The sequence below is a fragment of the Penicillium verrucosum genome (genome assembly GCF_028828655.1).
Source record: "Penicillium verrucosum strain IBT 35672 chromosome Unknown utg000001l_segment0_segment0, whole genome shotgun sequence".
Classification (NCBI taxonomy): domain Eukaryota; kingdom Fungi; phylum Ascomycota; class Eurotiomycetes; order Eurotiales; family Aspergillaceae; genus Penicillium; species Penicillium verrucosum.
This window is the reverse complement of record NW_026643210.1, coordinates 12,609,236-13,609,236: the sequence shown is the minus strand read 5'-3', so window position 1 is coordinate 13,609,236 and position 1,000,001 is coordinate 12,609,236. Positions and strand designations below refer to the sequence as shown.

Sequence of the window (1,000,001 nt, the reverse complement as noted above, 5' to 3'; positions counted from 1 at the left end):
AATAGTCCTGGATGTATGAAAATAGTAATATAAGTCTAGAGTTAAAACAGAATTTTCAATGCAATGCTACACTATGTTGTATAGAACCATAACTATATATAAGTAAAGGGCTATATATCCGACCAGTGTGACCGCACCGAAATTGCCTAGACCTTCTAGAATTCTAGAAACACCCCGTCGAAGCACTCTAGTTCTGCCTATCCACCTGATCGCCACATCCGCAAATTCTGAAAGGAAAAAAAAAAAAAAGAAAAACCGTATAAGACATTAATATATGTAGTGAATGATCTGACCCCCCTAGACGGACTCAAGTTCCACACCCAGTCACCCGTGGAATCAGAGTCTTTTTTTTTTTTTTTTTTTTTTTTTTGGTAGATCCAGATATCGCCACTATCATGATTCATGTTCTGTTTGTCCCGAGTTTACCCATATTGTAGAACGCATACGCATATCTATGCATGCCAAGCTACACTATCCCTCACGGTTGACATGGAGATCGTGATTTACGTATTTTCCTTCTACAATATAAGATGGAGTACAATGTTTGGCCGAAATAATGGGCTCATACCTTGCGAGATAAACCCACATCAAACACATAAAAGTGGATGATACTGCCGATTGAAACCGAGGGCCAAGACTTAGGAGCTGGAGAGAGATCTGTCCGGAGGGCTTCAAGGACCTCCGGTAGTATAGATCCACTTCTTCTCTTCTCACCGTAGATAAGAATAAGAATATTCGAGTATTCTAATCTATTATCACATACAAAGTGTACAAAGTATGCAAAGTATATAAATATCCGTATACATATAGATTGTGTCATAGGCCTTTTCTTCACGAACGCTCTGGACCGGGATAAGGTTATTGTGAACATGGCTCAATGAAGCTTGGGTTGCCTATCACCTCACAATTTGGATTTGACAGGTCAAACGATATAAACGTCAATGCCATGTGCATGTCTGGATTGCATGACAAGAGGCTAGAACATGGAAGATGGAAGATGGGTGATTACTGAGATAACTAGTTTGGTTATGGGGAGGCAAATACCATCTCAAGGTTCAGACTAACAGAATAACCAACTACACGGTCAGATAGCAAAACAATCAGGTTTTTTGCGTTATGCAACTAATAAAATTCAATCGAGGCACAGACCGTTGGAGGAACTGCCAAATGCCATACGATATACAACATAACTATGTAGAGTAGAATATACGTTGTACGATAGAACAAGAGAACACCTACAGCGTGCAGATAGATAGGTAAACCGACCAGCGGTATTCACATACGTTGTAATGCAATGCAGCAAAAAGCAAAATCACGCACGTCAACCCCAATACAACATACGGAGTAACTAGTAAAAACACCTCAGCGCGATAACGCAGCACGCAATTACCGCAGTCATCCCACACCCTAACCACAGATCACGAATCGCAACACACGCGCCTAACAAAGACCAAGTTAGACCCCATGGAGCCTATCCACACCCACACGTATGTCCGTAGCGAAGCGAAAAAAACCCGCAAGCCCGTATTGAACAGGGATAGGGATACAAGCGTTGCATAAGATATCCACCCACCCAAGGCCACCCCCAAGGCCCCCCAAACCCCCCAATTTTCGATCGTCCCCAGGCTAAGACTAAAACAAAATAGTTCCAAGTCCAAAAGGGAAAAGGGAAAAGAAAAAGATCCACAATTTTTCCCCGTCCGATGTGCACGGCAAGGCATCGAGGACAACAACCCCCCCACATCGGTGCGCACGGGATCAAGGTATGTCCTTACCGTGGCCGAGCTGGCCTTCAGTCTCCCCTTTTTCTTCTTCTTGGCGTGATGGACTTGAATGTGTCTAGAACAATTGGGTTTCGAGGAAGTGGATATGTGACTCTTTTTTCTTTTTTCTTTTTCCTTTTTTTTCTTTTTTTTTTATGGATCGTGTCTTGCTACAATATATATGTGTTTATGGGGTACATTTCCATTAGGGCGCTACTGTAGGCCCTAATGCTGGCGGGGAATTATTTTGCTAGTGGGAAGGGGGGTGAGGCTTTTGTTTTCCTTCGCGTGCTTCTCCCTTGCTTTTTTTCTCTTTTTTCTCTCTATTTTTTTTTTTTTTTTTTTTTGGTATGGGGTATTCGGCGCACTCCGGTTCCTTGGGGTTGCGGCCTTGGGGTTGTGGAGGACAGATTGTGGCACATCTGCAGATGGCTTCAAGGATTATCACTAGGATGTTTGCTGTAGCACCGGGGTAGACATGCCGTTTTTCACTGACTAGAATGAGGGGGTTGGACAGGGGGTGTGTGGTATAGTTAGTCGTTATTGACTCGTGCATCTACGCCCACATTACTAGTACCTGCACGATCCTTGACGATAATGCCATCCATATCGATCACCCTTAGTGTCTTGCTTGGTTTGCTATACACAGCTATACACACAAAGTCCTGTCTATCTTTCAGTCTTTCCGGCCGATATCATCTGTATGATTACAATTACACCACGTATTCGATGCAATGTTGGTAGCTACGCTGTACATGTACATAGTAAAAGCAAAGTAATGGCCAAGCTATAGCTAAACACGAGCGAAGCAAGGAGAAAATATAATCAACCAAGCAATATGCCCCCCGGATCTACCCCTGAGCCCTTCTTTAGCCTGTAATATTGTCTCTACGACATATGATGTGCAGCCGACTAGAATTGAGTTACTCAATCATGGCAGGGATCGGGGTAATAATGGCAGGGATTGAAATTACCACCGAGAACTATCGTAAATGGTTCAGCCAGTGGCAAAGCAAGAAAGTATCATGCAAGAAGATTGCAGATCCACACGGGATGATCATATTGATTTGGAAGAGAAGCAATATATAAACAATATATATAACGCTGTTCCAGACCAGTAAGACACCTCCACAGCCCTTTCTAGCTAGAATTAGCACGGGAACCTTGGGAGATAAACAGAACTAAAATACTAAAAACTAAAATATACCAAAACAGCACAGCGCAGTCGATCAGACGGCAGATGCCGTGAATTACCTCACTTTTCTCCACTATTTCAACTGCAATCTTGATTTTACAGTGTCAGAGCAAAAAAAACACACAAGAACATGCGATAGTTAATATGGAAATATGGAATTAGCAACAAGAGAACGATCGAGATCGACTCTAGACTCGTTTCAGATCTCAACTCGAGTCATTTGGGGGCTGTTGTGATGATTCTGGACCTCTCTGGGAGTACTCGGTTCCCGGCGCTACGTGAAACACTCACTCAGCCTTGGATATTGCGAATTTGAGTACGGAGTAATTTATTCATCGTCAACTATGGAAAAGGATGTGCTTTTCTCTTTGTGGGGAAGTATATTTGACTAGCTTGTTCTAGGTTTCGTCTTATCATCTAAAGCGCTAAAGGTCATTTCTCTTTCGGGTTTTTATTGAACTCTCAACCACAGAGAGCTATGACCTTCGTGTAAATTTGGGCATAGGATAAGCGACTTTATAACTACGGAGTATACAATTCACAATTCACGTAACCAGGTGCTATTCCGTTGCCATATACGACATATGCACTCGGGTCTCGGAGTGTCGGAGTACGGACCTCGGGAGTATACGCTGTGCTTAGAGAATGGCTGTTTCATGTTACGCGCCTGGATTGACCTACAATATACAACATACCATATTGTGTTAGTCAATTGAAACATCTATAGTTAGAATGGGTTGATCATCGTTTTTGTGAATGTGCACATACAACATAGTTAGTTATATATATAGTGTGTGATGGGCAGGTCGATCCCGTACTCCATACTTCGGATAGCATCGGCTTCCACGTACATCACTTCTATAAAGATATTTAGTATCACATGCAGGATTTCAATAGCTCACACCATCCTTGTATGGATAGTATCAAAGGTTATGCATGGGAAATCTCTTGCACAAGGTATGCTTTTTTTTTACCGTCTTCGTGTACACCTAAAAAGACACTAACAAGATCATCCAAAAAGAACATGACAAGGCAGCATAAGAGACTAATTATTCTTGTAATAACAAGGTGCAATTAACCCTAGTTGTACTTGTACCAAAGTACCAACTTCCTCTCCTTATCCCATATATGTTGTATGTTGTATACGAGTATACGGAGTACTCAAGTCCACACTATACTACACCTGTGTAAACCCTGTCAATAACCCAAACTCAAGCCCCAGCTTCAAACCAATAACAACACCTCCCACCAGCCCAGCACCAAATCTCAAACACGCAAGCCAATCCGAACACAGGAGAACCAGTCCATCCCCACAGAAAGCCCTCAGCCCATCCACGCGCAACTCATGCACTCATGCACCCCCAAAAAAAGCAAAGAAAAAAAAAAGCAAACAGAGAAAAAGAAAAGAAACAAAAACAAAAATTGCTCTGCCTAGCTTCAGCCACGCCAAGACTAAATCGCCAAGCGGGGAAGGAGATAAATGCGGGGGAATATGCATTAGCACATTCGCACTCTCATACACCACAACACATTATACATTCCAAAGGCATAGACCTATAAGCCCACTGCTACTCTACTCTAACTGGCTGCCCTGTCCGGGATCTGAGCGACTCTGCAAGGTGGACCGAAAGTAAATTCCCCTCCCCAATGAAGCGGGGTTTGGTGATTATCTGATTATCCTCTGGATGACGTTGGGTTATGTACTCCGTATTGGGGATTCTAGATGCGGATGCTCTTGGGTCTTGGCTGGGTGGGTTGGTGGCTGGTGCATATCCGTATTCACTGTTGACTGTTATTCACTGGTGCATGTTAGTGCGTTCTGTGGGTGTGTCATTGGTGGACTAGGACTGCGCCATAATCTCACGACTTCCCAAGGTTCAGGTTCTTTTGGGGGGGTGGTCTTGGATTCCAAGGTTGTTATTGGTTATAGCTAAAGTACGGGGGTGAGCGGGATGGCACATGGATATCCGTGGACTAACTATGTGGGAAAGGGGCTTGCTTATTGGGTCATGGGGTTCAGAGCTGTGGTGTCTATGCTTTCGGGCAAGGGATATAAGTTTCGGTTATACTTTTGGACGTGATGGTTTAGAGGTTGCGTCTGTTTCTGCAGAGTCCAGAGTCTGGGGATGATGATCAATGATCGACGGCGTTTTACACAATAACTGGGGTTGACAGCCTGTGTTGATAGTTTTAGCAATTGACATCATATGATGGTTATTGACACATTCTTGCTAGGCTCAAGATGGAGATGCCGGACAGTGAGGTTGCTTTGCTTTACATTTCCCATGCACATATTCTGCACTACTGAATTGGGCAAGGGTTGTCGTTGAGACATACTACTGTGGGCATATCATAGAGGGATGTCATAAGTCTCTGGACTACTCCACCCTGTTTCAAGAAGGTTACTCTGTTGGGCGACCTACTGCTATAACATGCCACGGACTGGTGATCCTTGCATTAGCGTATCAAGTAGAACTGCAGAATGATCACATAGTGTGTGGCGGTACACAAATCTTGTCAAATGGATATTGGCCGAAAGCTTGGGAGGCATATCCTCCGCCAGACTAACAAGTACAACATCCAAAGCAAACAATACCACATAACAAATTTCTCGGCTAGACCAAGAAGAGAGGATATAAAAATGCAACAGCTCTTATTACAGGAATTATTTATATACGCCGTACGAATAACTGCAGAAGACGTGTAAGAACAAACCAAATGAAAAAAAAGAAGAATGCTATCTCATGCCTACCAGTAACAAAAAAAAAAAAAAACTCGCTTCTGAAACAGAGCAAGAAAAGACAAAGCAACAAAAGACGATTATAGACATTGGACGATAGATCTTTGGAACAATCAAAGGACAGAGCACGCGGTTGATAGGAAAGGGGAACGGGAAAAGGGACGGGGATATATGCAACATGCTCTTCCTCCAGTTTCTGCATGCAATAATGAAGACCACGCAGTGGAAAGGATTTCTTTTCCCTCTAGATGCAAACAGGATGGGAGGAAATAACAAGAATGACAATGACAGGACCATGGTAGATGGGCCGGAGGAAACAAAACACCCAAATAGAAACGAGGGTTGTCTGGTGTGCTTGTCTAGGTTGACGAACGGGACGAAATGAGACCGAGATATGTATACTAGAGATATGGACAAGCATGGCCCAAGATCAGTCGATTCTGATTGTCATCTCTCGTAACTCGGTTCATCCCCAGGGCGGATTTGTGTCATTGAGCCTTGTCAATTCTTGTGCGGGGGTTGAAGCCATTGATCCAAGTTGTTTGTCTCCTGAGCCAGCGCAAGAAACAAGGTCCCAGGGCGGGCGTGCCGCAAAATCAATGGCATCGAAGAATCAACCGATGAGTACCCGCCCATTTGAAAGACCAAGGGTTGATATTAAACGGTGCACGCCGGATATAGTGACGAGACGAGGAGGCGAAATCGAAAACACAAGACAAAACTCTCCCAAGTTCGCCGTTCCGAGTCGTAGCACCATGAAAGAGTGATGAGATGTAACATCAATGAGAGAAAGGTTGTTCCTACCCACAGTCAAATGTATAAGGCTGAAGGATCGAATGGGACAAAAAAAAAAAAAAAAAAAAAAAAGAGTATGGCCAGAAGGTGATATAGGCCGAGAAGCGCGATTCTTGCTCGGCGAAGCGGCGCTAACCACTTGAACACAAGGCAAGAAACGAGCGAGAGGTGAAAGTAAACAAGAACGAAACAAAGAAATCCCATGCAGACCTCCTTAGGCCATTTTCTGACATGAAGGGCAGGAAGCAGAGGTGAAAGCGTGGCGCGGTAGGTCTAAATGCGCCATCGCTTCATTTGACTGGAATTCAACCTGGATCCTGAGATGAGCTGGGCGCTCAAGTGACGCAGCACAGCTGAATCACCTACCGCAGCACAGAGCCTTCATCAACTTCTGCGCGAAAGTGGGGGGCGATTCAGGGGTACCTGGAGCACCAAGGGGTTGTTGGCTACTCAGCCCCGGGTTCCCTGGACTTCCGTTGCGACCGGGGAGGTGGGCATTGGAGTTTTGGAACTGCGCCTGGGTTGACGCGGCCGGAGTCGATGCTTCCACCCCCGCGCTCTGGCGTTTGGGAGGCATGCCGCCGGCGCTTGGGCGCTCGCGCGTCTTTCCAGCTCCAACTTTGGCTGGAGAAGGAGGCGGGGGCTGCGCGGCGTTTAAACGGTCGGCTGTCACTCCCGGGCGCTGGCTGTTGCGAAGCTCTCTTGTATGCAGGTCGCGACCGGCCGAGCCCTGGTGCTGATTGTGGAGATGCGCCTGAGATGAATAGGACTTGTAGTCCCAGCCCCGTCCGTTGTTGAGCTTCATCCAGTCATACTCGCCATCCTCGACCTCGCCGGCGTTCTTGAGAGCTTGTGTCAAGATATCACGGAGATAATCGTAGTCAGGAGTGTCCTCGAAACCAAGGTTGCGGACGTAGCTCAGGTATTTGTTGAATTCTTCTGGCGGAGTGATTAGTAGATGGATATGGATATGGAGACGGAGAGAAGTGAGTTAACATACCTGGATAACTATCGCAGAGGTCCTTGATTGCCGTCGTCTGCTTCTTCTCACCAATCTTCTCGTACTTCTGCTTGTTGGTAGCAGCCTTCAGGCCCTGCCAGGGAAGGCCACCCCGCAAGAAGTACATGAAGACATGACCGAGAGCTTCCAGGTCGTCACGTCGAGATTGCTCACGGCCCAGATGCGTGTTGATACTCATGTAGCGAGCAGTGCCAGACAAGGATTTGCGCTCGCGGTAAGGGATGTGTTGCTTGGTCTTGGGATCGCGGTATTGCTTGGCCATACCGAAATCAACCACGTGGATAACGTTGGCAGCCTTGGTTGATGGCCGGCCAATAAGGAAGTTGTCTGGCTTGATATCACGGTAGATGAGGTTCTTCTCATGAATCGTTTGGACGCGCGAAAGCTGGCCAGTCACAGTTAGCTAAGGTTCATCTTGTAATTCCAAGCAGGAAAAACACACCATCTGCTTGGCTACCATCACAACAGTCTTTGTAGAGAAGCGGCGGTTGCAGTGATCGAAGAGATCCTCCAGCGAAGGACCCAGAAGATCGATAACGAGGATGTTGTGCAGACCCTCCTGTCCGAAATAGTAGACATTGGGAATGCCAGCTGCCTTGAAGTTAGAAGAGCGCACAACATAATATCTTCCCTAGACGGAACACTTACGACATCCAACCAGAATCTTGTATGTCCGGTACTCATCGCGGAGTTGGGGTGCATCGCTTTTCCGGGGTTCCTGACTTCAGGTTAGCCAGGGGGGGCTTCACCGCGACGAAGGGGAAGGGTAACATACGAATTTGATGGCTACCTGCTGGTTGTTCAGGAGGTTGGTGCCTTCAAAGATAACACCAAAGGAGCCTTCACCGATCTTTTTGCCCACACGATAGTGGACACCCACTACGTTCGATGACGAGGAAGCCATGGATTCGGGAGTGAGGATTGTAACCCGCGGAGGAATATGGCTTCAGGGACGTAGACACGTGATTGATGCTATCACTGGGCGCAGTCAGCACACACGAAGCTGGGCAACAATGAGAGCGATATCAAAGAGTCTGGTCACATACATCACAATGACTTCTATTTTTTGCGACCGAGGCAGCTCTAACAGGCTCAATGGAATCTATTCGCCCGATAGCCGATGTACTGGTGACGGCGATGAAAGGAGACAGGGCGGCAGACGGAATGCACAATCGGGACAAGATCGAAGGGACGTAGGGACGTATAAAGCCGAAGCAACCAAACACAAGCGGAATTGGCAGCGCCGAGCAATAATTGAGGCGGCCGTGGGTCCTTTTTGACGGTCGGAAGACGAGCTGGGGTTGAAGCCGAAGGGGAGGTTGTAGAGAAGCCAAATGAAAGGGTAAAAAAAGGAGAAATCAAAACAGAGAGTACACTTCGACCTACTGCGAGTACGAGCCGCACTGAGCAGTGGTTCAAAGATAGACCAGAGGACCTGAGAAGGGGGAAGATGGAGGAGAAGAGAAAGAGAAGGTGCAACACTCTAGGAGAGACAGAGAGACAGGGAGCGGAGGGTATTGGGTGCGTATTGGTAAAAGACGTCCTAGAGGGGGGGTGCAGGAACTGGCGGTCACGGCTGTACAGTGACTGTATGGTAACTTTGAGATTGGGGGGAAAATCTTCTCTGAGACCTGGAGGCCAATAGTCTACATTGTTCTCTCCATACTCTCTAGTTACATAGTTAGTACTATTATTAAAAGGTCTGCCCTTTAACAATGAAAATTCAAGATTACTAGGGAAAGCCACCAAATTGGTTCTTAAATATTCCTAGTTATATGTACTCCGTACCCGTGGACCTACGGAGTACTTAGCTCAGACCTCGGCGGCTCAACCTTCAGGGCTGCATTAACCAGGCACCAGAAATATCAGGGAATACCTTCAACATACATGTAGCTATTTATTGGTTACTTCTATGGGTAGAGGCACCGCTTTCTTTATTTTGGGAGAAAGAAATCAGAGTCAGGATCTGAGCCCGAAGAACATACATAGAAGAAAGGTCGATTCATTTTTTTTTCTTTTCCATTTCAGGGGAGAATCGGTCTGGAATGCGGTTAATCAGGTAATATTACCGTCTTGGCAGGAACTCCGGTCTTAAATTGACTCTATAAAGTACATACATATGTAGTTTTATATTGTACGCGAATGTACAACCTTTCTTATGTTGTAATATAACTAACTAATAACTAGTTAGCTTCAAATATGACATGTCCACCAGATAGACTGTTTGAAAAAAAAAAAGGTTGGAATCTAAGAATCTAATCCTAGTATCGTTACATTAGATATCGTAACAAACGGCTCCGTATTGATTGCATCCTAATGGTCTTCGGGGATGTCCTCAGCTTCGCTTCCAAGTTCATTCTCAATCATGTCTTCATCACTGTCCTGGCCGGCATCCTCATCCTCCTCGTCATCTTCATCACTGCTGGACCCGCTGCCTTCACTATCGTCACTGTCAGGGTTGTAGTCTTCCTCCTCTTCATCTTCTTGGTCTTCAAGCTCCCGCTGGGCTTTCTGGAGTTCGCTTTCATCTTCACCGGCTCCCTCAGCGGTGGGTGCCGCTGCATCCTCTCCACCGGCCTTATTGACATTGTAGACCTTGGCGCGCCGCGCCTCTGCGAGACTAGCATCTTGAAGCCCGTGTCGTTTGATGTAAGTATCAATCCCTGAGAAATTATCCTGATCAATCATCGAAAATTCGAATTCCTGGATATCTTCTTCGGAGCCATTCGCCGGCCGAGCCATGACATTGAGATTGAATGTCCGTTGAAGGACAGAAGTATACGACACAGAGTCAACGGTAGCAAATGAAAAGAACACAAGCGGTTTCTTGAATGCAAATAAGATACCCGTCGAAAGAAGGAAGAGGTAGCCTGGTGCAAGCCAAAGCATGTTAGAATGATCGAGACTAAGCCTAAAACCATAATGGCTTCCAGCTAAATGGAGATATGGATATAACATACCTTCTTTACTACCGCGGAATGCCTTGACATGGTATGCTTTCTCGCCCTTTCGATGCGCCTCAGGCATGGCACTGACAAATTGCTTATCATCAGGGCGCACAACATTGGTGTGAGGCATGTTCTCATTCAGAATTTTGCGAATAAATGCCTCGGCCGATTCACCAGGACCGTGGCCAAGCTGTTCCCCATTTCCTGAGAATGCAGCCTTGGCTGGTCCATCGGCTATCGTAAAAACCATAGCTTCGGAGGCTGCTGTTCCCTCGGGCGGGGGTGTGATGCCATCGGCGTACTCGGGAATGATGCAAAAATTGAACTGTTTTTGGGTCTTCTCCGGCACGGGAAGACAGAGGGCATGTCCTAATTTAACAAGTTGTGTTAGTAACTGTAAACTATTTGTCTTGGAAAAAGAAAAGGTTATTTTTCTGGGTCAAACTCACGAATCTTCTCCATAGAAACACCAAATTCAATCTCTTTCGTAGCTTGGTTCCTTGCCCGAAGATATTTATGCCCAGCGGTGATCTCAAGCGTAAGCTTCTTCCTCTGTGGCGTAGAGAACGAAACATCTTGAACATAAAATAGCACTGGCGCATTGCCATCTTTCAGGTTGACTGACGCCTGCGCAGTCTCCCCAGAGTCTCCATTCTGAAGCTTGCGCTTTTTAGCGGCAGGTCCATCAGCGGCTGGGGGCCGCGAAGGGAGGGTAGTGTTGGCAGTCCTGGCCAGCAGGCTGGAGGTATATTTCGCAAGATCTTCGAGCAGAGGTTTATGCTGCGGTGTTGTACCTAAACCATGAAACCCATTGGCGACAGTCAGTAGGTGTTCGACGGGATCATCGAATGGGGACGTGGGTGCGCTGTTGGCTACGCACCGATCGCATCGTAGACTCGCTTCTTCAGCAATGGTTCCGTCGCAAATGCCTCCTCGATGGCGGCGATGGGCGCGCCCTTAGAATTAATTGAGGCAAATGCCATTTTTTTTTCTTTTTTGCGACTGCTTTGGTTCAAGAGAACAGCAGTGCAGGGAGATGCAGGTTAGTCGGAGAATTGGGGGATGAACGTATGGGTGGGCCCGAAGTATCCGCATTGACTGGAGCCCTACTTTGTATGGACATCTACGTACTCTATATGAATTCAAACGATGAAATTCGAAATAACTTAATCAAGAAATAGATATATGAGTGAATGCAAAGCTTCATACTAGAATACAGTGGTGTGTGTACACAATGCTACAGGAAAAAAAAACCCCTCTTCCGACTTCCATCTTCTTCGCCCAATTAAGCTGTCTGCTTGGACTTTGACTTGGACTTCTTTGGCTTCTTGAGACGCGATTCGTTTTGGATGTGGTTGTTAATGAAGTTGATGGCATCCGGTGTTAATATCCCATTTCCGTTGGCATCCAGGTTCGCCTTTCTCGCCTCCGCAAGTTGGGCAATCTTGAAGTTTTTGGCATCTGTCTTCGGTGTCATCATGGAGACAGAGTTTCTGTATTCCTTGCGATAGTCTTCCTTCATCTTCTCTTTGAGGTATTCCGGATCGTGTCGAGTGCGGAATCTGGAGTATTTGTTGCGCAGCTCATCAATGACGGTTGAGGGCATAGGTGGCTGCTCCAGTGTGGGTGTGAATGTGCTGGTCTCAACCGCCATTCGTGTTGTGTCCATTTCGCCATCGGTAATGACAGGCTCTTCCTCCAATGGCCAAGGGATTTCGACGTCCAAGCCGGAGACATAGCGAGTGAATCTTGGGAGCTTGCTGTGCTCACTTCGCTCGGTGTACGGCCCAGCCGCATAAGCGTGCTGGACAATGACGTTTTGCATCTTTCCAGTCTTCGTGTCTTCCAACGGAATGACGTGTCGGATGTCGTCGAAGGATACGGGGAAGGACTGTGGCTGGGTATCACCGGCGTGTCCCATCCTGTCTTTGGCCCATTCGGGAATGACCACGTCGGCCTAATTAAGACACAGTAGTGAGCGTTTTGTTTTAGTGACCAAGAGGTCATTGACCTGGATGGATGGTTCGCTGAAGACATACCATGTTTATACCCTTGATGAGGACAGTCTCACTGTCCCGGTTGACCTGTTGAATCACATTGATCTTTCCTTGATCCCGTCCTCGCACAACGCAGACCCGGTCACCTTCGGCGAAGAGGACATGCCTCCGTTGTTCGTGTTTAGGGAGGCGCGGCGGGTGCAAGACGGAAGCATCCTGACCACCATATGTAGTGCGCTGCAGACCAGAGTCTCGCATGGGAGCGAGAGGCCCCTTTTCCCAATCCTCCCAGCGGTTCTTTCGTGCTGCTTGGAATTGACTAGACAGCGCGCCGCCGAAGTCCTTCCGCGCCCGCCGAATCCCAACACGCTCCAACAATTCCTGTCGTTCATGAGCTTTGTTGGTTCTTTTAAGAGCTTGCTTCCGCGCTGAAGCTGTCCGTTGGATAACTCTCTGCATATTGAATGTTGTGGTCCAGCAATGGCCGAACGTTGTCTCTGCCTCAGAATCCCCGATTCGCGGATCGAAAATTGAGGGTGTCCGACATACCACGTGATCAAGGTCAATACGCATTATGTCAGCACAAGCGCCGCCTGTACACATTCAGGACCAGCCCTCATTTTGCATTGCTACATGCTAGTTGGCGATTCAAACGACGCCTTTTTACTAATTTCTTTGAAATCTAGTTGCACACAACCCTCTATATTTGCGAGGAACAAAACACTCATGGAAAAGTGACAATGAAGGCCAGGAACGATCGACAGGTCTCAACAACGCCAACAAAAGCTGATGTCGACAAAACCCAGAGTTTATGGATATGTCCCTGTATAGGCAGCCCTCCATCACAGATCATGTTCACATTGGAAGTTTCATCTTGCCATCATGATATCAAAAAGATATTCGGGCAACACCATGATTAAAGGTCTATATCCGAGGATTTGGAGATCACTGATGGCCATTAAGCAGTGCAGTAGTACCCGACAATCCACATAGCTATATATGTGTTTGGGACCTTCTGATTCACTGCACAGGTCGTTTCCTAGTAGAGCTTATTTAGATTTTGAATGTCGATCAGAGTAACACTTGTCTGCAACCATGTTCGTAGAATCAAGAAGCAGAAGCACGGATTGTGAGATGCACATTCACGCCTATGACACGTAATTTGAGTTCCTTCTTAGGCGCTGGATAATTATGACCACAGGAGAGAGTGTGTACCGGCACGGCATCATAGCTTTAGGGATGACATAACGCAAGCCTTCAAGGACGACCATAAGAGACCGATAGAATGCCGAAGATGAGTGTGAAGAACAAAGATATTCACTTTCCAATTCTTGTTGGACACAAGATAAGTCGGGCCAAAAGTAGACACCGAGTATTTCTCGTGGAGACTGATATGTTGCGTGGTCCAGCGGTATCAAGACGTGGAACTGGATCGAAAAGCCCTTTCTGTAAGCCGCATTTGCTCATCCTTGTGTTCTTATCTTGGTTAGCTTGTCCCCGAAGTCTGGGTATGCTTTGATCCTGTCTGTAGCCAAAACCGAGTTTGAGATGAGGAAAGAAATCTGTCATGGGGTTGTATTTGTATGGTTAGGTCGATCGTCAAGTCCACCAGACCACGGCCATCGAAACTGTGAATTAATCCATATTGTTGAGCGGCAAATGAACCGACACTAATAAATAATTCAAGTGTGTATAGATTCTGTTGGCGCTGGACGAAACGCTAAAGTGCTGGAAAGGATTATATCCTCCTATTTTTTATTCCCAAGAAAACATCCTAACGGCTTGTGGCTTGTGGGCGCAAGCTCCAGGATTTGGCCCCTGTTTACTATTTATAGCCGGCACGGCGCAATCATTGGAGGTGGTAATATAGCAGCTCCACTTTCCAAACAGCAGCTTCAAGAATGTTGTCAGGTCATGTAAGCCCAGAAGAAAGCAAAGGGGGTAAAGGTTTGATGATTCGGATGTGTAAAGATCAAAATTCCATGGTTTAATTCTCCCAGTGGTTTGACAACGCATTCAAGTTAGTTGGGACCCCCCTAGATGCAGTAGCAAATGAGACGGGGGTTGCCAGCAGAAAGACCAGCAGAGAGTATGAGATCATTAAAAACACCCACCTATAACGTAGTCAGTACATGTCCAGAGCTATGGAGCAGATCAACGCCAGAAACAACTGAGATGCAGGGAACCATCGGAGCGATCTTCACTGGACAAGTCAAGCGGGTTGGTTAAAGGTTGCCAGTGTGCTCCCGTAGCTCTGGCGGTAGCCGCGTATGTTGTAGGAGACACTGTCTGTGCAGGCTTGCACATCCCAGTAGGGTGGTACATCATACATGAAATTGAGGACGTGGAGTTAAGAAGATATTGTAGTAGCCCTTCATTTTTCTATGCGGTGAATGTTGCTGGATATGCGGTTTTTGCTCAAGCTCTCAAAGAGAATCACATGAGTCCCTGAATCAGTGAAAACCAAATGATATTAGTGAAATCCAGAGAAGATAGCATCATCAGAGGACGAAACTGATATCACATTTTGCTCATATCAGATACCATTAATTTCATAGCCACGGGTGGCTGTGCTGGCTGTGTGGACAAAAGTGACAAAGTGGACCGGGTGATGTGGATGGAGCGGGTTTTTTTTGGACCTCAGCCACACATATTTAGGGCTGTGCACCCGTTAAGTTCTCATTTTCTCTCTTCTAACCTTGGAAAAGGGGAGAGGTGTAAGCCACATGTAAGGAAAAAAAAAAAAGGGCAGCCTGAAATCCAGGGGGTACACATGGGGTATATGTGTGTGTGTGTGTGTGTGTGTGTGTGATACATATGCTCATTGTAGATTGGTTATAGACACGATAGTATGCAGTAACTAAAGGTAACGTACTTCAAATGTTATGTACACATGCATACCGATACCAAATGCTGTGACACTGTATTGAGTCAGTACTTTTAAGACAACATTTGAACCACACAAGTCGATACATCTGGGGGGTTGAAAAAAAGCCACAATACCCGATACACTAACGGGCAACAACAAATACCAGTATACTGCCACCGCCCTCCGTTGTCTGGCCTGGTCTTCTATCTTTCTCTCCTCCACCTCCAAATCATCATTCCATCGTCTTTTTTTCATCGCTTCCCATCGGAAATACCTATTCCATCTTCTTCATTTCTCTAGAGCTATTGCTACTAGCACTAGCTGATTTACTACATTTAAAACTACTACACCGTTGCGCCTTTGAACACTGTATGGGATCACCCTTTTCCTTTTCCCCCCTCCTCGGGAGCCTGGCTTCGCCCTTTCTTCTTGATCGTCTTGTTTCTGTCACCCCCTCATGCCTGTAGACATCCTTCATTCTTGAAAAATTCTAGGACTTGCGGGGTTCCCAGGTCCTTTGTTGATTATTTGCCCCCTATACTGACTTGTTCCTTATCAAGATGGCCGAGATCCGTCGCAAGCTCGTCATCGTCGGCGATGGTGCCTGCGGTAAGACCTGTCTGCTCATGTGAGTACTGAAAGTGGCTCTCTTATCGAGGGCGCTTCCCCCAACCTCCGCGTTCACTTTTTTTTTGGTTCGGCCGTCTGACTTGAAGTTCACAGTGTTTTCTCCAAGGGTACCTTCCCCGAGGTAAGCTTCCATTCATACTCGAAACTTCGATTCCCGAAATCACGACACAGGAATATACGACGGAGAAGCATAATTCAAGAAGGATAATCTGACTTTGTTTCCGTCAGGTCTACGTCCCCACAGTCTTCGAGAACTACGTCGCCGATGTCGAGGTTGATAACAAGCACGTCGAGCTCGCTCTTTGGGATACTGCTGGCCAGGAAGATTACGACCGTCTCCGTCCTCTCTCATACCCCGACTCACATGTGATCCTGATCTGTTTCGCTGTGGACTCACCCGATTCGCTCGACAACGTCCAGGAGAAGGTGGGTGTCTTATCTCTCGATTGCATATCCCGAAGCAAAGAAATGTTTGGGTGTGAAGTGGACCGAATGTGCTGACGTACCACAATAGTGGATTTCTGAGGTTCTGCACTTCTGCCAGGGTCTCCCTATTATCCTCGTCGGCTGCAAGAAGGATCTTCGCGACGACCGCAAGACTATTGATGAGCTTGCCAAGACATCCCAGCGCCCCGTCTCGCAAGACCAGGTACACCTTTCCGGCCCCTATAGTGATCCAATATAAACTAATATATAACTACAGGGTGAGGAAGTCCGCAAGAAGATCGGTGCCTACAAGTACCTTGAGTGCTCCGCTCGCACCAACGAGGGTGTCCGTGAGGTCTTCGAGGCTGCCACTCGTGCTGCTCTTCTGAAGGCCGTTAAGGGCAAGGGAGGCCGCAAGCCTGGCAAGGGCTGCCTGATTCTCTAAACGAACCAATTGTTGAGGTGGTCTGGCTCGAGCAAAGATCATGTATGAGAGCCTCCACGAAAAGCAATTGGTGACGTTTTTCTCGGAAAGGAGGAAGGCTTCATGGCCTGCATGCGAAATTGTGGATAATATCGAATCCGGGCACCCGAGTCGTGGAGGTTTCCCCCCACAATTCAGTTGGTCGACCTTGTGTTTTTCTTTTGCCTTTATTTGCAGAATTTGTCTAGGGAGGCGTTGTCTTCATCATAACACTGTGGGCTTTTCTTTTTCTTTTCCTCTCCTCGTTCCGACGCCGTGAATTTTCAAATGCCAAACCGCCACGTTGAGGTGACAATTATAAACCAACCGAAAAGCATCGAAAAAAAGAACTCAGAATTGGAACTACCAGGAGATGAAGAGGGGAAGCCATTCAGTGTAGCACCGGTTGTGCAATTTGGTCAACGCCGTGACTCGCCTTCCCTGGTCGAGTTCCCCCTGTGTCATAGATTCTTGTCCCTGCGGTTATCTCCCCATACGCGAAGAGCTTGATTCGGCTTTTACTGTTTTTCTCTCCCTCCTTTACTACATCTGTTTTTATGTTACAGCTTATGCATGGTACTGTCTATTTCCATCTGATGTCTGTACTTTCTCATGCGTAATCCTGTAGTCTGCGTAGCCAAGCATCCATTAAGATATAAAATATGAGTCCTTCCAACTATTAATGTATTTAAACAATTTCAATATCCATGTTCAAATGATGTAGTTTCAGTGGCACATCTATGTACCTATTTCTGAGGAAACACATACAAGAAACCCCACAACTCCACACTCCACTCCACCAAGCCACATTCCAACTACCGATTCAAACTCAACAGACCCTCAATATAGCGCCTAGCGTCCATGCCAAGCCCCTCAACCAGCTTCGACGGCGCCATATCCGCACGGGAAGACCCCGTCAGCCCAACCGGAGAAGAGGCACCGCCTAGATCACGGAAGAAGCGAGTGCCACTGCTGACACGGCTTGCCGGGGAGACGTAGTCACTCGCTCTGCGGACGAGGAAGGCTTCCTGAGGCGGAGGAGCAGAGTGCACTTGGAACTGATTTGCGGGAAAGGCACCATCATTGTTGGTTATGGATGAGAGGGCGACGGATGAAGAAGTGGTGGATAGCGCGGTTGGAGTTTGGGTTGGGCTCTGTGGGATGCGGACCCAGACGACCCACCATCCGCGGTGGGTTTTGCTTGTGCGTTCAACCTCCTGCGGACGGGACCGCGTGTCTGTATGTGTTGATAGGAGGCGGTGGTGAATCGCTAGGCTTTCAACACGGGACCAGGGTGGTTGGGTTGATGATTGGGAGGGGGAGGGGGTGCGGGATGGTGAGCTGGTTGGTTGGGCGGAGGAGGTGACGCTCATGCTGGGGATGTTGGGGATGGAGGAGCGGATGGTTAGGTTAGATGGGTCGTAAACTAGATCGTAAACTGGCTGTGTTCGAGTGGAGAAGCGCTTGTTGGGGTCCGGGGAGGTCTCGGACATGGCGATTCGAGAGGCTGCCATTATTGGGGATGTTGATGATAGAAGGGGTTTCTGAAGAGGACCGAGCTGGTGGTGCATGCTTGAGTATAGCAATGGCGAAGATAATGCTGGTGTTTGAGGATCAAAGAGGAATGTGAACATGAATGGTTGATTCTGGGGTGGTGTATTAGTGAGCTGATTTGGGTAATATAGTAAGAAAAACACATACCACGTATATCACGACCTGGAGTTTTGTCGGAGTGGTATCTGACCCATCTGCCAGGTGGACATGTAGTGTTCTATGCACTATTCGAGTCCTGGACTTGCCGTTCTCGGATTCGGGCTCTGGGCTTCCTTCTTCTAAATCATCCAATTTTTCTAGATCATCACGAGGTCCAAGAACAAAACCACCCGAAGGACTGTTCTTCATGCTGCTTGGATATTTTATGCCGGCCGGAGGCGATTGTACAGCGCCAATGGGCTGATCCCGCGGGGTTGACATGTTTGAAGTGGATTCATCTCGCATTGGAGTAGAACTTTCAGGCGGCGTAGATGTCGACTTCGGAGAGAAACTCCAAGAGGAGCCATATCCAAGAGTAAGGTATTTCATGACCGCCTCAGTTGGGAACCCTAGGTTCTCGCTGCTTTGCCCGGTGCGAAGTGGCGATGCCTCATTTCTTGTCCCTGCTTGATTTTCCTCAATGACTTCCGGGGGTGACGGCTGGGGTGCCGCTATTATGAGTGGACGAGGTATCCCTGGCTTAAAATTGTGATCCGGCGTGGAGGGCTGAGGGGTATCTTCCGAAATTTGTCTTCCACGCTGCTTTCGTGGTTTACGGCGACGCAGCGAGGTTGGGTCCCGCCCAACTCCATACGCAGCATCCCCAAACCGATAAATGCATTCCATCCAATGTGATAAATGCGCCAACGAGTGCCGAGAAAGAGCACCAACACCAGTAAACACTACACCATCGGACGGTCGAGGATCATTATCTGTCCCAAGCCACCGATTTTGGTTATTTGAGCCTGCCAAAGCCCGAGACCCTTCGAGCTGTGAAGATGAATCGCCAAACCTGGAGACAACCAAGTCCACCAACCCGTCGGTCCTTGTCACAAAGTCTTCAAGTACTTCTCTTTCCCCGCTGCCCCACTCTTCTTCCCCGACGCCGATCCCCAACTCTCCTCCCGCAGAAAGTTTGATGCCATTATAGATTTCGACAATTGGGTTTCCGGTCAACAGAAGTTCCCAATTCCACGCAAATTTCTCCCAGAAACGCTCAAGGAACAGACAAAATGTGGACCTGCCGGCTTGATGGAGGATGTCATCCAATTTGAAGCCATGGTGTAGAAGGAATTCCGAATGGGCGCGACGTAGTTGCTGGACCAGTAGAGGCGGCGGTCCCATCTCTCGTGACGAATAATGAAATGCCGGAGAGTCGGATCCTCCAGAGGATCTCTGGGCAGTATCGGCGGGAATTCGGGTCAGGTCGATTGACTGGCTTAACATAAGCTTTTTGTGATCTGTGCCGTTATCTCAACCACTTACGGCAACAATCCACCAGTCCTTCTCCAACTCAAGTAGAACGACCCGCGATTTGTCTGTTTCGACATATTCTAGGGTCTTGCCAGCTGAGAAATTACTGTATATCAAGCACGATTAGATTGGTTCATTTGCGGGGTTTGCGGAGATGCCGACCTCGCAAAGTTGACCATGCCCTGCGCCAGACCTATCTGGCGCAACCTCTCATTCCCTTCATCTTCAAGACATTTGTTTGCTTCGCCTTCTGCAGTGGGGTTATCGATGCGCCGTGCATAGCTCGATTTCGAAGTATAGAACACGATCTGGTCCGCGATCGTCTCGTCGGTAGGTCCGAGGGTCGGGTTATAGATGGCAAGGTAGGAAAGTTGCGCTGGAATCACCGAATCATGATCACTTTCAGTCATCGCATCGTTGGATGACGTCTGGAGGTCGCACCAGACAGGCAACAACGATAATGGTTGAAAGACAGATGCATCTGAAGTGGGATCTGGGGTGGATGTTGACATCACGTGGTTTATCGATAAGCTACTACAAGGGAAGCTTCAACTTTCTCTCGTGGTGGCTTTTCAACTTCTGGCAATTATCCACCAGAACTATGTGGATTATTCCAGGCCCAGGGAGTCTAAGTTTCTGTAGGAGACCGGTGGGCCTTCAACGGCTTGCCTTCAGGTTCTATGCTACCAAGACTTCCGATCCACTCCGCATTCTCTTTTGCGGCTCTGATCAATTCAGTATCGCCCACTTGAAAGCTCTCCATGCTTATCATTTGAAACAGCCGGAGCGTATTTCCTCCATTGATGTCATCTGTAGACCTGGAAAGAGAGTTGGAAGAGGACTGAAACAAATTCGGGAAGGTTAGCTTCAATTTACGCTTCCTTGAATGCCCGCGTTTGCTGATTCAATTTCCCTCAGTACCGCTCAAAGCGGCCGCATCTGCTCTCTCCCTTCCGATCCATGAGATTGATACCTTCACTGGATGGACAGTACATAATACCGAAACTCAACCAAATTGACCTCTTCGCTGACTGTGCTAGCCCCCGTCCTCCCCGAACGGTAACATAAACTTGGTGATTGCTGTATCATTCGGACTTTTTATTCCGCCGCGCATATTGAATGATGCCAAGTATGGAGGCTTGAATGTGCACCCCTCGTTATTACCAAAGTATGTGATTTTTATATGCAGAATTAAAGAAGACGATTAAGCTGATTGATTAGCTTCCGTGGTCCTGCGCCGCTTCATCATGCTCTTCTCGCCGGCGAGACCACTACTGGTGTGACAGTTCAGACCTTGCATTCGAAATACTTTGATCACGGAGTGATAATATCACAAACGCCGGCCCCGGGGTTCGACATCCCCAATCCAGAGTCATGTACCGTCCCCCAGTTGGTGGATTTTGTTGCACCTAAAGGAGCAGAAATGCTTGTGGAAAGCATTGAAAAGGGTCTATTTATCCCTCCCATTGCAAATACTGGTGCTGAACAAACCGGCAAGTTGAAGGTTGCACCTAAAATCACACCAGAGGACCGGCACATCAACTGGACAAACTGGACCTTGGCAGAAATCAACAGACGTAACCGAGTGATTGGACCTCTCTGGAGTAAGGCCCTCTGTGCAAGCAATCCTGCAGATGGGCCTCTATCATTCCAACAGAAACGAGTCATTCTCACAGATACCGAGGAGGTTGACCCGCCTGAGGGATGCGGTTCGTTCTCAATCCTCCCAGGTCTGCCGTTTACAAATGCTTCCCACCCCGTAGAGCCAAAGAAGTCACGGAAGCTATACGTTTTTACTGCTGATGGCAAGGTTCTGCGCATCAACCGGATGAAAGTGGAAGGTGAACAAGATGCAGAGGGTCTGCGAGCCGCTATCAAAGCTCGCATGTTCGGTGATCGAGCTTTCCAATATGAAGGTCGGGAACTGACTCCCTTCCGCAACTCTCTTGTATAAATATGATAATGTTCAGTGTACTATCACCTATGTTTTAACAATACGATTCCAGTTCCTCATTTCTATCAGATCCCGAAGCCAGAATCTAAAAGGATTGTCAGTTTCAACCCAACACGCTGGACCTGAGACTCATACCAATTTGAACAGTTTGACCGGTTATAGAAGCATTCTTGGCCAAGGTAATAAACATATCCGCGCAGTCTTCCACCTCGGGCTACCGCGAGATTTATTAGCACACAAGGTCCTTTTCTAAGGTTGAGGGAGACCAGAATTGCTTACTGCTCGCTTGAGGGCTGTCGCATTTGTCCAGCTCTCGATTTTATCGGACGGGAAGCGTTGACCCTGGGATATTCTCAGTATTCGTCAATGCTAGCGTTGAACATGTGCTACTTACCCATTCAGTGAGCAACAGACCAGGAAGAATCGCATTGACGCGAACTTTGGCGCCTTGGCTCTTAGCAAGACACTTCATGAGATGGATAGCTGGGTGATACAGAGTCAGTAACCAAACAGCATGATTTATAATAACGATAGCATACATGCGGCTTTCGAGACAGCATAAGGCAAGCTGCTTCCACTTGGCATGACGCCCTGGAAAAGACCCCGCAATTAGCATTTCAACGTTGCTATAGTAGTGGACAGTTCAAGGCCATTTAGCCTATTTTCGGGCAGCTTACCGCAATCGAGGCTGTGATGAGGAAAACGCCACCTTCCGGGTTCGCATTGAACGTGGGCAAAGCTGCCTTGAACAGGTAAAAGCTGCTCTTGACATTAACCGACCAGCACTGGTTCAATAGTCAGCCAAACAAGAACTTCGATTACCGTGGGTGCATTCGGTACCTTATCCCAGTCATCGTCGTCCATGGCATCAAGATCACCGAAGTTGGTCATTTTTGTCCATCCCTTCTCATGTATCAGCATTTCCCATACCTCTTGGGATTGACTGTATAACTCACGGCATTTGAGATAATGATATCCAAGCCACCCAGCTTCTCAATTGTGGTTTTGACGGCATTGATGCAGTCATCTTTGACTCCAGCATCCTATTTCCAGATGTAAGACAATGTCAGCGCATCAATTCTAGGCAAAATAACCCTGGTCATTGGATTTAGTGCCTTACGCCTTGAATAACCACAGCCTTTACACCATATTTGCTTGCAATGTTCGAGGCAAGCTTATCCGCAACCTCCTTGTTGGACATATAATTGATAGCAACGTTGCTTCCCTCTGAGGCGAATTTCTCAGCTGAAAGAGCACCTAGCCCTCTGTTAAACGTGGTTAGCTTATTAACCAGAGTATAGTTTCACGCTCAAATTGAAGATTCCTACCGTGAGCCACCAGTGATCAAGACATTGCGACCTGACAAGGAGTAAGGCATGGTGAGTAGAATTCTCAATTGCTTTGGTTCAAAGAGGAGAGACAGAGAGACAGATATATAAGATTGAAATACACAGAAGAGGTTAAGGGAGTTGCCGAGGAACGTCCGATGCGGGGTAAGTATGGGTTGATTAAAGCACAAGTCACAACAATTAATATGAAATTGAAATTAACAGGAGCTTTGAAGAGTTATTAGACGACTGGAAGAGAAGAAGTCAACCACTCACCTCGTTTTGTCTGAGCTTTTCTCAGTGGTTAAGGAACGATTTCGGCTTTTATATAACACACTAACTATGCCCATGTGTAATGTAACTAACTATATACCTAGTTAGACACAGTCCAGGTACACGGACATTCTGCATACGCTTGCTCTGGTCTTGAGTTATCTACGTGGGGAATAAAAAGGGGCATATAGTCGAGTAGTGTCTACAATGACTGTGTGTGGAGAGGAAACTAGCACGAATCAATCGATTCATTTGATTCATTTCTTACCTAGATACCTAGCTGGCGAGAACATCATATCTTGTGATATCTGCAACTATCAGATCGAAGACACTGTTGAAATAGACTAAGCCGATGTAGATATACGGCACTTAGATCACAAGCCATCCTGCATACTGCGTTCTCTTCATCCCCCACCAGGCCCGTCGTCCGGCCTGGGTAGGCCATTGAACAAGAAAACGGTCGGCCAGAGGCAACAGCAAGACGCCAGAGGTACTGAGCGAGCTCACCCGGGCCCATGATTCGATGTAAATAGTGCGCAGTTTTGGTGTCGATTTAAACGAGGAGAATGTTCGCAGACCCAGACACAAGGCAGTGAATTTGGCCAAACACAGAAAGAAGCGGATGAGTTTTGCGCCTGCGACAACGCACACTGCCGTAGCAGGACCGTTCGTGAGGATTAGATCAGGGTAAGGCGAGATGTACTCCTTTGGGAGCTTTTGGTCTGGGTGTAGTCCGCGAAGAGCATTGAGACAAGCCCAGAAACATTGAAGCGTTGAGAATGGCGCGGTGAGATAGGATTGATGGACTCGTCGGGCACGTGGTACTGTGACAATGGTATAGTTGTTGTTATGGGCATGGCCCTGAGAATTTTGTACATGTTGAGCCTCAAAATCCTTAGCTTTGTCTGCACTGAAGTTATCTCCGGAGCTCACGAGGTATGTCCGATACGTGTAGATTTTGGGGTCGAGTTTCATGCGCTCAAGAATGTAAAGCATCTCAGCTGTATGACCACCACTTCCAAGGACTACCAACAGGTGCGTAGGAGATCCCCTTGCGCGACATTTGGGGGAATGATATTCTGGGAGATCGTGAGGGAGATGAGTAGAACCTAGGAGAGATAAACCAGTCAGATTGATTCAATTGTATAAATAAATGGTACTCACAAGGAGAATGCTGGCTCCAAGTGTAATTGCCAGGACAAAACACCACAGGAGCAGGTCCCAGAAGGATAAAGAAGCAAGAGAGAAGGTCATCTTTGTCCACGGTCTCAAGAGTTCAGTGAGACAACCCGAGGATTTTAGTACATCATTATCATAATAATAGAGGTGAAGAATAACATGAAATGAATAGAATAGAATAGAATGAATAGAATGAATGAATGATTGAATGAATGAATGGCAGGCAACAACAATGTCAATAAGGTAGTCAAGCGGATAATAAAATTGGAGTCGCGGTACTCCATACACGTCCCCCGCACGTGCAAAGCTCCGACTGGTTTTATTTTCTTCCTCTTTGGCATCCGGAACCCGTCTCCCTTGTTTACACCAACACTTCCACTTGTGGTTCTTTCCATGTTACTATGTCATGGCTTCTCTATTTTCTAAGCGTTTGACCTGCTTTTATTGTGGGCAGCGGTCCGCTCTCTCTCATCGTGGGCCTGTTCGCAATTTCCGCTGTGAACATTGTGAGGCTGATAACTTCTTTGACGAGGTATGTTTATTGATTCTTCCCTCGAATCTACTTATATTTTACTAATGACTGTTCTCGAAACAGAAAGGAGAAATTACTGACCCACCAGCTGTGGTCACCAACGCTGAAGCCTACGCGCCTGGCGCATCAGAACCGCCCTTCGAATCAACTGATTTCAGTGGATCCCAGTCATTTTGCGCCAAATGTGCTCGGAATCAGCATCTATTCACGAGCTCACTGGCCTCCTACTTTCCCCCTTCGGACGATCCCACCGATAGCGAATACGAACGCGGGTATGAGCAGTTCCGCAGAAGCCTAGAGGACCGATACCCCCAGGTTTGCGAGTCTTGCGAACCCATTGTGAAATCTCGCATCAGAAAAGCTGGCTATGAAGCGAAATCGGATCACCTCAGGCGCATGATGGATCAAAGCCGAGCAAACCGAGAATCACGACAGGCGAGGAACCGGAGCTGGAGAAGCTTGCTTCTTCTTGTGGGTGCACTTTCATATTGGGCTAGTATTGCAGGTCAGCTATCCTGGAACTTGATCAGTGCAGCCACCCTCTCCGAGGTCTCGCCAAGTTTCGATTATTTACCCGACACCGAACAACCTCCAACCGCACCCATCTCTATAATCTCGTGCGTCAGCCAGTCTATCCGTTTACAACGCATTCCAGGAGAATGTTCGCCTGACCTAGCACCAACTGCTGGTCTGGCATTGATCGCAGGTGCACTTTCGCTGTGGTGGAATCCAAAGCTGCGCATGAAGATAGACGGAATGCCAGGTAAATTCAGCGGTCTTGCAGAGTACTACCAAACTCAACTCATCGTCATGGTGGTACGATGTGTTTTCTGGGCAGTGGTCAAGGATCCGTCTGCCAGTGGGTTAGAACCCAAATTGATTCCGGCCTTGCATGCTTTAATGATGGGTTTCACTATTCTGGTGAGTATGCCTTGACCCTTGAGCTTGCTTTCCATATGCTAACTTGTGACAGTCGGTTTGGTTCTCTCGATATGTTGTCGGCTACTCTAGTCGTCCACTCGTCAATTGGTCTGATAACAGCTGGGAAACCCAATTCGAAGTCCCCAAGGCATCTTCCTCCGCATTGCCTGAGTCACCTGTGTCGACTCGCATCACACGATCTGGCGGAACACCGAAGGCGAACAATGGTGGATTACAGCAGCGCTTTCCAATTAACAAATTGGCCCAGCCTCAACCTACGTCACCCGTCGAGCAGCCGCCTATGGTTGCCTCTAACCATACGGATAATGATGGCATGGACTGGTCCCCTTCTGTTACCCATAACCTCCGACCGACTGTGACACGACGAGATCAGCCATCTGTGCTCGATGGTCCTCATCCATTCCAGGGGCAGATCCCAGCTGCCCCGACGCCTCCTGCGTGGAAGCTTCGCACCCAGACTTCAACGAAACCGATCGAGCAAGTAATTCAGCCTAATCCGTTCCATCGCAGTCCTATCCAACCACAAGGCCAATGGCAGCAAAGTTGTGTCGATGCTGAACCAGTGTTCAAGGAACCAAAATTCTTTCCTCCTGATGATCATGACACATCAACTGGACTGGAAACGCTGTTTGACCGTGCTTTCAATTTCCAGCCCGATGCCGCCCAAGAACCTAGCTGGTCTGAGCAATTGCGGAACAAGGGCTCGTCTCTCGACGAGACGCAAAGTTATCTCTTCTATGGGTGTCTTCGACTAGGCCTGCTAGTCAGCTTCATCAGCGCATGGAGTATCTCTCAAAATCACGAGATCTTGATTCCAGGAAATTACGTGGAGATCGCTGCCCTAGGCGCGGCAAGCCTTGTTGCAGGGTTCGCTTTGATCACCATGGTAAAAAGGCCTCTTGTGCAATGGAATGGAATGGAAATTTTGATCTCTATCACCGAACTTGGCGTCGCTGTTCACATGGGGGCACATTTACCCACAGTTTCGCTTAATCGAGACTACTTCGATCGCTATGGCAAACTCCTCCTGATTTTCATGGCCGCACAGGAAACTATGAATGTGCTATCATTCTACAATAAGGTCAGGTTAGAAAGTCAACAAAACTCAGGATCTGGATCACCACAGCCACAGCCACAATCACAACCACCGCATTCGAGTCAATCGGGTGCCCTTGACTGGGCCGGAAGTCAATCTTCATCCAAGTCCACACCTGAGCCTCGAGCCAGCAGCCCGCCTGTGCACCGATCATTTGGGTCACAACCATCCGCTCCTCCACTTTCATTTGGCGATACCGATGCAGCTTCCAGTTTCTCTTCAGCATTACCTTCCGTGCCACAGTATGGGCTTACCTCGTCTCGAACTGTCCATTCGTTCCCCGCTGCCAATCAGAACGCCTTCAACCAAAACGGAAACCCACATAGTTTCACCATGGAATCTCTAAAGCAAATCGACCCCGCGTCTGATTATGAGCGAGACTCGGACACCGAGACTATAGCCACAGCTACCACCGCCGCCACAAATTTCACTAACCGCAACATTCGGTATGGGAATAACCCCGGTCTGGGTTCCAACCCCTTTTATTCACCCCGGCGGAATGGTCTCGGATCAGGCATGGGCGGTTTGAGCTTGGATGATGATCCTACTCCCCGCCGCATGACACGCAGCCAGACCCAGCATGGGCTACTTGGTCGGCGTCCGACCAACTACGCCGGATGATTTTTCGTGTTTCATTTCACCTTGATCTTTCCGTTCTTTTTACAATTTCTCGCTTTGTTTGTTCGGTACACCGCTGGTCATTCTCTGCCCCCTATCATTATTTGCAGACTGGATGATGCCATCGCCACGGGGTTGATAGATTGAGCCAGTCGTTTTCTTTCCTTTTTTTCCACTTTCGGTCTCCCAGTTTGATTCAAGCGAATGTGGTGGGTTCATAGCGCAGGCGAATGTCTTTTTTTCTTTCTAGCTTTTTTTTATTAATGGGTTTAGCGGTTCTCCGAGGTGTTAGGACCGCTGTACATATCCTTCGAGAGGGTCGGCCTACCCAGGTCCTTTGATTGATGATATCTATGAAATTACGATGACAGATGTGAATACTCTTCGAAACCCAGATATTGATTTCTTGAATTTGATCGCTTTCAATATTCATTCATTGACATTCAACCTAGACCTAAACTAGTAACCCCCTACTGATGCACCCTCTCAACATGCACCTGGGACGCCTTATCCCCATCGCCAATAGAGGCTCGCTCCGCGTCAGCATTCTTATCTTCAAGCAGCTGCGTAACCCCAAAGAGCTCATCCATCTTCTCGAGGGACAAACCTATAGACACACCATAGTTAGCAAAAGGCGCCATCATGTACTATCAAGGGACTCGACTCACCCTTCGTCTCCGGGATAAAGAACCACACAAAGACACACATCGAGAAACAGAAGCTCGAGAAGATAAGATACGTTCTACACACCCCAAAGTCAGCAAACCCACACTGTGATCCAAAGCTCCAGCCCACCAGCCAAACTCACCCATAACCGTTGTCACCAACAGTAGCCAACATATTCGGCACAGCCCTGGCAACAACAAAGTTAAACAGCCACTGCGTAGCAGCTCCAAAAGAAACATTCAGTGAGCGCAGCCTGGCAGTCGGGATCTCGGAGACGTAGATCCAGCAGACGGGTCCCCAACCGAATTGGAAGAATGCCGCGAACAGGAAAATACACACCAGCGCAACATACCCGGCCGGGATGACAGGTGCACCTTCAACTGGCGGCGCAATGCGCACGTACAGTCCGATGTACATCATTGCCAGGCCCTGCGCGATCGAGGTCCATAGAAGGGAGCGGCGTCGGCCTAGCGAGTCCGCTACAAAGATTAGGAACACACCACAGCTGACCATCTTTACGATGCCGTAGACACCGGTTGCGAAGAGGTTGGTTGCGTTGCCGGTTACGCCGAGCTGGAGATGGGGTATGGTTAGCATCTGATTGTGTTTTCACTTTGGGGGCTTAAAGATAGAAGTGTGCGCTCACGTTTTCGACTGTGACTTGTTAGCTGGAGGGTCCCTCAGTGGTATGTGATATATTGGGGGAGAGGGGGAAGTGACATACAGATTTGGGGCGCATAGTAGTTAATTGCATTAGTTCCAGTCATCTGCTGGCAAATCATCAAGACGATAGAGATGATCGCGCGCTTGCGGTTACCCGGAATGATCCACATCTCTTTCATCAGGTCCCAGAAGCCGGACCCAGCGACAAGTGCGCGCTCCTGTTCTAACTGGGTGGCAATGGCCGCGAACTCCTCTTCCACGTATGGGTGGTCAGAGGGCAGATTGCGCACGTTGGAGAGAGTCGCGCGGGCTTCTTCCCACCGGTCTTGTTTGGCCAACCAGCGGGGGGACTCATTGCACATCAACATACCGAAGAACAGGAGCACTGCGGGGAGACCTTGCATTGCTAGTGGAACAAGGTACATTGCGGGACCCTCAATGTTGAGCAGGGAGCCGTAGTTGATCCAGAATGCGAGCATGATGCCCATTGTAATGAAGAGCTGGTATAGACCTGTTAGACCGCCGCGGATTGCGCGTGGTGCGTTCTCGGCGACGTAGAGTGGGTTGATCATGGATGCCGCGCCAACTCCGAAGCCAGTGATTAGTCTAGAGGTATGAATGTTAGCTTCCAATGATGGGTGGAGGACTAGAGGCGGGAATATCTGTCTTACCGTCCGATGTACATGACTTCGATGTGGCCGCTGGCTGCAGTCTGCAAGACAATTCCTAGTACAGCTACCACTGCTGTACCGATTAGGGAAAGTCGTCTACCCCATTTCTCTGCTGCCGGGGAGGCAACCAGAGCCCCAAAGAAGCATCCTGCTTGGAGTGTGGAGACGATATTGGCCGATAGATTTGCTTCCGCGACCTTGGAAATATCCTCTAGGCCGTATGTCCTACATCAATGACACTGGTCAGAATAGCTAGACGCCAGGGAGCAGAGAGAAATCTCACTTCTTGAATCCTGGCATGGTTAGAACTCCACCGATAATACCGGAGTCCATGCCAAAGAGCATTCCACCAAAACAAGCCTAGGAAGCATTAGCCCTGTAATTCTAGCATTATTGTGATTGCCATAGCTGGAAGACTAACTGAGCAGGCAAGCGTAAAGACCCTCCATCCGTAGATCTCCTTCGGATCATTCTTCATCGCCTCATTGTGAACGAGCTTCTTTAGAAGCCACGACATCTTGTATAGTAATAAAAAGGGTTGATCGAGATGATCGCAGTGACTCCAGTCGAGGAGGGGAGTAGCCAATTTAAAGGGAATTCTTTGAGAATAGCCCACGACGAAGCTGAACTCAAGATGACGACGGCAATTGATATACGTATAAAATATGGAAAGAGACTACGAGCCCAAGCCTATGAGAGGTGTAACTCTAAGCCCAGTTGTCTTGGCTGGCCACCGAGCGACCTATTGGAAAAAAAGCAGGGACACGAAACAAGGCGAGGGGGAATGGATGAAAACATCCACGAATCCGAAGCAAGTCTGACACGGGTTGCAGAACGCTACTACTGCTCACATGGCTAGGGTATTTGGGGACTGAGCCAAAGATCCCAAGTGTCCAAGATGTTCACGGCTGATTCACGTGCAGCTTTTAGATGGGCGGGGAACGTGTGGGGGTAAAGTTCTAGGCTAGTATGTAGTACTTCGTATATGCTAGTTTTCCCGGGGATTTGAGCGTGGCAAAAAAAAAAAAAGAGACGAGGACAATGGAAGGTTAAAAGTAGGGGTAACAGGTGGGTATCTTACCCCGGATTGCGGAGAAGCTTAAAAACTTTAGGCTAATCCCAATACAGTAACCCTTTCCTGAATGAGATGTACCTAGGGTAAATCCCATATTTCATTCCAGACTGACTGTTCCCGGCTATTACACAATATCAAATTGGAATATCTACCAGAAATCAACTCTGACCCGTACTCTCCATCCTCTTCAATAGCCACTCTGGAATAACTGGCTTCTTCTCCCAAGCTGCCTTCCAATCCCGTTGGTGGTCAGGCACACCATAAACGGCCGAGACCAACCAGCAATCCTGGCCAGCTGCCAGGTCCACTGAAAGTGACGGTAGCAACGTGCGTCCATGAATGATATTAGAGTTCGGATCAGCCAGGACGATACGACCAACCCGCTCAATAGCCGAATGGAGCTCGACAATGCCAACAGCCCCAGCCGATGAAACGACAAGTCCACTTCGGCTGTCATGCATCGTCCCCTCAGAATCATCCCCAGTCATAGGCCCTAATGTACGGCCATTATCGCTGCGACATCCGTAAATAGCAAAGGCACCTTCAGAGGTTTGCAGAGCACGTCCGGTGCGCACATGGTGAGCACGCAGATGCCAGTTCTCCCTTTCCTCCGTTGGCGGAATGAGAATGGTCTCGATGTCCACATCTGGCCACGGTTTCCAACCAGACACAAGAATAGGCTGGCCATTGAGCTCTGGTTCCTCGAAGCGTGCATCGAGTGCCAGTCGTCTAGTCTGCCAGATATCGCCGCCGTCGTCTGATAATGCAAGCATGCTGTCTGGAGCATGCTGCTCCAGCTGGTATCCACCCGTCGGAACCGAGTATCCAAAGGCAGAACTGTATGCAAACTTGCCATACTTGGCTTGTGTTGCTTTGAGGGGGTAGTGGCATGCTTGCCCAGATGACAGCAGGAAAGAGTGTCCACCTCGACGGATGGCAATATGTTTGGGGTATTTGAGGGCTACCACTTCAGGCAAAGAGGAATTTGGGTAAGGCTCCTCTTGCGCGGACCAGAAGGGATGTGTCTCCGGTAGTGCTAGTGGGGTGAACGAGAGACAGCACCAGTACGGTGACCCGGGGGAATTGTAATTCTCCGTCAGGTACATATTAGCGTATGAGTATCCGAGACTCAACGTGCCATCGTTGTTGAACATGTCACATTGCGTAGACCACCACCGGAAATGGCGAAGGACAATCCCCCTCACCACACCCCATGTCAGTGGTTCCGGTAATTCGACATCTGCGAAGCCTAATGCACCCCAGAATCCAACCATGGCAAATCGATAGGTCATAGAGCGTCCGAATGGGATGGCGCTGCCTATTTGATAGTGGTTAAGTCACATACTAAAAGAAGAGAGAGAATCATATCAGAAAGACCAGCCCGGGACATACCGTTAGGATCGAAGTAGTGCACAAAATCTGCAGCAAACTCTCGTGCCCGCTGACGATAGCGCTCAGCACGCTCAGGATCAAAGTCGCCCGCCAGCTTCGAATAAAGAAGCTGCAAGAACTGAATGGCGAATGAGCCCGAGTAGTAATCCATCTGATGATGACGCTTAGGTCCATCATTGCTCCATCCTCCGCCAACATGGAAGGTGTCAAGATGGTCCATATCAGCCTCGATACGAGACAAAGAGTACTCAGCGCCATTCTTTCTGAGGCCCAAGTTTGCAAATACACGGAACCACAACCTACAATCACCCCAATCATAATTAGCCAACTCATTCAATCCACGTCAACAAGAGACCATCCTAAGCTGGATCAAGCCATAACATACCAATTCGTATTTGGCATCTCGCGCGCATTAATACTCGCCAGCCAACCACCAACATTCGCCCTCTCCTTCTCCGTTAATGGATCCCAAAAGACATGAGGCGCAACAGCAAGCGCAAACCCAATCGGACACATCTCCACCATGCGCTGATCCATATCCTCGATATGACCCCAGAACTCCGGATGTTCGGGATCGGTCCCGTTGATGATCCCCTGACGCCAGCGCTCGGCCTCGGGGTATTCATATTCGCCGCCTAGCAGCGAGGCCAGGCCCCATAGCGGACGGGCGTATCCCTCAATCTGGGCACCGCCTTCGTCGAATCGGGTCGTCGACGTGCCTACTTTAACACGCGTGCCGCCTGGTGTAAAGAGGGGCACCAGCGGGTCGAGAATAGCGCGACATGCTTCTTGTAGGTCGGATCTGGTCCGGAACAGGGATTCGCTGAAGGCATGTGAGGGGGTTCGGCCGTTAGCGTGGATAGACATGGTACGTCTGTAGGCTTGGAGGTTATAAGGAGTTTGAGCTGTTATGGTAGCTTTGTTTGTTTGATAGGGTGGTTGTAGGTTTTATAAATATTGGCTTCGGGTTAATCGCTGATTGTTAGTTGCTTAATAGGCACTTGATACCGGCGTTCGCGTGACTATGCCGATGTATAGTCATCACAGAGGTCATCTTGGTGCGAATCGGAACTCGCTGAGAATGCCGATTCAGCCAGTTGGAACTGTGCGTCGTTCTGGGGGAATCCTGGGGCTGGCGTGGGGGTTGCATTTAGCCGGTCGACGTAACGTGGAGAGATCATCAGTGACAAGAGGCTAGTCTGTCCGAAATGAGCTGTTGAATCTGATAAGTGGGGAAATTATCGTCCACCAATGAAGGAGACAGGCAACGCAACCAATAATGTGGCTCTTGTCATATATGATATCATGGTATTATATTGTACATAGGGTCCAAGAGCATTCAATAACTATACACGCCACGGATTGCACGGCATCAATGCAATTGGACAATTAACCCCCCAAAAGGCCACCCAAGAATTGGGCCAGCCCTTTCACAAGAGCATCATCGACTCCTTCGGTCTCACCAAGACCCTGCTTTAGGATCTCAGTCCACCGGGCCAAGGTAATCTCGTGCAGCTTCTGTCCATTCAGTGTCGAATGGACGCGACTGGCTTGGTCAGATGCGGTGGACTCGTCGGGTGAGACAGAGATGTGGCTTTCGACGATAGCACCATGCTGCAGGCGGAGGAATGCACGAGTACTCGAGGGGAGCGAGGAGGGCAATGGCGGCCGTTCACGGGGATCTTCCTCGATGGGGTACGTTGAGAAAGTGAAGCGCGGTGTTTGTGTGTACTTCCACTCCAACGAGCGTAACTCGGCAATTCCTTTCCCAATGGCAGGCACCTGCTCGCCCTGTACTTCTCCAACTGTACCAGCAACCCAAGAGTCCCCAGCAAAGACTTCAGGCTCATTTGCATGAGCACGTTGGGCCCTGAGAACAGCATCGGGATGTACCTCGTAGAGCCGAGCGAACTGCTCGATCACACTCTGAACCACGCTCTGCATGGAAAAGAACGAGTCTTCTAGCGCAGCCGAGACATTCCCGACTGGAGAACGAACGCTCTCAACGCCCTTGGCCAGGATATACGGGCGGGCGGAGGATCGCAGGTACCGGCCAAGATCATGAATATTCGGGGAATCGAGCAAGCAAGTGCCGTGGTGGAGGGCTCGGTGTCGAGTGAGCTTAAACGCAGAGCCAGACACCTTGCGTGTCAGAGGCTCGCTGGGATCATTTTGCATTCCCTCTGCTCGGGCCATGACAATATCATGCCGCTCATTGACACTGGTGTTGTTAGCCCCGACCTGGTGAAGTGCGCGCACCACCATCTCGGCATGCTTGTCACGCGTAAACGAGGTACGTGGGCATATAACGCTGTAATTTAGGTTACCTTCATCGTGGAAGACAGCCCCGCCGCCTGATCGCCGACGCACGAATACTGCAGCTTCATCTCCCCCGTCGTGCCGTTCCTGCGGTCATTATGAAGTGTGCGGAGATCTGTCTCAAGCCATGGGTTCTGGTTGCGACCAATGACTACACATGGCCGATTTGCATAAAGGAACAAGATGCTAGACTCTGCCGGGGCATTTTCTAATAGGAAGTGTTCGATCGAAAGGTTCACGTAGGGATCTGTTGATAACGATTGGTAGATCTGGTGTAAAGAGCAGGGACGGCTGGCGAGCTCGGCGAATTGATGAGCGGGATATGATGAATTATGGCGAATCCAGCCATTTTTTAATGGGTTAGTCCAAAGTGCCCAAGACGAGGAATATCCTCGAAGGGCGAGCATTGGAGCAAGGGTGAAACGAAGTTATTGATCGCATCACGAAAGTTTATGGGCCGATAGTCGGCTGCGCTAGTCCCAGATGAGAATTCCAGCGATGAGTCGATTTCCAATTTCCTTTTTTTCTACTTGCGGTCACTTCACCACCTTTGTATTCTCTTCCAATTCTACTGTTTGTGTTGATAACAGGGTCTTTGAACTTATACTTTTACTTCATTACCTTGCGACCATCTTTCAACGCCCATCATGTCGACGTGGGGTCAATATTTCCGTGTCACCACGTAAGTTGCCCACCCCCCCACCACACACATCACTACTAACACCCACGATTCAGTTATGGCGAGTCTCACTGTCGCTCAGTCGGCTGTATCGTCGACGGATGTCCTCCAGGCCTAGAAATCACCGAGGCCGACATCCAGCCTCAAATGACCCGGCGCCGTCCCGGCCAAAGCGCCCTTACTACCCCGCGAGACGAGAAGGACCGAGTTGAGATCCAGTCAGGCACAGAGTTCGGCATCACTCTGGGCACACCAATTGCCATGGTCGTCCGCAATGAGGACCAGCGTCCTAAAGACTACGGCAACAGCACAATGGACCTGTACCCCCGCCCTAGCCATGCCGACTTCACCTACCTTGAGAAGTACGGTGTCAAGGCCAGCAGCGGCGGTGGTCGCAGCAGCGCCCGTGAGACCATTGGTACGTTATGTGTAACCATCAACATCGGAAACGAGAGTACTCTGGCTAACCCAACCCCCACAGGCCGTGTCGCCGCCGGCGCTATTGCTGAGAAGTTCCTCGGCCTGGCGCATAACATCGAAATCGTCGCCTTCGTCTCCTCCGTTGGCAATGAGCACCTCTTCCCCCCGACCCCCGAACACCCCTCCCCCTCCACGAACCCGGAGTTCCTTAAGCTGATCGAGACGATTGACCGCCAAACCGTCGACTCCTTCGCACCCATCCGATGCCCGCAAACCGCCGCCGCTGAGCGCATGACCAAAGTCATCGAGAAGTTCCGCGACAACCACGACAGCATCGGTGGAACCGTAACATGTGTGATCCGCAACGTACCAGTTGGACTTGGCGAGCCCTGCTTCGATAAGCTTGAAGCTAAGCTCGGCCACGCCATGCTCAGTATCCCCGCGACCAAGGGCTTCGAGGTTGGCTCCGGTTTCGGCGGCTGCGAGGTCCCTGGCTCAACTCACAACGACCCCTTCATCGTCGATCAGACCGCAGACAGCCCCCGTCTCACTACCAAGACTAACAACTCTGGCGGTATCCAGGGTGGTATCTCCAACGGCGCGTCCATCTACTTCCGCGTCGCCTTCAAGCCCGCTGCTACTATCGGCCAGGCACAGACCACTACTACTTACGACGGTGAGGAGGGTGTCTTGGAGGCTAAGGGTCGTCATGATCCTTGTGTTACCCCCCGTGCTGTCCCTATCGTTGAGGCTATGTCGTCGCTCGTTGTCATGGACGCTCTCATGGCTCAGTATGCTCGTGAGGGTGCTAAGAACTTGCTTCCCCGGAAGCCCCAGACTATTCCCACTCACCCTGCAACTGGTGCTCCTTCGTCGTAGATGGGTGGAAACCTGACAAGTTATATTAAAAATGTTATATGCAAGCGTTATTAAGAAGGGTCATGTCTGAGTCTATATATGTCTTCGATACATCATGGAGCTACAAAAGCGTTATATAGATGTCATATTCACGCATTTACCAATCTTGGGATACCCTATATCCTCATCTTCTAGAAATGTCTACCTAGGTAGCTTATGAAGCTGTCTATGTAAGAACTGCAGTTACTCCTAAAAGCTCAATAAATCATAAAGCAAGACATCAATTTTGGACTCGCTACCTAATCCAACAAACGCTATTCTCTAGCGAAGAGGCATAAAAAAAAGGAGAAACATCGATTCATCAGGACCATCTCATCTCGGAACGGCATCAAACATCGCTGTGGATATCAAAACGACAGAAAACAGCAGCCACCCACAAAAGAACGGCAAGACAAAAAGGTTAAGACGCCAATGAAGCGAACAAAAGCTCACACGCCCAAGTTGTGTACAAACAACGCAATGCAATGTAACACAATACATCCCCGGTGTCTCTCATAGATACAGACACCAAACCTCACCCAAAAAAAGGAACATGCAAAAGTACAAGTGAGAAAGTAAAAAGAGAGAGAGAGAGAGAGAGAGAACAGGACAATCAGGAGAAAAGAACAAAATCCCAGATCTCAGATCTCAGATCTAGCTAGGTACTAACCCTCCGGTTCCCAGTGGCCCAACTAACAGAGCGCTCAGACATACTATCAATATCGCCAGCGGTAGCATTAACGACACGGAGTTTCTCTCGAGGAACGGTAAAGGTGGTCTGGACCCGTCTGCCTTCAGCAGCACCCTCCAAGTCCCAATCATAGACATCTTCCTCGTCATCCCCGAAGCCAGCTTCGTTACCTAGATATCCCGGTGCACCGATGAAAAGATCATCGCGTGTAGACCGGGCAGTGTTGAACACATCGTCAGAAACACGCTTGCTCGCGTTCCAATCTTTGGCACCCTGCTTGCGGCGGAATAACTCTGCCGAAGCGCTGACTGCTCGGCGCGGCGTGCTAGGATTCGAGGCTGTGGATTGTTGGCTTAGCGTGCTGCGGCGGTCAATTCCGGAGGCATGGTGCACTGTGCTATTTGTATTGGTATCGGAGCATAGCACGCTGTCGGGGCTACGGCGGGTCATTGTTAGGGCTCGACGCATGGTGTTCATTACCCAGTCTGAGGCTTTGGGTTTGGATTCTCGGGGCAGTTTTGAGGGGGATGAGGGTGCGGTTTGGTCGAGGGTGTCGAATAGGAGGGACTCGTTCTCTGACTGGTGGTGGGACATGTTTGTCTGGGCTGTAGAGTAGGAATCCGCTGATACTGATTTCACCGAGGGGGGCTACGCCGTCTGGGTCGCTGTGTGTTGAGGCTGCGGCGATATATTCCAGTGACTGACGCCCGCTGCCCCAGCTCAAAGGTCGATCAACAACGATGCCTCGTGCTTGGTTGACCTTGCCTACAGGCTGGATGGACGGGAAGGAGAAAGCTGAGATGTCTGACAAGTTGGTGGCTGTTCGGTCGCTTTTTGTCGGGGACTCGACATCCACAGACCCAATATCCTTTCGCCGGCTGTAGAAAGGACCTAGGCCAACGCCAAATATGGTGCTCCGAGGAGTTGCGTAGGGGGTATCTGAGAAGGGGTCTTCGGGCTCCATCGTATTAACCGTGGGTCGTGTTTCAGCTGGGATGGTTGCCATGAGATGTTCTCGGAAGATCGCTTCATCTTCCTCGCGTTCATCAATAGGGTGGATATCACCGGTAACATCACCGCGCCTGTATTCGCTGTTTCGATATGAGAATGGTCTATTGTTCACTGGAGGTACCACAGGGGGTCGGTTATTCTTGAATGGACTAGTAGGGTCCATCAGCAGGCCAGTCTTCTCTGCCGTGCCTTCGCCCTGTTCCTTCCAGTTTGGTCGTGTCGTCTGGCTATGATTTGCCGACCAAGGATACATGGAGGCATCTCTTTTTTGGCTCATTCCAGAACTCCGAATGCTACTTGCTTGGGTTGGACAATCTCGGGCCCAGAAGTGAGCTCGTTCTGCTCCCAAAGCAAGTTCCCGTAGCTGCGAGTCTCGCTTGCCCTTTACGCGGCGCTTTCGGTAGTAGTTCCATCCGCACAAAATGATGGCCGCAGCAGCGGGGCATCCAATACCCAATCCAACCCCTAAGCCGGCCTTTTGGGATGATGAAAGCTTGCCAGAATTGGAGGACGCATTCGATGAACTGGCTGCAGGATTGCGGTAAGAGGTGACCCAGCTGCTCGAAGTCACATTGTAGAGATAGACTCGCGAGTTGGACTGCACAGTCGCTGAGGCCCGTTTCGAGGATGGTTTCGGGATATTGTAGCCCCCAGAAATCATCATGACGCCCCCAGGGAGCATTGCCGCTCCATGTCCAAAGATTCCAGCTCCCTTCGCGATCCCCAATCCTTCAAAAGAGGGTGCTGTCCAAATCCATTCTGTGGCCCCGCCAAACCCTTCTGCAAGCTCCAGAACTGCAAATTGCGGCTCGGCAGGGATACTCATATCGCCCACCCAACCTCCAAATACAAACACTCTATTGCCATCTTCCGAGAGAACCGCGGTGTGGCCGGAACGGGGCTCAATGGAAACCATATCCCGAGCAGTCAGCTCAGTCTTTGGTGTCGAATTCGAGGTTGCAGAAACAAAGCTCCAGCTTTGCTGCGGCAGCGAGAAAATGGCAAGTTGTGACATATTAAGGAACGCCTGCTTGGTATGACCACCAAGAAACAAAAAGTCCTGCTGTTTCCCCGTAGACCCGGCAGCATAGGTAGGCTGGAGCGGCACGACGGCCATTCCAGCTTCAGCGACGGGCGGTGCGCGCTTTCCGGTAGTGGCAGCGGTGAACTTGGTGTTATAGTAGGGGCTCGGCCCTAACACGACCGTTGACTGGGAATAGTTGGCTGCCGAGACCCATGTTTCGTCCGTGCTGTTGGCGAATGGACACATCCCACCAAAAGCGTACATGGAGCTCTCATCTTCGTGGTGGGATGTCGAATACGTGAAGGCTGCCGTCAGGTAGTTCGGTGCGGTCTTTGCGTCGCTGGTAATGACTGGCAGTCTGTCCCAAGTTCCATTGCCAATTGAGCTTTTGCTGTTTGGGTGGAACTGCCATAGTACCGGGTTATCGGATGCGCTGTGACAGTTGCCCGAGTAGACTGTGATAAGGCCTTGTTCATTGATGGCAGCAACAAAGCTTGAATTCTGATCAGAACTGTTGAACGGCGTGCTCTTCAGCAGGGTTTGGTAAGATAGATTCTCGGCATCGATACTGGTGGATAGGTTGAGGGAGACAAACTCGGTTTGCCCAGTGGAGCTAGGTCGGAGGATGTACGCGAGGGAGTCATTGTGTTGTGGGGAAAGGAAGATGGAAGATGGAGTGTATGGGATTGCAGTCGAGGGATCAACTAGCGCAAGGAGCGCAAGCAGAAATGCCTTTGGTTTTCGGTGCTTCATGTTGCGATCTGAGACAATCAGGAGCAGGGATACATGCCAGGATCGACGAGCATGGCATGTGCCACGCGAATATCTATTTTCGGACAGTGCAATGTAGTTAAATTTTGACAGTTAACATCAAACGCGTCAATATCAATAAGGAAACATTGAAAGGTAGAGAAGCAAGGAGGTATTGAAGGGGTAACATTGTAGAAGTGTTAGCAAACTTGTTTACGATCCGAGCTGGGCCTCTCTCTCTCTCTATATTACCAGACCAATCATTACCAGTACCAAGAATCACTTTTAATGTTTTTTATTCACCCGACCTTATTTGGTCGCTCTAAACAAAGAAAGAGGGAACAGAGAAACTTAATGGACCGAGACGTAGATCGACGCGGGAACTTCGTTGCTCGGCAACGGTGGGTGATTGCGTGTTTTTTTCATGTGAGGATACACTAACTAACTAGTTATGTTGTAAATTATTCCCCAGGCGGTAGCATTAAAACTTGCTTTGATTAACAGGATTAATTTAATTAATTTAATTAATTTAATTACCTCTAACATACTTGAGTAACTTGATCACCTTCAATCTCAGAATTTGACGTTATCAAGATTTCCCCTGTGGGCCTTCAACGAGAGTGGGTATCAGATGTGTCTCAGAGCACCTTAACACATGCATAAATTCAATCTTGACAACGGCCCCTAAGTGTGTTTTTCCCCGCAAAGTAATAGAATCAAACAGCTTCTACGTAAGGTCTATCTCTTTTATATGGGGATCAGGCAAATGTAAAAGACTTAGGCGAGAAGCCCTAATTTTACCATTGAAGCGGAGATCGTAAACGAATGTATATCACTTCAGGCAACAGACAAAGTTCATTTGATTCTTTTCACCATACAGCTAAAGGGTACATAGTAGCTGAGGCTAACAACTTGCCAGCTGCGACGATGATAAAAAAACATGATCAACCTTATTCTTCCGGCTGCTGGTGGACAGATCGACCTCCCTTCCGACCTGCCTCCTTGGCTCTAGGGCTTCCTGGCTCGAATTTTCCACGTGAAGCGTGGCCGCCCTTCGAGGCAATGTCTCTCTTTTTTTTAAAGTGTAAGTTGCTATATCAAAATAGATAAGAAGCTGCTTTTACTAACCTGCTTATTGGTATCCATAGAGGCAAATCCACTGTGATGGCTAGACTGTCCACCCTTTCGAGCAATTTGCTCGACCTCTTCGTGAGGTCGGTTGTGGAAGTTACCAGGGTTGGGGTTATCGACCATTGTGATAGTATGTACGAAGTAGTAATATGTGGTTGCAGATAGCTTTGAAGTATGTATTGAATTGTATGATTTCTATGGTAAATTCACTGCGTATTTATATATCTGACTATATCCAACGCCACGAGGTGGCTTGATGGGATGGAGTCACCTTGACGTCTATTCAACCCCAGCTTGCCATATTTCAATGTTGCCTCCACTGAACACTTTCCCATGGCTTCACCACGATCCATCTGGGGAAGTTTCAAGGAATATTATGTACAATGACAAGAGAATAGTGGGGCCAAGTTCTACTGCTCTCATATGTGTAAGTAGGCTTAAGAACAGGAGCTTCGTGTGGAAGGAATCTGTGTCACTATGATGTAAATGTATATTTAGTTGTCAAAGAATAGATCAAAGTGCCTCTGCATTATATGTCATTTTTGGTTGAATACAACGGCAAAGTCAAATGTTCAACATGTTCAAACCCAGCATGGTAGATGAGCATGGAACATATGATCATGGACAGTATGTACTTAGGATTAGGTATGTACATCTAGGTGTTTAAGGACACGTATCAAAGTCACGAAATGAATGAGCAACATTGGCTTGAATGATGAATATCAGTGATACACGACAGAATCACTAGAGAAATGTGATCTAGGCGATTCATCGCTTGCACGAGTCCACCGGTGTGTCTTTCTAGACCTGACCTGACCTGACCTGATCTCTGGGTCGTCTCGGGGGTACAGAAGTTAATCGAATGAAGGCAAGAGGTACTGGTATTGCACTAGACTGGTCTGGTGTCAATGAACCAGACCAGAGTCTATGTCGATTCTCATCACGTCACCGTAATTGTGGATTGTATAACTTAACCCAAATTTATGGACCATCGCCTCAATCAGAAGTAAATAATAAGCTAACCAATAAATCAACATTGATTGATATATAGTCAATCAACAGCATCCTAAGTACACAATGTTCGGGAAAGAATTTCAACAATATGTATGCAGCCTGCAAGACTCATACCAGCACTTTTATTTCGAAGAGGGATTAGGCATCCCTGATGTATCAGGCCACTTACGGAAGAGGTCGGCGAGATGATCGATCGGAGCCGTGAGAAGCCCCACGGCTGTCTCGTAAGGAGGCTTGTCTGGTGCACTAGGGTGAGAACGTGACGGGATGAACATCTTAGTTCGGCCAAAGCTCTTAGAGCAGCTCTCACTATCCTCTTGAGATAGGGCTTGCTCCAGTCTAGGCAAATCGTCACTCTCCTCCTCTTTGATATGCTCGGCAAGGTTCTCCATCAGCTCCCTGATAGTGGGAACAAACTGCGTATCTGAAGGTGTCATGTTTTGGAACGCCTTCAGTTGCACTTTGACCTATATCCATTACGCCATGTTAGAACCATGATAGGTAGCAGAGAGACTTGACTTACTTTCAGGTGCTGCTCACGGTCCTTATCGGCCATTGCCACACCATTGGGGATCAGTTTTTCAAAGAGAGGATAAATAAGAAGTTCTTCTCCAATGGAGTGTCGAGCTAGTTCCCAGGTAAACAGATTCTGGAAGCGGGTCTGTTCATCCTCGTCCTTGGAGGTAATTATCTTGCCATAATATGATTCAATCTCCCGGTGATCCTTTTTGATCGTGTCGATGATACGGGGTGTCATTGTGGTAGCTGTTGCAATTCCACGTCTCTGAGCAATGCGTAACACGAATTGATTGAGATAAGGAGTTCTTGATGAACAAAGAGCAAAAGTCATTATGGCCTTGGTAGAAGATTCGCGCCAGCAATCACAGCAGGCGGAAACTTGGCCTCCTTATACCAAACGTAATTGAAATAAGGAGTTAAATGCAATTCAAGTCCGTACTTGTCTATCCGCGCGCTAGGTCACACTTACGTGAGTGAATTAAATATACATGTAGTATATTAATTCCTACTCAAGCCTAGACAACCCCTAAAGCGGTAGATCTTACGTCTAATGGATGTAATGAGAGTCGTGTCACATTTCTAGAATACTAGGACTCACATGATCTTGACTGTTCATGATATCATATATAACTCGAGTATCCTAGGGTCACAAATCGGAAGATCAAGAAAGCTATACAATGACTGATTTACCCGTCATGTCTGAATCATCAATGCACCCTATGTGCAGAATACCAACTACGGAGAAGCGCCTGGCAGCCTTTTTGTCATCTGTACCATAAACTATCTAAGATGAATTATTTAATCCAGGCAGACAAATGGGTAGGTAAACCGGTCTCATCTCCATGGTTGTTCTGAGTACTCACTAGGCATGCCCTGAGCGTTCTGACTGCTTATTAACCTTAGTAACGTACCTAGGTACCTACCACTTGTGGATGAAATAATAGCTGGGTAAACTAAAATTATATGGGACGAGTATTAACACACAGTAGATATATGTCTGGCTATTAACGGGAGGTCCATGTCTAAGCGCAGACTATGCCCTATCCCGATGGAGCTGACTATCCCGCTGGTTCAAGGCACACAAAACGGGACCCGTGCATGGAAAAATGCTCGAACAGACTACGTGGGCTCAGCGGCTACCATCGTCAGTCACCGGCTTTTAAGGCTGCCGAGTCTTAAGAGTACGAGAGGGAAGAAAAAAGCAAACCTAAGTAGAAAAGTTAGTTGACTTCAGCCAGTCGCGAGTAAATGAGATCGGTGGACAGGTGGTTTAGCTTTGTTCGGCAATGATAGGCAAATATCTAGTAGTTTGTGATCGTGCACTTTGCCTTAATATGGACTATAAATGATTTTCCAAGACAAGAGAGCCGCCATTTGTGGACTTGTATACAATCATACGTGGAAATCAGGGATTTAGAGATATTAACAGGGCTATTCCAGTTTATTATTAATTACTACCAAGCACCTTTGGTGTTTACATATGTACTCAAACATCAAGACCACTACGGAGTAGATATTAGATATCAACTGAGCACAATGATCTAAATCAAACTACATCGCACTGTGCCTGTGCACAAACAACATGTACACTAGCGCCTCGTCCGCGGGTGTCTAATGTCCGGTATTCAGCACAGCCAAATTGCAAATTCAGCTCGACGTTAACACAGAGTAATAAGGGACTAGCGCGTGGCACATTCCCGGTCAACCGGGACTTAATCAAAGGCAGAAGAGCGAGAAACATTCTTACCCCTTTCGTCATACAGCAGGATTAACACGAGCAATCCCCCTCAATGAGTATTAGCGCAGATCCCGAATTGGAGGAGGGATGTGGGATTGGGAATAGAATTGCGGGTGGTGAGCAGAGGCAATGCTCGTCTTCGTGTGCTTTGGTCGCTTTTTTGCGGTGCAGGTGGCGCTCGGGGACTGTAGGTACTGTAGGTACATGCGTCTTGGAGAAAATCAACTAATTTGAATCTGGATATGGAATAAAATGAAATAGAAAAAAAAACAGAATATCATGCGAAATATCATGCGGAATAAGATTATTATTTTATTGAAACGGTCAAGGTGTAGCCAACCCTGACAATTGCCCATGATACTTCTACCTCTTGGTCTTTTATAGGATTAGGTCGGTTTGGAATCGCATGCATCGGCGCCGGAAATGGCTGCAGAGCGTCCACGGGTGTTTTGTCGGATGTTTAGGCCGAACTTCCACTGCGCGGGGCAAACTGTACAACAATTGTAATAGCGATTGGCATGTTTGGACTCTCTACCCCTGTAGTATAAGATGGCTATCATTGCTGAGAATGCGGCATATAACCATTGACCAGCCGTCTCCCACATGCGACGACAAGGGTGTTTGGTCCAAATCACTCGGATACATCCTCGCGTGAGGATGAGTACACCGATGTACCTCCTACGAATAGGGTAGTATAACTAGTTCGCGCAGCGTCTAGGGTAGGTAGACTACGAAGTAAGTATGCCCATTAAACCCCCGCGATCACCCTTGTCTAGTTTAGCCCCTTTTTTTCCTTTTTCGCCAGTCGATCGAGTGATCCCCCGCACCACCTAAGTTGCGGGGATTGTTTGAGGGGAGAATATCGTCTGGGCATCTGTGATTACTCGTGCTCATAAGAGTTATCATGGAATATCCATGGATCATACCTGATGGAGACAATATAAGTCAGCAAATTACCTACCTAGGTATCATACTTAGGATTTATACGCCACAAGAGAACAATGTGTGCCAATCACAGTGTTAGTTAATGTATTAATCTGGGATATAATAAAATGCCAAGATGGGTATCCCTATTATGAATGTGGTTTTGAAACTTGCTAACTTACTATTTCGTATACAACATACTAAAACAGAAGGCTAATTGGGGCCAGACCCCTATATGACGTCGAGTATAGCGCACTGATACTCTGACGCACAGACGGCGGATTTTAGTATTTCCTGCCTTAAAAGAGCTTCATGCAGGACGCCTCCCGAAGACTGGGGGTATTCTGTATTATAGTATTATATAGTCTTACAGTATAATTCGTTATATACTTCTCTATACATACCTATATATATATATATATATATATATATTTATGTACAAAGATGTTGGAGTGTATGGAGTATCTAAGCCGAAATAGCGGAAGCTCGATCCATGGACACGTTTTGCCTTTTTTTCCCTTACCTCAACTAGTTGGAATGAACTACAAGAGAGAGAGGAAAACAGGGAAAAACAGGAAAAAGGCATACCGAAAAAAAAAACCCTACCCCCTATAATACAGTTTCCGGTATTAGCCCAGTAGTTCGGACAGAAGTTTGAAGGTGCCGAGTTGGACTTCATACGATTGGAGGCAAAATAGGATCATATATATATATCTAACTAGGGCCGGAGTAACCTGGTCTCAAGAGACTAGAAACTCCTCTCTGTCGGAGCCGAGGGAATTGGGTTCCAAGAAATCAGAAAGGAAAAAAAAAAAATAAGAATCATCATACGTTGGGCAACCATGGTCGGCCATTTTCTTGGGAATTTTCACGATGACTTCTTAGTCTAGGCTTATTGCCCATGTACTTAACTGCAATCTGTCAATTCCTCATCTTGTCCACGGGAGAAGTCCTCGACGTAAAGACCCTAAACCCAGTGGCAAATCCGCCACTGGGAAAGAACATCAACTACATAGAACTACATATTTAATCTAGTTATATATAAAAAGAAAATATTAAAAAAAATACTACCTAGGTAGCTTATAAGAACCTTCGCATATAAAAGATGTTAGATTAATCTGCAAACAGCCCGGAATTTCAGAGCTGACAGTCCCCACTAGGTATATGGATAAAATCTGATATCAATATATCAATATATCAATATATCAATACGGAGTAATGGTTAACTAGTTACCTAGGTATAAGTTAGAACTCTTAATCTGCTTGGCTCCAAATTATGTACTCGGATTGATTTTGGTTCTTGGCGTCCCGATCATCGCTCTACCCTATTACCCACCCAACCTCCCCCTTCGACTCTTCAACTCTCCCCTCTTGTCTCGCTTTCTCTACACATCTTTTTTTTTTTTCTCTTTCTCTTTCTTTTTTAATTCTTACAGCTTCTTGGCTGTCTTGCCTTTCCTTTGGACATTACTTTCGGATCTCTTATTCTTGATTGATCCCGATCTCGTTGTCCCCCCCCACCTCCAATCCCCGAGAATTGGCCATCCGAATGAGCCTAACCCCAAATTATTTATAGCATCTGTTACAACGGCACTCCTTTTTTTTGACTTGATCCCCACGTGTGGATGTGGGATCGTCCAAACCCTCGTGCAGTAGCAGGTCTACCTCGTGTCCTCCCCCCTAAGGCGACAACCCGCTGTCCGGTACACGGTTTCCGTTGCTCAGTTGTCGCCATCCCTATTGATCTCGTGAAAGTAATGCCGACCTGTTCTTGCGTGGCAACAGAGCTTTTTGTCAGCTCACCTTGAATCAATTATTACGAGGGAAACCCCACCCCCCCCCGAAAATAAAAGTGTCGAATTGGAGGATGTTCAACTAGGATGCTCAACTGCACTCTCGGCACAGCTGCCTCGGCCCCCTCCCTTTGAAATGATATCACAAAAGAAGGAAGAAGGGAATATGACGGAAATTCGGTCCTCGCAAGCTGGTCTGGAGGATCCGGATCAGCTGGCTCGGAATGGTCGTGTCTCAAAAAATCACAAGCGGAATCTCAGCCGATCCGACGAGTCCTCGCAACTACCGTCTGCTTCAAACGAACCCGAGTCTCGCACCCCATCCAAATCATCCGCCGAACAACCTCCCATTATCACCGATGTGTCGGAAGCCGCTGCGACCTTCCGCCAGGCCTTCCCTGGCTTTTACGGTGCCCGGACTCCCTCGAATCGCTCGTCATCGAGTTCCCTACAAGCGCTCAACGAAGGTATTGTGGTCGATGTCCGATCGGAAAGTGGAAGCATTGGAAGGGGCACTCGACGAGCCTCGAGACACTCGGATCATCAATTACCAGTTTACCCCGATCAATCCTATGCCTCTCTCCAGTCTCAGGTGCATCCCACCTGGCAACCACCCCACCTCGTAGAACCAGATCCGGTGCCCAGACACTCCTATGCCCGCGGTACTCGCACCGCGGGTAACACTCCGCTATCGAGCCCGGGGCTCTTCTCCATGAGACACTCTCGCATGGGAACACCAACCGCGTCGGACGATGACATCTCGACGGGAAGTTCACTTCTCCATCCATCACATCTTCAGCCTCCGAAAGAAACACACACTGCCGAAGTTGATCGCGACATAGTGACGGGAAACAAGACCATCAATCAGTATGAGATCCTCGAAGAGCTGGGCCGCGGTGAACATGGCAAAGTGAAACTAGGCCAGCATGTTGCGACTAAGCAGAAAGTTGCCATCAAGATTGTCCAGCGGTACTCCACTCGCCGTCGGTTAGGAAAGTTGGGTAATCCAGAAGACAAAGTGAAGAAGGAGGTGGCTATTCTGAAGAAAGCGCGGCATCCAAATGTGGTCAGCCTGCTCGAAGTTATCGACGATCCGAATCGACAAAAGGTATACATTGTGCTTGAGTATGTTGAAAATGGCGAGATTGTCTGGCGCAAGAAGGGTCTACGAGAAATCGTCCACGTCGACAAGCTACGTCTTGAGCGGGAAAAGAATGGAATCCCAGACACTCCCGCGTTTTTGGAAGAGAGCCACCAATTCATTCGAACTGCTCAGCATCTGCGGCAGCAACGGGAAAGGGCTCGCGAGCGGATTGAAGCACAGGCTGCTGATGCCCAGCAAGGGCCAATCCCTGCTTGGAGTTTGGAGCACGGCGCCGAATCTTCAGACGAAGAGGATGACGAGTGTGGTCTTCCCATCAGGAGATCATCGAGCCGTTCTGTTGCAGTAACAGATGACTCAAGCCCATCTTTCACCCAGGACCAGTCTCTAAATGCCGTCGAGGGCAGCATGTACGGCGCCTATTCAGATTACCCGTTCGAACGACGTTCCAGCACAGCTTCCAGTAGCTTTGGCTACGCCCCCTCTGAACCCGAGTGGTCTGCAGAGGGCGACGATATGGCATTCGTTCCTTGTTTGACTATTGCTGAAACTCGCAGCGCATTCCGGGACTCGGTACTTGGTTTAGAATACCTCCACTACCAGGGTATCATCCACCGGGATATCAAGCCGGCCAATCTACTCGTCACCAGCACTCATCGGGTGAAGATCTCTGATTTCGGTGTTTCCTACCTGGGACGCCCAATGCGAGACGAGGAAGAAGAGCAGGTGGGCGAGACCGATGCGACGGAGTTAGACGATGCTCGTGAATTGTCTAAGACTGTCGGCACTCCAGCTTTCTATGCCCCCGAATTATGTTATACCGGCGATGACTTTGTGGAAACCATTGGGTCGATCCCCAAAATCACTGGTGCGGTCGACGTTTGGTCGCTTGGTGTCACATTGTACGGAATGATCTTTGGTCGCCTACCATTCGTCTCAGATGATGGGTACAGCATGTTCCAGACCATTGTTAAGAAGGAAGTCTTCATTCCACGGAAGCGCCTTGTGCCCGTTATGGATGAGGCGTCTGACTCGAATCAGTGGAACCTGAGAAATGATGATGAGCTCGTCTACGAGGATATCGACGATGAGCTATACGATCTGCTCAGACGCCTGTTGACCAAAGACCCGGTCAAAAGGATCACACTGAAAGAGATTAAACACCACCCTTGGACACTCCATGGCCTTCCAAACCCTCGAATCTGGATAGAGGAGACCGACCCTGGCTACCAAAGCAAGGGTAAACGAATTGAGGTTTCGAATGAAGAAGTTACAAGCGCTGTCAGCAAAGTTCCATTCATTCAACGGGTTCGGTCTAATGTCGCCAAATGGTTCGGCAGCGGTCGATCGAAGGACAAGGAACCTCGCAAGCGCACGTCGAGCACAACAACTTCTACCGAGACCCTGTCTTCTGCCTCAAGTAACAGTGCACTCGGGAAACCCTCCCGCGACAGTCGTCCGTCCAGTCTGCGAGGGGAGGAGGAATTATTCCGGCCGCTCAAATTTGGCAATCAAGGACACCCGCTCGCCCAGAGCGTTACTGCAAGTCCAGTGGATGAAGGCGATTGGGCGTCTTATTTTGATGCCGCGCAACCAGCTGCTGCAAAGCTTGCCACTCCACCTCCTAGTGTGACACCCCGACCTGGTCCTCCTCGTCGCGCAAAGTCCTCGATGTCTACAGCAGAATCTGCAAAGACAGTCAAGTCATCCAATTTCGATACCCCATTGACTGTTCGGCCATTTTCCATCATCGAAGCCCTAGGACCGACGAACTTGGGTAATCTTTTCAGTGGAGCTACTCGACGGGCATCACGCGGCAGTCGCAGTCGGCGCACTTCCCCGTGTGGAGAGTCAGGATCTCTGCATGGGGATGGAGAACGTTGCTCTGCTGAGCCTAGCATCGCTGTCAGCAATGCATCTGCCCATGGTCAGGTGCACACCCCCGGCCTGTGGCATGAGGAGGAACACCCTTCTGCCGAGCAGGTGGCCCCCAGTCATACAAACCGGCGCAAGCGATCTTCGCAACTCGAGGATACACCTGCAGAATCTCTCAATCTCACAAGGGATGCACTCCAGCGACGCAGACAGAGCGACATCGAGGCAAATGAAGGCGGTACCTTGAGAGTTGACTATGCGATGTATTCTACTGAATCGCTCCTCCTGCCGCCCATCAATCCACCTACCAACCAAGGATGTCCCGCCGCCGACAGCACCAACAATGGGCTGGCCACTTCCACCTCGGCCACTATTTCTTCCTCTTCTGCTGATGACTTCACCAGCGGTATGTCTCAGAGTGCCTCCCACCCCAGTATTCCGTCGGTCGTCTCAAACGCATCGTCTCTTTCTGGTGATGGTTACTCAGTCAAGCGCGATGACTTGGACGAAGTACCCTCCATGCTCCGAACCGGAGAGACACTTAAACCTCGTCCGAGCTCGCCCCGGTCGTCTGAAGAGGATGAGTCGAGGTACTACTGCGATGACGAGGACGAGGATGAATCGGAAGATGAAGGCCTTGTGATTGGAAAACGCAAGCCCCCTCCCAAGGCTGCTACATCAGATATTCCGTCATAGCTATCGAATGAAAATATGGCCGGTCCCGATCAGTCCAGTTCAGTCCACCTCTTTTAACATTTGATTCCGGCCCATCACACCGCCTTAACAACACTCACACTATTCTACCACCTATTACTACTTCCTCTATCCGTCGACGCTTCCTAACTATACCTAGTGAAGTTGTTGTATACAACTGGATTTCGTTTTGATTCTCTTTCCATCACAGTTTCCGGCAGGCTGTTATCTGGAAATTGTTCCTAGAGATTGTTCCATACATTCTACATGGTCTGTACATATACATGAACTCGCATGAGCATCCATCAGTGCCTTGCGAAGAATCCCCCCGGTGCCATCCGACCGGCCCCGTCTGCATATCTGTTTCTGTTCTGTTGAGTTCAGTGTCTGTGACTATGAATATGGAGGGCAGAGAATCCTGTAGCGCATTTCAGGGGTTTCCTTTCCTTCCCTGTTTCTCCTTTTTGTTCTTCTTTCTTGGTCTTATGCATGGATGAGGGGCCAGATCGATTTTCTTTTTATTTTTTTTTTTTTAACTGTATGTAATGTTGACTTGGTCAAAACCGGGAGGTTGGGCTTTGGGACCCATATTTTGGATTCCTTGAAAGGGACTGCAGAGTGTCTCTTGGGGAATTTGAGCAATTGCGACATGACTGATATATGATGAAGAAATGAAATATGGGTTTTGGGACTGCTGATCTTATCCCTCTCCCCTGAGATCAACTTGTTTCCCATACATTGTAGAAGACTCCGTGCTGTGCCTAAAATGGATCCCATACTTCGTCATAGGGAGAATAACTAACCATATAACTAGTTTGTTAATATACCTACTTGTATTATTTCCTCCAGTAGCGTGAGATTTTATGCCCCTTGGCTCATTTTGGAATACCAACAATGTACGGATTATTTCCACCAATGATGATATCTGAGGGTTGCAAATTTATGATAGCATTTGAGTCTCTAGGTGCAAGCAAGCACTTATGCATAAAAACCACCCCTGATTTACTCCGTAACCTAGTCTTTCCGTGTCTCACCTCATGTTTCACAAGTGGGAACTAAGCCGAAAAAAAAGAGCTTCTAGGGTCAGTCCGGGGCATGTTTCTCCTTCTAGTACTCCGTAATCCTGCACAAGACGTGATCCGGGAGAATTGTCGGAGAAATCAGAAACTATAGCTATACACTAGGAATATGTACGGAGTACATAGGAAAGTAGATCGACGAAGATCGACTCAGTTTCTACAACCGTTTCCCTCTGCTTCATAAAGCCATCGATCTGAGTTGACTCCATTCGACTCTAACAAGTGGTTGCCCATCATGCTTCCCTACCTCCTTCTATCTGCCGCACAGCTCTTCACCTCAACATCTGCCGCATTGACCTACAATGGCGCGGATATATCTTCCCTCATCGTCGAGGAAGGCAAAGGCGTCTCTTACAAGAACCTTGCGGGTACGCCGGAAAATCTGGAAACCATCATCTCGGCTAGTGGCGTCAACTCTGTTCGCCAGCGTGTCTGGGTTAATCCCAGTGATGGATCATACGATCTAGATTACAACGTTAAGCTCGCAAAGAGAGTACAGGCGAAGGGCATGGGCACGTATCTTGACTTGCATTACAGTGATACGTGGGCGGATCCGAAGGCACAGGTAAGAAGATAATCCCCCCAACACGGACTGTTTGATGTAATGACTGACCCTACTTCTTTAGAGCGCTCCCTCGGGTTGGTCCACAACAGACATTGACATCCTGGCAGGGCAAGTGTACGACTACACCCTGTTGGTATGCAACACGTTTGCGGAGAACAAGCTGGGCGTAGAGATTGTCTCCATCGGCAACGAAATCCGTAACGGCCTGGTATGGCCCCTGGGAGGAACAAGCAGCTACAGCAACATTGCGAGGATCCTGCACTCCGCTGCTTGGGGTGTGAAAGACTCCAAGCTGACCACCACTCCCAAGATCATGATCCACCTCGACAACGGCTGGGACTGGGGCTCTCAGTCGTGGTTCTACAAACAAGTTCTGGCATCTGGGTCTGCACTCCTCTCCACGGACTTCGACTACATCGGCGTCTCGTACTACCCCTTCTACAGCGCGGATGCCACGCTCGCTTCACTGAAAAGTAGTCTTGCGAACCTGCACTCGACGTACAAGAAGGAGACGCTGGTTGTCGAGACCAACTGGCCATTTGCTTGTTCCAAGCCCGAGTTTGGATTCCCGTCGGATCTCAAGGATATTCCATTTTCGGTTGCTGGGCAGCAGACTTTCCTGAAGAGACTTGCTGATACTGTGGAGTCTGTTGGTGGATTGGGCATTTACTACTGGGAACCTGCTTGGGTTGATAATGCGGGACTTGGAAGCAGTTGTGAGGATAACTTGTTCTTTTCTTGGTCGAATGATCAGGCTAGGGCTAGTCTGGATACCTTTGGTGGTCTGTGAGAATCTCACCCAAGTGATGAAGTATATACAGGGTTTAGCCCTGTCACCTGATTTGAGCCATCAAATCACATACCGGCTATGCAAGGAAGTTAGGCAGCAAGCACTTAATATCAAGGAACATCAAATATAGACAGAAGTACAATGTGTACAGAGTATAAAATGTAAAGACAAGGCAGATTTGTTGAAATGTGCCTTGCCCAATGCTTATATCCCTTATACCTAAATAGGACTAGTTCTCATGGGCCTCAGCTGGGTGGCTGTGCAAAAGCTAAGGCCCAGTTCTCTTTAGCGTTTGACCCCCTCCACTTTGGGAGATCAACTGCTTCATGGCCTAACACATTTGTATATTCAACAGGCAACGCTTTTAATTTGCAATTGAATCTCTTTAGAAATGTGTTCATGTAGAATATAAAAATAGAGTCTGTGTTCGTTTATCTGTTATCAGGGTGGACACCGATAATGCCAATGTGGGGGAGAAGACCCCATTTGGGGTTTCTCTTGAAGGAACTTTGTACGGAGTAAAAGAAGGTGGGAACTTTCTCTCCCTCTGTTGTTCCTTTGCGCTTAGGGCACCCACAGGGGAATATTATGGGAATATTATGGGACTATCGTATATTAAAATAATAATCCTTATAACCCCCATCTACTCCTCATGGACAACACATAGCTTGATATACAACAGACGTGTTTGACCTAGACCGCCTTGCGCACGTGAAAACGCCTAACCTTCAACTTCTCCCTCATTTACCTTCCCATTGCGGACCTCTTGTGAAACTCAAGTTATCATTGCTCTTAGAGATGACGAGGCAGTCTGGCGACCGTTGACAACTAGCTCAGAGCCTCATTCGTGTACCGGATCCGACCCTGGACCCTTGCGAATGACATCCCACCATATTGTCAGACAACATTCTCCCTACATCACTAGGCGTCCACGACCCTGACAAGATTTACTCGTCTAATCTGCCCCTGTCGCCAAATCTCTGCGCTATATCCGATCCCTACCCCGTCCCTTGTCCCTGATCACAGCTCCAGCTTGGCGCTCGTGAAATAACCCTCACCCGCGCGCATTCGCAAATATGGCCTCGCATGGTCAGAACCACGGCACGGCCTATTCCCCCGGGGATATCAAGCATCGGAGCGTAAGCCCTTCGCCACACGGCCAACAATATCACGATCCCAACACCGGTGGATTAGGAGTTGACCCCTCTATGGCCGCTTATTCGACAAACCCCTCCTTTCACAATCCCGACGGCAGCATCGGTGGTGCTGAAACATATGGATACCCAAGCTATCTTGCTGGGGCCCCCTCGACACAGACATTATCGCCGACGGACCAAAGCTATGCCCCAACTATCAATACCAACATTCCGATATCGCAATCGTTCGAGACAAGCCTAGTCAATCAGCTTGAGCACTCTTCGACGGGACTCAGACAGATGCAGGGTGACGAAAACTTCTCCAATATGCTCAACTCCAACCACCCAGAATTGGACTTTTCTCTCTATCAGAATCACAGCCCCAACAGCACTTCCACCCCCGAGTACGATTCTTCATTGTTGCTAGACCCGCAAATGCACCAGCGCCAGTCAATCAACCAAGCGATCAACCCCGCTGATCTGGTCAGCCCCATCTCCAATCCTTCAATATCTTCGCATCCATCATCGCAAGATCAGCAGCATTCCTCACCTGGCCCCATGTCCCCTCCGGGATCCACACAGGGTGCATACTATACCCCTCGGCATTCACGACACACTTCCCTTGACCCGGCTACTGCAGCGTATTTGACTGCCCAACCGGGTCCAGACTGGCAGTCGGTTATGAATAATGTTTCCTTCCAGGGCCATCGACGTGCACCGTCTGAGGTCTCCGAGGTATCATCGGCCAACCACTCCCCCTACTTGTCCCAGCACGAATTCGATGGCATTGAGAACAATGCGTCGCCATCTTTGGCTCCCCAAAGTGATCCAAGCCTTTACGACAATGGCTTAGGCATGGAATCCTTCACGTTGTCAGAGCAGCATCAGCAAGGGATCAGTCCCCTTCACAGCCCGTATATCTCTCCGCGGTTGATGCCACAGCAGGGGGGTGAGATGGTGCCGAATAATTCGTATCTCTCTCAGTTCCCCTCGGCGCCGACAGACATGTATGGAATGCCCCAAGAGGACATGATGAACATGGGCCAATTGAACAATAGTCCGGGCGATATCGGTCAAGCTTCGCAGATGGCTCCTCCATCAATCAATGTTGAGTTTGCCCCGCCATTGCGGAATCCAAACTTCGATCCATCCAAATCAACGGCAGATTTCGATTCATTGAGCCCTCCCGCTATGCGTAAGTGCTGATTTACAACACCTTTGGTTGATACGATACTAACCAGATCTTAGGATCCCGTCTTCGTAGTAAATCTGACCCTTATCACCCTGCTTCCCGCCCACGCTCTCCTGCAACTTCAGCAACAAGTCTGGAGCCCCGCGCACCTGCCACACCACGATCCTTGTCGCCCGTTGGATCGGTTGGCTCTCACTCGCGCAGTAGCCCCAGTTCGCGGGATCCCTCGCCTGCACGATCAAACCGACGCCTCTCCACCTCATCAATCGAGAACCGGAACTACATCCTGGATCTCGCCGATCCGCAAAGGCCCGGGGCAGCACCCGGGGAGCCGAAACGAATCCAGAAACACCCAGCTACCTTCCAATGCAACCTATGTCCGAAACGGTTTACGCGCGCATACAATCTGCGATCCCATCTCCGCACCCACACCGACGAACGACCATTCGTGTGCACAGTGTGCGGCAAAGCATTTGCACGGCAGCATGACCGCAAACGCCACGAAGGCCTCCATTCCGGCGAAAAAAAAATTCGTCTGCCGCGGCGAGCTCTCGCGAAGCGGACAATGGGGCTGTGGCCGCCGCTTCGCCCGTGCAGATGCTTTAGGCCGCCATTTCCGCTCCGAGGCGGGCCGGGTATGTATCAAGCCTCTTCTGGACGAGGAGTCGCAAGAGCGTGACCGCGTCTTGCTAGAGCACCAGCAGCAGCAACAACAATCACCAACCGGCCATCTCCAGCCAATCCCTCAGCCGCTTGTCATGCCCAATATGCCCGGCATGGATGGGCAATCGACGGGCAACTTCGTTCTTCCTGCTGCTCTTCTGGCACAATACCCGGCTCTGCAGACATTGCAGTGGGACCAGATTTCGGCTGTTGGTGATGATCCGGGTGAGATTGGTGGGCGGAGTAGCTTTGATGCTAGCTCTGGTGGGGAGTTTGGCTTTGACGAAGATGATCCGGGGATGGGTGGTGGTTATGGTAATAACCAGGGGAATATGTACGGTGTCAATAACTCCGGTCAGATGTTGGGGGTCAATCCTGGGGACGCTGGGTATTCTGATCAGAAGTGGACTGGATGACACTGGTATGTTTTGTTTCGTCGTTTGTTCCCTTCCTCTTTCTTTCTCCTTCTTCATCTTCCTCTTCATCTCCTTCATCTTCTTCATCTTCTTTCCCCTGTTTCAGGTTTCAAAAAGGATATTGCATGATGCATTCCATCTGCATAAAGCCGGTTCTTTTGTTTTCAATTCTGCCTGTATAGAAAGGCTTGTTGGCGTTCAGATATAGGATGCTCTCGGGGATGTCGGAGGATTCCCGAAGCTCGGCAATCAGGACATATGATTGTCTTGGTGTTTTGTTTTTCTTTTTTTTTTTTGGTCTTTCTAGACATCGGTGTTCATTATGCCGTCGTTTGATTCTCATTCCCAACTTCCCCTTCAAGGTGGTTACTTCTTCTTCTGCCCATCTTATTACTTATGAAAGAACCAGGCATCGTGATGCTTTTTTTTTATGATATTCCCATGTTTATTTCATGCCCATCTACCTTTTTTCTTTTCTTTCTCTTCTATTATGAATTCTGTCTCATTTTGAGCTCACAGTTTCAAACCTATCTATATACCATGACATACAATGAAATGGATTGCACTTAATCAAATGACTTGGCCCTCTCAATCTAGTACTTCTTTACTACTATGCCAACTTCACCTTGCACTATTATTATTCACTCTCCAGTAAATCAAGGAACAGTAGAATACAGATCACATTGGATATCATCTAGTCGGCAAAACAAATCTAAAACCACCGAAATTCACCATATACAAGGTGAGGGACCACTATAATGCAATCCAATCAAATCATCAACTCCAGATCGAACCCAACAACCTATTTTTATGGTGTCAAACCAGTCTGAAATCCACCTCCGCCCTATCTTCAAGAGGAAGCCTTCTTGGCCAACAAGTTCAAAGCACTACCAGCAAGGATGAATGCACACTGGTCCTTACTGAAAGTGTGCTGAACAGGAACCTCGAACACCTCTCCAGTCTTCTGCTTGGTAACACGCAGCTTGACGTCACCCAGTCCACCAGCCTGCAAGACATCATAAAGACCAACCGTATCAACCTTATCACAAGCATCAATACGGTCATAGTCCTCACGGTTCACAAATGTCAGAGGCACAACACCCTGCTTCTTAAGGTTCGTCTCGTGGATGCGCGCAAAGCTCTTAGAAACAATAACCCGGCCTCCAAGGTAGCGCGGCTGCAGCGCAGCGTGCTCGCGCGCAGAACCCTCGCCGTAGTTATCCTCCGCAACAACGAGCCAGGAAATCCCGCGCTCCTTCCATGTCTCTGCGAGTTCTGGGATTCCGTACTGCTTGCCGGCTTCGTCGTAGGCGACGTTCGTCTCGCCGGTTGCGGCGTTGACGGCGCCGATCAGAGTGTTGGCGGAGATGTTGGGCAGGTGGCCCTTGTACTTGAGCCATGGGCCTGCGGCAGAGATCGTGTCGGTTGTGCACTGGCCCTTGACCTTGTATAGGACCTGGAGGCCTGAGAGATCACCCTTGGGGAAGGGGGCGAAGGGCTCGAGGAGGGCGAGGCGGTCGGAGGTCGGTGAGACGATGACTTCGCTGCTTGCGTCGGGGACGGCGGCTGTGGGCAGGAAGTTGGGGTTACCTTCCTCGAAACCGGCGCTGGGGAGATCGAAGCCGCTGGGGGGCTGGAACTTGAAGGTTGAGCCATCTGGTGCGGTTAAGGAGTCGGTCATGGGGTTGAAGGTTGTGCTGCCGGAGTAGGCGAGCGCGGTGACGAGTTCCGGTGAGGCGAGGAAGTTCATTGTTTGACGGTTGCCGTCGTTGCGGCCGGGGAAGTTGCGGTTGTAGGAGGTGAAGATGGCGTTGTCTTCGCCCTTGGGGACGCCGTCGGTGCGCTTCCATTGGCCGATGCAGGGACCGCAGGCGTTGGCGAGGACGATGCCGCCGGCTTCAGAGAAGGTGTTTAGCGTTTGATCGCGGTCGAGAGTGGCGCGGATCTGTTCACTGCCGGGAGTGATGAAGAAATCCGACTTGGGCTTGAGGCCTGCTGCGGTGGCCTGCTTGACGAGATCCTCGGCGCGGGTCATGTCCTCGTACGAGGAGTTGGTGCAGCTACCGATGAGACCGGCACCGAAGGTCTCGGGCCACTTCTTCTCGCGGACGGTGTCGGCGAACTTGGACAGCGGCACTGAGAAGTCGGGAGTGAAGGGTCCGTTGATGTGCGGCTCGAGCTCGGACAGGTTGATGGTGACCAGCTGGTCATACTCGGCCTTGGTATCGGCACGCAGCAGGCTCGAGGGGCCGGCGGCGGCAATCTCAGAAGCGGCCTCTGCGACGTGGCCGCGGTGGGTCGACTGCAGGTAGGGGACCATGCTAGGCGAGAAGGGGAAGACCGAGGTGGTAGCACCGACCTCAGCACCCATGTTACAGCAGGTAGCCATACCCGTGCAGCTCAGGGTCTCGACACCAGGGCCGTGATACTCGATAATGTAGCCAGTGCCACCGCGGACAGTCAGCTTACCAGCCAGGGAGAGGATGATATCCTTAGGCGAGGCCCATCCGCTGAGCTTGCCCTCGAGGCGAACACCGAGAACCTTAGGAGCCTTCAGCTCCCAGGGGGCGTCGACGAGCGCATCGACAGCATCGGCACCACCGACACCGATGGCAATAGCACCAAGGCCACCTCCGTTGGGAGTGTGGCTGTCTGTACCGAGCATCATCAATCCAGGGGCGGCGTAGTTCTCCAGCACGCTCTGGTGGATGATACCGGCACCCGGAGGCCAGAACTCAATACCGTAACGCTTGGCAGCACTCTCCAGGAAGTCGAACACCTCACTGTTACCCTTGATTGAAGCTGGCAGATCGGTATCGGCACCGCGCTCACCGACGATCATGTGGTCGCAGTGGATACTGGCTGGGACAGCGGTGGAGGGAAGACCGCAGGACATGAATTGGAGTAGAGCCATCTGGGCCGAAGCATCCTGCATGGCGACACGGTCGGGCTTCAGCTTCAGGTTGGCCTTGCCTCGAACGTCGCGGCCGTTGTTGGTTCCGGTGAGCAATGACTCTTCGGCATTGTCCAGATGCGCATAAAGGATCTTCTCGGCGAGGGTGAGGGCGCGGTCAGAGCCAAGGACCCGGCGGACCTGTTCGAGGTTGCGGACGAGCTTAGGATATGGGGGCATGCGGGAGGAGGATGCCTCGGTGGCTAGGCCACGGGCGAAAAGCCGTTGCGAGGAGAGCCGTGTGGCCATCTGTAAGGCGTTAGTTTGTCCAATTGCGGTGTCTTCAATATATACTTACGCCACGAGAGGCAGAAACCCGCTGCCAAACAAGCTGGCTCACCATCTTCACTAATGTCCAATTTTGGGGAGAAACTGGGGGAGGAGAAGATGTTCCCTTTTTTCTCCCGTCCGGTTATACGTTATTTGTATTGGCTCTGATTGGTTGGTGGTTGCGCCGATTTCGGAATCCAGGCCTCTATTATGTGGGGAAATAGGCTTGGTATTTCTACATACAACAACACCATTCCTCAGGGGATTGAAACTGCCTCCAGATGTCAGGAAGATAGTATCCTCGTATGTGCTAATGAACCCATATTCACAGTTCAGCTTCTGCATATCCCGTAGAGGTTGCGGGATCGTGCCCCGAAGCTCATCTTGTTTAGCAGTGGCCGCTCGAATATCATGTCCATCAGCCCAGGGGTGTCTTCAACTCCCCAACCAGCTTAATTTCGGTTGTGCCATTTGCGTCTTGTAGCCCTGCAACGTTGGGGATGCTTTTGTAAGTACTTCCTAAGCACTTATAATCCCCAAAGTAGATGGCGATTGAGCGGGTCTCCAGGGCCGTTCCAAGTGCATGGCCTATGGCCCGTTGGAAACGGCCCTGGAGACTGTGCTACGGGCGACTAAGTATGCCACCGGCACATAACTCTGTCATTGGTTCATATTGCCAGTAGTCATTTAGATTCAATAATGTTGTAGTTGTTAATTGAAGCCTACCGATGCTTAACGATGTCTGAATACCTAGATTATAAGGTTAATAAAATCAATGCCTAAATCAATGCCTTCTAAAATGGGCATAGGGACTTTTAAAGTAAATTAAATTTGAATTGTATCTGAATTAGATTTGAAGAAGATTGGCAGATCTCTTGGCCGCTAGTTTAGGGGTGGGTGAATCTTTATAGAGTAGACTGTTGTATGTGCTGGCCTACTTAGTTCCCCCTACCGTGCTCATCGCCAATATAAACTTTGTCAACCTCCACCCTTTGGCCAGAATTGTTGATCGTGGAACAGACCGGTATTGCATTGAATCGATACATCCCATAGTGTGTAGGCCGTTGTTGTAAGGCGACGTTCTTGACTGTCTTGGCCAATGCTGGGTGGTGTGGGCGTTCCCAACACTCCGTAAGAAGTTGGACCACGGAACAAGTGTCCCCACAAATTTCAGACGCTGAATGGCAGTTGAATCGGTGTGATGCGGCCCTATTTGGAGGGATGGAAGCGGAGATTCTACAATCTGCCTTGCCCGGATTGTATCTGCCATTGTAGGTCTTTTTGGTCTAAATGAGCTTTCCGTTAGCTCTATATTCCTCTATGATAGAGTACGTACGCTTACAGCTAGAGATGTGTTACTGTGGAGGTCTGAGTTGATACTTGCCATCGAGGAAAAGATACAACCCATGCCTCCATCTTCCCCCAGACATGTATTCTGCACTACCTTGACCAATAGTCATTTCCCCCAAAGACCCATGAGCCAAAGAGACAGAACATACGATTAGCTGTTACGGTTTTGCTCATATGCGTTGCTGCTTCATGGGTATTGTGTAAGGTGATAACCTATCATCGAGGACAAACGTCGCACTGGGTGAGGGGGAAGGTTGTTCGAGCCAGACCTCGGTACCGCACAGATCATCGAAATCTCCTAGTCGAGACATTGTGGTGAGCATAGAGAGAAGAAGTACGAGAGAAGAAGTACGAGAGAAGAGAAGTGCAAGAGAATAGAAGTGCGGAAAGGTGACGAGCACATTCTGTGGATGGATTATATAAGTATAGATTCGTGATTAATGCCTTTAGGTGCCAACTCTCTGTATTGACCGTATTGTAAAATGCAGTCCAATCAATCGTGTTCAACGTGTCTGTAGCAATTTTGCCTTCGAAGGTTACCTTGTGTTCAGATTATTATAACCCTTTTCAGATACGAAGTTGTTACAAAATGATGTCCTACGTAACTGACCGTCAATGTTCTTCTGTTTGTTCTGTTACATTCTACTCAGCTTCATCTCTACTACAGGTCACTATGGGCAACAGCAACAGCAACCCCAATATGAAGCTATTCAAATCTGCAAAGTCTGATAATGACAGGACCATCGAGCCCTCGTCAAGCAAAATGCAATCCCAACAAACACCACCAACATACGAAGAGAGTACACAGGATGTGATGAAGAAATACGCAAAGCAAGTGAAACACGCCAAGACCCCCGAGGACCTGTTGGAACCACTCTTGTCAGACATGAATATCGATGAAAAACGAAAGCTCATTCAAGATGCTCCAGATATAGTCTTTGCTAGTGATGGGGGCACAACAAAAACTCTGAACCTTGAGACTCAGCTTGAAAATGCAAACTACGACGAGCTTGCTCAAAGGGTAGTCTACCGCTACCATTTTCTCAACGCATCATCCAACCGAGACTGGTGTAAAAAACTGATTAAGCTGGATATCACCCTGCGATGGATTGTCCAGCGCAGAATATGGCTTGAACAAAAGGTCAAAGCCCTACAGACACGTCAAAGACAGTATATGTCAGACTTGGATTTACATAAGCTTGAGACCTATGAAGAGCAAATCAAATCCCTCAACTCAAAATACTGGGATGGTCATAGGGAACAATGGGCCGTGTCAGACGGAATATGGAGCTTATCGGCGAACCGAGCAATAAAAAGGCAGAGAAAACACGCGGATTGGTATCTCTCGAGTGATCTTCGTGAAGACTGTGCAAATCGAGGGGGTGTTGTGGACGCGGATGTGGATGTTGCGAGAGGCCACAAATGACTGTCAATATAGATGGGGTCCGTGATCGAGGCCACTGTACCACAGCATGTAGTTGCTGCCTCGAGGCTCACAATATTGACGGTGAAAAACTAGGGATGAAAGACGTGGATAAAGTCCACTTTATACCTCGTACTCTTGATCGCCATGGTCAGCGACTACTCCGGGGATATATCTTCTATTGGAATGGGATGGAATGAATATCACACCAGACCAGGGGTTTTTCTTGTGCTAGAAATATTGCTTGGTCAACTTGAATCATGCCTATGGGTGCTTAATGGAGTGATGTTGCTAATCGGCTGTTCAACAAACGGAGGATTCGATGCTTGGTATTTGATGTTCCCTGGGCAGTCATTGCTTTGTCTTCGCTTCGCAAATATTGAAGGTATAGCTCGAATAACCAACTGCCCAAGATTAGCTCTTAGTTGAATATCATTTGAAACAGGAGACAAGAAACAAAGATCTTCTCAAATCATTCGTTAACAGGGAAATTTCATTAAACTCGGAGTAAAACCACCAGAGGACACCAAAGTGCCCTCGTCTCCAAGACAAATGCCAATGCCATACCGTAACGCCTATCGTCACATAAAGAAAAAGAAGAGAAAACAAGGTGAGGCTCTGATCATACAATCACAGACCACTGTATGCCAAAGACATTCCATGGCCAATTCTTCATCAACATCGGCGCAAATTCACAAACATCGGTGGAAATAAAACACATGAGTAAAGAAAAAAAAACAAAGGCATTGGTCTAAAAAACCTGCTGTCTTAAGACTCATCTGCCTCGTCCACCACTGCGGCACGGAGCTCCCAAACCAAATCGTAGCATTCAGCTAGCAAGTTATTGACACTGCCCTGGCCCTCTGGGATATCTGGACCCACATAAAATTTCCCATCAACTCGCATGTTATCAATCGAGTTGAGCTGTTTCCGTCAGTTTTGATACACAAGCAGTGTGGACAGTTACATACCTTCATGCTGTATGGGTAAAGTTCGCGCGAATTTGCGACACCTCCAGACTCTTTAACTTCAATCAAGCACCGGCGGAGAGTTTGAAGTTGGTTATAGACTGGGAGTAGAGCTTCAGATACAGGTTCTGATGAAATCAAAAGCGCATAGATGTATGCATAACTGCGACGAATAAGGTAGAGGAGCGTCTGATAATATGTTAGCCAAATCCATCAAGGAATGCCCCGAAAAAAAAGATGCTTACTCGCTGTGCGTGCAGATCCGCCGGTTGGCCTTCGGCATCAACGAAATTTCCATTAACCCGTGCCTCATCAATTCGGTCAAGCTTTCGCTGGTATACGAAAAGGTCGGTTTCGCGCAGCGACCAAGCTTGTGTTACAGACAAACGATCCAGTTGGTTGCGGATTTCCAACAATCGTTCGTATTGTTCTCGGAACCGTTCATCAATTTTGCCCTCTCTGTGTTTGAATCAGTCAATGTCCGATCATCCAATTGGCAGGCTAGAACATACCGCTCGAGCACAATTTCAGTCCACCGCCAACACCTGTGAATCAAAGACTTGAGATCGTCCTGCCCTGCAAGAACATTTCCCTCCTCATCCACAAAGTTGCCGTCTTTTGATGTATTTTCAATTTTCTTCAATTGTTCTCGAAGAGCGTTTACTTCCGAAGCCGAGAACTAACAAATCAACCATCAGTTAGTACTGATCAGATGTATTATACAATTATTCGATGTCATACCTTTGACCGAGTATTCACAGCTGATGTCGACCGCAAAATTGAAACCAGTGTCTCGTGTGTCTGCGCCAAAGGAGGGGCCAATACGGCAAGACCCTTCTGCAACTTCGCCAGTGACTGTTCACATTGTTCCAGACGGCTTTCCAAGAGTGTGAGAAGAGCTGGTGAGTACGTGTTTCGGCCACGCTCAAGAGTTTCCCGGGTAGACTCTAGTGTCTTGGTGATCGAGTTCAAATCCTTCGAGCTGTAGAATCCAGCCTCTTCAAGGTGGTCAAGTAAGCGCTGCAAAGTCGTTAGTGTCTAGAGCGCAAAGCTAACAAGAAAAGCTGCAAGAGATCCTAGGAGTAAATACCTGGATAGTAGTAGCCAAGGAGTATCTAGCAAAATGTCAGTCACAGTCATAAGATGGCGGGGTAAAGATATTGTCACTCACACTGCGGGAGCTTCGTTGTTCTTCCCAACTGTCAAAAACAGCAGGGAAATCAACTGGAAACAATCATCCAAGATATAATCCACTATCATAGAGCGTCAGTCACCCCCAAGTCGAGCGCACGATCTACTGAACTCACAGCGATTGTGTGCCAAACGGCGATCTTGCTCTTTACGAACTGAATTGAGCTTCTCCACTTCTGCGATCACTTCCTCATAAAGTGGTAGGACATCGCGGGACTTTACGTATGAGGACTTGTCCCGTTTGATCAGGAGCAGCGCGTCACGGGTTCGGAGCAGGTTTTCAAGGATGGGCTGCTCCCGCGGATCCAGCGGGACCGGCATGGCGGGGGACTCCATGGTTAGAGAATGCGATAAGTAAGCAGCAGGTTGGAGAAAGTAGGTTGAGAACAGGTTGAATAAAAGAAATACGTTGCTTTGAAGGTAAAGACAAGTGCAGCTGATCGTACGTTTGAACCCCACCGGGATGTGATGTCAATTAATGAATGGATCGATTGATAGGGAGATCCTGCAGATACGACCAAATCGCACGGACCCGCAGCAGTTTACTGGGGGATTATGTCATCTCTATTATTATGTCATCTGGATCTAGCTCCGTTTGTGGATTAGCGGCAAGTCACGAGGAGGGGAAGAGGCTAAACCTGATTAGTCCAAGCCCTAAGCGAGGGCTTTTTCCCACACACGGCGCGTTTGCCCTGTTCGGGTGTCTATCATTGGCGTTCTCCTCTCTTCTTCTTTCCCATCCCCAACACTCTTCAAGACACCCAGTCCGGTCAACACCACCCGTCGACATGTCTACCGCCGAGCTCGCCTGCTCTTACGCCGCCCTCATCCTGGCCGATGACGGTATTGAGGTCTCCGTACGTATCCAAAATTCCTTGATTTTGGTGGGATAGTGGAGGCTTGAAGATCGCACTTGAAGCTTTATTTACTGTGTGAAATTGAGCCTTCAGAGAAAGATAACAAGCTATTGCAAAACCACTGGGATCAAACAACGATTATGCGAAAACGGTGACTGACCTTTAATCTTCATCCAGGCCGACAAGATCCAGACCATCATCTCTGCCGCCAATGTCCAGGAAGTTGAGCCCATCTGGGCCTCCATCTTCGCCCGGGTAAATACCTGATCCCATTCTACAACCCGCGCCAATATCGAAACAACCCGAACATGGCCGCGCGCGACAATTTAAGATTCGATAACTAATTCGATTTTCAACATAGGCCCTCGAGGGTAAGGACATCAAGGAGCTCCTGACCAACGTCGGTTCCGCTGGCCCCGCTGCCGCTGCCCCCGCTGGTGGTGCCGGCGCTGAGGCCCCCGCTGAGGCCAAGGCTGAGGAGAAGGTGGAGGGTAAGTTTTGATATACACCCCTCTGGTTTGTGAGTCACGGTACTAATCCCCACTACAGAGAAGGAGGAGTCCGATGAGGACATGGGCTTCGGTCTCTTCGACTAAGCGTCTTATCTCCATATCGAATTTGAAAACTCGTTTCCTTTTTTCTCTATCCCACAACCTCTTTTCCCTTTGCCGCATAGCGGCTCCCTCGACGATTCTCTATTGTACTCGATACACCACGACCCCCGCTACGACCTAGAACCCGGGGAAGAAAAAAAGAAAATTAGCAAAAGAATTCAAACGGACACGGACATTCAATGGAGACTGGGTGCTCGGTATGCCTCCGCGTCATAATGTGGCCGAGGTAGACTCGATCGGATACCGCTGCGATTCCGAAACTATTGTTGCTTCCTGGATTTTAGGGGAATTGAAGAAAGACGTTTGGCACACTTCTTGGGTTTGTCCATGATCAAAGTTCTGCTTTGGTCTGGCGAGTAGATGTATGATTCGTTTTCTCGCCCTCCACATGGATCCAGCTAGTTTAGTTTGCTCGGTCCCTGTGTTCGGCCTGTCATGCGACCATGAACCAACAACGAATGCCGTCTGATTCTTATGTGGGTACTTATTCGTAGGCCGAGTGCCGTAGTGTCGTAGGGCTGATCATCGGCGTTGGAGCTCTCGCGCATTGATATTCTCGATCTCAATGTGATATTTAGTCGAGCGCACTAGGTCTTCGTGGTTATCGCTCAGCAGGCTTGGAGTCCTCGGCGGTACAAAGTACAACATGGGTATGTAGACTGAAACAATACCACACTAAAACCATGATTGCATCCATAATATCGGTGAGGTGCACTGCTAGTCATTCTAAGGCTATGCTATCTCGAGCAACACACCCACCCTACTATGTATAATTAATCGACAGTAACGACCAGTTCACTATCAAAACAAACGCTATGCTATTCCAAAAATTTCCGATGTCCAGCATCAAACGCATGCAAATTATCTTCCTTAGACTCTCGAGCTTGACAGCAAAGTTCATATATTCGACGGTATATAGGCAGAGTTCATTGCTCTAGATCAAAGAGCAACCCAATAATATTTAAGAGATCGCAGAGAGACGAGGTTCCTGAACAGCGTAGATCCGGAATTGGAAGAAGATGGCCGCATCCTCAACCATAGTTCCCAGTGATCCAATCAACCATGGGAGATTGGTCAGGAAATATTCCTTCTCTGTAGAATGACAGAGAATCTATATCAACGCTGTTAGCTTGCGTCCAGTTTATAATACAACCAACTTGGAGTATCACTCACCCCTGCACCGTAAGTCAAGTTTCCTAGAAGAGAGAGAATAAAGAACAAGAGCGACAATCCTAGACAAATGTCAACACCGGCCTCATATGCGCATCGAAATACAGTAAGAAAATACCTTCACACGACTTCTGGCAGTAGTTTTTGTAGATCTGAGGCAATCTCGCTCTGCAACCAATGTCAATACCAATTCATCAGCCCTAATGGAATAGGAAACTCACCCTAGGTAGCACACAGCACTGAAATACCCCAGCACCAGCCCCCCAATAGCCTTGTCAGAATCATTGTTATTCTCCAACGGCGCTGGCTCCCACATGCCCGTCTGCCAAGCCATGGTCCAACCAGCCATGCCAATGAAGAAAATTCCAACAACACTAGCAAAGTTTTTGACCCACGCCTTACGGCCATAATCATTCTCCTCGACGATCTTGGCCAGTGTATCCTCGACCTCGCTCTCGCGCCGACCACTAGCGTGGTAACGGCGCAGTGAGCCCGACGAGCGGCGCCGCGACTCGGAAGACGCGAGGGAGTCGCTGAATCGCCGCCCCAGCAATGGGGTGGTTGGGTCTGGGGTCTCTGTGGACGAGCGTCGGCGATGGAAAGGCTCGGGACGCGAGTTGCGCACTTTATAGTACACACACTGTGCGATCAGCACTCCGTCTGCGATGCAGAAGTATACTGCGATCGCAACGATCACGGGCACAAGCCCGGATAGTAGGCCGCCGGCGAGGTTTGCGACATCGCCAATGAACCAGACAAAGATAAAGAGGAGAGATATGGCTTCTGAGTTGCCGTTGCGGTAGTTTTCAATGAGTTGAGGTACCTATATACCAGTATCGTTAGATATGAATCGTGCCCACTTTGGCTTTCGAGATGCGAATCTGATTTATCGCGCTTGTCAAAGCTTGTCAAACGTACCAAAAGGAAAAACCAGCAGGTCATAGAAACTGAGCCCAAGAGACCAGATGCAGCCTCCCGGGCTGTTAGAGATATGGGGCCTTGTTCCATGCTCATCTTCCTGCGACAAATTTATGTTGGAGTGAAAGAAAATTGCGCGGGAGATAAGAGGCTATGACACAATCTACTCCCGCTATGGCCAAGCTTTCAAGGGTCCAAGCACATACAACGTAGTATCTTTAAATATGATAATATGTTACCTATATATATATATGCCACTATGTGTATACTAGAATGTACAGATGATTTCTTTTAAACCAGAAACATCCATGTCAATTGACTACATATGTAGTTATATATGTAGGCCTATCAGCGCGGGATGATGCGCAGCAGCCAAGCATTGGAGAATTCTACAGCCAATGATACACTCTATTATAGTTATATATATATGTATATATGTACTCTATAACTACTCTATAACTAACTAGTTAGTTAACTACCTACCATGATCAATGTATATACGCAGTCTGCATCAATTATTACTCCTATAGGATATAAATTCTCAGTTGAAATGTCCCAAAGGAGTGTGGAAAACATATACTTTAATTCTATATATATCTTTCAACGATCTATATCGCCCAGAAAAGTTGGAAACCCCCAAAGACAATTGAATAATTCTCTTTTTTAGCTATGACATACATATGTTGACTTTGTCAAAGATACCCATATTTTCTCTCTGTGTGTGGCTTTTTAGTTGACCGCAATTGCCTAAATAACCCAGAGCACGCTATAAATGCTGTACATAGAATCTCAATTAATCTCTATTGTACTCGGACTAATACAGAAGTCATGTTCATCATGAATTTGCTTTATTCTCCTCGCATAATCGCGAGTTCGTCCTCGAGCATGCTGACCGCAAAATCTCCAAGAGAGTCCGTGATCGTGCCGTCTAACAACCGTTGGCGGGCAGTTTCCGAGATTGCCGCCATGGCTTCCAAATAATTGGTCAAAGGCGCATAGTCCACAACTACTTCGCTCCAGTTGCCTCTATCGACTCCGTACTGAGAAAGGAAAATACGAAGAGTCTGCAACCCCTCGCGCGTGAGCCACCCTTCAAGGGCTGCCGGGTCCCTGAGTGGTGGACGTGAGTGTGGGATATCGAAATGCTCTGTATCCTCGTCCTCATCCTCAAATTCAATTGGCTCTTCGTCGTCTGATGGTACATTGGGAGGGCGGGCGTCGTGGTTGATCTGGCCGAGGAGATCTTGCAGCCAATTTTCACCACCTCCAGCAGGAACTGCATATATAGGTGTGGGTTCGGATTGCTGCTTGTAGGCCTCGGATTCGTAGGGGGGAAGAGGGTCGGAGGAGGACAGTCGACCAGCCACAAAGTGGTTGGGAAGATGGGTTGTCACTTTAGCTATATCGGACAAGACCACATGACGAGCGATGTCCAAAGTGATCTCTGGCGGATTATTAGGCTCTTCGCCAGAGATAGAATCCGCGACTTCCATAATGAGAGAAATAGCCTCGGGCGTATTCCAAAGATCCTTTGCACGGGCGATGTAGAGTTCAGTAAGCAGCTCATGAGCGCCTGTAGGAGGCATTTTGCCCCATATTTGCTTAGGAACGTGCTGAACATCAAGTTCCTGTGCTAGCCTGCTGAACACCCACGGGTAGTGAGCCATGGCGAGTCGCAGCTGCCGGCGACATTCTTGGGGCTTGTTCAACCGGAGGTATGCTATTACCAGCGAGCACTGAATATTGGGGAGGTCGGCCCAGTCGCGACTAAAGCGTGTCTGCGTGCAGAGCTGCACGAATTGTGCGTATTCTCTACCTCGGAGCGCGAGATGGTCGATGAGCAGTCTCATGCAGTAAGGATCGCTGCTATCCAGACTGAGCAAGAGCTTGGCCCATTCGTAAGCGGTTCTCCATGTACCCTTCATTGTTAGGTTGGAGATGTACCTCCACCCAACAAGCCAGAGCTCTCGGTTCTCCGCATGTATGAAATCAAGTCTGGCCTCGCCTTCCTTGAGACGATTGGCAAACGAAGAGTGTACTGAGCGTCCGATATTGAACAGAGCTCTTTCCATCAGATCGGCAGACACAGCATGGTCGCCTTGGTGCTTGGCAATCTCCGACACCTGGAGAAGCGTAGAGATATGGTACGGGTTGTATTGGAGGTGTCCAATCAGTCTCTGTGGATCCATCGATTCCACACAGAGGTCGAACTGTCGTTGTACATCTTGGTAGGCAGTATTGTGTACTAGACGGTAGAGAGTCTCCCCGGAAGGAAGCTTCTCTACAGTTTCCATGCCTAACCCTCCACTTGGAGCACGAGGCCACTCGTCTTTACCCTGCATAAGAACATTGCGTCGTAATGTAACTCCAGCTAGACTTTGACCTCGGCTAGCTGGACTGTATCTTCCCGTCAACGCCTGAGCAAGGTCGACCATTTGTCGATTGCGATCCCGACGACGGCCCGTTCCATTATCCGCCGGCTGATCAAAGTTTTCTAGAACAACATTTCCAAACAGTCTCCGCATCTCATTCGTTGCATTGAGAAATTTGGGTTCGATGCCGAGCAATTCACTCGTAGTCTTTGGGAAAGAGGCCTCGGGAGTGTGTTTGGTAGATATACCTGTGCCAACTGACGAGTGCCCACCTGTTGACAACTCTTTCAACGCTCGATCGATTTCATCCAGGTCTGCTTCATTTGATTTTGAAGGCGGGGTATTGGCGGGCTCGGAGGGTTTGGCTGCCTTTTTCTTTTTTTTTCTTGTTGCTCTTTTTGGGCTTTGTTGGGGTTGGCTCAGGCTCTGGTGTCTGTGTTCGGGGTTCCTCCTCAATTTCCTCCTTAATTTCCTCCTCTTCCTCCTCGTCCTCATTTCCAGCATTCAACAAATCAAAGGCATTGAATTTCGGTTTCGCGGGGCGCGGGGCTTCGTCTTCGCTTGACTCATCGTGTTGGTCAGGTTCTCGCTGCTGTTCTTGTTCACGCAGCTTCTGCAATTTTCGGATTGTTCGAGAAGACATCCTACACGCTGAGGCAAAAGCCCTTGAACATGTAGAGTAAAAGCTGCCTGCGAAAGTGAGAACAAAAGAAGAATGCTTCGAAACAAAACCGCGGGGAATGACGACAGAGACCAATATGGATTAGCGCTCTTTTGGATAACTTTTACACGTGACTTTCATCTCGAGGAGACCGAGCTCCTTGACAAGCTTGAAACCTCATCTACATACAATCTCGGAACTATTATCTGCCTTGCATAAGGCACAGAAGTTTATAAGCTATCATATTTACTGCTGGATCAATGCGTTGGGCGACTGTTCAGGCCTGCCGTACTGCGCGGCGTACACCAGTATGGAACATTGCCGCTAAACGGCCGTGCCCTTTGACCTTCAACCAGCTGCGAGGTATTCGGCCATATTCTGGTGGCAGACGCTCATCCCACACTCCAGTAGCTCCTCAATCATCTATGCATCGCCGAAACCTCTCCCTCGCTGTTATCTCGACCGTCGTTGCCTCCGGGGCATGGTATACCTATCAGGGTGATACCGTTAAATCGGCAGCAACCCAGATCCGGGGTTTCGCATCGAGTGCCCTGAACTCCGCCTACGCAGAAGGACCCGCAGAGTCCACACGACGTGCATTGTTGGTCAGCGGCGATCAATTCTACACCGCGACACTCTCCGGCGACCAGCCTCTTGCCAAGCATACAGACGATTCAGATCGCCAAGTCCTCGAGATGTTGACTTCCGAGCAGGCGACCCAAAAGCTTCGGAAGAACGAGGAGTCATATTTGGTCAATCGGGGCAAGGGTGTTGTTCGTTACGACGTTGTTCAGGTTCCCAGCAACTCCCCCATTGAGGACGACCATGCGGAGAAGATAGTGGAGATTCCAGCGTCCGTGGCTGCTGTCAGCAATGGCGAGCCGAGCAGTGACTGGATGTTCTGGGGAGTTTTTGACGGTCACTCGTACGTTGTATCAAGGTTGGATATTTATAATGCAAGTACTAACTATACACCAGGGGCTGGACCACATCTGCGAAATTGCGCAATGTTTTGATCTCATATGTGGCCCGTGAATTGAACACAACCTATAAGGCTGCTTCTGCCGATCCATCTCTCCTCGTGCCAACATCCGAGGCTATCGATGCCGCCATCAAGAAGGGGTTTGTCCGCCTCGACAATGACATCGTACATGAGAGCTTCAAGGAAGTCCTGAAGTCTAAATCACGACGGGTTGCCGCTGAGCTTCTTGCTCCTGCTCTATCGGGATCATGTGCTCTTCTCAGCTTCTATGACTCTCAGTCCAAAGACCTCAAGGTTGCTGTTACCGGAGACTCTCGCGCAGTTCTGGGCCGTCGCGGCCCTAGCGGGAAATGGACTGCCACTGCTCTTTCCGAGGACCAGACTGGTGGCACCCCATCTGAAATGAAACGTTTGCGCGAGGAGCACCCCGGCGAGCCAAATGTGACCAAGAATGGCAGAATTCTCGGCCAGCTTGAACCCAGTCGCGCTTTCGGTGATGCTTTCTACAAGTGGAGCCGGGATGTCCAAGATACGATAAAAGCGAAGTTCTTTGGACGCACTCCTCATCCTATGTTGAAAACACCTCCCTATGTCACCGCCGAGCCTATCATTACTACCACCAAGATCGATCCCTCCAAGGGCGACTTTGTCGTCATGGCTACCGATGGTCTTTGGGAGATGCTAAGCAATGAGGAAGTTGTTGGCCTGGTTGGCCACTGGGTTGAGCAACAACAATCTGCTGCTGCAGACACGGGTAGCAAGGCTTGGTTACAGAGCTGGTTCGGGTTTGATAGTCAGAAGAAACTTCCCGTGGAAACTGCAACCGACGGATCAACCGAAGGCCAACGGCGTCCTATTCGCCAGCAACAATATGATATATCTGGCGCGGCTAGTCGATTTGTTGTCGAGGACAAGAACGCAGCAACGCATCTGGTGCGGAACGCAATGGGCGGAAAGGACAAGGATATGGTGTGCGCACTGTTGACGCTACCTAGTCCTTACTCTCGCCGATACCGGTATGAATATCCTTTTCATGACATTTAGTTTCTAGCGGTTTAGCTAATCTTTCTTAGTGACGATGTTACTGTTGAGGTCATCTTCTTTGGCCAGGGCCCTGATTCACGCACTGTGGAAGTCAATCAGGAAGCAAGTGCCTCGGAGCAGCCTCCTAAGTCAAAGCTTTAGGCGTTCGTTTTGTTTCATATTTTATTCCGTGACATTTTCGAAGCATTTTGAAGGGCGGCGGGCTTTTTTTGATACGTTTTGCAATCTACTTTCTCCAGTGGGTCGTCGCTACTGGATATATGGCAAGGTCAAGACAAGATACTAGGGAGTATGTAGGATATATAATCCTATGAATTATCCACAATGTCCCTAATTATACATAGAAAAATGGTCTGTATGTTTTGAGCCTTTGGCCTCCTTCGTACTCCGTATATTGCACACAGTAGAGTGATAAGCGGAGCATGTTTACTCTGTACTATCATTCCCATTCCTAGCTGCACTTCTGTAGCTACTAATTGTGGTTTTACATATAACACATATAACACCCCTAATATCCTGCTGAGCCACCTGGGCACATAAGTCAGATTAACCAAGTCGCACATCGTCAAGGATAGAGGCGGCCGACTATCGTTGTGAGTGGGAAGTAGGAAAAAAAAAGAATTGTGCATGAATGCGGATCGGCAAAGACAGTGATGCTACCCAATGAACTTCGAAACCATTCGACGAACTATATGTGCATCTTGGATTGCCATTTCGCAGGGAGGGTTGGACCAAATTAACGTTGACGCGCAACCCAAGAGTTTAACCTGTACTGACCCTATCCGAGCCGGCTCATAAGGTCTGTACCATTCACCCAGAGGGTATAGATTGAATCAGATCTGACATGAGCTTGCTGTCAAAATTCGGGGTGAATGTGGCCTCCATCATGATGAACATCTGAAATTCATTTAGAGCCAGCGCGTGGATAGATCGCAACTCTATAATAGAGTGTGGCTGGGCAAACCACCTTCGATTTGTGGCATAGGGAAGAACCCATCTCACTCCAGATGAAACGTTTCCCGCCGATGGAATCAGCGCAAGTTTTTCAATTGGAAAGGGTCATTATCACCCGGCTTCTCGAAAGCGATGAATCTCTCATTGAAGCGGTTGAACGTTACCGGCGAAAACACCTTCTTGTCCAGTATCCAAGTCTGCAGCGTAGCAAGATTGGTACTAGTAATCCAGTATAGCATAATCGCAGTTGGCATCTCCTGAACAAAGCTTGCGAAGCCAATATAGCATGTTAAAACTATGACAAAGGCCCGCAAACCGGTAAAAGAGATCTGCTTGTACATCTCGGTCTTTGAAAGGAGTGGGAGCTCGTTCCAAGGTCGGACTTTCCATCCCATCAGAACGTTCCCCAGGATTGAGGCAGTCAGAAAAACTGGCAGCACGCCTGTTGGGTCGCCGGCCAGCAAATCCGGGAACCAGAGAGCGCCCTCGTTCGCAAGAGTGGGCTCAATGGTTAAATGCAGAGATTTGGCTGCGGAGGCAGGGTCTTGCGACGACTCGATGAACGATGACAGCCAGGCAATGATGCCCTTATTGTTGCCGGTCATCCCGCGTAGACTCTCCATGAGCGCAATGAAGACAGGTATTTGCAGGAAGCTAATTGCTTTGTGCTTGCCGGACACTCCCCAACGCTTATGAAGCTCAGCTGTTCGTTTTCGTATATCAACCATGGCTTTTTTCTTTGCTTCGGCACGTGTTACAGTCTTGAGACCCGTAGTATCTCTGATTTGACTTGAATGTATCTCTGCATATCTCTTTACCCAAGCGCTTAGAATCGGCGATAATTTTCTTTCGCGATGGCGATGCAGTCGAGAGTATAACAGGATGGGCAACCCAACAAATGTACGAACAAGTACGGCCGTTAAAGGAATTGAGGCAACCCATGGTAAACATGAAACAGTGTGGACGCCGTGAATAAATGCAGTAGAGCCGTCTAGTCCAAGGTCGAGGATGGTAGATGAGGTTGGTCTTGTTGGGTGGAAGTGTCGAACTTGCGAACGAGGCAATTGTACGACTTGCCGCGTTAATCGCAGAGCCTGCGCCGAGCGGAGGGCATACATAACTGCTGGCGAGGTGAGGGATGTGATAAATAATAAAAGATAGCTAGAAAACCTGAAGCTATAAAAGCCGCGGAACGGATATTTGGAGATATATCATGTGACACGTATGAAGTTACTTCATTGGCCCGACTGATCAACTTGTTGACAGCAAGAGAGGGGGACCATTTTCTGACTTATTCTCTCGTTTGACTTCAAATTATCTTACTATGTGTGTTTTCTGATGAGGTCTCTTTAAATACTGCCTTTTCACCATGGCCCTCTTACCAAACGCCATTCTGGCCATTCTGGTCCTCACCGCCACGGTTATCCTGCTTCCGAAGCTAACAGGCGTTCTTCTCGGTCTAGTATTTCGGGGAGTGGGCTGGCTGATATGGCGACGAACACGGTCTCGCCGTGAATATGTGATCGCGCGGGCGCGATCTGAAGAGGAGGAGTTACGCGCCTCACGGCCGAAGGGTTCAACAACATCATTACCACGGAACGGTGCCGAAGATGAGGACTGGGAGAAGGTGGATAGCTCAGGCGCAGGTGGGGTACAGACTGCAACTAGCAGTGAAAACAGTGACAGTACTGGCGGCGAAAATAACCAGAGTCCGGAGGACTGGGATGGGATTATTGGGTTCTTCCACCCATTCTGGTATGAACATTCTCTATACATATCAAAAACACACAACGCTGACTGGTTGCTACAGCAATGCCGGCGGAGGCGGCGAACGAGTCTTGTGGGAAGCCATACGTGCAACACAGAAACGCTGGCCGAAGGCAATCTGCGCTATCTACACCGGGGACCATGAAGTCAATAAAGCCACGATGCTGGAGAAAGTGGAGAACCGGTTCAATATTCACCTACATGCGCCAACAGTGGTGCTTCTATACTTGACAACTCGCAAGTATGTTGTTAGTAGCTCATACCCTTACATGACGCTCCTGGGGCAGTCGCTGGGGTCACTGGTTGTTGCCTACGATGCTTTCACGCTGCTTGTACCAGATGTTTTTGTTGACACCATGGGCTATGCCTTCACACTTGCTCTGTGCAAATGGTTTTTCCCGACAGTGCCTGTTGGCGCCTATGTTCATTACCCGACCATATCAACCGACATGTTGGCCTCTCTTGACGATAAAAGTGGGGTGCAAGGAATCAATTCCGGCGCAGGGAAGGGGTGGAAAGGGAAAGCTAAGCGTCGATACTGGGAGATCTTCGCCAAGCTGTATGGCTGGGTCGGTCGCCAGATCGATGTAGTTATGTGCAACTCGTCCTGGACAGCAGCGCACATTCGCACCCTCTGGGGCACCGGCAGGAAAGGCAGCAACAGCAGCGGTGACGGAACTGCATCATCTCCAGCGGTTGTGTTCCCTCCAACCGCAGTCACAGAACTACAAACAAGTATTGCTGTTGACGCGGAGAGCGAGAAGACTCGCCAGCCTGTTCTACTTTACATCGCCCAATTCCGGCCAGAAAAGAACCACCCGCTAGTATTGCGCTCATTTGCGCGATTCCTACAAGAACGAATAAACAACCCAGCCTATGAAGGTCAACCCACTCCACGTCTTGTGCTCATTGGATCGGTGCGCCATTCCAGCCCTGATGAAACCCACATCTACAACCTGCGCCTCCTGGCGCATGAACTCCGCATCCGCGACCATACCACCTTCTTGTGTGATGCCAGCTGGCCTGTCATGTTATCCCATCTCCGCACCGCCTCGGTTGGCGTTAATGGCATGTGGAACGAGCACTTCGGTATTTGCGTCGTGGAGTACCAAGCCGCTGGTCTCATCTGCGTGACACACGACTCGGGCGGTCCACGTGAAGACATAGTCGTTGATTTGGGCGATGGTGCAACTGGATTCCGTGCTGAAACAGAAGAGCAGTTTGCTGCTTCTTTCGAGGCAGCCCTCGCTCTTCCAGAGGCAGAGAAATTTGCCATGCGGCAGCGGGCTCGTCGCTCAGCTCAACGGTTTACCGAAGAGGAGTTCTCCCGCAAGTGGCTGGATCAAGTACAAAAGCTTGTCAAGGCGTCAAAGGTTTAAGTTTGTGATATCCCCCCTGGAAATAGATCTAGTTTTGTGGTTCACTGAAATAAGAAGTCAATTCTATGAAGAACCCTTAAAGATTGTACTTAATTCGTAATAATCGTAAAATAGAAATAATAGAAGGTGTGGCTAGGCCTAAGACTCGTGCATAAAAACAGACATCTCAACTAGGGCGACCCAAGCCTTCTAACCAGAAAGTAAGACCTCGGGAGTCTGCAATACAATGTATGACAATGCGAACACCCTGAACTCCCCCGCTTTAATCGCTATCACTGGCCTCTCCACCATCCGAGTCAGCTCCATTGCTGGTATTTTGAATACCTTCAGCCAAGATATACTCGGTTTGCTGAAGGGTCTTCTTAATCTCATTATTGTTGAAGACCAGCTCAGCAGGTTTCTGGCCATGCATATTCCGCACTCGAGGATCACAACCAGCCTCACACATCATCTTGATCATGGCCTCACCCAGCTCTGCGTCTTTATCGTTGGCGTACCGCACTGCGATATGCAAAGGCGTGTCCTTGTCCAGCCGGGTCAACGGGTCGCACTCAAAGAATTGGATATCAAACAGGGCATCCATAGTATCATCTAACCAAAATAAACGAGTTAGCTTCCATAAAACATTGGCATTAAAGAAGTGGCACAGTAAACACGTACAGCTGCCGTATTGGGCACAGACGTGCAACGCGTGGTTTCCCATGGAGTCTGTCAACTCATTGAAGAAGTGTGCCACTTGCTCGTTTGTCTTCTCTTCCATTTCGTTCAATACTTGTTCAATTAGGTGGGGTTGGTCCCGGCGGCAGGCCTCCACGACCAGCTCGCGGGGTGATGCGCCCTAAATCATAGCGGCATTAGCATTGATACTTAACAAGGGGCCTGTAAGAAGTACTCACCTCGTCAGCCATCTCTGTATATGGGTTAACAGAGTCCGGGTTACCCGAGAGTGAAGTCGGTAGTACAGGGGATTGGTGCTCAGCGGTAATGGAACGCGTAGAGCTAGTTGTAACAAGAGTCGGGTGTTTTGTATGGGTATTTTGCTGAGCAGAATAAATTTCCACAGGGAAACAAAGTGTAATATGTATGTACAAGCTGGACCGCAGGTTAAACAGGCATCCAAGTTCCTGGCAAATACTACAGGTTATCGGAGTTGTTCCCCAGGGACATCCCATACGCGGGTCGCCCGGATATACAATCCTCCGGATCCCATTTGGATTTAGCCGCGCGCCTAGATCTCTTATCATCGACGGTGATATTCTGCAGCTGGACGGCGACTACATTGTTACAGCTGCTGGGAACTTAACTTTCTCCTGGTTTAGCTGTCTATCGATTTCTTTGCCTTCCAACTGCGTCCTCGAGCCAGATTATCAATATGCTCGTCTGTATGTGTTATTTCCGGGTTGATGGTGTCTAGCGGCAGTCCAGAACAGAAACTGACTCCTCTCTCTCTAGTCTGTCCCAATTGCAGTAATGCGCTCACCATTTCCAAAGCGGAATCGAGCACAAGATTCCCCGCGGGTGTGAACCGTTTTGAATGCCGCGTCTGCCCCTACGAAGCTCCGCTGGAAAGGAACTATTTCGAGAAGAAAGATATGAAGCAAAAGGAAGTGGACGATGTCTTTGGTGGCAAGGAGGAGTTTGCCAATGCTGATAGTGTCGGCAGTAAGTTCTTCTCGCCATCTTCTCTCAGGAGTGACATGCCCGTCGAGATATACAGAGCTAACACACACTTTTCTTCTCTCCCTTACAGCTCAATGCCCCGCCGAAAGCTGCAATGGGGAACGTGCGTACTTCTTCCAGCTGCAGATTCGCAGTGCAGATGAACCGATGACTACATTCTTGAAGGTATGTCTCCCTCCTTACGTTTAATGTGAGGTACCCGTGTCTGACAGCTCCAGTGTACCTCGTGCGGTGCTCGGTGGAGAGAAAATTAGAATTGGGCGACAAGGCTGGAAACAAGTCACTCGCATTGCTTTTTTGCTCTTATTTTCTTTTAGTTTTATTACAGCGAGGTGCAAATGGCGCATTTACCAAGTGTTTTAAAGGGGGCGTATATTTGTATGTAACTCCAAACTATCAAGTTGATACAACGATACCCAAATTAAAAATTGATCGACGTCACAGTCCACCGCACAGATTATTTTATGATCAGTGGAAAGTTTTTAGCTGGATCTAGCTTTTTTTTTATGCAATTTTATTTTCTATCTTTTTTTTTTTTTTTGTGGCTTCAAATTTTGCGCTTTTTAACTATAAATACAATTGGTCTAGTACAGATATAGAGCCCGACATTGATTTCTGCCTGGGATTTACCAAATAAGAATTTGATCAAAACCAAAAAAGATTTTCCATGCATAACATTGTTGGTGGGATGAGTTGGCGGTGAGAGTGTTGCCCCTCATCCGCGGGGTTCTAAAAGACAAAAAAAGAAGAAAAAAAAAGGGAAAAATTGGATCGAGATATCCAACATCGCCACGGTAATCCATACAGGGTCAACAGAATGCGGAAAATCCGCAAAGTACATCATAAACAATGCAAACTACAGGATTTTTTTACCCAACCACTCTGCGTTGCTGCCCAGTTTGAATGTTTAGAGCCACAGAGTGGGCTGGGACGGAGCCGATGAAAAAAAAAAATTCGCACGAGGTGGAGTGCCATGGCAGGACAAAACCAGGGAAACGGAGGGGTGTTCAAAGCATAGAAGTAAATAGTACTTTGTAAAGTATGAATAACCACATATTGTAGTAAGTACATATACATCAGCCCACCAACCCACTTTGCAAAATCTGCGTACACGGGTAAGGGTTAGAGCCAATCAGAAGCCCTAACCGAAGAGGGCTTGGCCCCACCTGCTGACTCGCCTCTCTCGCTTGCCCCTCCATATAAGGATTTCCCCTCCTCCCCTCTCCCACAGACTTTTCTTTCTTCTTCTCGTCTGCTACAGTGAGTATTTCCAACCCTCCCTACTGCTTTTCAGCTCTTCCTCTTCCAACTACTCTTACTGATTACTTTTGCTCAGTACCTCTACGCGTTCTGCCGTAGTCTCTGAGCAATTTTTCCACAGATTTTTTCTAGTATCTTACAAAGAACTACAAAAAGTTCCAACCGTCATCATGGGGTACGTGACCATCGCTCACTTTGCAGAAAGATTTGACACTGACTTTGACCCAACAGTAAAGAAGAGCGTAGCCACCTCAACATCGTCGTTATCGGCCACGTCGATTCCGGCAAGTCTACCACCACTGGTCACATGATCTACAAGTGTGGTGGTATTGACCAGCGTACCATCGAGAAGTTCGAGAAGGAGGCTGCTGAGCTCGGAAAGGGTTCTTTCAAGTACGCCTGGGTTCTTGACAAACTCAAGGCTGAGCGTGAGCGTGGTATCACCATCGATATCGCCCTCTGGAAGTTCCAGACCGCCAAGTATGAGGTCACCGTCATCGGTAAGAGACTTTCCCAGTCGTTCTCTCAGTTGCACACACGCTAATATATCTCTATTACAGATGCCCCCGGTCACCGTGATTTCATCAAGAACATGATCACTGGTACCTCCCAGGCCGATTGCGCTATTCTCATCATCGCCTCCGGCACTGGTGAGTTCGAGGCTGGTATCTCCAAGGATGGCCAGACCCGTGAGCACGCTCTGCTCGCTTTCACCCTCGGTGTTAAGCAGCTCATCGTTGCCCTCAACAAGATGGACACCTGCAAGTGGTCCGAGGAGCGTTACAACGAGATTGTCAAGGAGACCTCCAACTTCATCAAGAAGGTCGGCTACAACCCCAAGTCCGTTCCCTTCGTCCCCATCTCCGGCTTCAACGGCGACAACATGCTTGAGGCTTCCACCAACTGCCCCTGGTACAAGGGTTGGGAGAAGGAGACCAAGGCTGGCAAGTCCACCGGAAAGACCCTCCTCGAGGCCATTGACGCCATCGAGGCTCCCGTCCGTCCCTCCAACAAGCCCCTCCGTCTTCCCCTCCAGGATGTGTACAAGATCTCCGGTATCGGTACGGTTCCCGTCGGTCGTGTCGAGACTGGTATCATCAGCCCCGGCATGATCGTCACATTCGCCCCCGCCAACGTCACCACTGAAGTCAAGTCCGTTGAGATGCACCACCAGCAGCTCAAGGCCGGTAACCCCGGTGACAACGTCGGCTTCAACGTCAAGAACGTTTCCGTCAAGGAGGTTCGCCGTGGTAACGTCGCTTCCGACTCCAAGAACGACCCCGCCGCCGCCTGTGACTCCTTCAACGCTCAGGTCATTGTCCTGAACCACCCCGGTCAGGTCGGCGCTGGATACGCTCCCGTCCTCGATTGCCACACCGCCCACATTGCTTGCAAGTTCGCCGAGCTCCTCGAGAAGATCGATCGCCGTACCGGTAAGGCCACCGAGACCTCCCCCAAGTTCATCAAGTCCGGTGATGCCGCTATCGTCAAGATGGTTCCCTCCAAGCCCATGTGTGTTGAGTCCTTCACCGACTACCCCCCTCTCGGTCGTTTCGCCGTCCGTGACATGCGCCAGACCGTTGCCGTCGGTGTCATCAAGACCGTTGAGAAGAACGCTGGTGGCGCTGGTAAGGTTACCAAGGCCGCTGCCAAGGCTGGTAAGAAATAAATGATTCTCGGGTGATTCTCATTATGCCGTGATGATTTTTTACTTTTCAAAAACAGTTACTGGTTTTCTTAAGGTAGATTTGCTGAGTAGTTGCTCAATATGACTACCCACATTTTTATGACTCAATTCCTCTCTTCGTGTAAACTTGTATCAACTGTAGAGACGCATCTGTAGACGAATCTGTAAATCAGTTGATCACCATTGACGGTGCGATTGTCCCACACTCGGTCATTTTCGAGGAGTTCTGCTGTGTGTCTCTTAGAGGCCACCAACGCCCAAGTCCTATGATAGACACCCATGTATCATCTACCTCCAGGCCTCCTGTCAAGACTGTATGCAATATTCGTTTCAGGTTCTCTTTCTTTCTGCTATACCGATATAACTTATTACCTGACTTCAGCGCCTTACTCCAATCTTTGTAGCCCCATTATAGGTTTTGAATTGGCTTCATATCAAACGATGTCAAGCAAGGACTAGCATCATTCGATCTAGAACCCAGCTGCATATCAGTTCAATCCTGATTATTGGATATAGAAGAATATTCCAGACTAGTTGTACAGAAACAAGCCCAATTGCTCATCCCAATATATCTGATCAGTCAGAAACATATATTTTGTCATGTGTGTATGTATATGTTGTGGTTCTTCACTTACGAGTTCAGTGTATAAGATTCTAGATGCTAAACACTTTAGTAATCATAGCTCAAATCAGTCTTTATTCATTGGGGCTTCTTTTTTGTTGGACTATATACTTGTATACTACATACGCGGATACAGAATAGAAGGGGTTTTCCGTGGACAAGTTCTTCGTTCCAAAGGGTATATATGATGCTTTCCAGTATCAATATGCTCAAAGCAAGGAAGGATTTGCGATTAGCCAGCAGCCCTGCTCGTGACAGTCTATCGAGTTGATCAAATCAAAGTTCAAGTAAAGTCGCTGATCCACAACATGGCAAGCTTGAAACATCTATACAAGTCAGTTGCAATTTACCTATTGATCTATTACACAAATAGGAAAGAATTTGTCGTTTTCTCTCGAAATATCAATGGCTATAGGCTGATAGACAAAATGAATCAAGCAGGAACAAACTAGTTTCTAGTTACTACATAGCTATCAGAGTTTACTATAGTTAGATCGAAGATGAACAACGTAAATATTGGTCAAACGTATGTAAATGACCTATCGTATCTTGGGTATCAACTTGTAGATACTTACATATAGTAGGTATCTAGTATGTACGTTATCACGGCGTGCCGACCAAAGATGTGTATTAATCACTCTTCCTCGTACTCCTCAGAACCAGAGTCTTCCTCCTCCTCCTCTTCCTCTTCTTCCTGGGTAGGACCACGCCTCGAAGACCGTCGAGGCGCCGAGCTCGGCGATGCCTCACGTCCCTCTTCGTTCCCATCTACATCGGGAGCAGCATCTATCCCACCAGCTTGTACGGGCACCGGGTCAACCCCAAGACTCCTTCCAAGCTTCCCCTCGAAGTCCTCGAGGTCTTCCCTCTGCAGCTGAGTCAAGCCCGCATGGTCACCCCCGTCTTTCCCGTAGACAGTTCGCACCAGACCCGCCACACCACTCGTTCCAACCTCAATTTTGCCTCGCGGTCCAAGGACATACTCAACCACCTCCTCACCCCCATCCATTTCCCGCGTCTTTATAATGTATCCTTCCTTACATAACCGCTGTAGCAGCTTGTCGGTACGATCCACCGGCGTAGCAACCTCCGCGTTTGTGCGCGACAGATACCGGTCAAGTTTCTGTTCAGCCAGGGAGCCACCATTCAGTACAATCACCGCGATGATGAAGCTGTACAGGCCGGTGTATGTGCTTTCAGTGTAGAGGGAGGGTGCTTTAGTAGGAATGAGGATATCGGAGGAACGGTATGGACGCGGCAAGGTGCTAGTAACGATCCAGGACTTATTAGCCGAAGAAGGTTTGTCGGTTTTTTGTGCAGCTGTTGTACGGGATGTCAGTAGTGGTTCCTTAAGATGTAGCGTGGGTCTAAGCAACAAAGAAAAGCAAGACAGGAATCCAACTCACCTCGTCGTTGGGTAATGGTGACTTTTTCTCGCGCCGGTAACTCAGTCATCTCCATACCGAAGCGCTGTCTCAGTTCCCGCTGCGCTTGATCAAAGACTAGCTTGAACTGTCGTGAGCCCTGCTCGCCCAGTACTTTGGCGCTGATGTCGTTGCGTCGGATCGGGAGTCGCGAGTACTCGCTTGCTATAGCGAGTCGCACCATTTTTTTCACCATTGCATCGGTGCTGGTTGGTGCGCTTGGTCCATCATCGTCGCTGTCTGGTGCGGGTGATGAGTCGGGTTCTTCGCTTTGTCTTCTGCGCCGACGAGCGTTTGGGGTTGACTCGGTATCGGATGCTGCGTTGCTCTGGGGATGGAGGTTAGTCGATGAATAAACCGAGTGGATGTGAGGTTGCATACCCGTCTTTTACGATTTGGTGGCATTTTGATTAGGTATGGTGGTGAGTTAGTTGCAGATGGATTTGGGACGCGACGCGATAGAACGATTTTACCCCATCAGGGTTGGTCCGTGCAAGACCCTTATCAATGGTTCTTTGTTTCAGCAAAGGAGTTTTGAGCTCACTTTTTCTTATTTGACGAGTTCGAAGGCTGTCTTTGGTGATTTATTAAAGAAATAATATGCTCTACAGGATCTACATAGATACGGAGGAGAGTATTATGTGCTTTATGTTGAGGTACTTTGTAGAACATACATTGATAGACTTGGGAAAGCGAACTAAATACAACAAGGGTAAAGCAACACACCCACAACCGTGGTAAGGTATTATTTTCTCTAAAAGGAAAAAAAAAGAGAAAAAAAAAAAAGAACGAAAAAAGAACGCTCCAAACGGTCAAAGAGATCTAAAATCAGTGGCTGTTCTTCTCATTGACAACCTCCTTCGCTTCTTCCTTCTTGCTCTGGAGGAAAGCGCTAATCCAAGCCAGCGATTCCTGCGACAGAACCAAGCTGGTAGTGACAACAGCCTTGCCCGAAGCGAATACACCATCTCCGCCGCACTTTTTGTACTCAGAGCCATAGATATCGGTGACATGGTGCTTGACATCGCCGGCGACGCGGACAGGTAGCGAGGCACTGTTGTAGATGGTGCCGCGCAGCTTCTGGGTGTCCTCCTTGAAGATAGGGAAGCGGGTGTCGATCTGGGTCAGACCCTTATCACCGAGGGAGTCGGCGTGGGCCAGGTAGGGAGCGACATATCTGTAGGGAGTGGAGAAGTAGGGTAGAACGGGTTTAGCGAGACGAGTGTAGCTCTGGTCGGCGTATTCGAGGGACTTGGCTCCGTAGGGGTTACCCTTGTAGTAGGAGATAGAGTCGGAGACGATGGGATAAGAAGTCAAATGCTAGATTTGGGAATGTCTAATCAGTATGGGTTGATCTTGGCTCTAGTTCTGCGTTTTGGTGTTGGAGTGGCGGGGGGGTATATTTACGTCAAGGAACTGAGAATAGTGCTTCTCGCCGTTGACAACCGGTTCACCCATTTTTGCTTCTGCGTGGGGCATAAAGATAGTAAACTGAGTGGAATGTATTATATAGTGAAATAAGAACCCAGAAAAGAAAAAAAAAAAAGAAGAGAAAAAAAAGAGGAATAAAATAGGTTGTATAGAAAAAAAGGATTGTCACATGTGATTGCGCTGTCATTATGCAATGGGTCCTACCGCAATCGCATCATTTAATACATTCGTATTCTCTGGTTACTTGGGTTATTTTAGTTGGCTATTTTAGTTGAATATTATATTTCTGTTGGCATATTTCTTCCCTTTTTCTTCTCTGGCTTCTTCTTATAAGGAAAATAAAAGCAGGTTCAATAGCCTTAGATTCTAAGTGAAGCCCCCACGCCAATGCGCCATTGACTTTGGTATGCAAACTGTCAGCAATTAAGTCTATATGGCTAATTATAGCTAATAGGTATTATAGTTATATATTCTTTTCCCATACCAAATATACTTGTTTTAATTGCCAAAAAACTTGAAATAAATACAACAACATGTGCTTAGAACTGAATTTTTGATAAGAGAGCTACTTTGGCATGTGATTGCGGGTCTGATACAAAAAAAAACCGTGTGGTTCCACTTGGGATGATCTCTATCAATAATCTATTCTCTCTTATACAACTTGTCTGATTACATTTCAGGGTTCTTCCAAGGGTTGGATATTTCCCCCAAGAATATCGATTTGACCCCCAAATGAGGTGACTTCACAAGACAAACCTTGTTTTCACCGGTTCTACCGGGGGACGAAACCGCTTATCTGCACCCTATAACAAACCCGCCCAGACGGTGACCGCATATGGCCGATCGGGGCCAACCTGCCAGAATATATGATGGATTCGGCTTCTATTCCGTAGGTTATATGAGCCTAGCCCATCTGCACCTTATGCTAGTCATGTAGTACCCACCCATTATTGGTCTGAGCGTCAAGTCCCCCCAACTGCCCCCTATACGGAGTACTCTCGGAAATACGTAATGACTTCCGGTCTAAATGTAGGAGGGGCAAGATTGTGCAAGGTCCTGGCCAGATTTGAGATCGTTCTTTTGCTCCGGGTAGATGGCAAAGTGATTTGTCGCGGATTCATCCGAATCTCGGTGCTTGATGTGACCCTATGAAACGGTTGCGTTCGATAGGACCATAGTACTATGGTCATAATATATTTATGAGTCTAGGTGATTTATGCAAAACATAGAAGGAACCTTGGTACTTCGTACATATTTAGACCTTCATGTGTTCCTATTGCCAAAGGAATGCAGACATGATATGTATTCTATGTATTCGGTACGACTAACAGGGTAAGCCGCGAGGTGCCCAGGTTTCCCAAAACCGAAGATATTGACTAGACCAAATATGCCATGAGAATTAAGATTCGAAGCCCGAGGGGCGAGTTCTTTTTGTTCTCACTCCTCCTGCTGTTTTCTTTTTCCCATTTACTGTGAGATGAATGGATTCCGGCGATCGACTGGTAACCCACTCGATTAAGCTACTATGCAGATCCCTGTACATCGTGGGTCTTGACTACGGTTGTCTCAACATCTACAAAGTACAAACTTTCAAGGTTTGCTTTGCCTCTTCTATCCCTGTAACCTTTATAATACCTGGCCCCAAAACTATACTGCATTCGACCTATCACTGCTTTTGAAGCCGTTGGGATATTGTGTAATGGAAGATCAATCCCTCCTCGATTCAGACAAAAAGCGCGCCACTTCCTTTTTTTACTTTTGATGTACAATCATCTTTAGAAATCCAATTATCACAATATTACATCTGCGGGTGGCGGTTAGGATGAAGGTAGAATCTCGGTTATAGCCCTTCTGAACATTTAGCGTTACGGAGGTCCGTGACTCGCTGTTAGCTGAGCGCGAAGAGACCATTTCACATGCGAAACTGAGGTGTCATTTATCGCTGGCTCAATATCAGGGATTCAATTGTGTTGCCTTGAGATCAATTGGTTAACTCAGGGACATAGTCACATGAAATCAGATGAATACAAGACGTTGGTGTTTACCTGTGATCAATTGTGCCGGAAACTAATATTTTCGAAGCGCTTTGCCCTTGGCTTGGCAGTTGTTAGCCACCTCGACAACAGGCGTGCCAAGGGAATCAACTGTCGGAGATGAAGCCACGCATTAGTGGATATATTTTATGGTCGTTTTGTTGTCCAGACCACGCCACATAGAAGGAACTCGGAGTTTCACATATTCTTCATACTATCATATGATTTATGCTGAACCCGGCCATTACACAGCTATGCACACTGTGCATAATATAGTATGGCAAGATTCATTGTTCTCGGCATGCAGGCTCTTATTCTATATAGTTAATCCCACCTTCCACATGATAGTGGTAAGATGGTTATATCAGTTTCCATTCTGGCATCTGTTATGGATTCTACCTAATCCCTGTGATTCTAGATATCGGTATCACACTTTTTTATATGGATTATTGTTTGGTCAAGTTCGACTTCTTATATATCGAATTCTTGAGAAAGATTAAAATGTTAACGTAACAGACTGTATTTAACGTGGTTCTATACTTTTTCTGGGAAATAAAAACATATATATCAGGCTGACAAACAAGAGAGCAGAACAACCTTGGAAAACCTACCTGGTGCTCATGATGATATCCCCCATCCTCGCAATTAGAGACCTGACCAGTACGTGACAAATCTAGATAGTATCACATGCGTTATGGGAGGTGCATAATAGCTGAGGTAGACCGTGATCGGCCGCAGCTAGTTGGAGGGAAACTATCTTGCTGTGTTCCTTTAGGGAGGCACGTGAAATTCAATGGAGCGGAATCATTGCGTGCGCGGTCCTAGCGAATATAGGAAACATCCTTAAAACTGACAGACAAAAGGAGGGTGATTCCAAGGATCGATCGGATCCTCCCCGGCAGGAGTATGCGAGGGTCCTCTGAGAATAACATCAAAGGGACCGACTGTGGGCGATTTTTGCTTGAGAATCAACTTCCAAAGATGCCAAAAGCTTGTGTCAATCATGTGTTGGCCTGTGTTCGCCCGGAGCCGCCAATAACACGGGGTTTCATTAGCGCTGATTCTAACCTCTGCAACCTCAAAGGGCGGGACGGGAACCTCATGCAAGAATCTCTCGGGGAGATCGGCTATGCTCTCAAACTCGTTCTGGATCTGTACCCACGTTTCCTTGTATTGTGTTTCGAAGAACTCCTTCCACTGTGGGTTTACTCCGCTGTCAGCTAGCTTCGCGGACATCTCCCAGATGAAATATTCGGTGTTAACCCACTTGTCGATACAGGCCGATGTCTTGAGAAGTGAAGTAGTGTCGCGGTACACATTGCAGTGCATCAGGATATGAGGCTCGGCTCGCACAACTACCATGGGCATGTTGTAGTGTCGATGGACTTCGTTGTCCAACCATTCCTCCCTGGGGTCCTCGTGGATGGTTTTTAGAGGCTTGGGCATGGTTACGGATATATGATGGCTGGCAGTTTAGTATGTATTGTGTTGAGTGTTTGAAAGTTAGTTGAAATAATAACTCAGTCGGGGCCAGATTATATAGGGTGAAGCTGATGGAGGGAGACGAAGGTAGTTCATATAAATATCATGTGTGGATGGAAATGAAAGGCCATGATCTGAGGCCACGGAGACCAAGATAGAAAGAAAACAACGAAGACAAAGAATGTGTTTCTCTAATATCGAAGACTATATCGAGAATACTATTCAAAGACCATTGTCCCCTTGTTTAGTGGGATCAAAGAGGTTCATTGTTTGGATTGCCTACCTTGTAGTAGATGAGAATACTCTAAAGCTGTCAAAGCTGTCAAAGCTGTAATGTCATTGGGATAGCAACCCAACCACTGATGCTACATATGCTAGAAATAAATTCAAGATTTGATTTTGTTGATGTGAAGGAAGTAATTTGCAAGCGCTGATGCCCAGATGGCTGAGGTATGTTACATCTTGGCGCGGGTGGGGTTCACATTTGGTATATGGACTGGACTGTGGAGGAAGAGGATCTATAATTGCATCATTCAACATCGACGTGAGGACCTAGACCTTTGGGGCAGGGCTTGATATATCTTCCTCGAAGTTCGAGAATGCAGTCTTGCTTTACATAATGTGTCCTAAGCTACTCCGTAGGCTCCATATGAGAGACGACCTTTAGCACTGCCAGCTAGGACATAAGTATCTGCTTTGGGGAACTACAATTGTGTTACAGATGGGCATGGATACATCAATCGTAGTAATGACACCATGGAATTGAAACACCTGGGACAAACCATATAGCTACAAGGCCATCCACCGGAGTGAGATTGATCTGTGTTGAGATAACAGACCAAAACTGTTCCCGGCCTATGGGAAAGAGGAAGATGTCGACCAGTTCTCAGGTAATAGACAACATTGATTTTGAAATAATTGTTCATTTTCCATTTCATTCAGACGGACACCAGGTATGGAAGTGGCGTCCCCGTTAAAAACTGGAGTTCATCGATACATTCACGAATCTGTTTCCAGCCATGGTGTATGTTTTCCCATCCCATGTTCGCAGGGACCGAATGTGCTCGATGGTTTTTCGACCTCGCCTTCACCTAGACCCGTGCGCTCAAAACGACAAAACGCCCAAGTAAACCGTTTAGAAACCTGTTCCGAAGTATTAGTGTCGAGTTTCAAAGTGAAATATCAATGTATATCCCGGGGAAAAAAAACGTACGCAGGGCAGTGAAGAACCAACGGTTCTTTCCGCTGGTGTAACGGTCCTCAAGGGCCTTCTTGATGGTCTTCTTGGCGTCCTCGCGCTGGGAGACCTCCTTGAAGGTGTCGTTGGTGACGGTACCCTTAAGACCCTCGAGCTCGAGAGTGTAACGGGTGGGCATCAAGTGGTTGTAGTTGACGACCTTGATGAAAGGCTTGATGCGGCTGCGGCGGTCGACGAGCTTCTTGCCCATACCACGGGTAACCTTGAGGGGGTAACGCTCGATACCGGCAACGATGGCGTAGGAGAAGGGGTGCGACTTGGAGCCAGCATCAACGGGCTGGACAATGACGACCTGTAAATTCGAACAAAAATGCCTGATTAGCACTCCGAATTTTTTTTTCAAATTGTCGCGTAGTTCCTCCATATTGCATTGTGCTCTTTCGAAATCGAGTCTTTCGCTTGCAGGTCGTTCCGTCTCTTTCCAATTCTCGTGCTCAATTTCGGGGAGGATCAGGATGTTGTCGTACCTTCTTACCGGCGTAGCGGCCACGGGTGATGATGGCCACACGGCCCACTTTCATGACTGTAATATATCCATCAGCATATAAATCGCAAGGGGAATCGAATGGTGAAGACGTACACTTCATTTTGAAGGTCCCGGGGGCGGCGAGGATGGGTGGTTGTCGAGATACGGAACGGTCAAGATCGAAGTATTCGTTTTTGCGGATGTGAGGTAGAGGGTTTCAGGGCACAGTAGCGATTTGTGTGCTGTGGATTGATTGGTTGACTTACCGACAGATGACCACTAGCCTATTTGGGGATAGTTTCCCCATTGGGCCCGGATTAAATGAGAATGATGACATAATGTATATCAGGTGCCCACCTGGGTGCCCAAGCGCTGCTCACCGCCTTATTTCCGCTGACTCAGGTTTTGTTTACATGACGATCGTAGTTGCCCCGGTTGCTATGGCCGTGAGTGATGTGTACAAGGTTGCGTAGCTCTTCTCTCTCTCCAGACAACTCTCATCTCCACTTGCTTTCTTTTTTATCAGGCTGATCTCCCGGTGACTTTCTCTCCTCCACCGAGTTCTGAGATTGTTAGCTTTTGCTTTGTTCTTCCAGCGTTTCCTCCCTTGTGTTGATATGCCTTGATGACCTTGCTTCTGTTTTTACTTTGAACGCATTTTACACATACCCTACATACATTCCATCTATATTGTCAATAACTCTCTGAGACATCTTGACAATCCATTCACGAAGACATCATGCCGTCCCCAGACAAGGACGCCCCCCCGTGACCGGGAATTGGTCCGGCATTCAATGACATATTCCGAGCCTAAAGTTCCAATGTAGGTTCCGCAACGAACGCCTCCTGATTCTTGTTTTGACGGATCAATGGGTGACTTCAAACAAATGCTAAAACGCGGTCTACGCAGGTGGGACAGTTCGGATCCCGAGCGTGCGCCTCCGCCGCTACCGATGAATCCTCGTTCGATGAGCCCAATGAGCCCTACAACGAGGTCCAATGTTTCTCCCAACATTCAAGCAGTGGCTGCGAGATTCACAGAGAGACCCAGCGAACATGCACCTAGCTCTTACACAACAAATCCCATGCCACTCAAGTCTTCCTCTCCAGAAAGGTCGCTGGTCAAAGGTCAGCACCACAAGCGCATGCAGTCACTACAGCCTGAAGATACCCGACAAGATGCGCGCAGCGACTTTATGAATTACCTTGACAACAGATCCCCGGAGCGCCCTCTTCGTGCGACGATTATCGAGGCGGCCAAGCCGCGCGACCCTACCAAGTCTACCAGTTCGCCAGCGCTCCGTCAAGACACGGAACGGGAGATGAACTACTCCGTATCGAGTCGCTACTTATCCAAGCCAATATTGGGAGAAAGTACTCCACCGTCGGCTACAATGTTAGCCTTGCAAAATATGCAGCTACCTTCAGAATCTGACCCTCCATCACCTTCCAAACCGCCAAAATTGATTGCCGCACCCTTGGAGCCGCAACCCCATCCCCCGAATAATACGAGCATGGACTCCCTCTCAAATCAAATCCTCAGTCTCACGGACATTGCGAGCAGCTTGCAGCGTGAGATGATGAATTTGAGCCGACGCAGCAAAGACAATGCCACCGACCTGGTTAGCCTCAAGGCGGCAACCAACGCACGCGATGAAGATATTCGCAAGAGTCTTAAGGATCTGTCTTCGCATCTTACAACCAAGTACCTGGATGCTGATGCTGCAAGGTTCGATTTCAGTAATCTTTTCAAGGGTGGTGATGGGCCTAACCCTAAGGATCCGGATAGTCCCGTTTCGAAGAGGAGCTACTCCGTGCCTCGCATGCCCAGCCCCAATCCATTTGCGTTTGATCGTGACTCTTGCGTCTCCCCTGCCCCGATATCCGACGGCTCCGCAGCCCTCGCTTTGCTCGAAAAGGTATTGCGTGAGATGGCAACTAAGGAAGGCGAGGAAAGGCTCTTGGAGCTTGTTGAAGAAATTAAATCTCGACCCGCAGGTGCCGCTTCGGACAAAGACGCCGACAACAAGGTCACTGTCATGCTGGAAGAGATCCTCAACCTCGTCAAAGAGGATCCTGCGAGCAAAGCCCTCGTTCGATCTTATGGCATGGACGCTAATCTTGGTAATATTGAATCTGGGAATGCCTTCCCTGAGCCGACACGATCTGGGCCAATGGGATCCATGGATCCTGAAACTGTACGTGCACTAGACCTTTCCAACTCTGACAAGGGAGATGGTTCTTCACCCAATTCCGACGAAGTTTTGGCAATTCTTAGAAGTGTTAAGAATAGTGTCGTCGAGGGAGGTGGAATGACCAACGGTGTAAAGTCCTTGGTGCGCGAACTACGAGGTGAGGTGCTGGGCATGGGTCGAGAACTAGGCCGGCGATTAGACGAGATCGAGACCTCCCGTGCCAATGAGGAGCCAGAGGAGCAGCCCAGAGCTGCCGGCCCAGAAGAAATCTCCAACATCGTCAACCGCAGCCTGGATGACCTCAAAGAGCAGCTGGCTGCTACTATCAACGAGAGTCGACAGCAGTCGTCCGACTTGTCCGAGTTCCGGTCAACCATGAACAGCGCCGCAATCTACTCTGTTGTGAAAAAAGCCCTCGATGAGCTTGAACTTCCTCAACCTCAAGCCGAGTCACGAGGTGCCGAAATGGACAGAGAAGATATCCTCGAGACTGTTCGTGAAGCTTGGGAGACGTACAAGCCCGAAATAGAGTTTAACAATTTTGGGTTGGAACGAGACGAGATCCTCACATGCCTTGAAGAAGGGCTCAAGTCTTACCAGCCCCAGCACGAACAGGCAGTCACCTACGATCAGGTTCTTGCAGCCGTCGAGGACGGCATGCAGAAGTTCATTCCTCCCCAAATCGAACATCCACCAAGCATATCTCGAGACGAGATCATCTTGACCATCCGCGAATGCCTGGAGAAGCAGCCAGAGCCTGCCTCTAGATCCCTTGACGATGAACACGTCGGCCACCTTCACTCAATGCGCGACGAGATTCTCGACGCTGTTTCAAAGGCCATGGCTAGTCATAACGAAGGTTCAAGGTCTCTGGGCGAGGAAGAAGTCAATCACCTCTATTCGATCCGTGATGAAATTCTCGATGCGGTCACTGGGACGATGGCAGCCAACAATACACAACCCAAGGGTTTGGACGAGGAACACATCAACCACCTCTACTCTGTTCGTGATGAGATCATTGAAGCCGTCACTGGGGCGGTGACAAGCCATGCCGCAGGTTCCAAATCTGCGGACGAAGACCACGCCAGTCATCTGACTTCACTCCGTGACGAAATCCTTCAAGCGGTTGCTGGAGCGATGGAGAAGAACAGCACAGGCTCAAAGGAGGTGGACGAGGATCATGTCCAGCACATGTACTCCATTCGTGACGAGATTCTGGAAGCGATTACTGGAACGATGGCAGTCACCAGCACAGGGCCTAAGAGTTTAGATGAGGACCACGTCAATCACCTTTACTCTATCCGCGACGAAATCATTCAGGCTGTCACTGGAACAATGGCAAACCATAGCACTTCCAGGTCTTTGGATGAAGACAACGCCGGCCAACTAAATTCTATCCGGGACGAGATTCTCGGCGCATTGGCCGGCTCCATGGCACAGAGCACACTGAGCAAGGATTCATATGATTCTGGTCTTGGCCGTGATGAGATTGTCAATGCCGTTTCCGATGGTCTCGAAGCCCATTTCACTGCAGCCAAAGAGATGGACGAGCCACGCATCTCTCGCCATGATGTTATGAATGCTGTCAACGAGGCCTTTGATGCTCAACAATCAGCTCTTGCTATTGCTCACACGAACATCTCTCGTGATGAAATCTTGCATGCGATTGCCGAGGGCATTGAAAGTTCAATGAATGCGCAGCAGTCAGCCCTCAGTACCAACGTTCAGCAGACCGTCTCTCGTGAAGAGATTTTCAGCGCCATAGTAGACGCCATCGAGCACTCGCAGTCTTCCCTGAGCAATAATGGGGAACCTAGTATTTCTCGAGACGAGATCCTCGGTACCATTTTGGAGGGCATGCAGGACTCATCAAACCGCCAAGAACCCAATATCTCTAGAGACGAGATCTTGAACGCCATCGCTGACGGAATTGAGAACTCAAATAACTCTTCCTCACGTGCTCTCACATCGCCTGCGCAAGAGGATCAGGATCAGCACTCCACTGTCTCCCGGGAGGAAATTTTCAATGCAATTGTCGAGGGCATCGAACACTCCCATGCTTCGCTCGGCATAAATGGCCAGCCTAGTATTTCCAAGGAGGATATCATGAATGCTATTGCTGAGGCTATTGAAGCCTCGACGACCAGCCAACAGTCAGCGCTCATCACCAACGTCCAAGAGCCGTCCATTTCACGCGAGGAAATTCTGACTGCCATTGCAGAAGGCATTCAAAATGGCAACTCGATAACCCGGGAGATTGAGCTGAATCAGGACGATCTAATGGAGGCAATCACCTCCGGTCTCAATGAGGCCATCAGTACCGCGAATACGAATGTTGGCGGGGAGATGACGGAACGCCTCCAGACTTTATTCGAAGGGATGAAAGAGGAATTCAAGCAGTACTCTGCCGCCGGTGGAAGAGACACTGAGCAAGTCCTCGACGCAATCAAGGATGGCCTCGGTATCGTTCGCAAGGAGATTGAAACTTATGTGGTTGCCGCTGCCGATCTTTCCGGCAAGGACGAAGTAATTGACACCGTCAAAGAAGGTTTCCGACTCCTTCAAGCCGATATGGAGAAGACTATTACGGATACATCTCTTTTGAATGCGCCACGAGGCATTCCTGATACACCTGAGCTCCTGGATGCTATGGAAAAAGAATTCGAGCACTTACGGGGAACAATCACCACTCTTCTTCTCCGTAATAATGCCACTGAAGACAAAGATGAGATCTTGGATGCTATTCGAGAGGCTGCCGATCGCCACAATAGTGACTCCGGAGAAGAGGTTGTGAACACCATCAAGAATGAATTCGAGAGTCTTCGCGAGCGCATGGAGATGAGTGTGGTTCGTGCTGACCCTGGTTCTGAGAAAGACGACATAATCTCGGCACTCCGTGAGCATTTTGACAACTTACGTGAAGAAACTTCGCTCAAAGACGGCCACGAAAACGATGTTGTCAATACAATCAAGAATGAATTCGAGAGTCTTCGCGAGCGCATGGAGATGAGTGTGGTTCGTGCCGAGCCTGGTTCTGAGAAAGACGAAATCATTTCCGCACTCCGTGAACATTTCGACATCCTGCGTGAAGAGACCTCGCGCAGAGATGGCAATGAAAGCACGTTGTCCGCGACAAGTGAGCTCCTCGATGCATTCACAGATGGTGTTGACTCGATCCGCGAGGACCTGAAGAAACTACTGGAGAAGCCAACTGAGTTCGACAGCTCCGAGATTATCGACACCATAAAAGATGGTCTTGCCGACCTGAAGCTTGAAATGGATTCCCTCCGTGAATCTAACAAAGAACTGGATGATGTCACTACAGCCCGTGGTGGTGAACTCATGCTGGCAAACGAGCCTAGCGCAAACGAGCCTAGCATCGGACCTGACATCGACGGTCTGAAAGTGCTCATCACTCAACTTCATGACAAGGTCGAGGCCATTGAAAATACCCCTCGTGCCGCTGAGGCTGATGAGGATTCCCTCAAGCGCTCACACCTTGATGAAGTCCTTCTTGCACTTCACGAAGTTCAGCTCGCCATGGGTGAGATGAGTGCTCAACAAAGTGCCGAGAATGACAGTCCCGCTCGAAAGCAAGACACTGAGATTCTCGAGCAGCTACTCTTGAGTACTAAGACACAGATCGATGAACTTGTCTTCCCTTCCCTGGACCAGGTTGCCACTCCTGAGCATATTGGAGCCCTAGAGACCATGATCCGAGAGGCCAAGGATTCGATTGCCGAGTTTTCTAGTCGCGTTGAAGCCGAGGCTCCCACAAAGTCTGAGATTGGTACTTTGGAGGGTCTCATCAAAGATGTCTGGGTTGTTCTAGATGAGATGAAGAGCAAAACCAAGGACGGCGAGGAAGGAGAAGATTCCGAGAAAATACTCAAATCCGACCTGCAAACGGTAGAAGCCATGATATTCGAGGTCAAGACTCAAGTCGACGAGCTTAAACTTCCTGATGTGGACACTCTCCCCACCAAGACGGAGATCCAGGAGCTATCGACACTTGTCTGCGATTTCCGAGAGCAGATGGAGAGCAATAACGAATTGACCGCCCAAGGGTTTGATGCCCGCAAGGTCGAGCACGGCGGACTTGCTGAGAAAATCGACGAAGCCAAGTTTGTCGTCGGCGAGCTTGGGGATGAACTCAAGAGCAAGCTTGACGGCAGCACCGAAGGCCTGGCCGAGCTTAAGCAGCTTCTCGAAGGGTTAGCAATCACCGCAGAGAGCTTCACCACCGTCGACAATATCAAGGAGCTCACCGACCTTATCAACCGAGAGTTTGAACGTTCTCGCGGCGAGGAAGATGCAGTCAAGGTCGAAAAGGAGGAGCGTGATGCCGCCACAATGGTCAAACACGATGAGACGCGGGCCGCCATTATCGTTGAGCTTGGGACAAAGATTGACGAAAAGATTTCAGAAGTCCTGGCTAAGTATGAAGATGCGCACACGTCCCTCCACTCGAAATTCTCAGAAACCGAAGAGAGAGATCTGGCACACACCGAATCTTTGACAAGTACAAGAGGCCTTGCTGAGGACATCAAGCTTGTCATCGGTGCTATGGGTGACAGTGTTAATGAGACCTGTGAGCGGTTAAGTGTGGACACGAAGGCTCTCATGGAGCAAGTCGATCAGTCCCGACAGCAAATGGAGAACATGCACAACGATGTGAGGTCGCACCAGGAGCAATCTCAAGCCGAAAACGAAAGGGCCGCGGCTGCCACTGATAGAGTGGAGAGCAAGCTCCTTGAATTCCACCCTCGTATTCTGGAATCTGTACAGGAAATATTGACAATCGTCAGCGAGCACTACGATCACTCCCAGAAGTCAGCGGAGGACTTCAAGTCAGAACTGTCGGCATTGCCTTCAAATATCCCAGCAATGTTACCTGCGCTACCTCCACCTGAAGCTGAAGCAGACCGTACACTCGCCATAGAGGATACCCCGCTACACAGCAAGCTCGACGATCTTTTGGAACATGCCAAGAATAACAAGGTCCACGAGGTTTTGAGCACTCTGCTCGATCACTCAAAGAATGATCAACTCCACGAGAAGCTTGATCGTGCTCTAGATCAAGGTTCAGGCTCGAACGATCAAATATATGAGAAGCTCAACGAACTTTTAGATCGCGCCACCAATGGGAGTGGTCCTGTTCACGAGAAACTGGACGCATTGCTCAGCCGTCCTCTAAATCCGCCGGAGTCCGATCACTCTGTTACCCAGATGACAAAGCTGGATGAGATGCACAGGGATATCATGGAAAACTCGCGGAAAATGAATGAGATGTTCGCTGCTCAGTCAGTGCTCGTCGCTGAGGACACGGAGCGAAAGCGGCGCGAAGCTGAGGAGGCTGCGGTCGCCCTTGAGCGAAGAGTTTCACAGCGCGAGCAAGTGGAAGCGGAGCTTGTTGGTTTGCACGAAGAAAAGGATTCTATGCTGAACATGATTCATCGTCTACGAGCAGAAAAGGAAGACATGATCAAGCAAAACAACAAGCTCAGCAAGGATCTATCCGGCCTTGAAACGGCCCTAGAGATACGCCACGAAGAGATGCGACAGATGGAGGACCGTGCTGATGGCCTCGAGAAACGAATTCTGGAGGGTGTGCTCGACCATGCTCGTACCGTCCTCCTCGGGCGATCCAATAGCTCGCAGGCCATGAACTTGAAGAGGAACCGCAGCACTCGGAGCACTCGTTCCTCACGCACAGGCGCCCGCAGTCCTAGTGTAGCCAGCACTACCAGCACTGCCAAAGAACCCAAGGACAGTCGCAGTCTGCTTGGAAACGGTGTCGGGATGGCTTTGAAAAGAATGCCAACCTCACTTCATGCTGGCACAGTCGCTGTGCTGCCCAACATCGGAAAGGAACGTCGGATTCTTAGCTTAAGTCACGTCACAGGCAACCGGGGTGTCGACCGACAGGCGAGCACTAAATCTGGCATTACGAACTTGAAGCGCAGCCACTCCGTCAAATCCAACTCTCTTCGCAAGACTTCTTGGGCTGGCCCAACTTCTGTTGCCGACAAAGAGAACGAGCCATTCCATGAAGAGGACGAGCTTGCAAGCGGAGCGGAAGATCCTGGTCAGCAGCGCAAGACTAGTTATGCGGAGAGTAACACACCCACCGACCGTCGAACGAGCTATGCAGCAAGTAATGCAGGCACGGAGCGCAAGACAAGCTACTCTGGCAGCATCGTCGACAGTGTGGTTACAGATGCCACCAATCGGCGCCGTGTTAGCGGAGTGAGCACCGCAAACTCATACACTGCGGCGGAGAGCTCAATCGCTGAGCACGATCACGAGGACCATCATGATGATATCTCCATCGATGGCTCTGAGTCAGAAGACGATGCGCAGACAGCACGCGATGATGGAGAGCATTCTGGACATGAGCACCAGGACGAGGATGAGGGTCATGAAATGTCCCGCCAGATTAGGGAGGCCAATGAAGCTGCAGAAGCCGAAGTCCTCAAGCTCTTGGCTCCCTCTAGCGACAGTGGCCTTGGCACTGATGTTGCGGTTTGATTGAAATGTTTTGTTTTGTTTTGGATGGAGTTGGGTGCTTGCACCATTGATGTTTCCTTTCTTTTTCATATACCACTCTTGTTTTGCTTCTGTGATTGGATGACTTGGATGACTTTCGTTTTTGACCATAAATGTGGATGTATTCCTTAATGATGATTCTCTTTTTTACTCTTCCAAGGCACTCTCATGTGATGTAGTTAGATTGTACAGGTCCATGTGCCCCTAGTCACCAGGTTGTTTATGGGGTTACCTTTTTTGAATCACAAGTCATATTCTTATATTTTTAGCTGCTTGCAGGGCTTTCTTTTTGTAATGACTAGTTAACTAGTTAGTCATAGTACTACATATGTACCTGTTTCAGCCTTAGGAACTCCACAAGCCTGACCTGACGAATAAGGCAGGAGATCAGGTGACTCCCAACAAATCATTTCTGCCTGAGGCTACGCCGAGACCAGCTTCATCTGGCCATCTTCTACCCCATTTTCGGATGGAGCTACATATTTCTCCCATATTCCTTATTCTTGGGCTTTCCTTTGTTTCCTTTTCCTTTTCCTTTTTCCTTTCTCTATTATAGACAGGATAGGGTGCCCTCTCAACTGCATATAGATCTACACTCCGACCTCCGAACTTCAAAGAGCGTTCCCCCACATCGGGTGATCATAGTTACCTAGGTAGCTGAGGGGAACTCCCACGATGTTGGACCCCTTTCCACCACCTCCGGAATGGCTGCGGAGCTTCACGGAGCCCTATGCCATCCTGCTCAGCAGCCCGACGCTTGCCGACCATATCCACGAGGTTATCGCAGCGTTCGCCTTCTACCTGTTCATCCATGCAGTTCTCTCGCCTTGGCTCTCGCCAATTCTCTTTGCTCGGTCGTACAACAAGCTCACTCCCCGGACGAAGCTGAACTGGGATATCCATGTGGTCTCTTTTGTTCAGAGCATTGTCATTAATGCTGCCGCTCTGTGGGTTATGTATTCCGACGAGGAGCGCAGCTCCATGTCATCGAGTGAGCGAGTCTTCGGATATACAGGTGCCTGTGGTCTCATTCAAGCTTTGGCCGTGGGATACTTTGTATATGATCTGATTGTCAGCATTGTGCACGTGCGCATGTTTGGCATCGGCATGCTTTTCCATGCTATCAGCGCCTTGTGGGTGTTTAGTCTAGGCTTTGTAAGTTGTCTCCGATCTACCTGATATAGATACATTTAGTATCAAGACCAACCCCATCTATGCTTTTTCCTTTCCTTTTTTTTTCTCGAAAATTCGAGACACATCTAACATAGTTTCCGCAGAGACCCTTCCTAAACTACTTCGCCCCGACCTTCATCCTCTATGAGCTATCCAGCCCATTCCTCAATATCCACTGGTTCCTCGATAAAGTCAACATGACCGGCAGCCGCGCCCAATGGTATAACGGCATGGCCTTGCTCTTCAGCTTCTTCGCCTGCCGCCTCGTCTGGGGCACCTGGCAAACAGTCGTCGTTTACGGGGACATGTGGAATGCGCTCCAGCAAACCTGGTCCGCAGCCGCAGCCCCGCTCTCCGAGGCCATGAGCGTCAATGCAAATGTCTTCCACCCAGCCCGCGACGGTAGCTTGTGTGTCAACGAAGCCTGTGTGCATGCCAATGTCGAGATCACCAAGTTCAAGGAGTACACCGCGGGAGGTGTACCGACGTGGCTGGTCTTGACCTACGTCGGATCGAACTTGATCTTGAACTTCTTGAACTTTTTCTGGTTCTCCAAAATGGTCGAGACTGTTCTCAAGCGTTTCCGCACTCCGGCTGAGTCTGCTGCGGCTGCTGAGAAGAAGGGGAAGAAAGACCCTATTAGTGCAGAGAAGGCTGCGCAGCTCAAGGAGGATATCGTCCATGATGTCGTCCTCGAGGCGGCTTCCAGGCTAGAGCAGGAGGAGACCGCCATCTTGCAGGGTGATCTTTCCTCGTTGCAGGAACATATCTCCTCCGCTGTGGACTCGGGTCTTGGTGAAGATTTGCGGAAACGGACTACAGAGCTTGCCTCTAGGATTCCTTTGCCTGGTGCTTGAAGTTTGAGAGTTAGATTATTATTATAATCTTTGTATCCTTGAGGGGCTGTTGGGTTTCTTCTCCCTTTTCTCCCTTTTCTCCATTTTTTCTACTTTATGATTGATTGGGATGTTTCTGAATCCTCTCTATGTTGCTTTCCCTTGAACATTTGTGGGGATTAGCTTCCATGCACATTGTTTTGGTTGACCTCTTGGACCTACCACTTTTATACTAGGCAGAGATACAACGTCTGGTGCGATAGCCCCGTTATTCACATAGTAATTAAAACAAATCCGGAATCATATTGCATCGTATCAGATTCTTAAAAACACGGATTTCAAAACAATTCAATCCTGCCTGTCATGCCGCGGCTACACCAGTCCGAACACCACACAAGCGCCCTATGTCAGATAGAAAAATAAAAAAAAAGAATACATCAACACATCTCCCTTACATAATGGTTCGCAGTGTAGAGATGCGAGTTAAAAACAAAATAGACCTGTAAAAGCTACCGAGCAGCTGCAGCTTCGGGTTTAGCCAGCATATACCGCACAGCTTCCTTGGCAACTTCAGAGTCCCAGGGGCCATCAACGCCACCATAACGGAACTCAGGTCCACTGCCATCCTCGCCGCCTCCACGGGTAGCTTCGCCCATAATAGTCTCGAGGTCACGGCGCTGAGAGCTGATCCAGCGACGAACAAAGTTGGCTGGGTCCTTGCTCAAAGCAGTGTAGAATGAGTGGCGGGCACGGGAGTGCGTAAGGGCCTGGACAATCAAAGCAACCTGGTCATCAAGCGAGGAGATTTGGCGTAGGCCACTTGTGTACGCTGGATTCTGAGTGAGAGCCATCATCTTGGTGCGCAGCGGGTCTTCGACTGCGACCTGGATATCGTAAATGGTCGGCGTTGGGTCGCCGTGGAACTCTTCGTCAACACGGATTGTGTAGGGGAGCTTGATCGGTTCCATCGGGCTGGTGTGAGGACCGACACTTTCAGGGATCTGGGGGAAGAACATTTGCTCCCGGCCAAAGATCTACAGAATTTGTTAGCGGCGTTTTTTAAGACCAAATATTGAAAGCACATACCGAGCGTAGACGGTGATCACATCGCACTTGTCGCTTCTCCTCGTCTTCCTGCAATTCCATAGCGCGAATGTAGTCCCAGATTCCGAGAACAATTCCACTCCGGGTCTCCTCTTCGACATCCAGAACCTCGGCCAGTTCCTTGCTCAACTTGTATCGCTCTGGGATTTCGTCCCGGACAAGGCTGATGGTGACATTCAGATTGTCCTGCGAGGCTCGGGAGAACTGTAGACTATCAAATTCGGCAGTTGGGGGCGCTGGTGTGTTGGACTGTGTGTTTGGCTTAGACCAGTTAACCGGCTTGACCTCGTCAGGGACTGCCGAGACGGGCTTGTCAAAATCAATGGTGATAGCCTTGAAGAAATGCGAGAAGCGCTGGGACTGGGTCTTGGATTCGGATTTCTTCGCCTTATCCTCCTTAGCTCCATCGTGGTCCATCGCATCTTCATCTTTTTCGTCCTCATCAGGGACCGTAGGGTCGGTCTCATCGTCTAGCAGCCGTCCTTCGATGCGCACTTTGTAGCGGCCGGAGCCTGGGTTGTTGCCCGGGCCTTGCCATGGCTGGTTTTCAACAGTATTAGAGATCCAGATGCGCATAGTCCGATACTTCTTGACGGTCTTGTTGATGGAGTCTTGGATATCCAGTCTCTTCCGCACAACAGCGGCATCCAATCGCTTTTCCAAGTCGCGGAGATTTTTATATTGCTGAACACCCTCGCCGATGATCACGTCTTCAATGCCGTCGGGGAGGTTCCTGTCGGTCGGCTTGCGGCTGCGCCGAAGGGCAGCATCATTAGGGTGGGGCATAGGGCGTGAGGCCATGTACTGTTGGGCAACAGCGTGCTGTGGCATCGGAACAGGCATTGCGCCACCTATATAGAGATATAAGATTAGAGCCGAGACGAGTGGGTGGAGACCGATGAAAGGAGACATACCTGGACCTGGGGCCCGACGAGGTGCGGCTGGAGATCGCTGTGCATTTGGGGGCATGGGCCGAGCATAATGTTGCTGCATTGGAGCTTGCATTGTAGAGAAATTAAGCACCAAAACGGTGGTGGGAGAATGACAGATGGGAAAGATGCGAGAGATGTTGGAGATGGAAGGTCGCGATTCTTTTGCCCGTCGCGCTTTACCCTTTTCGGACGACCGCGATCAACACCATCAAGAGGACCAAATTCCCTATTCTACTTGGATCTTTTTGTTGCAATTCTCATGAATAGCTAAAAGTTAAATATTAAGATGGAATCTACATGTTTAATACTGATTGGGTATTAAGTGTGATCGTGCATTGTCTCGATTATTTCCTATCAAGTCATTGTCTCAACCGCATTGGACATATCCATCTTTTCTATTCCAGAAGAGATGCCTGGTTAGTATACAGACCTTCCACCACATTGCCAAGCTTTTCGATTGTCTCCAGCGCGGCATCGTAAGCCTGGTCCCGTTCTGTCTCATCGTACACAATCAGACATCCCGAGCCCTGGTCCAATACACCGATGATCACCTTGTCCAAGATCATTTGAGACAACTTCCTTTCCACCTGCTGTGTGTCCAAACCCACCATCTTCGCAATGTGATCCAGCTCGACCCGGCTGAAGGGCTCAATGACCTTGATCAAGTTCTGTTCCAGCATGGCATCATAAAGACGACGGAGGTGGTTTCGGATGAACACATCGCTGCCCAGTTCGTATCTGTAGTCTGACAGGGCCTTCTCGTACTCCTCCAGAGACCGGTTGGCGTGGGCCCGTGCCACGGCCTTCATTGCCTCTAGGCGTGGACTGGCATACTTTTGCGCTAGTTTTGAGCCTTGCAACTGTGTGACATCATCCACCAGGTTCAGCATGATCTTGCACAGAAGCATGTACTGCAATGTTGCAGTGGCCAGATCGCTCTCATCAAGCGAGCTGTACCCCTCAAGTGCCTCAATGAAATAGGAGTATGCAGTTGTGAAGTCCTTGTCTTCGGCGTGTAGCATGCCGCTCTGCATATCAAGACCGGCCTGCAGGTGAGGCGGCGTGTAAACGGAGGCGGCTGAAGTCCGTGCTGCCGTCAGAGCAGCGCGTGCCTTAGCCTGGTTGCCAAGAGCGTGGTAAACACGCGACTCAAGTAGCTGTACTTCCACCAGCATAAGCTTATCATCCAGGCGCTTCAGCTCACGGAGAAGAGAGTTGATAAGAGTGAGAGCATCGTAATAGGATTGCTTCTGCATATAGATGGCAACGAGTCGGGCTTGGAGGGCCTGTCGAAGGAACGATCGGCGCTCGGCAATAGCCCATTCTATGCATGATTGGATGACGTTGCCTTGGAGTTCGAGTGTGTTGGGGATTTCGCTAATCAAGTCTAGAAGTTGACGGACTAAACAATCAAAGTTAGCCAGTTTCTATAAACGTCATTTAGTGCGCAACTTACCCAGCTTGGCTGTTTTCGCTTTGGCAAATGACGAGAAGGTGTCGCGGCTGGTCTTGATGAGGTCCGCAATCTCCTGTGGCTTCTTCGCATCCCGGTGCAACTCGCTCAGGCCAATCAAGGCATGTTCATAGTCTCGTGAAGAGGCCTCTGTAGATCCGGGGCCCTCTGAGAGGATCTTCTGGTAACTGGTCGCTGCTTTCGAGGGATCCTCCTTCACCAGATCTCGGACTTCTTGGATCCGCGGCGAGACCTTGGATGACATGATAAATGGCGATAAATGGCGAGCGAGTGAGATGAGGAATTAAAGGAAAGGAGAACAATAGAAGATGGTGGTTTGAAGAGAGGTTGATGATTAGGTCGGATGGGGAGCTCGAAGCTGGCGGCAGCTCACCGTCCTCTCACCGCCCGCTTGGCAAATCAAACAAGAAAAAAAGTTCCATCTTGGCATTTTTCTTTTCATTTTTACGTCGTTTCCACAACAGCACAATGGTGAGTGTTTTTTCTTGAAATCTTGTTTTTTTGGATAGCCATGCTAATTACCTATAGAAAATCAAAGCACTTTCCCGCTCCACGGCATCGCAGCAGGCCCCCGGGTCCGCTGTCGTTCGCCAGTCGCGGAATCTCGACCCAACTCAGCATCCTTTTGAGCGGGCTCGTGAATACACTCGAGCTCTGAATGCGATCAAGATGGAACGCATGTTCGCTGCTCCCTTCCTAGCGCAGATGGGTAATGGACACGTTGACGGTGTTTACTCTATGGCAAAGGATCCCGGCTCGCTTGAACGTTTTGCAAGTGGCAGTGGTGATGGTGTGGTGAAGGTGTGGGATCTGACGACGCAGGGCGAAGTTTGGAATACCCAAGGACATGAGAATATGGTCAAGGGTCTGTGCTGGACGCCGGAGCGAAAGCTTCTGTCATGCGCGAGTGACAAGACCATTAAATTGTGGGATCCTTACAATTCATCATCGGAGGCCCCACCGATGGCAACCTATCTCGGAAATAGTGCCTTCACCAGTGTTACGCATCACCGAACCCTCCCATCCTTTGCTGCCGCTTCTGGTGTCATTTCTATCTATGACCTTTCCCGGCCTTCCTCCACACCATCGCAAACTCTGCACTGGCCGACCAGCGTTGACACCATCACATCTGTTGCGTTCAACCAGACTGAGACTTCTATCCTGGCTTCGACCGCCATGGACCGCTCAGTCATCATGTACGACCTGCGTACTTCCCAGCCGGTCCACAAGACGACATTGAGACTAGCATCTAACGCCATTACGTGGAACCCTATGGAAGCGTTCAACTTTGCCGTGGCAAACGAGGATCACAACGCGTATATCTTCGATATGAGAAAGATGGACCGTGCTCTCAATGTCCTGAAGGACCATGTGGCTGCTGTTATGGATGTTGATTTCAGCCCCACGGGTGAAGAGCTTGTCACTGCCTCATACGATCGGACAATTCGCCTATGGAACCGATCAACTGGACACTCGCGTGATATCTACCACACAAAGCGGATGCAGCGTGTTTTCTCAGCGACATTCACGCCTGACAACAAGTATGTCTTGACAGGATCGGACGATGGCAATGTTCGTCTCTGGCGTGCCAAGGCATCGGACCGCAGTGGAGTCAAGACTGCCCGCCAACGTTCCAAGCTGGAGTACGATCAAGCTTTGATCAAGCGGTACTCACACATGCCCCAAATTCGTCGCATCAAACGCCAGCGTCATGTGCCCAAGCCTATCAAGAAGGCTGGGGAAATCAAGCGCGAGGAACTCAATGCTATTAAGAGGCGTGAGGAGAATGTGCGCAAGCATACTAAGAAGAGCAACCTGGCACCGAGAACTCATGAGCGCGAGAAGATGATTCTGGCCAGCGAGCAATAAATCAGTCGGTCTGGTTTACCACTTTTCATTGGCAGGACTTGCAATCGAAAGTATGGTCGAATGGGAATATGTTCAATGAAGCAAATCGCTCTGCTTTATAATACATCTTGGTTGGACTCATACAAGTGTCCTTTTTCATGATTCATGCCAATACACACCGCTCAGCTCTATTCGAGCCACCTATCAATCTGTCTTCCCAGATGTCTGCCGGCTTTGCGTCACGGCAGCATCTATTCCACTCAGATATCTCGCAACCAGCTGCACCGTAGCGGGTAGCACGGCATACCAATTCACGAGCTTTGCATAAATAGGCAGTCTGATCACACCACCTCGACCGCTATCAATTGCTGCTACCATATCCCGGGCAACTTCGACCGGTTCCAAGACTGGCGCAAAGAAATGGTTCGGCGCACGCACCCAGTCGAACAATGGCGTCGACATCTGCCCAACTTCTACCAGCAATGTCTTGATCAACGGGTTCCCTCGAATTTCCGCTTCTATTGTCCGATGCAGCGCGCTAAGTCCAGCCTTGCTTGCTGCATAGTCTGATAGTCCCGCAGCACTCAGCTGGCCTAGCACGGAGCTGACTGTGACAAGCGTTCCTCCACTCTCCGCTGCGATGATCCCAGGCAAGAAGACTTGGTACAGATGGAAAGCCGCCAGCAGGTTAGTGCGAATGGTCTTTTCGAATGCGTCCGCTGAAAGATCAAGCAGGGATAGGCCGTTGATCCTGGCCGCGGCACAGTTGATAACGATCGTCGGTGTTCCTAGCTGCAAAATAGTTAGCGAATCAGACCCCAATTGAAGCAAGCCATAGCGCGCTATAAAAAAAAACACACGAATTGTCCAACATTTAAATCACCCGAACCGTAGTAATAGTAGAATGATATGGGATCTAAAGTTATGCAACGAAACCAAAAGCGGAAAAAGCAAAACCTACCACTTGCAGAATCCTCTTCCTCGCAAGCTCCAAGGCGCGTCTGTCCGCGACGTCACACGTAATATACAACACGCCCTCTCCAAAGACCTCATCCCGGCTATTTTCCGGAACAACCTTGATATCCAGCACAGCGATACTCGCCCCGCGCATGCTATACATCTGCGCAATCAACAGACCCAGGCCACTCGCCCCACCGGTGATGACCACGACCTCATGCTCGAAATCGACTGTGCGCGGGGCGCCGTGGGCGGCGCGCTGGTTGATGAACCGCGCGATGAAGAGGACTGTCAGGGCCGTTGCATAGCCCACGGAGATAATCCAGGCTGGGTCTGTTGATGGTGTTACCTGTGCGCGCAGACAGAGAACGAAAATCCAGGCTATGAAGGGGTTGAGGAGGGATTTGGAGAGGATGCTTATCAGTGTGTCGATTGTCAGGAGGTTGGTGTGTGGATTAGCTGGACTAGGGGTTGAGTGAGGTGTTTTGGCTGTTGTTTTTAGGAACTGGGGCGCTGAGGATGACATTGGAATGTCTGCTTTGGGTTTGATTCTGACACCTGGAGATTGGAGGTCAAAGATGGTGCAAGTGAGAACGGGAGATTCAAGACGCGTTTGGTTTTGCGGGGCTGATAAGGCGATCTATAAAATGGTAGCAACAATACCTCAACTAGTTACAACTACATACAACTACATATGTAGCAGTATCTACTGGATTTTAGGATGCTTAGATTTCGAATTGGGATGATTTATTTCGTGCTCACTGAATACGTTTAATCACATCGGTGATAATCGATGGTGCTACTCCCCTCCCCCGCTAAAATTATGGGATAAGAGAGGATCGTCAGCGACCCAAACGATGTAAGCAAAGATGGAAAATTGACTTGATATCGAACGCAGCTCTGGCCTAAATCATAGCCCCCTTAAGTTGTTTAGGGAATTACCGCTCTAACAGTATATATATCAAGTTAGAGTGTTGTATTCTAGTTGAATGGCTGGATGGAGGACTTCAGTTACCCCGTACCATTGCTAAATACATGATTGTGCGTTCCAACTTGAAGGTTGAAGGTTCTGATCCCTGAATAGCGCTCTAGATAAATGCTTGTGGATCCCGACTTTCTTTTTATAGCTCTCTGTGGGTCAGCTGTGAGTTGCGGCCTGATAGTTGCTTGCTACCAGGGATCTCGTCTAAGAAAACCGTCATTGATGACCGGATGACCGAGGTAGATACACGCCGTCATATCAATATCTCCATTTAAGAGCGAAAAGCTCGGTGTATTCGTATTCGTCTATGTGAGGCATCTGAGTGATTGGACAGTCATATTGCGAACAGCACCCTAAGCACTCACCAGCGATCTTAAGATATTGATCAGCTACTGATCTGGTTTATATATTTCCAGGCTAAGGTCACACATGAGAGAAAATAGCGGTCAGCAATGTCTGTTCCTTGGTGTGGGTCTTGCTGCACCTTCGTACAGTTGTAGGACGTTTTTACTATAAAATCTTGGTCAAGTCGTGGCAGCTAGAGTGGTGCCCCTAGACCATTCTTCATTGCTAGCTTGTAGGTATGGTGTATATACAGAAGCATATATTACCTAGGAACAATTTGATCTTAAAGTCTTTCAACAGTCTCTGATGTCAGTAATACTATATTGTGTTTGCACCGTGTCACGGGAAGGGTGCTAATAAGTACCAATCATTCTTATTCCATTTTAGATCGGTAGAGAGTTTGAATTAACTTGCTGCAGTTACTACTGCCGAGTGACTTATTGGCCCAGTGAAGCCAGATAATCCGCCACCCTTTCAACAGCTCCCTGAGCACCGCGCGCCTGTTGCGCCCCATGATATTGGGCTATAACGATCGACTGTTTCGATTTCATACAAACAATCTCATCTCTGTCCTGATTATGGATATGTCATTATTGGAGTTATAAAAGGGACCTAGAGATATAGCATTCTTACCTTGTCCTCAGCCTGAAAGTACCGCTCATCACCCCTCAGGTAGAAATACTTCTTGCCTCCTGCAACAATACTTTTGGCAGAGGCATCGCTGGGGTATTTTAAAATATCTGATAGGCCCTTCACTTCCTCATCCTTGAGCTTTGAAATGTAAGTCACACGGCCTCGAGTTCGGGATCACCAGTCATAGGTAAACATACAAAACCTTCTGTAGTAGCAAAAACACCACCACTTATACCTATAATTGCAGCCTTTGCGACCCCATCTGAGCCTGCCACACTACAAGGAAAGAGTTAGTAAAGCCTCGGCTACCAAATCATAAGTATGTATTCAGATTCAATTCAGATTCAGTTCAGATTCAGTTAGTAAGATAGTAAGAAGTCAAGAGTCAAGACTTAAGACTTAGGAGTGAGTATAAAGAGCCCGGTGTTAAAAAATTAATATCGTATTTGTTAAACAATCTCCTATATATATATATATATATATATGTTTGCCCTATTTGTTCGTTATTTACTATTTGTTAGCTTTGTTTACTATAATCGAGCAGAGTTTAGATGGTTTTAGCAGGGTATATAACCCCCTACATTTCTAGTTTAATCAATTAATATTTCTTCCTCTGCTTTCTCCCCATATACGTCGGAGACCTTGGCCTATGGGCCAATTTCAAGTCCGACGTATCACAAACGTTCAACACCACACAATGGAGCCAATTACCGATACTACCACTTCTATCGAACAATCCACTTATGAACGAGCATAGCCACTACGGCGACGAGCACAGTATACAGGCTCGAATTTACTCCAGGGTTAGGAACAGTTTAAGCTTAGTTGCTCAATATCAAGGCTTAGATTTCTCGTTTAGGGACTTCAAATGCGTACTAATAGCCTATATAAAGATACTAGACTTTATCTTCTAGAGACCCTTAATCTATTGCTCTAGTCATAGGAGAGGTCAAAGCCCCCTAGATTATTAGGCGGTATAATCTAGCTAGAGACGTGATAGACGCCTTATCTATCTTAAGTAATACTCTTCGTGATTACCTCGGTAAGTAATCAATTAAATATCCGTAGCTAGGCTTATAAGCTTAGTTATAGACACTCTAGGCTAGATTGCTGAGTATATATACGACCTTGGGCTTAAGTACGGCGTCCTTACCACGCACAATCAGACGATCTTTCTCCACCAAGTTATATATAACATAAGATAGAAGTTAGAATTTTCGCCGGTGATCCATAACACTAATATGTTTCAACCCCCTTCATCGGTTACCTTACAAATATGCTATTTCCATATGAGCCAGTACAAGAACCGATTTTTCCTTTCTCCTTTAACCTTCATCATGACTCAAACCTAACTTGATTCATATGTGACCGATGCACTCGCTGTAGCATTAGGTCATTCCAGGGAAGGTCTTATGTTTCAATATATGAAAAACGGTGATGTCAAGACATATCTTCAGGCCCACGACTCGATATCAACGAGCCTCAAATTGAAGTGGGCATACCAAGTTGCAGAGGCTGTCGACCTCTTGCACAGGAACGGGATTATCCATTGCGATATCAAACCACGAAATTTGCTGTTAGATACGACTTTCGACATCAAAATTATTGACTTCTCTGGCTCTTCACTAGATGGTTCAAAACCGGCCTCTGGTGAAGGAACACGGTTTTTTCTTCCACGGCATTAGAGAGATCAACCGACGGTTGCCACAGATCTTTTTGCACTAGGGTCGACTCTATACGAGATTTTTCAAGGCACCAGCCCATATGAGGAGATTCCTAGTGATCAGGTTGAAAAACTTTTTACTCAGGAGTTCCCTGGTGTATCTAATATATACTATGTGGACAAATCATCAAGCAATGTTGGCTATCTCAAGTTGATTCAGCGGCGGATGTGCAAACTGCCGTCCAGGCTATTATCTCTCGTAAAGTCAACATAGATTGTGTCCGTCATCTCGATGGGTTGGACTCAGGATATGTTGATTGACCCATTTCTTTATCCTTACGATTGGGGCAGTCCACGCCGCTCTGTCTTGCCTCGATATATCTGTGCAGACTTCTCGAAGGTTTGTCGCCTATTGACGGGCAGCCACGATAATGTGTTGTGGATACAAGGATTTCGCACATACTAAAGAACTTGGGCCGTCAGTCGTCGGAAATGTTCTCAATACACAAGATAATTAATACCTTTGGGTGCTCTTGCAGGTCACTGGACAAAAAGGCGAAGGCGGCGATGGACAATTTATGCAAACACAAAATGAGGCGAGAGATGTAGAGCCAGAAAGGATCTGAACCACTGGGTATTGTTTCTAGCACAGAATCACAACCTATCAAATTTGGGATATATAGAGCAGCTGATATTGTCTAGTCTTTTGCTACATCTCATCTTGCCTACTCACAGTTCCAACCCCTATCGGTCATATCCAAAATAGTAGCCCCTAGATACACTCTCACAGTTACATATGGCGGAACTCTGTGAGCTGCTGTTATCGGGTATCATTTAGTTGAACCATGTGTCTGAAAATCATTAGAAAATTGTCGGATAGCTACTCTGTCTGGATTCACTTACTGTGATTGTCGTACGGCCACATTTGAATACTAGTTGAACCCAGTAAATGCATAGGGGTTAATTGGCTGATCCATTGATGAAACGAAATTCCAGCAGTTTCAGCATCAAAAACAGCCTTGCTGCTAGGTCCAATCGAGTCATCTGTGCTTTGAATGGAGATCTCATGGCTGCGGTCGGCGATCTTTGCCATGGAGAATCTCTGTAGCGCTAGATTTTCTCCAAAGAAATTCCAAACCGACTTCCAAAGAACATTCTCATGATCCACGGAGGGTAGGTAGGGGGTTGAAGGGATGTAAGTTTGTCCGGGTGGTAGTTGTCCGGCTGGTTGAGTATGATACGGAGTTGAGGTTGGAGTGTAGGCTGAGGTTGGAGTGTAGGCTGTTGAAATTGTAGGGTAGGCTGCTGAGGTTGGATTGTAGTATCCTGAGGTCGGGATGTAGGCTGTTGGAGTTGGAGTATAGGCTGTTGGAATCGGAGTATGGGTTGTTAAGATTGGATCATAGATATCTGTGATTGTAGAAATAGGGACTGGAGGTGAACGCAGCCAGGATGGAGTTATAGAATACCAAATTGATGAATAACCCGGCAACAATGATGGTGAGGTATCCTCTATGATCACCTCGAAAATCGTGAAAATAACGAGGGTTTCCTTGGCTTTGAGGAGCAATGATTTCAAATGCTTAGAGTTGATGCAAGTCTTATGGAGATGGAGCTCTTTGAGCCGATTGAATTCGATTTCGCTAGAAAGCTCTCTAAGGGAATAGTCTTGCGAGAGAGCAAGTCTTTCTAGGCGGGGAGCAACATGGATAAGCAGAGTGATCCAGGTCGTTGCACTCGTGATATAAGCTGGCTTTGTGGTTCTGAAAGCTAGGCAAACGTGGAGGTCCTCTAAATCAGCTAGAACGGATTGGACAGAGCTGTATTGCTCTTCTGTGAGGAGAATTTCGGGGGCAATGTCACCACAGCAATCAGGATTACATGTCTGTAACTTCCTGATTTTCAAATTGGTTCCACTGAGCGCCTGTAGAAGCCTTGACGCGGCTAAAGAGTTAACCTTGTCCATTACGCTTCTGCTACCACGAAGCGGCTCGAGGTTCTTACTCCCGAATCGGAACTCGATTTGATCAATGAGGCGGCGCCAGCCAAGGGATCGGACTTTTTCTTGTCGTGGGTCGAGCAAAAAGCTCGTCGTGTAATGTGCAAGTCCAACTGTGTTAAGGTTGTCGAACCTTTCCAAGCATTTGCGTAGTCGAGTGCTAAAGGCGTCCGATTCTAGAAGACTAGAACTGTCTTTAACCAAGGCTTTATATGTTGAAAAACGAGCCTTTAGTTCGTCATTAGATACCGGGCGACAACTCCTCGATGACACGGCAAATTCGGAAATAGAACTTTCACTTTCTGCATGGGAGCCATCAAACACAGATGGAATCATCCACAACTCTTGAACTCGTTCCCGAATACCATCTGTTTCGGCGAGTGCTTCTAGTTCTCTAAGGCTATCGCTTGTCGCAATGAAGCAAATTCTCTTGAGATATTGAATGACAAATCCTTCGAGGGATATTCTGTAAAGTGCGCGACATGACAATCTAAGCGCTCGCCATTCAGAGAGCTGTAGAAAGCTACAGACCGTCGACATAACTTCAACTGGCAGGGATGTGATCGACATTTTAACAGGAATCCTTGCCTGGGTACAAGAATGTAGGAGCGGTGAAGTGACGAATCAGAAATTGATGATTGTGATGATTGTGATGATGTACAAGAATTCATATAAAAGGAGAGAAAGTTGGAAGAGAAAAAGAGGTAAATATGCCCATTCGTACGGGACTGGACTAACACTAGTGCTGTTTCATATTACCCAAATAGGAAATTTAATTAGGTCCGAGGTCCGGTACTAAGGCCTTATTTAGTAGACAATTCATGTATCTCACTTTACCCAATAATGCTTCCTAACTGGGACGGGAGAAAGAATAAGAAGAAGAAGAAGAAGAAGAAGAAGAGAGAGAGAGAAATGGGGGAGGGGAGTGTTTATACTTTCCCAGTGGCTGAAGGCAAACGGGGAAACTGCGGTGGGCGACGAGTTTTGACCCAAAAGGGAAGGCACCTAATTGGGATGGCACCTGGGGTACCATTTCTCTCAACTGGTTATTTACTGATTCTCTAGACCAGTCCACCCAAGTCAAGACAAGGTAAGACAACCCCTAATATGAAAGAGGCGAGAGAAGATCAGAATAGAAAAAAAATGGTGGAGAAAGACTGATCGATTAAGTTATCGTCAAGTGTCTATATCATTTGCATGCGAAAATATGAAGAAACAAAACCACACCATAAGGACAAATAAAATCAGAAATCCATGAAACCCATTGAATCATCTCAATCACTCTTTCCCCCTTAGCTTGCGAAGAAGTGAACAAAAAACCAGCGTAAATCCACACGAAAAACTCCCCATGATTGTCTCAGACAGTGCATCCCCCCATATTTAAACAAGAACAAGATTGCAAATCAATTACCACTGCTTGCGCTAACCCAGCGGCGAATAGGGCTTCTTATTCCGAGCCTCCTAACCTGACCCTCGGATAGAATGACTGAAGGTAAGACAATTCTTATCCTCGGCCATGATGTTGAGATCACTTGGGGTCGACCGCACGTGGAAACCCTGACCAGCTTCGGGGTAAGAGCGGTAATCTTCAGGGTCATAATCCGATTCATGCTGGGACCCAACGTGTGAAGACTGAGCCACAGATGGAGTGGGAGATTGCAGTCGTGATTGGGAGTAGGATGATTCGTCGTCGGTGATCAGGTCAGAGTTCGAGGAGTCGAAAGAGGCCTTGCGAGCATGTGTAGCTGCAGGCGCAGCTTGAAATGTACTTCTGCGCGTGGGTCTAGAAGGATTCTGCGGAGTTGTCGTGGTGGGAGGCTGGGGTGCAGTTGTGGAAGTATGCGCATGAGAAATGTTGGTGAAAACATGGTCCGCAGTGATGCCACCAAGAGCCGCTGGAGGAGCAGGGTTCGGGGCAGCATCGGAGACCGCTTCAACAAAGAGTTTATCAGTATCCAGGGCAGTAGCTTCAAGGGCTGTGGTATCGGGGCCCTTTGAATCCATGGCGTTAGGGTTCTCAGGCGAGGGGTTCAAATTTTCCCAATCGACTATTGCAGAACGAGGGGTTTTGTTTGGTGTAGGATTGTAAGCCCGATGGTTGTGCGGAGTTGCAAATGGCGAGGGAGTGAAATCAGACACGGGTTGCATGTTGGTGGGAAACATAGGAACCGACGGCCACTCGTTTGAGACTTTCACTACAAGCTGAACTAGGGAATCATGCGAGAGAGATGACAGATACGCCCGTCGTTCTTCTTCTGAATAAAGATTTCCACCCATTTGAGATTCAGACACAGGCTGCTTCTTCGGGCGTCCAACTTTTTTCACTTTCGTTACAGCCTTCTTTTGAGCCATCTGACGTTGCTCAGGTTTACACTTGATGCAAAACCAATTCATCTCCGAGATTTCGATAACCTCATTTCCGATATTTGGCTTGTGACATATCTGATGCCACGGAGCATCACATGTGTCACATAGAACAATCAAATTGTTCGAGGGGCTGTGTCCTCGGTAACAGCCAGTGCAAACTATATTCACCTGGCGGTTCAGACGCTTCCGCTTCTTTGCTGCCGTTTTGACAGGCGGCTCTTTCGTTGCCACAAGCTCAACTTCTCGAGTGGCCGGCTGAGTGATACGGCGGCCAGATCGAGTTCGATTTGAAGCCAGGGCAGTGCTGGCATTTTGATGGCCCGTTTCCGTAGCCCGGGCTGTTTCCCAAACTGCCTCTTCCTGAGGCAGTGCTGGTGATTCCCAGCTTCCCCAAGGTATATTGTCATCCACAAGCTCCAGGTGGGATTCCAAAGGTGGAATCCCCTCGGAGCCACCCTCATGGTCAAATATATTGCCCTCATGGACATTCCGGGGGCGCCCCGGGTTGATATCGGGGGCGGGGAGGTCTATAAATGCCGCTGAGACCCTCATGCTGAATTTGCTTGTGAATAAGTGCTTCAAAGGGAGGCTTGGGCAAGATTCTTCTGGAGAACTAGTTGGGCTTTGGTGTCAAAGAAGAGAACAAAGCAACGGATGATAGCGAGGGAAAAATGCTCTAATTGTGTTCTTCTAGGGCAGTGCGAGTCTTCCAACCTGGTACAGATCACAATAGACACTAGGCTTTTTGCTGAGTGGCCAGTCAAACATAGTTGGCTCCTCTTGATTCGTTAACTGAAAGTAGGGTTGAAGTGAAGTCGTCGAATGAAAGACCTTTGTATATATGGGTCACGTGATGTCCCGATGCAACCTTATATGGCTTTCTTCAGTCGTTGACTGACGTATTTAGCCTATTTGGAGGTTCTTTTAAAAATGAATTGTAAATTTGATGGTTTTATCCATTATCAAATCTGTTTTGTTTTACTTCCTATGCGGATCTGGTACACAATTGTCTTGTGCTCAATCAAGTCACCTCATAGTACCGCCTCGGCATTAGACCTACGTGTAAGTGAGATATAACATATTCTATGAAAACTATAGTACTCTAATTGTCTATCTCTAGAGAAATGTGTGAACTAATTCCAAGCATTTTAGGAACATATGTCACTGAAATTTCTAAGGTTTGAACTATTCTAATGTGTATGGATCCAGTGGCAGTGTATATTAGATCTGAATACATATCTAAATTGGCTCGAGCTATTATATACAAGACGATTGATGTAGAGGGAAAATAAGAATTCTTGTATGAAGTAGCATTCACCATACCACCACTTTTATATACGTTGTGGGCCGAAAGTTTCCTTCCGGGCAGAGAGCTGATGGTATGTAAGAAAGATGCCTGAAAAGCATCAAAAGATGACAGAAGAACCGAGAAACCACTATAAATGGCTGTGGGTTATAGTTTACTTATATACAGACCTCGGAAGGTGTCTTTCGTGTTTCTCATAAATGATTCAAGTTCAGGACACGACTCCCTCATCCTTCAAGCGAGCGATATCCACTTCCCCATAATCGAGGACACTACCCAAGATCTCGTCCGTGTGCTGGCCCAAAGTAGGAGGAGGCGTGCGCACACCCGGTGTCGCTTCGGAGTACTTGATAGGCGTGTTGACCATCTTGATTGGACCACATGCAGGGTGATCAACTTCCGTCACCATGTCTCGTGCCAGGACTGTTGTTAGGGTCAGCACCGCTCTTTTATCACATGTAAACAAAATAGGTAGACCTACCATGCTTGTGATTCAGGGTTCCCTGAATGTCGTTGACAGCCGCATAGGGCATACCGCTGCCCTCGAAAACATCCAACCACTCTTGCGTGGTCTTTTGCATAGTGGTGCTTTCAATCATACCGTCGATCTCTGCCCGGTGCTGCACTCGGTCACTGTTAGTGACGAAGCGAGCGTCCGTCTTCCACTCAGAGAAGCCCAGTCGATCACACAACACGCCAAAAAGCTTATCATTGCCACCGCCAAAGAGAATATCTCCGTCGCTGGTTTTGTAGCTCCGGTAGGGTACAATAGATGCTGGGAGGTGTCAGTACGGTTATTACTCGACAAATGAGACTGTTCGCTGCTTACGGTGTGCTGTGCCCCAACGACCGGAATCCTTTTGTCCACTGATAAGCGCAGAGCTAGCCAGGTTCGATAACGTAGCGACCTGGCAATCACTCAAGCAAGCATCGATATGCTGACCTCTACCAGTTCGACCACGAGCAATCAAAGCCGCCATGATGGCATTTGATGTGTATAGTCCGGTGGTTAGATCGGTAACGGCAACACCAACCTTTACTGGTGCACCGCCCCGAGCACCTGTGATGTGCATTAATCCCATCTCAGCTTCCACCATGACATCGTAGCCTGCACGGTTGCTATATGGTCCTGTCTGGCCATACCCAGTAATACTGGCATAGATCAACTTGGGGTTGATTTCCCGCAGGGTTTCATAGTCCATGCCGTACTTTTTGAGTCCCCCGGGGAGATAGTTCTCGACTAGGACATCGCATTCCTTTGCAAGCTTGTGTAAAATCTCGACGCCTGACTTGTGTTGGAAGGATAGACCAAGGGATTTCTTATTTCGGTTGACCTATATCCATATTAGTGCCATGATCATTTGTTTCATAACTTCAAAAGAAAGTTCGCACAGCTAGGTAGTAGGCGCTTTCGCCAGGGCCCTTTCTGGAAGCGTCTTCGTACTTCGCATATGGTGGACCCCAAGCGCGAGTATCGTCGCCGCGCACAGGGTGTTCGACCTTGATAACGTCTGCTCTATTTCATTTTGTTAACATCACAGATATCAGCTGCTGAAGCTGTTTCATAGCCCCGAAGTTCAATACATACCCTAAATCACCAAGAATTTGAGTACAATAAGGCTAGAGCAAGTCAGCTTGGATCGTAAACATACAGTAGCACCGCGAGAGAAGTACTAACACCAGCCAAAACGCGTGTCATATCAAGCACTCGGATACCAGCCAAAGGTAATGACCCATCGACTGAAGCTGCGCTGGAGTAGCCTCGTCCTGGTATCGTGCGCCGCAAGGCATTGCTACCCCAGGACAAGCCCGATCGACGGGCAACAACCTGGAACCTGAGCGCGACCATGATTTATATATATGGAGAGCGCAGCAAAAAAACAAAACAATGAAGCTCAAATCAAATGCCCAAATAGTAAGAATATCCCCCATTAAATGGGATCTGGGGAAACCGGCGAATCTCCGCCAAAACGCCGACGCCGACACCGCTCGGAGGGGCCAATGCCGAGGCCACACCGCGGGGGTATTTTCCTTGTAGATCATCAACCGCAGCTATGTTTACAGGTCTTGTTGAGACGATTGGGAGTGAGTATATCGTTACTTTTGTGAATTATATCAATAGCTAATGTGGTTATACTAGCTGTCACGGCCTTGGAGCCCATCGATACCTCATCGAGTGGGGGGGGGCGGGGAACGTCGCTCACCATCTCCGACTGTGAGGAGATCCTCACCGACGCACACCTGGGCGATAGTATCGCAGTGAATGGTATTTTGCTCTTTATTTGTCTATAATACGAGGGATATTGTCTAAAAGTGGGCTCAAGGAACATGTCTTACGGTCACTGCATTCGATAAGACCTGGTTCAAGGTTGGCTGTGCGCCGGAGACGCTGCGACGCACCAACCTGGGTTCCTTGCAGGCGAATTCACACGTGAACCTCGAGCGTGCCGTTTCAGCCGATACTCGGATGGGAGGACACTTCGTGCAAGGCCATGTCGATACCGTTGCGGAGATTTTGTCTGTCACGCCGGATGGGAACTCGTTGGTGTTCCGGCTGCAGCCGCGGGATAGAGATATTCTGCGGTATGTTGTGGAAAAGGGCTACGTGACCCTTGATGGTGCTAGCTTGACTGTCACCAAAGTTGTCGATGGGCAGGACGGATACTGGGAGGTTATGCTTATTGCCTACACACAGGAGAAGGTGGTTACTGCGGCCAAAAAGCCGGGTGATCTCGTCAACGTTGAGATCGATATCGTGGGCAAGTACGTTGAGAAGAGCGTGCAGGGATACTTTGCTGGTACCTCCGGCGGAGATTTCGCCATCTTGGAGAAGATGGTGAACAGGATCGTCGATGAAAGGCTCAAGAAATAGATCAGAGTTATGAATAACGAATCTGCGCCACACCAGGTCATTGTAATATTGAGGCAAGCCAAATGTATCATCTCGTCAAGCTATGAAAAATCCTTCTGTTGTTGTAGTCTGCGTCCCCATAATCCAGACTGGATATTATCATCCTTCCCACATAGCTCCTCTCCACAACATACACATGTAGTTTACATAGGGATGATCGCACGTGTAGTGAAACCTAAGTCTAATATAAGATGAAGGATGAATTTGATTTGCAAGACTGCATTATATGAAGACAAAACCTGAAAAACGCCTAGATGCCTATCGGGTATGTGACAGTGACAGAAATTTTGGTCCATATGACATGGATATAAGACATGAAGACTGGGGTCATTTTTGATACAGTCCACCAGTGTGATGGACAAGTCGGCACGAGTTGAATTCTCGAGTTTGTTCGATCGTAAGAGCCGGCTCGTTCATCAAGCGATCAAGTAGAAGGTTTCAGAAAGGTGTGGTGTAGTGACTTCGGACAGTCACTTACTCCTCCATAGACTCGTCCGAATCGGCATCAGAATCATCATCTGCCGCTTCACCCTCACCCTCAGCGTCCTTGTCAAAGTCATCATCGCTGAGCCAATCTTCATCATCCATGTCAACATCCTCATCCTCATCATCCTCGGCCACTTCTTTGCCACCTCTAGCCTTGACCTTCTCTTGCTTCTTCCGCTCAATGTTCTCCTTCTGCAGCTTCTTTCTCTGCTCCTTCTCCTTCCTCCGAACGTCCCAGCTCTGGTCCATTTTCCGCATCTCCTTCTCAGATTTCTTAATGAAGTCGTGCCACATGATCTTGCCATCGCAGACTCCATCCTCAACCTTCATCAAGCGAAGCCGCAGGCGAGGACCAAGCTCTACGAGCTTTACGGCTCGCTTCTCAACACCAGGGGTATGGGTTGGCTTATCCTGGCCCTTTTCTGCGGCCTTTTGGCGCTGCATTTCCCGCTTGTTCAGGACTCGGCGGGTTGTGCTCTCTGCAACTTCCACTTCGGCATCGGTGTCTAGCTCGGTCTCACTGGCTGATGTGTAGCCTGCAGCAGAGGGGTCGAGTAGGTAATCGGCGGCATCTTCTAGCTTTCCAAGGTTGGGAACAGCAGTCTTCTTCTTGTCCCGGTTCCGAATCTCTTTGGGATCCAGGCGACGGATTCGTTTCGATACACCGGTCTTCTTTGTGGCAATGGCATAGTGACGGAGAGTCAAGATATATGAGTCGCTGTCCTTTTCGACAGGCTCCCGGTTGAGAAGCATGACACGACGGATGGAAGATAGAGGCTGGCTTTGAGGGTTGATGGGAGGGAAGAGGGATTGGAAGATCGTAGTTGTGAGAGTCTCGAGACGCTTGGGCACTTTGGAATCTTCGGTTGCGCCTGGTGTGGTGAAGTTGTTCATGACCAAGAGGGGCGGTGTCTTGTGGTCCTGTCCGCCACTTTTTGGGCGCTTCATGGACCTCTCAACATCCTTGCACAGCGAATAGTTCTCGACTTTGAAGTGAAGGGTGGGTCCACGGGGAGTAACGGCGAGTCGCATATTTGTGTTGCCAGTTGCGGACTTGGAAAACAACATAAGATGAGTGACACCTAGGGGACCGGTCATAACAGTATAATCTCGCAGCCTGTTGGATTTGCGTTCCTATATTACTTATTAGAGAGGGAGAGAGAGGGAGCAGAATATTCAAGTGTGAATCATACCTTCAATCGCACAGCAGTATCAGGCTCCATCATGCGACGGACATCCTTAACCAACTGGGTCACACTGCTACCGACTTGAGAAGCGCCTACTCGAATGACCATAGACTTCGGGGTCTTGGACATTGAGGCAGCGCTGCCCTTCACAACGGAAGCATTTTGGGGCTTCTGGTGAGTGCGCTTCTTGACACGTTGCTTGACCATTTTGATATGAGAGATGAAAGAAATAAAATTGGAGGGGGAAAAGCAATGAATACTAAATCGAACAGCTCGAGGTTTTTTTTTTTCTCCAAAAATTAACAGAAACAGTGCCGGATCAATAATCATGCGGCCCCACATTAAATTATTTCTTTTGAGGTAGTTGAACATCGACAACTCGGGTTTTTGTTTAAAACAACACACCAAACAATGCCGATTACCAAAAAGCGCAAGGTTGAACACGCGGCTCCTGCTGCTCCTGTTGCTCCTGTTGAAGACAGCGACGTTGCATCAAATGCAAGCTCTTCCAATCCTCAAGCCACTGCTGAGGACTCCGATGTCGAAGATAGCGCGAGCGATTCAAACCCCCAACCTACCGCCGATGACCCCAATGACGAAGATGCTTCCTCCGAGACTGAGCCCAGCGCTCCCAGCGTTCCCAAAACATTCAAAGAATTGGGCCTGATTGACTCACTCTGCGAGGCCTGTGACAAGATGGGATACAAGGCCCCGACACCAATCCAGTCCGAATCAATCCCACTCGCAATTCAGGGTCGTGATATTATCGGATTGGCGGAAACAGGATCTGGAAAGACCGCCGCCTTCGTTTTACCAATTCTTCAAGGTTTGTGCATATGACGACTTATACCATCATATACGATACTAACGAGCCTTCTAGCACTCATGGAAAAGCCCCAGCCGTTCTTTGGGCTTGTAATGGCCCCAACCCGTGAACTAGCATACCAGATTTCATTGGCATGCGAATCCCTTGGTGCAACAATCAATGTCAGATCAACCACGTTGGTCGGCGGTATGGACATGGTTCCTCAGTCAATCGCTTTGGGAAAGAAACCTCACATCATCGTTGCCACGCCCGGCAGACTTCTCGACCACCTCGAGAACACAAAGGGCTTTTCCCTCCGCAACTTGAAATTCCTCGTCATGGATGAAGCAGACAGACTCCTCGATATGGATTTCGGCCCCATCCTCGACAAGATCCTGAAGGTCCTACCACGCGAGCGCAGAACCTTCTTATTCTCCGCCACTCTGAGCTCAAAAGTTGAGTCTCTCCAGCGAGCCTCACTGTCAAATCCGGCCCGCGTATCGATCTCTTCCAGCAAGTACGCCACCGTGGAAACCCTCCAGCAAACCTATATCCTTCGTCCCTATAAACACAAGGACATCTACCTTGTCTACCTCCTCCACGAGTTCATTGGCCAGTCCGTTATTATCTTCATGCGCACCGTTCATGAAACGCAGCGTGTTGCTTTCTTGCTGCGCGGTCTAGGCTTCGGCGCAATTCCCCTCCATGGGCAGATGTCTCAGTCTGCTCGTCTGGGAGCACTAGGAAAATTCCGATCCAAAAGTCGCGAGATCCTAGTTGCCACCGATGTTGCAGCTCGTGGTTTGGATATCCCCTCGGTGGACTGCGTTTTGAACTTTGACTTGCCAACCGACAGTAAGACCTATATCCATCGAGTAGGCCGTACAGCACGTGCCGGAAAGTCTGGAACTGCCATCTCCTTTGTCACGCAATATGATGTGGAAATCTGGCAGCGTATAGAAGCTGCGATGGGCAAAGAGTTGGCCGAGTACCCCGCTCCAAAGGATGAGGCTATGGTATTTGCCGAGCAAGTGAGTGCTTCGCAGCGTGATGCCATCCAGGCGATGAAGCACTACGACGAAAAGAAGGGGGCCAAAGGCAAAGGAAAGTTCTCGTTCAAGGGCAAGCGAAGTCGTGATGCCATGGACCAGGAAGAGGGCTAGAATCTCATGCTGGTTCATTATCTTATTTTTTTTGTACATGAATAGATGGTCTAGCTTACGAATTTGGGGCGTTTAAGTATGTAATATGAAAAGAACCCATAGCTTTCATTACTGCGTCAAAATGATATCGAATATTTCCTGGTCCATATTTCCGGGGTCCATAAGAGTTGAAAAAAATACCCCCTGCCTAAAGCCACCAAGGCCAGTGTGATAATTGCAATACAGCCTAGAAAACAGTGGTCCCTGGGGGCATTTGCCAAGGCTGAAGATCCAATTTGGACTAGAGAATCTATTAGGCGCTGCCTGCCTCACTAACAGCGTTGGCGACGCGAGTGGCGAGGTCGTCCGCCTCGGAGCGGCTGGCAGCCTCAGCATACACGCGGACGGCATCCTCAGTACCACTGGCACGCGCGAAACTGCGGCCCTTGTTGTACCGAGACTGGAGAGACTCGATAGTGCCCTGCAGGTCGGGAGGAGACTCGAGCTTACGCTCGGCGTCGTATGCCTTGAAAATGGAACGGTCGTTGACCTCGACACGCACGAGGCGCGAAGGAAGGTCGGTGTAGGTTCCAAGCCACTCCTTGGGTGACCAGCCCTTGTGGGCAAGGATGGCCTCCACAAGAAGTGAATCGGACAGGGCATCACCGACAGCCTGGTTGATCAGGTCGGTGAGAGCTTGGAGGCTCTCCAGGGCGTGCTGCTGCGCCGGCGATTGAGGCTCGGTGTTCTTGATGATCTTCAAGGCGTTCTCGGAGAAGGTGACGGTACCGTGTCCGTTGGCCTCGAAGTAGACGCCAACATCGAACCGCAGTGCAGCATGGTGGAGGTGCTTCACGCCGGTGTTGGTGCAGATAATGGGGAGCTTGAGGACCTTCTCAATGTAATCTGTGCTTGCACCGTTAGCATAGGCAGTCTGGACAACACCAATCTTCAGCTTCGAAGAAATTCCAGCATTGCGGGCAAGATCGCCAATGAAAGACGCCGCAAGAGTGGCAATGCGGTCACCGTCCAGAAGACGGAATACGTTGCTCTCGTCCTGGAAGTAGTAAACAAGACGATCGGCGTCACCGTCAAGCGAAGCGCACCGATCAAGTACGGCAGCTTTAGAAGAAGGAGGAGCACGTTGCTTGGTCTTAACATAGTCGGCACCGCACTGCATGAAATGTTAGGTTAATTGAAGGTTGTGTGTTGGGCGGGTGAAAGCATACATCAAAGTTTAGGGAGTCAGGGTTGATCACATCATCGTTGACAATCTTAATATCGATTCCAGTGAGGTACTTCATCAGCTCCCTCAATTTAGGCCCACCAACACCGTTGGCGCAGTCCACAGTCAAAGAACCCTGGACCTTGACTCCCCGCATGACCTTCTTGAAGGAGTTTGCAAGCTTCTCATAGTATCCTTGCTCAGTCGGTTCGCCATACTCGTATTGTGTTCCAAGGGTGTTCTTGCAGCGAACGACGTAATGGAGCTGAGGGGTGGTCATGTATTTAAAGTCCACAAACTCGACCTCCGTCGCAGTGAGCGCGGCATTCAGAACGCCCACCAGGCGGGATCCAGAAGCACGGGTGTCACGAGCGAAGACCACACGAGCGGGGTTGGTCATCTTCACGTCGATTTCCTTGATAAGCTCGTCGTAGACATCTGCGAACTTATCCAATGGGGCATTTGCCAGTTTTGTCGCGTATGCTTCCCACTCGGCCTAGTTATGGCAGTGAGCACGTTATTCTAAATTCGGTCATTCAACGCAGGTTAATCTTACTTCAAGCATCTCGCCCTAGAGAAAACGTAAGGTTAGGCCTGTCCTAATGGGGTGGGTACTATAACAAGGATCAATGGCTTAAACTCACCATGGGGTCAACCAACTTGACACCATTGTCCTCCGCGGGGTTGTGGCTAGCAGTAACCATAACACCAATCCATTGTCCGCTAAGTTTCTTCGACCGCAGACTTGCAAGCAAGCCCACTGCGAAAACAACGGTGTTGAGGAGGTCGCTGCGCAGCCAGATTGGTCAGAACAAGCCGGCGTCAACAAAAGGGCGATCGCGGGGTTCGAGGGATGTGGAGGCGGGGTGGATCAGCCATATTTGAAGAAACTTACGCTTTCATGCGAAACTGTAATAGAAAGAATGGAAGTTAGCTGACCTAATGTCCAAGGTAGAGGGTTCATTTAGCAAATGCGACATACCCCTGCTGTGCCATACTCAAATACCTTGCCCTCAGGCTTTGTGTACTGCAACGCCGCCTCGGTAATCGCTTTCTTGACAGCCGGAGAGGCCATGGCGCAAATGTGTGATAAGTTATAAAGCACCGTAACAGGTTTGAAAACGAGAGGTGCTCCGAAGCTTCAGGTAAAGTCGAGGTCGAAGAGGAGGGGAGTACTTGAACAAAAAAAAAAAGCGGCTGAGGGGTTTGGGGGTGAGACACGGTTTATTGCGACGGCCTTAGCGGTGAGCAAATGGCGGGGAACACAGACCAAAGACGCGGTAGGGGACGTGGCAATAACATATTTACCCGCATTAGCCGCCGTGGAAATTAGCTGTGTAAACAATCTGGTGGGGGAGCACCCCCAATCTTCATTACTGCTGCTACCTCCATGTCTAAGCTACGGTCAAGCATAACACATTGACGTGTCTATGCTATCCTGGGCATGTATATATACATATATAGATCGCCAAATTTTGATCCTTTTCTTTACGCCTTTAACCTATGCGCTGCAATATCGTCCTGTGTGTCCCTGATCAGGAACCTGTCGGGAGCATCCGATGCATTAGTCATGGGAATATGTTACGTCGCATGAAGAGGGGGACTTACGAATACCACCAAACAGCGGGGACTACTGTACCCAGATGCCAGAGGCTGTGCGCGTCAATCAACCCATTCCAAGGGGGAAAATCGAGCAATTCCAAACTCATGGCCATGATTATCCATGCCACAATCATACCAGGCCAGGCGGTCCAAGACTTCAAATGTCTTTGGTATCGGAAGATACTAAACCCGGTCCACATGAGGTTCTGAACAATGCCGACCACCACGTTCGCCATCATATTGTACGTGTAATCCCAAGACCAGAAGGTAAGATAAGAGACATGCAATGTGTATAGCAGAACGCAGACAGCAGTCCAAAGCCGGCGTAGAGTTGGCCGGTATGGGGTATTTTCGAGGTCCAGGCGGAAGATTCGAATGACGGCAAGGTAAAGACCATACAGCACGCTAGCGCCAGCTCCCCAGTAGTCCAGCTTCTCGGTCAGGGGGAAATCCCGCGTATGGAATATCATGCTGAAGCTCCAGCTTGCAAGTCCAATGTATCCAAACATCATGTAGTATGGGCGGAGCGAGTGCCAGGCGGGAATCGACTCTTGGACACGGGACATGCCGTGCCAGTGGGCGGCGAAGTTGAAGAAGGAGAAGAGCACAGAGAAGGGCTCCTGCATCCCTAGGAGCCTGCGGAATGGCCATTTCCCGTGGAATTGTACAACCGGGCTGATCATTGGGGGATCACGCGAAACTCGGCGGTCGGTAACGACATGTTGACAAGTGTAGTCACATTCAGCAGGGCAGGTCCATAGTAGCAAGCGATGATGCAGAGCTAAAGAGGTCAGAATAGGGAAACGCGAGGAAGGGTTGGAAAAATGATTTGACATACGTAGCACTGAATTGCCGTCCTGACAATTTTCCGTTTTACAGACCTATGGTTGTTAGTTGTTTCCGGGGGTCTGTTGTTCGCGGAGTCGTACCTGGACACATTCTTTGAAGTCGGGGAGATGGTCTCCTAATGACGCGTTAGACCTGCCGATGAGGGAGGCTAGGAAAACGAAAGCGAAAAGAGCGTAGAGATTCACTCTTCCTACGCCTATATTCATTGTGAGCCAAAAGGTTAGCTCCGAGGTCTTAGGCGTTCACCGCGTAAGCTTGGGGAAGAATGACAAGTTGGGCGGAGCTCCCGGCGGCATCGGAGAGCCTCCCTCGGTGGCCTTGGCAATATCAAAACAGCTCTTTTGTTTACCCCAGCGCCATTGATCTTACTTCAAAAATTCAATTGAAGTTGAATTGACCTTATTTATCATTTTTGTCATGTAGCGTTACTGCTTGGAGAACTTTATAGTTCACTCGAAAGAAAGGCGTGGGTAACGACGCAATTGACCTATTGTAAATATAAAGTACCGTCAATTGGTGCTTGCTATCCTTGGATAAGTGTTGCTCCCCACACGGATACCATCCAAATGGGATGCAAGTACACATTAATACGCCTAGAACTTCCCAGCGGTACACCTAGTTAACTATGTTGTACCTACAATAGTACGCAGATAGCCCTATATAAATGAGGGCAAGTCACATCACGTGTATATACACGTGATCACTTAATGAGGCTAGTGCGGGCGGGGATTGGAGTTAAGCTTGGCGGGCGGGCAAATAATCCAGAAAAAAAAGTTAAGGATCGATCTCTGGTGGACTTTTATCTTTAACATCCTTCCTAGTAATTTTTTTTACTCTTCTCTATCCTCCTTTTCGACTCGTTCTTCTTTTCCGCACAGTCAAGATGGACACCGAATCCGATACCCCTCAGGGGATCACCAGCAGTGCTGATCGCATGGTTGGCATGGAGCACTCTGAAGTCCGCTACTTCACTAGGTACGTTATTCTTCATCGATTGGGTCTTTTGGATGTTGATACTAATAACTTTATAGCTATGACCACCACGGTAAATTATCTTGATCAACGATGGCGAATTGTTGTGTGGTTTGACTAACGATCCTTTTTTTTGGGCTATCACAGGTATCCACGAGGAGATGCTTGTAAGTACAAATCTACTGGCTAATTGGCTTATTTATGGTGTCTAACATTCATCCCCTACCTTCTAGAAAGATGATGTGCGCACACGCTCCTACCGCGACTCCATCTACCAAAACCGTCACATCTTCAAGGACAAGGTCGTCCTCGATGTTGGCTGTGGAACTGGTATTCTGAGCATGTATGCATCCGGATAATAATCCCGTGGTCTGGGAGCCCTTGTTAATTGTTTTGTTCAATAGGTTTGCTGCTCGTGCTGGCGCAAAGCACGTAATTGGTGTCGATATGTCCTCCATCATCGAGAAGGCCCGTCAGATTGTTCACGTTAACGGACTGTCCGATAAGATCACTCTTCTCCAGGGCAAGATGGAGGAAGTTAACCTTCCTTTCCCCAAGGTTGATATCATTATCTCCGAGTGGATGGGTTACTTCCTTCTCTACGAGTCCATGCTGGATACCGTTCTCTACGCCCGTGACACCTACCTCAACCCCGGTGGTCTGATCTTCCCCGATAAGGCCACCATGTACGTTGCTGGTATTGAGGATGGTGATTACAAGGATGACAAGATTGGATGTAAGCAAAAATTCCTTGAACTTCTTTTTTTTCTTTCTTTTGCTCCGTACTGACCAAGTTTAGTCTGGGACAACGTCTACGGATTTGATTACAGCCCCATGAAGGAGATTGCTCTTAACGAGCCCCTCGTCGATACCGTCGAGATGAAGGCTCTTGTGACTGATCCCTGTCCTATCATCACCTTTGATCTGAACACTGTCACCACGGCCGACCTTGCCTTCAAGGTGCCCTATGCCCTCACCGCCAAGCGTCCCGACTTCATCCACGCCTTGATCGCCTGGTTCGATATCGAGTTCAGCGCCTGCCACAAGCCCATCCACTTCTCCACTGGCCCCCACGCCAAATACACCCACTGGAAGCAGACCGTTTTCTACCTCCGTGATGTCCTCACCGTCGAGGAGGAGGAGAAGGTTACTGGCTGGGTTGAGAACAGCCCTAACGATAAGAACAAGCGTGATTTGGATATCGGCATCTCGTACAAGTTCGAGACCCCCGATGCCACCCGCGCTGCTGAGGGTGGCTGCTTCTACCGCATGTAAGTTGCTTCCGGCATTTAGCTTTGGTTCGTTTTCAAGATCATTATACTAATGCATCATAGGTGTTAATTTTATTCCACTTTTTCTAATTTGATGTCATTGGGATGTACAAGCACGATATAAGTGAATATTTTCGTCACGCAATGCATCCTGGCATGGGCATGTATGGAATTGCCCAAGGCGAATTGGACATCCGGTTTCGCCTATGTTTATTTCGGCGTTTAGTTATTGGGAGGCAGGAAAAAAAGCATTTTGTGGCGCGAACGGAGGGATATCATTCTGAAGCTCCTCGAATTTCCAGGTAGATACCCGAGTCGATGCTTAGTCTAGCAAACTCCAACGCTCTTCTTCTGGATATGTTTTCCACGCTAGGTTGTAGATGATATCAATGGCGCAATAGGCAAAGAAATGTAAGATCTGCAATGGGAAAGAAATTAAGCCGAGATCGGCTTGTCGGTAAGACAACGGCAACAAATCGAAAAGATTATCAGATCCTCGGCATCTTGATGGCCCCCGCAATTACTGGAGCTACTTTAGCCTGCCCATTACTCCTTTATTTTCCTCAATTTCTTTTCTTCTGACCGTTTTGGTTTTTTTGAGTCTGACCTTATTTATATTCCTTCAGTCTCTTCTTACTACCATCTCAATGTCGGCCCCCGGAGCTGGTCACGAATTCCCTGTCCAAGAGGTTTCTTGGCAGAAGCGTGATGTGCTATTATTCGCCAACAGCATTGGCATCAGGGCCGATGAGCTGCACTTCCTCTATGTATGCTATAAGCCACGTATACCAGTCTAAAGTCAACAAATCTAACTAGCACCCAGGAACTCCACCCAAACTTCTCGGTCTTCCCCACCTATTCTCTCATCCTCCGTATGTTAAGCGCCCTGGGGACTTTTGGGCAATTGCACTAACTCTAAATCCACTAGCATTCAAGCTCACCGACCAAGAGGTGACTGATTTTTACGCCCGCCAGAAGGCAGTTCGTATTCCAGGCGTCCCCGACCTGGACCACCGTCATGGCGTCGATGGCCAGCGCAAGCTCACGGTCCTGAAGCCGCTCCCTACCACTAGTGCAGGGCGCAAGTTTGAGCTGCGCAATAAGGTAGTTGGTGTTTATGATAAAGGCAAGCCTGGTACTGTGATCGAGACCGAGCAGTCTATTGTGGATAAGGAGAGCGGTGAAGTGTATACCAAGGTCGTGAGTAGCGGTTTCCTGGTCGGACAGGGTGGCTGGGGTGGCCCAAAGGGTAAGACTATGATTTTATTATCCAGCGTGGAGTATTAACTGACGTATTCGAACAGGACCTAGCACCGTCAACTATCCCCCGCCCGAGGGCAAAGCCCCTGACGCTACCCATGTTGTTCAGAGCAACTCAGAGACAGCCCACCTATACCGGTAAGTACTCAGTGCATATAGAGTCCAGCTCTATATTATATCCTTGAATAAAGGTGTATATTCGAAACATCTGATGCTAACTCTTTGACCAGTCTCAATGGTGACTACAACCCTCTCCACGCCACACCAGAGCCTGGCCAGAAGATGGGCTTTGGTGGTGTTATTATCCACGGACTTTTCAGCTGGAATTCTGCTGCGCACGGGATTCTGCGCGAATTGGGTGGTAGCAATCCTACCAACATGAAGGAGTTCCAGGCTCGTTTTGCCTCGCCCGTCCGGCCAGGTGATAAGCTTACCACCGAGATTTGGAGAATGGGCAATGTTCAAGATGGCTATGAGGAGATCCGATTTGTTACTAAGAACGACAAGGGTCGTGTTGTGTTGAGCAATGGCCGTTGTCTGTTGAAGGTGACAGGCGTGAAGAGCAAGTTGTGAATACAATTATTTACTTCAAAGCTCAATTCGATTGCATTTAATTTGGTTTCCAAAATAAATACATATTCAACAAATACCTGGGCTCGGGATCACGACTTCTCGTGGCCACGATCCCTGCTTCAATAGGAACTATTAGATATTATTAGTAACGCTAAAGTCCTGTTAAAGATTAATCTTATAGCTATAGGTACTAGTAAATCCGAAAAGGGGAGGGTACTATTAGAAAAACTATATTTAATATAATATAGAGTAAGCAAATTCAAGAAGACCAGAAGAGCTCGAGCTCGATATCTCTGGCCTTGGTCATCTCCTTAATGTCATCGAGCGAAAAGTCCGCTCGAGTAAAGCTGGTGATACCTTCCTTCTCAAAGCCCGCAATAACCATCCCAATAATAACACTCTCATTGCCCGTTGATGTTCTTCTTTTGTGGCTAACCATTGCTCCGGAATCCCCTCGCGCAGAGAAATTCTCTCCTTCAAGACCAGTAACGGAATAATCAAGGGTGATAGCCGTGGTAACAACGCCCTCCTTCATTTTGGCTTCAATGTTGGCAACGCGAAGTCCATTGTAAAGCCCAATCCTCTCCCGAGAGCGATATCTGTGCATGAAAACTTCATCTCCATGTACCTCTAGGCTTTGTATAATCGAACGCGGGGCGAAATTCTCGGGGATAATACGGGGTACTTGGTGGAAGAACTGGAAGGATAAAACAATAGTTAGCGGATAGAAGTCGAAGAATGAAGGTGAAAGAGTAAAAGAGAGGGTAAGAATAATCTAATTACTGTTACATACCATGTTGGATGGCTGGCGAGCAGGAATTAAGCTAACAAGGGCCCAGTCAAGATTAGTAGGATAGTTTTTACCATCTTTCGTAAGGCCAGGGTCCTTGTGCTTGAAACCAGAGGCAGCAAAAATAGACTGCCTGCCGAAGAAAGAAAACATGACACCGATACCGCGTTGGTTGAGATGGTACTTGTCGATGATGTTGAGGATTTTCTGCCCAAGTTCCCATCCATCCGTTTCGAGACATGTCAACCGGAATTTAACATGATTTTTGGGGACGACTACGCTCGCTGTAGGAATGGAACACAAATATGGCCCCCGACGCGAAGATCCTCATTGTGTAGGTTGTCATGGGTCAGTGGGCCTTCATCGTCGCTACTTCCCCAAGAGCGACGCTTGCGTCCATCATCCCCAAGTTTACCGTCCTCATCATTGAAATCTTCACTTCGGCATCCCATCGGTACCACTGGTCGGTCTCTTTGCCTCCATAATAACAACGTTAAAGTTAAGGTCTTCCTCCTCTCCATACCAGATACCGTAGTCGGGACGCCCCGATAGCATCCGCGTCTCCCCCTTCCATTTCATAGGGCTATACACCCATGTACGTTCCAACTGAATGTTCAAGGGTCTCGCGGATCTGTCTACAGACGACGATACTAGATCGTGCGCGCAGACAAGGAGGAGATTACTTACTGTTATTGTTATGCCTCTCGAGAGATTCTCTGTCCGGTAGATCTCCACGCATTCAGATGACCAGAGGAGATGCATATGAGAGCTCATGCTTAGAGCCACGTGAAGCAGATCGTGCGAGTGCAGGTATTGTCGCCATGATTTGATGGAAAATGTTGGTATTTGAAATAGGCGGTTTGGGGGAGGAAGGTATGGGAAGGTGAAGGGGTGAAATGTGAGAAGTTAAAAAGTGAGAGAGGGGTGAAATAAGAGTGAGGATTATGGGTGTCACAGGTAATCTGAAATGAATCTGAAATGAGGGCCGTTCCAGAATGGGATGCGGATGCGTTCCATACATAAGCCGTTCTAATAGCCCTGAAGGCTTAGCATTCACCAATCCAATATGCCACCGACAAATAACTCTCTCATTGGTTCATATTACCAGCAGTAATTTAGATCTACTCTCACTTTACAAAAACTAATGTTGTAGTTATTAACTGAAGCCTGGGCATATGAATCTAAATTGAATCTGAATTGAATTTAAAGAGAATTAGTAGATCTCTTGACCGCTGGTTTAAGGGTAGGTGAATCTTTATAGAGTAGACTGTTGTAGGTAATAACCAATGACAGAGTTATGTGTCGGTAGCATAGGGCGACATGTAATCCCCCGGGCTTATAATTATTATTTTAACCATAGCACTTGCTATGAATTTCATGGTAACGATCTTCGAAGTCATAAGCATTCAAAAGATACTCTAAAAAAAACTCAATAAACCACGCGTTGAGTGGATATGCATCCACAAAGGAGCTTCTGGTAATGGTCGAAAGGATGCCACATTCATAGATCTTTCTCTCAACAAACTTGCGTGTCCGGAGCAACACGTCAACTCGAAATCCAGTATTACTACCATCAGAAAATGCACCCCTTATGCGATCCCATCCTGTGGTCATGGCATCGTAGACTAAATCCTCACTATTCACAGGTCATGGAAATACAATACAGATGGTAGATCAATGGAGAAAAGCAATGTATGTATTGAAGTGGACAAAGAGGAGAAAGAGGGAGAGGGAGAGAGAGAGAGAGAGAGCAGGCAAGCGATCTGGGTTCTAATTATCCAACATATGATGCCTCAGACACCCAGGCATCCAACAACAGGTCCAAGGTTGACCTTGGTGAAGGCGTTTTGTGCACGGTGATCGGGGAATGTGAGACCCCGCCATGTTTTGAGCTGTGGAATAAGTCTTGTACTTGTCAAGAAGGGCTATCAGTAGACTACGCCAAAACCCGAGAATGGGTAAGAGAAGTCAACCCGCAAAAACCCGCGGCTACATAATTTTCCCAATTGAGCTATGTCAAGGTGTATAAAGATGCTGGTTCATACTAATAAAATATAGTAATCTACGGTGGTTTTGGTTTCAACCATTGATATGTGGCATTTTAGCTACGATCCTTCTGAGATATTTTGAAAGGACTTTGTATATTACTTTTATAGTATAGGTAACACTTTATCCTTATACATTAAATGCACCCTTCGACCACTACTATTTCAAACCGCGGTCAGAAATTACTTGTACGTTTAAAGCTCTATTTCATCACGTTTTCTGATCGAGGTTAGAAACTTGGTGACCCTGTAGTTATTTATATATATGAAACCAAATGTACTTCGCACTTTATATCCCCCACACGTGACCGTAACCTCGGTTGTTGAAATTACTACCCCGGATTTGTCTAAACACTGCTGCATATCTCCTTGTTCTCGGCCTCTGATCCCTTCATTCTCCATATTAACCATGAATTTCAGCTGGCGTGCAGCACTCAGGTCGAGTGGGCTGTGGAGTCGCGGGTAAGACCTGCTATTTCCATCTGCTATTGAACACTCAACGCTAAAATCCTCTCGAATTAGACCCAAGAGCCTGAGACCCCGCTATTCCCCCGCTGGTGGTTTGGTATGGATTTGATGCATGATATACACTCGAGTTGATCATAAAAAAACTAACTCGGTCTCTTTGCCCTGTTATTCATAGACTGGCCACCGACATGTCACACCTGGCTTCTCAAGATTGCTGAACACCCAGATGGGCTGGAGTGGTCCTCAGATTGCTTGGTCCAGGCCCGATATAGTGACCTTTCCAGGTAAAGACAGAAATGATCGCGAAATCACGTTTAATTTGTAAGTTCATTCTAACTCCAAAGAAGGTGAGTAGCAACTAACTTGCATTTTGTAGTGGTCGTTTTTTTCTCAGGTTAGTGACCAAAACATAAAACTAGAAGATTGACCTCTGATTAACAACTTGATGTCTACGACTAGAGAAAACTGCCAGTGTCCCAAATGTATTCATCCGGATACGATGCAGAGGACAAGTGACACTTTCTCGGTAGGAAGGCTCACAGCTCTCTGTGGCTACATTTTCTCTGACATCACACCCCTACAGATTCCGCAGAACGTTAAGATAGAGTCAATTGAACACAGTGACAATATGGTCGAGGTCAAATGTGAGAGATGACATGCATTACTTTGACCCCTTTTATTATTATCAGAACTAACACCGCCATAGGGTCTGATAAGCACACGGGGCTTTATTCGTATGCTTGGCTTCATGCACACTCGCAGGAAATGTCTAGCATTGAAGGAACCAAGTCGGTGCCATATCCCAAATCATCAATGCAACCTCCTCGGTAAGTTACTCAAAGTTAAAGCATCCGCGTCACAAAATGATATTGACGCCATAGAAGGCAGTTCACTCCAGTTGTGGATCCAAATCAGACTCCCAGGGTTAAATATGACGAAGTTATGTCAGACGATAAATCTCTTCATATTTGGTTAACTCATATTGTAAGCCCCTCTGTTTTGTCATCTGGATCAAACTTGCTAATGTTTATGAAGTGGGATCAGGGTTTCTGTTTTGTAGACGATGTTCCTATTAACCCAGAGGCTACTCAATCTCTCATCGAGCGGATTGCGTTCATCAGGAATACCCATTATGGTATGCACAGCAGATTCATGATTCACTAATACCTCACATAGCTAACATAGCTTCAGGTGGCTTTTGGGACTTCACAGCCGATTTGACCTTCAAAGACACGGCATATACCAACGAATTCCTGGGTGCTCATACAGACAACACTTATTTCACAGATCCTGCAAGACTTCAGCTCTTCCATCTGCTATCCCACACCGAAGGATCTGGGGGGGAGAATCTCCTAATTGATGGGTTTGCAGCCGCAGCTCAACTACGCCTCGAGAAACCTGAGTGTTACGCCCAATTGGTAAACCATAGACACCCGTGGCACTCAAGCGGTAACGAAGACACCTGCATCCAACCATCCGCTATGGCACCGGTATTTTCGATGCACCCGGACCTGAATAAAATGTACCAGATACGCTGGAACAACTATGATCGTGCACCAAAGACCAATTGGTCGGCAGCGGAACAGACCATCTGGTACAATGCTGCCCGCCATTATAATGAGATCTTGCAGAGCAGAGAAATGTGGACAAAGCTAAAACCAGGATCGGCACTCAGTAAGTCTTTCGTGCCATTCTAATGGCCACTTCGGCTTACATGTTTGTCTTAGTGTTCGATAACTGGAGAATGTTACATGGCCGCTCTCAGTTTACTGGAAAGAGACGAATGTGTGGTGGCTACGGTATTTATTATCTGATAACCTTTCTTTCAAGTTTTTCTACTAACTAAATGCCAGTCAACAACGATGACTATATTTCTCGACTTCGTCTGCTCAAGTTTGGCCGGAAAGAGGTGCTAGACAACCTTGGCAACGTCGGAAATAACCCCCAGAATCCTTATTGGTTCATCTAGATTCTGTGTGGTTACTTGATACAAGATAAAATCATCAGAAAATACTTGAATTGCACAGAAAACAAAACAAAAAAAGGGATTCAAAGTAGATAGAATGGAATCGCACTTGATTATAAACGTAGATCACATCACGTGACGCTCTATGGCTGACGTTGTTGGAGCTCGGCCACCGACAGCTCTTCCTCCCAGCAACCTTCTCATCCTCCCCATCCTTTTCCAACTATCCGCCTGTTGTCTCCTCATTTCCGAGCTTTCTATTTTTCTGGTTCTATAATTCCCAATTTTTCGATTCCACCATGTCGACTCTTGAGGACCTCGACGACCTTGAGCAGGAGCAGAGAGACAAGAAGCAAGACCAGAACGATGGCGATGGCAAGAAGCCCCAAGGAGACGGCGATGCCAATATGGAAGACGCCGACAAAAATGACGAAGAAGAAGAGATGCTGGACGAGGATATCTTGAACTCAAGCACGGCAGACATCGTTACGCGACGGCGGATGCTGGAGAACGAGATGCGAATCATGAAAAGCGAGTTCCAGCGTTTGACACATGAACAAAGCACAATGAGGGAGAAGGTGAAGGATAATCAAGAGAAGATTGAGAACAACAGGTGCGAATTCCCTGGTCCCCGTATTCGTCGTTCTGCAAGCCCGCGGAGCTTGGTGGCCGGCTTGCGGATCGGCGAAAAGACACTTTGTTTTCAACAGCCTACTGACATTTTTTTATCTGCGACTACCTAGACAACTACCCTACCTTGTTGGAAACGTTGTCGAGCTATTGGATCTTGATGTGGAGGCGGAGGCAGCAGAGGAAGGGGCTAATATCGATCTGGATGCCACCCGCGTAGGCAAATCCGCTGTCATCAAGACCTCCACCCGCCAGACTATCTTCCTTCCCCTTATTGGCCTTGTCGACCACGAAAAGCTGAGCCCCGGTGACTTGATTGGTCTCAACAAGGACTCATATCTCATTCTGGATACACTCCCGGCCGAGTATGACAACCGCGTCAAGGCAATGGAGGTCGACGAGAAGCCTACGGAGAAGTACACAGATATTGGTGGTCTCGATAAGCAGATCGAAGAGATCGTGGAAGCCATCGTATGGCCTATGAAGGAGGCAGAGCGCTTTAAGAAAATCGGCATCAAGGCCCCTAAGGGTGAGTTATTTTTCCCTTTCTCCTACACTCCAAATCTAACTTCATTTCCCTTCTGCAGGTGCTTTGATGTACGGACCCCCAGGTACCGGTAAGACGCTTCTCGCCCGTGCCTGTGCCGCCGAGACGAACGCCACATTCCTCAAGCTCGCCGGACCCCAACTGGTGCAGATGTTCATTGGAGACGGCGCCAAGCTTGTGCGCGACTGCTTTGCCCTCGCCAAGGAGAAGGCGCCCTCTATCATCTTCATCGACGAGCTGGACGCTGTGGGTACCAAGCGTTTCGACTCAGAGAAATCCGGAGATCGCGAAGTGCAGCGAACTATGTTGGAACTCCTGAACCAACTGGATGGCTTTGCCTCAGATGACCGCATTAAGGTTCTTGCAGCAACCAACCGTGTCGATGTGCTGGACCCTGCCCTCCTGCGTTCCGGTCGTTTGGATCGAAAAATCGAGTTCCCTCTGCCGAACGAGGAAGCCCGCGCCAACATCCTCCAGATCCACTCGCGCAAGATGTCTGTCGAGGACAGCGTCAACTGGGCCGAGTTGGCTCGCAGCACGGATGAGTTCGGCGGTGCCCAGCTCAAGGCCGTTTGTGTTGAGGCTGGTATGATTGCACTCCGGAAGGGTCTGAGCAAGATCGGTCATGAGAATTACGTCGATGCTATTGCCGAGGTCCAAGCTAAGAAGAGGGATACCAACATGGGCATCTATGTTTAGAGTAGACCGTCCTTGCTTTTTATTCCCTGATCCATACACGTTCTTCTCTGCTTTGTTTGCCTCTGTTATGTCTCGAGTCATCTCGTGTATGTATGCTCCCTCGGCTTGAATGGAAGCCGGTAATTCGTTATGCATGAATGGCGTGGACCTCTTATTACGATTTTCTTTATACATATTCCAAGTAAGTTGTGTTTGATCATTTGCCATGGGATGATACTGTCAGTAGTAGTAGTCGTAGACAGATACTCCGATTCAAGCATTGTAAGCATATATCAATAAAACTGCGACTATGATCATTTATGCATAGCGAATACCACAACAGCCTAGAGAATAGAGAATCCCCAAGGGCAAAAAACGATAAAAAAGACACGCAAAGATGCAATGGTCATAAATCCATACCAACAACCGTGGTTCATCACACACACCAACACACCTTCCACCATGAGTTTTGTATAAAAAAAAAAAAGCGAACAGGAAAGGAGAAAGAAAAACAGAGCAAGCAAAGAGTCAATGAAAAGAAGAAAAAGATAATCTTATCAGAAAGCCCCCGGTTCTAGGTCTTAATTCTTACCCTGGGTATCCTTAAGAGTAACAATGCGATTAAGCACCAAATTCTCATCCGTAGACTCGCGATCAACAGCAAAGTACGCAACACGCATACCCTGGAATCGAATAGAGTGCTTATTCTCGCCAGGCTCCGTAACACCCTCCTCCTTAGGCCACGGCGCCGAGCGGGAGATATCCCGGAATCCAGTCTCGACCATAGCATCCTTGAAGATCTCCTCGGAGTCCGGGTTGATGTCGGCGAGGAAACCAGCCGGGTGGGCAGACGGATCCTCCGACTTGAAGAGCGAGTTGAAAGCACGGACCTCAGCACGGATGGGGCTGTTGTGCGCGGCCGACTCGCCGATCCAGTGGATGAAGGACTTAGGTTTCATCGAGGCTTGGCCTTCGGCGGGCTTCTCGTATTTGGCGTGCACACAGGTGACCTCGCCGGTGGCAGGGTCTGTTTCGAAGGAGGTCGCCGTGATGGGGTAGGGGGCTTTGAGGAGGCCGACTGTTTTGCCTGGTGCGAGGCGGAAGTAGTCTGGTGAGTCGACGGCGCGGAAGTCGGAGCGCTCGATGTAGACTGTCTTCGTGAAGGGGATGTTGTGGGTGCCGAAGGCTGGGTCCTTGGAGAAGGGACAGTCAAGAAGCTCGAGGTGGTCTTCCGGGAGGTCGTCGATGATGACCTTTAGCGGCTCCAGGACGACCATCAGGCGTGGGACTGTGGTTTCAAGGTACTGGCGGACGGTCTGCTCGAACTTGGTGACCTGGACGTTGGTAGTGTTCTTTGTTACGCCGAGGTCGTTGACGAAGGCGAGGATCGCGCCGGGGGGCACGCCGCGACGGCGCAGCGCGATGAGCGTGTATAGGCGTGGGTCATCCCAGTCGCGCACATGTCCTTCCTTGACAAGCTGAATGATCTTGCGCTTGGACAGAACTGTGCCGGTGATGTTGAGACGGCCGTACTCGCGCTGGTTGGGGCGGTAGACCTCCAGCTTATCGCAGAGCCACTCATACGAAACACGCGAAAGCTCAAACTCAGTTGTGCACAGCGAGTGCGAGATTTCCTCAATGCTATCACACAAACAGTGCGCGAAGTCGTAGGTCGGGTAAATCTTCCACTTGCCACCGGTGAGATGGTGCTGTCTGTCCTCAGTACCCATAATGCGCCAGGCGAACAGATCCCACATCTGCGGGTTCGGGTCTGTGATATCCTGCTTCATGCGAAGGGCTGCCTCGCCAGCCTTGTATTTTCCGTCGCGCATGGCACGGAACTCGGCCATGGACTCCTCGATAGGTCGTGTGCGGTGGCTGCATGAAAAGCGTTCTCCGCCGCGCTGGCCGCCCTCGAGCTCACCACGCTGGGCCTTGATCTCGGATTTATTGCAATGGCAGACATATGCGCCATCACGCTTGATGAGGTCCTCTGCGAGCTCGTAGAGGCGGTCGAAGTTATCACTGGCGTTGGTCTCACGCACAGGTGTGAAGCCAAGCCATGTCACAATCTCCCTGATGGCATTGTAGTACCGCTCCTCCTCGCCTTCTGGGTTGGTATCGTCAAAGCGCAGGATGCACTCTCCACCGTGGCGCTTCGCAAACCCAAAGTTGATTGCGATAGCCTTGCTGTGGCCGATGTGGAGATATCCGTTAGGCTCGGGCGGGAATCGCGTGCGGATCTTGGGGACGGTCTCGGAGAGGGGCTTTTCCTGGTAAACGTCGTGCAGGAAGCCGACCTTGAACATAGCCTCGGGATCTCGAGGCGCAGGAGCTTCCTTAGCCTTGGGTGCCTTTGTCTCTCCCGTTGGCTTGGGCTGGTCCTGTCTTGCTAGCTTGGCCGCCGCTTTCTTGGCCGCTGCGGCCTCTTTCTTCTCCTGGCTCTTGGACTTCTTGGGTGGATCCGTAGGCTCGGTGGCCTCTTTGGGCCTCTCAGGCAGGTCGACAGGCTTTGCGGGGTCCATTGCGACGGATGACGATTGAGAAAGCGAAGGTGGGGGATATTTTTTTTCTCAATGAGGGGCTCTTTGTATTCAATGCTTATCAGTTAACATTCGCTTATCGGTCCGATTTAGCCCGGGATGAGTCATCTTCTATACCGCCCAGGCCCAATCGACCGCATCCAAGTGACTATGAGTATGGGGTTATTTTTACATATAAAGGGTACTGAGTCATTTTCTATGTTGATCAATTATTACTATGTGGCCAATGCACAAATATGATACAGGGAGTATGCAGACTCAAATGGGACAGAAAGAACAGGGCACATTAACTTTCCACCGCACGCAATGATACAACAATGAAAGATAGTTCAAATGACCAAGAGCCAAAGCACATTTAATCATTATACAATGCCATCTCTATCCATCTGACACAGCAGTGCATGTATCATGGACCCTGTACAATGAGATAAGAACCAGCGAACTGGATGATCGAAACGAGTAAGCAAAAGAGAATAACAAGTGGGGGGTATATGGCGTAGAGTATATAAAGACAAGAAATAGAAGGAGAGAAAAAGAGAAGGTCGAGGAGTAGGAAGGATGGGTTAGAAAAGTTGTTTAACGTCAACGAGCTCTGAGTTGCCCGGACGATCACGCTCCATATGGAACCACCAGTCCCGGCCCGTTTTGTGGTTCCATGTTCCAGTACAGGTATCCTTGTCCCAAGGCAAGGCCGAGCCCATTGCACTACTGATAGGCGTGATTGGTGTTATGGGTGTCGTTGGAGACGTACCCATCACAGACCGCCCACTCAAGCTTCCCCAGCCAAATCTGGAAACGGTGGACGCAGGCGACATGGGCTCCTCGGGAAGTGCGGTAGAGGGACTTCCGCTGCCGAAGCAGTTGACGCCTACTCCGGCAGCATATGACAGTGACTGGTTCGAGGCTAGCAGTTGCCTCCATCCTATCAAGCCACCGTCTGATTCCTGGCCGGCGATATCAGGACGGAGGATGAAGTGAGGAATTGATGCGCCAGTTGCAGGATCCCGGAAACCACTACGGCCCATCAAGGTTGGCATACGGAACTCATAAACCGTTTTGGGGCCGCTGTGGTCATTATCCTCGTGTTTAAACCGCTCGCAGGCAGCCCAGATCCCGTAGTCGTCCATTTCCTGGTCGGGCTCTTCCTCGAATTGGGAGTGATTCGCGTTGTCTGGCACATATGCATCCGAGTAATCTTGGATCAGAACCGGCATGCCGGCCTCAGTGTCCTTGGCGGCCATATCAATGAACGTCTGGGCACGGATTCGAGCTGAGGTCAGATTGTTCCCCGCCGGCAGAGCGAGCGGTCGAGTATTCACGGAACCGTGGGAGCTGCGAGGCAAGCTGTACCGGTCCGGGCGGAGTAGGGCTTGGCCTTTTAATATAGGCCGGCAGGCAGCCTGGAGTGCACCTGGGGGCTCCACGTCGGAAGGTGCACGGAGAGCTTCCAATTGAGGAAAGCCAGCAGAGATGATGCTTTGGGCAAGATGATAGTTGGGGGTATTGGAGGGTTTAGAGGGTTTCTGGAAGGGGAGGGTATCAAGCTGGGTGAGGGCTGTGCCTGGGTCTGGGCATGCTAAATCCCAGTGGAGATATTTTAGAGTTGAAGAGGCCAGGATAGGCTGAAAGATCATATGTTCATCTGGCAGAGTTGGACACTTTTCGGTTTGGACTATCTTGAATCGTTCAAGTTGTCTTAGTGACGCAAGGATTTTAGAAACGACTAGCAGTGACTCGACGTTCTGTTCGATCAAGACGAGTGTCTTGAGGGAGCGTGATTCGGGTCGTGACGTGTATTGCGAGAGACCAGCGTCTGTAATCCCGGAAAGGTTCTCCAACCTTAGTGACTCCAATGGTGGCAAACACATCAATGTGTTATTATCAAAGGAGTCTTTGTTGAAGGAGGTGATGCAAAGGTTTCGCAATGAGGGAAGAAGATTGAACATGCGTAGGGAGATACTAGGCTCCAACGAGCCATTTCCGTTCAACCCATAAAGCATCAGTGTCTCCAGATTTGCCCATGAGGTGTGATAATCCAGAAACTCGAACATTTGGGAGGGACCCAGGCTCCCAGGGCAGGAGTCGTCGCGTGGGGACAGCTCTGATGCTTCTGCGGGCTCTCCCAAGACCCATGTGTGCTCTTTGAGCTTTTTTCGGGTAGACAAAGCATGGGTCAGGCGATCGAATTCATGGTGATATGGGACAGACAAGCCTAACAGGCGCTCCAAGTTTGGACACACCATAACCACGGATGCTACCATGTCTCGATACTCCTGCCACAGTGTACCTTGTTTCATGGTAAAGAGCAGGTCTAACTGAGGCACCCGCAGCTCGTATACAAGGTTGGCCAGCAACTTCCGCTCGCGGAGAGTTCGTCTCAGGAGCTTTAGACGACTCCCTCTCTTCAGGCGATATTTCTTGAGTTGGGCCGGGGAGTCATTTCCGACAATGTGTATACTATTGTATCTAGCATGGCATGTTCAATCAGCAAACAGTCCTTGTTTATACATATATAACATATATATATCGATAACCTTGAATTAATCAAGGGGAGACACGACTCAAACTCACAGAGGTCCTCTAACGGCCTTTTCCCAAGAGCGACAGGTCAAGGCTAATGCGTGTAAATCACGCTGAAAACACGTGGTACATCCTGTCTGGTGCTGCCCTTTGTGTAGCTCCTCTAAATGGTGGATTATCACTTCGTAGACCTCGTGGGGCAATCGACGTTGGATTGGATCGGTTAACTTGGGAAGAGAATTGACCGAGTCGCATTGACGGTAAGATGAGGAGGGCGAGGATGGGGAATATGTGGTTGGCACGGTTGAGGCGCTATAGTTGGTTCTGTAGGAAGATATCGAGGAGGTTCGAGAAGCACTTGAATGAACGGAATAGTCGACGTGGTTCTCAGGTATAGAATTATAAGGTACCACAGGGGTTTGTGTTCTAGTGGCGACAACACTCATTGTGAATTTGCTTTGGCATCGGAGCAAACGATAGGAAAAAGCAAATTCAATTCCCAATAGGGAGGTGGAGGGGTTCCAGAATGTAGGGGGGAAGTTTGAAAACACGTAATATATGGAGATCGGCAGGTTGTAACCGTTTTTATATATAGTCAGAACAACACGCGTCTTGAACAATCTGATCAAAAAAGGTGAAGAGAAAGAAGAGGAAGAATAGTCAGGATATCTGTGAAAGTAAGAGGATTAGGATGTACAAAGTAGCACGCCACATTAGAAAATCAGGAAAGGAAAAAGAGGAAAAGAAAAAGAAAAGACAATGTTGGTCGATCTCCCCCACAACAGGAATGAGTTGAAGGTAACCCGTGGACCTCCATCATTACACTGTAAGCCGTGCAGAGCGTGCCCAGTGGAGACGGGAAGTCGCGGTTCAGGGGTTGACATACAATGTATTTTTTTTTTATACGGAGTATTCGATACGGGAATTGTACTCCGTAGTTTTTATTTATATTATATTATATAGGAAGTTGTAAATTATATTGGTATATTATTCTCTAATATTTAATATCCTAATATCCTAATAATAATCAATATGAACTACAGTAAGTACATAAGTTGTAAGTAAGATGAATATCAAAAACATCGGAGTGTCAAAGGGTTCGTGGCCTTGATCACGCTATGGCCTATTTGGGTTTAACCCAGTGGGTCATGGCTGTATTAGTCATCTATTCTACCCCTTTTCCTGTTCCTTCTTCTGTTTGTTTTATATTAACTGGGTACCTAGGTATATTATTAGTATCTCTTTGCTTTTAGGGTGATTGAGATTGATATACATTACAGTGAGTGGTTTCACATTATAGTAGTTCAGATATCCCCTTTCTATGTTGTACAATATTATGTTGTATGTATGTTGTATGTTTGTATATCCAAACGGCCCATGCGCATATCATCCTGCAGGGCAATGAAATAGGCAACCAGGTACTCCGTACTCCGTACTCCATACCTTTCTTTTGACTTTGGATTGATTATTCCCTAATTATGGAGTACTGCATGGCATAAAGGGATCGACATATGTATCACTACCGACCATATCAACCTTCTCCATCCCGAGTATAACCAGCCTATCGTATCACATAGTCTAACCTTTGAAAGGTGTCTATTATTATTAAATCTAAAAAACTTGACCCAAGTCAACTAAACTCCCTAATTTGTACTCCGTACCATCTCCCCGATCAATAGAACAAGATCGACGTCGGACGGATGGGCCACTCGCTCCTCGTTCCTTGCAAAAAGACTCAACGCATACAACATAGTACGGAGTAGTCCATTCACATCATTCCTACCCTTCACATTTTACTATATATATACATCTACGTACGGCCAACTAAAAGGAGAACGTTCAGGTATATATATATATATATATCTCTCTCAATCCACTCCGATCTAGTGGAGATGCACCGAGGGTCCAACTCCAGTACCATGGCCAATTGCGCTATTTGATGTCATTGTGTTGATGACTACTCCGTACTCCGTAGGGCTTCCAAGGTTGAGAGTTGTCACTTTCGGGATGCACCTGGGATTTGGGAACTTCCATGTGGAAGGTCCACTTACCCGCGTACCTGCATTATAATCGGCACAGGAACCAAAACCAAATATTTAGACTTGATCACATCGAAGAGGGTTCTAATGCCGGTATGCTCAAGATATATATACACGTGTTCAGCCCTCTATATTTACAATTTGAGGAAGAAAACTTTACTTTGGACGCTCGCTGTATTAGTATGTTGTAGTTTAATTATTTGTCACTTTATACTACCCGTGGACCGATAACGCCAGCGCATCATCACGGTAGCGAAGAGGAAGGGGGGTTATACCTTGTTGTTGGTAGGTTGCACCTTCCTAGGTATCTCCAGCTGTTCTCGAAAGGAACTTTAGAAGGAAGTGGCAGATTAGGAAGGAGCAGGTCGGGAAAACATTGGCTTTAAAAGAGAAAGTAGGTCCCGACACATCTTGAACAGAACAGTTTGGTGTCATTATGGGTTGACAGCATGAAGACATAGGCCTCTACCAATATGCTTATCATATGTTCCTATTTTCCTAGTTGACGCAGAAAAACCCAAAGAAAGCAGCCAATGACATTCTACGGGGAAACAGCATTTCCAAGATAAAAGAGAGCTTCAAAAGAGTAGCAAATAATTCCATGGCAATAATGGAAGGATTATATGGAAGAACCAGACATTTAATTAGAACAGCATATCCGTCCTTCCCCGTGCAAATGTGTAGCCCCATGAGATGGCGACACCAGTCGCCAGTCTTAACGCCATGAAAATGGAACTGGAATAAAACCTTCTGCTATCACTCGATTGTCCCGAATCTGAGTAGCTATGAGCAAACCTGGACATGCAAAAATAAAAGGAAAAGTTGTGAGGAAAGATCCCTCAAATTACCACCGTACTGTGTTGGAACAGGAAACTTCACGAAGAGAGGAAGCAAAGATAGAAGCAAGAGAAGACCGAGGAAAAGACACTCCATAGAAAAGAGCAGGTATCAAAATTTAGGACATGAATCCCAGATAGAGAATAAAATTATCGACAACTGCGCCGGAGACGGGATAGAAGACAAAGACAACCCTGGAAAGAGAGCTCGTTTTGACTAATTGCTCCAGAACATGATGACTGACAATAAAGATGCACAATGGAGATTACCCAAACCCAACTCCACCAAACACGCAAGAATCCCCCGGGGTTCCTCTGAAACGAATCGTGAAGAGAAACTGACCGAAGCCCCGGGGGAAGGGGGTATGTGACTGGGAACTGGTTGACGAAACGAACGAGAGGGTGGTGACCATAAAGAGTTCAAGATTAGTACCAGGAGTGGTCCATGATCGCAGAATGGTCACCGTCTCAACCCGGCGTTCGGCAGAACAGGAAACAGACTGAAAGGATAAAGGAACGGAAACGGGAGCAAGATGCGCAGAAACACCGGAATGAGGAATCAGGAATCAGCAACAAGGCAAAGCCAAGTGAGAATGGAAACGGAAACCCATATTTGCGGGTTGGAAGTGATGCAATCCCGGGGCATATACAAGACACAAGACAAGAAATCAGAATGTATGCCAGATCAAGACTCCATGATCATGCAGTAGGAGAGAAAAAGAAAAAGAAAACGTAATCACATGTCAAAGGTATCATCAACGTTGAAAATCCCGGGTTCCGTGCCATCCTGAGTCTTGTGGACGCCTGTCATACGCTGGTCGACCGAGTTGCCCGACCGGTGGCCTCGTTGCCAGTGATCGTCGCGCATGGCGTCCTCTTCCATATGATCGCTGTCGTCCATAAGATGGTGATCGATAGAGCTCTCATTCACGAAGGTGAAGCCCTTGAAATTGGCTTGCATCCCAGGGGACAAGGGAGTGGAGGCTGGCATAAGGCCGTTGGCGACGTTTGCGGCGCGGAGATTGAGCGAGTTGTTCAGCTCCATAGCATTTGTGAATTCGGGATCGAAGTTCGACGTGTCGGTTTCAGACTGCAGCTGCGGCTTGAACGGAGGAATCACTTGCTTGCGGCACAAGGTATCCCAGTTGATGTCGTGGAAGAATGGGTGTGCCATTAGCTCCTTAGCATCGCCATTGGCGCCCAGTCGATGCTTTGGATTCCGGTTCAGCAAACCTTTGACAAAGTTTCTTCCCTCAGTGCTAAGCGCATCGCGAGGGAATCGGACTTTGCCGAATGCGATATTCTTGTACATCTGCTGAGTATCCTCAGCGTAGAACGGACTCCAGCCACAGCACATCTCAAAGACCAAGACACCCAGGGACCAGAAGTCGACCATCTTTGTATATCCTTGCTCATCGAGCAATACTTCCGGGGCCAGATACTCAGTGGTGCCACAGAATGTATTGGTGGTGTCATTTTGGGACAGGTTTGCCTTGGATAGACCGAAATCACAGAGCGCAATGTGACCGTTGGCATCCAACAGAATGTTCTCCGGTTTGAGATCCCGATATACGATGTCGTGGTCGTGCAGATGTTGCAAAGCCAGAATCAACTCGGCAATGTAGAACTTCGCTCGTGCCTCCTGGAACCGACCCTCGCGCTGTAAGTGCCAGAACAATTCGCCGCCTGACATGTAATCCGTAACTAGATAGAGATCTGTCGGAGTTTGAAAGGAGAACTTCAACCCAACAATAAACGGAGAGGCCGTCATCGCAGTGCGTACTAAGATGTTGCGCTCTCCGAGTGTATGTACCACCTCCTTCTTCTGAATAATGACCTTCTTGGAGAGAACCTTCATCGCATAGATACGCTGCGTGTCCTTCTTCTTGACCTGATATACCTGCCCGAAAGTTCCTTTGCCGATAAGTTTGAGAACGAGGAAGTCATTCGGTCCGACCTGCTTTCGATCTGTCTTTTCGAACTTCATATCGAGGTGAATTTCTCCAGACACTTGGTTGTCACCGGCACCGCGCGCGACCAAGGGGAACCAGCCCTCTAATCGACTGTGATCTTCTTTAAGGTTGATGCAGAGACGTACGTGACCCAAGAAAGCTTCTTGGTTGTTGCGGTCATAGACTGTGACATCAAGTTCTGACTGATCTCCCATAACATCACTTAATAGAACGTGTCAGTTAGTGATCCGAGTTAAGGAGCTGGGCTGGGGTAACATACAAGGTGGCCTCGTGATCCCAGTGCGGGTCTGTCACGGGAGTCCGCCCCTTGTGATCACCTTCGACAACACTGTTGTGAGAGCTAGATCGGCTCTTCAACGGAATGGCCATGGGCCGACCAGCAGCCTCCTCGGCATCTGACTCCAGCTGGCGCCGTTTTTTTTCCTCCTCGCCGTCACGAGCACCTTTGGAGATATACTCATTCCATTCGAATACACACACCACATACGGATCGAAACTTGGCCGCAGTCCTCGACCATCGGTGATCTTCACAAACAATTTACCATTGATCGGACCCGTCGGCGCGCCGTCGGCTGATGTTGCAGACGCAGGCTCAGTCTCAGTCTCAGACTTGGGCTGAGATGGGAATGCTTCATCGAGTTTCATAGTGATCTCATCTGTGGAGCTTTCCATGTCTTCCGGCTTTGTCTCGGACTGTTGAGTCTCCTGCGAGCTCTCTTGTGGGGCGGAAGTGGGGGTCTTTGCCTGGACGGTTGGGACCTCGTTGGACATGGCCCGGGGAGTAAGAGGTGGGGTATTCTTAAGACACGACCCATCGGGCGCGTTTTCAGTTAGCTTGGCTAGGTTCTCAGAAGATATTGAGACATGCGGTTTCTCATGGTCGAGGAGGGGAGCTTCAGTCAGGGAAAAGGCATCTGGAACAGGAGGGAGGGATGGATTGGAAAAATGGGTGGCAAGAACGGGGTCATCAGATATGCTGGATACTGGGAGGGAGGTTTGACGGCGGGAAGGAGGGTCTTCTGGAGGAGTTTGTGTGGGTGAAATGAGGTAACTCTTCAGCGTTGTAAAGATAGAGGACACTCCTGGACTCGTCCCGAGTTCCATCTCCTCCGACTCATGCTGTAATAAGGAGTGTGGAGGGGTGTGTAGATTGGGGTGTTCCTCCTCCATCTTATCAGACCCATCTTCCTGCTCCATCATGACAAAAGACTCGGAGGAATCGGAGGAGTGTTGGGTATGCGCATTTGATTCAAGTTCCTCAGATGGTTTCGGCAGACATGACCATAACCGCGGCAGACTCGCTTTATCACCGGAGAAAGAACCAACCTGGAAGTAGTTGTGCATAATGGAAGGCAGACGCTTATCGGCCGGATCAGGCTCAGGCGTTGCGATTCCAGTCGGCGTAGGGGTAGAACCATTTGACCCGATCTGATCTTGAGTATCGTCTTCCAGTCCAGAGCTATTGAGATGGAAGGTTAGCCCACGAAATGGTAGCTCTCCGGTAGATCTTCAATTCAAAGCTTGTAGGCAAATTCCGACAAGGCCCGAGACGAAAGGGAAGACACCGAGGGATTGAGAAAAAGCCTTGAAACGCAATGTTTCATGCAGGTCACCCTTAACAAGAACAGACTGTAATGCAATGCGGTGTGAGGGGATCGTGGACCCTCTTTTTCCCTCTTCAACCCCGCCTTTTCAAGAGGAATGCCCAAGCCAAAAAAGAACGAAAAGATAAGAAGTTGACTCACTTCATTGTCTTCATGTCGTCGCCGTGCAACACGGGTCCACTCTGCGCAGCCATTGTGTTTCCATTCAAGAAAGTCGAAAAATGAGGGAGCGAGAAGTGGGGAAGAGGGGGAGGGGGTAAAGTTGGTGAAGTTGGAAAAAAAAAGAAATGAGGATTTTTTGATGAGCTAAGGGAGTTTGCGGGATGGATTTGAACCCGTTCGGATTTCCCCCAACCAGAAAAAATGAACGTTTTCTTAGGGTATTCGGTTTTTGTTCTTTTGGGGGTTTGGAAACCAAAAAAAAAAAAAAAAAATAGGATATTCGATAGTTTTCTTTTGAATTTAGTTCTGGAGAAGTGGGATTATCTTCAGTAATATGGACCCCCACTGGAAAGATATTAAAGAAAAAAGGGTTTCACTGATAATCTATGTTTCTGGGCTGTGTATAATTAAGAAATATAAGCCCATACATAAGATATAAGGTATAATCTTATGAGATATAATCCAGCTGAAGCTGATGTTGACCATAAAATGAAAGGTTCTAAAAAGAACCGGAACTAAAAATAAAAGGACATTGATGGATTCTTGTATTTGCTCCCGAGTCATCTACGCCTTATTTCCTAATTCGTATACTATGTTGTATGTCTGAAGAGGGGAAATGAGAATGAGAAATGAGAAATGAGAAATATTAGAAATCAGAAATTACAAAATAAAGAAAAAATATTAAAAAAGAATCCAACGTCATGTGGAGAGCCAAGATGAGTGACAATGTTCAATAGCCCTACCTAGGTATGTTGTAGATATCAAGAGAATGGTCCGGAAGGGGTCTATTTCCTCTTCCTTTGGTCTTTATTTCCCTTATTTCCCTCATTTCCCCTCTGATTTCGCTTTCTAGAATGTAAAGAAAACAAGATTATTGCATTTGCAGGTCACGGTCATTAGTCCGAATGACATCAGGCTCCCCCAAAACATGTGGCTATACAATATACCTTTTCAATCGAGGCTGAGAGGAATTCGCTGAGAGGAATTTGCCTCTCAGCATGCGCCTTTTTCTTCTTTGGTTACTATTCTTTCTCTTATCGCCGAATCTCTAACTATCTCCACTCTCACAGCGGGGTATCTCATTATTGCATCTGATGACAACACCGGAGTATCCGATGTTCTAAGTAGTAACTATATACAATAATATATAGTTAACTATATGACTCGATGTAGTACTTTGTATACATTCTAGTTCCTGTACACTATTAATCACTGTGAAACCCATAGATCGAATTCCGACCCACTCATCGCGAGATCGGGACAACCTTCCAGCTTTCAATATGGCCTGGGTCTAGCTCTCAGCTCCCCTTGCACCTGCATACCAGGTGAAATGTGAGATATGTTGTGGTCACAGTGGGATGCTCCCAAGACCACCACATGCGTCATCGGGGTGCGCCGTGAGGTCCCAGCCTCTGCGATAACATGTGGTTCGGCGGATTTAAGACCCGGGTCGTGCGTGAATGATGTACGTGCCACAGAAGTGAGCTTGCTGCGACTGTACACTGTAGAATGATTCTTGTAGAAAGGAAAAGAGACACCGAGAGCTATCGCCGATCTTCGTTTTGGCCCCTCAGCTTATAGTGTCGATGCACTCGAATAGGTGGAGGGGATAAAGAGGTGATCGACGCTTACCTTCCGCAACCTCCCTTGAGTTTATGTAGTGTGACGAATGGTATGCTATGGAAATAAAGATCCAAGATGTTGGTTCAAAGATGATATCTGATTTCTTCACACCCTGGACAAGTCTTGCATGAGACAAGTGCGTATTAATTTGCCTTTACTATGGGCTCGTGCGGTTCATACTCGAGTATTGGACATCTCCAACTTTCGTGGTATACAACCTTGTTGTACATCAATGTACAGCCGAGAGCTGCATGATTTCAATGCGCATTTTCCGTTATGCACAAGACCGAGTCCGAGTTTGGATTGAATTTGTAGGTCATCTGCACTGGGGAATGATCTGCGGGCTTGTACTCCATCTGTTGTACAACAAAGTAAGCACCTTTGAAAGCCACTCAGGTTGACTTTTCTCAACCTTCCAGCTGCCTGCAGAAATTATACTGATCAGATTAAATATATTTCCGGGGGACGTTGTCGTATTAACTATTCGGGTTTCCTCGTCTGCTGACTTTAATATGCTACTATGCTAATCGAATTTGTTGTTAGTAGGGCCAATTCAGATATCCATAAGCAACCTGGTCCAAGCGGTGACTCGCTACTGCGAATTGAAACATGTTCCTTCGCCCCAGACAACTTTGCTACTGACTCGGGATATGGTTTGCTCGAGCCTCCTAGGGAGTTCGACTTAGGAGCTATCTCTCACATGTGATATTGGAGCTTGACTGCGCATAGAGGCACAGAATGAGATCAGTGGTGACACAAGCAATTAACCTATGCGTTTCGATGCAGTCGTCTCTTTGTTGGATATATGCAATTGACACCCACTAGTGGCAATGTCACTCGGGAGAGAACGGTGCATTAAACAACCGGTGAGTATTTACGGGGTTCTGTCAACATGTAGATCCATAGATGAACTCATCTGAGCATTGAATCCCCGCACTCCCATAACTAGGGGGTAACACAAAGCCCAAGATGCTGTCCTATGCGGGCAACCTATGGTATCAATTCAAGATGGGGTCGTTTGATACGGCAATGGCGGTTAAGAGTCTAGAATTAGAAAAGAACGGATATCCAAGCACAATCAGAAAGCAGGATGTTTTGCCGATCAACGGCCGGGCAGACGTGCAGCCCGAAATGCTCCGTTGGAGTAAGAACTAGAGCGTATGACATCATATGGGATAATAAGGGTTTGCCTTGTTTGTATCATTTCATGTTTGCCATGTTTGCAGTTTGTAGGGCCTCCGGAAAAACTTCGGCCCTTCGCAAAACAGCTATTCCTCCCCATTTGCGCTTCCCCAGCATATCGACCAACCATCGACAAAATGCCACGAAAACTAAGGGCGGCCGCCCAGGCGGCTGCAAAGTCGATAAGTGAGTTGATCCCAACCATGTTGGCCCGCATCTGCCACAAACACCCATCCCTTCTACTATGCATTGAATTTCACGCTCCCCTTAAGACGCGTTTGCGACTAACAAGCTTCAGAAAATACACCTTCAATTCCAGATGGCTCTGATGAGGAAATGGTCGATGTTCCTTCCTCGCACCTCTCCTCGCCCGTAGCCGAACCAGAAGACTCCGAGAAGGATCCCGATGTCGAACTGGAGGCTGAACCGGAATCTAAACCTGAACTTGAACCCGAGGCCGAGAGCGCCGAAGTTCAGGCTCCCGAAACACCTGCCACACCCAAGCCAGAGGAAGAATTGAGTGTTGCGACCCCCGCAGAAGACTCGATTTTTGCCGACACAGACAATACACCTTCCTACGGGCCTGGTCGCCCATCACTTGCCCCTCGCGGCAAGCGTCGCATTGGTCGTCCACCTAAGAACCCTCGGCCTGAATGGGATCCGGCTGACGGCGAGCCACCGCTTCGAGTTACTACTCCAGTCAAAAGACGCCGCGGTCGCCCTGCTGCTAGCGGTGGACGCTGGGCACGCAACCGCGGCCCCTCCCATCTTACCCAAGTGCCTGTCGACAAGGAAGGAAACATGATGGATGTGATCAACGACGAAGTATCGATTCCGCCTGACCCAATCGGCGCCACTAAGGTCGATGAGAATGGCCATCTACAAGGCGGACGTGAGTATCGGGTCCGTACCTTCAAGATCCTTGGTCGCGGAGACCGCCTCTACATGTTGTCGACTGAACCGGCTCGCTGCATTGGCTTCCGTGACTCGTACTTGTTCTTCCAGAAGCACAAGATGTTGTACAAAATTATCATTGATGATGATGCCAAGCGTGATTTGATTGAACGCGATCTCATCCCCCACTCGTATAAGGGACGAGCCATTGGTGTTGTCACCGCACGATCAGTGTTCCGTGAGTTCGGCGCAAAGATTATCGTCGGCGGCAAGAAGATCACCGATGACTATGACGAAGCTGCTGCTCGCGAGCGCGGCGATGTGGAGGGCGAGTTGGTCGTTCCGGAAGACAGATTGCCTGGGCCTGGAGAAACTTACAACAGAAATCAGTACGTTGCCTGGCACGGCGCAAGCAGTGTTTATCACACAAATGCGCCTGCGGCTCCGCTTGTTGGCGGAAAGCCAGTCGATACCAAGAAACGCCGTGTGCCAGTCACGGATGACAACTGGATGCTCGAGCATGCCCGTGCTGCAAGGTGAGTCTATATTTGATAGCGAGCAACACATTGGGACCTGTCCTAATACGTAACATAGCAACTTTAACTCAAAGCTCGCCAATATGCGCCGTGCGAATCTGGGTGGTGTGTACGATGTCCACACCAATATTATGCAGCACCCGAAGATCATGCAGCCAACCCATGCCCGCTGGGATCGCGTTTCCCCTCCGGCGTCCGCACCGACCGAGTTGGCGACGAACATGAACTCATTGAACCTCTCCAACGGAGGCTCTCCTTCCAGTCATGAAAATCACACCTCCCACGAAACCCAAGAATTGCACGAGCCCACCACTGGCGAAACATCCACCGAGGGACCTGCCACAACCTTCACCCCTGTTCCCGCCCATCTCCACGACCACTACGTGATCCAGGACATCGTCTATGAATCCCCGCCATATTCTAATATGGGCGTCCCGGGCCCTGACGGTGATGTGCACGATATTGGACCCAACGGCCTGGTTACCGTCGCCAACCCCGAGCATCCCGAGTTCATGACTCCAGAGATCCTCGAGTTGCTTCCGCCAGAGTGCAAAGAGGCTCTCGTTGACGCTGCGGCACAGGAGGTTGAATGGAAATCCAAGTGGACCACCGAGACCGCGGACGGCAAGCGTACTCAGCCAACCAAGAGTTACGCCTGGTACCCGTAAATCCTGTAGTTGATACTGATTTGATATTTTTTCCTCTTGGGATTCCTGTGCGTCGGCGAAATTTATGGGTTAGCATGGGCTGGGTGGCTGGACATGGTAGGCGAAAGCCGCTGGAGTTTTTTTTTCTTTCTTTCTGCTTCTGAGTCTGCTTTCGCTTTCTCACATGTGCCTGGAACATATCTTTGCCTATCTCTATGATGTATTGACTGGTCTTTTTTCTTTTTCGGTCTTCGAACGCTGAGTCTTATGTCTGGACTCAGCTTCGAGTGGCGAATTTCTAGATAATAATGAACCAACTTTTTTCCACGACAACATTATGCTAGCATGTTAGCTTTTGCAGGACCCTTTGTTATAAATATCTTCTCTCTTCAAGGAGCCCTAAAGAAATACCCTCATCCATATCTTCTAGCCGACCTACAACTCAAATTATGATATCCCAAGGAAAACCTTAAAATTAATAACTTAGCTTACACAAATAAATAAAAGAAAGAAAAAACCGAAGTCATCTAAAACTCCATTTAAAAAAAAAAGTAAAGAATAAACATGAACCCAGGAGATCGAGGGAGCTAGCTTGAGAAAGGGTGTTGAGTGGAACAGACAGATAGGGCAAAAGTGACAGTAGAGAAGACAAGACAGATCCTCGTGAGACTTGGGAGATACCTAGGTAGTGTCGGATTGGATCATAGGGAGGGCAGAGATGGAGGTAATAAAGAAGGGTAACCGATGCTGACGCACTGGGAACCAAAAGGAGGAAAGGGCTTGCTTGATAAAACGGCCGGGTCATGCATGCGAGGGTAAGACAAAGAAAGAACAAGAAAGAGAAAAAGGGTAAGACTTCAACGGAAATGAGGCTGCATTGGTCGCGTGGCAAGAAGTAAGAGGCTGTCACATGGCCATTTCCGCACGCAACTTTGCCAGCTCGGCTTCCTCGTCGTCTTCTTCTTGTGCCTTGGCGGGGTGTTTGACTATAGGTAACTCAGTTAGTAAATGATATACATATGATATCTGTGTATAGGGTCCTGTTCCCGCTTACGATCTGTATTTCCAACAGCTGGTAACCGGTCCAGTTGACTGCCAACTGGTACGGTCCCGGTGTGGAGCATCTTCGCATCCATAGCTTCCTGCTCCAGACCCTCCAATTCTGCATCGAGCTCTTCCTCGTCCGGCTGTTCGCCGATAGGGAAACTGGTAATGACGCTTCCGATCTCGGCGCTGAGCGCATGCTGGTCTTGGAGCTCCTCCCTGCGAGATATTAGTATAGCTGTAACATGATATAACAAGAGTCACGACATGGCAATAGGATAGATAAGGGATAAGGGATTCCGTGAGCCGGTAACAACGTACATCGTCTTGTCGACATCCTCGAGCTTCATTCCACCATGAATCTGCTTCATAGCGGCGCCAGCCTGCTTCATGGCAGCTAAAGTCTCGTGGTTGATGTTCGCGGCTTCGATGGAGTATATCTGCTGCTCGAGTTGCATAATCTGGGCTGTTGTCTGCTCGAGGTTCTTATCGTGGACCTTTTTCCGTCGAAGGGCATTTTTGGCGGCTGTTCAACGCAATAGTAGAAGAACCAATAGTTAGCCACCGTCCGCAACTCTCAAATAGACGTGTAGCAACAATCTGCAAGATCCGCAACCATACCATTCTTATCTGTATTAACGTTCTTCCGTGCCATAGCCTCCTGTTCTGAGATCTGGGTCTCGAGATGCCTCTCGCGCTTCTGCAGCATATCCAGCTGCTCGCGCAGCTGTAGGATAGCGTTCTTGGGCGCATCCTTCCGCTTCTGAGCGGCGGCCCCGCCAAACCAAGACCACATGGTAATGTCGGTGTTTGTGTAACTGGAAACCGAAGGAAGTAAATAAGTAGGATTAGGCCTGGTGGTCAGGTAATATGTCCAAATGAAACCAGCGGCGGGAAATACGGAGTGAGGAGAGGAGAGTAGGTTGGTTGTTTTCTTTGCTGCGAGTCAGATGGAGTGATAGGCTCCAGGGAAAGTCAGTGAGCTGATAGGCGAAGTAAGAGAAGGGCGGAAAATAAGCCCCGGGTGACCAGTATGTTTGGAGCACACGACTCGCCGAGAGCGCTTCCAAGGATAATTTCTGGATGAATGCAAAGTGGAGGGGAGGCCGACTTTCCCCTCGCTGAGCCTATGACATACACGGTAAGGCCAGTCACGTGCGCCATCTAGACTGTTGTATTTGTGACCTTTTGGTCTGCGTCTTATTATTTTCTTTCAATCTTCACGCTTTTTACAATGTTAAACATCTTCTTCAACTAGCGCAGAGATGAATGGGCCGCGCCCCTCGACTCGCGTGTTCCTCTCCGATCTCTCATCTCTACGGGCGGACTCGAAGATCCGCTTTCTTGGCTGGTGCGTCAGGCCCAGAGCAGAGAAAAATAGTATAGAGTCGAGGATTTCTGATACTAACGGCAATCTATGTTCTTGCGTACATTTAGTGTGACACATTATACTATCGCCACGGGCCATTTGATACTGGAACACAACTATCCACGCAGCAAGATAGCTCCAAGCTCTGTATCTGTGGACATCAATGCCATCCTTGAGGACCTGACCGCCGAAGAACTGCGCGTGGGAGCATGGCTGAATGTCGTGGGCTATGTCAGAGAGTCGGAGCCGGTACCACCACCATCTTCACTCTCCTCAGCTCCCGATGACGCGAGTCAGTCGAGCCAGAGGCCTTCTAGGGTGCCCCCTCGTGCGGTGTATGTCGAGGCAATCATGGTCTTTCCGGCGGGAGCTATTGGGATTGGGGAATATGAGCGAATCCTTTGCAATTCTCAGCATGTTGAGCGCATGATCCAGTCCACGCACTAAGAAAACATTTGTAGTGGCTCCAATGATTGCATTGAACTTACAACCAATCAGGCATTAATGGAGCGTCTCTGTATTAGGTAATTTGCTATATAATTATTTTTCGAGCACCTCAGGTACAAGGCGAGGGGTATCAAGACGTTGATCAAAACACCAGGCGAAAATCCCTAGCCTAAATCCCTTCCGCCTTCTCCTCGTCCGGTCGATTCGCCTGCTGAAGCTGAAGCTGTCTCTTAGCCCGCTTCCCCTCCAGATTCCTCTTCTCCTCCTGCATGCGCACAATGAGGGGACTCTTTATGCGAATCTTATGTCCATACTTATAGAACACAAACGGAATCGGCACAATCACAACCTCCAACACCCCCAGCAGAGTGCCCGCCCAATTCGGCCCCAGACTGGCATACATAGAAGCGCCAGCAAGTGGCAGAACCCCGCCGAGAATACTTCGAATAACTGAGTTACCTGCCAAAGCAGAAGCAGCATACATACCGTAGCTTTGAGTCAGGTAGTTAGACGCATAGATGAAGACACCGGTGTTTCCTGCGCCGAACGGGATTCCCGCGAGCAAGGGCACAATCCAGTGGATCGAGGCTGGGGAGCAGGTCCATGCGAACCAGAGCTCGCCGACTGGGATCGTCGCTGCACAGATGCAGACGAACGAGACCATTGCTTCTGGGTATGGTTTTCCGGTCTCGGGGTCCTTGGCGTGGCTGTTGATTAGCCGCCGGATCAAGGGTTCACAGGCAATTGTGAGGACAACGCCAATCCCGATGCCTAGGAAGGCGAGCCCAGACATGCCCAGTTGCCATCCGCGGATGTCGCGGAAGACAATTGGGTAGGCTACGAAGCAGAGGTATAGGATGCCGTAGATGATTGCGATGTAGATATTCCAGAAGATGCTGAGGGGGTTAGTGGGTTGGTTCAATGTTTTGTGGGTTGCCGTGGGATGTATAAGTGTAAGAGACTTACCAGATTGGCTCGGTGACTGCCATTACAAATGGGCGACTGAGGTTCAGCTTGAGGATCTCGGGAAGGCTCGCCTTTTGGTCGTATCGACTCCACCAGCGGGACTCGCCGGTCTCCTTGCGGAGTCTAGCAGCTTTATTTTGGAGAATGGTTGGTGCGTAGGTTTCCTTGAGGATGATAGCAAAGACCAAGGCAACAGCGGAGAGAATGAGCGCGATCCAGCACATCCAACGCCAGCCAAGATATTGAGTGACGAAGCCTCCGATAACAGGACCGATGACTGTATCCTGTTAGAAATGGACTCCTTGTAGCGGAAAAGATAACAAATGAAGAACAAACCTGGTCCATTGAGTGGCCCAATACTCCAAACCGAGATCGCCAGAGCACGGTGTTCATCATCCACCAAGTCGGCCACCATACCTGGTGCGGTAGAGATCATGACACTGCCGAAGAAAGCAGCGATAAAGCGAACAATGATCAGTGCGGTGACGGACTTTGCGAGAGCGCAGGGGATGATCAGGACTGTGAACACAGTTAGACAAACTACACAGACAGGTTTCCGTCCATAGACCTCGCTCAACGGGGCCATGAACATGGACCCAATGGCAAGACCAAACAGGTAGAAGGTCAAGCCAAGGGTGACGATAGTCTGGGATTGGCCGAATTCCTCGCCCATTAATGCGATGCCTGATGTATAAGAGGTTGAATATAACACGCTTCCGAGTTTGTTAGCCAGAGAAACTACTGGAACACTTTTAAGATAGATACCTACACGATGAGAGTGTTCCATGATAGAAATAAGATGCCCATGGACTTATACTTGAAATTCCAGTTCTTGGGGTTCTCAGGGTCATCTTCGCCATCCCAGTCGACCTCATAATCGGGGTCAGCAGTGGCATTGGTTGTAATTGTCGTGACACGCTCTGACATTGACATATGCGAGGCACGAGCTGTCAATGTCTTTCCTGTCTTTCCTGTCGCACCGCAGTCGGTCTGTATGTCTACCGTAGAAGTGGAGTCGATAGAGTCTGCCTTTGGGGACATCCTCTCCGTGTTTTCGGGTTCTTCATCTTGGCCCAACACATTGGAGTATTGAGCTGCCATACCCGGGAAGCTTGGGAAGATGGCCTTTTGAAGCAGTGAACCAATGTTTATAGAAGATTATTTGAGTGTGTACGGAGTACCAGAGATCAAATGAGCGAGTTGCTCCAATATCAGGGGCTGTAGTGAAGAAAATAGGGGAAATAGAAGCTCTGTTTTCCAGTTTCGGCCCTGAAATAAGGCCGTAGTTGAGTGTGTCGTTCTCTACTTCTTCAAAGAGATACGGTAGAAATGCAGCAAATGAGACTGAAATCCCGAAGCCGAGGGGTTGAGTTTCAACCTCAAGCTCTCCAGAACACAGATTCTAACAGAAGATAGAAATCAGAGACATTTATCATTTTAAAACACTTGAAACTCGGAATTTTTCTCAAATGTGGGGCCGAGAGACAGTGATAAGCATATTCGACGAGAACGAGTTGGGCTTGCACGGCTTGCAGGACTTGCGCTATGCCGAGAATATGATATATAACTCGGAAGGATAGTTTACTTTTCCTAGGGACCAGATTTCCTTGATATCTCCTCTCTATACCCTACTAATCCTTGGCATGGGATTTCCCCATGGGCAAAAAGGTCTATGTTGTATTCATGGCGTGATATCTCCATACAACAAGACAGAAATTGGGTGTTTCAACCTAAATTGTCTCCACACGGGCTGTTAGGCGGTGCAAATGTGGATTTTAGTCTGGGCTGTACGTACGTAGCCTGGGCTCTAGTGTGCCGGTTTGCCGAATACTTTGCCGTGAGAATGGGAATATTATAACTAACTACTGTTGTTGTATGTTGTAGTTATAAAGTGTACTACTAAGTAGATATCAGACGTCCATATCAAAGACTCAAAGGCTCTGGAACAGGGAAAAAGCCTGGACAAAAAATAAAAAAAATAAGAAAAATAAGAAAAATAAGAAAAATAAGAAACTTGATCCGAACTAGTTAATCTATCTACTCCGTACTTTGTACTTTGTACTTCTATTTAACATTGCGGAAGGGTTCCAATGCCGAGTTGTAAAGTACAGGATGATTGTAGATATATGAGAAAACCTACCTACAACATAACTAGGTACTTTTAATTGCAGATGGTTTACTATTTCCAAAGATTAGCGACAAACAAACGGAACCCCTGGGTTTGACAATTCACCGCACTTTGCTCCAAATGAGGCCCTCTCACTGGCTTGTAACATACTCAATCTAAGCGACCTGCCGAAATGGATTGGATTAGATCGCAATGTTTCTGTATCCCATCTAAGACAGGTTGCTTTCAATTTACACCTTCAAACAGCCCTTATGGCAAATGGCAAACTTTTTGTACTCCCTTGTAACCCTTCTTTAAAACCCGCAGTGAGACTGCAACCTTGCGGGGAAAAAAAAAAAAAAAGTCTTCTTTCTGTAACTACCCAACTATCATGACGTCGATTATAGCAACCGGTCTAGCTGGACTGGGTGCTTTCTATATGTGGCGTGTTAATTCTGCTATGAAAGCAGTTCCCAAAGAAGCGCAGAAACTATCACCTCATCGTTGGACAGTCGAGGAAATCAAAGCAGCTTATAAAAAGAGCCTGGAAACTCCCATCGATGTGACCAAGAGCCTGCCACCAAAACAATCCCGGCGATATGTGATCGTAGGCGGAACTGGTACGTATAGATACGACTCGCTTCGCATATCAATCCACTGACTCTACAGGTCTAGTTGGCGCTTGGATAGTCTCGCACCTCCTCGCACGGGGCGAAGACCCCAAGGCCATTCGCATTCTAGACTTAATCTCCCCGGAAGAGGACATCCTCAACAAAGGCGTGGGCTGGATCAAAACCGACATCACCGACGAGCTCGCAGTGACAACAGCATTCGAAGAGCCATGGGCTGCCAAAGTCACCAATGTCGCCCTAACAGTCTACCACACCGCAGCCATAATCCGACCCCAGGACCGACTCAAGAGCTTCCTACCACTCAGCAGCAAAGTCAACGTCGACGGCACACGGAATGTCCTGAACGCCGCCAAAGCCGCCGGCGCGACAGCCTTCATCTGGACATCATCGGGCTCCATGGCCCTACACCAGCCAACTTTCTGGATCGCGCCATGGGCAACCCAGCCGAAGCGCGTAGTCCAAGTAATCAGCGACAGCACCAAACTGCCCGAATCACACTACGAATTCTTCGGGAACTACGCCGTGACCAAATTCGAAGCAGAGCAGCTCGTCCGTGCAGCAGATGACCCAGCAACTAACTTCCGCACCGGCTGCATCCGCCCGACAAACGGCGTATACGGTACAGGCGGTCAAGCCAACAATGTCATCACGGGTTTTTACCTCCGCAACGGAGGCAGTCCGACCTGGGCTCGTCCGATCCTGCAGAGTTTCGTGCATGCTGAAAACGTCTCGATCGCACACCTCTTGTACGAACAGCGTTTGATCCAGCAGAGTGAGCCTGGTTCGAAACTCCCTAACACAGGTGGACAGGCGTTCGTAGTTAGCGACCCCAACCCGGCGATTGCATTTGACGATTTGTACACACTGCTCATGACATTGTCCAAAACGCCGCTTTCGTTTCCGGATGTGCAACCTTTGCCGTTGTTGGTGATGGCTTATTTTGTTGAGATCTACGCTTTATTGCAGTACAAATATCTCTCTTGGTTTCTGCCGAGGTTGTCGGGGGATATTGGGAAGCTTCAGCCGTCACTGTTTTCCATTATCAATATTCATGTGTTTGCTGATGATTCGCGCGCGAAGCTGGCGCCTGAGATGGGTGGGTTAGGCTATAACCCCCCTCTGACCACTCTGGACGGTCTGTGTCGGCGGCTCGTGGATTGGAATACGAAGGCTGAGAGCGAGGGAGTTGAAGTCATGGGGAAGAAGATGCGGTTGGGACCTGTGGAGGTTTCGGAAGACGGCGTTGATGTGGTTCCGCCGAGGGTGTTGTAAGGATTCTTCGAGTTTGATCGATCTACTCGACCTGTGTAGAAGAGCAGTCCCCGGCTATTTTTTTATGAGCATTATCTGGAGTGCAATTCAATCTATACTTGATCTTAAGAGTTTAGTTCTAAATTGGAACACGGTGTGGCATGAAATAGAATCATATTTGGAGAGAAGGGCTCTGATAGGATCTTCTGTAACTTCCAAAGTTGAAATAGCCGGAGCCGACCAGCAGTACCGGCCATATCACGGTCTCCTTCCTCAATCTTCATTTGGACGCAAAGACTTTTTTTTGTTGGAGCTTGGTATGAGGATTGATAAACCCCCATAGGAAGGCGTAACTCGAGGCCGATAATTGTGGGCACTGGCACTCTGCCAAAACACACCAAGAGCCCAGTGTTGATAAACTGGGTGGGCGAGCATAAGTCCTCGGTGAAAAAGCAAGAGCGACACACAGGTCACTTCCCAAAGTGTTTATGGACGAAGGAACAAAGGCATGGTAACTCCCAAGTCGCACACATGACACTCCACTAGGCAAGTGTTCCACCAAGCAGACTGTGCGACCAAGAACGTGAATCCCTCGGCCAGCAGAAGGTCACTAGAATGACAAGCTTTCATTTTCAGAAAGATAGTACACAAACAAGACGAAATTTATCCCTTAGCGAGCCTGCTGCTGGGCTGCTTGACGCATATGGTCAAGACGCTGTATGCGCAAATTCTCGGATGCCACCTCAACATCGAGAATCGCGCCAAGACGATTCTTCCAGGTCTCCTCCAGATTGACTAGCTCACCCTGGCTCGCCTCCTGTGCAATTTTCCTCTGCTTGTTCACCTCCTCAGAAGCCTCTTTCGTCTCTGCCAACTCCTTCTCAAGAGAACCGAGTATCTCCTCAAGCTGTGAATTGCCAATCAACCAAGCGTTCTTGCCGTGCTCTTCCAGCAGAGCCAGGTTCTCGTGGCGCTTTGATAGGTGCGAGCTTGACGAGTATGCCCTCTGCAAAGTCTGGCGCCATGCGTCTAGGTCGGGCGTTTCGGTGTCTGATGCGCGAGTCGGGGCCTCTGGTGCTTCGTAGCGGGATAGATCGATTCCGCCTGTGAGAGGTGCTCCTTGGGCTTTGCGCGCAAGTTCTTGTTGCATAAATTGAGAAAATCTGGGTTCGGGCGCTTCCGGGATCCAGGGGTGCATTGTGGAGGCGTGCTCAGGGGATAGCTCTGCGTTAATGAGCTGCTGCGCTCGCGCTTGCGCTGATGCAGTGGGCGCCGAGTCGATATCTTTGAAGGTTAGCGATTGGGTTCTAAATGCACGTATCTTGTCCACCTTATGTACATACATGGCAGCGAGTCATGAGATTCGTTGATTAACGGCATTTTGGAGTGATGTTCTTGTATGGATGTCAAGGTGAAGACCAGTAGATTAATCTGAGAACCATTGCTTTGTGAAGGCGGTGAGTGAAGCGGCGAGATCAGCGCAGGCCATCATTTAGCACGTGACCTCTACTTTTATATGCACCGAGGCGGAAACATACGAGATGAATAGTGTAGCTAACAATTTTAATGGTAATTAATTTATCTAATATAAATGTCCTCACAGCCAAATTAAAGTCATGCGATGTGTTTTGTATGTTGTATGTTTCTGCAGCAAAAAACCAGCATTTGGGAGTCCGGGGAAATGCTTGGGCGAATGGCATTGCTCTCTAGCATGCTTTCCTGACTGCAGCGATGATCCTATCCAGTTTGGATTGTTTTTACGCGATATGCCTGAGGCCTAACGCAAGTTCCTAACTCGCCGACTGGCTAAAAATTGAGGCATTCCAGTCTTCACATGTGCAGTGGGCATACGGGCACATCTCATCCCCCATGCGGGGAGTGCAGCGAAAGTCTATTCCCTTTCGGTGTGCGGACTTCAATGGATGACGGTCCTAATCCCTACATCGCTTGGATGAATGTCACCTACCGAGCACTTCATGTACAATAATGTTCGGCTGCTTTCCCAAGCTTGGGTAATGATCTTCTGCACTTACAAACAGCTCGTTGGTCTTCCCAGTGTATCACTAGTACACTTGTATAAGAATCCATACCTCCCTTGGGATTTCAACTTTCCAAGGGTTACCGTTACTCAGCGCGTCTCTTCTGCAGATGCCATAAATATATATTACTTGGGATATATCGGCAAATCCTCCCAATAATGGCTAACTTTCGCATAGGCGTTACCTTTGCTGGGGTGACTCTTGCAGTCCTGGTGTTTTTGCAGCTGATTGCGGTATTCAAGTTCGATAGCCAGTCACCTTTGCCTAGCTTTCGTTCAAACTTCAACCAGTGGAAAAGCAGAGCAAGCGTGGCGGCAGCTGACGATATCTTTTTGGTTGGAGCGGGCAAGGCAGACGTAACTGGGTACGTTTATGCTTTAATTTCGACATATAAATGTACTAAATTGGCTAATATGATCATCAGGCCCGTTGTGGAGCTTACTCTCGCTGGTTATGCCAGATTGGACCAACTAGGCACAGGTCTAAGGCAGAGACTGTATTCTCGCGCCTTCATCTTCGCAGACCCAGACAAGCCCGATGACACTTTTATGTACCTAGTTCTCGACACGCTTACCGGTGACACGGCCGTGCGACATGGTATCTTAGAGGGTCTCACTGCGCTCGGTGGGAAGTATGCACGGTACGGCGAACACAACGTCGCAATGACGGGAACACATTCGCACTCCGGGCCTGGAGCGTGGATGAACTACTTGCTGCCTCAGATCCCGGCATTGGGATTCAACAAACAAAGCTATCAAGCTATTGTCGACGGCGCTATTTTATCAATTGTCCGTGCCCATGAGAACTTGGCGCCAGGTCGGCTCTCTTTTGGATCCATCGACTTACACGACACCAATATCAATCGAAGTCCTTTTTCATATGAGCACAATCCCGAGGAAGAACGGGCACGGTATTCTACAAATGTTGAAAAATCACTCTCGCTCATTCGATTTGATCGCGAATCCGACAACAAAACAGCGGCTATCCTAACATGGTTCCCTGTTCATGGCACATCTATGTATAACAACAACACCTTGGTCAGTGGCGATAACAAAGGTGTCGCAGCTTACCTCTTCGAGCGCAGTGTCGACGGCGATGCAAGGTTCACTGACGATGTCGTAATTGGATTCTCCCAAGCGAGTGTCGGGGACACATCCCCTAACATCCTGGGGGCTTGGTGCGAAGACGGCTCTGGGGAGATGTGTCGATATGAAGATAGCACTTGCGGTGGCAGAAACGAGGACTGCCATGGTCGAGGGCCTTTCTTCCGTGAGAACGACAACGGAGCGAAGAGCTGCTTCGAAATTGGGCGCCGCCAGTACTCAGCAGCAAAGAAGCTATACGAAGAGATGGATAAAACCCCTATCAAAATTACTGGAAGTTCTGCGGTGAAGTCTTTCCACGTATATCAAGACATGGATGGCTACACTTTCCCCTCCCCGTTCAACTCCAGTACGTTGACGACTTGTCCTGCGGCTCTGGGGTACTCCTTTGCCGCCGGAACTACAGACGGACCCGGTGCCTTTGACTTCACCCAAAATGCCACTGGTCCAGCTGAACGCAACCCCCTGTGGCAAGTTGCGCGTGCAGTTATCCACCAGCCCAGCCAAACGCAGAAACAGTGCCAAAGCCCCAAGGAAGTGCTATTGGATATTGGCACTCTCACTGAACCTTATCCATGGGCCGCGGATATTGTTGACATCCAGGTCTTGCGAGTGGGTCAGCTGTTCCTTGTTATCTCCACCAGCGAAGCTACTACGATGTCTGGGCGACGCTGGAAGGAAGCTATTGCGAAAGGAGCAAAGGACTACCTTTCTGTTTCCGACCCTATAGTGGTACTAGGAGCCCCATCAAACAGTTACGCCCACTACGTGGCAACAGAAGAAGAGTACGGCCCTCAGCGCTACGAGGGCGCGTCCACACTCTACGGCGCCAACACACTAGCAGCCTATGTCAATCTGACCCTCACTTACCTGCCGTATTTGGGAAACTCTTCGCAAATTGCCAAACTTCCAGTCATCCAATCTGGCCCCACTCCACCAATCAACACCAACCATTCATTGAGTTTCATTACGGGTGTTATGTATGACGGAGCGCCCATTGGCAAGGACTTTGGAAATGTGACTTCAAACCCGGAGGGTGGGCCCTATGGCCCCGGAGATATTGTCAAGACGACCTTTGTGGGCGCCAATCCCCGCAATAATCTGCACCTCGAATCGACCTACGCTGCGGTTGAAAGAAAAAGCGATTATGGTGCATGGGAGGTCGTGCGCAATGACCGCGACTGGAATTTGGTCTTCATGTGGGAACGGACCAATGAGATTCTTGGCCACAGTGAGGTGACAATTCAATGGGAAATTGAGGATGAGTATTATAGTGTCGACACATCATCCCCCTGCAGGCTGGGACCTATCGGATGCATTATTATGGAGACTCAAAGAATTTCTCTGGTCAAGTCTCGCCATTCGAGGGCATTAGCGGGACTTTCGAGGTGAAGACTTCATAGTCTGACTCATTTATAATATAGTAGTGTGTCGAGTGATGACTAGTTGAATGAAAGGTGTCATACAATCCCATGATCCCTAGTAGTTTCCAAATAGGCTTAGTGCTAACCCCGTAGCTAACTACCTAACTACCCGCTGCGTATAGTTACCTACCCCACTCACTTTCAACTCTGATTCCTCTGTTTGTTCGCCGTCTTGCTTGTTGATTTTTTTCTTTTGCTGTTTGACCTACTCTTCTATCTGGCAATTCAATTTCATCTCAATTTCATCTCAATTTCATCTCAATTTCATCTCAGTTTCATCTCAGTTTGACCTCTCTTCACTTTGAGATACATATTTCGATATCCTGATTACACAGTCAAAGACCGTGTATCTCTGGCGTATCTGGGATACTGGGACTCATTTGTGGAAGAGATAATGACCTTGTTCCGGTCGACGCCTCTAGATCATGACGTCCCTATCCACAATGAATCAGAAGTCTACGTCGTGGGCAGTGAACTCGGTCTTACCGGAAGAATCATCCAAAATCTCTGCAACCCTGTCATGCAGGCATTGATACCACTACCGCAAATGTCCTCGGTACGCTTCGGCGATATTCAATCCGTCATCACCGCCAGCCGTGTTATCCCAGACGTTATCTTCGGTCTCATGAGTCCCGATGCTCCTTCTTCTGACAGCATTTACATGGTTGGCGAATACAAGACGTTCTGGACTGTGACCCCTCAAGAAATGACAATCAATTGCCCTGAACCCGATCATCAGTTAGAAGCGCTCATTGGTATTTATACCTACAATAACTCATGCTGTGTCATGTCATGCACTATATATATCGGAGCCTGGTCTATCTGAGCGTAATGCTCAGATATAGTGGTCTTTTGGCCTAGTTTGTAACTCGCCAGTCCAGGGGCAGGTTGTAATATACTGTCGTTTAAACTCCGCTGACGTTATTCTCCCTTCTAGGACAACTTTCAATACAGATGCGATTGTCCCACGTTGGATACGCCTTTTTTACCACATACACCTCCACTCTTTTCGTGAAGCGAGTGAACGACTTTTCTTTTCGCCTTTCCAGGCCTTTCCCCCACAATTCTCAGAACCCATCAGTTCGTGAACTATTCTTTAGATTCTCTCTCATGGCCTTATCTGATCCGAACTACATATGATGAGACTCACCCTAACATTGCAGCAATGGTAAGTGCATACTTAAGTGGCCTTGGGACGTAGTTATAGACAGTTGTTGACATCTACAAAAGTTGAGAGGTGCTCCCTCTGCCCGAACATCGGAAAGGATACAAGCCTATTACGCCCAAGAATTACCATCTGCAGACACACAACAGACCATCACATCCAGGAGTGTGGCTATTGAATGCGGCACCCAAACTGTCATAGTTGCCAACTGCACCGAACAGATGTCAAACCCCAGTATCCAAGAAAAGGCAGTCTGGTTGGCACAAACCAATGGCGTTCCAAGAGTTTTGAAATGCTGGACACCCCACTTGGAAAGAATGTGAGTTATGCTATATTCTATTGTCAAGTTTCTTGTACTGATTATGTCGATATAGGTTCGACACTGAAGCTGCTGTGTATGATCGCCTCCACAAGAACCATCCGGCCGGCCATCATCTTTTTCCCAAGTGCATCGCAAGGGGGAATATCTTGTGCTCAAGTTTGTTTCCAGCAGGTTATGCGATTATCCTGGAACGTCGTGAGGGAGAACTACTTTCTGATATATGGCATAGCCTGAACGCAGACGAGCGGGTTTATGTTGAAGGTGAATGCTTGAAGGCAATCCACGCACTTCGGTCAATCTCCATTCGTCTGGATGACGCAGGGATGCACAATGTTCTGTATGCAAGAGAAAGTCGGACTGTGACGCTTCTTGATTTTGAGGTCGCTGTGGAGCTTCTGCCCAATTCATACATTTCCACGAATTACGAGATGAAGCGAATCTTCAGATCAGCCTCGACCCTGGAAGGAGAACAAGGCGGTTAAGTCCGACTTTGGCATGTTCTCGTTCTTTTTTTTTTTTTTTTACTGTATTATTAAAATTTGTGAGTGACCTGACTCCTGTATCTATTAGCATATGTCTTCCCGCCCTTCACTCGATGGCAAAAGACATTTGAGTCACCTAATAGCGATGAATATATATTGATACCCAACATGCTTTCTATATCCTGCACATTTACTGTCAATATACCTAGTTCACTCGTAATACATATCGGACAAGAACCATAAAAAAATACAGTCAACACGAAACTCTCATAATAACAAAAGTGGTCCTGCGCCTGCAGCCAGCCAATCACCACGCGCCATCGACCAGGGCAGGGCGCCTACTGCAACGTCTACTGCAATGTCTCTTTGTCGCGCGATCTATTTCTAGCATAAATTCCGTCCCACAAAGAACCCCTTGCAATGGCGGTTTTCCCTGGGACTAATAGTACTAGATTATTTTGGATTTATTCATGGAAAAGCCAAGGTTGGAACAATGGGCGGCTGACAGGAAGCCCTAAGCCCAACCCGGCCCCTGATGAAACCCCAAAATGCAGATATACCAGCCAGCATCCTCGATGGCGACAGACTTGAAAGAAAAATCTCCTTCCTGTTAAAGTCTCAGGTTGCTTCATCTTACTCCATTCTTTTGTTTCCCTTCGTTTCCGTGGTCCCTAGTGATCCAGCCATTCTTTCATTTGCAAGCCATCAAGACGCCTCCTAGGCCTTGTATGCGTTCCCATTAATTTCCTATTATTCTCTTTTGCCATGCTTTCTTACACAGGTGATTGGGTCTATCTTATTCAGGTGGTCTAGTATATCTTTGACTGAGCACCCAATTTTCTTTACTGTCCCACTTTATCGAAGTCGTGTCCCGGTCATTTCCAATCCTCTCGTTTCTAAATCAGGATGCTTCGCTTTCAGTTCTTTTTGTTTCTTCTTCTGCCATGGATAGCCTCGGCTGGTCCGATCTCTCGCTGGCTATCCCGGTCATTGGAGGCACCTGATCCGACTTCTTTCCCCCTGTTGCCTGATCTCGAACGACGTGAAGCTGGGGGTATCACGGAAATCACGCCTTTGGCGGCACCTACCCACCAACCGTTCACGGACGAAGAGCCAATAGTACCTTACCCTTATCTAAACAAATTAAACCAACCTCTAAGCTAACCATCACTCAAAAGCCAACCACAACTCATGAGATCACCAGTCAGGAGTCAACTACAAGCCATGTACCGACTACAAGCCATGTGCCGGCTACCACTCAACAGCCAACTACAAGTCAAGTGCCAACCATTACCTCTCATACGTCCACTATGACTCGGCAATTCATATCCTCGTCCACAACCCCAGGAATACTGCGTTCAACGTCCATAACTAGTTCATTATCTACCTATATTCCAGGCTCAACGTCTTCCCTTGATTCCTTGGTGATACCGAGCTTAGCTCAATCTTCATCGGCTGAACTTCTGGGTGGAGTAAGCAGCCTCAAGGCTACTACAACCACACCACCAATCTCGACTTCTACGACCATACAGCCAGCGACTGTTCCTACAGTGCCCACAAGTAGCAGCCTGGCTATTGGAGCTATTGTACCTCAAGGAGCAAGCAGCATCAATCCTTCCACGTCCACACCAGTGATCCTAACATCCAATGCCATCCAGTCAGCAAAAGGTACACAGACAAAATCTACATCACTACAGCCTCCCACGTCGGGATCCAAGCCAGTGTTGACCGTAACCGAGCCTGTGATCGTATATGTGACCAAAGGAGCACCAAGTCCTTTCTCAACAAGCGTCATCCATCACACACCCAGTGTCAACAACTCACCGGTGTCGTCAGCAAAACCAACGGTACAACCGCCTGCTGAACCGACAACTACATCTTTGAATTTTGTGACTATACATTCCACCGCAACGTCGGTCGTTCGTGTGACTATTTACCCAACATTGCCATCACCTGTTTCTTCATCTTCGGTCTTGCCGTCCTCAACTGGGAGCGCCCCGAGTGTGAATGCAGCGCCTATGGAGATTGGTTATGCCAGTGCAACGTCAGTTGTTCCTATGGCCGTCAACTCGACAACACCATCGCTTCCTTCTTCGTCTTTGTTGTCATCCTCAAGTGCGATTGCTTCTATGGTGACAGTCCGTGTCACTTCCACAAGTGTTGTTCCAGTAACCGTTTATTCGACAACATCGTCATATGCTCCGTTGTTGCCATCCTCAAGTGAGACTGCTCCACTTGAGACTGCCCCTGTTGTGACAGCCCGCGTCACTTCCACAAGTGTTTTCCCAGTGACTGTTTACTCGAGTATATCCGCTCCATTGATGCCATCCTTGAGTGAGACTGCTTCACTTGAGACTGCTCCTATTGTGACAGCCCACGTTACATCCACAAGTGTTGTTCCTGTAACCGTTTATTCGACCACATCGGAACCTTCTATTGTGTCTTCGTCATTGCCTTCCTTAACTGAGACTGCTCCTGTTGTGATAGCCCACGTCACTTCCACTTCCACATCTGCTACCTCAACCTCCAAACCAAACCAAGGGATACTTACTGTGAACCCGGTTACGCCGTCTGGCTTTATCACGATCACTGAGACCCAGATTAAGACAAAAACGGTGACAGATCGCATTACTGAGACTGTTACTGCCACTGTTACTCGGGATTAATTTTGAATTTGGGAGGAAGTTAGGTGTTTTATATTTTTAATTTTGGAGGCTTTGTTTCGTGTGGTTTTTTTTTCTTTCATATTTCACAGACTATTTCCTCTGTTTTTCTAACTATCTATGTCGAACTATTCTTTACTTGTAACTACAAGTTAATACGAAGCTATATTCAGACTGAGCCACAAAATAGTAACATGTTTGGGCCCTCGCTGGTCCCTTCGTGATGTACATCCATGTGTGCGTACCTACATACCTTCAAGCTGACCCAAATAGACCATAGGCAGTGTGGTATTGTTTTCATGATGTATCCCCTCGAGTCTCAGATAAACCCTTGCAATCAAATACTATAACCATAAATAGACCTCAACTACCTCTACCTTGCCTTCCACCTAACTCTCCCAACCCACATAGCCCAATCCCGCACATCCTCCCTCTCACAAATTCTCTCAACAGTAAACCACTCCCTAGCGAGCTCCTCATTACTCGCCATGCGATGCACAAAACTGTGACAAGCACGACAAAGCCACGCCACGCTATTTAACATCCACTCATCATGCCAGCCCTTTTTAACAACTTTCGCATGCACCCCACGCGGAATCAAATGATGATACGAGAGCGGGATCCAGTCGCGCTCGCAGATCTCACACGCGTCCGCGCGCGTGCTTGCCCACGCCGGCGGGCCGGTCGTCACGCTCGATGTGTACTCTGAAAGCACAGGCGCGAGGAAGTCCAGCAGGTCTGATGCGTCGGGAATTATGCCGTAGACTAGTAGCGATTCGGTTACGCTAACTGGGATTGGGGAGAATAAGGTTTCGAGGGTGGCGCGTGAGAGGGGAGTGTCGGTGTCTGGGGGGATGTAGAGGGTTGATAGGGTTGGGTCATGTTGGATGGCCGCATAGCTTAGGGTTTTGAGGGGGTCTGGGAATATAGTAAAGGTTTCTGAGGCTAGGAACTGGGGTTGTTAGCTTTTGGGTCTTGTTAGTTGTCAGCTGTGTGAGGACTGGGTTGCTTTGCTTTGTGTTGGGTTTGACTGGCTGGGTGTATGTACATCAACAAATTCGGCGAGCTCTTCTGGGTCTGCTCTCCTGGTTGGGACTGTTGTCGCGGTTGTTACGTCTTTGCGCTCGGTGCGCTTGCCCTTTGGCTTCCGTCGTGTTGGTTTTGGTTTTTCCTCAGAGCGGGCCACAATGGCATTAGACAGACATTCGCGGAATACAGCATAGTTCTCGCTGGAAGTCATTGAGACTTAATTAGGAGAAAAGCCTTGACCTTACAGCTCTGGAGAGCGCGTTGGGCAAGTTTGTTTTGCCCCACGGAAGATTGACATCATTTTCCAGCCAGATTCTTCGACATTCTTCAAAGGTTTCAAAATTGGTTGTTTTTGGCATTGAGACTTATGAAACATCATGACAGCCAAAACAGTTGTCGCCTTTGATCTATATGATACTTTACTCTCAACTGAATCGATCGCCGAACACCTAGAGAAACATTATGACAATGCCAAGGCGCAGTCGATCTCCGCGCTCTGGAGGCGGTATCAGCTAGAGTACACATGGAGATTGAACAGCATGGGCAAGCAACGCTTCCAAACTTGACAGTCAAATTATTGACGATTAAAAAGGCCGCAATGAAGCTTATTGCACGCACTAGCCGACAACAATGAGCAGATGAGCGACGACAACATCCAACACTTGATGCAAGCTTACGACAGTCTTTCTACGTTTTCTGAAGCTTTGGCCCATATAGCTGCTGACCTAGCCATCCAAGCCGTGATATTCTCCAGCGGAGCGACAACTATGGTATCAAAGTCGGTGTTGCGGCCCAAGGACCTTTCGCCGCACGCGAGCTTCTTCCCAGGTATCGTCACCGTCGTGGACCGTCACCATAGACCAAGCCCAGCAATATAAAACATCGAGGGCAAGCTACGAGCACCTAGCGAAGCAGACAAGCCAAGACCCATCGCAGATGAGCAAACTTCTGCTGATTAGCGGCAACCCCTTCAACATTGTCGGGGCGTGTGCTACAGGCATGCAAGCTATATGGGTTGATCGCGTTGGTGCGGGATGGAAGGATGCCGTGGCACCAGATCTACAGCCAACGGGCATTGTACAGTCACAGTCTGGAGCAAAACGAAATTCACTTCCATTGGCTTTAAGCCAAGGTTTCCAACATTGAATTTTGAGTAAAGGTTCCAAGCACCACAAAAAAGAGGCTTGAAAAGGAGGAATAGGAATGTACAGCCGAATATATTTCCAAACGCTCCACACTTTAGTAGAAGAGTTTGGGGTAAGCCAGCAGATTTGGTCTTTCCTCCCATTTCCCCTCCAGAACAGTGATTGTAACAAAAGTTCAGAGTGAATAGGGAGGAATTCAGTTTATGTGAAGAAGAAAAGGAAAAGGGCGCTCGGCGAAAAATTTCTCGGTGAAATAGTACTGGCTTAGTCATCCCGGATGATATCCATGGATCACGTGTGAGCTTATCGATAATGTGCTGCCTGCTTTCGAACTCGTTCATTGCCGTTGGCATGGATTCTTTGAAACTGTGAACCAACAAGTCATGTCGCAACTCCTGGATCCCAGTCGGGCTGCTTGGTTGTATCCTATTCGAGTATGTTATTTTGAGAGTTTCCAAAGCTTCATGGCTAACCTAAACAGGGAATCTACTATTTTGCGTCGAATCGGTTCCTATGGCCTCTCTTCAAGGCTCGCCTTCTCCCCATCGTCCTCCTCTCATCCTTCATATACTTCATTCTCTTCTTCTTTACCTACCTGCCCCAGGTTGCCTTCCTTGCCATCTTCCAGGGCAACTCAGCATGGGTCAGTGGCGCATTCCTGGTGCTTGGTGAAGGAGCTGCGATTGTTGCCGCGCTCTTCGAGGCATTCTTTGTCGATGAGACTCTAGTGGATATCTTCGATGCAGTGTTAGTGAATGAGGGCCAGGAGGAGCTTGTTACCACTTCGCGGGTTATTTATCCCGAGCCCGGCAACCCGGCTAAGCGTCTAGGCACGCCGACCACCAGTGCCGTGTATTCTCCGTTTTCGTTGCGGCAGATCGCCGAGTTTATCATTCTTCTTCCACTTATCTTTATTCCGGTGGCCGGTACTCCTATGTTCCTACTGTTGACTGGCTATCGTGCCGGTCCCTTCCATCACTGGCGTTACTTTCACCTGCTGGATATGTCCAAGCAGCAGAGAAAGGAAAGTATTAGCCGTCGTCAGCTGCAGTACACTACGTAAGTCACGTTCCTTTTTTTCTGTCTATATGAAATCTCACACACTCTAGGTTTGGGACGGTGGCTCTGATCCTTCAACTTATTCCTCCTTTCTCTATGCTATTTTTGATGACCACGGCTGCTGGGTCGGCACTTTGGGTGACGGATCTCGAACGCAAGCGACGAGCTGTCAACCAGCAATCCAGTCGACTAGGTGAGCAATATCGTGATGATATTATGCCATAACCTGTGAACAATATCGGGCGACTTGGAGGTTATTGCAAAATGCATATAATTTTCCATTTCTGATTCCTGGTTCACCCTTGTTCTGTGTCACTAGAAAGGAGCTGAGCACAGTCCAATGATTCTTGATCAATCCCATTGTAATTCTCTCTACCTGATTAATTTCGTAAAAAAGACCTCGGGAGGATTGAAGTGGCACGTGACCGTAGCACGGTCCGAGACGTGTTTTCTTTTTATTGTGAATGTGAGCACAATATAACCCTCATAAGTCATCCCTCGAGGGTAGATCATCGGAGATATCGTTTAAATAATTGCCTCAGCAGAGTTCAAGTACCCCAGATTTTCCAGGCGCTGCAGGTTTGACCCGCTTAGCAATCCGGAAGTGTGAGCCCCGGACCTTGAAACCTGAGATCCCGGATCTCTTCCCCGAGATTTCCAGAGCTTCAGCTTTTAAAGTTCCTGGGTTATTTCCGACTTTCGGGACTCGGATTTCGGCATTCTTCCGGTTCATAGTTAAGCCTGGAGTCTGAATGTACTGACTGTCTTGGGCCGAGTAAATATGACCTGACGTTTCGAGGTGAGGTCATCCCGGCAATTTGCTCATCGATGGACCTGAAAACAAGACTGCGCAAGGCCTGCGATGCCTGTAGTATTCGGAAAGTGAAGGTATGGTCTATTTGTCATAAATCTTCCGGAAAATACTGATTTCTATGTAAGTGTGACACTGGTGGGCCGCCTTGTCGGTCGTGCGCTAGCTTGGATATTCCCTGCACCTATGAAAGACCAAGCAGACGCCGCGGGCCTCCTAACCGCCATGCGGAGTCATTTAAGAAACAAAAGCGGGAACCGGAAGATGCAGCGTCGCTGAGCCCGGCAGACTATCCGTCGGCGACGACGACTCCCCTAGCAACGCCATTTATCAGCCCTCAATCTACATCGTTACCTCTTTCGGCGGAGTCAATATGCTCTTTGCACACGATGCAGATGTTGCTCGATGACTTTTTTACTTATATCCATCCTTTGGTCCCAATTCCACATGAACCTTCTTTTCGAGCAGCCTTTGAGCGCCGGGAAGATGTAACCAACCACACTTTTTTGGCGCTTCTAGCGTCAATGATTGGACTGCTAGTGGCTTCCTTTCCTCGACGACCTAAACTCCGACTGAACACTGAAGCCGAACGCACAGCTTTCCCCAATTCTATAGCTCTAGTAAAGCGATGCCTTGACGTTGCCATCCAAGCTCGCGGGGCCGGATATCTTGATCGCAACGCCACAGTCTACGATGCAGCGATCAGCTATTTTCTCGCTATATGTGCCGGCTATATTTACAACATGCGCCGGTGCCGTGTGTATCTGTCGGAATGCCGAGCCATGCTTCAAGTGTATGATTTATGCCGGTCTCCGACTACCACCGACCGCCCGTCCTCGACATTAGGACCACACAGCCCGCTGTCACCAACCTCAGCAATGGCGCAAGAACAACCAGCACATAATTTTACGGAAAGCCAAGGTGTCGACCTCATCACTCAAGAGCTCGGCCGGCGTCTGTTCTATGTCACCTTTGTCGGATACCAGACATTATACCAGATGGGCTCTTCGGATATCAAGGTTCTTGCTCCTCCAGGGATGTCAACGGACCGCTATCCACCCCTCCCGCTGGAGATCGACGATGAATTTCTATTCTCAACACACGTTGAGCCCCAGCCATCCGACCGAGTTTCACAGCTAGTCGGATTCAATGCAAATGTCCGCATCTTCAGTTCATATACCACCCTGCTAGCTTGGGAAATAGCGTTCGGCAGCGGTCAAATCTTTGATTGGGAGCACCAGCGCAACTGCATTTGGGACTGTCTCAAGAAAGCAAAGTCTGCACTAATCGAAGTTCCCGCTGAGTTGTCCCTCCACCATGCGAAACACATATCCCCGACGGGTTTGTCAGGTCTTGGCGGAGATGATACAATCTTCAGCTACTCAAATGATCGTATCCATCAAGAACGACGTGCTATACAATATGAGATACAGAAAGCCAATATATACGCTAGTCAGCTATGCACCAGGTCCTGCCTGGTTGAGAAGTACTGGAGCCTTTTCGAGACTTTTTCAAAGTACGGAAAATCACCAAGATTCACGACCCCGGGCAGCACCACACCACATATCAATATCGAAGGAAGACCCAATCCGGTACCGAGTGCGAGTGCGACTCCCACTGGTACAGCTCCGTCAGAAACCGACACCCAAGCTCAACCCCATGCACAAACAGACTATATTGGCCGCATGATGGCCGAAGAGCGCAAACTGGTCATCAAAGATCTCTTCGTGCTACTACGAACAGTGAATGAAGTGAACATGGAGCCGAATGGCGCAAGCATTGTACGTCCCCTTTACTCAAAATATCACTATCTACCATGTATCAAACTAACAAAACGACATTTTTTACAGACCAATAAAATCCGACAAGTAGCCTCCACCCTCCTCAGCCTCTCCCGCCGGCCAAATGAATCCAATACCGAAATCCCAGACCTCACAACCGCTGCCGCACCATTACCATCACCAACAACCGCGCCGCCAGGCCTTCACATTCTCACCGCTTCAGAGGCGGAGTCCTACTTGCACGCATTCATCGAAGTGCTTGTGCGACTGGAATGCCATTCTCCCATGGGTGATGCAGCCAGTCCTGCAGACGGCGTCAGTCCGCAGATGAACGGCCGCGCTATGAGCTATCTATGTGATTATGAGCGCGATCAAGAAGAATTGAGCCAATGGGCGAGCTTGAAGGAGTATCAGCAGAAGTTTGCGGAAGCTGGTGGTGTGTTGTATCAGTTGTAGCGATTTCAGCATCTTCTTGATGTTGTTCTTTTCTCAACATTCGTGTGTATTTCTTTCGCGTACATTTATTTTGGGATGGGAAGGCCAGGGGTTCTCGCACGTTGGGCCACGAATGAGCGGCTATTCTTTAAAGAAAGAAATGAATGATAATGTGGCCATTTGGCCATGATATTTTAACATATACACACACCTGCGCTGAAACAGCAGCACCTTTCCTGATTACATTGATTGTATGCTTTTCTTCCGGCCCCTGGTAAATAGGGATGCACCAACGCCGAGACCCTGAATGCAAGTCAACCATGTCGAGAGAAAACGGAAAATATAATACAAAATTTGAATGAAGATCATGAGGGGAATGGAGAGTGTTAGATGACCCAAACAAATATTACAAGCGGTCATCACGACCGCACAGATCTTGAGATCAAGGAGTTGTCTGAGATATCACAGATAACGCTTCTCAGAGATCTCTTCGTAGCACTGGATATGGTCACCAGGTGCGAAATCTGTCCAGTTTTCGAAGGCGATACCACATTCTGTGTCTTTGCGCATTTCGATGACATCTTTCTTCACGTTCTTGAGGGAAGCCATCGTGCCTGTTGTGGAAAGTTAGTTTGGTCCAACCTTACAAGTTACTTGTGTTGAGCTGCTTGTGATATACTTACCATCATAGATTATCTCCTCACCGCGAAGCACTCTGACCTTGCGAGTTTTGTGGATCAGGCCGTTACGAACACGACTTCCAGCAATAGCCGTCTTTTCACGTCCCTTGATAGTGATCTCGAACACCTGCTGGATCTCAGCTTCTCCGGTCACACGCATAGTGACCGATGGAGGCAGTTTTTCACTGAGAATGGCTTTGATGTCATCAATGAGTTTGTAAATGATGTTGTGGTCCAGAATTTCGACGCCCTCGGTCTCTGCAATACGCATGATATTAGGATCGATAACCTGGTTGAACGAGATGATCTTGCCCTTGGCACTGCCAGCATGTTCGATATCGAATTCACTGACAGGACCAACTCCCGAACGGATGATATTGGCAAAGACTTCGTTGTTACCGACTGCTGCAACGGAGTTTAAGACCGCCTCCACGGAACCGTCCACATCGCCCTTCAGGACGAAATTGACCGACTTGGGACCCGTTGGTTCGACTTCCTTCGTTATTTCTTCCTCTTCCTTATCGCGCCTACGCTTCTCGAGAACTTCACGACGAGCCTCATTGATGGCAACGATATCGACACCCATCTTCTGGGTATCAGACTTCTCCAAGCGGTAATCCACGACGTCCTTGGCTTTCTGCTCAGTCGGTGCCTGTAGGAGCTCGGTGCCAGCACCCGGCTGCTCTCTCCAACCATCGATTTCGACGGGCATTCCAGGCGTGGCTTCGCCGATGGTTACACCGGCTTCATTACGGAGGGTGCGGACACGAGCCCATGCAGTACCGGCAACTATGATATCGCCCGGCCGCAGGGTTCCACGTCGAATTAGAACGGATGCTACACGGCCATAAGACTTTGTAGAGGCCTCAATGACCCAGCCTTCAACGTTGCAGGTGGTAGCTGCGCGGTGGTCAAGCAATTCCGAGAGCGCGATAACGGCTTCTTCCAGTTCAACCATTCCTTGTCCGGTCTTGCCGCTGACACCGATAGCCTGAACTTCACCTCCATAGTCTTCCACGTGGATACCATGGACAGAAAGGTCACCCTTAACTCGGTCAGGGTTGCTCCCCTCCTTGTCAATTTTGCTGATGGCGACAATGACAGGGACATTGGCTTGGGTGGCGTGCTTAATTGCCTCGATAGTTTGCGGCTTGACACTGTCATCCGCGGCAACCACAAGCACCACAATGTCGGTCACGTCGGCACCTCGGCGGCGCATTTCCAAGAATGCAGAATGACCAGGGGTATCAAGGAAGGTAATGGCTTTCCCGGAAGGCATCATTACGGAGAATGCACCAATATGCTGGGTGATACCACCATGTTCAGAAGCTGCCACAGATGACTTGCGCAGCCAATCCAAGATTGTGGTCTTGCCGTGATCAACGTGACCCATAATGGTGACCACGGGTGGCCGAGATGGCAGATCAGATGTGTCCTCTGGTTCAGGGGCAGCGTATAGATCTTCCTTGCCGCTGTCGAAGATGGCCTCGTAGTTGAACTCGGCTGCCACCAATCCGGCAGTTTCTGCATCGAGAATATCCCTGTACGTGATTTCCTCGAATCCCATCTCCTCCATTCGCTGCACAAACTGGGCCGGCCGCACGCCAACGACATCGGCTAGGTTGCTAACACTGATGAATTCGGGAAGGTAAAGAGGAGCTGGTGCTGCCGGCGCGGCGGCCTTCTTTGCAGCCCTTTGGGCGTCCCTTTCTTTCTGCTGGCGTCTCCGCTCTGTGCGGAGACGCTCGCGATCTTCCGAGTCAAAGTCGGCCTCATCAGACTCACTCTGACGTCCCTTACGTCCATCACGGCGCTTCATAGGCTTCGGCGGCGGCTGTTCTTGTGTTTCTAGGTCTTCTAGCTGCTCCAGTGCAGACATATCCCAAGACCATTGGTTCTTCTTGAAATCTTCTGCCTCCTGCTTTGTTTGGGGTCGGTCAGATTCCTTTGGATGGCGCCCAGTGGTTTCCGTTGTACTCGGCTGGACGTCTTGTTCCAGCTCAGACAAAACCGAATCCCCTAACCGCTGGAACTTTCTATCGTACTCAGAAGGGGATCGGGACTGTCTGGACTGGGAAGGTCTGGGAGAATCGCTATACTCTCTGGTTATTCGGAACTTTGGCTGGGCGTCGTCGGGTCGAGAGGTTTTGCAGAACGGACACACTTGCTTTGTAGCAAAAACATGTTTCATACACTGAGGGCAATTCCAGTCGTCGCGGGCCATCGGATGGTCCCTAGTTTGGCCCTGGTATCTGTTTTGTGTCTTTTCAGGGGCGAACGGGTTTTCTTCTTCAAATGTCGGTTTTGTTCCTCGGATAGACGGATTCCTTTGTTGATTCCGTGAGGTTCCTTTGGGCCACCTCATGTGGCTATCTGCATTCTCTTTTTTAAACGGATTCTGCTCTTGGGTGGACGGGGTCCTCTCCTGATTCCGTGACGTTCCTCTAGGCCATTTCATGTAGACATCTTGATTATCCCGAGGGGGCACGCGCCGCACGTACGGTTTATTCTGCTGGTTTGATTGCCCTGAGTTGAATTGTTGATTTGACTGTTCCCGCCTCCGTTGTGGTGGTGCAGGTGCTAGCGGCGGCGGCGGCGGTTGACTATTGGCGACAAGGGTTTGGCGCATCGCTTGTTCTGCGAAACTTAAGCCCGCCGATGGCGTATGTTGTTTAGGGCCCCATCGGCTGCCGAATTTGGGCTTCACCGGCGCTGTATTTGAAGCAGTGCCATCATCATTCCCACTCGATGGATCCGACGAGTTCCAACGCGTCGCGGATAACTGTAAGGTCCGTCGAAGCGTGAGAGCTGTTAGAGTGGGTGTTCGGTAGGCTGAATTCGACCACTCAGCCCGACGCGATAGCTGTAGTTTTAGTTAGATACTGTCGCAACACTTCAAAACTGCGGACTTACCCTGCAGACTGGCCGAGGATGCATCATTCATTAGTCTATCCACATCTGGGATCCGTCAACTTTTTTCCCTTTCCAGAAGTTCGAGAGGAAGAGCTTATGTCACCGCTTAGGTCAGCTGCGGGTATCAAAATGTTTATGTAAAATGTCCGCCGGTAAAGTCATGTGATTCGGCATTCTCGTCGAATCAGAGCGCAGATGGCGCCTTAGCGATAAGCGGGTTGGATATAAAGTCTGGAGTCTCCGGATTTTGTCCCTGTCTATACTTTTGGTCATTGCAATTAAATTCTTTGAAACATGGAGACCGAGGTAATTGACAGTTTGGATAAGGGTGGTGGTGCCCTCCGCACCATCAAGGATTTGGCCGCGGGCGCAGCAGGTGGAATGGCCCAGGTTCTCCTCGGTATGTGTGCACACCCTACTTTGTTTGAATTCCGGGGGAAAGCCATGGACACCATGAGATGAGAATATTGCCATGAGTGGTGCTTTCTTGGGGAAATATTCAAACATGAAAAATCAAAGCAATTGCTAACAAGAAACTAGGTCAACCCTTTGGTATGTGGTCTGCTTAAAGCACATCTCAGGAGGCATTGGTTAACAACTCGGCAGACATTGTCAAGGTGCGCCTGCAAACTACCACTCAGTACAAGAGTGCGCTAGAGTGCGCAACCCAGATCTTCAAGAACGAAGGTCCCTCGGCCTTCTATAAGGGCACACTAACCCCGCTTATCGGTATCGGTGCATGCGTGAGTTACCCCCGCGGCCAAGGTCCACTATAGACAACTCCTCTAACCAACCAATCCAGGTGTCTGTCCAATTTGGTGCCTACCATGAAGCGCGTCGCCGCTTGGAAGATATGAACAAGAAGAAGTACGCCGACTCAGCCCTTTCTTACACCCAATACTACTTGGCCGGTTCATTCGCCGGTATCACCAACTCAGTACTGTCAGGCCCAATTGAGCATGTGCGTATTCGCTTGCAGGCACAGCCCCACGGCGCCGGCCGTCTATACTCGGGCCCTATCGACTGCGTAAGCAAGCTGGCCTCACAGGGCGGTACCCTCCGCGGTATTTACCGCGGTCAGGCAGTTACTCTCATCCGTGAGGCTCAGGCTTACGGTGCTTGGTTCATGGCCTTTGAATTCATGATGAACCAGGATGCCAAGCGTAACAATGTCAAGCGCGAAGATCTCTCTAAGGCAAAGATTGCCATTTACGGTGGTCTGGCTGGTGAGGTCCTTTGGCTCTCCAGCTACCCGTTCGATGTTATCAAGAGTAAGATGCAGACCGATGGATTCGGCGCGCAGCAAAAGTACAGCACCATGCGCGACTGCTTCAAGAAGACCTATGCCATTGAGGGTCTTGGTGGTTTCTGGAAGGGCATTGGCCCTACTCTGCTGAGAGCCATGCCTGTTTCTGCCGGAACATTCCTGACGTATGTTTGCCCTTTATTTTGCTCCCACATGATGCTTGTGTTTCTAGGATTGCAGCTAACCCCTCTCCCTAGTGTCGAGTTGGCCATGCAGGCTCTCGGTTAAAGGTCCCATAGGGGAATTTTTTTATGATGAAAGTTGACGCATTTGGTTTTTGTTCGGTTTCACTTGAATTCTTTGATATCCAGGGCTCGTTAAATACCCCACAGTTGGATAGAGGTCCACTACAAAAGTGAAGGGCATTCAAAGCTTATATAGATCTATATCCATGTCTGACATTGAGCAATTGTGAGATTCGACATACGTATACAGTGTTTCCAATATACAGAGTTAAGGTTCTTACATTGCCACCTACCAAGCAGCAGGAAAACGACCCAGATTCAAAGCAGCAAAGTCCTACTTCGAGGTAAACTGCTCCAACGCAAAGCACCGAAGATCTGCTTGTGCGTTGAACAACTCCCAAGCAGGACATTTAGCCCAGACGAGGTCCTTTGCGTATCGCAGCTTAACGAGATAAATCTAAGTCGATGACAATAAATCGAAGTTCCGGAAAGCGTTGTCTTTACCTGTGAACAGCATACGCATGTACTTTTCTCGGTGATGGATATGGCACTTTTTTGACCTTCCTATCAATTCGTTGTGGCGTGAATGCTCTATTATTACTTACGTGCTCAACATCTACGAGTCCCAATGTTTTGCAATTGACCATCATTCCTGCGCGGTATTTCCGCACTCTGCACTCGGTAGGGCTACTAGCAGTGATAGTGCAATATTCATTTTTTTTTTTTTTTTTTTTTTTTTAATGTTGATCTACGTAGTTATAGTCTTTGTTGAAGTCAACAGATATATATCGGCAAGTGGTGTAGTTTGGATTGAAAACAAGTAAGCAGTTGGATATACATCATTAGTCGCATATACATCATTACATGTTTATGTCCTTCTTATGAGGTTTTATTATATATGTTGTAAATATCCGGTGATTCAAATTGAAGAGAAGAACCTTGGAAGTTGATATTCGTTTGACGCCTGAGGCATTCATGCAGCAGCCTCGGCAGGCAAACCCTGATGTCATCTGTCCAGGTCATCGCCAACCTATCCTGCTTCAACCTTCCCAATTGCAACAACTATGCTCTGTGGTCATATTGGAATGTGTTGGTGAATCCTCATTTCGTATCTCATAATATACCAGTTTATTTCCCTTTACTCGAATCTCGCCCTATGCTTACGACCATGGCCACAGCCACCGCGCGACCTGTCACCCTCCTCTCGACTGTTCTTCTCATATACCCTGCGACATTATTACTCGGGTCTTTGTACTCAGCAATCTCCCCAACAGCACAACATTCCAGACATTTGTCCGGCTCTTCTCCACAGCCCGCAAGCCCTCTAGCCCCATCCCTGGCTACAGACCTGCACCTATCCGAAAGCCCCGTCAACTACTTCGCCCGAAAAAATAATATCTTCAATGTCTACTTCGTAAAGATCGGATGGCTATGGACCACAGTCGCCTTTGTTTCGCTCCTCATATTCCAACCCCTCTACTCTTCATCTCGCCGGGAATCCTCCTCACAGCAAGAAGCACGTTTCCGTCGCATTCTACAAGCTATTTTACGCTACGCACTCGCGACAACAGTATGGTATCTTGCAACACAATGGTTCTTCGGGCCGGCAATCATTGATCGTGGTTTCGTGGCCACGGGCGGCAAATGCGAACGGGCTATTGAGGAAGCCGGGAAGATGGCCGCTGGACAGAGTAGCCCAACCTCCCTAGAAACACTATTCACAGCAGCCACGTGCAAAACCGCTGGCGGTGCATGGAGGGGTGGACACGATATCAGTGGACACGTGTTGATGCTGGTTCTGGCTACAGGACTCCTCGCCTTTGAGGCTGTCGGGGCTAGCGCACGCGCACCCGCATGTTTGTCACATTCTGATCCCACTGGGGACGCGGGACGTGAACGCAAAGCCAGTGATGCCGATAGTACTACGGTAATCGATTCAACCGGGACTGGCGGGTTCGCGAGAACGTGGTCACTCCGTCTTGTTTGGGGTGTTGTTGGCCTTGGCTGGTGGATGCTCTTCATGACCGCGATTTGGTTTCACACTTGGTTGGAAAAGGTGAGTGCATTCTTCGGCAAAACCCTACCACGATAAACGTTTCTATTGGCTAACCATTCATTTAGTGGTCTGGTCTGTCCATTGCTTTGAGTGCTGTGTATGTCATCTATATTCTTCCAAGACGGATAGCACCATTGAGGGACGTGGTTGGACTTCCAGGAGTATAGACCTCCGTTTTATCTGCGAGATCTTATTCTCAGCAGCTGTGAATATACCGAACGATAATGATAGATTGCATTGTTTTTGGGCATGGTGAAGTGCTCGAGTCGTCTTTATCCAGACGTTGAAATTCCTGGTTATACATGAAAAAGTCGCCTGTACATTTCATGCTTTGGCTGCCTTCAGGCATTCTACTGTCAAACATGTTCATGGATATTGTATACATCGTAGAGTTATCAGATAGGAAGCTGTTCATCCCTTTCTTGACATTATATCCCATGTGATTTTGTTCATTGCTAAGATGTTGGTGTTGGTTCCTGTCCCAGGAATCCAGCTTGAAATGCTGAGGTTGATGTGTCAAAATATTGAACTCATCATAGGGGACTCTTTTAACTTACCCCCCTGGAATCAACGCCGACGCATACATTACCCGCGTGATAGGTCTCAAGTCCTCTGGTGTCAGATCATCGGATATGGCTAGCTGCATGTATGGATCCCAAGCGGCAATGATGGCATCGGAGTAGCATTTCAAATCAACTGTGCGTTCTTTTTCCGCGTTCACCTCCGACTGGCATTGGATGCCCATGCAGGTCCCAAATTCGCGAAAGGCCAACCGAAATCGGATGTTGCGCTCCAAGTATTGATTGATCTCGAACAAATTGTCTAGAATCATCAGTCAGCTTGATTCTTACTGTCCTATGCTGTTGTCACGGGGATTGACACAATGGCGACTGACATATTTGCTCGAAGCATTTCCCTGCCAGGTCAGCAGCCCAGCGCTCTTGCGCAGAAAACCAATGTGCCGTCCATAAAGTCATGCCCAAATCCAGAGGATCACTTGAAACAAAGTGTTCCCCTTTGCGCTCCATCGTGCGTCTATAGTCGTCGATCTCCTCGACCAAGAAAGCACCATCACCTGCTTCCATGGCTGTATCTTGCAGGAGTCGGAAAACAACAAAGCCATCAATCGGATCAAGGTTACCCTCTGACTTGACCATTGGCTCTGATAGATCCATGTTCATTTTCCATATCATTCTCGGTCGAGCTGCCGCGCGATCAACAAAAAACTTTGGGTGTATCGCTTTTGCCAGCTCTATGGCTTGCCTGTTGTACTTCAAATCCCCCGATGCTTTGGCCATCCTGTTCAATGCAAACATCCAAACCGTTAGATAATGATGATATTGTCCATCACCATCTGGACCGCGAGCATCTGTCTTGCCGATCCTCAATCCCCCGCTTAACGGATTGGCGTCTGTTGCTCCTCGCAGTCTTGAGCGGCCGTCTCGATTTCTACCCAGAACATCATGGACAGTCTCAATCAGACGAGCAGCCAGCACCAGATAACGATCGTCGCCAGCGGTGTCATTACCAGCTCGCTTATACTCGCCGTGCATTGTGAGAAAGTTGACAACCCCGAAGGCATCTGTCCATAGGTATCGCCCGCGGTGACCGCCTGATCTTGGTGGTGGAGTCCAGGTCTTTGGGTCTTCAATGTTGCTGAAACTCCCGTAAAGAGATTCCATGGCTTGTCCAAAGCGGTCTAGGCGCGGTGATGGACTGCTGATTGGGAGAGCCATTCTCGAGGTATGTACCTTGGAAACAGGATGAATGATTGCTTTTCTAGCAGTGTTCTGCTTGAACCATAGCAACCTACACGACCGCATTTGTTATAGATTTTCATTCTCGGGTGTTATTTATTCCACTATCGTCAGAACCGAAGCATTTGTGGTTTGCCTTCGATGGTGAAGTCATAGTGACTGTTTAGCTACCGGGATGTCAATAATTCGCTGGGAAAACTCCCACCAACCAAAGCGCATATGTTGTATTGATGAAAGCAGGGAATAGAAATGCCGTGTGTAATCTCCGGAATTTCTGCACTCGACATGTTTTATCTACTTGAGATATTCTGCGTGAAGATATCCGATATCCCAACCATAGCTTGACCGTCCATGCGCTTGGCGTCTATTTTTCGAACCACAAAAAAGATGCCTCAACTACAGGAGCTTTTCAATTCAGCAGTGCAGCCTCTGCCTGCAATCGAGGACAAGAGCTTCGCATCCCACTTCGATACTTTTGCGGGAAGCCAAGTGATTCTTCTAGGAGATGGCAGTCATGGAACATCTGAGTTCTATTCTGCGCGCGCCGAGATCACAAAGCGACTCATTGAGCGACACGGCTACACCATGGTCGCAGTTGAAGCGGACTGGCCGGATGCAGAGGCGATCGACCGATACGTACGCTTGCGCCCAGGCCCCAAGGCGCAAATCGGAGGAACTGCGAAAGGATACGAACCATTCAATCGATTTCCCACCTGGATGTGGAGGAATTCCGAGATGCAACAGTTAGCTGAATGGATGCGTGATCGAAACCAGTCCCTCCCACCCGAGCAAAGAGCCGGGTTCTACGGGCTGGACCTGTATAGCATGGGTGCCTCGATCGGTGCTGTGATCGATTATTTGGACCGAGTAGACCCACAGGCAAGCAAGCAAGCTCGCCAGCGGTATGGATGTCTAGAGCCTTGGGTCGATGATCCCACTTCGTATGGTCTGGCCTCCCTTCGAGGCATGGAAGACTGTGAACGCCCGGTGATGAAGATGCTTGGAGAACTTTTGGAGCGACGGCTTGAATACATCAGCTCGCGGGATGGCGATGAATACCACAGCGGCGAACAGAATGCTCACTTGGTTCGTGACGCGGAGAAGTATTACAAATCAATGTACTACAGTTCAGCAAGCTCATGGAACCTGCGCGACACGCACATGTTTGAAACTTTGGAACGTCTGTTACAGCACAATCAAGGAGAGAAAGCCATTGTGTGGGCACATAATTCCCACGTCGGAGATGCACGCTATACAAGCATGGGCTTCCGTCGCCAGGAGCTCAACATCGGACAACTATGTCGTGAGCGACTGGGACGTGAGAATGTGACCATTCTTGGATGCGGAACGCACACCGGCACCGTTGCAGCGGCCCATGAGTGGGACGATGATATGGAGGTCATGTCCGTCCGTCCATCCCGGGAAGACAGTTGGGAGATTGTGGCCCATGATACTGGGGTACCACGTTTCGTGCTCGACCTGCGTCAGGATCGCATAGATCCCTCTCTGCGCTCCGCGATCGCTGCTGAGCAACGCCTGCAGCGTTTCATTGGTGTCATCTACCGCCCTGATACCGAGCGCGTCTCCCATTACTCGCAAACCCTCCTTCACAAACAGTTTGATGGTTATGTCTGGTTTGATAGGACCCAGGCCGTTAAACCTTTGGAAGTCATCCAGCCCGACACGCCGCTTGGAAAGGGCGAAACGTATCCATTTGGTCTCTAGTGATGTACTTCTTTGGTTGGTCAACGGCTAATGCTTTTTTCTTCGGTATCTTCGTCTTCTAATGCTGTGCTTATTCAGTGTACCTACTTACTATACACAAGTTGAGAATTCCAGTTGACTCTTCTTAACCATCATCGAATCCGTTCTCCCTACATACAAGCTTAGCGTTTCCGGTGGAACTTTGAATTTTCCATGCGGTTTCTTGCTTTTGAAATATGAACCATCTGTCTTACGGAGCCAACAAGACCGGTTCCTAATATTTAAAGGGTCCAATGTGTAGGGAAGAGCTTCTTCGTGAGGCGGAGAGGGTCTTACAGGCAACGGCACATGTTGCACGAAATGTAGAGATGTAATAAAACCAAGTTCAATTCCAGGGAAAGGGACTTGCAAGCAGGGTATAAGCCAAGTTCGATTCGAAATTAAAGATAGGTTTCGGTTTCCTCAAGCAAAGTAGCAAGAGAAAATGGACTAAAATACAGCTGATGGAATAATAGGAGGAATGGCCATCTGTGGACCAGCTAGCAAAGAGGAAGGTGGCTTGACCAGCGATATGGGCAGACATCGTAAACCACGGAAGTTTAGGGGGAAGCCATACGAACGTTATAAATTTTCACAATAGGGGGTAATTTTGGCAAGATAAAACATACCAACAGATAAATAAAGAAGGACCCGAAAAGCGGCTATAGTCAAAGTGATGAAGGAAGTGGTTGTCCTAGGCCGTGGTTATAGAAGAACGCGCTGCGGCTTCGAAAACGATAAAGTATATCTTCCCTCGAATTTGTTCTGCTAACCGATTGATCGTATCGCCTTGAATAAATACCTACTGAGAGGCCTTTTTCCCAGATAGCAACCGTATGACGTGGTCCTCACTAATACGACTTTGGACGTTTTCTTTACGGATGCGGACTATCTGTGTGCTGATAGTAGCATATATAGGGCCCCTGATAATATCAGCTTGCCTAGGTTACTAGAGATAGTCGAATTTCGGGTGAGGCATTTCCTCTCTCCTGTATGTCTAGATATACTCTTTCCTTGATGTGTCATGGTGATCGTTGCTATTATAGATTGCTGCTGGGATAGGCCTTGTTTAGGTTGGCTAGGCTTATGTCTAGGCCGCTTGTGTTTTTTTAGATAAGCCATACGCTGGTTTGCATGACTTCGAAGTAGTTGCTACTAACTAAGAAGAGCGGTATAATTGGTTTCAACAGTATCTTTGGCCTAGTAAGCGAGAGTCTAGGTACCGAAGATGTGTGAGAATCTTGGGTCCGTGATTGCTTCTTAAATCTAACGAGTAAGACTAATATGAGCGAGTGCTTCTTAGTGGCCCATGTTATCGTATTGTCGCAGGTTAGGAGAGGCGAGATGCCCGGAGATATACGCCATTAGGTCGTCGGGATTTTGGGTTAGACTTAAGCGGTTGCAATATCGGTTATAGACCAGTCTAGCAACATCTGGTATAAACCCAATATACTTAAGCACCTCGACACTTTCCTCTGCTATTATGATATAGAATAGATGGATAATATCGGGCTGGAAACCACGGGTAGTAACGGACGCAGAAGACGACGACGAGGTCTACGGGCGACTAAACCTTCTAGAAGCATTTACTATTTCTATATTATATACTTTATAGATTCAATTCAATTTAGATTTAGTTTAGATTCAGTTTAGATTCAGTTTAGATTCAGTTTAGATTCAGTTTAGATTCAGTTTAGATTCAGTTTAGATTCAGTTTAGATTCAGTTTAGATTCAGTTCAGATTCAGTTCAGATTCAGTTCAGATTCAGTTAGTAAAATAGTAAGATAGTAAGAAATCAAGAGTCAAGACTTAAGACTTAGGAGTATAAAGAGCCCGGTGTTAAAAAATTAATATCGTAATAAATACTATTTGTTAAACAATCTCCTATACATATATATATGTTTACTACAGACTAAGCCCTATTTGTTAGCTTGTTTACTATAAGTGTTTTACTACTATAATCGAGTAGAGTTTAGATGGTTTTAGCAGGGTATATAACCCCCTACATTTCTAGTTTAATCAATTAATAATTCTTCCTCTGCTTTCTCCCCGCATAGTAACAGGTTGCTCAACAGTATTCATTTATAAAAATACTATATAAAGTAACTATAGATTCAACAATGGTACTTGTGAAGTGAGAGTGGATCGAAATTATTGCCTGGAATAGTATATCAGAAAGTTAGCTTACTCTCTGTTAAAACCTTGGGAAAGATCGACCCGGACTCGGGTATGGGCGACTAAGTATGCCATCATTTACTATTTCTATACTATACACTATAGATTCAATTCAGATTCAGTTTAGATTCAGTTCGGAAGGCATAACGGAGAGCCGTGGAATGCCTGACCTTTGAGAGTTGATGCCTTAACTGAGTCAGATTTTAGGGCAGACCCGGGGGAATTAAAAGACATTGAAAAAGACACAATTATGTGGTCATTATGAACTCCTTAAAAAGGTAAAAAAAGATGAAGCTATTTCCACTATACAAATCTCCACATTCATCCAATTCTAGGCGTTTAAGCCAGTTCCCGCCGTATAAATCCCTATAATTTCCATATCCTCCCAATCAGCGTGGAAAAGTAGTGTAATGATCAATCTATAAATGACCCTGGCCTCTCTGCACCTACCTCGTCGATGGATATACGGGGGTGGTTTGTACTAAGCCTAAATAGGAATTACCTTATTTTGAGTCGGACCTTCTATACACTTCAATCCATCATATTCTAACGTTGTTTTACATATATCTTCTACTCTGTGCTCTTTGCTTGTTTATTCCCAACCAATCTCGAAGCCTCTCTCGAAATTCCTCATAGTGCAGTAGAATCTGGTCCCTCAATTTCACATCCCATCCACAATCGTTGGATCGCTTTGAAGAAACCCAACCTTTCACATCGACTTTTGGGCACAGTCTTCCAGAACCTTCTCTTGCGGAACAATACCCGACCAAATACTTCCGCTTGTCACCATGCAGGTCATTCGGTCTATTCGCGATGCTATCTCTTACTGCATCGGCAAAAAACAACAATTCTCCTTGGATGGTCTCCCTGTGGAGATTTTGTCATCAATATCAGATCTGCTGTCCCGCGAAGATATCTACTGTCTTTCGTTAACCAATTCACGACTTTTCTCAACACTCAAATGTCGAAGGGAGCGGCTCCGAACGCCCAGAGGAAGGGGCAAGCTACCCCTCCTTCATAGAATTGGGCGTGATTTACCTAACCACCTCGTTTGCTATTGTTGTCTTGTCCTGCACAAATATGATAGGTCTGAACAATCCTCCGTGACTCTCCAACCGCCATTTAGATGGTTTTACTACCTCCCTTGTGTGGAGGATGGGAAACAAGTTTCATCTCGGCTCGCTTTGCAGCTACTTCAGTTTGAATTCTATGGCCGCTACCGTTTCTACTTTGTGCATCTTCAACTCGCTATGCAAAGGTTCTACCACGGTCCAAGATTTGGTATCACTACCGAGTCGTTATCGTATACCGAGGTGAAAGAATACGATGAGTCACGTACGTTGTTCTCAACTGAAGCACAAATATGTCCGGGTAAAGGAAGGCTTCCGATGGCATCCACACACTCAGAGCCATCGGCATTTCCAAAGACACCAATACACTCAGGGGAAACACCGTATTCTAGAAGAACGACAGAGCTGCGACAGCCAGGATACCCGGGAGGGCCGACTCAGTTCGAAGTTCATAACTTATGCCTACGAATGCAAGGTATTAAGTTAGTTGCTCGCAAGCAGCTTCATCTATTTTGCTCTGATACATTACGTGGCTCCTCTCAGATCTTCTACGTCTGCGGACATATCTCGCACTCAACATTATTGACATCGATAGTCAAGTCCTATATTGCCGGAAAGGAACCAACAGACTGTCATATTGCCGCGACTTGCAAAAACTGCAACACGGATTACGAGCTTCAACTTGTTGAATGCGGTCAAGGTGATCTCGCTATAGTTATCACGAGGTGGATCAACTTGGGCCCAGGTCTTAGCCCAGATGATCCACAATGGAAAGTCCACGTATTCCGGCCTCGAGAGCGGAAACGACTCTCGTTGGATACAAGAATCTCATATACAAGTGCTCGGCACTCGTTTGAAACCACCGTCGCAAAGAAATGGTCGGCCGAAGCTCTTTCTTCTTACAATCTTTCATTTCTACGAGCTCGGAAATACAAAGCTGTGATGGAGAATACCACATTTCCTGGAGATCCATGGACCCTATACTATCCTCGGGGACCCATGGAGAGTCTGGCATACCCAATAAGCCAGACAGGGCCGCTGGTGCCGCCGCCGCGCCATAAGGGCAAACTGGAATAAACTCTGGTTTGTGTTCACATCTCCTTATCCCTCTTTCTAGCTCGGACCGACAGAATAGCCCATATTTGTATCCATTAGCCCACATTCAAATCGAGAGCTTTCTCCTTCTTTCCTTGCCCTCCTTTACTTGCAACTCAATCCCATGTGAGTGGCTGTCCGAGTCAATCAAACATATAACCCGAACCTCTAGAGAATAATGGGGCTCACAGCCTAAAGTTTACATAGAACGGGTTGATTTCAAACTAGGATAACCCACTGCCAAGTCTGTTGCGGAGGTGTGAATCTATAATGAGCTACTCGTAGAAGTGATTATTGCAAGTCCACTGCTGGACATCTGGTTCTCCATTCCGATAATTATACTGCAATTTACGCTGCCCTCCCCACCGCCGATCTCATCCATTGACCACTCCTTGCCAGGCTGTCGGCGCTGGCGCAAAATCCCCTCCCCAACCTCCACCTTGACTTTATGCTCAAGGGTCTCTTTCAGGGTGGTGACCCTCTTATGGAGGGCCCTTTTGTCCTCCTTCAGTCCGGAATGCGAGGTCTCCAGCCTCTTAATCCGAGAACGATCGCTCTGAATATCGTTCTCTACGTTTTTCAAGTCCAAGGACCTCGTTTCCTTCAACGTACGGAAGTCATCCTCGAGCCTTTTGATCCTCCCCTCGAGAGGCTCCTTGTCTGGTACGTTCCAGAACCAGTTGAGCCCTCCACCGAGACAGATGTCCCGTCCAAGGTCGATACCCTGGTGTGGGGGGTTGTCTGGGGGAGTCAAGGTATTCGACCTCACTGGAGAGGAGACAGGTGCCTCATCCCTCATTCAGACCAGTGGACTGTCGGGGAGGACAGGGTATTTGGCCTCATCAGAGACAGGTGTCTCCTCTGGTCTCGAGCGCCCTCACTCAGGATATGGCATGTTCGTCGGGCACTAATAGGTCGCAGTCAATTTCACTTACCAGCAGAAGGAAAAGGGTCAAGAAAAGCTTGAAGTTAAACTTCAGCATGGTTTGCAACGGTTTGAAGTTGGGAAGAGAAATAGGAACCACAATGTGAGTGGATGGAAGGTGGAATAAGAACAGTAAAGAAAAATGAGAGAGCTGTAGCGAAGAGTGAGGAACGTAAAGAGAAAGAAAGCTGCCATGAGGAGGACGAGACATGGGTGGAGCTGACAGTCGGTCTTAGTTTCATCTCATGTTGCCTTCACATTACTTTCACAATTCCTTCACATTACTGTCACAATTCCTTCACATATAACATGCCTCACTTCTAATCACGGATCTGATCTTGGCTGTACTCGTCATGAATAGACCCAAGAACGTCCAATATTCATACACAGTCCATATTACATCAAGGTTCCTTAGGCCCTCTTATGCTCTCTTAAATTCTCGTCTCAGTGTACCGGTCTAACCGATTAAGATAGTTATATAGGATACAGGTACTAGACTGGTTTATATCAACTTCTCCTCCTCGCTAGGACAGCGGAGCCGGGGTACTTGTTCAAAGGCACTGGATGATATATCAGCCTCCTTGAACCCAAAATAACAGTAGCCATCTACTCTCGCTCCTAAGCACCTAAGCATGAGCCATATATAAACCAGACGGGATATACTGTTATTACTGTATAATGCCGCCTAGAAACTACGGCCGAATTCAGGATGATACCTTTATCTACTCTGTTAGAAATAAGAGAGTTGTGAAGCTATATACATATGTCGATATCAGTTCTTCGAAACGTTCAGTGCTTCAAAATGTTCGAAAATAATAACGGGGCTCCACGAATAGGTAGGCTTTCAGTTTTACTACCTAGAATTTATTGTCAGGAGTCTATAAGAAGTGGCTCATTAGCTAGTGACCCTAAGGGTATAGATATAGTAATAATATAGCTGCCTACTATAGGTTATATACTAGCACTACCGCAAGATTCCCTGTCTCCAACCTGTGTTTGGCATGGATGTGGCATTCTCTGAACATTTGAATTACAGCACAAGCAGGTTTATATAAGAACTACCGGGGCCAGTCAAGTGGGGTTACCAGTGTTATTAGTTCCCCATTTTAACGTCGGAGATTCAATTTGTATTTCATTGACCAAATTCGCCAGGTGGATCAGTCTCCACCATTTCAGAATATATTGGGGAAGTTGGAACGCTCCCAGATCACAATTCAGCCCTAAGCCCTAACTTCCCAAAATGGATGAGGCTGCAACGCGGCAGCGAAGACGGTTACGTGACAGGGTATTAGGGAGCTAAACCTAAAAAGGCAAAACTAACCCTATACAGTAATTCACAGGTCCGCCGTTTACAACGTAGATAGGTAGGTCTGTGATAGTTCTATGCATGTGGTGGTCAAAGTTGTCCTACCAAGTGAAGACCTAGGCGACTGCCCAACAACATTGTCTGAAGTGCCCCATAACTATCAATGATTATGGCGCAGTGGCTGACCCTCTTGGGCTAGTCGCTGGTATTTGACTGCCTTTCGTAGCACCATGCCATTGCTTAGCTGGTCAGTTTCCTGGCGGAAGATCTCCTGCCAGGGAGTACCACTCGGGACAGCGGAATATCCTTCGGTACCCAATGCTTTCCTTCTTTGTTTGATCTCATCATCGGTAATGAGCATATCAACCCGCCGTTTGCGCAAGTCAATGCGAAGTCTATCCCCGTCTTTCAAAATAGCAAGATTGCCTCCAGCTGCGGCCTCGGGGCTAGCATTCAAAATAGAAGGTGATGCAGATGTTCCTGATTGTCTGCCATCGCCGATGCAGAATAGTCCATCAATACCCTCTTTCAAGAGTCGGCCTGGTGGATGCATGTTGACGACCTCTGCTGCTCCAGGATACCCGATTGGGCCAACGCCGCGCATAACAAGGATGGTCTTCTCATCGATGTATGGAGTGTTCTCCAGACGATGTTCGTAGTCTTCAGGGCCGTCAAATACCACAACAGATCCTTCAAATGCCTCTGGATCATCGGGGTTGGAGAGATATCGCTTCCGGAATGCGGGTGAAATAACACAAGTCTTCATGATTGCAGAGTCGAAGAGATTACCCTTCAGATGGGCGAATCCGGCATCTTTCATCAATGGATCGTCGTATGGCTTGATGACACGCCGATCCCATGTATGCTTCCCAGAGACATTCTCGGCAATAGTTTTGCCATTGCAAGTGAGCACATCGCCATTCAGCTTGCCCTGGTCTAATAGCTCAGCCATAATAGCCGGCAGTCCTCCAGCACGGTAATATTCTTCGCCGAGATATTCCCCCGAAGGCTGCATATTTAGCAGTAATGGGATGGTAGATCCGAGGGTATCCCAATCATCCATGGACACCTCTACGCCTGCGTGCTGCGCGATAGCGTTGATATGGATAGGAGCATTCGTGCTTCCGCCGATTGCGGCGTTGGATACAATAGCGTTCTCGAAGGCCTCACGCGTCATGAGATCGCACGGCTTCAGGTCTTCCTCTACCATTTCCACGATCCGTTTTCCTGTTTCATAGGCACATTGGGCTCTGTGGCGGTAGGCAGCCGGGATGGCGGCTGACCCGGGGAGCGCCATTCCTAAGGACTCTGCGAGGGCATTCATCGTAGAGGCAGTTCCCATTGTATTGCAGTGGCCGACTGATGGAGTTCTAGGGTTTGGATTAGGTTCTGGGGTCATTTACAGGGGCTTCAGAAATCTCTTACCCTCGGGCGATGTAGTCCATAAACTCATGTTCGTCAATGTCACCCGTGGCGAAAAGTTCTCGCCCATGCCACAATACAGTGCCTGCTCCAGTCAAAGTTTCCTTGGAGTAACCGTTGAGCATAGGCCCCACGTTCATACAGATAGCAGGGATATTCTAAAAGAAAATCAGCATAGATCTAGAAGTCTCCCAGATCTGGTACCCACCATAGTAGCGGCAGCCATCAAACAAGCCGGGGTTGTCTTATCACACCCGGTAAGCAATACAACACCATCAAGGAAATATCCCGTCAAGATCTCCACCAAGCCAAGATACGCCAGATTACGGTCAAGTGTCGCAGTAGGCCGTCTTGAGGTCTCTTGAATAGGATGTGTGGGGAACTCAAATGGAATACCTCCAGCAGTCCGGATACCCTCACGAACACGTTTGGAGAGCTCAATGTGATGGCGATTGCACGGCGCGATATCCGAGCCCGTCTGAGCAATTCCAATCATCGGCTTACCAGACATGAGCTCTTCTTTGGTGATACCGTAGTTGAAATACCGCTCCATGTAGATAGCTGTCATACCGGGATTGCTGCGGCAGTCGAACCATGAGGACGAACGAAGTGTTCGTCCCGGTTGTTTGACGGGGACTTTGGCATTATCTGCATCGCTTGTGACTTTCATGCGCGTTTCTAGCTCCTGATTTCGTCGACGCAGGGCCTGCAGCTCACTTATACAGTCCTCGATGTTGATAGATTGGGGTTGGGTGTCATTGCTGCATGAACAGCCCTCACAGGAGGACTTCTTATCGGAACACGCCATGGTGTTATATATGTTATAGATGCACGATATATTGGGGTAGTGCGGGATAAACGTTCCATGGATTTGAGGGGTGATGATGGATTATATATGGAGGGCTTCCCATTTGTGCCCTGAAAAATGCGGAGTGCATTCGGGAGACACTTCCCGAGTCATTTGGTGTCGAATCACGTTGAAATGCCCCGCGTGATCAACGGAGATAAGCCGAGATTTTGCCCCTCGGGATGTGACGATCCGGATATTATCTCTTGAAGATAATGACGTCGGGTCCGGTATAGGTGAACTTCATCTATTTTGATCCAATTTCCAAACAACTCACCTATACCAAATCAACAATGCAAGGTCTAAACCGCGTAAAGGCAGTACTCGACAAGGGCGACCTCGCTTTGGGAGTGTGGCAGCTATTGCCCGGCAGCAACATGTCCCGCACTCTAGCACGAGCTGGATACGATTGGGTTTTGGTGGACTGTGAACATGGAAATATCGATGGTCGGCGTTTTTGCCCTTGTTCAGAATTCCATACTAACATTCCTCGCAGACGCCGCAATGCACGAAGCTGTCCCCGCTATAACGTCATATGGGGTGAGCCCAATTGTTCGTGTGCCCGATTTCCAATCTTGGATGATTAAACGTATGTCAAGCAGACTGGATATCACTAGCCCACTTAACAATTTCTCAAATTTTTCATAGGTGCCCTAGACGCAGGCGCACATGGAGTCCTCGCTCCTCTCGTGCGAACAGTGGAAGACACAAAGGCCTTCGTTGAGGCTTGCCGATTCCCACCACAAGGGAAGCGAGGTTTCGGATCGCCTTTCCCCATGGACAGGTTTGGCAGGGATGTATCAGCCACTCAGTACTTGACTGAGGCCAATGCCAATCTTCTGCTCTCAGTTCAGATTGAGACGAGAGAGGCTTTTGAGAATGTCAATTCCATCGCCGCCGTCGAAGGACTCGATTTGTTATTTGTCGGACCTTTTGACCTGGGCAATGGTATCGGCCACCCAGTTTTGGGTAGTACTTTTGCCCCTGAATTAGAACAAGCCATTGAGAAGGTTCTGGATTCAGCGCACAAGGCAGGCAAGAAGGCTGGAATCTACTGTGGAAATGGAAAGCAGGCAAAGAAATATGCCGATTTGGGGTACGACTTGGTCAATGTTGTGACTGATGTTGGTGCCCTGACTAGCTCTCTCGCGAGTGAAATGGAGATTGTCACCCAGAAATCAGGCAGGGCTGCCTCTGGGCCCTACGGTAGTTAGCATCCTATATGCCATTGAAGTAAATCTCGTTGCAGATGCAGATTTTTGTTTGTCTCGCTATTGTTCATCGTGTAAAACATAAGGGGCCATGGATGCACATCGTGAGGGTATGGTCATTCAAACCAAAGAATTCCAGAACGAATGTGACTCTACATCAACCTGAAAGCCTTGAGCAATTGCCTCAAGGTCCAGATCCGATAGTTCCAAAGTCATCAGGGAAGATCCAAATTCAAATCCGCGATCCGCGACGCCAGGTTCCCGGCTGACGTTCATAGACTCATCCACGAGCATGTGTTCGCTGGGGAAGTTGTTCCCAGAGCTCCCGGGGCTTCCAGTGTGTACATTGTCATCTGTAGCACTGATCCCTAGGTGAGAAATCAATTTCTCCAAATTTTCCCTAGCCTTCTCTGCTGCAGAATAGAGGCCTGTGTGTTCAGCAAGAATATTTCGACAAAGAATTAGTGATTGGAACACAGTTGAGTTACTTCCTTTCTGTGCAACAATCCGTGCGTGGATCGTTGCACTGATATAGGTAGCGTAAGAAAGCATGTACGGTGCACTGTTCAAAGAGAAGTGCTGCGAGTAGTCATGTAGAATCTGAACAATTTGGTTCGCAGCAGCTGTACATGCGTTCACTGACTCATGGGCAGTTGTTGAATTGATGACCCCGTCGTGACCAATTATTAGAGGTCGGTGAACCAAGATGATAAGCACGTTGAACAGGGCTCTTGTTGATGGTTAGCAGCTATCAAATAGCCTTGGTTGATGCAAGGTACATACAAAAGGCAGGCAGACTGAGGCAGGAGAACCGCCTGGCCTGGGAATGACAAATAGTCAAGCTGAACTGGCAAATTTTGGCGCCAGCTTCTCAACTGTGACTTGATTTCCTCCGAGATATTTGCCAGATTTGACTCTCGAGATTCCGAATAAATCTCACGAAGAACACGTTCCACAATTGTTGTCAATTCGCATAAATTGGTGAGCAAAGAAACATTTAATGACGGGATCCCTCCTCGAGGCTTAGTAGTCATATATGTGATACCATGAAAAGGTTCAAGCTCGTCATAGTCATCCAGAAAGTCCAGTGACGCTCTCAAGTTGACACGATTGAGAAGCGGAGGCCTTCCTTGGAAAAGACACTGGATCTTATCAATCACTATCAAAGAAGTCAGAGGTTATCCGGGGGACAATACCCATTACACGGGGTGATAGCTCACAGTATGCTCCCCAGAGCACTCGCTTTCGAATTTCAAGTTCCTCGGCGGAGATGCTATCCACAGCAGGAAGGACATGCAGACCAAGATCAATGAACATATTGAATGCATTTCCGGCGTATAGCCATGACAGACTCCGTTCATCGCATCTGGAAAAAAGCGCATTGGACATGATCAACAATGCCTGAAGGGTGGTGATTTCGCTTTTATCGAAGCAATCTCGCAAAAGCTGCGTGAAGCGTTGCCGGAACTTCCATCCTGCAGTCGTAATGTCATTTGGGTCGGAACGAAGCTCTGGTCGGTCACAGTGCTTTGACACTACAAAAAATATCGCATTCAACAGCAATTTGGAAAAGTATGGTCCCTCGCAGGCCATATCTCGCATGAAAGCCGGCCGATAAATTATCTGTGCTGTGTAAAGCTGGCGACTCCAGTATATAGAGAGTAGATGCATGCCGATCTCAGGATCGATGCCGTCAAAGTCGAGTTTTCCGGCGGCAAGATTGAGTGGCTCTAGCTGTCCTATTATTTCCCAATTAGTACCGTAAGCCATATTTGGTGCTACATGAGATCCGACTTGCTCTGCCTCGCTGTCTGTGAAAAGAGAAAATGCCGCGTTCCCTCTTCGTTCCATTGACCTGCTCTACTATGCTCATTGTGGTCCGTACTTGTATCATCATACACTGTACTTGTTGGGCCATGGTACAATGACGTGTTTCGGCGGTCGTTCTCCGGTACTTCTGGGTGTGATACACCTCTAGTTGAAGTGGAGGAAGAGTCATTCCGCGAGAGACCAATACCCGTTACTCTCGAGAATGGCAATGGAGTACGTGGAGTGCTTTCCGATACAATAGAATGTTCCGGTTCAGATTGAACCCTTCCAGCAGAAGTGGTGTTGTTGTTTCGGAGCTGGGCACATTTCTGTCGAAGGATCTCATTTTCCTGCTCTAATTCCGTAATGCGGTGGTTGGTCGGCCCAAAAGCAAAGCGTCAGCAACTTGAAATTTGATTGTAGTGCTCTCATTTGTACCTTGGCTTATTCTGGACCACGCCTAGCCGACAATCGATCCTCTTGGCTAGACAGTTCCCACACTGGGGCCTCTGGGCATCACATTTCAACTACTTATTTAATCCGATGAGCTCCGAGTCCACATAGAACCCCAAAATACGCACCTTTTTCTCGCGACAATGCACACATGCTGCCGCTGATCTGCTTCTTCGAGTTGGCATTGTGCTCCATGAGGTCCGGAAACTCTTGTTCCGAGGTTTGTCTGCGGGCATGTCCTTCGATGACGTCAGCCACAGCATTAGTTTATGGCCTTGTTTATCAGGCAGTAACAAACATCGATGCTACCGCGCTCGAGTGGTGGAATTAATTATAGAGCATATATGAAAATTGAATAGATAGCATACGTAAGTCACGCTTTTCAAAGTTAGCGCTTAAATTATTAACGATCAAAAAGCCGCTATAAAGACTTCTTAGCCATGCTAACTGAAAGAGGAGGAAAAAAAGATTTGCAAGCGCCGCGCTCAATGCGAATCATAAGAACTCCAATAAATGCACCAGATCCATGAATAAACGAACGTCTGACGGCAAGGTCCGAACATCAAGATCGGCGTTGACCTCAGGCCACGGCGCCGAACCCCTGCCGAACCCCTGCCAACGAAAGGCAATTCTGTTGCCAATCAGGAATATCAGACCTTCACCCTCTAACCCCACCAAAGGACCTTCAATTCCCACCCCTAGAGGTAGCCGCATCCCCAGTAACACCGTCAGGCCCATTAACCGCCCCACCAGTCGCAGCAACCACGCGATCAACCTCGCCGCGACACTCGGGCATAGCGCTGCGCATCTCGCGGGCTAGCACGTCACGGAAACTCGCAAAGGCCTCACGCTTCCCGCGCAGGTCCTGATTCCCGCGCTGCACAAGCTCGACGAACTCTCGCGTGTAGATGTCCGGGTTGCGCGCCGAGTCGACATAGTCAATTATCTCTGGTGGAAGCTGGATGCTGGCGAGGGAGGGATTGGAGGGATCGGTGTTTGTGTCCGGTTGGTTTTCTTGTGTTGGTGGAAGTTGGGTATGTGTTGACAGAGTCGAGAGGGCAAGGGTTAAGTTTTTGCTAGAGTGAATTAGTTTTGAGTAATGTATAGATAGGGTTGGGGTTCAGTTGCGTTGCTTGTCGGTGAGTCTTTTGCTCTGACGGGGCGCATTTATGGGCATAGGGGAATGGAGGGATCATAGGCTTCCATTGCAGCTGACGTACATCTTTCGCACAAGCTCCTGCTGTGTCTCTGGGCCTAGATAACCGTGGACGGCAGACTGGATCTCGAATAAGTGCTGGATCACATCTTTGAGGTCGTCTGCGTTACGAATTAGCATGTGTACTCTCAGAGCTTGCTGCTCGTAACTCACCATCGACCGTTTTCAAAGTCACTGGTGCCATGATCATATATTGAAAGAGGTGTCAGTCAGTCTACCAGTTAAAATTGAGGTTTCTCTTGCTCTTGCGGGGAGAAACAAAGGCGGTGTGGGGTACAAGTTGAAGTATACAACCTTTCTTAATTGAGATCAAGCACGTTCTTAGCTACGATTACAGAAAATAACGTTGGGTGGTTTTGGAGTTATTATTTTCAAGAAGAACTTATGTAATGTCCAATATTTCACTGTTTATATATGCATAGCTCGTGGGAACCAATGTCATTCCCCGAGTTGCGCCCGCGCGGCGAACATAGCGCTGAAACCGCATCTATGAAACAAACAAGACTTGTACCCATACTCTACACTTCCCGCGTCCTCAAGCTAGAAATTTTTGGGACCTTAATCTCTGTCTCCATTTCAAGTCCGGACAAGCTTGGGAAACGCTGGCTGAATTTGACCTCCCAGTCCTCTCCAGGGCTTGCCGGAGTCTCTTCGGAGGGACCATGGCCATGACCAGTACCTGGTCGCGAGGTGGATGGGCCAACGCGCAAATTCTTGGGCTTGGGTGGTGCAGCTGGTCGATTTGTGGGACGTTGCGTGGATGGGTAACTGGTAGGGGCGATAGATTGCGGGACAGCCGCAGAGATCTTGGGGCCGTCTAGGCGATCCGGGACTGTCATTGAACCCTCACGAGTGTAGGTCGGGCCAGATGTGTTGGACGCGGACAGCTGGTTGGAGGTGGTGGGCCTGGCCTCACTCTGCTTTGCCTGCAAAGAAGAGGAAGTCTCTGTGAACCGTCCATACCCAGTGGCAGTCTTTGGAACGGTCGGTTTTTCAGACTCTCCAAACAACGATTGTACCTTATTCTGAATGGTGCGCGAGCGTGCACCCTCGCTTATCACTCTTCCACCCCCGTCGCCCGTTTCGGCAACCCGGCGCCGATACTCAGCTGCGGCATTGGCAACTCGTTTCTCCTCTTGGGAGAGTCGGCGGCGTTCCAGCTCCCGACGCATTTCCGGTGATATGTCGTCCCGGTCGACGTCTTCCAAGGCAATATCGTCATTTGGCGAAAGACTTCCGTCGGCTGAATCCGGTGCCCCAGGCAGACCCTGTCGGGGCACATCCTCTGCCGATGGCGACGATGATTTTTCTTGATTGCCTGCCTCGAATCGGCGGAATGCATCGCCGAATCGACCGGCAAATATGTTCTTACCTCCTGAAAGCGATAAAGTAGACAGACTACCGCGCTTGTTGTGTTTGTGGGAACCACTAGAGCGTTTTTCGCGCTTCCGATTGCTCTCTTCTTCTTCCATCGCGCGTAGGTAATCGACATCAGAGGAGATAGTCCGATCAGACTGACGATCCACTTCGGTACGCACTGAGCGTAGTGGTGCGCCGCCCTCGTATTGTAGGCGGGGCATATCCAGCGAAGACCGCGGACTCTCAGAGTCACGCGGCAGGTCATATCTCGCTCCCGCCTGGACTGATAGTGGTCGAGCCTTTCCAAGAGCGGATTTAGAGCGTCCCACGGGTTCACCTACCTCTAATGCTGAAGGCCGTCTCAGGGCTTCCATCGAGGGGCGCGCAGAATTAGACTGGCTGGAAATACGGTCAGATGGCAGCCGTGAGCTTCGTTCCACATTCAAACTCGACATCGGGGGGATGGCGCTTTTTGCGGCCGTATCACTCTTTGTTCCTCCTCGGTTGTAAGTGGCTCGCTGGAAGATCTGTGTTCATTATCGGACGAAGGGAATCGATAGATTGGCCGAATAGGCAGCTTTGGCTCCGGCAAACGAGGTGTTTGGATGGGTGAGGTCATGGTACCCGTCGACACCATTGCGGGCCGCTGAGGAGTTGGCTGGTGCAAGGGAACAGCCTGCGGGGCGGGAATTTCACGCATATTAGGTGCTCGGACAGGAGAAGTTTGAGATGTTCGCTTATAGACTGGCTTCGGCGCACGTTCGGGCGAGACACGTCTGGCAAAAGCATCATCGGCTAGGGCGTTGGTGAGTCTTCGAGATAGATCCTCGTCCTCTGGCTTAGATTCAACTGTTGGCTCGAATTCAAACTTGTCCCCTTTTTTCATGCAAAATGTCAAACTGGTCCAGGGAGGGGAACCGTTTTGACATTTCCTCTGCCGTCTTCTTTCGGGCTGCGCTCCCATCCAGGGCTGCAAACGGATCGGCTTCGGCAGCGGCTCGATATGGCGAAGGACTCGGTCCCTCGGAGCTAGGCTGGGACGGGGATTTCCCAGGTCGACCACGCCGCATAGGCGCAATCTCTGGGATTATCTCAGTCTCCTGCATCGGAGGCGAAAATACTGCGCCTACCGCAGGAGCCTCCGTGGGTGTAGGCGGTAGCTCTTGATACTTGCGCGCTTCCGAAACAGAGCGGTTGGAATAGATCTAAGCGACAGTGAGTGTCAAGTTTTCACTAAAAGAAGCATGGGCAACATACGTCTTTGATAGGAACTTCCTTTCCTTGCATTTTACACACCTCGCGCACGACCTCGTATATGTTGGGACGGTTGCGGGGATCTTCCTTCAACATTGAGCCTGTTCGGAGTTGTCAGCCATCGGTGATCGATTATAGGCCAAAGAAAGCTTCCAAACTTACCAATGAACAGCTTCAGCCGGCTCGAAAATGAAGGGTAGGAAGGGTATTTGAAGGTCGCGTTGAGAATAGCCATCTGACCGACCTCTTCGAAGGGGGTTGTATAGTAACATAATTTGTACAAAAACACACCAAGTGCCCAGATATCACTCTTTTCGTCAATCGGTTGCTTCCGATAGACATCAATCATCTCCGGGCTTCGGTACTGCAACGTCGTATGCCGCTGCACATCATCTTCAATCAAGCGGCCCTCGGCGGCAGAAGTAGCAGCAGGACGAGGGGGTGCCGATGATCCAAAATCACACAGTTTGTATGTGGCAGAACTCCCCTTGCCCGAGATCAAAACGTTCTCAACTTTCAGATCACGATGGAGGAGGGGCGGTTTAAGATAATGCATACACGCAACACCTTCAGCAACATCGGAGAAGATTTTAACAATCTCCGGCTCTGTCAACCGGTGTTGAAGCCGGGTGTTCATGAAGTCGATAAGACCTCCACCCGCGCAGTACTCCATGACCAGGAACACCTCATATCCACCTCCGCGCAGCTGCGAGGCATGCGAATCAATATACTTCACAATGTGCCGGTGACCCTTGAGCTTCTTCATGGTTTCCACCTCAGTGCGCATGTTGGCAAGGGCCGCCTTGTCAGGGACGGCCACCCGCTTCAGCACTGCGGTTTCGGACCCATTGACTGGCTGGGGCAATCGCACTACGTAGACGTGGGCAAAACCACCTTCAGAGAGGTATTTCTCCACTACCACGCGATGGCCGCCGACTTGGATCTTGGTGCCCGGAAGCAAGGTCCCCGCAGGTGCCGTAACTGCGGCGACGGGATTGTAGACGGGGAATTGACGTGACGTCGCGGAATGACCGTGATGGGATTGTGAAGACATGGTGCCGGGATGCCCTTCAAGGGCAGGTCGTAAATCGGCTCTCGGTGGCTAGCGACGCGGCATAGAGAGTGAGACGGGGATTGGGGGGGCGGTGTTCAAGGTTGGCGGAGATAGGTGCCTGGAAGGGGAACTAAAAGGACAGGTTGGCGGGGAGGCGGAGACACGGGGTAGTACCTGACTACCAGGCTATTTATTACAAGGGGGAAACAAGAAGATTCGAAGCTGAGGTGAGATAGGAAGAAAACGATCAACACTCCGATGGATAGAGAGGGTATTGGAATCTCAAGTGGAAAGTCACCCAATCCACCCAATCACCGGCTGCAGATCACGTTCTGCCGAGTCTTATTCCTCACCATCGGTCACTTCTCCTAAACTACTTTCACTCTCGTGTCCCACTACCAGGCTAATATCCAGTGTTCAGCATGGCCTAAGTGGGCCAGGATGAATACAAGTGCCTCGCATGAGGCCCTATGTCCTCTTATCCCTAGTCATGGTCCCGCACCTTATGCCGCGATCATGGGACATCTATATCGTACGGCGCGCTCGCCACACCTATGGATGGTGACCATGAGATATAGCTGCCTACCTCTTTTCTTTTCTTTCTCTGAGTCATGAGCCCCTTCCTTAACCTCGGACTCGAATTTTAGCACACCCTCCACACTATCCTGTGAACAAGCCTCGGTGGCTACATCCTCCAATTCGAATATCTTGGACCCACTACGTCCAAACTATCTCCCCCAACCGCTTGACCGCAAGATTAACAAGTGTTTTCTAGCGCTCCGGCCCCAGCGTCATATGCTCCGGGTCAAACCACTTGAGGGACATGCTAGGACCGAATGTTCTTTACGCTGGTCGGCAGCTCGAGGGACATAAGGGTACAAAATTTCGCATCAACAGCAATCCCTTGTGTGAACTATATTAAAGCCGCATGTTTGGACTCTTCGCAAAACAATGCGAACATCCGCAGCACCCCGGGCTCCTTATAATGTGCGGGCTGGGTAGAGGCTCAAGTGGTCCGAATGCGAATGCGAGTCCCTCTTAGTCATAGAGTATGGAAATAGCCGCAAAATTGACGTAGAATTTCTTAATATGCATAGCAGCTTGCGAGATATTATTATATATATTTTTGACAACTTGTATGTCTTAAACTAGTATTTACGGGTTCGATTTCCTACTCCATCTCTCAACATTGTAACCAAAATGGTCGGAAGAACAATATTCCAAGCTGACATAAGCACATCCTTTCCCAAAAGAGTAAAATCAAAACAAAACAGCCGTACTTTTGCCATGTCGACAGGACTCTGAGCATTGATGCCTTTCCAGATTGAAAGACTATGACTAGTTAGTTATTAAAAGACCTAACTAGTTAACTATGTTTGAGAACAATCACTTGTATATAGTCATAGCTTTAAACAATTCCATTACTTTAGAAAAGTGCACTGTAATTAATTGTTCTTATAACTAATTCCATCCCTTGAGGCTGTTTCTGAACTATGTTGTAGGTCAAGCCCTACGTAGAATCGCGTGGCCTCCGAGGAATTCAACATAATTCGGATAATATATGGGGAGCCGCATCAAGAACTATAGACAATTATCTCGTTCGTTTGCTCATTCGCATTGCTGAATTTTGGTTTTTGTTTTTGATGTGATGGCCACGTCGAGTGATGCAGAAAGCGTTGGCGCCGATCCTTCGCTCCCACACTTCTCTTCCAAACAAACCCCCCAAAGTCAGACTCAGGTTCTCCCGCGCTTTCAACCTTTTTTTTCTCTGCCTTGCGATTTGGATTTTGTTTGGATTTTTTTATATTTGTTGTGTCCTTTTTTCTTGGATTTGGCATCTGAGTACCCTCTATAGCACTGAGTGCCTGAGGCCTCAGTGCAACACTTGTCAGACTAATATGACCTGGCAGTTGACTCTCAACCGCGAGAACCTGTCCATCTAGGATTGATCCGGCAGATCAACCCAGGTTGTAGCTAGTCGTTCGACCGACGCTACGCTTCGCTGCACTGCGGCGCATATATATATATATTAACCCTATTGTCGGTCCGGACTGATCCAACATGGACGGTCCACCGCCGCCGCCGCCGCCTCATGGCGAAAACCCCCATACGACTGAAGGCGAATATCGCAAATCCTCGGACCTGCCAGATGGCAACTACGACATCTTTATCGTCCCACCTCACTCCGCTGGCTCGGGCTTCCTCTACCTTCCGTCGCTGCAGTGCAACCGAAACAGTTTCCTAGCGGGTGTCGCGAGCACACTGCTCGCATGTTTCGTGTGGTCATACATCTCCCCGATTGTGAAGGCATGGTATCTAGCCACGGTCGCTAGCGGCAGTGGTACAGGTATGGCAGTACTTGCGATCGGGGTGGGTGTCGCTGGATGGCTTTTTGGTTCCATGCAGTCTACCAGCTCTGGAGACAATAAAAGCAATGGCGGTGCTCGAGGTGGGCGATTCGGATTTGGTGGCTTTGGGGGTAGTTCTGGGGGCCCGGGTGGCCCCAGGAACGCCGGTCGAAACGCCAACCAACAGTCATCGGGGGCCAATTACGGCGGCAACGGGGCGGGTCAGCAAGGGCAACAGGGAGGAAACTTTGGTGGAGGACAAACCCACGGCAACCAATATTCCGGTAATCAATATGGCTCTGGTCCTCCTCCAAGTTCTGATAATAACAAACGTGAAAAGGAGGAGGCTGAAAAGCGAGCCAAGGAAGAACGAGCGAAAGAGGAACGAGCGAGGGAGGAGCGAGCAAGGGAGGAGCGAGCGAAGGAACAGCGTGCTCGGGAGGAACGTGCTAGAGAGGAGCGCATTAGAGAAGAACGAGCGAAGGAGCAGCGCGCTAAGGAACAGCGTGCTAGGGAGGAACGTGCTCGGGAGGAACGTGCTAGAGAGGAGCGCATTAGAGAAGAACGAGTTAAGCAAGAGCGAGCTAGAGAGGAACGTGCTAAGGAAGAACGTGCTAAGGAAGAGCGTGCCAGAGAAGAACGCATCAAGGAGGAGCGTGTCAGAGAGGAGCGGGCTAAGGAACGAGCCAGGGAAGAAGCTGAACGGGAGCGAGCAAGGGAAGAAACGAAGCGCAAAGAGGAGCTACGCCGAAAGATGGAAGAGTTCAAACGCAAGCGTGATGCAGAGGCCAAAGAAAAAGAGAAGAAGCGCGAGCGCGAAGCAATGGAGAAAGAATTACAGGAACGGCGCGAGCAGCTCGAAAGGGAGATGGCTGCTGCAAGGGCCGCTGCAGAGAAGGAGGCACGCGATCGACTGGAGAAGGAAGCCGCAGAGGCCCGCGAGAGACAGGCAAAGGTCGAAGCTGAGGCGAAGGCCAAACTCGCAAAGTTGGAAGCAGAAGCCAAGGAGAAGGCTGCCAAAGAAGCCGCTGAGAAAGAAGCCGCCGCAAAGGCCGCCGCCCAGAAAGAAGCCATAGCCAGATTCGCGGCGCTCAAGGAAGCAGCAAGCAAGAAATACGCCGAGAAGAAGGCGCAAGATGCAAAGAAAGAGGCTGCTGCCAAATCACCGCCGCCGAAGCCAGCTAGTACTAGCAATCTGCCTCGCACACCTTCTCCCAAAAAGCCAGCCCACCCGGCCGCAAAAACTGCCAACGATGACGATGCGTACTCATTTCGCCCCTACGACCGACCACGGCGGCCATATGCGGCCGGCACATCAGTATACTCCGAGTCTTCATATGCACCTTCTCACTCAACTGCGCGCACAACACCTCCCCCTCACATCGCAGTACATATTCCACAAAGGATCCAGATAAGATCGTGATCCAAGGCGTATACGCATTCAACAATGCCTTTATGAAGACACCAGTGGCGCAACTTGTCTCAGGCCAAGGCATGATCACCGATGGGCTGGTACTACGTATCACAACCGAAGGTCTCTTTATCGACGATGACCTCCGCGGCATCGGCCAGCGTGAGTGGGACGTCAAGGCATGGACCCTCAAGCTAGCGGAGGTGTGGTGTCCACAAGTGAACACCACTGCATCCGCCAAAACCGCGTCCAGCAACCCTTTCTCTTTCCGTCGTGGGAACAACGTCCCCACCAACGAAGAATCGGAGGCCTTTCTTGGAAACTTGCTTAAAGTATGCAAGAATACTTGCCGGCTGGCTTCGCCAAGTGCGTGCTTCGCGCGCAGCGCTACTGCCAGTCATGGTGGTGGCCCTGTTCACGCGCCCCAGGCGGAATTTCGTGGTTTGCACATTCTCCGCGCCAGTGTCCGTGACCAAGAAGGCAAAAAGTATGTCTTTGTATTGCAGGATACTGAGGCCTGGAAGGTCGCCGTCGGTCTCCAGCGGCTCCGGGCTGGTGCTCTGGTCCGCGCGCTTGGTGTCTCCGCCCTGCCGGTCCCTGAATGCAAAACTATGCTCAGTGCTCTCGGTTATGTTTGATTGAAGACTTGTTATGCCAGCGTTCTATTACTTTTCTTGCATCTTCTTTATTCGCCATTTATCTCCATATGCCCCTTCTTGTGTCCGATTCGACTTGAACGTCATCACTCATTAGCGGTGGAGTTTGCTTTATGCTCTTCTGTCCGGTATATTCATTCGCTATTCTTGTCTTCTTTGCACCATATTTTTTGAGATTCCCCTGGTTTATTTGTTTTATATTAATTAGTACATTTGTTCAGCATGTTGAGAAGTACATATCATAGAACGTTACGATTGCTTATATTGTTTATCATGAATACATAGCATGACCAACCCTTATATATGACAGATGCGCAGCTATGTTCCTCCGCCTTATAGGGGCGGACGAATGAAGCAGAGATGTATATTTGGATATCACCGCAATACATCCTTCAAACTCAAGCTCTTCCTAGATACCCTCTCTTTACTTGAATTTGACTTGAATTTGACTCTCAAGCTACTTACTATGTACTTCGCCAGACCCATTCCACTTATCAGAACTTATATGCGAGTCCAGAACCAATGAAGACTCATGACATTTCAATGGAGCAGAATTGACATCTTGCAATGAAACCTACTGCCAATTACCACTCAGGTTGGCTAAAGATAACAACCCTAAACGCTCGCCTGCCTGTCTACGGTCGAGTACCGTCTCGTGGACTGCTATGTTTCTGATGAGGAACCGACAATTTTGTATGATTAGCTTAATTATTCTTCAAACTAGATACTGCAGACTACATGTAGTTAATAATTGTAACACTTTCGTAATACATCACTGTTGCAATGCGTAAAGGGAAGCATGGACAGATTAGTTATACATGTAGGCATTAGAAGGAATTGCCACCATGTAGTTATGGAGTATACGAGAATGAATCATATTCCGAGAGAAAGATCTTTGTTTTATGAGCGTCATTCTAGTGTATATGCCGTATATGCTTTTGCTTGACTATATGGAAACGAGAATGACGACCTCACAAAGTGCCTAGAACATGCAAAGCGAATCCCTCTATGACAAAAGTCAAGATCAAAGTCAAGGTCAAAGTCAAGAGCGAGACTCAAAGAATAAGACGATAAACAGACGCCGAAAATGGTTGATCGGATGTAGAGCTTGTAGTTCTTCTGTACACATGGATTGTAAAACCATCGTCCACACTGTTCTCATAGATCCACTCCAGAGTGCAGCAGGCGTATACGAAATTCTCCGAAAAAAAGCCACAAGGGTGAAAGAAAAAAAAAGGGAAAGAAAAGACTAGACTGAAGAAAAAGAATTCAGATCTATAATATCGGGAATCATATGGCGTCTCCGCAGAAACACAGTGGAAAAAAAGGCGACATGGCAGTGGGCAAAAAAAGCGAAACCCCAATATCCAACAAATCAGTTATGCAAGATATCGAGGTGCAACTCCAACTCCGGTTGAAAGACATGCGAATTCCTGTTTGGGGTTCGTCATCTTGGGACAAAAGAGGAAATGATCAGTCGTGGTATCGAGTGAATAGAATGAGTTAGATGGCTTCATCTAAAAGTGAAAGCCGCCATGAGAATGACCGAAGGGGTCACCGCCGCCGCCGCCGTTCATCATGTTGCGAAGCATTTCGGGATCGATAGTATGGACGCCGGCACCGCCGCCGCCGAATCCACCACCGCCAAACCCACCGCCGAACCCACCAGCAGGGAATCCACCGCCGCCGAAGCCGCCGCCGGGGAAACCACCACCACCACCGGGGAAACCGCCGCCGCCATACATGCCCTCCCTCAGTTCATCGTAGTTATCATAAGCAGCACGTTTCCTGAAAATCAAATTAGCTCTGTGTCGAATGAACGGTGTTGAAAGTTGTGGCGGACTTACTGAGAATCAATCAAGGTCTCATAGGCTTCACCAATTTCCTTGAACTTCTCATCGCCGGCTGCACCGTCGCGGTTCTTATCTGGGTGGTATACAATAGCCAGCTTGCGGTAGGCCTTCTTGATTTCCTGCTCGCTGGCATCCTTGCTGACTCCAAGAATCTTATAGTAGTCCTTGCGTTGAGACTTCTTCAACTCGAATTCGGCATTTTGTATGTCCTCTGCAATGCCGGTCTCGCTGGGGTTGTTTTCAGCAACGCTCTTATAGTCACGAATAGCCTCCTCCCAGTTACCAGCCTTGCCATTGGCCTTGGCACGGCACTTCATAGCCTTGATATAACCGGGGTCGAGACGAAGAGCTTCAGTACAGTCCTGAATGGCAGAGTCATACTCCTTCAAGTTGATATAAGCCTGAGCACGGTTACCCAGGATCTTGGCATTCATATCTTTGTTAGAGGGGTCAACCTCGAGAGCCTGGGCCCAAAGATCGATAGCACGACCATAATCCTTGGCCTTGAAAGCGGTGTTACCTTCTTCCTTTGTGCGAGCCAACTTCTGCACAATGCGCAGCAGTTTGATGGCCTGCTTCATGTCTGGGTCCAGCCCGAGGCACATCTTCAGAAGCTTCTGCGCCTGCTCGGACTCACCGAGGGCATAGAAGGCACGGGCACGGATCATCATCGCATCCGGATCTTGGCTGTTCTCGCGCAGCAAGCTGATCGCAATGTCCTGTGCCTTGCCGAGCGAGTTGACGTTGTTCAGCTTGAGGTGGGCCTCGGCGGCCAAAAGCGTCCACTTGCGGGGCTCCCTGACACCTTGTCCGAGTCCTTGCCGTGCCTGGTCTAGACAGTAGATCACCATCGACAGACCGCGGTCTTGTGCTATTGTCTCTTCGGCTTGCTTAACGAAACGCAGCATCTTCTCTGCGGCTGCCCGATCAGTGGCGGTCGCTGGTGGCTGGATGCGTGACAGCACCTCCAGGGCCTCTGCGGGTCGACCCAAACTCGTCAGAATCTTAGCCCATCGGTGCATAATCTTTGAGTTGTTGGGGTCGAGCTCGTTGGAGCGCTGAACATCTTCAAGCGCATTGGAAAATTGCTTAGCGGACATGTAGGCCGCTGCACGGTTAGAGAGATAGGCCGATGAGTTGGGGTTAATCTCGATGGCTGCAGTAATAAATAAAAAAATCATCAGCGACCCCGCTCATTCAAGGCTAAATCATGAGACACGGAGTCCCTGTGAGATAGGATAACACATACCCTTGTTGTATTCCTCGATAGCTCGTCGGTAGTTGCCATCCTTGAAGAACTTGTTTCCGGCCAACTTGAAAGAGTCGGCCTCGTCGGCAGAGGCTGAATTCGGCTGGTGTGGTGGCGGGGTCGGACTCCGCTCCTCAGTTCCATTCATTCCATTGTTCTGAGGTTCCTGAGGATCAATATCCATGGAGCTCCGCTGCTCTTCGTTTGCTGCCATGGCGGACAATCGACGACGTAGCTCGTCAGGTGGGAGATTGAGTGGGTGTGTGTCCTGGTCACGCGAAGACCGAGCAAACTTGAAATTGGAGGTCGGTCCGGAATTGGAAGATGACCGACTGTGAGGAAAATAGGATTTGGAGGATTTGGAGGATTTGGAGGGTTTGGAGGGTTTGGTGGGGGACGAGGATTTGGAAGGAGATTTAGATGACTTAGTTGGGGATTTGGAGGGCGAATTCGGAGATGGAGATGTGCGCGAAGCGGAAAATGAATTTCGGGATGAAGGTATATCAGGTTTGTTCTTCTCGCTCTTCTCCTTATCCTTGTCCTTTTTGAAGAAGTGGGCGAGTTGGACCATTGGGGGTGGGGAGGGAGGTTTTTTTTTTTTCTTCTATCGAAGGCGGTAGAATCGGGGAGATTTTCCCTGGTGTGTGAACCACAGATGGGAGGGACTTGGGGAATATCAACTTCCGGACTTTTGGCAACTTCACAACTTTGACAACTTGGTGAATCTTTTTTGATTCAAGTTTGACCCATGTCTTGTCTCATTCTTTGATTTCTGTCATATCAATAATAATAATAAAAATGATGTTGATTGCCGACTGGGTTTGGTAGCCTTGATGTCTGATGTCCGAGTGAAAACTATGTTTGTAGGCCGAAGAAATTCGTCGGGCACGTCCTCTTATAATATATAATTTTTTTTTCTACTCTATCATATGTCCCATCTTTGCTACTGGCTAGCAAATAATCCAGAGGCTGGAGAGCTGCTGGTCTGTGTTAGCGCACAAAAGAATTGGAGCAATAGAGTCACTCATTCCTTGACCGGGATTCATACCCAGCCGCGAGGGGGAGGGGGAAAACAAGTCGAAGTGATTCGAGAATCTTCCATCTTCTTATTCTCGTCTTTTAATCCCCATCACCCCCTCAACGGAAACTGCAGGGGTGGCTAGCGAGGCTGTTTACTCGCGGTGGAGCAGTGGATCCAATATGCAGTTTGCTAGTTTTCTACAATTTATGCTGACGGGTGATAGACATACAGCAGCGATGTGACTGGCGTCTCGGAGAGGGGAACCCTGCATCAGGCTCTTCGTTTGGATATTACTCACACTAATCTTGTCTGGACCAATCCAGCTACATCTCGGCTCTCCATGCCCAGGTGCTGGAGGTGCCGGGGTATACTTATACAACGTATCGAGTACAAATGTCTTGGCCCGATTAGGACTCGTCTGATATCCATAGTACAAATGTCTCTTGTAGGCGAAACATATGTGAAACACCGGTCTTACAACGTCATCACATAAGTCTGATTTATGAAAAAAAGGTGCTGAAAAGTAAGTAACTATGAGAAGCTCTACAACATATTGCACGGAAAGGCTTAGAAAGAGTTATGAAGCATATCAAAGGGACGGGTAGGGAGAGAATCATAATATCAGAATGACAAATTCATTTGATAACTCCAGGGCCATTTCACTAAGGTATCCATTCCCTCTCTTGAAGCTACCATGTTGTCATTGACATGACCCCCAGCTCCTCATGGAATTCCCACGGTTAATCATTTCGGATTTGACTACTCCAACTAACATTATAGAAGATCGTTTACATTATGGCATTAATAGAGAAATACTGAGGGTAATCTCCCTCAGATCCAAATGAATTTGACACTCAAATTGATAGTGGAGAAGGGTCCATGGGTCCATTGATGACCCCTGTTCCGTTCCCGGTAGCGTATTTCCGCCAACATCGAAAAGCCAATATTAAGAAGAACCAATAACAGTCGACCTTGTTAACGGCTGACGGGGATCCGCCATCAAAAGTTCCCCAATACACGCTGGATATATGAATTACAGCTTCATAATTTGAATTCATAATAACCTCTGAGCCATTGAGAGAAGTCAACCAACACAAAAGTCTGAGAGTCTAAGATCAAACTGAACAAATGTTACGGCCCCTTTCTCTATAAGCGGTGGTCAATGTTATCTACGAAAAACTGTTTCAAAAGAAAGGGGAAAGGCAAAATTGCATCAGTCAATGTCTATTCATAGATGCCCGAGCCAGGCCGCGAATCAATATATTCCCATGACATATCATAAAGCTTATAACGCTAAACAAACACCAAACACCAAACAAAGAGGTACTTCGCTCAAGAACACTCAATCACGCCCATTTCCGCCGATTCTCATGCATCCTTCGAGCAGTTCCAACCCAGTTGGAAACCCGGTCATCTCTTAAACTACGTCCGTCATGGGGCGGGGACTGTCTCAGAAGATTCTCCCGACAAAGGCGATTATTGTAGTCGATGTGCTGGTCAAGACATTGAAACACATCCTGCCATGGTGTAATTGTTGAAATGGGCGAAATTGGCGAGACTGGTGATTGACAAGACGCTGTATCATCTCGGGGCCGAGAATCATATGTGCGGGGCCTATATCTCTCTCCAACAATCCATTTCTTTTCATCTTCGAGCCAAGTGAGGGGCACACAGCTCCGTGGTCGCACGGGAGGATGTGGGATGTGTTGTATACGTGGGAACATCTCGTATTCATATTGCGGATCGCAGTTGGGGGATAGTTCGTCTGGCGGATTGCTCGTATGTCTACGGGCAGAAGCCCGCCTTATATTGCCATCGATTGTAGAGTAGTTAGGTGACCATTCCTGCAGTCTGTTGTAATGCTGTGTTGGCAAGATAGGATCCGTTGAAGCAGGTCTCGGTGGCAGAGGCTTTGGGAGTAAATGTTGAATTGGAGCACGCGACTGTGTATGAATACGAGGAGGAATCGTATCTGGCAGAACAATGAAGTTTGGATTAACCATGGGTGTGCCTTCGAGGGATGAGAGATCCATGAGAGGATAGTCAAGGTCGGAGCGTGGTTTGGGATGTTCGGAAGCTCGTCGCTGGGATAGACAGGAAAGCATTGTTCGATGGGATAGGGATTTTGACAAGTAGATCATTTATCATATGGCTTGATATACTATCTTTAGACACGAGCTTTGTGCAGAGTTCAATAGTGGACCGTCACGAGGGCCCGTATCCAAAGCCAGAATAGAACAGAGAACTTGGAATAAAAGGGTCCCTTCTAGAGCGGATATCCACTCCTCCCCGGAGAACATATTGTGTAGGTTATACACAAAGAAGGAGCAAATCCAAGGCAGATTTATCGACAGTGGAAAGGATGCTATTAGGGCTAAAAAAACACTGATTTTCATCCATTGTTCTTATCCATCGGGCATCCCGAAGTCATCACTGAAAATCAATTGCCCGATTGCGAAATTGTACTGCTCCTTTTCAGGACAATGGTCATGGATGTCCCACCAGGTAAAACAAAGGATATCAAAAGAAAACCCACCACAATCCCAAAATTGATTAGTTGCTTGAAATCTAATTTGGGGTCTAAATACATCCATCCACTCAAGGGGCTATACATTTTTTTCTTTCTCACTGCAATGATCTCAACTTACTAGATATGTTTGGGCTTTCCAATGTGTGTCTTTGGAATTTAGCAGAAATGGGGCCTGTCCGAAGGCCAAGCCTGCCAAGGCACTTCGCATATTGCAATAATTAGAAGGGGTCGTGGTTCCAAACCCCCGTATTTAGGGCTCGGATCCGATATGTGTTGGGGTCTGAGAATAATCGAGGGTATCAAACACTGCTTTGATTCCTTTCTTCTTCCCTTTGCTTGACTGGAAGTGTCCGAGTAGCACTAAAAGACACCTGATTCGAGGGTGGGAGCCCAACTCGATCCTCAATGAACAAGCAGACTTCCGATTCAGCCACCCAACGCACGAATGGTGGGGCTCTCTCTATTTTTGTCTGCGAATTGTTTATTATGTACAGCGTTTATACTCATGTGTGCCTGTAATAGTACTACTAGAATAGGCCGCTTATGCAGCCTTGTTATGTCTATTTCCGTACGCCAGTCTTCTCAGATGTCTGAGATATTTTCCAATATGAATGTTATTGGTGCTGTGGCTAGAATGAGACACTATAGCAGTCATTGGCAGAGGCAATACTCGAGGTTGAATAATAAGCACTTTATCTAGACTGGCCAATGATAATATGGAGTGAGATGAACTTGTCTGGGAGCCTTCAAAATGACGAAAGTACTAAAACAAGTTATGGAATTATAAAGGTGGATATAAAGGTGCAAAAGTAAGGATACATTCCAAATGGGCTACGGGCGCTGGAGAGAGGGAGAATGTGAAAAGCTGTCATGGTTTACATTAAGGTCGTGCTCAAGCCACCAAGCGAGCTTCGCACAACTCCGAAGCTATCCAGGAGAGCCCGAGAAGAAATAAAAAAATATATGTATATCAAAAAAGCAAAAAAGGGATAGTCATATCCAGTCAGAAAGCAACAATTGTTAATAGTAAATCACCAGAAACCCTAAGTAACACAATCCTCTTCTCACGTCACCTCTAATCAACCACTCCAGTTCAACACAATAGCCACGCCAGGGTTAGACCCATAGGATCCAACTAGGTGCAGTGCATCAAAACCCGGAAGAAGTCATTTACAGGAAGAAGGCAGCGACGGCGGCGACACCGGCGAAGCCGACGGAGCCGCTGAGAGCACCGGCACCGTTGAAGGCAGGGGAAGAGGTAGCGGGGGAGACAGCAGCGGTGCCGGAGGCAACACCCTTGCTGCTGGAGGGAACGTGGGGGACACCACCGGTGGGGCCGTGGGGGACGTTGCTACCAGCGGGGGTGCTGGCGGTAACGGGCACGGTAGAGTAGATGACGGTGGGCACACAGGTGGTGACGGCAATCACGCTGTTGGAGACCACGGGGGCGGGGGCGCTGGGAGCGCTGGGAGCGGGAGCGCTGGGGGCAGGGCCGCTGGGGGCACTGGAGGGGGCGCTAGGGGCGGGAACACTGGGGGCCCAGGTGGGGACGGAGGACCAGGCAGGGGTCTCGGAAGACCAGGCAGGGGTCTCAGTGGAGACGGGGGCGGTCTCGGTCTCGGGGGCCTCACCAGCGGGGCTGGTGACAGCAGCGGGAACGCTGGAGGGGGTGGTGCTGCCAGTGGGCTCAACGCCGGCACCAGAGTTGCCGGGGCAGTCGGTGACGGTAGGAGCGCAAGAGGTGATGGTCACCTCATCGGTCTCGTAGACGGTCTGGTCGGCACCGGGGGCGGCAATGGCAAGGCCAGCGAAGAAGGCGATAGTGGCAGTAGTGAAACGCATTTTGAATGTTTATGTACGAAAACCGTAAAAAGGGATGTTCAAAAAGGTATATATAAAAAGCTTAGCTTTCGAAAGAGAGTGAGTTGGTTTTTTAAAGAGTGGAAGACCGAAGTCGAGAGAGAATGACTGGATGCTTTGCAACGAAGAATGTACTTGGAGAGAAGAAAGAAACAGAAACAGCACGGGGGAGGTAGGGGGCCTTTGTATGAACGGGGAGATTAGTGTCACAGATCAGCAGCCACTTGCTTTCTGGTTGTTTTGATCCATTTGGATCCATTTTGGCCCTAAAAAAAGGGGAAAAAAGAACAAAGACCGAAGTTGGTACTAGGTACTTAATCCACCACTAACCCACACCGCAACCTGCCATGTACTTAGAACTTGATCCTCGCACAGCCTTCATGTATTTAATTATTTCAATTCTATGATTGGATCGATGTTAGGGTCTTCATTGGGTGAATTTGGTAATTTTGACCCGCTATGATTTCTAGCGTTAACTGATGATGATCACATACAACCCTGACGGAGTATCAAATTTCTATATTAAACCATCGGATGTTGGTAGATGTACATAACTACATACTCTATACTCCCATAACAAGAGTTACAAACTGCAATATTACTCTACAATACCATCTCCTTCTCTCAGATACAGATGTGTTTTTTGTTTTCTTTTCCTAATCTTGATGTTTCAGACCGCATCGCCGATCCACTACCCGTTCCTGGCATCCCAGTTGTGAGCATTTCCCCGTGGGTCTATTCTCATCTCCACTTACCCCTGAACAGCCCGCCATTTATTTCGCCAAGAGAACGTATTGTGTAAGGGCGAGTCCACGATGATGTGAACTTTACTTGTGAAGTGGGATTGGTTCTTTCTCAAGACATTCACCTTAACATGGGGGCTAACATGGGACCCAAAACAACTTTCTATTTCTTTGTCGGCATAAATCCCGAGACATCCTCGGTATTATTTCTCCATGCTATGTATTGCCGTTACACATTAGTACCTTTTGACTATTATTATACCTGATTTCTGTGGATCCTAATTTGTGGCGCTGTACTGTGCCCTCCGGAACACCGAGTATATCACCGTCCGAGACCTTTTTTTTGTACTGTTGTATGTTATACTCCGTAACTATGTTGTATGTTGACCATGTTTCCTGGCATAAAAGAGTTGCCGTTTCTTACTCTCCCTATTGCGCAATCGCTGTAATATTATAAACCCGGCCAATTTTAGTAAAACTACGTAGGTAAGCCGATAAAGCCGAAAAACAACGCCACGACTCGAGTTACTTTGAATTGCCCCCGCAACGGGAAGGTCTCGCTTCACGCCGTAACGGCTAGACCACATTGTTTTAGTTCTAGCCATAGTGCTTGACCATGCTTGCATCTCGTGCCCCTGGGCTAGGCAATATGGAAGTCAATGCCCAAGCGTAATTTGAGAAACTAATAATATCAGGGCCTGGCTGTGTGATTGGGTGACCCTGACATGGCGCATATGCTGTAATTTCGAGTCTGTTACACCGGCCACTCGAGCTGCACAGTCGATTTTACTTTTTGCCGTTTTGTGACTATGTTGTACTTGTAAGAAATGTGTACACTGAAATAATCCGTAACTAGTTAACTATACATACATAACATACTTGTATGTTGTAGTTCACTGTGATTGGAACCTGCAGCATCAAAGCGTGTCGATCTTCATCCTGTTCCTAAGTCGAGAGCTTGGGTCAGACTTTCGAAGCGGTTCGACCGCCAGGGCGAGTCAGGGTATTGTTGTACCTAGGCAGTGTTGCATAGCCAATGATCGTTTAACCCGGTTAACGCCTTTGACTTTAGACCAATTTTTGTTGTCCGGACTCCATGATAGGGGTTGTTCGCATTGTCCATGGGCCTCGTGGTGCCCCCGAAACTCCACATGCCGCTATTGAATTATTGCGCTTCATGGCCCCTTTTTCAATAGATCGGGCCTTTATTCTATTCCAACATACTACTTTATACGGTAAAACTGTACCCTTATCAACCCCATACTCAACTTTGATACTATGTTTAGCTACAATTAGCTTTGTGGGATATAAATTATTGGTGGAGCGTATTTTATATATATAGCACAACGTTGAGCCCTACCATCAAGGATAGGTGTGTTCGTGGGATAAGGATTTGAGTGGACCTGGAACTTTTCTGAAGTTCAGCCTCGCCTATCGCGTGGGATAGATATCCTTGGCCTATTTGATCTCAGTTGTCTCTGAGTCTCTGATGTCCAGGGTAAGGGGCTTTTGTCTCAACTCACCGCTAATACCGCATTCTGGGAGTCTCCCTTCACATCCTTTGACATTTCATAACCATTGCGCGGCGCCATGAGCAAGACGGATATCACATCGGCCAAGCCGAGAAATTTGTGATTGACGTCCAAGTCAACTTTCTACTGCTCAATTACTTGGACTTGATATGACAGATTCTATATGGCTTGTTCCCCCTCACATAATACCAACAGATCTACGTTGTAGGATGATGTCCTTTGCGCCCACCCAAGTCATCAATTCTGCTTTGATGCAGGACTTTCATCATCTGCTACTCCATCACATCGCCTAGTCCACCCTGCAGAATCCGATTTCATGTTTTCATTTGATCGCCATCAATGATCACCTATCCGTCACCCAACCCGACCGATCAGCATCGACGCGTCACTATTTTAGCGCCGATGACACAAGCGAGCGGCACTGAGAAGAATAGTAGACTCGTTGAGTTTATATCTATTGAAAAACTCCGTACAGAGTATGTACGGAATCCAGATACACACATACAACATAAGGACAATTTTTTTCGTACCACAATGGGCTTGATGGTATCATGTAATACAACATTGAAGACAACACCCGTGGAAGCTCATGGTTATAATATGAAACATAGACTATTTTCAAAGGATCGGAAAAGCTAGCTACTCTGCACGCTGCCTTTCAAATGTGGCGTTGCAATTCTCTCAATGGTCATGGATCGCGAATTACTATGGTCTTTATTTAATTAGTTCTATGATCAGTATGGTCATGTTTAGAAAGTCTGTAGCACCGAGGCTGGGCCTCCCATTTCATCCAACAGCGAGAATCTCGATCGTGGCTCATTTTGCTTTTGGTCACTGTGGTTATCAGGATGATTAGTATAAACAACCTTTTTGAAGACAAGCACCCGATTTTGTCAAGAATTTTCTAGTATTATTTCTCTATTAGCTAGGTCAGACATCCTTTAGGATCAACTATTCCACTGCGGGTAGAGAGTCTAGGTTGCACTAGAGTACGTAGTATATCTAACAGCTAATGTTGTATCTGCTCATTGGGGCCAAAATTAGATCGAGGTTTAGTTACCGAACGCTTGTCTCAAATGAACTAACTCAATTGTGATATCCACACTGGAATTATCTACGATGTTGTACGACTGAGCTTGACCTTATGGAACTAGGCACCGGCAAGAATTAGGTCTACATATAATCTAAATCACGGCCTTTGGAACTAAACGCTTCGATAGTAGCCGATCTTGTTAACGCCCAGATTTCGGGACAAACCCAGTGACACTGAAATGCTACTGGTGCGGATCAAGTAGGGCTTCCGGGCCCGCCCATGTCATCATCGGGTCTCATTGCGTGGCCACAGGGGGGGGGCTAAGCCACACCTTTCATAACCCCTCAATGACATATCTACACGTAGTTAATTTGGTTTGATTTTTGATATATTGGCCTCGCAATGGTATAACTGGATATAACTGGAGATTGCATCATATAACACATTGGATAGATTGCAAAAAAAACAAAACAAAACAAAAAGTCGGTACTTCTGTAAGGCTGGACAGCCGGGTAAGATCTCTACAGCCTGTGATAGGTTGTCTTTAGGTGGGGGAGACCTTGATAGGCTTGAATGTGCTGGCAATGATGCCTCGACGCCACAGTTTACCTGTAAGTGTGCCCAGTAATTGCGGCTCCAAGGCAACAACGTAAGGTTACAACGTTTGACAATTTGACAATTTGACAGTTATACTAGTAGGAGAGTAGAGATCTAGTAATTTGTTTTAGTTTTAGTTGACATTGTAGCACGTGTATGTACATTAGTAGTTACATTATTTTATATGTATGTATGTTGTACATAGATATAGACCCGATATAAAAATCAAAAAAAAGGGGAGAGAAATATGAACCATGGTACTCAAGAGAATTCTCTGTTTCCCCGATAATTCATAAGAAGTAGAAGATGCATGTAGATATCAACATAGTAATTCACACAAAAATCAAGACATCTATATTGTATGTTGTAATAATTGTACTCTGTACATCCTACAAAGTACATCATAGACATGTGTTTCAGCTCAGGCGCTTTCTGAAACATCGAGGCCCCACCACAGCCCGACACCTCTCTTGTCGGCTGTGTCGCTCTATTAATATTCTCTTATGACGAGAGAGTTTTCTAGTCCTACAAACGTTTGAAGTAGACGATTATTTGACTTATATTCTATAAAAAGTACGAAGGGATCCTCTATTTCTTATATGGTGGAGTAACAGGTCACCTGCCGCATCTCTCGGTAACTTCCAAACTCCACTCGTTTGTTCTCCAGGGCTCTACCTTATCTCTTCTACTTCTACTTCTACTTCTGCTTCTGCCTCTTCTTTTGTCTTTGTTTCTATTTCTGATTCTGCTCTGCCATTCACTTTACTTTTCGTTCACTCCAATCCGTCTTTCCCCCTCAGACTTACCAAGGTGGACTGATCCAAGGTCGACACTGTGGCTACTCTTGCAGATCCGAACGAGTTGTTCTTGCCTGGTGAAAGGCAAAACAATCTCGCCATGTCATCACCCGTTCCTCTCCTTCGTCCACCGGTTCCTGGCGCTCGCAACAATAATGGCAGCCCACGAGCCCCGAAGCTCACGTTAGGCATCCCCCCTCACCTAGCGCTAAACCCGTCAATGGCAATCCCGCACCCGCCCAAGTACCTCAAATCCAAACCCAGCCCCAACCTCAGCCTCGTCCGTCGGGTCGACCAGCACCACCACGACTGCATCTCGCAACTCCTATGGGCGCTCAGCAGAATGTATCCCAGCCAACCCTCATGCCGAACGGTCGACCAGCCCCGCCCCCACTGAGTACAAATGGCCTAGGAGGTGGAGGAGGTGCACCCAGTCTAAAAATTCAGACCAACGGACCAGCCTCTTCAAACCCTTCATACTCGACGATTAATTTCGCCATGGGCCTCCGACAACCGGATGGCTCGTCAGATCCGTCTTCGGCCATTAGTTCGGTGTACTCAGATCGCGAGAACGGAGACCGTGAAAACAATGTAAACGGTCTCCTCCCCGATCTGGACAAATTGTGTCTAGAGAAGGGCCGACCCCTCGATGTGGATGATCTCGATGATGAAGGCTGGCACGCGGCCAGTGAACAGAATATGATTGTTGAACTTGGAAGTCTGGGAGAGGGTGCCGGCGGAGCTGTCACCCGATGCCGACTCAAGGAAGGAAAGACCGTTTTTGCATTGAAGGTGCGTCGCTTTGGCTGGTCAACCTTCTGCATACCTGCTCTCGGCCATAGAAGCTAACATCCCATCCTAGATCATTACTACAGACCCCAACCCGGATGTCAAGAAACAAATTGTTCGAGAGCTTAACTTCAACAAAGACTGCGCTTCGCACCACATCTGTCGTTACTATGGTGCTTACATGGACAAGTCCACTGGCACCATCTCTATCGCCATGGAGTTCTGTGAAGGTGGAAGTCTGGACAGCATCTACAAAGAGGTCAAAAAGCTTGGAGGTCGCACTGGAGAGAAAGTCCTTGGCAAGGTCGCAGAAGGTGTCTTGAATGGATTGACCTATCTCCACAGCCGAAAGATCATTCATCGAGGTGCGAACCATTCTCTCGCGATATATATTGACCATAAGCGGCTAATCTTTTCTAGACATCAAACCATCGAACATTCTCTTGTGCCGTGATGGCAAGGTCAAACTCTGTGACTTTGGTGTCAGCGGTGAATTCGGTACCAAGGGCGACGCCAACACTTTCATTGGCACTTCCTACTATATGGCCCCGGAGCGCATTACTGGTCAATCATACACCATTACATCCGACGTTTGGTCTCTCGGTGTGACTTTGCTGGAAGTCGCCCAGCACCGATTCCCCTTCCCTGCTGATGGGACTGAGATGCAACCCCGTGCAGGGCTAATAGATCTCCTAACTTATATCGTCCGCCAGCCAATCCCGAAATTGAAGGATGAGCCACAAAATGGCATTCGCTGGTCGGACAACTTCAAATATTTCATCGAATGCTGGTATGTACATTGTCTTTGTAACTTTCATTTTCTATACTAACTCGATCACCAGCTTGGAAAAAGAACCCCCTCGACGTGCGACACCCTGGCGGATGCTGGAACATCCATGGGTGCAGGATATGAGAAACAAGAAGGTCAACATGACGAACTTTATAAGGCAGGTGTGGGATTGGAAAGAGTAAACAAATCCCCAAGGGCCCTTTCTTTTTAGGGTGCTTTACTGCTTTCCTGCTTTGCTGCATTTATTTTGAGTATGAGTGGCTGGACCCCAAGGATTGACCTGGCTGTCAACAACTCAACCCCGTTTATCACGACTCTACTTCGTATCCATCTGCGTTTTGTGCTTTCCGCTGGCTCCCCCGGGCCGGAACTCGCGGGGCTCGACATTACTCTCATACCCCCCTTATCATCAGCAAATGCTTTTTCCTTTTTTTTTTCCTTCGACACGAATCTCATCGGCTACACTTCACCTACGATCCTTGATGGCCCGACATTCTCCATGCGTCGCATACCCTTCGATCCTTTTCGCCTTCTGGTTTTCACCGTTTCCCTCATCTCCTTCCGATGGACTGGTCTCTCTTATTTTGCTTTGGTCATTTTCTGTCACATTTCGAGCCTGGACATATCCTCCATCCCCGTATTTCGTTTTTTATTTTTGTATAGCTCGCTTTCTTAGTCTGCTTTAAGGTTATACTTTGGGTCTACTTCTCGCTTTGCACTGGATGCGGGAGTGTTGCAATGCTTTGGAGACTTCATTTAGGACATACTTAGGCACTTAATATCATTTGCATCTTGTCTTCGATTTTGGTTATATGTATATGAATACAAGAATATAAGTATGGACTCGCCCATTTAAGACCGTCCACATTCTAGTAGAATAAAATATGTCTCATTGTTATCATAAAAGCTACATACAGCACTGGTTTCGATACGCGTCCTTTTCAACCACAGAAGCAACTGCAAGGTGTTCCAACCTCCAGTTACTCGCAACCTCATATTACCCCCCGCCTTTCCTACTTCTTGCTCACCGGATCAGCGCCAAGAACCCAACCGATCCCACTAACCAAACCCCCAGTCATCATATTGCTAACCATATCCCTCTTCCTAACACGACCCTCACTATCCGGCGACAGGGGCCGATCATTATCCTGAGTAACAACCGGCGCCGAACCATCAGCCGCGCCCCTCAACGGGAAAGCATTCTTATGCAGCGCCAAAGCCGCACCACGAGCAACCTCAAATAGACCCATGGGCGCCTCGTGACGGTGAGAGTTCGGCATTGCAGCGCGCGCACGACGCGCAGCACGCTGCTGCTCCGTGTCAAAGGCGTCACGCTCCGAATCCGAGGGCCCGAATCCGCCCGGGACGGAGGTCATTGTGTCGCCTTTTCTATCCCAGAGGTCTTCTTCTTGCTGTTCACGCGCGCGCAACGAGGTTAGTTCTTCGTCGCAGCGACGCCAGGCGCCGAGGATTTCCGGGAGTGGGTATGGAGAGGGCACGAGGGCGAGTGCAAGGGAGAGGAGTTCCATTCGCTGGGTGAGGTGCGAGATTTGGGATTGGAGGGTTGGCGGTGGGTGGGTTGGTGTTGTGGCGCGGTAGCGGCCTGCGTTGTAGACGGCGCGCCAGGTGATGTCGTCGGGGACGGAGGTGGTGTTTAAGAGAGGGGAGGAGGTTGAGAGGAGGGAAGGGGGTGTTAGTCGGGTTAGGATGTAGGAGTAGGCTGTGCCGAAGTCGTTGGAGGATAGAGCGGAGGCAATTGCTAGGGAGGTGATACGGCGTTCTGCTGTGAGGAGGGCGTGCTCCTTTGAGGGTTTGTGGTGAGTTGGCTCATCTTCGGCTTCGTGTGATGTCGCCTGCGTAGGAACGCCTGCGGCTACTAGGTTTCGCCCAATGGAAAGAAGATCGTCTAGTTTGGTGTAGCTCTTTGGATTTTGCTCGAGTACTTTCTCAATCAAGAGGATGGGATCGTGATGGACACGAATGCTAACAGGCTGGAATGGAACACCGTGTTGTAGGGTCAGCGAATAGTATGAGAGTGCGTGTGTTGCGGCGATGAGGGCATGGATCTGCTTGAATAGAACAGACTCTGGGAAGTATAAGGCAAACGATTGTAGACTAAATTACTGTCAGTAACGAGTCCATGTATCCTCTTTTAGTAGCACCACTTACATGTCGTAAGCTCTCTTCATTCCACCCCGGGTTCGATTTCCGTTGCTTGCGTTATCGTACGCTGTGAATATGGCCTCTTGCACCGCAGCTTCCACTTGGACATGATCAAGTGGCGCTGTTTTAGAGTTGGTGTATATATCAATAGCCAATTGATACTCTAGAAATAACGTCAGTATTGACAACAAAGAATGAATTTGGGTCACATTACCTTTAGCTGCCAGCAGGGCCTTCAAAATCTCCGTTTCAACTGTATCACGCGAGATCCGCCAGAAAATTCCATGGTATGGTGAAGGTTCATCCCAGGCGTTGTCGGACTGTTCCTCCTGCCAATCTCGAAGCCAAAGCAATCGTTGTCGAACCATAGACCAGTCTTGGTTTACATTCGGTTGCTTCACAGTAGAATTCACCACGCTTTTGAGTTCGGCCAATTGCATTTCCTCGGTGCTGTGAAGGCACATGTTTGCCGCAACCCGACAGGGAACCAGATGACCAAGTTCGGTCAGTATACGAAGGGACAGAAGTAAAGCGCTAAGAAACGAGATCGACGGGGGCGATGGTTTTGTAAGAGGATTCGTCGGCCTCAAAAGGGCGTTCTGCAATAGAGATGCGCGGGATGTCGAGGAGACTGGCTCGGTATCATAATGCACAGATGGCAGTTCTAACTCAGAAGTGAGGTACAAGCTGTCTTCAAGATCGAGGAGCTTCGCGACCCTCGTCAAAACCTGGAACGAGCCCTCCAGTACAGCCATCGAGGAATCTGCATGGGCATACACCACAGCAAGACCGGACTGGCCGTATCGAACCTGTAAATCTCTCGCCTGCTGTTCGGATAATTTCGTGCCAGCATTGTCGTATCCCCCCAAGTCCACATCTGATGGTCCATCCCAGTGGGTATAGGCGCTCACAACGCTGTCGCGGTCGACAAGACTCCTAGACAGTAGCCATTCGTTCACGTGTTCCCATCCAGCCAATTCGGTTGCTTGGGGTTTCTCGGAGCCTTCAATGAGAGAAACCGAACTCTGCTGAGCTGCTTCATTAAGCCTTCGTCGCTTTGACCGATTACCACCATAGAGCCAAGGCCCGATCAGACCCTTCAAGTTGTTGACCAAGTCCATGTTGCTTTCTTCGGAGCTCACCAAAGACAGGAGAATGTTGACCGCGGTTTGATCGTCCACAGACTCCAGGATCTCAAGAGATATAGTTTCGTCGTGATGGGCGTAGAATTCGTAGTTCAGTCGAAGCAATGGTAATAGGCTCGATATCAGCCATGTTCGAATGATTGGCGAGTTCTCGTAGAACGGGATGATAAGCTCGAGGATAAGAGGCTGAAGTGCTGTTTCCGAGTCGATCAGATGTGCTCGGTGAATAAGGAATTTGGTCAAAGGATCTGCTGAAGCTATCTCGTCTTCCTCGTCAGGGCGTTCCAGTGGCCGTAAATGAAGCTTCCGCACGCGCTTTCTGGCAAGTGATTCGGACAAGTCCTGCACGGCAGAGGTATTGATCGGTCGGTCAGATGGCGAATTGGAGCTATTTGCTAGCTCTTGTAGCACCGGGGTGTACTGAGAGGGCTCCGTGCTTTCTGGGAGAAAGGTCAAGATGATGCGCAGGAGGCGTTCCAACGGGAAACAATGGGGAAACCGGGCCTGTAGGATAGGCAAATCCGCCACACTGCCACCTGCGCAGAGTTGTGTAGCTAGTATAATAGCATGCGCATCGGACAGCTCTTCGAGAGCCATGGTCAAGCTAAAGAGACGAGGCAGTCCAGTGAGGTGGCCTCATAGTTGGCGATGACCATGTTGCATACGGCGGGGCGCACAGACCAAGTCGGAAACGAAAGGGAAGAGTCGCATCCACCGGCACTTCATCACTACCTTTTTCGCGGTCTCTGTGCCTACCACTTACGCAATTACCTTCTTCTACACATCACAATGGCTTCCGGTTACGGTAACAACGGCGGTATGTGCTCACTTTCCCCTTCCCCGGAGAACCTGCTCGGGTCCGCGCCGACATGCCCTCGGATCACAACTTGCGCACGCAGTTCCCTCCTCCACGAATAAAACCGGCTAACGTACTATGGCTTTTTCTAGGTCCCGGCCGCTGCTATCCCTTCTGGCAAGAGGTTCTTGGTTGCTACGTGGTGAACTCGGGCGATGGTGCGAGCGGCAAGAAGAAGTGTGTGCCCGCCCTGGACGATTACTATGAGTGCCTTCACCACCGGAAAGAGGTAAGGGCAATCCCCGCTCGATCGAGATACCCGCACACTTGAATGATGGACCTGAGTCTAATAATGGGAAATTGGAACAACAGGCTCTCCGCACTATGAAGATGCAAGCTGCCTATCGCAAGGCCGAGGCCGCACACCCGCGAGAGAACGCCCCTAAGGCTGAGCAAATCCGGAGCTTGGGTCTACTTGGGAAGGAAGAGGAGGCAGCCAATGTGCTGAGCCAACGGTGAATGGGAAGGATTTGCTTATTCTTTTTCAATGCGTGTGATTCCGTGTTTCCGCCTCGGGACTTTTGCCCGGAGCCTGTGACTGTATAGAAACGCTTAACTGGTTGACTTTCAGGCCTGTCAGTGCGAAATGATACTCCAATTCAACGACAAACAGTTCTTTATCTTTGATTTCGATGTGCTTGATCCATAATGGATTCCCGAAACGGCAGATGTCGGCATGTAGGACGATATATACCCGATCTCAGAAGTCTAATTGACGAGATAAGCATGGGCTGTGATTGAGCACGGGAAACAGGTCGAATTACCAGTCCCACGCGTCTAGCCGCTTATCCCGGGGTTCTTTGTATAGCTAGTTTTCTCTTTATATACTTCAAGGAATTATACTTTGAAGAATTGTATGACGCCATAAGCCCTTGACTGTATTTATAACAAAGATCTAGGGTCGCAGGCATAATTTATATGCTCGGGTCGAGGGGGAAAGTAAGAAAGCATGAAAGAAAAAGGATTGACAAGGATGATAATCTATATAACGGATATATATAGTTCGGAGTGTGCATTTGGATAGCGACAAAATTGGGTTGACATCTTATCTATATATACGTATAGAAAGGCATCACTTTTGAACCCGCGATTTGATCAAATATCGTTCAAATATTATACCTAGGTAAAACTATTAGCTATAACTACATCAACATACATACACACTGCTGATCTTCATGATTCCTTGAACTTAGAAGAGGCCATCTGGCATGTCTTGGCATTACTCCCTCCTTCAAAGCTTGAACGAATTTTCAGATAACCCTTGACTTGTATTATTCACGGAAGGTCAGTTCAACATAATATCTTCCAATACATTAAACCGGGTATTTTTGATCAATCTAAATGCTCTATGTCATCCAACGCGTTTGATTGACTCACGTGATCTTTCCAGCAGCAGGAAAAAAAATCGACGCCCTGTGAGTGGAAGCCCACCGCCCGCGCTAAGCCATAAACGGCCTAGGCGGAGTGACCCAAACATGGACCAGCGCGCCGGGCAGAAGCACCCCCAATGATATAAACCCGGCTGCGTGACCTCGACCCTCGCTCTTGTGTACTAAATCTAAATCCCCCCGCTGACTCAGCATCGCGGCTTGAGGTGTTGGGCGTTTGGTCTTTGTTTTTCATATCGAGGTCCTTCCACCCTAATTGCGCGCTTTGTCGCGTGCAATAGCTCTTTTCTTTGCGGTATTCTCTTTTTTTCCCCTTCTCATATTCAAATTGTGCCGCATAGTCGGGAGAAAAGTGAAGACCCGCGATGGCTTCCCGGTAAGTCCTTTCAACCAATCACTACGCGCCTGTCACGTGAAGCTAACCCAGTTTAGACTCGACCGCCTCGTCACGTGAGTATTCGACCAAATGCGTGAAATCACGTGAAAACAACTGACCACTGACCAATGACAATACAGGCTACTTGAGACGGGCAGCACTCAATTGATTCGGAATACGGCTGCTCAGCAGCTTGCAGATGTACAAAAACAGCATCCAGATGAGTTGTTTAATCTACTCGGGCGCATCCTGCCTTACCTCAGATCCAAGTCCTGGGATACAAGGACGGCTTCTGCCAAAGCTATTGGATTGATTGTCTCCAACGCAGAGGTTTATGATCCAAACGAGGATGATGGACTGCAGATCAAGTCTGCAGCAGACGAAGATGATGTGGAGATTAAGTCCGAGGTCAAATCTGAAGAACCAATCCTGGCTGATGGTTTCCTCAAACTTGACACCTTGGACATCCCCTCCGTATTAAAATACGGTAAGCGGCTGCTTGGCAGTGCGGGCAAGGAGTATGAGTACTCCCTTGCGTCCATGGAACCAGCTTCACGCCTGCAGCACCAGAAGAAGACTTTGACCTCGCGGTTGGGTCTCGAAGGCGAATGCCTCGAAGAAGACCTGATCGAGGATATTGAATTAGCTCCTAAAGTGGTAACTCCTGCCCCAAAGCATGAGCCGACTATTCCGCCAATCTCTCACAAGAGTCTGCATGAAGCTCCCTCCCACCGACCCTCCTCGCCCAGCGAAAGTGCGACGAAGGAGGATGGGGGGCTGAGCAAGCGACAGCTCAATCAGCTCAAACGGAAAAACAAACAGAATGCCAAGATGGGGGCTAATAAGGTCCGTGTCGTGGATCTGTCTTCCCGTCGACAGTCCGATATTGTCACAACCCCGGTGGCCACAACTCCCCATCCTGTTAAAGCAGAGAACGGAGATGACCAGAACGGCGACACAAAACCTGATTATTTCTCATTTGATCGCACGGAAGAAGATGACGATTCTAAGCTTGTTACTGAATTCAAAGGAGCTGCCGCCCCAGAGCGGCCCCATATCCAGCCAGAGATTGTGGAGCAGGGTGCAGGATGGCCTCTTGAACACATGTGCGAATTCTTAACTATGGACATTTTTGATTCTAACTGGGAAGTTCGACATGGTGCCGCAATGGCCCTGCGTGAAGTGATCAGGGTCCAGGGCGTGGCAGCTGGCCGCTTGGATGGTAAAAATCGCTCAGAAAATGACGCACTCAACCGCCGGTGGCTGGATGACCTGTCATGCCGACTGCTCTGCGTTCTGATGCTTGACCGATTTGGTGATTACATTTCAGACAATGTGGTTGCGCCAATTCGCGAAACCGTGGGCCAGACTCTCGGTGCTCTTCTATCACACCTACACCCGAACTCAGTCCGAGCGGTCTACCGATGCCTATACCGGATCATAATGCAGACTGACCTAGGACTGGACCGCCCCGTATGGGAGGTCTGCCATGGTGGTATGATCGGGTTGCGGTACCTCGTCGCAGTCCGAAAGGACTTGCTTGTCAATGATTCCAACATGATGGATGGCGTCCTGGAAGCTGTCATGAAAGGCCTCGCTGATTATGATGATGATGTTCGGGCTGTTAGCGCCGCCACACTTGTTCCTATTGCAGAGGAGTTTGTGTCCTCCCGGACTGACACTCTTGGCCCTCTGATGAATATCGTCTGGGACTGTCTCTCCAATCTACAGGACGATCTTAGTGCTAGTACAGGCTCTGTGATGGACCTTTTGGCCAAGCTGTGCACATTCTCTCAAGTTCTGGATGCTATGAAGGCCAACGCTGCAGATGATCCGGAAGCGTCATTTGGAAAACTTGTCCCCCGTCTCTACCCATTCCTCCGCCATACGATCACCAGCGTTCGCTCGGCTGTCCTTCGGGCTCTCATGACATTCTTGAAGCTGGAGGGCGAGCGCACCACAGACTGGGTAGATGGCAAGGCATTGCGCTTGATTTTCCAAAATCTTCTCGTGGAGCGGAACGAGGGTGTTTTGAAACTGTCTGGCCAAGTGTGGTCTGAACTCCTTAACGCGGTTGAGCTGCGCGGCTCATTCAAATCCGACGAGGAATTATCTGACTCCATTCAGCCGCTTGTCACTCTCACTCTGGGCGCTTTCGGCGTTCCCCGGTACCCCATCCCGATGAACACCTCGCTCTTTATCAAACCGTCTGGTCTGCCATTCTCCGCCGCTCTCCCGGCTCCTACCCCTTCCAAAGGCTCTCCCCCTGCTTCTATTCCAGGCGGGGCTGAGATCAAGGCGGGACGGAGGCGCAAATCGGAGAAGAAAGAAAAAGAACAACCCCCGCCCTCAGCTCACAACGTGGACGGACACATGCTTTCCGGTGACATTGACCTCGTTGGTGCAGATACCATGCTGAGATCCAAGATATACGCCGCGAAGGCGTTGGGCGAGCTGATATCGTTCTGGGACAAGAATGAGTTACCAAGCCTTTGGCCGGCAATTCTGGATGGTCTTAATGTTTCTGCTTCCACAACGCAGCTTGCTTCGGCCATGGTCATGGAAGAGTATGCTCGCCAATCCGGACCAGAGAGCAAATATCGCTCGTCTTTGTGTGACCGTCTTCGACCAATTCTCGAAGGCGAGCGCCCATCCTGGTATGCGGACATTGCGTGCTACCTTCATGTCGCGCGCTCCCAGTGCCATTCATTGTTGAACACTTTCAGGGACCATGCGCATGTGGCACCTTCTCGGCTGCCAACCTTGGCTGTGGTCGTTCAGGGCGACTCAGAAGCCGGGCCTAATGCATTTTCCTTGGCGGACGCTGAGAAAATTGTTGGTCCTGACTTTGATCGACTGAAGAAAAACCTCACACCGGCCCAACGAATCACTGCTACGCAAGTCTTGAATGATACTCGTACCACTGCACAATCCGCCGTCGAGGAGGCACGGCTGATGAGGGAACAGCGGGACATGCGTGTTCTAGCTGCCACTGCTGGTGCCTTGGTCGCGTTGCGTGATATCCCCAAGAAGCCTGGTCACATCATCAAGGGTATGATGGACAGTGTCAAGAAAGAGGAGAATTTAGAACTCCAGCAGCGCTCTGCGACAGCAGTGGCAGGCCTCATCGAACACTACACAGCTGCCACGAAGCGTGGACCAGTGGACAAAATCATTGGAAACTTGGTAAAATACTGCTGTGTTGACACTTCTGAGACACCTGAGTTCCCGCACAATGTGCAATTGGAAAAATCAATCTTGTCGCTACGCAAAGAAGAAGACCGACGCGACCATCCCGATGCGGCCAAATTTGAAAGAGAGGCAAGAGAGGCACGGATTATGCGTCGTGGCGCTAAGGATGCGCTGGAGCAGCTGGCAGTCAAGTTCGGTGCTGAGCTTTTGGAAAAGGTTCCGAATCTCGCAAAATTGGTTGAACGGCCATTGCGAGATGCTTTGGCAGAAGATGAACTTCCCGAGAACATCATTAACCCAGAGAACGAACTTGGCCAAGAAATCGTGGATGGTCTGTCTACACTGCGGGCTCTGCTGCCCAAGTTCCATCCGGGCCTCCACGAATGGGTTATCGACCTTATGCCGATTATCGCCAAGGGTTTGCAGTGCCGACTTTCTGTCATTCGCTACGCAGCAGCCAAATGTTTCGCTACAATTTGTAGTGTCATCACCGTCAAGGGCATGACAATGCTGGTTGAAAAGGTCTTACCAATCATTAATAATGGTTTGGATGTCAATCACCGCCAAGGTGCGATTGAGTGCATCTATCATTTGATCCATGTTATGGAAGATGGAATTCTCCCCTATGTCATCTTCCTCGTGGTTCCTGTCCTTGGCCGAATGAGCGACTCCGACAATGATGTGCGCCTTCTAGCAACAACATCGTTCGCCACCCTTGTCAAACTGGTTCCCCTTGAGGCCGGTATTCCCGACCCCCCCTGGCTTCTCGGAAGAGCTGCTCAAGGGCCGTGACCGAGAGAGGAAGTTCATGTCCCAGATGCTGGACGTGCGTAAGGTTGAGCCATTCGAAATTCCAGTCGCTATCAAGGCTGAGCTTCGACCTTACCAGCAGGATGGTGTCAACTGGCTTGCTTTCCTCAATCGCTACAATCTCCATGGCATTCTTTGCGACGACATGGGTCTTGGTAAGACCCTGCAGACTATTTGTATCGTGGCAAGTGACCACCATATGCGAGCGGAGGAGTTCACCAAGAGTCAATCGACAGACTCTCGAAAACTGCCTTCTTTGATTGTCTGTCCGCCTTCTCTGTCTGGACATTGGCAGCAGGAAGTCAAGCAGTATGCTCCATTCCTAAGTTGCATTGCATATGTTGGCCCCCCCGCGGAACGGTCGAGGCTTCAACCCCTGCTGGCCACCACAGATGTCATTGTAACTTCCTATGATGTTTGCCGCAATGACAACGATATCCTCTCCCCTATCAACTTCAATTACTGCGTGCTCGACGAAGGCCATCTTATTAAGAACCCCAAGGCCAAGATCACAACTTCAGTTAAAAAGCTGGCGAGCAACCACCGTCTGATCTTGTCTGGTACTCCAATCCAGAATAACGTCCTCGAACTGTGGTCGTTGTTTGACTTCTTGATGCCCGGTTTCTTGGGAACAGAGAAGGTCTTCTTGGATCGGTTTGCCAAGCCTATTGCAGCGAGCCGTTTCAGTAAATCCTCTTCCAAGGAACAAGAGGCAGGCGCTTTGGCAATCGAGGCACTCCACAAACAGGTCCTGCCATTCCTACTCCGTCGTCTGAAAGAGGAAGTCTTGAACGACCTCCCTCCCAAGATTATCCAGAACTACTATTGCGATCCAAGTGAGCTGCAGAAGAAATTGTTCGAGGACTTCTCCAAGAAGGAGCAGAAGGAGTTGGCAGACAAGGTGGGCAGCGCAGACCGAGGCGACAAAGAGCATATCTTCCAGGCGCTTCAATACATGCGACGTCTATGTAACTCTCCTGCCTTGGTTGTCAAGGAAGGCCACAAGCAGTACAACGAGGTGCAAACCTTCCTAACTTCCAAACGTTCGAACATCAGAGATCTTTCTCACGCACCCAAGCTAAACGCCCTGAAAGATTTGCTGGTGGATTGCGGCATTGGCCTTGACCACACGGCAGAGGGTGAACTGGATACAGGCGCAAGCTATGTCAGCCCCCACCGAGCCCTTGTGTTCTGTCAGATGAAGGAGATGCTGGACATTGTGCAGAACGATGTGCTTAAGAAACTCCTTCCATCTGTTCAATACCTTCGCCTGGACGGAGGCGTGGAAGCAACCAAGCGCCAGGATATCGTTAACCGATTCAACACCGACCCTAGTTACGACGTCTTACTCCTGACCACCAGTGTTGGTGGACTGGGTCTCAACCTTACTGGTGCAGACACCGTCATTTTCGTGGAGCACGACTGGAACCCGCAGAAAGATATCCAGGCTATGGACCGTGCCCATCGTATCGGCCAAAAGAAGGTTGTCAACGTGTACCGCCTGATCACGCGTGGTACCCTGGAGGAGAAGATCCTGAAGTAAGTTATTATCATTCAAGAAGAACCCCGCACATGCATAGAAACTAACATGAACCCCGCCGCAGCTTGCAACGATTCAAGATCGACGTCGCCTCCACCGTGGTCAATCAACAGAACGCCGGGCTCGGAACAATGGACACAGATCAACTGCTTGACCTGTTTAATCTTGGTGAAACGGCAGACACAGCCGAGAAGCCAAGCGACACAGCCGGCAATGAAGTCGACATGGTCGATATTGACGGCGAGGTCAAGGAGAAGGGCAAGAAGGGCTGGCTAGACGACCTGGGCGAGCTCTGGGATGACCGCCAGTACCAGGAAGAATACAACCTGGATTCTTTCCTGGAAACCATGAAAAACTGATACATACTGCGCCGCCCATCCCTGACCCGAACCTTTCTACTGTCCAGGCTCGATATCTATCTCGCTTTGTTTGCATTTCGTATGCATGTCTGCGTCTGGTTCACATTTTCACACCCCTTCGACTCAACCCTCCCCGGAAAAAATTACCCCATATCCTCACAACCCCCCAAATGATTGTCATGCTTAATGTCACTGTACCATTCTCCGTCCTATACCATGGAGGCTCTTGTCTGCAACGCAGACCGGAGCATAATCGCTTGTTTAGTATTTGTTCCACCGCTGGGAAGGCCCTTTGATTTCTGCTCGTTCTTCTTTCTACTCTTCTTCGAACCCTTCATGTATTGCTAGCTTTTTGATGTCCACAATGGATGGAGATTCTAATTTCTGTATGTTGTACATAGCAAATCAAATCCTTTGATCCATCCACAACCTTCATACCTATGTATCTTTTCCTTCGTAAATCATAGGTGATGTAAACTAGCGGATTGTTTACCTCTACGTTGTTGGGGAGATCGATAGCTAGCATATAATGCACATAATTGACCATACTTTTACTGTCTCCACGATTTTATCACAGAATTCATTTGATTTCAAAATGTCCATTGACAATAGATACACAGAAACAAAACCCCCACAGAACATTCCCAATAGTAATAGCTCGAAAGCATAGCAAACGCCGTATTCCCCACAAAAGGTTTACCCGATGAACGGGCAAAGAAAGAAAGAAAGGAAGAAAAACAACACCAGGCACGAAACGAAGATATCCCGTAAGGTGGGGAGGGTCCGAAGACCCTCAAAAATGTTAGTGTAGATACAAATCAAGAATGGAAATGTTGGTTCGTTGACACCGCAGAAGGGCATTACTGCAGCGTGGGCTGGACTGCAAGGGCCCAGAAAGGTAAAAAATGTAGTAACAAAAAAGCGGTACTAGGTTGATCATAAGGCTGAAAAAAAAAGAAGAAAAAAAAACAATTCATCAGAGACGCGGCCTAACGCGCCAGGTGTGTGCTCATCAGGTCATTGTATGTTTAGGCTTGTCTCTTCGGTTTCGAAAGCATGTCGAGGCGGCTCATGCTGAGAACTCCACGACTCTTCTGCTTGCTAGCGGGAGTGCCAATCTGGCCAGAGGGACGCACAGGAGTCTTGGTAAGACGTTTCTTAACCGGGCTTGGAGTAGGCGGGTTGGACTTGAACCTCTTGCTGCTGCGTTCACCAGACTTCACATCGGTAGGTGGTACATTCTCAGTATTTGCAGCCCTGGGAGCATCCTCGTCGTTAACTTCGCTGCGGTGCCTTTTTTTATTGATAATGCCATGAGAAATGCCATGAGTCACCACGGGAAGCTCCTGGTATGGAGCTGGCTGTTCGCCGGAATCCGATTTGCGAACATGACGAATGGACTTGAATTCAGAAGTAGGAGTAGTGGAAGTTGAGACAGCCGAGTTCTTCTCGGGAGTGAGAGCCGGGAGAGTGGGATAGACTACATCTCCAGCCATGGAACGACGCTGAGCGGAAGGCCCCTTGGAAGGAGAGGGTGAAGCAACAGCAAGTTCATGACGAGACTTGACACTCGGAGTGAATTCAACGTGCTTCTTTGGCGAAGGGGTTGGAGCGGAGTCGCTCATATCACCAGCTCCTCCAAAGAGCGATTTGGGATTGAAATCGGGCGCCGCAACGTGGGTACCAGATGCAATTTTGGCGGGGTCGCGGGAGAAAAGTGGTTGGCGCCGACGAAGAATAGATCTAAGGTTACCAAGGGTGGGCAATTTGCTTTTGAGGCGTGGGTTGAAATCAGTGCGAGGAGTTCGAGGTGAGGCCATTGTCTTGGCAGCCGGAGATAATTTTAAGGATGGAATCATGGAGGTCCTTGGTGCTTTGATGCTAGTAGAGGTAGTACGAGCAAGCGAAGCATGTGTGGGAGTCATAAGGGAACTGCGAACGTTTGTGCGAGGGCGAGGGCGAGGACCTGCAGGTCGACGAGGGGTTTCGACCTTCTGCGTTTGCTCCTTTGATTTATGACGAGTGGATGTATCTTCGCTTTGGTTGTGTTTGACACGCTTAGCTGTTGTAGCGGCCGTGGGAGTGGACAGGTTTGAGATCTTAGAGGCAGAGCGAGAAGGGGACGAGTTCTGGCTCTCTGGTTCGTCAAGCTGCGCCTTGGACTTGGACCGCTTCAGGGACTTGGTAACAGGCTGGAAGCGACCGTTAATAGCACGGAAAGATGAAGCGTGGCCAGCAATGGAGTCCATCTTTCTGAATTCGGCCATGTGGATGTCGCTGAAGCGGTTGGTCTTGCCCTTTGGCATGGCGATCTTTCGGTCTCCATGAATTTGTTCGACCTCGTGATCTCCACGTTCTTGCTCTGAGTTGTCCTGGACCTTTTGGGCCCTAATTCGAGCAGTATCAGCACGAACGCTTTCCATCAGCAGTTTGGCTTCGTCGCTGAGTTCGATCTCTTGGGAGTGAAGGTTGTATTCGAACCCTGGAGTCCCAAACTGGTCAGTTGCCGGAGACGCTTTGGATTTGGTCGGGGTGTCGTCGCTGATTCCGAGCTTGACTACATTGCCATTGGCATCTTTCTTAACGGGGTTAAATCCGAGAAGCAGGCCCGAGTCTGCGTGTTTGGTTGTGCTCTGTTGTGCCTTGCTGGGATGCATTTCTTCGCGGGACGGACGGGCTGCAGTCACGCTAGTGGGGGTCCTCATGCCAGCGCGCTTTTGTTGAACAGACGCACGAGGAGTTTTCTGAGAGGGAGTTTTTGCAAGGGGGGTTTGGACGAGTGGGAGTTCGGAGCTGTCAGTCTCTTCGCCTTCGGCAACAGAGTGAAGTCTGGAAGCTGCGACTGGCTGAGGGGTCTCTTCAACCTGAATAGAATAATGAAAGTTAGTTTACCGCGATTTCAATGGTTGTGAGGACCTCAATCTGTTCCACAACAAGGGTTGTTGCTGTGTTACTCACCTCCGGGGTGCTCTGGGCACGACGAATGCGCGCGGAACGGCGAATCGCCATGATTGAAGGCGCAAATGCAAGGAATCAAAATATCAAAAGACTGCAATAGCCCAAATAAGCAGTGCAGGGGGGATTAATAGGTCGAGTTGGGGGGGAAGCATCAAAAGTCGAAGCGAAGCCCAAAAAGTAAACAACGCGCCCGGGCTTGACGTCAGATGACTCAGCAATACAAACGTCCAGTGGACACTTTCATACTTCCAATGTTCTTATATTCATCTTACCTTTTTATATTTCCCTTCAATTCTAGAACAATAATACTAATAATCAATCCATCATGGCTAAATAAAGTCATATATTCGTCTAATTCTTATTGCATTGGGAAGTAAATAGGATATAACTAAACAGTTAACTATGTTGTAACTAGCGAGCACCTCTGTAGGCCTGATCCCTAAGGCTAACATTGGAAGACCTCGGCTCACTCCCTTCTGTTTTCTACAATTCAACAACTCCTGACTACTAGCGCTTGGGATCCTATAATGAAAACCATGAGCACCAATGAAAGAAAGAGAAACAATGTGGCACTCGACTCTCGCCTTAGAGCAAGACGGGGAAGAAAAACAACTTCCTGTTCCCAATGTCACGCCAGGAAGCAGAAATGTAACAGAGAACTGCCTTGTTCTCGTTGTGTCCAGCGTGGAGTTCCTCAACTATGTCAATGGCCGGAAAAAGAAAAGGATCATGTGATGCCACCAGAAAGAGTGAACACAGCAGGTACCGGATATCTCCACTGTCAAAAACGTAGATCACAGCTAATAGTGAAGTCCCATAGCAGATACCCAGGGCACAGAGTTGGGGCAGTTGTATATTGCCCGGGGAGCACCTAGCTTCTTCGGTAATTCATACTTTGGCCACCAGGTGGCAGCCCGCATGATTCAGGAGTCAGCTCCCGATCTGCCCCCTATGAGCTTGCTATCTAGCAAGGATTCTTTGCAATCGTTTCGGAATGACTCTGGACCTTTTTCGCAGGTTTGGGATTTACTTGGCCTCTTACCACGGAATAAAGTGACCGTTGATAGACTAATCGAGAAATTCCTAACCGAGATTAACTGGGCTATCGACACAGTTCACCCTGAAACCTTCAGATCTCAATTTGCAGAATTCTGGGGCCGAAAATTTGGATTCGACGAAATTGCTGGAGTAGATCTTCGCTGGCTTGCTCTTTTGTTCATCATTCTCGCTTTTAGTGTGCTCTTGGACAGTCCTACGACCTCTTCGCCCGAAAAACGGAAAGAAAGTGAAGAAGCGTCCCTTCGTTTCTACTGGGCCGCCAGGAGAGCAATCGTTATATCACCATCGTTCCACGGCGAGAGTTTAGATCTTGTCAGAGCAGGCTTGATGGTTACGCGATATCTGTTATACACCAGACAAGTCGCAGAGAGCTGGCTCACCATCAGCTTTGCCATGCGCATGGCCCAAGCACAAGGCATGCATATAGATGGAGAAAAATGGGGGCTATCGAGAAAAGCTACTGAAACTAGAAGGCGCCTCTGGAGCAATCTGTACTTGCTTGACAAGACTATTGCCCTTGCTCTCGGCAGACCGTATGCGATCTCGGATCATATGTGTCTTATCAAAGCACCCGAAAATGTATGGCTGGATGGATTGACCGATGAAGAGTCCTCTATTGCTACAGCTCATGGATTGAGCTATCCCACAATGAGCACAGCCACACTCCTCGGCAGTGATCTAGGTAAAATTGCAGGTGAAATCCAAGACCGGTGCTTCGGTTTATATCCCGCATCGTACGATATGGTGATCGAGATGGACAACAAGCTTGTTGCATGGAAGGATAAACTCCCACCATACTTTGCCGTGGAAGACCCCGAGCTCTCACTGGATGAGTCGCATACATTTTTACCTTGGCATCGCCTCTACCTGCACTCTACTTTCCACTTTGCCAGAATCACTCTGCACCGACCTTATCTTCTGCGTGAGTCCATAACCAATCGCTTCAGCCTTAGTCACGAGGCATGCATCTCCTCGGCATCTTCCGATCTGAAAATCAGACTGCAATCCTTGAATTATGGAACATCAGAAAATATGAGATGGGCACTAGGAACCCACAATATGTTCAACAGTGCCTTCATCCTGGGTATTATTGCCGTGCGACGACCAATTGCCCCCCAAACTGCGGCAATCTTGAACGATCTTGAGGAATATTGCGAAAGGTTACGGAAGGATGTTTGGCTAAACGAGTTTGGTCTTGCGGAGGTTAAAGTAGTAGAGCTGTGTATAATCCGTACTACTGGATTCGCCCAAGCCACCGACCAGCCAGGCGATCAGGCCCCAATGAGTCCACCTGAAGTATTGCCGGACTTTATGGCACAGGAGCGCGAAAGGAATCCGATGATGTCGACAGTTACGAATATTGAGTCTATTGCAGCGGGCGCCTCGTCCATTCATCCACCTGATTCTTCGCCCGATATGATGTGGCCTGCAGTGTGGGAAGATCAGAATTTTGCATTTCCACAAGCTGCTGACCTTGAAACTTGGGAGCAAATGATATCCGAAATTGCATATCACACTTAAAATATGGAATTCTTGGGGTCATCCTCGTTGGTTGTATAAGTATCTATATTCTTGGCCCTTATGATGGATGTAACCTCTCATAAATCATATAATTTGATCTTGATATTCCGTATAAAATATATCTACAGGATGTATCGGAAGTCTGGATGGAAATCTCCGCCTCTCTTTTCGTATGATCCTGAGCTGACAATGAGCTCTCTCTCCTCCGGTGATAGTTGGTCTCGCTTCGTATTGTGATATCGGAGCAAAACCCACATGCCAGCATTACCAACGAATGCAAGACAGATAGCAGCCAGTGAAACAGAATGACCGACCACATATCGTCCATTTATAGATGACTTGTAGATTTGACCGGCCTTGGGTTATGTTAGTTTGAGGTCAATGCCATAAAAAGAGGATGCTAATATGATATCCCACTTACAATCAGACCGGCGCAATTTCCGATAGTCTGTTGGAGGCCCACTCCCATAGCACGCTTGTAATAGCCAGAATGGCTGTTGGCGTTCCAACTGACCCCAAGTCCAACCACAGCATAGATTCTAGAAGAAAGGTTAGAAAATTGCTCAATAAATATCCCAAGCAACGGAAAATACATACCCAGTGACACACACGTATGTCGCAAAATATAATGGACCTCGCGCCTGAACATCCACTCCCAGCAGCATGGCATAGCCAACAGCTGTCACTAGACACAAGGGGACCATGAAGACCGCTCGCATGCGCACTCGATCGGATAAATTGGCGACGACCAGGTAAAACCCGGAAGCCCAGATATACACGGGAACAGTGAGCAGTTGGGTCTTGACCGAATCATATCCAAAGCCTCGGATAATAGTTGGTAGGAAGGTACTAAACCCGAAAGAACAAATGTTGACACAAATTTGGTTGAAGGACGTGAGCCAGCTCTTGGGGTCTCTCAGTGTTTTCCATACTTCCTTGATATCAAACTCTTCCGTATCAGCGTACCGTGCCGACTGTTGCATGCGCAGGCGCATCAGCTCTTTATCTTCCTCGTTCAAGAAGTAGGCAGTCTCGTAGTCATTTGGAAGGAGGAAAAATGTGGCAATACCAACGACCGCGCTCATGATGCCCTCCACAATGAAAAGCCACCTCCAACCTTCAAGGCCGGCCGCACCATCCAGGCGAATCAGTCCGAAGGCGAGTCTAAGGTTCGTGTATTAGCCACCATTTAGATTTGTTTAAAATAATAGGGAGAGTTGCGCATACAATCCACCGAAGCCTCCACTTAGAGCAGCGGACACAAACAGATATGAAATTCTCTGTGCTTGTTCCTCGCGTTTGTAAAATGTGGTCAAGAGGACAGTCAAGCACCTGCGCGATAATTAGTGTCTATTCAATAATTTTCTTTTATCCAGACAGCCGATAATCTTACGGAAATAGGCCACTTTCAAAGACACCGAGAAATAGCCTGGTGGTATAAAGTCCGGCAACATTCTTGATAAATCCAGCAGCCAATATGGATACACTGAAGCCAAGGATCAATGCAGAAATGAGTCTGTTAGGGCGTAATTTCTTGAGGACCATAGAGAACGGGATTTCAAAGAAGACGTAGGTTGCGTAAAACAAAGACACGGCATCTGGTTGGGTATTGTTAGCCATAGGTTCGAATATTGGACGAGGATAATCTCACTTCCTAGTTCATTTCCAACTAGACCAATATCTTCCTGTAAGAGCTAAGTCAGCAACCCACTGTTTCACAAAATGTGAGCTTGAATTTACCGGCATTCCGGCAACAGCTGCATTTCTAGCCAGGAGTTAGCTATAAGAATCCTTGCAGTGTGGATGGAATTCTTACCCTAAGTTGCTTCGATCAAGATATGCGACCAAGAAAATGAGCATCACCAAAGGGCAAATGCAGAGATCAAGCTTCCATAGTAGCTTTTTCTCTCGCACAGGGTCAACCACGAAGTTGCCCATCTGTACGTCGTGATCCGAGAATAAGTCGGCTTGTTTGATATCTGTTTCCTTCTTCATTTTGAATGAGTATGTGGAGTTATTATAGCAAGTGGAATCCATCTCTCATCGGTTCTTATATATCCACAGAAGTGATTACAGGCCTTATCTTTCTTTATGATCGGAAAATCCATCGGTTTATTTGAGGGCTTGGCAAAACTGGAACGATGAATTTCCCGAACAAATTAAATTCGGTGTCATCGGAAGAGATAAGCTCTAGGCTGGGAGTGACCCAAGGATTCTCGTGCATTAGTTCGTCCATAAGTGGACTTTATTTTTAGGCTTAAACCCCCTACCATAATCACGTGTATATTTCATCCCTGTCAATTCATCACTATTTTATGTGCCTCTGACATTTCAATCTATTTTCACCTTGCCTACGGAGTACAATCCTGTATATTAGCTGATCAGCTTGTTATCTTTTACCCGACGTGATTTCCCCGCATTTTCTAGTCTTGGCATCGGCAAATATGACCCGATGAACCCTAACTCATCTTATCTATCCACCAATTTCCCGATGAATTTCCCGACATGGGTTATTCGGTATGGGGAACAACCCATTGATAAGGAGCCAACGAACTCTCACACTTTTTATCATTGAAAATCATTCATGTCACCATTATCTCTCAAAATGGGAATCTCAAATGTGAATAGAACTGAGTTCGAAGACACCCCTGCAGCAAAACATCCAGTAAGCACTTCGCTAAGACCATGTCTGAGTAACCTAACGTACTACAGGTTTGGAAGCGATGGGTTCGCTTCAGAGCAGAAGATGGTAAAATATATGGCGGTGAGCCCGTGAATCCGGATATTGATGGTACGGCATACTCAAGTTCACGAAAAGTCAAACCATGTTGACAGACTCATAGTGGGCCAGGCCATAGAAAAGAATGTCGAAGTCTCAGTGAAAGTCGTGGCTGGCAACTCGGCATTGGATTATGCTGCTTCATTTACGGGTGAAATCAAAACCATTGGTGAACTGCTATCCCCAGTATCGCAAATTGAAGCTGGCACTGTTCGGTGCGTCGGCTTAAATTACAAGGAGCACGCAGCGGAGATGAAGTTGACTCTTCCAAACACGCCAACGTTAGTATATCTGCCTTGGCTTCTTACAATTGCTGATACCGTGCCAGTGTATTCCTAAAGGCCAGCACTTGCATTGCATCCGCATCCGACCCCATTGTACTTCCCTCCAATGTGGATCATGATGAAGCAGACTATGAAGTTGAGTTGGCAATAGTTGTTGGCCGACGATGCAAGAATGTTTCGGTGGCCGAAGCAGCCGACTATGTTCTGGGCTATGCAGTCGCCAATGATGTGACAGCACGAAAGCATCAAGAGAAGACATCACAGTGGTCTTATGCAAAGGGAATGGTATGCCGATAGTCAATTCCCAAAATAGGCTCCACGACTAACCTCCATTAGGATGGGTTTTGTCCACTCGGTCCATGTATTGTGTCTACAGAACAAATCCCCGATGCTGCAGCATTGAATCTAAAGACTCGTCTCAATGGAAGGATCATGCAGAATGGATCCGCCGACGACATGATCTTCAGCATACCAGAAATTGTGTCCTATCTTTCTCAGGTACGAAATAACCCTAGCTCTTTCAAATAAATGGAGCTAATGCTAAGTATTAGGGCCACACATTACTGCCCGGGACCGTCATCATTACCGGAACGCCTTGTGGTATTGGTATCTCACAGAGCCCACCGCAGTTCCTCCAGCCTGGAGATGAGCTGCGGATAAGTATAAGCCATGGGTTAGGCACTCAAATATGCTCAATCGCGAGAGATTGAGCCGTGCACAATCATGTGCATTTGATCCATTGATGGTTGAATAATAAAAACCGTCATGCTACTTATTATGAACTAGATATGGTTTCTTGTGTCTTGTAAAATGGCGATCGTAGCGTTGCATTATAGTACGCTTTGGCACACACGGGGTACCACTGCTTCGTTTATCTTTGGCATATATGCACTGGCGGCCTGCTCTCATACAAGTGATAGAATTCGTATTCCACCCAACACTTTCGATCGTGATATTACCCTTAACAACGGGACAAAACCGTGCAATATGGGAAATGAGCTAGGCCTTATCGGTAGGGACAGGATAATCATATACGAAGTTAGAGCAATTCCTGAAGATTTCATCACTTCATTTAATGGATTTAATTTGAAGGGGCTGATGAACATATAGAGATACTGGCTGATCCTAGATACAATGCTGAGCCTATCCCATAATAGTTTCCAAATTCAAATCCAACATAACATCCAGCCAGAACTCTGCCAAACCAGAGTCTGCACGATCCCAAGTTTCATGCACAACGTTATAAATGCGTTGCATTGGCAGCTTCGGTAGGATTAAGATGAGTTCAGACATCCGCATTTTAACCTTTCGTCTGGCCTGGGCAATTTCAACATCCAGCGTATTCAGACTGGGAATCGCATTTTCTGTGGCGCCTAGCACAGACCCAGACGAGAAAACAAGATCGCTAGAGATGCAAGCCAAAACTATAGGCTGCATAACCTTCGTTCCAGATGTTGAAGGAAGCTGTTCCAAGAGGGATACAATGTGTAGTGCCAGGGTGTGACGTGCGTCTTCTACCGAGCACGATGACCATTCAACTGCTATTGGGAACAACAACAAAAGAGGGCCGGGATGGAATCTTCACCATCCGCTGTTTGATTATTTTGCAGTCGTTCTTCAAGGATGTCCGGGAAGACATGGTAAATTTGCAACAGTGCCGTACAGCGATACGCCTCGGCCAACGTAAGAAAATGCGACGGTGGCGTGTTTGTATCACCGATATCGACAGGCCCACAATAGAACGAGAAGCCAGTAAAGAGAATTCTGTCCTCGAGTTGTTCGGCTTTCTGTCTGAGATCGAGTTCTTCGGCCATGGAACTCAAGTCAATCAAGGTGGGATCCAAATCCGCTGGCCTTCGGCGGTGGGAGGTTCTTGCGGCTCGAACTACTCTTGCAGTTCGATAGAAGAGACCCAATGCGTATCTGAGAGATCCTGTCCACGGATGCGGTAGGACCTGTCCATCGACAAGATAGACTGAAAGATCTGTGTCACTGTTTTCAATAGAATTTTCCACATCCAGAATAGGCGACTCCTCTGTCACAAAGGCAGCCAGTAAGTTCCACCAAAGGAGACACTGCTTGAAAAGTGGATGCTGTTTTGCAAGGGTAGAGTTTTCATTCTTGCACTGGCGTTCTTGTCTCAGAAGATGATCTTGGGCCGCTCTCAGATATGGAAGCCCTAAATCGGAAGCATCGTGCCACCCAGTGGTGGATCCAATCATAAGAAGTGCAAGAAAGTACTCATCATCCTTGGTTTGAGTAAAACCCCTCTGGAAACTGTTATTTAGACACGCGATTGCTTGCTGTTGTGTCTGTATTCCGATGGCTCGCATGGTTGGAAAATCATTGGCCAAAGAGGCGGCTGACATGCTCTGGATAGCAAAGTAAATTGCCGCATTTCGACTCCAGAGCCGGCTAATAATGGTTCGGAAAGGATTGAGAGGACAGTCGAACGATGACCATTGGTTACAAACCGTATGGAAGTAATACTGCACCAACATCACTGGTAGTTGGATGAGAAAGGAGGGAACGGATGTATTGGCCAGTCGTTGACGCAGAATCGACAACCCATCCAGTTCGGCATCAGGTTTCGCTAAAGCCGCTCCATTAGAATCTGGCTCAGTATAGAACCAGGCATCTGTTGGCTCATCAAAATCTGGCAGCTGGTCAAAGAGGTTTGGGTAGGCCGTATCCCAAATATTCTGGATTTCATCCTGAGGATTGTCTTTTTCCTCCTGCATTGGATCATTCACCCGGGGAAATTCGGTTTCACCCGTGTCGGGAGACTCGACCGGTGGTGCGGGATCTTCGCTGCCTTTGAAAACATATCGCCACTGCAAGCTCTGCTTTTGGTAACCGGGACATGTGTGTCCTCGCTTAGTGCATTCCTGACAACTTGGCTTTGCTTCATCACATCTGCGCTGAATAAGTATTAGCTATGTGGACTTTAAGAAGGGCCTTCGTAAATGAAGGAGAAACTGTGCATCTTTCACCTCGACTTACTCGCCGCTGCTTGCACCTCTGGCAGCCCCCTCTTGATTTTGGCCGGCACCGGTTGGGATTCTGCCTTTTCTTCTGCAGAGAAGGTAAATTCTCTGTGCTTGCCATTCTAATTAAAATAAAGATATTGAAAATATTGGTTTTCTGGGGGAGACAAAAACATCACAGTCTGAGATGGCGGGGGGATCGGGCGAGAACCCGATCAAAGCATTCTGAGGCCGGTGCATGAACCGGGATCCGATCACCTGCCGATAAGCGACGTCTAGTCTCTGTTGAGATGTCCGATTGGGTTGAAGCGAAATTGCTGAGGTTGTCCAGGTGGTTGCTGCCCAGGTGGCTCCCGAGTTCTATCTCCCCGCACCTTCCCTTCGCGCTAATCCAAAAAAGGATCAACAATACGCTTTGAGGCGGGTTTGTTTTCCTAATGTGGTCTAGTCCCTTTTCTATATAGCATAAGTATGATCAGCACGGGTGTCAGGCATTTGCAGCAAGAAATTCTTATTTGGAAAACCTTGACCTTAGGCCATCAGCATGTTCATAGTTGGCCCTGTGAGATGTATGTCCCAGGTACCATAGCACTAACCTAGGCAGCAACATGATTTGAGTATACATATGGGGATGTGTATGTACGTAAGTTGGACTTAATATTGTAGGATTTCAAAAAACCGGGAAGATTCCGACACAATCCTTGGGAAGGAGCACTTCGCCATTCGTCATTTGTGGTAAAAAGTAATTTTCCAAGTCTCAGTCAATGACATTTGTTTCTGCATTGATTTCTCTCCGCATCTTATGACATCACATATGCGGAGAAGTTCAGGTTTTGTAAATTTGAACGGATATATCCAGCCGGTAAAGCTTGTTGATGTTACAATCAGTCTACCGGAAGTTGTCAACTGCCGAGCTGCGTCAATTGCTTACTATTATCTATACAGGTATCTAAACTAATCAATGTCACACTAATCTACACTAGTCTATAGCCATGTATTTCTTACAACGTGAATTCTAGGCGGACGGCTCGAGAGGAACCTCCGGACCGCCAGGACCCACATGGATGCCATATATGGTATAGTGTAGCCGCCGTGCATTAGCGTTAGCAATCTAACCCATTTCGTACTAGATTGGATAGGTAAACAACCAACCTTGGAAACTTTCAACCTTTGGAATGCGGGGATGATCATCTATGTTTCAGCTCAGGCACTGCCTGTCCAATCTCTCTGCTTGTCTTATCTTCACCTCAGATGTGGTTGCCTAGGTCAGTGAGATGTCCTATCAAACGTTATCTCGGCATAACTCCATTTCTCCACTTTGTCTCCACCTTTTTTGAGAACTTCCGGGTACTTTGGAGAGATATGGGATAACGGTTTGAGTGAATTTCGTCCTTACCCGTTACTATGTTCAAGGTTTGATGAGTAGCTGTGCACGGGACTCCCCTCACCAGAATAAGAGATAAACACCACGAATTCCTAATGTATATTGCATCCGAAAATTCTTCTGTAGGCGTGGTTATTCGACTATACCCAAGATTTGACTACCTGAAGTTCAGTCTTTTAACCCAGTTTCGATCGGAATCCTTCTATTCCAGAGATTTCTTCAATCTTTTGTTACTCGTATCGATTTTCTTAGACCTCTATCATGGCAGACGAAGTCACCGCCCACCAGCGTCGCTCTCCGAAGACCAAATCTTCCGAGCCCTATTCACCGGAGGGGTTTCCCAGCATTGAAGAAGGGAAACAGACTTCGGCAAATGGGGTACTGGAAGCCCTAGGCTATGAGCCCGAACTCGTTCGAAACCGCTCTACGCTTCAGGTGGCTTTTATGTCCTTCGTGCTCGCAGCAATTCCATACGGACTAGCTACAACTTTCACCTACCCTCTAGTTGGGGGAGGTCCCGTCAACATAATCTGGGGATGGCTTGCCGTCTCTTTGATTACTCTATGTGTGGCTGCCTCGCTTGGCGAAATAACCTCGATATATCCAACTGCCGGAGGGGTCTACTACCAGACCTTTATGCTATCCCCACCATCATATCGAAGAATCGCCTCGTGGATTTGCGGATGGTCATATGTTGTTGGAAATATTACCATTACACTTGCAGTTAATCTTGGGAGTACCCTTTTCCTCGTTTCGTGTATCAACGTTTTCGAATCTGCTCCAGGGGTGGGAATCTTCCAAGCGGAAACGTACCAAATTTTTCTTATATTTATCGCTGTCACATTTCTTGCTAACGCAATATCGGCCTTTGGGAACACATGGCTGCCTTATCTTGACGTGTGTATAACAACATTTATGACACCACACCATCACCCTGCTAATACAGAAGCTAGACATTCGCGATATTCTGGACACTTGCAGGGACGTTGGCTATTGTAATATGTGTTCTCGTAATTGCAAAAGAGGGTAGACATGACGCCGAATACGTTTTTACTAGCTTTGAGCCACAATCTGGTTGGCCAGCAGGCTGGTCTTTCTGTATCGGACTTTTGCAGGCAGCTTATTGCACTTCCTCCACTGGCATGGTGATTTGGTAGGTAACTTATTTTGTTTCCACACCAGAGGAACATCTCCTATCTCACTCTCCACTGTGAAGCCTCCATAACTGACGTGTCAAAGTATGTGTGAAGAAGTCCAGCAACCATCCACACAAGTCCCAAAAGCAATAGTTGGAACTGTCATTCTAAACACCGTGGCCGGATTTCTCTTCCTTATTCCATTGGTTTTTGTGCTCCCCGACACGAAAGTTTTAGCCGCTCTCGAATCTGGGCAACCAGTTCCGAGTATTATCAAGTCCGCCGTTGGAAATCCAGTTGGATCATTCCTGCTTCTCCTACCATTGATAGTTCTCTCTCAGTTCTGTGTTATAGGTTGTACCACGGCTGTCTCCCGAAGCATATGGGCATTTGCTCGCGATGGGGGTATACCAGGTTCCATATGGTGGAAGCAGGTAAACAAAAACGGAGTACCTTTTAACGCAATGATGCTTGGCATGGCGGTCCAAATATTGCTAGGATTTATTTACTTCGGGTCAACTACTGCATTCAATGCTTTCACGGGCGTCGGTGTTATTACCTTGACTGTCAGCTATGTCTGTCCAATCGCTGTGTCTCTTGCTGGAGGCCGACGACACATAAAGAATGGCCAATTTGACCTTGGCACACTCGGGCTAGTTTGCAATATTGTGGCACTGGGTAAGCCTGAACCATCTACCACGATCTAACATCGCTAATTGCATATTCCTTTTTAGCATGGAGTATTCTTGTCATTCCATTATTTTGCATGCCCTCTTCAATCCCTGTCGCTGCAGATACGGTCAACTACGCACCGGTGGTGTTTGTTGCATTTATCCTAGTCGCCTCTGGGTGGTACTGGGTTTGGGGGTACGAGAAGTATGTTGGGCCGCCAACAATGGAGGATGAAGTTCGCTCATCAGACTGGTAAAGTGAGTAATTTGGGGCGAAAGCTCCAATGTAAATAAATCTCAACTGGAATTGAATCTACTTCGTTGCACATTTGAGGCTGTGGGGGCACGGTCCCTCTGCGCAACTCTCATTTCCCCCACTCCAGTGAGATTTGCTCTCCTATGTGATTTCTCTTAGACAACCTCTAAATCTCCTAGCTTCAATTATATCTAGTGGAACTAAAATGCAGGAGCAGAAGTCCCGACCCTGTGCTGACCTGCTAATATTGCAGCGGAACAAAGTGGACGAAGGCGATTGGCGACAAACGCGGCGGGCGAACTTCCACCTTGAAGATCCAAACGACCTTTCTGATACCATCCCTGCTTGGTCTAAGATTTGTATTATGTATGTGAAGTTGCCCAAGTTTAGAGAAAAATCCTAATGTTACTAGTGTCGCCGATTCTACTGAGATTGAGAGATGCTCGCAATGTCGACAAGCCTTTGTCGATGCTTTTTGTATGCCTCATTTTTGGTGGTCATATTATTTCTTCAAGGGAAATGGTGGCTTTGGATGTGAAAAAACGCGACATTCTGGAGTCACCACTGGTTTTAGTAAGTACGCTAAAGATAAATAGTTACACCTCACTGATTCCTATAGATACCTGGTCCAAATTCGCCGTGAAAAAGGTAGACCATGATACCAGATTCAAGTGGTATCATACAAATATCTTCACACGATGGTTGCCATCAACTAATCAAACTGTGGTCCTCGCCTTCGATCTCGACCCGCCCATCAAAGAACGTTTCCTGAGAGCAGTGATGAAACCTGATGAAAGCTGGCTCAACGATCCATTCTGGGTCTACCCACATTTAGTCGAGCAGATTGCGCTTATTCAGGAGCCCTCTGTATGGGGTATCCGAGATCATGTCCGGTTGACAGAGACAGAAGGGAAACCAGAAGGGAGACCACAACCTGACTACAGACGACTCCACGATATCGCCCGACATGCAATTCATGTGAACGAAACACTCGACGTTGCTTTGCAAAACCTAGAGCACATCTTGACGCAACATGAGAGCTATACAAATTCGAACCCAGATAATGCCACTCCTGCTTCCGAAGACATCCATCTTCGTCTGCGATCCTGGCAGTCTTTCATTGCCAACTTACGATCTCGGTCCATTTCAAATGAAAAGAGACTGCAGAATGAAATCCAGCTGGCCTTTAATACAGTGGCTCAGCATGATGCGAGTGTTACTCTTGAAATTGGTCGAGCAACCCAATTGGACAGTGCCACCATGAAAACGATCGCCTTTGTTACACTTACGTTCCTTCCTCCTACCTTCATCTGCGCTATCTTCAGCATGTCATTTTTTGATTTCGGCGGGGATTCCGGCTGGACTATGTCGAACAAGTTCTGGATTTACTGGGTCTTCGCTATACCAACCACTGTCTTTACAACTCTAGTATGGACTTATTGGCCGAATATCCGTCGCATGTTGTTTTCCAAAATTGAATGAATTTGGGGATCCTCCGCAAATTGTAGGGATTTAAATACTCTACTTATCCTCTCTTAATTTATTATAAAAATTGAGAACTCCTAGTAATCCAGCAAAGAGGGAACTGAGTATTGATTGGTAGCTTTGTCAAGCCCCATGCGTTCAAGAGCCTTAATCCTTGCTACACGGAAGAAACGCTGTGTAAACAATTCCATAACACCAGCTCGCGAACGAGCTGTCTGATCTGGGCCGCATGCAGAAATAAGTTGGCATACCCTATCGGTCTTCTCGCGAGTTGCTCCTGCATAGCAGCAATCTAGGATGCCGAGGGTATCGACATTGGTCGTGCAGTAGTTGGGGGTGAAGAAAGAATTATGGAGATAAGATCATTGGATGTTTTGCCGGCCGGGGCCAGCAACAAGTTTCAAGAGGCCGGTTCCGGTATCAAGCATTCCGTGCCCCATGTACGCAAGAATGAGCAGCGACGGTAGTGGGTTACTAGATGCTTTCATTTTCTCGATAATGGTGTCGACAGTCATCGTTAGAGTGAATCCAGGTTGTTTACCAGTTGCTTCCAGCTTGACCACGGTTGGCTGAATGTCGAAGACATCTTTGAGGCACCAGGTAAGCGAGTTCACATCTTCCACTGCGTCGGTGTCGTCACTTTCAAAATGAAAATATGACCGCCTTGATGGAGTGGTATGCAGTTCCGCGGGCATTGGCAGCTGCTTGAAATGCAGCTTTCACCTCGGGCAGGCGAGGACGGTCACTTGTGGAAGCCATTATGAGGGAAGTTGATCTAGACTCGATAACCAGTGTCATCATTCATGGACGGATCGGATCGTTGAGACACAGGTCAGGAGTTCAGGAATTAACAACTGCCTTTCAACAGCTCAATTGAACTCGTAACAGAGAGATCCTACGGAGTTGTGATTCAGAGATGAAGAAACAACACGGTAGGATTCGTCTCAGAGCAGAAGGACGGAGAGGAGAGAGAGAGAGAAGCTAAAAGATAATGAATCAAATGTTATTAAAGAGCATGAAAATTTGATATATACATCATTCAGACTGCGCGTTTCGTTCTTCCAACATCGAACTTAGGTACAAAAAAAGAGATTGTAAATCGACAATTAAAAGGAGCGTATGGGATAAAAAAAAAAAAAAAAAAGGGTTGTCGGCTTAAGCCAGTCATATCAGTCATCCTTCAACATGTTTCTTGGATTGTTCGCTCAATCAGAGAGCGGCGGGAGTGTAGCCCTGGTCAGGCTTGACGACTTTTCCGTCCGCAAGCTGCTCGTCGTTGTAAGCAGGCCAGATGATCTGACCGGCCTCATTGTTGGCAACGGACAAGGTAGTGAAACCGTTGGTAGGATCAAACTGGCCGCTCCAGCCGGAGCTGACGGTGTATGCGCCACATGCACTAGGGCCTCCGTTAGCGCGAGAGGCATCGGTGGCCTCCACGATGTAGGTACAACCGGTAGTGTCTGAACCAGAGTCAATGCCGAAGGACCAGGTGCATGAGGTGTTTTCGTCGTTGCAGACACGCTGCATGTCTCGAATGGTCCAATCAGAACTGGTAATTGGGGCAGCAACGATGGAGGAGGCGAAGAGGCCAGTTGCGAGAAGAAACTGAGAGATCTGCATGTTTGCAATTTGGTGGTTTTTCAGGTTGTTGGAGAAGAGGAGGTGTTTGGATTAAAAGTGTTGGATCTTTGAATCTTGAAAGGCGGGTTGGGTTGGAGGAGAGTTGCGTGGATGAGAATAGAAAGGAAAGCATCAACGGAAGGAATGAAGGTATTTAAGTCTTTTCTCAACATTCAACCGTTGACCGTCCATTCACTAAAGCATATGGTATGCGGTAAGGCATCCTACACTTCGAGGTTTCTCCGGTCACTCTGCGATAATCTCTCGAAATAGAATTCATAGATGCCAATACTATGTCGGTCGATGTAACAGTACAAATCTAGAATACACCCCCACTATTTGCTGGCAAGGCTGAGCCTCATGTCTTACTCTTGGCAAAGTAAGAAAGACATGGCATCTATCCATGGTGCATAGCTTCAATGGTAAGCATTTAGCGTATTGCAAGCCAACTTAGCCAATCTTGTATTGGGAGCCTCAGGTTAGGCCACCTATGTACCCACCAAGATGGTTATTTCTAGATACATCCCTCTTGTCCAAGAGAGAAGCTGAGATTAAGTTCTGACGATCCCAAGGCCACCTCTCCCGGTGGTTTTGGTTACGAAGCCATATCAAGGCCCCCCAACTGCCAGGCTGCCCAACCCTACGCGGATATAATTTCATGTTTATTCACATGCACAGCCTAGTACTGAGGAATTTCTAAAAATCAGAGACAGAAACATGTTTGCATTCCAACGCATTCCGCTGATGAAATAAACCAGATTTTCCAAAGGTTGTCCAGGTCCCTACCTACATACTTGATTTCCTCTGCCACTTCTTGGCTATCCCTTTCCGTTTTAGTGCTCAGGCTTTGCCGCTTTTTGCTCACTGAGTAGAACTGAGCATCACCTGATCATTATATGAGCTATATGACTCGCTCACTGAGCTTGACCTGAGCGCTCTGACTAGCTCACTGAGCACCACGGGAATTGATACATGCACACCAGCTTACATAATCTTGCACACTTATTTAGTTAGTTAGTGGTACAGATTGATGGGATGAGTAGAGATGATCAATTAACTATGTGGTCAAGCTAGCTAATGAGGGGGCTCTACCACGTGACAAGTCACGTGATGGTAACAGTTAGTTATCAATTCCCGTGTTTTTTTATCTACTAAGCCTAATTAGGAATTTTCTGCAACTTTATTTCTATATTTAAAGGATAACATTGAACCTTGCATCCTATTCTTCTTCTTCATTCATTCCAAGTTTCAGTCTCACTACTTTGTTCTTCTTCATTCATTCCAAGTTTCAGTCTCACTACTTTGTTCTTCTTAATTCATTCCAAGTTTCAGTCTCACTTCTTTGAATCTCATTATATTCGATTTATCTTCTTCAAACTTACCCACCATGTCCCTCCAAGCCATTCCCCAACATCATCCAGATCTCCCATCCGGTCCTGGTGTTTTCACACTAGAACAGATACGATGCCTTGAAGAGGCTGCAATCCTCCTTCCCGAGCCTCAGCCGAATGCATCCACAAACGCCAGTGGTAAAAGAAAAGTTTCCGCTGCATTCAGTGCACCAAGATCTGTGTCAAGCTCATCCACCTCGTCGTCGTCTTCTGCGTCTGTTGCCACCCATGGTTTCCAGCCCAATGTCATCCGAACCTTCGACATCCCGATGGCAGAAGAAAGTGTCGAGGTGCTTGAGTATATTGGGTTCGTACCGGATGTTGCCAGACTGATCTATGACCGATATTGCGGCCGCCCAAGTCCAAGCCAAAATCCTGATGACCTAATGGCATATGTCACTACACATCTCGCCTCTCTTAGCCGACGACAATACGATAACATGAGCCATCAGGAGGCGCTCGCTGATGTTGGTCTTACTCGCCAAATTCAAGAAGCAATCACGGACCCGAGATTCTCACACATCTTCGGTACCCAGACCCTCACTTACTGGGCACAAGATACCGTTGAAACCAACTATGCCGCTCTTCTTCGTCAACAGCAACTGCTACAAAGTCATGCAAACAAGCGCATAGCTCATAAAAAAAAACATAAGCGGCCCAGGCATGAGCCGAGCCGAGAAGATCAAGACCCATCTGAGCAGCAACCCGTGACTGCAACGATCAACATGACACCCCAAGATTTCCAGTTCCCAGACACATATGTGATGGTTCAGCCTGATGCCAATATCCTCGCCGATCACATTTCTTTATACAAGGGCAAGGCATATGATGAATTACGGCCAGCGGGTGATATCGTTGAGAGTGATGGAATAGTCAACCTAAGACCACTCAGCACATACCCCGGCGGAGACTTCAATTTCGATTTTAATGCGCAATACTGGACCCCCGAAATTGAAACGGCTGAAGAGTACCGCAAATTTGCAGAAAGGAGAAGCCCTGCAGCCGATACCTGCATTATTCACATTCAGGTTCCGCGACCATTCATCAACAGCCTCCGAATGGAGAATCTATGGTATTCTCCCAACTGGAAAGAGTACATCTGGACCTGCAGGAGACAGGCTACCCCTCACCCGAAATTCGACCACCTCTGGCGACCTGGGCAAGCTGATATTGTTAGGGGCCCCATCTGTTCTACCCTCAGCACACAGCTAGTCCGCATCCGCAGAGAAAACATCCAAAGTCATATCACTGAGGACAACGTGATGCGATTGCTGTCTGGGAGAAAGGCCACTCAGTGGGTATTCGTTCAACGCGATGTGATTGATCGGTTAGCAGAACACATTCGAGGGAAGATGCATTTCATCATTTTCGAAGCCGCAGTTCGTTTCTCATGACAACGGTCTAGGGCCCACTTTCCGCTTTGATTGCAGCCGTTTTTCGGGTCGTTCTTTATTTATCTGTTGACATGTTTCTATCTCGCAAAATATCACCCTCTATGGTGAAAATTTGCAACTTTTGCATGGCTACCCCCTAAATTTCCGTTGTTTGCGATGTCTGTCTGCCCATCTCACTAGTCAAGCCACCTTGCTCCTTACTAGCTGCTCTACAGACGGATATTCCCCCTATCATTCCATCAGCTGTGTTCTAGTTTATTTTTTATTTGCAACTTTGCTTGGGAAAATCTAAACCCATCATTATTCAAGATATATAAGTTAATATAGGTTATAGACAATAGGAAGTGCCGAAGGTGTCAAACTATATTGGGGCCACCTCAGGCTGTAGAGTACATTATATAAGAATGCTCAGTAACTAACCCGGTAAACCTTTAATTGACTAGTTAGATGTTTAAGACAAGTGCTAGTTTGACATATGACTTTCCACGTTTAAACTATTCCCATTCCGCTTTGCAGGTATGCTCTTTTATCGCTTATCCTAAGCTGGCAGATTTTGTCTCGTACTTTGGATAGTGTCTCGCTGGGATAAGAAGGCTAGAAAATCCCCAGCGATAATAGTGAAAGTCTTATTAACCCTTAAGGGCCAGTTCTCATTAAAGCACTAACCTAAATTAGGCTTATTATGCTTCCTTAAAGTATCTTTATATAGCTAAATTACATTCTAGAACTCTAGCTCTGAGCGCCCTCGTAAAAGCGGCGGCAGCTAAGATAGGAAAGCCCCACCCGGCAGAGGAAAAATGGTACGTATAGCTACCTAGGTACCATGTAGGTAGACACCCGGGCCTGGGTCACGGGACGGCCCCTGCGCCGAGGGACCAGATGGCCCCCGGACCCGTGGACCTCAGCTAGGCTGAGTAATTTCGGCCTAACATTTTAGGCATCAACTTTAATGTGAACCGTGGTTTCCGCCAAAGCTCCTCTCTCCAACTTTTAGCCAAGCTACACTGCCACCCCTACTCTTCTGCATCTCTACAATACATCTGACTATGGACTCTCCAAAGAAACTCAAAATCGCAAGTCTAGGTAGCTCCTTTGCTGCTGGTCCTGACATTCCCCCGCAAATCGAACCACGTGCCGCATTGCGATCAGGGCAGAATTACCCCCATCTTTTGGCGCAGCACTTGAACGCCGATCTCACTGATCTGACCGTTTCTGGCGCAACGTTGCTCAACATAACAGTCGAACCACAGTCTACCCCATTCAATACGACCTTCCCACCGCAAATCTCCAACCTCCCCGAAGATGCCAACATCATCACCTTGACCGCTGGAGGAAATGACATAAACTATATCGGCGGCATGATCGCCGATGCTTGCGACGCCGAGCTCCAATCGTCCGTGTCCCTATCACCAGCAGAATTGGCAGAACGGCTAGGAGGAGTGGTCGATCAGATACACAAACGGGCCCCTGGAGCTCGAATCTTCCTTGTTGAATATCTTGCTGTTCTGGGACCTGCAACTCAACCGAGTCGGAATATCCCGCTGACACAGGAGAGAATTCAACATTACCGCGGTGTTGCATCTGTTCTACAACATGCATATTCTGTCGCTGTGGAAGGTCGAGCCGATTGGTGTGAGACAGTCCCAATTCACCAACTCAGCCAGGGACATGCACTTGGCAGCGAGGAACCTTGGGTTGGAGGATTTGAATTGGGGCCGCTTCTCCATCCGAATCTTGATGGGATGAAGGCCGTAGCGAGTATTCTAGCTGAGACGATCGGCAAGAGCACATTACCTAAAGCATTGTTGTGAATATATTCATCATTTTACACTCTGCATGGTATTACTTGGTGATTACGATTGTCAAGCAGGCTAGAGCAGATGTGAGATATCATCAGAGTGACTAGTATTTATTGACTAGGGTTGTCTGGGCAGAGGTGGGTCGGTTTCTCTTAACTATCAAAACGAGCGAGTTATTATTCGCTATACCCTGCCATGTCCGCAGATAGAATGTCGGGCTATGATCTTGACTGAGCTGAGGTATCTAGCTTTTACCTCCACAATCATGACTCACTGGATGTATTGGGGCTGCTGCGCATTGTGGGATAATTGCAGGTGGACCAATCAGAAGCCTACAGTCTGTACAAATGGTCGCGTGTGTGATCTGGGGTAAAACCCCGCATACAATATATTATAGGGTGAGACGGGAATACCGGTGGCTTCTTTCTCAGCCCTCTGCTAATGCAAGCCTTCCTACATATTGGCCTTTGGTTCTCATCTTACACCTCATAAAGATGTTTAGAAAAGAGTATGAAAGCTTGCACCCCAGATTCACTTGTAGCTTTGAATTTTTACTAGCAATCAGAGTACAAACGCACATACAACATTAGGTACATATTTTTCGCCAGCGAGGGCTATGCACACTTGGCATTTGTATCACAAACAAAAATATATATGTAACCAATAGAACGAGGTTTGCCTTGGACGCCGGGTGATGCAGGCAAGCAACTAGTATTGCCCGTACTTTGCCCGCACTATTTTGGGTTGTGTCAAATGCAAACTGGATAGTTTTTAATATCATTTTATTATTATTATTAAAAGTATACGCCCTATGATACGGGTTATGTGGGTTGATCTTTTGGGCTAGAAGAAAGACAGACACCATACATAGTAGTATTAAAAAAGCCGCATGAGCCAGAGTAGTCTTGTAAATTAGCAATGGGTCTCATTCTACTCATCCGGAAGCTCTCGTTCCATCTTTGTCGGGCCGAACACTTCGGGATGTTATCTTCCGGCTCCACGCTTCGCGTACAACAAGAGCGAAGACTTGGCCCTTTGAAATACATTCGAGTTGTTTTCTTCTTTTTTTTCCCCCAAATTATAGTATCTTGACTAGCCACTCACCAACTCACCATCTACGGTGTTTACACCAATCTATGGTGTAGAGCTATCTTTTTCATCTATACCCCCACATTATCTATACCCCGCATTATCCAACTTCCCTCCCTACAGACAAGACCACAACATGGGAAAACGCATTGTGGTCACTGGAGGCTCCGGCAAAGCCGGACAGCACATTATCCGATATCTCCTCCAACAAGGCCATGATATCCTGAACCTCGACCTCGTTCCTCTTCCCGCCGAGCTGGAGGAGCGTGTCCACACCTTGCGTGTCGACCTGACAAACACGGGACAGGTATACAGCGCACTGGGCTCTCATTTCCACTTGTCGGAGCCATTCCAGGAGCCACTGGGGCTAGTCCCCGATGCAGTGATTCACATGGCCGGGTATTCTCGCAACATGATCGTGCCAGACGACGAAACCTTCCGCGGTAACACCTCAGCGATGTATAACATAATCGAAGGCGCCTCGCGCCTCGGCATAAAAAAGATCATCATCGCCAGTTCTGTCACCGTCTACGGCGTGAGTTATGCAGAGGGAAATGTAGATTATCCCTCCTTCCCAGTCGAAGAAACCGTCGACGCAAACCCGATGGACACATACGCGATCTCGAAGGTGTGCGGTGAGAGCATTGCTCGTGGCTTCGCGCGTCGGTACGGAAGCGATATCTATATCCTGCGCATTGGACGCGTTGTCGCCCCGGAGGAATACAAACAGTCCATGTTCCGATCATATGTTGAGAATCCCGAGAAATGGGCGCCGCATGGCTGGGCGTACATTGATGTTCGTGATCTCGGACAGATGTGTGATCTCGCGGTCCAGAAGGATGGTCTTGGGTTTCAGATCTTTAATGCGGTCAATGATGAAATTACGAATTACGAAAACACTGCTGAGTTTCTGGGGCGGGTTTGTCCCCATGTCCCGGTTACACGCGAGTTGGGGGCCAGAGAAGCTCCCATCAGTAATCGGAAAATTAAGGAGCTGCTTGGGTTTCGGGAGGAGCATCATTGGATGAAGTATTATGAATGAGTCTAGGGAGTAGGGAACCTCCAAATCTGATTCGTGCACCCTTCCGGTTTCCCCTTTCATCGGTGTTAGTAAGCAGGTCACGCGCCATGTTCCCATGTTCCCGACCTCGGCCGGGGTCCGGATGACATCAGCAGATCTTTGTGGACATCAGGAGGTCTTCCACTACTCCGTACCCAAATCAGGGAGGTGATCTTCTCTCCACGTTGCAGTAGGATTTTCTGAGCTCTTTGTCTTCAAATACCAAGTCCAGACTTGTCATTGGAACAAAGCCAAGGACGCAAGGATGCAGGGACGCAAGGACATCTAATTCACCGAATTCTCGATGGACAAAAGCACCTATATGCTAATAAACGAGAGTTTCGAGGGGTTTTTTTCTTCGAGGTTTGCGAGATTTTCTCCGTGGCGCAATGAATGCGGGCTATAATCCTGGTCGTGAGGCTGGAAATTCCCGGTACGGAAAAGCCCTAGCAAACGGGATGCAATTTTAATTATCCCCCCCCAATTTAAGCGTGGCTTTTTACCGAGATATTATCAGTGTCTTTTTGCCCCTGAACTTGTCCTTTTGAGGGTGAGATTTTCGGGTGAGACGTTGAGCTAAGTTCACAATCACATTGTAGAACATGGAGATCCTCGAAGTGATAGGTAACACCAGAGGGAGAAGTTAAGATGCAGAGAAAAAGAGAGGTCCAATCATAAAGTTGGGGGATGTTGACTGCATTTTATGTTTTTGTGTATTCATTTTTTATTATTATTATATGTTCTTACTATTACTATTACTATTATTACTATTATATTAACTACCTAGGTATTAACTATTAGTTATATAATATTATATACGGGGTGGTTATCCAAGGTTCAAGTCTGGGGTACCCGATCGGCCCCCGCATGCAATATACGAGATGCGCCCCAGCTTTTGCCTCTTTGTCCTTTTTTTTTCCTTTTTGGCCCTTTTCTTTTTTCTTTTTTCTCTTTTCTTTTGTCTCGTTTGTCTCTTTTCCATTACTGGATCTCTCTTGGGTTCCAGTTTGTCCTATATTCCCCACCTTACCTGAATCCCACACTTATCTACGCAATGCTACGATTCCCCTGATACTGACTCAACGCCATGGGCGATTCCACTGCCGCCGGGGATGGCATCAGCGGTCACTACGAGGGAACTTCTCTGGGCATGCAGATCACCATCGCCACTCTTGCTGGTGTTACCTGGTATAATGCGTTCGAGTTAATGATCCTACTCTTCGTCACTTTCGCTGAATACCGAGGACTCTACTTCTGGAGTTTATTTATTTCTTCCTCCGCCGGTCTACTTCCCTACTCGCTGGGCTTCTTACTCAAATTTTTCAAAATTACCGACGACCTTCCATGGCTCCCTGTTACCTTGCTCACAATTGGATGGTGGTCCATGGTCACCGGCCAGTCTATTGTCCTATACTCGCGCCTACACTTAGTCCTATCAAACCAACGAGTCCTGCGTCGCGTGTTGGCGATGATCGTGATTAATGCAATAATCCTCCATTTGCCCACTACTGTTCTCACGTACGGTGCCAACATGGCCCCCGACACCTCCCTGGGCTTATGGACGAAAGGCTACAACATCATGGAAAAGATCCAAATGACAGGTTTTTGTCTGCAAGAATTCATCATCTCAGGGCTATACATCTGGGAAACAGTCCGCATGCTACGCTTAGACCCAGACCGTATCAAGCGCAAGATTCAGTACCAACTACTGACCATCAACTTCATCATCATCATTCTGGACGTCGGCCTGCTCGTCGCCGAGTACCTGGACTTCTATATCATGGAAACCATGCTCAAAGGCGTCGTATACAGCATCAAACTGAAACTTGAATTCGCCGTCCTCGGTAAACTCATCCACTTGGTCCACAATCACGTCTGGAAACCCGAGTCCTTTTCCGCCCCACGCGATCTCCCCGATTTCGTCGATGCAACCCGCGTCACCTCCGACGTGACCCATGCCTCCCCTAGTGTCATCCATCGCAGACCTTCCCGCATGGATGTCGATGACATTTCCATCGCCATGTTCGAGCATCTACCCTCCGACCGCATACGAACCAATTCCGATCTCTCCCACTCATGGAGCAATGAAGCCCGCGCCTATCATGTGGATCACCTCCCAGTCGACTTCACAAATCCTTTCCGCCATTATCCACATCACCAAAGTCGGGAAATCCCCGAGAAACCGGGATGAGAATTGATCCCGTCATGGCAATACCCTCTCCATCCTTCTTTCTTCTTTATGAATCACGGCTTATGAGATATGATGATCGTTGAGACTCCCGATATCCCACTTTATGATCTGTGAACATCACACATCACCCAGTCTCTGAACTGGTGTCTCCCCCGGCAACCCTGAGGAAACTCATCTTCCCATGGGCAATACCCAGGCCTCGCGCTCGGCTTCTGGATTCACACGGAGTTATTGAGCCGCTGAGCCAGGACCTTTCCTAATGGGGAATCCACAAATGTGCAACCCGCCAGGGTTCATTTACGATAATTCAATGTAGATGCACGTTCATCCTTATCTGTATATAGAACGATTCCTAGTAGTTATCTCTATTGGGACGTGGTTGCTATTGAATATATCCAATTATCTTGATGATACACTCCTGTCTCCGTCGTATTGTTCACTCTCCCACCCCCTAAAGTTCTGGAATTAAGGGCCTTATTCATAAATTATGAAGTCCGAGGCCGCATAAGCAGCCCACTATGTTTGTAACTACATACCAGGGAGGCAACAACTAATTCTACTCCAGGGCTCCAGTAAAGGATTATAGCACACAGCCAAACACATACACTTAGAAGATGTATCAGGGGTATGTTATGTGTCGACTAAAACATAAATCAACAAATGCCCATCGATAGAATGATACACAGCAAAGCACAGCGCAATCGAAGAGATACATAGAAAGCGAAGCAGCTCATAAATCGTACATAGAAAAGGGAGCAAGAGACTAGGTTCCATCCAACCACCAAGCCTCAAGATCCCTAAGCCCCGAGGCTCGAACGCTTAATCTCGAAGGCCCGAGATCCCTCAATCAAGCCATCGGAGAACTTGGTCACAGCCACCCACGCCGGACTGAACTGTCTCACCTCGTCGAGGGCAGGGATGAGGCCGATTCGGTTATTGTCGCTCCATAGGCAGGTGATGCGACCTGTGATAGAGTCGTCGACCTCATCGGTCTTGGACGAGTCATGTTTTGAGAAATCGACATCAACAGTCCACTTGTTGTCCCATGTACGACTCCACAGTTGGATCCGGTTCAGACCATCTGGGGATGGGTTTAGGAAGCGCTGATCCGGAGCGGAAGAGCCAATCACACTGAAGTTTGTAATGTAGTTGCCGTCCATGTTGATACGGCAATTACGTGTGTTTTGGCCTGATACTTCGAATCGGACAGAGGAACTGTCCGGTTGAGGGTGGGAAATGCTGAAAGAAATCCAGTCCGGCGACAGCTCGGAAGCCTCAACCAGAGAGTCAGTATCCTCGTTTGAGATGGATAGAGAATCGTCACTGATAACAACACGTGGAACTGGTGCACTCCAGGAGCATCGCTGGACTTTGTTTTTGCCTCGGAAAATCCATTTACAGGTGTCATCTTGGCCTGCTGCGCTGGGGAGCCCGTAGGTAACATCCTTGACAAACGGAGGCATGCCAGTTAGTGAAGCAGTAGAGATCTCGTTGTCGAGATCAACCTCTTGCAGGAAGAACAGCTTCAGGCGGTTGGAGTCTGCGAACGGGAAGGCGACAAGGTTGTAGATCATGGTTCCGATGAAAACAAAGAGTAGGAAGATAGGCAGATGGTATGTGTAGCGGTGGATAAATGGCAGGCTAGGTGCAAAGAGGAGTGCAGTAAGAATGGAAATAAAGAGATAGACAATCAGCTGGGGACTACCATCCTGACCGGTCTGGCTGAGAGCGCTGGTAATCAGAAGGGCCAGCGGTACAATCAGCATGAGGATTACGGGAGCTGTGATAAGTAGCTGCAACAGCCACGTCCATCGTGGCAACGCACCACTCCACCCCTGCTCGTGTTCATACACGTTTGGGTTTTTCTCTTCTTCCTCTTCGTCTAGTTCATCAGATGCACGGTCCGCACCAACGCGAACGTAGTTGGCAAATGTGGGGCGGTGTGGGCCATGCAAGAGTGATGTTGACTCGGTCGGGTCCTCTTCAGCATCATCGTCCTGGTGCTCATCGCCCGATGCAGCAAGCCGGCTTCCCTGAGTACTAGGCCGTCGTGACTCAGCTAATCCACCGACATACTCTGTCTTCGTTGGCAAAGAGAACAATTCCAGATAGGAAATCCATGTGGCCAAGAAGGTACCGGCAAAGTAAAAGAACATGAAATAGCCGCCGGCAAGCCCCTCCTCGTTCTCATAAACGGTACAAACTACCATGAGGGACCAGGTAAGAACGAACATCCAAGTCCAGGTATAGACTCGATGAAAGGCTGATGGACGTGCAAAGTCTGCGACGCGAGATACAAACCAAGCCAAGAAGACCCAAGCCGAGATCATCATACTCCATACGGCGTATGAACTGCTATGGGCAATAAAAGGGTTGACTTTCGTCACCATATACGCCAATCCAATAGTCACTGCTGTAGGGATTGAGATCAAGAAAGGGAACCTGAAGAAACCACGCAAACCACGCAACGGAATGTTGTCGTCGTTGATGTCGGAATACGCCGATGAGCGGAAGAGGTACATCTTGTCAGCCCTTGAAAGAATGATACTGGTGACAACCAATGTCAACGGCGCCACAATCATCAGAGTGACAGACAACGCAAAGAGCGTGTGCAGACGGAACACGGCAAAAGCACTCCCAAACAGATCGAACCAAACAGCCCGAGTACCTGAGCCGCTAGGCACAGTTCCATCGTCGCGGGGAAGTCCGTCGAACCGATCAGTGGTGTCAGAGACAAGCTCCTCTGTCGTAGCAACAGCAGTAGAGAGCATATGCCAAAGCGAGTCGACACTGGTGTGTCGGGCATCATCCTGATCGGTATGATAACGAGCTCTAGGTTCAAAGAAAGCGACATCCAGACCGCGCAGGCCCAAGATACCGTCCAGAACAACATAATCTGTCTGGCTGCTAATAAGGCCCTTTTCAAACCCGTTGGCACTCAACACCGAGCCGAATGGGTGCTGTGATTTCGCATACGCCTGGGTGACCTCCGTATCGGAGCTACGGAACAATGTGGCGCGACCGCCAGCACCTGCACCCTCCAGGTTCAGGAATGTGTGCGCAAAGCGCGCCATCGGGTGCTGGCTGTATGCGCGTGCACCGTTCAGATAGTCCTCCTCGCCATTATTGAAGAGAACAACCAACCCGCGGCGCGGCGCATGACCCGGTGTCAAGAAGTATTTTACCAGCTGGAGACACGTCACCACACCAACTCCATCGTCTGTCGCTCCGTACCCGGTCGAAACACTGTCGTAGTGCGCATTGACAAGTACGCCTCCCTTGCCAATGGGCATTCGGCCGGGAGTCTCCCACCAACTCTCTTTACTATCTTCCGAGCCGCGAATGTAGACGAGAATGTTGGTACCTTCAAAGTAAACGCCGACACTTTTATCGATGAAAGTCAGGTTGGATACCAGGTCGTCGAAAACAAAAACATCGGGCTTCTCCTCCTTCGCGTCGCGGTATTCCTCGGTGGATGGGGCGGATTGCTTGATCGCGTCGATGCGCTCGAGCAACCACGAGCGGACCTCGTCATTCTGGTGCGAATTGTAGGGGTGGTAGCCTTTTGTCAGGCTTTGGAGATCTTGCCATGCCTCTGTGAGGTTAAGGCCATTGGGGCTCGTCTGAGGCGCGGATGGGACGTTGAGGTGGATCACTAGCAAAGGGATAATCAAGGCGAGGTAAACGGCCGTGGTGATGATTGTTACCGGCCACGGCGTAAATGCCAGAGGGTTTCTGGCCTTGTAGGTAGCCATACCCGGTGCTATTTCAAGCTGAAAGGGATGGGTGGCGTGGAGGTTGAAGTTGGAGTCGAATTAAAGGCAAATGCGGGGGAAACTTATCGTACTGTCATTACGGTACATAATTTTACATACGTACATTTATGCACAACATTGAAGTCCTGCTACACCAATACAACAACTGCAGTTATTAAGCTGGAGAATTGAGTGACAGAAATGAGAATTGCTTAAATTCTATGCGATTACACATTGACAAAAAAATAATAATCCAAGTCCGTAACCGCTAGCGTACTAATGCATTCCCACAATAACACAGAATGAAGGATAAGGTGATCTTTGCTCATATGAGTAGAAATATGTCTGCCTGTTTGATCCTGCTGGGATCGCAGATAAAAAGAAAACAGGGAATTGAATAAAGGGAAGAAATTCGAGGGCCTGGGTTTATTTTCGACTGCAAAGAAAGGGGGTATCGTATCAAGTATTCAAAGGCCCAACGTCGATATAATCATCGTCTCCGTCGTTGATGACAGTTGCGTTCATCAGCCCAGTCATCTGGCCTTCATCTTCGTCCAGTTCTTCGTCGTCATCGTACATCGTAGCTTCGGCCCCTTCTTGGAATTGTGGTTCACTTCGGTTCAAGTGGTCCCGGAGTCGATTGACACCATCACCGCTGAACACACAGAAGACATCCCGTTGTTGTTGCGTGAACTCTGGGGGGGGCTTCTCGGCAGAATGCAGTGAGGTTGTCTCGCAGGAAATCTTGGACGCCGGTCAAACTCAAATGAGTCAGGCGTGGGCAGCTATTCAGCAAAGCATGAATGCCCTAAGCCGTAATATCAGTATTGCATATCGCGTGCACCAGGACTGTTGAATGAAACTCACCTTCATTGTCAACTGAATACAATAACTCAGGTGCACACGCTCTAGACTGCTGACGGAAGTCATGTGGCCGATCCTGGGCCGTGCCAACGCTAGTATACTCTGATCGGTGATAGCCTGGCATTTAACTAGCCCGATTCTTCGAAGCTTAGGCAAGGTTGCCAATTGTTGTACACTACGGTCCGTTAGGAGGTTGCAGCAGGCCAGGTCGATGTATCGAATGCGGTTGCAGGACTTGACCAGGTTCATCACGGCCGAGTCCGAAATGTTCGAACAGTGTCCCAGATGCACATAGTGGAGATTCTTTCCTAGCCTGCAAATGGCCATCACGGATCGATCTGTGATAAATCGGCATTTTGCCAGTACCAGATTCCGCAAGCGAGGAGCTGCACGCACGATTCGCTCCACTGCGTCGTCTCTGACGTTCTCACATGCGGTGAGATCGAGGATGCGAAGACTGTCAAAGGTTATTTGAGGAGGTAACGACATGAACGCATTGTCGTCAATTTCAGTGCAGTGTGCGAGCCTCAGTTCTCGGAGATGCCGCAGTGTCGTGAGCAACGGAGTCACTGATATGCTAGTGACATGTTTGCAGTCATGCAAGTCGATTTCCAGTATAGATGGACAGTTCTCGGCAAAAGACTGAATGGCGCGGTCTGAGACATTGGAAACCCCGTTGAGTTTCAACTATTATACAATTAGCGGTTGGGTTCCACACAGAACCCCGCATATAATCCACATACCCTTTTGATTTGACGACACTTTTGTGATACAACGAGCAAAGCGTCGTCGGTGACTTTTGAACATCCCGTGATGTTCAGGCCTTGCAGCCGGGGACAGTCCCTAGACACCGTGGCGAGCGTGTGGTCTGTAAGATGTCGCAATTCTGAAACATCCAGCGCTTGCAGATGCCGGTTCCCCTCCACCAGGTCCGACACGCCCTTATCCGTCAAGTTCTTGCAGCTTGTTAACGTCAACCGCTCAATCCGCTTGCACTGGTTGAAAGAGAGGATAGTCCCATCGCTGACATCATCTGACAGAGCAGATAGGTTCAGTCTCTTGATAAGGTCTGCGTAGTTGAAAAGACTATCCGGCTTCCCCAACGATGTAGTCACGCTTCTCACGTTGGCCCAGGTGTTGCAAGTCGGTCGATGCCACAGTATCCCTACTGAGTTCGCAGCCCATCCTCGACACACCAGCATGGAATTGAGCATATCTGAGGGCGCAACCAATTTCGAGAAAATCGCGATCAGAATCTCGGGAGGGAGACGGCCGATCGGCGGCAGTGGCTCAGATGGTTCACTTGCCAGGCGAGAATCGCGGAAGTTGGCCACGCCGATGGAGGATTGCGAGTCGTTGGCCTGGGCCATGAAGAAATCGGTATCATCATCGGCGGCACGTTCGGGTGACGTCGATCCAGAGGTTTCGGAAGGGGCTGCACTTGGGCATCGACCGGCTTCTCGTAGCCGATGCATCCTTGTCGGAGTATGTTCGCTTTTCGAAGTTCGCTTCAATATATTTTTCGGGTGTCGGTATGGTTGAAATCTCATAACTTCAAGGAACTTTGCATGGGCGGTGCATGTGAGACTAGAACAGGCAAGTCCGGTCCACAGATGCCAGTCTTCTTTAATCAGTCAACAGGGCTAAAACCTTTTTTTTTTTTGGTCTGAAGACTGGTAGATGAATGTAATTTTCCGAAAATATCTGCAGCAAGGTGGGTGCACGAGGGGTGTAAGCGGTGGTTTCGCGGCGCGTATTTGGATAGCAAGGGAGAGGTGGACAAGGGCAGATCGTTCAGAATGAAGTTGAACCAATCTAGATCATGACCCCAAGCACCCCTTGGATCAGATGCAAATGCGTAACCAAGAAAATCAATGCAAGTAAATGTGAAGGGATAAAAGCGGCAATGGAGGGGGAGATGAGGCAATGGGGCCGGGTTTCACAGTGCTGCGGAGTCAGTGCCAAGCACTCCTTATCGTTTTGATAAGATGGGAGATGGATCTCTAGATTGTATAGTGTTTTTGGTTATGAAGTTATGAAATTTGAATGTGAACCATTTCTATAAGAGAAAATGAGAACTAGAGTGGCTTATTGAACTATATGAAGAAAAGGAGTAAGTCGTTCGATGTGACCTCGTGCTCGATCTCCAAGGTCCACTCCATGTGGGAACAAGTGGACATCTGACCTCATTGGAATGTAGAGAAGCCCTGCTTTCTTCCAGAATTTCTCCCAAATGTATTCAGAATAATCTAAGAGATATATCTATTTCGGTCGTTGTCTGTGTCTAAGCTTTTCTCAAACCCTTCACCCAGTCACGCAAGACATTCTTCCGGATTTTGCCAGTGCTGGTCTTAGGCAGTTCAGTAACCACTTCCACTTCTCGAGGAACCATAAACTTGCTGATTCCGCTTGCATTTCGAGCCCAGTCAATCACATCTGAGCCTTGTAAGCACTTACCCTCCTTCACTGTAACAAAGGCTTTGGGTCGTTCGCCCCAATGAGAGTCGGGAACAGAAACAACACCAGCCTCCAAAATGTCAGGATGCATGACTAGCATAGACTCAAGTGCAACAGAGGAGATATTTTCACCACCTAATCATTGTTAGCAATCTAGTCTCTTGGAAATTGAGCCGCTCACCACACATACCACTGATGATAATATCCTTTGCGCGATCAAGAATCTGAATCGCTCCATCGGGATGCCAGACAGCCAAGTCTCCGGAGTGTAAAACACCTCCCACAAATAGTTTCCGAGTTGCCTCGGGGTCCTTGTAGTATCCTTGGGCACAGATGTTTCCAACAAAAACAATCTCGCCAATCTCCTGGCCATCCTTGCCAACATCAGTGATGGTCCCTTCAGGCACTTCGGTCTTGATGACCCGAGCTGGAAGACTTGTAATAAATCCGTGGCCTTGGCGGGCCATCCTTTGGTATTTTTCCTTGAGAGGAAGGGTGTCCCATTCTGGCAAATAGTAGCCCTTGGTGATTGGGCCATATGTCTCTGTCATTCCATAGACATGTACAGGGTGCAAGTTTAAGTCAGTCATTTGCTCGAAGAGAAGGGGCGTGGGTGGGCTCGCTGCCACCGTGACGCGGACAGGCTGAGGCAGTTTCTCTGCTTCTTTCGCGTTGCAGAGCAAGGTGTTTACAGTCGGTGCAGCATTGAAATGGGTGATATGCTCCTCTTTCAGCAGTCTCCAGATCTCGGGGTAGTCTATCTTGCGTAGGCAATAATGGGTTCCGCGGACGGCTGTGACCGCCCATGGAAATGTCCAGCCTATAATAAATACGTATGTTAGTCATGCTGATCGATTTCAGATCACTTAGGTGAAGAAGATGCACGAACCCATAGCGTGGAACATGGGTAGCGTCCATAGATAACGAGCACGTCCGCGATGGTAGTTTAGACCAGATTCAATGACGTTCCCCAATGTTGCCAAATAGCAACCCCGATGAGTGAACTCAACGCCCTTGGGACGGGCTGTAGTCCCGCTGGTATATGACAACGCAAGTGTGGACTCTTCATTGGCAGCCTGGCTCTCGAGTCCTTCCCAGCCCTGAGAACCTGTATCCATGTCGTGCCTAAGGCCTTCCAAAACAGCCTCATCAAAGGGACCCGTTAGTTCACCCTCAGTTGCATCAGTGTCAGTATCTACGATAATAGGGATGTGGGGGTATTGAGATCGATGTTTCTCCAAAAGTGGAACATATTCCTCGTCGACGATGATCACTTCTGCATCACCATGATCAAATATATAAGCAATGTCCTCTTGTTTCAGACGATAATTGACAGCTGCAAATATATTAGTCTAATTGATATCTCTCCCGAGAAGACAGTTGAGTTACCGATGTTGACAGCGCCAGCTGCGGCGATTCCAAAAATCGACTCAAGGAACGCTGGGGTATTCGGGCAGAGTATTCCCACTCTGCTGAACCCATGTTTCTTGAGGTAGTAAGCCAAACCCCTCGCTCGATCTGCAGTCTCGCCGTAGCTCCTGCGAAGAATCTTGTTGTTGGCGGTCACATGGTAGATTGCCTCAGCCTGGGTGGTTCTTAATTAGACGATTGAAGTACTACTACTTAGGCGCCACTTGCAATGAGCTTACATTGGGTTCAACGGCGGCAGCACGCTGAAGAAAGAAAGTCGGGGATAGTGTATGGGTATTAACACGGTGTTCAACCGGCGGTGTTGAACCTGTGAAGTGACCAAGCAGGCCAGACAACCGAGACTTTGAACCAGACATATTACACCGGGGGGGTGTAGATTGCACAAATAAGTGTGTATTATCAGCAGAGGAATGCCAATTTTGAGGGATGAAGGAGTAATGGTTGGATTATGCAGAAGAATTGCAGAAATATAGTGAATTACTCCAAGTTGGAGAAAATGCGGGGATACTGGTACTAAGGCGGTTAACCTAGGTTATGCCAATCATAAGCGGGGGGTTCGGGTACGAGTTCTGGGGTATCCGGGCTAAGGGATTTAAATATGGTTTCAATTTCGGGGAATGCCTTGAAATGTTGATTTACATGGTACTCTCACTTCAATTGATTATGATTATCATACATAGATTGGTTTGTGACTGTGTGGAGACAAAAATGGTGGGTACTGAGTCACCCCAGAATCCCAATTTGGACGGAATTTAAGTGGATGGCATCAATTCATATTATAACTGGGTACAATATATAATGGATATAGGGAAGCATGGGGATACATATAGGCAAGATACATTATGTATGTGTGTGTAAATGTACTACATATGGTATGAAAGACCATACGATAGTTATAGGTTACCAAGTAGAAAAGATAATAGGTCAAAGTATTTTTTGATCATAAGAATCATGTTGAACTCTTGAAAATTGTTTCTTTGGATTAAACCGCCACGGCGCGAGTCAACGGCCAGCTATTTTGAACCTTTAATCCCTATCGACTCCGTTTTTTTCGACTTTTGAAAATTCCGAAGACCCCAGTCCCCGAGCCGTCATGTGCGTCACAGACAGTGGTATTCATGAGTTGGGGAACCGGGCCGCAGAAAAAGGTCGGTCGGCTTGCCGTTCAAATTCGCTGAAAGAAAACCGTCCGCGATTCCATCCCAGAACCATCGCTCGACACAACAACCAGCCGCGCTAAAGGTATCTAGTAGCCATACTGAGCAAGCTGGGTCTTGGTCTTGCTGTCCACGTTCGCTCCCTGCTCGGCCTTGGCAAGGACACGGCGAGCGGCCTTCTTGCGCTCGTAGTAAGCCTTGCTCTTGACCTTTCTGCGCTCCTCGAGTCTATAAAAATTGTTAGGATTTGTCGATTGACCGAGTAGATCACTCTCAGGTGATAACTCAAGAGATTGTACATACCGAGAAACAACATCCTGGTACTTCCAGCCAACCTCGTGGCTGAGACGGCCAACGGTGCAGTACTTGCGGCCGGGGCGGAGACGCAGGACACGGAGAGCCTGGGGAACAACGACGCGCTTCTTCTTGTCGTAGGGAGGGGGAACACCCTCGAAGACCTTAAGGCGCTCCAGAGCGGCGGCACCACGGGCGGTCTTGTGGGGCATCATACCGCGGATGGCCTTGTAGAGGATGCGGGAAGGAGCGCGGAAGTGGAAGGGACCACCACGGGTGGGGTTGAAACGAGTCATCTTGCGAAGGTAGGCGTGGTACTTGACTGTACGGCGGAATTTCGAGTCAGCTTTCTGATACCCAAATTGCAGTGCATTTCCTCCATAAAGTTGGCCAAATGCCATATAAGACAACTGCCAGTGGTTTCGATTTGGGTGTTGTAGGTCACTTCTTTTCTCCTCACTGATCCACAGTCCCCAGTATCACACAGAACGCAAAGGAAATATATTCGAGAAGGGGTTGAACGTACGCTTCGCGCGGAAGAACTCGCCGGAGATGTTGAGGGCCTCACATCTCACAACGACGATCTTCTGACCGCTGAGCAGCTGCTTGGCGACAGTGCTGGCCAGACGACCGAGGAGGTGTCCCTTGCCGTCGATGACGACCTATTTCCAAATGATTCAAGTCAGCGAAAGATTCGATATGCACACTTTGGGGGCTAGAGTGGCGGCACTCAAGTCGTTGGGTATAAACGCACCACTGATTCGAAGGAGGACATCCTGGTGATCTAATGTCCCGTGGGATGGATGTTGTCGGCGGTTGTTGTCGTGGGTGTCAAGTCGACGCACACAACGAAGTCGGATGGCTCGATGAGAATGGGCTAAGCGAGGGTCCGCTCACTTTGTGTTAATGGCAAGGGTCGCAGCCCTAAGCCTGACCAATCACGGGTCATGTATGTCACGTGCTTTGTCTCTCCCAGATCCGCTCAGTATCGTATTACGTAATACTTTAATTTCTCATTGTGCGCGATGGTGGTTCTCTTTTCTTTGTGCCGTTAGGGCATCGGCTTAGGGCTGATTTACTCTGTTCTAGAAGGTTATTGTGAGATCGACTGATTATCTTGAACTTGGAAGGGACGGGGTCGAAGCCTTTTGTATAGTTCCAATGTTCTGTACCAACTCTTTACATTATACTGACGAATACAACTACAAATCCCCTTTTACGTCCATATAAACATGTGTCTTGCTGTAAAGAAGTCTATCTTATCGTCTTCTTTGATACCAGATCTATGATCTAGCCAACTTCAGGTGGAAACATTGGGTCCGATGACTAATATATCCAAGAACCCGCCGTCCATCTCGGGAGGTCATTGTTTTTTTCCCCCATAACAAAGGCCAACGAGCCTTCCCACTGGGTTTCATATCCCACCCATCCTATTCGATTGCAATCCTATCGCATACCATTATTCCAACTTGATTCTCCATTTAGATATTGAGGCCAGGGTTCTCTCTATTCTTGAGTCATGCGACAAAAGACGCGTTTTGTCTGCGTGTCTGATACACACGGATATACGCCCTCCGAAGCGGGCTTCAAACTACCAACAGGGGATGTTCTGATTCACGCCGGCGACTTGACAAATAATGGAAGCCTAAAAGAGCTCCGCAAGACAATGGATTGGATCTGCAAGGCCGACTTTGAAATCAAAATCATAGTTGGTGGTCAGTCTTTCGACGCGCCCAATTCGCACTTGGCTTAATCCCAGGCATTAACGAAAGTTATATATTCGCTGCTCAACAAAATGCACCGTTTCATTAGCATGACAAGGTCAACACAGAGCCCCTAACCTTTTGAACAGGGAACCACGATGTCACCTTGGACCCGGCCTTCTACGAAGAGCATGGACAAAGCTTCCATGGCCAGCATCTCGAAGATTCACAACACTGTCTAAATCTCGTCATGGGCTCGCCGTCGGTCGTTCTACTTCGCCACGAGCCTGCCCTGATTCGCTTGACGCGAGCGGATGGACCGAAGACAGTATTTAAAATATTTGGGTCCCCGTACTCACAATCCCAGAGGAACTGGGCATTCGGATATGAATCAAGTGATGCTGCTGCACTGTGGGGTCAAATACCAATCGACACGGACATCGTCGTCACGCATACGCCACCACGATCTCACTGCGACCAGAAACCGAACGGAATGTCTGCTGGGTGTGTTGCGCTCCGTAGTGCATTGAGCCTCATTAGGCCGCACTTAGCCGTTTGTGGACATGTGCATGAAGGACGAGGGTACGAACGAGTTCTCTGGCGAGGCAAGCTTACCAACACAGAGACAGAAACAGAAACACAGCCTGATCCTGATTCAGTTGATTATGTAACTCGAGGCATGCTGCCACCCATGGGCAGCAAGAAACAGAGCCTAGTCGATCTGACCGGCAAACGGGATAAACCACTAGACAACGAGGGGTTTTCGCGCCCTGGGAAAAGACAGTATGATCTGGCAAAGACTCAACCGATATCATCAGCCTCACCGGGGTCAGAGTCACCTGCTGGCGTCCCTAAATCACCTGCTGGCGGCCCTAAAAAGGCAAGTCCACAAAACTCGCCCAGCGCTCACCCATCCCTGGGTGCGGGTAGCCCTGGCTCCAGTAGCCGTGATTTTGATTACGCCTTGGAAACACTAAGAAAGGAGACCTGCATTGTCAACGCCGCTATCGTGTCTACCAGCTGGCCGCACCAGGGGGGCAAACGGTTTAATTCGCCGATTGTGGTCGATCTTGAGCTTCCCGTGTGGCAGGACAACCACGCGGTTGCGAACGGGTGAATGTGTTTCCCCATGGAATTAAGCAACTTTTTGGAAATTGCACTTTATTCTTCCTCGTCGATCGTAACGGCAATCTTTCCTTTGCTTTGGCCTTGCATGATGGCTTGATGCCAGATTTACCATCTCCCTGGGACATATAGTGACCTTGTGGGCTTTGGCCCTGCTGACGCCAGTGGTTGGACGCCTTGATGCTTCATGGCTTTTAACATTGGTCGGCTAGTGACTTGATGCACGATCCTAGTGCTGTCAGACTGTCTACGCCTACATCATTTCTTCAACCGTGCGCCGCATTGGCCTCTATTTTGATAGGTAAACCTGTCAGACTGTCAATGTAACTCGAGCATAAGCTCGATACGCCGTCCTGTAGGGATACTTGTAACAGATTTGAATATTCACCAGATTAATGAAAAGAAGATAATAAGAAATTCCGACGATTCGCTCTCCTTCTCTCAAACCGCACAAACACCGGACTACCCCTCTTGTCTCATGTATAACTACCCCGCATGCAATGTACAAACCCATCTGACCGATCGCAATCACATCAAGCCACACGCGCCTGTGATATCACAACTCGAGTTCATGATTATCATCACCGTAAGTTCCCAAGCGGTACGAAGTACACAAGTCATCTGCAATGGGGATCTTCCCCAAAACTCAAACCTTCCAGAAACCGCAGCGCTTCCCAGCGACCTTTTACTGGCCAGCCTTTTGAGCCCGCAAGGAGCACCAAAACTTGAGCCAACCAATGCATGGCTTATCCCACCCTCTCTGTTTGGTACCCGATGTGACCATGCGTGGCCGATTATGTATTAGTCATGGGAGGTTGGGAGTTTTCCAAGGTTGTGTTTGTGTTCGGTTCTTCAGCAGGGATTTGGGACTGGAATACACTCACACACACACACACCACCCTCGTGGGAAACACATGCTTCTCGCAAGGGTTGTTGCTTATTCTAGCACACTCCTTTCTAGAAGGCGTTTAGTGGCTGGGCGGAGAGATCTGGTCGCATTATTATGTACGGAGTACTCTGTACAACATAAGTACTATGTAATAATAGTAGAGATTACTAGTTATTGCCAGAGGATACAACTAATACTAGACATCATTATTGCAGGCAACCTGCATTGCATCTGCATTCCTATTTCCCGGGTAGCAAACCTAGGTACCACCGTTTCGAGCCATGGTATCTGCAATGCATTCTCCGTATGTACTAGTTAGTTAACTAGTTAGTAGTTTATGTACAGATATTGCCATTTGTAACTTGGTTACCTAGTTAGCTGACCAGCTCCGACCTTTCGGTGTTACTATTATTTCTAACTATACTTCCAAACATACACTTTCCCATCTGGCTCTCAACGTCCAATCCTGAATTCACCGACCCCCGATCCTAGTGGGGTTGCGTGACTGTTAGGGAAGAGGGGTATCTGTAGATCACGGTTTAAGCGCATAAGGTTACAACCCTGTGTTTCGGAGGGGGGCTTTGTGTGACCTCGCGAGCACTGCTGATGGGATCGGAGGATTATGGATTCGGCTGGTGCAGTCTAGTTGGAAAGAGCGAGAGTGGTCTAGTTCTATCATTTGCCTGGGGATAAATCGACCACTCCCAGACCGAGACAGGGTATATAGCACGATCGCTATCACTATCACACAGAAAAACTATCAAGTGACGAAGGTTAGGGAGAACGGAAAGAGTAAGGGCTATAGAGTTAGAATATTTGAGGCAGAAATTTGAATAGGCCATTCTCGCCTTGAGATAGAGAGACCTTAATAATACTCCGTAGTTACTAGATTACTATGTTGTAGATTGAAAGATACATGAGATTATTAGTAAAATGGAGACTAATTAGGCAATAGCGATAGTAATACAGAGTAGTAAGATAATATAATGTGGTGATGCTGACACGGCGTTAACTCGCTCGGCATTTGCACCTTTTCCAATAATCTTGTCATGATCGGGGCTGGCACACGCATCAGCTCCGTTCAACATCGGTCTGGATAATTCCTGCGCCGCGTGGACCGCAGTACTGGGTCCAGATGACTTGGAACCAATGGATAGGCCGAACTGTCCGAGACAGAAAGGGTACAGAGTACAGAGTACAACGTAGTTTCATCAAGGTAGTCTACTGTGATTGTCTCATAGTCTACTCCGTAGAAAGGACAGATTAATGGTTGGAAGATAGAATAGTCTCGGGTGGGGGTGTTCAGCAAAGACACGTTGTATAATGGGGCCGGTGTGGGACAAGTGCCAGCTGTACCAGCTGTACCAGCTGTTTTGGTTTGGGAAATTATTGGGTGCGAATCAATGCCTGAACTGGGCAAGGTACTTGGTGTTAACTACCTAGGTAGGATCTAGATATTTTAGGTAATAATAGTATTAGAGAGGTGCATACCTATTAAATTAAGGATGAGAATCAATTATTGGATATTGAAACATGATACTACATAATGTACTAACTATATATAGAAACATTGAATATAGAGATATGCTCCAAGGTTCTTCAGAGAAGGACATTTAAGGCTTACGGAACCTTTCGGGAAGACGGGGGTGGTATTACCATGGGACAAGTCAGGCACTGATTTTTCTTTACATCGTATAACGTATTCTGTACCTGGGTAGAATAACTATAGTTACAACATACAAGGTAAACCAATTAAACGTTTCAGGTCAAACAAGGAAGTTGAATATAACTGGTTGAGGGGTATGCCTTGGACAAGGCGAAACAAAGTCTACAGCAAAATAATAAAACGAAAACAAAGCGAAAGCAGTGAGGCGAATGAACCTAAAATGGCATAAAACCCGCAGGCCACTAGTATTAGGAAAGTTGGGGATATATGCAGGAGACTGAATTGAGAAGAAGGAAAGATTAGCGTCATGACGATTTCCAAGAGAGAGAGAGAGGGGGGACTCGATCCCTTTCTATTCCGTATGAGGGAAATCATGGCCCTCGTGTTGATCGCCCCACCATTAACCAGATATATTCGAGATTTTGATTGGAAGGATTTCGAACAAATCGGATGAAGTGCTTAGACCAAATAACCGGTGAAAGTCAGAGAGAGTCTCTTGGGGGAAGAGAAATGATTTTAATTACTTAGAGGGGGGATAGGATGGATAGAATATTAGATTGGGCATCTGGCTTTTTGTCTTTGTCTTTGATAAGATCTTGTATCTTTTTTATTTTCTATTTCTATGTCTACTCCGTATGTCTGGATTACTACAAATTATCAAAGTAAAATTCCAGACCTTCGATTTGTGGCGCAGTCATTCGCCCCCTGGCATATTAGTCGGTTGGCTCGGAGTCTGAAAGTCTGAGTCTGAGAGTAGACCGGTAACTCTGACAGCTGATTCATTGTCCCATCTGAAGTTCCTTTTTTTTTTCAATTTCTCATGGCAAATCGGTCATATTGTTGATTCCTTTTACTTCTTCCTGCATTGCAAATCATCTCCAGTTTATTCTGGATCGGTGTGGAATCTTTGCTACGTCAACATTGGAACCGTCAGGTTGTTGACATTCCATATCTCTCCACCGCCTCTTCTTCCCCCTCTCCCCTCTCTCACTTTTATCTTCTTCCATCCCATTCAATTCAGGGCATTGAAAGCAAATATTGTCTACAATGTCCTCACCACCAGATATAGACCCATATGCAGTGCTTGGGGTTGCCAAGGAGGCCACCATCCCTGAAATCAGGGCCGCCTACCGAAAGCGGGTTCTCAAGTGCCATCCAGACAAGATTCAAGATGAGTCGCAGCGAATTGCTGCCCAAGATGAATTCCAGAAAGTCCAACAGGCCTATGAATTGCTTTCAGACGATGTCCGACGGACTAAACATGACCAAAAAGTCAAGATAGCCGAGTTGAAGCGGGAACTGCTGGAACGCAGACGAACGGATGCTATGTACAACGCCTCACGGGGAAGTGGATCCGGCAATCGCGAATTCCGCAATGGCCATATCGTGGAGGAGAGGGTCCCAATGGAAGTCTTCTTTGAGGAGGCAATGCGATTCACGGACGAACCTCGCTCCATGTCATCTCGCAAATACGAAGAGTTTGGTACACGCTCAAAGACGAAACCGACAGAAGAGAAGAAGAAGACTCGAGCACCGACGAGCATGTATCATCAAGCGAAGGAAATGCGGGATACGGCCAAAGCAACACATTCCGACCGTGCGAAGACGCGCGATCAGGAGCGACGACGACAGACCGAGGCAAAGTCCGAGGTAAAGTACAGTATCTTTGAATCCTATGCCGAATCCGACGAGGAGGCATCTGATTCCAGTGCTCCCCGTTATGTTCACAAGCGAACTTCAACAACGCCCCGCCGAGAGCGTGATTCGCGATCCCGACCATCGGAATCCTCTCGTCGTCGTGAACGCCGCTATGACGAGGATGGCGATCTGTCCGATCACTGGCAATCGAAGATCGATAGTCAGTACTTGAATGCAGAGGATTATATCGCATCCAAAGCGCAAAGTTCCAAGTCCCCACGACGGTACCATGGTCACGACTCAGCGGAACCAGAGTCTTCCAGTTCGCGATCCGCGGGACGGTCCACCCGCACCCGCCGTCGTTCTTCGTCGCGCGACAATTCCTACGAGCATCTTGAGTCGCCCCGAGCCTACGAGGCCAAGCCACCCAAGATGCAACCCTCTGCAACCTCCCCGGGTATCAAGGCGTCTCTCCGCCCATCATTCCTCAACACCCGCTCCGCAACCAACGCTGGCTTCACCCGCCCAAAGCGGGAGAGTCGCGACTCCACATTATACGAAATGGCCCACGAGCCACTACCATCGCGAACTTCCAAGATGCGCGATCGCAACGACTCGGGCTACTCCAGTCCCGGTACTCCTGAAATGCTCCCGAGGGGCACTTCTCCCAAGACGTCAACCCGCTACAAGATCGTCAAGGACCCAGACCACGTCGTTGTAGAACCGAAGTCATCAAAGTACCGCTCAGCGAGATCCCCTGAGCGGGATCGCGTACCCCCTATACGACAGACACCCAAGCGAAGCAGTACATTCCAAAGCTACACCGCAGAAGCCTCGCCTCGGGTTGAGACTCGGTCTGCGCGCCCTTCTTCTCGCCCTCATCCGGACGTATACATCGCCCGTCCGAAAGAGAATGAGGTCAAGTACGCCCGGACATACAAGCACGATGATATCAATTTCTCGCCGAGACGCGCCTATTACCCCGAAGAGGAGTATCGTCTTCCTGCTGTGAGCAGACGCCAGTCTGCCTATTAATTCAATCAACCATGAAACCCATGAAACATGATCACATACGACAAATCACGCCTACAATATGCTTCATATTTTATATTTTAAACATTGTCTATTTTTTTTTTCCAATCTTTTCAAGGAGTCTGGGCGTTTCCAATCCTCCGCTTTTCGCATATGCGTCGGCTGTTCCACCGCGCATTGGGGCTTTTTTTTTTTGGGACCGAGATCTCTATTCGTGTCACCTGGTTCTGCTTATCCCCGCGCAGCTGAGATGAGTGGCCAGGACTGGGCTGTATCTTTGTCACTACTGTTGGCGCATTAGGGCGGGTATGGGTGTGGACGTTGTGTTGCATCTGTCTTGCCTCAAATCCTGCACTTGTGGCGTATGCGTATGAAAGCGTCCTGTCGGGTTCTGCTTCTGACTACACTCTTCTTTCTCCCACTCTTCTACATTTTTTTTTCGCTCTCTTCTCTTCTCACTTCTTTTTTTATATACGTTGTTGCTCTCGGGCTATTTCCAGATACCCTGTGGACTACCTACCTTGTTGGAGAAATCCAATTAACGAATTACGCTTTTTCACATGATAAGTTATGCCATAACCTTGGTCCTTTGTTGGTTTCTTTGTTTCTTTTTTTTTTCCCCTTTCGTGTTGTAAGACGGATATGGTTGGGTTGGGTTGGGTTGGGCCACAGAAAGTGGCGGGGAAAGCCTCATAAGTTTGTGTACGGTGAAGGGATTTTCTAAGAATAGACTGTTGATGTATTTAGGGACACTTAATCGACCAGTGCAACGTTGGAAAATGTTTAGAAGACTGCAATTACTGACTTGTTATATTATTGGGGACTATTCAGCCTTGTTGGACCATCAAGGGCCGAGGCTTAATACGAATTTGATTGTCACTTCCCCCATAGGAACAAACTCAATACAATAAGCTTCCATTCTACTCATCCCTCTCTGTTTAACAAGTCGCTGATAAATGTTCATAGGAGATCTTTTGTTTTTAGCATGACCTGGTTCTAAGGTTAGCCTGGATGGAGGATAGATGGCACCTACACGGTGTACAGAGGCACCCTGCTATTCAAAGTAGGGGCGTAGTATCAATGACAATAACCAATATCAGACGAGCGGTTGAGATCTACTGTCCCTATCAAGAGATAATAGCGAGGTGTAATCACGACAAGGCTTTTAACTAGACATCTCATCACCAAGGTACATGGTTCGCACGATTTCTACTCTCAACTATTTGTACTAGGCTTACTTTATCTCTCAACTAAGTGGAAATTAATACTGAACTTAAGGCGTATCGATGCATTTTATTCCTGTTAGACCGTCCTCGCCACGGTATAAATCGACTTGCAGTGACAAGTTTTGCGGGTTAGGAGATTAGCCTGCCCCCAAAGGCCACCAGTCCACTGCAAGTGGTTGAGCTGTTTGTGTTGTAGATTTGCAAACTTCATATATTCACGTACTCGAACTCGGTAGCAGAGATAGAGGCATCGGACTAATCACACTGTCTACGACGAACGAAGATGGATACCCTAGCCGAAGTGTTCAGAGAACGAACATACTATAACCAGAAGCTTATTTCAACCTGTTGATAGAATGCAATATATCTCAAAAATCTGTTTCAATCTATAGAGATTAATGGTGTCGCCATCTTCGCGAAACTCCCGCCAGGCAGGTGTTCATCGACAACATTAGTAGACGACTTTGCTCACATCATTAGAATTTGGCACATCTACTAGATCTATAGGTAGCTGCTCAGGATACTGAATGATTGACGGAGTATTTCATGAATTGATAACAGATCATACAATTAAGGTCTGATGATATGTTACCACGTCGTCTTATGGGTTCACGAGCTCCATCATAGCCCCAACCGTTATACCACTACTTTTATACTTGAGTGTATAGTTATATAGCGACATATATCGATTTCTGGTGGTCCCTTTGGTTGTGCACGGACATACGCTACGATATATTGGTTTTGCGTCACTGTGGGTTCGACGGGTATCTGTAGATCCCCCGCGATCTCGTCTGAGAGATAAAAAAGGGAAATTGGGGTTATTCTAAGGTTTATACTTACTGAGGAAGGCACACCATTTGAGGTAGGCACGATCTGGGGACCTATTCGGGAAGGTACAACCTTGGAGACCTTATAGACTTTGCGGGAACTCTTAGTTGCCAAAGCCTTAGTTAGGGCCAAGTTGTTTTATTTTGTATTGTGACATGTCTTTTCGCTATAAGCTATAAAAGAAGAGCAAATTCCCCCAATCTGACTCTGATTATCCTCTAGAGCTTCTGATTGTTATTCGTGGACAGCAGCACAAGCCAATTCGTCAGACTTTCCGAAACAGAAAGGTAAGGTTACCAGGCATCGAGCGAAGCGAAATGCAGCATGTCAAAATATTTATACGCCCAACCGAGTGTCCATATGTGGAATTCCAGGGTCAATTGATCGGCGTATTTTTCTAGATGTGGCTAGGCAAGGTTATACTAATGACCAGCTTCCAAAACAATATCCAACATTACATCTGTAGAGCCAAATAGATGTTCAGATTATCCAAGTCCTACTTCGCAATGTCAACTTTCTTTTTTACGGCAGTACAAACAAGTGGCATACTTAATTATATTAATGTCAATATCAAATCACATTGTTGAGGGAAAGATCACCGAAGCTATGTACGCGAGTGGGAGACACCTAGTAATGGTATCATATATTAATAACAAGCCGCCAGGGTTCTATGCCTACCTTGGCCTAATTTACTTCTTGCTAGCACGCTGTGTCTAGGCGCCTGTGCGCCAATTTTCTATTTTAAACAAGAACGTATAATGCACACATCTAAAGAGCAAATCAGTATTAGAACCAAAGATACTGGGATGTTGCATCTCAGAGTGAAGATGTAGAGCTTACCATAGACAGGCCCAGGATCATTGAGAACCAGAAGAAGGCATTCTAGGAAGGAAGTCAGTAAGAACCGCCAAATATCAAACAGAAAAAAACAACAGCTTACATTGAGAATTGTGCGGCCACGGAAAAAGCGAGATTTTTGAATGGCAACAATAGGCAGCTGAAGCATCATAGCCAGGAAACCGTATCCCCGAAGCTTCTTGGTGATGCAGCTCATAACTAGCTCGTGAAATATAGAGCTGACTAGGAATGTGATGACCATAGCCATAGGCTGGGAAAAGTTACACCGGGCGGGCCAGTAGACGTGGCGGAAAAGGAAGTGGTGGACAGGGACGTTCCACTCGCGGGAAAATTCCAACCTAGATAAGAATTGGTTAATCAAATTGCCTGAACGTATAAAACCGTAATCCCAACGTACCAGTCACAGGAATTCCACCAGTCTGCATAAAAGTGACGATCAGCGAACCGAGTCAGCTCTGCAAACGCACCCAGCACATATTCGAAGATGACGAGAAACACCAGCAGGAAGATAATCATGAAGGGAAAGAGGAGCATGCTGATGGTTTCAGCAAGGACGAGAGCCTTGTCTGTGACGCTGTAGACGACACGGAGTTGGGCACTGGCCTCTGCCAATACGGGGACGATGAATTCCTCGCTTGTCAGGGTAAGCAGGAAGATGCAACCAAACACAGCAGCGGCCTTCCAGCCAATTTCTGACCAGCGCCGCTCCTTTCGGCGGGGATACTCTAGCTCATAGCAAAGGGTCGGACAAAAGAGGAAGTCCACATAGTTTCCAATGTGCAGGTTCTGCGGGTACGAGATGTTGCCCAACGGGGAGGTCAACTCCGTGGCCAGATCTTCGCGCAGTCTCTCCAATGGTTCTGCGGACTGGTCTTCGTCAAGCTGCTTCATTGACGGCCGACGTCGGTGCACCTCCGGGTAATGAATGGCAGCCGGGGGCTCGGGTGCCTTTGGCCCTGGCTTATCGAGGAAGGCAAGTTGGCGCTCTGTCTCGCTGAGATGCCCGTTATAGAAAGCGTACGAATGCAGCTTCATTAGAATGGTCAGGGTGTGCAGCGTGAAGAACACCTGCGCAGTCCAGGTCCATTGCATCATGAAGGGCCAGCTGTTTGTTCCTGTCAGTCCTTTTTCCGGGTTCCAGTGCCCAAACAAGCCATAAACTCACTTTATCCATAGAACCAGCCAAAATGCCTCACCCAAGCTCTGTAAGATCATACCCCCGCGTGCCCATCGCAGCCACTGCGGACCACCCCGCCACAGCCGGTGCATAGGCAAAACGAGTCCCGAGCTTATCACCATGGCCGCATCGCTGAGCCCCATCCCCCACACATTGGCCGTCAAGAGACTCCAAACACGCACCTGTAAGGGGTATCCGGTATCCTTGATATTGCGCAAGATGCTGGTCCCGACCATGATGGCCAAGCCAATCCAAAAGAGTGTAAAGAACCCTCGGAAGTTATGATAGTCACTATCGGGATCGAAATGTGACACCCGAGGCACATAGTCTATAGTATAGAACAGGCGGTTCCGGGCGCGGACTTGCTTCCTCGCGGTTGAGATCGAATGCGCTGAAGGGGGAGCATCTTCGGAAACAGGGGTTGAGTGGCCACTACGGATGCGAGAAACACATTAGTTATTGCCTTAAATCCAGTCCGGTCGTGTAAATCGAGGGCATTTCACCTTGTATCATGGACTAGCTTACCCACTGGAAGGGGGAGAGCCACGTCGGACTTTCCATCATGCTGTATCGGCATGGCGCGCGGCCGCATATTCGCGGATTCATTCCGGGAGACGGCGGTAGACATCCTATATGGACACAATTGCAGAATCAGGGGGTTGCACATTGAAGACACTGAGATGTAAACTTAGAAACACCTAAGACAATGTGGGGTCAGCTCTGTTTGGGTTTGTTTGGACTCGAAACTCGAAACCAAAAATCACGGGTCACTACGTCAGACTGCCTCGATAGTTAGTATGTTGTATGTTATCGGTTTACATGCAAGCTAGGCAGATACATATGTATATTTAGAGGCTCAAACTGTTGAATTTGTTGACATGTTTACATATCAGAGTATCTTTATTATCCATGAAGATTTGGATATTGTATTTTAGTGCAATTTAACCGCACCCTTTTCTCTTTCGATAAGTATATATTTTGTACTATAGATCCTTTATAGATGAGGTGTATTTTTTTATCTCCGAACTTCCATTGTAATTTCCAAAACTGCCACTTATGTCAGACTGCCTCAGGTATATATACAAAGGCGGTGTAGATAAATGGTATCAAAGAGTCAGGTGATCCAGGGTAGCCAAGCTAGTCCTCTTCCATACTAGTGCCCCATGCCAAGATGCCAGGTCGACTGCCATGAGGAATAATAATACAACAAGTCCAGACCTCCAGACCAACAGCCTTGACACTTCTTTTGTTTCATTGGTTTTATGAGCGCAGTGCTAGGTTCATCTACTTGCACCTGACTTTTTCCCTTCCTCTCCATTGAATACCTCCCCTCCTCGCCCCGCCGGGGGTCCCTCTGGCCGCCATGTCTTCCCGTAAGTGCTGCCCGCCGCCCCTCCTCTCCCCTGAGATGCATTCTAACCACGCAATCCAATCTGTCTACAGTCAAGCAATTCATCCGTAACGTCCGATCAGCAAAGACCATCGCCGATGAACGTGCAGTTATCCAAAAAGAAAGCGCCGCTATTCGCGCCTCGTTTCGAGAAGAGAGCCATGACTCCGGCATCCGGTTCGCTTCAGCATCCACCTCAATCGATTACTTGATCGATCTCTAACAATCGATAGGAGAAATAATGTCGCCAAGCTCTTGTATCTGTTTACTCTCGGAGAACGGACTCACTTCGGCCAAATCGAATGTCTGAAGCTACTCGCCTCCCACCGATTCGCCGACAAGCGGTTGGGGTATCTGGGGACCATGCTGTTACTAGATGAGAACCAAGAAGTGCTAACACTTGTGACCAACTCTTTGAAAAAGTAAGCTGCACTGTGGTTGACTTGGCGTTGGTGACTTGGCTGACCCTGGACTAACTGAAATGCAGTGACCTCAACCACTCCAACCAATATATCGTCGGCCTCGCTCTTTGTACCCTCGGAAACATTGCGTCCGTTGAAATGTCCCGTGATCTTTTCCCCGAAGTCGAAAACCTTATGTCGACCGCGAACCCCTATATTCGACGGAAAGCAGCGATCTGTGCCATGCGCATATGTCGCAAGGTTCCAGACCTGTACGAGCACTTCCTCGAGAAGGCTAAGAACCTGTTGTCAGACCGGAACCATGGCGTTCTTCTCTGTGGGCTGACATTGGCGATTGATCTATGTGAGGCGGAAGAAGAGGATGAGGAGGAAGGAGGACCAGCGGGCGTGATTGAAATGTTCCGGCCGTTGGCTGGAGGGTTGGTTCGTGCTTTGAAGGGGCTAACAACCTCCGGATATGCCCCCGAGCATGATGTGTCCGGTATCACAGATCCTTTCCTCCAAGTCAAGATCCTTCGGTTCTTGCGTGTATTGGGTCGGGGAGATGTGGCCACCAGCGAATTGATCAACGACATCCTGGCCCAGGTGGCCACCAATACGGATTCCTCAAAGAACGTCGGCAACTCTATCCTATATGAGGCCGTTCTTACGATTCTGGATATTGAAGCCGACTCTGGTCTAAGGGTGCTGGGCGTCAATATTCTCGGCAAATTCCTGGCTAACAAGGACAATAATATCCGTTATGTTGCGTTGAACACCCTGAATAAGGTTGTTGCAATTGAACCAAATGCGGTGCAGAGGCATCGCAACACGATCTTGGAATGCCTGCGGGATCCTGATATTAGCATTCGCCGGCGAGCGCTCGATCTCAGCTTCATGTTGATCAACGAAGATAATGTGCGGGTGCTGGTGCGGGAACTGCTGGCCTTCCTGGAGGTGGCCGACAACGAATTCAAGTCCGTGATGACAACACAGATAGGTATCGCGGCCGATCGGTTCGCACCTAACAAGCGCTGGCACATGGACACGATTCTGCGGGTTCTCAAGCTGGCTGGGAACTACGTTAAAGAACAGATCCTGTCCTCATTTGTCCGTCTCATTGCGACCACCCCTGATCTGCAGACCTACGCGGTACAAAAGCTCTTCTCGTCATTGAAGGAGGACATCTCACAGGAGGGTCTCACGCTGGCTGCGACATGGACCATTGGTGAATATGCTGATAGCCTCCTTCAGGGTGGTCAGTACGAGGAAGAGGAACTGGTCAAGGATGTGCGGGAGAGTGATCTTGTTGACCTCTTTACCAACATTCTCAACAGCACCTACGCCTCCCAGATTGCTGTCGAATACATCATCACTGCATCCATGAAGCTTACTGTGCGCATGTCGGATCCCGCTCAAATTGAACGTCTGCGCCGTTTGCTTTCCAGCCGAACCGCAGACCTGAGTGTAGAAATTCAACAGCGTGCCGTTGAATACACCAATCTGTTTGGCTACGATCAAATCCGCCGTGGTGTGCTCGAGCGGATGCCCGCACCTGAGATCCGTGAGGAACAACGGGTACTAGGTGCTGCTCCTGCTGCTAAGAAACGTCAGAGTAAGCTTCTCCGTGGGAAGTCGACAACAAAGGCCGCCAAACCTGCAGAGCATGACCTGCTCCTTGACCTGGTTGGTGGATCCGACGCCCCTGTCACGAGCCCTACCTCGAACGGATCGAACACCGCCGATCTGCTGGCAGACATTCTTGGCGGAGACTCGGGCATGTCTTCTCCCTCGCCGGGGCCTGGTGGCCAGAAGAACCCGAACAGCGCCATCATGGACCTGTTTGGCTCCAACGGTCCTTCGCCATCCCCTCAGCCCACACAACCTGCATCCGCCTCGATGGATCTGCTAGGTGCAGGAGGAATGGGTGCCTCCGCGCCTTCGCCCTCCACATCTCCCGCACCTGTCACTGCTGCGACCCCCGCACACACCGCGCTGAACAAGGACGGTCTCGTACTTACCTTGCAAGTTCAACGAAGCGGGACCAACGCCCAGATACTGGCCCGCTTCCGCAACGACTCCAACTTCGACCGATTCACTAGTGTCGGCTTGCAAGCTGCCGTGCCAAAGAGCCAGCGGTTGCAGCTGAGCGCAATCAGCAAGGCCGATCTGGAGTCTGGCGACGAGGGCACACAATCAATGCGTGTGACCGCTCTGAATGGGGTATGTCAAGTTCCCCCTTCCTATCTTACACTTTTGCCTTCTTTTGGATCTCAAACTAACCTATTACCTCCAGGCTCTTCCTACCAAACTTCGTCTCCGTCTTCGTGTTACTTCAGCCCGCGATGGTGGAAACCCTGTCACCGACCAAGTGGACTGGTCTGAGCCGTAGATCAAATCGGTGGCAGTGATGCTAAAAGCTCATCCAAACGAATGTTTAATTTTCCCATGAACAGTCAAATCCAGTTTTATACACCCCCGTTCTCTGCACCTTCCTCGCTTCTATCTATCTAGACTTTTGTTCTGCCATTGATTTCCTTTTCCTTTTCTCTTGTACTTCGTTTCACTACCTGGAGGGAGGGATTTTTCTTATTGTACATGCTTCAGATGAAAGTTTTAGTGTACGGCAAAGTGCAAGGAGTCCATGTAGTTAATGGCCTATATGAGAGTAGTGTGCTCCTTCCTATATGTTTGTACTTATTAGACACTAGTAGAAGTTGAAGTGCGTTCAAAATAGTGATACCTATGACGCAAACTAGATCCAAATACATAAACCGAAAATGCAATACGCGACAGAAAGCAAGGCTCTATAACTTGAAAAGACAATTCAGATCAACTGCATTCTCCGCAAGGGAAAAAAAAAAAAAAAGAGAAAAGAAAAGTCCGTATATAATTCCGAAAGCAAAGAGACAAGTGACTCCATGGCAAAAAAAACAAAAGAATGCAAGGTCGTATGATTTGTCCAAAGTCCAAGGCGTGAGCCCAATCTATAAGGCAGAACCGGAATATACCAAGACGCCAGAATGGTACATAATATGGAGAGCAAGTCCAAAATGTATAGCCAAGCCAATCAGATGTGCTCAATGGGGCCCTCGGGGAGCAGCACCTCTCCCTCTCTCCGGTCACGGGGCAAGCAAGCCTTGAGCGGGGGGGCGGACGATGTCATTGAACATAAAAGTTCCATAGACAAGAAGCGCGAAGCCGGCAACTTGGAGCCATTTGAAGCTCTCCCAGCCAAGTCCAAGCGAAACAAGCCAGATGAAGAGCGTGCGGCAGGTGTCGATTGTGCTACGAGAAGTAGCAGAGACAGTACGGGTGACAGAGAGACCGAAGAAGTTGAAGCCACTAGAACAAACGTTAGAAGGGAGTATAGCGACAGGGACTTGAGCAGCAAGATAAACACATACCCGATACTGATCATGATGAACACGCTCGATATGGCAACAGCACGGTTATTGAAAACCTCATGCAATCCCTGTTTGATATCAAAGTAGCCATATCGGCCGGCATCGGTCCGTCCAACAATAAGATACATGATGAACATGCCAACGATAGTAACCAAAAATCCGAAGACACCTTCCCAACCCACGACATGGATCGGTTCCATGGCGTAATTCTCCAAAATCCACTCCTCCAGTACAAACTGGGTGGCTGTGAAGATCTGCGCTGCGGCAATAAGCAGCACACCAATGATAGCCTGGACAGCCTCAGGGGTCCGAGCGACATCACGCGCCTGGATAAGAGCACGCGAGGCCGCATCAGTAGCACTCCCATCATGGGTGATATCGTGGTCTGACTCCCCACTGAATAGAGCTCCAGAAAGACCCACAATAGCCACACCGAGAACGACAATGAAGAGTGCACTCCACTGGTATAAGTGGAGTCTGCGGCGAAGGAAGAGAACACTGAACAGGCCTACGAAGAGGACGAGGGCACCCCGGGTCATCTGGTAGATACTGGCTGCCACAAATAGAAGACCCACGTTCATAAGGGTTGTGCCGGCGATATCGCAGCTCGACGGCGCTGCAAGAAGTAGGGTCTTCCATCCGCGGAGTGGGATGCGGCTGTCATCTTCGGGTAGGGGCTTGGGGTGTCTGCTATCACTATCGAGTTCATCGACTGTGTGATCGTCGTCATGATCGAGGCCTTCGTCGTCGCCGTTTATCGGGTGATATCCGCCAGTTAGAAGAGGCGAGGGGTCACTGGATAGCCGCGGTGCGATGTATTGACGGTAGAGGAAGGTTAAACCGATAACTAGCCAACAGCCCATTTCACCCATAAACATTACGGCTCTGTTTTACCATATGGTGTTAGCATTCATCGCTAGTGTTGCAAAGCTTTATCATCAACACGAGGTCAAACCTACGTTTGAATGACAGGCTGTTCGAACAGCTTCCGCTGGCTGGGATCTGGGGAATCGCAGTTCCGGACACATTGCATATCCTGTTCGACATGCAGCGATTAGTTTGTGTTTCTTATTTCTTTGTAGCTCTGGATGGAGGACGAACCTGATACTTGTTAAGAATGGTGTTGCACACCCCGGTCACAAGCATCATTGTGACCAGGATGGGAATGAGGGCCTTGTTTGCCATCTTGTCCCACTGTGTTTGTAAAAGTTAGTACAAGTGGTTAAGAGGATAAGAAGATGAAGCGAGGAGACCCTTGGAGAAGCCAAGTGAGGAGACAAAGCGGAGAGCTTATCGCAGCTGATAACATATGTCACGGTATCAGGACTCCCCACAAGGTACCCGTAGACATCACATTGGGCTTCTACATACAACGTTGTACATTAGTCTATTCTATATATTCCAAACTCTCTAGGACTCAAATGATATCTAAATATGCATATACTGGATCTACTCACTTCTTATGTTTCCCTTTTTTGAGTGCTCAGTCCTTGCTTTTCGCTGAGTATAATTAAGCACGGCCTTAACCCCAATTTTCTGAGTATTACATAATCACACCGACTATCCATGGATCCTCCATGCCAAGCATCAGTAGCAACGATCCATACTTGAACTACAAGTTATCTACGGAGTAACTAGGGACAAGATAGATTTGATTCTTATGCAGATTGTCGATTTGGGGACTAGATATGGCTCTTTTATGTATTTGCCAACTCTTGAACCGATTTCTAGCTCAGTTGCTCCAAGCCGTATATGGCTGAGTAGCATCAATAACCTGGTACTTGGTTGGTAAGAAAGGTGAATAGAGTATGGTGCTAACAAAGATAATCATTCCAATTATCTGGTCTTACATATTTACAAGGAAGAGACTCGGTGTCCAATATTTCCCTCTGAAAGTGAATATCTTTTTCTGCTCTTATTGGAGGAGGGTTAGACAAAGCCTTCTGAAACAACCTGGGAAGGTCATGCAGTGAGCAGCGAGAAGACAAGGAAAACATCTAGTATATCAACCTTCGAATAAAGTACCTTTCTAAAATTACTTTCAATGCTACGCTAAGTATCCTAGAGTAGTATCAAAGTTCTTTCACAGGGCACTCGCCCATCCACGGCGATGCCACATTCAATTATACATATATCCTTGGCATTCTAGCCCATTTCCACCTCTTTGAGCAGATAAATATAGACCCTGCTTCCTCGAAAAAAAAAAAGAAGAAGAAGAGGAAGAAGAAGAAAAGCCAACTACGCTCTCAAGCAGTCCTAGAGAAAATGGGGTTCTTCTACCTTGGCAACTTCATTGCTCTCATCGGCATCCTTTTGGTCAGTCCGACAGCAACTTCAGGCGCAGCTGTTGCTGCTGCACCTCAAGCAGATAGCAACGGCATTTGTTACAAATATGTTGTTCAGGCTGGTGAAACTTGTTCTGCAATTGCTCAAGCACACTCCATCACCACGGCTAATATCGAAACCTACAACGCTCGAAGCTGGGCATGGCCTGGATGCGGACAGATATCGCAGGGCTCTTTTATCTGCCTCAGTCCTGGAGAGCCTCCAATGCCAGTTGCGCTTCCAAATGCTGTTTGTGGCCCCCAAGTGCCTGGAACAGCACGCCCCAACAGCTGGTCTGACCTTGGGTCTTTGAATCCATGTGCAGCCAATGAATGTGTGAGTCGAGAGTTTGAAACCCTTTCTCTGGGTTTGACATCTAATATTGTTAACAGTGCTCTTCGTGGGGTCTTTGTGGAACCACTTCGGACTTTTGCACTTCTGGGGCCCATGCCACTACTGCATTATATTCAGCCACATCGAAAAAGACTACCACTTCTATTAGCACAACTAAACCTATTCATCAACATGTTGCTAGCATTGAGACTTCATCCACTAGCAAGGCCACATCGACCAAGACAACCAAGTATGTCCCCACATCTACGTCAACTACTTCAACCCGCAAAACCACGACGTCAACCAAATCATCCCAAACAAAAACAAAAACAAAAACCAGTACTAGCACTAAAACAGCCAAAAAGCCACCTGTTAAATCATGGGTACTCAAAATGTACACCAAGAAGAACTGCGCGGGTGACTACTACATACTGAAAGGACACAATGTGGGCTACGATAATGTCTGCTTGGACCTACATGGAGGTCTAAGCAGCAAGGACACAGACACAGATGTTTCTTGCAAATGGTTTACAAACAACGGAAAATCCACCTCTGCTTGTGATACCAGCACCCTCGAGAGACCTCAATCCTGGACAGTTGAGACTGGTATCTGCACTATATACGAGACAAAAAAGTGTAAATCTAGCCTGTATGCTAATGCTTATACGCCTGGGTTGAATTCTCCTTGTCAGAATCGGGATAAATTTGATACGCCGAAGTTTCTTTCTATGAATTGTTATACTGAGGGTTGAGGTTGAGGGCTTTGGATGTGATGTATTACTTTTTGGTCTAACCTTTGGGGTTTGATTCATGTTATAGGACTCATGCTTATACTATAAGGACATCTCTGTGGTTTTCTGAGATTCATTGACGATCTATTGTTTACTTATGTAGATTTATATTGGAATAATGTTGACGGTAACATTGCCTTGGGTTACGATCAGCTCCAAAAAGTCTTGCATTCTACAAAATATCCTTCAAATCTCTCATTAGTTCTTTTCGTATTCTGTCCAGCATTTATCACATGATGACTCTGGGGCTGCTCACTGAGTCTGAGTCAGGACTGGAATTTACTTGGCCTCACTCAGAGTGAGGCCCTCTTAAGAACATCAGAGGAATGACCCAGCAGAGGAAATATGGTGATTATTTAGAACTACATACATAGATACATATATATATGTACGTATGTGTAAAATTCAAGTTTCCAAAAATCCAAATAAATGACCCGGTTAATAACCTAATCCCCGGTTTTCCCTCCCCCCCAAACGCCATCGCTGAGGCCAATGGACAACACAAATGTCCAAATATAATTAGAAACCCAAAAGGTAGTTAGATCCCCAAAGATCACAAGAAATTAACCAGGAGTCCCGCATAGGGTACAAACGCATCGCTCCTGGGCTATATGTACGCTGGAAACGAACCGCCGAAATAGAATGTTTCATAAACTCAATCCATCTTCATGTAGCAGTGGTGATGTGTACATGCTCTCAATACGAAACAGGAACCCACTTTTGACTGATGCGAATGCCTTCTTTCTCGTAGCGCGCAACAGCATCCCAGTCAACCTCAAGCTGTCCCAAGGGACCGATGCCCTTGACCTGGATCTCAGGCGGAATGCGCATCCAGTCCGCAGACCTGGCAATGGATTCTTCGTCCCAAGGTTCATAAAACTTCTCCAAGAAAGCAGCCTCCTCGGCCTCGTCTGGAGGAGTTAGACTAGCAAAGGCAGCCCAGTCATCATCGACCGGAGTAGCTTCATTGATATCGAAGTCCTCGAGCGAATCATAGCCCAGGTGAGGCAGATCCTTGCTTGCGAGGTTTGAAAATGTATCATGGATCGTGTCAAGCGAGGTGGGACACTCCGCCCAGGGATCCTTTGTGTCGCTATCCTCTAGTTTGGTAATAGCATCCTTCTTTCCGTCCTTGTCAGCAGGCTTCGTTGCCTTAACAGAGGACAACTGCGGAGTGAGCAGCTGAGTTGGTGCTGCAGCAGGAGACGCGGTCTTGGCTCCGAATTGGCTAGTGACCCTGGCCATGGGCGTGTTGTTGGCAAGGAGAGGGGTGGCAATACTTTGTTTTGCGGGAGAAGCTGCTGCACTAAGCTTGGTGGATGGTGGCACCGGTCCGAGTGTGGTCACCTGCTGGGTTTCCGGACTATCATTGGGGTTCAACCCAAGACCCATCGAGATGCTTTCATGGTAATATTTGAGATAATCCCCAATCGCCTCTTCCTCCTCGGGTTGATGGCTTTCTTCGACGTGCTTGTCCAAAACAGCTTGCGTGGCGAATCCTTGGTAATGGTGTTGACACTCGACCACACTGCATTTGAAAGCACCTGCCATAGCTGCAGCATTGGATGTGGCATCCGCCACCGCTTTGTTATATTTGGCCGTTGCGCCAGGAGCTGCAGTTGCTTGAACCGGGGATGACGCCACGCCATGAGACTGCTTTCGCTTTTTGGGAGGAGGCAGTTTAAGATTCTCGGGGGCAAGTCCGCCCGGCGCATACTGAGGGACGCCCCTGGGAGACGGAGCCGCGAAAGGTGCAGCTGGGGCATTTGCAACAGACTGGCTAGAGGCGCGCCGAGCTCGTTGTAGGGCTTCTTCCTGTGCCTGCAACTGCTCCAAGTTGGTCGCGTTCAGTGCCGGCATGTTGCCTTGGATTGCCTGGGTGTTGGAGCTAGGAGGTTGGGAGGCGTTAGGACGTCCTTGTTGCATGCGAGAAATCATCACTGCGAACAACTTCCGTATAAAAAGTATTGCACCAGTGAGGTAATCGGAAGTAACCGTGAAATGTTCGTTTACAACCCAATCCTGCGAGGACTTGAACTGCCTCATCAATTGGATACGCTAAGTGAGATCAGATTAGTAAACAAACGCCTATCCATGGATATTACCAAAGGAGAGCTTACCATGGCGAGAAGATTCTTCACATTCTTCTCCTGGCCTTGCATCTTCGCGAACCATTGTACAAGGACATCCAGCCGGCCGAGAACATCCAACGCTTCGCGCAGTTGCTTCGTCATGGCGGCCTTCTGCTCTGGCGAGGCAGGTATAGGCTTTGTGGGTGGAGCGTTCTTGGCGATGTCATTATAAACCTCCATAACTTGCTGTGGTAGGTTCCTGTTCCATGCCTCTTCGGCGGCAACTCTGCTGAGTACCTGACCCCGACCTTGAGACTGTTGCCTCCGCATGTGGGCCTCAACCTGAAGTCGCTGCTGGGGAGTCATTTGTGCAAGCTGTTCCGGTGTGAAAGGAAGACCTGGCCGTTGGGGGGTCGTCCCTGGGGCGCCTGGAACTGCCACAGGCTGGCTCATCTGGGGTGTAGCTGCAGCTCGGGCTTCAGTTGTATCATCTGTGCTAGGTCGCTTCTTTGAGGCCTGTTTCCCGGAAGCACCCTTAGCACCTTTGGTCGCAGCTCCAGCTTGGGGCTTTACGTTTGCCGCTTGGGGGGTCGATTGCGGGGCTTGGGGATGCTGTTGCTTAATTTGCGGGACAGGCTGTGCTGCAGGAACCGGAGGTTGCGCTGCTGGTTGGTTTGGCTGGCCAGGCTGCGTGTTTCCTTCAAGTTGCATTGCTCGGTTCTGTGCAGCCTGCATCATCTGCTTTTGGCGGTTTCGGTACAGAATCTCCCGAATCTGCTCATCGGTGAAATTTGACGCCTGGTGTCCGAGCTTTTGGCGAGCCATTTGGATGTCTTGGGCGGAAATTGGCCGCATGGCTGCCATGTTCATAGCAGTGGGTTGTTGGCCGGGGGGGAAGCCTGCTGCATTCGTAAACGGAGCCTGGGTACTTTGGAGTGGAGTTGCCGCCGGACCCTGGCCATTCTGGTTGGCTTGGTTTGCGGAAGCTGAGAGCAGCTGACCAAGATGAAGCTTCTGAAGCATCATGAGGCGCGGGAGGTCATTGGGACTTGCAACTTGAGGGTTCGAATTCGCCCATTGCTTGAGCTGGCCCCATGATTTGATGTTGCTGGGAACTTGCATCGAGGCGCCATTCATATTCAGAATAGACGGTGGGAAAGTCACGCGGTCCATTTGCTTGCCCTGCTCAGGAGTCATCTCCACACCATTGTTTTGCTGCCGCAGCATTTGGAGCTTATAAAGCTCATTCTGGCGTTGTTGACGTTGCTGCTGAGTCATTTGCTGGCCTTGGGGCATTCCTCCTGAGCTCAAATCCTGCGGGCCACTCATCGAGCCTCTCATCATAGCGTTGCCCATCTGGTTATTCATCATTGGTTGGGCTTGGCCTGGTTGAGGTTGCGGCTGCTGGCCGGGGTTGGCTCGGGCCATGTTGTTGAGAGCCGCACGGCGTTGCTGCATGATAAAAGCCCGAGCTTGTTCAGGAGGCATGCGAGCGAGTTGTTCCTGGATGTGAGGCGGGATATTGGAAGGAATTTGGGGTTGACCTTGCATCGCAGCCTGTCCTGCAACGCCAGCCGGATGCGGGCCCATGTTCGCAGGTCGGGACGGTGGTCGGGCTTGAGCGGGCACCTGGACCGGGGACATCTGACCCGCGGCCATGGGTTGATTCAGCATTGGCATGACGGGGCTCTGTCCGTTCAGTTGCGGCTGTGGTTGGGGGGTCACTTGGCCACCGTGGCCCGACATCGCCATCTGAGCCTTCTGGGCCGCTTGAGCACGTGCCTGGGCTTGGGCTTGAGCCTGAGACTGTTGTGCCTGAAACTGCATTCGGTCCTGAGGAGTATTGGACCCACCCTGCAGATGCTGCTGGGCAAGGAACTGGGCCTGGGCGTTTGTATTATTGGCGTTCAGATTCGCCTGGCCATTCTGGCCCATTTGCTGTGGAAACATGTTGTTGTTATTATTATTCGGAAATGGGGCCTGGTTCATTTGGGAAGAGCTAGCGGGAACGACTAGCTGACCAGCCTCCTGGGAGCGCAGGCCATCTGCTTGCTGTCCTTGGATGTTTTCCACATTGCCAATGAAGTTTGGGGGTTCCATTGTCTGGCCAGGATTTCCGGGAAATGCAGAATTGCGTTGAAGATTTAACATGTTTTGAAGCATCTGTCGCTGGTGTTGAGAATTCATCATCGGGTCGCCCATCATGTTACCATTGGTATCGACCCCAGCACTTGGCGCGCGTCCTCCCATTTCCAGACGAGCGCGGCGATGGCGTCTGATCTGGTTGAGGGCCTGGGAGCGGAAAAAATAGGTCATTGGCTCAAGGTTTTTCCGTGCCAGGTATTGCCGCTGCTCGGGCGTCATGTTTGACAGGTTCAATTTGATCTTCTCCATATCTTCCGGGTTGGTTTTATTCAACATCTCGTTTGCCAGTCGAGAAACATGGTCAAGATCTTGGGCTGAAAGCGTGCTGAGGTCGTCGACCATCGGAATCCCATTTCCAGGGCGCTGTTGGGTTCGCTGTTGTTGTTGTTGCTGCTGCTGCTGCTGCTGCTGCTGCTGTTGTTGCTGTTGCTGTTGTTGTTGCTGCTGCTGTTGGAGCATCGCTTGCGACTGCTGTTGCTGTCGCTGCTGCATTGCTGCCTGTTGGTTCTGCCCATTCATTCCCATTGCCATCTGCTGCTGGCCAGAAACCGGGGACGTTTGCATGCTCTGATTGATGTGCTGCGGGAAAGCGCCCGGGATTTGATTTTGACCAGCGCCCGTCTGGGGCATCATTCCACTTTGGTAAGCGACCGCGGCCTGTCTCTCTCGGGTGTTTCTGATGTGGAGAAGCTTCTCGGTACATTCCTTTTCGTATTCGATCTTCTCGTTGGCTTTGGTGAATGCTTTTAATTCGAAACTCATGGCCGCCTGGGCCGCTTGGTGGAGATCGATGCGAGGTTGGATCAAACGGAGGGAGGTAATCCTAATTCACGTAGAGGTTAGACCAGATAAAAATCAAAGCGCAAAGCCAGTTTTCGCAGGCAGAAAATTATGCAACTTACATTTGATAAACATTTGTTGCCCGAGTCTTGATTAGAACTTCTGCCTTCCAACCTCCAAATGGTCCTTGGTTTTGCAACATCTGCGCAACATAGGTCATCATAGCTTGCACACTATCATTCTTTGGGACCTGCATGTTTGCGTTCATCCTCATCGCAGTATTTGGGGCTGGCCGGCCAGGCCCCGCGCCTGGGTTGGGGAACTCTCCGGGATTCATAGCGGACACCCCATCAATGGGGGATCAATGGGCAATCCGCGGAAAAGGTTTCTTGAAGGTTGGCATTCGCTGGAGTACCATGCGCAACTGTGAAGATGGTCGCAAGATTAGTGATGAAGACGTAAGGAAGGAAGTTCAACACAAGTTGATCAGCGGGAGGGAAAAAAAGGTAAGCAGGTGCTGGTGTGGAACCGTGAGTCGAGTCGATCAGAAAGGGTGGGGATGGAGGGTGGGAAATAGACGAAACGGAGGACAGAAGGGCGAGGGAACCAACACCAACACAAGACCAACACAACGGGGGAAAGCCAGGCGTTCGGGCACCAGCGTCAGATGAATTCAATTCGCTGACCAGCACCTGATTGTGGCTTGGAGCGAATAAGAGCAATTGTAGGGTGGATTGGATCCGTGACAGGGATCGTGCAGCTTTCAAAGTTGCACCGGACTTCAGTTGCTGTCCTCTCTGCACAATGGCAAGAAGATTTTGGGGGGAGAGAAAAAGAACAAGAGGTACTTACGGAGTACTGAAAATCAGAATAAACAGATAAACACTTGAGACAAAGAGACGGGGTGCACAGATCTTGTTGAACTGGAGGGAACCTGGGAAGAAGGCAAAGAATGAAGTGGCGGTCGAGTAAAAGAATATTATTATGTATGGATCTTTTTAAAGATATTATTAAATGAATGAGAAGTGACAAAAATGAAATCAAAGGACTATGTTTAATTAAACCATCATCCCATTGAAGGTTTTTTGATTTTAAGATGAAGAATAATGAATTGGTATCTGGGAATGAATGAATGAATGGGGGGCGCGTATCAATAGGCTGGTATCTATTCGTATTGTGATGTTACTAGTACTATTTGGGAAGGGGGGGATCACCTGGGCACCAGGATAGCTCAGTGGTACTTCTATTGTACTTCTATGTTTGCCTGGGTTTCCGTTACTTGGCTAAGTACCCCTAGGGTAGTTACTCTGTACTGTATCTTGTTTATTACATGTACTACAAATACATTACTGTAAATCCTGACGATCCCTCCGGCCGTTATTTAATTATCGGTACCTGAAAGCTCAAAACACGTCGTCATCATGGTGTGGATCTTAAATAATACCCGATATTCATGTGTTAAAGAGGATGGTATATAAGAGTATGTAACTATATCTTTTGTACATAATAATATCCATATGTATGACAATTGGAAGAAATAGTTTTTTATTATCCTATAAATATTTTACCCAGAAGCAAAAAAAAAAAAAAAAAAAAAAAGAAATTAATGAGGGAAAATCGGTTCTCTCAAAGATCGACAAGGCGTTCTGGCCCTGACCTGATCCGGAGAAACCAATTGGTCAAAAATCCAGAAACAACTGCCAGGAGGCTGCAGCTGGGTACCAGGTACTCCACTATACACTTGCGCACACGACAATAGCCAAGTCCGTACGTACTACCCATTCACGGGTACAAAGTCCTCCAGTTGACACAGTTAGTCAGAGCTTAAGTCAGCCACTCTCCTGGCCCCGAAACGTCAACCCCCATGGCCTGTTCTATATATACACTACTACCTTTCCAACAACTTTCAACATCCGGTCGCTTCTTTAATTTGCGCCCTGGATATCTAGCCATGAACAACGACTGAAAGTTCCTTTTTTTTTCCCCCTCTTGGTTTTCGCTGTTTCTCCAGCATGTTCTCCGTATCTGTGTCGCCCATCTCGGTGGGCTCAAACGTCTTTTTCGCATTTGCCTTGTTCATCATCTCCGCACTTGTGTTACTTCTCCTGCGACGGTTTCTCACTCTCCGCGCCACCCCTGCGTATTTAAGTGTCCCTATATTTCTGGCTCTGGCTCTGCCCGCCAGTGTTGTGCTCCTTGTCCCTATTGACTTGGCGTCAAGTTCGCGAGATGGATCTGGCCCCAAAGCAATCTGGCTGCCGGAGCGAATAGTTCTGGTATGCTGGCGCATTGCCTACTGGCTAATCTTCGTTCTCACCTGGTAAGTGCCCCGCGTTCATCGAATTAACCAAGGACTGTCACTGATTCTTGTCTCTCTTGCAGGGTTATCCTCCCATTACTCGGTGAATATGTCGACTCCGGCTACCGTGAGCCAAAAGGCCGACTTATGTACTCTCTTCGATCGAATGCCCAATACCAGTTAATTGTCCTGGGATGTGCTCTGGTGGGGTTGATATACGTTTCGATCTCAAATGGGTTCGAATTCACTTCCATCAAAGGTCTCCTCATGGCATTGGCATATGTGTGGGGTCTCGTCCTTGCCATTTATCTCATGGGTCACGGTCTGGTTTCGATCCCCCGCAATCTGCTCCGAAACTCCAATGTCAGCGGTCGGCTTCGCAGACTCCAGGCACATGCGCCCAAGGTGCACGATCGCTTGATGGACTCGGTCAATGAGTTAGCGAATCTCAATGGGCAGGTTTCACAGCTACAGCGCCGTAAGACCGGCACTGCTCGTGACTTCCAGGAATGGATTGAAGAGCTTCGGGAAGGCCACGGTCAACCCGACGTGCGGGCCCCGATCCTCGAGTCACCCGATACATCCGCCACGATACCTTCTGTCATCACGGAACGCTATCTAGCCGACCTTACACGGCGGCTTCAGCGGGCTCGGCATATGAAGGCCCGATTTGTGGATGAGTGGGATCGTTTAGTCCAGTTATCAGCCGATCTCCAAGCCATCATCAATTCTGCAGCTTCAAGGAAGCTCGAATTCCCACCGGCCCCACGTCGATCATCCTGCATCCCTCGTGTGAGACTGCTCACCCCGTACATGCGATATCAGCTGTATGCCAACGTCATTCCCTCGGTCAGGCTGGTATTTGGCGCGTTCTTTGCAGTGGTATCGGTCTGCATTGTTTGGTCGGAAATGATCAAGTCTTTGGCACCCCATCTCTCCACGGTGAGTTTGACTGTGGTCCCCAATTGGAAAAACCATCCAGTTGGCTTCGGTGGTCAGCTCACAGCATCTGCCTGGCTATTATATATGTGTTCAGCGGCTCTCGTTGGTGTCAGTGATGTTAAGGTATGGGGAAACCGCGCGCTTGTTCGTCGTAATACATATGGCGAAAGTGCCTGCTGGTACGCTGGTCTCGTGGCTCGGCTGACCGTACCAATTGCGTACAACTTTTTGACCTTCTTGCCAAAAGAGTTCCGGCGAACTACCACTTTCTACGAATTCCTTGGTAAACTCATCAACCTGACGCCGCTCGGGAAATGGTTTGACTTCATCTTCCCTATCTTTATTCTCCTGCCCATCTGCGCAACACTATTCAACCTATATGGGCGTATCAAAAATATCTTTGGATGCGGCCTTGCAGAGGATGATGATATCCACGACGTTGAAAACAACCCTGCCGGGTATGGCATGGGTGGCTGGCGTGAGGGTCGTGACCTCATTGAACGGGAATTAAATGGCTTCGGCTCTCTGGCAGTGTCCTCCCGTGGTAGCCGTTCAACGTGGGCGTCAGATCGTGACGATGAAGGTTCCCCCGGGTCATCCAGACTACGGGTCCCAGTTGCAGAGAGCTCTCAACCTGCCCAGAGGACAGTGGTTGCGCCTACTATTGTAGAAGGCGAGGATGAGGAAGATGAGAACTTCTTCCAGTCCTTTGCGCATCGCGTCAGGAACACATTTGATACTACCAGCACTCCTCGGTGGTTCCAGGGTGAGCCATTCCGACTTCCACGCTGGATGTCGGGAGATGACAATACCACAGAAGAAGGTTCGGCGCTATTTGGAGGTCGGGCTGTGCCTGGTCGTCTGCGCCTAGGTTGAACACTTGCGATGTTTAAATCTCTTCGACTGCTGGACAGTGTAATATACCGTTTTGCTTGTACATATCAATTGGTTTTTTTTTCTCGATTGCTTGGTTACACTAGTTCGAATTGAATTTTTTATAGAAGATAAAAAGCCACCCGACAAATTGGCTCTCCGTCTAATATCAGAAACAAAAGATCAAAAATTCAAAAAGAAGTGCCCTCGTCCAGGATCGAACTGGAGACCTTCGGATATCAATCTTGTTACCAAGAATGTCATATTTAAAGGATATGAGACCGACGTCATGACCAAACTAGACCACGAAGGCAACCACTGAGCCAGTTGGCTTGTGATGACATAACATTGTCCTTATAACTATTTTATATGAATATGCCTAGTTCTGCGGACCCGGGGAAGAGGCACGTAATATAAAGTTACCTAGGTAATAACGAGTTGGTTAGTTATACAAAAGTTGCTAGTTGGTTATTTAGATGAACAAGTATATTATATTTAGGAGTCATGGTATCTTGATCCCTATTCTCTTTAGGGTTAGGGCCTCTATGATGAATACTACTTGAATAATAGTAGTAGTAGTAGTAAGGCTTATCCTCTCACGTATCTTTAAAGACTCCTGATAAAATACCAACATTTCGATTCAGCTGGACTTCGATTCAGCAGGACCTTACGGTCGAGAACGAGGGCCTACCGATGTATCTTTTGTATGCTTTTCTCATACGAAAGATACATAGTTACATAGAGACCCCCAAATTTATACCTAACCTGTTAATTGGTCGTGTTCGACCCACTCCACTATATGAGAGAGGCAAAAAGAGATGCCCTCGTCCAGGATCGAACTGGAGACCTTCGGATGTCAATCTTGTTACCAAGAATGTCATATGAAAGGATATGAGACCGACGTCATGACCAAACTAGACCACGAAGGCTACCACTAAGCCACTTGGGCTAGTGATGGGGGTATTTCAGAATAAATGACACTACAAACCAAAACAGTCTGTGCATTAGCTAAACCGCAAATAGACGATCAATATTATTTTCAAATTTAAACCATTTTTATAAGATATTTACTGGTTACATTAGTTATCTCAAGCATACTATCCCCGAGATCTGTGGTGATCAACCGAGTTACTGATTATTTATGTGGTGTATCATGGCATCCATCAGAATATCCACAAGTATATATTGTACGGTGTTGGGGAAAATTATACACTTTTTTAAAAAGATATATGTAAGATTTACTCCTGCTCTTTGCAACAAGCAGTGTATAATATAGGTGAGCTGAACAAGAAAGTGTGCACGCTCCTGATAATCTAGTTATCAAGGCTCTTACTCCCACGGTGTATTTATACCGCCATAAGCATTACTCCAACCCAACACACCTAAATATGTTTTAGACTATAGAGCCCGATGTATGATAATGAATATAGTCAGTCTAGCGAATGAGCTCTCGCAACCATCTATCCCTAGCTGCGAACACAACTGGTTGCCATACGATATCCTCGTGTATCCGGTCCTAATTCAAATCGAAATAACAAGGCCATTAGTTCGATCAAAAGAGCCAGCTTGCAACAGGTCATAGTAGTTAGGTTTGTAGCGAGCCTAGAAAGCCATATTGTTCAAAGTTTGATCTCATTCTTCCCGCTCTTGTATTGCTTGCTCGTAGTCACCTACCTCTATAACAGGGCTTCATTTAAAATGCACAAGCTATAACCATATAGTAAAAATACCTTCATACTTAGCTAGTTGGCATCATAGACCTAGACAGAAACAAACTGGCGTACTAGATGTTCGATACCCATACCCACCTATATAGGACTAATGATTTGTGGCCACGATATATATATAACTGATAATTCTATACTAATTCAAGGTCCCCTTAGCTATCAAATGATATGATACACGCAAACATAATCTAGTGCGTCCCTACAGATAGGGAGACTAGGATCTTTGGTGATACTAACATATTAACATATACAGTGGGCATGTTTCCTTTCCGCTTTATGCGCTCATTTATTGCACCTAGAGCTGAAAGGAGCCATGCTCCATCCTCTATCCCTAGCAACTGTCTCTCAGCGAGATATGTAAATCGGACAACCTTTTTAGATCTTGTCGGTCGTCCACTGTTATATCGCTATCTTCCCACTCCCCTCAACAGCATTACATATAGCCGTCTAGAAAGGCTTCTTTGTCACCGTAGTAGGGTTTTTTTGGAGGGTTTCTTTTTTGCGTAGAACCCAGAAGAAGAGCAAATACTGCAGTGAACCGACTTCGCTCAACACTGGCACGCCGAGAGAGAGAGGGATATATATATATATGTATATATATTCACACCCATCGAAGTACTTACATGGACATGGCCTACAGAATACACAGTGAATGAGCAATACCATAGCAAGGAAATGGCATGGAGTGACACCAAAAATTAACTCCATATCTTCTGCATGATACGAAGATCAATTAATCATTCAAGTGAAGTCTGATATTAGGGCAAAGTTGACTAGGTAACATTGAGATAAATTTAAATAAGGTTAGTTTCATCTGTGGATGCAACCTTCCAAGGTTGGATACATACAGGCAGTTAAACATAAACAATGTATAGTACACCGAAAAGGCTAGGTACACATATGTATCCTATAAGATGTTTTGTATAGCGGTTGTTATATATGAAGCTGCCATCAACCATATCTCTCGAGTGAATAAGGTCGACGCTTGGGTCAATTAACCTACCTATATAGGTAGGTACATTCAACCTCGGAAAAGCCACACTCCGCTCCATAGTGTTACGTGTCTACTCAACAACCCGAGAGCTCTTACCATCAATACTCGAGATATAGTAGTAATAAATACAAAGTTGACATGTGGGTATTTCCATACAACCCAGTTCCTCGGTATATGCCACTCGCCCCCTCCTGGGTTCAATCGCCGTTCTTTCTACGACATTCTTCATCCAACTTAGGACTCTCAATAGCCCAAAAATGGGCGCATTCCCACCCCGGCCTACAGCCCATTAATAGGCGCCCATCAAAGCCCATCAAATGACAATTTATATGCACAAATACAGTCTTAGCACGTATAGAGTAGATGATTAATGGCTATATCTTCCGTATATACCAACCTACCTAGGTATATATTTAGTATCATCATATTATCATAGTAAGAAATAGGTAGGAATTCAGTAGATATTATGCTGATTTAAATATTATAATGCCAGATTTTATACAAAATCACCTCAAAAATATCCAACTTGACCACGAATCCGTAGCCAGGAGGATCACTAAGTATTAGCTCAAAGATATATATATCGGGTCTATACCTAGGTATAAATTATAGTAGCACTAATAGTACCTCCTTACTATGTAATTCCCTGCCCAAAATAAATACCGCTTGTAAAAAGTAAAAAAAGTAAAGCTTTATGAAAATCAACTCTATATCTTCCAACCGACCTTTCTCTTAATCTCTGCTTCTTCTCTCCTTTATGCTTCGAAGGGTCATACAACTTCATAAATCACTCAGATGGTAGTTTGAATACCTAAAAAAAACGAGAGAAAATTGCATTAATTATATAGCTACGATAAATTGGCATGTTTGTATTGGCTACGGCCCATTATAAGCCCAGAATGAAGGCCCATGGGGCTCATTCGGGCCCACGGCCCACCAATGGGCCCGAAGATAGGGCCCCAAACCCAGCCCATTTGGTGGGTTGGGTTGGGTTGGACTATGGGCTTTTGGGCTATTGAGAGGTCAAATCCAACTAGTCTCGACCATTATGGGGCTCCATATATATTACCAGAGCTCAATAATAGCTGTACCAAGGCCAACCACAACACCGTAAAGTTTACCACAATAGCAAGCACACCTTTACCTAGGCAACCTTACGCTTTCGAGAGGATCCACACCTGGGATGCGAATCCAAGACGTCTCAGACCCCCGCCGGCAAGCACAACATGTCAACCCGGTGTCTCTTCGTGTATATGGTCAGAATCACCCGGGATCTGTATTATTACATGACGTGTACCTCGACACGGTCTAGGAAAAATAGGTAACTAGTGTATGTGGCGGAACTAGGCAACTATAAGATGGTCATTCGATGTGTCAACCTACTTAATATAGTTGAGTATGTTTAGTCACTAGTACTGTAGGTAGACCTTCCAAAGGAACGGTCGATGACAAATCACGAGGTATTTAGGCAATAGGCAAATGGCATTCGCAGTGTTTATCATCGTATGATAAAAAAGGACATCCAGTTGTTTGTAGGTGGATATGTTGTCTGGTATGTAAAAAAAACATAAAAAGAAATGCCCTCGTCCAGGATCGAACTGGAGACCTTCGGATGTCAATCTTGTTACCAAGAATGTCATATTTAAAGGATATGAGACCGACGTCATGACCAAACTAGACCACGAAGGCTACCACTGAGCCACTTGAGCCTGTGATAATAATATTTGGCATATATGACTACATAGTCTTTAACTAGACCATAGACGCGCTTTAATACGATTGTTAGGAGTTAACCTTGGAAGGTTACTCTTTACATTTTTTCTTCATATTAAGATAGTTTACTATACACTATGTTAATATATTACAGGATATCTTAACACATACATATGTATCAAAATAGGTGGGGAGGTGTATGACCCCGCGTTTTTGCATACGTACGCCGATCGAGGTCATATTGGGTTACTAAACACCGCAAAAGAGCCTCCATCCTACAACGAATGAGGAGCTACCTTGATGATTTACCAGAGAAGGGTACTTGAGAATCCTGAACCATGCCATGGGTGGGAAATATACCACCATATTTAGGATAGTAGTATGACAAGTAGATGTAGCAAGTCTGCCTCAGGCCTCAAGTATCGCCACACTTCCAGGCAGACTCGAGGTACACAAGGCATCCATCGGCTATCCCAACCATTTCAAATGTCGCCGTAACTCCAACAACAAAAGAATCGACTTGAAATCAGACACCCTACTAGGCAGACACACCCTTGATGGGAGTACACCAATTGCTCAATGCGATGGCAAAAAAAGTACTCTCCGCCTTATCTGTCTACTCCGGGCCACTTGGGGGCATGACTTCACCATCCACCTGTTCTCTTTTTCCCCTCCACAGAGATCCATGACTTTACTGCCCCCAACCCTCGCTCAGTCCACCTTGGGCGAGAAGTGCGCAGTATACATAGACCAGGTCGCCGACATCCTCCCCGTCCACCTACACTCCCTCCGCCATCAACTGGACCCAATTCTCACCTACCTGTCCAACACGCCCCTCGGTCCTCTCGCGCAAAAGCTACCATTCGCACCAGATAATCAGCCTATCGCTCTTTTTGCAGCTGTTACCGTCTGCCTGTTCACCGTCGTGATGAGTTGGCGCAACCCCTTAAAAATGCTACGTCGCTCGCCGAGTTATGCTCCCGCATCCAACCCACATGTTAGCGATGAGGACTTCAGTTATATCACACCTTCAGACATCGCGGACCCGCAGGTAGATGATGGAGAGCCGGATATTATTGCCCTCCGCCACCGTGGCACCATCTACCCATTGCGCTTCCGCGCATACGCGATCGACGACGGTGTTTTGACCATCGGAGACCTACGAGAGGCTGCCGCTGAGAGCACCGGAGCCGGCCACCCGGACTGTGTGAGACTGCTGTACAAGGGAAAGCTACTCAAGAACAACGCGGGTACATGCAAAGCCGAGGGACTCAAGCAGCACTCTGAGGTGCTATGCGTGGTCTCCGAAGCGGGAGCAGGCTCCCCGAGCGATGCCTCCGACGACGGACAAACCATTCCTGTAACTGCATCGGCGCCAGCACCGCCGCCGCTGCCCCGCCCCACTAGTGCAGGAGATGCATCGTCTCCTCCCACACCCCCGAGTGGAAAGAGCAAGAACTCGAGAAGGAAGAAACGCAATGGCAAGAAGCCGCCCGTCAGCGCAGAAGCCTCTGGTCCATCTCGGCCGCCACGGCCTACGTCGTCGTCAGGCCACTCAGGCGTCCCTGCCCTGCCCCCTAACCTCAAGTTGCTGCAAACGCCACTGGAGCAGGTCACTGCTTTGGCCGGATGGTTCGAGCAAGAGATGAAGCCGCTTTGCGAGGAATACATTGCGAACCCACCTAGTGACCCGAAGAAGCGGGACTATGAACATAAGAAACTGAGCGAGACGATCCTCGCACAAATCCAGTTGAAGGCGGATGGAATCGAGCCAAATGGTGATGAGGTGGCCCGCAATGCACGCCGCGCCCTCATCAAGGATACGCAGGTGGTGCTCGGTGAGCTGGATAGAATTGCATAGCTATAACATAGCTCACTAGTTGCCTATTCGGCTCCCCATTCTGTGCATATTGGGGGATTTGAAATCGGGTTACAGGCATACGTAGACATACACAACATGTATCAATCTCATACTAGTCAAGTTTCCATTTTGCCGGGACCTGTCCTCCAGCTCGGGGTGTTTCTTTGCATGGAAGGCATTGGCATATTTATGATACATCAACCTTGGGATTTACCCCAAAGACTATTTGCCGACATGTACAACTTATACACAACCTTTCTTTTTTTTTTTCTTCTTTCTTTTCTCCCTCTCTCTATCTCCCTCTCCCATTGTTTCATGTAGGTATACACTAAGTGGGGGAAGTTCAAAGGAATACTCCGTATTTTCGCCGTTACCGTCTAGATCATTTTAGCGGCATCTCGAGGTGATCAACATGGTTCAGGGGCAAAGCACGGCCCAGGACTAAGTTGCGAGAATCCTCAGAAATTTTCTTTAATTTTCTTTAATTTTCTGGTCTATTGAAGATTTCGAACAGATTATTGATTAATATGTAAGATAGACAGACATATGATGCATGTTTGGGAATATTAACAAATACCAGGGAGTACTTTGTATAACTATGTTATTAACTAGTAGATCCATGTACTCCGTACTCCGTACATAGTCCCATTCTCCATACAACTAAGAGTAATCGGACTTGGTTTAGGCTATTTCTAATGCTATTCCTAGTCTGGCGACGACTCATCTCCTTAGACCTCTCTCCCTCTTTTTTTTTTTTTCTCTATCTTGACATTCTCTTTTTCTATTGTCTATTGTCTACTTTCTATTTCCTACTTTTCTCTTCTCTATTCTTGAATCTCTCACTCATTTCACCCCCTTACCAATATCAGTACACTCTCCTTGTCTCAACCTTTCTCTCCCCCCGCGAGCGAGGAAAGCCTTCCACGGACCCAGTGCCCCTCCGCCAGCTCTTATTTGTCGAACCAAACTTGACACCTGGGAAAAACACCCCCTGCAGTTGGTTCAACCCTAAGGGTCTCTTGTTGACAATTTGCTGCTTTCGGTGTCAACCCCCTTACACTCTCCACTTTTCGATTCTACCTGGAATGTCTTGATCTCCGAAACCACTTTCTACACATCTATCTATTGAACCGGGTTACAGCTGGACTGGCCTTTTTCATTCAACAATAACTGGAATGGCGGGCGTCGCTACGGCATATTCTGCAGATGCCTTAGCATCGCCCGTGGATGGCTCGCAATGGGATTTTGCGGTACCACTTGGCCCCGAGGTAAGATTATTCCGTGTGGCATTCCAATCTTTAACCTAGTAGCTCAAGAACGTGGAAAAGAAAGAAAAAAAAAAGCGCTGATCCCCTTTTCCCCCGCAGGAAAACCACTCGTCGAAACAACGCAACTCACATGACTCCAATTCCGTGCGCGCAAAATTTTCTCGACAGCGTACCTCAAATGGGTCACGCAGCTCCTCCGTCTCGCGCAATGTCCATGCACATGAATCGCCCTATCTAGCCTCAAACCGAGGGCGGAGGGATCACAGTCTCAACCGACATGGGAGTGAAGTAGGCAGTATGCGAGATGCTTTTGGTAACGAGGCAGCCGGTCGTAAAGAGCCTGAGGAGGACAATGACGGCCTTAAATTGTACCCGGATGGAAAGACGAACCAGGAAAAATGGATCCACCGAGACAAACTGGCAAAGATCGAGAGTGAGGAGCTCCATCAGGCAGCCATTCTCTTCCAGCGACGGATGAGAGGAGAAAGCAAATCGAGTGCAGGACGCGGGAGGAGCCATGATTCACAGCAGAACACTGCTAACGGAACTGGTACCGCAAACTCACCCGCCACAGAATATTCCGAACCCTGGCCGAAAGTGCGGGAAGAACTCGGCAAGCGGGATGTGAATGGCAATGTAGATGACAATGACCGGGAACACTGGGATCTTCGCCGACCAGAGGAGATTGCCGCGGACGATGCAGCCGCCAGCATCTACAGCCACCCAAGCCTTGGAAAGAGCGCCTCCCGAATACCCGTCTCTACAATTAGTCCAGTTCCCATTCCCGGCGCCATGGGCCGTGATTCTCGCAGTTCACGGAGCCGTGCCGCAACAGACGAAGAAGACCGGTCTTCACGGGGCCGCAGAGCCAGCGAGCCTATCAACGTTGAGCAAGATGGTTCAACTCCTTCCCCAGAAAGCCGACCGGGCAGCCGCGGATTCAACAGTACACAGAATACCCCGGGCAAGAAGACAGTCAAGAGCATCGGCTCTACCAACCGAAAGACATCTGCTCCACCCACGAACAGGAAGGCGAGCGCTCCTCGATCTCGCGCTGTCTCCGGTAACAACACACAGCGCCCTACCACCCGGTCAGGTGAAAGTCGTCCTCCAACAGCCGCTAACCGGCCCGAAGGAGACCCGCCGTGGTTGGCAACCATGTACAAGCCCGATCCTCGCCTTCCACCAGACCAACAGATGATTCCGACCGTCGCCAAAAAGATGATGCAGGAACAGTGGGAGAAGGAAGGCCGGACCCCGAACACATACGACCGCAACTTCGCGCCCCTCGCAGTGCACCCATCCGACGCACCATCTGTAACCACCAAGGTCGAACCAGAGCCAGAACAGCAACCAGTTGAGTCTCTACAGCTCGAAGAGCTACCGCCCCGGCCGTCAAAGAGCCCAGAACCACCCCGCCCGAACACGAGTACCGGCTACAGCACCATGCCTAAGGTGCAGGACACACCCCCAATGGGACTGACACCTAACCCTAACCCCAACTGGAGCCCTCCGGTTGTCACCGCGCAGCAGCCACCGAAGAAAGAGAAGGGCTGTGGATGCTGCATTGTGATGTGATGGACTCCCACTCCACTATCTGTCCAATCTCTCGCCTATTTCCACAACATACCTTTGATATTTGCACGTCTGCTTGATTCCCTTCTTTGTTATTATTTTATTTCCAGCGTCTCCGGCGGGATGGTGTTCTGTCGGTTCTGTTCTGTGACTTTATATCCCGCGATCTAGGGCGTTTCTTCGCCTTGAGTTCAATTTTCTTCAGACTGCTTTTTTCCCCGGCTTTCTTCTTCAACACCAGAGCATGGCTATTATTGTTTTTTTTTTTTTTTTCTCCCGTGCATTCATTCCTTGATATTTCCCTTCTTTCTTCTTATCATTGCAATTCCCATCGAGATGGTAGGAGGGAACTCCAAAAAAGCTCGCCCTAGATAGATTGCCATGGATGGGATGGGAGCGAGGGACTCGCACCTCGAAATATAACTTGTGGTGTGCACCTTGTCCTTCTCATCCTAGTATATCTACCCGTGGCTTTCTTGACTATGATTTTATTTCTCTTCTCCAATCTCTGAATTTCCCCCTGAAACATCTTTAAAGCCTGTTTTTCCATATTCCCAAGCTCTTGCGAGCGATTTTCTCTTCTTTCTTCGGTCTGATCGGCCTGTTGGCGAGAGCAGTCAGGTACCTGGATATGCCCGCATGTTGGAATGCCAGATAATTGCTTACGGAGCTAATCAGATATCAGGTTGAATGGACGAATACATCATATCTGCACAGAATTGTTACTTGTACTTGTAATAGCGTAGATACCGCGTCAACCAACTGCCTATTTCAGGGTATATCAGAATTGTACTTGGTAGACATCTACGAACTATATAAATAGCCATCTGGACATTGCCGAAACAAGAGAAGAGTCTCGGCCCGGTGGGAGCTCCCCGGCTGACAAATATCACCTGACATCATCGCTGCATCGAATCCCGCAATCTTGACAGAATAGACCAACCAATCCTCTCATCTTTTTACCTGTACCCCGCCCCAAATATCCTATAAAAAAGAGACATCGCCTCTTTTCCCCTTTTCGTCATAAACCGCCCACCATTTCGTCCATCTTCACCCGTCTTTTCGGCTCCTTCGCCGGCCCAAATCCCGCCGCCATGTCCGCCGCAAAGACCCGTGCTCAGTCCCTCATTAACGACAACGCCGTCGTCGTTTTCTCCAAGTCATACTGCCCTTACTGTGACTCTTCCAAGAAGCTGCTTGACGGCTTGAACGCGAAGTACACTGCTCTGGAGCTGGATCAGGATGGTGAGTCTTTTCTATTTTGATTTTTTTGCGTTGCTTCTTGTATTCTTCCCACAAGAAGAGTGGGGTTAGCAATGATTGGTTTATATTTCTGATACATGTTTATGCCTCTTTTTTTTTGAAAATCAACCGCTAATATAACTTTACTACAGAGGAGGGAGCTGCTATTCAGAGCGCTCTTGCCGAACTCTCAGGCCAGCGCACCGTCCCCAACATCTTCATCAACAAGAAGCACATCGGCGGTAACTCCGACCTCCAGGGTAAGAAGGACCTGAAGGATCTGCTCAAGTCTGCTGGTGCGATCTAAGTGGTTATGTCACATAAGCAAGAATCCCCCGAGGCGTAAGTCTCGCATAGAATAAACTATATACGGAGGTACTTTTTATTGCACAGCTTTTACTTCCTTATCTACCTTCTAGACGTCTCTTAGACTTCGTTTCCTAGGTTTAGTATATAAATATAATGTGGGCAAATATCTCCATGACTTGGAATTGGAGCGATCAGGACAACCCTGCCATCTTCCAGCATTAGATGCGTATTGAGTGGAGCATTTCTATAGTTACAGCCCTGCAATGTTTTGTAGAGCCAACAGAGGGGCAAAAAAAAGTGAACGGCGACTAACTAACGTACAGGTATGTTAATACAAACAAATAAACCAAATCAGATAACCTTCTGCACAATGGTTCCAAGGGGCCTCTCAACAATCGACATCAAGCCCTCGACAATACTCATCCGGGCCCCCTCACTCGAAACGGTCTTGCCAGCCAGATAATTCAACCAAACAAGCCGACTAATCCGCTCATCAGCAACGCGCCCCATCCACTTAACCGGCTTATCAGCCCCAGGTTGGAAAAGCGCATCCAAAGCGCCATGCGCATCACGCATCAAAACAAGCGTCTGTCCCTTGGGCACCGACTTCCCCTTACCAGCACCGAAAACAGCCTTGAAATCATTCATCGAGCTTCCAAAGCTCTCATCCTGGAACTCGCCAGGCTCCGCAGCCTTCTTCGCCTGCGCGCGCGCAGTAATACCACGCACCCATCCGTCGCGCAGATGCATAAAGTCCGTGTTACGGGTAGGCACGATGCGGAATGCCGTGCGGATGCCGTTATCCTTGATGATGGCCGACCAGGCGGCGTCGCCGCGCTCCGCATCAAGGAGAAGCTCCTTGAGCTGCTGGCGCTCCGGCGAGACGAGGGAGGTAGCGGCGCTTGCGCCGGAGCCGGAAATGGCAGCGTCCGCATCGGCGCCGGAGGTGGGCGGGTGGATTGCTGTGCGCAGGAGGCGTCGTTGTAGCTCGGTGATGTCGGATTTCGCGACGTATAGACCGACTACGTAGACTTGGATTGAGAGGAAGGAGACGGTGCGGATGCCAAGACCGAGGAGTTGGTATTCTTCGCCCGTGGACGGGGCTAGATCGTCGCCGGTTTGCTTGCCTTCAGTTGCTTCGGATGTTGGGAGTCGGATTGTGCTTGGGAAGTTGGGGATTGTGCTTGTTCCTGTTGGCACTTGCTCGAGTTTGTCTTGGCCTTGGATTGTTATTAAGGATGGCCCGCCGCTGGGGAACCCGACTGGTCCGTCCATGCGCATTGCGCCGTTCTTCGGGGGTGCGGCTGTGGTCTTGTCATCTTTGTTGGTGTCTACTTCGTCAAGGCCGAATAGGTCTAGCTTGATGACGCCGTAGAGACCGGCTGCGCAGGTGATTATACCAGCTGCGGAGAGGATCATCTTCCGCTGAGCTTGGGAGGCGTGCTGGAGATCCGCTGCTGCAGATGCTCGGGAGCGGAGGGGATTATTGGTTGCATTGGAGCGGAGGGGTGTGGTGGAGAGATGCCGGGAGGAGAGGCGTGATGTTCGGAGTTGTTGCCGGGTGAGGCTTTGGTAGGCCCGCCATGGATTCTGACGGAGTGTGGAGGCCATTTTGAGCTTGGTTCGTTCGATGAGGAATCTCGAGGGCAGGATTGGCGGGTGACGGAGATGGAGTGTGGGGATGCACGTGATATGGCATGATCTACATGGGATACCCTCATGTACCAACTGTACCAACATGATTTTGATGGAATACGACCCTCTAATCTTTTTTTTTTGGATTACTTGTAATGTCAATGTTTTATTTATCTCGTGAAAAATTTGGTACAGCTTGATAGTGGTCAGCTAAATGGTCAATTTCTCTATACAGAAAGGATGTGTATGTAGTATGAGATCCAGATTATTTGACTGTGTGAACGGTTAATATTTATCTGACAACAACCTTGTGAGAGCCACCGGTGACTTTGACAGTTGCAGTACCATCAGAATAAGCCACTCCCCTCGTCAACTGGTCACCATCAATGGTAATCGAAGGCTTCTTCGATGCAGTGACATAGGGCAAAGTAACATCCCCAACAGTCCCCTTTGGTACCGAGAAAGTCAACACATATCCACTCGAATTCAAGACCCAAGATGTTTTAAACTTCCCAAGAGAGGTAACAAAACCAGCCTCGGCAAATTCCAGATCTCCAAATTGTGGCGCGATTTTCCACTCCAATCCTAGTGGCGAGACCACAGAGAGACCGACAACATACTCTGTCAATGCAGAGGTCGGACCGGAGGACCAGCCATGCGCATGTGAGACATATGATGGATCGTAGCCATACCCGCGGTCCATCCGATACCCGAAAGTCCCATTCTGTAGATAGCCTTCAATCACAGTGCTCTCTGTACCATTCGGGTTGTTGATATACCAACCCCAGCTGCGACGAATGAGTTCCAGTGCGCGTGCAGGCTCATGGGCAATGAAGTGACTTTGGATCTCAAAAGAGGATATGAACGAGGCAATGTTATCTGGCAACTCAGGAGCTACTGCCCCTATGGGGGTCCAGTTCTTGAGAAGCTTTTCTGAAATACTGGCTATGCGCTCTTCGTTTACAACACCGAACATAATTGCCATGCTATTAGCATCTTGTGGATGTAGAGAGGTCTCAGTTGCATTGTCTTTGAATGCACCGTATGACTCGTCCCAACAGTATGTGTTAATTGCTTTCTTGAGATTGGCGGCCTGGGAGCTCCACGTGTTTGAGAGGTTGGTTGAGTCTCCAACCCACACAGAGAGAGATGCCCCTGTCTGTAGGGTATGATAGAGGCTAGAATGTGTTAGCTAGAGAGCCTTCTGTATAATGGAACCACAGCATACATCATCTGCGCTTCTGAGTTGTTATATCCTTGTTGCCACCTCGCCCAGTCTCGCGTCCCTGTTACATTCAAAAGCCCGCTGGGATAGGTCACTTTTCCATATATATATTCCATGGCGTGCTTATAACTGGCCCAATTATCCGACAAGAAGTCTGTGTCATTGGTATAAAGCACATATTTATAGGTGCCAATCATAGACCACATATGATATGTGTCCGAGTCCTTCTGACTCAATGGCGGGCCAGACTCATCAAATGCACCTGTTGTCTTGTTCTATATTTCCCAGAACCGTCAGATATATATCTAAAGGGAACAACAGCAGAGCTTACCTGGGTGTTATACATAATCTGCAAAGCGTTCTTTACACTTTTCAAGTCTCCCAGGCTCACAAAAGCCGAAGGAACAGCAATGCCCATATCACCAGGCCAGACCGCACGATCTCGTTTTGCACCATCAACAATAATCGTGTCTCCTGGTCCGAGAGTCCCATTGTTTACCCATCCAGATGTAACGCCCTTTGTAACCCGGCCAGTGTTCACAGGGACCTCATTCGTCTGCAGAGTATATGCGCCGCTATACCAGATGCGATTCAAAAGCTCGTCACTGCAGTGAAAGTACCCCTGGTAAGCTCGGAGATTGGACCAAGTGGGCTTAAACGCAAGCTCTAAGCTCAAATCTTCAATATGAACACTGGCCGAATCATTTGTGACCAAGAAGACCGTCAAGTACCGGAATCCACCTCGTAGGTATTTGTCCGACATGACATATGTGCCCTTTCCAGTTGAAGAAATGTCTGCATACAACGCGCCGTCATGATATAGAGCACTTGAGGAGTCTGACCATTCTCCAATCCAATTTTTGGCTTCTGTAAATGCCAGCCCTAGAGCTCCGCTGCCGGTGGAGGTGTAGTCTAGATGGACAATTCCACCCACTTCAATGCCAAAGTCAAATACGATAAGTGAACCGTTGCCGTGTAATCCTGCTTTGTATGCATGCGAAGGGTATGTGACAGCGTTGGTTTTCAACTCTGATAAGGCCGAGGCTGGTCGTACTGTTCGCGATGCCGGTGCGTATATGTTCTTTTCCCATGGCCCACTGAATGCAGCGTCTGTAGGTCCAGAGCAAGTGGTATCACGCCAGCAAGTGTTTGCAACAGATGGCGAGAAGAGAGACCAAAGAATCAATATTACACCGTGCCAGTATGGTTGCGCCATTGGTGGCTTATTGGAGAGATAAATATCTGTATATCGTAGCAAGATAGTAAAAAGAAAGTGTAAAATACGGAGCCTAGCACGTATATAAATGGTTAAGTTGTGCAATAGTGAAATTTGGGAAGTTTCCCAGTTGGATATTCGCGATTGGTGGAAGAATCATAGCAAATGATGCTGATATTCGCAGAATTTGGGCAAGGATCGGCGTAACAAGCACTTAGAAGCCTTTGAAGTCGACATTTTGGCTGCATATTCCATGCAACCTATTCTTTTCCCCGCAGTCAATTTTCTCCGCAATGTCATGTCGTGATGTCCGATCGGTGTAAAGATAACCGAGTGTAACATCGGAAATCCAAGCAAGTGCAGAGTGCTATAGCCAGGTAAATAAATATAAGACATTATTCTTTATTAGAAAGCCGAACAGCCAAGTCTAATTATCGAGATCACCATGCGATTCTTCGGCATTCCTTCCCTGGCCCTACCCTTAGGGTTGGCGTTGTCAACTGTTGTATATGCAAACCAAAAGCGCAGCTCAAATGTCTGCACCGTTAAAGCCAAAGGGAACCAGAAAGATGATGTTCCTAATATCATAGAAGCCTTCCACCGTTGTGGTAATGGCGGTACGATCGTCTTTCCAGAGGACCAAGCCTACTGGATCGGTACTCGGTTGAATCCCGTCTTAAACGACATAACCATTGAATGGCGCGGAAAATGGACAGTAAGTGGGCTTTCAGTATAGCCAATGATAATGGAACTAATACGAGCTAGTTCTCTGACGATTTGGATCACTGGCGCAATAACTCATACCGGATTTCCTTCCAAAATCACGCCGCCGGGTTCGTTATCACCGGTCAAAACATCAGGATTGATGGGTACGGCACTGGTGGCATCGACGGCAATGGGAATGCATGGTACACAGCCGAGAAAGGCGACACGCAACCCGGCAGACCGATGCCGTTTGTATTTTGGAACGTATCCGATGTCAGTGTCGAAAATTTCTACATCAAAGATCCCCAGTTGTGGAGCATAAATATCATGAACGGAACCAATATGCGCTTTAATAACATCTACTGCAATGCGACTGCGGTAGATGCGCCATACGGCGAAAACTGGGTCCAGAATACAGACGGATTTGGTATGTCGGTCACTCCATTTTTCCCTCGCAGCCTGACTAACACTGTGGATAGACACCATGGATGCGCAGAATATCCAACTCAGCAATTTCATATACCAAGGTGGTGATGATTGCGTGGCAATCAAACCACGATCATACAATATCGATATTCACAATGTCACCTGTCGTGGCGGAAATGGGATTGCTATAGGCAGTCTGGGCCAATACCAGGAGGACTCGAGCGTGGCTGATATCCGCATAGATAAGGTCAAGGTAACCCGATACAACGAGGATATGCACAATAGCGCGTATATCAAAGCGTGGGTCGGCGCACTTGTACCACAGAGCTCCTATGAGAGTGCCGGACTCGCTCGCGGCGGTGGCTGGGGCAGTATTCGGAATGTGTTGCTCTCAAACTTCGAAGTCCATGGAGCCAATAGCGGACCTGCTATCACACAAGACAGTGGAAATAATGGCTCGTATTCGGGGACGAGTTTGATGGATATTTCCAATGTCGCATTTGTAAATTTCACGGGCTATATCAAGAGCACTTCGAGGAAGGTGGCATCTGTTTCATGCTCGAATGTGCATCCGTGCTACAATATTGATTTTGATAATGTGGTGCTATATCCCCAGGAGAATGCGACTACGCCGGGGGTTGGGTCGTGCAAGTATACAACGGAAGGCGGGGTACACGGGCTCGATGGATGCTGAACGTCCTTCACATTACCACATTCACACTAGGTATAAGGAATAAAAACTTCAGAGAATACTATCCCTTATATATATATATATATATATACACACATTTAAACTAAATGGATCTTAATTCCGAGGTTCTACGTCAAAAACAAAAAAAAACAATTGAATTTATGCTTAAGCTAAGCCCCACAGCTCCACATGGGGCACTTTCCTGTATGACGTTGTTTGCTTAATCTTCTTTTGACCTTTTCACCTTATTTCTACCCCTGAACCCCACGCATTAGTCTATGACCAAGCCAAAAATGCCAGAAGAAACAGTTCGACCTGCTTTTGAAGGCCGTGAGCGCCCACTTCTTTCCTATGGCATCGACTTTCCCACAGCAACAGCACAGCATCTCAACAGCACATTCCAGGCTTCGCGTGTATATGTGATCTGCTCGGGGTCATTGGCGCGAAATATCAATGTAATGGACCAGCTTGAGACTGTGCTGGGGCCGGATAAGCTGGTCGGTCATTGGATTGGTATGCGGAGCCACACTTTATGGTCAGAGGTGCTGCAGATTGCTGAAGAGGTTAGAACTGCGCATGCTGATATACTCTTGACGGTTGGAGCTGGCAGCTTGACGGATGGCGCCAAGATCACTGCATTGGTTGGTACCCCTTTTTCTTTCATACTTTTATTCGTGCTTTGTTTCTGTTTTATATATATTCTTCTTGCCTCTTCTTATTCCCCCCTGGAAGCTCATATATATATTCAATTACTCTTAGCCTAATAATATTCCTCTCAGGTCCTCGCAAACGAAGTCAGCACACCAGAAGAGCTTGAAACCCTTGCAGAAGGCCCCAGAAGGCGACTAGAAATCAAAGCACCAACTATTCCGATCATTTCCGTACCAACATCTCTCTCCGCCGGCGAATACTCCAACTTTGCAGGCGGCACGGAAGACCACTCAAAGCGCAAATACAGCTTCCAGTCACCGATTCGGGGACCAGAGCTGATTATTCTCGATCCGAAGCTGGCGGAAACGACTCCCGATTCAATTTGGCTTAGTACAGGTGTACGCGCAATCGATCATTGTGTCGAAAATCTGTGTTCCACATCAGGTACGACCACGACGTCAGACAAACTGGCCCAGGGTGCGCTGAAATTGTTGGTCCCTGGTCTCTTGCGCTGTAAAATGGACCGATCAGACCGTGATGCGCACCTACAATGCCAGCTTGGATCAGTGGATGCTATGGCAGCCTGTACGAGTGGTTCAATTGAATTGGGTGCTAGTCATGGGATTGGACATCAGGTATGCGATTGATCTTCTTTCTTTGCCTTCTAAGGCACCCACAGGTGCCTCAATGGGTCCGACTGACAGTTCTCTAGCTTGGTCCACTGGGTGTCGGCCACGGTGAAACCAGTTGTATCTTGCTCCCCGCCGTGTGTAAGTTCAATGCTAAGTACAATGCCAACCGCGAAAAACAAGCTAGCGTGCGCCAATTTCTGATTCAAGATCCGGTTGTATTGGAGGTGCTACGTGCCCGCTCGGTCACGGTGGAAGAATCCGACTTGGGCGATATTTTGGATGTCATCATACGCGAATTGGGAATGCCTCGGTCCTTGAGCGAGGTCAAAGTTGGGCGGGACCAATTGGATGGACTGGCAGAGAATAGTCTGCATGACCGTTGGTGCAAGACAAACCCAGTGCCACTGGAGGAGAAGTCTCAGGTATTGGAGATCCTAGAGATGGTAGCTTAAACATTCAGGAAAGTCCCTTCGGTACTCTATATAAAAAAAAGTCCAAACAAAGCAGCTTCATAGTTAACTAGCACCATACATTGTATAAGGAGTATTCAAGCATATATAAACTAACATAAATCCTAAGGGCCTGATCAGGTAGTTCAGATATCCTTATTCAAGTTTCTTGTGTAGGAAGGAGTAGGTTAGGTAGGGCTAGTATCTTCCTATGCTTCACGATGACGTCGTGGAGCAGTGTCTGGGGATACTTGACAATATGTGAGTAAATCCTTCGATGTTGATTCAATTTTTGTTCAGGTCTCTAGTTTTCACTAGTTTTGGCAGTTGTAACAATCTACTATATAACTATCTGCACCAGAGACATGTAGATATTTTGACCACCTGGGCCCTTCCACTCCCAAATGCAATGTACAACATGTCCTTCATTCCAACAATTTTAATTAAAATGGCGATTGAATAATAACTTTGCAAGCCTCTCCAAATCGATTGATAAGCACGACCCCCACACCCCACATTTCACGTTATACATTAATCTTGCGCCATCTCTAGGGCTGCGCTGTGGACAACTCCTTTAGTTCTCATAGCAAAGCTATACAACCATGTCTCTCGCCAAGAACATCCTCCTATTTGGAGCAACGGGCAACATCGGCTCATTCATTCTGGACGCCATCCTGCCCGAGCGCTCCCAATTCGGCCGTATCGCCATCTTCACTTCCCCGCACACAGCTGAGACCAAAGCCCCACAGCTGAACAAGCTGAAAGAGCAAGGCATAGAGGTAATTGTGGGTAATGTTGAAGACGAGAATGCCGTAAAAGCAGCATACGAAGGTAAGAAAGCTTTCTTTCCTGACATCCATGCATAATGACCTCAACCATCAAAACCGCCCATACCACCAAACCAAAGGCTAATCACTAAACCAAACAGGAATCGATACTGTGATTTCAGCCCTAGGTCGCAATACCTTAGCCCAACAGATCCCCCTCATTAGACTGGCAGCCGCCAGCCCCACTGTGAAATGGTTCCTGCCCTCCGAGTACGGCACGGATATCAAGTACGGGCCGGCTTCGGCGAACGAGAAGCCACACCAGCTGAAGCTGAAGGTGCGCGCGTATCTCGAGAATGAGGTCTCGCGTGACGACCTCGCTTATTCATATGTAGTCACTGGCCCGTTTGCGGAGATGTATCTTCATCTCGTGCCTGGGTTGGAGGAGGCTGGTGGGTGGGATGTTAAAGGGCGGAGGGCTATTTTGTTGGGTGAAAAGGGGAAGGGAGAGGTTAGTTTGACGACGATGAAAGAGTAAGAACCCTTTTCCTTTTTCCTTTCTGGTGTTTGTTTCATTGGCTTGGATTGGACTATTGGCTGATTGTTCTGCCAGTGTTGGAACACTGGTCCTCAACACTCTGCTTCATGCTGCGGCTGAGACGCGCAACGCTGCCTTATGTGTTAATTCGTTTACCACGAGCCCAGACCAGATTCAGGCAGAGTTTGAGCGCCAGCTTGATGGTAAACCGTGGGATGTGTCTCACACATCGCTGGAGAAGTTGCGTGAGGCGGAGGCTGTGGCGTGGGAGGCTGGGAATCCGGCGGCTACTGTGTTGACTTTGCGTCGGATCTGGGGTGAAGGCGGGACGCTGTATGCGAAGCGGGCTAATGGGTTGATTGGGGAGCCGAAGGTGATGGGGCTGGAGGATGTGGTTGCGAATGAGATCCAGAGGGTATCAAAATTGTAGATAGCTTATCTCCATTTGTTTTTACATAGTAGTTAGCCCATATCCAAGGGCGAAATGTGATCTACATGGACTTCGCACACACTGTGGAATCCAACGTCTAAAGCTCATGGCATTCGTACGTAGGGGCTAAGAATTAAGGCAACATGTCGGGGATTCGGGTAACATCAGATTTCACATGACCGAGGGGAATGATTCGGGAAATAATAAAAAAGGGGAAACAGCTCTGCCGGATATAAAACAAAGGTCTGAGCTTTATTGGAAGAACTTGCGCACTCTTTCCTGGCTGGCTGGGTCGACGGAAGCCAGAATCTGGTCTGCATTTGCGCCGGTCACTGCCACTAGCTGCTTGGCGGATGTGGCCACCCGGGTAGCGGTCTGGCCCTGCAGGGTAGCCGCCTCAAGTGCCTGGACAATGAAACCGAAGACACGGTCAGCCTTGGCAAATACAGCCGGGTTTTGCCTGGTAGTAAAATATTAGCATGAGTATGAGAAAGGGTGGATCAAGAAAACGTACTGGTCAATCAACTGTGCAATAAATGAATAGGCATAGGGGGCAGCCTCTTCATCGTAGGTAATGGGCAAAGTCTCGATCCAGTTGGCCACGACATCCTGGGGAGCCTGAACCTTAGATGGGTTATAGTGCAGGATCTTGGCAATACTGGCAGATGCATTCTCGGTCGCAAACACATTCTCCTCTGTGCGAGATTGCGCGTGCTGTGTAACCTGGAACAAGCTGGGGAGGCTGGCTGCCACAAAGTCGCTCCAGGCGGCACCACCCTTCTGCGCAGCCACACCCACTCCGTACGCTGCCGCCTGACGGTTGGCGGCATTCTCATCTCGCAGACCGGAAGCCAAAGGCTGCATAATGTGGTCCTTGAATGCCCATGACTCTTCGCCACAGAATTCAAGCACATCATCCATGATGCAAAGAGCCCACTGCCGTTGTGTCGGGTCTTGGCTTGTGATGAAAGCGTCGTAGAATGGAATCAATTGCTGCCAGGTTGGCAGGAATGAGTTGCCCTGGTTCTTAAAGATGGTGTGGAATGCCTTGTTCATATCGCTCAATAGGTTTTGATCGTCCTCGACGGCGTATTCGAAGTCTAGGTTCTCCTCGTCACCATCCTCGAGCTCGGCCTGCTCCTCCAGACGTTGCTTCACGCGCATCTGGTAGTCCTCGAGGGTCGACTTTGCCGATTCAATGAAGGCCTGCAAGTGCTGGGGGGTAAGGGAGTTTCTGCCAACCACCTCCACTGACTCGTAGAAGCACTGGTACATCTCAGCCAGCGTGTCAACTGTCGGCTCAGCGCTCAGAACCTCGATGATCTTCTCTGCAACCTTGTTCCACATTTCGGCGAAGCCGGGTGACTGACCACCGTGCTTCTTCTTGTAGGAGTTGAGCAGCTGGGGGATCAGCTTGGCAGCTGACACTCGGACGGGATCGTGGAAGAAAAAGGCAAGACCGGGGACCGCGATCTTCTCCATGGTTTGCAGGACGTAACCCTCGAAGTTCTCCTCGAGAATTTGGGCGTAAATTGTGATCAATTCGATAGCAGTATTCTTGTCCTCGAGAGCACTGGTCTTGATACCGATAATCTTGCCCTTGAGCGGCACCAGCTCCCAGCCATCATCCTGCTCAACCTGTTCGATCTGATCCTCGTCATCCAGCAGCTGAATATCAGCCTTGGCAGCGGCCACGTTTAGAAGAGGCGGCATAACACCGGGGAGATAAGGCACGAAGTCTTGGCCCAGAACGCGGCACATGCGGCCCCAGCAGTGAAGGAGGTATTGTGACTGTGGGTCGTCGGCGTCGACGATGTTTTGCTGAATGTGGCCGAGAATCTGCACGAGGTTCAGAGCATCTTGACCCATCTTCTCCTTGCCGACGGCGAGTGCGATGAGAGTAGCACACTCCATGGCCTTGGCACGAAGAAGGCGGTACTCCTTGCCCTGTTCCTCCTTGAGAACATTGAGCAAAAGAGGCATCAGAGTAGTATAATACTGATCGAAAGCGGCCTCGGCGGAATCCGCAATGGTGGCAATGGTGGATAGCGCCTGCTCCTGCAGATAACGCTTGGGGCTGCGCAATAGATCCAAGAGATGACTGAGAAGGTTTCCGAGGTATGGCTCCAAGGTGCTACGCTCAGCCTCCTCGCAGAAGTTGACGAGAGCGGCGGCAGCGTGGGACTGCACACGCGGCTCGGTAGAGGCGAGAACGGGAATGATGTTAGTGAGGACAATCTCGTGGTACTTCTCCTGCATGGTACCGGCAAAGTCGGTACTCATTTGACCAAGAGCGTTGCAGCCTGCATAGCGGACTCGGGGGTGGGCGTCTTGGAGGGCAGGAACAACAAGGGCTAGGACTTGGTCCAGCTCACCAACCATGAGATCGCGACAACCTTCAGAGATGGCGGAGATGGCCATCAAAGCAGCATGGCGGTCGCGCCAGTTGGTAGATGACATCATGCGAGGAATCCAAGAGAATGCGGGTTGGAGGATAGCCTGTCCACCTAATTTGTTGGCGAGACGATCCATGCACTGCTCACCGGCGATGTGGTTGAGGTCATTCTCTTCAGGCTCGAGCTGTTACTAGTCAGTGGCATGTTAATTATAACGACAGAAATACAAGCACTTACATCTTCAGACGCGTTCCATTCCTCCGCGTCGTCATCATCCGCACCGACATCAGTCATCAGGCTCAGACATTGTGTGACCATTTCCTGTGCGAACTCAGGCTCCTTCTTGCACATATTTGGGGCGTAATCGGCAAAGGTAGCCATCAATTCGAGTGCGTTCTGGCGCACCTGGTCACTGAGCTCCTTGTCGCCAATAACACTAATGCTGAACTTAACCAAGTTGTTGAACATGACCTTGAACATTTTCGGGCTGATTTCAGCCAATTCGATCAAGGCGAGCAGTGCCGAGGACAGCTCCTCGCTCTCAGAGGCCTCCTTGAGAGGAGGAAGGATGTTCAGAAGGTCTGGCATGAGGCCGAAGAACTTAGGCTGGGACTTTTTGGAGATCGACCGGAACAAAGAAGCGAAGGCTTCCATAGCGGAAATTCGCACCTGATGAAATGGTCAAAATTGGATTCGAAGGGCATAGCCAGATGTCGACATACGGAAATATTATCGTCCTTGAAACCCTTGGCGAAAACCTCCACGACAGCGTCTTCGTGCTGCTTCTCAATGATACCGGGGGTGGTCGTGAACACACGGTATGCGGTTTCCCGCAGGCCCGAGTCAGGGCTCTGGCTTGACTGGAAAAGAACACCGAGGAGTTCAGTCCACTGTTCGTCTACACATCACAGGTGAAATCGTCAGAACCAACAGTCCTCATTTCGTCAAAGGGTAGTTCGAATCGCATACCATTATCGGTGTATTGTCGAGCAACCTCGGCCAGTGTGTCTCCAATCTTCTTGCGTACATCGGTGACGGTCTCACTGGTCAGGGAGACCACCAACTTCTCACGAATGGCAATTCGCTGCTCGTTGGGGAGACTCGAGAAAATCTCCTTGTTGTCACCTGTGGCGGGATCCTTTCGGGTTTTTGTTGCGATTCTTCGGAAAAGCACAGCGGAGAAAGCACGCGTCTGTCAAAAGGAGTTTCCCATTAGCTTTTGTCCCAAATCAAAGTGAAGATTCGGCTGTTGGTTCGGTCGTCGGTCGTTTGCAACACCCCTCCTTGGAAGCAACCGCGCCCCTAGAGTCCAGTGCAACTTACTATTGTGTCCTCTGCACCTGCAAGCTGTTCCGCCAATCCCATCAATAGGACGTCTGGTCGGTTCTGAACCCAGTCATTGTTAAGCTGGTCTTCCGCCTGGGATCTGACGACATTGTCGGGTGTGCTCAAGGCGCGGAGCAGCTGAGAAAGCGCGGTGTGGATTTCGGGAGGTAGGAGGGACATGTTGGGCGTGTCTGTTCCCAATTTCCAGACGATCCAAGCAACCCAGTTCTTTCAACCCTCGTAGAAGTGATTTGGTGGGGATAGAGGGGTGGGAACGAAGGGGAGGAGTTTTGTTTTTGGTGGGGCGGGGAGAGAGGGAAAAAGAAGAATTTCTGATTAGGAGAGCGATAGATGGATAGGCCCTTGGGGGGTGAAGAAGAATGAAAGTGCCACTCCAATCACACAACAAGAGGAAAGAAGATTCAATAGAGGATGTCGAGGTCTTCAGATCTGATTCTTTCTCGATAAAATATGTAAAAATTAACCGTACGAATAAATTCTAGGACAATCTACAGAGAAGTCACATAGTGATGATAATCACATCTGGACGCTAAACTAGATGCGGTAATTCCAGGCCACAAGGCCGACAAAGGTCGAACAGACAGAACTAGTTAGTTACCTAGGTAGTTAGTTAACTATCAAGAGCTCAAACATTGTTGTTCCAGTCAAAGATTTATAGGTTATCACAGCAATGGATATATGTGACCGCCAGATCAGAGTCTATCTCGAATAATTATTTGCATTGAAGGCTAAACTAAGGCCGTAACTGTTCACACGAACAGCGGTATCTGAACGCGACATGGAATATCGATATTAGAACAAAACGGGTATGCAACACTTAGGTCGGGAAAAGAATCTACTACGCTTTCTCAGGGTGCTTGATATCCAAGTTGAATGAGTCAAAGGGAAGTATTTGGAGAGAAAAAGAGGGTTTCGGGAATAGACCAAAGGCCAAGTATTTTTTTTTTACCGGCCACTGGGGCGGCTGAGAATGAACACACCCGCAATAACAGCAGCCAATGTGACAATAGCACCAGGAAGCAGCAAGTCGTTGGGGACACCGGCAATAAATTGCTCCTCTGGTACGTGAGAGGGAACGGCTTGCTGCTGGGGCAGGGCCTTGCTCACGGGGGGTTCTTGTGAGGCAGGTTCCTCAACAACGCTTTGCTCTTCGATGGGAGTCACAATCTTAACATGATGGGGTTCAACCGCAGCGGGGATGGGTGGCTGGGCGGGGTCATGGACAAACAGATTGACCTTGTCGCGGTGAGTACGGCGAGCCAGATCGATGGCATCCGTCATGTCCTGATCCGTGGTGATGGAGACGGTATCACCTTCGTTATCCATGTAGCTCAGCGCATATCCAGTGTTGCTCAGGCAACCCTCCTCAACGGTAGCCTCGCCACCAACAGCCTCGACTTCCTTGCCAAGTTTCGCTGTGACTTGCGCCACAAGGTCGGTGACGCCGTTGGTGGTAAGGACGTTCACACGGTGCACTCGGCCACCAGGTGCCTTGAACTTGAAGGGGAATGGAGTAGGAGCTGCTGGTTCTGCTGGGTGGTGCTGAGAAACAACTTCGGAATGCTCATCACCGTGGTGCGATGCTGAGTCGTTAGGAAGAAGACTGTTGTCGTAGCCTGAGCGAGTGAGGTCGGGGCTCATAACTGAGCGGTGCGGGGTATTCGGTTGCTGGCTGTGGCCGCCAGAGACCATAGAGTCTGACTCGTGATCCATCGATAACCAGAACTTGTTCCATGCGGGGCCCTCGTCATCTTGGGTTGACATAGTGTTGATCTGAACATATCAGCCAAAATGTTTGCATCAGACCTGTTACTAGTAAACATACCTGTTCAAGTGTGGCATAAGTGAGCTTCAACACATCCACCATGCCGACGATTTCACCGCCCTCGTTCATCACGGGGAGGTTGAGATAGTGGCCATCTGTTGCAGGGTTAGAATGCTGTGATTTGAATTGTTTGATTGAAATGACTGACCATGCATCTTGCGAAGCGCGGCTTGGATGCTCATATCCGACGGGGCGAAATCGGGGTGAGGAGTCATGACACGGACAACACTGCAAGTGGAAGGGTCGAGGCCAGGAGCAATAACACGAAGAACAATATCCTTGCTAGTGAAGATACCAGTGATGGAGCCTTGGTCCTGGACTAGCAGAGCAGTAGTGTGGTTTTCCTTCATTAGAGCCGCAGCGTCCTTGACGGTAGTGCGGACCGAAACAGTGACGGGCGGCAAGCCATCCAAGACGGTCTCAAGGGTCGGACCAGACATTTTCGATCGCAATGCCTCAACATATTGGATGACTTGCTGCGGCTGACTAGAACCAAGCTCTGTCTGCACACCTTCCAGCGCATCGTATAGCTTGCGAGACGAACTGTATGCGCGTTCCAACTTTTCCATAGCGTCATAGAAGCACTTGGTAATATCCAAAACACCAGAGATATCCTGGTTCTCATCCATGACCGGCAAGTGTCTGAATCCCTTCCGTACCATAAGATCGAGCGCGTCGGTAGCGCTGGTGTCTGTTCTCGCGCACAGCGGGTTCTTGGTCATGATCTCAGAGACAGAGACCTCTCGCGCCTTCAGGCCCATTCCGACAACTCGGAACGCCAGATCCTTGGCAGTGAAAATACCCGCGATGCGCTCATTGTCGTCGGTGACTAACACACAGTCCTCTCTCTTGGCTGCCATAAGCTGAGCGGCCTCTGCGATGCTCATGGCAGGCTTGATCTGGAGGGCCTGGCTAGGCTTCAGGGCGAGCACGGTGCCGGGAGGGGCTTTGCGGGAGTTCCTCGATTTTGCCGGAGCGTTCCTCTTTTTGCTGAGGTCGGCCTCCATTTTGCGGCGGATAGCCTTGTGTCGAGGTTAGCTAAAAACCAAAGCTCAAAATTGAGCATCAGGAGATCACCCCCGCGGGCTGCCATGACGTACCTCATCACGTTTCGACTGGGTTTGTCGCTGTCTGCTACTTGCGGCGCTCATTGTGCCACTTCCGACGTCGCTGGAGGGTGTATTATTTGTGGCTGATGATTCTGGCCTGGGTCGTGGGATGTGGGAAGCGCTGGGATCGTTTCCGAAGTCGGGCAGCCTTCCTCTCCCGATGGTCTGATTGGGCTTTCCCCGAAAGGTGCCTGTGGCCGACATAATAATGCCGAAAAGGGGAAGTCTCAATGAAAAATGGAGAGAAGGAAGGGAGATGACACAAACAAACAAGGATGTCAAGTTGTGAGACTGGTATGGGAGAAAAAGCAAGGAGAATTCCTGGAAAGGAGAAGAAAAATGGGCAGTTCAATAGTCGATCCCAAACAGGGGTGTTTCTCTCGTTAGTCGGGGATGAGGAGCCGTAAACACTGAGTGACACGGTACGATCCGGGCGCTAGTCCCAATTAGGTGGACATCCTGCTCGTGACCCTTTGCACGTGATTCACGTAATTCCCGAGATCTCATAGCCTGATATTTAAGGCATTAACCCCGTGACCCATCTCGCTTAAGGGCTTAGGGCTACCCGCACAACGGAATCCAATCCATCCCGAAAGAGACTTTGTGTGAGCGAGCTTCGACAACCCACTCCCGACAAGTCAACCGTACGCTATCTCCCCCTTTCACCCACAGACCGATACCTAACCATCCACAGAACAAACCGTCAAAATGGTCAAGAAGAGGGCGAACAAGTAAGACCAACAAATTCCCCCATCTCGGCGAAAGCAGTATCCCATTCGACATCTCCGCAATGACGCCGACGGAAGCGCACACGACATACATCTCCAAATACATCGAAAATCGCGACCTACGCACATTGCCGGACAAGAATGGGAAAACTGGATTTCGATCGATTCGCAACTTCAAAGGGGCACGGTAACTAATTGATTTGATAGCGGCCGCAACAAGAATGGCCGCGGCCACGTCAAGCCTGTGCGTTGCTCCAACTGCGCTCGCTGCACCCCCAAGGACAAGGCCATCAAGCGCTTCACCATCCGCAACATGGTCGAGTCCGCTGCCATCCGTACGTGACAACTCTCCCGATACCTCGAATCTACGACAAGATCCCCAGATCTATGACTACGACTCATTCGAGGAATTCAAAGAAGAACCAGTGTAACTAACGATTCTTGCTCTACAGGTGATATCTCCGAGGCTTCCGTCTTCGCTGAGTACTCTGTCCCCAAGATGTACCTGAAGCTCCAGTACTGTGTGTCCTGCGCCATTCACGGCAAGATTGTCCGGTACGTTTCCACCGATTCTCCTCGATACTCAATCGCCTTCCATGTACTAATCTCTCGCCAACAGTGTTCGCTCCCGCGAAGGCCGCCGCAACCGTGCTCCCCCTCCCCGTATTCGCTTCAACAAGGACGGCAAGAAGCTCCAGCCCCCTACTGCCGCCAAGGCTTTGTAAGGAGATGAATGTCGCATGACAAACAAAATAAAATGGAACTAGTTTGAAATGAATTCTTTTATTTTGTCTTCACTCTTCGCATTGGTGTTCTTCTCGACCGGATCGCAGGGGTGACGCTCGGTCCCGAAACTGCCGGCCTGCTCCTACACTGAGGATGAAAAAGATGGCACCAATTGTGCGATGAAGGCAGGTTGGATGCCTCTTTAGCATTTTGATGGTTATGAGCCCGTTGACGACGGCTTGTTATGACTGGGAGGATGGATGGTTCAAGTCCAAATGAGGACTTAGAAAATATCAAAAATTCCTACAAAAACATTATCGCATGACGTAGAAGTCTTGAAAGTCGTATTGCTGGGTATCTTGCTAAGTACAAAATTCATGGGTACAAGTACCCCTTCTCGAAATAGTTTCCATACATATCTACCGTTCCAGTCCGCACCTTTGGCATCGGGTTCCGCACGACCTTCACCTCTCCCTTCCAATGACCTTCGACATAATGTGATATAGAAATATGGGGTGATGATGGCATCAGGAGGCCGGAAGCACCCGTGCCAAGCGTGCTTCGCCGTCCTCTTTCACGACGAACCACTTGTTCATACTCGGCCTTCTTGCCACGACGAAATGCCGCAAGCTCTGCCACAAGGTCAATCATCGGGACCTGGGATTGCTGTTTTCTGTCTATTGTAAGCCCTGGTGGACCGGAGTTCGTGGCACTTTGGGGAAGGTGACGCCCGAGTCGAGGAGAATTGGGTGAATGCAACGAGTCATCATCCGAGGGTGTAAGCGAGACCTTTTCGTTAAGGACAGCCATTGGAAAGTATTTTCCCGGATCATTTTCAGGGACTCCACACTCTTCTTCACCGAAGAAGCTGAAATCATTGGTGGCTGCTGACCAGAGATTCTCTGAGTCGCGGTCACCAGTGCTTGAATGGCCTGTGGCATTGTATTGGTTTCCGGGTTTCCATGATGTCAATTTGGATGTATTGACAGGCGTGATTTCGAGGACTAGACGTCGCAAGCCGAATAGAGATCGTGACCGCTGCTGTTCGGCTTGAATCCGCGCTTGCCCTGGTGGGAGGGAGTAGTCTGATCCTGCCTGTAGAGTTGCTAGCAACGCTTCGTTTGAGCAGGCAGTAATGAACCGAGTGAGAGCAGAGATGATTGATGAGTTGGGCGTCACATGTGAGGGTACATCTGTCAGTACCAAAGATTCCATGTGAGGAATATGTGATGGGTGTAGGTAAGAGAACCGGCTTTCTTTCCCTCCTTGGAGTGGCATTGATTTATTACGTGGTCGCTTTGCTAGTAATTCCTGTACTATCTGTGCGGGAGCATCGTTCAGCGAGATTGGGGAGCTGCATTGTATGGTAGCCTGGAGAGAGAGATCTGTCGCAAGCGTGTCGCAGCCTGAAGACATTGGAATGGATGATAAGGTGCTTCCCTTAGTCTGCTCTGTATCCCATGTGTCTGCCCCGGAAGCACCAAAGTCCGTACTTCCATTACCGCTACCGTGTATAGGGATGGGCTGGACAACCTCCGGAGCAAAAGCTGGCCCACGCCTGACTGACGGTGCAGGCTCATCCGCGTAGGCTGTCAATGGACGGGAAGTCTTTACCCCTTTTTCCGTTGAAGATGAGCCGATTGAGCCAATTCTTGATGTATCCGCAAGTTCAAAAACAGCTCTTGTATCTTCGGGCAACTCATAAACCTGCTGGGAGGAATCCAGCTCAAATTGCTCGACTTCGCGAGGGCTCTCTTGCGCCGAAACCTCTGGAAGAAACTCATCATTGGGTGCAGCGTCTTTAGTTGGTGGCTGGCCAGTGAGAACAGCATGATGCCCTCGTAAATAGACCAAATTGTCCCCTGCAATCTTATCAAGTATTGGGACTAACTTCTCAGCTCCGGGATACTTCGTGTTCCCATAACCATGCGTCTGATATGCCTTGTCTGGAGTTCGTATGCTACCAAAATCCAGAGCGTGTAGCCGGGACGAGACCAGAAGACTCGCCACAGCTTCGACAGATATTTGATTGCCAGTGATATAAAGATGGGTGATTCCTATGTGCGGCAAGTCTTCAACCCATGGATGGATTAAAACAGGCTGAGCGAGAAGCTTCGCAAACTGCTCATCCAAATCTGGCCGCTTGAAGAAGTCCGAGCTAGACTCATTGATTGCAAAGTGGGAGAAAGGACCTGGCGAAGCTGTGGCCTGCCTTGGACTTTGTTGCCTTTCGCTCCCGTCTAGCGGGAGAAAGGATTCCTGCAGCAGGGGGCGAATTGCCATGTCAGTGAGCATGTTGTCTCTCAAATCCAGCCAACGGACTCGTCGTCGAATCGCATTGGCTAAAAGCTCAGCATCATTGTCCTTCAGCCCGATTCCACGCAGTTTAAGTACCCGGAGAAACGGCATCTGAGCTAGCGTAGACAGTACATTGCGGTCTCGTGCTGGAGTGGTGTACGAAAGATCCAAGTAGGTTAATACCGGAAACAAGAGGAGAGTTTGTGCGAGGCTTGCAGAAGTGGTATTCGGCTCACGTTCAGCCAACAAAAGCCGTACATTATACTGGCTGGACCTCTCGTGGGTTTTCAATGCTGTCATTGCATGGTGGTCAAAGAAAGGCAACCTCGAGACCATCAGACACTGGAGACATGGTAGGTATTCGAGTGTGTCCCTCAGCCAGCCAGGTCGTGGACCACCATATATTTCCGAGAGAGCGGGTGGGAGATGAAGGGTATGGGTCAACGCCCGCACCTCTTGCCGGGCATATTTGAGTGTTCTTCGGAATCGAGTGAGAGCCGCTGTGTCATCCGGTCAGGTATTGCTTTTTGAGCAATCGCCGTTGTTCCTGATTTCACTTACTGTAGACAGCGTCGTTATCTGTACCAAAGTGAGATGCAGGATCCCCCCAGAGGAAAGGCATAAATAGACCATGCCATCTGTGACAGACTAAGGATGCGGCGCATAGGTCGCTGGAAGGGATGTAGCGAGCAATAATTGTCCAAGCATCTCTGTCCGTTGCAGATTGGTAAGACGGAGGAATGAGATCCATGTTTACTATGTTATTGAATTCTTGATTAAAGACATTGTAGCTTTCAAAGAAGGTGGAAATCCCAGGGGTAGTTTGGCCCCATGAGTTAGTTGCCCGACTCAGCCACACAGTTTTACCAAAGCCTTTTGACATACATGTACCTAGACCAACTACGGAGTAACTAGTAACTAACTAGTTATTGATCTCAGCATTTTGACTCTTCTTGCTTTATATTGTTTCTGTCATTTTCGCATTTCTGTCTGTCAAAGTGGCGATTTGGTATTGAGAGATATGACGTCACTTCATAATCTATGAACAGGTGGGGGATCTATTAAGCCCGAAACGATATTAGGGACGGTGTATATAAGAATACTTTGACTTGTTTCTAGATGGATATAACATTTGATAACTAAGAGTTGCAATTCTAACATTCCCGTTTGAATCGGCAACCCATTTCGTCGCGTCCGCACGAAGTCGAGTCAGGCTTTCGGATACTCCTGTCTCAATCACTACTGTGGGCCATCCTATCGCACGGACCGGCGCTGGGCAGCGAGAGGGTGGGACAAATGCATTATCAGGCCGTTTGCCTTTGGAGGTGGTGGGCTTGTAGGTCGTCGTTCCAACCTATTCTGAATCGAGCCAGTCCAGACCCATTGTAGTAAGCGCATCATTCACAGACAGCACGAGCCTTTGGGTGAGTGGACCACGGGACATTTTTGTAGCGTTAGATCCTTTAGGACGTCTAGCTCTCGATGTTTTCGTGGAGGAGCGGCCTGTCGTTGTCGAACCTCAGGGCGTTGAACCTCGGTTCCTTCAATAGGAATCTGCAAATAGATTCGCATGATCGCCTTCTTATTGCTATCTGCCGCACTGTGGCAGAGATATTTGAGCACGGCAAAGGGAGGCCCCGCGCTACCATCACGTGGCCACTCTGTCATTTGTTGAACATCCTCGGTGAGCTTCTCCTCGAGAACCCACGTTTGGGGTGATGGTGTGTTGAAGGTAACTTCAGTACCAATGTAAAGTTCAGAGCATGCGAGACTAGACATTCTAAGTTTCATGATGCTGTCGGGATGACTTTTATCAGACCATTCGTGCCATCCCATTGAAACCGGTAGTTGATACCGCTAAGGGAATCATGATGTTCATCGAGGCGCTTAATGGTTGTTTGGGAGAGGCCAAGAACAAGAAGCCATTGATTTGTGCTTTCTTGTTTGTCAAGAGAAAGAATAACCTTGTTTTCAGCGGCACGAAGACGCTTCGTGGAGCTAAACACCCGAACAATGTGGTTATCAGGTAGAGCAGACTGAAGAGATAGATCGGCAGGTGGATCCACGTCACGTTGATCACCTCCTTTTTGAAAAATTATTGTGGAATCTACGAGATTATGATTATGGAGAAACCATGCATGTAGATTCGTAGTGTAAGAAGTGGACAGGAGGTTGAAGAGAGAAGGAAGAGGAAGAGAAACTATCTACTACAGATGTGGATCTGTCCACATGTGGGCCCTGGGCCTCAGGCACCCAACAAAAATATACCTGAAATTAAGCCCTGCAGTACCTTTTGTGTTAGTAAGCCATACAAAAGATACTTAATTTCTAGATTTATATAACATGCTTTTTCTTAGCCCTCAAACTAGCTAAAGTAATAGAAAGTATAAATATATAGTACGAGTCTAGATTAATTGATTTAATATTTGTATTAATTATTAGCATTTAATATGGAGGAAGAATAATTGTTTAGAAATAGCACACTATATAGAGTGTATAATGGTTAGATACCTAGATAATTTCTTTATTTTAGTATACTTAATATTACTTAGTTAGTTATCGAAGTTTAAGTAACTAATACAGACTTACTTTATACTATCTATATCTCCCTATATTTGCCCTAACTGGTTCGATGGCTGAGAAAAAGTGTGTTATACTAACGGGGTACCTAAGTACCTTTCGTATTGGTAAGTCATATAAAAGATACTTATTTTCTAGATTTTGCGTTAGGTGGGAATTTTTGACCTGGTGTTGGGCGCTTGGCACGGCTATTGAATATATAACAATATGATCTTGAATTCTTCCCTCTTCGATTTTAGAAGGCATTAATTTTATTAACCTTATAATCTAGGCATTCAGACATCTTTAAGCATCGGCGGATTATAATATTTGGATTGTCTTTTTATTATAATCTTATAAAATAGTACTACTAAGAAAGGGAGATTATCAACAATGCATCAAAGCCCAAACGATTCTTGCTTGAATCCCCCATCGCAATACACGCATATACATTGACATTCACTGCTGTACTCCTAGTGTGACCCATACCATAATGAAGATCATAAATGGTCTCCAGCTGCCTGCCCCATGATTGCACATATATTGGCTGTCACGTTCTCTCTCCCACTTCGTTGGCTGAGGTCAAACCAGGGCGTAGAGCTCACGTATAAGAAATGTGTGGGTGCAACACTCTCAAAATCACCAATGTAGTCATCACTGATGTCAATTTGGAGGAAACACATGTAATGCTGTGTAGCATTGATAACGATGACGCTGCCTTTGTTGTCAGTTTTTATCGAAGTATGTATATGTAAGCACGATCTAGTAGCGCTGGAATAGCCCACCTTTGGGGTTCGTTTCCACTTTTATCGGACAATTTGACCGCTAGTGCTTCACAAATCATCTGTGCAAAACACTTATCCGAGATAATAGGTTGGCCGTTTTGTAGACACTGAAATCGTGTCTTGGCCTCCAAAATTGCTATGTGATTTTTGACAACAATAAAGCCTCTACCTGGCTCTTGCTGTCGCAAACAGAGGCCACCATCATCAATAGCAACTATCTGCCGCCTTTTCTCAGTAGTAGCCGTGAGTCGCGTTTTGGCGTCTCGAAACTCTACCACAGTTGGGCTCCAGGCAGCATTTTGAGGCGGAGCAAAATATAGTATATGTCGAATAACGCATGATGCGAGTCGCAAAGTATCGTCTTCCAATATAATACCTAAGTAGTGTGTATCGCGGTCAACATAGCCTAAAGAAGACCCCTGGGAGCCATCATAGGAGCCATCTTATGGTGGACTACTGGACCCAATTTGGATCCTACTAGAGTCGACAAAATCCGTTTGAATTGTATCTCGTCTAGGTCGCTTTGGTATCCTTGGATTAGTGTTGTCGTCGCTGTCAAGTTGGTCTTCGTCGATTTCGCTTCCTTCCTGGAAATCAGTCAGGCCTTTAGCGCGTCGGTCCCGACTTCCTTTGAACATAGCCATTGCCGCCCAGGTTTGAGCTAGAGAGATGCCACAGTTAGACCCCCGCACCAAATAGTGCTCGCTTTGAGCCATAAATGTCAAATTGGGACCTTGCAAGAATGCTCTGATTTCGTCAGATGATGACTGTATATCAGATGCCATGCTCCATTGTGAAAGAATCGGTAGCACGTTGCGCTGTGGTTCCCGTCGTACTACACGACATGCAAGCAGATGAGACCGTCCCCAGCCACTGGCAGCCACATTTTGGAGGTCGGAAAAGGGTTTTCCATTTTCGGCTTGGCAACGAGCCTTGAATGCTGATTCCGAGGTGACACTGGTGAAATATGGAGCAGGAGCCATACTAAAAGAAAAGCAAACGGGGGTAATGGAGGGAGGAGATGTTTAACCAAGAGATTACTATTTATAAGCTATGTAGTTACCTAATCAACGCTAGTTAACTAGTTAGCGCCCTAGTTATGTGGTAACGTTGTGCCAAACCACTCTGGATCCGATAAGCCTTCCGGAGTAGTCTGTATAGAGAACCGGATACTAGGGGTACTTCGTACTGTGTACACCGTATAGCGGGGTGGAAGAGGCACCGCTGCTTAGTCGGACGGAAAATCACCCGCTATTTACCCGCTAGACCAAAAAGGTGCATACCTTCTTAGTAAGGGTATTTTTGGTAAGGGCGGTTAGGCTAGGCGGTGCAAATACTGTCGGTATTATTATGTATTGTCTCCGAGTTCCCAGATTTCCATTCTTATCACCTCTTTTGTCTACTTCATAATGGCAGCCGATGTTCGATCAAACGCGCTTCATGATCTCATGCGCCATCATGGCTTCCTTGTCAACCCACTCCAATGGACTTCCCGTCATCTGGATATGGTGGGGTGTCGATTCGAACACGTTGACTCTGCCCCTGTTTGCGCCAACTCTTCTCTAGACGACGGTAGGACCGATCATGATAGAAAAACTTGCCCAAAGCCACCCAGCAATGCAGAAGTGTTCGCAAGAAAACCATTTTATATCGTAAAGTGTCATGGTCTGGACTGTATCTTGGTTGGCGAGCAACGCGCATTCGAGTGCCATCGGTAAGAGATACCTCTAACGAAGGGGTTGATGGTATACGGGGTACAATGACTGATGGCCTTACTGAGCAGCAAAGGACCTTACTTTTATTTTCATGGTCGGCCTATTCATCGAACAGACTATGTCACCTTTCGTCGCTATGGGCAACCCAATGATCACATCCAGAACGGTTCATCCCCACTAGTAGGCTATGTGCACTACCCAAATATCAGCGGTGACCGGAGAAATCAGTTTGAACCTTGTCCAGGCCCAAGGGGGGGCAACTAATCATGTTGGCGCGAGCCTTAGTCGGAAGCGACTCGCTCAGATAGTCCCACAGGAATGGACTGAGGATCCCTATTTCGTGTGTCTCTTGCTAGCTCTTGCACAGCTTCAAGAGCGCAAGGCGAAGCCATCAAAACCAGCCGCCTATATAGTAAGCATGTTTTGTTCTCAGTCTGCCTGGCCTCCGCTGATCTACTTCCAGTCACGTCTTCTTGTAACCAACAGAATGCATGATGAATACATTTACCTTTACGAGGCTGAAATCACCGCCGAGCTTCTAAATGCGCTCAAGAACCCGAATAATGCGACAAATTCCATAGCTTGGCCCACGATTTGGCAGAGAAAACTCCCATTCGAGCCGTTTGATACCTTTGGCAACCGACTTGTGGCTGAGCTAGTGACCTCCAGCCCATTTCGCTGCCACCATCCCTCAGGTCCATCAGATGATGTGAATGGTGACATTATGGGCCATGGTACGAAACGGCAGCATGAACAAACAGGCAGCATGGCATACAAGAAACAGCGAATATAATAGAGACAATAGAGCACTGTAATGATAATAATGGCAACTCGAACTTCAACGGACAAGCACCCTGTCCAGAAATTAGTTCTTCTCTCTCTCTCTCCCTCCTCCCTGTGCAATTGATGACTTTCCAGTTCAACCACTAACTAGTTACTAGTCTCTAAGACATATGTATGAGACTAGACTTCCAAACTAATCTGCTGGCAACTTCCTCGTAACGGCGTTAGCCGGTTTAAGAAGCATCCCTCCAGCGGTATCAGTCTTAGCTACACGCGCTTTTCCCCATTCATGCACAGATTGGTAGTCCCGACAAAACTGATTGGTGCTGAAGTCAGGCCATGGATAATCCCATCCATCCACCCAATCATACGTAATCAGGTGCATGTCTGCCGAACACATGAGAATCTGGCGGATCATTTCGATACAATGATCTATTTCCATGTGATTAGTCCATATACATCAACGGTCTTGCAAGATAAACCGCACCAACATGTTTTCGTGCACTTGGCTCTGTGAAGAAATCTGGTTCATGAACAGTATAGTAGTCCAGATAGGTGGCTTTCCGGATAACGTTGAGACAGTGCATTTGGTGGAAACCCCCTATGCTTGCCATGTAGCCACCGTCAGGTAGAACGACGGAGCTGTTACGGAGCTTCTTGATTTTCTCGATTTCATGACGAGATACCGACATGGCCGAATCTGAAGGGTTAGTAGGGCTGGAAATATGACGTGAATAAGCTATACATACTAAGCTCCAAGCTTTCCCATGCGGCATCCACGTCGGCATTTCCACCCCCACGCCAGGCGGATCGTGCTCCAAACTCACCCGAGAGCTCAAGGGGGGGCTTTCAAACCGCAGGTTTGCACAGCAGTCTCTGGTCAATGAATTAGTACTGAAAGTTCCGAGGTTATATCTGTATATTCATTTGCATACCATATTCGCGAGTGAATAGTGGCCCAATTGTCTGCTTCCTTATTTGGATAGCTCCCAGTAGAAGCGTGGCTGATATGCATACAAGAATGAGGTGAACCAGCCATGGGATGGCTTTTCTTAGATTACTTGGTCGGGGAGAGGTCTCTCGAGTCGACTTGATGTTATTTTCGCTTTCTGGGTCTGAAGTGCCAAGCTGAAAATACTTGGTCTTTGACCAACGCTTCGGTAGCTCTAATTTCATTGTTATAATAAGAGAAAAGGGTTGGCCGAAGAGACTGGGCAGCAGTGAAGTACCTGAGGACCCGCTGAGAGAAGCGACATAAGTACTAGAACTGGCACGATGAAACCCTATGGAATGACGGAATATAGCCCCCGAATGGCGCTAAATCTAGCTTGAGCAATGCTGGCAGTGCTGTGGGGCCGAGGCCAGTTACGGCGCGGAGGGCTATCTTCGTCTCCACGCCAGTGCATGATCAACCAACTCCATGCCTCGAATTTATGGCTTTTTAGGTATAGCATGGAATGTAACCCTTAGGAAAGTAATTTCGATTGGATCTTTGCACATACGTGCCGTTTCAACTACGTTAAAAGCTTGAGGACCCTGAACACCTATGAGATAATTATGCGTTGCAGTCACATACGCATTGGGTGGGCATTACTGAGATTAATAATAAAACATAGTTATTCTAATATGATGTAACCGCGAGAGCTTAGATTTGACTATATCTGAATCTTCCACTTCATACGTAATGTTAAGACCCATACACTGGTCGCCATCAACCCCGTCTTGATCTTGAGCTTTGGGGCGCATCTGATACGAAGAGTGCACTCATTGAAACGCTGAAACGAGAAATATGACGGCCGTCATATCGAATATGCTTAAGCTGTGTCCTTGTATTTCCCGTAGGCAGAGTTGACAATGGAGGAGACATCCTCGTTGGGTGCGTCACGCTCCTCCTTGTATTTGCCGTAGGCGGAGTTGATGATAGAAGAGACATCCTCGTTGGGTGCGTCACGCTCCTCCTTGTATTTGCCGTAGGCGGAGTTCACGATGGAGGAGACATCCTCATCAGATGTAGCCCGCTCCTCCTTGTATTTGCCGTAGGCGGAGTTGACGATGGAGGAGACATCCTCGTTAGGTGCGTCACGCTCCTCCTTGTATTTGCCGTAGGCGGAGTTCACGATGGAGGAGACATCCTCATCAGATGTAGCCCGCTCCTCCTTGTATTTGCCGTAGGCGGAGTTGACGATGGAGGAGACATCCTCGTTAGGTGCGTCACGCTCCTCCTTGTATTTGCCGTAGGCGGAGTTCACGATGGAGGAGACATCCTCATCAGATGTAGCCCGCTCCTCCTTGTATTTGCCGTAGGCGGAGTTGACGATGGAGGAGACATCCTCATCAGATGTAGCCCGCTCCTCCTTGTATTTGCCGTAGGCGGAGTTCACGATGGAGGAGACATCCTCATCAGATGTAGCCCGCTCCTCCTTGTATTTGCCGTAGGCAGAGTTGACAATTGAAGAGACGTCTTCCTTGTCAGAGGCAACACTAGTGCCTGTTTAGTTTAATGATTAGAACTTCATTGTTGACAAAAGTACTATAGACGGAAAGACTTACTCTGCAGAGGAGCGGCAAGACCGAGGCTTGTGAGGCTTAAAGCCAACGCAATGTTCCGGAAGTGCATAATGATTGATTGAGATACGGAGTACGTAGTAGGTATGTAGATTGAGGTATTGATCAAATGACAAGCCAAAAAGAATAGAGCAGTTGTAGATAAAAACACGGTCTATAGTTGCTTTATATTGCTTTTAATCCTGATGTATCAAAGTTTCAAAGACTCTACTCTCCCGGCCCCCATTCAGCGCTTGGTCTATCTCGTTAGTGCCAAACCTGAAAGGAAAAGTTCCATCACGACACCGTGTCAGAATCCAATAGTATTGCAGAAATGAACTATCATAATATGCAGAAATATTGCGTCATGACCAGGATCCTTGCTGGCGGGTCATAATCTGTTTCACCGAGTACAACGAAGCATCCTTCAAATGAAAACATTGAGGGGTTATAAGACATGACCTATGGGATCATAATGGGTCCCGCTGAGCGAAGTGGGAAGCTGTTCTATAAGCGAGGACATCTGGTAGTCATCAAGTGGCTTATAGGTCCTGAAACCACGAGGGGGCGGCTTTAGGAAACAACTGGCTACAGGGACCATATTGCAGCATCTTCGTTTAGGAAATTCTACACGCAAGCGAGCCTTTCTTGAAGATCCGGTGACTCAGTACGACTCACATAACTCCGGCCAGCTTTTGGAAAGAGTTACTTCAAGTGGCGCATTTTACATGCGAGTGATCAAATTCTCTTGTCAATTCATTCAAAAAAGACCACACAAGCATGCATGAACAAGAGAATAACTCCCGGGACTACGTATCTTCTGAACATGAAGATGGGGACCGGAGCATCCTGAAAGTATCCGAAGAAGATGGCTTTTTATTGGACGGTATTTTAGAGCAGCCATCTTCAAATTCCTTTTGTCGAAAATGGCTGGGGCACCTGATTTTCACGGCCATATGGATAATTTCGTTGCTCATTGCAGTCATTCTGTTGAGGCATGATGGTAATCAAGCAGAGGTTGGTCTTGCTAATGTTTTTGATACTGAATTGCGTGAGTTCGAAAGTCCATCCCGATTTGGCTATTTCTTTGGAGTGTTACTGAGCCCCAACCAGGCCCTATGCAGTCAGCATTGGAAGTCCAGAAAATCCGCTTTTCTGGTAACTTGATATTTGATGACAATGGGACTCTAATTGAGCAATTCTGGGACCATGACAGTCCCAAATACACGGGCGAACCAAGCGATGAGCTAGATGCTCGTTGGAAAGATCTTTTTAGAGGTGAGCTAGGACTGTCTACTTCCTTAAATACTTCCGCGTGCACATATTAACACTGAAAAGTTGATGGTGTTGATCTCCATGGCACTGAGGCCGATACAATCCGCGGCCAGACCTTCGAAAAGCCTGGCGGGTGGTCAATTGTGGGCGTTGATGTATTTCATCAACTACATTGCCTGGTGGGTTAGAATTGAGATTTCTCGTTCATATTTGGATCAGTTACTCAACGATACTATAGAACATGCTTCGTCAAGGATTGCGTCGGGATTACTATACCGAGCACGATGAAGAGCCAGCTTACACAATCCACATGAGTAAGTAACTGTGGCGGATTTAAAATTATTTGCTCTAACCACAATGTACAGATCATTGCCTCGATTATCTTAGGCAAGCTGTCATGTGCAACGTGGATATGACCCCTCTCCCTGTTCACTGGGACGAGAAGGAGGATCGGCCTTTGCCGGACTTTGAGGTGGAACACACCTGTAGAAACTTTTGGAAAGTAAGAGACTGGACTATAGAGCGAAGTGCACATAAGCACAAGTACAAGGATGATGACGCCGCTTGAGACTAGGGCATCTTGGATAGAATGGGGCTGTTAGCTGTCAAACCATCTAGTTTCATCATTATCAATGGATTAATCAAATTTTACAACAAGATAATTGAGGTATAGCATCCTGTTGCAAAGTTGAAGTAGACCGACCCGTCGGAGATTACGGAGTCCGACCTTCAGAAGGCAGGCCTATACAGTCCCTCAAACTGAGTGGGCTGTAAGACCAATCTTGCGTGATATATGCATGATGCATCTCTGCCGTCCATTAATTAGCAGATCAACCGTTACATTAATATCCATCGTGGGGTCGATTTCCGTCTCTGCTCCGCTCCTCGGGGAAGCCGAATGGCATGGCGTTGGATCTGCAAGCGCCGCCCCGGGGGGCCGCTACAACATCCACCACCTCCACATCGAGCAGAGTATACGGAGTATGTCTGCATATATATCTATTATTGGTTGTTTTGTCCCGTCCGGGATTTACTCTATGCCAATTCCAGCCTGGCCCAACATATGGCTGAATATGGGACAATAAGCGTCAGCTATCGCGAATGCTGTCAGAGTAGAGCCGAAAGCTAAGAACTTTTGCCATAGTTGGCTCACAGAGTTTCTCTCCTCTGTCGGTTCCCTCTTGGCGGCTGGGGGAACTTGTCTATGCAGTTCAGCTCAAGTCAAACATCTCATAGCATATCCAATGTCGGAGATTCTAAATTACCCATCAGAGTGGTGGAGGAGTGCCACCAAAGGCTCGTGGTGGATTATACCACCCACGGACGAGGACGAAGCGGAAGAGAATTTCTTAAAAACTCGCCCAAAACGAAGATACCGCCATCATCCACAGTACATATGGCCGTGGATATTATCTACTCTATTTTTTGCGAGTACGACATTGGTTTTATTCATCAGGAATTGGCAGATGAACACATCTCAGACCTCGATAAATGGACCTAGTCGACCAACAGATCTCGGTATGGCCCCATTTTATCAAGTTTTAAGCACGTTGAAGTGATATTTCGAGACGCGACTTCTGACATAAATCTGGCAATGAAAAGAGCCAGCTCGAGAATGGGCGGCAGAACACGAAATTCAGTTTGGAGGTGGACTTGTCTATAACAAACAGGGAAAGCTACTTCGCGAGCCCAATCTCAACGGAGAAGAGTGGGTTGGATCTCCATCACCAGAAATGGACGCATTATGGGATCATATCGAGGCAGGTAAGACTACAGATGTACACCGAATGGCTCAAAATATCTATGACAGTTGCTCACGATAAATGTACAAATAGGCTCAATAATCTTGCTTGCGGATTCCGAAGCCGATATGGTGCGAGATAAAACGACGCTTCTTGATGGTTATTGGGTCACTGGGCTAGATGTAATACATCAGGTTCATTGCTTGGTGAGTGTTCGAATAAGTCGAGTACTTACTGTGCCCCAAGCTTACTCGTATTGGTGGGTAGAATAAAGTGCGCAAGGCATTGTATCCCGAGTACTACCACCCTTTACAGTCGAATGAAACTGAGAAGCTACATGTCGGTAAGTGGATTTCCCATTTGTTTCTGGCTCGATGTTTCATTTGCAGTTGTTGTAACTAACTTTATCTCTTTCAGAACATTGTCTAGATTATGTCCGACAAGCTGTAATGTGCAATGCGGACATATCTCCCGTGACGCATACTTGGTATGAAAGTGCGCAAACGTTCGGTCCTGACTTTCGAACTAAACATACATGTCGGAACTTTGAAGCTCTACTGCAGTGGTCCTTGGACAGGTCTACTGAAGTTACAAAGGCCAAAGGCACTGGGCCTGAAAATGCTCAAAACCCCGACGTTGTGATGCCTGGGACATTGAAGGGCCAAAATCACAAAGAACATGGAGAACATGTTGGACATTGAATGAACCTAATGTGAGGCACAAGACCTGAACAAGTAAACATCTGAAAAATATGAAAACAAATTGATCTCAAAATACCATGACAATATTGTCTTCGGTGTAATCAGAGGCATTCTAATCCGCATCAGACCCCGCTGAGGGCTGGGTTTCATCTATATGCATGAGCTCCTGATCCCGGACAGGTTCCAAAATGAACAATCCAAGTAGACAGAGCCCACACCATGCTGCTAAGCCAAAGTATGAGAGCCCAAACCAAACCCCATTAAACTTCATACCAAGTGCAAAAAGCCACGCTAATGCCGGCCCTGCGAACAGAGAGCCGAGAGTTTCAGAGATCCCGATCATCGTATTCATCTTCGACTTGTCGTGTGATGGCATATAGCTCATAGCTATGGATCGGCATATGGCGCTCAAGCCAGCCCCTGATGTCTGAAGTATCAAGCCAAATATTACAAGGCCTATATGCGAGGCTCCCGTAAAAAGGGCCCCGAGTATCACCAAACAAGCCGAGACGCGTCCAAGCATTAAGTCTTTGACAGCTGGCCGAAGGTGTTTTGAAAGCAGCTTTGATATCACAGGAAACAAGACAAGTAAGACGAGCATCTGAGCGATTCCACGAGCTGTAAGGAGATAGCCAACGTCTGCGAAAGTCCAGTCAAATCGCTTGCTCACATATTGCATGAGCAGTTGTCCATAGGCTAGACCCTCGGGGTTGACCCTGAGATAAGTGATCAGAATCAAGACAATTGGCAATGAGTGAAGCCTCTGGATGGATGTTTTGAGACCAGTCCAGGACTGTGAAAAACGTGACTTGAACGTGGTAGGCGAAAGCTCTCCCCGTTCTGAGACATATCTCTCGGAGGAGTCATCCCTGAGTGTGATCACCTCAGGAAGGAAGACCAGCAAGCCCATACTGGCGGGAACCATCAAGGTACCAATGAGAATAGGGAGCCATGGTGAATATTTTTCCATCAGTTTAGAAGAGATCGCCGGACCAGCTGAAGATCCGGACAAACTTCCAAATGCCATCACAAAATACGAAATTGTTCTGGATTTATGACTGTCAGTGGGTTCAAGACCGCTTGGTATCAGAAAGTAGCATACATATCTGTGTCAGGCACCAGATCTGAAGCCAGAGAATATAGGCCGGCATTGATAACAGTGCTTCCACCACCGATGAAAGTGAATAGAGGGCCCAAGAGGATGTATTCGATCGCCAAAAGATTAGAGAACTTCAGGACAGCCAGAACATAAGCAAGGTACAACACGGTTCCCGTGTTGGATAGATAGATGATCGGTTTGCGACCGAGCCTAGAATGATATTCAACCATTTACATTGTTGTCCCCTCTAGCAGATAGTTTGCTGGACTCACTTATCAGCCAAGACACCGTAAGGGAATGCAGCAATGAGACCTATTATGACAGATGAGTTCGCCGAGACCTTCCGTCAAGGTACCAGTCACTGTGGTTGACATACTGGTCATGGACTCTATCACTCCAAATGAAGCGTTGAGATACGCAAGCTCAGATTGAATCCTGTCGGCCTTGCATATTGCTCTATCGATTGAGTCTTGTCGCCCAATTTCACCTAAATACCGGTCGCACAAGTTGTCTTCCATCAGCTGGGTCAAGGGAACTTGAACGATCGCAGTAGCTCCGGACAAGGAAAATATACATAGGGATAAGAGAAAAGTCGCGAGGTGAGGGTTTTGCGGGCGTAGTGATGATCTGGGCCTACGCGGTCCCAATAGCAGAGCGGTCTCGTTTTCATGATGCATCGAGGAAGGGAAGAGCAAATAAACACTAGGCTGCCAAAATTCAACAGAAAGTAATCACTGGAGAGGAGATTTACAAAAGAAAGGTTCCAACATGGGGTTGCAAGCTGTCCCGATCCACAGATGCCAAATAAATGGCCTGCGACAGGGATGCAATCACGGCATCCTAAGGACTTTTGCGCGATCACTGCTGCAGGTGTTATCTTACAGCTGAATCTACAATGGCCCTCAAATGCTGACACCTCAAATGCTGACAGATTGCGGCAGTCCAATTTGAGGCCTATATTTTCAATAAGCCTATATTTTCAATAATACACCAGCGACCTGATTTTTTCAACTTCAACTTGGTTGTTCGTAACAGTGCCCCAAAAGCACAGGGCTGACTCAGCTTGTCTCACATCTGTTTTTCTAACTGATAGGGGACTATTTAGAAAATACCCATTGCGCCATTTCCACCCAGAGATGGAAAGCCCAGTTGCCTACAGGAAGCATCGCGGAATACTGGGTCTTGCGACAAACCAGATATCGCGCTTACACCCTGCTCACCAAGTTCCATCTTACGCAGCCTGGCTTGAAGCACCGCACACGTATCAGCCCAGGCACAGATATTACCCGCAAGACCTTCAAACAAACTGTAGGGCTCATCAGGCAAACGATAATCTTTGTCGGAAGACGTGGGCGAGGTGTTATATGGCTTAGTTTGACGTGCATGCAACATGAACGCGAGAGCCCTCGAGAGGAAGAAGTCACTAGTGAGTTCCTGGCTCACTTCGGCAGTTGGAAGTGCTAATAGTTGATTGTCCTGGAGGTAAAGTACCCGGGCCTCGTTCACAGTCTCTGAGTGGTATTCAAAACAATCATGGAGGAGGAGCCACGCCCATGCATTGCCAGCCACGCCGTGACACAAACTGCCTCCCTTAGAAAGTAGACCTTCTTCCCACACACGCTCAGTGCCCAGGTAGATGGCTTGGTCCCAACTTGGATCCCAGTGGGAACGGGTTAAGGACTTATTTTTCAAGGCAGCACCTAGGAGAATCAACAGTCCTGGGCTCCCGTGACACAGCTGGACTAGTTCCGAGGAGCTCTGCTTGGGACCATATGGAGGTAGTGTCCTCGGGAGGTGGCCATTGGTAGTTCCGGATAGCTTGCAGAGCGCAGTGATAGTACCACCAATCACAGGAAGATAGTCTGTAAGCTCTTCGGGCTTGCATGAGAGTAGGATGGTTAGGATACCGGCTAAAACACATATTAGCATTAGCATTAGCTTAAATAATCGCCTACCAACTTACTTATCCCATGAACCCTATACATTGTCTATTAGCGATCTCATACGACACAAGATGAATGGAGGTGCACTTACGCCCCAAAGCAGTAATGGCCCTCCATCCATGCATACATCAATGGATGTGCGTCTTGGGCTCCATTCTTCTCAGTGTATTCCTTGGATCCTTGTCGCCCGGCATCGACAATCACTCGGATCAACTCGGGGATTGCCCCCAGCACAGGTGAGAGAAAGCCCTGGGTCTCTTGATCAAAATTATGAGCGCGAACATTTAAAAGGGTCCACAATAGTCCTGCTCGGCCAAACAGCACCTCATCTCCACCCATTTTTGCGCCATCATGCGTAACAAGAGGCTCATTACTTAGTGCGCACTGCATGGCCTCATCAAGGCAAGTGATATCCTCCCTTGTGATGCTGACATTAACACCACCTTGCCAATCATTCTTTGAAAAGGTAGCTAAAATGCGCAAAGTGACAGCAGTTATAGGCGAAGATGAGCCAAGTGGAGACAGTCGGGAGGCTAACAGGGGGGTGTCCGGGAGGCTTGATGGAATCCGTTGCAGTGCGTAACAACGATAATCAAGAGAAGTAGCCTTGTGATCCTTTAACACCGAGGACTGATAATCCAGGCGGAGGAATGCTAGAGCAATGCCTTTATTGGGTGATTAGATGACCATGGTTTGGAGAGGTGGAAGTGGAGCTTGAAATACCGGGGAAAGCTCTAAAAATTCCATTTGGACCCCATGTCTCAGGTAAGGAAGTGTTCTCTTCTATTAACTCGGCACCATTGCGAACCGCCACACGAAGCTGTTGGAGACTCTCGGAAAGAGTGGTCGCATTGATCGATAGTGGGGTTAAAGTGTTCTCGAAGTATTGCGGACGCTCTGCCATGGTGAAGGATTTGTTTAGTTATAGGCTGTCCAAGTGTTTGCAAAAAGATATGGCGTGATATGCAAGAATGAAGCTCAATTATGCCGATCGGAAAACTTTTGCCGTGACAATTCTGATCGGGGCTAATGGATCGCTTCCTACACCGTAGAATTATGTATGTCCTCGTCTAGCATACTTAGTCGCTTGTAACCGCACAAGGTACGGGCTCAGCTGGCCCCCCAAAACAAAATCCAGCAACGTCCCCACCAGCAAAGATACAAAACCGGTGCCATCCAGTAGAATTGTAGAATCCAAATAGCACCAATAATCGTGGCACGGCCCAACACCAACCACCTAGCAGGGGTTGGTGTTGGGCCGTGCCACGATTAGGGGTATTCTGTTTAACCACCCACTCGGCAGTCTCTATGACGATCACAGGTCCAACCCACAAAAGAGACATCTTCCATCTTGCCCTAGACCGTCTCAATGTGGCAAACATTGCCCAAGTTGCACAGCCAGTCAGAGACAGAAAAATCACATCCAACACTGGGAGCCTCAGGGAAAAGACGAGAGAGATAAAGTGGGAACATGTCGAAAATATGTATCCGACAGCCCGGACAAACAATTAACTAGCTAGAAAGAAGAAACGTGAGAGCCAGAAAAAGAATAAAAATAGTTATATGATTTTTATATCTTGGTCTGTCGTTTAGCTCGTTTTGCGATCTCAATCAAAGTCCGAACCTTTTCTTTTTTCTTTCAGTTATACCAATTCTTCACAATAGACTCATGGGTATATCTGTGTATCTGTATAGTTTCTTCAACACTGTGGGATAGCTTGAGTACTAAGGTTGATCCTGGGAACTAACTATATGTTGTACTAAGTTATATATTTCAATGTTAACTACATACTTAGTTCTCACCTTTTGGTTTCTGTCACGCAGTTAGAATCACACTCCTTGATATACCTGAGGTATAACCTATGTAATTTTGTCCATCATCCATGCTCTTAATCACCTCCTACATAGTACTATGTAGTAGCCTTATCGGGATAGTTAACTGGGGTATGTTAAAGCCTTATAAATTAGGCATAAATACCAAGAAATTGGCTTATCTAATTAGAAATGATGAGTCAGCAAGTGACCACGACTTCTGGACTTTGCGTTGCGGCCATTCCGGACTCGAGAATACTCACGCGGTCCTCGAAGTGCGATTGAGGGCTCCCTTCTAGAAGCAGTCCAGAATGTCAGTGAACAGACCCCCTGTTGAATCCCGTTCCTCGTAGTCATTGTTTTCTTGTTATTTTTGTATTCACCTATGAGGTTTTGTGATGCAAAGATACTCTGGAATAGAATGTATCCCACTAACATGTCAAATAGTCGTGTGATTGGCAACCTCCAGAGGGCTACCTTACCATTATGTCTGAAGTTCATGGAGATTCAGAGCTCGTTCCACCGGGCCCTGATCTAGATTATCCGCTTGCTCTGGCTCCGCGACAAGTAACTTTGCGAGATCGGGTTACGGTTGCGACCCTGGTCCCGTTTGCTTCAGCAGAGGAAGTACCCCGGGCTCTGCTGAAGTATCTCTCTGACCAATTCAACAAGGAGATCGAAAAGGGAGATACATATGCTATGACAGAGCCCATTCCACTGGCTCAGTTCGGACGATATTGGTTTTCGAACTTTGGTGTGGTTATGCTTACTGGCGACATCGAAAGTGCAGAGCAGACACATACGATGGACCGTGCTGGAGCCAATTGGACCAAGATCTGTCTAGGTGGCTTTCACATTCGGCCCAATTACCCTGGCCGTAGTAGTCATGTCTGCAATGGCACTTTTATTGTGACTGATGCTGCTCGAAACAAGGGCGTGGGTAGATTGATGGGCGAATCCTATCTGGAGTGGGCACCTCGACTAGTGAGTCCTTCACGCAATCGCTTCAAACGGACTATGAATTAATGTTTGCTAGGGATATACATATGCAGTCTTCAATTTGGTATATGAGTCCAACGTTGCATCATGTCGCTTGTGGGATTCCCTTGGCTTCAAACGGATTGGCCGAGTCCCCGGTGGAGGCAGTATCAAATCCCAACCTGGAGAGTTTGTCGATGCAATCATCTACGGCAGAGGTCTCAGTTTGGATGGCGAGGACTCTGTATCCCAGGATCGCTTTGAAAAAATCCGTTATTATTTGAAGCACGGAAAGTACCCTCGTGGTGCTGATCGGGCCGAAAAGAGTCGGCTTCGCAGTGCGGCGACTCATTATAAACTTCTTGGCGGGGAGGATGGAGAGCCCGAGAGGCTGATGCTGAAGGATAAAGAGGTGGTGTCAGACCCGCAGCAGCAGTACGATATCGCCCAAGAAGTTCATCTGAAGCAGCATGCCGGAATCAACAAAACCACGGCAGCTATTGCGATCAAATACCATTGGGTACGAATCAAAGAGACTGTCAATCGCGTGATCCGAGACTGTCCACAATGCAAAGAAACTCTCAAGGCGCCCCCCATACCAGGGAGCAAAGATGATGATAAATCGCCCTCGGAAACAATGTCTGGCATGGATATGGATAGCACAACGGAACAACCCCCGAAGGAACCGGACAATGTCCCGCAGGCGATGGATGAAGCACCCGATGAGCCTCCCAGTTACAACCCTCTGATGCACCAACCCGTTCCTGCAGCCATGCCCGGCACAGTCCACCCCATGGCTGGATTCGCACCCCTGCCTCTCGATCCTCAGATTATGCAACTACATCAACAGCTACGACGCTACCAACAGCAGAACCCTATGGCGGGCCAGTTCGCCCCCGGGTCGCACAGTATCGGCATGTCAAGCTTTGACGACGCAATGCGCTACCACACAGCCAGCAATGCCTATCAAATGATGGTAGATGACGGCTCGGATCCCTTTCGACAAGACGTGCTTGGACTTGTGAACCCACCCTCACACGAATTACAGCATGATGCTGAATTACTTGCTAAGTTTGAGTATGGAAGTCCCTCGGATGGGAATTATGACTTTACGTGAATATGCCTCAACTTTTCATCTCTCGGTTTCTCGTTTCGAGGGCGTTACTTCATTTCGGGATTATTTTGTCTTATCCCTACTTTTCTTTTCTTTTCTTTCTATTGTTATATTGTTCTATTGGCGTCGAGGCATCGGGCTGAGATACCGCTGATACTCTACCACTATTATGCCGTGGACAGTGAAACGACGGCTTATGCTACAAACACTACGCTTTTTTTTATAGGTATATTATTCGAATGAGACATCTCAGTATATACCATAGAAACTATATATTCGATGTAAATAAAATGTTGTAACTACATCTCTTTAAATGCGTAGGGTTGAAGAGCACTCACTGATTGGTCACCGCCTTGCGCGACTGGGGGTTTTTGGGGAACAGGAGCTCTGGGAAATTTTGGCAGATCAACCCCTCCGACCTTTCAACTCAACATACCCCTTTTCTTATTTCTTTTACTTTTTTATTGAACGGTTTCGTGTCCGAATACCGATCTAATCATGGCCTTCAACGGCCAAACCCCCACGATTGTCGTGTTGAAAGAGGGTATGTGTTGTCTCCAGTGCGGGCAGTTTTGTTGGTGGGATTCTGTGATATATGCTAACTAATGCTGCTTTGCAATCTACAGGCACCGATGCTTCTCAGGGAAAGGGACAGATTATCTCCAACATCAACGCCTGTGTCGCAGTGCAAGGAACAGTCAAGAGCACTCTCGGTCCTTACGGTGGTGATCTCCTGCTTGTGGATGCCAATGGCAGACAGACCATTACAAACGATGGAGCCACAGTGATGAAGGTGCGTCTTGTTTTTGATGCAAATACATGGCTGAAGGGAGATGGTGATTCTGACTTTCGTTTATTTGGTAGCTTTTGGATATTGTGCACCCCGCCGCCCGCATTCTCACGGATATCGCTCGGTCCCAAGATGCCGAAGTCGGTGACGGAACAACCTCCGTGGTTGTCCTGGCCGGTGAGATTCTAAAGGAGGTGCGAGACCTCGTTGAGCAGGGTGTCAGCTCTCAGACCATCATTAAGGGTCTGCGGAGGGCGAGCGCCATGGCAGTCAACAAGGTTAAGGAGATTGCAGTGGACATGATGGATGCTTCAGACAGCCAGGAGAAGAAGGTCGAGACACTAAGACGGTTAGCCGCAACAGCCATGAACAGCAAGCTTATCAAGCGCAATTCGGACTTCTTCACAAAGAGTGAGGACCCCCTACTTAGTGGTTCCAAATTTTGCCCCAAGGCTGACGATATGGTATCCCAGTGGTTGTGGATGCGGTACTTTCGCTGGACCAGGATGACCTTAACGAGAGGTTGATTGGTGTCAAGAAGGTTACCGGTGGTGGTCTCCAGGATTCGCTTTTCGTCGACGGTGTCGCCTTCAAGAAGACTTTCTCCTACGCCGGTTTCGAGCAGCAGCCCAAACACTTCGAGAACCCTGGTATCGTTTGCTTGAACGTTGAGCTAGAACTTAAGAGCGAGAAGGACAATGCGGAAGTCCGTGTCGAGCAGGTCTCGGAATACCAGGCCATCGTCGATGCTGAGTGGCAGATCATTTTCAACAAGCTTGAGGCTATCTACAAGACAGGAGCGAAGGTCGTGCTTAGCAAGCTGCCTATTGGCGATCTTGCCACACAGTACGTGCTTGCTCTTTGCTATGGGATATGTGTCTAGACACTAATGGTTTGATTTGCAGGTACTTCGCAGACCGAGACATCTTCTGTGCTGGCCGTGTGGCCTCCGACGACATGGACCGTGTTTGCCAGGCTACCGGAGCCGCAACCCAATCGACTTGCACTGATATTCAGGAGCGCCACCTGGGTACCTGTGGTGCGTTCGAGGAGCGCCAGATTGGTGGAGAGCGTTTCAATATGTTCTCCGACTGCCCTCGCGCTAAGACTTGCACTCTTGTGCTGCGTGGTGGCGCTGAGCAATTCATTGCGGAGGTGGAGCGTAGTCTGCACGATGCTATCATGATTGTTAAGCGTGCTCTGCGCAACACAACCATCGTTGCTGGCGGTGGTGCTACTGAAATGGAGTTGTCTAGCTACATGCACGGATTTGCCGACCGTAACGTCCCGCACAAGCAGCAGGCCGTCGTCAAGGCATTCGCCAAGGCTCTGGAGGTCATCCCCCGCCAGTTGTGTGACAACGCTGGTTTCGACGCTACGGATATTCTGAACCGCCTGCGCGTGGAGCACCGCAAGGGTAACACCTGGGCTGGTGTCGACTTCGACAACGAGGGCGTCCGTGACAACATGGTGGCCTTTGTTTGGGAGCCCAGTCTGGTTAAGGTCAATGCTATCCAGGCCGCAGTGGAAGCCTCTTGCTTGATCTTGAGTGTGGACGAAACGATAAGTAAGTGACTTATTACTATTTGTTTTTTTTTTTTTTCTACTTTCCATCCTCCACATCATGACTAACCCATATTTTCTTATTAACAGAGAATGAGGAGTCTGCCCAACCTGGTCAACAGCGCGGTATGCCTCCAGGTGCTGCCCAGCGCGCCCTCCGGGGCCGCGGCCGTGGTATGCCCCGACGAGGATAAACGAGTTTGACCAGAACTGGATAATGCTCGATGATATTCCCCCAAAAAAAAAGAACACCTGCATCACTGAAGGCCATGAAGTGGTTGAAGCGAACTCTGGTCTGGCCTTGGTGGCTTCAACGGCGATGTTTGTGAGATGAATATTGAATATGAAGTACAGGGAGAATAGAAGACGAGTTGCTAGAGATAACCGACTTAACAACGCGGTCTTTTCAAGTACATACAATATAAAACACATTCCTCATCAAAGTATTCCTTGAAGTCGATTGCATGGATTGCGTGTGATATATCAGATTTCCCAAGGCCGAGCTGGTCCGAGCATATTCTACTACGTACTTTGTACGATGGAGACACGGAGTACTCCGTAGCATGTTGTATTTGCTTTTTGTCCTTGTTTTATTTGGAATCCATGTTCATGTCCTATTTAAGTAACTAAGTACATCGCTATAGTCCTGACCTTTAACCCATTTTACATCTCATTGGCTCATTTTCGACGCCAAGACAGTGCTATTGAATCTCCTGAAGGTGTATGACATGCAGAACGGCAATCTACTTTGTATAACTAGTTAGTTAGTTATCGTGTGAACTATGTTGTATGTTCTTTATTTATGCTTGTCCAATTATCATATGAAATTGAGTCGTAATCTTTACGAATAAATGTTAGTGAAGCCCAATGATGCAGAGGGGGTTTTGGGCTTCTAGAGGGTTGATCGGGGCTGCCGATGGATCCATGTCAGATATATAAAAGTCAGTCTAGATCACGTTGTTTTCACTTGTTTTTTTTTTTCTTCTTCTTTTCAATTTCCCCTCTTCCTTTTTATTTATATTGTTGTCGTTGTCAAGTGTTGTCAATCCAAAACAACCTTACAACATATAAGGAAATAAGTGGACGCGAACCCTCTTATAGTGTAAGTGGCAAGGGTTCCAGTCTGACGATCTCCTCCAAAAGATAATCTTTTCTTTTAAAATTCCCCAAATCACCCGAACTCTTTGATTTGATCTTATTCTTTGGACATTTTGGAAAATTACCTTGCACTCTTCAAAGGCTTGGCGCCCGTACTTCCGATCTGTTTTGCCTTGCATCTTCCCTTCTCCACATTCAACATCACGTTCTGTCCTCTTCTTGCAGTTTGCTTAATTCTCTGGGTGGATTTGGAGAATTTCTCTGATGTCTTACTATCCACCCTACTCGGGCGCTCCGGGATACCCCCCGCAGCAGCCGTCATACCCCCCCGCAACACCAGTACCCGTATGCTTGCTTATCCCTTTGCTCTATTGAAAATATGCCTGGAGAGTCTGACAACCATTTGATTGCAGACAAATGAATCACCAGCAGCAGCCATCCTATGGCGGCTATCCCGGCCAGTCCTACCACCAGCAGCCGCACCAGCAGCCGCCGCCGCAATCCAACCCGTACGGTTACAGCCATTCATCCCAGCCATCTCACCAGTCCTACGGCGGGCATGCTCCCCAGCAAAGTTACAATGTATGTCATGATGAGCCTTGTGTCGAATATACACGAGATTGACGTATATCAATCCTTTCCAGGCTCCGCCGTCTGGGTACAATCAGCGTCCGCCCTCTGGGCAACAAATGCAAGGAAGACCAGGTCTGCCTACCATTTTTCCAGCGAACCGCATCTTCAGAAGTGAAAGCTAATAATGCGCAAATCTAGCCTACGGTCAAGGCGGCGGTCCGGCTCCCCCTCCCACCAACCCTGTCTCCTTCGGTCACGGCGCTCCCCAGGGGTATAACTTCCAATACTCCCGTTGCACGGGTAAGAGAAAGGCCTTGTTGATTGGTATCAATTACTTCGGTCAGAAAGGTCAGCTGCGCGGATGTATCAACGATGTGAAGAACATGTCAACCTACTTGAACCAGAACTTTGGCTATGCTCGTGAGGACATGGTCCTCTTGACTGATGATCAGCAAAATCCGATGAGCCAGCCGACCAAGGCAAACATTCTTCGGGCTATGCACTGGCTGATCAAGGATGCGCGTCCCAATGACTCGTTGTTCTTCCACTACTCTGGTTAGTAATCAGACCTCGGTCGCTTCTATGACAGTGAACTAATAAGGACCCAGGCCACGGCGGTCAGACACCTGACTTGGATGGCGATGAAGATGATGGGTATGATGAAGTTATCTACCCGGTGGACTTCCGGGTTGCAGGACACATCGTTGATGATGAAATGCACCGTATCATGGTGCAGACTCTACAACCGGGAGTCCGGCTTACAGCGATCTTCGACTCCTGCCACTCTGGCTCTGCTCTGGATCTCCCCTACGTCTACTCCACCTCCGGTGTGCTCAAGGAGCCCAACCTGGCCAAGGAGGCGGGACAAGGCCTGCTTGGTGTGGTGTCAGCGTACGCGCGTGGCGACATGGGCAGTATGATGTCTACCGCAATGGGTTTCATAAAGAAGGCCACCAAGGGCGATGAAGTGTATGAACGCAACAAGCAGACTAAGACTAGTCCCGCGGATGTCATCATGTGGTCCGGCAGTAAGGATGACCAAACCAGTCAGGATGCCCAGATTGCCGGCCAGGCCACTGGTGCTATGTCCTGGGCTTTCATTGCTGCGCTTCGGAAGAACCCTCAGCAGAGTTATGTCCAGCTTTTGAACAGCATTCGTGAGGAGCTTTCGACCAAATATTCCCAGAAGCCACAGCTGAGCTGCAGCCACCCCTTAGGTAAGGATACTGGGATTATTTTGTCACGATCGAATTCTGACAACCCCTACAGATACCGACATCCTTTATGTGATGTAATTACACTTGGAAATGAAGACAAGGAACGATGCTTGTCTGGCTTTCAATGAAAGCATGCTGTGTTTAACGAATTACCCTGTATGTAATTCCACCCTCGGTGTTCCAGTGAATATTCGGGTGGTTGGTGCACTATATGTGATTCAATTCTTATGAATCTGTGATCTATCAAGGTTTTATCTTTTGAAAATGGAGTGCAAATTAGCCCAATGACGATACACATCGGTCTTCCTGACATCATCGTAGACAACTGCTCCAGGGCTGTACTTCTGGTTTAGCAATGTTTCATGGGAAAATTCCAGGTAGCTTCGTTATTGATCAAATATCAAGATCAGCAAGCTAGCTACAGGTTCTCCATGAACTAGTCATGTCACAACTGTCAACTGTTCGACTCGACATGATGGAATCTGTCATTAGCGGGAGAGTTGACCGAGTGATATAGGTGTGGCGCTGTACGGATTTCATATCCTCGAGGGGACTGTCATGTGTCATTTTTGCCTCCAACGAGCCTCCAAGGAGCCTCCGAGGAGATAGGAGCTCTTCAACTGTTCTGAATACTCGAGTAACAAGCGCGGATACGAACCCGAAACGCATATTCCCGAATCAAGCACAATGCAGTCAATCATCCAGCACCGCAGGATCCGCAGAAAGATCGAGCAACAATTTGTTACAAAACATGAGAAGCCCGGGGATGTCTGGACCCACGAGGGCCGCTACGATTACCATGAAGGAGAGATCCACACGTATCCTCGCGAGCCAGCGGATGACTGGGCTGCCGGACAAAGGAGGGAACACGGCCATCGCACTTTGATATCTGGGCCGGCCCTTCAACCTCGCCATACCGCTCGATCACATTTGGGGCGGGAAGGAGATATCGAGGGCGCGGAGATGGACCCGTCAATCTCAACGGATCCGCATACCATCAATGCAGAAGAGACGCTGGGAAACACGGCTGATATTATGGTGACTGGCGTTGAAAGATCTTGGCCATCTGACCATGCGACTGATAGTGAGACTGATGTTGAGTCAGAGAAAAGGAACAAAGTCATCATCGTCACATTTGAAGGTGACTATGACACGATGGATCCTCACAACTGGACATTCAGTCGTCGGGCGTTTACGACTATTCTCACTTCACTTACTGCTTTTGTGATCTTCTGGGCATCCACAATCGATGCCACTGCTTACGAAACCACCAAAAAAGTGTATGGTACCGGCTCTGTGGTTCAGACTTTACCGACTGGTACGTGGTGAACACTTTGAATTTATTCGACCAGACTAACCAAGATCATCAAGCTATGTATTTGATTGGTACTGGACTAGGCGCAGTAGTTACAGGACCTATATCAGAAGTCGTCGGACGCAACCCCGTGTACATCCCCACCATGATTGGGTTCATGTTGTTCGACATGGGCGCAGGGCTTTCCCAAACAGCGGCACAGCGAATTGTTTGCCGTGGTTTAGCTGGTTTCTTCGGGTCTGCCCCGGCGATTTTATCAGCAGCATCCCTCGTGGACGTCTGGTCACGCATCGAACGAGTCTACGCCTTCCCTATCTTTGCAATAATCATCTTCACGGGTCCATTGGTGGGACCAGTACCAGGAGCATTCGCCGTCAATTCACATTCGGTAAGCTGGCGCTGGGTCGACTGGATGACCATAATCCTGGCAGGACTCGTCCTGATCCCGGTTGTGTTCTTCCTGCCCGAGACATACAGCCCGGTCCTGCTGTACTGGAAAGCGAAAGAGCTCCGCCGCCTGACAGGCGATGACCGGTACCGGTCTCCACTAGAGTTCAGAAGAGCCACATTCGCCTACCGCTTGCGTGCCTCACTATACCGACCATTTCAGCTTTTTATGACAGAACCAATCATCATGATCCATGCGGTCTCCCTCTCCCTCCTCTTCATAGTCCTCTACACATTCATCGGGGGTTTCGTCTTCATCTATGAGGTAGCAAGCCACTTCAGCCCAACTTCTATCGCCCTCGCATTCCTGGCCATTGAGGTCGGAGTTCTTCTTTCTGCACTGGCAATCCCGGTTTCAATGTGGCTCCTCCGTAGAGAAATCTACCGCAGCCGTGAGAGAGGCCAGCACCGCCCGGACCCGGAGATCAGTTTGTACATGTCTATGTTCGGTGCGCCTTTCGTCCCCATCTCGCTATTCTGGATGGGCTGGACGGCCAAACTCGAAATCTCGTATTGGAGTCCAGTCGTTGCTTCGGTCTTTTTTGGCTTCGGGACGATCTGTCTTTTCATCTCGGGGTACCAGTACGTTGCCGATGCGTTCGAGGCATATACTGCAAGCGCCCTCTCCTCTCTTCAGTTGCTGCGGCTTATTTCTGCCGGTGGTATGAGGATTGCTGCGGAACCGATGTATATGAGGCTTGGAACTGGATGGACGTTGACTGTCATGGGTGGCATTTCGTTTTTGTTTTTGCCTGTCCCTTATTTGCTCTACTGGAAGGGGTATAAAATACGTGCGTATAGTCGGTATGCACGTAGGAATGAGGGCTGAGGTATGTGTGCATGGAGGCATGGAGGCCATGGCCCATGGGGATAGTCTGGGCTTTAAGTATGGCGATGAATATCTCACTATCCTAGCTAGTGCTCCTCTGTTGATCTTGATATGTTGTTCACAGGGTTCTCAAAGCCGAACCCCATTGTACAAAAAATTGCAAGCTAATTATCCTGTGAAAAATCCATTTGTTCTGTTAGGTCGAGATCCTCCATGCTATAGACCCAAACCACTTGCCAGAGAATGGGGTCTTTGTCAGGGGTCTTGACCTCGATCTTGTCCACTAGTTAAATCACTAGAGTCATTCCCTGAGCTACCAATCAACTGAAATTTTCTTTCTCTACAGCAGTTCCTCATGCCATGAATATAAACGAACAAAGAACACTTGGGGGTATAAAAAGGTGAAATCCAAAGCAGACTAACCCTATGAGTGCTGAATATGGTAAAACTGTGGATAACATGTTGTTAACACACTAATAATATGTTATTAACATATTAAGTCTCTACATATTTGGGTATTTCCCTAATCATAGCCTGTTTTACATATAAAAAAAGACCCAAATCGCTTCCAACAGCATAATAATGGTCTGTATAAGATAGGGTCACGTGCAGGTATCAAATCAGTCGCGCTTCGACTCCAAACACACGTCCAACTTCAAACATTTGATGTCTGATTTTGGGAAGACACCAGCCTTCCCTATAATCTCATCCATGGGTATTGCTAAAACACCAAACTGCAACAATCACTGAATCCCCGCTGATTCTGGCCATGATTCCGTTCCGTGATGTCCATCATCCTTGAAGACAACCAGCCCCCCGGGCTCGTACGTCTCGGTCTGACATGGTATCATGAACTTCCATTTTTACCCTATGGATGGGAGGCAACCAATGATCGAGGATCTGGATCGCTCAAACATGCAGCCATGAGAGCACTCCTGCAGGACCAGTCGGCGCTGAAGCCCGAGCTGTTTGAATACGTCTCCTGGTATTTGGCAAAATACCTTTGGGATGCCCTCAAAAGGTGGTAAGTAATAATTAGAGGACTCTCTGTTTGTTCATATCTGACCGCCTGCACAGCAACAAGCAGACAATGCACATGTGGAAAATAATGACCAGTGTTTATCCGGCACAATTCCACGAGGTTAGTCCTTACTACTGCCTCAATGCTGGCTGTCCTAAAATGCCATTAAGAGACTACATGGGTATTCTTAATAGCGATGACTTTCGCTGGCGTGCAATCTTGACGATTGCAACTACCTACTGCACTGCTACAGACCTGGCTACTATACCAAACATAAAGAATTTGGTTGCTCTGGACGTTTACAGTGAGCCATATCCGTCGAATCTCACCCTAGTGGAACCAGCGCGTGTCAGCAACAACGGCATGCCCTTGCAAGATGGGTTTGTGCGTGGTTGGATTGAATCAAAAGCACTACAACACCTCCGCATTCTTAGATTTTACCACCAACACGAAATGACAATTGCGACACTGGAAGCTCTACGTGAGCTGCCAGAGCTACAGCTAGTTGTGGCGTACGAGTGTAAGATGATCACCGAAACGATTCAAGGGTACGATAGGCCCGCAAATAACATCATTCCCATAAAGGGATGGTCGGCCTGCAGACTCGATTGGTTTTGGGAGGCCCATGGAACTACAAAGACAATCGATGATAACCTCTTGGCCTTGCTCCATGTGTACCAGTCTAGTCTCCAAACATCCGAAGTCGAGGGCTCGAGAAGACCATCATCCCTACCCACGAATCTCTCGATTTTGGAGTTCAAACTACCAACTGCCGACCACAGCAGAAGAGACAGGGTAGTTGTCCGCTCTCGTTATAATGCAAAATCAATTGTATTGTTTACCCGAGATCCTGTGAAGCAAAAGCTTGATATCGAGAAGCAGCAACGTGCAAGGGAGAAGAAGCGGAGCGAGCCACCTGAAAGAGGAGATCGCCCTGCCAAACGAGCAGTCATGAAAGATAGGGGACCAATGAACATCTCGGAGACTTTGAACCAGTTCTTTTGATGTGTTGCCTAAATAGCAGGGACGATACCATGAGAAATACACAACAAACCCTGATTTTCTACACCTCATGGACCAATGGCTGATTTTTTCATTCATCTACAGTCTGACAAATTTTGGATTGGATTTCTCGAGAAAGTCTCAATAGAGGCATGCTGTTCATCTGATTATTGAATGCTTTGATTATGCCATATGTTCTAATAAATCTTTGTATTCTTTGATGGCCCGTTGAATGGCCCTTCTATTCTGCATCAGAGTCAAAGTCTGGCTCAATAAGAGGGAATGTCAAAAGCGCAGCGATGCCACCCAGCCCCTCCAGACGCTTTCCACTTTCATGATCTGAGCTGAGAATTCGCACATCACCACCCTCAACATCACGGACACGATCCACAAGCGACACCCAGCGTTTACGCTCAGCGATATCCTGTGATCGAAACAAACGGTTCGAAACAATGAGCACTCCACCACCTCGGCCGACAGCACCTTGTTCAACTGCATGCTCAACCTCGCGGGGACCATAGGTTGCTTTGTTGGTCTCCTTGCGCAGTTGTTCTAGGAAGTCGTCCATCAATTTGGTCTCCCGGGCATACTTAGTATCAGCCAGGATGGTCTTAACTGCAGGTGACTGCAGGACCTCTGATAGTGAATTCGTGTAACCGGATGCGGAGTGCACAACCACGAGACTGGGAAGAAGTCGCTTGAGCCCAGGAGTCGTTGTTGATGCCTCGGATTGGATGTATTTTTGGAAGCCAGAGGCGACAAAACCGGGCGAGGCGAGAAGCACAGGCCGGACAGCTTCGTTGTTGGCGCCTGAAGTAAGACTGGTATTGAACTCCATTTGTCGAAGAAGGGTCTCGAGTGTAACTTTGAAAAACTTGTTCATTCCCTGGAAATATGTGGTGTAAGTTTTGACCTTGTCGAAAGACACACTGAGACAACAATAGAAACCCACTTTATCATGATCCCCTCCTCCTTGCCGTTTCCGCGGGACAGACATCTCGATCTTTTGCTTCAATATTGTCTGGAATTGACCAATAAAGCAGATATGAGCAAGTCCTTCCTGCATCACTACTGCGACAGCCTCCGCACGGCGCTTCCCGCCCTCGTCCACAGCATCCTTGAGTGACTCAATTGCAATACTGTCCCACCCGACACCTTCTCCATCTGACCCAACCTCTTTCTCTAATGTGAAATTGCGATTCAACTCTAGATCGAGTGTATGGAATTGTCCGATTTTTGTGTGTTGTGTTTCGTTCATAATTTGTCCTGATACATGGAGCTGGGAGCTCTGCGGATCAAAGTCGAGATTCTTCACGCGAATTATGAGGTTCAGATGAACGCGCGCCGAGCTCGTGGACCCGGTATCCTGAACTGTGGTAACTCGACGAATTGCGCTGGCTCGGAGGATATCGCCTGGTCGGATCAGGTTATATGCGTGCCACTATATTTATCGGATTGTATATTAGATGACTGCGGGGTGCTGAGATGGAAAGAAAGTGAGGACTTCGATACCATATCTTCTGGCTCGTCCGGGCACAATGTAACCGCCCCAGAGCCATTGTGCTCAATTTTGTTCTTGATACAACGCATTCCTGCGGTGATATTGCACGGTTATAGGCTGAGGGTTTGAGAAGGTAAAAGGCGATGAGGGCGGGTTAGATGTTGTTATTGCAATGTTGTCATATGTTGCCTAGAAAATGCGCGATTTGGAGGAATAAAAGGGCTGTATGGAAACAGATCAAACATTTAAGAGCTTTGGAATGCTCCTGTAAAAGGGAAATATTCGAGCAAATCAACCTAACCTGAGGGCATTGAAGATGTTGAACTTGCCAAACACAACCCCACTATATGATATTGCCGTTTATTACCGCCCGGCCGTTCTGCAAGAATATCACTTGCTCTTGGGATACACTCATTCTAAGAGATCAATTTTGGTTGTTGATGGGTTGTCAGGGAATAAGGGATTGCTGATATTCTAAGCCTCTAAAAAATATATGATATGAAGTAGTAGTATGAAAACATTACCCTGCGGCATATTCACCAGTCATTCCTTATCGATAAGACTGAACCCTAATCAGATCAGATTGGGGTAAAGTTGAGTCTTGACATCAAAACTTCCAACGTTGAAAGTCTTCAGGGTAAGTCCGTCCTATCAGGGCAAACTAAATAGACAATTCTTATTTCCTTCTAAGTCCCTTATGTCCGTCAAGTTACTCATATGAGCCCCACGTCGTATTGATCAGCCATTGATATAACCACATCTAGCCCCCGATGTAGTATATCCCCACTTAGATGGCGTCAAGCTCCAAGAAACCGGCGGAAATTACTGGACCGAGGTGGTCCGTGGATATCCAAACCTTTATCTATTAAAGGCCCCCTCATTTACCTTCTTGTTCCTTTCAACTCATCAAAATATTCGTACATCATGGCCCCTCTTTCGCTGCAGTCTACCTATAAGTTGGTCTCGGGCTACGAGATCCCCGTTGTTGGGTTCGGAGTGAGTATATTGACCCTTGGAGGTCTGATATATATGACTAACACTTATGCTGGGAATTAGGTTTACCAAACGTATGGTTATCGTTGTATCAAAGCCCTGCGGCAGATTATATTGACTGATTCTTGACCAGTCCCTCCGATGTCACCGAGAAAGTGACCCGCAAGGCCATTGAGCTCGGATACCGCCATGTAAGCAGCTGCAGAACCGCTAGCAGCAAGTGTTCCGGATTTTAACCATCCTATTCCAGGTCGACAGCGCCAAAGTCTACGGAAATGAACTGGAAAGTGCCGCCGCCATCCGCGCGTCTGGACTTGATCGCTCGCAGATCTTCTATACCAGCAAGGTGCCCTCGAAATCCATGGGGTACGAAAAGGCAAAGAAGGCCATCGAGGAAAGCATTGCCGCGGCAAACCTTGGCTACATTGACCTGTAAGGACCTCCTTTCTCTCCGGAAAACAAAGCCGGTTACCGAACTAACACTGTGACTATCAGTCTGTTGATTCACGCACCCTATGGTGGCAAGGAGGACCGCCTCGGCACATGGCGCGCACTCGTGGAGGCTCAAAAGGCAGGCCACGTCCGCTCGTTGGGCGTGTCCAACTTTGCTATCCAGCACCTTGAGGAGTTGGAAGAGTACATCAAGAGCGAAGCGGGCGGACAAATCACTGTCGGTCAGTACGAGATCCACCCGTGGTGCCCACGTGAGGATATCGCGGAGTGGCTGCAGAAACGCAACATCATTGTCGAGGCATACTCTCCCCTCGTGCAAGCGACCCGCATGAAGGAGCCGGTTCTGCAGAACCTAGCTAAGAAGCACGGTAAGAGCGAGGCTCAGATTTTGGTCCGCTGGAGTTTGCAGAAGGGATATGTGCCCCTGCCTAAGTCGGTGACCGAGTCTCGCATTCTGGAGAACTCGCAGGTCTTTGACTTCACGCTGTCGGATGAGGACATGGCCAGCCTGGAGCTCAACACGTACGAGCCTGTCTGCTGGGATCCCGTCCGTGACTGCAAGATCTAAATGACATCCGCGAATTAGCAAAGCCTAGCGTGTAAATAGAATTAGGGAATCAAATTCCAAGCACCCAAAAAACACGCTGAATATAAATCAATAATAGAACATCTGGAAGAGTGTACCCAATTTGGTAAATTGTTGACTTCCGCGGTCGGCACAACGTATCACCGCCAAACAAAAACAACATCGCGACTTCCAACTCTTTCTGGTACAACACACCACAGCCCTCCATCCCCATGATCGTACAAGCAGCAGGCAGTCGCTGCCACGGTTGCCTCCACTATGCCGGATGAGCCGCCTCGCATCATCTTGGAGAAATCCAAGACTGTCAAACGCCGGTACCAGCGCAGCAACCAACGATTCCAGTTCACCGCATCCCAGATCGCGCGGCTAGATCGCGAAGAGGAGCGGGAAAAGAAAGCAAAGAAGCTACGCGACCAGGAAAAGAAACGAATCGCCAACAAGAAACGGAAAGCCGAGCAGGAGGCGCAGGCTCGTGAAGAGCGGAAGCGTCGCGGTATCCCGGATCCCAATGCAGCACGCGTCCCATCGAGTCAGCCGCTGCTTTCAATGTTCCTAGGGGCCGGAAAGCGACAGTCACCTGCGGTACCGGAGCCTGCGCCTACAACTACGGAGATCGAATCACATGATGACAATCTGGGGAGCGAGGGTGGGGATACGGAAGCTGAATCAGATGCCTTTGACGATTTGGATGAGGAATTGGAAAATGACCTATCTGAGCTTCAGGAGGTAGGCGTTCTGGAAAAGGGTGAAGGTCAGGATATCGGCACCGCGACCCGTGCTTCATTCAAGGATGATGATGAGTTCTCGGACTGCTCAGCGTTCGACGACGACGAAGTTATGAAGAAAGCCGAGACGGCTGCTACCACGCTAGCGACTGACGAAGAAACGAAGAAACTCTCTATACCCAATGAATCATCATACCTACAACCTCCCCCGGCTGTGCTCAAGCTAGAATCGTCTTTTGGGGAATCTTTCCAGTACGATCCCGCCGATTTCCTTGAAGCTGAAGCAGCTATTATTTCACAAACGAATAGTCCTGGAACGAAAAATCCCTCTCCACCCAAGGAAATATCGCCTTTACAGACTCCTTTGTCTGATCGACCGTGCATTAGACCCACATTGGCGTCCTCTTTTGGAGATTCCTTTAGAGACGAGACTGCGGATTGGATCGAAGAAGCATTTGCACACGGAAGCGGTGACCCTTTTGACGAACTCGATAAAAACAACTCTCAATGATTTCATTTGAACTTGGTAAATCGCTTCAGCAACATTTTGTCGCCAAGTCTTCCAGCTTTGGAGTCCTCTTATTCGTACATTGTCCAGGGAAGTCTTGGCGCTATGGGGATCGGATCCGGACCGACCATCGGGTGATTATCCGCCCATTTTCGGATACACAACGAAGCCCTTTCAGTTCGGGAGTTCTCATATATTTTGGAGTACAACATAAGAGCTGAGAGCTGAATTGTTCCGACGGAATGACCACAAAACGGCTAGGAGGATTCAGAACACTGTGTACACTTGTATATCTTATTATTGTAGCCAGAATCCCATCGGGAATGACGTTACACTTATCATTTGTATACAACATAGGTCTCTAGGCGCCTGCCCGCTTTTTTATTTCTTCATTCCTCCATTCCTTCATACATTGTCGTTTTGAAAGCCCATTCCTATCAAACTCCCAATCCACAATGCCGTTCGTCCAAGGAAATGACCACCGTCTCTATTATGCCGACTCCCACCCCGCCGGCCCTCCAACCCCAACCGGCCTAACCTTCATCTTCATCCACGGCCTAGGCTCCTCACAAAACTACTACTACCCAGTAATCCCACACCTTACAAAACTCCACCGCTGTATCACAATCGACACCTACGGCGCCGCCCGCTCCCCGTACACGAATGACACAGTCACGATCCCCGGCATCGCAGAGGATGTCATCGGCGTGCTAGACTCGCTGCAAGTCCCCAAGGCCGTGGTAGTCGGCCATTCAATGGGCGGGATCGTAGTGACAGAGCTAGGCGCACGGTATCCCGACCGTCTACAGGGCGTTGTGGCCATTGGGCCGACGCACCCGTCAGATATGCTGGTGACGGTCATGAATAAGAGATCGGACACTGTCCTTGAATGTAAGTTCTTCCTTATTCTAGTCTATCTGATTATGCATCTATGTTTCATGCGTGTTCTTCTCCAATATCCATATATCCATACAAATGTGCTAAATCCTCCGCAGCTGGAATCGAGCCAATGGCAAATACCATCCCCTTTGGAGCTGTCGGTTCGCGTAGCACCCCGCTTCAAAAGGCTTTCATTCGGGAGTTGATCTTGGGACAGGATCCGAAGGGTTATGCTGCGCTATGTCGTGCTATTGCGGCCGCTAAACCGGCGGACTATGCTGCTGTCAAGGCGCCTTTCCTGCTTATTGCCGGCGACGAGGATAAGTCTGCTTCTATGGAGGGGTGTCAGCATATCTTTTATCATGTCTCCAGTAAGCAGAAGTCCCTGGAGGTATTGAAGGGGGTTGGACATTGGCATTGTATTGAGGCTGCTGATGAGGTGGGTGAGTTAATTGCGAAGTTCGCGAACGTTGTGAATGCTTGAAAGAGCCTCTATTTAGAAAGGAATAATGAATATGCTACCTAGGTAGTAAATTTGTTTGGTTATCTTCGTTATATTTAATCTCGCTATCGTCAAGTACATCACAAATCACAAATTGCTACTTTAATCCAGCTGCTGGCTCATGCGCCATTGGTACTAGTTCTCAAATTTCACCAGTTTAACATCGTAATTGAGTTCAAGGGCAGCTTGAGGATCATCCTTGCGCGGCACGAAGTCCACGACAAGCGAGTCCTTGACAGCAAACACGGAGTCATTGTCAAGGTACTTATCCTTCCGGTCGAAGATCTGTGTTGTCAAAGGACGGTAGGTATCATAGGTAGCCTGTATAGGATATTAGCTTCCAACTCAATAATCCGATATCAAGAATAAAACTTACAATAAGGTGAATGTGAGCAGGACGGAAAGGGTGACGATCCATCAGTTCAATAAGCTTTCCAGCAGGACCATCGTTCGGAACAGGATACGGCGTCGGACGTAGACAGTAAAACGAGTACTTCCCATCCTCATCTGTCTTGAACTTGCCGCGCAGATTGAACTCAACCTGCTCGGGGTCCTGCTGCTCATACAACCCGTTCGTGGAAGCCTGCCACACCTCAACCGTCGCACCGACAAGAGGCTGCTTGGTCTGGAAGTCCAAGACGCGACCGTGCATGAAGGTCATCTCCGCATCAGCCGGTTTCGTCTTGACGATGTCCTCGCCGTTTTCGCGGTACGGTGTATCGGCGCGGAAGAACGGGCCCAGGATGGCCGTGGCTGTGGGTGCATCTTGTGCTTCCTCGGCGAGAGTGAAGGTGATTTCGTCGACAAGGCTATTATTGTAAAACAAACACTCATTAGCTGCTGACTTTTCCCCGCAAACAACACTTCGGCTTACGATTCCAGTCCTAGTACATCGCAGACTAGCTGTCCCTCATTCCGCTTGTCGTCGCTCATCCGTCCTGCCCAATTGAGCATCTGCACGCCGGCCATCCACTCGTCGACGGTGAGCTCCTCCTCGCGCGCATAGTCGTGCATGTGTCTGATTAGGCCGGCCATGAGCTTTCGCATGCGCGGGGTGGTTTTGGGACCCATCGCGTTGATGACATTGTCGGTGAAGGTGGGATCGAAGCGGTGCGTCGCCATCGTTGCGTGTAAATCAGTCTGTTGCAATACGAGATATCCAAGTGCGACTCAAAAATACAGAAAGAAGGAGGATGATTTCAGTAAAAGAGGAGTATGTGATTTATTGAAAATCCACGAGACTGTTATATACTCGATCAGTCTATCATCCAACCAGATGTGACCAAAAGACATGACGCTTATTCAAGGATGACCCCGCAAAAACCGTGCCAATGGCATGATTGGGGTTCGAAGTATCGGATGTGTACAACGCAGAGAGTGTCGAGTTGACAAGTCGGTTGGCGGCGATTCGGAAGAGGTTGCGCTTCCGATTTCCCCGCAGTCGGGTAGAACCCCTGTGGTGAATCAATTTTATCGCAGTCAATACGATGGATAAGTTACTTTTTATACAAATTTGGCCAGGATAGTGCGATAGTAATATAACATGCTAAGTATACTCCAGGCCCCTTCAGCTTAACAAGACCCTATCACCTCAGGGGCTAGGTCTAAGTCCGAAGTGGGGTGTAAAGGACTCCATACTTGAATGTGTAGACCATTGGAAGGAGAATCATTTGTATTTCCCGTGTTGGTCTGTGTCGAGCTGAGCAACAGAAAGCCCGGCTGGATATGATAATCCCCACAGAAAGTGTCATAGTCATATCACCACTCATCGCCGGCCCTTGGGATTCCCTTTCTTCGTGAGGGTCTCTGGAAGTTCCTGTAGAACTTCCCCATGCTCCCAGAGCTTACCCAGCCCAGCCTTGCGTTCCACGACCACATCGAAAAAGTCCAGCGAGACGAACTTCTGCGCCTCGCCCTTTTCAGGCTCCCCGGTCTTTGTGACAGGTATGCCCTCACTAAGAATGACCCCGTTCTCACTGCGCCAGAACGGTACACCAACTTTCAACGCTTTGCGTACATCGATATAAATCAAAACCTGCGCATCGCGCCGCATACCCGAGATAACGCGGGAGTCGTCGGGGGTCGATTTAACCCGCGCGGTATCCTCATTGTGGACAGTAAGCACCGACTCTAATGACGGGCCAGTGGCGAAGTGAATGTGGTTCCGGCCCATACAGCGTAATCCACCGGATTGTAGGATCGCAGGCCAGGTCGTGTGGAACGTGCCGTGGACGACGGTATCGGGTAGTTTCGATTCGTCGGACAGAGAAAGCGGCTCGAGGAAAGAGGCAGCATCGACGGTCTTGATGCTGTGGCCTTGAGTGGCGCGAATTAAAAAGTTCGATGGGTCAGTATCTTTCACGGATAATGCTTGATCGGTAGCTGTTTGTTGGGCTTCGCTCGTGGCAGGTGCGGACTCCAAGACGGATGTCACGGGCTGGTCTTCGCCCACAATAGTGGCAGCTTCTTGCTCTGCATCTGGGTCTGCCACTGGTGTTGTTTTTGCTTGGGTTGTGGATTTGGTGGGTTGTGCGGATGGAATGTGGAGGAGGGCGAAGCGCTTTTTATCGGAGGATTCGACGGCGTGAAGAATCTCGGGGAAGGTGACTTTTAGTGATTTAAGTTTCCTCCAATTTAGCTAGACCATGGACATAGTTAGTATATTATATTATAGGTTATTAGAATAACAAGGACAACAAAGCTACATACCACGTCTGGCACATTCGCATAACCCTGTGCGTTCATCTTCAGGCCTTCCTTTTCAGCGGCATGTCGCAGAAGCAAGCTTAATGCTTTGGAGACTTGGACATCACGACTTTGGCCTTGGCCTTGGCCACGTCCCCGCTTATCTTTGTTGTTTTTTGGGTGATCCATTTGAGGAATTTGAGGGATTTGAGAAATTTGAGGGGAGAGTTGGGGAATGATATTTTGGTGGGGCATTTGGTTATAAGCTCCGAGGTCATGGATGCGGCTCTACAAACCCGTACCTTATCTAACTCGCCTTAGGTCTTCGCGTTTTGCTATCATACAAGCTTCCTTCGAGGGCAAGACAACATCTAAAAAGAGCATCTAAAAAAAGACACAAGGCCGCATAAGCAGCCGACTATTCTTGTTCTCATATAAATCGACTTAATTGGGTATAGAATGTCGCAGAAAGACAGGCCATCTAGTCCATGGCTCAGAAGGGGCAATGCAAATTAGCAAGACCATCACCGATCACAGATGCAGTTACACTCTGCTACAGGACAGATCTTATGCCGCTTAAACCAGTCGCTGGCATGATTTGCATGGAATCCATGGTTGCAATGGATACAGAATACCACAAACCGCCGCATCACCTCAGTCTCAGTAGGCTTACGAGAACCAGCCTCAGCATCCGCAGCAATACTAGCCCGTGACATTGGGTCTGGCGAGCCCAGCCACAAGGTGCAGACGCCGCAGCGTGGCATATGTCGACCACACCGTGGACACACAGTCCCAGACATGACTGTGGGTGCCAGTGGGTTCCCGGCAGTGGGATGAACATTTTCGACACTCTTAGTAGATGGGGAGTTCTGGGAGGAAGCGTCGTGCTGAGTGAGCGGACTCGTGCAGTAGTTACAGGTGAGGCTGACTTGCTGGGGCGGTGGCGGCATGAGTTTGCGACCATCCGCAGTTACAGCGAAACGACGAGAGCCGACGTCGAATCGGGCTCGCTCGAGTTGGAGTTTCCAGGAGTTCATTTGTCGCCGATAGGTCTCGCGCCAGGCCTCAAACCGGACAACGTGTTTTTGGTTGCTAACAAGCCGCGGCACGGTATGGCTCATTGCTAGCACGGGAGTTTGAACATCATTGAATTTCTCAATATACGATTGGAATAGACCCATGGCCAGATGACCCAACCCCGTGAGCACGACTCCTTCGATATCGCCTAGGTCAATTGCTTGGCTTGTGGCTTCCTTCAGATACTCAGTTAGTTCGTCATCTGGAAGCCAGCGTAGCGCGACCTCCACGCGATATTTCAGAGGTAGTGTGGTTTCCTTGATAACTGCATTCCAGTCGCCTTTGCTCACGAGGGCTAGGATCGCCCGGGCGTATGGGTCAGTGAGTTCCTTCGCGATTTCCGCACATGTTTCCTCCCAGTCCGTGTCATTGTCTCCCTTGGAGGCACCGGCGATCGCCATGGCCAGCAATTTATGAGCTTGGGTGGGGTTGTTGCTTCGAAGTCCTAGGTAAGCCAGCTTAGGCTCATCTTGGAATACAGCCAATGCAGCAGCTTTAGTATGCTGGTCTTCGCCAGATAACGTTTTCACTGACTCCTCCAGCTCACGGTATGATTGCGTAGCACCACAAAGGCGAAGGCAGAGTCGGCGATGATCGGGAAAATCTGTGTCACAACCTGTTGTCTCGGGGAGGTTCAACTGGATTGCCAAAGTTGCCACTGCATCCGCAACTGTTTTAGCATCATCTTTCTTGGCGCTGATACAACGTTGTTCCAAGCCATGGCCTGTTCTAACATTAGCTTTGAGAAAGACTTCATGACAAAGTAAAGAAACAAACCTATTTCATTATTCCAAACATTGCTCACACCTAGATAATTCAGGTCTAAGCCATTGACAACCATTGAGGTCCCAGAAGACTCGGTTCGAGCACCTAGAAAATGTATTAAGTATGTGGTTGTGACCCCAAGGAAGAAAAAACTCACGTTCAATCCAGCCCCAGAAGTCTTGCAGGGCTTGATCATCAGAGGCCACATTTCGGTTTCGAGCCTCATCGAACAGATAACCCTCTTTGCACCGGGACTGATTAATTGTGGATAGAGTGAGCGCTTCCTTCGCAGTAAGAGGGACACCTGTCACCCCGAGAGCCATGGCGCGTTCCCGGTTCTCATGGCTTGGGACAGGCTCGAAATCAAGACTCTTTGATACGAACAGCTGACCATTTGAATTTGCCCCATGCTCTTGCGAGGTCAAACAGACGCGCGACCTAATGTTCCCGATCAGGTCTGAGATGGGTGAAATATGCTCAGACAGTGGGTGAATCGATCGCACATCCGAGTCACCCGAGGAGATGCCATAAGCTAATACACTCCGTGAAGATAAATCAATTGGTGCGCAGGGGGGTCGCACGGTGATGATCTGGGGTTGTCCATTGCCGTCGAGTGCGATAGCACTCGGTTGAAGAGACAAGCTAAGATTCAGGGAATCAAATGAAACAACCCGGTCCTTTTCTTCGTAGCCACGAGCCGGGGTATCAAAGGGTACGCAAATGTCCCGGACGTGCTTAGTGTATACCGATTCTGGGTAATTTCTGTAAGATCCCTGACCAAGAGTCTCGTCTATTGAAGAGCGATACTCCTCCGGTAAGTAGTCTTTAGCAATATCGTAATTTTTGAAATGACCGCTGCTGGACAGCGCAGAAAGATTGCCTCGATTCGTCCTTGAGAAGCGCAAGCTCCAGATGGAGGACTTCGGATGGAAAACATTCTTGAGTTCCAAAGCAGGCGTCGAGTTACCTGAGTCCGGGACACTGGCAGAAGCGCCCATTGATGGAGATGTCAGTCGAGATCCAACGCGACGGTCCCACACGGAGATAGTGCTTTCATTTGATGGAATGCAAGACGCAATATAGTTCTCATCAAGCCAGTCAATAGCCAGATTATGAACACACCGAGTGGGAAATTGTAATGATGGATTTCCAGGTCCCTCTATTACAAAATCAGTTATGCTTTTGTAGATATAAAGCCAGGAAAGACAGACCTCTCAGATCATAGATTCGAACAAACTGGCCTTTGACACCAGTTACGACCGTGTCAGGCTGGTTTCTGAAAAACTTGATGCTGGTGATAGGCTCTGAGCTGGCGAGCTTCCGCAAGGGCTCAGTGAATCCTTTGCTTCCACCAGCGGGACTGAGTCGTTGGTTGACATCCCAAATGTTCAAGCAAAAGTCGTTCCGAACGCGATCGAGGCCCGACGCCACAAGACCGTGTGTACTAAATGCAACTGCATTACAGTACCGTTGGTTGCGGACTGGGAATGAAAGAGACTCCTTGGCATCCCCATCGAGGCGTAGGATGGTGGCCTCTCCAGATGACTGACCCACGGCGATCAGGTTCTCATTTGAAGTAGACCAGTCAAATGCGCGAAAACCAGGCACGTTAGTCAAGGTGGATAGCACTTCATGGCGTAAATTTTTGCCGTCAAACCCAGTCACCCTACACAGACGAAATGATTTCCCTGTGACGTCGACTGACAGGAAGCGTTGTTCAGCGGCCGACGAGGTCGGGGACCAGCGAATGGCGGATTCCATGCTGGCCCTTTTACTAAGCGTGGTTCAGTAATTGACTGGATGACATGGATAAATCCGAACTGCCAGATAGACAAATTCAAGCGGGCAATTGGAGTAAATCAAATCAATGCGACGAGAGAGGGCCGCGGTGATGATGATCAACGGAGATGCTCATTGGTTGGGCGCCAATCTGGGGGGGACGGGCCGATAAATCCGCCGATATCTTTTTTTCTTATCGTTTTTGCTGTAGCTTCGACTTCTTTTTTTTCCTTTTCCTTTTCTGTTAGACCAACAAGCATGTCTACAGATACCAGAAACCACCGCGATCGGGCAGCTCCCTCAAAGAGGAAGACCAGGGATGGGTCAGAGGATGTTCCCCCGGCCCGCAAAAAGGTGCATCGCAAGGCAGACAAAGCAGATGATCAAGTCCAATTCGAGGACTACGGCAGCAAAGGCGATACATCGAAGCCCAAAGTGACCCGGAAATACAAGGACAAATTTGCTCCCAAACCCGAAAAGGAATACCCGTCGATCAACGACCTCAAAAAGCGAATTCGCGATGCGAAGCGACTACTCAACAAAATGGATTTGTCTGCCGATGCTCGCATTTTGCAGGAACGCGCCCTTGCCGGGTATGAGCAAGATCTTGCGGACGAAACTACACGCAGAGAAAGGTCATCATTGATCAAGAAATATCACTTTGTCCGATTCCTTGGTATGTGGCCGATAAGTCTACAAGTTCTTGAGTCCTCGCTAACGTACCTTGTTGTTATTGAATAGACCGCAAAACTGCCACCAAAGAACTCAACCGACTTACTCGCCGGGAGAAGGACGAAGACCTTGATCCGAAACAAAAGGCTCGTCTTGCGGCGAAAATCCACACATGCCAGGTGAACCTGAACTACACGATCTACTATCCTCTCACCGAGAAATACATTTCAATCTACCCCAGTGGAAAACCCGATGCAACAGACCCAAAGTCAGAATTGCAAACACAGGAAACCAAATCCAACGACGCCAAGCCCCCGATGTGGTCTGTCGTTGAGAAGTGCATGGAAGAAAAGACACTGGACCTTCTTCGTGAAGGAAAGCTGCACATCAATGCTAATGGAGAGAAGATCCAAGCTTCGTCTTCTGGCACAACTACAGTTACAGATACCCACACGGAGAAGAGCAAGAAGGGAGAGCAACAGAAAGAGAAGCATGTTTCCAAAGGTGACAAGAAGAGCAGCAAGAAGGAGAAAGCTGCACGCAGCGAGCGGGCTCCCAAGAAACACGAGGCATCAGAACCAGCCAATGCGGAGGACCAGGATGATAGCGATGGTGGTTTCTTTGAATAACCAATTCATACGTTCGATGCAGAATTCGTTCATGTCTTATTTGTCTTGATATCCACTCTAGCATTTTATATATTCTATTGCAATACAGCCAAATGACACTGTCTGTCCAAAGCTCCACCGAATAATAAACGGGTTCTCCACCTGCATACCTACGATGCTGATGATGTTGTTCATCTAGGTTGTTAGGCGGAACACAGAAACTCGTTTTTGCTGTATAGCACTATTTGTTACCTATAAGTTAGTCCGGCGTACTTATGCAGGGCATATAAAACCTGATTTGATAGATTGAATAAACAACGAGTCTTCTGCTTTTCCCCCTTCATAGCAGTAGTCCTCCAACGGTATATGGTATAAATCGAGTACATCGTTCTCTAATTTGACTACATACTTCATTCACTTCGTCAACTCTCTTGTCAACTCTCTTTTCTACACTTACTCCTACCCTCTAACCTTTACCTTGCTTTTACATCTGCTATTCTCGACTATCCGAACCTTCATCACATTGATCTATGCTACTTTGAAGCATTGACTCCAAAGCTAGGGCTAACCACACCAACCTTTCACATTTACTATCTGATTTCAACTGCGAACATCAGATCAACACCTAAATTCTTTGCTGCCCAGATCTAACTTTCACTTCTATCTCTACCTACCATCACATGTGCTTCTTTGCACATCCGGCTTCTCTGCGTTAATCCATACCCTCTATCATCTACACATCTACTTTGCTTTGCTCGTCTTTTTTTTCACAACTTTCACAACTTTCATCCCCTTTACCATTCCGTTGTGATCTCACTTCTCACTGCAGGTAAGGTATCGATGAATGATCCCTTTGCTACTTCAATCTCCATTCTTATATTGTGCTCATGTTCACCTTACGATCTATCTTGTCACAAACTGCAACTTCATATTCGCTGACTCCTATATCTATAGCCCAGACTTCTGCATACTTTGAACTTCTGCAACAATTCGAGCTTTGATACCGTTCAACTATCTATCAATGCAACTTTGATCCACCAGATATACGTCTAGTCATCTGAGCTCTTGACAAACCAAGCACGGATTCTTCAATCAACTACACAATCCATCCAATCAAGCCAAGATGTCTACATCCGCACCCCAAGAAGCCAAAATGGCATGCCACCCTTCAGATGAAGCCGAGTTCATTGAGCAGCAAAAGGTCTTTCGAGACCGCTGCTCCAAAGCCCTCGCCAACCATCTAAAGTCCAATCCCGACGTAGTGTGGACCCCCAAAGACGGCTACGGAAGGAACCCAACCACAAAGGAAGAAGGGGCACAACTGAAACTGGTCCTGGATGTGCAATTCAACGAGGAAAGCGGCCAATGGGACTTCCCTCCACCCAACAACCGACTGTCAGATGAATTAGTTTATCTGGCAACCAAGTTCATGAACGCGCGCCACCGAGCACGACTATACCCATACGATTTCGACCCCATGGGCCACATCAACCCTCAACGCGTATCATCGGGGCCGGCTCCCATTATCTGGGCTCACGGCTTGCCTTTCTTCCCAGTCTACAAAGGCTATTACATCCTCTGTGGACGCGACAACGCGAACAGCATCGGCTGGCTGCTCCACGAGAAAACAAGGGATGTCATGCAATCCAGCCCGATCTGGTCTATTGGGGCAGTCATCGCACCTGATTCTGCCGTGAAGGCTCCTCACGCTATCACCCGCCAGATGACAACACACAAGCCTAGTGGTATCGAGAGTGAATTGCAGTACAGGAGCAAGACCTGGACGCGCGATTTTGTGGCTGCTGACCACCATCTCTGTGCGGTTCTTCCGAATCCAGAAGTTGACGGGATTGAGATCTGCCCTCTGTGGAAAGTCTGGGGTTACAACGTTCGTTGTGGACCTATGAGGCGTGGAGTGAAGCCGACTACCATGCCGAGGGGATTCTTCACCAGTCATGGTATCAAAGATTTTGACTATGACGCTCTCTCTAGGCCATACAGCAACCAGCTGATGAACGAGGATGGCGAGCTAGATGAGCAAACGGACTCAGATGACGATACTGAGGTGGAAGAACCCACTGGAAAGAGTAATGGAATTGCTTGCAGTGGCAATCAATCCATGATTGCTCAGTCAGCGTCCCAAGTTGACGTGGATGTGGATATTGTCAGCCCAGTTGAGGTTCCAGCGCATGGTCCAGGGCAGGTCACAGAGAAGATCCCGGACGATGTCAAGGAAGAGGCCAAGGGAGAGGCCAAGGAAGAGGCCCCGAAAGACACCGAAACCGCCCCTTCAGAACACGAGGAAAAACAACCTGTGCTTTCCGATAACACTGTGGACACTGAGCTCGGGTTGGGTATGGATATCGAACACCCAATGAAAGAATCCATCCAGACGCCCATCCCCGAACAGACCAGCACGACTATTATCCCTCTTCCAGAGACCACGATCCAAACCGTTGAGACAGCTGAACCTAGTGACGTGCAACCGATGACTGAAAACCACGAAACTGAGCAAGCAGTGACTGATGCATCTTCTGCAAACCTTCATACCACTGACCCGTCCAAGGTGGAGCAACTCGCACCCGAACAACCCGGCATTGAGAAGTTGAGTCACACGACAGTTTGTGTCAGGTCTGAGGAGGCAGTGCTTACTGAAGGTGGTGTGGATGAAACCGAAGTCCACAAGAGTCAAGCACCAGCGGGGGCTCATGTGCAGGAAGGGGGGATGCACCTTGAAACCGGAAGCCCAAAAAGAAATGCGAAATAGGGTGAGAAATGAGATCGACTTCATTTTTCATTTCTATGGGATGTCAGAAGGGAGATGATGGATCCCAAGGGTTACCTTTCTTTTCTTTTTATTGAAATTCCGGGTTTATGGCACCAGTTTGGGGGGTTGTACCTTTCTTTTATCTTCATATTTCCCTCTTGCGATATGTTTCTTTGCATATTATTGCCAGTGACATGCAGTTGATCACCGTGCTTTGCAGTTATTCTTACGATATTAATGGTCTTTTCTGCTGCTCTCGAAGAGGATTCTCCTCATCTGGCTACTGGGTTTCTTTGAAACCCTCACCATGCAGGTTTCTATAAGATACAAGAGAATCGGGTTCACGGGATGTAAACAGGTTATTGAAGAACAAATACTATCTTGCAAAATAAGTCAAGAGGTCCTTGGTTCATGCTAATGATTCATTAAATAAGCAATTCTAGCCATACAGACATTGTATACTAAACAAGGTGCTTTTTAGCCATTCTATATTTCGTGACAGGTTGTCCTAAAGTGCATCCAAAAACACAGTGGAGTATTCTTACCTATAACAGCGCTAATATCGTCCTAGGCCGACTGTCCACCTAGAGGACATGCCTTGGAATTGACGTGAGAGTGTAGAGTGTCATAAGAGAAGCCCGACATGCGGCATGAATTCAAATTGAGAAGCCCAGGAAGACAAACTGATAGGGAAAATCCCCCCAAAACGCCAATCATCTCGCCAATAACCCCTCTAGATACATATACTAGAGCTAACATCTCGATTTGGTGAAAGATGTGAACATATAAAAATCTCATAGAACATGCAGGAAAGAAAGCCCATTCTTGGAATTTGGCGCCATAGCTAAAAACGAGGAGAGAGGCGAAGACAAGTAGATGTGACGATAGGTGGTAGATAGAGAGATAGAGGGCCCAAAAAAGCAAACGCGAAAGAAAGTGTTGTATTGGGCAAGCCAGAAAAGAAAATCATAACGTGCGTAATTCATATCAAGTTGAAAATGACCATTGGATAATCTTCAATATCAAATGGTTGGCATCCAGCATAGCATCCATTTGAGATACTAGCGATCCTGCGCTAGCAGACTCGAGCAACGTCTTGCGTCTAGTTCGAATTTCAGGTGTGCCCAGAACACACCGAATGGAAAGAAAAAGCCGCAGGCATTTACTTTACATGACAGTGCAGCCACCACCGCTCTGGGCTCGTCTGCGTCTCCCGCCAAGAGCAGAGATAGCGCCCACGCCGTAAGCATCGTTCTCGTCTTCGTCTTCATTGTACAGACGCTCAGCTTCACGGGCACGACGTCGACGTCGGCGAGCACCAGCACCAGCAGCACCAGCCTCTTCAGTGGCGACCATGTATTCGGCCCATTTCCGGTCCAGCCGGGATGCAGCAGCGAGATCGCCGCGCAGGACACGTTTCGTGTGTTCATCGACGGTCATCTGCCAGCCGTAGAAACATTTGAGCTGGATGATTTCGTTGGGGTAGGTTGGTGCTGGTGACGGCGAAGGGGAGGAGGCTGGAGTGACGAAGGTGCTTGTCGCCGGGGAGGAGCCGGCATCTGATGTTTGTGTCACCGTCACCACAGTTGAAACGGGTTTGCGGGAGGCGCGCGGGATGTATGCGTTGCTGGAGAGGACTTCCCGGACCCCTGCCCAGGTGACGTTGGCGCAGTCGAATATCATGAGTCGTAGTCCGACTTTGGGGACCTCGTCGTTGTATCCGCGGCGGCGGACACGGAAGCTGGCTTCCATCAGCGTCAGATCTGACACTCTGGTGTTGTCCATTTCGACGGATCGGAGGTTTGGACAGTTCTTCATTACTCGGAGCATTCCTGTGTCGCTGAGACTCTCGCAGTAGCTGATGTTCAAGTGTTCCAAATTTTGGGCACATGGGGATTCAGCCAGCTGCACCAGGGTGCGGTTCGTCAAGTTCTCCAAATCCTCCAGTTCCAAATGCGACAGGTTTGGTGTCGTGCGAACGACGTCCATGACAGATTCATCGGTCAGCTCGGAGCACTGGGAAACTTGCAGGCCTTCCAAATCTGGGACGTTATAGGCCAGGCTTTTCAATCCATCGTCGCTCACTTCAGGGCAATGGTGAAGGTCCAAATGACGGAATTTTCGAGGTGGGACGATAGGCCGATCGGTCAGGATATCAATATTGGGGCTTTTTCCGTGAATCAGTATTTTCAGGCTCTGATCGGTCAGATCGGTACGACTCATAATCAAGCGATCCAAAGTATTGCGCTCGAACAAAGCCAGAGTGAATTTCTCATCTTTAAACCCACGGATTTCACTGGCCCTAAGATCCTTCAATCGCTCACAGGACTGGACAATCCGAAGAAGACCAGTGGTATCGACATTATTGCACCAAGAAACATTCAATGTCTCGAGTTGCGGACAAGATCGTGCAATGACCTTCATAGCCGAGTTTGTGACACTGGACAGACCCGAGAGATTGATGGATTCCAAACGGGGATTACGCAGGAGGAAAGAGTAGATGGATGCCTTGCCAATACGACAACCCTCAAGCGAAAAGTTGACCACATTCCGACATAGATCTGAAATGCGCTCTCCATCCGATGACCATTTCTCGCGCATTTGAACGCAGCCTCTGAGATTGAGGTCTCGGACAAACGGACCGCCACAAGTGATAAGCTTGACCAAAACATCACTCGGGATCTTAGAGTAGTACTCGGTGGTATCAACCTTAGACCACAATTGTCCGTTGTAGCACATCTCATTCCACGTCTTGGACACAGCGGAGCAGCGGACAATTTCTTGCGGAGCGAGGTATTGGAAGATCTCCATCTTAAGCTCTTGTGGCATATCGCCCCAAAAATCAAGAGTCTTGGCCGGTTGGGATTCTGGAAGGGTGACCTCCTCGAACTTCACTCCCATCGGCATCGCGGTATGTGGTGATCCAAGCGAAGCTGGCCTCACATCGAAGGGCAAAGGCACGGTGCGAGGCGTAGTGAAACCAGGGCCATCGGTGTCCATCAATCGAATGCGAGCGTTTGTGCCCTGGGGCTCGCCGGGAGAGTTCGAACATCCGGGAGTAGCAGGCCGAGGATTGAGGCCGCCATAGAGCTGGGAGGAACTTCCATTGCCTAGACAGGGCGAGTAGGAAGGTGAAGATAGCGAAACACAAGAATAAGAAGCTTTATGGTCACGGCGGTAACTAGTGGTCGATGAGGAGCGGCCGCGTCGGGTCAATGTCGGGCTAGATGACATGCGTTGGAGACTCTGCAATAACTTCTGACGACCCTTGAGTTTTGGCGGTTGCTCTAATGGGATCTGGCCTGCCGAATTGATCGGGCTGTTCGGAGAGATACTACCCGGAGAGGGTAGGATCTCATCGGATACTTGGGAGGTCATTTTGGCGACTTGGTTTAGCCTGTATCACTTATTCTCTGGCCCACTGCTATCTTGTCACGCCTTCCGACGGGTGTCGGCACGGTACGGAGGTATCACACGAGCAATAAGAACGACGAAGGATAGTGGAAATGGATAGAGCGACGGGCGCGCAGTCACCGGAAGCTCTTAGATGAGCATAGTGCTAGATTTCAGCGATGACCGGTCTTTTGGATATTGATCAGCGCTTTGAGGGATAGAGGAAATAGAGAGATGGAGTGATCAGAATGTCAGGTGGGGAAATCACGTTGTCCGTTATTGTTCTCTCGGGGTCCACGGCCAAAGAACCGTGGAACAGGTTTCGGCAAAGATGCCGTACAGAAAACCGAGAGAACCGAAAAGGCCGAGTAGAAGAATAGAGGATATTGGGGGGGGAAGTTGAAAAAGGGAGAGAGAGAGAGAGAGAGAGATATGCAAAGAGAAACAAGAAATGGCGGAATGCAGAGAAGGGAATGCGATACATCTATTAAACCTGGTATTGACCCAACCATCACATATGAGACGTTGTACTACGCAAGTACTTCCCCCTCTGCGTTATCTGCTTATCGGTCCCCACCTATTACCTAGGCACCGGTATATAACTACATACATGTACTTTTCAAATGTACTTTTCAAATACCATGTTCTTATTATTTTCTATCTTCTTCTTGGGTAACTCTGCAGTACATTGTGTATAGTGTACTGATCTCTACGTACGATACCAGTGGCATGGCACAGACCCATCTGATGTGAGACCAAAGCCCACACTCGACGGACGCCTCGGACAAAAAGAACAGACCGACAAATTTGACCTCAGAACCAGAACCCACTTAAAGGCCACGATCCAGGGACACACCGAGGCGATTTGTTCCTGAGAGGCAAACCGTCCGATTTCATTTTCGCCTTTTCTATTTTCGCTGGTGGGGCCATATGCGGGGGACACACTAACCCACGGTACGAGGATTAAAAAAGAAAATACCTAACTATAAAAAAAACACGCCATATGGAATGGAACATGCTCATACCATATGACGATAGCTATTTTCTCCACTGTTTACAGTATTTTGGTTTACTCTCAAGAACACTGAATTTCAGTACAACACTCCTACAGATGTTACAAATGTATTTGTATCAAATTGGAGATGTCCAACTTCCAAGGTTCTTGGCTTGGCATATGAAGTGGAGATTGCCCCCATAATAGATTGCCCTGGGTTTTTGCCAAGTACAAAAAAAAAACACTGGAACCGTACGCTAAATGTTACCCCGCAATTCGCTCAAAGCCGCAATCTATATGATGTCTGCCCTCTTGGGGTTCTCTAGGTCACATAAAAAGATATGCAAATGTGTCGCAAAATCAAAATGCCATGAAAAAGGGATGTGAAAAAAAAAAAAAAAAACTTGATAAAATAAGCCCAGGTAAAAAAAAATAAGACAAATCATACGTTGATGTTCATAATCATCATCCATCAACGTGATCCTAGGTTAGAAGAAAACAGACACTCGCTCCACACCGGCCCCGAAATGATACCCAGTTCCCTGGAAAATTTTGCATCCATCATCAAAACATAATCAACTTTGTGGGGTATCGCGTTATTTTTTGTTTTGTTTTTTTTTTTTAATAAAAGGCGGAGGGAGAAGGAAGAGTGGTATGAGAAGGGATTCAAATGTTTTGGTTCAAGCCCCCACCATCCAAGGATGTTCAAGGACTTCAGTAATGGTGAGTCGGTTGTCAACGTCGCGATCGAGCATCGTGCGGATGAGGTCAATGCAATCTTCCGAGAACGGAAGGAAGGGAATGCGGAGCGGGTGGTCAAGGATCTCATCAACGTTGTAGAACGGGTTCTCTTTGTAGACAATGGTGTAAAGGAGAATGCCGAGAGCCCAGATGTCCTGTTCCTTGCCTCGATACGACCTGCCCTGTAAGACCTCGGGGGCGGCATAATCTAATACATATAGTCAGCATGTTACCTTCCATGAAAGAGACAAAAGAAACTCACCAATTGTTCCCACAAAGACGTCAAAGGGTCCGTTTTTGATATAGGCCGCACTCCCAAAGTCGATCAACTTGATCCGTCCTTCTCCATCAAGAACCACATTCTCATCCTTGATGTCTCGATGAACAACCAGTGCTTTGGTGTGTAAATGATTAATGGCGCCCGCAACCTGTTTGAAGATGTTTCGGCACTCCGACTCGTCCATGTTGGCCTTGAGCTCGATGTAATCGAACAGGTCCATCCCCGGCAGCCCGTGAGGGGTCATTTCAATGTAATAATTGATATCGTCTTCGAAGAAACCTTCCATCTCCACAATGTTTGGGTGCTTGAGCCCATCCCGCCGCAGGAAGTCCAGAACGTGGATCTCTAGTGGCACAGTACCCAGTCGCCGATCACGAGTCCACGTATCCACCAGGATCCGCTTCTTCGTAACAAACTTCAGCACCATCTTCTTAGTAGGATGCTTCTTTGAACGTGCTAGTTTGACTTGGCCGTAGGCTCCTTGTCCCATCTCCTCGAGAATCACATAGTCGTTGATCGTTCGTTTCGCCGGAGGGTCGTTCTTCACATTAGCAGCCAAAACCGGAGGGACGGGCTGCGCGGCACGGGCGGCAAGAGGCTCAGACGCAGCCTCACTGAGTTGTTGACTGAGTGTTGATGTCGGGGTTTTGATCTCTACAGAAGCCTTGCGGTTTTCCGCAGTCCGGGTATCAGCACCTGCGTCCGACGGGCGATCTGAATCAGGGTCATGTGTGGGCGAGGTAGGTTTAGAACTTGGTACAGATGATGGCGAGATGCCAGCAGCAGGCCCAGCAGCATGGAGCTGTCTCGAGTAGGTTATCCACAATGCGTAGACCAACTCTGTGACTGCAATGGTATCATCGCTGTCATCAGAGTCGCTGCTGCGATCGCTGCTTTTCTCTGTCTTATCCTTCGAGAAGAAGGTGCCGCTCTTAACCACACGCAGTTGAATGTCCACGACAATGGTTGAGCCATCCCGATGCTTGGCAAGCAAGCCACTTGGCTCTGTAAACACAGAGGCGGCATTTGCTTTTCCATCGCGGAGAATAGAAAGTGTCCGTGCCCGTCGGAAGCTGTGCTCGGGTACGACAATACCATCAACCAGTGGCACATTGTCCTCCTCGGTCAAAACATCTAGAATTTCATCGAAATCGGGCACAAGCTCAGTGATGTGGAGTCCCTCTGGTGTTTCTTGACCGAATAGGACTGAAGAGAACACGGAGTTGGAGCTGATCACGTTCAATGAGGAGGACGAGAGCACCATCATGCCTGCGACATGAGGAAAGCTGGAGACTTGAAGAGTGCGATCTCCTTCTCCCTTTCCAACAGCGACAGGAATACAAACGCCAGCAGCGGTGCGGGCGGCAAAGTGCTTTAGGTCCACGATTTTAGCCAATCCCTTCTCGAGGGATGTCTCAAGAGATTCCGATGGCAAACAGGGTAAAAGGTCGGTGATCGACTGGCCCTTTTGAACGACCGATGGGCCCCATATTTTTTCAACTTCACCTTTGGCACCCACGACGTTCCATGAATCGTCACACTGTATGGACGCAACATTCTCTGTGATCTCTTCCATGACCCAGATCAGACCACCACGCTTTTCCATAACCCAGACGCTAGCGGACCCCCGTGACCCGTTGCGCTTTTGAATCGGAACCACATCACCGCATAGCAAGACTCCGCGTGATTTATTGGCCGGGTGGTTGTTGTTTCGGGGGTTTCTCGTGCTGGAGCCATATCCGTCATCGGTCTGCGCTCTCCGGGACTTTTCTCGTGAAGATGGTTTGCTGAGAAGTTGTGCTGTCACTCCATTCCCAAGACCTCGAAATTTGGGGTTGACGGCGGAGATGTTAGCTCTTTCGGGTTGAAGTGGCATGCGGGCAGCGGCATCAGTGCTCGGATCTCCAAGTTTGTCCTTGAGCCATTCCCGGTGCTCCTTCTGTACAACCTCCAGGATGCTGAGATGGCGAACTTCGGATTGAAGAACACCAAAGATGAGACATGACAGATCATTAGCGGCCAGAATGGTCCATGGTTCCTTGGCCTCGGTCCTGAACACGGCCTGGGAAGCCGGGGTCCATTTGCTGCTATGCGCGTGGAGGGCGGGGATCTGGAATCCCAATCCAGCAGTCGAGGCGGTAAGCGGGGCGAAAGAATCCGCAGAAGAGGTGTATGGTTGTGCTAGAGTTTCCATCAGCTTGCTCCTAATAGAGACAGAGCATAGGTCCGTGTATGTACGTTTTAAGCTTACGCGCCTGGATGTAGGTGCAGAGACCAGGTCCCTCCGTTGGTTGGAGATACGATCGCTAGGCACCGGGCTCAACATTTGGGAGCTTTCGGAGGGATGTGACCCCGATGTGGTGGAATCCTGGGCGCCGTCTCGGGTGCTGGCCGGGGATGAATCGCCATCTGAGAAGGCCCTCTCAAAGACGTTGTCGCTATTAATCTCTGCGGGTCCTGTGATGGGTCCACGGCCTTGGATGTGGGTTTCCTGGGTTTCGAGCATATTTGCTCGGGCCAAAAGCTCCATCATACCTTGCATCTCCGTATCCCCACTGGCGTTTGCTTGTGCGTTGGCGATCGCGGCATTGGTTGCGGCCCATCCCATCCGGTCGCGCATGAAATCAATAGATCTTTTGAGAATGTTCTGACGACTGTGGAGAAATTCCTCGGACTGTTGGGCGAAGGAAAAGGAGTGTAGCGACTCGAGCGGAAACCGGTGTAGATCTTCTAAATCCGTAAAACTTCGGCTCGACAAGTGACTGGGATGCGCTCGGGAAGATGAGCGAGAGCGGGGAGAGGGAGCGGGCCGCTGGCTAGGAATGGGAGCTAGCGATAGCGACGAGGTAGACATATTTGGAAGGGTCAGTACTCGCGAAGGTTGGTTTTGGCGTATGCGGTCTAGCCCGGATGGACCAATTCCATGGTCGTTCTCGAACAATGGAGATCTGTTGAGATGCAAAAATTGTTAAGGATGTGTTAGAAATTAGAATGAATATTGTCGCTGACCTGGAAAGAGGGTCATATCCCGAAGAAACACTACCCGCCGAGCTCCTGAGGTGATCTGTCCGTAAAGAAAGGTTGTGCAGTCCGGACTCGGATTCGGGCGACTCAGAGAGGGATCCTAACGGCGACGAAAGAGGGCTCGGCTCGCCTAAGTTTGATCAGCATGATTCACCTAGCTTATTATCAACTTAATCGGCACGTCTCGAAGTTTCCATTCCACGGGCCTTTCAAGGAAATGTGATGCTTCCGAATGATCAGACGGTTGGTCTCCGCGATCAGATGCATCTCGGAGCATGTGCTAGCGGATGACCGTGATCACTTGGGAAAGAACCAATTCGCGCCCTGGTTGCTCCAAACCCTTCCAATGTTTCTTTTCGGGTGCTCAATGAGCCATAAGCTCACTCTGAACAGCACCATAGCCTGTCCTCACCTCCACTAGTTCCTCAAGGCCCATGGAATGTGAAACAAAGACTGAACGTCAACATGAAAAGAAAGAAGAAAAAAAAAACATATGCGCATGACTGACCATCATGGTTGTAAGCCGACCCCATCCCCGAGGTCTCTCTTCTCTCTCTATTGTCTCTCTTTTTTGGGTTTCGGTTGTTATGCTCAACTTCGAATTCAAATGATCAGATGGAAAACAAAGAAAAGTACGAGGCTCAATCGAGGCGAGCACTCGTGAATGTAGCTGGGGTATGCGACATGTATGGGCCGGTCATTCGCAACTTGGACGGGGGTTGGGCGGGCAGCTGCCTCGTAGGGTCTCAGGCGGCATATGTGGCGTCGCGGCTGGGCACGCAAAAGGTGAAGGACAAGCAGATGAGGTCGAGGTAAAAGGATTCAAGGGGGGAGAAGAAAAAAGAGAAACAGCAGCGGGGAAGAGAGTGGGGAGAAGGAAAATGCGAGAAAAAGGAAACTGGCCCCCCCCTTCCGTGATGTAATAACGTTTTGGGTATTTTTATATCTTTTTGTATATGGTTATATTGTTTATATCTAACGGCCATTTTCTCCTTGCAAAGAAAAAAATGAAAATAAAAATACAAAACATTCTCCCTTGAACAGATGATTTGCTTTATTTAGCTCAGGTGATCAACATATTGCTATCCCATGTGACGGAGAAATCTACTGTTAAAAAGACTGGTAGAATCAGATCTATACAAGATAGAAATGATATACAATACTATATCTTCAAATAGAACCACCAAGCTACCACATGAATACTTGAAGAGTATTACCCCGCTCGGTCAATGCAGCAAGTCAGTTATAGCCAAGATATTTCCGTAAAATCTCGAGATGATGCAAAGTGGCTTTCTCAAATAGATCCGAGCGCTTTATGTAGGATTAGGACACCAGTGGCTACTTACTTTCTATAAAGTTGGAAGACTGTTTCACATCGTGTAAATGGAGGCAGAAAACCGTTATGTTGTATAGAAAATTAGATCATATCAAACAGATGCCTCGTTTGTGGCATGAGTATCTGCAGCCAATTTCCATACGGGACAATGATAATAATGCAGCCTAATAGGAGATAAGAAGTGGGACTAGCTTGGACCCAGAGGATGTATCCCCCAGTGTATACGCAAGCAGTGACACTGGCAAAGTCGGCAAAGTATCATGGTGGGCCGGTCCCTGACAGAGGGTCCCGAGAGCCCCGAAGGCTGTGCAGCGCCAATTCACTATGCTCAGAATCGGTCCCTGGATTGTCATCTCCGCTCAATCCGAACAAGGCATTGGGTTTGGGCTTCCCTCGGGTTTGGTCGAGATGTCGAGTCTGCTCCGGCGGCGGCGATGTCGAGCTAACGAAGCCCGACAGGTTCCGACCACCGCCAAGCATCCATGAGAATCCCGAATCCGTCATAGAAGGTCGCACAGTTGATCGCGAAGGTATTGCCCGTGCACTCTCCTTCTTCCTGTCACTGTTCGTCCGACTTGCCGTGTCTAGGATAGAATTGGTTCCACTCGCGGCTTTCGGCCCGGTCGTATTCGCTTTGGCGGGATTTATTGTTCGGGATTGACTCTCGTTCGCCACAATATTGCCTTCTTTGCCCACTGTTGGCGTGACTGTCTCTTGTAACTCGTCCGGTTCGTTTAATTCGACATCTACACGGGGGTCAAGAGGGGGATCTACTGGTATGGAGGAGTCTCCGAGGCAGACCTGGACACTCTCAGCTTTGACCAGAGCCTGTTTCACTGCGATGTTTGTATCAGAATCGAGATCCTTGATATTTGCCAGCTTCGAGTCAAGATCGTTCAATGCCTCGCGTAAAATCGTCGCCAAAGCCTGGTTCCTTTGCTCAAGTAGATTGATCTTTGTTTCCAGTCTGGCGGAGGCCGCAGTCGATTGTATGTCCGAGGCTGATGCTGCAGAAACAGGCCTCGAAGAGCCAGGGCGCATATTTGGTTCAAAATGCATTGTCTGCATATTTTTCCTGGCTTCTGTCACGGCGCCTCGAACAGCCTTGGCTACGCCCCATATCTCCGTTCGACGTTGAATTCCCTGGGATACGTCTTGGAAAAGAGATTCGAGACTTTTAGGGCTGTTTCGGGCTGATGATCCAGCAGGGGAGTTGCTTTCACTGCGTTTCTTGAAGTCTTCCCAAAGGAAGGCTTTCCTCGTAGGCCGTGTACCAGGAGGGTTGTGAAATTTCGAATCGGGCGGTCTACCTGAATATTTCGATATGATGAAACTGCCTCGATCGGCGGTAGGGTTCTGTTCCAGATATAGTGCATCGTGCACAAAAGTCTGAGGTGTGTGTGGCTGGGGCGAAGGGTAGCGAAGTAATAATGTTAAGGCGGTTGTATAGTCGGCCGTAAGCACTAAATGATGCATGTCAGGAAAATAAGATACGATGAAGAATTAAGCAGGTCGACCAACATTGCCAACGAATTCTAAGCAGCATTGCAATGCACGTGAAATCAACCAGATCAGATCGTAGTCCATGGGCAAAGAGTAAATCCCACATCGTCAGCACATCGTCAAATGGAAATTCTCGCCCAACTAGAAGGCGCATCCAGCGGCTTTTCAGTGAGTTAGTACAGCAGAAGATGGATGGGTGTCCGAACGCAACTTACGTTAAGAAAATTTGCGGTAATACGTCCACAGCTTCCAGGTGCTCAGCGAGCTCATGATCGATAACCGCCAAAGCTTCCTTATGAAGATAATGACACCGATCAACTATCGGAATGACGTCCATCTGGCCATTTGCCGACCGCGTCTCGCCGTGTTCATAGTATATGCGGGCCGTCTGCATGACAGAGAGAAACAGCGTAAATGAATCATGTTCCACGAATTGTGCATCAAGAAGATCTAGCATCAACCCCTCACTTTTGTCCTTGTTCGCATCATGTCCTCCGGGGTGTGGCTTCACCGAGTCTCGATCTACTGCCCAGAGAATAGGCGCAAGTAGTTCGTGCATTCCTTGTCTATAGCCGACGTCTGGATTGAGCTTCGAGTAGATGAACAGGATATCAGTCAGCTTGGATTTCGTGTCGGGCTCTTGGAAAAAGTAGTTTTCCTGCAAGCATCGATCGACATCTTGGAGGATCTCGGTACGGAGCGTCTCATCGTGTCGGAGTGTTTGCCAAGGGGACTTATTCCAACAAGAATTAGTTAGACATGAGTATTCTTCAAGCTGGGCGAAGCACATTGAGATGTTGATTTAAGTACCTGCTCATCATCCGCCAGCGGATCAACAGTCGACTCTAAATCGTCCGGGTGTTCGATATATTTCAAGAAATGATCTCGCAGCGCGCGATAGGCATCCCGGGATTCTTCGAGCTTAGGCGCCCATTCGTTTTTATCCAACCCGTCGAAAAGTAGAAAAGCCTGCAAGAAGAATCAGCATATATCCCCATCTCGCGTTATGAGGTCAACAGTACCTTCCAACAAACCGACCTCAGTCCGTCATTGCACAGGTTTCCTCCTTGCTCGGATTGCAAAGCTGCTCGAAGGTCGGAAGGTGTATCGTTGTCGGAGAATAGGACGTCCCATCTCTTTCTGCGAGGGTCAGTACAAGTGATAAATTGCGGATAAATTGGGGGAAGTACCTAGTCTCCTCAATGGTTCTCATTGCTAGGGGATGACGGGGAGAACCTTAGAAGATGAGGGGATGCGGGCGATAGTAGACCGCCCGTGCCTTATCTCGCGCTACTCCGCCGCCATTGCGACATTCCACTGTGATATACAACATACAACATACTCAACCGGAGTACGGTTGAGTTCGGATTGTGAAGTTTGCACATTTAAAACAATACAGATTGTGGTTGGCATCGGCATATTCGATCTAGTGTTGCCGCCCCTGCAGACACTAAGTGCATTGCTGTACCGTTGCACTTTATGTCTCCTTTCACAGTTTCATGACAAACCGTGGACATTCAAAATGTCCGCAGACCTGTTAGCAGAGTTTGGTCAGACGCCTGCCCCAGACAATAATTCCAGACAGCAGCCATCGCAATGCCAAAAAAACTCATTCTTCGATGACGACGAGAATATCGATTTCTTCGGGTCATCGGGAAGTGTGCAGCACAACAAACGTCCCAATCCGACCTCGGAAACAGTCAGTCAATTTGCAGCTCCAGCAGCTCCATGGCATGGCCCTGGTCAGGAATTTAACCTTCCCTTGAATCCACATAGCGATGTATTATTTGATGCAGCATTCGACACACCAGCAAGTGATGCAGACGACTGGGGTGAATTCGAGGGCCCCGATTTAAACACTCAACATGCACAATCGACAACTCTTCAACAATCAACGACAGCCACATTGTCAAATCAAGAGCCTCGGCAGGATGCTCCACAGGTTTCCAAAACGATTGACTTGCTAGATTCACTCTCAATGCAAGACTCGACACCAGTTGTGAAACATGCGTCAAAAATTGCCCAAAGGAACCAAAACCTCGGACCTAGTAATGACCAACATCAGGCGGCATGGGAAGATGATTCGTTTGGTGACTGGGGCGATTACGCCGATGCACCTGCTAGCCAACCTCCCCCAAAGTCCCCAAAAAGGGAACAAAAGCACCTGCAAAACCGCCTGTCAAACCCAATAAGCCGCCTGCATCAACCTGGGATGACGATGCCTTCGACGACTGGGGTGACTTTTCAGATGGGCCTAGTGTGGAGGCTGTGTCCAAATCCAAATCCATCTCACCACCGACAGTCCCTAGCCCAGCTCCTAGTAGCTCTGTTTCTGGGGCCACACCCCCCGCAGCCATCGTCCGTCCAACAAACATCCCGCCGCCATCAGTCCTTCTCGAGTTATTCTTAGACGTGTTTGAGAATCTTCAGAAAGAGGCGGTACTCGCAAAATCCCAGCTGCGATCCTCGGCTCCACCGTCATCATCTTCAAGCACCATTTCAACGACAGCCTTAAGTATTCACAATGTACTTCAATCGGCCGCCCGTGTAATTGCAGGGCGAAGTCTCCGGTGGAAACGTGATACGATCCTTAGTCAGAGCATGCGAATCGGCCCTGCCCGTTCCGGAAAAGCCGGTGGTATGAAACTTAACAGCGTGAACAAGCAAGAGAACATCAAAGAAGAACAAGATGCCGTTGATGTGCTTACTATTTGGCGTGAACGGGCGGTGATTTTCAATGCTGTTCTACAAGCGGCAGGCCAGCGGCCGATCCCTACGGTCCCAGATCCTAGTGGGCTCAAGGTTATTACGGCGCGGGCGGACCAGGGGGCACTGAAAGCCTCCCATCCGTGTGCACTTTGTTCGCTTAAGAGAGACGAGCGGGTGTTAAGAGTCGACGAATCAAGTGTTCAAGATAGCTTCGGGGAGTGGTGGACTGAACATTGGGGTCACACGGCATGCAGGCAATTTTGGGAGAGGAATCGAAATTTGCTTGGGCAGCGTTGAAAGCTATGTTACATAATAATGTTGTATATAGAAAAAGAAAAATGAAGTACGCAAGTATGAATGTATGAATGTATAGAAAGATAGTTAACTAGAGGGAACTGTCAAATGACATAAGTTGACTGATGTGAATCATCGGGAGGGAACCCGACGACACACCTATCCCTCCCCTCTCCTCTATCGTCTATCCTCTTGAAGAGATAAGATTTTGTATCCACATCTTCACCAAACTATCTGATTCGTCTTCCTTTTTTGATAACAAGAGATCCCCCTCACGGCCCTCACGGGCCTCACGGGGAACTTTTCCCCCGCATTTCGGCCTGGCAGATTCCTTAACATATCTCAACACAGATGGCGGGCAATGGAAGAGTCACAAAACGATCGTCAAATGCGTGAGTGAGGTCTTGAATTAGTGGGAATTCACGCTGACAGTTTAGATGTGTGCGATGCCGGAGACAAAAGATCAAATGTTCCGGTTCACAGCCATGCGACGGGTGCAGCAAGCGAAAGCTTAGCTGTATATTCAACGATCGTGATCAGAAGATCCTGGTAACAAGAGGGTAAGTCAATTGGAGTCTTGAGAAGAATCGATAGCTCACATTTTTTTGCAGCTACATTCTGGAGCTACAGCAGAAGATCGGGCGTATAGAGCAGAGCGAGAAGGGCCAAGTGAGCCCTTTCAGCTCAAATTTCGATACTCAAATTGGTGTGTCTTGCTTTCTGCTTAGACGATTACCTGCTAACCTATTGCAGATCCAAAAGATCGCGAAGATGTACCTCCTTTGGAGAGAACTAGTACTCCAGAGGAGCATGATGAGGACCAGAACCTGGAGGATTTGGACTCCGAGCTAGCCAACCCGTTATCATCCGGTCCTCCTGCTTTTATGTCTGCACCAAATGGCCGCACATGTAGGCTACCCTAGTTTCTTGGAATGTGCAACTCTTAACATCTACTACAGTCTATCTTGGAACATCATCCAACTGGTCGTTCACTCGGCGAGTTCTCAGTTTGGCACATCAGCACCTCTATCAGGATACACTACCTACAGAAACTTTGATATTTGATGAAACGACCTATGAACTGGGATGGGACGGGTTACGAACAAGCCCGGGCCCAGATGTTCCGGTTGTCCCGACTCGCGATCATACCATGTATCTGATCAACGCCGTGCAATTCCGGTGCGGACAATTATATCATCTTTTTGAAGAAGATGAGTTTATGGGCTCTTTGCAGCAGTTTTACTCGGGAGATGGGAAATCCATGACAAACAGTTTGTGGTACATCCATTTCCTCCTGGTCTTGGCTTTTGGGAAAGGATTCGTTCAGCCCAAGGCTCAAGGTAAAAAGCCACCGGGGGTGTGTTATTTCGTCAAAGCTTTGCAACTTCTGCCTGACCCGACTGCTCTTTACCGGGATCCTATGTTGGGAACGGAAATCCTATGTTGCATCGCCTTATACTACCAGTGTGTTGACTATCGAACCTCGGCACATAACTACGTAAGTTTTCCAAAGGAATGTTTCATTTGAAAAAAAAGCCTGACTGACCAATTCTCTAGATCGGGCAAGCCATGCGGATAGCTATGGCACAAGGAATGCACACCAGCATGCCAGTCGAAGATTTAGGACACGACATGGTCCAAAGATGCGGCAAAATTTGGTGGACCATTTATATCCTGGACCGAGAAATGACATCGTTGATGGGTCTGCCTCAGTCGATCAGTGACCGATATGTGCAAACCCAGCTCCCTACCTTTGCAGATCTATCGGAGACAATGTCATTAGGCATGCACATCAAGTTGTCCCAGATCATTGCCGAGGTGAACAGCAGTAAGATTTCCCGAGCCTCCCTCGTTAATCATCATCCCTAACAAAATAAACAGCAATATATGTTGTCAATGGACGCATCAACCGGACTTTTCTGCTGAGCACCAAATCAGCATTGGCGAGCATCGCAGGGCTTGCCGATGAGCTTCGCGAGTCATTCCCGCTACACTTGGATCCAGGCAGCGGCGTTTCTCGAATATCAGCATATTTACATCTTCAATATCACCAGGTACGTGCCGTTCCCTTTGTGGGAAGAGACGCATCCGCTGACCACTCACCCGCAGTGTATCATCCTCGCCACGCGGCCTCTCCTATTCTGCTTTCTTAAAATCCGCTTTGAGTCCCCAGAAAACTGCCTGGAATCCCTCGATGCATCCCGAAATGTCCGAAACCTGATGCAAATGTGTCTTGAATCTGCTCAGCACATCATCAGTATTCTCTCCAGTTTACAGAGCCAAGGCCTGCTAGGTAATACAACCCTTCGCTACTGATAGGCCCTTTCGACTAACAACCAAATTCCAGAAACCTTCCTCCCCTTTGATCTAGAATCAGTTTTCGTATCCACAATCATCCTCCTGATGGGCCCGGCAATCGACCCGCGAGTACTAGAAAGCCACCCCAACTGGCTAGAGAAAGCCTATGCGATCTTCGAGGAAATGATCAGAGACGGAAACCAAGTTGCTAAATTCCGGCGATCCGAACTCCAGCAGCTACACCAGACATTAATAGGATGTCTCTCTGGTGATCAGCCCCGACACTTACCAGTCGCTGAATTCTTCCAACAACCCAATATTCTTCCAGATCCAGCTTTCCCTTCTGCAACACCGATTCCTGGTGTTATACCTCAGTCTGTTCGGTATGACGATGCGCTTCTAAGGCCGGATCCTGATTTTGATGTGGGGTGTGATTTTAGTACGATGCTGACTTCGGCTGAGATTATGGCTGTCGCGGACTCGATTGAGAGTTATGATACTGAGTGGGTGTCGAATGCGATGATTGAACATAGTATATGGTAAATTGAATGTGTGATGAGTTGACGAATTCCAATTGGATTCCACTGGTATCCTCGATGCATAGTATGCGTTCTAAAATAAATATAGGCTAGTCTATGACTTGTGCAGTTAATGATACTTTTATCTTGAGCCTGAAAACACCGTAAAGAGGAGCGCATAGTTATACTCTTCTAATATTCAAATAGATTAAAGCTTAGACAAAACAGGAGGCCGGATCTCAGAGAGCTCCTTCGACTCCCCAAGACGCCAGCTCACATCACCACCCCAATTCCCCTTACCCTCATTGGGATCGGTATGCTTCCATTTCCACCGTCCTTCACGCTGCTGCCCAGCCTGTAAGAAATTCGCAACCCACGATCCAAAGATAGGGAACATCTTGAACCCATGTCCCGAATCACCAGACAATAAAACAACCGACGACGAGGTCTCAGGAACAAAATCAATAATAAAGTCCGAGTCATCGGTGTCCGCAAACCAGCAAAGTGACTTCTTAACGAGTGGACGATTCGCCAGCGCCGGAAGAGTCTGCGCCAGCAACTTCCTCATCTGCCTTTCATCATGCTCCGGCACAAAGGCACTTTCCTCCAAAGTTCCCGGCGCATGAGAAACCCCAGTCCGAGGATCCGTATTGATATATCCACCTCCCATAGGACAAATCTTCAGCAGGTTAGTCTGAGGATCAGGCTCGAAGAGGAATCCCAGATCACGAGCATAGGTGACAGGAATACCACGCAGCGCAGAAGTCTCCTCATCGGTAAGATGAACATGCGCAACAGACCACGACTTAGCCACGACCTTCTTCCCGATCTCCGGGACAAGACGGCCGACTGCACCACCCGCTGCGACAATCACCAGCGAAGAAGCGTGGAACTTCCCATCCTTCGTTCGGATTCCGGAACTCTTCTTGCCGTGTAGTGTGCTGACATAGACGATTTCATCGACTGCGCCGTGTTCACCAAGGTAGAAGCGCACACCGGCTGCCTGCGCGGCGCGGTATACTCCCGCCAGTGCGTTGCCGGAGTGTGCATACCCGTCGAAGCGGTTGAGGTATCCATTCCATCCGGTTAACGGGCCATCGAGTTGCCAGCAGGCTTGACGAATATCGTCCTTGCTGTCGATAGGTACGACATGTGGTTTGATTTGATCGCTCGCATTTGCCGAAGCCCGGAATCTATTGAGGGTGTCGATAGCTTTCTTGGGTGCTTCGCCAGACACGCAGTGGAGGAATCCAGTCTGGTGGAAATAAGGTGCGAAAAGAGGGGTTTTCCATGCGGCGATGGCTTTCTAATTAAAATATGAACAAGACATCGGTCAGTAATCCACATGGTCACTATACCTTTTATCGAAAAGATGGTTGACTTACGATTGTCAAATCGGTGTAGAATGGATCCTCGTATTCCGCGCGTACAATCTTGTTCAGATCATTGGCAGCTGAATAGCGCGGAGGAATATGTTCATCTCTCTCGAAGACGGATATATTCGTGAAGCCCGAGCGAGTCAGATGAAGAGCACTTGAGAGCCCAAAGGCTCCGCCGCCAACAATGATGATCGGATCGGACTTGGAAATAGTCATTGTGAAATGCGATGGAGAACTTCTACCAAATGATCTAATTGTTCTATATCTATAGTTACACAGCTCACTATCCATGAGTCAACGGCGTCAATTCCGACACCAGGGCCTAGTGCGGGGGATGCGGAGAAGTGGACTATCGGGAGGGTTCCCGATGGCCCAAATGGACTTTTTGATATTTTGGATAATTTGGATATTCTCGGATATTCTTGATAAGTGAATGGAGCCACGTAAGAGGTCGTAACTGGACGAGATAACTGAAATATTCTATGATATGGTGAGGGGTAGTTAAAGAATCGAGTCGTTGAGAATAGTTGCATTTGGCCACTTTATTAAAGACATAAGATTCTGGTTTGCACAATAGTCTAACCAATGTAAACTATGTTTGCTATATATATGAGTCCTGTGATACATAAACTAACACAAATAATTGGTCAAAAGTAGTGGACATCCCTGGCTATAAGTGAAAGAGACCTCTATATATTGTCGTGGAGTGATAAGCCCAGCGCCTAAAAGGACATCCAAAAAAGACATCAAAGTATAGCGTCAAATATCGCGCCAGATACATAATCTTATTCAAGTACTACCTCTCAATTCCATAGGTTACTGCCCTTGTGTCTTCTTATCTTAGAAGCGGATCGATAGAAATGAACAACAGAATGCTTAAATTGTGAAAGTACATGTGTTGGCGAACAGATCTATAAACTATGCATTTTATATCTCAACATTAGTGGTTGCTGGGGTAAGTGAACCCATTCTCCTGACCGAAGAATTCTTCCTTAATCAACCGGGGACTAACGAAACGACGAAGAGGATCAGAGCTACCAGCCTTGTCGTTAGTTCCGCTAGCACGAGCACCACCGAAAGACTGCTGGCCGATAAGGGCGGCGGTTGTCTTGCAATCTGTGAAAGTAAACAGTTAGGTATATAAGAACAATCCACATAGAGACTGTGAGACTTACTAATATAGAAGTTTCCGGCAGAGTAGCGGAGCGCATCTTCAGCCTGGCGGATAGCAACGCGGTCCTTGGCAAAGACAGCACCAGTCAAGGCAAATCCACCTCCATTCTGATCAACAGACTTCAAAGTAGAAGCCCATTCGGCATCCTTGTAGATGTGCACGGCAAGCACGGGGCCGAAAATCTCTTCGTTGAAGAGACGGTGGTCTGGTGATTCGGCTTGGTACACGGTAGGGTGCACGTAGTATCCAACAGATTCATCATAAGTACCACCGGCAATCAGCTTGAGCGAGGGGTCCTTGTTGCTAGCATCAATGATGGACTTGATCTTCTCGAATGATCCACGGTGGATAACGGGGCCCATGAAAGCCTCCAAATCCTTGTCCGGGTTCCCAATGGTAATTTCCTTGATCCCAGCCTTCAGCTGGGTAAGGAACTGCTCGGCACGAGACTCGGGCAAGTAGAGACGAGATGTGGCGGAGCATTTCTGACCCTGGTACTCGAATGAACCGCGAATGGTGTGGTTGACTGCGCTGGTGATATCGGCGGAGGGGTGAACGAGGTGGAAGTTCTTTCCGCTGGTCTCGGCAACGAAGCGAGGGAACTCGCGATATGTCTTTGCGGCAACACCCTGGCCAATCTTGCCATACAGAGAGCGGAAGACATCGGAAGAACCGATGAAGTTCAAGCCGGCAAAGTCGCGGTGTGAGAGCACAGTCTCGGTAATAGCTTCGGGGTCACCAGTCACGAATTGGATCACGTTGGGAGGGAGACCAGCTTCCAGAAGAATTTTGTAGAGCAGAGAGCTGGCGTAGACGTTAGATGCAGAAGGCTTCCAGAGTACCACGTTGCCCATCAGCGCAGGTCCGCAGATCAGGTTGCCGCCAAGGGCTGTGAAGTTGAATGGGGAGACAGCGTAAACGAAGCCCTCCAGAGGACGGTAGTCGATGCGACTGCGAGTAGTTAGCAAATGACCCACTAACCATAGCTCAAGACTTCAAATATAAACTAACCTCCACATGCCATCACTGCCACGAGTGGGCTGCTTCTCCAAGATTTCAGCCGCCCAGTTACAGTTCAGACGGAAGAAATCTGCCAACTCAGCCGCGGCATCAATCTCTCCCTGCCAGATGTTCTTTCCTTGCCCGAGCATTGTAGCCGCAATAATCTCGTATCGGTACTTGGTACACAGCAGCTCGGCAGCCTTGAGGAAGATCGAAGCTCGATCAACGAATGGGGTATCTTGCCAGCTTTGCTTTGCCTCCAGAGCTAGTCCAATAGCTGATCGGGTCTGCTCATCGGTGGCAAGCGGGTAGTTTGTGAAGGTAGTGGCATGTTCGGCGGGCAATGGTTGATCCCAGGACTTGGAGCTCGCCTGGAATTTTCCGTCAAAGAAGAGCTCGCTCCGCACAGGCAGCTGAGAGCGGAGCTTGGTCAATGCTTCTTCAAGCTTGGCACGCTCCGGGGAGCCTTTCTTGTATAGAGGCTGTAGTATAATTAGCATTAAGCTAGGCTAAATAGTCCCGTCCAACTCACGTTTGGTTCGTTTCGAGCATCAGGGAGGCGGAATGGCAAGGTGGTCTTAGTACGAGTTTGAATAGAAAGTCCTGCAGGAATGGGGCGCAGGCGAGAGCCAGTAGGCCGTGCCGAGCGAAGTCTCATGAGTGTAGTAGACATTATGAATAACTAGCAAGTCTGAGTCGAGTTAATGGCAAATGTAAACTTGAGAATCAGTTTGAGACGACGAACAGACTGATTTAAACGTCAACGACCAACGACCCCTCCTAGAGATATCGGAGGCTTCCCCGTTTACCCCACATGACGATTGCAGCGAGCTTGAGCTCTGACGGCCAAGATTAAGCTAAATCCATAGCTGCTGTTCGAGTATCTGCAGCATCGGGAGGCCACCCGGTGCTCGTATCAGGCTGGATTGGGTAGTGTATTCCTATCCCCGGAGCCATATTTTCGAAGTAGATAAGCATGAGACTTAGAACTATGTACTTCATATTATCATTATGCAACAAGAAGCTCAATCAAATGAAGCTCGTTGGGGCAGTCCTGAACTAGGACAACTGGCCGGCGATCTTGCCGCAGCAGCAGCCTCGGCGTCTCTAGTGACACCCGCGGTAGCCATTATCGACAGGTTCGTCCGAACACTTCCAAGCGCGATGATTCCGCGCTAATAGGCTATTAGATCGCTTGTCGAGCAAGCTGCCTTCAAACAACCAATTCTCCGCGGACTTCGTCGGCATGCGCTCTGGGCCCTCCGACAGCCGGGTCTGTTTGTCTTCCAACGACCCTTTGGTATTGTCTGGGCCCTTTACGCGGCAACCTATTCCGTCGCAAATGTGACCGACACAATCAGTCGCAAGCTTGGGATAACCGTCGCAGGGACGATCACATTTGCCACGACTATGATGGCTAACGTGCCGCTAGCGCTGTGGAAGGACATCCGATTTGCGCAGGAATACGGCACCGGCAGGGGTCCCGATGCCAAGACATCAAACACTCCAATCTCCGTACCCCTCCAAAACAAGTCATTGGCACGAACTGCAGCTGCTATCTTCCTCGTACGAGACGGTGTCACTATCTTTGGATCATTTACGTTGGCCCCGTGGTTGTCGGATGCAATCCCCGATCGCTTGGCAACTCATCCCCACACAAAGCCGATCATCACTCAGTTGACCGTGCCCGTCCTGACTCAGCTGGTTGCTACTCCACTGCATTTGTTGGCGTTGGATATGTATACACGGCAATATACTATGCCCTTCCTGGAAAGGGTGAAGCATTCGCAGCAATATCTTCCCTCATCGACCTTTTTGCGTTGTGTTCGTATTATTCCTGCGTTTGGAATTGGGTGCTTGACGAATATAGAGTTGCGATCTGCTTTTCATGCCAAAGTCTCAGATTGAACAAATCAATTTATTGTCTAACTATATATTTCATACCCTGTAAAAATCGCGCGGGGATCAATAGACCCAACGGAATTACACTAGAGGCGTAAATCTATGATATATCGCAAGCTTCCATCTAAACACTGATAAACATCACATCATCACAATCTTCTTCATATCGTTTTCAAGGATTCTCCGCCTGGGTCGCCTCCATACCCTTCTCGGTATCGTCGACGTGTGCCAGAATCTCCGTCCGGTAGGGCATCTCCTGTGCGATTCGAAGCCACCGACACCGAGACCTTTTCAGTTACGAAGTAATAGTTAGCTTATTGTAACTTGTTGAATGATAGGTTGGGAGTTTACCAGTAATGACTCTGCCTGCGATAAGTTGGCCGAGCGAGAAGGGACTTGCTTGAATGGCTATACCAATTAGGACAATGCAACCGGCAAGGAAAATTGTCTTGCGACGGCCAAGTCTGTCACCTAGAAAGGCGCAGGAACCTGCACCTATTGCGCATCCAACTTCATAGATAGCGACCGATGTGCCTTGTAATGATCAGCATTGCTTTCGTTAACTTCTAACCCATTCATTTGAGTAGATACCTTGAATTGTAGAGTTGTGAGATTTTTCACTACCGCTGGTATTCACGGCCTGACCACAGGTGACGGGTTTATTACGTTTAAGCGGTGACATCCATGGATGTGAAAAAGGGGCTACTAAACTATTTTGAGTATGAGGTTTCCTGGAAGATTTGAAGGCCCGGGCCGCAGCCATTTCAAGTAGTTTTGACTCATAGCTGGACTATATATACTTGATGTTTCTTAAGAGTGATAACCTATAACCTAGCTTCCTACAAACCATCTGAATTTCAATATCTGCTCCTTCAAAGCTTTTCATCAAACTTCATCGGAATATCACTCCTATTACAACCTTGCAACCACTCGGAACACGAAGGTCAGTAATTATTGGCTTAGATACGGGGGTGTGGTAGCTAAGAAATTTCCCAGCTTTTCATCTTCACATCTCTAATTTACACCAACAAAACGCCATGGACCGTGCCGAGGACAAATCTGCGCCTCAACATCCCGGCGTTGCTCAACTGGGAACGTTCGCAAAGCTCCCACTTGAACTTCGTTGGATGATATGGGAATCTGTCTTCGATGAAATACATCCCACCCCTTTTGCTTTAGCTATCTTGCTTTGCAGTCGATACCTCTACCAAGAGATATCAGACCATCTTTTTAAGGACTTCGAGCACGAGTTTCAAGTTGCGGGCGGGCTGAGATTCAATTTTACTACCAGGCGGACACATAACCACGGATGGGAATTGAAGACTATTGAAGCTGTTCGCAACCATCTCCATACCTTTCCATGGAGAAGAATCGGGGGTAAAATGTTAGTTAACATCTCATCTCCCCCTCAAGAAGATCCCGGTCAAATCGTGCAAATTTGGCAGAAGGTCAACCAACTCATCAATACACTAAATACAACGCCTTCAGCTCCTTCAGTATGGGTGAGCCTACTAGAAGATTGGTCGAGGGATAAGAAACCACAAGAGAGTATCACATATACCAACGGATATCGCCCCGATCATGATATTGCAATCATCCCTTTCACACGCCTTTCAAATTGGTACTATCGAATACCACCGGCCTATTCTGCTACGCTAGCGACCGAACGGGAGTTACGAGAGGAGTCTCAGTCTCTTCTATACAAAAATGAGAATGATTGTACATCTAACGGCTGGAGTTTCATCACTACGGCACCTAGAGATTGGCTCATCGATACCCGAATATTTCTAGACACGAAGCTCGATGATATTCCTGGGAAAACGGCTGCAGTTCTTCGGCTGGAACGATTCCAAATCTGGAAGTCGGAATACGAAAAACAATTCGTTACGGATCTTCGGACACGCCGACATATTGTTCTGAAGCATGACCCCATGTTACGTGCGGCTATAATAAGATACAACTTATTCATGTGTTTTAATCCTCTTCCCTCGCACGATGACCTAGAGAAACTGAAGGCTGCTTGGATCCGGCCATGGAGAGATACCAGGTATGCCGAATCTCTTTGGTCAGGTTATTTTGGAGATAGTACGCCTAGCCTCACCTCCTGGTTCGTGGATGACAGTAGGTTCCCTGGCACAGTGTTCGGGAGGTTTCTGGCTAAGGAGGCTAGAGCAATTCCAAACAGGGTACCTTCCTATTTGCCTGATCCTGATGAGAGCGATTGAAACGAGATCGAAGAAATTCTCTGCCATGTTGTGAATCTTACATTGTTCCCTTCGACCATTCAATTAATTTCACTCACACTTTCAACTAAGCATTTTGACCTGGTCCTTCAGGGGGTTTGCGTCTCTTGTCAAGTCATTCATAAGTCATTTATTTGTACCAGGTGGGAATACCTACCTAATCTCTTCCTGTGGGCCAGAATGGAAACTGCGATCTTGCTGTCTTTCCTTCCTCTTGCACAGTAGTCCGTCTTCCGCTTACTAGGAACACCGTGAAATGGGTCGGACCTCGTCGACTGCGTGCGATGAGGTGAGTCTTGTCTGCAGGGCCCTCCTTCTCGGCTCAGTTGATCCAGCTCGCCCTGGAATGAGCCTTCCTCCAAGGCTCGTGTGAACTCCTCCTTCTCCTCGGCGGTACGGGGCGGTGCGGCGAGTAGACGAGATGAATCCGGGGTTGGCGTCGTCTCCGGAGCCGACTTTCGCACATCCTCCACGTATCTCCCGCACTTCTTCCACAACTTGACAATTCGCACCCAGAGATGGCGATTCGCTCTCTGATCGTCGGGTAGAAACTTTCCCAGGTCTTTGGCATTGCTCGCGATTGCATCGCGAGTCTCCTTGTCGCCAAGTCGACTGGGACCTCCATGGCAGATCTTGTTGCGTTTCGCATATCCCAAAATTGCCGTCTTGGCCACATCGCTGCTGATCTTGATCCCGAGCCCCTCGAGATGCTGCAACACCCCCGCCAGCTTCTCCGAGGCTTCCCCCCCCCCGAGCTCCTCCTCCCGCTCGAGATCTATGCCAACAGCGACGACTCCAGCAGGCCAATGACCTTGGTGGACACAACGGGAAGCATGTTCGAGGCGCTTCCATACTCGCCCCATATAGTCGCCGTAGCGAAGGTAGAATTCCTGCGACCGGACGGTCCTCTCCAAATCCTCTGTCGCATCGACGAGTCGGTCGCTCTGACCGATTGGGGCCATCAAGTCCTCGTTATTGTCGTTCGGCTCTTGATTGACGATCAAACGGCTTCGCCCGAGAGTCTCGTTCATTGTCCGGACCAGCGGAGACAGGTCCTCGATGATGTGAACCGACGCTTCCGTCGGGGAGGAAGAACTGGACCCCTCGGCATAGGCAGATCCACCTGTAACAATGTCAGCATGAGGACCAACGGGAGGGGACATACCTTGCGCCCTATTGAGGGTCTGCTCGCCAGCCCTGGAAATTCAGTCAGTAATGCATGAATTCATTGAATACGATTACCCAACTTACTGCGAGGTATCCATGTGTGTGCAACAACTACGGAAGGCCCTTGATAAAGAAAAAAAAGAAGTGTCGTCGTGTTATATACTGTAACTGAGCAGTACTTTTGAAATATTGAGAGAAGGAAAAAGAAGAGAAGTAAGATAGCAAGATCAACAAAGTAGTTATACTACAGATGAGGCAGGCACTAATGTATCTACGGTAGCGATGGGTTACCTAGGCACCCGAGGTAGTGGGCATGGAAGGTGCCCCTGGTAGGTAAGAGCTAACGTGTAGGGAAGCAAGAAGCGAGAAAGAAGTGAGCAGGAAGTAAGAGTATAGAGAGCGTAAACATAGCTTTAGATCAGAATGAACAAAGAATGGGACATATGTTGAGTCAACTTGAGTGCAAGGCAATTTGTTAGGGGAGGTCTACGTGGTGGAAGTCGAAGTGCATTGTGCAATGTGAGATTGATTGAGCAGAGAGTTGTAAAGGTTAAGTTACAGAGTAAGAAATCCAACACAATTAAGTCTTAATATCGACGACCAGGATGGGGTATGAGCTCAAGGATGTATAAAGCACGAAACAGTCCTACTGCTATTTTACCTAGACTTACTATGTGAAGCAGATGAATGACAAAGCTGTCAAAGTTGCCGGACGAGATATCCACCTTGCAGCTTTACTGCTTCCCTTTGTCCACCTTTACTACCTCTTTTGGATCCATGTCAGATCACCAAGTGGCTGAATATGGAAATTTGGTTCTTTCTCCGATGTATTCGGTCGCCGTTTGGTTTTCATCGGAACATTTGGTGTATACAATATTTCGAACAATGCTTTGGCTGTCTCTACTAACTATGCTAAGAGGCCCGTTTTAATCTTCGAATTCCACCACCACTGTATTTAGGTAGACTTGAGATGACTGTTAATGTCGTACTAGATTTTAGATCCGACAGATTCAACATCATTATCCTCGTCTACTATAGCCTTATCAAAGGTGTTTGGAGTGTCTTTGACAGCAAACACTGCTATATCAAGAAATTCAACTAATTGATTATGGCTTATATAGACAATGGCATTAGGGATAGAAAGCTTATCGGTGAATCGTTTTTTGGCTTCACTACACATGCTGCTGAATTCATAAGTGACGATATATATTCGGTTGGTTATTACTATCGCTTATGATGTGGTGAAATGAAGACAACCCATATACAGTGACGGGTCATAAATTTTAACACCGGCCTAGGGTTAGGGTTATCCACCTACCCCGACAGAGATAAGCTTACCAAGCTTCGGAGGTTCACCGAATGGGCCAATCAGCTCCCCGGATTTAATGCTGAGTGGAGCTTAGAATTCCTATAAGTCTGGTACACTGCGGGGCTAGGCGTACCTACCCAGCTCATCGTAACCTTCCAAGGTTGGAATATGTATGGTACCTACTCCCGAGGACGGGTACTCAGCAAACCTCCACGATTACTTTCCGATTCATTTATTAATCCGAGTCACCATACATGTTGATTTGGCCATATGACCATCCTCCGTTAATACCTCATATCCACTCCCCCCCTTAGCTCTTACGCGGGGGTACGTTCGTGTGGACCGTGAATTTGAGGCAACGACCTTAAATGTATAGCGGTGTCCGGGATAGGTAACATATCCCCCTTCTAACTCGTGGAATATCTCTTGTCTCATGTATGACTTTCCCGGTCTATATGACGCAAGTTGGCGCACTGGTTCGGTACTAACGGTCTTGCCTGTGAAACATACGGAAAAACATTCTTGACCACCCTAGCTTCAACACGTCATCATTGCGGTGAGATCTAGGGCGATGTGTTACCTGCAATGAGAAAGAAGATCAATGATCACCAGACCAAATTTCCTAAATTCTCACTGCTTCCTCTATTCCAGGCAGTCGGCCCGCTTTTAAATTTAATTTCAATGCTTATGATGATAGCATTCTCCCCGAGATCACCCACAAGATGCAGGTCTTTGCCTAAACTGAGATGCATCAACGTTGTCATAACTCTGGAAGATGTGGACAACCAAATAATGCATGATCAATCCTTCAATCCTTCTGGCCCGTTAGCTCATAGCTTTTCTCCGGTGACAGTGAAGATCAGTCGACTCATATATAACTTTATTTCTCTACGCTATACAGGTCTAATTTATTCCTACATCCATGGTACATGAAAATAAGCCAGTGCAATATATTGATCATAAAGTCATATTATTTCATTGGGTGTGCTATGAAGATGATGAAGGAGAAAACACCGACTTCACTCTGCGGAAAACCTCCGTCTTCAACGCCCGATACTCATTATCTGTGCGCAGAACAGCATCACGATTCTCAATTGCCCGACGAAGCAGATAGGCCAGACATTCACCCATACCTCCCCAAGTGGAACATTTATAAACCTCCGGCGTTCCATCGCCATCATTCATCTGAAGCAGCGAAAAGCTAACCTCATCGGACATACCATGGAGTTGGGCAAAGCGCACAGGAACGGTGGGCAAGCCGGACATAGCACGATGCTTATGGAGCTCGTGGGCAGCAACCACGCTTTCCTTGTTATGACTTGCCAGAAATAGATTCACCGAGGGGAATTCGCGGGTACCCTTATCTCCGAATTCTCCGATATTCTTCGTCAGAGCCCCCTGGGCTATCATATTATATGCGTTGTCGGTGTCTTCCTTCGTGTCGTGGATCAGGGACCGTTCATCCGTCGCCATGTATGCGCCCCTCACGAGCTTGAGACCGAGAGTAAATCCATCTTCCTTTGCCGCAGCGAGATGGTTGGCTAGTGTCGCTGGTGTGCTTTTGAGGTAGGCCTGGTATGTATTGTAGATGGTGGAATAACCATCGCGATTGTAAGTGCGCATAAGTTCCACAGCAACCCGTGAAATGCCCTTTTGGAAATGCTGAGATTCGGCATCGACGAGGATGCGAACCTTTCTATCTTTGGCCTTAGTACAGACCTCATGCAGGGCATCCATCATTTGCTGCGGAGGTAACTCTCCAGCGGCGAAAGCCTCGGTGACGCTAACGCCAGCGCCTGTCAATCTTATAAATGGTCAGCTGTTATTCCATGGAATAGTGGGTTCCGAGTAGCTTACTTGACTGCGAGGTAATCCTCTGCCTCTGTCATATAGATGGTCTCAACTGTCCCTTCCCGCCAAGCTTCGATGCTGGGACAATGGTAGGCCGCAGCATCGACAGACACATCCTCTTGCTCGCTTTTCGAAGCAGCAATTCCCTTTCCATGCTGAGCTTGCGTACTATGATCAAACACAGTCTCGGCAGCATATGTCAAAATCATGCCGCGAAAGCCCATGTCTTTCATTTCGCGGATGGTAGATCTGCATTCTGCGCCATTCTCTCCAGCACAGAATTGATTATAGAATGTTTTCTTTAATATTCCATGCAGAAGCGGATTCCGATCCACGTCAAATAGCCAGATTCTGTTAGGTTTGGAGAGGAAGGACATCAACGAAAGCGCCGGGGTGAGGAGGAATCTCTTCGACGATATCGTAGAGACGAGCAGAGATCTGAGCAAGACACGCGCCGGTAAAGCAGAGAGGGGTGGCAGTGTGGGGCTTGGAGCAGTCTTCACTTGTGTTTGTGCGTGTGCTTGTAGTGTCGAGGTAAAGCGCAGTGAAATTGATGTATTCACATTGCTCGTTGGCCGAGTGCATCGCGCAAGAGCCGTTAGAGGCTTCCCAGGAAGTACGGTACTCATTTCTTTCGAATGCTATTATGAATTCTGACTTCTGATTATATGAAATTAGGCGAAGGGACCAGCTTCTTTATCCTTCATTGTTGTTCCCCTCGTATAGAACCAGATAACGTCTCGGACAGGCGCCCGGTGCCCTCTGATATTCGATGGAACCCCATGCGGGGTGATTATCGCTCGTGCTGGTCAGTCTCTCTATAAACAGTAATACAATCCGGAAAGCCTATTCGAAGGACTGGTCTTATTGGTGATCCAAATAATTTTGGTCGTGGAATGTCTGCACGGGAGACTCGCCGGTGGCGGGGTTCATGTTATCAACGGTATGCCTACCGACAGCGCCTATTTTGGTTTTTATCAAGTGACACAAATATAGACTGAAGTGTGCGTTGTCGCTGTTAAGAGATAATTTCATGTTACTATTTGGGTCAGTTATTGATATCTTTCAAACATGACAGAAAGGTTTATGTGTATATAACGAACATGGGCAGTGTTCAATTATTGCACTTATCAGGAGGAATATACCATGTATTCCCAACATATATAAGTATACAACTCTTAGTTCGTTCTTCACTATCCCTCTTGAACTTCAGCTTAATGTTAATTTGGTAAACAGATGGCAGCCTCCTAACGCACGACGCACTAGACAAAACTCAAGATCACTAGTCCACAACCCCCTTTTTATACATATTCATTACTATTTACTATAAAAACAACTCGTCGATATGTAACTTTTAATGAGTCATGAAAAAGCAATCTAGAACTTCTTCACCCGAGGTGTTCTCTTATGTCGGATGAAATCGGGAGATTAGGGTTCACCAAGGCGCGATCTTCTCCTTGCATAGCCATATTTAATCTGATCTCGCCGAGTTGAACGAGGTTATTACCCATCATACACTGTAGATTGTAGAACACAAGTTTCTCAACAACCTTGGAATTGTTGTCGGTTGAGTCATAGTCTGCGTTCTGCATTGTAGGAAACAGAACATCTATAGCATAAAAGATGGACAGTTCTGTTGGGACTTTGACTACTCAATGTTAGAATCAAAACATTTCAGTTTAGTTGTATCTATTTATCATTCTTCTGCCTTTTTCTTTGTTGATCATGAAGCTCCAAACAAGTATACCTCGTTTTTCCCTTGTGAACACTCGTCTTCAGCACAGCGCATTGTCAAGGACAGGCACTATATCATATTCTCAACCGAGCAGGTATACCAGGCTCTCAACCTTGATACCGACCAAGAGGAATCATACAACAAGCACCCAAGTTGGTCAAAAGTCATCATGGACCCATCCAGTGTATGTTGGATTAAAGTGCCCCCATTGGAGGAAACCTTCCCTTCACCATCCCTTATAATAAAAAGATTCGTATCTGACATATATCACATTCCTACTAGATACACAAAAGAACAGATCCTCGCCGTCCGAACCGCCCACCGCAAAGCACACACCTGGCAAGATAGAGCAGCTCTCGGAACCGTGCGCCTCCTACGCTGGGGTATGGATCTCGTCTCCGGGTATCACACACGACCAACAAACACAAACACCATCTCCAAGTCCCACCTCATGACCGAGGAGAAATGGATCACGAGATTCGTCTTTCTGGAAAGCGTAGCCGGCGTTCCAGGAATGGTAGCAGGCATGCTCCGACATCTCAAAAGCATCCGGCGAATGAGGCGAGACAACGGATGGTGAGTGACACCATCCATCTCCTCCTATTAGACAGAAGGTGGTCTAATATCGCACACACCATACAGGATAGAAACCCTCCTCGAAGAAGCGTACAACGAACGAATGCATCTCCTAACCTTCCTCAAGCTCGCCGAGCCAGGCCCAACAATGCGATTCATGGTCCTGGGCGCGCAGTGGGTATTCTTCAGCGGATTCTCCCTTGCATATCTGATCTCGCCTCAGATTTGTCATCGTTTTGTGGGATATCTAGAAGAAGAAGCTGTGATCACATACTCGAAGGCAATTCTTGACCTCGAGAATGGGTATCTGCCTGGATGGGAGGGCTTGCAGGCTCCCGAGATGGCAATTAAGTACTGGCAGATGCCAGAGGGGCAACGATGTATGCATTCACTGCTGCTGTATGTTCGTGCTGATGAGGCGAAACATCGTGATGTCAATCATGCTTTGGGGAATTTGGATCAGAATACGGATCCGAATCCTTTTGCGGCGGGGGTTAGGGTTCAAGTTCAATCTGTTGCGAGTCCGACTGGTAGATTACGCCAGCTGGAGGGTAATAGTCGGAAGGAAACTTGATTGAGGTACCTATCTCGGTTGTTGTTTGTTTGGCCTTCAGTCACTGACTGGTCTATCCCAAAACGGGGTTGTGCATAGAAAAAGCAATTACTAGAGCCCTACTATATTATTGGATGTCAAGCATGTCGATACACTTGCGTGAGTTACTATATATCATTAGTAAATATTTCCTTATCTCCAAGTTTGAATCAAGTCCAATGTTTGCGAATGGCACTGCATATGCATAAGGTGTTCGATAGAAGGCGGGTGAGCTGCCGGGGGCTTGTCGGGAGGTGGTCCCGACTGAGGCCTAGACATACAACTGGTCAGCGTTGGTTGTACAGAGTTATTTCTGGGAATCAACAAATCATTCCGGTCCGTTTGACTGGCTTTGGGTCAAATTACGAGGGCATTTAGTATGTAGCGGTGTGGGTTCGATTCACCCACAGAAGAGTCTAGCCAAATACGCAGCTTCGCTAGACAATGTAAGAAACACTGCAACGATCTGAGAAATACCCCAGAGAAACTAAAGATGCTACACGTTTTAAATATAGCAGGACGGTTCATGGTCCTAGAAATATAGAAACAAGGAAGAATGCAAAATGATGCCCAAGTAATACCATTTGTTTGGGATAAAAGAGTAGAGATATCGTAAGTACATGCAGGAGAATGCCACGCCAGAAACAAGAGAGACCTAGTAACCCACGCCATGTAGAGATACATAGCTGTGATTCTTCGGGCCGAAGAAAAAATGCCGTGAGTCTGGACGCGTCTGCATTATGAGCTGGAACCGAGATAGGCGACAATAAAGTCCCCTATCGAGATTCCACGTGCCTTTTTCAAGCATGTCTTTCCATTGAGTCTGCAAATGGGATCTGCGGGTCTACGCAAGATTCGGTGCCTTAACAGGCCTCGATGCGCGGACCGGTCAGAGGAATCCGGTTCAGTTCTGCGCCAAGCCGTATTTTTGGGCATCCATACCGGGGGGATTGGGTCCGGAAGTTGGTGCGAGCTGTGGTGCCAGAGTGTTTTAGGTGATCAGCCATTATCAAACAAGGGATAGGCGACCACGCTGCTAGTTTGGTGGAAGTTGTGTTCATTGCCGGTCAATGACTGTGAAAGTAATCGAGCCCATGACAGCAATGACGGATCGCAGGAGAGGATATCAAATTCAAATGTAGAACGATCGGTGAGGCCTAATAACTTTGTGCCGATACCGCCGCAGGCTGGAATTGGTTAGCGATTTGTTCAAGAAGATACGGGATACACTAAGTGCATAATTTGCAAGCAGAAAGATCGGCAGTGTTGCACGATGCAGCAACGATCAGATGGGGTGGAATCCAAGGGGGGTTCCTTACAGGGCTGTTTAACATGCTGTTGCGCTTGTTTCGGCCCTTCTTAATGTGGTTCTTCAGGGCGGTCGAGTCCAAGGGTTTAAGAAGCTCGAAGCTGCACAGAAGCTCACCAGAGACTGACATGATAGCGCCCCAGTTATCGAACTCGCCACAATACTATAGAAAGATCAGTATGACTCGATGTGAAACATACAAGAAGGTAACTTACGTTGGGTGCAGAAAACACAGTCACCAGAATACGATCCTGGTAGAACTCATACCCATCCTCCACAACCATGTGAGCACGGCAAACCAAGTCGAAGTCATGACGCTGCAAAAAGTCCATGATCACTTTCTTTCCGAAGCAGTAGCTAACACCACGCTCGTTAGGTTCCCAATCTTCCTCCATGTCCGCCGGGTCACTCCACAGGAGATCGTTTAATAGACCATAGTCCGGTACGTCAGTGGGGCGGGCGATGCCGCGAATGTCGTCCATATGCGAAAGACTAGGAGAGAGGCCACCGTGGACACAGAAGATTTTGCCGGCCACAGTCGCAGCAATGGGGAGACAATTGAAGGTATCGATGAAGGTCTTCCAGACCTTGATGTTACAACGACGCTTGCACTCGTCATAGAACCCATAAACACGGGTAACGTTGGCACACTCATGGTTTCCTCGAAGTAGGAAGAAGTTCTCGGGGTATTTCAGCTTATAGCACATCAGCAGAAGGATCGTCTCCAGACTCTGCTTGCCTCGGTCGACGTAGTCGCCCAGGAAAAGGTAGTTGGAGGCGGGAGGGAATCCACACATCTCGAAGAGTCGAATAAGGTCAGTATATTGGCCGTGAACGTCGCCAACAATCTTGACGGGAGCTGAGAGCTCAAGCAGAGCAGGCTGCGACAGGAAGAGCTCGCGAGCGGCGGTACAGATGGCGGTAATCTCTGCGTTCTTCAGGCAGACTGTTTTGGTAACCTTGCTAGAATAACCAGCGTCTAGGAGTCGTGAAATCATGTCGTCCAAATCAATCGATTTCAAAGCACCCATACCCATCCCAGGGGATCCCGAAGTCTCAAGTGGAGCGTTCAAGATGAAGTCCAAAATGGGGTTCAGTTGGTTCTCTCGCTTCATCAGAATTGATTCACCGGCGACCGCGGTGGCCCCAGACGGAGGGCCACCAGAGGGAGGGCCATCTGACACATGGTCGACTTCGCCGCTCTGCTTCATCGCGTTCACATCCTTGTGGCCTCGTTGCAGGGTGGTGGAAAGCGAGGGGGACGGCGGAGGTTGGGGGGAACTGGGTCGCGAAGCGCTCTCGGAGCCAGGCGACTGGGGGAGGCCGGCATTGGAGCCAGGGCGACTTCCGACCGACTTGAGGGATCCAGCATCGGATTTATCGGTCTGGCTCTCAGTGCGGGAGAGAGCAGTGGTGGAACCCCGAGGGCTATCGGAGCTGCGAGCGCCAGGGATTTTCGATCGGATCGAGCCGCGGAAGGAGCGGAGAGACTCTTTGGTGTCGGACTTGGAAAACGAAGGGTAGGATTGAAGAGGGTCGCCCGAGGCGTTGCTCTTGGAATGCGACTGACCCATCACTAGAAGGTTCGGGTAACTGCCAAGCTTGAGTTGATAAGATCGCACGAACGATGGAAGTTGGAACTATTATGCCGAGAAACCCCTGTTGTGTTGCTGGAATGTCTTGGCCCGAGCTTCTGCAATATCACAAAAAGCTTGGGAGAAATTCTGCAAGGAATGCGCAGTGATTTGTGCGAGGACTGATTATCACTAATCCACCTGGTTTGGACCTTAAACACACGGGCGGAGCCAAGTGCAAGATGTTGAGCGTAGTTACGAGACAAACGGGTGAGGGTGACGAGGTCAAATTGAGGATCTAGGTAGCGGGAGAGATGGTTTGCGATTGATGTAGATGTAGGTGGAGGGGGTATCGAGTTGGTGAGAAGCTAAAGATGAAAGGCGGAAGCTCCGATGTGAGAAACTTAGCAAGAAGCTCTACAGAAAGTTAGCCACTTGCACGAGACAATGCAGGTGCGGGATTGCAGGGCTGACTCTGCAGAAACCCAGGTGGCATGTGGAGGTATAGGTGAGAAAGGGAAGAAAGAAAAAAAGAAGGATGCAAGGGAGGTCCTTGAATGGAGAGGAACTGGGAATGGTGGGTTTGCGGGTAGAGGAATGCGTCATTATGTACGGGGGGGTTTGAGCGGGTGATATTCCACAATATTAGGCCGCAGGCAGACACAACGGGGGGGGGTACTCATTTACCTCAATAAGAATCGTAGGGGTATATCACAAGAGGGTGAAAATGTTCCCTGCAAGGATGAAAGCCTGAAAAAAGAGAGGGGGGAAGAAAGTTGAAGAGAGAGAGAGTCAAGGCCAGAAAGGTCAGATGTAGGCAAAAGTACTCCGCCACCGCTAGTACAGCAAAATGGTACTTCGTGGGTACAAAGTGGCTGTTTTTGTGGTTTTGGTTTCTTGGGCCCGGTCTCGATCGGAATGGGGTGGATTAGGTCAGCCGGATTATCTCTCGGTCCGAGCTATACAAAGAACCTTGTCTGAACTTTGGAGTCGCGTCTAAGTTACGCTGAGGGAAGATATAGAGTCTAGACTCTTATATTTATATTGAAGATCGATTCATTATCCATCAGCTTTGATCAAAAGGTTATTTTCTTTTTCCTTTTACATTTTATTTGAGTTCTTTTTCTTTTTTTAAAACAAAACTAGTACACATAGATCCGAAAGTTTCTGTATGTTGTAACTATATGTTTCTCATAGCTTCACACCGCAACAAATTTTGGAAATACGTTCTTTGTTTGTTTGTTTGTTTTTTTTCCCTTGTAGAACCCTGACTTTCTCCTTAATATCCGAAAGGTATCTTTCTCATTTCCCCATATTCTATATAAAATCCTTTGGCCTTTCTTAGCTGTTTGTCTTTTTAAGCATCCTTTTTGAACCCCCCCCCCCCCCCCACTATTAGCGCTCGATAAGCGATGCTCTTCGCCCTACAATGTACATGCATTTACATTTAAATTTGAATCTGGGCCACCTGAAGAGGCCATCACAAATGTATTTGCAGAGCCAGTCGGACACTGAGAATCTTTTTCCGACCCCTATTTGTCTATCCCGGAGCTTGGACCCCGCCACCGGCGCCATATCTCCTATCAAAAGTGATAGAGATAAAAATGCAGCACCCACTGACCCAAGGACTCGACACCACGTTCGGAAGCAAAATGATACATCACAAAATTTATATGTTGCTGCGTGGTAGAGCATAAGCCTCCTGCAAACACTTCCAACAGTGGAAGGCGGCTAGAGGATAGTAGCGTCCGTTCAGAAACAACACACACCCCATGATCAGATCGCAGCGGAAGCGGACACGAGCCACAGATAGTCTTGGTTCTGCACGAAAGCAACCAAGCTGCATGCCAAGGGATATCTGTGGCGGAGACACCGCCTTTTTGCCCCTCCATTCACCCTTTGTTGACCAAAAACGCCTGCCACGAACAATCTTCCTATTCGATAACTTGACTGCAGACCGGCAGGCCAAGCCACCTTAGATGCTGCGACACTGCGATGCAGCTGCTGTGATCCCGGTGCCACGTTGATGGAGCAGCGACCGCCGCTGCAAGCAAGCCTCCTCTTGGCAGCCCCACGCCCAACTCTCGTCCTGGCGGAAAAGCAGGACCAGGGTAATGGTGGGCGCAGGGCAGAAACCGGGCTTCTCCTGCGGCATATCGCGTGGGTGGGTGCAATAGGTGCCATGCTGCTTGGTATTGTGGGGCAGTAGAGCCAGGTTTATCATTCGAGAATAGAATAAAGAACGATCCCCCAGGTGGGAAAAATGAAGGGCTCGCGGAAACGAACCCAAGTTGGAACCAGATTATGGCTTACTCCAGCTCTATTTTCGTAATGTGACGTCCTGGGATGACAATGAGGCCTATCAACCGATGTGTCATATTCACTTTGACAGTTGCGCTCTTTGCTTCCGACCCTTCTCCCAACGACTGTTTCTCCTCTGCAGCGGCTTGTACGGCAGATGTGGTGGGCATACGATATTCAAAGGAGTTGGCGAGGATAATATTTCGGTCCTATCAAGGAGTTTTTAATTAGTACCATTCGCTATATGCTTTTTGGAATCCCATAGCACGTAGTTCACAGGTGACTGCTTACCGCATCGGTACACTTGAAAAGCCCAACAAACATCCGAGTATCCGTGGTATAGATCCGCAGTGTACGACCCAACAGGCCTTCCAAGTACCTAACAGACTGGTCGTCATTCATTGTGGTTGGTGCGTCGTTCGTGTCAGCAGCCAAAAGCCCTCCAATGTGCGGGGGAGTTGAAGTCTGAGGGTAGCTGAGCTGAAAAGGATTCCCACGCAGGAGGACGGACAGAGTCGGATTATTCGGGGGTTGGCAAAGTTAAGTAAGTTCGTAGGTTCTCTTGCGGTTTGGGATTCCCCTGGCCTTGTGGTTCAATTGAAGGAGGGACGAACGTCGAACGTCGGGTGGACAAAACAACTTTATTGGTGCCTGAGGCTGTATTAGGCCAATGACATAACAGCCATCACAGCCATAACAGCCATCACACTAGTTAAACAAAAATCTACAACTTAGAAAGAGCTAGTGTCTAAATAACGAGGAGTGAATATATTTTAAATTTAGTATCAGCTATTGGTCTTACAATAGACGTATATTTATGCATACACAAGTGCTTATATCGAACTAGTTACCATTCCAGGCAAGCGATCACGATACCTCCACTATAGCTATCCAGAGCTGGATCAAATAATCACACCCTTACCCCAAGGTTCAATTGAAGTCAGAAGTCACTGGAATATCGAGTTAAGCCAGATATCTCGCCATGTATGTTCATTAAAAGCTAAAGTCTCTAGTCTTTCAAGTATTCCCAGGCTACCATAGACGCCAAAGACCGAAAAATCTCTTAGTTCCTTTCGAGAAAGGAAGAAAAGCAAAGCAATATAATTAGCCAGTAACACCTTGCCCAAATAACCCAATAGGTATCACGAAAGAGATGGAGAGGTAATGGTACCCTTTCCTGGTATAAACACCAGCGCATGGTGGTGAAGAAGGACCCGTACAACCAAGTTACATCCAGGTCACTCCTCCCACCCAGTTCTTGGTGCCTGGTCAAACCCATCACCACCGTTTCCGCCATCCATATCCATATCCATGTCCATGTCCACATCAGCACTCATCTGATTGGATCCGGGGCTGTTGCTTTCGCACGAGCTGTCTCCAGAGCTCATTTGATTAAACGCCTGGCGACGCAGGAGGTCCTCCTGAGCGAGCGCAGTTTCATTGGCACGAGGTGCAAGTGCTGAGCGGGATGGTCGGAAAGATGATGTTTGCTGGGGTTTTTGTTGGAAGAATCGGTGTAATGTTTGTTGTCGAGGGTCAACGTCTTCTGGTGTTTCGGCAGTTGGCTCTGAGTCCATTGTATCCATATCGGTGGCTTGTGTAGACTCCTGCTGCTTTTGGGCGGAGAAGATCCATCGTAGTGTGTTTTCTGCCAGGTGTCAGGAAGGTTGAACGTTGACACAATCAAGGGAGAGTGCCACAAAAGCGAGGCGAGGCGAAGCTCTTACGGTAAATCATTTGGTCACTAGGACGATCGTCTCTGAAGCGCTTTCGTGTCCGGCTGTGGAGATGTGGGCTCCCATCGATCACCATTCCCCATTCACTGGGGGCCGGAGCTGACGGACTATTCGGGATAGCTGTGAACGAAGCTTTCCGCTTGAGTGACATTCTAAGAGCTTGGTGTGTATAGCAAGGTAGATTGGTAGGAGGGTGTGTAGATATAGTCGCGTATAAAAGGTCTCACGGGGGTAATTATAGGAGACAATGTGACAATTGAAACGAGGACTGGGTGATGCGGACACAATTGGCTCAGCGCGTCATTTCCGAGATTCGCGTTGCATTCCATCAGGCTAAGCCCAAACAGGTAATATAGGTACAAACTCCGATGCTCAGATAACAACTTTCCACATCATGGACTCTGGAGTCTCCAGATTTCTAAAGGAAACAGGATGTTACTACGCTCGGTAAATATGCCTGACCTAGAGATATCAATACTGTTGCTTCAACCACACCATCATACTTAGTCGATCATTCTTTCGGTATCCAGGACTAAATTACTTCAAACAACATATACAGGGATGTACAAACGGACACTTGATAACTGTCTATTTTGGTCGTTTTATCTTTTTACAAACAGACACTCGGAACTATGCAGCTATTCGATCCTTTCACTTTGTTTGTCAGTGCTGTATCTTGGTATAGGTATAGGTACATATAGGTACTTTCAGGGTTCCAAATGATATTCAGATAAGGAAATTCACAATGTGATATTGACTAGAAACTCATAGATGGAATATATTTACTACAAAGCTTTATCTGTATTTTCCAAGTACATAAATCCAGTCCAATCAATCTTGGGATACACAAATCTTCCAATATCTTCCCTATCGGCGCGCTGGCTAGAGCATTCGGGATCCCCCCGCTCCCCCACTTCTCCTCAATTAGAGAGCTTCACCCTTGTAGGGCAAAACCACTTCTCACATTCGACCCTGACATTAATCAATTACTTCAAATCCTATCATGCCATCTCGACAGGCCTCCCACTCTGGATCATGGTACTCAGATAGTGCCCGTACACTGGCCCGTCAGCTGGATGGTTGGCTCGCGCAGGTGCCAGATACGATGGAGAAGGTCGGCTCGCTGCCAACTCCAGGAGCCAGAGTGATCATCGCACCGTATGTCTGAGACCCTCATCATACATACGATGTTATCCAAAACCAAGCGTACTAATCAACCAGGCATGCGGGTTATTCATACTCGGGGCCCTGCGCAGCCTACGCATACAAGGCGCTGGATCTCTCCAAAGCGTAAGCTTATCTCCCACCTCTTTGACGATACTGTTCTAACTTCATAAACAGGAAGCGGATCTTTATTCTGGGACCATCACACCATGTCTCGCTCGCAACACTGGCTCTTCCAACGCTAACTTCCTACCGTACCCCTCTATCCGATGAACCCCTCCCACTAGACACCGAGCTGATTACCCAGCTTCTCGAAACCCAGGCAACTAAACCAAATGGGGCAAAGATTAGCTTCACAACCATGTCGCGTTCGGTTGATGAAGACGAGCACAGCATCGAGATGCACCTTCCCTACATCCATCGCTTGCTCCAACTCCAATATCCAGATTCTGCAGCCTCTGAATACCCACCTCTAGTCCCAATCATGGTCGGAAATACCTCGGCCTCGACAGAGCAGGCATTTGGGGCCCTCCTGGCCCCTTATCTAGCGGACCCGGAAAACGCCTTTGTGATAAGTTCGGATTTCTGCCACTGGGGCCTCCGATTCCGCTACACATATTATGTTCCACAGACCCCCAGGCCAGGGCCACGACTGCCATTGTCTGGTGATCTACTTCCACAACCCGGAATGGATGCAAGCAGTGTTGGTCAGGCTCTTGAAATGGTCTCAGCTGGTCACTCCTTGCGGCAACGCGATCGCATCTCAAGCCGTGAACCTGCCATTCACGAGAGTATCTCAGCATTTGACATGGCTACCATGGCTGCCATCACGACGGGATCTGCAGAGTCTTTCCTCGATATTATTGACCGCACGGGTAACACAGTATGCGGGCGCCATCCTATCGGGGTGATCATGACAGCCCTGGAAATTGTCACGGCAAGTCAAGCAGCCGACCAGGAAGGACGCTTTTACTTCCTGCGGTACGAGCGTAGCTCGGATGTAAAGGAGATTGAGGACAGCTCGGTGAGCTATGTCTCCGCATTTGCTGTACTTTGAGATAGTCCATGGCTAAAGTCAGGCTGGAACCAACGAGTCATGAGTGTCTGGAATTAACTAGATATGACTTATTTAATATAACGTTTAAGATTGCATTTCCACTGGGGCCATGAATGTGATAGACTATAGCGCTCATTTAAATCACCAGTCTAGATACAAAGAAGAAGACCTTGGATTGAATAAATGCCCGAGTCAGATTCTTCTCCGAGTTCTAGGTCTGGTGTTGCAACATATTAACGTTGAAGCACCTCATGGTTGATGGTTGCACTTGGGGGATACACCTGGTACATCCAAGGTTTAAATGACCCCCTGATCTCTTAGATTGTATAAGATGTTTCAGATGAGATCTATTAGAATATCTCCGAACGCTAAATTAAGAGATTCCTTGTTATCACGAAATATCAAACGTGGAACACCTCCTGAAATTAGCCGCTGGGCTGATGGAGGCGTTCTTCGGCCAATCCGGCAGCCCTACGGCATGTTAGATCCCTCTCTCCCTGTCAGCCTCTACCCCTAGACTCAATATATTTCAACTAACCAGATCACACAGAGATATCTTTCGGCTTTCTAGTCCCGTCAGAATCTTTGGAAGCGCCGAGGATCCTTGTTTGACAGGCACTATGGTAGTCGGGGTATTAACAAGATTACAATGTACTTTTTTTTCCTTGAAAGGCAGCAGCCCAATTTAGGGCTTCCTTGTCTGATTGCTCTATTGTCTCCTCCATACAAAGAGTGGACCTGGGATGTAGACAATGTGGAAATTGTCAAACAAAGCGCTCAATGCATCTAATACTTCTTTTAACTCAAGTCCGATGTCCTACCTTTATATCGTCTTTCATTTCTTACCCCTCCAGTCACTCATTAAGCTGGATCTTTCATTCCTTATATCTTCATATTTCAGCTTTGCGTAGTGGAGATATTCCTTGGCTGGTTCTTGGATTTCTTCACCGCTTAAAAAGCCATGTTCTTCTTCTTCATGGCCCTGGTTGGCCTATTTTCTTTCACATTCGCTTTCCCGACTCCAGTCGACTACGTTACCAGGATGGCTTCTACCGATGAAAACGTCGGAAACAAATTAGTTTTCTGTCATTTTATGGTAACTACACATCTCTATATTACATTTTATTAAACCCTTCAACATAAAAAAAAAAACCACTGACATTATCTAGATGGGCATCGTCAGCAACCGCGAAAACGCCTCTGACTATGACGATGATATGAAACGCGCCAAAGAAGCGGGTATCGATGCCTTCGCATTAAATATTGGCACCGACTCTTACGGCGACACCCAACTGTACTATGCCTATGAATCTGCCGCCAATAATGACATGAAAGTGTTCATCTCCTTCGACTTCAACTGGTGGCAAGCCAGCCAGGCCAGTGAAGTCGGCGCCAAGATCGCGCAGTATGCGAATCATCCCGGGCAACTCATGGTCGACGGGAAGGTCTTTGTGTCGTCATTTTCGGGCGACGGTGTCGATGTGGATGCGATCAGATCCGCTGCTGGCAGCGAGATCTTCTTTGCGCCGAATTTCCAACCCGGCCAGAGCGATTTTGATAAGATCGATGGTGCTCTGAATTGGATGGGTTGGGATAATGATGGAAATAACAAGGCTCCGACTGCTGAGCAGACGGTGACTGTTTCAGATAGCGATAAAAATTATGAGGATGCTCTTCAAGGAAAAGCATACATTGCACGTGAGTAGCTGGAGTATGTTGGGTTCTTCTGTGTATATTTGCTAATTCATAAATAGCCATCTCGCCTTGGTTCTCAACTCATTACGGTCCCGAGGTCTCTTACAGCAAGAACTGGGTGTTCCCTTCCGACCTCCTCTGGTATGAACGATGGAGGGAGATCCTACGGCTCAGCCCTCGCTTTGTGGAGATCATCACCTGGAATGACTATGGCGAGTCGCACTATATCGGCCCGCTATCGTCACCACATACAGACGACGGTGCCTCGAAGTGGGCGATGGACATGTGAGTAGAGATAGCCCACCCTAACAAATTATCAGAAACACCAACTAACAAGGAAACAGGCCCCACAACGGCTGGCTCGACATGGCAAAGCCCTTCATCGCCGCCTACAAAGCAGAGTCGAGACTTCCCATCAGATTCATAGAGGAAGAAAAACTAGTTTACTGGTACCGACCAACTATGAAGAGCGTCGACTGCGATGAAACCGACAACACAATGCAAGGCAGCGACAACAACGACACCGGCAACTTCTTCCGCGGCCGTCCGGACGGCGCCCACACAATGAAAGACGAGGTGTTTGTCGTCACCATGCTGAAGATGCCGGCGATGGTGAAGGTGCAGTCTGGTGATAAGACTGAGACCTGGATCGCGCCTCCGGGGATCTGGTCACATTCAGTGCCGATGGGCGTGGGCGCGCAGAGTTTCAAGGTCACTCGCGGCTTCCGGACGGTTCAGGCTTTGTCCGGGACGAGCTTGAAGGATGTTGTCGACACGTGCGTCTGCGGTGTCTACAACTTCAATGCTTATGTGGGCACTCTGCCGGCGGAGGACACTGTTGATCAGTTGCAGCCGGCTGGTTTGAGTATGCTGACGGAAGGGTTGCTAGTGACCCCCCAGATTAACATTCTGGGTCAATAGTCTTGGGTGGACATAGTATGTGTGCTAGCACGGCAGCCCCCCTGGCTCTCAAGGTTAAATTACTTATTGCTTGAGATCCGGGACCTATGTACAGATTACACTGAGTGAAGTGCGCTCCTTGGTTGGCTCACTTGATCCAAGTGTGAGGTTACCTATAGAACATCAATCAATAAGATACAACACGCTAGCAAAAGTAATGTACCGTCCTTCCTATTTAGATGATGTATTATTAGTATGTTGAATGGAATTGAGTTTAGAGAGTATAGATCCAGATTCGGCTAAAGAGCCCGAGTTATTATCTTCCGCAATTCCTTATCTTTTTTGAACTCAGGTGTTAACTAGATAACTAAATATGTAAAGAAACATGTAGCCACATAAATACCTCAACTTATACTCCGTACCCCTTTATCTTTTACCCTCACCGACTCTTTACGCCAGTCCTTAGACCACTTGGGCCCGTTCGGACTGACGGGAACGTGTCGTGCCCGATAGTTAGGGGTCATCAGGTGCAGTTGCAGATCCTGTGACACTATATATGAACCGATCTCGCTGTCAATGTCAATGTCAATGTCAATGTCTCTTTATTTTCAATTTTAGCGGGGACGAACAGAGTCACTATCAACAATGGCCCGTACGAAACAGGGAGTTTTCTCATGGGAGGATGTGCTTCTTCAACGGTACCAAAGTAAATAACTTCTTTTTCTTACTTATTTCCTACTTCTTTTACTTCTTTTACTATTCTTATTCTAACCAGACTTAAAAACAAAACAATAGGCAACAAACCCCCTCCACTCCCCCGCCATCAAACAATAGCAATCCCCTCACCCCAACTCCAAAGCCGACTCCTCACCCGGCTATCACCGGAACTTCGGTTAATGATCTGGGAATTTGTCCTGGCCGACCAAAGAATCCACATAATCCAATGCACCAAGCAGCGACTCGGACACGTGGTGTGTGCATGTGCGCTCGAGCCCAGGTCTTCACCATTGCCAAGACACCACAAACACCAGAACAGCAAATGTGAGATCTGCCATGGCACGGGCATCTCCCAGCCGGCCAAAGAAGCCGATCTTCTCCGCTGGAATAAGGTTAAGCTACTGGGTCTGGCGTTGACTTGTCGACAGATGTATGGTTGAATGATTTTATCCTTTCTTACCCTCTCTACCCCTAACTACAACATACCTATACTTCTATTGTACGATATACATCCACAACCTCTACCTCCTCTCCTCATCCCCAGAAAAAAAAGAACTACACTACACTACACACTCAAGACTAATCCAAAATAAACCCCCAGATACCACGAATCAATCCCCTTCCTCTACACCCTCCCAACCCTAGAATTCAGTAACCCCTGGACCCTCCCCTACCTCCTCCCAACAATCCCACCTAGCCACCGCGACCGCATTCGCAAAATCGAGCTCCGCTGGTCCTTCCCAGGCCACTGGCTCCCGAGCAAAGACTCCGTGCGCGCGGTGTACGTCTCCGCCGGACGGACACAATGGACAGAGACGTGTCGGGCCGTCTCGCAGCTACGGTCGTTGCGGTCATTCGTGCTCGTGCTTGAGAGTAATTGGTTCAGCGAGCCTGTTGAGAAATTGGTTGGGTTTTTGGAGCCTTTGAGTGGGGTTGTTGTGAGGTCTGGGTCTGGGTCTGGGTTGAGACGGGATTGGGATCGGGAGCGGGATTGTGGTGGTAAGAAGGATTATGTGGGTGTGGGTGTGGGTGTGGGTGTGGGTGTGGGTGTAGATGTGGAGATCGGGTTTCAGGATGGGTTCAGTTCGGATGAGGACTCTTGTAGGAGTTTGGGATCGGATTCTGGGTCGTTTTCTTCTGTTGGGGGTTATGCTACGACTACGACTACAACTACAACTATGGCTAGGGCTTCTGGGTCTCGGGGGAGTTGGGAGTTGAGACTTCAGGGTCAATGTTATTATTCACATGAATTGGATCGTATAGGGGTGGATCTTCGACGGAAGGGCATCGACTGTTGGATATCAGCGGTGTGAGAAGGAGTGGTACCGGAGTATGCTCATTGCAATGGCGTGATTAAATATTTTTATGTATGTTGTATGCTGTAGTTATGTTGCAATGATCGTCTGGTTGATAGACGATGTATGTTGTACAACATACAGCATAGGTCGTCACTTTCTCCTTGTTTTTTTTTTTTTTTTTTGGTTGCAATATTTCGGTATCATTTCGGAGTATGTTGAAGGACACCGTTACAGATCTACATATTAGGATCGGAGTGTCGGCATATCGGGGTATCGGGGTATCGACACATACTCGGGCATCTACTTGTTTCTGTACGTTCCATGTATATCCTGTATTCCTGTATTCTGATATGATAATATACATTAATGCTACTAAGTTGCTATATATAACTAACTAACATAAAAGTACATGTATAATTGAATTTCTCGGCTTTTTCTTATCTCCTATACTCCGTACTTCGTACTCTCCTGGACATTCAAGTGAGACCCTGGACCCACCGACAGGAGCGTATAAATACTAGTACATCCTATAAATATAACACGTGTTTCGCCTTGCGCGAAGTAGGAATGGTGTAGAATCAAGATGATATCAGGTCTGATTTCTCCATTCCAGGTACATAGTACATAACTAGTTATGTACATAGCACAATGTACAATGACATCCCCTAACTACATAGTTAGTTATGTATGGAGTAGAGTTAACAGGAGTATTGTATATGTGATGATGGGTGATGTCGCCAGGGGCAAAAACTCTGTCCGGGTCCACCAGAGGCGCTAGGGAGAGCGCGGGGAAGATTGCATATCCCAATCAAACTAGTATGGTAATTGTTTTATAGAATACCAACCTTGGAAGTACATTGGGAGAATATTGAATAATAAAATATTGGTATTGAACGGTGTAAGCTCACTCATAGAAAAAAGGAAATCGACCCTTGAAAAAAGGTGGTCAGGTATATAAGAAGGAAAAAGATCGAACTGGCGATCCTGCCAGGACATGCAAAAGTAAATCGAAAAGAAAAAAAGAAAGGAAAATGGCTGCATCCATGACTCCCATGACTCGTACATGTGTCGTTGGGCAGTTCAACATATTACAAATAAAAACTGAGAAAGAGATATGGAGAAAGGAGAAGGATAGAAGATATCGTTGTCACCATGGGTGCCGTGGTAAACCCCGGTTGTAACCCATATTAAGTGCAAGATGGTTGGGGAAAAATCAGGCTCCGGATGTAGTATCTCAAGAGAAGAGAGTAAGGGAATGGAAAATATCGTCGTGATTCGGGCGTAGGAGAGAAATGGTATGATCCATGATCGGGGGGACAATTGGTCAATATAGCCATTGTGAACGAGCAGGCCCAGGAGCCTGCCCGTCTAAGCCTGCGGTCGCACATGCTGGAATCTTTGTCAAGATAGAATGCTCGTCCTTCTGATGCTGACCCCCAAAAGGGATGTCAGCGGCACGGAGTTGCCCAGCGCGATCGCAGTGGCTTTGGTCAATAGCCAAGACCAAATGTGGCCTAGGGGTTTCTCGAACGTCGCTGCGCCCGGCCAGTCCTCCGATGCGAGAAAGGGGGCTGTGGAATATTGAATATCCAGGTCGCACAATCGTTCGATAAGTGGTGTGGCTGATATGAAATTTCAGAAGCCGAAGGGGTTGATGTGATGCCAGGTTACCAGCAGGAAATTTACCGTCCTTCACGGGAACGGTCGGGTCCGGAGTTTCCATGGCCTCGTGCGGCAAGCCACTCGGTCGAGGCCTCCTGGCGAGCACCTGGGTGTTTTTGGTCCTCGGGGCGACCGGTAAGGCCTTGCGGGAGCATGTTGTTAATTTCTGCTGCCAGAGCAGATGCCATGTAGCACCGGAGTTCCTTCTCTTCGCGCTCATCTTCCTTGATCAGGCGGCGTTGGTCGGTCTTCGACATGTTTTCGCGACGCTTGCGTCGGATCTCGTGGATCGACCACAGAACAACTTCTTCGGGGGCGCGATTGCGAGGGTTTCCGTGTCGGGAGAAGTTGCGAACGTAGCGGCGGGTAACATCGGTCGCACCATCGATGGAGAAGGCCACACAGTAAGAGAGCTTCCGTTGCCAGCCTTCGGTGTACAGGCGAGGCTGGTCCCAGGCGCCCTCACAGGAATCAACGTGGACCCATCGGCGCTGGTGTTCCGAGTACACTTCAGTCCAGACATGATCCTCGGAATTCCAGACCCAACGGACTCGGGCCCCGACTGCGCGGCACAACATGCTAAAGCAGTTGGCCCATTCGCCAGCTCTGCCTCGTCGAGTTTGCAACAATTGCCACACATCGGAATACCGCGGGAATCGCTCATGGGCGGTACAACTAGTATCGGAACAACGGTACAACTCGACTCGGGTGGCGCCCCGGGCGGTCTCATCGGGGGTGGGAGGGGTCATGCCTTGGGCGATCGTGGGCATGTGACATCTCGAGCATGGAGGGTTATTAACAAATTGGAAAAATGACCCCTTGAACCATCTGCATGAAAGATAGACACGTTAGCAAGGGCGCGATGGGTCTAGACCATCTAGGGATTCCAACATACCTTAGCAATGCTCGGATCACACAATCTTGGTAGCCCCATTCCGGCTTCCCTCCCACGCTGGCAGCCTGGGCTTGCATAATTTGAGATTCCTCCTCAGCCTCGGAATACAGGCGATCGAGCGGAATGACGGACAAGGCCTCATCCAATAGACCCGGGTTTTCGTACTTAGTTGGTGTAACGGATAATCCTTTCAATAGATTGTAAAATTTAAGTGAGGCTGGATCCTGGGGAGGCGATGGCATGATAGGAAGACCGCGTAGTGCTGTTGGGGTCGTGGATGACTTTGGGGAGGGAGCGGCGGCAGGGGTGCCCAACGAGGGAGGTGGTGGCGGAGCTCGGGTCGGTGGTGGAGGGAATGCTGAACTGGACATCGGAGATGGTGATGGTGAATTGCTATGCGAACGAGAAGGTTCATGAAGTCGGTTGAGTCGTTTGGTGCGCATCAGTTGCTCGAATTCGTTGGTTAAAGAGGAGGCGTCGTAGCCATTTGGGGCAGGCTGGTTAGCCCGATGTCTGCCGTCCGCCATAGTCGATGAGGAAGTCACGGCAGACTTCCAAGACGATGAAGGTTGAGATCCAGAATGACTATGACTCGAAATGGGTGAACAATCGAGTTTCGTCGAAAGAGGTCGCAATTTGACCCAAGTTTGGGGGAGGGGAGGGAGAGAGGAGTAAGAAATGGGATGTCAGAGACGAGTAGTAAAGAAAGGACTACCTCGCTCGAGTTGACGTAGCACTTGAAGATCACTCTCTTATTGCAGAGTCAAAATGGAAAGAGAGAAAGACAAGCCCTTGGATTAGAGGGAGAGAGAGGGAGAGAGAGAGAGGACAAGAGTACGGAGTACGGAGTAGCGTACGCAGTATTACGAGCGTCGTCAGCATCTGGCCCCAATCACGGGCCCCGCAGCCAAGCCGCGTGTGCGAAAGCGAAAAAAAGGGCCAAGAAAAAGACCCTTTTTCCCCGTAATTTCCGTAATTTGTGTATTTTTGGCTCCCGTGAACACGTAACGTCCACATCCAGATTTTCAATGGATCGTTGTTGGTTTCTTGGCATTGTTGTATACTTTCATGGCTTGAAGGCTTCTATAGCTATCTTTTTTTTATTTTATTCTTGACATATAACATATACTCATGACCTTAATATTATTATTACTTGGGTATATATCCAAGTTACATTATTATGTATGTAGGTGAGTATCCTATATCCTAACCTGGCTTCATCATGCAATACGTAAAGCCCTTCCAAAGTTGTTGTCAATACAATAGTGGTTGGGTACAACAGTGAAGATCAATACGCTTGAGGGTTCATACGGCGATGATCAAAGCTTATGGCTGGGTTAGTATATATGTACTTGGTAAGAGTACAGAGTACCAAATCAACATTAAGCTGAAGTTCAAGAGAGGGAAAGAAAAAAAATTATCAATATTAAGGAGAATAAGTTGTAGGGCCAACGCGCGGCCAAGGTACGAAAGCTCAACTCTTCCGTCCGCTTTTCCACTCAAAGACTGGAGACGCGCAAGCGTCCGTCTTGGCATTTCACACGATCGGGGGTCGACAGCCTCCTAAGCCGCTTTGAGGCGGTGCTTATAGCCTAATGAGGTTTAGCGTTAGTCCCTATGAAGGGGTCCTTCCAAGGCATCTTTGTCTTCTTTGGTATGAATGCCCTATGCAACGTGAGATCGTAATTCTTGGGATACTCAATCGTCCATGTTCGATAGGAATGTGAATGTGAGATCCATACTCCGATCCATATTTTTTTTTAAAAAAAATAGTCCGTACATTTTATGATAGTGCGGATCGTTAGGGCTAAGTCCGTACAACGCTACAACCCGCAGGAACTCGTACTCCATCTCCATCGCCAATCAAAATAACCCGATTGAACCACCCACAAGACCCTGAAAATAGTGATTCTTCGACTTACTGAACCATCTTTTTCCATTTTGGGCTAGGAAAAGGATTGGGTCGTGTCGATCTGTTATACATATTATACGTATAGCTATACACATCCTAGAACCCGCGCTATGTATACCCTGGTTGGGAAAGGTTCTACACCTACAACATAAGTAGGCTCTTCAAATATATGTTTAACCGGCTCAATTGGATTAATAATCATGTTCTGGGCAGGTCCAGAGTGAAATATTAGAATATAGTTAGGGCTACGTTGACCGTGGCATGCCAATGATACAATACTCCGTACGGAGTACAATCTTGTTGTTCTTTTAGATTCACAAGCTTCCGAGATTCAGCCCTGAATTCTATTACCCATCCCATGACTCGGGAAATTACTGACCAGGTATTATTCTGTCTGGGGAAACCGATCCACCGCCGTCGTTTCATCTCCTGAGCCGCGTCTGAGCCTAGTAATATTCCAAGGCTATGCTGGGCTGTGCGATCGAATGGGTTATTATTGTTAGAATCCCATAAGTAGTTGAACAATCCATCATAAGTATCAAAAAGTATTGACCCTTTGTTTACTAACATGACAGTTCCCTATAGTTCCGATGCCGAGAAAAGGTGCCTGGATGCTTAGCTCGGATGGCGCGAGCAATTTCACAAAAAAAACTGGGTCGTTTACAAACAATACCAATTGGTATTTTAGCCGCTGATTTTGTTTATCAGTTTTATATGTTATTTTCTCTTCTCGTCAGCGGTATTGACCGTGATGATTAACAACAGTTAGGTGGTACGATTCGTACCGCAACACGCAAGGCACTCATAACCCATGGGATTGGATATGCCGCCACAAACGAAGGGAGAAACGCAGAACTTCAAAAAGCTAAAGCAATTCGGGCTCGACAAGCCGACCGAGCCAATTATCCCTGGACGCCAAGTGCCAAGACCTCATGTATCTCCTGAGTCTCTTGACTTTATTGCTTGAATGATATATTAAACCAAGACGCAGCAGCTTATCCTGCGAGACTGCTCTCGTATCCTATGAGCTTGGCTCTCTTTTTCTAAGGTGCCAAGGCTATATGCATCGTCGATGCTTCATTCCCGTGGATGCATACGCGCATTGCAGCTGGTTTCCACGCGTCGACATCCATTCAATACCTGCGCGTCCCTCCGCATCTCTCGAATTTCTGTCAATCCTGTGACACTACGATGATAACAGGATCCCCAACCTGACGTGGTGGGCCTTCCGTCCCCCGCCAGGAAGAGAGGACACGCACGCAGCATAGGTGGCTCGCCGTGCAGCTGACTTCTTGAGCTTGGCCTTACGTTGACATGGTTCGACGTTTTACTCCATGTGGCCTTTTGTTTAACTCAAAAGTGAAACCGACGAATATATGTGATCATAGCGTTAGCTAGGGTGGGCCAAAACGTTATGCGCTAATCCACTCTAGCTCTATCGTTGTCGCAATCTCTTGGGTCTTGAAGAATTTTTCCGCATCTTATCAGCTGGCCTGTTCGGATCTAAATTGTCGGACCGTGCTCAAAGAGTGGCGATATACCGTTGACCTAATGAGGAATAGTATAAGGCTAGAGAAACTGCTAGCAAGAAGGCATTCTCTATCTACAGGGGAACTAAAACGAATCACGTGTTCTAGACAACTAACATTAATACTCCTCGATGTGTTCATCGTTTTTCTGTTTTGGCATACTCCTCAGACTCATTCTAGAGAATCGAATAAATACCAAAATCTGAACTTACTTACAGTCACTAAAAGACCGTCTTCGCTAGTCAAGTGGTTCGGCCACGGAAGGGAGCGTGTATGGTCGTCGTACCAGTGATATGAGCGAACTCACTGTTGAATTTCTAGCCGTTCGAATTTACTTTTCCTACATCCTATTATGTATACAATCCTCTTTACTATAACGTATTTTGGATTGGCTAACCCGCGTAGATATTTTCCCCACCGGGATATGTCCTGCTATTATTGTCCTTCGAATCGAGGGAAGCTGTCATCTAACACTAGTGTTATAGGAAGTCCTTCCTTACCGAAGCGCCATATCGGTCGAACAATGGCCCACCGGTCAGGCTACCAGAGAAGAGAAAACAGACCTGCACCGATCCAATCCAACAAATGCTGGATGAGGTTTCATTGGGGAGAAAGTGCTCGGTGTAGTAATCCTGGTAGATCCAAACCAATATAGAGTTGAAAAGGATAGAACAAGACACGGAGTCTGCATTTCCATTGCAGTTCTCTTGAAGACCATTATTTATATCTATATTTACTTGGACTATTCGTACAATGTTTCAATCCAGTATAGAAAGATCCTGCCCAATACAGTAAAGTAGACAGAGAGAGAGATATATATATAGGGCAGTGGCAAACGAGCTGTCCCTTCCGTTTCAAAAGTCCGAACCCCTCCATCCTCATTGTTTAACTATTCTTGACTCACCTGCACTATGAATTGAACCCCTTGACTATTTGCAAACTAGAATATAGTGCAATGACGGTCTTCATTGCATCTTTGTGGGTTCTTTCCTCATCTACAAAAAACTCCACAGGTCTGACAGATATACCAGGTTCCTCCCATATACCATCGATTTCCAAGTAACAGAGCCCAGGCATGGACATCACGGATCCTTGTCATCATTGTCTAGCCATGCAAATGTCGACGGTCCTGGATCTACAGTTGGGCGCCCGTTGGATACCCATTGTTCAACTCGTCCCATTGGCTGTCTCCCACTGACACCCGGAGCCACGACAGAAGACGAGACGGTCTTCAAAGAATATACTTGGCGATTAGCAGATGAGATTCCGATTGCCAATGACCGATTATGGCACGGCCCCAGCGAGCCCCGTGCCATTCATTGGGGACGCAGCCGGAGGTTTAATCAGCCTCAGTCCAAGGCGACAGATCCTCCAACATCATCCATTTCGATGAGGAAGGACTTGTCTCTGGATGGATCACAGGATCGATGGGACATGAAATACTACAATGGCGCGCAAGCCTCGCTCTCCAATGCTGACTGGGTCGTTAAGGCCGCCGAACAAGGCCATGGAGGTCTACAAAATGCCATTCACGCTGCTGAAAAGTCCAACTTACTCAAGGACAAGACTTGGGTGGGAACTGTGGGCATGCCTACCGACTCATTGACAGAGCATACCAGGGCGGACATCGCTGAAACCCTCCAAGGTGTATATGATTCGTTGACTGTGTTTGTGAGTGACGACGAGTTCGAGGGTCATTACACCCATTTTTGTCGCGCCGTACTTTGGCCAGCCCTCCATTATCAGATGCAAGAAAGCCCTCGGCATACTGAGTACGATGGTTACTCCTGGGTCCAATACCTCAAGCTCAACAAGGCATTTGCAGAAACAATCATCAAACACTGGAAGCCAGGTGATAGAATATGGGTCCATGACTATCATCTTCTAGTTCTTCCTGGTCTTTTGAGGGAAAGATTACCCCAGGCCGAGATTGGATTCTTCTTGCATACCCCGTTTCCTTCCTCCGAAATCTTCCGTTGTTTGACTTTACGTGAGGAACTGCTGGATGGTCTTCTGGGCGCTGACCTGATTGGATTCCAGACAGAGGAATACTGTAACCACTTCCTTCACTCCTGTAGCCGACTGAAGAGGCTGGAGGTCTCTGCCAATCAAGTCCACCTCAATGATCGGTACGTTAGTGTTGTGAATTCTCCATTAGGGATTGACCCCATGTCACTTTATATATTGCGCCAATCCACCGAGGTCAAGGGTTGGATACACAGCATCGGTCATAAATACCAAGGGCAACATCTCATTGTAGCGCGGGATCGATTGGATGCACCCGGAGGGATTAAGCAGAAACTTCTGGCATATGAACTCTTTCTCAAGACCAACCCAGAATGGAGAGATCAAGTAAGTCGGCTAACTTATCTTATTGCGTGTGACCGTTACTGATCTTTTTCCATGTAGGTGGTTCTAGTCCAAGTAATGTCGTCTGCATCTGAGATCCCAGACCTGGAAGTACAGATCACAAAAATCGCAACGAGGATCAATGCAACATATTCAACCATCACTCATCAGCCCTTGGTCTTGGTCCGACAAGACATCAGCCACTTTCAATTCATCGCCCTCTTGAGTGTTGCACATATCTTCATGGCCACCAATCTTCGCGAGGGAATGAACTTGACTAGCCATGACTTTATCCACTGCCAAGATGGACAACTTGCCTCCCAAAAGCATGGATCCCTGATCCTCAGCGAGTTCGTGGGTAGTGCCTCCATCTTTCGTGGCCACAAGCTCCTCGTCAATCCGTGGGACTACCAACAATGTGCGGATGCAATCAAATCCGCACTTGAGATGACACCGGCGGAGCGGAAATTCAACTGGAATTTCCTGCTCAAGTGCAAATCTCCCTATACTGCTCTGAAATGGTACATGGGGCTACAAGATGCGCTCACAAAAGCCCACGAAATACAACAAATCCGTCTGACAAACCACCTCTCGCCGCTTTCACTTAATGACTTGAAAAAGTCATACTTCGCCGCCAGAGCACGGATGTTATTTTTAGAAGACGGCGCAATCTTCGGTCCAGCTTTCGGCATAGAAGAGTCTCTCCCCTCAAATGAAGCCTGCGCAACTCTAAAAACACTCATAGCCGACCCCAAGAACATCCTATACATAGTCAGCAACCGGGGCGCCAAACAGCTCCAAGAAGCACTCGAAAAACTCCCTCGCAAGCTCGGCTTTATTGTCGAGAATGGATGCTTCTTGCAAGAACCCGAATCAGATCCATGGATTCCATTTGTGCCCGAAAGCGCCATGAAATGGCGTCACGGTATCAAAAAGATGATGGAGTATTTCCACGAGCGAACAGAAGGTAGCCGAATCGAGGAACGCCGCTGCTCCCTAACATTTCACTACGACGGCGTGCTGGACCGCGAAGTAGCCGCTCGCCAGGCCTCCGAGCTAGCGGATCAAATCAACGGTGCACGCGGGCGCGCGGATTTCCATGTCGTCCGCGGAGCAACATCTGTGAAGGTTGAACCGCCACACGCTGCTCTTGGAAATGGGAGAGTCGCTACCTATATACTGGATCACCTTCCCAATACCAAATATCCCGAGTTCCTATTCGTAGCCGGTGGTTCTCGAAGTGGTGAGGCGCTGTTTCGATGGGCAAATGAGTTGGCTGTTGCTCCTGTCGCATCTCGGTTTGATAAGTCTGAACTTGGGAAAACGCTCCACGTCACCACCGTGACGACTAGCCCACATGCTACTGAGGCGAGGTCGGTGTTACCGCCTGATTGCTCGCTTTTGGATGCTTTGGGTGGATTTTCGAGTTTCACGTCCAATGGGGAGGAGACTAAATGACTTATTCGGTTTGTTGTGATTGGCCACTATTGTTATTATCATGCGCGCTGTTGTCACTCATGTGTATTATGGAAGACGGATCAGGAAGCGATATGACTTATGGTATAGTTTTGTTTGATATTCAAGGGATCGAGGGACAACGGACGTGCAGTATTAGCTTCGAATGGCGAATGACTGATACATTCATTCTACAGTCTCATTTTTAGCATTGCGCTAGATTCTTCAGAGTGACTTTTTGTATTCCGAGAGCGTGGTTTTAGATGACCTCACTAATCGTCTACTTAGAAGGTAAATATAGTATATTTTTTATTCTTTATTCTCATGCCACAATGCATGCATAGATCAAAGGATCAGCAAAACATGAGTGAGAAGGTAGTTCAGCTCGCAACTCCATCCACCATAAACCCGATTGTTGAAAAAAAGAAGAAAAAATCAAAGACAAAGATAGTGCAAATACAGAACATAAAATAATATGAGGATATAGCATGAGCAATGATTAGAGAGAAAAAAAAGCATGAATCATAAGAAGCGGCAGCTGGCAAAGCAAGAGACCGAGAAAGATTTCAAGAGACCAAAGCCTCCACATGATCTCAACTTAGGACTTGTTGTCCTTTGAGGACGAGGCTCCATCGGTACCTGCGGAGATCAGGGTGGGCGCCACACGGCGTCTCTTTGGCGGCTGCTGCAACGCATTATTTGGATCTCCCTTGCCCTCTTCTTTTTCAGACTCGCTTGCCGGCCTTGCGTCACGCTTGCCTAGAACACTGCTACCGGGCCCGTTCTGTGGAGCACCGGAGATTGGCGTTTGTGGTGGGGTTGTGAGTGGAAGTGTTGGTGGCTGCGCAGAGTGTGTTGCTGTCACCGACGGAACAGTTCCGAGTGTCGGAGTAGGATTGTTCACAACTCCCGCGGGGGTTGGTTGTGTGGAAGGCTGCGTCGCGACTGAGCAGGTTGAGTTCGACCGTGCAGGGCTAGCTGGCGGTGCGGGACCCATGCTATTTGAGGATGCATGGTTCGTCTTGACTGGAGATGGTACATGAGGAGACACCGAATGCGTTGGTGTCAGCAGAGGTGTGAGATTTGTCGCAGGGGTGGTGGGGTTTGCAGGGTTGTGAGCCACAGAGGCTGGTCCTATGTATGTTTGACCCAACTCTCCAGGTGCGAATGAGAGTGTAGAGCAGAAGCCATCAGAGGAACTCATGATCAATGTTAACCCATCGGCGGACCTGCTGTACGTTAGAAACCAATACATGGGTATTAGGAATAGAACCAGTACTTACCAGGTCAAGTCAGTGAAAGTAGCAAAATGCAAATTACTAACAATGCATAGCGGGGTTTGTTGTTGCGTGTCATATACCAAAACAGCGTCTTGGGTGGCAACAGCATATACAATGCGATAAGGAAGTGCAAAGACGGGCGCCGAGCTCTGGCTTGCTTCATTGCCGCCATCCTCAGTGGTCTTTTGGGATGGCTGAGTCTTTGATGGTTCGGCCGTTGTTGATGGAGGGACTGCATGGGGTTGGCTGGTGAAAGATGCGGTTCCCGATACCACGGGGTCTGGAAGAGACGAGAACGTCTCCTCACCCGAAGACGTGTCGAGGGTAATGTTTTTCGCGGGCTGCGTGCCTTGCTTCAACGTGTAAAAGACCGGGGAACATTTGACGGCTACCGACGGCTTCTTGTGCCCTGGAAGATGAGAGATCGGGGGCTTGTTGAAACCAGCCCGTGTGTACACGTAAACCGTGTTAATGATCTCGTCGGTCGTCTTTGTAGAATCCGTAGCTGATACGTGAGTAGTTTTGAATTGACCAGCGGGTGTGAACAGCAAGCTTCCATCAGGAGCAAAAGTCAGTCGCCTGAAGAAAGAAGTAAACGTCTCGTTGGCATAAATGCTGGCGTTCTTGACCCCGAGGCCACCAAGACTTGGGGAGGAGACCTCCAATGGCTTAACGGCAGGCAACGGGAGAGACGGAGCAGGAGACGCAGACCGCCGGATGGAAGGAGACGAGCCGAACGAAGAACGCCGGCTATGTGAGACTGGAGGAGGATCCATGGGTAGGTTGGAAGCCATTGGAGTCCCCGGAGTTGAGGGAGCAGGCGAGGCAATAGCCATGGAATTTCCAGCAGTTTGTTGAGACCGGTTAGTCACATCTGGAGGCGCAGGACTGCTGGATGCGATACGTTTGGTAGGGAGATCCATCTTGAGGACCTTCCCGTGTGGTGTCAATGTGAATTGCCCATCCTTGGTCTTCAATGTATAAATATGAACGGACCGATCTGACGATTGAGTCGCGACAAACTCGTTAAGCGGATCCCATGCTACGCCTTGAACATAGTGAGAATGCTCGGCAATCTGTCGTACCATTTGCCCTGTAGAATTCGGTCAGCTTATAAGCTGTATGAGAATTATTCGAGGGTAACTAACCAGTTTGGGCATTGTAAATCCGTGCGATGTTGTCCATGCTACCTGTAATGATAAAAACACCGTCGGGAGACCAGGCCAGGTCGTAAATCTCGGCGCCAGACGAACGACACATGTGCTTCACTCGCCAGGTTTCTTTATCGTCTGACCGATCTTCACCCAGCCCAGCTTGTGTTTGTATCTCCGATGGTACCCAGAGTAGGACATTTCCATCATCTCCGGCAGATGCCAGCATCTCACCTACACCTGTCAGACTTGCGGCCATATGCTATCCTGCGGAAAAACATACCTTTCGGGCTGAAACGGACCACATTGACGGCCTGTGTATGCTTAATCAAGGTGCTCAAATAAGAGACTTTTCTTTCCTCCCCGGTGGACTCGACTTTCCAGAGCTGTAGAGAACATGTCAGATTAAGGTGTGCGAAGGGCGACGGAGGACGGGTTCATACTCGGACGTTATTGTCACTAAAGAGAAAGTAGTCAGTAAAATTGTTCAACACTTTTGAGAGCACAGATATAACCTACTTTCCAGCAGTAGCTAATCGGCCCTTGCCATTGGGATCGAAATGCACCGAGTAGATAGGGGCATTGTCATTATGCCATGAGATGAGCAACGGGGTGGCCTTCATGGCGAGCGCCGCAGCTCAGCTTGTTGAGCACCACCGGTTTTTGTGTAGGAAAATATGGCCTAAAGAGACAATAGAGAATTTCCGAGTCCAATGATCCAGGTATCTTTTTTTTTTGTCAGATGATATCTGGGGTAGCTTTTGAATTGGAGAGGAATCAGTTAGTCTCAGGTAGGAAGACAAGAAGGAAATATGATTCAAATTGGAATGGAAGAAGATAAAAAGATGCGACAGTTGAGTTGAACAAGGGAAGGAGTTGGAGAGTAAGGTTAAAGGAAGAGAGTCGTGATTCTACGATGATGCTTCGAGTTGTTTGCGCGGGAGAACGCGACCGAACGATTAGATAGGCGATGTACGGGGGGGTTTTTATTGACATTCTTCTTGATTATATTCATGAAAGCTATGAATATTATATGAATATTATATGAATACTTTCTTATATATGAATATCTCTATTAGATTATATCAAACTGACTGTTTCTACTGAAAATGTTCAATCTCTAAGTACCCGAGGTCCTCAAACTCCCTATGTACCAGCCCTAGAAGCACTAGAGAAGGAGATAGAAAAAGAAAAAAAAAAGACAGAGACACCTAGGGAATAACATCAAGGACTTCAAAAATTATACTCAAGTGTAGCTATTACTCTCTACACACTAACTACCTAGGTAGATATGGGAAAACACCTATACAATGTAACTTCAAACCCCAACGCCTCTCCAATCGCCATTTTTTAAAAAGCAAAATAGTAAATACAAGAATTCAGATTCATCTACGACAACCACTTGCCGAGAGTTTCTCCAAACCAGCTTACAGCTCTATCCTCTCGCTTCTGTCGAGCATCATCTTGAGTCTTCATGAAAGGAGCAGCCTCCTGCGCATACATCTTGTGCTGTTCCCGTTGCGCATAATGTGCCCGAATCTCCAACTCTCGCTCATGTGGCGTGAGCTTCTGTAAGGGCTTCGACGGTTTGAGCTCTTCCGGGATTGCCTCCCCTCCAGGAATCTCAAGGCCGACTTCCGGGATTTTCGAGGGCTTCTCTGGGTTGAAAAGCGATGTGAGAGGCGGTGGCTCAATTCCAGCCGCCTTTGCTTCCTCAATTCGCTTTTCGTAGTCTAGCATCTGGTGGTAGAGTTTGTCGGCATGCATCTGAATGCGCTCCTCTTTTTCGGGGTCATATTCGAAGCCGGATGCGTAACCGAGAGCTTGGAGGAATTTCTGTTTAACGGAAACATATTAGAATCGCATATAATCGAAAAAAAAACTATGAGTTCTAGCGCCAACTCACAGTCTGAGTCGTAAAGCATCGCGAAAAGGTGCCATTCTGCTCCGAGCACATGGTCAGCCGGGCTTCAATCTGCTTGCGCCAATTGCCGGTCTTAAAACAGTGTGTCAAGGCTTCATGTTCCAAGGCACAGTTCTCCATTGCTGCTCGCTGCACTGTGTCGCCGCGCTCCTTGTACTTTTCAATCACTCGCGAAGCTCCACGGACTCCTGATTGTTCGTCAAGCTCCATCGGCGGCTTGTAGGTTTTCCATAGCTCAGCATAACGGCCATCTGGGTAGAGGGATGCGGCAGGAACTTTCGGTTTCGAGGGATCAGATGGTTCGGGCGATGGCGCGGACGTCGAGGGCGGCTTCACATTGGGTCCAGGCACATATTTGTCGGGCTTCTCCTGTTCGAGATAGTCACGAAGCCCCGGATCGAGCTTTTGGACAGTATCATTTTTGTCACCCCAGAGCCAACCCATTTGGAAATACTAATTCGAGAATGTCCAAGAATGTGCAACAGAGTGTTGGAGGTTGAGAGCGCGGAGGAATCGGCACAAAAATGGATCGGCTCCGATCGCCTTGGCTCCGACCGCTCGTCTTTACTCCTCAACCATCAACACGACGCGTCTTTTTCGACGCCGTTCCTCCAAAATGGAAGCCTGTATGTGCTGTGATGCTGTATTTTATATATGTGTGGAATTGCTAACAATTGACAGCGCGAGAGGTGCGGCAGCAAATGCGGCAGCGTGGAGCTGGGTACGCGCCTTGCCTATACCCCGCGAAACCATAACATACAAAAACTGACTTGCTGGTATAGGATGCGCAAAGCAAAAGAAGTCAATTTTGGGTTCTCGTTTGGTAGCCCAGCGCCTGGATTACCAGCGCCCGCCCCGATTGCGACGGTCCCTGAAACTCAGAAGCCACCGCCGCCGCAAACACAGACCGCGCCGAACACAACACCACGATCGCTGAAGGGATCGCAAGCTCGAGGGATTGAGCGCACACCGGGAAGTGCGCGCAACAAGCTCCCAGAACGACCCTCAACCTACGAGATACCCTCCTCGGACGATAGATCTGAACAAACACGAAGCAACAAGAGGAGAAAGACCAGTATGCTATGGACTAGCTTGGTGTGCTATGCTAGAAATGTGTGCTAATACACCTTCAGATCCTACTAATGGAACAGAAGATACTCCTTCTCGTCGCAATGGCGGGCGACCTGAGAATGGCGATACACACCCCGTCGATGACGGTGGAGGTAGCACAGACTCTCAAACAAGCCACACCCATGAACCTCCAAATACAGATGCACCTCCTCCATCAGAAATAAACGATAAATCCCCGCAGCTTCAAATCTCACCCGTTCCGGATACTACAGTCGAAGATCAACACCCGATAGAAGAGGGGACCAATAGTGTGGAACCAACAACATCAGCCGCTGCAGAGCAACAAGCCCAAGTCACATCACCAGTGTCTGGTCCTACGGCGCCTGCAGTAGCTGAAGAACCACAAGCGCCAATTTCATCACCTAAAGCTCAGCCCGTGGTCGAACAGACTGAAAACACAGAGCAACTACGTGAGAAACGACATAACACTCGGTCACCACCACGGCCTGAGGACCAAATCCAAAGAACCAATAACGATCAACGGGCTACTACAGAAACCCCTTCTCCAGTTGTTCAAACAGATAAATCTACCACAGAAGCCTTATCACCACGTGGTAGCTCCGCCGAGGCTCTTGAGGCTAGCGGTGCGCCGACTATTGATAATGATGTCGACATGACTAAGGATGTTCCACCATCCGAGGATAATGCACCAGAGCAAGCCAGTCAGACATCTCAGAGGTCTTCTATAAAGACTAAAAAAGCTCAGGGTCGTCCACGGCATCAACCTACCACAAACAACACTCCAGAACCGAATGCGGATGTCGCTGCGCAGGAACCTGCAGCGGAGGGGCAAGATGAATCCGCGACAGCCCCAGTTGAGGAAGCTCCAAAGACCAAACGGCCTCGTGGGAGACCCTCGCTTAACAAGAAGACTGTTGAAGCTGTCGAGACTGTGAATGTTTCACCTGAACCCATATCAGATGTCGCGGAGTCCTCTTCGGGGCCACGTCGGCGTCGCAAGCCAATATCACAAACGGATGACCAGCCAGAACCTGTGGTGGAATCAGCAGTGCCCAAACCACAACGTGGCAGACCTGGGAATAAAACGAAACAAGCAGTGGAGCCTGAACCCGAGCCCGAGCCTGAACCTGAACCTGCGATAGCAGACCAACCAGAACCAGAGGCAGAATCTGCGGTACCCAAGTCTCGTGTCAGACCCGGGAAGAAGACCAAACACGCAGCCGAACCCGAGCCCGAGCCTGAACCTGAACCTGCGATAGCAGACCAACCAGAACCAGAGGCAGAATCTGCGGTACCCAAGTCTCGTGTCAGACCCGGGAAGAAGACCAAACACGCAGCCGAACCCGAGCCCGAGCCCGAACCTGAACCTGCGATAGCAGACCAACCAGAACCAGAGGCAGAATCTGTGGTACACAAGTCTCGTGGCAGACCCGGGAAAAAGACCAAAAACGCAGCCGAAACTGTACCCGAGCCTGAGACAGAAGACCAACCAGAACCCGAAGCTGAATCCGCAGTGTCCAAGCCCCAACGTGGCAGGCCTGGAAAGAAGGCCAATCGCGCAATAGAGCCGGAGCCGGAGCCCGAAGCGGAGCCTGCAGTACCCAAGACTCAACGTGGTAGGCCCGGTAATAAGACGAAGCGCGCAGCCGAGCCCGAGCTTGAGCCTGTCACAGAAGACCAGCTGGACCCTGCAGCAGAATCTGCAGCACCCAAGTCCCAGCGCGGCAGACCAGGGAAGAAGGCTAAGCGCACAGTGGAGCCCGAGCCTGAACCCGAGATTGAATACCAACCCGACCCTGAACCTACACAAGAACAGCCTCGTCGCAAGACCCGAGAACCTCGTGGAGAAACAATTCCGGTCACTGTTTACCGTCTTACGAACGTCAATTCTCTAGGCGGCACAACATCTACGGCCAATGGGTCGGGAGATGAAGAAGAATCCGCCGATGAACTCACCACGCACCAGAGGGCCAAGATGCCCAACCGTGGCGGTGTCAATCCAGCTGATGTATTGAGCCAGATCTGCCGCGAGACTCTGGAGAAAACACTCGATACACTCAAGGATGGGATTTCAAACGAGGCGAATGCTACGCGACGTGCAGAGTGGTCGCGGAAGCGAAAAGCCGTTGAACTATTCGGCTCGGAGCTTGAGAGCCGTCTCATGGATCTGAGCGGGATCCTCGATAGCAATTTTGTGCTTGGCGTGCAATTGAAGAAGAGTAAACGGGAAATGATGGATCTACGAAATCATCTATACCGGGTCCGTCGAGAGCGCGAGAACATAGCTTTGCAGATGGATGCAGTGCGCAGCAGACATATTGAAGAGGAGAAGGCGAAATTGGTGAGACCTTTCCCTAAAATCCCCGAAAACATTACTAACAATAAGTCTCTAGTCACGATCCACGATCAGCAATTCCCTCCACAGCCTTGAATTGGCCCTCGATCGTAACAAGCAACGTTCTGCTTCTACTGCAGATTCTTCTACGGATATTGAATACATGCTTCGCACTGTTGCCGACGTGAGTTCCCGAGCCCCTGGAGCACAAGGCGGTCTCTTGAACCAAATCCGGGCGTTCAACGCACAGCTCGAAGCTACTGCTGGTCGCCTAGAGCGATGATGTCTATTTTTCTATTTTTGTTATTTTTTTTGTTCTGCGTTCTGCGTTCTTTTACAGTCCGTTATGATACCAGGAAGCAGTGTTTGTGCAATGATTATAGTCCATGGCTAGGCCAAAGGATGGCGTTTGCGGTATTTTCACCTGTACAAGTCCCGATGTGTTCAAGTACATAGTTAGGTAGCTTCTACATGTGCCTATATGTTACCGGATTTTCCCTCAGGCTCACTGAGTACATGACTGATGCTCAGTGAGTGCTCAGTATTGTTCATAGGAGCGGCAGCCGGTGGTGCCTAGAATTTTATTACTCGCTTACAGAGTGGGAGTAGGGTTCTTTCTAGGTTATCTTCCGTGTAACATCATTCGAGCAACCAGTCAAGTGCATGATTGACAAGAGCCTCGCTGGTCACTTGTTCGTCATCCAACAAATGGGATAGATGATCCACCTCAGAACTGGTCTGCACATTGTTGGCGGGGTCGTACGTATGAAGTTCTGCGCACATACTGCGTGCTGTGGTACTCTCTAGACCCGGGTCACACGGCTGTACCGCGGAAGTTTGGCGCTCAGAGGGGTAGGAAGTGTGCTCGGTAACAAAGCGCGCCATCCAATTGTCTAGCACAAATGGATCTGATACAGAATCCTGACAGCAATTGTGGAACTTGCGCAGACGTGCCACCTATCAACGTAGTCAGTCAGTCGTATTTGCATGGAACAGTTCGAAGTAGAGGACTTACAGAGTGCTCGACCACGGGCCAATATGATTTGATATCCATCAAGTATTTGAAGTTCAAGAGTAGCCATCGCCGTGCCATAGAAAGTGCTTCGGGGTTATCGCTGAAGAGAAGAGTATGAAGGTGGATACATGAGCTGATCACAGCGATATGCCCGTAGATGAAACAGTTCAAATCGCAATCTGGGGTGTCCGTACTATGCCGTAGGATTTCGGATATTATATTTGCGCTTCGTTTGCATTGTGAGGCACCTTTTGAAAGCTTTCTATTATCATGATCCCTGCGTGCATCGAGGAAGGGGAAAAATAGAATCTGGCGAAAGTGGTGGTAGCCAATATGCATTGCCAGGAAAGTGCGACCAATTCGTTGCTTCATAGAGGACATGATGTTCTCTGTGGTGTACCTTAGACTCAGGGGCAGACTTTCCTCCCATTGATCAAGACGCCCTTCTAGTAGGGCCGCCTCCTGGCAATAATCATCAAAGGGAATCAAACCTTGGCTCATCCGTCGCAGGAGCACGCTGGTCTTGTTAAAGATCCCGAGTGTCCTTGCCATATAAGCCCACATGTTGTACGGGGATGAAGGCAAACGATATGGTCCTTGGAACTGATCTGGATCGAGACTCTGGAAAGCAATATCATCGAATTTGAGAAGATCGACCTGTAGCCCGTGGTTCAATGATACAGGCTCGATTGATATATCTATTGCTGACCAATCACTAGCAATATTTACCGAAAGCCATGTCCGGCGATGTTCCTCTTGAGAGAGGGGAGTGCCATCGTTGGGCACCTCCCAGAGTGACAAGGTTTCTGCGTGTAACCTAGCGAGGCCAGTATAGATGTGCTTTGCTTTCCCGTCACCTTCTCCACCATAGTAGTAGCCAATCAGAATCAGGCCTTGCATTGATTCCAGGCTTGGGATAATAATAGACGGTTGGGCAAAATGTACAGCTTCGGAGATATAAATTTTTCCGCGCGAGCCACGGGCGATGCCATGGAAGGCAGGGTTGTCCGAAAACCTGGCAGCGAGTGCACACATGGCATAAACATGCATCCTTGATGCTGTTCCCTGATTGAACTGGTGCATGAAGCTTGCTTCGTGGATCATGGTATGAATGACATTGTGGATGAAGCGAAAGTACAGGAGAACAAGTTCATGGAAGACCTCCCGACTGGTTTGCATTGTCGTCCCTTGGATGGTGGACGGGCTGGAGGCATGATAAGGATCGTCGAGCCCGCATGGAATCGAGAGAGATCGGCATAGTTCACAACCATGCCCATCGCCTATTGGACTGCATCGTCTTTTGCGCATGCTGAAATTTCATATTTAACATCACGTCAATCATAGATGAGCCGGAACCTACCGGCAGTTGACACAGGCTGCAGCTCGGGCCCTCTTTGGATGGCTTCGAACCATACTGTCAGAGATGTATAGGGTACACTGGTACAACAGCGAGGCGCTGCCATAACTCGGGGGTCCCGCTGACTAAGACCCGCCCTCAATATCTCAAAATGATATGATTGAATTCGGAGAACATCCACACATCGAAATAGCTTTTGTATTGTCACAAGACGTTATCAGTGATATGTACTTATTAAACTAAATGCATACGTTGTAGATATATATCTTGGATAGCGCGATTCTACTTTTCATAGTACTGCTTCTGCAAGATCAATTTTGTCCCCATACAGGCTCTATAGTTCTCAGTATCTATAATCAACATATTTCAGTCTGATTATCGTTACATTAATTGGGTGTATTGACTTCCCACTCAGACGTTATCCGAAGAGATGATGCTCTATGTTGAACAATTCTCTGTATCACTTGCTCGTATCCTCCACCATGACCACCTCAGTTGTCCTTTTCTCATCCTCAGCACCTATAGGTGCCTCATCACCAAACAAGGAATCCATCTGCTCCAGAGTCTTACCCTGTGTCTCAGGGAAGAAGAAGATGTAAGACAACATGGCAATCAAGTTGAAGACAAAGAAGACGTAGAAGTAACGGAAGCCAATTGCAGAGAAGGCATTCGGCGAAACCTGGGCGAGCACAAGGTTGATAGTCCAGTTAGTGAAGGTGGTGATCGAATTACCCTGGTTACGGATATCGACAGGGAAGATCTCGGCAGGATAGACCCAAGCAATGATACCAACGAAGGTATAGAAGAAAGCGAACACAAAGTTCATAGCCACCATAGCCCGGAGTTGGTTCTGATTTCCCGCGTCCCAGTGCTGCGACATGGCAGCATTGCAGACCAGTGCGCCTGCCATGCCCACAGCAGAGAAAATGAGAGGCTTGACACGGCCCACACGTTCCAGTGCCCATAGACCTCCAGTGCAGTAGACAATGGACAGGGCACCAGAGATTCCGATAATCATGAGAGAAATTTGTGTGTCAAACCCCAGCGTTGCGTATATGCGAGTGCCGTAGTAGTTGATGACGTTGATTCCGGACAAGACACCGAAGGCCTGAACGCCACAGCCGAGAATAAGACGGCGCCGCCAAGAGGGCTTGCGTATGATTGTGGTGAAGGAGACCTTTGTCTGCGAGCGCTCGGCCTGGATGGTCTCGCGGATCTCCTGGAACTCCAGTTCGATGTACTGCGCTGTCTCTGGTGTACCGTCACCATGGAGGTTTTGGAGTGAAACGAGAGCTTCATCGTGGCGATCTCGCTCCATCAACCAACGCGGGGACTCGTTCAAGAACAAAATCCCGCCTACTAGGACCAGGCCGGGGACACACTGGAAAGCAAGAGGGAAACGCCCTAAAAAAAATGGATCAGCATGAAGCCAACAAAGAATGTCCCGTACAGTTGAGTTAGAGTAGATCCCATGTTAAAAGAGTTCACTTACACTGGAGGGAAGTGTTGTTGAAAGAACATCCATAACCCAACCACTGAGCAACAAAATATCCCCAACTTAACATCCACTGCAGCAGACCGGACATCATACCACGTGAAGAAGCCTCGGCGATCTCACCAGCATACATAGGAATAACAGAAGTAAGCATGCCAACCGCAACTCCAGCAATAAAGCGGCCAACAATGAGCATCACCAGATTGATAGCACCAGCCTGCAATGCACACCCAAAGCACGATATAACAGCGCCAGCGAAGACAGACCACTTTCGGCCCAGACGGTCACCAGTGAAGATGTTGATGATTGTGCCCAGGATGGCGCCGCCCTGGAATGCAGAGACAATACCGCCGGTTACGCTGTCATTGGGATCAGAGAAGTATTTGATGAATTCACGTTGGCCGATAGTTGACGTGATGATACCACTGTCGTAACCGAACAGGAAGCCTGATAGAGAGTGTTAACATGTGGTTCCTTTCTGTGGAACCATGTTGGATGTGTAATGCCTACCTCCAGTGGCCAGGAACATGGCTGTCAACAGAGTCTTAAGTTTAGCCATCTTGGCGAGGGTGGTGATTGGAATATCAAGCGAAGGATAGCACGCTTTAGACAGAATCTGGGGATATACCCCGTGGGGGATATCCGAGGCATATTATATAGACATCGAAGAGTACCAAGGATGGCGAAACAATAACGGAACTAGGACATGAATGATCTAGTCCACTTTTCTTGCCGTCCTTTACTGTCTAGGATTCGGGGGTAGTGCTTGCTTGGCGGTGGTCTACAGATTTCCAAAGTTAAACTTAAAACAAAAAGCACGGACCTTCGCTCTGAATTTCCCCGAGAAATTGGACGCTAACCGAATTAGCTCGATGACCAAAGTTGTAGCCCTACGTGTAGTTAGTTATGCCACCGGGGCACAACTCTCTCATTGCCTGACCGCTGTTGTTATAGTGGCCTTAGGCCTTTATGTTTATGCCTTAGGCACCCTCAGGCAGTTAGTCGGCAGATCGTACCTCTCTCTCCTTCCACACTTTCTAAGCCTAACTTTGTATGGCATATGAATGGTCATATAAAGCTGGTCAACTTCGGGATTAAGATTTACGGAGCAATTAATTCGGTTTGTCCCATAGTTAACAAATTGGTTTTTGTATGGTGAGAGTGGATCTAAAATCTGCTAGGCAATATAAACCCAATGAGAGAGTTGTGCCCCCGTGGCATACTTAGTCGCCCGTGCAGCCCTTTGGTGGGGGAGAAGTATAGTGAGTAGAGTAGTCTGAAATGGTAAGAAGTCTCTGATTTTTTGACCTCGAGGAAGCGAAAATTGTCAAGTTATAAGATGGCTCTCTAGAAGGCTAGAAAGAAAAAAGTCTATGATTCCATTGTCTATAGCTGAATGAATACAGTGTATAGTCCATGGTTGAGCTCCAATTCTCTCCCATGGACGGGTTTGATTTCCTCCCTTGCACAGCCAACTTGAGCCTCCTTCATATCGGCCGGAAGTTTGAGTGTAGCAGTAGTCCCAAATGGCACCTGAAGGTTCAGTTTCACCGAAGTGTTGTTAGTGCGCGTGAATTCAATCGAAATGAGCCCATAGGGGGAATCGACAGATCCTTTAACATTGTTGAATTCAGATTCGTAAGGAGGATCAATCTCAAAAGTCCGGTATGCCTCTGAGACAGGTTTCAACCCAAGCACAGCAGCATAGAACCATTCGTAGATTGTGCCCAGCATGTCATGACACTTGCTACGGCATTCATCCTGCCAGAACTCCAGGAGCGTAGTCTCTCCACGGCGCAGAAAACGCATGTATGATGGATGCTCCTCTTGTCTCACCATTTGCAAAACAAGATCTGGCCGCTTCGCATCAGCGAGCGTGTTGAAGAGGAAGCGTAGCCCGATTTCACCAGCACGGATCTTGCCATCGGCTACGTCGTCCAGGAAGGCTGCCATGACGTCGCTGTGGAACTCGGTGGGTACGAGTCCAAATTGCAAAGCCATAGCTTGGGCGATTGCATCACAGTCCCTTTCTGGGTAGTTGTCGAGAGATGTATAATAGACATAGGGGCGCGACGGGTCATCGGTCACAAGAAGGTGGTGATTGTAGACGTCGTAGACACGAGCAGACCACTGTTTGAACTTCTCCGCTTCTTCGAGCTTGCCCAGTTCGCGTGCCATCATCTCAACGCATTGCAGGCAGCGGTAATAGACCGCTGTCTCGATGTTTGCTTGGTTGTTGCCGAAAGCGATACCTCGACCCCAGTCGCCGAGTCCGTGCTCAATGAGCCCACCCTTGCGCTCTTTGGTCTGCATATATTCCATATATCGAACTGCTGCGGGGTACACCTTGGGGATAACGTGTGTGGACCCGTAATATTGTCGAAGAATATCCGGAAGGAGGCAGAGCGCACAGCCCCAAGTGATCGTGTCATGTAGTGGGCCACACATATAGCGTATTTCGGGTGCCATTGTTGGCACGAGGCCACTAGCCTCCTGGCTGTCCAGGATGTCATCAAGGATTTTGGTGTACAAACTCTCCATGTCGCGAATGTATTGCGTAGCTGGAGCCAGTAGATGGGTGACTTCAAGCCAACCGAACTTCTCGATCTGTGGGCAATCTGTGTGGTAGCTGAACAGGTTGCTGCTGAACGACCAATTCAGGGCACTCAGCAATGAGTTGACATCAGCTTTGTCGGTTGTCATATGTCCAACCTTTCTAGCCGCGGAAGAGATATGACGACCATGCGCGGAATGAATGACAGGCAACTCGCTACCTGCATCCAAAGATACACCTTCGACCTGAATGTATCTAGCGCTCGTGAAGCTGAAGTCTGGCTCCCATATCTCAGGCTGGCCAGTACCGGACAGGAAGATTCTCGAAAAGACACCCGTTTCGAACTCCTTAAACAGGGGATCAGGCATCAAAACAGTGCCATCTTCTCTAACAGTCTCAGAGTATCGAACAATAATCTCTGAGCCCGCCGCACCTTCGACAGCGATTTTGACCATGGTCGATGCATTCTGACCTAGGTCATAACAGACAACCCCCTTCTTGGGGCTATGGATCTTAACCGGCTGGAAGGTTTCATGTAGCACAACCGGGGGCTGGGTCTGGTAATAGATATGGCCTCTAGGGCCAGTCAGAGGTTTCGCGGGCGCCCATTCGGTATCATCGAAACTAGCAGAGTCCCAGCCTGAAGGGTAGAGACGTCGATCATGATTCTCGGAGGCATAGATGTTCGCCAGTGTAGTAGCGCTCTTCCTCACGCTCCAAGAGCGATCGGAAATGAGAACTGTATGTTCCCCGTCCTCGTAGAAAAGATGCAATTCACCGAAGAAGCAAAGCTCATTCCCGTACCGGACGTATGTGTTATCTTCGTACATGGGCCAGAAGAAGCGATCATCGCCACCTTTGTCTCCAGCGTAAAAGCCGTTGCCCAAATGAACGCCCAGGGCGTTCTGTCCTGCATCAAGATGACCTGTCACATCGTACGAGGTAAACTGGACACGGCGGTGGTAATTGGTCCAGCCTGGATCAAGGCGATGGTCAGAAGCCGGCTGGCCATTGATGGACATATTGAAGTGGCCAAGTCCCGATGCGAACAATATAGCCCGAACTGGCTTTCGGGTCAACTCAAAGGACTTCCTGAGATAAATGGGCTTGTCGCCTCCATCGCCGATCCAAACCGCTTTCCAGCGATTTGCCTCGTCTTCGAACCAAGACTTAAAAATCAGACTGGTGTGCGGCATGTATGTCTGGTTCATACTGTACGGCGGGAGAAGATGGGACCGAGGATACGCTGTAAAGAAGTGGTTTATAGCGCTATGGTGGGCATTGTCGGCTTGATCCCACACTGTGATTCTCCAGAAGTGGCTGGTAGTGGACTGAAAGCCGTTGGAGGGCTTGCAGACGATATTTCTTTGTTCATTGCTCTCAATGGGTTGAGAATCCCAGACTAGTTTGGAAGGATCTGGACTGCATGACTCGAGATCTGTAGGATCGGTTGTCACTACAATGCGATAGAAGACTTGAGTGGCATGTTGGTTTTCGCTCTCAATTGCCCAGTAGAAGCGGATCTCATCAGTGTCGATTCCGAGCAGTTCATGGAAACCATGAATGCCACAGCGAGAAATATGCATGGCGTCCTTTTGGCTGCTAGGAGTGAAAGCAAGTAAACACAACACAATCTCAAACGTCAATATGAAAATGCGCAAACAATCGATCGGGGTCTACATGTCTCAAAGTGCGTTGGCCGAAACTACTCTCCGTTAGTGACAATGATGTAATACTCGGGGTGGTTTATACCGAAAAACCCCGCAAACAATTCTCAACAACCTTGGAAGATGAGACACAGTCCGAGGAGGGAGAGATCAATAATGGTCCAAGCCAAGTGGAGTCGAGTCGGCGGCGATTTACCAATAAGAAGCCTAAAACGCCGCCTTGTGGGGTTAACCTTAGAGCTAAATTGGATTCCGAACCCACTACACAAGTACATGGGGTTGATGCCTGAATGCCCTATTTTCTATTGTAGAAAGACAGAAATATCAAAATACCTGAATTAACTAGTCACTATACATTTGCCTTAATAATCAAAGTACCTTCGTTCTGCTGGCATTGTAGGGTTGCAACGATATGAAGCTTTTTATCCTATACGAATCCAATGTTCAAGGTGGTTTATAAGGACTTACATGCGATTCAAGTTTTCTATTGATTTCTACTTAGAAATACCCTGATTCATCTAAATCCGTCTCCAATAGCTCTGTTCTTACTGGCCTACTAGCTCTGCTTCCACCACCTCTGCTACTATTAGCTCTAGACCTACTAAAGCTTTAGCACGTGCTGGACTTGGTATAGTTATATGAGAGGAGCCTCCTATAGATTATCCTCCTTTATAAACGCATCCTTATACCGCCTTACAACCACATAGACCTCCGTCTTCCGACCTAGAACCTTATTAAAAAGCTCCCCTATAGTCCGTTAAAGGCATCCGTTAATTCCGGTGTCTATCGATGGCTGTATTTACCCTTTATATACTATACTTCCTTACTAAAGAAGAACTTGTCCCTCTACCGCGCGCTTAAATCTATTGACAATCCCTTGACTTTCTGAACGATGTCATCTCCTTCCCACTTTCCACCTTGGAGTTTCGGCGTTAGCCTTTGTAAAGGCTATACTATAACGAGAGTTTACTGTGCCTACGATAAAGAACATGATGGGGAGTTGATGTGAGGCATTTGGAGACAAAAGAGATTCAACAAATTGGGAATCCCTTCTACTAACAAGGTGGCTTTTTAGGTGACTGTATGTCGAGGAAATTATCGTAGTTGTAATGGCAAGTTCTCGCTCCTACCTTCTAGCGCCCAACGGCTGTCTCGCTATGACCCAAACTGGGTTCCCCTCATGTCCTCCCTTAGCTCTCTATTTTTCCCACATCTTTTGTTAACGCGCTTGACACCTTATCTACAATGAGGATATTCTGCGATACTCCACAGACATGGGAAGCTTTGATACAGGCTGTCAGTCTTTCCGGATCCACAACACACCCCAACCAACGAGACCAATAGGGCTCGGGCTCCAACATCAGCAAAGAAGAGTACCTCCTGTTACAGGTACTATGGTCCGTCGAAGAGAGACTGAACGTCAACTCGCGAAACAATCTTGGCTTGGACCACCGCTTCAAAAAGGCGAGGCGAGGGCTGCGAAGCTTTCCGCCCTTTGGTGCATACCTACGGGCGTTTAAATATGCCACCCGACACATAACTCTCTCGTTGGTTACTACCTCACCGTCTAGTTCATTACCGCCTTCTTGGGGCATTTACTAATTTAACTTCTCTTTTATTTCTATCCTATACACTTTATAGATTCAATTCAGATTCACTTCAGATTCAATTCAGGTTCAGTTCAGGTTCAGTTCAGGTTCAGTTCAGGTTCAGTTCAGGTTCAGTTCAGATTAAGATAGTAAGATAGTAAGAAATCAAGAAATCAAGAGTTAAGACTTAAGAGTTAGGAGTATAAAGAGCCCGGTTTTAAAAGATTAATGTAGTATTCATTTGTAAAAATACTATATAAAGTACTACGCTAATTGTATAACTATAGATTCAGCATGGTACTTGTGAAGTCCTGGCAATATGAACCAAGGAGAGAGCTACGTGTGGGGTGGCATACTGAGTCGCCCCGGATACTTCACGGGGAGAGATGGCTCAACTAATATCCTCGTTGGAACTAAGAGGTTCTTGCGAAATGCGCATGAGCCCGCTATATCTATGCAGAATCATGTCGCAATTGTCAAATGGAAGTTAAACCGACGAACAAGAGTTATGAGTCGATTCGTGGAGCTATATGTACGTGATCGGCAAGGCATACCCGTACGGCGACAGAGTGAAGTATGTTGAAGAGCTCGAGTTTTATTGGTCAATTTACTAATGGAGTCTAGGATATCTCGATATCTTCCCTGCTCCTACTGGAACTTCGACCGCCGAAGTGATTACACGGTTAAAGAGCGATACTGTCATCCGCACCCGGTAGTAGTCCCCTATTGTTGATCAGAGGCTGGCTGTTAAGAAGCGCTAACACAATAATATATAGCCACCGTTTCCTTTTTTCCCAAGACGGCGTTGAGCTGTATGTCACTGTGGCAAGCTTCGACGATGTCTACCTACAGTGGCTGCGAGGTAACCGTGCTATTGGCCTACGTAAGGATAGCTTTCTGCGCATGACCCGGTATGGGCCATGGTTGATAGACAGTGACCGTGACATGGAGGAATTTGCCGCCACTGCTCTCGCAATCATGTTAGCAGTAGATAAATGAGTTGTTAATGACAATCTTATTGTTTGCAACACTTTTCATTGATTCTCCAGCGTAATATTCGACAGAATTTCCCAGTCTTGTGAGGGATCGCTCGCGAGACACCCATCATTGAGTATGATCTGGAGAGACGTGAAAAAGGTGGGGTTTGCTATCTCGGGCGGGTAACTCGCCGTGAATCGAACGAATGTATCGAATTCTGCATCACTCCTGTTTGCGAAGCAGAAAATTTGAGAGATTCGAAGCTCGAGCCTATCACCGCGCCGGTCGTAGCAGGCTTGGACAATTCGCCCGTGTCGGGGGCCGAAAAGAGAAATCATGAGTACCTATATATATCATTAGAATAGCTGGATAGGCCATATCAGTGCAAATTGGCTCACTGGGAATAAAAGAAAGGTCTGGAACTCCGGCTGGGTTCGGCGGAACGCAATAACCTGAGCGACTGCTCCAAGCTCACTTAGTAGTAGACTGTCTTCCTCGGCAATTCCATCCGTGCAGACAATGAAACGGACGGAGGGTCCAGCGAGGATTTCACCATCCCACCACTCTTCTAGTAAGCAAGTTCTCCAGCCCGGGGTATCAGCGCCTTTACATCGTCCAGACGGAGAGTGGAGGAATCCCTTATTGCCGTCGTAGAACTCCTCGTGGCTATACGCCATTAGCTACCGCTTATAAAGATTAATAAATGTGCCCAGGTGTACTAGTATACTTACTCAATTCCATTCCACCCAAATGTATCCCTTAGGGAAGTCTTCCCTCGGCGGCGGAAGAGGAACTGTGCCATGATAAAGTGGAACACCTGTTGCGTAGCGACTGTGATATTCCACGTAGGCCGATGCTGCGATACGGGACCCAAATCCGGGATATCTAGGTTATTTCGCACCACCGCGGCTTCAGCGGCCGAGATCTTCCACAGTTTAATGTCCTCCTTAGAAATGGGCTTGAAAAGACATTGCTTGGAGGCCAAGAAATCTTTGTCGTTCGGGTCAAAAGTCTTAACAAAGACTCCTAGACGCGCAATATCCAGTTTAGAGAAGCTGGAGCGGCCGCTCACCTCCAACATATGGAGTATGTTGACCACAATATCTTCTTGGTCGGGAAAGAGAGAAGAGTTGGGTGTCATTTTGCGTGGCCTGTTGCATCGACGTTTAGAAATCCGGACCCCGAGTTCAAAATACCGGAGATGAAGGAGGTGGATAGGTTCTCTTGATTGGATGGCATACCCTTGCCCGTTAGCAAGGTGGTGGGAGTTTGGAGGGTGAAAAGTTTGGAGGATGGGAACTGTTCACTATTACGTCGCATGGGAGTAAAATACTAGAAAAAGTTAGATGGTATGCATGGTTTTTGCTCTCGTATATCTATCCTCGTTATTCTTCGGATCATCTTCCTCTTCCTCCTCTATGTAGATAGAGACTAGTTATTAACTACTACTTCCGGATCTTGAAATTGTGCTATATCACGGCCGCCGGAGAGGGAAGCAACGAGACAACCTTGGAAATTCCGCACTTCTTTTCCAGATTTGTGCGTTGATCTCAATACCTACTGTAGGGTTGGAATTGCGATACCAAAAGTGCCACTTTGAAACTAAAATATTAGCCGTTGTGAGGCATAGGCTCGTATTGTCTCATGAAAGAGCAGGATGAGAGTATAAAAATAAAAATCCAACCAATAGCGAATAATACATCACCTGATAGCGGGGCTAAGCTGACAGCCCATGTTGTCACTTCAAGGACCGTCCTCTAATATAGTCACGAGTCTTTTATTCAGGTACCTAGTATCTATGTTGTAGTTAGCAGTTCTTCAGCTGGAATGGCTGCAATTTGGCATGGATGACAAACCATTAGTTAACTACAACAACTGTTGTAGTTAAATTGGATTGTGTATTATTAATTCTCCCGAGCCCCGGGCTATAGTGGGCCAACTGGCAGCAAATCAGATCTACGAGACTATGAGACCATGGGAGGTCGTCTCATGTTCCAAGGCTTTATGATCGGAAGCCGGCTTAACTCCATTTCTTCCTATCTCCACATTGCTTGTTAATCCAAATGGAGTATCTTGGAAGTTCTGCGAAGAGGATACTAAGGCTCAAATACAAGATATAAGACCATGTCCATCCACTGCAGATGTACTCTATTCTAAAAACCAATCGAACAATCTACCATTTACAATATATATCAAATATATCAAATATATCATACATCGATCGACAAAGATCAAGATCAAGACCAAAATGACCAAACTCTTCACCCCCCTTCGCGTCGGCCGCGTCGAGCTCGCCAACCGCATCGCCATGGCACCCATGACCCGCTTCCGCGCCGACGATAACCACACCCCCCTCCCCATCGTGAAAGAATACTACGCCCAACGCGCCTCAGTCCCCGGCACCCTCCTCATAAGCGAAGCAACGTCCATCACCGCCCGCGCCGGCGGATACCCCAACGCACCGGGGATCTACAACGACGCGCAGATCGCAGCGTGGAAGGAAGTAACGGACGCCGTGCACGCCAAGGGCAGCTACATCTACCTTCAGCTGTGGGCATTGGGCCGGGTCGCAAGCCGTGAACTCCTGCAAGCGGAAGGCGGGTTCGATCTCATCTCGAGTAGCGCGACAGCCATGGACGAGAAGTCCCATACGCCGCGCGCGCTATCTGAGACTGAGATCCACGAGTGGATTGCGGACTACGCGCAGGCGGCGCGGAATGCCATTGCGGCTGGATTTGACGGTGTTGAGATCCATGGTGCGAATGGGTATTTGATTGATCAGTTTATTCAGGATACGTGTAATAAGCGCGAGGATGCGTGGGGTGGGAGTGTTGAAAAGAGGGGGAGGTTTGCGGTTGAGGTTGCGCGTGCGGTTGTTGAGGCTGTTGGTGCGGATCGAACGGGTATTCGGTTGAGTCCGTGGGGTACATTCCAGGGGATGAGGATGGAGGATCCGAAGCCGCAGTTTGGGTATTTGGCTACGCAGCTGGCCGGGTTGGGACTTGCGTATACGCATTTGGTTGAGTCGACCATCGCGGGGAATGACGATGTTGAGACGGCGGAGAAGTTGGATTTCTTCTTACAGGCTTATGGGAAGGCTTCGCCGGTTATTGTTGCCAGTGGGTATGAGGCTGAGTCGGCGGTTCAGGCGGCGGATGTCAAGTATGCGGGCTATGATGCTATTGTTGGCATTGGACGTCCGTTCATTTCGAACCCTGACTTGCCGTTCCGTGTTCAAAAGGGCATTCCGTTTGCGCCTTATGATGCTGCCACTTTCTATAACGCCAAAGACCCTAAGGGATACACTGACTATCCGTTCAGTGCTGAGTTCCAGAAGTCTATTGAGGCTGCGGCTTGATTTGGATTGGTTTTGATATCATATATCATAAATTGCTTAGCAATGTTTGTATAGATCATCGGATGTATATAGAAGCTAGACTTGGAATAGAAGTTAGCATATGTAAATAATTTAGTGCTCAGGCATGATCTTCATTGGTTCACTCCAGGCTGTGCCAATACCAAGATACTAGATACCCGATTCTGATTCTGCGAATATTCTTTGGGATTTTGGGTTTGTTTAGTATGAGTAGTCTGGTAAGGATCACCCCCACACGTGGCTTTAGGCCCCAAAAGAGGTCAGATAGAAAAGCGGGGGAAATCCGGTATAGCCGGTGTATACCCCGTGTGCATCGCAGTACTCGGTAGTTGACATCAAAGCACCCTAAATGTTTCCCCCAGATTATCAAAACGTGGGTTTCACCGACTTGGCACGGAGACCAAGGATCTTGGAAAAGCCGAGAAAAAGTTCCGCTCCGCCGAACCGAAAATCTACACAACCGAGGGTAAACCGACGACAAAGAACCATGGATTGGATATTGTGTATTGGGGTAGGTATTGGGTTTTGTGGGGGATCAGATGAACAGGATGTGGGGGAATAAAAGAATGCCAATTCGCCAAGCGTAATACTCACTAAAATCAGATGTATGTTTTTATGTATGTTTTTTCAAGGTTCGTATTCGGCATATTGTAAGCTCGCATGACGATGCATGATGCTCTTTGGGTATACGATCGCCCAGGGCTGAGAAATATATCCCCGCATTGTGTTGCCGGATTGAGCAGGGAGTAACGCCAAGTTTTTAGGATATACTCCGTATAGTACTACTATTCGTTGTACCTTGGAATTCGGGACAAGGGAGCTGGTCCGGTAATTGGTATAATTAATATAATAATATAATTGGTACAGCGTACCTCCAACAATTATTGATTATTGATCTGTGCATGAGACGAGACCTAAAATGTGCATGGATTATGAACAGTCAATATATGCAAGTATTGGCAGGGTTTGCGTTCGGATCAGGTCTGGATCGCAAAATTGAATCAAAAGAATTAATTAACAATCATTGTTTCATATTAGATTGTTTTTTTGTTTTTTTTAAACACATGCATGTCTCATGAACAAAAGCAGGCTAAATTGGCAATATCCATGAAGATAAACTATAAACTCTCCAAAGGGGGAAAGTTAAAGGGCCACCTAAAAGAGGATTGGCATAATACAGTAGGTATTTCAGACCCAAAAGGTAATTTGTGGTCTGTGTGTGTGTGTGTTGTTTATTATTGTTACTTGGCAAACGCCACAAGTCCAAGCTATTGCAGAGATTTCGCTTACAAACTACCGAGTCGAATCCTTCGGCTTTATACAGGGCTATATACACCGAGCGCTTAGCAAGACCTCGATTATCGCACTGCATGAGTGGAGCCCATTATTGCTCTATATGTTGTATGATGTACGGAGTAAAAAGGGGGGTGACGGTGAAAAGATCGTTGGACATGGCTTCTGGAGGGTGGTCTTTTCACCTAATTGTTAAAGGGTATTAATTAACTACATAAATAAATAGTATTAGTAAATAATTACTTAAACTTCAGAATTAAGGTGCGGATTGGCAGGAACTATGTTGTACTAAGAATTACATCAGACCTGACCTTAATCCCGATCATCCATCCCTTCACCAACTGACAGTCCCGACAAGCGGGCTGAAATCTGTCCACCGTTGCGATAATGCCTCCCTCTATAACCTCTACTCCACCTTCTGTGGCGGTCTCGCCTGGCAAGTCACATATGGAAACCTCCGCTCTGCCACCAGTAAGTATAGGCTAACTCCCTCTTGTTTTTGGTCATGTTACCAAGGATTCCAGTTTACCGTTCCCCCTGGCTGGACCTCAAACCCATCAAGTCCTGATTATCAGGAAGAGTGGATAGGGCCCGACTCCGAAGGTCAAATCATTGCTCGATCCTATGGTCTCCAACCAGGACAGCCGGTTATGGAGGATAATGACGGGTGGCACACAATTTTCCTGCCTGGCGATAAGTTCTATATTTGGGGGCGGCTGGGCGACGAAGTCGAAGAATTTGTGTCTCAAGATATCCGCGAAATCACTTCATCGATGTGCCAGTCGGGGCTTAGAGAGCCAGCCAGAAGGCCTCTTGTTTAACTTCTGTATGGAATATACGAACACCCTCCCTAACCTCTCTCTCTTTTTTGACCGATAGACTGCGCTAGAGAGCTCGAAGGGCCACACAGGGCCGGCCGTTCGCGCTGGCGATATAAGAACGGGGAAAGAAAGAGTAGAAGGGCGAAAAACAGCTAGAAGTTGAAGCGGCGACGAAGGTGACTTAATACATACAACATACAACATAGACAACGATAATGCGTCGACAGGCGCTAAACTCGAATAGACACGCTAAACTCTTTTGCGTAATTTACCGTCACCGATGATACGGAGTATGCCGTCCACGGGTCCTTAATGGGATCTTGCATGATATTATTATTCCCGTTCCTGCAGCAATACTACCTTGTTGCCACGACATCAACAGACCTCAAAAAACAACAACACCCTGGCTAAACTGGACACATTAGTCTGCATTGGAACGGGAAAATCTTTGTTGGGGCCGAATCTCAAGCCAGTACGGAACCTCGTCCACGGGTTCCACCGTGTCAGTCATACGCGTTAGCCGTAAATCCTATCGTGGAGCCACATGTGGAGATGAAGCTTGACAAGTTTGCATCTCTCTAGGGCTAGTTTCTCGCATATCACGGGGCTTACGAGAAAAAATAAAAATACTAAATAAATAAATAAGTGTAAAACAGGTCTGAGCCTGGTGCGCCGATCTAGGGTTCCCCCGGGACTGATGGCCTATTCAAGAGAACACGGCACGTCTAGTAAAGTGGTCCGCGGCTGTGCACTGTCGATGTTAACCTCTTTCTTTGCACGTCAACCTGAATATGGTATTTAGTCCCTTTTCTCCCGTTTCCCCGAGACTTGAAACAACGGGTATGGAGTACAATGCACAGACTTGGACCTGGACAACGGTCTCTATGGGGTGTCCGGTACGGAGTACGTACTCCGTACACCGTATATTTAAGGCTACTAGTGGGTAATGTGTGTTATAGGTGCATTGTTAGTGGTGTGTCTGTGATTCATGTTCAGACTGAAAAAAGGGGCAAAAGGGAGGATATTTTGGGCGAGACTTACGCTAAGTGGAGGGAAAATGACTATCACACAGAAGAAAAAGAAAATAACGATGAATAATATATAATATATACAATATATACAATGTAGTTAATAAATAATAAATAATAGTATAATAATACATCAGATGTTTTGTAATGCACAGATGAAATGGGAATTTGACCTCACTACGAATTCATTGGTGCGTAATCCTGTCCGGATATATCTCCATTAGCCTAGACTTAGAGTCTATAATCTTATCTACCGTACTTATTATATACCGATATACCGTACTTCGTACTTTTTCTCACTTTTTGAGTGAACCCTGTGAAGAATAATGATCAAATGATTTCATAATCCGTTACATCGGCAACAAGTGGAATGTTAGCACAAAAGTACCGAGGTCGTGACGCAGTCTTGGCTAGGGGGGGTACTTGGTACACGGGATTGACCACCGAACAATGCCGGTTCTAACAAGTATCTTTTACCTGAAAAGCGTGACTTGAATGACTTGACCATTGCACTAAAGTAGCACTAAAGTACCATATGCTCATGCAATGCATTGTAGTAGTTCAATACCCTGTACGGAATAAAGTGGACTCTACTGGATGATCATGGAAATCTTAATGTTCTCCTAAACGGAGTCTAGTAAATTTCCGTACGGATGACACTGTCCATGGGACTAACCTAGTGAGATCCATAGATGAATTGATACAAGCACTGATTATAAGCTTATAGATTGTAACCCTTTGTACATTGTAGAACTGGAATTATGCAGTCCAAAGTTAAGTAATTTAAGCAAGTTAGCCTAATTCCCAAAGAATGATGATTATTCTCCCAAGTGTCTACCCAATCATATTGTTCCTTCCCTTTCGGGTCTCTCCACTTTCTTTCCCCAGGCTAGAGAGTCCTTTTTTCCCTTCATCCTTGCCTGCCAATTAACCAATTAACCAGGGAACGGTCCTTTCCCCCCATTCCTCCGTGCCGTCCCTGCGTGGCTTAACTTGACATTATTCTACGTATGTTGTAGACAGAATACCTTTCTGATCCCTGTGAAACAATGATTTTAAATAAAAGCAAGCCTAAAAAAAAAAACTAGATATATTTTCGTATAATTAAGTGCATTCCCCTATCCTTTTTTTTCTCTTTTTCACTTTTCTTTCTACTTTATATTCAACCAGATTTTATATTAAACTTCTCCATACGGAGTAGTGGGAACGAACGGGTCCTGGCGGCTGCACATCATTGTTATATGTGTAATATATATTACGGAGTACCGGAAACACAAATACCATGTAAGTTTGGTTCCACCCTTTTCCCCCAAAATCCAATTTTCTCCAAAGGAAAGTACTCGCCTTAAGATCAATTGGAGAGAGAGAGAGGGACTATAATAGTTTCCTTCCCCTTCCCCAGCTTCCCACTTCTTCATCTCTCCTAGCCCCGAGCTGTGCTTGATCTGAATCCTTTCCTACATCTATACCTATAACTGTGTTATACGGCTTTTACCTTTTTACATACCTTTTTTTTTTTACTTACCTTCTTCTTCATTTTTTAAATCAGATACCGCATCATGTCTGGAACTGAAGCAATCAACAACGCCGGGCTGGAGAAGGACGTGGGTCCTTCTCCTCCCTCTCCTCAGAACGGCAACGGCAACGGCGGCGGCGCTCCTATGCAGCCCCAACTATCCGCCGAAGAGCACCAGGTAGCACGCGCCGCCGCGCGCTTCGGCTACGGACCTCTCGCCCACGTCAACACCGCAGAAGCATCCCTGCCTCCCTTCGGTGGTGAGTTCCAGCCCGGTCTGTACAAGTCCGTCGAGGGTCGCAAGTTCGCCAATCCTGCCCCTCTCGGCCTGTCAGCTTTCGCCCTCACCACTTTCGTCCTGAGCGCCGTCAACATGGGAACCCTGGATATCTCCAAGCCTAACATCGTTGTCGGTCTTGCTTTCGGTTACGGTGGTCTCGTTCAGCTTCTCGCTGGCATGTGGTATGTAACCTTAACCTTTCTGTGCTTCCGTGGCCCTATAGAGTGTCACAGCCTCGTTCGGCGGCTAATACGCGGTTTTTTGTTTGATATAGGGAAATGGCTGTCGGTAACACTTTTGGTGCCACTGCTCTCTCCTCCTACGGTGGTTTCTGGATCTCCTTCGCTATCGTCTTGACCCCCGGTGGGTTCCAGATTGGCGAGGCTCTCGGCGAGACAGGCAGTGATCCTTCCAAATTCTATGACTCCATGGGTCTTTTCCTGATGGTAAGCTTTTGCGTCACTCCCATGTCTCTTTTGCAATGTCTCTTTTGCAACAGACATGTAAAAAAGAAATCACCCGCTGACAATGTCATGACAGGGCTGGTTCATCTTCACCACCATCCTGCTGTTCTGCACTCTCAAATCCACCGTCGCCTTCTTCATGCTGTTCTTCACCCTGGACCTGACCTTCCTCTTGCTCGGTGTCGCCTACCTGCAACGCGGTCCCGACGGCCACCCCCACGCCAATGTCCAGAAGGCCGGTGGTTTCTTCGGTTTCCTGGCTGCTTTCTCCGCTTGGTACAATGCCCTCGCTGGTATCGCCGATACTAGCAACAGCTTCTTCATCATCCCCGTCGCTCACTTCCCCTGGTCCCCCACTGGCCGTGTCCGCCGTGGTAAGACCGACCGTGAGCTCGCATAAGCGACTATTTCCAATAAGATCATTGGAAAGGAGACGGGCATGCGGAGTGCCCGCTTGGTGCTTGTAATGTTTTCGATACCCAGTGTTGTATGTATAGGCTGCAGATAGACTGAGCTTCCCTGTTTTGCTGCTTTGTGCTCATCGACTCTTTCGCTCGTTGTCGGTTGGGTCGCGGTTTGCGGTTTGGAGGGAGGTCTGTCTGTTCGTCTGTGACTGTTGCTGTATGCTGGATGATCAATACGGAACATCCTGCTTGGCACAGTTGCAAATATCCACCAGTCATCACTTTCCAGGTTTGGAAAGTCGGTTGATAATGGTTGTAATTTTTCGGGGGGCACTTGGTTGATTTCTTGTGCTCTCCGGGTGTTCCTTTTCCTTGCTGTATTTAGTCTCTTTTACCTGCGAGTTTCTGTGACTCAGTAATTAATTCATTAACCATTTTTCTGTGTCCGTTCCATCTTGTAGACTTGTCCTCGGGCTTTTGATATCTAGTCAAATTCTTGCCCTGTGCTTGCTCTTGTTCGGGGGCTGCTGTTGTTGGCCTGGGCCATTGTAAACCCAACCCAATCATCTGGTGTAGCCATGCATATGCAGCGAGTCGGTCAGGTCATTGTTGCGAGCTGATAAATGCCTGTTGAGTCAGAGATACAAAGCATCCATCACATCGTAAGCAATATTCTGCACTGGACACATCTGTCATTAATCTTCCAAGGATATGCATGGCTAGTCATGGGCCTGAAGGCTGACAAGCCATGGATAGCCCCGTATGTGATTTATGAAGTGATATCCAGTAAAGGCAAGAAGGGTAAGGGTGAAGACAATTCCAATGTCTTATATTAGCACAAAAAAAGGAGGTGTTATAGTAGGAGAGAGAAGTGAGTGAAACGAATAAAAGGGGGGAGGACATGGAAGATGGAAGTATGTATAACTATATACCTCCCGAAATAGTTAAGTTCTTTTTTTTTTCTTCCAGCACCGATCGATCCATCCGAGAGTGGAGCTTGGTGTCTGATATCATGTCGGTAATTTCTCGGTCTGGTCTAAGACCTGCAGATTGCAGACTGCAGAGCTGACAGGGGGATCCCAAGACTTTCATACAACATATAGTTAACTAACATATGTTGTGGATGTGCATTAACTACATTCTCCGACATAGTTACTTCCTTTTTGTAGAAAGTATGTGCTGTCTCTAGTTCAATCGTGAAGAGAAAGAAAGCGATGTTCTAAAAAAAGACAACGGAATAACCCAGAAAGATGATGCAAGACCTACAACATATAGGAAGCAGATTTGCATCTATCAAAAAGCGCGCAATGCCGAGCCAAAGCCGATAACTGCACGGCTGAAGCTCGGTGATTGCTCGGTGGGGACTTGGATGGGCTATCAGGTTCGTCGTTGTGTAGGGACGGCCGGAGATGATTCGGATATCGGGATGCCGTGCTTATCTTTTGTGGATTCATGGGCTTGGATGCCGAGAATGAAGAAGTATGTATCGGGATTGATCGGGATGGTGTGCTTGGCTTCGGGTTGTTATTCTCGTCAGGGGGGCTTGGTATCTTGGCTGTTTGAGGGAGGGATAGTACCTACATAGGTAGGTAGGTATGTTGGACTACTGGTCTGAGCGATGGGGTTGCAATATGGTTTGCATAGTAAGTGTATCTAGTTCCAGGCTTGGAGAAGTGGGTAAGTAGGTAGATGCTATATAGCTGCTTTGGAGAAGAGTAGTCGTCAATCATTGGAAATAGAACTATGTACATTTATGCCTTCCCTCATCCCATGGACTTGATAGCAAGACGGCAAGCCCGGTGCCTGAGAATAGTTATACTAGACAAAAGGGGCTGTATATAACCAACTTTGAGAAAGTTCGATCTATTAGTTACGACAGAGCCAAGTAGCCTAGTTCATACTGCCGGTGGTTCTGCCTGCAAATGACACTCGTCCCAAATCTGACGAAGCATAGGCAGGTGGATGCGATCAACATAGAAAAAGCCCAACAAGATAGAACGTGCCTCCTGCCACGAGTGGATTCCCTGCAGCCGTGCGGCATTAGCCAATTCAGATACGAAGAAGGCCCGCTCGGACGGCAGGGCTAGACTGCACGCCGCGCCCATGAAAAGCTGCCAGAGGAGAAGGTCGCGACATAGCGCGAATAAGCCTGAGGGGATAGTCGCCTCGAGGGCAATGCGCAGAGCCTGGATTGGCTTTGGCAGCAACTGGCCGACCATTGGATAGAAGTTCCAGATGGCGCTGTTGTGGAATAGCAGTAAAGCGAGACGAGTGCAGCCCTCGACGGAGTTGTCACCCTTTACCTGGCCTGTTGCTGTATATCGGTCTGTGTGTAGTTGGTATTCTACGTGCAGCACTTCTGTGTTAAAGTAGTCCTCGGTCTCCTCATTGAACTCTTTGTACCCAGTGTTGCCTTTGATCCATTCTGCATACCAAGATAGTTCGAGGAGGTCATATACGATTTGCGGCATGGCTTCGCCGAAGATGCCGGGTATTTTGAGTAGAGGGAAGAGGCTGGTGGAAAGTAATGCTACGTCGTCGTTGGGTGGAATGAGGGAGAGCCGCGCTGGGCGGGTGTAGCGAACAAAGGGGAATATAGGTTTAGCATGGGCCATGCAAGCAACTCGGATATCAGTCCTAATTGCGAGGTTAGCAAGCTTTGTATCTAATTACGAAAGGGTATACCAACCATGAGATCTGGAATCGCACGTCTGAAGGAACATCATCAAAGTTCTTTCGCAATGCGATCATCTGCCGCAAACCTGCCAGGTGGATTTTGAGATAATCGGGATTCCCCGACGCGATCTACGGTCATGTATTAGCTTCGGGAATCGCGAGCCTGATTTGATGCACTCACTTCAATTGTCAACAAGGTAGAAACTGCAGCAATCAGAACATCACTCGAAGCCTTGACCGGGTCTGACAGGCCCTCATTGACTAGTCGAATAGTCTCACCACGGTGATGGAAAGTGTCGATCACCAACTGACTCCGCTTTTGTTTGGGATCTCGGATGGGTAGTTCGCCTGCCCGCATCGCATCATTGGAAGTAGCCATACAAATTGTTGCATGCAGAATGGCCGGGTCGCGCTGGATCAAGGATGCCCAATGCGCCTGCAGCTTGGGCTTATACCGCGTCTGCAGTGGATGCGCTTCCTGTGTCAGATCCCAGAGGACTACATCTTCATCAGTATGCAACCTCTACTATATCATGATGGGTTAAAGAAAGAAACACTCACAAACTCGCAGGTGTCGCATCATTCTATCTGTAAGCTGTGTATGCCCAGTATTAAAAGGATCATTAGCTCCTTGTCCCACGTAAGACCATGCAGATGGTCCAGCGGGGTAGGCCATCGTCCCACCAAAGCTACAATCATCCCATGATGCAGCTTGCATAGCAGGGTATCCCACAGTTGTTGATGTAACAAGATCGTCGGCCTGTTCTAGCTCTTGTTCCTCCGAAATTTGACTACCGGATAAGCTGGCGGACGAGCTAATAGACGGACGGGTAGGCTGAGCGGGTACGAGTGCCCCGGGGTTTGTTGTCGGGGGCTGATAAGACGAGTGCTTCCATTTGCTCTTATTGTACTGTTCTGTGCTCTCCATTCGCTTCTTGCGATTATGCTCAGACATAACATGGGACCGAATCCGCTTTAGGGTCTCATCGGTTGTGCCTGCCGCTGCCGTTTGCTGATCACTGTTGACCCAGAATAACGTCGATTTCCCCGTAGATGCATTGTTGTTTTTGCGGGGTTTGCGTACCCTAGTGGTTGTTTTTCGACTGGGGGCTGTAGGAGGAGCAGGAGCAGGAGGTGGTGGTGGTGGTGGTGGAGGAGGTGGAGGATGAAGTGGAGGAGCTGTCGGTGCTTCGGTCACGGTCTGTACAGAGTTGGGATCGAAGTGGCTGGGAGCTGCATAGGGGGAGTGGATCGGATCGGCCGTCCAAGCCGCAGCCGATGGCCGAGACAGCACGGGCAAGGTCTGCTCGTAACCCGGTAAGATGTCCTTGGCGTTCATCGAGCTTATCTGGATGTTTGAGGCATTACATAGAAGAAAGGAGGGATTTAGAAGAGGACAAACTTCCTTTCCGGCGGGGTAGAAAATCACAGGAAATTTGGATTCTTCACATTGCAGAATCATCGGCCCCCCGCTAAGAGCTCTAGTGGAATTTGACAGGTTTATTTTAAGATGTTGTTTTAAGGGGAAGGCAATTTAGGTCATTCAGGGGATTTAATGCTTTGTTCTTTTTGATATTACAATAATCAACCTCCCCTTCCAGGGCTACAATACAAGTCCCAACCTTGGAAGTCCCCAATATCCACTTGACCTTGAAGACATGGGATTATTCACCGAGCTTGTTCTTTCTGGGATCATGTGGTTTTTTTTAAAAAAAAAAAAACAAACAGAATGGTAACATATGTTTACATATGTTTACAGGAAAGACCTCGACATCGTGATCTGCTATGATCATCTCAAGTAATATACCTTAGTATTCGTGAAACACCCTAAAATATACGGGGATAAGCCCATATATCGATGATCTGCATTTTGGTCCCCCTGTGAGGTCATGACGAAATATTTCTAACGGCCAAAAAAAAAAAACCGTAGACGTTGAGTCAAGATTTTCCCCTGTCAGCACTAGCCTTGAATCTGTTATAGTTAGTGGGCGTCGTATAAGTCCGAGGCTGTGCAACTAAAAAGTTTCAAACTATGTGGATGACCATGTTGTTGACCTTCTTACAAAATTGTTTTTTTTAGAGTACAAGTGCCTGATCTGAAGGGCTTCCCAAGGGAATTACGTACGGAGTACAGCATACGATATGGGTAATTCAAAGAGCTAGTTTCACACGGCAACATCTGTGGTCTACTCAATGTGGAGGCGATGTGGGGAGCAAGTGAGATAGAACGAATGAGATAGTCGCGAGAAGATAATCTAATAACGGACGTCGGTTTCACTCCGAGGCCATATGCAAATGGTGTTGGGCCCATAAATTTAGGTCATGCCAGGACGCGGGAAGACCGGCATCGTGTCCAGCTGTTCTAATCCACCCATTGTACCACTCTGCCCGCTGTTTTGCCAACCTTGTCCGGTCTGCTGATTGATAAACTGGCTCTGTCGGAAAGGATTGGTGCTGCCAGTTGGGTTAGGCCGCAGGGGGCAGCAGCAGGGGGTTGCAGACCTTGCTGCGGAGCAGGAGAGGCCCGCGCAAAAGGGTTGGTTCCCGTCCGCTGAGGCTGGATCGGCTGCGCTTGCGGTGGCTGAGGAAGGGGCGGCGGGGGTTGCGCAGACTGAAATTGCTCATTTGAGGCATTATATTGCGTGTTTGCTGAGGATAGTCGTCTCGCGAATGGGTTCGTGTTCTGTCGCGACAGAGGAGCGGCGGGTGGCTGAGTGCCCGTGGGAGTGTTGAGCATCATTGACTGGCGGAACGGATTGGTGTGCTGGGGCTGCAAGGACTGCAAGGGTTGAGGTGCTTGCTGTTGTTGTTGAGGGAAGGCGGTAATTCCTTCCTGCGAAATAGGAGCCAATGGCGATTGGAAGCCATACGACTGCGGCTGGGGAGAGTACCCTCCGAACCCAGCGCCAGTTGGCATCGCTTGAAGTGGCTGTGGCGGCGGCGGCTGTTGCTGCTGCTGCGGCTGCCCAAATGGATTGTTTGGGCCCTGTGCTTGATAAGGCGCTCCATATTGGGTCGGCTGGGCATATCCAGTAGCCAAAGGCTGCTGTTGAATCGCCTGGGGTTGCTGCTGGACCGGCTGGGGCTGTGGCTGGAAGCCAGTCTGCTGGGGATAGAATGGTTGCTGTGGCTGCTGTTGGAACCCTGTTTGCTGGTACTGCACTGGGTTCTGTTGTCCCATTGGCTGCTGGTTCTGCTCAATTGAATCAAAAAAGTCGATCAGGTCCACAGGTGGTGGCTTCTGTTGTTCGGCCTGCTTGGGCTGGTTTGACGCCGACGGGTTCGACATCGGTGTGTTCGGCATTGGCTTTGATACATTTGCTGTCGCACTGGCTTCCATGCTCGGTGGAATGCTTACACCTTTCTTGGTCAAGTATTCCCGTCGGCGAAGATCGAAATCAGGATCATTGAGATCATCCTCGAGAAGGCGAGCCAGATCTGTGGAGGCATGCTTGAGCTTCGGAATTTCCAAGCGAGTAGCAGATTGGAAATGTCTAGCCACTCCCAAGAACTGGACCACTTCTTCCGTTTGTTTCGTGAACGTCTTATAGATTGCCAGGGCACGTATACTATCCGGCCGTGACATCTCAAAGTAGTGTTCTATTAGGGTTCAAAGGTTAGACCAACGCTGACCAATGGAGGGCCTGCCGACTTACCTAAAACATTGATCGTGCCCTCATTCATGACTGAATATAGAGTCAATAGATCAAGCGTGAGGAGACGGAACGCGGTCAGACTGATCTCGTTCTCGGGCTCGTCAGTCAATAGCTATACACTGTCAGTCACCAAAAAGAATGCCCAAATTCGGAATTCACCTACATCACAGCGCAGTAACACACGAATTTGCTTCTGTACAATTTCTGTCTCCCTCAATAGTCCTTTCTCCACACCTATCCTCTTCAGCCGTCCCGGTCCGCTTCGTACATGATCCGTCTTGCAGGCTTCAAACGCCTTGGCACGCGTGATTAGGTATTCGGCATATCGTCGGATATTATGTCCCTGCGATTGGGCTGTAGAAACAGTCAGTAAGATGCGCTCACATCCCTATGAGGAAACTCTCGGTCTAACCTTCAGAGAAATTGCTGGGCGCGATCTTCTTCGGGTTATCGGACAAGTATCCCAGCGCAGCATCCAGTTGACCCTCTCGGATCATAAGATGGAGGACGATGAGCGCCTTGAAAACAATGGTCCATGCCGAGTCTCGGAGCCGTAGTTGGAGGGTTCGGAATACCTCTGCGACTCCTGCCTCGCCGGTATGAGTCGCCACAAGGATGTTCTCTATGTATTTGGATTTAGGGGCCGCAAGCTGTTCACGTCAAATAGTTAATAATTGTCGCATGTAGAAAACAATAAGCTCAACATTCAAACTGACCTTAAGCTTCGTGGCCCCCTTTACTGACTTCTCAAATCCTCCGGGCATGTTGTTTGTTGAAAGTCGCGAATCGGTGCCCAACTTCTCAATGGCTCAGGAGAATGCAAGTCTGTCAGGAGACAGTGGGAAAAGACTGGAGAGCCTGCTCCAAGAATCGATGCCCTTGTGGTATCCGAGAAAATCTTCAATCATCCGTATCGTTCATGACGTGGCTCATTGAGCCATGCTGTAAGCCTGGGGAAAGTGGGTGGTTTTCTAGGGACGAGGGGCCAAAGTCCGATCGGAGCAGGCGGGTTAAGGATTGGCGAGAAGTAAAAACCACAGAGGTGATATAGACTGAAAGGTAAGTTGAGGGTTAAGGATAGCAAATAGGATAATCTCAAGGGTGAGGGCAAAGGGAGTTGGGGCGGAGTGCATGTTCCTAGAGGCAACCCAAATCGGGACTAGCGCATGTTGGAAGTTCGGCATGTGCACGGGGGAGTATATGAGTAGTATAACTATGTTACTTATATACTTGTATCAAACTTATATATCAGATCATATATAGCAGTTTATAGGCAATATGGAGTATGAATAAATGACAATGCTTTGAGGATATCAGTTATGGAAATATTATCGAAATCTTGTAACCTCGTTTCAATCCATTTAGGTGCTTTGCACAATTAAGGGAAACTGGACAAGGCAACAAGGCAACCGTTTTTTCTTTCTTTCTTTCTTTCTTTTTTTTTTTTTTTTTGGATCATCTTAATTATATGAAAAGAAAAAAGAGTGAGATATTTTAGCCAAAATACAGTCCACTAGGCAAGTAGAAGACTACATATTAATGATTTGAGGTGTAGATCTAGGGCTACATACTTGAACTATATATGTGATACTCCACTTAGTGATTATGCTAGAACCAAGTCAGTTATAAGCCAAAACTAACCTTGGAAGGTCTATACAATTCTGATCACCAGGGTAATCGATTATATGCATGCATATTCCTTTTTAGGTAGGAAAACAGTTATATATCGTTGTACACATTTGCCTAGTCCGGTCCGAGATGGGCAAAATGTGTACCTAGATCAGTTGGATCTCCTACTTCTACCGTATCCCAAGATGAAAGTAATGGAAAGTAATTTTTGAAGAGAGATACATAACATGATCAACTGGCATCGCTCTTTGTTAGCTTCGTGGAAGAAGGCACAGTCGCATACATGGGATCGAAGATATCTCTATTCTCAAAATGTTCGAGGGACGAGCTGGAGGTTAAGATTTGTCTCTTCTCCCTTCCAAGTACCCAAACCCCCTTTCTCCTTTATTGTAATCCTCTTACTTTGCTTCTCTCTTCTCTTCTTCCCACCCTCGTGACCTTCCCTCACTTCTTGTCAAGTCCTCGGTCATCTTGAACAAGCCACCATCCTTCACACACGTTACCTCTCACCGTTTTGTGACTCCTCTAAGACCTTTCCCCTGCCTTTACCATCCATAAAAATGGCGAGCAAAAGACCGAAGCTAAGATGGGACGTTCCAATGCGCCAAGCTCTTTGTTGTCTGTACCGGTTTTTCCGATGCAACAAGAAACAGAAAGAGGAGATATTCTTCGCGATGTTCCGCGAAAATCTGAGAAAACATGGAATTCATCAATTTGTTCCAGGTAAAACCCTCCACACACAGTGGAATTGGATGAGAAACACTGGCGATCTTATCTGGTCGCATGTCCATCGGAACACTGAGTTCAACATGGACGGAGAATGGAGGGATGTCATCCAACGCATCAAGTCCACTGCATTGACCCTACGTCTCCCTCTTATCGAGAAGACAGAGGATGACATCGACACTGCTCAATGGGGCACGCGAGTGGCAATGACCTTGAGACAGAGAGCTGATTCCCCCCCGCAGACCCCCCGCCCCATATCGTTTCCACTGCACCAGCGAAGAGCGGAGGAAAGAAGCCACTATTTTGCCGAAAGTGATGATCAATCAAGTGAGAGTATCACAATGAGTGTCGACAAGAGTCAGGAATGGGCCGATGAGCCGGGACATATCATCACTCTGGAGAACAATGAGGCTGTTGTTATTAGTCATGGCAAGACGTGTATCTGGTGCGAGCATGGATTGGCAATTGATGAGACAGATGGGCCCGATGACTGGACCCAGCCTACTCATCTTGACCAACCCAAAATCCCCGACGAAAACCAGTCCCAGAATTGCCAAGGGCACCAAGATTGGGGCCAACAGGATTATCCCCAAGGCCAACAGCTTCAAGAATCACATCGAGAACAGCAAGATCAAGACCGAGATCAACAACAAGAACACCAAGGCTGCAGCCGCCACCACCATGGCCAGCAAGACTATCACCACGACCATGAGCTGGCCATGAAAGGAGTTCCCGCCGACAAAATGCCACCGTTGCTGTTTCGGTGGTCAAACCGTGGCTCGCAAGGAGTCAACTCGAAGACCGGTTTTCTAGCGGGGCTTTTCTGCAACGGTGAATGGTTTGACCATGAAGACTTCCCTAAGGACCGTTTCGAGAGCTTCTTTCGAAGCCATGTCACCAAAGAAAAAGTCAAAACGCCATTCATTTCCACCTCGCATTCTCCTTTGGCACCACTTCACCGTGCCATTGCTAATCAAAATAGCGCCATGCTGACCGTCATTGACACCTCGAAGCTAGAAACAAAAGTATTCTATGCCCATCCCCTTGCGATTCGGACTAGGACTTTCACCTACAGCTGGAAAGGATATGGAGAATACCTCATCTGGGGCCGTATCCCACTTGAAGCAATTGCTTTCAGCGTGGAAATCACAAGTCTCGAGACAATCGTACAGTCCCACCCTGATGTCGCTCGCTTGCTGCAAACCGCTCTTATCCGTAGCTTTCTACGCTGCAATAAGAAGTTGAGAGACATGCTGGCGGTAAAAAGAAAGTCGCCTTTTCAGTCCGGTCGAACACTTGGAAAGTTGTTGACTATTCTTGACGTTCCAACGATCCACTGGGACAACATAGCATCTAGATTTGCCAAATCATGGGGTTGGAAATATGCGAAAGAGACCGCTCTGTTTCACAGTGGTCTTCGAAGTGCACCACCTTACCTGTCCGAGGAATTGTCAGATTCTGAAAGTGAGGTTCCATGGCCGACACCCCAAAAGACGCCTGTGACAACTTCCCGAGGTATGCCATTTTCAACTGACTGCATTTCTGATGTAGACTACGAACCGCCCGAGACCGACCAAGACTCGGGATGGACCTCAGAGTCGGAATACATGGACGAGTCTCGATCAATAACGATCTGCGATATGAGCGAGACATCAGATGATGGAAAGTTCTCAACACATGAGACGCTGTCTAGTGGGATGTTCCCCGAAAACGATTCTCCCGAACCCTCCTCGGGACCGGTACATCATCAAGAGATAATTGACCTCAGCTCGGACAACGAGGATACTAGTTCTCAGCGGGCATTGCAACGGGACTGGCCGTCTGACGATGAATATATGTACCCCGACACCCCCACGAAAACCAGGGGAAGGATCCCATTGCAATCGGGACGAAGGACAACCGACAATTTTGTCCTAAATGGGTCTACGGATATGGACTTTTTTGAGAAAGTCCGAAAGTGGGTTCATCATGAAAACTGACAGAATGATATGTGAAATGCCACGAAGAGAGAATCCATGCTTGGTGTGGAAGAGAACATTGAACAATCTTTGTTATGCACAGCCATGTGAAGATGAGGAAGCCCTAATATGTTAATATGCCAATGTGCCTTTGTGATATTAGTTGAATGAAAACTTTGTGACAATGCTGTCTGCTCGAACGTATGTAATGCCCGTAAGAATTATCTACAACATACATGCATTCACAAATAAAGCAAATGAAGTGGTATTTTCCCTTCCTGAGCATCTAGGAGGTATGATTCAACCTGACTAGGTAAGATAGCCCAAAATGAGATCAAAACCACGGCTACAGACAGCTGGACAACCCTTCCCCTGAGTATGTACGAAGGTCCTACTGTATCAATGTTAGACTTAAAAAAGCGAGAAGATAACTCGAGATGCGCATTGATAGGCTCCGTCCAGATTGCCATGCATGGTCAATCTTGCCTTGTACCAGAGTTGTTGTACAGTTTCCATCACAGGAGGGCCGAACAAATCATTTTGATTTTTGCGTGGATACACATTCATCAGCGAGGTATCTGGGACATGGAAACTCATAAACTATCCCGACCCCCATCCAAGAACTTCCCGTATATCCAGTCCATACCGCTTCCTTCGCCTTCAAAACACCCGGTTTATTAACCTAGAACTTGGAGAAAGACTTGACAGCGCGGGAGGTCTTGGCGTGAACCTTCAACACGTTGAAGCGAACCTATAGAAATTTGGGTTAGTTATCAATTTCATCGCGAAACATCATGGGGAGCCAAAATTCGATATGTTGTAGTAGTGCAATAGATCGTGGGTTTGCAGACTGCCAACAGTGGCGAAAATTGACATGGATCACTAGATGAACGTACAGTCTTGCTGAGAGGACGGCACTGGCCGACGGTAACGGTGTCACCCTCCTCAACACGGAAAGCGGGGGAGACGTGGGCAGACAGGTTCTTGTGGCGGCGCTCGTAACGGTTGTACTTGGGGACGTAGTGCAGGTATTCGCGGCGGATGACGAGGGTACGGTGCATCTTGGTGGAGACTGTACATAATTCGTTAGTAAATCGTCTTTCCTTGTGAAAAGACGGTTCTGATTCAACTTACCGACTTTGCCGACGAGGACACGGCCACGGATGGACACCTGGGAGGTGAAGGGGCACTTCTTGTCTGTAAAAGTTCAAAAATGAGCAATCTGACACATGAATAATTCAGTGCTCGCGGGCAATCTTTTGGCATGAGTGGTCTTTTCGAGGTTCCAAAAGTTCGAGTACCGAATGCGAATATTGGCGAGAGATGGAAACGACAGAGATTCCAGGCCCCTCAATTGCTCCATGCGATCCTCCATTCGCGCTTTGAATCCTTGAAAAGACCACCCACCCATACATTCCGCCACCATTTTCCGAATAAAAACTCAACGGAGGTCGTGCATACCGATGTAGGTTCCCTCAATGGCGGTCTTGGGGGTACGGAAACCGAGACCGACATCCTTGTACCAGCGGCGGCCCTGGGCAGTCTTCTTGGAGGAAGCCTTAGCCTTGGTGTTAAGGAAGATGTGAGGCTGCTTCTGGAAAGCGCGCTCCGACTGGACGGTCAACTCGGTGGCCATTTTTGCGGTGTTGTTCGACGAGGAAGCGGTGTCGAAGAAAGGTCGGGTTGGCGGCTGTCGAAGATGAGGAAGATTCGTTGCCCGTCGGAATCTTTGGTAATTCGTAGTGTGCGACACTAGTCCTAATCGGGACTAGGCTAATTGGGGTTAGGGCTCTGCGCTTTTGTTTACATCACGTGATTGCGGAGGCAACGCGCTTTGGGCAGGTGCGATAGGAGCAGATTACAGGTCCAGTCCTGTTTGATCTGGAGACCTTAGTGCTCAGATTTATGGAATATGCAATCTTGAATTAATCTGCGAAGGTGCCCATTCGACCGCCGAAAATGTCAACTCGACCCGATTCCGCGGCTTTGCGACAGCCACGCTCTCGTAGGTCTATCGCTCATGTCCCGCGGTCTAGGATGACGTCTGGTTTGGACAAGGAGAATACAACAACGGAGATTGGCGCAGCTCAGCCATTTTCGAATAACACAAAGTCTGCTATGAAGGATAAGAAGTCTCGGAGTAAGAGTTTGGGCCCTGGTGGGCTTGATGCCCTCCAGAATTCCAATGGCAATCGCCGCCAGGTAGCTACCAACCGAACACCATGCGCGCATATGCAGAACAATCAATTCTGACTCAAACATCCATAGTCTACGGCTTCCTTTCCACTAAAGTCCATTCTCAAACCTACCGTCCCTGTCTCTCCAGTGCGAAACATCCCGTCATTCGAGGAAACGCGCCGTACACCAGCTCGTAGTAAACAGCAGACCCATGACGGCACGATGGACGGACAGAGCCAAAAGGACCAAGAAAAAGAGGGTCTCTTGATTGACTTTGAAGCGACACCAGGACCTCCCACGACAGATATTGACAATGACGACACGGCGAACCCGTTTGATACATTTAATGCGACTTCCGCCATTCGCGAGGAGATGGCTGCAACCAAGGAGCGTGATGAACAGGAGCGCAAAGATCGTGAACGACAGAATATTCTAGAGAAACGAGCAGCGCGGAGGAAATCGATGGGTTCGTGTGTTCATTCAAGTTCATAATGGATGTGAATATTGACACATCTGCACAGCAAATCGCCGAGTATCCTTTGCCCCCGAGGCAACCCTACACACCTGGAACGTGGTGGAAATCCCGGACGACTCAACCTCCTCCTCTGCCGCGAACTCAACAAGACGTGCCTCTGCTGCCGCAAACTCCCAGAACCAACCCGCGCCTATCTCACCCACCAAAGATGCTCCATCTTCGCCAGCAGAGTCGGAATTCGGATTCTCCCCTGTCCGCACACAAGACCTGGATCAGATAAGAGATCGCTCATCATCTGGGGGTGGCGACCGGGATTTATCTTCCAGTCCGTTCAGCGGAAGCTCGGTAGGGAGCGAAGACACCGGCGCTCAAAGCTTGGTCGGAGAAGAGGACGATGGTGATTCTTCAGACTCGGACGATGGATTTGATGCTGAGAGTACTGCAATGAGCATGGATGATATGACCGCGCGCTCAGGGATGAGTGTCCAATCAGATGCAACTTCTAGCTCTAGCTCTAGTGCCAGACTCAACGAAGCACTGCGCCAGGCTGCACAGGAAGCCGGAACCGAACTTGACGAGGACGGAGAGATGTCAATGGAAATTGTGGATCAAGAAATAACCGGTGCTTTCCAGCCGTGGATTAAAAAGGGCCAAAGACAAAGCTTCGATTGGGGAGATATTAGCGCACGGCATGATGAGGAGAATGTTGACCCATCTAAGGATGCCACTGCTCAAGGTTTGCCAGAATCCGATGATATCGAGGAGGACGAAGATCTCAGCATGGACGTGACGAATGCCGTAGGACGCATCCTTGGCAAGCCTCCCGGCCATCGCGAGAGCACGGCTCGTCGCCAGTCTGTGGCAGAAGAATCAAACTACGGAGATCAAACTATGGAGATGACCAATGTCGTCGGCGGGATCGCGCAGGAGGAGGATTCGCCATCAAAGTTTTCTGAGATTGGCGACGAAGACGAAGGAATGACGATGGAGTTCACTTCGGCTGTTGGCAAAATCTTGGGCAACCAACGTATTCAGGCCTCCAACTCTGATGAGAACTTCGACCAAGACAATGAGTCTGACGGTGGCATGGACATGGAGATGACTGGTGCGATTGGTGGTATCCTACAGTCAGGGATTGAAGCCAACGACAAAGTGCACGCGAAAATGATAATGGAGCTCGAAACAGACTCGGGTCAGCTCGCTAGCTCGCCTTTCCAAGACAACGTTCGGCAGTCTCCTGCCAAGCCTCCTGCCAAATCACCTCTGCGTTATCAACTTGCTGCTGTTGCATCCGAAAACGGGAGCCCCAGTTTGGCAGCCGTGCGGGCTAGACCTCCCCGGCGTAGCTCCACCCCAGGATCGTCGGGCACGCCAGGGTCGGCAAGCCGGCAACGATCACCACACACGAAGCCATTGACTCCGCCCAAACAGTCCACCCCTCAAGCGAAACCTACCACCCCAAGCAAGACACCTCCCTCCAGCAATGTTACTTTTAGAAGCGCTTCACCAAAGAAGCTCTTCCAGCCCGAGCTCCAGCAATCAGCAGATAAGCGCAAGTCTCTACGTCAAAGCCTGTTCGAGCATAACATAGCAACGGGAGAGTCGACCCCCTGTTCAAATTACAGCCACGCGAGGACCGTCGCTCTTCTGGTTTAGGGATTGACAAAGAAGGTCTTGGATCTCCTCGCGTAGCGGCATTACTTGACAGGCGCCAGTCGCTAGGAGATAGTACGCCCAAGTTTGTTCCGCAAGAACAGCCCCGATCTGGTGTGCGCTTCGAGGATCCTCTGCAACTGCAGGCCGAGGAAGAACGTGAACGCGAAGAAGAGGAACTCCGAGAGGATGGCCATATCACGGGCTTGCAGTCAGATCGGGACGTGACTCCAAGCTTGAAGGATATGATTTCAAACTTGAGCCCGAAAAAGACTAGAATTGGCAGTCGTAAGAGTCTCCATGTTGGGGCTGCTCGCGGGGTTTTGGGCAAGCGCCCCGTCGAGCTGGACTTGGATGAAGATGAAGTGGAGAATTCGCCGAAGCGATTGCGTGGCCACAATGTCAGCCCGGTCAAAGGCGTCAAGTTGCCAACACCGATGTTCAGGGAAGGCAATGTCCGTCGGTCGATGCTTTCACCTGTCCGTAGAGCGGCTAGCTCATCACCTCCCAAGGGCAGCACCACACCTTCCCAGCAACCACGGAGTGCTTCCCAGACCTCGACAACTCCTCTCAAGAATGGGATTGATGCTCTTCATATTGCTTCTGACCCCCAACAGCCAGAAGAAGAAGAAGAAGAGAATACTCCTGTCGAAGACCCCTCTCAGGAAATTGAGCCTATTCAGTTACAGGACTTCCTGAAAATGACTAACATTCATTTCATGGAACTTACTACGACAAAAAGACGACACACAACTGCCCCTGGCAGTGCCACCAAGAAGCTGACACGGCGGTCTGGTGAGAACATGCCTAAACCAGGCTCTATAACATTTGACGATTGTGTGGCAGCTGGCTTTTGTACAGTGCCAATGCTTGAACTGTACCAGCATGTAAGTTTTGTTGTATCCGGATACTCTTGTTTTTACTCACACGTCTCTAGTCATGTCGGGAGTTGAAATCCTATATTTCTGAAGGTCGGCAAGTGATTCGCTCAATCGAGGCAGAAACATATGCCGAGAATCCAGCTCTCTTCAAGGAGTACGTCACCGCTCCGCCAGATATCCGAGTCATCATGGACAATCAATTCCGAAACGTCAAGACCCATGCCCGTCTGCTGAGTAAGGCCACATGGTACGAATGGCGGATGAAGTTGCTTGAGGGGTTGAAAGAAGGGCTCGTCCGCCACGTAGAGGAAATGAAAGCAGACGACGATCTGCTATCTGAACGAGAAGAGTTGCTTAACAGGAACGTCCCGCTACTTGTAGAGAAACATGCCTCTCTCGACCAAGAGGCAACAAACCTACAACAGTTGGTGGAGGAGATGGAGAACTGTGATCAAGATGAGCTGCGTAGTACACGCAGCAAGCTGTCTGAGGTGGACTCCGAAATTGTAGCCAAGAGACGGGAACTTGAGAAGTTGCAGGAGGAAGTCCAGGAGAAGACGACTTTCATCGAGACTGGAGCCGAAATGCGGGATGAATTCCTCGCTCAAATCCAGGAGGCCGAGCGAGTGAAGGAGGAGTGCCGTGGCTGGAGTGCTCGGGAGATCAACGACTTGAAGGGTGAGCGTCCTCCATCACCTCCCTTATGGAGCCTTTTTCTGTGGATGCGTACTGACTTGGGAAAACTAGAATCCGTCCAACGAATTCAGGAACAAACCGGCTGGTCAATCGTTTCGGCCTCATCTCCTTCAGATGCCGGGGGACCTTTATTGAAGATGGCTTACCGGGACCAGCTCCAACTAGAGTTCTATCCCGGAGCTTTCGCCTCCAAAAACAGAGGCCAGGACGAGGGAAAGAACTACCCAATGGAACTGACTTCCCAAAGGAATGCCAACATTTCTCCCATTGCATCTTTGGTCCTCCACTCGCTACAGCACCACCTGGCTGCCATCCAGCAATCCACTGTCGCACCCAAGCAGCTCTTACGCTTCATCTCTAGCGCATGGGACCGCACGGTTGGGCTGGAAAACGAAGCACGCATGCTGGAATTCTACGGTGTCACCCGCCTCACCCTATCGAAGCCCGATCAAGGTTCTCTTTCTCTACGCACACGCTGCACGCTCCTCGGCAACGCCACCGTCTCTACACCTGGCCGTAAAGGCGCTGCTTCAAAGAACAGCAGTGCCAAGAGAATCGATGTTGACTTCACTGTCCGTACCCGCATTGATAAAACCAATGCAGAGAACTCTATCGGTTTCTTGGACTTTGATATTGATGTTCTGGCGACGAAGGTCTATGGATTCGGAACAGGCAACAAGTCCGGCCTTCCAGACAGGGAGTTGCAAAGTATTCTCGGCAAAGGCCTTGGTCGGGATAAGGACGGTGATGTCCAGCTAGGAAATGGCGTGTGGTGTAAGGCAGTGCGCACGCTCACGGGATCTGTGTTTTAGTTATCGAATATTTGCTTTTTTATGATTTGGGTTATTGAACCCGCTGGGTCTGCATTTGGGAAGGAAGGCGCAGGATGAATCTTTTTTATGCTCTTCTTGGGTTGAATGGGGTGGGACTGGGATATCTTGACTTCGGGATCTGGCTAGGCGTTTTTCTTTTATACCTAGTCTTTATTTTCATATCCACTGATTGATAATTCGCTTTCTATCCTTGATTCCATTTTCAAGTCAGAATCTTAGATTATCTTACTATCTCATAGTGCTCATTCCCCTCCCTGTGACACAGTCAAGTGAGAAACGAGGACTTGCCGACAACCTATTCATTTTCACTAACACCCGTGGACATGAGATCCCCCAAATCTGAAAACCTAGTTATATTATACCACACTAATAGTGGCTACATGAACACTCGTGAATCCTGGCTAATGCATATACAAAGAAGAATAGTAGAGAGGGTGTGCTTAGGAAAAAGGCAACGGCAACGCTAACGAGAACAAATTCGGAAAAAGACCCCGGATTAACCCATCCCTAAAACAACCCCAAAAACCCATTAGGCCAGACCGAATCAGCGCCCTGATTCGGATCCTCCTGACCCTGTGGCGTATAGCCATACCCCAGGCTCTGAGGATCGAACCCACCAGCCTGAGCTGTCTGGCCATCAATAGCAGGCGCACCATGAATAAAAGACTCAGCCGATAGAATCGGCATGGAAGGATATGCATCTGCAGACTGAGTGCCGGTTGGAATGGGAGGTGGAAAAGTGTATTCTGGGAAGAGTCCGCGGAAGACATTTTCGCCGTGGCCCCAGTCACCGGCCATTGGGTACTGGAAGAAATCGGGTATTGAGTTGCCGGTGCTGCCGAAGGAGTCTGGGGAGTTGATGGAGCTTATTGGGTTGGGGGTCATGCCTGATAAATCTGGGGCTTGGGCTTGTGATTGGGCTGTGGGTGTTGATGTGGGAAAGTCTTGGGATAGTTGCCAGGATGGAATTTGTGGTGTGTGGAAGGTGTTGTTGCCTGCTTCGTGAAGGAATGCGGTTGAAGATGAGTATGTGTTGGGTGGATTGGCGAGATATGGGGGTTGGATTGGGGGTTGGCTGTTGTCGCTTGGGCCTGGTAATGGGCTCATGGGGACGACGTAGCCCGAGGAATTGATTGGCGGAAGGCCTTCCAGAGTTTCGGGGATGCTGATGTCCATCCTGTTGGGGTTGGCGGTGCTTGATGTTGGATACTTGGGAGCTGTGGCGGGGGTCATTGTTGTGCGGAGGGTTGTGTGCCGTCGTTGCTGCCTTCGGTGTTGTGGTGCTGGCTGTGTCCGAGAGGTGTGCCTTTTGGCTCCTGTTGGTTTATATTCTTGGTCTTCTTCATCTGGGGTACGGGCTCTTTTCTCATCTTTCGCGATGGCAACTTTGGCGATGCGTTCGAGGGTCGCGCTCATTCGGGCCATGAAGCGGGCGTAATTATTTGGTCCTTCGCCTGGGGCGAGACTTGCAAAGAATGCTGCGACCATGTTGAGGGATTGAAGGTCTGCTTGCACTCTTGAATGGCGAGTATCCCGTAGGATATTTGAGAATAATGTTGATGCTGCTAGGAAGACGTAGTATAGTAATGCCCTGAGGTTTGAGTGTGAGAAATGAAACTTATAAACAAACTGTGGTACTTACCAGGTCCATGCGATGTCTCCCCATGGCATGTTATTAACAACCTTCAAGGTATCTCGGGCAGCCTGTGTAGAAATGGCTGCTGATCTCGAGGCATGTGCTTTGCTGATCGACTGGACATTCTCTGGTTCCTTTCTGGCGGTTATCATGTAGTTAAGAAACACAGGTACCCTGTGGATCATGATCACAGCATTGTGATAGACAAAATGGAGACCAATAGAGGCAAAGCCAAACAGGAAGTCGCTTTCAGTGGGTTTCATTTCCTGTTCAATGAGAGCTGGGGATTCGCGTTTCCATTGTTCAAGCTCTGCATATAGTTCTTTAACCGTCTTGTAAATTTCAACAGGGGGCTTTTCCAATGCCGTAACAGAGTACAATCGACTGTAGATGTGGCTCTTTATAAGCGACATCCGACAGAGCTCGCGGAAGAATGGAATGTTGCTTGCGGTTTCACCATGCTTATCGCTTTCCAGTTCTTCGGGAAGAGGGACATCGAAATCATCTTGATGTTGTGATGGGGCGTTTCCAATTCTTAGACATGTACTAGAACACTATTTTTAGTACTTGAGAAGATGTGTGAATGGGCTTCTCTTACCTTTGATCAATGATAAACGCAACCCAAAAAACACGCCTTCTCTCCTCTTGCTCAGCCGGACTAAGCTCCGGTCTTGCAATATCTCGATGAAGCCCCATCCGGTGACCGGACCGCATAGCCGCAGTGATGAGTGGCAGAGCTGACTGGGTTCCAGAATTCCCCCGAAGGAAGAACGCCTTAGCAAATTGTTAGATGCTTCCATAAGAGCCAAAGGCGCAGGAGACGTACCATGCTAAGCAAAGCCTGTATACTTAGTAGATCGGTGCGTTTTAAGGCTAATTCCGTGAAGACCGACATGGCGTTTTTGAAGTATAACTCGGATTTTTCCTTGTCTTTTTCTGACTTGGAGCTATTCGAGGATCGATATTCGTATGCCAAGCAGATTACCATGTTGATGTTGGCCCAACGGGCAGCGTCATCACAGGTTTGCTGCGTATATTGCCATTCAACCATTTTCATGAATGACGACTCAAGATAGATAGGAAACAGACGGTTGGCCGTCCGGAAGAAATCTTTCATAAGAGAAAATACCTCCGACCTTGAGGGCAAAGGCTTAAAAACTTCCGAGGCAAACAGATCGTGGAACACGTCTGGTCGCCATTGATTCCATGGATTTTCATGGATGGATTCAGGAGATATAATCCGCAAGAAGCTGACATCGCCTGTTTTGCTCTTAATCCACTCTATACCTGTTCGCGATAGAATTGACAGTGAGCATGATGTCCCTGTGCGTTGAGTTAGTCTCGGCGGTCTTGCATCATATCAGCCGTACTCACCGAAATATCGAGAATCGTCTCTTTGGTCGGCCGGGAACATGGGTGTACCCTCGATGAAGCCACCCTTTGAGCGAAGAGACGACCCGAAATCCGACTTTGGACTGGAAGCAGATGAGGGGTCTTGACTAAATAGTCCGTCATCATCTTCATCGGAAAGGTCGTCTTGGCTCATATCGCTCTCTTGTAAGATGCCTGCCGTCCTCAACAGCGACTCAACCCTGACGAGGCGGTCTTTCAAAGACTTGACATACTCGGCATTACTGTGATTGAATTAGCCATGATCGATGAACATGAGATCGGGAGTGGTAATGGATATCGATATCACTGTACCTTTGATAATCATCCCGCTTTTCATGCTGGACCGGAAAGACACAACGCGTATTACGGCGCATGCATTGTATACATATTGAACTAGTCCCTTGAACCTCACACTTGGTCTTTTTTCGATGGCACATCTCACAAGCCTAAATAGATGTCATATGGCGGTCAGCAATGCTGGATTCCCCCAAACCGGAGTCCACCGGAATAGTGGAACTCGGGATGACAAGCGAAACCCACCCTCAGGTGCTGTCCTCTCCATATCGCAGAATCCATGGAAAATGAGTTCTGGGAAGATGACTGGTTCATTGCCTTGATGGCGGCCGGTTGTGGATTGCGTGGGAGTCATGAATGTGCATGCCAAGACCATTCAAAAAAAAAAAAAAAAAATTCGCCCCAGCGGAAATGGCGAGGACTAGCGGGAGATCTTTATTCCTTATTTCGATCTCTTCTTGATGTCTATCTATACCTAAGAGGTAGATGTTCAGAATCTTCAGGAAAAGAGAAAATTATATGCGATGAATAATCAACGCGGATGTCGGGAGTACCGAATTCCGTTATTTCTGTGCTGCCTCCGGGGTATTTTGATGGGCCGACCCGTGGGGTTTTGATTGCTCCACGGGCTTCCAACCCCTGAACTTCCATGCACAGGCGAAATCTCGTGAGAGAAGAAGTTTATACCATAGCGAGATTAGGATGACGAGAGTGTCTCTGTCATGATCTGATTGATCTGATTGATCTGATTGATCTGCCCAACCATGAAGTATAAAGCATAAACTGTACAGAGGACCTTCTATGTATAGCAAGTGAATGATAGCGTTCTTAATGTCTTCCATGGTGAGAAACGCCTGTGTAGCGCCCCTCCCTGATCAAGGTCCTTTTGTATGTATTCAAGGTACTATTCCGGCATATAGCTAGGAGAGAACTAATAACTACCTATATATGGGTAGAGACAGGGGATTAGCAAGGCTTAAGGCTATCTATCATGCGATGTAAGTTACTTACTGGGTGGATAGAATGTGTCATAACTAGAAATATGTTTATTATGTAGCTATAGAAGTGCCACTAGGGATAGTGACTTCCAAGGTTAGTGCTATGTACCTGGGACTCTGGGAGTCCCCATTCTGACCCTCCACACCGTCTTCGGGAGGTGGGGGGATGCCGATGCACTAAATTACCACTATCATCACATCACTGCATCTGGCGCAACGGCCTTCATCCCTCGGAGCGGCGAAATCAATTCTCCTGACATGGCTCACAAGACTTAAGTCTTGTTGTGGATCATACATATTTCACCCTGCATCTGGAGAACTGCGAAGCGCCGAGAGGCTATCGGTGCTACCAAGTCATGGATGTCGATAATGTCGTCTCGCACCTAGTTCCAATCGCTCCTGCGCCGGTTCGGACACCATCTATCGCTGTAAAAAATGACTCTGGTCCCGATATAACCGCAGTGCGCTTCAACTGCCAAGCTTGCGTGCGCAAGAAAACCAAATGCGATAGGACGGTGTCAGCATGTTCGAGCTGCAGAAAAGCAAAGCTCCAGTGCGTTTACCAGGCTCCCCCGTCGCGAAAGAGACAGCGAAGTTCGTTTGAAGATGTACATGAGCGATTAGTGCGGTACGAGCGCATATTGCGAGACAACAATCTTCTCCATACAACCTCTGTATCGACTCCATACAGCCAAAAGACGGAGGTATCAGCAGCCAGCACGCGGAACCCAACCCCAAACCCGAACTCGCAATCCACCAGCTCGGGAAAATTTCTGTCCGCCGACGGCAAGTCTCGCTATCATGACAGTGTCCTACTTGACGCTGAAGAGGGCGACCTGTGTGAAGTATCCGATTCCGACCAGGATGACAGCCCTCGCGAGGACACCAGAGCTGATGAGAGCACCCCGACGGGTCTTCTGGGCGTCCTCGCGGCACAAACCATCTCTGGGTCCATACTCGGAAGCACGCAGAGCATCACCGGGCAACACCCTGGCCACGAGGAGGCGACTAAGCTCTGGAATGCGTACGTGCACAACGTGGAGCCTCTGTGCAAAGTTCTTCATATTCCGACTGTCACAAAAATGGTCGACGCTGTTTCAAAGCAACCCTCCGTGGCCTCGAAGAGCGACGAATGCCTGCTTTTTGTCATATACTATTTCGCTGTGTTCTCTATGTCGGACGCTGACTGTGTGCAAGAGTTTAACCAACCGAGGAACTATTTGATGTCGAAATATCGGACCGCTGTACACCAAGCACTTATCAATGCGTCGTGGCTGAAAACAACATCAATGCCGGTATTACAGGCTTACACACTATTTCTCGTTGCTATGCGCACTCAAATCGATTCTGACACATTCTGGATTTTGACGGGTATTGCCATTCGCATTGCGCAACGCATGGGGCTCCACCGTGATGGTGAAACCCTGGGATTACCACCCTTTGAGGTTCAGATGCGACGGCGACTTTTTTGGCAACTGCTTCCGCTGGACAGTTATGCGAGTCAGGTTTCAGGCACTGGTATTGTACTATCGCCGAATAGCTGGGATACTAAGCAACCATTGAATATCAACGATGATCAGATTTTCCCCGGTATGTCGGAGCCGCCCCTCGAACAGAGAAACTCCACAGAAATGATTTTTTGCTTGTCTCGGATGGAATTGTCCAATTTCTATATCCGAACTGGCGTCAAATTGAAGGAAGTTGGTGGCACGGTTCAATTTAAGGACGCAGAGGACATTGAGAGACTTATTGACCAGGTCGAAGATCTCATCGAGACTAAATTCCTTCGGTACTGCGATATCCTAAACCCCTTGCACTTTTTCACCTCGGGAATCGTCCGATCTGCGACCAATGCTGTTCGACTGCGGGCTAGAATGCCGCTGCTGATGACGCAAGCCATCACAGACGCTCAAAGGAGGGATATTTGTGCGCTCGCAGCAAGGATCCTCGATACAACCAGCGCCATCTACGGCAACCCCAGCATGCGGAAGTATCGATGGCAAACACAAGCTTTCTTCCTGTGGGATGCCCTTCTTTGCATTCTACGTAACATCGCAGATGTCGGATTCTACTCGGCCTACGAGCTTCATACTTCCTGGGGCAAGGTTGCAGATGTGTACTCTAACCACGAAGAACTAGTCAAGGGCAGAAGGACCCTACACGTCACAATCGGTAAGCTAACCCTCAAGGCCTGGCTTGCGAATCCCTCAAGTCAATCCGCCCCAGAGCCTACTTTCATAACCGCACTGCGTGCCCAACACGAGCCGAAAGTGAGCAGGCACAGACAGCAGGAGAGCATGGATGAAAGAGGTGAAATCATCAAGCTCGCGGACGGACGTGATGATGAAGTTTTCGGCAACATTGATGGGACAAGCCTGGATTTAAATGGCGGGTTTGACCCTTCAGATTGGGTCTTCTGGGATCAACTATGTTGAGGGCCAACTGGGGCTGAGTCGGTGGCCTCTGCCACCGGGCTTTGATTCGCGGCAGGGGAAGAGTTTACATTTTCGAGGTAGCTTATAGCCATCGCTGCGATGGATCCGAATCAATAGGGGAGGAGAAGCAGAAATGTGTTTCTACGGGTCGGACGGCATGGTGTGCACAGGTTAAGGCCGAAAGGTTTGTTAGGAGTGCCGCCCATAAATTATAGATCAAGTAGCTATCAACATTTCCTCGTGACTATGTAGGCTACTAATTTGTGTGGATTAGTTACATGCTGCATACTATATTGGTTGGATGCGCCTTGCATATCTCACCATCAGAATCCGACTACCAAAATGCGATACTCCGACTCGATTTCCGTTGGCAACAAAGTTTGGCTTCCTGACCAATGAAGGTCGTCTGCCAAATTCCCACAAACTTGGCTATTCTAGACAATCTGCTACATCCACACCCAACTTAACCAGCAGCATACCTAGAAATAGCACGAAGTTTAGGCCCAAAGAAATAAAACGCAAAAGGTGCCGACCAGCCAATAGCCATAGTGATGAAAGCCAGCACGCTTGTACCCCAGCCATAGCCGAGAGACGAATACATATACGGCGCGAAGAGCGGGAACCCGAACCCACACAAACTGCGCAGAATAGCGCAAGCCGCCATAGCACTAGCCGCGTAGGTCTCGTAGCTGTCGACGATATACGTCTGCATGCCCTGTAAACAGGAGATCGTGCCTGCGGTGAAGAGCAATGCCCCGATATTCGGCATGATCCAGTGCGTATGCCCGATACTCCAGCAGTACCAGAACAGACCGATGGTGCTAATGAAGGAACCCACAGCTAACGACGGCATGCGGTACTCTGGGTTAGCGAGGCCGTTGTTTCGAGCCTTGAGGGTCTTGTAGATTTGATCGACCAGCTTGAGATTGATGAAGAGACCGGCAAATGACCCAATGGCGATGGAGATATAGTTGAGTCCGCCAATACTGGAACTCTCGTGGTAGACCTCTGTCCAGATGTCCGGGAACGTCGCTAACATGAGGTACGTTACGCCGAAGAGGTAGGCCATGTAGATGGCCATGCAAAAGACGATAGGCTGCGTTGTAAACAGAAGCACCGGTCGCTCGAAGGCATGCAGAAGTCTGTAAGCGAGCGTCTCTACCTTCTCGTCGGTATGCAGCTTGGTGTTTCCCGTCTTCTGGATGAGGATGTCGCATCGTTTGCGTAGGAGCGTAGCCGGGTGACATTCACGCAACCAGAAGAACCCGGCAATCTGGACCGCGACGGCGGCGGCAGAGGTTGCCCAGAAGACCCAACGCCAAGTCGAGTACTGGGCTATAAAGCCGCCTGCAATTGGTCCAACGACAGGTCCGAGAAGCGGACCAAGAGTATAGATGCCCATGGCCTTGCCACGGTCTTCGGCGCTCCACATATCGCTGCAAGTTCTGGTCAGTACACGTAGGATATACCGGGGATTCTATTATTCGCTGACCCAATGGCACCCCCTCCAATTGCGAGCGGCGCACTACCACCAATACCGGCAAGAAAACGAAAAGCAAAGAGTTGGGACTTTGTCTGGGCGAAACCGCATCCCAGATTCCAGGCTAGATACCACACATTGCTAACCTGGAGCAGACGTACGCGGCCATAGAGCTCGGAAGCTGGACCGAAGAATGTAGGGCCAATGGAATAGGCTAGAAGGAAAATCGCCATGGATAGGTATATCTCGATATCGGAGTGCATATCTAGGGCCTTGCCGAGATCTTGCATGGCGGGGGCAATCATGGATGATGAGACTGGTGAGATGAAGACGAAAAGGGAGATAGCCCAGGTATTCTTCCATTTTGTGCCCTTAGGCCAGTTTTTGGGGTTCTCTGGGTCATTTGGTCCGCTCCATGTGACGAGATCAGGATCTTTGTTGGAGTCGGCATTGAGAGAGGCCTCGGTTAGGGTTGTGGGTTTGGCTGCTTCGAGGTCTTTCGTCTCGTGGGAGCCCTCGTGAGAGCCCTCGTTGGAGTCGCTTGAGCTCTTGTTGCTCATATTGGGATAGGTATTAGATATATTGAGATAAAGAGCTTAGTTACTTAATGTTATACTACCAGAAATTAACCTCAGTAGGTTATATACTCCTATAACATTTTACTATGCCTATCATCTAGCCAATCGTCAGGCAGTATTTCACTTCGGGGCCGGATGGCCGATGCACTGTCCAATAAGGCAAAGGCATTTCTCGGGCCCGCCGGTGATCGCCCGCCACGCCGTCCAATGGGAGGGTGCTATTCTTCGGGCCAGGCCCGTTGCGTTTGCCTGAGGCCCATAGTCGACTACACACCCCTTAGGGCGTAGAAGGTCTATTAGGGCTCTATTTTGCATAGATCACGGGTCACAGTCCTAGGAGAATGTATCACTTATATTTTATTTTGCTGATTTTCGGAATTCGATCATCTGTTATCACCACCTTCAAAGCTTGGATTCCAAGACATTGGGGATCACTAGGGGAGAGAAAGAAGGATTCGTAGTGCTCGACTCGTTGATAAAGAAGGTAAGAAGGTCTTGCCGCCTGCTTGGGGCTTACGCATCCATATAGAGAATGAGTGAGATCACGAAAGAGACAAAAGAGGCATGTAGGCGTCTAGGTGTAGTATGTTCACCCGATTCCAATAAAGGAGGACTGTATAATGACGTGATTCCAAACCCCCCTGGAACCTTGTATACAACCTTGTAACTAACTATACAATTCTGTGGGCTGGTAGGTACATGTACCTGGATGTACCTGGATGTACCTGGATGTACCTGGATGTACCAAGTATCTACAGGGGCCTAGCCATCTTATAGAAGTGCATTGTATATATTAAGTGATCGCGGGTATTTCAAGCCATTGTCTGATCTTCATGCAATAATTAAGCAACGAATTAGTTATCGTTTCAGGTTAATAATAGACGTATCATTCAGAAGCCGCTTTCTAGAAGGACAAGGCAAAGAGGTGAAGGAAAGCTTAAATCCTTCTAGTCTCTATACCACATTTGGGAATCGCGATAACCCAACGATAACAATATTACACAGACTCACAACCAAGCAGGTTGGAAGTCTCGAGGTCATATCTCGCTGACAAATGGAGCGAATTTACCCCCGCAGTAAGTAGTTATGTGGTGATACAAGTACTCGGTGTTGTGCTGATTTACTTAAAAATATTACTACCCATCCTAAAACCTCAGGAGACAATCACCTCACTCATCATGAGACCCGTTACAATTGGAATTGTGTCGATCGGAGACATGGGTCTAGGTATGGCCCGACTCCTAAAAGCACACGACTACCGAGTAGTCACGGTCGCAGAAGGAAGAAGGTACGACTCCAGCGACGGAAACCCAACCCGAGAAACTAACCGTCGCCAGTGAGCACACACTGGCCCGAATTCATTCCGCAGGCATCGAAACCCTTCCCACGGACCAAACACTAGTAATCCAAGCCGACTACGTACTTTCGATCGTACCTCCGCGAAACGCCCTCGCGACCGCACGACGAATCGCCGACGCATCCGCCCAGCCACCGAGCGGCAGTCTCCGAGAGGCAGTAGAGGACGTAGAAAGCAAGCCGAAGAGGTCCAAGCTATACTACCTGGAGCTCAACGCAGTACCCGCCCGACTGGTGTCGGAGATGGCGACGCTATTCAGCGAACCAACCACAACCACGGAAGAGGGCCGAGGGTGCCACTTCGTCGATGGCGGAATCATTGGGCCGCCGCCAACGCAAAGCACGCAAGACGGGAGCTGGAAGAAACCTAGTGTGGTGCTGTCCGGATTGGTGGATCTGGCCCCTAGGTTTGCGACACTAGCCAGCGTCCTGAATATAAGGCTTGTCTCATCTCGGGTTGGCGCCGCATCCACGCTCAAACTATCTTTCGCGGCGCTGACCAAAGGTCTCACCGCGCTGTCTATTTTGTCGTTCTCTACTGCGCAGAAGGAAGAGATGTTGCCGGAATTGCTGACGTTGTTGGAGGAGTATGCTCCACGTACTGCGGCACTTGCGACGAATGGGGTGATTGGTATGAGTCCCAAGGCATACCGGTGGGAAGATGAAATGCGTGGGATTGGGGAGGCGTTTGATGTGGAGGGTGGATGGAATGGGATCGGAGCCGATGTTTATGGAGGGTTTGCTGAGATCTATCGGACCATTGCGGAAGATACCATATTAGGGGAAGAAAGAGTGGAGCATCGAGTGCGAGGTATAACGGTTGAGGATGCGTCCCAGATCATCGCTCAAAGGCAAAGAAAAAGTACTCCATATTCACATTAGTATAAAACATATGTCATAAAAACGACGATCGAATGTTTCTAGACTGTGCGGGTGGGGGGATTTTGCTTCCGATGCCAAGCTTTCAGGGTGTCTGTCCACGGGTTACGGGTATTACTGCGACTGAGTCCGCGTCATCCGTGATGTACTTAAACAAATCATGGAGAATATAGAATACACTTACGTGCACTTTAATACAGTTCTTACAGTTCATACCCATTTTGTAACATTCTACGGAGTAGTTAACTATATAACATTGTACTTCGTACATATTTGTACATTGTAGTACCTCGATACGGAGTACTTGGAATCAGGTACTGGGTCCCGAGGTAAGTGGAGATTGTCAAAGTCCCCCCTTTTTGCTGGTCTAAGAGCTTGATATCTCAGTTCTTGAATCTGGAGAAGCTCTTAACTATATATAGTTATATACTTTAATAAATTGGTTATTCTTTATATATATCCTTATATACCTCCTGAAGTCCCGTATGTACGGGATATACCCCTAAAGCGGTGAATCCCTCCAACGGACGAACCAGAAGTCGCGATCACGACATTTCTCCATTCTATCAGATCATCGACTAGCATCTTTTTTTCTTCCTCATCTTCCTCTTCGCCCCCCTTTTTATTAAAAACAACTCCATTTATTTCCCGTTTCATTCGTTCAGGTGGAACTCCCGCGGCATGCGACGATGAAGTGACCTTTTTTTCTTTTTTCAACTATATCGTGAGAACTCAACTTCCCGGTCTTTTTCTACCTATCTAACTGGAGTATCTTGTCTCACTCTTATTTATTTATTTGTTTATTTGTTTTCTTTTTAAACTCTTTTGCCTTTTTTTCGCCTTTTTTTTCGTCTTGATTTTTTTATATTAAGCAATTTTTTAACTGGTGATTCTGATTTGCTTCATAGAAAATCCCGTCCTGATCTGGGGTTGCCAACATCATAAGCCCCTCTTCTCTCTTAACTCACATAACCCTAAAGGTCAAGGGGGCTGAACTTCTCTTTTTCTATTTCTTTCTCTCTTCAACCATGCCGGGGGAACAACCACCTTTACCAGGTCCAGGTCCAGTCTTCGACAAACTTGAGAACTTCAATTTTTTGATGTCGCGTCACGACCCAGCAGCTAAGACCCGACAATACTCATTTGACGCTGATACCGGGCTGGTCCCGTTTGGCAACGTCAGTATGGATTATGATCAGACTGAAGGCATGGGAGGTCTGTCTGTCAGTTCCTATGAGAGTATAGAAGACGACCGCAGCTCCCTCGATCTCCGAGGCTATCCCTATCACGGTACGTGTCAAGCTTTTAAGATCTCTTGTGCCCAATGTTGCATTTGTTACGCCATCGCGCCTCTGCGTCTGAGCTTTAATTCCGGGGTTCTGAGTTCTCTCTGAAAATTGAAGTTCGATGTGTCTATTTTTTTCGGCCTGATTTTCTCCCTTGGTTTTTTTGTTTTTAAAAGAAAAAGAAAAGAAAACGCACCACCAGGTTGCTGAACCTCTTCCTTCTTCCCCTCCCCTACACATGTTCAAATTTCATTTGTTTAAAAAAGGGCTCGAGGCCGCAAAGCCCAGGATGTGAGCAATTGGCATGCATCCTTCATCTCCAATGGTGGAAGGAGATCACCGTCGGTGCTCCCTAAATGCCACGAGCACGCAATCCCGCAATGAAATGACAAACGCCAGCGGTTGCCCGCTGACGCTTAACTGCACATCCCCTTGAAACCCTTCTTGAGCTTATATCCTTCCGGACTATGATTTGCACTTCCCGATCCATGGGGCTCACTCCCTCGGGGTTATATCGACTTCGATCGCTTACTCCATCCATAGGTCCTCCCGGCGAGAAGTCCGTCAACTACAATCTTCCAGAGCACATGATGCCCTACTCAGCACACTCAATTTACCCGCCAGTCCCATATGCGCCCGACGAGCTCGGTCACGCACAGGGAGCCCTCACTCCATCCGATGTTTCCTCATCTATCTCCCCCCAACGGCCAGATGGGAAACGCCAAGTACAGCACTACCATCTCCGGCGATCACATCGCCGCCGCCCTCGATCAAGAGGAGGGCGTACGCGGTGCCGCAGAGGAAGATCGTCGTCGTCGAAATACCGCTGCCAGCGCTCGCTTCCGTCAGAAGAAGAAGCAGCGCGAGCAGGTCCTCGAACGTACGGTTCGGGAAACTACCGAGAAGAACTCTGCCCTTGAGGCTCGCGTCGCACAGCTCGAAATGGAGAATCGTTGGTTGAAGAACCTCCTCACTGAGAAACACGATGCTGGTTCTCGTTTGCCGGCCCCGGCTAAGGATAGCTCTGCTCTCGAGTCAAAAGGTCCTGGAGCTAATACCAGACAAAAACATATTCAGCCAAAAAGAAGGGCGTCGGCACCGAGGAGTGACGAGCTAAAATGGAAGAATGTGCTTTTTTTTCTTGTCGTTTGTTTGCGTTGTTGTTTTGTTGTTTTGTTGTTCTTTTCTTTGTATCATCTCCCCAGCCTACGTCTCCTCTGGTCTTCTATTCTATAAGGCGTCCGTACCGAATTAGCATTTCTGCTTTTTCCTCCCGATCTCCTCGCTTTGCTATGATGTCTGCACTCGTTTCTTCTTTCTCTCCTTCTCTTTCCGAAATGGAAGATGGGAACAGATGAGCGCAGACAAATGACGATGTCACGACTCTTCTCTTCTTCTCGTCGCCCGGCTCTCCCGACCGTGGCTTTTTCGACTTCTAGGGATGGTCTTTTCTTCTGCACTTCAGATCCGGCACTTTGGTTGGATGTTTTCAATCCCTACTCCCCTTCTCTACTCCCTATCCTCTACCATCGGGCTTTTATCTTTATATCTCCTGCCCACGCTCTCTACCTCTACATCCTCCCACCCCTTCCTATCCTTTTTCCATCCGATCGTATGCTGCGAAGGCTTGTTTCATGTTTTCTTCCTTTCCCCGGGTTGCGGGAAAGGAGATGAATTGGCGGTGTTGTGGTCCAGACTCGGGGAAGTCGAATTTTGTTTTTTTGTTTTTGTTTTTTGTTTTTTGTTTCTACATTTGATATCTCTTTTTTCTTTTCTTTTCTATGGGATTTGCCTTTTTTTTGTTTTCTTTTCCGTCCTTGCTGGCTATCTATGGACTGGAATGCGTGCAATATAAACTATGGGGATAATTGCTATATGAATTTACCTCTTCGTGCTACTATCCTACTACTATCCTACTACTCTATGTTCTATGTTCTATGTTGTATAGGATTATAGGATCCTTTCCAGATACGTAATAACAAACACATCAAAGCAGCGGTGAGTGACGTGATTTAGCTGGCGTGCTATATCAGAGCGATTTCCTCATTGAGATGAACTGCCATTGGAGAATGTCTCACTTTTCCGGGGTAATGGTCTAATCCCTCTGCAGCCACACAGACTATACCTTTTGAAAATATGTCTACATGTATATATCTACATGTGGTAACTATACTACATTGAGTAATATGAATTTCTGCAAACAATCCATTAAACACCTTAATTATCCCGGACTATCCTAATCGAGAACCCAAACCCAAACCAAAAAGCAAAAACAAGTCAACATAAGATGGTATTACATCAATTAAGTAAAAACAGGGAATGGAAATAAGAAAGAAAAGAAAAAAACAGAAGAACCGAGGTAATTCCCACTTGATCTCAAGAGTGGAAAAAGGAAAAAGGGAAATTAGACCCACGTCCGTCGATCTGAGCATGGAGACAGTGGACATCGGACATCCCCAAAGCACGATTCCGAGCCGTTGGATCACGACATTGAGAGGCGTTCATGTGGAACAAAAAAAAGGGCATCAAACATCCCAAAGTTTGCATGGCGTGATTGATGTGCGTCTTCTTCGAGAATAGCACGGAATTCAAGAATAAAACGAAACAGAGTATATGGAAGATTCGGAAGGGATTTTTGACAAAAAAAAAAAGGAACGTGATGAAAAACGAAGGGACAAATGATAGATCGTATATCATTTGTTGAGAATTTCAGCCGTCAGATTCGTGAGAGGGAAAGAAGGTGGAAATCTTGTTTTCTTTTTTCTTCCTTCTTTTTCATTCATTACACCCCTTATGCGGTAATAGGCTCACGCTCCTCTTCACGTCCTCGCAGCTCGCCCTCAATGGTGCTGACACCGTCATCACCGTCCTCATAGTTGGGGTGCTGGTCAGCGGGGAGCCAAGAGTCGCGATCCCCAGCCAAAGGCTGGTCCTGTCCAGACAGATCCACGCCCTCGCGGTTTTTGCTGAGGTTAGAGCGGTGGCGCTGGGAGAGGGTACGGGAGCGTTGGGAGAGACTAGACTTGACAACTGCCTTGGAAGAAACCCAGTTGGTGAGGGCATCCTCGCAGTCCTGGATGATAGCCTTGGAGGCATCGTAGCCGTCGTAGGCGTGGCGGGTCTCGCCGGGAGTGACGGGGGTGTCGTCGATCAGGTCGAGCAGGTGCTTTCCGTAGCCCGCGACGATGGCGACCTTCTCGCAGTGCTCGCGGAGTGCATCGAACTGGTACTGGAAGGCAGCTTTGACCTTCTCGCGGGTGATGTTGGATAGCTGGGCCTCGGCGACTAAGGACTCGGCCTCGGCACGGACAAGCTCCTGCTCTAGCACGTCGATGCGGGGAGAGTTGGGGTCCTTGTACTTCAGCTTGGCGATCTCATCGGTGATCTTTTGCTTGCCTGGAGATGCATGCGGTTAGTTAATGGTGGAGAGTTGGGCGGGACACTGAAGGGAGAATCTTACGGTCTCGGCTGGGCTGTACGGAAGCCTCGATGTTGCGGATGCTCTTAATGGTGACACGGTACTGGTCGTAGCGGTCAACGAACATATCCTCCAGCTCACCGATCTCGTAGATCAGCACGCCGAGCTTGTCCGTCACATCCGACACATCCTCATCGCATGCTTCACCCCAGATGGAGAGTTGTTGCTATGGCGACCGAGTCAGTTTCCAAATTATCCCCATGATTATCACAGATTCGGGGCCATCCACATACAGCGACTTCCATGCGCTCCCGGGCGACGAGCTCCATGCTGCGCATGGCGTTCTTTTCCATCTTGACGAGCTGCGACAGCTTCTTGGCGAGATCGGGTCCGAAGGCACCGGCGGCGTTCTTGCGGAAGGCATGGCCTAGTCGTAGGGTGTTAGTAGGTTCAATTTTATTTTATTTTTCTTCCATGAGTGATCTCCCCGACGACTGGTATCCAATTTGGCTGTGGTCTCCCTCGGGAGGTGCGACGTGAGCAGATAGCGGCCCAAATAGGCAGCCTCCAAGGTGACGAACATCCAGGGGAGATTTCCAGTCATCGAGGCCAATCGCAGAGAGTATGAAATATCCCAATCGCACTCACCGATTCCGCCTTTCCCTAGCCATCTCCCGGTTTTGGTTGTGGACAGTGGTGGTGGTGGACTCTCGACCTGCGAGGCGGTCGGGGGGCGCGACTGGCGCATGGAATAGGTACGATGCATGTTTTGGAGCGGGGGAAATTGGTGATAGCAAGATGATTGTAGAGATGTAGAGATGTCGAGATGTTTGTTCCTGTGTAGAATAAAAAAGAAATAGAAAAAGAGTTTCTAGTGCCTTGCGCAGTAGTGACGTGAGTTTAAAGAGGGGAATTCTCCTTTTTTTTTTTTTTTTCTTTCTTCTTTCTTCTTCTCTTTGGAATACGTACTTGACCTGGATGTGACGAGAAGAAAAGAAGAAAAGAAAAAGAGTCGACTGCAAACGGACAGAATATATTCTGTGACTCCCTCAGCTGATCAAAAAAAAAAAAAGTGAAGATTCTCCTGGAAGCTCTCGGGAAGTGACGTCGACTATTTTTCTGAAGGAAATCGAGGGGGAAGATTGGACGCTAAGACACTAAAGGAGTAGGAAATCAGCATTTAAGTCAAAGTTAAGTCAATTCAAGCCAATTCAAGCTAAGCTAAACCAATTCCAACCAATTCCAACCAATTCAACATATAAGTCTGAAGTTGCATTTTCTTGTAGTCTTCACGATCATCGACGTCATCGATCTCCCCCTGATGTCATGAAGTCTAAAAGGGTTGTATTTGATATTTATACTACTTCTATATACTATACTATACACTACTATATACACTATATATACACTATATATACACTATATACTACATCAGACAGTAACCATAAGTGACTGGATTTCTCCTTTCTGATAAAAAGAAACCTGTATAGAACTCATAAAACTATCATTGGTGCCCCAGTTCCACTGATCGCCGATCGCCGAGATCGTCTGTTCGTGGGGAAACCCATGTGGTCTCGGGTTTGATACAATTGTACAGTAGAAGAGTGAATGCCAAAGACTAGGGAACTGGAGTTACAATGATAAGCACGGGTGAGATTTGATCTATGAATAGAAACTACATATGTATCCTTTGCAATGTCGAAGGCATTCAGTTACCGCGGGACAATGGCGCGACAAAGGCGTCCATTCAGCCTCAAAAGAGTGTACTCCATCCCTTAGCCCATGGCGCTTCACTTCACCAACGACTTTTGTAGCAGCACCATTGTCAAGGATGACGAGATCTGGGACCCTAGAGTATCCATGTCGTGCTGCTTTGCTAAAAATCCAGCAGACTAGCGAGATCGGTCGTACCGTCCTCTCTAACAACAAACGGCCTAACAGCCTATGCCTTGGGTGTCAATCTTTTCGAGGAAGGTGGCTTCTTCATATATCGATATATATCGACAAAAAGGCGCGTATTGCGTTTTGGTCCCGCAAATATCGGGCCACTTGTCCTAATAGCACAACTATTAGTACCTCGATGAATCGTGAGCATAGTGTCTATATCATACCGAGTATGTGGCAGAATTTCGCCTCCTCCGACCTCCAACAGCCACAACCTATTATCGAGCATTTGGAAGTTTCCCGGATCCATGGCGTTTTCATTTCTCCGACGAACGCAAGATCAGCACTATGACCAACGAACACGAGATGTCACTTGTCCGCCCACACGCTCGTTCAATCCGTATCGTACGCCGACTCGTTTCCTCATACCAGCTGTTCCTGCGGTACCACATTTTCGGGCTGTGGGCCAACAATAAGCACATGCCGGGACCATCGACATTATAGGAGCAGCATCATTTCCGATGCTATCGCTGGCTGGGCATCGCGATCGGTCCAAATATCTTCAAAAGGTCACTCCGCCTTGTAATGCGGAATACGTAGGCTTATATAGGTAGCCCGCAGTCCAGGTGCACATCACCCCGTTCGGTTCTGGCTCTGGCTATCCACTTAGTGTGTGACCCACATAATGATGTCCAATATAGGAAGGGCGATCGTCTCTTACCGAGCGTCTTCCATGGTCGTAGGAAATGGTTCATGATCTTTTTTTTTTAGCAATCTAAGCAATGAGACTTAGAATTCCCTTTCCCTTCTTCACTTTGAACCCTCCACGATTGGGATAAACCATAAACAGCTTTCCCTGGATAGTGGGGTCAAGCTTGTTGTGCTATAATCTGGGTCTGAACATGTCCCATCCCGGTATGATTTCCAGGATCCCAAGGTGACGGGTCTAAGATGGAGAATGTCAATGAGCTTGTGTTTAAGTTAGTCGTATCAGATCATCATATTCTGACCTTGAATCTTCTAAAATAGATATGAAAAAAGTCATAATGCAGAGATATATGGAGATGTAGAAGTTGGGTCGAGGCGTAGTTGCTGGAGGGGAGGAAGGGGAAGAAGAGCAAGAAGAGGAGAAGGAGCGAGCAAAGCCTTTTTATATTGGCCACGGAAGGTTCTGGACAGACCACATGTGTAGTTCCTTCACGTGTCGCAAACATTCTATCGGACAGTAGATCGGACAGTAGCTGGACCACCTCTTTGTTTGCTTAATCTACGATGCTTGCATTCATCCATTTGACCAATCTTCCGTCGAGAGACAACATTAGAAGTCATTGACCCTCTATCTTATGTTTACAATTGTAAGAGGGCTGTATCGGAAGGAGCGATCGTTATCCTCCTCCTCACATACCTACATAGTGTCTTCACGTACGATGCTAAGGATGATGTTTGTGCCCCATGGAAAGGCTTAATAAATACTAGGAATGAGTCCACGGGTATCTGCACATGTGTTTCTATTATGTACATAGTATACTGTCCATGCGAGAACCCATATCATGGTTCATGAGAGTTGGCGCGACGGGTCTTTCGCTTCTTATTCGTGCCAACCTTGGGCTTGGCGGTTGAGCCACTTCTTTTGCCTTTACTTCGCGAAACAGAGGCTTCTTCTTCTGCTTCTTCTTCTGCTTCTTCTTCTTCTATCTCTGCATCCCCGATAGCTTGCCCACCATCCAGCGAGGAGGTTCCGCCTGACTGAGCTTCTTGACGCAGTCGACTAAATGCCTTTTCCATGCGACTGGGTCCACCTGCACGGACACGAGGTGCAAATGCACCCGCACCTTGTGGACCGTGCATGAACTGTGTGATGTTGGACTGTGTACCTTCCTGCTCTCGCCGATTCATGTCGCGAATGACTGGTACCAGGACTTCATCCGTCCGCTCTTGGCTCCAGCCGATTGTGGTCATGAGGAAGGCCCGTAACCCATTCAAATCAGGAACACCCCATTGGAATTGGGAAGGGTCGTCATCAACCACTGGTTCCAGGTATGCCTCGTCAACTTTGGTATCAGGGAATGAAGGAGGTAAGAAGATCTTGGATGCCTTCTTTCGGAATTTCTTCCGGAAGGCAAGGTGGACATCTTCTGCATTATTTGTACCCATTTGCAATTCGGTCCACCAATCGCGGAACTCTTCGAGGTTGGAAAACTCGGTGAGGATCTCTAGAGCTGTCACAGGACCAATGCCAGGAATGCCCTCTGTGTAATCGCTGCCCAGGAGATGGGCAAAGCTAATAAGTTTCTGTCGATGGAGCGCATACTCTTTTTCCAAATCGGAAGTCAAGTAGCATTCGACGAATTTACTTTGATTGAACATGTTTTTGTAAACTCGCGTTCCGCCGAAGAGGAAGATATCACTGTCGTCCGTGACAATCCCGTCCACGAGGCCTAGCGAGACCAATTTGGCGCACTGCGCTTCAGCTTCCATAGGCGCAGTAATATAAGGCAACCCAAAGAGCGTCAAGAGCTGTTGACACTCATTGATCATAATAGTAGTCACCTCGTCTGCATCACGTCGCTCATTTTTCTGTTGAGACCGTAGTTGCTTCAGTTCTTGCTCGTAGTCGAAGGTTTCCTGATTGGGGGCAGTATGATTAAGAGTATTGGCAAACCGCACATGCTCCTCACCCTCAGCTGCAAGCTGCTTGAACAGCTCCTCATCCTCCGGGTCACTGTAGTCGGCCGGGCCCTGCATGAAATCCTCAACTCGGTCGACCTCTTCGAAGAGCTGGGGCTGGGGCTGGGGTGGCGCCTTTTGATGGGATACAACAGTGATCTCGGGGCCTTGGGTGGGTGGCTGAGGGATAACATCTTCAAATTCTGGTGAAGGGGAATGCTCGGTGCGTGCGGACGGCCTGTCAATAATTTTATTAATCGGAGCTAGAGCTGGTTCGCTCAAAGGCTTCTCATCCAGATTTGTAGAAAGCTCATTGTAAACCTTTTCAATGTCCTCCAATTGAAAGACTTGTTTGGGTTTCTCTTTCTGTTCTTCCTCTTCCTCTTTCTCCTCCTTCTCCTCCTCCTTATCCTCTATATCAACAACTTCATTGGTGGCGGAAATTTCGTCAACATCGATAATGTCCGGCGAGCGACGATTGGAGAGGAACAGATGATCTGGTGCCGCAGGTTGCTCATCCTTTTCAGGATCTTCAATGGGATCAACGATGAATCCCACATCTGGGCGCTCACCAACAAACCATGGAGGAAGTGGGTCTGTCTGTTTTGGTTTCTTTGTAGACTCCTTTATAAAGCCCCCTGCACTTTCACCAACCTCACCAGCTTTCTCATTATCTTTCGTAACTTTAGTGAGTTTGATTGATTCGAAGGGGAGAGGACCTCCGAATGGACTTGGTGCATATGAGGCTTTCTTCGCAACCTTTGTTCTTGCTATGGCAGCTGAAAAGTCCATTCCATCATCACTCTCAGATTCAAGATCTGGCACCATCTCATTAGAGGGAGCTGGTTCGACCGGTCGGGAAATGGGCATATCAGGCATATCTTCGTCGCCGAGTGTATCTGGTTGTAACGAGAGGGCAATAGCTTGTTCGAGGTCATCGTCGTCACCATCAAAGAAATCATCAGTGTCGTTATTCTGCTGCTGTGCGCCAATATTTCCTTCGGCTTCCACAAAAAGCGAGTCATCCTCAACCACTTGTGCACGATTATTTACTGACTGTCGCTGTGCAGAATTGCGCGATTCTTGTATAGCCCTTCTCATGTCCAAATCTTCGTCGGTTTCAAGCTGAAGCGATCGGTCGAATACACCCTCTTGAAGGAGAGGAAGTTTCGGAAGTCGATTCAGACCTTCGATTGGAACGTCCTCGAACTCATCTTCGTCCGATACCTCATCCTCTTCAGATAGTATCTCAGGTCGATCCAGATCGATGGGCTTTTCTTCGTGGCCTTCCCGGTTTCCGACAACACCTAGGACCCAGCCACCTTCGTGTTCACGATCCTTCACAAGCACGTATTCCCTGCCACGTTCTCCTGCGATGCGCTGCCCAGACTTGTAGAATGCTTCGTCTCCGTTCATGCCACTTAAATTCATTAATCGTTGCGTAAGGTCATTACGTTCTGCAACACGGTCGATTTGGAACCTCGAGAATGCCATGCGGTCGGGAAACATGGTATCAAGCTGTTCTTTCGAATAACCCATTCGAAGTCGGCTTCTCAGCCTTGCTGCATTCAAGATGTTGTAGCGATCAGTGGGGGGCAGACTAAGGAAAAACATGCTATCGAAGTCGATTTTGGAAAAGTCGTAAAGGTTGATATCTTGTCCCTGGTGGAAATGTCTAGCATACTCCTCCAGTTCCTCTTGGGACATGATGCGTGGATCGTTTGGCGCTCCCATATCTTGAAGCGAGACATCTAGATTAGGTAGGTGGTACGCATCCTTCTTCTTGAACTTGCGAGTTTGCTGCTTTTCTGCATTTGTCATAAAAGCCTCTTCAGCGTAGACCGGAGCATCTGGCACCTCTTCCTCCTCTTGTCTATGGGTCTTATTGCGTCGACGAGCGTCCTCCTCCTCCGCACTGCGCTGCATTTGCACAGCAAGCAACTTTCCCGCGGTTCTCACAGCATCTTCCCTGTGGCCCTCGCGTTTCTTCTTTCGGCCAGCGATTGTCTGCCTTTTCATAACAGGGGCCCCGCCATCGAAGACGAAGACGGGCCGGATCCCGAAATACAGCAGTTTGCATATGCGGCGAAAGAATCCAACGATGTGAGAATTTCGGAGCGCATTGCCTTCTTTGTCTCGCACCGCTTTCAGGAATTGATAGATCCAGATCGACGCGTCGACAGCTAGTCGTTTCTTGTTGAGCGCTTCGAGTTTGATGGGGCGAGCGCAGGGCTGCACGACCGTCCAGAGGCCGGTGACACCCATGGCTAGTTAAAGGGGTATCAGATCATGAGTCTGTACTAGAAAGGTCTGGCATTTTAGAGAGAATCCACATATAGCGAGAGGGGTGCTCGCAAGGTGGCTAACTGAGAAGTTCTCGACTTCTGGGGCAGATGACATGAGCACCGAGCCCCCCGGGCCGAGCGTCATTTAGCTCCCGCGCCTGGGTCGCGAGATCACGTGTGCAATATTACCCTTTGTGGACTAGTGACAGTATTATGTAACCACATCGGGGAAATCATCGAAAAAGTAGTGGGCTTTTTTTGGCAGTTGGTGGGATGTACACTTCTATCTGAGCCAATTGAGACATTCGGTGTAATTCCCTTCTCTGCTTAATGTGCGTAGAAGTTGGCAATGTCTCTCTCACTTGAGGTCAGTGTTGCAATATCTGTAGTCAAAACGCTGCCCCGCTGACTCAAATTGCAGCATATTGATGCTTTTCTCCCGATAACAGCGTTGAAGACGTTTGTATTGGATGATAGAATATTCATCTTTCAAAGTCAAGGCACATTCTTTCGGGGTGGTTGATGGAACCACCGGTGTTGTTGCCGCTCAAATCCAGATATTCAAAAGAAACAATATTCATGGTTTCATTACTTTGAGTGACCGACTACAGGATCATGATTCGAGTCATGTACAAATAATCGCCTGGGGTGGTCGCTCGGTGCGAGCGGTCAACCTCTTTATCGCCTCTGACAACGAAGTCACGTTGTCTGCCTCTAGTACCGAGTTCAATGCTCCAGATTGGATTATGAGTGGGTGCGCAGCTGCAGCAGATGGCCATCACGGGGCATTTTTTATCACTTCAAACAATACACTCCTAAGTCTCGAAGTGCTAGACAGTGAGGTTCCTGGGAGAACTACAACACTATCCATATATCAGCTGGCGACGAGTGTAAAGTCTATCCTTTACTCCGCCGATGTGATTGCGCTGTCTTCCTCCCATGTTCTCATTGCCGCTGGTACCGTGTTCGGAGAAATCATCGTATGGTCGTGTTTCTTGAATAAAAATGGATCACACAAGGCTCATGCAATCGCCTCCATCCACCATTTCTTCACTGGGCATGACGGATCAATATTCGGTGTCCGCATCTCTCCCCAAATCCTGTCATTGAATGGAGGTCGCTCTGGTAGGATACTGGCCAGTTGCAGTGACGATAGAACCGTGAGAATTTGGGATATATCGGATTGCGAGCACAAAACAGCCCAAGATCCTTCTGCATATTCCACAGACGGTTTTGATTTGCGAAGCACAGGTTTTGGTCCGGTTGGGGCAGGCGAGGAGAGCGTTGGATCCGAGTCATGTGTGGTCCAGGCATTTGCGCACACGTCTCGCATTTGGGGTGTCCATTTCAGGGCCATCAAAAATAATAACCAAACGCACATGGGATTGGTTTCTCGTGGAGAGGATTGCACATGTGTTTTGTGGGACCTAAGTTGGCACTCATCATCTGCAGGGACGACTGATTATCAGCTCACCCAGACTTCTTCAATAAAAACACATTTGGGAAAACACATTTGGTCTCTGGATCTTTGCAGAATTGGCTCTGAGACTGTGGTTTACACCGGAGGTGCCGATGGTGCACTGAAAAATTTCCCCATCAAAGAAAATGACGACGAACATCTGGGCAATGGCCCTGTCGCTTCTTTGTCGCAATCACCTAATCTCCAAGTAGAGAAAAAGGGAGAATCCCACAGCTGATGGAACGAAAGCCTTTGCATTTATCACCCAAGACTACCTTCTTCGCACGTCTACACAAGGTCACATCCAGCTTGGATATCTCAACCAAGCAGAGGAGACTGCCATCACCTGGGAGGCAATATGCGAGACACCTGACCTTGCTTCTTTTGGTGTCATGACCGCTTTGCCCCAGAGGGGTCTGGCATTGATCGGTAATTGCCGAGGATTCATTCGACTTTATAATCACGCCTCAAAATCCGTGATCAATATCGCAGACGTTGGCAACAGACCCCTTGGAATATTCTTCCTTCAGGCTCATTCGTCCAGGACGGATCCCTTGAATTCTTCTAAAAACTTCAGCTTTGTCGTCTGTTATCCTACCGGAGAAGAAATAACACTCGTCAACGTCTCCGACTGGAACACTGATCGTCCAAATACTGAAACATTCACCTTTAGCCTACCATCCACATTTGTGGTTTGCAGTGCGTCTTTCATCTTTGATGGCCAATACTTGATTATAGGATCAAAATTAGGCGCCCTTGCTATATATAACACCTCTGAGGCTGAGCCTTTGTTGGTCAACCGCCGTGTTCATGGCCGAGAATTTGTCAATCACATTAGCGTCGTGACATCTGCTACTACGAGTGATAGCACAAAATCGGACTTTGTATTGACCTGTGGGCGAGACGGAACTTATTGTCTCCATGAATTGCAGCTTTGTGCGGACGGGACGGATGCTGTGTCGATACAGACCGTGCACCGTACAGCATCTATGACCGGTGGGAACATCGAAGGCGCCTATTTCGATAACGCGACTGGTGATTTCATGCTGTACGGATTCAGATCTCAAGACTTCGTCCTGCGCAATGAGTCGAAGTTGACGGATATCGTATCCATTGCTTCAGGCGGCTTTCGTCGAGGCTGGGACTTCATCCCAGGAGACAAAAAAGACAATGCTTTGTTCACGTGGAAAGACGGAACTTCTTTAATGACTACTCGCATACGAACTAGTGCTACTACTTTACTCCGAGCTGGTGCTCACGGACGGGAAATCAAAGCGATAGGTGTTTTCAACCCTACCGGTGGGGATCGGCCTCTGTTCGCGACTGGTGCAGAGGACACTACTGTTCGTCTTTTCACGCCAACTTCGTCATCGGCTGCAAGTCCGTGGGGTAGCTTTGAGTGTCTGCGCGTCTTGGATACACACAAGTCTGGGATCCAGCAGGTGACATGGTCTAAGGATGGGAGATACCTGTTCACCAGTGCTGCATACGAGGAGTTTTTCGTGTGGAAAGTCTGCACCATTCCCATCTTCGGCGTTGCCACAAAATTGATGGCTGCCAGTCCGAAGGACGACGTGAATTCCGATCTCCGGATACCTAGTTTCGATCTGCTGGAAGTAGAAGAATTTGACGGGGAGCGTGGTTTCCTCCTGTGCCTTGCTCTTTCCAATTCTGTTTTTAAGGTAAGGGTGGCTCTTTCCTTCAAATATACCTCGGGCCAGTACTAACGTTCCTGCAGATCTTCCACTTTTCGCCATCTAATGGGGGCCAATTCACTCTCCTGGCTCGTGGAAAATACATGACCAATTGTTTGACTCAAGCCCATTTCTTGGTTACAAGCACTTCCGTGAGCCTCATCACCGCAGCAACCGATGGCCACTTCACACTGTGGGATCTGACAAGCACACTTGAACCATTTTACACAATCACACAATCCACCTTGAAGGCCAAGCAAACCTTCGATGGCTCTTCCATCTCACCAGAAAACATCACATGCGAAAGTCGATATCAGATTCATTCCAACAGCATCAAGGGGATGGAACTGGTTCCTATATCTGACACATCCACTGTTGTTGTGGCTGGAGGTGACGATAACTCTCTCTCCGTGTCCCTCCTGCAGACACATCCATCCAACACCGGCACAAATGCGCAGGTAGCTACAGTTTCTATCCCCGATGCTCATGCTGCGGCGGTCACCTCAGTGCAAGTACTCAATCAGCAAATCTTTCGTGATGTTATATCAAATACAGAATCCATTAAAATCACCGTGGTGTCCTCTGGCAACGACTACCGAGTCAAAATCTGGTCAATCACCGTGGACCCTGTACAGCCTGGTACGGAGGGGATTATTGTCAAATTCTTACGGGATACATACAGCTCTGTGGCTGATATAGCATCATTGGGACTCCTCTATGGGCCTGGGAATGGCCTTCCCGCAGAGAGCCAAGTGCCTGGATCGGAAATACAGCAGTCGCGATTGGTTGTATGTGGTGTGGGCATAGAGATGTTTGCTGCCGAATCGGATCAAACCTTATCTGCATGATGCCGATTCGATGTCGGATATACATAAGACTTCAATACAACAATATGAACATAGCCGATACCATGCGAGATGACAATAGCATATTCACCGGGCAAGAGGAAGATAGTAGCGAACTACTCGGGTAAGAGGAAGACATAAACGAACTAGGACATGCATTCTAGCTGCATGGCGGGTGTCCAGAAGCCATACGACTGGACAATATAGTGACTTGGGGTATTCGTCAACTCCAACGAACTAGTCGGCTCCTCTGAAATAGTGGAATAGCTTGATTATCCCAACACTACTCCATGTTTACCCCGCAGCTTCGGGGAGTTCACCGTATTTTGTCCTAATACGGATGATTCGGAACAGGCCCATTTGAGGAAATGATTGACAAAACTATTCAATTAAATGACATAGTGTCGTGTTTTAATTTATCCCTCCTCGGCCCTTGGCTTGTTTGTTCGAAAGAACACAATATTTGAAGGGACGAGTACACGTATATAAGGAAAGAACTATGGACGTGTGCATACTCCAATAGAGTCTAGACTATACTAGACATTTCATTTCATACCCTCCTCATCATGAAGCATCTCATTAGTATGATCGCTGGCGCTGGGCTGGCTGCTGCTGCCCCCTTGCAAGCTCGTGCTACAGACACTTATTTCTTTACATTGTGAGTGATGAATTGTGTATCCATTTATCGCTCGTTGGGAAGGGGGCTAAAAGGAATCCGCAGTGGCAATTCATACACCACGACCGGTTTCGATGTCGGCGGCACGCAACCAACTGCTGGCAACCCGATGGGTAACCCGGCACTGGGTGGGTTTTATTCGCCATCTGGCAACTAAGCTTGACTGATTGAAAACAACAGGTACCGGAACAACCACTGGCGGTGTCAACTGGGTGGGATACATGACTACTGTGAACAATGCCTCACGAGTTCTCAGCTATAACCTCGCTGTTGGAGGAGCGTCTCTCGACAATTCCCTTATCAAAACCAATACCAAGGAGGATATGGTAACGCAAGTCGCCAGCTTCGAGACGGCATATAGCCAGAAGCCTGATACTGCACCATGGACTTCGGACAATGCGGTTTTTGGATTCTGGATTGGAATCAATGAGTATGTTCCCTAGGTCCCTATTAGCGACTAGACTAACTCCCTGATTCATAGCATTGGTTATGCTTGGTCAAGCAACGACGCCAGCGTCCTGATTCCAAAGATCATGGCCCAGTATAAAGCTCAAGCTGAAAAGCTCTACGCAAATGGTGGACGGAAGTTCATCTTCCTCAATGTTCCCCCTACAAGCCGATCTCCCCAGATCGCCAATCAAGGGACAACTGTTGTGGCCGGCCACGCTAAGTGGCTCGCGGCTTTCAACGATGCCATGGAAACAATGGTCAATGAGTTCATTTCAGACAACAGTGGTGTAAGTGCTTCTCTCTGGTTATATATATATATATATGATTTTGCATAACTAACCTAGCTGTAGACTACAACCGTTCTCTACGATACTTTCGCCTTCATGACCAAAGTTCTCGACGCCCCGGCAACATATGGATTCACCGATGCTAGTTGTATCAATGACGATGGTGCTACCTGTGTCTGGTGGAATGACTACCACCCAGGCTATGCATACCACAAGCTGCAGGCAGCGGATATGAAAGAGCACATGCACTCTCTCGGTGCTTGGTAGGCTTATCCGGATGGTCCGGGGAAATTATATGCAGGGTCAAGCGTGGTAAGGCCGGAGTTTCAAATAGTTATGTATAAGCTACACATGTGGTCTGTTTGTTTCCAAGCGAGTAGCTATCAAGACTTTTTAACACGATGGTTCTTGTTTCAGCTTGCAATCAACTTGCCACGCTTACTTGACCGGCACATTTGGTTTTCTATCTCCATCAATCATTACAGCGTATTAGAAACTACTAGTTCGTTCTTGGTTTAGTAAAAAATAATTAGCTATGTACATTGAAAGTGTTACACCCCACAACCCCTGAGTATGGAATCCACCACCCCTGCCTGTCAGAGAATATGAACGCCGATCAATACCTGAAGCACCACGGCTTGCAAAGATCTATACTCTCGAAACAAAGTGATGCATAATTAAGCCACCTGTGTCTGAAGAAAGCTTCATTGAAGCGGGGTAGTGTGTGTAGTGGATAATTATTATTCCTCTTCAACACGGGGAGGCTTGTTTTAGCGTGAAGACTCCGGGGAATTACCTTTTTGGCTGTCCGTTTCGCATAAGGTCGCCAAGAAGGACCGTTTCTCACCACGATACATGATTTTGGGGATCCTCATTGGTGATGGATTGTTGTTGTTATGCCCTGTAATATCCGAAGTTGCTGTACATTCCACCTATTCGACATCAGAAACCCACTCTAGTGACTGAAGATTTATGAAACCCCGTGTCGTTTTCTGTCATCGATCTCTAATTTCTGTATGATGTGTCTTGGGATATCCTGCTAGTTGCCCAGCCTTATACGTTAATTGACTAACAAGATAACTATAAAATGCACAAGTTCGCCCCGGACGTTGGTATCATTTCGCATTGCCATCACATCGCTCTTCTTCTTTTCGAGTCATAAACATTTGTTCCATACAACAAAGAGCTTGGATTTTCAATATGAGATTCAATCACGTTGCTCTCCTCGCCGCTGTGGCTGCATCGGCAGCAGCAGCTCCTGCCAACAACCATGCAAAGAGAGCTTCGCCTTTCAAATGTTCGATTCCATGAATTCAAAATATGTTTCTGATCGTCCATTGACAATTTGTTTATATAGGGTTTGGAGCAAGCGAATCTGGAGCTGAATTTGGCGAGACCAACCTTCCCGGTGTCTATGTGAGTGGGCTAAATATATGTCTTCGGAGGATCTCAACTGATAAATATTCGGAATAGGGAACCGATTATATCTTCCCCGATGCTAGCGCGATCCAAACATTGAAGGGAAAAGGAATGAACATCTTCCGGGTGGCCTTCAGGATGGAACGGCTGGTACCGAACTCCATGACGGGAGAGTTTGACGCTGGCTATCTAACCAATCTGACCGAGGTATGTTGTGCCATATCTACTTGAAGGAAAACAAGCGGATACTGATCTATGGCAGACGGTGAAAGCCATCACTGATGGAGGATCCCATGCTGTGCTTGATCCGCATAACTATGGAAGATAGTAGGTGTTCTATCAAGATTAAAAATGAACGAGCGAGTGAATCGAGGCTTATGGGTGCACACAGCAACGGCGAGATCATTTCAACCACCTCCGACTTCCAGACATTCTGGAAGAACGTTGCAGGCAAATTCGTTTCGAATGAGCTAGTCATTTTCGACACAAGTCAGTAGTACCCCAACCCATTAATCACATCCCAGGCCTTCCGTTAACCAAATCTCATGCACAGACAACGAATACCATGACATGGACCAAGATCTCGTCCTTAAGCTCAACCAGGCAGCCATTGACGGTATTCGCTCAGCTGGGGCAAAAAGCCAATATATCTTCGTGGAGGGCAACTCCTACACCGGCGCGTGGACCTGGACCAAGGTGAACGATAACCTGAAGGCCCTAACCGATCCCCAAGACAAGATCATCTACGAAATGCACCAGTATCTCGACTCGGACGGATCCGGCACGAGCGAGACGTGTGTGTCGACGACGATTGGAAAAGAGCGCGTGACGGACGCGACTCAGTGGCTGAAGGATAATAAGAAGGTTGGAGTCATAGGGGAGTTTGCCGGTGGTGTGAATGACAATTGCAAGACGGCGATTACGGGGATGCTTGATTATATGGGTGATAACTCGGAGGTCTGGCTCGGGGCATTGTGGTGGGCTGCTGGACCTTGGTGGGGTGATTATATCTTTAGTATGGAGCCTGCCAGCGGGACGGCGTACACGGGGATGTTGTCAACGTTGGAACCATACTTGGAGTGAATCCTGTCGACTGAGGCGAATATGAACATAGGTACTCTATATGTGGTATGTGAGTTATCAAGTTGGGTTGCTACAACATATATTTTCTTCAAAAAGCTTTTCGTGATCAACACAAGTTTTTTTTAGTGTTCAGGGAGGTACCAGAGAAAAAGATCAAAATTTTCAATGATGGCTATAGTTACAACATAGCTCATGTATCAGTTGTGGCCATATGAGAGGTGTTGTCGATCAGCGCATGGTTTTTCCGAAAAAGATCTCGGAAAATTGAAGGTGCGCAATAGTTAGGTTCATCAGCGCGGGATTAACCTGGATTGAGAGAAGTTTATCTTTAAAAAAAAATATATAAATATAGAACAAGGCATCACCATTAGTGGAGAGACAGCGGAGAGTGGAATGGTATACGGAGTAGCCTTGGAGGAAAGGGCGGGATATGGGATACGGGAGATAATGCCAAGAGAAAAGAATAGGGGAGCCTGGCATCTATCTCACACACAATGGGTAGTCCATACCCAGGCTTACGCAGTCTTGAGGCGGAGAGGGAAAATTTGAAAATGACCCACAAGGCTGATCAGAAGAGGATGACGAGGCTCGGATTCTGTTTTGGCTATTGGAATGTTGATCTTGGGTCAGAACTGATAGATTGGATTTGTACACTATAAATACGGAGTGTAAATTGGGGGATATCTTAGATATTTAAGATCGATAAAATGAGCTTATAATGCTTAGGAGAATAATGGCTTGCATATAAACAACATTGTATCTCCCAAATTGTTGTTCTTCTTACTGATCTGACTGTATGTTGTATATTGAATTGAATTGTATGTGGATGGAGGGATAAACAGAGAAGGATTCCGCTAAACCCAAATAGGACTAGCCTAAGCCTCAAATAGAAGCAAACGTGGCCCCGGCGACGTGATTGCTCGCTGATTGGTCCGCTGATCCTGCGCCTCCTTCCATGGGAGGCTGGAGTTTCTTTTTGAGAGGCTGTGCCTTTTTAGGTTGTACGTTGTTTACTCTCTCTTCTTTCTCGGGCGCATTTATATTAAAGTCATTTCCCCCATTCTCATCTCTCCACTTCTCATTCATCTCTCACTATCTTTATCTATATTCCTATATTTTCCATCAATACATCTCAATTCATTATGGGAAAAGCCGGTCGCATTGCGTGTATCTTCACGCCCTATGTCTTGACTATCGCGTCACTGATCTGCATCATTATGGTGGGATTGGGTTGCACAAAAGCCAGTTCTTCTACTTTGAACGATTTATACTTCATTCGTGTAAGTGATTAAACTTTCCACATGGTTACTGCGCCCGCTAATGCTAATAATCTATAGCTTGACCTCTCGAACATCAGTTCAGGATCGGCAATTACAACAGAAATCACAGATCGCCTCAGCGATGCCGGTATCACTGATGTCAGCGAAGCCGAGATCTCGTCCACCATCAAAACATTGCAGGATGATGCCAACATTGCGGATTTCTACGACATTGGTCTCTGGGGTTACTGCGAGGGAAATTCTACCGGCAGCAAGGATACCATCTCTTCATGCACAGAACCCAAGGCCCAGTTCTACTTCAACCCGGCTTCGGTCCTGGGCATGAGCGAGGCCCAGCTTGAGAAGGAGCTTGGTAGCAGCGTGAAGAAGATCATGAAAGTTTACAAGGCCGTCTCTAAGTGGATGTTCATCGCCTACCTAGTCGCATTTATTGCCACCTGCGCCCAGGTCCTGCTTGGCATCTTCGCCATCTTCAGCCGCTGGGGCAGCTGTGTCACCACCATTATCTCGATTGTTTCTTTCCTCTTCACTCTTGCCGCATCGCTCACCTCGACCATCATGTTCTCCATCGCAAAGGGCTCCCTCGGCACAGCACTCAAGGTCTACGGTGGCGAGGTAGGCTTGGGCAAGAACATCTACGTCGCTACATGGCTCGCAGTTGCTTTCTCTCTCGGAGCCACTATCTTCTGGATGCTCAGCACCTGTTGCTGCTCCGGCCGCTCGCCCTACAGCCACAAGGACCGCCGCAACAACCGCGGCAGCGTCACTGCAGAGAAGGCTCCCTACACTTATGAGCCCATTGGTGCCGCCCACCCTCCCTTCGGTTCCCAGGAGCCCCATGCTCCCCAGCACGGTTACAGCACCTCCTACCCTCCTCCCCCTGCCCACCACAATGATATCCCCATGACCCACAACAACCAGCAGTCAAGCGCCTACGAGCCCTTCCGTCACGCCTAAAAATATGCGGGGTTTCTATAACTGTACACCCAATTCTGGAGCGATTTTAGATTGGTGATACCAAGGCGTTATCGTGGCTTTTTGTAAATTTTTTTATGACCCATGTCCTTTTCCTCGATTTTTTTTACGATCTTCATGCCATTTTGCACAACGGGACTATAATCTCTATGGGAGGGAACAATTGCATTTCTGTATATTTTTCTGATCCTCTACGGAGGAATCATTAGTACCTATCTGCCTGCAAATTCTTCCAAATACAAAATCCATCTACAATTAACATCCGGCTCTTGAATCTCCTATCTCGTAGCGCTATTTTGTTCAAATGGGATATGACAGTACAAACCGTCAACAATAAAATATCTCATACAACATAGGTTTCTGGATCAAGAAGTCATCGCCGTAAGTCCATATGGTTCACATTATCCTGAAATGAGACAATGGCCCCTGCGGACGTGAGGGGCCTTAAGGGCCAAAGCTAGGATCTGCAGCGAGGCCCAAGCCTGACTGCTGCCGATCTCTACTTCGCTACATACATATTTGCACTGATATTATTCGATGCCGTCAGAGGCGTTGGGGCCCCACGGGGAATTTCGGAAGCATAAGTCCGATTGGGGGATGTTTTGTGGCTTTTCAAATTTATGAAACACGCGTATGACTAGATTTAGTGAATTCTGGGTTGATACGAAGTATTATCATCAGTAATATGAAAGGGGGTTCAACCGGTTTAAGGCTTGGATCTTCTGGTTCAACATCCAGGGCTAGGTGGTTAGAAGATATTGTACAAGAGAAATAACACAAATCTGAATCTGAAAAATGAGATAATACACCCTCCCATGTTTTGTTTCCCTTTGCTCGAGTAAGCATGAAAATCAAATGGTATCTGCCATTATGCGTACTCCTTGCCGATGCGCTGAGCCACTGGCCCATAGAAAATATAAATACAAATTCATGAATAAAAGGAGTTCCTAGGGATCAGGGTTCTTCTCCTGATTGTAGGTGGGCCAACGGATGACCCCCTTCTCATCAGTTAGAACCCTAGCTCCACCGCGACGCCTGATTTCCTGAGGAATGTTCTGGTCTTGGCGAGCCCAACGCTTGAACGGCGTGTCGGGGTCGTCGGACCACACAGGACCTTTGGGGAACATTTCCCGAAGAGATCGGAACCAGGGTCTTCGCTGCCTTGGTGGCTCGGGCTCGGCAGCTTTCAGACCACCCAGGGCCGCGGCCGCGGGCGGGGCGGGGGAGGCAGAGAGGCGCCGATCGTCGGTGTCATCGCCAAGTTCAATGCTGGCGGTTTCATGGTGAGTATCATCTCCTTCTTCTGTCTCGTCAATATCGTCCATGCCGGTTTCGGTAATGTCGGGGTCGTTCACATCAGGCGCAATGCGAGTGTTATCTGTGTCGTATTGCGTTGCATCAACCATCTCTTCATCATGACTGGAGGGCACAGGCTTTTGATCATTGCTGCTCGTAATAATTCGGGAGCCAATCGGTGGTTCATTGAAAGAATCATCTGGTTCTTCTTTAACCTCAACGGAATCCGAGCCGATACTGGCAGAGGATGACGATGACTGCGTTGTAGTGGGCATGGGGCCATCCGGAGCAGGAACATCATCGAAGGACTGGACATGTAGGGCTGGGATTTCTTCCACAAGACTGCCTGTGAAAGAAGCGTTGCGCACTTCGCTTTGCGACACTTTATCCTGGGTTACCTGGCTTTGGATTGTCGCTTGGTGTGGAACCAGCGGATTTCCTGGCTCGACACTAGTAGGTGGAACAAACTGAGACGCGACTATGTCAACTCCGTGGGCTGTGAGGCTTCTCTTTTTGTGTTGGGGGCGGGAGAATCGTGAGCAGAAAAAGTCCTCGTATTGAAGTGCCTTGGACTCTTGAGATGAAAGCCCCGAAAAGTAGCACGGGTACTCTTTCAAATGTTGAATGACGAAGTCATCCCAGAGAAATGACCGTTGTAGTTGGCCTTTTTGCCGCATTGTCTGCAGTTTCGAGCACATCCCAGTGAAGTGAGCGAAATCGCCAGAATACGGTGAATAATCATTGCAGAACTTTTCATAGATTGTCTGTGCTTCAGCGTACTTGTCAGACTTGCCGATAAAGCCCTGTCGCCGTGCTACCAACTCGACATTTGGACTGTGAGATGTGTTTTGGCCAGCATCAGCACTCTTGGGGCGCGGAGGACGTGAATATTTGGAAGGTGATTCTCCCTGAGCAGCGACCCAGGTAGTGAATTTCATAGGGGACAATTCCGGTACCTGCGAGGCTCCGCCGAGGGAAAATCCTCTCGAAGAATCTTGGCTTGGTTCATGAAGTTGGGACATGGGCAGAGAGTGAGACCTGGCATAAGGAAAAGATGACGGGTCGTCCGAGGGGTCTAGATGGAAGATGGATGACCCACGCTGTCGTTGAGCAGGTCTCGATGAATCGAGTACGACGTCCGAGGACGACTGGACTGTCCCTTGTGATGGTGCGTGTATGCTGCTCGTTTGAGTCTGAGTACCAAGAACATCCACTCGCAGTGATTCGTCTCCCAATACCGGCAAAGATGGATTTGGTGCCTCCTGGGATAGGTAACTGTGCCCGTTGCTATTTTGTGAGCGGTAGGTATTGAGAACTCGAGACGAGGGGGATGTCTTCGGAGCCTGAGAGTATGGCTGCTGAGAGCTCGGGGGCTGAAACCCAGCTCTCTGTTTCTTATCAGGATTCAGACGTGTGGTATGGACTGCAGGTGTCTCCACAACTTGGATGGTCCCCCCTGCAAATTTTGGAAGCGACGGCCCCGAGCTAGGAAGTTCCTGCTCAGGCTGACTGCTTAATGGAAGGCTTCCACCCAGAGCGTAAGGAACATATGTTTCCATCTCTGGCTCGTCGCTTTCATCGCTACTTGATTCATCACTCATTTCAGATTTAAGTGGGGGGTTCTCCACGGGTGTTTCATCACAAGAATATTCCTGTATCCGAGTTTGAGGTTGGTCATTGACCATATCAAGGGATGTTGAAGCCTCGTGATTTGGGGATGGGTCATCGCCGAGATCGCGGTCCAAAGACACCGGGTTTCTCGGGTTTGTGGGTATTTCCTCAAAAAACGGCGAACGTTGCTGGTCTGCTGTGTTGATATCCTCCTGCCCTGGATGAGGAGCACTGCAAAATCCATTCACCATGCTAACATCGCCATCTTCCGCAGATCGAACAATGCTATAATGAGTACTGCATGGCGTAGAAACTTTTCTGGTAGGCCTTACGAATGTTGGGGGAGAAGCGGTGTCCCGTGGAAGAACATCTCGAGCGGAGCTCCTATCTGGGGATTGAGACCATGGTAGGGGAGATGTAGAGGGATCTTGCGGGGTCGGGGTAGGGGCACGTTCAGATACTTGCTCCTCTTCATCTGCTTCATCTGCTTCTGCTTCTTCTGCCAAATGTTGCCGTCTTCGTGCAACCTTGTTCCACAGCGTCAAAAGATGAGGTGGTACATGGCATAGAGGTGTAGATACGCCGGGATCCTGAGGGATCCATTTAAGCCCTTCCAACAGTTCTGCCTGATCTTTTGGAATATCAACTTCGCTCAAAGGTATTTTTGTCATTCCTTCCCATGGATTTGTTGTAGATGGGCACACAATTTCTGGTTTGGTGCTTATGACCCCCCCGCTAGGAACTGATGGCACGGGCTTGGTTTGCACTTGTTCAAATCCAGTTGGGTCCGCTGGTATCACCACTCCAGCATTGGTACGCTGCCGCTTCTTGGAGGGTGATGTTTTTGGAGTTTGCCGGCCCTGTGGACCTAGGTCATTTTCATGAGCTGCTGGCGATGGCGCATCTGTGCTGCCACGATTTCTTTTCTTTGAAAACTGCTGGGTTTCCACCGTTCCAATGGTACGAGCCTGGCCATGATCATCCGACTGATTTGGAGATTGTTCAACCTGACTCCTACACTGCGCTATGAAGTTGTCCACTTCTTCTCGTATGATATTGACGGAAGATGGATCGGGAGGAGATTTACTAGTGCACCTCGCATCAGCAGTGTTGCTAGAAAGTCTCCGGAATAAATGTTGTATTCCGGTTAGAGATCTGTCAATGTCTTGTAGTGCCACTCACTTTATTTCATCTTTAGTGACTGTTTCTTTCGTTTGAATCGGATGGGCAGGCGCAAGCAGTCCTAGAAGATCCGATGACCCGTTGAGGGAAACGCGATTGGCCATTGAATTACCCTTTGGTGCACCATGGCACATATTAGGCGGGGGTTGGGAGAATAGCAATTGTGATGACGAGTGGATTTGAGAATGAGGTATGGTTTGATCAGAATGGGAGATAAATGAGTCCGTCAAGCCAGTAGTTGTTTGACTGTTGGAGCCAGCATGCCCTCGGGTCTTTTGGATTTTCTCGCACACCATAGTCATTAGGGCCCTGAGAGCCACTGTCTTCTTGAGTTTTGGCTTCGGCACATCCCCCTTTGGGACCGCATTCCGGTGGATAGTAATGTGATTGATGTGAAGGCAGATATCCGGGCTGGCTGCTGAGTATGTAAAAATGATCTTGATATCGGAAAGTTCAACCAGATGCCTGGGGCCTCCTTTGATCGACGGGGGGCAGGGAGAGGTTGCCCCCTGTGTGTCCGGCGAGTCTCGTGAAATAATGGCATCAATCTGATTCTTTGAGTCTGTGAGTGTGGCACGGTGATTGTGCTCTCCTTGTTCCCACTAATACACAAGAGTCATATAGTTAGCGACAATTCTTTTTTTCTTTCCTTGTTTTGCATCCGGTTAAGATATCTTACCAATACAACAATGGCTGCCTTGGGTACGGGGCTGCGAATACTGAAACTGAGGCATCCATCAACATCCTCCACCTGGACTTCATCTTTATCATTTTGACCGAGGTAGAATGAGAGACATTGGTCGGCCAAAGCCGCGATCCAGGGACTCACTGGATTCATCGTACGAATCCAGCCTTGTGATCAACTTGACACACAGCATATGGGTCATAGCTGGTAAGACTGTAAGCAGTGAGCATTGAATGCTTGTATCCCCAGCGTTTGTCGAAAAAAAAAGAAAAGAAAAGAAAAGGTCGCACCATATCAAAAATCCACCACTCAACCGCGTCTTATCGATTACCTGCCGAGGGGAGCCCTGGAGACGCGCCTAGCTTACTCAGCACCACCACGTCATTCAAAGTGCGGAGGGCAAAGGGATCTATTCTTTTTGTCCAAAGAAGTTTCTTTGATCACCCTGACAGCTGACAGATGCCTTTATTGGATCCTTGGTCTTCTTCTCCTTCTTCCAAACTCGCCAAAACCTGAGACCTTCCCGCAGTCCTGTCCCCGAATGATTATCGGCTATCCGCGGTGTATCCTGTATGGAGATGATCTGAGACCTTTCTGCCTAACTTGGCCATGGATTCTCAGCAGTCCCAGGACTCGCACAGTCCATCCGTACCTTCCAACTCGCTTCCTCTTGGGCGACGCGGATCACATGACTCTATGGCCACGACTCAGACCGAAAGAGAATCAATGAATGCAGCTCTGGATAACTACCATAATGCAGCGTACCAGTCCGAATCGCTCACTCTCTTCAACGATTTCACTAGCCCGCCAGATCCAGCTGCTACATCAGACGAGAAAGGACTGTCCGACGAGTTACAAGGCGGACTAAGCGGTCTGTATAGTCGCTTTAGGACTTCCGTCGGGGGAGTGAGAGATATTGTCAGCGGTGGTGGAAAGTCTACAGACAAAAATGCGACAGAAACTGCTGCAGCCAAGGGTCCTTTGTCGGAGCCTTCGATGGCAAAACCTGTCTCAGATCTTGCTACAAGCTCCGTCGACTACCCGCTATCACAGCCCAACCCGTCGCAAGGATCAAGGCTCCACTCGCCTGTTGTGCCAGACTTTCACACCCATCAAGATTCTGTGCAACCATCGAACGTAGGAAAGAGATCAAGAATATCCTCCAAAAGTGGCAGCATATCTTCCAAGGCCTCCGTGTCGCCATCCCCTGGAACCAAGCCCAGTGCTCCGTCAACGAAAGCCACTGGTAGCGCCACTGTGGCAGATCCTGCTGTCACTCAGTTTCATATGAACGTAATCGGAAAACCCGACCGCTCAAGAAGCAGCTCCGTCAATGGCCCCTTCCAGGGAAACCATAATGCAGGATCGATAAGTATCGTCAGCAAGGAAGGCCCTTTGGATCTTTCCATGAGTCAAACATCCTCTTCATTGAGTCAGGACCTTTCTAGTTCGCCGGTTCTGCCTGCAAAGATGCATAGCAGCCATCACGAGGAATTCAACTCCCAGGACTCACTCTTCTCGGCAACCTATACCCCAGATAACCAGTCTCGGAAGTCCATCTCTACTCCAGACCAACAAATGCTGGCCGAAAACACCTCGCAATTGACTAACATGGAAAATTACAAGCAATCTGAGCCACCTCAGGACCATATATCACAGCATTCGGAAGAAAGATCGAAATCACGAACATCTTTCCCTTCTGAAGAGCCGAAAGCTTCAGTTTCTCTGTCAAATAGTCTATCAACGCTCTCCTCTCATGATGAAGTACCATACAATGCTGAAAGACTCCAACCCAACAGGGAGACAAATATTCCCCGTGACAGCGCGAACCCCAATGAGCCTCCAAAGGCCACAGCCCCTGGCAGGTCGAATGAAGAGTCAGCGTCCTCAACCCGAGCAGCGCGATTGCCTGGCTACGTGATTTCACGGGCCTCCACGGCCGAAACTACCACAACGGTCTCTTCATTGCCCCCTTTGAGCACTGAATTCGATCGAGATACTGGTCAATCTCTACCAGCTAGGCGGCAACCTCCCGCCGGGGGCGACGGTCTTTTGTCGCAGTTAAGCAGTAAACTGCTTAGCAGGGACTTCTGGATGCGGGACGAGAATGCCAAAGACTGCTTCTATTGCGGAGAACCTTTCACAACATTTCGCAGAAAACACCACTGTCGAACGTGTGGTCAAATCTTTGATTCGAAATGCACCCTTCTTATTTCGGGAACACGGTTCGGACAACCTGGAAGTATTCGGGTTTGCAAACCCTGCGAGAAGATGATCAACGCGCACGACGATGATTCATCTGAATTCTCTGATAGCGAGCAGAGCCCCATAGTGGCCAATCCTCGAGTCTCCGAACTCGGCTGGACTAATACCGGGCGGGCATCTGCAGATGACGATGATTCATCTTCGGTTGTGTCTCAATCGGTCGATAATATTCTGGGAACACCAACGATGGCCATACCGGCCACACGACGGGCTGGAGAGGGACATAACCGCCGCTCGGCGGTCCTTGAAATTGATTCTGATCGCCCTTTAGCACGACCTACGTCTTCGCGGTCTCTGCGGTCCTCGCTAGGGGGAAGACCGCACTCTATCAGTCACAAACGTCACCACTCTCGTCAGCAATATATTCGGGGTTTCAAGTCGTACCATGAAGATCGAGCCCCCTTTCAACGCCGACATGCAGAAGACATAGACGCCGAATCTCGACTCCCTGCTTTTCATAAAGATAATATCATTGACCCTGACCTTGCTCAATATCTCTCGGATGACGCATCTAGTGGCGATGAGCAACCTAGTCTCTTGTCTGCAGTGTCTGAGGGCACCCTGTCCAAGAGTGGGGGTGAAAATGAGAGGGCATCCTTTGGTGGGCTTCTTGCTGCCATGAAAAAGGGCAGGTCTGCTTTTGGAGACCGAAATACTCCCAGCATGAATCGCGATGCAGACGAAGCCAGTATCACCGGTTCAAGAGCCGTGAATCTACCTCGTGCCTCCCGTCGTCGAAACCTGAGCGTTGCTAGCAGTTATCGACCGCGTCCTTCGCCCAGGACATCAAAGGACAAAATGTCCCTTCATGACACCTCGGCGCCAGCCATATCTTCACCCAAGAATACAGAGAAGGTCGGGCTCAAGATGACTCGGAGCTCATCAATGAGTGGCAATGATGCCCCACCGGTGGAATTGAACAAAGCCAGTCTTGAACATGTACGAAAGCTTCTGCATCAACTGCTTGTAGAATCTGCCGTGCCAAATGACCACAGTTGGGCAGACGCCTTGATGCCAATACTCTTGAAAACAGCAGACGAGGTCGATCCAGATGTCCAAAAAGGGGATGATATGGACATTCGACACTACGTAAAGTTGAAGAAGGTTCCGGGTGGCGCCCCTAGTGACACTTGTTATGTGTCGGGACTCGTTTTCACAAAGAACTTGGCTCTGAAAGGCATGTCGCGCCACATTTCGCGTCCAAACATCTTGATCATCACGTTTCCTCTTGAATACGCTCGTCAGCAACAACATTTCATGAGTCTCGAACCTGTTATTCGACAGGAGCGCGAGTTTCTAGAGAACTTGGTCAGTCGGATCTCAGCATTGCGTCCAAGCCTACTGCTGGTCGAGAAAACTGTTTCTGGCCTGGCTCTTGGTCTCCTCGAGCAAGCCGGAATTGCGACTGCATACAACGTGAAACCATCTGTTCTCGAGGCCGTGTCGAGATGTACACAGACTAGAATTGTGACATCTATGGACAAGCTCTTGACGACCACATTGCATAGTGAATGCAGCAGTTTCGACGTGAAAACCTATGTTAATCCTGGTCGAAGGAAAACATATATGTCCATCTCCGGCTGTCCGAAAGAGCTCGGGTGTACCATTATGCTGCGCGGAGGGGATGATCAAGTCCTCGGGAATGTTAAAAGGATCACTGAGTTCATGATCTACGTTGTGTACAATCTTCGCCTAGAAACAAATCTTATGCGGGATGAATTCGGGAGGATATCAACCGATGAACCGACGGTTCAGCCCGACAAAGACAAGACACCCAGTCCCCAGAGTATCACTCAAGAAGGCGGCGCACATCTAATCCACCAACCTACTGTTCAACAGGAAACAAAGGAGAAACTTTGCGATATCTCTGATAATCAGATTCTCGTTGATGCTGATGCTGCAAAAGTTCCAGACAACATCCCAATGCCAACATACCATGACGAGATGGTTCACGACTATAACACAAAAATTTTGTCGGCCTCTCCTTTTGTCAAATTCGAGCCTCCATATCTCCTAACGCGTGCGCGCGAGATGGAACGCAGACTTTCATATCTGAAGTCTCTTCGTGATCAAGACCGCAACTCGCATCAGACCATAGATGAAATGGCCAAACCCCAGAAATTCGTCCTCATAACCCCGGAAATGGTCCATCAATCACCACAAGATGCACCAGCAAAAGTCAAGGAAGTATTGCGTGCTGCGCATGAAGCCGAGTACGATCGGGCGCTTCATCACCATCAAACCCAAACACGCCAGTGGGAAGCCTACGTGGCGGGAAACCCTAACATGTTTGACCCTTATGCGCATCAGAATCTAGTCATTCTCTACAGTGTTGTGTGCACAACAACTTCAGTCCCCTGCTCAGGGCCAGATACTTTTGCCCTGGAATTCTACAATGAGCATGGAGATGACACAATTTTCGAGTCAGATCTTACAATCGGGCAGTATGTCGAGGACCTTTGTCATGCAGCGAATTCCGTATGCAACATCAACGGCTGCGAGAAGCGCATGTTCGAACACCACCGCCAGTACGTCCATGGCGAGGCTCAGATCAGCGTCCTGGTCCAGTCTTGTCCTCCTAAGCTCCGTGGGCTCCATAATTCCGTGCTGATGTGGAGCTGTTGCAAAGTTTGTGGTAATGAAACCCAAGTCATGCCTATGTCGTCGAGCACATGGAAATATTCATTCGGAAAATACTTGGAGCTGTCTTTCTGGGGAAGACACTGGCTTGCTCGTACTGGAGGTTGTTCACATGATTTGCGGCGGGATTACTTCCACTATTTTGGCTACAAGGATCTTGCTGTGCGAGTCCAATATGACCCCATTCGTCTTCTCGAGATTATTGTACCACGACCTCGTGTCACTTGGAAAGTGGACAACGATCTGAAGCTGAGGAACGAAGTATACTTGCGTACCGAGGAACGTCTCAGCAAATTTATGGCGTCTGTACAAGATCGATTGAAAAGCATCAAAATCACGAGTGTTATTCCCGAGCTAGTCGAGAGCTGCAAGACGGAAATTGAAACTTTGATCAAGAAGGGTCATGAAGACCATAGCTCTTTGGTCCGACACTTGCAAGACAGATACACAAGTTCTCGCTACTGGGAGATTATACCGCTGAATGAGGTCCTCCGTGCAGTTCAAGAAAAGGTTGTCGAATGGGACATGATATTTGCCGATTTCGAAATGAACTTTTTCCCATCAGAAAAGGATATCAAGCATATGGCAACGTTGCAACTCAAAAAGATCTTCCTCGACAAAGACGCAGCATCGGTTTCTACAGATGATGCCCTTCAGACTCCTACAGACGTCGAGGATGAACACAACCTGGCAGTCGACAGGCCACGGATGATGCGACGCATGACACTGTCACCAGAAAAGGCACAGAATGTACTAGTCTCCGTCGTCGAGGAGCATACTGGCAAAAAGCACCGCGAGGAACTCGACGAAGTTGAGTTGCCCTCTCCTCCATCGTCGGCCGAGGAAGCAACTTTATCACTCCATACAGCCGGTGGAACGAGGTCCTCTCCCCAGGATGAGGCTGTCTCACAAGAAGAAGTCCGTCATCTCGACTTGGCTGTTCCTACGGGTCAGTCGGAATGCAACTCCGTCGGCCATGCTGCCATTTCAAATGAACCTCCCATCAAGACTGATCTTCCGGTGATGATCCCCGGCGACGGATCATCGGAATCATCACCACCGGAAAATTCTGAGATTGCTGAAATTCCTGATCAAGAAACCAAGAGTGAGACCGAAGACAGCGGGGCTTCTGACATGCCAAGTACACCGGTGCGTCGGCCTTCAGCGATACCGAGACCTACCGAGGCAGCCTTTCGACGCACTAGTAAGGTACGATCCCCTCCGCTTGTGCGTGCTCAGTCTCAGCCAGCAAATCTACCACGATCATCTCAAAGCATTCAACTTCCAGGGTTGAAGTTAGCGTTCACCAACCCAATCGATCCGGAAAAGCCTGCAGGTCAATCATCAACAAAGCCATCGGATAGAAAGCTGAGCGATCGCTTGGGCTTGAATTCCCTCAAGACTGCCCGATTTGCTTCAGGTCACTCACTTATCCCACGGTCTACTCCTAGTAAAAAGGGGAATGTCGCAGGTTTCCAATCTTGCCAGGCATTTTGAACAATTGAGCCGTGAGTTCGAAAAGGAGAGACAGCGCGAAAGACGTCAACGCGCTGCCAAGGGCACTCAATCCCGAGCATTTCCATTGGCGTCCTCGAAGCCCATCGTGGAGGTCTATCGAAATGTACGAGAGGCTGTTGAAGAACGGGAACCACCCGTCGATAGCTACGAATCTCTGCCCTCGGCTCCACGGATCCCAATGAACGACATGAGTCGCAGGAGCGATGAACTTACGCATGATGATATAACTCATGATGAGCCCTCTCCACCAGATGATTCTTCACCAGCGCCTATAGAAGTGGACAGGGCACCCTCCCCTGACAACCAATTATTGTCCGGTGGCGAAGCGGATGACCACCAAAGTGATGAGGATCAAAACATGGTTGAAGATCTCCATCCGGTGGATTCCCATGAAGAGACCAAGCAGTCAACAGAGGACGATTCAATTGACTTCAAAGAACTCCCTAAACACGAGCGCACTACGCTTCTGAAAATTCTGACAAACTTCTGGTCTGAACGTTCTGCAAGTGGGTGGCCGTCTCTTGACTATCCACTCAGTGTCATGGATCATGTCTTTGCTGATTGCAACATTATTGTTCGCGAGGATGAACCAAGCTCTTTGGTAGCGTTTGCTTTGGACTCTTCCGACTACAAAGAAAAACTTTCAAGCATTCAACAACGGTTTGATGAGGCGGAAGAAAAACAACCAATTGACGGAGATGACATCGAGGCTGCGAAGGAAGCACGGGTCGAACATGCTCTCTTGCGACCTACGGGCACACACCTGAAATATCAATTCCAAGAAGGCCAGGCCAAGATGCTGTGCAAAGTGTTCTACGCTGAGCAGTTTGATGCTCTGCGCAAAAAGTGTGGTGTGGCAGATCGAGTCGTCGAGTCGTTGTCTCGGTGCGCAAAGTGGGACTCAAAAGGTGGCAAAACCAAATCGTTGTTCCTGAAGACCCTTGACGACCGTTTCATTCTCAAATCGCTCTCGCCCATTGAGACGCAGGCTTTCCTCAAATTTGCCCCGGCCTATTTCCAAATCATGTCCGAGGCCCTGTTCCATGAACTCCCTTCCGCAATCGCCAAGATGTTTGGCTTTTACCAAGTCATCATCAAGAACCCCGTCACAGGAATGGAGTTCAATTGGTTCTTGTTGCTAATGGAGAACTTGTTCTACGACCGTGTTCCTACGCGCATCTTTGATCTGAAAGGCTCGATGCGAAACCGCAAAGTTGAGAGCACCGGCGAACGGAATGAGGTTCTCTTGGACGAGAACATGGTGGATTTCATCTATGAGACACCTCTCTTTGCCCGCGAGCACTCAAAGAAGCTTCTTGGCCAAAGTGTGTGGAATGACACACTCTTCTTGGGTCGTCAAGACGTCATGGACTACTCGCTCATGATCGCCATCGATGAAAGCCGCAACGAACTGGTGGTAGGGATCATTGACTGCATCCGCACGTACACCTGGGACAAAAAGCTCGAGTCCTGGATCAAGGACAAAGGATTTGGTGGCGGTGGCCGCAATCGCCCAACGGTCACAAGTCCCAGGGAATACAAGGGCCGGTTCCGTGAGGCAATGGCTCGATATGTGCTTCAAGCTCCAAGGTTAGTTGATATATCCTCTCTCAATTGTGCAACTTAGTACTAACAATTTTAGCTGCTGGCATCAATTCCAACCAAGTGCGATGTACCGCTATGAGAACCACCCCACTGAATCTGAGACTGTTGATGGGAACGGGTTTGTAGAAGACCCCGGTTACTAATGGTCTTCATTTTGCTCTACGGCCATGAACAACTAATTTACATTAATGATTTACGACTTGATGGATTTGCATGAAGAGGCGGAGCGTAGCGTGATGGTTTTCATTTGTTGCGAATTTTCTCTTTATCATGACTTTGCATTCAACACACTCACTTCATACCAGCATTTTCATAGCCAGTCCTAGATTATTTCCATTTACTCAAATGATATCATGTCAATTTGTAATATGTCGCTTTATAAACCACCTACTTTGTATTTATGCTATGAGAAGCAGAACCCTACAAGCCCTGCCACCCTTTTTATGCTAGTTTCTAGTGCGCAACCTCGAGTCAAAGCTTTGGGCTACGACATTCTTTTTATAAATGTTGGTCCAAACCTACATGAATAAGTGAATAGGCCGTGGATGAAAGGTCATATTTAGCAAGTCTTGTTGTATGTTATGAAGTAATATATTCAAAGCTCTCATCCATTCGGAAGAAGTATATTGCCCAACTTTTAATCCTTATTTATTTATTTTATAAGTAGTACATGATATATATTTTAAAAATGATAGAGAAATCCGTCTAAGGTGTGTGTGTGTGTGCAACCAGTGGACACTAATTTGGGCAGTGACACCCATTGGAAATATCCTCTTCATGGGTTAATGGGTTAAATGTTGTTGGATGGTTCAATTGTCCATGTTGCTTTTTAGGGGAACGGGAGCTAAGAGCTCAGCCCCGGTATACGTGTTTACCAAGAAGTATATCCCGGCCCTGATTTTGCTGTAGATGATTCGTATTCCACAGTCACATCATCCTTTCGATGGATATGTCCTAGAGGATGGCTATTCTTCCCGTGGTCATCAGTGGGAAGGATGTTTTCTTGACTCTCTTGGTTGTCGATGTTGGTAAATCCAAGATCGTCGTGCGTTTTTGACTGCTTGGAGCGATGGAATGTGGACGGGAAATTGCTGCTGTTTTTGTACTGATCACTTTTTCCTTGGCTGTAGGAGCCCAGGGCTCGTTTTCCGAGAATGATTTCGAGGAGGGGTTGTAAGGTGGGAATACAGGATGCTATCACGACGACGTTGGCCTCGATACTACACGGAGAACAAAGGGTTAGATCGCGTAACATAATAAGGATATCAGATAGGGGTGCTCACTTGGTCCACATGACAAGGTCGGCAGTGCCGTCTTTTATTTGGTCAGCCTTTGATCGTAGAGGGATAATGGGGTGGTAGAAGAAAGCTCACATGTATAGTCAGATTTGTCGGCGAGTCCATGCAGCTGGGTACACTTGATAATCGCCATCGCAGAGGCACTTCATTGCCACTTCGGTCAGCTTCTGGGAAGTATGGAATGAGTTAAGAGAGGTATGGGCTTACATTGAACCAAGCCCTAAAGCAGAACACAACGCAATTCTCTTTCGTAGAGACATTTGTAGTTTCAACAAGATTGTGGTCGGATAAATGGCCAGAGATAGATCAACAACAGCGGAGACAGCTAGAAGTACAGGTTAATTCCGAGAGGTGCAGATATTCGAAGAGGAAGAGACCTACCTCCAGTGAAAATAGCATAGTCAATAAGCATCGTTGTGCTCTTGCACTTGGCGCCTGCTGCCACAAGTCTAGGCTTCCACAATGCCTCTGCCGGATCGCACATTGTAAACAAGATCACAATGCAGATAATGGACACGACGGCTGCCGTTCCCACCATCATCCATAGTATAGTCTTGTGTAATGGCTTGGGATTCAAGATCCGGGTCAACATGGAGGTCACAGCAATCTTGGGAAGAGTGAAAGAGAGAATGCCAAACAAGAAGCTGACTGTATTGAGTAGAATGGCCATCTCCAGATTGTCCATACTCAAGTACATGGCATGTCTTCCATAGCCCACCTTCACCCCTGCTGTAGAGACTCCACAGTATGCAACCCCTAGTATCTAGCATAAAACCCCCCAGTTAGATTCATCTATATAAGACAGCGTTCGAGGTTTCTTACCATAGAAACCACAATCAAATAATCATCCATACCAAAATTCCGTAGCAACTTCAACCGAATGTAAACCCGAGCTATGACCATGATCGTTGTTAGTCCAGTCAAAGTCCATAGCACAGCCAGAATCTTAGGTCCCTTGTCATCGTGAAGATTTTCAGCGGTGACCACCATTATTATGTTAAGCTTGATGCGGAAAAAGCGAGCGAGTGCGAGAGAAAGTGCGATCCATTGGATTATATAGAACCCCTATGGGAACCTGCTAAAATTAACACTAGCATAGCAAGATTTACAAGAAAATGATACATAGATTTAGGGACGGGATTGATTCTAGATGTCCCATTATCCGACTAACTATTCCTGGAGGTCCAGCAAACAGGAAATCTTTTCGATTGTCCGTTACGACGATCGCCCGTTTTGGCAGGTGGTGTTTTTCATCTTTTTATAAACACCATATACCACTGTTCGGCGATCAATATCCGAGGCTATGGTTACCGACAGTTCCGTTGGTACTCCGTACATACTACGGAGTAGTCAGTCCACTTTTGAGTCAGATAGGGGTATATACCTTGATAGCACCCTTGTCCCTTGTCGCACTAACCAGTTAGTCGATGCCGCTAAAATACATGACAGCAGGCAGACGTCCTTCATCCCGGATGATCTCTTGCGGGCCTCCGGTGCTACATGGTAAATAGTGAATAGCCACGGAAGTACGGAGAACAGACTAATGATATGAAGAGAGTCAGTGGCTTGTTTTCACATGCCAGCTGGGCTGGATCTTCCCTGAAACCCAAGTTGAATCAGACACTAGTACTCCGTACTGAGTACTGAGTACGTCAAATATGAATTATAAAACCACAATATAGAGTTCACCTCCCCGGGGGCTGCGACGCAACCGAGGTCAATATCCTCCACTATCCCTCCACTATGAAATGGGGTCCAAAGTACCGAAAATACGCCACACACCCCGTTAACCCGTCCCGTCTGACAGCATTGGATGTGGATCCCAATATATATTTCGATCCATTCAGGCCGGTTTGGTCGGAATCTTAGCCTTTCTGATATGTAAATGTCTGTCATTGACGTACACATGCTCCACTGTGTACAGGACAAAATTACAGGGTTCTTTGGCACAAATATAATAAGGAAATTCCAAGCCTGTCCAAAGTCGGTTGGGCATATCAACTACAACATACGATAGGCAAGTAATAACCTGGTAGTTCCTCCACACCATGTGATGGGTCCATCCGGGGACCTGGAAAGGTCCATCCGCTCTAATTTTAATAGAATTTCCTCCTACTTCGTATTTTCACTATTGCGTTCAAATGAGTACGGGGTAATGCGCCGTTAGACAATCTACTACATAGTCGATTACCCGAATAGGAAAACCGTTCAGCTACCGAGTCTCCACTTCCTGGACCCCCAACCTTCGCAACAACAGGGGCTAGCATGACCCGAGGGGAATTACTCCAGGTCGATCGTTCTGACAGTGGACCCGCAGGGTTGCACCCGGTCCAACCGTCACTCACCTGGCATATCTTCCTTGTAAGAAAAGGAGACAGTGACTGCGGCATATCCCAGGAAAGGGGATGCATATATAGTGAATGTAGTGTAGTTTATTTCAAGGCCCCTCGAGTACTTTTGGCTTGTACAGTTAGTTACAACCTCCACAATGAACGACCTCGCGAGCCTTACATTCAGTGAAACCACCCACACGAACGGCACAAGTCCTGCAAATGGAGATTCTCAGACCAACGGAGACCTCCAGGATGCCTTCGTCGACCGCGTAGCAACTTCCGCCAACACACCCGAGCTGGTTCCTGGCCTGGTCGATCAAGTTGCTTCTCTTGGCAAAGTCGCCAGTCTGCAAGACCACACCGATCGGACAACACTTTTGGAAGCCGCTCGCTCCTTGGTCTATGCACTTGAAACTCCGCGTGAGGCTATGATCAGATACTGCTGGTCCCAGGTATGTTCGCATTCTTCGAGAGCGTCACCTTTGTGTCGTTGGCGGGAACTAATATCGACTTTATAGGCTACTCTGTATGCTTCTGTAGAGACAGCTGTTGACCTAGGAATCTTTGCTATCTTATCCAAAGATGAGAGGCCCAAGTCTGCTGCCGAGCTGGCTAATGCCACATGTGCTGACCCAGTGCTTCTTGGTATGTAAATTTGCGCGTCTCACCCTGCGTCTTGTCGAGTACACCTAACTAACTATATATATCTGATCAGCTCGTATCCTGAAGCATCTGTGTGCAATGGGAGTTATCCTCGAGACCGGTCCGAACGAATACCGCCGCACCGGAATTTCCATTTCGTTGAGCTTGCAACGATATAATGATGCATACCCTTGCATGTAAGTCTGATCCCGTGGACCCGGGATCAAAAGGGTATAATACTAACCCACCGGCTAGGACCAACTGCATCACCTCCGGCGTGCTTGCTCTACCTGCCCAACTCAAGAAAGACGGTTATGCCAACCCAGCCAACGGCAAGGAATGTGCCTTCCAGCGCGGATTCCGAACCGATCTTCACTTCTTCGAGTTCATGAAGGAGAATCCAGAGGTTGCTAGCCAGTTCAACAATCATATGTCCGTCTACCACCAAGGACGTCCTAGCTGGATGGATGCTGGTTTCTACGATGTGCCCAACCTGTTCTCCGATGTTGCGCGGGATGACGTTCTCCTCGTAGATGTCGGTGGCGGCATGGGCCACGATCTCTCGGAGTTTAGGCGAAAGTGGTCTGATGCTCCAGGGCGTCTGGTGCTCCAGGACCTTCCCGATGTTATCGATCAAGCCAAGTCAGGACAACTGCACCCCTCGATCGAGGCAATGGAGCATGACTTCTTCACCGAGCAGCCAATCAAGGGTATGGCTTCTTCTTCTATAACCCCGCCCCCTCTTGACTTGTATCAATGTTAATATTTTCTTCCGTAGGTGCTCGCGCTTACTATATGCACTCTGTCCTCCACGATTGGACAGATGATAATTGCCGTAAGATCTTGAAAGGTCTTGTGGATGTCATGAAACGAGGACACAGTAAGGTGCTGATTAACGAGAATGTCATCCCTGATACAAACGCATACTGGGAGACAACCAGTTTGGATATTATCATGATGGCTGATTTCGCTTCGACCGAGCGAACTGAAGCTCACTGGCACCAGCTGGTGGGATCTGCTGGGCTGAAGATCACGAAGGTTTGGAGTGTCCAGAAAGGAGTCGAGAGTCTTATTGAGTGTGAATTGGCATAGGTGGTGTTGGAGGTTCTGACACTCAGAATCATGGAATGTATAGATGTTTTAGGATTTTAGGGTTAAATTAAATTAATATATTTTGAGGATATGTGGACCAGTATAAACAATAACTTAGTTTCCATACCTGCTATTAAGGGACAGGCCATATAATGTCCTGAAATGACGGAGATCTATACATCACCTACGGAGTAGTTAATCTCAATATTGGAACCCTCGGCAGAAACCGGGTTCGGGACGGCAAAGGCTCCGCGAAATTTGTTTTAACGAATTTAATAATTTAATCGTCCTTGTTTTTCTAATTCTCTTTTTATTTCTTTCGCTACTGTGACATAGACAAGATTTCGAAAAAAAAATTCGAATCATTCCCTGCTACAGAGAGTGGGAAGCACAGAATACGTCTGCGGTATATGCCCGGGTGATATCGTCATCCTCTCGGGCAGACGGGCCCTCGGTGTCGGGGGGGATTTTAAGGTCGCCTGCCTCGGGTCCCTTGCGTTCCCCCGCACCAGGTTTTTGTTCGTTCGTTTTTTTTTTTTTTCTTCTTCTTTCGACTGGAGTCCTCTTTTAAGGGGAACATTCCAGTTCCAATTGCGCATTGACTTCAGAGCAGTCAGACTATGCGTTGATAAGTGAATGCAAGAAGACTATTGTGACAATCGCGAACTCTCGACGCGCTACACAACAAGCCTACGAGGAGTCAAGCACAAAATACCAGTTTCATGTCTATTCAATTTGAATTGTCTAGTCTTTATTAACCCACTAATCCAACTAATTTGACAGGAAAGCATAGAATTCGTTTCATTTACATGAGCAATGTATTAACCTTCCAGACTGTGGTCCAGACCACACAGCGCAGAACAAACTTGGCTTCGAAAGCAAAAAAAAATGTGAGAACAAAGAACTAAAAGAGGTATGTATCCAATCCGCACACCGGCGGTCAAAAAAAGCACGCTGGACCATCGATCATCGAAAGCTTATCTGATTGACTTTACAGATTTACTCCATGGCCAGACCGAGGTTCTCATCGGCGGGCACCACACGAACGGTGTTGGTGTGGCCCATACCGCCACGCCATCCCTGGACGCAGACAATAGGGTCGCCCTTGTTGATGATTCCGAGCTTGAGACCGTGGTTGATACCCCACTTGAGGCGACGGTCGACATCCTCCTGCCAGATCTTGACGTTGAAGTCGGGCTTGCTCTCGGGGAAGTAGAACGGCCAAACACCGCGGTACAGGTGGGAGTACTGGAAACTATTGTCAGCAAAGAACGGCATTCAAACGATCGAATTGGACTTACGCGGGCAGCGGTATCATTGCGAGTGACCATCAGGATGGGGCAGACGGGACGGTACTTGGACACAAGGCGGGCGGTTTTACCACTATGGATTTGTTAGTATGATCGTCATACAAAACGATAGAAATGGGTTTCCGGCACATACCTGGTGGTCAGAACAATGATGGCACCGGCGTTCAGCTCCAGACTGGCGCTGACAGCGGCCATGGCAACGGACTCGGAGGTCTCAGTGGGGCGAGGGGCGAGGTTGCGCAGCTCGTCGAAGACGTTGAAGTGAGGAATGGCAACCTCAGCCAGCAAGCAGGTCTCGGACATCATCTTAACGGCCTCGCAAGGGTAGTTACCCTTGGCGGTCTCACCAGACAGCATGACACAGTCGGCACCGTCGAGAACGGCGTTGGCGACATCGGAGACCTCAGCACGAGTGGGGCGGGGGTTGTATGTCATGGACTCCAGCATCTGAGTGGCACAGATAACGGGCTTGCCCTTGATGTTGCACTTGGCGATCATCATCTTCTGGGCAAGGAAGACCTTGGGGGCGGGGATCTCGATACCGAGGTCACCACGGGCGACCATAACACCGTCGGTCTCAGCGAGAATCTCATCGAAGTTGTTGACACCCTGCTGGTTCTCAATCTTGGCGATGATCTGAATCTCCTTGCCGTCCTCGCCAAGGATGGAACGGATGTGCTTGATGTCGCTGCCGCGACGGATAAATGAGGCAAACACCATGTCGACCTTGTTCTTAACACCGAATCGCAAATCGGCAATATCCTTCTCCGAGAGAGCGGGGAGGTCTACATCAGTGCCGGGCAGGTTGACACCCTTGCGGGATGAGATGTTGCCGTCGTTCAGGCACTTGACCTTAAGGGTCTGCTCATCAACAACCTCAATCACCTCGAAGGACAGAATGCCATCGTCGACGTAAATGAGCTTGCCAGGAGTGATCACATTGGTGATGTTCTTGTAGTCCAAGTACCTGTCGTCAAACACTTGTCAGCCCACGTCACATGTCAAACTCGTTCAGCCACGCAGATACATGGAACGAATGTCGATTAAAACAATCCAGTCTTCGGCAATGATAATGTTCTTACATGTTCTTATCATCAGAAGCAGCGGCGTATGCCTCATCGGTGGTGATGTTGAGCACGGTGCCCTGCTTGATGGGGAAGTCCTTGTCACCGACGGTGTTACCGGTACGGATCTCGGGGCCCTTGGTGTCGAGCGCAATAGCGAGAGGGCGTCCGACCTGGAGACGGGCAGCCTCGCGAGCGTTGTCAATGACGGATTGGTGGTACTACAGACAAAGTCAGTGAAAGTCTTCATCAGATGTTGGTTGGAGATACTGACCTCGTATGATCCGTGGGAGAAGTTCATGCGAACAACGTTAAGACCGACTATGGCCAATGTCAGTCTAACTACCCAACAAAGCTGCTCATTTCCATCGGAAACTTCATTTCCATACCTGTGCGGAGAGCATTGATCTTCTCGGCGGAGTTCGTCTTGGGACCTGATCGATTGCCTGTTAGTATTCGGTCTTTTTTTCTCCATTGCAACTTCTTCGACAGGATCAATCTGAAGAGTTTATTATCGGTCTTACATACCAATGGTACAAATGATGGAGGTGCGGCGGAAGTTCTTCGCAGGCACCATCTCGGTGTTGAGCTTGGAGTGCCACTCCAGCTTCATGCGGTTGCTCAGGTGGTCAAGGGAGTTGGTGGCCGCCATTTTGATATGATCAACAATTGTTGAATTAGTTTAGAAAGGGTAAGGGAGTTCTGATCAATTGAGAATCAGAGAGGATGGTAGAAGAGAAAGGTGAGAGAGATGGAGGGGGAAGAGAAAACGGATGGGTGCGGGGCGGGAGGGAAAATGTTGGCCGCCGGTGTGAGTATTGGTTCCATCCATCTTGACACTTTTTTTTTTTTTTTTTTATCTTACTATTGACACCAGACAATATCTATATCAAATTAATCTACGAGTTCTATGAAATATGAGCATCTGCCTGGTATTCTTTCTTTCTCTTTAGCTACCTATATTTTTCATTTACTGAGCTGGAGTTGTCGGCATAGGCGGCATAAATAGTGTAGGCAGAAAAAAAATATATCAACTCCAGACTGGGTTGACCGCAAAAAAGCGGAGGATTGCCCCGTGCTGGCCTACGCGCTGTAGATTGGAGTCCTTCGTATCGCATAAATGTGACAAATACAGACACCCAATTGATCGAGCCCCAGCTCAGAGATCCCCCGGGGCCCAGAGGGCGAAAGGGGATTTCGGTGGGAGGAGCATGCTTATCGATAGACTGAATCTGGGCTAGGCAGCCTGAACAGCCCCAGCCACATTGTAGATTATGTCAGGCACCCAATTTCACCAGCCTCATCTCCAGCCACTCTAGAGACGTCATGTGAATTTACACGTGACCACTCTTTAGGCGGTCTCCATGGCAGCTTGGGTCTCCTCTTACTTTTGTCTCCCAAGCTTTTTGGTGACCGGTTACTTAATATCCACAGTTTGATACCTTCTACTTGGCATCATGGTAAGAGACCCTTGCTGGTTGATCTCGGACAGCCGAGGTTCCCAGAACATAGAGCATGCCATGACTGACTTGGATGTTCGCTGCAATCTAGTTCGGCCGTATTACCCACTACGCATTTGATGCGGTCCTCTGTGAGTTCTAAGTCTCTACTGTGCCTAGGAATGCAAACTAACCAGTTCCTTGAACTTCAGTCTCCGCCTTCCTGGCAGGTGTTAAGCGCTCCACGGGCCTAACGTAAATACACCCCTACCCCTCACGATCCTCTTCTTCCGAGCTATGATTTATTCTGCTTGTTGCTCGTCTTGGGCGCCCTCGATATGCATGGGAGAACTGTTCGCTAACTCTGTTACCCTTCGCGCACCCCCGTTGGGTCGTGTGTGCGTGGGACTTTCCTAGCCCCAGCCTCAATTCAGACAAGATCACAGAAAACAAAGACGTCAAGAAATGGGTTGACAGCTACCTTGGTGTTGGCGAGTGGATGATGGACCAGTCCGTGGCTGTCATGGGCTCGTCTGCCTGGTTTGAACGACGCCGGTGATTGGCGCTGCCATACTCCAACACGGGAAGACGATCGGCGATCCCTTTGTCTTGATTTGAGACTTTCGGCCATTTGATGATGTGTCTATGATAGCGGACTCTCAAGTGATACGCATTGAAACTTTCGGGGGCGCATAAATCGCCGCGGCACTGGACTGGCGGCATGGGCCTTGGTCTCGACACTTGGCCCTATGGCAATATGTTACAATATCAGTACGTACAACATACAGATTGAGTCTGTGTTGTGGACGGTGTCTCTTTTCAAACCATCCAGCCGCCCCAAGTATATGCTTCAAGGCTGGAATGACGAATGATGACCAATTCTTACCTGCGCTCCAGCCTCCACTTTCGACCGATGCTTTTAAGGTTGTGGCGTCTTGGCTTTTTCGATACCTTTTGTCTTTCTGCCTGTTCTATATCACCACACAAATTCAGCCATGGGGTTAGCAGACAATCTTTCGCATATTCTCCTCGTAGATATAAACACAATTCATAAGCACGCCAAGATCTTTGTTACCAACAGCGTGCAATCCGGGTAACCTGAGATCATTCTTTTGGTGCATACCTAGGCCTGGGTCGGTATTGAATGCCTGAGACTAAGGGTGTTGATTTCTTGACTCTCTGTCGGAAAATTCCCCAGCTGACGAGCTTCGGCTCAGACATCATCGTACACTATACAGCGTGCCAAGCCCCCCGAGAAGACCTGTAGACCTGTTGAGCATTGTCCAATATTGCACCTTGATAATTTCCCTCTGTCGCCGTAGAATAAGTTTATAGAAAGGTAAGAAGTATATGGCAGAACAAGAAGGTCTAAAAATGTCATTTATGGCTATCTTAAGTTATGTTATGGGAAAGAGAGCAAATGAGTCTTCAGACAAAAAAAGAGACGCAGTCAAAGGACTCTCTCTTACCACTTGGCAACGAAGGCTCCTGAAACCTCGCAAGATCAACTCAATGCGTGTCTTGCTCTTCATGGACGTCCGTTAGCGTGTCGATGTAGCGGCAATCTCGGACCGCACGTTCAGCTATGGCTAGATATCTTTTCTCAATCTTACCCCAGTCCCATGTCTTCATAAACCGGACTCCTTCTTCAACTCTTTTCTGGTAGTCCTCGTCGCTCTCCGGGTCTTTGAGATAGGTGCATATGATCGTATTACCCGGTCCGTCCTTGAGAACATAAGCAGAAATAAAACCCCCAAGGTTCTTTTCAACCCGAGCTCTGTTACTGTCACCAATGGAGAGTTGTAGAAGATGACGTATCAAGGACGATATGTAATGAGAAGGCTTAGGGGTGAGAAGGTTGAGCTCATGGGCAAATGTCGAGGGCACCTCAACAGTTTCCTCAAGGGTGAACCCAACCAATGATAGAGGGAGAAGATGTGCACGCGTCCAGCCCTGGCCATCAAGGTCGTGCATCAAAGTTTGGGTTTCCCAGGGTCCAGGGTATGCAGAGTATCCAGGCCACTTTTGGACTGGGATAAGAAGGCGAGCATAGTTGTTCTCGAGCAGCACCTGTGAGGCAAACAACAATTGTTCATCAGGCACAACCCACTCCACAAGCTGGTGAAATGTTTAACAAAAGATTCGACCAAAGCGATAAAGAGAAAGTTTCCCCACTCACAATCAGAACTTCTCCATATCCGTATCTGTAAAGAACCTGGTTCCCATACTCCACAACCGAGATAGAGTTGTCGATGAGCGCTTTCAAGGCTTCTCTCATCACGGGACTGTGGAACTGCTGGCCGTGCGGCTCAACAAGTTGTGCGACTGGTTTCTCGATCTGACCTAATTCTCCCAAGAGGCCTAGGCTAGGCTGAGAAAATGAATTCGGTTCGATGATAGGGAATGTAGGAAGAGGGGTTAATGGTCTTTCGGTCTCATTGGGAGGTGTTCGCATTGCCTCGATGGCCGGCGAGGCCGGAAGGAGGACTGCGATCCCTTCGGTCTCCTCAGTCTCCATGACTTATGATCTGTAATTGCAAACGGTAATTGCAAAGAAGTGGCACTCGAGAGAATCAGAGACTGTGTTGCTTGTTATCACAAGGCTGGAGCGTAGTGGAAAGAGACAAGATAGAGTGGCAGGAATAAGACCTGGGGTTGGGGTGATGGAATGAATGGTGTGTAAAGTAGCATTTGTCTAATCTCACGACTATTCCCTTCTCTTCCTCACTTCTGAACCGAACTACGATCTTGTTGGTTTGTTTGCCTTCCTCCTCTTCCTCCACCTCATTTCTTTCAATATCAGATCACTTCTTTTCTTCTCCTTCTCTTCTCTTCCTCCTCACCAACCACTATGAAGCATTCCTTCCTTCTTCCAATTTCTCTTTCTTCCTCCTAAATAACTGCTATCTCTTCACTATCTCTTGCTTTTTCCTCGACAAGCGCTATCTGAACTATCCTCGCCTCTTTCGTTCTTCTTTTTGGAACAACCATCACCATTTCGCTCAACTCAAGTGAATCCAACCACCTATATGCGACTTCAGCAAGCCTTTCAAGGACTCTACAATCTCCGTATGTATGTACCATGGGGATCTTTCGACTCGAAGTAGTGCAATATGGCAATATGATCCGGAGTACAAAGGGCTTGCTGGGAGCTCTCCCAAAATATCAAAACTCAATGCAACATAAACAATAAGTACAACATAAATGCAACATGAGCACACAGGGGTATGTAACGAAGCTTTTTCCTAGAAAAGAATTAAAAATGAAACGAGAACCACAAAACCACAGAACCATGCCAGTCAACTATGGACTATCCAGTAGAGCGTCGAGGTCCACACGGCGGAAATAGGAGACATGACCCATTTCCTTCCAGTAATGAGCCATGTGGTCAGAAGAAATGAGGATCAGTTGGGAGTCAATGTAGGTATCTGTCGAATGACATGTTAGAAAGGATCACTTTGATTCATTTAGAAGGCAGCTTACCATCACGGAACCCAAGTCCAGCTACATGACCGCGACAACGCACAATTCGAGCGCCGACAAAAGGCTCTTCTGTCCCGACGCCAACCAAGCCTTTGGAGCCAATATCTTGGGCAGCAAACGACAACTGGCCACGAGGAACATTATGGTCACCTGTCAGCTTGACAGCCTGCAACGGACCTTGCTGTCCAATAACCTCCTGGTTGTCATGTTCGACCTCATCCTGGGCGTCTGTTATCTGCGATTCGTTTTCATCACCAGGTGCCGGAACCGTCGTCTCTTTTTGGAGAACAAGCAGGAATTCACACCCATGGGTTGAGTAGTCTCCAACCCAAATTCCCTGGTAGGGTTTATCTGTAGTGGGGGTGTAAAGGACAGGGTCGAGAGTTGAAAAAGTTACACACACTTGTGGCAACATAAGCTCTGGGCTTGCCCACCTCCTGAGACGGAAAAACGATTCTGACAATTCCGACAAAGGGCTCAGTATTGTCGGGGGTGGAATCCTCAAAGCACGAACTGTGTGCCCATTGGCCGGGATAGTTGGTGGTGGCCAAAGCAAAGAAGGATCGACCCAAGGTACTCGGAGGCTAAATTCAGCGCACACCGAGAGCGAATTGTAGATATTCTCCGCATCCGAGGCCATGGACATGTGTCGTTCCTCTGCTGAATAAAAGCTTTGGATTGGGGCAGTTCGCGAGGATGGATCAGGGTCGTTGAGAAGCAAGATAGGACCACGCAGTGCCAGATGTACATTTGGTTCGAAGGACTGTATAATAACTTCTGGGTGTGATGTCCATATTTGAAACTGAGGAGTGCCACGTTCTGCGAGGACCGTGTGTGCTTCAATCACACCACGGCGATCATCATATCGAGCTATGATAAGCATCCCCGTGTTTTCATTGTCTGCGAACCAGATCTTATGCTGAGGAATGAACCAGTAAGGGTGATATGCAAGATAGAGACGACGAAATGACCCAAAGGGACCTGGGCTCCGGATAGGCGTAGGCAGTCTCTTGTTCACCAGGTTAGCCCATAGCAAGTCATCCGATGCATGAACGGCGAGGGTCCGGCAAGTGGAACCGAGGCAGGTGAGATCTACAGCTGAGAGATAAGACGCAATATGTTGAACGATCTCAGCGGGTAATTTCCCAAGGAATGATAATTGATTTGCGGGTGGAGAAAGCTGATCGTCGGGGCCATCGTTGCTTTGTTCCTGCGACATCAAAATGTGAGTATAAGGCCACAGTAATTTTATTGGCAATAATTAGACATACACGGATAAATTGGGTGGTAGTCATTTTTCTTTCAACGCACTGAGAGTTGTAAGAGATACGTGACAGGGTTGAGCCTCTTCGTGTCGAAAATGACATCACTGGGAGATCAGGGGAGGGGGAAATGTTGTATGTAGGTCTGGAGTCACACGGAGGTGAGAAGGGGAATAAGATCAAGCAGAAAAGTGGTTTAGTCCGACTAATATTGCCGACAATGCCAACATTGGAGGAATATTGCAGGGTTTCGGTTGAGAGCTGTCCATTTGGAGCTCATAATGTATCCCTTGTGGCAGTGTAGGGTAGCTCTGATATGTACAAGTGCTTGACAATATCCAGTTCCCAATCTCCTTCCAGGCAGCTAAGTATCTGTATATGAATAAATCGTTAAGCTTGAACATACCTAGGTCTACTATTATTGACATACCTCGATAAGTATAAACTTAAATGATGAAGTCACCTGATTGCCCAAAGAAGCATCTTGTTTACCATTGCCGGAATAGGCAATATGAATCTACCTAGGTAGACACACATCTAGGCGCCTATTGCCTCTAGAGCCCCACCTTGTTTGCTTATTTCTTAACTTATGTTCTATAAGAACGGACTTTTTTGGTAGTCTTTTCAGATGTGAAGGCGGTAAAAAGCATAGACTGTTTTTTCCATCCATAACCAGGGATGTAATTCTTTTTACAAGCCTATTTTTGCCGTAAGTGCCTATATAATGAGTAATATCTAATCTCCATACAAAGTAAGGGCTACAACTCTAAGTCACATCAACTCTCGGGGAGAGTGTAAACCTCCGCGAGGCGTATCTATAAGGACTGAGGCGGCCAGCAGAGAATTGAACAAATCTCGTGGGCCACTAAAAGGCCGCAGAAACATCATGAGTGGCATGATATCATTATGTTCAACAAAAGTCCCGGTGAAGTTGGCTTCAGCCTTTTTTCCCTCCCGATTTCTATCTCGTTTTGAATGGCGATTGACAAGATAATTACCTGTATAGGTACCTACAACATACCTAGGTACTCTCGTAAACTTCAGCTCCCACTGCTGACAGACATGAACGAAGCCTGAAGTGGATCTCGGGATCTTCGGGATCATCCAAGATTCCGTTAGCTGAATCTCTCTCTACAACGTGATTAGTCCATTTCCCCTACTGCCCCACCGCTATGCAAGTGAGCGCCCCTCAGTTAAGCTAAACACTCTACTTGGGCATTGCCCGGCGGGCCTTTCCTGTACGGAGTACTCCCGTACAATATACTCCGTACATATGTATGAAGATCATTCCACTGCAACCTTGGTCTACCACGTGACTATCAATTTATCGATCCAGGTAAGCCGAGGATAAATCCTGCACTTCATCTATTCCCTTCTACGTTAGCAATGGCCCCTCTCATCTTGCATAGTCAACCATTTGGTGAGCGCATCCCACCAAATAAGCGCCATGTAAGATGTTGATTCATATATCCTAACATGAACATTTGCTCACGTTAAAGCGACAGTCAATTATTCCTTCCTTACCAACCTGGGAATCTGTAGGCGGTTTGGGAAGGGGAGAAGACTGGGTGTTGCTCAAAGTCAAATCCGGATACCCACGGTAACATTCAAGAGCAGCTTTTCTTTTCCACAAGGTTGGGTCAATGATTTAATAAGTATTAGATTCTGCCTAAACGAAAATGTTAAGCAATTGAACCGCATTGTTCTTACCCGATTAAACCTCTCTGAAAGCGGTGGCATGACAAGTGCCGTATTCGTCTCTGCACAAAGCGCAACTCGGTGTGCGGCTGATTTGAACAAAGTGACATCTTCCTGCATAGAGTTCTCAATTGTTCATTTTTTTCAAGCCGGCGAGGCATCAACTGAAACCCAATGGGCACAGTTCTATGCAGTAATTTATCCGGTCGACCTTTTTGACGTGGTGTTTAGCTACTGGCGTGATAGTGGCGATGGTATCTCGACTCGTCACGCAAACTTCTGCTTACGACGGTTCAATTATCTTCAATCTAAGTCAACCAACCAGGCATTCTGCACATTGCCAACCGACCCCATTGAAATGCTTAATGAACACACCATTGGACTAAGCACGTCGGGAATCATCGAGAGAGATTTCATCAGATCAAATATAGCTAGGTTGGTCCAATCCGAGAAACCTGGCCAGCGCCGTGTTTCTTTAGAGGATATCTTCCTACATCCAGGAGGAATGGCCGCCATCAATTCTGTGGCACGGGCACTAGTTGGCCTTGGGATCGATTCGGGTATTGTTGGTTTTGGGTATGTCGTCCAACAAGATTCGGGTTGGTATTCGATCATCTAACAGAACTTATAGTTACCTTTATGGAGAGACCGCTATGGTTCTCAAGCGCCACTGGTTAGATTTCAAACTATATTCTCATGCCACTTCGGAGGGGCTTGACGAACTAGAAGCGTCACTCCAATCCGGGGCATGTGTTAATGCCTTGTGGACCGATCTTCCTGGCAATCCGACCCTAGTCACGCCTGATATGCATCGTCTTAGACGGCTTGCTGATGAATACGACTTTCTAATCATCTGTGATGAGACTGTTGGCACATTCATCAACACAGACCTTCTGCCCTACGTTGATGTTCTCGTGACTAGCCTGACGAAAATTTACAGTGGATTTTCTGATGTACTGGCAGGCAGGTACGACTCACAGTATATGGCTTATCTTTCATGGATTGTAACTAACTTAAATCAGTGTGGTCGTTTATCCTGGGTCATCTCGTTACGTCCAACTTCGCGATCAGCTTGCCATTTCCTATGAAGAAAAGCTTTTCCCTCTCAACATTGCAGTCCTACGTCGAAACTCTCGTCATTTCTCTGAGCGTGTAAAAGTCACAAACCACAACGCTAAGGCCCTTGCAGAGCGACTTGCAGCTCATTCTTTGGTGGAACGAATCAACTATCCCTCATTTACCACACCAGACATATATGAGCGCTATCGCCGACGTGGAGGGGGATATGGCCATCTCATGTGTGTCATTTTCAAAGAACCGGCCAATGCCGTTCTTTTTTATAATGCACTAGATGTTTGCAAAGGTCCTAGCTTTGGAACTGCTTTCACTCTAACAATTCCATTTTCACAACTTTTGACACTTGCAGAGCAAGCTGCACTGGATGCTCATGGCATTCCAAGCCACTCAATCAGAATCAGCGTGGGAATGGAAGACTTGGATATAATATTGAGGAAGATTTCAGATGCACTAGAGACGGTTGAGAAATTTGCAGGCGGGTAGGTATACACAGACATTGAATCATCGATTGTTTAGAACCTTAAGTATGCGTTGTGGTAGTGTGGAGTAGCTTTGGTCTATTCATTTCATTTCAAAACACAATTGCGAACAGACCTGACGACATCGACGATTTGAATTCTTCCTTCTTCAACTACCTTCTTTACAATTCAATTGAATATAATTCAATTCACATTCACTTCACTTTCACTTCACATTCACTTCACTTTCACTTCACTTTCACTTCACTTTAAAAGTCCCTATACCTATATAGTAAATCCTATATTATACGTATTATGATAGAAGGTTTCTTCCGTCTAAGAAAGGAGTAAGATCCGATTGTTATATACGATAATACTGCTAGGCATACTACTAAAGAGTACCTAGGTATGGGCCGGCCCCCGGGCTGAGGGTTGGGCTTTGGGCCTAACCTTCGAAGCCCCACCCAACCCACAGCCTATTAATGGGGGCCCATAAGGCATAACTACGGTCTTGGCATACATAAAATAGCTGATTAAAGTTTTTTTTTTTTGCGTATGTTACGGCCTATGCTCCGTATATACTACCGGCCTGTAAATATACAATGCTAATCTCGGGGGCCCAAGGCTGTAAAGCAGACAAACGTAGCAAACAATTACTGAGTACTCATCCTCAGCAGCGTACATCAGGGAGGAAGAGGAAGCATGCTGATTTTGGTAATAACAAAGAATGTAAGGGCCGTTGTTGTAAGTACTTGATTGAACATAGTAACTAACTATAGACTTAAAGGAATTATCACGTGTAGCCTTCCAAGGTTACGTTCTGCTATCACCTGATCGCCTAAAGAAGTATCTTGTTTACTATTTCCGGAATAGGAAATATGAATATAGGAACGCGTCTAAGCGCCTGTTACCTATAGAGCCCCACTTTGTTTGTTTACTTCTTATTTTGTGATGTATAGAATTCTCTTTATAATCCTATCCCTGTACACTTTTATTTTGTTGAACGTTTCTTTGTTTTGGCTTTGATTACTCCAATATACTCCCTTTTCCAATATGGACATCACTCGCTCGGGAAGGAAACGGAAGAGCTCTCTCTCAAATTCAAGAAGCCAGTCACCAGTCTCACGCCGAACTAGACAAAGCTTGGCAGCGGTACCAGAAGATGCCGGTCTCAACCAACAGCAAAAAACAGTATCTGTTACACCCAAGAAATCAAGAAAAAGAGTTCGGTTTTCCGACCCAGGTCCTCGGTTATTACATGAAGACAATGGGTCAACCGGCCTGACTCCAGCGATGCGTCGAACATCGTTCGAGGCAGGTTCTGGGGATCGCACACCTAGCCGCAAATCCCGACGCAGGTCTGCCCCAACACCACGCTTCCAGCGGTCGTATGACCCGGAGGAGCCATTTGATGAAGCGTGCACCGAGCGAAGGATCCAATTTACTCCGCTGCGCCAAATCCTGGATACACGAACCCAGAGAAGAATTAGGCGAATCGGGTTGAGTGATGAAATCAATCACATTGAGCGCGAAAAGCGGGAGACGCGGAACATGGAAAAGACCATGCGAGCTTTGCTTCAGGAGCGGGACTCCCTAAAAGATGAACTTAGGGTCATGAGACGAGGTGAAACGGGCTTTGATTACCAAAGTTCAGTGGCTGAGTCCTATTGGGTGACACCAGACACACCGAGATCTTGCGAAGAAGAATCAGTGGTTTCTAATCGCAGTCTGGATGATACCACTCTATTTTCGAACGGTGACGGAGAGACGTTCATGTTCAGTGACAGTGCTGTCGTTGTGTCCAGCTCCCCCGATTTCCGTAGTACTCGGAATCATAACCCACCTGGCACTGACAGCTTGATGCTATTCGACGAACCCCAAACGCCAATTCGCGCCACCCAAACGCAAACTCCAGTCAATACGGAAAAATCTGATATTCACTCCCTGACCCTTGACCTGGAAACTGCCAGGCAAGAGAAGAACAACTTGTTCGATGCGTGTCGATCACGAATCTCAGGGTTCAATGACCCTACCATCAATGGCCTTTTCCGTCAGTCCTCCCCACCATCGAACTTCTTCGAGAATATCATGGAGATATTGGAAAATGCTCTATCCCGCGCTTCGGATGCTGCCGAAGCTCTTGAAGAAATCAGCCAACAATTCTCCGGCTTAGGATTCTCTGGGGACGGTGTGGAGGATGTCATATCCGATATGCGGAGCCACTTCCGCTCAGCTCGTCTTGAGCTTGAGCGTGCGCTCCCTGGTGAAACTGCTAACGTCAGTCTTGAGGACGGCAAGGCGACCCTAAGTGCGCTGGTGAAACGCGTTGAGTCACTGGCAAAAGATCTGGGGACGGAGCGCCACTACCATCACGGCTCTCTCAGCCGGGAAAAGGCTCTCCGAGGGCAATTCGATGCTTTACTACGCCGATACGAGACAGCTGCAAGTAAAATTGATAGTCTCGAGGATTCGATCGCATCTTCGGCGAGCGATATGCTCCACACACGGATGCGAATGCAAGACCTCGAGCGCGAAGGCCAAGAACAGGCCGTTGGGATTGACAGATTAAGCACAGCACTCGACAAGTATCATCATGAAGTGAAGGGTCTCGAAAGTCTTATCGACAATCTTGAAAAGGAGAACACGGCTACAAAGGAGGACTATACCCGACAGATATCAAAGCTCAAGAAACAAGTTGCCCACGAACACTCGAAACGCTGTTCGGCTGAGGCTACTGCTTCCGAGTCGGAGTCTCGCATCCAAGAACTGGAGAAAACAGTTGAACACAATCGCATTCGGGCTTGCGACTTGACGGCTCAGGTGGAGCTTTTGGAAAAGGAATATCAAAGAGCGGTCGAGATCCTTGAACAAAATGCCAGTGAGCTTCAAACGCACGAAGCAGAGACTGGGACTCTAAATGTTCGAATCTCAGACCTCAGCACATCATTGCATGGAGCCAAATGTGAAATGCAGCGTCTTCAAGATGTCAACACCGGCCTTGAGGAACAGCTTCAGCTAGAAGTCGAAGCTCGAAATGAACTCTTGGACAAGTGGGCCGCAGATCAAGTCCGGTCGTTCGCCCACATGAAGGAGACTATTAACTCAGAACGTCGCAGAGCCAAAGTTCGTGCGGCCAATTGGGAATTGAAGTCGGATGATCTCATGTCAGATGGTACTACAATAGGTACTGGGAGTGAACCCATTACTCCCGTTAGCGCCCGGTATGTTGATGTCGAATTCGGCCGTGGCAAGGACAGGAGGCGTCTGGATAGCGTCGAAATATCGGCCGAGGGACTGGAGAATGACATTTTAGATGCCGTTCCCGCGTCAGATTTGGCTTAGTTTGTGTACACGATGTCGATCTTTTTTATTTATTTACTTTTGTATCTCTATTTTGGCTCTCGTTTCCACATTTTATTACATATATATTCCTCGGCATCTGAACTATCTCCAGACGTTATAGCGGCCAAATGTTCCAAGGTTTCTCTTTTGCGGGGAGTCTACACCCATGTCGGGATAGCCCGAAGGGTTATATGTGGAGCGTTAGCCTCTAGGGTTGATGTTATCTAGAAATAATGAAACAGTTACCTATCTAGGTAGGTACTATGCTGAGTTACATTTAATCTAGACAATCTGCAGAAGCCAGCTCTTATATAATTACAGGCTGGAAGCCATAGAAGACTCCCATGCCTCCCCGTACCATGCTCACTCCACGATGAGACTCAAATCTTCAGCCATTCACCTCATTACAAGCTACGGCTCGCTTTGCAGTCACAGACCGCAAGCTCAAACATGGTTCTCCCGAATCAGTGGGGCTTGTCACCGAGCCTCTTCAACAACTACATACCTACCTAGGTAGGTACCGCTGAACCTGAGTCAGTACAACCATCCACCACTTCACCTTGATCATCCATCTACTTCAATCATCCATCTACTTCAACCATCCACTTCGACCATCCATCCACCTCGATCAATCATCCACTTCAATCATCCACTTCGATCATCCACTTCGATCATCCATCTACCTCGACCATCCATCTACCTCGGTCAACCACTTCACTCACGACCAGTCTAACCGTGGCGGGCTTCGGCTTCAGGACAATCGGCAGACTGGTCACAACCACTTCAATCATCCACCTCGCCTATCCATCTACCTCAATCATCCACCTTAATCATCCACCTTAATCATCCATCCACCTCGATCATCCCCTTCAATTAACAATATCCCCTAGTCTAACAATAGAGGGCTTTAGGTTCAAAACGATCGGCAGACTAGTCACAAACACGATCATCCATCTCGATCCTCCACCTCGATCATCCGCCTTAGTTAACAATATCCACTGGTCTGACCGTGCGGGCTTCGGCTTCAGGACAATCGGCAGAGTAGTCACAACCACTTCAATCGTCCACCTCGATCATCCCCTTCAATTAACAGTATCCACCAGTCTGACCGTGGCGGGCATTGGCTTCAGGACAATCGGCAGACTAGGGAAAATCACTTCGATCACCCCCTCGGTACCGTCCTCGATTATCAAAATCCACCAGTCTAACCGTGGCGGGCTTCGGCTTCAGGACAATCGGCAGACTGGTCATAACCACCTCGATCATCCACTTCAGTTAACGATATCCACTGGTCTGGCCGTGGCGAGCTCCGGCTTCAGGACAATCGGCAGACTAGTCATAACTACCTCGATCAATCATCCACCTCGATCAATCATCCACCTCAATCAACCATCCACTCCAATCAACCATCCATCCACTCCAATCATCCACCTCAATCAACCATCCACTTCAATCAACCATCCACCTCAATCAACCATCCACCTCAATCAACCGTCCACCTCAATCAACCGTCCACTTCAATCAACCGTCCACTTCAATCAACCATCCACTCCAATCAACCATCCACTCCAATCAACCATCCACTCCAATCAACCATCCACTCCAATCAACCATCCACCTCAATCAACCATCCACCTCAATCAACCATCCACCTCAATCAACCATCCACCTCAATCAACCATCCACCTCAATCAACCGTCCACTTCAATCAACCGTCCACTCCAATCAACCGTCCACTCCAATCAACCGTCCACTCCAATCAACCATCCACTCCAATCAACCATCCACTCCAATCAACCATCCACTCCAATCAACCATCCACTTCAATCAACCATCCACTTCAATCATTCAATTCAATCACAACCAGTCTAACCGTGGCGGGCTTTGCCTTCAGGACAGTCGGCACTATTTCTACCAATTACGGAGCGCCTACGAACAATGCAATCCACCCCATCCAGCCAGGAGGCTCCGTCGTCATCGGTCACAAGTCCACCATTGTGAGAACCTTCGCTTTCGGACATACGAGTCTTGCTTTATACAGACTCTAATGGCACATTGCTCCCTTCCACGGAATGGGCCCCTTCCAAAGTGGATACAATTTACGATATGACCAGTCTGACCAATGTGTTCACTACGGTAGCCGCATTGCGGGCCATTGATGAGGGCAAATTAAGCTTGCACAAGAACGTTGCGTCCTACCTTCCCGAGTTCGCTGCGAATGGGAAGAGCAACATCACTGTCTTGGTGCTATTGACCCATACATGTGGCTTTGGTCCAGACCCTCTGCCCGGGCTGTATGAAGCACTTTACAAGACCATGCAGCAACGCGTCCGTGCTATCATCTAGCATAAGCTCAAAATGTTCCTGGGTCTACATACACCTACTCAGATCTGAACTTCATGAACCTGCGCTTCTTGTTGGAGAAGGTCACCAAGACACCATTTGAGGAGTCTGTCCATTCATTTACCCGCGATCTCGGCATGGCAAGCACCTTTTTCAACAAGGGAAACAACCAGTCCCCCTCATTCTATCATTACACGCGCATGGCGCCGACAGAGTATCAGATCGATGTTATGGGAGAAGCTGAGCTCAAACCTCCCCAGCCAGTACGAGGAACCGTGCACGACGAAAATGCCTGGGTCGGAACTGGGCGAGTAACAATATTGTTCGGGAGGCGATATGCTATTGAGTTGCCCACTCGCTTGGCCGCGATGTTTCCTTTCCATGATGCTTTGGTTGGGAGATATTTTGTTTGACTACCTAGATGGATTGGAGCGCGCTGGAAAGCAATATTTATACAGTTCAAGCATGTATTATGGAGTAATGACTATGTCATAAACATTATAAATCAAATGGTATATCTCCCTATGCGCAAAACAAAAACTAAACTCCCAAACAACCCAGACAAACCAAGCATTGCGAAGCCTACTCGCCAGTCATGCCTTTGGGCTGAGGCTCAATATGCTGTTTGTGCCCCGGTCGAGCAATGATAGCCCCAAAGAAATTGAAAATGTTGTTACAGCGAAGCATCATGCAATAGAACAAGGTAATCCCCGTAACCATGATCTCCTCCTGTGCAGCTCTATCATCTGCCTTAGGGCCCATGAACTCGATCTTGCCAATTTTGGTGACACCCCAAGCATTGGCAGAGAATTTTGCCACGGGCATTTGCTGATCATCGACACAGACAAAGTACCAGGTCTTGAACCCACAATCGCTGGTCCATGTCATTGTGACTGGGGATTCGGTGTCAGAGAAGTTGAGTGAGCGGTGGGTATAGACCGTCCTCCAGCGTTTCTGGGCTAGAAGGTGGGCCTTCTGTCCACGTAGTTCGTAGTCGGCATTGATGGATACCGCATTGAGCTTGCCAATTCCGATGACTTCTTCATCGGAGGCTTTTTTGAAAACCATGTTGGCTACGAGACTGAATGGGGAATAATGGATGGTGTATAAGGTGTCTGATGGATTGTTGACATCGGAGACAATGCCCTTCCACTTCTTCCATGTAAAATCGACTGTAAAAGCAGTACTCTTGGAGGCAGTTTGGGTGTATTGGGGAATATCGGATGAAGTCATATTGTTTGAGTTGGCTGTCAAGAATGGATTCTTGGAAGTAGAAGATGGTTGGATGGGTTGGGGGATAACGGCTGAAGACATTGTGTTTGTTTTAGCAATATTTGATAGTTGAGTTGAGTCTCTGGAATGAATTAATCCCATTAGAAGAGAAATTCGACTACTTTATATAGCTCATCAGCCTCATCTCACCAGGTGCCCAGAGGCGCAGGGTCTTGGCAACTCCACTCATTTAGGGTTCACTGCACTAACCTCTTTGGGTGCCATGTACCGCTCCAGCCAATCAGGTTCGAGATTGGGGGTTTTTTTTTTTTCCGGTGGATGTGTGATATCATTCCCCAACTTGGATTTGGGGGCTGAGAGTGTCTGGATCTACAAAGTACAGAGTACTTGGATAGAATCAATAAATAAAAATCCTTGTGGAGATAACGCTATTCGTATATTCACAGCGCTGCGTTGGCCGTTCTCCTCATTCGTGGAAGACGCATGCTATCTGACCTAGATCAGCGCACTTGAAACCCTTGGAACAGTAAATCGCAACACTGATAATTCTGCCATACATTATCCAGAGTTCTTCAATACCAAAGAGGTTGTTGGTTATTTATTGTTTTATTGCTATTTGAGCATTGTTGTGTTGAGTACCAAATTGTCACTGCTTATCCCGAGGTCATTACTTGATTGCCTTCTAGAACGATGACGTTGTTGGGCGTCAAACTTATAAAATTAGACTTCTAGCAATAGCTTATTAAACAATATATTATTTTCCACCAAGTCTCATCAACTCGCTCTACTACCCTCTCTGAACATGGTTAGCCAGGATACCAGCGTAAACAAACGCCGGTTGAAGGTAACGGCAGGCGCCGACTACAACCTCAAGGCTCATCAAGCGGTACCTGTAAATGGCGAGACAATACGAATCGAGAACGAGCATGCTATTGTGAGTCTCTGTGTACGGATTCAAGACTACACAGGTAACATCCCTTCTCGTCTATTCAGTCAGGGAGCGAAGCTCATCAATCAAATAGGCTATCCCGAAAATTCACCATCTACAAGCCCATATTTCAACCATCCCCTACATGAAAAAGATCTATATTCCATATGCTTCTCAATAATATTCAAGGAGCGAGTGAATGGTAACAACCTCGTCTTTGGCAATGACTTCGATCACCCCATCCGCGACATGCTGCCCCCAGGATTCAATGCAGCGCTACGGATGGTCAAGTGGACACTCGATCCCGGCCTAGACGGCGATGTCTACGCTGACAATCCGTACCTATACAGCCCGGCATTGGCATCGTGGGACCAGTTCCGGATTGGAGATAAGATGAAGAAATCAGACGAGGTGCCAACGCTCCATGATGAGATAATTGAAGAAGGTTCTTATAGCGAAGATTCTGCCAATGTGCGTCGGCAATTTAATATTCCCGACACTGTCGAAGGGCGCAGAAAGCATTTCCAGGATGAGGCGAATAGAAAGGTGTTTGACTTTGAACCTGGGAGGATGTACGTTGCTGATTTCGGAAATCCTTATTTGGCATTCAATGGTGAGTGAAATGCGGGTTTGCTGCTCTTTGGATTGGGTTCGTCGGCTCATCGATCGCAATAGATTTCTCTGTCCGGCTTCCTGGATTCGATCTACATATCATGAAGTACGTGGATGAGACGAACCATGAGCTGCGGTATACGCTCAAGGATGTTTCAAACGGACGGGTATATCTTGCTGTGGTGTTCTCGGTGGTCTTAGGCGAAACGGAAGACAAAGATCATAACAAGAGTGAGCAACGTGACGAAAGTCTAGGGAAGTTTGACTGGGAGCCGGAGCCATCGTCTGGTGATGTTGAGTGATACATCTCTCGATTGAGCAGAGTGCGCTGTTGAAATGGATATCTGTTTCACACAATTAAATGGTTGTCGATGCATGCAAGGGAAAACAATAAATTCATCTCTTAGATATCATCGCAAACTTCGGCTTATGTACAAGTTTACTTTTACAGTCTCTTCAGGACATCGTCCAACACCTGCTGAGTGGTAGACTTTCCGCCCATATCGGGGGTAAGGAACTGGGCAGCATCCAGGTTACCGTCGACAGCAGCGTAGATCTGGGCAGCGGCCTTCTCCTCGCCCAGGAACTCGAGCATGAGAGCAACACTGCGGATAGTAGCAATGGGGTTGGAGATACCCTGACCCTCAATGTCAGGGGCACTGCCGTGGCAGGGCTCACCGATAGCGAAGCCATCACCGACGTTGGCACTGGGGACGAGACCCAAGCTGCCAACGAGGGCAGCAGCACCGTCAGAGAGGATGTCACCGTAGAGGTTAGGGGCGACAATGACATCGTAGAACTCGGGCTGACGGAAGAGCTTGTAGACCATGGAGTCGACAATCTGCTCCTCGACGAAGACGGAGGAGAACTTCTCGGCGGCAAGAGCGCGGCGAGCGGTCTCACGGAAGAGACCGTCAGTCTGGGAGAGCACGTTCGACTTGTGGGTGATGGTAACCATGGACTGGTCACGAGTGGAGGTGGCGGGGAAAGCGGAGCGGATGTTCTGGCGACGGAGCGCAATCTCACCGGCGATGTTGGAGATGCGGAACGAGGCGTGCTCGGAGATACGCTTGATGGCCTCGGCAACCTTGCCGTTGGGGCCCTCGATAGTGCGCTCTTCCTTCACGTACAGATCCTCGGTGTTCTCACGGACAATGACCAGGTCAATGGGCTTGCCATTGCTGTTGCCGGCGGTGGTCTTGACAGGACGGACGTTGGCGTACAGGTCGAGCTTCTTGCGGAGGGCGACAATAGGCGATGAGTAACCGGCGACCTTGGTGCTAGGGGAGCTTTGTGTTGGGAGCAATTGTCAGCCGGGATTGCGCATGTTGGAACAGGGACATCGTGGCTTACCTAACAGCGCCAAAGAGAGCACCGTCACACTCCTTCTTCAGGGTATCGACAGTCTTGTCGGGCAGAGCGGTTCCAGTCTTCTGGAAGGTCTCGTAGCCGGCATCGAGGTCGACGAAGCTGAACTTGAGGTTCAGGGACGAAGGGAGGGACTCAAGGATCCGACGGCCGGCCTATATTTCATCAAACAACATTCAGTCAGTGAAATGGCTCGTATATTAAATCGAGAGAGAGCTACCCACCGGGATGACCTCCCGTCCGATACCGTCTCCGGGGATAAGACCTATAAGATTCGGTCAGGTCAGTCAATTGACGAGCCACAAGATCGCAAAACAAGGGCAATTGTACCAATGCGAAGTGTCCGAGCAGCAGCCATTTTGATAGACTTTTTTGAAGAGTTGCTTTCTTGAAATCGACAATCGCCGTCATCGGAGCTTTTCATTTTGTATACGGCATCGGACGATTGTTTATCCGATATACCAATCCCGGGGTCCGGAGGAGCGGCGACCCTATACCGTTACGAAGGACGTGGTTGTATCTCTGCCTCATCCTCATGTTTTGAATACAGTTGACGAAACTGGATCGAAAAGCAATGTGTGCTGCTTAAATATTCGTTTCGAGAAGAAATGATACAGTCAGCCGGAAAAACAGCACAGGCTGCGCATGGATATAGATACATCCTCAGATTGCCCAAACGGGTCGCTTTTCGCGAAGTTGAATATGGATAACACCTTCAAAGGTTATTTCATGGCTTCGCCGAACTTTCAAATGTCGATTTTCATCGTGTCGCTCAATCTTTGCAGCCATTCAAGTCTGTTGAGGAGCCATCCACGCTGAATACTATAAACGCTAAACCCAAATGGGTCACTTACCGCGATGTAGATCCACCGGCATCAAGTATACAAAGTCTTTGACAGAGATTGGAAAATTGAACCCAATCCTCAGAGTAGATATTTAAAGCTGTCCAAATCACACTCCATTTTGCATGGTTGCATTTGATTCCGTACTTCATTATCACCCAAAACTTACTGTCGACTCTTTCAAATCCAGGGCTCACTACTCCGTATGGCATTCAACCTACTGGCCCGTTCATCAGATTCGCCAATCACAACTCGGAAGCAGAATATTGTCATCGCAGAGATCGTCATATACTCCCTTATCCATATGGCGCAGTTTAGCACAAGATGCATGCAAGAGTGGAGGTACTGGCACCACAACACGAACAAGAGCATCGGACGATGTGTGTTCTATTCTTGGTGGAGTATGGTTGGTCTTCTCTCACAGAGTGAGTGGAAGACATTCCGGCAATTTCAAAGATATGGCATCCAAATCCTTTATAGTTCGCATAGCAGACTCGGCCCTAGTGCTTGCCAACTCACACCCGGAGAAGCCAATGCTCATTGCGGAATCCATTTTGCAAAGCGTAGGCCTTTCGCCCCTCTTGTTTGAAGTCAGCTTGGTCTTATTATGGTATGTTGAAGATTTCCTATACCCTGGGAGCTTGCTTTTTTCCCAGAAACAAAAGAGATGCTAACGATATTTCTCCAAATAGTGGACAATCCGGAGAAACTGGCCCTGGAAATTCGATATATCATATAATTTCCTCTAGAGCCACGGGGTAAACCTTCTATCAGATATATACCTAGCACATATAGTAGGTACTAAACCATCCAATTTTCCCCAGTAGGGCCCAAATTGGGGAAATCCCAGTTCGGATGGATCTGTGTTTATATTCTGCCTCAGGCACTCAATACCCCTTAACTCGAGATCCACTTGTAAATGTGTCCAGATACTATGTTTCAGACCTCACAGGGGGTTTCAGTACTCCATACGGTAAAATTAATCTAACCCCTTAAGGATGAAGTCACCTGTCACATAGAAATGAAAGCCCCTGAGACAGGGGAGTTCTGTATGGAGTACGGAGTACAACGAGTACAACGTAAGGCGTTGGCCTATTGGATACGCTAGCCTTAACTAGCGCGTATGTATGTAATAGTTTCTGGATCGGCCCTTCTTCACACCTTGTGTCCTCTTGTCTCATACCAATTCTCTGTCCGGCTTTGACGCGTTGAAACTGAACCCTCTTGGGAACATGCAGTGGGATCTGCCTGTATCCGATTAGACGTCACAACAATCCCGTTTTGACCTGATTTCAGGAGCACCCCTGTGCTCTGCATACGCGTTTCCAGCTTCCCCTCGATTGGAATATACGCCCTTGTTCGATCATCGTACCCTCAGCGATAATGTCCGATAACAACCCCCATCACCCTGGAGTACGCAGCTTGCTAGCCAAGTTTGAAGGCCAAAGCCCCATCGCCTCTCCCCCGCCTCGTGGCCGATCCCCAACGGCGTCAGACTCGTCAGCAACAGTGCGGCAGCTGTCCAAGGTTCGGGCTAGCTTTATCACCGTGGATGGGGTCATTCAGTCAAATCCTTCTTCGCCACTGAGGAAAACAAGTGGCCGCAGCGATAGTCCTGGAATGTTTGGACCGAAGATCAATTCTGGGGATGCGGAGTCCGGACGGCAGAGTACGATCTCCCCCACCCCGCTCAGTCGCCTAGACCACACACAGAACGCGACTCTGGGACAGATAATGGCTGCGGGTCGACCGGAGGAAGCCAAGAGTGAACAAAATCAGACTAGCAAGGAGGAACTCGCAACGCGCACTGAGGCTGAATCTCGGTCGCGAAACACCCCACCAAAGCAGACAGAGGAGTCCACCTCCACGGATTCCAAGTCGACAAGCTCCGACACTCCCTCGCAAAAGTCAGATTCGTCAGTAGTGATCAAGAAGAAGCCTTCTTCCGTTGGATCTGCCCGCAGTGCAGCAAGCAAGTCCGTACCAACTACTGCAACTTCAACTGGCAAGAAATCTGCTGCTCACAATACAAGCTCCAAGCCCACCGCTCGCGAAGTAGCTAAAGAGCGTGCCAACTCTCTGGCCCACAAACCTAGTCGTGTCTCACTAGATCCCAAGACAACAGCACGGCCAACCCGCGGCTCAGCAGCGGCACAAGATACTTCAAAGCCAAATGCTGCGGGTGCATCCAGCAAGTCAGGAATGAAGCCCCCACCGAGACCTACCCGTGTACCTGGCTCGGCAACTACGTCAACCCACGCACCTGCTGCTAAGCTAGGAAACACAGGGGCTCCGAGCACTCGCACTACTACCAGTGCATCAACCCTCACAAGAAAACCTTCATCCCTCAAAAGCGCAACTGGAGCTCAGTCGCGTGCCACTACCCCTAGTACCAGCATTCGCCGACAATCTTCTCGCCCTTCGTTGCCCGCTCACGCAGCTAACGACGACGCAAGCGCTAAGCCGGTCAACGAGGGCTTCCTTGCGAGAATGATGCGGCCTACTGCTAGCTCTGCGAACAAGTCTCACCCCCAGGAGAAGACCGATGCAAAGCCTGTCACCAAGACTGCTACTGTTTCCAAGGCACCTAGGCCGTCAATTGGAAGGGTGCCAGATCGTGGCGTCCACCAAGTGAAGCCTAAGAGCACTGCTCCTCGACCTCAGAGTCACAAATCCCAGCCTCTGAACAAGGAGCCTGTGCGACAGAAAGATGGACATAAGCCTTCCCAAAAGAAACAGGAAAGTGAGAAAGAGAATGTCGTGGAGCCTACATCAGTGGAACTCACTCCAGTTGCGACTGTGGAACAGCCCGAAGCTGTTTCCAAGCCGGTCGAGGAAACCGCTTCCCCTGCTCAGGTTGAGGAGTCTACCCCTGAAGTTGCCATCGCATCTGCTGAGCCAACCGAGAAGGCAATTGAAGTGCCTGAGCCGATCATTGAGGAGACAGTGACCGAGAGCTCCTCCAACCCCGTCCCAGTCGAAGATGCTACTGAGGTTCCGGCTGAGCCTACCGATTCCAACAAAGCCCAGGCTAAGGCGGATGCTCCTGTCGACTCCCTTGTTGAGCCCATCGCTGAGGATGCTAAGGAAGAGAAGGCTGCTGAGACCACTGCAGCTGAGGAGACTGCCGCAGAGCCGGTGGCAATCACAACGGCTGGTGATCAAGTGAAGGTCGATGAGAAGCAAGAGGTCTCGATCCCCGAACCAGAAGTGCTCCAGACTCCTCAATCAACAGAGGCCCAGGACGTGGCTTCTGAAAAAGAAGATGCCGTGCCAGTGAAGGAGGTTATTGTCTCCGAACCCTTCTCGGAGGAGAACCCCACAGAGGCCAAGTCTATTGAGGAGCCTGCCCCTGATGCGCAGCCTGCAACTGAGGCCGAGTCGAGCAATGTTGCCATCGATATTGCCAGCCTGGTATTGAACTAGGCGCTCTACATCAGAACTGCGCCGAGCGTTTATTTGAGAAATGGATTTCGCTGGCCCATCTCCGCTTCTGGTAAATTTTGGAAAATCATTTAATCTTCTCTGATCATACTCTTCACTATTGTCTTCTATCTCACCAAGCGTGAGCTTCTTTCCATTTATTAAGGCTTACCCTCAACCTGTTCACCATCCATTCTTCCGTGTCTCTTTCTTACTCTATGCTAGCATTTTTACATCTATCAGAGTTTTGGGTTGTCTTATTCTTTGTTTATTACTTGCATACTTTGTACCAATTTCGTGAGCATATTATTCATAGCGCTTAGGGGCATTATCCAATTTAGCATCTTGGTTTATCAATATAGCGGGGCTCAAAGCTTTTATACTAGTTATCAGTTCTCTGTTCGTATCTACTAAGCACTTCATTTCTCATCAAACTGAGTAGCTAAGCTATAACCTTGTTCTGATTCCTATCCTCATCATACTGCTCAGCAGCTGACCTAGTAATAGCAAGCACTCAAGGTGATCATGACCAGCAGAGATCTCTGATGAGAAAGAAAGACGCAGAATTTCAAACTCCCACCCCCCAAAAAAACGCTCAAAGTTTCCTCTCAAGCTTCTTGAAGAACCTATTCATACCACCTTCCAACCGCTCTGCTCTATCTTCCAATTTTCTAGGCCGCTGTCCAGGATTCTTCATGGCCTTCTGTGCATATTTTTGATAGTGAGAGCTAGCCTCCACTTCAGTGGGTCTATACAGCTGGCTATGGATATCATATTCAGAACCAGCACGTTGGTGTTGTTGTTGCTGCTGCTGCACCTGAGTCTGGTCAGACGAGTAGTTCGAGAGCCCGCCTACCGGCGCTGCCATCCCAGCCTGATACTGAGGCGGCGACTGAGCCTGAGCAGCCCCATAGACCTGCTTGTCATATAAATGGGCATTCGGGTCCTGCGGCGGCGGAGCGAAGGACATTGAGCCTTGTCGGCTTGCGCTGTACGGTTGACCTCCCTGTCCGGCAATGAACGGCTGCGAGTACGAAGGGACAGGTGTGCCGGAGCTGTGGACCGAGGATCGGGTAGTGGAGAAAGAGTTTGAATGCTGCAGTCCTGCACTGGGCGGAGGGGAGGCGAATGCTGGCGGTGCTGCGACTGGAGGGCCTGCGTATTGCAACCCCGGGGTTGAGAGGGGCGGGGATGCATATCCGCCCACGCCTCCTACGCCTCCCATAATTTGCTGCGGGGGCGTATATGGCATACTGTTGTCGGCTGCCACTGCGGCTGCGAGACCAGTGCCATTCATTCCGTCCTCTGGCGGAGGGGTCTTTTCGCGGTATTGGATTGGCTCTGGGGCAGCTGGGGCGGCTGGATTGTATGGGAGCGGGGCGAAGCTAGCTGGGTCTTTCTTTTCCTCGGCGGGAGTAGAACCAGTGCTTAATCTTTGGTCAACTGGAGGTCCACTTGGAGGAGGTGGGGGGAAGCTGCTGGTTGGTGGGGGCGCCTGTGGCACTGGTGCCGCTGTGCTTGCGGGCTCGGCTCGTGAATTGCGTGTTTGACCATTCTGGTAGGCAGGGTCAGAGACTGCAACTGTCTCCAGTTGCTGGACTACAGAGCTCATGGTTTGCTGTTGTTGCGGAGCTGGCTCTCGGTCTGTCTCGACCTGGGCATTGGATAGAAGCCGGATGGCAGTGTCCAGAAAGTCGGTTGCATCTTCTTGGGTCCAGAAGTAGATATCCAATGTATGCAAGCGAGGGAAATTACGGACTTCTTTGGGGTCGTCGCGTGGGTCACCGCTAGGGAGACGCCACTCACGTTGAGGAGTATCCTGTACATATTGATGCTGGGGCGAGGGCGTGTGTGCATCAACTGTTAATGTACATAGTGTCGGGAATTGAGCAGAGTGTCGTATATGAACATTGCTCAATCCTCCACAGAATGCATCCTGCTCTGGAGATCCAGGATTATTGGCAATTTCTATGCGGGCCTTGTTCTGAAAGGCGTCATGGTAAATATAAACATAGGAGCCTTTATCAAAGCGGTGATGATATGGTGAAGGTCTTCTGGCTGGTTCTGTGAAGTAATAGTGAATATCTGCAAAGCTATTCCGGCTGTTAGACACAATCCAAGAACTGCTTTATATCTATATGCGGGGAAGTCAGTTCGACTCACACAGTCACAAGGCGCTCTTCGCCCGCTGATGGTGGCATGTCTAACAATTCAAAGTACGGAATGCAAGTATACAACGATGGCAGCGAGTAGAGGGGAAAAGAAAAAGAGGAACTTACGATTATTATTTATACCTTGGCCTGAGGGGTATTCAACCTGTGGAACGCCAGCATCAACCGCCATGCAAGTTGGGCGCTTAGAAGATGTAGATGTGATGTGATAGGACAGTACTAGTACCTGGTCATCACATATCTCCGCTATGGGTGAGGAAGTACCGGGTACCTGGACCAGACCGTGATCCGGAAAAATAATTTATCCGAAAATTTCCAATCCCAAATCATCGCATCTTCAGTCGGCCGCAACACCTCCTGCCGTGTCTTTGCTTCCCCAGACAATTGCAGTCCATTGTGGTCATTCTCGGTCGTTGCTTTAGTCTATCCGAGATCCCTATCTTTCTTCCTCTTCTGAAATTGATCAATTCCACCACTCTCTTTCCTCTCTGAACCGCCGGTAGAGCTTAATTGCTGCCGCCGCGAAATCAAGATGTCTCTCGTCAACCTTTCCGCCGTTTGCGCCCACTTGAACAATGCTACCAAGGCCCGTCTCGCCCTCACCTCTATCCCTAACAGCAACCTCCACCTGAAGCTCTCCCTCGCTCTCCAAAACTCCGGCTACATCTCCTCCGTGGCCCGCGGAGGTCCGACTCCTCCTCCAGCCCATGGCATCCTCGGTTACCCTGCAGTCAATGATGAAGCTGAGGGCATTGAGCCAATAACGCGCGATAATGTCGCCTCAAGGCGGCTATGGCTGGGCCTGAAGTACTGGCAAAACGAGTCGGTCCTCGGCAAGATCAAGATGGTCAGCAAGCCCACCCGACGGGTCAACATTGATGTGGAGGGTCTGCGCCGAGTTGTGCGTGGTGAGGAATCCGGGTTTGTGGCCGGAATTCGCTCGCCGGGTGAGAGTCTGTACCTCTCTACAGACCAAGGGATTCTAGAAGCTCGCGAGTGTGTTGAGAAAAAGCTTGGTGGGCTGGTTTTGTGCCGTGTGCTATAAGTCTGCGGTTGTCCTCGCAGCTTATCTCTAATTTAGGGGAGCTACCCACCGGGGAGATTGTTTTCTCTTCTTGCATTTACTTTGGAGTTTGTTGGTTAGTCGCAGCGCTTTCTCTTTTCGAGATTAGTCTTTTTGTGACTGTTGGGATAATACCTGGGTCAAGGATCTGTATATTAGATGTCTGCGTATCTCGCATTCTGTGCTCTGCTGGTGATTTTGCAGCTGTCCTCAATGTGACACAGTGTATAGATTATGACTTGAAATATTTCCGTACTCCCCTTCTACAATTAAGTAGTATCACTTCTTGAGCTGGTTTTATGGTTATTATCGTGCCCCATTGACAATACCCCAAGTGTTGGGGGTATGGTGTAGGTAAATAGTACGGCGAATGGCCATGACCCAATCATCATGGAAGTTCGAATAGTAAGCTTATGCTTCCTGTGTTTTTGACGGCATAGTTCAATAATCCGATCCATGTGGCTAAGAAACATCCAGAAATATGTCCAGGGGTGTTCATCAGAATTTAAACTGATCCACCCTCCCCCGGGGTAACCACTGCTTATCCACTCGTCCTCTAGTCCATCGTTTGCGCTCTTCAACTTCTTTTCTCTTACACCACCTCATTTACTCTACAAGGTCCTCCTGCCCCCCTGATTCATTCAGTAATCGTCGGACATATAACTACCAACCATGGCTGGACGTGAAAGCGCTAAACGCGCGCGATCCAATACTATTGGCGATGCCCACATCAACACGAGAGCGCCGCCAGCAGAAGAAATTTCCCAGCAAATCCAGCACCTCAGTCGACAGTCTGTCACCGATATTCTCACGCAGGCAGCGCAAACCCATCCTGACGTTATGAGCATGGTGGACGATGCCATTCGCATCATCCGGGAGAAAGAGCAAAATCGCATTATCAGCTTCGACCACTATTCCAGCTCAGTCTGGAAATCGATTAACATCACATATCGCTCCATGCGCGGTGCCAAACAGTACGATATCTCGTTCGAGGTGGCCCAGGGAGTCGCCGATACCATCAAATCGATCACGAAACAGTGTGGACCATTCACCAACCCTCAGACACGTTTCAATGGGCTCTCTGTTCTACGCAAAATTGGTAAGACCATTGCGCTCTCTTCCAATGATACACTGGGCCACGAGGTGCGAAAGCAGTTCCAAGGGGATGCCTCTCTTGTGGAAGGCATGTTGGAAATCCTCGATTCTATGACGGCGGAGGAAATCCTCGAGATCAGAGAGGATGGGGCGAGTCCGGAATCGTTGTGGCCAAAGCTACAGGAATTGGAAGAGTTGGCCAATGATTATTGTATTCATCCTGGACTGGAAGCAGTGTTGAATCGACTGGACCCTGATGGTCATAGGGATGAGGAAGAATGGGATGAAGAGGAATATGAAGAAGCATATGAGGACGAAGAGAGCGAGGATGGTGCTCATCAAGCACAGCCATGAGAGTTGTCTTTGGGATTGAACTAGACTGGTTCAGACATCAAGAATAAGAACCAACTTCAAATCTGAATGTAAAACAAGAACATTCCGACCAATTGAGTAGCCTCTATCAGGCGTCATGCCCAGTATCATTTGAGGTGCTCTCAATGTGTCGGGGTACTCTTTATAGTTGTGATGCCGCACAGCAGTTCTGTCTCGCCGGTCCGACCTTCCTCCACATCAACCCCTCCCCCATATTGCTAACACTCAATCCACCTCCACAATGACCGACGCAGCAAGGACAGTCCCCCTCTCTGGTGGCACTGGCTTTGTAGGCTCGGGCATAGTGCGGGCTCTTGCAGAAGAACACCCAAACTTTGTCATCGCTATCATCGACAAGAGTCCCCCAACTATCCGAGCACATCCTACCAGAGAGAACTAGGTGCATGCAGGTAGATATCACTTCATCTGAAGCATTGAGCAGTGCATTTGAGACTGTGAAAGGAGATATCGTTGTCCACAATGCTGGCGTCCCAAATTTGGCCGAACGGTTCAGGCGCCGACTTGAGCAGGAGGTATGGAATATCAACTTTGAAGGCGGAATATACTGGATGTGTGGAAGTCTTCATATAAACGAGTAGTTGCTGCGTGGTAATCAACGATACGCGTATCGCTCATCCTAACATTAATGAAAAATGGCCCTTCGCATTCAAGTCGACCATTTATGGAGAGTCCAAGGTTGGAACTACCAACCCTCATCAACATAATTCTCGGAATTAACAGCAAATAAGCCACTGACATACTTTGCTAGGCTTCTGCGGAAGCACTCGTTCTAAAGGCCTCCAGCAGCAAAATGGTGACATGTGCCCTTCGACCATCGGTACTCAGCGTACCAGGAGGCTACCAGTTAGTACCATATATTCACGCATGCATCACCAAATATGAAACCCTTTTTTATCGGAAATAGCTTCAATTTGTGGGATATCACCCACGTTGACAATGCCGCCGATGCTCACGTCCTAGCCATAGAGGATCTGCTACCATCCTGCACAGCTGCAGGCGAGGCCTTTTTCTTTCAGAATAACGAGCCTATTGTCTCTCGGGATTTATGCCTGGCAATCTGGGCGCATTTTGGCCACGTCCCGCCTTTTGAGATGCGTATCCCAGAGAGACTGGCTTACTTTTCCGGACTGGCGTGTGAGACGGTCACCTGGTTGATGAGGACAACAACTTTGAGCCGGGGGATTGTACAAGATACATGTGCCACTCGGTATGCTAGTGGCAACAAAGCTAAGGAGAACCTGGGGTACGAGGCACGCATTGGTATCAAAGAAGCCATCCGTTTGAGTTGCGAGGTAAGCAGATATCACAGGCGCAAATTTTTTTCTATTGCCATACTAACTGAAGTAATCCAGAATTATACTTCTCATCTCAGGGTAAAATCACCTATCCTCAATGGTCGAAGCCGGCAAAAACAGTAACATGTCACGTTGATGGAAATCACATTCCCAGTTCCCAGGAAATACTTCGATGGTTAAGATTTCCTGGGGCTTGAGAGGCGCCTCTAGCTTGAATGATTTCATCATACCTCCTATGACCACTCAGAGTGTTATTGACAACAATATTCCTAGGCAATCTCGACCTCGGAGGCATAGACATTGGGCTTCTTGTTGGGCTGCAAGAGTAGATTGTACGCCATCAGAACAGCTGAGCTCTCCACATTTGAAAACTTTGATATTATATTTTCTCTTTGTTCCACCCGGATCTCTAAAAGAGTGCCCAGAAGAGAGACATGGCCCATGCGGCTTATTGCATTGGGCCCCAAACAACCCGAGTGCCCAACACAAATTAACTGCGGAATCGCATGCTACACCTACCTCACTCATATTTACATTTCTTCCAGGACCTTCGAGGGTGCAGATCACATCTTCACTCTGCACATTTGGGTATCCATAGGTCAACAATGTCCAAGTCCAGAACCCCGGTCCTTGCGTTTTCTACCCAACACCAGACTTGCTGCCCGAGGCTTTACCCCAATACAATTATCGAACCAGGATGAAGGTCGTACGGCACCTAGCATGTTGGTGTTTCCTCCCTAATCGATGAAGATCAGAGCTTTGTATGCAATGTTTGCCATGCGGATTCATGCCATGCACCCACAGGCGTCTCACGGCGCCTCGGCTGCCAACGAGCTTTACACACTGGTCTTATTCTTGGTGATCAAGATCTTCAAATAAACGATACGAACGGTCCATTTCCTTTACGCAATTGGTCTCTTGAAACCGACAATGTCTAGGCAACACAGGCCCTTCTCCATATATTCCAATTTGTCTCCACCAACGCCACTGGCGTAAAGTCCTCTAGCGCGGCTCTGAATCCAGTTACACTGCCGTTGCATAAACATGGGTTGGTTGTGATCGATCCCCTTTGTCAGGCACACTTACGAGTTCGTTCCGCCCGGGGAGAGTATAATACCTGGCCTTTCTCTGTGTTCGTGAATTCATTCGCTCAACCCACCCAATATATATATTCTTTCCCTCGCTGCTCTTCTGGACCTTGCAAGTTCTCAATTGTCATATTAGGCTGTTGTAATACTTTGGCATTACTTTCTTCATGCTTCCTGTCCTTCCTCATCCATTTGCGGGTGGATCGGTCTATCCGTTCTCTTTGCCAGCAAGTCTTGGTTCTTGTGCAAGCTCTATCAACTCTAAATTTGATAATCGGTCTCGCCATAGGTTAGCAGAATCAGCATCGCCATTCCCTCCTTTATTCCCATGCCAGAACTCTTGGAATCTGAAAACTCATACTCCGTAGTAGCACCATGGCTCAACACTCAATGTATGGAGCCCCAGCAACCCCTCCGGTGGTCTATCCGCAAAGGTATTGTTTGGTCATCGTTCACTTCATTGCAAATTCCTTCCAAGTTATCATCGACAAAAATCGCTTACGTTCCTTTTGCTAAGCGGTAAAAGGTCACCACCAACTCCCCATGGATATGGCTACAGAGACGACCGTCAATTGCCTTTCGTTCCAGTGGATTCTAACCATCAAACCCATTACCATGGAGGTCCAGTCCATCTGGATAACCACAGCCACATGATGAACCCACCCACGGGACGTTTACCCTATCCTCCAGCTGGACAAGCCCACCCACAACCCAGGACTCATGAATGGAACCACCCGAACCACATATCTCGCGGCTCCCAAAGGCGGGACCATAGATCCATGAACCCCCCGGAAAGCCCGGAGTATGTCATGGAAAAAAATAACCAGCGAGCTGCCGAGAGAACCAGAGGAAGCTCGCACTTTCATTCCCAGAGACGGACATCCAATCGGGATGAATTTGATGGCCCGCATCAGTTCCTAGAGCCACCTTCTCCACATGCTGTCGCAGCCCAGGATAAAGAGCTTCCCCAGCTCCCTACTAACCTCGATGCCGGCGAGCAAGACAGCATCCTCCACAAGGTCAACGACCGTCTGTCCCAGTGTGCCTATGACTTCATTGCAAAGTACCAGTTCCGTGTTCCTATCGAACAGGACAAGAGACCCGTCAAGGTCCCCTCGGACCGCGAGTGGACTGAATGGGTATACCTCTTGAAACGACTGGCTACTACACGCCGCATCCCGGCTCATCTCTTGTACAACCGCCAAATTAAGCAGCTCATTACCGTCCTGGAGAACTCCCTGGAGATGCGTCATGCTGCCAAGCACCAGTCTAGGCCGGTCAAGGATGACCGCAACGTGTTGCAGCTCATTTCGGCGGGTACTCAGGTCGCGAAGATCCTGAGGGATGCTAGCGCCATGCAGTTTCTCGATTGTCTTTATGCTGATACTGAGAAATTGATCCTGGAGCGACGTGGCCGTCGTGTAAGATTCGCAAATCCTTGAATCCACTGGATAGATAATGGCCGTCTCTTTTCCCACTTGGATAGCACTGTTCTGTTTCTGTTGTTTTCCCGTGGAAGCCCTTTGGATTGTCCTTCTTTTCCCTCTGGTTTCCTCTTCCTTTTTTTTTTACAAGTCCGTTTGGAGTACCCTACTATCAAGTTTGAACCCCCTTGGAGGAAAGGTACCATGGAGCCTTGGTGGTTTTCAATCAGAACAAAAACCCAGGCAGCAGCAACCCAACCCAGATGAAGGAGGGATTGAAACCAAATCCCTCGGGCTGGCAGGAAAATAGTCATTCTACATCTTCCCCGGATATGTGTCAGCCAGCGGTACACAAGGAAACAGTACAACAAGGGTGGTGGTTTTATTGATTTTCTCGGTTTGATTTTATTTTTCTTCTGGCGTTCGGGTTGGCTGTCTTGATATGTTTATGTTTACTATGCTTCATACGTTTTCCCCTGTGCTACACGACCATGTCATGATTTCGGCTTTTTTTTTTTGTTGTATTTAGTACGAGATTATGTCTGTGATTTACGTTATGTCTCTAATTTGACTCGCTTGGGTGGTTCACTTCTGTTTCTTTTTCCCTTCTGCTAATATCCATATATTCCAGGTTTGGGGCTACATTGTTCCTCGGATGTCTGGGCTCTATTACAGATCAGTCACATCAATTGACTGGAACTGTTTAAGGGCCAAAAACAATGCGGCTAAAATATACAAAAAGGTCAAAAAATAGTTTCCCTGGGAATCGAACCCAGAACCTTTCCGGAACATATGCGAATCGCATTTGTTAACGGAAAATCATAACCGCTAGACCAGGAAACTGCTCGACCACTTGGGCCAATTGATGGAAGACTTTGCCAGTTTTGGCTTTATTAACCAAAGCGGGTAATATATGCAGGTATACATCTCATTTCGACATAAATAAGACTCACGTAGTGACCATATGTTTTTCGATTGGGGAGATGGGAGACTTATCTACCCTCTTTTAAAGGATGTCCGGCAAATTTTCCCCTCCAAGCCTAACGAGAAGTTGTATTTCTCTCTTTGAAGCCCTTTCCTCCAGACATTCCCTTTCGACGTGAAGCCCTTACCACAGATCCCGCTAGCAGGCTCATAGTTGCAGTGAGACTTGTGAGGTGGCAAGTATTAATACGGCTGGCCGAGGAAAGATAGCAGTCTTCAACATGAATCACTTTGTTGATTGTCTTGAAGGATTATCTATCACACAACCCTGGCAACTGCCACGAGGATCGATGGCGAGGTTCAAAATGGTCGAAGAATCATTGAAGTAAGCTCTTCCCGAAGGCGCTGTTTCTGAATCTCTCCTTCGAGGGCTTGAATTAGACGGTCTTCTTCCCTAGTTTTTCTCTATTTTCTGGGACTTTTGTTTCCTAGGCGTTCCTACCTACATATCCAGGACCACATAGCTTCTAAGAGGAAAGGTTATTTTCGCCGTGTTATGACTCTTGTTATTATTTTTTCAAGACAAAAAAAGCTTGCATAATACCTATAGGCATCTCACTCCCATTGTGATATTTTAAATGGAAAATATATAATAACGTCATAGCTAAAGTCACGTAAGAAAGGGAAATCTAAGGGAGGATATATATCTTAAAAAGCTTCATCAAGTTATGATATTGGTCTTAGGGTCGTATTAATAGAGGTCGAGTTTATGTTGAGAATCGTAATTAGGTAATATGGAATCGATACTTCCAATTCTTTTGGCGATTACCTCAATTGATTCCGTGTATACCTTGAGCGTTAATCATACACCGTCGTAGTTATCCTTTTGTTGTATGTTATAGCTAATAATACGAATCTGGTTCTTAGAATCATAACTGTATAAATTTTATCATACAGGGCGGCTGGCCTAATGGTAAGGCGTCTGATTTCGGCTCAGAAGACTGAAGGGTATTGCAGATCCGTTCCCTTGTTCGAAAACTGGTTCTCTTGAATGGTAGCAAAAAGTTCGTCGCTGTCAGTGTTGGGGATGACACCATCGGGTGGATCTTTGAGCAATATCCATTCTAGAAGTCTACAGCTCTGAGGTGGTATTTCCGCTGGATATGGATATTTAATGTTTGTTTTTGCGATAGTGTTGTTGACAGCATGCAAGTCATTCTGTTTCTTTGATGCGCGTTTCGTTGTAGGGCTCTGCCAGGCACCTGAGCTTAAGTATAGCTTACTAAGCCAAGATCTGGGCGGCGGTCATGTCAGCAACCCGTGGACGTTTCAACCTTAGAAATGCCATCTCCAAGTTGACTGTCAGATCCATACTAATTGAGTGTCTTAATTGACACTGCGGTTCTGACTTGATCTGCCTACCCAACTGTTATCAGAATGAGCTACACACTGTGTTCCTGACGTTTTTGTGCAGCTTCCGCTAGCTTAACTTCCGCCAAACCTCCGTCATGTCCGATTCGCGCTCAGGGCCAACCTCACTAGCACGATATCGACCTATCCTCTACCTCTTTACTGGTGTCGCCGCTGCTTATGCGATTCTCTACGTTCACAATAACGTCATTTCGCAGCCATCATCAACTTCACTCCGTCGTCGAAATGCTGTGCGCCGCGGAAGACCAGCCGAAGCTGAAGAGCTCGGGATCGCTGATACTCCATCCTATCGAGCCATTACCCACCTTGAACAACTAGAGCGTCAGAATGGTGTATATGGGACATTTCGCATCGAGACAGAGGATGGGCGTCGCGTGGAGAGCGGTCTTCTTCCATCACTCCTCGCAACACGCGACCAGCTGATGGAAGAAGTTGGTGTCCCACCTGCTCATGCAGAGCGCATGCGCGAAATGATGGAAGATACGTTTCTCGAATCCTTCCTTGCACTTGATTTCCCGTCTGCGCACATTCTCCCAGAAAACACCCCAGAGAGAACATACTTGACAGAACAACTTCAACGTCGAGGTATCTCCCGAGCTGGTATCGAAAGAGCTCTGCTCCGGTTCAACGGAGATGTGAATTACGGAGAGGAGCTGCGTCGGCGACGACAGAATGGTGAACGGGTCACTCTCTCAACCTCCACTTTCCCAGACGTGACTGCGCCCCCACAAAATCTTGACGGCGGTGAGACGGTGATGGACGACCAAAGTGTCTTCTCATGGCGTGATGGAAACAACGATCCTTCTTCCAATAGGGAAGGCCAAAACCTGCTCAACCTACTTTACCACATCGCTGAGGATCAGGCGCGGAGGGACGGCTACATCCATCGTGGAGTTACCTGCAATAGCTGCGGTGCCATGCCGATTCAGGGCATCAGATACCGATGTGCCAACTGCATCGACTACGATCTGTGTGAAACGTGCGAGGCAATGCAGGTCCACATCAAGACACATTTGTTCTACAAAGTGCGGATCCCAGCCCCATTCTTAGGAAGCCCTCGTCAATCTCAGCCTGTATGGTATCCTGGGAAACCTTCAATGCTCCCGCGCAGCCTTCCACGCCCTCTCGCGAAGCGTCTCATGAAAGAATGCAATTTTGAGAATACTGAGCTTGATGCACTCTGGGATCAGTTCCGCTGTTTGGCTAATTATGAGTGGGCGAACGACCCGAACAAGTTGCATATGGCCATCGATCGCAAAACATTCGACCGATGCTTTGTGCCTAATACTTCTATCCGGCCGCCGCCTCCCAGTCTCATTTACGACAGAATGTTCGCATTCTATGACACCAATGGGGACAATCTCATCGGGTTTGAAGAATTCCTGAAGGGATTGGCTAGTCTCAACAATAAGAGCAATGACGAACGGCTGCGACGTGTGTTCCGTGGCTACGACATCGACGGGGATGGTTTTGTCGAACGCAAAGACTTCCTTAGGGTTTTCAGGGCATACTATGCGCTGAGCCGGGAGCTTACAAAGGACATGGTTGCTGGCATGGAGGATGACTTCTTAGAGGGCGGAGCCCGTGATGTGGTTCTCGGTAGCCAGCCTATCAGCTCTGCATTTCCTGGCAGCATCCCTTCTGGTGAACGTTCTCGTACAGGCGAAGGCAAACGCATGAATGCCGAGGGGGACATGGAAATTGCCGACAATGAAGGAATCATGCGACAAGACGGAGATGACACTGGTGATCACCATTTGGTCGTGGGCGACGCTGCTGTTAGATCACAGTTTAGTCGAATGAGGCCATTGTTCCCATCTACACTACGCCTAGCACCCACCGAGACCACTCCCCGCCCTTCGGATGCCATAGAAGGTGACCAAAACGACAACGAAGAAGACGAAGATGGTGCTAGCGAGACTAGTGAATCAGACCAATCTAGCTCGTCGGTGGCCAGTGGGATCTGGCCCCCAGCTGAACACATTCTCGAAGAAGATATCATCGAGGCCCTTGGGTCCTATATTCCCGCTCGAGAAATCACGGATCCAATTGATCGGGCTCGTGTGGCGGATGCCGTTTATCACAGAATGCGCGAAGATGACCAGAGACGTGTGTTTGACGCCCGTCAGCGTGGAATCGACGAGCGTTGGAGGCGCCGGGCTTTCTATACGGATGAAGAAGATGGCGCCACTGTCCCTGAGGGGTATGAAAGGGATCCAGCCATCGATGACTCCAGCGATGAAGACCGAGATGAATCCGAATCGCGCCCACCCTCTTTCCGGTCGCGATCCTCCTCCAAAGTACGATTTCAGGATGATCTTAATGACGACGAGTACGACGTCCGATCTAACCCGTCGACCTCGTCGCGGAGTATTCCTGTTAGCGAGCGATGGGGTGGCTTTGAGATCCCAGAGATCGAGAGGGACGTTGGGAAAGAAATCTTGTATCAAGTCACACAACAGGGATTCAACGAGCTTCTAGATATTCTATTCAAACCGAAAGAGGACCTTCTAATGGAAGTATATCGCACGCGAGCTGAGCGCAAGGTCTGGGCCCGCGAGATCGAGCTCGCCGGAAAAGAGGACCCCTCAAAACGCGCCGCAACTGAGAACGCTCCAGTTGAAGAGGAACTGGAGGAAATTATCAACGACCGGCCACTTGATGAGCTATTGCAGCGTGCTGGCTACGGAATCCAGAGCCCAGCTCTGGCGCCTTCCAATACCGGGGTAGTAGCTCCTTCGTCGGCGGAGCCCACCGCCTCGGATGATGATGGTGGTGATGAAGATGAATATGAAGAAGACGATGATGACGACGTGCGACCAGCTCATCTCGCTGATCCCGGAGAAGATACTGGATTTGGGCAAGCGAGGCCCTTCGAGGAATCCGACACAGCATCCGCCACTTCGTCTGATTATGACGATGATATCGCTGCCTCTCAAGCGTCTGGTGCGGAGCCATCCATCCCGATTGTTGAAAACGATACACTTCACTACGATCCAACCCTCCCACAGCATCGTCCTGACGAGCCATTTATGATACACCCGGAGGTGATCGATGAATCCGACTCCGACCTGGAAGAATCCCCAACTACAAGCATAAACCCTGATCTCCCTCCTCAGTTCCGACTCCAGCCCGGGACCACCTCTCTTCCCGCCCCATCTTCTCCCCACTCCTCCCCAGAAGCCGAAGCCACGGCGCCCAAGCTTCCTCCCTCTCCTATGCAACCACTCCCACCCCCTCACCGTGTCAATGACCGGCCTCGTGAAGCTCCTCCACGCCCACCTTCGCCCCGGACTCTAGCCCGTTGGGTCTATTTAGACCAAGTGGAACGTGAGAACAAGGAACGTGGCAACGGTGCGAGACTGAACTTTGAAGAGTTCTCGCGCCGTATGGCTGCTGATCGGGGACGCCGATTGGCATTTGTGGCCAGTTGGATTGAGATGGCTAGCTTTTGATTCTGAGATTCCTATATTAACCTAGATGTACATTATTGTAAATTAGTGATACTTCTAAGTTGATACAGATTGGTTACAATGACAATCTGATTAACTACCCCCAAAAATGAGTGTCTGATTTCCTAATTTGCTAATTTTCTAACGGGCTACTGGAAATAAGAGTCGGCCGTAGTGGCGTAGACATTCATATTAACCCAACTTCTAGTTAACTATACGGAGTAGTTACTAACTATAACATCCACTAACTAGTCCAATGACAGAATTTGTAGCACCTCATTTCTCCAAGATACTCTTATTCCAACTATTACAACCGAAAATACCTCGGAAATAAGAATTCTGTGGCCCAGCCCTTGAAGCACGTTCCCTCATATTACGTGCTTTTGGAGGTCAATGGCTCACTTCGCACGATTCTCCTCTTATCGATTTAACCATCACCCAAAGTTCTTCAACCGTCCCCGATCAACTAGTCCCAGCCGTGGGGTTCTATCGGGCGAGAAATAAAACCAAGAAATCGCGATTATAATGGGCTCTGACGTGCTGTGTTATTTTGTTTAACATTCGCAACCCTGGGGCCCATAGCCATGCAGTACTATAATACTGGCTCTCTCCGGTGCTATGATTCGTGTAGCAATCTTCCATATCTATCATGGCTCTCGAACGTCTGGTCCGGTTCTACCGGTCATGTCTTCTCCAGATTATCCTTGTCGGATTAGTCGCCTTCTGCGAGCCCGGTATCTGGACTGCTCTCAATAACCTTGGAGCTGGAGGAAATGCCAAGGTAAGTCGCTTGGATCTTGGGAATCTATGCAACTACTGCTAACATATTGTGCAGCCTTACTTGAACAATGCCGCCAATGCCTTGACATATGGACTCATGTCAGTAGGCTGTTTCCTTGCCGGTGGTGTTACCAACAAGATCACTGCGAAGTGGACCTTGTTTATCGGTGCTGCATTCTATACTCCCTATGCGGCTGGTCTATACTGCAACAATCGTTATGGGAATGAATGGTTCCTCTTGCTCGGGGCTGCTCTTTGTGGAATTGGAGCGTCTCTTCTATGGGCTAGTGAGGCTGCCATTGCAGTTGGATATCCAGAGGAAGAGAAAAGAGGACGGTATGTTGAAGCTCCAAACCGTCTGCTAGTTGTTATTTGACTGACTGTTTTATGTTTAGCTATGTTGCAATCTGGATGAGTATCCGCCAAATGGGTCCGCTTGTTGGTGGTGCGATCTCCCTCGCTCTTAATGTCAATACCGCGCATGTTGGCAAGGTCACCTACACAACATACTTAGGCCTTGTTGCCATCTCATCTCTTGGAGCTCCATTTGCATTGCTGTTGTCACAGCCGCAAGATGTCATCAGAAGCAATGGCACCAAGATCCCTTACATGAAGAAAACCAGTCTCTCTGTTGAGGCTCGCGCTATCTGGAAGCAACTTCGCAATAAGTACATGCTGCTACTCATTCCGGTCTTCCTCGCGGGACAATTCGGTGCAACTTATCAGGGAAACTATTTGACAAGTATGACACCTCCACCCCTCCTTTATCAATTATGAATGGCAGCACTAATTGATAGATTAGCTTACTTCAGCGTCCGCTCCAGAGCCCTTGCGTCTTTCTTGACAGCCGTGGTCGGTGCTGCCGCCAATATATCGACAGGCCTATTCTTAGATCTGAAACTTTTGTCTCGAGGAACCAGATCTAAAATTGTATACATCTTCGTCCTTGTCTTTGTCACAGCGTCTTGGATATGGAACGCTGTCGTCGAGACGAAACTCTCCCGCATGGCCCAACCACCCGCCTTTGATTTGGGCGATGGTCCCTTCTTCAACTCGGCTTTCACAGTCTACATCTTCTTCAAGTTCTTTTATGAGGTGCTGCAGACATACATCTATTGGTTGATGGCCGAGATCAAGGGAGCGCAGGGAGATGGCGATATCGCCAGAACAACCGGCATCCTAAGATCGTGGGAGTCCATTGGCAGTACGATTGCTTACGCAGTCGGCGCAACTCACTGGCCCAACTTGAACCAAATGGCACTGGGCTTTGCACTGTGGGGTGTTACGATTCCATTTACACTTCTCGCAGTGTTTGGCAATTGGAATGTTGCTCAGACCATAGGGGTGGAGGAAGAGGAACAGACAGACAGCAGTAGCTTGGAGGCTCAGCGGGTTATTGTCAATTCTGACGGGAAGGATTGAACATATTCTACTATGGTTGGGTGAGAGATTTGGTAAAGGAACAACCCAGGTGATTGTTGCTGTCAATGTAATAGAGCTTGTAGCTTGTGTTCATGTCGATGTTGATGCCCTAAATATACTAAATATATAGATGGGATTGAACACCAATGTTAGAATGTTAGAATATATGCCCCAGATACTTCTTATGGATCTACTTCCCCGTTAGTAATACCATATCAAACTAGTTAACTATCTAATGCCTAACTAGTTATCTAACTATACTGTAGTTAGTTATTATTTCTATAGTCTTTCTAGAAGTCTTATACGGGTTTTGTTTGAGTATTTCCCCCATTATTGGTGTTATAGCTAGAGCATAGGTAGTAAAGACGGCTTAAAGATGCTTATTTCTTTAGCTGATCTGTGTTTTGAAAATCTATGTTCTTTTCCTGATTGCATTTTGGAAATAGACACACAACTCCTTTTATGTCCAATATATCCAGTATGCCTTCTTTGGTGTCTATGTGATGAACATGGACAATTCCCAAGCCAACCCCAATGCTAGATAGAACACATACCATAGTAAGTTCCATAAGAGTTTGTTGCTTTTCAAATAATGGAAATCCGAAACTTTTTGAGTATCCCTAGATAGATAGAGCTTCACCTGTGTATTAGCGGTTGAGTTTGTTTTCACGGATGAAACAGCTGCTCAACAAAGCGAAGAAAACCACAACAACCAAAAAGGCGAATCCCTTGTTGGTGGACCAGCCATAAGAGTCCCGGACAATCTTGGCGGTTGTTGGGTCAAGGGTTTTGATGAAATCCAGACTTTCTCGCACGCCTTCAACAATCTGATCGATATTCTTACTGTCGCGTAGACCTGACCGCAATCGATTCCGCAAGACTTGCTGAACCACAGTTGATGACAAAGAGAGACCAATCACGGATCCCAATGAGCGGAACAAATATGAGCAAGCAGTGACGACCGCCTGGTCTTCATAAGTAGCATTCGATACTGGTGAAGTAGTTAGCATGCCTTGAAGGGGGTGTATAGTAAACTTAAATAAGGACTTACTCAAACCGATCAAGGTTGTAGTGACACCAATGCCATTGCCGAATGCTGAAATTACCATTCCCAAGATCATCGGGACTGTACTAGCCACCACACCACCGGAGAACAGGTATATGCAGAACACACCAGTTGCAAGAGAAGCATACGCAGCAACTGTCAGCCAGTAATACTTGCCATACCATTTCATCAACAAGCCTGCAAAAATGGATCCACAGACGCCAGAAAGAATGCTTGGCAATAAGCGCAGCCCTGCAGTCGTAGCAGATACACCATCTACCGCCTGGAAGTATAAAGGGATATAAAACAGGGCGGCAATCCATCCCCCAAAGCTGAAGAAGTTGCACCCGTAGCAAGCAAAGAATGTTCGGTTGAAGATGATGTGACCAGGTGCGAAAGGTTCTGCTGCTAGGTAGATCTCAACTAGGATAAAGACCACGAACAAGACAATGGAGACACCCAGCGAGGCAATTGTCAGGGGTAGTTTCCATGAAACATTACTACCGCGATCAAGACCAATTAAGAACCCAAGAACAGCGCCAACGAGGACTACAGCGCCAAGGAAGTCGATGCGACGCAGCTTGGTCTTCCAATGGGCGCTCTCGCGAGCGGGCAGCTTGAGCAAGAACGATACGGAAATGAATGCAATAACGCAGAGAGGGAATTGCGCTAAAAAAGCCCTAGAAAAAAAAACGTCAGATGGCGTAAAGAGATGTGGATCTTGCATCATTCATACCAGCGCCAGCCAATGTAGTCGGAGAGAATTCCACCCAAGGGTGCACCAATGCCGGCACCTGTTGCATAGATGATATTGATAATACCCTGCCAGAGCCCTCGATCACGAAGAGGAACAATATCACTCATCAAAATGCTGACGACAGTGGTCATACCCCCACCACCAATGCCTTGGAAGACCTGTTCGGAAATAGTCAGCATTACATGATTTAGAATTGAAACCATGTGCGAACATACACGAGCAGCAATCAACTCATTGATATCTCGAGCCAGACCGCAGCCTAAGCATCCTGTACCGAAAATCGCATATGCAAAGAGAAGACACGGTTTGCGACCAAAGATATCGCTCAGCTTGCCATATAAAGGCTGGAAAGAGGTTAAAGTGAGAAAATAAGAAGTAGCAATCCAGCTGGTCAGATTGAGAGCTTTGAGATCGCTACCAATCTGACCATAACTGGCCATAATAATTGTCTGGTCGGCCGCTGACAAGAAGATCTATACATCCCGTTAATTACAATTCCGATAACGAAATTAAATTAATCAGCATTGAAAAAGAATTCATACTCCAAGCGAGATGGCAGGAACAACATATTTAAGCTGCTTCTGCGCATCATGGAACGGCTCCTTTCCTGAATCCTCTGGCTGAACTGGATCCCCTGATTCCACATGGTGATTAGAAATGGTGCCGTTGGAGACAGCGCCGTTGGAGGACGCCCATCCCAGCAACGGGGAATTCTCGGTAGGAGATGCCTCTGGAGCCATTGTCGAGACTGTATCTATCGAGATCGCTCCAGATTATTCCAAAGTCAAAATGACTTGACTGAACTTCTACGGGGAAAGAAACGAAAAAAAAAAAACAAACAGAAGAGCGAAGGCCTCATAAACCCCAAAAACTTTCCCCACACGTGAAGATAAGAGCCCCCTCACTCCCAGGGCCCGACTTATCCGTTTCGGCCAATCAAATGTCCCCAATCCCTCGGGCTTATGCTGCTGCCATACCTTTGATCTGCGACGACATCGGCAAATCCTTGGGCTATGGTCCTATGTTGTACTTTGTTTGATAAATTACCTCAATTATAGAACTATATTGATAGGCATTGAAACGGTCATAACGTCGGCTGTTGAAGAGGTATCTGAATATGCAGATGTTTCCAATTAACTCCTAATTCAGCGAGTTCATGCTGTCGAAGGCATCGAAACTGGCCCACCAGGTGAGTCAGCCAGACGGGCAGTCAGAACCTCGACACCATCCTCAGTTACGAGAAGGGTATGCTCGAATTGGGCTGACAGAGCGCCATCTTGGGTGGTGCTGGTCCAGTCGTCGGGCCAAGTGCGGTCACGGTGGGTACCAATGTTGATCATGGGTTCAATTGTAAAGCACATACCCGGCTTGGCAGTGCCAACAGCTTTGTTCTTAGCATAATGAGGAATGTTGGGCGCACAGTGGAACAGTTGGTTGATACCGTGACCGCAGTAGCTTTTGACGACACTGCAGTTACGGCCCTTGGCGTGTTTCTCAATGACATTTCCAGGTTCACGGAACAGCATGCCAGGTTTGACGAGGTCAATTGACTGGTCCAAACATTCACGCGAGGTTTCCACCACTCGGACGGCCTCAGGGTTCGCAAGTGCCTTGTCTCCAACATAGTAGGTCTCGTTGATATCGCCGTGGAATCCCTTGTGGTACAGAGTGACATCAATGTTGACAATGTCTCCATCCTGCAAGGGCCGTTGATCGGGAATACCGTGACAGATAGTCTCGTTGACCGAGGTACATACAGACTTGGGGAAGTTCATGTAGTTCAGGGGCGAGGGGTAAGACTAAATATATGTCAGTATGATTTTGTGCACCAGAGAGTAGCTCCTCATACATCACGCTCGATACAAGCCTTGTGGACAACCTCGTCGATGTAATCCGTTGTTACACCAGGCTTCAATTCACGTGCGGCTGCATCCAAAACCTCACGAGCCAATCGGCAAACCTTGCGCATACCCTCTTGTTCCTCCTTATTCAAGATGGTGATGTTATGACGGCCGATAAGCTTTTGCTCGGAGCGGGGAATACCATCGCGGGCATAGTCCGGGTGCGGGATCGCCTTAGGAATCGTTCGTTTGGCGGATAGAGGATAGACGGGCCTCAGGGAACCGCTGTATGGGAAGGACGGGTACGGATTGAAGGTTCCGGTGGCTGGATCTGGTTCAGAAACTACCTTCGGAGGAAAAAGATTGGTGAGGATATTACTCTTTTTGTGAATGTTCTTATGTTCGCTCTGGAGTAGATGGTCAGCCCTTGCTTCCCGAATAGAAGGGAGCATATATTGCGCATCTTCCAGCCACATCCGAGTGCTTACATACCCAGCTTCGCTTGAAACAGTCCTGCGAACAGAAGAAACTGTCCGCGCCGCTCTTTAGACATGTCGGGCATTGTAGAGTGCCTGCGTCGTTGGGGCAGTCCACACCCCGGCATTTGCGATTGGCAGCTTCAGCCATATTGAAATAGCAGAAGCGAAAAGAATAGAATAATTGAGGGAATACGTAGTAAAGAGTGGATTAAATGGAGACCAAAACTTCAAGAAAATCCCCGCCGGCCGCAAGGGCGATATAGAACTAAACTTCATTTGGACTAGTGTCAAAATGGCTGATATTAGCCTGAGGTACCAAGGCAGCAAGGCAACGATTAAAATGACTAATGTCGATCATTTTGGGAACATTGGAAGGGGCCGATTTCGCAGCACGTGATGACGACTTACGATTCCGTTTCAACTCATATCAGTTTTTATTTTGGACATTGACCACCTGAACAGTCATATGATGGCCATTCCGAGGCAGAAAGTGGTTGTTGTGGGTGCCGGCCCAGTAGGGTCATTGGCAGCACTGTATGCTGCGTCAAGAGGTGATGAGGTGGAAGTATATGAGCTCCGTGGAGGTACGTTCCAATGCCTTGTGTAACCCTTTCTTCTTCTTTTTACCTCTGCTTGGCCACCGTTCAGAATGGTCTGGCTGTTAAGAAATGCGGTACTTGTATTTGGCCGGAAATGGCTGGCTTTTATCAAGACAGCATGTCTCGCAAGGTCCCTGCCTCAACTCGTCAAGAGAAAACCACCCCGATTAATCTATATTGTGATCTGTTACTGTATTCGATACCCCCTGCACTTGTCCTGGGCTCAGTTGTGATTCATTGCGAATTCTTCCGAACTGACACCAATAATCCCTGCACATCCGTAGATCTCCGGGACCCTACAACTGTGCCATTGAACTTTACCAAGTCTATCAACTTGGCACTCTCCGAACGTGGCATTACATCTATGAGACATTCTGGTCGGGATGATTTGATCGACAATGTCCTCCGTGAAGCGATCCCCATGCATGGACGAATGATCCACGGACGAGACCGAGGAGATCTGTGGGAAGCTGCACAGGCCTATGACGTTCACGGCCGGGTATGCACCGATCATCTGCTTGGCAGTTGTTATTGCTATTTGCCCTGCATATCATAGCTAACCAATACTACAAGGCTATTAATGCTATCGACCGAGGAACTCTCAATAATGCTCTCCTCGACGAGCTTGAGAAGACCCCCAATGTCAAGCTATTCTTCAACTACAAGCTCACCGGTGCTGATTTCCGCACCAACAAAGCCTGGTTTGAGCGTAGAATCCCTGGCGAGACACCTGTGCCCGATGATGCTGGTATAGCTGGTCGAGTACCGGAGATCGAGGTGTCCTTCGACTACCTCATCGGTGCAGACGGTGCACACTCCGCCGCGCGCTTCCACCTGATGAAGTTCGCTCGTCTTGATTATCAACAAGAGTACATCGACGCTCTCTGGTGCGAGTTCCGGATTCCGCCGACAGAGGATGGAGACTTCCGCATCTCGCCAAACCACCTCCATATCTGGCCTGGGCGCGAGTTCATGTTCATAGCACTACCATCAGCGGATAAGTCATTCACATGTACATTATTCGCACCATCCTCGCACTACAACACCCTCGAGACCTCGCCACAGGGCCTGCACGAATTCTTCGACTCCCATTTCCCCGGCGTATGCCCAGAGCTAATCGAGCCCGCGGCATTGAGTGAGCAATTTGTGGAAAACCCGCACCTCCCACTGATCAGCATCAAGTGCAACCCCCACCACTTCAACGCCAGCGTCGTCATTATCGGCGATGCTGCTCATGCAGTCCTGCCCTTCTACGGACAGGGACTGAATGCCGGTCTCGAAGACGTCCGGGTTCTTTTCGAGGAACTGGACAGACATGGAGTCTACGACCCTAACTCTAGCGTCTACACACGCGGTCTCAAGCGCCAGGGAGCCTTCCAAGCGTACACAGACCAGAGGTGCGCTGATACGCATGCTATCAACGATCTATCGAAGGAAAATTACCTCGAAATGCGCTCGGGTGTCAAATCGCCGCTGTACAAGCTGCGTAAGACGATCGAAGAAACTATCGACCACCATTTCCCGATCTTTGGTTGGAAAACTCAATACGCCCGTATCAGCTTCAGTAACCAGAGGTACTCGGAGGTAATTGAAGCTGTTCAGCATCAAAGCCAAGTGCTTGGTCTTGGTTTGAGCGGGGCTTTGGTTGCTGGTGTTGGTGCTGTATCCATCCTGATGTGGAAGTACCCTCAGTATCTCTCGCCCGTGGGGTTGGTTCGGTGCTCGCGTCACCTGGCTTGTGTCGGGCTGAAGACTATACGGAAATTCATTTATATGTAAAACTGCTTTGTCGGAAGGGTTGGCTTTTGAGTGAATATGTGACAACATGCCGATTTTTAGAAGATTTTTTATGTATCTAATTTATTACATCAAGTAGCATAGCACAGGCAGCGGCCTATGATAGAAAACATCGCGGGCATAAAAGGAAAACATTCCAAGACTCAAGTCTGGACTTTTGATCAAATTAATATGAAAACCTGATGATAATGACTAAAATTCTTTAATCCCAGTACCTGATAGTACCGTCCAACCCACCAGTGACAACCTTACTGGATTCATGGGGATGCCAGTCTACACAAGTAACAGCACCGCCTTCCTTTCCACCAGCCTGGATCTTGTGGTACATCTTGCCAGTTTTCCAGTCCCAGAAGCAGACATAGCCACCGCTGTCACCGGAAACAAGGAACTGGCCATCAGGCGAGACCTTGAGGTCGACAGCGTACCCGGAAGTATTATGTCCAACGAAGCGCTTCTTCCGGTTTTGACGGAATTTGTCCGTTGCGCTGTAGACGACAATCTGGTTGTCGCCTGACTGGAAGGCAACATACTTGCCATTCGGGTGGGGTGTCGCACGGGTGAGTGCGAACATGTATGGCTCTGCGATGAACTTAATCGGCACAGGAATTCCGTATTCCCAAGCGCGCAGCGACTTGTCGTCGGAGGTGGAGATAAAGCGGCGGTTGTCATCAACGAAAGTGAGGGTGTTGACGGCTGCTAGATGGTGGTCATACTCTTGGACCAGCTCGCCGGACCGGGTGTCGAATTGTACGATCTTCTTATCAGACATACCAGCCAGGAACTCGTGTGAGTGATCTGCGCCGGGGTTGAAGCGGACGACGTGCGGTGTCTTGCCTGTGGAAAACCGGCCAAGGCATTTGCCGTATTCGGTATCCCAGAGCTTGATCTGTCGGTCGTATGAACCGGTAAGGAAAGTCTTCCCCGATGGGTGGAAGTCTGTGTCTGAGATTGCCTTGGTGTGGCCGGAGAAGGTCCGCAAGAGTTCCCGAGAGTGATACACATCCCAGAGCTTGGCCTTTCCATCGGCTGCTGACGAAAGCAACAAGTGCCCAGAGTTGGGGATGAATCGAAGGGAGGTGATCGGCTTGGTGTGCGACTTCCAAGTTTGCACAAGCTTTTTCGGTACGTAGTTCTTGGTGGTGCCGGGCTCTTTGCGCAAATCGATATCCAGGTCCTGGGGCACGTGCATGTACGTCCGGCCCTGGTAGTCGTACTGCTCCGATCCGTGGAACTCGGTGGTTTCTTGCGTGGCAAGGTCGCCTTCGTAGGCAGTGGCATCCTTGCTCATGGCTGGCATGGGCGCCGTGGTAGTCAAAGTCTCGTCTTCCTCTTCGACGTATTCCTCGTCGCTACCAAGCGCGCGCTCATCTCCTTCAGCAACCTCCACATAGTCATATTGCTGGTCGTTCTGGTATTTCGCCCAGGGTCCCAGATATGCGCCCTCTCCTTCCACAACACTGGAGTCGCCCTTCTTTTGCCGCTTTGTCCGCCAGTTTGCGGACGCGCTCTTAGTCGGCTTAATTTGCACAACATCCCGACCTCCATATTGTGCCGCATTTTCGAGGTTTCCAACAAATTGATCCGGCATTGTCGGATTGCGCGTGTATCCCAGACTCTGAAACGTGCGATGTTGCGCCGCAAATGTGGACTCGCTGATGGCTGCCTCTTCGGCAAATCCTGTCGGTACATTCTTTCTTTTGATACCGTTTCCCGGACCCGCTGGGTTGAACGGATTGATAGGGCCCTGGGAGGGCTTGGTGATATCATCGTATGTAGCATTGTAGGTGAGAGCTTGGGATGAGGCGTTGGCGAGGGCCATCTGCATATGCGCTTGGTCCTGTAGGATCGTTAGTCTTATCTGCTCGTCATGGCTGAGGCACAAGAGACAAAAGAAACTCGGAAGAAGGGTGATTATGGGGGGACCAAACCTCTGTATTGACCTCTGGTGCAGCAACGACCTTGGTCGCGGTCGTCACAGACGAGTTCGGCATAGCTGTGGCGTCATCGTCGCTGGAGTCATAACCGAGACCTAATAAGGTGGACATGACTGATATTTTAAAGAGAGTAAGAATGCGCAGACCTCAATGCCCCTTTGCAACAACGTTGGGGTTGAATGTGGTTGGTGAATGGTAGATGGTGGAGGATGGGAATTTTACGGGCGTCGGGAGACCCCCGATACGAAGGCCGCGGAACAGCCACCGCAGCCAAGCTGTCTATCAACCAACCCCAATGCAGCTGCGATCAGTTAGGTGCGTATATCAATTATGCCTACTGTTTTCTACTCTTGCTACACCTATTTCATGGCCATGGTATTTATCAAACAAGAAATCATGTAAATGTTAGAAACCTTGGGTATCGTACGCTCTTCATTGCCAACCACATGGGAGGTATATACAACTCAACAGGTCGAAAGACACAGCAAGATTAACACAGAAGAAGAATTGAAAACAAACAAACAATATCAAAAGAACATGCACCACCAGGAGTCAATCATACAGTGTCTCGAATCAATCCAGCTCACATCCCCAGCTCGAGACACTCCAAAGGAAATATCTATTACTTCTCATCGCTGTAGTCCTACCAGCAAATATCTGAAGGCTGAAAGAATTCGTTGCTCATCCGTAGTCATGGCCGCTCAAAAGATAAGGAACCACATCGATATACCGAGTTATATGGTATAGCGGCCGTCTTGGAGCTGCGGTCATGTTCGAGGGTTGCGTGAACAGGCTGAGAACAATGTCCAAGGAACACTGATCCAGGAACTCATGACAACAGCTCATCAACAGACGGCTCCTTGATCTAGCCGGAACGACCATGATGCATCGCATATTCGGTCTTTTCACGCAGTCAGTGGCCCTCATCGCGGATCAGGGCAACAATCATGCTGTAGAGGTAGAAGAAGAACATGAGAAGGTGGAAGCCAAGCTTGATGAAGGATTCCTAAAAACACGAGTTCGAGTTAGTCATTGCGCTGAAGTTTGCGACTTAGAAACCAAACCGACCTTCTTGTGCACGTTCAACTTGCGGAAAATCTCGGTCGCATCCAAAAGGTGCTGGTTCTCGTAGATCCTATATTTTTGAAAACGACTCGGTTAGCCTTGTTCTGAGGGGGGCTTGGGCTACTCGGGGAGCTTCCAACGTACTTCTTGGCGTTGAACAATACGAGGGGCAGGTTCAGCACGATGGCGATCCAGTATCCGTTGATCAGGAAGAGGAAGGTCAGGAATGCGTGGACAGCGGCTTCGGGGATGATGTAGGCGTTAAGGCGGTTGCAAAGGTCGATAGGGTTGATGTAATCGCTGGAGAAAAAAAAAAAAAAAAGAGGGAGAAATGTCAGCTTGTGTTTTGTAATATGCGTGGACCCAAAGCAGTTGCTTGGAATATATGACTGGAAAGACTCACCATTCGAGATCACTGTACATAATCGTGAAGAACACCTGGAGGAAGAGGTTGACGGCGTTGATCAACACCGACAAAAGGTAAAGCCATGCTTCGCCAGACATCATTGCGAAATTGACGTTGCGTCAAGTATAATTGGCAATATTTCAATTGCTAAACAGAGAATATGAGTAAACTGTCTGCGACAAAAGTGGTTGAGGTCAGGGTGGATTGAAGAGGCCGGAATTGGAGATGTTTGTGGGGTTCTGCGGCCCAAGGAAGACAGAGGAATCCCACAGAGTCCTCTCCGGAGAGAGGGGTCAAAGCTCACTCACAAATAAGATGCTAAATGCACTCAAGCTGGTGGAGATGAAAAGAACGAGGCAAAGATGAGGTGGGATCGAAGGAGGGAGTGGTCGAGATTAGCGAACTGCGGTCGAACCTGAACGGGTCGGCGGTGTCGGTGACGGGAGGGCTGGTCATCATTAGCGCAACCCGCAAACGGGGCTGGTAACGTATATGCTGTACTTTGGAGTACTCGATAAGAAACAGCTTCAAGATGGGTCGGACTCGAAATAAATTATTGACTATTGGGTTGGTAACCTAGTTCACTAGCTTAGGTTGACACGAGAGACCTTGGAAGGTCTGTGACGTTGATCCTGTAGGTACATGTTTGAGGTACATGAGGTCTGGATCAAATGTACCCAACTACAATGTGATTTATTTGGAAACATGGAATGCAGGGGATCGTTAAGAATACCTATCTTGTCTATATACATAATGACAAACTATAGATCGCAGCATGCAGGCTTCTATGCGCCTTTAAAGAGCAGATACGAAACAATGTCGGACAAGGACAACGACCAAGCCGAACCCAAGGCAAAACACAGAGTTAATGGAAACGCTCTCGATGGTATCATACCGGTGTATAGTAACACAAAGGGACTAGCTCATCGCTTCTCGACAAGTAGGAAATGCATTGCACTATATGCAATGATGAGGAAGGCCCCGGAGATGACAGCCAGTCCGATAACGTCGCCCCAGTAGGCCTGGGTGTCAAATCCAAACGCGCTTAAGATAGAGGCACCAGGAACTTCAATATCCAAACCGTACTTGTGATCAATCAAGGTGAGGAAAGTCACTTCGTTGACGATCAAGGCCTCGAAGCCATAGTGGAAGATGGACAGCTGGTACTATTGTTAGTAGGGAAAACAACGCTCAAGTTTTAGGGGAACTCACAGTCTGCAGCCACAATGCTGACTTGGGGATTGCATCGTGATTCAGTAGGAGGCCGGCGAAGAGCAAGCTGAAGAGCATCACCAAACTGCCAATAAGGTTGGCGACTCCGCCATCCCGGAAAATGATGCCGATGAAGAGGCAAATGTTGGCCGCCGCAAGATTGAAAAGGACCAGAACCAGTAAAAAGCGGAAGAATTCAGGCCATGCCGGAATCAAACCCGTCATGGGATATACGATGATGCCCATGATGATGGGAGGAATTAGCCTCAAAGGAACGATATCAAACACGACCTTGGACGCAAAGTATGTGACCGGATGATAGTAACCATTGGCACGCTCACGTACAAACAAAAGCCGCTCCGTGGAGAACACGTTGAGACTAGTCAAAGTACTGAAACCAAATAGAGCCAAGATGAAGAAGAAGAGACCAAGACGATTCTGGAAGCCTCTGATATCGTCCGTGAGGCCATAGAAGAGGAATCCAGATAAGACCGCAAGAAGGATGGCAATTGCGTAATGGGTGAGCATCAGCATCGGGTTTCGATAAAGATTACGCCATGTCCGCTGAGACAGGATGATGAACTGCCGCGCCAAACCAACTCGAGCATAGCCCTTAGACTGTCTCACAGTATCCGATAACATGGGTGAATTTGGTGAACCGTTCGCATCCTGGGCATTCTGAACGGCGGCCAAAATCTCATCATGCACAAAATGGCAAACATCAGAATTCGCGTAGCTGGCTACCAGAATGTCCAGATCACTTTGTCCAGGTGCTGGCGGAGGTAGCTGATCTGGATCATCAAGGATTTGCGGAGGAGCATTACCATGTTGGCGAGAAAGACGCAGCCATTGTTGATGATTCTCAGCTACATCCAATGTAGCACTCTCGTCATCTGTCTTGGGCGTGATTGGGCGCTCATTATGTTGCTTTCGGGAGTAAAGTTGGCGATCTTGTTGCTGTTTCAGAGATACCCGGCGTTTGTTTTTGGGTCTCCGGGTCGCCTCTGCGCCGCTCGAGTTATCTTCAATGCTCTGGATCGATGCGCTGGTGACGGACTTGACAGCCCTCAGACTGCTTGATGCAGTCTTAGGTGGACCAGTGCGTTCATCCACAGAGGACGTTACCCCGTCCGTATATGACGAATGTGTGCCACCGGCGTGCATTGTAAGATCGACAAGGTAATCTGCAATGTTGAATCCCGGCGGACAGGAATAGCCCACGCGGTCGAAATACTGCTGACATGATGAGAAAGGACCGGAATAGACCGTGCGTCCCTCGGCAAGAAGGATAAGTCGGTCAAAGAGAGCAACAATGTTCGAGCGAGGTTGGTGGATGGTGAAGATAACGGTGCGGTTGTATGTCTTGGCTAGCGTCACCAGACACTCAACCACATTGAACGCATTGTAGGCATCCAATCCGCTGGTGGGTTCATCCAGGAACAGGATACTAGGGCTGGTAACTAGCTCACAAGCAATGCCGACTCGGCGTTTCTCTCCACCAGAAATGCCACGACCATTACCTTCTTCCGAGCCAATCAATTGATCCTTGATATGGTAGATCCCAAGTTGCTTTTCAACCTCCAGAACTCTTTGCTCTTTAGCTGCCCGGCTCATGTCCCGGGGAAGTCTGAGTAGGGCGCTTGTCAAGATGGTCTCATGGACTGTCAAGGTGGCAAGCATTGTGTCTTCTTGGTCGACAAAGCCAACCATGGTCCTGAAGTCATTGTCGTCGATTTTCTCACCGTTGACATAGAAATCTCCATTCACTGAGCCACGCTTGTTCTTTCGTGCCAGGATATCGAGGAATGAAGTTTTCCCAGCACCAGATGCTCCCATAATGGCCGTAATCTGGCCTGGTATGGACGCACCTTGAATACCAGAGAGAATCTCTTTTCCATTTAGCGTGTAAGATACATTGTCCCAGTACAAAGCCGCAGGGCGATAGTCTGCCAGGAGTTTGGCAGTTTCGTCGTCCGAATCATCCGAGAGAGACAAGCGAAGATAACTGCGGCGCGCAGCACGACGGGACAGATACCAAACGAGCAGAATGACAGCAACCACAAATAGTGAACTTCCCGCGATCACGCCAGCAATGAGAGGCGTGTTGATTTTCTTCACGGGGCGCTCATATCCCGGTTCGTCGGTCTTGTACATGCACTCTCCTGAATCGCATGACAAGAAGATGCTGGGATCACCAAAGACGCCCGCAATCAATCCATTCATTTGAGGCTCAGAGAAAACGCTCTTGGTGCCCTCCAGGGTTGATTTAGTATCAAAAGTAGCCGGGCCCTTGATCAATTGATCAAGGAAATCGCTCAGATCAATGGACCCGTTCTCGCCACAGAGGAAACGGCCCGGAATACATTTGCACTGGAGGTGCTCACACTTGTAGTGAGTTGTATTAGAGCTGTAGTCTGTTTCCATGTTCCACTCGCAAGTGTCTAGGCCGCAATAGAATGACTCTTTCTGGTCGACCCAAAATTGGAAGCTACATGTTTCATCCTCAGCTTTGCAGGAGAAAGTCACCTGGGGCTTGCGGCCGTCGAGCTGTTTCAAGATCGCACGGTTGGTCACATCACACATTTGAAAGTTCTCCTTGACCGTGACGCCTTGCTTGTGACACACGCCTCCTTGATCTTCTGGCATCATCGCGTTGCAGGCATTATCCGAGTCGCAGACATTGCAGTTGATGCCTTTCCAGCCATCCTTGCATTGACAGGTATTGGAATCACGCTGCGGTCGGTTCAAGTCGTCGGCCAACGAACCGCATAGTGGAACCGAGCAGTCGTCGCCTCCAAATCCGGGGGGACATGAGCATTTCCCATTAAAGTTGTTGCAATCCGCAAAATGAGTGCAGTTATAGTTGTCGAGCTGGCAGTTGAAGCAAGCCGGACACTCGGGGCATCCGGATGGCCGATCATCGAAAAGGGAATAGGATTGCGTAGCGAGGTTTGCGTCGGAAAATTCGCTCCATGCTGCAGCAGATCCCAGTATAGGAGTTAGTGTGAGAAGCGAAAGAGATATTGCGCCAGTCAAGCGCATCTTGTGAGAAGGATGCTTGCGTGTCCTAATACGCAGCGATGCCAACAACTGAAGAGATGCGGGGCGGACCGCCGAATTGATCAAATTAGAAGATCAAGCTGGAGCATATAGTTGAAGTAAAAGATAGAAACAAGGAGGTGAGTTTGAAGGTTGAGGAACAGAAAGCGGAGAGAGGGTGAGATTGGCCCCCAGACGATGACGCGGGCGGAGAAGCGAGAGAGGCTGGGCTGCTGCATAGGCGTCAGGAACCCGCAGGTGACCGCTATACAAAGTTGATGATAATTTTCATTCTACAGCAACATTAACTAGATATTCCATGATGTTAATATTTCTTCCTTCTCAGTTCTGTATGGCTGCCTAGGTGGTATTTGTATTCAATGCGGGGAAACACGTGATGCCATGATAGGGGACATCTACATCGTCGGTCAATTTAGTGACGAAGGACCTCGACGTTGTTCTACACTCCCCGGGTTGAACATTGCATGGGATTCCCTTTTGGTTATCGTGATCCTTATGGCACAAGAGCAGAGTGGCTAGCTGTTGCCGGTATCACTCATCCAGAGGAGAGGAGCCAAATGAGACAGCTCGTTGAGAAGTCTCCAGAACTCATCTGCACCCTCCCTTGCTTGGCCGAGGAGAACAATGGTAAAGGACCATTGTATTGTCAACTTTGTATTGCCGCTGTGACACCGTACTATATGAAGAACAGCATAAAAAATACTACATAAAAAAAAGGCATTTACTTGAAGTCTTCCAATCCGGTTGCGGGCCAACGCTTAGATACAACGATGAAAATCACCGTCAACAATAAGAACTTGGAGAAGTGCTGTCTTTTATCTATTGTATCGTGTATCGGGGGAACACTGGATTAGATCTGCGCTGCATATAAACCACATAAACGATGATTTCAATTAGGATCGTCATGATGGATGAACACGACAACTCATCACGTGACGACACGGACACCAAGAAGCTCATAGGTAAAAGCGGCGGTCACAACAAGACCCAAATTACTACCTATTCAGCTGGATCTTGGAACGTCACAGAACAGGATATTCAGTTGTAGTTAGCTCGCTCGGTAATGCTCACTGTTCTCAACCATGGTGAAGATTGAAGCTTTTGCGGTTGAACAGGTACCTCCCCGCATTACCCCATGACTCGGTGGTGTTTATCTGTTCCTTGTGTCTTTACAAATTCCCATTGCTAACCAGTCTGCAGTGGATGGACAAGTATGAGACCACTGCCAAATATAATACCGCCGAAACCTGCTGCGCATCCATCTCCGTCGACGATCTCCGCGCGCTGTCCGATGACAAAGAGTCCAACCCTCTTGCCCACCTTCAATCCACGAAACTTACGTATGGGGCGATCCGTGGATCTGATAAGCTACGAAATACATTGGCGAATCTATACTCCGTGAGAGCACAAACACAATTGCCGAAGGATAATATCTTGATCACTCCTGGCGCAATTCAAGCGAACTTCTTGCTGCTATATACACTGGTTGGCCCAGGAGACCATGTCATCTGCCATTATCCAACTTATCAGCAACTGTTCTCCGTCCCTGAATCAGTGGGGGCCGAAGTCAGCCTATGGAAATCCAAAGAGACCGATAGATGGCAGCTGGACATTGAAGAGCTGAAAGGCCTTATCCGTCCCAACACAAAATTGATCATCATAAAGTATGTCTAACTCTTTTCATTACCATGCAGGGCGCGCTTTTTTTTCTAACCATCATGCTCATCATAGCAACCCGCAAAACCCAACTGGAGCTATCATCCCGCGCCAGACCCTCGAACAATTGGTCGATATTGCCCGGGAAAAGTCCATCATCATCCACTCCGATGAGGTCTATCGCCCACTTTTCCACAATATCAGTCCCGCAGACCCCAGATTCCCACCCACACTTCTTTCCATGGGATACGAACACACCGTGGTGACAGGATCCGTTTCCAAAGCCTACAGTCTGGCGGGTTTACGGGTCGGCTGGGTTGCGTCGCGGGATAGTTCTATCATCGAATCTCTTGCTAATGCGCGCGATTATACAACCATCTCGGTCGGGCAAATTGACGAAGCAATTGCCAGTTTTGCATTAGCACCGGATTGCATCCACAACCTTCTGAAGCGAAATCTCGATCTAGCCCGAACCAATCTCTCCATTTTAGAGAAATTTATCGATGCTCATCGCTGGGCGTGTGAGTGGATTAAACCGCAAGCCGGTACCACTGCATTTGTGCGCTTCAACAAGATGGGAAAACCCGTGGACGATGTCGCTTTCTGTGAAATGCTTCAAGAACGGACCGGTGTGATGCTTGTGCCGGGGAGCCTTTGCTTTGGAGTCGGAGAAGACTTCAAGGGTTATGTCCGCATTGGGTATGTCAATGAAACCGAAGTCCTAGAGCAGGGCTTGGACGCATTGGGTAAGTTCATGGAAGATGGATATGAGGATGTCCCAGCGAAGAAGCGCTTGCCAAAGTGATATGCTATCTTATGCAATTTGGTCAAGATAGATATATCCATGCTTCGGACATGCAACTACTAGTACATAAATAGTATAGCTTCAGTTTCCAAAAAATTGCGGGGTGGCGATCCCTGTAAGCTGGGCCGATGTATAGTGTTAGATTTAGCACCTGTCTGCTCCCAAATTAAGCATTTTATACATATAACATACTATCTAATAGTTGTTTAATCTATACTATGTATGGATGTTAAATTCTAAGGCTGAGTTATGTGGCGAGGAGTTTATGTGGCATTTTGTACACGTTGCACAATGTTGCGCAATGTTGCATGAATCAGGGGATCGGCACTTCCGTGCCGAGGCACATTTCGATCTCTTTTCCCAATCTCCCCCAATCTCCCCCAATCTCACTGGATAATGTCAATCTTTCTTGCTTTTGACTAGTCATTTCCTAATATAAGAAAACAACCTCGTGAAATCAGAGGTGTCAGGGAGCTACCATAACACCTTCTTTGTTCTTTCACCCAAAGCTACATTCAAAGCTGTGACCCAAGAGGCGATCTCATCCTCCACTCCAAATATCATACTCGGCGAGTAAAGTATTTGATCATACTCAATCATACTCACTTGGGCTTGATACTTGAATCTGTTTGGCCATAATGCCGCTGCCACCTTTGCCCGGTAGGTTATAACATACCTCGGGGCGGGATGCATGGCTAACAACTGTCTCTTTGTGCAGATATTCCCTTGACTCTTGCACTCCCTGCCGCGGCAACCACACTTGCATATCTAAATGCAAGATGGTCAGTCTCCTACGATTTGAACCTTATCAAGGGGTTGTTGAAGATGTCCGTGAAGTCCCGCGTTGCCGAACGAGGCGACCGCTTGAACCTCTTCTACATACTTGAATCCTATGCACTCAATCCAAAAACTGCAGACAACGATTTTATTGTGTACAATGGAAGAACAACGACATTTCATGAGGCCTACATCACGGTTCTTCGCTATGGAGCGTGGTTCAAGAACGTCCACGGCATCAAGCGCAAGGAGATCGTCGCGATCGACTTCATGAACTCTTCCACCTTTATCTTCATGTTGTTAGGACTCTGGAGTATTGGAGCAGTCCCTGCGTTCATAAACTACAACCTGTCCGGCAAGCCGCTCACACACTCTATTCGGACGTCCACAGCGAGACTTTTGGTGGTTGACGAAGAAGTTCGTCACTGCTTCCCGGAGGAGCAACAGAAGATTTTGACATCCCCGAGCTTCCGTGATGGCAAGGGGCCGGTTGAAATCGTGTTTCATACCCCCGAGGTGGAAGCGCAGATTTTAGGAATGGAGCCTACGCGAGAGGATGACAAGGCCCGAAGTGGCTTGATCCCTCGCGATATGGCCATTTTAATTTACACAAGCGGCACCACTGGCCTTCCTAAACCTGCTATTGTCAGTTGGAAGAAGTGCTGGTCCGGTAGTTTGTTCGTCAAAGATTGGTTGAACATTACTTCCTCTGATAGATTCTTCACGGTAAGGTCTACCAAATTTACAAATGTTACTGTCCAAGCTAACCCCTTGACTAGTGCATGCCTCTTTACCATAGTTCTGCTTCAGTGCTTGGCTTTCTAACTTGCTTGATGGCCGGGTCCACCCTGATCATTGGTCGCCGGTTCTCTGCACGCAACTTCATCAAAGAGGCTCGCGAGAACGATGCGACGATTATCCAATATGTGGGCGAGACACTGCGTTATCTATTGGGCGTAGCACCTGAAATTGACCCAGTCACCGGCGAGGGCCTTGACAAGAAGCACAATATCCGCCTGGCATTTGGAAATGGACTACGTCCCGATATCTGGAACCGGTTCAAGGAACGCTTTAACATCCCCACAATTGCCGAGTTCTATGCTGCTACTGAAGGCACTACGGGCTCATGGAACATTTCGTCGAACGACTTCTCCGCGGGTGCTATCGGCCGAAACGGTGCTTTGGGAAATATTCTCCTTGGTCGTAGCTCTGCCATCGTGGATGTTGACCACGAGACCGAGGAACCGTGGCGAGACCCCAAGACTGGTCTCTGCAAGACTGTCCCTCGGGGTGATCCCGGTGAGTTATTGTTCGCTATCGATGCAGCGGATCCTACTGCCAATTTCCAGGGCTACTTCGGAAACAAGAAGGCGACAGAAGGCAAGATTATCCGGGATGTACTCAAGAAAGGCGATGCCTATTTTCGGACCGGCGACATGGTTCGATGGGACAAAGACGGCCGCTGGTTCTTCTCGGATCGGCTAGGTGATACCTTCCGATGGAAGAGTGAGAATGTATCCACCAGCGAGGTTTCCGAGGTTCTGGGCTCGCATTCTGAAGTACATGAAGCCAACGTTTACGGCGTGTCTCTTCCCAATCACGATGGCCGTGCCGGATGTGCAGCCATCCTCTTCAACCAGCAGATGGCAAGCGGTAACCTCTCTGATGCCGCACTGGAGCCGTCGCGCGAGGTGCTTGATACTCTGGCTGCACACACTCTCAAGAATCTGCCCCGGTTTGCGGCTCCTCTGTTCTTGCGGGTTACGCCAGTGACGCAGGCGACCGGTAACAACAAGCAACAGAAGCATGTTCTCCGTACTGAAGGCGTGGATCCAGCTCTTGTGTCGAAGAAGGACCGAATGTACTGGCTTCAGGGCAATACCTATGTTCCCTTTGGGCAGAGGGACTGGGAACGATTGACTGGTGGCCAGGTTCGACTTTGACTCGTCTGCTTTCCTTGAACTCATCTCGGTTTTGTGTGTCTCGTTTGACTTGCCCTATTATTATATTACCTCTATCCTTTTTCGGTTCTATGACATTATCCCTACTCTCCTTTACCTCAAGATACCCTCGACAGCCCTCAATTCAATAATTTATACACGCCCATTGGGGTTGGCCTAATATCCCTGGACTGGATTTACATAAAAAACCAGAGAAAATGTATTAATTATGTAGCTACGATAAATTGACATATTCGTATTGTTTGGGGCCTATTATGGGCCCAGAATCCCGCCCATTTGGTGGGTTGGGTTGGGCTATGGATAACCTTTGACATCTAAAAAGAACATTCAAAATGTACCTATGTAATGGGTCAAAGGACCGATAAGCAATAAGAGATAAGATCCGAAGATAAACGAGGCGGTGGACAAGTAAAGAGAATATCATTGGCTAAATGACTAAGTGGGTTGAGGGGCAAGAAACTATGCGGGCAAAATCCAGTCATGTGATCAAAACACCCCGCCAATCGCGTCGCCGCCTGGATTTTTTTTGGTCTCCCCGCCTTCTCTTCCACGATCACTTACTTGAGTGATAGGGTTTTCTTTCCACGCCTAATTCCAAATCTCAAGTCAATCAGAACTATAAACTTTATTTGACATCATGACAGTCGACCCCAGTATCCAGGAAGTGACACAAAATGTCGAACCTCCTCAGATCGCCCCCCATCGTTCCCACGACCCCAGCAACAACCTGAAACGAACCGACCCCTTTCAATTCGGTTCGCGTTTCCTTGAAAAGGGCGATGATGTTTTTGAGTTCAATGCCTGGGACCATGTCGAACCAGATGATGAGTTCAAGGCCTTCGCGCAGACCCAATATGCGAAACAGCGCGAAACACGCGTGTCGGACTTTGATCGCAACCGATTCAACACCAACCCCGCCAAGTGGTGGGACCTTTTCTATAAGAACAACACGGCCAACTTCTTCAAGGATCGAAAGTGGCTGCGCCAAGAATTCCCCATTCTTGCGGAAGTCACACAGAAGGACGCCGGTCCCCAGGTCGTCCTGGAGGTCGGTGCGGGAGCTGGAAACACCGCCTTCCCATTGATAGCCAACAACGAGAACGAGCACCTGAAGGTCCATGCCTGTGATTATTCCAAATATGCCGTGAAGGTCATGCGCGAGAGTGAGCTCTACAACGAGAAATACATGTCCGCTGATGTCTGGGATGCGGCTGGTGTGCCTGACGAGAACGGCGACTCTCTTCCGCCCGGTCTGACCGAAGGCTCAGTCGACGTTGTGATTATGATCTTCATCTTTTCTGCCCTAGCTCCCAACCAGTGGGACCAGGCAATCCGCAATGTCTACCGTCTCTTGAAGCCCGGTGGCCGTGTGTTGTTCCGTGATTACGGCCGTGGTGACCTCGCCCAAGTGCGATTCAAGAAAGGTCGATACATGGCCGAGAACTTTTACGTTCGAGGTGATGGCACACGCGTCTACTTCTTCGATCAGGATCAACTCGTTGATATGTGGGGCACCTGGAGCGCAGAGAATGGCTTGCAGATCCCTATTGGTGATGAGAACCCCACCGAAGAAGCGTCCGAGCAAACAACAGATGAGCTATCTGCAGAGGCCAAACAACTGGCAAAGGAAAAAGGAGCATTTGAGGTCCTTAACATGGGAGCCGATCGGCGGTTGATCGTCAACCGTGGTACCAAACAAAAAATGTACCGCTGCTGGATGCAGGGTAACTTCCTGAAACGCGGTGGAGACAAGGCCGAGGCTGCTACCGAGAGCACCCAATAAGCTCCTGAATCACCAGTTCTGCCATGGTCATTTCGGATGGCTATAAACCTTCACCAAAGTCTCAGCCAAAGACAGGCAATTTCTTGTCTACCAATCAGTACGATTGTGCCGGTCTTTCCCACCGTCCAACCGTGATCTCGCTTTTTTCGCCATGCGTGGACCCAAGATCTCAAATGCTCATCACGCCGTGATCAACACACTAGCTGCTGGGATATCTCCAGTGAGAAAGGCTGAAGCAGCGCCGTCAAAGCTACGGGAGAATGGCTTGGGTTGCTGTTGATATAGGGCAATGCCTTCTTGATGGTGTTATGAATGTACGACACACACACACACACACACACACACACACACACACACACTAGACCATGTCATTTAATTTGCAAATACAGTCAAGCAACAATGCCTACCCCATAGAGAAGTATCACAAGATGTTGTTTTAGAAGGTCAATTCTACCCATTAGCATAAACCACATATCAAGAGGATGCCATATAATGCCCTTTTTATCGCACTCAGAAGGCCAACATTGGAACTAAGCATAATAGCTGATGGTAAGAGATAATTTGCGCGAGGTAAATATGGCATATATGTGGAAGCCAAAGCCTTCGTTTGTTCTAGCCATATGGGCAACGGCAGTCTACAAGATATACCTAAGTACAGCAAGAGTCCTAAAGTACATGCAAAATAACCAAAATATTTGTGCACACCCTGTATTTGATCAGATCGAATGGTGCTAATAGGAAAAAGAGAGTCACTGGAGTTATGTACAAGCCAATGCTCTAAGAATTGAAGAAGAGATAGAAAACCGAGACGAACTCCATCCATGCAGGCAAAATGGGCATCAATGGAGACAAAGATCCCGTAGAAAGAGATGGAAAAGATCATTGCAAGGGACCATAGTAAGTCATGACCCGCAGATCACTGCGGGTCTAAACGTCTAATCGCCTGTATGTTAAAAGCGAAACCATGTACTCTATGGGATTCGTGCATGAGAAAAAAGCAAAGAGATTCGTGTGAGTATGTCGAGGGGTATTTTCACACCGTCATATTCGGACACTCGCCCTGGGCTCGCTGGAAGGCTCCTGCGAACAAGTCCTGCATGGCATGGTAGTGGAAAAGGATACCGCCCAGGACAGCCAAGTGCCAGATATTGTGACTGCCACCAACGTAATCGAAAAGACCTGGCTTCCAGCGCTCAGGAACCTTGGAGGCGTAGACACAGGCACCAACAAAATAGACCAAGACACTCTTCACAACTGGTGCATAGAAATACATGGTCCATGCAAAGCCACGTGTATAAGAGAGCTGGGCTATCGGCGAGAAACCAGTGAGTGCAAGGGTTACGTAGAAGCCCACACGGGCCCAAGCCATATCGTGGCGGTTGAAGGTTGGGTGCCACGGTAGAATGATGCCACCAACGCCCAGTGACATGGTAAGCAGAATGTATATCCACCGAGAGAGGGGCTCGCAATAGAAAGCAGTGTATTCGGTCGTGACAATCGAGGCAGCAACCAGCATAGAGATTCCAGTGTAGTCCACGCAAGCGAATCGTTCCATCAATGACTGTGAAGCAATGCTGTTCATAGTATGCCATATAGTACTGCAGACTAGACATTTGCATGCAGCAAAGAAGAAAACGGCAGCGATTGTGATGTCAGATTTGGAGCTCAGGTGGAAATTGGTGTGAAGTGGGTAGAAGTAAAAGGCGATGGCTAAGACTATGACGAGTCCGATCACATGGGACCATATGTTGAACATCTCGTTCGAGTAAGCAAAGACCGACGAGACACATTCCACCTTGGATGTGGTGAAGCGGTAGCCATTGATGATGTGCGGGTTGACGCGCCATGGATGAGGTAGTTCATGGTAGTTAATCAATCGCTTCTCCTGGGCTAGTCGGATAGCTTCTTCGACGGTATCTCGGAGAGTATCACGAGTCCGGCGGGCACGCTCCATACCCTCGTCGACGATTTCCCGGGCATGAACCAAGCCCGAGTCCATCGCTTTCCACCCGTCATCTATAGTGCCGTAGATGCCGCGATCACGAACCGCATGGACTTTGTTCTCAAGTTCGACCAGGAATGACTCCATTAACCGCACACCGGCTTGCGCCTTTTGCTCCAGAGTCTCCTTGGTCACTAGGGCTTCGTTGTATCCATCCTCGAGGGTTTCGACCAGAATCTTGGCCCGCTTTTTACCACTTCCCATCAACTCTCCCGAGGCGAGGGAGCATTGATCTCTCACGGTTTCCAGTGTAGCATAGCCTCGCTTCAGACTGGCATCAACCTGCACCATGTGGGATTTCCGGTATTGCTCGATCCATTGCATTCGACGTTCCAGTTCGGACAAGAAAAGTTCAACCTAATACTTAATTAGACACACAAACCCAGAGATATTTCCCACCAAGATAATGCGTGTACATACCCTGATAAAGACTGCATCTGCATCTTGATAGTCGCACGAGAGTTTTCTAGAAGCGTGGAACGAATGTCGGCGCCGATCACGGAGCAAACCCGTATTCTCGTCGGGTGTCGCAGTAGCAGAGGCAAAGGCCTCCTCTACCTCGGGATAAGTCTCCACTGCCATTGTGGAAGCCCCGCAAGCCATGGGGTGTAGTTGAAAGTTCACCCGTCCAACCTCAATCGAATGCCATCCAGGGAGAGAATGGTGGGCGATAAGCGTTGAGAGGCAAGGGTTCCGGATAAGTACCGGGAGTCAAAGAAGAACTCAGACAAAGGGCTTAAGTTTGAAATGAGCTTCAAACGACAAGGAATGAGGGGTACATAAGAGTAATTAAATTAAAAAAAGGCACCTCCAAAAAAAAAAAAGGAGGGGAATGGTGGAAGAATGTACAAAAAGAAGTGTAAGACGGGTAAAATGGAGTGGCGCTGGAGGGGGGAAAAAGGGCCAAGTCCCCCCCCAACCACACAAAATCCCCGAGGCACATTGCCGCCCCGAACATCCTGATTGATCCATTCAGCCTTAACCTCTTCTCTTTTCCGCTTTATATTTCGCCACCTATTTCTATCCAACAACATGGCTATCAGTGAAATCGTTGCCGATGAGTCCCTCTTACCAGTGCTGCAAACTAGCGCTGAGACTCTGGTCCAATGTCAGCACCTCCTCACCATCCTAAACCCCGATACTCTGCCCAACGATGGCGCCAAGCTCCGAGAATTATCCTTAGCTGCATCCAAGCAACAAAAGCTCCTATTCGCGTTATTGGCCCAACTCCGCGGGCAGAATCGGGATGCCATCTTTCGCGTGCGCGACACCAAGCAGTCAACTGCAGAAGCTCGACAGGAAATCGACCGGCTACATCTTCAGCTTCAGAACTTATACTATGAACAGAAGCATCTGACAGGTGAAATTGCGGCTTGTGAGGCCTATGAGTACGTGAATCTAATTTCCAACTCATAACAATCTCATCTCTCCACTAGGAACTGACCTATTTGCTATAATAGTCACAAATACCTATCCCTCCCTTTGATCCCGGTCGAAGAATTCTTGGAGCTTCACCCCGAACATCGCGAGTCCAGCGAACATGACCTCATGATCGCCCGCATCGAACACGAGCATGTTGAACGAGAGAAGCTGGAGCAAGCGCGACAAGAGCTTTTGAAGCGTAAGCAGGGCTTGATCGCAGAGAACAAGAAAAGGAAGAATGACCTTGCCAACCTCGACCAAGATCTCGAAAAGTTCATTGATGTATGTTCTTACCCTTGTCTAAGTCTGCGATTGATGAGTTTGCTAACAAGTTTCATGACATTTAGGCTGCTAAGCCGATTCAAAAGATCTTTGAGAAGGAATACTAGATATTGCATGGTACAGCGGTGGAGGCCTGGCCTTTTGACTGCTACATCGGATCGGCGTTACTGGTCAATATACCCTTGTTTTTTTGTGATTTCAAAGTACTTCGAGTCGATAATGACATTCTTGGCGCCTTTGGGACTGACTCTCTGCTTGGTCTCTACTTAAAAGGGCTAGATTGGATGCGAATTCCGGAACTTCGAGTCGTAGAGTACAAACATAACATCTCTAAATCAATTAAACAAGAGATCATGAAACTATAGGTTCAGATCAAAGAATATGTATCCATCCCAATGCTGTGGACGGAGTATAGTTGAGAGTTGCTCCATGCGGCCACTTAGGTGGTCCCTGACCTCTCCGCCCGGCCATCAGCTTCCCCCAAATCACAACTTGATAACCACATACTTCTTTGTTGCTCTGATTTAGAGCACAAAGCATGTCCCACCATGACGACTAAAACTGGAGACCAGGAGTCTCCTCAGGCTTCGGCCTCTCAAGTTAACCAACCTAGTGTCAAGCGTGCTCCGCCCCCAGAAACCCCGGCCGCCCTCCAAACGCGATTTCGAGTGATAGCAGCATTTTGGGCTGTAATCATATTCTTTGGATTTCCGATATGGTGGAAGACGACATCGATCTACCGGGCATCTCTCCCCATCGAGGATATGGTGGATTGGGCTGATGGCAAGGTATCGCTTGCGACATCGCCTTCGGCTCTGGGGACTTGGTAGATGCTAATAATGGTCTTGATAGGCGTGCCGACCAGTCTTCCCTTTGGAAATTCACCTTGCGACACCGACAATGCAATACTTCGAGGCACAGCACCTTCTCCGCACGACGCAGCATACTCTTGATGATCTCAACGAGTTCGCAGCTCATCACCTTCGGCTTAAGTTGACCAACGGCAGCACGACGGCAGTGCATAATGGCGATGATAACCTCGAAAGTGTGAAATATGCCGCGGAAGAGACGGCAGATATTGCATTGACCCTCCGATTACTGCCCCAGGATGGCCTAGCAGGTCCTCGGTCAGAGCTCCATGCAGCTACGACACAGCTCGATATCTTCTACCCGCCGAGTCAGGTCCCCGTACCTTCCTCCTCCAACTCACCTCTCTCCGCTTTCATTGCGGCGGAGCTTCAGCGATTGTATGGCGAGGAGAAGGCTACTATAGCGCACATCTTGTCTGGAAATACTGCCGGGCTTGACTCGACCTCACCACAACTCGCCGAGGATATCGACCGAAGACTGCGCCGATCGATGAAATATGCTGAAACCTACCACCTCTCCTTTTCACTATTTACCCCCGGATCTGAGCCTTCATCGTGGGACATTGAGGCTGCGGTGAACGAATACGTCACTCCGCTCCTGCGGGCATTCTCTCCTATCAGCAATTTCACTGTCGACACGCAAGTGCAGCTCTATGCGAACTTTGCACCCACTGCGCCGAAGCCTGAGTATGATGAATCCGAGGCGGCATGGACATTGAAGAAAGAAGACCTAAGTGCCTTTGTCAATGCTGCCGAGTGGCCGTTGAACCCGAGCATCGGCAATGGTCCGACGATCAATTTCATTCTCTATGCCCCAGACGCCTCGCAATCTCCACTTGTTGTCAAGGAGAACCGTGCTTCTAGTTGGATGGTCCCCCAATGGGGTGGCGTCTTCCTCCTTAACCCGCCACTTTCCAATACCGAAAAGGGTGGCCCGTCCAATCCTGCCCATCTCTCCCAGGACTTGTTAGGTCCTGCATTCATGACATTCTCTCATCAACTCCTCACCCTCCTTGGTACCCCAAGCACCCCTGCCTCTCTCCCACTCCGCCTTCAGACATCTATCCGCATTCGCGCGGCTAGTTTGTTGCTCTCCGCCTCATCAACAATGGGCTCGCTTGCCCGTCTTACTGAGTCTTTACCCTCAATCCCTATTCCGGCAACCGTGGCTACTTCAGTCTCAACCACTCTATCTCATTTGGATGCCTCTTGTGCCCACCTGCGAGAGGGTCGTTTCGGTGCTGCGCTTGCCAGCGCCCGAGTCGCGGAGACAGAAGCTGAGCGCAGCTTCTTCGAAAAGAGTATGGTGGGTCAGGTCTATTTCCCAGATGAGCACAAGGTGGCGGTTTATCTGCCTCTTCTGGGACCAATCGGTGTTCCTCTTGTGGTTGGGTTGCTCAAAGAGCTTAAGAGAATTGCAGCTCGACGCAAGGTGAAGGGAGCAGCATCGTAGAGGAATACAACCTCTCGACACTCATGTATTCTAGGATCTAATATATACACCCATTGAAACTATCCTTCCTTCTCGATATAGCTATATATGGTTCGTTTTGAGTTATTGTCTACCTATATAGATGACTCGCCCTTTCTAGGCATATACTCACTATAATAATCTTGCACTAAAAGCGAGCTATATTTGAATTAGATGGAGATTAATCAGGTATCTAAATAGGTGAAACCCAACTCTCGAAACAAAACGAAAAACAAAACAAATATGGATATCTTTGTACACGGTCAATAACTATGCCAGAACAACCAAATGTCTAAACCCAACACAACGCAGGCTAACATCCTTCAATCAACGCACAGGATCCCTGAACGGATTTTTCCGAGAATCGTCATTAGTCGGATAAGGTGCCTTCCCCTTGCCAGCATGAGGAGTCTCAACAACCCGCATCAAGTCATTAAACAGAGTATCCGGCCTAGCGGCACCACCAGGGTACGGCTCAGGCCCCAAAAAATTGCGAGACTGCGAGAACGAAGACTCAGGCGGTGAATACACCTTGATGCTTTCCGTACTCGGCTGACGCTGCCGTGGCGGAGTAAACGGAGCCGCCACCGGTGCCGGTGCCATGGGATTTGGCATAGGGATCGGCGGTACATCCTTGTCGAGTCCCGGGGTTTGTCTTGGATACCCGGAGAATAGACTCCGCACTCTGCTACCGGTGCGGTGGATCATTGTGCGAGTCGAGCGTCCTCCTATAGAGGAGCGCTTGGCTCGTGGTGGGCTTCGGAGGAAGTCGGTGCGGTAGGAGGTATCGTCTTGGGGGATGGGGTTTGAGATGCACAATATTGCGCCGGAAGAAGAGCGCTGGGACCAATTAGGCCCGGATTTCCCTTCTTGTATTTCACATTGTTCTTTTCGGGTACGGCGGAAACAGAAGGAAATTAAGAGGGCTGCGACGGCACCGAAAATGGCACCTGGGAAGAAACCTGCTGCTATAGCTCCGGCTGGGAAGGAGGGGCATGTGTTTGATATCCCTGCGCATGTCGTTGTGTTTGTGGACTTCTCGGATGAGGGAGATGGCACGGGTGTGATGGTTGCCTGGGGGGTTGTTGAGCTTGTAGATGTTGTTGATGCTGTGTTGGTAGAGAAGGTAGATACAGATGATGATGTATCGGTAGATGAGCTGGGTGAAGAAGTTGTTGCGGTTGTAGAGGCTTTTTGGTCCAGGGAACAAGTGCTGTCCCCTCGGCAGGTGTAGCCAAACGGGCAGCACGCATCGCCGCATTTGGGAAGGCTATCGCCCAGACGAGTTGTCTTGACGGAACTCTCAGGATAAGCAGTAACATTCTGCTGTTGTATATCACATGTAATGGGCGAGATGTAGTCACAGTTTTTACCGGCGGGACAGCAGATGGAGGAGCTGCCCTGATCTAGACTGATGCAGGTGGAGTCTGAAGGACAGCAGAAATCATTTGAAAGTTCTGTACTGCTGCAGCGCGTGTACGAAGAGGGACACGAGTCTGAGCTTCTTGAGAGAAGATCAAAAGAATTATATGCTTGTCCGGGTCGGATGCTGGCCATCAGAGTCAGCAGCAGCAGAACGGATGGCCGTGATATCGTCATATTGGCAGTGCGTACGTAGGCCGAGGAAGATAGAAGTCCCTGAGGATTAAACCCAGAAGAGACTCGCCGGAAGATATAGACTGATAGCGTCTGACAGAATGTTCACGTATAACGAAAGCTAAGTCGCAAGTAGGAAGACCAACACTGGAGGAAACCTTGACGGGAGATAGATTGCAAAGAACTAAAAGACAAGGGCATTGACTTCCGTCTGAAACAAAAATCAGTCAAAGAACCAGAATATGTCATTCTTGAAAGAAACCTGAGCACTGCCATCATTCAAGTCTTGTAGACAAAGAGTACTTGCACGCGCCGTGGTCCTAAAATAGCCACTGAGCTGTTTCAGGGTGGTCTGCATGATTAAAATGGTAACAATATAGGCGCTAAATCAGGTCTTTGTTACATGACCCCATCGAACCAGGGGATTGCAGAACGAGGATTGGATGAAGGCCAAAGGGTGCAGAAGAGTACAAGGCGCTTAGAGATGAAGTAGATTAGGACGATGTGATTGGTTGTTTGACCAGGGGTCTTACATAACCACGCTAATCCCGATCAGGCAGAACGTCGGGAGGGAAATTCTTCGACATCGAAGCTCCGTACGATTAACCCGACCATTCACAGTGCCGCTCGTCATGTTCAACCGATTCGCCAGGCCGCAAAGCGCTTTGCGCGCAGCCTCCTCTTTCTCCCCAGTGAGACTCACTTCCTCCGTCGCCCACTACGCCTTGACTAACCGCGTTTTGTCCAGAAACCTACCTCCGCCTTCTCACGCTTCCAGACTCGGGCTATTCATCGCATTCCCCAATTGCAGCACGACGCCTACTATAAGGAGAATGGTGTTCCAGAGTTCCTGTCGCCTGAGGCGTTCGACTTCTCCTGGACCCAATACCAGAGTCTCCTTGTTAACAAACTCAATCTTTTGACACAAGGTGAGCCCGACACTCCGACCCTGTGGCACGATACATTGATCCAATTCGGCCCCAATGGGATGATTGAGCGATATGAAACATTGGAAGACGTGTCTGACAATTTAAATTCAATAGATACCGTCGACGCGGATGCCAAACCAGGAGAATTGCTGGTCAAATACTCCAAGCGTCCGGAGATGGCCTCAGTGTTCAACTATGCCTCAATGGCCCACAACAACCACTTCTTCTTCAACTGCCTGGTCAGTGACAATATCAATTCCTTCATATATGACATTCAATCCTGACTAGTCTCCCCAATATAGTCCCCCACAGCCACCACCGTCCCCGAAAAGTTCGCCAAGGACATCGTCGACACCTGCTCCTCCGTCGAGTCCCTGAAGTTGGATTTCCTCGCTACAGCAAGCTCAATGTTCGGCCCTGGATTCGTCTGGCTCGCCAAGAACCTCGAGCGCGAAGGCATGATGCACATCTTCTGCACCTACAGCGCCGGCTCCCCTTACCCGGCCGCCCACTCCCGGCGGCAACCCGTCGACATGGCCACCCACACCCCGGAGACCCAGCTGGGCAACCAGTTCGCCGGTTCGATGGGCGCTCACGCCCAGAACCAGAAGAGCCTCGCACCCGGCGCCGTCGACGTGCAGCCCATCCTCTGTGTTAACACCTGGGAGCACGCGTGGATGATGGACTACGGTATTGCCGGCAAGGACGAGTACCTCGAACGCTGGTGGGATCGGATTAACTGGGATGTGGTGTTTGACAACTACAATGCTGTCGGCTCGATGAAGAACTCGCGCAGCTCCATCAACCGTCATCGGAGTATGAGCATGCTTTAAGTTGAAAATCATTTCTGTGTCTGGATAATCTGTATTATATACTATCATGTTTTATTTTTTTTTTGGTACCCATTGCTCATTCTCACAGGCTTCTGATTGAGCATGTACAGCGATCCATCCAATAGAATTCAAATTGGCGATGCTCTCTATTTCCCTTCTGCTGTCAACAGTTTGAGGACATGCAAGTCTAACAAGTAGTCCTTATGTAGTTGTCATACATGCAATCTATGCCCGACCAAAACACCCACTAATATACAATGCAATCTACAATCGACACATCTCTCACTGCCCTTTACCCTCAACCTCCCGTATCCGCTTCTCAAAAGCTTCAATCATAACCCCAGCCATCTGCCCCTCGACAGCACTCATAAGAGTAGCATGCATCTGCGACCGGAACTCAAACCGCACCTCCAAATTGACCTTAGTCAACGGCCTACCCTGCGCGCCAGGCGAAAGCGGCACCAACTCCCACCTTGTAGTCAAGTACTCAAAGAGACCCTCATTCGCGCCAGGGAAGAACCCGCTTAGCCCGGACGAAGAAGAGCTCTTAGCAGCCTGGCCATCCAATCCTACATTACCATAGTTCGCTCCGCTCTTAGCCTCCACAGTCTGTTTCTCTACGTCGCAGATCACGCGCGACGTGAAGGTCTCGCTGAGCGGGCCGTAGCCGACGGTCAGGAACGCTTGCGTTGGGTACCCTGTTTCTGGATCCCGTGCTGTCACCGTCGAGGCGGTGAGGAAGGGGAGGAATTGGCTGTAGGATTCGACTGAGGATATCACTTTGTATAGTAGGGTTGGGTTGTAGGGGAGGTTGCGGGTGGCGGTTAGGACGCGGTGTGGGGAGTTGTTGTTATTGTTGCTGTTTGGGAGGAAGGAGGATAGGTCCGGTAGGCCGAATGCTCGTGTAGTGATTTTGGGGCCATTGGTTGGGAGTAGAGGTCGGCGCAGACTTGGTCGTTGGGTTGTGTTTATTGCCCTCGTGCTTGTCTTCAGTTGGTGGGAGATTGGGCACACATTCTGGCGCTGGGAGGGTAGAGTTGTGCGACTTGGAAGCCACGAGGTGCGGAAGGGTCGCATTGAGGGTGGGTTATATTAAAGAGGAAAAAGATATACACAGGTTGGTTCTTGGAGTGTAGTAGTTCCTGACAAGAAAAGGCTCTGGTTCCGCGGAGCGGGATCTGCAGCCGCCTCGGCAGGATTTAGTAGTGAGTGGCCAGGTGCCTACTCTGGATTTGGATGGATGTTGTTGTACTTTGTATACTTTCTTTGACTAAAAAACAAAAAAAAAAAAAAAAAACAATAGCTCTACGACATGTGAATTAACAGCATGGATGTTCTTAGGTCTCGTTCATCAATTAATCTAGCTCAACATTGTGAGCGCCTTGGTGGTATCTCGAGATCTACGATGTACAAGAGAAACACACAGTATGTTCATAACATTGAAGATATATATAGAACTCAAACTCACCATCATCATTGCTGGTAGCTCTGATCCATCGGCGATACGCCAGGAGGATACGCACCAAAATCGTACGCAGTTGCTGGACCATCGGGGTACCAGGTGTTGTTATTGGTGGCCATTTCGACACCTGAAATGTGACTGTCGTACAGATTCTAAGAACAAAGGATTAGTTAGGGCTTTGATAAGCATTCAGGAATGTAGTTGAGGCTCTTACCCAGTCGAGTTGATCGGGTATATCAAGCATGTCTTCAATGACCCCTAGGGAGTTGTATGACGGCGTCTGAGCGGGGTTGGGTATTGCGGACTGCAGCTCGCCAATATTGGATGTGGATGTTGAGCTTTGTTGATCAAAGGCTGCTTCACTGGTTGATTTGACTGAGATACCATCTGAGAAACTTGTCAGCACAATATTGCAAGGAGAGAAAGGTCATACTTGCTATCCATGGGCACCGTTGGTTGCTCAGCAGTCGAACTGGAATATTCAAATCCACCTTTCTTCACCCGTTTGAGCATGATGTTCAAAGCATTCACTGCTCGCTGAGTATCTACAGACCGGTGACGGGAGTCCATGAATATGCGATGGGTATTTTCCAGAAGAAGCAAGAAGTCCGCACGTTCTTGAGGCCCGAGGCGTGCGGCATCACCACGATCTGCATCCTGGGACATCTCAAGACAAAGAATCATTGCCGAGAGCAAAAAGGGACTCTGGAGGGAGTTGAGGAAGTATCGCTCTGCGTACAACTGACCACCCGGCATGAACTCGGTCCAGACCTCTGTGTGGTATTGAAGCGCGTCCCGAGCTGCGACCAGGCATACTGATCGCGAGTAAGCAAATTTGGGATTTGTCTCGGCGATATACCGGCGATGTAGGACAAGACGTGCTGTTTGATACAGAAGCTCTAGCGCGAAGCGCCGCATGGTTACTTCTGCTGGGTCTGCGATACACTGCGTCATTGGTCGAATTTGCAAGCAGGAGGGTACCATATCATGTGCGGTCTCTAAACGACGATCGATTTCCATGATATCATCGTAGGATGAGTGCTCTCGAGAGAATGCTAGGTCTGTGATATGGCCAAAGACACTCATGATGTGAGATTTGGTCCTCGTGTATGTGCAATCTGTTCCTTCACTCTGTGGTCTGCCTGGTGGCAATTTAACGGTATTCTCGTCGAAGTCAGTGTCCAACAAGTTAGAGGGCAACTCTGTGTCATATTGCCAGGGCTGGATTGTTCGAGGGACACCAGCTTGAAATGAGGTCAAAATGTCAAGCTGAACGATCAAGGCCCAGAAACGCCGGCGCATTTCCCCATCCAAGGCTGATAACATGGGGTAATGGCGCGGATCACGATGATAACCCATGCGCATAGTCAGGCGAATAGTAATCCCGACCAAATAGGACACTCCAATTTGCATATCCTGGCTCCGGTAGAACTCGGTGAGTGAGTAAAGTAATAGTGCTTCTGCTTTGTATCGCCCTGGGGTGATGTAGTTCGCTCGGATAAGACACTGCGCGGACCTTTTCCGAAATATGGCCCATGACCTGATGGGATCATCCTTAATAGGAGACAACAGCTCTGACCCTCGATGGTATAGAGAGACAGACAAAGCCATAATCGAGTATAAGAGAGAAATCCAAGTAAATGATTTCTCTTCTGGGCGCAGCCAGAACTCCTCGTACTCTTTGTGAAACGTGGGTACATGGATTGACACTGCTGGCTTATCAGTAACCATTGCCTGTACTTTTCCTCAAGAAACTCATACCTCGTGCCGGTTCAGATGTCTTGAGGAATCGAGAGACCAGGCGGTCGGCTATTGACCGTGGAGGGATATCCATAAGCATCTCCTCTTTGCTCACCGGACGGCCATGATCAAGCAGCAGAGCTGGTGACGGGTCATCGTACGGATCAATATCGACGTCCTCGTCGTCGGAAGTTTCTTTATCGTCGTCAAGGTATTCTTTGACACCATTAATCTTCAAAATTGAGAATCCGTCAGCACAATCATCTCAGAACGCAACAATGACCAAGTCAAGACGGACCTCCTCCAGAATAGCGTGCCAATGTGCACTGTCAATATAACTAGTTCCCTCATTTTTGACGACGAGCGTGCCCGTATCGGTAGGAGCCAACGCATCATCACGGTCAGAGATGCCGGGTGAAGGCGTTGCGTAAGCATCCCGATTCTCTGACTGCACCGCATTGAAATCGATCTCAGGACCAGATTTCTGCTTCTGTGCCAGGGACATCACTAGATTCTCTAGATGGTGCAAGCGGTCCTGGACCAGAGTCGGGCTTGCACTCCCATGTTGGGCTTTGCCTCGGGGTCCGCGCCCGACATAGGTACAGGATGTGGCCTCGCCTCGCTTCTTGCAATTAGCACAAGGGTGGCTGCGGCAGCATTTTAATCTATGGTCGATCAGTAGCTGTAGATATGCTAGGTGTGCACGTCGTGCGTTGGGCTTACTTTCGATACCTGCACGCCGTGCATGAAAATTGCACCCGTGTTCGTTTTTTGGGGGCGGATTTCTCTGCCGTGGGGTCCAGAGGCTCATCCATTATTATTTATAGTTATTGTAGTTATCGCAAAATGACGAGAATGCCTAGGAACTAGGAACATTTCAGGTGGAAAAAGAAAAAGAAGTGGACTCCCAGCTCGTGGGGGATCGACACGCCCCACTAACCTGCGAACCTCTGAGAGAGCCTGGTGTACTTTGTTTCTATCAAGAATCCCAATAGACTGCAACCACAGCTTTATATACAGTCATTCCATTTGTATATCTGGCTTATTTCTACAATTCATATTTACTGGATATCAGCCTTCATGGCGACTACTCCTCCGGGTCCAATAATCTGTACCTTTGTTCCCTCGCCCTCCTCAAGCACAATCCGATACTCATCCCCGGCATATAATGGACTCGTTGCCCGGTAAGAAATGCGCTTAGGAACGACCAAGGTAGAATCAGTGACATTCTGGCGAGTGTCACGCCAAAGATCCAGAATGGAGATCAGATTCAATGGACCATGTACTACAATATCCTTGTGTCCTTCTACGTCCCGCGCCCAGGGCAGTGAGTAGTGGATCTTATGAGGGTTGAAAGTCAGGGCAGAGAAGCGGAAGAGCGTCACGGGTGTTTGCACCAGAGTTCGGGTGTAGGTGTTGCCCTCAGTGGAGATGACGGACGAGGTAGGATTTGGGGTCGCAATATGGGATGTTGGGGACGAGAGAGGTGCGGTGGATGGCGTTAATGCAGATGGAACAGGTAGAGCTTTACGGAACACCCAATTGCTATACAAATGTTGCTGTCAGTAAACTTTTGTCTGCGACATTGCATTCTTGAAATGGGAAGCCGGACCGTCGGTCAATGATTGACACGCCGTGCTCGTTGGAGAATTCCTTCTCGATTCCAACAACAATCATGTCCTCGCCAGTCTTTTTCACAACCTTGGACTCCGCGCTAAGCACCCGCGTTGTCTCCTGCACTTGCTGTCCTACCCGTAACAGATTGGGTTTCCCATCCACACGTGGCCACAACACCTCGCCGCCTGCCCACATGCGCCGCGTGAATGGCACGTCGGGATTGTACGATACGTCGGTTCCATCTGGCCCGAGTTCACTTTCCAAGAATGCGGGTGTGAAATACGCGAGGTGGTAGCCCGGCGGCACAGGTACTTCGGATTGCGGGGCGGAAGCGCCATTGGAGAGTGAGGGGGCACCGGGGAAGAGAGTCGGGCGATTTAGTGTAAGGGTGAGAAGCTGGAGCTGGTTTGCATCTATCGTTTGCGTACGGGTTTGTGGCCCCAGTGATTGGAAGCGCGACAAAAAGGCCGAGGCTACCGAGGAAGCATCTGAGCGGAGATCCTGAGAGATGGTGAAACTGCAAATTGCGCCCGGTCGGGTTCGCACCAGTACACGGGGGCGAAGGTGTGTGAGTAATGACAAACTTGAAGACATGATGGTTTAAGGAGAGTAGTAAAAACAAGGGTAGAGAAGAAAAAGAAAAAGGGAAAAAAGAAAGGCAGTGGGGATCTCCAAATGCATGCGGGGAAGCCGATTTGCTTCCAAGTCGGCTTTATACTTCACTTTCCAAGGTTGTAGGTCGGTAGCTGTAATTTGAATCAGGGACTCGGAACTCCGAATATCTAGAAAGCAATGGATGTGGTAACCTTAGTGATGCCTTCGTTTATCTACATTTACGGCCTCAGGCCTCCAATATCCGTAGTACATATGTATACAGGCTGAAATATACCTAGGTACGTAAGTAGAAAACGAGTATTAATCGGCTATTTTATGTATATCAAGACTGCAGTTATACACAAAAGGGCCCCTATCAATACCTAGGTAGGCTACCTAGATCTTGAACAACAAGAGCCAGCACTCCTGGTGATTGAAACAGACAGGGATACTCCGTAGTGCCTCAGGCATCTATACTATCTTATCGGGAGCCAATTAAAGTTTCTGGAAATTTGGATGCCTGCGGGTGCCTTGTCCGTGTCAGCTTTCTGCTGGCCTTTCTTTCACCCCTCTATCTTCTTCTTTTCTTTCTCTATATGAGCATGTCTATCGAGATTCATATTTGATTCATATTCTCGCTGTTTGTCTAGTTCAGGTCCGGGGTTTATTGACGCAAGTGGGGTTCAGCCCAAGATCAGCGTTTGAGGCTCAACGGCCGAACTGCTCATACGATAGTTCTTGGCTGGAGCTGTTTCTTATTACAGAATCCCACGGACCAACTTTCTCTCGCTAGAATCAGATTACTATTGGTTTCAACACTGTCAATTAGAAAACAGACAACTACCTCATTGAGCCATGTCTTTTCTCTCGGCACTCTGCGGGTGCTTCACCCAAAACGAGAAACCCTCGCAGTCCCATTCATCCCCAGAGATGATGACCCAAAGGTCCAACCCCAACGGCATTCAGACAGGACAGTTTACACTCTCCGAAGAAGGCCAATTTATTCGCTCAGCGCCCCCAACCGGGGGCCATGGGCACGGACCCCCGCCCTCTGACTCGGAGGATGGGGGGGCTATTCCAGCGTGGTCCCTCTCCCGCAGTATACAGCCCGTCCAATGAGCCTCCACGAGAAGACTCTAGAAGCCCATATGCGTGATCCACCTATTTCCTCCGAGTCCCAGAACTCCTACCCCCATGACGAAAAGAACGCCAGTCGTTACGACGAAGATCTCACCTCCGATAGTTCATCGGCTATTTCCTTTCCCAGCAGCTACGGCAATACCTCCACCGCAACAAGGGACACTCCACCACCGCCATATTCTCCCCGTCACTCTGCAATGTTGAGTCGGTCACGGTCCATGTCTATCTCGTCCGCTATGGCGGTCATCATTAACCCGCCGCCTGCCGCTCGCATGGACGGCTCACGGACTGGACCTACATACTCTGAGGAGGATGACCGGTCTATTCGTCGTCATCGACGAGTCTCTTGGGAGAGCCGGTGATACAACCTCGTTTAATGATTACGGAAAGAACGTTTGCTTGCTGCCTTTAGCTTATCAGCTGCCTATTTAATATTTTCCCACATTGATCTTTGATCTGGGCAGATCTGGAATCGTCCATCGTGGATTTCTTTTATTTCGTTACATCATTGCTGCGTTGCTATCCTTTCTGCTTCTATTTTTTACATTTTCGTACTGTTTTATTGCATATGACACGACGACATCAATTATGGGTACTGATGGTATGTTTATGACTGGGACTTGGGCAAAAGGGCTTTATTCTGGGATAGCTTTGGATACTTAATATTGACCTGCACATACTCGCCTGCCATGGATGCTGACGAACATTGTATCGAGATCTTCGGTTACTTTGGTCCTCGCTTGCATCCTGGCAGGCATAAATAGTGTAACAATTATGATAAACCGAATGCATTATAGACACTTTGTCGAATCAAATGATCCAGATCTAGCTTTGTTGCTACTAACCCTATACATATATGGTAGGCAACCAACCAACAAAAAGAGGGTATCAACGCAAAAAAACCGAATAAAACAACATCAATCCAACTCAAGAACCCTAGCCCGTTCCTGCTCATGCCTAAGCAAATACCCACAACACGATGCCGGAAACTCCAACAACCTCAGAACCAACGGATCACAACTATCCTCCAAAAACATACAAATAGCCGTACACTCCGACCGAACCCTCATCTCAACCCACCACTCCTCAACATAACACATCAGCCCCAACCACCAAGCCAACAAAACCAACGCCGGCGTCTCCTTCCTAAGCAAACACTCATAAAACGGATTCTCCAACCTCCCCATCCAAGTATTATAAAACTTCGAACTACCCGTGACCCTCTCAAACGGCAACAGACCCATAAGCATCCGCAAAGGCCATAAATACGGATTCTCCTCGATAGTCGTCTCATGTTTAATCCCGCAAAGATCCGCCAAATCCGGATCGAGATCCACGCGTCCGGGACGCTTGTCTTCGTAGTCTAGGGATGGATCCCGCGATTCCATGAAGACAGTCCACCACATGCTCTGCGGGAGCCAGGGGGTTGTGCGTTCTAGGAGGTAGCGGAGACCGGTTTGGAGACGGAGCCAGGTTAGGGATGTTGGGTCTTTTGTGAAGACGAAGGAGGTGCGTGGGTTGAAGGTTTCCTGGTAGAAGGAGTGCATGCTGATCATTAGACAGGTGGAGTAGAGTTTGTCCATGTTTGAATGGGTTATTTCTCGAGAGACTTCTGTTGAGTATTGTTTTATTGTTTGTTGCCAGTGGTAGGCTTCTGCGAGGCGATAGTCTTTGGTTTCTGGGAGGAGGGTGCAAAGGTGTGTTGTTGCTGCTGCTATTATGGCGTGCATGAGGAAGGGGGTCTGTGGTGGTTTGGGGTTAGTTTTGATGTTGCATATTGCATGTTGTATGTTGCATTAACTAGGGAGGTTATAGGGACTGGGTGGGGTTTGTTGAGGTATGGCTATAACAGGTATAGATGAAATATGAATAGGCTTACTTCAAAGGCAAGTTGGACCATTTTACCCAATACGATTCGAACGGGCGTTTGGCTTTCGGTTGCAAAGGCTGGGGCTTTGTGGAAATGATGCAATGCTTCCAGGGTTAATCTCGGCAGTTTGGTGCCGGTGACAGAGGGTGGATGCAGTAATTCGGTCAACTTGTCTGCGACCATCATTAGAGACATTGAAGAAGCTAGAGAATCAATCGAGATCAAGTCAGGGTTGGTGTTGATGAATTGGGACACAATGTTATTGGTTTTTTGAGGTCGGGCTGGCTGGCTTGAGTAGTCACATTCGACGCCATGCTTTTGACATCGCAGACAATGGGGTTTTGCTTCATCGCACTTGATTGATCATTATCAGCTGGTGGCTCATAATGGGGAGCGTCCGAAGTACCTTGACTCTTCGTTGCTTACAGCTCACACAGCCGGCGCGGGATTTCCGATGAGACCGGCGGGAATGATAGACCTGCTCAGACTGTTCGGACCCGCTGTCTAGGGAAGTCTTTGATTTGTAGTTGGGGATTCGGAAGATCATATTCTGTCCCTGCACGTGCCTAGACGAGCGTGGCCGGGTTTGGGGTTTAGACTGCACGTCATCCATTGCTTTTTTTTTCGGTGTATAAATTTGACCGGGGGTTGTTTGTTTGGCGATAGTCTATTAAATCAGATGCAGGCTGAAGATTACACGAATAATCCGACGTGTCAAGGATCGAGATATTGGGTTTCGATATAGCTCTGCGGCTGAAACCCTAGATCGGGCGCAAGGCAATGAATGGAGGCTCAACTGTGTGGAACTGCAGCTTGTTCTAATCAGCCTGATCACTTAGTTCATCCAAACTCGTCCAAACAGGGTGAGATGCCAAGTGGTGACGGAGAGTACGAGGCGAAGGGAAGATCGACTAGAACGCCCGGGCGCTATTCCCGATTAAGGTAATTCTCGTATTCCCAAATTTCCAGTAGAATAACTAGAGAATCAACGAGAAGTTGATCAGTAAACTGAATAAGAGATATCTACTGCCGGGAATGTATAAACAGAAACCTATATCAAGTGTTGGGAATTGGATTCGAGAAACGCCATGCAATTCATCATTCATCGAAGATCGTCCATGCGCATAGCTCATACTTCATACATTGATAATAATTTTTGTGTAGAGAAGTCAGTGGTTAGGTATCTTTGAATACTCATCTTGAGTTTAACCCATCTTGGCATTAGAGAAATCCATCTCTACAAGAGCGCAGGTTAGCAAAACCTATTCAAACGAAAGAATACACTCCCAAGGTCATCTCCAGGGATCGAAGAAGTGACCAGCAAGAGATGACAGAGACAATAACAACTTACCGGGATGCTCAGCCTGGAACTTCTTCAGCAAATCCATCTTCCGCTGCTCGTCACTACTGGGACCACCCATCTCCTTCTGCCGCTGATCATACATCATCTTCTCGACCATGGCGCGAGTCTGGCCGTCCAGATCGCCTAAACTGGAGTTCTCGGGCGTGATCTTGGTGACATCGATTTTGGGAGCAGTGGTCACGACATGAGGCCACCATTCGACCTTGTTCACCTTATCGAGGTGGATATTGATTTCCTTTCCGGGTGGAGTTGGGGTAGTCTCGAGGGTCCAAGAGGATTCATCGACGAGGATAGCGTGGGGGAGATCACCCTGAATAAGAAAACGGGGTAATTAGCAGGCTGCTTTTTGAGTTGATGTGTTGATTTAGAGTATACGGTGTAATTCTCCGGGGGGGGCGTGGGGATGACTGTACAGTCGACACATACCTCGATGAGGGGTTCTTGTCCCTTGATCGCGACACGGATTTTGTTTTTGGTCAACAGCACATCCAAGTCGCGGCCCTTGAGATTACCGGGAATTAGTGCGGTCACATCCACATCACGAATAGTCTGTGTCCACTTGTAAGGGAGCTGAGCCTGTTCGGCATCCTCGCGGGCTTTGCGTTCTTTGTTCTCGCGTTCGCGTTCGGCTAGGTCGGCGGGGGAGGGGTTTTGGTCGAGATCGGCAGACATGACGGCAGATCAGAAATAGAAATGATAGAGTAAGGGGTATTTGAGTAGACTGTGTAATGGTGTAACGGTGTAGATATGCCTGTAGGTAGACTGTAGGTATACTGTAGGTCTACGGAGTAATAATTAGTTGTCTAGGTGAGGGAGCCCACGCAAAGGCCCAAAAAGGAAATATGTGGGGACCTTGCCTTTTTCCTCCGTTGGCGCTTTTGCCGCCAGCCCTAATCGCCTCTACACCGCGATATCTCTACAATGGTCTTGTACTTTGTACTGGGGATGCTTTTTGGGGGAGTTTAACTGCATAATTGGAAATAAAGGTACAATAACAGTTTGCAAACACAAAGTCCACCCTTCCAATATTATTTGTATTCAACATCTCAAGTGGGTGTCTCGGTCATTTGAGCGGGGATCTCGATAGTGCTCTCGAGAATGACATTGTACTCCGGAGCTGAGGATGCATAAGGAATCCATGACTGATAAAGCGCAGTAGCGTATTCCGCTGCCATCACTAACAAAGTCAGACACAGCTACCACCCACACCCACTATCAAATACATACCTGAAAAGCGCACGGCAGAAGGTAATGTCACAATAAACCACAACGGTAAGGTAAAGAAAAAGACTTGTGGTCCCAGTGGGAAGATGGCGTTGATCAACCGATCGTTCAGACGGATATAGTGGCGTAGCCAGCCCAAGTGAAAAGTAATAAACGCAAGCAGTGCTCCTAGAAGCACACCGCTTACAATTACGGTGGCATTGTGAGCGACGACATCGAGTGGTCTAAGACTTGAGTGTCAGGGTATGTCTCCTACCGTTTTGGGACAACCTACAAGGATGATTGGACAATCGGATCGTTAGCGGCCATGACGTGCAGGTGAAAATGAGATAAACTGGAGAGTGATTGGAGTGATTAACAATGCAGTTTGGCGATGCAGTAGTGCAGTAGTGCAATAGTGCAGTTGGTATACAACATAGTAAAACCAATAGAGACCAATAGACCCCAGAGGGTAACTGCCTCCCCCACTTGAGGCTCTCTCTTTCCTTTTTTTTTTTTTCTCTTTCTTCTTACATCCTATGGATCCTATGGAGTGTCTCTGACTAGATGGATATAAGGAAAATGGTATTCTCATGCATGTTGCTTTGTAAACAAAAAGCGAATGACTGAAGCTTCCAGGTATAATGTACTCCCCCCAAAAAAAGACACCCTCTGATCCTATCTCCAATGCTCTTTCTCTCTCATCATATCGTAAAGAGAGGGGGTAAAAAAAAACCACGAAAACGAAAACGAAAAGAAGAAGAAAAAAAGAAGAAGAAAAAAAACACACAAAACACCAGAAGCTGGGTTTCCAATTAAACCCACAGCTTGCATAGACGATTTCAACAATAAAATGTGGCGTAGATCAACGCTGCTCGGTTTGATTATTATTTGACCTTCTTGCTAGCTCATTTTCTATGATAGCTGTCAGTTTCTCTCTTCTGCATATGTCAGAAAAATCAACTCACCTCGAATTTTGTCGATCTGCTTTGCTGTGTCTTGGAGCATCTGATCCCATTTCTTTTGATAATCTTCAACAGTCATAGGTTGGGACTCTGTCTTCTCTTGGGGTTCCTCCTTGGGTGTCTTGATTTTGTCCATGATGAATGTAAAGGGTATAAAAGTCCAAGAATGAAATGGATATTAAATGGATATTAAATGGATATAGTTTCTCAGGGGGTTCAAAAAGGGTTGGAAGTCAGAGGAGTTGATTAAAGTCAAATAGACGTGCGACAGCAAAAGGCTTTATATAAACGACATAACTAAAAGAAATTTAATTTAATTTTTCTAGAAAATAGAACCCCTGTCCCTTATTTCCTTTAAAATAAAAAGATAAAAAGATAAAATCCCAACAAAATCCCTGTCAAATTCATTTTTTATTCTTTTTATTCTTTTTTGATTAATATGTTTGCTTCGGAAATAGACCGGTCACGCGTCTAAAAAGGTCGAGGAACGCGTTCACCGACATCTTCCTTCCTTTCTGGAGCCTAAATCGACAAACGGGACTTCGGACCGCTTAGCCTGGGAATAGCAAATATCTAATGTATCTGATTGGTGAGGATCAATTGTGACGGGTTCTGATGGGTTCAAAGTGTTAACGCTCCTTTTTTTTTTTTTTTTGTTTTTACCCCTTGAGAAAAAAAGGTATCAAACCCTGATAATACAACATATATATGATGTCAGAATATAACGGGACCTAGCGTATGGTACTTATTTTCCCCTACATTTCTGTACTCCATCCCATCATTCCAAATATGCCTTGTTATGGCAGGTCAGGACTAATAGGATGACTTCCAGTCTACCGAAATTATCCCGCACCCAATCGGGGACTATGGAACTACATCCGCGCCAGCCGATCGGATATCTTAGGATACTTTTAAGGGGGTGAAAATGGTTCGATACGTCTCACATGGAAGAATAAGAATCAGGATATTTAAAAAATGAAAATGGAATATAAATGAATTAAAAGAATAAAAATGAATTAAAAAATGGATATAAAGGGAAAAAGGGGCACCGGGGAAGCGGGTAGAACTGGATTGTTCCCAGTGATCGTCCGATCCGCCCGAGTTGATACTTTGCACTGCGATCTATAAACTACCCAAAGACCCGGTATATATATATACTCCACTATCAGGAGTTCTTCTAGTCAATATACAATGTTGTATTTTTTAGGTAGAAACAGGCAACAAAAACACATCCAACACATCCCAGAACATAAAAATAGAAATATATATATATATATATATATATATATATCTGGACGCCTAACATCTCCAGTCCTAGCAGGCTGGCTGAGACCACACAGACCGCTTAAAAACCCTCTCACACTACCGGAGTATGTACCAAGTTGAGCCCAACACTACCGGAAGTGGTTACCCTATTGGTCCAAATAGTCTATTCTATTCACCGCCGATAAAAGAGCCCCCGGGACATGCAGAGCCGTAAACGTTACCATCTTTGACAATCCACGTGGTAAATGCACACACTAGCGCTGTGTCATGGCCGTTGTCTTTGACCGCAACCCTCTATCCATCGACGGGCCGACACGTTCTGAGGCGTTTTGGTACTTTTGGTGCTTTGGGGTCAAGGGCACGTCAGATGATGAAACGGCAGTGGGATGTTCTTCGGGCGCTAGATTCGGGTAATCTGATCGTGGGGATCTCTCATTTGATCGGGGGGCTATGCTTGTTCTTCCCCCACCCAGCTGACGGATGACGATACTTTAATATGCTTAGATCATACTAGTCCGTTATCTGCATGGAGTAAGGATTGTTCCAACGCCCGTAGTACATTATGACTGGCTACGATGGTTTGTTCCGGGCTAGATGTGGCGCTATTGTTTATACAACCTTGGTCCAATGTTAAACTAGTCCAACGGACATACGATCATTGGTGTAAGGCTACAAGGATGAAGAGTTAAATAGTAGAGCAAGTGGTAAGATAATATCTGATTTTTTAGGATATGCCCATTCCTCCAGTCCACCATCAGCCCATCCACATCCACTCAGGCAAAGCAACGAAAAAAAAAAGAACAAACAAATCATAAATTCTGGCACTGGTGCCTGCATCCATTGGCCAGTTATGTCGTCAACGCAGTAAGCCCTTCCCGATGAACTGCCGGGTAAATGGTGTAACCCATACCCCCATCTGCAGCCTCAGTCCGGTTTGAAGAGGGGTCGGGCGGAAGCAAAGAAAGGTGTACACAATGCGCCGATCCATGTCGCTTGGTACAACGCCGAATTAGTACAACATGATATTGATCCCCCTGGGGTAGATTGCTTCGGAAATATTCCATAGTAGATAGATTCCCCTATGACGCCAGGATATAAGATCGCTGAAGAAACTGAAGAAAAAGAAAAAAAAAAAGGATAAAAAAATAATAAAAAAAGCAAACTTGGAAAAATATCTTGATAGCCACGAAAGTCCGAAATGGAGACGGTGAGCGCGCCGGGCTAATGAGACTCCTGGAGGAACCACTCGAGGTCATCAGGCTCGAAGTGCGAGGCGGATGTTTCCGCCGCTGCAATGTCACTTTCGAAAATATCGGCGATCCCGTCATTAAAGGGGACCGTAGTCCCCGAAGGCAGACTACGTCGCTCGACGAGGTCAAAGAACTCGCCTGCAAACTCGGCCAGCTCATTAGCCACTTTGAGCTCTAGGATGGCCTCAAGCGCCTGCATTTCCTTTTTCCATTTGCGATCACGCTGCGCCTTTTCCTCGTGGCGACGGCGGCACAGGCTGTCACGAGGGCGGTCTGTCATGCAATTGGGGCACAGGTAGTTCTCCTCGCAATACGAGCATTTGCATGGTGGGTTGGTATATATGCAGTCCGCGCATACATACACCTTGCAGCCTTTGCATTCTCGCAGGTAGCTGGGACACCTGGGACGTGGGTCTCTGATACCGCCTCTAACATCCCTGATTCCGGTGATAGGATCAGCCGGGGGACAGAAGAAGGATTGGCAGCCCTGCCATCTTGGGGTTTCAAATGTCGGCGAATCAAAGAAGGTGGAGGATGAGGATGAGGGAGGGGAGGAATGGTCAGACGCAGGGGCCGAATATGACCGAGATGGTTGGTTGGAGAAGAAGGAAACAGGAGCCGACTGATCACCAACATGTGATTCGTGTGTATTTTCCTCGTCCATGCTATCTTGTCGTGAATCGTCAATGAAGCTTTTGTTTGTTGAGTCAAGAAGTTGTTGGGTTCTAAATGGTAAGTCGTATTCGGGAAGTTGGCTAGAGATGAGGGATCCCGAAAGATTTGCAGCGAATCGATTTTGAATGGTTTGCTTTTCTGTCTCGAGGTCTCGATAGCCGCAGATCCTTAAACGAAGCCCACGGAGGTCATGCTCAATGCAGAGAGGCTTGGAGCAGCTCTTGCAGTGCACCTTCCACTGCGGTGAATCGTAACATCCTTGGCACAAGTTACGCGGACACGGTGAAACTTCCCGGTTGGGGGGACCCAGCAGCCACTTCATCATCGCCAGATGACCCGTTTCAAGCGAGTAGTCCGGCTTGCTCGGATCTCCATACGCATATTTAGGGAATGTCTTGCTCCATTCACTAACGGTGTACTCTAGGTCCTCCCAACCTTGGCCACGAGGCAAAGGCACGGCTCGTACCTGATCCACTTCACCATTGCGAGGTCCGATACTAATCCCGCCTCCCCGGAGAGGTCAGGCTTGGTGCAGCACCAATGGAAATTGAGGATAGGTGGGTCCATCCCTGTACCCTGGGCTTGATTGGGATCTGCCAGGATATCCACGGGATCCTGCATTGAGCCCGGAGAGTGCGTGGCCCCAGGTGCCCACCAGAAGGCATCCTGGGTTTTTTCAGACGAAGATGGCGTACTTCTGTAAAGATACGGTCGTTCGTGGGCACAGCTCGCACATAGTGTTTTACGACATCCGACACAGTGCATGAGGACGCTGCAATGTTCACATCGTTCTGAGATATCATCGAGGCAGTTGTCACAGCGGATCTTGTCGACAAATTGGGTATGACTCCGGCGCAGATGGGCAGGTGTCATTTTCCCCTCACCCCAGTCGATACCCTCGCCAGTTCCTAATGCCTCCCCATAGAATCCAGTGTCACGATTCTCCCACAGCTTTCCATCGTATACGTGCGACTGGGGGGGTCTCAGAGTCGGTTGGGCCGATCCAATTTTTAGATCTCCAGAGTCGATCAAAGACTACCCAGACTTCCGGTGACGCTGCCCCATGGGGGAATCTCGATTTGACGTAACCGGCTCTGCGAGCGCATCTACCGGCAGGTGTGGTGCACCAAGCGGTATCAGTCCAGATACCCAGCTTGTGGCAGATATTGACAAGTTCATGGGTCGACTCCGCGTCGGCGTCCTTCCGCATCAGTGAAGATGATAAATAAGGGCGTCTTCGATGATGTCGACATCGGTAGGCGTATATACTCTTGAGAGCGAGCCGTTGCATCCCGGGGGCGCTGCCGGTGTTATCCCCCATGTCAATGTCACATTGCAACGCGAACATGGTCAAGAAAGGAACAATATGATATTTCAAAGAGACATTCTTGCAGCCCCTAACAGAGAGATGAACCAGCGTCTCCCGGCGTGAATGCAACACGGTCGAGGTCAGGTTCTCTCCCGAAATGGCTGTGTTATCCAGTTCTAGGCTTTTCAAACACCTACTGAATGGTAGCACCACATTCATCAGGAACATGTCTAGGGCGTACGGTCGGGATTGACGCGCCGAAGCTGTGTCAGGGCCGGTTGGGTCATTGATTTGAGGATTGGGTAGAGTGCTTGAAGGAAATTGTAGGCGAAACGAGAGTGACTTCCATGCGGTCGGGTATGATCGAAGGAACGTACGGAGGTAACTTGAAGTGTGATACAGCTTAATGATTGTATCGGTCGGGATCTGAAGTAAAAGAGACTCGAATATGGGTGCATTTGTTGTTATCACTCGCTCAAAGGTGGACAGGGTTCGTTCTTCTGAGGTAACAGATTGTTGCAAGGCATTTTCCAGCACAGTCAGGTGCGACGCTGGGCCCTCACCAGCGACGTTCCCCCAAGCCATGGTGTCAAGACTGTGATTCGACATCGGTCCTGGGTGGGCAAGAGATGCCAGTCCTTAGATCGAAGATCGAAGTAGCGCGAGGTCGCGAGCTCGGCAAGTAGAGACGCGGCACATGATAAGACAACTTGAAGATGCAATCGAGGGGGCAAGCACACCCTGAGGTAAGCCACCATGCAAGGCCATTAAAGGTAAACAGTCGATAATTGAAAAGATGGGGGTTGCAAGGGCTACGAATTGGGGTATCAGAGGGGGGAGAAAGGGAGGGGTATAAGAATGAGGGGGAAAGACGAATTCCCAAAGAGCGGGAAGAGAAAAGAAAGAGAGAAGTATTACTTATGCCCCCTATCACCCTGAAATAATGAAAGGAAGCAAAAAAAAAAAAAAAAACAGTGGGAGAAGAAATGCAAAAGCTGAGCAAAAAGACAAGGTGATATCCGGATGCGCCCGTGAGGAGAAACCAGCGTCATGTGATGGCCATCAAACCCCCGGATTTTGATGATCTGCGTATGTTGTAGTTCTTGGATTTCATTATGCAAAGGAAAATAAAATGCATTGATCGCTACTCCGTACATCTATTGCAAATGGTTTCTATGCTAGACCATGTGGACTAATGTTTGTCGGTTGCATCACCTACAGTGTAGCCCCTCGCAATACCCTTGCGCCCTTCCTTGACCAGGGTACTATCCTCCGAATCTTCCTCATCATATCGAATATCAAAGTCACTACCCAGACCCTTCCATGTCCGTTGTGATCGCAAGTATTCTGCTCCTGGTGAGACTGCATTGCCGATCATAGCCAAGTCACCCTTAGCTCGTCGCGCCAGTGCCCTAGCAGCAGATGGCCCGCTGGTAGATGATCCATCGACCTGGGAAGCGCGCGGCGCGGGATCCCGCATGGGACGGGAATGTGAGACGTATCGACCGGTGCGAAAGTCAAACTCGGGCGGTGCCGACTCGGGTTCTGACATGTCGTCCTCATCGGACACGGTTGCGCTATTGGATGTTCCCTGGTCATCTCCATTTCCGTTGACCTCCTGAGGTGGTGCGTCAAGGACTGCCTGGAAATCACTCTGCCAAGCTCCTGTCCACACCCGGTCTGAGTCGTCTTTCAAAGCCAGCTCTAATTCGAAAGGAGTGATGACTGGCTTCCAGAAATCCTTGCTATCCACCAAAGAGCTTTCCCAGCAGCCAATGACAACCCAACCACCAATTTCACTGAAATTGGCTACCTTGGCAGCGTTCAATTTACCGACCACGAACATGTAGCTCTTCTTGCCTGCTTCGGCAATCCGCTCCTTGACATGTTCTACAATATGCAGATAGTTCTTGACACTCAAAGTGTTGATGAGAATACCCCAAATAGGCACGGTCGTCAGAGAGGCAAGAGTACCATAACGGCGTCGCAAAACTGCAGCAGTGGAAGCAGGCAATGGCTTGACATTCTCATTGGACAGGTCATTGGTGGGATAAATATGGATCGCGGCAACGCGAGATGCAAGTGTCATCATGAGAGCGGTTGGCGGATCAGAGATGTGAAACAATTGCCAATCGGCCAGCGTCTCAGGCGCCTCTCGAACCGACTGGGGGACTGTGCGATTGGGAATCGAGGAGGAAGGCTCATGGACAACCTCCGTTGCATATATGTTGCTATATCCCTCTTCTACCAGGCGAGTATATACCGTAGGAACGTGGTCTGCGTAGGTAACATCGGCTGCGATGATAACCTTGGTCGTTGGGTCAAGATAAGTCGCCTTGAACGCCCGTACCACAGGCTCAAGAGGCAGATTCTTATGCGTGAACACATGAATCACGGGTAGCCGAGCTGTCGGTGACAGACAGGACCTCCCGTAATGCACAACCACATCTGCGTCCACATGTTCCGCGGCCACTTCGTCGACGCAACAGGTACCGTAAGATGTATCGGCCAAGATAGTCAAGCGAGGCGGGTATTGTTCCGTTTTATCCTCCACCTGAAGCTCATTTATCGAGTGAGCAAGGTCAGCATCGGTCTGGTTCGAGGGCTGCGTGCCATTGGTGCCGACTTCCTCGCGTTCCAGGCCCCGGCTAAGCAATTGAAATACTCGCGGGGCATCAGGAAGCATATCATCTGGGAACTGGAGAGCAATGCGCTTGTACCGCGCTTGCCGGATGTCCTTTAATGTGCGCTCGATATCGTAGGTAATGGAGAGTTCATCGTCTGACACTGGAGCCGCTGGGTCTCGCGAGGCCACTGGAGCAGTTTCTTCGAGAATACGATCATCGGCAGTCGACAGCACAGGGGCTGATTTCATTTCAGATCCCATTTTGTAAGATAGAGGGACAAGTGTGGTGCTAAGCCAAAAACGAGAAATTGCCAAAAGTTTTTGGAGAAAAAAAAGATCCCCCCCACTTCACCCCGCCATGGATAACGGGAAAATACAACAGAGCCCATTGGCAGAACAAACCAACTTCCTGATAATCACATTTTGGTGGAAATAGACTCTACTAATTCATCAGGCACAGGGCTATTTAGTTATGCATTCATCATTTCGACCTAAAAATGGCAAAGGATATCTACAAGTCCGCTCGTGCTGGCTCTCCCGCCCAAACCCTGCGAAGCAATTCGCGGATCGGCGCGCGTTCAATCGGGCGAGGATTCCAGTAAGCATTGGATAGCGCGATATCAGCCGCTTTATCGATGTCTTCTTCCTTCATGCCGAAATCCTTCACGCCGCGCTTGACCTTGAGCTTAGTCAAGAGAACGTTCAAACCGTGGATCGCGTCACCATTGCTATCTGGCAGAGCATCGGCCAACTGCTTCATAGCCTCAGGGATGTTGGGTGCATTGTAGGAGATAGCATGAGGGAGGACAGCGGTATGGGTTTCGGCGTGAGGAAGATTGAAGCTACCGCCAAGTGTGTGGCACAGCTTGTGGTGGATGGACATGCCCACGCTACCTAAACATGTCCCACAGAGCCAGGCACCATACAAGGCTTTGGATCGCGCGGATTGAGAAGATGGGTTCTCGACAATCTCGGGAAGAGAGGATGCAAGTGCCCGGATACCCTCGAGCGCCATCATGTTGATGATCGGGTTAGTATTGCGCGCGTAAATGGCCTCGACTATCCAGAACGAATTAGTTTTTCATATAGGACGGTGATGCAGATTAATCAGGTATATTTACCAGCATGCGCAATTGCGTTGACTCCGCTAGTAGCACTCATAGCCGCCGGCAAGGTCATTGTGAGGTCCACATCGTAAATGACCGTACCGGGCAAGATTTTAGGGTCCGAGCGAGTCTTCTTCAATCCATCGGCAGTCTCGCCCAAGATCGGGGTCATTTCGCTACCAGCATATGTAGTCGGAATACAGATATGCGGCAGTGCAGTGCGAATGCTGATTGCCTTGCCGAGACCAATAGTGCTTCCGCCTCCAATAGAAATAACAGAGTCGGCTCCCTGGGCCTTAGCATACTCAAGAGCCTTGTCTGTAATATTTGTGGGAGTATGCATAGTCGCCTCGCTGAAAATACCGGCGATTTGACCCTTGAGCACCTCCCTAACTCCCTCGGCTTGGCTGACCTGCTGAGGTGTCGAGAGCACCAGCGGGGCCTTCACAAGCAGGCGGGAGACCTCATCCGGAAGCTTTTGCAGCGTGCCGCTACCGAAGACGACACGGCCGGGGTTGGGATTGTACTCGAAGGTATCCATTTTGTGTTTGACTCAGCTGAGGGCGAGACTTGTCATCTTATACATAGTCCATTACCCCACACCCCACCGCATTCGATGAACGTCCTGCCCATCCGTGGGGCCGTGGGGTTTTATCGGCAGTTATGGTTCTCCGAGCCATTGCAAATTGGCGATTTTGTACCTAATGTCCGATTTGGCTTATTATTTGGGTATGTGTGGATGTTTCGATTTATAGTGTGAAGGACCTATAGAAATACCCATCCGTCCACGGGTGGACTCATAGACGGGTATGAATTTCCTCCAAACTGCCGAGTGGGGCTTTTCTATATTATGTAGCTGAGCACTCAAAAGGCCTGAGTTTCAATCCGGGCTCTGTAATAAATTGTACAACATAGTCCATAAATTGGATTAACTTAAGGAAATTCCTGCGGGCCTAGTGATATATAATCCCTCCGGCACATACATCCCACATCCCCAGGTGCCATGGCACCCGAGGTCAGTTACTAGCCGTAGAGCCAACCCCCATAGTAGTACTCCGTATATTGGATCATATTATATATAGTCTATTCAAACGATCCTAGCTCAATGTGCTTTGTGGCACACATGTGCTTGTAACGAATTATTTACGTACAAATCTTCAAGCTCTTGCTCAATTAATCTAAGCGATGGGTGCGTAGAAGCTAAACTTGCCAGTCGGGTCGTACTTCTTTTTCAAGTCCAGCAAGCGCTGTTCGCTGTCGCCATACAGCTGCTTCGTTGTCTCATCTCCGTAAGCATAGTTGACGTATGCGCGGATGTCCTCGCGGCCAGTGGCTTCAAAGAAGATGTTGCGGAGCTGGTTGCCCAGATCAACCGCTTTGGTGGCAACTGTTTCATCGCCGGGCGAGTAGTTAATGAGGGGAGCGGCAAGGATATTCTCGCTGCGGAAAGCGAAAGAACTCGAGCTGCTAGGGATCGCGTGCACGCCTCCGAAGGAGTAACCCTCAAACATGAGGATTGAGTTGTTGTAGGCAGAGGATCCACTGATGGCAGGTGCGTAGGTGTCCCATGCCTTCTTCTGGGCCGCAATGTCGTATGATTGGAGATAGATGGGGAAGCGGGGATTAGCGAATCCGGTAATTTGGCATGGCGGGGAGTCGAGGGCAACGCTGGTCCATGCAGCGAGGTCCTGGTAGGTACCTGCCTGGGGCACAATGGAAAGCGGTCCGAGGTCGTGGAAAGGCTTGGTGTAAATCGAGTCGACGGTCTTCACTCCCTCCTGGATGATATAGAATACGATGACGGGGTTGGTAGCGTCAATATCGGGGTTGTTCATCCAGTACGACCAGTTGATGAGATCTGCGGGCTGGGTGCCATTCTTCAGAATATATTCGTTGGCAGCCTCGTAAACAGCCTCGACCTTATCGCCACTAAAAGAGATCGTCTCGATAGCCCAGTCACTGTGCTGGATATCATAGATCTTGCTAGTGAGAGAAGTCACAATGCCGAAGTTGTGCCCAGCACCCTTCATCGCCCACCAGAGGTCAGAGTTCTGGTCGATGGTGTTCAAGGTACCGTCGGCGAGAACGACGTTCATAGAAACGAACTGGTCAGAGACGAGCCCGTGATGGCCCTGGAGCCATCCATGTCCACCACCAAGGGCCGGTCCGATAAGACTGACACATTCACATGTTCCAGTAACTGTCTGCTTTCCTGCGGTCCAAAGCGAGTCGGTGACCGCTTTAGACATGGTTCCTCCACCCATAGTGGCTGTCTTGCCATCTTCGGCGATGTCGACGCTGCTCAGCTGGCTCAGCGAGATTCCGACGCCATGATCCATCTTACCCAGCGAAATGAGGGCTCCGTGGACACCATTGTACGTGAGGAAGGGCAGGTCCTTCTGGTTGGCGTATTTCACCTAAACCGTTGTCAGAATTAGTATCTGTCTTTGCCTCATTGACATATAGAAAACAAAATAATAGCCTACCGTTTCAACAACATCGTTCTCATTGCCAACCACGACGACAATGTCAACCTTAGGTTCAGCTAAAGCAGACCACCGCGTTGTGGCATCCGTGAACCCAGTTGACCCCGGGGAATACACCTTGGCAGAGCTCGAAAGCTTCTTTCCAAGGGCTTCCAAGTCAGCATCGCCTCGCGGGCAAATGCCTCCCTCGATACCGCTAGGGAAAGTCAAAGAGGCTGCGGAAAAGGCCCAGGCCACAACGGCCGTGATAACCTCTAACTTGAGACGATACATTACTCAAAATAAGGATGCCCTGTGAAAGACAACAAAAAGAAGCAAAAGCCAAATACCCCTTGCGTTCGATCGTCAGAGAACGTCAAAAAAATGAAAAAGTGGGTATGCTATGCTGCACCTCGGTACTCCGTAGAAACCCTTATTAATTGTGCGGTTCTCTTTATTTATTACATATTATTTACGGCAGTTGTAAAAACTACACTAGAATTAGTTTGGTTAGATGGTTTCTCATTTTAATAAATTTTAATATCATATCATATTGTACAATGGTATTATTCTTGAAAAGCCTCAATAACATATCGAACACAAGGTCTACACCGCCAAAGTGGTCCTTTTATGCACGGTGTTGTAGCACGGCCCTACAATAGGTATTTTATGAATATCCCCATGTTCCATATTTACACTCCCTGATCTTCCGGATCCTCCGGTTTTATGCCTTCCGTATTTTTTTCTTTTTCTTCTAGATAATTAGAAGTGCACCAGTAGACTTTCCCCTGCACCACACTAGTGCAGCGGCTAGTCTAATTGGGTATGTTTCATCCGCCGTTTGCCTCAATCACCAACGCAGCCTTAGTAAGCGCCACCATCTGAACAATTATTAAGTTCCACTCTAGCGTTCGAATGGAACGTGCTTATCTATGTTGTACATCCTGGTTGGACATAAATACCGATTTGACCCCAAATCTGTGGAGACATGTGCATTCATTGCGCATCTCTCGCGCCATGAGAAGGTTCCACTATTTAAGTATCTCGCTACTGGGTTTCCCCCAACTAGGTACATACTCCGTATGTGTCTTATATTTCATTGTGTGCTTTAATTTGAAGGTATTCCACTAAATATATCATGCAATTTGGATTGGCTCTAGATTAATTTTTAAAAAAAAATATTCAATTTTTTCCAATTTCTTTTCTTCCAATTGCATGGTCTTTATCTGGCAAATGTTCATTCGCCTTTACCATGTGGAAGAAACGGTAACTCCGGAGGTACCTAGGTACAGAGCCAGCTGAAGAATCCACGGGTAACACGTGGAAATCCATGGATACATAAATACACATTAATTTAGGCGGCTTAGGTAAAAACTCTATCGGATGAGTGGATGACTGGATCAACTTTGGAACTTTCCAAGATGGGAATTTGGTTCCAAGGTACTGGAATACCAAAAATCCATTTGGATTTCTAATGAACGGAACGACCCAGCCCTTTTCAAAGGTTCGTCTAATAGAAAGTGCCCAGGTGATCTTGAAAATTGGATGGAGGATACTCCGATCATTGTGTCTTGTTATTAGGGTTAAGTCATATCCAGCGAATGGAGAAAGATCCACGCTAGTGCAGGGGAGATAATCATTCTTATATCATCCCTTCCCCATTCTAATGCGAAAATCTTCACTGCGCTAACCCCGATCCCCGCTATTTCTCACAAATCTCGATCACCATGGCATTTGGCTTGGAGGCACGAGATGCGGCGTCGGATGCATACAAGACCACAGTTGAATTATGGACGGAATATGCAATTGCCGTTGCGGTGACAATTCTTAGAACATACGCTCGAAGCAAAACCGGAGGATGGAGGAATTTACGACTAGATGACTATCTTATATGGGTTGCACTTGTGATTAACCCCAATTCATCATACGTCGTCCTACTGGTTGCTGATTTTCCATTCCATACAGATACTCTATACTGCACAGGCAGCACTTGCATATAGTGTGGGCGATGTCTCTGGTGGCCTCGCCAACAATGGCATGACAGACGCCCAGCGCGTGGCACTATCGCCCGACAACCCAGCTTACAGGGAAAGGTATGTCTCCCAAATTGTCAACCGAAGATTAAATTTGAATGCGATCACTAACCATTTGATTAGAGTGATTGGCTCCAAGATTCAAATCGCGGGCTGGAGTACTTATGCGGCATTGATTAATTCGCTCAAATTGTCCGTGCTGGCATTCTACGTTCGACTGATGGTATTAATCTCCATAATTTCCGATGGTGTTTCACAGCAAGTAACTAACGCCCAACAGGATGGCCTTGGCCGGCGTTATCAGATTCCCATCTATGTTGGGTTTGGCCTTGTTATTGGATGCTTTTTCGCAAGTATCATCACCATTTTTGCGGCATGCCAACCATTCCACAAGAATTGGCAGATCAATCCGGATCCCGGCAGTGAGACTTGCATCTTGTCCTCAGCGCTCAACGTCTGCTAACTATGCCCCTAGACGTGTGCCAACCAGCCATTTCCACACCAGTCGTCGCAGTAACCTTCGCCTCAAACCTCCTCACCGATCCATACCTCATATTGATCCCGATTCCAATGCTCTGGCAATCGAGTCTAAAGCCTATCAAAAAGATCGCAGCCACTATTGTCCTTAGCTCGGGTGTCTTTATTCTTGTCTGCGCGACTATTAAGAGTGTTTCCCTCCTAGTGGTGAGTTCTAATATATCCCTCGCTCAAAGGTAATTGTCTAACTTCATTGGTCGTTTTCTATAGGATCCTGAACATGGTGCACAAAACGCCAATGAATGGGGCACTCGCGAAACATTCGTCGCAATGGTCACGACCAATCTGCCCATGATCTTTCACTTCTTCAGAATTTGGCTCAGCAAAGTTTTCGGCAGCCAATTTCAGTCATCTCACAAGACACATAAATCTCCCTCGGGTGGTTTCCGGAGTATTGGTGGCGGGGGTGACTATTCCAGTCGGAAAGGTCAGGGTCCCGGGAATTCGGATCCTATGACCATCGGCATGTCATTTACCGAGAGTGAGGAACGGATGATGGAAGATGTGAAGATGCAGAACTTAAAGGCATACCCGACGGCTACAAGTGGCAACCCAGCCTCGGGTGCTATCGTGGTCTCCAATCAGATCGATATCACCCATGAAACTCGACCCGTACCCGTACCAGAGAGTGAACATGAGCAGCCTGTGAAAAAAGGAACGGAGACATGGTAAATCGGGGTTTAAAAGGTGTCGGGTTTTTAAAAGTGTCAGGATTTAAAAGGTGTCAGGGTTATAAAGGGGTCAGGGTTTAAAAGGCTTCAGGGTTTTAGAGGTATCTAGCCAGAGTTAATAATGTATATTTCAATTTCAGACCTTCCAACACTAAATTATTTCTTTATTTGTACATGTTTATAGATCCTCCATTGAGTAGATACACAAATCAAGCCATCTTTCCTCGGATCATCGACTTACGGGGGTATCCTTAAGTAATATTACATAGAATATATCGTTATATAATTTTTCAACCATAGAACTATCTTAATTAAAAATACACCGAAAACTGGATAAGCATTTAGGGAGTCCGACAGCAAACCAGAACATATCAGAATAACTTCTCAGTGATGTCCTGTGCGTCAATAAGGATGTCATGCTCGCCTGATCCTGGGAGTCGGTCGTAAATAGCGACGAGTGGGACGACTAGCGGGCCCCGACAACTCTGTTAGGCTCGACGTAGACCTCCTGTACCGAGTATGGCGAATTGGTTGGATGGTAAGGGGAGGGACATGGGAGGTTTGTGCCCGAAATGGACTAAGATATGCTCGAGTGAGTGGGCGTGGAGCGTTGCTAGGAGCTAGTTGCCATTTTTCAAACGTGATGTTGGTCGACTTAATCGAGATGATGATGATGATGATAATGCGCACTAGACCCTCGGAAATGACAAACCATCTCCTAGCGTCTTCACGAAGCCGACTGATAGATTCTGAAACCCCTACCTCAATGACAAACGTCGGCCATGATCCACTTCGAACCCTATTAGGGCAGCGAGATGATGGTAAAAATGCTTCATCCCCTGGGGGGTAAGGCCAGTTCATATACGTTGGGTAAGAAACTTGACGACAACGCTAAAGGTGATGTGATCTTCAATGCACATCACTGGGGCCAGTACTCCGTAGATCTCTCTCGCTCCACTCGTCTCCTCTCTCTTTCTTCTCTATCCGGTCCGTGCGCTCCCTATAGTACTTCTTCCCAGGCGACTAAGTATACCACCAGCACATACAACAGTCTATCCTATAAAGATTCACCCACTCCTAAACTAGCAGCCAAGAGATCTGCTAATTTTCTTCAAATTCAATTCAGATTCAATTCAGATTCACTTCAGATTCATTTCAGATTCATTTTACTTTAGAAGCCCCTATGCCCACTTTAGATAGTATTGATTTTATTAACCTTATAATCTAGGTATTCAATTGGTTTTTTTGTAAAGTGAGAGTAGATCTATATTACTGCTGCCAGTATGAACCAATGAGAGAGTTAAGTGTCTGTGGCATACTTAGTCGCCCATACAGGTGAATGCATGGTCTTCTTTTTCTCTTATCTTCTTTTTCTCTTGTCATCTTTTACGTGTCTTCCTTAGAAAAGAATTCAACATGCAGTGTATTTCAAACCCTTCTAGGAAACCTTGGGACTCGGAATGAGACCTCAACCGATGGGCTATGGAACTGCAGGAACGTAAGTCCACACGCCCCAGGCAACCTGCTTTCCCACATCACCCAGTTACCTTCCAATGTTGTTATTGTTCTGCGCTTACAAAATCAGTGCCACGTTTTAAACTTCTCCTCACGCACACAGTGTTTCAAGTGCAAGTGATTCATGACCCCTGCGGGTTAATGGGCCCCAGGAAGACCCAACAAAATTCCCAGATGGGTGGGAGGCCAGGATGGTAACAAGGGAAAAGGAGCTCAGTCCAATGGTCAGGATTAGGACATGTGAATATTCATTTCGTCTCTGTACAGGAGACAAGTCGCAAGGGCGCGCGTCGCGCGCGCCTGTATTCGAATTTCGAATTTCGAATTCTTTTATGTTTTATTATTTATTTATTTCTGTATATAGTCTATCGTCCTAGTTGCCTATCAACACTATATAGTCCCAATATATTATTCAGAATCTTCGTCGGAAATGCCTCCCTTTGACTTGCGTTTTTCAACGTGCTTCTTTTTTGATCTTTTAGCCTTAGTCCCGTCTCCTTCTTTCTCAATAATAGGCTAAAGGGGCCGTTTTAGAGTGCCTATATTGAATATAAATATCAGTAGTATAATACTAATATAGGCCCGATATACGATAAAATGAAGTAGGACATAAAGAAAAAAAATGCAAAAACGAAAACAGCAAAATCGCCTACTTAACCAAGTTAGCCTAATCAGCTAAGTTAGTCCAATCAGCCTAATCAGCCCAATTAGTTAAGTTAGTCTAATTAGCCTAATCAGCTAACTTAGTCTAATTAGTATAAAGAACAAAACGAACTACCTAAGGATAAAGAAAGATCAAAGGTAGACTATATAAGTCCGACCCTAAGGCTATCTAAAGATATCTTAAGTATATACATTTAATTACCTCGTATACGCTTACTTCCCCTCCGTTCGTTTGTTTCTTAGGTAAGGTACTCGGGTAATAAACCTTAGGTAGGGATATCTATTTAGGACTATCGGTCTTTAATAGCGAGGGTACTATTAGGGCCCGGGGGGGTAATATCGCGGAAACGCCCTCTAGGGATAGTAGGGGAAGGTTTATATCTACCGCTTCGGTCCTCCTATATACGTAGCTTTTTACGTAACTTTTAAGAACGTAGGGTAGCTCTCGCCTAGGTTTTAGCGGTAGCGTTAGAGATAGGGCCGCTACTAGGTAAGAAACTATAGTCTATAACTATAATATATATAATCTAAGTACCCTTAACTAGATAGAAGCCTATAAACTTACTAGAAGCGAAAACCTACTTTCTAGGGCGAGGTATAGGGGCTCTTATAAAGCGGCCTATCTTAGGTAAAGCAACTGTAATATAGAAAGTAGAATACTTCGGCGAAATATTCTTTTTAAGAGAATAGTAGATAGTTTAGCGTAATATAAAGATACGATAACCTAAGGGATCGGTTATCTTACCGGTTACTAAGCTAATAGTATTAAGCTTTAGGGACTATATTAGGGGCAGCCTATTATAATAGCCGTTATTAAGGGCGGGATTACTAGGAAACCTTTAAGTATTAATTTATATATTAGTAAGTATTCTAAATTTTAGTTATTTTTAATACTTACGATATAATAGACTTTACGCGTAAAGCTAACTTCGGCGAATCTCCGCTTCGCTCTTTAACGATTAAGGAGCTAAGTATAATAATAGCCTATTTAAGAAGAAGTTCCTAGGCTAGGCTATTCTAGAAATAAACGCGGTAAGGTACCTCCTCTAGAATAATTAAGTTCTTTAAGTCCTTATAAGTAGGGCTATTAGTAAAGGTAGTTATCTTAATATACTTCTCCCGTAAACTCTAAAGGGGAGTATCGTCTTTAATAAGTATTATTATATTAAAGTTAATATAAGTACTAGGCTCCTATTTAGATATAGTAGCGATAGAAAGAGAAGGTTAATAATAGAAAGAAGGAAGGATAGAAATAGAAAATAGAGAGCTTTATTAAAATATAAAGAGAAATTACTACTCTTTAAGTAGTAGAAATAAAGGGTATATTAACCGAAGTAAGTACTAAGAAATAGTATAATTCTACCGAAGTTATAAATAAAATTACGTAATTTAATCGAAGTTTAAATCTACTATAAGGGTAATATATAGGTACGAATTAGAAAATATACTATAGGTTTACCGAGGTTATTTAGAAAATAGTATAGTTCTACCGCGGTTATAAAGAAAATAGTATAAGTCTACTAAGATTATTTAGAAAATAGCGTAGTTCTACCGAGGTTATAAAAGAAATAGCTAGAAGTAATTACCGAGAAATAACGTAGTTCTACCGAGGGTATTTAGAAAATAGCGTAGTTCTACCGAGGTTATAAAGAAAATAGCGTAGGTCTAGTAAGGTTATTTAGAAAATAGCGTAGTTCTACCGAGATTATAAAGGAAATAACGTAGTTCTACCGAGGGTATTTAGAAAATAGCGTAATTCCTTTAATATCTAGTTCTACTATAATTATAAACTCTACTTACCGATCGGAAATAATAGTAATTACGTAATACTACTAAAGTAGAGTTATACTATATAGGGAAATATACGAATAAAAAGGGGGGTATTCTATTAAAATACGGTAACTATTAATATACTAGTCTTAATATAAGGGAAAGGCTTTTAAGACTTTTTTATATACTATATTTTATACCTTCCTATCCTTATTATACTTAGTAAGTAGGACCTTAATATCTTTAGTATTTATAGTACGGGAAAAGGCTATATAGAGTTATCTATAACTAAAATACTAAAGAAGAATTAGTCTTAATTAAAAAAGGAATAGAGAAGTAGAACTTACCTAGCTATATAGATCAATCCTAATATAAGTAAGCGACTATCCCTAGGCCTTATTAATTGTTATTATAAACGCTAAATAAATAGGGAATTATCGGCGAGTTAATATAAAAGATAGCTCCGAGGGATTAGTAGATAGACTAAATAGGTAGAGTAGGTAATATAGTTATTTCTAATAGGCTAGATCTAATAACCTAACTTTAATATACCGAGTAGTATAACAGCGGATAGTATAGCGAGTACTATTATATAAGCTATTCATCGGATCTATATTACGGATAAGTATAACTAGTATATTAACCTTTAGATATAGGTAAGTAAGTAGAAGGCTAGAGGTTATAATACTATTTAGAAATTTAGGAGTTATTTTAGATAACTAGGCTAGTATATTACTATCGTTAGATTCTATAGAATTACTTAAGTAAAGAGTATTAGTAACGCTAGGAAGTCGATTAAATAATATATTATTTAAGTTATAAATATAGGCATTCTTTAATATTAGGATAGTACGTCTATAAAAGAAATCCGGATTTAAGGGTACTTATAATATCGTATCTTATAGATATATATCTTTAATAAAGTTATATAGATCTATTAAGGAATTAATATATAAAAGAAGATTAATTCCTTATAAGGCCTTATAGAATTCTTTCTTATATAATATTATATAAAGCTATTCTACTAGCTTACGATTCTTAGGGCTAGAATCTTCTTAAAAACGTATATTCTATCGAAGATAAAGATAGCGTAGTATACCCTAGATATTAGTATTCTAGAGGTAGGTATCGACAGTATTAGCTATATTACTATACTTTATAATCGGTAATATTTATTAGAAATTACTACTCCTAAACAAAAAGCATTTGTGCAGAGGCGGCCATTTCTGGCCTCAAAGGGGGCCGAAAGTGGCCGCCTCGGCACAGTTCTTCCGTATACGCACTTTCAGTCCCAGAGCCACGCGCTCCTCGCCTCCCCCTTGTAACGCGCACCGTCACGTTCTTGTTCGGTCATGTCGGTGCCTAGGCGCGTGGCTCCCCTTCCCCTACCCTCGAGCCCCGCTCCTGCTTTCCATCGACTTCTACCTACCTCCGGGCCTACTCCTTAAGCGCTACCATGACACCTTCGTTTTGTGAGGTCGCCAAAAATGGCATACTCCATCCTAGGCTCATTGGTCGCTAGGGAAATAGGGTCTATGGCTATAAAGCCGCTAACAGTCCCTCCTTATTCTCCTACCTAGCCCTCCTCTCACCTATCCTTTGCTAGTCCCTCCTTTAGCGCGCGCTTTATAGTCGTTCGTTATCCCCGTTGATTTGTCTACCTACCTAGAGCGGCTTCGCGTATATCTTTATTTCCCTAGACGTAGTATAAGCGACATTATAGATCTATCCTCTACGACCGATAGTGACACTTCCGGGGTATCTTTCTAGCCTAATATCGATACGACCGATAACTCCGATTCCGGGGAAGCCTTAAATTTAACCGAGCTAATAACTCCGGAACCTACCTATCTTCCTAATACTCGTAGTAGGCCTTCTACCCGTCTAAAACGACCCGTACCCCGTCTAGCGGACGCTAGTATTCTGCCCGATCTTAGTAATAACCCGGATAACGATATAGACGAGGACATTATAAACGTACCACTTGATTATAGGCGCTTAGAACAAACTAAGGTTCGGGGTCGACGAATAGAAAAGCGCTAGGATAAGTAAGCATTTATTCAAACCTACGCAATAAGGAGGTGATTACTAATATAAAGCGTAGGTATTACCGAGTTAAGGCTACTTAGGCTAGTGCGCTATTAAAATAGGATGACCTAGTAGAGGCACTACGCGAGGTTACTCCTAATAACGTATATCGTTTTTTCAACTACTATATAAAGCTAAAGTATAGCGAAGGCGGTCGTTATCTAAAGGGAATATCGAAAGCGAGCGCCCTAAAAGCTAATTAGAAAGGATTTTAGGGTTACTATCGAAGAATTATATAGACTAGGATAACGGCCGAAGATAGCGAAGAGATTAATATAGTAAGTTATTCCTCTTAGTCTAACGCTCGGAGCTAACTAGGTTCTAGGGCATTCGGAAACTTATCGATAAATTCAACCTCGATATATAAGAATAGGGCAAGGAGCCGGTATACGTCTAAGACTTAACTAAATTAAACGAGACGATTCTCCGAACTTAGGAAAGACGATTTTATTTTAGATACGAGCGAATCTAGCTCTATCTCTTTAATATACTCGGTATTTATACCGTAAACCGTCTATATACTCTTCTTTCGCTATAGTTCTACTATCTACGTTTCTCTATATAAGATAATCCGGACGGGGGCCCTCCCGTACTTTTAGTAGAGATTAAATCGGAGTATATAAAGCGATTCCTTAGAACTTCCTAAATATATATATCGTACGTTAAACCCGGGAATAATGATCCTAATATTAATACTACTTAGTAACAATTTTCCTTTCCCTAAAATTATCAATAATCCGTCGCTTATCTTTAGCCCTTATATATTTATATTCGGTATACTTCTTTAGCTCTAAGCCTTCGAAGTCCCTACGCTTTCCTCTATAGAGCGCCTTCGAAAGCTATTCGTTTAAGGTAGCCGATAATAGATAGAACTACCCTTAAAGCGCGAAGTCGAAGGCTATTATATCTTCTATAAGATAGAAGTAATCAATAGACGTACGGTTCTTTAATAGAACTAGCCGATAACCGATAGCGCTATATCTAGGCGTCTAAGAAATCTAGGGGAGATCCACAGCCTCCTTTAGTCAATATTCGCCTATCGTTTTCGCTATAGAGAGGGAAAGATATTAAACGAAAGTAGCGCGGTTAGCGAAGTATAGCAAAATCTAATTATAAAACACGCTAACACTCGTACTTTCTTAAATTATTATCTTCTACAATACATCAACACCGATATATAGAACGTTATAAACGGCCGCGAATCTAATAAGTCTCTAATACGCGCTATTACCCAGATAAGTAGGTAGATTGATAAGAGACGCCCTCGATACCTTACTTTAGAGCAACGAGCGTCCCTTCGTAAATATCTAGAATATATCGAGGCTACTCGGCGAATAAAGGAGCAAGCCGAGGAGTATAAATACGATCCTAGTATAGCGATACAATCGCGATTAGAGAAATTAACACGCGAAACCTCTAATACATTCGGCCGGTTAGAAAGAGTACTAAGACGGAAGGTACGCCATAAGTTCGACCGTAAACAGGCTATTATAGATATTGAGCGATAGCTCTTAGGGGCTGCTATTAATGACGAAGAGGCGAAGAAGGTACTTTAAGTAGAAGACTAGATACTACTAGAGTAGATTGATCTTCTTAAGAAATTATTTATATAGCCTACCTCTTAATCCCTAGAGGCGGAGTGGTAAAGAAGGAACGCTACCGTGGCTACGATCTCCCGATACTATGGTTTCCTTAAAGGTAGGCTATTATATAGGCGACGTAAACGGGCTATACCAAGTAACGGGTTCGATAAAGAATAGACCAGCGTATTACCAAAGCTAGCTAAGAAGAGTTATAGCTCTCCGGAGCCTTCGTAGCAGGATATTCTTCTTATAAATACTAAAAATTATATCAAAAAGGCTAAGAAGCCCCGCCGATATTTTTAATATTATAGCGATACCGAACTTCCTATTTATCGCCACACGTAGAAATATAGCGAATATAAGTCGACTCTACGACACTTTCGAGAGAAGCACTTATATAATCGAAGATATCATATATATGACGAAGATCTACTATATAAGATATATCTTCGTAGGCATATAGAAGAGGTTCATCGCCTTAGTACTAAACGGAATTACTACGCTAAGAAAGATACAAAAGAAGATACGGGATCAGATATTAATACCGATTAATTAGGAGGCTTATAGGTTTTCGGTTAAATTTAAGAACTCTATCCTTTTTTCTTTACTTAGCCGTTTCCACTCTTCGAGTAAACGTCTACGCTCCCGTCTTCAGTAGCAGTCTAGCCCTCCTATATAGCTCTATACAATAGTGATATACTATAAATGCTAGCAAGTTATATATCACGCTTATAAGCTAGTGGCTCTAGGAACCAACTAAAGTTCCCCGGAACGAAGTATTATTCCTAGGGGCTTTAAGGTTGATTCTTAGGAGCTCAGGCGTATCGGGGCCTAATATTAATAAATAATATAATACAGCTAACGGTTACTTAGGGGGTCGACTAGAAGTACAATATCAAAGTTGCTATCTACGATATATATATATATCATCCCTAATATACCCCCGTAGAATTCTACGGCACGATCCCTATGCCTCCTAGGAAGTATTACGTTAGTTCCTAGAGGACGTTTAGCTCCTAGAAGCCGATAGCATAACTAGAAGCGATAATTAAAAATAAACGTTAAAGTTTTCCTAGAGTATAATCCTAGAGAAGGTTCCCCCGTTTAGTATACGCGGGCCAGCTTCCTAGGAGTATAAAGTTTATCTCTAGGAATACGGACCACCTCTCCTAGGAGCTATATTGCTCCTAGAACCCTATATAAAGTTCCTAGAGGCAACTACTAGTTATCTTAGGATCAACGGAAGTAATTCTAGGATCGGTATTTTCCTTATTTTTCCAAACTAGGGTAATCCGTGTCTTATTTTACTATACGTATATTAGCCCTAGAGACTCTTATCTATTATAGGGGCACTTTACTCGAGCCTAGGAACCTATAGTTTACCTCTAGGAAAGGCTTAAGCTTCTAGGAGCAGCGAAGCTCCTAGAGCTAGCCTATACGTCCCTAAAGTTAATAAGGCCTATATATAAAACTACCTCTCAAATTCCTTAATTCATCCTTAAAGGAAGTCGATCCTAGAGACAGCCCTAGTAGCTCTAATAACGTATAAGCCGACCCTAGGAGCTTATAGACATACACATTAATAAATACAAACTCTTTTAATTCTCCGTTTCCGGGTGCTTTCCCTTATTATTCGGTCTCACAGTCCCTATATATAGCAAGCCGTTTCGTGCCGCTAGGGAATACCTTAAAACTACTAAGCGGCTAGAGACATACTTATAATACTTCGCAAGTAAAGGGCTTCCGGACAAGGTTAGCTTTTAGATATTTCACGATCCCGGGTATATTACGCGCTACTTCGATACCATTTATCTTAAAGAAAAACCCCTCAAATATAACTAGTATAAAGTAGGCTTACTACATCGAATGGCTTTCCAACACTATACTTCTAATATACACCGCGTATAGAGTCGCTAGCCATACTCGAATCCGATATAGGGACTTCAAAAATAAGAATAGACCGGCTATAAATATACCCGACTCAGCACTTAACGTTTTATATATACTATTTTAGTTTTATGCAATCTAATCGGGTTATATATATATATACGATAAATCACGCAAAGTAGTATCCAATCGTTTCTTAGTAGTAGCCCACTCGAGCTACTGGCTCTCTAGTATATAATGACCCTTATACCCCAACTCTAACTTAGTCAAACTTCTACTTTCCTCCCACCTAGTCAACCTAGCACTAGCTATCTCTTCTTTAAAGCCACGATAACCAGCCCTTTAAGCACGATTCTTATTAAGGATAACGAACTACTCCCAAGCTAGCGGTTAGGCAATTTATAGGCCTAAAGGACGTCTCTACGTACATCTCTTAAGACCCTAATTAAACCAAACGATACTACGAGTAGTAGCATAGAATCATCTTATAAACGCAAAAGGGCTAAGAGAAAACAACCTAATACTCTAGTAGAACCTTCCCTCCTAAGACACTCCGATTTCCTAAGCTAATAATAGACTAGGATACCTATTTCAAGAGACTACGTAGGACATTTAACAAAAGAGATCAAGAAGTTAAAAAACTCGATCAGGAGGTTGAAAATCTCGAGAAAGAAGTTAAAAAGCAGCAAAAACAAGTCCAGGAACTTCAAAGCAAGCTTCTCTAACAAGAAGACTAGCATCAAGAGGAGCTTTCCCGACGACGCATTCTAGACTACAAAATATACTACAAGCAGCCGGATTATTAGCATATTCTACTATATAGGCATATGATTTGTGAGACATACGCTAAACGACTTAATTAAAATGTATACCCTTTTTGTAGAGTAAGCTTTTCGGGGTTTATCAAATACTATCTATTTATAGGATAGATATATATATATTTTCTAATATAAGCTCGACGTATTTAGTGATTTAACTCGAAATCCTCTTTCATCAGCCTAGGAATAATTATAGTTTGCGAACACTATAAAGTATATAGTATATAACTAAAGGATAGGGTCGGAACCGTGTTAGTCGTAAACGCTCAGGTTATTTTCAATTTTCTTTCGATATCAACGTCGTCTAACAGCTCAACCTTATCACTCTACTTCTTAAATTTAGTCCGAAATCGCCGGGTTATTCTATTGTTTTTACAATTTCATAAGGTGGCTAGATAGAGTGGATAATCCGTATTTGTCCATCAGTATAGCGTGCTAGATAACCGCGTATAAATCCTAACTTCCGGGCGATTTTAGAAAGAAGTCTCATTCTAAGGCAATAGAGGTAATATGAGATAATCGAACTTAAAGAGTGAAATATTAAATTTATATTATAGAAGACGCTTATACTTATACACCTTATCCACAATACGCTTTTGCGCCTTATAACCATTACGCTAATTTCCTATATCCGGTTAACACCGCTAGAGTCGAAAATTATCGGTATACAATATTCCAGATAATAGAATATTCTTAGGGCTCGAAAATTTCGGGCTATTAATTTTAGAGTCACTTAAATTATATAGCCTCTTAAAATTTACACGCTATAATTTTCTAAAAGGTCAAATATTCTAAACCTTAAATTTAAAAGGGATCTTTTATTCCGGCTTATTTAGAAATAAAGCTCTTTAAAATTTAAATCTTATTATTTTCTCCTCGCTCTTATCTTCTTATCTAGAAATTTATCACGTCCTAGGAACATATATTCTAGGAACGTCAGAGCTACTATCCTTAAACTATTCGGGATTCGTATATAGACCGAAGTACGGCTAAATATTTGGCATAGGAACCAATAGGTCCTAGCTGCAATCAGGAGGTCTACACGATAGTAGGTAGCTAGATTTTATAGTGGTAGTTAAGAACCGCCGTCTATAAGCCACTATTACATCGGGAGAGTATCTCGCTATTCCTAGTATAATCGAATAAGAACCCACTACGGAGACGACTACGGTTAAGGATATCTATCATACCTAGAGGTACCCGATGTTGGTGGGCTTAGCACGGTTATATATTCAAAAACCGCCACTGCACTTTTACGCTTTTACGCTTTTCGTGCCTTTAAAACGTTTGACGTTCTTTAAAAGCTACTCCCTAGCCAACGAGCATACGAATATAAGAGCACCCACTTCCTTATTTCTTAATTCTACTTTCCAGCAAGTCTAATACTAGAGTCCCGAGGCATATTTTAGGCTACAGACTAGCAGATAGCGACTACAGGCCCTCGTTCAAATAGCTCTTCTTCAAAAAAAAAATCAATACGTTAAAAACAAGGTCGTCGTAAATCCAATTTGATAAAAAAGGCACGCGAATATAGTAGGTTGTATAAAGCAGACGTCTACGTCGGGATTCGCCTTCGGGAAACCGGCCAAGTATTTATCCTATCGGCGGATACCTCGGGATTTTAGGGATTTCTTGGGTCACAACTAGTATATAGGCAGAAACGAGTCACATAACCAAAGCTAACTTTTCTAGGCCTCCTATTATCCGACCCCATTTTTAATTATGGATCAAGACCTAGAGAAGGCTGAAGAAGGTATTATAAGGAAACCAAGCGAGGCAAATCTTCTAGCTTAACTAACCCCCATCCCGGTGACACGAAATGCCCTATGTGATGAAACGCCTACCAGGTACCTATATATTGGAGCGCCGTCACTACCAATCTACATATTAAACATTGCCTAAGAGCAGCAGAGACAATAATTATCTGATTTCTTATTCGATACTTTTTTTTAAACAAAAATTATAAACTATTAAAGTGGCGGATTATAGGACGGCACGCGCTACTAGAAAATATACTATTTACTACTATAACGCCGAGATTATCCACAAAAGCGTCTAAAATAAATAGGAAAGACGACGTTATATCATTTCGCCTACCTAGTGACAAATATTAACATTTTATATCATCAAAATTATATTACCTAAGAATATACTAGTTTTAGTAGAACTCTTAGCAGTAGAAAGGTACATAAGACAAGATTACCGACAAGGGGAATACACCGAAAGGAAACAATCATATAACTTGATGTATAAGAAATACTAGCGCCGCGAATCGGAACAGCCGTCCCACAACCCCGTCCGTAAGTAAGGGATGGCCTACTTTAAGGAAACATAGCTCTAGTAGAAGTACTTCATGACCGTATCAAACTATAATGGTCTATAGTACTATAAGAAAAGTCTATAAGTATAGATATTATATCTCCATATATACTACCTATATACTAAACGCTATAGATATAGGTCTAGGATTTTGAAGCCTCTTCACGTTCCCCGTGTTAATCTAGGAAGTCTAAAGGATATCGGGAATATTCACTGTTTCGGGATACTATACTCACATCCAAGTGCTCTCTCGTGCTTCTAATACCCGTCGGTGCATCGCTTCCGCCTCGTCATATTTCCCTTAGCTGTCAAGAACATTGCCAAGGTTATTGACACTAGTGACCGTATCAGGACGCTCACGGCTAAGCATATTCTCTCGTACTTCTAACGCCCGTCGGTATATCGCTTCCGCCTCATTATATTTCCCTTAGCTATCAAGAATATTGCCAAGGTTACTAATACTAGTAAGCGTAGAGGGGTGCTCACGTCTAAGCACCTTCTCTCGTGCTTCTAACGCCCGTCGGTACATCGCTTCCGCCTCGTCATATTTCCCTTAGCTGTCAAGAATATTACCAAGGTTATTGATACTAGTGACCGTATTAGGATGCTCACGTCCAAGCACTTTCTTACTACCTTCCAGGTCTCGTCGGTATATCGCTTCCGCCTCATCATATTTCCCTTGGCTAGAGAGAATATTGCCAAGGTTATTGACACTGGTGAGCGTATCAGGATACTCACGGCATACCGAATGCTAGGATCCCGCCGGAGATCCGCAAAATCCTCATTCTAGAGAAGCCGCGTCCGCTTCGACTCGCTTTCATAAAAAAGCCGAAGGTATACTAAGACGGTAATAAGGGGCAACCGGTTAGTAATATACGCCGTAGCCTAAGTAATAGCTAATAGGATACACTCTAATACGTAGACTAGTGCCCTCTCGTTCCCTCTAGACTCTCCGGACTCTCCCGATTAGGGGGCCGGAATTCTTACCCGTAAAAGGGCTAGGGACTCTACTTTATTTATTAGCTAAACCGCGATCACATAACTCTCGCTTCCTACTAGATTCCGTGCCGTAAGACTATTCCGCGATATGATTAGTATTGATCTATAGGCGGCCTAGGGTAGGAAGCTTACTAGCGGCCCTCGTTCGTTAAATATATTACGACTAAAAAAGATACTATCGTTATCCGTATTATCTAGTACTATTAGCTAGCGCCTATTCCGTATATTATATAACTACTAATATACGAGCTAGAGAATATTTATCTTCGGATCGTCCCGTCCCGGAATCTCCGTAACTATAGCAATCTGCTAATAGCCCTATTCTAACCGCGCTATATTACTAGCGTAGATCTAAAATACCTATATATCCGGTATAGATTCTCGTATACGATAAGAATACTTAATAGCTGCCTAGGTTTTTCTAACGATAATTAAATCAGTTGTTATTTAATATACATTCTAATAGGGACTACTTACCTAATACCGGCTAACCCTACTAATACTACCCGCTCGTGATACTAGCCGATCGCCTTATATCCTTCCTAGATCGCACTAACCATAGCTTTACGGCCTATAAACATCGGGTCCTTCTTAAAAGGTACTATAGAGTACGGCGGAGGCTTCGGATACGTCTACACTAAATATAGTCTCTATTAGCGCGTAAAAGGACCCTAGAGTAAGTTACCTACTAAACCGAGCCGCTACTACCGATAGGGCGTCCTTTAAGAACTACCGTAGTTTATCGACCGCTATTCGATACCCGGCCGCGTTACGCGTATCGAATTTGACCACTATCGAGTGATCTATATATAGCGGTACCTTATCCTCTATATAGTCGGGGAGCTAGAGAAGAGCCGAGTCTACGCTAATCGTCGTTATAAAATCCCTAGTTCGTTTCTACCGTCCGCTTTTTAAATCCTAATACGACTATCAATATATACTATAGCCTATTTTAGACGAAGACTAATATATACTAATACTAACTACCTCGTCTACTCCGTCTTATAGAAGCTCACTATCTTACAATCCCGGATCAGATTTTTGAAATCCGCTAGCTAGTAGATTAGTAGGTCCGATTTACTAGAGATCTACTATAGTAGTCGCTCTCGCGGATAGCTCTTATCCCCTACTAATATCTACTAGATATTATCTATTACTAATCCTTTATATAGAATAGTAAAAAGGATTATACCGTATATAGCTCGATAGAGCGACGTGATCGCCGGGTAGTCTTCCTCTATCGTCTAGATAGCCCTTACTAAGCACTATAGGTTATATTAGCATATAATATATAATATCTCAAATTAGACGGTGGTCCTATATAAGCCACGATAATACCTTTAAAGCTATATATAATAAAAATAAGAGGTCTCTACTAGAGCTACTCGAAAGATTAGCCGAACTCGCTATTAATAGATAGGTTAGATAGCATTTCCTACCTTCTTTATATTCCGGATTTTCTTAATCTCCTCTATTAGCTCCCGTCCGTAGTCTAGGATCGTATCGACTCCGTAGCTCAATAGCTTAGAGTTATACCCATAGATTATTATACGGTACTACGGAAGATCCTTCGATAGGAAGTCATAGAGCTACATCCGACTAAGATTTCCTCTTCCCTACTACGATCTATATATATATCTATCTAGTCCGGTAATAGCAATAATACTATAATACGTCTTCGGTTAATATTAAGCTTCTAGATATAGATAAAGACATAGTCCTTACTCTATAGCCACTCGCTCGTTATCGTCCGGCGCGTAGAGCTAGGTAAATCTAAAGAAGTAGTAGTTAAAGTTAATATTATTGTCTCCTATCTCGACCTACTAGTCTCCGAGAGGATTAACTCTTAGCTTATAGAGGAACTAAGGTACCCTACTACGAAACTACACTAGCGCCGCCCTCTCTATATCACTTTTATAATATAAAAGCACTATTATAATCTTAGCCTTAAGATACGATCTCTCGTCGTTAGTAAGGTTATCGTTAAGTACCTCCTATAATACGGTCTTAAGTTCGCTATTAGGCTATTCCCTCGATAGGCCTATCACTCGGAAGGTATACGACTTTCTCTGGCTAGCTATTATGGTTAGAAATCATCCTTAATAATAGAATAGTAAATTATATAAGAGGGGACTATATATCACTAATAGATAGCTACCTTAGCCTTACTAGTACGGCTAAATCAATTAATAAGTACGGGGTATCGAGTATACACGTATAATCGTTACTACTATCACTTCGTAGATACTACTATATACTAAATATAACTTCCTCCTAAATTATTTTTATGGGGAAAATAGTTAGTTACCCGCTACAACCACATACTATATCAATCGCTACCATCTAAACGCTATATTCCCTACAAACTCCGATCATAATAACCTCTATATAAGTCTTGCCCTGATATCACATACTATGATTTAGAACTAACTAGGCTTGGTTTAGCTTAGAGCTAGCCATTCTAAACTTAGCGCCTCGTAAGAGGACGGTGGTATATGAGACTATCTCTAGAGTGAAATGAAAAAAACTTCCTGTTCGTCGGGGGATCGCTTTGACCCTAAACTTCACGTGACCGGTGACTCATATCAAGGCAGCAAGAACGACTGTTTAATCCAGATCTCGTCGAACACCCCCGTTCAAAAATACGAAATAGTGAAAATTGCCCGGACGAACGTACCTATATTTGCTCCGCTATTAACGATCAAGTGTCACGTTTGCTTTTCCCCATCAACTTCTACTCAAAACTGTCTCAAGTTACTTTTACTAAAGTGGCCATTTTCCAAAATTACTCTCGGTGTTTAATAGTCAAAAAGCGGTTTTTTAGGCAAATTATCCATATAGCATCGCCATTCTCCGTAGGCTTATAGGAAATAACTATGACTATTAAGCACGCAGCAGTTATTTGATTGAGTCTAGCAAATCCACTAGCAGTCGTCAAAAATCCACGGGTTTGGCTGTTCAATATTCTTTACACATCGTTATAGACAGAGTTTGTAAAGGTACGCATAGAGATTCAATTTGTTTAGTATCCTCAAGAACTCGTGGGATTCGCTAAGTCTATAACCAGAGAAAGCCACGCCAAAATAACCCTAAGTCGCTATTAAGAATAATTTAAGTACCAATCTAAAACATAATTAAATTTCCTGGGATCTCCTTAAACTCCTAGTTACACATAGCCTTCTGGTCTTCGCTGTGGATCCTTTCCCCGTAGTAGCCGATTCGCTATCGCAAACTTCCATTCCCTGATCATTTTGGAAAGGAAAAGAAACACCAACATTAGCAATAGGACACCCGTTATATATCCAATCAAAGTACTAAGCTAGTAGCAACATATAAATAACAGGGCACTCGAAAATCTCCTATTAGAATCGGAGGCGGCGAGGTTGACTTACATATAGTTTAGGAGAATTAAGAAAAATGTAAATATAGATATTACCGGTCCTTAAATTTGAGCGAAGTACGCTCGATACTGATGATTTACACGCTGATATTGGCTTCTGCGTAAGAGAATAGGCGCGTAATAGTTTAGTTGGGACAATCGGATCTCTCCGTAATAATATCGTCCCGATACTTCGTTATCCGTGATATCCTTAAAATAATCAATGAACTAGTAGAACCGACGCCAGGTCACCTCTCTAGGAACCAGGCAGAGAGCCGGATCTTATGCGATCCGTAGATCTGATTTATACTAGATTAGGTAGAAATACGTTCGTAGATACCCGAGTGCAGCCTTTCTTAACTTCTCCGCCGTACCATATTTAGACGGATCGCTTATAAATATATCCTAGAATATGTAGGACGTTATGTACTATAGAAGGGGTTTAAGGAAGATTCGATTATCGATCCAGATAAGATATAGCCGAGGATCCTCGGTAATAACGATCTGTCGGCCCTTTACTCGCTGCCGATGTAACGGAGAGATATTGCTGCCATCCTGTTTCGATATCCACCAGAGTCTACCCGATATCGACTCGAGGTCCTCTAACCAGACTTCCTGGCGAATAAAATCAAACAAACCCTTATAATCGCTTATTTCGATGCGGGGACGACCTAGCAAATAATCAAGCGATGCATCGATATCACTATTAAGCTGATCGTCTTTATGGAAGGGATATAGCAATAAAGAGGTTTCTCTATCTGTCGACATTTTCTGAAGCGGTAGATTTGAAAAATCTTACAATAATGCTGAATGCTAAGAAATAAATTTAGAAAGATTGTTTTTCTCGATATAAGTTGTCGTTAAATAGTAGGGTCGACGTTTAGCCTTATAAGAGCCTTCGGTAGCTCAGCCTCGCGGGAATGTAACGATGCCTGATTTGACCCGACCCTCTGAGGTATATTAACAAACAGCCTAGTCAACGGGAATTCTATAGAAAAAATTATAATAATTAACTTTAAGGATAATAAAACTACGTCTCGATAGCGTAGATAACTATATTTTGAGGTATCACTAGCAGACAATGAATAATATATAAGAAAGGAGAGATATATAATATCTAGGAGCTAGCGGAATGACAAGCCACTTCTGCGCGATAGATTGATAGGAATATAGAAAATTCTAATGTGCCGAACGAGTCTATAAATCTAAAACTAAATAATAATTACTCATATCCTATACTTGAATCTCCTGCTTAGACTTGCGCTTCTCCTCCGATTTTGAAAGCAACTTGTTCCTAGCTTTCGACCTCTTTTTCCGCGTAAGATTTTGTTTCGCTACCGTCATATCTCGTTTCTTCTGCGCCTTAACGATATCTTTATAGCTTATTACTTTTGTATATCCTATAACCGTTAGGCCACGGGATTGTCGGCAAGTTTTTTTATTGTTCTGTTTAAATAGGATCTAGTTCTCTTTTAATAATAAGGCGCGCTCCGTAAAAACCGTTTCGGCCGCGCGGCTTAGTGTCTGTAGACGATGCTTATATACACTGTCTAGACTCTAGGTGTCTTGCTCTACCTCGCTGCGTAGTAAGGCAAAATGATCGGAGGTGTTTAGAGTGTAGTAGAGATTAGAGGATACGGTCGGATGGTCTATAGGGGTCGTGGTCTGTATCTCGGGCCGGGACGCTTGAAATTCTCGGAGGAGACGAGAGGGATCGAATAGAAAGAGGCCGCTTCTCGACTAGGCTGATCGTATATTACGGAGTATAAATACCTCTTTTCGGGCGCGATCATAAAGATAGGTGAAGTATGGCTTGCCGATGGTACCCGCCCTAGCCCGATATGCCTACTCAACCTGTGCCCGGTATGCCGTTTTCAGAGGACTAAAGATACCTATATCGCACGGCTGTAGTTTGTAAGACGTATAAAAAGGGAGACGATATAGGATAATGTGGTTAGTAAAGTAGAATTTCATGACCTCTAGAGACTTATAGGTGCCGAAACCATCGTAGATTAAGAGTCGCGGCCGACCGCCCGCTCGATCTCGAGTCTACGGATCGAATATATATTCTACCTAGTATAGACTGATTTCTATATTCGTATAGCCTATTTTGGAGTAGGCAAAATGCTATCCGGGGGTGGCGTAGGTGGTCCACGAACTACGATAAGTGGCCGCCGGCCAGATAATAAGAGGGTATAGGAACCGACTATCGGCGGAGATGTATTCGATCGCCGTGACTAGCGTCCGCTTCACCGTGGTCCCTCGATGCTTTCTTAAATCGTCTTTACTGACGAGCACCTTAAGGGAGTTAAGAACGCTAAGAAGCACTCCCGTCTCGTCCATATTATATATATTCTCTGGGAGAATAGCCGGATCGGCCAGCTCTCGGCTAATAATGTCAAACCAGTGTCGGACTTTGTCTTCGATATGCCGGCTATCTCGCTTCTAATCGATCGTTTGTAGCCGTCGCGCTTTTAACTGCGGGTGTCGTTAGTAAATACCCTATAGCTAATTCTTTCCTATAGGTCGGACCTCGAGGTCAGCGTCTGTAATCTGGAAAATCGAGGATCGTTAGCGTACGATAATCAGGGCAAGCGATTGTAGAAACTTAACTGGAAGCGGATAGCCGTTGTCTACCAACCGCAATATATATTCTACTAGCGCTTACTCCTCTTGCGGGGTGAGGTACTGCTGATTGGCGGCTTTTTCGGCGAGAGATGGTTTGTTATTAGCCTGGCGCCATAAGGTAGACGCGGGGATCCCGGCTGATCTCGACTAAACTGCGTATAGTGTCTGCGTATAACGTTGATAGGCTGGGGACATTGAGAATATTTTCTATATAGTGTCCTATAAGTCATCTACTGGTTAAGATAAAGCTATTTAGACTGTAAAAAGGCATAGAAGTATAGATACTACGAATTAGGTGGATACCACCAAGTAAATGAATTCTAGGATACTTTATACTCGATTGCTACTCAAATTCTTCTCGACTGGCCTTAAGTAAGATCCTTTTTAATATAGCTGTCTCCGGTTATAAAATTGGCTCATCCCTTAAAATCTTAAGGAGAACAAACGGCATTAAATCTCTATATGAAACTTCACCACCCTATTAAAAACTAGGTCTAGATGCTAAAATTACCTAACTCGTGGATTCTTGATAGCCGTTGATATATTTACTAGGTTTAAGCAATCGCTGCGTGCTTAGTAGTCACAGTTGATTCCTACAAGTCTATCGATAGTGGTAATGCGGTATCTATAATTCACCTAGAAAAAGCGTTTTGACCGTTTAATAATAAGAAACGATTTGATCACTGTTATTTGAGTATAGCTGATAGCGTATATAGTATTGATGAAAATATGTATAGTTATTAACATCGATAGGCCGTACGATACAGCACGGGCAAATAAGCTATAGTATTCGGGTATTTCTAGATAGCGCGTGTTTCGACCGTTGAATAATAAGAGAGAGTTTGAATACTATCGGTTGAGCAAAATAAACAGTCTTAAGCAAAATGATATGGCGGTCATGATAAAAAGGAAAACGCGACCCTTAACTAGCACCGCCTTAAGCTACAACATAGGCAAATTGAGGTGCGTTCACCCGGGCAAATTTCACCAATTGGCATTTTTCAACGGGGGGGTGTTCGACGAGATCTAGATTAAACAGTCGTTCTTGCTACCTTGATGTGAGTCACCTATCACGTGGAGTTTAGGGTCAAAGCGATCCCCCGGGGAACAGGAAGCTTTTTCATTTGACTCTAGTGATAGTCTCACATACCACCGTCCTCCCACGAGGCGCTAAGTCTAGATTGGCTAGCTCTAAGCTAAACCAAGTCTAGTTAGTTTCAAATCACACTATATGATATCAGGGCAAGACTTATATAGAGGTTATTTTGATCGGAGTTTATAGGGAAAATAGCGTTTAAATAGTAGCAATTGATAAAGTATATAGTTGTGGCGGGTAACTAACTATTTTCTCTATAGAAATAATTTAGGAGGAAGTTGCATTTGGTATATAGTTGATAGTAGCAATGATTATAGGTATATACTCGATACCCCGTACTTATTGATTGATTCAGCCTCGCCGGTAGGGCTAAGGTGGCCATCTTCCTATAAAGGACGTGTAGTCCGCTCTTATCTAACTTACAATTCTATCATTAAGTATAAGTATATATCACGATAGCTAGTCAGAGAAAGTCGTATATCTTCCGGGTAATAGGCCTATCGAGAGAACTACCCGATAGGGAACTTAGGACCACATTATAGGACGTATTCAACGATAACTTTAGCGACGACGAGATATCTTATATCACGGCTAAGATCATAATTATACCGTTATACTATAAAAGTGATATAGAGAGGGCGGCGCTAATATAGTTTCGCGGTAGGGTGCCTTAGTTCCTCGCTAAGCTAAGAGTCAACCCGCTCGGAGACTAGTAGATCGAGATAGGAGATAATAACATTAGCTTTAACTACTACTTCTTTAGATTTACCTAGCTCTACGCGCCGGACGATAATAAGCCTATAATTATAGAGTAAGGACTCTACTATTATCTATATCGAGAAGCTTAATACTAACCGAAGACGTATAATAGCATTATTGCTATTACCGGACTAGATAGATATACGTATAGATTGTGGTAAGGAAGAGGAAATCTTAGCCGAATATAGGTCTAGGATTTCCTATCGAAGGATCTTCCGCAGTACCGCACTATAATATACGGGTATAACTCTAAGCTATCGAGCTATAAAGTCGATACGATCCTAGATTACGGGCGGGAGCTAATAGAGGAGATCAAGAAGGTCCGGAATATAAAGGAGGTAGGTAACGCTATCTAACTAGTCTACTAACAACAACTTTAGGCTAACTCTTCGACTAGCTCTAGCAGAGACCTCTAATCTTCATTATATATAGCTTTAGAGGTATTATTATAGCTCACGTAGGACCTCTATTAAATTCGAGTCACAATAGATTATATACTAACATCAACCTATAGTACCTAGTAAAGGCTATCTAGATAATAGAGGAAGACCATCCGGCGATCACGTCGCTATATCGAGCCACGTATAGTATAATCCTCTTTACTATACTATATAAAGGACTAGTAATAGACGATATCTAGTAGATACTAGTAGGGGACTAAAGCTATCCGCGAGAGCGACTACTATAGTAGATCTCTAGTAAATCGGACCTATTAATCCACTAGCTAGCGGATTTCAAAAATCTAATCCGGGACCGTAAGGTAGTAAGCTTTTATAAGACGGAGTAGATAAGGTAGTTAGTATTAGTATATATTAGTCTTCGTCTAAAATAGGCTATAGTATATATTAACGGTCGGATTAGGATTTAGAAAGCGGATAGTAGAAACGTACCGGGGATTTTATAACGACAGTTAGCGCAGACTCGGCCCTTCTCTAGCTTCCCGACTATATAGAGGATAAGGTACCGCTATATATAGATCACTCGATAGTAGTTAAATTCGATACGCGTAACGCGGCCGGGTATCGAACGGCGGTCGATAAACTACGGTAGTTCTTAAAGGACGCGCTATTAGTAATAGCGGCTCGGTTCAGTAGATAACTTGATCTAGTATCCTTTTACGCGCTAATCGAGACAATATTTAGCGTAGACGCGTACGAAGCCTCTACTATACTCTATAGTACCTTTTAAGAAGGACCCGATGTTTATAGGCCGCGAAGCTATAATTAGTACGATCTAGAAAGGATATAAGGCGATTAGCTAGCGTTACGAGCGGGTAGTATTAGTAGGGTTAGCCGGTATTAAGTAAGTAGTCCCTATCAGAATGCTTATTAAATAATAACTAATTTGACTATTATTAGAAAAACTTAGGTAGCTATCGAGTATTCCTACTATATACGAGAATCTATACCGGACACGTAGGTATTTTAGATCTATACTAGCAATACGGCGCGGTTGGAATAAGGCTACTAGCAGATTACTATAGTTACGGAGATTCTAGGACGGGACGATCCGAAGATTAACATTCTCTAGCTTATATATTAGTAGTTATATAATATACGTAATAGGCGCTAGCTAATAGTACTAGATAATACGGATAACGATAGTATCTTTTTTAGTAATAATATATTTAACGAACGAGGGCTACTAGTAAACTTCCTACCCTAGGCCGCCTATAGATCGATACTGATCATATCGCGGAATGGTCTTACAGCACGGAATCTAGTAGGGAGCGAGAGTTATATAATCGCGGTTTAGCTAATAAATAAGGCAGAGTCCTTAGCTCTTTTACGGTTAAGGATTCCGGCCCCCTAATCGGGAGAGTCTAGAGAGTCTAGAGGGGACGAGAGGGCACTAGTCTAGGTATTAGAGTATATCCCATTAGCTATCACTTAGGCTACGGCGTATATTACTAACCGGTTGCCCCTTATTACCATCTCGGCATACCTTCGGCTTTTCTACGAAAGCGAGTCGAAGCGGACGCGGCTTCTCTAGAATGAGGATTCTACGGATCTCCGGCGGGATCCTAGCATTCGGTATACCGTGATCACAACGTGGCAGTTATCGTTTGAGTAGATCCGTTAGGAGCGGCCTACGGCGACCGATCTCCTAGCGTTGATGAGTATGTTTGATCGGCAGGGAATCCCCGAAGATCTGGTGCGCGACTAGGACCAAGATATCCTAGACTTTCACGATGCATTGGCGCCGCTGCTCAGCTATTCTCTGATCCGACTAGAAATAAACGAACGGTTGTTCGATATGTACCGCTTGGTATAGTTATCGGTCCGGGCGTGGCTAGACATACACCAGCAGCTTTACGGCTAGCAGGCCAAATCACGAGGGATTATGGCACGTGCATTTCTAGATAGCAACTACGAAAGCTAGACATAATATCGATCGCTCCTTGCGCATGCCAATAGTGTGCTGTAGTCTATATGTGATGTAGATAATGATCGATTGAATGCCGCCACCCTCTTGTCTAATTATGGATGGTTTCTAGGTCTTTAAGGAGTTTCTAAAGAGGCAGAATTGATGCACTGATAGGCGTTGGAAGCACGAGAGAATATGCTTGGACGTGAGAATCCTGACACGCTTACTAGTGTCGATAACCTTGGCTTAGTTCTCTCTAGGCAAGGGAAATATGATGAGGCGGAAGCGATACACCGACGGGCATTAGAAGCACGAGAGAAGGTACTTAGACGTGAGTATCCTAACACGCTTACTAGTATCGATAACCTTAGCTTAGTTCTCTCTAGGTAAGGGAAATATGACGAGGCGGAAGCGATATACCGACGGGCGTTAGAAGCACGAGAGGAGGTACTTAGACGTAAGTATCCTAATACGCTTACTAGTATTAGTAAGCTTGGTAATATTCTCTCTAGCCAAGGGAATTATGATAAGGCGGAAGCGATATACCGACGGGCACTAGAAGGATATAAAGAGGTGCTTAGACGTAAGTATCCTAATACTCTTACTAGTATTAGTAATCTTGGCTTAGTTCTCTCTAGGTAAGGGAAATATAACGAGGCGGAAGCGATATACCGACGGGCGTTAGAAGCACGAGAGAATATACTTAGCCGTAAGTATCCTAATACGCTTACTAGTATTAGTAATCTTAGCTTAGTTCTCTCTAGCTAAGGGAAATATGACGAGGCGGAAGCGATATACCGACGGGCGTTAGAAGTACGAGAGAATTTCCTTAGCCGTAAGTATCCTGATACGCTTACTAGTATTAATAATCTTAGTAATGTTCTTTCTAGCTAAGGGAAATATAACGAGGCGGAAGTAATATACCGACGAGACCTAGAAGGTAGTGAGAAAGTACTTAGACGTAAGTATCCTAATACGCTTACTAGTGTCGATAACCTTAGTAATATTCTCTCTAGCTAAGGGAAATATAACGAGGCGGAAGCGATATACCGACGGGTACTAGAAGGATATAAAGAGGTACTTAGACGTAAGTATCTTAATACGCTTACTAGTATCGATAACCTTAGCTTAGTTCTCTCTAGCTAAGGGAAATATAATAAGGCGGAAGCGATATACCGACGGGCGTTAGAAGTACGAGAGAATATGCTTAGCTGTAAGTATCCTAATACGCTTATTAGTATCGATAACCTTAGCTTAGTTCTCTCTAGCTAAGGGAAATATGACGAGGCGGAAGCGATATACCGACGGGCGTTAGAAGTACGAGAGAATATGCTTAGCTGTAAGTATCCTAATACGCTTATTAGTATCGATAACCTTAGCTTAGTTCTCTCTAGCTAAGGGAAATATAACGAGGCGGAAGCGATATACCGACGGGTACTAGAAGGATATAAAGAGGTACTTAGACGTAAGTATCTTAATACGCTTACTAGTATCGATAACCTTAGCTTAGTTCTCTCTAGCTAAGGGAAATATAACAAGGCGGAAGCGATATACCGACGGGCGTTAGAAGTACGAGAGAATATGCTTAGCTGTAAGTATCCTAATACGCTTACTAGTATTAGTAACCTTAGCTTAGTTCTCTCTAGCCAAGGGAAATATGACGAGGCGGAAGCGATATACCGACGGGTACTAGAAGGATATAAAGAGGTACTTAGACGTAAGTATCCTAATACGCTTACTAGTATTAATAACCTTAGTAATATTCTCTCTAGCTAAGGGAAATATGACGAGGCGGAAGCGATATACCGACGGGCGTTAGAAGCACGAGAGAAGGTGCTTAGACGTAAGTATCCTAATACGCTTACTAGTGCTAGTAATCTTGGCTTAGTTCTCTCTAGCTAAGGGAAATATAACGAGGCGGAAGCGATATATCGACGAGATCTAGAAGGTAGTAAGAAAGTACTTAGACGTAAGCATCCTAATACACTTACTAGTGCTAGTAACCTTGGCTTAGTTCTCTCTAGCTAAGGGAAATATAACGAGGCGGAAGCGATATACCGACGGGTATTAGAAGCACGAGAGAATATACTTAGACGTGAGTATCCTAATACGCTTACTAGTTTTAATAACCTTAGCTTAGTTCTCTCTAGCTAAGGGAAATATAACGAGGCGGAAGCGATATACCGACGAGATCTAGAAGGTAGTGAGAAAGTGCTTAGACGTGAGCATCCTAATACGCTTATTAGTACTAGTAACCTTGGCTTAGTTCTCTCTAGCTAAGGGAAATATGACGAGGCGGAAGCGATATACCGACGAGACCTAGAAGGTAGTAAGAAAGTGCTTAGACGTAAGTATCCTGATACGATTATTAGTATCGATAACCTTAGCTTAGTTCTCTCTAGCTAAGGGAAATATGACGAGGCGGAAGCGATATACCGACGGGCGTTAGAAGCACGAGAGAATTTCCTTAGCCGTGAGCATCCTAATACGCTTATTAGTGTTAATAACCTTGGCAATATTCTCTCTAGCTAAGGGAAATATAATAAGGCGGAAGCGATGTACTAACGGGCGTTAGAAGCACGAGAGAATTTCCTTAGCCGTAAGCATCCTAACACGCTTACTAGTATTAATAACCTTGGCAATATTCTCTCTAGCCAAGGGAAATATAACGAGGCGGAAGCGATATACCGACGGGTACTAGAAGGATATAAAGAGGTACTTAGACGTAAGTATCTTAATACGCTTACTAGTATCGATAACCTTAGCTTAGTTCTCTCTAGCTAAGGGAAATATAACAAGGCGGAAGCGATATACCGACGGGCGTTAGAAGTACGAGAGAATATGCTTAGCTGTAAGCATCCTAATACGCTTATTAGTATCGATAACCTTAGCTTAGTTCTCTCTAGCCAAGGGAAATATGACGAGGCGGAAGCGATATACCGACGGGCGTTAGAAGTATAAGAGAATATATTTAGATATAAGTATCCTAATACGCTTACTAGTATTAGTAACCTTAGCTTAGTTCTCTCTAGCCAAGGGAAATATGACGAGGCGGAAGCGATATACCGACGGGTACTAGAAGGATATAAAGAGGTACTTAGACGTAAGTATCCTAATACGCTTACTAGTATTAATAACCTTAGTAATATTCTCTCTAGCTAAGGGAAATATGACGAGGCGGAAGCGATATACCGACGGGCGTTAGAAGCACGAGAGAAGGTGCTTAGACGTAAGTATCCTAATACGCTTACTAGTGCTAGTAACCTTGGCTTAGTTCTCTCTAGCTAAGGGAAATATAACGAGGCGGAAGCGATATATCGACGAGATCTAGAAGGTAGTAAGAAAGTACTTAGACGTAAGCATCCTAATACACTTACTAGTGCTAGTAACCTTGGCTTAGTTCTCTCTAGCTAAGGGAAATATAACGAGGCGGAAGCGATATACCGACGGGTATTAGAAGCACGAGAGAATATACTTAGACGTGAGTATCCTAATACGCTTACTAGTTTTAATAACCTTAGCTTAGTTCTCTCTAGCTAAGGGAAATATAACGAGGCGGAAGCGATATACCGACGAGATCTAGAAGGTAGTGAGAAAGTGCTTAGACGTGAGTATCCTAATACGCTTATTAGTACTAGTAACCTTGGCTTAGTTCTCTCTAGCTAAGGGAAATATGACGAGGCGGAAGCGATATACCGACGAGACCTAGAAGGTAGTAAGAAAGTGCTTAGACGTAAGTATCCTGATACGCTTATTAGTATCGATAACCTTAGCTTAGTTCTCTCTAGCTAAGGGAAATATGACGAGGCGGAAGCGATATACCGACGGGCGTTAGAAGCACGAGAGAATTTCCTTAGCCGTGAGCATCCTAATACGCTTATTAGTGTTAATAACCTTGGCAATATTCTCTCTAGCTAAGGGAAATATAATAAGGCGGAAGCGATGTACTAACGGGCGTTAGAAGCACGAGAGAATTTCCTTAGCCGTAAGCATCCTAATACGCTTACTAGTATTAATAACCTTGGCAATATTCTCTCTAGCTAAGGGAAATATAACGAGGCGGAAGCGATATACCGACGAGACCTAGAAGGTAGTAAGAAAGTACTTAGATATAAGTATCCTAATACGCTTACTAGTATCAATAACCTCGGCTTAGTTCTCTCTAGCTAAGGGAAATATAACGAGGCGGAAGCGATATACTAACGGGCGTTAGAAGCACGAGAGAATATACTTAGCCGTAAGTATCCTAATACGCTTACTAGTATCGATAACCTTGGCTTAGTTCTCTCTAGGCAAGGGAAATATAACGAGGCGGAACCGATATACCGACGGGCGTTAGAAGCACGAGAGAATATACTTAGCTATAAGTATCCTAACACGCTTACTAGTATCGATAACCTTAGCTTAGTTCTTTCTAGCTAAGGGAAATATAACGAGGCGGAAGCGATATACCGATAGGCGTTAGAAGTACGAGAGAATATACTTAGACGTAAGCATCTTAATACGCTTATTAGTATTAATAATCTTGGCTTAGTGCTCTCTAGCCAAGGGAAATATAACGAGGCGGAAGCGATATACCAATAGGCACTAGAAGGATATAAAGAGGTGCTTAGATATAAGTATCCCTCTACGCTTACTAGTATTAGTAACCTTGGCTTAGTTCTCTCTAGCTAAGGGAAATATAACGAGGCGGAAGCGATATACCGACGGGTACTAGAAGGATATAAAGAGGTGCTTAGACGTAAGTATCCTAATACGCTTACTAGTGTCGATAACCTTAGCAATATTCTCTCTAGCTAAGGGAAATATAACGAGGCGGAAGCGATATACTGACGGGCGTTAGAAGTACGAGAGAATATACTTAGACGTAAGTATCCTAATACGCTCACTAATATTAATAACCTTAGCTTAGTGCTCTCTAGCCAAGGGAAATATGACGAGGCGGAAGCGATATACCGACGGGCACTAGAAGGATATAAAGAGGTACTTAGATATAAGCATCCCTCTACGCTTATTAGTGTTAGTAACCTTAGCTTAGTTCTCTCTAGCTAAGGGAAATATAACGAGGCGGAAGCGATATACCGATAGGTACTAGAAGGATATAAAGAGGTGCTTAGACGTAAGCATCCTAACACGCTCACTAGTATCGATAACCTTAGTAATATTCTCTCCAGCCAAGGGAAATATAACGAGGCGGAAGCGATACACCGACGGGTATTAGAAGCACAAGAGAATATACTTAGACGTGAGCATCCTAATACGTTTATTAGTGCTAGTAACCTTGGCTTAGTACTCTCCAGCCAAGGGAAATATAACGAGGCGGAAGCGATATACCGACGGGCGTTAGAAGCACGAGAGAATGTCCTTAGATGTAAGCATCCTAACACGCTTACTAGTATCAATAACCTTAGCTTAGTTCTCTCCAGCTAAGGAAAATATAACGAGGCGGAAGCGATATACCGACGAGACCTAGAAGGTAGTGAGAATATACTTAGATATAAGTACAGTATCCCGAAACAGTGAATATTCTCGATATCCTCTAGACTTCCTAGATTAACACCGGGAACGTGAAGAGGCTTCAAAATCCTAGACCTATATCTATAGCGTTTAGTATATAGGCAGTATATATAGAGATATAATATCTATACTTATAGACTTTTCTTATAGCACTATAGACCATCATAGTTTGATATCCCCTACTTATGGACAAGGTTGTAGGACGGCTGTTCCGATTCGCAGCGCTAGTATTTCTCATACATCAAGTTATATGATTGTTTCCTTTCGGTATATTCGCCTTATGGGTAATCTTATCTTATATACCTTTCTACTACCAAGAGTTCTACTAAAACTAGTATATTCTTAGGTAACATAATTTTGATGATATAAAAAGTCAATATAGCTCGCTAGGTAGGCGAAATGATATAACGTCGTCTTTCCTATTCATTTCAGACGCTTTTATAGATGATCTCGGCGTCATAGTAGTAAATAGTGCATTTTCTAGTAGCGCGTGCCGTCCTATAATCCGCCACTTTAACTGTTTGTAATCTTTATTTAAAAAAGAGTATCGAATAAGAAATCAGATAATTATTGTCTCTACTGCTCTTAGGCAATATTCAATACGCGGATTAAGTGTGACGGCGCTCGAATGTGAAGGTACCTGGTGGGCGTTTCATTATATAGGGCATTTTATGTCACCGGGATGGGGGTTACTATAACTGAAATTAATTCCCCGGGTATGTCTTATATACCCAGGGGCACGTGATCTCATCTCAATATCCTAGGATACTTTCAGCGCTCTAGGCCCTTCTATAAAGAATAAAGGCTCATAGGGAATCACATAAGAGATTGAATAAGTAGAAGCTGATATAATGGTTTTCTTCTAAGAACGAGAGAAAACTAGAATAACGTATAAAAGTCTTTAGGTATAATAATATATAGTGAATTATTAGCGTATAGATAGCGCCTATTCTATTAGTAACCCGTAAAAGCTTAACGATTACGTCCGCTTATTCTAAATCTAATAGATATTCCGAGAGAGTCTAGTAAAGCTTATTCAAACTCATATTTCGAAGTTGGTCCAATCTATATCTAGTAGCGAAGTTATACAAACGAGTATATACCAGCAGTGTCTTAGGATGTTTGCATAGGTGGTTTCTATCTCTATAATATAGCAAAGATATCGAATTATCGGTCTTCACCTAGATATCTTTATAACTCGCAAAATAATTTTCTTTTAAAGGAAGTAGATCCTACGTTGTAATATCGAATTCATCTTCGTATAAAGTATAACTCGATTTATCGGCTACTAGAATAAGGACAGAGTAGTCCCTACTATAAAGGTACTGAAGGATATAGCCAAAGATATCCTTAACATCGTCGTTAACTATATAAATTATTTCGGGCGAACTTTTATAACGATACCGGAGGCTTTGGATTATCCCGCTAGGCGTAGCGAATTTCTTCCCGTTAGGGCCAACCTCTAGGTATACGAGGGGGGAGATAAAGTGACTAGGTGTTTTTAGATAACGCCTCTAGAAGAAAGGAAAGCGTACTTACGCTAGCCGTACTTAAATCATAATGAGATATTTCGTCAGTATTATTAATTAAACTCGAGGCAGTACTATATATAGGAGCATCGGAAGAAGTAAGCAGCATAAGTTTAAATAATTGATTAGTGGCTAATAAGAAATGTATTGTCGTCTATATACTACCTTAATGTGATTAGTCTAGGACGCTGACTCATCGTGCTAGAGTAAGGCCCACGAATTTAATTATCTTTCTTTCGTAGTCTCCTTTACCCTACTAGAACGCCTAGCCCCGCCTGCTACCTATGTTATTTGCTAGCTAGAAAAGGGGTATCTAGGGTAGAGGTTGAGATTGATCTTAGTGTAAGAGGCTCGCCTATTATAGTCTTACCTTTAGTATCAAACTAGAGGGTTTAAGAGCCCCCTTAGGGACGTTTACTAAGAAATCGAGGTTAGATAAGCTTTACGATAGATTTAACTAAAAAGCTAGATATAGCGCTTCTTATATAGTATTCTGTATTTGGGGGGCTTCTATAGATAGAGGAAGAGTGTTTTCTAGCCTATATTATCCCTAGGCCGGTAAAGACACAAATCCACTACCTTAAGGCTAGTCATATAATAGATCTATAGATCTACGTCTAGGCGGGCTTTGAGTCTAAAGATATAGGTCCGTAGTTAGGAAGCTATAGTAGGAAGGCTTTGGCTTTAGGCACTATGACCTAGTATAGTTGATTCGAGGCCACCGATAGAAGGCAGTAGACGTAGACCTACTTTAGACGTACGTTTACGGCTCCTAGTCTAGGTAGGCTTTATAGCTATTAACTAGCGGCTACCCTAGCTTAGTAACTATAAGGGTCCTCGGTCTTCTAACTACGGTCTATATAGGATATAAGTATCATAATCTAGATCTTAAGTGTATTATTTATCGCCTACTGCCGGCGTTTTGTCGGCCGATTATTATTACTACCGGGTTCAATTACTCGTACGATAGAATTCACCGCCTCTTTACTTATAACTAGATCGTCGCCGAATATTATGAATATCGTGTTCGTGCTATCCTTAATCGCCGTATCAAAACACTGCCCCGGTAGGACCTACCGTAGATTCTAGTTATAAAACGTTGCCTAACGTTCTCGCGCGTTTTTAGACGCTATTCGCCTAACAGAAGAGGCGTTAGATAGATCTACTATTATTTAGTAGACTAAGCGATTCTAGTCGCCGTATTCATCACGTATACGGAATATAATTGTTACTATAGAATGCTTAGCTGTATCGCTCGCTCCTTCTCCTCGCCTACGAGACTCGTCTTATTCCTCGGGCAACTTGTCTGATCTAGCTATTTCTATTCGTATACGCGTATCGGTCTGCGCGGGAGACTCTCGTAGTAACGACGAGGGGCGCTCTACTAGAGTGTCCTTCTACGTAGTATCGGCGATAATATAAACCTATAGCGAAGCGTCTAGCGGTATAGACTTAGACGACCGTTCTTCCTATTCCGATCAGATATTCCTTATTCTATAATATTTAGAGTTTTGATCGATCGAGCTCGAAATTTCTAGCTACGGTTCGAACTCGACCGAGCCTAATCTTTCTTCCGGTGCCTATTGCTAGTCCTAATTCGGGCTAACTTAACTAGCTACGGGCTATAAGCTCTACTCTTCATTCATCTCTAACAAAAGATGATACTATGCTTCGAGGAAATCAATTTGAGTACTAGGTCTTACTATCTATTCCTAATCAGCCGTTCGTAACAGTGCGTTTATATCCTGCTCTAGAGTTTCCTATAGCGGAATAGATAACTTAGGGGTTTGTTAGCGCCGTTACGTATAGTCGTATAGTTTGAATTTAGCGCTCTCTTGTAGCGCCGTACTTTTGGTACCTATAGTCTTAGAGGGGCCCGATGTTATCTCCGATGCCCCACGTCCTTCTAAAATTGCCAGTGCTTTTTCAACTTCTTCCGATAAAGAAAGCTGCGCTACTATTTCTACCGCTTTATTCTCTTATTCGCCTATATGCTCTTCTATATTAATATCTATTGAAGATTCTCCCCTAGCTATATTTTCCTTACCCCCTCCCTGCGGCTCCTCGTTTTCGGTATTAGTAAGACGAAGGATTTTATTTTCCTTGCCCGTTAGTGCTATAGAGTCGTAATCTTTAAATCTAGCGGCGAGGAGGTATTATTACCCCTTATACGAATTTATATCTAGGTATAGTGGTAAAGAGGCTATAGATATCAAACAGAACTCTCCTAGTAACTATAGGGGTTGTATTAAGGATAGTTGGTCGTACGAGACTGTTGATACTTATAGTTCCGTGGAGGTATATCTTGACCTAATAGAAGGCGAGGGAGGTCTCGAGGGAACAAACCTAAATCTAGTGTGACTATCTTCTGATTCTTTATCGTCGCTAAAACCATAATCCCCTTTAATAATCTCGCCGTACTCTAGTTTATCGGCTTCGGCTAGTTCTATATAAAGAAGACCCTACTTATTTTGACTTATTATACCCCTACTTCTAACGAACCTAAGTTCTACCTCGGACGCTAGCTCCGCTACCTCTCCTATCCGGCTACCTTCCGAATTAATACGCGCGATTTCCTTACTATAATAAAGGTCGGTACGTGAGGATTGGTATCTTCGCTACTATCGTTACTATTGCCTCTGTAGCTTCTTCGCTTGCTTCTACTAACGTCTCCCTCGGTGTATATCTTTTAAGCGTTGCCGCTCTAAGTTGCTATCCTGCCCGGCTCCTATACCTATAGACCTTACTCGTTCTCCTTTATCTTACGGCGAACAATTGCTCGGAATAAAAAGCGGGGATATTGGTAAGTCTGGAGTTAGAGATCTACCCGCTATATTGTTATTTTTATAGGGTATTAGTAGCTCGCCGAAGAAGGTAAAGTAGATACTCCTCCTTACCAAAATGGAAGTAGCTTTTCGTTCCCTTTGGAGGGAATCACTATAGAGTTGGTCGATAAAAAGGAACTAATAATCTTATAGTTAGGCTTCGGTTTACGGATATCTATATCGAGATTCTTTCTTAGATTCCCTTCTACTAACGAATTGTACTAGAAGCTTATAGTTAAGAAGGACGGCCCTTAAGAAATACTCGGTGACTTTGTTGATTAGAGATTCAATTTCTTCCCTATTATACCGATAACGATCTAGTCGACGGGCTCTTAAAAGAGTATCTTGCGTAATTTGCCGATCTAGCGACTACTAGATAAGCTGCTTAATTTATGGCGACTAAAACCTAAGTCTCTTTATAAGTATAGCTATCTTATATAGTATTATAGGCTCTACTACCTTACAATTAGGCTTCGCCGTAGGATTTTTCTTCTAAGGCTTTTTGGATAACTTTGGGTAGTGACGTATAGTATAGAGCCATAGTTATCGATATCTAAGTTCCGCTAGGTCCCCCTAGGAGTACGAGTAAGATCGAAACCTAGCTTCGGATATTTGTATTAAGAACTACGTATAGGTAGGATCAAAAGACAAAAAGGCCGTATACGTAGCGCCTCTAATCGTAGGGAATGATCTAGAAGGTATAATAAGCCGTTTGATATAGTTCGCGTATGATTCTAGGTACTAGAGATCTTTGAAAAATATATATAGAGATAGAATTATGCCCTCTATCCTCTTTAATCGCTTCCAAATTAAGGTCCGCTCGGATTCTGTGAAGTTTGAAAAGACTTCGCTACTGTATATAAGACCTTTTACGGTGGTTCTATCCTTCGAGGACACTCTAGGTACTAGGAGTTGTAATATTTCTACCGTATAAGGGTTAACTTTAAGTATCTTAGTATAATCGTGTCCTACGAGTAAAGACTAGTATTACCGTAGCCTAGTTAGCGCGTGAACTATCTCCTATGAACGTAATCAGTATCTATGTTTTTTTAAGAGTCAGACGACCTTACCTTATCGTAGTAGATAGCTAGAGCCTATAGAAGAGATCCGATTTACATTCTATATATTATTAAGGAGGGCAAGCCGAGTAACGAGTTAAAAGTAGCTCGGACGCTCGGATAAGACTTAAGTCCGCGAAGCCGCCTAGCTTTGTTATCTAATAGCCGTGCTAACCATCGATTTTCGAAGTATAAATTTGCTTTATATCGATATTGCCGAACTTTTAGGTAAATCTTACTATCGCTTAGAACTCTCTCGTTAGAATATTTATTGATAAGGCTTATTTAAAGATCGGGACTAATATCTTAGGGTTGTCAAAACTACGGGAAAGTATATAGTGGATTTCTAGCTTACCATCTAAATATAAGTCAATAGTCTACTATTAGTCGATCGATAGTAAATAGTGTTCTCCGGCCTTTAATCGATATTGACTATAAAGGCACTATACAGAACTAGTAGAGAAATAGAGGTATAGGTAGCGGCTCGGTTGATCAGTCATTATATTAGCGGCGTTTACTCGCCCTGCTTAAAGAGCCTTATAGAGATGCTCTCTTAATACAACAGCGCTTACGTGGTTATATATATCGAGTCTTCGACAACCTTCTTTGTCAAATACCTTATAGAGTCTTTCTACATTTTTTGTGTTTATATATTACGAGATGGATAGGTAGGGGGTAATCTAGCTGATATTAACCTTAGCTATTCCTTAGTAAGTCCGATACCTTTCTATCAAAATCTATAGCTTAGGATCTATGTATATAGACTCGTCTATAGTGCTAGTGAGGCAGAATATACGTAGTAGTAGAGTATCGGTTATTTATATTTAACTGGTCTTAGCCTTATAGAAGAAAGGGTCTACCTAGCTGATTCAGCGTCCTAGTGACTAATATGACTACAAAAGCTAGGGATAGCCCTTAAAACAAATTTAGTTCTATTAATACAATTGCATTATAAATAGGCCTCTTCGCCTTTAAGCGCTATACATTTCCACCTTATTTCCTTTCCGTATATCTTAATCTAGCCTAAATATATCGAAACAAGATAAGCACTATATAGCGATTGACTTTAAGAGCTACTAAGAACGGCTTACAAATAACCTATTACGAGAGGCACCCTTAAGCAAACAGCTATACCAGCTTAATGTACCTACCTAATTAGACAGTAGTTCTAATAAAAAAAAAGAAAAACGTCTCCCTAGAGCGAACATATATAAAAGGTTATAAGTAGAGGCCCAAAACTCTTTGGCTTACCTTAGGTATGCGAGGAAGGTACATCTCGCGGGTTAATCGTAAGGGAGGAATCACCCTAGGACACTTATCGTCGGATACTTAGGTATAGTCTAGTAGGTAAGGTATTCATTATAGCTCGCCGTTCCCGTCCGTCCTAGGTAGTAGCTATTCGGGAGTATACTAAAAGGGACGTGGCTAAAATACGACGGCTATATAATATCCTTAACTACGATAATATATTAATAGCCCGAGAGTGCTTCGTAAATAAAGGATGTATATACGCTCTCGTTAACGACCTCCAGCTTACTTTAGAGCAGCTTATAGGGTGTCGGTCTCTCTATCCTACGTAGGCGGAATTAGCTTCTATGACTTGGTAGGTATATGGCTCTTGACACTTCAAGTATTTTAAGCTTATAACAGTACAGATTTTGGATGGTTTATATTATCTTAATAAAACTAGATTAGAATACTAGTCTCTGATATACCGGAATATTCTTCTCGGCCTAGATAGCGTTATCAAGATCGGTAAGTAGCAATTGCCTCCTTTATAATGATTATTTTAACCCCCTATAGCTAGCTTAGAGATATACGTAGAACGTCCGCCGGGTTAGACACAGAATATATATATTAAAACTCTCGCTTCTATCACTATAGAAATCATATAGAAGTATATAAAAGATGATAGAATGGTAGGAGTAGATAATATAGATCGGTAGCCTATCGACTTAGATACGTTTAGGTTCCTTTCCGCCCTCTCGATAGTAAAGTCTATTAAATCTTTAAAAGAGGTACCTAAGCCAATATGTTATAAGTAGACGAATATAAAACTAACATTTATTAGCAACCGCTTATCCGTAAAGAAAGTCGATTGGTAGGAGAGTTGATACTTCTTACTCGGTCTATTTTAGTCTCTATAAGGATATTCTATTCCTATAAGAGATAGTAGGAAATGATATCTTTTAAGGAATTATAAGTATTAGCTTGCTTATAGTTTTCAAAGGTTTCATTATATACCCGTAACTTTTAATCATATCAGAAAGGCTATTAGTAAATTTATCAAACGTACATCTAGACAATGAAATCTATTAGCTCGTATACTTCAGCAAAGAGCTATCGGTAAAGATCTAATCTTAAGTATAGAAGAAACTAAGAACCTAGAAATACTATTATTTTCCTAGTAGGTCCTTAAACGGCGGCTAGGCCCTAACTATTCAGAATATTACGGTACAAAACCAATAATTACTAGTTATAAGTAAAGGAGATCGTAGGCTTAGAATATCGTCTAAGAAATTAAGATAGATATAAGGCGCCATTTCTAAAATAAGACGTGGCTACTGTATAAGGGACTTTATATATACTACGTGATTGACTTATAGTGACTACGTGATTAACTTATGACCGGCCCGTCGTAAGGCTACAGCCGACCGAAACCCTCTAATAGACCACGATCTTTATCACGAATTTATTGAAGAATTTAAAGGATAGGGACCGAGAAGGTAGTGCTATCCGCAACTATTAGCTAGCGCGCGTATCGAGAAGATAAGGATTGGTTGTAGGATATGATCTAATAACGTTAGCTTAAGGGGTTATTTAGAGATAAATCTAAGTTAGCAATTGCGACTTAGAAAAGGGCCCTCCCTCTAGGGCACGGTTCCCTATGGTCTAAGAGCAAGAGAGAGACGATAGTATTATAAAATAATATATTTAACTTAACACCTACTAGATATAATTATGGCCTTAGAATCTCTAGAGAAAGATTAGGTGGGAAGAAGCAATTCTAGACAGAGACTTAAGGTTGGGAACCACCTATGTTTCTAGCTTGTATAAATTTGCTTCATTCTCTACGGGCGCCTCTTAGATGATGTTTAGCTGGTCCTAGGAAAAGACGCTATCACCTCCAAGCATAAGGTCTACTACTATAGACTTAAACGATCGATAAAGACTAGTTAGAGCTAGGTAGCGATTGAGAATATAAATAGCCAACGTATCTACCATTTTGTTCTAAAAAGCTGTTCTTCTACCTCTATTTCAAAGTTAGCAATACAACCATTCTATAGGGCATAAATAAGCGTATATTTGATTTGCTAAGTCTTTACTAGCTAGTAAAATCACACTAAGTCCTATATAAGTAGTAGCTTTCTACCAACGCTCGCCCTAGCGGTATTGATCACTTAAATAGTCGCGATCTGTTTTTTAGGGCACGAATTGGTTCCTATAAAAAGCCTATAAGATAGAATCTCTAGCGATCGTAGGGATTGCCTAACGTTATCGGTTAAGCGGAAGACCGTTTTTCTCACTTTCCTTTAAATTATTAATATGATTTTCGAACTAAATATAGATCCAAATCTAGGCAAGACGGCGATTTATATCGTCTGACTTCGAAACTAAATAAGTAAGCGAGTTTAGGTACCTCAGATATAACACGTATACCGCTAGGGACGAAGTCAAGTCAATACGAGGTAAGATATATAAGTAATAGTTGAGTAAAAGAGACTTAAACGAGGCAATCGGGCCGTCGGATCGTATAATTGTGATTAAGCTATTACCGCAGTCTTCGACGTCTCGAGCTTGTTTTACGCTTATAGTCTCGCTAGTTGCAATCTAACATATTGTTTGAATGTAGTTAACGTACTTAGCTACCTGGGTCCGGTTATCGACTAGCTTATATTTATGAAAGGTTTCCCTTTCGATCTCTTATACTTTTAGAAGCTTAAGATCCGGTGAAGTTAGGGCTCTTCTCTGGTAGTGATTCCTAAGGCTAAAAGCACTAAAATTGTCTTTATGGGGCTTTGAATACTTAAGTTGTTCTTTTTCGTTAATCACGATAGATTGGATTTCTATATTTCTACATTTCGTAAAGGCATATACGCCTAGACTTAACGTTTAGAGACCTATTATCATTGTCTCTTTATTACTATCTGTAGACTATATTAACTATAAACCCCTATCTGATGGCAGAGGGACTTCTGGAAGGTTTAAATAAAGCTAAGGGGTATATTTCAGTAAATGCTAACGCTCAGTATAGTCTCCTATATTAATAAAGCTATATTATGAGGTAGCCAGATATTTTTCATTATAGAGTGCCTCTAGTATAAGCTAGGCATCCTAATCAATAAGATTATTATCAGAAATATCGGGTCTAGGGGCACTATAAGAGACTAAAGTATCTAGGTCAAATAATACCATTATTCGTATACTAGTCAGCGACACTAAGAAATTAATAGTCAACTTCTCACAATAGTGGGCTTTAAGGGGGAATATCTAGATAGTAGAAGAATTGCCTCGTATTCTATTAAGTAAAGTATAAAGAGGAACAGACACTAAATTCGGGATAGCTAGATAAATAAAGGAAGAAAGCGAATAGCTAGAAATTAAGATAAACAATAGTATATAGGGGTTTCTAGCGTCCCCAAAAGGCGTATCTTAAAAGGTAATAACTAGGAGCCGTATTAGTTACGACCCTAAAAAGGTATCGCAACCTAAACAGCAATTAATTAAATTATTTGACCACGATTTTTCTCTTATAGCCACAGTTTTCCCAACCCGCCAAAAAAAAGATAGGATCGTTAAAGTAGATTTTGCCGGTCGCTATACCCTAATAAAAATACTCGTTAATATAACAGTAAGGTTATAGTTAGAACGGAATCGCTTTCTAAGAAACCGTAAGAATTAAAATAGAAGCCGATTAGGAAATAGAGTACACCCTGTTTACAAATCCCGAATTATACTGTAACTAGAATGAACAAGAACTAATCATAGAAGCATAGAGCATACGCTATTCCTTAGACCGGAGAATACACTAATAAATCGGTTTACGGTAAAGGTAAAGAATAGATCGGGTATAATAGTTAAACTTATTTCTAGAGGGCGGTGAATTCTATTTAATCTATAGCTAATTAGTTATTCACTAGCCCCACCTACCCTATCTCCCCCTACTTAATAGATTGGTCCCTTCTCGTTATAAAGGTTAAAACTCTATCTTATACAGCCTTACTCTCTATTCGAGGTATTTATAAACTAATTCTCTCAAACGGTCTCGTACTTTATACGATACGGATACTAGGAAGTTAGCGTCTAGTTTATTATTTAAGGTAATAGACTTACCTATAACTAGAACCTCACCGCGGTCTTTATAAGTGTTTAGCAGCCGTTTTATATTTCGCCCGGAAGCCTCTTCTAATATAATTTCATTATATCGAGGCTTTCTATTAAAAACTATCGCGCGGCGATACTGGCTAAACGGCTTGCTATATTCTATTATCTAGTTTGATACTACAAAAAAGAACATTTCGAGTATCTATATCACATTATTAGCGCGAGTATAGTTAAATAAGAACAGCCAACCTATATAGCCATTATCTAAGATATTATCGCTTAATAAGCTATTCAGAAGCGGTTAGGCTATAATAGCAATATCTAAGAAATTTAGCATCGTTAGTTTGCTCTTTAAACGTAGAGGCCGAACTTACCCAATATTTAGACCTCCTATACGAAATATACCCGGCGTATATATAACGTACAAGTGTTATACCCGTATAGGAGCTTTTTAAGATAAGATATAACACCTACTATACCGAAATCGGTCGTAATTGCTAAGACGTATTCGTAATAGTCTACGGATTTGCTGACTCTATACGGCCCGCTAACAAATACTATCAAGGAAGTATAGCCATCTAGGGCTATACGATAGTAAATAGTTTTAGTAAGCCCTCTTCGAGGTTAAATAAAAAGCTCTAGGATATCCTGCTTTTCTAGCGACCAAGATGTCACTATAAACGGGTGTGTCTAGGCCTAGGAGAATAGGCTTACCGCGGGTATCTAGAGACTTATATATTAGCCTACCTCGATATATAAGGGCCTTATAAGTACAATCCTTACTTTCAGCGGTGTTGCCTCTTTGCTCTATATCGGTATTTATTATACCCGATTATATCTGATAGAGGCACGAGAATAGGGACGTAGGGGGAAGATACCGTTCCTAACGATAAAAAGGAAAAGTTCGACTAGTAATATAAGTAGTATTATACTAAGCGGAATATAAATATATAGCCGGGGCAGTAGAGTACCGGATAGTAGATACCGCTATATAGAATATATATAAGCTGTAGCTAGGGATTAGTACAGTCGAAGGAATAGCTCGTAAAGGAAACGGCGAATAAAAGGGAAGGATAATAATAAAATCGCGGCTATAATCATAGAGCCCTAAGAAGGATTAGCGCTACTAATCTAATAAGATAGGTTAAGTGAGAGCGACGACAAACAATTAATATGAAGAGGTTAGGTTTCTCGCGAAGTATCTAGCTCTTCTAATCAGTTATTATTACTATAATGATATATAAACTAAGAAGAATGCTAGTTATCTAACCTACAGCCCGATAGATACGCTTATATACTATTAAAGAAATACCTATAGCGTTTGTAAGGAATCCTAAATAGTATACTAAGAATAGGAAACTTATATTAATTACTAAAAGGGTTCCGGCGCGGTCTCTTACTATTGTTATTAACGGAGTCTTAAAGGCAATAAGAAAAATATTTGTTATAGCGTACGCGAGATATAATAAGGCATCTACTCGAGTGTAAGGAGCAATTAGCCTATAGCGACCCTATAAGTATAGATATATTAAGTGTTTCGTAATAAGGAACGACAAAATTCTAAGTAGATTTAGAAAGGAGGGGGCTATACGAATAAGAAAGAGTATTGTTAGTAAGTACCCTACTACAATAGCGTAAAATATCGTGATTTCTATTGTCAGTTAGGATATAGGTATTATATATTTTTTAACTATTATAAGGAAACCACGGCGCTTTATACTCCTAGGGTAGTAATCCTTACTAGTAGGATAACTAATATTTATGCCGGAAGTAACAACTCGTTTAGCGTTACCACGTTTATTTCTTAGGCATCTATATCGCTGCTTAGAATCGTTGTTATACTAAGGTATATATCTCTTATAATATAGTCTATTGTAGGGCGGCTTATCTTCCTTTCCCTACCCTAATTTAGCGGCTCTTTCTAGTTAAGCTTCGAGCCTCTTCCTACTTTATTTATAAAGCTCAAAATGATACTGTAGACTACTATGGTATTTGGCTTAGTATAGCCTCTAATATACTTCTTAACATAGCAAGTAAGAGAGTGAAAGGAAAAGCAATAACTGTTTTTTATAAAAATGTCTATAGGCGAAAATATACTGTAATAAGGATTGAAATATATATACTTAAATGCTCTAGTATATAGTAGTTGCGTTATAAAGTGCCTATCGTTGCTCCCTAAAAACTGTCTCCTCCTAGGTTTTCTCCGAATCACGATCTGTTATTATAGTCGGAGTCGGGTAATAAGAGCTCTAGTAAGTCAGCGCTCCGCCTAGTAGATAATACTATATAGTTTATATACCAATTGCGAAGTAAGAAAAGCCTAAAAGCCTAAAGCATCCGCCGATAAGATATATACCTAACCGGTCTCCCGTATACGAATACCTACGTATATATCTGCGCTGTATATCCTACTATATTCGTATGCCTTTTTTATTAGACTTATTTTATAACGGTATTGTTTTTGCCGTATCAATTTTATTTTCGAAGTGGTATCCTTAGACCTAGTGGCCTTAATAGCGGCTATTAAGCGGATTGCCTTAATATCTAGGGGTTCCTAGGAGAAGAGAAACCTATATAGAAAATATAGATAACAGGAACTCTTATAAAACTTAAGTCTATTAATAGGAAAGGGCTTAATAAATATAAATGTTATTATACGAAGGGGAGTTATCAATTATAGAACGCGAGAAGACCACGAAAATTGGTCTTTTATATATTGAATTTATAAGGCGGCCCCCGTAAGACTAGAAGGGCATTTACCGGTATTATTTGCGGTTATTAAATAGGTGCGGTAACGTAAAAGCAACCGTACTTTTAACGTTATTAATATATTGCCCGCTAAACCTTTTACGTAACTATAACGTTACTATAGTATACCTTTAGTACTAGCAACCCTTTATATTAATCGAAATATTTATTAGTATATATACGTGATCTTAAGTAGCCGGGCAAATGAATTTATTATCGGTTAACGTAAAAAAAGACTGTTCCGGGCGGTGCCTAGGTATTAGAAAATGCGCGTTATTTAGGGCGGAGAGTGTAGTATAGTTAACGGTATTTAATAGACACTTTACTTCTTTTAATATATTTGTATTAATTATATATAAACGAATTAATTAGTTTATTATTATTTTCGGCCGTTTTATACGCCCCTAACGGAAAGTTTATATGATTATATAACTAGGCAGAATTATAGTATTAAGATACTAGAGAGAGGCAATAAAAGTGTGGGCAACAGAAAGAAGAGGTAATATATATTAACTAGGCAAAAAGCCGGTATAAATATTTTTTAGAGTAAGGTATTATGTTAATAAACGATACGATATAACGGTTATTTAGGAGTCGACCGAACGTATATTGTTAACGACGATACTAGTATTGTAGAAAAATGAGGATAGAATAATTAATAGCGTGCTAAGAGTTGTTAACGAGCGTAAGAAGGCCAATTAATACTAGTAAAGTATAAAGGTCAACGGGCAAGAGAAGATTTATAGCCGATAATAAACAATTGATTGTCTTAGAAATCCGACTATAAAATTGTTAAAAAGAATAAATAAACCGATTAATTTATTTATCTTTTTTATTAACGCAATAAAAGAAGGTATTTATTAAGTATAATTGGCTAGTGGACACTCTCCATTTTAAACTAAGCGAATTTCCTAATACCTAGGCACCCCTAATGTCTATTAGAAGAATCATTTCATCCTACCTACCCATAGTAACATACTAACTTTTATACTAGATTTCCTAGGTATTAAATTCAAGCTAACCTTATTAGCTTATATATACCACTTATATGTACCACTAGGTGGTGTCTATATTTGTTTATATATATACTAAACTTTAGTCCGGCTTAGGGCGGATTATACTTAGAGTATAATCATAACTTCTTTCTCCTCCGATACCTAGGGATGCCAGAGTATAGGATATTGCACGTAATCTGATAATAGAAAGATCGGTTGGCTCTTAGTCGGCCTATCTATATACCCGGTGGGGCACCAACTAATTAGTAACGGGTAGGTCCGTAACAGCCTCCCTATTCTAAGATCTTAGTATAAGCAGCGAAGGGTTATACGTATATATAGCGGTGACTAATCGTATTTCTTAATCCTAGGTTCTTTTCTATAGAGACAAATCTCGTATAGCCTTCTAGTCTTACGCTGTACTAAAATCTAGTTAATAGTATCTTGATTGGGCCTAGCGTAACTCTAAGCAAATATAAAGAGAAACGCTAACCGCCTCTAGCTATTATAAAGCCTGAGGCTATAGCCTTATCTAAAAACGGGTATCTATATAGACTATAGATGTTTACGTATATATTACGTGCTTCTTACTAGATCACTATAATATGGTATGCACTTTCTAGATCAAAATCGCTATAAGTATAACGCTTTAGCCGCCTTATAAACTGTAATCTTATCGATTTACTAAGTCTTAGATACGCGCGCGGCCACTACTATATACGTATTTAGTAGGCGAATGTCTTATTAGTCGAATACCCCCTTTTAGTGGGAAGTCTTCTAATTTAGACAATAAATACTATAATATAAAAATTACTATAAGGAAATTTAAGATCGTTATTCTACTAGGGATCATACTACCTATACGACGATAGGCTAAAGAGCGCGAGAAAGTAAAGAGGCCGGTATACCGAAGAAACCTATATAATACGCTATTACTAAAGCAACGCTATAGTAGGAAGAGTACGTAAACAAATTACTAGTAGTAAATTGATAGAGTATAAGATACTAATTATAATATAGTCTATTTAGAAAAGTTTATTTCCCTTTCTTTCTATCTTATTCTACTAGCTACGGTCTAGACCCTATATTTCCCTAATATAGATTAGTATTACTTATGCGACCTAAAATAGTGGTAGCCCGACTTCTCTCCCTTAATATCTCTTAGTTAGAGCTTATATCTATAGTACAACCTACTATAGAGGAAATCTTTCGGTCTTTAATAGCGGAGAAAATCTAGGAGCTGCTAGTAATCTACGGAATTAGTAACTACTACGATAAGCCTATTAAGTAATATATACTTAGTATTTCTGACTTTAGTAAGCCCCTAAACTGCTGTTCGAGCAACTATATCTACTAATACGTATAGTCCGCTAAATAAGATAGGAGGTAGGAATAATAGATCTACTACCTCTTCCTACTCCTATAGCTAGTCCGGATCCTAAAGTAAAGCGCGGCTCTTATCGGTTCCTCCCTATATCTAAAAAACGAAGTAGAGCGGACTATACGGGGTTAGACGTACCGTCTTATAAGAAGAAAAGGAAGAATAAAGTTAAGGCGAAAGATAAGACTACTCTTAAAGAAATATCGTAAGGGATGAATAATGCCGTACTACCTATAAAAGGAAATATACCAACCGATTCCCCGTCGATAGATAAAGCGAATATAGCGATAAACTTACCCTAGGCTAGAATACCCTTAACCGACGTATATACCTATTAAGGTGGAAAAGTGCCGTATAGTATCGTCGAGAATATACTTATTAACTGTATTAAGCTTAGCGATCCACTCGGAAGATATAGATACTATTCAAAGTAGGTAATTATAACAACGAAGGTTAAGGCGATTTAGAGTTTTGTGGATAGTATTGTCAAGTTGTAATACCCTAATGTAGTCTAGCTAATTAAGTAGGAGAATATATTCTCGGTAAGCAAAAGTATCTAATCTCGATTTAACGAGACCGTGTATTAGGAAATTATCAAAAAAGGCGCCGAACTTCTTAACCTAAAGGATTTGCTAACCTCTAAAGGCCCTCTTAATGAATTTACGATAGCCGAGAAGGTCGCTACCGAGCGCTTTATAAGGGAAGCGGGTTATAGACTTAGCCTCGCTAATTAATAGTAGTGCTGTCTTTTTTAGAAACGACTGTTCGAGATGCGGAACGCGGGTGTTGACAAAATCCTCTTATATCGTATAAAGGAATTCGACCGCTTCTATAAAAGCTACTCGTTAGAAGCTAGAGCTTCTTTAGTAGAGATAGTCCGGAACTAGGAAGAAAGATATGCCTTCTATATTAAATAGTTAGAAGAGCGTATAGTCGAGGAGAGTAAGGGCGGTTTTACGGGAAGACTATAGCTGAGCCAGTCGCTTATAGCGGATAGACTTCGTATTCCTAAAAATGTGTGGAATAGCGCTACTAACCTATAGTTCTCTAGCGTAGAGGAAACCGTCTTCTAATTGAGCGGGTTATACGAGCTATCCGCTGTTACACTCGGTAGGTTCTTTGACTTATAGCTAAAGGTAGAAATAATACGGAATAAGTCTATTTTCGTTATTCTTCAACCTAAAGACGATGTCTTTTTTACGGTTTGCCCTATCATTTCAGTCTAGGAAGGAGATACCCTTGGGAGATTTGCTAGAGTGATCCGGTACTCTTTAGAAAGTAGCATTGTCTACGGTATACCTAGTCCCGAAGAAAACCTTTAGCTAGATTATTCTACGGTGACTGGGGCACTAAATTTTATAAAGGTATCTGCTCCTAGAGGGGACTCTAATATTCGTCTTCGGTAGGAGCTTATCGATGGACGGGGTGAAGGGCATCTTATATAGAAAGTCTCGGTTGTTGCTCTTCGGGTAATTCAACTATTTGAAGAACTTATTCGCGCTACCCCTTAAAAAGAATAATATCTCCTATACTAGTCGCCGGCTTACGTAAAGCGAGGGTATACGAAGTACTAAAGTTCCTAATTCTTATTTTTTATTTACTTCTAGCTGCTTATTAAATAGAATTATCGCTAATTATAAAGTAAAATTTATGCGTATATATAGAGATGAATTATACTCGTTGCCTTTTGGAGCCTAGCTGCTTTGTACTAAAGTAAGAAAGCTGCTAAATGTACGGTCTGTTTTAGCTACGCCTCCTATCTCCTACTATTAGCCTTGGCTATACTTAAGCCACTATTTTTAATAGAAGTATAAATCTATTCCTGATTTTATAGGCGATAGAATCTATTCGATCTACTAGTAGTAGAGGACAGAGAAAGGCTAACCGCTTTTAGCTTATCGTGCCCTATATTAGTCCCTCTTATTCCTAATTAATAACATAGCTACTACTAGCTTATAGCTTTTGGCTATTAGATCACTTTAAAAAAAAATTTGGGACGTCTTTTACTTTATATCCTTGATTCTTTTTTTATATTCTCGGTCCGCGACTTAAAATGTTACTAGTTCGGGACTAGCGTAACTCTAAGCTATATATATAAAGACGCTAACCGAATTGAAAGGGGGGGTTATAAGATAGCTAAATTGTTCGCAGAGTTATAATGGAGATAAAGGGAAAAAAATGCAACGGTTATCTAAGAGTTGGCCGAATTTACATTTTTAGCGATGCCTTCGACTATATCTAGTAAATAAATATATAGTCGTCGACGAGCGGTGTAAGACCTATATTAGTAGAAAGCATAAGATAACGTGTAGGCAAACTTACAGCTAGTGATTAAATAATTAGTTGATTCGAAATGTGAGTATAGAAAGGAAAAAAAAAAAGGACTAAATTATTTATATTCTGTTTAAATATAATGCTTAACCCGGACTTAGATCCCGAGTAGACAATTATACGTAAATTCTAAGGCTGCTGGATATATTATTGCCTTATTATAGGCTTTAGATGATCTGATGGTAGATAGATGAGATACGAATAGGCCTATTATCCCTTATAGGCTACCAATTATTATCTAGGATACTTGATTATATGTTTGATGGGTTGGTTGAAATATAATATATTATTGGCCTACCGCTACTCTATTCTCTATCTTAGAGTAGCTAAACTATTTCGGTGGAATAAATAAAAACTCTGTATAACTATATATAAAGTAATTGGTAGGAAAGACGAATTCGACCCTACGAACGGCCGAGAATATGGTATATAAATTATCGTAGCGGAAGTATATAAACTAGTGCTAGATAATATCTAATCCTAGATTCTATACTCCTAGACACGCTATTGATTGCTCCTAGAAGTAATAACCAACGCTCCTAGGGTATCACCTCTCATTCCCCGGAGCTATACAGTCTATCGGGAGCTATAGGTCCTCTAGGACTATACCGTAGATTCTAGGATCGAATATAATCCTAGAAATGTGAGGGTCTTACTCGGGAGGAAAAAAAAAGCGGGATCTTGTCTGGGTAATTAATATTTAGAATGCAAATTAAAACGCGGGCAAAGCGTAAAGATACTATTTAAAGAGATATAACGTTAATGAACAATAACATACAACCAACGGTTATTTGGGAGTTGACCGAAAGCACAATCAATGTTAACGATATTTTTTATAATAATCAGTAGAATAAACGAGAGTAGATACATAGTCTATAAGACATCGTCGACGAGTAGTAGAAGGCCTATAGTAGTAAAAGATAAGGGGTCAACCGTAAGCAAACTTGTAGTTGTTGATTAAATAATTGGTTGTCTTAGAAATACGAGGGTTTAGAATAATTATAATTATAATTAATTTATTGTTTTTTTAAAGAAGTAGGGTATTTATTGAATATTATTAGGTAGACAGTAGTCTCTACTCTAAATCACGCGTATTTTTCCTAATACCTAGATACTCCCCAATTCTCTAGCTAGAACTTCTTTTTACCCGTGCTAAGCTTATTTTATGCCATATTTTCTAGGCCCTATTCTAACCCCCTCGTACCTTAGTGGCTTAGATAGTTTTCTAAATAATTAATAAAAGCCGTGTAAGATACTATTAAAGCTCAGCGCGGAGAATTCTTCTGAAACCTTCCCGAGAGATTTTCATTCTTTTATATATAGGCTTTTTTATACCTCTAGAAGTCGCTTTGTCTCTACTACCGTTGAATTCCGCACGCGATAAGCTGACTATATAGGCTATATAGTTTCCCCTATCCTTAGGATAATAAGTTATTCGTGAATGACTTAGGAATCTACTGCGAATTCTTGAGTATAGAGAATCCTCTTTGGAACTATAGGTTATCGTGCTTTACCCTAAGGGCCTTAGTAACTTCTACTCTATTGAGATAAGCTATTTATAATCGCGGACCGAGAATCTTTCCTTATCTGCTAAGTAGTGATCGATTTAATTAATTAGTCAAATAATACGATTTCCTCGAATAAGTAAAACACTTACCTAGTAACGTTTGATATGCGTATAAAGGATAAGGACCGTAAACACTAATATTGCCGTTAATAGCTCTTAACTTCCTATTTACTTAATATTTATCGAGTTCGTTGTGTATAATAATCAATACGTCTAGGATCAACCAATCTACCCGATTTCTATAATAACATTTCTTAAAGGGTATCTGTTTCCCTACTTTACTATAATAAGAGCTTAAACACGTTGAATCGGCCCCTAACGCTATCGAAAATGAGTGGCTTCTTAATTCTTTAACGCCGCCGTATTTAAATACGTTTGCCTATCTTATATAGATCTAAACTAGGTAGCTGTTTTTTTTATTAACCTACGATATACTGAGTTTTAATTATCGCTCCTAGGAATACTTACGGCCTCTAGGAGCTTAATGTCCTCTAGGAACTAAACCCGTTACTCCTAGGAGCGAGATAGATCGTTCTTAGGCCCTTAACCTTAGATCCTAGAGCATACCCGTCCGTTTACGGGGCCCTATAGTTCTCTGGGAACTATAGTTACGCTTCCGAATATATAAGGGTCGTGCGGGGAATACTATAGGGGTAAGATGATCTAAGAACTATTATGACTTCCGTAGACTACTGAAAAGTGGGCAGAGCTAAAGCAGAGAGACTTCCTCTAACTTATATATAGAAGGTTACTCGGACTATAGCTTTAGGGCGTATCCTAATAAAATAGGAGGTATTGGCTATAGACTATTCGGATATTGGTTTAGCCGAGAGCTAGCGTGACTCTGAAAAGCATTTAGAGTGCTACTAGTCCGAATCAGGCTGCTTGAGTAGGATGATGTTATTTGGGGGTAATAATGTAAAGGACAATTTGTCAAGCTTTAGGCAATCTAGTAACTAGCGGCTAGGTTTGAAATCCTGGTTTCTTTATACTAACCTAATTCTTAAAATAAAATTAGTAAGAGGTCTTAAAATCTATTAGGAGGTCTTAAGGTCTAGTTTCGTTTTCGTTTTCTATTTATTATTTCTTTAGAATAGTATAATAGCTTTTGATCTAAATGATGTCTTATATCTTTTATATAGATTAGCTTACCGAGAGAGTAGAAATTTGAGGCATTTACGTAGGGGTATTGAAAAGGAGGCGTATAGTGCGGCTGCTTTAACCTAAGGGTTGTTCTAATAAGTTTCGATTGATGGTGAAAAGAGCTATTTTTTGATATAAAGAATCTTTTTACTTTTCTTTTTCTGCTGGGAAGCTTAATCGTACCTATTATCTTTGCTATTAACGCCTATCTAAACCCGGGAACTTAATCAAAGACTACCACGATTACGTAAGCTTTTTGTCTATAAATATCTTAACCCGACGTCGGGTCTTCTAGTAATGCCTAAATAAATTACTGTTGCCGTTCCTATTAATGAAGGTAGTTTTTGTATCGCCTACAGAGCCTATTATTGGCTAGGGATTCAACTTTAAGCACTAATCCTAGATTACTTTAGCCTCTAGGAATAAGAGTATGATTCTATATACGTAATATATAAATTAATACCTCGAGAATAGTAGTAGGGATTCTACGGCGTTACTATATAGAAACTGACTCGGAAAGGACGGGGGCGACTCTGATTAGAGTAAAGATAAGCGCTAACCGCTTTAGGCTAGTATATATACCTAAAATATATAGGGTGTGTTTGCATTTTTTGCGGGGAGGAATAATCCCTGCCTTACTCCCTAAGTGCTCTAAGTACCCCGCAATTATATTGTAACTTAACGTTTATTATTGGTCTACAATATCAGTCATATAATAACTGCTTTAGCTGATAATGACTAATCCCGTATAATTAACTTACTAGATCGTTTTTTCCTTTCCTTAACAACTTATAATAAGACGAAAGAATATAGTCGGTTATTTACTTTAACTATAGAGGTTGAATTCGTTAAATTGTCGTAAAGTTCCTTTTATACCCTTAGCTACTTGTAAAATGTTATATAAATCCTTCTATCCCGTATGCTTCGACTTTACGGATATAATAAATCCCACGATTAGAGGAGGTAAGTAGAGGGTAAGTAGAAGGTAAGCCGAGAAAGAGTGGCACCTACTTTATCCTCGTAGTCGGCGTTGCTCCCCTCCCCCCTAAAGTATACTAAGCGATCTCTAAGTGCTCTCGATATCCTATTTATCACTTGCTACCGAATTCCTTAGTCCTCTTTAGAAGCTTTTACCCTTAAAATGCTTTAGATCAAGTATTCTCTTAATATAAGCTAGCTACCGAATTAGAACTCGTACTATCTAACTCTTCTAGGCTAATTACTATAGAGAATAAGGGAGCTTCGACTTCTTACCTAGAGAAAATTTAGAGAAAGAGGTAGGCTTGACTCTACTTAGGACCTAACGCTTATTAATTGTTATAGATTCTAGACGTAGTCCGTATCTCTTATAAACTTCAATCGATATTACCTATAGAAACGGTCATAAGCCTTTACGAGTAGATTCGAGCTAATATAGACTGTTTAATCGATTATAAGGTGAAGCACAATAGATCTAGGCAATTTTTCTTATCGGCTATCGATGGTAGCCTAAATCAAGGCTATCTTGTAGTATCGTTAGACTCGGTGGTTCTACCGAACGGCTAAAACTCGTCCGGTAAAGAAGCCTAGAAAAATAACGTTAGAAGATTTGACCTAATTTACCTTTGTTTTCTAGATATATCCGTCGATACCCGTAATCAATCTTTCCCTAACGATTTCGATAAGTACCTCCCGGACGGCCTAAATATAAACTCATAAAGTAACTCGGATGTGACTTCTTACGACTCCGCTATCGATTTAAACGATAACCACTAATATACCTTACTCGGCCTAGATCTTTAAAAACCTTAGGTACCTAATATACGAAGAACGAGACGCATATTCGTTCGGTCAGTCTAGCGAGTCTAACGATCGGGCTACTAGAGAGGTTAACACTAGTAACACTAGAGGAAATTGAATCGAGACGCGTAATACCCGAACGCCCCCGACAATCCTTATTAAGAGTGCAGCCGATAGTTAAAGATGCTCCTGATAAGGATGAAATTGCTGCTGTTAATCCAATTAGCTCTAACGACATTAATTCGAGTGAACGATACTTATTAGAACTATAGCAACGAGCCGACTATACTCCTAGCAATATAAGGGGTAGTGACTCTAATGATTATTTAATTTTAAATGAAAACTTTGGGGAATCGGATATTGACTTAGCTATTAGTGGTTCTATAAGGTTTTTGAGTGAAGACGAGAATCCGGTCGACTTTACCTCGAACCCCTAAGGTAGCATTTCTACAACTATTTCTCCTTCGCTTAATAATAATGGCCTATCTGCGCTGCCTAATAAGCTTTCAGATACGTCTTACTTGCCCTTGCTAATTAGGAGTTTGTAGGTAAGCTCTAAGCGGAAGCTTTCCCTTACTATTGAATCTCAATCTAACAAATCCTTTAGGAACCTTAGGCCCCGCCTTGTCCCTAAGCAACTAGAGGAGCCTAAGCAACTAGAGGAGCCTAAGCAACTAAGTATAGCAGTTAAAGATTGTGAACCGAATAAAACTAATATTCTAGAATCGGTTTATTCCCGACTGAATTCGTAATAGCTAACGGAAGTCTAGCGTACCGGCGAACGCCTTTATTTATATAACCTCGCCGTCCTTTTAGAAAAGTACTCCTATATCTAGAAGGTATCTAGTTTCTAGAGCGGCCCTTCCTAGAATAACTTAAGCTCCTCGAATGCTACTCAAAAACCCAATTGTGCCAGTCTTATAATCTATTTGATGCGCCTATATAATAAGAACGATATATATAATATAAAGTTACGTATTGCTCGATGTTCTCTGTTTTTTTTTTTGTTAGAGAAATCGAGTATAAACGTTAACGGGGTATAGTAGAGACTGCTCTAAAAAGAAATATTGTCAGTACGCTTTGCAATTCGAGAGGCCTAATACTAGTCGAGAAAAGAAAACTCTATAAATCTGTCTATAATAAAAAGAAAATCGGTAAGTATTAGTAGTGGTATATATACTACTTCGGCCCTAGCTTTCTTATTCGGTATAGTAAAGAAGTAGGCAAAAAAATGTGAGAATTCTTTTAGTACAGTACTATCCCCCTCAATTAATAGGTATATAGAAACGATTCCCGTTTCCCGCTAGATACTATGATTATATATACCCTATATAGGAATCCTCCTGCCGTAAAGCCTTATCCCGCCCTTAATAAGGCCGTGGTCTATTTGCTGATTACAGGCAAGTTTTCCGACAAGTTCTTACTATAAGACGTCTAAAAGTAGGGAGAATCCCCCGCCACGGAATCAATTACGCTTAAGGCGTAGCGACCTTTTAGTACTACAGCGGTCACTAAGGAGGCTCTCGTAAGCCTAAATAAATGGAAGGCTAACCCTATAAATCGCATACTAACTTTCTAACCTATTCGCGAACTCTATAGTTCCCTCTTCTACTAAGCTATTTTAGCGTAGCGTTATATACGTAAATGCTTAAGGGTCCTAGTACTTTATTAGTTAATAATAGGTTATTAGCCGCTAAAGTATATATTTTAATATGCCCTGCTAGAACGCCGATCTTGACTACTAGCGTATAGCTACGCCGAAGGTTGACACTTATATATCTTATATAATTCAAATGTATAGCTATCACCTCGTGATTTTGACAGCTATATTGTCTATATTATCCCCTACGTAGTTTAACTCTAGTTCTAGACTAAGAGAAGAAGACTTACTGAAATTACTTCCCCGGGTATATCTTGCTAAGACTAGCTTGCGTGCTAAGGGATATATAATCTCATTTCGGTATCCTAGGATGCCGTAATATATATACTTTACCCTTTTTTTGTATTTATTAACGGTACCTAGTTCGGATATAGCCGTCTATAGAGTGCGGGTTTCTATAAGTATAGGGCTTCCTTATTAATGCGTATATCACTCCTAGGGTTAGATAAGGAGATATCGTAGATCTACTAGCATACTTTAATCTATAAAGCAGCGCTTTAGACGTTATATAGTTACCCGCTAACGGAGCTTAAAGAGATATACTATTACTATTTGAATTGACGTCCGACGTGGTATTTATATTTATCTATAAAAGCACGCCTTTATATTAGGATTATAAAACTAGCTAGTAATAAAGGCCTATCCTTCTAAACTGCTTCTTCCTACTTGACTGCTTCTTCTGCCCACTTAGCTACATCTTTAGAATCTTTGATTTAGTGTGTTCTCTTATAACGAAGTGTTAATAAGTGTTCGATATAGCGAAAAACCTTAATACGTGCCCCAATAGTACCCACCGCCTTACGAGACTATATAATAGCCTTATTGAGGTTATCTATCGTATTTGTTTTTTCGTATAGAAGTCCGAGCTTAGTTCCGAGCTTATAGAAGCAATCCCTAAGCAAGTAATAGTTAGGGCTAATAGCCTCTATTATACTAATTGCAATGTGAGCTAGGGCGATCGCTCTGTGGAGGTCAGAGGGATCTCCGATATATCTATATCGTGCTTCTAGGTCGCTTCCGAGGTTGCGTAGGCAATCTAACCGTAATTTATCTTAATAATCGGTAGCTTAAAGAGCCCGTTAATATAGCGAAATCGCCGTTTCGAGATCTTCTATCTTTACTAATATCTTGTATTAAAGATTGAAATTAAAAGCGAGCTCGACTAAGAGATCGACGAAGAAAGTAGAATCTTTAGTGGTCTCTTTAACCGCTAGGGAAAGGTACCGAATAGTATCGTTAAGATCGACGATAGTTCCCCTAGAGCTAAACCGTCTTCCGAGCCTTTCCCCGAGTTCGAACTAGTACTATACTAAATTGTTTTGATTTATCCTACTAATTTGTGTAGTACGAGTAAGTTAAATCGCTCGATTAAGGTTAGGCAAAGATCCCGTAGATTGGAATCGAGTATCGAGTAGTCCCGTTAGAAGATCTAGGCACATTTTATAGTTAGGATAGCCGTAAGTAATTATCTTAGTTGTAAGCTAAAAATAGTCGATCGCTAAGTTAAGATTAACGATATCTTCTATTAGATAATATTATATATAAAGTTACATCCTAAGGTTCTCGAGGAGCGCGGGGTTAATAGCGGCCCGAAGAGCTAGAAAGCTAAGCCGAAATACTTTATTAATATTACCTATCGGGTTTATAGGCTGATTCTAAGTATAGGAACTGCTTTCTAGGGCGCCTAAGCGTAGGGAAAGCTGATTATCGCTCGTTTCGCGACGTCGGCTTTAGTCTAGGTATTGGAATCGAGATTCGAATACTCCTACTAGACGATTTAGGTACGCTATATAGTCGGTATAAGAAGTCGTTTTAGTCGCAAGCTAATAATACTATACTGTTGTGTCGAGTTTATTGGGATTTTGTGTTTGCTAGTATCGAGTATCTAGCTATATCCTAAGGTTCTATAAGAGTACGGGATTAATAGCGGCCTAAAGCGCTAGAAAGTCAAGCCGAACTGCTTTATCAATATTACCCGTTGGGTTTATAGGCTAATTGTAAGCTTGAGAACTACTTTCGAGGGCGTCTAAGCGTAGGGAAAGCTGATTATCGCTCGTTTTATAACGTAGGGTTTAGGCTAGGTAATAGAATCTAGTATTGAGCAATTTTACTAGACGATCTAGGCGTGCTGTATAGTCGGCATTAGAAGTTGTTTTAGTCGTAAGCTGACAATACCGTACTAATATATTGAGATTATTGGGATTTTGTGTTTACTAGTACCGAGTATCTAGCTATATCCTAAGGGTCTCTAAGAGAGCGGAATTAATAGCGGTCTGAAGCGCTACGATACTGTGCCGAATTGCTTTATCGATATCACACTCTACTGGGCTTATAGGTTGATCTTAAGTGCTTCTAAGGGTATCTAAGTGTGCGGGAATCCGATTATTGCTTATTTTGCGATATAGGTTTTCGGCTAGGTATTATATAAGGTAAGCTGATGGACGGGAATGATTAAAGAAGGTACTTATAATACTAAGTCTAAGCGCTTAATGTGAGACTCGTAATAAGTAATCAGCGAGATAATAGAGTAGGTTTAAACGGGCTCTGAAGGAAGCTTGGGCCGGAGTCACGGATCTTATAAGCAACGATACTGAAGGATTATCGGGTATATTGAGAAAAGGGTAGGCTATTTATTACCTTTATAGTCTACCCCTATTCTAAAAAGGCTAGGTACGAGGTGCGAGGTAAAAGGCACGAAATAGGTATCAATGTGAAGTTACTCTAATTAAATAGGCCTATTACGTAAACTTTGGATTATTGCTTAATCAACTGATATAACGGGTAGTCTCGATAGGCCGATTCGGGCTCTATAAACGATATAATCTATATAGGGTATATATTCCGAGCTATGCTGTTTTAGGATTATGTAGCCTTTCGATAATGGCAAGCATAACTATGTATGTTGTTGTTTTATAGGAGAATAGAGCGCTGCCTAGTTATAAATTATCTTGCCGAGCTTTGCGACGCTACTAGTTTACCCGGGTATATAATATGCTTAAGACTTAGGACAAATTAGGAAAGGTGGTTTTATTACTACCACGCCTATTTAGTGACCGTAATGTCCCGGTAGGTGAATATCTATATAGTTTTACGGAGCAGTGCTAGCTAGGACTGCCGTTACTATCGACTTACTATTTAAGCACGTAGCTATAGCTTTCTAAATACTATCTAGGGCTTAAGGCATGCTTGTGATAGGGTATATAGCTAGCTCTCGCACTATATTCAATAGAGGTAAGTATAGATTCTACGTTTGCAAAAGGGTGCGTATAGGTATATAACGTTTTTGGATAGAATAGAAACCTAATATAGCTTTGTATATAAATATAGGGCTAGGACGTGTTGTTTAATCTATAAGATATTCGTTTGCTTCTAGGATAAGCTATCTTAGGGGATATAACTCTATCCCTAAATAGAGTAATAATAGTTTCTATAAAGCCAAATAATATATAGAAGATAAGGAAGCTGCTTTAGTTCATAAATGATCCCCCGAAATAGAGTTGGCTTATCCACTATACCCGATATAGCGGCTCGCGAACCGACTATTCTTCTGTGAGTAAGAGGTAAGAAGGTAACGAGAGATACAATTGTATAAACTAACTTAGAGTACTAAAAGAAGATGAAGAGGCGATAGAAAGATGCTATTCAACACAAACTTTATTAAGTTCCTCTAGTGTTGCCCTCGGTTCCTGCTAAGATTCTCGTGATTAGAACTTGGCATACTAATAGGACTCCCCGCCACATAAAAGTCGAGCGAAACAATATTTAGTTTTAAGGACCCTCCCGGCTATAAGACTAGCGATACTCTCGGCTGTGATATCCTACCCTAGTTTTAAGACAAGCTTAGTCAATATACCCTCCTCTATTTTAGAAAACTCCTTATTTTGAAGCTAGTACTCTATAATAACACGTATTTCCGAGAAGATAGATTTATGGAATCCACTAAGAATCTATAGACCCGCGTAGATCTTAGCCAACCTAAGTTGCTATACGTCTCGGCTAAGCGTAAAGAGGCGGTAGCAGTCGCTATGTAATTTCTTCGAAATAAGTTTGTAAGAATAACCTCCTATAGGGGCCTACCTATTCGTACGTATTATCGTTAAGTCTATTATATATTAGCCTCTAAATCTAACTTAACAAAATTATAATACGCTTATTACCTATAGGGACTGAATAGAGACTAGGCTTAATCAAGTATACTAGTTCTAGCTTCGACTCCCGGGAAATTGAAAAGATGTGTCTAAATATCGCCTAAATATGGTTGTAGTTCTTAGATGCCTAGAGGACCTTGTAGATCCGATCAAGTAGGAAGTGAGTAATAGTGCTGCTTCCGGCATATACTCTCTATAATTCTTAGTCGATAGGCTTAAATAAAGGCGATTTGCTTATATCTTTTATAACAAAGTCTATAGTTATTAGCTAAATATAGCCTAACTTAATAGGTCTATTCTTTCTGACTATCTGGAGTGTTATATATTCCCGTTCGGATTTTTCTAAATTCTTGTAAGAATATCTTAGGATCTAGGGTCTTTGAGTTAGCTTTATAATAATGCCGTGATTGGGGGGCTTACCGTAAGGAGCGAACTATATTTTTGTTAATCGGATACTTACCTTTCTCTAGGAGATTGCTAGGAGAGGTCTTTATCTTTATATACTTAAATAGGTTACTTACCCTATTCATATTCTAGAAATGTTTGACATTATATAATGGCTTTGACGAGCTGTTACGTTACAGAAATCGTTTTAATTCATTCTATAAGCTAACGTATATGTAAAGCTCGAAAGCACCTATGAAACGATGTATTTTGTAGGGGCTAGGAATAGAGTAAAATGTAAGGCTATTATTTAATAGCCCTACTAATCGCCTACGGGCACCGATCTTGCCAAAATAGATAATAAAGTATTAGTAGGAATGTTAATTTACGATGATTGGATTCTTTTATATATACTAGTTAGTTACTAGTTAACTAAGGGCTCTGTTACTTTAGGTTAAAAGGGTAACGTTGAGCCAATTAAATTTCTATACTGGGCCCTTATGTTATCGGCTAGCTGCTACTCCTTTCTCTATCTTGGAATAGCAGTAACTACTGTCGTTGGAAAGGCATTAGGGACTATCAAAGGGTCGATGATCTGCTAAGTTATGTTTCATTCTGTTGGGAAAATTACTTTAGTAAAGTCTATCATAAGGGTAGAAAATTTTGTAGAAACGCTAGTAATAAAGCTATAGGTTTCCATTCCATCCTATATCTACTCAAACTCGAAGAATAGGCATCCAATTCAAAGGGTAATCGGTAGAATATTGTGATATTCCTATTTTTGAAATTTGTATTAGGACTTATAGATTTAGCTATAAACGTTAGCTATATAACCTATGATTATACCGCGAAAGTGCCGGAAATATTTCTACACTAGCCGATCGGTCGCTAGAGGCCCAGCTACCGAAGATTAGATTACTTTAACAAGCCTAAGAATAAAGAAGAGTACTTACTGAAGACTCGATCCTTGACTAATGTTTGATAACATGATCACAGCCGGTTTGTTGTTTTTTAAAACAGCCGACCCTTCAGGCGATAGGTGTTCCTCTCCCATATAAGTAATCCTCCCTTTAACAAATTTAACGCCTAAAGGGATGTCAGGAAGCACAATCGTATCACAATCTATATTATTATCAAGATTTATAGAGATAGCTCGGGGTCGGGTTGCTAGCAATTAAAATGTGAGAAGGTAATAGAAAGGACTTATAGTTTATAGGAAAACTTATAAATATAATTTTTGGGTGGTTTAGTGGGTGTCCGTGGTAATCTCTCTAGTTGATTTGAAATGTAAACTAGTAGAGGTTCTGTGATGTTATATGTAAATCCCGAATTTTGAGGCTTATATACCGCTAGTTCAGTTCCTGTATACGGGCTAGAGACATTAGTAATAGTTTGATCTAGGCGTTCTCTAATTTGCTCTCCTAGTGGGAATAAGAGGGATTGCATCTAGTTTAGAAGAAGAGACTAGAGCGGCGTAGAAGAAAGGTAGTGTATAAGGCTAGTTAGACAGCTAGCTTCGGGTAGTGTAGAGTAATATATAGTAAAAATATTAATAGAGATAGAAGGCTTTAAGTATCAGTTATGTTTTTTAGTTTAAGTCTATTAGGTTATTAAGGTACCTATTTCTACTCTCTAAGGCGCTATTTATCGTACCTTGTTATCGAACTAAAGATCTAACTATAGTAAGTACCCGCGCCTCTCGCTTATAGCGATAATATGCTTACCTTAGAAGCCTTCCCCGATTCCCGTCTAATTCCTATATAGGCCGGCAGAAATTGCTCTGAAAGTAATGCTCTTTTTGAGAATTGAATCTCCGTTAGTCTAGAAATAGACGAGCTCGGAAAACCCTAGCCTAGATGCTAGGATACTGCTAGATATCTATACGGCTTTGAGAAGCAGAAGATCCTAGGAACTATATCTCGATAAAAGCTTTTCTTTTGAGAATGACTTACGCGTCTATATAAGGGATATTTTACAATATCTTAGTTATAGTGCTGTTCTAATGCTGGTACTGATAACTTAGAATTTTGATGCTTTATCTTCTGAAGTATTAGAGGGCTTGATTACTTTCTTAAGACCACCCTATGATAGTCAAGTATAGGGAATACTTCAAGATCGATACCGAAGCATTATGTGTGGAACGGTCCCTTCGAACTTTAACTTTTTATTTGTTCTAGATTGAGGCTTTTCCGGTGATTAGTGCAAGAGCAAACTATAAATTGAATTATATTTGCTTTAATTAAAAGTAACTGCGCTTTCTAAGGTGGTTACTAATTTCTCTAAGGTAGTTATTATACCAGTCCGTCTAATTTTTGTTTATCTTAGTCTCGCGCGAGCTTCCTAGAGAAAAGAATCGTATCATATAATTTGAAAGTAGTTTACGGATTCTTCGTAAGCTCAAATAGATTATAGCTCGCTCTAATAAATTCCTAGTCGAAGTTTTAGAGGTAGAATGAGCTAGAGAAATTATAGTCTCTTTATCTTATGGCCACTGACTTGTCATTTCTTATTTAGATATAAGTATTTGTAGATCTACGATAGAGTAAAGAGCAAACTAGCGGAATTTTAAAATATTAAATTGATCGAGAAATATATTCTACTAACTCGAATAAAGCGTAAACTATTACGTTCGCTAGTAAAACTGAAATAAACGTAGGAGCGTGAGTACCAGCCACTATAAACTAACTTACTATTATAAGACTGACTATAGTACAAAATATATAACTTGTTTTAATATTAAACCTAAAATATTATCTAGGAGTCCGCGCGGTCTTATAAAAGACCATTTTGGATTAGTGTCCTATAATACCGCTTAGTCTCTAAAGCTATATTATATATTTGGACGTCCTTTTCTTAGCTATAATATTACCACTTCTCCCTTCCCTATTTTATTATCCTACTATGGCCGATCTCCAGCAGCATCACTCCTAACCACCTGCATCGGTAAATAATAATACGAGCGGCCCTTCTAACGGCGATATTATCGTAGTTTTAAAGACCCTGCTAAAAGACCATCCTTTTAGTATTATAGATAATAAATAGAAGCTCGAGTTTCTGCGTTAGCTATATATACCTCTTCGTAGACTATTTAATACCACTACAACTAGTTCTAAAGCGAACCGCGATCGAGTTAAGAGCATCAATTATCTCGAGGTGCTTTAAACCCTACGTGACCGTTTCCCCCGCTTTAAGGAAAACCCCTTTGAGTTCTAGGAAAGTCCCATTAAGTTATTACTACGATATAGCGAGCAAGTAGAACGAAATAGGGTAAAGACTTTCCTAGAAGGTGTAGCTCAGTTAGATAATAATATCGATAAGCAACGTATTCTACGAAGATTCGTGGCTATCTCCGCTTATAAGCTGTTTAGACGAGCGATTCCGACGTTAGAGTCTCGGGTTGTGACAACGAGCGTAAAACGATTTCTGATTTGTACGGGTCTTTCTATCTTAGACGATGATGTTGATAAATACGGTGATATTATTCGACGAGGGCAAAGACACACTAACTTCTGCTAGGAGCTTACAGCCGGTATATTAGTCTATAAAAGTATAGAAGCCGTTGATATTAGCGATAGTAGTATAGTAAATAGGGAAGAATATAATGAGATTTATAGGCCTTTATTTTTCCTATCTATTCTAGATAGTATATGAGCTTCTATTCGACGTATAGCCACTTCTCTACTAACTGCTTTAAAGATAGGACGATAAAGGTCTCGTTAGAGAAGATTTTAATCTAACCATCTAATATCTTCGTAGAATTGATATCAATAAGAAGTCCGAAGAATTAAATGCAACCTCTATAGCTAAGTTCTTGTTAGATTTTCATTCTAAGTTTATTTGGATTGCCGAAATCGACCTAAGGCAAAGCTTAATAGGCAAAAGGAAGTATAGTACGAAGATATACGTAAGAGCTAGCGGAAAGAGAAGTAAGAAATAGAATCTAGGGTCCTTTTCTACTATCGAGACCTACTACGTAGGGAGTACCGAACGACTTAGTGAATTTATTCCCGGTACGCAGCTTCTCGCGCGATTGCTAAGTAAGGGATCGTGTATACCCGATACTATAGGGTCTGCTTTAAACTATCTTATATAGTAGGCCTTAGGAGCTAGTTAATCCAGAGTAGGACTAGCGTAGCAAGCGGAGTATAGATCTAGGGATAATATATAGGAATTAGTTAGCAGTGAAGTTCCGTCCCGTTCTAATACTTTGGTTTCGGCTATATGCTCTACAAACCCTAGCTAAGAGAGATCAACTATAGATTTCGTCCGTCCGTAGTTACTATAAGTTAAAGAAATAGTTCTTAATCTTACTACTCTTGATTTTGTGACCCTATAGTATCCTATATCGAATAATAGGAATGTCCTTAATCTAGCGGATCTCGATTTTGTTGCTCCCTTACTTAATATAACCGATCTAGATTTTGTTAATATGTAGTCCTCCTTCTTCCCCTACTTTTATTCTTTTAAACAAAATATACCGCTTACTCAAAATCAAGATTAGCTAGGATTTGATTGTAGACTTCTTAGCGACTTGAGTTCTTAACCTTCTATACTAGATATAAAATATTTCCCTTAGGAATCCCTACCCGAACTTTCTTTAATATATATATCTTTGTTCTATTTACTAGAGGATACGATCGGTCTTCGTATCTAATAGTATAGCCTTAACTGTGAGATATAGGAATGAGTTCTCCTTCTTTTAGCTCCTAGCCTAAGTATAATGACCGAAAAAGAGCGACGCTAGAGTTCTGTATTTATTAGTACGTAAACTATCTTAGAAATACGACGCGTACTGACCTACGCGAGCTGCTAGAGAATTTCCCGTAATTTAATTTCCGAATATTGCTCTATAAGTCTAAATCTAGGAGACTGCTTCTATTCCGCGTATAAATTCGCATCTAGCTAGGTTTTTAACTCCTCTATAACCGTACGTTCAATAGGATTAAGGTTTTGCTAGAGGACCTCGTCGCTATTAGGCAAACTTATATAGAAAGGTAAGAGATGATGAACTTTTAAGAATGTATAAGCCCTAATCGCGAGAATACCGTACGCTGGTAACTTACCTTCAAAATGCTATAAAATTATAAGATACCAAAATATATATCCTGCGCGTTACTGTAAGGTAAAAGTAGTTAATCTCAGAGCGCTCGCTAGACAATACGATCAAAAGGCTTTATATAAGGTATGGCACGACTGCTGATTCTAATCTGCCTAACGGCCGGTCTAGTAGCAAGGTTAGTTTTTCGACTGCCCCGCGCGAAAATCTATCACGTGCTACTCTAAGAGCCCTACCTACTTATATCAGCTATAGTGGTAGGATTAAAGTAACGTTCTGTAGTAACGTTTAGAGAAAAAGGAAGACTACTTGAAAACGCAATATAAAATTGTATACCTCGCTAGCATCTATATAAATTAGAGGACTAAAAGTTTGGGACAACTTAGGACCTATAAGATAGGCAAAGATAACCATTGAATCGCTTCTTTATACTAAGTCATTTTCAATTGCTATTGCCCTAGACTATAAAACCTCCGCCACGCCCGGAATCCTTAGTTAGTTAGAGATATAGACTCTCTAACTCCTTATGTATTAACTCCCGACTAGTATTTCCCTAAAGGCATTTAAAGTCGAGAAGTTTTACCCCCCCTTCCGCTACGAGAAAGTTATATCGGTTCGCATCCCTATATAAAAATCCCAATTTGTAGAGTTTCCCTAGAGCTGCTTTACAGATATCCAGATCCTGAATAGAAGCAGGGCGTCCTTCTATTTTCTCTAATAGAAACCCTATAATACGTCCGTTTTTATAAATATAGCCGAGGAAGCGCGGCGTTAGCCCGGAATACTCTAGCAGCTGATATGCTCTTGTTTCTCGTTCGATACGAGGAATCTCCTATTCGAAACGAGCTATTTTAGCGATAACGATCGCTAGCGTTTGGAAGATGGTTAGGAGAATCGGATATAAGACTACTTCGAATGCCGATGCTGTGAGTAACTTGGTTCTCTCTAACTCTAGGCAATTAAATAGGGCGTAATACTATTGATACTTAACGCCGGCTAGTGGTCGGTTCGAGATAGAAGTTCTTAAGTCGCCGCTAGTTTTATCTCGCGAAATATGGGCTACTATCTATTTATTGTACTAAGGAAGGCTTAATAGGGACTGAATAGGGAATAAAAGCGTATCTCTATCGAAGGTTTTGGGAGATATAATGATATATTTAACTTGATTTCCGATTCGCAGTCGATATTCACTTTTAAAGGAATCATTATCATCCACTTCTATAGAGAGGACAGCCGGATGCTTTAGGTTCTCTGGATGTTAATAGGAAGATATATTTGTTAATGCCCCCTTATTATAGTCGAAAGCTAGGTTTATAATATATACTTGAAATTACCTTAACCGCCGCTGTACTTACGATTTTTCTATTTTCGGAAGAAGATAGTAAGATACTCTATTATCTAAAGGATCGATATCCTTAGAATTTATAGGATAGGAATATCGACCGGGGTTAGGTAGGCTAAGGAAATCTAGACCCCGCTACCGTCTCAGCTTAGCGGTAAGGCCTATACGCAATTTGCTCAATTAAATCAGCCATATATATATACTAGCGATTGGCGTACCTTATATATATAAATCAAGTCGAGAACTCAGTAGGTGATTATCTTTATAGAGTCTTCTGCAGTAGTGATTTTAGCTCCGCGGTTATCTAAAACACTAAACTGTACAAAACCTACTCTTAGTAGATCTTTTATTAGTCTAGGGCTTTTTTTCTCTCTAAATTTGGAGGAAATAGAGTTAAATTGATAACAAATAACGACCGTGAACCTTATATATAATACCCGTAGTACTTTCCTCGTCTTTATCTTAGTATACTAGAGCCGCTAGTCTAAATGCTCCTATACTTCCTAAGCTAATAGGAACCGAGGCAATATTCGGCCTAGTAGATATAAAATGTTCGCCTAGATCATCTTTTAAACAATAGTAGCATCGGATTTTAGTCAAGCTCTTCTTTTATTGTATCGGTAAGAAGCAAACGTTTAGAACGGCCCTCCACTACCTTACGAGTTTCTCGATAGTATAAGTAAAGCTCTATTCTTTATACTAGTTGCTTCTACCGATTATCAGCGAACGTATAAGTCGTTTGACAGCAGAAAATCGTAAGGAGAAGACTATTCCCTATATCTAAGCCCTAATTAACTTCGGATATCTTAATAGGTCTAAATATACGATTCAAAGTATATCCAATATACGTGTGGCTATAGGAAGGAGTAGGAGTTCGTCTAGTGTTTAGACCGCTAGGGAACAAACGTCAAATATAGTCTAGTTAGAAAGGTATTTAGTAAAAACTCGAGCAACTACTATTTAAGGCACCTAGTTAAGCTAGACGTAGAGGTTAAATTCATAGATTAAATAGGACAAATCGTAGAGGAATAAAGTATAGTATTGTACGTTAGATAGCTAGAATATGTCCGCTTTCTAGGCTCTCCTTTGTTAATTCTAGGTAATATAGCTGCAATATACTAGTAAATAGGCTCTATATAATAGTCATTCTCTTCTTCGAAAGTAGCCTCCTATCCGAGTAGATATAGGTAGCTCGGGTGGCCGGTTTTTACCCTCGCCACTCGATCTCTATAGGAGCTATGCCTATTTACACCACTAAAAATACTCTAAAAAGCGGTCTTACGTATACACTTTGTCTCGAGCCTCGTATCCCTATTTCGTGCCCCTAGTGCCGATAATACCTTTTTTAATACTAAGTTAACACCTAGTATACGAAATCCCGCGTTCTACTCTATAAGTCTGTTTATCGTAATAAGGAAGTATACACGACCCTATAAAGTTGATTTTTTGATTTCGGTTTAAGCCCGCTAGTTAGGCTTACGGAAGTCTAGGCGGTTGCCGTCTATAAGCTAAAGTAGCCTAATAGAGAGAAACGACCGTAATATAGGAATTTTATACAGATTCATTCATCGAGTATATTCTAGATAAGGCCTTAAATAATCTTAGTTAGCCTAATTCGGCTTTGGTTATATGAAATTGCTTTCGGACTAAGGCGAGAGTCCGCACTTAGGTTTCCGAAGACTACTAGAGGCAATTAAAACAGTACCGCTTCCAAATTAGGAGGGATATAAACCCGCCGAATTCGCCGTAAAAATTGTATGCTTTAGTATATAATACGTTATAAAAGTCGAGTAGAGAAATATAGATAGCAAGTCGTGTTCGTAATAAAGCATAGAAGAGGTTTAGTCTATAAAAGACTACCCTCTGATACTACTAGAGAGAATCTACTATTTGTCTTAACCGGAGGTTTATTTATCGAAATTTGAACAGAGAATATATATCTAGATAGTATAATGTGTTAAATAAGAGCTCGAGGGGTAGCCGGTCGAGGGAGCCGACTCTAATATTTAATGTCCGCTGAAAGGGTATTGCTATTAACGGGCGAATATCGACGTATTTATAAGGCGAGAACTAGATAACGGATAGATAGTAGTCTCTATAGTAATAGGCGGTGGTTCGAATAATAGCTTCGGCTTATTCTTCGTCGAAATAGTATTTAGTAGCGGAACGATATCCGCGGGGCAAAAGGATAGTTATTCTAGAGGTTTATTCGGTATAGGGTACGGGGGTAGAAGGGGTAAATCTCGATAAGAATCGCGACTCTCTAGTATACCCCTAAACACTTCTTAGAGGCCGGTATTGTCGTATAAAAGACGCGCTAGATCACGGATCTAGGTAACTAGAATTTATTATATGGGAATTTCAATCCCGTTAAGGGGGTTTTATTATTAATAGGAGCTCTTCGCGGACTTAGATACTTTTTCCTTATAACAATCTAGGTTTTATACCCGCTTAGGTAATCCCATCTAGGCTAGCAAGTTAACTATATCGATTCTAGTAGGATAAATCACAGTGAGCTATGATTAACTAGTAATATAAGCCTCGTAACGTTTAAGAGGCATTCGAGACCTTACCGCTCACTAGTTCTTACAACCTCCTACCTAGTCAGTATACTAAGAGTAATTATAGACCAATCACACATTGCCGCTACCCCTCGGCAAGTACCTTCTATAAAGTATAAGGCTAACTCTAAATATAATTCCTTCCTACTTAATAGTGACGGGGATCAGCCATAAGTTAGTTAGTAGGAGCGGACAAGAAAGCAATTTCTAATATAATATTTATCCTCTACGGCGGTTAGAACAGCCTATTAATCAACCAATCAATACCTAAACCAACTACGTTAGATCTATTAGGAACTAGCGCTTATATATATCTCATATATCCCTTTAGACTCTCAACTAGAGCTTATTTAATAGCACGTTATTATAGCTCAAAAGTAGTAACACCTCCTAGGAGGCATAGGGAACGTACCGGGGAACATTAAAACCACAGAATCGAGAACACGTTACAAGCCTTCCCTACTCTTATAAGCATAAAACAGCATCACTTCTCTTATACCTTGAATTATCAGGCGGTCTAGGAATATATCTATAACAAGTGAGTAAAAAGAGAGGCGCTGATACTACATATATCCTAGGATATTGAAATAAGGTAGCTATTAATTAATAGATCAGATCGAATGCTCCATATATAAGTCTTAATAAGACGATTAATTGCACCAGTTTTATAATATAAGATTATATGGCTTACTAACTATCGGGCTCGCCTAGTTGTGATAGCAGCTAAAGGTCGCTTATTAAGCGGTCCTAAACCAGGACGTATTAGGTAAGCCTTAGTAGACAACTAGAAGTCCCAAAAAGTGTAGTAACGCACTGATCAGCACACGTGACTATATTAAGAAATAACGTAATAAGACCCGCCAAGCCTACTAGACAGCACTATATAACTCAATATTATATCGGCTTTCGGTCAAACTAATATTCCGAGCCCTTTAAAAAAAACCCTATATACCCTTAAATATATAAGGGATTCAAATTAAACAACGCGACTAAGCGGTCTACTATAACCGCTAGTCCTACAGTGACTACGCTAGTAGAGATCGCATCATCGTAAAGGCAGTCCCTTCTACCAATTTAGAATACAACCGGTTCGGCGAAGCAGAGCGTTAAAGAGCATATCGGAAGATAAGGCATATGATCTATTATACCTAAAATATCTGCCTATAGCTTTAATTAAGTATTAGCGAACGGTAGTCAATAGCGGAACGAGATAGTTAACGTATCAAGGAAATTTTAAGGTATATAATACGACGCTAGTTAGCTTAAACCTTTTTTCTAAGGGAGGTTAACGAATTATAGGGAAGCTGAGGAGATAGGCTAATCTGCTAGATAAGACATATCTCCGTTCAAAATACGCTTTAGACCGCACTTTATTAGCAATATAGAAATGTCAGAACGCCTATACAGTAGGTAAGGATAAGGTAGGCATTTAGCTAGCGTCCCACTTAATACGAAATAAAAGATCATTTTCGTAAAAGTTAAGCAGTAGAGAATAAAAAAAATGAGGCATTCAATACTGCCGGTATAATCTATAAAGTATCCACCACAAGCTACAATTAATAGTAAGATCGTTTTTAACGTAAGTGATTATCCCCCAATTGTTTTTCTACGAGGATGCTTAAATCTACTCATCCACTTCTCCATCGATACCTACTCAAAACTAACGTTTCAATCAGAGACCATCAACATCGAGCTAGCCCTACACCTATAGATACCTCGCCGGAGATTCCATTCAATTATTCAATTAGGCTAACGTAGGCCAACTCGAACACTACTAATTCAGAACATAACTAGTTCGGCGAAGTTAAGTGTTAAAGTCGGCTTATCAAAAGATAAGGCATCTAATCCGTTATAGCTAAGATACTTAGCTAGGCTTTAATTAAGCATTAGTAAGTAGTAGTCAACGATAGAACGGCATAGTCAATAGATCGGGGAAAAATTTGAGGTATATAATAAGAAGCTATTTAGCTCAAACTTTTTAAGGTTAATAGATCTTAGGGAAGATAAGGAGATAGTTGATCTACCAGATAAGACATATCTCCGTTCAGAATATTATGCATACGTACTAATATTCCCTCAATACTAAAAAAAGTGCGGTCTAGAGAATAGGTAAGGATATAGAATAAAGGATCTTTTTTCGCGTGAATTAGCAATAAAGAATAAGGGCATGAATATTAAAATATAAGGCATCTAATACGGCGGATATAACCCCTAGGATATCTACACGAGCTTAAGTAATAGTAATAAAGGTCTTTTTTTTATATAAGTTGTTATCTCTTCGGCATTTTTAATATATTTATATAGGCTCCTTAATTCTATAGTACACTTTGCCATTAACCCACTCAAAACTGCTGATACTGTTAGAGATCACCAGGACCAAGCAAGGCTTGCCCCTATAAATACCTCGTAGACGTCGGCCCTCCTAGTATTTTCTAACTAATAATCATTATAGGTTGTATTAGCGAACGAAGTTCAGTTTGCCTTATACATAGGTCCTATTCCTTATAAGGGACTTAACTACCTAGATAGGTAAGGTACGTCTTTTTCCTTTCCTATAAAGTCCCTTAGAATGCTTATATGGTATCTAACCGTAAAGCCTAGAGTATACCGAAGCGTATTTCGTCAAATAAAAGGATAGCGAGAGAGGTAAGCGTATTCTCTCTATTTCAAACGAACTTTCGCTGACTACTAGCTTCGTTGTATACCTTCCTTATAGCGATATCACACAATATAGTTATCCTAGGTACCATCGAGCCGGCGTATATTTTTGGAACAGACCCTAATATCAACCGAGGCCAAAGCACGTTAATGCCTAAGGCACTAATAGACTCCTAGCCTAGGGGTGAGTAAGCTAGGTTTCTCCATAACACCCTTTAGGTTCCTTTCCGAAATAGAACTGACCGCTTTACATCTACTCCTAGCCTCAGCACGAATTCCGGGAGTATAAGAGTTCCTATAAAGGATCGTAGGTGCTCGGGTTGTACTACTACGCTAGCCCGGCCAAAAAGGCACAACATTTGTTAGCAACCAAAAACCTACTAGACATACTCGAACTCTAACAATTTCCCTAGGCCGTGGTTGCGATATAGGCATAAATACAAAACATCGGTTCTAGATTACATACTATAGGCCCGGAACTATTGTCCCTTCTCCTACCTTAGATTTTAGCCTATCTTAAGCTTCTAATAACCAATCATAGTAGTAATTAATTCCGGATAATATCTTTGCCGAAACACGGATTAACTGATAAGCTAGCTATCGCCGGTCGTACCTAGATAGCTATTCCTAATCCCTCTTCCTTTCGATAACCTAATAGCCAATAATAGCCCTACCGATTATAAGAAACTCTTTTTATAGGCTAAAGAGCGTTAGAGACAAAAAGAATAGAGACAGAAGTAGGCTAAAGAGCGAGAGAAGTAGGAAAGGGAGCGTAACCGACGAACGATATTTATAGAACTCCTACGCTTCTACCATACCTTACTTTCCCGACCACTAAGAGTCGAAACACTATCTCGCTCGACTATAGGGAATATACCTCTTCCTACCGGAAAATACTATCCGATACGACTAGTACTATAGACCGATTGTTTATCTCGATAGTAAAAGATATATAGCTCTATATATAACTACCTCTAGCTAACCGAGGAAGCCTAAGCACGATTTTTTACCCCCTTAATTACGCTTAAGGAGGATACTAGACGATTCGGTCTCCGCCTAATTAGTAGTAAGTAAGGTCTCGAGAACTACGAGCGAATCGCCGTAGAAGATCACGTCCGTAATATTATTATAGAGCTATACAAAATCGACGCTACCCGAGACGAGTTCGGACTTAGAGACGGAATTTAGTTCGATAATCATACCAACTCTTTTAATCAACGAGGCGGTAGCGAAGTAAATATAAACCAATCATCAGGTATATATAACCCCCGACCTAATCAGTTCTATATCTACCGAGTCAACGGCGACACTAATACCCTCCTTACTACGGTCGAATACAAGCCGCCCTATAAGCTTTCTATCGAAGCCCTTCGCGTAGGGCTTAGGGAAATAGATATATAGAAATGTATAGTTAGAGTAAATAAAATCACTACGGATCATATAGGAAAATTGAAATACAATATAGAGCGGCTTGTCTGCTCCGCTATTATCTAGGAATACCATATAATAATCTAGGAGGGACTCGAGTACTCTTATATAACGAATAGGGTCGCTTGTATCCTTCTCCGCGTACTATACGACGATCCTAGTATATTATACTACTTTTTCTATAATCCTAATAGCGAATAGAGTCTCTAAGAGCCGAAGACCTCTATCGCTAGGATTCTATATCTATATTTAATAGCGTTCTATTCCCCTATTCGTGACTAGGAATAGAGAAATACTATATAGTCGCGGCTCTATTTATAGACAACGAGCTTCGACCACGCTCGTTCTTAGATTCCTAAGGAAGTCTTATAGCAAATCGCTCTGCACTCCGACAGTACTAACTTAGAGTATATAAGTCTAGAATCGAGTTCGGACTACTAACTATCGTCGCCTCCACTAGAATCTCCGACAGCGGGTCGCCGAGTGCCCACGAGGTCTTAAGCTAGCTACGCACCCTCGGATATACGCCACCGGACGTAGTCGCTAGACTCGTTAGGCTCCGACTTAAATCAAGCGATGGGACGCAAACGAGGCTTCAGCTAGGTTATATCTTCCCCTTCCGCGTAATAAGCGGCTCGTTAAAGCGAGGCTACGAAAGACTAAGGTAGCTATTCTAAACGCTATAATATACAATTTTATACCTAGCGATGCTTATTCGGGTTACAGACTAGAGGTATCCTAGACGACAGTTACCCAAATATAAAGCTCTATCGTCGGGGCTAAGATATCATAAAACATTCTATCACCTCGGAGGATTTAGTGGGGTTACTTAAAGTACAACTAGATGAAAATATTGACCGATATACGCCCCTTAGAAATTGCGGGGCTTACAGTACGCCCTTCAAACTTACTTATATCGTATATAGCTATACTGTTATCGGAAAAGGAACCATATCGGGGCTATAGAAAGATATCTCTCGCGAAGCGTAAGTATACTAAATTTTGCGTAAGGCTTAAGGGTCTACTATGCCTATATTTCTAGGGACGATCGACCTAGCGAAAATTTATTTCCTTTATAGGGCTAGAGAGATTCGCTATATACTCGTAATAGGCTAGGGAGGCGAAAGTATAACGTCGATAGAACTTATACCTATCCTTCTCTAGGAGATATATAAGTCGAATAGAGAGATTAAAGCTTTAGGAATTATCTACGAAGATCTTCGGCGTAATAATATTCTATAGAACGAAGAGCTTAGGCGGGCGTTAATCATCAACTTTCACCGCTCTATATTAAAAAGTCGACCGACTTTATAGCGACCACGAGCCGTAAAACGACAATTATGTCAACTAGAGATAGGAGATCCAAAACGTCTTCGTATGATATAAGGCAGTATACTTATTTTATTAGATTAGTAATATAATTAGTATTTCCGGTCCGTATCCGTATAAATTAGTCAGGATTTCTATCTATTATAATTCTTAATACCCGCTTCTCTAATATACCTATATAGCCTCTAATGATATATGATTCTATATACGTTGACAATAACGAATTAATCATCCGATTCTAGCTTTCGGACTTAACTTTTATATAATGCCATAAATCATATAAAAACCTTAATTTAATTATAAAGTTTTAGGACCGATACTATAGACTATCGTATATAAACCGAAAATATTGCGATAAGCGCCCAACCGCTCGATAACCTCGAGGAACGAGATTATCTACGTGACTTTCCTAGGTATACTATTAGATATATATTCCATCCGTAGGCCTCTCTCTACTAAACTCCTTTGAAAATTTCTTATTTGATTCGGCGGCTAACTTCAAGTATTTGTAGTTCACCTGGTTAACGTCAGCCTTAGCGAGAGCGTATATAATTACTGCGATATTTTTGATCTAGTTTATAATTAGTCAGTAAGTAAGATATTCAGTACCACTCGGATACCTACCTCTCGTCTATTTAGAGCTAAAGACTCTAATCGTCGAAGTTCGTACTCCTTAATAATAGTAGGTCCTTATATCGTATATACCTTAGATAGAAAAGTTGACCAGAGATCTCTGCGAAACTCTCTCGTTAAATTCTCATACTTAATAATTAAATAGATCCGGCTAAGAATTACGTCATCAAACTAGATACCCCGATTTGAAGTTAAGAAAAGAATTCCTTAATAATATTCCAGCTTTCGGAGGAAAATAGTCATAAGGCGATTATAGGTATCGTAGTAAGATGTACGCTGCTCTATAAACGCGTCTGCCTCATCCAAAAGAAGTACGGTATTAAAGTATTTAGCGATCTTAAATACTGTCTTAAGCTATTGCTTAAGCGTATTAGAATCCCCGTGGTTAACAATAAGTTCGCCTATAGATATCTAGAAAAATTAGTAACGCTAAAATCAACCGAGCTAGATAGTTTATATAGAATAGAGGGGGAGCTTGAAATACTCCGAGGTTACCTTAACCGTAAAAGTCTTTCCGACTCCCGGTAGGCCACTAGTACAAATTAAGTTAAGAAGTCTTAATATCATAGACGCTTTACCGATATACTTTAGAAGAATATTAAATCCTTAGCCCTTTCTATTAATTACGTCGTCGAACGGTACCGTCGGTATCATCCCTAGGCGGGTTTTCGCTAATAACAAAAGGATAGTCTTAGTCTCTAAAGGGATCTTTAGACAGTCGAACGACTTAGGTGACCAAACCACGTCCCTAAGAGCACTAACTACGCACTCTACTAGAATCACATTAATTAGATACTAAACCGTTGTCGGTCGCGTTATATATAGAATATTTTCTCCTTAAAACTAAAACAGCAAACTATTAGGTAGGCGACTAGTAAATCGGCTTCGCTTAGCTTTTGTACATCCACACCGTCTCCTCGCATTCTCTCCTTCTCTCGCTTACGGTCCTCTATAAGCATTATACTAATGTTAAAGACTACAATTCTAACATTATCCTTAACCCCAATATCGCGGAGTGACGGTCGGGAGTAGTTTGGCTGTATTTTATAAAAAAATACGGTATCTACTACCACTCGACTATTAATATTAACTTTAATAGCCTTCCCCTTATTTATAAAAAATGCGCTGCCTTTATAGTACCGAACGTATAAGCCGGCTAAATTCCAAAACTTTTGACCCCTTTCGATCAGGTCTTTCCGGACTTACTCGTAATTTAAATAGTGATAGAGAGGGAAGGCCTTAAGGGCCTCGATCGGCTTTAACCCCCGAAACTTTGCAATATATAGAAAGATTCCGGTCTCGCCGAACTTAACTCCGTTATAATCAAGGAATCGGCACTCGAGATTTAACTACGTCTCGTTATTTTATATTATCTCTTCGCCCGTATCGAATACGATATATCGCGGCTCTTTTGTGCTAATATATATAGTATAAACATAGCAACTAGGCTTAAAAAGCGCCTAAAGAAGGTCATATATAATATGACCGTGCTATAATATTGATTCGAGACGCTATAAAGTAGAAGTATATGTATACTTAAGGTGGTCGATAAGCAAGAGGAGATACTCTGTATATACCGACTTATAGTCTAAACTGCTATTTATATTCTCCGTATATCTATCGAGCTCTAGGAGGAAATAGAAAAGAAAATTTTGCTCGATCTAAATCTACGTTAGCGTGCTCCTTAACGATAATACTATCTTAATTACCGATAGCTTATCCTCTATCAGGCTAACGGCCTTAATGTCGTATAGCACCTCTTGTAGGATGTCGTATAGGCCTTCCGACTTAATATCTATAAATAGCACTACCTCCTCGGACCTCCGGTCTGATCATACTATTAGTAGGTTTTCAGTCCGGCATATAAAGGTATCACGTACTAACACGTTCACGGATAACGAATATATACTTAGCGTAGTCGTCTAGGTCATTGCTAGTCTCCGTTAGCTCGGCAATCTTATATTTATATACTTCTTTGTCCTAGCTAGACCTGTATTAGCTATCTAGAAAGCGGAAGGGAGGGTTGGCCGCTAGCTTATACGTTTCTATAACTATTTTGAATTAGGATTTTGATACCTATTTCTCAAACGACTTAAAATCATCCGGTATGGTATAGATCGGACTTTCGAGATCAATCTCGTCTATTGCCTAAACATTCTCTTCCCGTTCATTGCTAGCAGAAGAAGACTAAGTAGGCTTATTTGCCATAGAAAGTTTAGCTGAAGCATATTCTAGCACCTACCGAACCACGTCGGTGCCTAGTAGGAACCGGCCCTAGTAGACATGAGTGTTTAGAGGCACTTAATTAGTAAGATCGAACACCTTTTCAAGAAATACTCCAAAGAGATACTTCAGATCCTTCACGGTAGCTTAAACTAAAGCCAACTCCTTCGTAGGGCTGTCTAGGGGCGTCAAGCCTTAGTAAGAGGGAGAAATTCTCTTTAGTGCCATACTATGCTCGGAGGAAGGCATATCCGGGTCACTATAAGTAGGAGCCATATCGTTGATCTAGCTGATAGAATTATTTATAAGATAAAGAAGAAGTATTGAATCCGTAAGGTCAACCCCTAATATAAATACGAACAAAGTATTATATAAACCGGAGGTATTGCTCTCATTTATATCTTCACCACCTCTCCTTTTCGGATTATTATCACCTATTCTAGCTCTTTGATTATCTCGTCTAAGTACCAGCTAGCCAAGTTGTAAGCATAGACGAAAGGGTCTTTCTTATCCCCCTTACTAATATAAACCTTTATATTACATCGATCTTAGATCTACTAGTATAAAAATCGATAAGTTAATATTTATCGAGACTTTTAGATTATTTTAGGGCTATAGAGATTAGCCACGTTATATATCAAAGCGGGGTATTTTCATATAATGTGGTTCTTAAGCCCGATAAAGCTAAGCTCACCCGCTATCTAATTCATTAACTATCAGCTATTCGTCGGACTTTTATAAAACTAAGATATTATATCTATAAGCATAGTTCTCTCACAATTTTTAAATTTACTTAATTACATAGAGTCTTTTAGTCCTAAACTGAGCTCTAACATCCGTCCAACCCGCGACCAGTTAGACGAGATTTAGAAACTAAGGGATCGTCTTAAACTAGCTTTGGCTACTATCGAGTCTTATATAGAACATCTATTGAAAAAAGTAACTCCGACCGTTAAAGACCGAAATCTTATAAACTAAATCCGATCTTTCTAAGTCGCCGACCAATTCGATCTAGCATTATTTAGAAATAATCTAGTACTTATCTTTCGAGGACTAGATGAATCTATATTAGATATAGACAAAGTGAGAATAAGGAAAGCCAAATCTCGAACTCGATACAAAAAGCTTTACGCCGAGTCTCCCTACTTAATTCTAAGGTAGGTAATAATACTTTAGCCATCGGCGTAGGTCTACCTAATAGCTATAGCGGATAGTATATTCGATTTTCTTATTGGAGATTTAAAGGCAATCTTCGATCAAATACCTTCTAGGGTCGCTAAAAGCCTATATTACTTAAAGAACGAGGAGCCCTTAAAACCTTACGAACAATTCTAAGAATTTGTTAAATTTATAGATCAATCGATTAGTATAGAAGAATAAGAGAATAAAGCGCGATATAAACGGAAGCGTATAGAAGAAAGTTTATTAACGGAAGGAAAACTTCATACTATAGAGAGTGATAATAAACAGATAATAGAACAAAGAAGCAAAGGTAAGTAAATAACGCCATATCATACATAGGAAAATAAAGCTAAAAAGACGATAGAAATCGACTATAAAATATCATCTATACCGTCCGGCAAGCTACCACATTTGATCAAACGTCTTTCGTAGGCGATAGAGAGTAGCGAGCAATAGAAGTGGGAAAGACGAATCTTCGCTAAAAGGCTAGGGAGTAGCGATACCGAGATAATAGATTACCTAAACTTTTTCGTCCTAAAAGATCGAAGTCAAGATATATCCATCACCTTAGTAGTTAGTCGCCGTACTAGATTTAATTTGATACACGAAGCAGAAGTTGAAATTATTCGCGCTTAAAAGTTATAGTTGCTCCGATTATAGGAGCTACGATCACGCTCACTTAGCATCCGGTAGGCACAATTATAGTTTCCTCCACCGAAGGGTCTTATCTATTTTCCTAAATAATAGGAGACCGAGGATCCGCGTTCGGATTAAAAATAACGATTAATTCCCCTTTTCCTATGATTATTCTATTATAGTCCATCTCCCGAAATAGAGTACCGCCTTTAATTTCGTATATATGATTTTCTAGCGCTACGATTCTAAGTTTTTCGGTCATTTCAGATAGCTTTGCTTTCTTCGTTTCAGACTTAGATATAGACTAAGACAGCGGATAGTCGAGTTCCTAGGATAAATTCGCGAGGCGGAGTTCGATAAGATTTTACGGGGAACCGAGATAATAGGATAGTCGAATTCGTAGGATAAGTTCGCGAGGTATAGTTTAATAAAATATTATAGGAAAGAGTACTTCGAGCGGAAGCCCCGCTTAAATCAAATTTCTAGATAATAGAGGGACGACTAATACGTGACGGTTATAGCCTAATCGGGTAGACACGGGAGGTTAGTAAACGAGGACTAGAGATATATCACCGGACTCACCTCAAAATATCAAATTTTCTTCATAAGGAAATATAGAATGATTAATCTCATTAAGCTTAGTATAGCTATCTCGGTCTTTTCTATATCAGTCTAGGCTCCGGATCAACCAAGCGGTCGTTCTCATAGTTGCTAGTTATAATTGCCCAAATTTTTCAAGATATATACTAACGGTAATAACTCCTAAAAAAAAACAGAAGAATATAGCCGTTAAAGCAGCTGCCTTTAGCGCCCGTTAATAATTAGAGGATTGATTCCGGAAGAAGCCCAAGCTTCGAGAAGAGGTTAAGTACGAACTGTTTAACCGACTACAAATTCGCCAAAGTAGAATATACTAGATCACGAAAAAAAATGTCTTAGCTATCGTGAGTAGAAGAAGTAATACGTATAAAATATAGCGTATTCTTCTCTATATATAGTCAAGAAAAAAACTATTCGATTGAGTTGAGATCAGGCCGACCGAAGCTAACAAAAAAGACTTACGTTAGTAGTAGCAATGATTTAGCGATAGGAAAGATAATAAAAATATAGATTGACCAGGAATTTTAGTTAACAAGGCCTAGAAACTTATAGATATCAGTAAGATTTATATTAAAGTTAGGTCTATTTACCTCGTTTATTAGTAGCAGAAGAAGTAGAAACCCCAATTCAACTATCAGAGCAGGCCTCGAAGAATCTATATATAGGACTCGTCAGCTGATAAGTAGGAACGCCTTAATAATACTCACCGCTTTAGAAGACCGGTTAATAAGTAGCTAATACTATCGACCTAAGCAGGCTAGTACAGACCAAAACTCCCACCACAGCCTATAAGAAAACGTAGGGTTTTTAATAGAGTAAGATAAGTCGGGATAGCTATCCGTTAGATATCAACACAAACCAAAGTAAAAGAGATATACCAGCATATAACGATACCATTACTAAAAGGAAGACTTAGGAAGAATCAATTTCTGCCATTTTGATTTAATCATTTTGATTTTTACATATCCGTTCGATAGGTCACTTATAATATTTGCCTTCAGATCTAATATTAAAGAGCCCGGAAAGCTTCAGGTTTATAACAATTTTAAAAGTAATTAAATATCTTAGGGGTTATAGTTCTTTATTAGTCAAGAAAATTAGTGACTTATTAAAAGGCAGAGGCGTAGATCACGGTAGGACTGCCAGCCGTACGCCACTCTATCCTGATTTAGTATGGCTCTTTATATAATAAACACTCCGCATTATGAAGTACAACAACAACATATAACATAGCCCTAAGTAGCGTCAGTATATTTACCGTGTTGTTTCCTCATATAAGATTGTCGATATAGCCTCGCGCTAATACACGGAGTTTTATATTATTACCTACCTTCAGCTAATTACACACAATTCATTATATGCCGCCGGGCCAGGCCCCCGAACCAAAGCATCGTGCCGCACTAGAGCGTCTAAGTCGTGGTATTCTTTTATCTTAGATAGGGTTCCCCGCTCAGTTCATATAGTGTTAGTCTAGATCACTTAGACACGGACTAAGGCTACGAAGTACGCCCGTATACGTAGGTTTTGAAGTTAGTAAAGCACGTCATATTAGCTGCTTTTTAGGTCTAGGGTACTTACCATAATTGCTAATTATATAACAGCATATATATCTAGTAAAAGGCACGAGGAGATAAGAAACCCGATTAGCCATAAGACTTCCATATCGATATTAGTCGAAGGTAGCTCAAGGACTATACTTGCCTACTAGCCGGGTCTCTACTACCCCTCCCTATTTCAAAACATAAATATAATCTTAGAAGCCTCTTTAATCGCCTATTCTCGAAGTATTACCCGAAGTCTTCGTACGAGTAGTGATATCTATCAAAATATTTAACCATTTATTATAGCAGCTCTAGTCGCTATAGCTCCTACTCTTCTAACCCTTAATAAGGCTCTATAGATCTAAGATCTCCGGAGGAGTCGTACCTTATAAGTAGTCTTATTCGCATCTCGATCAAATAAAGATAGCTAATCTCTTATAAGTACAACAAGCTCCCTAATAATAGTACTCAGCCCGTTGTTACGAACGAGCATATTACCAACCTTACGGCATTGTTCGTTCACCATAATACTAAGAAGGTCTTAGGAATTCATTTAATTCACGGCCATTTTAAGATCCCCGAGAGCACCGTTATAGTCGGCACTAACTTTAAGAACCCTACCCTTCGGTAGGCTAAGACTATAAATATTAACGAGATCAATCCCCTAACTATTCATAGTCACATTTTTACACTCGCTAGAAATAAGCTCTATCCTTATAAACTCTAGGATAGGCCTCTCCCCGACCTATCTAGGATCGGCCATGATTTCCTCGCTAACTTCCTTAAATATATTATTAAAAACAATCTTTAGGATATCATCGGCCTTTAAATTCTAGGTTACAATGACCATTCTATATCGGAGCTTATTCTCGAATAAGCAACTGTCATATTAGATTCCTCAATCGTTAAGAACGTAGTAACGTCCCGTATTACGGGTTAGCGATTCAAGTCGATTAATAGGAGCCCGCGGGTTTACACCTTAGGCGAAGTCTATTCAAAGATAACTTCTAGCAATCATAAAGTCTTTAACGCTAGGAAGCCCCTTCCGAAGTTAGATAATATCGAGGAATTAAAAGTAGCTCTTACCGAGGCCGGTATACTCTAATATTCTCCCAAATAGCTTACGGATTGGCTTACTAAGCTAGATAGCTTATTCACTCGTTCAATTTTCAAATCTTATGGTATATAGCCGCTTCTTACTAGAAAACCCCTAAAGCTAATTCACAAGCTTCGTAGTAGGCACGATAAGTAAGCCATCCAAACCAAGCACTTCGTAAGCTCCGCTTTCATCGTCACAGATAGGCTCAGGCTTCGGCATATTAGCAAGGCGGCTCGTAAATCTATAAGAAAGCAAAAGGCCCACGATCATTATAGATTTTATCGTTCGGATCGTCTCCTCCTCGAGACCTCCAGTACCTACGGAAAGGATATTCCAAAAGTTGTTATTTAACGTATCATAATTACCATATCGAACCCAGCCAACACCAAGGCGATATTTGCTTATAAACTGCTAGAGAGAATAGAGGTTCGTTCCGAAGGGACCAATCTCCGCTTCGGCCTAGTCAATAATTCCGACTAGATAGTTACTATCGGCATTAACCATAATATTATATATACCAAAATCCTTATAAAGAAGGACTATAAGCAGCGAAAATATAGTAGGTAGAGCGTCAATCGACTATTAGATTATTAGGTAGAAGCGATTAGATAGAGCAGCTAAGAGCCGCTATAGGTCTTCGTCATATCTTTAATAGAGGTTTTCGCAAAAGGATCGGTCGATATTCTACGGGTTCTTCTATATAAGAGCAAAGAGCCTATATTCATAAATTTTCGGGTCAGATCATTTATATAATATAGCCTACCTTAAATATACCTAGTAATATCGGAGACCAGATTCTCTCTCTAGGTAAAGTACTCTAGAGAATTCTCTAGGAGGTTATATATAAAGATAAAATCGAGATAGCTAATACCTTTCACCCGACTTATTATATAAACAGAGAGAGGTTCCTTCCTACTAACATTATCTCCAATCTAACCGTAATAAGAGACGGAGGGCACTAAGGATCTATATATATTACTAGCAATATTTATAATTTCTATCTTTAGCCTAAAAGACCTTAGTCGGAACTAAACTATATACTCATAATTTGGACCTACGTATACAGAATAACTACAAACGCCTTATACTATAATAGGGGTCATAGTACCTCCCACGAGTTCCTATACTCGATTATCATAGGACAAGCGGTCTATAGAAGTCTTTTAGAAGAAATAGAGAATCTCCTAATCGACTAAGTATTCCTAGTTTCCGGAACTTATATTGAATAATACTAGCGTTCTAGTAGGAGAAAAAGGGCGAAGACGAGAACTTCTATCTAAGCTAAGAATAAAGCGTAGAAGAAATAGGATAAGAAGAAAAAGCAGTTCGGCAGATATCAGTAGGTAGTAAAGAATGCCTACTAGACCGTGGTAATTAGGCGATACGGCGAAAATATTAGTAAGTAATGCTAGAAAGGGGTAACTGCCTAGTTAGTAATCAGATAGGATAATAGTTTGTCCGTATCATTTCCATATAGCTTTAGTTAAATTATTCTCTAGCGGGTGATCCTCGCCGACTAGCTCCTTAAGTCTCGTTCCTAAAAGCTATACTAATAGCGCCTTAGGGGTAATTATATATCGACGTTATAAGAGTATACGTTAGTAGTGTAGGCCAAAAACCTAGAGATTTCGGTGAACCTAGGGGATATTACGGCATAGTCCGCTCCCGGGAGCCGTAGGTCGAGGCGAGGCGTCTTACAAACTTCTTAAATAACGCGAGCATAGTAATTGACTAATAACAATCTACTATATCCACTATATATATAGACCAACCTATTAATTAGCTATACCTAATATGATCTATAAGACTCCACCTAAAGCCTAGCCATACTCCCTAGGGCGCCACCTACGTAGAGATCAAATAGTCCTAATATAAGCTACAATAGTAGAGGCAAACCGGACTCAGCCGCGGGTTTTAGGGGAGCTTATTATACGAGACGGCGTATTAGGGTACTAAACTAAAAAAAAATATAAAACTAACCTAAAAAGACAATTCATAAGTCTACCGCTTGCGTTATAGCTTTAGATATAAGAGAAAAGAGGTAGTGGTCTATATATTGATTAGGATGACATTCTCTATAAGACCAACGCTATTTCTTCAGCGTCGTGCTCTAGTATACCTTTATAGACCATTTGCTTCTTCTAGGGAATTTCTATATAAAAAGGTTCGTTACCTCCGACCAAGCGAGATTCTATTCTTCCCTAGCTATACAATATAACGTTAGATTGGCCTAGATAAAGATACCGAGTCGAGAGTGCTAGTAATTTAGACCTAACGTATCTAGAACGTTATATCGGTTTAACAGAGTGCGGTTCCGTATAGTAAAAGTAAGAAGACTATAGGAGTCACGCGTAAAGCCGACGGTATATGCGGTATTTCTCCTATTAGATTAAAGCGTCTTATATTCGAAAAAGTCTACGGTCTACCTTACTACGCCTCGCTAGAAGAGGGCTATGGCGAAGCGATCGTCTCCAAAGGACTGCTTAGCGTAAGGATTAGCGTCTAGTTAGGTAAGGTATCATACGTAACTTTGGGGCCGAAAAAAAATACTAAGGAAAACTTATATATAGTAAAGAAATAGCTAAAGACTCTTAGGATATAGTGACTGCGGGCACTTATAAAATAAAGAAACCGGCAAAAAACAAGGAATAGGCGAAGAGGAGAATTTTAAGGTGATTCGAATTCTAGTTTTGCTGTATTAGTAGAATTGTAGTCTCTTTTATAGACGACGACGGAGGCCCGGAAGATATAATCCCCGGAAGATATAATCCTTCTTCCTTCTACTAAGAGTAGACAATCTCAACTAGATCCTACAATCCAACCTATTATAGTCGAGGACGCTAGACTATACTAGTTTTATAGTCTATAACAAATTATAGCTTACTAGTAAAAGTTCCCGTAGTTGTAGTCTTGTATAGACTATAAGATATAGCATCGACCAAGATCTAGGACGTATACGGCATTTTCACTATTAGCCTAAATGACCGAGCTATGATTTCGAGTTTTTACTGATTGGGTAGAGAGGGATTAGAGAGACCGACGATAACGACAACTAGGCGTTTAGCTAGGCAATAGGGAGCTATTTTATAAAGCCGGGGCTATATAATATAACCTTAGGTAGTACGGTGGGAGAGGGATATATAGCGTCGAGGGTATACTAGCACATTATAGATTTGAAGGGAGGCCTGCGGAATCAGAGACGAAAAGGCGTACTAGCAGAGGGAGACTTAGATATCCTCGTAGTATGATATTTAGTCACTGCCCTAGGGAAGGAATAGGATCGATACGAAAGAATAGGATGCTATATCATCCTAGTGGTTACGCTTCTAGGTAATAGGCATTATAAACTAGATATTAGATCGAGCGGTATCTCCGGTAAAAAGAAAGGGGTAGTACGTCGGGCTGAAAGTAAATACGTAGTAGTCGGTAGGGGCTAGAATAAAAGAAAGGGGGCGGCGATAAGTATAAGATAGAGGGGTAGGAAGAATAAAAAAGTAAGAGAGGGGGAGGAAGAATAGCGAAGACGGGTCTTTTATATCGGCGGCATTAAAGGTAGGTTACGTAATAGCGTATTAGGGCACTAAACCCTAAAAGGCAAAACTAACCCGATATAGTAATTCATAGGTCCGCCGTTTATAAGATTTACATTATAGTCGAAAACAGTATCGCTAATAGCAAAAAGTGACATTAAAACTATGTTTTAGTGCCAGAGAGGCTTAGCAACTCTACAGAGAGACTACTACCGCTCTTTAAAACTATAAAAGCTAATAAGGTTCAACTACTGCCTAACGCACTACGGGCGCTAGATACAGCGGGACGGTCTTATTTTTAGCGATCCGTTTAACTAATATTAGATAAAGACTAAGAACTATTGCCAACTTAAACCGGGGAATAGCGGTCTACCGTTTGCCTACGCCGAGGTGGACCGTATCGCGGTCTAAATATACCTTCTTCGGTATCTTTGCTCTTACTACCCGCGGCTTAAACTGCCTCGTAAGGTGCGCCTCTATATAAAGATTCGCTCCTTATATTAGGACTCCGCCTAGAATGCCTAGAATTCCTAGCCTTACGGCCCTTAAGGCGTGTATAATAGCGTACCTAGAGGGAGCCCTCCGACCTTCTAGGAAAATACTCTACGATCCGTTTCTATAGCAAGCTCCGCTCTTCCTTCAATTCAATCAGAAGCTAGTCGTCCTTAGATAGGATTCGAGTTAGCCTAGTCGTTTTCCCAGCGCGGGACCCTTTCTAAGGGGGTTGCTTAGAATACTAGCTGCTAATTTTGTTTTTATAATGTGAAGTAGCTCTACCTAATCTCTAAGGGTAGGAATGCTCTACCTACTCTTTAAAGGTAACTAAATAGATAACCCTTAATAAAAGTATCTATCGCGTAAGGAAACCTCGGATAGGAATCGTTTCGATATCGTATAAGCTTGTTAGGGAAGTCTGATCTACGACCACTTTGGATTGAACTGCCTCGTCGACCGAGAGGCGTTTAGTATTCTACCGAGGAGGTCTAGGCTTAAGCTATACGGTAGGTCGCCTTACTCTTTTCAGTCGATAGAAAGAAACGCTGTTCCTATATACGTCTTCACTACTTTCGCCTACGTAGTCCGCATCGTCGAGGCTATTAGGGTTATAGCTATTATTATTAGATATATATTTATCCCGGTCTCGCTTCCTATTCGAAGAGGCTATTCGTGTTATTAAGATAGAGTCCTTCGTTCCTCGATCTTAGGAACGGCAGTTGGAGATAACGACCGACGGCTAGTCTAATACTAGATAGAATCCTATAACTTCCTCTATTAGATTGTATAGCGACTACTTCTCGCTATCTTGAAAAGTAGATAAGATTTCACGCGCTAGTACTCTATTTTAACGAAGTTTTAGAGATGCTAATAGGCTCTCCGCATTATAACTCTATAGCTCGCCTTCGTTGTTATAAGTAGTAGCCCTATCTTTCTCCTAGCTAATAACTATATAGCTTTCGGAAACGGGCTATCTGTTATACTTCTCGGCTGGTATACTCTTCCCGATAACGTAAGCTGCCGGTTTCGATCCTAATTCGTCTACTTCAATTCTAGTATCTCTAGACAATAAATCCGTTAGAGTAGGTTGCTTTTCCTAGCCTATAGTATAAAGAACTTAGCTATTAACTATTATATTACCGTCTGCTATATCTATTATCGGCTTCGAATATAGCAAAATATCTCCCTCTATCGTAGCTTCGTCTATATTCTACTACGTGAGCCGGAGGACTAGGTAACCGAGCTAACTAAGAGAGTACTAACCTATATTTTTATATACTTCTATTCGGCTTAGAATTTCTTCCTCCGCTACCGGGATATAGAGGCTATCACGGATCGATATAGAGTATAAAGGTATAGATTGCTTAAGACCTCCCCCCCTAGATAATATCTTATATTATATTGCTCTTATAATGCTTATTACCTCGGAAGTCTAGTCTTAAAGTGCTAAGTCAGCCCTCTATTATCGACCAAGTTATCGTTAAGGAAAGATAGATAAGGTATAATAAGTTCAACAGAGTAAATTAGAGAAATCAAAGGGAGTTAAAATAATAGCCACCACGTACTATTATAAAGCTAGTCGGAGAAACCTTACCCTAAATCACTACTAGAAATATTATCCGGTAATTCTCGATTCGCTATATATATATTTGATATAGTAACGTTTACATCTCTTTCCGAAGAGGCATTTAAGAAATCCATATCAAACTTATTCGAGCTGTTAATAGTCACTTCTTCCGTAAGCTCGTTAGGGGCTAATAACGTCTCGACTTCACTAGGTATATAGAAATGACTTTAAAGGTACGGCGTATACCCCGAGAATAGAAGACTCGAACGCTAGTACTAGCTAGATAGAAACGGATAGGCCGGCGCGGGTCTATCTAAAGATATCTATGAACGGATACGATCGTGGGAACCGGGCGGCCCGAACTATTTAAAATACGGTTTTTTAGTAGGCGGACGATAATAGATAACGTCGTCTAGATTAATTAGTGCTATACCGCGAGAAAGATTTAGACGCAATTAATTAAGATAAAAGAGAAGGAACTATAAATAGATAGTTAGCCTCCTTTTCGGTCCTAGTAAGGACTTCTAACGACCCTTTATACCTACCTACCTTCCCCTACCTCCTCTAAGCGCTTTAGGAGGGTCGAATAGATAAGAGTTATAAGACAAAGCGCAGCCTACCAATACGAGGATCTACTAACCCATCTACAACGGAATTTATAAAGGAGTTACGCGTAAGGCCGATACTATATACGGCATTTCTCCTATTAGATTAAAGCGTTTTATATTCGGATACGTTTACGGTTTGCCCTACTACGCCTTACTAAAAGAGGACTATAGTAAAGGGATTATCTCCGAAAGGGTGCTTAGCGTAGGTATTAGCGTCTAGTCGGGTAAGATATCTTTATACGCACGGCGGTACCGACCTTCCTAGGAAGCTCCGATAGTCTAGATTCCTTAGTCTTCTTTACTACGCCTCGCTAGAATAGTAACATTTACGGTAAGATCGTCTACGGAAGATCACTTAGCGTAGACACTAGCGTCTAGGAAAATGATTACCTATTATCCGTAAAGTAACGCTAGCTTATTTAAGGCTACTAAAAGTCGAAGCCCTTAAGAAAAAGAATCCGGGAATAAGACATTCTTCGTTATAGGCGGGGCGTAAGAGCAGTAAGTACCAATAGATATATAGGTATAGCGAGAGCTTATGATTAGCACTAGCTTAGAGAGCGCTGCGTCACAATCGTACTCGACCGACTAGGTCGTAAATCGAATCTCCTCGTAAGTTAAGGCTCTCTCTCTAGACCGATCGTAGAAGGCTACGCCGTTACAGCGGGCAAAACAAGTATATACCGAAGAAATAGGGACAAGAGGGTAGGCATATAAGCTATCGCCCAAATCAGATCATAGGGTTGCAGCGCAGCGGTCTAATTTAAGGATTAGGGCGACTAGGGCCGATAGATTGATCTATCTACAGCGAGTCGAGTAGAGAAAAGGCGCGTAGGCTATGACGAGGAACTTAGCTGAAATAGGGAGGCGTAGGGGTAAGGATGCCGTGCGATCCGGAATTACGGTATCATTTCACCGATGGTATTATGGGAGAGAGAAGAGTATAGTTAGGCGAAGAGGGGAGGACGGTGGAGCGACGCACTGGAAGTTATATAGTCCTAGGGTCTGGCTGGCAGGCGGTCGGATATGGTAGATCCCCGTTTGGGGATAGCTAGAGGCGCCAAACTGCTACGGGGACCGCTAAACTAGATTGGAGTCCACTAAACCAGAACAGGAGCGGGTGGGGCTTCTGCCATTTTAGGAAAAGCCTAGACGCCAAACCGAATTGGGATGGACCAAACCCAAACGGGGCGGACGCCAAACCCGATCGAGGGGGCGGCCGAATCCGGCCGCGTCGGCACATATGGTTTTTGTACTAAGAATAACTAGAAGACCCCTAAACAGTATAGTTAAGTCTTAAATATCACGTAAGTTATAGTCTATAATATCAAAATATTTACGATATATTATAGGAGTTTTATCTTAGATTACTAAACTTATACTTCGAAGTAGCTTAGTATCCTAAGTCTACTATAAGATATTATCCTATTAGCTAGAGATAGGGTCTAAGGGGAGGCGGAAGCGTCGGTATACCGTACGTCCGCTAGGAAGTAGTAAGATAGTAATTCTAGTAGAAGCTATATATAAGACGATTAGACTATAACTCCGAAGCTTAGCGTAGAGTAGGCGATAGAGGAATATCTTTCTAGTTCCGCTTAGGCTATAAAGAAAGAAATATATATTAAATAGATTATCGAGGATAGTAGGTAGTATAATATTAAATACCTCCTACTAGTTATAATTAAGTTAGGTACGTATTTCGGTAGCCTTAGTTACCTAGTCTATAGGATTATAGGCTAATTTATCTAATATAAGCCGATTAGTAGGCTTACCCTATAATAACTACGGAGTTAGGAGTTAAAAATAAGCTAAGGTTATATTTTCCTTATAAAGATCCTTACTAATTAAGTAAAGGCTATAATTATACTCTAGGTTAGCGAAGTTAAGAGGAAATAGGAGATATTTATATTAAATCTCTTATTATAGACCTTTATATAACTAGTTATAGAATCTTACCTATATATAGGACCTATCTTATATCTTATAGGAGACTAAGATATTAATAAAGGTCTAACGTAATACCTAGCCTATATAGAGTATACTAGCCTCTTAGAAGTATAACTTCTACTTCTAGTTATCTTAGAACAACCGTCGACTATAATAAGTATCTCGAAATATTAAGTAAACTACTACCTAGCGATTACCCTAATAGGCTAGCTAGTAGTTACTAATAGGTATCTTACCTTAAATAAAGGGTATAATATAAAGATCTTTAAAACTTATCGGCCCCTTAATAATAGCGAGTAGGTAATAGAGGAAGAACGCCTCGCCTTAGAAACAATTAATAAGATATATATAGCTAATCTAAGAGTTACTACCTCTTATCCGATAACGCTAGGTATTCTTTTACTATATTAGATATTTAGATACGTCTTAGTAAGTTAAGGAAGTAACGTCCCTTATATCCTCGTTATCCGTATTAGCCTTATTAAACTCGAAGAATTTAATTAAGGGCGAAGTCGTAACTAAGAAGGTCTCTTAGTAGAGTTCTAGAGTTATAGAAGGATTAAATATTACCTAATACTCGCTAGGAAGGTAAATAATTAATACTATAATAGAAGGGTATATACTATAAACTCGGAATTAAAATATCCGCTAATATACCTTAGAAGTACCGAGATAATAGCTATTTATAAACTAACGAATCTTATTAGTATCGAATTCTATAATAACGCGGTCGGTACCCTTATAAATATACTTATAAATATACTTAATAGCCTTAATAGTACTATAGATTTCGATATTAATATAGGCCTAATATTTATAAGTAAGATAGGGGTTATATAGAACTATCTATTTATTACTAATTATTATCTTCTAATATATCTATCCTAGATAATTAATCTTAATATTTATATTCCCTCTTCGCCGGTATAGAGGGTAACTATTATTATCTATTATAGTTTTATTATAAAGATCCTTTAGGAAACCTTTTAAATACTAACGAACGCTATTAACGTCTTCTATATAAGAAGATTAGGGGTTATAGTCGCTATATAAGCGATAAATTATACGCCTTTTAATAATATTATAAAGTTCTTCGTTATATTTATTATTAAGATTAGGAAACTTAGCGAAAATAACCTCGTTTACTATCTAAGGATTATTATAGGAAAAGTCCTTTAACTAAAGAAGGACGTATATATAAGATATCCCTCTTTTCTAGAACTTAATAACGTATATCTAAGTATAGTATACGCTAAATACGCTATTAGAGCCTATAAGATTATCGAGAAACTTATATAATTTAGTATAAAAGACGCGTATAACTAAGTCTAGGCGTTAGCGCTATATCTAAATTAACTCGTTATAGATATTAATAAATAGCTTATATATAATTTTATCCTAATATAGGTTGCTAATTATTATAATAAATAAGTATAGCTTCCTATACTCCCGGATAATAGCTATAGAGTCTTAGTAGCGCTATTATATAAAGCGAGGGCTCTCTTTTACTATTAATAGTATAATCGAACGTTTTCCGATCTTATTTATTAAAACGCCCTCTACATAGGCCTATATAAGCTTCGAGTATATCTTAGCCCGTAGCTTTCCTTAGTTATACCGAATCTAGTCTATATTCTTTATATCGTCCGTAAGAAAAGAATTAATAATCTATTACTAGAATAGTATTACGCTACGATATAAAATATTAAAGATATTCGTACGTATATAGAGCCGAGAGCGGAAGATAATAATTAGAGTAATATTTATTCTTTAGCGTTCCTTCCTACTCTTTATAGTTCTAGTCAAAATTATACCGCGAGGATAGCTAATACCGCTAGTAGGCTAGAAAAAGGGTAGGCTAATAGGAAATAGAGAGGATATTTAAGATAAATAAATAAAAGCTAGCGGTTACTCCTCCTAGGATTAATAATATAATTAATCCCGTCTAATAGCGAGTCGTTATATAAGTCGGGTTCTAGATTATCTTTAGAAATAGACTTATTATTAGTCTCTACCTCTCTTTAGTATAAAGATATATTAGATAATAGTATATTAATACCTTCTAATATTAAGTTTAGATTAATATTATTTAAAGGCTGTTACTTAAGATAGATCTATATATTACGGTATCCTAGTTAAGCGTACTTATAGTTAATCTTTAGAAGAAAGGTAGTAACCTTAAGCTTAGTAGGTAAATTATATACCTTACCGTTAGTACGATTCTTAACTAACTCTAGCTAATATATTATTAGTATAGTATAAATAAGGAGGGTTAAGATATATATTTATACCTATAAGATAATATGTAAATAATTATTTAGACTATAATAGTCCTTAAGAATATAGCTAGTATAGTTAAATACCTTAGAATAAGGGTTTAAATTATCTATTAGCTTCTCTAAGCGTCTTAAAAGCTTAGGATATTTATTTAGTAAAGATATATTTTCTAGGCGCTAATTATATATAGCTTCTCTATCTATAAAGTAGAATTATATATAGGATAGAAGATCCCCTTATAAAGGCCTAATTAAATAATATATAAGCCCCTATATTTAAAATATAAAGATCTATTCCTATACTTAAAGATAGGGATTAGGACGGTTACTACTAGAGATAAAGGCTAATAAACTATTAAGAAGTCGAATAAATTAGCGAAAACGGTACGCGTATATAGTATTACTATTAAATAGACTCTTTAATAGTAGCGGTAGGTTAGGTAAACGGATATCTAGGATACTATTTATATAGTAATATTTCTCCTAAGTTAGATCCCCTCTACTTCTAGGATATACCTTATATCTCTAATAGCGAGCTTAGTAATATAGATATATCGTATCTATTTAACTAATATTAAAGTATACCTAAGGAAGTAGTAATAAAATCTATATATATAGGATCCTAGATATAGAGGTTCGGGAATTAATAATATAGGTTCTATAATAAGCCCTAGATATATAGTAGGAGCGAATACCTTAATAACCTACGTACTGTTTTTATAGGGGGTTTATTATATCTAGAGTAGGCGAAGGAGATAGATCTAAATTATATTAATTAGAAATAATATAAATAAAAGAGATAGAGATACTTACGTTAATTAGGGGAACCGAGCTTTATATAAAGTAGTCGTATAACTCTTAAGTTATCGATATATAGTAGATATCTAGCTACCCTTCTATAGATAGAGAGAGACCTTCTATATCTCTAGTAATAGCGAGAGCTAAGAAACTTAGGCCCGCTATCTATAATAGTAGTTATATATATAGGATACTTTAGAGCTCTTCTAGTTATATAAGTAGAGTTAAAGAAGGGAATTCGCTCTATATAACGACTATAAAAGGTAGACCTAGATTTACCCGTATTATACGTACTACTAATAGTAGTAAGGGAAAGAGATATAATCTTTATAGATATATATAAGTAATATATCTATATAGAAAGGGAAGTAGAGATACTTATATTAGAAGATAGAGTATTCGGATCTATATCTTAAGATATAGATAAGGATAGGAGTTATAGATTAGGCTTCTTTTTATATCGAGTATATATAGTATCGCGACGATTAGTACGAAGGTAACTAGTATATACCTAATAATAACGAATATTATTAATAAATTTCTTAGCGCTATCTCGAACTACTAATATATAGGTAACGTATTACGGAGACGACGATATCCTTAATATAGCGTAGGTATAACAACAGTAGTAAGAGACTAAAGAGGGAGATATTAGTAAGATAATAAATAAAAAGAGAAGAGTATATAACGAATAATAAAGTTATAGAAGGATATAACGAACCTTTTTATATTTTAACCGTACTATATAGCCTCGGTTAAATTTCGATTAAAATATAGTCCTAATAACTCCGAAAAGTCTTAGTTAAGTAGAGAGACCGTAGTAGATTGTAAAGGATAAAGGTCCTTTCAAAGGTGAAACAGGAACTTGGGCGACATATGTATTCATAGAAGTTTTGACACGTATGTGAATCGTGCGGGGTTCGTCACCCGATCGGCGCCGAGCCTTAGCACGCACATTTCCTTTTAATCTTAGGTCCCCCCGGGACCCCCTAAATTCTAGCAAGAATTAGTCTTGGCATATACAGCCTAATATACCTTTGTTCCTCCTCCTAAGCTAACGTATCTTACCCGGTTAATAGGCCTTATACCTAAAATAGTATATTCTTATAATTCTAATTCTTCTTCTTTAACTACCTAAGATATAATAGCTCCCCTAACTACCCGTAGTAGCTCGCGTAATAATACCGAGGCGCTAGAGTATCCTATCTAAACTAATAGCGAATCGGGAATACTTCTATCTACGGAAGAACGGGAGGAAATACTAACTTAGGACCTACCTAAAAAAACTACCGAGATAGCGGCGGAAAGCTCTTATATCGCCGACGAAACCCTTCGAAGCCTAGAAGAAAAAGTTACGGAATATAAAGCTAGAGTAGTATTATAAGAACGTATTCTCGCGGCCTAAAAAGCGGTCGCGGAAAACGAAGAGAAACTTCGGGATTTCGGTTAAATAATAAGAAGATCTTAGAACTACCGCGATTTATCCGCGGAAAGCGAACCCTCCTAAAAAGGAGAGATTAAAAGAGATATTAGCCGATTTAAACTAGATTTTAGTATAAAATAGAGAGAGGACTAGCTAAATAACCTTAAAGCGCTCTTTAAAAGGGCTCTAAAAAAATATATCTTAGGAACCTAAAAAATCCTCGCTGTTATAAATTATCTATATACCTCTTATAAAGGAAAATAGACGTTTTATAAATAGAAATATCCTAAAGAGGTATCGGATTAAGACGTATTTAGAGAATAGATAAAGATACTTCTAAGGAACTCCTATAATATTATTACCGATATCCTTATCTAGTTCTAAAAAGCTATAATAAAACCCTACTAAGACCCTTATAATTTCGAAAACTACCTCGAATCGCTAGAGAATTACCTCCTAAACTAGAATAAGAAATAAAAGGCCTAGACCCTATTTATAAAACTATAGAAACCTCTCTAAGATATTATAATTACTATTAATAATAGCGTCTTATCTATAAACCGGAACGAAATATTAAAGCTAGTATCTATACTTTACTATATCTATTTTATATACTAGAGGCTAAGGAAGGACTCCTTAAACTATTATTACTAAGATAAGAAAAGATAGGGAAACTATACTAATTCGATATTAAATTACCCCTATATCGAAACCTCGACTTCCTAGAGTAAAGGATAATCTTAAGGTAGAAGGTAATCTAAAGATTTTAGAATCCGAGGCTAGGACTAAGAACGTAGATTAAATAATCGAGATAATTTATAAAGCTCTATAAATAATATATAGCCTAAAAAGGGAAACGGTACCGAAAAGATACCGGAAAGTATCTATTTTATCTATAGAGATAAAAACTATTAGGCTTAGGATTACTCCTAAAAAGCCTTAATTTAATCTATTATCTAAATATTAAAAACTTAGGACTCTAGATAATCGGGAAAAGTCGAAGAGCTAGAATAGATCCCGATATACTAGCTTAATACCTACTTATTAGGACTATAGTACGTCTTTATATATTATACCCTTTATATCTTTATTACTAAAGGGCGTAGCCCTAGAATAACTCCGTACCTATAATATATACTAGGTACTTTTTATAATTAGAGACTCTAGAGGGACTAAAAAGATAGTAAATCGACCTTATATTAGGATCGAGAGAGATCTTAGACTAGAAGGAAGCCTAATACTTCTATCTAAGATATTTATAAACAAATTTAATATAATTCTATATCCTAGTATAGATAAATAGTAGTTCGGAATAAAGAGTTTTAAACTCTAAAATCCCTATAAATTTATAAAATAATTAAGAAATACTACTATTATCTATATATTAGTTAAGATACTAAAAGAGGTTTAGTTACTAGACGAAGACGCCGCTATATCGGATATAGATTAGGTATAAATATCCCTCGAATTAGAAGAGTTTCTTAACGTATTTAACTATAAAAAAGCGGGTACCCTACTAAGGACTAAAATATCCGATTATATAATCGAACTTAAAGAAGGGAAAACCCCTTTTTATAGGCTAATTTACCTACTATCTAAAACCGAACTTAAAGAGTTATAGGCCTACCTAGTCGATAATATTAAAAAAGAGAGAATTCGCTTATTAAAGAGCCCCGCGGGCGCCTCTATCCTTTTTATTCTAAAGAAAGACGGAGGCCTATAGCTATATATAGACTATAGAGGGCTAAACTATATATTAGTTAAGAACCGATACCCTCTACCCCTTATTTCGGAGATTCTTAATTATCTTTTAAGAGCCTAGTTTTTTAATAAGATCGACGTTAAGGATACCTACTACTAGATTCGACTCTAGGAAGGTAACGAATAGAAGATAGCTTTCCGAATAAGATATAGCTATTTTAAATATATAGTTATACTATTTAGATTATCTAATATATCCGCTATTTTTTAAAGCTATATCTATACCGCGCTAGTAGGGCTAGTTAATATAGTATATATAGTTTATCTAAACGATATCTTAGTATTTATAAAGGATTAAGAATCCTATATAAAAGCCCTTCGATAAGTCTTCGAAAGGCTATAGAAAGCGGAACTCTATATAAAACTATTAAAATATATTTTCTATTAGAGAGAGGTTAAGTTCCTAGGATTTATCGTAGATAGATTAAGGGTAAAAATAGACTAAAGCCGCGTCCGCGTAATCTAGGAATAAGAAGAACTAAAAAGCTATTATAATATCTAGGTCTTCTTAGGATTTTATAATTTCTACCGCTATTTTATAAAAGGGTATTCTTAACTATCCCTACCCCTTATATCTATAATAAAAGGAAGTAAGAATAGTAAAAAGCTAGGGTAAGTATAGTTAAACGCGACCGAATTATAGGCGTTTCGGTAGTTAAAACTTATCTTCTAATTAATATCCCTACTATATTATTTTAATCTAGAGAAGTATATTATATTAGAAATAGATACTTTAAATTAGGATATAGGAGGCGTACTCTCGTAGCTAGATTCGGAGGGTCGGTAGTATCTAATAGCCTTCTAGTTAAAGAAATTTTCGGGCCTAGAACTTAACTATACTACCCTAGATTAGGAGCTTTTCGCTATCGTTTACTCCTTTTAATATTAGCGGTACTACCTAGATAGTAGTAAGTATCCTATTAAAGTATTATTAGACTATACTAATTTATATACGTTTATAACCTAGTAGAAGCTTAATAGCCGATAAATACGCTAGTATATATTCTTAACGCTTTTTAACTTTATTATAAAATATAGGCCTAAAAAAATAAACCCTATAAATAGGCTTTCTAGAATTCTAAATTCCGAATAAGTAATTATAGGGAAGGAATTAATTAATCCGATTTAGAACTAAATCGTAGACGAAAAGACCCTAGCTCTAGAAGAGACCGAAGGGCTAAAGGCCCTAACGATCTAAAGTATCGTAGGGACCTAAGATCTAAATATAGATTAAGAGTATAAATCCTAAGAATATAACTCGATCGGATCGATAGTAAAACGTATCGATACTAATATAGACTTATAGTCTAAATAGAGAAAGCTATATAATAAATTAGATATTCTATTCGATCTAAAGAATACTATAGTAATCTAGTCTATAAGTATAGCTACTATTATAGATACTCTCGAATAGATAGAAAAACTCTAGTTAGATAACCTAGAAACGATCTACCGGAAGGGTAACGTATCGGCCTAGAAACCTAGTAATAAAGGCTAGTTAGTTAATACCTTAGGTTATCTTAGATACTAAGGATGTTTATATATACTAAAGAAGGAGGGTATCTATTAAAAATTAATAATAATATATTATAATAATCCTACTATAGGCTATTTTAGGAGAGTAAGGACTAAGGAACTTCTTAGAAGAGATTTCTATTAGATTAACCTATAAAAAGATATAAAAAAATACGTAAAATCTTACGTAGTATATTAAACCGCCTAAACGCTAAGATATCGCCCTTTCGGTAAGCTCGAATTACTACCGATTCCCTCCTAGCCTTTTACCGAATTATTAATAGACTTTATTATAGACTTACCTTAATCGATCTAGAAAGGAAGGATAGTTAATATAATTTTAATAATTATAGACCGTTTTTCGAAATAGTGCCTTTTTTTCCTAGTTTCGACTATAATAGACGCTTCGGAATTAGCCGAGCTATTCTATCAAAATATTAAACTACGATTCGGACTACTAAATAGTATTATATCCGACCGAGGATTAGTTTTTATAAATAGATTTTAATTAAAATTATACTATATATCCTAAGTAAAACTAAGATATTTAATAGTATTTTACCCCTAGACCGATAGTTAAATAGAGAAGATAAACTAAATACTCGAATACTACCTTTAGTACTTTATTAATAAGTAATAGAAGATATAGCCTATACTTCTATATACCGCGGAATTCGCCTATAATAATACTATTAATACGATAACTAGAATATCGCCTTTCTAAGCCTTATTAGGGTTTAATCTAAATTTCTAAATACGCGCTAAGAATAGTAACGTTAAGAGGAAGGTACCGATAGCTTTAGTAAGAATTTAAAAGCTTATAAAGCTTCGCGAAAAGCTATAGAAAGTATAGAGAATAATAACCGAAATATAAGTATTTTATTATAATAAGCGTTATAAAGAAATAATATTTAAGAAGAACGACCTAGTAGCCCTATTAATAAAAAACCTATAATTAAAAGAAGATACTATAAAGAAGCTATTACCTAGATAGATTAGACCTTTTAGAATCCTCGAATATATTAGAAAATAGGCGTATCGCCTCTTACTTCCTAACTAATATATAGCGATCTATAATATTTTTCCTATCTCCTTATTTTAGCTATAATACTAATAAAAGGGCGAATTAGAATAATTACTATTACTAGAACTAGTAGATAATAATAAATAAGAGGTCGAAAAGATTAAGGATTACTATCGGTTTAAAGACGAATTATACTATCTAATAAAGTAGTACGACTAGCTATTAGAATATAATTAATAGGTACCTAAAAGTATAATAATAAATACGCTAAAAATCATATTAAAATATTAAAAAACTCTAAGAAAAAAGAAAACCTAAGGATAGCCGTAGCCGCCGAATTAAAACCGGAACTAGCCCGCTATACTTATAGGTCTAAGGGGAACGTAGCTAGATACGCCTCTAGGAATTATCCTATAGTATTAAATACCTAGGAATTATCCCGAGTAGCCTAGACTAATTCCTATATATCCTCCCGGAAGGCAACTACCCTAATATACTAGCTATACGCCGACTCCTTAGTTATACGTAGATAAGGGTAGTAACTAGCCTTATTTATAAGTTTCTTATACTTAGTAGCGGTAGTAGGAATAGGTAATAAAAAAATTACTAATAAACTATGGTCGGATATCTACTAGGAATAAGCGTCTCTAGTAGCCTAGGAATAGATTAAAATAAAATCCTAAAGATATAAAGAAAAATACTTTACTTAAGATATATAAGTACCGGAGAGAGAATAGGTATAACAGTAAGACTTTATAAAACTATTAAAGCTCGCGATAAGATACCGAACGTATATTATAACGCTAACGACTAGCTTATAAGGTAGCTATAATATAATTATAGTATCTTAGTTATTAATATTAAGTTTAGTATTTTCGCTAAAGCTATTATTAGAGTTTGTCTAAAAGTCCCGAACCTATAATAAATACGCCGAAAGTTTATAGCGGTTCCCTTTAATACCCTTAGGGACCTAAGCGAGATTAGTATAATTTAGTACCGAATCCTTATTAGAGTAGTCTAGAATACTTACTATCTTATAAAGCTTATATAACCTATTATAATATTAATAATTCTTCTTATTATATATCTTAGCGAAGTAGTAGATAATAAAAGGTCGAAAAGATACCGAATTAATATCTATCTACTCGCGTATAAAAACGCGTAGGTATATTATATACTAGGTATACTAGCGTAAAATTAGAGAGTATAGTTTATATAGCGAATAATAAATAGGAGGTATAGTTATAATTAATCTATAAAATAATAATAAAGAAGTAGTAAAACGTAAATCTAAAGAAGTAAGAAGATAGAGAGTTATAAAAGGAAAATAAATTAAAGATTATTAATACGATAGGGTCTAGATCGGATTCTATATAAAATAGGAAACTATAGATTAAATCTAGGAATATAAGTTATACCTTCTATTTCTATCTACTACTTACTAAAAGCTAAAAGCTAAAACCTAAAATAATACTAATACGTAACCTTCCCGCCTATAATTCGAAAAGTAGAATAAGAAAAGAATCTACTAGATCCTCTACTAAGTCCCTTAAAATAATACCTAGTACTATAGGATCGAAGTATCTAATATATATATTTTAGATTACTACTAAAAGATTATACTTATCCTAGGTCTAAATAATAAAACTATTATCTCCTATCTAAAGACGCTACCCTACTTCGGTATAAAACTATTTCTACTACTCTTCTGTTAAAGAAATAAGGAGATATAAGATAGGATTTAGATATATTATATAGCGACTAACGAGATAGCTACGATACTAAAATAGATCGTTAGCGAATTATTACTAGGATATATAATTTCTAAGAACCTATCTTAGCCTCTATAGAATCCTTCCGGTCTTTATCCGAAAACTTATAATCGGACTTATACGCTTTATAGGTAGTATCGAAGTCTTTTACTAAATTAATAACCCCCTTACCTATCTTCTAAAGATATACCGTATCTTACGTATAATATCTATTTATAGGTAACTAATATTAGGCTATATACTCTAGAATCGTAATTAATTCGATACGATCTCCTTATATTCCCTCTAATAGAGGTTTATATATCGACTTCTATTAATTATATTACTAGTATTTTTTAGAGTTAGTCTTATATAAGAAATACTAGATAGAAAACGGAACCGCGCTCGTTCCGGGGGTAAAACGAATAATTATCGAGCGAAGATAGTTTATATACCACGTATTTTTTAAATAGATTCGATTTCTACGAATAGTAGATATAATAAAACCGATACTAAATATCGAGAATAGTTAGGAAATTAGGGTTCTCTACTATAAATATATCTATAGCTATATAGCCCTAATACTATAAAGATATAGTAAAATTAGATAAAGATTCGGAACTATTCTAATTATAACTCCTTTATTATAGAGTACTACCGATATCTCCCCGATACTTTATAGCTATAATCTATTTTCGGATATAGATATCCTCGTAGGAGAAGGGGGAATAATTGTAAAGGATAAAGGTCCTTTCAAAGGTAAAATAGGAACTTAGGCGACATATATATTTATAGAAGTTTTGACACGTGTGTGAATCGTGCGGGGTTCGTTACCCGATCGGCGCCGAGCCTTAGCACGCACATTTCCTTTTAATCTTGGGTCCCCCTGGGACCCCTGAATTCTAGTAAGAATTAGTCTTAGCACACATAGCCCAATACACCTTTGTTCCTCCTCCTAAGCCAACGTATCTTACCCGGTTGACAGGCCTTACACCTGAAACAGTATATTCTTACATAGATATATAGTAGAGATACGGTAGAGATATAGTATAAACGCGGTTTAAATACGGCCTAGTACGTATAACTCGGTAAAAGACTCGGTAATAAAACTACTACTACTAACCGCCTAGACTCTAAGAGAAATTTATATAGCGGAGATCTTTTAAGGAAACTTAATTAACTACTAATAAAACTATATAGCTATAATAAACTATAATAGACGATATAAATTATTAAGATCGTACTCGATATACTCGAAAGGTAGTACGAAAGTATATACTAGAATTAAAGGAGTTATCCTAGAAATACGAACTATAGTCGTAGAAATTAGCCGAGGAATATACTAAGACGATAATAGAGATTCTAGAAGAAGCTAAGCGCGAAGGTACTAAGTAGAGGGTCTCTCGTTTACTAGAGTATTCTAGTATACCTATTAGTATACTATTTTACTAGCTATATATATAAAGACGATTAAAATCGAGATCGAAATCGATAACGCTAAAACCTAGTCTATATAGCTATAGTAAGGTCTATATCCGTTACTTCCGCTAGTAGAAGATATATATTAATAGCGATAGAGAGGTTCCCGACTATAAATAACCGGATAGAGTACGTTAAAAGAAGTATCTATACTACTCGTCGCGGCGTAGTCCTTATATAATAATAAGAATAGTACTAAGACTTAAATATTAAGATATTAGCTAACGCTAGTTAAATAGATACTACCCGAATATATAAAGAGGCTAATAATATATAAAAAAGAGATAGATTCGGCGGTAGGAACGGAGGATTTTAGTTAGGCTAAGTAATACTTTTATATTATATATAAGAAGATTACTTATAAACTAAGCGAGGAGCCTATTAAAGAGGAGACCGAGTCGAGGAAGCGATAACGCTAATAATATATAGTACGTCGATAATATAGAACTAAGAGAATAAGAAAGGATATATAGTAGCTATAGGCCGAATCGTAAGGATATCTCGATAAGAAGGAGGTTAGTATAAAAGAGAAGACTAGAAGTAGAGAAGATTAGGTAGGGTAGTTAGGCAAAGAAATTAATAGTCTATAATATTAGAGTATAAGCAGAAGAAGTCGAAGATAAAAGAATATATTAATATAAGTCGAAGTCTAATATATATATATATAACTCGAATATAGAAGACCCTTAAATAGAATAAAGAGGTTAATATAGACCGCCTTCTTATTTTAGTATTCTACTAATATAGGGCAGATAGGACGCCTATATAGACCGGTTTCTAATTTAGAGATTCTACGTACTATATATATCCGATATAGTATAAACTTTAACGGACTACCACGACCTAACCTATAATCGGATATTACTAAGATTTTGGGGAGTTCTATTCTATAGGTATAAGAACGTATATGCTAAGTTTAGGGTAAATCGGAGGGCGGGGTAGGGTAGTAGAATTAGACGAAAATCGAGTATATAGAGACTTTGACAGATCACCACGACCTAACGTATGGTCGGAAATTACTAAAAATTTAGGGAGTTCTATTCTAGTACCATACGAAGGTATATGCCAAATTTGAGGCAAATCGAACGACTCAATAGGGGTATAGAGTTAAATAAAATCTAGGTGGAATTCCGAATTTTGATGGGGTACGCGGAATTCCTGCCACCCTGACCGCCCACCCCCTCGACCAATGACAGGCCAGAATGAGGTGTGAATAGATTGTGCAAACTTCCTTATTCCATATATATATTAGATTTCATGTTCTTTTCTCTTTTTAATGTCTCGAAAGCAAAGTTCAATCGATTGAATATTTCATTATGATTATATTTGATGCCTTTTTGTAAGCGACTGACAATCATGACATGATTTCTTCAACAAGATACTTGCGACAAGCATTCTTTAGCATGTTGATGCGTCTCTGTGTGTGAATGAACACTTCTCGATACATATCCAGACTCTGCTGGACGACCTCTTGTCGAGTTTTGGTGCCCGAGCAAATCTCAACCATTCTCAATTCCATCTCCTTGCGAAGGAACGGCTTGCTGAGAGACACACTATTAGGGAGACCCTCGACAACATTGTCATACCCTTCCACAAGGGCAACACCTAAGCGGGTCGGGATGAACTCCTGCACTGAGCTGCGGCCGCTGCCTCGTTGGTTTATGGCGACGTACTCACGTTCTTTGATCTTGGCAATATGCTCTGCCATTGTGGCATCTGTACCAATCCCGTTGGCATCCATCAGGCCAATGAGCTCGGGCTCGGTAAGATAGTTCGGAGCAGTTGTTTTGCCTTCGAAAATATTGGCTTCTGTGGGCTCAAAGAGTTCTCCTAGTTCAAATTTGGGAAGTTGTTGGCTGCTTTCCCACTTATCGTATACGTATACATCCAAGTAGTTTCTCTCCAACACGATAAGACCATTGGTATGGAAGGATTCGTCGCCGTATTGAATTTCAATCTCTGTGCTCTGACCCTTCGCGTCATCAGAACAACAGGCGAGGAATCGACGGGCAACAAACTCATAGACCTTCTTTTCATTGGCATTCAACTGATTTGGTGAAACCCAGCTGACAGGATGAATAGGTGGATGGGCTTTGTCATTGTGGCGACCAGAGCGAGGAGTCTTGAACTTGCCATCAATAAGTCTACATAGGAGTTAGTTTACTGCATGAAAGACAAGTTCAAATAAAAAAACTTACTCTCGAGCGTATTGGCCCCATGAGCTGTCGGGGTATTGCTTTTCGACCAATTTCTTTAGATCAATTGCCTTGTCAAACTGATCTGTCTCGGTTCTGGGATAGCTGATGAATCCCTTGGTGTAAAGTGCTTCTGCTACCTTTTGAGTTTGTTAGATATTATCCACATCCAATACAAGAGTTGTTTCCTACCTTCATGATAGTCTGACTGTCCAAACGAAGAAATCGACTGCCCATCATCTGTAGGTCTACCGTGGTCAAGGGCAACGGCCGCCATTTGCTTGTAGGTTTCTGGTTCACTTTCGCGACTTTGGCTTGCTTTGCAACCAAACACCGCTCTAACATCATCGTCACAACCGCTCGGTCAAATAAATGTACTCGTTTCCAGAGAAAGTTGACCTTCTTGCTTTCACGGCTGAGTATGACCTTGATGCCCCAAAATGTTTCTGGTTTGAAATTTTGAACTCTCAGGTATCGGTCGACAACGAATCCCAAAGTAGGAAATTGACATGATCCTAACTTGTTAGTTGGTTTCCTTGTATCTATAATGGGCGGCAACCTACCATAGCTGATAACTTTTTCCTTCAAAGCTGCCACCACTGTTTGTAGTTGTAGAGTCTGTAGGCGGGTAAATGCAGCGCCGATTCGAAGATCCAGCTCGATTCTGGCAGCCACAGCACTGGCCTGATATTCGTCGAGATTGACTGGTTCTAGAGCAGCCCGACGAACATGTCTATCCTTGGATCAGTTTGAGTAGATACCAAAAGGAGAACCCCCATTACTTACGCGCTTTCTGTGTTGCTGAACTTGGCTCGCTTGACCTCGATCCGAGCATTTCCTGCTTTTGCCTGATTACGGACCTCAGAACCGATATGCTCACCTTCGCGATCACAATCGGTCCAAATAAACAGGGCTTTAGAGTACTTGGCTTGGTTCCGGATGTTCTCCGCAATTGGTAGCTTGTCCTAGTGAAGACATCAGCATGCGGTCAAAACAGCTGCTGGTAATTTTTCCCACCTTGTCAACAGTCTCTTGCACAGGAGCCTCAAATAGTGACCCTGGAGGACAGGACATCCAACCTTTGTACTGGCGATCAAAGTCCAGGCCAGTCAGATGGCCAACCACACTGGTCATGGTGACCGAGCAGTTACCCCAGGCACCACCAAAATTGAATTCAAATTCATAGTTCTTCACATATTGGTTCCCACGGATAGCATGCTATGCTTGATATTAGCTGGATTCATCAGAATTCTTTAACATTGAACCCACTGTCTGAAAGGCACCTCCCGACAAGTGAGTGGCCACTGCGCGGGCAATGGCAGGCTTCTCGGCCACACACAGAATTTTGCGAGCCATTATGAGCCCCAATCTAGATCACATGGGGTTCATCGTGGTGGTGGCCTTGAATGTCCTGATGTAGATCACATCTTGTTCTGGATGACTCGGACGCGAAGAGATTGGATGCCTGAGACGCGATGTGATGCCTGAGGCATATATTCCCTTTTTTAGGCACGCTATTCCCAATCAGGCAATTACTGACCAACATACCCGTCCAACTCCACCGGAGCAAACGCTTTTGTTTTCCTTTTCTCCTGCGGCATTTTGATCCTATATAGCCCACAGCAATGGCGTCTTTACCACTTCCCCGTTTGGAGTCCATTTTGGATTATACCTCGTTTCAGCTCACCGTTCTCCCTTACTTGTCCCAGTTGCAATGGCTACCCGACAGCTTGCGCGAAGCTGGTACCGATGTGTATAGCTTGCGAGCTGTCTATCTAGCTACCAACCCGCTTGTCTCTGCGCTTGCTTTCAGTGGAGCTCTTGCTGGCTTGTTTTTCATCGCGGCTGAGATCAACCGGAACTATTCACAAGTAGACCGGTTTTGGAGCATTCTCCCCGCGCTGTACAATGTGCATTTCGCCGTTTGGGCTCGTTTGTCCGGCATCCAGACCCAGACTTTGGATACAATCGCTGCCATCAGTGTTCTCTGGGGTGTAAGTTGGCTCTTCTTCCAGGCCGCTACGTATGCTGACTCGAATTATGGAATAGGTTCGCTTGACTTTCAACTACTGGCGCAAAGGGGGATACTCGATTGGCTCGGAAGATTACCGCTGGCAGATCGTGCGCTCTAAAGTGAACAATGGCTTTCTTTTCATGATCTTCAACCTCGGATTCATTGCAATCGCTCAATCGTTGCTGCTCCTTCTCATCACCGCTCCCACCTACATTTTTGTTGTCGCCGCATACAATCAGGGAACTGACATCTTCGGCCTTCCTGACTTGGCCTTCTCCCGTGCTGCATTTTTCTTCATCATCATTGAATTCTTCGCCGACGGGCAGCAGTGGCAGTTCCAGACTGCTAAGAAGGAGTACCAAACCAACGCGCGTATTCCGGAGCCCTACAAGGACCAGTTCTCTGCTGAAGACCTTGAGCGGGGCTTTGTTGTCAGTGGCCTCTGGTCTTGGTCGAGACACCCCAACTTTGTTGCTGAGCAGGCCTTTTGGTTGACCATGTACTTGTGGTCCTGCTACCGCACCGAGACTTACTACAACTGGGCCGGTCTGGGTGCTTTGGGGTATCTTGCTATTTTCCATGGAAGCGTGCGTCTAACTGAGGCTATCTCTGCTGGCAAGTACCCCGAGTACAGCGACTATCAGGCTCGTGTTGGCAGGTTTATCCCTCGCCTGTCTGTCAAGGCGAAGAATACCAAGAAGACTAGCAAGAAGAGCACTTAATGTGTTGGTTGATATATAAGCAGAGGATGATGGGGATCTTTGCCATATTGGTGGATGTGTTTTTCCTGTGATTTTTTTTGCACTTTCTCAGCATTTTACCTCAAACTATCGATTTTGACACAATGCACACTATTTTTAATACGCTCAGGCACTAATCACTCGTCACAACACACTGAAAACATGAGATATCTATTGACAAGACTTTTAAAGAAATGGTCATACACCACAACTCTCCGTGTAACGAGCAACTTGCATGCGACCAAGACTCACCAAGATGAACTGGCACCATAGCCATTTAGCTCCATCCCTCGCAAGTGAATGCGATTCTTTCCGTGATCATTGTGTTTCCCGCTATCGCCACCGTCTTTCTCTCCGCGGTTACATTGAATCGCTGGGCTGCACCACACCATCTTCTCTATATATTCTTTCAATGGCGCACACTCGTCATACCTGATACCTATGATATCACGTAGGCCTTGACCGAACGCACCTTCATGGGAACATCTCTCCCATACGTTCTCTCCAGAAATTGCCACGTCTCCCGTGCATCCAATTCCCCCAGAGCACACAGTTCCCGTTGTATAGACTGTGACACATTGCTGAAAACCATCATCCAAAGATGCAGGTTCAAGCTGCCGTGCGTCGACACCTCAGGATCAGCATCAGTGATCCACAATCCGCCGCACCGCTCAAGATTCTTCTTCATCCGGTCCGCCCAATCCTTGTAGTTCTCCGGGCCGAGGAGCTTTTCTTTCAAACAGTCTAGACTGTAGAATCGGGGTATCGTGCTGTGCGAAAGCTGATAGGGTTGTTTCGTTGTATGCCAGTATGGATGAGACTGCTCCAGTATTACCGTCCCATATGGAGTAGGATAGATGTCTGGGGCCAGGGTCCGTCTACGTTGAGATACAGCAGTCCTGCTTGATTCGCCGCTGCCAGTGTAGAAACATCTGGACTGCTCTCTCCTCGCTGGATCATGCCAAACACGGTCGAATGCGCGGATAGCATCGCTCATCCACTCCGTCTCGACTTTGGGGCTGCTCTTGTCGGAACTTGTGTCGTCATTGAGTAGATCCCGACCATTCTCGTCTCGAAGTTCAGGGATACGTAGCATCTTCGATGGATCAGGACGGTCTGAAGTTTTGACGATGAACTATTTCCTGTGGACAGGAAAATGTTTATTTAATTGGCGTTCTGGATTTGGCTGTTTTTCTCTGAAGGTATAAGACTGTCGTGTCAACTTGGCTGTAGGGTTGGATGGAATTGGACTACTATATTACTACTGAATTCAGTGCCGTAAATGTGTTCTTGATCAGTCTTTGGCTCTTTCATATATTTAGACGTCATCATCATAGCTAGACCGTTTGTCCTCTTTGGGGCTTGAATGCACTACCTGTATGCACTAGTTTTTATCCACAAAGAAGTTTTGAATTGAGTCGACTTCCTTGGATGGGTGTTTTAGACATACCTCAAAGGGAATAATTGAGGATAAAGCGCAAGACATTCGCATGTCTCGGATGTATCACTGCCATGAAAGGAGATTTTGATAACTCATTAGCCAATGGGTCTGATACAACGTTATTCGGGGAGTTCTACATGAGTCACAATATTTACACATAAGAAACATGAACTTCCAATCTAAGACATGTTTCAAAATAACTCCCTAATATACACTCAGTACAAGTTGTACAGATCCAATTGGACACGGAGATGGAAAAAGGGGACAAGGGACGAGAGAAAGTAAAAAAAAAAAAGGGAAGCGATCTTCTTATTGAGCACGAGGGAGGAAAAGGAAGAAAGGTGATATGGATGAGAGTAGACAAAAAGAGAGGGATGAGAGAGGAGAAGAAGCGGGATATGCAATCGATAAATACACAGACAAGAGAGGCTACAGTGATATAATGCCTCCAAAAATTGAATCAAAACCAAACCGAGACGCAGGAATGCAAAGAAACACAATCTCCTAATCTATGAAGGAGGGATAGGTGTCTCGTCCCGGCCGTCCTTGCCAGAGGTTTGTTCGGGGTTCTGGTAGTCCGGTGGGGCAATGGTCTGGCCGCCCTTGCCATCGAAGTACTTGGCGAATTCGCCAGACTCAGGGTAGGGGCGTGGACCAAGGAGACGGATGAGGTCGTCACGTCCAAGAACCTCCTTAGACAGAAGTTCCTCGGCAACAATACCAAGCTCCTTCCGCTTCTCGGTCAGGAGGTCGCGGCACTGCTTGTGGGCCTCTTCGATGATGCGACGCACCTCCAAATCAATAGAGCGGGCAGTATCCTCGGAGAAGGGCTTGTGAAGTTGCTGCTGTGCGTCGTCCTCGTAGTAGATGTAACCAAGCTTGGACGACATGCCGAACTTAGTCACCATGGCAGTAGCCATGCGAGTGACCTTGTTGAAGTCATCACTAGCACCGCTAGTCACGGTTTCAAAGTGCAACTCCTCACTGACACGACCACCCAGAGTCATGGCCATGCGGTCCATCATCTGGTTGACGTTCATCAGATATGTGTCGCCGCCAGCCGGGAGGTATTGGGCATATCCAAGTGCGCCTTGTCCGCGAGGAATGATCGAAACCTTCAGCAGCGGGTCCGCCCACTTGAAGTACCAACCGCAGATAGCGTGGCCAGCCTCGTGGTAGGCGACGGTCCGCTTCTCCTCGGGAGAGAGGACAAGGGACTTCTTCTCCAACCCACCAATGACTCGTTCAATGGCTTGCTCGAAGTGTCTCATGATGACCTTGTCTGCGTTTTCACGGGCAGCTGTAGGGAGAAATTGTTAGCTTTGATGAAGCACAGCGAAGATATTATGTATAGAAACTTACCAACAAGAGCTGCCTCGTTCACACAGTTGGCGATATCAGCACCAGCGAAACCGGGAGTCAGAGCGGCGAGTCTGCCCTCCATGTACTCCAGGTTCTCGTCGGTGACAATCTTCTTCAAGTAAACACGGAAGATCTGCTTACGACCGTCCATGGTAGGTCGGTCAATGGAGATGTGTCGGTCGAAACGTCCGGGACGCATCAGGGCCTTGTCAAGAACATCCGGTCGGTTGGTACCGGCCAGGACAACCACTTGCTCAGAGGTATTGAAGCCATCCATCTCAGTGAGAATCTGGTTGAGAGTGCTTTCACGCTCATCGTTTCCACCACCAACGTTCGACTTTGCTCGGGACTTTCCAATAGCATCGATTTCATCAATGAAGATGATGCAAGGTGTGTTCTTCCGGGCATTGGCGAAGAGATCACGGACACGAGAGGGACCAACACCGACAAACATTTCGACGAATTCGGAACCACTGACACTGTAGAAAGGCACGCCGGATTCACCAGCAGTGGCTTTAGCAAGCAAGGTCTTACCAGTACCGGGAGGGCCTGAAAGGATGGCACCACGGGGAATCTTTGCACCCAGCTTCTCGAACCGCTCGGGTTGCTGGAGGAAGCTAACAAATTCCATGATCTCAACCTTGGCCTCGTCCATACCCGCAACGTCAGAGAACTTGATTTTGATATCGGTCTCGTGGTTGAAGCGCTTGGCACGGCTCTTCCCGATGCCAAAGATTCCACTCTGGCCGCCAGCACCGCCACCGGCGCGCCGGGACATCCAGAAAACACCACCAAGGAAGAGAAGAGTAGGAGCCAATGACATCAAGACACCACCCCAAGGGGTTTCATCGTGATAAGCGACAGGAATACGTTCATGCGAAGGAATGCCGAGTTCATACTGAGCTGCCTCGATCTTCATCTCGAAGCTGTCGACAGAACCAATGCTGAAGAAGACATAGGAGGCAGGCTGGCCATTTGAATCGGGTTGAGTCGCAGCTTCGCGGTTGAGATCAACCCGAACCTTGGTGTGGTTCAAGACGGTCAATTTCTCCACGAGGCCCTTCTCAAGGTAGTTCGCCCGGAATTCTTGCCAAGTGATTTCCCTGCCCCCACTTTCACCAGGGAAAAAGCTGCGGTAGACGTAGTATGTGACGAGAGCGGTAACGAAGAATGAAACGGGATCGAAGCGGAACTCGAGGACCTTGCCCATGTTCGGGGGCACCTTGCCCTTCTTGTCGCCCTGTTGCTTCTTCTGTCCTTGCTGGTCCTTCTTAGGACCTTGCTTTTCCTCCTTAGGATCCTTGTCTTGCTTGGGATCCTTTGGTGGTTGTGCATTGGGTTGCTGTCCGCCCTCCTTTGCCGGTCGCTGTCCTTGTGGCCGCTGTTCGGAGTCCTTATTGAAGCGAAGGCTAGATTCTTCGTTGCTTTTGGCGGCATCACTGCGTTTTTCAAAGGGGGTCCGCAAGTCCGCGATACCGCGCTTCGCGATTTCTTCCTGTCTAGCTAGACGCTCATCAGCATGGTAAGCCGAGACTTGCCACAAGAATCGCGTCATCTTAATACGATCCATTAATGACGGTTCTTGATTGGGATCGATGTGCGCCCTGACTTCCGGTGGAAGTCCATTGCTCATGAGGTAGTTTCGGACATTGGTACGTCGCTCCACGTCCATATCCTCCAGCCATTCATCCACGATTTTCAATTCAGTTTCAGTCAGAACACACTTTGGCTTCTTTGTTCGGTCATTGTTGAGGCCATCTGGTGTGTTGTTCCGGCCGTTGTCGTTGGGGGTGTCGGACCCTGCGTGGAGTAGGCTCTATAGCGGCTTGATAAAACCAGAGATGAGAGTCTTGATGGTCGCAGAAGCACGGAAGCCAACCCCGTGCGACCGGTAGATTCCGCGGCTTTCCTCGAATAGCGAGCGAGATTGCCTGGCCGTCGGAGTAAAGTAGCCATGGTCGAGGAATGGGAGCCCCGAGGGCTACGAGGGCGGGGGTAAAAGGTGGTCAATCGAGTTTAGAGGTAACGGATGATATCACAATCCATCAAGATCAGGCCTGAGGGGGGAATTGAGCTAGGAGTTGAGAAGCTCTGAGGCATCCAGGTCCGAGGTGACGCCGTGTGGTTCCAGTCGGTTCTAAATTTTCGCCGATCCGGCTGAGTCATCACCTGGGCATCACCCCGAGGCCCCGGGGTGCACACGGATGGAATTAGCTTAAATCCGTGAGTTCCTTTCAAGGCTGTTGTTTTGGAAATTCCATTATTGAACTAAATTGCCTAAGATTATTTGGATATAAATGATATAAATGGAGACCTGTCTGTATATATTCCTATGAATAGGGCCCACCTTTGCGCCATTCGCTGCGTAATGGAAACCCATGATTATTCTGGTCACTCTATAGAGACCTAGGGATGGTTTCGAAATAACAAGAGGAGCGCTTCAATATACAAGATGTGTGGAGATGGTTTGGCATGGATAGATAACACCGGAAACAATAATCCCACCGTCATGAGTTACATAAAATATAGATGAAAGTGATTTTGGTCCATCATACACCCATGATCACTGCCCAGGCAGCGGTCCGCCGGGGCCAGCTCCTTCAAACGGAGGAAAATTGGTGGACATATCCGCCCAGTCCCACTCGATTGTCATTGGCATCTGCCAGAGATCTTGTGGGACAAATGGCTGCTGGAATGACGCCATACCAGGGCTGGCACTGAATGGGTGTTGGTCAGAGAATGCAACACTAGCCATTTGATCAGGACTCAGCATGTCTGAGAACTCCTGCCCGATGCCAGGCATGGAATGGACATTGCTTGGGAGGTCGACGGGGATGTTATTTGTTGGGGGCATTGCAGTCCCCGGGAATGGTCTTCCTGTGCCGGGCGAGTGGGCGGCAGCCGTCTGGCTGGTAAACACGGAGGGAGAGAAGGACGCGGAGGCGGGCGGTGGTTGTGTACGTTTGGCGGAGGGTGAAGTTGCCGACTGCTCGTCGGCTGCACCTGTAGAGTCTTCTGCATTCTTGCGTTTCTTTCGCGAATGAGACTCTTTTTCGGTTTTGTCCAAGACCACCTTGGCAATTCTCTCGAATTCGCCACACAGACCTAGCATACGCTTGATGCTGCCATTGGATTCATCGGAGACTAGGGTTGACAAGAAGCTGACTACCACGTTCATCAATTTGACGTCTGATCGAGCGCGCGCATCGTTGGGGTTCTGTAGGATGTTGGCGAAAAGAGTTACAAGGGCAGACACCGGGTAGTAGAGAATCAACCTGATACCAAGTTAGCAGCTGTTTGTTCCCACAATTCTCTGAAACGTACCAAACACAAGCAAAGTCTCCTTGCGGAATATACTTGATCAAATTAATTGATGCTCTGGCAGCGGTGACGCACAATACTGCCGACAAGAATACCCTAGGGTTCAAGGGCCGTGCATTCAACCCTTGTATGGCATAATTGGACAGACGGCTTGTCCAATACCCGTGATGAACTGACATCCGATGAATGGTGGTCAAGCAATTGTAGTAGGCAAAATGTAGAACAACCATGTGGATGATGAGGGGGGTGTGGGTAGCTTGGATGTCGTATTCGGGGCGGAAGTCGATAGGAATGTTGTCTTTCCAGTCCTCCAACTCCTTGTCAAGTTCACCGATTGTGTTGAGCAATTCACCGTCTGATTGTTTCGATGCTTTGGCAGAATAAAGTCGCTTGTATACTCTGCTTTGAATAGAGGCAAATTCACAAAATGCCCGAAATAAGTTGAACTTGCTTCGACCATCAGATAATGGCACATTTCCAACATTGTCTGGAGGATCTTCGCTTGGCAGCTCAACATTCATATCATCATCATCTTGTACCGGTGGTCGACCAGAGCGTAGACATATGCTAAGGAATCGGTCAGTATTCAACATAAAGGTATGCGGGTGCCTGGGAGCAGGTCTTACTCTTTGTCAAGAAGATAGGCGATCCAGAACACTCTCTTCCGCTGCTCAACTTCGACTACGTTGAGGCCAAAGCTAGAACCGCGTTTGTGCAGACCAATGCTGTGGGAAAGTCGAATCGCCGCAGCGACTAGGAAGAAAGCAGGTTGAGGGTTAGGGGTTCCCTGGAGGAAGAGTGACTAGAAGTGTACGTTAGATAAAGCCACGGAAACCAGAGTAGGACAAAATTACCATTCCCAATAGGGCTTGTACGCTCAATAGATCGGTGTTACGCATGGTGAGCTCGGTCAGAACTCCCATGGCGTTCTTCAAATAAAGCCAAGCTCTTTTGTCTTCCTCGTGTGGCACTAAGTTACTCACCACCCGAAGCCTGTGAGAAATCGCCAGGACAACATTTATACTTGCCCACCAACCCGAACCCTCGTAGGGATCGCGCGAGTATTGCCGCTCCACCAGGTGCATGAATGTCGCTTCATGGAACAATGGGAACAGGCAATTGAAGTTTTCAAAGAAGTCCTTGAATAGAGAAAGAGCTTCCTCCTTTGGCGGCAGAGGCTTGAACACACGTCTCGCGAAAATATCGCTGAAGATCTCGGGTTTCCAGTACATCCATTTATTGTCATCGACATATGCCGACGAGATCATGTCCTGGAAGGATGTATCGCCAGTTTTCTCATTGACCCATTGAATACCCTTTGGAGAGAATATAGAAAACCCAGATGAAGATCCTGTGAGAATGTTAACAAACTAGGTCAAACCGGTTGCACAAACAAAGCCTACCGATATACCGAGTCTCCCCGCAGTTGTTTGTCACCAAAGAACACATCATATCCGACAGCGCTTCGACTTCGGTCTCCGATTTCTGCGACTCTGGTGATGTAGCGGCGGTCTGAGGACTGGAGTTGGAGTCCATACGAGGTGTGGTGTGGTGGGAGCTCGGGGCCTGTTGCGCCGCAGCTGCTTGAGCCAGGAACATGCTGGAGCTTTTCGCTGCGTTCATCGCATTCGTCCGATCCGCGAGCCGCTTCTCCAATGTTCCGAGATCCGTCTTGCCGCCATCGTCTTCTGATAACAGACCCGACAAACGCAACAACGACTCCATCCGGCCTAGTCGGTTTTCCAGACCTTCGATGTATTTCGCTCTATAGAAGAGATAACCCGAGGTCAGATACAGAGCTTTCTATGCCATGAAATACACAAGTATACATACCCTTTAGGGGGTTCCGCTTCTTCTCCACCTGTGTGAAAATGCATTCCGTCTTGTAGTTGATGCAGTGTGAGCATTTTGGCATCTTTCCATCGCATTTAATCTTCTTCTTCCGACACATATCGCACGCCTGTTGGCTCATTAGATGTATTCTCAATCTCTGTAACGGGTAATGATCCTCACCCTCGCGATCCTCCGTCTCTTCGCATCGTTGGTCTCGTCCCCCGCGCCTAATGACGAATCATCGTACATAGACCCCGCCTGCATCTGAGAATGATCGTAGTTGAAGAGTTGTGGGGTGTGGTTCATCATAGGCGGATCGAAGCCCATGCCGTCGCCGTCCCCCAAGCCATCCATTTTGCGTTTTGAGGGGCAATGGAAACTCCGCGGAGTAGAGAGGTAATGGCGGTGATAAGTAATCGATATTGCGGGGTGTTCTCGACACAGAGCTTGTTCCTTTTTTTTAACCCCTGAGAAGAGAGAGAGAATGTGCTATGGATTGTAGAAATGAATGACGCATGGAAGGATAGAAGCCTCTTTTTTTTTTTTCTTTTTTCAAGGGAGTTGATAATGAAACCACACTGAACTCAAGCACACCTCTAAAGTTTGGTAGTTTAGGTAAGAAATGACTCAACCACACGTGAACACATATGCTGATTGATATGATTCTAACCTTTTAGACGTAAGAGGATTAAAAAAACACTATACGGAGTTACGCTATACGGGTTGCTGCCTTGAAGATTATTTGGGCATGACGGAACCCGCGAAACCCGACCACCGAGTAGACGGTCGATTTCGTCCGATCCGGAGAACAGGGGCATTGGCATCCGTTCAATCTCTTCCAATCCTTCCAATCCACTCCACCCTTAACGCCGATCAAACACCATTTTTACTTTTCGTATAGCATAATCATTGCGAAAAAGTTGTGTGACATTATATTTGGTGTACGATGGATCCCAGTGTGCCGAGACCTTATCACCTTGCGAGTCTTGGGCCTACGTGTTGCCTACTGTCCAGGGGTTGAGAGCTGTTTGGTGACTAAAAGTGGCCAAGATCGACAATTTGGCAGCGTGATCTCATGATCTGATCTGATGCCGGGGATTGCCGGCTCTACAAAAGTCGGGACGTATAGTAATATAAAAGTACATTCAACGAAGAGCGGCGATCTCGTAGGGATATGTGAAAACAGTGCATATAATACAACAAGGTTCGTAAAGAGCAGTCCTGTTCCTCCGATCTTGTAAATGCCAAACCAACGCCACGCTATGTGCCCAAAATATGATGACCGGTTGGTCAATGTCGAGACCTAAATTCGCTTTTCCATCGTTGCCCACAGGTCATTGTCGGAGAAGAGATAAATCAAAGCAGCATCGGCAAAGTCTTAAGCATGTTTGTCGAGGAATTCCTTCGCCTCGTTAATTTTAGTCGCCAAGTATGGGCTGCCGCCGCGATCGGGGTGGTTGAGCAACATGAGCTGGCGGTGGTTCTTGCGGATCTTGTCCTTGGTCAAAGTTCGTTCACTAAGTAATCATGTCAGTTCTGTCAATATCAAAGGTTTGCAGCTAGCACATACGCAAGTTGTAGAATCAGGGAGGCTTCCCGACGGTTCATGCGCTGTTCGAATCCTCTGTGATGCGACGTTAGTCAATATCCCATAGAACCATATAAGGTGATAAAATGTCCACGAACCCCTTATAGAATGCCTTTCCGGCAGCGTTTAAGCCTCCCCTGGAGCGGCGGTAGGCGACCAGACCGGCGCGGCCCTGTAGACAACGAGTCAGTGCCGTGATTCTGAACAAAGAGGGTTTTCACTTACCAAAAAGGCAGTTGTGGCAATGCCAAATCCAATAGCGAGAGCAGAGGCCATTTTGTAGATTGAGAAGGATGGAATCACGAAACGAGATCAAGTCAGTTGGACCGGGGAATGGGCGAAGAGGCGCCGGGATAGAAAAGTCAGCGCGGGTGTCTCCAAAAGGGTTTAGCGTGGTCTGCTCCACCATTCAGGCCCAAGCTACAGAAAAAGTTTCTTGCGACTCAACGAAGACATAACCAACACCACACCACAACCATGCGGTAAGTTTTGCCGTTAATTTTTGTCTGTACTCATTCTATGGAATGCTAATATTCATTTTCTCTGCAGTGTTGAAACTTGTCACTTCTGTTCCCGCCCGGCCTTCCCGAGTAAGGGCATCACATTCGTCCGCAACGATGCCCGACAATTCCGCTTCTGTCGGTCCAAGTGCCACAAGAACTTCAAGATGAAGCGTCAGCCCCGCAAGCTCAAGTGGACCAAGACTCACCGTGCCGCCCGCGGAAAGGAGATGATCGTGGATTCATCGCTTGTCCTGTCCCAGTTCGCCAAAAAGAGAAACGTCCCCGTCAAGTACGACCGCAACCTTATGTCTGCTACCCTCACTGCCATGGAGAGAGTGGAGGAGATCAGAACCCGCCGCGAGCGTGTGTTCACGAAACGCCGCCTGGCCGGCAAACTCGCCCGCGAGCGCCAGCGCGAGGCGGACCGCAAGGTCGTCAACGAGGGCGAGCACCTCATTCGGAAGGAACTCCGCACGCGCGAGGAGGGTGTCCCCATGGTTGCCGAACAGAGCAAGGTTTCCAACAGAGTCCACGGCGAGGAGAGAGTCCGCCAGAAGCAGAAGGCCAAACTTTTGGTGGATGGTGGAGTGGAGGAGCAAATGGATATCGACTAAATTTTATCCCTGGGCATCTATATTTTCTTTTGTTTTATGCTTTCTCAGATACGACACGGTTCCTGCAACACGCAGATTTTCGGAGTTGGGCATGCTTTGGTGTTTTAAAAGCAATCAATGTTTTTCATCATATCTCATATCCAGTGGGTTGTTAGCCTCTTGCTGCTTGGGAGGCTAATAAAAATGTGTTTACAATGACCCATATTACATAGGTTGCTAGTTTGCTAGTCTGTACAGTGACCAGAGTGGTCAAATGACCATAATGAGATCTTTGGAGAACGACCCCAACAAATATCCCATTTAGGCAAGCCTTTATTGTGATCTTCTCGTCTACATCACATCACCTCTGGGGTTACCGGCAAGGTCAACCCCACCAACCCCTCTGCTATAGACCACAATCTAGTTGGAGGCCTCAGTCCTCTATAGGAGTAGTTAGATAACGATTTGGCTGTTGATCTCAATGCAACAAAAATCTACGGGTATCGACCCCCAACCCCATCTTCTACCCTCGTAGGAGATATTCTTGATAGCTACTATACTGGGTCGCAATGGGTATACTTCTCGTCTCTTGTTTACTATATGTAGGTTCTCCTTATCCCGCTCCTTTTCATCTTCTTCTGCTTCTGATCCATTACCGTTCGCCGAGGGGACATCACCTTCCCCTTAATAAGTCACATCTTGGGCAAATAGCCAATCATCATCAGCGAGATCCGTGTCTGGGTGATCATCTGTTGGAAGATCCAAGATTACCGCCGCGTATTCCTTCGTGGTTGCCACTGGGATGGGCCATGACCATTTCGCAAGCATATTTAGAATGTCATAAAACTTGCCCTTGTCGATAGTATCAATGTATGGCCTGTCCTTAGGCGGTATTATGTCGTATTCCTTGAAATCCAAAATGCGGGTGAACTGAACATGGAGTTGCCCATCAAAATATCCAGCTAGGACCCGAGAGTGCCCGTACTCGTCGAAAATGATAAGCAGTATCTGCATCAGATATGAGCGCTATGAGGCACAAAAAGTTTCATGACTGACTAAATAGCTAGCTTACCGGAAACATATCTTCTCGACGTGGTCGTTCCTCGTGTATTGACAGGTTCTCTTGCCACTTAAGATCCAACATAGAACATGCTAGAGCTGCGACTTCATCTCTCGAGGGGCGCAAATTATCGCCACATGCACCGACATCAGCTATGGCCCATATATAAGTCTGTTTGTCTGGTGTACCGAGTTTCTTTTGCGAATAAGTCCGTAGCTCAAAGGGTATTATTTTCAAAGCTTCGAACTTTTCACCTATACACGTGTCGTCGCGAGGAGTACGTATGTACCCTTATAGATGTCTTGCTAAAGAAGAGTAAAGTTAGGAGAGTATCACCTATTTACGTATAAGGTAGAAACTTACTTATCGCGTATCCAGCGTATCCAGCCGTAGTTATTAAGTGGCCTGTCCCAGGCACTTGTAAATTTATCTTTGGGGTTGTCGCTTCCTTCGAACGAAAAGGCATCGCGACAGGCAGTGCGGGAAAATAGCAAGGCTACCGGCACTACGGTTATTTCTCCTCAATTCGGATAACATCTCCTCTGCACCTTCAAAACATTAGGGTAGAAATCATTTGCCTCTAAAAACTCGGGAAAATCTGTCTTTGGAAGGAAGCAAGGAATAGACGAGGGTGAAACGTCTCCCGTCTCAATATCTAGATGATGAAACTGGATCCGAAGGTCTGATAGTTTCTCATTAGAGATGACTGGATTGTAGTCAGGTGAGTAGAAAAATAACGATTCCGGAACAGGACGTAGGGCTCGGAGAATAACCCAAATCTCATTTCCGGCAAGCGCAGGACGCCCCGGACCGGTGTCTAGCTTAGGATGTCCCTGATAGGTGTCCAAGTTGAAAAAAAGATTCAGGTCATATGAACCGGTGCCCATGTTGATGATAAACGTTAGGTTGTATAAGAGTGTAGTAGAAGGACATAAAGAATCGGTGACGGGGCTGTTGGGTAAGTAGAAGAACATTAATCGGCGTGAAAATGGGTGCTGACAAAATGGTGACTCCTTGAAAACGAAATTTCATCTATATTCTATGTCAGAATGGGATACTATTCATACTGCCAAATTCGGTAAAGTAGGTGGTACATTTGGGAATCTTGATTTATTATACTCCGTACTCCGAAGTCTTAAAAACAAAAACAGGGGCACAGTGAAAAATACATGTAAGGTCCATCAAAAAGTTAGTCGCAATATAAACAGTATTACCAGTATTATACATACCTAACTAGGTACATAGGCCGAAGCGCTTCTTTAAGTAACCCGCCCCGCCTTTTTTTACAAAAAAAATACGAACCCTCGCAACACCTATATGGAACATGCCACCCCCATATGCAACCTTTTTCATAAATTCAATTTTTCACTTTGATCATCAACCACACCACCAATCATGCCTAAAACCAATAAAGAAATTGAGCAACAGATTCAGCTAGCGATGGACCATCTCTCTGAGCAATCTAAACCTAATATCTCGAAAACTGCGCGAGAATTCGCGGTTCCCGGAAGCCGCTTACGCCGGCGATGGCTAGGTGGAAAATCACTTTTTCAACGACAATCCAATGGCCGGAAGCTCAATCCGGCACAAGAGAGCGCTTTATGTGAATATATTGATCACTCTGACGCGGTCGGGGAGTCGATAACCCGCCGTCAAATTGCTATTGCTGCCAATTCAATTCTTCGAAATGACCATGCCGATCCAACTACCGATCCGCCACAAATCGGTGACCACTGGCTACAACGTTTTCTTAAACGGAACCCTGAATATCAATTTAGCACCCCAAAAGCCGCTGAGAAGGTCCGAAAAATTAGCCATCCTGTTGATCAATATGATGCTAGTACTCAGCGGTTGAAAGAAGGGCTGGCAAAGTTTGCAAAGGGGGCTGAGGCCCAGGCTACTTTAGCTCTTCAGCTACAGCGGGAGTTTGACAATATACAAACTATTAGGGGGGCACGCCACGCCGGATATGACAGTTCTCGCCTTTTTACACAGCTCACCGGCATCATCGATTCCACCCAAGTCGAAAAAAAGAAGTACAAAGAGTATAAACTGAGCGAGGAAGCCGATCAGGAGAAAACGAAGCGGAAGTGGAAGAAGGTGTTGATCGAAATCAGGAAGCATGGAAGGGCCAAGAAGCGCAGTGTTAAATAGATTGCTTTTATATATTAGTAGTAAATTGATCAATTCGTCTAAATCTGGGTTTAAATTAATTGGTTTACTACGTGGTTATGTAGTAAATGGTAGTTATATTGATCTATGCAATAAATGTTCCCTCGCGATATTTACCTGACTCTGAGCGCCCTCATAGAAGCGGCAGCAGCTAAGTGTTATGGTGGTGGCCTTAGGCCCCATAATTGTGCCTCAGGCATAAATCCCGCGTAGCTAGATATCTGGCAGATGGTTCTCTCCATAGTAATCAACTCTCTCCCTCATCTCTTTCTGGCCCCTGCAATCTCATAGCTGCCAATCAGAAAGCTCCACCTGACAGAGGAAAAATGGTTCGTATAACTACATATGTACATATGTAGTGAGTCCCCTAGGTACGTACGGGTCATGCATGCTTTGTCAGGCCTGGCGTGGACAACCTTGGAAACAAGCTTTTCCCCCACGCCCACGTGTTTGCATCAGTTCCTGTAGGTAAATTATCAGGATGATATACCGCAGTAACTTCCTTTCGCTCAGACCGAACATGACTTTATTCGAGTCCGCAGTCATCGATTACTATGGTCCCGTTGCCGATTAGCCTAGTGCAGCCACCTCGTGATGCGGGCCCGGGCATGTGGAATCCTCCCGCTAGAAAGGCGTGCCAATGACCATAAGCTTTGCGTCAGATGAGGCTGACTGACTGTCACTGCAGACCGTATCCATATCTCCAAAGTCTTGTTTCTCTTTAGTGCATCGAGCCCCTCACCCAAAGGCTTCGAGAAAGCATCGAAGAAAGTGATGCACCAGACCCTTTTTGGGCAGTTCTGCCTTTGTAGGGCTGCCATCCCATCCATGGATGGCTGGTGTTTAGTAAGCGTTCGAAAGGCTACGGTACAACTTTCAAGGTCTGAAGGATTAGAATGCCAAGTCCCTCTGGGATTCAGAAATAGACCGTTCTAACGGCTGTTTGTGGAAATATATCTATATCTTTGGATTCTAGGGTGGGGTGTAATTTCCAACCCCTCTTGTCTCAAAATTCATTCCATCTATTTCTTTATTTAGTATGACCCAACAAAAGAAAAGGTTTAGATGAAGCCCATAAAGAAAAATGGGAAAACCCAACTTTTCAAAACACTAATGTAGCCCAGAAAATAATGAATTGCACGAAGGACTCACTTTGGGGGAGTCCTCTTTCGGGGCGGTGTCAACTTTTCCGCCTCCAAAACCAGGGTATGCCTCTAGGAGTAGAAGGAACGCGAACCGAGAAAGACAAAATCAAATCCATTGAACTATAAATGAAAGCAATCTATGTTTTCTCTGATCCTTGACACATCTTCAAGATTAAAAAAAAAAAAAAAAAAAAAAAACCAACAATAAAAAAGAAGTTCAAATAAGCTCATCTGTCAAAAAGAAACGGGCCAATCATAGTGAAATAGTGGTGAAACAGCGAAGATCAATCAACTCCCGAGGTCCAGACATCAGTTCATGATTATTGGCCAATACCAACACCCTCATCCATGGTTAAGTCAATACAGCTCACTGTTTGATCGAAACAACTTCTATCTACGCTCATTGATCTTTCAACCGCAGAGAGGTATTATGCTGATTAAAATTGAAATCAAAAATCTTCACCAACTCTTGGCTAGGTATAAAAACGACATTTACAGAAAATGACAAAAGATGCAAGGATCTGTGCATTTTACGGAAAAGTGAGATCATACCAAGCTATACACGCCTATAAGATTAAGCGAAGTTACGTGTGATCTAGAGAGCACCCCTTCTGCCCCGTAGGTACATAAATAGAATACTGCCCACGGGCCCACGCGTAGTTCCGGTCCGCAAGCTTCATACACGCAAACACAATGCCAGCAATTATGTCGTGCAAAGAGACCAAAGACTCCCCTTCCGATTGGGAGAACACACTGATAGGTTCCTTGATTGGCTTTGTAGCCGTGCTTTTGATCATCGGCGCCGCCTTTCTTTGGCGCTGGTACGTCAACCTTGCTTTTTTCTCTTACATTGTGTGTTGTGCTAATAAATGATATATGTAGGCTGGACGTACGTGAGGCCCGTAGGGCCAACCACCAAGCGTACCTAACTCACCAATGAGAGAGGGATACCAAGGCCACCGTTAAGGCGCAGAAGAAGCTTGAGAAGTCCACAAACAAGAAGTGGTGGACCTGGCCACTGTTCCATCAATGCCCTGAGTCCGGTGAGTAGTGCCAAAAGTACTTTTCAGGAAGGGTGATATACTAACCAACAGTGTCCGTATATACGTAGAAACAATAACAATCACCAACACTCTCGATGCCAATGGCAATCAAGTGGGCTCCAGCTCTGAAATTCTGTCACGTCAGATATCCCGCCCTCGCCGTCCAGTCTACGCCGAGTGGCCAGATTCTACGGCCGCCCCCTCAGAACACCGCAACAAGGCCTCACATTGGGACGCTGATGAAGCTGGGATCCCATTAAGATACATCGCGCCACCAGCCGGCTTACATATCCCTGCCCCACCGAAGGCCAAACTGCCTACCAACTTCCTTAACGCTGCTCCAGGATCGACATCCTAAGTCGTCTCCCACTGTCCCCGTACGGAATTCGTTCCTGCTTTCTTATCCCTTCTTCCAACCACCCACTGGAATAGTGGATTCCCTTATCCACATCCCTGTGCAGACCGTCCTCCCTGTACTTTTCTCTTTTTTTCATATTGGACTGCGGTGGTGTTTTGGTTGGGCCAGTTCTTGGTTTATTTTGATCTTTGTTTTGGTTTTGGTCTGTCCTAGTTTGGCTTTTCTGTTACAACCTGCCCCTGGACTGGCGAGTTACAAACTAGGCCAAAAGACCACTATATCTGAGCATTACGCTCAGATAGTCCAGGCTCCGTTATATATAGTGCGTGTCATGACATTATCTCCCTTTTTCTCCAGGGTATGACCCCATACCCAACTAGGGATGGTATAACTCAGAGGTAAACTTTTTTCAACTTGTTTATATGACTCAGAGGTATGGCTTTGCATTTTTAACATGTTCAGATCACGTATTATCTCCCTTTTTTCTTTAGGGTATGACCCCATACCCAACTAGGGATGGTATAACTCAGAGGTAAGCTTTTTTCAACTTGTTTATATGACTCAGAGGTATGGCTTTGCATTTAACATGTTCAGATCACGTGACTTAGAGGTATGTCTTGGCATTTTAACATAGTCAAGTCAATAACTATACATGTCAGATTATGACTCAGAGGTATTTTTAACATGTTCATATCATAAACTATGTATATGCATCTATTATATCGTCGGCCCCCAAGGGTAATGATGACTAATTAAAGCCAGAGCACGCCTTGTCAGCCAGGCGAGCGAAAAAGACTCTATGAGCAGATTCGAACGCCCGACCGGTAATGCTCAGATATATTGTTACAACCTGCCCCTGGACTGGCGAGTTACAAACTAGGCCAAAAGACCACTATATCTGAGCATTACGCTCAGATAGTCCAGGCTCCGTTATATATAGTGCGTGTCATGACATTTTCTCTCTCTTCTGTATTCTTATGTTTTCTTGTGTCTGTTGTATGTTATCTGTTCTTTTAGGTTTATTGGGCGTTGGGTGGTAGTATTGTTCTTCTACGGAGGTCCATTGCAAAAGTTCTGTCCCATCTCTATATTTGCTTTTTTAGATGAAACAGCTAGTATGTTTTGGTCCTGTATCGTACCTTTGCTATTACCCCTCCCCCTAATCTAATCTATTCTCTTCTCTTCTCTTCTCTTCTCTTCTCTTTAACCTGCCTAGTTATATACTACCTGCCTGCCTACCTGCCTGCCTACCTGCCTGCCTACCTGCCTGCCGGCCTGCCTACCTACCTGCCTACCTACCTGCCTGCCGGCCTGCCTGCCTGCCTGCCTGCCTGCCTGCCTGCCTGCCTGCCTGCCTGCCTGCCTGCCTGCCTGCCTGCCATGGGCCACGATATTGCAAAGCGCTCAGTTGTAGTGGCTTACAAAGCCGCTGGTATTAGCTCCGCTATAATTGCAGAGATTGTGGGCTTTTCGAAACGTTCGGTTGACCGTACCTATGAAAAAGCTCTTAATAAGGGCTTTGATCCTAGCTTACGTCCCTGGAATATCTCTGATGATATGCTTACTAACGCCCCTCGCTCTAGGCGCCCGAAGAAGCAGTCGTTAGAAATGGAAGATCGGGTGCTTACGAAAGTACGTCTTGATCGGTATAGGCGAGAAAAGACCTATGCTGATATAGCTGGAGAGATTAGCCTAGAAGGGATTGAGATCTCTTCTACTACAATCTGGCGGATCTTAAAGAAAGCTGGATTACGAAAGACGAAGCCTACGCGGAAGCCTGGTTTAACTAAGGCTATACGTGAAGCTAGGCTAGCTTGGTGTCTTGAACATCGGGATTGGACTTTAGAAGATTGGAAGAATATTATTTGGACTGATGAAACCTCTGTTATATTACTTCACCGGCGTGGAGGATATCGAATCTAGCGTTCTAAAGATGAACGATTTCTTCGAAGTTATATTCGAGAACGGTAGAAGGGTTGTTCTGAATTTATGTTTTGGGGTAGCTTTTCTTATAATAAGAAGGGTCCTTGTTATTATTGGAAGCCGGAAACTGCTACTGAGAAGCGTGAATCTGATGTCTTAATTGACGCTTAGAACGCTGAGCTTAAACCGGTTCTTCGTGCTGATTAGGAGCTATAATCTAGTATACGAAGACTAGGATTAAGGCAACTTCCCGGTATAAAACCGAAGTGGAAGTGGAATACGAAGAATAGGAAGCTCTCTCGATCTAAATCGAAAGGCGGAATCGATTAGTTTCGATATCATATGAATATCCTCCTCCCGAGGCTTTTACCTTTTGCCTCTGAATGTTTAGAACTACGGCCAGATACAATTGTGCAAGAGGATAAAGCTCCTTCTTACCAGCATCATTTCCAACAAAAAATCTTTAATATTTCAGGTGTTAAACGCCTACTTTGGCCTGGCAATTCACCCGATCTAAATATGATAGAGCCGGCGTGGTTTTGGTTAAAGCGGTATACTACGAAGAAGGGTGCACCGAAGTCAAGAACTGAAGCTATTAAGGCCTGGGAGAAAGCATGGGATGAATTGCCTTAGCAGCAGATACAGGCTTGGATCGAGAGAATACCCTATCATATTGAAAGGATTATTGCTCTCGAAGGTGGTAATGAATATAAAGAAGGGAGGGGGGTAGGTAGTTTACATAGTTAGTTATGCTGTAACTAAATGACAACTATTTAAAACCACCTTACTATATTAGGCCTAATTGCATACTAGCGTAAAAAAAGTTGAGACAGAACTTTTGGGATGGACCTCCGTATATACCTTTATTTTAGAAATGGGATATCCGGGCGACCCATTCATCAGTACTAAATTATATCCATACCATGGTAATAAGGTCATGACTTGCATTATTTGTGCATTTTTGCTCTGTATTTTTAATAGTTCTATTTTCTATAGTCCTATTTTCTATAGTCCTATTCTCTATAGTCCTATTCTCTATAGTCCTATCCTCTATAGTCCTATTCTCTATAGTCCTATTCTCTATAGTTCTATCCTCTATAAGTTTATCTATTCTCTATAGTCCTATTCTCTATAGTCCTATTCTCTATAGTTCTATTTTCTATAGTCCTATTCTCTATAATCCTATTCTCTATAGTCCTATTCTCTATAGTCCTATTCTCTATAGTCCTATTCTGTCACGTCCTGCACCATACAAAGTAAGGTGCAGAACCTGCCTGGACCCGAGATGACACCTTCAAGGTGGACCTTCAAGGTGGACCTTCGGAGGTCTTCGGGGACCTGCGCAGACATATCAATGGCCTGCGAGATATATGGGTCCAATGCACATGATCTCGCTTAGGCTGCGCACATTGCATAACTAGTGGATTTGGAACTATGGACAAAGGTTCATAGTTCAGTTGGAATACATACGCAGTGCTAGTTGCAATTACTTCGCAGTAGTAATTCGTATTGTATATGCCCTTGGCACTCTGATCTTTCCCTCATAAAGACCCTTCATAGTGGGTCTTCACATATTCTCTATAGCCTATTCTCTATAGTCCTATTCTCTATAGTCCTATTCTCTATAGTCGTATTCTCTATAGTCGTATTCTTTATAGTCCTATTCTCTATAGTCCTATTCTCTATAGTCCTATTCTCTATAGTCCTATCCCCTATAGCCCTATTCTCTATAGTTTGATTCCTTTTCTTAATTCCCTTAACTTTCCTATTTTTCCTATTTTTCCTATTTTTCCTAATCCATAAAGTCTACTAAATCTTCTTTCTAAAATAGATTATATATTTTTATTATATCTAAAATTACTTTTGTTATATTAATTATATAATATAATATAAAAGAAATTATCTATTAAGTACTTCTATTAAATATAGATATTAAATACTTAATTCGAGTTAAGAGTCTAATAACTATTTCAAATATTTCTTTCTAATTATCTAGTTACATATAATCAACATACTGGCTAATAGTTATCTTTCTTATATAATAATAAAGTTATAACTAACAACCCCTTAATGTAATGGATAAATCCATACAACCCACAAAGTGGAGAATATCTCGGTCGCATGGCATGCGCAGGTATAGTGGAAACTCTGGTATGATAACCTGTTCGGTTATCATAAGTGGTCTTTTTGGTTAATGCTTGCATTTTCTATTAAGGGTATTCCTTGTGGAGAATATTGGTCCAGAGCCCAATTTCCCTTACACTTAACTATAGGTTACCTAGCACTAGCACTATTTTTGCGACCGCCCGAAGGGCGGTCTGAGGAACTTGTAGTATATACTTCTATAACGAAATATATAACTATTATCTCGTACTTGTAAAATAAATGAAGATAATTCAAATATCGCGTCACTATAAGCAAGCCTACCACTTATTATAGTAATTTCTCTCTATAAAACAGATATGTCCGTTATATTACTAGATTCTTCTTCTTCTTCTTTTCCCCTTCCCATCACTCATCATTATCAATCATCATCATCAACGGTGATCATCAGCACTTAGCTCGAATACTACTTTGCATTGCTGATCTCTCTTCTCCTGACTCGCTGTCAAGTTATGGTATACAGACTAAAGCGACTATAAAAAACTGTGCTTTGTCAATATTATATAAGCTAAATTATGTAGCTTGGCAATGCCTAATTCCGAAAATAGTGTAGGGAATGGGTCGAAATGGGTCGGAATGGGTTTTGGGCCGAAATCTCGACCCACTACTTAGACATTCATCGACGAATTGGATATCGGCTTTAAAAGACCTTGTAAATGTAACGTCATGGTCATGAAACCTTGGTTGTCGAACTTCTCCCTTAATTCCCGTTTATTTCGAGGTTTCCTACGCAAGCCTCCCACATATACTACCCTCAAGCTACAATCCAAGCCTTTTCAATACCATTATCCAGACTGAGATTCAAAGATGAAACCACGCCGAAAATTGCCTAGCATACTACCTCGCTTAAGCCAGAGCCATCCTGGTGACGATGAGGAATCCAGTTGTCTACTAGGAGGTGGAAAGAAGATTACATACCGGGGACACAGTTGGGGACTAGCTATCGCTTCTCAGAACAACCTAAATGAGAAGCAACGAATGTCAAAAATATCCTCCCTCTTATCTGGTATTTTCTGGTTTGTAAGAAAGGGCCCTGGGATACTTTCTCTACAGGAGAGTGTGCTATACAATATCTACAAAAACCTTCCTCTGGTCGATAAAGCATGTCTATCGCTTAGCTGCAAACGATTTTTCGACCTCTTCGGCACGATTTTTAAAGAAAGGGCATTTAAATTCCCACGAATTCTACGCTATCGAGTTCCTCTACTATGTGTGACTAGTCATAAGGTGGCGCGAAACCAACTACTTCTTCGACTTCAGAGTCGCTCCTGGATATATTGCGGAAGGTGTCTGGTACTCCATCCACGAAAGGAATTTCGTAAGTATTCACTCGCGGATCCAGCATTACAAAGGTCTTGCGTAAAGCATAGGGGTATCGTTGATATATGTCCTTGTGCCTCATTGACTATTCGAGAATTCACATATATTGTGAAACTTCTTAAATCACCCAATCCGCCGTCACAAACTAAAGTTGGCCCTTTCACATTTGACCGTACGAGTGGAACTCAGCCAAATGGCTATGTTTCAGCTGGCTTTTGCTTCACTAGGCGTCATCTAAGCCCATATTGCTCGTTGCCTACTACATCAGAATACGAGGCCCGAGTCGAGATGATCCGTATATCTATGGACTCATCAAATAATCTGGATATGTTCGCTCGATATATAGTATCTTGCTCCTCCTCTAGTGCTAGTTTTCAAAGCTCGGCCCATATTCCATCGTCGTCCTTTTTCATGAAATCTCACTTGTTTAATGGGTTAAAATGATGCTATGCAAGTGTTTCTGTCAGATTTCCTAGTTTCGCAACGTTGCTTTCTCAACTATCCAATTACTCAGTTATTGTTGGAGCACCATCCCAAGTATGTTTGCCTGTTTGCTACAGACTGGGCCTTTTTCAGATGGTTTTACCAGGGTATATAAACCCTGGATTGCTAGTTTCAATATGATCATGATTCTTCAAAGGGCATGACCTCTATGCAGCTATATCAGACCTACCAGCCTTGCGAGCCCGTCATGGACCAATATCTCCAAGACATGTCATGTTACAACAATACACAACAAATGAACGACTGGTTTCTGGGGAGTGAATCCGCCGACAGCCTCTACCAAACCATCACCTCCAACCTCACCGAGCCCATGTTCGGCCTTGTACCGACAATGATAGACCAAGAAATATAGCTTGCTTTTAGCGGGAATACAACGGCCGACACGCAACAATGCGTATCTCAACTTCCTATGCACTCCGCATACGACAGCTCCCTAGCTCCACCCACCCCAGCAGCATCCTCTTTCGACACATCCACGAGCAGTATCTCATCACCCACAGCCCTCTCTAACGTCGAAGTCTCCTCGCCCCCGTCTCCGCGTTTAACCAAGCCCACCTTGCGCAATATGGTATTCTCGACGGTGATAGGCTCTGGCGTTGCGCTCACCCGGGGTGCACCTCGAAGGCTCGCTTCCGGGAGGCTGTGACCTACGGAAACACATTTCAACAGACATCGCAAGCATTGACCGTGTCTACATAATGGTTGTTCAAAATCGAAACAGGGCAGTTTTTCGAGCAAAAAGGACCGGAATCGTCATGAGGGCATGCACAATCCTAGCATCGTTTGCGAGTATTATGGATGTGAGCGGGTATTTAGCCGTGTTGATAATATGAAAGATCATGTGCCGCGAGTTCATCGGCGCATTGGGAAGAACCGATAAGGTTAGGTATAATTGCATGTACTCACGATGTATGTATAGCTATGTGACGTAATTCGAACCTCAAAATAGACGGAAAACGCAATGTGCTTTGGTAGTAAATAAGTAGATAAAGGGAAGATGAAGAGGGGGATAAAAGGAAGAGGAAGGGGAGAGAAGGGGTAGAAATATACAGGTTGTTAACGGCGTTTTTTTGTTTGCCTCAGGTGCTCTCTACTTCAAGCCCTGGGGGCAGACACGGCTCAGTCAAAAGAAGTTTACTGCAAGCTATCAATAGAATCACTCTGATTCTAAGAAAGAAAAGATAAATGAAATCAAGAATACACACAACTATCAACGAAAGAAAGCTTATATATCATTCACCATTTTCTTCCAAATTGGGCATTTGCTGCCACTGGCGCAAGAATTTATGCACCCCGAAGACCCCGCATTCCAGGTGTTGCTGAGTTCAGAAAGTGTCATTTTGACTCTTTAGGAAGCGTAGGTAGAGCCAATGGGGCCGACCTTGATGTTGGAGTAGGTCACCTTGGCCGAGCCCGCTTCATTCTCAATAGTCGCTGGGTCGCCGGAGGTGGTGGCGCATGTACCGCGAGCAGCACCAGGATCGGAGGCAGCGGCATCAGTGGGGTAGACCTCACCATCCAACCAGAGCATGTTAGCATAGTGGTCATCCCACAAGCTCATGACCAAAACCATTCCCTGGTCCAAACCCTCGCCCATGGTAGCCAGACCACCCTTCTGAGCGAAGACATCCTCATCTCCGAAGGCTTTCTTCTGGGCTGTGCAGAAGTCCTTGGTAATCGAGTTTCCGGTAACACCACTGACGTCCGAGGCAGAGTTGGCGATAACCTTTCCGTCCTGCACGTAGATGCGCTTGATCTCGCTGAGGGCGCCGGTGTCAGTGCCGTCACTGGTGATGAACTGAGTGACCACGGTCATCTTGGACTTGGTGTCGACGGTCTTGCCGGGGCCGTAGAAGCTCTCGTTGCCCATGCGGAAGGAGTTGAAGTCACATCCATCGGGATCGCATGTTCCTGCGTAGCGAGTGGAGGAGTAAGTTCCGCCACACTTGTCGCCCTCGCACATGGTTTGTTCGGGGCTCTCGCAAGGGTGAGGCGTGTAGGCACTGGAAATGCTGTTGGCTTCCCAGATATCCATCTCAGGGCAGCACGATCCGTGACCGCCAACACCAGCGTTCTTGTCGTTCTTGGAAGGCTCCCAGTCGTCCACGTTGGCCTGTATCACGCATTAGTCATTTTTCTCACGAGCTTTTCGAACTTGACCAGTATAACAACTCACCTGACCGTTGATAAACTTCAGATCACGAGGGCACTGAGAATCACAGTAGCCAGTTCCGTATTTGGCACCTGCCTTGTTGCCATCGTACCTAGCCATGCCACCATCGGAATCCATGGAGACAAAGTACAGAGCTCCATTGAGTCCGCAGGGCAGAGCGGAAGTGTCCACATCGAATGTGAACTCCTGATTCTTCAACTTGAACATCTGGTAGGTACTATCGTCCTCCATCAAAAACAGACGAGAGCCAACGTTGGCTCCAGTGACAAAGCTCAACGTGAGGGCATTGCCATCTGTGCTCGCGCCGTAGGTGCCGGCGTAGTCAGCGCCCTCCAGAGCACAGTTTGTGGCGCAAGTCTTGTCATCGGGGCAGAGAGTCGCGTCCCACTAGTATCAAAGAAGTCAACAAATGTAAACGCTCATCTTCTCTATTCGGAATTTCTTACCTCGTTTCCAGTGTAGCAGTTGGTGGACCCATCGACGGAGTGAAGCCAGCGCCAGTTGGAATCAATGACGACAGAGCCCTTCTGGTCGGTGCAACTGCCCTTGGCAGTGCACTTTTGCCAGTTCAAAGAGGGATGGGTCTCAGGTTTTGATGTGCCAACCTGCTGGGCATGGGCTGCCACCGCCAGGGCGGAGAAAAGAAGTGCGCGTTGATACATTGCAGACGAATAAGAAGGGTCGGTTTGCAATAATATCTTGTTATCCTGTTATCTGGCCTGCAGTTGATGAACAGAAATAATCTCGGGATGGGAATAGATCTTTATATATTTTTCTTACGCATAGGGTTGCTCTAAGTCATTGCCATGCAAACCTTGACTAGGGTCCTTTTGGGATAGCATTACCGGTGTGACGGACCGTTGAGGCCGTTGCCAAATTGGTACGGATAGAGAGTCCACAGTCATCAATCCTGTATCTACTTCCATACTGGGTGACCTCCGGTGTCGTGGGTACATCGGTTTGAGAGTGGAAACGACGCCTGAATCAGGAAGGGAATGATCATCGCCGGATAACTGTGGTAAGATGCACATCGAGATCCTGACTGATATTGGAGTGGATAAACATGGGCTAATTGTTTCAACTTCCGTGAAGACGGAGAATCCCCCGATCCAGTTCTGTCGATTGCTGTATAGGATTCGGGGAACTTGATAGTGTAAGGGGCAATGACTGCAGACGATGACGCTTTGAGGTATGTTGCCTGTCGATCTTTCATTTATACGTCAGGACCGGTACTGTCTGGGAAGAGATTTGACTATACGATTACACTACTCCCTATAGTCAACAGAATAAAAGATCATGAGATACTTTGTGGGGTTGAAGGGGGTTGAATCCTGCCAAGAGTGCCGCTAGATGGAATAGGCACCATAGCGCTCCCGAGGTCCTCCACTGACATCAACCCGCCGAAAGGCTTTTCTTAGTGTCAGATAATGTGGGATACTCTGCAAGGCGTTAAACCCAAACACGGAGAATTGTTCTGCAGACATTTTGGGCATAAAGCATGATATTGTGAAAAGGCAAAATAATGCCCTTGCAATATTAACTGCATAGCAGTAACAATATTATGGATTCTTATTATCCTCCTAGTTTATACATATTTGTTATCACCTGTCTTGACATACTGTTTAGAACAATTCTCAGTCTCGTTGGGAACATATAAATTTGAAACCGAGGCTCGGTCTATACATACTAGTAAAGGTAGCCATCGAGCATAAACTAAGCCTCTGCATCAATCAAGGCCTCTCGCATTTCCTTAGACATCTCACTCTGGAATTAGACAGAAACTAAGCACAAGAGATCAACAGCGCGATGGTCTGATTTGTGGAGACATGGCACATGATATTGGACTAATTGCCCAACCCGGAGTATCGGAAGTAAAGAAAGTAAGATGAAGGACACATGCTAAGTCCTGGCTATTACTGTGGGTCGTATTGCGGGGTTAACCAGTAGTATCGACAATACTCCAAAGAGAAACACTAGGCCCTGGCAGTACGGCAAAGCCGGTGTTTCAAGATTCTGATGCCGGATGTGCCGCGGCGTGTTTCGCGAACCAAATGTTTAAAAGACGGCGCGTAGACAATATAACTTCGACGTGACCTCGTACAAATATTGGCGACTGGTAGGGATATAATTTTACCGAACGGAAAATTGAGGGTGAGCCCCTGCATCCTAGCGGTTGCACGTGGTACTCAACTTGATTGCTCGTTGATCCAGGATCGTATGCGGTAAATTCCGAGGAGTAATATGTCAAGGTTACATCTGTCCAAGCTGTTGCCTGACCTGCAGACTCCATGAAGCGCAGGTGGGCCAGATTCGACGCGGTAATTTGCCGTCAGTATACAAGCTAAGCGTTTACCTGTGCTCCAATGGATCCTGAACAAAGTGCCCCTTCTATTGGTGGGTAAATTTCCCCGGATATGGGAGACTCGAAAATAATAAAGTATGTACTCCGTAGGCGATTCTGGCAAGGCTCCGGGAACTTCTTACGAGTCTCCCTAAGCTAACAGCCCCAAACAGGGGAATAAACAAGGGTCTCGGATATGCTAATGCGTATGTTGTATAAGATTGCATGGGTCTTGAAGGGTGACTAGTGTGTCGATCGCTTGCTGTTGCGATAGGTATCTTCAAGGCCGCTTGAATAGATTCGATTCTCGGGTTACTTTAGGCTGAATATCTTCAAAATTACTTAGATAGGGAGCATTAGTGCTTATATCGATGCGGAGGAATGGCCGGCGGGGTCGATGGGAGAAAGCGCTGCATATTGAGGATAATTTCCAAGCAATTTAATGAGTCCTAGTCATTTCTAGTTTCTACATGGAGCTTCTGGGTAGAGAGAGAAGCTGTTGAAGTTAAAAAAAAAAACGGCATAGAAGGAAGCATGCATTAGATGGTTTATTTAGGGCTAGTACAACTCTGTATGTGAAAAAGAAAGACTCGTTGTTCTGACTACAACATATACAAGACTGACTATCTATTTGGCTACCATTTCATAAATTGAATGCAGCGAAGGGAAGGGGGAAAAAAATAAACTCCGATGGGGGGGATTCGAACCCCCGTTAGTGCTGTTCAATATCCCAAGAGGAACTTGAAAGAGCACAGTGATAACCCCTACACTACATCGGATGTTGTTGGAGAGTGGAGCGATCCAGGAATACTTATCCCTATATTTCTGTTCCTTGTAGATGAACCATACAGAAACACCAGTGATCAATGCTTTCGGGACGGCACTCAATTATCCCAAATACGATATTTATACAGGGGGAGCTAGCATGTACACAAGCATGTATATATATATCCAGCCTATATTGGTTCACAGCAGATATGGAGAGTATAATATTCGATTACGCCCCCTTTCTATAAGACTGGATGCCATTTCCTACTGCTTATCTCCTTTTTTTAAAATAAAAAAATAAGAAATAAAACAAAGCAACCACAAATGGTCATCGACATATACCCGTTCAACATCGGTCATGAGTAGGGTCATTTCCGAGGAAAGCTTACATAAATGTATACAACATAGGCAATATTGCCTCCCCGAGCGGAAATTAAGAACCCTTGGATGCTCATAGGTTTCATAGATTAATGTCTAACTCAGAGACCATCTTTGGTGATGTCCTTGGGACATCTGGAGACAGACACCCTATAGTTTCCTTGTATCGTATCGAAGAGAAAACAAGACAACTTCCAATCCAAGATGCCATAGCCATCAACATATACAAGCTAGGTATTATCATCGATGCATAAACAGATAATTAGATATTGAAACTATGTCGATAAAAAAGATGAAGAAAAAAGAAATTCTCCGATGGGGGGATTCGAACCCCCGTTAGTGCTGTGAAAGAGCACAGTGATAACCCCTACACTACATCGGATTTTCAGTTATAGACAGGATCTTTCTTTGTTATATATGAGAGACAACGTTACCCTGGATGTGGAACATCTCCATTCACCCAATCATCATCCTACCTAGGAAGACACCAAGATGGCTTATATAAACGTAATCAACTACCCAGGTAACTAACTAGTTAGGTAGTTAACTAGTGTGTCTGTGTTAGTTATATAATCAAAATCACATGCCGATAGTTAACGTATTCGGTAAGCGAATGGCACACCCGTGGACGCAAGCGAACGGCGCACCTCAAAACACATAGTAAACACGATAAATTACAGTATGATAACTCAACAACGGTTGTTTATAGGAGCTTTTCCTTATAGCCTAATTCTTTTTATGTTAAATTTAGCCACTTGTTAGAGTTTAGGGGAACTTAATAAATTGGTGAGTGAGATATATAGTTATATATTTCTATATATGTAGAGTTCAGCGACGTATTTTCAATACCGTGACAATGCAAGTTCTCAATCCATTCAAAATTGATATATGATACTCAAAATGCCTATCAATTGCCATCGACGAGTAATGAAATTAAAGAAGAGGGTTTGTTGTTGAAATATCATGTTGTAATTTATCGCTTTTACTACCTAGGTATTTTGGGGTGCGCCGTTCGCTTGCGTGCGCCACTCGCTTACCGAATACGTTAACTATTCACTATGTATTCCCCAAATGATAGGCGGTATAATTCTGTCAAAAAGTTGAGGTTATATAGAACTGATCGGATATCCTTTCGCCCTTCGGGATATATTCAAATGAAAACATACAGAGAAGATTAGCATCCATGGATGGCCCCTGCACTAAGGATGACACGCTCAATCAAAGAGAAGCTACCTATTTTTTTCTTTCTTTGGATATCTATTTTGATGGTATACACATACGGGGCAGCTTGACAAAATAGTTACCTAGTTAGCTCTGATTGGTACTACCGGGTTAGGCAGTCACGTGAGATCGACAAATGGCGTCGTGAGTTCGAGAGTTCGAGACCCGCTCCCGCGAAAGAGCGGATCCTCGGAATTCCGGCCAACCACGGTCAAGTATTGTATTCTACATAGTAAATTTCATCCAAAAATTGGGGTTAAAATGAAGTCCAGGACGCTATATTTCGCCCTTCGGGGCATGTCCCGAAAGATTCCCAAGGTATGTGGTGCTCCAGAATTGACATAATATGGATAATGAACCTGCGCTAACTTTTTTTGTTTTGGTTTCATCCTTTCGACGTTCCATTTCGACGACTTAGGGTGAGGGGTTTATGTGGGGTTTTAGTTTTCAGACGAGTGGGGTCGTAGGTTCGAGCCGATATTGGTACGAACTTTCTTTGTTCCTTTCTCATTGGCTCAACCCTCGAACTCGCTCAGTTGAGCATCGTTACATAGTAAGCTGGATGACTCGCCCCATAATCAAAGTGGTTGATACATATTATAATTATCATAGTAAGTCGTAGATTCGGAGAAGAGTATTCCATTTTGACCGCACTTTCTGAATGCCTTGCCTTCAGGATTGCCGGAGCATTACTAGTCATATTAGTTCCGCCTCTCTTTATTGCACAACTCTTTTGATGAGCTTTTATTGCCGCGGGATTTGACGGTGCTACCTGCTAGCAGCGACAGCATGACTGGAACTGACAAGCACATGGCGAGAGAAGACCTAGATAAAGAAGGGACACGGCGGTTTAGCCGTCTTCTTATACACCCTATGAGACTTTATGTAGTATATAGTTAGTCTGTCCGTTATCTTCATCCGTCTATAAATCCCTCCCTTATACCGCGCGCAATGGCATCGCAACCTTCAGAAGAGCTACCTGCTCAGCGAGATCAGAATCCAAGTAACCGGTAATTATCGGCCTCTGGCTGCGTTAGAGCCCGCTCGGAAGAAAATTTGATAGAGAAATGAGAGGCCATGTTGCGCATAAAAGACTGAAAGATATGACCAGATTATTTCGCCAACCCCGCGCTGATGATCACAACCTGGGGAGAGAGACTGGCTTCTGGGGAAGGCACCGTGGGTTCTACGAGTACAGGGAATTTGAAGAAGACGCTGCAATGATTGAATGAGCGATCCGTTTTCGATGGAAATCCGCGTTGCTTGCGGACTGTATTGTCGAGTGCTCAATCTCCCGGTGCCTAATAGCGAAATTTGTATCATGTGGGATTGGATGGCGTGGACAGATGTCAAGTTGAAGATCATGACGAGAGATGAGCTCTCTTGAAGCCCCCAGCTATAACGAACAAGCCCCCTTCGATCGACTGGCTAGATATGTGCTCGCGGCATTGATGGGTGCTCGTATGCCCGAAGACGAGCTTGCGGCTAATATTGCCGTGATTATTGAATTCATGGATTTAAGTTGGGCTTGCAATCAACAACGCCTGTGTGGGGATCGGTAGTTATCTTTTGCAGACGATTTGCACCTAAACAAGTAAAAGAAGGCGGTCGGGATATTCTCCGCTCGGCAGAAAAAAAAACGGCCAGCTCCAAAGCTCCAGTTTTTTGAAATTGATTCTCTTTATTCAATTCACACGAATTCAGATTCTCACTAGGCTCACTAGAAGCCTTTGGATTCTTCCATTATTTCTGTCGCAATTTGCAACCATGTTCGACACGGTCTGCACACTTCCGCTTTCCTCGGACCTGTTCGCTCAGGCTATCCACCCCGAGGAGCCCGTAGTCTCTGTCGGTCTGGCCTCAGGCCACGTTCAGACCTTCCGACTGCCTTCCTTAGAAGGAGAGGATGATGAAGATGCCGCGCCAAATTCCTCGGCCCGCACTGGAAAGGGTCACATCGACACGATGTGGAGAACTCGGCGACACAAGGGTAGCTGTCGCACCTTAGGGTTCGGTACGGATGGCAAAACGCTCTACTCGGCTGGTACAGACGGTATGGTGAAGGCTGCAAGCACCGAGACTGGTCAGGTGCAAAACAAGATTGTGATTCCTCTCGAGAAGAACGGGTAAAGGGCCTTTCCCGAACATCAAGCGTTGCAATCAGGACCTTCGCATTTGGCTGACCTGTCGTTTATTGATCTCATATAGCTCTGTTGATGCGCCAACCATGATCCATGCCCTCTCTCCTCAAACTCTTCTTCTTGGTACCGACTCAAGCGCTCTGCACCTCTACGATCTGCGTATCCCATACTCCAAGGTATCCGCGCGGCCTGAGCAGTCGCACCACCCCCCACGACGACTACATCTCATCTCTTACTCCTCTCCCGGCTTCCGAAACTAGCACCTCGGGCTTTAGCAAGCAGTGGGTTACCACTGGTGGAACAACCCTGGCCGTGACGGATCTCCGGAGGGGCGTTCTGGTGCGCAGCGAGAACCAGGAAGAAGAATTGGTTAGCTCTGTCTTTATGGGTGGTTTGCCTTCCAGTGGAACCAGTCGGGGCGAAAAGCTTATCGTTGGTGGAGCTAGCGGTATCGTCACTCTCTGGGAGAAGGGCGCGTGGGATGACCAGGATGAGCGGATCTACGTTGACCGCAATGCCGATGGCGGAGATTCCGTCGAGACAATGGCAGTTGGACCTGACTACTTGGGCAAGGTGGTGGCCGCAGGCCTCTCAAGTGGAAAGGTGAAGTTCGTGCGCATCGGACCCAACCAAGTCGTCTCTGAGGTTGTGCACGATGAGATCGATGGTGTTGTGGGCTTAGGCTTTGACATGGAGGGCCGTATGGTCTCTGGTGGTGGCCAAACCGTCAAGGTGTGGCACGAGGCTGAGGACAATGTCGGTGATGGATCTGGCGATGAAGACATGATGGATGATAGTGATGACGATAAAGATTCGGATGATAGCGATGCGGAACGTCGTGAGGATCCGAAGGACCGAAAGAAGCGCAAGAAGTCCAAGAGCAAGGACCGCAGTGGTGGACAGCATGTCATGGCCTTCCACGACCTGGACTAATGTCTCAATACTCCATTATCTGATACCCACATCTGCAGATCAATTGTTCAACCCGAAAATAAGAAAAAAGTATACATAGCGTTGGTGTTAGGGTTTCTAAGAGCCAATTGGAAGAAGAATATTTATTATCTCCATTGTTTCCCCCTTACTTGGCCCGAGTATGTTCTTGAGTCTACGGGTTGTTTTCCAATGCCAACTAGGTGCTGGGGTCTAAGAATCGTGGTATATATTGGTATTAGTTATCTATCTACAATTGATACGGGAGCTAACTACTACTTTCTAGTGAGCTTCGTAATTTTTGAAATTTTTTTTTATAAACACGTTATATTATATTTTTAGACGTGATATAGAGAGATAACTAACTAGTAGTTGATTCTAAATCATTTTGTTACACAATTCGTGGATTATGGATTGGGAAGATGAAAGTTGATTCCTCTAGGTAGCTATATGTAGCTAGCTGCCGTTCTGGTCTACCCGGTCAGCTGACTGATCAGCTGACCGTAAGGGTAGCTACCTAAGGTTTACTAACTAATAAATGAATTCTCATATTTGTCCTGTTTGGGGCCCAGTTGGGGGGAGCTGCGATTGTAACCTCCATCCATCTGCTCGGGGGTAGGGCTCTTGCTTAAATCCAAAGGCGGGTGCAATCCTTCAGGTAGATCGCTAGACATGGTCTTCGCCATCAATATGTTAAGCCAAGCCAACTGTCTCGGAATCTGCGGGAAACTTTCAGTATTTTTCATCAAATTCAGGTGTTGTTCACCGACCTCGTCCAATTTGGACTCAATGTCAATCATGCTGGATGTGTATTTGTTATCCATCATACCAACAATATGCAACAGACAATTTTGGAGGTCGGCCGAGGAGTTTGCGATGGAATCTGCCAGGTGAATGACAGCAGGCCGTACTTGTTCATGTTGTATTTGAAGCTTTTGGATCTCGAACATCAAGATACCGAATTGTTCTTGCATGACCCTCATTCCTTTGATGTAATCGTAGTGGAGGTCCTCGACGTGCTGCTTGGTGTTTTTCGTCACCGTAAAGCCCATCATCTGCATTCCGAGAATAACAAAAATGAGAATAGAAATGAACGTGAGAAACACCGTGTGGTCCTGGGCTGAGTTGAACTGCTGCGGTTGTTGGTGGTTGAGCTCCGTTGTCGAGCCATTGTTCAAGTAGAACGAGGCGGGCATCGCCGCGGCACCCAGGTCTAACATTGTCGTTGTGGATTCTGTGTTGTGGAGGTGTTGTGGTACTGCATTAGCCGAGTTTTGCAGGGCCAGCCTGGCTTTCTCGTACTGTTTAACATCGAGTGAAAGTTGCTGCAGGAGGTCGTAATCCGAGGGTTTGTCGTAATCGGGGAACACCAAAGGGTGAACTTTGTGCAAGGTGTGAATGGAATACACAATTTCCAGAGAGTTGAGACCTCGCCAAAAGAAAGTGTTGGAAGGTGTGATTCCAGTAAATGGAATGGAATGCCAGAGGCCAATACCGTTGAGGCCGGTAAAAATGGCTCCTAGCACTAGTATGTTGACCATATTTGTGGTTTGAAATATGAGATCAGTGAATTTCAAGAGACTCAAGGGATTCTCCGTCTTTTTCTCGGTGTCTTGGGAGTTTAAATACATCGTGAAGAAGGGCAGCACTGCAACAATGAATAGGCTCTTTGTTTAATTCACGTTGTTTTCAATACCCAATAGCCAAAATTGAATAAACATTCATTGTTTAGGCTGGTGATTGTTTGAGAGTTGCATTATGTCTAGAATGATTGTTTTCTTTGTTTAGTGTTGAATTGTTATATTTAGGCATCTATGTTGAACTTGACCTCATATTTCCTAAAAAGGAAATCACCCACTAACATTAGCACAAAGAGACTCTGAAAAATATGTCAGACAGGCAACAATAGTGACCTTTTTTTTTTCAGAAATACTACAAACCCCTTTGATCACATTGAAAGAATTATGAGATATAGGGAAAAGTTAAAAACAAATAAAAGCATTATTATCACTAGTTTCTATATATACGTTTTAGACTGTGACTTCTAGCGTACAAATGATCAATCTTGATGCTCTCTATCTGGGTACCCATCGGAATCGAAGATTCATACTATAGAATATATTGATATTAACTGACTTGTAACAAACTAAATCAAACTGACAACAAAGGCATGGGTGGATCTTTCAGTGGCTTTCCTCATGCAGTTAGCCATATTATATTCCATCATCTGCATGTTTAGAAGATGAACATGGACTAGCGACAGATGCAAAGAGCCGTCTCGGTGTTTATGTCGTAGGTTTCAGAGCTCAGATAAAATCCAAGGCCTAGTTTCCATAATGGGGGAGGGGGTGCAATTGGATATTAAGCTCCAGGTTACCTATGTTGACCCGAGGTCTCTCTAGACTAAGGAGCTGATTTGAACTCTGGCTTCTATGGCTGTTTGACTGAAGATTGGCTAGTAGAAGTGATGCCCGGTTCTTAGCCGTAAAAATGATATCTACAGGTATCGCGATAAACTGCACGCCCTTATATATATGTCTAGATAGCAATCGTAGAGTCGTCGACTTCGATATTGCCGTAGCGGGCTAGATCGACTAGGTTGAAGGTTGATTCGTTGCCGATTGTTATTAGGTATTTGTGGTTATTAGGTAGGTCTATCAAATGCTTAGTTATTGGATGATTGATCCACTTCATTCAATGGTAAAATGACTTATGAGCTCGGTACATATGCGGCAATTTTCAATGGCGACATAGAGAGAGAGGCAACATCTGCCAAGAGGGAGACTTTAGTCTGCCGCAGTATCTTTATCGTCTCAATCGTCGTCCTCATCGTCGTCTTCGTCGTCCTCCTCCGCATATTCCTCATCGTCTTTCTCTGCACGGTTGTCCCCCTCATCGTCATCCTCCGCATCGTCGTCATCGCTGTTCTCGTCATCGTCATCTTCTTCAGCCCCAAACAGGGACTTGTACCACCGAATGGCGGCATCCTTCCTGGCCTGCGTCAATCGACCCGTGGCACTCGTCGGGAGGTGGTACCCATGTCTGATGAGGTGTTGACGAAGGTTGTTAGTCGCAGAGGTAGCGACCTACATTCAATTAATAGCCATCTCGGAGAGCCTTGGTATATATGCACTGACATGGTTGTGTTTACATCCCGGTACGCGACAATAGACCTCGCCGTGGTACACAATGATTTCACCAGCTGAGTTCTGTGAGCACAATTAGTCAAGGTTTTCGCAGTTGATTCTCCTCATATAGACTTACTGTCGTGTAGAATGGGAGGTTGAGCTCCCGGGCCTCGGTCTTGACAAGGTACTCTCTGTACGCGTTGCAGCTTCGTAGAAATGCGGGACAGTTATAGCTGTCTAGCAAAGGATCAGAGACAGACATTTTGAAGTCTGTTTCGGTTTCAGAGTTCTTGGTGGGAGAAGAGGATGAAGAGGAAAGCATCTGGAGAAAAGTGGTTGAGATGTTCTTGATGGGCAGATGGGCAGCTCCTTCCTTACCTCAGTTCTTTCCCTCTTCGACATTACCTCCTCGACATCACCTCCTCGACATTACCTCTTCGACATTACCTCTTCTTCTACTTCATCCTTTCTCTTCCTACTACCGCTGGAATCTTCATTTCATTGTCAGTACTCCAAGGTCTCTTGCACGGAATATGCTCGTACATTGGACCAATGACAGGCCAACCACAACGAAAACACCTGGTTACGAAGTCATAAACAATAAAACTACCTCGTCATATAATAATATCATGGCGCAGAGCACTCCAGGTCTTCCAAGCTCTCCACAACACGCTCTCTCTCGGACTTCGTTGGTGGATTGGACCACCAAAAGTCCATGTGTCGCATACAAATAAGTTGAGTATAAATTCAAAATGTATCCCCAGCTTCAGGCCATATCTAATATACTTTAAGCCCCGAATAGCACTCCGTGACAACTTGAGCATATCGGTGTCCCCCTTCACGACTAAGAATACTCCACTATCACTCCGAATAGCCTCTCCTGATAATGTTATTATTTTCGGTGCAACTGGAAGCGTTGGCTCAGCTGCCACACTTAAAGAATCAAGAGGGCGCAAGAGTTACTCTCGCCATGCGCGATCCTTCAAGGCCTATTCCGACGCTCGGTGACATCTCCGCCGAGAAAGTCTAAGTACCAAACCTGAAACCGTTCAGCCCGCAGTTCGCCAAGGTGGTGCCAATACTGTATTTTGTCTACCTAGGTATGCAATCGATGACATTCCAGACGGCATGTGGCATATCTTTGTGGCGCTTAAACAAGGTGGAATCGAATTTGTCGTTCTTCTGAGTAGCATCCCGTCCAGGGTGATCTACATGCTATACCACCCATTGACATGGTTCCATATGTCCATGCAAAGGTGGAAATAGCTCTTGGGGGTGTCATTGGTAGCCGGTGCAGTGCTATTCGACCAGCTTATTTTGTGAGCAACTACAATATAAGGATGAAATTGTGCAAGGCGAGGTTGGGGTGGACAATGTGCGGAAGTATACCCACGAGCCTATTTATAAACGATAGACATTATTAATATCGAGGTAATCTACCTTTTGCCTTCTAGTATATTCCTTACCTAGCTGGCAAAAAGTTCTTAAAAGAGAGCTATTTCTAGCAACCCGATTGCTAAGTCTCTGGCACTTCTCTCCTCTAAGATACCTTACCATTAACGATCGTCTCTAACTGCTTTTCTATCCTTTGACTTTCCGTTTTAATCCTTTTCTCTTCTTTCATTATTCCTCTAAAAATCATGGCGCTGGAAACTACCCTAATGAGATTCCTCCAAACGGGACTGCCGAATCTTCAAGCATTAGGCAAACCGGGCCCAATTACGCGCAGTTTGAAGTACAGCTATCATGATATTAACTCTGTGAGCCCAACGAGATTTTGGTGCCATCCTTGAAAGCACCTTGCTGCCTGAGTTTCCCGCAACCCACTTTCCTCCTCATCCAGTTCATTCTGAAATGGCTGTGAAAGCTCGGATCGATATGTACCTGAGTGAAAGATTGATACAAGCATTGTACCATGGGTTTGAGGCTATGCGTCAAGCTAACAGTCTGACGGGGATCACCCCCTTAACCTTTGATGTAGGAGCAATGGCGAGAAAGATCGAAGGGCACGTGCGATGTCACCGTTTTAGGACCCTCGGCAAACAATAGGAATCGCGGCAAACAGAGCACCCGGTACGAAGACGTATAGGGGCAATTTGAATTGAACCTGAATTGAATCTGAATTGAATCTGAGGTAAATCCGAATTGAATGTATATTTTTTGGACTTGGTACTTGGATTACCAAGGCACATGTAATAGTAATTCAGGTATTTTAATTTTTCTAAATTAAGGCATTCAGGCATAAACCCCTCCCCAAAAGGGGTTTTGACCCCGGGGCCCCTATACGTCTTCGTAACCCGGCGATATTAAACCTTCCTAGAAGTGGCATTCAGATCTACGCAGCTCAGATTCTGAAAAGCAAAATCAGTTCAAGCAAGGCTTATCACATGTCAAGTCAATTTCTATATGAAACAGCACCAAACTAGATATGGTTTCATTTTAACTGATGCAGAGTTTATTGCTATGTTGTAGATCGCAGAGGAAATCTCGAAATCTCGGAGGCTATTCCTTGGTCTAAGGGAAACAGATCTGCACGACGTCCTCAATTAACGGTTCTCCTTGGACTGTGGTACCTTGGAGTACTCGCAGCAAACGACCAAACCCTACCCCTTGCCGTAATTTGACATATCCCGTTTTTTTTTATATATAACTTTCTTCAGAGACTTGATATTGTGGAGAGGTGGAGAGGTTACTAAACAAGACAAGCACAAGTTATAGCAATGAGAATTATTTCTTCCAACATTTACTTTTTAGACCGAACGACGGAATAAGGGAAGATCAGCGGGAAAAAGTCGGCGGGTAGCTTGCTATAAGCCAACAGTGGTATATACTCCGTACCTAGGTAGTCTTTTACGCATACATTTAACTAAAATTAACTAAATACAGATGGGATCTTCCTCGCTCTTGACCGAAAGGGTTGATGAAAACCGTGCACGATAGCCCCCTAATTGCTGGCTGGTCTTGTTGTCGCCAGGTGGTAAGCACAAAGAGCTACCTAGGTAGTGAAGCATATGACATCAACAGAAGCACTCAGGAGATGAGAAGGAGTATGCTACACCCACCAGACCCTGGACCCACCACACGCAGGCCCACGGACTCCGGAGATCTACGTATTACTTGCTACAACATATAGTTATATATAGTACCTCCTGACTTTCATCTTCACACCCTTCGTTCGCGATCGCTTGTACTTAAGACTCATCTATCATTACCACGTTGCAGTGTTTCGTTGCACTCTTCGCAAAGATGCTGGCGTTCCGTGGTTTTTCATTGCTATCACTCGCCTTGTTTGCCAGTACAGTCCCACTTGCTGCCAGCCAAGCCCGGCCTAGCTATCATATCACCCCCGAAACGAAATGGATGAATGACCCCCAACGTCCCTTCTTCCTCGGGAATGAATGGCATTTCTATTACCTTTACAATTCCGACTTTGACAGCTCAGGCTCCGATCCAGGCGGCGGGACAGAATGGTATCATGTCACGAGCAACGACATGGTGAACTGGACTCGTCAGGGTGTAGCCATCGAGAAATACAAACCCAATCCTCCCAACGGCGTGAACCTGGGTGACATCGAGACTGGCAGCGCGGTAGTGGACGAGGACAACAAGGCTGGCTTTGGCAAAAATGCCGTCGTGGTCATTGTCACACAGATGGCGGATGGGGTGCAACAACAGTCTCTCTTCTATTCAACCAACAAGGGCGTCAGCTTCGTCCCTTACAAGGGAAATCCTGTTATGCCAAGCCCAGATCCGGACTCAAAACCCGTATTTCGAGACCCCAAGATCTTTTGGGATGGTGAAGCAGGAAATTGGGTCATGTCTCTCGCGGAAGGTGACAGAATTGGTTTCTATACCTCTCCAGATCTCAAGACCTGGAAGCATACATCCTCGTTCACTCCGAACACTGGTGTTAACCTGGACCCCGTCGAGTGTCCAGACCTATATCAGATCGACCTAGACGGAGAGCCTAAGAAGCGCACCTGGATCCTGGCCGCAGGTGCAAAAGGAAGCACCGTGTATTGGATCGGGAAATGGGACGGCAATGACTTCACAGCCACAGACGCGAAGCCGCAATTGATGGATAACGGGCCCGACTTCTATGCCACGGTCAGCTGGAATAATCCAAAAGATACGTACGGCAGTCGCTATGCAATTGCCTGGATGAATAACTGGGAGTACGCAGCTTCGCTACCTTATTACGGGAACTTTGCTGGTCAGACCAGTATGGTTCGGGAGGTTAAGCTCAAGACCATCAATAATTCTTCTACCCTTGTTAGCAGCCCAATAACAGGGTATGAAGGAGTTTTTGGCTCTGCCAAATCCGTGAGTAAGAAGACCATTACAAAGGATCCGAAATCTGCATCTTTGCCCAGCGACCTAACGGAAGATGCGTACGCCATCCGCGCAACGATCTCCAAGACAGCCGGTGACGACGGCAACGAAGTCCGCTTTCGCATCAAATCCGACGAATCTTTCAGCACAACCGTTGGTTATAACTTCAAGAATTCCCAAGCGTTTTTGGTGAGGGATTCCGACGGTTCCGCGACAGATTCCATGCCATCGGATCCGAAGAAGGCATACAACACTTCGGCTATGGCGCCGAATCCTTCGGGAGGCAGCACGGTTAAGCTGGACATATATGTGGATTCGAACTCGGTGGAGGTGTTCGTGGATGACGGTGTGGCTGTGCTATCAGGGCTCATTTATCCGAATAAAGCGGCGGAGGGTGTTGTGGTTGTGTCCGATACGGGAAGCTTGACGTTGGTGTCATTTAGTTATGCTGGGTATGAGGCGTAGCTTCTAGCCACTTGGGACTTTGCTTTTTATTGGCTTTTATTTCTATCAGAAAATTAGACATCTGCCCACCAAAGTTGTTGGAAATGTAATCATCTATCTATAATAAAAATCAGGCAGTTTTTATATAAGAAAAATAGACCGAGGGGTGCACTAAGCCGTACGTTATGTATAGTAAAATATTTCTCTCGTTTTGAACCGTGTTCTATAGTTTGCCGCTGATTATATATTCTAGGAGGATATTGGATATAGCCGAGGAATCTTTTTTAGGTGAAGACAGCTTCCAAACGATTCCTAAGAACGTGGGCCGCTGAGTAAGAGAGAAGATCACCTGCAGCGAAAGCAACATCAAGAGCGTGCTAGTGATGATTCTGTCATCCACACTTAGAAATCCAGGAAAGAATTACTTCCGATGGTTCGTGGACGTATGTGAGATGACATAAGTTATAGACTTCCGAAGAGATAAGAATATATATCTAACAGGAGGAAGGACATTGGGGGCAAACAACTAGGCAGCCACACCGTCAAGAGGTTCTTTTGAGACTCCGGTAAAATATCATGTGGATGAGAAACGAAGGCGTGTTCATTGTGTCTGATAGGGATGGAAGAAGATGGACACATGAAGGGGAGGGAGTATAATAAAATATAATAAAAGAGGGAGAGGAGAAGAGGGACTGTATATATAAAGTCGGTGCCAGAAACTGCCTAAAACACCAGTACTGATCGAATAGCCAAAATCTAGGTAGGACATAGAAGAATAATTGATGTCGTCAGGTATACCATGAAGAAAATAGAGCACGCGATGTAGGGTTGGGAAGCGTTAAAGATAGGTAGTCTAGAACAGATAGATCGTGAGACAGCTCGCAGCAGCGAGCTAAGTGGGAGATACCCATAAACGATAGAAAAGAAAAGACCATGAGGAAATTGAGCGGTGTTCTTGTGCCGCGCTTGATATGATCGGTAGCAAACTAAATACAGTACAAGAATGGACGGCATAAAGATGCTTCGGGTGTGGGACGAAAAAGCGAGAGGCTAGATGGTCAAGAGGAAAAAAAGTGGTAGAGAAAGAGGTAAAAAAAAGAATAAAGCGCCCCTCTGATAAGCGAAAACTCCCCTATTCGGTCATCCTTCCATATAGATCAAACCAGGTCCAATCGTAGACTGCGCCAAACACCACCTCCAATAGGAGGAGAAATGAAATTCAGAAGAAAAAAAAAGCGAATGCAATGGTGGAGGTTGATGACGGATAATCATAATAGACGGGAGGGGAAAGACGTAGGTGGGTATGAAGTAGACAAAAGTAGATGAGACTCATATAGACACTCATATAGACAGGGTATAGTCGCATCGAAATCATCTGCATGGAAATAAAATATGCTAAACTCATGTACTGTTGGATCGTAGCAATGCCTGGAGATAATTAGCCAAGCTGTTTTGAGAGTTCGAATCTGAACATACAGCTAACGTACCCGCTCGTCGATCACCTCTTCTTTCTCTTCCGAGGGACTGACCACACTGCCCCGGGCGATGGGACCAGAGCTTGTGACAGACCGGGAATCTACAACCGGGCGAGGGGACGGCAAGGGCTGCTGCTTTGACCGTTGTTGTGGGGCCTGCGGCTGTTGGTTTTCGTTCATTGAGTAGTTGGGGTGCATTTCCCCGCTGCTCGAAATCCTAGACTCCTTGCTCTTCTCCAATAGCGACCCGCCAAGGGTAGCACATTTGAGGATAGTTTGCATCATCTGGTTTTGCTTGAGCGGCTTGGACAAGTACTCATCCATCTGGGCCTGAATACACTTCTCCCGATCACCCAACATGGCGTGAGCAGTGAGTGCGATAATTGGGGTTCGTTGAAGCCCACTCTCGCGTTCATATTCACGGATCTTGCCAGTGGCTTCAAAGCCACCCATGACTGGCATCTGAACATCCATCAAAATAACATCGTAACGACGTTTCTTGACAGCCTCGACAGCTTCCAACCCGTTACCAACAACAAACACATTGTGATTATGCTTCTGAAGAATCTTCATGGCAAGCTGCTGGTTCACGTCGTTATCCTCCGCGAGAAGAATATCGAATGAACGTGAGTTGTCGGTGGTGATCGGCGTTGACCGGCCTTCCAATGCTGGTAGCATACCGTTGCCAAGATCAATCGGCTGACACGGGGTAGTCATGTATGAGCTGATACCAAGGTCCAAAGCTGACTTCAAGCTAACGCACACCAAAGGACAGACCAACACAATCGGAATGTACTTGAACTCGTCAAACGTCCGCAAGACACGGGCTGTGTCCACCGAGTCAACAATAATAACATCGTAGGCATGGCCTGATTCCTTGCCAGAAGGATCTTGGATCTCGGGCGGGGGAACATGTTCTTCATTCCGCACAACCAACGGCTCTAGGTCAATCTTCTTCAACATCTTCATGACGTTGGTAGCTTGAACACCGTTCTGGCCCTTGTCGATGAACAACACGCGGTGGTTCTTGTATGGCAAGAGCTGATTGGCAATGACACTCAAAGACTGGTCTGCGAGTTTCACCACACAGGTGAAGTGGAAGGTACTTCCATGTCCATATTCGGAAGTTACCCAAACGTCACCACCCATCAAATTTACAAGACGCTTGGAAATCGACAATCCCAACCCAGTACCGCCGAACCTGCGGGTGGTTGAGCCATCGGCTTGTTGGAAGGTATCGAAAATGAGGTCAAGTTTATCCTCTTCAATTCCAATGCCCGTGTCGGACACTGAGAATTCAAAGGCGTATTCGTTGGTGGTGCATTGTTCTCTGTCCGACTTTCGGATAGTGAGCTTAACTTCACCATGCTCGGTGAACTTGATAGCGTTGCCAACAAGATTGAGAATGATCTGGCGGAGACGGAATGGATCGCCAATGACATAATCAGGAACAGTGTTGTCAACTTGGTAGGTCAAACTCAAGAACTTCTCGTTGGCCTTGACAGCCAAGGTCTTGAGAGCATTGAAGACAGTACCTCTGACGGTGAATGGAATGCTCTCGATAACCATGCGATTGGCTTCGATCTTGGAAATATCCAGAATGTCATCAATGATAGTTAACAAACTGTTCGCCAAGTTGTGCACGACGTTCAACATCTCTCGGGTGTATGGCTTGAGATCATCCGTATCCAAGGTCAACTGGGTCATTCCAATGATACCGTTCATGGGCGTTCTGATCTCGTGTGACATATTGGCCAAGAACTCTGATTTGGTGCGATTGGCGAGTTCGGCAGCTTCCCTGGCGGCAGTGTTTCGCTGGATACTATCTCGCAGGTTGGAAACCATCTTGTTGATCTTCCGCTTCAGCTCGTCCATTTCACCAGACGCGTTGACCGTGATCAACTTGGTAAAGTCACCGTCGGTGGCAGCATCGGTAATTTCACCGAAAGCACGGACTTGCGATGTCAAGTTCTCGGCCATGGTGTTCACGTCCTCGGTAATTTCCTTCCAAGTACCCGCAATACCCTCCACGTTGGCTTGTCCACCCATCTTGCCGTCAACACCGACATCTCGGGCGACCTTCTTAAGCTCAGTAGCGAATTTGGCGAGTCGACCCACCATGTGGTTGATGGTGACCTTAAGCGTGAGGATTTCTCCCTGGGCATGTACTTCGATCTTTTTGCTTAAGTCTCCCTTGGCAATAGCTTGCGTGACATCGGAAATACTTCGGACCTGAGACGTCAAATTCTGCGCCATGGTGTTCACATTGTCCGTCAGGTCCTTCCATTTTCCTTCCACGTTGTCGACCTTGGCCTGACCACCGAGGGTACCGTCTGTGCCGACCTCACGAGCCACTTTACTAACTTCGAAAGCAAAGGTGTTGAGACGATCCACCATGCCATTAATCGTGCTCTTGAGGTCGAGAATTTCTCCTTGTACGTTGGCAGTAACCTTTTTGGTTAGGTCACCCTTAGCGACCGCGGTAGTGACATCCGCAATCTCACGCACCTGCGTGGTCAGGTTGTTGGCCATGCGGTTGACGTTTTCTGTCAAATCCTTCCATGTTCCTTCAACATCATTCACGGTAGCTTGGCCTCCAAGAACACCATCGGTACCGACTTCCTTGGCAATCTTGGTGACTTCCTGTGCGAATTGTCGTAGTTGGTCCACCATGGAATTGATAATATTCTTCAACTCTGCGATTTCTCCCTTACAGTTGGCCTGGACCTTCTGCGTGAGATCACCCTTGGCGACAGCCTTTGTAACAGTAGCAATATCTCGCACTTGCGTAGTAAGATTGTTGGCCATGGCGTTGACATTAACCGTGAGTTCGTTCCACATGCCCTGGACACCCTCAATCTGAGCTTGTCCTCCCAGCACACCTTCCGTACCGACATCACGCGCGACTCGAGTAACTTCTGTTGCAAACGTTCGGAGTTGGTCTACCATGGTATTGATCGTTTGTTGCAACTCCAGAATTTCACCTTGGGCCCGGCTCTCAATCTTCTGACTAAGATCACCGTGGGCGACCGCGGTAGTTACGGCGGCAATTTCTCGCACTTGATCAGTCAAGTTCTTGGCCATAATGTTCACGTTCTCCGTAAGCTCTTTCCAGATACCATGGACGCCAGTGATCTGGGCTTGTCCACCGAGTATTCCTTCAGTACCGACTTCGCGTGCGACACGAGACACTTCGCTACCAAAGACTTGTAGTTGATCCATCATAGTGTTAATTGTTCGTTTGAAGGTTGCAATTTCGGGGTCCATTTCCAGCGGGTGAATTTGGACCTTCATGGACAAGTCACCGTTGGCGACTTGAGTGATGATACCACCGATTTCACGCAAAGCTTTCTGGAAGGCCTCGTTGGCCTGCTGGTGCTTACGCAACTCACGTTCGAGGAGAACGACATCCTCATTTTCGACCTTGGTAAGAGCACGGCGAGTGTGCTCCTCCTGTTTCTGCAATTCGTCGCGAACCTGAGCAATAATATCCTTTTGGCTGCTTATCTCCTCGGCCTGCTTTTGTACGTGGTTGCGGAGGAAGCTAATATCTTCCTCCCGCACGACACGGGTGCCGTTATCATCTTCATCATCGGATTCGTCGTCTATTTCTCCCAGGGGCGGTTCGTCCGCGGGGACCGGGATCGCTTTTTGCTGCTGTGACAGAGAGTCAGAATCTTGACCGGACGACAAGCGAGAGAGCCCAAATGTCCTCAAGAAATTCCTCTCGTTGGTCTCTTCAGCAGACGGAGTGGTCTGGTAGGGGTCCGCCTGCTGTTGGAAATTGTGGTGACTGACAGCTTGGAATTCCAGATTGTGCACGCGGCGCACCAGGGCCTCAAGCTCGGCTTCGAAGGCTTCCTTGGCGGGACTGTTTTCTCCGGGAAGTTTGGCCGATTTGGTACCGTTGGCTAACTGGAAATCAAATGGGGGCGAAGAGGAACCGGGGATAGATTCGTCTCTTGCTAGATTCTGCAGCACGGCAGCCGCGGCCACGAGTGTCTCGTCCGCGCTAGCCATTGTGGCCTACATAGGTTAGTTCATAGTACAAAATATCCAAGACATATTTTATAGTACCAATAACCCTAGTTGAGAATTATGGGATGTAGGGTATCAGAGATAATAAAGCTTCAGGATCACTCACTTGGTTAAGTCTGGATCCTGACCGGATGACAGAGATATAGTCTAATTAAGGCGACATGAGGGGGGCAAGTCCAAATAGAAGATAGGAATAAAATAGAACCCGAGTCAACCGGGGGGATAGATATGAAAGGGAATCTGGGAAACCTTGGGAAAGTCGGGAAGGGGGAAAATAGGTGGATAAGCCTTGGAGCCCTGGAGCCCTGGAGCCCTGGAGAACGCGCCCGGTTATGTAAGCCACCACTTCGGATGGCTCTGCGGGGGGGAAAAGACAAAAAGAAACTTAGAAACAACAGATAATAGAAAAAAAAAAAGTTTATCAAATCACCCCCCAAAAAAAAGGAGGTTTGAGGATGAGAAGAGAAAAGCGGGAATTTGGATGGGGGGGAGGGGGAAAGAGATTTTGAAAGGGGCGGTGATAGTATGTCGCCTCTTTGGGGTTTTTTGGGGGGGAGGGGGGAATAATTTTTTTGGAGGGAGTTTTTTGTTCTTTCTATGTGTCTCAAATGTGTTAGGTAGAATCTATAAATCGCCTGTGATCAGGAAAAAGAAGAAAAAAATAGAATAAAATGGACCAAATTGGGTAAAAATAGGTTCTGAAAAAAAATGGGTTATGTTTCTGCACATTTTGAAATCAATGCCCAGGTGACTGTATGGGGATGCACGGACTGATCTAGTTATTAGTTAGCTAGTATGTTATATTGTATACCTAGTTACATGGGTAAACCTACATGGGTACTCCGTATATATATCTGAGGTACTTCGTATGTTATATCAACATGCATAATGTATCTATATGTACATACCAAGTATCAAGTTAACTAACTACATAGTTACCTACCTAGGTATATCAATACCGATACTCCTTACGGAGTACAACATACACAATTCCCGTTTCATCTCCAGGTATAGAAGTGATCGACTCTGGAACTAGTGTCGATCACATAAGGTGGCTCCGGTTCGTGGTTTTGCTCTCAATAGCCTATTTCCATATCCTTTGAATGGTAAATTACTTCTCATCCCCTTCTTATTCCCAGAGGAAACGATAGGCGAGACAGAGTTTGAAGAACAATTAGCTGGGATCTAGTGGGATCCAGTCGTAGTTAGTCTGAGCCTATACAGAACCAACGAGAAATGTCTGTTCGTTTTAGGGTACTGCCACAGATCCATAGTTTGATTTACATCGCAATTTGCGTCTTTTTTTGGTGGCTGAGCCGTCGGGCTTAGCGTCTCCAGATGTTCCGTTTTCCTTGGTTAAGGTATTGGCCCCGTCTATTGGTCACATGGGGACCTCGTGCGGTGGTGAGGATATGAAAGCTGTTCACTACTACAACATATATATGTACTGACAGCTCCGGGGAAAAAAAAAAGGAAAAAAAGGAAACCATGTTTGTAATGGGTTATGATTCTGTATAGATCCTTTATAGATGAAATAAAATCCAGTAGAAAAAAAAAGGATACCTGCAATATACAATGTTGGAGGTAACTAGCAGATACGTTATTTCCTAACTAACCTTCAAATGTTAGAATGGTGGATGGTAGACCGTGGATGTGTCCCTCTAAGGGCAACTCATCAGCAAGTCAACTGGTCAACAGTAAACAATCAAATGGCGGGGTGGAAACAGCACAAGTGGTCGGTGTGCCCTGACGTATTTATCTTTTGGAATCCCGCAGAGTCATAATTCTGTGAAATATTGTCCGATCAAAAGAACGACCTTCAAAACACCCGTCAAAAATTGACTCTGCAGGAGAAGGCTGCAGCCATGGCGTCCGACTTGACAAACCAGATTTTGGACGCCCTGTCCGCGTCTGATGCGCCCATCCTCTCCAACGATGCCTTCCCCTCCACCCCCTCATTGAACGTTAAGAGTGCGCTCGACCGCCTTGATTCACGCCAGATGGTCGAATATGAGACCCTAGAGAAGGAAATTGTTACTCTCACTGCTGAGGGTCAGGAGATTGCCGCCAATGGCAGTCACGAGGCCAAGGTCTTCGCCGTGGTACTTGCTGCCATGGACGGATTGAAGATCTCCGACTTGCCCGGAATTGTGGGCAAGGAGAATGCCAAAGTTGGCCAAGGAAATGCCTTCAAGCGTGGCTGGATTAAGAAGGACCAGGATTTGCTGCGGGCATCCGCAGACTCAATTGTCGATGAGACGCAACAGCAACTGCTTTCCGTTCAAAAAACAAAGACTCTGGAGGATAAAAAGGTCCTGGCTGACCTCAAGCGGAGAAAATTGATCGGTCTGGCAAAGGAGATTTCGTTCAGGATCACCAAGGGTCCCAAGTACGCCCCAAAATTTGTCAAGGAGCAGACCGACCTCACCCCGGAGATGATTACCAGTGGCTCGTGGAAGACGGCGCACCTCAAGCCCTACAACTTCAATGCTAAGGGCGCCCCGACTCCATCTGGTACACTACACCCGCTGAACAAGGTCCGCCAAGAGTTCCGCAGCATCTTCTTCGACATGGGTTTCGAGGAGATGCCCACCAACCGCTTTGTTGAGACCGGCTTCTGGAACTTCGACGCTCTGTTCGTGCCCCAGCAACACCCCGCCCGTGATCTCCAGGATACCTTCTACATCTCCGACCCTGCCGTGGCAGACGGTCCTCGCGAAGATCCTCCCAACGACCCCCACCGCCCCGCACAACTAAAGTCCGAGAAGGCCCTCGACTACAAGAAGTACTGGGACAACGTCCGCGAGGTCCACGAGCACGGAAAGTTCGGCTCCATTGGCTACCGCTACCCCTGGAGCGCGGATGAGTCGCTCCGTCTGGTGCTCCGCACCCACACCACCTCCATCTCGACCTACATGCTGCACAAGCTGGCCGCCAACCCCCGGCCGGCTCGCTTCTTCAGTATCGACCGTGTCTTCCGAAATGAGTCCGTCGATGCTACTCATCTGGCAGAGTTCCACCAGGTCGAGGGTGTCATTGCTGACTTCGGTCTGACCCTTGGTGGCCTGATTGGATTCATGGAGGTCTTCTTCGCCAAGATGGGCATCCACAAGCTGCGCTTCAAGCCCGCCTACAACCCTTACACTGAGCCTAGTATGGAGATCTTCGGCTACCACGACGGTCTGGGCAAGTGGGTTGAGATCGGTAACAGTGGCATGTTCCGTCCGGAGATGCTGGAGGCTATGGGTCTGCCTAAGGACCTGAGAGTCTACGGATGGGGATTGAGTCTGGAGAGACCTACTATGATCAAGTACGTTGTTGCATCACCTACCATTTTATTTTCATTTACTAATATCTTCTAGGTACGCCGTCAGCAACATTCGTGAACTGCTCGGTCACAAGGTCGACCTGAACTTCATTGAGACCAACCCGGCTGTTCGTCTTGAGAAGGATTAAACAGGAAAATACACATAGAAGAAAAAAAAACCAAAGAACGTGCTTTTAGTTGTGTCTTGCTTATGGGGTTTCCCGCTTGCAATCACGAGTTTATGTGGAAGGAAACGTATTACATATCAACGATGGACAAGATGTGAATAAAATACTTGATAAAAAAACGAATCCAGCATAGCCAGTCGATGTAGAGACAATTGAGTAAAAAAGCCGACTGTCGAAATGCTATTCACCTAGCATGTGTCTGTCTACAATGGATGTCTTACCCGTATCTGTGCCCCGGTGCATGGATCTCTGCAGCAGTGGCTCTTCAGCAGGCAAAGCTCGGAAGCATAATCTTCGGCAATGAAAAGTATTTCTACCTCCTCACTCATGGAGCTAGAGACACCGAAGACCAAGACCAGCGAACCAGTCTGGTTTTCTGGGCCTACAAAGAATGAGGAGGCCTTGATATGCCGAGAAGGGAAAGTAATAAACGAATAGGAAACAGACAGAGACTAAGAAATATATGAAAGGGATATCGTTTCGATTTTTGGCATAGCTTTTTTTTTTGGCTTGTGCTTCATGAGGTTGGGTGGGAGTCTATAACAGGAAGAGAACAGGCGATATTCATAGAGAAAAAAAAACCTGACCCATTAAGTCGTCGATATTCCATTCATTTCGAGAGATAGGTAGGAAAACAGGAGTTTCTCAGAGGAGAAAAAGAAAAAAAAAGAACTAAGGAACAGAACTATATCCCTTGCGTCCTTTTTTTTGGTCTTGAAACCAACTCCCCGAACACGGACCATCAAGCCACGGTTCCTCTGTGACGAATTAGCCTTCGAACATGAAACATGCAGGATGTATGTAGATGATCATAACGTACCATCAAATAAACCCGTCAACACCACCCGGTAGAAAAAAACCACATTGCTGCGGATGATTTAGCGCTGGCTGGAGGCGGCCCAGACGTTCTTGAGGTATCCATCACGCTGGGTGAGGCGGTTGAAGGAGTCATCGCTCTCGCCGCGGGCACGGATGAAGCCGCAAAGAGCGTAGGTCTGGTTCTCGCCGGTGTAGCGGCCGTTCTCGTCAACCTTGCCGACGGAGAGCTGGACGGAGGCGTGGTCGTTGGCCTTGATGATGCGGTTGGTGGCGCTGCACTTGCGGGGCACGTAGCTGTTGAGAGGGGGGTCATGTTAGTTGACTGGGTTCTTCTTTTTGGAGTTTTGCGAGTGAATGTGTTCCCCTCTGATACCCTGTGTGTCCTGGAAATTTTTCTGGTGGCTCGCCAACGATCGCAATTAAGCAGCGCTGTAGATTTTTTTTCAATCCTCGCACTCTCCGATCGCACTGGGTCCAATTCTTTGGCTTGGGATCGAGATGGGATTGCTGATTGTATGCGGCCACGCAGACACAGGGCACAGGGTGTTTTGGGACTGGGAGAACGGGTGTAAATTCCATGGCACGTACAGATCGACGATCTCTCCCTTGTCGTTCTCCATTTTGGCGGGTTTGGTGTTGAGGTTTTGACGGGCGACGGTGAGGTTGGAGGTGGAGGGTTTTTCTGCCGCACATTAAATTGAAGACCTCAAATGATTTGTGTGGGTCATGTGACATTTTATCGAGGGCTGGCGTGGCCGAAGTGGGGCAAGCGTGGCTTTAGTGGAAACCGTACTGGAGGCCGTGGCAATTTCAACTCTAATGTTCATATCGATTGCTGGATACGTCTATTTAGGGCTGATTGTACTAGTTATGGGTAAATGTAAGTATTTTACAGATTACTCTTTTCCCTTTGTTCCTGTAACACGTCCTTCTTCCATCCCACGGCCACCTCTCGTGCACTTCCTTTTTTAAACCGCACAAGAACCACTCTTTCGGACTCACCTCGCTTGGAAGACCCTTTCAGCTCAGGTCCGGGATCATTCAGTCCTAACACAGATCGCCCATCGCTGGTCATAAGAAGCATTTTTGGAGATATGCATTTTTCTGTCCATGGGGGAGAACCCGAATGAACAAACTTAACAAGCGCTTGACGACGCTTCTCCATCTCTTCCACGGAAGCATCTGCACGAGGCTCCCTGTCCAGGAATCCCGACACCAAATGCAAAAGAAGGAACTGTGGTGGGAATAGAATAATTTCTGCCTTTTGGGCACGACTAACCCACTCTGAGGCTGGAAGAAACTGTGCCTCCGTAACCTCGATTCCCCCATCGCTCGTGGGAATCTGGTGCTCCTCGTGCTCTCCCTCTGATGGGAGTTGGTCGAGAAGCTTCTTATCCACGTTGATGGGCAAAGGCAAGAAATACAGATACATCTGAGTGGTGTATCGCTTGGGGGCATTTGTTGGCGTAACCCAGCGAGTAAAGGGAATTAATTGGCCTGTAGAGTCAGCGTGCTGCTTTCATGTCTCAATTACACGAGCTAGACACTTACCTATATCGGGCTCCGCATCAGCACTTTGCTGCTTCAGCCATTCATCAAAGGTGGTCTTGTTCTGATGAATGAGCCGTCTGCCTGCCTCTCGGATAGGCTCGTCGACGGCAAGCATCTTCCCGGAGTTCCGGTCTTTAGCTAGAAGGATTCCACTCTCTTCGAAGAGTTCCCTTATCGCTGCACGTCGGTAACTAGGGGAATCTTCATGCCGTGCTAGGTCTTCGGGTGGTGGGCATTCCCCGTCTTGGCTGGATAGGTTGCCACCTGGAAAGACATGCGCAGAGGCAAACGACGTAGAGGTCTTCACGCGATGAAGAAGAAGGATTTCATTCTTTGGGGATATCAGAAGTACGCTATATAATAGTTAGTTTTTACTATTTATGAAATGTCTCCCTGTGGACATCACCAGTCATGTGGTCCCTTGCTGCTAGCTTACCTAGAACTAGGCCGGGGCACCGCGGGCTCACTATCACGTTTTGAGCTGGACATTTTCAGAGGATTGGAAGAAATTGTAGTCGTGTATTGTCTCAAAGCGGACTTATCGCTTGGGCGCTGAAATGACTGAACCGAGGCAATATGCGATGCAAGAGATGTCCGAAAAACAAGACTAACAGCAAATCGATGACCCAATCGTTGTGATAAGTGACGAGAAATAGATCTTTGACAGATAAAAGGCATCGTGGCCTCGAAGCCGTTCCTGTTCCTCGGCTTCTCAATATAGTGATAGGCAAAGACCCGAGAGCCTAGGCAGTTCCTCGGTACCCCGCGTGTAGCTTAACCTCATCGAGCTTAGCCGAATGCAGCGCCATGTGCTCGGGCAACATTCCATGAACCCTCTACGTGACGTTTACAGTTACAGTTGGAATAGATTGAGAGAAAAATAAAACGTGTATGCTCATTACCAGAAATGGCGTAAATCTTCAAATCGTAAACTCCTATCCTATACCCTTATTTTAATTTTCAAGGCCTCATCATCTATCGGCGTGACCCCGATGATGTATTCACAAAAGGTCCAGTCAACCCTTACAAAGCTTGGATCTTACGAGTAAAGCTTCTTGTCGTAGCTGTGGAGACCGTGGACGTTACCCTCGGTCATAGCACTGGCACTTCGCATCTCGAAACGCACGGTGCCCTTGTTGACACCATCGTGCATATCGGTCAGGCTCTTGACACCAATGTCCTGCAGGGAGTGCTGGACACCGGCAATCAGGTAAGGAATGAACTTGGTGACGGATCCGCGGTCAAGGACGGAGCCAGCGACACCCTGGGCAACAAGGACACGGTCCTTCTCGGAGAAGTAGCGAGCAGTACCAGCGTTGCTGGCCTTGCTGTCCTTTCCGTCACCACCGGCCTTCTTATCCTCCATGGCGGCGATACTGCCCATGCCACGGTAGGCCTTGACGAGCTGGCCCTCGTTGCTGACGTAGTACTCACCGGGAGACTCGGTGGTACCGGCAAGGAGACCGCCCATCATGATAGTGCTGGCACCCATGGCAAGACCCTTGACGATGTGGCCGACGTTCTGGATACCTCCATCGGCGATACAGGGAACACCGAAGCGAGCAGCGAAGGATGAAACGCTGCGCACGGAAGCAGCCTGGGGACGACCAACAGCCATGACCTCTTGGGTGATACAAGCACTACCGCTGCCCATGCCAATTCTCAGGCCATCGACACCGGCGGCAATCAATGCAGCAGCCTGCTCACGGGTGACGACGTTACCACCGATAACGTCGATCTCGGGCATATTCTTCTTAATGTACTTGATCATCTCGATCTGGTACATAGAGTTACCCTGGCTAGAGTCCAGAATAACAATGTCCAAGCCAGCCTCAACAAGGAGCTGGAGGCGCTGCTTGTCCTCCTCACGAGTACCAATGGCAGCGGCAGAGATCAGCTGCTTGGAGTCGGGGAGCTTAGAGGCCAGAGGGTAGTGGAGGTTCTTCATCAGATCAGAGCGGGAAAGCAGGGAGACGATGTTGCCGTTGGCATCGACAATGGGGAGCTTGCCCTTCTTGGACTGACGGAGGACTTCATTGGCCTCGGCCAGGGTGGTGCCAGCCGGGGCAGTAACAAGATCCGTGGCCATGACGGCAGTCACGGGTTCATTGAGATCAGTGTGGAACTGAATGTCACGCGAGGTAACCATGCCAACGAGCTTGGACTTGAGGGTTCCGTTCTCTATGTTCAAACATTAGCATTTGCTGCTGAAAGCTTATGTGAGGACAATATCCAAAATAGACAAATTGTTCAGATAAAATCTGGTTCTCTACAGTGCAACTTTCGTTGCTGCAGTGGAACGAAAGTTATAATTAAAAGAGGATGGTCATCATGCAAAGTGGGTGGGGTAGGTGCTGGGAGAAGTAGATGGGGTATCTTACCAGTGACAGGGAAGCCACCGAAGCCCCACTTGGTCTTGAGGTCCCTAGCCTCACCAACGGTGGTCTTGGGAGAGATGACAACGGGGTCCAGAATGAAACCATTCTCATATCTCTTAACCTTGCGGACCATCTCGGCCTGATCCTCAGCAGAGCAGTTGTGGTGGATAACACCCAGACCACCGAGCAGAGCCATGTGGATAGCCATGTTGTGCTCGGTGACAGTGTCCATGGGAGAGGACAGAAGGGGAGCCTTCAGGGAGATACGCTTGGTCACAGGGGTATCCAGGGAGACATCGGAAGCGGGGAAACCTGTGCGGGTTAGAAAAATGCAAGATTTTTTTTTTTTTTTTACTGCGGGGTTCGGCTTACCGATATAACCGGGCAGGATCAGGAAATCATTGTAGGTCAATGCACCGTGCTTGTCAGAGTCGAGCAGGGTATCCGCATCAAGGCCATCAAGGGTGGTGTAGGTATCCAAAACCTCCATGGCCTTGGCGTAGTCGGTGATCTCAGCTTTCATGGCGGCGCCAGGTGCTGCGTCACCAGCGGTGATAGGCATGGTTAAAAGAAAGAGAGCTTAAAATAATGAGTGAGACACGACCCGAGGGAAATCTTAATCAACAGAAAGAAACGTTCTGCTGATGGAGAAAGTCGAGCTTTCCCAAGGAAGAGAAAGAAGAAGAAAAAGGTCGAGCGAAAAATTGTTTCCTTTTCTCTTCCGTGCACGGCCAAGCCAGAAAGGAGCTTGTCTATTTCTGGTATAGCGTACTGGTTTTTTCACCGTTCGTACTTCTTATTGGTTGGTAAACGAGATCTCCGGAGGCGGTGAGCTTGTTTATGCTTAGATATACATCGATGCAGGTACAACGGTAGTACTACCATGTACGGAGTAGATGGTGTTAATATTTCCTTTAGAAGGATAATGTAACGTTGTTAGGTGTGATTCTAATGTGCACTCTTCTTGTGAAATATATTTTCCTAATGATCTAGACATACCTATTGATGATTGACATACAGCTCAATTTTTTGCATTTGGTAGTGATGGTCTAACGTCAGTTGCTATAAGTACCAGGATGCCATTCTTGATTCATATATAAAGCCATCGGAGGAACCTAATTCCAGGGTTTATTAACATGGTTGGCCGTGCAACAGAGCAGCAACCTCATCAATTATCGGCTTCAAGTCCCGTACGCCTCTGGCAATGTGACGACAGAATGATAGTAAAAGATTCGCCAAAGACAGGCTTTTAAAGGCGGCGCATCTATCTAATTCTCCTCCATATTAAACAACATTTTCCTAAACATTAAACAGCTCTACTGCTATTGGCATGGAATCCCCGATGGGTGAACACGGCACCTTCAAGCCTGCACCGGCAGCACAATCTCAGGACAAGCCGGGGTGAGTAATTCTTTACCCGAGCGCAATACTTCTACTAATATGGTGTGCTAGATTGGAGAGCGTAATGACACAGCCCAGTGAATCGACCAAATTGGAGGGTCTTCACGGCTTTTCTGAATATACAGGTTCCGGAAAACTGCAAGGCAAAAATGCTCTAGTCACTGGGGGAGAGTATGTCTAGCAACTTCACAGGAACAAACTTAAATGGGCTAACCATTTCTTAGTTCTGGAATTGGAAGAGCAGTTGCTATTCTGATGGCAAGAGAGGGTGCAGATGTTACGATAGTGTATCTGCCCTCGGAACAGCCAGATGCAGAGACAACGAAAAAATCCGTTGAGCAAGAGAAGCGGACATGCCTCCTTATTCCAGGTGATTTGAGAGACCGCGAGTTCTGTCACCACGCAGTTCATGAACATGTGAAGAAGTCAGCCTAGAGTACTGTCCCTGGTATTAGCCAATGACTGACTCCGAGAGTCTACAGATACGGCACGGTCAATATACTTGTCAACAATGCGTCCAAGCAGTACCTATGTGCGGAATTTGAGAAAACCGATCTAGATAAGACTGAAGACATCTTCAAGACCAATATCATCCAGATGATTGCGATGGCGAAGTTTGCTCTTCCTCACATGGCACGAGGTGATTCGTATGTACTTTTTCTAAACTAAACCATCAAATACTCACATGTGCACGCACTTGCTGTAGGATCATCAATACTTCTTCCGTTGTGACCTTCCGTGGCTCAGGGACCATGATTGATTATGCTTCAACGAAGGGGGCTATCATTGGTTTTACTAGGTCTTTAGCAACATACTTGATCCCCAAGGGTATTCGGGTCAATGCTGTCGCGTGAGGATTATCCATTCATCCCTCTTTGAATTTACATACTGACGCATTTCTAATTCTAGTCCAGGTGCAATCTATACACCAATCCAAGTCGACACTCGAGATGCCCAAGAGATGGAAGGATGGGGCCGAAAGGCTCGTCTTGGCCGACCAGGCGAGCCTAGTGAGGTTGCGACAAGCTTCGTCTTCTTGGCTAGTGCGGAAGCTTCTCTATACTGTGAGTTGTCAATATCCTACACCTCCAATCACGATTTTTTTACAATGTGACTAATATGCAATAACCATACATTATAGATGGGCAGATATTGCACTGTTACCCGCTTGGTGACTAAGTAATGTTGCAGGGAGCATTGTCTACTAGTGGAGATGTCGTCAGAACATTGTGCTGAGCGTGTGCTTGCCATTTCTATCAAATTCAAATGTAACGGGACATAAAGTCAGTACAGGAGCCACGGCTTCCCTGCAGTGAGAGCTTTGTCCCATCCCTCGTCATTCTGCCAGATCGCGACACTCTCAATCTCCTCTCTGCCCAGTTTGAGTCCATTATAGAGATGCTAGACTTTATTTCAGCAAAATTCAATCTGAGACTGACATTTCAACTTACTGGGAAAAGTCCTTCGCCGGGTCGAGGACCAGACACTTTCCCGTCTGGGGACTCCCACCGGATATCTTGGATCACGCGATGATACTCGATTCGCAATATATAGACAAGTGGTTCCTCGGTGAAAAATGCTTTCAAGGTGCCTCCAACTTGATGCGCCGTAGAGAGGTGGATGAAACCATCGTTGTTGTCCAGTTCGCTTACCGTGAGCCGCTCAGGAATTGGCTCGCGGACTGGTGCAGTGGAAGGAACAATCTTGTAGATGTAGCGAGGTTGAGAAGGTAGCGAAGCCATGATAAAAATGATGGAAAGGAAGCAAATTTATTCACCGAGTCAGTGGTGATAGGTATATAACAAGAACAGAAACAAGGTTTGTCAGGTGGTCTCTTTTCAAGGTTGTTGGCGGGGTCGGTTCAACCGGCAACTTCCCTTTCGAACGCGCTGGGAGTATTTCGCCATTTTTTGGTGTTTGTCTGCTTCCAACCAACCCTACCTAGGTAGTCATTCAGGTGGACATACAAGGAAATTTATGATATATTTGAATTTGGGTTGTGAGTAATATTGTCTGTAATGCTGGATTGATATAAAGATACATTTCGAATAAGAATTCTCGGAAGATATATATATATATATATCCCTGGAGAACGCGCAGGATATAGAGCACCAAAATTGGTTACCAATCTCCAATCATGCCTTAAATTCTTCCATCAGCTGTTAGTAAGCCTTCTTAATTTACATGAGTTTGACTTTCTTAGTATTTCATTGTAATAGTCCAGGATATCCATGGATGTCTTATGGATGTCTTGCAATAACACCGATCGATCTTGACAGAAGATAAGAGTATCGAGCACGATATTTAGTGGAGAAAGGCCCCCAAAAAGTGTCAAGTCCCTATCGGAAGCAATCAAAGTCTTAAAAGTACCAGCTAGCATGGAATATGCATATGCGTATCAATTGGCGGCCTACAATGTACTTGGTGATCGAAGGTTGAAAGCTGCCCAGGTGTGTTGGTCGCACGGGACTACGAGCCCACTTAAACCTGGGTAATTGCACAAGCCACTTTTGCCAAGACTGCAGGTATTCTGATACGTCCGATGTTGGATTGGAAGGAATGTTCAGCATATCGAGAAATTTACCGTGAGGGACTTTGCCAATTTCGAGAATAATGGAAAGTGAGTAGTAAGTAACTAACGGATCCATGTCCAATGTATGACTTGTTGAGTAACACAATCTCTTAGTTCTTAATACCACGTGACCCAAGATCGACAAGCCACAATCACCTGATTGCGCCATACCCGATCTGGAGATTTGTTGTGCCCCCTGCGCCCACTTTGGGGAATCTTGGTCGCACTTGCACCCCCACCGTCAACAATTCCATCATCGGGGATCCACGAGCCCAGACCTTATTGACACAAGTCACGCATCATTTAATTGGATTTTCTCCGCAGATAAGTCATGGGAGGTTGCCCTTGAATGGTATCCAATCTAGAACGTCTCTCTGGAAAAGGTCTTGGAGACCTTGTTTAACCCGCGCATTCCGCATCTACCACCAGAGCAGGGATGCGGTCAAAGGAGCGCGACATTTTTCAATCCAATTTTGCATACCGTCCTGAGATTAAATGATGTCGACTCAATTTCCATCCCTCAACCGGGCCCAGACGGACCTTCCCTCGCAGTCCACCAGTCCATTACGACACGGGTCGACAGCGTCCACGAACTCGTCTGCATATTCCGTCGCCTCAAGCTCGTTTGCACCTAGTCGGACTAGCACCGTTTCCTCTAATGCATCGACATCACACAATTTGGGTCACTTCCGAGGGAAGAGCGAGGCAAGCAGTATAAGCTCAGGAACGACTGTTACAGACGCAATGGAACGAGGAAATTGGTCAAATGCTGGTACAGCGTACGACAATATTCGCCGATCTCTCCGACCACTACCACAAGCCCCTAATACTTCATTGTCAACCGCGAATACTGGCGGGTACCGACATTCACGAAGCCAAACAATCAATGAATCACGCCCGTGGAAGGACCATCGACCCAGCACCCCCGAATCGCGTCATCTCCATCTTAAAGAAAATTTGTCTCCGCATGAAAATCTGTCCCCGCGTCACCAAACACACACCTACGAACCACAGAGCCCACCACCGCCTACATCTCCCCGCAACTGGTCTCCCGTGCCAGGAACATCGCGTCCTTCATCTCCCCAAAAGACATTGGCTCACAGTGCTCATCCCCCGCAGCTGACTGCTGCACTCTCTGCACCCGAACTTGAAACGTTGCAAAAATCATCCACGGGTCATCTCAGAACTCTCTCGAAGTTTGCGCAGTCCGGTGAAAATGAATTCGGCGCGGCCGCAGCCTCTGTGGTGGGTTTACAAGGCCGACGAAGGCTTAAGCGAGCGGACTCGGTAGCCGGAAGGAATGGCGCAGTATCTCCCGAAAAGCCGAAGGCGTCCTCATGGGCAGCCGGAAATTGGATGGACCAGCAGCGACAATTCATCCAAGCATACGAGTATTTGTGCCATATAGGAGAAGCCAAACAGTGGATTGAGGATGTAATTCAAAAGCAAATTCCGCCAATCGTTCAGCTGGAGGAAGGACTGCGAGACGGCGTCACTTTGGCGGAGGTGGTGCAAGCAATGTATGCGGGCAAAGTCCTTCGCATTTTCCGACACCCCAAGTTACAATATCGCCATTCCGACAACATCGCCTTGTTCTTCCGTTTCCTTGATGAGATTGAGTTGCCAGAGTTGTTTCGATTCGAACTCATCGACTTGTATGAAAAGAAAAACATCCCCAAGGTCATACACTGCATTCACGCGTTGTCATGGTTGCTCTTCAAAAATGGCATGCTAGACTTCCGAATGGGTAACTTGGTTGGTCAGCTTGAGTTTGAACATCACGAACTTGAGAAAACCCAAAAAGGACTGGACAAGGCCGGCGTGAGCATGCCTAGCTTTGCAGGTATGGCTGCAAACTTTGGTGCAGAACCGGAACCGGAACCCGAGCCTGTTGAATCGGAGGAGGATCGTATTGATCGAGAGCTACACGAAAATGAAGCCTCAATCTGTGATTTCCAGGCTCAAGTCAGAGGAGCTATGATGCGTTTAAAGCTTGGCAACACGATGAACGATCTGTGGGACTTTGAACCCCTCCTCATTGAGCTACAGTCACGTCTGCGTGGAGATTGGGCACGGCAAATTAGTGAATACCGACTAAGCATGCTCCAGTTTGCAGTTGGGCTGCAGGCTATTAGTCGAGGCTTCATTGTACGTCGCGGTCAACAAGGTGACAAGCAATGGCGACAATCTCAGGAAACAGATGTTCTGCACTTTCAGAGCCTGGTTCGGGGGTCTAGGGCTCGCGCACAGGCTAGTCAGCTACAAACTCTTGCACGACGAGAAGAGTCTGGTATCAAGCAGATCCAGGCCGCGATAAGAGGTGCATTGCAACGCATGAATGTTGGTGACCAATACGAAGAGTCTCGATATGCTGAAAATGATGTTAGATCACTTCAAGCTTTTATTCGCGGTGCCTTGCAACGCAAACAGATGGAGGATCAGTCTCGAGAGCTGAAACCAGTTGGCAGTTCCGTCAAGTCGCTTCAAGCTGCCATCCGTGGTGCCTTACAACGACGAGAGATGAATGCCCAATCTGAGGAGGTGAAGGAGGTTGGCAGCTCCGTCAAGTCGCTACAAGCAGCCATCCGCGGTACCTTGCAACGAAGACAAATGAATGTTCAGTCTCAGGAGGTGCAGCAGGTTGGTAGTTCTGTCAAATCGCTCCAAGCTGCCATCCGCGGTACCTTGCAACGAAGACAAATGAGTGCTCACTCCCACGAGGTAAAACTAATGGAAACACCCGTCAAGTCGCTGCAGGCAGTAATTCGAGGATCGATTGCTCGTCAGAACTTGTCTCAGATGAAGGTTCTGCTCAACAACGAAGCATCCCAAATTATCTGCATTCAATCAACTATCAGGTCTCTGATTGCTCGAGAACGCCAAACTCTGCTGCTGGAGGCACTAGAAGAAACAGAAAATGAATGTGCTGCATTGCAAGCTATCGTGCGGGCCGCTGCTGTAAGAAAAGACACCTCAGCCATTCTTTCCGAGCTTGCGGAACATCTGTTGCCAGTTATCGACCTGCAGGCTATTCTCAGGGGACAGGCTTTGAGAGAAGCATTGGATGCCCAGAGGACCGCATTGCTCGAGGAGGAACCTTCTATCTTGGAACTACAGTCCCGATCCCGTGGCGTCATCCACAGAAACTATCTACTTGCACAACGGCATGAACTGGGGCAGCATGAACATGCCATTGTTGATCTTCAGGCCCTGGCTCGTGCTGCTATCTCACGAATGGAGGTGGGCGACATATTGTCTCAGCTTGAGGATAACGAGGAAGAAGTTGTTCAACTCCAATCTTTAAGTCGGGCAATGCTCGCGCGAGTTGAAGTTGGTGAGATCCTGACCGATCTTGAGGTAGAGGAGGATTTCATCACAGACTTCCAAGCACGCGTCAGAGGACACATTGTATGCAACCGCTTTGAGGAAAGACGCCAGCATTATAATGAAAACATGGAGAAGGTGATCAAGGCCCAGAGTGTTATCCGAGCCCGCATCCAAGGTCAGGCTTATAAGAGTCTGACCAGCGGAAAGAATCCACCCGTTGGAACAGTCAAGGGGTTCGTGCACCTTCTCAACGACAGCGATTTCGACTTCGACGAAGAGATCGAGTTCGAGCGTCTGCGAAAGGCGGTTGTTCAACAAGTGCGACAAAACGAGCTTGCTGAACAGTACATCAGTCAACTTGATATCAAGATTGCTCTTCTTGTCAAGAACAAGATTACTCTGGATGAAGTCGTGAAGCACCAAAAGCACTTTGGTGGTCACATTGGCAACTTGCTATCTAACACTGAGATTTCTTCCAAGGATCCCTACGATCTGAAGGCCCTTAACAAGACCTCAAGGAAAAAGTTGGACCAGTATCAGGTGTTTTTCTTCCTTCTCCAAACCCAGTCACAGTATCTGGCTCGCTTGTTCCGGCGATTGCGCGAGGTCAACACTTCTGACAAGGAATATGAGCGGATCCGCCACTTGATGATGGGTCTCTTTGGATACTCCCAGAAACGACGCGAGGAGTATTATCTCATTAAGCTCCTGGCACGATCCGTCAAAGAGGACATTGAAAGCTTCACATCTCTTCCTGAATATTTGCGCTGTACCTCCTTCTGGAACAAGCTCTTCGGCTCATATGCCAAGTCATCACGCGATCGGAAGTTTATGCGCGACGTCTTGGGGGCTGTCGTAAAGGAGTCTGTTATCGAAAACCCAGATCTTGACCTGGAGAGTGATCCGATTCAAATCTACCGTTCCGCAATCAACAACGAGGAGCTTCAGACCGGCCAACGAAGCCGCCGGCAACCGGATCTTCCCAGAGAAGAAGCGATCAGAGACCCCGAAACCAGAGAGACGTTCATTCAGCATTTGCAGGATCTTCGTGACATTGTTGACCAATTATTCCTTGGCCTTGAGGACTCCCTGTACCGTATGCCATTCGGTATCAGGTATCTTGCGCAGCAGATGTATCAAAACCTACTCCAGAGGTTCTCTGGTGAGGACCCTGGATTGATTCTTCAGACAGTCGGGCACTGGGTGTGGAAAAATTACTTCCAGCCTGCTGTTCTGGAGCCAGAGAAATATGGTGTGATCGATCGTGGCCTCACCCAAGAACAAAAGCGAAATCTTGGAGACATATCGAAGGTCTTCGCTCAAATTGCATCTGGGAGACTCTTTGGAGTAGAGAACGTCTATCTGCAGCCGCTCAACAACTACCTTACAGAGTCAATCCAGCGTCTAGGCCGTATCTGGGGTCAAATGATCTCAGTCCAGGATGCAGAGGCTTATTTCGACATTGATGAATTCAATGATCTCTATGCCAAGGCCAAGCCTACCCTGTACATTAAGATGTCTGACATCTTCTCGATTCACCAGCTGGTGGCGTCTGAGATTAACCATATGTGCCCCCACCCTGATGACTTCCTCAAGGAACTTGTGCGCGAACTTGGCAATGTCAAGAGTAACGAGAGCGAATTGATGGGCGTCAGCTCTACCGAGATCAATCTGACGTTGAATCCCAAGCTGGCCCAGGTTGAAGGTAAGAGATCGAAACAAGCCCCTACCTGTTCATTTTTCTAATTCTCCCTTCTAGACCCCGAAGCAGATGTTAAGACACTCTTTATGGAGACTAAGCGCTGCATCCTTTACATCATCCGAGTTCAAACCGGTGCCAACCTAATGGACGTCATGCTCAAGCCACCGACAGTTGAGGACGAGGAGCGGTGGCACACTTTGGTTCGGGAAGAACTGAGTAACAACAACCCTCGACGAGGCGCCTACTCTGAAGCCAATAGCTTAATTGACATTAGTGCTATGAGCTATTCCGAGCTCAAGGGCATTGCACTCGAAAACATTCTTCGGCTTGAACAGAATGGCAAAATCAATCGTCACAACCACTATCAGGATTTGTTGAACGCCATCGCGACCGACATCCGTACTAAGCATCGTCGGAGAATTCAGCGAGAGCGTGAACTGGAGGGTGCTCGCCTGACCTCTCAGAGGCTCAGCGGCCAAGCCGTCTACCTAGACCAGCAGCTCAAGACATACAACGATTACATTGAGCAGGCCATGATCACGTTACAGAACAAGAAGGGAAAGAAGCGATTCCTGATGCCGTTCACCAAACAATGGGATCATCAACGAGAGCTGCAAAAATCGGGCAAGATATTCAAATTCGGATCCTACAAATACTCTGCGCGCACTCTGGCGGACCGAGGTGTTCTGGTTGCCTGGAAGGGCTACGCCGAGCGGCAATGGGATCGGGTCGACTTGACCATCTCAAGTAACGAAGTTGGTGTATTCACCATTGACGGGAGCAGCGGTGTCATGATGATTCCCGGCGCCAACGCACAGGTACCGCTGGACGACTTGCTGCAGGCTCAGTTCAACAACACGCAATTCATGGACTTCTTTGACGGACAGATGCGAGTCAATGTTAACCTTTTCTTGCATTTGATCATGAAGAAGTTCTATAACGAGTGAGAGCCATGGCTTATGGACTTGATGAGGGATGAATTGCGTGCACATTCTTATTGATATCATTATTTTTTTCCTGTCTTTTTTCCCCTTCTCTTTTATCTTTTCTTATTGTCTTTGTTTAAGATACCATGGGTATTTTTGTTGATTTCGATAGCGATAGCGTTCGGTCTATACGGGCGAATAACATGTACGCAGTATGATACCATTCAGTATCAATTGTAAAACAATTCAATTTTCCAGAGAACCTTTCTAGTAGAAAGTAGAATTTAAAATAGAACCGTCGTTAATTGTAGCCATTGGAAGTATACAAGGCTTGGTCAGGGGTTGCCACGTGACGTGGCGCATTCAATCGGGTTGCCAGCTGGAAACCGGGCATCTTCCCCCCTCCAACTGCTCACGTTAGTCCTGAGGGATTTCTGATTCTTTCTGTGCTAGGCTTCCAATTGCCTGTGCTGCTATTATCTCTTTTACTAGATACTCGTTTCCCCATATTTGTCCTGACGACTAGCAGTCACCCCTCGCCATGGATTTCTCCAACCTCAAAGACCAGGTCAGCAACATGTCCTTGTATGACCTCAAGGCCGGTGTTCGCAAGGTGCAGAATGGTAAGTTTGAATTCCGCTTGGTCCGAGTGCATTGTGAACAAAGCCGAACCAGCTTGCATGTCTTATAATCTGATTCAGGAACTGATGTGATTCCGTCATAGCTGTCATGAACTATACCGAGATGGAATCCAAGGTTCGTATGCAATCGCCTCTGCGCAAACCAACATGACCTTTCACAGGGTGAAGATGGGGAGGTTATGCGATCCAACGCTTACACAAGTCAGGTCCGGGAAGCTACAAACAATGAACCCTGGGGTGCCTCGACCACGTTGATGCAGGATATTGCCAATGGAACGCATAGCTAGTCAGTTCATTTTTCCCGATCTTACCCACACCAATGCGCATGCGCTGACCTCCCGTTACTACAGCCAATTACTCAATGAGATCATGCCCATTATCTACAAGCGATTCACCGACAAGGCTGCAGAGGAATGGCGACAGATTTACAAGGTAAGAGAAGCATGGTTATGTATGCGGATGTGCTATGACTAACGCTATTTTTCCTCCAATTTATAGAGTCTTCAGCTCCTTGAATTCCTTGTCAAGAACGGTTCCGAACGAGTCGTCGATGATGCACGATCCCACATGTCGTTGATTCGGATGCTCCGGCAGTTCCACTATATTGATATGAACGGCAAGGACCAGGGTATCAATGTGCGCAACCGGTCGTCCGAGCTGGTGAAATTACTGGGAGATGTGGATCAGATTCGGACTGAAAGAAAAAAGGCCAAGAACAACCGCAACAAGTTCAGTGGTTTCGAAGGTGGTATGGGTGCCGGATCAGGAATGTCTAGCTCGGGCTCGGGTCGTTATGGAGGCTTTGGTAGTGAGAGTATGGGGTACGGTGGATACAGCGGAGGTGTCTACGGTGACGGCGGTGGCTTTGGTGGGGAATCTGGCGGGCAAGCTGGCGTTGATTTCCAGGACGCCGGACGCCGGCCCAACCGCTTCGAAGAGTATGACGAGTATGACGAGGGAGATGCCCCCGCACGCCCGCGTGAGCCTGTCGCCCGGGCGAAGCCCCAAGCAAAGAAGCCCGAGCCAGCTCCTGCGCCTGTGGCAGACCTCTTCGACTTTGGCGACGACGAGCCTGTTACAACCACAGCTTCCACCTCAACCGGCAAGCAACCTGCCGGCAGTGCTCTCAACATACTAGACCCAACCCCAGCCGACGACGACGACTTTGACGACTTCCAGTCCGCAACCCCGGCTACCCAGCCTACTCAGTCGTCAAACCAGTTCGGCATCCCCCTCCGGCTTCCACTGCCAGCACAAGTTCGAACACCCAATTCGTTGCGCCTCAGCCAATCTCGGCCTCGCAGGGTGCCAACCTCGACGGTCTAGTTGGCTTCAAATCGGCCACCCCCACTCCCTCTTCCAGCGGGATCCCAACTCCCCTTTCGCAGATGGCCCCGATGCAACAGCAGAAGCCCTCCGGTTACCAAGCTGCCACACCCAACTACTTCACCTCTGTCCACGTGCCCCAACATTCTGGATCCTCTCACGGTGCCACCACCTCCATGTCCTCCGTGGCTTCCCCCACCACAGCGAACAAGCCAGCTTCAGCAGCAGCGAAGAAACCCTCGGGTGACGCCTTCGGCTCGCTGTGGTCGACCGCCAGCGCCAGCGCCGGTATCCAGAAATCCAACACTGGCACACACAAGGGCCCCAACCTTGCCAGCATGGCCAAGGAAAAAGCTAGCGCCGGCATCTGGGGTGCTCCAGCTCCCTCCAGCACCTCCTCCACGCCCAGCCAGCCCCAGAACAAGCAACAGTCTAGCTCGGCCTTTGATGATTTGCTTAGTTAATCAGCTAGCAAAGCAACTCGTTACCATTCTCCTTCCCCCGCTGAGTCCATGCTCGCTTCTTACATTTGCGATATGTTGCCATGATTTTAGCATTCGGAATTCCAGATTTGACTATGTCTTTTTTTACTTCTTCTTCCTTCTGCTTTTTTGTATACTCCATTCAATTCCCATTTGTTCTCTTCTCCAGTTGGTTCCCTAGGTATATCTGCACTATAGCAGAGCAGGCTGCGAATTCTTTTGGCTTTTATCCTCTTCGCGTAAAAGTCTATCTTTTCTTCTATACGTGTCCCAAGCGCTGGACATGCCCGATCTCCGCATATTTGATGTTTTTCTAATGGCGCTGAACAGCAAACTGTCCATATCTCACCGAAGAATGATACATCGAGATGTGCTTTATCTATCAGCAGTACGGCGGTATTTAGACATACATTAGGGCTTCTTCATTGATCCTACTTGTATATTGTTTACGGTCTACTCCCTACCCTCCCTTATTCGACCCTGGATCTCACCTCTATGCGGCCATGTGATATGTTTTTGGGTGGTATTTTTGGATTTATATGAAGGCATTAAGAAGCATGAACTGCACATGTGTGCAGAGGACCTTTCAATATATAACTAGGGATACATCTTATGATAAGTGGTAATTGAATAGATTTGAATCGGCATTATGCTGATGCTCATTGATGCTGGTATAACGGCTGCGCTGAAGGGGACTAAATACAGGAGAGGGAGGATGGACGATAGGGGTAATAAGAGACATTGTGGGAAGACAGAACAGATAAGGCGACAATATGGCGAAATACTTGGGGTATGTAGTAAGAGGATTCTCAATCCTCTTCAATCCCAGGTTATGTTTCCCGATGTGTATGATTAGAAGACATGAATTGAAATCGTGGAGAGATGATATACGTTAATAAAGAGGAACTTGCGGTAATGATTCATCGCGGGAAGATGGGCTGAACATGAGGAGGGAAAGAAAGAGGAGGGTTTATATCTGACGAAAGCGTCCGAAGAGAAGGGTGAAAGAAAAAAAAAAAAGACCTCTTGAGATAGAGCTCTGGAAAGGTCTCGGAGATTGGGTGGTTGGGATTTGGCGGGTGATCCACCAAGGTGTTGGTTGAGTGTTCATCAATGAAATAACTCATATAGCGAGCCAACTATATATGTTTCATGTCTGAAATCTTCCAAGTCACAGGAAAGTGGAGGGTGCCAAGCTTTGGTTATCAGCTGTCTGGGTTTCATGGCGAATTGCAACTTGAAACAGACAAGCCATCTCTCCATAGAATTCGTGCACGGAGCACCGCCAAGGTTTTGTATGGAACAAAGCCATCCAGGGCTAATGCCCGATTGGATCAGGTTTTGTTCACCGTACTAGAGCGCTTATCGGCGTCCTCCACCGCTTTACCAGTCGGGATCTTAGTATCCGACACAGGTTGAGATGCATCTGCGTCTTCCGTTGAGGCTGCAGCTGGGGTATTGCCGTTGCCGTTGGTGGTTTTGTTTTCAGACTGGGTGTTCACGTCAGATGAAGGCTGCTCTACCTGGGTAGGCGTAGATATTTGGTCAGACTCGGTGGAGCCTAGATTGACATCTGTAGTCCCGGTGGCCTCAGAGTTCGGTTCCCCGTTCAACGACGTCAAACCTCCTTCGATGTCTCGCAGAAGACGCACAAACTCCTCCGGGACAAGGCCATTCTCCCCTGTCTTGGGATCTTCTGCAACTAGCCAACCCTGGCCATGCCGGTATGAAACATAAATCACCTGGCCCTCGGTAAGAGGTAGTTCATTTTCATGCTCTCGTGTGAAGTCAAAGAGTGCAACAGCTTTTCCATGCATCTCTTCATCCGGGCAGCCAACGGCAAACTGATAGTCTCTAGAGTATCGGTTTCCACCAGGGATTTCATCTTCGGACTCAAAGCCAGGGTCATGTTCATAGCCCTGCTGGCCACCTGGGGCGCTGTATCCCATGATTGAATAGCGCCCTTCATTTGCCGGATATGTCACGTACTCACCGCCTGGCCCATCATCTGACGTGTCACCATCATTTACATAATAAGTCTCACTGCCATCGGCGTTAATGCCGACGAGCATTCCGCGATCATTGCTAACCGCCTGGCCAGTTCCAGACATGACCCTCTCATCTACAAGACCATTTATGTCAGAAGACTTCTTGCGATGACGCGAGGTCACAACTGGGCTATGCAGGTCTTCATCCTCGCTGTATGGTGGTCCGTCCCCAAAGGACATGGCTGGCAACTGTTGGTGGACGTGGCTACTCTGAGGTTCTGTGCTCGATTGGCCTGTTGACCATCCCCGCGATATATCCCACGAAGGTGGTGGATCGGAGAGGCGTCGATGTTCACTTGCTGGGGTGGAGACCCCGGAGGCACGAGGAGGGGGAGGCCCGTAATGGAGCGGGTGGGTGGACGGGTAGGCGAAGTCTCGCACAAGAGCATATGGAAGGCTGGTATGGAAAATGGGGAAGACATGGGAGCCTGGGCGCGAACGATTTTGCGATGCAAGCGAGACATTGGAATAGGTAGAGAGCCGATCCTTCGGATGCGTCGATGATCGTTTCACTGTCCCATCGGTGAGGATGGGTGGCAGCACTGAGAGATTGTTTGTGGACAGAATGTTCTGCGATGATGTGGGAGAGGACATCATGGTTGACATAGAGAAAGACCCAGAATTGGGTTCAGAATGAGGAATAACGGGGCGGATCTCAGAAAAGGAAATGTGGGGTTGTTCATCGGTCGCGCGGTTGGCGATCTAGTTTCGCATTGCGATTGACGTAGTCTATAAGTTATTGTAATTGTAATCGCAGACAGCGGGTGTTCCTTCGGTTCGAACAAGGGAGGTATATCTTGTGAGCGGAGATCGAGGAGATACTGGGCTCAGGTACGATATAGCAAGCGCCAAAGTCGTAAGGGGCCAAAAAACGATTTTAGGTCCGTGTGGTTCAAACAAGGGGCAGCCCTTGAATGTCAAGCTTTTCGAGCCAAAAAAAATGATGTTATCCCAAGGGGCCCCGGTGTGGTGGACAGTGAATGGGTGGGTAATCGGCAAACGACACGAGGGAGGGGGGGCAAATGTGGTCCGAGTGGAACGCCGAACCGCGACGGGGTCGATATCACGATGGGAAGATGGTATCAACGAGAAAAACCCAGTGATTTTGCAAAGTTTGCGTAGTAGAATATACGTTCAAAGTGGGATTGGTGAAATCGAGACCGTTGTTCCAGCCGTTTGTCCCGCGATCTCGAGGGCAGGAAATTGCTAAATATAGCAGAAAACTGCAGAAAGGGCCAATGTCAGATACAAGTGTAATAGAGGCACAGCGCTTATGCGGGAAAGAATGTGCAGACCGCACGGTGACAAGGATTAGGTCAAGGCCACATGGGAAAAGGGAAAAGGGAAATTGGAGATGGGAAATTTGAGGAGAAATAGACTGAGTGAATACTCGGAGATTGCCATACCTGTCTAGGTTAGAGGTAGACCGGAGTAATGATCAGCACGTAGGTGGGTTTGGGGATCGGGGGCTGTTGGTTGTTTGGGGACAATATGATTTATCCTGATGGACTGTAGCAAAGGAAGCAGCAGGAATCAGCCGATATGCAAGGCAGCCGCTCAAGAGTCACAGAGTTGGACGTGTGTGAATGGGTGAAGCTTGAACCCGTCGACAATCACGTGCTACCCAACCTTAGCGTGTTTCAAAGTCTGGTTTCGTCTATTCCTATTTGGGACTGAAGGCTATATATGGAATTGTTCTACTTCAATGTCTTCAGGTTCGATTTATGTATACAGGGCATCTGATACATTGATTTACCTTACAAGGGGATAACTAGCTTACGATGGAACAAAAGGGTTGTCATTTCATTCAGATTTTCAGTCGCATTGTCCTATCTTGGATGTTTGGGTCTTTCAACCTCATTTTATGTGGGTTGACTCCCAGCCATAAATACAGTGCTGGTGCTGATTTCCCAATCTGTCACTGTGACTGTTTTAGGTTCAACCCCTGTCGCAGCAGCTAACGATGTGACAAATGTGGTCGGCTGAGAGGATGACTGAGAGGATGACTGGGCGGATAGCTGAGAAGATATCGCACCGCCGAGTGCATCAAACTGCGAAGGGATTGCAGCATTGTTGAGATCTTGATCAGTCTCATAGTTGCTCTTGATTGCCTGCTTGCTGACCTTATTCACCAAGTCCACATCCATACAAGTTGTGTAGATCTCGGCCTTTCCATTAGGATATGTGGGATCACCACCGGCAGCGGTGGGCCAGTCCCAGACCCAATAGAGTGTGTAGGGCTTCCCGCTGGGAGCATCGGAGGGCAGTTGAATATCCTGCTGACACCAGAGGTCTGTTCCCATCCGTGGGTCTGCTGTGTGGGTATACTTCGTTTGTCGAGTCGCTGAGATTTGCCCCGAATTGATCTGATAGCAACGGCCGTCGTCGTAGTTCTGCACTGACAGGAGCACACCCCGCCCATCACCTCCGGTGCCATCTTGTGTCCAGGCCCCATGGACATCAAGGAACTTTTCACCGGTCTTGGGTTGTGTGGTGCCATATACGTAAACGGTTCCACGGTTGGCAGGCTTTCCGGGTTGGTTCTGGGGGAGTGTCACATGGCCATTCTCTTGGTAGCGAAGGGCAATCGCCGCGCCAGCGCTGGCTTCAAGCCGAGGGCTTCCCTCTGACTGTGTTTGATCCTGCTGGGTGTCTTTGCACATTTTGTCGGTTGGTAGAATCAGGGTCACATTTTCTCTTGTGTTGGGCGGAATCAAGTAGGTCATGGTAGTGTCGCTATAGCCCGATGTCGTGCGCAGGTAGTTCCCTCGTGCATATCCTGGAGTGCCGACGAAGGTTCCATTTGGAGCAATGAGGGTGAGCTCTTCCACCCAAGAATGGGCTCGTGTTGGGGTGTATAGAATAATGAGCACCACCAATAGGATGATCAACATCGTGATAGTGGTTTTGGATATGTAAGGTTCGAAAATAAGGGTTTGTGGATTTGAAGAGGACGGCGGCCAGCGGCGTCAACTCGAGTAGGTGTTGCAGTGTTTTCTTTCTTTGATCGTAAAGGTATGCAACAGAGGTGAGGATGATAAAGAGGGAAGTGCCCTATTTATTGAGTGTAGAAGATCGATGAAGCGGCCAGGTCGAAGACTGCAACAATGGGCTTTGTCGAGATGAATGGAATCATTGAAATGATTGAAAGGATTGACCCGTGACAATATGACAATAGGCGTGAATAGACAATGGGTCGATTGTTGGTCTTTCACCGAAACACCCCCAGGCTGCAACAAAAATAAGGATAAGAATGGTATGAAAGGGTTTCCAGGGAATCCGTTACACATAAAGAAACCATTGTCTGACATCGAGCCTTGTGTTGTCTAATTGGAGAGGCTCTGAACCTGATACCAAACCATCATCGTTACAATCAAAGCTGTTAATAGTCTGAGATATAGGCCCCATGCCCTAGCTTCTATACAAAGCAAGAAATGATTGGGTGAGAGGGCTTTTCTCGGGAGATATTTAGAGTCACGGAATATTTCGAGACATGCTTGGTTCCGCTCCTGGCGCGTAGCCGTGACATCTGCATGAATTTAGGTGCTCGATCTTCCAAGCTTGCAAGTATGTTGCAGGTCTGCAGGTCTGTTGGCTCAGTAAGCACGGTCATTGGCTGATTCAGGGCCCCTGGGCGCTTCGCCGTCGGAGTCGAAACTAACAAAAGGAGACCCCCTTAGATCTCTGAGGGAAAAAAATGAAAAACAAAGACTCTCTTTAGCGCTTTAATTTCCTGAAGATTGCTCTGTTTGCATTTTTCCATCCAGGTCACCTGCCATAAGAGGCCCTATCCACAGAATATATGATACCTCTGATTCTGAACAATCCTGCCTATGTTGTACATTTGTCACAAAAATTAACCAGAGATTTATCGTAATCTTATTATTATTGTTATATTATATTTCTGGAGACAACGATCTTGTGGTAATGACAACGAATATCCGTTTCATTTGGTCAACTGGACTACTAGTTACATAGTTATCTGCTTATTACACAAACACACAACACACACATATATATATTAAGTGGCCCTTTATTAGACTCCCACAAAAGCTTTAGTAGGTCTATTTACCGAAGTAGTAAGTGGGATTATAGCTGTGGATTTGGACAAGGTGCTTGTCTCTCACGGGCATTCGCTGCTTTGTAGCGCTCGATCCACACTGCTTCATCCATACTTGCTAATGCTACGGAGAATGTCAAAGCTAACATGAAGGAATAATGATTGTTGTTGCATTTCGTTTGCTCTCTGTAATTATATATCGAGAGCCCACATATTATTTATAAAGGGAAAAAGAAGAAAAGAAATGGGAAAGCTGGTCCAATCTGTAGCGTAATTTGTTAGCACTTCTGAACAGTCCAGTGCGTCAAGAAAAGAGAAAAAGAATCCACAAACATAAAGAATATCGATGTAATAATATGTAGGTATATTTTAGTACACACAAGTTGCACAATGGGCTTACCTGGTACTAGACTTCAGCGTTCTGGCGGGCGGCGCGGCTCCATCACCTCCGGCAGGTCGCACATCCTGGTCCTGAAGGGGGAAGTAACTATAATTTATATTAGTAGCTAACGAGAAGAGTGTTGGAAAGAGTGCTGGGAAGAGTGCATAAAAGTCGGTCAACTGCTCGATCGCGGCGTCGAGGCGTCTTGCGTACAGCACAAAAATACATTCCGACTAGACGCCAAAGAAAAGACGTCGTGACGTCTGGGGCCACAGCGGCCAACAGATGCTCAAGAAACGAGGTAAGGGGGCCAAAGAAGCCTTCTTGGGACGGGGCATCGCCGATAGTGTAAGCACTCATAGGCATCTTTAACTAGTAGGGCAGACTATGTTAGCAAAAGGACCTTCAAAAAGACCTTTAAAAAGACTAGTAGAAAGAGTGCTGGCAAGGCTCACGATGAGAAATTTTGGTTGTTTGCGAAGTTTACAGAATCAGAATCTTGCTCTCTACGTAAGGTAGTAAGGTAGTGGAAGGTCCACGTGAAACATGAACTATAGTGGCAGGCACGGATGGTCCTAAATAGGAAGGAACAATACAGCTTGATGAGATTCAAAAAGGGATTTCATTCCATAAGAAATTTCAAGTTAGCACAGACGCTTAAGGTACCACAACTTCTTCCCAGTCCTCTTCATCACCAAGCATGAATAGCTCATCTGATTCGTCCTTGGCTGTTGCCATCCGCTCTTTTGAAACCCCCCTCTCGCATCCCGGGGGAGCTATAATCAGATCGAAGGGGCTGTCATGACTATCAAGACATAACCCGTATATTGAAACTCGATTGATCGTCTCACGGTAAGGACTATTGTCATCTAGGGCATGAAAATCCTTAAGCAATTTCATCTTTTCATCTTCAGTAAGATCAAATCCCCGACTTTGACGACAACATCCACATTCCATAGTACAATGTCCAGCTCCAAGCTGCCTTGTCTTATCAATATTGCGATCTACGCAACATCCACAGCTCCGGCCACAGCATCCTCCCCTCCTCACGCAATCCTCGAGCAGAACTCGATGCATATACCATAGAGGATGTGATCGCCATAGGTCAAATGCTCGTATCAGAGGCCCCTCCATAAATGAGTTTCGAGTTTCCCACCACTGGCGTTCTAGCAACCAATACCTCTTATTCAAAGTCTGGAGCTCGGCCTGTATATCACGCCAATCTAATGGCCGTCTGTCTGTAACTTCGCCTTTCTTAGAGAGGCATTGCTCTTCTTGGGCAGTGCTTCGAAGGTCTTGTTCTATCCGGAGAAGCTCAACCGCTCGACCAAGATTCATATAGCCCGGCCCTCCCATAACGACGTTCCGCCGATACCGTTGAAGAGCATCGATATCTCCGCTCTTTTCAATATTAATTTCCTCTTGAGTTTTCTCTTTTGGCAGGGCCAAGTCAATTCCTGGTTGAGTCGGGTTGCCCGCAGATTGCATGTTGACTATTGTTGACCGCAGAAGCTGAATGCTAGTAGATACTAGCTTATTTTCGTGTCAGGTACGGAAGATCGAGATGTATTCGTCTACCTTATGAGATATGGGAAGGTCATCCTTAAAAGTTGAGGTCTAGCTGATGAACGACTCATCCTGATGTCAGATGTTCTTCGTCTTTTTTTGTGAAAATTTGAGACGGTACCTAAGAAGCGGGCAAATGAAATAATTACCTCTTCCCTTACCAACAATGCCCTATCTCACTACCTAAGTTTGACCACGCACACTATGTTCTAAGCGAGAGGGTTACTGATAAGACGAAGTAGTTTACGATTGCATGTAAGACTTGATAGTCGTGGTAAGAGTATTACTTTTAGTATGAATATTCACAGTAGTCAACCCCGCAATAACAAGCTGACGGAACCCATAAAGAGGAATTGATACTCTTCCAAAAGACAGGCTCCGACCCATCTGAGGCAGGGGTGGCGAAGTCTAGAGGACGGATACCCTGTTCCGGGTTGGTAGGGTGGAGAGGAGACCCCGGAGTTGTGGAGGAGTGAAAGATGTGGATTACCTCTAGTGGCGTTGAAGATGAGGATCTCGCAGATCGGAATGCGGAGAGCAGTGCTTGCAGGTTGGTTTCATAGCGCGGGTTGGACCGTGTGGTGCCCTAATGGGATATGGTTTTTGGGTTGGAGAAGCCTGATTGATTGTCTATCAGGATCAGAGCTGTGGGAAGAGTAAATTCCAATGTCATTTTGTCGATTTGAGATTCCAGTTCTCGTATTTCTGCTTATAACGGTTTGTCCGAGATATTGGTGAAGTTGAAACTCTCAAAGTTCCTTTTTATGTGGCTTGTATTGCCACGGTTTTTATCACAATGCATCATAAGACTTGGGGACATTTAAATTCGTAGATATACCATACAAAATCGTTCCTTTTCATAATAGCTTAAAGGTAGAGATACCAATCAGTCTATCATCCTTCAATCCTTATAAATATTAGAAACATGACCTTCTCTATCTTCCTACTTCTCACTAGCGTCTATATACGCGCCGCCTTAAGGTGGCAGTCTCATGGTTATCGATTATGATCGCCAATGCGTGATATGGTCTGATGATAACTATGGCTGCACAGGACATTCAGCGTCTTTTGGTCTCCTTGATGGAGACGATTGCTCTGGTGCATAATGGGTCCACCGATATACTATTGGTACTAACAAAACCCTAGATCTAAGCATGATTACACATGGTATCCATAAGAACTACTCCAAGCTTGATGTGGGAGTATGCGGCAGTACGAAAGACAACCTTCTGCCTGTTGCATGGATAGATACAAACGATAATGGAATGGTTGAATTCTATAACCAAAAGGCAGGGTGCACATTGGACAACGGATTTAAGGTTGGGAGCTCGTGTATTGCTTCCGACTTACTTTCATCGGCATCTACACCGTATCTAAAGCGAAAACGAGCGCGATGAAAGATGCATAGGCAGTAAGCAGCCACCTGGGCCCCCCGGGCCCCCCGGGGCCCACCTGGGCAGGTCTGTAGGATTATATAAGGCTTGGTGAGTGCTCCAGGGCTGGAGGTGCCCCGGGGGTCCTTGGCTTAGGAGCCATGCCCAGTAACCCAAAAGAACAAGAGGTGAGCACTAACACGGAACGGGAAAGCCACCTGAGGCATCTGAGGCACCCAAGGCACCGAGGTGATAAGTTCTGCAAACTCACTTACCAGAGTAATCGGGATTCATTGAATAAACGATCTTATCTTTTTCACCTTTTAACTTGGCAAGCTCGGTTACCGAGTTTATTATGGATACATGGAGTCTGCGTCGGGTGAATCCGAGAAGATGATTTGACTGAGAGTTATCAGATTTTTATCAGATTTCTCCGTAGCTCCACTGGGTGGATTCCGTCTCAGTGGCAGAGAAATTGAGTGGACTCTGTTTTTCTGACATGGAGTTGCAGATTGGACGCCGACTACTTCGTAGGTTTTTTCGACTTTCCTCTTCAGACTAAGGGCAGTGTGGCTGACGTGGACGGAACAAACCCTCATTTGAATACCCGTGGACGGAGGACAGGGTTAAGTAACCCACGAAAAATGAGTGGAGTCTGTGCTGATCGTTGTCTCCCACATTCTGTTTTATCATATACAATGTACAACATACAACATACAGAACAAGATTAGACATGATTTCCCGAAGAATAGAATTCAATAGAAATCAATTTAGTCAAGATAGCAAGGTTTGTATGTGTCGCATGACTATAGTTGAAAGGATCGACAATGCATAAGAAAAGAACAAATGCCGGTACATCCAATAGCTCCAGATGCTTGGGTTGTACATTGTACGTGGCACCCTGTACGGAAGTTTTATTTAGGAAGGATTTATGGAACGAGCCTCGTGGTACTTTATATACCTAGGTAAATATTCTAATATTCTAATATTCCTCAATATTGTTTATATTTAAGCCACTCTATGCAGGTTCTATAACTAGTTATTAAATAATGTAGCCTAGTTGGTAATACTACAACATAGAAAAATAACCCCTTATAAATGTACCAAAAGTATGTCAGATTGATATTATTCTTTTATCCATTCTATCAATTCTTCTCAAACCCCTCTCTTATTATTATTTTTTTCTTTGTTTCTTTAAAATACCCCAAAAAATCCCTAGAAATAAATTACCTCGAAACCCACTGAGTTGGCGGCTTGGCGACCCATTGTCGGCGATACTTAATTCCAGCGGTCTCGGGCAACTATTATTTTACCTTCAGGGGGGCCCTTACTTTTTTTCCCTTTTACCTCCAATTCCAAGGGCTGTGCCTTGAGTTTCTCAATTTTTCCCCTCGGTATGTCTTCTTTTGATCTGGATATTGGTGACTCCAACTAAGAGGGAAAAAAAAATAACAAATAGCCCGGAACTCTGCCCAGTCCCTCAACACCGACTTGTGTAACCCACATGCGGTCATAGAATTATACCCTAATTCAAAGATATTTCCCCTCCGGATTGGTTTTGGTGTAAGGCATCATCCCACGACGGCTTTCCTCGCAGGTTCTGGTCCTTGCGGACCGTCTTAAAAATCCCCTCCACGCCTTCAACAGACGTCCTCACCGCTTCCTCCGCGAGTCGTCACCATGGCTACCTCATTTATCTCCAAACGCCTTCGCTCAGCAGAGGAAGAGCGCGAAACACAACCCAGCTGGATCCGTCGTCAGATTGTGTCGGGCCTCCAATCCATTTCTCGTCGGGCCTGTGTGCACCCTATTCACACACTCGTGGTGATTGCAATCCTTGCGAGTACTACCTACGTGGGTCTCCTCGAAGGAAGCCTGCTTGATACTTCTAAAGATCCACGAAGTGTCGCGGGACAGGTTGACGCCGATGCTCTTCTCCAGGGAAGCCGCAATCTGCGACTCGGTGAATCAACTTCGTGGAAGTGGCAGGCGGAAGACGCCTGGACCGACTCCCAGGTGAGCCCATTTCTCACCTTTTCTTCTTGGGTGCCGAGAAGGAAATATTAACCCAACAAAATCTTAGACCGAGAAGCCTGCTGCCCAGCACCTGGCTCTGACAACCCTCATCTTCCCTGATTCCACCAACCCCGATTCAACTGCTCCCGCAGCTGATGATGTCCCGATTCCTGCCAATATCTCCGCCGCTTCGGTGCCTTATACCCCGAACCTCTTCTCGCAATTTACCCACGACGCCTCCCTGGTTTATACCGTGCCTTTTGACCAAGTCTCGGAACTGTTGAGGGCCGTGCAGGAGATCCCCACCCCATCCACGGATGAGGATGAGGAGGAATCCAAGAAATGGATCATGCGAGCTGCTCGTGGCCCGGCCTACGGATCTCGCGGAGCCGTAAAGCTCTGGATCGCGGACGCGTGGAATTCCTTTGTGGATCTGATCAAACACGCGGAAACCATTGACATTGTAATCATGGCTCTCGGCTACCTCTCCATGCACCTGAGCTTCGTCTCACTTTTCTTCTCCATGCGACGATTGGGCTCCAACTTTTGGCTTGCAGCTACCGTGCTCCTTTCTGGTACCTTTGCATTCCTTTTTGGTCTACACGTTACTACGAAACTTGGTGTGCCTATCAACCTCCTCCTGCTGTCCGAAGGTCTCCCATTTTTGGTTGTTACCATTGGATTCGAGAAGCCGATTATGTTTACTCGGGCCGTCCTGCAAGCTTCCGTGGACAATCGTCGACCTGGTCCTGGTGCTGCCCCTCGCCCGCTGGCATCAAGCACACCGCGATCCATTCAGGACTCCATCGCGGCTGCTATCAAGGACCAAGGATTCGAGATCGTTCAACACTATTGCATTGAGATTGGTCTCTTGGCTTTAGGTGCGGCCTCTGGCGTTCAAGGTGGACTCCAGCAGTTCTGCTTCCTCGCGGCCTTGATCTTGTTCTTTGACTGCGTGCTTCTTTTCACCTTCTATACCACCATTCTCTGTATCAAGCTCGAGATCACTCGGATCAAGCGTCATGTGGCGCTACGCAAGGCCCTGGAAGAGGATGGCATTACTCACACTGTTGCCGAGAATGTCGCTTCTAGCAACGACTGGCCTAGCGCTGGATCTGGCGAGGCGGACACCAGCATCTTTGGCCGCAAGATCAAGTCCAGCAACGTGCGCCGGTTCAAGATTCTCATGGTTGGTGGTCTGATCTTGATCAATGTTGTGAACATGTCAGCCATTCCCTTCCGGAACACCGGCAACGGTGGCCTGCTCTCCCGTTTCTCCAGCTTCCTGTCTCCTACCCCCATTGACCCCTTCAAGGTGGCAGAGAACGGCCTGGACACTGTGTATGTGGCTGCCAAGAGCCAGAAGCAGGAGACTATTGTTACCATCCTTTCCCCGATCAAGTACAAGTTGGAGTACCCCTCCATCCACTACGCAGCCCCTGCCGACTCTGGTTCGTTTGATATCGAGTACACCGATCAGTTCTTGGATGCCGTGGGTGGCAAGGTTCTTGAAAGTCTGCTCAAGAGTGTCGAGGACCCTATCATCAGCAAGTGGATCATCGCCGCTTTGACTCTCAGCATCATCCTTAACGGCTACCTTTTCAATGCTGCTCGTTGGAGTATCAAGGACCCCGAGACTGCCCCCGCTCTTCCCGCGGAGCCTGTGGCCGCACCGAAGGTCTACCCCAAATTTGAACCCAATGAACAACAGTCAACTAGGACTGCCGAAGAATGCGAGGCTCTGCTTAAGGAAAAGCGTGCGCCCATCCTTACCGATGAGGAACTGATCGATCTTTCCCTTCGCGGAAAACTTCCAGGCTACGCGCTGGAGAAGTCCATGGAGGATGAGAACTTGATGAGCCGTGTTGATGCCTTTACTCGTGCTGTGAAGATCCGCAGATCTGTGGTCTCCCGGACACCTACTACCTCTGCTATTACTTCCGTTTTGGAGGGCTCCAAGCTCCCCTACAAGGATTACAACTATGGCCTTGTCCACGGTGCTTGCTGTGAGAATGTTATTGGTTACTTGCCCCTTCCTGTTGGTGTCGCCGGTCCTATCAACATCGATGGACAAAACTACTTCATCCCCATGGCCACTACCGAAGGTGTCTTGGTGGCTAGTACGAGCCGTGGCTCCAAGGCCATCAACGCCGGTGGCGGTGCAGTGACTGTTCTGACCGGTGATGGTATGACTCGTGGTCCTTGTGTAACTTTCCCCACCTTGGCCCGGGCTGCCGCTGCTAAGGTTTGGATCGATTCCGAGGAAGGCCGGAGTATCATTACAGCAGCTTTCAACTCGACCAGTCGCTTTGCCCGTCTCCAGAGTCTCAAGACTGCTCTTGCTGGAACCTACCTGTACATCCGCTTCAAGACTACCACTGGTGATGCCATGGGTATGAACATGATCTCTAAGGGCTGTGAGAAGGCGCTAGACATTATGCACAAGGAGTGTGGCTTCGAGGACATGTCCATCATCTCACTTTCCGGTAACTTCTGCACGGATAAGAAGTCTGCTGCGATCAACTGGACTGATGGCCGTGGTAAGTCCGTCGTGGCAGAGGCTATCATTCCTGGTGAGATTGTCAAGAGTGTCCTCAAGAGTGACGTCGATGCACTGGTTGAGCTGAACGTCAGCAAGAACTTGATCGGAAGTGCGATGGCCGGCAGCTTGGGTGGCTTCAACGCCCATGCCTCTAACATCGTGTCTGCCATTTTCTTGGCTACTGGTCAGGATCCTGCCCAGAACGTTGAGAGCAGCAGTTGTATCACCACCATGAAGAAGTAAGCTTTCCTCGTCATCCACCGCCTTTTTAACATTTGAGATACTAATCATAATTCCCTAAACAGCAACAATGGCAACCTCCAGATCGCTGTGTCTATGCCTTCCATTGAGGTGGGCACCATTGGCGGTGGCACTATCCTTGAAGCCCAAGGTGCTATGTTGGACCTCCTAGGTGTCCGCGGTGCTCACTCCACCTCCCCCGGCGAAAACGCGCGCCAGTTGTCACGTATCATTGCTGCCTCCGTTCTCGCTGGTGAGCTCAGTCTATGCTCTGCGCTCGCTGCCGGTCATCTCGTCAAGGCACACATGGCCCACAACCGTAGCGCAGCCCCCACACGGTCCTCAACCCCCGTGTCTTCTGCCGTCAGTGCCACACGTGGCCTTTCCATGACCTCCAAATAAACGAATGACATGACCAGCTCCTCCTGGCCCGCAGCCGTGGGCCATTGTAAATGTGCGACTACGGCCCATGATTCTCCCGATACCATTCACTTTCAATGCAGACCCTGTGGCGTCTCTATCACTCGCCTTGTCTTTGCCTCTGCATTATAATGGGAGACATTCTCAACTGACAGGGGGTACAAAAAAGTCGATTACTGACGCTATCAGATGTCCGAATAGGTCAGTATTGAGGAATTATTTTCCTTACCAGTGAATCGGCAAGATCCAAATGAGGCCTACTAAAGGCATCCCCACTGGGAGCCCGAACCAACGCTTCAAAGCATTTATGCGGGGAATAGAAGCCGTTCTACCTGTACTTAGTTTCGGTTTTTCTTTTCCCACTTATAGATATGACCGAAAGAATTTATTTGTTTTCAAGCCTTCAATGTTCTCAAATAATACCAGGTGGGACTGTCGGGTACAAAAGGTACAAAAGTATACAGTGTACAATAATTATGGGGCAGGCAAGGGCCTAGAATTGTCCCCTTTTCTCATACTCTGTTAATCATACATCCAACTGTTCCAAGGTTGTAATGTAGAGATGTATTTCAATGTAAGTTTATGGGTATTATTTTATTTGACCTGTTTATAGTTAACTGCTTAAGAAAGACTAGTTATAGTTAACTATAACTTGTGTTAACTCTGTACATACATGTATACTATGTAGTGTGTGTGCCCCTTGTGAATTAATCCCCTTGACCCGTGTCCTTGGCAGGAAAGAGATGCCCGGGTACTCCGTATCGAATACGAGTATCGTTTTTTTCTTAACTATTGATCTTATTATTGATCAAGCTTTTAGAGGAATGCTGTTCTAGGATTATGCAGATAACTAAGTGAAAAAAAGATCTTGAATAAAAAAAAAAAGAAAATATAAGAAAAAACCAGGTCGATCAGATCTGAAATCATATCCTCACGCATAAAATCCCTGTAGATGCATCAATTGATACATAGTTACATGTAGTAGCTGTACGGAGTAAGGAACCTGAACGGGTATTGTCGTAAGGGAACTCCGGAGAGTTCAACTACACTAAAAACCACTTTCACACCCTCTCGTACTCTCTTTCGTGCACTCTCGCACTTTCTTGTCCCTTTCCCCCTCCCCCATATCAGTGTCCTTCACTCCTTCGGATCTGATACTTTCTGCTACTCTAATTATTCGACACTTTATGACCTTGTGGCGAAATCACAACTCCTCACCTCCAGCTTGTCTCAGATTGGAAACTTATTGGAGAAATACGGGGGGAGTTTTTTTTTTTTTTTTTTGGCCGTAACGAAGTGAATGCCTTTATCGATTAATCGAGTCCGTGATAGCTGGCCCTTCGGACAGCGTTGAATATTCATTGGTGGAGAAGTTGGAACATCCCCCAGTTTGACCCTGATATGAATGGGGGTTCGGAAGCCATGTCGCCTGTCTCTGTCGATGGTAGTGAATGGTCGGGACTAAATCAGTATGGAAAGTCGGACTCACCATTCTCACCAACATTCCCATCATCGCGACCCAACCTAGCTACACCTCCGACCTCGGGCAGCCCGAGCGCACCCCTAAGTCCCAGTGGGCCACCACCTTCGCTGTCACCCTCCACCCGGAGCGGCAACCCATCCCCACCCAGTTCGGTCGCCGCAAGATCTAGTTCCGGCACACTAGCGGAAGGCCCGCGCGATGGCAGACGGTATCGCCAGATGGAGGAGATCCTGGGCCAGCACTATGTGATCCTGAAAAGATTCCTTAATGGCACAGCCCGCGATGACCGCGGCAAGTCGAATAAAGCCCGGGATAAACTGCTGCGACTATCGCCAACCCAGTTCCACGAACTTTCTACCGATGTCTACGACGAATTGATCCGGCGGCAGCAGGCCTCGCCGCCTCCCGGACGACCACCCCGTCCAGACGTACCTCCTTACCTCCCCGCTCGCAACGATTTCCACGAAAAGCGCAACCATGCCCGCCAAAAGCTTGCCGCGCTCCACCACATTCGTTTCCGAGACCTGGCGACCGATGTCTTCTGTGAGCTGGAGCGCCGATTCCCACATTTCACGAGCCGAGAATACCGCGCCCGGCCGCCTCCCAATATGGGCCCTCCCAGCGCTCGTACCTCCCAGCAGTCCTCTCGGGGGCCTCCTTCGCGTATGGGACGAGGGTACCCGTCTGGCGGTCCCCCAGGCAGTCCGTTTCCTCCACGTAATGGCTCTCTTGGAGGGCCACCGAGTATGAATGGCGATGGGCCGTTTCCTCGGTCTTTCCAGAGCAACACTATGGTTCCGAATAAAAGTACGATGGTTGAGGATAGCGATGATATGGGACCAGAGGACGAGGACGATGCTCGGAGTGATGCCTTCGGTCTAGATGCTGTTTTGAGCCGACGGGGTACTACAACGACCCTGGGTGACAGTGAACGGAGACTGTTAGTGGAGAGCCAGGCACAAGTATCGGTTCTCCAAGATAAGATCGAGAAGCTGGAAGAATTGGTCCGCTCTAAGGATGAGGAGTTGGCCCAGTCATCACAAGATGCAGATTCCTCCGGGATCAGTCATAACGAACGTCAGGAGTGGGACGATTTACGTCACGAGCTTGAGACCAAGGTATCAAAAGCCGAGGATCTCAACAGCTCGCTTCAGCTAGAGCTTGAGCGGGTGAGAACCGAGCACGAGACCATGGAACGGGATCTTCACAGCCAGCTCAATGACTCTTCCCGCGGTGTCGATGACGCGGGTCTACAAGCGCGCTATGTCGATCTAGAGACTCAGCACCAGAAATTACAAGCAGAGCTGCAGCAGCAGCAACAAGTGACCGATGAGGTCCGGCGCGAAGCATCGACTTTCCTCATGGAAATGAAGACCCTTTCAGCCGAGAGTCACTCCAATTGGGAGCGCGAAGAACAGCTCTCGAACGAGGTTCACAGACTCGAGGCACATGCGAACGAATGGAAGAACCGCTACGCCAAGGTCAAGGCGCAGCTACGGCATATTCGCACGTCGTCCGGTGGTTTCGCCGACTCGCGGCCCGACGCAAGTCTTGTTGCCAAAGAGCATGACTTGGTGCAACCCGACGGCCTGGTCAAGGATTTCCACGTTACTAGGTTCCAACTGTCTATGGACGAGCTCCTGCGGGTTGCGCGTTTCGATGAATCGCACGTTGTGCTCCACCAGAGCAAGATGGTCATTGTAACGGTCCGCCATATTCTTCAGGACGTGGAATATGCCCCGATCCCAATTGATGGATCAGCTGCTCTGCGCGCAAAGGTCAAGGGCCAGGTGTCTACGACAGCAAACAACATGATCACCGCTACTCGCAACTTTGCTAGCTCTAGTGGTCTATCCCCGGTGTCGCTCCTTGATGCGGCGGCCTCCCATCTTTGCACGGCCATTGTTGACTTGATACGGGCGGTGAAGATCCAGCCATCGCCTGTAGATGAGTTGGAGGATGACGATTATGAAGCGGATGTATCTCAGGGGCAATTCCCTGACTATTTTGATACGTCTGCCAGTCAAAGGCGGATGAGTAATAACTCCGTCTACAGTGCTATTAGTCGTCCGGATGACTCTCAGTACCCTGTACAGAATGGTGTGACCAATGATCTCAATCACGGCTGGGGACATGTGGAAGAAGACCACGAGATATTGGAGCTTAAGGTAAGTCGGCCCGAGAAGAGGATAGTATCATAACGAATGATTTACTGACAGTTGGTCCTACCTAGCTCTATGTCGAGGACCAGACGGATGGCATGGTCCAACAAATTCAGGCTCTGGTGGCCAGTATCCGAGCAGAGGACAACATGCATACTGTCCAGACGCACGTCTCTGCCATCTCAAACGTCGTTGCAAATGTGGTTTCTGCTACAGAGCAACTGATGCGCGAACGCACCGGAGACCTCGCTTTGCGGCAGACGTCTGAGCCGGTCATCGCGGCATTAGACCAGTTCCGCGGCCGGTTGACGGCCACTGCTGGTGAGGGTGAAGACGCTACCACCCCTGAACAACTGCGTGAAATCACGAATAAACTGCCACCGCTTGCATTTGAGATCGCTCGGCAGACTAAAGACCTTGTTCAGCGCCTCGAGGCCACATCGGTAGTTGCTGACGAGGAAGACGACTTCCGGTGATCAGCTTGATCAGATGCATTGTTTCTCATGGCATGATCTCCGGGCTACCCATTTTGTCCTTCTTTGCCCTCAAATTCTTTTTTATATTCCTTCTTCTTTGCCCCTTGCTTTTCAGCGACTATTCATCTATGGCAACGAGTGGACAACGTCGAAACGATGTCCCGACATATGTGACATTTATGGGGTTCCTCTCCCTTTCGTCACTTCTCTTTCTTCCATATTCTCTTATTCTTTGTACTCTATTATAGCACATTTCCATTGTTCATCTAGGGTTTTCGGCCTGGTTTCATGTTGGTTTGTTACTTTTTTTACATCTCATGATCGCTTGCTGGTGCCAGGCTATTTTCTTGCATTTTGGATACATACTAAATGAAAGTACTCCGTATATTTCCAGCTCAATGACCAATACTCAACGCAAGTTTACCCCTTTATAGATGCATATGTTCTATCTTCTGTAGCCAAGACTGCTAGTTCGGAAGGGATATCCCGGAAGACATTACATAATCCCGGAGCTCTAGACGCTTTTTGGCATGGAGCTTCGGTTTTTTCTTTCTTTCTACTTCTTTAATTCGCATTCTTTCATCAATCTATACTCTTTGTAAGTGAGCTTGGTCCCTTGTCATGTGATCGTGAGAGTGCATTTCCATTTTGTTTCAGACTCTTTCAGCCACATCATTAGGCAACAGAAGCAGTCATGTTTTACCCCCTGGAGAGAGTCTGGAGAAGCTACAAAGTGGAGCCTCAGGCAGAAAGTGCACAAGTGGTCTTTATGTGGACCTCAACAAGCTAACCCCAAAGTAGCCCGGCACCCGAGTTCACCCGCTCCGCCCTGCCCCTCATCATGTTCTGCCGACTGAGATCAATAACCCCACCTTCTTCCCTCTTCTCTTCTTCTCTCTTCAATTGCTCTTCTTTCCATCCCGCTGCACGAACTTTCGCTTCATCAACCGCCGCCATGTCCAACACCAGCGCTTTCTTCGAGGTCCAGTACGCCCCTGCTGGCTCCTCCACCCGTAAGTTTCTCCATCAGCTCTATTATTCTCACTTCTGGCGGGGCAGCGAGTTTTTGCCCCATCGCCTGCCTCAATCTCACCTCGCTGCCTTCGACCTTCAGCTTTCAATCATAGTATTAAAGCTTGGAGATTTCACATCATGCTACATTAATTGGAATTGAAATTGATGCTGACCCCCTCGTTAGCCAAGATCGGCCGTATCAACTTCAACCTCTACCCCAACGAGGTTCCCAAGACCGCCAAGAACTTCGCTGATCTCTGCAACGCTCAGGAGGGTCAGGGTTACAAGGGCTCTTCCTTCCACCGTGTCATCCCCCAGTTCATGCTCCAGGGTGGTGACTTCACCCGTGGCAACGTGAGTTTTTCTTCTTTCTAATCCCGATAGTTGTTGCAATGCTCGGTATCTGACTTTGTTTTTTTTTTACTGGAATAGGGTACCGGTGGTCGCTCCATCTACGGTGAGAAGTTCCCCGATGAGAACTTCGTCCACAAGCACACCCGCCCTGGTCTTCTGTCCATGGCCAACGCTGGTCCCAACACGTAAGTCTCAACTCAGATTTGTATCCCAGCTGGTTCATACTAAACATTCCCTTCTTTTTCTAGCAACGGCTCCCAGTTCTTCATCACCACCGTTGTCACCTCTTGGCTCGATGGCAAGCACGTCGTCTTCGGCGAGGTCGCTGATGCCGAGTCCATGAACATTGTCAAGGAGATCGAGGGTCTCGGTTCCTCCTCCGGTTCCATCCGTTCCAATGTCAAGCCCACCATCGTCAACTGCGGTGGCAACTAAAAAGCTCATTATGGAGACTTAGTTGGGTGTTGGGAGGATGAACGTCTTTCTTTTCGTGATGAATATGGTTTTTTTCCCAATGCTCCAGTGCGGCGTGGGACTAGCATAGGTGGCTTTCCCTTTTGCGCTTTGTAATCTTAAAGTTTCTACCAAGCTAGCTCATACATGCCTTTCTGCCCTGGGGATTTGAAGTTCAATCTGTTGATTCGTAGTGTAAAAATAACCTTGGGAAGCATTTTCAACCCTTTGTAAGATCGAGGCGCAAAGCCAAATTTCCTGAAACCTGCATCTCAACCAATGCATATTTCAGGCCCACCGTAAACACCGTAAAGCACGGAATTTTGATCGTCGAAACTATCCTATAACAACAAGTCTCACCCTTGCTTGTGTGGTGATTCGAGGACTTTGATCGCAGGTGGACCAACTACATACATCACCGTACCCCGCGTGAGGCGGCAGGTTTTTCTTTTCTTAGGGGAAAAGGTTTCCACCTCATTCCAATGGAAATTTTATAGTATGATATCAATAATATTCATTCTATGCATACTCTACTTTGAGTCTACTCAGTTTATTATGAGAGTCCAATTGAGTAGAGAGTAATTGAGATAAAACAACAGGGTTCGTACGTCATTTCATTATGGGTGAGATCAGGCCCAAGGCGCATACACCCGATGCACAGAAACAAAGGAACAAGGAACAAGGAACAATAAATCTGCAAGCAATAAAGTGTATGTTGCCCTTTACCTTTCCGAGGAAGAGAAAGCAAATACCGGGGATATCAAAGCATATGGCTAAAAATGCTGTAGAATCAAGCGTGGTTAGAGCGTGAGAGCGTGTGGTCAAGGCAAAAGATCCAAAGAGACTTGTTTAACCGCAGCACTTGGTAACGGATGTAGCATCTGACCTGAACAAAAAGCCACGTTAGCATACATAAAAACATAGTATTCAGGAGGCACTGGATGAAATACTTACTCCTGATTCAAGTTCACCGGCTCCCAGGAGAAGATAAACGCGCCGAGGAAAGCACCAATGAAGATACAGATGATGATATACCCATTGAAGTACATGGCAAGCAACATGATAATGTACGCAACTGCAAACTGCGCCATATGCAGCAAAGAGCGCACGGTATGCTCAACAAGCGACGGACGATACGGCGCAAGCATAGCCTCCTGTCTCTCGATGCGCTGGACGCCGACATCCCGCATGGCATTACCCGCCGCCGCAGCCGCAGAGACAGAAGCCTGCTTCCTCGACGCGCCATCCCCAGGAGTACCCGACACCGGGGTGATGATGTCGTCTTCTGCACTGGAGAACGTAGCATCGGGGTCTGGGTTTGCGCAGCAGTTGGCGGACGGCTTGGTGGTGTTTTCTTCGCTTCGCAGGGGAACGTTGGAGATGGACTGTGCGGTTGGAGAGTCGGACATGTAGAGGCGTCGAAGACGGGCCCGACGAACAATGAACGTGTCGTATTCTCGACCCAGACGACGGAGGAGTTCAAGACTCAGTACGAGACAGATGACGCCGATGCATGAACCGGCGAACATCCCGCGTGATGTGACGTGCCATGACTCGGCGAGGAAACCTAGGGTTGGTTAGGTTAGCCTTTGGGACTTGTATAGAGGGAAGGGTTTGGTTTGGTTATTGGGTGGGCTACGACGTACATGCGTCAACTGTGTACCAGTTCCAAAGCATCTGATCATGATTGTGAGTATGGGTTTTAATGCGGTAGGGAGTCTGAGATTGATATTAAACGGACTGATATTTTGCAACTACCACCCATTCCCATTCCACCCATGTCCATTCCGCTCATGTCCATTGCGGTGCTGCTGGCAGTAGCTGCCGAGGCTGTTGACGTGGCTGTCGCCATGGTCATTCCGTGCATATCCATGATCGACGATTTGACTGGGGACCTTTGGAGCGAGTCAAAACAGAAAGCAAAGTAGTACAAAATAAATATAAACAAAAAGAATCGAAAGAATAGAATGGGAGATATAAATGGACTCGTACCATATGATGCCCTAATGAGAGCAATATGAGCAGATTTATAGATTTTGGCCCTAAAAAACTTAGTGAGGCAGTTTGAGCAGATTCTCTCTGTGAGTGCACATGTGATAACATTAAACGTAAGACAAGGGTATCAACTTTCAACTTTCAACTATTCTCTCCCATTTGAAATCTCCTTTTTTGTTTTGTTTTTCTTTTTTTCTTTTCTTTTCACCCGCGCGATCCTTTGATGACACCTTCCAACAATTCGCGGATCTGACTGCACCCGTCGATCCCGACCGCCAACATTGTCTCAAGGTACGTAGCGTGCACCTTAGACTCCATAGTAAGCACACACACCTTCATTGCCTCTTCTTCATCCTCCATACTGTTCTCGCCAACGGGCACTGCCGTCGTCGTCGCAACAGTAAGCGAAGGCAGTTCCTGTTCTTCTGGGAGTGACAGATCCAGCAGTGGATCAAGCTCGTCGTGTCGCGGGTCACGCGGTGTGGAGGCGCTGCCACTCATACCGGAAGTACAGCCACAGAGTAGTCCTGGCATAGGGATACCGGCATCCACGAGCGCTAGCGTACAGGCGTTGATCGCCGCAGCGAGCAATGAGCCATCGGCAGAGAGAACGGAGACATGGATGCTGATTGTGCTGTGGGGGTAGAGGTAGGTGTGGAGGTGAGACTGGAAGGCTGAGCGGAGGGTTGTAGCGATTCGTGATGATTGTCTGTAGTTCAAGGAGTTAAGATTCGCATTGGCTGTATTTGGATTTGGTCTGCTCTCCCTGTGACTCTCTCCAAATGGTAGGAGGAGGTGATGGGGAAAGCGGAAGAGTGTGCATACCTGTCACTTCCACCGGCTCTCCGCTTGCGATCGACACCGGCGAACCCAGCGACGTTGACGTCTACTTCCACGACTGCATGGCCACTTCCTGCAGCTCCACCTCCGCCATCTCCTCGGCGACCCTCGGCGGGGCCGTGGACAGAGCACATGATTGAGGTGTTGCCCATGGACAGGTATGAGGAGCCGGAGCTAGCGGGGTTGGTTGAGATCTGGGCCTGGAGCAGACGGAGTTCGTTCCAGCGGCGGCCATCAAGGCGCAGCCGTGTCAGAGGATATGTCGTCGAGGTGTCGAGCGGCATCTTTGCGGATTGGGTTCTGATAAGAATGAGAGTTGTCTTGGGCGAAAAGAGGGTATGTCAAGCAGGAAGTCAATCTTTATTTTGTGTCCTCTGTGGGCTTAGGTTAGTCAGGTGTATCTTTATTGAGCAATGACAGAGGTAGAATATTACTCTGGACTTACCTTGACTCTATCGCATATGCAAAGAATCGAATGCCAAACCAATGAGAGCATCTTTTTTTCTGGTTCGCTTGCACGTGACCCCATGGAACAACTCTATGGTTTCAACCACTTCTTCGAGCACTCAGGAAAATATAAACAGAGGCTCAACTCTGTTTGAGGTGGAAAACGAAACAGAGTACCCAAATTCTATATTAAAGAATGTTCAATTGAAGTTATCTTGAGTGAAAGATTCGAGCTCGCTCTGTGGCCGTTATCGTCCGCCGTAAGCGACATCGTGTCTCTCGACAGTCTGGTACTCCCACGTCGACTTACGCTCTGTCACCCCCTGAGCTCTGTTTTCAGAAATGCTGAGAACATGGCTGATAACGAGAACACCGATGAGGCCATTACCATTGATTCAGATGATGACGACTTGGAGGTGGCGCACTATGCGACTCCAACTGCTAGCAGTATGACATTATGACGCCTCTACGACGCGTTTGACAGACAGCTCACATTCTCCCAAGACAGGTTTTCTGGTGTGAAACACGAGGCTGATACACCGGTTAAACAAGAGTCGTTGCGTACTCTTCTTTCAGGGTCATCAAGCGCTGTAAAGATCCAGCCCGTGGACAGCGATGAGGAAGACGCCAACGATGGCGAGCTGGCATATAAGAAGTTCAAAGAACGCAAATCCCTCAAGCGGAAACAAACTGCCGCAGCAACCCGCAAGGCCAAAATGCCCAGGGGAGATCCAATCGTTGGTCGAGTAAAGCAAGAACGGCCAACGCCTCAGCAGAAGCGGCCCTTGAAACAATGGGGCGAAGTGGCTTCGGAGGACGAGCTGATAGAAGATGCCTTGCCTGGATATCTCAAAAGTCGCCGCAGTCAGTTCGAGAAGAAGCATCAGCATCTGAAAGATCATGGACTAAAACTACCACCCACCTACAATGATGTGGATTTCTCTGATGATGAACGGCTCGAAGAACTGCAAGAAAGACCCGCCTTTCCGGATAACACACACAAGCAGGAGTACAAGGACATCGAACTGCCATATTCGATGGGCATTATTCCCGCCCCGATCGCCCAGTGGTTACGGCAGTATCAAGTGGAGGGTGTCGCGTTTCTCCACGAGCTGTTTGTATATCAAAAGGGTGGTGTTCTAGGAGACGACATGGGTCTTGGAAAAACCATCCAGGTAATTGCTTTCTTGACTGCTGCCTATGGAAAGACGGGGGACGAACGTGACGCGAAGCGCATGCGAAAGATGCGCAGATCTAATGACAGCGCTTGGTATCCACGCACGCTCATCGTGTGCCCGGGATCCCTTATCGCAAACTGGAGGGCCGAGTTTGCACGCTGGGGATGGTGGCATGTTGATAGCTACCATGGGGAGAATAAGGATATTGCTCTCGATGCGGCGAAGTCAGGAAGAGTGGAAGTCCTGATCACCACCTATACCACCTACATGAACAACAAAGAATCCGTCAATATGATTGAATGGGACTGCGTGATCGCAGACGAGTGCCACAAGATCAAGGAGCGCAAATCGGGGACCACCCAATCCATGAACGAGATCAATGCGCTATGTCGAATAGGGCTCACTGGCACAGCCATCCAGAACAAGTATGAGGAATTATGGACCCTTCTCAACTGGACAAACCCGGGTGCTCTAGGTCCGGTAAGCACCTGGAAGGCACAAATATCGGACCCACTGAAGATCGGACAATCACACGATGCCACCCTGAGTGAGCTCAGCAGAGCACGGAGAACAGCCAAGAAGCTGGTCGAGAACTTGCTTCCACAATTTTTCATCAGGAGGATGAAGTCCCTGATCGCGGATCAGCTGCCCAAAAAGATCGACCGGGTTGTCTTCTGTCCTCTGACTGAGACACAAGCCGAGGCCTACGAGAATTTCCTTGACAGTGACATTGTCGATTATATCAAGACATCTACAGAACCATGCGATTGTGGATCGGGCAAGAAGGCCGGCTGGTGTTGTCGTCGCTTTATCCCCGATAGAGACCCTCCAATCTGGCAATCCTATGTGTTCCCTGCTATCAATGTGCTTCAAAAGCTCAGCAATCATCTGGCAATCCTGATTCCACAAGGAATAGACCCAAAAGAAAAGCAGGAAAAAGATAGAGATTATCTGGAACTTGCGCTGCCTGAGCAATGGGAAGATCTTTACCGCTCGCGCGACTCGATTGTCAACTACGCGAACCCCGAGTTTTGCGGCAAATGGAAGGTTCTACGGAAGCTACTTAAGTGGTGGCATTCGAATGGAGACAAAGTTCTTATCTTCTCGCATAGCGTGCGTCTTCTCAAGATGTTGCAAATGCTGTTTCATCACACTAGCTACAACGTCAGCTACCTGGATGGATCTATGAGTTTACAAGACCGTGCAAAAGCTGTTGACGAGTTCAATGCCGACTCGCGCCAGTTTGTTTTCCTAATATCAACCAAGGCTGGTGGTGTTGGGTTGAATATCACCTCGGCAAACAAAGTGGTAGTCGTTGATCCAAACTGGAACCCGTCCTACGACTTGCAGGCCCAGGACCGAGCCTACCGCATAGGACAACTTCGCGACGTGGAAGTCTTCCGACTTATTTCTGCCGGCACGATCGAAGAAATCGTCTACGCTCGACAGATTTACAAGCAACAACAGGCAAACATTGGATACAACGCAAGTTCCGAGCGTCGGTACTTCAAGGGTGTCCAAGAAAACAAAGACAAGAAGGGTGAGATATTCGGTCTTAAGAATTTCTTCGGATATCAGAACACGAACATCGTCCTGCGCGACATCGTCAACAGAACAAATGTTGCAGAAAGCCGTGCGGGAGTAGAGGTCGTCGATATAGATCTCAAAGCAGAAGAAGGCTACGACTACACCGACCGACCAGTGAAATCGGAAGACGAGGCAATGAGCCAACTCGCAGCGATGATATGCGGCGACGATGACGAAAAAGATCACAAGCTTTCAGCCAGTCTTCCGACACCACATAAACACGACCCCGTTCAAGCGATTCTCGCCAGCGCAGGCGTGGAATACACCCACCTCAACAATGAAGTGATCGGTTCCTCGCGTGTCGAGGAAGACCTCAGTCGTCGTGCTGAACTGGCTCAAAATGACACGACAGGTGACCGTCAGGTCTTCATGTCCTCGCAGCCTTTCTCTCAGCCGGCGGAGGAACCTATGCGATTCAAGTACCATCCGCCGGAGGATGTCATACGTCGCCAGTTCTGTAGTATGGCGCGGCGGTTCGGATACGCTGATGCTACGGAGTTCGCGCTCGTTGTTGAGGGGATGACCCAGGCGCAGCGGAGAGCTTGTCTCGATCAGTGGTATCGAGAAAGGAGGGAGGTACTACTTGCTGCGGCTCAACACACTCCTAAGGAGATGGATGTTGAAGATGAATGGATCAAAGATGAAAAGGGCCCCAAGGAGGAGAGTCCGGGTCTTTGAGTGGTTTTTCTTTTGTTGCTATTCCTTTCTACTCGATACCCCTTTCTAATTGTATAACATGCATTAAATAAATGCGATATTTGACCACACTCGCTAAAAACAAGTTCATCTGGATAACATGGAACCTGCAAATCATTGGTATTAGACCATTCTCTTAGGATGGCTGTAGGTAAATAGATATCCACATGAAGATCGCATCATAGACAGGGGACCTAAAGCCAAGCCAAAGTCCACAGTGCCGGCAAATTGGGATATCTTTCTTGCCAATCCGCCAAGATCTCAGGGACCTTCTCGTCGAAGCTCTGGCGCGCAGGACCAGTCCCGTTTTCCCAGCCCTCAGATCCATGAACACGATGCTCAGCAACAGCAGCCTCGTTCAGACGATTGGCTAAATCAAGAATCGCCTTTCCACCAGTCAAGGCCTCCTCATGGTTATCCTTGATATCGACATTGAAGACATGGACGGGGTAATTGAGCGCGGTGCCCTTATTCATCAAATCGTCGACAACAGCATCCCAGCAGCGCTCCTCGCATGTGATGATGATATCCACGATACCGCCCTCCGTTCCGACAGCACCCTTATCACCCTTGGAGAGGTGGTCGACACGCGGGACGCCAGGTACCCAGTCCTGGAACCGCTCGGGTCCCCACTTCAGCTGGCGGTTGCGGTCGAGCATATTCAGGATACCGTTTCCGCGGTACAGACGCTCGTCTTTTCCGGAGAGCTCCTCGTACATTTGGTTGTAGGAGGTTGAGTTGAAGCTGTACACGTTTGGTTGTGTGATTGATGGACCGGGGAGACGGACGAGGGAACCTGTGCCGAAGGATATCACGGGGAAGGCGGTTGGGGCGCCGGAGAGCTGGAGGTGAGCTTCCATTGAGCGGTTGTTGTTTGAGGCGCAGACTGTGCAGAACTTGAGCTTGTACGAGTCTGTGGCGGCGTTGGCCGGGTTGGACGTTTCTAGGGATTGGGCTGCTGCGGCCATGTCGGCTTGTGTGGATGTCTCTGGTGGTGGAGGGGAGGGGGAGGAGGTTGGGGAGTTGAGGTCCCCGAGTTTGTTCGGCGGGGATCATATGCCATTTTGATGGGAAGACTATGGAGATGATTTGATAATAGAGAGAGAGAGAGACTAAGGGGGTTGTTGTTTCTAGGTAATTTTTTTCTTTGAGTCGATGATCATGGGGGTTTCTTGAGTTTACAATATTCTGTTGACTATCAGATGCAAGTTAGCGACTGATTTAGGTGAAATTGTTGGTGACATGAGAGGTGGAAACACAAGTTCAGAAAAAAAGCGTATATGAATTTATCCGCATAGCAAAAGCTCAGACAGCTCCAATAATATATTCATCAGGTTGAGGGGGAGGAGAAGGTAAACACAACACACATACCTTGTAGTTATCACTCATTATCCAGTTCGAATCATTATTGGGGCCGTAGCCCTGAGGTAAGAGAGAAGAGCAGTTTTGGTGAAAGTTGAAAAGCTTCCTTTTTAGTGTCCTGGCTTAGTCATGGAGTTACCGCTGGTTCTTCCGCCTACATGCAAGAGCTAGTGGGAGCTCATATTCTGCCTGACAAATATTATGGAGCTTATCGTAATTGTTGTACACCACGTACTTTTGTCTTTAGATATCTCTATCTTATAAGGACTCTGCCCCATTTCCCTTGCCCATAGAGTACCAACCAGAATCTACCATCCCCAAAGGATCCCAAATCCCTCCATAATCCTGTCCATCACCTCCATCACCTCCATCACCTCCATCACCAGCTCTCTACTCCTATATTTTTCCAGCTCAAAAAATGGCAGCAGATCGTACGATCCGACCAGCCCTGATTGTGGTAGACATGCAAGAAGATTTCTGCCCTCCAGTGAGTTAAATAAATTCAATAGAAGGCCATATATGCTAATAAGCAAAGTAGCATGGGTCACTCGCCGTGCAAGGGGGCCGCGACATTGCCTCAATAATCAACACTCTACTTGCAAAGCCAGGATTTGTCGCGCGCATCTTGACCAAAGACTACCACCCAACGGACCATATCTCATTTGCCAGTAATCATCCAGGGCCTGATAACCAGCCCTTTTCTTCATTCGTCACAATGAGCAACCCCGCTCTAGGAAAGGAATCAGAAACAAAACAACAGCAACTATGGCCCGTCCATTGTGTGGCTGATACCTCGGGCGCAGATATTATCCCAGAGATTGACACCTCTAGCAAACATCTAGTTGTTCACAAAGGCATGCGTCCCGAGGTTGAGATGTACTCTGTGTTTGCGGATGCCTTCGGGAACTGCGATCATGGAACCAACGCACATTCGGTCAGCATAGATGTCGCCGCGACTCTCAAGAGTCAAGGCGTTACAGATGTATTTGTTGTGGGCTTGGCTGGGGATTATTGTGTCAAGGCTACTGCTCTTGATGCTGCCAAGGTTGGATTCAAGAGTTGGGTTATCGAGGAGGGAACCAAGTGTGTCGTGTCTGCTAGTTGGGATGCTGTTAAGGGGGAACTTGAGGCTGCTGGAGTGTCTATTATCTCTATGAATGATTCCATTATCAGGGAGCTATAAGCAAAGTGCAGATATTCTTATTTTCTTTCATCCTACTTCTATCATGCAATTTTCCCCTTTCAAGTGTTTGTTGTGTTTGTTGTGTCGAATATAGATTCGGTTTTAGATCTCATTCTTTAACTACTGTGTAGGTCTTACGATAGTGCTACAGATGTATAGACGGTGGAAATGTATCTTTCACATGGATGTGTTAGTAATAGTATGTCGGATACCAAAATAGATTAGTTGGAGAAGTGATCGACAACTGCCAGAAACGTTCCCAACTTCATCCCCCTTTCCGCACTACTGCAGAGTGACGTCGTGTCAAGGGGGGAGATTCACCACTCAACACTCGAACATATCATATTTTACTACAGTAGATCAGTTCAGAACTCAATCTACTCGCGATGCTTAACTTTAGGCGGCCATCTATGCCCCCAGTCAGCACACTCAACGAGAAATCAACCAATGCCGATGCCGATGCCGATGCGGCGGCCCTGAACTTCCACGATCACAGCATACCCTCCGAACCCCTCCCATATTGGCTGGTCAATTTACCTCGGTCGCAATGGACGGCCGAATGTCCTAGCTTTCTACGTGATCAATCTCCAAAAAATATCCAATGTCTCTCGACCCCTGATCACCTTTATATCCGACAGGATTGGGAGCAAGTGAAGGAGATCACCAGTTGAGTACAGCTACTAACTAGTTAGTAATGTACTCAACTCACTAACTATAACTTGTGAATCCTAGGTACCAACCAGATTGATCGGTTCCAGCGCGTCCCAAGCGAGCTGCGCAAGTATCTGGAATACATGGCGTACATCAAAGCGGAGTATAGATCCGTCATGAGGTTTGTGGTCAAGGAAAGACTGGGTTGGGGGGATGGCAATTGGGAGGATGTCAAGCCAAGAGGTGGTCCTTTTGAATACGAGGGTATGGCACAGGTCACCAGATTGGGTTTAAGACCACGTGAAAGACTAATTCACTGTCTAGAGGACATCCGAATCATATACAACGACTGGCCATACGGTGTGGACAAAGACATCATCCACCTGGTAGTGTGGACCAAGTTCGACCTGGAAGATGATCCAACCACAGATGACCTAACGGCAAGTGCCCGGGCAGCCATAGAGAGCTATGTGCAAGACACATTTTGTTCTCGGGTACCAGCCGAACAGGTATGGCAGAAAGTCGACATTAGTATGATGAAAAGCTGACAACATAGGTGGTCTGGTTCAAGAACTGGAAGTCACTGAAGTCTGTCCCCGGGATAGAACACTTCCACGTCATGCTCCATCGTCCCGATATGGCATTTGTTAGGGAGATCACCCGTGGAGATGTACCGCTGATCGAACGGCTATGATAGCCACGAGTTGACAAACTTGATTGGATTGAAGATAGAGAGGGAAATTAGAGGGAAATAGAGGGGGAAAAGGGGGTGGAATCATTCTCCTTTTCTGCATGTCCTAGGTTCATAGGTACCAAGCATCATATAGTTACATGCAGCCGTACAAAGTATACGAATACGGTACTTGTTGAATTCCCCGCCAAGCCATGCCCCTCATTGACGATCTTTGGGGGGAAAGGTTGAATGAATATGTATATGCAGCATATATCAAGAGGTTTAGATGTACATTTTGAATGCCATGAATGTTTAGGTGAGAGAGAGATATCTACCTAGTTAATGGTATAGTTATAATCCTAGTAATGCTAGTACTAATCCCAGTAATTCCAATTAGAAAAATACGTCACTTCCAAGGTTGGCCCCTCTTTGAAGCTAAGCATTTTACATTTCAATTCGGTCTTTTTTTTTTTTTTTTGTAGAATAATTTTTAGTGTCTTTTTTAGTGCCTTGTCTTTTTTTCGTTTTTTTGTGTTTTTTTCCACTTCATCGTAAAAAGCCCGTTTCCGGAATTTCCGCCACGAAGTCAGCTGTCTCAGTTTTCACTCAGGCATCTATATTTGATTTTTTGATTCTTCTTTTTGTTTAATAAATGTTGCAAAGCTTAGGAATTTAAGGAATTCCATATAATTCATTTCCGAACGCAGTCATGCCGGTTCCGCATCTCCGCCGTACTTCGCAGAGTGAGTTTGTCTTCCCCCTCTTTTTATCACACTGTCATACATTCAATTATTTGATATTTGATATTTGATAATTTCAACATGTCAACTAACGCAGATCCAGGCAGATCATCCATGGAAGATTCTCCGCCAAGTGGGGAGGACGAGCTCGTTGAGCCAGATCAGGGAAATGGTGCGTGCAAAGCCTCAATAACTCCGGGACATACAACTGACTTGATATGCCTCTGTAGTTCTTTCGCACATCATTTCTCAGCTACGGCCGGGTGCCGACCTGAGTCGGGTCGTCTTGCCGACATTCATCCTTGAGCCCCGGTCTATGTTGGAGCGAATCACAAAGTGCGTTTACATCCAGCTCTCCAGCTCCTAGCTAGCTTGCATGCTAGCTAGCTAGGAGCTACCTGCTACTATTGGGATATATCAACTAACATAAGAGCTTTCATAGCTTCATGGCCCACCCTGAAACCCTCCTTCCTATGTCGACAATTGAGGATCCGGTTGAGCGCTTTATCTCCGTGGTCAAATTTTACCTGAGTGGGTGGCACATCAAACCTCCGTATGTCGCCCGCTTACTGTCTGTCTGCGAACACATTCTGATATTTGTATAGAGGAGTTAAAAAGCCGCTCAACCCCATTCTTGGAGAGACCTTCACCTGTTATTGGGACTATCCCGACGAAACCCGCGCCTACTACATCTCCGAACAGACCTCCCACCACCCGCCGAAGTCAAGCTATTTCTTTGCAGCGCCGGAGCATAAAATTCGCATTGATGGAACACTCAAGCCCCGCAGCAGGTTTCTGGGCAACTCCGCAGCTAGTATTATGGAGGGTATCGCCATTTTGCGGTTGATGAACCACGGAGATAAAGAAAAGGGTGAAAGATAGTATGTTGCGCCGGTTTTACCTATGGACCTTCCAGTCACTGACAAACACTAGTATTCTGACCCAACCCAATATGTATGCACGCGGCATTCTTTTCGGGAAGATGAAGTATGAGCTTGGCGATCACAGCTACGTGCGTTGTCCTGAGAACAATCTGGTGGCCGATATCGAGTTCAAAACCAAGGGATATTTCTCCGGTACTTATAATGCAATTGGGGGAACTATCAAGAATGAAAAGACTGGGGAGGTGTTATATGAACTCTCCGGATTGTGGAATGGGGAGATGGACCTGAAGGATGTTCATGTACGTTCCGTATACTTTCAATGTTCTTCTGGATTCAAAACTGACCGAGAACAGGCCCACAAAAAAGACATCTTGTTCGATGCGACACACGCCAAGCATACAGCTCCTTTGGCCCGCCCCATGGAGGAGCAAGGAGAGCGGGAATCGCAGCGATTATGGCATAACACGGTTCAGGCGCTTTTGTCCCGAAACCATGAAGCTGCAACGGACGAAAAGACCAAGATCGAAGACCGCCAACGAGATGAGGCCGCGAAGCGCGCCGATGAGGGAGTCGAATGGCATCCTCGGCTTTTCCGTCCCATCCAAGGCGGACCTGGTGGACCGGATGAGGGCGAAGAAGACCTCGACTGGATCATCAATGCTCAAGTGTAAGAACAATTCCTCAAACCGTAAGAACTATAACTGACAGTCCTAGCGACATGCACGATCCCCAAGTCGCCACCAAGCAGATCCTATCCATCGCACCCATCCTCCAAGGTCAGAAGGAGTCATCCCAATTTCACATCCCGCCGCATGACCCCGATGGTTCCGCTTCCGCGAACTAGGACCCTAGGCATATCCCTCCACAACCAGCTAATGCCACACCCTCAGGCTCCGAGACAAAAGCAGATGCCACCCAAAGCACCGTGGAACGGACAGATACTCAAACATCAGAAGTGGAGAAGTTTGTAGACGCCGAGGAAATCTCATAAGCTAGCACGAAAAAGCCCCATTGCGTCCACCTCCGGCCCCATCCATGCTATCACCGACTTAATCAAACACCTGGTCGGTTGCTCAGGTCGCCTTTTCCTTCTCTCGCCTCCTACCTGTGAATGAACCCTAGTGGTTATCACACTCCCCTCTCCCCCCTCCCTCCCCTTCTCTCATTCTGCCATGATGTAGTCAACCTGCGCAGAAATACCCAGCACAGCCACAACTCGAGGCGGCCGATGACACGACCATTGTGATAGTTCCCTCTGGTGTTTCAACACAGCGTTTTTCTCGGTCACCATGCCGCTCCCATTGCTGGATACCCGATCTGATTTTATTTAAATTTCCAAAATCATCAAAATACTTTTATGAAATCTCAACTGAACATGAGCACATCCCTAGTGGAAATGAAGAGGTAGGTGGCCAGGTTTAATACAGCGTAGAGGCATAAATACAATAGAACAAGACGAATAGTCATTGGGAATATGTAAGACGTTGAGCGTTTTCTGCATTTTATACACTTAGGGCTTGGTATTTTGGACCTTTCTTATCAATATCTCCGTTTACCCTCACCTTTTACTATGTAGTCTCCGGGATTCTTGCCTCTCTTGTTCACATCCACAGTATTGACTTTTGATCGATTAATTTTGTGTCTTCTCTGTCCATTACTATACAAAGCTCTCCTAGAAGAGAGGGATATCACAATAGATGGCAACTAACCCATGCCACCAAATATTACCATACAAAGACAACCGAAACTCCCCATCCGCTATCCGAATACATACAAAACGCCGCGTCAAACCATTCTTTACTCCCGGAAGGACATACCCATCAGAAAGCCGCACAAAGCTCATGAATACAGCTCACCCCTGTATCCAGCCCCACGCTCTAGATCTCGCCGCCGATTAGGCCGCGGGATAGCACCAGCAGAGCCAGTATAGGCCAAGCCAGAGCCCGCCGCCGCCGAACCCGCCGAAGCGATCGATCCACCACCGTCATATTCCTCCCTCTCCTCCTCAACCAGCATCGTCTGCTCCTCAATCTCCTTCTCGGTATCCTCACGCAAACCCAGTATATCCGGCGGGATAAAGCTCATCTGGACACTGGGTGCACCCTTGATATACCTCAGCTGTTCATGAACAGCCTCGACAAGACCCTCAAGGTACGCGCGGGTATTCTTATTATCAAGCTTGCGCATCTCCGACAGGGGCGGGAAGAGCGAGAAATCAGGACCGAAGTGGTTTCGGAAGGCGACAGAGTCCGGGATCGTGGAGTCAATGATGTTGTCAGCGTCCACCAGAATCGAGGTTTCGTGCGCCCATGCGCGGGAAACGTTGCGCGGCGTGTAGCCACCGCCGCCAACGACTAGCAGAGGCACCCCGAAGGTCTTGGTGTATGCGACACAGGCGCCGTGCGCGCGCACGTTCAGGTTGAAGCAGCCTAGTCGGTCGCAGCCTAGACTGTCTGCGCCGCATTGCAGGACGATTGCGCCTGGTTGGTAGGTCTTCATGCATGCGCCGATTACCTCTTTGAAGAGGTCGATGTAGGAGTCGTCGTCGATACCGTCGTTGAGCGGGACGTTGATGGCGTGGTGGGCGCCTGGGTTGAGCGGGTGGGCGGGGCCGGTGTCTTCGCGTGCACCGGTGCCGGGGAAGAAGTTGTCTTTATCGTATTTGTGGAAGGAGACCGTGAGCACGCGATCGGTTGACCAGAAGGCCTGCTCGACGCCGTCGCCGTGGTGTACGTCGATATCGATGTACATGACGCGTGGGTGGTGGCGGAGGAGCTGGAGTGTGCCGAGGACGATGTCGTTGACGTAGCAGAAGCCGCTCGCTTCTGCTTTTTTGGCGTGGTGCAGGCCGCCGGACCAGTTGATTGCGATGTCGGATTGGTCGTTGCAGAGCTTGCGCGCGGCGTCGACGGTGCCGCCGGCGTATAGCGAGCAGTAGCTGTACAGCCCGTCGAAGATGGGACAGTCGTCGCCAAAGTTGAAGCGCACTACGTTATCTGATTGCTCGGGTTTGTCTATGTCGCCGGGCATGATCTGTTGCAGGAAATCGAGGTAGTCTCGCTCGTGGAAGTCGGCCATTTCCTCATAGGTCGCTGCGCGCGCGAGATACAGGTCCATGGCGTGGTGCATGCCGTATGCCATGACGAGCTGTTTGGTGAGCGTGAGGCGCCATGGCTTCATTGGATGTGACTGGCCAAAGTGGTGGGGCTCGACGGCTGGATTGGCATGCCATGATACCCGGTAGCCTTTTGGACGCGCTATTTGTAGGTTCTGAAGCTCGGCGATGGACTTGTGGTCGATGGTGAGGGTTGGGGCGGAGGGCGATGCATATTCCTGAACAACGGAGGAGCGAGCCATCGAGGCAGATATTGGTAAACGATCAAGAATCACGGGATTAGCGCCGAAACGTTCATTTTAGATGGAATAAATGGAATTCGAGATGGGACCGGAGGAAGTTCATGACTAAGCAGATCTGCGAACCCCCCGGGGCCAAATTCTTACGAGTTACGACGTTAGTTAGTTAGGTAGTTACCTAGGTAGGTAGGTATAAAAGGAAGGAACAGATAAAATAGGAAGGAGCAACGCAGGTATTAATCTGGAGATATTCTAAGGTTAATATAATCAGTTACCTACCTACCTATATCACCGCTACATACTATACTGCAGTTCAGTAAAAACTACGATCCAAGTGCCCCGCTTGAAATGCCGAAGTTCATACAATATACTAATCAGGACCAGGGTCTGCATACATATCTAACATTGCCGTATTGTTTGAGTTTTTCTTTTGTGGTAATTGTGGCATTGGATATCTGAAATCTCTGACATACTCCAAGGTTAATTCGCTCAATATCGCAACAATCGACATCTAGCAATCAGATATACACTGATTAATCTTCGCCGAATCGATACCGAGTGTAGATATATATAGTAGCTGCCTAGGTGCCTTGGAATGTTGATATAAAGATGATGGCATAAGGCAGCGGTATCGGCCCAGTGGCTCTGGATAAGTGGAGAGTGCGCTTCATCGAGGGATTGTAATTGCATGAAAGAGCCCACGGGTGGGGAAGCGATGGTCAAAAGCTTGTCTCACACGTGCGTGACAATGCCTTCCGTACGTCCGGAGAGAAAACTATTCGCGCGGCTCATTTTCTGAGGTGAGCGTATATCAAACCCCCGAGTTTTCACTTAGAAAATAGCTATACGTATATCGGATCTGTCCGGCAAGTCACTACCATCATCTGTTAGCATAAGACAACAATCATGGTTCTTCCATCGTCAGCGACCAGCCTGCGGCGATCTCTGCAGGATCCTCAGGTATTAATCACAGCCCCAGGAGTCTATGACGGAATGTCAGCACGACTAGCACTGGCCGCAGGCTTCGATGCACTGTACATGGTATGCGAGAGATCAAGACATCCCCGCCAAAAGCCCCGAGCTAACACCAACTAGACAGGCGCCGGAACAGCAGCCTCGGTACATGGCCAAGCAGACCTCGGAATCTGCACGCTGAACGACATGCGCGCGAACGCAGAGATGCTAGCAAACCTCTCACCGCGCACACCGCTGATCGCCGACGCCGACACCGGCTACGGCGGGCCGATCATGGTCGCCCGCACGACAGAACAATACGCGCGGTCCGGCGTGGCGGCCTTCCACATCGAGGATCAGGTACAGACCAAGCGGTGCGGGCACCTCTTCGGCAAACAGCTCGTCGACACAACAACCTATACCAGTCGAATCCGGGCAGCTGTGCAAGCGCGCGAACGGATCGGCAGTGATATCGTGATCATTGCGCGGACGGACTCGCTGCAGCAGCACGGCTATGAGGAGAGCTTGGCGCGGCTGCGGGCGGCGAGGGATGCGGGCGCGGATGTCGGGTTCTTAGAGGGCATATCGTCTCGGGAAATCGCTCGCCGGGTTGTGGCCGACCTTGCGCCGTGGCCTTTGCTGTTGAATATGGTGGAGCATGGGTCCACGCCTTCGATTTCTGCGAAGGAGGCGAAGGAGATTGGGTTCCGTATTATCATCTTTCCTTTTGCGACTTTGGGTCCGGCTCTCCTGGCTATGCGGGAGGGGTTGGAGAAATTGAAGCAGGATGGCTTGCCTGGTCTTGATAAGGAGTTAACGCCTCATATGTTGTTCAGGGTCTGTGGGCTGGATGATAGCCTTCAGGTGGATGCGGCTGCTGGTGGTGTGGCATTTGAGAGTGGCGTGGATATAGGGGAGAAATGAACGGAATACCGCCACCTGCTATACCCGGTTCGGGCACAGTTAGTACTCGACGGTGTATATATTTGTCAAAGTTTGATTTTTGTTTGTGAAGGCACTGGCAACTTCCTCTTTGAAATATCGGTCTGTAAATAAGTAAGATCGTCTCCACCAGGGTTCGATTTTCTCATCCACACTCATTACAACAGTACCAGGAAGTAGTTGATTCTTTGAAGAGTCTTGAATTATTCGGGTCTAATCAAATTTACCGTTGAAATGTATAGATCCATGTGGTTTTCTTTCATGGTTAGGGTAATTGACAGGCAGATTTAATTTCCCACAGCCAATAAGACATGTTGCAGATCGACCGAACCAAGGATCTTCTCGTATCAACCTTGGTTTTGTTTTATTTACGATTTTTCAACACTACAAGGGTGTACTTGGAACATAAATACATGTAATTTTAAGATAGACATAGTATGTTGTAAGAGATAATCTAAGACGCTCTTTCCCTGTCAACCGCAATTTACCCGGAAGCCTTCCTCCCTTGGCTCTTTCCTAGAATCGCCATTAGAGAAGACAAGACCAGATCTTAGATGCGCAGAATAGTAGACTCTGTAAACCACCAACCTTCTTCAACCACCAAAGTCTGTTGTCGAGTTCTTACACGAAGTTTTCTTGGCCCCGGTTGGGAGGCCAGGATATTGCAAGCAGTTTTTTGTTTGACCTTCTTATCTGCTGGAGCATGACAATGACCATTGCAGACCTCGCCCGTGGTTGGGCTTTCAGGTAAAGTACACGGAAAGCCCATGTGTCCTGTCACACTGGAGATGGCTGTTTCAAGCCTTCGTGTGCATAATTACTGATTCATTATCCGTAGGTTGCTTGGCCCGCGCCCTCCAGCCCGACCAGAACCAGAGCCCTCCGACTTCGCCTTCAGCGCCTTAATGCGCTGCCGCCCATCACCCTCGGCCACTCTGTGAGTTGCGGCTGCTCATGCTGCCATACTCGCCGGTTTAACCGGATGACTCCGTTGGAGGAAGGCCAGGTCTAAATTGTAAGTAAGGAGTACACTTCAGCATTAACACGAAGCAGATATAAAAGCCATTTACTTGCATTTATACAATATACATACCAAGGCCTGAACAAAGCGAAATTCTCTATCTGCAATTGCCTGGCAATGGAAAGGACTAGCATTGTATCTAGAGTTCGATGAGCCATCAATGCCGAAATTCAGGTTTTTTCAGTGTTTCTTTACTGTTTCTTCACTTTTTCTTCACTTTTTCTTCAATTCTAGTTCACTTCTACGGTCTTTCCATTCACTCTTATCCTTACTTGAATATACATAGCGGGAAGTCCAATGTTACCTTTGTACCATAGTGAAACCAATTGTGATATGGGGCGCAGGAGTCACCATATCTATGCAACCTTTCAATTTCAACGCATAAACCACTGTCAACCATACTGGTAACATGTTATATTTTGGGGATTAGTAGTAGCTACCCGTCTTTGTTATAGAGTAATATTCGGTTTAGAAAAGTAAGCAACCGCCGAGGAAGTAAAACCAGGGTGTAGCCGTAATCAACCCTTTGGATCTCATCGTTGACTTGCCGCCAAGATATACAACTCCGCCTGAGGAATCGCGAGGGAGCAATTGGAAGAACTATTTGCGGGGATCTTCACGCTAACGTTGTCCGAGAGCAAGAGCCGGTCAACTGTTTCAGAAAGTCATATTTGCTGCTACTGTTCCCAGTTTTGTGTCGCTGTTATAGCCCTTTCCATAATCTTCCTACGTACTATCCCATCAAAGGTTTGAAGTTGTTGTACTCCGGTGAGTGCTCGTTGTCAATGAAGAGTAAGCTCGCATCGCCAGCATTGCATAGTTGATCTGCCTTATCCTTAGGTTCTGTCAAATCGGTATCGGAACCACATGTCTTCTCGCTTAGAATCATCGCTATCGCTAGATGACTCGAAGTTTTGGAAGGCAGGGGGAAGGGGTTAAGGAAAGGGGAACTATGGAGTAGAACGAAGGTGCCAGCCAAGCCGCCGCTGAGGTCCGGTAGAGGGTGCGTCGGTATAAATGCCGAGGTGAGTAGTAGAACGGTTGGCAAATAGGCGGCCAAAAACGGCCATTTCTCTAATTTTAAGTAGTAAAGTGAAAGCTTCTATATAACAAATATATAGGAACATATATATACTATATACATTCAGAGAGTATAATAACGATATATGTTGTATTGTATTTTAATAAGAGAAGGGTTTTAGATTCAAGGGCCTGGGTACCTGCATCAAGTGAGGAGTTTGCTAGGGACGGGTTCCTGCACGAATAGCCCTAGTGTTTCAGGAAACGCCTGTAACAACAAAATATACCCCGTATACGAGTACCGGTCATACCGAGGATATAATATACAATATAACTACGGAGTACGGACGACAATGTTGTACTCTGTATAGAATATGGGGCCTTTGAAAAGCCAAGCGCGCTTAAAGTTTTAGTAAGACTAAACACATGAAACCGCCTCACGAGCATCCAGCCCCCAGTTTGCCGAATTTGAAGGCCTGGATTCTCGGGGTGCCAGTTCCGGCGTGTGCCATTTTATGGAGACAACCGGGAGACTCGTCATGTGGGTGGAGAATGGCTTAGACGCTACCAGTAAATACAACAAAATGGGGGTGCCTTACAGAAAAAGATATCGAGGGTCCATCGACCGCGTAGGGGGGGTGGGGGGAGGTCTGGCCGCAGATCAACGGCAGAGATTTGCCTTCCTATGTGCACATCCGTGGATACAACTGATACGATGAGGACAATCCTTATTAATTGTAACAGGGAGTGTAATGTAATCTGTCAGAAGTGCGTTGGGTAGGGACATGGCTAACTCAAGAGTTAGTTGACCATTGTCCACGTAGTTATCGTCGACGTGGTGATGAGTTGTCCCCATTTAAGATTGGCTTGGGATTCGTAAGACAGTTTAGATCCTTGCTGTGCACTTCGCCGATTGGTGTATGTGGGGAATTTCGGATGATGGGGATAGAAGTTGTCTGAAATTACAACATACATATGTAAGTTTGAATGTACAACGTATTTTATACAGAAACGTTGGTCATATTGGTCATATTAAGGCTCATACAACATATGTTATAACTAGATGTTGGGCTGTGATAAAGTCGAGTCATCTCATCCACAGGTATCTAGCATTCCGATCGTACACGTGTTTGACATCAGGCAACTACTCCGTAGGTATAAGTCCGTATGTTGTAGAACAATATGAATCCCAATAATAGGAATCATAATAATAGAACATAATAATAGAGAAGAATAGGAGAAACATCCTTTGAACCCCTTATCCCCCAAGTAACGAGTACCTGCACAGCCGCGATGAGAGGCATAGTATAGCCAAGTACACAATACCAAGAGAATAGAGTCTGGGCCCTTGACAGCCAACCAATCAAACAATAGGAAAAAGGCGCACGGCCGAGAACCGTCAGGAACCAGCCAATCATCAATCGAGTGCCCCTGATATTATGCCCTGGTGGAGCCTTTTTTTGTTTTTTGGGTTCAGGCCCAAGTCCTGACCCGTTGGTGTGTAACTTGGTATTGTACTAATAGTCCCCCCTAGTCCACTTTCTTCTCTTCTTCTCTTTTCATCTCTCTCACACACACATTCATTTGAATTGAATTTTCTTCTCTAGAGCTTTCGCTCAAGTCACTCCTTTTCAAGTTCAATAGTTCAATTCCGCAAAATGCATTTCTCCAACTCTATGCTGTTGATGACGGCGCTGACCGCTGGGTCGGCTGTCGCTCGTCTTCACGGCCACGACCGCCGTCACGCCCACCCCAGAGGCGTCAATGTTGTCGAGCCCATTGTGCCTGCTCCCGCTCAGGTTGCCGATGTTGCCGATGTTGAGAAGCGTGGTGATAAGGTTTCCGCTGTCATCGATGGCAAGCTCGTCTCTTGGATCAACAACTGGTTCGGCGGCTCTGATTCTTCTTCCTCCGAGGTTGCCGAGTCTACCGCTGCTCCCACTTCCGCTCCCACTCCCACCGTCGAGGCCACCACCGCCGCTGAGGCCATCTCATCCGTCAGCGCCACCCCCGTTCCCACTAGCTCCTCCAGCTCCAGCTCTTCTGGTTCCAGTAACTGGGCCAACTACCCCTCCGACGGCAAGTACTCCACCACTGGATTCGGTTCTTCCACTGCCAACAAGCGCGTTGGTGCCCTCGACTGGGACTACATCGGTAATGTCGGCAGCCCCTGGGGTAGCAACATGATCCGTGTCGAAGAGGACGCCGCCAGCGAGTACAAGCACGTTATCCGCTTCGAGAACGACAACTCCAAGGCCTGGACCGTCGTCATGTGGAACTCGTACGGCCCCAGCGGTGGTCTGAACGGTTTCTGGAGCCCCAACAAGGCTCTGAGCTTCACCGTTGAGCCCGGCCACAGCATCTTCGTTGCCATCGATGACGACTCCCAGGGTGGTTGGGGTGCCTCCGAGGGTGAAGGTCTTCCTACCAACTTCGTCGGTGAGTACGCGTCCACCTGGGGTGAGTTCGACATGAGCAACTCCCAGAACGACGGCTTCTCCGGCTGGGACGTTTCCTGCATCATCGCACAGCTCGCCGACATGCACATTGCCGGTATGCAGATCTGCAACCATGAGGGTGAGAAGTGCTCCTCCATCTCTCAGGGCGCCACCAGCGTTGTCAGCGCCTACACCTCCGCCGACCAGGGTAAGCCCGACAAGGCTATTGCCCAGTCCGCCGGCCCAGTCCGTCTCGTTGTCAACCTTGGCTGGTCCTCTTAAATGGCCACGCCGTCGTTGGTCTTTTTTTTTTTTTTTTTCTCCTTCCCATTTCCAGCAATCTTCTCGTCTCTACTGAGATTTTGTCTTTCTTGCGCAAATGGTTCAACGCTGAAGGTGTCTTTGTATCTTCCCCTGATTTGGTGTGTGCGTGCGCAGGTCGCTTGCCCCAGCAACCATCCTGGCCACATATCCGTCCATCTTCGAGCGGCTCTTCGACGGCTACCCTTTTTTTGCTGCTGAAGGGTTCATACATATCTTTTGTCATGATTACTTTTTTTCTTTTTCTCTGTACATATACCATCTGAACCATCTGATTTGAGAGTTGATATCGTTTCCTTTTTATTTTCATTATTTTTATCTTAAAACTAGTTACTGTGTATACATAACTTTATTGTATCTATTAAGCGCCGATACGTATGGATTTCTAAATATATCATCGTAATGTTTCATCCATTATTCCCTGTCTATTCGATCTCACAGGACCATTAGTGCCAACTCCTGTTCGTCATAAACTTGAAACGAACCCTTATCTATTACCAGGTTACTCAAAGGTGATTTGCATATGATCCTTCGGTTATATTGTATGTCTTGCATGATGCCAACCTAAAACCGTCCCATGTGTGTTTCCATCATGGGGTTTGGCATATTGACCGATGGATCTAAATTTGGATCTTCTAGATAGGTCAACCCCGAAGCTTTAATGCACAAGTCACAACTATGACACCATTTTGGCAGGTAAAATTTCAGTGGTCGCATATAGTTATGAGATGTCAAGTCCACATTAGGTTTTGGAGGAATGCCAGGATACATGCAGTGATATCCACCAAAGATGGATGCTTCCAAGGGTTTTCTTTGAGCCTTCAAATGATTATCGTCGCCAGCAAAGAAATCGTAGATTCTTTCTCAAGTTCAATTATGAAGCTAACAAAGGAGATATTTCAAGTAAAGGACCAGATCAAAGACCTGCATTTTGACGGTGGCGAGGAACCATGGGAACGTCAACACACAAGTACAAAGGACAAAAACGCAATGCTATCGTACAGTCTTCGCTTTCACCCAAAATAGTAAAACAAAACACCGACCCCGTAATATCCACGGAACCAGACGCAATGACCTCTTCCAAGGCTTACAAGGCGCCGAGGAAGTCAGAAGCAGACCCAGGATCAATCTGCAGCACACCCGCATCTTCCTCGAATTGCTCTTCTTCCTCGACACCCCCAGTCGAAAAAGAAAGCAAACCCACATGCACCATATACCCAACGAGAGCAGCCGTCCCCGCCACAGCAGTCGCAATAGAAAGCAACATATCCTTATTACTGGAATCCGCATACGAAGACAGGACCTGCTTCTCCACCGAGCTGAACGCCGAATCAGCCTCAACGGCCTTCTTCAACCGCCTATTCTGGCGCACCTCGCGCAAGAACGGCGTGTTATCCGCCAATGTGCCGAGGAGTGTAGACCCGACAGCGGCGACGGAGATGCGCTCCGGTGCGCGCCATGGCAGGACAGCCGGCACTGTGGGCTGGAAAGCGTGCTTAGTCTCGACGGGAGCGTCGCCGAAACAGCGACTACGCATGCGCTCCGTGTACGCCGCCAGCAGCGGGGCCTTGGAGCGTATGGCATCGCGCAGCCAGGGGAAGGCTAGCTCCGGTACGAGTGCTAGCGAGAGGTAGCCCAGCGCGACGCAGTCCAGCGTTGAAGGGTTGTTGTTGTCGTCGGCAGGGAGTAGACAGGTCTTGCTGCGGGCGAGCATTGCTTCGAGTGGCTCGAAGAAGTCGGCTGTTAGGGCTTCTAGACGGAATTGGTTGGTTTGCGCTGTGCGGCCGAGGAGTTTGGAAACTGTTTCACGGGGCTGCTGGATCAGGTTGCTAGGGATTTGGCCGGATGCTACGGCGGCGGAGTGCTCGCGTTTGCGCTGGTCTTCCATTGCTTGTAGGTCTAACGAGGATAGGCCTAGGTGTTCGGTGCGGGTTTTGGCAGCGGTGTGGAGCTTTGGTGGGAGAATCCATTGGTTTGGCCATTGGAGGAGAGAGCCGTAGGCTGGGGATGTGTTGGCGTAGTAGTTCTGGCTGGTTACGTAGAGGTAGAGGTCGATGAGGGATTGGCCGCGGGATTCGATGAAGGTGGAGAAGCTGGAGGGAGAGTTGATTGTTAGTATTTTGTGTTTGTCGCGCCGTTGTAGGGGTTATGGGGTTCGTACGCAACGCTATCGGCTTTTTGCACGTCGTCTAGGTTTTGATCCAGGTTCCATGCTCCCTCCGAGTATTGACGGAGGTAATCCACGATATTGCGGAACCGGCTCACCCAGACAGAGCCATTCTGGAGAGCGGGGAGCTCACCTATTCGTAAATGACTTGTTAGCTATCTGATTCTGGTGATGCTTTTTTTTTTTGTTCCGGTCACGTCACTGACCTGTTGGGGAGACGGAAGGATCGCTGCTCGCGATTAGCTCCCACGAGTCTTTAGGGAGGACCTCGGAACAGTATGCAATTGCAGCAAGGCATTGTGCGTCAATTGAGGGCAGGGAAAAGGCGGGGCCCCATACATGCAGTTGTAGAACCATGGTGGCTTTGCGCTTGGAGGAGAAGGGACGGCCGTGATTGATTTGGGCGGCCGAATCACGTGTGTTTATCCTCGGGTTCTTGATATAAGCCCCGGAGATATTTGGCTTCTCCTGACTACAAAATACAATGTTTATTCATCTCATTCAAGTTGTATATGGTTTTTACTTAAGAAATTTCTCGCAAAATACAGTATAAATTACTTTCTATTCTCCAAAATGATTCGTTCTCATTTAGATATGCACGAGTTACGATGTATAGCTACATGGACTTCCCACGGCCAAGACCTTCAACATCCCCGAGTCAAAATAGAAATACATATGTAAATAGGACCCCGCCAAGGTGTCGTGCGAGACCCCAAGTTTCTTGAATACTATCAGCAACAAAAAAAAGAAAAAAGAAGCCAAGATGTGGCTTGAATTACAAGCTAGGCAGTGCCATTTAATTCCACCCAAATTATCAACAATTAGCTAACGATATCCCGTCTTGGATACATTACAAATGCTCGAGCATATGTTCCGGGGTTGTATGGGTGTCTCGTGGGAGCGAATCGGATACATCTTCCACTTTGCCCCCAGTATACTCGACCTGGTACGGAGTACTCAGGGCATCAATCGCCGGGCAAAAAGTATTGACGTCAAAGCTCTGTGGGCGTCAGTCATACGACGCAGGGCATCTAGAACACAAAGAGCCTCAATATTCACCGCCCCTCGTAGCACAGCCTAGAGAGCTGAGAACCAGCAATGGCGCCCAACGCATCTGTTGTATACCGCTATTTCTCACAAGGTCCATCTCTGCCCAAGACATAATCCTTGGCCATATACGGAGTACCTAGGCACATCACGAGGTTCTGATTACTATATAGGTATCTCCGATTAGAGTGATATACCCAGCGAATGACCTCATTTAGTGCACGTGGCTATACAAGCCAAGGATGACCAGCCACAACCCTGCCAACCAGTGCCTTGGAAGGCTCCAAGGGTTAATTTTCATGAGCACAGACATACCCTAGGGCCTGAGACATGTTGAGGTCAAAACTCCATGATTCATTGATTTGATGAAATATGGAGATTGTCAGGGCAAGATCCGAGAGCGCTGGGGCCAAAAGCTTACTTAAGGTCACTTGACCTTACCAAAATGGCCTAGCTTACTTCCAAGTTTGGAATAACTGGAATAAAAACAACCTTGGAAATAAAATAAAAAAGCCAATCTCATACAATGCATGGAAGAGCCATGGATAACTACGGATAGACGAAGTGTATCGGGTTCCTAAGTTGAGGGGTAGAGGTGGGGGGAGGAACCTTGGAACAACTATCTGCGAGATCGATTGGACACAGCTTGTCGGGGAATTTCTTCAATGACGACAACATGCAACTGTATCAGTCAAGTGACGGGCCAACGGCCACCGAGGATCCCCGCACGCCCGTATGTTGTATGTTGTATGCATTTCTAGGCCCAGCCATTGTACCTAGAAATACTCACAATAGGCTAACCTCCATTTTGTTGTAGTCGTAGTAATAGCACTAAGGTTACTCCATAGGGCATGTACTAAATGTACTAATATGGCTAGCAAACCCCGAAGCGCTCGGACGGGGCCAAACTCGTATCTTCCTTCCTTATTTCTCCGCTGGGCAGCTTAGCGTTTAACCGCTCATATTACGAGCTAATTATATACACGCTAGGGATGTTGCCGCTATATCTAGACTGGTGAACCTTCAACCTGCCGTGTTGGGTGTACAACAGTCTACCCTATAAATATTCACCCTAATTGAATTTGAATTGAATTTGAATACCCATATAGTGAATCCTATATTATACGTATTGTGATAGAAGGCTTCTTCAGTCTAAGAAGGGAGTAAGATCCGATTGTTATATACGATAATCCTCCCAAGCATACTACTTATGTTGTATATAAATATGCATAACTATATCTTTCCCTTACCATTTTAATTCTCACCTCTTGCCGCTTTTTGACCACTAAGCAAAACTAAGCACGTATATGGGCGGTAACTTGACTATTAAAACAAAAAGTTACCAAGGACCTCACCAGGCAGCCCTGGAATCGATCGAGATACCAATTCGCCGAACAAGATAGTCAAAGACTTCCTAAAACCTATCAGTTTGTCTAAAATCCTACCATTTACATTCGTATTTGATGGAAACGGATACATGGGCTGTACAACATAGGGACTTCATGCGAATCGCAATTCCTTTGAACCAACTCTTTACTGTGGTATACTAACTTAAACATTAGGTCGCAATGCCTTCATCGTTTGGAAGATGCTAAGGCCATTATTTTTTCAAGCGAAGAAGATAGTGTGGCTTTTTATCGGCATTTCAATATGCGGTATGGAAGAGGATATCATGTGGTTTAATCCTGTTTTATGCGGTATTTTTCCACATACTTATGTTGGTCACGAGTAATGCCTTAGAAGCACACCTAAAGACATCAATGGGCACCTAGTTAGCGTGTGGCACATAACCTATGTTTTGACTACCTTTAACCACACCGTGTTTTGACTAGTTGCCTTTAGTCACACCGATTGATGCAAGGGAGAATGACTCCGTATAAAGGCCTCGGTGACTTCTCTTATTCTCTCACGCTTATTTCATTGTGTGGTCATAATATTTCCATCAGTCCGCCAATACTCTCGGGGATATAACTTTCGTCGTTGGTCCATCCACCAATCCCCACCCTAATTGCTCTATTTGCTTTACAATAACCAGGCGCCCTTCAGCCATGGCCTACAACACAAACACCACAGAGCAGGCTCCCATTACATTCACAGTCGACCAGTATGCTGAACTCTACGCTACTCAGTTGGGCATTTTACAGGAGATGGGTTTCTGTGACTCTGAAACTAATATTGAGGCCTTGAAACAAGCAAACGGGAATGTAAATATGGCGGTGGACTTGTTATCTAACTGGTCGAGATAATGTCAAATACTGAGATCGATTATCTGGTTGGAACCAATGCATTCAAAGTAAAAGAATGCGATATTAGATCAATATATAAGGTAATAAGGTAAAAGGCGCTTTGATAGAAGATATGCTAATTATTACATACTAATACTACCATACGGTTTCAAACCGCTTTTATATCTAAGATGTTAAGCCCGAGCCGCTCTAAATTAGAAGAAAGATAGAAATAGAAGCAGCATCATAACACAGATAGGGTTCTCCACTCCCTCTTTCGTTATAACGTATATCCTTAATAAGATATAGTGCTCTAAAATTGAGGGCAGTAGCAATACCATCAACGAACTAACTATTATAGTATAGACGACACTTCTAGGTATAGTCTGCGGTCACTGAGCATCAGTCATTCTACACGTGACTGAACTGAGCATGATCACTGATCCCGAGGTCTGAGTCCGTGCTGACATTTACTCCGAGCCTAAGCCTGAACACCCTCATAAAAGCGGCGGCAGATCAAATAGGAAAGCCCCGCTAAGGAAAGCCCCGCTAGGAAAATCTGGTGCGTATAGGTGCATATAATCGTTTTGGATAGTATGGTGTGATTTAACGCCAGGTTAGGGTCGGGTGCGATATGGAATACCCAATCATGCATTGAACTGGATGCGGCAAATGCGCTGTAAATCATAATAGGAGGCTCGATAAGGATCGCGTCAGATCGATCCTATTTCAGATATGAGGGGGGAAGTGCATGCATAATATGCAGGTCTACTAAATTGGACTACCGATCAATGAGTCATATGGATGTGTAGATTCTAAATGGCTCGTATTTGGTTGATTTGCGGGTGAAATATGCGTCAACTCGACTACCGCGACATCCGCCCTCCGTGACATCCCTGCTAGCTTCGGTGCTAGTGATTTTCTGCGGGATGTTGGCTGGTTAGTGAAACGGGCGGTCAGCTGGGTGTCACCCGCAGTCCCCAGTCTTGTTTATGCACGACATATGCATGGACCGTAAGCAATTAATCAAATGAAACGTTTTAAATAGATAATAATAAAAAAATGAATTGCTCTGTTGGGTATACTAAGTCTATGGTACATGTCGATTCAGATTCGGCCAGATGCAGGAGAGAAACGAAAAACAGGAGAAAGAGAAAAGGAAATCCCCCAAAAAAAAAAGAGAATTAAAAAATCATGCGAACAAGCCAGTATGACAGGTCACAGCGCAGACAAGAGAAAAAAGAAAAGAAGAAAGAAAAAATGCCCAAGTCAATGACGGGACGATCGGAAGGCAATCCCAGTTCATCCTTGGTACCCAGACAGGGGCTTGTAGACAAATTCGGATTTTGTCCAATTAATGTGCAGCGGCTGAGCAGCTGCACCTCTCCACATCTGCGCGTCACAGATGGGTCAAGATCGAACAGATGAAACGAACCCCCGCAGAAGACGGGGGACGTGATCAATAGTGCACGAGGTGAAACGAGACAAAGAGTAAGAAGTAGAAAGGCAATTAATGCACGTCGGGGGGGTAGTAGCGCCGGCGCTAGGTCCCATAGCGAGGAGAGTAAGGTTGCTGAAGAGCGAGGGAACAAAGAAGGAAAATGAAAGAGAATTTAAAAAGAAATGTCCGAGGCCCACTTGGAACAAGTTTTTTTTTCACCACGCGCATTGAGCTGTGGCTAGCGGCGCATCGTTGAATTTGAATGCCAAGAGACGAGAATAGACGGTGGAAGAGCTGATACTCTTTGTGTTGTTCGTCTCAAGTCCAACTTCAAACAAACAAGGGCGTCCTTTTGTTCGGGCAGGGGCATGGTGGAAATTAGGTGTTGAAGGTCCGAATCGAAAACAAAGGTTCGCAGGTAACAGTCGAAACTAGGTCGAAGTCGAAGTCGAGGTCGTGATATCCATGCTGAAGGGTCCAGGTCGTGGGCGGATCTGGTGGACCAGAATGCGCCGGTGTCATCATGTTCGTTGAAGAGAGGAGACTGGACTGTTTATTTCGGCAGCGGAGGCAGAGGGCCCTTAGGAGGAGGACCGGGGCATGGAGGGAACTGAGAAGATCCGACGGAAGGCATTGTGAATGGTTTGGAAGGGTTGGAAGGTTGAAAAGGGTTTTGAGTTGATAGTAGTTGTTCAGGTTGACAACAGACTGGAATAGACTTAAGGAGCTAGTAATATGTAGCAGAATAGTGTAGAGTAGAGTTGAGTGGATGGAGAGAAGAAGGGGAAGGAAAAAGGTTACCAGAGCAGGATTCTTATAGAAATGAAAGTCTGCCCTTCCGCCCTCCCCAACCTTTCCGTTCAACCGTCATAAATTCATCCCTAAAAATCCCCATCGAACATCCCTGCCATGAACAGGAGGCTGAGTATCCACCTGATCTGACGTAGGGAATTAATTGGTGTTTTATTTGCTCGAATTAACCCGGTGGATGAATAATACAACCCTAAGTGGGAAATCCAATGGAAAATTCCCATTTTTTTCTAGAAGCTCCCCACTACAACATACCCTTGGTACTTCTAGTGTGGCGCCGTGTGCTTACTGCAAACCACTAGTGGAGGAAGGGGAGGAAGGAAATGAGAAATGAGACATAGTAATCAAACATATATGCCGTGCAACCTCACTATATACATCCTACAGCTGAAAGTCCAGGGTATATGGCCTAACTAATGCAGCTATTTAAATTTCTGCTCAGGTCTCACGAGTGCCCCCCCTCTGTATGTATAGTAAATCATGAAACCACGCGAGATGACAACTGGTAAAGGGCAATCTCCCGTGGGCCCACCAAGGCTCCATAGGGACGGTTCCTTGATGCGGTGAGAACGGCTTTTTTTTTCCTATTTTCTTTTCTTTTTTGAATATTTCTTTTTGTCGTACAAACTGTACCCCTGTAACTGAAATATGATAAATGACATATGCTGTAGGTCCAATCACCATTAATCCTATATGACTCAATAGGAGAAAACAATAAGAAATCAGGTCACAACACGTGCATGCATGTTTGCAGATCCTAACGATGAGAGGTAAAAAAAAAAAAAGCAAAGAAATTAAAATAAAAAGAAAAATGGAAAAAGAAAAAGAAAAAAAGCAAAAGTAAAATATCATTAGGAGATTATCCCATTCATTTTTTGCTTCCCGTCGATTTAGGGTCAAACGGGATGGCCGATTCGTATTGATTACACACTAAAAGGGCGTGACAGCCGAGTTCCCAGAATGCTGGGATTACAAAATAAGGATAAGCCTGTTTATCCTACGGAGTACAACATATGCATTCCTTCCAAATTGATATGATATATCATAGATATTGTACATATCAAATATACTAACTTAACCAGGCTCATATGCACATATACGCCATCCAGATAACAACAGAGTAGTACGGGATCAGGGGCCAAAATGTAAAGGTGGTAAAAAAAAAAGTGAATATGAATATGAAAATAGAATAAATAAAAAAAATAAAAAATAAAAAAATGCAAACGGCAGGGTTAAAATCTCGAATCGAAGACCCATCCTAAACCGTGGTTTTTATCCGTGTCACCCAAACCAAATAAAGTCGTGAGACATGCAAGAATAGAAAGATCCTTTTGGGGTGTAATACATATATGAGTTCCTTAACTTCCAACGGGTTTCGGTTTTAGTTCGGTTGACGGGGTATGTTTATGTTGTATGGCACTTCGGCTATTATTTCATATTTCATATTTCATATTGTTATATTGTTATATTGTGCTCCGTATTCCGTATTCCGTCCCCTCTTATCTTTCTAGTATCGTCTACCATTCCCGCTTAGGCCCCCCTAGGGCTCTACAACATAGTAATAACAACATGTAATACAAATCAAGGCCGATTTTTGGGTCGTTTTGTCGTATACCATCATTCCCCGCGGAGTACGGAGTACAGAGGCGATTAACCTCCACCTATAGGAAGTGTGGCTGAGGGGGTCCCTGGGTAGGATCGTCTTGCTGCAGAGGACTGTGCATTGCACATCGTCATTTTGAAAGTATGCCGGATAGCGTTGTAGCACATCTGAAGAAAGAAGGATCCCTGTATACAATTTGACCCCAGCCCTCATAATTATTGGCTTTTAGTGAATATTACATCGAGAGGGGTTTGTCTAACTCCCCCCTCCCCCAATCTCCCTAGTGGTTGCATTGTGCACATCACTGGGCCTTAGGTTTCACGGTGGGAGATCTACTCCATCCCTGGTGTGGCGTTCATGGCATGATCACTATAGGTAGCGGTTACTTACTCCTGTTGGATATGTGTGGTGTGAGCATCTTGCGTAAACTGGATGTGTAAATGTATATAACGTACAAACTACTACCATGTACTACTTGAGTAAATTCCCCAGCTTCGGGATGTTTACAGTGTTCCCCGGAAATTATCTGGGGCCTAAAATAATGCAATGGTTTCCTGTTAGTTCCTTAACCTTGGCTTTTTTTTTTTGTGTCACGGCACTTAGTAAATCTAGGCAGAGAGATTATTACATGAGAATTATCATTATTATACTCTGTACTTCTGTAGGAATATATATTTAAATGCACTCTGCCCTATATAGTAATGCCATGCTAATGCTCATCTGCCCTAAGTGCGGGTATGTATACAACATACAACGGTACCGCTCGGGATTTGCAAGACCCCGCAAATGTTCAAAGGGGCAGGTGATAGGAACTTACAAATGGCTTAAGAATAATTGGAACTCCATACGGAGTATGTACGGAGTAATCCGGATATTAAAAACGGTATAATTTGACTACCTTGCTTACCGTGTCTGATAAAAAAAAAAAAGAGGTAAGGTATTACGGAGTACAGAGAGTACAGAGTGGGGGTGTTAAGTGGCAAACGTATCCATGGCCCATGATGGGAATTTATGCGACCACGCGGGTGTACCTGAGCTAAAGCCCGGGGAACCAAGAAAGGGGAAAATAAAAAGTGGGAAAAAGTGGCAAAAAAGAATAAAAAAAAAGAGGAATGGAAAGAACACATGGGAAAGAAAACTCTACCCATGAACTAGCGATCCACAAACTTCCAAGGTTCAATAAACGATTCTAATTAGGTCAAGTTCACTCCACTTGGTTTCCATCTCACCATTCCCACACCGTTAAGGAAAAATAGAAGTGGAGTTGTGATTTAGGAGTCGGAGATATATAGCCTACAACATAGGTTCCAAGGTTCGGCTTTCCAAACAGATCGGAAATTTGCCCCTGATCGTAGTACGATCGGTTTGAGATATTCAAATAGCCTGTTTATTGGCTGTAGATTTAAAGGCCAAGGGATTCTAAAAAAAAAAAAAAAATGGTTCTGATGCTTAGGTACAAAACTAGGTATGACGCTACGCTACATAATACAGCAAATAGAATATAAAAGAAAAAAAAGAAAAATCAATTGCACTAAATTTCGGTACTGGAGGATGCTCGTGGCCCCCCGAACCCAGCACATCGGAACTAAAATACTTCTCCATTGAAGTGTTGGGATCACGGGACAAGATGGAGACGGGCTGTTTCAGGAAAAGCTCCACTTCAAAATCTTCTAGCTTGCCTTCTGGAAGTTGCGGCCCGAGGTTGCGAGAGCCCATACCACATGGGGGTTTTTAGATTGGGTGGAATCGAAATGTCTCCGAGGATATTGGAATATGTAAGACAGACTAATTTCATGCCATTGTCCGTGTTGTCGTAGAGTGTCATGAATGCGACCGAGACATGTAAACAGAAAGTCGTATACGGAGTAGTCAAGTTAATATCACGCTACGTCTTATGGCATGCAGATCATCGAGATAGCGCTGGTTGCATGCGCCCGGGGTTCCCGTGGCTGATATTTTAGTCTCAGCGGTTGTGCCTGAAGAAGTCATCTGGGGAGTATGACAGCCCGCCACTTGTGTAACCTGCCTGATCTTGGTGACATCAACCTACCGATCATAGCACCTTACAGTGCAATGTCCCGTGGTGGCCCGGTAGTGGGAAGATGTTGTGCTCTCCCAAGTGGCACATAGCCTCGTAGACCGGAGTCGATGTACCGCGTGATATGAGTCGCCAAGTCCATGATTTTACAAGATGAGACAAAAGTCTCTGACACAGTGTTTGCGACGCGGGCAAATTGAAGCAAAATCTTGTATCGTTTGCAGGGGGTTGAAACAAAATACATCACCAATAGTTCTCGCAGTGCCGGCGGTGTCACAGGGCCCTTTGCGACTGATCATTCTACCACGGCTGCCCACATTACGAGTTTGAGAGAGATGTCCACGGGTCGGCCATATTGGACATTGCCAGGTCCACAGGTCCGCACTTGCTGACCTATCTTGGATCAACCGTCATCAACAGAAGCCTGAGCTTGAGTTGAAATCCATTCTTCCATCAGAGGTTGCCGATTTGAGTCAGATAGCCCCGCACTTGGTCTGGTTTTATCCCCCTTGCGGGTGATCAACAGACATAACACCCATCCATGAATATTGAAGCTCTCATAATGGGTGTTGAAACGGAGCTTCTTTTCGTCACCGCCAGTCGTGTCTTCGGGTGGCACCTGGTCTCTCCTAGTTGTCCGACTTTTCTTGCTTGACCGACGTCCCTTCCCCAGCGCAACTTCATCCTCGGATTCGGGAATGTTGTGCAATTCCAGATCAGCCTCACTGTCACTCTCGATCATAATTTCGCCATCTGTCGAGTTCACCGGGTTGGTAGTCGTATCCCCTGAGACATGGTCTGGTTTCAGCTCCATTCTCAAATCTTGATCCTGGTTTTCCTTTCCGTGGAATGTCTTATTGCGTGTGAGGAGCGAATGGCGGGTGCGGGATTCGCGGAGGAAGATGGCCACTTCGAATTCATCTAGGCAATGTGTTAACATACCTGGTTCGTTATACGAGAAATAGCCAGGGGTCTATACCTTCTGCAATGACATCCTTGACCGGTTTGCCCTTCCTGCGCATGAACAACCGCTCATTCTCTTCGCGCAGCTTCGGAAGGACCAACGGTCGAACAGCAGCGATGACGCGAGGAAGGACAGGATCCCGGGAGTCCAAGAGCCATCGTGAATCAGATGGAGATTCCAGATAAATGCGACATTCCAGCACTGAGTATTTGCTAATGCGAAGGTATCGTCGAATGGGAGCCATGTTCGAATGTGTTGCGCAAGGGTGTGGTCAAAGGCTTCCCCAATAACCTCAGGTCATGCCAAGCGCTTTTGCCGCCGATGTTCCGATTGGCGATAGAGACGCGTCCAAGAGCTGAAAGGACTCTCTCTCTCCTCCCTTTCAAGGGGGCTGTCAACCACGTTCCTTCAAACCCCTTTTAATCATTCCAGTATTTCTACCGTATTCCATCAAGAACAAAAAGATGGCACATCCACACACATCGGGACACAGGAAGGACCTTATCTCCTAGCCACGTGACCTAATCACCGCAACCGGAATCGGAGACCCATGAAATGACTCCCAAGGTCCTCAATACGCTAGTCTCAAGTACCGGGTACTTCCGGCTACACCCACAATTGTGTGGGTGATCAAGTACCAGATACCATGATGAGAGTGTGTAAAAACTCCGTCTTGACGTCTTCGTGCCCCCAAGGTCCCCATGGATCCCCTCCAGGGCTGCAGATGATTAATATAATCAAGATCCTGCAAAATCTGATTCGGTCTTGATTCTGTCCATTTAAAGGAACTGATTGATTTATTATCTCTATATCGGCTGAATTTTCCGGTCCTTGCTCTCAGGGTACTCATTCTGGCTAGAAAAACCCATCGAAAGTCTGCACCGTGCGACTTCACAGTGCGACTTATTTACACGAGCAGTGGGAAGAAGAAGCCTTTTATTTCCTTCTCGCTATCTTCTGTTCAATCAGTATCCACAAAGCACGACATTGTCAGGATCTCCTGATAATTTCATGCGTGGTTAGTGGACTAACTACGCATCTCGCCTACCATTGAGGACCTTGGGGATTGCGGTCAACTAGCCTCCCACAACCCCCCCTGAAAGTTCATTTGTCTCATCTTACCTTAATCACAAATTCTTCTCTCCTCAATTGGGACACTTGGCATCCTTGTCTACATCTCTTATAGTATTCTGTGCACTTCATTGGTTCCCACGGACGTTCCTTTGTCCCACCTCTACAGAATGGAATCTTACTCCACTCTCCTCAAGCGCGAGGATGCTTGTGAATCCGGCAATGAGTTCGACGGCCGCATGGGCCTGCGGATTTCCTCCATCTTTGTGATCATGGCTGGCTCCATGTTTGGTGCTCTGTTCCCCGTCTTCGCCCGTCGCTTTAGCAAAAACGGTGGATTCCCCAAATGGGCCTTTTTCGTCGCCAAGTACTTCGGATCCGGTGTGATCATTGCGACTGCTTTCATTCACCTGCTGGGTCCCGCCGAGGAGGCACTTAAAAACGAGTGCTTGACCGGCCCAATTACTGAATACAGTTGGGTCGAGGGCATCATCCTCATGACCGTTATTGTTCTCTTTTTTGTGGAGTTGATGGTTATGCGTTTCTCGCACTTTGGCCAAGGCCATTTGCACGATGAGGAAGGCAATACCCACACCCAACTCGACGACCACTCTATTGCCAACGAAACCAACGAGCCGAAGAGTCACATGCCAGGGGAGGACCACCTTGGTCATACCCGTGAGCATCACGATAACAGCCACTCCGAAACTGACATCCAAGCGGCTGAGGACTACGCCGCTCAGCTTACTTCGATCTTCATCCTGGAGTTCGGTATCATCTTCCACTCTGTCTTCATTGGTCTCACTCTTGCAGTGTCTGGTGCCGAGTTCACTACCCTTTATATTGTGCTTGTCTTCCACCAAACCTTTGAAGGACTTGGTCTTGGTTCTCGTCTGGCTACCATTCCCTGGCCCAAATCGAAGCGCAACACTCCCTACCTCCTGGGCTTTGGCTTTGGAATCTCGACTCCGATTGCTATTGCTATTGGCTTGGGTGTTCGAAACAGCTACCCGCCTACCGGCCGAACCACACTCATCGTCAACGGTGTCTTTGACTCTATCTCCGCTGGAATTCTCATTTACACTGCCCTCGTCGAGCTGATGGCGCATGAGTTCATGTTCAGTCACTCCATGCGCAAGGCTCCCATCCGCGAGGTGCTGATTGCCTTCTTCCTTCTTTGTGCCGGAGCTGCCCTCATGGCGTTGCTGGGCAAATGGGCATAGAGACATCTCTGTTGCTGCCGTGATGATAATTAAAAGTCAGGGGACATTCTTCCCAATGATTCATGTCTTTGCTTTGCCAAAAATTTCTATTATGGTCAAAAATCGTTTCTGCATTTGTGATACCCACGGGGTCCGGGCTAGTTTTAGCCATATTCATGTTCGGCGTTATTTTAACGAGTTTATCTACTTAAGCCGATGAATGAAAAACTATCAGAACCATTCAACTGAGGGCAATCAAACAGTAAATCAATAGATAGGTAAAAATACTAGTTGTAGACCTTGGTAGGCCCAGCAAGATCGATCTTAATATTTCCGCATATGTAACCCATGTGCTTTGACACCACGAGACATACCAAGCTCAACTCTAGTTAAAGCCAACCGTAGATAAGCTATTGGCTTAATTCTTATTGTACGCTTAACCATTTCCACCGTAGGGCTGATTCCTGATAGGGGCCTTCCCCGGTACAACAGGTTGAAAGTGAAATAAGCAGCAGCGGATTACCAGGGGGTGTTTTGTTTGACACCCTTGATCCCTCCAGTCTTATCTGAAAGGACCACAACCCAAATTTCTCCCAACTCCATCTCTCAAGGGCTGTCGAAATGGCGTCAGCACGAAACTTGACCGCACTCCCTGGGTGCGATGAATCCAAGGCTGCGACTCAAGACGCTATCAACCAAGTTGACACTGCTAATTCATCGGGTACATCGCTGAAGCAGCAGGGTCTGTCAGACGTCTTCACTATTGTGAGTGTCTCATCCTGGTCTATACATGCCAGGTTATCATCTTGCTTTTCCCCCACTCGCGGTTCAAGTCAGCAACTGATAAGGTGACTAACTGGATGTCATTTCAATAGTTTGCATGCGGCTTCGGCCTGGTTAGCGATGGATACCAAAACAATTTGATGTGGGTCGAGTGATTGCTTCCATACATGACTATGTCTAACCGCGCGGAACACCTCACAGGACCATGACCAATGTCCTCCTTAAAAAGGAATATCCTAAGGAGTACACTAGCACCGTCAGCACGCGCGTTTCGAATGCTCTACTCGTCGGCGAAGTCATTGGACAGGTTGTTATTGGGTAGGGACGGACAGCACACTACTAAAAGTTAGGGCTATGGAAAGGTTCTGACGACTGACGATGCTATACCAGACTGACATGCGACTATCTCGGTCGTAAGAGAGCCATCGTCTTCACAACCCTTATGATTGTCATCGGAGGTATTCTCGCTACAGCCTCGCATGGCGTTACCATCGATGGCATGTTCTGGATGATGACGATTGCCCGTGGCGTTGTCGGGTTCGGCAAGTAAACCTTCAACAAAGACATCATTCTGGTTTGATTGCACTGCTAACTAACTAGCTCCAGGCGCCGGCGGCGAGTATCCGGCCTCTTCAACTTCCGCCTCCGAAGCAGCAAACGATCTAATCCCGGAGTACCGTGGCCCGGCATTCATCATGGTAACCAACTACCCCTTGTCGTTCGGGGGCCCATTAGCGGTTTCAATCTTCTTGATGGTATTCATGGCCTGTCAGCAATCCCACTACAGCACCGTGTGGCGGGTGTGCTTTGGCATAGGATGTTTCTGGCCGCTCTTGATATTCTACCTCCGAATCCGCATGCTGAACTCAGTCTTGTACCGACGCGGAGCGATCAAGAAGCACGTCCCTTACATGCTCGTGCTACGGTATTACTGGAAAGCATTGATTGGCACTTGCGGTGCTTGGTTCCTCTACGGTAAGAGAGCTCCTTCCCCCCAAGTACTTGCTGAGGCACAGAAACTAATATGTTCAGACTTTGTCACTTTCCCTAACGGCGTCTTCTCCGGTACAATCATCTCCTCGGTCGTACACGACGGCACAATCCTGAAAACAGGCGAATGGCAGCTTCTCCTCGGTGCAATCGCGCTGCCGGGTGTTTTCCTCGGAGCCCTTCTCTGCGACCGTCTTGGCCGCAAGCCCATCATGATGATTGGCTTCAGCGGATACCTGATCTTTGGCCTAATCATCGGTTGCGCCTACGACCGCATTACCAAAATCGTGCCTCTCTTCGTCGTCTTCTATGGTCTGATGCAGAGCTCTGGCAATTTCGGTCCGGGAAATATGCTCGGGTTGATTTCGTCTGAGTCGTACGCTACCGGTGTTCGTGGGACTTGTTACGGGCTCTCTGCGGCTATTGGGAAGGCGGGTGCTGCTATCGGTACGCAGGCGTTTCAACCTATCAAGGATCGTCTGGGGAACAAGTGGACTTTCATTATTGCTGCTATTTGTGGCGTCGTTGGAATCTTGGTTACTTTCTTCTTTGTGCCTGATTTGACGGGTGAAGACTTGAGGGTGCGCGATGAGAAGTTCCGTGCTTATCTTGTTTCAAACGGCTGGGATGGCGATATGGGCGAGGATGATTTGAAGGCGACTGCCGATCAGGTCATGGCCCGGGGTCTTCCTAATGGTGATGATACACTCGCGACCTAGACGGTGAATGGCCGAAGACCAGCAATGGGTATGGTCCCAGATGAACTCAAAACCAACAGTTGCTCGGACCTCGATTGTTGAGGTAGAGCCACGATGGGATATCCACATAATCGTAATCAATACACGAAATCTTCAAATGCCTCAAAGTATACAAGTATTTAGTATCTTTACTAGATGCCAGATAGCCACCTAGTCCTAGAGACATGGTAAAATATAGAAAATAAGCACAACCATACGTAAACCTTGGCTTGAAGCTTAAAGCACAGACCAACGCTAAACCTCGGTCCCATCTCCGCCCATCTGTCCACACCCAAACTCCTTACCTTTCTCCAATTCCCCTCCAATCCATCCCCATAAACACACAATGCGTCTCACCTCCATTCTCGTCGCAGCCCTGGGCTCCCTCGCGGCCGCCGCCGACCTCGGCATCGAAGTAACCCACGCCGTCGAATGCACCCGCAAGACCATCAAGGGCGACGGAGTTGCCATGCACTACCGCGGCACTTTGCAGTCCGACGGATCCGAGTTCGATTCCAGCTACAAGCGCAACGCGCCTTTGACTTTCAAGCTGGGTACCGGTCGTGTCATCAAGGGGTGAGTTGGAAGCTATCCGGTGGGGGGCTGTTTGAAGATGTCAATCGTGGAATTGCATACAAACATCCCCATCCCCATTATCTTGGTTATTCACGTGGAAGCTAGAAGCTAATTGGTGTGTTCGTTGGATACAGATGGGACCAGGGCTTGCTTGACATGTGCATTGGCGAGAAGCGCACGCTGACTATCCCGCCCGAGTTCGGCTACGGCGACCGCGGTGTTGGCCCTATCCCCGGTGGTGCGACGTTGGTGTTCGAGACCGAGTTGGTCGGTATTGACGGTGTGAAGGATGAGCTTTGAATTAGCGGTGTTTGATACCTATCTACGTAACTCTCTCCCGGGAGGAGTTCTGATGACTAGGCCATGATATCCGGCCGAGAACAAATATATATATATACCTTTTCGAATGGGAGTTGTTGTATAATATAGCAGCAGGGTATCTCATTTCTATGTGGTTCAAGATGTACACTGTATACAAACCGGCTGAACAATTACAGCAAGGTAAAACAACGACCAAAAAGTGAATCAAGTATTAGTCCATCGCATCCAGAGCATTCTCAGTCTGGATATCATGCTCCGAAACTAGAATTCCGATCAGACACTCGCCAAGGATTCCTTCCCAGTTGACCCACGGGTGAACTTCCTGGAATAGCTGTGCAGAGTCCTTCCCCGCGCCACGAAGGAGCTCACCCTTCCCACCTGGATGGTAAGGGGCGTAGGGAGAGATGTTGTACACCTTTCCATTGTACGAAGTCCAGGCATCACGGCCCTTACGCCCATGGTACTCCTTTAGCATTGATGGTGTGACCCGCAAAAGGCCTGGGGGAAGGCCTTCGCCGCGGAGGTTGTTCTTCGGGTTCGCAGTTAGCGCTGCCCAGTCAAGGGGAGAGAATCCTGGCTGGAGAACCACTTTGCGTGAGGATTTCTTCAGAGACACTTGTGTCGGGGCGAGGGTACTGTTGCTAAGACGGCTGCCGTTGCTCGGTGGGCCCAGGCCGCGCTGAGAGGCGGCTGCTGATGGTGGTGGGCCAAGGGAGCTGCCACTGAGCCGCGGGGGTTGGAGCGTGCTCGTGGGGGTGAGACGGTTCGCTTGTGTTGCTGGTCGCGGCCGTGGCACTGGGGGAGGAGGCATTAGGGAAGAGGCGCCGGTGGCTGTTGCCTTCGGCGGTATAGGTGACGGTTGAGGTTTCGGAGGGGGTGCGAGGGATGGCTGCGGTGGCGGTTGAGTCTTTGGCGCGCCATGATCACGGTTTGTCGAAGATGCTTGCTCTGTTGCTCCATTCATGGGCTGTGAAATGGACGGCATCGTGGCGGGCTGTGATGTCTTGCTCTCGCCGCTGTCTAGGCTGAATGTGGGGACCGCAAGGACGGGGAGTGGTGCGCTCGACGCCGAAGCCTTGGGTGTGGTTTGGGAATCCTCCTCCTCTGTCTCTATTGCTGGCGTCGAGACCCGTGGGCCAGGCTTCTGTTGCACGGGCTCGTCTGTGGTGTCGGCGGCAACCGGCGCGCCGGGTTTGGGTTCCGGAGGGGCAAAAGAAGGAGGTTCGACCCAGTTGCGAGGAGGGTAGCGGTAGAGAAAGTAGCCTATTGTTGCTATTAGTACACCCGCGCCTACCCAGCCCATGCTGAACTAAGTCTGAAATGCTTGGAAAGTGAGAAAAGTGAGTTCGAGGGTGTTCCTGATTAGAATCATGATCTTGCAGATTCGCCGAGTAAATTGGCCCGTGCGCGCGATGGAAGATCTCTATTTGCTAGAAGCTTAAATACTATTTGGGTAAAGCATATTTCAATGGTTTTGGTAGACTCATCCAAGTGAGATATCTAAAAGAAGAGGATTTACTACACCATCTATCCCAAGTGCTGAGGAGGGGGGGGATAACCATTGCCGGCTGTCAAAATATCAGACATTTGCTGGCAAATCTCCAGGGCTGTCTGGGGAAGGAATGAACTCCGGGGAAGCCATTGAAAGCCACCAATTGCATATCGGTAAACAACCTCGTATCAGTCAAAATCAGAGGGCGTTCATGATGTCAGTGCATCATCATCCTCCTCCTCCACAGATATCGTGACAGAACCTCCAGGGCTTGTCTATACCCTCTATGCCCTCTATGCCCTCTATGCCCTTACGAGAGATTGATCCTTTACGCATCAACTGCCAAGCATGGTTGTGTCTCACAGAGCTATGAGGAACCAAATGTTCCGCAAGACAATGTCTACCTCAGACGCAATCACGCTCTTTGATGCTGGGGCTGGTCAAGTGAGTGTCATGGCGCATGGCCCTCGCACAGCGATCATACTTACCTAAAATCAAATGGCAGTCCCAGGGTGGTAGGAAGCATCAAGAGGATCGGTGTACAGTGATTTTTCCGAACCAGTTTCCTTCAAACATAGAGGACAAAGTTGCATTCTTCGCAATATATGATGGGCAGTAAGGAAAGCCTCGAAATGCGTCCTTTAGACTAGACTTGAACTGACCAAGATCTCCAGTGGTTCGGGATTGGTTTCAGACCAAGTCCATAAAAGTCTGCACCACCTGCTCGCACGGCGCCCAGAGTTCCAGCAAGACGATTGGGCCACGGCTATCAAGGCAGCACTGGCGGAAGAAGACAGCATTCTGTTGGATAGGTTTGAGCATGAATCTGCCGAGCCTGCCGTTTCAGGGTCGACGGTGGCAATCTGTTGCCTTAATCTCACTAAGGGCGAGTTGATGGTCTCCAATCTGGGTGATTCGCATGTTATCCTAGCCGAGCGGGACCTGAAAACAGAGCATCCGTATCATATTGTACGCGCTGCTGTCACTGTTGTTGGTTTGGGTTGGGTTGAGGGTAAATGCTAACAGCCACACGCCAGCGACGTCTCACACAGGCTCACAAACCCTCCATTCCCAGCGAAAAGACCCGAATTGAGCAGGCAGGCGGAGTAGTCAACAACCGCAGCGGGACAGAGCGTCTTGGTGAGTTAACAAAAGGAGAATGACCTTCCAAATTGAATACTGATGCTTGAAGGACAGGGTCCTTGAATATGTCGCGAGCATTGGGCGACCTGCAGTACAAGAATCCGGTAAATACCTTGATGGACAGCTCCGTGTCAGACCCGGCCTCGTCAGCTACCAGCCGATCGGAATCTCGGGGCAACTTCCTATCCAATGATCCTTACACCACACGACGCACCTTACACACAGACCGCCGTTACCTGCTGCTAGTGTTGTCCGACGGAGTTACCGATCGAGTGGACGATACGAACCTGGTTCAGCACGTGATGAAATTATCGATGCGGGGAAAACGAGCAAATGAAATTGCACAAGAAATCGCCACCAATAGTGCTAACAGACCTCACAGTGATAATGCAACGTGTATTGTAGCGATGTTGGATGGACAGGAATCTTGAGATCTAAATTATATATCCATGCTACACCAGATATACTCTATATCTCTATCTCTCTATCTCTCTATATAGGTACTATTGTAGGGGTTTATACAACATAGTAAAGACCAAAGTTCCACTTGCAAAATGTTATGCAGCTGTGCCACTCACAGCCTACCAACGGTTCGCTCCTTACCCAATGAAGAAGGTGGTGTTGGACCTTTTTTGGGCCAATTTGGAATTTTTCTTTTTTTAAAAAAAAAATTAACACAATTAAAAATTAAAATGTTTAAAAAATCCTTTTTAACTATTTCTACTTTGCATCTCTTGGTCCGAGCCTAAGTGAAAAGAGAGGAGTGGGGGAAAAAAGGAGAAATGTATACCAATTAATTCAATTGTGGCGCTATTTATATAAGAAATCGATGTTGTAGGAAGTTCAGGGAAGGGTTCACCACAGCTATTCCTTTTTTTGTAAATGATGCAATTTTAATTTTATTATATTGTATACAACATAGTTACATCCAAACTAACACTATAACATACTACAATCGGTAACCTCCCCCGCCCTACAAGGTTGTCTGCTTATCGCTAGCAAGTTTACTTTGTTATCCAACCAAACCTCGGGATTCTTTATAGTCCAATAGATCTACTGTTGAAAACCCAGAGCCACCAACAGGGGGGAACGGTACCGTCAAACCACTTTAGGCAGGCGATTCAGTGTCCGGGTGGAGCAAGCAAAAGAAGCATAAGATCCGGCCTCTAGCCACCTTCCAGAACGGTCAACCCTGCAGAGGATCTCCCGAACTCGTTTGATACAAAATCGCCCTTATGTTCCACCAATTTTTTTCCCTTCCCCTTCTGGTCTAATTTTTTTCCATTTCCGTTACTATATTCATACCTTTTCTTTCCATATATTGTCTCTCTTCAACGATCCCTAACAGAACCCTGGGAACCCTCAAATATTCGACATGGCACCAAAAGAATGGAGTAACTTCCATGTGGGAAGAGAATGTAGCCACCAAAAGTGGTCTCGTGGAAACACCCCTAAGCTCACCGTCTCCTCCGGCGAGACCGTCTCTTTCGATGCTATCGACAGTAGCAATGGCCAACTCGACACGTCATCCAAGGCCTCAGCCATCAAGACATTGGATCTCAACCGGGTCAACCCCGTCTTCGGCCCGATCTATATGAAGGACGCCCAACCCGGCGATGTCCTCAAAGTGGAAGTCTTGGACCTTCAGGTTGCCGACTGGGGCTGGTCCGCCATCATCCCAGGCTTCGGTCTGCTGGCAGACGAGTTTTCAGAGCCCGAGATCAAGATCTGGGAGCTGAACCGCGAAGCAGGCTTCGCCCAATTCAAGAACATGCGGATCCCCCTGCGTCCCTTCCTCGGATGCATGGGTCTCGCCCCAGCAAACGATGAAGAACTCTCCACCGTGCCGCCCACAAACGCCGGCGGAAACATGGACTGTCGAGAGCTCAGCGTCGGCTCCACCGTCTTCCTCCCCGTACAAACTGCCGGCGCCCTCTTCAGCTGTGGCGATGGCCACGCTGCACAAGGCCATGGCGAGGTCTGCGGCACCGCCATCGAAACCCCGGTCCGTGCTACCCTCCGCTTTGAGCTCCTCAAGAACCAGCCCTGGATGACTGCTCCCCAATTCCAGACTCCTCCCCTCGCCCAAATACCGAACCCCCTTCCCGACCTTGGAACCTACGGCGCTCTCGGTATTGCCCCTGACCTATACGAGGCTACCAGAAATGCTACTCGGAATCTTATACAGTGGTTGGTGCAGACTAAGGGTCTTACTCGCAGCGAGGCATACATTCTCGCTAGTGTTGCTGGTGACTTGCATATTGCCGAAGTGGTCAACGTGCCCAACTTTGAAGTGGCCATGACACTGCCCTTGGGTATCTTTTCTTGATCTTGATATATTGTCTTTTTCTTTTCTTTTTGGAAGACGTCCTTGACTGATTTTTCAAGAGGACATATTGCTGGCGTGATACCCTTCTGGGAACATTGATTGGTTTTGATGTGATTTCATTTCAATTGGGCATATACTGGTGTGGCCAGTATGGTGTATTTGCATGATTCGGGATAAGCGTTATTCAAGCGAGCATTACATTCTTAATACAGAGTCTTCTCTTTGACTGAGAAATTTATACCTAGTTGCTTAATCCGTACCCTTTCATCAGTATACTAAATTTTCTCTACTACCGGCCCTACCTTATCTGTCACTTCTGTGAGGGTGTAACTATACTCGAGTCAGGCCCATTTAGGTAGAAATTTCAGTCCTATCTTGACTCAGCACTGTGGTAGTCTCATAGATAGTCGATGTGGATTTTTTTTTAATATCTCGTTGACTCCAATTCGATCCCGGTAGAAGCCTTGTGTCTCCGCATCTGGTGTCTCGATACCGGGTAAGCTACCAGTACGTGAGTACTGTTTCTTATGCGCCGCACGAATAAAGATCGTTGTCGAATGTAAAATCGCGGGCCTTGGCATATGTGGATAGGCAAATGGCCCGTGCGTAGTTAATTGATACAAGAGCCATATAAGAGCCATAGTTATACTAGCCACTTTGTGTATGTTACAGTGTAGTCTATTGTCGAAGCTTAAACCCGTGATTGTCCACGGATAGCCTGCATATCGCTTAGTTATGGGTTGACATAAATTATCTTCCATACATGCTGTAGTCAAGATGGCAGCGTCATCAAGTGACACGATATTCGTGTGTGACGAGAACACTGTGAGGAGGTGTGGGATTGCGATTGAGAGACTCCTCATCACTGTTCTTTGAGACTGCCTTATCATAAACTATATGTGTATCACATAATTCAGGGAGTCAAAATGGTTTCCCATCTATTAGTCCATACCACTATCTAAAAATACAACGGCAAAGTGAGGTATAGAGCATGTAGTACAGTTGAGGTAGTCTGTATGAATATTTTTAGACTATCTTGTGCCTAGATCGTTTGATTGTATTCGGTTTAATGTGCCAACAGCCGATGCACTAAGCCCAAGGAAATTGTCAAATTGGAGAAAAGCCCACGGGCCTCGCGTCGAGCCGACAAGGCCAATATACCCTGGTTTGTCCCCATGTCGAGATCTAATGCTCGGAGCGAGGTCTTTTGTCCTATCACAGCGTTCTCCATAACGGATTCCACCGTTCACATTCTGGATACTAAGTTTTTCACGCTGTTCTAATTAGTTCAGATTTTCACCTGACACCAGCTTATGAGAAGCCTGCCTACGTACCGAATATCATATGTAATTTGCTGACTGTCTATAATCTGGTCGACAGACACTCTATATTTTGATCAATGGGCGTGAAAACATTGACTAGAGCAACTGATGCACTTAGATATCCAGACAGTAAAGTATCAAGACAGCGAGGCATTACTTGCTTGCCTGCAATTGGTCAGACCTCTCTTTTTGTCCCCATGGAACTATATTGAGAGCTCCATAGCAGTAGGTAGATCACCTTCTTGCTTCCACTTTGTAGAGACGTAGGCGAGTACAACATACGGAGTACATTCATCAGAAACAAGTCATAGTATTAGCTTTGTTCTCTTGAGATCCCGTTGAATGTCCCTACAGAACTTTAGTTACACTATCATGTTGCTAAGCAGCACTACTTTCGCTGTTCTTGTATCACAAATATTTGCTCCTACAACGTTTACAGCTCCTTTTTATTCGGGGTGATCTAGAACAATTCCATTCATCCCGTTCCTAGCAGGTGTACTTCGTATCTATCACCTCTTTCTTTCTCTTACGCTAACACAAGTTTCTAGGCGTAGCAGCTATAGTGACAATGGCTTTCATTACATATATTTCTTCCTGATGACCTTTATATATGTACACTTATTTGATTTAACTTGTGCCTAGAGAGCTACTATGTAGATTCCAGTCAGTACCTCGCTGACTTTACCCTCACATGCCCATTCCGGTATATCTAAGCTCAGTATGCCCGGCAACAACGTTTACGCTCCTAAGAGTTATCCACATCTCGCCGGTAACACACCAGAGCTAAGTCACCCGGAAAAGACCTTTCGGGATTTAGTTGAGTGGAGCTATGATAGAGAGAGGGAGATAAGGTTCTGTTATAGGCAGGTGAATTTCATGTCGTACATAAGGTGGATAGAGCCCCCGGCCAGGCCTAGATAACCTAATAAGAAATATGATAAAGCGGCGAGCGACTAATACTAAAAGCGGAAGGTCTACTATAAGTCCTTATTTGACCTGCCCTTTGTGGTCTATCGACCAAGTCCTCTCGTCTCTCCCCTCTTCTTCGCATAACTTCAACCCAATACAAGATCTTCAACCACTGCAGCGCACTCCTGACTTCGCCACACAATAATGGACCGTGCGCCCTTGCAATCGTCAGACCTGTCCCGCCTTGCTTGAGCGCTTGTATCAGATAGGCAGGTCGGAATCGGGAAGGGCGGGAGGAGACATCGGGCCCACTGCCGGTGAAGATTGAAAGAGAAACCTCAAAATATCAGAAGATGGGAAGGATTTGTGAACGAGTGCATGCAATGATACCTCTGAAGCACAGGAACCACATTTCAAATCCGAGTTTTCATTTAGTTGCGTTTCATACAAAAGTCCCAAATTCCAACTCCGGACTCCGGATACTTAGTTCATCTCGATCTGATGACCACATGTCATCTCTACTTAGGTTGAAAATTGGCGTCTACGTCAAATCCTAGCGTAAAATCGTATTACTGAAGGCCAGGTGGCTAAAGTAACGGTCTGGAAAACTCCACTATAATCCTATGTCAATCATTTTGATGAATCCGCGTATTCATTCCTTGCTGTTCTTCGTCGTACTACAACGCATTTATGTGCCAAGTGATCACCAATGGTTATTGACATGATGAAATGATTGGCTCATTTTTTTTCTCTCCGAAATCGAGATTGTGTACATGTTCGAGGTCATCTACATGAGTCTCGCTGCAACGATGGGATATCTCCTTGAGAAAGGGAGCTTACATTGCTTGGCATAACCTTCTGATATCGACATATTACGACCTGCCTTAACTGGCTTTCGACCAGTTGTTGTTAACTAAATTATATAAAGCTTGCACTTCCCATTCGTCTGTTTCTTTGGATGGAGCGGGATTGAAGACATCACCTTCCAAAGTCGGTAATTTCCACGATGGAGTTAGGCAGAGGGGCCATCAGTCTTGCAGAACCAAGTAGTCAATGTATGGTCCTATTTATGTATCCATAAGAACTTCGATTAGTACAAGGCTTACTATTTTGAAGTAAAGACTCGTCCATGTCGGTTGTGCTTCCTATGGTATAGATCTATCTAGTGAAACACTACACGGATTATAACATTCAAGAGCAGTGATCTACGCTTTGTCTAAGAAAATGTGATCAACATGTACTAAGCATATTCAAAACGAATCAAACTAGTGTCAGACACCCATTAAAATTATAGAAAGACTGCTAAAAATCTTATTTTAATGTCGTTTTTAGTATGTTGTATGTAACTATCACGCTATTAAAAAACATTATAATTTTATTTTATAGCAGAATGGACCACTCAAGGTTAGTATCAGCATGCGCCATAGGACTGAGAAGGACAAAAGCAGGGATATAGTAGTATGTCTATGTCTGTATACCACAAGACTGGCCATAACCTCCCTCTATTCAGCCCGCAACCACCCACTCTGCGAAGGTCTTCGGGGGTTCTCACAATTACACCCTCAGTGCCATTTCGTATCCAAGTTATCCTAATTTAACAATTGAGAGGCAAGTAGCACCTTCAAATTCCATTAATTCTTCAAACAGTCGACTTCCTCAATATAGAGCAGAAAGTGTCACATGACGTCGCGTTTTCGCGCGTCTCCTCCTCACAGGCACCCGAGCATTGGCCAAACACCCCACATGTCATGGATCCCATCTTAAATGGCTTGAATCATGCCCAGCGAGAAGCTGTCACTTCATCCGGTTCAATCCTGCAAGTACTCGCACCACCGGGCTCGGGCAAGACAAAAACATTGACCGCACGCGTCGCGTACCTCCTCTCACATCACGGATACCAGCCGCAAGATGTTATCTGCTGTACATTCACTATCAAAGCCAGCCGTGAGATGCGAGAGCGGCTCGCCAAACTCATCGGAGAAAAACTCGAATCGCGCTTGATTCTCGGCACTTTCCATTCCATCTGTCGCCGCTACTTGGTCAAGTACGGATATTTGATCGGCCTGCGGAAGGGGTTTGGCATTGCGGATTCGGATGATACCCGCGCAATTATCAGAGTATGATTAGCATTTTTATATTGTATCAGTTTGTTTCCCTTCTCTAATTGTGACCGCAGAGAACAATTAAACGACTCAAGTCTAGCATTGAAGTTAAGGCGGCACAAGGCCGAATTTCTCGACATAAAGCACATGGACTGAGTCCTGATGCCCTAGCCGATAGAGCGAAAGCAGAGGAGTTGGAGCTAGTTGATATCTATCGTGACTACGAATCAGCACTGGCGGCCTCCAATCTCTTGGATTATGATGACCTCCTTCTGCGATGCGGAGATCTACTCCGAGACCACCCACAATGTGTCTCAAATGTGCAGGCCGTCTTGGTTGATGAGTTCCAGGACACTAACATCATACAATATGAACTAATGAACCTCTTTGCATCTAAGAACCGACGGATCACCATTGTCGGTGATCCCGATCAAAGCATCTACGGCTTTCGTTCTGCGGAGATCCAGAATCTCAAACGGATGCAGCAGCGATATTCAAACACTACGGTTGTACTCTTGGAAGACAATTACCGCTCTGCGGGTTCTATCTTGAATGCAGCCCAGGAAGTGATTGAGCAGGATACAAGTCGGCCTGCAAAAGCACTGCTAGCTACGCACTCTTTCGGAACCTTACCCGTGCTGAGAAGACTCCCAACCCCAAACGCAGAGGCGCAGTGGATGGTACTTGAGATCAAGCGATGTGCAGCGATGACCGGTGGTCTATTGCGCATGTCTGACTTTGCCGTCCTGCTTCGGTCGGCTTCGCTGTCTACACAAATCGAGACGGCCTTTGGAAGAGCAGGTATACCATACAAGATGGTTGGAGGCCGAAAATTCTTTGACCGGACTGAAGTCAAGATTCTTCTCAATTATATGAGGGTTGTAAGCCATACAGGACATTCGGACGCGTTGATGAATATTGTGAATGTTCCGTCACGAAGGATTGGCGATGAGACAATCAAGCAATTGACTAGCGGTGCGGAGAAGGCCAACATCTCACTTTGGAACTTCATCAAAGATGTCATTCAAGGGCGCCGTTCGACTGAGAAGAAACTGCAAAAGGCCGCAGAGCAAGGACTTTGCGCTTTGGTCAATTTGATTGAAGCCTCCAGGCAGAAGTTGCAAGAGTGTGAGGATGCCTCCGCTCCACGTATTCTGATTGAGTTCATTGCCGAACGTCTCTCGTTTCAGGAGTACCTCATCAGAACATATCCCCTTGACGAAGACAGTCGCTGGGCGAATGTCAAGGAATTGATGCATCAAGCCACTGAAGTCGCTGCGTTTGAAGAGGAGGAGGTTGATAAAGAAATGGATCTCCCTGAAATTGAAGGTGTGCAGCAACAGCAGGCACATCCTGGCGAGGAGGCTCTCACTCGGTTCCTGGCAAATGTCGCCTTGGCTACAGAGATCACAACCAAAGAAGAAAACAAGGAGGGGGATCAACCGCCGGAGAAAGTCACTATTTCAACCATCCATGCTGCCAAGGGTCTGGAGTGGCCAGTCGTGTTTGTTCCTGCAGTATACAACGGGAGCATTCCTCACTCGCGTGCGGAGGTGGTAGAGGAAGAGAGACGATTATTGTATGTCGCAATGACAAGAGCGCAGGCCCTGTTATACCTGAGTGTTCCTATCCGACAACCCCGGCTAGGAGAAGGAGAAGACGGCGCTACCACTTTGACGCCATTCCTTCCTCCCAAATTGACCAAAGCGCGCTTTCGGCCAACGGGACCGTCTCTCCATGAGAAGGTAGTGTTTGCAATTGCCGATATCCTGCGTCGCCCTCGGCCATCTCTCGAGGACATCTACAAGGGGCTCGAGTTTCTTCCATCGACGCTGGACGACCGATGGACACCCGAGGGCGAGGAAGACCGCAGCAAATTGGATGGCACATCTACGTCTCATGATGCCTCTGATGAGCCTAATCCAAAGCGACGACGGTCAGACATGAATCAGGGGCCAAAAACGACCGCCTACGTCTCATCGACCGGGTATACCATGAACAACTCAACAGGGTTTACCATTCCAACAACCGTTTCATCAGGTTTTACATCTGCCCGGGATTACATAGCGGCCAACCCCGAACCTCCCGCGGAGTCAGCCTCAAAGCCTCCATCAGATGCAGACGCAACTGCAGCTGGGGCAAACAAACCAAAACCGCTCAGCAACGCAGGCCGCAAAGACGGACTCACACAAGCAAGCATATCCAACTTTTTTGCAGGCCCAGGACCCCAGAAGAGGGAACCAGTTCTGCCTAGCTATCCACAGCCACCACCATCTCGCAAATACGAAGGGCTACCCTCGCAGAACCAACGCTCAGGGGCAAGCATCGTCCCACCTACTCTCTCCTCTCACCGTGTTCAGCCACGGCCACTTATTCCAACACGACCGACCCTGGAACCTACAAACCCCAATGGCTACACATGGCTGGCAGCCCCATCAAAGCCGACCCTGAACAAACCTGCCAGGATGTCGATGACGCAGGAACAGAGCAGCAATAGTACATCCGCAGGCTGGACGGCCGGGGCAGAGGAGGTGAAACCCGAGAGCTCCACTCGCGGGTTCCAGCCGGTGACGACGTTCCACAACACGACGATGTCAATGGTTCAACAAGCACCGCGACGGACGTTGGGAATTCGGCGGAGCATGAATGGGTGGCAAGATCGGATGAAGCGAGAGGGCGGTGGATAGACGAGCTGACACGATTTACCGGATTTCGGGGGAGGCTAGTCTAGAATCATGACGGTATGGGTATCCGGTATGGGGTATCTATGTTGTATGTTCACGGGACCAAGTCAGAAGGGGGGACAGGCAATCCACACACGCTTTGCAGTCTCATTGCTGGTTCAGGCGTTGCTGGGGAAGCCCACCCGGGGTATACTTAGCTTGGAAAGTGATTGACCAGGAAAGGGTTGACTCTAGGGCCAGAATCTCGGTCTGGATGGAATGACGCACATCCGTGCACTACCAACGAGACTATGAGTTGTTTACTCCGTATGCATTGCTCGATAGTAGGGAGATGTATATGTACCTAAGTTTCATAATTAATATTTTCCCCATGGGTGACTCTTTATGAATTGGGGCGGGTAGATCTTCCGAGCCTAATAGGATTAGGCCTGACTATCTATTGACCAAAAAGAAAAGAAAAAGAAAAGAATGAGTACAACATATGTTAGAATAAAAATAATTGAGACCTAAGATGTCTGGACCACAGTGGAGTGCTAATTGCGGTGAATCCCCCCCCTGGTTATTTACATCGAGTACATATGCTAATAGTATGTCCTTATATACACGCACTTGGTTACAGCCGCCATTGGCGCATAAGCCAACCTAGCGGTGAAGAAGGTATTTCCCCAACGCATTCATGAAATTAATTATTGTTTTAGTATTGTTTTAGTATTGTTTTAATATTTAAGTGATATATATTTTTGGTTACACGACCAGTCCAATTCAATTCTGTAAATAGTAACTAACTACATAAGTACATTTAAGGAATGGCTGACTCATCATTATTGGTAATATGGTAATATTACCGTGACAGGACCCAAGCCCTAGTAAGTTGGAGATGTTCCCCCGTTCATCACTGGCTGCCCTACTTTTCCATTGATCCTCTAGACCAATCAATAATTCAATCGTGGCAAGTAATGATGGCCAGTAATTATGGCCAGTTAATAGTATGTTAGCAGTACTCCGTATGTTATTACCAGGCACCAAATACGTCAGGGGGTGATCCATTCCAGCTATTAGCTCTTGTTCTCTTTGGACACTAGTTAGGAGAGCTCGACGTGTGTTCCCCAGAGTGTAGATCGGGGTGAAGCTCAATGTGGAATGGTTTGCTATACAAAAAGAAGTCATTGCCCTCGAATCAACTTATCATCCAAACTATACAACTATACAACCATATCAACAACGTCACTATTGTCTTTTTTTGTCTTTTGATCTTTTTATCTTCCTCTTTTATCTTTTCGTATCCTATTTATTGTTATAATCTCTGCTCACAGTTCAACACTTGTGTGCCTCACCTTCGACGCTTTCTATACATATCTCTTCATCTCTTCATCTTTACCTTCTACCTCTATACCTCTTTACTTCTACCTCTTTGCCTCTTTATAATACCCTAATATCCCTCTCCCTCTTCTTATTCACCTCCTCTATCTTCAACCTCAAACCTCAAACCACAAACCACAAAAACCAATTCCTACAATTCCTCCATTCTTCCATCCACAATGCCACACAAAGTGAACGACTCCAATTCCACACTGGCAAGCAGAACCAGCAGCAACGATCAGGTGGTCACCACCGAAGTCCGAAGTCTAAGTATGTCGAGTGCACCACATCCCTGTCCCCGATCTCCAGATTCAGCCCGAGCTAATGCAACACCCTAGCAACCAATCCCGTCCGCAAACCTCCGGTGGTCGTCCACAACAAGGGCGGACGAATATACGATGAGACGCGGCCGTCTGACTGGGACAAACAACGCTGGAAGTAGTTGTTCTCTTTTACAAAACTCGAATTGGCCTACTTATGCAGTTTACCTCAATTGCTGCATAGGTTTCATTCAACTCGAAGGAGACGAGACGTGGATTCTCATTTTACACGCGCGTTACAAATGGTCACAAAAAAAAAAAAAGAGATCCAGACTAAAAGAAACCAAAAAAAAAAAAAAAAAAGAAAAGTGAGGCGATGATCGACGAAGATGATTTGGGGAGATCATTGGACGCCAAAATCCCCCTTTTTTCGGCCTCTCGTCACCGACACCTTTTCTCTTTTCCTCCCCCCTGACCAAATTGGGACATCAAATTGTCTGATTCCTTCGATTCTCTTTTGGATTTCTCGCATTCTCGGAGCTTCTGTGCCGTTTTCCCTTTTTTTGACTACATTGCCTCACCCTGAATCCCTGCGTCTCCCCGGATTTTCACGTCTCCACTCTTTCTCTCCCCCCTGTATCATTATTCTGGAGGCGTTTTTACTCTTTGCTTCTTCTTGTCTCTCTACTCTCAGCTAGGGGGTCACTCTTTGTGGTCTCCTAGTTATATCCTTCTACCCTTCCAACTCTACTGGTTACTGTTGAAACTACACATGTTTGTCTCTCGGCATGGTTACCTAGCAGCTAGCTGCATGGTCAATGCTATGTGAGGGCTAATTGGGCTGACACCCTATTCTGTTTCATTTGTTTGTTGCGATGCATAGCGTGGGTATTATTCTTATTATTCTTATTATTATTGGATCTGCTGGATCTGGATTTATTGCGCAATGAGCGAAATTGTATTCTCAAGGGAAATATTATTGTTTTATTATCGAATCTCATATTCATTGTGCTTCTTTTACTTTTATAATATGATATAACTACATATATATACACGACGATTGGGTCAATTCAGCCATAGAAGTGTCCAGCTTAGAATGGAAAGTGTCATAGCTATGCTGGTTCTTCCTCTTTACGAGCTGCAGCAACAATTGGTAAATATTGGGGGTAAGTGAGCAGTATACTATAGCTTTTGATAGTTAGTGTTAGTTGTGACTTGGACAAAGTTGGTCCATATATATATATCATACATCCAAACCTCGACCACAATAAAATATAATACCTAAGACATTGTTTGAGTGACAAGAATATCAGTGGAAACTAGGGCAACAAACAGCAGGGTTAACAGGAGCAATATATCCAGAGCAAGGGAATGGACATCGAAGCTGAGGTTGAGGGAAGAGGCGACATCTTGCATCTTGTTCTCACTAATTGACCATAGACGAGATAGGACTATGGCTAAAGCTACCGTGGAGTAGCTCGCGGACAGCGAATCCAAGAAAAGTAAAAGTACTCTACAAGACTCAAGAAAGACTACAATTCTACAGCATCGAAAGATTCACTGAAAATGGGATATATTTCAGAGCCAAGCGGCAAAACCGACAACCCCATTCTCAAATCCACACAAGATAAAAGAAAAAAAGGCACCTTGCTTCCCATCTCCAGTAGTGGATGACGGATAAGCATTCAGGGCATGTGTCAAAGGCTAGATACAAAGGAAGAGGAGAGCAGAGGGAAAAGAAAAGGTACCACAAGTCCAACGAAATATGGACTCGGTGGCCTTTGCTCCCCAGAAGACATAATTTTTTCCGGGTTTTCACACTTTTTTTGCTTTTTTTTTTGCGACCTCTTATGAGCCCGCTCTCCTGGCATGTAAGACAACTGGGTATCATCAAACAGGAGGGGATTCAAGCACGTTGAGTAAAACAGTCAACGCGAGGAACAAGGCACATGAAAAACGGGGTTTGGGGGGCTTCAGGGCGAAGGGGTAGGGGGTTGGGGTAGGGGTAGGGGGTTGGGGTTGGGGATCGGAGACGCGATTGGGAAGGCAGCTATACTGCTAAGGATCGTGGAGGGCAGGGGTTGTTGTTGGGGGGGGGATATCAAGAAAGGCAGCACCAATTGGCGCGCAGAAATACAAGGTGTCAAGGGTGCATGGTATTCCTTGGCAAATAGAAGAGAAGTAAATATGTCGCGGGGAGTAGAAAGCAGAAAATGTATTCTTGAGAAGCAAATAAATCAACATGGCTCGCGCTCGCAATGCTAGATGGTTAAATCAAGTGCAACTGATGACCCAAGACTAATGGGTATGGGGAGCAAATGGGTATGCAATTTTTAGAACAGGAAGTGAAGGGCTGGTCTCGACTCTGATTCCGCGGAACCAGAGCAGAATGCAAAGCGTAAAGGACGAAAGTGGATGCAGTCGAATTCGGGGAATATGGCACAGGTCGACAAGCGGGTATGGCGCATTGAGTATTAAGATGAAGATATCGAGGTGAATCAATGCGGAATCGGATGCTCCTTGGAGTCATTCTATGAAGATGAGAGAAATGAAATGAAGTGCTGGAAATATGTGCAATGACCAAATATCATTTGGATTGCCGTTCGTTCCGTCGTTTCTTTTACATCCCACCCTGATAGGTCTGGCTCATTCCCATGTGGGTAGGTGCCATAGGGAACTGCTGGAGCGCTGCTTGCTGAGCCATGTACATAGCCTCATGCTGTTGCTGGTATGCTTCGCTGTTTATGTATTGCATCTCAACGGATGGTCCGGGGGAAGGGGAACAGCCATGGTGGACAGTGGGCATTCCACGGTTCATATCGTGATTGGTCATTTGTGTATGAGCATGCACAAGTGCCTCGTTGTCCGGCGTAATGGGAGGAGTGAGGTAACCATGAGGAATAGCCGTCAACTGCTGAGACTTCTGAGGGGTGGCAAGACCAATCTCCCCATTGTACGGCTTGGACTCGACAGGAGTCTCGACCGGAGGGGTGCAACGGGCGTAGGTTGCCAAGGAAGCCTGGCGGTTGAGGAAGTGTTCCATGACCTTCGAGACCCGAGAGTAGTGGGCAGAAGCGTACTTGCGGGCGACGACGGTGGAAGGTTGGTGCAACTGTTGAGACAAGGCAACAAGAGTCATCGAGTCATACTGCGATGCCCAGTGGGTGTGACGAGGCTGCGGTCGGTTAAGAATGCAGCGGGACAACGCGAGTGCAGCACGAGCAAGTTCAGATGATAGCTTGGCGACAAAGTCCCGGTGGAACAAGGCAATCTCCAGGATGTACAGAGCCATGTGTTCCACCTCGGGGTCGTAAGTATCATCCAGAACAGCGTGCTGCAAGAAAGCATCCACAGTCGGGTGTCCAATGGACCAGCCAAGAGTTTGGAGGACATGCCATTCCATCTGAGTGAACATATCGTCGTCATAAAGAGAACAGCACATCGACTTCAACTCCTTGATGGTGGGAACACGATCCTTCTTGTCATTGTACTTGGCCGCAATGAGTAGAGCTGCACAGCCAACCAACTGGTAGTGACGCTTGTAGACCACACGCTTGGAGCAGTATCGGTCTAGAAGGTTGATCGCCAAGAACAAGGTGGATGGCAGCAGCTGGAACGCAGTGTGGGCCTCGATCAAGAAGTCAAGAAGATATGGTCGCATGAACCACTGGATCTCGGTTTGGATGTCAATGGACTCGACGTCGGGCAGGGTTTGGTTCTATGCGATAATTAGGTTAGCAACGTGTATAACCTTGGGAAAGAAACGTATCTGATCAACACTCACATCCATTTCCAACATGTGACTCAGGACATCGTCCCGAAGCTGTTCACTTGTGAGATTGGACAGCTCATCTGCCATAACATACTGACGCTCACGAGCCATCTGCTTGTCATGTTCCTGCTTCGCCTGCCGCTCTTGCCGCATACGAATTTCCAGGCCGTAATCTTCCTCCACAAAGAAGGTGGGACAAGGCCGGTAGTTGCGATGGTAATCCATGATTGCGAAAGTACTTGGGTCGACCGAAGTATGAAGCACAAGTTGATGTATGAGGTTTGTTTTGCCGAGTTTCAATGAAAGGAAGCCTGAAGAACGGGTCTATCGGGCAACGACGGAATTAAGAGAGCGACAGTCGTGGTATTAGTGTATTGGAATGAATGACGGAAAGGTTGTAACGATTAATGAGTGGATCAGCGTGGAACAATAGTTCGAATGCTGGAAAAGGTGGCCGGGAGGAAGTCTTCAAAGGTAAGGCTGAAGGAAATTAATATTAGCAGAGGCCAACGTAAAAGAAATGATTAAAAGATTGTAACGTCTAAGTGACGAGAAAGCAAGAGAGCGTGAGATGGGAAAAGCACAACAAGGTAGAGTGTAGAGATGTGTGCCGATAACCATGCAGGAGACGGGAAGGGTCATCACTCCTTCGGAGAAGTACTAACCCAGAAAAGAGCCTTCGGGCAGAGGGCACAATGCAACCCTTACCGTGACGGCAAGACTGGCATCTAGGCAGGAATGATCCGGTGAATTGGGATTCTGTTGGATACCAACGAAGAGATGAAGTACGAGTCAACGTCTTCACCCCTAGGCTAGTGCTGCGGAATGTGGAGTGCAGGAGAATAACCCTATGAAGGGGGTCACAATCATCAGGGGGGATGCCTTGGTAACGGAATGGTTAGGACTCACACTTCACGAATTAACGAGTTGAAAGAACAAGGCTCAGTGAAGAGACTGAAAGAGTTTCTTAGATGGGAGAAGTGCGAGAGATTCAAGGATGGAGTCCACGTGAGGAGACAAGTGGGTTTATATCAAAGATTCAGATGAACAAGTCCTAAATAGGCAACAATGTCAGTTATCTATTCGTCAATTGCATTCGCAGCAGTCAACGATCCGAAAGACAATGGCAATCAACAATCAATAATTGATGGCAGTCAACAATTAAGTGCAATGAGGTATGTGGTGTCACAGCCTGATTTTCGCCCCGATATCCGGTATGTCCAATAAGAGTATGAGATTTTCATTGACCCCTTAAATATTCCCACGCCTGGGGGGATATAGAAGCAATCCACAGAGCTGGTTGGACCCTGGCGAGACATTGCATGTCAAGCAAAAAGATGTGCATTCCACAATTGTAGTCGAGAACATAATGTGCCGTCTGCATGGACAGCAACCTTTATCACTCAATAAACTGCTACTCCCCACATCTGGCTCTCGGTGTGTTGTCTCGGGTGGGAAATGAAGCAAAATCGGAGGTATATAAGGTTGGGGCTGCTGGATGCTTGGATATGGCCCTGAGGCCATGCCATGATTATGTCTGGTGGGCCAATTTTCATGCACTCTGGAAGGAATTTTTTTTTTTGTGTGGAAATTTATTCAATCTCTTGGTTCATGTTGGGAAAACTCGAGTATCCTTTGCTCGTCTATCCATCGGGACGTTCCGACCTTGACACCATGCACACCTCAAAAGCACCACAAAAAAAAAAAGGAATTTTCTTACCCAGGGTTTGAAGCTCAATGTCAATCTGATACCGAAAACGAATTCGTATCAATAAAAAGTCAACCTGAGTGGTTTTCCTACGCTGTCGCTCGTCTAACCGGCAGGAGCTGGAACAGGAGGGTCCGAATCGTCAAAAGTCCGAGGATCAGGGAGGCACCGGGCGGACAAGGACGAAGGATCGCCGTTTGAGTTAACAAACGTCGAATTGGAAGGTCAAGTGCGAAGGTGAAATCGACTCGACTCGAGTGCTAGTGCAGCGGGCTGTGTGAGATTGCGTCGACTGAAATGTCGTCGAATCGTAACTCAGCCAGTAGACCAGACTCTGGGGTCTCCGTAGGATTGGCAGGGGAGGAGAGAGGGGGGAAAAAGAAGGGAAGAGAAAAGGGTATGAAGAAGAGAAGGAGAGAGGTACAAGGAGGAGGTTTTTGACTTTCTCTCTCCAGGCGGGTGTGGGAAGAGAAAGAAGGAAAAGGAAGAGGTTAAGAAGCTGAGAAGACACGGAGATACACACGGAGAGAGCTGGTTGTATGGTAATCCACGAGACAAGTGGAGGCTGAAGGTTAGCATACAGTGTACAGTAAATTTACAGTATGGCTGTTCCATAATTTACGTATCCCAGGGGAAGATCGGTAATTTTGATAGGTAACTAGGGCTTCTTTTCTCTCTGCAAGGATATAAGACAGGAGTTGAAACCTGCAAAACTGCTTGAAACTGTAGTTATTATTTAGAACTTCAGAAGTTTCAAACGTGGGAACAGGCACAAGGTACAGAGGCACAGGAACAGAGATACCGAATTAGGATATTCATACAATTTTTTTACTAACCTGTTAACTAAAATAACTAAAATAACCAAAATTATCGAGTATGAGTAGTATTTATGTTCGAGAACTCTAGAAATCCGATATGTCTATATTTCTATATTTCATATAATGCATATATAACTTTTGAAACTCGAATATTGTGTTTTTAACCGTATGCCGCGACCCAGTCATTTTCTTAGACTAGTAATTTGAAGGAGTTTCTTCGACGGTGGAGAGATCTCCGTCGCTACCGAGACTTTTCAACCTTTTCAAAGCCCATTTTCCTACATTTTCGTCTTAATACATCTTTTTCGTACATGTCTATAATTCTCCGATATTCTATTGCATTTTCCTATTCTAAAAGAAAAAGAAAGATAAAAAAAAAGAAAGAAAGAAAGATAAATGAAGCCAAGAACAACCGCGAGTTCCGGGCCCGAAAAAAGCTCCTGATCGACAAAGTATTAAGGCCAATCCTCAGCCATTGTTGGCTCGTCATCCAGCATCTTAGTTACTAGTGCTGCAATGGGCTGGGCTCTCTTACTCCGTACAAAGCCTCCGATACGGTCGCGCGTTCCAGGGTCTGCGGGTTATGGACGCTGACTGGTCCAGAAGCCTGGGATTGCCCTGGTGTTGACTTCATCTCGCGTGTTTCCCCCATTCGCGTACCTCAGCTGGGGTGTACTTGGGTTGTCCTAAATTGATAACCCGAGCCTCCTTTGTCTTGCAGGGATCTCGGTCTCCTGCGAGTCCATGTGGGGATATTTTTCAAGTTTCGGTCTTCGGTCGCAAAAGCAGGTTCTCGTAATTTGGGGCACGTTTTGCCCAATTCTTTCTTCTCTTTTACAATCACTTTAATTAATTCCTATTTTGGATCGCGTATATGTAAATTTAGTTTTTCTTGTACAGAGTACAGAGTACAGGGTATCAATTTACAACTCATCCCTACGGCATCTGCCGCCTGTGACACCACTGGAGATGCACTTGATTTGTCCCCAGCTTCTCGACCCGAGATAAGGTTTGTAGACGTCTCGACTTATCAGGATTGACTGGTTTAGCCGTGAGAATCCCACTCTTTACTGGACGCGTAAATCTTCCAGGTCAACCTCCGCGAATTATATCCCTGTTGCTCTACACAATTGCGACTCGGAGATTTTCACCGTCTCCCCTTGCCTCATCCCCTTACAATAACATAAGTTCAATGAGAGCCCTCTGTAAAGTCCAGGGATTAACCTTAGCCACTCAATCGCATATCCACAGACCCAGAAATATCGATCCTCATGCGACTCGGCCGTTTCTCAGTGACATGCACAGGATGTGTACATCGAAGTAAACGGATACAATTGACCGGTCTATACGGAGTACTACTCCGAAGTACGGAGTAATGCAGCTTGATATACGACAGCGCATAAGGCTCTACATATGTTGTATAGTTATCTTGGAGTAGTGGATCCATACGTTTCACTTGCTTAACTTCTTCAAGGAATGCAGTTCGAATCATTCGTTGGTGCCTTCTCATCTAAACTGGGGATGACAGTTGCCGAAGCAATGATCCCCCTCTCGACAACGGAGTATTCCCACCTCGTGCAAGACCAGCAGGGAAAAAAAGGGGGGGGAGGAGATAGGCGATGGCCATTAAAGGGTGTTGTCGGGACTGTACAATGTAGCAAAGCAAGGGGCTCTCAAATAAGAAATCTGAATGATAGACACGGCTAATATGCAGAGAGCAGATCACAAACACACTTGGTCTGCTAATTTAGATTCTTGTCAGAAACTCACAAAGCATGCCAGGGACTTTTGTTGTACCGTACCAGTTAAATTGATCGCCAAGGCTTAATGTAATATGTGTACTCCATACTGTAGATAGTTGTACAGAGTACCTTTCATTCTTAGTAACATGTCAGCACCATAAGAGCCTAGACCTCATATCTGTGGAGGCCTTTTACCTGCTGAGTCTGGCACCATACCATGTATTGCTTATTGCGTCAATCAATTTTAGAAACCCCTATCCAAAAACTTTCATATTAGGGCAGTGCCTACTTAAGTTGTATGCGCTTGTGTACTCCAGGATTCTAGTTGATTTGCATATATTATCCATGTGAGTGGATAGTACCATGTACCTAATTTTGTATAGTTAACTAGTTAACTAGTTACTACTGTTGCCTACTTGAGTAGTCCGCCCCCAAATGGCGGGGATGACCTGTGCGACCCAGTAAAAAGTAAAGGGCAATTATCGGGATACTGTCCCACCACCCATGTACAAGTCTGATACTCCGTACTCTGTAAGGTCTGCTAAATCATTCCAGGAAGGGCAAATCTGTAAGAAACAATTGGACTAAAAACGATCTTTGTAAAGCTGTTCGAAGGGAAAGGGGCTCCGGGGACAGACTAGGCCCATGCAGCAATTACGTGGTCGCGATGGGGCACATCCCACTGCAGCTGCACTCAGTTTCATTAAAACAGCACTCACTCAGTCAGTAAGAGGTGATCTACATGTGTCCACAGAGGTTGCCCGGATGGCTTGGAAACTAGTACCTGGCCGATGTGCTTCCGATGCGCCCAGCCGGCGCAGTACTGTACCTCCTGAAAAGGGGAAGAAGAGCCTTGCAAATCAGCACGTCTTGCCATATTTGTCTCCTGACGCATGTCTCGCCCCATGTTTCAAGTACCGACAGCATGAAGCAGTCTAAAGGATGAGGGTAGCTTTAAAGCGCGCGCATATGGCGATGGGCATATGTTGTAATTTGAGTCTGGACTTGGTCTGGTACTTCTATTGGCCCCAGACTCTTTAGCTTCCCGTAGCGGATTAGTTGCAATTTTATCTATTTTTGGCTGTGAGTCTCAACCTCTCCATTATTTTAATCACAGGCATTTTGCTCAGCATGGTTATTTGAATAGAGAATTTCCTGTTAGAAGCGCTTGGGTTAATTCAAGGGGTGCTTGATCCTTGTTTGTTAAGTGTTTGGGCAAGTAAAACCTCACCCGCAAACACCCAGCAATGCAAGTCAAGTCTTCAAGGAGGTGTTCACTTGTCTATGGGCAAAACTTAAATAGCCTGCCATCGGTTGGTTTCCCCGGTTGCTGCAAGATCTCGCCCCGATGGGCCACAGTATACTTATATATGTGGTTTCCCTTACTCATGACCCTGCAAACTAAGAGACAGTAATATAACCCTTCGATTTCCCTCCACGTTGCTTATTTCACTTACCTTCGATGTGTATATTTCTTTCTGCAAGGGGAAGATCCTTCCACTATACATATTGTATTCCGTACTACTCCGTACAGCATACGGAGTATACAGGGAGTTCATTAGTCTAACGAGGCATCAAACCATCATCTCGGATTTCTGCTTCCAATGTAGATCAATGTTCTTTTGTAGACATTACTCGTTTGTTTGAGAGCGGTGTGGACTGGATATTTAGATATCTCATCAAATCATATACCAGCTAAATGTTCTACATTCAAATATCATCGCTGATGTATAAGGTAATCATTTTTAAGTGGATACTATATGCATTCTATACACACAATACAGGCACCATCTATCTCATTCATACTTGATATCCCATATGGATACATTTCATACTCCATACAGAGTACTCCGTATCTAGAGACCAAGTTCCCGAGACTTGCAGTCTATACAAAAACACCCTAGTATGATACAGCCCACAGAAAAACCTAGCAAAGAACCCGATAAAAACGTATGTGTGGGATCCGGTCTTTTTTTTTTCTCGCCTCGCAGATGGATCCATTCCACAATGCCCTCCGACATCACACGCTTGCTGAACCATGGTATCAACGCCAATTCCGAGTACGCAGTACCTGTGGACGGTAACCCAAACTCCACCTTCAACAACGGTTATCCCAGGGCCGTGCCGGGATGTATCAACCATGGTAGTATTGGAAAAGATCGAAATCCCCACCGCTTTTTCTTTCCTGTTCACCATCTAGTTTCTATTGCTACATGGTTCTAATGTATGTATAATGTATGTTATACGTATGCGCGAGTACAACATACAATTTTCTCTTCCGCCCCGCTATATCTGACAATTTTCCGCTCCACCATTCGTCTTAATGTGAAAAGAATATGTGGCGGAACTGTGGCTGTTGTCGGATAATGCGGATACCGTACGCACAAAGAGGTTGAAATTTGTGGCTATGTTTCTCAGATAGGTTTCTGGTGGCTATAATTCATCATCGCTAGTTATGATTTCTAGTTAAACTTAGAACCTTAAATACCATTTAGATATCTCTTAGCCTATAATTGTACTCCGTATAGGCACTAAATTGTTGTCTAGATATCCGAATACATTGGATTCCGGAGACTCTTCGGTTGTATATCGTAGCGAAATTCCACATACATATTTATTTCTGTATGTATCGGGCAAAAAGCTGCATTCTTGACCGGTGAAAATTTGATGTTTCGTGGCCCCTCTGCGGGGAGTTATATAAATGTCACAAAGGTTTTTCTGTGTTTGGCAGAAACAGCTCCACTACACAGGTTTTTTTTCCTCTCCTTCTTCGTCCTTAAGTTGGAGAAATTTTCTGGGTAGTGGACGAGGTGCATGAAGTTCATATGAAATGCTCGCAAACCCGGCAACTAGTTAGTAGTCACTCCGTGTGAAGTACTACCTCGGATTTACGTACATCTAATTTCCGACATGGCCTCGATACGGTAGTCATTTGCGTGTTTCTAGTTTCTTCCCTTCCTCTAAACATTAATAGATATTTCTCAAGGCTGCTGTGAATTGATTCTTCTGTCTTGTGTCCTACAGAATGGCTGTGAAACTCCATCACGAATAAGGACGATGCTAATTATTATTCGCCACACGGACTGGATCAAGGATTCAAGACAATATGGCCCCCTTTAGGAAAGGTTCAACATACACAGCTTGACTGGGGCACCGGAGGCTCAAACCATGGTTAGACTGTTTTTTTTCACTCCCCTATTCCCCGCCCCTTTTTCTTTAGCTTTCTTTCAATTCAAATTGAAATTGCCACTGTCTACCACAATTCGACTAGTTTTATAGACTAGAACTACGGGATAGTATTGCAATCCTTCCAAACCGGATCAATTGACCTACGACATACTCTATCGGTCATTTTTCTAGCCAGACTTTTTTTTCAGACGGCAAAGGTAACTGGAGCTGCAAGGCTATTCATTACGTCGCTAAACCTGACGGGGCTTAGGGCATAAAACAGAGTGGAGAATACCCGTAGTGTAAGGAAAGAAAAAAGATCCACTTTGAAGCTTTACAATTTCAATGTACCGGGTACTGTACAACATAACCATACAACATACAAAATGTAAGGCTGTCCGAAAGAGGATAAATTGAAATTTGTACTTTGTTGCCTTGACCCGAGTTATTCCAAACGTTTACGACCTCCACGGTAACTCGAAACCTTCGAACTCAACCCCAAAGAACGCTTATAAACCAACTTCCATGTCTCTCTTACCTTAGTGATACTCGGCGTCGTTACATAGTTTAGTCTATATCGTCATTGCCAGGTTCGCGTCCCACACTTCTGGCTTTCCATATTGCGCGTTCGCTTCATAGTGCAATCTACCAAAATTTGCGAAAGATGTACCAAAATGGGATCCAAAATTTCCAATCAATTGCTGCTCTCCCTCAATAATATATCTCAGATCAGAATGTGGTTTGATTTTGCTTGTACGAAGTATAGTGGGCCTGGAAAAAGGCACATGCAGCCGGCCGCTCGGTCACCTTCTGCTTAACGAGACAATTTGCTTTCTATCTTGGCGCGAACATCATTTCAGATTGTCATTATGTTCATATTGCCGATCCGGTATCTTTGTTATCCGAGGTAAATCCAAACAACTCTGGCAAGTAGGGTCCAATGGGGAAGGTGGGATGAAAGCCAAATTGGGGCCAATCGTGAACTACAAAATATAAGTTCACTAGCCTTCCAAGGTTGTCTATGACCTCGCCATCTCTGGCGCAGCAGCACGCGATTCCACGAGGCGCAATTAGGGGTTACCGGCTCGACAAATAATATCCTCCATGTCGCCTAGGTACAATGTACGACATACGGATTAACTAGTTAACTAGTTATCGAGTCTGCCGAAGAGTTTTACCGTGGACGGGATGTCCTCAAAGATCGCGGTCCATCTCAGCTGGATACAATACACATATGTGGACCTAACTTGCACCAGCCTCCTATGAAAATAGATCAAGCACAAGCACACGAGGAACAATCTAATTAAGTTCGATGAGCCGGGGTCGCGCCAATCCCCTCAAAGCCAACCACAATTCCGGAGGATAAACAGATCAAAGGTTACTCCGTACGGAGTACTTTGTACCGGAAAAAAAAAAACAACACGAACGTGATCATTCAAATCAATAATGAAATGACCGGGCAAGTGTATTTTCCCTAATATCAGCAAAACACAAGCGAACTATCGATCCAATGCGCCCGAAGTTGGGTCCGAGCCCATGCTGACAGGGTGTCTCCAATGGCCACCCCCGCAGCTGTTGCCTGTAACCAAGTGGAATCCCGCCATGCAACCCGCACAATTAAGGATATTCTCTCCTTGGAGTGTTTCAAGGCGGCATGGAAACATGGAAAACGCACACTCGAAATTGCAAAAGACCCAAGGTTGATTCGAACTGTTCTATCAGGCCCCCCGCAGCAGATGTCATACACCGGTCTGGCCGAGGTTGCCTTATTCGCACTTGGATTCGAGACTATCCAATGGCAATGCGGTAATTCATCTCAGCCTCCCATGTCTGAAAGCTCGTTCATGCTCGTCCAGTGATATGTTGTCATGGCGTTTTAGATGTGGATTGTCCGCTGCAGAGCCAAGTACAGCCACGGCCTATCAGAGAGTATACCTGCAAGTATCTCAGAAGTCCGATACATAAGCAAGCATAACAGGCTACTTCCAATCAGCCACAACGAACGACGACAAGCTAAAAAAATGATGGTTGCTTCTGACGTGGCAGACTATCACTCTCTACCCCTTTATCTGATAGGAATTTGTCGCACCCGTTCGCGATTGCATGTTACTATTGGTTGACAGGCTGCGTTGTTCGTGGCGCAATATGTCTACTCTACTCTACTCGCGCTGGCAGATTCAGCTGAGCCTGCATTTTCGGGGCAGATTTCCCGTTGGTTCCCTTACATCTGGCATTGTATTTCCATATACAATGGTCTCGAAGAGCACAATGCAGCTCATGCCACGCCACTAAAATTTAAAACTGGGCTTCAACCCGAGTGTTTAGTTTACACTTACGAAACTTGCTCGGATATCCAATGGTGTCGCGGCATACCCCTGATCAAGACTGCAACACGACCAAGTCAGATTGCTGATCGGTGATTGCTTCCTAATCAATATTCGGACGGTAGGGTTGTTGACCGCTTCTTATCGGTTGGTCGATTTGCAATTCACTCATCTCTTTCTGTGACGGTGAGTTGCAATAGGGGATTCGAAGATATCCTACAACGTTCGTGGTGTTGCACAAATACAATGTTCCAAACCCCCCCCTTTTTCTTTGCTAGGCGATTAAGGTGCATTGGATATATAGTGGCTATTGTATGTGCCTTTTGAATTTACAACTATATGTGTCCATCTCGTCCTGTACAAGTGTATACTTTAAGGTTGAATCCGATGCCATGATATATATCTAGGGACTAGTCGACCCCAGGAGATACTCACATTTCAAATCAGAAACAGAGCTACGGGCGACTAAGTATGCCACCCGAGAAATAACTCTCACATTGGTTCATATTGCCAGCAGTAATTTAGATCTACTCTATGTTGTAGTAATTAATTGACGCCGATGCTTAAAGATGCCTAATAAAACTAATGTCTTCTAAAATGGGCATAAGGGACTTCTAAAGTAAATTAAATCAGAAGTGAATCTGAAGTGAATCTGAATTGAATTTGAAGAAAATTGGCAGATCTCTTGGCCGCTAGGTTAAGGGTGAGGCATCGGCGGCAGCTTATTAGTGAAACTTGTGTAGGACTTTTTGGGGGCGATATCTTGTATGATTTTATTTTGCCAAGCCAGACGATCATCGGGTTTCTCGACGTCGTAAACAGGAAGGTTAAATTGTAAAATCCCGGCTAATTCACAACAGAAATACCACTGGTTGGCGTGGTCCATCGGCAGGCTTTCCAGCCAGGCTAGGGTCTTTCTGCGGCCTGAAACCACAGAGCCATCGGAGCGACGGTGGTCTAAGAACATCGCAAAGGGAAACTTGATGCCGAGTCTATCATATACTCGACCCCAGACAACTGGCTTGAACTTGATCTTGCTGTCTGTGACTATGCCCTGGCACTGGCATGAGACGGACTGCAATCTGATATGGTCGATCACAGCACGTGGACGTTCTATTCTCTGTTGCAGCTTTGGTGCTTGAACGTTCATAACAAACGTGAATAATCAACAGCCGCTGACTGATCAACCGCCACTACGCCGTTCAACTAGGATCCGGAAGCCCAGCCGAGCTATGTTGGAGCACCTGGCTGCTCACTGCGCCGGCTTGGATCCATCTGAGACAGCTGTCTTTGCTGATCAGATGAATGAAGCTATCCTGTCTGTCTTTGCAGCTGCCATAGACAACAAAGCTGCTATAGACGATGACATTGAAGATTCCGTTCCAATTAACAACAAGTTGACACCGCGTGACGTCGGCTACATACCCAATGAATGGGTTGACGCTGTGAACTGCGTTGAACGAGAGAAATGGTTGACTGCTGCGCACATTGAATTAAAAGCGCAAATCAAGAATGGCACCTGGAAGACAGTCGATCGAAAGACAAACAAGACCAGCCGCAAGCCGCTTACCTTGCGCTGGCTTTCGACACCAAGAAAGACACAAGCCTCTACAAAGCCCGCCTGGTTGCACGTGGATTTAATCAGATCAAAGACGTTGATTTCCACGAGGTTTATGCCGTGGTTGCAAAACCCATGTCTTTCGAAGTTTTCTGCGCAATTGCTGCAGCTTTGAATTGGTTTCTCCACCATGTGGATATCAAAACTGCCTTCTTGAATGCAGATATCAAGGAAACCATCTACATCGAACTGCCAGAAAACCAGGTTGCCGGCGGTGCTAAGCAGATTGCTAAGCAAGCCAAAGAGATCCGTGGTCAGGATCTTGATCTTCAAGAACTCCAAGACTACATGGTTACAGAGGACAAGATTGGTCTTCTAATGAGATCGCTGTGGCTAAAAGTAATTCTGTCAATTAGGTGTGTTTTTATATGTCACCGGCACATAACCACATAACTCTGTCATTGGTTGTTACCTACAATGGTCTACTCTATAAAGATTCACAGACAGAGCCAGTGATGATTATGGAGCTTCGCCACAAATGTTTGAGACGAAAGAAGAGCAGGTGGCGTTCTACGATGGACGGAGTAATTTACCCTTGCAATAATTTAGTTGCCAAAAAAAAAAAAAAAAAAGATTATCTCCCTTCTAAATGATTATTTTGAATACATGAATATATATGCGCTTGATCGTGGAAGCTTAAGTTGTAAGTAATTGACCGATCAAGCCCTTGGGTAGAAGCCCATTGAGTAGGAGATTTGAAATGCACAGAACTGAATAACTATAGGGCGTGTGTGGCATTGGATATATATGTAGTAAAATAGTATAAAATAAATTCATCCTAGGTAGGGGGAATCGAACGGTATGTAGACCCCCACATTTCGCCGCTCCATCCATGCCCGATATCTAAACCTCGCTCTGCAGTGCCAAAAAAAAAAATCAGAAAAAAAATGCCCTAACGCCGGACATCCCACTTGAGCGTTTAGGATATGCGAATTGTGGTGAACCGCAAAAAAGAAAAGATATCTGCTTTTAGCCCCCACGCCGGATCGAACGACGGACCTCAGCATTACAAGTGCTGCGCTCATACCACTGAGCTATAAGGGCTTATTTGATATTTTGACATATCTCATTTTAATTCAGAAACGCCAACAAAGACCGATGAAAAGGGCGGTCGAGTATCAAAGAGGATGATACATTCAAAAAATTCATGATGTTAGGAGAAGAGAAGCTTCATGATTACCTTGAATTCCTGTTATAATTAGATATGAGAACAATATACAATGCCAGGATACTCATGAAAGTGGTCCAGCAGAGGTAAACTACTAACTAGTTAGTATGTATGGCTTTGATCGTCTTGCTATTTCTAATTGGTAATTTGCTCGTTAAGGGCGTTGAACAAAATTTCGGATTTTGCCAAAGGGACAAATTTTGAGCGACATAAATGGCATTTCCTTTTTTTCCTTCACAATTACCAGTTTTCCACTGTTAGTCTCGGTCCAAAACAGATATGTGCTCGCTCCTCTTCCCTTTCTGTATTTTAAAGGAATACTATTTATTTAGAAAATAAATAAAAAATAAAGTTGCCTTTACACGGGATCGAACCGTGGACCTCTCCATATCTATAAGTCTTGGATAGACTACGAGTGGAACAGTCTACCACTGACCTACAAAGGCTGATATCATAACTTCAAGGGCGAATTATGATAGGATCAAGGGCGAATTAAGGATGAACTTTTACTTTGATACATTATAGGCACGTGAAAGAGGATTTAACTGTCACGTTTCGCTAAAATCTTATTTTGTCGGAGACATGGCATATAAAAAGAATGGAACGAACGTAATAAAGAACATAAAAAGGCAAAATACTGGTATATGGAACGTAAGATATGTATGAATTCGAATCATTGAAGATTTGGCATCCCGACGAAGTGGAGAAAGCTAAGTATCGAGACTATCAGTTAGGTCACTTAAGAGATGTGTTGTTACCTCCAAACCCACTCCTGCCCAGCGTAGTGGAATGGCGCTCGGAAGTCTACCGTGTGATGCTGAGTAGTATATAGGTTCTGGGCTTCATGACCTCGGGGCCAGTTCATAAGGTCGCTATGCACTCTAAAGGTTGATCATTGAGTAGATAGAAGAACCCGTCATACCCCTAGGTAATTGGCCGGGACCAATCGAAGGGGGTTTGCGGTCCCAATGGAGGAGGATTGTGGGTTTGGGGGCCCTCCTCTTTTTTTTCTTCTTTTCTTCTTCCTTATGTTGTATGTTGTATAGTTATTCATATTTTCGCCCGATCCATAAGGCACCAGGATATTCGAATTCCCACACGTGATTTCGGGGAAACATTCCCGACTAGCCAAGATATTCCGGCCGCTAAAAATTATCTACAGAAAAAAAAAGCGGCAGCGCAACAGTTGCAAGGAAAGCTTTGGCACCACGTTATAATCACCCCTTGTGCTTAAGAGATGACTGTCTAAAGGCTGGTTCTACAGCCTGAGCTGAATTATTTCTGAATTGATCTTCAGCACCCCCCATTTCTGATTTGCACACCGTTCAAAACCATCCGAAACGAGCTCTCAGGCTTCGAAGCCCACATCTTCAATCATGGATATCCACCGTTGCCGTTTCGTTTCTTATAACCCACAGGCAATCAATGCACTTGCATTCTCCCATCCCCCGTCAGCAGATTTAGCTGGACGTGGCGTACCCACCCTTAGACTCGCGATCGGTCGTGCGAACGGTGATATTGAAATATGGAACCCGATGCGCGGCGCCTGGTTCCAGGAAACCGTGATGCGTGGAGGCAAAGATAGAAGCATCGAAGGACTTGCATGGACTCTGGATCCCCAGGAGGACGGGCCCGATGGCACCAAATTACCGGGAAAACTGCGTCTGTTTAGCATTGGATACTCCACAGCCGTCACCGAATGGGATCTTGAGAATGGTCGCCCGCTACGCCACTCCAGTGGAAACTATGGAGAGATCTGGTGTCTTGCTGCGCAGCCCCGCTGGCAGCCGACCAAGGGCAAAGATGGAAAGGTGCTTCCTCCCGCCGAGGGCGAGTACACCGGTCAGCACCTTGCCGCAGGATGTGCGGATGGGTCAATTGTCATCTTGTCTACTGCCGATAACGAGCTCAAGTTCTTGCGTCTGATGCGTCCTTCAACGAAAAGAGCGCGCGTCCTGAGCGTTACTTTCCAGAACCGCCACACTATCGTCGCTGGTTATGCTGATAGTTCTATCCGTCTCTTTGATATCCGTACTGGTCAGATGCTGCGCACAATCTCCCTGGGCAAAGGCCCCACTGGTGGTCCGAAGGAACTGTTAGTTTGGTCAGTGAAATGTCTGCCAGATGGCACGATCGTTTCCGGTGACTCGGCTGGTGAAATTCGGTTCTGGGATGCAAAGAATTACTCTCTCGTTCAACGGATACAGGGCCATCTCGCCGATACCCTTGATATCGCAGTGAGTGCCAATGGAGATACTGTTGTCAGTGGAGGTGCCGACCAGAGGACGGTCGTCTATCGCAAGAAGGAGGGCGAGAAGGGCGACAAGAAGGGTCGCTGGGCTGAGATCATGCATCGTCGCTACCACACCCACGACGTCAAGACATTCGCTGTCTACGAAACGAAGGATATCAGTATCGCTGTGTCTGGAGGTATGCCAACCCTAGCCCACTACCAATTTGAGGTGTTCGAGTGATGCTAACTTGTTTGGTTCAAAGGTCCCGACGCTACACCGATCGTACTTCCTCTTCGTGAATTCGGAAAGGAACACCACCGCAAGCTTTCAAGTCTCCCGCAGATTCCTCAGCTCACCTCCGCACCGTCGTCCCGTTTGGTTATGAGTTTCTGGGACAGAGAAGTGAGCTTGTGGCGTGTATCTCGAGGCCCTGCGTCTTCACATGAGAACATTGATGGCCAACGCCATAGACTCGTTGGTAAGGTTCTGATCCAGGGCGAGGAAAATATTTCATCGGCGATGCTGTCGTCAGATGGCAAGACACTAGCTGTTGCAACCATTTCTGAGGTCAAAATATTTTCTCTCCGTCGCCGAAAGGGCGATGAGAAGGGTGCTCTGCGCATCCAGAAGGTCGACGTACCCAAAGTGCTTTCCGATGAAGGTGCTCGCCTTGTGACCATCTCCCCCGACAGCCGATGGCTTTCAATTGTTCGCCCCAACAGTGACATCTACATGGCAAGGATCCAGCCAACATCCGCATCTAATGAGAAGCCCCAGGTGATGCCACAGTTCGCAAAGCTCAAGAGAGCTACACGCCATGTACGACACGAAAAAGCATCCCACGGAACATTGGGTGACTACGAGAGAACGATACGATCTGTGGTGTTCTCAGATGACAGCAAGGTTCTGGCGAGTGGTGATATCTCCGGTTGTGTCGACACCTGGGTGCTCGGCACAGCGACAGGATCCGCGAACGGTGCGATCAAACGTAACGGAGCCTCAGAGTCCGATGATGATTCATCTGATGACGAGGATGAGGACGTTGTAATTGAGGGCGAGCGCTGGACTACCGCTGCCACCGAATCACCAATTCCTCGTATGAAGTCCGGCATCACTTTGTTGTCATTCCGTCCTAAGCCCACCCCCACACAAAAGCTTCTGGCCAATGGCACACATCAGTCTGGCGAATATCGACTGATGGTCCTCACAAGCGAGCATCAACTCATCGAATTTGATGCCCGGGATGGCAAATTGTCTGATTGGTCTAGACGCAACCCCAAGGCATACCTCCCCGCGGAGTTCCGAGGCGTTAAGGACCGAGCTATGGGCTGCATGTGGGATCTCTTTGAGGGCCGCGAACGCCTCTGGCTCTACGGAGCCTCTTGGCTGTGGATGTTTGATCTGCTCCAAGACTTCCCCTCCCCGAGGAGGCCGGAGCGGTGGAAGAGGGCAAGACCGCGGGTCAGCTTGCTAAGGCATCGAAGCGCAAGCGCGAAGCCCTCGACGACGACGAAGAAGAGCGGAGGAAGCACAACACCGGTGCCGGTGACCGAATCCCTCAGTCACAAATGGATGTCCACTTTGGCACCAAGGTCCGCAAGATCGTCGGGAGCGATGCATCGCAGGGAGAATGGATCGCGCTGGACAAGGAACGTCCCCGTGTCGCAGGCGAGGATGACGAGGCTTACGAGTACGACGAGACCTTCGCAGCCACCAATGAGACCACACTTGCCCGTCTACGACGCGGAGATGGAACTGCGGTCGAAACCGAAACCCCACAGAAGGGACCACGGAAGACCGCTAGCGATACCCCAAAGAAACAGCTGGTGGAAGCTAATGGTGCCTCGGCTCAGCCTACACGTCGGTGGTGGCACACTTATAAATACCGTGATATCCTCGGAATCGTACCACTCAACACCTTGTCGGATGATGGTTCCGACGACCAGAACCCGAGTGGGATGCTGGAAGTCGCAGTGGTGGAGCGACCTATGTGGGATGTTGAGCTGCCTGGTCGTTACGTGAAGGACTACGAGTGAAGCAGAGAGATATGAGAGGGCTTTCTGTAAAAAAAAAAGAGAGAATGCAGCTGATTCGACATGTAATATGGTGTCATTTGAGCATACTTGGAGGAGCGCATGTTATCGGCGCCTTATGTACAGGGATTCTGAATTGATGATTACCCCCTTAAAAATTAAATTTATAACTGGACTCTCGTATATCCCTGGGATCTAAACATCTATGAAGTACAAAAGAGGTCGGGACAAAGGAACCTTTGGAAGCTCGGGATTTCCCAAGGTTCAAATAAAACGGCGATCCAGAACCAGTGCGGGGCCTTAGGCGCTGAGTGACTTAAAAGCCTCCGAGTTCAGGCTCCCTCGACTTTTAAACCCTCTCTATACACACCCCTCTAGGACTGAGCTGATCCTTTCTGAAAAGGCCTTGAACCTGCTGCACTACTTGTCTCCGTGAATCCCGAATCTCCTTCCGATCCGCTTATCGGCTTATCGTCTACACGTCAGCTGTCAAGTCCGACACATCTTCCTCCTTCCATATAGACCCAACTGCAAGGGCCAGGGATACTCTGTCATAAATCGAGAAACCCGAGAAACCCGAGAAACCCTATATTTGCCAGAACATATACTCCCAGGAGATCCAATAGGGAGGTCAACAGCAGGACTATAGCATAGGTCCTCCCAAGTCCGAAGCCAAGACGGGGCCAACTACTCCAGACCGAAGAAAGCAGGCAAACACACGGCTCCTTCTCAATAAACGGACAATATATCCCCTCTATATTCAAGTGTCAGCTCTTCGCTGCCTCGAACTCACATCTCAGGACCTCGGCTGCCCATCTCAGAAACCCCAACAGAAACGCATCCCACCTCCGACAATAACCGCATAACTACAGCCACCATGGGTCTCTCATACAACGTTTACCTGACCGCCAACAAGATCTTTGGTTGCAAGGGATGCAAGACCCATCTGGCAGACTTCAATGAGATTATGAGCCGGGTATGAGAATTCACCAAATCACACACTTCCTACTATAAATAGCCCGTTGCTGACCTATGACTTTCGACTTCCTAGAACTTCCGAGGCCAACACGGGAAAGCATACCTCTTCAATCAAGTTGTCAACGTCACACAAGGTGAAGCTGTAGAGCGCAGCATGACAACAGGACGACATATTGTGCGTGATATCGCGTGCAGACAGTGCAAGGAAACGGTAGGATGGAAGTACGACAAGGCGTACGAGAGCAGTGAGAAATACAAGGAGGGCAAGTTTATCCTCGAGGAGGAACTCTTCTGTGTCGTTTGTTAGTGGGAGTGAGGTTTTTCCTTCCACCCATGCGATGGCTCTTATGTGTGTCAACCTTGATCTTCGTCGTGCACCCGACAGGTCGATTCATGGTTATATGATACGAACGGGATTTGCATTCTCTGAGCATTATAGTGTTTATGCTTCTCAAGACTGATGATTCTTGTGACTTGGTTTTGATTTTCTCTTTCTCAACTTTGGTATTTGCGAAAGGCGTCACCGGGGGTATTTACTTTTATTTGTTCGGTTTCTTTGGACACAATGGAACTGAACTGGCCACACATTTGCAGAGCGGAACTTGGGTGTCAGTCAGTTCTTTCTGGTACGTCCTTGAAATACATTTTGATGGTTTATATCTATAAGAGTGGATGCCCGTTTGCTTGGAGTAATAACTCAAATTTCCTTGGAGCTATTCTGTCTAGTTATACCTACAAACACCTACATCGTATAGAACTATACCTTACTAACTAGAAAAACAACCCGTCTCCAGCTGTATTCTATTTTCGGCGCTTTCAGTGGAGATCAACCAGCGTAGGTGGGCTTGTGGGCTTAGCATGCCAGCCCCACTAAGTGATTCGCACAGAAGCCCGAGACTGGCAATATATTTCTTTCTGACCCATTCGGATCCGTCTACAATCTGATCATTCGATATTGAAGGAATTTGGCTTGAGATATATGCACTGCCATTGTAGCAGCTGACTCCGAATTCCCCCACCACACCCCCAAAGTAGGTCTCTGCTGTCATACCTCAGCTGTCGGATTTCGGGTAAAAAGTATTAAAAACTGACCATTATCAGAATGACTTCCGCTCCCTCGGATTCTGGTATGATGCAGGCGGTCGTCTTTCATGGCCCCTATAAGGTCGCTGTTGAGCAGAGGCCTATTCCCAAGGTGCAGAACCCGGAGGATATTGTAGTGAAGGTGGGGTATACCGCGCTTTGTGGAAGGTGGGATTGATCTATACTTATCTTGCAAAAAGGCCATTATCGCTAATTTCCCATAATATTCTAAAGTGAGTTGCACATGTTCCGTGGCGTGGAGCCCGCCGGAACGGGATTTATCATGGGTCATGAATTTGTTGGCGAGGTTATTGAGATAGGAAGCGCCGTCAAGACTCTCCAGAAGGGTGATCGTGTTGTCACTGCGTTCACTACTTCATGGTAAGTTGCATCCTAACTAGATGCTCGTTTTGCAGTGCAGTTGGTACGAACATCGCGCTGACATCATCGATAGCGGCGAATGCTTCTACTGCAAGCAAGGGTGGTCTTCTCGCTGTGATAAGAATGGTCTTTTTGGATGTGACAGCTTGGACGGTGGACAGGCTGAATATGTGGGTTTCTAAACCATATTTATGGCTTTTGCTCTACATACTGATACTTAAGACTACACAGGCGCGAATCCCCAATGCTGACGGTTCCGCCATGAAGGCCCCCGAGGGCGTTGACGAGAAGTATCTGGTGCTTATGGGAGATATCTTCCCCACGGGCTGGTTTGCAGCCAACAATGCATTCAAGAACTCGACTCCCCAGCAGATTGCTGATCAGACAGTGGTCCTGATTGGATGTGGACCTGTCGGTCTCTGTGCGCTCATCAATGCTCTGGAGTACAAGCCCAAGCATATCCTGGCTGTTGACTCAGTCCCGTCGAGACTGGAGCTTGCCAAGTCACTCGGTGCTGAGCCGTGGAACTTCCAGCTGGACCGGGCAGGTCTAGACAAGCGTGTTCAGGAACTGACAAATGGACGTGGCGCTGATGCTGTCATCGAGGTCGTCGGCTTGAGTCCTGCCTTGCGCACTGGCTTCGAACTTCTGCGACCTTGGGGAACTATTAGCAGTGTTGGCGTTCACAATGGAGAGGTAAGTAGATCTAGGATCTGGGGTTTAGTATTGTTGCTAATGAGATATATCCAGATTCCTTGGGACGGCAATGATGCCTATTCCAAGAACCTTACTGTCCAGATGGGGCGATGCCCTGTTCGGTCTGTTGCCCCTCAGGCTCTAGAGGTGCTCAAGAGAAACCAACATAAGCTTGGGTGAGTTTGATCATTGGTATATATGACTGATACATTCGTGCTAACTAGAGTGAATAGCTTCATGGCTGATAAGATCATGCCGCTTTCTCAGGCTGTGGAGGCTTATGACATATTCAACAAGATGCAGGTTCAAAAGGTGATATTCCAAGCTGATCAGTAGGGGAATATGTATATATAACCAGGTAATATTAAATAGAAAAAAAGCAATAGAAGAGTAGAAATATAAAGAATATATCAAGAAGATATAAAAGAATGAAGTCCAAAGAAAAAATGAGAGGCAGATTTTCATATACTCGGGTTCTCCGCTTAAAGCAAAAACACCTGCAACCTCTCTCTCTCTCTCTCCACCCCCATCCACTTGAACTTCTTCACTTCACATCTTCCCCCATCTCCTCTCACCTTCTTCCCTTTTCTTCTTCTCCTCTTCCCCCCCTCCCTCTCCTCCCCTTTCTCTCAACTGCATTTTCCCTATTCATCTTTCTTCTCTCTTAAATCCGAGATTCTGCCGATTTCCCCCTCCCCATCAATTTCTCCACTTCTGTAAGTCCTCACTCTTTCTAGTTAGGTCCTATTGCATGGGATTTCCTTCACTTGAGAATCTGCGCATAGTCGCGTATCTCATGCGCACTCCTTTCTGCCTTTATTACGAAACTGACCTTGCCACTATGTGAGTGTGAAGTCTCTACCGTCCGCATCTCGCGACCGCACGGTCTTAAAGAAACCTATTCCGCCAACTTAGTTACTTGACTCCTTCAACCCGCTTAACCGCTTCTCCCACCTCCATCGATTACCGATTACCGACAAAAATGGATTCCACTGAGATTCACCAAACCACTGTCGTGGACGAGCCCATGACTGATAACTTCAACGACAACCTCGCCGATCAGGGTGACCTCGAGGCCCCCCTCAAGACTGAGGAGGAGTATGCCATCGCTGAGTTGACTCTGCGTGCTATTGTTTCCTCTAAGGAGGCCGGTGTCATCATCGGCAAGGCGGGCAAGAACGTTGCCGATCTCCGCGACGAGACTGGTGTCAAGGCCGGTGTGAGCAAGGTAGTTCCCGGTGTCCATGACCGTGTCCTGACTGTCACTGGCCAATTGCGCTCGCTTGCTCGTGCCTATGCGATCGTGGCAAAAGGTCTTTTGGAGGGTGCCCCGCAGATGGGCATGGGCGGCATTGTCTCTAACAATGGGACCCACCGTAAGTGATATCTTTTTTTTTTTTTTTTGCCCTTGATATTTCGACCTGGACTTGTTCTTTTGTATGGGGAGTTCAAGGAACCCATACAGAGTGTCCGGAAATTCTCATTCTGATCCGAGCATGTTCTAACTTTCTCCAGCCATTCGCCTTCTGATCTCCCACAACCAGATGGGCACCATTATTGGACGACAGGGCCTAAAGATCAAGCACATCCAAGATGCATCAGGTGTTCGGATGGTTGCGCAGAAGGAAATGCTCCCCCAATCTACAGAGCGCATTGTCGAGGTCCAGGGTACCCCCGAGGGCATTGAGAAGGCCATCTGGGAAATCGGCAAGTGTCTGCTTGACGACTGGCAGCGCGGCACCGGTACCGTTCTCTACAACCCCGCCGTTCGCGCTTCTCTCAGCGGCTCGCAGCCCCTCAGCAACAACCCCCCGGCCGGAAATGGCTACCAGAACAACACCAACAGCCGCCAGTACAACCGCACCGGCAACGGCGCCGACTTCAGCGATGGTGGATATAACCGCCGATCCAACTCCGATGCTGGCAACCGTGGTTACCCCCTAGTTACGGAAGATGGCGAAGAGATCCAGACCCAGAACATCAGTATTCCTGCGGACATGGTTGGATGCATCATCGGCCGGGGCGGAACCAAGATCACAGAGATTCGCCGAAGCTCTGGCGCTCGGATTTCGATCGCCAAGGCTCCTCATGACGAGACCGGCGAGCGCATGTTCACCATCATGGGAAGTGCTCAGGCTAACGAAAAGGCCCTGTACCTTCTCTACGAGAACCTGGAGGCCGAGAAGACTCGCCGCAGCCAGCTTCCCCAGGAGTAAACCCCCCCCGGGTTATCCCTGATGTGTGTGTGTGCGCGGATGAGACGGTCCTAGCAGGACTTCTTTGTGTTCTCTGACCTTACGACTTCCTTGGAGACTTGTCGGTCACGATCAGCGGCGGTCATGTGCTAGCGCTTCTTTTATTTCCTTTTTATTCCTCTATTTCATTCCACTTGCTTTAGTCTTTTCCTCTTGATCTTCTTCGGCTCTCTTTTGAGGTTCTAGCCTCACGACACATCGCTCCTATTCACAAAAAAAAAAAGACAAAAGTTCACTGCGATGGATGGAGGGTACACATGCGTATTAGATACCAAGTTTGTGTGGTCTTTTTATCGACCATTGTGCGTTGAATTGCATCGCAACCCGGATGTCTCTCGATCCTAACCCTCACACCTCCATTCCCTCCCTCGCTTCCCTACATCCAGCTGAACTGTCACCCTGATGTCCTTAATCCGTCTTTACCCCGATTCCTGAACCACAGACCTCTCCGCCCACCATCCCAGTCTCTACCTCCCTCCTTGTCCTTGTCATCGTTCCACCTTGTACGCCACCAGTTTGTAGCTGGCGGCGTATATTGATCCTTGTCTTTCCTCCACTCTTATCTCCTCGACTTATGTACCCTGTTCTTGTTCCCTTCCTATCCCTGACTTACTGCAATGCTACCACCTTTTACCCTACCCTCTCCTTATAGTGGTGTATCTTGACCCTTGAAAACTAAACCTTTAAATATTAAAAAAACGCTTCTTGTCTCCTCGTTGCGTACTACCTTGGCTGTTCTGAAGCATGAATATCTAGTGTTAAAATGTTACTAGGACATTTCCATATCTAAATATTGTAAAATACTCTACAAGGAAGTGATCCCTTATATATGGTTAGCGCATTAGATGCTTGGATCATATATATTACTAGAGCAATAAAAGTATCAAGAAAGCTCTTGAATATCTCATTTCATTCCATTCCATCATTATGTAAATGCTCATCTGCGACTCACTGACAAAAGAGATAAGAGAGAAGACCAACGTGCGGGCAACAAGACCTAGATACAAACACGTGCCCGCAACAAATGAGAAGCGACAAAAGGATAAACAGGAAAAGGAAAAAAAAAAAAAAAAACAGGGAAAAGTAAAGTGATATGAAACCCCTTAGGCCGTGATACACAAATGAAAAAGTGACACCCGGTAGAGGTATTATGGACAAGAGACGCCGCCAATGGTAGGTTTTTGTACATGAATTTGACAAACCACCAGTAGGCAGATTGATATGTCTACGGTAGTGAGACGATGTGTTTTTTTTGCTGTCAGAGATATTTCCCAACAGACAAATATCACAGAGAGAAATGTAGACATAGAATAGGATGGGTGATGTGCTGGCAGCGTGACGGGTGTGGTTTCTTCTCAAAATCAAAATCAATTACAGAGGAGATTCGTTAGAACGCATAGCGTAATGTTGTGTGTGGAACTGTGGACAGAAGGTGAAACTTCCAACTGTCATGCTGACTGATGAGTGAGACATGCATAAACAAGCAAAGTTCTTTCGAAAGATGGAACGAGAACGCTGGTGTCGAAGCAGATGTCCGAAAGAAACAGGATCAGATGCGGGGTCGCTGCGTAAAAGAGTTGAAGGTGACGTAACCGGCTATGTGGACGGTTGGCATGCATGGATGATATGAGAGGTGTGGACGTTAATCGATGCTGTCGTCGAGGTTTACATTGTTGGGGGTAGTCGGGACACGGTTTCGAAGACCGAATCTCCGTGCCCCTAAACTGTTCGTTCGCAGTCGTGGTGTTTGGATTGGCGTGTAGCTGGTTGCTACTTTGCTCGATGGCGTCGAGATTCTCGTCTGAGAGGGTTCCATTTGGGGCGAGCGCAGACTTTCTTCGACGGAAGATCCTTGTACGTTATTGGAAGAGAAGCTAGGCGTTAGGCCGTAACGGCGTGACCCAGCCTGGATGTTGGAACGGGAAGTCGCGGGAGTGTACGTAGCAGGGTTCATGTAGCTTCGACGGAATGAGAGACTAGATGAGAGAGTCGGTGTCCGAGGTTGTGCAGACTGCACCTGTGGCTGGGGCAATTGTGATGGTTGGTATTGCGGGGAACGGGGGGAGTATCCGAGGCCGTTTTGCTCCTGCTGCGCACCGGAAATGGAGCGAGATACTGTGTGACCTTGGGAGAGTCGTTGCCGAGGAGGGGGGATGGCTTGTGCAGGAAGCGGTGTACCAATCTCCGTATTGGCTCTGGAGACCGAACGATTATGTGGACTTTCAGTCTCTCCGCTCTCCTCGCCAATGGTCAGTCTGCGGCTGCGGAGGGAACTTGACATGCGATTGAGACGACTGGTTGGGTTAGATATGCTGGGGGATTGGGTTGGACTCTGTTTATCCGTCGTGTGTCCAGGGCTGGCATTGACCAGGGATGCTCGACGTGCATCAAGACGACTGGAGATGCGAGTCGTGCTATGGCGCCGCTCAACTCCTTCGGGCTCCAGGTTCCCATTTCGCTGATAAGTTGGTATGGACATACGAGCATCGACCCCCGTGCTATTCGATAATTGGGGCTGTACGTTTGTCTCGCGACTCGACGACGGTCGGGCATTCTTTAGTTGCTCATCCGTCAAGGCTAGGCAAAGCTCAGTCAGGCTACGGCACACACTGTCCGCTTTGCGGCGGGCATGTCGTTCAGGTGAGGTATATCCTCCATTCACAACAGAGGCGGTGCCCGACGGAGCTGTATTGACGCCCAACGCGGTGGAAAGGTTTAAAGCATCGGTTATAGTCGCTTCGAGGGAGGTGTACACGTCACCGCTCAAGACAACTTTGGCCTTGGCCAATGCGGATTGCAGGATCGGGTGCACCGGGCTATGTTCAGTATCTGCAATCGAGGCGCTGACTTTGCGGCGCTGCTTCGGTGAGGAGGATAAGGTGGTAATGGCAGTGTTTGCAGTTCGCGGTCTCTCATTGGTAGGGGTGTACATTGCCGCTGAAGACGACGGAGGTAGCTTCCCTGTCAGTTCCAGCTTCTTGATCCGATCTTTAAGATCATCCAGTTCGTCCCAAACAGTGGATGGGGCCGTGGTGGACAGTGTCGACTCGGTTCCATCAGCGCGCGATCGTTCTGTATCGGCTCGCGGTCGCCCGGTCACTTCAGAGGCAGAAGGTTGCCGGCTGCTTCGGATTGTAGAGAGTCCCGAATGGCGATTGATGCGCGGATCGTTTATAGAGGATCGACGCTCCTGCTCCTCAGCGGCGGAAGGTGTGCGCGGTGAAGTTTCTGGGCTCGTGCGACTGAAACGACTTCTTGGAACACCGACAGCAGATCGCGCGCCGGATCCCAGGCTACTATAGCGGAAGCGATTTGGGTCATCTAGAGGATGGGCGGATGACGCCGGAGTGTGGATGGAGCTGTAGGGGGCAGTGGGGGAATCGTTCTGGAAATGCAAGGGGCTGTCGATATTGCTATACCGCTGATCGGGTGAGGGGGTTTGTTCTGTCGTTGGCGACCGTAGACTTTGGCTAGAATAACCCAGTCGTGACTAGTCCATATGTTCTCGTTAGTTATCGGGAATGTCGCAAGAAGGGGGTTAAGCGGGATGCTACGGTCGATGAATTCGCAGAGCGATCAGGAATGCGATCGGCTCCAGGACTTTGTATTATTCTCACTTACCCGTCTGAAATCCGAGCGACCTAGCGAGTCGCGATGGCTGGAATCGGCTCTCGCAATATTTAGGAAGACATCCTCGTTCTTTGGGCGGCCCTCGTCCATCGAGGACTTGTCCTCGATTCCCCGATGAGTACCGTTTAAAGAGCTGTTAAGAGAGCGAGCATTGTCATTTAAGGTTCTGGTCGCTCCAGAATAAGCCAGACTTGATGGCATTGTTCTTTTCACATCAGGGCGATCTTGGTATAATTCGTCCTGTCTGGGCCTCTTTGAGGCATGGGGAGATTCAGAAGCTTGGGGGCTGGGTGAGCTGAAGCTTAGGACGGATCGCCGGGCGCGGTGCAATAAGGAGCGTTTGGTAGTTAGATTGGGTGTTTCATCGGTGGGGCCGTCGAAGCGAGTGTGCAACGACAAAGAACGGGAATGAGGAAAACGTTGGAAATGTTGGAAATGCTGGAAATGCTGGTCATGGTCATAGTCATGATGTTGATTGACCTGGTTGGGCTGCAAATGGTCACGGGAACCTGCAGCCATCATGTACTTGTGTGTGTGTGTACTCTGTACACTGTACGTTGTACAGAGTACGGTGAAGTACTATTAGTACCTTTTGGTGTGAAGTATTGAAGTATTCCTCGATTCTGGGGAAAAGCTAGGATTGTATAGTTCCGACAGATTGGAAATATGCACAGTTCATAGTCATTGCAGGATGTCAGTAAGGACTCATGGACATGACCTGTCAGAAAGAATATTGGATGCGGGTATACACTGTGGGAAAAAATTTCAATATAGACGAGCCTTTTACTTTTTTCTATTGGATTTTTGTTGACTTTTTTTCCTTTTTGGCTAAGATTGAGATATTGAAGGTGTAGACTCAATATGCTGGATGATATTATTTAGAGTACTTACCAACTATTAAATAACTAGTTATGTAGATATACCTAGGTAGTTAACTAAGAACTGAAATATACGAAGAGAGAGCGGAAAAAAACAAAAAAAAAAAAAAAAAAAAAAAAGTAGTGAACCATGGTTCACTCCGCTAAGACCATGGTTACTTTGAAACAAATTGAATTTGGACGTTGGAAAACAAACTGCTCAATTCGAGTGGTTATCGGGTTATTCGTATGTACTTCAATGTTTAATATTGGATACATCCATGGAGTTACAAATCTACATAGTTATAAGTACACACTAAGACTTCATCAAATGTACAAAGTACATAGTGGGAAATATTGAGGATGCCAGTCAATCTCGGAATGGAAAAAGTAGAAAGTCAGCCGAATGTGTGGATAAATATCATTCTCTTCTAATGTGCTGCTTTCAATTCCTCCCCCTAAATGAACACTGAAATGCAAAGTGGACAGCCTGGGCTAGGAAAAGTAGTCTATGTTGTAGGTGCTCGTAAGTTGTTCTTGCTATTAAATATCCTGCTTCCAAGGTCAATTGAGTGGCAAAGGTAAACTAGTAGTAGTGTGGCACTGCCTCAACCTTGGAACATTGGGCTATACTTAGAGAAGAGACAAGCAAGGCCATGCCAATAAAGGGGCTTATTCAGTGATCGATGTCCTCCTAGTGTGCGGAGTATTTCATGTGGTCTTGCCAATATCATTGGAAAACCTACAGAACGCCTTGTCTAGATTCTTGTATACAAAGTGATCACTATTAGCCGAATCCTTCAACCTGGGGCACTGCCACTTAGCCATCGCGTGACAAATGGATTGTTACGTGCATATTGTTGCAATCCACTACCAAGGCATACACCTTGTATGGAGGATGTGGACCAACTTGGTACGTACGTACTTTGTTTAGATTAAACAAGTATCTATTTGTGGAATAATCTGGAGAGCGCTCGCTATATTGCATCTTGCAACGGGTGGCTAGTGAACCACAATGCCGTTTGCAATCTCTCTATATGTTTGTATGTTGTATACTCCGTACATGCATCAATAAAGACCAGACCAGGAGTTGATCGGTATAGAGTAGTTTAATTGAACAAGCTGTCCTTGTATGAGATAAACTAATGGAAAGTGTTCTTCAAGTCTGAAACACAAGCATGTCGAACGTAAGACGCGCATATCGTATAATTCACTTAATTCACTTTATTTTTAGAAGCAATTTTATGGTGAAACATTTGGGATTTCCCTCAGAATTAAGAACGTCAGGGGGTCTATCTATTCGGAACTTCTCTGCCTCAAAACCAGATTTTAGACGGGAATGCCTCTCTAGACTCGGCACATCGCAAAAGTGAAGATCTAGTTTCAGGATTGTTACGACAATCCACGTGGAAAAGGCCGATCACTCGTCATTCCCCGAAACTATAGTGGGCCTCTCGGGCTTCAATCACTCCCCTAAGTCTTCACATCCAGGCTGATGTAATAATGTAATATAGTAACCTACCTAGTATAACCACTTCTAGTTAGTTATGATTGTTTAGAATGTATGTAATTGAATGACATTTGATTATTATGTATGTTTGTATGTGCCGATACGGAGTAACTAGTTACATATATTGTAGAAACTAAAATGTATACGATCTCAGTGGTAAGTGCCAAGACCCACTGGTTTCCCACTAGTATGAGTTTGGTGTGTTTCATACAGCGCCAAACCCAGATCCATGGGGTTTCAGGTTGTGCCTTTGCCTCTTGATATCATCCAATCAGATATCTCTCTGTTCCAATTTTGGAGATGGCCCCTAAAACACATTTAAATGGCCCAATGGTATCATACCCACACAATCTCCATAGGATCAGCCAGCCCACCGTTCACCCATTCGAATTTATTTTCACTTTTCAGCCTTGGAAGTGGTTGCCTTTGGATAATTATATTGTATATAGTTATATAACTATCTACAGCTATATTGTATACCCCATACATAGAAAATAGTGGAGTTCTACCGAGAGAGAGATAGACGGGAAAGTGAATTTGGAATTGACCAAATCGACTCTCTCTCCCTTTCGGGTTACTACGCACAGCACATCTCCACCATATCCCGTCTCAGTGTTTCCCCCTTGTCATCTCGGTCTTTAGCCGTGTGTACATCTACGGGGTACTCCGTACTCCGTACTGTGTGTAACAGATTGTCAATCTTCTCCAACTTTTAAGGAAACATACTCAGCTGTGCTATGTGGGACCTATAAGTACTCCCTATAATATAACTACATCATAATTAACTAACTACCTAGGTATCATTGAGAGATATAGAAAGAATTAGAATTCCAATCATTTGTAAGGATAGAAAATACCTGTAACAATGTAGTAGAAAGATAATAACACACTAAGGTAGGAGAAGGCACACTCTCGAGCCTCTCATCTACCTTGGTTTGACGCCGACGAAACATTCCAGGGCGGCTAAAATTAGAGCACAGGGCATTGATTGGTTTTATCCCCTCTTTTTTTTTTTTTTTTTGGTTGGTATGTATTGTATGTTACAGAAGGTATACAAATGTACTCCCCATACACACTTGAAGAGATCTCTAAATAAAAACACAAAGGGTCCAAAACTCGTATACTCTTCTTTCTTCTTTCTTTTCCTTTTTCCCTTTCTACATCAAACCTTCTCTCTCTCTCTCTCTCTCTGTTCTCTCTCTCTCTCTTCTATCTCTTCTATCTCTCCAGTTCCCTGGAGGAACCGCTTTGATTCTATCCTCAAACTCTTTTTATTATTGATTTCTCATCTCTTTGATCTTTGATCTTTCTCTTTGATCTTTGAATATCCTGTCATTCCTTCATATTGCTTGTCTCATACTTCAAGAAGAAAAGAAAAAGGAAATACACATACCCTTGTGATCTGGTATGTGGGCAGCCTTCTCATATCCAACCTCTTTATTACACTGGTTCCCACTGGTTCCCACTTTGTCATGACATCGTGCATTGTGTGGATGCTTTTCCCCTTGTGATTTGCATGATCGGATCATTAGTCTTAAACCCTTGCATTTCAGCTGCCCTAGATTCAAAGCTAACGCTCTTCCCCATGGAGACCCCATTTGCGCAGGTAGCAAGTGTATTCTTGATCCCGAATGCCATTCTAGCCCTCTATTGAGAGCTGAATTGAAAGGAACTTCTTTTCTTCACAGTGTCGACTTTTTCGGACAATGCCAGTGCAAACTAGCCAGGCGTCCTTTCCGGACTCATTTCCGTCTTTCATGTCGGTGTTTGGTGGTCCCCTTCCGCGATACAAAGAAGAAGCAAACACCATCCACCCTCTTCAATACCCTACCCATGTTCCTGTCAACACACGCCTACTTCCTTCCCCCCACCGCGAAAGTGTTTCATCCATGACCTCAGTATCAACCGAGTCCTCCCCAACCACCACCATTTCGCCCTTTGATTCCCCCGGCGGGGGTGACATCTCTCCGAGCTCATCCCCGGAATCCCCCTCTGCCATGTCCGTCTCATACCCAAAGTTCATGCCTTCCACACGGCCCGTGGAGCTTCCCCCGCGGCTTGCGCCTGTTGGTGAACCCCGCCTATCGCACCCGACTTCCCATAATCCGCGCCCAGACTCCCCGAATCGGCGAGCGCGTAATCTCAAGAACTTGTCCTTGCGAATGCCGCCCCCATCTCAGTCTCGCCCACCTATCGCTACTGCATCCGTGGTGGAAACAACGTCAAAACACCACTTCGATGCCCTGCCATCTCCCATCGCGATCCCTTCCAAAAGCAAGAGCACGAAGCGACGCGCCGCGAATCTCACCATCCAGACCCCCACATTTAATAAACCGTTCTCCGCTATCGCCACCGATGCCGTGCCCCCAACTCCATCCCTACGTCACGCGGAATCCTCACCTTCGCTTGCATCGGTTACATCGCCTTCGTTCGCCCCGCGGGGAGGTATGCAACTTCCTCGGCTAATGTCGCAAGGTGCGCGCCGCGCATCTTCCGATGATGCTGTGTCACCTGTCACCTTGAAGCCGGTTGACGGATCTGGCTTCTCTCACCGTGTTCTTGATGGACTAGAAGAAGAGGATGACCATCTCGACTCGCGCGAGTCGACCCGCAAGAAGGATCGTGGTTACCCGGATGGACCCATCCGAATCCATGACTCTGGTGTCTACTTGTATCTAGAACCAACAGCGGAAGAAGCGTCCAAATTTGATGTGGTGATCAACGTCGCCAAAGAAGTGGTGAACCCATTCAGTTCTAGCAAGGACGAGCGAAATGATACAGTGATGAGCACCTGGCGGAACGCCTCCATGGCCTCGAAACGCTTCTCCCGCAGCGAGCCTCAGACTGCGATTTCAGAAATGTCCTTCAAGTCTGCCTGGGAATTCCAGCCCTCAGACTCCGAGTCGGCAGCCCCTACGACCGCAAGTCCTACAGCACCAACACCAGCACCGGAGTACCTCCATGTCGGTTGGGACCATAACTCCGAAATTCTCGAAGACCTGCTCCCGCTTTGTGAGCTCATCGAGGACCGTGTCGCTGAAGGAAAGAAAGTTCTCGTGCATTGCCAGCTGGGCGCCAGCCGCTCAGCATCGTTAGTGATTGCCTACGGATTGTACAAAAACAGACATCTGGATTTCAACTCGATGTACGAAGCAGTTAAGGGACGCAGCCAGTGGGTTGGCCCCAACATGAGTCTCATCTACCAGCTCACAGACTTCCGCTCTAAATTGCTGCGGGGATCTACCTCAAAACCCCCACCTCAGGAGTGGTTTGTCCAAACCGGCCGAAGAAGCTCAGAGCCTCAGGTGGCACGAGCTGAGCGCCCAGCGTCCAACGAATCAAGCCGACCAGCCTTCCGCGGACTGCCGCAGGCACCTTCAGTTAGCTGCCTCTCGATCCCCGAAACGACTTCAATGCGTCCCACTACGAGCGACGACGGTACCTACACAAAATTCAAGTCCTACTCGCCCAAGCGGAGTCTGTCCCCCCGACCCCTCCCATTCCGACAGAAGTTCCAGTCCGTGGGACCTGCCTCGGGTCGGCTACGAGGGTTGCCGCGTAGCGTCAGCAGCTGTGACCCGCTGGTTCAGACCCATGTGTTTGTACGTGATGCGCCAGACTTCAGTGGTGATTTGTTTTCACCGAGGACAAATGAGTTCCTCTCACCGGCTCCTTTGGCACCACGATCATTCCACCGAATCGATCGCTCCGCAGCCTTATCTTCACCTCCCATTCCCCACGCCATGGGCTTTGCCACCGAACCGGCAGACCCCCGCTCCCCTCCATCTGGTGGCGAGCCCCTGATCATGAGATCCATTGATGAATTCTTGTGATCTCTCCGCCTTGTGTCCTTTGAGACCAGGCTTGCAACGATTCCATGACCCGACATATTTTTCATGTCTCTTTCCTGATTTGAAGACCATCTGCTCAGCCATCCCCGGGATCCCGTGCATCGTGTCCCGGGGGTCAATGCAACCGTTCTATTCCCACTTATTAATTTCTTCCACTCATCTCAATCAGATGACTGGCTTGATGATACTCATGACCAAAGCAGGCTTTGCTGTCCCTCATCGCCATTTTTTTCCGACTTGCATACTTACTGCATATTTCTTTTTGTCATTTGAACCTACGGGTCTTGCCAACGCCATTACTGGTCACCATCGTTTGAATTTTTTTCCCACTTTTTTTTTTTTACCCCCATTGGCGTCTCGGGTGTCCAAAACGGACGAATTGATACCAAGGCCAGGCCTTCAAAGATCGAAACAGACTCTTCTGTTTCCTTTTGCCTAGTACCTGTAATATTATCGGAGGTTCCTATCTCTTTTGGGTTTTGCGGCTTTTGTCTCACGTTCGCTTGGTTATTTCGTGTCACCCTCCTATTTTCCATCTTGCCGCATTGACAAGGTCGTTGGTTCTTCTATGCCTTTCTTTGCGTTGTTCAGCATTCGTGTGGTGAGCTTCTTGGTTTATGGGTGAAGGGATGGCATGATGAATACCCCATTTGCGCATTCTCACAATAGAGATCGACGTTAGGCTTCAATTGTTTTCTCGTAAATTTGTAAAACACATACGGCATCAAGTCTAGTTCTAGTAGATCCAATCGTGGCTTCAGACTGTTTTGTTGATTAGAACGGAGATAGCGATAAGCCCCTCCAACCTAAATTTTTCCTTGCGCATCCTCTCCACGCGACAATGGCTGAAGAATCTCATCCGGCATACCTCTCGCCGAGCGAGCTGGGCACAAAAGACTAGTATGTGTTCTTGTTAGCCGCACCCTCTTCCTCTGCTGGACGCAAGGACCGGGAATCTATGTACCCCGCTCTGCCCCTCCACAAGTGTTGTATACAGTACAGCGAATACAGCAATGGATCAATTGGGCTACCAATTGATCTATAAGACTGTCTTTGATATCCAAACCGATTCTTCAAACGTAAACTAACACTCCAAACCTAGCTGGGAATCCTACTACGCCCGCACCCTAGCCCACATCTCGCACGAAGCTCCTAAGAATGACCCCAATGCCAACGACACGTCAGACCAAAATGATGACGATGCCGCATCAACCACTTCCGACGTAAATGAAGAGGACGACCCAGGCACATCTTGGTTCTCTGAACACAACGCCCCGCAAAAAGTCCTCCACTTCCTCACGCGCAAGTCCTTCCCCTTGTCGCCGCGCAATACAGCACACAAGAAAAGCCCCCGCCAACCGAGTGTTCTTGATCTCGGTACTGGGAATGGGAGTATGCTTGCACTGCTTAGGAAAAGAGGCGGGTACGCGGGGCGTCTTGTTGGCGTTGATTACTCACGTCAGAGTGTTGAGCTTGCTAGGGAGTTGCAGCGTGTGAGAGGTCATTCGGCTTATCGGAGTGACTCTGAGGATGAGGATGAGGATGAATCTGATGATGAAGAGGAAGCAGAAGTCGAGACTGAGACCAAGGCCGAAGCAGAGACTGGATCTAATGACTTGTCGGAACATGAAACATCAATCCAGTTCGAGGAGTGGGATATCCTCGGCTCTAAGGCTCTTCTTTCTGAGACCGGGCTCGAGGTATCTCCCTCCTCATCCTCTCCCTCGGAGGAAACACTCCCCTGGTTCCCTTACCAGGAAGGCGGCTTCGATATCGTCCTCGACAAGGGGACGTTCGATGCCGTCTCGTTAGCTGATGATGCGAAGACCACCCGTGTCTGTGAGAGGTACCCTGATATCGCGCGGCGTTTAGTGCGGCGCGGTGGGTTCTTGATTGTTACTACCTGCAACTGGACTGAGGAAGAGCTGGTGCATTGGTTCACTGCCGATCGGACGAGTGGGGATCGGTTCGCGGTTTGGGGCCGTGTTGAGTATCCTCGGTTCCGGTTTGGAGGACATGAGGGACAGGGAGTTTGTACGGTGTGTTTCCAGAGACTTGGGGATGCTTGATACTTAGTGGAGCTGCGGAATATCATGCGAACTATACCCCTAAGCCAAAAAGAAGATGGATTGCAGATAGCCAGTATAGAGACATGCTGAATATAGTACCGAAATATGCCAAACATTTTTATATGCTCATCTAATTTTATGCTCGTAATCTCATCATGCAAGGAAAATGGACAAGATATCGCTCAAAAGCCCACCCAATACCACCATCAAAACCACAAGCCACAACTCTACTCCCCCTTCCTCTTCAAAACAGCAATAACACACCATCTCTTCTGATTCTCCGTACCCTCCCCTTCCCTAACTGGAACCCACTCCCTGCGAATCTCACCCCCATCCTCCAATCTTGCAACCAAATCCCTCTCATAGATACTCTCAATCACAAACCCATTCTTAAGAACCGTCTCAAAGAACCCCGCAACAATCGCCCGTCCCGTATGGAATCCAGAAACGACCCACACCTTTCCACCCGGCGAAAGGAACCATTGCATCGTGCGGGCGAGGTTCCCATGCTGCGAGAGCATCCAGAAACAATCCGCCGCAACGATGCGCGAAAATCCACCCTTATTTGCCGTCGCGAAGGAATCATCTAACACACCCCATTCATGCGGATGCATTGACACTTCTCCCGCGACCCGAGGCGTGCGCTTGGCTAGATTGTGCTCTATATTAAAAGCGATTGCGCCGCTGAACGCAGGCGAGGACGGGTGGTCCGTTGCCACAACCTTCGAGGCGTCGGCTAGAGCACAGATTACAGAAGGAAGGGCGGCGCCTGTATATAATATGAATGCGTTAGTTTGTGTTGGGTTGGGTTGGGTTAGGGTTGGGATTGGTGGCGGGGAGTGGGGGGGGAGAACAGTATAAACTGCCAACATACCAGCACCCAACTCGAGCACACTCTCGCCCTTGATATTCCACAACTCCCGGGTTTCTCTCTGGGTTTCTATCTCTAGTTCGCCTGGTGCGGTGGGTGTATCCGCCTGCTCAACACCCTCTGCGACTACCATCGCCGCGCTCCAAAGGAAATGCGCGAAGAGCTTGCGTCCCTCGTCGACCGGGTTCACTGATCCATCTGCCTTGGCTTGGCCTGCAGCGATCTCCTCGGATCGCTTCTGGCTTGAGCTTGGGTAGCTGGGGACCATGATGTTGAGGTCGCCATAGCGCGGGGAGCTGTAGAGGAGGTGTTGGCCTGGGTCGCCGTGGAAGGAAGGTGCATCGTCTGGGAAAAGGTGGGGGAGGAATGCACTGAAGAGGTCCTCGGACGATTCGTCGATTTCGGTGTCGACGTCTTCGTTTTGGAATTCTGGTGTTGGGGCGCTGGGTGTGTTGGTGGGATGATGGCGGCGGGGGAGGGGTCGTAGACGGGAATGGAGCATTGCTGCGGTTTATGAGGGATTTTTTTCAGTTAGTGTGTGGTGGGATTGGATCTGGTATGCACGAAGTCGAAGTATAGATCTTGAAGGTTTGTATAATTGAAAAGTCAATTGGCCTCTATCATGTATCATGTGAGTCCGTTGTGATCCATGTCCAATCTTCATCTCTTATCTCTTATCGGCTGTTTTTTTTTTTAATGAAGTGTTTGCATTGTTTGATAACTTGGTAGATTGGGTGAGATTCCCTCCGCCTTTCAGCCCTGGAGGTCCGACCACGTCATGGCAGCACCAAATTGGGACCTCGGGAGAATAATAATGGGGTTGAAAATGTTATCTTTATAAAACCATTTAAGAAATAATTTCAAGAGCTATGATAGCTCTTGATAGCTCTAATAATTGGATCGACATCAATCCAACCTTCTAATCCAATAATAATACCGACAAGAAGAATGTCCCGAATTGTTTCAGCCATAATCGCGGGACAGGAACCTTAGGAATGTGCCAGAACCCAGAAATATCAGGGGTGTCTCCCACTATGAAGGGCGCCAAAATAATTCCGCTCCTAGGTTCCCAAAGTGCTCGTGCGCAAAAGGATAGTGTGACGCTCGGAGTAATGATCCTCTCCCACCGGCGTTAGCGTGCGAGATGGCGCGACCTGATCGTACAATTTGTTGTAGGCTTATGCCCAGGTGGTGACCTGAGCGATTATAAATTGACACCTGGCCCCTTCAGTGCTGCCTTGGGACTTATCCTGGGATTGGGTGATCAGCCACAATTCCTCACGAGGTCTAAGCTTTGCCACAGTAAACAGATTTATTCTTATACTGCATACAACATAGTTACATACATATGAAGGTAATTATATAATTATATAATTATATACATAAATTAGATTGTATCAGCTGGAGTGTATCAGGTGATATCTTTGACTAAGCCCAATGACATCATTAGATCCACCAAATCCACCCTCTTCTAAGCACTAGACCGGTCGATGCTATGCAGGTGATCTGGTTGATACATGACAAACCAGTACAGAGTCGGTACTTTCAAAGTCACTAGTTGGAAGTACTTACGGCCATCTCCTATCAATACACATTCGTCATTGCCCGGGTCGGAACCAAGTAACCTGATTGGTACTTGAGTCTGGAGTTCAGCTATCCCATCTTGTGACCCTAGTTGATCGTCAGGCAACTGGATGTTTTATTTATTTTTTTCTAAGCAACACTGTTTACTTAAATTCCAAGGTTATCTACGGTATTTTGTATTTTGCATATAACATTGAAGGTCTCTATTATCAAAGGAATTGGGTTATTCTTTTATAGCCTGAGCCTGGACCCATGGGACTATCCTTCAGAACCAGGGCGCAGGCCCTTCCCCTGTACGGAACGCCATCCGAGGTATTAAGACACATTACCAAATATGATATTTAAGAAGAGAGTCTGCCCAACATTCGCCATCCGAATTCATCGGAATTCACTAGAAGTCAAAAGGGTTTACTTGTTACTTTTTTAACATGTCTTTATTCGGATAAGTGGATCCACTCTACTATCACATCAGAGGCATTGCAACACACACACACACACACACACACACACACACACAGATACAACACACAATATAGGGCATACTTAGGGAACATAACATTACCTAGGTATGAAGCATAGACAATAATATAGTCTTAAAGGCATACATATCTTCAATAAAATATTAGCAATAAAATACTAATCTCGTATGTGTGACCGGTGATCGCTCCCCCCCGCATGCTCAAAGGGAAAGGCCCCCGCAAACCTGAGCGATTTTGGCTCATACCGGCCCTGACTCTTTCTCTCCTTCTTTCTCCTCTTTTTTTTTTCCCTTCCACCTTTCTTTTTTTGGATTCACTCATCTTTTCTTATTTTCTTTATTCACTATTATTCTCTCTCTCTCTCTCTTCATTTCCTCTTCTTGCACTCATTGCTCTTCTCTACCTATATATCTCGGACCCAGAACTCCGCCTTATTTCGCCTTCACTAAATTGAGGGCAACTAGTGTCCTAGAGGGTTGTCAATTCCATTGGAAGCTTCCTCTCAATTCTTACCATGGCCTCATTCAAGGTAAGTGCCCAGCATTTCTACCTGACACCTTGTTCTTTTTTTTTTTTTTTTTTTTTTGGAGGAGAACCATGCTAATTTATTGGCCAAAGGGCCAGTCACAGGAATTGTCCATGTCACGTCCTCTCCCCAATTCTAGCCAGCGCCATCACGCGCATTCGATCTCGCTAGGTGCTCTCAATCCAAATCACCGTGTAACACGCCGGAAGAGTGTCACCACCGCCGCAGCCAATGCTGCCGCCGCAGTCGCCGCCTCCATGGAGGGCGGGGAGGCCACCTCGCTCCCAATGGGTGCGCATCGTCGCGGCCTTGCAGGCCGCAAGGGAATAGAGTCCGGCTCCATCGGAAACGTATCTGGATTTAGCTCCTACCTCTCCCGCAGCATCAATAGCCCCAGCCAGGAATCACCGGTCGCCCGTAAAGGTTCTCCGGGATCGGACCATTCCGATGGCAAGCCCAAGAACCGAAACCGCCGAGCCAGCGAGGGTGCCCAACTCAAAACCGAAGGGAAGCGTGCTTCGACAGCCATACGTTGCGATCGCTGCGGGAAAGGGTATAAGCATGGCAGCTGCTTGTCTAAGCATATGTGTGTATCCCCCTACCGCTCGGCCGTCTTCTTCTAGCTCGATCGGGAATATGCACCATGTCGGCTCTGTGCAGGTCGCCCTCGTGGTTATTCAACTCCCCCTTCGTCACTGCCCCCCTTTCTTCCATCCCTTTCAACAGCATTTGATTGACGTGTTTTTTTTTCCTTCGTGGTATCTTAGGTGGGAACACGACCCAGCATGGTCCGTTACTTCGAAACTTCTCATCTCCAAGCATCAGCAGGTTCAACTGCTGGAGGCTGCCTCCGTTCTGGTCACCATGAACCACGACGATCCACCCGATGAGTCCGCCGAGTTGGAGTCGGAATTGTCGTCTGGATCGCCGGACGCCCTGTCGGAAATGCGGGATGGCATCAGTTCCGTTGAGACCACGCCTCCCCCAATGGACTCGGAGGAAGACGACGATTTCGAGATGTCGGGTGTGCCGGCACAATGGACCAAACGCCCCAGCGTCAGCAACGCGTCCGGTCTCTCTCGTTCTTACCAGTCCATTCCCTCCAGTTCGTACAATGAGAGTGCTCCGCTGCACTCGCCAAGCTTCTCCCACTTCCGCCACTCGAGCATCGACACCCGTCCTTCGACTGCGAACACACGGTTACACGAGGATGATGAGGCGGATCTTGCCGCGGCCATTGGTCTGTGCAATTTCGGGACTCCTCGCACGGGACCTGTTTCCATGACCCCCGACGTCCCACCAGTGCCTCCGCTGCCGGCGCGCTACTTGGACTCAAGTAGCCACCCGAGCAACCAGGCTATCTATTCCCCTCAATCGCGCCCCACAGAGGAGGCCGCTCGCCGAGACTCCGAGGCCAACATCTTCTTGTCCCGCTCGCTCAACCCGTCGCTGTCGTACAAGGTGTCGGATGAGCGTGAAGTCCGTACTGGTGGTGACGATGCGCAGAAATCCCGTCAACGTCGCAACGCCGATGTTGACTTTGGTAACCGCTCTGCGCCGGCCGACGACGACGATGGCGGTGTCTTTGGCCACATGGAAGAGTAGATCCCCCACCCTCTCCGCGCCTGCGCGCCTCCGAGCCAGTCCTTGGGTCAAATCGGCGCATTGCTGAACCACGACCCCTTCACGATCTCATGTACGAGCTTGAGCGAATTTTTTGAACCTTCTTGTTTACATGTTTACAAACCACTCCAGATGGAGAATTGAGCCAATGTTCAATAATCGTTCAGAGCTCTTTTCTCAACGGAGTATTTCACTATTCTCGGGACCTTTTTTTCACTACCTTTTGAGATCCCCATGTATCAATCATGTCTCCTTGGCCCGCTTTTTGGTTTTTTTTTTTTCTCCTTTGTGTTTTGTTTTGCCCTGTTCTGGAAACCCCTATAAATGGCCATACTCCGTATAGCCGGCGCATATTTATCATCCCCATCAAATACTTATATCCATAGGGACATGACCCCTTCCATGTCTCCTATGCTTCTCGTTTGTCCTTTTTTGGTTCTGTTTTGGCCTCTCACCTCGCACATATATACCAAACCCACAAATTCTACGATCCGCTTCCCTACTTTTCCCACATGTGTATCTCGTCCATTCTTTTCTCTCCGTTTGCTTGCCCTCACTCTTCTATATATCCTCACCTATGGTCCCTCACTCTCGTGTACTCAACCCTCGGACGGGGCATACAATGAATATATATCTCATGAACGTACTATATTGCTTCAGAATGTAGATCTACAGGTCATTTCCATATCTGTCTGCGTACCTGTACATCATAAGCGGGGAAATAAAGACCCACTACGGGGTAAAGGTCCATCTTTTTTTCGGATGTTTCGTCATAGTTGAAGATATGGGATAGATAAGTAAAAGAGGTTCTGCTCAAAAGGTATTGGTGTTAATCTCCTTCGGGGAGATTCTGCCGTTGTCTCTTTCAGCCAGTCGTTACGAATTACAGGAAAGAGGTTTACATTTATTTCTCATTGCCAATCCACCAATCCCAGGTTAAGATAGATCTCTCTTGCCCAAGATAGGTAATTGGATTATGTTTGCAATGCCTCATCAGAAGGTATTCATCTTCTAGTCACCTCGGGGCCGGTTGCAGGTCGTGGTAGATCATATGCCCAGAGATTGCAAGAGGGTATAACAGGAGACAGTTACGAGAGTGTTGGGTGTGAGGCCTAAACGAAGCAGGTCATATATACGATGGCTGCTGATGATGTTCAATAAGCATAACTTGATGAGCCAATTCGTTAAGCAGTCAAGGAATTCAAGAGCTAAGGTAAAAAAAGGGAAAGGGGTATTTGCAATCGTTCTTTGAATCAGCTACCACCTCCACCACAGCCTCCTCCTCCTCCTCCACCTCCATCTCCACCACCACCGCCGCCGCAACCTAAATAGTCAAGTCAGTATGTAATTTCGTCTATCGAATGCAATAAAGAAGACTCACCACCACCACCACTGGATCCTCCGCAGCCGCCACCTGATCCACCTGTATAGAAAACACATCAGCATCCGTTGTAGTCGATGTTCATAAAGAGACTTACCACATCCTCCACTACCACTGTCTCCTGCGCAGCCACCTGCAGCTACGGCACCACCTTTTGACAAATCAGTTTCACTCAATGCTTCTGAAAGGGCGGAGGAAGAACTTACCACATGTGCCGGCACAACAGTTTCCATGGGCACCTTCAGTGAAATTCATGCAGGCAGGGTTACTCGCGTACGAATCACAGTTGATGGATGGGTCCATCATATACGGTGCATAGAATGGCACGACAATGGGATATCCATATGCATAAGGCATGTAGTATGCAGCAGAAGCGTCGGCCTGATTATTAGCAGATTTGGAGCCGGATCGTTGACGGCGCTTCTCAGCACGCCGCATAGCCTTTTCGTGGTTACTCTGTAGACGTACACGTTGTATAGAGTTATGCCACTCAGACCGGTGGTACATGTTCGTCGGCCGGACCGCGTTGTGCGAAGAGATATGTGGGTTCTTGTTTGGATCGGACGAGATATCGGGACGATCGTGCAAGAGGTCTGCAGCGACTCGGGCGCGGGAGGCCGAGCCAACGGTGATCAACCGGTCGTATAGGTCTGGTGCTCGTGTTGCCTCGCAGTACCAGCAGGTGCATTCGCTGTATATGCCGCCGTCGGTGAGACGGCGGTACATTTTGCTGGTCCAGGCGAAGCCGTCGGAGAGTTTGCCTTCGTCGACTTTGTCGTCGTGGTCGATGAACATCCGAATACCACGATAGGTTACCTTCGACGTGCTGTATTTGTAGTACCGTGATGGGCTAAGTTGGTGTGTGTGCCAGGCTAGGTCGACATCCAGAGTGGGCACGGCCATCTTATCTGGCCTTTCAATCATGATCCGGAAGAACACTGCATACTTTCTGATCAGTCGGTCCATGGTGTCGAAGACGGTCGGTGAGTGTAGCCAGTCGATTTTGTCCATTTTATCCACGAAGGTGCCTTGTCTGATAACGGCGCCCACAAGATCTACCGCGAAGGGACCGAGGTTCTCCCAGTATCGAGACATCATTCTTCGGAATTGGATCTTCTCCTCATACTGAAGGTTTCTAAGGTAGACACCATGTGCTTTCCACAAAAGATTTGCGTTACCTAGCTGGGTCTCGAGTTGCTGCTTCAGCTGGGTGACATTCTGACACAGATCCAATCGACCATCAGTGAGGTGCAACAAGTCCTTTCTGCCAGCCTGGACGACTCGGGTGGGGAATATCATGTCCCGGAGGGCCCGAGGATCAGCCTTAGCAGTTGCACCCCCCTCTGGCATTCCATAAAGATTGGTGAATGACCCGGGCATAGGGAGGTCTTTGTAGAGAGTTCCTTCGAGGTCTTTTCGAAACTTTGCCACCTTGAGCCGGCCATGGTCGATTATGCGTTCACAGCTGAAGCACTTCACCTCAAATGAATGATCGGCATAGCCACTGCTAAATTTGAAGGCGTAGGCAACAGTTCCCCCAAAGCGAGCTTCTGTCCACGGGACAGCGTTCGCCCATCCACAGCAGGGGCATTTGACATGCTTGGTCGGCGGGTCGTGTAGATTGTTCCACTTGAAGTCCAGTTTCTCCTCGAACAGCTGCTGGGCTCGTTCGGAAACTGTATACTCCATCCTTTGGTTGTTGATGCAGCGATCTATCGCTTCCCATGGAAATCCTGTTGCCCAGGTGCTCATCCTGCCGTATCGAATGCAATCCTCCAGGAAGTTCCGGGGATTCAACATATGAGCATGCCAGACCATCAGAATATCTATAGAGAAATTAGAAATTAGTCAACCGCGTTTTGGTCTCAGAATCAACAAACTTACCCAGCGGGGGTAGGTTTTCCGTGCTCCATGCAACAATAGTACCACAATTGATAATGTTTTCATAGTCGTTAGACTCCAAGTCATTAATAGTTGCCATTGGCCTTGATCTGGGGAGCCCATGAGACCACCACTTGGTATATCGGTCAACTGCACGGGCTGTATATACCGCCCAGCGCTTTTCGCGAATACGAGCCCGTGCTTGATTCAGTTCATTCGGGAATCTTTCAGCATCGGCGTCGTGGATATCGAAGAGCCCGTCATCACTAGAGATAGTATCTCGCAGATCTGCGAGCACAGCCAGAAACTTGAGATGTGCAACACACTGGTCACGAGTGATAGCAGTTGGAGCAGATAGATTGGAACTCAGATCCAGCTGTGGTAGTTCTAGTGGTGGCGGCTGCTCGACCGCATTGACCGAATAGGGAGGTGGGAGGTCACTGGAAGACTTGCTGATGGTTTCAAGTTGATCGAGTGTGTATTTGTAATTTTCATCCGTTGACCTACTCATGTTGGCGTTTGACAGAAGAATAAGATGTGAGTGTTGGTGAGTCAAGTCTAAGAGGTGTGGTCAGGTGGCTCTTTATATCAGTTGAATGTTGACCGATGGACCTTTGGACCACCATCTCATTCTTCAACGCTATCTGACCACATCCAGATAAAGACAAGTCAGCATGGTACTTTTACAGGCTTCCTGGCCTTTCATAGCCTCCCCGGGAGATTGACAAGATAGGCAAAGTGCATTGGTGATAATTGCCACTACTTGCCCTGGAGCATTGAAACCTAAACTACATTTGCCTAAATCTCCGCAAGATACATTCAAATATTAAAGTGAATGAATGGTGTCTTCGTATTCATTTGCCCTCCGAGCCAATAATATGAAAACGTTTTTCTCAATCTCGTATTAGATTGGGTACGGAACATATGAAACCGGGCGCCTGCACTGCCTTGCTGCCTTGGTGGCTTCAGTACTGCCTCCACAAGGCTGTCTGGAGATACATGGATGCATAGTGTATTTTATGTTGTGCACAAAGGTTTCTGGTGCCTTTCTAGCGCCTTTTTCATATGCTTGTACTCTATACTCCTTACATACTATGAAAAGTGATGAAAAATGGACAGCTCATCCCCGGTCACGTGCTACAAAGTCGATATCAGGTCATGTGCTAAATAGAAGCACGTCTGGTCATGTGATATGCCCCTCTGCGCTGACTCATCGAGGCTCCCGGAAGAAGTGCGCTCACCGAGTGAGAACGAGAAAGTTGAGACGGGTTTGTTGGAGAAAGACAAGAAGGAAAAGGAAATAACCAAACCAAACTGTCCAGATCAAGACCCAAATTGTGTGTCTGCGAATCCGTCCGAATCTCTCTGTCAACTGTCTGAAACTGAGATCACGATCCGCAAAAACGTCATTCAGCCTGGCTTCTCTCGGGCGATCGAACGGCATCGGAGAGGGCCAGGCCCAAACTCTTGAACCGATTGCGACCACTGATAATGCTTCTATTGGCACAAGTCCCGTAATGGCGGGTGTAAATCAGTTACCTGTCTCAGTTACCGCTGATGGCGTGCATGGTCGCAAACGCAATATGACCATTGCGGGGATCGACAGTTCCCCGGGGAGTATCGAGGATATGGATGATAACGATGCGCGCGAGGAGAAAAGACGTCAGCCAGTGAAGCGCGCTTGCAATGAATGTCGACAACAGAAAGTAGGTCTAGCATATTACCGCAAAGTCGGGATTCTGCAGTTTGACTAATTTTTTTTTTTTCGGGTTGCGACAGCTCCGATGCGATGTCATTCAAGATCCATGGACCGATTGTTCGCGGTGCCGTCGACTAAGGCTCGATTGTAAAATCGAGTCCAACTTCAAACGTGTTGGGAAGCGCAGCCGCAATGCGGAAATGGAAAGGGAAATAATGGAGCTCAGAAAGCAGATTGCTACCGGCCAACCAGTCCCTGGGATGTCACAGCAACAAGCGTTGACCGCAGGACAATTGACACCAAAACAAGAATCGAGTCAAGTCAGTCCTGCAGTATATCAAACCCCATCGGCCATGTCCGCAGACCAGTACATGGGATCTCAGGAAGCCGTTGCATCCCTCCTAGACCTTCGTTCGGGCTTCGATGGTACCAACTTCATGAGGAACAGTGGACAAATCAGACGAATTGAGGATGTTATGGTTGTTCCCGAGAAAGTGGCAGAACTGTTTAATATGTGAGTCCTCGCCTATCAAGTCTATGTGATTAGATCTAACTTGTTCCCGTCAGATTCTTCACATACTACCACCCTTTCCTTCCATTCTTGGACCGAAATCAGTCTCCCGATGATTATAATTCTTCCTCCTCGTTGCTTTTCTGGACAATACTCAGTGTCGGTGCACGGCGCTATCAAGGCGATTCGAATTTGTTGAATTCCCTCGCTGGTCCTGTCAGCCGGCTGGTCTGGAGCACTCTAGCAGACATCCCTCAAAGCTATCATGTCGTGAAGGCTCTCGCTCTACTATGTTCATGGCCATTCCCCACAAGCAGCACCTCAACAGATCCGACCTTCATGTTATGTGGAATGATGGTACAGGTTGCTATGCAGCTTGGTCTCCATCGGCCTTCCCACACTCAGGACTTTAGTAAATTCCGAGTGGAACTGATCGAGGATGAATTGAGAGATAAGGTGCGAACTTGGGCGATTTGCAATATTGTTGCTCAGAGGTATGTACAAACCCCTTATCAATCGCTGCTCGCATTTGTCTCATGTTTCACTTCCCAGGGTTTCCACCGGCTATGGACAGCCATCATCTACTCTTTACGACTGGACATTGTCCTCGAGCGATGCGCTAGACCCGAACTTCAAGCTTCCAGAAGATATAAGGCCAAGATTGGAGATTGAGAAGTTTTGCGATAGGGTCACCCGAGCGCTTTACACAAATCGACGCGATCCTGTTGGTTTAACCAACGACCATGAACGCTCGACGATGATTGCCTTTCTGTCGCGAGACTTTGAGGAGTTGGAAGAACAGCTTAAATCACAGAATGACTGTAAGCTTCCGAAGTTCAAGTGGGGATATATTGAATCCATCACTAACGACATCCAGGTATCACTGACTTGTTCCTCCGTGCTGCTAACCTTCATTTGCACCTTTCGGCATTCTTTGATGAGCCAACCACTAAAAATTACCGCGAACGCGTCTTATCTCTGTATGTCGCGACGACAACATTCCTTGAAGTTGTCCTAAACCTCGAGACCGAGGTTGGCCCGGTTCTCTCTTACACCCCATACTATGTGTATCAGATGATGGTTGCCGCCGGTTGCACTCTCCTGAAATTGTGCAAGAGCTTCTTCGCCTCTCACATAGACATGGAATACACCAAGAGCCTATTCAATCGTACAATCTGGGCCATCCGGGGGTGTCAGCGTCCAGCAACGACCTACCCGAACGGCTTGCGGAAGTGTTGGCTCAGATGTGGAGATTGGGAGGAGCGACTCAACGGGCTAACAATAGCACCGATGTTGACGACTCCCTGCGACTCAAAGTACGCTGCCGGATGAGCATGTCCCTGCTTTTCGACTCCGTATGGCGCTGGCGGGAGGATGCCAGGACTAAAGGCCGAAACATTGAAGGTCAGTATCCCTTTTCCCTCTCAAGTATAAAATCAAAAATCTCTAACCTGATTTTAGCCTATCTAAAAAATCCAACCAACCCTGACTCGGCAGCCGATTCCTCGGCCACTTCATCTGTCGGGCCTGTACACACATCTACAATAACACCAGGAATGTCTGGGAATGATCCAAGCCTTGCCCCGGCACCCCTGCTATCCCAGTCTAGTCTTGGGATCCAACCACCCGCAACCCACCATAACGGACTTCCAAGTGGCTTCATTGAACCTAATTACGAAGTCTTCGATCCGTTGAACTGGCTGCTTGACGGCCTGGTAGACTTGCCCTATTCATACACCGCAATGGGTGGGATGGAATCCCAGGGCATCGCATAGATTGGCCTGCCTAATATTTTCTTGGCGTCAATGCCGGTTCTTTTCTTTTCTTTGCTTTCCTTTTTATTGCAGGCGTGGTTTGCGTTGTCTGCTTGTATCATTATACCACACATTCGATCGCTGATACTTGCCAGGGAGTTTGTTCATCTTCATCTTCTTTCTATCTCCGTCTATATTTTTTTATGGGATCCCTTGTACGATTTCCTTGATTCATTTTCAATACGGTTACTATATTACTTTCCAATATGATGCTATATTTGGCCCCAAATCCTTGTCTAACAAAAAAGAAGCGTCAGAGATTAGCCTCATGCAATTATAAAGTCCGGCACATTATGTGCGTATATCACACCGAGTTATTTTTGTCGCTTGCTTTTGCGAGCACAGATTCGCTCCGTAGAAGCAATTTTAACCTAGCACAGTGATATCATTGCTTTTCTCTCATCTCCATCCTTTTCGCTGGACGAAACCTATATAATCTTGGTTATCCAGGTCCCTACTTGTCCATTTTCTTCTCTTTCCCATTGCCTCTTTAGAATAAAATGACTTCCCTTTATATTCCCAGTTGGATCGAGGTGGAACCTCACACTTCGGCTATAGTACTGTGCCTACTTGTTTCCTTTCTCTTTTGCTCTGTGGTTACGGCCGCTTTGGTGTTTACTTCCTATCGCATGGCTAACGTTGGTGACCTCCCCCCCCGTCTGGTGATAGTTGATCGAAGTACAAGCTCACAAGATGCTGATACTATTTGCTAAATCGACAGAACCAAGTTCCTTTTCCTATACGCAAAGACTATTTCTCGGTCTTATACCAGCAGTACAAGTTTGTTTTGGACGGGCCCAGTTTGATAAAGAAAGGCTATGAGCAATTCGCAAATGGCTTGTTCGAGATCCCACGGACATTCCGCTTTGGTCAGGTCATATTGTGCCAGTCGGAGTTGATTGAAGAGCTAAGAAGTAAACGGAGTACTCTTGTATCCCCCGAGCCGTGGGTTGATCAGGTAGGGCTGTCGGATGGATTTTCTACGTTTGCGCTAACAAATATCATACAGCTCCTCCAAGTCTCTCATGTTATGCCTGGCTATTTCCCCAAGGGAAGGGGATGGCCGAAAATCGCTAAAACTACGCCTGGTTTGATTCGTGCCACGGTTTACAAGCACTTGCATCGGTATATGCCCGCTATGAACCAGGCAATTATCTCGCAGCTGCAGACCCTAGACTTCAAAGATGGGGGTGAGTTTTGACTGCAGTTTATAGGCCAGATGTATCTCTAATGACTTCAACCAGAATTCAACATCGGCTGTTTTGATCTAGCATACTCGATCGTCGCCCGCAGTGGCAGTTTTGCTCTCGTTGGTTCGCGGCTTTCTCAGAATGAGGAATATCTTGAAGCTGCCAAGGACCACATCCTTGGGATGATAGTGACCGCCCGTGTACAATTTCTTGTTCCAGATTGCTTGAAACCGTGAGTTAGATGCTTCACTATATTCATTTTCGGTGGACTAAGATACAAATAGCTATATTGGGGGTTCATCGGTCGCCTCGCCACTCTTGGGACTGGTTGGGATATGCACGCCTCGCGTAAGATTATGCTTAGGCACTTCGATGCACGTGCAGCAGAATATCACGCCGAGATATTCACGGGCAATGGACCTAGTGAGACTAATCTCGATGACACGGACAATCCGGTATCCCCGTCTCCCCTTTCCCCCTTCCCCCATCCCTCCAATGACACCATAACTGAACAATCTACGGAGTATAGGTTGAAATCTTCCAATGGCTGTATGAGAGCAGTGTTCTGCGGGAGCGATGGACATATTCAGAGGTTATAGGTGAAATGTTGCTTCTGCAATTTGCCTTTATATACACCACGTCCTATGTAAGTCCACCGTGCGCATTGTCATTATCCTGCAATGTGCTAACTGAGTCACCAATAGGCACTCTACGGCGCCCTGGTTGAGCTAGCTCGACGACCCGAGTATATCGCACCCCTGCGCGAGGAAATTGATCTGATTTTCTCTGAAATGGGTCCAACCGTCCCAGCCTGTGATGGCATGGTTTTGATGGATAGCTTCTTGAAAGAGTGCCAGCGGCTACATCCGCCTTCAGCACGTACGTCTATATGCGACCACCCATGGAAATTGTGCATGGCTAATGCAATAATATGGATATTAGTCTCTGCCCATCGGGTCTGTATTAGTGACCTCAACCTTTCTAACGGTTTGTTCGCCCACACACACATTACTAGGCCACCTAGGAAATACCGAACTAATCAAATGTGGAATGGAACAGGTGTCACACTCAAGCAGGGTTCCCACGTTGCCGTCCCAAGTGGAATTATCCAACGATCCAGCGAGCACTATGCGAACCCCGACGCATTCGACGGTTTCCGGTTCGTCAAGCGTGCAGCAGCTGGAGCCAAGGACTCCCGGCTGGTGGACCTGAGCCCTGACTATTTGGTTTTTGGAATGGGCGCACATGCCTGGTAAGTCTCATTTCTGTCTGGCCTGTTTTTTCTTTTTCTTTTCATACCCGAGTTTCAAATCCAACCGCCCGGATCCTATCGGCTGACTTTTCGCTCGTGTTTGTAGCCCTGGACGATGGATGGCTAGCGCGTTGATGAAGCTCGTCTTCGCGCATATTCTGAACCAGTATGACATACTCCTGCCTAATTCAGCCTCTGCCCCCTTGACTGGCTCCCTTTCATTCGAGGAGTTTTATGTGCCCAACTTCGGGCTGAAGATTGCTCTGCGCCAGCGTTAGTAAGGATATCTCAGTAGGGGGACCGGGGTGATCGACGTGCATGCTAAAGGAAAGAGATAGAATTCTGATCATGGTTCGGCCGGGACAAATTCATATTATTTCAATTAATGTAGTGCTAATAACTTCAAAATGAAAGATACATAGTGAAATTGCCTTGGTGCCTTAAAACACAAAACACTACCCGATAAGCTGATAAGATCTTATCTTGACTCCGCTTATCTCCAACTGGTTAAACTTCATCTCTTCATTTTCCCCTGAAGTCGCTTCGAAATCATCATGGCTTCGTCAACTTCCTCGCAGAAATCCCGGCCTCTACTTATCCCACATAAGCGCGCTCTTCTACCCTCGGGAACCAACAAGTCAGACTACAAAGTATACAAAGTCCTCAATCCTAGCGCCATCCCCGCAGAGACGAGCATCAAACCATCATATGAAGAGGCTATTCAAGGGGGAAATAAGCCCACAGATTCAAACGAGCATAATAAAAGCACAGTTGAAGACGAAGACTACGAGCCCCAAACCCCACGCTTTGAAGTCTCATTCTCTATGCCGCCACAGCCCTTCCTGGACCCGCCAACTTGGGAAGCAATGCTCAAACACAGCCGCGAGAGATTAGCAGCACAGTCAATAAAAGTTGAACCGAGTTCAGAGGCAGAGCATGGAGAAGAGTCGGTAGAGATGATGAGACGACGGGTGGAGCGCGAGACGGAATATGGGTCTATGGCTATTCGTGGTCGGTCGAGTGTACGTGGACGTGGGAAGAGGGGAAGGGGGAGAGGCAATGTCTACTGGGGTGGTAGGCACTGACCTTGGTGGGTTTAGGATGAGCTGGAATGGTTTGCTTTGAGATACCCCATATTTTGTTGATACTAGGTCAGGTATGACCATTTGAATACTTCATTATTTAGTCAATATCTAGCGTGCTTTTCTAGGGGACCTTGCTCAGTATTGTATGGTGCTAACTTACTTGGTCTTGCTTTCATTTGTACTCGTCTATCAATACATTACTTAATAGACTCGTTTACATCCAGCCCTACATCCTAGAGATTATTGCTCTATAGACCATCTCATGTCACACAACGTGAAAGCAAGGAGGCAGCTTGAAACTCTTATCCAGTCCTGGACTGATAAACAGGTTGAAAATCTGATAGGTATGTATGCTAGCAGTAAACAAAACAACAAGTTAATGGTACATCTGGGAAACCAACAAAAATCGAGTCAAAGGAATAAAAACAATAGAATCATCATCATAGGTTCGTGTTTCATAATCATCATAGATCTCATATCAAAAGATCATCTCGGGGCATTGAAGCAATTTTCCAAAAACAAACCAAAAACCAAAACAACCAAAAAGCAAATGCATCGTGAAATCGTCGGGCAAGTATTTGAAATGTGTGAAACATATCCAATCATAAATGTGGTCATAACAGAGACGAAACAGAAAAAAGGGACATCATTTAAGTCATCTCATAGCCACCTCAGCTGTAGCACTAGATGCCACGTAGACAGGGCCACCGATACTCTGCTTGAGGATTTCCCTCCGGACAGCCCGCTTTCTCTCATCTCGTCGCTGGCGCACACGCCGTATGCGATTCCGCACATTACGCCATGACATCGACCGGAGCTTCAGTCCCCAGCGAGAGAGAGACCGGAAGCGAGTCGGGTTTAATGGGGATCCTGTTCGGAACATGCCTTGATCAACCAAGCTACCGTTGCTAGTCATCCCATTGAACAAGCGTCTCATTTCTGGGCTGCGGCGCGCCAAAGCAGATGGGCCATCGAAGATGATGCGCCGCTGGGGCAGGCCTAGAGAGTTGTTTACAATCAAGGATTCATCGAGGCGCGGCAAAGCTTCCCGCGTCGGGGAGGATTCTTTCTCCGGGGACCCCGGCACGTTTTCCCAGAATCCGCGGGGCCGCCAAAACGGATATAGACGACTATCCATTTCCATCCCTGCGGTTCGGTTCTTCGCTGATTTCACGGAGAAGGATCGCGACATAGTGTTGAAGGAATCCGACCGAGGGCGTGCACTCCAGGTACGACGGACGGAACTCCATCGTCGACCGAGGCCTCTGTTCTCATTTTGAGCGTCATCTAACGGAAGCGGGGGAAGAGGTCTGGCAGATGGGGGCTTGGGTGGAGGGCGAGGGTTCTTTAAAGGCGAGTCAACGGTGTACGTTGCTGTTTGTGATGGGTTTTCGGGTGTGCGAGGGGTTCGGGAAAGATCATAGGAAATCCCAAGATCTTGGAAAGGGTGCCTCGAGGAGGCTTGTACCCGAGGATCAACAAGCAGCAGTGAGTGATTGTTGTGTGCGAACAGACTGACGGCTGTAGCCTCTTGGATTTCGATAGGTCCCGGTGAATACGATGGAATTGAGCCCTGGGTGAAAGGCAAAGATGGAGGACGCAGGGTTGCCATGTCATCAGAGCTAGCAAAGAGGGCGGGCAGATTGGGAGCCTCGAGTAGGCCACGGCGGTCAGGTGAAGCCAAAACGTTATGACGAGGCGGGGATACCGGCTGATGCTCTCGATGCTTTCCCATCTCGAGGTCAACGGCTAAGTTATGGCTTCGTAGACTGTCGGAAGTAAGGGAAGTCGCACGGGAGTTGTTCCGACTCGTTGGTGCAGAAAGCGACGAGCTTCGGGGTAGTATAGCGGGACGCGCCGCGGGCCGACTGCGCAGGCTGTTGGAAGTGAGAGAAGTGGCGCGAGAATTGTTCTGACTTGTCGGTGCAGAAAGCGATGAGGCACGGGGTGGAATGACAGGTCGCCCCATGGAACGACCCCTGGAATCAGTCTCGCGAGATCGAGTCGACACCGAGTCAGAGACGGTGTGTTTCTTCTGCCCTGGGATATCTGTGCGGCCCGTTGAGGCTGTCGGAGGACGACGGCTTGATCGGTGAGAACCCGGTTTGGAAGAAACATGACTGATAGGACGGGACCTGAGAGATGAACTTCTCTCTGGGATGACCACCACGTTGATAGTTTCGATATTTGGCTGTATTGCACTGTTGCTAGTCATGGTCGAGAACGACATCTCGGATGTTCCATTCCGAACATCCTGATCAGAAATTCGACCAGCCTTGTGAACCAGGCGGTGTTGGGATTCGGGGATGGAGCCATAAGATGTACGCTCAGATCTTGTGATAGGAGAGCTGGCAGACCGCAGAGAGCTTCTCTTTTCAGTATGCCGGAGCATTCGCTGGGCTCGTTTCGGAGAGTCGATTATCATAGCCTCAACGGTGGATGTCGAGGAGATGACCGACAAAGGACGGGCGTCTGGTCCACTAAATCTTGCTAGACCCCCTGTGATGACGACCCAATGTTCTCGCGGAACTGCTCCATTGAGGTCTTTGCTTTGACTTCATGCGCACCATTGAGACGGTCTCGCAAACTTTTTTCTCTCATCAAGGAGGCATCTAGATGCTTTACATCCAACGCATCTTTCCCAGGGGTTGACTTATAGACTGATTGAGAGTGGCTCTGTGCAGACTTTCGCTTTCCGGCTAACGGTGTTGGTGACCCATCCACCGGGTTTGCGGCCCAATGTCCATCAAAAGACTCGAAGCCGGTGCCGCATTCAGTTTCGCTATGTTGTTGAGAAGCAGATGGCAGAGATCCTTTTAAATTTGAAAATTGTGAAAGATATCCATTTGAGGCGGGTGGCTTTGATGGTTGCCTCCTTTGTTTTGGGGTCTGAGTCGCGGTCTGAGACATGCGAACCGGGGTGTCCATATCGTCTTCCGATGAGATATTTTCCAAAGCCGTTTGGAATGAATCGGCTCGAGACGAAGAGGAGAAATAATTAAACTGGTTCAAGGTAGGTCGCTTATTCGAGTTCGTTCGAGGAGGCGTCACATCCGGGGTCGGAGGCTTAGAGGAACGGCGAGGGGTCAACATCCCAGACGTTGGTATGTCAGACAAAGAAGAATTCATTTTCTGAGGTGTTTGTTCGTCCACCACGACTTCGTGGCCTGCACCCGGGGGTGTCAAGGGAAGCGATGGCGTCGCAGTATGTCTCCCATTCTGATCCGGCGTGACCGGTTGGATGACCTCGATGCTAGGAACGATTACACCCCGCCGAGGGAGCGTCTTGTGAGACCTTAGGAGCGGCCGTTCGAATGCTCGCAAATCCTCCGATGACCCCATCACTTCCACGCCCGGCATCTCGGAAACAGCACGCCCACGGAGACCTGAAGCATCCACGGTCGCTGTTGTGAATTTCGATTCGCGTTTAGATACCTTTGGGTATCATAGTACTGAGTAGGATGTCTCGTTCAGAGTGTCGCAAGGGTTGCATCGCGCGCGCGAGCACTTCGCGACCAATATGCGACCAATGGTCAAAGTCAACGGATCCTAAAGCCCAAAGGCTTTGCTTTGTCTCTGTATGATGCAGGGGGGAGCCGATCGTCCGAGGTGCGTTCGAGTCCGTCACAAAGGACAAGAAATGGTCTAGTACGGAGTACGGAGCATGGAGCATGGAGCATGGGCATATGCTTTCACAGTTGAAGACTTTGGCTCGACCTGTCCCTGGGCAATGTGAGCTGTAAGGGTGGGATGGACGATGTTGGCGAGTGGCTGGGAAATCTAGTCTCAAGCCCTCTTATTCTCGTGTTTCAGCTAAGTATAAAGTAGTAAAGAATAATCATTCAAATAACATAGGATGAAAGAAATTAAAAAAGAATACAGAGTGTTCAAAAATGCTTGAAAGTTGAATAATACGGCCAAAGGGATCTTTTCGTGCCACTGTTTCCCGCCGATTAGCGCCTATTTCCTATTCAGGTAATATTGATGCCTTGTAGCCTCATCTTATTGGGACTTCATCACACTGGTAATCACACTGCAGATTCATCACATTAGCTTCTACCTAGGTAGGTATGAGGGATCTTTCAAATTCTGATCCTATCAAAGCTTAGAATTAATGTTAAGCTATTTCCAGTGACGTGGATTCATCCTGGAATGAACCAGTGGTTGGTTACTGTATCCTAATGTATATGCTTGGCCTCATCTACAAATCGGGACCATGTGGGGACTCAAAATTAAATGTGTCAGTATTCCTTGTCTATGGAATGATTTGAGATCTTATATCTCTATCACAGCCCTTGCTTAGCATGCTTAGCCCTTGATGCAGGTCTTGAACATACATACATTCCAGTCCTGGAGAGGAACAAGGTGCACATTCTTATTCGGGGCACAAATGAGGAACTAGCAAACGCAACTTCATTACTGACCGATCCCTGTGTGTGATTTCTAGATTCCTACTCCTCTTGCTACGCTAGACCTACTCTAGATTGATTGGTTTCTAAGGCCCGCCATGCAAGAGAGTTTAAAGCAGGCCCTATATTATTAGGCACGCAAGATCTCCCACCTATCACTCCTATAAGTAGTTGCGCGTCTGTGGGATTCATTTGTTCGTGATGCTTTCGACCTCTTCCGCCAGACACCCATTGCCCACGAGGTAACCTTCCACGACGAAGACGAATCATACATAGTTGGAAATAAGCTAGGTCTCACTGGAAGATTCATCCGAAACCTATGTGACCCAGTTATGAAAGCACTTAAACCCCTTCTAGGCATGTCTTCCATGAGATTCGCTGATATCTAGGCTATATGTCACGTAAGTGATGTGGTTCCGGACGTTTCTTTGGGTCTGGTCAATAGCGAGCGTACGCCTGACAATGTTTATTTGGTCGGGGAGTTGAAAACGTCTTGGACAGTTCTTGAGGCTTATATGAGGCTGAATCAACCGAACACCTCAGGTCTGTAATACAACATAGCAATTCAGGTATTTTTATTTCTCTGCCGTGCCAAATCCAGGCACCAAGGCATCAATGCCGTCATGCTATGCCCCTTCGTACACATACCATACCGTGGACACACTTCATCTCACACGGACAATTTCCTTCACCATTTATTCTTTTTCTCTACACCTTTATGATCTCGTTATTTCTCTAGAGATGGATGCACAAACCCTAATAAGGCGGTACGATGTTCTAAAGAACCTTCATCAACGAGTGAATGACTGCGAATCCTTCTTTCTCTCGCCTAGCGATCTTCAAGGTCTCGGGATCCAAGCCTGTACAGTGGGAATAACAGAAGACAGTATTCTGCAGTTTCACCCATGTTTTTTCCTACCTCACCCGGAGAGGGTCCTCCAAAAATATCCAATAGACACTTCGAAAATATCGGCCGATGGCCCTCCAAAGCTGGATAACCGCCCAGACTTTGATTCCATTTTGAGAAACGTCCTCACAACCTATCCAAATGCAGAAGACCCTATGGCAGTTGCAAGGAACTCTTATGAGGAAGCCATGATGGTGTCGGGGCCGGACGAGTGGCAGAGTCATGCTTTCCAAACACAGTACTATATGTCCTGGCATATCGGTACTCGCCGGAAGGGGCGACCAACATGTTCTTCACTTATGGACCTTGGATCTCTTAGACTACGGCGGTAAGTAATAATGAGAATCGTCAGGGATTTGAATGCATATACTGAATATCAACTAGGACGAAAAAAAAGAGAAACGACCCTCCGATTTCTGAGCACGCCTTTGGCCCATACTGGCAGATCAAGACTCTCTTAGATGACAGTAAAGAAAACGCACCTTTGCCACATGCGATTATAGACACTATCGCACACGTCCCCGCAAATCATGCCGACCAGAGTCTCACTCTACATGAAGTAAGGGCTATTGTGAACATGATGCTCATTCGAACATCTCATAGGCCCTTTCGGAGATATTCTATCCATCCAGTAAGCAACCTATGGTGTATATATCCATGGTTGGACGATACATCCTACTAACCCTATATCTCTACCTATGGATAGTTATTAGTTCTGTCTTATATGGGCGAACAACATGGAAGGATCATTCAAGCTTCGTTTGATGGAGAAAATCTGCTTCTACAGTATTCTCCATTATGGAGCTTCGAGGACGATGATACAGCACCGGTGGAACTCTTCATACGCTACTATATAAGCCAGCTAGTTGGGCTAGAGAGAGCGGACGCTGGTGTTCGAGGACTTGCCGAATCAGTTGCATTAATGGACCTAGAATGAGTGTTTAATATCGATTACCTAGCTTAGTTAAATCAAGGATAAGTGATAAAATTTCTTGGGGCTAAATAGACACCTAGAGTACATACACGACGGTGTGTTGATATGAAGGTTTTATATAAGGTTGAGGCAGGGCTGGCTAGGGGTCTACCTCTAGTACAACGTCTAGTATACTTCTGGCCTTCTAGTACATTATAGCAATGTGTATTAGTAGCAATGTAAACTCATGTTAGGTATGGGAATCAACGATCTAACAACAACACCAAATGACAACAAATTCTGATCATAACCGGTTAAACCGCGTTCGAGCCCCCCCCATAACCTTCAACCCACAAGCTATTCACACATCCGCTGGATCCAACGCGGAGTTAGCTGCAAGTCCGTTTCTTGCGGGTTCTGTGGTGGCCGCCCTATCAAAGTCTGGAAGTCGATTATCAGTGCATTACCAGACACCACTCCATCCCTAAGCGTAGCCGACCTAGTGCACTCCAAGACGTGAGTCTCGCGGCCCCTAGTGGTAGGCCTAATACTTTGGTTGACGACTTCTATCCAGATCTCGATGTCCGTATCGCGAGAGTTTGGTTTGGCGGAGATGATAACAACAAGCTTTGTTTAGTGATTCGAGTTAGAGTACCACCAGCGGGCATCCGTCCGTAGCTAAGGGACGGACTCGGATATACCGACCTCCAGAACAAGAGACGGCCATAGCATCGGTACCCCGGCGGCCGGTTTCCTTCTAGGGAAAAACGTAGTATCTCCCTCCTTACTACACACGCGACCATCGGACCGTCCAGCCCCTCCAAGCCAAAAGTCATAGTCCATAAAGCTCAACCCCATATAACCCAGAGTAAGGTTAATCTAGGTATCAAACTAACGGATGATCTTCTCGTAGTAGTGGCCCACCGTGATCCTATAGAGGATCTGGTGCTTATTATAAAGAACCGTTGCGCGCACCCCTTTTGGAAATTCACTATCGTCACCGTCCTCAATATAATTAATTCAGATTCAATTCAGATTCAATTCAGATTCAATTCAGATTCAATTCAGATTCACTTCAGATTCACTTCAGATTCAATTAACTTTAAAAGTCCCTATGTCCATTCTAGATGGCATTAATTTTATTAACCTTATAATCTAGCTATTCAGACCGTCCAGTATATGTCACGCAAGTGATGTGGTTCCGGACGTTTCTTTGGGTCTGGTCAACAGCGAGTGTACGCCTGACAATGTTCATTTGGTCGGGAAGTTGAAAACGTCTTGGATAGTTCCTGAGGCTTATATGAGACTGAATCAACCGAACCCCTCTTATCACCTTGAACCTCTGATCGGTATGTCCCTGCTTATCTCATTGTTAAGGGATACCCCAGATGGTGGTAAGAAGATGTTGATTCCTATTGTAAGCTGTTCTGAGGATATGCCTCATGCTTAGTAATACATGTTTAGTAATGTTCCTCCTGGGCCCTCACAACCTGCCCCCGTCCAAAGGCGGCTGCCGTCCTCGGTAGCCTTCGTGCCTCAGAAATCCACGAACGCGTGCGTGGGCAAAGGTGTCTGCGGCGGAGGCCGCATCAAGTGTGGCGTGTTTGGATACAGGCTGTGTCATGACTATTATGGACGCGGATCTCGCCAAATCGCTCGGCCTTTCGCTACAAAAATGCACGCCAGTGCCGGTAGCCGGAATTGGATCACGCCATTTGTCATCTGCCTTCGTCTCCTTCGACGTATTTTTTAGAGGCGTCGATAACGTCGCTCGCATTCCGATCGAGGCACATCTTGTCGAGAACCTTAAGGCGAAATTGCTCATCGGAATGGACATCATGGGCCACGAAGGCTTTCGTCTGGATTTCGACGCTAAGACAGTCAAGATTCCATCCTGTATGGGGTTGGAAGTCCCAGTCTCCCTTCATTCTAAACCACATCACGCAGCGCAGCGTGCAGTCTTCGGCAAGTTGCTGTGCGTATTGACGATGCTGGTATGCATAATATACTTTACAGCAGATCAAGCCGGACGGTGACTCTACTCGATTTTGAGACTGCAGTGGAGGTGGAGCCTAACACCCTTATCCCCACCTTTCACGAAATGGGAGCAATATTCGGACCGAACGCTATGCTGGGGCATGAGCATGGAGAATAGTCTCTTGAAATTTTTGTTCCCTAAAGCTTACTTGTTTCTCGTTGAAGCCCGAATTGAGATCAGAGTGTGATGGTTGAGGGAGGAAACAACAGGAAAAAAATATGTATTTTTAGTCTTACTGCCGAGTAGCGGCGACCCTAAAGAGATTATCTTGCCAGAGGATTGGAACTTGCGTTTACTGCTAGCTTGCCCTGCTAAGTGGTAAAACATTCCAGGATGGGTCAGGATCCGCATCTTCATTTTAGGCTTCTCCGAGCGAATAGGAGACTCGAAGCTTAGCGGATGTTCTCAGAATGGCAACACAGAGATCATGATGGGAGAAAACACAATTCCCAACATGTGGCAACGGGTGATGACGATATCAATCTCCACACCAGCCAGGGTTCTAAACCCTTTGGATTCAGGTCAAACCAGCGTTTTGTGTGAGGGAATACATTGATAAAGTAATATACCAAGTAAATATAGGGATCCAAGAAATAGTGAATGGTCTATACAAGTTGGGAGTTGGGAGTCTTCTCTATGCTCTCTGTTCCCTGCTCTCTGTTCCTGGTTCCTGGAATATGGTCTCTGGTCTCTGGTCTCTGGTATCTGACTTCTGATCTCTGTGGTAAATGGTATAAAAGAAAAGACCATCATCGATATTATACCAATACCCTAGGTATAAGATCCAGTGGATCAGTGGCGTATCATGACGTCCCGAGAGGTCGAACCAGGATGGGGACGGGCCTTGGCAGATGACATCGCAGGGAAAGATCTCTCATTTCGTCATAGCTCTCCCTTCCCCCGCCATCTTCTCCTTTCTCTCTCTCTTCTCTTCTTTTTTTTTTTTTACTACTTGATCTATAGCTTTCTGGTCTTTGTGTTTTTTCTTCTTCTATTCCTCTTGTTTTGTGATTTACAAAGTCCTTCAGTGGGGTAAATCCATTCTTCAACTTGTCTGACTTCCACACCTTGAAAATCCCTTCAATCGCCGACATCCTTCTTCTTCTAATCTCTCTGTTCTCTATTCCTCTCCAAAACCAACCCAGACATTTGTTTATGAATCACGATTCTTCTTTGATATCATGAGTACAATACAGAACATCAAGAATTTTATTCGGCATGGCAAGCAGGCCCGCCTTGTCACCCCTCATTCTGAGCCGACGACCGACGTTTCTGCCATCCACGCCGAGCCACAACGCCAACCGATAGGCCAATATTCACCTGCTCTCGAAGCTTTTGGCCCTGAAGGCCGATCCAATGCCCTCCACAAAGCTGATTCTCAGGTCAGGCAGGATCGCTCTGTTGAAATCGAACGTCTAGTGGCAGAGGAGAACATCAACCGATCGAAGATGCCCAAATACCCCGGTCTAGAGCGCTGGATCTTGGTGGAGAAGATGGGCGATGGCGCCTTTAGTAACGTTTATCGTGCCAAGGATTCAACAACGGAATATGGCGAGGTGGCCATCAAGGTCGTCCGCAAATTTGAAATGAATAGCAATCAGGTAGGTTCTGCCGAAAGGTGCCTTTCTTCTTCTTTTCCTTATGGCTTTTTGTGTTTCCGTTTATTTGCGCTTGTATGGTTTGCAATATGTCTACAAACATGGCCAATACGTTATGTAGAACGATCCTCACTATCCAACGGTCAAAAAAGTCCCCAAGGCGGCGGAGGTGCGCAAAAATTCTTTCCTGACGGTCGAGTTGCTTCCTGGCAATGATTACTTCCGTCTGCCGGCGAAACGATACATTACTTTGCGGCATACTACTGCCTTGGTGCATGGCTGCGCATCTTGTTTCGACATTGCTGACTCGAGTCTTTTTAACAGCGGGCAAATATCCTCAAAGAGGTTCAGATTATGCGTAATCTTGACCACCCCAACGTCGTCAAATTGATCGATTTCTCCGAGTCAAGGCAATATTACTACATCGTCCTCGAACTCTGCCCCGGGGGTGAATTATTCCACCAGATTGTCCGATTGACGTATTTCAGCGAAAACCTTAGCCGCCACGTCATTCGACAAGTTGCGGAAGCCATTGAATATCTACACGAGACATCAGGTGTTGTTCACCGGTTTGTCACCCCGTCAGTAGACATTTGCTCTTGCGAAAGCTAACATCTTTATGAAGTGACATTAAACCCGAAAACCTCTTGTTCTATCCAATTCCCCACCTTCCCAGCAATAATCCCAAACCTCAACAACCAGGGGATGAAGACAAAGAGGATGAGGGCGAATTTGCCTCCGGAGTTGGTTCGGGTGGTATTGGCAAGATCAAGCTTGCAGACTTCGGTCTGTCCAAGGTGATTTGGGATAGCCAGACGATGACACCTTGCGGTACCGTCGGATACACAGCCCCAGAAATCGTCAAGGATGAGCGTTACTCCAAAAGTGTGGACATGTGGGCCATGGGTTGTGTACTCTACACGCTTCTCTGCGGGTTCCCTCCATTCTATGACGAGAGCATCCAAGTCCTTACCGAAAAGGTGGCACGCGGCCAATACACATTTTTGTCACCCTGGTGGGACGATATTTCCAAGTCAGCTCAGGATTTAATCTCGCATCTCCTCACCGTGGACCCCGAAAAGCGATTCACCATCAAAGAGTTCCTCGCACACCCCTGGATACAGGGCACTGACGAGGAGACCACCGCCGCCGCCGACGCACCCCCTCTAGCAACACCCTACCTGCAGACACCCGACAAAGGCCCACAGCAACTCGACTCCTCCGGTGCCGAACACGGGCCCTATCAGCCCGCCAGTGCCCGCATCATCGACCAACCATCTGTCACACCAGAGCGCCGCATGGACTTCCGATCTCCAGGCGCTTTCAACCTCCGTGAAGTCTTTGATGTTGGCTATGCGGTACACAGACAAGAAGAGGAAGGAAAACGCCGCGCGAACGCGCGCCAATCCAACCGCGGTGGCACCGCAGGATTCCAGTCAGCACTGGGTGCTCTCAACGAAGATTATGGCGACGAGCCCGAGTACAGCCACCGTCTCGGAGGCCAACCACCAGCCAAGGTGGCCAAGAACCAAGGGGATATGGCCGGAATGGAAGCCAAGCTTCGATCCACGAACCTTGGCACCCAAAGCAGCGCCGCACAGGCACGACAGCCACCTAATCAGCCAAAGCCCAAACAGGGCTACGGGATGCACGATGCCAGTGTCGCTAGTGCTGCAAAGAGCTCTATTCGCAAGCATCAGCAGCCGTTTGAGCTTACTCTGAGCGGATCCACATTGCTTGAGAAGCGTGGCCGTCGTAATCAACCCGTGGCATAGACATGATGTATTTCTTCCATCAGGGTCATGATGTGATGTCTTCATAACTTCTTTGCACTTTGTTGATAAGCGATATTTTCACTGAGATTTCTTATCTCTACTTTTTTTGTTCTTCCCAAGGCCATTTTTTTGTTCGTTTTTTTCAAGCTCTTTGCGCGTTATCGGATCGGTCCCGGCGAGGAACCTGCACGCTACATAGTCACGATTGAAAAAATGGATGAGTGGGTTTTCTTTTTCGCTTTCTCTTGAGTTATCGGGGAGCTTGCCTCGACTGGAATGGAGTTCTTCCTGGTCTTTTCTTTTCCTTTTTGCTATTGTTATCATAGGGATTACGTCCATTCATATTTGTTAAGGATTTGCTAAGCAAATTTTTCAACATTCCAAGGTTGAAACCTTGGAAGATTTCACATATTTCATATAATCTTTCCTTTGGTAGCAGTCTCCAATTGGTCTTTTCTTTTGGTGCTGATGTAGTGAACTCATTCCCGGTCGCTAATCTATTAAGGTGTTCTCTTGTAGCCTGAGACTATTTTCTTATGTTTCATTTATATCCAGACTAGACTGGTAGTAACTTCTTATATCAAGCACATGATGCAATTTACGAGGCATGTGTAGCACATGTTATTGGAAAAGATATACACTCCATTGGCATAACTCAGAATTAAGAGAAAAAAAACACGAACTTGGTATCATTGGTATTTAATATGTTAAGTTCAGAGGCCACCTGGAAATGGCCACTGCATTATGAATATGGCGACAACACTTTCTCCGGTCCATATATTCACGTGTCAAGCATCAGGACTGATCGGTGATATGGATATGCTGTCCTTTTTTTGGGGGGGGTCGTGTTCTCATCGTGCACTTCCCAAGACAAGCAGAAAGCTGTGTAAGAATCGACGGTGTGCAAGACGGATTTGGGAAACTGAAACAAGTGACTTAACACATTGCTTCTTAAAGAGTCTGCCTGCCCCGAGTCTCGATGGGTAGGAGACACATGGCCACAAAGGAAGCCAGAATCAACGCGCCGGACGCATAGATTGGCGCGTTGGGGTTCGCACTACCAGCATAGATGGCGACAAGTGGAGCACAGAGACCAGTGATGCGGTTCAAGCAGCTGGAGATACCAGTGCCAGTACCGCGGTTGGGGGCGGGGAATGTCTCCGGAGTGTAGGCGAACAGGACACCATACATGATGTTCTGGAAGAAGGCCTCGAGACAACTGCACAGGAGCTGGATGTCGGAGTTTGTGGATGCGGTGAAGCAGAACAGCAAGATACCGGTGATCAGGGTGGAGATGGCCATTGTGCCCTTACGACCGATGTACTTGATCTCAACTGTCCAGCAAGCTAAGATAGAGCCAGGGACACCAACGATGGAGGTGATGGCGTAATTGCGGTAGGTGATGTAGTTCGAGTTGGTCACACCACCGGATTGAGAGAGGTACTGCGGCAAGAAGGCGTTGAAGAGAGGGTATCCCATGCCGATGGTAGCCCAGCAGAACCAGAGAAGAGCGGTATTGTAGCCCATACGCTTGTTGGCGAACAGGGGTGCAATGCGCTCCATTGAGAATTTGGAGAATAAACGGCCCAAGATTTGAGAATAGCTGAGCCCTGTCTCCTTTTCTTGCACCTCGACATGACCGCCAATTTCGTTGAGGATCTCGCTGGTCAACCAGGTCTTGGTGCCGTTCCTGTGGGCAATGCCATGAATGGAAGCGACAGCTTCTTCCTGGCGGCCGCGGGAGAGCAGGTACTTGGGCGACTCGTACAGGTGGAAGAAGAAGAAACGCAGAATGAACATGACAAAGGTGATGGCACCCAGGGTGAGGACCAGGTAGCGCCAGCCCATGTTGTTCTCCTTGGTGCAACCCTCATAGCCAGTGCAGCTGAAGTTAGGGATGAAAGCCCATGCAAGCAGACTGCCGATTAGCTGGCCAATGGGCCACCAGACACTCAGCATGGTCAACATGTTGCCGGAGACAAAGGGAAGGAACTCCAGGAAAAGAGCACCATCGACTGGCAGGTTACCACCTACACCAAGACCCAAGCAAGCGAACAAGCCACATGTTCTGCATTCATGATTAGCGAAAGATACAAAATTTGTTGTTCTCATAAAAAGGACTTACCCAATCCAAGTGGGACCACCAGCAGCAGCCAAACCAAATGAACCAGCCATGAACAGAGTGGCATTGAAAGCAAGACGACGACCGACAATATCAGAGGCAATACCCCAGAATGAGGCACCGATACAAAGACCCAAGAATAGAGCGCAAGTGGTGAAACGCACCCACGTATCGGAAAGACCGAATTCGTAGGAGATGGGGGTCAGTGTCAGGGCAACTCCCTACATATGGTTAGATTTGATCTGTGTGATCTATTTAGTTTTGATATCCTACCTGAAGCCAGATGTTGTCTGCTGTCCAACCAAAACCACAAAGGAAGAACAGCTGCCATTGATACCGACCCATGCCAATATCCTGCAGGGCTCTGTTGACCACCTTTGCCTTGCCTGTGTCGTCGGGTTAGATCAAAGAATCCAATTGCATGAAGCTTCCACGCAGGGACCAGTGAAAAAAATCCTGGAGAAACATACGGTCATAAGCAGAGTCATTGGTGGAAGTGGAGACGTCAGCCTCGATCTCTGCACGAAGACCTTCGAGGGTCAGACAAGTTGAATCATTAGGGCCGGCAGCACCGTTCTCCGAGGAAGATTCGCCATCCGAGCTGGTCACCTTGTCTGTCTTTTCCGAGAGGTGGTGAGCAGGTCCATCGGCGAGTGGGATGACAACGTTGGGGAAGTTCGGACTATCCCTTTTGAAAGGGTTAAATTTTTCGAGACCCATAATGACGGTTCTATATGTCGCTTTGGAATATGTTGTTCAATTGCCTGGGATTTGCTGCTGTCTGTCAGGGATGTCGCTTTTCGCACGTTCTATTCCGTTCAAGTATCGCTGGGAATTCCGTGAGAGGCCGAGAGTGGATCTACAGGTGTGGGGAGCTGCAATGGGGTCATATATCGTGAATCCGGGGGCAATTCGCTGTGGGCCGAAAGTGGCGCAAGGACAATGGTCGATATGTACTGCTGTCGAGGCTTGCAGATGGGCTTGTTGCTATCGATGCTGGATTTTGTCGCAATCGCTGTCGATGAGATCGTTGTCGCGAGGGTGATGCAAGATTGCTACTGAAGAGCGGATCTGAAGTACCTCGTGCTTGGTCTTTGTTGAAATTGATTTCTTTTCACGAGGTAGTGATGGACAATAAGAAATGACCCGAGAGCGTGAAAGAGAAAGTTCTGGCACCGGGGTAGAAGATAGAAGGCTAAGAGACGGAGCTCTAGCAAGATGTAACCTTTGGAATGAAGTAAGGTAAGCTGAGGGTAGCTTTACCTTATTCAGGATGGTTTGAGAGGTGAGGGAAAAATTGGGAATTGACAGAAGAGGAAAGAAGAGAAAAACGGAAATGAGGTGGGATTCGAGAGTTGCTATATAACTTATTGGGAGCATCCCAAGGATGGGCAATGTGCTCGGTTTTTTTTCTTTCTTTCTTTTCATTTCCTTTTTTTAAAATTACCAAATGGTTCTCTGTATCTACTTTGGTACAATATGTCGTAATTGGCCGAGGCCGAAAAGCGGGACTACAAGAAAAAGGTGTGATGATATTGTGTAATGGTCTGTAACTTTTGCAATTCAAATACGAGACAAAAAGAACTGGCTCGGCCCCGGGACCGGGGTCGGGTTCTTTACGGAGGACGGTCCGTACATTTATTTGATCATTTGTATTCCCGTTGTCGGCAATCAAAGCTTACATACGGAGTACGTTTATAGATGCACTGCTAGTAAGAATCTCTCTAATCTGAGTATTTCCAAGCTGAACCATATATATGACCTCTCTCTTCTTGGTTTCTTACTGCCTTACTATAACTATAGTTAATCACATCCTCATACTTAACATTTCAATAGTAGATCCAACAGTCGTTTATGACTGGCAGTACGGACAGAACCCAAGGGTGGTCCCGTGCGGGAAAAAGAGAGGTTCCACCATAGCGTACACCAATACTCCGTACTCCACACACTTGGGCGTATTGTATTAATAAAATTGTTGACGTTAGTTAATAATTCACAACCACACAGGGAATAGCTTAAAAAGGAATCCCTAAAGACCGGCGAGTGGTTGACGTTGGCCGATTTTTACTTTGCAGCACGGTCCTTCGATGTTCTTCGGATCGGTTCAACGCCACCAAGGCAAATCCGATATACAATATACTTCAGCCTCAGCCCTGGAAGGGTCCTCGCCTACTCGCCTACTCTACTATATATGACCGTATGCAGAACTCAGACAGACCTGTATAACTAGTTATCGAACATCATGCACAACTTTTGTAGAAACATATCATATATCGGAAAGGGTCGAAATAATGAACAAATAGGAGACCCAATTGGTGGCCTCCATGATCCAGATCCACCAGGAAAATTTTTGCAATGAGACCACTTTAGCCGTACTCCATAGTTACCCTCCCACTACTCTTGTTTGGGGCAAAGTAATGAGATCAAGAAACCGCACGCGTGCTTTGCTCGAACGTCACCCCTACCCTACCCCTCTATGTTGTAGTTACTTTGTTCTTCTCACCTCTTTGCCCTTTCCCAAGATATTCGACATGTTATTGTTTTCAATTCAATATAACATCATGTCCGGATTGTCACCAATATCAAACCCAATGCTACAACATTATAGAACAAGAGAAAAAGAAAAGAGTTGAACTCACCCGTGAGTCTTGGCGGAGGCACATCCATGCCGCATTCAGGCCCGGGGGACCGCTCTCGGCCAATCACAGTCCTTTAATACACCTGTAACCTTCTGTAACCTCGTGTAACCTTCCAGGGGTTCCCAGCACATACTTTCCCGGATAAATTACTCCCACTTACCATTTTAGGATTAGCCCGGTGTTCTGCCGCCATACGGTACAACCCACATTGCTTGTCGGCAAATGTTCATATTCTTGACTTGGGTCACTCAATGTACAACATACTCCGTACGGAGTACACTTGTGGAGAATGAGTGGCTCTCGGTTATGGTACTTGACATTCCCAACCGGTTATTTGTTTCCTTTCAGGCCGGAAAGTCAATCCGGCAGGTGGGGAGTCCAGGGACATTAAACCCCACTGACAGCTTTTACCTTTACTTATGTTGTAATTCTTTTGGATTGGACTAGCCCACTACAAAGTACGTACAGTCTGCTTCGGTATAAAAGTTCTCGATTATCTTCTTTTTACAATGCGTAGTTGCAGCAGTTGTTGCCTCCGAATATGAATTGCTCGGCCAATGCTCTCACTCGTGAGAGCATAGGTTGAAGAGCATTTATGGTGTACATCGCACATTTTTTATCCCTTTCAATTTGCGAATTGGTAATGGGTAGTGTAATTACATTTAATTGTGATTGACTGGAACTCTGAACAATTATCGAGCTCCACACTGCTGGAGCACACCACCTGTTACCAGCTTACGATGTATACACTAGCCCGGGGGTTGTGCGCGAGTCCTCTGAGCTATACCAAGTACGTTGTCGAGCGCTGCAGGAGACTGCAATGCTTTGCACTAAATAAATAAAAGTCCATTAATTGCGTTATATCGTGTACAAAACCAACATATGAAGCAGATCCTGGGCCTGCCAATACTTATTCTATACATAATGAAAGGGACAATGTTGGGCGTTCGTGACAGTCGATCATATAAGGCCCTCTTTCTCTTTGAACAACCCAAACACCACCATTTCGCTCGACAAATAGAAAGACATACATCAATCCGCCGTTAGCAAGATTCATTCAGACACTAGAGTTCCTCGGTACGTCTGAGCAGCCATTCAAGGTGACGATAAGCCACACGAGGCTGGTACTGCGGTTGCATGTGACCAGACTGGAAACTCTGAGCCCACATCAGGCCACGCTCATAGTGCTGAACACCCATGACACCCTGGGGGCCATCGACACCAGTCTGGCCATTCTGGGCAAAGACATTGGCGTACATGAGATCCGGAATCTTAATATCGATGGGAGCATGTGGCTTATCCTGGAAGCCGAGATTGCCGTTCCAGGTCATATTTTGGATGGCCAAGAGCGTGCCGTTGGTGAGGACAACCATATCCAAGTCACCATTTGCAATGAGAACGCGGTTGGTAGCTTCGATGACCTGCGGCAAGACGTGCTCGATCGGGTTCGCTGAAATATCGCCTTCTTGCTCCGGGCCGGAGTTACCACCGACGAATACAGGCTCTGGGGAACACTCGCTCCAGGTGCCCTTGGGTGCGTGTAGCGCGTGCTTGACATCTGCACGATCGAAGTAGACGCTTGCTCCGGCTGCTTTGTATTCGAGTGAGGTGGGGAAGCCGAGAACGTCCCAGAGGAGCGGGCACATCTGGTTGATCTCGTAGACGTCGAAGCATGGGTTGATGTGGAGTATTTCATGGTTGACGAGGTCAAACAGATCACAGTCGTCGCCTAAGCTGCTGCCTAACAAAGGTGGTTGAACTCCAGGCGGTGGGAAAGAGAGGTACTTGTCGATGAATGCCTCGTATCCGCAGGATTTGTGCTTTCTGTCGAGCTCCGCCATGAATGATTTATTGAAGCTGAATAGGTTCGCATTTTCGTGGACAAAAGGCACAATGGGCAGTTGTTCCTGAACGGTGTCGAACTGTCCAATGCAGGGGTCGTATGCCAGCGCACCTTGGTAAATAGTCAGAGTTTGCATCCCAGCCTTCTGAATATTTGTGATAACTCACCATCTAGATCGAAATACTCCTTGTCTTTTTCATCGAGCATTGCAGCTGAGATGTATGGCACGTAACGTCCAGCATAACTCTCACCGGTCACATAGATCTTGAAGTTCTTGATTCCAAAAATCTTCTGGAAGTTCTTGAAGAACTTGACAAAGTCCTGTGCAGTCTCCTCTTGTGAAGTAGCAGTTGGTGTGCCGACGGAGTAACCTGTCCCGATAGGCTGGTCGACCCTGTGAGATGTTAACAGGCTTTTGGGTTCGTGTGCATGATAACTACTTACCACAGCACATTGGTAAGGTTAACCCAAGCATAGGGGTTCTCCACAGGGGCAAAAGTACCAGGTTGCCATATGAAGCGACCAGTCTCTTGCAAGAAACTCTCCATCGAACTGCATCCAGGACCACCGTTGAGCCAGATGGTTACTTCGTCTACAGGCTCGTTGATGGTAGGCTGAAAGATGAAGAAGAGCGATCTGGAGCTATTGTCCATATCAATTGGCACCAGACCAGAATACATCTCGCCGATATCAAATGCAACCTCCGGCAGGGAGTCCACCAGGTAATCTATGGGTCTATTAGGATTTTTTGCTGCTGACAATGATCCAACGGCACTCACGCTTGGTTTCCTTATTCAAGAAGCGGTAATCCTTGTCCGATTTCTTAGGTTTGAGGTTACGAGCCTCAACTATTCGTTTCGCCTTCTCCTGTGGCGCACGAGCCATCTCTGCAAAGCGTCCATGTTTGAAAGCAGCCGCGAGATCTGATCCCAGCGAAAGGGCTAGGAGAGCAGATGTCAGGACCGATTTGAGTAACATCCTGGATTGGTATGGATGGGCCAGAAGGGAGATAGGATGAGTCTACTTATTATTCTCGGGGAGGGGACACAGCTATATACGATCCTCCCAAAAGGCCTACCACTAGCCCCTGATCATGCACTCGGTAGGCCCATTTAAATTAATAAAAGGTCACTTTACCATATTGGGTGATTCCAAGTGGGTGATTGGAAGAAATCCTTAGCTTCAGACCTGAGAATGCTTCTTCTGCAGGTGGCGCAGCCTTGGAATCCCTTGTTCGATAACAGGTCTCCACTGATATCGGCTTCCTCGGTCATCCCGTGGTCAACCCCGGAGAAAGAAAGGTCTCCTATGAATCTTGCTGCTACCTCTTTCGGTCCCAGATCGAGGGGTATTCCGCTAGTTTTATCCGCAGTGTTGGATGATTGTAGGGAATAATATCATAAATAGCTGGTGTAAGATGTCGGCCACTTTGTGCACATCCATCATTGGGACCGGATGAGCGACGGATTCCGGCGAGATCGACAGTTATCTGTCACTTTGGGATAACAAACTCCGTCTATGAAAAGCGGGGGTACCTCGCAATTCGCAATTGGTCTGACATGCTTCTTATCCCTGCTAGCCATCGTGTGCGGATACATAGTCGTCCTACGACGGTTGTGACGGTCTGATAACTTAGGTAACTAAGTTAGGTGAGAAATCCTCTTAATAATTCAAATGAGCTGCCCAGTACCCTCCGGTTAAACCCTCACGTGCGAACATTACCTGACTACTACATATGTACCTCACAAAATCAAGACGATCGTTGTGTCTACGAAATACTCTATACCTGGGCCGAGGTTCCCGGAGCTCTAAAGTATAGATCATAGATCCCAAGCATGCCAAGCTTTCCAGGTTGCTTGACATGTTTGACTGATTGGCGGCCTAACAGGCTCCCTTTTCGCCGAGAAGTGTCAGCCGACGAGGTTAATATACTCAGTTATTTTGATGGGTATACTCGATAGTCGTACTAGGCTTTCTCCTAAGGACAAAAATAAGAGCACTATAATATAACTACTATTTATATTTGACATAGTCTAACATAGAAAAACAAAAAAATGGACTCGCGGGGAATCGAACCCCGGACCACTCCCATGCTAAGGGAGTATTATACCACTAAACCACAAGCCCAGTTCGATGGAAGAGGCAGCCTTTTAACGTATCATAAGCCTAAACAACTGTTCTTCATGTTCTTTCAAATTACTTGGACAGAGAAACTGCTACCGAGGCAGATATCTACAGTCGAGAGGGTTGAGGTCTGAGGTACCAATGTGGGGCCTAAGGCCACCACAACAATATTGAATTCGGATCAATCTCCGGAATGAAGCCTATGTGGCCGGCAAGATTCATCGCAAGGATCAGGTAAAGAGTGAGCATGGGGAAAGACTACAAATACAAAGAGGGGAAAGGGGGAGAAGGGGGGGGATGAAGTAACCTAGGAGACGAATTCATCGTCCTCTTGTAGGATTTGTTGCAACCGAGAAAACAGTTCGAGCTCCATGCGCTGAGCCGGGAGTGGGCCACGTATGATTTCATTCATCATATCAGTCCCCGAGGGGAAATCGTGCTCGAAGATAGGCTCCCCAGCCCCCTTCATATTAGCAAGTACACACTGCTGGAAGTGCCAACGAAGCAATTCATCTGCAACATGGTCGAGGTTGTTTGGATCTCGGCACACAATATCTAGTATTCGACCGTCCACATTCCAGTTATTGCCACTAAAATCAATGATCTTATATCCATCCTAAATAGTTATATATTAGTAAACGATTTATCGCTTATCTAAGGTATATTAGTTTACTTACGTCTGGATTGACCGATAGTAGAAAGCTATCGAACAGCTGGTGCATATGTGCAGCGAGTAATAGCCCGTTCTGCACCGAGTTCACTGGGTGTCGTCCGGGACGTGTAATAAAACGGCTAAAACCACCGAGGCTCCAAAGTTCCTGCTGCCCCATAGGGAAGATATGGGCGGCTTCAAATCCGGTCCACTCATCTGAACTTGCAAACTGGTTGACTACTCCAGTAAACACGCACTTTCCGTCCCTGGCTCGTACAGAATCTCGAAACGAGTCTTCACGAGCGCTTCGGCTACGGGAATGAATCCGTAGAACACAAGTGTCACGGGTTAGTTTGATGTCGCCTAATAAAGTTAGCCTATTCCTCACTCCTAAAACAGAGACTCACCCTGAGGGCAAAAGATATCATAGTCACCTTCCGCTAAGCGGTTGTTATTTATCGGAATTGGTACACCGGTGCCTTTGAAGTGGATCGAAATGGTTGCTTCCACGTCTAGTAGCACATCCGTTAACATGTCGAAAAAATTGGCGTTTGTGATGGATCCACTTTGGCGGACTCCGCCGAGGTGAACCCCTGTAGAACCGTTATAAAAGTTCACATTACGGTGAGCCGAGCGCGACATGTTGTCGTAGTGGAGACGATGTGATTGGGGTAAAAGCGTGGAAGAGTGGAGAGGTTTGTGTTGGGTCATGTGTTTGCATTTAAACTATATAGTAGTGCTCGATTGGTCTAATAATGAAGTAGCTATATCTTACGGAGCTTAATTGGTCGCTTTTCTATCCCTTGACTTCTAGATATGCTATTGGTACTCCGTAGTAATAGGGCCAAAAGACTTGTTTAGCCTCGTCTAGATCCTTCGTTTAAAATAAAACACTATGATAGGGTATCCTCTATAGGATAGATGTACGTCTTGTTTTTACAATCCTTAGGATTTGGATATTCGTAACCAGGAAAAAGGAACATGTCGACAAAGTACTTCTTGTATATTGAATCTCGAAATGAGGCTCATATAGATCGACCTTTTATAAAAGAGCCTCTTGCACAGGTGACACGTGGTGGAATGCATGGTAGGAGAAATGGGAGTAGCGGCACCCGACAATATAGATAGCGCCAACACAGTAAACTTCTTTTGTTTACACAAAATATAAGGCATCTCATGCTTTCTAAGGTCCTAACCTTGGAAGGTTATGTAGAGTTTACATGGATTTGTTAGCCGATGACACTTGCTTAAGAAATATAAAACATGATCGCAGTTATATATATCTACCCGGATCACATCAGATTCCGTGCTATTTCAAAGACGATTTAAATTTTTGATATTGTCGGTATGTCAATAAAGCTCACGAATAATTTCTGTACTTCAAACAAGTTGATTCATGTGTAGTCTAACATACGAATGATTGACTTTCGGGTGGTTGTCTCGCGGAGGTCGGGAGTTCGGAAGTTCGGATTTTGCCACTATGTTGGACTGGTCATAGTTATAGCCGACTAACTAGTGAATTCTGTCCCGTACACCGATAAATCCAGATAAATGGTGCACGTATCGATTGTCATTCTATATTATTACCAAGAATAGTGATGTATGTTGATTGAAAATAACCAATACTGCACTGAAATCCCCAGTAACTACAACATATAGAACAGTACGATGTACATCCCCAAGGTGTTCGGGTCAACACGATAGATCCACATCCTTCCCTTGTCCAATGATCATGTGCTCCGAAATTTTCACCTTCTCAACTCTTCCAGTTGAACACCAATGGGAATAATTCCGCGGAAAATTCTCAGAGCCTGGGCACTTTTGCATACTCTTTAATATGTAATTCCCCTCCTTCCAACTTTTCAGTTCCCTGGATCCTCAAATTCAAGAAATCTACAACAGTTGTAGCAACTCCTCTTAAATGAAAGTGGAGAATATCATAGCTGCTACTTCCACATAGAATGTCTACCATCGTTGGATCTGTCAGCAAGACCGACCATGCATTTGACATCATGAACACCATACAGAGCACCACAACACCCCAAAGCACCACAACAGTCCCCGACGAGAAAACTACTGTTCACATGAACAATGAGAAATTTGACACGGAAGCTGCACCAGAGCAGGAACATAGCTCGGAGGATGTATATCGGACAGCATCTACCGTGGCACCGTCTCAAAGGTCAGCCAGAAGAGACCCCGTTAGTCGAGTGACTACGGACGCCGAAGGGAACACCTACCCGGAGGGGGGTCTCGAAGCCTGGCTGGTAGTGCTAGGCAGCTTTCTCGGTCTCTTTGGATCGCTGGGCCTGGTTAACACCATTGGCACATTCCAAGCATATATCCAAACCCATCAACTGAAGGAATACAGCTCAGGAACCAATGGTTGGATTTTTGGAATGTTTGCCTTTCTCACTTTCTTTTGTGGAGTGCAAATCGGTCCCATCTTCGACGCTCGAGGCCCACGCCTTCTCGTCTTTGCGGGGTCCGTATTCGAAATGGCCATGATAATCCTGCTTGGCTTCTGTACTCAATACTGGCACTTTATGATGGTCATCGGTGTACTGGGTGGAGTGGGAGCGTCCCTCATTTTCACACCGGCGATCTCGGCGATTGGACACTATTTCTATGAGAAACGTGGAGTCGCAACTGGCATTGCGGCCACTGGCGGCTCTGTCGGAGGCATTATTTTCCCTCTCATTCTAGAAGACCTCTTCCCCAAGATTGGCTGGGCTTGGGCCACTCGGGTTGTCGCGTTGATCTGCCTAATTGTGCTATCAGTTGCGAATCTCTTGATTAAGTCTCGACTCCCACAGAAGCCATTTTCCAAGGAGAATGTGCTCCCTGACTTCCGCATATTCCGAGACCCGCGATTCGTACTTACCACCGCCAGCGTCTTCTTTATTGAGTGGGGACTTTTCGTGCCAATTAGCTACATCTCATCCTACGCCCTCGACCATGGTTTCCCCACCAAGTTTTCATACCAGATCATTGCCATCTTGAATGCCGGCTCATTCTTTGGGCGATGGTTGCCTGGATTCTTTGCCGATTTCCTTGGTCGCTTTAACACCTTGATAGCGACGGTCGCGCTCTGCGTGCTCTGTAACGCCTGCCTGTGGCTTCCTGCTGGAAATAGTCTGCCTTTGCTGATTGTTTACGCTGCTCTTTTCGGATTCTCGAGCGGCAGCAATATCAGCCTGACGCCAGTCTGTGTCGGCCAGCTCTGCAAAACCGAGAACTATGGCCGGTATTACGCAACTGCCTATACCATAGTCAGCTTCGGGTGAGTGTTTTTTTTTTTTTTTTTACCTTGTGATGTCACCTATGTATCCATAACTAACACTATTTTGCCACCAGCACTCTTACCGGAATCCCTATTGCAGGTGAGATCCTGGCACGCTGCAATGGATCATACTGGGGCCTGATCACCTTTACTGTTTGCTGCTATGCGGCTGGTCTTGCATGTTGTACTTCCGTAAAGGTCATTCAAGTTGGCTGGCGTCACCCTCTCGCGATCTATTAAATTTCTGGGTTCCATCCGGGACTCCGACGCTGGTGATTTGGTTATTTGGTAATTTCGACACGATTTCACGATTTCAAAGAGCTTACATAGGAAAGATTTCTTTTTCGTCGATTTGCATTTTCTACCCAGCGTTCATAACTAGGTGACTCGTTATACATAGCTGCTATTAATGTCTATATTTATCAATCTGTGATTATAGTTATAGAGTTTACTACCTAGTCGGATAACATTTCCGACATGATCGGTTCGGCCCTTCAGCTGTACAAATAGGTTTCCCAAAACTGGTTGTTAGAGATAAAAAAACATTTGCCGCTATTAAGGCAATATAAAAAACATAAATGTTGGTCTTCAGGTTCAGGTCCCCTACAGGGCTGAACAGGGCAGAACAGGGCAGAACACGCCGCATAAGATATCCGACAGGCACCGGATCTATGTAAACATCTAGTCACAATGATGCCTCTGTACCTTATCCAGCCATGGATTTCACCACTGGGAATGATTTCCAATAGGAGCAGAGTCAGCTCTCACCATGGGAACTATAAAGACATCGAAAGTTCACACCAAAAACAAACATCGGCATCACGTCTGGCCAATCCTGTCGCTGTGATGACATCGAATGTTCATCAATCCATCACAATTGAGTTTTCCAATCTCTCGTTACATATACGACGGTATTCTCGCGTCCCCCCGCTAACGTCCTTTATAATCCGGGAGTTTGCTTTCCTTTTACTCGTCTCGAACTCATCTGGTGAGTATTTTGCTTCGTTGCTACTTGCTATCCAAGGAGTTGTGTGAAGATAGAATTGTCTTTTACATCAACTCATTCATCAATTCGACATTGCATTGCTCTCTGTTTTCCGCAAGTCGGCCATATTTGCTTCATCGCCCTTCATTTGCTTGCGTTGGTCTGAATCATGTTTGCAACAAGATGCTTGATTCTGCTGGCCTGCTGGACGCTCCTCCAGGGCGTCGTGGCTGTCCCAGATGTTGCGCTGGAGCAGCCCGGCCTCGAGGATCGTCGTCAAGAAGAGCGTGGCTTTGGCTTGCAGGAGCGCCACAACCATCCTGAACTTATAAGCTCGCTACTTTCTGTGTTGACTGAGGAGATCTCTACAAAAGGCCCAAAGCCTACAGCCCCTGGTGGAGGAGGTGGTACAGTCCCCGGTGGTGGCGGTGGTACTACAGTCCCCGGTGATGGAGGTGGTACAGTCCCCGGTGGTGGCGGTGGTACTACAGTCCCCGGTGATGGAGGTGGTACAGTCCCCGGTGGTGGCGGTGGTACTACAGCCCCTGGCGGAGGAGGTGGTACAGTCCCCGGTGATGGCGGTGGTACTACAGCACCCGGCGGAGGAGGTGGTACAGCCCCTGGCGGAGGTGGTGGTACTACAGTCCCTGGTGGAGGTGGTGGCACTACGGCCCCTGGCGGAGGTGGTGGTACTACGGCCCCTGGTGGAGGAGGTGAGTAACTACTACCTTTTTCCGAAAGCACCCTTCTTACTCTCTCTGGTACTCAAGGCGGCACTTCACCCACTGGCGGGGCTACCACGACAACTGGACCTGCTCCTCCAACTGGCGGCAATGTTAGTCCTCCCCCAAGCGGAACCACTCCGCCATCCTCTCCTGGTATAGTCACTGAAACCACCAACACTGGTCAGACATCTCCCATTACTAGTGAGCAGCCAGGCACCACGCACACATCTCCCGCTGGAGGTGGTAGCGTGCCTCCTTCTCCACCCAGCGTTACCACTGGAACCGAAGCACCACCGGTTTGTCCTACTCCATCCACATCCAAGGAGACGACGGTGGTCCCGGTGACAGTCACTTGTCCCGCTGCCATAGTGAGCACCACTACCGTCACCGTCACAGCTGGTTCGGCCGCGGGCACGGGAGAAGCGTGCTGTCCTTGCCCCACTGAAAGTCCTGGCGGAGGTATTCCCCCGGTCAGCCCCACTGGCGGAGTCCCTCCAGCTGAAAGCGTGGAAACCTCAGCTATCGGCAGCGCGACAACCTCAGTTATCCAAACCAGCGTAGTCACCCCACCTGGCGGCGCGACAGCCTCAACTAGCCATACCGGCGTAGTCTCCCCAACGGGCATCCCGACAGCCTCAACTAGGCACACCGGCGTAGTCTCCTCAACTGGCATCCAGACAGGCTCCCCCACCAGAACCAGAACCAACACCTTGACGCAGACCCTGACCCAAACCCGAACATCGACGCCACTCATACCAACCACCAGCAGAGAGCGTACTACAGCCGCAACAGCCTCGCCCTCCACACCAGCTACCCTCGTGACTTTGCCTACGACACCTGCGCATGTATCTCCCGTCACACCAGGGGGATCGCGTATCACTCCACGAGCAAAGATCAACCCCGATGTTATTCGCCGGCAGCTATTTACCAACACGACAGCGACGGCCCTCTTCACCAACACGTCTATTGTCCACAATGCCACAACTAGTGCATTGAACCTCACTCGTGTTGCGACGGAGACTGCCACCGAGCCTGCGCCCGCTTTCCTGCCTCGCTTTCATCGTGGACGGAATCGTGGTTAGATTGTTTGGTTGATTGGGGAAGAGTTGAGATACGATACTGGTTGGTTGGTTCTTGATAAAATTTTAGATCGGGTGGATTGTTGCCAATGTTCGAATGATTTTTTTAATAGTTTAATTAAAAGGAGTTTAATGTACTTGGTGGTAATACGATGTTGTTGGAGTTTATTGAATTGCCCAACTTGCGTATGCTCTTGGGGTTTGCTCTACCATTAAAGAAAGTGCTCCCAAGCAAGACTCTGCTAGACAATACTGCTGACACTTTAACATATGAAGATTATGATACGATAAACTACTTGGCGCAAAAAGACAAAATTCTATTTTTTTTTTCGGTCATCTCTAAACACAAAAACACAAATTGGAGCATAAAAGCAGCAGAAAATGCACTCGAACCGAAAATCATCCAAACCCCGTCAGGTCTATAGCTTATGCTTGATTCCCCACGTCCCTAAAAAGCCAAACCTATCTGTGAAGGCGGCGACGTCTATTATGCTCCTCCTGCTCAAACCGTTCCTCATCAGAAATCTCTTCGACTTGCGGGTCCCATTGATCAGGTTGTTGCAAAGTAGTGGGGATGCAGCTGATGAGATCATCGGCAACATCCTCATCGCTCTCCCGGTCGTTATGCCTTCTGAGAGTTCTGAGTGCGATCGGCACAGTAAGCTCAAGGTTACGGCACAGCCGCTCAAACAGGACATCGTGTTCCACAACCGCACTTGAGATACCGATGCTAATTGCGCCAAGAACCTCCTCCTGCAACGAGGAAATCACATCGTTACGACGATCCGGTCCATGGCGAAGAAAGTAGATTGCGTCGTGCAGGCATGATAGAACGAAAATCCGCCGTTCGTTGTAGGGATCGTTGGCTAGCAGTTGCTGCATATCGGGAGACATCGTAGGCAGATATTAGACTGGTGATGGACAAGCTGGTTGATGTGTGACTTGGAAATGAAATCTGTTGACGATTCCCGGACAAACAATTTACAAGCAGATAACCGAATCCTCCGATGCAGAATCCAGATGTGTTCTCGGAGATTGCTTGCGGGTTATGAGAAGGTGGTGGGAATTGGAGTTATTTATGCATTTGCACGGAGTAGAGTTGGCACTGATTCGATTTTGTGGTTGATGTATTTGACAAAGACAGCAATGATAACAAAGATTTATTTTTATTCCGCCAGGGAGGAAAAGGAATATGAACCTTTGACTGCATTTCGGAAGTCTCTTGGTTATGTTTCGTCAAGAAAGAAACTCTTCGCCTCCGCCGTACTCACCCACAAAGACACTATTTATATCATATCAAAAGGGAGAATATAGCTCACCATGAAGGTAATAACTGTAAGATTTTGATTTCAGAAAGCAGACCGATGGATATTTTCCCAGTTGCGTAGGAGTTGGAAAACTAAGAGACTGGACACAGTTCACAAAGAAGTCTTAACACCAATTCCATAACCTCTATGTGTGTGGATATCTTGCTGCAAGTATCAGTCTTTAGCATTTCATCATGTTTAAGTTCGTATGTCAAATGGATGGACTCGATCAACAAAGAAGAAATACAAAGGGTAGAGCATGGGGCAGCTAAACCAGGCCAAAAAAAAAAGCAGGTGATCATACGTCACCAAACAAAGAATAAACTGCTAGGTAGATGCAAAAACCAATATGTGAATATTTTGCTTCATGTTTTAATTGCATCTCTCTAAAGACTCTATAGAAGATGCTTGTACGCTAAGTCGATCAATAGGAATTCTGACTTCGATCTACACATGTTTTATGTCACTTTCATAATGTGTCCCTCAGGATCCATGATTCTTTTCTGAGCTAGGCAAGAACAAATTCCAGATATCAACACAATATTTGACATGGATCTCTCGTCTAGGGTTTTGTTTTATTCGGGCGGAATAATTTTCCGTGATTTACATGTAGTATTATGTAGTTCCAAGGTTGCCAAGGAATAGTTATGGTCCCTGAACGGAGTAATCGAATAACTACACACCGTGAGACTATAAAATAATGATAAAACAAGATCAAGTAAAGGTGTATTTCTCACCTTGTGTCTCTTATCAGTTCTCCAGGCTCCCACAAACGATTGAGCCAATGACGCAACTACCTGCCTGATTGGGATTAGTTTTAGATTAGCCTCTCCACCTGATCCAATACCAGCCACCTCCTCCCCGCCTTTAGTTATCTTGTCGAATGATTTGAGGTTAGAGCCCATCCACGACTAATATGTACACGTTTGAGGTAGTTAGATAGTCACGCGGCATGCATTAAACTCGTCTAACCGAGGTTACTGCCAAGGCCACTACGGGGCGGTAGTCTGAGTGGAGGAACGCCGTAACACCTCCACAGCGCATGCATACCGGATAGGTACCTTTCCCTTGCCGCTTTTTGATCACGGAGTAAAATTAAGCACGTCCCTGAGTAGTTAGTTACCCGGACTTAGTCTCCTGCGATTATATAATCAACGTGAGCTGCTCACTGAGCATCACTCATAACTAATGAATCTGAAATGAATCTGAAATGAATCCGAAATGAATTATATTGTATTGTAGAGAGGGTAGTTGAAGAAGGAGAAATTCAAAATCATAGACCGGTGTAGGTCGCAACAGGTAGCCGCTATAGCGAATCTTCAAGACAGGTGAGAATCGTGAGATGTAGATTCAGAGGTTCGAATTTCGATCACACAAGTTGGTTCATTGGACGAAAAGGCTGAAGCCCAACAGGCATCAGGCTCTTGGTCCAATCCCCAAGTTCGTTACGCGGAGAACCCAGCGTAAAACACTTGAGGTCAACATCCATAGCGATCAGTTGATTCTCATGATCCCAGCCTGGCGTGACCTTCACGAGTAGAAGTTCGGTTGGCCGATGATACTGAAGTTTGACAAACTTGCACGGCCGCGTGTCATCAGCTGACAGGATATCAAACTCCTTTTCTGCAACCGATCGAAACTTCAGGATCTGCTGGTTAGTCTTGAGTTGCTGTAGTGAAGCGCACTGCCGTCGTGCGACGTCAAGGAAATCGTCAACTCCGTGGTACTTGACAGTGTCTGAGGGCAGGTCTCCCTGGCATAGTTTCAATGTCGGTGGAAGTATTTATAGAGGGAGAACGTTCAGTAAGGGGGGGGAGCGCCCTCTCAATTTAGATTTAGTATACTTCTAGAGCAGGTGGACTACACAGCGGCTTACCTAAACGCTGCCATTGATGGCAGGACGATCTTCATAAAACAGCCTACGGGGTTTGAAAAGATCGGACTAAATGACGAACGCATGGTATACTTGGTTCTATAGGCCATGTATGGCCTTAGGTAGGCAGGTCATCTCTAGTATGGCACAATTGCCAAAGCGTTAAAAGAGATGGGTTTCGAACCACTTCATTTTATTTCCATACCCGTGCTGTCAGTAGGTCAGTAGGCCTGTAAGGTTACTAGAGCCTGGTGTTACTCCTACCCATGCTCGAGTGATCAGTCAAGTTAGTTTTGCCGCACCACTTAAAGCCCACCCCCTTGGAAGAGGGATAACTACAGTAGGGCTCAATTATGTATTTACTATAGCACTAAGGATCTATAGAGAGGTTTTCTAAACTCCGTCGGAAAATCACTTCTAGGAGACTAGGTGTATTTACCATTATTTTTGACCGCGGTCAGAAACCCCATGATTTCATACAATCGAGCCCAAAGGGGGGAAGGGACGCCGCCGCCTCTGCGGGGCGGGTCGGGTTTTGGAGCCCGGACCTTGGGCCCAAAGTTGGAAGAGTTAAATGTACATCAAGATCTTAGTTCCTCCTCCATAGCGCTTTTCCTTTACAATTTAATAATACGGACTATGTGATTGTATCCGAGACCAATATTAGGTAAAATATTGCACTCTCTTCTACCTCGCACTGTAATTGCGTATTCTATGAGCGCATCCCAATGTCTGAGCATCAGTCATTCTTCACGTGACTGAACTAAGCATGATCACTGACCTGAGTCCGTGCTGATATCTACTCAGTGAGTCTGAGCCTGAGTACCCTCATTAAAGCGGCAGATCAAATAGGAAAGCGCCACACCCGCCAGGAAAAATCCGGTACGTATATTGTATAGGTACGAGGTATGTACTGTGACTCCGCAAGTGTTAACACCCCCTTCCAATACCGCCTTCCTATTTAATTATACCGCCCATTATTCATCAGTTTTCATTGGTGAATACTTAACCGGCAGAATTTGGGGTGTGAACACTTTTGTGTAGTGACTGTACTTGTTCCGGGTGGAGCTGCCTATAAAGGCTAGCGACATGCAACCCTGGAATGTGGAATGTACGCTGAGGACAAGATAAGCGTGACAACCAAGTGGCCACGAGGATCGCCATCGACCTCAGTTATATGAGCCCCGTTCCTCAGTCTTGGAGAGCCATTTGACTTTACTCATTATTCCCTCGATTGCTGACACCCCTACAATAAACACAGAATTCGCTCCCCTCACCTTTTCCCTCCATCAACTCGTGGACCATCACCACTTCAATTCTACTTAGATGGCGGTTGTCTTTATCTCTCACTGTCCCCAACGTCTTCATTGGCATTCTTATACTATATCTCTGTGTCAAGCTATTCGCAGAGCCAGTAGAAAAAGTATCCGGACATCTAAACCCGTTCGTTAAAAGAGTTGTCGCCGTCCAAGAACAAAACAAAATCGTAGTGACAAGCCAAGAACAATGTCAATCGAAATCGTCCCGCTGACTCAGGCCGACATACCTGGGGCTGTAGACTGTGTGCAGAAAGCGTTTGCCGATGATCCCTATTTCCGCTGGGTATTTGATGATCCATCCAAGGTATGAACCATCTTTTTCCTTAAGCCACCAGCCAAAGTCTTCATTCTGGCTTTGAGAAAGACAGACAAAAAAAAAAAAAAAAAGAGTGAAAACAAACGAAGTGGATATCGAATCAAGTATAATAACGGGGTCTGACAGTTTAACATCCAACGAAACGCAGCCTCCCTCGCTGCTCATCTCCAACATGGTATCAACTGCGGCTGCCCCATTTCTATCGCCAAGATAACTCGCGCCGCAAATGAAAGCAAGAGCGATAGCGATATCCGCCTGCCGGCCGGTACTGTGGTCGGTGTTGCCTGGTGGTACTCGCCACAAGTGCCTTCCATGATTCAAACGTGGTCTGTCTGGGCACAGGACTGGCTTCTTTCCTTCCGCCAGCTTATGAACAATATCCGCTTCCTTGGTCGCGGTGGTCTAAATGTGCACCGGTATTGGATTTGGAAGCAAGTGCAGCAAACTGCGCATGATGCCATCTGGCAGGATCCCCGCGGGTACTATTTTTGCAATGTCGTCTGTGTTGATTCGGAGGCACGTGGTATGGGAGTCGGAAAGAAGCTTATGGAGAATGTTATGGAGAAAGCCGATCGGGAGAATATGCCGTGCTACCTCGAGAGTTCTAAGGGGTATCCGAACGTGGGTATCTATGAAAGAATGGGCTTTGAATTGGTCAAGGAGATTGAATGCGTGGATGGAGGGGACGTTTGCAAGGTATGCCCTCTTGGCTTGAATACTCTCTATTAAACGACTGACGCACGTCATCCCAGTTATACTGCATGATTCGAAACCCTAAGTCCAAAGAATAAGGCTGAGATAGATGTTCTAAAGCCGATATCGTTCATTAACACAGATACACAGATACACACCTGGGCAGGGAAATTGGATGAAATAAACGACTTGATGAATAGCATTTGAATTGAAAGCATTTCGGTAACTGTCATTTTTGACTTAGAAGCGTGCACGAGATGATGGAAATAATCATGAACATAGCTTTTCTGAGCTTAGCTTTCTCAGAGTCAAACTTGACATTTGGTTATATGGCGCCATGGACGAGTGCAGCTTCCGCCCGTATGCGCCTGCTTCTGCTCGGGATGGCCCACTTACGAGGACTAATCCATAAATCTGCCTGGATTGGGAAGCTTCAAGCTTTCTCCGGCCATGCTTATTCTCAAAGAACGAGAGTGCTTCTATGCGACACCATCTATCAACGCCTGCGAAGCGAGAGCCCGGAATTCGGATTAAATACGGAGTGCGGAGAGTGAAAAATGACCAATATGAGCCTCTTATAATGTTCGAGCTCTTTTAAGATCAGGCTAGATATGTACATGTGCAAGTGATCAAGCCCATTTTCCTAGCACTCCCATCAATACCAGCCCACTGACGAAGGAAATACCACCGGTCAGAACTTTTCCTATGTTCGCATCCAACATTTCACCTCCCTCAATGACCCAGTCACGCGCCCACATATCGACGACACCAACCCACACTAGAATACCAGCAGACAATGCGTCTAATGTTCCCAGTGCAATCAAAGTGCCCCTCGAGTTACCATTGAAGGTGTTAAGAACACCAAGGCCAATAGCCATGCCAATAGGTGTGATCAAGGAAAATGCAGCCGCCATAGTCGCTTTGGAAGGGAATATAGGTCCCGGTAGGACTGCAATACGAGCACCAAGTGCCAATCCTTCAAAGAATTGATGGAACACAATCACGACTAGAAGCGTCTTGTAAAACGAGTCTCCAGCAACGACAAGGGTAAGGCCAATCAAAATACTGTGGAACAGTATACCGGCTTCCATGACCATGACTGAAAATTTGCTGTTGGGTCCGGTAAGATCCAATGAGCCGTGAGTGTGCCCAAGACCAGCCAACGTGCACTGTTGCTGTTGGTCCGGGGCGTGGTCATCCTGTCCCTTCTGTTGTGTTTGCTGGGACTCGGACTCGGATGATACGATTTCTGTGGAGCTCTTCTTGCTGTTGCGAGCAACGATAATCCTGTGGCCAATGTATTCCAGCAAGAAGGCAATGAATATACCCGCCACGACTACGGCAGATGTAGTCGCTTCATACTCGAGTTCTCCCAAACAGTCGTTCGTAAACATGAGGTTTGCATGTGTGTATAGCTAAGGAAAGCAGTCAGCAAGTGGTATGTCTGTCAAGACCGAGATTACTTACATGGATGAAACCCGTGGCGATGATGATGCCAGTTCCGAATTGTTTGATGACAGTCGAGACCACCCCATTGATGGAGGCAGATGGAAGTTTCATCAGGAGAATAGGGGCGAAGACACCAATTGAACTTGTGACAAGAACGACAAACAATGTACCAATTCTCAGGGGGATGTCATAGTCTCTTGATCTGACACCACACGATGGCGCACTACCTCCCTCTGATTCACCTGCACCCACACAGTGTCTAGAATGGCCAAAGTCAATAACGCACCAATTTGGACGGGAAAAAAGGTTGAACTTACTCCACGCCAGCATGGAAGTGGCAGTTTTGTTCGGTTTCGCTTGATGATTTCTCATCAGCATGTCCGCTGTGACTTTCTTCGGTCGTCCCGCTCTCGGCTTCCGTTCCTTCTTCTTGAATCAGGACATCGTTTCCATCTGCATCCATGCAATATCTTCGAATTTTTCTAGGTCAGTATAGTGTCACAAAACATCTATAGTTGTGGACTTACGACTCGCTTCCGTGAGAGTGACACCCGGTGTATTGTGCTGGCACTCCGGTTGTAGGGGTAGATGAGGCCGAAACTAAAACTTCATGGCCATTTCCATCAATGCAGTAAATGTCTGAGCCATGAGTATGACAACCAGTTACAGATGATGATTGTGCTGAAGTTGTTGGTGTGGCTGCATATACTCTGGCAATGCCCAGTGATATAACGAAAGGTCTGAAAATGTGCATGATGAAGCTGTTGCTCTACCCTTTCGCAAATAAGAACGATAGGATGAGAATTAAGATTGCAATTGATGCAAGAAATATGCCACAGATGAGGACTTTTCAATCAGTGGATCTTGGGAGGAATCCTCTCTAAAAGGCCGCTTGGTATATAGAGGAAGAGCCACATATGGGTGTCTCACCCCCAAGGTTCTCGATGCCAAGCGAAAAACCGACCCATCTTTTTGCCAAGAACAGGCTGGACTTCCAAATCGGGTTTTCTCCGGAGAATACCGCCCTACTTATTACTTGTGCTCACAAGGTACTCCCCGCCCAAGCGTCTTGGCGATCCTCCGCCGAGCCTTTGTCTTGGCATCAATCCGAGATTTTCCACGCTGATTTGCTGGAGAAAAAGTACTTTGAGCGAGTGAACTGATGGAAGAAGCTCTCAAGGTCCCCTCTTGGCAGGTTGCATCACCCGTGTACCAAGACAGATGGAGAAGACATCCCGTTTTTTTCTCCTCTGGGTGAGGCGTGGATTGGATGATTTGCAGACACAGCGAACGAAGATGAGCACAAGTTACAACAAAAGCCACACTTGGCGAACGGTTGAGAAAAAACTAAAAATCACCGTGTACGAAAGCTTTGGAAGCCTCGTACAAATAATATAAAAGCTGCTCCTACCGTGGGTAGAAATTTGCTTCCATAGTTTCCAAGCAATTAAGCAGTCTGCCTTGATTATAACAAAAATGCTTTTGTTCAACCTCATTCTCTCCTCTGCAGCAATTGCTGCAGCTCTCCCCACTCCCGAGAGCTCAGAAGGCAACCAATCCCAGCCCTTCTCCGGGCTCGCACCTTGGGACGCTGGCGCTGTGAACCAATTTCCCATCCACTCAAGCTGCAATGCAACCCAGCGTCGCCAAATCGAGCTAGGTCTTAACGAGACTATTACTCTCGCTTCGCATGCTAAAGATCATATCTTGAGATGGAGAAATGAGAGTGAGATCTACAAGAAGTATTTCGGTGATCGCCCATCCATGGAAGCCATCGGTGCATTTGATATCGTAGTCAACGGGGACAAGAAAGATATCTTGTTCCGATGTGACAACCCCGATGGAAACTGCGACAACAAAAGTAAGATACCTTACTCCATGGAGAGATTATACGCTAACCATCTCGACCAAATTAGGCTGGGCCGGACACTGGCGGGGCGAAAACGGCACGGACGAGACAGTCATCTGCGACCCGAGCTATGAAACTCGCCGCTCTCTCTCAACCATGTGCGGACTTGGATATACAGTCTCGGAATCCGAGACCAACACCTTCTGGGCTGCTGATCTCTTGCACCGCTTGTACCATGTTTCTGCCATCGGACAGAACTGGATAGACCATTTCGCAGATGGATATGAAGAGGTTATTGACCAGGCGAAGGAAAATGCGACGCTGTCAACGCGTGATTCGGAGACTCTCCAGTACTTCGCACTGGAGGTATATGCTTATGACATTTCTGTGCCGGGAGTTGGCTGTCCTGGTGACCAACATAAGCATGATGAAACCCACGCCGAGCAAACAACATCCGCTGCTCCAACCGCAACAAATACCGAAGCTCCTTCAGCAACCTCCGAAGTACCTGAGGTGAGTAGCTCTCTCGGTTGCATCGTCGAGATTCGAAACTAATTTGAATAGAATTGCCATACACATGAAGGAGGCGAGCTCCACTGCACTTGAGGTTTGTTTCATCCTATCGGTACGACAAAAAGCCCACTCAGGCAATCGAAACCAATATCAAAGATTGGCGAGATGACAGCCCTGACGTGAGAGGAATGATAAATAATTTGTGGCAGGAAAAAGAGGGAAGAGGAGTCCTATTACCCCAAGGCACCAGCCTCGACAGATTTGAAGCATACTATAATATATATTATTACTGAGCCTATTTACTACGATATGTCGAATGAATGGAAATGATCGTTCTACAATTTGTATTTGGGGCCCTAGTAGCCGTGCCCAGCGCCCAACAACCGGTTCCCGGTTGTTGGGGCGCCCCAGTAAACGCAAAATTCCCAGTAAACACAAATTCTATAAATTAAGTATCTTTTGTATGACTTACTGATACAAAAGGTACTTAATTTCTAGATTTATATAATATGCTTTTTCTCAGCCCTCAAACTAGCTAAAGTAATAGAAAGTATACAGATATATAGTACGAGTCTAGCTTAATTGATTTAATAGTAGTATTAATTATTAGTATTTAATATGGAGGAAGAATAATTGTTTAGAAATAGCACTACATAGAGTGTATAATGGTTAGATACCTAGATAATTTCTTTATTTTAGTATACTTAGTATTCTTTATCGAAGTTTAGGAAACTAATATAGACTTACTTCATACTATCTATATCCCCTTATATTTGCCCTAACTGGTTCGATGGATGAGAAAAAGTGTGTTATACTAACGGGGGTACCTAAGTACCTTTTGTATTGGTAAGTCATATAAAAGATACTTATTTTCTAGATTTTGTGTTTACTGGGAATTTTGCGTTTACTGGGGCGCACCGACACCAGGGGACCTTGGTGTTGGGCGCTTGGCACGGCTAGTGGTTTGTTCGGCCTTAACCGCAAGGTCCACAACGGATCTAGGGATAAGGATATTTATTTGGAGTGAGTTGTTGCTATGTTCCAGAAAACTTCGCCATTTCATATTCTGCTATAGCGGCTATTATCTCATCGACAAATCTGATATTTTGGCATGATATATTCATCCCATTGTTGTAGGGTGACCATTGCATCTCGTGGTACCCGCCGACAGCTCCGCATTAATATTCCTTGCAAATATTGGAATAAGTTCTGTTACTGTTGACCATAATTGGAATAATTGGCTTATAATGTGGTGGTCTAATATATATTAGTTTGGCGATTTGGGAGACCACTGTGGTCTATTAATTACCGTGTCGCGAGAATTCCAAAGTTGAGGAAGGCCTAGTTCTGGAGACTTGTTACGCGAGAGATAAATAATGTGGCGCTTCGTTCATAAGTAGTACTAACTTAGTAACTAACTAGTTAGTTAGGAGCAAAGCTAGGTTGCATCTCGAGGTCACTATAAACACTCGCTGGCCCAATCATGAGGTATGCTTGGCTGGTGTTACTTCAAACACTTGCATGATGCTTGAAACCCCATAGTTAAGCGTTATAGGCAGATTAAGGTCTTACAAGGAATTTAGTTGGCTGAAGTCTTTCCGTTATCTATTAACATGATGCAGGTGTGCGACAGCATATTATATATTCTTAGCTATTTGGGTGCTATTCGAAGACATTTCATGATTCTTAGGCAAGCAGATGTTAATTCCGTGACTGAATCGATAAATAAATATCTCTTTATGTGGTCAAAACCTCTTTCAAATCTCTCATGGTCTCGAGACGCATTCGAGTTAGACAAACGTGGGGTTTGTGTATATATTTTGTCATACAGTTCTGCTGAGAACCAGGTCAAGATATATATCATTCTAGAATATATATTTTTATATTACAGCTCAACATGCTAATCATCGAAAAATGTATAGGCAAAGAATTTAAACATTATTTTTGTATCTCATTGAATAGACCTACTTTTTTTTAAATGGTCGAATTAGTTGTAGCCGATTATGGGGAATTTGTAGCCTCCAGGTAAGCTTCAGTCGCGTGAAGACATCAACTCAATACGACAACATTCAGTTTTGCCTAGAAGTTTTGAAAATACATAATAATAGACTATAGCTACGATTTATGTTACCTATCTACTGGAGAAAGCTTTGCTTGTGTGAATTGTACAATGCTGTGCAGCTTGTACGCACATCAGGATGTAACCTACAAACAGCATACAATCTGTGGACTACAATGGATATTGAGATAGAATGAATGATCGAGGTACCCTGACTTAGAATACCCTTGTTGTCCCGTAATCTGTTCCAACTAGATGCACCACAGAACAGACCGTCTTCATATGCTAGGGTAGAATCCACACACTGAAGTGGGCAACAGGGTTACAAACAGAGCCTAAGGAGAGAGGACGTGAGACATCGGAGTGTAGGATCGACGATAAGAATGCTGTTTAAGCAAATAATTACCAATAGTAGGGTTGGTTTTGCTGCAGGAGAAGATCATTTACGTTATAAAGGGTGGAGGAATGCTGAGAGGGACACAAAATACCAATCTAGGGGTGAAAACAGCCCTCGAGCCAATGGAGACCTTGCATCCCTAGAGAAACAATTCATTTCACTACAGGGTATCCCCGAATGTACGGAGTACTGAGGACCCCTTTAAGAAAATCCAGACTCTGCCGTTGCCGTCAAGTTGCCCCAAAACCGTCCCGGTGCGCTTTCAAGAGGAAACCACCACTCATTCCATTTTATATCAAACTATCCTTTTGACGGGCACACATTCGCCCCTCCACTATTTTAGAGAATTATATTTCTTATTGTGATCAGTCTGAGTGATGAAACTGCCGCGGTCCGCCTGGACTTGGAGCGCATTCCAGGTTGATACGGCATTGTTTATGTACGGCGGTGTCTCGACTGTTGCCATTCCCGTTGAGGCAATCACCACACCAGCACCCAAGGTCAAAGAACCACGACCTCTACAACGATCCAAGTCCAAGCGAAAAAGCCTGAAGAGGTCACTCTCCAAGATCTTTTGATCTGGGAATTCTCTATCCTCCCTTCCAGCTACATTGGCCCATCGCTATGAGTTTACACGGACTTGGGGTGATTGGGGCCCAGGTGGCTGCATCGATCAAAACCACCGACGAAAAAACTCCAACCACGCCTACGATCGCGCCCCCACGATGTTCCATTACATCTTCGCCTGGGGCTCACAGTCAGGAGTTTGATCCATCGATCGGTGCAAAGCCATGTTCGCCTTTTTATCCTCATACAAGTCCAACTATCTCATACGAACAACTCACCTTCGAAACAAAGAACGCCAATCGGAGAAGTCAACTGAGAGACCTGGAAAGCATGGGCCCATACGCGAGCTGCCGAACCGATAGTCCCCGCCGATCGAAGTTGTGGGAGGAAGAGAATAAACCATTGACATGGTTGCAGACCTTGAGTAACAAACAACGAATGGCACTGAAGGCAGTTGTGGCTGTGGTGACAGTGGGAACTATGATTGCGATTGCATTGGGCATCACAGCGGCGGTGGGAGGAGCAGGGTGGAAAGCCAGTGCCCAAAAAACGGCAGCTGGGGGATAAGTGAGTTCTTCGAGTCACTTTAACCCACTCACTTGGATTCATCGCTAACGGGACATGCAAGGTTCCGGTTACCATTTTACCACTTTTGATTCAGAGCGACAAGCAACCCCATCGTCATTCCTTGTGGTTCGTATTATGGACTTCCCTGACGTACACTAGACCGACTTTTGGTTTTTCTTTTTTTCTTTTTGAAGATGCTATGGATAGCTGGAGTTTGGGGGGAGAGAGAGAGCATTTGTTATTCTTAATTCGATGTTATCCCACTCGTCCACAGCTGACATGTCATATTCCGGCTTGATTGTTGAATTGGACGTGTCATGGAGCTGGCTGGAGTTGGCTGGAACTGCTGTATCATATCCTAAGTTATTGCTTTTTCCCCCCTTGTTTATTTTAAATACGACCCGTGCATGAGGTTTGATTTAGAGCCTTAAAATGCAGGCCACAAAGTAAACCGGATCGGACCGATCTCGGCTCCGAGAGGAGGATTGTAAATCCGCTCCGTGACCCCACTAGTGCTATAAAAGACCGCAAAGTTTTCGGCACCTTCTTGGTTTTTCTTTTCTTTTTCATCGAAAAAAAAGCAACTGAGCCCGCCACGACCATTGTCCTGTCTTACGACAACCCCACGACGATGTGTTGCCTTCGGTCCTACGGGACTGATCGGCTCAGGAGATAGATGATCCTCGATAGGAAGTTCGTTTCCCCTCTGTGTCCTCTTCAGTGAGGGCGGTGGGATTTGAATGTCGAAGACGGGACACATTCCTTCGCTTCAACAACAATATTGTTGAGAGCGAGAGTAGAGACCAACGCATTGATGCATGTGATGGCCTTCAGTAAATTGGATAATTAGTGAGACACTGAACAGATTCAGCGTAACCATGCATAAAACATTACCAGGACCAAGAGTCCCTACGTACGTGTTGACATTGTAACGTGAACGGTTACAAGAGGCCCATGTGTGCAATAAATGGCCATTCGGATCTCAGCCAACCACTCAACATCATCGGGGATCCCATGTGCGATCATGAGGTGTTTCAGTCTCAGGCCATCCCTAATCAGGGACAGTACCTAGGTATGTACCAAGATCGTCCATACTTCAGTCTGTTTGGGAGGAGTCGCACATGACAATGGCATCACTTTCGAACAAGTGGTGTAAATTTGTCAAGCAAAAGATTGCTGGTCAGCCAAGGGGCTTCCTTGATCTCTAAATGCCGCGGTTCCTGGCCAGGTGGTGGATCTATCCCTCTCATCCCCCGGAATGCAATATCAGCACCTTTCTAGGGATTCCATGGCCACTGTTTACGATCTGATCAAGGATCGAGGGGCATTTTCTCACCTGTTGGTGTTGTTTTTCATTCTTAGCGACATTCTGATGGTATCACCTACGCCTTGGCTTCAACTCAAGGGTGTAGTCCCTGTTGATGCAACGGCATTCCCACCTGCGTGTTGAGTTGGCGATCATGAATGCGAAGAAACTACTAAAGGTCTAGACATCTCCTCCAGCTGGTTTACTACTCATTGTTTCTAAGGGAGAATATTCTATCAATCGAGCCATTCTTTTATCCTGCTCCAGTAGCACTCGCTTTCAGTCACTCTTTTAACTCCTTTGCGCAAAAGCGTTCGCTTTTTTACAGTAATATCTCCCAAGCACCGCAATTATGAAGGGTTTTATCGGCGGAATCCCTGTGGCACTGCTCGCAGTTGCTGCCCAGGCCAAGTTTGCTGAACGTGTATGTTGTTTTGCTCTGGATATACCTAGAGTCTCTAGCTAACCCGACGTACAGCAAGAACATGACTTCCATCCTCAGGCTGGTGGTACCGCCATCGGTGGACCTTCTGGCAATGATAACGACGGTGGCTTCGTCAGCCCCTACTCCGCTAGTATCAAGACCGATACCAAGGTCAACCAGTGGAACAAGGATGACCACTCCGTCAAGCTGAAGCACAGCGATGTGTACCCTCGCCCTCCGGTGGTGCCTGTGCACTTTGGCCACCCCGCTGTGAACGGCCCCCAGGTCCCTGGAATGGGACCGTTCGGAAAGGGAAAGCGTGTTCCTCCAGGTGGAACTGCCATGGGTGGCCCATCCGGCAATGATGAGGGCCAGAGCTTCGATTTCTCTGTGACTGGTATTTTCAACACCGAGGTTGAGGATGAGAACAAGGATGACCACTCCACCGACATCAAGAACAAGCATGTACACCCTGCTGACTTTGGGAAGCGTTTCGGGCCTCACGCTGGCGGCGGAACTGCCATTGGTGGCCCCTCTGGCAACGATGGTGGCCAGAGTTTCGGCGCTCCCACTAATATCCAGGCTAGCTCTGATGTCAATGAGCACAACGAGGATGACCACTCCATTGGCATCAAGAACAACCATGTCCACCCTGCTGCCTTTTGGAAGCGTTTTGGGCCTCACGCTGGCGGCGGCGGCACTGCCATGGGTGGCCCCTCTGGCAACGATGGTGGCCAGAGCTTCAGCACTCCCACCAATATTCTGGCTGCCTCTGATGTCAGTGAGCACAACGAGGATGACCACTCTATCGGCCTAGAGCATGAGGATATTTACACTCACCCCTTTGGTCCGTTCCGTCGATCGGAGAACCACGGCCCTCCTGGCCACGGTGGCCCCCCTCCCTCTGGTCACTTTGAGCCTCACCCTGAGTCGCACTTTGAGCCCCACCCCGAGTCGCACTATGAGCCTCACACTGAGTCACACTATCAACCTCATTCGGAGCCTCACTATGAGCCTCACCCAGAGCCTCACTTTGAGAACCACCCGGAGCCCCACACTGAGAACCACCCGGAACCTCACTACGCTCCTCACTACAGCCCTACCTACGCGCCTCATTACGAGCCTCACACCACGGTGGAGCACGATATCACTTCGTTGAAGAACAACAACAACGGGCCTTCCGCTGGGACAGTTACATTTGGTCGACGTGGTTTCCCAGGTCGTCCCGAGTCTCACTTCGAGCCTCACCCTGAGTCCCACTTCGAGCCTCACCCGGAGTCTCACTACGCGCCTCACACCGAGTCCCACTATCAGCCTCACTCGGAGCCTCACTACGAGCCGCACCCAGAGCCTCACTTTGAGAACCACCCGGAGCCACATGTGGAGCACCACCCTGAGCCTCATTACGAGCCTCACTACAACCCTTCCTACGCGCCTCATTACGAGCCCCACACCACGCTGGAGCATGAGCTGACTTCGTTGAAGAATAACAACAACGGTCCTGCCGCTGGGAGCATTGCATTTGGTCGACGTGGTTTCCCAGGTCGTCCCGAGTCTCACTTCGAGCCTCACCCTGAGTCCCACTTCGAGCCTCACCCGGAGTCTCACTACGCGCCTCACACCGAGTCGCACTATCAGCCTCACTCGGAGCCTCACTATGAGCCGCACCCCGAGCCTCACTTTGAGAACCACCCCGAGCCCCACACTGAGAACCACCCGGAGCCTCACTACGCTCCTCACTACAGCCCCAGCTACAACCCTCACTATGAGCCCCACAAGACCCTGGAGAATGAGATCACTTCGTTGAAGAATAACAACAACGGACCCTCTGCTGGAAGCATCGCTTTTGGTCGCCGTGGCTTCCCTACCGGCCCTGGCCCCGAGTCTCACTTCGAGCCTCACCCCGAGTCCCACTTCGAGCCTCACCCGGAGTCTCACTACGCGCCTCACACCGAGTCGCACTATGAGCCTCACTCGGAGCCGCACTACGAGCCTCACCCAGAGCCTCACTTTGAGAACCACCCCGAGCCCCACACTGAGAACCACCCGGAGCCTCACTACGCTCCTCACTACAGCCCCAGCTACAACCCTCACTATGAGCCCCACCACACATTCGAGTCCGAGGTCACTGAGTTAAAAAACACCAACAACGGACCGTCTGCTGGAAGCATCCCGTTCGGCCGCCGTGCGTACGCACCTACCCCCGAGACTAGCGTTGGCGGTGGTACCGCCATTGGAGGCCCTTCCGGGAACGACGGTGGCAGTTCCTTCTCGACTCCAACTGAAATCGATGTCGACAGCGATGTGAACGAGCACAATGAGGATAACCACGCTATTAAGGGCGACTTCACCCATGTCCACCCTGGTGCTTCCCCTGAGTACGCCCGGGAGGAGAACGTTGAGACCCCCCAGTGCGCTGCGCACGAGGTTGTTCACACTGTGACTAAGACCCATTACAAGACTGCTGAGGCGACCCGTGTGGCGTATCAGTCGCCTCCCACCGACGAGAGCAATGGCATCCCTGCCTACGCTCCCCACGACCCCGCTGGACCCGGCTCTTACGATCCCTACGACCCCGCTGGAGGCGACGCCTACGCTCCCCACCACCCCACGGGGGCCGACGCCTACGCTCCCCACCACCCCACGGGGGCCGACGCCTACGCTCCCCACCACCCCACGGGGGCCGACGCCTACGCTCCCCACCACCCCACGGGGGCCGACGCCTACGCTCCCCACCACCCTGCTGGAGCCGACGCCTTCGCCCCCTCAGGTCCCGCTCCTTCGAGCCCTGGTGCCGAGCATGCGGATAACCTGATGCCGGCGCACGTCCCCATGGCCGCTCCCTCACCCGGACCTAGCGGTGGCTCCCCTGGCCGGGCCCAGTCCTCCCCCGGAGCTAATCCCTACCGTTCCTCAGTTCCCGCTCCTTCCGCCTATGCTGCCCAGCGTCCCTCGTACTCCAAGATCGCTGTTCATGTGCCCATGGCCACTCCGGCCTCGTACGGTGCCTTCTCTCAGGCCACTCCGTCTAACAGCATGGGCAAGATGGTCCCCACTGGCGCCGCTGCCGAGAACAAGGCTTCTCCCTCTTCCAGCGTCTCTGCGTCAGCTTCTGTCTCTCATGGAGTCATGTTCGAAGGTGGCGCTGCCCGCCTGTCTGGCGGCGTTGTCTCCGCCGCCGCCGCTGTCATGGGTGTCCTCGCCTTCATCCTATAGATAGCTCCTGACCAGATATAGGTGTTTGATGTATCATTCGTTTCTTGTCACTCGTTATGGCATTTGGCCCTTCTGTTTTCTTCAAAAACATTCATTTCCGTACAACTTTTCTGTACCTTAACCATTTGACCGCACTTTAATGATCGATGTTTCCTTAAGGATGTTAAACGTTTACAGCACTGAACCCTTCTCTCTCGCTTTCTTTCCACTCTTGGGTTAACTCAATTGTAACCAGTTCAGAACAAAGTAGCTGAGTACCCTCAGTGATTATCCCTTCATCCACCGTACATTAGTGAAACACTCTGTCTCAACCAAGGTCTCATTTGTGGTACGCACTCCCGAACATCTAGACTCCAGTGGGGTGGCCAGCGTACCTTGACAACAACCGGGCATTTGGTTTCGCCACCGCGAATTCTCAAGCTGAAGGACAAATAAGACAATGAATCCACTTGAATTCCAGGTAATTTGGCTCTCAATGTCCAACAATTTCCGGTATTGCATATTAACTGACGGCATCTTACTTGTTTTCTTGTATGTGTTCCATGTGGCTAAAATGAAGAACCAATCAATACCATGTGATATCATTCCCCATCATCCCTACATGTAGGCAAGGCCCAATGTTGTGACATCAGTGCCAGCAGTATAGGACCCCTAGTGGAATATAAGAGAGTACCAGCGTAGTCCGGTCTTGTCTCGTTGGATCCAACCACGCCGCCCTAACCCAAGTTCTTCATATCCCGACTCCCACTGGACACCAAACCGCTTCAAATCCAACAATCACTTTCACCACCTTTTGAAAATGGTTCAGCAAGACCCCCACCAAGGCGGCACTCTCTCCGAAATGGCCGCCCAAGGCACGACCATGCCCAACGATGCCGGCAGGATGAATACCATCCCCTCACTGCCACGCCCAGACCAGCGCGCCGAGAACTTCGGCTTCGACAACGAAGGCATTGCCAAGCCCACAATATCGACGGCTGCTGACAACACTACCGACTTGCCACGCTCGACCCGGGATGTGGGTGAGGCCGGCGATGTCATCAGCGGCACGGGCAACTCCATGCCGGCCGGCATTGAGGCCAAGCATGCCTACATGGGCCCTAATCACCACGCTGGCCATGGTGATACTCGCGATTTCAAGCATGCCAAGTATGGCCGTAGTGTGATTGAGCGCTATCAGGCGGAGTAGAGGGTCTGCTCAACCATTAGTGTAACCTTTTCAGCTTTTCGAAAATGATAGCTGGTTTCCTTTGACCATGCGCTATCTGGTTCTGGTACATAGTGTTATGAATGGCGTTTGTCAGATGTAAAACAATTCAATACTATTCAGAAATTCTTATTAAACTTCCTTCGTAGAGTATGGCTATTCAATCGTTTTAGATTCGTAGCCCGGGCTGGTCAGGCGCGAGAAATCCTCTATAGACCTCGTCCAGAACATCTCGTTTCCTCTTGCGATCAGCCTGAGCTGCTTCCTCGGTTTCCGTGGGTTCGCCGTCCGGTTCGTGAGATACCCATGTCCTGATCGTTCCATCGCCATGTGCAGAGAACAGCTCTATTCCCTCTCCCGAGGCACCGTTCCCTCGCCAGACAAGATCATTAATACGTCCAGCACTTAAGGCACTCGACCGACCACGGACATTCTGCGAACCGGCCATGAGACCCGGGACGCGGAGACGCTTAACGAGTGTCCCCTCGCGGAGCTCAAACATGAAAACCTCACCACGATCGTCCTGCTCATTGAAATTCGGCCATAGTAGAGTCTCATGTCCTGGATTCATAGAGCCTCTCGGCACGATTAAGGGTGCCCGTTCGGCCAGGTGCGAGGAAGAGCTATTACGGACCCGAGGGCCAAAATGAACAAGTGTATTGGCGCCTGTCGCGGAGTCCCAGACTCGAATTCGGGAATCCTGTCCCGTCGTCACGATGTGACTACCATTAGAGGTCCACCGTACCCCGGTTACAGGTCCATTGTGTGCGCGCGCATGCCGGGAGAAGGCGGGGCGACTCTCGTATGAGACCGGTACAGATCCAGTTCCTGGGGTCACCAGCCCCACTGGATCGTCCATGTCTAGGGTAGCGATGGCAGAGTTGTGACCTCCGCGACGTACGTCGAATATGATTACTCGGTTGTCGACCGATGCAGAGGCTAGGAGATGCGGCCGGTGAGGTGCCCATGCTACTGATAAAACTGCACCATTATGTCCCGGTAGACCTTGTGTCGATAGTCCAGATCGTAGGTCTACTAGTCGGACCGATCGCTCAGACGTGCCTACTGCGACGAGCAGTGTTGACCCAGGCTGAGAGGAGAACGAGTGTGAATATGGCGTACAGTCTAGGTTAAATGTATGGATTGGGGTGATCGAGGGCGACTGTAACACCGACAGCTTTAATGTACCATCGTGTGCTGTCGAGAAGATCGTTGACGGGACGGGATCGAACGGGTAGATCGAGAGGGAGGTAATCGCATGTGTATGCGCGTCGGGGTGAGAGGATTTGCTGACGGACGCGCAGGATTGATGAACATGTTCGAGCTCTGAGCCTCTTGATTCAAGGTCCCAGAGGTGAATCGATGGATCGGCACCTCCCGATATCATACTACCCTCATGTTAGATTTGGCAACTGTTAGATGCTAAGTGGTTGCACACGCACTATCGGCCCTCAAACTGATCGACGGCCAGGCAGTTCACACCGGACTTGTGAGCAAATACCTCCGCCGTAACACCTAGCTCTTGATCTAAAGGCGCCACATCGTCTTCGGACTGGTCCGTTGGCGCAGCTGCTCTGCGGCTGGTGAACCGTATGCCCGGAGCGGGCTCAAGGTTGTGCACCAGCCGGGTTGTTTGAGCAACATGAAATTCATTTGGAGTTACAGACCCAAGGGCTCTGTTGAGGAGATAGGAATTCATTCATTCATCAGCGCTGGTGCTTTTGCATGGAGAAGTCGAGAGCACTCGTGATGGTATGCTTCACCGGATTAAAGTTGGACCGGCGCATTTATCGAATTTGGTAGCTTTGAGATCCTCCATCCTCATTCACTATCCGCTGCACATCATTGTTTGATTTGCCAAACCTTGATTGGTCTTCCTGGCAAAACTGAAGTATGTCTGTTGCCAGGTCACTTGACTTGGATGAAGACAGTTTTGTCGAGCCAGTCGAAGATAAGGAGGAAGCACTGGACGATAAGCCTTCGAGGCACATAAAACGCCGTGCCAACGTCTATGATGCGGTAGCTGGTATGTTTTCCAAGCTCGCAGAGCTATATCAGGCAAAACGAAATCTAATTGTAATTAGGTCGTGTCAATCTCCGCGGTGTCAACGCTCCCCTTACAGTTGCTTCTCAATACCGCGACACAACCTCAGGCGCTCGAATTTTGCGTCCAGAGGAGTTTCTCTATCGCAAACAGAACATTCCAGCAGAATCAATTGACGAGAATATATACTTCGCGCATGAGAATCTTCCCTCTGATCAATCTCTCCCGAACTCCGACCTCCTTGAGACAATACATGCCTATGCAGCCGACTACTATGAATACGCTACGGCAGACAACGGCAAAGATGACCATCAGACAATGGATGAGACCGCCTTGCTTGCATTGGGGATCCTGATCGAAGAGATGGCCAAGGAAGAACTGGGTGAAACCGGAGACCTAGCCCTCGTTGAAGGACAAGAACTGTCGGATGAAGAGGACGATAAGACGGGCCTCGGAAGCGACACCACAACTAAATCAGCAGCACGAGCAGCGCGAAGGAAACGAGCAAACAGCATCGTCCGTCAGAGATCAAAACGACGCAAATTGGCTCGTTCTGTTTCTGTTACAACCGATTTTGACACCGAGATTGATGAAAGACGATGACTGGACGAGATGGCGGTCGGAATTTCTTTTCACGTTACATCCATTTCTCCGTGGTCGACTCCTCTCGGGGGCTTTTGATTCCTGTAGCTGTGTCAAGCTATGCGCAATCTTGCAAAGCTTCGGCCAAATCCCTTGAAAAGGAATCAAGTCACCCCATGTACTGCCGTGGCACAGCCACGCTGCACATGGTATCGGCACATATCCCAGTCCCTGCCACCACTGTATGGCACGCAGAGAGACAAAAAGTCAGACTTTGATGTGTAAGACAACGGTTTTGCTGCGCCTTCCTGTGCGTCTCCCGCTACACGAAGGTCTCTCCAATGGAGCTTTACACAGAGTAATATCTCCAGGGAGAGAACATGCGGTGATTAAACCAGTATCTAGCCGACCGGCAGGGGTCCTGAGAGCCCTCGCCGAATTCGTCACCGAATGCCTCACCGAGTCAACGTACAATCCTGGGTATGCAGTGCATCCTACAGCAGCTTCGGTTTAATTATTGCTGGCGTCGTGGCGAAATCTTGTTACGAGACCTTGTTTCTGCTGTAGCAGAAACTTGTCTTACTTGACATTTCTAACCTGAATAGGGGCTTCCAGGAATTGGCTGGGTTCCCAGAGGATAGGTCGGATTTGATCTAGTCTACTCTCAAGTGAATCTAGTGTGCTGGCTCCCAACCAGGCTATTTTGAGCAGGGTTAGTAGTCTCTAGTCTCTACAGTCATAACTTTACAATGTGTTCAAACAAAAGAAAAACAATTCTGAGAAATCCTTGGAATAGGAAAGGTAAGCGTCAAATGGAATATGAGCTTGTAATCTGAGGCACGGGGTTTCCATGTGTAGCGTGACAGGTAAGCCATACCCCGGTCCCCCTCTAGGACCGGAGAGAACTTCTGACTTTGGACTCATCATTGCGCCTCCACCAATGCTTAGCTGCCTCATACTTGTCCAATGAGTGAACACTGAATTGATAAGCTTTTTTTCGAACCCATTTGGCAGTCCGTGCAAGATGGTACGTGGCTTTGGCATATTCCACCTGGAAAGGGTTCAGGATCATCCAAATGGGTCTAACTGACGCACTACTAGCCCAAATTGACTAAAAGCGAGAAACAAGATTTAATTTTGACTCATCTCCGCGCCACTGGAACATGTCACACGCTCAAAGATCTCGAGAAGACACTACCTTCGGTTGCATCCATCAATGGCATCCAGGTCAAGGAATACATCCAAGCTTTGACCGATGAGGGTCAACTACGAGTTGAGAAGATCGGAAGTGGGAACTGGTACTGGAGTTTCAGCAGCGATGAAAAACACACACAAGAGCGCCATTTAGACCGAGTGACCATGGAAGTGGAGAGAATCCGAAAGTCTTACGCCGACGCAGAAGCGGCTTTGGCCACTGAGACCATGCACCGAGCGGAGGAGCCGGATGAGGAGCATGAAAGAGATTCCCTTATGGCCAAAAAAGCCCAACTCCAAAAGGAAATTGATCGGGTACGGACTACAGAAGCCCAACTCTCCGGACCCCTCAATTCGCTAAGCAACAAGGGTGTCAAGCAGATCCAAGAGGAGTTAGTGGGGTTCCGACAACAAGCACTACAATGGACAGATAATATTTACATCCTGGAGGAGTATTTGCGCAAATTAGCGAGTGGAGATCGACAAATCATTGAAGGTATCTTACGAGAATGTTATGGAGATGAGTACGTGGACGAAGAGGGTCTTTGTGAACTATAGGGATATGTTGTAGGAAGACTAGGATAATGATGGGAGGGAAAAAAAAAAAGCTTAGGTTTGCTTAGCACATGGCCAACCTTGGGGAAACTTATGTGAAACATATGAAATAAAATTCAATATATTCTTTTTTTATTCTTTTTTTATTACTCTTTTGTCCAAGGTGATAATCCATGAAATTGCCAAAAAAAAAAGAAAAGAAAAGAAAAAAAGGGGGACAAGTCAAAAACTAAGCCACTGGAGTACCAAGAGAAGCTTGACCGTGCGACACGCGAATATCCATCTTGCCTTTCTCCGCCTCTCGGAGGCTTATCGCGAACTCCCGTCTCTGACTCTGACTCTCTCCTCTCTATCTCTTCATCTATTTTATACAGCATCTCCTCTCTTTTCTTCCCCCCCAACCCTTTTTCGACTAGCTCATCATCTTCCAACATTGGCTCGTGCGTTCTCAAGTCCCACATTCCTCTGGATCTCGCGCCATCTCCAGTTACGCCTCTCTCTCCCCCCGGTCTCCGACTCCCCCGACCTCCCCCCGTTCTAGACTCCCGACTACAACACAATATCTCGTGATATTTATTGGCCCCCTTCTAAACCTTTCATTCTTACTGGCAATATCCACTCCCTTATCTTGCGACCTGACCTTGTATCCCGATACGCTGCGAGTTCCTGGCGGGGGTACCGTCGAAATCCTGCTTCGCGCTTCGATGTCACAAGAAACAATGTGGTGCATTGGCCCTCGATCATAATACCCCCCATTCCTTTCTTTGGACCCGGGGAATCTCTTGCGCGTGGACAGGGACACACATTCCGTGGACCTTTGGAAATCAGATCGTGTCCAGTGCATTGGTCCTGCACGCCAGACTCTTCCACAAAAACACTAAGACTTATTGTGTCGCTTGGTTGGATTTCTTGACGTAGGCTGACTGTCTACTGGTCTGTCCGACCATCCCCCCGCCATTTCGTGCTGCCCCAGATAATATTGGCGTCCCTTGTCCATCCGATCGGTGCCAAAACAGTTACAGTTTATCATCCCCATCCCTCTCACAGCTGCCACGTTGTCTTGTATAGATGCAGTAAACGGCGGCTGTGTGTCATGTCCGCCAACCCTCCAACCCAACCCACGTTGCCGGCCAGTCGGAATCGCAACTCTCTCTTGTCCAAGTTTCGCTCCCCGCTCGGTCAACGAAATCGAGGCATCACCGACTTCTATATCGATCCGGACGACCCATGGCGCTCCTATTTCCCCGGTGATATCATCAAAGGCACCGTCGTCGTGACCGTTGTACGACCCGTTCGCATCACACATATAGTCGTATGTCTCCACGGCTATGTCAAGGTGTTCAAGAATGCGATTCCGGCAGGGGAAGCAACCCCCGACTTGGGATTCTTAGGACCCGGGCGGGGTCGACGAGGCGCAGAATACCTGGGAAATGGGTTAGCAACCTTGTTTGAGGATGAGGTTGTTCTCTGTGGCGATGGACGCTTGAAGGAGGGCATTTACAAGTTTCGTTTTGAAATGGGGCTTCCTCCTTATGCGCTTCCCAGCAGCATAAATGTGCGTTTGCTGATGTGACCCCCTTCTTTTATCCAAATATGCTAATCAAATGGACAACTGCAGTTTGAACGCGGAACCATCGGCTACTCACTTACCTCTACCCTTACCCGACCGACCACCATGAACCCTACACTCACATGCCGAAGACGAGTCAATCTTCTAGAAAACATCGACATCGCACCCTTCCCTGCACCCAGGGCTCGTATAGTTACATTGGAACCGATATCAAGGCGCCAAAAGCCGAAGGGGAAAGCCAGATCAACAAATTCCGACGCGACCGCAGCGCCGGACACATCTTCGGTCGATACCCCTATTAGTGGCGCGTCACCATCTGTCGATACCAGACCACCGCTGAGCCCTTCACCAAGCAACGTCAGCTCATCCAGCCGGCCAAGCGAAAGCAGCCAAAGCTTTCGAATCACCAGCGATCCCGGTTCATCCGCAAGCACTGGACAGAATAGCGAGGGTCGTAGTGAGACCCCGTCTATCTCAGATAAAACCATCACCGCAAAGGCCGAGCTTCTGCGCGCCGGCGTGCTCCCCGGCGATACCCTACCCATCACAGTCACGATCAACCACTGTAAACAAGTGCGCAGTGCGCATGGAATCATGGTCACATTATACCGCCAAGGTCGCATTGATCTTCACCCTGCAATTCCGATCGGCACTACGGTGGCCGGGAAAAAGCCGGTATACGAAGACTGTTATCCGCGGTCACGGACGGGACTTGGAGGACTTACCTTGGGAACAAGTCGGACAAGCAGCACTTTTCGCAAAGATTTGTCGCAGACATTCGCACCGCTGATCGTTGATCCAAGTACCATGACTGCAATTATAAAGACTTCCATCCGAATACCCGAAGACGCATTTCCAACTATCACACGAGTACCGGGAGCCATGATCAATTTTCGGTACTATGTGGAAGTTGTAACGGACCTACGAGGGAAAATCACTTCACCGGATCGCTTCATCCCGCGTTTCAACATGGTCTCCGGTGGTACTACCTTTTCGCCCAGCGGGCAGGTCCTCAATCCAGCCGATTCGAGTGGCGTTACTGCCAACTGGGCCGGTAACATCTTAGACACGGACGCAATCCGCCGTGAAAAAGGTGTGATCTCGGTGGCTTTTGAAGTTGTGGTTGGGACGCGTGATTCACAGCGAAGGAAAACGACGAAACGTACATCATCCACGGCTGAATCGACCAAGTCACAAACGGCACCTCCTGCATCTGCAATTCTACTTAACCCCGTTGATGGGGAGGAGTGGCCAGAGGCGAGCCCAATGCCTAATTCCAATGGCGAATATGGGACACAGGAGTATTTCCCTGAGGAGACGGACTGGGCAGAGTATCCTGAAGAATACACTGAACATTTCCAGCCAATGGACCCTATGGTTGCGCCTCCAGTGGTGGAGGAGCCCGTGGACGAGAAAACACGGGTACGACGTCACGAAGAAGCTCTCTTGCCTAGTCAACCACCCGACGAAGATGAGGCAGGGCCATCTACAGTACCAATGGAGGCCCCGACTGCGCCGGTTTTGCCCGATGATCATCATCTTCAAGACTACCAGCATGTGCCTTCACCAGATACAAACGGAGGGCCGCATGCTGTCCGCTCTGCGGAATCCCTACAGACTGTCGTTGCCAACGGCGCTGAGCCCAGTGAGCCACGTGTATCCGTCGACGATAAACAAGAGCTTGAGCGTCATCGACTCCAGGAGCAGGCAAGTGCACCTCAAGACGAGCCCAGTAGCGAGGAACCCGGCGCTGGGCCCAGTGCGCCAGTCTTTGATGAGGACGACCAGCTGGTCGGTGGGACGGCGCATGCAGACGAGTCATTACCTCGGTACCAGCGATGATGTTGTTATGTACATTTGCATTTACGGGATATTTTGGAAGATACCATTGTTCGCATTGTTCGCATCATTTATGAAACGGCGCTAAAGGCGTTGAAATCTGTATCATACACTCTTATTTATCAAAATCAATTCCCAGGTCTCATATCGAATATCAAATCATTCAATGATTAAATAATCCAATTTCCAATTTCCAATCTCCTCAAATGCTCGGACTTCAATTTGTAACAACGTCCTTATCTCCCCGGGCTTGGCACCCGCTTAGCGATACCTGGAGGACATCAACCTTGCCCCTGGTCATCTTCTTTTCCCTTCCAAATAATCTCATCTGCTTTTCCAAATTTCACAATGGCCTTCAAAAGCGGGTCATTCGCGACTTTCCTCATCGTCTGCCGTAAGTCCATCGCATTGCCGATTTCCCCGGATCCCAACGGCAAAGAGGCCACGAGACTGCAATAAACTAACCCAATCCTACCCAACCAGCAACTTGTTTCTTCCTGGGCATCATCTTCTCCCTCTTCCCATACGACTACCCGATCCTGTGGTCCACCGTGACAACCCCAGCGGCGCACTATGACTATCTCGAAGCGCATCTCCGCTTCCTGCACGCCTCACCCCCGCTCATCCCACGCATCCTGCACATCGTAATCTTCCTCGGCCTCGCCGGCCTCCTGACAAAGCTCTACAAGCCCTCCGAGTCAAACATGCTCTTCGACGGCGCCTCGCTGGTCCTCTACATGTGCGGCGTGACAGTCTACATCGCCAACATCGTCAAGGGACTGCGTCTCGCCTCCGCCGGGCAATACGGCAGTCAGCTGGCTGTCTCCGCCGACGAGAACGAGCAGATCCTCGGTCGCGAGGACTCGCTCAAGGTCCTTTCGGCTAGTAATACTATTCTCGCTCTTGTCCTCGTTGGTATCCTGGTTCTGCAGGCTGGGCAGTGGTATGCGGAGCGCAAGGATGCGCAGGAAGATGAGTCGTTTGCTACGAGCAAGAAGAGTGAGAGGGAGTCTGGTGATGCTACGGCTACGGCTTCTGGTTCGTCGACTGCGACTGCGGGGAAGTCCGGTCGGCAGGGAAGTCAGCGTAAGAAGAGCAATTGATTCTTCTTATTGGTTGGTTTCTCTTGCTTTTGTTCGTGTTTGTCTCAAGGATATGAATACTCGGTGCGGGATGGTGCGTCTGATTACTTGTTTTGCTTGGTAGCTATTATAATTACTTTTTTAGTAGCCTACGCAGACCGGGATTTGCTGTCGCAGAGAAAATCATTGGAGACGCCTTTTTTTTCTTAATTATCAAGGAGGGTCAGGGAATCCGGCATTCGTCTATGTACATATGGTGATCATAGATATGGTATGGTACGTCCATACAAAAGAAAACAAGATAGCAGATGAAAAAGCAAGGACATGATATGCATTCGAGACGTAAGGTATGGACAGAGCTGAAAAGATAGACAAATGATCATAGATGCATGTAATGTGGACATGTCGTATGGCGACGTAGAAGGGGAATCATTGCGCAAGTCGTGAAAGATGGTGTGGTATCATATCATGCATGAGAAATTCAAGTTCAACGGAATGAGAATGGGCTCCGAGGGAGATCCGGCGAGCGTGGGCTCAGTGCCTTGGCGAACAATTCCTCGCCGGAATCATTGCTCGGAGTGCGCGAGATTGCATCCATCGCTGCGCCCATTGCCGTGAACCCAGTGGGTTCACTGGCCTGTTGAGTCTCCTGGAGGAAGTCAGGCGGGAAGAGTGCAATGGGTTTCATCGATTCGGGGCCCGACGGATTAGTGTGAGAGCTTGGAGTAGGGGTGGGATTGGTGTTAGGGGTTGGCATAGAGTGTATGTGTGTATTAGCGACGTTACGGAACGAGCTGAAAGAGGAAACTGCAACATCAGGCGATTGGGGGAAAGAAGCGATGCTCCATGGGAGCCTAGTCCTAGTCAGTTATGGAACATGTAACTTGGCGCAAGAATACATACCGCTTCCAGATAGATCCTTCTCGCTGGTCTGCAACTTCAGTCCTTTAAGTTTGTCACTCAGCTTCCTGCCGCTGACAGGTGACACCGGTGTGGCGGGATATACGGAGGGTGAATTCGCCGAGTCATGGCTACTGGCAACCGACTCGGCGGCGCGTGAGCCTATTCCAAAGTTCAACTCAATCCACTCCTTCTCCTGAATCGCCATGAGGAGCGCGATTCCTTCCACATTATTGCGCGACTCCTCCTCGATCTCGTTTTCAAGAACCTGCAGGCGTTTCTTTGCCCAGATAGTATGCAGAACACCCTTCTTGCCAGATGTGCGTCCCGTCGAACCCAATTCAGGAGGGAAAATGGCGGGGAGAGGATTAAGCCGGAAGATGTCTTGTGGCCTCGTGGGGGCAGGCACAGTGTTATCAGCCGATTCTGAAGCCGGGGACTTGGGCTCAAATGATAGAGTGACAACGGGAGGAATAGTAGTATTGGGCGGGAGCAAGAAGTAGCAACGGCGCAGACTGTCACTCGGTCTTTCATCAGCGGGCATCGGGGAAGTTTTGCCGGCCCATGAGACATGCCACGAACCCCCCGTCGCAGGTCGGGTGAGATCGTCGTCCTCCCACTCAATCATCAAGATTTTAGTACCATCGTTACCCCTACCAGCCTCGAACTCGAATCGAGCCATGGCCATTATCGAAAGACTCCCATTGTTAGGGCGTCGAGGGGTTTCTAGCTCGGCGAATTCGTTGTCCGGGGTGAATGTGGGCGGTGCTTGAGCCATGGCAATGGAGGCTGTCGGGCGCCTACTTGAGAAACTTGAGATCCGGACTAGGAGATGGGAGCGGGTACTGGCCAAATCACGAGGAGCGGAAATGGGAGAGGAAGGGTGCGCTGGACAAGAGACAGCGGGTGGGCGGAGGTGAGTGGGTAACAGTAAACTGAGCGGGGTTCGTTGCAAATGACTCGGTGATCACGGGATCATAAAAAAAACACCTGGGCAGGCAAATCCGGGATTAGTCGTTAAAGGTCTTGCCGTGTTGGGGCCTACTCGTGGAGTTTCATGTATTGCTGGGATGCAAAAGTTGGAGCAGGGGATCTATTGGTTCCTCTAATTATAGAACCGCTTCTTGGCATTTATGCAGCCAACATCAAAGAATTGGCTTTGTATTGGATTCATTTATGCTACTTCCAGGTGTCTCCAGTGGAAGTTTTGTTGTTAGCAAGATACTTTCCAAATTGACAACCTGTTGTGATGCTAGTTGAGCAGCCATACTCCTAGAACGGTTAGCAACACACCATTGCCTTTTTCCATTGCTTTTCTTTGCTTTTTTGTCGAAGGAAAAGAATATGTGGGATACGAGTAGATGTAAATAAGAAAGATATTAGATCTTTCTTTGTACAAGTCCCAATCAAACAACTCGAAGAGGTTGCCAAAGCCGGGGATAAACCGACAACTCACACAATCTAAGAGATTATATCGATATAACAATCGTCTCTCGTTAGATAGCTTAGTTATGTGTTGACTTAAACTCATAGTGTGCTTATTGGGCCCCGTGGAAACAGAAGAAATAACAGAAACGAAAAATGATTAGCATGGCACAGGCTGGGGTCTACCTTGAGTGATATAAGTAAGTATATTGTAGGAAATAGATAGAGGATAGCGGCAACTTCTTTGACCGAGGACAGTTTCTAAAGATAGAAGCAGAACCGAAAACAAGATCAAAGAATGAGCTACTCAGAAGGAAGCCCCAGGCAATGCCACCAGCCACGAAATAAAACACCGAGGAAATTGTGATGTCGTTCATCGACAAATACAATACCCACGTTTTCGTATGAAGACAGGTCTAGGTATGATACAGTATCATACAAATAAACCACAAGATAGGGGGATGAGGTAGCAGACCATGAGGAACAGACATAGATGGTGTGAAAGCCCTATGCAAGGACGGGATCAACAAGGTTCGTATGGGGCCGATGGGAAAGACCGTACAGCAGCACTTTGCTCGAGGCGGCAAGATACGCGAATAGGAGTAGCATAACTGAAGATTTGTGTTCTAAAATTAATCTCAAGTCTGTGATGAAGAGCTTCTGTCTCGCAGAGAGCTTAGGCGAAATGCTCTGATTGGCATGGGCCTCGATATCTTGGAGAAAACGGTCAGCTGAATTGAGGTTTCACGGCCTATGTGAACTCAATGGGAACCTGGCCAAAGCGTTTTGTGATTGCCGCTGGATATCCTTGGTTGTCGGAGGTTAGTATCCATAAACTGTGTGATCGTCGAGAACAAATGGTGTCGAAGCGACGGCGATGTTCAAAAATAGAAGATATAGGCGCTACTAAGAGCTATTATTGGAACTTGGAATGAGAGTATGGTCTTGATGGTGATCAGTAGAGTGCAGGAAAGTGGGATCTCGAGCTCTTACAGTTTCTCATTGGAAGAGATGTATAGCTCGTAGCTAAGAAACACGGACCAGAAATATCTGGGTGGAGCACAGGCAGTCTAAGAAAGCCACAGACCCGATATTGGTGTGAGGGACAGATCGGTGCATATCAGCGTTGCTATGCTTCGAATCTTCGGTTGTGAGCAACAGAAATGAGCTATTAGTATTGCACACAAAATCATCAGAATGAATCGTCCAAGTAGGAGGCAAGATTGAACGAGAGAGGATTTCCTAGAGGGACCGTAGATATGGTTGTTTTGCTTGTATATCTAATGCCCTTTTACCTAACAAATTTCTACAACATATATCGATATATCGAGCATACTTACTCTTCATGACCTTGAATGCTAAAAATATCACATCCCTGTTCACCTTGAGCTAAAAAAAAGCAGGAAATGCAAGTGGTATCCAGTTCTATGAATAGAACAAGGGAATACAGAAATAGCACACGGGATATGGGATATCACACCGCATATGAATATGCATACCCCCCCCCTCTCATTGTCTGTTTAAATATAATTGGCTAACTGATCTTGTAGGAGAACCGAGGCCTCGCAAGTCTAATTTGTTGTACAGCAGGCACGCAGAATTATGAGAGAGTAGAATTGTAATGATTTGCCCCTCTTTATTATCTTCCATGGGTCGTATTCGTGAGAAGGACCGAGTTCGAATTCATATGGTAAATGAGGATCTATATCTATCTACATGTTGTCCAGTGAAGTACTTCATACTGACCGATTCTCTCCAATAAGAACATCTCTTCTTTCTATTTATATATGCTTGTACTCCGTACTCAAGAAGAGATCCCATGTGTTTCTTTTTCTTGGCGTGAAGAAAATGTCACTTGCCCGCATAATCCTTGAGTGCCATGCGAGAGTACTCGGCCAAAAATAAGTGTGTTGTAAGAACCGACCTCAACCACGTCACCAAACTCGACATACATACGATATACTCTGTAGACCAATTGGAAATCACGAATCCACACCAGTGTCCAAGCGCTGGTGGGGCGATACTGAATCACTGGCGTTCCGTTATTTTGGTGTCCAATATAGGTATAGCGCCGGCGCTTAATTACATTAACCACATCTCGGTGCCCCTCATTAATACCGCTGATTGGCCAAAATGCCAGGGATGTGAGCGGTATGTTATTTTTGTTCTGGGTCCTCTGTGATGATGCCTCGAGGAAGAACCAATATAAACACCTAAGGAGGTCAGGGGAAATTAGAGATAATAGTCTCGGAGTGCAAAAAAAACTCTATTTGTTAAAAAAGGGGCCATCAGTCCTCCTGTTTTTCGTCCCAATGAACCTTCAATGTTCGAATGGTGTTTGTGTATTTTTATGTTTCATTCTTAGCAGGTAATGCGGGTTTGTACAACTCCCCGGGCCACCTAGGTATTACCCGTGCCTCTCTTGTTCTACTGAAATAGGTATATGTTCCATAGTGCGTTCGATTAGAGAATGAAACACTGATGTGTTCTATATCCTAGGGGCATACTTGAAACAGTAGGGTAAGGGGTTAGCACAGGGGAAGGACACCATCTAGCGGATTAAAGAGCGACATGATCCCTGGTCACATTTCTTCAATAACAACTTGAAACACGGGAGGCGCTATATGGCCCAATCAGTGGCGTTATGATCACTGTCACGCCCCAGTTACCTACATCACAAATGTACCTAGTGCTTGTGTTTGCAGAATTAAGTGGGAAACCTCTTATTCTACGTGCTTACTACGGAGTAGACAGTTTAATAAATGCAGAATTGTAAACTCTCGCAGCCTGCATGAATGGTGAAGAGAAGGTGCGATCTTCCGCATTAGTGCTACGATGCATTCAATAACATAGTCTAGGTAAACTACTAGCAGTACGAGGTAGGAAATGTACGCCGGTACTGACAGTACGTGGTAATATTACATATTCTTTGAATAATCAGTAATGTAACGGAGTATATTACCACCTGGCCTTGGACTCCCTTTGTATGTTACTCAGTACTCGGGCATTTCCGAGTAGCCCGAGGGGCAATAAAAAAAAATCCGAGTAAAGCCTAACTGAACTAGACGGAGATTGGGCCCTATCGTGAGTGGGATACAGTCTTCTATTTGTTGGAAAAGAAGGTATACGAGTCAGAATTCACCCGATATGGACGGGCATCCGTGCTGGCAGTGAATCTTGGTTTACATTTGAACTGTGTAGCGCTCGATTTGTCTAACAATAAAGTCGCTGTATCTCACTGAGCTCAATTGGTCGCTTTTCTGTGGATTTGTCCAGAATCCCTTGACTTCCAGATATGCTATTGGTACTCCGTAGCAATGGGGCCAAAAGACTTCAATGTTGTTCAGCCTCGTCTCGATCCTTCGTTAAAAAATAAAAAGTAAAGCGCCACTATGATAGGGTATCCTTTGTAGGGCAGATGTGCGTCTCATTTTTACAATCCTTAAGATTTGGATATTCGTAACCAGGAAAAAAAGAAACGTGTTGACAAAGTACTTTTGTATATTGAATCTTGAAATGAGGCTCATACAGATCGACCTTTTATAAAAGAGCCTCTTGCACGGATGGCACGTGGTGGAATGCACGGTAGGAGAAATGGGAGTAGCGGCACCCGACAATATAGATAGCGCCAACACGAGGCGCGTGTTCAAAGTGTACATAACAGGAATATTGTTGGTTTTTACCGGCCCCATTCGCTAGGATCTATGATCCATGTCTCCGCGTGGTCAAAGCGACGCCCGTCGAATACCGTCCTATCCGGTCAAGAATCCATTGTTGGTTAAGCAGCTAAAGCTAGAGATTTAATAGCCAATTCCTTGTTCCGATTCGATGGCGTCTTAAGTGACGTGACGTGTCCAGTACTTCGAAGTTAACTTGACGACACGTTGAGGTACACCTGGCCAGACAGTGCATATTATTATACAGAAATGACGCCGAAGTCAGTGCCTAGGTACGAAGAGTAGAGAAGGGCAGACACCTTTTAGTTTAGTGAGTTATAACGAGAATAAATGGACCTATGATAGACAGTGTAAATAATACAAAAAAGATTCTTTGACTATCCAGACACTAATAAGGTGTAAAGCAGTAATCCAGCAACTGTCGGTGTGAGGAAGGGCCTCATATGTATCGATGCCCAGGGACCCTAGTCACGAATAATAGTGTTCCCAGGCTGCCACAAAACGTATTCATCAGATTACCACCTTAAAGGTAGGCTGACACGGTACCAAAAAACTTAAGCAGACAAGACAATGAAGCACCAGGCTTATATATGATTTTGAACAAAAGAAAATGCGCCATCGGAACGCCGAATCCAGCCCTCACGCTAAAACCACCGACTAGCCAAATGCATGAATCAAACAGCATAATTCGTAAGCCCAGACTGTCAGTCAACTTCCTTGGCTTCGCGACACTTGCGCCGCTTTCCCTTCGGCGGCGCTTCTAGCTGAGTGCGCTTGTAGGTCACCGTTCGCGTGACAACCTGCTTCACGCTGACAGGCTTCGCACTGCGGGGCGAATCATAATAGCGTAGCGTCCAATCTGACGGCGAGAAGGGTGACCGAAGAGTCGTCGCGCTCTTGGGTGCTGCGCTCCAAGGTGTTGCGCTCCGGGGTGTTGCGCTCCGGGGTGTTGCGCTCCGGGGTGAGTCTGCGCTCGGCGAGAACTTCAGCGACGACTGGATGCGAAGGCGGCGACCATGGAAACTTCTTCGAGATGGTGCCGCTGAGTTTGGCGTGGGTGGTGGTAAAGATATAGTCGGCGATCTGACTGAATCGCTAAACGTCGATTCACTGAATGCGCTCGCGGGTTGAGAGGTGGGCGATGTAGCATTGGAGGCTTTGTCACTAGGATACTTGGGGAAGTTGAGACCAGCACTCATGGGGCCGGTAAAGACAGGTGTGAGGGCCTTGAGGAAATCCGTGTAGGCTGTCGGAGGTGTAATAGGAGTTGACAGGTCCTCTTGCTTGATGTAGTCGGAAACACTGGATGTAGAACCACTATGAAGTTGCGATGGAAAGATCTCGGTCTTTGGCGTCTTGAGAGGAGGAAGGATGGGTTTGACGCCCGGCATCTTGAACAGGTCACAATGATGTTGGGCAACCGAGTTGTTTTGACAGACGCGTGAGAATTAAAAAGGTGGGTTGAGGAAGTAGGTAGAGGGAGATGGATGGGGTGTATGGCCACGGGCGAAGTAGTTGAAGTAGTCAAATAAGATGATGAAAATATAAGAAGAAAAAAAAACAGAAGGCCTGAAGCAATAGCAAAGAGACCAAAAACAGAAGAGTGCTAGCCAGCAGCGAAAACGAAAGGATGCGGAGAGACTGTTTTATCTATCTGAGCAAGGCAGACAGATGATCCTGGTGAAATTGGGCGATACAAGTATTTTCACGTTTGGAACGGTAAAATAACCAGCCTGTAATATTTCGTGTAAGTTACAAAGGCTGAACAAGGGTTCAAGGCCGAACGGGCACTAAAGGGGTGGGGACATCTGAGCCCCAAATCGTTCGATATCGGCGGCAACAGTGTGGCAGTGGAACTCAGACTTACTATTTTTGTTCCAATTGAACGAGGGCCAAAAAAAAAAAATGGATACCGGCAATGTTTTCCAAAGAGAAATTGTTTTCTTCTCTTGACAATTGATGCAAACAGGGAAATCAAGCAATAAATTAAGACTCAACCGTCAATGCTAAGAAGCAAGTCAAGATTCAGGTGAAACAGGAAGAAAACTGCGGAATGATATCGTGGAGTCAAAACGGCATCATGTCTTGATCTTTATAACTTTTAATTTTGCTGCTTCTCTGACTCCCCCTCCATAGTCGCCGCAGAAATGCAAAGTTACGCAGGTGCAACATGAGCATCGCTGTCGCGCGCCATCTGAATCAAACGACCCCTTATGCCATGTACTAGGAGCCGTTAGAGAAAGCGGCTGTTGTCCTAGGCGATACTCTCTATCCCAAGCCACTGTTTACCCTGTACTACGCTCTGATTCGTCCAGCCTTGACGCGCGCAGCTTGCAGCGTTGCTAGCGGCTCGCTTTAAGGGGTATCTCGGTTTGAGAATTGAAGACTTCCTATTTGGGCTCTAGTATAGCGCGCTAACCCAAACAACTCCATTGGATCTATTGTGTCTTGAGCTAGACGATCAAACAGGGACTTTTGTTTGACGTATGCATTTAGGCTCTTGGTCCAACCATTCATGTGTTTTACCAGATCTCTGAAGAAGACTACCTCCACAGTTCTTCAGAAGCTGCACGATATTAATAGCCCCGGATATTTTATGCAGGGCCAGATCTATTACAGAGACATTGTTCGCCTACCAAATTGTTGCTAGGGGAAACTCCTGACAACGAGCTCCTCTGTGGATATGGGGTTATGTCGGTCTTTCTAATTTTGCGTCGATAGTGAGAAAGTCAAGATATGATATCGAAGCTTCCCGAGCCAAAGTCCTTGTCTATATAATCTCTCACCAAGGTACTAAGTTGGAAAGACGATATTGTGCATCTATTACTATCACTTGTCTAAAAGAACATGTTTATACTTTCCTTGTGGCTGACCGGTGGAATGGCATTTTCATTTGTTGTTGCTAATTGAACCAACTAACGTGTTCATTGCCGCTGTGGCATTCTCACAAAATGGACTTTGGACTTTCTCCCTGGTTTACCTATGCCGGTGAAGCAATAAGCGCTTTGCTTCATAGTAGATGCACTAAGATATAGCTTCGAAAAGCGCTAGTTGACACTGCAATAATCATTGTGCAGGATTCGAAACAATCAATGTTGTTCTAGTCAATTGGCTTCATCCCTGGCGCATGTTATCGATCTGTATAATGGTTCTTTTTAGTTTATAAACGTAGATGCGCCTTCTCCTTCAAACATCAGACTCCAGACTTCGCACCTAGCTTCTACGAAGAATTATTGAGAGAAAGTTAAACTTTGGTTGATACATACATGCACACCAGGAAGACAACATGCCTAAGCTCTTGTTAACTATGCCCCGAACGAAAGCTGCATGTTTAGCTCTTCAGAGGATTACAACAGGCAAGTAGCCGAGAAAACATGTGCCAACTTCAACTCTGGAAAATTTTTAATAAGCTCTGGAGTTGCGGTCTAGTGTTTGATTTCTCTGACATTGGAGACTACTCCATACATAGGTATGTTCTTCACAGCGGAGGGTTTATTAAGTTACAATTTACTCTATTCAGGACTGACACGAGTGAGAGAAAAAGTTGGTTTGGTATCTCTTGGATTTTGAGCAAATATTGAAATACACGCCAGCCCAGGGTGCAATAAAGGAAGAACAGAACAAGAAGCAAGGATATAAGACATGAAATTCATTCGCATACAAAAAATAACGCCTGGTCGCGAAGTGGGGTATCTTTTACCATCTAGGTAAGGGTGAGCCAGCACGAGAATCAACCTCGTGAGAAATAGAACAAAAGAGAATACAAATAAGACACACTCCTTAAATAAGGAGGTAATGCCAGTTATTCCGCTTCATGATGTCCCTCCAGTGGACTTGTTGCTTTTTGATTTCCCGTCCACCCATAGTGGCGCCAGCGCCAGAGTGGGAGTGGGGGCCGTCCAGTCTCGAAATAGGACTGGTAAGTGAGGAGTTGTAGGAGTTGTCTCCAGGTCGGACTTGAGAGTTGAATGGGTCATCTGTCAGGCGCCACACCTCTTGTAGGAGGCGATACATGCGTCCGAAGCTACCGAGGTCACCATGTTCACCCAGCGCAGCAGCGCGATCGGCGATCACAGATCGGAAGAGACTCGATGGCCTGGAATACACGCCGGTCATGAGCAGTGGCCAGACAAGAGAGCGGTCGTAGCCATGGGGACCAGCAGGAATGAACTGGAGCGCGTCTGTTATTGCGATGATCAAGCTCTTGGTGCTTTCTTGATTGCGATCAAAGCCCGGTACGATGCTGCAAAGGTAGATTTGAGCTGCCATCCGGAAGATGTGCGAGATGTTATTGGTCAGGGCGTCAGGGCAAATGGCTCCAGTTGCAGGTGAGAATGGGTTCTCCAGCTTGAAATCGGCGGGCTTTGTGTACTCAAGTTGTTGTCCTAGCGCCTGAACATGAGTACAGACAGCTAAGTCATCGATTCGACCTTCTGTCTTTAGACCATCCAGACAAGCAATTTCAGAGATGAGATACATGATCCGGTCATCGCATCCCATCAACTCGCGTAAGCCAGAGGAGGCTCCACCCAAGTGCTTTGATCGGTACTGGTGAGCAAATTCGGGAGTCTTGCCCACCATTGTCGAGCCCAGGATATCAATCCAAGAAGTCAAGCTCATGCTGAATGGGGCAACCAGATATCCGTTAGAGCTCTCAACTGTTGCGGATGGAAGTTCAAGTCTAGCTACAAGGTTTGATGCAGCTTGGAAGTGATCAAACCACGGAATGTCGGGGAGGTAGTCATCCGAAGGTCCAACAGCGCAGTGAAAGAGGATCATCGCAAGAGTCGCATCCAGGATCTCATCGTGTTTAACATCATCTCCCAGAGCCTGACATAGTTGAGAAATGGCTTCATAACGGTGTCGCATGATATCATGGTCAACTTGCTCGCCAACCAATCCTTCCGTAGTCTTAAGGTGGATGGCGGCGACACTCAGGCAGCAGTGAAGATAGCACTTGTTTGTTTCCAGAGCGCGCAAAATTGATTGTGCACGCAAGTGGCCTTTTTGGTGAGCTTCCAGAACGGGGAAGATCTGGCGCAGCACATTGTGGATAAAGTGATCGAGGAGTGGCCGGTCATGGTCACTGACAGCAATGTTGCTTTGCAACAATGCGTGTGTGTGATCGAAGCTAGGATTAATGCCTCCCAGATTGGCACCATTAAATGCCGAGGCTTGTGCAAAATATTCATCTCCAAACCATTCATCGCCAGCGAAAGTTGGCATTGGAGCACTAAGTTGGGGAGGTGCAAATGCACTGAAGGTTGATGTCGAAGAATCATGCCGCGTAGGCACATCGTTGATAAATGTTTGTCTCTCGGTTCGCACATCGACTTCATAGGAAGGTATGTAGGGCCCACGAGGAGCACTTCCCAATCCAGGGGTGGGCAGCTGAGATGAGAAAAGATCGTAGGGCTCGTTGTGCCTATGGCGGCCATGTTCGTGTACAGGTGAAGTTGGCGATGTCGCAGACATATAGCGGTGGCGGTCTAGTGTGTCTCAGATGTCAGCTGAGATGTAGGAGAAGTCCGAATCAGATAAACACATACCAGAGGAGTGACCGTTTCGCTCCAACATCTTGGTTTGCTTAATCCTGTTCTTGATGCGCTCCTTCTGGGCTCTCCGTTGCTCGGCATTTGCCCACCAAATCGGGCGTTTGTATTCGCAGCGCACATTGAGATTGACACAGGCGGTACAGGAAGGATGGTTCTCATCGCACTTCTTTCGACGTAGGCGGCATGTGAAGCAGCCTGTTCGAATTAGTATAGTTCGTCGGGGTGGCTTCAGGGACAGCGCGCAAAAATAATGGCAGATCGCATACCAGATCGGGATCGCTTGTGCAGCCGACCACTTGCTCTATCTCCATGTGTGTGAGTCGCCGGAGGGGTGCTTTGAGGCATTGAAGTATGCGCAGAAGCAAGAGGCTTAGTGCCAGAGGCAGAGGAATTCTTCGAGGTTGGCATATTGAAATATTGGAAGATTGAAATTAGATAACCGCAGAATGATCGACGATAGTGATTGTATAATCAGAAGACCGAAATCAAGTGTAGACGAGAGATATTATAGCAAAGCTGAACCAGCAGGCTTTGTAGTCTATCAAGATAGAATGAAAAGAAAGGTGAGGTTGGCTGAGCAACTGTTAGAAAGATGATGAGGATGAGAGTCTAAAACCGTGGGATTCACGATGCTTTAAAACTCATGATAGCTCGCGGAAGCAAAGCGGGTGTTTCTATTTTAGAACCAACCTGCACAATTCATAGATTGAATGCAAGATCGGGATAATTTGGGGGGGCAGCAGCACGAGTTGGGTTGGATCATCGCAGAATATTGCTGGGCTAGGAAGCCAACAGGCGTAAGCGACCAATGAGAGTTGCAGAAATGGTGGTAAATGTTGCAATCTAGTCTTTTGAGACTAATTTTGGGACAATTAGCTCCGTTATTTTTGTGACTTGAGGTAGCATGGCGGCGTTAGCGCATGCACCTCGACCTCCAAGTTCCTCGAAGGACTGGATGGCGATCCTTCGGTCGGGCTGGGATTTCGTGCTTTCTACTCTGTAACATGGGTGGCTGCAGATAGATCATTGGACCTGGATCAATATCGGTTTTCGAGGTTGTCTCTTAGACGCCTTTCACTATACCATAGTCTCGGTTTCAACCCAACAGTCAAAGTTTATTGTTGGTTTTTAGATACTTTTACCAACCAACTGACTGATTTGACATCCTAAGCCTACTCGTGGTCAAGCCACTGTCACAAAATCTCTTGACCTGCAAGGAACGAAGGCTGCAGGCGGGGGTGAGATGTGACGAGCAACAGGGCCGGCATAAAATTTTCCCTAAGTTACTAAATTGAGAAAAAAATGCCGCAAAGGTTTGGCCAAATTTAGTAAGAGTCTGATCGCGAAATACTTTTAACCAATGAACGAGATAAATCACCTTGAGAAGGCTGGTAGATCATGAGTGACCTTGAACTGAAGGTATAGTATGTTGTAGTGTGACAATACAAGTGGAGCAAGCCAAGCTTTTCATTCTCGCATCATAATTGGACAAAGAGACAAGAATTGCAAAATTGCTCACTACCTAAGTACTTGACCGGGGGCCATTGAGAATTCTGAATGGTTGGACTATTGGACTATGGTATGACTAGGGTATAGCCTATAGTCCCACAGATGCCCCGTGCAGATTCGAGAGCGGGGGGGGATGTGATGTGATAAAGAATTTTAGCGTCATTTAACTAGTTAGCGTGCATAGTTATAACTATACTCCCTTAATTAGTATCACTTAACCGCCCACCTTCGGCACAATTTGAGTTAATTTACCCCATTCTTTAGTTTCATCTATCTATAGGGTGTCAAATTAACCTTGATCGTCTACTTTCGAATGAATTTACTATTAATAACCCTCGACGGAAATCGAGTGGAGTCCCAAAATAGGACAATTAATCCATAATATCAAACTTTAATTGGTATAGCCTATGCTCTGTCAAACTCCGGCTCAAGCTGTGAGAATGCCAAGTCGCATTTTTCCCTAGTGTGCAATTCCCCATCAGCAACGGCCAACTGCAGCTTGGCCTTCGTGACTTACGGGCAGAGGAAAATAATGACCAATCCATTGTCGCCTCCAACATGCTTACAGAATACGGCTTGGAGTTGGAATTTCTCGTACGTTGGCATCCCCAACCATAGAGCCCAACCCTCGGCCTGTTGGAAATTTTCGATCCGCACATCCAAAGTATAAACGCACAATGTGGAAACTCCTCGTGCATTTTACAACCACACCACTTGACCTCTCACAGACTAGGACCTGTAGGAAAAATCCTAGAATGCCCCTACTGCACTTGGGGCTTTAGTCATTGGGGAATAATGATACCATATACGATGTAGTTCGCGGGTCTCAAGTCGACGGTCTGCATAATCATGCGTTGATTAGCTACTTTCCTAGTATTTTGACCGATAGTTAGAGCCATGCATCGGCCATTATTCAAGTACCTGGTTAGTGTGTGATCCCTCTTGGTCGTGAAGGCATCTATATAAGTGATCTGATACCTCTCATCTTGATGTCGGTTTCCGTTCTCCTGGGTTGTGTATTTAATTATGATGTGTATATATATAAATGATCTAGGCCATTCAAAATCAGCGGGTACGTGTATACAGATATACAGTCCGTAGGTGTGACCCTCAACCGTTTTTGTCATTTCTATTCTAACTATCAAGGC

At 47.1% G+C, this 1,000,001-nt stretch overlaps 369 protein-coding genes across 369 annotated transcripts; 188 read left to right on the top strand and 181 right to left on the bottom strand.

Moving 5' to 3' along the window:
* Positions 1–6,798: 6,798 nt before the first annotated feature.
* On the bottom strand, positions 6,799–8,418 carry N7516_005007 (casein kinase I; the record flags this gene model as incomplete). The annotated part of the gene is made up of 6 exons (XM_057217727.1): positions 6,799–6,803; positions 6,860–7,429; positions 7,494–7,899; positions 7,957–8,105; positions 8,163–8,232; positions 8,290–8,418. 6 exons carry the CDS (start codon positions 8,416–8,418, stop codon positions 6,799–6,801), a joined length of 1,329 nt encoding a protein of 442 aa, XP_057079610.1.
* Positions 8,419–9,827: 1,409 nt separating this feature from the next.
* rtt106 (putative negative regulator of DNA transposition (Rtt106)) lies at positions 9,828–11,445 on the bottom strand (the record flags this gene model as incomplete). The annotated part of the gene is made up of 4 exons (XM_057217726.1): positions 9,828–10,384; positions 10,475–10,831; positions 10,912–11,256; positions 11,343–11,445. The coding sequence occupies 4 exons, from the start codon at positions 11,443–11,445 to the stop codon at positions 9,828–9,830; spliced, it is 1,362 nt and encodes a 453-aa protein (XP_057079609.1).
* A 302-nt stretch (positions 11,446–11,747) lies between these two features.
* Positions 11,748–12,918, bottom strand: N7516_005005 (mitochondrial 54S ribosomal protein uL24m; the record flags this gene model as incomplete). Its single annotated transcript, XM_057217725.1, has 2 exons — positions 11,748–12,419; positions 12,502–12,918. The coding sequence occupies 2 exons, from the start codon at positions 12,916–12,918 to the stop codon at positions 11,748–11,750; spliced, it is 1,089 nt and encodes a 362-aa protein (XP_057079608.1).
* Positions 12,919–15,888: 2,970 nt separating this feature from the next.
* On the top strand, positions 15,889–16,829 carry rho1 (Rho family GTPase RHO1; the record flags this gene model as incomplete). The annotated part of the gene is made up of 5 exons (XM_057217724.1): positions 15,889–15,956; positions 16,052–16,079; positions 16,187–16,384; positions 16,473–16,607; positions 16,662–16,829. The coding sequence occupies 5 exons, from the start codon at positions 15,889–15,891 to the stop codon at positions 16,827–16,829; spliced, it is 597 nt and encodes a 198-aa protein (XP_057079607.1).
* Positions 16,830–17,662: 833 nt separating this feature from the next.
* On the bottom strand, positions 17,663–20,365 carry N7516_005003 (uncharacterized protein; the record flags this gene model as incomplete). The annotated part of the gene is made up of 4 exons (XM_057217723.1): positions 17,663–18,493; positions 18,549–19,814; positions 19,866–19,959; positions 20,016–20,365. The coding sequence occupies 4 exons, from the start codon at positions 20,363–20,365 to the stop codon at positions 17,663–17,665; spliced, it is 2,541 nt and encodes an 846-aa protein (XP_057079606.1).
* On the top strand, positions 20,314–21,807 carry N7516_005002 (methionyl-tRNA formyltransferase; the record flags this gene model as incomplete). Its single annotated transcript, XM_057217722.1, has 4 exons — positions 20,314–20,713; positions 20,772–20,842; positions 20,894–21,021; positions 21,075–21,807. 4 exons carry the CDS (start codon positions 20,314–20,316, stop codon positions 21,805–21,807), a joined length of 1,332 nt encoding a protein of 443 aa, XP_057079605.1.
* Positions 21,808–21,872: 65 nt separating this feature from the next.
* On the bottom strand, positions 21,873–23,185 carry N7516_005001 (SDR family NAD(P)-dependent oxidoreductase; the record flags this gene model as incomplete). The annotated part of the gene is made up of 10 exons (XM_057217721.1): positions 21,873–21,892; positions 21,943–22,021; positions 22,087–22,149; positions 22,202–22,290; positions 22,347–22,398; positions 22,485–22,592; positions 22,648–22,710; positions 22,764–22,850; positions 22,928–23,072; positions 23,136–23,185. 10 exons carry the CDS (start codon positions 23,183–23,185, stop codon positions 21,873–21,875), a joined length of 756 nt encoding a protein of 251 aa, XP_057079604.1.
* Positions 23,186–23,777: 592 nt separating this feature from the next.
* N7516_005000 (glycosyltransferase family protein) lies at positions 23,778–24,404 on the bottom strand (the record flags this gene model as incomplete). Its single annotated transcript, XM_057217720.1, has 1 exon — positions 23,778–24,404. One exon carries the CDS (start codon positions 24,402–24,404, stop codon positions 23,778–23,780), a length of 627 nt encoding a protein of 208 aa, XP_057079603.1.
* Positions 24,405–24,993: 589 nt separating this feature from the next.
* N7516_004999 (uncharacterized protein) lies at positions 24,994–27,778 on the top strand (the record flags this gene model as incomplete). Its single annotated transcript, XM_057217719.1, has 3 exons — positions 24,994–25,119; positions 25,183–26,040; positions 26,093–27,778. 3 exons carry the CDS (start codon positions 24,994–24,996, stop codon positions 27,776–27,778), a joined length of 2,670 nt encoding a protein of 889 aa, XP_057079602.1.
* A 467-nt stretch (positions 27,779–28,245) lies between these two features.
* Positions 28,246–30,292, bottom strand: N7516_004998 (sugar porter family MFS transporter; the record flags this gene model as incomplete). Its single annotated transcript, XM_057217718.1, has 8 exons — positions 28,246–28,382; positions 28,444–28,517; positions 28,584–29,014; positions 29,088–29,095; positions 29,166–29,710; positions 29,776–30,000; positions 30,059–30,135; positions 30,197–30,292. 8 exons carry the CDS (start codon positions 30,290–30,292, stop codon positions 28,246–28,248), a joined length of 1,593 nt encoding a protein of 530 aa, XP_057079601.1.
* Positions 30,293–31,008: 716 nt separating this feature from the next.
* Positions 31,009–33,109, bottom strand: N7516_004997 (glycoside hydrolase family 154 protein; the record flags this gene model as incomplete). Its single annotated transcript, XM_057217717.1, has 3 exons — positions 31,009–32,168; positions 32,243–32,541; positions 32,628–33,109. The coding sequence occupies 3 exons, from the start codon at positions 33,107–33,109 to the stop codon at positions 31,009–31,011; spliced, it is 1,941 nt and encodes a 646-aa protein (XP_057079600.1).
* Positions 33,110–33,631: 522 nt separating this feature from the next.
* N7516_004996 (putative lipoate--protein ligase) lies at positions 33,632–34,968 on the bottom strand (the record flags this gene model as incomplete). Its single annotated transcript, XM_057217716.1, has 2 exons — positions 33,632–34,553; positions 34,613–34,968. 2 exons carry the CDS (start codon positions 34,966–34,968, stop codon positions 33,632–33,634), a joined length of 1,278 nt encoding a protein of 425 aa, XP_057079599.1.
* A 240-nt stretch (positions 34,969–35,208) lies between these two features.
* N7516_004995 (bifunctional chorismate synthase/riboflavin reductase [NAD(P)H] ARO2) lies at positions 35,209–36,539 on the top strand (the record flags this gene model as incomplete). Its single annotated transcript, XM_057217715.1, has 3 exons — positions 35,209–35,243; positions 35,297–35,658; positions 35,722–36,539. The coding sequence occupies 3 exons, from the start codon at positions 35,209–35,211 to the stop codon at positions 36,537–36,539; spliced, it is 1,215 nt and encodes a 404-aa protein (XP_057079598.1).
* A 676-nt stretch (positions 36,540–37,215) lies between these two features.
* On the bottom strand, positions 37,216–40,036 carry N7516_004994 (uncharacterized protein; the record flags this gene model as incomplete). The annotated part of the gene is given in 2 exon segments (XM_057217714.1): positions 37,216–37,827; positions 37,841–40,036. The coding sequence occupies 2 exon segments, from the start codon at positions 40,034–40,036 to the stop codon at positions 37,216–37,218; spliced, it is 2,808 nt and encodes a 935-aa protein (XP_057079597.1).
* Positions 40,037–40,983: 947 nt separating this feature from the next.
* On the bottom strand, positions 40,984–41,287 carry N7516_004993 (con-10 family general stress protein; the record flags this gene model as incomplete). Its single annotated transcript, XM_057217713.1, has 2 exons — positions 40,984–41,103; positions 41,162–41,287. The coding sequence occupies 2 exons, from the start codon at positions 41,285–41,287 to the stop codon at positions 40,984–40,986; spliced, it is 246 nt and encodes an 81-aa protein (XP_057079596.1).
* A 1,013-nt stretch (positions 41,288–42,300) lies between these two features.
* N7516_004992 (uncharacterized protein) lies at positions 42,301–42,935 on the bottom strand (the record flags this gene model as incomplete). Its single annotated transcript, XM_057217712.1, has 2 exons — positions 42,301–42,645; positions 42,702–42,935. The coding sequence occupies 2 exons, from the start codon at positions 42,933–42,935 to the stop codon at positions 42,301–42,303; spliced, it is 579 nt and encodes a 192-aa protein (XP_057079595.1).
* Positions 42,936–47,318: 4,383 nt separating this feature from the next.
* N7516_004991 (putative serine/threonine protein kinase) lies at positions 47,319–50,825 on the top strand (the record flags this gene model as incomplete). Its single annotated transcript, XM_057217711.1, has 1 exon — positions 47,319–50,825. The coding sequence occupies one exon, from the start codon at positions 47,319–47,321 to the stop codon at positions 50,823–50,825; it is 3,507 nt and encodes a 1,168-aa protein (XP_057079594.1).
* Positions 50,826–52,136: 1,311 nt separating this feature from the next.
* On the top strand, positions 52,137–53,256 carry N7516_004990 (uncharacterized protein; the record flags this gene model as incomplete). Its single annotated transcript, XM_057217710.1, has 2 exons — positions 52,137–52,466; positions 52,528–53,256. The coding sequence occupies 2 exons, from the start codon at positions 52,137–52,139 to the stop codon at positions 53,254–53,256; spliced, it is 1,059 nt and encodes a 352-aa protein (XP_057079593.1).
* Positions 53,257–54,332: 1,076 nt separating this feature from the next.
* On the top strand, positions 54,333–56,663 carry crzA (putative C2H2 transcription factor Crz1; the record flags this gene model as incomplete). Its single annotated transcript, XM_057217709.1, has 3 exons — positions 54,333–55,587; positions 55,641–56,041; positions 56,091–56,663. 3 exons carry the CDS (start codon positions 54,333–54,335, stop codon positions 56,661–56,663), a joined length of 2,229 nt encoding a protein of 742 aa, XP_057079592.1.
* An 850-nt stretch (positions 56,664–57,513) lies between these two features.
* On the bottom strand, positions 57,514–59,970 carry N7516_004988 (aconitate hydratase ACO2; the record flags this gene model as incomplete). Its single annotated transcript, XM_057217708.1, has 2 exons — positions 59,915–59,970; positions 57,514–59,865 (listed from the first exon to the last, which is right to left on the bottom strand). The coding sequence occupies exons 1-2, from the start codon at positions 59,957–59,959 to the stop codon at positions 57,514–57,516; spliced, it is 2,397 nt and encodes a 798-aa protein (XP_057079591.1). The 5' UTR covers positions 59,960–59,970.
* Positions 59,971–61,909: 1,939 nt separating this feature from the next.
* Positions 61,910–62,662, top strand: N7516_004987 (uncharacterized protein; the record flags this gene model as incomplete). The annotated part of the gene is made up of 1 exon (XM_057217707.1): positions 61,910–62,662. One exon carries the CDS (start codon positions 61,910–61,912, stop codon positions 62,660–62,662), a length of 753 nt encoding a protein of 250 aa, XP_057079590.1.
* A 765-nt stretch (positions 62,663–63,427) lies between these two features.
* Positions 63,428–65,154, bottom strand: N7516_004986 (uncharacterized protein; the record flags this gene model as incomplete). The annotated part of the gene is made up of 8 exons (XM_057217706.1): positions 63,428–63,583; positions 63,631–63,816; positions 63,873–64,086; positions 64,140–64,306; positions 64,369–64,647; positions 64,718–64,742; positions 64,799–64,880; positions 64,935–65,154. 8 exons carry the CDS (start codon positions 65,152–65,154, stop codon positions 63,428–63,430), a joined length of 1,329 nt encoding a protein of 442 aa, XP_057079589.1.
* Positions 65,155–65,390: 236 nt separating this feature from the next.
* On the top strand, positions 65,391–66,755 carry rpp1 (ribosomal P1 domain-containing protein; the record flags this gene model as incomplete). The annotated part of the gene is made up of 4 exons (XM_057217705.1): positions 65,391–65,675; positions 65,853–65,930; positions 66,037–66,166; positions 66,225–66,755. 4 exons carry the CDS (start codon positions 65,391–65,393, stop codon positions 66,269–66,271), a joined length of 540 nt encoding a protein of 179 aa, XP_057079588.1. The 3' UTR covers positions 66,272–66,755.
* Positions 66,756–67,250: 495 nt separating this feature from the next.
* On the bottom strand, positions 67,251–68,473 carry N7516_004984 (PQ-loop repeat-containing protein; the record flags this gene model as incomplete). Its single annotated transcript, XM_057217704.1, has 5 exons — positions 67,251–67,400; positions 67,463–67,521; positions 67,578–67,627; positions 67,681–68,282; positions 68,378–68,473. 5 exons carry the CDS (start codon positions 68,471–68,473, stop codon positions 67,251–67,253), a joined length of 957 nt encoding a protein of 318 aa, XP_057079587.1.
* Positions 68,474–69,225: 752 nt separating this feature from the next.
* N7516_004983 (transcriptional repressor TCF25 family protein) lies at positions 69,226–71,392 on the bottom strand (the record flags this gene model as incomplete). Its single annotated transcript, XM_057217703.1, has 2 exons — positions 69,226–71,066; positions 71,143–71,392. 2 exons carry the CDS (start codon positions 71,390–71,392, stop codon positions 69,226–69,228), a joined length of 2,091 nt encoding a protein of 696 aa, XP_057079586.1.
* Positions 71,393–71,670: 278 nt separating this feature from the next.
* ptcF (type 2C protein phosphatase ptcF) lies at positions 71,671–73,577 on the top strand (the record flags this gene model as incomplete). Its single annotated transcript, XM_057217702.1, has 3 exons — positions 71,671–72,335; positions 72,389–73,408; positions 73,466–73,577. 3 exons carry the CDS (start codon positions 71,671–71,673, stop codon positions 73,575–73,577), a joined length of 1,797 nt encoding a protein of 598 aa, XP_057079585.1.
* Positions 73,578–74,467: 890 nt separating this feature from the next.
* Positions 74,468–75,118, bottom strand: N7516_004981 (putative mitochondrial export translocase Oxa2; the record flags this gene model as incomplete). The annotated part of the gene is made up of 1 exon (XM_057217701.1): positions 74,468–75,118. One exon carries the CDS (start codon positions 75,116–75,118, stop codon positions 74,468–74,470), a length of 651 nt encoding a protein of 216 aa, XP_057079584.1.
* Positions 75,119–75,759: 641 nt separating this feature from the next.
* Positions 75,760–77,536, top strand: N7516_004980 (alpha-1,2-mannosyltransferase ALG11; the record flags this gene model as incomplete). The annotated part of the gene is made up of 2 exons (XM_057217700.1): positions 75,760–76,145; positions 76,201–77,536. 2 exons carry the CDS (start codon positions 75,760–75,762, stop codon positions 77,534–77,536), a joined length of 1,722 nt encoding a protein of 573 aa, XP_057079583.1.
* Positions 77,537–77,782: 246 nt separating this feature from the next.
* N7516_004979 (ankyrin repeat-containing protein ANK1) lies at positions 77,783–78,524 on the bottom strand. Its single transcript, XM_057217699.1, has 3 exons — positions 78,433–78,524; positions 78,197–78,374; positions 77,783–78,127 (listed from the first exon to the last, which is right to left on the bottom strand). The coding sequence occupies exons 1-3, from the start codon at positions 78,442–78,444 to the stop codon at positions 77,799–77,801; spliced, it is 519 nt and encodes a 172-aa protein (XP_057079582.1). The 5' UTR covers positions 78,445–78,524; the 3' UTR covers positions 77,783–77,798.
* Positions 78,525–78,908: 384 nt separating this feature from the next.
* N7516_004978 (DNA-directed RNA polymerase III core subunit RPC11) lies at positions 78,909–79,470 on the top strand (the record flags this gene model as incomplete). Its single annotated transcript, XM_057217698.1, has 4 exons — positions 78,909–78,918; positions 78,989–79,198; positions 79,287–79,381; positions 79,435–79,470. 4 exons carry the CDS (start codon positions 78,909–78,911, stop codon positions 79,468–79,470), a joined length of 351 nt encoding a protein of 116 aa, XP_057079581.1.
* A 1,176-nt stretch (positions 79,471–80,646) lies between these two features.
* On the top strand, positions 80,647–82,145 carry N7516_004977 (translation elongation factor EF-1 alpha; the record flags this gene model as incomplete). Its single annotated transcript, XM_057217697.1, has 3 exons — positions 80,647–80,651; positions 80,708–80,976; positions 81,037–82,145. 3 exons carry the CDS (start codon positions 80,647–80,649, stop codon positions 82,143–82,145), a joined length of 1,383 nt encoding a protein of 460 aa, XP_057079580.1.
* A 1,274-nt stretch (positions 82,146–83,419) lies between these two features.
* On the bottom strand, positions 83,420–84,614 carry N7516_004976 (MAGE domain-containing protein; the record flags this gene model as incomplete). Its single annotated transcript, XM_057217696.1, has 3 exons — positions 83,420–84,105; positions 84,192–84,537; positions 84,591–84,614. The coding sequence occupies 3 exons, from the start codon at positions 84,612–84,614 to the stop codon at positions 83,420–83,422; spliced, it is 1,056 nt and encodes a 351-aa protein (XP_057079579.1).
* A 423-nt stretch (positions 84,615–85,037) lies between these two features.
* On the bottom strand, positions 85,038–85,667 carry N7516_004975 (putative pathogenesis associated protein Cap20; the record flags this gene model as incomplete). The annotated part of the gene is made up of 2 exons (XM_057217695.1): positions 85,038–85,529; positions 85,617–85,667. The coding sequence occupies 2 exons, from the start codon at positions 85,665–85,667 to the stop codon at positions 85,038–85,040; spliced, it is 543 nt and encodes a 180-aa protein (XP_057079578.1).
* A 2,849-nt stretch (positions 85,668–88,516) lies between these two features.
* On the bottom strand, positions 88,517–89,119 carry N7516_004974 (uncharacterized protein; the record flags this gene model as incomplete). The annotated part of the gene is made up of 1 exon (XM_057217694.1): positions 88,517–89,119. The coding sequence occupies one exon, from the start codon at positions 89,117–89,119 to the stop codon at positions 88,517–88,519; it is 603 nt and encodes a 200-aa protein (XP_057079577.1).
* An 852-nt stretch (positions 89,120–89,971) lies between these two features.
* N7516_004973 (60S ribosomal protein eL27) lies at positions 89,972–91,164 on the bottom strand. The gene is made up of 4 exons (XM_057217693.1): positions 90,994–91,164; positions 90,881–90,936; positions 90,369–90,705; positions 89,972–90,298 (listed from the first exon to the last, which is right to left on the bottom strand). Exons 1-4 carry the CDS (start codon positions 90,998–91,000, stop codon positions 90,291–90,293), a joined length of 408 nt encoding a protein of 135 aa, XP_057079576.1. The 5' UTR covers positions 91,001–91,164; the 3' UTR covers positions 89,972–90,290.
* Positions 91,165–91,618: 454 nt separating this feature from the next.
* N7516_004972 (uncharacterized protein) lies at positions 91,619–99,605 on the top strand (the record flags this gene model as incomplete). The annotated part of the gene is made up of 2 exons (XM_057217692.1): positions 91,619–91,647; positions 91,790–99,605. 2 exons carry the CDS (start codon positions 91,619–91,621, stop codon positions 99,603–99,605), a joined length of 7,845 nt encoding a protein of 2,614 aa, XP_057079575.1.
* A 693-nt stretch (positions 99,606–100,298) lies between these two features.
* On the top strand, positions 100,299–101,653 carry N7516_004971 (TLC domain-containing protein; the record flags this gene model as incomplete). The annotated part of the gene is made up of 2 exons (XM_057217691.1): positions 100,299–100,778; positions 100,901–101,653. 2 exons carry the CDS (start codon positions 100,299–100,301, stop codon positions 101,651–101,653), a joined length of 1,233 nt encoding a protein of 410 aa, XP_057079574.1.
* A 488-nt stretch (positions 101,654–102,141) lies between these two features.
* On the bottom strand, positions 102,142–103,741 carry N7516_004970 (SWIB/MDM2 domain-containing protein; the record flags this gene model as incomplete). The annotated part of the gene is made up of 3 exons (XM_057217690.1): positions 102,142–102,666; positions 102,719–103,587; positions 103,651–103,741. 3 exons carry the CDS (start codon positions 103,739–103,741, stop codon positions 102,142–102,144), a joined length of 1,485 nt encoding a protein of 494 aa, XP_057079573.1.
* A 322-nt stretch (positions 103,742–104,063) lies between these two features.
* On the bottom strand, positions 104,064–105,386 carry N7516_004969 (proteasome regulatory particle lid subunit RPN6; the record flags this gene model as incomplete). The annotated part of the gene is made up of 2 exons (XM_057217689.1): positions 104,064–105,070; positions 105,125–105,386. The coding sequence occupies 2 exons, from the start codon at positions 105,384–105,386 to the stop codon at positions 104,064–104,066; spliced, it is 1,269 nt and encodes a 422-aa protein (XP_057079572.1).
* Positions 105,387–105,610: 224 nt separating this feature from the next.
* N7516_004968 (rRNA-processing protein SOF1) lies at positions 105,611–107,011 on the top strand (the record flags this gene model as incomplete). The annotated part of the gene is made up of 2 exons (XM_057217688.1): positions 105,611–105,613; positions 105,671–107,011. 2 exons carry the CDS (start codon positions 105,611–105,613, stop codon positions 107,009–107,011), a joined length of 1,344 nt encoding a protein of 447 aa, XP_057079571.1.
* Positions 107,012–107,194: 183 nt separating this feature from the next.
* N7516_004967 (uncharacterized protein) lies at positions 107,195–108,473 on the bottom strand (the record flags this gene model as incomplete). Its single annotated transcript, XM_057217687.1, has 2 exons — positions 107,195–107,782; positions 107,952–108,473. The coding sequence occupies 2 exons, from the start codon at positions 108,471–108,473 to the stop codon at positions 107,195–107,197; spliced, it is 1,110 nt and encodes a 369-aa protein (XP_057079570.1).
* A 1,238-nt stretch (positions 108,474–109,711) lies between these two features.
* Positions 109,712–110,092, bottom strand: N7516_004966 (profilin; the record flags this gene model as incomplete). Its single annotated transcript, XM_057217686.1, has 3 exons — positions 109,712–109,846; positions 109,908–110,045; positions 110,066–110,092. The coding sequence occupies 3 exons, from the start codon at positions 110,090–110,092 to the stop codon at positions 109,712–109,714; spliced, it is 300 nt and encodes a 99-aa protein (XP_057079569.1).
* A 1,239-nt stretch (positions 110,093–111,331) lies between these two features.
* On the top strand, positions 111,332–111,844 carry N7516_004965 (kinase domain-containing protein; the record flags this gene model as incomplete). Its single annotated transcript, XM_057217685.1, has 2 exons — positions 111,332–111,570; positions 111,595–111,844. 2 exons carry the CDS (start codon positions 111,332–111,334, stop codon positions 111,842–111,844), a joined length of 489 nt encoding a protein of 162 aa, XP_057079568.1.
* A 560-nt stretch (positions 111,845–112,404) lies between these two features.
* N7516_004964 (uncharacterized protein) lies at positions 112,405–114,139 on the bottom strand (the record flags this gene model as incomplete). Its single annotated transcript, XM_057217684.1, has 3 exons — positions 112,405–112,421; positions 112,474–112,914; positions 113,056–114,139. 3 exons carry the CDS (start codon positions 114,137–114,139, stop codon positions 112,405–112,407), a joined length of 1,542 nt encoding a protein of 513 aa, XP_057079567.1.
* An 891-nt stretch (positions 114,140–115,030) lies between these two features.
* N7516_004963 (phf1/phf2 family PHD finger domain-containing protein) lies at positions 115,031–116,488 on the bottom strand (the record flags this gene model as incomplete). Its single annotated transcript, XM_057217683.1, has 1 exon — positions 115,031–116,488. One exon carries the CDS (start codon positions 116,486–116,488, stop codon positions 115,031–115,033), a length of 1,458 nt encoding a protein of 485 aa, XP_057079566.1.
* Positions 116,489–117,453: 965 nt separating this feature from the next.
* On the bottom strand, positions 117,454–119,091 carry N7516_004962 (CaiB/BaiF CoA transferase family protein; the record flags this gene model as incomplete). The annotated part of the gene is made up of 6 exons (XM_057217682.1): positions 117,454–117,665; positions 117,724–118,017; positions 118,072–118,576; positions 118,635–118,758; positions 118,831–118,862; positions 118,921–119,091. The coding sequence occupies 6 exons, from the start codon at positions 119,089–119,091 to the stop codon at positions 117,454–117,456; spliced, it is 1,338 nt and encodes a 445-aa protein (XP_057079565.1).
* Positions 119,092–119,296: 205 nt separating this feature from the next.
* Positions 119,297–120,114, top strand: N7516_004961 (riboflavin synthase; the record flags this gene model as incomplete). The annotated part of the gene is made up of 3 exons (XM_057217681.1): positions 119,297–119,327; positions 119,383–119,508; positions 119,567–120,114. The coding sequence occupies 3 exons, from the start codon at positions 119,297–119,299 to the stop codon at positions 120,112–120,114; spliced, it is 705 nt and encodes a 234-aa protein (XP_057079564.1).
* A 513-nt stretch (positions 120,115–120,627) lies between these two features.
* N7516_004960 (Brix domain-containing protein) lies at positions 120,628–122,067 on the bottom strand (the record flags this gene model as incomplete). Its single annotated transcript, XM_057217680.1, has 2 exons — positions 121,833–122,067; positions 120,628–121,773 (listed from the first exon to the last, which is right to left on the bottom strand). Exons 1-2 carry the CDS (start codon positions 122,031–122,033, stop codon positions 120,628–120,630), a joined length of 1,347 nt encoding a protein of 448 aa, XP_057079563.1. The 5' UTR covers positions 122,034–122,067.
* A 170-nt stretch (positions 122,068–122,237) lies between these two features.
* On the top strand, positions 122,238–123,794 carry rrp3 (RNA-dependent ATPase RRP3; the record flags this gene model as incomplete). The annotated part of the gene is made up of 2 exons (XM_057217679.1): positions 122,238–122,652; positions 122,707–123,794. 2 exons carry the CDS (start codon positions 122,238–122,240, stop codon positions 123,792–123,794), a joined length of 1,503 nt encoding a protein of 500 aa, XP_057079562.1.
* Positions 123,795–124,086: 292 nt separating this feature from the next.
* On the bottom strand, positions 124,087–126,073 carry agm1 (phosphoacetylglucosamine mutase PCM1; the record flags this gene model as incomplete). The annotated part of the gene is made up of 6 exons (XM_057217678.1): positions 124,087–124,947; positions 125,003–125,494; positions 125,555–125,569; positions 125,643–125,787; positions 125,894–125,907; positions 125,981–126,073. The coding sequence occupies 6 exons, from the start codon at positions 126,071–126,073 to the stop codon at positions 124,087–124,089; spliced, it is 1,620 nt and encodes a 539-aa protein (XP_057079561.1).
* Positions 126,074–126,486: 413 nt separating this feature from the next.
* Positions 126,487–127,655, bottom strand: N7516_004957 (PGAP3/PER1 family protein; the record flags this gene model as incomplete). Its single annotated transcript, XM_057217677.1, has 4 exons — positions 126,487–126,541; positions 126,607–127,381; positions 127,439–127,481; positions 127,530–127,655. 4 exons carry the CDS (start codon positions 127,653–127,655, stop codon positions 126,487–126,489), a joined length of 999 nt encoding a protein of 332 aa, XP_057079560.1.
* Positions 127,656–128,332: 677 nt separating this feature from the next.
* rmtA (protein-arginine omega-N methyltransferase HMT1) lies at positions 128,333–129,762 on the top strand (the record flags this gene model as incomplete). The annotated part of the gene is made up of 7 exons (XM_057217676.1): positions 128,333–128,424; positions 128,481–128,494; positions 128,569–128,588; positions 128,655–128,764; positions 128,826–129,157; positions 129,221–129,692; positions 129,756–129,762. 7 exons carry the CDS (start codon positions 128,333–128,335, stop codon positions 129,760–129,762), a joined length of 1,047 nt encoding a protein of 348 aa, XP_057079559.1.
* Positions 129,763–130,339: 577 nt separating this feature from the next.
* N7516_004955 (putative peroxisomal dehydratase) lies at positions 130,340–131,525 on the top strand (the record flags this gene model as incomplete). The annotated part of the gene is made up of 5 exons (XM_057217675.1): positions 130,340–130,459; positions 130,516–130,564; positions 130,621–130,941; positions 130,997–131,090; positions 131,183–131,525. 5 exons carry the CDS (start codon positions 130,340–130,342, stop codon positions 131,523–131,525), a joined length of 927 nt encoding a protein of 308 aa, XP_057079558.1.
* A 3,244-nt stretch (positions 131,526–134,769) lies between these two features.
* Positions 134,770–136,797, top strand: N7516_004954 (putative trimethyllysine dioxygenase TmlH; the record flags this gene model as incomplete). The annotated part of the gene is made up of 12 exons (XM_057217674.1): positions 134,770–134,822; positions 134,883–134,925; positions 135,004–135,149; positions 135,205–135,222; positions 135,288–135,354; positions 135,412–135,472; positions 135,535–135,655; positions 135,713–135,812; positions 135,864–135,963; positions 136,020–136,502; positions 136,556–136,627; positions 136,682–136,797. 12 exons carry the CDS (start codon positions 134,770–134,772, stop codon positions 136,795–136,797), a joined length of 1,380 nt encoding a protein of 459 aa, XP_057079557.1.
* A 296-nt stretch (positions 136,798–137,093) lies between these two features.
* Positions 137,094–138,670, top strand: N7516_004953 (proteasome regulatory particle base subunit RPT5; the record flags this gene model as incomplete). The annotated part of the gene is made up of 3 exons (XM_057217673.1): positions 137,094–137,407; positions 137,538–137,953; positions 138,012–138,670. The coding sequence occupies 3 exons, from the start codon at positions 137,094–137,096 to the stop codon at positions 138,668–138,670; spliced, it is 1,389 nt and encodes a 462-aa protein (XP_057079556.1).
* Positions 138,671–139,230: 560 nt separating this feature from the next.
* Positions 139,231–141,174, bottom strand: N7516_004952 (glutamine--tRNA ligase; the record flags this gene model as incomplete). The annotated part of the gene is made up of 1 exon (XM_057217672.1): positions 139,231–141,174. One exon carries the CDS (start codon positions 141,172–141,174, stop codon positions 139,231–139,233), a length of 1,944 nt encoding a protein of 647 aa, XP_057079555.1.
* Positions 141,175–141,755: 581 nt separating this feature from the next.
* N7516_004951 (uncharacterized protein) lies at positions 141,756–144,158 on the bottom strand (the record flags this gene model as incomplete). The annotated part of the gene is made up of 2 exons (XM_057217671.1): positions 141,756–143,658; positions 143,764–144,158. The coding sequence occupies 2 exons, from the start codon at positions 144,156–144,158 to the stop codon at positions 141,756–141,758; spliced, it is 2,298 nt and encodes a 765-aa protein (XP_057079554.1).
* Positions 144,159–147,323: 3,165 nt separating this feature from the next.
* On the bottom strand, positions 147,324–147,578 carry N7516_004950 (uncharacterized protein; the record flags this gene model as incomplete). Its single annotated transcript, XM_057217670.1, has 1 exon — positions 147,324–147,578. The coding sequence occupies one exon, from the start codon at positions 147,576–147,578 to the stop codon at positions 147,324–147,326; it is 255 nt and encodes an 84-aa protein (XP_057079553.1).
* Positions 147,579–148,779: 1,201 nt separating this feature from the next.
* On the bottom strand, positions 148,780–150,358 carry schA (serine/threonine protein kinase SCH9; the record flags this gene model as incomplete). The annotated part of the gene is made up of 2 exons (XM_057217669.1): positions 148,780–150,019; positions 150,306–150,358. 2 exons carry the CDS (start codon positions 150,356–150,358, stop codon positions 148,780–148,782), a joined length of 1,293 nt encoding a protein of 430 aa, XP_057079552.1.
* Positions 150,359–152,918: 2,560 nt separating this feature from the next.
* N7516_004948 (uncharacterized protein) lies at positions 152,919–153,104 on the top strand (the record flags this gene model as incomplete). Its single annotated transcript, XM_057217668.1, has 1 exon — positions 152,919–153,104. One exon carries the CDS (start codon positions 152,919–152,921, stop codon positions 153,102–153,104), a length of 186 nt encoding a protein of 61 aa, XP_057079551.1.
* Positions 153,105–153,268: 164 nt separating this feature from the next.
* N7516_004947 (uncharacterized protein) lies at positions 153,269–155,229 on the top strand (the record flags this gene model as incomplete). The annotated part of the gene is made up of 3 exons (XM_057217667.1): positions 153,269–153,317; positions 153,430–154,561; positions 154,620–155,229. The coding sequence occupies 3 exons, from the start codon at positions 153,269–153,271 to the stop codon at positions 155,227–155,229; spliced, it is 1,791 nt and encodes a 596-aa protein (XP_057079550.1).
* Positions 155,230–156,114: 885 nt separating this feature from the next.
* On the bottom strand, positions 156,115–157,048 carry N7516_004946 (ESCRT-III subunit protein SNF7; the record flags this gene model as incomplete). Its single annotated transcript, XM_057217666.1, has 4 exons — positions 156,115–156,194; positions 156,263–156,471; positions 156,574–156,778; positions 156,874–157,048. The coding sequence occupies 4 exons, from the start codon at positions 157,046–157,048 to the stop codon at positions 156,115–156,117; spliced, it is 669 nt and encodes a 222-aa protein (XP_057079549.1).
* A 469-nt stretch (positions 157,049–157,517) lies between these two features.
* On the top strand, positions 157,518–158,068 carry N7516_004945 (nuclear telomere cap complex subunit Ten1; the record flags this gene model as incomplete). The annotated part of the gene is made up of 2 exons (XM_057217665.1): positions 157,518–157,603; positions 157,690–158,068. 2 exons carry the CDS (start codon positions 157,518–157,520, stop codon positions 158,066–158,068), a joined length of 465 nt encoding a protein of 154 aa, XP_057079548.1.
* Positions 158,069–158,237: 169 nt separating this feature from the next.
* N7516_004944 (MFS transporter) lies at positions 158,238–160,135 on the bottom strand (the record flags this gene model as incomplete). The annotated part of the gene is made up of 4 exons (XM_057217664.1): positions 158,238–158,964; positions 159,035–159,311; positions 159,371–159,747; positions 159,804–160,135. The coding sequence occupies 4 exons, from the start codon at positions 160,133–160,135 to the stop codon at positions 158,238–158,240; spliced, it is 1,713 nt and encodes a 570-aa protein (XP_057079547.1).
* A 1,397-nt stretch (positions 160,136–161,532) lies between these two features.
* On the top strand, positions 161,533–163,045 carry N7516_004943 (putative 3-beta hydroxysteroid dehydrogenase/isomerase family protein; the record flags this gene model as incomplete). Its single annotated transcript, XM_057217663.1, has 2 exons — positions 161,533–161,761; positions 161,811–163,045. The coding sequence occupies 2 exons, from the start codon at positions 161,533–161,535 to the stop codon at positions 163,043–163,045; spliced, it is 1,464 nt and encodes a 487-aa protein (XP_057079546.1).
* A 649-nt stretch (positions 163,046–163,694) lies between these two features.
* N7516_004942 (pre-mRNA-splicing factor SPF27 family protein) lies at positions 163,695–164,404 on the bottom strand (the record flags this gene model as incomplete). Its single annotated transcript, XM_057217662.1, has 2 exons — positions 163,695–164,308; positions 164,368–164,404. The coding sequence occupies 2 exons, from the start codon at positions 164,402–164,404 to the stop codon at positions 163,695–163,697; spliced, it is 651 nt and encodes a 216-aa protein (XP_057079545.1).
* Positions 164,405–165,221: 817 nt separating this feature from the next.
* N7516_004941 (uncharacterized protein) lies at positions 165,222–169,559 on the top strand (the record flags this gene model as incomplete). The annotated part of the gene is made up of 4 exons (XM_057217661.1): positions 165,222–165,427; positions 165,488–167,397; positions 167,926–168,271; positions 169,235–169,559. 4 exons carry the CDS (start codon positions 165,222–165,224, stop codon positions 169,557–169,559), a joined length of 2,787 nt encoding a protein of 928 aa, XP_057079544.1.
* Positions 169,560–170,465: 906 nt separating this feature from the next.
* On the top strand, positions 170,466–172,225 carry N7516_004940 (uncharacterized protein; the record flags this gene model as incomplete). Its single annotated transcript, XM_057217660.1, has 2 exons — positions 170,466–170,678; positions 170,720–172,225. The coding sequence occupies 2 exons, from the start codon at positions 170,466–170,468 to the stop codon at positions 172,223–172,225; spliced, it is 1,719 nt and encodes a 572-aa protein (XP_057079543.1).
* A 370-nt stretch (positions 172,226–172,595) lies between these two features.
* On the bottom strand, positions 172,596–173,462 carry N7516_004939 (HNH endonuclease; the record flags this gene model as incomplete). Its single annotated transcript, XM_057217659.1, has 2 exons — positions 172,596–173,174; positions 173,271–173,462. 2 exons carry the CDS (start codon positions 173,460–173,462, stop codon positions 172,596–172,598), a joined length of 771 nt encoding a protein of 256 aa, XP_057079542.1.
* Positions 173,463–173,628: 166 nt separating this feature from the next.
* N7516_004938 (haloacid dehalogenase, type II) lies at positions 173,629–173,817 on the top strand (the record flags this gene model as incomplete). The annotated part of the gene is made up of 1 exon (XM_057217658.1): positions 173,629–173,817. The coding sequence occupies one exon, from the start codon at positions 173,629–173,631 to the stop codon at positions 173,815–173,817; it is 189 nt and encodes a 62-aa protein (XP_057079541.1).
* A 962-nt stretch (positions 173,818–174,779) lies between these two features.
* On the top strand, positions 174,780–175,680 carry N7516_004937 (EI24 domain-containing protein; the record flags this gene model as incomplete). Its single annotated transcript, XM_057217657.1, has 3 exons — positions 174,780–174,830; positions 174,878–175,455; positions 175,506–175,680. 3 exons carry the CDS (start codon positions 174,780–174,782, stop codon positions 175,678–175,680), a joined length of 804 nt encoding a protein of 267 aa, XP_057079540.1.
* Positions 175,681–176,283: 603 nt separating this feature from the next.
* On the top strand, positions 176,284–178,503 carry N7516_004936 (uncharacterized protein; the record flags this gene model as incomplete). Its single annotated transcript, XM_057217656.1, has 3 exons — positions 176,284–176,343; positions 176,395–178,047; positions 178,117–178,503. The coding sequence occupies 3 exons, from the start codon at positions 176,284–176,286 to the stop codon at positions 178,501–178,503; spliced, it is 2,100 nt and encodes a 699-aa protein (XP_057079539.1).
* A 441-nt stretch (positions 178,504–178,944) lies between these two features.
* On the bottom strand, positions 178,945–182,102 carry N7516_004935 (translation initiation factor 2; the record flags this gene model as incomplete). The annotated part of the gene is made up of 3 exons (XM_057217655.1): positions 178,945–179,096; positions 179,166–182,025; positions 182,076–182,102. 3 exons carry the CDS (start codon positions 182,100–182,102, stop codon positions 178,945–178,947), a joined length of 3,039 nt encoding a protein of 1,012 aa, XP_057079538.1.
* A 267-nt stretch (positions 182,103–182,369) lies between these two features.
* On the top strand, positions 182,370–183,609 carry N7516_004934 (uncharacterized protein; the record flags this gene model as incomplete). Its single annotated transcript, XM_057217654.1, has 5 exons — positions 182,370–182,475; positions 182,616–182,627; positions 182,682–182,818; positions 182,878–183,506; positions 183,579–183,609. 5 exons carry the CDS (start codon positions 182,370–182,372, stop codon positions 183,607–183,609), a joined length of 915 nt encoding a protein of 304 aa, XP_057079537.1.
* Positions 183,610–184,569: 960 nt separating this feature from the next.
* N7516_004933 (putative inositol phospholipid biosynthesis protein Scs3) lies at positions 184,570–185,837 on the top strand (the record flags this gene model as incomplete). The annotated part of the gene is made up of 2 exons (XM_057217653.1): positions 184,570–185,622; positions 185,688–185,837. 2 exons carry the CDS (start codon positions 184,570–184,572, stop codon positions 185,787–185,789), a joined length of 1,155 nt encoding a protein of 384 aa, XP_057079536.1. The 3' UTR covers positions 185,790–185,837.
* Positions 185,838–186,033: 196 nt separating this feature from the next.
* N7516_004932 (uncharacterized protein) lies at positions 186,034–187,358 on the bottom strand (the record flags this gene model as incomplete). Its single annotated transcript, XM_057217652.1, has 3 exons — positions 186,034–186,124; positions 186,180–186,444; positions 186,518–187,358. The coding sequence occupies 3 exons, from the start codon at positions 187,356–187,358 to the stop codon at positions 186,034–186,036; spliced, it is 1,197 nt and encodes a 398-aa protein (XP_057079535.1).
* Positions 187,359–187,766: 408 nt separating this feature from the next.
* N7516_004931 (putative erythromycin esterase) lies at positions 187,767–189,104 on the top strand (the record flags this gene model as incomplete). The annotated part of the gene is made up of 1 exon (XM_057217651.1): positions 187,767–189,104. One exon carries the CDS (start codon positions 187,767–187,769, stop codon positions 189,102–189,104), a length of 1,338 nt encoding a protein of 445 aa, XP_057079534.1.
* Positions 189,105–192,086: 2,982 nt separating this feature from the next.
* Positions 192,087–193,445, top strand: N7516_004930 (uncharacterized protein; the record flags this gene model as incomplete). The annotated part of the gene is made up of 1 exon (XM_057217650.1): positions 192,087–193,445. One exon carries the CDS (start codon positions 192,087–192,089, stop codon positions 193,443–193,445), a length of 1,359 nt encoding a protein of 452 aa, XP_057079533.1.
* A 283-nt stretch (positions 193,446–193,728) lies between these two features.
* Positions 193,729–194,262, bottom strand: N7516_004929 (uncharacterized protein; the record flags this gene model as incomplete). The annotated part of the gene is made up of 1 exon (XM_057217649.1): positions 193,729–194,262. One exon carries the CDS (start codon positions 194,260–194,262, stop codon positions 193,729–193,731), a length of 534 nt encoding a protein of 177 aa, XP_057079532.1.
* Positions 194,263–195,854: 1,592 nt separating this feature from the next.
* N7516_004928 (IlvD/Edd family dehydratase) lies at positions 195,855–197,924 on the bottom strand (the record flags this gene model as incomplete). The annotated part of the gene is made up of 3 exons (XM_057217648.1): positions 195,855–197,064; positions 197,120–197,274; positions 197,325–197,924. The coding sequence occupies 3 exons, from the start codon at positions 197,922–197,924 to the stop codon at positions 195,855–195,857; spliced, it is 1,965 nt and encodes a 654-aa protein (XP_057079531.1).
* A 332-nt stretch (positions 197,925–198,256) lies between these two features.
* N7516_004927 (HpcH/HpaI aldolase family protein) lies at positions 198,257–199,177 on the top strand (the record flags this gene model as incomplete). Its single annotated transcript, XM_057217647.1, has 3 exons — positions 198,257–198,410; positions 198,460–198,552; positions 198,612–199,177. 3 exons carry the CDS (start codon positions 198,257–198,259, stop codon positions 199,175–199,177), a joined length of 813 nt encoding a protein of 270 aa, XP_057079530.1.
* A 117-nt stretch (positions 199,178–199,294) lies between these two features.
* N7516_004926 (fungal specific transcription factor domain-containing protein) lies at positions 199,295–200,944 on the bottom strand (the record flags this gene model as incomplete). Its single annotated transcript, XM_057217646.1, has 3 exons — positions 199,295–199,904; positions 199,958–200,333; positions 200,395–200,944. 3 exons carry the CDS (start codon positions 200,942–200,944, stop codon positions 199,295–199,297), a joined length of 1,536 nt encoding a protein of 511 aa, XP_057079529.1.
* An 8-nt stretch (positions 200,945–200,952) lies between these two features.
* On the bottom strand, positions 200,953–201,675 carry N7516_004925 (uncharacterized protein; the record flags this gene model as incomplete). Its single annotated transcript, XM_057217645.1, has 2 exons — positions 201,565–201,675; positions 200,953–201,338 (listed from the first exon to the last, which is right to left on the bottom strand). The coding sequence occupies exons 1-2, from the start codon at positions 201,629–201,631 to the stop codon at positions 200,953–200,955; spliced, it is 453 nt and encodes a 150-aa protein (XP_057079528.1). The 5' UTR covers positions 201,632–201,675.
* Positions 201,676–202,121: 446 nt separating this feature from the next.
* Positions 202,122–202,836, bottom strand: nut2 (mediator complex subunit NUT2; the record flags this gene model as incomplete). Its single annotated transcript, XM_057217644.1, has 3 exons — positions 202,122–202,512; positions 202,657–202,753; positions 202,806–202,836. 3 exons carry the CDS (start codon positions 202,834–202,836, stop codon positions 202,122–202,124), a joined length of 519 nt encoding a protein of 172 aa, XP_057079527.1.
* A 334-nt stretch (positions 202,837–203,170) lies between these two features.
* On the bottom strand, positions 203,171–206,319 carry N7516_004923 (putative serine/threonine protein kinase; the record flags this gene model as incomplete). The annotated part of the gene is given in 5 exon segments (XM_057217643.1): positions 203,171–204,406; positions 204,460–204,910; positions 204,930–205,216; positions 205,269–205,366; positions 205,428–206,319. The coding sequence occupies 5 exon segments, from the start codon at positions 206,317–206,319 to the stop codon at positions 203,171–203,173; spliced, it is 2,964 nt and encodes a 987-aa protein (XP_057079526.1).
* Positions 206,320–208,380: 2,061 nt separating this feature from the next.
* On the top strand, positions 208,381–210,716 carry N7516_004922 (uncharacterized protein; the record flags this gene model as incomplete). The annotated part of the gene is given in 2 exon segments (XM_057217642.1): positions 208,381–210,054; positions 210,072–210,716. 2 exon segments carry the CDS (start codon positions 208,381–208,383, stop codon positions 210,714–210,716), a joined length of 2,319 nt encoding a protein of 772 aa, XP_057079525.1.
* A 1,535-nt stretch (positions 210,717–212,251) lies between these two features.
* Positions 212,252–214,407, bottom strand: N7516_004921 (DnaJ and TPR domain protein; the record flags this gene model as incomplete). Its single annotated transcript, XM_057217641.1, has 3 exons — positions 212,252–212,522; positions 212,582–213,743; positions 213,837–214,407. 3 exons carry the CDS (start codon positions 214,405–214,407, stop codon positions 212,252–212,254), a joined length of 2,004 nt encoding a protein of 667 aa, XP_057079524.1.
* Positions 214,408–216,203: 1,796 nt separating this feature from the next.
* On the bottom strand, positions 216,204–216,962 carry N7516_004920 (uncharacterized protein; the record flags this gene model as incomplete). The annotated part of the gene is made up of 1 exon (XM_057217640.1): positions 216,204–216,962. One exon carries the CDS (start codon positions 216,960–216,962, stop codon positions 216,204–216,206), a length of 759 nt encoding a protein of 252 aa, XP_057079523.1.
* Positions 216,963–218,557: 1,595 nt separating this feature from the next.
* Positions 218,558–219,229, bottom strand: N7516_004919 (GPI anchored serine-rich protein; the record flags this gene model as incomplete). Its single annotated transcript, XM_057217639.1, has 1 exon — positions 218,558–219,229. The coding sequence occupies one exon, from the start codon at positions 219,227–219,229 to the stop codon at positions 218,558–218,560; it is 672 nt and encodes a 223-aa protein (XP_057079522.1).
* Positions 219,230–224,049: 4,820 nt separating this feature from the next.
* Positions 224,050–224,346, top strand: N7516_004918 (uncharacterized protein; the record flags this gene model as incomplete). The annotated part of the gene is made up of 1 exon (XM_057217638.1): positions 224,050–224,346. The coding sequence occupies one exon, from the start codon at positions 224,050–224,052 to the stop codon at positions 224,344–224,346; it is 297 nt and encodes a 98-aa protein (XP_057079521.1).
* Positions 224,347–224,447: 101 nt separating this feature from the next.
* Positions 224,448–225,710, top strand: N7516_004917 (dual-specificity mitogen-activated protein kinase kinase; the record flags this gene model as incomplete). The annotated part of the gene is made up of 4 exons (XM_057217637.1): positions 224,448–224,741; positions 224,812–225,103; positions 225,159–225,528; positions 225,581–225,710. The coding sequence occupies 4 exons, from the start codon at positions 224,448–224,450 to the stop codon at positions 225,708–225,710; spliced, it is 1,086 nt and encodes a 361-aa protein (XP_057079520.1).
* Positions 225,711–226,541: 831 nt separating this feature from the next.
* N7516_004916 (secretory pathway Sec39 family protein) lies at positions 226,542–229,433 on the bottom strand (the record flags this gene model as incomplete). Its single annotated transcript, XM_057217636.1, has 3 exons — positions 226,542–227,643; positions 227,698–227,854; positions 227,906–229,433. 3 exons carry the CDS (start codon positions 229,431–229,433, stop codon positions 226,542–226,544), a joined length of 2,787 nt encoding a protein of 928 aa, XP_057079519.1.
* A 51-nt stretch (positions 229,434–229,484) lies between these two features.
* On the top strand, positions 229,485–230,305 carry N7516_004915 (uncharacterized protein; the record flags this gene model as incomplete). The annotated part of the gene is made up of 3 exons (XM_057217635.1): positions 229,485–229,653; positions 229,785–229,921; positions 230,005–230,305. The coding sequence occupies 3 exons, from the start codon at positions 229,485–229,487 to the stop codon at positions 230,149–230,151; spliced, it is 453 nt and encodes a 150-aa protein (XP_057079518.1). The 3' UTR covers positions 230,152–230,305.
* A 1,140-nt stretch (positions 230,306–231,445) lies between these two features.
* Positions 231,446–237,411, top strand: N7516_004914 (DNA-binding ATPase; the record flags this gene model as incomplete). Its single annotated transcript, XM_057217634.1, has 5 exons — positions 231,446–231,456; positions 231,513–231,530; positions 231,597–235,390; positions 235,422–236,997; positions 237,063–237,411. 5 exons carry the CDS (start codon positions 231,446–231,448, stop codon positions 237,355–237,357), a joined length of 5,694 nt encoding a protein of 1,897 aa, XP_057079517.1. The 3' UTR covers positions 237,358–237,411.
* Positions 237,412–238,385: 974 nt separating this feature from the next.
* Positions 238,386–240,366, bottom strand: N7516_004913 (uncharacterized protein; the record flags this gene model as incomplete). The annotated part of the gene is made up of 2 exons (XM_057217633.1): positions 238,386–240,221; positions 240,316–240,366. The coding sequence occupies 2 exons, from the start codon at positions 240,364–240,366 to the stop codon at positions 238,386–238,388; spliced, it is 1,887 nt and encodes a 628-aa protein (XP_057079516.1).
* Positions 240,367–240,879: 513 nt separating this feature from the next.
* N7516_004912 (fungal specific transcription factor domain-containing protein) lies at positions 240,880–242,895 on the top strand (the record flags this gene model as incomplete). Its single annotated transcript, XM_057217632.1, has 2 exons — positions 240,880–241,017; positions 241,147–242,895. The coding sequence occupies 2 exons, from the start codon at positions 240,880–240,882 to the stop codon at positions 242,893–242,895; spliced, it is 1,887 nt and encodes a 628-aa protein (XP_057079515.1).
* Positions 242,896–243,017: 122 nt separating this feature from the next.
* On the bottom strand, positions 243,018–244,890 carry N7516_004911 (uncharacterized protein; the record flags this gene model as incomplete). Its single annotated transcript, XM_057217631.1, has 8 exons — positions 243,018–243,251; positions 243,317–243,434; positions 243,493–244,059; positions 244,123–244,227; positions 244,289–244,493; positions 244,547–244,580; positions 244,636–244,660; positions 244,712–244,890. The coding sequence occupies 8 exons, from the start codon at positions 244,888–244,890 to the stop codon at positions 243,018–243,020; spliced, it is 1,467 nt and encodes a 488-aa protein (XP_057079514.1).
* A 610-nt stretch (positions 244,891–245,500) lies between these two features.
* On the top strand, positions 245,501–246,668 carry N7516_004910 (fumarylacetoacetate hydrolase family protein; the record flags this gene model as incomplete). The annotated part of the gene is made up of 6 exons (XM_057217630.1): positions 245,501–245,560; positions 245,608–245,686; positions 245,739–245,955; positions 246,003–246,243; positions 246,295–246,456; positions 246,510–246,668. The coding sequence occupies 6 exons, from the start codon at positions 245,501–245,503 to the stop codon at positions 246,666–246,668; spliced, it is 918 nt and encodes a 305-aa protein (XP_057079513.1).
* A 433-nt stretch (positions 246,669–247,101) lies between these two features.
* Positions 247,102–249,066, bottom strand: N7516_004909 (uncharacterized protein; the record flags this gene model as incomplete). The annotated part of the gene is given in 3 exon segments (XM_057217629.1): positions 247,102–247,499; positions 247,517–248,879; positions 248,962–249,066. 3 exon segments carry the CDS (start codon positions 249,064–249,066, stop codon positions 247,102–247,104), a joined length of 1,866 nt encoding a protein of 621 aa, XP_057079512.1.
* Positions 249,067–251,932: 2,866 nt separating this feature from the next.
* On the top strand, positions 251,933–252,393 carry N7516_004908 (uncharacterized protein; the record flags this gene model as incomplete). Its single annotated transcript, XM_057217628.1, has 2 exons — positions 251,933–252,143; positions 252,200–252,393. 2 exons carry the CDS (start codon positions 251,933–251,935, stop codon positions 252,391–252,393), a joined length of 405 nt encoding a protein of 134 aa, XP_057079511.1.
* Positions 252,394–252,597: 204 nt separating this feature from the next.
* N7516_004907 (uncharacterized protein) lies at positions 252,598–253,874 on the top strand (the record flags this gene model as incomplete). The annotated part of the gene is made up of 3 exons (XM_057217627.1): positions 252,598–252,758; positions 252,805–252,869; positions 253,012–253,874. 3 exons carry the CDS (start codon positions 252,598–252,600, stop codon positions 253,872–253,874), a joined length of 1,089 nt encoding a protein of 362 aa, XP_057079510.1.
* A 365-nt stretch (positions 253,875–254,239) lies between these two features.
* On the bottom strand, positions 254,240–254,572 carry N7516_004906 (uncharacterized protein; the record flags this gene model as incomplete). Its single annotated transcript, XM_057217626.1, has 1 exon — positions 254,240–254,572. The coding sequence occupies one exon, from the start codon at positions 254,570–254,572 to the stop codon at positions 254,240–254,242; it is 333 nt and encodes a 110-aa protein (XP_057079509.1).
* A 514-nt stretch (positions 254,573–255,086) lies between these two features.
* Positions 255,087–255,497, bottom strand: N7516_004905 (uncharacterized protein; the record flags this gene model as incomplete). Its single annotated transcript, XM_057217625.1, has 1 exon — positions 255,087–255,497. The coding sequence occupies one exon, from the start codon at positions 255,495–255,497 to the stop codon at positions 255,087–255,089; it is 411 nt and encodes a 136-aa protein (XP_057079508.1).
* A 1,387-nt stretch (positions 255,498–256,884) lies between these two features.
* Positions 256,885–258,282, top strand: N7516_004904 (uncharacterized protein; the record flags this gene model as incomplete). Its single annotated transcript, XM_057217624.1, has 1 exon — positions 256,885–258,282. The coding sequence occupies one exon, from the start codon at positions 256,885–256,887 to the stop codon at positions 258,280–258,282; it is 1,398 nt and encodes a 465-aa protein (XP_057079507.1).
* A 1,046-nt stretch (positions 258,283–259,328) lies between these two features.
* On the top strand, positions 259,329–260,093 carry N7516_004903 (SGNH/GDSL hydrolase family protein; the record flags this gene model as incomplete). The annotated part of the gene is made up of 1 exon (XM_057217623.1): positions 259,329–260,093. One exon carries the CDS (start codon positions 259,329–259,331, stop codon positions 260,091–260,093), a length of 765 nt encoding a protein of 254 aa, XP_057079506.1.
* Positions 260,094–261,306: 1,213 nt separating this feature from the next.
* Positions 261,307–262,212, top strand: N7516_004902 (NAD-dependent epimerase/dehydratase family protein; the record flags this gene model as incomplete). Its single annotated transcript, XM_057217622.1, has 1 exon — positions 261,307–262,212. The coding sequence occupies one exon, from the start codon at positions 261,307–261,309 to the stop codon at positions 262,210–262,212; it is 906 nt and encodes a 301-aa protein (XP_057079505.1).
* A 1,105-nt stretch (positions 262,213–263,317) lies between these two features.
* Positions 263,318–264,421, top strand: N7516_004901 (uncharacterized protein; the record flags this gene model as incomplete). The annotated part of the gene is made up of 1 exon (XM_057217621.1): positions 263,318–264,421. The coding sequence occupies one exon, from the start codon at positions 263,318–263,320 to the stop codon at positions 264,419–264,421; it is 1,104 nt and encodes a 367-aa protein (XP_057079504.1).
* Positions 264,422–265,218: 797 nt separating this feature from the next.
* On the bottom strand, positions 265,219–268,176 carry N7516_004900 (M28 family metallopeptidase; the record flags this gene model as incomplete). The annotated part of the gene is made up of 1 exon (XM_057217620.1): positions 265,219–268,176. The coding sequence occupies one exon, from the start codon at positions 268,174–268,176 to the stop codon at positions 265,219–265,221; it is 2,958 nt and encodes a 985-aa protein (XP_057079503.1).
* A 459-nt stretch (positions 268,177–268,635) lies between these two features.
* On the bottom strand, positions 268,636–270,590 carry N7516_004899 (putative ubiquitin ligase complex F-box protein GRR1; the record flags this gene model as incomplete). The annotated part of the gene is made up of 3 exons (XM_057217619.1): positions 268,636–268,920; positions 269,044–269,727; positions 269,784–270,590. The coding sequence occupies 3 exons, from the start codon at positions 270,588–270,590 to the stop codon at positions 268,636–268,638; spliced, it is 1,776 nt and encodes a 591-aa protein (XP_057079502.1).
* A 734-nt stretch (positions 270,591–271,324) lies between these two features.
* Positions 271,325–273,284, bottom strand: N7516_004898 (putative AMP-binding domain protein; the record flags this gene model as incomplete). Its single annotated transcript, XM_057217618.1, has 5 exons — positions 271,325–271,632; positions 271,688–272,317; positions 272,387–272,833; positions 272,887–273,082; positions 273,147–273,284. 5 exons carry the CDS (start codon positions 273,282–273,284, stop codon positions 271,325–271,327), a joined length of 1,719 nt encoding a protein of 572 aa, XP_057079501.1.
* Positions 273,285–274,174: 890 nt separating this feature from the next.
* Positions 274,175–275,154, bottom strand: N7516_004897 (60S ribosomal protein uL13; the record flags this gene model as incomplete). Its single annotated transcript, XM_057217617.1, has 4 exons — positions 274,175–274,313; positions 274,389–274,701; positions 274,906–275,041; positions 275,134–275,154. The coding sequence occupies 4 exons, from the start codon at positions 275,152–275,154 to the stop codon at positions 274,175–274,177; spliced, it is 609 nt and encodes a 202-aa protein (XP_057079500.1).
* Positions 275,155–275,898: 744 nt separating this feature from the next.
* Positions 275,899–277,199, top strand: N7516_004896 (metallophosphatase domain-containing protein; the record flags this gene model as incomplete). Its single annotated transcript, XM_057217616.1, has 2 exons — positions 275,899–276,094; positions 276,232–277,199. 2 exons carry the CDS (start codon positions 275,899–275,901, stop codon positions 277,197–277,199), a joined length of 1,164 nt encoding a protein of 387 aa, XP_057079499.1.
* Positions 277,200–280,809: 3,610 nt separating this feature from the next.
* N7516_004895 (J domain-containing protein) lies at positions 280,810–282,435 on the top strand (the record flags this gene model as incomplete). The annotated part of the gene is made up of 1 exon (XM_057217615.1): positions 280,810–282,435. The coding sequence occupies one exon, from the start codon at positions 280,810–280,812 to the stop codon at positions 282,433–282,435; it is 1,626 nt and encodes a 541-aa protein (XP_057079498.1).
* Positions 282,436–285,227: 2,792 nt separating this feature from the next.
* N7516_004894 (putative sterol o-acyltransferase (APE2)) lies at positions 285,228–287,149 on the bottom strand (the record flags this gene model as incomplete). Its single annotated transcript, XM_057217614.1, has 6 exons — positions 285,228–285,254; positions 285,327–285,368; positions 285,427–285,682; positions 285,742–286,449; positions 286,510–286,953; positions 287,025–287,149. 6 exons carry the CDS (start codon positions 287,147–287,149, stop codon positions 285,228–285,230), a joined length of 1,602 nt encoding a protein of 533 aa, XP_057079497.1.
* A 735-nt stretch (positions 287,150–287,884) lies between these two features.
* Positions 287,885–290,704, top strand: N7516_004893 (AP-1 complex subunit gamma; the record flags this gene model as incomplete). The annotated part of the gene is made up of 5 exons (XM_057217613.1): positions 287,885–287,894; positions 287,965–288,088; positions 288,145–288,333; positions 288,399–290,535; positions 290,609–290,704. The coding sequence occupies 5 exons, from the start codon at positions 287,885–287,887 to the stop codon at positions 290,702–290,704; spliced, it is 2,556 nt and encodes an 851-aa protein (XP_057079496.1).
* Positions 290,705–291,434: 730 nt separating this feature from the next.
* Positions 291,435–292,904, bottom strand: N7516_004892 (putative nucleotide-sugar transporter; the record flags this gene model as incomplete). The annotated part of the gene is made up of 4 exons (XM_057217612.1): positions 291,435–291,657; positions 291,720–292,604; positions 292,679–292,755; positions 292,821–292,904. The coding sequence occupies 4 exons, from the start codon at positions 292,902–292,904 to the stop codon at positions 291,435–291,437; spliced, it is 1,269 nt and encodes a 422-aa protein (XP_057079495.1).
* Positions 292,905–293,984: 1,080 nt separating this feature from the next.
* N7516_004891 (Peptidoglycan-binding Lysin subgroup) lies at positions 293,985–295,129 on the top strand (the record flags this gene model as incomplete). Its single annotated transcript, XM_057217611.1, has 3 exons — positions 293,985–294,380; positions 294,437–294,627; positions 294,724–295,129. 3 exons carry the CDS (start codon positions 293,985–293,987, stop codon positions 295,127–295,129), a joined length of 993 nt encoding a protein of 330 aa, XP_057079494.1.
* A 735-nt stretch (positions 295,130–295,864) lies between these two features.
* N7516_004890 (uncharacterized protein) lies at positions 295,865–300,572 on the bottom strand (the record flags this gene model as incomplete). The annotated part of the gene is made up of 3 exons (XM_057217610.1): positions 300,288–300,572; positions 297,289–300,208; positions 295,865–297,226 (listed from the first exon to the last, which is right to left on the bottom strand). The coding sequence occupies exons 1-3, from the start codon at positions 300,500–300,502 to the stop codon at positions 295,865–295,867; spliced, it is 4,497 nt and encodes a 1,498-aa protein (XP_057079493.1). The 5' UTR covers positions 300,503–300,572.
* A 1,605-nt stretch (positions 300,573–302,177) lies between these two features.
* Positions 302,178–305,217, top strand: N7516_004889 (LMBR1 domain-containing protein; the record flags this gene model as incomplete). The annotated part of the gene is made up of 4 exons (XM_057217609.1): positions 302,178–302,485; positions 302,548–304,277; positions 304,495–304,565; positions 305,098–305,217. The coding sequence occupies 4 exons, from the start codon at positions 302,178–302,180 to the stop codon at positions 305,215–305,217; spliced, it is 2,229 nt and encodes a 742-aa protein (XP_057079492.1).
* Positions 305,218–309,398: 4,181 nt separating this feature from the next.
* N7516_004888 (uncharacterized protein) lies at positions 309,399–310,574 on the top strand (the record flags this gene model as incomplete). Its single annotated transcript, XM_057217608.1, has 1 exon — positions 309,399–310,574. The coding sequence occupies one exon, from the start codon at positions 309,399–309,401 to the stop codon at positions 310,572–310,574; it is 1,176 nt and encodes a 391-aa protein (XP_057079491.1).
* A 1,175-nt stretch (positions 310,575–311,749) lies between these two features.
* On the top strand, positions 311,750–313,420 carry N7516_004887 (uncharacterized protein; the record flags this gene model as incomplete). Its single annotated transcript, XM_057217607.1, has 2 exons — positions 311,750–311,842; positions 311,942–313,420. 2 exons carry the CDS (start codon positions 311,750–311,752, stop codon positions 313,418–313,420), a joined length of 1,572 nt encoding a protein of 523 aa, XP_057079490.1.
* Positions 313,421–314,511: 1,091 nt separating this feature from the next.
* N7516_004886 (glutaredoxin) lies at positions 314,512–314,966 on the top strand (the record flags this gene model as incomplete). Its single annotated transcript, XM_057217606.1, has 2 exons — positions 314,512–314,662; positions 314,812–314,966. The coding sequence occupies 2 exons, from the start codon at positions 314,512–314,514 to the stop codon at positions 314,964–314,966; spliced, it is 306 nt and encodes a 101-aa protein (XP_057079489.1).
* A 353-nt stretch (positions 314,967–315,319) lies between these two features.
* N7516_004885 (chalcone isomerase domain-containing protein) lies at positions 315,320–316,579 on the bottom strand (the record flags this gene model as incomplete). The annotated part of the gene is made up of 1 exon (XM_057217605.1): positions 315,320–316,579. One exon carries the CDS (start codon positions 316,577–316,579, stop codon positions 315,320–315,322), a length of 1,260 nt encoding a protein of 419 aa, XP_057079488.1.
* A 316-nt stretch (positions 316,580–316,895) lies between these two features.
* On the bottom strand, positions 316,896–319,044 carry N7516_004884 (putative alpha-L-rhamnosidase B; the record flags this gene model as incomplete). The annotated part of the gene is made up of 3 exons (XM_057217604.1): positions 316,896–317,781; positions 317,832–318,103; positions 318,160–319,044. 3 exons carry the CDS (start codon positions 319,042–319,044, stop codon positions 316,896–316,898), a joined length of 2,043 nt encoding a protein of 680 aa, XP_057079487.1.
* A 445-nt stretch (positions 319,045–319,489) lies between these two features.
* On the top strand, positions 319,490–320,869 carry N7516_004883 (putative extracellular exo-polygalacturonase; the record flags this gene model as incomplete). Its single annotated transcript, XM_057217603.1, has 3 exons — positions 319,490–319,759; positions 319,810–320,176; positions 320,229–320,869. The coding sequence occupies 3 exons, from the start codon at positions 319,490–319,492 to the stop codon at positions 320,867–320,869; spliced, it is 1,278 nt and encodes a 425-aa protein (XP_057079486.1).
* A 290-nt stretch (positions 320,870–321,159) lies between these two features.
* Positions 321,160–322,601, top strand: N7516_004882 (iron-containing alcohol dehydrogenase; the record flags this gene model as incomplete). Its single annotated transcript, XM_057217602.1, has 3 exons — positions 321,160–321,507; positions 321,646–322,152; positions 322,230–322,601. The coding sequence occupies 3 exons, from the start codon at positions 321,160–321,162 to the stop codon at positions 322,599–322,601; spliced, it is 1,227 nt and encodes a 408-aa protein (XP_057079485.1).
* A 599-nt stretch (positions 322,602–323,200) lies between these two features.
* N7516_004881 (uncharacterized protein) lies at positions 323,201–324,333 on the top strand (the record flags this gene model as incomplete). The annotated part of the gene is made up of 3 exons (XM_057217601.1): positions 323,201–323,429; positions 323,527–323,899; positions 323,979–324,333. 3 exons carry the CDS (start codon positions 323,201–323,203, stop codon positions 324,331–324,333), a joined length of 957 nt encoding a protein of 318 aa, XP_057079484.1.
* A 252-nt stretch (positions 324,334–324,585) lies between these two features.
* On the bottom strand, positions 324,586–328,235 carry N7516_004880 (nuclear import receptor PSE1; the record flags this gene model as incomplete). Its single annotated transcript, XM_057217600.1, has 6 exons — positions 324,586–324,793; positions 324,848–326,913; positions 326,967–327,398; positions 327,452–327,627; positions 327,699–327,921; positions 328,053–328,235. 6 exons carry the CDS (start codon positions 328,233–328,235, stop codon positions 324,586–324,588), a joined length of 3,288 nt encoding a protein of 1,095 aa, XP_057079483.1.
* Positions 328,236–329,021: 786 nt separating this feature from the next.
* On the bottom strand, positions 329,022–331,214 carry N7516_004879 (CBS and PB1 domain protein; the record flags this gene model as incomplete). The annotated part of the gene is made up of 4 exons (XM_057217599.1): positions 329,022–329,849; positions 329,902–329,996; positions 330,050–330,923; positions 331,002–331,214. 4 exons carry the CDS (start codon positions 331,212–331,214, stop codon positions 329,022–329,024), a joined length of 2,010 nt encoding a protein of 669 aa, XP_057079482.1.
* A 33-nt stretch (positions 331,215–331,247) lies between these two features.
* Positions 331,248–332,463, top strand: N7516_004878 (40S ribosomal eS26 domain-containing protein; the record flags this gene model as incomplete). Its single annotated transcript, XM_057217598.1, has 6 exons — positions 331,248–331,304; positions 331,570–331,654; positions 331,705–331,741; positions 331,946–332,073; positions 332,191–332,293; positions 332,358–332,463. The coding sequence occupies 6 exons, from the start codon at positions 331,248–331,250 to the stop codon at positions 332,461–332,463; spliced, it is 516 nt and encodes a 171-aa protein (XP_057079481.1).
* Positions 332,464–332,839: 376 nt separating this feature from the next.
* N7516_004877 (uncharacterized protein) lies at positions 332,840–335,645 on the bottom strand (the record flags this gene model as incomplete). The annotated part of the gene is made up of 2 exons (XM_057217597.1): positions 332,840–335,262; positions 335,324–335,645. 2 exons carry the CDS (start codon positions 335,643–335,645, stop codon positions 332,840–332,842), a joined length of 2,745 nt encoding a protein of 914 aa, XP_057079480.1.
* Positions 335,646–336,163: 518 nt separating this feature from the next.
* Positions 336,164–336,553, bottom strand: N7516_004876 (uncharacterized protein; the record flags this gene model as incomplete). Its single annotated transcript, XM_057217596.1, has 1 exon — positions 336,164–336,553. The coding sequence occupies one exon, from the start codon at positions 336,551–336,553 to the stop codon at positions 336,164–336,166; it is 390 nt and encodes a 129-aa protein (XP_057079479.1).
* A 1,996-nt stretch (positions 336,554–338,549) lies between these two features.
* N7516_004875 (uncharacterized protein) lies at positions 338,550–339,089 on the bottom strand (the record flags this gene model as incomplete). Its single annotated transcript, XM_057217595.1, has 1 exon — positions 338,550–339,089. One exon carries the CDS (start codon positions 339,087–339,089, stop codon positions 338,550–338,552), a length of 540 nt encoding a protein of 179 aa, XP_057079478.1.
* Positions 339,090–339,515: 426 nt separating this feature from the next.
* On the top strand, positions 339,516–340,614 carry N7516_004874 (uncharacterized protein; the record flags this gene model as incomplete). The annotated part of the gene is made up of 3 exons (XM_057217594.1): positions 339,516–339,820; positions 340,050–340,233; positions 340,285–340,614. The coding sequence occupies 3 exons, from the start codon at positions 339,516–339,518 to the stop codon at positions 340,612–340,614; spliced, it is 819 nt and encodes a 272-aa protein (XP_057079477.1).
* Positions 340,615–340,797: 183 nt separating this feature from the next.
* Positions 340,798–341,022, bottom strand: N7516_004873 (uncharacterized protein; the record flags this gene model as incomplete). Its single annotated transcript, XM_057217593.1, has 1 exon — positions 340,798–341,022. The coding sequence occupies one exon, from the start codon at positions 341,020–341,022 to the stop codon at positions 340,798–340,800; it is 225 nt and encodes a 74-aa protein (XP_057079476.1).
* A 28-nt stretch (positions 341,023–341,050) lies between these two features.
* On the bottom strand, positions 341,051–341,296 carry N7516_004872 (uncharacterized protein; the record flags this gene model as incomplete). The annotated part of the gene is made up of 1 exon (XM_057217592.1): positions 341,051–341,296. The coding sequence occupies one exon, from the start codon at positions 341,294–341,296 to the stop codon at positions 341,051–341,053; it is 246 nt and encodes an 81-aa protein (XP_057079475.1).
* Positions 341,297–342,418: 1,122 nt separating this feature from the next.
* Positions 342,419–343,221, bottom strand: N7516_004871 (uncharacterized protein; the record flags this gene model as incomplete). The annotated part of the gene is made up of 2 exons (XM_057217591.1): positions 342,419–343,092; positions 343,155–343,221. The coding sequence occupies 2 exons, from the start codon at positions 343,219–343,221 to the stop codon at positions 342,419–342,421; spliced, it is 741 nt and encodes a 246-aa protein (XP_057079474.1).
* Positions 343,222–343,928: 707 nt separating this feature from the next.
* N7516_004870 (oxidase ustYa family protein) lies at positions 343,929–344,991 on the top strand (the record flags this gene model as incomplete). The annotated part of the gene is made up of 5 exons (XM_057217590.1): positions 343,929–344,199; positions 344,262–344,426; positions 344,487–344,602; positions 344,662–344,737; positions 344,789–344,991. The coding sequence occupies 5 exons, from the start codon at positions 343,929–343,931 to the stop codon at positions 344,989–344,991; spliced, it is 831 nt and encodes a 276-aa protein (XP_057079473.1).
* A 676-nt stretch (positions 344,992–345,667) lies between these two features.
* Positions 345,668–346,866, top strand: N7516_004869 (oxidase ustYa family protein; the record flags this gene model as incomplete). The annotated part of the gene is made up of 5 exons (XM_057217589.1): positions 345,668–345,941; positions 346,026–346,187; positions 346,259–346,371; positions 346,433–346,508; positions 346,595–346,866. The coding sequence occupies 5 exons, from the start codon at positions 345,668–345,670 to the stop codon at positions 346,864–346,866; spliced, it is 897 nt and encodes a 298-aa protein (XP_057079472.1).
* A 112-nt stretch (positions 346,867–346,978) lies between these two features.
* Positions 346,979–348,597, bottom strand: N7516_004868 (MFS transporter; the record flags this gene model as incomplete). The annotated part of the gene is made up of 4 exons (XM_057217588.1): positions 346,979–347,912; positions 347,969–348,175; positions 348,238–348,277; positions 348,342–348,597. Coding segments are annotated over 4 exons (1,437 nt in total), but the record flags the coding sequence as incomplete, so codon positions are not given.
* A 469-nt stretch (positions 348,598–349,066) lies between these two features.
* N7516_004867 (lanthionine synthetase C family protein) lies at positions 349,067–350,812 on the bottom strand (the record flags this gene model as incomplete). The annotated part of the gene is made up of 4 exons (XM_057217587.1): positions 349,067–349,875; positions 349,929–349,942; positions 350,000–350,573; positions 350,632–350,812. 4 exons carry the CDS (start codon positions 350,810–350,812, stop codon positions 349,067–349,069), a joined length of 1,578 nt encoding a protein of 525 aa, XP_057079470.1.
* Positions 350,813–351,912: 1,100 nt separating this feature from the next.
* Positions 351,913–353,815, top strand: N7516_004866 (putative histone acetyltransferase Spt10; the record flags this gene model as incomplete). The annotated part of the gene is given in 4 exon segments (XM_057217586.1): positions 351,913–351,986; positions 351,997–352,033; positions 352,168–352,704; positions 352,757–353,815. The coding sequence occupies 4 exon segments, from the start codon at positions 351,913–351,915 to the stop codon at positions 353,813–353,815; spliced, it is 1,707 nt and encodes a 568-aa protein (XP_057079469.1).
* Positions 353,816–354,310: 495 nt separating this feature from the next.
* On the top strand, positions 354,311–356,359 carry N7516_004865 (chaperonin-containing T-complex subunit CCT7; the record flags this gene model as incomplete). The annotated part of the gene is made up of 6 exons (XM_057217585.1): positions 354,311–354,356; positions 354,439–354,605; positions 354,677–355,013; positions 355,076–355,448; positions 355,508–356,169; positions 356,256–356,359. 6 exons carry the CDS (start codon positions 354,311–354,313, stop codon positions 356,357–356,359), a joined length of 1,689 nt encoding a protein of 562 aa, XP_057079468.1.
* Positions 356,360–357,680: 1,321 nt separating this feature from the next.
* Positions 357,681–359,131, top strand: N7516_004864 (caspase family protein; the record flags this gene model as incomplete). Its single annotated transcript, XM_057217584.1, has 5 exons — positions 357,681–357,845; positions 357,908–357,968; positions 358,035–358,391; positions 358,445–359,053; positions 359,106–359,131. 5 exons carry the CDS (start codon positions 357,681–357,683, stop codon positions 359,129–359,131), a joined length of 1,218 nt encoding a protein of 405 aa, XP_057079467.1.
* Positions 359,132–359,740: 609 nt separating this feature from the next.
* On the top strand, positions 359,741–361,644 carry N7516_004863 (MFS transporter; the record flags this gene model as incomplete). The annotated part of the gene is made up of 2 exons (XM_057217583.1): positions 359,741–360,371; positions 360,425–361,644. 2 exons carry the CDS (start codon positions 359,741–359,743, stop codon positions 361,642–361,644), a joined length of 1,851 nt encoding a protein of 616 aa, XP_057079466.1.
* A 785-nt stretch (positions 361,645–362,429) lies between these two features.
* N7516_004862 (uncharacterized protein) lies at positions 362,430–363,670 on the top strand (the record flags this gene model as incomplete). Its single annotated transcript, XM_057217582.1, has 2 exons — positions 362,430–362,665; positions 362,722–363,670. 2 exons carry the CDS (start codon positions 362,430–362,432, stop codon positions 363,668–363,670), a joined length of 1,185 nt encoding a protein of 394 aa, XP_057079465.1.
* A 238-nt stretch (positions 363,671–363,908) lies between these two features.
* Positions 363,909–365,257, bottom strand: N7516_004861 (putative translation factor pelota; the record flags this gene model as incomplete). The annotated part of the gene is made up of 3 exons (XM_057217581.1): positions 363,909–364,553; positions 364,620–365,108; positions 365,180–365,257. The coding sequence occupies 3 exons, from the start codon at positions 365,255–365,257 to the stop codon at positions 363,909–363,911; spliced, it is 1,212 nt and encodes a 403-aa protein (XP_057079464.1).
* Positions 365,258–366,092: 835 nt separating this feature from the next.
* Positions 366,093–367,187, top strand: N7516_004860 (aldo/keto reductase; the record flags this gene model as incomplete). Its single annotated transcript, XM_057217580.1, has 5 exons — positions 366,093–366,164; positions 366,225–366,235; positions 366,295–366,352; positions 366,412–366,593; positions 366,657–367,187. The coding sequence occupies 5 exons, from the start codon at positions 366,093–366,095 to the stop codon at positions 367,180–367,182; spliced, it is 849 nt and encodes a 282-aa protein (XP_057079463.1). The 3' UTR covers positions 367,183–367,187.
* Positions 367,188–367,458: 271 nt separating this feature from the next.
* Positions 367,459–368,436, top strand: N7516_004859 (uncharacterized protein; the record flags this gene model as incomplete). Its single annotated transcript, XM_057217579.1, has 1 exon — positions 367,459–368,436. The coding sequence occupies one exon, from the start codon at positions 367,459–367,461 to the stop codon at positions 368,434–368,436; it is 978 nt and encodes a 325-aa protein (XP_057079462.1).
* Positions 368,437–368,888: 452 nt separating this feature from the next.
* On the top strand, positions 368,889–369,796 carry N7516_004858 (alpha/beta fold hydrolase; the record flags this gene model as incomplete). Its single annotated transcript, XM_057217578.1, has 2 exons — positions 368,889–369,324; positions 369,429–369,796. 2 exons carry the CDS (start codon positions 368,889–368,891, stop codon positions 369,794–369,796), a joined length of 804 nt encoding a protein of 267 aa, XP_057079461.1.
* Positions 369,797–369,949: 153 nt separating this feature from the next.
* Positions 369,950–370,936, bottom strand: N7516_004857 (intradiol ring-cleavage dioxygenase; the record flags this gene model as incomplete). Its single annotated transcript, XM_057217577.1, has 3 exons — positions 369,950–370,135; positions 370,191–370,623; positions 370,689–370,936. The coding sequence occupies 3 exons, from the start codon at positions 370,934–370,936 to the stop codon at positions 369,950–369,952; spliced, it is 867 nt and encodes a 288-aa protein (XP_057079460.1).
* A 643-nt stretch (positions 370,937–371,579) lies between these two features.
* Positions 371,580–372,688, bottom strand: N7516_004856 (tRNA 2'-phosphotransferase; the record flags this gene model as incomplete). Its single annotated transcript, XM_057217576.1, has 2 exons — positions 371,580–372,452; positions 372,524–372,688. The coding sequence occupies 2 exons, from the start codon at positions 372,686–372,688 to the stop codon at positions 371,580–371,582; spliced, it is 1,038 nt and encodes a 345-aa protein (XP_057079459.1).
* A 335-nt stretch (positions 372,689–373,023) lies between these two features.
* On the bottom strand, positions 373,024–376,102 carry N7516_004855 (uncharacterized protein; the record flags this gene model as incomplete). Its single annotated transcript, XM_057217575.1, has 4 exons — positions 373,024–374,300; positions 374,354–374,446; positions 374,499–375,500; positions 375,553–376,102. The coding sequence occupies 4 exons, from the start codon at positions 376,100–376,102 to the stop codon at positions 373,024–373,026; spliced, it is 2,922 nt and encodes a 973-aa protein (XP_057079458.1).
* A 276-nt stretch (positions 376,103–376,378) lies between these two features.
* Positions 376,379–377,421, top strand: N7516_004854 (Efg1 domain-containing protein; the record flags this gene model as incomplete). The annotated part of the gene is made up of 2 exons (XM_057217574.1): positions 376,379–376,796; positions 376,862–377,421. The coding sequence occupies 2 exons, from the start codon at positions 376,379–376,381 to the stop codon at positions 377,419–377,421; spliced, it is 978 nt and encodes a 325-aa protein (XP_057079457.1).
* Positions 377,422–378,523: 1,102 nt separating this feature from the next.
* On the top strand, positions 378,524–380,167 carry N7516_004853 (uncharacterized protein; the record flags this gene model as incomplete). The annotated part of the gene is made up of 1 exon (XM_057217573.1): positions 378,524–380,167. The coding sequence occupies one exon, from the start codon at positions 378,524–378,526 to the stop codon at positions 380,165–380,167; it is 1,644 nt and encodes a 547-aa protein (XP_057079456.1).
* Positions 380,168–381,334: 1,167 nt separating this feature from the next.
* On the bottom strand, positions 381,335–383,545 carry N7516_004852 (F-box domain protein; the record flags this gene model as incomplete). The annotated part of the gene is made up of 1 exon (XM_057217572.1): positions 381,335–383,545. One exon carries the CDS (start codon positions 383,543–383,545, stop codon positions 381,335–381,337), a length of 2,211 nt encoding a protein of 736 aa, XP_057079455.1.
* Positions 383,546–385,184: 1,639 nt separating this feature from the next.
* Positions 385,185–389,132, bottom strand: N7516_004851 (serine/threonine-protein kinase; the record flags this gene model as incomplete). Its single annotated transcript, XM_057217571.1, has 4 exons — positions 385,185–385,503; positions 385,558–388,523; positions 388,585–388,729; positions 389,108–389,132. The coding sequence occupies 4 exons, from the start codon at positions 389,130–389,132 to the stop codon at positions 385,235–385,237; spliced, it is 3,405 nt and encodes a 1,134-aa protein (XP_057079454.1). The 3' UTR covers positions 385,185–385,234.
* Positions 389,133–390,193: 1,061 nt separating this feature from the next.
* N7516_004850 (GTPase-activating protein GYP6) lies at positions 390,194–392,651 on the bottom strand (the record flags this gene model as incomplete). The annotated part of the gene is made up of 6 exons (XM_057217570.1): positions 390,194–391,398; positions 391,457–391,599; positions 391,654–392,171; positions 392,249–392,407; positions 392,473–392,578; positions 392,629–392,651. 6 exons carry the CDS (start codon positions 392,649–392,651, stop codon positions 390,194–390,196), a joined length of 2,154 nt encoding a protein of 717 aa, XP_057079453.1.
* A 309-nt stretch (positions 392,652–392,960) lies between these two features.
* On the top strand, positions 392,961–394,444 carry N7516_004849 (uncharacterized protein; the record flags this gene model as incomplete). Its single annotated transcript, XM_057217569.1, has 2 exons — positions 392,961–393,528; positions 393,579–394,444. The coding sequence occupies 2 exons, from the start codon at positions 392,961–392,963 to the stop codon at positions 394,442–394,444; spliced, it is 1,434 nt and encodes a 477-aa protein (XP_057079452.1).
* A 348-nt stretch (positions 394,445–394,792) lies between these two features.
* N7516_004848 (uncharacterized protein) lies at positions 394,793–397,282 on the top strand (the record flags this gene model as incomplete). Its single annotated transcript, XM_057217568.1, has 9 exons — positions 394,793–394,833; positions 394,879–395,001; positions 395,053–395,147; positions 395,195–395,350; positions 395,401–395,939; positions 395,999–396,269; positions 396,323–396,495; positions 396,551–396,734; positions 396,789–397,282. The coding sequence occupies 9 exons, from the start codon at positions 394,793–394,795 to the stop codon at positions 397,280–397,282; spliced, it is 2,076 nt and encodes a 691-aa protein (XP_057079451.1).
* A 183-nt stretch (positions 397,283–397,465) lies between these two features.
* Positions 397,466–398,852, bottom strand: N7516_004847 (NAD(P)/FAD-dependent oxidoreductase; the record flags this gene model as incomplete). Its single annotated transcript, XM_057217567.1, has 2 exons — positions 397,466–398,563; positions 398,643–398,852. 2 exons carry the CDS (start codon positions 398,850–398,852, stop codon positions 397,466–397,468), a joined length of 1,308 nt encoding a protein of 435 aa, XP_057079450.1.
* Positions 398,853–399,576: 724 nt separating this feature from the next.
* On the bottom strand, positions 399,577–401,485 carry N7516_004846 (uncharacterized protein; the record flags this gene model as incomplete). Its single annotated transcript, XM_057217566.1, has 4 exons — positions 399,577–399,752; positions 399,812–400,761; positions 400,822–401,294; positions 401,345–401,485. 4 exons carry the CDS (start codon positions 401,483–401,485, stop codon positions 399,577–399,579), a joined length of 1,740 nt encoding a protein of 579 aa, XP_057079449.1.
* A 338-nt stretch (positions 401,486–401,823) lies between these two features.
* On the top strand, positions 401,824–402,720 carry N7516_004845 (uncharacterized protein; the record flags this gene model as incomplete). Its single annotated transcript, XM_057217565.1, has 2 exons — positions 401,824–401,951; positions 402,003–402,720. The coding sequence occupies 2 exons, from the start codon at positions 401,824–401,826 to the stop codon at positions 402,718–402,720; spliced, it is 846 nt and encodes a 281-aa protein (XP_057079448.1).
* Positions 402,721–403,751: 1,031 nt separating this feature from the next.
* N7516_004844 (uncharacterized protein) lies at positions 403,752–404,939 on the top strand (the record flags this gene model as incomplete). Its single annotated transcript, XM_057217564.1, has 1 exon — positions 403,752–404,939. One exon carries the CDS (start codon positions 403,752–403,754, stop codon positions 404,937–404,939), a length of 1,188 nt encoding a protein of 395 aa, XP_057079447.1.
* Positions 404,940–405,046: 107 nt separating this feature from the next.
* On the bottom strand, positions 405,047–406,222 carry N7516_004843 (uncharacterized protein; the record flags this gene model as incomplete). The annotated part of the gene is made up of 4 exons (XM_057217563.1): positions 405,047–405,063; positions 405,115–406,080; positions 406,123–406,154; positions 406,209–406,222. The coding sequence occupies 4 exons, from the start codon at positions 406,220–406,222 to the stop codon at positions 405,047–405,049; spliced, it is 1,029 nt and encodes a 342-aa protein (XP_057079446.1).
* A 2,198-nt stretch (positions 406,223–408,420) lies between these two features.
* N7516_004842 (proline dehydrogenase family protein) lies at positions 408,421–409,517 on the bottom strand (the record flags this gene model as incomplete). Its single annotated transcript, XM_057217562.1, has 2 exons — positions 408,421–409,237; positions 409,291–409,517. The coding sequence occupies 2 exons, from the start codon at positions 409,515–409,517 to the stop codon at positions 408,421–408,423; spliced, it is 1,044 nt and encodes a 347-aa protein (XP_057079445.1).
* Positions 409,518–409,638: 121 nt separating this feature from the next.
* Positions 409,639–409,869, bottom strand: N7516_004841 (uncharacterized protein; the record flags this gene model as incomplete). Its single annotated transcript, XM_057217561.1, has 1 exon — positions 409,639–409,869. The coding sequence occupies one exon, from the start codon at positions 409,867–409,869 to the stop codon at positions 409,639–409,641; it is 231 nt and encodes a 76-aa protein (XP_057079444.1).
* Positions 409,870–410,672: 803 nt separating this feature from the next.
* N7516_004840 (uncharacterized protein) lies at positions 410,673–410,876 on the bottom strand (the record flags this gene model as incomplete). The annotated part of the gene is made up of 1 exon (XM_057217560.1): positions 410,673–410,876. The coding sequence occupies one exon, from the start codon at positions 410,874–410,876 to the stop codon at positions 410,673–410,675; it is 204 nt and encodes a 67-aa protein (XP_057079443.1).
* Positions 410,877–411,188: 312 nt separating this feature from the next.
* On the top strand, positions 411,189–412,169 carry N7516_004839 (alternative oxidase; the record flags this gene model as incomplete). Its single annotated transcript, XM_057217559.1, has 3 exons — positions 411,189–411,203; positions 411,318–411,595; positions 411,662–412,169. 3 exons carry the CDS (start codon positions 411,189–411,191, stop codon positions 412,167–412,169), a joined length of 801 nt encoding a protein of 266 aa, XP_057079442.1.
* A 1,175-nt stretch (positions 412,170–413,344) lies between these two features.
* On the bottom strand, positions 413,345–415,070 carry phzA (putative serine/threonine protein phosphatase; the record flags this gene model as incomplete). The annotated part of the gene is made up of 3 exons (XM_057217558.1): positions 413,345–413,374; positions 413,507–413,659; positions 413,712–415,070. The coding sequence occupies 3 exons, from the start codon at positions 415,068–415,070 to the stop codon at positions 413,345–413,347; spliced, it is 1,542 nt and encodes a 513-aa protein (XP_057079441.1).
* A 1,975-nt stretch (positions 415,071–417,045) lies between these two features.
* N7516_004837 (uncharacterized protein) lies at positions 417,046–417,225 on the bottom strand (the record flags this gene model as incomplete). Its single annotated transcript, XM_057217557.1, has 1 exon — positions 417,046–417,225. One exon carries the CDS (start codon positions 417,223–417,225, stop codon positions 417,046–417,048), a length of 180 nt encoding a protein of 59 aa, XP_057079440.1.
* A 154-nt stretch (positions 417,226–417,379) lies between these two features.
* N7516_004836 (LSM domain-containing protein) lies at positions 417,380–417,773 on the bottom strand (the record flags this gene model as incomplete). The annotated part of the gene is made up of 2 exons (XM_057217556.1): positions 417,380–417,580; positions 417,663–417,773. 2 exons carry the CDS (start codon positions 417,771–417,773, stop codon positions 417,380–417,382), a joined length of 312 nt encoding a protein of 103 aa, XP_057079439.1.
* Positions 417,774–418,609: 836 nt separating this feature from the next.
* Positions 418,610–419,258, bottom strand: N7516_004835 (uncharacterized protein; the record flags this gene model as incomplete). The annotated part of the gene is made up of 2 exons (XM_057217555.1): positions 418,610–419,019; positions 419,099–419,258. The coding sequence occupies 2 exons, from the start codon at positions 419,256–419,258 to the stop codon at positions 418,610–418,612; spliced, it is 570 nt and encodes a 189-aa protein (XP_057079438.1).
* An 852-nt stretch (positions 419,259–420,110) lies between these two features.
* On the top strand, positions 420,111–421,328 carry N7516_004834 (protein MEMO1; the record flags this gene model as incomplete). Its single annotated transcript, XM_057217554.1, has 3 exons — positions 420,111–420,265; positions 420,329–420,397; positions 420,449–421,328. 3 exons carry the CDS (start codon positions 420,111–420,113, stop codon positions 421,326–421,328), a joined length of 1,104 nt encoding a protein of 367 aa, XP_057079437.1.
* Positions 421,329–422,289: 961 nt separating this feature from the next.
* Positions 422,290–423,944, top strand: N7516_004833 (glycoside hydrolase family 71 protein; the record flags this gene model as incomplete). The annotated part of the gene is made up of 4 exons (XM_057217553.1): positions 422,290–422,424; positions 422,498–423,026; positions 423,083–423,308; positions 423,368–423,944. 4 exons carry the CDS (start codon positions 422,290–422,292, stop codon positions 423,942–423,944), a joined length of 1,467 nt encoding a protein of 488 aa, XP_057079436.1.
* Positions 423,945–424,568: 624 nt separating this feature from the next.
* Positions 424,569–425,953, top strand: N7516_004832 (uncharacterized protein; the record flags this gene model as incomplete). The annotated part of the gene is made up of 3 exons (XM_057217552.1): positions 424,569–424,629; positions 424,719–425,070; positions 425,242–425,953. 3 exons carry the CDS (start codon positions 424,569–424,571, stop codon positions 425,951–425,953), a joined length of 1,125 nt encoding a protein of 374 aa, XP_057079435.1.
* A 1,667-nt stretch (positions 425,954–427,620) lies between these two features.
* png1 (peptide-N4-(N-acetyl-beta-glucosaminyl)asparagine amidase) lies at positions 427,621–429,022 on the bottom strand (the record flags this gene model as incomplete). Its single annotated transcript, XM_057217551.1, has 2 exons — positions 427,621–428,428; positions 428,496–429,022. The coding sequence occupies 2 exons, from the start codon at positions 429,020–429,022 to the stop codon at positions 427,621–427,623; spliced, it is 1,335 nt and encodes a 444-aa protein (XP_057079434.1).
* Positions 429,023–432,891: 3,869 nt separating this feature from the next.
* Positions 432,892–435,743, top strand: N7516_004830 (trehalose-6-phosphate synthase; the record flags this gene model as incomplete). Its single annotated transcript, XM_057217550.1, has 3 exons — positions 432,892–432,914; positions 432,968–434,288; positions 434,346–435,743. 3 exons carry the CDS (start codon positions 432,892–432,894, stop codon positions 435,741–435,743), a joined length of 2,742 nt encoding a protein of 913 aa, XP_057079433.1.
* Positions 435,744–436,338: 595 nt separating this feature from the next.
* On the bottom strand, positions 436,339–438,794 carry N7516_004829 (uncharacterized protein; the record flags this gene model as incomplete). The annotated part of the gene is made up of 6 exons (XM_057217549.1): positions 436,339–436,969; positions 437,024–438,113; positions 438,169–438,405; positions 438,455–438,557; positions 438,615–438,630; positions 438,691–438,794. The coding sequence occupies 6 exons, from the start codon at positions 438,792–438,794 to the stop codon at positions 436,339–436,341; spliced, it is 2,181 nt and encodes a 726-aa protein (XP_057079432.1).
* Positions 438,795–439,560: 766 nt separating this feature from the next.
* Positions 439,561–440,539, bottom strand: N7516_004828 (uncharacterized protein; the record flags this gene model as incomplete). Its single annotated transcript, XM_057217548.1, has 2 exons — positions 439,561–440,007; positions 440,078–440,539. The coding sequence occupies 2 exons, from the start codon at positions 440,537–440,539 to the stop codon at positions 439,561–439,563; spliced, it is 909 nt and encodes a 302-aa protein (XP_057079431.1).
* Positions 440,540–440,711: 172 nt separating this feature from the next.
* On the top strand, positions 440,712–443,805 carry N7516_004827 (uncharacterized protein; the record flags this gene model as incomplete). The annotated part of the gene is made up of 5 exons (XM_057217547.1): positions 440,712–440,721; positions 440,777–440,816; positions 440,878–441,170; positions 441,229–443,528; positions 443,581–443,805. The coding sequence occupies 5 exons, from the start codon at positions 440,712–440,714 to the stop codon at positions 443,803–443,805; spliced, it is 2,868 nt and encodes a 955-aa protein (XP_057079430.1).
* A 356-nt stretch (positions 443,806–444,161) lies between these two features.
* N7516_004826 (putative C6 transcription factor) lies at positions 444,162–445,716 on the bottom strand (the record flags this gene model as incomplete). Its single annotated transcript, XM_057217546.1, has 2 exons — positions 444,162–444,479; positions 444,538–445,716. 2 exons carry the CDS (start codon positions 445,714–445,716, stop codon positions 444,162–444,164), a joined length of 1,497 nt encoding a protein of 498 aa, XP_057079429.1.
* Positions 445,717–446,354: 638 nt separating this feature from the next.
* Positions 446,355–447,948, bottom strand: N7516_004825 (sugar porter family MFS transporter; the record flags this gene model as incomplete). The annotated part of the gene is made up of 3 exons (XM_057217545.1): positions 446,355–447,298; positions 447,387–447,836; positions 447,900–447,948. 3 exons carry the CDS (start codon positions 447,946–447,948, stop codon positions 446,355–446,357), a joined length of 1,443 nt encoding a protein of 480 aa, XP_057079428.1.
* Positions 447,949–448,775: 827 nt separating this feature from the next.
* On the bottom strand, positions 448,776–451,529 carry N7516_004824 (uncharacterized protein; the record flags this gene model as incomplete). The annotated part of the gene is made up of 1 exon (XM_057217544.1): positions 448,776–451,529. One exon carries the CDS (start codon positions 451,527–451,529, stop codon positions 448,776–448,778), a length of 2,754 nt encoding a protein of 917 aa, XP_057079427.1.
* Positions 451,530–453,729: 2,200 nt separating this feature from the next.
* Positions 453,730–454,198, top strand: N7516_004823 (uncharacterized protein; the record flags this gene model as incomplete). Its single annotated transcript, XM_057217543.1, has 2 exons — positions 453,730–453,773; positions 453,976–454,198. The coding sequence occupies 2 exons, from the start codon at positions 453,730–453,732 to the stop codon at positions 454,196–454,198; spliced, it is 267 nt and encodes an 88-aa protein (XP_057079426.1).
* A 35-nt stretch (positions 454,199–454,233) lies between these two features.
* Positions 454,234–455,318, bottom strand: N7516_004822 (uncharacterized protein; the record flags this gene model as incomplete). Its single annotated transcript, XM_057217542.1, has 3 exons — positions 454,234–454,521; positions 454,576–454,843; positions 454,909–455,318. 3 exons carry the CDS (start codon positions 455,316–455,318, stop codon positions 454,234–454,236), a joined length of 966 nt encoding a protein of 321 aa, XP_057079425.1.
* Positions 455,319–456,425: 1,107 nt separating this feature from the next.
* N7516_004821 (alkene reductase) lies at positions 456,426–457,535 on the top strand (the record flags this gene model as incomplete). Its single annotated transcript, XM_057217541.1, has 1 exon — positions 456,426–457,535. The coding sequence occupies one exon, from the start codon at positions 456,426–456,428 to the stop codon at positions 457,533–457,535; it is 1,110 nt and encodes a 369-aa protein (XP_057079424.1).
* Positions 457,536–459,233: 1,698 nt separating this feature from the next.
* On the top strand, positions 459,234–459,667 carry N7516_004820 (uncharacterized protein; the record flags this gene model as incomplete). The annotated part of the gene is made up of 2 exons (XM_057217540.1): positions 459,234–459,317; positions 459,371–459,667. The coding sequence occupies 2 exons, from the start codon at positions 459,234–459,236 to the stop codon at positions 459,665–459,667; spliced, it is 381 nt and encodes a 126-aa protein (XP_057079423.1).
* A 2,587-nt stretch (positions 459,668–462,254) lies between these two features.
* Positions 462,255–463,355, top strand: N7516_004819 (acetate uptake transporter family protein; the record flags this gene model as incomplete). Its single annotated transcript, XM_057217539.1, has 3 exons — positions 462,255–462,673; positions 462,766–462,937; positions 463,032–463,355. 3 exons carry the CDS (start codon positions 462,255–462,257, stop codon positions 463,353–463,355), a joined length of 915 nt encoding a protein of 304 aa, XP_057079422.1.
* A 1,899-nt stretch (positions 463,356–465,254) lies between these two features.
* Positions 465,255–467,374, bottom strand: N7516_004818 (uncharacterized protein; the record flags this gene model as incomplete). The annotated part of the gene is made up of 4 exons (XM_057217538.1): positions 465,255–465,996; positions 466,049–466,164; positions 466,217–466,533; positions 466,597–467,374. 4 exons carry the CDS (start codon positions 467,372–467,374, stop codon positions 465,255–465,257), a joined length of 1,953 nt encoding a protein of 650 aa, XP_057079421.1.
* Positions 467,375–468,397: 1,023 nt separating this feature from the next.
* Positions 468,398–470,455, bottom strand: N7516_004817 (ENTH domain protein; the record flags this gene model as incomplete). The annotated part of the gene is made up of 5 exons (XM_057217537.1): positions 468,398–469,635; positions 469,692–469,803; positions 469,855–470,045; positions 470,104–470,341; positions 470,408–470,455. The coding sequence occupies 5 exons, from the start codon at positions 470,453–470,455 to the stop codon at positions 468,398–468,400; spliced, it is 1,827 nt and encodes a 608-aa protein (XP_057079420.1).
* A 1,425-nt stretch (positions 470,456–471,880) lies between these two features.
* Positions 471,881–474,025, top strand: N7516_004816 (uncharacterized protein; the record flags this gene model as incomplete). The annotated part of the gene is made up of 1 exon (XM_057217536.1): positions 471,881–474,025. One exon carries the CDS (start codon positions 471,881–471,883, stop codon positions 474,023–474,025), a length of 2,145 nt encoding a protein of 714 aa, XP_057079419.1.
* Positions 474,026–474,435: 410 nt separating this feature from the next.
* On the bottom strand, positions 474,436–475,885 carry N7516_004815 (40S ribosomal uS17 domain-containing protein; the record flags this gene model as incomplete). Its single annotated transcript, XM_057217535.1, has 5 exons — positions 474,436–474,755; positions 474,901–475,076; positions 475,139–475,201; positions 475,466–475,772; positions 475,817–475,885. Coding segments are annotated over 5 exons (684 nt in total), but the record flags the coding sequence as incomplete, so codon positions are not given.
* A 78-nt stretch (positions 475,886–475,963) lies between these two features.
* N7516_004814 (kinetochore-microtubule binding complex subunit SPC105) lies at positions 475,964–480,699 on the top strand (the record flags this gene model as incomplete). Its single annotated transcript, XM_057217534.1, is given in 5 exon segments — positions 475,964–476,206; positions 476,273–476,648; positions 476,704–478,231; positions 478,249–479,197; positions 479,248–480,699. 5 exon segments carry the CDS (start codon positions 475,964–475,966, stop codon positions 480,697–480,699), a joined length of 4,548 nt encoding a protein of 1,515 aa, XP_057079417.1.
* A 528-nt stretch (positions 480,700–481,227) lies between these two features.
* N7516_004813 (transcription factor domain-containing protein) lies at positions 481,228–484,122 on the bottom strand (the record flags this gene model as incomplete). The annotated part of the gene is made up of 6 exons (XM_057217533.1): positions 481,228–482,311; positions 482,363–482,902; positions 482,955–483,130; positions 483,183–483,679; positions 483,731–483,990; positions 484,061–484,122. 6 exons carry the CDS (start codon positions 484,120–484,122, stop codon positions 481,228–481,230), a joined length of 2,619 nt encoding a protein of 872 aa, XP_057079416.1.
* Positions 484,123–485,396: 1,274 nt separating this feature from the next.
* Positions 485,397–487,475, top strand: N7516_004812 (putative C6 transcription factor; the record flags this gene model as incomplete). The annotated part of the gene is made up of 1 exon (XM_057217532.1): positions 485,397–487,475. One exon carries the CDS (start codon positions 485,397–485,399, stop codon positions 487,473–487,475), a length of 2,079 nt encoding a protein of 692 aa, XP_057079415.1.
* A 463-nt stretch (positions 487,476–487,938) lies between these two features.
* Positions 487,939–489,515, bottom strand: N7516_004811 (MFS transporter; the record flags this gene model as incomplete). The annotated part of the gene is made up of 2 exons (XM_057217531.1): positions 487,939–488,911; positions 488,968–489,515. 2 exons carry the CDS (start codon positions 489,513–489,515, stop codon positions 487,939–487,941), a joined length of 1,521 nt encoding a protein of 506 aa, XP_057079414.1.
* A 1,196-nt stretch (positions 489,516–490,711) lies between these two features.
* On the top strand, positions 490,712–491,771 carry N7516_004810 (NAD(P)-dependent oxidoreductase; the record flags this gene model as incomplete). The annotated part of the gene is made up of 2 exons (XM_057217530.1): positions 490,712–490,821; positions 490,871–491,771. The coding sequence occupies 2 exons, from the start codon at positions 490,712–490,714 to the stop codon at positions 491,769–491,771; spliced, it is 1,011 nt and encodes a 336-aa protein (XP_057079413.1).
* A 1,025-nt stretch (positions 491,772–492,796) lies between these two features.
* N7516_004809 (bZIP transcription factor) lies at positions 492,797–494,163 on the top strand (the record flags this gene model as incomplete). Its single annotated transcript, XM_057217529.1, has 4 exons — positions 492,797–493,058; positions 493,598–493,734; positions 493,766–494,096; positions 494,132–494,163. The coding sequence occupies 4 exons, from the start codon at positions 492,797–492,799 to the stop codon at positions 494,161–494,163; spliced, it is 762 nt and encodes a 253-aa protein (XP_057079412.1).
* Positions 494,164–495,845: 1,682 nt separating this feature from the next.
* Positions 495,846–497,220, bottom strand: N7516_004808 (Eisosome component PIL1/LSP1 family protein; the record flags this gene model as incomplete). The annotated part of the gene is made up of 4 exons (XM_057217528.1): positions 495,846–496,450; positions 496,515–496,698; positions 496,766–496,899; positions 497,121–497,220. The coding sequence occupies 4 exons, from the start codon at positions 497,218–497,220 to the stop codon at positions 495,846–495,848; spliced, it is 1,023 nt and encodes a 340-aa protein (XP_057079411.1).
* A 2,684-nt stretch (positions 497,221–499,904) lies between these two features.
* N7516_004807 (ssDNA endodeoxyribonuclease RAD2) lies at positions 499,905–503,288 on the bottom strand (the record flags this gene model as incomplete). Its single annotated transcript, XM_057217527.1, has 1 exon — positions 499,905–503,288. The coding sequence occupies one exon, from the start codon at positions 503,286–503,288 to the stop codon at positions 499,905–499,907; it is 3,384 nt and encodes a 1,127-aa protein (XP_057079410.1).
* A 1,625-nt stretch (positions 503,289–504,913) lies between these two features.
* On the top strand, positions 504,914–507,309 carry N7516_004806 (tRNA (34-2'-O)-methyltransferase regulator RTT10; the record flags this gene model as incomplete). Its single annotated transcript, XM_057217526.1, has 3 exons — positions 504,914–504,953; positions 505,017–506,449; positions 506,506–507,309. The coding sequence occupies 3 exons, from the start codon at positions 504,914–504,916 to the stop codon at positions 507,307–507,309; spliced, it is 2,277 nt and encodes a 758-aa protein (XP_057079409.1).
* A 563-nt stretch (positions 507,310–507,872) lies between these two features.
* N7516_004805 (SGNH/GDSL hydrolase family protein) lies at positions 507,873–508,986 on the top strand (the record flags this gene model as incomplete). Its single annotated transcript, XM_057217525.1, has 5 exons — positions 507,873–507,964; positions 508,028–508,110; positions 508,163–508,412; positions 508,464–508,719; positions 508,783–508,986. The coding sequence occupies 5 exons, from the start codon at positions 507,873–507,875 to the stop codon at positions 508,984–508,986; spliced, it is 885 nt and encodes a 294-aa protein (XP_057079408.1).
* Positions 508,987–509,919: 933 nt separating this feature from the next.
* On the top strand, positions 509,920–511,221 carry N7516_004804 (glycoside hydrolase family 5 protein; the record flags this gene model as incomplete). Its single annotated transcript, XM_057217524.1, has 6 exons — positions 509,920–510,016; positions 510,077–510,135; positions 510,193–510,345; positions 510,401–510,465; positions 510,530–510,627; positions 510,692–511,221. 6 exons carry the CDS (start codon positions 509,920–509,922, stop codon positions 511,219–511,221), a joined length of 1,002 nt encoding a protein of 333 aa, XP_057079407.1.
* Positions 511,222–512,363: 1,142 nt separating this feature from the next.
* On the top strand, positions 512,364–513,458 carry N7516_004803 (SUR7/PalI family protein; the record flags this gene model as incomplete). The annotated part of the gene is made up of 2 exons (XM_057217523.1): positions 512,364–512,501; positions 512,559–513,458. 2 exons carry the CDS (start codon positions 512,364–512,366, stop codon positions 513,456–513,458), a joined length of 1,038 nt encoding a protein of 345 aa, XP_057079406.1.
* A 965-nt stretch (positions 513,459–514,423) lies between these two features.
* On the bottom strand, positions 514,424–518,496 carry N7516_004802 (uncharacterized protein; the record flags this gene model as incomplete). Its single annotated transcript, XM_057217522.1, has 3 exons — positions 518,245–518,496; positions 517,566–518,167; positions 514,424–517,496 (listed from the first exon to the last, which is right to left on the bottom strand). Exons 1-3 carry the CDS (start codon positions 518,401–518,403, stop codon positions 514,424–514,426), a joined length of 3,834 nt encoding a protein of 1,277 aa, XP_057079405.1. The 5' UTR covers positions 518,404–518,496.
* A 363-nt stretch (positions 518,497–518,859) lies between these two features.
* N7516_004801 (1-phosphatidylinositol-3-phosphate 5-kinase FAB1) lies at positions 518,860–526,421 on the top strand (the record flags this gene model as incomplete). Its single annotated transcript, XM_057217521.1, has 3 exons — positions 518,860–524,594; positions 524,644–526,263; positions 526,316–526,421. 3 exons carry the CDS (start codon positions 518,860–518,862, stop codon positions 526,419–526,421), a joined length of 7,461 nt encoding a protein of 2,486 aa, XP_057079404.1.
* Positions 526,422–527,149: 728 nt separating this feature from the next.
* Positions 527,150–528,566, bottom strand: N7516_004800 (uncharacterized protein; the record flags this gene model as incomplete). The annotated part of the gene is made up of 6 exons (XM_057217520.1): positions 527,150–527,498; positions 527,562–527,592; positions 527,652–527,719; positions 527,784–527,901; positions 527,958–528,339; positions 528,399–528,566. 6 exons carry the CDS (start codon positions 528,564–528,566, stop codon positions 527,150–527,152), a joined length of 1,116 nt encoding a protein of 371 aa, XP_057079403.1.
* Positions 528,567–530,064: 1,498 nt separating this feature from the next.
* On the top strand, positions 530,065–531,643 carry N7516_004799 (uncharacterized protein; the record flags this gene model as incomplete). The annotated part of the gene is made up of 5 exons (XM_057217519.1): positions 530,065–530,361; positions 530,428–530,554; positions 530,625–530,748; positions 530,807–531,261; positions 531,330–531,643. 5 exons carry the CDS (start codon positions 530,065–530,067, stop codon positions 531,641–531,643), a joined length of 1,317 nt encoding a protein of 438 aa, XP_057079402.1.
* Positions 531,644–532,642: 999 nt separating this feature from the next.
* Positions 532,643–534,669, bottom strand: N7516_004798 (pyruvate kinase CDC19; the record flags this gene model as incomplete). The annotated part of the gene is made up of 7 exons (XM_057217518.1): positions 532,643–532,891; positions 532,945–533,026; positions 533,087–533,920; positions 534,036–534,238; positions 534,292–534,338; positions 534,407–534,451; positions 534,546–534,669. The coding sequence occupies 7 exons, from the start codon at positions 534,667–534,669 to the stop codon at positions 532,643–532,645; spliced, it is 1,584 nt and encodes a 527-aa protein (XP_057079401.1).
* Positions 534,670–535,474: 805 nt separating this feature from the next.
* N7516_004797 (DUF1748 domain-containing protein) lies at positions 535,475–536,015 on the top strand (the record flags this gene model as incomplete). Its single annotated transcript, XM_057217517.1, has 4 exons — positions 535,475–535,477; positions 535,569–535,608; positions 535,669–535,711; positions 535,880–536,015. The coding sequence occupies 4 exons, from the start codon at positions 535,475–535,477 to the stop codon at positions 536,013–536,015; spliced, it is 222 nt and encodes a 73-aa protein (XP_057079400.1).
* Positions 536,016–536,965: 950 nt separating this feature from the next.
* On the bottom strand, positions 536,966–537,974 carry N7516_004796 (uncharacterized protein; the record flags this gene model as incomplete). The annotated part of the gene is made up of 2 exons (XM_057217516.1): positions 536,966–537,574; positions 537,636–537,974. 2 exons carry the CDS (start codon positions 537,972–537,974, stop codon positions 536,966–536,968), a joined length of 948 nt encoding a protein of 315 aa, XP_057079399.1.
* Positions 537,975–538,759: 785 nt separating this feature from the next.
* On the bottom strand, positions 538,760–540,234 carry N7516_004795 (uncharacterized protein; the record flags this gene model as incomplete). Its single annotated transcript, XM_057217515.1, has 3 exons — positions 538,760–538,884; positions 538,940–540,149; positions 540,211–540,234. 3 exons carry the CDS (start codon positions 540,232–540,234, stop codon positions 538,760–538,762), a joined length of 1,359 nt encoding a protein of 452 aa, XP_057079398.1.
* A 1,353-nt stretch (positions 540,235–541,587) lies between these two features.
* Positions 541,588–543,459, top strand: N7516_004794 (uncharacterized protein; the record flags this gene model as incomplete). The annotated part of the gene is made up of 5 exons (XM_057217514.1): positions 541,588–541,650; positions 541,707–541,801; positions 541,864–542,475; positions 542,531–542,866; positions 542,922–543,459. The coding sequence occupies 5 exons, from the start codon at positions 541,588–541,590 to the stop codon at positions 543,457–543,459; spliced, it is 1,644 nt and encodes a 547-aa protein (XP_057079397.1).
* A 1,268-nt stretch (positions 543,460–544,727) lies between these two features.
* Positions 544,728–546,776, top strand: N7516_004793 (uncharacterized protein; the record flags this gene model as incomplete). The annotated part of the gene is made up of 1 exon (XM_057217513.1): positions 544,728–546,776. The coding sequence occupies one exon, from the start codon at positions 544,728–544,730 to the stop codon at positions 546,774–546,776; it is 2,049 nt and encodes a 682-aa protein (XP_057079396.1).
* A 2,106-nt stretch (positions 546,777–548,882) lies between these two features.
* N7516_004792 (serine hydrolase domain-containing protein) lies at positions 548,883–549,532 on the top strand (the record flags this gene model as incomplete). Its single annotated transcript, XM_057217512.1, has 2 exons — positions 548,883–549,108; positions 549,165–549,532. 2 exons carry the CDS (start codon positions 548,883–548,885, stop codon positions 549,530–549,532), a joined length of 594 nt encoding a protein of 197 aa, XP_057079395.1.
* A 169-nt stretch (positions 549,533–549,701) lies between these two features.
* Positions 549,702–550,433, bottom strand: N7516_004791 (uncharacterized protein; the record flags this gene model as incomplete). The annotated part of the gene is made up of 1 exon (XM_057217511.1): positions 549,702–550,433. The coding sequence occupies one exon, from the start codon at positions 550,431–550,433 to the stop codon at positions 549,702–549,704; it is 732 nt and encodes a 243-aa protein (XP_057079394.1).
* A 721-nt stretch (positions 550,434–551,154) lies between these two features.
* N7516_004790 (DUF1769 domain-containing protein) lies at positions 551,155–552,194 on the top strand (the record flags this gene model as incomplete). Its single annotated transcript, XM_057217510.1, has 2 exons — positions 551,155–551,893; positions 551,956–552,194. 2 exons carry the CDS (start codon positions 551,155–551,157, stop codon positions 552,192–552,194), a joined length of 978 nt encoding a protein of 325 aa, XP_057079393.1.
* Positions 552,195–552,337: 143 nt separating this feature from the next.
* lysB (homoisocitrate dehydrogenase lysB) lies at positions 552,338–553,684 on the bottom strand (the record flags this gene model as incomplete). The annotated part of the gene is made up of 4 exons (XM_057217509.1): positions 552,338–553,172; positions 553,246–553,415; positions 553,485–553,525; positions 553,591–553,684. The coding sequence occupies 4 exons, from the start codon at positions 553,682–553,684 to the stop codon at positions 552,338–552,340; spliced, it is 1,140 nt and encodes a 379-aa protein (XP_057079392.1).
* A 623-nt stretch (positions 553,685–554,307) lies between these two features.
* On the top strand, positions 554,308–554,864 carry N7516_004788 (uncharacterized protein; the record flags this gene model as incomplete). Its single annotated transcript, XM_057217508.1, has 3 exons — positions 554,308–554,482; positions 554,583–554,712; positions 554,795–554,864. 3 exons carry the CDS (start codon positions 554,308–554,310, stop codon positions 554,862–554,864), a joined length of 375 nt encoding a protein of 124 aa, XP_057079391.1.
* Positions 554,865–555,485: 621 nt separating this feature from the next.
* Positions 555,486–557,528, top strand: N7516_004787 (uncharacterized protein; the record flags this gene model as incomplete). Its single annotated transcript, XM_057217507.1, has 1 exon — positions 555,486–557,528. The coding sequence occupies one exon, from the start codon at positions 555,486–555,488 to the stop codon at positions 557,526–557,528; it is 2,043 nt and encodes a 680-aa protein (XP_057079390.1).
* Positions 557,529–558,120: 592 nt separating this feature from the next.
* Positions 558,121–559,868, bottom strand: N7516_004786 (uncharacterized protein; the record flags this gene model as incomplete). Its single annotated transcript, XM_057217506.1, has 3 exons — positions 558,121–559,618; positions 559,689–559,728; positions 559,805–559,868. The coding sequence occupies 3 exons, from the start codon at positions 559,866–559,868 to the stop codon at positions 558,121–558,123; spliced, it is 1,602 nt and encodes a 533-aa protein (XP_057079389.1).
* Positions 559,869–560,228: 360 nt separating this feature from the next.
* Positions 560,229–560,741, top strand: N7516_004785 (mitochondrial 37S ribosomal protein uS8m; the record flags this gene model as incomplete). Its single annotated transcript, XM_057217505.1, has 1 exon — positions 560,229–560,741. The coding sequence occupies one exon, from the start codon at positions 560,229–560,231 to the stop codon at positions 560,739–560,741; it is 513 nt and encodes a 170-aa protein (XP_057079388.1).
* Positions 560,742–561,431: 690 nt separating this feature from the next.
* On the top strand, positions 561,432–562,208 carry N7516_004784 (uncharacterized protein; the record flags this gene model as incomplete). The annotated part of the gene is made up of 1 exon (XM_057217504.1): positions 561,432–562,208. The coding sequence occupies one exon, from the start codon at positions 561,432–561,434 to the stop codon at positions 562,206–562,208; it is 777 nt and encodes a 258-aa protein (XP_057079387.1).
* A 422-nt stretch (positions 562,209–562,630) lies between these two features.
* On the top strand, positions 562,631–563,665 carry N7516_004783 (uncharacterized protein; the record flags this gene model as incomplete). Its single annotated transcript, XM_057217503.1, has 4 exons — positions 562,631–562,759; positions 562,996–563,090; positions 563,152–563,539; positions 563,600–563,665. 4 exons carry the CDS (start codon positions 562,631–562,633, stop codon positions 563,663–563,665), a joined length of 678 nt encoding a protein of 225 aa, XP_057079386.1.
* Positions 563,666–565,280: 1,615 nt separating this feature from the next.
* N7516_004782 (uncharacterized protein) lies at positions 565,281–566,072 on the top strand (the record flags this gene model as incomplete). Its single annotated transcript, XM_057217502.1, has 1 exon — positions 565,281–566,072. One exon carries the CDS (start codon positions 565,281–565,283, stop codon positions 566,070–566,072), a length of 792 nt encoding a protein of 263 aa, XP_057079385.1.
* Positions 566,073–567,971: 1,899 nt separating this feature from the next.
* N7516_004781 (uncharacterized protein) lies at positions 567,972–568,350 on the bottom strand (the record flags this gene model as incomplete). Its single annotated transcript, XM_057217501.1, is given in 2 exon segments — positions 567,972–568,245; positions 568,262–568,350. 2 exon segments carry the CDS (start codon positions 568,348–568,350, stop codon positions 567,972–567,974), a joined length of 363 nt encoding a protein of 120 aa, XP_057079384.1.
* Positions 568,351–568,486: 136 nt separating this feature from the next.
* N7516_004780 (EF hand domain protein) lies at positions 568,487–571,864 on the top strand (the record flags this gene model as incomplete). The annotated part of the gene is made up of 1 exon (XM_057217500.1): positions 568,487–571,864. The coding sequence occupies one exon, from the start codon at positions 568,487–568,489 to the stop codon at positions 571,862–571,864; it is 3,378 nt and encodes a 1,125-aa protein (XP_057079383.1).
* A 646-nt stretch (positions 571,865–572,510) lies between these two features.
* On the top strand, positions 572,511–574,063 carry N7516_004779 (Major facilitator superfamily domain general substrate transporter; the record flags this gene model as incomplete). The annotated part of the gene is made up of 4 exons (XM_057217499.1): positions 572,511–572,642; positions 572,697–572,977; positions 573,037–573,383; positions 573,444–574,063. 4 exons carry the CDS (start codon positions 572,511–572,513, stop codon positions 574,061–574,063), a joined length of 1,380 nt encoding a protein of 459 aa, XP_057079382.1.
* Positions 574,064–574,710: 647 nt separating this feature from the next.
* N7516_004778 (putative MFS multidrug transporter) lies at positions 574,711–576,605 on the bottom strand (the record flags this gene model as incomplete). Its single annotated transcript, XM_057217498.1, has 5 exons — positions 574,711–575,054; positions 575,115–575,788; positions 575,845–576,023; positions 576,081–576,338; positions 576,408–576,605. The coding sequence occupies 5 exons, from the start codon at positions 576,603–576,605 to the stop codon at positions 574,711–574,713; spliced, it is 1,653 nt and encodes a 550-aa protein (XP_057079381.1).
* Positions 576,606–577,019: 414 nt separating this feature from the next.
* N7516_004777 (methionine aminopeptidase MAP1) lies at positions 577,020–578,333 on the bottom strand (the record flags this gene model as incomplete). Its single annotated transcript, XM_057217497.1, has 3 exons — positions 577,020–577,664; positions 577,715–578,113; positions 578,199–578,333. The coding sequence occupies 3 exons, from the start codon at positions 578,331–578,333 to the stop codon at positions 577,020–577,022; spliced, it is 1,179 nt and encodes a 392-aa protein (XP_057079380.1).
* A 321-nt stretch (positions 578,334–578,654) lies between these two features.
* bna4 (kynurenine 3-monooxygenase) lies at positions 578,655–580,563 on the top strand (the record flags this gene model as incomplete). Its single annotated transcript, XM_057217496.1, has 3 exons — positions 578,655–578,769; positions 579,069–579,283; positions 579,358–580,563. The coding sequence occupies 3 exons, from the start codon at positions 578,655–578,657 to the stop codon at positions 580,561–580,563; spliced, it is 1,536 nt and encodes a 511-aa protein (XP_057079379.1).
* Positions 580,564–580,783: 220 nt separating this feature from the next.
* On the bottom strand, positions 580,784–582,626 carry N7516_004775 (WD40 repeat domain-containing protein; the record flags this gene model as incomplete). The annotated part of the gene is made up of 2 exons (XM_057217495.1): positions 580,784–582,418; positions 582,510–582,626. 2 exons carry the CDS (start codon positions 582,624–582,626, stop codon positions 580,784–580,786), a joined length of 1,752 nt encoding a protein of 583 aa, XP_057079378.1.
* A 667-nt stretch (positions 582,627–583,293) lies between these two features.
* Positions 583,294–584,477, bottom strand: N7516_004774 (cornichon family protein). Its single transcript, XM_057217494.1, has 5 exons — positions 584,295–584,477; positions 583,984–584,133; positions 583,725–583,880; positions 583,584–583,650; positions 583,294–583,521 (listed from the first exon to the last, which is right to left on the bottom strand). Exons 2-5 carry the CDS (start codon positions 584,085–584,087, stop codon positions 583,429–583,431), a joined length of 420 nt encoding a protein of 139 aa, XP_057079377.1. The 5' UTR covers positions 584,088–584,133; positions 584,295–584,477; the 3' UTR covers positions 583,294–583,428.
* A 432-nt stretch (positions 584,478–584,909) lies between these two features.
* On the bottom strand, positions 584,910–588,240 carry N7516_004773 (putative ATP-dependent permease ADP1; the record flags this gene model as incomplete). The annotated part of the gene is made up of 2 exons (XM_057217493.1): positions 584,910–585,146; positions 585,199–588,240. The coding sequence occupies 2 exons, from the start codon at positions 588,238–588,240 to the stop codon at positions 584,910–584,912; spliced, it is 3,279 nt and encodes a 1,092-aa protein (XP_057079376.1).
* A 1,100-nt stretch (positions 588,241–589,340) lies between these two features.
* Positions 589,341–590,719, top strand: N7516_004772 (uncharacterized protein; the record flags this gene model as incomplete). The annotated part of the gene is made up of 3 exons (XM_057217492.1): positions 589,341–589,373; positions 589,459–589,922; positions 589,990–590,719. 3 exons carry the CDS (start codon positions 589,341–589,343, stop codon positions 590,717–590,719), a joined length of 1,227 nt encoding a protein of 408 aa, XP_057079375.1.
* A 638-nt stretch (positions 590,720–591,357) lies between these two features.
* Positions 591,358–593,439, top strand: N7516_004771 (uncharacterized protein; the record flags this gene model as incomplete). Its single annotated transcript, XM_057217491.1, has 3 exons — positions 591,358–591,379; positions 591,438–592,222; positions 592,276–593,439. The coding sequence occupies 3 exons, from the start codon at positions 591,358–591,360 to the stop codon at positions 593,437–593,439; spliced, it is 1,971 nt and encodes a 656-aa protein (XP_057079374.1).
* A 655-nt stretch (positions 593,440–594,094) lies between these two features.
* Positions 594,095–595,240, top strand: N7516_004770 (tRNA(Thr) (cytosine(32)-N(3))-methyltransferase; the record flags this gene model as incomplete). The annotated part of the gene is made up of 1 exon (XM_057217490.1): positions 594,095–595,240. One exon carries the CDS (start codon positions 594,095–594,097, stop codon positions 595,238–595,240), a length of 1,146 nt encoding a protein of 381 aa, XP_057079373.1.
* A 1,033-nt stretch (positions 595,241–596,273) lies between these two features.
* On the bottom strand, positions 596,274–597,845 carry N7516_004769 (hemolysin III family protein; the record flags this gene model as incomplete). Its single annotated transcript, XM_057217489.1, has 2 exons — positions 596,274–597,599; positions 597,663–597,845. The coding sequence occupies 2 exons, from the start codon at positions 597,843–597,845 to the stop codon at positions 596,274–596,276; spliced, it is 1,509 nt and encodes a 502-aa protein (XP_057079372.1).
* A 429-nt stretch (positions 597,846–598,274) lies between these two features.
* On the top strand, positions 598,275–599,053 carry N7516_004768 (uncharacterized protein; the record flags this gene model as incomplete). Its single annotated transcript, XM_057217488.1, has 3 exons — positions 598,275–598,630; positions 598,703–598,946; positions 599,012–599,053. The coding sequence occupies 3 exons, from the start codon at positions 598,275–598,277 to the stop codon at positions 599,051–599,053; spliced, it is 642 nt and encodes a 213-aa protein (XP_057079371.1).
* Positions 599,054–599,494: 441 nt separating this feature from the next.
* PIG-S (GPI-anchored transamidase GPI17) lies at positions 599,495–601,268 on the top strand (the record flags this gene model as incomplete). Its single annotated transcript, XM_057217487.1, has 2 exons — positions 599,495–599,734; positions 599,799–601,268. 2 exons carry the CDS (start codon positions 599,495–599,497, stop codon positions 601,266–601,268), a joined length of 1,710 nt encoding a protein of 569 aa, XP_057079370.1.
* Positions 601,269–601,613: 345 nt separating this feature from the next.
* N7516_004766 (uncharacterized protein) lies at positions 601,614–602,885 on the bottom strand (the record flags this gene model as incomplete). Its single annotated transcript, XM_057217486.1, has 1 exon — positions 601,614–602,885. The coding sequence occupies one exon, from the start codon at positions 602,883–602,885 to the stop codon at positions 601,614–601,616; it is 1,272 nt and encodes a 423-aa protein (XP_057079369.1).
* A 629-nt stretch (positions 602,886–603,514) lies between these two features.
* sod4 (mitochondrial 37S ribosomal protein mS42) lies at positions 603,515–604,644 on the top strand (the record flags this gene model as incomplete). Its single annotated transcript, XM_057217485.1, has 4 exons — positions 603,515–603,574; positions 603,631–603,811; positions 603,926–604,050; positions 604,114–604,644. The coding sequence occupies 4 exons, from the start codon at positions 603,515–603,517 to the stop codon at positions 604,642–604,644; spliced, it is 897 nt and encodes a 298-aa protein (XP_057079368.1).
* Positions 604,645–604,926: 282 nt separating this feature from the next.
* On the bottom strand, positions 604,927–605,721 carry N7516_004764 (ubiquinone-binding COQ10-like protein; the record flags this gene model as incomplete). The annotated part of the gene is made up of 1 exon (XM_057217484.1): positions 604,927–605,721. The coding sequence occupies one exon, from the start codon at positions 605,719–605,721 to the stop codon at positions 604,927–604,929; it is 795 nt and encodes a 264-aa protein (XP_057079367.1).
* Positions 605,722–606,117: 396 nt separating this feature from the next.
* Positions 606,118–608,661, bottom strand: N7516_004763 (putative C6 transcription factor; the record flags this gene model as incomplete). The annotated part of the gene is made up of 6 exons (XM_057217483.1): positions 606,118–606,258; positions 606,321–606,468; positions 606,540–607,815; positions 607,868–608,078; positions 608,145–608,511; positions 608,579–608,661. The coding sequence occupies 6 exons, from the start codon at positions 608,659–608,661 to the stop codon at positions 606,118–606,120; spliced, it is 2,226 nt and encodes a 741-aa protein (XP_057079366.1).
* A 246-nt stretch (positions 608,662–608,907) lies between these two features.
* Positions 608,908–610,057, bottom strand: N7516_004762 (hydroxyacyl-thioester dehydratase HTD2; the record flags this gene model as incomplete). The annotated part of the gene is made up of 2 exons (XM_057217482.1): positions 608,908–609,391; positions 609,459–610,057. The coding sequence occupies 2 exons, from the start codon at positions 610,055–610,057 to the stop codon at positions 608,908–608,910; spliced, it is 1,083 nt and encodes a 360-aa protein (XP_057079365.1).
* Positions 610,058–611,172: 1,115 nt separating this feature from the next.
* Positions 611,173–611,559, top strand: N7516_004761 (uncharacterized protein; the record flags this gene model as incomplete). The annotated part of the gene is made up of 1 exon (XM_057217481.1): positions 611,173–611,559. One exon carries the CDS (start codon positions 611,173–611,175, stop codon positions 611,557–611,559), a length of 387 nt encoding a protein of 128 aa, XP_057079364.1.
* A 555-nt stretch (positions 611,560–612,114) lies between these two features.
* On the bottom strand, positions 612,115–613,680 carry N7516_004760 (Zn(II)2Cys6 transcription factor domain-containing protein; the record flags this gene model as incomplete). The annotated part of the gene is made up of 3 exons (XM_057217480.1): positions 612,115–612,939; positions 613,077–613,421; positions 613,474–613,680. 3 exons carry the CDS (start codon positions 613,678–613,680, stop codon positions 612,115–612,117), a joined length of 1,377 nt encoding a protein of 458 aa, XP_057079363.1.
* Positions 613,681–614,272: 592 nt separating this feature from the next.
* On the bottom strand, positions 614,273–615,102 carry N7516_004759 (NudC domain-containing protein; the record flags this gene model as incomplete). Its single annotated transcript, XM_057217479.1, has 3 exons — positions 614,273–614,304; positions 614,419–614,740; positions 614,857–615,102. The coding sequence occupies 3 exons, from the start codon at positions 615,100–615,102 to the stop codon at positions 614,273–614,275; spliced, it is 600 nt and encodes a 199-aa protein (XP_057079362.1).
* A 374-nt stretch (positions 615,103–615,476) lies between these two features.
* Positions 615,477–615,963, bottom strand: N7516_004758 (uncharacterized protein; the record flags this gene model as incomplete). Its single annotated transcript, XM_057217478.1, has 3 exons — positions 615,477–615,607; positions 615,658–615,878; positions 615,929–615,963. The coding sequence occupies 3 exons, from the start codon at positions 615,961–615,963 to the stop codon at positions 615,477–615,479; spliced, it is 387 nt and encodes a 128-aa protein (XP_057079361.1).
* A 497-nt stretch (positions 615,964–616,460) lies between these two features.
* N7516_004757 (uncharacterized protein) lies at positions 616,461–616,760 on the bottom strand. The gene is made up of 2 exons (XM_057217477.1): positions 616,602–616,760; positions 616,461–616,548 (listed from the first exon to the last, which is right to left on the bottom strand). Exons 1-2 carry the CDS (start codon positions 616,732–616,734, stop codon positions 616,499–616,501), a joined length of 183 nt encoding a protein of 60 aa, XP_057079360.1. The 5' UTR covers positions 616,735–616,760; the 3' UTR covers positions 616,461–616,498.
* Positions 616,761–619,085: 2,325 nt separating this feature from the next.
* On the bottom strand, positions 619,086–621,707 carry N7516_004756 (uncharacterized protein; the record flags this gene model as incomplete). Its single annotated transcript, XM_057217476.1, has 3 exons — positions 619,086–620,196; positions 620,256–620,761; positions 620,829–621,707. 3 exons carry the CDS (start codon positions 621,705–621,707, stop codon positions 619,086–619,088), a joined length of 2,496 nt encoding a protein of 831 aa, XP_057079359.1.
* Positions 621,708–622,290: 583 nt separating this feature from the next.
* N7516_004755 (2-(3-amino-3-carboxypropyl)histidine synthase subunit 1/2) lies at positions 622,291–623,985 on the bottom strand (the record flags this gene model as incomplete). The annotated part of the gene is made up of 1 exon (XM_057217475.1): positions 622,291–623,985. The coding sequence occupies one exon, from the start codon at positions 623,983–623,985 to the stop codon at positions 622,291–622,293; it is 1,695 nt and encodes a 564-aa protein (XP_057079358.1).
* A 250-nt stretch (positions 623,986–624,235) lies between these two features.
* N7516_004754 (maleylacetate reductase) lies at positions 624,236–625,371 on the bottom strand (the record flags this gene model as incomplete). The annotated part of the gene is made up of 2 exons (XM_057217474.1): positions 624,236–624,783; positions 624,846–625,371. 2 exons carry the CDS (start codon positions 625,369–625,371, stop codon positions 624,236–624,238), a joined length of 1,074 nt encoding a protein of 357 aa, XP_057079357.1.
* Positions 625,372–626,008: 637 nt separating this feature from the next.
* Positions 626,009–627,589, bottom strand: N7516_004753 (putative FAD-dependent oxygenase; the record flags this gene model as incomplete). Its single annotated transcript, XM_057217473.1, has 2 exons — positions 626,009–627,247; positions 627,317–627,589. 2 exons carry the CDS (start codon positions 627,587–627,589, stop codon positions 626,009–626,011), a joined length of 1,512 nt encoding a protein of 503 aa, XP_057079356.1.
* A 1,433-nt stretch (positions 627,590–629,022) lies between these two features.
* On the top strand, positions 629,023–630,537 carry N7516_004752 (uncharacterized protein; the record flags this gene model as incomplete). Its single annotated transcript, XM_057217472.1, has 6 exons — positions 629,023–629,199; positions 629,261–629,388; positions 629,452–629,551; positions 629,609–629,750; positions 629,804–630,012; positions 630,076–630,537. 6 exons carry the CDS (start codon positions 629,023–629,025, stop codon positions 630,535–630,537), a joined length of 1,218 nt encoding a protein of 405 aa, XP_057079355.1.
* A 5,648-nt stretch (positions 630,538–636,185) lies between these two features.
* Positions 636,186–638,354, top strand: N7516_004751 (uncharacterized protein; the record flags this gene model as incomplete). Its single annotated transcript, XM_057217471.1, is given in 10 exon segments — positions 636,186–636,242; positions 636,255–636,497; positions 636,635–636,676; positions 636,812–636,850; positions 637,439–637,513; positions 637,598–637,657; positions 637,754–637,811; positions 637,854–638,029; positions 638,081–638,119; positions 638,205–638,354. Coding segments are annotated over 10 exon segments (939 nt in total), but the record flags the coding sequence as incomplete, so codon positions are not given.
* A 1,819-nt stretch (positions 638,355–640,173) lies between these two features.
* N7516_004750 (uncharacterized protein) lies at positions 640,174–640,767 on the top strand (the record flags this gene model as incomplete). The annotated part of the gene is made up of 3 exons (XM_057217470.1): positions 640,174–640,188; positions 640,481–640,570; positions 640,624–640,767. 3 exons carry the CDS (start codon positions 640,174–640,176, stop codon positions 640,765–640,767), a joined length of 249 nt encoding a protein of 82 aa, XP_057079353.1.
* Positions 640,768–642,353: 1,586 nt separating this feature from the next.
* Positions 642,354–642,654, top strand: N7516_004749 (uncharacterized protein; the record flags this gene model as incomplete). Its single annotated transcript, XM_057217469.1, has 2 exons — positions 642,354–642,449; positions 642,553–642,654. Coding segments are annotated over 2 exons (198 nt in total), but the record flags the coding sequence as incomplete, so codon positions are not given.
* A 1,078-nt stretch (positions 642,655–643,732) lies between these two features.
* Positions 643,733–644,000, bottom strand: N7516_004748 (tetratricopeptide repeat protein; the record flags this gene model as incomplete). The annotated part of the gene is made up of 2 exons (XM_057217468.1): positions 643,733–643,892; positions 643,918–644,000. The coding sequence occupies 2 exons, from the start codon at positions 643,998–644,000 to the stop codon at positions 643,733–643,735; spliced, it is 243 nt and encodes an 80-aa protein (XP_057079351.1).
* Positions 644,001–644,191: 191 nt separating this feature from the next.
* N7516_004747 (uncharacterized protein) lies at positions 644,192–645,763 on the bottom strand (the record flags this gene model as incomplete). The annotated part of the gene is made up of 11 exons (XM_057217467.1): positions 644,192–644,254; positions 644,311–644,378; positions 644,425–644,510; positions 644,656–644,696; positions 644,736–644,810; positions 644,926–645,021; positions 645,195–645,233; positions 645,260–645,304; positions 645,336–645,422; positions 645,618–645,701; positions 645,731–645,763. The coding sequence occupies 11 exons, from the start codon at positions 645,761–645,763 to the stop codon at positions 644,192–644,194; spliced, it is 717 nt and encodes a 238-aa protein (XP_057079350.1).
* A 5,979-nt stretch (positions 645,764–651,742) lies between these two features.
* N7516_004746 (uncharacterized protein) lies at positions 651,743–653,560 on the top strand (the record flags this gene model as incomplete). The annotated part of the gene is made up of 9 exons (XM_057217466.1): positions 651,743–651,769; positions 652,235–652,378; positions 652,576–652,662; positions 652,694–652,738; positions 652,765–652,803; positions 653,032–653,086; positions 653,219–653,266; positions 653,409–653,455; positions 653,480–653,560. Coding segments are annotated over 9 exons (573 nt in total), but the record flags the coding sequence as incomplete, so codon positions are not given.
* A 473-nt stretch (positions 653,561–654,033) lies between these two features.
* Positions 654,034–654,406, top strand: N7516_004745 (uncharacterized protein; the record flags this gene model as incomplete). Its single annotated transcript, XM_057217465.1, has 3 exons — positions 654,034–654,073; positions 654,114–654,159; positions 654,190–654,406. The coding sequence occupies 3 exons, from the start codon at positions 654,034–654,036 to the stop codon at positions 654,404–654,406; spliced, it is 303 nt and encodes a 100-aa protein (XP_057079348.1).
* A 196-nt stretch (positions 654,407–654,602) lies between these two features.
* On the top strand, positions 654,603–659,880 carry N7516_004744 (uncharacterized protein; the record flags this gene model as incomplete). The annotated part of the gene is made up of 31 exons (XM_057217464.1): positions 654,603–654,738; positions 654,799–654,990; positions 655,051–655,116; positions 655,177–655,242; positions 655,303–655,368; positions 655,429–655,494; positions 655,555–655,620; positions 655,681–655,746; positions 655,807–655,872; positions 655,933–656,124; positions 656,185–656,250; positions 656,311–656,376; positions 656,437–656,502; positions 656,563–656,628; positions 656,689–656,754; positions 656,815–656,880; positions 656,983–657,132; positions 657,193–657,355; positions 657,383–657,510; positions 657,571–657,636; positions 657,697–657,762; positions 657,823–657,888; positions 657,949–658,014; positions 658,075–658,140; positions 658,201–658,292; positions 658,816–658,867; positions 659,083–659,148; positions 659,174–659,245; positions 659,320–659,426; positions 659,496–659,778; positions 659,834–659,880. 31 exons carry the CDS (start codon positions 654,603–654,605, stop codon positions 659,878–659,880), a joined length of 2,868 nt encoding a protein of 955 aa, XP_057079347.1.
* Positions 659,881–665,019: 5,139 nt separating this feature from the next.
* Positions 665,020–665,836, bottom strand: N7516_004743 (uncharacterized protein; the record flags this gene model as incomplete). Its single annotated transcript, XM_057217463.1, has 4 exons — positions 665,020–665,259; positions 665,349–665,372; positions 665,451–665,591; positions 665,786–665,836. The coding sequence occupies 4 exons, from the start codon at positions 665,834–665,836 to the stop codon at positions 665,020–665,022; spliced, it is 456 nt and encodes a 151-aa protein (XP_057079346.1).
* Positions 665,837–666,594: 758 nt separating this feature from the next.
* Positions 666,595–667,509, top strand: N7516_004742 (uncharacterized protein; the record flags this gene model as incomplete). Its single annotated transcript, XM_057217462.1, has 7 exons — positions 666,595–666,625; positions 666,729–666,912; positions 666,992–667,001; positions 667,040–667,091; positions 667,140–667,172; positions 667,296–667,354; positions 667,408–667,509. 7 exons carry the CDS (start codon positions 666,595–666,597, stop codon positions 667,507–667,509), a joined length of 471 nt encoding a protein of 156 aa, XP_057079345.1.
* Positions 667,510–668,914: 1,405 nt separating this feature from the next.
* On the bottom strand, positions 668,915–671,768 carry N7516_004741 (uncharacterized protein). The gene is given in 8 exon segments (XM_057217461.1): positions 668,915–669,167; positions 669,267–669,436; positions 669,509–669,551; positions 671,036–671,131; positions 671,136–671,245; positions 671,409–671,466; positions 671,490–671,648; positions 671,689–671,768. The coding sequence occupies 2 exon segments, from the start codon at positions 671,760–671,762 to the stop codon at positions 671,588–671,590; spliced, it is 135 nt and encodes a 44-aa protein (XP_057079344.1). The 5' UTR covers positions 671,763–671,768; the 3' UTR covers positions 668,915–669,167; positions 669,267–669,436; positions 669,509–669,551; positions 671,036–671,131; positions 671,136–671,245; positions 671,409–671,466; positions 671,490–671,587.
* A 3,836-nt stretch (positions 671,769–675,604) lies between these two features.
* On the top strand, positions 675,605–676,519 carry N7516_004740 (uncharacterized protein; the record flags this gene model as incomplete). Its single annotated transcript, XM_057217460.1, has 5 exons — positions 675,605–675,666; positions 675,771–675,790; positions 675,831–675,990; positions 676,178–676,215; positions 676,389–676,519. Coding segments are annotated over 5 exons (411 nt in total), but the record flags the coding sequence as incomplete, so codon positions are not given.
* Positions 676,520–676,973: 454 nt separating this feature from the next.
* N7516_004739 (uncharacterized protein) lies at positions 676,974–677,258 on the top strand (the record flags this gene model as incomplete). Its single annotated transcript, XM_057217459.1, is given in 3 exon segments — positions 676,974–677,041; positions 677,112–677,149; positions 677,164–677,258. The coding sequence occupies 3 exon segments, from the start codon at positions 676,974–676,976 to the stop codon at positions 677,256–677,258; spliced, it is 201 nt and encodes a 66-aa protein (XP_057079342.1).
* A 26,334-nt stretch (positions 677,259–703,592) lies between these two features.
* N7516_004738 (ATPase AAA-type core) lies at positions 703,593–703,971 on the bottom strand (the record flags this gene model as incomplete). Its single annotated transcript, XM_057217458.1, is given in 4 exon segments — positions 703,593–703,742; positions 703,796–703,843; positions 703,877–703,955; positions 703,967–703,971. 4 exon segments carry the CDS (start codon positions 703,969–703,971, stop codon positions 703,593–703,595), a joined length of 282 nt encoding a protein of 93 aa, XP_057079341.1.
* A 40-nt stretch (positions 703,972–704,011) lies between these two features.
* N7516_004737 (ATPase AAA-type core) lies at positions 704,012–706,303 on the bottom strand (the record flags this gene model as incomplete). The annotated part of the gene is given in 12 exon segments (XM_057217457.1): positions 704,012–704,158; positions 704,300–704,389; positions 704,432–704,599; positions 704,662–704,983; positions 705,011–705,153; positions 705,249–705,315; positions 705,341–705,465; positions 705,514–705,632; positions 705,685–705,784; positions 706,047–706,078; positions 706,142–706,243; positions 706,258–706,303. The coding sequence occupies 12 exon segments, from the start codon at positions 706,301–706,303 to the stop codon at positions 704,012–704,014; spliced, it is 1,461 nt and encodes a 486-aa protein (XP_057079340.1).
* A 4,899-nt stretch (positions 706,304–711,202) lies between these two features.
* N7516_004736 (Aminoglycoside phosphotransferase) lies at positions 711,203–712,007 on the bottom strand (the record flags this gene model as incomplete). Its single annotated transcript, XM_057217456.1, has 3 exons — positions 711,203–711,493; positions 711,563–711,664; positions 712,002–712,007. 3 exons carry the CDS (start codon positions 712,005–712,007, stop codon positions 711,203–711,205), a joined length of 399 nt encoding a protein of 132 aa, XP_057079339.1.
* A 20,606-nt stretch (positions 712,008–732,613) lies between these two features.
* Positions 732,614–734,810, bottom strand: N7516_004735 (DNA topoisomerase 3; the record flags this gene model as incomplete). Its single annotated transcript, XM_057217455.1, has 7 exons — positions 732,614–733,403; positions 733,458–733,594; positions 733,647–733,969; positions 734,018–734,187; positions 734,241–734,419; positions 734,472–734,672; positions 734,724–734,810. The coding sequence occupies 7 exons, from the start codon at positions 734,808–734,810 to the stop codon at positions 732,614–732,616; spliced, it is 1,887 nt and encodes a 628-aa protein (XP_057079338.1).
* A 269-nt stretch (positions 734,811–735,079) lies between these two features.
* N7516_004734 (DUF1295 domain protein) lies at positions 735,080–736,190 on the top strand (the record flags this gene model as incomplete). Its single annotated transcript, XM_057217454.1, has 2 exons — positions 735,080–735,448; positions 735,504–736,190. The coding sequence occupies 2 exons, from the start codon at positions 735,080–735,082 to the stop codon at positions 736,188–736,190; spliced, it is 1,056 nt and encodes a 351-aa protein (XP_057079337.1).
* Positions 736,191–736,647: 457 nt separating this feature from the next.
* Positions 736,648–737,304, bottom strand: N7516_004733 (uncharacterized protein; the record flags this gene model as incomplete). The annotated part of the gene is made up of 1 exon (XM_057217453.1): positions 736,648–737,304. One exon carries the CDS (start codon positions 737,302–737,304, stop codon positions 736,648–736,650), a length of 657 nt encoding a protein of 218 aa, XP_057079336.1.
* Positions 737,305–738,158: 854 nt separating this feature from the next.
* N7516_004732 (ATP-dependent metallopeptidase FtsH/Yme1/Tma family protein) lies at positions 738,159–740,967 on the bottom strand (the record flags this gene model as incomplete). The annotated part of the gene is made up of 3 exons (XM_057217452.1): positions 738,159–738,949; positions 739,012–740,827; positions 740,848–740,967. The coding sequence occupies 3 exons, from the start codon at positions 740,965–740,967 to the stop codon at positions 738,159–738,161; spliced, it is 2,727 nt and encodes a 908-aa protein (XP_057079335.1).
* Positions 740,968–741,574: 607 nt separating this feature from the next.
* Positions 741,575–744,537, bottom strand: atrR (transcription factor atrR; the record flags this gene model as incomplete). Its single annotated transcript, XM_057217451.1, has 7 exons — positions 744,346–744,537; positions 744,166–744,292; positions 743,736–744,131; positions 743,187–743,683; positions 742,959–743,134; positions 742,336–742,899; positions 741,575–742,286 (listed from the first exon to the last, which is right to left on the bottom strand). The coding sequence occupies exons 1-7, from the start codon at positions 744,517–744,519 to the stop codon at positions 741,575–741,577; spliced, it is 2,646 nt and encodes an 881-aa protein (XP_057079334.1). The 5' UTR covers positions 744,520–744,537.
* Positions 744,538–745,543: 1,006 nt separating this feature from the next.
* Positions 745,544–746,029, bottom strand: pam18 (putative mitochondrial DnaJ chaperone (Tim14); the record flags this gene model as incomplete). The annotated part of the gene is made up of 4 exons (XM_057217450.1): positions 745,544–745,682; positions 745,736–745,789; positions 745,852–745,925; positions 745,979–746,029. 4 exons carry the CDS (start codon positions 746,027–746,029, stop codon positions 745,544–745,546), a joined length of 318 nt encoding a protein of 105 aa, XP_057079333.1.
* Positions 746,030–746,230: 201 nt separating this feature from the next.
* Positions 746,231–746,870, top strand: N7516_004729 (ribosomal eL24 family protein; the record flags this gene model as incomplete). Its single annotated transcript, XM_057217449.1, has 2 exons — positions 746,231–746,235; positions 746,303–746,870. 2 exons carry the CDS (start codon positions 746,231–746,233, stop codon positions 746,868–746,870), a joined length of 573 nt encoding a protein of 190 aa, XP_057079332.1.
* Positions 746,871–747,533: 663 nt separating this feature from the next.
* Positions 747,534–748,375, bottom strand: N7516_004728 (uncharacterized protein; the record flags this gene model as incomplete). The annotated part of the gene is made up of 3 exons (XM_057217448.1): positions 747,534–747,875; positions 747,922–748,199; positions 748,273–748,375. 3 exons carry the CDS (start codon positions 748,373–748,375, stop codon positions 747,534–747,536), a joined length of 723 nt encoding a protein of 240 aa, XP_057079331.1.
* A 929-nt stretch (positions 748,376–749,304) lies between these two features.
* Positions 749,305–750,063, top strand: N7516_004727 (DNA-binding domain-containing protein; the record flags this gene model as incomplete). The annotated part of the gene is made up of 1 exon (XM_057217447.1): positions 749,305–750,063. One exon carries the CDS (start codon positions 749,305–749,307, stop codon positions 750,061–750,063), a length of 759 nt encoding a protein of 252 aa, XP_057079330.1.
* Positions 750,064–751,919: 1,856 nt separating this feature from the next.
* N7516_004726 (uncharacterized protein) lies at positions 751,920–752,627 on the top strand (the record flags this gene model as incomplete). Its single annotated transcript, XM_057217446.1, has 4 exons — positions 751,920–752,047; positions 752,109–752,115; positions 752,170–752,269; positions 752,338–752,627. 4 exons carry the CDS (start codon positions 751,920–751,922, stop codon positions 752,625–752,627), a joined length of 525 nt encoding a protein of 174 aa, XP_057079329.1.
* Positions 752,628–758,946: 6,319 nt separating this feature from the next.
* On the top strand, positions 758,947–759,183 carry N7516_004725 (uncharacterized protein; the record flags this gene model as incomplete). Its single annotated transcript, XM_057217445.1, has 1 exon — positions 758,947–759,183. One exon carries the CDS (start codon positions 758,947–758,949, stop codon positions 759,181–759,183), a length of 237 nt encoding a protein of 78 aa, XP_057079328.1.
* A 702-nt stretch (positions 759,184–759,885) lies between these two features.
* N7516_004724 (glycoside hydrolase family 7 protein) lies at positions 759,886–761,372 on the bottom strand (the record flags this gene model as incomplete). Its single annotated transcript, XM_057217444.1, has 3 exons — positions 759,886–760,650; positions 760,714–761,097; positions 761,157–761,372. 3 exons carry the CDS (start codon positions 761,370–761,372, stop codon positions 759,886–759,888), a joined length of 1,365 nt encoding a protein of 454 aa, XP_057079327.1.
* A 5,813-nt stretch (positions 761,373–767,185) lies between these two features.
* On the top strand, positions 767,186–768,492 carry N7516_004723 (WD40 repeat domain-containing protein; the record flags this gene model as incomplete). Its single annotated transcript, XM_057217443.1, has 3 exons — positions 767,186–767,544; positions 767,627–767,755; positions 767,820–768,492. 3 exons carry the CDS (start codon positions 767,186–767,188, stop codon positions 768,490–768,492), a joined length of 1,161 nt encoding a protein of 386 aa, XP_057079326.1.
* Positions 768,493–769,016: 524 nt separating this feature from the next.
* Positions 769,017–770,030, bottom strand: N7516_004722 (uncharacterized protein; the record flags this gene model as incomplete). The annotated part of the gene is made up of 1 exon (XM_057217442.1): positions 769,017–770,030. The coding sequence occupies one exon, from the start codon at positions 770,028–770,030 to the stop codon at positions 769,017–769,019; it is 1,014 nt and encodes a 337-aa protein (XP_057079325.1).
* A 1,272-nt stretch (positions 770,031–771,302) lies between these two features.
* N7516_004721 (uncharacterized protein) lies at positions 771,303–771,879 on the bottom strand (the record flags this gene model as incomplete). Its single annotated transcript, XM_057217441.1, has 3 exons — positions 771,303–771,575; positions 771,627–771,698; positions 771,754–771,879. 3 exons carry the CDS (start codon positions 771,877–771,879, stop codon positions 771,303–771,305), a joined length of 471 nt encoding a protein of 156 aa, XP_057079324.1.
* A 2,984-nt stretch (positions 771,880–774,863) lies between these two features.
* N7516_004720 (glycoside hydrolase family 32 protein) lies at positions 774,864–776,414 on the top strand (the record flags this gene model as incomplete). The annotated part of the gene is made up of 1 exon (XM_057217440.1): positions 774,864–776,414. The coding sequence occupies one exon, from the start codon at positions 774,864–774,866 to the stop codon at positions 776,412–776,414; it is 1,551 nt and encodes a 516-aa protein (XP_057079323.1).
* Positions 776,415–777,794: 1,380 nt separating this feature from the next.
* On the bottom strand, positions 777,795–781,888 carry tcsC (putative two-component osmosensing histidine kinase (Bos1); the record flags this gene model as incomplete). Its single annotated transcript, XM_057217439.1, has 2 exons — positions 777,795–777,821; positions 777,881–781,888. The coding sequence occupies 2 exons, from the start codon at positions 781,886–781,888 to the stop codon at positions 777,795–777,797; spliced, it is 4,035 nt and encodes a 1,344-aa protein (XP_057079322.1).
* Positions 781,889–783,771: 1,883 nt separating this feature from the next.
* N7516_004718 (phenylalanine--tRNA ligase subunit alpha) lies at positions 783,772–785,362 on the top strand (the record flags this gene model as incomplete). Its single annotated transcript, XM_057217438.1, has 2 exons — positions 783,772–785,216; positions 785,269–785,362. The coding sequence occupies 2 exons, from the start codon at positions 783,772–783,774 to the stop codon at positions 785,360–785,362; spliced, it is 1,539 nt and encodes a 512-aa protein (XP_057079321.1).
* A 251-nt stretch (positions 785,363–785,613) lies between these two features.
* On the top strand, positions 785,614–785,796 carry N7516_004717 (uncharacterized protein; the record flags this gene model as incomplete). Its single annotated transcript, XM_057217437.1, has 1 exon — positions 785,614–785,796. The coding sequence occupies one exon, from the start codon at positions 785,614–785,616 to the stop codon at positions 785,794–785,796; it is 183 nt and encodes a 60-aa protein (XP_057079320.1).
* A 483-nt stretch (positions 785,797–786,279) lies between these two features.
* Positions 786,280–788,260, bottom strand: N7516_004716 (uncharacterized protein; the record flags this gene model as incomplete). Its single annotated transcript, XM_057217436.1, has 5 exons — positions 786,280–786,514; positions 786,809–786,902; positions 787,223–787,717; positions 787,772–788,124; positions 788,208–788,260. 5 exons carry the CDS (start codon positions 788,258–788,260, stop codon positions 786,280–786,282), a joined length of 1,230 nt encoding a protein of 409 aa, XP_057079319.1.
* A 550-nt stretch (positions 788,261–788,810) lies between these two features.
* N7516_004715 (putative IMP dehydrogenase) lies at positions 788,811–790,711 on the bottom strand (the record flags this gene model as incomplete). Its single annotated transcript, XM_057217435.1, has 3 exons — positions 788,811–789,952; positions 790,153–790,461; positions 790,522–790,711. 3 exons carry the CDS (start codon positions 790,709–790,711, stop codon positions 788,811–788,813), a joined length of 1,641 nt encoding a protein of 546 aa, XP_057079318.1.
* A 768-nt stretch (positions 790,712–791,479) lies between these two features.
* On the top strand, positions 791,480–792,729 carry N7516_004714 (oxidoreductase, short-chain dehydrogenase/reductase family; the record flags this gene model as incomplete). Its single annotated transcript, XM_057217434.1, has 7 exons — positions 791,480–791,550; positions 791,602–791,721; positions 791,775–791,975; positions 792,033–792,197; positions 792,257–792,400; positions 792,460–792,614; positions 792,692–792,729. 7 exons carry the CDS (start codon positions 791,480–791,482, stop codon positions 792,727–792,729), a joined length of 894 nt encoding a protein of 297 aa, XP_057079317.1.
* A 105-nt stretch (positions 792,730–792,834) lies between these two features.
* On the bottom strand, positions 792,835–793,292 carry N7516_004713 (DUF952 domain-containing protein; the record flags this gene model as incomplete). The annotated part of the gene is made up of 2 exons (XM_057217433.1): positions 792,835–792,951; positions 793,002–793,292. The coding sequence occupies 2 exons, from the start codon at positions 793,290–793,292 to the stop codon at positions 792,835–792,837; spliced, it is 408 nt and encodes a 135-aa protein (XP_057079316.1).
* Positions 793,293–794,617: 1,325 nt separating this feature from the next.
* On the top strand, positions 794,618–800,098 carry N7516_004712 (putative Ras GTPase activating protein; the record flags this gene model as incomplete). The annotated part of the gene is made up of 2 exons (XM_057217432.1): positions 794,618–799,154; positions 799,209–800,098. The coding sequence occupies 2 exons, from the start codon at positions 794,618–794,620 to the stop codon at positions 800,096–800,098; spliced, it is 5,427 nt and encodes a 1,808-aa protein (XP_057079315.1).
* Positions 800,099–800,618: 520 nt separating this feature from the next.
* On the top strand, positions 800,619–802,508 carry N7516_004711 (ENTH domain-containing protein; the record flags this gene model as incomplete). Its single annotated transcript, XM_057217431.1, has 6 exons — positions 800,619–800,700; positions 800,802–800,833; positions 800,925–801,004; positions 801,069–801,150; positions 801,217–801,975; positions 802,023–802,508. 6 exons carry the CDS (start codon positions 800,619–800,621, stop codon positions 802,506–802,508), a joined length of 1,521 nt encoding a protein of 506 aa, XP_057079314.1.
* A 1,352-nt stretch (positions 802,509–803,860) lies between these two features.
* On the bottom strand, positions 803,861–805,171 carry N7516_004710 (adaptor protein NBP2; the record flags this gene model as incomplete). Its single annotated transcript, XM_057217430.1, has 1 exon — positions 803,861–805,171. The coding sequence occupies one exon, from the start codon at positions 805,169–805,171 to the stop codon at positions 803,861–803,863; it is 1,311 nt and encodes a 436-aa protein (XP_057079313.1).
* A 1,265-nt stretch (positions 805,172–806,436) lies between these two features.
* On the bottom strand, positions 806,437–807,468 carry N7516_004709 (uncharacterized protein; the record flags this gene model as incomplete). Its single annotated transcript, XM_057217429.1, has 1 exon — positions 806,437–807,468. The coding sequence occupies one exon, from the start codon at positions 807,466–807,468 to the stop codon at positions 806,437–806,439; it is 1,032 nt and encodes a 343-aa protein (XP_057079312.1).
* A 1,562-nt stretch (positions 807,469–809,030) lies between these two features.
* On the bottom strand, positions 809,031–809,382 carry N7516_004708 (uncharacterized protein; the record flags this gene model as incomplete). The annotated part of the gene is made up of 2 exons (XM_057217428.1): positions 809,031–809,105; positions 809,146–809,382. The coding sequence occupies 2 exons, from the start codon at positions 809,380–809,382 to the stop codon at positions 809,031–809,033; spliced, it is 312 nt and encodes a 103-aa protein (XP_057079311.1).
* Positions 809,383–809,673: 291 nt separating this feature from the next.
* On the bottom strand, positions 809,674–810,504 carry N7516_004707 (uncharacterized protein; the record flags this gene model as incomplete). The annotated part of the gene is made up of 1 exon (XM_057217427.1): positions 809,674–810,504. One exon carries the CDS (start codon positions 810,502–810,504, stop codon positions 809,674–809,676), a length of 831 nt encoding a protein of 276 aa, XP_057079310.1.
* Positions 810,505–813,635: 3,131 nt separating this feature from the next.
* On the top strand, positions 813,636–817,249 carry hmg1 (HMG-CoA reductase; the record flags this gene model as incomplete). Its single annotated transcript, XM_057217426.1, has 3 exons — positions 813,636–813,971; positions 814,039–816,752; positions 816,819–817,249. 3 exons carry the CDS (start codon positions 813,636–813,638, stop codon positions 817,153–817,155), a joined length of 3,387 nt encoding a protein of 1,128 aa, XP_057079309.1. The 3' UTR covers positions 817,156–817,249.
* A 1,325-nt stretch (positions 817,250–818,574) lies between these two features.
* On the top strand, positions 818,575–821,294 carry N7516_004705 (putative cell polarity protein; the record flags this gene model as incomplete). The annotated part of the gene is made up of 2 exons (XM_057217425.1): positions 818,575–820,824; positions 820,890–821,294. The coding sequence occupies 2 exons, from the start codon at positions 818,575–818,577 to the stop codon at positions 821,292–821,294; spliced, it is 2,655 nt and encodes an 884-aa protein (XP_057079308.1).
* An 801-nt stretch (positions 821,295–822,095) lies between these two features.
* Positions 822,096–823,113, top strand: cyp4 (peptidyl-prolyl cis-trans isomerase). Its single transcript, XM_057217424.1, has 4 exons — positions 822,096–822,307; positions 822,493–822,662; positions 822,741–822,847; positions 822,911–823,113. The coding sequence occupies exons 1-4, from the start codon at positions 822,136–822,138 to the stop codon at positions 823,095–823,097; spliced, it is 636 nt and encodes a 211-aa protein (XP_057079307.1). The 5' UTR covers positions 822,096–822,135; the 3' UTR covers positions 823,098–823,113.
* An 851-nt stretch (positions 823,114–823,964) lies between these two features.
* N7516_004703 (high-affinity Cu transporter CTR3) lies at positions 823,965–824,792 on the bottom strand (the record flags this gene model as incomplete). The annotated part of the gene is made up of 3 exons (XM_057217423.1): positions 823,965–824,001; positions 824,070–824,682; positions 824,762–824,792. 3 exons carry the CDS (start codon positions 824,790–824,792, stop codon positions 823,965–823,967), a joined length of 681 nt encoding a protein of 226 aa, XP_057079306.1.
* A 522-nt stretch (positions 824,793–825,314) lies between these two features.
* On the bottom strand, positions 825,315–826,234 carry N7516_004702 (exosome non-catalytic core subunit SKI6; the record flags this gene model as incomplete). Its single annotated transcript, XM_057217422.1, has 2 exons — positions 825,315–825,819; positions 825,936–826,234. 2 exons carry the CDS (start codon positions 826,232–826,234, stop codon positions 825,315–825,317), a joined length of 804 nt encoding a protein of 267 aa, XP_057079305.1.
* Positions 826,235–826,750: 516 nt separating this feature from the next.
* Positions 826,751–829,840, top strand: N7516_004701 (putative DNA excision repair protein (Rad26L); the record flags this gene model as incomplete). Its single annotated transcript, XM_057217421.1, has 2 exons — positions 826,751–826,844; positions 826,902–829,840. 2 exons carry the CDS (start codon positions 826,751–826,753, stop codon positions 829,838–829,840), a joined length of 3,033 nt encoding a protein of 1,010 aa, XP_057079304.1.
* A 212-nt stretch (positions 829,841–830,052) lies between these two features.
* Positions 830,053–830,826, bottom strand: ssuA (RNA polymerase II subunit A C-terminal domain phosphatase; the record flags this gene model as incomplete). Its single annotated transcript, XM_057217420.1, has 1 exon — positions 830,053–830,826. One exon carries the CDS (start codon positions 830,824–830,826, stop codon positions 830,053–830,055), a length of 774 nt encoding a protein of 257 aa, XP_057079303.1.
* An 812-nt stretch (positions 830,827–831,638) lies between these two features.
* N7516_004699 (nicotinamidase) lies at positions 831,639–832,403 on the top strand (the record flags this gene model as incomplete). The annotated part of the gene is made up of 2 exons (XM_057217419.1): positions 831,639–831,707; positions 831,759–832,403. The coding sequence occupies 2 exons, from the start codon at positions 831,639–831,641 to the stop codon at positions 832,401–832,403; spliced, it is 714 nt and encodes a 237-aa protein (XP_057079302.1).
* A 386-nt stretch (positions 832,404–832,789) lies between these two features.
* On the top strand, positions 832,790–833,748 carry N7516_004698 (GIG1 family protein; the record flags this gene model as incomplete). Its single annotated transcript, XM_057217418.1, has 4 exons — positions 832,790–833,069; positions 833,136–833,318; positions 833,379–833,563; positions 833,611–833,748. 4 exons carry the CDS (start codon positions 832,790–832,792, stop codon positions 833,746–833,748), a joined length of 786 nt encoding a protein of 261 aa, XP_057079301.1.
* Positions 833,749–834,548: 800 nt separating this feature from the next.
* N7516_004697 (OSBP family protein) lies at positions 834,549–836,342 on the top strand (the record flags this gene model as incomplete). The annotated part of the gene is made up of 8 exons (XM_057217417.1): positions 834,549–834,639; positions 834,698–834,803; positions 834,910–835,020; positions 835,073–835,348; positions 835,401–835,650; positions 835,705–836,018; positions 836,066–836,127; positions 836,242–836,342. 8 exons carry the CDS (start codon positions 834,549–834,551, stop codon positions 836,340–836,342), a joined length of 1,311 nt encoding a protein of 436 aa, XP_057079300.1.
* An 848-nt stretch (positions 836,343–837,190) lies between these two features.
* On the bottom strand, positions 837,191–838,708 carry hosA (histone deacetylase HOS2; the record flags this gene model as incomplete). Its single annotated transcript, XM_057217416.1, has 1 exon — positions 837,191–838,708. The coding sequence occupies one exon, from the start codon at positions 838,706–838,708 to the stop codon at positions 837,191–837,193; it is 1,518 nt and encodes a 505-aa protein (XP_057079299.1).
* A 903-nt stretch (positions 838,709–839,611) lies between these two features.
* On the top strand, positions 839,612–840,583 carry N7516_004695 (isocitrate lyase/PEP mutase family protein; the record flags this gene model as incomplete). The annotated part of the gene is made up of 2 exons (XM_057217415.1): positions 839,612–839,746; positions 839,801–840,583. 2 exons carry the CDS (start codon positions 839,612–839,614, stop codon positions 840,581–840,583), a joined length of 918 nt encoding a protein of 305 aa, XP_057079298.1.
* Positions 840,584–844,300: 3,717 nt separating this feature from the next.
* On the top strand, positions 844,301–845,362 carry aspf4 (allergen Asp F4; the record flags this gene model as incomplete). Its single annotated transcript, XM_057217414.1, has 1 exon — positions 844,301–845,362. One exon carries the CDS (start codon positions 844,301–844,303, stop codon positions 845,360–845,362), a length of 1,062 nt encoding a protein of 353 aa, XP_057079297.1.
* A 1,126-nt stretch (positions 845,363–846,488) lies between these two features.
* N7516_004693 (glutathione S-transferase family protein) lies at positions 846,489–847,996 on the bottom strand (the record flags this gene model as incomplete). The annotated part of the gene is made up of 3 exons (XM_057217413.1): positions 847,775–847,996; positions 847,563–847,701; positions 846,489–847,494 (listed from the first exon to the last, which is right to left on the bottom strand). Exons 1-3 carry the CDS (start codon positions 847,923–847,925, stop codon positions 846,489–846,491), a joined length of 1,296 nt encoding a protein of 431 aa, XP_057079296.1. The 5' UTR covers positions 847,926–847,996.
* Positions 847,997–850,663: 2,667 nt separating this feature from the next.
* On the top strand, positions 850,664–850,861 carry N7516_004692 (uncharacterized protein; the record flags this gene model as incomplete). The annotated part of the gene is made up of 1 exon (XM_057217412.1): positions 850,664–850,861. One exon carries the CDS (start codon positions 850,664–850,666, stop codon positions 850,859–850,861), a length of 198 nt encoding a protein of 65 aa, XP_057079295.1.
* Positions 850,862–857,135: 6,274 nt separating this feature from the next.
* N7516_004691 (uncharacterized protein) lies at positions 857,136–857,977 on the bottom strand (the record flags this gene model as incomplete). Its single annotated transcript, XM_057217411.1, has 2 exons — positions 857,712–857,977; positions 857,136–857,653 (listed from the first exon to the last, which is right to left on the bottom strand). Exons 1-2 carry the CDS (start codon positions 857,938–857,940, stop codon positions 857,136–857,138), a joined length of 747 nt encoding a protein of 248 aa, XP_057079294.1. The 5' UTR covers positions 857,941–857,977.
* A 960-nt stretch (positions 857,978–858,937) lies between these two features.
* On the top strand, positions 858,938–859,990 carry zrfB (low-affinity Zn(2+) transporter ZRT2; the record flags this gene model as incomplete). Its single annotated transcript, XM_057217410.1, has 1 exon — positions 858,938–859,990. One exon carries the CDS (start codon positions 858,938–858,940, stop codon positions 859,988–859,990), a length of 1,053 nt encoding a protein of 350 aa, XP_057079293.1.
* Positions 859,991–860,590: 600 nt separating this feature from the next.
* N7516_004689 (uncharacterized protein) lies at positions 860,591–862,461 on the top strand (the record flags this gene model as incomplete). The annotated part of the gene is made up of 6 exons (XM_057217409.1): positions 860,591–860,734; positions 860,845–860,894; positions 860,954–861,070; positions 861,143–861,294; positions 861,359–861,727; positions 861,785–862,461. The coding sequence occupies 6 exons, from the start codon at positions 860,591–860,593 to the stop codon at positions 862,459–862,461; spliced, it is 1,509 nt and encodes a 502-aa protein (XP_057079292.1).
* A 364-nt stretch (positions 862,462–862,825) lies between these two features.
* Positions 862,826–863,355, top strand: fkbp3 (peptidylprolyl isomerase family protein FPR2; the record flags this gene model as incomplete). Its single annotated transcript, XM_057217408.1, has 2 exons — positions 862,826–863,055; positions 863,190–863,355. 2 exons carry the CDS (start codon positions 862,826–862,828, stop codon positions 863,353–863,355), a joined length of 396 nt encoding a protein of 131 aa, XP_057079291.1.
* A 232-nt stretch (positions 863,356–863,587) lies between these two features.
* N7516_004687 (cytochrome b5-like heme/steroid binding domain-containing protein) lies at positions 863,588–864,679 on the bottom strand (the record flags this gene model as incomplete). The annotated part of the gene is made up of 1 exon (XM_057217407.1): positions 863,588–864,679. One exon carries the CDS (start codon positions 864,677–864,679, stop codon positions 863,588–863,590), a length of 1,092 nt encoding a protein of 363 aa, XP_057079290.1.
* Positions 864,680–865,216: 537 nt separating this feature from the next.
* Positions 865,217–866,442, top strand: N7516_004686 (PP2C family serine/threonine-protein phosphatase; the record flags this gene model as incomplete). Its single annotated transcript, XM_057217406.1, has 5 exons — positions 865,217–865,312; positions 865,374–865,483; positions 865,543–865,837; positions 865,906–866,008; positions 866,066–866,442. The coding sequence occupies 5 exons, from the start codon at positions 865,217–865,219 to the stop codon at positions 866,440–866,442; spliced, it is 981 nt and encodes a 326-aa protein (XP_057079289.1).
* Positions 866,443–867,386: 944 nt separating this feature from the next.
* On the top strand, positions 867,387–868,340 carry N7516_004685 (acetamidase/formamidase family protein; the record flags this gene model as incomplete). Its single annotated transcript, XM_057217405.1, has 1 exon — positions 867,387–868,340. The coding sequence occupies one exon, from the start codon at positions 867,387–867,389 to the stop codon at positions 868,338–868,340; it is 954 nt and encodes a 317-aa protein (XP_057079288.1).
* Positions 868,341–872,319: 3,979 nt separating this feature from the next.
* Positions 872,320–875,360, top strand: N7516_004684 (ATP-dependent helicase; the record flags this gene model as incomplete). Its single annotated transcript, XM_057217404.1, has 2 exons — positions 872,320–872,688; positions 872,748–875,360. 2 exons carry the CDS (start codon positions 872,320–872,322, stop codon positions 875,358–875,360), a joined length of 2,982 nt encoding a protein of 993 aa, XP_057079287.1.
* A 1,535-nt stretch (positions 875,361–876,895) lies between these two features.
* N7516_004683 (uncharacterized protein) lies at positions 876,896–877,158 on the top strand (the record flags this gene model as incomplete). The annotated part of the gene is made up of 2 exons (XM_057217403.1): positions 876,896–876,986; positions 877,055–877,158. 2 exons carry the CDS (start codon positions 876,896–876,898, stop codon positions 877,156–877,158), a joined length of 195 nt encoding a protein of 64 aa, XP_057079286.1.
* A 2,438-nt stretch (positions 877,159–879,596) lies between these two features.
* On the bottom strand, positions 879,597–880,973 carry N7516_004682 (uncharacterized protein; the record flags this gene model as incomplete). Its single annotated transcript, XM_057217402.1, has 2 exons — positions 879,597–880,694; positions 880,761–880,973. The coding sequence occupies 2 exons, from the start codon at positions 880,971–880,973 to the stop codon at positions 879,597–879,599; spliced, it is 1,311 nt and encodes a 436-aa protein (XP_057079285.1).
* Positions 880,974–885,661: 4,688 nt separating this feature from the next.
* On the top strand, positions 885,662–885,955 carry N7516_004681 (uncharacterized protein; the record flags this gene model as incomplete). The annotated part of the gene is made up of 1 exon (XM_057217401.1): positions 885,662–885,955. The coding sequence occupies one exon, from the start codon at positions 885,662–885,664 to the stop codon at positions 885,953–885,955; it is 294 nt and encodes a 97-aa protein (XP_057079284.1).
* Positions 885,956–887,023: 1,068 nt separating this feature from the next.
* N7516_004680 (uncharacterized protein) lies at positions 887,024–887,239 on the top strand (the record flags this gene model as incomplete). Its single annotated transcript, XM_057217400.1, has 1 exon — positions 887,024–887,239. The coding sequence occupies one exon, from the start codon at positions 887,024–887,026 to the stop codon at positions 887,237–887,239; it is 216 nt and encodes a 71-aa protein (XP_057079283.1).
* A 2,501-nt stretch (positions 887,240–889,740) lies between these two features.
* Positions 889,741–890,043, top strand: N7516_004679 (uncharacterized protein; the record flags this gene model as incomplete). Its single annotated transcript, XM_057217399.1, has 1 exon — positions 889,741–890,043. The coding sequence occupies one exon, from the start codon at positions 889,741–889,743 to the stop codon at positions 890,041–890,043; it is 303 nt and encodes a 100-aa protein (XP_057079282.1).
* A 4,627-nt stretch (positions 890,044–894,670) lies between these two features.
* On the top strand, positions 894,671–897,564 carry ura7 (small subunit rRNA maturation protein UTP4; the record flags this gene model as incomplete). The annotated part of the gene is given in 3 exon segments (XM_057217398.1): positions 894,671–895,724; positions 895,791–896,922; positions 896,940–897,564. 3 exon segments carry the CDS (start codon positions 894,671–894,673, stop codon positions 897,562–897,564), a joined length of 2,811 nt encoding a protein of 936 aa, XP_057079281.1.
* Positions 897,565–898,438: 874 nt separating this feature from the next.
* N7516_004677 (putative Yippee zinc-binding protein Moh1) lies at positions 898,439–898,846 on the top strand (the record flags this gene model as incomplete). The annotated part of the gene is made up of 2 exons (XM_057217397.1): positions 898,439–898,537; positions 898,613–898,846. 2 exons carry the CDS (start codon positions 898,439–898,441, stop codon positions 898,844–898,846), a joined length of 333 nt encoding a protein of 110 aa, XP_057079280.1.
* Positions 898,847–899,641: 795 nt separating this feature from the next.
* N7516_004676 (alcohol dehydrogenase family protein) lies at positions 899,642–901,035 on the top strand (the record flags this gene model as incomplete). Its single annotated transcript, XM_057217396.1, has 6 exons — positions 899,642–899,790; positions 899,857–900,003; positions 900,077–900,173; positions 900,235–900,699; positions 900,754–900,875; positions 900,933–901,035. The coding sequence occupies 6 exons, from the start codon at positions 899,642–899,644 to the stop codon at positions 901,033–901,035; spliced, it is 1,083 nt and encodes a 360-aa protein (XP_057079279.1).
* A 577-nt stretch (positions 901,036–901,612) lies between these two features.
* On the top strand, positions 901,613–902,938 carry N7516_004675 (KH domain-containing protein). Its single transcript, XM_057217395.1, has 2 exons — positions 901,613–902,075; positions 902,215–902,938. Exons 1-2 carry the CDS (start codon positions 901,682–901,684, stop codon positions 902,913–902,915), a joined length of 1,095 nt encoding a protein of 364 aa, XP_057079278.1. The 5' UTR covers positions 901,613–901,681; the 3' UTR covers positions 902,916–902,938.
* A 1,658-nt stretch (positions 902,939–904,596) lies between these two features.
* On the bottom strand, positions 904,597–907,103 carry N7516_004674 (putative LPXTG-motif cell wall anchor domain protein; the record flags this gene model as incomplete). Its single annotated transcript, XM_057217394.1, has 2 exons — positions 904,597–906,444; positions 906,576–907,103. 2 exons carry the CDS (start codon positions 907,101–907,103, stop codon positions 904,597–904,599), a joined length of 2,376 nt encoding a protein of 791 aa, XP_057079277.1.
* Positions 907,104–910,657: 3,554 nt separating this feature from the next.
* On the top strand, positions 910,658–912,784 carry dspD (putative protein-tyrosine phosphatase; the record flags this gene model as incomplete). Its single annotated transcript, XM_057217393.1, has 1 exon — positions 910,658–912,784. The coding sequence occupies one exon, from the start codon at positions 910,658–910,660 to the stop codon at positions 912,782–912,784; it is 2,127 nt and encodes a 708-aa protein (XP_057079276.1).
* An 859-nt stretch (positions 912,785–913,643) lies between these two features.
* On the top strand, positions 913,644–914,871 carry N7516_004672 (putative S-adenosylmethionine-dependent methyltransferase; the record flags this gene model as incomplete). The annotated part of the gene is made up of 2 exons (XM_057217392.1): positions 913,644–913,702; positions 913,905–914,871. 2 exons carry the CDS (start codon positions 913,644–913,646, stop codon positions 914,869–914,871), a joined length of 1,026 nt encoding a protein of 341 aa, XP_057079275.1.
* Positions 914,872–915,098: 227 nt separating this feature from the next.
* N7516_004671 (putative nicotinamide N-methyltransferase) lies at positions 915,099–916,244 on the bottom strand (the record flags this gene model as incomplete). The annotated part of the gene is made up of 2 exons (XM_057217391.1): positions 915,099–915,640; positions 915,746–916,244. The coding sequence occupies 2 exons, from the start codon at positions 916,242–916,244 to the stop codon at positions 915,099–915,101; spliced, it is 1,041 nt and encodes a 346-aa protein (XP_057079274.1).
* A 2,075-nt stretch (positions 916,245–918,319) lies between these two features.
* N7516_004670 (putative C2H2 finger domain protein) lies at positions 918,320–919,936 on the top strand (the record flags this gene model as incomplete). The annotated part of the gene is made up of 3 exons (XM_057217390.1): positions 918,320–918,334; positions 918,436–918,917; positions 919,099–919,936. The coding sequence occupies 3 exons, from the start codon at positions 918,320–918,322 to the stop codon at positions 919,934–919,936; spliced, it is 1,335 nt and encodes a 444-aa protein (XP_057079273.1).
* A 1,271-nt stretch (positions 919,937–921,207) lies between these two features.
* On the bottom strand, positions 921,208–923,727 carry N7516_004669 (uncharacterized protein; the record flags this gene model as incomplete). Its single annotated transcript, XM_057217389.1, is given in 6 exon segments — positions 921,208–921,278; positions 921,336–921,377; positions 921,433–921,516; positions 921,542–921,791; positions 921,804–923,161; positions 923,220–923,727. 6 exon segments carry the CDS (start codon positions 923,725–923,727, stop codon positions 921,208–921,210), a joined length of 2,313 nt encoding a protein of 770 aa, XP_057079272.1.
* Positions 923,728–924,598: 871 nt separating this feature from the next.
* N7516_004668 (putative C6 transcription factor (Leu3)) lies at positions 924,599–927,201 on the top strand (the record flags this gene model as incomplete). The annotated part of the gene is made up of 7 exons (XM_057217388.1): positions 924,599–924,922; positions 924,996–925,429; positions 925,483–925,920; positions 925,979–926,247; positions 926,304–926,658; positions 926,712–926,830; positions 926,888–927,201. Exons 1-7 carry the CDS (start codon positions 924,734–924,736, stop codon positions 927,199–927,201), a joined length of 2,118 nt encoding a protein of 705 aa, XP_057079271.1. The 5' UTR covers positions 924,599–924,733.
* A 668-nt stretch (positions 927,202–927,869) lies between these two features.
* Positions 927,870–929,960, top strand: N7516_004667 (cytochrome P450; the record flags this gene model as incomplete). Its single annotated transcript, XM_057217387.1, has 9 exons — positions 927,870–927,902; positions 927,962–928,198; positions 928,250–928,430; positions 928,485–928,630; positions 928,715–928,885; positions 928,960–929,076; positions 929,135–929,309; positions 929,373–929,682; positions 929,789–929,960. 9 exons carry the CDS (start codon positions 927,870–927,872, stop codon positions 929,958–929,960), a joined length of 1,542 nt encoding a protein of 513 aa, XP_057079270.1.
* A 276-nt stretch (positions 929,961–930,236) lies between these two features.
* Positions 930,237–930,767, top strand: N7516_004666 (uncharacterized protein; the record flags this gene model as incomplete). Its single annotated transcript, XM_057217386.1, has 1 exon — positions 930,237–930,767. The coding sequence occupies one exon, from the start codon at positions 930,237–930,239 to the stop codon at positions 930,765–930,767; it is 531 nt and encodes a 176-aa protein (XP_057079269.1).
* A 655-nt stretch (positions 930,768–931,422) lies between these two features.
* On the bottom strand, positions 931,423–933,192 carry N7516_004665 (uncharacterized protein; the record flags this gene model as incomplete). The annotated part of the gene is made up of 1 exon (XM_057217385.1): positions 931,423–933,192. One exon carries the CDS (start codon positions 933,190–933,192, stop codon positions 931,423–931,425), a length of 1,770 nt encoding a protein of 589 aa, XP_057079268.1.
* Positions 933,193–933,257: 65 nt separating this feature from the next.
* On the bottom strand, positions 933,258–934,127 carry N7516_004664 (uncharacterized protein; the record flags this gene model as incomplete). Its single annotated transcript, XM_057217384.1, has 1 exon — positions 933,258–934,127. The coding sequence occupies one exon, from the start codon at positions 934,125–934,127 to the stop codon at positions 933,258–933,260; it is 870 nt and encodes a 289-aa protein (XP_057079267.1).
* A 1,790-nt stretch (positions 934,128–935,917) lies between these two features.
* N7516_004663 (uncharacterized protein) lies at positions 935,918–937,020 on the top strand (the record flags this gene model as incomplete). The annotated part of the gene is made up of 3 exons (XM_057217383.1): positions 935,918–936,411; positions 936,468–936,714; positions 936,790–937,020. 3 exons carry the CDS (start codon positions 935,918–935,920, stop codon positions 937,018–937,020), a joined length of 972 nt encoding a protein of 323 aa, XP_057079266.1.
* Positions 937,021–938,627: 1,607 nt separating this feature from the next.
* Positions 938,628–939,151, top strand: N7516_004662 (uncharacterized protein; the record flags this gene model as incomplete). The annotated part of the gene is made up of 2 exons (XM_057217382.1): positions 938,628–938,971; positions 939,016–939,151. The coding sequence occupies 2 exons, from the start codon at positions 938,628–938,630 to the stop codon at positions 939,149–939,151; spliced, it is 480 nt and encodes a 159-aa protein (XP_057079265.1).
* Positions 939,152–940,215: 1,064 nt separating this feature from the next.
* N7516_004661 (serine/threonine-protein kinase) lies at positions 940,216–942,407 on the top strand (the record flags this gene model as incomplete). Its single annotated transcript, XM_057217381.1, has 4 exons — positions 940,216–940,635; positions 940,754–940,801; positions 940,957–941,201; positions 941,258–942,407. The coding sequence occupies 4 exons, from the start codon at positions 940,216–940,218 to the stop codon at positions 942,405–942,407; spliced, it is 1,863 nt and encodes a 620-aa protein (XP_057079264.1).
* A 951-nt stretch (positions 942,408–943,358) lies between these two features.
* N7516_004660 (uncharacterized protein) lies at positions 943,359–945,249 on the bottom strand (the record flags this gene model as incomplete). The annotated part of the gene is made up of 4 exons (XM_057217380.1): positions 943,359–944,475; positions 944,533–944,750; positions 944,803–944,915; positions 945,000–945,249. 4 exons carry the CDS (start codon positions 945,247–945,249, stop codon positions 943,359–943,361), a joined length of 1,698 nt encoding a protein of 565 aa, XP_057079263.1.
* A 2,983-nt stretch (positions 945,250–948,232) lies between these two features.
* On the bottom strand, positions 948,233–949,989 carry sxa2 (putative pheromone processing carboxypeptidase (Sxa2); the record flags this gene model as incomplete). The annotated part of the gene is made up of 4 exons (XM_057217379.1): positions 948,233–949,122; positions 949,179–949,405; positions 949,456–949,738; positions 949,791–949,989. The coding sequence occupies 4 exons, from the start codon at positions 949,987–949,989 to the stop codon at positions 948,233–948,235; spliced, it is 1,599 nt and encodes a 532-aa protein (XP_057079262.1).
* A 1,453-nt stretch (positions 949,990–951,442) lies between these two features.
* On the bottom strand, positions 951,443–952,429 carry N7516_004658 (HNH endonuclease signature motif containing protein; the record flags this gene model as incomplete). The annotated part of the gene is made up of 3 exons (XM_057217378.1): positions 951,443–951,751; positions 951,813–952,150; positions 952,195–952,429. 3 exons carry the CDS (start codon positions 952,427–952,429, stop codon positions 951,443–951,445), a joined length of 882 nt encoding a protein of 293 aa, XP_057079261.1.
* Positions 952,430–953,748: 1,319 nt separating this feature from the next.
* On the top strand, positions 953,749–955,310 carry N7516_004657 (MCT family MFS transporter; the record flags this gene model as incomplete). The annotated part of the gene is made up of 2 exons (XM_057217377.1): positions 953,749–955,070; positions 955,145–955,310. 2 exons carry the CDS (start codon positions 953,749–953,751, stop codon positions 955,308–955,310), a joined length of 1,488 nt encoding a protein of 495 aa, XP_057079260.1.
* Positions 955,311–956,224: 914 nt separating this feature from the next.
* On the top strand, positions 956,225–957,862 carry N7516_004656 (putative extracellular threonine rich protein; the record flags this gene model as incomplete). Its single annotated transcript, XM_057217376.1, has 2 exons — positions 956,225–956,768; positions 956,826–957,862. 2 exons carry the CDS (start codon positions 956,225–956,227, stop codon positions 957,860–957,862), a joined length of 1,581 nt encoding a protein of 526 aa, XP_057079259.1.
* Positions 957,863–958,321: 459 nt separating this feature from the next.
* On the bottom strand, positions 958,322–958,753 carry N7516_004655 (uncharacterized protein; the record flags this gene model as incomplete). Its single annotated transcript, XM_057217375.1, has 1 exon — positions 958,322–958,753. The coding sequence occupies one exon, from the start codon at positions 958,751–958,753 to the stop codon at positions 958,322–958,324; it is 432 nt and encodes a 143-aa protein (XP_057079258.1).
* A 1,782-nt stretch (positions 958,754–960,535) lies between these two features.
* Positions 960,536–961,056, bottom strand: N7516_004654 (uncharacterized protein; the record flags this gene model as incomplete). The annotated part of the gene is given in 3 exon segments (XM_057217374.1): positions 960,536–960,919; positions 961,011–961,026; positions 961,043–961,056. 3 exon segments carry the CDS (start codon positions 961,054–961,056, stop codon positions 960,536–960,538), a joined length of 414 nt encoding a protein of 137 aa, XP_057079257.1.
* A 1,489-nt stretch (positions 961,057–962,545) lies between these two features.
* N7516_004653 (GNAT family N-acetyltransferase) lies at positions 962,546–963,465 on the top strand (the record flags this gene model as incomplete). The annotated part of the gene is made up of 3 exons (XM_057217373.1): positions 962,546–962,662; positions 962,801–963,370; positions 963,427–963,465. The coding sequence occupies 3 exons, from the start codon at positions 962,546–962,548 to the stop codon at positions 963,463–963,465; spliced, it is 726 nt and encodes a 241-aa protein (XP_057079256.1).
* A 531-nt stretch (positions 963,466–963,996) lies between these two features.
* zrfC (putative ZIP Zinc transporter) lies at positions 963,997–965,570 on the bottom strand (the record flags this gene model as incomplete). The annotated part of the gene is made up of 4 exons (XM_057217372.1): positions 963,997–964,782; positions 964,835–965,075; positions 965,134–965,286; positions 965,344–965,570. The coding sequence occupies 4 exons, from the start codon at positions 965,568–965,570 to the stop codon at positions 963,997–963,999; spliced, it is 1,407 nt and encodes a 468-aa protein (XP_057079255.1).
* Positions 965,571–966,292: 722 nt separating this feature from the next.
* aspf2 (major allergen Asp F2) lies at positions 966,293–967,220 on the top strand (the record flags this gene model as incomplete). The annotated part of the gene is made up of 2 exons (XM_057217371.1): positions 966,293–966,677; positions 966,733–967,220. 2 exons carry the CDS (start codon positions 966,293–966,295, stop codon positions 967,218–967,220), a joined length of 873 nt encoding a protein of 290 aa, XP_057079254.1.
* A 2,791-nt stretch (positions 967,221–970,011) lies between these two features.
* On the top strand, positions 970,012–970,212 carry N7516_004650 (uncharacterized protein; the record flags this gene model as incomplete). Its single annotated transcript, XM_057217370.1, has 1 exon — positions 970,012–970,212. The coding sequence occupies one exon, from the start codon at positions 970,012–970,014 to the stop codon at positions 970,210–970,212; it is 201 nt and encodes a 66-aa protein (XP_057079253.1).
* A 46-nt stretch (positions 970,213–970,258) lies between these two features.
* Positions 970,259–970,768, top strand: N7516_004649 (uncharacterized protein; the record flags this gene model as incomplete). The annotated part of the gene is made up of 1 exon (XM_057217369.1): positions 970,259–970,768. The coding sequence occupies one exon, from the start codon at positions 970,259–970,261 to the stop codon at positions 970,766–970,768; it is 510 nt and encodes a 169-aa protein (XP_057079252.1).
* A 1,658-nt stretch (positions 970,769–972,426) lies between these two features.
* Positions 972,427–975,714, top strand: CweA (uncharacterized protein; the record flags this gene model as incomplete). The annotated part of the gene is made up of 2 exons (XM_057217368.1): positions 972,427–972,498; positions 972,553–975,714. The coding sequence occupies 2 exons, from the start codon at positions 972,427–972,429 to the stop codon at positions 975,712–975,714; spliced, it is 3,234 nt and encodes a 1,077-aa protein (XP_057079251.1).
* A 799-nt stretch (positions 975,715–976,513) lies between these two features.
* On the top strand, positions 976,514–976,903 carry N7516_004647 (uncharacterized protein; the record flags this gene model as incomplete). The annotated part of the gene is made up of 1 exon (XM_057217367.1): positions 976,514–976,903. One exon carries the CDS (start codon positions 976,514–976,516, stop codon positions 976,901–976,903), a length of 390 nt encoding a protein of 129 aa, XP_057079250.1.
* Positions 976,904–977,090: 187 nt separating this feature from the next.
* On the bottom strand, positions 977,091–978,620 carry N7516_004646 (WD repeat protein; the record flags this gene model as incomplete). Its single annotated transcript, XM_057217366.1, has 2 exons — positions 977,091–978,309; positions 978,364–978,620. 2 exons carry the CDS (start codon positions 978,618–978,620, stop codon positions 977,091–977,093), a joined length of 1,476 nt encoding a protein of 491 aa, XP_057079249.1.
* Positions 978,621–978,814: 194 nt separating this feature from the next.
* Positions 978,815–979,568, top strand: N7516_004645 (uncharacterized protein; the record flags this gene model as incomplete). Its single annotated transcript, XM_057217365.1, has 2 exons — positions 978,815–978,947; positions 979,006–979,568. 2 exons carry the CDS (start codon positions 978,815–978,817, stop codon positions 979,566–979,568), a joined length of 696 nt encoding a protein of 231 aa, XP_057079248.1.
* A 1,003-nt stretch (positions 979,569–980,571) lies between these two features.
* On the top strand, positions 980,572–981,299 carry N7516_004644 (putative GAJ protein; the record flags this gene model as incomplete). Its single annotated transcript, XM_057217364.1, has 2 exons — positions 980,572–980,574; positions 980,649–981,299. 2 exons carry the CDS (start codon positions 980,572–980,574, stop codon positions 981,297–981,299), a joined length of 654 nt encoding a protein of 217 aa, XP_057079247.1.
* A 1,090-nt stretch (positions 981,300–982,389) lies between these two features.
* On the top strand, positions 982,390–984,708 carry rim8 (pH response protein PalF; the record flags this gene model as incomplete). Its single annotated transcript, XM_057217363.1, has 2 exons — positions 982,390–982,851; positions 982,915–984,708. The coding sequence occupies 2 exons, from the start codon at positions 982,390–982,392 to the stop codon at positions 984,706–984,708; spliced, it is 2,256 nt and encodes a 751-aa protein (XP_057079246.1).
* A 345-nt stretch (positions 984,709–985,053) lies between these two features.
* Positions 985,054–985,808, top strand: N7516_004642 (putative secretory component protein shr3; the record flags this gene model as incomplete). Its single annotated transcript, XM_057217362.1, has 2 exons — positions 985,054–985,099; positions 985,189–985,808. 2 exons carry the CDS (start codon positions 985,054–985,056, stop codon positions 985,806–985,808), a joined length of 666 nt encoding a protein of 221 aa, XP_057079245.1.
* Positions 985,809–986,274: 466 nt separating this feature from the next.
* On the bottom strand, positions 986,275–987,465 carry N7516_004641 (uncharacterized protein; the record flags this gene model as incomplete). The annotated part of the gene is made up of 2 exons (XM_057217361.1): positions 986,275–986,641; positions 986,687–987,465. The coding sequence occupies 2 exons, from the start codon at positions 987,463–987,465 to the stop codon at positions 986,275–986,277; spliced, it is 1,146 nt and encodes a 381-aa protein (XP_057079244.1).
* Positions 987,466–992,493: 5,028 nt separating this feature from the next.
* Positions 992,494–993,180, bottom strand: N7516_004640 (uncharacterized protein; the record flags this gene model as incomplete). Its single annotated transcript, XM_057217360.1, has 1 exon — positions 992,494–993,180. The coding sequence occupies one exon, from the start codon at positions 993,178–993,180 to the stop codon at positions 992,494–992,496; it is 687 nt and encodes a 228-aa protein (XP_057079243.1).
* Positions 993,181–995,569: 2,389 nt separating this feature from the next.
* Positions 995,570–997,752, bottom strand: N7516_004639 (Zn(II)2Cys6 transcription factor; the record flags this gene model as incomplete). Its single annotated transcript, XM_057217359.1, has 3 exons — positions 995,570–997,278; positions 997,339–997,539; positions 997,611–997,752. The coding sequence occupies 3 exons, from the start codon at positions 997,750–997,752 to the stop codon at positions 995,570–995,572; spliced, it is 2,052 nt and encodes a 683-aa protein (XP_057079242.1).
* Between the last annotated feature and the right edge of the window lie 2,249 nt (positions 997,753–1,000,001).

Excerpts from the sequence above, each read along its gene's own strand:
- N7516_004979 (XM_057217699.1), bottom strand. Across the intron at positions 78,128-78,196 it reads CTGTGCCCAATACGGCAGCT|ATGATACTATGGATGCCCTG; the intron begins GTACGTGTTTAC and ends TATTTTGGTTAG.
- N7516_004973 (XM_057217693.1), bottom strand. Across the intron at positions 90,706-90,880 it reads GCCGCTACGCCGGTAAGAAG|GTCGTCATTGTCCAGCCCGT; the intron begins GTACGACAACAT and ends TCGAATTTACAG.
- N7516_004774 (XM_057217494.1), bottom strand. The coding sequence starts at position 584,087 with ATGATGTCTGGCGAAGCATGGCTTTACCTTTTGTCGGTGTTGATCAAC. Across the intron at positions 583,881-583,983 it reads ATGTACAGTGATCTCGAATG|CGATTACATCAACCCTATCG; the intron begins GTGAGTCTTTCC and ends TTTTTTCTCCAG. Across the intron at positions 583,651-583,724 it reads GTATTGTTCAACGCCAAGAA|GATCTACGAGAACCAGCACC; the intron begins GTACGTTGGAAG and ends TCAAAAATATAG.
- N7516_004757 (XM_057217477.1), bottom strand. The coding sequence starts at position 616,734 with ATGGACAAAATCAAGACACCCAAGGAGGAACCCCAAGAGAAGACAGAG. Across the intron at positions 616,549-616,601 it reads GCAGATCGACAAAATTCGAG|AAAATGAGCTAGCAAGAAGG; the intron begins GTGAGTTGATTT and ends CAGCTATCATAG.
- N7516_004741 (XM_057217461.1), bottom strand. The coding sequence starts at position 671,762 with ATGATTATAGCCGCGATTTTATTATTATCCTTCCCTTTTATTCGCCGT. Across the intron at positions 671,649-671,688 it reads TACGAGCTATTCCTTCGACT|CGGTATCTACTATCCGGTAC; the intron begins GTACTAATCCCT and ends TATTCTATATAG.
- cyp4 (XM_057217424.1), top strand. The coding sequence starts at position 822,136 with ATGTTCTGCCGACTGAGATCAATAACCCCACCTTCTTCCCTCTTCTCT. Across the intron at positions 822,308-822,492 it reads CCCTGCTGGCTCCTCCACCC|CCAAGATCGGCCGTATCAAC; the intron begins GTAAGTTTCTCC and ends CCCCCTCGTTAG. Across the intron at positions 822,848-822,910 it reads GCCAACGCTGGTCCCAACAC|CAACGGCTCCCAGTTCTTCA; the intron begins GTAAGTCTCAAC and ends TTCTTTTTCTAG.
- N7516_004675 (XM_057217395.1), top strand. The coding sequence starts at position 901,682 with ATGGATTCCACTGAGATTCACCAAACCACTGTCGTGGACGAGCCCATG. Across the intron at positions 902,076-902,214 it reads CTCTAACAATGGGACCCACC|CCATTCGCCTTCTGATCTCC; the intron begins GTAAGTGATATC and ends AACTTTCTCCAG.